Here is a 996468-nt window from a genome sequence, read left to right on the forward strand (position 1 = left end):
GTGTTAATTTTGGTCTCCCCTCAGTACTTCTCATCGTCACATTGTTGTGCCATTTCAGCTGCGGGCCATAAATACGGCTCTCACGTTCCAGGATCTTTCTGGGCCTGTGTGCTGAGGTAGTGCTGAGATAGTACTTTGTCATGCTGTCTGTGGGACAATCTGATAAAGGCAGCTGATCCAATGCCCACGGGAGTCAATGGCAGTCTTTCTACTGACTTTGTCTGGCTTTGGGTCAGGCCCAAAACATGTTGTCCCAGAGATGACCCACTACTGTATTACCCATCATTCCCTGCCCTCCCACAAAAAAGGAAGAACGTGGACACACTGATCCCCTTGCGTCCTGTACTTTGCAGTCTCTTCCACTGAAGGAGATAATCCTCTCTCGGCCAAGTTTGTTAGCACTGCCTTCCAAGAACTTCCCTGTGCTATCCCTCTGGATCAGCGACCTCCAAGAAGCGGAGTCCCTGGGGAAGGCAGGCTACAGCACTAGAGCACTCAATTGGAGCCTGTGTCTGGATTACTTTACAGCAAATGTGCTATTATAAAGAGCACCACCACCCCTCAGAGGCACAACCGCTGCCTTGTCCATCCAGCTAATTATAGGAAATCGGGAAGAATTGCTGTGTAATTACTCACGGGACATGGTCTCCCTACTGGCAGCACAATGCTGATCCTGCATTCGTTAGTCCACCAACTCCCTCTGTTGGTTTCAAAGTGTGTGTGGGGTGACCAGAATAAGGGTCATAGGACTGGGTCTTATGTGTGTGCTTCTGTCAGTTCCATATATTCTGGCGTTTCCAGCACAGTTTCTGGTTTTTCTGACCGGCGATAGAAGTAGCAGGGAAATGGAAAATCTTTTCGGCAAACGTGAATTTTCCTTGCTCCCCTATTTTTCCTCAAAATCTTCCCACTAGTGCTTTGCTTTGGGCCCTGATCCTGGGAATTTCGGACTCCCACAGCACACATTGACTTCAGTGATGGTTGTGGGCACTTGGCATCAGGCTCATAGTTTCTGTTATAATGGGGCACTAGCTCCACCATAGCTGAGAATAGCTTACGGTTTAACAGCTGACTCTACTACTTTCTCTAAACACCACAGGTTGACTCAGATTGCCTTGACATGTGTTGTGCCTCAATAGAGTTTATTCTAGGGTCCATACTTGGGTCATTGGAACAAGGGGGTCCTGAGACACCCCCCAAAAAATCACATCCACATTTTACAGTTATGTCTTATTCTGCACAATAAGCTCAAACTATTACACTCATCCACCCCAATTTTAGTCCGCTGGTGTCCAGCATCCACTGCCCCTCTGGGAAAGCAATACAGGCATTAGCACCTCTGCTTACAGAGCACTTCTGAGCAGAGATGCAAACTACATGGAAGCTATGGGGAACACTCTCAGCTCTTTGTACCGAAGAACCATGAGTCTGAATTTGTTCCTTTGCGTGCTGTGCACAACTTGCCTTTGCTTGGAGACTGGGGCCACAATGGGGCTCTCCTTGGAAGTGCGACTGGTGTTCATTATTTTGAGGGAGATCAGCCCCCCACAACTGTACCTTCAATTCCATCTACCTGTCTATGAAAGTCCTGCCGTGGGCAGCAGTATGTGGAGTATGAAGCATGGTATGATGTGTGGGGCTGGGCTGATCCGGGAGAGACTAGGTGCCACATAAAAATGACATCAGCAGGCTGGTGCAAGAATCCCAGCCAGGATGAATCAGTTCTCTGCTGGTAGAGCTCTTACTAGATAGCTTTCAGCATGATGGACTAGAATTTTGCAGGCCCCTGGAACGGCTCTGCTGGATGCACACACCACGCACACAGCATTGCAGGAGGGTGGGGGGAAGGAATATGGAGAACAGGCATGCTCAGTGTGTGGGACAGGCACTTAGGATTTGTCTACACTGGGGAAACTAATTCGAATTAAAGTAAGGTATGAACTTAAAGGATACGTCCACACTACCCGCCGGATAGCAATCGATCTATCGGGGATCAATTTATCACGTCTCATCTAGACGCGATAAATTGATCCCTGAACGCGCTCCCCGTCGACTCCGGAACTCCACCAGGGCGAGAGGCGGAAGCAGAGTCGACGGGGGAGCCGCAGCTGTTGATCCCGCGCCGTGAGGACGGGAGGTAAGTCGATCTAAGATACGTCAACTTCAGCTACACTATTCTTGTAGCTGAAGTTGCGTATCGTAAATCGATTCCCCCCTCCTCCCCCCCCGCTAATGTAGATCAGGCCAAAGTGCAAGATCTATTCACAGCTTAGAACTATTTTCAGGCTTCATTCAGTGCATGAAGAGTACTCTTTTAACTGAGAACATCCTTTGAGATGAATGGGGCCATTTCACACCTCTGCTTCCAAACCTGCAGGTAGATGTGCAGATCCCCTTCCCCATACAAGGCCCAGATCTGGGGTAGGAACTCTGGATCACCTCTCTCCTCCATCTTGATGCCACCAGCTCTTATGTGCAATGCCATGGCCCCTCCAATCTTACCAGGGTCAGGGAGGGCCCAGGGAGAGATGGGATTTGGTAGCTGAGTGATGGAGGAGGGTGCCCAGAGGCACAAAAGGAGCTTAGCAGTGTTTGTGAAGCAAATTCAGCATAATTTGATCAAATGTTTCCTGAGATGCACACCCAATATGAGATGCTCCTAATTATCAGAATGCTCTAGAGCCCATGTGTGCAGCTATACTGGCATAATAATAATATATGGAGATATACCTATCTCATAGAACTGGAAGGGACCTTGAAAGGTCATTGAGTCCAGTCCCCTTCCTTCACTAGGCAGGACCAAATACTGTCCCTGACAGTTGTTTCTTTTGCCCCAGATGGCCCCCTCAAGGATTGAACTCATAACCCTGGGTTTAGCAGGCCAATGCTCAAACCACTGAGTACTGATTGCAACAGAATCTGGGATTTGTGGTAAAAATTTGGGGCCAGTGGAAGGGGGATCCCAATCTATGGCCCCCACAAAATGAGGTTTTAATTTTCAAAATGCTCCAACATCCATGTGCATAGGACAGTTATCTTAAATATTGGTACGGGACAATAGGAGCCAGGGTGTACGTTATGGTGCAAATTTGGTCAAAAGGTTCCTCAGATACAGCCCCCACCCCACTAAGGACCTCATTTTAATATATTAAAATTACTCTAAAATCCACAGGCAGGGGAGTGAGGTGGCAGCCTTGAAAACTGGCATTCTGCAACAGGGCATAGGATCATAGGAGATGGGGGAGAGTACCCATTGAGATGAATGGGGTGGTTCATGCCTCCCACAGCTGATGTGTCATTTCCATGGATGAATGGAGAGGTTCAAGCCTCCGCAATCCTCCTGTGCTGCGGAGTGCTGTGCAGAGCCTTTTCCCCCTCTGTTAGTCCCTGAAGTGGAATATGGAGTCTTGGGCTTCCCTCCCCTTTTCTGCCTCCAGCTGGTACCTGTGCTCCTGCAGCTACTACTTTCCCTTCTCCCCATAGCCCCTCCAGCTGATGTAGACATTAGCCACACCAAGGGTATAGATGCTCCTTTTAGAGGGTGATGTGTAAGTTTCCATGCATGGTCATCTCACTGATGATGTGCAGGAAAACGGGGGCTGGGGTAAACAAGGGGAGGCCAGCTACCGAGAGCAAAAGCAACACGACACACACAAAAAATATTTGTTTCTTTGTTCATCAGCAACACACACAACAACCCACTCCACAATATACACACCTCACTGCATTATCCTGTACTTCCACAATACACACACAACTCACCCCACAATACACACCCACTCCAAAACCCTGTATGCCCGCAACACCCCCCCCACTCCAAAACTACTACTCCCACATACACAAACCACCCTAGAATACACACACAACATACCACAGCCCTAACCCATCGCCCACCCTCCAGAACTCTACACACCACAAAAACACATACGCACCAGGCCAAAGCCCTTCATCCCCTTCACACACACCCCATCACACAGGCGTCATCACAATACACACACACACACACTAGGGTGCCTAGCTAGACTTCCTCTGGCCAGTGAGTGGCTCTCTTGTCATCAGTCTGGGCCGAACGCCACCGCAGCCAGCAGCCATAACTACGGAGCGCACCCCAGCGAGCCACATGTGCATTCCAGATGTGCGTTCCACAGCTGCGCGCCCAGCTCCCCTTGTGGGCAGCCCCTTTAGAACGGAGCCGGCAGCTGCTGCTGGCACCGGTGCCGAGCGGGAAGTCCTCTCCCAATGATTTTTTTTCCACTCAGAAGCCTCTTTGCAAGGTCTCACCCGCCGGAAGGGCGGTATAGGCTCACCCCCGCTGCCATTAGCCGGTGCAGGAGTCTCCTCCCTCCGGCCCCTTGCATTTGGCGTGGGATTGGCTGCTCCGGTCCCACAGCTGACAAGCCGGAGCTCCTCCCCTGCCAGGCCCGCACCCGATATAATACTGTCCCCCTCCCCTCTCTGCTGCTCATCAGGTGCAGGCAGCGGTGGGGGGAGCAGGCGAAGGAAGAGGGCAGAGCAGGAAGGGACCGGCACAGGAAGGAAGGCGCAGCGCATCCATTCCCCTTTATCCCGGGCCAGGGCCGGCAAAGCCCAGTAGAATGTGAGCGGGAAGAGCGACGCACGCGGATCGGGGGTGCCACAACTTCATCTGCCCCTAGCTCGCTCTTGCCGGGTTTGGCTTGCCCCTGCTCCGGTCCTCCGCTCGCATTGCCCAGGCGGGGCGTTTGGCCGCTGAGGGCTTGGCGAGCCTCGGCTGCCCTCTGCCCTCCCCCCTCCCCGCCTAATCTCTCTCTTCCCAGAGACGCTGCTAGGCGGGGAGGCGATGTTCCCTCTGGACTCCACCTGGAGTATCTCCTTCGCCGGCTGTGGGTTCTTGGGGGTGTACCACATCGGGGTAGCCAGCTGCCTCCAGGAGCATGCCCCCTTCCTGGTAGCCAACGCTAAGACGATCTACGGAGCCTCCGCCGGAGCCTTGACTGCCACGGCCCTGGTCACTGGAGCCTGCTTGGGTGAGGAGTTCATAGCTTTGGGGTGCGCGGTGGTGGGAAGTCAAATAGCCTGTCCCCGCTGCTAGTGCAGGGCAGATCCGGCCTTATGCCTTCCCAGCCCATGTAAAGCAGGGCCGGTGTGTGTGTGTCAACTTGGGGTTGTGACTCGCGCGTGTGTGTCATAAACGGGTGTGTGTGGTGGCGGAGGACGGGGCATTCATGAGCCTGCCCTAGATCCTAGCTAGGGTGGGCAATGGGATGGAAAAGTTTGAGATCCACTGGACAAGAGAAGGCCGATAAGGGATCCTCTCTGTTCATCACAGGAACAAAAAATACACTCGAATATGCGAACTATTTTGCCCCCAGGCGATTCCTTTTGCTGGCAAATTCTGTGCTGCATATAAGCAGTTTTGTTTTGTTTTTTAATGTAGAAGCTCTTTGAACCGGGGACTGACTGTCTCTTATGGCTCCTCTTCTTGGGGAAATTGAACGGAATAACTGTTGAAGAATAAGCTATTTGGGAACAGCTCACCCTGTGGACACTCTATTCTGGAATAAAAGTGACTCAATTTTAGAAGAGTGCCCACATGGGATCTCTTTTTCTTAAATTATATGTATCCACCTCTAAGGAATTACTTCTCCTCGATTCTCCCTCCAAAATATCCTTTCAAGTTAGTTTGTTTCTTGTTACATAAGACCATTCAGGAGCACAGACTAAAACCGAAGAGGGACATTTGATCTGAAATGGAAAGTGAAAGCACATCCATAAACAACAAGACTAATATGGGTTATGTGGATAGACTTCAGTGAAGCTGGTTTTAGTGATCACTATGGGCCTGATATAGCCTATGAATCCTTATAAAAGGATACCTAATGAGTATGGTGGCTCTGTACTGGATGTCAATTTATAGTATAGTTGATGGAAGGCTTTAATGCAGGGGTGGGCAAACTTTTTGGCCTGAGGGCCACATCTGGGAATAGAAATTGTATGGCTCACAAAATTGAATGCTCACAAAATTGGGGTTGGGGTGAGGGAGGGGGTGAGGGCTCTGGTTGGGGGTGCTTGGGGTGGAGGCAGCATGCAGAGTAGAGCCCCCTGGCTGCCCCTACATGTTGGAGCCAGAGGGGGTCCATGCTGCTGCTTCCAGGAGCTGCGTGGAGCAGCCCCCAACCCTGCTCCCGGGCTGGAGCGCTGTAGTGGGGAAAGCCCCAGACCCTGCTCCCCAGCGGGCGCTCGGGGGCCGGATTAAAACGGCTGGTGGGCTGGATCCAGCCCACGGGCCGTAGTTTGCCCGCCCCTGCTTTAGAGCATGTCTTGCAATGAAACTGTTTTGTACATTCTAATGCAATGATAAAATTTGTTCTAAAAAGGTACTTTTGTTATAACATTATCACGTTAGGTGGGAACTGCTGTGCATTCATTGTACTGGACTAGAATTATGGCTGTGTGATGCAGATTGATCAAAGCAATTAATACAGGAAATTAAGCATGACTTTTTTTTATATATAATATATATAAAAAAATCTGCATCATTGTTGGACCACAGTGGCACAGGCTAAGCGAAGATTCAGCTTTTGATTAAGTTCTGTAACTTCAGTGTAGTTAAAAGAAACATACTCATTGCTCGTTGTCACTCTTTTACCACCGTTTGGGGATGGAAAGTTACAGCAGATGAGTTCTTAATGGCTTTGTACTGGAAGCAGAAAAGTGACTGGAGAAAAAGTGGGGGCAGCATATAATGTGCTTATGAGTTTGATTATCTGTGTCTCCAAGAAACGGGGAAATCTCTTTAAATAGAGAGGCTGAAAATAAGGGGGACAAGGGGGTAATCACCTTTCTAAACCTGCTCTTTTGCAGTATTCAGCCTTCTGCTTAGATGTTTCCTCTGGAACGTAAAAGGAAATGTAGCTTTACAGAATATCTCCTGCACAGGTCACCAAGTTTTGTTTTGTTTGTGTATGCCATGGACAGCAACTAAGTGAGATCATAGGGGGCCTTGTGGTTGTTCATTCCTGAACTGCTTACGAGACCCTATAATACAAAGTGTTCAGTGAGGCTGTCAAGGCTGATTCCCCACTCTGGCTCTTCGAGTGCAGGAGGTGGGGGCCCACAAGGATTTTAAAAATGAATACTTGCCACTCCCGGATTGTATTAAACTCCCAAGGTTACAGCTTCTCTCTGACCTTGGCTTGGTAAATGCTGCCACCACCCAAATGCAAAACCCGTTTTGGAACCCAGGAAGACGCACTTGGGAATTCCTTCCTGTGGGGTACCCTCAAGCCCTTTCACCCACCCCCTTTCAGGGAAGAGCTGAGAAAGAAAACAAAGGAAATTAACTGTTGCTCCCAGCTAATTAAACAACCTGTGCACAAACCTCTTAGGACACCAAAAATCCAATCCTGTTCTTAGAAAATACATCTGGAACTTAGGCTTTTGCTAAATTTTAAGAGCAATTCCAAAAATTAAGCACCCAAAATAGCTTTCTTGGGGGTTCAGCTTAAAGGTTACAAGCAAACCAAAGCATCTGGGGTTAGCACAGAAGAGTCCATTAGCCATAAGAAATAAACAGAAATAACCCTAATTGCGTCTTTTTAAACATTCCTGATCTAATTACACTTTTGGGAGTTCGAAATAAGTAGTTCTAGGTATGATCTGATTTATAATCATACCTGGCTTAAAGCCTCTCATAGGGGAACAGGGAGCAGTTATGCTCTTTCCTGGAGAAAAACAGACACAAAGGGGAAGTTGTGGGGTTTTTTATTTATTTTATTGTTTTTTTCCCCCATTTTTAAAAGTTCTAGCCTTCCCATTGGCTCTTTTGGCCAGGTGCCCACTCAGTTTCCTTTAACTGGGGGACTTTTTTAACTCTTTACAGGTAAAGCAAGCAGAGAACAGCTAACTGGATGGCTGGGTGTCTCCTCCCTCCCCCCTCCCCCCCCCTTCATTTATCATAGATGAAATGTCCAGGAAACTTTAGTCCCTTGGTGGACTGGACTGCCAGACCTGTATAGCTAAGAAATGCCCCCATGTGCAATATGCAGCAATATAATGGATTAAAAAATGTTCAGTGTAACTAAACTGAGGAGTGTGTATATATGTGTGTATGTGTATATAATATATGGCATGTTTTGTGTTTGGCTGCGAAGAAGGGGTTAACAATGGCTCACAAGCATCTGCCTCTTTATACTGTACTATCTCACTCTAAACCTGGGCACAATAATAAGTGGTTATACTCGCCGTTTGTCGTCCTCTCCTCTCCCTTGAGCCCTGGATATGAGGCCTTTTAAAAGGTTCTGTCTATTCTGCGGGACTTGCTGTGGTTTTGGAGTGGGGGTCCTACATGCAATGGATCAGGTCAACTTATGTGGCAAGACCAAACCATGTTTTACCTACTTTGGGGACCTAAAGGCCAGTGGCTCTCAGCCTTTCCAGACTACTGAACCCTTTCAGGAGTCTGATTTGTTTGCATACCCCCAAGTTACACCTCACTTAAACTACTTGCTTACAAAATCAGACCTCAAAATACAAAAGTGTGACAGCATGGTATTGCTGAAAGACTGATTTTTCTCATTTTTACCATAGAATTATAAAATAAATAAATTGGAATATAAATATTGTACTTACATGTCCATGTTTAGAGCATATAAACAAGTCATTGGCTGTGTGAAATTTTAGTTTGTACTGACTTTGTACCCCTGGTTGAGAACCACTGCTATAGACTGTAACTGGTTTTCTCTCAAATGACTACTTCCACAGTGATGACCAGCCTAGATATAATTGCACCCTATGGGATCTTAAACACTTATTTGTTGGGAGTTTGCCAGAATGTACCTTGGGTGGGGAGTATATGGGCCATCCAAACTGCAGTCTGGGACTGTAGCCTTGCTCCTTGTGCCAGTTGCTCTGGTGAAGGGGGTAGGACTTCTTTAATATATCACTTCCCATGGAGGAATCGGTCTAGAGAGAACTGCCACTGACAGGGACTCCCTTGATGCAGCTGCTTCTCTGTCAGCCACAACTTTGTTCCATGGCAGAACAATTAGGCCATGTCTATATGTACAGCGCTGCAGCGGCACAATTGTGCCAATATAGCTCTGACGCTGCAGTGCGTGAGGTGAAGATGCTCTATGCTGATGGGAGAGAGCTCTCCCATGGGCATAACACCTCCTCCCACTTCCACAAGCAGCAGAAGCTATAGCAGCTGGAGAAGCTCTCCTGCCGACATAGCGCTGTGCACACAAGCTCTTAATGTCGGTGTAACTTGTGTCACTCAGGGGAGTGGTTTATAAGTTATGCCGACATAGGCTGTAGGGTAGACATAACCTTAGTTTCTAATCGGAGAATCCCATTGCCACCCTGTTCTGTGGGAGAACTGGTGTAAACAAGAGACCGGGTGCCAGGAACTCCTGAGTACTGCTTCTGGCTCGGACACAGATTCCCTTTGTAGCCTCAAGCAAGTCACTTATCCTGTCTATCTCTATTACTACTGTTTGTATTCCGGTAGCACCTACAGTTATACCAGGTGCTGTCTGCACACAGTCCCTGCCCCCAAAGAATTCACAGTCAGGGACTTCTATAAACTAGGATTAATAATATTTATTTGCCTATATCCTGGGAGGTATTGGGGAATAAGTGCTGAGGAGAGACAAGCCTAAAACCGGATCCTCAGCTGGTGTGAATCAACACAACTCCATTGAAGTCAATGAAGCCAATTTGATTTATGCCTGCAGAGGATTCAGTACCTAGATCCAAACCCTTCTGTGTTCTGTAGGGTGGTTTGAAATCTGATCTGAACTTGGCATCTCCAGTCTATTTCTGTAGCTGTGTGTGGAGCTCTGTAGGTAGCTGGCACCTGTCATTTTCTGTTAATGGAAGGACAGAAGAGTCAACAGAATGCAAGGTGGCTGATTCTGGTTTGCCACTGAAAGTAAAAGTGGCCTTGGTGCCCGGATGAGGCATGTCCAACAGTCCCTGCACCTCATCCCTGTTGTAAACACTTGACTCTGAACTCTAGACTGTAGTTCGGGGGTTAGGCTTGGGGAGTGCGTGGACTGAATCACTAATGGGAGAGGACACAAAGGTTGCAGATTCCTGCACTTGTCAGCAAAACAGCTTGTTCCAGGAAAAGCTATCAGTGGCTGCATGACAAAGGCAGGAAGCCGGGTGGTAGCAGGTGCTGCAGGGGATCGGTTGCTCAGGGTTCTAATGCTAATTGTGGCAACTGTCCTGTGGTGTCCTCTGGTCTTCAAATTAGAACACTAAAGTATCTTTGTTTCTTTTGATAGGCAGGGGGGGCACTTCAGAGAAGCCCTGTTTGTTTGCCTGCAGATATGATTGAGGCTATGATGCATCTGTGCCTTGCCTCTGAATTCAACCGGACCCCATCATGCCATGTTAAATGCTGTCTGGGCAGGGGTGAGGTTCTTTTGTATGTTAGAGCATTTTACCTGATTTCATTTCTGTCTCAAAAGTCCTGATCAAAGTCAGTGGAAAGACTCCTCCTGTCAGCTTCACTGGGCTTTGAGTCAAAGCCCCAAATCCCCTACAGTCAGGCTTCTGTTAGTAGCAACATCTTCCCAGTCCGCACTTGGTCCCTGCAGCATGTAACTATCATGGTCTGCGATTGCCTCCAGCTTGTCATTGGGTTGATTTCCCCATCGTTCCTGACTTTGGAGCAATTTATTTGTATTCTGGTTGAGCACCAGTCAAGATCAGGGCCTCATTGTGGTGGGTGCTGTACAAACATGGAACAGAGTCCCTGACCAAAGAACTGTTACTTTAAACAGGGGCAAGATGCTACAGTGAGTGAGGAACATGAGGCAAAGACAAGGGTAATAGTGGAAGGAACATAGTTGTGTATATTAGCTCTGTTTGGGCTCTTACTTAGAAATAATGTAGGTGAACAAGAGATATTAATAAATCATGAATGGACCCTCACCTAGCTATTGTTAGGCAGTTTACCCTCTGTGGGTATCACAGTGGATTGAGGATTTTGGATTCTTCCCAGAGAGTAGCTGCAATAGTAGCATATGGTCTACATTTGAAGTACATAAGGCAGTGTCCTACACTGGTACAATGTCTGTGCACTTGGTGTGGAGCACATTCTACATTAGAATCCTCTTAAAGTGAACTTGAATATAGATAAATACTTGTAGAGTCCCAAACAATTTCAAAGCATTGCAATAAGCAAATAGCTGTAGGTAGAATGAACCACTTTTAAAATGTAGCCATGTCTGGGTCAGAGAGGAGAAAGCTGTTTTTAAACAGTGGGGAAGTGAGATGGGGCAAACTTGGATATGAACTCTAGGGCAGAACTCTGTTCTTAGTGCTGTGGACTCATTGAACTGGGGACCTTTTCTACTCTGCAGTAAAATCTCTCCTGACTCCCTTTGAGTGATCTATTACCATCTCCAATATTCCCATAGCATAGTTGATAGATCTGCTTTAGAGGGATGACTGCCGATATCCACTCTTCTGGAATTTGAACCTGTGGTTCTAGAGAACCATGGCATTTTAAACCTGATGCTTAGACCAGCAGATCATCCCTTCTGGCTTATGTAACCTATAATGTCCATGGACCTGTAACCATCTCTGGTATTCCTGTAACATGCAACTGCTCTCTCCTGTAGAGTAGCATAAATAAATGCAGATTGGCTCTGCTAAATCAGCCACTTTTTCAAGGAGGAGGTGGATTTATTGTATACACCTGGCTACCATGAAAACACGTTATCAGTGGGAGCCTCAATGATTCACCTGAAGCATAAATCAGCTGTGACACTATCAGCAAATGCCATAAAGCATGTAAGGACATCACCAGTAATGAGAATCCTGCACACACGGCTGTGAGCCAACATAGAGGAGGCCACAGATTTATGAGCAGGATAATATTGTTTGCTCATGACATTCTTTAAGAGGTTGTCCTTAAGTTAGAGGCTATACGAAGGTTTTATTGGTGTCATAGTTAAGACCTTTTGTCCCAGCCTTGATCTGGGACTAGGCAATGGCTATTTGATGTTCAGGTATATGCTCTCAGGTGATAACATAACAAGCTGTCATGTGACCACAAGAAAGAACACTGCTCAACACCAGAGACCTTTGTGGGGGCAGCACATTTTTCTTCTTTCTGCTGAGGTTCACTGAGGTCAATGAACAATAATAACCCCTTCCTAAAAAGGACACCTAGGGAGTTTGTTCATAGAGTGTACACACAATGGCTTATCAACAGACAGCAGAGGTTACTGTGTATGGAAAATGTTGGACCAAATCCTCCATTAATATAAATAGGCAGAGCTGCTCTGAAATCAGAGTGACCCCATCTTATATTAGCTGTCTGGCTGGTGAAGTGTAGATTGGGAGGCAATAGTCTGACTTTCTGTGCAATCATGGAAAGAGGGAGGGACATGGGACAGCCTGAAGCTGTTTCCGCATGAAAAGGAGATTTCCCCCCCCCCCCCCCATCCCAGATATAAATTGCGTAGTTGTGGCGTGTGGATGGCTTCTTGAGATACTGGGAAGAACTTGTGTGGAAATCTGCAATTGTGCCTGGTGCCTCACAAACACACTTAAGAAAGGGGCCCCTCAAACTTTAATTAGCTGCTATGGCCTTGTTTGGAAGAACTGCCTCCTTGCATTTACATGAAAATACTCCATTGGTTGTGTGTGGTGTAGTGGTTTCTTCCCCCCGCGCAATCAGTAGAAGATACTCCAGAATCAGTAGAGGTGAAGCCCTGAGTCTTAAATTAAGATGGTATGATGCATCCACACAAGCACCATCTGCATGCCGTCAAATCTGTCAGTTGACAAATGTCCTTGGCTTGCAAACTGACAGTTCCCCTCCCACCCTGGTTCCATAGGTCCCTGCAGTTGTTGCACCCTCACTAGTCTCCCCAGCTGGAAAAAGATGACAGCAATAATGATTGATCATGATTACTTGCTCACCTCTAGAGAAATCCTTTTAAGATCCTGTGAGGCCTGCTTATAATATGGAAAGTCTTTTCTTGTGTGTGTTTGCCATCAGCCACTGCTAATGCATCTCAGGTTAGCATTTTAGCTGAAGAGAAATGGTAATTCTATTTCATTAACCTTTCAAAGGATTATGTCAAGACTGGGCTCGTCAAGACTGAATCAGTCCTTTTTTCCCCCAAAAATCTCTTCTGAGTCTGAAAACTTAAGGCTTGTGAGCTGTATGTGTCTGTCTGTTTGTCCAGTAGCCAGTTGGACCACTTCCTCTAAATTGGGTGACTCAACCACATTAACTTCCAAAGCACTGGGTTTGCAGATGATTGTGGTTGGGCTCTTGCCTCACACTCCTTCTCCACTCAGCCCAGACTATCTGGGCCCAACTCTCTTGATGCCTTGCGTCTTCTGTCGTTTCCACACGTGCAAAGTGGGTGTAATATACCTGACCAGCATGAGTAAGTGAAGCCTTCTGATGTAGTTGCATATTGTACAAGCCCCATACCGCAGTAAGGGACCATGCAGGTGGCAAAGCAGTGGAGAATCGGGCCCTCTCTTCACATGAGCTGGCAGGGTTTGGAAACCGACAAGAATCCTGCTGTCAAAGAGCACTATCTTCGGGAGTTTCAGCACCCTCTCAGCTCACAAGAATGGAGCAAAGACAGTGGGTGGCATTTACAGCAATGCCCCAGGCAAAATACAGCTGATGCCTTAATGCTGAGCCTGCTGGCATCCTCTCACACTGGTGGCTTTTCTTCATAGCCTCTAAACTTGCCCACTTCTGTTACCCAATTCAACCCTTTGGCTCCCTCACTCCTTCAGTTTCTAAGTGTGCCTGGTGGCACAGAAGGGAGGGGAGCTGGACTGTAGCCTAGCCTAGGATCTCCCAGAATCCTGGAGATTTAGGAGTAGTCACTCTGTAGCACTCTTGTCAGGCTGTCTGGCTTGTCAAGCAGTAACAAGTACATTAAAGGGGTTGGCTGATAGTTTCCCCTTCCTCATCTTTTTTGCTAACCACTGTGGCTTTCGAGGGTAAGCTTGAGCCTGTTGGAAGAGGCCACAAAGTGATTAGAATGTCCTGTGACCTTTCTAAGATGACTCCTGGGAGGGAGGCATTAATCCACTCAATTAGAGCTTACCTGTGATGCTGAGGCCTGGCCTGCCAAGACACCTCTTAATAAAATGCACCTGAAGATTCTGACTCAGATTTCCTGGGCAGAAGAACAAAGAGGTCTGTCTGATCATGTTCAGGACTGGTTGTGGGCACAGCCAACAACTTGTGACATCTGTTCACAGTACTGCGCAGGCCACATGGAACCTGTTTCTGTGGAAAGTGTTTAGGCATTTTAGTTGGAGATCAAAGAGACATTGATGTGATCCCAGCAGGGATTAATTAGGGCAGGTAACTTGCCTGGTCTAATCAGTGCCTGGGAGGGCTGAGGTGTGGAAGTCTGCCATTACATTTCAGGTGCAGCCTTCGGGGGCTTTGTAACTACCTGTGATCAGACTGCGGGGGGGGAGAGTCCTTTAGCACTTCCTGGATCCCAATAGGATCAGACTGCAGGAGCTTCAGGCTCTTAAAGGAATGATCCCCAAACTATGAATGGAAGTGTAGGGATTTCACTGCAGACTGGTGTATTGGGGGCTAATCTGAGGAGCTCTATAATTAGCGCATTGCATCCTGCTGGCCACTTCCCATAGCCTACAGCTACATTACTCATCCTCATGACGCAGAGGATCATTACAGGAGGATGATTCCTCTCTGCCTCCCCACAACATGGCTAAGGGATTCGGATACAGATCTCTCTCCAAGTCATGGTTTTCTCCTCTTAAGTCTTGGACCTTATCCATGCTGGGAGGTTTGCCTTGATTCCAGCCATGGCCAACCAATTCAGTGGAGCAAACACCCACTGTTACTGTGGAGCATATCTGCTGTGATGGAACCAGGATGAGCTGCACCAGTACAAATAGTGGCTCTTCACTGCCTATGCTGGTGCAGGTGTAGCTGTCGTGATGGCTGCAGTCTAGCAAGTGCCCAGTGTATGAAGCCCTGGTGAATGTGTTTTGAGCAGCCATTTTCCAGAGCCTGGGTTGAGTGAGAAACCTTGATTATCCTTCCTTGCTGTGAAGGGGAAATGGGTTCACACCACAAAGTCCCTTGGAGTTTTTGAAGACCCCTCTTTGGAGGTAGGATTTGAAGGCTGCAGCACCATTTGGAGCTTTAGCCTGGTGCAATGTCTTGAGGACTTTTTCCATTGCCAAATATGGTTGAGGAGTGGGCAGAAATTGATGAAAAATTGTAATGATTGGGTGAGCCCTTCAACAATCCCCAAAGCAAGGCCAACATGACATGCCCCAATTCATCTCTTAGTGGGGTCCCTGGATACAGCTTATCTAGGGCTTGGCTACACAGGAAGATTATGCTGGCATATGGTAGGGTGTGAATTTTAAACCACAATAGTTAAACTAGTTTAACTCCCTGTGCTGACACCCTTATTCTGAAATAAAAGTGCGTGGAAGAGCTACCAGTATAGTTCTACTCTCCCATGTTGACCAGCCCTAAGTCTCCTAAAATACATGCATGTACAGAGAAGCCAATTTCAGGCACATTCTTAGCTCTGTGAGGGTTCTGCTCTGCCTGGCAGATCTCACTAGACTCTCTGCTGTCTCATGACTCCTCCGGTTTCTATCCTGTTTAACAGCCTTGTAGGAGGAGCAGAGGGTTTGCTCTTAAACGGGGCTGCATGCTATGCTTTGTGACCAGTACGCTCAGATCTCAGTTGGTTAGAAACATCAGTCATAATTTTTTTTGTGCCCAAGAATCAGCGACTTGTGGGCCATGGTTATAATCTTACCTTCATCTTTGGGTATTGCAGTATCAGGATCCCAAGAGAATCTGCTAACCTTTCAGCCCTTCCTCCCCCCACCTCCATAAGTAAATTCCATATGGAAAGGGATTCCTCACAAAGCTAAATGTGTCCCTGGTCTCCTCCAAGGGTGACTCAGAGCAAAATTTCTCATTATGACTTAATTGCTGTCAGTTTGCCCCAAATGACCTAATGCTGCTGGAGAAAAGTTGGCTGGTGTAAGGTTATTCTTAATGTATATCCACATGATGGAAGGGCAAAGAGGACATAGCAATTGGGGCCATAACGGGCACAGAGGCAGGTGCTTTGCATAACATAAATTGGCTGGCCTATAGTGCCAACTGGAAAAGCTGATCTCTTGTGTTAGGCTCCAAGCACATTCTGTGCACACTGCTCCTTAAGGGCCGTGTGTGTGTGTGTGTGTGCGCACACACTAATTTTCTATGCTCTTTGCTGTCTTTTATCCCAAAGATAAATGATGCAGATCGTGTATTCTTAGTGTGTATGAAAACTGTAACCCCCCTAGTCTCCTTCAAACATGTCGTTATCTGAAGAATACTGTCTTCGGTGTGGTGGTCCTGGTGCACTGTTAATTAATGAGAATTGGTGCAAGCTCTTGAAGTCTATTCTTCTTCTTGTGGTAGGGGCTGATCTTGGTTGGGAGGCTCTAGCAAAAGGAGACCTCTGTACATGCACATATTAAGAGATGAGTCCCTGTGCTAAAGAAATTACAGCCTGAAGAAACAATTCAGACATAAGAAGTATTAGCCCCTTTTTATTGAGGCATAGCGAGATTAATGACTCTCCTGAGCTCACAAGAGGAGCCTGTAGCAGAGCTAGAAATCGAACACAAGTCTTCTCAGGCCTAGTTCAGTGCTTTAGGCACAAGTCCATCCTTCCTATCTGGGGAATGGGAATCTTCTCTCTACATTCAATAGGATTTGGATTAGGCCGCTAGTCCCTGGGGTAGATATATTTTAAACCATGACCACGTGGGCCTGCGTGGGATAGGAGGAAGAATACCAAGCAAGTTACTTTCCTTGCCAATCGGACACAGCCAGCATGACTCCTGTGTTCATGCTCATCCCCCATGGGCTAGTTGTTGTTAACTCCCCAGACCCAGTCAGTACAGGCCCAGATCTCAACAGAAGCAGTCTGGCTTTCTCCAGTCTGAGTGAGTGACAGGAAAAACCGAGGTGATAAGGGCTGATTCTCATCAGCTGACTAGTGCAGAAATGACCTTTGTCCTTGCTGCTTTCCAAGGCAGATTGCCTGCAGAACTTTGCAGGGGTAGAGGTGGGGATGTGCTGTGTATGGTAGTTCTGCTTCCCCTGGGGTTCTAAGGCTGCATCAAATCTGTCCAGTACTCAGTGAATTTTTCTGTGCTACCTTCTACCCCTGAAAATGGGCACAGACTGACTGCTGCTGCTTTGCCTCTCTCCTGCCTTGAAATGGAAGTACAGAGTTCTTGCAGAAAGGCTGTCTGCTTTCTCGAACAGCCGCACCAATGCTACAGGGCAGACACCCAGCTATGTAAATCCATGCAGCTCAGCTGACTTACACCAGTTGAGGAGCTGGGCTCCGCTTTTTTGTGTGTGTTAGGCTCTTTCTCCCAAAGCAAGGCTCCTCTGTGTCATAACCCTATTGCATCTATACCTTGGGGCGAGAGCATGCAACCTTTCAGAAGTGGTGTGCCAAGTCTTCCTTTATTCACTCTGATTTAAGGTTTTGTGTGCCAGTCATACATTTTTAGGTCTTTCTAGAAGTCTATAATATATAACTAAACTATTTTTGTATGTAAAGTAAATAAGGTTTTTAAAATGTTTAAGAAGCTTCATTTAAAATTTAAATTTAAAATGCAGAGCCCCCCGGACTGGTGGCCAGGACCCAGGCAATGTGAGTGCCACTGAAAATCAGCTTGCGTGCCACCTTTGGCACATGTGCTATAGGTTGCCTACCCCGATGTAGCAGATCTCTCCTGTAGTGGAGGTGCACCAGTGTGACACAATTGTACCAGGACACCAGTTTTCACTGTGCTGATATTGGCTTGTCCTGCAGACCTGTCAGCTGACCACCTGATTCTTCACTGCCTCCAACCTTGGGTAATCACTTAACCCCATGTGAAGTGGTGTCACCCACTAGTGAGTTTGAGTGGTAGCATTTTACTTGCATCTGACACTCATTGGACTAGTTTCTCTTTTCATTCAATGTTACACTGGTGGTGCAACACCATTGGTTTTAGTGGAGTCGCTCCAGATTTGTACTGCAAGAGGAGAATATAGCCCCGCTTTGCCCTGTGTGTGGTCATCTATGTCTGTGCAAGGCAGTAGAGAATCAGGCCATTTAACTCTCCTGGAGTTTGTGTGTGTGTGTGTGTGTGTTTGTCTCCTGTCTTCCCGCTTCTGGCATTTGCAGCATGTATGCTGTATGAGGGACAGCGAAAAAATGAGCATTGCAGTGCACTCAGCGTGCAGCTCCTGATGGATCACATATCCTATAGATGCCACATGGCAGAAAGTTCTGATCTCTCCTTAAGCCAGGAGCAGGGGTCAGAACAGAATCTTCCCTTGTGCTTAGTGGGTTTCATTCTGTTCCCGCATCAGAGCAGTTCCACTGAATTCTGAAGGGTTGCCTTGAGAGAGAGGGCTGAAGTTAGCTCTTCAGTATGCCTGGATAGAGAGGGTCAGTCTTATTTAAAACCTCCCCTTTTTGTGCTTTGTTTTACCCTGCCAGCATCTCTCTAATGCTGCATTGCTGATCACCATATTAACTTACATAAGGGAATTATCTTATGATGAAAGAAAAGATGATCCAGGCTGGTGTAACTGCTTTAATCCCAGTAGCAACAAAGCAGAATGATCCTGGCTACCAGTCTGAGCTAAGCTCTTCTTTGCCCCCCTGCTCCGTAGCAGCTCCCTTTTATACGTGGCTTGGCATAGGCAAGTATTTCAGTGCCTGATACAAAGGCAGTCTTGAGTCAGACTGCTGTCCACATGGCTTACTATTGCTGTGCAATGCCTTGGACTCTAACATAAAGGTTTAGATGTAAAGGTTTAAACGTAACCAAGAATAGCAGTTTGTACAGTTCACCCACCTGCTCCCACTAGCTCTCCCAGGTCTGTTTAGCTGAAAAAACACAAGTGAATTCCTGTTGGCCCTTAATGGCCAATCTCTACCGCCTTGCACTGTGGCAGAGTTGCCTGCTGAGTTCTGTCTATGCAAGGCAAACAGCTATGCTTACATATGGACTACTGTGTTGTGTATGCAGGGTGGGAGGTGGCAACATGTGGGATGATTGACTTGTGAGAGCTGAGGCAAAACCCAAGGTGGCTTAAATCTGTTTTTTATCCTCGCTCTTTGGTGGGGCAGGGAGAGGAGACAGACCTATTTCTAGTTGAGGTTTATCTCCTAATAGGAAACTGGACTGCAGCTGATGGCCATTCCTCCTGGTCTCCTAAAGGCTCCTTCTGGGTTTGGTCCTTTTTTATGAATAAATTGTGGCCAGTGGCTCTTTACTCAGACTGAAACAATTTAAAATAACCTGTACATAATACCTATTTATTAGGGAAGAAGGCTGGCCTTGTAGCTGAAGCACTGCCCTGGGACCCAGGGGATGGAAGTCCAGTTGTCAGCTCTGCCATACCCTGTGTCTTTAGGCAGGTCACATGAAGCCAGACCTCCTAGTACTTGGCACCTATAGTCTGGGCCAGACGTTCCAGAAGGGCTCGGCCTCCAACGTGCTGAGTCCTTTTGAATATCTGGCCTTGATTGCAGGGGCTGAGCTCCATGAAAATGTGTTCCTTCATCTCATGGCTTTAGCCACTCACCTGCAAAATGGGGGTGTCGAAGGGTAACCGGCCCCTTTGAGAGAATAGGTTCAAGTCACCTGTGACTAGATTGATGGGGTCTGATACAGGGCACCTGGCCTCTGTAATGACCCAGGCAACAGGAAAGAGCGGCAGAGAGCTAGTGAGAGTTGAGTGAGAGCCATAGTCAGGAGCTGCTGTGGGGAGGGAAAACTAGTGTAAAGAGAGAACTGGTGCACTATTGGGAGAGAATGCTATGGATAGGAGTCATTGGAGAGAGCTGGCCAGAGCAGGGAATCCCTGGTGAGGAGAAGGCTTGTGCCCCTCAGTAAGGGGGAAGAACCAGCTCAGCCAGTGCAGGCTGAGCCCAGGAACAAGAGGATTCAGGAAGGGGTTCCCATGAGTAGGGGTAGGACTCGTCAGCGACGGGGCCTCAGGAGCAGAACACTGTAGAGAGCCCTCTTGCAGAAGGTCTAAGGTTCAGGCTGTGGGAGAGGAGTTGGAGCAGCCTGGAGAACTTTCAAGGGTGTAGAGGCCCTGGAAAAGGGGCAGAGGAATTGAAGTGGGACTGTTTGACTCTCTGGTGGGTGGCCTGAAGACAGTATCTAGAGTGCAGCTGGATAACTGCTACATTTTAATCTTGTTAAGAATCATCATAATCTGAAGGAGCTGCTGATGATTTTTTTTAGTATAAATGCAACTATGCCCAGAAGCAGGGCTAGAATTGGGTTGGTAATGTTCCTGTCCTCGGCCAAGGAGGTGATAGTCAGTTTGACTGGTGGCAGAGAAGATGGGGAAACTCAGTCAGCCCCAGGGACTGTAGGAGAAATTGAGGCAGGATTTGTCTGTCTCCCCACAGGAGGGCACCCTGGTGGGGACAAGTCTGTCATAGAGGGGAACTGTAACAGATCCCTTGTCCTGCTCCCACTGGAAACTAGAGGGAAATGAGCCTAAAAATTCAAGGAAAAAAGCAGGCTATTATTTATGGCCTATGGCCAGGCTTTCTAGGAACCCTCCTTCGCAGAAGTGTTTGTACAGTGCTGTATCTGAGTTCTGCACAGGCCCTCTGACGAATACATCATTTACCATAGGAGTAGCTGCCTGTGCAACAAGGCTGACCTATAGGTTGACCTTGGGGCGTGTGTGTGTGTGTGTGTGTATTTCCTATGTCTACAGTTTAGAAAAATTTCCTTTCCCACATGCTCATCTGGAACAGTCAGCCAATCACCGTCTCATTAACAGGTGCCAAAGCAATGGGGTGGGGGGAGGGACTGAATCTATTTAAAAAAAAAAAAAAGTCCCAAAGGAACACTTTGTACTAGTATGACACTCCTTAACATGCTTGGGTTTCATATAAGTGATAATACCGAATGCCTGCCTTCATGCTATTTCTAACTCCTCTTACAGGACTCTGGAAATATTATTTTAAATAGTTTATGATCTAAGGATTTATACAATTTCCAGACAGCAAACAAAATTGAAAAGATGTAGAACACTAATGCCTGTGAGAAATCTGACACCCACCCCTCTGCCCAAACAAGATACAGTACATGGTTCTGGGATGCAGGAAGCAGTTGCTGCAGAAAAGCCATGTATATTACTTGGTATCATACAATCCCTGCTCTAGAGATGGGGAAACTGAGGGAGACACAGTAAGGGATACACTGTTTTCAGGTGATCTGCTGCCTGGTCTTCACCTGCAGGTGGGCCAAAAATACACACATGGGTGCTGTGAGCAATACCCCACCCCCATATGTACAATACACTGCAGATGCAAACCCCTGATAATTCCACTACTCTGTGTATGCAGTTGTTAGTATAGACACAGGTGTCTGTGCTTGTGAAATGCAGGTGTAAGTGTGTGCACATGCCTCGGGGAGGTTAAGGCCTGACAATCTGGCCCTAAGTGACATGTCCAAGGTCATGCAAGTATCTGTGGCAGAACCAGGATTGGAACCCAGTTTGCCTGCCTGCCACGATACCCACTGTTCTTTCCCCAGTGAATAGCCTGATGTAGGTTCTGTGATGTTCCTTCAGCATGGAAGTCACATGTGAAGCATGGCAAGAAAAAAATGAAATGTCCAAGTCTTGTCTGCACTATTTCTGCTCCAGAGTCTAAGAACCCATGACTTACAGTGATCACTTGTTGGCTTTTCACGGAGTTAATTTTCTGTTCATATTGGTGGTAGGTGAAGGAATCGCTTACCTCTTCTCTTCTTAACATGGTGCCACTTTTTCCAGCACTTTTTTTGCTCAAAAGCTTTGACATGCTCCCTTTCCCTTCTGGATTCCCTAGGTTTAACAGCCAATAAACATTGTAAAAAGTCCAAGCAAACCCACTACTTCTCACCCTAAGGCACCCAGGAGAAAGTGGCAGCAGAGAGAGCCTGCAAGAAACAGCTAATGAAGGGGACTGCACCCTCCCAGTTACACTGCAGTGTGATTCCCTGGGTTACCCGATGCGAGGCAGAAATGGCTTCCCCTTGGAATTCAGGGGATGATTCTGATACTGTCCCTTGATCCCTTGTCAGTTGCAGACTTGGCTGCATTTTATGTAGGCACAGTTTTTGTTTGTTTTTTCCCCTCCCTTCCCCCCTTAAGCTATCTGCTGGGAGCAGACTGGTTGGGCCATGTGAGCTGTTGGTGGTACATAGTGTGAACATTGTTTTCCTGTTGAGTACAGGAAAGGGGAAGTGGCTTTCAAAACAAGTTTTTAAAAACATCACCAGCTGTGACTTCTCTTCTCTTCCTCCCCCCTCTGCCCTTCCCCCAAATCCCATCCTGCCTCAGCACAGGGGGCTGGGCTAGATGACCAATTGAAGATCTTTCTGGCCCTAAATTTCTATGATTCTGTGTGAAAGTGAGTTTGGTTCTCATCTCTGTTTACTGCTAGCATGGGTGTATCCTTGAAGGACCCCTTAGCATAATTCCTATCCCATAGGGATGTACTGAGCACATCTTATGCCATTCCTCAGCTTGTGTAACCTGGCTTAGCTCCACTTGCATCAGCCCTTGGCTTCTATCCTATCTTGGGGCAGGTGACAGGAACCAAACTGCTCCATCAGTGGATGTTAACAGTGACAGAAAGCAAAGCAAACTATGATGATCTTCCACAAGCTGAATTTACTAACTGACCCACCCAAAGCAAATGGAACTGTCCTTAGTTTACAGCCATGCGAGGTTCCTTGTAAGTGATGAACAGAGACTATTCTGGCAATCAAGCTGCCCAAAGAAAAGTTCCATAAGCCAATCTTCTCTCCCTGTGAAATTCCCAAGTTTTGCAAATCCTGTTGCTGTGAATCTTGTTTACATCTCAAGCTGGCCAGGAAATGGCTTTCCAATCCCTGGAGAGACTGAGATTTCAAAGTCTTTCCCCATCCTGAATCAGGATGAAAAGTCAATCTGAAAAATTCTCATGAACCAATCCAAAGAATTTCTAGTCGGGTCAATCAAAATGTTTTGTTTAATTTTGACCTTTTTTGTTTTTCACTTTGTTTTGAAATTTTAGTTTTTTGTTTTTTGTTTGTCTGTTTTGTTTTGTTTTTTGTTTAATATTAAAGTCACTTGGAACTGAAATGTTTTATCCCATGTCAAGATAGGATGTTTGAAAACTTTGACTCAGGAGATTTGTTGCAATTGATCCTTTCCCACCAACAATTTTGGTTTGACAGATTAGTATTCTGATTTCTACCCGCCACTCAAAAACCCCTCAGTTGGAAAATTCCAGATCAGTTCTGTTTAAAACATCTAAAATGGAAACAATCGTCCTGGTAACAACTGGGGAAATAGCATGTAACGCTTACCATCAGTATTCAGAAAGCAGGTGAGTGTAAAAAGATGGACCCCCATGTGGAGTGAGCAGAGCACAATTCAGTTCTACATAGTTTGTTTCCAGGGGAAAAGCAGACAAATGCTCCGAAAAGTTGTTCTGAGCAGGAGAGAGAGAAGGGGAAAGTAGCAGATAGGACCTGTAATGCTTCACCAGAGCCAGGGAAGGCAATAAGGCAACTCCTGTAATTCTGGAGGACGAGTCTGCTTTGGAGGTGGGCAGGAGAAGAAGATGCATTCTGCTCCTTATTATGAGAGGCTATCAGGGAAGTTGGGAATGTGGACATCTGATCAGACCCTCTGTTACGGTGTCTGTACTACAGCAGCATGTAAATGGGGCCCTGATCTTGGTTGGGACTTTGAGTGCTGTGTACACACATTGGAAAAGAGCACCTGCCCTGAAGAGTTTACACTCTAAATAGCCAAGGCAGATCATAGTGCTTGACTAACGTCCCACTGCTCATGCCATTCCCTATGCAGAGGGAAACTCACTTGAATCCTCTTGGTGACCGCAGAGTGATTGAATGATAGCAGTTCTTCTGCAGGGGTAAAGCCAAGGGCAGCAAAATGGGTCTGAGTGCATTAGAAATGGGAAAGCTGCACCCAAACTAGCCATGCTGGTGCTAGCACTGGTGTTGGCAGAGGTGGAGGGACTAGCATAGGCCAGTCTCTGGCATGTCCAGCACTGCCCCTGACTTCATGAAATGCCTGAATTCTATCTGAAGCCCTTAAAAAAAATCTCCTGAGGGGCTACTATCCATTTCTTACCCCTCAGGGATGGGTGACAAGCAGAGAGGGTGTTACAGAGCCATCCATTCCTCCCTCTTTAGCCTCATCCTTTCTGGCTACATTGGAAACCAAGCACAGTGATGCCATAAACTTTTCCTTTACTTGTGGTTCCACCCAGCATCAAATTGCTTCCCCACCCAAGTCCTAAGTTCATGCTCCGCATGTGCCAGCTGCTATAGCTAATGGAACAGGAATGTCCCTGGCATAGACTGGTGCTCTTTATACTGAGATGGAGCCTTTCCAAAGGGAGCCACAACTCCCTGGGGGTGTGACAGCAGGAATGGCTTTAGGCTAATGTTAAATCTCCTCTTTCATTCTCCTGGACACACTGTTCTTCTTTATTTTCAGTCATTCTTCCATTTTTGTTTTTTATTCACTTAAATATTTTACAGGTCAAATCTACTTTGCTGATAAGAGGGCAGATGTTAATTGGGTCTGGTGACGCTTTGCTTTCTTTAGTACTGTACCATATGCCCTTGATTCAAGGTGCTGCTTTCAGATCCAGTTCTAATGCTGAAAATGGCCTCTCATCCCCTTTCCCCACCCCAACCTTATTGCAGAAGTGTGGTTAGATTGTCATTAAGCCCTGGTAGTGTGCTTGGTCTCACTGGAGAGCATAGGCTCCTTTAGATCTCTGTAGAATATCTCTATCTCCTACTCTTCCATTTCCTCTTCCCCACTTCTCTTGGCAGCTTGAGGCCCAGTTCTCTGTTGCCCTGTGCGTTCCTTTGCACAAATGTGTGAATGACCCCACAATGTGCAGGGCAATGGGGACTTGGACCTCTGGTATTTTGGTGCCAGTTTCCACCTCTTATGGAGATGGGAACCAGACTGCAGCAGCTTCACAGATGGTGGGGTCTTTACCATGTCTAGCTATATAGTAACTTATGTGGAATCAGATTTGGTGTAGCAAGGAACCAGACTAAGAACAAGCAGACCAGCCCCACAGCTAGTACTAATTCACCCCTTTGGTAGCCTCTACACAGAGGCTAAGGTCTGAGCTGGCCTGGAGACTGAACTATGGCCTTTCATCAGAGCTGATTCTGCCAGGGCCCAGGGATATTTGGGACTTCATTCTCCAGGGCTGTCAGTCTGGCACTTCTCAAGTGCTACCATGTCCAGGATTCCAGTAGGTGGGTGCTGTTCAGGAGCATTCAGATTTGCACAGAGGACCAAGTTGGGGGGCGGGGGGGTTGTTTATAACTACAGCTGGTCAACATTTTGGCTTTTTGATGAGACAGACTATCTACATATGTCCATAGGCACAGCCAGCAGCAGACAGAAGTGGCATCCAGGTCAGGTTCTTCTATTCCAAGACCCATTGAAATCCATGGGAGCCTGTAATGGAGCAACTGACCGCTGTAGCACCTCCTGCTGGTCATCCTGGGAATTAGCTCTGTCCACTCAGGAGCACCCTCTGCAGGCCAGTGTCTCGCTTGCCACTGGCCCCAGTGTCCCTCCCAAACCCCAGTGCCCCTTATCTTGTGGTTCTGCCCCCTGCAGTACCTCAGTCTTGCTGGGTCTCCCCTCCCAGGGGACCTCCCCCTCCCCCTATCCCCACCTCACTCTTTGGCTACTGCCAGTCACCATCTAGCCCCCGCTCACTGGGGCAGACTGCAGTATAATTGCCCCTCATCATTGGCAAGGAGGGTTTGCCTCTGCAACCCCAGTACCTTCTCAGCTTTAACAAGGTCTGCAGCCTGGGGGGCTTTCCAGGCCAGAGCTCCCCAGCTTCTCTGGCCTTTCCCCAGCCCTGCCCCACTTTAGGTACCCTGCTCAGCTCCCAGCAGCCAGGCCTATCCCTCTCAACAGCTAGAGAGAGACTGACTTAACTCCAGCCTAGCAGCCCTTTTATAGGGTCAGCTGCGGCCTGATTGGGGCATGGCCCCAACTGAGGCTGCTTCCCCAATCAGCCTTTCCCCAGCCACAGCCCTCTCCAGGGCTGTTTTTAACCCCTCTGGGCAGGAGCAGGGTGATCACCCTGCTATAGAGCCTTTCCACTGACTTCTGTTGGCATTAGATCAGGCCCAATAATGAGGCTAATGCTAAAGTGCAAACATCTATTGCAGGCTAGTTGGTACCAGGGGCGGGGGGGTGGGGGGTTGAGCTTCCTCCCCTCCCCTCCCCTCCACTCTGTCCTTGCTGTTTGGCCTTCACCAGCTCTCTCTGGTCATCCTCACTGACAGTCCCTAGCAAAACCCAAAGCAGAATTTGTTTTGCGCTTTCCTGGAACAGCGTCTCTGGTTGTCATGGGAGTATAACACCCACCCATTTATGTTCAGATGCCTTCACAGCTGTCACCTGTCCTGTGACAATGACCACCCAAATGAATGAACCTGATCCCCTTTGGCAGGACCTCTGCACTGGCCCTGATTCCGAGAAAGTCCCTGGCTCTGGAGTTCACTCTGCCCATCTCTCCCCAAGGGGGTCTTTATCCTTCAGTGCTGTCATGCCCAAGCTTTCAGGGCAACCACTGCTTTTAAATGAAGTAGCCTAATAGTCACTTTTCATATACTTGCTGTATGTAAGGACTCAAAGAATAACTAGCTCACAAGGATCAATTGCCCTTCATGGCTTGTCTAACGTAATGTGGTGAGCTTAGTGCTGGTGAAAAGTGCTGTATTGACAGCCTTGGAGACAAATGTTTCTGTCCAGGGAACAAATCCAGTATAGGCAGCAGCAGTGCAAACAGCTCCCAGTGCTGCTCCATCAAGCTTTTTCAGCCCAGCTGGGGTGCTGGGCTTGCTACTTTTGATCCACAGACCCTCTATCCATCTTCTTTGCTTACAGTGTATTGTCAACCCATGGCACTGGCTGCTGAGTAGGGTGACAGATGTCCCGATATTATAGGGACAGTCCCGATATTTGGGGCTTTGGCTTGTATAGGCCCCTATTACCCCCACCCCGTCCTGATTTTTCACACTTGCTGTCTGGTCACCCTACTGCTGTGGGAGGGCATTTATCAAATGGTGGGGTAATTAATGTGACTAGTAATAAGCCTCTGGCTATGCAAGCTGCAATAAGAGTAATCCAATCTCATGCTTCTGCTTTTTAGCTGTTTCTTGTGGCATTCTGGAAGCGTCTCCTCCCCCTCGACCTCTGTACAGCATTGCACAATTAGTCTTGCTTGGCGTGCTAAGATCCCTGCCTTTGCAGGCTGAGGTGCCAGCCTTTGCCAAAGACAGGATACCAGGCTGGATGAACCAACTGGCCTGATCATGGTACACTTTTTTTTTATATAGTTATATATAGTTATATATATATATACACACACACACACTGATGCTCTTCATCTAAATGACCGAAGGAAACAACAAAACAAGGGAGAACTAAAGTGGCTCTCTGAGGATAGGACAAGAAGCAATGGGCTTAAATTGCAGCAAGAGAGGTTTAGGTTGGACATTAGGAAAAACTTCCTAACTGTCAGGGTGGTTAAGCACTGGAACAAAATTGCCTACGGAGGTTGTGGAATCTCCATTGAGGATTTTAAGAGCAGGTTGGACAAACACCTGTCAGGGATGGTCTAGATAATACTAAGTCCTGCCATGAGTGCAGGGGACTGGACTAGATAACCTCTTGAGGTCCCTTCCAGTTCTATGATTCTATCAAAGTGAAGTCTCCAGTGAGAGCTCATTATGGCCCATCCTACCATCGTCTGTAATAGCTCAAAATAACCTAAGAAGCCCACAGCCTACTGCAGTCTTACCTCAGTACTTAGGCACTGAATAGCGTTAAAAGAGGCAGGAGAAGTCCCCAGAGATGATGGGGTGCTGCCAGCTTTTTTGCCGCACTAGACGGCAGAAGGTCCCGCCCCCGAAATGCCGCCCCCGACAGAGGTGATGGAAGGTCCCACCTCCGAAATACCACCGACGACTGGGCCGGCCGAAGATCCGGCTGCTGCGGTCGCCACCCCCCAAATGTTAGCACCCTAGGCGACTGCCTAGGTCGCCTAATGGGTTGCGCCAGCCCTGTGTCCACTCTCAGTCCCACAGGGCTCCAGTCCACTGTGTCTCTGCACCCTTGTACCTGAGGTTTTAAGGCTTCTACTTTTTAAAGATTTCTGCTGTGCCCTGTTTGGGGAGGGGGGAAGGGATTGGTGTGGGAGGGAAAGGATTTCTCACCTCTTCCCGTCAGTGTTGCCTCATTCCCCATCTTCCTCATTTTACCTCTTGCCTCCTTCCCTCCATGTCACACCAGGCCCTATTTTACAAATGTGGGGGGGGGGGGCATAGGTGGATGCTCAGATCTGGGGAGCACATATCTCCGCTTAACCTAGCATTTGCTGGTCAATCTCTGCTTTTAAAAAAAAAAAAAAAAAAAAATCCCACCCAGATGTTTTGCTAATCAATAACTGGCTAAAATATCAACAATATTTGCGCTAACTGTGCGTGTGTTCTCTCTCTTCAGTGACCAGCAAACTGAAGCGCTGGCTCTAAGAACTCTTCTGGTCAGTAAACATCTCTTGTTGCGTAATCCTCCCTATGTGGGTCTTTAACACTGTGCCTCTCTCGTTCCCTGCGCAGGCATTCAAATCCAGAGTTCAGGAAGCACAGCAAGGGAGCTTGGTGTTCTTGGCTCAACCCATAGTTTCCCAACATGCACATCCCAGAATTGACCCAGTTTTGCATGGGGGCTGGATGGCCTTGCGGTTAAGGCACCAGACTGACACTTGAGAGATTTGGGTTCAAGTCTCAGGTCTGCCATAGATTTCTTGTGTGATGTTGGGTATGTCACTTAACCACTGGTTTTCCAGTAAAATAGGCCTAATATACCTGTCCCTTACAGGGGTATTTGGGGCACTTGGATTCTATGGTGATGGTTATGTTATAATAACCTAAATAGAATACCGATAACCTTCTAGGTTAGGATTGTATGATGTGGTTCTCAACCAGGGGTCTGAGGCCCCCTGGGAGGCCATGAGCAGGTTTCAGGGGGTCCCCCAAAATAAACCAGAAAGCAGGGCTGGCATTTAATCACCAGGGCCCGGGGAAGAAAGCCGAAGCCTGAGCCCCACAGCCTAGGGCCAAAGCTGAAGCCTGAACTCTGCTGCATGGGGATGACGCCAACTTAGCTTTGCAGAGCCCCCTGTGGCATGGGGGTGTGGACAATTGTCCTGCTTGCTACCCCCTAATGCTGGCCCTGGCTTTTAATCTACTGCTTATGCAGAAAAACGCTTTTTGTGGCACAGGTGGGCCACCAAGTTTTTATAGCATGGGGGGGGGGGGTGGTGGGCGGGCTCAGAAGGAAAAAGGTTGAGCACCCCTGGTATATAGCACTACCCCCTAATGCTACCAACTTTAGATAGGCAGAGATAGAATGGGGGTGGGGATAAGAGGAGATTGGGTAGGTGTGGCTGATTCATACTAGACTGAGATCAGAAGTGAAGCTACTCCCTGAATACTGGTCTCAGGACAAAGGGTTGATAATGCTGAAACCTGCTTCACTGATGGGAGCTCAGACTGTCTGTTCTGCTCTGTTACAGCCTAACAGCTTCCAAATTCCACTTAAAAATGGGAACCTCTTTATTTATAAATGTTCAAGGGCCTAATCCTCCACCCACTGAAGTCACTGGCAAAGGTCCTATTGACTCAATGGTGTGGAATTGGCTTCCGAATGCTTTTAACTATAAAAGAGTGTGTGTGTGTACACTAAGTGGCTTTTCATTTCCTGGTTTCAATGGGGAACGTCACAATACCTCAGGGCTCTGACGATGTGATTGCTTGTTATTAGCAAATTGTAATCCTTTTTATTCCACGCCAAATGTTTTCCCTCCTGCAGCTGGAGAGGGGGATGGCACTGGATTTTAAGCTGATTTTTAACTTGGTCTCTGCCTTCCTCCTCTTCAAATCGAACAAACAGTTCCTGAATGAAGCTGAAGCTCTATTTTATGAGAGTCCTTCGCGCCCCCTGCCCCCAACGTACAGCTTCATTCCCGACTCTGTCCCCTCTGTCTCTGAGAGTACCTCTTATTCTGCATGTAAGGCAAAGGCTCTTGTTTCCCCAGCTCTGCTAAAAGAGGCTTGTTGGGGTGGCAATTTGTGCATGCAAACAGCAGTCTGGTTTTCGGTTTGGTTCAGGCTGGTATCTATACCCGCTTTGCCTCTGTTCCCATCACTCTCTCTTTTAGCAGAGCTTTGATGCTCCTTCCAAACAGGGCTGCTTGAGGCCGCTCAGCAGAATCAGCTGTTCCTTCCTTCTGCAGGGAGATGGCTGCGTCCCTCTCTAGTGCCAACTAGGTCACTGGGCTACAGTTGAAGCAGGCTGCCTAATCCCTGCTTCCCATTGGGTCCTTCTCCAGAGCAGTTCAAGTTAGTTGGGGTGGAACTGCTCTGCAGGGAAAGTTGTCACTAGGTCACACTGTCGGACTGTAACAGCACTCAGTAAATCAAATCCTAGACCATGGCTCCTTCCCCAGCTGAACCTTTTCTAAATGTTCCCTTCTAGGCTTGAAACCGTGGAAGGATTTTTAATCACAACTCCCCCTCCTCTACTAAAAGTAGAGGGAGACCTAGGGTGACCAGACAGCACATGTGAAAAATCAGGACAGAGGGTAGGGGGTAATAGGAGCCTATATAAGAAAAAGACCCAAAAATCGGGACTGTCCCTATAAAATCGGGACATCTGGTCACCCTAGGGAGACCACTCCCTGGCTTGACTGAGTAGTGCTCCCCACCTCACCCCACGACTTCTGTGGGGAGCACTCCTCCTTCTGTTTGTCTAATTTAGCCACTGGTTTAACGTCTCTGCTAGAGCTGTGCCCTGCAAACTGGGATATGGAGCCTTTCCTTTCTAGACCCCTCATTCAAGTCCAACCTAGGGTCAGTAGTGTCTGTTTCCTTGCCTTCCTGGTGATATGGGTTGATGGTCACATACAAGGTCTTGGTGGCCAGCTGACCTCTGGCCCTCTGGAGAGGCTGAATCTCCAATCTGTGGAAGGGGGAGCAAGGTGAGGTAGTAAATCTAGGGAGGTGGGGTCTGAGCAGAGCCCTAGGAGCGATGAATCCCAGCTTTGCCATGAGCACACACACTCACACTCTCTCTTCCCACCCCCACTCCCCATGTCTTAGGCAATCACTTGGCCCCGAACTTTTCTGCTAATTTTAGGTACCTCAGTCATTTAGGTGCCTGACCTGAAAGCCCTAGGACTTGATCTACAGAGGTGCAGAACACATGTATTCTGAAAATTGAGGCCCGAGTGTCTCTGGTTGGGCACCTAAATAACTGAGGTATACAAGTTTAAAAGACCTTTTGGAAAGTGTTGGCCTATACCTCCCTGCCTCAGTTTTCCCATCTGAGATGTGGGTGGTGCTCACAGAGTTGTGAGGATAATTAATGGTTAGAAAGCACTCGCTATTTCTATTAGTAGCAGGACAGTTCATTCCAAGCTAGGAAATTTCCCTCAAAAGGCATTTCCTTGTAGGTCTATCCATGGCCATAAGCAGGGGTGGCCCAGCTGCTGGCTTCAATAAAGATGCACCTGCCAGACCTACATTTGGCTAGTAAAGGGCCATACTGGAAAGCTGAGGGACTTGGTAAACTGTGGAGCTTATCCCCACATGTCAGGCTAACAGAAACCAGATGAATGAGACAATGGCCCTTTAAAAATAAGAGGAATTCACCCCCAGCCTGGGGGAGGGGAATGCAATTAACTGAGGTGACCTTTGTGTAACACTGATCCTATCCCCAAGACTTGGCTTGTCAGGTGCCAGTTAACAAACCACAGTAGCAAGCCGCAGGAAACCTGCAAGTAGAACTGGTCCAGAATTTTTTGCCCATGATTTCTTTTAAAGAGAAAATGCAAGTTCTGCAAAATGAAAGTTTCAAATTGAAACCACCCATAAGAATTTCCATTTTTGACTAAACTAACCCCGCTCCCACCCAGTCGGGGGGGGGGGGGGGTGTGAAGAAAATGTTTCAGGTTGATTTCACCTGAATAGGAACACTTCAGTTTGAACTGAACCAAGCTATTTCCCATGATGCACTGCAACTTCCCCTCTGACCAAGTCATATGGTACATCATGGGAGATATAGTGCAGCCAACGATCCTAGTCAGTAAGGGAGAAAGGGGACAAGGTACACCAGAATTACAAATTCTATAAGGCACCATTGCCTCTTACATGGATGCTGTGTCAAACTGACTTGGAATGTTTTGATACTTCCGAAATAAAACTTCGTAAAACTTTTCTTTCCATTAAAAATAACCTTGATTTCAAATTTTTGTCCCAATCGGGAATGAAAACTAGTGTTGAAATATCAACTTCCCACAGGACTGAAATGCCAAATTTCACTCTGTTCTACCTGCAGGAATGTATGGGATGGCAGTAAAGTTGGGCCAGTAGGGATGATGGAGGGGATGGATGAGCAGGGTCTGATCATATCTGTGTGTTGTCTTAAGGACTGGCCTCTTGGGTTGACTCCGTCTGTGCTAAGGGGATAATGCACCAGTGCAACCAGGCAGTGCAGTATATAGAGGTGGGGTGGGATGGAAATATTTCTAATCTCAAGGCAGATCACCTGATGCTCTGAAGAATGAGTTTCATTTACCTCTGTCTTAAGCTGCATAATTACAGATGCTGTTAATGGTCATAAAACTAACCGATCTGGCTCCAGTATCTGTCTCAGTGATCTCCCATCACACAAGGTGACTGTCCACTGTGTGAGGTTTTTCCTTTCCCTGGTTCTAAGACTACCCACCTTGAGTTTCATAGTGCATCTTTTAACTCTTTGCTGTCTATCTTGGTTGTAGGTGAGGCAGGTGCTAATATCATTCAGGTCTCAAAAGAAGCCCGGAAGAGGTTCCTGGGCCCTCTACACCCATCCTTCAACTTGGTGAAAATCATCCGCAGCTGCCTGGACAAGACCCTGCCGGACAATGGGCACGAAGTGGCTAGAGGACGCTTGGGCATCTCGCTGACGCGGGTCTCTGATGGAGAGAATGTGATACTGTCAGAGTTCAATTCCAAAGAGGAGCTGATTCAGGTGAGTGAGGAAATTATCACCTGAGTGGTAGAATGGGGATGTCTGCAGGCTCCCTCCTCTGTTGGAGAACTGCTGAGGGGTTGGTCTTTGTTCCAAAATTCTTCACGTTAGAGCATAACCACAGCCAAGACACTCTGAACAGGTTGCTGGTGGTCAACAGACCACCTCTCTTCAGGTAATCCAGCAGGTGACTGAGCCACTAGAAGAACTGAGCCAGTCTTCCCAGGGAATTGGTCTCTTCAGGTTCTGGCTTTTTTACAAAAATATTTCTTATCTCTTATGCTGGGTTTGTGCGCTCTCTTTCAGGCCTGTGTTTGCAGCACCTTCATCCCTGTGTACTGTGGGTTGATCCCGCCAAGCCTGCAGGGAGTGGTAAGTAGTCCTCATAACATTCCCCTCGTCTGGAGTAGTGCGCAAAACAGTGAAACACCTAGAATAGCCATGACGGATCATGCTGATAGTCCATCTAGTCCTGAATCCAGCAGTGTCTGGTAACATACTTAAAGAGAGGTGCAAGGAACCCAGAGATCAATAATTTATGGAATACATTGCCCACAATGAGTGACTGGTTTATGGCCTGAAGGCTTGTATTCCTTAGATATGTTTTTAGTGCTACCTATGGCTGGCTGATAATGTTCCATCAGTCCTTTTTTTTTTTTTTTGACAAAACAAAATTTTTCAGAAAATATTTTCTTACCTTGAAAACAAACTTCCACTGAAAACAAGAGGGGAAAATTTCAGCCAAGAAGTTTTTGCTTGCCTGGGGGCCATGTTTAAGTTTTTTCATAGAATCATAGAAACTTTCCATGGAACACGTGCTGACCAGCTCTAATCCTTTCAACTGTTACTGTGGTTATCTTCATTATCCATTCAAGTATCTAATCCCTTTTGAATCCTACTAAGCCCTTGACCATAGTGATGTCTTATGGTAGGGAGTTCCGCAAGCTAATTATATACTGGGAAATCATTTTTTTTTTTTTTTTTTTTTCTGTCAGGTGGAAATATTTTGCCTTTCTCTTTCATTGGGAGCCACTTGCTGTTGTATTATGAGAGAAGGAAACTAGGGGCACCTTATTTTACCTCCTCTCTGTCATTCTTTTATTTTTTTCTATATTGTACACCTCTTTCATGTCTCTTTTCTAAAATAGACACTGTCTGTCCTCTTGGAAATCTCTGCCTTTAACTATTTCTCACCCTTCTAAAAATGCCTTTCTGCTATAGCCTTCCTGAGATACAGTGACTGGAACCGAACAAGGTACTCTAGATGAGGGTATGGCATTAACTTGTATCAGGATTTCACATTTTCATTATCTTTTACTGAATTCTTTATGCACTTTGCTGCTTTGACAGCCACTACGCGTTTGGCAGAGATTTGCATGGAGCAGCCCACCAGGATAATCAGGCGTCTTCTCTGAGTGGCTACAGTTAATTTGGAACACATTTTAATGCGTACCAGCCGTTCAAATGGTTCCTTCCAATGTGCATTACCCCTGCATTTGTCAACACTGAATTTCCTCTGCCATAGGGCTGTCCCATCACCTTGCTTGCTTTGGCTCTTCCTCCTGAAGTTCCTCACAACTTCCTCTAGTCTTACTTTACCCATCTGTAAATTTTCCCATATCGTTTCTCTCCCCTTTTTCAGGCCATTAACTAATCTGTTAAACACAGATTCCAGTACAGGCCCTTCGGGGAGTCCCATATTGAACATGAGAGTTGAGTCTTGCTCTCTGTGTTCAGTGTCTTAGCCAGTTACTAATCCATGGCTGTACTTTGCCTCTCATCTCATGACTACTTATGTCGCCATAATAGCCCCTTGTGAGCGACTTTGTCAAGGGCTTTTTTGAAAGTCCAAATTGTCAACCAATTCTCTTTTTATCCATTATTTTGATGACCTGCTCAAATAGTCCATTGGATTGGAGAGGCGTGATCCTGTTCCTTTATGGAACAGGGTTGATATCTATCATACCATGTTTCTCCACCACTCTGATAATTCATTCCTTTAAATCCTTCCGGTTAAAATTTCCTGTTACTGGTCAAAGCCTGCCTTCAGGAATTCCTACAGTCACCCTGGCCATTTTTTTTTTTTTTTATTTTAAAAGATGGGTACAATATTTACTACAGACCTGTCCTTTAATTGCTAGCTGCTTAGTCGTGTGCTCTGAAATTGCATCAGAGCTCTTGCGGGTAAGCCATCTGGGGCTGGTGACTTGTTGCTTTATCATAAACTTTTTCTTCTCAACACCAGAATTTCAGATAATGCATCTTTATTGTCTGAGAAGAATAGGTAGGCATCTCCCCAACCTCCTCTGATGGAGATTGGTGCTAAGAAATCCAGTGAGCCTCTCCACAGCATCTGCATCCTCCATAATTATTTTGTTTACTTCTTATCCCCGTCCCACCTATCTTGTATCTGTCTATTTGCACTTCATTTTCTCTTGGCCCTCCTAATTTTCTCCTTGCACATCAATTTGTTGGCTTCACATGAGTTGGGTTTCCATTTTCTCAATGTCTTGGCTCAGACCAGTATGATTAAATGGAACGGTTATTTGTTGCCTTCTTGCTTCCATTCATCTATAGGGAGTATGCATTCCTCTCGGGACTCAGATATGGGATGCATAAGTAGCCTCTGAACTGAGGCTAAGAATTTTCATTGCTTCACATTTGACTTCAGTGTGGTGGTTTTTTTTGTGTTTAAACCCTACTTCCTTATTTTTATTTTTAGAATCCCCTCCTGTTGTCTTGGCACGCTACATAACATTAAGAATATTATGGGAAACTACACAGATGCAAGTGGGTTCCAAATGACTATATCTATATTTAAACATGCAAAGTCTTGCTACACATATTATTCCTGAGGGCATGCTGCACCTAAAAATTCTGCCCCCAATATTTTAAAATGCTGCAAAATTCACAATTTTTATTTGTCAAATACATGTGGAAACTCCAGCATGGCATTGGGGAACACAGGCTACTGGTTTCACAGAGGTGGGAGATTACTGTGCAGCTCCCCCGACTCTACAATGAGGCTGCCCCCACCCCTGACACAGCGCAAGGACCAGGCCTGCCCCAGAAACACCCCGGAGCCCTGCTCCTCCATGCTAGGTGTACCAGGTGTGGGCAGGCAGGCTCAGCAAGGCAGGATCCAAGTGTGGAGTGGCTTAGTGTGGGGGGTACAGGTGTGGGTTAAGAGCATTCTGGGTGGGGGATCCAGGTGTGGGGCAGGGGAGGGGGAATATGGATGCACAGGGGCATGTTGGGGATTCTGGGTACAATGGTAATGGGACTCTGCAGGGGGGTCCAGGTGCAGGTGGTTAGGGCTCAGTGCGGGGGGGGGGGGAATCTGGGGGTGTGTCCAGATGCTGGAGGGATGGGGATCTAGGTGCAGGGGGCTTGTCAATGGGGGGCTCTGCATGTAGTAGGGGGTGAGGCTCAGCAAGAGGGTCTGGGTATGAGGGGGTCTAGGTGCACAGGGGTTAAGTGGATGCAGGAGCAGCTCCCTGTACAGTGATCCCTCCCCCTGCAGCTGAGGAGCAATGGGTGCAGGAAGCAAATACATCATTCTGCTGCAGGGAAGCAAAGAAATCTGTGGGGGACATAAATTCTGCGCATTTGCAGTGGCACAGAATTCCCTCAAGAGTAACATGTACACTGCTGCACTATTGTGGTGGCCTCTGCAATAGAAAACAGGGAGGGCTGCTAAGGGGCTCCCAAACCTTTTTAAAGAGATACTACCCAGTTCCTATACACTTCACCTCCCCTCTAAATTGTAATGTCCAATACTAGTCTCTGGTACAATCCCACCAGGAATATCACATTTAATAGTTGTATGTGGTCACTAGTACTCAGTGGTTCAACTACAGTTACATTCTGAATTAACTTTGTATGGTACTTGGGGTGAAATCAAAACTAGCTTCTCCTTGTGTGGGCTGTAGAACAATTATTGCTTCTTGGAGCAGCTAAGAGGTGTTTATTCCCCTATACCTTGTCCCGCCATGACACTTGCCCAGTTCATATGCAGGGAGTTGGAGTCACCCTTGATTTGTGTCTCATTAGATTCAGTTGCCTTCCTGAACTCCTGCTTATGCTGTCAACCTTATTGCCCTAATACAATGAAAACCTCAGCAGTCATGTTCTGCCCAGTAAATACTATGGGGGGAAGAGACATCTGGCTGCCATGACCTGTGAAATCATTTTCTTGTGGCACAGAGGAATCACCTGGCATGGCTATGATCAATCAGTTGCTACTCTGTACTGCAGGTTTGGAAGTGTGAGGCCTACAAAGCCAAGTTAGCAGTTGTGGGCTGGGTTTATCCTTAATAGCTCTCCTTGAGCTGGGTGAATTGCCTTGGGACATTGTCATCTGATGCTCCTTGCTGTTGTTTTGACACAGAAGCCCTTAAAACAACAATCGTACTTCAGTCAGTGCTATACCATGGGGAGTCTGTTAAAATGCCGGAGTGGCTCTCTTCCCTCCTTGCTAACGGGGGAGTGTTAGTTGGAACTGGGAAGAGGGGGGATTCCCTAAGGGAAAATGGGGTGCAAGTGGGCCACTTGCTATGTAAATGCTGCCCAGGGCATGGGAGGTGAATCAGAATTATCTCGTACAGGCCAGGATTAGGCCTGGCTGTTCATCTGAAGTGGAATGTGCTGACCTGCTATGACAGGCTTGTGGGGAAACTGCATTGCAGAACTGTGAGTGCAGCATGTAATGCTCTTCCTTTGGCTTGTGTTAGCTGCAAAAACAGAACAGTGGTTAAAGCTTTTTGCTGCATCCAATGAGGTGTAGTAGTGGAATTTTTCTGTTCTAGGGGGCTGGCGCCATCCCTGCCAAGGGCAACCGCATGGTTGAATTTGCTGTGTCATACTGGAGACCTGGCAATAGCTGCTGCTGCTCTGACTTCTCCTGTCTGCTTGGGGTGGGCACCTAACCCTACCAACACCTGATGATGATTTATTAGATTATTGCTTTGGCTTCCTTGTAGAGCTGGCCTGGCTCCCCAGTGCTTGCCAAATTCCCAAGGCATGCTGCCCAGTTTATCAGTGATAGACATTGCAGATAATCCAGTAGGTTTTGTCATCTATTAAACCAACCTTTTTTCTGCTGGATTTTCCCCTGCAGGGTTTTCTCAAGTCCCTTGTTGGGTCTAGTTCTAGATCACTTACCTAGGAGGCTTTCTTTCCACCATTTCTGGTAGGGATTCTGTTCCACAGGCTGAGAGCTCTTCAGTGAACACATTTGTCCTGGGCCTCTGCTTAAACATTGCTGCTTTCTTCAGCTGCCTCTGGTGGGGATCACCCTGGACAGTTTCTCTCCCTCCTTGGGCTTTGCACCTTTCTAGGTCCAAGTATTTGCTGTTCCTACACACAAAGGACAGTCCCTGCCCTGAAGAACTTACAGCCTAAACAGACACAGAAGTGTTATCTTGCTTTACAGATGGGAAACTGAGGCTAGAGAGAGTTGAAGTGACTTGCCCAAGGTCATACAGGCAGTCTGTGTCAAAGCAGGGACTTGACCCCCCCCCAACTCTCCTGAGTACCCAGCCAGTGCCTCAATTACAAGCCCAGCCTCCCTCTCATACAGCATCGATGTCTCCCTCTTTGTTACGCAAGCAGTGCGGGCAGTGAGGAGAAAGGGGGCACTAGGCTAATACAAGCAATTGCTGCCCTTTCAGAAAAGTGATTGAAGTGGTAGCCTGTGTCTAAGCTGACCCCTTGGGAGTGTGAATGTCGGAGGGGGCTGACGCTGGGTCTGGTCAGTGCTGCATGAGAACTTGCTGATTGTGCCATTCTGTGGTGGCGTATCTCTGCCAAAACCCTTCATTCCAAAACCACATTAAATACTCAAGGCTTTTTTCCCCTCTAATGTTCTGGATGAGCTGTGTTCTTGGAAGTTAAAGATGTTTTGTCTTTTTGCCACTTGGTTTTGCTGATGTATCAAGAACATAACAGACCTTGACCCCATGAAATGTTATGTGGAGGGACAGATGGGATGAAGCAGTAAACTCCCACACCCCCTTCCTCCAATATAGTTGTGGCTCCCCTGGGTAGCCTTTGGAGTTGGAGAGTTAACTCACTAGTGTGCATGAGGGGAATATACTTAGCATCTGGATTTCATGGCACCCAGCATGCTGCTGGTGAAAGGTGGAGAATACAGCAAGGGCATGGTCACCATTTGCCACACACCACCTTGCCACCCTGGCAAAGAGTGCGTGAGAATATGAGAAAAGGGCTATAGATGCTCATACACGTTACACTGCTCCAAAGCCCACCCTGACAACTCAGTACAAAATCAGGTCATCAAACTGCACAGCCCTATCTGTTCTTCCTCCCCCCCCCCCCATCCAATCTCACAGAACTACCCCAGTAGTTACTCAGACAGATATAGCCCAGGGACTTCCCTTACAGCCTGCGAGGGATAACAACATATAGGCCATGTGCGCATCTCCCATAAGTCCCTCATAGTGTTCCTATCCTGTTAGGCCCCTCAGACTGTTTCTTGTGTGATTCAGCACTCTATGGACTCTTCCTCCTTCTATCATAAAGCAACACTGTCCCAAGCCTGCGCTTGTGGTGCTTTAACCACTTGTCAGTGCCAGTATCCTGCTGGCACCAGAGCAGTCCCATGATGGTGCAGCAGGTAAAATATTCAGGGGGAGGTACACGAGGAGGGTAAAGTTTGTGCTTCAATGAGCAGCTCTTCCGGCCCTAGTGCCTGTAGCAGAGGGGACTGAGACAGCAAAGGCATTTCTTGGCTATTCTTAAACCAACAAAAGCCACTTTCTGTAAAATTGCTAAATATCTGACAGTACTAAACCCACCCAACATGGCCCCTATTTGTAATGTCAAGCACAGTCTGGGCCTTGTAGCCACAGGCTCCACGGGAGCTGTAAAGGGGAGCAGAGCCCTGTGACAAGGAAGGGCCACGTCACCAAGTGGAATATTTCAGGGTGTTCTCTATGACCAGGCTTCAGAGTAGTTCCTTTCCTTACTCCCTTCGGCCCCAGTTCTCCCAGTAAAAGTTCCTGGTTTTGCTATGGAGGAGACCACCAGCCAGGGCCAGCTCTAGGCACCAGCAAAACAAGCAGGTGCTTGGGGCAGCACATTTGCAGGGGGCGGCATTCTGGCCATCCTTTTTTTTTTTTTTTTTTTTAAACTCACTTCTCCCCTCTCTCAACGCTGCAGAAGCGGAGAACCTATGGGACCCTGGGAGCTGTAGTTCCTTGCCTAGCTCCCTACCTATAGAGCCAGCCCTGGAGCAGGGAAAGAACTACATTTCCCAGCAATCCCTTGGCAGCTATCATCAGGAAAGGGAGGGGGAGGGAGTGAGGTAGCTGAGACATGCTGCAGCTTGCTGTGAATGGAGAGCTGGCTGCTAGAACGGGGTGGCACTGTGAGTGGGGGACAAGTGTGCCCAGCCCAAGGAGTAGAAGGGGATATCTGGGGCAAAGCCTTCAGAAGACTTCCCCAGACTGGATTAGGGATACTGGTGTGACCTCACCTTGCAGCCCCCAAAGAAGGAATTGGGTGGACTAAAGGGACAGTGCACCTCTCTATCTGAAGCCTAGCAAGGGAGGTATGTGGATCCCACTAGAATTTAAAATGAAAAGTAAGGGAGGGGAGGCTCTGCTAGAGGACCTGGGCAGCTTTAGATACAGTACCAGGCACGTAGGAGGATTTCCACTTCTGAGCCATGGAAGCAGAAATTGACTTTTCCTTTCCAGATTTAGCTAATATTCAGAAAGGGAATCTAGCACCTGCTGTCCGTTGAACATCTTCAAAATTCAGGAGTGCTCAAGCTCAATTTGGGCAGCTGTTACTTCATTTCTCCCAAATCAAATATACTGATCCACTGTAACTTGCTGTAGAAAAAGTAGAATAAAATTGAGCAAGAAATGCTTCCCAGTGGTTATTAGGACTGGAATTGCTATTTTCAACAGCCATTGCCTTTTTGTTTGGTTTGTTTGTTTAAAAGGAAGACAGTGATATTGCATTGGCAAATTCCCCATAGCAAGAAAGAGTGGAAGAAAAGAATAAAGGCACCTCAACTTTTCCTCATTTATGTAGGACAGTCTTATAATATGCATCCAGATATCCTCCAATCACACAAGCTGAAAATTGTTACACTTTACTGCAATTCTGTAACCATATGGGAACCAATCCTCTCTGTGTTCTGTGCACATCCAAAATTCCTGTTGAATGACCTGCTGTGGGAGCGAGTTACCAGTGACCCAGGGTTGGGACAGCAGGAGGGTGGAGGTTGGGGGGGGGGTGGAGCCCAGGGCTGGGGTGGAGGGCAGCCAAAATTTTTTTTGCTTGGGGCGGCAAAAAACCTAGAGCCGGCCTTGCCACCAGCCACTAAACATTCCTCACCCTGCTAGGTTGGGCCTGTTGCTTTCCTTGTGTGCATCCAAAGGAATTCCATGGGTCTCCCTTTATTGGGGGGGAGGGAGAGTGGGGGAGTTTGAGAACACAGCCCCTTCCTGTGCCCTTGGTTGATGGCTCCATTTCAGCAGGAGCCAAGTGAGGGGCATGACAGTTCCAATTCCTAGCAATGAACATGGAAAGAAGCAACCAGCCCAGTCTTCTCTGGGTGTGCGCTGTATCTGTGTGCTACACAAACAAGAGCAGGGCCAGTAGGCTCCCGCTATGAGATCAGCTGAGGCAGCAGGTGTTTGGGAGAGGAGACATAAAAGGAGGGAAAAGGGTCCCAGAACTAACTCCTGGACAGCTGAAATAAATGTAGCTTGTAACATGCCTTGGAGGGGAGCCAGAGATAGATCCCCCTCCACAAAAGAGGACCCTTGACTGAGACACCTGGCCCTGCCCCAATCGTGGCTGCTCCTAAGGACTGAGAGCTAACCTGCCTAGCAGGGCTGTCACTGCTGGGTGGAGAGGGGATCGCTCAAGGACTCAGAGCCTAGATCAGGGGTCGGCAACCTATGGCACGTGTGCCAAAGATGGCACACAAGCCGATTTTTAATGGTACGCTGCTGCCTGTCAGGGTCCCGGCCGCCGGCCCTGCTCAGCCTGCTGCCAAACCCAGGCCGGCAGTGGGCTGGGTGGGGCTGGTGGCTGGGACCCTGACAGGCAGCAGCCTGCCATTAAAAATCCTGCCCGGCCCAGCCTGCTCTTCTCTGCCCCCCGCTCTCTCCTGCGGGGGCAGGGGACAGCAGCTTGGTCCTGCCGGCTGCTGCTGCAGGGCAGCCTCCACCGGCAGCTAAGCTCCCTCCTCCCCCAGTGTGCTGGGTTCCTGCCCCTTCTCCTCTCCCTGCCTGTGGCCGAACAGCTGATTGCCCTGGAGAGGGAGGGGGAGAAGCAGAGTCGGAACTGCAGCCGCAGTGTGCTCGCTACTCCGGAGAAGGGATGGGGCCTTGGGGAAGGAGGGTGGAATCAGGGCATATCCTCTCCAGCCCCCTGCCATGAGCCGCTCAGGGCAGGGGGCTGAGGGTGTGAGCGGGAGTCATGGGGATGCTCCCAGCCCTCTGCCCTGACTCCTGAACCCCCCACAACCCCAGCTGTGACTCCGGCACTCCCCACTCATACCCAGCTCCCCCACATTTCATGCCCTGACTCCTGCACCCCCTCACATGCCCTCAGCCCTGACTCTTGCACCCCCACACCCCCACCCTGAGCACCAAACAGAAGCTCTTGCACATGCACCCCCCACACACACACACATTCCCACCTGCATCCCTCACACCAAATGGGAGCTGCCCAGGTAAGCACTCCACACCCAAACCTAGGGTTACCATATTTTGTGCCTCCAAATGGAGGACACTCCAGGGGACCCCGGCCCCGCCCCCAGCCCCGCCCATGCCCCCTCCCCAAAGTCTCCGCCCCCTCCCCTGCTTCCCGCGAACATTTAATTCGCGGGAAGCCTGAAGCAGGTAAAGGGGGGGGGGAGGAGGAGGTGCGGCCTAGGCTGGCCCCCCCGCGGCTCCAGCCTGGGTCGGCTCGGGCCCTGGGGTGCCAGCCGGCCCCGGCCGACCACCCCCGGCCCGCCCAGCACTGCCGGCCGGCCCCTGGCGGCCCGGCGCACCCCCCGGCCCCGCGACCCCGGACCGGCTCCCGAACCGGCCCCCCGGCTCGGCGCACCCCCGCAGCCCGGCGCACCCCCCGGCCCCGCGACCCCGGACCGGCTCCCGAACCGGCCCCCAGGCTCAGCGCACCCCCGCGGCTCGGCGCACCCCCGCAGCTCCGCGGCTCGGCGCACCCCCGCAGCCCGGCGACCCCGGACCGGCTCCCGGACCAGCCCCCCGGCTCAGCGCACCCCGCGGCTCGGCGCACCCCCGCAGCCCCGGACCGGCTCCCGGACCGGCCCCCCGGCTCAGCGCACCCCGCGGCTCCCGGCTCGGCGCACCCCCCCCGGCCCGGCGCACCCCCCAGCGGCCCGGCCCGGCGCACCCCCGCGGCCCGGCCCGGCGGCCCGGCGCGACCCTGGACCGGCTCCGCGGCCCGGCGCGACCCCGGACCGGCTCCGCGGCCCGGCGCACCCCCCGGCGGCCCGGCCCGGCTCCCGGCACCGCGCCCCCTGCTCCCCGCCCGGCCCCGCGACCCCGGCCCCGCGACCCCGGCCCGGCCCCGCACCGGCCCGGCCAAAGAGGCCCCGGCCGAGCCCTCCCTCCCTCCTGATTTTCCCGGACATGCCCGGCTTTTGGGGATTTCCCCTCGGACGGGGATTTGAGCCCCCAAAAGCCGGACATGTCCGGGAAAATCCGGACGTATGGTAACCCTACCCAAACCTCCTGCCCCAACCCTGAGCCCCCTCCCTCATTCTAGCTCCTGACCAGACCCTATACCCCAACCCTCAGCCTGCTCCTTCACCCTCAGCTCTGTGCTCAGTGCAGAGAGAGAGGAAGAGAATGGGCTAAAACCAGGGAGAAGGTAGGTACTTACTCTATGTGGGCAGGGCTGGGACCCCAGACCGGCAGCAGGCTGATCGGGGCCGGCAGCCGGGACCCTGGCTGGCAGGAGCCGGCGGACAGAACCCCAGGCCGGCAGTGGGCCGAGCGGGCCGGCGGCGTAAGATCAGCATTTTAATTTCATTTTAAATGACACTTCTTAAACATTTTGAAAACCTTGTTTACTTTACATACGACAATAGTTTAGTTATATAATATATAGACTTAGAGACTTTCTAAAAAACGTTAAAATGTATGACTGGCACGCAAAACCTTAAATTAAAGTGAATAAATGAAGGCTCGGCCCACCAGTTCTGAAAGGTTGCCGACCCCTGGCCTAGATTATAATAGGCTGTGTAGAGCAAGGCTGGGTTTGCACAGGAGTAGTTTTGGCTAGAGATGGGCACCGTGGCAAAGGTGCTTCTGCAGCTGAGCCTGAGCTAGGAACAGTCAGTAGCAGTCAACCAGAGGGCAGGGTGCATAGGCCCGCATATAGGTTCCTTTTGATGAGAGTCCCACTGCACCATCACCTTTGCAGCAGTCAAACATCCTTTTTTGGAGATGTTACTTTATACTGCCACCTGCAGGAAAGCATCTGCTGCTTCACCCTGGCTACAAAACCACTGGCTGTGCCATGGTCTACAACAGCAGCTCTCAACCTTTCCAGACTACTTTACCTCTTTCAGGAGTCTGGTTTGTCTTGCCTACCCCCACGTTTCATCTCATTTAAAACTACTTTATTTCAAAATCAGACACAAAATACAAAAGTGTCACAGCACACTATTACTGAACAATTGCTGACTCTCATTTTTACCACAGAATTATAAAATAAATCAATTGGAATATAAATATTGTACTTACATTTCAGTGATTGTATATAGAGCAGTATAAACAAGTCATATGACATTTTAGTTTGTACTGACTTAGCTAGTGCTTTTTATGCAGCCTGTTGTAAAACTTGGTAAATCTGTAGATGAGGTGATGTACTCCTTGAAGACCTCTGTGTTACCCCTAGGGGTATGTGTACCCCTGGTTGAGAACAACTGGTCTAAACTCTTAGTATACTACTGTCATGACCCAGAACCCTATGGTACTAGGCACTGTACAAACACTGAACAAAAAGATAGTCCCTGACCCAAGGTAGTCAAACATTCAACAACCTCTCATATTGTAAAGCAGACTTCTCTAGCTACTCTCCTTCTGCCTTCCCTTTTCCTCCCCCTGAAATTGTGGGGTTAGCATGTCTCTCCATCTCTGCCTGTACAGGGTGACCCTTCAAATGAGCTGCTGCCAGGATAGGGAATGGTACCCAACAACTGCAGCCGGCTTCAGGCTGGGGATAGAGGAGGACTGTTTGTGAAATACCAGGTGGAGTCGCAGGGCCCTCCCTAGTGACTTGTAGAGGCTGGGTTCACTAATCCCCAGGCAGCGCCCTGTGCAGGGGTCATTTATTGCTATTCCATGCTGTGTTTTCCCCCCTGAGTTTTGTCTGTTCCCTCTTTTATCTCTCTCCCACCTTGCTATTGCTGAGTCCTGCACGGTCACCGAGTTCCGCATATCTGGTGTGTCGAGATGCCAGCTTCCACTCAGTAAACACCACCCAGCCCATTCGCTAATTGCGTTGCCGTAGGAGCCATTGCATGCATTGCCTGTAAATACTGTTGGGGAATCTAGCGCCTCCTTGAACTCTTACTTTTAGGCCCTCTGACTCAGAATTGCCCTGCAAACCTAACAATAAAAAACCTGGGGGAAAGCAACACCCTGGGCTATCTCAGAGGAGTATGCTGTGCAGCCCAGAGTCCCGATCCATGAGATCACCTGGTGGGCAAAAGCACTCAGTCCAGGCAGGAGTAGGAACCATGCAGGTGAACTTGTTCGCCAGGGCCCTGGGAGCCTGCTGGAGAAGTTCAGCATGTGCTGTGTGTTCCCCAGTGGAAGTAGGTGAAAGGCCATCTGTGGAGAAGGAATTTTTTCTGGCCTGTTACATAAGGACGTTAATAACAGTGACAGCGGGGGACTGATGTGAGCTGTGCAGAGATAAGCCACTTGTCTCCCTTCCAGCTAGAGAGAACAAAATGTAAAACGTTTTCTCCTGCCTCCCCTCTCCTCTCCCCCACCCCCAACATCCAACCCTCCCCGGCATTGCACAGCGAAAGATCCACCCTTGTTATGGGCCTGGCTGAAAAGGGAGCCAGAACTTGTGTCCTGATATGGGGCTGGGCTGACTTCCAAAAGGTCTTGCCGGTTTCTTGTTATTATGCTAGTCTGCTTTCAGCCTTGCAGTCCTTTTAATGGACTGCTCAATGGAGCTATGTGCGTGGGCATTTCCCTCTTTCTACCAGTATCTCCTTAGTCTTGCTTGGGTTCTGCTCTAGCAAGCTATTTGTCATCCAGGCATTCCTTTTTGTTAGTCACCTGCCCAGACAGAAGGGTCTCTTACATTGGGGCTGACCCTGCAGTTCTCTGCAAGTCAATGGGAGCCTTATCTGAAAGATTACAGGTTCCTGCCTCTTGCTCTGCAGAAGTCTCTTCTGTCTTACTGCTCTGTCAGCCTAGCCAGTAACATATCCCTTTAGCATCTGGATACTGCTTTCTGGGCCATCACAAAGGTCCATTATGGGAGTCATCTTGTTCAGTCTATGGTTGTGCAAAAGCTAAAGGACGCTTTGAATTGACCCAGTTAGCTAGATCTGAACATGCCAAAGCTGTCTCTCCATCAAGGATAATTAGCAGTAACCGTTGCTATTAAAAGAACATGGTTATTGTGCGCAAAACCAGAGAACCCTCCTATTCCACTCCTATGCCAAAGCTAAACCTAGCCAGCCGATGGGTTCCTTTAAAATGGGCACATATGTGACTTTTACCGCTAAGCAGACAAATTGGCAGCAAAGAGTCTATGCTTTAATTTGTTTTATCTCCCAATTATCCACCAGCAGGCTTCTGTATTTACTAACTCATTTGTTTTAAAATCATTAGATGCGTGGTTTATAGGAATGCTCACAGTACAGACTTCCTTGCAAACTAGTCATGGTGAATGTAGCTTAGGTTAGTGCCACCTGCACTGTGATTGGTCACCTGAGTGTCACCGTATCATTTCTGCTCCTTGATTGGATGGCTCCCAAGCCCCCAAAGAGCACTGATTACGGTTTCTGGTGCAAATACTTTTGAATCCGTATTCACAAGGGGTGACCTTTTTCCTGTCTCCACAAACATTCTTGTGTGACTAAAAATTCTCTCCGGTGAATAGGCACAGAAAAAAACAGTTGGAAAGAATCACGAACTCCCTAGATGGGAAGTCATGGCTGTCAGTCCAGCCACCGTTAGTGAAAACTCTGTTTGTAGTACTCTCCTGGCTTGTGAGTGTGTGCAATAGGGATGCAGAGCGTTGATAGAAACTGGCTTACGGAGGGAGAGGTGCGGGGGGAAAAAAACCCTATCCATCATTTATGTCTCCTTCCCTCCAGAGGTACGTTGATGGAGGGATTTCGGACAACTTGCCGCAATACGAGCTGAAGAACACCATCACGGTGTCTCCGTTCTCAGGCGAGAGTGACATCTGCCCCCGGGACAGCTCCACAAACATTCACGAGCTGAGAGTCACCAACACCAGCATCCAGTTCAACCTTCGCAACCTCTACCGCCTCTCGAAAGCCTTGTTCCCCCCAGAGCCTCAGGTGAGCGCCCTGTTGGGGCAGCAGAATGCTGACTGTGCACCGCGGTTTGGTGGGTGGAGCTCTGGATCCTATGTTTGCATTGACATTTAAACCCCCAGAGTCCATCCCATAGCCATTTAAACAAGCTACACTAGTGTTCTTCCCCCTGGGAAATCCTGAATCCAGGCGCTGGTGGAAACCCTGAAAATATCCTCCTGCGGATGGCTTTTGATTTAATTGGCACCATGCAAGAAATGGGTACCACTTCTGAAGAAGGACGCACATGCACTCAGGACCAATCCGCCCCTGCATTTTAAAAGCCAGTCTGGAACCTTCAGGCATAAGCATCATCTTTAAGCATTGGTGACTCAGAGTGACTGCCCGTCAACCAGGTGCTAGGCACTGTCATTTTTGAATGTGCTTGTTTGGTACAAGCGCCATGGATAGCTTGGACAGTGTGAGCGCTCTCTCTCTCTCTCTCTCTCTGATTCACATGCGCTGCCCACCCCCCTCCCGTTCTCTGGAGGGCTTTATAAGGGCAGATATCCAGTGGACCATCCTGGCTTCTGTTGGTGAAGGATTCCACAACTTACCTACCAATCAGAGCAGCTTACCAGGGAGGCCAAGAGATACTTTTAGGGCTATGTATCGATGTGACATGCCCACTGTGACCTTGGGTTAGAGAGAGCTGGCTCTTGAGGTGCAAATGGCCATGCAGGTGGTGCCTCCTTTCACATGGTGTCCCCTTGCCCCCAAGACTGTTTCTGAACCTTCCCTCCCTCCTTTGCTGCTCAAGTGCCAGGGTGGGGAGCAGATGAAGAGGTTGGCAGGGATGAGTTTGTGGGAAGGGGAAGGATAAGCAATGAACCTCCTGATCAGGTGGGGCAGGAGGGGGATAGAATTCTTGCATTTCCTTTAGAAATCCCAGCCCAGGGCTGAGATCTGCACCACACTCCACCTAACCAAACAACCTTGCGCTCCAACTCCCCAGTGACCCACTCTGTGTCTCTGTGCAGGTGCTCCGGGACATGTGCAAGCAGGGCTACCGGGATGCGCTGCACTTCCTGAAGAAGAATGGTAAGGCACCAAGCTACCTCCTTGCAGTGACTGCATTTTGCTTATGTTAAAGGGACACTGTCTGACTTGGTTAACCCCTTATGTTCTGGGCCATGGGGTTTAACTGTAAGTTGTTGGTGCTGGGGAGGGATATACAGGAAAACTCAAGGCCAAATTGATTCCTAGTGTAACTGCAATGAAGTTCTGCTCCAACTTTACTGGCATCCTGTGTTAACACTGTTTTCATGGCACGCTGCATGTGCCTGTGGTGCCACCTTGCGGCCAGCCTATAGCAGATCAAGCTTACTCATTCATTTTGTCCTGTATGCTTAGCCCCCCACCCGTGGACGTTAAGGAAACAAAGGCAGTGTCTCTGTTATGTTACTGGATGACGCTGCTCTGGGTAGGGTGACCAGACAGAAAGTGTGAAAAATCGGGACAGGGGATGGCGGGTAATAGGTGCCTATATAAGAAAAAGCCCCAAAAATCGGGACTGTCTTTGTAAAATTGGGACATCTGGTCACCCTAGCTCTGGGGAGAAGCTGTGCTTTCTGCCAGCACAGTGCCTCAGTATGGGAGGCCTGCACCAGTGAAGTGTGGTTACACTGGTGCAAATGACCTTCATGTAGGCAAGGTCTGCCAATGGTGAAGTTACAAGTAGGTATAGTCTTGCAGGGTGGGCTGGATCTGTGCCATATAGTAAATCGGAGAGGTTTGGATTAAGCATGGGTCTGATGCACCTGTATGGGTTTGGATTCTGCCTATGGTTCGAGTATATAGCAATAAAAAAGGTGAGAGCAATAACCTACGGTATTTCCAGAGTGTACTGGGAGGCGTTGGTTTATCTGGCTGAGAAAAGCACTCCAGCTTCATGTCGCACCCTAGGTGAGCAGGTATCTAATATATCTTGCTATGCATCATAACACAGGTAGCCAAAATGGCTGCCCGCGGTTGGAGATAGAAGGCCTATTTCATGGCTGTAATGTTAATCCACCCCCTCTTGGTATCAGATGAGGTGAAATCTAGCACTTCAACCAATCGACAAGCAAAACAACTGGCTAAATTGCCACAGTCCCACCACTCACCTTCCCTCCCCAGGTCTCCTTCACCGCCCACGGCCCTCGCGCCCTCTCCTTGCCGTTGAGAACTCTTCAGGGGAGAGGGACCCAGAGGAGGAGGAGGAGGAGATGGGAGCTGAAGACCAGCTGAGGGAGAACGCTGCCCTGGCTGCTGTCGAAGATCACATCTTTGAACACCTGCCACCCAGACTGAACCAAGGTATGGTCCCTAGGGGGACAGTCCAGACTTCTAGCTGCTCCAGTGAAAAACTCTCTCCTCTCTAAGCTGACCAGCATAGCTCATTGGCCTGTTGGGATGTGAATGTTGCTTGTTGACCACCATGTTAGCTAATGTATCGCGTATTGAACCGGAGCCCTTCTCAGCTTAAACCTGGAACCTCTACACCTTGAGCTAAAAAGCCAGGGTCTGTAGTTGAGAGCCATAAAAGACTCGGATTCTGTATAGACTGGGCATCGGGGAGGCGGGGTGGGAGGTCATGTGCAACACATCCTGCCTAATGGGTTATGCTTGCACACCACCTTCTGGGGGACCATAGAGACTAAAATTTTAGGTTGACACAGCTATAGCACTTCAGGTTGTGAAAACTCCACACCCTCCGGCACCGTGGCTGCGTCAGCCTAACTCCCAGTGTAGACACAGCTAGGCTGATGGAATAATGCTCCCATTGACCTACCAACTGTCACTCAGGGATGTGGTGTTCCTACCCTGCGGGAAAAACCCCTTCTGTCACTGTAGGTTGCTTCTATGCTACTTAGCTCTGCCAGGAGAGTCCCTGTAGTATAGATGTGGCCTAAGTGAGCTGGAGCGGGAACTCGCCTCCCCTTTGTGGGAGGGAGGGAAGGAGGTTTCTGGATTTTGCGCCTCATGAGCCAGGTGAAGCCAAATGCTTGAACTCTTTGTCTCCTCGTTTGGAACGGCACATGCTCTGAGTGAGACTTTCCCTGAGGTGAGGTAATTTTTGAAGTTCATGTAGCACTGGGGAGGAGGTGGTGGACAATCACGCTGCATTTGCCAGGTGGCTGGTCTGACCCGTGTTGTTCTGTCCTCAGCCCTTTTGGAAGCTTGCACTGAGAGAAGGGGCCTATTAGTTGGCATCACCAACTTGTTGCCTGTGCGCTTGGCCTCTGCCATGATGATCCCGTACACGCTGCCTGTGGAATCAGCTGTCTCCTTCACGGTCAGGTAAACCTCCCACCTGTTTGCTTGGTAGCACTGTGTAACATGTGATGTGGCCAGTCGGGCATGGATATAGGGCAGGGCTAGGATCTAATCCAGCCCTCCTGTGTACAACAGCTGCCCAGGACAGAGACGACTTCAATTCCTATCAGTCACTGTGTTGGGACTTCAGCCACAGCCCGTCTGACTCACTAGGTTGAAGAGAGCTAGTTGCGTTTGGAAACTTGCTCTGAGAGTTGTAGTAAACTTCCCTAGAGCAGCTAATATGGGAGTGGAAGGATACAAGAGCGAAACTAGGGTAGAGAGGGGTGGCGTTAGCATAGTCCCATCCCTCCTGATTGTTCATGTGGGGGTGGGATGAGTCCTAGAAGGTTTAACATGCCATTGTGGTCTGATTGGGGAAGGGAGGGAGAGGAGGATAATTTTGGATTTGAATTTTGACCCCATTTTGCCACCCTAGGGGGAAGGGGAGAGCAACAAGTCTCAGTGGTTTGTTGGTATTGGTGTAAAGCACTGACCCACAGTATGAAAACAGTGTTTCTGGCTGGAAGAAGGCAATAGAGGCAGAGGAAAACCACTTTCCAAACCTTTAAGAAGGCTTAAAAGTGTAGGGAATTCAGGGATTGAATAGGGAATAGAATATTGAATGTGAAGTGGCCTTTCATCTCTTAGTTACCTCCTCCATGGAGTTCATGAACTAAAGTTGCATGAGATGGCAACATATAGGAGCTGCTGACTGTCATGCCTCAGGGGTGAAATCCATTTATATCTTGCTGCTCCAGGCAAAACTAGGGTGTGCTTCATCAATGAAGTGGTGGAAGCGCCATCATTCAAGTCATTTGATATGAAGCTTTGGAAAATGGTCGTGCATTGGCCCTGCTGGGCTAGGACTAGAGGGTCTGCAAGATGTTTTCCAGCTCTCATGTCTGAAGAAGTGGCCTCTCGGCTAATTGTTCTCTTTCTGTCCCTCCTCTCCTGTTCAGGTTGTTGGAATGGCTGCCGGATGTCCCTGAGGACATTAGGTGGATGAAGGAACAGACGAGTAATCTATGCACCTATCTCATGAGGGAAGCCAAGAAGAAACTGGGAAGCCATCTCTCAGCCAGGTTCTTCTGCTTTCCTCCCAGCCCTCCCTCTGCAGCCATCTAGGGGTGGGTACGGCCTGTGGGAGGGGGGGACACCCATTTCACCTTCTGCTGTGTCACTCTTACTGAATCGACTTGGAGCAAATCAAGAGACCTTGTCTGTTGGGTTGCTTAGTCCTGGGGTAAAGTTCCCTCCTCCCTCCCAGGATGATACTGTATTGAAACGTTCAGGTACCAAAGCAATGGGCGTGGTATAAAAGCCGTACTCACTTGTCCACCCAGCTCCATTTCATAGAAGACGCAGGTATGCCCGTCTGCGTGGCAGTCGCCAGCTTGAGGACTCTGGAGCCTCAAAGCTTCCTCTGAAGATCATTCAACTCAAGTGGCCGTTTCTGCTTAGAGGCCTATGCCTGGAGTAGCATGGGGCAGTGCCAGGGTATTCCAGGTCAGAATGGAGTACAGCTGGGTGGGAAACCGGTTTCTCGTCCCATGAAAACTGTGGAGATTTCAAAAAAAAATTCCCATTCTGCATTGGGACAAAACCGAGGTGCGTGTGACTGTGAGAGACACCCCCCGACCACCTCCCATAACAGCCTGCTGAGGAGGATGCTCATCTTGGATGTGGGAAACCGAGGTTCAAGTCTTGGCTCGGAATCAGGCAGAGCAGCGACTTGAACGTGGGTCTCCCAGTGGAGTGCCCAAAACACCAAGCTGTTGGTTCTTCTGGGATACAGCTCTTTCTCTGTCTCTGGTTTTATCCAGAAATTCTATCCTGGACTTAGGAAACCGTCCCAACAAAAGTTTAATCGAAACTGACTCCCATGGAAAGTTTCCGTTTTGACAAATCTGGACTTTCCAACGGAAAACAGTTTTGCCAAAAAATTCCCAGCCAGCTCTAGTGTTGAGATACTTGAGGAGAGCTCCAGCATTGCTTGTCTGAATTATGGCTGGCCAGTGCCCCGCATGGGCCAGTATGTGGGCTGAGGTTGAGGTGAGAATATAATACTTTATCTAAATAATATTCCTTGTGGTATGGAAAAGCCTAGAGGTCCCGAAGGAGATCAGGATTTCATTGTGCTCAATGCTGTATGTACACCTAGTAAGAGTCAGCCCCTACCCAGAAGAGTTTAAAGTCTAAATATGCAAGATAGACAAAGGGTGGGAGCAGAAATGGATGAGTACAGAGGTGGAGTGATTTGCTCAAAGTCACACAAGCAGGTTGGTGCCGTAATCGGGAATAGAATTTAGGTCTCCCAATTCTCTGTCCGGTGCCCTGGCCACTGTACTGTGCTGTCTGCGTGTCCCTACCCCCATGTATTTAAGTTGTAATCCATGTTCATTGCCTTTCAGGCTTTACTACCATTTTGAGCTCCGAAGGACCCAGAGCCTACCAATCCCCTTGGCCTCTACCTACAGCGAGGCGCTGCCCCAGTGGATGCGAAGCAACCTCTCCCTGATGGACGTTAAGACGAAGTGGGAGGAATATCAGCGCCAGCTCATGCTGGGATTGTTCTGCATCAACGTGGACATGCAGGCCTCCATCTTCCCGCCGGAGGGGCTGCAGATGAGACACTCACAGGCAGACTGTGTGCAAGAGAGCCTGCCACTCTTCTGAGCCCCCCGCCGCAGCCAGGAGGAGGAGGGCGGGTGGGGTCAGACCTGCATCTCAGCAACCTACCACCTTTGAATCTTGCAACCCTGTGATGGGAGCTTCCTCATGAACAAAGCAGTGGCATCCAGTGTAGCCAATTGCTATTTGCCTGACTAGGGGAGGGGCACAGTATTAAAATCAACACGTTTGCTGATGATGACCACTTAGAGCTGTGTATCAGCACCCAGCATGGGGGAGGTGGCAGTCCCTGGCTGTGCTGTAACGGTTCCAATGGGCTCCTCCAGGAGACATACCTGAAGGATGTAGCCTAGATCAGGATGTAGCCCATGCTCTGGCGCTTGTTTTAATTGTCTCCGGTTTTAGATCTACACATTTGTGGCTTTGTTTTTTTTTTTTGTTTGTTTTAAACAATCCAGCACCCTGTGGCTCTTCACTGTTTGTGCTACCAAAAGGTAAAGCAGCCCATAGTGCCAAAGCAGCTATCGTATGGGCCCAAACCCGCCCCTCAACTCTCCTTCACTGGAGCCAAATTTTGACCTCTGTCCTCACTCAAAGCCAGCTCTGACCCTGCTGCTGTTAATGTAGATTTCATTGGCATTGGGACTGTAGAGTCACAGGAGAGAACTGGAACTTGTTGCTCTAAGCTTCCTTCATCTCTTCTTGGTTTCTCTTGCCTCTCTCCTTTAGGGATCTTTGTCTCCATTGGGCTGCGGAGGCCTGAGATCTGTACTGATAAAACTGGCTTGGAATTTTATTTTATTTTTGGGAGGGGGAGACATGAGATGTTCAGCTGAGATTTTTCAGGATTTAGGTGCCTGATTCCCATTCATTTTAATTGAACTAGCCTTAGGTGGCTTTGCAAAATTCAGCCTTCCTTCCCTGGATTGGCCCGATGGCTGCCGTTGGGGAAGGAATGCGAAGGGCTTGTAGGAAGGCCGAAGGTGAAGACTGCACAGTGCATGTTGTGTCCAAGTGGCTTATGGTGGAATGTCACAGCAGGTGCCCAGGAGGTGGTTATCTGGAGGGGGAATGGGTTCCAGCTCCACGGGATCATGGAGCCGGAGAACCCTGAAACCAAATTCCCCGCTGGCGCAAACGGACGGAATTCCGTCGTAGCCAGTGACGTTGCACCTGTGTATGCTTGTGGTGAGTTTGGAACTTAGTGAAGGAGCTGACGTTGGATGATGCAGATTGCCGGTCCCAGAGATGCCTCTGTGTCAGCAAGCCAAGCGGGAGCTGTGTGCCCCCCATTCTGACCGAAGGTGGTGCTGCCCTGAAGGTGACAGTATAGTGTGAGCAAGAGGAACAAGGAAGTTGGGGAGGTGAAGCAAGACGTGCCAAATCCGTGTGCAGGCCGCTGTATCTTTATTTTGTCATTTAAAAGATGAGTCAGTGGGGTTATACCAGAGCTGAACTCTGCCCAGTGTTTGGAAGAGTGCTGCCTTGAAACATGCAGTGTCCCAAGGTAACCCAGTAGCATTCCATTGCACATATGCTTCTAGCAAAGCTGTTTCTTTGGCATGTTCTCTGTGAGAGGATGGGTGTCTAGTCCCACCTGTTGCTTGACTCACTTCTCAGTGGGAGGGGAGAGATGGCTTCCAGTGGGGATTGTATGTACTGAAAAAGCCAAAATCCTAACACTGTGACTGTGTCTGTGACACACAACCATCTTCAAGGTTCCTCTCCTTGCAATGCCTCTGGCTGTGTGGGGCTTCTTTCTACCTCTGCTAGCACAAACAATCTGCAATAGGCCAAAGCAATTGCATGTGGCCTCTTTTGGGAGTAGGGACGCGGGGTGCCTAAAGTTCAGCTATATACTGTATACATAGAATAGTGACTCATACAAGGTTCTCAAATGCCACTTCGTAAAGCAAAGGAGATGCACCCAGAAACTCTGATGATTGGCACGTGATAAATAACTAACAGCTAGAAAGTCCGGGAGAGCACCCGTGTCCTGGACCTGATGAGAAAAGGTGTGTCTCTTCCTGAAGGTGAGGTTGCATGCTGCTTGCTAGCAGCCATGGCCTGTGTGATACGCTTGGTGTGGGTGGGAGTGTCTGCCTCTACCAAAAGGAGCATTGCTATAATGTCTATAATGACGTGCACCATAGAGACCTTCTGGCAGAAAGCAGCCAGGAGCTCACCGGGTAACTACAGCATTCATTTTGTGATTGCCATCTGCAAGCAGGACTCTGAGGGTGGAGCGTCCCTGGTGGTGGTGGACCTGTCTGTTCCCACAAAACACTGGTCTGGAAACAAGCTTGTGTGATTTAGAGTGTCCCCTTGCCAACCTTCAAGTGACACTACCTGCATAGCGCAAGTGCCTGCTCAGTTGATGAAATGGGCCTGGTATTTGTCTCTGCAATAGTCCAATCTAGCCAGTTTTTCCCCATTCTGTATTTGTGAATTTGTTTTTTCTTCCCTAAGCATAGCACCTTACATTTGTCTTTGTTTAATTTCATTTTGTTGTCCATAGCCCAGTTCTCCAATTTATCAAAATCCCTCTGAATTTTAGCTCTATCCTCCAAAGTGTGGGCAATCCCCCCTCCCCCGTGTTGTGCCCTGTATCATTCCATTAATCATTACTCTTTGTTTGCAATTGTTTAACCAATTATGTATCCACTTATAGTAATTCCACTGAGCCCACATTTCTCCGGCTTACCTATCAGAATGTCACGTGGGACTGTCAAAAGCCTTGTTGAAGTCCAGGTATATTATGTCCATCGCATTCCCCCTAAAACCAGTTACCCTGTCAGAGAAGGAAATCAAGCTGGTTTGGCATGATTTGTTCTTGTTATATCCATGCTGGCTGCTAGTTATTACCCCTTCATCCTCCAGGTATTTGCAAATTGAATGTTTTATACATTGCTCTAGTAGCTTCCCAGGTATCGAAGTCAGGCTGACTGGTCTATAGTTCCCCGGCTCCTCCTTTCCCCCCCTTTTTAAAGATGGGCACTACATTAGCCCTTCTCCAGTCTTCCAGGACCTCTTCTGTCATCCATGAGTTTGTAAATATTATTGCCACTGGATCTGAGATTTCTTCAGCTAATTCCTTCAGTACCCTCAGGTGAACAGCATCAGGCCCCATTGATTTGAATTAATTCAAATTGATCAGAAGATCTCAGACGTGTTCTTTACTTATCCCGATCTGCATCCCTTCCCCTTTATTGTCTATGGTAACTTGGCTAGTCGTCCGGTCACATTATTTTTTGTGAGAAGACTGATGCAAAGTAGGAGCAGCTCTGCCTAACTATCCTCTTCTGATACCAGCTGACCTTGTCCAGTGAACAGCTGACCCACACCATCCCTGATCTTTCTTGTATGACTGACATATTTGAAGAGCCCCTTCTTGTTATCTCTAACATTCCTTGCCAGCTGTAACTCATTCTTTGGTTAGACAAACATTGATCAGCCCAAAATCTGAAGTGCCCAACACAAGAGGACACTTTGAAAACTTGGCTTGAGAGAAACCAACTTTGATGTGCATCACGCAATAGTTCAAAGCCCTTGAATGTGGTGCTGCTGGTTCTAGTCAGCGTGTGGCTTTAAGAAGTGAGAGAGAACCCTTATTACATTGAGCCAATCACCTGGGATCCCATGCAGGGTACTTCCCTACAGCAGATTGCTAGTGCTTTGTCTAATGTCTTGAGCCACGTAGCTTCCACCACTTTCACACCAAGGTTGTGTGTCTTTGAGGGTCCTTTTTGCTTTCTGTAATGTCAAGCTTATTAATATAGCACCTTAGCCCACGTGCACAAGAAAATAAATATACTTATGTAAATACCACTTGCTGCTTGTAATGAGGCACGTAATGAACTGGTGTATATAACCAATGACTAAATTATGTTGTGCTGTATAGTTATTTTATGTTATGCACAACACTGCATGTCTTCTGAACCTGCTCTGTAAGCCACAATGAATGTATGGTATGCTGCGTTTTTGTGGTGTCTGCCTCAATGCTAATATTATTGCAAGTGGCTGTTAAAGGGGAGAGGATTCCCAACTCTTCTCTGATACTCAGTGGTCCTAGGGATTGCTCCCTTCTGGAAGATCATAGGGGGCCAGAGAAACTTAGCGCTCTCCAGTCACCTAGGTCATCCCTCTGCCAATGCAGGGCTGTTACCAGACTACAATAAAGAGTCTTCCTGCTTCTGTCTGGTTTTCTAGGACTTCAGTGATGAGACTTCCAGCACTTCCCATGGGAGAAAGGGCTCTTGTGTTCACAGGGGTGTGTGGACAAGGTTCCTGCTGTCTGCCTTGCGCAGTCCTCTCTAGTCAATGCTATGTTGAGCTTGCACGCGTCCCATGAGCTCGCCATTCAGAGTGCATAAATACATTTTTCTCAGGCAAGAGCTGGCATTTGATTTAGGAGGAGATAAGGAAACAATGGACTAGCTTGGTCAGTCACATGTATCTGCCAGTTCAGCACTGTGCTGGACTCCACCGCATGCCTTCTTTACACCGTGTTGCCAGCCATTCCTTTCCTTGTCGCGCTCCCCTTCACACTCCCTACCTCCCCCTTTCCACTCTCCCTTTGGAATCTGCCTTTCTGAATGCGGCTGCAGAGAGTTGTTTCTCAACATGCTTCATATCAGGGAGGGAAACGAGAAATCTATCTCACACACACACACACCCTCTGTGCAGGGCTCCACTACAGTAAAACAGTCTCTAATTCATTAGCACCCTCACCCTGAACTGATACACTCAGGCCTTCCACAAAGTGCAGGGAACCGCAGATGCCAAGTACAGGTCTAGAAATAAAACTTTTTCTGTTTCAGTGTTTCACTTGCAGTGTATAGATGAGAGCTCTGTATGCCAGCTCCTCCTGAGAGCTCTCCTGCTGATGAGGTGTGCTAGTGCAGAGTATGTAGAGTACTGCAGGAAGTCAGAGCAGTGATTAGACCATAAGCAATTGATTTATTTACACAGCAGTGTCACTAAGTAGCACTCAGTCACTTGAATGTTCAGCATTAACATTTTGATGCCTTTTTTCCCCCCTCCTGTTCTTGTTTTCTAATGTTTTTTGCTGAGGAAAGTGTAACTATTTATTTTGGCAAAAATATACCTCCTAATAAAAACTTTCTAAAAATTCTCAGCTGGGGTGATGGCTTGCTTTCTTCCCATTTCTACTAAAAGTTTATGAAAGATTTTAAATGCACTCCAAGATATACATTGAAAACTTTGGGCTACACCCAGTTCATCAAGTTCTAGGCAGCCTAATGGGAGCCACTCCTCTTGAGTGCATTGGAGGCAGTGTGGCCCAGTGGCTAGTGCACATGTGACTGGGATTCAGGAGACCTGGTTTCTACTCCCAGCTTTTACTAATGCTGTGTGTGGTGGGGGGGGGGGCAAGTTGCTAAGAATAAGTGGGGGTGTGGGAACCTGGGGCAGCTTCCCCCCAGAATGGCTGCTGCTTCCTGTTGTTTTGGGGATTGGCTAAATGGCTCTTTGGGGTACAGCTCAAACTCATTTGACATAGAAAGTGTGTGAGAGATTGTGAGGTCCTTTGGCTCCTGCTGCAGAGAGAGAGCCCAGATGCAGGTCCTGTTCAGCCTCTGCAATCCGCTAACTGGTGCCAATTGCCAGGCTCTTCAAAGGGTTGAAAAAAATTGTAATGAAAGCTGAGAGTCTCCTTTACATTTCAACTTCCCCTGCTTACAAACAAGGGAGAAGAGGGAGGTTTCAGAGGGGAAAGACAACAGCGCTGCTCCTTCCACTGAATGGTAGATGCCAGGAGTGAAATCTTGGCTTCACTGAAGTCAATGAGTGTTTTGCCATTGACTTCAATGGGGCCAGGATTTCACCCCAGGGTTTAATAAGTGATATCATCAATTCTTGTGATATTTGGAGTTTTAGCTTTTTAAAGACCCAGCTCCTGGAGTCATTTGATTATATTAGATTCTGACCTTTCTTTTAAAGGCTCTAGCACTCTGGTGGTGGAGAAAAGTTTGAAAATGTGATCTGAGTATGTCCGAAAGGCTCCAAGTTTTTGTTTGTTTGTTTGTTGTTTTAAGGCAAAAAAAAAAAAACCCCAAAACTTGTCTGGGTTAAAATAATGAGGTTATTTTAAAATATCTCATCATTTGTGGTGGCCTGACTCCTAATTTTCAAACACTTGAGTTTGCCAATACTGACAACAGTAAAATAATTTTGCGCACTTCATGTGTTAGAGGGATGTGCAGGTTCAAGATACAGCCGGGGGGGGGGGGAGATTGGGGCCATATTTTATATTCTATAGTGCAGGACTGGCAGATCGAATAACCGTTTTGCCTTTAATGACAGTGCTGGATTCTTTAGAACAACCCAATATCCAAGTCCTGTGCATGGCATGCACAGAATTTATAGTCATTCAATAAGGTCTTTGTGACACCTGAGATGCCTTTTATTCGTGGATGCAGGTTGTGAGTGGGGTGGGGATGGGGGGGGGGGCCTGTGAGAACTGCCATGTAGCTGAGCACAGATGATGCTTTGCCTGTGTACTGTTTCATCTTCAGGTTGCTGTTGCTTTTATTCCTGATATTTTTCCTGCTGGCCATTCCTACATTCTTCAGACAGAGGAAAACAGTGGGATGTGTCTGAATATTTCAGGTAATTTTCAGGACAAGTGAGGTGGGAGGGATCCTTACAACATTTTGGGCCCAATTCTTACTCTAGGCTAGGTTAAGGTATGAGGAGATGCATCATCCCAAGCAATTTTTGGGGCAGATTGTAATGCCCTTAGTTATCTTGGACTGTATGTTACGCCACCAGTAGTAGTAATAGCACTTAGCTCTTTTCAGCTATAGATCTCAAATTCCTTTACAAAGGAGGTCTGTATCCATATCCCCATTTTACAGATGGGGAAATTGAGATATGGGGGGGGGTGTACTTGCCCAAGAGGCCAATAAGAGCCCAGAAGAGAAACCACCTCTCCTGCGTCCTAGTCTAGAGCTCTATCCCCTTGGTCTAGGTCACTGCCTCAAATCAGTGGGGAGGAATATACTATTTAGTGTAAGTAAAAGCATCACAATCTGACTCTTAGCAAAGAGATGTATAATTCTTACTAAATAGGATGTATAGTGTATGACAGATGTACAGGTATAATATGACAGAGCATGTGTAACCTTTCATCAACAACCCATATTCTCTAAGGGTCTAATTTGGCCATATAGAATCCACTTGGAGCTGAATCAGAGTAAGAAAAATCAATTCCGGAACAATTCTTTTCCTATATACAAATTAAGGCTCTGATCCGGTAAAATGCTCAACTCATACCTTCTTACAACCCACAATTATTTGTACTATGTATCCCTTTTCCATGCCAATAGATCAAGAGAGCTTTACAGGGAGAAAGAGTTTTAACTTCCCCTTGAAAATGCATATTTATTGAAGTGTGTTCCATCCCGCACATTGCCATCGCTTGGAAAATTTAGATAGCGCACAAAGTCTCCCTTCTCTTGAGATGCTTTCTACAGGCTCATCTCACTTTTAGGAAATCTCTCCTGATTTCCCCCCTAAAATGCCGCTCTCTCCTCTCTCTCAAAGGGCTGTTATTAATCTGAAGCCTTGTTAATTAAACGGGAATTAACGTTAGTTTTAGGCTTGCAACTAACACATGGCAGGACTGAGGTTGGATGACCTCACTACAGATTGCGGATGAATACAATCTGGCCAGGCTAATTTGTGTATATTCAAACTTTCCAAGTGTTCCATTGACCTGCTGCTCTTTCTAGTGTCACAGGTTTGCCCTGCCCGGCTCATTGGCCACCCTTCCTTTCTATAGTTTGCGGCGGGGGACAGATCGAAATGATGGGTTTGTTAATTTCATCCCGTTGTCATCTGGCCGTGGGCTTTCCTCCCCTCCCCCTCGCGTGTGACTGATTCCCTTTCGCTGCTTCCACGCACCCCGCTCCCTGAAGCGGCTGCTGGCTCCCTCTTTGTCTCGCCTTTCAGTGTTTCATACTGGCGACAATTAGATTAAACACACAGCCCCGCGGAGAGTTTGTGTGCCCCCTCCCCCGCCCCGTCTGTTCTCCATGGATTTCCACTCGGGGCGCTCTCCCTGCGCACGGGGTGGAAAAAGCAATAACTCCACGTGGGCATTGCAAGGTCAGCGGGGCCAAATGCCTTCAGCCACCCCCGGCTGCGGGCACCCCCAGAGCCAGCCCCCGCGGCAGAGGCTGCAGTGAGGGGCTCGGAGCGCCGCGCTGCAAACCAGCAGCCAGCGGGTTAAGGCGCCTGGCGTGTGTGGGGCTGCGAAAGTTCAGCAGGGGAGGTTTGCCTTGGCTCCTGGCCCTGCTGGGCTCCTGGCATTTCCGGGTTCAGACGCCTCCAGCTAGAAGCACCGAGCCGCTGCGCTCTGCAGCCGCAGGTAACCCGGCAGCTCCCGCTCCCCGGCCCGGAGCGCAGGCGGCAGGTAAGCGGAGAGCAGCCGGCAGCTTCTCCATTTCCCCTGCGCGCGGTGCCGGGCTCCAGCAGCCGTCCCGGGCGGGGGTGTCCTCTGGAGGGATCATTTGCCAAGTCGGATGCTTTTCTGAGCGAAGTCTACGGACTCCCAGGCGAGACTCCCCGGCTATTCTCCTCTCTGCCCTTCCTGTGGCTTCGCTTCCAAATCCCCCCGTCTGGCGGGTAAAGTAGGGCTCAGTCAATACTGGGGGGCTGGATCTTGTTAGCCCAAGAAGCAGGGGGGCGTTTTCCCTGAAAGCTCTGCCCTGGGGTGCTCGCCCTGGAGCCAGTGCTAGTTAGTCTGGCTCTGCCCCTTTGGCAGGGAACTTGGGGTGCCAGATTTCCCAACTCCTGCCATTTCCAGGGCCCTCACTTCAGAATGCTATTGATTCAGAATGCTATTGATCAGTGGCCCCCACACGTTGTCTCCCCCCGACCCCCAGTTTTCTCTTGCCCTATGTTATTTCCATCAGGCGGGCTGAGTAATGAGCCGGTGACACATGCTTGTAAAACTCTCATTCCATCAGGCTCCCCCTGCCCAATGTGTGTCCTTGACTTTTGGCTCCTTGTTCTCCATTTGCCCCTGGGAGCATAGGTGCTGGAACTAGGGGTGCAGAGGGTGCTGCAGCACCACGTGACTTGAAATGGTTTCCATTATATACAGGGTTTGCAGTTTAGTTCAATGGCTCTCAGCACCTCCACTATAAAAATTGTTTCAGCACCCCTGCCTGGCAGGTTGGTGGATGATAATTATTGCCAGGGAAACACTGGTCTGTGTTGTGAAAGGTTAAGGGGGTAGTTAATTACACTCTGGGAGTGACCAAGGAATGCCACCAGCTGGCTAGAGATACAATAGGCCTAATCTACTCTGTTTGGGGGCTGTATATACTGCTGCCCATCACTGGGGTTTCTAAGCATTAATGGGGAGCGTCCCCATGAATTACCAGCTCAGTGTGTCTTCTCAGACTGAGAACTCATTCAGAGCTTTTGCTGCTTTAGCCTCTGTATATACTCCCTTTCCCTCCCCACGCCTATCAGTGCTGCTGCTCGGCTGAGTGTTTAGATTGGATCACTAATGTTTGATTACCCTGAAATTGTTAGAGTGGCCTCTTGGTGTAGTAGGGTGTTTTATACAGAACATTGTCTCACACATTCATTGTGAGTGTATGTTTGCTTGGTGTTTTGACTTAAGCCTTTAGTTCAGGTCCTGCAGCAATAACCATGGAGAGCAACAAGAGAGGATATTTCGGAGCTTTTCATTCTCCCTGAGCTGGAGAATGATAAACGTTCAGCACTTCTGATTCTAAAAGCCTTTTATGAAAAGATTGTGGACTGGAGCTGCTCCTGGGTTTTTAGAAGGGTACGTTTATGTCCCTGTTCACAGCTTCCTGCTTCTCATCCTGTACATTTCCAGTAGGGCAGAGAGGTGATTATGACAGTTTAAAGCTGGAGGTACTGACTGGTCATAAGCCATTAAAAGTGAATATTCTGAAGGCAGCTACACAGAGTCCAGCAAGAGAAATACGTAGACAGGGGATTAGGACAAAATTGTTGGTTCAGATCAGTTACAGAGCTTCACTTTCATGCAGACTAGTCAACGGAGCACCCTGTTCACTTGAACACTCAGCTGGCTTTATTGGATCACCTTGCCCAGATTAAGTAGGTCTGACTGTCTCTTAAATGCAGAGTAAAGCACAGAGAAATTTTTTTATCTGAAAGCTTGTAATGTGGGGTATGTAGGTTAGTGGGGAAACTTGGCCTAATACTGCACTGGGATGATCCCCCTGAGTTGGGAATGTTCTTGCTCATTCAGAATTAAATATGCCCCTCTTCCTAGTCACTGCAGGGCTATTCTTACCCTGTCTGACTAACTATTATTAGTCTCTTTCTTGTAAAAGATGGCACCCTCCCTGGTTTAAGTTTGCTGTCTTAAACCCTCTTCCCTCCCAAATACTGCCTTATTCTGGTAGGGTGATTAAATATGGCTCTAGCCCTATAGGAGGGAGCAAACTGTAAGGCTAAGTGCATGGGACTGGGAGTTCTGCTATTGCTTTTGCACTTGTATATAGCACTATGGAGCGCATGGCACTTTACAGACAACAAAGATGTGGGCTCTGACCAGAGGAGTTCACACTATAGGACCTGGATGCTGCAAGTCATTGTATGCAGGCAAGCTCCCACTGACTTCGATGTGGGGGCTCCCTCCTCCTTTTTCCAATATCTATATGCAAACCGGGTGATGATCCACCTCCTCTCTTCATGAAACCTCCTCTCTTGCCAGTGTCTGGATGCAGATGACATTCAGTGCGCAGAAGGGGGTGATGCATGAGTGGGGTGTTGGTGACAGCTATAATGGTTCTCTGCTAGCTGAACTTTCTAAGTCGGAGCCAGGAAAGCGTGGTGCTTTGCAAAGGAAAGCCCTGTCTTTGAACCCTGGTGCCTTCCTCTCATCCACACGTGAGTATGGACGACTGCAGTGACTGTGTATGTAACCTCAGATCCTTCCTGTGGAGCTTCCTGAAAGCAGCAGGGGAAAGAGGCCAATGACTGCAAGCCTCAGATCCATATAAATGTCAGTGAATCTTGGCCAGGAATATCCTGCAGAGACGACATAAGCTGGGAGTGTCTCTCTCAGCTATCCAAGATTTTCTGGTGGAGATGTCCGGGAGGTTGCTGTTGTGAGCTGATGAATGTATTCTCTATAGACCGCACATGCATAAAGAGAATATCTAAACACCTAGAATCTCTTACTAAACTGGTTTACCCTGAATTCTGGGTGTAATTCAAACCTTCCTGTTCCTTTTTTAATATAGATTTTTGTTGGGATCATACTACTAAGAAAACATATACTTTAAAAAAATATGCATTCTGTGCTGCTAAAAAGGTGCTGGCTGGACAGCCCAAGAGACTGGAACATAGGAATTGCCATTCCCGATCAGACCAATGCTCCATGTAATCCCGTACACTGCTTCTGACACCAGCTGCTTCAGTGGAAGGTGAAAGGAACCCAGAGCAGGGGCGGCTCTAGGCACCAGCAAAGCAAGCACATGCTTGGGGCAGCCCATTTGCAGGGGCAGCAGGGATCCAGCATGGGAGCTGAGAACCAACAGGGGGCCCTGGGAGCTGTAGTTCCTTGGTTAGCTCCCTGCCTATGGAGCCAGCCCTGGAGCAGGGAAAGAACTACATTTCCCAGCATTCCCTTGGCCACTACCAACAGGAAAGAGGGAGAGGGAGTGAGGTAGCTGAGACCTCATGTTGCAGCCTGCTATGAATGGAGAGTTGCACTCTGAAGGTAGGGATACCATATTTTAACATTCAAAAAATAGGACAGTCCACAGAGAGGGTAGCCCCACCCTGCCACCATCCACTCCCTCCGACTGCCCCCCACAGAAACCCCAACCCATCCAACCCCCCTGCTCCCTGTCCCCTGATCACCCCCTCCCGGGACCCCTGCCCCTAACTGCCCCCCAGGACCCCACCCCCTATCTAAGCCTCCCTTCTCCTTGTCCCCAACTGCCCCCTCCTGAGACCGCCCCAACTTCCCCCCAGGACTCCACCCCCTACCTGTCCCCTGACAAATCCACTGACTCCCATGCCTATCCAACCACTGTCTGTCCCCTGACTGCCCCCCTGACCCATCTAACCCCCCCTTCTCCCTGCCCGACTGCCCCCCGAACCTCCGCCCCATCCAACCCCCTTACCGTGACACTCAGATCAGCATATCTGGCTCCGTGCAGTGCCAGACACACTGCTGCATACATGCTGCCTTGCTCCCGCGCGGAGCCACAGCCCGCTTTTCCCCCCTCCGCCCCAGCACCTGCCTTCCAGATTTGGACACCTCAAAATTCAGGAGTGCTCAAGCTCAGTTTGGGCAGCTGTTACTTAATTTCTCCCAAATCAAATATACTGATCCACTGTAACTTGCTGTAGAAAAAGTAGGATAAAATTGAGCAAGAAATGCTTCCCAGTGGTTATTAGGACTGGAATTGCTATTTTCAACAGCCATTGCCTTTTGTTTGGTTTGTTTGTTCAAAAAGGAAGTCAGTGATATTTCATTGGCAAATTCCCCATAGCAAGAAAGAGTGGAAGAAAAGAATAATAAAGGCACCTCAACTTTTCCTCATTTATGTAGGACAGTCTTAGAATATGCATCCAGATATCCTCCAATCACACAAGCTGAAAATTGCTACACTTTACTGCAGTTCTGTAACCATATGGGAACCAATCCTCTCTGTGTTCTGTGCACATCTAAAATTCATGCTGAATGACCTGCCGTGGGAGCGAGTTACCAGTGACCCGGGGCTGCGGCAGAAGGAGGGTGCAGGTGGGGGGGGGGGAAGAGAGCACAGGGCTGGGGCAGCAGGAGGTGTGTGTGGGGGGCAATGGTGGGGGGGAATGAGGGAGCCCAGAGCTGGGGCAGCAGGGTGAGTGGGGAGAGCCCAGGGCTGGGGTAGCAGGGGGGTGCGTCAAGGAGCCCAGTCCTGGGACGGGGGGCAGCCAAAATTTTTTTTGCTTGGGGTGGCAAAAAACCTAGAGCCGGCCCTGACCCAGAGGAGGCAAATGTGGAGTAATCTCTCCCCCCAAAGGTCTCAGCCTAATCTCAGGACAGATTTAAGACCTGAAGCATGAAGATTTAGATCCCTTCCAACATTTGAATTGATGAAGTTCTGTATTGATTCATAGGATAGATGGTTGCCTGTTCGTATTCTTCAAACATGATATGTGGAAACCACCTCAATGGGTGAGAGATCTGTTTGCTCCCAGAGCCTCTCAGTCTTTGTTGCCAGTATCAATGGAGAGACCAGCCAATCAAGCCCTTACAATTTATACTGTCTGCCATAAGCACCGACTTCCCCTCTTTCCTGTGGGTGCTCGGCCCCGATCTATTCCCCCAGCCTCACCCCCACTCCACCCCTTCCATGCGGCCCTGCCCCTGCCCTGCCCCCCATTCCAATCCCTGCAACATAAAAAAGAGCAGCACTGTGAATACTGGCCAGCTTCTCTTTCCTTTGATTGTCTGGCAAAGCCTGGATGAGTGAAATGGAGATGATGATGCTACCTGGAGATGTTCTGATCATTTCTATTGGTGCCGGTAAAGCAAAAGTCCCCTTTTCCTCATCCTGCATCCCAAAGCCTTAAGACCATGATTGTTGCCAAGAGCTATTTCCCTACCTGTGTATGTGGTTCCAAATCCTAAATTGTGCCTCACCTTGACTCTGCTTCTGTACAGGGAGTCCTGAGGTGGCTTCAGTGAGTTATTCCCTCTCTGCTTGTCCCATGTTCTAGGGCAGGGGCAGTCAATAGGTGAACCAAATCTGGAACACCAGATGCTTTGGAACGGACTGCAAAATCTTTTTATTTACTTATCATTATTGTTATTTTTTTAATTTTTTGACCCTCTCATTCTCTCACCATGTGATCTCTAATACGTTATACCATGAATTAAGGATTCACCGGTTCTCCTTAATTCCTTATTTGCTTAATTTTTGCTTTAATCAGTTTCTGCCAATAAAAAAACCAAGCATATGTACTCTTTTAGTCTCAGATGTAATTTATTACATCTTTCTTGGAGGTTATTTTTAGGTTATACGGTGGTTTGATTTTATTTTTCATTTAATGCACTAAAAATATAAGCAATGGGGTACATTTTTAATGCACAGCATTGTATGTATTTGTTGAACAGGGACACTTGTGGTGTGAAAAACGTTTCTTTGGAGTCTGGACCTTGACTATACCTTGACCAAGAAGTTCGGACCTTGACAAAAATAATTGACTACCCCTGTTCTAGGGAACATTGCACGTTGCCAGCTCAAAACATTCAAAAAATCATGAATCGGGCACCAAAAATCATGAGAATTTTCAAAATAAGTTGTGGGGTTCATTTGCTGTATTTTCTGGTCTCTGAGCCTTTCCCGGGCCCTCAGATCATGCGTTCAAGCTTTCCTCTGCAATCAGGAGGGGTAAAGACATTTTTTTTTTCATTTTTAAAATGAAAGCTGAGAGTCTCATTTAATCACGACTCCAGAGCTGTACTTCCAGAAAACCAGCACATATATTTTGCGAGACTTGTGACAAAATCATGAGAGCTGACAACACTGCACACCTCAGGCTGGCGTCTGTTGTGGGTCGTGTGGAGATTCTGGCCCTGTGAACTTCGAATCAGAGCCAGAGCTCTGTTGAATTCTCCCAGCCCTACCCCATGTTGGGAGAATGAGTTCTGCATCCACCAGATGCTGGTTGGTAGGTAGGTAGGCTTTCCCAGCAGGTATTCCCCCCCTTTGCCTCCTATGGCAGTGCTTCATGACTCATGTCTAGAATGTTGGCACAGACTCCGAGAATACTTTATTTGACTCATAGTTTGTTCGTGGAGGGGGATGTTTATTGCTGGCGTGCTAAATTTAGGCATTGATGTTCCGAGCTGATAGGCAAGGCTGGAAGAAACTTAAGTAATAGATTATGTCTGCGTGGGAGGATGTTACTAGCATCCGTACCATGTTCTCGAAGGGTATGTCTGTCTACAGAGTACCCAGGGTCCTGGATGGGATTGTACTTGGGTGGCTATCTGTCCGGTCACCCACACTGTCTGTATGTGTGCAGGTGTGATTTTTTTTTTTATATCTATAGCAATATCTAGTGATAGACACACCCTTAGAATATGTATATACTGCAGTCATGAGGAATGATTGCAGCTTGAGACAACGTACCCAAACTAGCCTTAATCTAGCTAGCTCAGCCCCTGGAACAGCAAAGCCCCAGCAGCGAGGGCTGTACAGGCCCAGCCAGATCTCTGAGGAATTACTCATGGGGCTAGCAGAGTTCACGGTGGTGGGGAGAAAGACACCCCTGTCTATGAGAAATAGCTGAGGAAGTATTGAATCCTCTGACATACGCTCAAAAGGTCCCAGAACGTGGCCAGATGGAGACCAATAAGCTTACTCTAGGCCTGGGGATGTCATGGCAACATAGCATGGGGTAACTGGCACCTGCCTGTGTTAAGGAGGCACTTACTTGAAAGGATCAGTGAATATAGGAATATGCTGAGAGTTTTTGTGTCTTTCTTAAATTATTATCCTTCTGGGTGTATATGATACCAGGTGAGTAAGTCCTGTGATTGGGAAGGTGTTGCTGTATACCGGAGGAGGAAGTTTCTCTCTTAGGTATTTATATGGCCCACATCACTATAGTATCTAAGCATTTCACAGTCTTTAATGTATTATTTTCACAACACCCCTGTAAGGTAGGGCAATGCTACCATCCCCATTTTATAGCTGGGGACCTGAGCCACAGAGAGGCTAAGTGAATTGCCCAAGGTCACATAAGGAGTCTGTGGCAGAGCAGGGAATTGAACCCGTTAGCACCCTAACCATTGGACCATCCTTCTACCTTGCTTAGAGAGTTGTTTTGATTAATAGATGTTGGTTACTATACGATGTGGTTCATCATAACCATCTATATTTCTGACAGTCTAAACGTACACCAAGTAGTCTGGATCAAAGTGAAAGAATCTTAATTATTTGTCTTCCTGATCTGTGTTTTTGTAGGGGGAACCTTCTGATGTAACTCTCAATGTCTCAGTACTAGTATATTGGGACTTATTGATCTAATATGCTAACATCAAAGAAAGGGTCTTATAAATAAAACAAAAGAAAATTGGCATCTTGCTAAGGAACAGCGGAAAAGAAAAAACAGATCAACTCTGGTCTTTTCCGCAGAGGTTAGGATGAAGCTGGGCAAAATCTTATTAGGTAAGAGATTCTATTTAGCTCGCTGGTTTCTTGTTTTGTTTTGTTTTTTTGCTGGCTCCCGGAAGGTTGGAGAGTTGCATACATTTTCTGCATGGTTCTGCATCCTGTATTGTATCATGTGAGTAAATGCTGTGTTCACTAAGCTGTAAATGACTGGGCGTAACTTGACGCCGCTATTGGGATGAAAATCTTTACTTGGAGTGAATGGGCTGCCTTCATAAAAAAATGTAAACCCAACTCAGTGGTTTTTTTTCTGTACATGTGCATCTACCCTTGCCTGGTCCTAATCTAAAGGCACTGAGTATGGTGACTGCTCAAAGTGTCTGGAGAAATCCAGCTGCACAACCATCCCAAATACAGCTGAGACACAGAGGCAAAAGTAAGAAGACCTCTGTGAATATTTCTCAGCTGCACAGCTCCACCTCTTTGGCCGATGTGGTGAGAGCGCCCTCTCCTGGCTGCTTGTGTGAGACTGGGGAGGTTGGTGATGGTTCATAGCAAAGCACTGGGGGCGTATTGGGGGAAAGGATGGAGGGTGTCTGCAGATTTTCCTTTTCCATCATAGCAGATTCTAGAGTTGCCAATTTTGGTTGGATGTATTCCCAGAGGTTTCATCAAATGACATAATCTTTAATTCCTGGAGACTCCAGGACAATCCTGGAGGATTGGCAACCCTAGCAGATTCCCATGCTAATACTCTTCATTGGAAATCTTTTACATTAAAATTCCCTAACAGCCAGACTGAATCTAGCTCCCATCCTAGGTGCAATCTTGCAAATAACCAGGCTGAGACTGGTCTACTGTAGATGAGGTAAAATGTGTTTAATCCTTCTCAGCTCTGGCAGTCATGGCTACATTCTGGCTTGGATATATTGGTCCATTCTGAACTAGCTGGGACCTGAGAGGTAGGTGTGAATGTGAAGGACCCCTCTTGGGAACTCCCAGGGGACCGTGACAGGTTGTAGCTCTGAATCAGCGAGGCAGATGGGAGGGGGGGAACCCTCCCACAGGTGATACCGCTAGTGACAGGGCTGCGGCTGCTTGCTCTTATCTTTGTTTCCTGGTGGGAAGAGGGGGAGCAAGTGTTGCCAGTGCCCTTGTCAGGGAAGGGGGATTAAAATTCAGTTTTAAAATGTTCCCAAGATCATCAGGCCTTGGGAGTATTTAGTTAATGATGGCTTCCTAGAGAATAACTGGGGGCGGGGGAGGGGGGATTGGCTATCGCCTCACAAGGGCCATGTAACCTTACCCAATGGCTTTTCGCCTGTGGTAATTGTAAGAAAAATCCTGCCACAAATGCCTGAGTCTGGCTTCCCATCTCCTAGACACAATGGCAGCTTTCAGGTCCAACAGCAACCTGTTTCTCTGTAGTTTTTCCCTTCTTACCTAAAGAGAATTCCCCAATGTCTCTAATTTACCTCTAAACTGGTACTTAAAAGTCTAGCAGGCTCAGAGTGAGCTGATCAAATGGTAAGATACAGCCCCATTCTGCCCCTTCCGCTTTTGGGTTAGTAGCCGTAAGCTCTGGTATGGATGGATAATAAGTTTCAGTTCTTTGCTCTGTCAGTGGAAATATTTGGCTCATCCTGTTGCTTTCCATGCAAATCTGGCTGCTGATTTAAGCTACCATGTCAAGTGATCCATTTGCATTTCTTCCCCCCCAGTGAGATGTGAACCAGAGTTGCACAGAATTTAAAGGTAAGACTTCAGCAGCTGTGTGAGCAGGACAAGGCCTGGACTGATGATAGAGAGAAGTGCTCATGGTCCCTCATACCTGATCCTGGTTTCTTTAGCTTGTTTGTGCTGGTGAAGTAAATTGTTCGTGTCAGCCCAGCTTTGCGATACTCTGTTAGCTTCTTGAACTGCTCCCTTGCAGTAATGGACCATTCAGTGGTGTAGGTCCTACATAATCAATTGATCAATCTAGGAATTTATGGTCCTCTTTCCCATAGTTCCTCAATGCCTCATGATTATTAATGGAAGTTATCTTCACAGTACCCCTGTGAGGTAGGGATGGATTGTTCTCGTTTTAAAGATGAGGAGCTGAGGCATAGGGAGAGGGAGATTAAATGGCTTGTCCGAGGTCACATGAGAAGTGAACTGAAATCTCCCAGGGTAGTGTCTGAGTCACAAGGCTATCCAGTGTAAAAAACACACCCACCCACACCCCTTTCTCTGTGTTTGGGTGGTGAGAAGAGGAAAGGGAGAAGAGAGAAATTGCATTGAACAAACTCTAACAGAATATCAAAGTGGCAGTATTAGAACTACAGAAAGTCCCCTGAGAGACCTTCATGAGATCAAGTTGCACACTGGATGTTTTAATCCACATTTTAAAAAAGATGTAGCTTACTGTAGAATTGCTGTCCAGACATTCCTTAACATTTTTAATCCCCTTTATTTTTCATTTTTCTCTGGTACTGGCTGCCACTGGTTCTGTTGAGCTGGAGTAGCGAGACAGGGTGATCTTGGTGTGTATGTCACTTCAATGATTCTCTCTTAGATTTGTGCCAAAACATTTTAGGTGCCCAACTGGAGATGCCTTAAAAACGCCTGATTTTTTAGAGGGTGGGCGCTCTGCCCTTTCTGAAAATCAGGTCCTTTTAAGTCGAGTTGAGCAACCAAAACTTGGAGGCACCCAATCATTAGTCCCTTCTGAAAAATCCTTGTGGTTGCCCTGATTTAGGACAGCTCTAATGACTCCCATACGGTTTAATCAGTATTATGAATTCTACCTGGAAATCCATTTGTCCTAAGAACAAAATTTAAAAATCCACAAACAAAACACTTTAACTAAATCAAAAACCTTTTTGGCCTCAGTGGATGAACTCTCTTCCCTTTAAGCAGGTACCATGAAAAGCACTGGAAGAGCAATGTGGTTGAATTAGCATTACTATGGAAACCTTAACTTTGCATTTCCTGACCTTTATCCATGTATGTAACCCTAATGCAGCATTAACGTGGCTTTGATTTTTATGTTTTTACTTAATAAGCTCAGTGTTTCAGTATGCAAAGCTCAAAACTAGCTTCAGTGAGTATTTTTAACATGTGGCTCAGATTTATAAAGGAATCTAGGAGGGGACTATACTGAGGGCATGAGAAATCTTCTGCAAAACTCGGATGTAAACAAACAGTTCCCTTCTTTATTTGTATTATGCTTGCGCCTAGAGGCTCCAGCTGAGATCAGGGGTCCACTGTGTTAGGCACTGAACATGAGCTTGTCCCAAGGAGCCTACAGTCCTGATTTTGAGATGACAGCGAGATCCACGCTGGTGAGGAGAAAAGTAAGAAGATGATGCTGTTAATCAGTAACGGCTGATTTTGTAATTTCATGGGCAGATGCTTGCAACTCTGTGGAGTCCCACTGAAGCCAATGGGGTTCTGCATGATTAAAGGGGTCTATTCTTGTAGAGCGGACTACAGGATCGGGATGTAAGGCCTGTCTACATATTGATGATTCTGTGAATTAAGAATTTTTTTCTTCATCCTTCCTCACTTCCCATAGGTGAGATAGCAAAAGTGGGGGGGCTGGTTTTGGGATGGTTTGTGGCTTGTGTTTGTGTGTGTTGAGGGGGTCAATTGGTTGGTTGAAGGAGGATTTGGGCTCAGTTAGTGACTTGGCAAATGGGTTTGGGGGGGCATGCCATTTATATGGGCAAAATGGAAAAAGGCACAGGCTGGAGTCAGAGATGGACTGAAAGGGGTATCCCAAATGGACTCATTGGCACTATATCCAAAACATACACTGGCTCATCCTAGAGCTAGAGAACTATACACCTAACCAGTGTATCTGTATCTGGAGGTTAATATGACTGGGTCTACCAACGTATGCAGATCACCCTGGCTGCACGTCTCCATTGGAGACCACCATTCACACTCCGTGTGTAACCTAAACCTCTCTCTCCTGACTGAAGAGCTAGTGTGTTAGTCCCCCCACACACACCTGTGCCGCAGTCATTTGAAGACCCGTATGCCCGTGGGTGACAGCCTTTGCGACTGGATCAGTACCTCCTCTCTTCCATTTTGGAGTCTGGGCAGGGCCGGTACTACCATTAAGGCAAACTAGGCGATTTCCTGGGGCGCCAAAAAGCAGTGCCCCCAATTTTTTTTTTTTTTTACAGACTTCCTGGGCTGGGCTGGGCTGCTGGCGGCGCGCTGACATGTGCGGCTCAGACTCCCTCTCCCAGCGCAGCGCCCGTTGCACTTCTCCCGCCTCCCAGGCTTGCGGCGCCAATCAGCTATTTGGCGCCGCAAGCCTGGGAGGGGAGGAGAATTAGAGCAGGGGCGGTGTGCTCGGACCGGGGGGGGTGGGGAGCTGCCGCGGGAGGGGAGTGCCTCAGAGTGGGTGGGGAGCTGCTGCAGGGCTCCCCACACCAGCTCACCTCTGCTACGCTCCCTCCCCTCTCTGCTCCACTTCTCCCGCCTCCCAGGCTTGTGGCGCCAATTACCTGTTTGGCCCCGCGAGCCGGGGAGGGTTGGGGTGGGGAGCTGCCGCACGGCTCCCCGGGGGGGGGGGTAGTTGCCGCGGGGGGCGTGCCTCAGGGCGGAGGGGGGACGAGGAGCTGCCACAGGGCTGGGGGGGGAGCACAAGGTGGAAGTTTCGCCTAGGGCGCGAAACTTTGTTGCACCGGCCCTGAGTCTGGGCCATTAGATCATGCTTCAGAAATTCCCTCAGAAGGACCTGCATTTACCTTTGCTCTCCACGCAGGGCCGGCTCCAGGCACCAGCTTAACAAGCAGGTGCTTGGGGCGGCACCTGTGGCAATTCGGGGGCGGCAGGTCCCTCACTCCCTCTGGGAGCGAAGGACCTGCTGCTGAACTGCTGCCGCCGATCGTGGCTTTTTTGTTTGTTTGTTTTGTTTTGCCGCCGCCGATTATGGGGATTATTTGCAGTCCACAAATTCTCCCTCCACAGGCTGTAAATCACATAACTGATAAAAAGCCTTTCCTTTCAATTAATCTACTGGCTGGAGTCTCTGAACTGGTAACGTTTCGAAGAATGTTTTCTCTCTAAGGAGCTGGCCACTTCCACCCATCCGGTTACTCTTTGTACATCAGGACTTGTTTTTGCTGGACAAATATTAAGCTTGAGGGCTGCTGTGGAGATATGTTGGGCCCGGTATGGGAAGTGAAGGGGATTAAACCTGGCCACACAATGGTGAGTTTCCCTGTTGGGGCCTCAGTGTGTTTTTTTTTTCCTCCTGGCCCTGTGATAAGGCCCCAGCCCAGCTGATAGGAGCAGAGAAGGCCAAGGACAACTTTGTATTGGCTTGAAGCCCCGAAGCTTTGTCTTTAATAACAAACCAGAGTCCCGGTTCATCATCACAAATTGGCCGGGGCTTGCTTTTTCTTTCCAGTGGAGAAAACTGGAGAGAGGAGAAGGCTCTGGATGGTGCCAGGAGAGAGGAGGCCAGCAAAGGCTGGTTTAAGAGAGAGTTCATGGGGACCATGTGTTCCACTTTACTCTGCTGTGGAGGACCAGTCCCTGTTTAGCCAAATGTTTAACGTTTCTCCCTCTGTCTCCCCAAAGCTCTATGTGCTTCTCTTTGTAAGCAAGTAACAAAGCACAAAACATGGGGTCAAACATGGGGCAGAATTTCCAAAGGGAATTAGGCACCTACCGAAATTCCAGAGGAGACGGGTTCTCCTAGACTGCTTTGGAAATCTAAGCCATAGCTGTCTGGCTCCATGCTCTTACCTCTTTGCATTTCCCATCTTGTCTGAGGAAGCCCTTCCAAAACAGAGAGGGACAGAAGCCCTCCTCCTTCAGAACATAAACCAGCCACTAATGAACGGGGGTTAGGAGGGAACTTTCTTTGGGGCTTGGGACAGGTTATCCCATTACTGCCATCTTCAGAATGTCTTGCTGGCATTGCCCATTGTTTGAGACAGGATGGATGTACTAGGGGCTGGTAACATCTGTGTTCCTAAAGGAAACAGCTTACCCCAGAGCAAAATACCCTATAACTTGATCCATTAGTGAAGTCTGCCTCCTAGGATGCACCTGATCTGACAAAGACTGATTCATTTTGATGGCACTGATGTGTGTATCCCTCTCTCATTTCCTTCCCTGCTTTTAGAATTGGAATGTTGGCAGGTCCAGGGGTGAGAAGTGAAGGACAATTCCTGTCTTTCTCTGAAGGGTTACAGGAACATCTGAAACCCTGGGGGTGGGAGGGACAGTGAATGGTGACAATATGAAAGAGCTGCACAAAGAGTTGTTATCCCAAAAGCTGCTCTGTGTCTCTGCTTCACTGCACAGTTCCTGCCTAGAACCTTTCCTAGCTCCCTTGGCTTCTTGCTTTAAACTTAAAGAAACAGTACACAAATGGGATGGGGATTTGGATAAGTGGAAGAAAATTGCATGGTGCTGCTGCCAATAAATAAATAAATAAATAGTGGTGGCCATTGCTATCAGTGGAGGCAGACTGATTGATTAAGTTTTTGATTAACCATTAGGGTGGCTGCATTTCAAAACAACTGTGGCACTTTTGTGGCAACACCCAATATGTTTCCAAAATACTCTTATAGACACTAGACCTGGTTAGGAAAAAACATTTGTTGAATATTTTGACTTTTCTGTCAAAAATTCAAAAGCTGAAATTTCAGTCAAACCCTGAAAATTTTGACTTGGATATGCTGCTGCAGTTCCTCATCTCCCTGTTGTCCTTAATAAGCTGGGGTCCACAGCTGGATTACATCTCCCGTGATGCACCACAGCTAGAGACTCCTATGATATATTGCCAACCTTCTCCAAGAGGGTGAGACCTTGGTGCATTGTGTGAAATGTAGCCTGACCTTTGAGACCAACCCATAGAGGAGAATGGATGCGTGAAACAACTGACGTATAACTCCCATGAGACATTGTGGTAGCATAGTCAAATAAAAATATGTAAGTCTTCAGACTAGGGCTGTCGATTATTCACAGTTAACTCACGCGATAAACTCAAAAAAATTAATTGCGATTAATTGTACTGTTAATAGAATACCAATTGAAATGTATTAAATATTTTGGATGTTTTTCTACATTTGTAAATATATTGATTTCTATTACAACACAGAATACAAAGTGTACAGTGTTCACTTTATATTATTATTTTTGATTACAAATATTTGTACTGTAAAAATGATAAACAAGAAATAGTATTTTTCAATTCACCTCATACAAGTACTGTAGTGCAATCTCTTTATTGTGAAAGTAACTTACAAATGTAGATTTTTTTGTTTGTTTGTTACATAACTGCACTAAAAAACAAAACAATGTAAAACTTTAGCGCCTACAAGTCCACTCAGTCCTACTTCTTGTTCACTCAGTTGCTAAGACAAAAAGTCTGTTTACATTTATGGGGGATACTGTTCCCTGCTTCTTCTTTACAGTGTCACCTGAAAGTGAGAACAGGCATTCGCATGGCACTTTTGTAGCTATTGTTGCAAGGTATTTACTTGCCAGATATGCTAAACATTCATATGCCCCTTCATGCTTCGGCCACCATTTCAGAAGACATGCTTCCATGCTGATGATGCTTGTTAAAAAAATAACGCGTTAATTAAATTTGTGACTGAACTCATTGGGGGAGAATTATGTCTCCTGTTCTGTTTTACCCGCATTTCATGTTATAGCAGTCTCGGATGATGACCCAGCACATGGTCATTTTAAGAACACTTTCACAGCAGATTTGACAAAATGCAAAGAAGGTACCAATGTGAGATTTCTAAAAATAACTACTGCACTTGACCCAAGGTTTAAGAATCTGAAGGGCCATCCAAAATCTGAGAGGGACGAGGTGTGGCGCATGCTTTCAGAAGTCTTAAAAGAGCAACACTCTGATGCGGAAATTACAGAACCTGAAGCACCAAAAAAAGAAAATCAACCTTCTGCTGGTGGCATCTGACTTGGATGATGAAAATTAACATGTGTTGGTCCGCTCCGCTTAGGATCATTATTGAGACGAACCTGTCATCAGCATGGACACACGTCCTCTGGAATGGTGGTTGAAGCATGAAGGGACATATGAATCTTTAGCGCATCTGGCATGTAAATATTTAGTGACACCGGCTACAACAGTATCATGTGAATGCCTGTTCTCACTTTCAGGTGACATTGTAAAGAAGAAGCGGACAGCATTATCTCCTGCAAATTGTAGCCAAACTTGTTTGTCTGAGTGATTGGCTGAACAAGAAGGATGACTGAGTGGACTTGTAGGCTCTAAAGTTTGACATTGTTTTATTTTTGAATGCAGTTATATTTTTTGTACATATTGCTACATTTGTAAGTTCAACTTTCATGATAAAGAGATTGCACCACAGTACTTGTATTAGGTGAATTGAAAAATACTATTTTTGTTTTTTACAGTGCAAATATTTGTAATAAAAATAAATATAAAGTGAGCACTGTACATTTTGTGTTCTCTGTTGTATTTGAAATAAATATATTTTAAAATGTAGAACACATCCACAAATATTAAATAAATGGTATTCTATTATTGTTTAACAGTGCAATTAATCGTGCAATTCATCGCTTGACAACCCTACTTCAGACGTTTGTTTTTCAATGAAAAATTGAAAATTTCCACAGAAAGTAGACAGTCTTTGTGAACTTTGTTTAGCTCAAAATCCAATTTTTCCCTGAAAAACCATTTTGACAGAATTTTTGACCAGCCCCACAAATACACTTTTTTTTTTTTAAACACTGTGCTTGTGTTACTGCTGCTAGCTTCTGACTCCTCAGTCAGTGAGGAGAGCATTTTTCCAGCACTGTAAACTCCTTCAGAATGCAGTCGGAACAGCTGAACAAAGATAGTTAAGCAAGTGATCCACTCTGATAGTGTCTGCTCTGCTCTCGTTCTATTTCTTGCTTGGTTACAAACACGGTTTTGCACACTGAATGCTTGCTCCACAGGGTAGCTCCTGATAAATACGCTGTTCAATCTGTCCAAGGCATGTTGCTAGTTAAAACAAATCCAAATGTATGTGTGTTTTAACTGGAAAACCCAGGACATTTCAGCTATCCTGCAAGAAGTTTCCCAGAAGCCTGGGCACTCCAAATTTGATCTATGGAGTGAAATCCCAGCTTTTCTGCATCCCATTGAATTCAGTGGAGCTAAGATTTCATCCACAGTTACTTTATTACATAGGGGTCAGGTAAACAGGGTGTATTGTACTCAGAAAATGTATTTAGTCTATGCACCTAAAGCACCAGATTAATCCTGTTTAGGAAAACCAATCATTTAGAAACTGGTGAAGACCTCTCAGGCCTGCTTTGAATGGCAAAATTAAGGCTTTGAGCAGCTGGATCTTGATTTGTGCAGGAAAAGGGGCAAATCTCTGCTTTGCACCCACTGCTCCCTGGGCAAATTTTAAACTGGGATGTGTCTGATTGTCCTAGAGTTCAGCCACTGGGCTATATATAATATATATCCATATGTTTCATTGAATGTGATCCTCAAAGGAAAAAGCAAGAACATAAGAACAGCCATACCAGTTCAGACCAATGACCATTCTAGCCCAGTATCCGGTCTGCTGACAGTGGCCCGTCCCAGATGGTTCAGAGGAAATGAACTGAAAAGGGCAGTTTCAAGTGGTCCAGTCAGAGGTTTAGGGACACTTGGAGCATGAGCTTGCATCCCTGACTATCTTGTCTAATAGCCAGCAGAGCTGTACAGACTAACAGAGAATGTAGTTTGTTGTTGTTAGTTCCTAGAGCGCCTAACCAAGATCAGGGCCTCATTGTGCTAGGCACTATACGTATGCCCAGTGAGAGAGAGTCCCTGTCCCAAAAAATTTGCAACCTAAATAGACGAGCCAGAGAAAGGGTGGGAGAAAGGAATAATATCACTTCCTGGTTTACAGATGGGGAACTGAGGCACAGCGAGACTGAGAGGGATTTTCAAAAGCGCTCTACTTTAGCCTAACTCTGCTCCCGTGCAAGCCAGCTTCCACTGACATCAATAGCAGCAGCATGAGGCCAAAGCACAGTGTTTTGAACATCTCACAAGTTATTTTCATAAGGTTGAACAGAAAGTCAGAGTGGGGACTTGAACCCGCTGCTCCCAAGTTGCAGTTCAGTGCCTTAGCCACAAGGTCATAATTCCTCAAGATGGGAGGGCTCAACGGTCTGGTCTGATATAGTAAATGCCATGATCCTGTAGCCCAAATGTGCCATGTACCACGCAAGCTGTGCATACTGACAGGGAATGTGACCTCTGTTCACACTTGGAGGTTAGCTGGAGGGGGGCACCCCACCCCTTTCTTTTAAATGGCTCCTTCCAGTGCTGAATAGTTAAAAGACCAATAGTTGATGGGTGGTCACAGCTTTAGGTAAATGCAGAACCTAGAGTGAAGGCAGGTGTGTGTGTGAACCCTTTACCCCCTCTTCTTATGAAAAAGCAACCTCCCGTGTAAGATACTTTTAGTGACCTTGAAGTATGTTCAGGATATAGTACAGGATGTCCACATTTTTTTTTCTTTAGTTATTATTGTGGTAACAAGGGGAGCCTCTCTCTCCAATGTCACATTTCTCCATGCTGGACGGCGTCCAAGTGTATGTGGCAAGGTAGAAACTGTGCTTTCCCAAGGGCAATGAAATAACCTGCTGCACATGAGAGAGACAGACACGCTGGCAGGACGCAAGAGGAGTCTGGTGGATGCTGACGTGCCCTGCTGAGCTCTGGTAGCTGAGCTGGTGGCAGTCATGTGTTAAGTTTTCCTGGATGGCACATCGCCTGTTGATTAACAAGTAGCCCGGGTCCAACAGAGTGGCGCTGGCTTTCGCTCTTTGGAGCTTTCATGAAGTGCTCCGGGTACAGACTGACTTTCTTTGCTCAGAGAGCCAGATCCTCAGCTGGGGTAAGTCCGCAAAGCTCCACTGAAGTCAACAGAGCAATGTCAATTTACCCCCAGTGAGGAGGAGCTGGCCCTGTGTTATTGTCTCACCTGCCTGGGAATGGAACTGAGAGAGCTTTGAGTTAATGGCTTGGAGGCTTGTCCAGTGTTACTAAAGCTTCGCATCTTCAAGCTTGCTGCACTGTACCCCGTCGAGAGAGAGAGCGAGAGAGTGCTGTGTGATAGGGTTCTCTTTAACCCTAGCTCTACAGGCCCCCATAAGCTGGGACTGTCTGGGTAATGGCAACCGTGCTTGGTCATAAAACCCCAGTGTTGTTGGTGCTAAACCTTCATCATCTTAAAGTTCCAGGTCTCCCCCTACACCTATAGGGTGACCAGACAGAAAATGTGAAAAATCAGGACAGGGGTGGTGGGTAATAATAGGAGCTTATATAAGAAAAAGACCCAAAAATCGGGACTGTCCCTATAAAATTGGGACGTCTGGTCACCCTACCCCCACCCCCACCCCCATAGAACCTTCTTCCTGTCTCTGTGACACTCCTCTAGCAAGTCCTGCTCAGCTTCCTCTCCTATTTAGCTGGCAAGTGTCACTAATCGTGCAAAACAAGATTAGCCATTTGGCAGCTGATGGGGCATCTGCCATAGAGTGAGCAAGTTCTTTACACTGGCGCATTGCTGTATTCAAAACAAAGCCTACCCCTAATTTCATAATTTTTGTTATTGAATTAACAAGCCTGTGCAAACTCCTCCTAGACTGGTATGCGCTGAAGGTCATTAGGAAATAAATAATGATTTCCCATACGTTTCAAATAATGTAGTGGATCTGATTGATGACCTCAATGCCTCAGGCGCTTCCATTAGTGATCGTTAAATTGTCAAAGAACTTTGCAGCATCATTGCTGGTAAAGCAACTTCGGATGTTTCTCAGCCCCTCCACTATTAAATTGAATGAATGGGCTTTATTTGCTCATTCTTGGCTATCGTGTCCTTTGTAGATCTAGGGTCTGCTCCCAAACCCATTGAAATCCGTGGAAGTCTTTCTATTGAATTCAAAGGACATTGCTTTAGGCCAGTGGTTCCCAAACTGGGGTTCACGAAATGTTACAGGGGGTTCTCAGGAAAAAATTTCCTAATGGCGGACAGAGCTGTCCCTAGGGACTCCAGGCAGCCCGGGGCCAGCAGCCTGAAGCCCCTGGACTTTCAAGAGCTAAGCAGATCAAAGCAAGCATATCGATCATACTGAGGAGATTTAAACTCCAAGACTCCTTATAAGAAATGGAAAAGGGAGGTGGATATTTTTTGCTGTTTTTAAAATTAAATAGGCAGGTAGTATTGTTTTTAAAATTATTATGAAGAACAAGTTTAAGCTTTGTTGTAACGTGCGTTGTTTGCCTGGACTACTCAAGACCTGAATGCTTATGTAGGAGGAACTCTTTGAGTTGGCTTCTTAAATATCTTCATGCTGTTTCAAATCTGATACTCCTTGATGAAACATAGGAGCTTTGTCTTATAGCAGGCTTATTCAAAGTGATACAAGCTACGGAAGTGAGATCTTGGAAGAGTGTTGCCATTTTCATAATGTAATAAAAATCGTGTAATTATAAATAATAATTAATAGTGTGTAATAAGCATCTCATAAAAACAAATTTTATATTTCCAAGATCACTGCTTTTATAATTTATACTCAGGTAAAGGAGAAAATCCCTGGAAATATTCATTTTTAGGAGCGGGTTCGTGAGACTTGACATTTTAGTGAAAGGGGTTCACAGGTTGTTAAAGTTTGGGAACCACTGCATTAGGCCCTTAAAGTAGCTGTTATCTTTCCCCTTGTTGCTATGGAATAGGTGTTCAAACATCACACAGCGTGCATGTGGTGATGTGGCATTATTTCCTTAAATATCTTTATTTTAAAGAACTGAGTCATCTGAACTATAAATCCGCATTAAAGCGAAACACAGTTTGAATTGTTTTCAGTGAGTTGTTTCAATGTATTTGATACTACTATTACTGCCATATTACTTATAGTCTGAAAAATGCATCTGCATACCACTTTAATTCTATCAGTAGCCTGTAAACTATTAGTTGTTTCTGGTGAAATGTTATAAACTGTGCTAGTGTCATGTTAGGGAAGTAGAGACAAATTTTTGGCCCCAAATTTAGGTTTTATATATTTTTTTTAAACAAATTATAAAATATATAGTATCAGAAGCGGCCACTGAGCATTCCCTCTCACTGTTTGCAATCCAAACATTGTGTGTGATGCACAAGGTGTAACTGATTAGAAACAGAAGTGAAACTGGCTTGTCTGTTCATGATCCTAATAGTCTCTCGTCATTTATCACTCTCTATTTCTTCTGTTCTAATATCCTGAGATTTTGCTTGTAACAGAACGTATTCTTAATATTGATTTTTAACTTCATATCCCTTTGGGGTCAGAACATTAATCAGTGGACACAATTTTAAGTATATAATATGAACTGATTTTCTGAAATAAGGAGCCATTGTATTTATTTGTTACCAAGCTTCTACTATTTATAGACAGGAATATAGAATCAGTGTATCAAACTGTGTGATGAGTTTTCAGGGAGAGAACTTTATTGGCAAAGATCATATCAAAATATAGATTGTTGTTGCAGGCAAAGGAAATTCCATGCTTGTTTTCAGATTAAGGTAGAGCGTCACTAGTCAAACAAACCTGAGGGTGGTTAGAACAGCATTTTTACTGTAACTACGCAGCAAACAGGGTTTTTTTCTCTCGTTCTTTAAACGTCCATGGGATAAAGTAAGGGGGGGGGGGGGGATGGAGAGACTGGGATGGGCGTCAGCTTTATTTATTTGTTATTGGTTGCACTATTTCTTCAAGGGCAAGGCCTTTTCCAGCTGTCTGTGTATTCCGTGAATAAGCCAGTTTATCTTTCTGGCTCGTTCTGTGATGTAGTCATCAGTAAAGGTTGCAGCAGTATTAGCACAGCCTGCTACCCAGTTGGGGCTAATCTTCTTCTGCTGAGCAAACAACACGAAGGTTCCTGGATTCTTTCCTGTTTCCTTAAAGAGATACAATCAACCTGAAATCTAGTCAATTAGAAAAAGAAGAGAAAGCTGTAGAGATGTAGTTCCAGATATTATACCTGCTCCTGAGTCCCTAGGCCAACTTTTGTGGAGATGTTTATTTGCCCCTCTTTTTTTTTTTTTTTTTTACAATTTGTTTCCCTGTTTTTAATGGATTTCCCCCCTCTCCCCTTCTGTTGCTGTATCGGGGCGGGGGGACCAACCCTCCCCTCCCCCCGAAGTACAAGGGACACTAACTGCTCATATAGGGGAAAGAATGATTTTTGTAACTTTAAGTCTTTCGAGACAGTGGGGCTGAGATTTTCAAGGCAGCCTCAAATTAATGGGATCTAAATTCCTTAAGCAGTTTTGAAAACCTCAGCCTACATACATACAGGGAGAAATCAGTTATGGCGTTGATCTTTGTGGTTCTTTGCCTGGACTTCTCTGAATCTTTTAAACTGACCTGTTCCAATAGACTTATGGGGCTTTACTTTCATCGGGGTATTCAAGGTACATGGTTTTGTATGTGAGCAGGGTAATAATCTCCAGTGCCTATAGCTGTCTGACTAGGGCACAAATCCCCAACCATTGTATAGCTGACTGCATATTGCATCTGTGGATGTCACTATGCTCTGCCTATACCAATGACACTGTTTCCATAGTAACCAATGTAACTTCAAAGGGGGCAGAGGAGAAAGCAGAGAAGAGTGAGGAATAAATAAAGCAAGCGGCATAAACTCTGTATGACATGGTATAAGGACCTATAAAGTTTTTTTGCCTCTTGCCTTAAAACCAACATGTGACTGCACTACTCACCAGTAATACAATGATCCCAAATGCATGCAATAAAAACTTTATACGATGCCACACTATCATAAAACACATTCTAACAGAACAGCTGCTTTAAGAGAATATTTCAGCATGTACATTTTAGCACTTAGAAGAGAGAAAGTGCTACTGTTCAGGTAGCATATGCAAACTTAACGTTGCCCCTTTCGTGCCTGGGCATTACATACATGATGCTATTATTTCTACACAACCCCTGGCTCATTCAATGCTCACATTAAAGGATCATATGGAACGGTCAATGCACAACTGAGCACATTGCATAGAATGAGATGGTACTCCCTAAAGGTTTTAATGTGAACCTAAATTACTTGCTGTGCAATCTTCTTTTCTTACTAGTCTGATCCAGCAAAGCACTTATACAGGTGCTTTACTTTAAGCATGACTGCACACTTAATAACAAACAAGTGTTGCTGAATTTGGGCTTTGGTGCATTGGGAGATATCTTCTTAAAAACATTATCATTATTAAGAAAGCTAATGGACATGTATGAGCCCTTGTAATTCTCAGCCAAACCGTAACTATATTCCTGCTGCACAGAAAGTCGCATGTTCTTCTCAAACACCTCCCCCCTACTGAGTGTCAGCTTTCTAGCCTAAACCCCTTTGGCACTACAGCTGGGGTTTTGTTGTTGTTGGGTATTTTTAAAGTCGCAAGAATTGCTTTATAATAGGAAAAGGGTTTTTCTCCTCCTCATTCTCAACAAATGGCTGGATTGTTTTTAACTCAAAACTTAAATCACCTTTGGGGAGAGACGAGGCAAGGTCAGAGTTATGATTTCCCACTCATAACATTTCCCCACAAGCAGCTCTGCACTTTCTCTCATGGCACCCCTTTGGACTGGGAGGAGCTCTCTGCAAATACCTAGGAATCAAAACAACCCACATTCTGAACATACACACGCGCACATACTAATCCTGGCTCTGAACACAGACAATGGGCAAGTCATTCAGTGAGCCGGTGTCTCAGTTTTCCTCACGTGCGAAACAGTGATTGACCAGTGACCAACCTCATTGGGCTGTTGGGAGTTCTGAAGATAAATAACGCCTGCAAGGACTTATTGTGAATAAAGACACCCTGCTTTCCTTTCCCACCTTCTCCGGCCTTGATTGGACATGAAGAATTCCACAGTCTAATTCCCTACAGGCTGTGAAAGAGACAGCACCTGTATACAGAGCAGAGCTCACAGGTCACATCCACCCTGGGGTAGCATTAATGTAGATGAGGTGCTAGTAGCCACCAGCATTTTAATCACGTCCCTTACATCTATTTTCAAGCCTCCTACTGACACAAGACCCCACCCCCTAGCATTATTAAAATCAAAAGAGAATAGAGACAAAGACTGACGCTTTTGGATGCCAACTCCTAATAATTAGGAAGGGTTTTATTTGTACTCCCAAAGTAGCCATGTATATACACACCGATAGGCAGGCCTTGCCCCAAAGTACTTCCAGCCTAAATAGATAAGACAGACACAAGCAGTGAGGGGATACAGGCACAGTCCTGCCAAGCAGTCAGAAACCACGAGTCGGGCACTAAAAAAGGAAACTGGTTTAAAAATCTTGAGATTTCCCCTCTCTCTTCCCCCCCCCCCAAATAAGAGCTTTGGGATTTGTTTTTTCTTTGCCTTCCGGTCTGTGAGCCTTCGGGAGTGCTCAGTTCACACTTTCAACCTTTTCTCTTCAAACATAGGGGCTAGAAACTTACCACTACTTTTTTTCTCCCCACCCCTGGCCCCTGACTGCCCCCTCCTGGGACCCCTGCTCCTAACTGCCCTCCAGAACCCCACCCCCTACCTAAGCCTCCCTGTTCCTTGTCTCCTAAGACCCCACCCCACCCTAACTGCCCCCCCAGGACCCTACCCCCTACCTGTACCCTGACTGCCCAAAACCTTATCCACACCCCCCTAAAAAGCCCCCCCAAAACTCCCAACCCCCCCGTCTCTTGACTGCCCCCTCCAGAACCTCACTGCCCCTTCTCCGACCCCCTGGCGTCCTTACCCTGCCGCTCGTCCCGGCACGCTGGGCAGCAGGGGAGGAGGAGCAGGGGAGGAGCTCCAGACTGCCGGAGGCAATCTGCGAATGCATGGAGGGAGTGATCTCTGCTGCAGGGGAAGCGGAGGAGGGGCTTTCTCTGGCTGTCGGAGCCCCATGCAAGTGGCACCATCCGGCCGGCTGCCCTGTTAGCCGCACGCGCTCTGCATGGGGGGGGGAGGGGGGAAGTCCGGACATTTACAAATTCCCCCCGGACGCTATTTTTAGCTCAAAAACCTGGACATGTCCGGGGGAAGCTGGACGAATGGTAACCCTAGAGTTGGCCACATGGCAGGCACAGGGAGGTGAAGTGATTTGTCCCAGGTCATGCAGCAGGGCAGAGGCAGGCCCAGAATGGTCCCCCACCCTCTAGCCCACGCTGCCTCTCTGGCATTGCTCAGCCCGTCTGGAAGCTAGTTTCATGTTGTTTAGTGCTGACTCTTTATAATGATTAACTGAAAGGCATGGGCGTGTAGGATTAAAGCCCCACTTACACTCTGTGTGGACTCCCTGCCTCAGTAAAGCAAGACCTGCAGGCAGCACCTTGACTGGCAATGGATTCCGCTGTGTCTAGGCAGGGACACTCTGTTCTGAGCTAAGGCCTGGCGTCCATTTCCTTGAGGCCTTCTTGCTAAGGAAGCTGCTCCCACAGGATCCAATGACTGTCTTTGCTGCCTGCTGGGCCAGAACAAAGCCTGTGGTAGGAAACAGCTGCTGTAACCCACAAGGCTTGGGTCCCGCTCAGCCCAGGTTTACGAGGTGTGCTGTGCTCACAGGCCTCTCCTTTAGAGCTGTGCGGCTATTTGACTCAGAGCTTGTCCTGCACCACATTGCCAACAACCATCCAGCAGGGAAAGCGTCTGTCTGGTTTACACCAGCAGAACCAGAGTCCCATCCAGGCATCAGTAAGGACTCTCCTCCTTCAGTCCAGATGCCCCAGTACCACCTTAGACTTAGATGACAGTCCTCACCCAGGATCATCTAAATGAATTTCCTACCCAGCTGGCATGGGAGCAATGTAATCCTGAGGGTGCTCCTGTCCTTCCCTAGTGTGTGCATCTCGTTCTAAATTATAGTAAAATGTCATGTTGTTTGTTGGTTCCCATCCTGAAGGCAGGGGCCTTACTGGGGCAAGCCACTTGGCTTGAGGTGAAGCACTGGGTCCTGGGACCTGTAATCTCTGTTAGCTGCTCCTTGGCACTAAAGATGAAGGCACCTGCTCTGTTGATGCAAGCTGTAGCTCTTGGGCTCCTAGCAAGCTGACAGTTCTGGCCAACTGAGGGGCAGAACTTGGATACCACTGGGCTAAAACCCAATCATCTCTGAGTTCTTTTGCCCCAAAGAGCCCCAGTCTCTGTACACAAGTGAAGAAGAACTTCTTAATAAATGGTCATGTAGAGAAAAGTCACTGAAAGTTTTGAGTGGTTTGCTTACCATGTTCCCTTTTATTTAATATGTTTTATTTCTGTTCAAGTCAGCCAGGGTCACATGAAGACCAGAGCCAATGGAGCATTCTATACAAGAGAGAACTCTCTCGAAATGCAGAATTAATTAGCTAACGCTTTAGCTGGGTAATTCAAACCCTTTCAGATTCACTTTGCCCGCAGCAAGTCCCAGGTCTTCTAATTAGAAGGCTTTTAGCTCTGCTAATTACTTGGGAACTATATCATTTTATCAAAAGACCCCATTTTATTAAAGTGCTGGGGGTGGAGGGTAGCAATTTGTCTTCGAGATGGTTGATTCCAGCTTATGAATACGTCTCATAATTGGGCAAGAATATCCTGCCTCTTCAACCTTTTATGTACCAAAGAAAAGTGCCTTGGGCTCATTATCCATGTGGGCTGCTCCCACTTTTGAAATGGAAATGATTAATCTCCTAACAAGGAAGATGAGGCCTTGTGTGTGCTGGCAGTGACGGAAGATATCCCACCGCCACCTACATGCAGCACAGAGCAGGCTTTTTTTGTCATAAGAGCATAAGAACATGCCCTGTCACCCAATCCCAGCTTCTGGCAAACAGAGGCCAGGGACACCATTCCTGCCCATCCTGGCTAATAGCTATTGATGGACCTATCTTCCATGAATCTGTCTAGCTCCCCTTTGAACCTCGTTATAGTATTGGCCTTCACAACACCCTCTGGCAAGGAGTTCCAGAGGTTGACGGTGCATTGCATGAAAAAATACTTTCTTGTGTTTGTTTTAAACCTGCTATCTATTAATTTCATTTGGTGGCCCCTTGTTCTTGTATTATGAGGAGTAAATAATACTTCCTTATTTACTTTCTCTATACCACTCATGATTTTATAGACCTCTATCATATCCCCCCTTAGTCGCCTCTTTTCCAAGCTGAAAAGTCCCAGTTTTATTAATCTCTCCTCATACGGAAGCCATTCTATATCCCTAGTCATTTTTGTTGCCTTTTCTGAACCTTTTCCGATTCCAATATATCTTTTTTGAGATGGGGCGACCACATCTGCACGCAGTATTCAAGGTGTGGGCATACCAGGATTTATATAGAGGCAATATGATATTTTCTGTCATATTGTCTATCCCTTTCTTGATGATTCCCAACATTCTGTTTGCTTTTTTGACTGTCGCTGCACATTCATAGAATATCAGGGTTGGAAGTCCAACCCCCTGCTCAAAGCAGGACCAATCCCCAGACATATTTTTGCCCCCGATCCCTAAATGGCTGCCTTAAGGATTGAACTCTCAACCCTGGGTTTAACAGGCCAGTGTTCAAACCACTGAATTGAGTGGATGATTTCAGAGAACTATCGACAATGACTCCAAGATCTCTTTCTTGAGTGGTAACAGATAATTTAGACCCTATCATTGTATATGTATAGGTAGGATTATGTTTTCCAATGTGCATTACTTTGCATTTATCAATATTAAATTTCATCTGCCATTTTGTTGCCCAGTCACCCAGTTTTGTGAGATCCTTTTGTAGCTCTTCTCAGTCTGTCTGAAACTTAACTATCTTGAGTAGTTTTGTATCATCTGCAAATTTTGCCACCTCACTGTTTACCCCTTTTTCCAGATTGTTTATGAATATGTTAAATAGGACTGGGCCCAGTACAGATCTCTGCAGGACATCGCTATTTACCTCTGACCATTTATTCCTACCTTTTGTTTCCTATCTTTTAACCAGTTACCAATCCATGAGAGAACCTTCCCTCTAATTCCATGACTGCTTATTTTGCTTAAGAGCCTTTGGTGAGGGACCTTGTCAGAGGCTTTCTGAAAATCTAAATCCACTATATCCACTGGATCTCCTTTGTCCGCATGCTTGTTGACCCCCTCAAAGAATTCTAGTAAATCGGTGAGGCATGATTTCACTTTACAAAAACCATGTTGACTATTTCCGAACAAATTATGTTCATCTATGTGTCTGACAATTTTGTTTTTTACGATAGTTTCAACCAATTTGCCTGGTACTGAAGAGAGGCTTACTGGCCTGTAGTTGCCAGGGTCACCTCTGGAGCCCTTTTAAAAAATTGGCCTGTCATTAGCTATCCTCCAGTCATTTGGTACAGAAGCTGATTTAAATGATAGGTTACAGGTGACAGTTAGTAGTCCTGCTATTTCATATTTGAGTTCCTTAGCATCTTGATCATCCAGTGGTCCTACTGGTAGTTTAGCAGGCTTCCTGCTTCTGATGTATTTAAAAAAAAAAAATTGCTATTACTTTTGGAGTCTTTGGCTAGCTGTTCTTCAAATGCTTTTTTGGTCTTTCTAATTATATTTTTACACTTCATTTGCCAGAGTTTATGCTCTTTTCTATTTTCCTTATTAGGATTTATCTTCCACTTCTTAAAGGATGCCTTTTTGCCTCTCACTGCTTCTTTTACTTTGTTGTTTAATGACGGTGGCTCTTTTTTGGTTCTTTTACTATGTTTTTTAATGTGGGGTATACATTTAAGTTGGGCCTCTGTTATGGTTTCTTTAAAAAGTTTCCACGCAGCTTGCAGGGATTTTACTTTTGGCACTGTACCTTTTAATTTCTATTTCACTAACCTCCTCATTTTTGTGTAGTTCCCCTTTCTGAAATTAAATACAACAGTGTTGGGCCACTGTGGAGTTTTCCCTGCCACAAGGATGTTAAATTTAATTATATTATGGTCACTATTGTTGCCGGCACAGAGTGCCAGAGGACAGCAACAGCGGGGTTCGTTGCCCGGTGTGCTTTGCACCAATAAACACATCAGGGTGGAGAAGCAATCAAAGTTTATTTGAGATCTCAAAGTGGTGCAAGGAGACTGGCACGTCTCAAATCAAGCACACCATCATAAGCAGTTTCTCTCTTCTTATACATTTTTGCAGCTAAACCTCACCCCCCCCCCCCCTTCCCTGGTAACAGTTACTAAGCAAATAGCAATTACATTTAAGCAGTTAAGTCATTCTTGGCAGCTATAAGTCTAGCTTGTTAGTAACTTCTTTAAACCGTTATCTTGTCCTTTTTCCCTTTGAACTGTTATTTTCCCTTCAGCCAGAAACATGCAGGCCTCATTATTACCACTTGGTGCCGGTATGAGCAGGGGGTTGCACACAGATAACTGGTTGCTTACACATTCCAATTGCACCTGGCTTGTGAGGTCGATTAGAGTTTAAACATGGGAGAAGTTTGGTTCTTTTGGGCCTAGTGCAGGAAGGCTTCATTGACACTAGTGGCCTTCCACCCCCCCCACCCCCCCCGAGTTACCTAGGGTGATGCCTAGTGACACCAACAACTCCCTCCTTTGTGAATACTCAACAAGCTTTTGTCTGAGTTTTCTCATATTCTGTGGACAAGATATGATTGAGTGCCATGGAGCTGGGGTTATCAATGAGAGGGTATGCTGGGATTTTTGGGGAACGGGGGGCACAAAGCTTACGGAGGAGCATTTTAAAACAAGCAATCAGGAGGAGGGTGACCAGGCACAGCACCACTCCTGTGAGGAGGAGACGCACAAGGCCACCCCCCAGTCCTCCTAGGTCGGGCAACCAACTCCAAAGGGAATCAAAAACCGTGGGTTCCCTTTCCTGGGCCTTCCACTGCTCGAAAGCCTGTTCGGCCGACAGGACATGCTTGTTAACGTCATGTGAGTTTTCCAGGACATAAGTACAACATTCATTCCAAATAAGGGCACACACCCCGCCCTGGGAGGCTAAAACATAATCTACGGCTTGTCTGTTTTGCAGGGACAGCAACTGGAGCTGGTAAAGCTCTGAGTTAAGGCTTTTCTCTATGGCCAGGGTCTCATTGGCATACTTGGTGAGAAACACAAAGAGCCTACGATAAAATTGGGTTAACCATCCCACCCCATAGGATGGGAGGAGGATCATACCCAACCTGTCTCCTTCCTTAATGGCTCTGGGGTGGCATAGAAAGATCTACGCTGCCTGGGGCGGCCAGGGGGCAGTTTAGGGAGGACACGAAGGGGAGGGGCAAGATATCCTAGATAGCAGCTTCCATAGCACCGATGCGGTAGCCACTTATAGGCAGAGGTACCGCAAATGTAAAAGGAGTGGCCATTCCCTATCAAGCCATTATAGCCGCTACTCCACCTATCTGTTTGTCTGTCATTAAACGTTCCGAATCGGGCAGTAGAGTCGGATCTGCCATTAACATAGACAGGGATGGAGGCGTTACTGTTAGGGGATAAATAATACTGACAGGTGCTATTACCAGCGGACCAGGTGTGATTGCTGGACTTAAACTGTCGATAGCACACCAACCCGGGGGCCACTGACCGCAGCCTAATAGGGAAAGGGAGATGCGTTGAGTTAGCCTACGGCTTCCAGGGGTCGTCCCTTAATGCATACTGGGATTCAATGGTACAGTTTTGCCACAAGGGGGTACCCGAGGTATTTTTCCCCCTACTGAACCATCACAGAATCACAGAATATCAGGGTTGGAAGGGACTCCAGGAGGTCATCTAGTCCAACCCCCTGCTCAAAGCAGGACCAATCCCCAACAGATATCTGACCAATTTTGGGGAACTACCCTCCAGGGTAACCCTGCTGCGTGGTGCGGGATTTGGGAGCACACCCAGAAGTTAGAGAGGTTAAACTCTTGGGCAAAGCAAACCTTCAGGGACTCATGTGTGTTTGTTTCCAAGCTAGTAGGGATTTTTCTCCATCCCGCATGTGCCTGGGGGGAAACGGGAGTTAATGAGAGGAGTGCCCCTGTGGCAAAGAGTAACACAGTGGCAGACCCTGGACCTGTTTCCATGCTGGGCAGGTAACCCTAGGGCCTAACAATTACAATTCCCCAAATACCCACAAAATAACAATTACCAATAGCAGGCAGATTAAAAACAAAAGGGACCAGGCCACCAGGTTAGGCCAGCCCTGTGAAAATAAACACAACCAACGCTCAGAGTTCTCGCGGGGAGTGCGCTGCAACTGTCCAAAGAGATCACAGGGCATTCCCAGCAGACACTATTGTCACCTGAATAACAGTTTAAGTCCCAGATCGTTGCTGGCAGTCTTCTCTGCAGGCTGGACGGTCCACCGTTCAGGAGCGGGCACTGCTTTCAGACGAGAGTGATGAATCCAGTTCTTGTGTCCTTCGACCTTTGCTGCTGTGTGGGAGATCAGCAGGACGGTGTGGGGTCCCTTCCACTTCTCTTGGAGAGGCTCGTCCTTCCAGGTCCGAACGAGAATGGAGTCACCTGGCTGCAAGGAGTGGACAGGGGCATCCAGCGGGAGAGGCTGCAAATCTTTGGTATACCTGTGGAGAGAACAAAGAACAACAGACAGAGAGCACATGTACTGAGATAAGAAACCACAGCCTACCCCCCCACTCTCCTGCCAGAACCGGTGTACCATTCATAGGCCATGCCCTTCCAAACATAATCTCGAAGGGACTGAGCCCTAACCTGCCCTTTGGGAGAGCGCGGATGCGGAGCAAAACAAGGGGCAAAGCATCAGGCCACTTAAGGGAAGCCTCTTGGCAGACCTTTAAGAGGTGCCGCTTAAGTGTCTGATTTGTGCGTTCCACTACTCCACCGGCCTGCGGTTGCCATGGAGTGTGGAGCTTCCAGGGGATTTGCAGGGCATCCGATATCTTTTGAACGACTTGGGATGTGAAGTGTGTTCCATTGTCAGATTCCATCCACTGGGGGAGTCCAAAGTGGGGAATGATCTCCTTGACAAATTTAAGAGCCACCGTTTTGGCAGTGTTGTTATGACATGGGAAGGCGTCAGGCCATCCGCTGAATTGATCCACCAAGACGAGGAGGTATCTGAACCCTTGGGTCCGGGGGAACTCAGTAAAATCTATTTGCCAAACCAGTCCCGGGCCTGGGGTAGGTTCCAGAGTGGCTGGTGGCACTGACACTCCTGGTCGACGGTTGTTCTTTTGGCAGACTAGACATTCAGCCTGTACCTGGGAGGCCAGGGGTCTAAGTCCAGAGGTTAGAAAATATTTACTCATTAGCTGGGTAAGAGCCTCCCTGCCAGCGTATAATTCTTTGTTTCTTCACCAGGGTCAGTTCTTAATGTCTTTTGTAGTCAGGAATTCCTGGACTTTGTGGTTTCAATGAAGCAAGTGTTCCTTCTTCTCTTTTCCTGAAACAGTGTGGTTCAGCATCATACAGGGGAGAGGTTACTAGCACATCACCCTGTAATGGTTTTGCTTCTTCTAGAAAAAGCCAAAGGCACAGTAGGTCTGTCAGTGGACAAGGGAGAGGTTACTAGCACTTCACCTTGTCTTTTTACAGTGAGAAGCATGGGTCCAGGTAGGCAGTTCTTGGCACTTCACAGCTGTGTTAGTGGTTAACAGGACTTGGAAAGGGCCTTTCCAGTGTGGAGCCAAAGCAGTTTTTTTGTTGGTGGACTTTTACATAGACTCCGTTTTCTTGTTTTAATGAATGGCAGGGCTGCTAGGGTCTTTGGTTAGCACTTCTTTTATCCGTGAGAAAAGAAACCTAACACATTTCATTAATGCCTGGCAGTGTTTTGCAGATCTCATAGTTGCTTAGGCATATTCAGGCCCCCCCTTTTCTTGGTTGTCAGCCAAGTCTTAGCTGTGAACAATGTCCTTGGATGGGGCCAGTCTTATCTTTGGACTGAGCTTGCTAGCTATATATTTTTTTTCCCCAGTTAACTCGTTCTGTTCTTTTTCCTTTTTCCCTTCTTGGCTTCTTTTAACCTACAAAGGAAACTTCCACTCTTTGCTTATACACCTTTTCCCAACAATGAACACATACACATTGCCATTATCCAGCAAAATAACTTCTATACAGAGCTTTGGAGCAACAAACCAGGACGAGCACACCCACTTTTGAGGAATCCACTCGGTACAACCTCTGGTGTCCAATAGCTTTCTTTTTTAAAACCTTAAATGCCTTGTCGGCTTCTGAGGACCAGTGAAAGGGGTCATGATCCGCTCCCTTAACGCATTCGTACGAGTGTTTAGCCCACAGTCCAAACTCTGGGATCTGTATTCTGCAGAAGCCTGCCATGCCAAAAAGGGTGGGGGAATTTTTAAATCCCTGGGCCAACACTGTCCAGCAAAGCTGCTTTTTAACCCTCCTTTTGTCCTCCCACTGGCTCCACTCTGGGGCTTGCATGGCTAAGGGCTCAATTGCAAGGGTCATTATCCTGGCATTCTCGGGGGGGTAAGGTAAGGGTTACTTCATCTTGGGTGAACTCATACGGCCTGGCCCAATTGTTGTGTCGGACAGCCGAATGGCAGAGTAAAAGCAGTTCTTTGTAGGAGGTGAGACAGGTGAGATGCGTCGGCTGGTTGGGATTCCACCGGGGGTCTGCTATAGGGACCTGGTTTGCAGCAGCAGGGACGTGTGCTGCGTCTGCCTCATGTCTATGCTGTGCCTCCTCCCTTGCCTTAGACACAACCTGATTACGCTCCACCTCAGACAGCAGGGTCCGCATAAGGACATTACAATCATCCCAGTCAGGTTTATAGTTAGCCAGGCACCCCTCAAAGATCGAGATAAACTTGCTTGGGTTCGTAGAAAATTCCCCTGCTTGTGCCTTAAAGGCTGCTAGGTCCACTGGGTTAAAAGGCACATGCATATAGACTTGCATAGTAGTGGCCGGGCAATCTTGTGATCCTGGGCGGCCTATCCGAGTCTCAGTAATCAACGGATAGAATCCCACCGAGGGGGCAATCTCTGGGACCCGAGACACCTTGTCTTTATAGGGTGGGGGTGTTGGAGCCGAAGGGGACACCGACTCTGCCATCACAACCGGGGGAGGGTTCTGGGGACTAACAGTAGTAGTTACTATCGAACCTGTCGGAGTCAAATTACACCTTTTGCAAAATATCTGTTCTATTTCATAAAGCCATAAACAATTGTGCATGCATATGTTCGTTCCATTTACCCGTTCGCTGACAAAACAGAAGTAATTGAAGGATCATATTATAATTAAGTGATCCTTCTGGTGGCCACCTTTCCTGGTCCTCTAGCTGATATTGAGGCCAGTCTACTGTACAGAACCTTTTCAGTTTACTTTTAATCAACGGATCCGATCCAAACACTTTCCAGTTCACCAGAATGCATTCTAAGGGTGTACACCTTGCCCTGCCTGCAGTACTCTGTCCCTGCCCCATACTCTAGGGAGACACTGGGCGTCCCCAGGTCAAAACAGGTAAAGTCCCCACTGGACTGTTCCTACCTTATCCAAGGGACTGATTCCTCACCGTTGCCCTCTCCACGGGACCGGTTCCTCACCGTCGCCCGCAGCTGCTTCTCCACTGTACGAGCACGTTGTGCCCTCCGGGGTCGACCAAACCACGTCTCCGCCGAGGCCCCCAGTAAAGTCACCGGTGCGCACTGGGTGTCGGGCGTCGCCGCAATCTGTCGACCTCTGAGAGGGGTCCAGGCAAGGCTAAATTTCAGCCTCGAGCCCCACGTTGGGCGCCAAGAACTGTTGCCAGCACAGAGTGCCCGAGGACAGCAACAGTGGGGTTCGTTGCCCGGTGTGCTTTGCGCCAATAAACACACCAGGGTGGAGAAGCAATCAAAGTTTATTTGAGATCTCAAAGTGGTGCAAGGAGACTGGCACATCTCAAATCAAGCACACCATCATAAGCAGTTTCTCTCTTCTTATACATTTTTGCAGCTAAGCCTCACCCCCCCCCCCGCCAGCCCTCCCTTCCCTGGTAACAGTTACTAAGCAAATAGCAATTACATTTAAGCAGTTAAGTCATTCTTGGCAGCTATAAGTCTAGCTTGTTAGTAACTTCTTTAAACCGTTATCTTGTCCTTTTTCCCTTTGAACTGTTATTTTCCCTTCAGCCAGAAACATGCAGGCCTCATTATTACCGCTTGGTGCCGGTATGAGCAGGGGGTTGCACACAGATAACTGGTTGCTTACACATTCCAATTGCACCTGGCTTGTGAGGTCGATTAGAGTTTAAACATGGGAGAAGTTTGGTTCTTTTGGGCCTAGTGCAGGAAGGCTTCATTGACACTAGTGGCCTTCCACCTCCCCCCCCCCCCCCCCCGGAGTTACCTAGGGTGATGCCTAGTGACACCAACACTATTACCGAGTGGTCCAGCTATATTCACCTCTTGGACCTGATCCTGTGCTCTACTTAGGACTAAATCAAGAATTGCCTCTCCTCTTGTGGGTTCCAGGACCAGCTGCTCCAGGAAGCAGTCATTTAAGGTGTCAAGAAACTTTATCTCAGCATCCCTTCCTGAGGTGATGGTGTACCCAGTCAATGTGGGGATAGCTGAAATCCCCCATTATTATTATTGAGTTTTTTATTTTAATAGCCTCTCTAATCTCCTTGAGCATTTCAGAGTCACTAACACCATCCTGGTCAGGTGGTCTGTAACATAGCCCTCCTGCTATATTCTTATTTTTCAGACATGGAATTACTATCCATAGAGATTCTATAGTACAATTTAGTTCATTTAAGATTTTTACTTCATTTGATTCTACGCTTTCTTTCACATATAGTGCCACTCCCCCACCAGCACGACCTGTTCTGACCTTCCAATATATTTTGTACCCTGGTATTACTGTGTCCCATTGATTATCCTCATTCCACCAGGTTTCTGTCAATATCCTTATTTAATACTAGGCACTCTAGTTCACCCATCTTATTATTTAGACTTCTAGCATTGGTATACAAGCATTTTAAAAATTTGTCATTTTTTGGCTGTCCCCTATTGCATGACATAATTGAATGGGACTTTTTTTCACATATTTGTTTTGTTCCTTGTTACCTCCCATCTGTACAATGCTGATGCTGCTCTTCCTCTTGTCTTGCAATCCCTCCTCTCCAACACACCAGCCATGGTACCCTCCCACTCTGGCCAGCGTTGCCACTCATCAGTAAGAAGACAGAATTACCTTTGTGTCAGCTCCAGAATCACCCAGTGTTCTCTCAAACAGCAAAGCCACCTTCTTCTCACACCCCACACAGAGCAAGCTCTCTGTTTCCTACAGGGTGACATTCTGAAGATGACATTGGACTCCAGCAAGACTCCAATCAGCTAAGCTAACAGATACATAAGGTTGGCATTGTCAGACTCTCCCACCTGTCATTGGTAAAGGCCCAGATTATGTGGTGCTTGAAACCCTGGGCATGAAGTTTTTTACTTTACAGTGCTCTGAGTGTGAATTTACTCCACCACGCTATTGACCAAATTGTGTCCCTCAGGCTCAGAGGAAGATAAGCCTATTCCAGTCTGTTTTAGAAGAACAGTGGTAGTAGTGATGACTCTTTATTAAATCGTTTAACTTTCCTATGCGATAGGAGACGCCGAGGAAATCACCCACTTATGAAACAGTGATCTGGATGAGATCTTCTCTCCTGGGAGCTTCTGCAGTATAGCCTGTTACTGCCCATAATTATCACCCATCAAGGTATAGCCACATAACCTGTCTCCTTAGACATTCATAAAGCTACACAGTCCAAGGATGGTTTTTGTGAGTGCCAACCCTGCAGTCTCAACCCAGAATGTAAAAATCAAGCTGAGTTCTTTCTGTAAAGATTCTGCAGTCAGGAATGAGTTGACAGTTAAGATAATGATACATAAGCTGGAACAGAGTCCAACTTAGTCTCCAAATGTTCTATTGGCTCTACAGGACTACAAGAACAATAAGTATAAAGGCTTATTATAGTAAATGGGGGTGGTGTTGGGGGGTTAATGAATGCAACTGTAATGACCGATACAAACAAATAGGCTTCCACACAGCTCAACTTCCAGTTTAGTTTCCGTTGTTTACCAGGGACCACCGCTTGTCTGGAGATCTATACAGCACACAGAGATAGCTGAATAATATACTGTAAATAAATATATCGTCATGGTTGCTGCTAAAGATCAGGAGACCTGATTCTGAATGCTCTCAGGGAAGAGATCTCTTGGGTAAAAATGGCACCTTTTTACTCACTTTTCAGAGCAGAGCCACATTTTAACTCTCCAAATAGCAATAATGAACAAAAAGTCAATAGCGTGGTACATAACTGCCTAGTCCTTTTGTGTTAGTGTCAGTTACTTCTTGCTTACGTACATGACATTCTTTGTCCTTCCAGCATATCAAGAGTGCAAACAAAAATTCACTTAGCTATTGTTCTTGCACCTGTACAATGGTTTTAATTTCTTGAAAATTAAATAAATTGCTTGGCTAGTGCTGTTAAATCTGTCTCCATCCTCTTGTCCCACTCACTCCTCCCCTGCAATGCAGAGTTGAAATCTAAAGCAATTTGGTTCAGGAAGCTTAAAATGTGTTACTGGTAATAAGGAAAAACAGTCTATAGGGAACTGTACTGGACCTCTCACTTGGAAGGTGGTGTGTGTGTGTGTGTGTATACATGCACAGTATCACAGTAGCAGTGCTATAGTCAAGTTGATGCCTTTTATTTTTAGATCCTCATAACTTATTGGAAATTGTTTTCAATGGCAGCTGAAGTGTGTGTGTGTGTGTGTGTTTCTTTCAACAAAATTAACATTTTAGATTAAAATTCTATTTGGCAGCTTTTGAGTTCTCAGAACATGCAGGCTTGGAGATAAGAAGGAAAAGTGGCCCCTGTAAGGAAGGATTATTATCCCATTGTGTATGTGGGAAATTAAGGCACAGAGACTAAAGTGACTTGCCCATGGCAGAACCAGGAATTGCACCCAGCTCTCCTGGGTCGTAGCCCAGTGCCTTAAACAATATGCAGCCCTTCTTGAAAATTGCTCGGTTTGTTTAAATAAGAGCTTTGCTCCTTTCTGTACCATCTTCTCTTAGTTCGTGATCCCATCCTGTTGAATCTTTCCTAGCAACCAACTGTTGCCAATGGAGAATTGTGACTTCACTGCAAGACTGAGCAGAAGATGTGCACGTCTTTGTGTGAGGACATGGCAAGAGCCAGCCCCATTGCAGTCAGCAGCATTAGCTCTCTGATATCGGTTCAGCAGTGCCTGCGCCTTGTTTGTAGCTGGCAGCTCTTTGTGAGGCAATCAGAGGTATTGCCCTCTCTCCATCTGAGGCCTCTTCTCCTGCCTCCCCAGTGACCCCAGTCAGAGACATGAGAGGCTCTCAATACTGTGCTTCCCACCAAGGAGGAGTTATGTTACTAGGTAACCTGCAGTGAGTTGGCCTCTCTCTGAAGCCTGTGTGTGGTGGGTTGGAGCACGTGTGAACTGCAGTTCATTTTAATTTAACTGTTTCAGCTTCCTCCACCGCAGCTGTTGGACCCTGGCCGGGAGAGCTTTGGGAAGATGGAGAACCGGAGGGGAGAGCTCCTGGATGCCCTCTGGGAGGAAGAGGAAGAGGATGGGGTGGCTGCCAGTGCCTCCTCCAGCCTCCGCCTGAGCGAAGCAGGGGACGTGCAGGTGGAGATGCTGGAAAAGGCCAGGGAGCTCTTTCAGTTGTGTGACAAGGAGGAGAAGGGCTTCATCACCAAGCTGGACATGCAGGTAAGGAGAAGAATCCCTCCTGCTCTGCTTCTGGGCAGGAAGCTATGGAACCAGGTGAGCCAGAAGGCTGCACTCAAGGGGGACTGCTTTACCACACACTTGCTGGGTGCTCTTGGTCAGGCCATGTATAACCTCTGTTGTTTCATGGCCCCTCTCAGGTGGACTGCACCAGTAGCCCACTGGAAAACAGAGAGAACTGAAGCAGAGTGATTTTTTTTTTTTAAACAACATTTTGATGGAAATTTCTAATTTTGGGGTGGAGAAGGAGGAAAGTTGTCAGAATTTTCCCAAAAACTCACCCCCTTTACCATCACCACTACCCCGACCTACTCTAGTGTGCGGGGTGGGAGAAGGGGATTTATTTTACAAAAATATTGTCCTATCTCCCCACCATGGCCCCCATAACAGGCCACATTGCATGATTTTTCTCACCTTGGTTGTACCTATAATGTCTGTGGATGGTCTCTCTCCTTTAAAAACTAACTCCAGGACTGAATTATGATTGTGATCTGGAGAGAGGCATCTCTCTGCTGTCTATTTTGAGTTAAAATCTTGGGGTTTTACTGCTGTATCAAAAGCAGGATAATTCCCTTTAGTATACATATCGGGAAGGTCACACTGGGATTCTGTTCTGTCCCAGCTCTTTCTGAACAATTAAGATTACCGGCATATACTATGTTTAATAAACAAGAGTTGTTGAGTCATTTTGTATTGGGTTGTGCAATGCTTAGTTTCATGTGCTTTTAAGAAGAGGTTTTATTAAACTTAAGCCAGAGCTGTATGTTTAACAAGCACTATTAGGATCTCTGCTGTGGTTTTTGCTATGTGTATTATGGTAACTCTAAGGAGGCCCAGCTGAGATCATGGCCCATTGTGCTGGGAGCTGAACATACACATATTAAGAGATTAGTCCCTGCCCTGAAGAGTTAATCTTCTTTCTCCCACCCTTTGTCTATTTAGATTTGTATCATTCTCCTTTTACAAATGGGGAACTGAGGCACAAAGATGAAATGAAATGACTTGCCCAAGGCCACACAAGAAGTTTGTGGCAGAGCAGGGAGTTCAACCCAGATCATCTTCTGAATCCCAGTTCCCATGACCATGTGTCCTCTTTGATAGGAGTAGCATGGGTGAGGGCGCTGGTACCCATAATACCGCATTGTTATGCCATAAGCAGTACTTCTAACTGGCCACAAAGAGCTGTTGATGCTCTGAGAGAGCCACAGCCAGCCCTCTTCAGTCAGAATGACAGGAAAAACCCAGTAGATGATAGGACAACTAAAAACATAACAGGTGGTACTGGAAGAGGTTGGGGATAAGGGCCAATCCTGGAAGAAACCTGTAGAAAGCAAAATGTCCTCTGCACAGTCCTGCCCATTAATCCAGTTCCCTGTGCTGATGGGATTCCAAATTACTTCATACTGGCTCAGTGGCATTGCCTTAACAGTTGTAGCATCTCACTCCCAGTAGGGTGGGTGTGAGGGCACTGATCCAAGCCCACTGGGAGTCATTGGAAAGACTTGAGTTGGGCTGTAGGTGGGTCCAGAGTTTGGTATTTATTTTGTTCCTCCTCCTGTTTGTCCAGCGGCTGCAGAGCGAACTGCCCCTGACCCCAGAACAGCTGGAGGCTGTCTTTGAAAGCCTGGAGCAGGACAATAATGGGTATCTGACACCTGTCGAGTTCAGCATGGGACTAGGTAAGAGCAGCAGATACACGTGGGTAATGCAGTGTGTATGTGTTGAAACATATATAGGAGAGAGGGAACAGAGCTCATTGGCTCTAAATATTCACCTGCCAACTGCCTGCAACCAGTTAGCCCAACCCTCCTTGTTTCTTCTCCACCCTATACTAATATTAACCTTACTCGTGTGTGTATATATCATAACCCTGAGATGTCTCCCAACCCTCCTAAGCATTCCTGTCGTTCCAGTCCTGTAGAACATTCCTTTTATCAGCTTCTGCAGTACTTCCGCATAACTGCTAGCCACATCTCTAAACCTCTCTGATGTGAGACAGTTGATGGGGATAACTGGCCACATGCCATGCCTGGGCTTCTCTCTGGTGTTCACAGCAGGCAGGAAATCCCAGGTCAACCGGCTGCATAAGGAACATTATTTTATGAGGGGACAAAATCTGCACCTTGGAAATCAGCTCCATGCATAGATTTCAAGGCCAGAGGGGACCATTGTGATCATCTGATCTGACCATCTGTGTAACATAGGACTTCCCCACAATAATTCCTAGAGAGCATCTTTTAGACAAGCATCCAACCTTGATTTAAAAAATGGCCAGTGTTGGCGAATCCGTCACCATTCTTGGTAAGTTGTTCCCATGGTTAATTACCCTCACTAGTAGAGATTTATGCCTTTATGGATTTATATGATGCAGCACTTCAGCTGTCCTGTGTGCTGATGGAAGTGCTGTTGGTTTGATAATACAGTGAAGAGAGATGAAGTCCTGCTTTCCTGTTGGTTACAGTACTCTATTAGCCACTAGAAAGTGCTGGTACTGTAAACAGGTCCACAGTAGCAGCTGCTGATGCAGCTCAAGACACAATTGATGAGGGAGAGGAATGTTTATAACAAAATGACCTCCATGACCTCCACTCCATTCCTCCTGCTGGTCATGAAGTCTTAGAAAATACACTCTGTTGGCTTTGATTGTTTAAATAAGAGGCATCTCTGTGTGTGTTGGGTTGTGTGGCTAGGCTACATAGACAGTTTAATGTCCCTCTGGCTCAGAGCAGAGAGATAATGTATGAATCAGGGCCGAGATTTTCCAAAAGTGACTTGGAATTTGGGATACTTCAACTTGAGACAAAAACAACAAATAAAAATAGTATGAAATAAAAGTACTAATAAATGAAAACAAAAAACAGCAAGAGGATCAAAACATGCTACTATAGCTAAACAATGGTGTAAAAGAGGCAGATAGGCTCAAAAAGACATCCTTTAAAAACAAAGTCAAATCCTGGTGAGAAAAATAGAAAGGAGCATAAACTCTATCAAGTCAAGTATAATTAGGCAGGCCAGAAAAGAATTTGAAGAGCAACTAGCAAAAGAGACACAGACTAACAGCAAAAGCATTTTTTTTTTAAAAACATCAAAAGGAGGAAGCCTTCCAAATAATTAATGGGCCACTAGACAATAGCAGTGCTAAAAGAGCACTTGGGGAAGACAAGGCTGTTGTGGAGAAGCAAAATGAATTTTTTTGCATTGGTCTTCACTGTAGAGGATGTGAGGGAAATTCCCACATCTGAGCCATTCTTTTTAGGTCACGAATCTGAGGAACTGTCCCAGATTGAGAAGTCAGTAGATGAGGTTTGGAACAAATTGATAAATTAAACAGTAATAAGTCAGCAGGACCAAATGGTATTCACCCGAGAGTTCTGAAGAAACTCAAATATGAAACTGCAGAACTATTAACTGTGGTATGTAACCTATTACTTAAATCAGCTTCTGTATCAGATGACTGGAGAATAGCTAATGTGACATGGATTTTTTTAAAAAAGGCTCCAAAAGTGATCCTGGCAATTGCAGGCTGGTAAGCCTAATTTCAGTACCAGGCAAATTGATTTATCTGTTCTTTCAGCCAGACATGTAGATGAACATGTTGGGGGAGAGTCAACACAGCTCTTGTAAAGGGAAATCATACCTCACCAATCTATTAGAATTCTTTGAGGGTACCATCAAGCATGTGGACAATGGTGATCCGGTTAATACAGTTTACTTGAACTTTCTGAAAGTCTTTGACAAGGTCCCACACCAAAGGCTCTTAAGTAAAGAAAGCAGTATTGGGATAAGAGGGAATGTCCTGTCATGGATCAGTAACTGCTGAAAAAACAAGCAACAAAGGGTAGGAATAAATGATCAGTTTTCATATTGGAGAGAAGTAAATAGGAGGGTCCCCAAGGATCTGTACTGGGACCTGTGCTGTTTAACATATTCATAAATGATCTGGAAAAGGGGGTAAACAGTGGGGTGACAATGTTTCCAGATGATACAAAATTACTCAAGGTAGTTAAGACCAAAGCTGACTGTGAAGAGCTACAAAGGTATCTCACAAAACTGGCTGACTGAGCAACAAAATGGCAGATGAAATTGATAAATGCAAAGTAATGCACATTGGAAAACATAATCCCAATTATACATACGAAATGATGGGATCTAAATTAGTTGTTACCAGTGAAGAAAGAGATCTTGGTGTCATTGTGGTTAGTTTTCTGAAAAAATTTGTTCAATATGCAGCAGCACCCAAAAAAGCTAGCAATATTCAGAACCGTTAGGACAGGGATAAATAAGACCAAAAAAAAAAAAAAAACAACAACATAATGCCAGTATCTAAATCCATGGGACAACCACGCTTTTAATACTGCATGTAGTTCTGGTCACCCCATCTCAGAAAAGATATATTAGAATTGGAGAAAGTACAGAGAAAGGCACCAAAAACGATTAGGGGTCTGGAACAGCTACTGTATGAAGAGAGATTAAAACGACTGGGACTGTTTAGTTTAGAAAAGAGATGACTAAAGGGGGATATGATAGATGTCTAAAAAAAATCATGAATGGTATGGAGAAAGTGAATACGGAAGTGTTATTTACTCCTTCACATAATACAAGAACCAATCACCCAATGAAATTAATAGACAGCAGGTTTAAAACAAACAAAAGGAAGTACTTCTTCACACAACGCACAGTCAACTTGTGGAAATCGTTGCCAGTGGATGTTGTGAAGGCCAAAACTATAATGGGGTTCAAAAAAGAACTAGATAAGTTCATGGAGGATAGGTCCATCAATTGCTATTTGCCAAAATGGTCAGGGATGCAGCCCCATGCTCTGAGTGTCCCTAAGCCTTTGATTGCCAGAAGCTGGGATTGGACAACAGGGGACAGATCACTCACTAATTGCCCTGTTCTGTTCATTCCCTCTGAAGCATTTGACACTGGCCACTGTCAGAAGACAGGATACTGGGCTAGGTGAACCATTGTCTGACCCAATGTGACCATTCTTATGTTCTTATAAGATACTCTAAAAGTCCTGGTTTTAAGAGGGCGGATACTCAGTGCTTTCCCTTGTCTCAAGTTGGGCATCCAAAAATGGAGCACTCAGAATTGGTAACCACTTGTGAAAATCTTGGCCCAAGTGTATGTGTTACCATCTCCTTAATCTAAAGGAGACCTTTCTCTCAAGACAAGGTCATGTTGATTCTACAAGCCCACTTACGCCATCAAAATTAACACAACAGACAGTGAGCCTGATTTATTGCTCTGTTACTCCAGTTTTACTTGAGTCTGACCTATGGGGGGAGGAATAGCTCAGTGGTTTGAGCTTTGGCCTGCTAAATCCAGGGTTGTGAGTTCAATCCCTGAGGGGGCCATTTAGGGAACTGGGGTAAAAATCTGTCTGGGGATTGGTCCTGCTTTGAGCAGAGGGTTGGACTACATGACCTCCTGATGTCCCTTCCAACCCTGATATTCTATGATTGAAACTGGAGTGGCTTGGTGGTTAATCAGGGGATTTTAAGAGACACCTCAAGGAATAGACCTGGACAGCAGGAAGAGCCTCTGATATAGAGCGTTTGGCACTAACCGAGCTGGGTTTTGTTTATAAAAAACTGCAGAAACACACAAGTATATTTACAAATGTCTAACCTGACCCAGCTTCTGTGTGACCTGGTACTTCCTATATTCTGCGTCTTTCGATTTTAAGCTCTCTGGATCAGGGACTCTTTATATGAGTAACTGGCATGTGGCAAATGGTTGGCCAGATAACAATAATGGGAGATAAGCAGTGCTAGGTACTCTGCTCTCCAGCATTGCTCGTAGGTTTATGGGTTAATTTGATCAAGCAGGAATAGCAGCAGGCCTGCCTTCCATACCGGACTTGGCACTGTATGCTGGCATCAAGCCTGTAGGTTACAGCAGTCACTTCAAGCGCAGAGAGTTAAACTGCTGCTACTACAGAAGGATACACTTTTATTACAGTGCAACTCACCTATTTCCTGGGCATGTTCCACATGTCAGAGAATGGCAACTGCCCAAACATGTTTATGGTCTTCCACTGATAAGAGAATTGAGACTGAAGTTTTCATAGTATGAATTGGCAGAGAGCGCTGACCAAGGCTATTAGGGGCAGGCTGAGAGGAATGACAGGATCTCATTCAAAATAAGACAAAACACCGTGCTTTACTGTAGTGTGTCTCATACAAATGACATACCAAAACACGGTCTGTAGGTAATGGAAAGGATGCAGTAGACATGTGGTCTGAGCATGCAGCTTGGAGCCAGGAAGGATCGAGTTAAGAGTCTACTCTGCTATTGACTTGAGGCACAGAGGGGTTAGGTCAGAGGTGGGCAAACTACGGCCCGCAGGGACCATCCTGCCCAGCCCCCGAGCTAGTCCCAGTCCCTCCCCCGCAACCTCAGCTCGCTCCGTCGCCAGAGCAATGCTCTGGGTGGCGGGGCTGTGAGCTCCTGGGGCTCACAGCTACAGAGCCCATCCTGACCTGGTCTCTGTGCTGTGCGGTGGTGGTGGCGGCGGCGGCAGCGGCATGGCCCAACTCCAGCCGGGCAGCGTGGCTGTAGCGCCGCCAGCCACCAGTGCTCCAGGCAGCACAGTAAGGGGGCACGGAGCAGGGGGGTTTGGATAGAGGGCAGGGGATTTCGGGGGGGTGGTCAGGGGGCAGGGGTGTGGATAGGGGGCGGGGCAGTCAGAAGGCAGGGGAACAGCGGAGTTGAATGGGGGCAGAGGTCCCGGGGGGCAGTCGGGGGGGGGGGTTGGATGGGGCAGCAGGGGGCAGTCAGGAAGGAGGGGGGGTTGGATGGGGTGGTAGGGATCCCGGGGGGGGCATCAGGAATGAGAGGAGGGGTTGGATGAGGCAGCAGGGGTCCAGGGGCAGTTAGAGGACAGGGAACGGGGGGGGTGGATGGGGTAGGGGTTCCAGGGGGGCCCCCGTCAGGGACCAGAGGGGGTTGCATGGGGCAGGAGTCCTGGGGGGGGGCGCAGATAGGAGGTGGGGGCCAGGCCACAACCCCCTCCCCAACTGGTCCTCCATACAATTTACGAAACCCGATGCGTCCCTCAGGCCAAAAAGTTTGCCCACTCCTGGGTTAGGTGGTTTCCCCAGAGTCATAACTATATTTCAGGGATTAGAACCCAGAAGTTCCTAGCTCAGGAAACTAGACACTGCCTCCCTGTGCCTCTGCTTGCTTATCTTTAAGTCCAGACTGGATGTCTTTTTAAAAGCTAGAATCATGGAAATGCAGGGCTGAAAGGAACTGAGAGAAGTCATCTAGTCCATCCCCCTGTGCTGAGGCAGGACCAAGTAAACCTACACCAGCCCTGAGCAGTGTTTGTCTAACCTGTTCTTAAAAACTTCCAGTGATGGGGAATTCACAATCTCCTTGGAAGCCAATTCCCTGAGCTTTAACTTCCCTTATATCAAGAAGTGTTTCCTAATATCTAACCGAAATCTCCCTTGCTACAGAGAAAAATTGATCACCGTCCTCTTTATAATAGCACTTAACATATTTGAAGACTTATTAGGTTCCCCTCACCCCAGCCATCTTTTCGCAAGACTAAACATGTCCAGTTTTGACTTTTTTCATAAGTCAGGTTTTCTAAACTTTTTATCATTTTTGTTGTCCTGTGGACTTCCTCCAATTTGTCCACATCTTTCCTGAAGTGCAACGCCCGGAACTGGACACAGTGTTCCAGCTGAGGCTTCACCAGTGCTGAATAGAGTGGAATAATCATCTTCCGTGTTTTACATACAACACTCCCATTAATACACCCCAGAATGATATTAGCCAACTGCATTACCTTGTTAACCCATAGTCAATCTTGATCCATTATAACCCCAAGATCCTTTTCAGCACCACGTGGCCAATTATTCCCCATTATGTTGCTGTGCATTTGATTTTTTCCTTCCTAAGTGAAGTACTTTGCATTTATCTTTACTGAATTTCATCTTGGTGAATTCAAACCAATTGTCAAGGTCTTGCCAAGGTATCAAGGTTGTTTTGAATTCTAATTCTGTTCTCCAAAATGCTTGCAACCCCTCCCAGCTTGGTGTCATCTGCAAATTTTATAAGCATACTTTCCACTCTGGTATCCAAGTCATTATTGACTAGTACTGGACTCAGGACTGACTCCTGCGGGTCCCTTCTAGATATGCCATCCCAATTTGACAGGGACCCATTGATGACTACTCTGAGTATGGTTTTTCAACCATTTGTGTATCCACCTTATATTAATTTAATCTAGACTGCGTTTCCCTAGTTTGCTTATGAGAATGTCATGTGGGACTGAGGGCTTGTCTTCATTATGGGGGTAAATTGACCTACGTTATTCACATAGCTGTAGTAGTGTAACATAACTGGAGTCGACGTAGCTTAGGTCGATTTACTGCAGTGTCTTCACTGCACTGCATCGACAGGAGATGCTCTCCTGTCAACTTCCCTTACTCCTCTTGGGGAGGTGGAGTACCAGGTCAACCGGAGAGCGCTCTGCCGTTGATTTAGCGGGCCTTCACTAGACCCGCTAAATTGACACTTGCTGCATTGATTGCAGCAGCCTTGATCTGTGAAGACAAGCCTTGAGTCAAAAGGCTTACTAAAATCAAGGTATATCCTGTCTTCTGCTTCTCCCCCATCCACCAGGCCAGTAAAAGGAAATCAGGTTGGTTTGGCATGATTTGTTCTTGACAAAACCATGCTGACTATTCCTTACAACTTTATTATCCTCTAGGTGCTTATAAATTGAGTGTTTAATCATTTGTTCCAGTATCTTTGCAGGTACTGAAGTAACACTATAACTCCAACATAAGTGATGGGCATGATGCAGGAATCACTGCGTGAGGTCTTCCAGCCTATGCTATACAAGAGGCCAGATTAGATTATCATAATGGTCCCTTTTGGCATTAAAATCTTGAGTTTTTTTTCTAGAGAGAGCTACTTGATGTATTCCTTTAGGAAGAATTTCCTCCCCCCTCTTTTCCATCTCAACTCCCAATATTTGCCACCCTACTAGTGTAGCGCTCTGGATGAACTGAGACCTGAGGAGGAGGGGGCCTTGTTCAGAGAGCTGTCCCAGTTTTGTTCAGCATAGTACTTGGGGAGATGAGCTGGGTGAGAGGAGAATTACTAATATTATGGTAGAACCCCTAGAGGTCCCAAGTGAGATCAGAGAGACTCTGTGCTAGGCACTGTATAAACACATAGCGAGAGACAGGCCCTGCCTCAAAGAGCTTTCAATCTAAACAGTCAAGGTAGACACAGGGCAGGAGAGAGGAAGGATTTTTATCTCCATTTTACAGACTGGGAAATGGAGGCACAGAACAATTCAGTGACTTGCCTGAGATCACATAAGGAGCTTGTGCCAAAGCTGGGACTTGAACCCCCAGCACCAGTCTACTGCCTTAAGTGCAGACCCATCCTTCCATTCTTATCATGCCTGAACTGTGGTGTAATGAACTGAACTCTAAACGCACATCAGCTGAAAGTCCTGAGTTCCTGAACCTCCAGTAGGGGGGTGCTTCAGCTCTGACTGGATACTGACCGATTTCGTCCCGTTGATAATGATACGGGAAGAGGCTCTCTGTTTGCTGTCTGAGGTCAGTGTTTAATAGGCACCATTGGATTTGGCCATATCTAATGAAGCTGGTTCAGGCTGCCCCTCAAAGAGCTTTTCTAGTGCTAAATATAATGTGACTTTCTGCTCCCTCTTCCCTCCTCCCCCTTCCTGCAGGGAAGTTCATAGGGATTGAGCTGTACCAAGGGTCTGGGAGCACAGATCACTTCAGACATGAGGAGACCTTTGAGTCAGGCTGGTCAGATGATTTGGACCAGACAGACGACGAAGAGGAGAAGCGATTTTATTCAATGATGGAGCAGCTCGGAGTAGCCCAGGTCTTTGAAGAGTAAGTCTCAAATCCTGTCCTGGTCTGATCTTACAGTGAAGCACAGATTGAGAGAAGTTGACCTGGCACTGCTGGTTATCTTCAAGAACATGCTTTCAAAAGTGTTGCCTTGGCATTTTGTATTCCAACCTTGTGTCAAGTTCATGTGCTGCATTAGAAATGCCAGGGAGTCTGGGATATCTAGCCTGAATACTCACCAGTGGCCTTTAATGCAGCACTTTCCCCAAAGAACTTTGCAGGTTATAGACTCACGTTTCAGCTATGAAATATCGCTGTCGTCAGGATGGCAACTAATTGGTGCACAGTACACAGCACAACCATGGGCATGGGGAGGATTTAGGCAAAGAGATGAGTTTTGTCTTTCCAAAAGAACCATGAAGTCTTCAACAGCCATGCAGAGGACCTTAGTCTTTAAGGTCTTATTTGTAGATCACTGCACAATGCACTGCCTGGAGCTTAACTGATCCATCTAAAAAGATGAGGGAGTAAATTGACCCTGTTGGGACTTGAATCTGAACACCCAGAGAACCTGGGTAATTCAGATCTGATGCATACGTCATTAGCCATCCCCTCAGATGGAGCATTCACCCCAGGGCAGATCATTCTTTTAAATAAATGGCTACACATTCCTCAGCCGGTAGGATTTTTTTCCCTCCTCGTTTTCAGGATTCTCTTTTAAATATGAATAGGAGTGGGTTGGGCTGGGTCCTAGGCCAGGCTGCTGCTCCAAAGAGCAGGACACAGTGGACATATATGCACAGCTCAAATGTGACTCGTATGATTGGATACATCATGAACCATGATAGGTAGAAAAAGCTGCCATACATCAGTCAAAACCTGGAGTGTCCAACTTTCTAATGATGTAGATCATCAGTCTCTACCCTCGTTGGTTCATCTGAGACGTTCCTTGAAATGGTCACTGATCTACCAGCCCAGGCAAAAGTTTTTGGCCCAGAGAAATAGTTTTTAAAATTAAACATTTGCCCTAAACCCCACCAGAACTGACCACCTTGCCTAAAAAATATAACTTCTTCACTAGACTAAGGTAGAATGGTCTTTGGTTACCATCCAAAGGAATTTAGATGTACCATGCAGCAAGCATCCCCATGGACAACCTTGCCTGATTTAAGAGAAGAGGTTATAAACAGGCAACGTTCCAAAAAGATAGTAAATGCCATAAAATGCTGGAGTGAATAAAATGATACCGGCTTCATTCCTATCTTATTTCTTTTGAAATCTGACAGCTTCTTTAAGACTAGACTTGTATATCTGTCTAAGCACCACTTAGTCACTTGCAACAGGGTAAATGTGTCCCCAGTATGTGAAATTGATAATATCATTGCTCCTTCTTCTGAGATCAGTGTTGCCCCTCTGCCTGGCAGTAGCAGAATTCCAAGGCCTTGCTGGGTGTTTTCCAGTGAAGGGGAAATCAGTGAGGTAGAGTCTGGGTATACCCAAAGTGTCACTTGTTTTATTTATGCACATATATCAATTCAGAAAGAGAGATCAAACAGCATGCAGGGAAATCCCTTCTTTTAAGACTCTCTGCCAACACCAATGACCAGTTCCCAGGGAGCAACTCTAACTCAAGAACTGACTCCAGTGAGAGACCAAGGCAGAGAGCAAACTCTCTTGCTGCTCACAAAATTTCCTCTTTGGAGCCTTGCATAACAAAACTAACCATGTCACAAGCATTTCTTTTAAGACTAAAAACTTGCTCACACGCTAAGAAAAAGAACTGGGAAACTGATCTGAAACAGCACTACCTGCTCACTTTTACCATAATGATATTACCATCCCAGTTAAACAGAGCCATTCACCTCTGTCCCCTGTGACAAAGTTCCTCCTCTATCTTGGTGGGTCCTGCGCTTATTGGCGGATTTTCTTGCCTCAGAGATTCACCATGTGGGTTGGGGAACAGCCCAGAGACCTTCCCCTCTGGGAGAACCAACAGTCCAGGTCAATTGGGAGGTTTGGGGGGAACCCGGGCCCACCCTCTACTCCGGGTTCCAGCCCAGGGCCCTGTGGACTGCAGTTGTCTATAGTGCCTCCTGTAACAGCTGCATGACAGCTACAACTCCCTGGGCTACTTCCCCATGGCCTCCTCCCAACACCTTCCTTAGTCTCACCACAGGACCTTCCTCCTGGTGTCTGATAACACTTGGGCTCCTCAGTCCTCCAGCAGCACACCCTCTCACTCTCAGCTCCTTGCACCTCTTGCTCCCAGCTCCTCACACTCACCCCACAAACTGGGGTGAGCTCTTTTTTAAAACCCAGGTGCCCTGATTAGCCTGCCTTAATTGATTCTAGAAGCTGCTTCTTAATTGGCTACAGGTGTCCTAATTAGCCGGCCTGCCTTAACTGGTTCTAGCAGGTTCCTGATTACTCTAGTGCAGCCCCTGCTCTGGTCACTCAGGGAACAGAAAACTACTCATCCAGTGACCAGTATATTTGCCCTCTACCAGACTCCTGTACCCCACTGGTCTGGGTCTGTCACACCTCCAAGAAATATCCCAGTAAAAGAGTTGTCCCAGTTAAATGGAATATTTTGCATGGTATTGTCCACTAGATGGAGTCTGTTCAGCAGAAACATATAGTGAAATTAATGTTAAGATTGAATTTGTGTCAGTCAAACTAGCATTTTAAAAAGATGAATTCAAAGCTGAGCTAGTTGAGAACTGTAGGGAAAAGGGGAAATCACAAAGTGTTGATATTTTTGTTTCAGAGAGTTCAAAATGGACATGTTTTGTTTACTAAAATCTGGGGGTTTGGTCAATTAAAAATATTGATAATCCTATTTCAGGTCATGAAAAATGAAAAAAGTCAATGACAACATTTATGCAAAAAAACTGTTGGAAAAAAAGACCATTTTTTTAGGAGAAAAATCTCTGAAAAATGTTGACCAGCTCAAATATAAAAGCTTTCGGGGTCAGGGGAGGTAACTTTTGGGGGAGGGCTAGCTCAGTGGTTTGAGCATTGGCCTGCTAAATCCAGGGTTGTGAGTTCAATCCCCGAGGGGGCCATTTAGGGATCTGGGGCAAAAAATCTGTCTGGGGATTGGTCCTGCTTTGAACAGGGGGTTGGACTAGATGATCTCCTGAGGTTCTTTCCAACCCTGATATTCTATGATTCAATTAAATGTGTTCTGCAGGCACTTAGTGGGTTTGGTACACACATCCTGTTTGACTGTTAATGGGGTCTGTTCTTAAATCCCTTGGGTATTTTTAAACACTGCTCCCTTAATTTCCTGTTTTTTGTCATGAGACCTGGGTTCAATTCCCAGCTCTACTTTGCTGGGTGACTTTTGGCAAGTTTCTTCCCTCCCCATGCCTCAGTTTCTCCATCTGTAAAATGGGGAGAATGATACTGATCTGCTTTATGAAGAGCTTTTGGGGCCACTGATGAAAAGTGCTGTAGAAGAGCTAGGTCTTATTATTTTAAAGTGAGAGTGCTAAGACTTAGTCTACGTTTTTTGGTCTGTTTTTGGGTACGTTTTCACTACCCGCCGTATTGGCGGGTAGCAATCGATTTATCCGGGATCGATATATCGCGTCTCGTTAAGACACGATATATCGATTCCCCGAATGCGCTCACTGTCGACTCCGGAACTCCACCAGAGCGAGCGGCGATAGCGCAGTCGATGGGGGAGCCGCAGCCATCGATCCTGCACCGTGTGGACCCCAGGTAATTCAATCCAAGATACTTCGACTTCAGCTATGCTATTCGTGTAGCTGAAGTTGCGTATCTTGGATCGATTTCCCCCCCCCCCCCCCAGTGTAGACCAGCCCTTATTATTTGTACTGCATTAGGGCATCAGGCTTGGACCAGGACCCCATTGTGCCTAGGTACTGTACAAGCGCAGACCAAAAGGACAGTCCCTGCCCCAAAGACGTTTTCTCCAGAAATAGGGCACAGAAGTAATTTCTGCCCCTCCCTACCTCTCACCCTATTGGTGAGCAGCATTTCATAGAATCATAGAATATCAGAGTTGGAAGGGACCTCAGGAGGTCATCTAGTCCAACCCCCTGCTCAAAGCAGGACCAATCCCCAACTAAATCATCCCAGCCAGGGCTTTGTCAAGCCGGACCTTAAAAACCCCTAAGGAAGGAGATTCCACCACCTCCCTAGGTAACCCATTCCAGTGCTTCACCACCTGCCTAGTGAAAAAGTTTTTCCTAATTTCCAAAATAAACCTCCCCCACTTCAACTTGAGACCGTTACTTGAGACCATTTTAAGATGCCTGTTTCATTTTGAGAAGGGCTGTGGGTTTAGGAGGGATTATCCCATTCCCACAGGACTCTGGAGCCCTCTTGCATCTTTTCCCCATCACGCACAAAGAAACAGTAAGTTAAGATGTCTGGTTCTAGCGGTGAAAAATAATAATAAATCCTAGCTGTTATATTGTGCTTTTCATCAGTAGATCTCAAAGCGCTTTACAAAGGAAGTCAGCATCATTATTCCCCTTTTACAGATGAAGGATACTGAAGTACAGAGGGTTGAAGAGACTTCCCCAAGGTCACCTAAGAGAGTGGCAGAGGCAGGAATAGAACCAGGTCTTCTGAGTCCCAATCCAGTGCTCTCTCTGCGAGTCCACACTGCTCTAAAGAGACACCACAGATTGAATTCTTGGGTCATTTTGAGAGGGGGTGTTTCATCTCAGGTTTTTGTTAAAAGTAGCGTAAAGGGACTGGAAGGCATGACTCCTACATCTGACACTAGCATGGCATGGGACTTTGTTCAAGGTACTTCACCTCCCCGTGCCTCAGTTTCCCCACCTGTAAAACAATGGGGTAATGCTGATCTACTTCACAGTAGCTGTGTGATAATTAATATTTGTAAAGTAGCTCTAAAATTATTGCCTTATAATAATTGCTGCTTTTTATTAGGTTGAACCCAATTTTATTATTTATTTATTGTATATTTTAAGCCTCATGATTTTCGGGGGGCCTTACTCGTGATTTTCTTTCCCAATGCTTGGCATTGGCAATGCTGAGTTAGCTTTATAGGGTGGTTTTGGGATGACTTATCTCGTTCTGGCCACCCACTACTTCATAGTCTTTATTCACAGTTATGGTCCACCCCCCGCCCTTCAGTATTACTGGCCCATCCAATGCAACCTCTGAGGTCAATGGAGGGCAGCCCTTCTCTTCTTGAACATGTGTAAGTTAGAAGGAATACCAATCCTGTGATAACATGGAAACTCCCTGGCTCTCCCTCTCTTATCTTTGCTCCAGTCAGAGTGAGGTTCGGGAGCTCTGGACTCGTCTTCGGAAAGAACGTCCAGATCTCTTGGCCAACTTTGAGGAGTTCCTGTTCCATGTTTCAGCGTATATCAGGGAGGTGCATTATGAGAAGGAATCCATGGAGCAGGCACTAAAGAGGTAAGAAGGCCTCCATGGCAGCTGGGAATCCGCTGGTACTCATTTAGATGCAACCTGACCCGTTGCCTTATCCCAAAACACAAGGAGAAATGGGAGGAGGCTGGGATTAAGGAGGAAAAGACTTCTGTGCTACATATAATGCTGCATTGACTCTCTTAGCCCATTCCCTCCAGATTTGGCATTAACATCTAGCCAGAGTCCTAGCTCCAACTTACGTGGTTTTCTCCTGGCAGAGAGGAAGGATGGTCTAGTGATTAGGGCACCAGCGTAGGACTTGGGAGACCTCTGTCACTGAATTCCTGTGTGACCTTGGGCAAGTCATGTGCCTCAGTTCCCCATCTGTAATATGGGGATAATCATACTGACCTACCTCACAGGAATGGTGTGGGGATAAATACTTTATAGATGGTGAGATACTCAGATACTATGCTGATGGAAGCCATATTAAGTACCTAAGATGGATGACTCTAATAAATAAAACTGTGTGCAAATAAATATGCTCCCATGGATCTCCAGTGGCCATGGAATCCCTTATCAGTGCATGTGAGCCCAGGTGCTTGGGAATGGGGCAATACCCATAAGCTATTAGTGTGGATTCTAAATTAAATCTGTATCCTCCTATTTGAGAGAGAAGATTTCCCACTCCCTCTCCTTCTTTATTTATCCTTGTTTTCCTTTCACATTCATTCTCAGTCTCCCTCCATCACACACTCTTTCTCCTTGGTAGGAAGGAGACAGACCATGACAGAGAAGTCAGGTGTCTTTATGAAGAAATGGAGCAACAGATCAAAGCGGAAAAGGAACGACTGCTCTGCCAGGTAAATCCTCCCTACATGTGCTCAGTTGGGCATGCATTTTGATTCTTAAATGAGGCAAATATTTGGTTTCCTCTACATTTGCAAGGGAGATGACCCTATTGCCTCTGCTCCCCATGTGACTTCTCTTGAAATCTTCAGTAGCTTTGTTCTTCTACTGGTGCAAAGGTCTATGTTAGCTGGAGGAGATTTGGCCAGGACACTCCCTGTTGCAGTGCTCATGGTGTATCTCCACACAGAACCTCAGTTAATATGCTCTGGCACTTACAACAGCTACAGCCTAATCTGGGCTTTATTTTTTATCTCCGCCTTGTTGGGAGGTTGTGGTCTCTGCTCTCAAGGGGCCTGAAGAACATCCTCTTGTTTTCAGTGCAGAAGATGTTAATTGTGAAGTATCTTTTTCCCATCTGTGATATTAGTCAGCTTGAGAGTGGCTATTGAGATTTCATTTGATCAGGGAGAATTTAGCATCCAGGAAGACTATAAAGACAACCAGAAGCATCTTCTAGAAGAACTGCTGTGTGTCTTCTGCCCTGCCCTGCTATTCTATGAGCAACTCCCCTGCAATGAGACTGTTAGAAGAAAGGGATGGGTGTTCCTTGTAAATCTTCTTCAGTGTGAGGCAAAAAATAGTTCAATCCTTGAAGGGGCCATTTAGGGATCTGGGGCAAAAATCTGTCTGGGAATTGGTCCTGCTTTGAGCAGGGGGTTGGACTAGATGCCTCCTGAGGTCCCTTTCAACCCTGATATTCTATGATTCTATTCTATGATTCTAAATAAATAGAGTTGGGAAATGGGTGGGCCAAGGGACCGGCAACGAGCTTGGATGTTCCCCATGGAGACTCAACCACCGTGTGGGAAACTGGCTTCAATACAAGGCTTACTGGAGAGCCCTAGAACTTTCCTGTCTCTGAAGCAGGAGGGGGTTGTGCTGGGTCATTTAGCAGCAGGCTCCTGGGCAGCAATGATATTCTGTTCCCTGGTATTGGGAAATGTCATTCTAGGGATCTGTGGACAGTATCAAAATTTGTGGGTCTTTCCTCTGTGCAGGAATCACTGAGGCACGACAGGAGCAACCTGCTGCAGAAGGAGCTGCGCAGCAAGGAGCAGGAGCTTGAGAAAATCCTCTACCGGCAGAAAAAGGTAACCTGGCCCAGAGCCTTCCTGAAGAAACAGGCACCCTACAGTGTCTTCCTTTAATTCCTTTTTAACTGCCCTTGGCAACCCTGAAAGCTACCCCCCTGCTCCTGAAGTCGTGCTCAGAGTGGGCAATAATTGGCTGCATTGCACCAGTCAGTCCAGTTCCTTCCTACTGCTCCAGCAGGGCTCTGCCCTGAGCATTCTTGCTGGTTACCACAGTTCATTTAAAAATGCTACTATATTCATTTCCCATCCGTTCTGGAATCTTTTCTTCTTTCTGCAGGATAATTTACAATAAAGTGTGTGTGTGTGTGTGTGTCCTTCCACAATTCTGACCAGCAAAGCCGGGCTGTAGAAGCAATTCATGCATGGGCACACCAGCAGCAATTCCCCTTAACCTCTGTGGTTTACGTTTTCTATCTCCTTCAGAATAACTCATGGAGTAAAATGCTGCAGCTGGATTTTAAAAGCGTTTGGATAATTTTATGCTACTTCAGTTGTATGTGCTGAAATTGGGGTGTTCCTGTCTCGTTCTTCACAGCGGGGTAATCAATAGGAGGACCATGGGCCGAATCCAGACTGCAAGATACTTTGAATGGACCCCGAAGTCTTTTTATTTGCTCATTATTATCATTGTTGTTTTTTTTTTTATTAGTACACCTCTACCTCTACCTCAATATAACGCTGTCCTCAGGAGCCAAAAAATCTTACCGCGTTATAGGTGAAACCACGTTATATTGAACTTGCTTTGATCCACCGGAGTCCGCAGCCCCGCCCCTTCCCCCCATGTGACCATGGGTAATTGACTTAATCTCTCTATAACTCACATACTTGCCTTCCTTTGCAAAGTGGTTTGAGAGCTATGGATTTAAAGCTCTCTGTGAAAGTTTATACCAGACTAGATGGACCATCAAAGCAATCTAATATGGTAAATCCCATACTGAGATGCATGCAAATCTCCTGTGTTGCTTCAGACTATATGTATTCCATTCTGTCATGATGTAGCTTTCCTAACCAGGAGCATGGGCTTAACCCCAAGCATATCTACTAGCCTATCAGAGGACCCAATGGTACTGGGCCAGCATTCCTACATTCTTCTCTCATAGGCTTCTGATGTTTGACTTCAGCCACCAAAAATAGGGGATCCCACTTTAATTTAGCCCAACCTCCCACTCACAAGAGGTACTAGTGCTCTGTGACCTACAGGCACCAAATGCTGGCCTGACTCCAACACTGCTATAATCCTAGTTTTAGCCAGCTGGTCCCCTTTCTATCAAGATAAGGAAGGGCAACTGTGTTTACTCGTCCTCGTTATTGTATGGCTACGTCATCTTAAAAGAGCGTAGTGAAGAAATAAGTGCTCTGGGTCATGTAACGCTATGCTGCTTAGGTAATCGTCGTGTCAATATTTGCATAGGGTGTGCTCAGCTCCTTATACGATGAATGATATAGTTCTGTATGTAAACTGGATGAGAGGGTCTTGCTTTGATCTAATGTCCTGTGATGAGGACTTTCTAAAGTAGTGTCATGAGTAGTAGCCATGTTCTTCAGTGCCTATTAGACCTGTGCCCTTCCCCTCTCTGCCCACCCCTCCCACCCCCTGTGCACACACAGTAGGTATGTGTATCGGGGTGGGGATGGAGAATAGAGTTCCAGGGCCAGATCCTCAGCTGGTGTAAATTGACATAACTCTACTGACTTCAGTGGAGTTGGGCCCACTTATGTTCTCTGTGGATCTGGCCTCAAATCTCGCACTGCTTTAAGGGCCATGCTCTTACTGAATGACCTTGGCTGGCAACAGCATTATGACAAAGCACTGTGCATCTTACGTTAGGCATCTATTACAGTTCCTAATGCTGAGGTAAAAATACAGGGGAGCCTCACTCGCTTCCACGTGATAAATGAGATGGTAAGCAAAACGTGCAAAGCGCTTTGAAAAAGGGGCAAACAGTGAGATGGCAAAATTTGAAAACGATACAAAACTACTGAATGTAGTTAAGTCCAAAGGAGACCGCGAAGAGTTACAAAGGAATCTCACAAAACTGGGTGACTGGGGAACAAAATGGCAGAATAAATTCAGTATTGATAAATGTAAAGTAATGCACATTGGAAAATGTCCCAACTATACATATAAAATGATGGGGTCTAACTTAGCTGTTACCACTCAAGAAAGATCTTGGAGTCATTGTGGATAGTTCTCTGAAAACATCCACTCAATGTGCAGCAGCAGTCAAAAAAGCGAACAGAATGTTCAGAACCATTAAGAAAGAGCTAGATAATAAAACAGAAAATATCATAATGCCACTATCTGTAGTACACCCCGCACCTTGAATACTGCGTGCAGTTCTGATCACCCCACCTGAAAAAGTATATATTAGAATTGGAAAAGGTACAGAGAAGGGTAACAAAAATGATTAGGGATATGGAACAGCTTCCATATGAGGAGAAATTAAAAAGACTGGGACTTTTCAGCCAAGATGATTAGCCAAGATGGTCAGGGATGCGACCCATGCTCTAGGTGTCCCTAGCCTCTGATTGCTAGAAGCTGGGAAAGACCGACAGGAAATGACTCACCCAATGATTGCCTGTTCTGTTCATTCCCTCTGAAGCACCTGATATTGGCCACTGTTGGAAGACGGGATACTGGGCTAGCTGGACCATTGGTCTGACCCAGTATAGCCGTTATTAGGTTATTTCCAGAACCGGGATAGATATTATCTATGAATAAAAGTGAGAGATACTTCTCTGGTTGCTCTTTCAAGCTCACCCATCTAGGGGTTTCATAGATTCATAGATTCTAGGACTGGAAGGGACCTCGAGAGGTCATAGAGTCCAGTCCCCTCCCCTCATGGCAGGACCCAATACTGTCTAGACCATCCCTGATAGACATTTATCTAACCTACTCTTAAATATCTCCAGAGATGGAGATTCCACAACCTCCCTAGGCAATTTATTCCAGTGTTTAACCACCCTGACAGTTAGGAACTTTTTCCTAATGTCCAACCTAAACCTCCCTTGCTGCAGTTTAAGCCCATTGCTTCTTGTTCTATCCTTAGAGGCTAAGGTGAACAAGTTTTCTCCCTCCTCCTTATGACACCCTTTTAGATACCTGAAAACTGCTATCATGTCCCCTCTGTCTTCTCTTTTCCAAACTAAACAAACCCAATTCTTTCAGCCTTCCTTTATAGGTCATGTTCTCAAGACCTTTAATCATTCTTGTTGCTCTTCTCTGGACCCTCTCCAATTTCTCCACATCTTTCTTGAAATGCGGCGCCCAGAACTGGACACAATACTCCAGCTGAGGCCTAACCAGAGCAGAGTAGAGCGGAAGAATGACTTCTCGTGTCTTGCTCACAACACACCTGTTAATACATCCCAGAATCATGTTTGTTTTTTTTGCAACAGCATCACACTGTTGACTCATATTTAGCTTGTGGTCCACTATAACCCCTAGATCCCTTTCTGCCATACTCCTTCCTAGACAGTCTCTTCCCATTCTGTATGTGTGAAACTGATTTTTCCTCCCTAAGTGGAGCACTTTGCATTTGTCTTTGTTAAACTTCATCCTGTTTATCTCAGACCATTTCTCCAATTTGTCCAGATCATTTTGAGGGTGTGTGTGTGTTTAAAGCTCTGTAGATATTTTTCTGACTAGGAACTGCCCATGGATGCTAGCCCATATCAGCAGATAACCATGATGCAGGTCAAACACTGTAGCACACTGTAAACAGTGCAGTCAGTGTCCAGAGGATGGTTCTAAAGTCCAAGTGTACTATCTGATGGCACCAAAGTCCAAGTTAGGGAGGGAAGAGGCATCTTCAGGTGAGTGGAGGGAGGGTATCAAATCAAACAGATAACAAGACCTTGCCTGATATCCCCTCACTATTGGGCATGAGGGGTCTTCTACCTCTTTCCTTGGTGGGGATAAAGGCCCCTTAACCCAGGGGATAGGGCTAACAAAAAGAATAAACATATTGTGCCGGAGACACTTCTGCAATCTTGGTAGTCACCAGATCATGAGTGGATAGGCCATCCCCAAATCCTCTTGGGGAGAATGCATTTGGATATTAGGAAACACTATTTCACTAGGAGGGTGGTGAAGCACTGGAATGCGTTACCTAGGGAGGTGGTGGAGTCTCCTTCCTTGGAGGTTTTAAAGGCCCAGCTTGACAAAGCCCTGGCTGGGATGATTTAGTTGGGAATTGGTCCTGCTTTGAGCAGGGACTCCTGAGGTCCCTTCCAACCCTGATATTCTGTGATTCTATGATTTGCAGTTCTGGTCCATGGACTGTGAAGCTAAAACTAACAGAGAAGTGGACGTAGAACATCTGTCTGATCTGCTTCATCTCCCACCATTGAAATAACCAGGAGAGCAAAATCCTTCCCATGCTAGGGAAAATAGTGGCCCTTACTGGCACAATGAGACCGAATGATAACACTCCCACTCTCAAAGAGTGAAATCACCAGTCTGTAATTGACAGACTTCATTTCCTTTCCACACGGTTCATCTCCTCTTCCTTAGTGAACTGTAGGTTAACTCCTCTGCTAAATGTCTGGGTCTCGCATGAGGGAACGTGTTCAGGATGCCCTGTGTATCCTGCATGGAAAACTCAGGCTTTTTTAAGGTGGGTGGTTTCATACCTTGGCACAGATAAATGCAATTACCTTGAATGGAGGTTGCTAATGTATGGATCACCATGACTAAACCCACAGCCAGGGGGGGAAGGTGGGGACCGCACAGTCTAGTGACAAAACAAGGTGAGGCTCTATGTTTGAGTCTCGAGCTCTATGGGTTGACAAGGACGTAGTGATGTGATCCAAAACCCACTGAAGTCAATGGGAAGACTCCTACTGTCTGCAATAGACTTTAGGTCAGGCCCTATGAGCATGGCGGCAGCACTCTTGCAATGCAGGGAAAAGGCGAGGAAGCACCTTGTGACATGCTATGAGGATGGCCTGTCTTGAGGTGACAGAGACGCAGGCTGAGTAGCGCAGCTGCATATAAGCTGATTGCCCTGTTCCCCTCGCCCCGATTTTCATTTATGCAGCAGTGATGGCCCTAATCTTGCCTTACACAGCAAGACCCTTATGTTCAGTGGCTGCCTCTCCTAAAGCAACTTCCAGTTTTGCTCTCCTCCCTTTGCTTCAGAGCTCCCTCATTGCAAATTACCTGCCTGGCACCTGCTGACTGGATCCAGGGAGAACTCATGACAGTCAGAGGACTCAGGTCAGTGCCAGCCATGCCGGATGGCAGAGCTGCTGCTCTGGGACAGGACTCCCTTGTGGTCATATTGAAGTGGCAATATTTTTATAATATATATATATATATATAAATATAATATTGCCATAAGTATTCCTGGCTCAGTGTAGCAGACAAACTGCCTCAAACCAATAGCACATCCCTGCCCTGAAAGAATTGCTGTCTTAAAGTACAAGCTGGTTGGATTCAGTTTAGACACAAAGTGCCATGCAGTCATCGCAACTGGTATTAGGGCACAAACTTTTTTGGATGAAAAATAGGGTTTTCAGCTAAGTAAAAATTTGTACTGAAAGCGTCTCTGTGCTTCCATCAACACATTTCAATGCTTTTGTGGTAAATGGAAATCTTTTCTGTTTTCAACCCAACATATTTTTGTTTTTGGTTTTGTTTGTTTTAAAAAAAATCAAAATTTTACACAGGGGGAAGAAGGACTCAGCTTCCGACCTGCTCTATCTGGAATTCTTTGTGGAAGAGCTAGGTTTTCAGAAATGGCTTGTAGGAGATGGGAGAGGCTTAGCTGGAAATCCATGGACTAGGCAAATCTGCAGCAAGCAAAATATCAGAGACATTTCGCTCATTGTGTGTCTTCTGGGTTTTCCTTTGTGTAGATTCCACAACCAGACCAGCTAATGATTCTGCTTTAGATACATACAAACTAGTTCTTGTTCAGGGCTATGGTAGGGTCCCAGCTAGCCACATGGCTTGAACAGCACCAAGCAGCTCTATCTAATCGAGAATCAACAGGCATGGAGGAATGTTGGCCATCTGTTAGATAGGGCGGTTTGGAGAGATGGGGTTCAAGTAACTGGGATTCACTGGGTCTGCTCCGGATCCTTAGCAAGCTAAAACATTTAATCTTTGAGGCTGTCTGTAAGGCTTTCTCAGATAAGGGGCTCCGTATGTGGCCTTCCAAAAATCCAGGATGAGTAGCCCCGGCTCAAACATACCCCTAGCAATCCAGTGTTTGCACGCACCACCTGTCTCCATCTGGCCTGGTAGAGCAGGTGCAGCATACCATGCTGTAGAGGAGAGCCAGGCTACACCAGCATAGTTGGATGTTTACATTCCATGGGAGTCTTCTGTCAAGAGATGGCCATGCATGAGATCCTGCCTTATCTCTCTCTATCTTGCTTTCAGATAAGGGTCTGACTTAAGCTTGCAGCAAGTAGGCAGTTCAGAGTACACATCCCCTCCTAGAGGGGCCCTAGCAAGGTTGGCATGTGCATGAGATCAGATCTCACTTTGTCCTTAACTCGACCTCGTGCCTAGGTAATGTAGCGCCCATCTACTTGTCTCCACGGGGTTAAACTTGGCTCAGCGGGGTGCTTGCCTCTGACATTCTGGTGCATGAAGGCCTGTCAGGGAAAGCCGCTGCCAAAGTGCTGTAAACCTTCTCATTCCAGTTTGTAAGCGGGCAGCTGCAAGCTGAGATTTAAGGGGTATTTTGAGTGAGGTCCAGGCATCCCGACTTCCAGTTCCCTGCTCTAGTCATTTCACTTATTGCCTCTGCCAAGCAAACACCTAACCAGAAACTCACAAACCTCAATGAACGTCTGAGACCACTGCCTATCATGCTGACCAATGTTGTTTCTTCGTTTCCTTGTGCTCCCCGTGTGTCCGCCTGTATCCATCTGTTGTTTCTTGTCGTCTACTTACATAGTAAGCTCTTGGGGGCGGTGGCTCTTTTTGTTCTGTTTGTATAGCACCTGTCAGCCTGGGTTCCTGGGCCACGAGGTGAGCAGACTTACTGCTGCTTCTCCAGCCTTACTCTTCCCCTTTTTCCTTTGTGTAGGAAACAATTGTGCACACAGTTCTGTGCTCTGACTTATCGGTTCAGGGGGGTCAGCACAGGATAACAGGCTTTGAAATACGCAGCTTGTGGCTTTATGTCACACCGAGAATAATGCTGACAGCCTATCCACGGCCTTCTGGGCAGCTTACCTGGAGCAGCTCCTCGATAGCACATTGCGTATCTGCTTTTCTGGCCCATTGTATGGCTGTGGCTTCCTGAGTCTGGCAGGTGGCTCTTCCTATTCTTTGCCTTTTTTCCTCTTTCCCAGCTGGAACATCAAATACAGTCTCTGAACTCTGAGCAGCTGGAGACCCGGGTGCAGAACGAGCGGCTCCAGCTTCTGAATGAAAACCTCCTGGAGCAGCTGGAGAGAAGCAAGTGGGAGCTGGAGGTGGCTAAGGGGCATCTGGAGCGTCTCCAGAAGGAGGCTCAGTGTGAACAGGAACAGAAAGACAGGTATGGCTGGATAGCGGTTACAGAATGTGCAGTGGAAGCTGGTAGCTGCTTGTGCAGCATGACTTCCCTGGTACCCAGTATGAGGAGCTGTCTACTGGTTAAGGAACAGCTCTTGGAAGCTGGAGACCTGGGTTCTATTACTGGCTCTGTCATGAGCTCAATATCTGATCCTGGGGAAGACAAGTAATCAACTCCCTGTGGTGGTTTTCTCATTGATAAAACATGACTAATACTAATAGTCCCCTGCTAGGGGAGTTGTGAGGCTAAATTAATGTGTTAATAGATGCTTGGCTGGAAAGCACCATACAAGGGCAAAGAATTGTTATTTTTGTTTAAAGCAGTAGGGGGGTTTCTTTCATGTGCTCTCCAGTTTATTGTAGCCTCAGCTAGAGAGGTTACAATAATTGTATCACAGCCACTGTGGGGTGCATCTTTTCAGCCTTTGCCTAATAATAAGACTGAGTTCTTACATAGCAGCTTTTCATCTCATGATGCATTAACAAACAGAGGCATGTATCCAGGAGTGGCGCCAGGGTTTTTGCCGCCCTAGGCGGCAGTGCTCCTCATCTGAGCATTCGGCAGCGGGGGTCCTTCCACTCCGCATCTTCGGGGCACTTCAGCGGCGGGTCCCGGAGCAAGTGAAGGATCCGCCTCCGAATTTCCACCAAGGACGGCAAAATGCCAACCCCCCCAAATCCTGCCACCCTAGGCGACCACCTAGGGTCGCCTAGTGGAAGCGGCAGCCCTGCACTATATCATTATCAGTCATGACCCAGGGGTCTCAAACCTGGGCCCACAAGGTTCTCTGGGAGCAGCCACACTCCAACCGGCAGCAGCTTATGTTGGACCTACAAAGCCTGGCCCCAGTGTGGCCCACTGGTCCTACGTAAGCCAGCAGCGGGAACCTCTCTGAACAACTGGGCTCTATCCTGCTCTGGACTGCATGCCTTGTGCTTCCTGCTCCATTTCCTGGCATCTCCATCCAGTTTGACTCTTAGCATCTGACTTGTGGTTCCTGAGCCTCTAGCTTGTCTCCTGCTTCTGACCTCCCAGTATCCTGACCTAGCCAACTCTTAATTCCTATATTGTGACTGCAAACTCTGGGTCTAATTACTAAGTTGGGCTGCCCACAACCTAACCATGACATTATACCTGTTTTACAAGTGGGGTAACTGAGGTGCTGAGAAGGAAAATGACTTGCCCAAGGACACACAGTAGGCTTGTGGCAGAGCTCGGAGTAGAACTCAGGTCTGCTGGCTCCAAAGCCAATGCACTATCCACTGAACTATCTTTGAAGCTGGCAGGCTTGTACCTTTAGCAACATCACTTGTGTGCATGAGAGACAGTGCAATTGTGGGGGCAGGCAGATTTTCCATCCTTTCTAGTCTTTCGCTTAACCTTGTTTCTTTTTCTTTTTCTTGATTTCTTTTCCCCTCCCTTTACACAGGGATGTGTTCAGAGTCTCTAAGAACATGCAGAAAGAAAAACAAAGCCTTCTTCGACAGCTGGAGCTCCTCAGGTAAGGGGGGTGTTGAGAGACTGCTATTTCCCTAGACAGGAGGCTAGAGAAGAGGTGGAAAGGTCAGCGGTGTTATCCACCCCACAGACAGAAATAGGTTCAAAACTCCAGCAGTGCTCAAGCTTGCTTGTTTGCTCTGGGAGAGCTCCTTAGCATCCAAAATTAGTGACTCTTTTTGGGGTGGGAGTTGGGAATCCTCCAACCAATAGCCAGAGGGATTTGAGCTGGTTCATTAGCTCTGGTCCTCTTCTGGCTAGCTTGTTTCCAGATGTGCCAAAGCTGCTGAAGCACCGTACGGATTCTTTGTCTCTCCAGGAAGCTGTAATAATATTTAATGTATTTCGGTGGCATCCACAGATTCGCTGAGGGGCCAGTATGATCATCTAGCTTGACCTCCTGCATAACCCAGGCCATAGGTTCTCACCCAGCGATTCATCCAGGGGAGGAGATTATCCTATGGAGTCCCATCGTTATCTGGACTGAGACCCCCACCCAACCCATCTGGCAGGAAGGGCGTCCTTATTTCCCTAATTAGATCTCCAGTGTTGGTGTCTGCCCTGCTCCCAAGGAGCGCTTGGTAACCACTCTGCTTGTGTCTCTCTCTCTCACCTTCCTTTGGAGCAGAGAGTTGAACAAGAAGCTTCGGGATGACAGAGATGCCTTTGAAGCCAAGAAGCTGGTTAGTCTAAGAAAGAAAATCCTAGTCCCCAGCCACCGCCCTTTCGTCTGCTGCTGTTATTGTCATCACTCGGGGGCCCTGCACTTCCACGGGGGACACTGACCCAAGCACCCGAGGCCTGGTGTGGCACCTTAGATTTCCACGCACTTCTCCCATTCTGGAGAGCACTGTGCGGATTACATTCAGGCCGGTGGGAAGGGGCTGCTGGAGTCCACTGCCCTCTGGCCGTGGTGAAGGGGGAGCCCAAGTGTGGGGACCAGGGGCGTTTGTGTTTGAGCCAGGGAATTCAAGGCCTGGAGGGCACTGGTGTTGAATCCCACGCCGGAGTCAGGCTGTGTTAACCTGAATGGTGATGAGGGGCAGAGTCCAGAGAGATTGTCTGCCTGCTGGCACCCATCTCTGCAGCCTCCAGGCCCCATTTGAGGTTATAGCAAGTAGTAGTGCCTATCCCCTCTGTCCTTTGTGCCAGCCACTGCCAGCCTGGTCCCAGCCCCATCCCTGTCAAATGTGCTGCACAGACATGCAACAGCAAGCCCACAAAGATGGGGATGGGGCTCAGACCCCGTAAAGGATGGGGAACAGCACCATTGGGTTCACTGTCAGCCTCATCTGCATCACCTTCGCCCACAGTCTGATCGTCTTGAAGATGCAGCCTTGGGTGGGGGGTGAGCAGAGCTATTGGCACCATATGATGTGTGGGGCAGGCGAGCTCACCGGCATCCCAGCATTTATTTAAAGGCTGGATGTCCTCCCAGACTAGCAAGAGCGTGTGGTGTAGGTGGATGTCCTTGTGAGCACTTCATTCATCCTGCAGCAAAGCTCCTTTCCCCTCCCCTTCACTCACACTTAGATCCATCCTTGCAACCAGGGGTCATCTTCCCCCAGCCCTGCCACCGTGTTCCATTGGTGAAGACGTGGAGGGGACAGCCTTCCAGAAATGTCAATGAGCGTGCAAGGAGGCAAAGCAGAGGGCTGGGGTAAGGAGGATCCAACATGTCCAAGCCAGGCTGGCATTTGGGTAGGAGCCAGGAAAACCAGCAAGACCAGCATGATGATGTGTGAATGAAAGTGTGGTGGGATCAGTTTTCAGGGGTCCCGTCTACTCTTTGGCTACGAGCTGCTTCTCCTGGAAGAAAGGCTGGAGTAAAATCCAAAGAAGGAAGGGCTTGTTTCAGAACAACGTAATTGCATTGACTATTTCCTTTAGGGCTCAGAGGGTGGGATTTGTTTCTGAATCCTGCATGGAGATTTGCTGAAGCTGCTAATCGCGTGCATGAGTGTCGTGGTGCCAATTGGTGGTGGGTAGCTAGCCACCATCTAGGCCATAGCTGGAATCCACCATATCAGAGCACACAGTTCCAGGCAGCGTTCCAGCTCTGCCTGTGTCCTGGGTGAAAAGTGTTAGCTAAGCCATCTGGAGGAGGTACCAGCTCACCTCTTCCGGAGTAACCAGAATCCCTGCTGCACCAAGAGATGGTATGCAGTCATTCAGGATCTCCAATCCACCTGCTGGCTTTATTGTAGGGATCATGTGCCATTGGCATGTTAGCCTACTGCCCTCTCCTGGAAAAATAACCCAATAAAACCAGATCACTTTATTGCAGAGTCCAATGCAAAGAGGGGGAAAAATGGTGCTTTTACCTTTTTCACTATATTCTGCTTCAATGCCAGGCCTTTCCATCACAACTACCCAGGCTTCTAAGCTGGGATGATAACCACCCTCTTGGCATCCTAGCGTTTCTTCTTAATGATCTGTTGTGTCAAGGAAATTTTCCCTGCCCCCCGGCTCCTTTTCCCTTGATTTCAAACTGGGGTAGTTGTACTGGTGCAAGGCACTTGTGACACCAGCGCAGCTTGTTTGCACTGGTTCAGTGGCATTGGTGCAAATATATGAATAATCTCCCAGTGTGGACAAAGCTTTAGAATCCCTTCCCCGTGCCTAGAGAGGTTCAGCTCAGTTTTCAGCCTGTTGTGATATTACCATTCTGGTCCTCCACCAATATGAAGGAAGTCAAGGCCTGGTATTTCTGATGTTAAATAAAATTGGGGAAAGGCCCCCCTTTGAGGCAGTCTGTATAGCCTAAAGGGCAGAAACCGAATCAGTTTGTTTTGTTTTGTTTTAGAGCCATTCAGAGGAATACTACAGACACACCTCCACTCTTAAGATATTTCTGCCCCAGAACTGTGGGGCTCCTCTCTCTTAGGCTAGGTCTACACTACCCACCTGAATCGGCGGGTAGATATCGACCTCTTGGGGATCGATTTATCGCGTCCCGTTGGGACGCGACAATCGATCCCCAAATCGGCGCTCTTACTCCACCAGCGGAGGTGGGAGTAAGCGCCGCCGACAGAAAGCCGCAGAAGTCGATTTTGCCGCCATCCTCACAGCGCGGTAAGTTGGCTGCGATACGTCGAATTCAGCTACGCTATTCACGTAGCTAAATTTGCATATCTTAAATCGACTCCCCCCTGTAGCGTAGATGTACCCTGAGTTGGGTTTTTTAAATGTATTTTAATTGACGGGGGTGATGGCAATAGGAAAAAAGTTAGCAACTGATTCAAGAAACAGCCACGGATGCCTTTAAAGAGGTCAGAAAATGCTTCTGTACCAAACATAGCGCGCCTGAGGCATTGACTGTATTGGAGAATGGAATCTGCCCCAGAGCCCCTGCCTGGGCGTTGCATTGAAGCCTCAGCCACACCCAAAATGACAGGTCAGGAGAAAACACTGATCAGTTTCTTGCCATATTTCTTTATTTTAGGCATTTTGGGGCCAGATCCTCATCGGGTGTAAATCATCAGAGTTCAAATGAAGTCAGTGAGGCTTATATCAGACCCATTTTTCTAGCCCTGTATGTGAAATGTTACTATATAGAGTTAGCAACCAAAACCTCAGTTACCCATAGGCTTAGATTCACCATAGATTGCTGTTAAAATCTGCTCCAGAAGAAAAGCCAGTTCAGCATTCAGGCAAGACCAGGCCACTTCAGCTGTTACAGCAATAGTTGGGTCTCTTATTTTGAACCATTCAAACATGTAGCTATTGTTTGTGTGGGTATGAGTGTGCATGCATCTATATGTAATATAGATGACACAATGTGTATTTAAAATCATGAGCCAGGTGCTGTGGTATGGCTGATGCACAGGGTCCAGTTCAGGGGTATGCGCATAAAGGTGGCATAAAGCTCACCTGGCATGCCCTGCTCCTGCTGTAGCTCTGTCCAGGGCTGATCCCCTTGTGCTGCATTAGAGCAACCTGAGGGCTGCTCTGACTTGTGCCAGCTGTAACAGACCCATGAGGCTGAAATGCAGCCTAAGAACAGCGTGGCACACAGGTGCTGCCTTTACCCTTCCCCCTCCTATGCTGGTAGCAGGGAGGGGGAATGGTGTAAGAACCCTGACATCAGCTGTGTACCACCAGCCAATCAACTTCATGCTACTTTAAGAGCAGATCATACTGGTGGTATAGTGCAAAGAAAATCTGTCCCTCAAGAGAGAATTGGTAACCTGGGCAGGTTATAATAGGAACTGCATTCAAAGTCAGAGCCTGTATTCCAGACACAGGGCTTTCTTTCCACAGTGACCCCCTAGCTGAGGGTGGGTGGGGGGACTTCAGACTTCCCAGCCTAGTGTTTCTATTAATATTTGACCAGTGGAAACAGCTTGCTGCTTTTAAACCCAGGGATTCTGGTGGTCAGCCAATCCACATCTCATTTCAATATGAAGTAATTCAAGGCCTGTGAGGCTGTCAGGGACATTGATTGGCCACAGCTCCCGCACAGGGACTCTGCCTGCTGGATGGTGATGCAAGTTCTAGCCATCAGCAGCAGAAATAGGGCCTTTTCTGTGGTTTTGGCACGTGTGTTTAAACACCGCCCCTCGTGGAGAGGGAATGTATCTGTTTTTTAAATAAGCAAAAATAATTTAAAAATTTAGCTCTTTGTAAATCTTAGGAAGGATAATGTTATTTCTGTGAAATGAAGGTGCAAGGAACAAGCACATGGGCTAAAGTGAGGGATTTGGGACTGTATGTGCCTAATTACAACAAGAAGCCTGATTCTCTGCTCTCTTTTAGGAAGGATTTTATCCCTCATTCTTCCTAAACAGGGCCGGCTCCAGGGATTTGGCCGCCCCAAGCAGCCAAAAAAAAAAAAAAAAAAAAGCCACGATCGCGATTGTGATCTGTGGCGGCAATTCGGCGGGAGGTCCTTCACTCCGAGCGGGAGTGAGGGACCGTCCGCCAAATTGCCTTTGAATACCTGGACGTGCCGCCCCTCCCCGAAGTGGCCGCCCCAAGCACCTGCTTGCCAAGCTGGTGCCTGGAGCCGGCCCTGTTCCTAAAAGCTTTTAACGTTGCCATGGACATGTTTATGCAATACAGGCTAACATGGTGTGGCTTTGCATCGCCCTCTAGTGGCTCGACCACACACACAGGTTTATGAGCAAACAGCTGATCCTTCAGCAGAAACAGTACAGACTTGTGCTTTTAGATCTGGAAGTCCCAGGTTTGATCCCCAGCCATGTTGTTATATTTGTGTGGTGTGTGTTAGCAAAGGTGCTGTCCTGATCAGGCAAGATTCCTCTATTCACCACTAGTAAGGCACTGGGACCTAGACTGCCAGGACATGCCAACGGTGGAATGTGAATGAGAAGTAGAGGACATGCCTTCCCTCCCCCCCATAGTAAGTCTGTTTTCTGTTGTCTTCATGGAATCCTGGCCATTGTGTATTGTACAGTTGTGATGTCATGTTTGTGTCTGTATCATCTATGTGAAGAGCCAAAGTTACACGAAGCCAACAAGCCAATAAAAGCCTGACGAACCAATGAAAACAAAATCCCAGCAACTGTCTCTCTTTTTTTAGAAATAGGTATTTATTTAGTAGGTAATGTTTACTCTGTGGGTAGGGCTGACTGGTAACAGATTACCCAGGAGTCACCTGAACTCCAAAGGTGACTGAGTGGGCTCTGTGGGATTGCCCGAGGCTCATGTGACACATGGGATGGCTACAGGGTTCCAGGCGTTGAGAGACTGCACTCAAATTTCAACTGCTATTCCCAGTCAGACCCCTGCATGTTTTCTCCTCCTGCTGTGGCTGAGTGTCTCCTGTGCTTTGCTTCACCCTGGGAGGAACACTTGCACCACATTCTAATATGAGCTTCATGAAATGGGTTACCAAGGGTGCTTTGAGACCTTACAGTGCGGGATACGTGCTCTGTGGCTGTCTGAGAATCAGGGACCTCCTGATATAAACTAGCCCCTGACAGAGCTCCTTTTTTATAACCAGATACCATCAGCCCTAGGGCATGACATGGTGTATATTTAAATCCCTTTCCTTTGCCATGCTCTGGAAATAGAAACAGCAGCTCTTTTTGTTGGTTTCCATTGAGGTGGGATCTGGCCCCAAATGTTTATTTTCTGTGGTAATATTTTTTTAACTCGCAGTTCAGCTTAGCCCTGTAGGCAAGGGAGGCCATCGACTCCAGAAGACTATTTTAAAATACCACCGGTTTAGAGTTCTTTTCCCCTGGGAAGCTACTGTCCCATTTGATTATATTTTTTAAAAATTGCCTTGGGATGAGATTTGGGGGGAAGGGTTGTTTCAGCGTGGGGTGGGGTGAGGGTTTCTTAATTGGGGGGGAGGGCCAGTAAACATTCCAGCTTAGGCTGTGTGCATGTGAAGCACAACCCCTGGGAGCACTTAGCATGAGACATTTGCAGGGGTTCTCTAGGCCAAGAATTGCTGTTCCTGTGGATGTAGGGTAGGTTATAAACCCACTTCCACATCCTCGCCCCTCCCACCCCCTGAAAATCTTGTGTTTGTGCCTGTAGGCCTCCAAAATGATGTATAATCTGGAAAAGAGACCTCACCCCTCCCCTAAGCCAGCATATGGAGTACACTTTCTCATCTGTGCCTTGTCTCTTTTGTTGTGGCTGGGGGTGGATGAGGGCCAGCTGGGTGAAGAGAGGCAGACTGCTCCAGTGGTGAGCATGCTAGCCTGGGTTCAATTTCTCTGCTCTGCCATAAACCCCCAGCCTGACCTCAGGCAAGTCACTGAGGCTCACCTCCCTACCTCACAGGCGTGTTTGTTTTACTTTAATAATTTTTTTCTGTGCTCTCTGGGAAGCTGGCTGTAGGGAAGGGGCCAGTCAGACAAGGATAAATATGAGAAATGCCATTAAAAAGCAGCATTGGTGTGGTATTAATTTAGATGGAATAGAGAGGCCCAAAGGTATTAATGTAACCCAGTCATAGCCATCATTAAACAGTGTTTGGGATTGTTATACTGAGACCTCAGCGTGCTTAGCACTATGGCAAACATACCATTAAAAATCCTTTTAACTTTTAATTAAAGATAAAGAAAAGAAAAAAATAATTAAAGACTTTGAAATGTAAAGCATTAAATAAGGGTTTGATTTTCTCCTTAGACACACATACATGTTGCTATCAAAGCCCCTACTGGAGAAGTGATTTTTCTCACCTGCTGTTCCTATGGAGTATGTGTGGCTTTCTGCATAGTACAAGTAGGAGGAGGTCCTGGCATAGATCCCCTTTGAGCACCAATCTCTCTCCATCTGCTGCAATACCTACATGGGATGGGACTAGGTGAACAGGTGTGCCGCATTTGTGATTAAGAACAATGTGTGCAATAACCACAACCTCTAGCTTTATGAGACACTGATCCGTACAGAAGGACAGTGTGATTCCCTACTTAACGGGAAATGCCCGTTTGCCATAATCCTTCCAATCATGACATTTAGCACCTCAAAGTACGAAAAATCATAAGAAGGGCCCAAATTCAGCTCGCTACTTCGGCTCATGCTGAGAATAAGGCTGGTGATTTTCACTGGGACCATTCATGTGCTTAAAGCTAGCTGTATACTTAAGTACCTTCTTGACTCAGGGCCCAGAAATGTAATGTATCGGTTACCATGAAAATCTCCTGACGCTCCCCATTATGACTTCTAATTGCATATAATTCTTTAACCCCTCTTGCACATCCACTCAAAGCTGTTGGCTATTGGTTGGATTCAATTGCTGTACATCCCAAAGCCTTGAAAGAGTTGAAAAACCATCTCCCTTGTGAGGCTGGAGCTGCCATTCACTCCATGGGGTTTGAGCTGGTGCCATCTGGTGCTTGGTCATTTGGCTGATGAATCCTAATTGCTCTTTTCATCCCCTCTCTTTAATTTCCAGGCACCTCAGAGTAAAAGGCCCTTGTTGAAGAACGGGTCAGTGATAGGCAAATATGTGTTGGAGGACAAGCCAGTCAAACGGTTAGACAGGAATCTGTGTCGTGTTAGTCGCATGCCATAAGTCTGTAGCTGAGCCAGCCTGCTGGCCCAGCCGGGGTCCCTAACTGCCCCCTCCCCCCATGTGGGCCAATGATGGGTTAACTGTTGGAGCTTGGTGGGTTGCAGCTTGATGGGGATAGGAGCTGCTAGCCGGTGTTCTTTGTCTACACATGGGGCTTGCACTGGTGCAGCAACACGGGTGGCTGACTACCAGTTGTTGGAAACAAGGCAAATTCCCCATGTAGACAAAGCTACAGAGCTGACCTCCCCTGGATGGTTGTCCCTTTAGTGATGCTACTAAAGGGGTTGAATTACTTAAATCACATGGACTAATTTTAAGAACTAATCTGCAGTTGTGAGGGCCCAATTTTGTCCCTGCAGCTAAACGAGTCTGCAGTTAACTCCTGGTGTGCACGCTCCTTTAGCCACTAGCCTGTTTACCAGACTTTGCATGCAAACCCCTTTTTTACCCCTGCAGCCTAGTGGCCACATATTTAAGCCCCATTTGAGGTTATAACAAGTAGTACTGCCCCCTGGCAAAAGTCTGGCTTACAACATCTGAGCAAATCACCTGCTGGGAATTTGAACAAGCAGGGGCGGGGCTAGGGCTTTCGGTTTTGTGCCAATAGAAAGTTGGCAACCCTACTCTGAAGAGGCCTTTGCCTCTCAACCCCATATTCCAGCCACTCATGCTTGTGTATCTTTAGGGTGTAGAGGGAGGGTCATGCACATTTCTATTCTTCAAGAGCTGGAGCCCACGTGTGAGCTTTCTCCTGATGGGAATTTCATTCGTTCAACTATTCTCCATCACTTCCAGTCTGACCACCCTATAATACAGGGAGGAAAATCAATGCACTTAGCAGGTAATGAATGTTCACAGCCCTAGTGGTATTGGCCACATTTAAGCTTAGGGGAGAGGGAAAAGAGCTGACCCCTGGCCCATCCACTAGTGCCTTGTATTAAATACGAGCTCAATACAATTGTGAGCATGCTACCCTCGGATTAGGCTGTAAAGTAGCCTGCACCTCTCCCCTGCCCCCATCTCATTTGGATCTGGTCCAGTGTCCATGGAAACTAAAGGAAATCTTTCCATTGCGTTCAGGGGGCACTGGATCAAGCGCTTAGTTCAGTTTTTCATCTTCCCTTTCCCTTCTTCTAGGTCCTTACAATGGCGAGCCAACCTGGCCATAGAACACTTAATAGCTCTCAGCTCCTCACGCGTGTGCTCCAAGTGCTAACGAGTCCTCTGTACCTAATGAATTATTCCAAAGGTGACTGCTCTCCCTGCTGTCCTATTAACAGCATATATGACAGGTTGCACAGGGCAGCCTGCCCTAAGGCCCTATAATCCTCCCTCTTAGTGGAGCCATGGCTTCAAACACACGCAGTGGATGGCAGTCATGCAGCCATTTCACAGCTACAACAACCCACTAGACCTTCCCTAGGAAAAAGCTTTGCTGCAGTTGAGAGCTTACAGTTGGGAACAGCCGGTTCAGAAGAATAACTGTCTGTCCGAGCCCAGATCTTTGATTTCTTTCTTCCCCTGAGCCAGTTGTATGTGGTGTTGAAATCCATTTTTTAGAACTGGTTGCAGAGCTAACATGGTGGTAAATCATAGCAGTATTGGGTTGGAAAAGACCGTGAGAAGTCACCAAGTCCAGCCCCCTGCACTTGGGGGCGGGGGAGAGGGGGTATGCGAGCACTCAGCTGAACTGTGGATGCTAATAATGGACATGTTCTAAGGCACACACGTTTGATGAAATTAGAAATTGAAAAACAGTCATCTTGCAGTGTTTTGTTTTCCCTCACTCCCTCCCACTGTTCCTTTCACCTGTTTTCCCTTCCCTTTGCCTGCAGCAATAGGAAAAAAGGAATGGACAGGGTGGAGGGTGAGAACCAAGAACTGAAAGAAAAAAAACAAAACAACCCACCCTCCACCCCTCCCCAAAAAAAAACCCAACCCAGCAAAAAGAAATTTTCTATTTAAAAAAAAATCATAAACATTTTCAAATAAACCAAACATCACTATTTTTTGGAAACCTGCCACACAGGATTGGCTACAATTTGTTTTCTTTAAATTCTGCCCCCCCCCCCCCTTTTTTTTTTTTTGAGCCACTCTAATTACAACACAGACAGTCGCCATAAGGAGCTGTTTGAAATGGACGCTTGGGCAGCTTGTCTGTACACCTGCTGGTGCCACCATCTCTGAGTTTCCTTCTCGTTTTGTTCCATTAAGAGGCGTTGAACCTGTATAATGTGGGTAAGATCCACAGTCTCAGATCCCAATCTTGCAAACACTTAAACATGTGCATAAGTGTTTGCAGAACTGGGTCGTGTGTGCTATGGCCTCCCACCTCCCTCCCCCTCTAGTTTCTTAGTGTGTGTGTCCCAGTCAGTATTCTGTGTGCTCTAACTTGGTCACATTGATCATTTCTGGCCCCCCTCATCCCATCCCATCTCTGGGCACACATGGGTCTTGGCACAGACAGCTGGTTCCTGGGGATCTTCCTCTCACTTTCCTGGAGGACATGACTGTGGAAGAGCCTAACCAGAAGAGCTGTAAATACTTCCTGGCCACCACAACGGCACTGAAGAAGGGGAAAGCAAGCAGAGTGAGCTTTGGAGAGGGCCGCACCTCAAGCTGCAAGCAAGAGCAGCAGCAAATGGCAGGGGCTGGCGGGCACCCAAAGATGGCTTCGAAAGGTGATGTCAACTGGAGGCAAACAGCAGATGAATTGGACGATGATGCCCCATTGTCCCCCAGAGAGCAGCCCATTGGCACGGAAACCATGGTAAGCCTAATCATTTAGGGCTCTTCCTTTTCCCTCACGTGCTACCGGGGGGTGAAGGGAGGTGGGGGAGGGGGGAAGATTGAGCTTTTGTGAACCTTACCACCCACCTCCAATCTCCATTGGTCTACACCAGCTGTAGTTCTGGCCCATAAAGCACAACTCAGACCTTGGTTTCTATAAACTCTCTTCTCTTCCCACCCTCTTTTCCCCAAATTCAGGCACCTGAACCAGCCAGCTCTTCCCCAGAACATCTCTTCAAAGTGGTGTTTGTGGGCAACTCTGGCGTTGGCAAGAGCTCCTTCATCCATCGCTTTTGTTATGACAGGTTATTGGCTGAGATCAATGCAACCATTGGTAAGTGAAAGGGCTCCCCCGTGCTGCCAGGTCACAGCGGTGTGAGCCTCTGGCCTGGGAAATGAGGGACAGAATGACACGTCAAAAAAGGAAGCTTGAAATGATCCCACTGTTGTGTCTCTGATCCATGGCAGTGCAGAGTTACCCATAAGAACCATCTCCTTCAGCATTAGCGGAGTGGATAATTTCTCTCTCCTGTATGTTCCACACAGCACTGAATACATTGTCGACACTGAGAAATAATGGCCAAGATTTTCCAAAAAGGATTAGTGATTCTGGGATGCCCAACCTGAGACACCTTAAAGATCTTCAGAAGATGGGTTGTTGATCTCTGAATTATCCAGGGAGCTGTCTGACCTATTTCTGGGGCAAAGAGAGAGTTGGGAAGGATTGGTGTCTTCGCTGTAATGTTATTTCTTTAGACTGCAGGAGCACCCAAAATGAGCTGGGCCCCCTCCCCAACACAAAGGAAGACAGAGTCTCTGCCCCTACAATTTTGTTTCACTGAAGTAATTCAGCTGATCCTTTCTGTAGACCTCATTTCCCTGTTTTCCCCTGCCCCATCCTGCAATCACTATGTGCTGTTGCCTCCCCTACAGGTATTGATTACCAGGTGAAGAGTTTAATGGTGGATAACACACAGGTGGCCTTGCAGCTGTGGGACACAGCGGGCCAGGAGAGGTAAATGAAGCATTTGGGTTCCATGCTAGGATTTCATGCTGCCAAACTCACAGCACGTAACAGTAAGCGCTGAGAGTGGCTACTGAGCTTGTGGGCAGGGTGTGGGAGGAGAGAGCAGATCTGTATCAGGTCCCAAGGAATGTGATGTTCATTTTAACCTTACAGGGATTGTTAGCTGGCATCAGAAGGTTCTGCCATCAGTGTCTGTATCACAATTCCATGCAGGAGATCTATAGGATCTGTGGTTCCCAAGCAGGTCGTGGAGGGGATGATTCCGAATGTCATAGGAAGGGTGTGAATTTCAACACACCTGGAGTACTTGTCCACATATTTAAGGTTGGGGCCAGCCTCATCATTAGCACCAGGGTACAAACTTGCTCTGGGCCTTAAAGTTCTCCTACCTAAGTTGATGTGCTCCTGAAAAACAACAGGGCAGGTGGCACTCGAAACAGCTCCTGATGCCTCCAGGAATATTGGGAAATAATTTTATGTAACAATGGCCCTGGCTGGGATTGAATTTAGGACTTCTGGATTTAAAAGCACCAACCTCTACTTCTTAAGATAAAGCATTAGCTCTTTTAGCTTAGAGCCAGTAACACAATGATAAACCTCTTCTGTGGTCTAGCCACTAGAGGGGACAAAGAACCACACTGTGTTAGAGTAAGCTACATTTATTTACCATGTGCTACTCATGTTTAATTATGCAGTGTTTTCAAATCTGAGTTTACCATTTTAAGGGGGCCATTTAATTTCATGGAGTGTGGCGTAAATGCACTGAAATTGTCTCAAACACTGCATTTTTTTCTCTAAATATGCTGCGATGTCAGACCTATCTCCTGATGAGGTTGAGTCACAGGGGTGGTGTGACCCGATGCTGGCCACTAACAATGATACAAGTCCCATCTCAGCCAATCAGATTTTGCAATCGAGAAGTGTCATATACTTGCTTATTATAAATAGAGACTGCCCCAAATCAGACACATGTAAAGAAGCAAAATTTCCATTTAAACAAGTTCTTGTAGCCATATTTATGCCAAGGCAGAGGTGTCAGGTGATAGTTGTTTCTAACCTAGTTGTAACATGCTTTCCCTGAATCACTCGGGGACCCCACTTCAGGAAATCATACCTCCTCAGGAAAGCACTCGAGCATGTGTGTAAATTCCTTTGAAATCAATGGGACTTTAGCATGTGCTTATAAGTAAGCACGTGGCTTTCCTGCTTTCCTGAATCAGGACCTTGGAATGGTGCAAAAATCTTTCTTAGCTCTGAAAATATCGATGTAACAGCTCCTAACTGGCAGCACCCAGACAATGCTTGGTATCAGCAAGGGGGGGGACACTCCTCCACACACGGGAGAGCTTCTTGATGATCTCTTTTGGCCCATAGAAGCAAATAACCACTACATGTGGTCATCGCTCCACTGTCTAGTGAGCTCTGTAGTGTCAAAGGTGTTGCTGGAACTCCAGAGACACACTACTGGCTCTCTCAAATGGAGAGTTTTCCTGATGCCAGCTCTTAGGGTAAACAGCGCCCCCTACAGGCCATAGAAGAGAACATGCTCCAAGGGAAGCAGAGTTCTTTAGTTTAGAACAGGGGTCGGCAACCTTCTTCTTCGAGTGCTTGCTCATATCGATTCCAATCAGGTGTGCGCGCACCGCGTGCACGATCGTCGGAGAATTTTCTACCCTAGCAACACCCGGCGGGTCGGCTGTGGAGCCCCTTAGAGTGGCGCCTTCATGGCGCTGGATATATACCCCAGCCGACCCGGCGCCCCCTCAGTTCCTTCTTACCGCCCCTGACGGTCGTTGGAACTGTGGAGCGCGGCATAGCTGTTCTCCACTCTCCCTAGCTTATCACTGTTTTCTGTAGATAGTTGTAGTTGTAGTTGTTATATAGTATTAGATAGTTGTTCAGTTTACCTTTTAGTAGTTGTAGATAGTTAAAGGGGATTAAGGGGGTTGTTCTTCCCCCTTTTTTCCCCCGGCGCATAGCCGGGCTCATGCCCAAGGCTCCCGGCTTTAAGCAGTGCGCGTCCTGCGCTAAGCCTATGCCCACAAGTGATCCGCACGACTCGTGTCTGAAGTGCCTGGGAGAGTCCCATCAAACAGATAAGTGTAAGATCTGTAAGGCCTTCAGACCGAGAACCAAAAAGGAACGGGACTTTCAGCTTCGGCAACTCCTTATGGAGGCGGCACTTAGTCCGGACACTCCATCGGCGCGTCAGGCCCCGGCACCAAGCGCCTCGGTGCGCAGTGCCCCTGCGGCACCCTCTGCTTCTGCACCGCGGGTGGAGTCGGACAAGCCTCCACGGCACCGGACCCATTCGGCGCCGCAAGTGCCGATCCTTGTCCCCGGGACATAAGAAATCCCGTAAGGCGCAGGAGGGTAGAGCCGCGTCCACCTGTGGAACACCAAAAGCAGGTGCCTCCTACACCGTCGACTCCGGCTCCGAGGCCGTTGAGTCCGGTGCGGACTGGATCACCACCTCGGCCAGTGGTAGAGCCTTGTCTCCCGTCGACCCCAGAGACCTTCGCGACGGCGAGAGACCTTATTGCTCTCACGGAGCCGGCACCGCCCCAACCACCAGCACCGTTGGCTCCTCGTCCGGTGCAATCCAGGGGAAAACCTGCCATGGTGCGCCCACCATCGCAAGGACTGGACCCACGGCACCGCTCCAGGTCACGAAGCAGGTCCCGACGCCGCTCGCAGTCCCGGCGCCGACTATCACCTCAGCACCGGTCGTACTCGCGGCCAAGATCCTCGTCGTGGCACCGTTCTACGTCCCGGCACCGTTATGATCATCGGTACCGATCGAACTCCAGACGTAGTTCCCGGCACCGATACGAACGATGCTCGACGTCGAGGGACTGCTCCCGGCACCGTGCCTACTCGCGGTCGCCTTCATCCAGGTCCAGATCGGAATCTCGGCACCGACGTGGTCATCGGCACCGATCCCGATCTCAGCACCGCTCACCGGCACCGCATAGGGACCGATCATCTCCAGACCGGCACCAAGCGGCACCGTACTATCCGGAGCTAATTTCGGCGCGATCGGCACCGCCCTGGCCCTCGAGATCAGTGTCCCGTTCCTCCGATGGGGCCTCGAGATCGGCATACCCCCCTCAGGGGCAGGCCACTGAGGCGGACATGGGCCACTGGCAGGAGGTAGCGGAGGATCCCGCTCAGGGACCTTCACACTGGTCGTTCTGGACCCCGTGGGCGTACCACCAAGCACAAGGGGCTCCACCATCAGCCTCTCGCTCAGTGCGCTCTGAACATAGGGCTCCAGAATCCACCATCTCCCGCCCTCCCCCAGGGGGCATGGAGGCTCCCGTGCCCGCACCACCTGACGACCTGGACCCAGGGGCAGGCGATGCTCCGCTCCAGGGCTCATTGGAACATGACCCACCCTTAGATCCCTTGCCACCTGAGGCATCCTCCTCATCTTCCCCAGATGAGGCGGTGGCGGGCACAACGACCACAGGTCCGCCCCCAATAGATCTTCGGGCACACCAGGACCTATTACGTAGGGTGGCGGGTAATATGGACCTACAGGCAGAGGAGATAGTGGAGGTACAGGACCCCATTGTGAACATCCTCTCTGCGGATGCCCCATCCAGAGTAGCGTTGCCCCTAATCCGCACGATCCAGGCTAACGCCACTGCGATATGGCAAACTCCTGCCTCTATTCCACCCACAGCCAGAGGGGTGGAAAGAAAGTACTTCGTCCCCTCAAAGGACTATGAGTACTTATACACGCATCCCCAGCCGTGTTCACTGGTGGTGTCATCGGTGAATGCAAGGGAGCGCCACGGTCAACAGGCTGCAGCGCCCAAATCGAAGGACGCTAAGCACTTCGATTTGTTTGGGCGTAAAGTTTATTCAGCCGGTGGGCTACAACTTAGAGCGGCTAACCAGCAAGCGCTCCTGAGCCGCTATAACTTTAATTCCTGGAACTCTATGGGGAAGTTCAAGGAATTGGTCCCCCAAGACTCCAGGGAAGAGTTCGGGGCCTTAGTGGAGGAGGGTAAGAAGGTAGCGTGGACCTCCTTACAGGCCTCCTTGGATATAGCAGACTCGGCTGCGAGGACCCTGGCTTCAGGTATCGCCATGCGGAGAATCTCCTGGCTCCAGGTCTCGGGCTTGCCTCCAGAACTGCAGCAAACCCTGCAGGATTTACCCTTTGAGGGACACGGGTTGTTCTCGGACAAGACGGACTCTCGTCTGCAGAGCCTCAAGGACTCGAGAACAATCATGCGCTCCCTGGGGATGCATGTTCCGGGTCCCCAGCGCAGGCCATTTCGGCCCCAGCCTCAGAGGTTCTACCCTCCCCCCCCCCCGCCTCGTCCGAGACAGGACTCTGCCAGAAGGCGGGGGCGAGGTGGTAGGAGAAGGTTGACCGGCCCTCAACCCGGTCAGAACCAAGGGCCACCTCGACCACCTTCAGGCCCTAGGCAGAACTTTTGAAGGTGCGGTCGAGGACGGCGCCCCAGTCCTCTCCCAGGATCTAGCCCCCTCCTTTCGGGATCGCCTCTCCCATTTCCACCGTGCTTGGTCCCTTATAACCTCGGACCGTTGGGTCCTTCGCACGGTGGAGAGGGGATACGCTCTCCAGTTTTCTTCATCCCCTCCCTCCCACCCCCCCTCCCCGTCCCTCTTCAGGGACCCTTCTCACGAGCAACTTCTTATACAGGAGGTTTTTACGCTCCTGTCTATGGGGGCCATAGAGGAGGTTCCATTAGAGTTAAGGGGCAGGGGGTTTTATTCCCGCTACTTCCTGATCCCCAAGTCCAAAGGGGGTCTGCGACCCATCTTAGACTTACGCGGACTCAACAAATTCGTAGTAAAGTTGAAGTTCCGCATGGTCTCATTGGGGACCATTATCCCTTCCCTGGATCCTGGAGACTGGTTCGCCGCCCTCGACATGAAGGACACGTACTTCCATATAGCAATCTACCCGCCTCACAGGCGCTTCCTGCGGTTTGTGGTAAACAAGGTGCACTACCAATTTGCAGTCCTTCCCTTTGGCCTATCCTCGGCTCACAAAATGTATGACCGTCGTGGCAGCATACCTTCATCGGCAAGGGATACAGGTGTTCCCGTATTTAGACGACTGGCTGGTACGCGGTCGCACCAGGGAGCAAGTTCGAGCTCACGTCCACATAATAGTACACACATTCCACGAGTTGGGCATTCTACTCAACAAAGAGAAATCCACTCTAGAGCCTACCCAGAGGATAGAATTTATTGGGGCAGTCCTAGACTCTGGACGTGCACAAGCTATTCTACCAGACAATCGTTTTCATACCATCACAAGCCTCATTCGAGGACTCAGGGCCTTCCCAATTACCACAGTGAGGTCGTGCCTCACCCTGTTGGGTCACATGGCCTCTTGCACGTACGTAACCAGGCATGCCAGACTTCGGCTTCGCCCACTCCAGGCCTGGGTATCATCGGTATACCGCCCATATCGGGACAGCCTGAACATGGTGATCACGGTTCCGAACTCGGTCTTGACCTCCCTCACCTGGTGGCTAGATCACAGTGTGGTTTGCGAGGGAATGCCGTTTCACGCCCCACAACCCTCTGTGCACCTGCTCACAGATGCTTCATCTCTGGGTTGGGGTGCCCATCTCGACGAACACCATACCCAGGGCCTGTGGACCGCACCCCAACTAGCCCTGCACATCAATGTTCGGGAACTGATGGCGGTGCGCCTGGCATGCCAGGCATTTCTCAATCTCCTACGTGGCCGCTGTGTGTTAGTTCTCACCGACAACACCACGGCCATGTTTTACATCAACAAGCAAGGAGGAGCCCGGTCGTCTCTCCTATGCCAAGAGGCCATTCGCCTGTGGGACTTCTGCATCGCCCACTCGACTCATCTCACGGCATCGTTTCTTCCTGGAGTCCAGAACACTTTAGCGGACCGACTCAGCAGGTCCTTTCAGACGCACGAGTGGTCAATTCGTCCGGACATCATCTATTCCATTTTCCAGAGGTGGGGATTTCCCCAGGTAGATCTGTTTGCATCTCGAGCCAACAGGAAGTGCCACGCGTTCTGCTCCCTACAAGGGCGAGCTCCGGGCTCTCTATCGGACGCGTTTCTCCTGCCTTGGAAAGACCACCTGTTTTACGCTTTCCCTCCATTTCCTCTGGTCCACAAGGTGCTGCTCAAACTACGCAGAGACCAGGCACAAGTAATTCTAGTCGCTCCAGCGTGGCCGAGGCAACACTGGTACACCACACTGTTGGAGCTCTCGGTTCAGACACCGATCCCGCTTCCGTTGTGTCCAGATCTCATCTCTCAGGACCACGGCCGACTATGTCACCCCGACCTACAATCACTTCACCTCACGGCTGCAGTTTGGTCATCAGTCCACACATTTGCAGCTCACTACGCACTGGTACAGCAGTCCAGGGACGATGCTGCATTCAGATCAGCGGTTTTGCACACAGCAATGTCTCACTCCGACCCCACCACCTAGGTAAGGCTTGGGAGTCACCTGATTGGAATCGATATGAGCAAGCACTCGAAGAAGAAAAGACGGTTACTCACCGTTGTAACTGTTGTTCTTCGAGATGTGTTGCTCATATCCATTCCAAACCCGCCCCCCTTCCCCACTGTTGGAGTAGCCGGCAAGAAGGAACTGAGGGGGCGCCGGGTCGGCTGGGGTATATATCCAGCGCCATGAAGGCGCCACTCTAGGGGGCTCCACAGCCGACCCGCCGGGTGTTGCTAGGGTAGAAAATTCTCCGACGATCGTGCACGCGGCGCGCGCACACCTGATTGGAATGGATATGAGCAACACATCTCGAAGAACAACAGTTACAACGGTGAGTAACCGTCTTTTTCAGAAGTAGTGTGCCGAGTCTTCATTTATTCACTCTAATTTAAGGTTTTGTGTGCCAGTCATACATTTTAACATTTTTAGAAGGTCTCTTTCTAGAAGTCTATAATATATAACTAAACTATTGTTGTATGTAAAGTTAATAAGGTTTCAAAATGTTTAAGAAGCTTAATTTAAAATTAAATTAAAATGCAGAGCTCCCTGGACCAGTGGCCAGGACCCGGGCAGTGTAAGTGCCACTGAAAATCAGCTCACGTGCCGCCTTCGGCACCTGTGCCATAGGTTGCCTACCCCTGGTTTAGAAACATCACTTCCTGCTGCATGTTCTTCTAGCCTTTATCCAAGAGAATGGACTTACTTGTCAGGCTGCGTCCTAAAGAGTCCTTCTAATAAAGCACTGATATGTGGAGATCTTGCTATCTGCGTTTAACTCAGTGAACAATGTGCCTGAACTAGAATGTATGTTCCCCAAAATACATACTTGCCCAAGCCGCTGGAATTTCTCCTGGAACTCAAATCTATCTGCCGAGTCATCCATGAGGTGGCTGCCTTGTATGAGACATTTGCAAACTGGGGTGAAATAAGATGAAGGCTTTCTTCCTGGTGTGGCCGCACTGGTGAGAGTCATCATAAAGACATGGTTTATTCTGGGTCAATGCTGTTTGCTCTGGTGTAGCTAAACCAGTGGCTGAAATCCCAATGTAGAAAAGGTCCAAGTTACAGATCCACCAAAACGTCACTCTGCAGAGATTTCCCTGCCTCCAGCCCCAGATTTCCCCATGACAAATCCTTCATCTTCCTCCTGATTGCATCCAAATGGACCCTCCTCCCAGTCCTCTTCCTCCTAACAAAGGCCTGGTTTTCCTTCCTGCTTTCTAAACACCATGCTTCTGGACAGATGGTAGTTTACTCATTGATTCACTGCTGCCTTGGGCCCCTCCATGGAGATGAAATCTCAAGAGTCCGAGACACTTGCCTTCATCGCCCCTGTTAATGGGAATCACAGCTGGCTCTAGAAAGACTGAGCTTCCTGCAGCTGCCACCAGGCCATGCAAAGATGATCCATGTTAAGAAAGGGATAGTTTGCTTGCTTGTTAATGGCTGAATGGATGCTGGAAGTATCTTCAGTTTCATTTGACTTCAGGTTTCGGAGCATCACCAAGCAGTATTTCCGGAAGGTGGATGGTATCTTTGTGATGTATGACATCACTGATGAGTGCTCCTTCATGGCTGTGCGGAACTGGATGAGTAGCATCCAGGTAAGAGTGAGACACGTTTGGGCTTGTTTTTGACATGCTGGCATTGCTCAAGATTCTCCTTTTACTGCAATGACCCTGCATGGACCTGCTCTAGAAAGGAGGCCATTTGAAGCAGCCATATTGTATGCTAGTAAAGGCCTGGAAGGTCCCAAGGTCTGCAGGGTACTCAAACAGTACTAACCATAATAGCAGACATAGGTAGCTAAGCTACTATAGCTAAGATTTAGTTTGGGTGATTGTAGTAGATAGGAATTGGGTAGTATTCTGTTGAATTATTTGGGCCTCCTTGTCTTCTGTTGTAGAAGTCACCAAAACCTAGCAGAGCAACAGTGTAGTTATGTAGCTAAGTGTAGCATGTTTGTATATATGTAGTAAACCTGATTATTTGGAACTCAGCTGTTTCCTAATATTCTTACTGTTGTGCATAGAGCAAAGACATGATGATGGTCTGTTTTGATCAAAAGCCCTTTGAGGCAGAGACTGTCTCTTACTTTGTGTATGTACAGCACCTAACACAATGAGGACCTGACCTCGATTTAGAGCCTCTATGCATTATTGTAACACTAATAATAAATAAATTATCTTCCAACCCCTTTTCCAGTTTGTTGTAACTTTCACAAACACATTATTTTGGGGTGATGTTATTCTGCAAAAATCTCAGTTGATTTGCAAGAGGTTTTTGTGTGTGTGTGTGTGTGTGAAAGTTTGAAAGCAAAATCATTTCAGATATATTTGAGTTGTGGTGAGAGGAAAGGGGTGAATACTTTCCCTATATGTTCTGAGTAGATATTTTGTGTATGGGTGATACAAAGCTGAAGCTGAGAGTGTCAAACTTTGCTTGTTTTGTAGATCATGCTGAGACGTAAAAATCAAGCCAAGGTTGAAATAAATCTGTTCAGTTAGTTTTATTAATAATGTCAGCAAGTTTGCACATACCCATTAGAAATAGCTTGGTCATTTTTCCCCAAGGAATTTTAAGGATTCAAGGCCAAGATTTTCAAAAATATCTAGTGATTTCAGGTGCCTTTTTTTTTTTTTTTTCCCAATCCAACTTGAAACCTGAAAGGGGTTTTCAGAATGTGCTTAGTACCTGCCCTCCAAAAATCAGGCCACTGTGGGAACCCAAAAATTGAGGCATCTAAAATCTCTAGTCACGTCTGAGAATTTGGCCTATATTTTTCACCTGACTCTAAGCCTGAGCAGTTCAAATGAGGAGTAGAATACTTACGTTTAGAGATGATCCAGGGTCAAATGCTGAAGTTCTTATTCAAGTTGACTTCCAGTGAAGTTATAGGGGGGTTTTACCTAAATAAGGGACTTCAGATGTGACCCCTGAATGACAGCTGCTGCTAAAATGCTATGTGAGGGCTTAAATTTGCTTACCCTGTTTAGCTTGTGGATTTTCAGTTAAGGATGGCTGGTTTCAGCAGGCATCAAGCTGAATGGCTCCAGACCAAGGAAATTCAGGCTCTACAGGAAAAACTGGCAGGACTTTTAAATTCTCATAGGGCAGATTTCTTTCTTTCTTTTAAAAAGTCAGTGAAACTAAATACAACTCCTCCCCTCCCCCCCATTAAAATCCCATCTCCTCCCTGGCCCACTCACGGAAACCCTGGCATTAAGGCTTGATAAATCAGCCACTTGTAATCAGAACATTCCCATAGTTTCACTTCCTTTCCCAGTGTCACTTGAAAAGCTTGCAGAACAGTTCCTAAATAAATGAAATCTCCTGGTGAGCTGGCAGGTCCCATGGGGTTTGCTCCCGCTTTCACGGAAGTCAACGGCAAGGCTCCTATTCGTGTTGGCAGGAGCAGGATCCAGCCCCGAGATACTCCTGTCTTCCAGACGGTTCTCACGGGAGCCTTGCTCTGTCTGCCCTGCAGGAAGGGATTGAGGATGGGGCCATGATCTTTCTGCTTGGAAACAAAATGGATGCAGCAGAGAGAGAGACTCTGCACGTGCCCAAGACGGAGGGGGAAAGGCTGGCAAAGGTGCGGCTCTGTATGCTACTCCCCGCTCCAAAGGTTTTGTAGATTTCACTCTGATCTAGTTTGCTTGCTCACTGCCATATTTAGGAAATGGGAGGGAACTCTCCTATGCTCACAGCTATTGCAGAGTATGGTCCTGCCCCCACTGGAATTAACAGCCAAGCTCCCCTTGACTTCAGTAGTGCAGGGTGAAGTCCTTAAATGATAATTAAGACGATGATTTTTTTCACTGAGGTCGTGGAAGTCATGGAATCTGTGACTTCCAGTGACCTCCATGAATTCAGCCCCATTGGCCAGAAGCTGCGGGGGTTCTCAGCTGCCACGGGAGGTGGGGCCGCAGCTCCTGGTCGCCGTGGGCAGCGGGGGTCCTTCAAAGCTCCTGGCTGCCACTGGTGGTGGAGGTACCCCGGAACTCTGAGCCAGGGGACCCTGGAGCTCCGAGCCCGCATAGGCGGTGGGGTCCCCCAGAGCTCGGAGCGGCCCCCACGGCTGTCCAACCTCTGCAGGCGGTGTGGGGACCCCTCAGCTGGGCTCCTCATTTTGTCACAGATATTTTTAATAAAAGTCAGGGACAGGTCATGGGCTTCCATTAATTTTTCTTTATTGCCCGTGATCTGTCCATGACTTTTACTAAAAATATCCGTGACAAAATCTTAGCCTTAATGATATCAAGTGGCCAGCTTGTGATGAACCCAGACTCTGGAAGGACTTAGGGTCTCTTTGTGCTTGGGCTTGGTGCATCCTTAAAGTGAATTTGACCACTCAGGGTGAGGGTGCAGCCCACTGCATTCCTTTGAAATAGTGGCCATTTAACCAGGGATCTAGCAAGTCTGCCAGTCCAGGCTCCACGCTCTTGGCATACCCTAGTTTTGCCAGGAATGCATTGGTTGATTATGAAATGAGAATTTATTTTCCTGGTTTCAATGCCTAGTGGTCCCTGCCTCCCCTTAGCTGAAAAGACTCCTGCACTGGGCCTTGCTGCATTGAATTGTGTTGTGGAGCATGAGGTGGCTAAAAGACCCAACCCAGTGCTCCCCTGGGCTGCTAGAGCTGTGACACACTCTTGACGCCAGGGCCCCAACCAGACCTCCAGCTGCTGAAAAAGAATGTGCCTATATCACTCGTGGGATGGCACTCTGTGATGCCAGTATGACTGGTGGCATGTGTGCAGCATTCTGTGAAACCCCAGAGGGTTCCAGAGCGGGATGATCTTACATTGTGTATGTGGAGATGAAGGATAATCCTTTGCAAGTGCTGGAGATGAGGAAGGATCGTGTGTGTGACTAGGTGCGGGGAAGTGGGGGTTGACAGTGGCAGAAGTTATCTTCTCACTCTCCTTTCCTGCAGGAATACAAGGCTGTCTTCTATGAGTGCAGCGCTATGACTGGCTATAACATCCAGGAGCCCATGCTGCATATGGCAAGGTGAGTGGAGCGGAACAACATCACCCTGATACCTTTTTCAGCCATGGGGGAGCTGCTACAATCTCTCTCAGGTACAGGCAAGGAGAAGGGGGGTCATCTGAGATAGAACTTGGTCCCAAATGAGAAGCTGGAGTAGCACATTGTTTTTGGTGACTCAACAGGCTGAGGGGGTCAACATGCCAGGGGAGTGGTTGTTGTCTTCCCCTGTGTGTGGAAAGCACCTTGTTTGGACACTGTCACAACCTAAGGAAAGATCAGAGCTTGTCAAAATGTTTGGACCATTTGTGTTTTGTTTGGTTTTGTGGCCAAAAAAGACCTTTTAAAAAAAATCCCCAAATTAAATTTCTGGGTTTTTCTATGAAAACGACAATTTTCATTTTCAGTTTTCAGTTTTTTTCAGTTTTTCCTTTCTCCTCCCTTTCTTCTACTTTTTTCATATTTCTTTTTTAGTGGCCAAATGGGAAAAGGGCAGGGAAACAAAAAATGTCAAATCTGAAAATTTTTCATTTTTAAATTGTTTCAAAAAATCCACAAACATTTTTTGGGGAAACAAAGAAAAAGTATTTCTCTTTGAAACACAAAAGTTTGTAACATCTTTTTTACAAATTTTGACCCACTCTAGTAGTTAGTTTATTAAGCTGTGTTTCTAATGTAGTGTAATATTACCACCTAGCTCTTATACAGTGCTTTTCATCAGATCTCAAAGTGCTTTACAAAGAATGCAGCATTCCCATTTTACAGATGGGAAAACTGAGGCACATGACTTGCCCAAGGTCACCCAGCAGGCCAGTGGCAGAGCCAGGAATAGATCCCACATCTTTTGAGTCCTAGACCAGTGCCCTACCCCTATGACACACTGCCTCAGATAAATTTGTTAGTCTCTAAGATGCCACAAGTACTCCTGTTCTTTTTGCAGATACAGACTAACACGGCTGCTACTCTGAAACCTGCCTCCTCTAGTAGATGCTACGTCCTCCTCTGCATTCATTTGGAATTTCTCATCAATAATGTCTGTCTTTTATGTAGCCCAACTCCAAAAGAAGCCCAGCTCTCACTATTTCCCTTCACTCTTCAACTTCTAGTTTATTCTTGCCTGATGGGGACCACAGGGCATGAACAACTTGTCAGGAAGCAGGCAATATCAGGCTGCTGTGTTCTTGAACTTGCTAATGTGTTGATCATTCCAGGCTGCTGACAACTCAAGAGGATAAGCAGAGGGAAAGTGCCCTCCACCTGGAAGAGTACCACAAGAGGAAGGGATGCTGCATGTGACGGAGCAAAGAGCATCCCTCAGGAGCATGTGGGGGCTGCACATGGCTGGCTGGCTATCAGCTCCACAGGGACTCAAGGGAGGTGAACGCTTTTCTCAAGAGGGAATATCCAGACGTTAAAACGAAACAAACTTGTTGCAACAGAATAATTCTAATCTACCCCCACCACCTCATACAGCTGCAGCATTCCCCCTCTCCCCTCCCCCCCCCCCCCGGGACATACTGCTTGAGATGTTGCATTGGCTGCACAGAAATTGGTTCTCCCCTTTGCTTGTTTCTTTTGTGTCTCGCCCTCCAAAGGGAAACACACACAGGTGAACGGAGGGTGCCTCTAACACTCCGTTTTAAATAAACTAAAGCAGTGTCCAACTGTGTAATAAAGAGATGATTATTTTAAACTTGGAAATCACACTGGGAGTGTTGGTGTTTCTTAAAGGCGATGTTTGCTTGGCCTTTGGGAGCAGACTGACTAATCAGAGTTACTCAACTATGTAACCTGTACTAGGAGAGCATGGCTCTTTGTCTCCTTCTAGTGGCTGCTCCACTTAAAAGGTGTCTGAGTCTTCTAGCAATGAGCCTTAAGGGAGGTAGTCCTCTAGTTCAGTGGTTTTCAAACTTTTTTTTTGGTGACCCAGTTGAAGAAAATTGTTGATGCCCACAACCCAACAGAGCTGGGGATGAGGGGTTCAGGGTGTGGTAGGGGGATCTGGGCTGAGGCAGGGGGCTGGGTGTGGGGGGCTCAGGGCTGGGACAATGGATTGGGGCATGGGGTTGGGGCGCGGGCTTCTCTCGGGCAGCTCTCAGTCAGTGGCGCAGTGGGGGTACTAAGGCAGGCTTCCTGCCTGGCCTGGCACTGCGGACTGCACTGCACCCCACAGGCCAATGGGAGTGCAGAACCGGTGCTCAGGGTGGGGGCAGTGCACGGAGCCCCGTGGGGCCCCCCTCCCCACCTGGGAACCAGACCTGTTGCTGGCCGCTTCCAGGGCGCAGCGCAGTGTCAGAACAGGTAGGGACTAGCCTGCCTTAGCCAGGCAGCACCGCCAATGGGACTTTTAACGGCCTGATCGGCAGTGCTGACCAGAACCGCCGCAACCCAGTGCCTGACATTCTGCAACCCAGTACTGGTTCGCGACCCACAGTTTGAAAACCACTGCTTTAGTTCAAGTAATGAATGCTTATAGCTCTGAAGGTCCCTGGTTCAAACCCCAGCATCAACCCAAACAGCATTGGTTCTACCTGGCTTTCGCACTTGGGTTTTTTGAAGGGAGGTGTAGGCCTCGTAGCATTTTGATCTAAGGTTATAATGAAACCTGTTTCCTGCCTTCTAGGTTGGAACATGGACATGTTACGGCCGTAACATCTGTGACACTGGAGTAATTGACACTAGCTTTCTTCTTTGCTCAATGCACATGGTTTCTGCCTGCTGCTGCAGTTTGGAGGATAGCACAGACCTGCTCAAACTCAAGCCCCTGATTGAACAAACCTCCGAACTCTGGGGAAATTCAACCTGGGATTTGTAGCTAGCCAGGGACTTTGAGGGTTGGATCTAGCTCCCGCTGATGCCAAGCTGCCAAAATCCAAAGGGTTAGGACCTGCAGCAAATTCAGAGAGCTCTGCAACCCTTTCATGCCTGAGGATATGTTGCAGCTGTCCTGGGAAGAAGCCTGTCTGGCCCTTGCTGGGTGCAGCTCCTGAATAGCTCAGGAGGGGATCACCTCCTGATTCCTGAATAGCTCTAGTTGTTATCCCTGTAGAGCACACCTGGCACTAAGGCCCTTGTCCCCTGCTTCAGGTATCAGTGAAGCAGGAGCAGTAAGCAAACAAGTGGCATTTCACTCCAGCCCTGGTGGAAAGGGCCCCAGGCTGGTTGCTGCTAGTTCAGCAGCATTGTCTGACCCTGGTGTAGAGAAGTTGCTTGCTGTGTTGCAGTTGTGTCACTACAACTGCTACCGACACATTTTGCTACCATGAACAGTCTGGCCTGTAAGGATGCTCTTTTTTGCAGCCATGTCATAATGTGCTATCTTCAATGGTAATCCATGGGTAGTGTCACAATTTGCTACTTGTTTCTGACACTGCCCCGGCAGGCTTATCAAAGGATCAGGTGCTTGTGTTCCTGTATTTCCAAGTCAGGAATGGTTTCCTGGGAAGGGTTGGATCTCACAGGTGTAGCTCAGTGTCACAGCGGAAGGGATGAAACAACAGGGAACATTTTCAAGAGCGCTTAGGCGGTGGCCCCATTTTAAAAAAGAGACTTAGGAGCATAAGCCCCCTTTCCATTCAGTGAGACTTAGGCTCCTAAGTGCCTCAGGTCTGCGCTGCACACTGGTTTTGTATCACAATAACTGCATCAGTTGGGGGGGCAGGAGAGGAGCTCATTACTAGTATACACAAATCAGTATAACCCCTGGTGTGGTTGCAGTTACGCTGGGATAAAGGTCCTTATACTACTACAGCTGTTCCCCTTCCTTTACAGGACTAAATTCTGCTGGTTTGAAACCTTTATCCTGGTATAACTGCGTCCACACTGTGGAGGTTGGTTGTAACACCTTAAGCACTAAAACGGCACAACTTTTGTGTGTGGACAAGGATGAAGTCACTTTTGAAAATGGCTCTTAGGCTCCTAAATCGCTTTTGGAAAATTGACCAAACTCAGCCTGCCCTAGGGTGACCAGTTGTCCCGATTTTATAGGGACAGTCCTGATATTTGGGGCTTTGTCTTATATAGGTGCCAATTACTCCCCACCTCCTGTCCCGATTTTTCACCCTTGCTATCTGGTCACCCTAACCTGCCCCCAGTGGTACATAAACATAATACATTATGTGCCCTCAAAGATACAGCCTGCACTTGTAATATCTGTCACAATTACATCTTTTAAATGTGATGTATAATAATAAGCCAAATCAGGGCAAGCTGATTTGTAGGGTGGCACACAAGTTTCAAACTCACCCTTTGTCTTTTATGTTTCCATCTGAATTTTACTAGTGCATCTTGCCATGTTTTTAATATCACGTCAAGGATACCAACAGAAATGCACTGAAATAAAAATAACAACTTTGGGAGGCCGTTCATCTTCCCCTAGGATACCCTGCTTAGCCAAGAAATTTCATATTTGTTCTGTTCCTTCAAAATCTTTTATTATTTATTCCATATTGGACAGTAATTTGCCTTTAAAAACTTTTCATGTGTCACCACAGTAGTTTTTCCTAAATATTGTAAAGATTCCCTTTACCCATTTAAATGTATGTAGCTGACATACATTTGATCCTTTGGGGGATATTAAGTCCTAAAATTTCAGATGTATCATAGTTTATTTTGAAGCCTGCTACCTGATCTTCATTTTGTTTCCCCTTAACAACCTACTTAGATTTAGCTCTATGCAGTCAGGCGGGATAATATTAAACACATACATGGGGGGGGAATGATATTCATAAACAATAATTCAGACGTCTCCCTCAATCTCTACAAGGCACATCCTGCCAGGCCCACAGGACACAATAAAGGGTGGATTGGCTGCCATCAAAAGAGTGTCACCGAGAAACCACATGGCAGAACAGGACTAAGGAAAATACTCCGGAAGAGGGGCAAAGGAGGGTCCTCTGTTATTATGGTGCCATTGGAAAGACTCCCATTGGCTTTGAAGGGCTTTGGATCAGGCTCTAATTTCTCAAAGGAAACCCAGCCTTGATTTGCCAAGATGGTAGCTCACTAATTCCGTATGAGAAAATGACTTTTTTAGCCATCAGCCCCAGTGGCAATGTTAGATGTCCGCTTTTTTAATTAGCACAATGAAGCTTTAATATTTGTCGTGTGCTCTGAGGGCTGTTTACAGCCTGTAGAGCTGTTGCTCAGGGAATTGCAGCTTGCCCTTGTGCTGATAACACTCATTGTTTTGTGACCGTTCATTGCTGCTGTTATATAACTCAAACTGATCGCGCTTCAGGCCTGTCCTTCTGTTTCCTCTCTTCCTGTCTTACTCTTCCCTTTCCTAGAGATGTGGGAACTGCCCATCCTGAATTATTAGCAGCTCTGAAAAAATCTGACCAAGCAGTAGAAGATCCTGGCCTTATGTCTTGGTGGTTGTGACATTTTAAACCTTAGTTGATGTATGTAATGCATCTTTTCAGTTGTGAAACTTACTTATATAGTGAAATGTGCTATTAGCACACGTTGGGCCTGGACACAGCCTGGACCCTGCTCTAGGGGATTTTGTGGGGGATGGAGAGAAAGGGGGTTCTATTCAGATATCATTCATGTTTGATCTAATGTATCAAATGTTTGTGTGGTGGACTCTTCCCTTCCTCTTCTGGACTGCTCAGACCCATCTCCCCATTCATAAGCCTGTAGCATCTCTGGGGTGACCATACCAGTGGCTGATGTAGAAAAAGCAAGGTAAGGAAAGTATTTTTAGCTGCTTTTTGTGCAAGATAGCAGCCGGAAACAAGGCTGAGACCCAGCAGCATGTGACCAGCCTGTTCTCTGCAGATCACCAAGAAGTGTGCCTGTTTAGGGACCACACATCTAAGAGTGAAGCTCAAGCTGCAAGGGACCCTTCTGCACGAACGTAAAGGCTCCCAACCATTGCAGCCCCCATCACTGCATGTTACCAGGAGGCCAACCAAATTTCCCCTTCTATAAACTTTAAAAATAAATAAATGCCTCAGCCCTAATATTTGGTTGGCCTGATAGCTTCCTTGCTAATGGCCTGATCCCTCCCATGCCACAGCAATGACTCAGGTTTCTGTGGCAACTGCTGGTGGTCAGAACTCCCCAGGAATGTCCTGGGTAAGAAACGCCTTCTGAGTCACCTGCAACACAGCTGCAGCACAGGCTTTCCCTAGAAACATCCCTCTGCATTTGGATTCTGGAAGGGATGAGAACATTTATCTCTAAGGAAATGGGAGCTGTGACTAGAGGGAATAGCCAGACATCTAAGTCTGCTGGAATAACAATGAGGAGTCCGGTGGCACCTTAAAGACTAACAGATTTATTTGGGCATAAGCTTTCATGGGTAAAAAACCCCACTTCTTCAGATGCATGGAGTGAAAGTTACAGATACAGGCATAAATATACTGGCACATGAAGAGAAGGGAGTTACCTTACAAGTGGAGAACCAGTGTTGACAAGGCCAATTCAGTCAGGGTGGATGTGGTCCATCCTGGGTAACTCCCTTCTCTTCATGTGCCAGTATATTTATGCCTGTATCTGTAATTTTCACTCCATGCATCTGAAGAAGTGGGTTTTTTTACCCATGAAAGCTTATGCCCAAATAAATCTGTTAAGCTTTAAGGTGCCACCGGACTCCTCATTGTTTTTGTGGATACAGACTAACACTGCTACCCCCTAAGTCTGCTAGGTATTTTCCCCGTCTCACTGCCAATGGGATTCAGGCTGTTTACTGAATACACTAGAACTTGGGGTCAGTGGCACTTTGATAGGCCAGGTGTCCCAGCTGATGCAGTGAGCCAGAGACTAGTGGTGCAGTGACCACATGCGCTAGGGTAGCAGCTACTGTATGCTCAGTAATAGCGGTCCTGGGACTCTCTCATCATCTTCAAAAAGCACCTAATAGCCTTAACTGCCTCCCCGATGACCTCCAACAAGGAAGGTCTCCTCCAACAGGCACCTGTAACCATGTAGCATTCCCTTGTGTGGCACCGTATAATGATCCATGGCCTCATACACAAAAACAGCTGTCAGGCTCATTAGCTGACCCACAAAGCTAAGTGGCAGTGAGGGGGTTAGAAACCATGAGCACGTGGTCAAATTCCCTTACTTGAGCTACAGGAGAAGCTCCCTTAGCTGCTGTCGGTAATGGGACTCGGAGATGCCTTTTTGATCAGCAGCTGGTATGTGATACAGTTTCAGGCCGATCAAGGCTTGAGGAACTTGTTTCTGTCTCATCCAGGACAGAGCATATATTGCAGTGTATTGCAACTGCAGTGTGAGCCTGTGCCATGGGGCAGGATCTGAACCCAGGCCATTCGCATTCACTAGTGGTGGAAAACAGCACGTCGCAGCTTTGCTAGCAGAGAATGAATTTACACCTCTTGTGTTCTTTGTACAGAATCAACAACATAGAACAGAGCTGATTACAGACTGCAGGTACAAAAACATGGGCTAACGCATTTACTACCTACAATATAACACTGTTACGGGAGGGATCACCAGCTGATGCTGTTACACAAGATCTTACAAGTTATTTTTCCTTTTGCAGAAGCAGTGTACAGGCTTGGTGGAAATGCTGCATTGTTGGTAGCTTGGTGAAGTTAGTTCTTTGGGGGAGCTTTTGCAAACAGCAGGGGCGATTTCTCACAGCCTTAATCTCTCGTAAGAGTTAATGTTGGGGTAAGTTGCTTGTGAGGAACTGGGCCTTGGTGTTTGGGTTAGGAGTTCTGAATGAGGGGTGTGCCGGGGGTTGTTTATGACCACCTCTGTTCCAGGACTGGTGTATGGCTAAATAAAACAAGTTACAATAAGAAAATATGCAGATTCTGTGTCGCCAATTTCTCCCGCAGTGGGAAGCCAACCTGCAGGATCCTAACACCTGCCACCAACTAGAAGAAAGGTGACAATACATGATGTATTGAAACTATTTATACAATTGTATATTGGTTATTCCTCTATCTACGAGGGCCATGATAGTTCTATACTCCTAACTATAATAACAAGGGGATGGATTTTCACTGGTATTGTAAATAAGCTATAACCAGCCAGAAATGTAACAATTGCCACTATCCTGCACCCCAGCTGCTTGAGGGTTATAGCAGAGATTGAGCCCAAGTTCACCTGATCGCCCCCCATAGAACAAGACCCTACCACTAGAGTTAAGAGAATCTCCATTAGCTGTAACCAATATCAAGCTTCTAATGCACAGACAAGTGGTTCCATTTCCATCCAGTAGATAGCAGTGGCACACTAGCGTAGAGTGACCAGATGTCCCGATTTTATAGGGACAGTCCCGATTTTGGGGTCTTTTTCTTATATAGGCTCCTATTACCCCTCACCCCCGTCCCGATTTTTCACACTTGCTGTCTGGTTACCCTACGCTAGCGTGTACGTTACCAGGTGGAAGTGGTCAATGCCTAAGAGGCCATAAACTTATCTGTCCCATACGATGTGTAGGTACGTAGAGCCCCCAAGCTCTGTTGAGACCTCTAGGCACTAGTGTAATACTAAATAATAAAAGGTGGGTTAGTGACAAATTCAGTTTGGGGAACATTTTCAAAGAGCGTCCTTTTTCTTATGCCTAGAAGAGAATGTTAGGTACAAGGGTGGTGGGCTTGGTGCCAGAGACCGTCTCATAAGCTCCCAACAATGCCAGCCCTTTGAATCTGGGCTCATCTTGTTTCCAGGTGAAGTGAGAAAACACCATAGCGTGAGGCTGGATATTTTGCCTCTGACTCTCATGTGGCTCTTGCTGTATTTCAGCCAGAATCCCAAGCAGCTAAAGCATGGGGGGAGAAGGAAAACACACACATACCTCACCCCAGTGCTATTTCCCAGTGATTTAGCCGCTGTATTTTGCCCTCATGTTGTGGTTCTCTAGAGGGGAGATGTGTTGTAAAGGCTAACGCCATGTGGCTGGGCTATGACAGCCTGATGTATAAGGGGGTGAATGCATGACCCTGCAGTTACAAGCAAACTGCACTTTTCCAGCTGCCAGTGAGGGACCGAGCAACTCAACAGCCTCTCCCTGAAGCACAAAAGCCCCCAGTGACAGAGTGACTTAGGGACCCCTGTCTCAGCCACCATTTTACTGTTAGTTTCCTGGCTGCATCCCCAGCTGCTGAAAACCTACACAGCTCCATTGACTTCAATGGAGTTATACCACTGTATACCTGCTGAGGGTCTGGTCCTCTGTTAGCTGAGCACCCATGCCCTTGAAAGCTCCCATGGTTTGACTGCCTTTCAGGATCTGAGATCATTGTTCTAGGCTAATAGTCACAAATACCACTCTATATATTTTCTGGCCCTAGGTTATGAAGAGCCCTGTACAAAGTCCTCAGGCAGACCTCTGTAACCTGCATAGCATACAGGCAAACCTCTGCCCATATCAGTCCAAAGGCACCCAGACCCTTACAATTTGGCTGCCCTAGGTAATTGCCTGTGTGATAGAGGGCAGCCAGATTTTATGGTTTGCCTGTATGCTATGCCTACAGCCTCTGGAACGGAAGCTGAGACGTTTGCAGCTGGTGGAGTGATACAATGAGGTGGCTTTGACAACGGGTAAAGGGGTTGGCTCAGGACACTTGTCTCTGAGTCAGTGCAGGAATGTGGGGTCCCGCACATTCATCTTTAAAGGGGATAAGTCATGGTTTGGAACATTAGGCAGGGCAGACCCTATTGGGCTGTTAACCGATCCAGAGCCCCAGAAGTGTGGGGCAATTTATTGCTTCATGCATGGCACATGGTTGGGTGCCACCCTTGGGTCTAGTTTTAAATAATATTTTAAAAATCCCATGCAATTGACAAGAGTTAGACTTGTTTTTCATATTGCCCTGGCCAAATTCCAGCTTGGCTATTTACATTGTGTACCACACAGAAATTTCATCTGTCATTCAAATGGAGAAGTTATTAGTCACTTCCATTTCTAGCACAGGAAATGGGTTAAAGGGACTTTATCACATCCTAGCATTCAACACAGCTAGGCAACATTGTCATGCCAGACATTGTGAGGTGGCACTGGGGCTCTATGAGGCTGCACAGGCGGTGTAAGTGCTAGGGAGTGTTTCACACTGTGTATGCAAATACAGCTGGTTGGAAAATGGATTCTTTCTCTGCAAAATTTCAACTTTTGTAGGGGAAAAAACAAAACAAAAACAAAAAATACCTACCCCATACCTGCTGAAAACTGTAAGCTTTTTGGTTTTCTGCTGAAATATCTAAAATTTGGAGAGAAATAGACACTTTACACAACATCTCTAGTTTCACCAAAAACCCAGATTGTCATCAAAGAATGGAAGATTTTCTACCAGCCCAATTTGCAAGCTGTTACTAGAAGTTGCAGCACAAACGAATGAAAAAGGGGATGACCCTGATTTTGAGTGACACAAATGGTGATCTCCACCCAGAGCTGGTCCACCATCAAACTGGCTGCATTTTCCTGGTAGGGGAGTGACCCATGCGCACAACCTATAAGACATTTTGGGATCATAACACTAAAAATACTTTCTCCTTCAGGCTGGGAAATATATGTTGTCTCTTCTAAGAGTAAAAAGAACAGGAGTACTTGTGGCACCTTAGAGACTAACAAATTTATTTGAGCATAAGCTTTTGTGGGCTTCAGCCCACTTCTTCGGGTGCATAGAATGGAACACACAGAAAGAAGATATTTATACGTACAGAGAACATGAAAAGGTGGGAGTAGCCATACCAACTGTAAGAGGCCAATCAATTGAGATGAGCTATCATCAGCAGGAGAAAAAAAACCTTTGAAGTGATAATCGAGATGACCCATAGAGAGAAGCATGAGGAGAAAATACAGTAGCTCCAGTGAATAGACAAGGTTACACAAAGTTTTGTACATTGGCAAGAGGAATTTAAGAGTGTTCGGCTTCTTCCAGTTTAATAATCTGATGATTAAAAAGTGGATTATCCTGACAGTGTCCCTCTGAGAAACCAAACCAGAGATTAAGAAAATGCCCCAGGTTTTAAATTTAAAACTAGAACTTTCCCATGGGACAAAGATCATCATCCCGAAGGTTTTGGACATTTTGTTCTCTTCCGCTGATAAAAATGATGCGTGAGGGATGCAGTCTAAGCAACCCCATCTTGGGAGTTTGGGAAATGGTGGGGAGTAGAGAACTGTATTTACTACACTAATGTGAAACAGTGCAAACACTGTCCCATGGTCCCTGATTGCCCAATGCCTGCACCTGACACAGTCACTTCCACCTGTGCAAAGCGGGTGTCACAGAGTATCATTCTGACATAGCAACATTCTACCTCCCTATCACACTCACTCTGTCCCGGGGGTGAGTGGAGTGGAGACTCAGGCCCCGGATATACTGATAGGCACTATGGTAGTAGATTCAGTCCTCTCACTCAGAAGTCAATATATAATTATTTAGAGAGTGCTGTTAGGTAGACATAGCTCTTAAAAAATAATCCTGCCGAAAGCATCTTAAATCTAAGCTCCCATTCCTGCAAATACCTTCATTCATGTGATTAGTCCCTCTGCAGTCAGTGGGACTAGTCATGTGAGTAAAGTTATACATATAGAATCATAGAAATGTAGGGGGACCTCAAGAGGTCACCTAGTCCAGCTCCCTTTCTGAGTCAGAACCAAGTAAACCTAGAGCATCCCTGATCATTGTTTGTCTAATCTGTTCTTAGAAACCTCCAGGGACAGGAAGATCACAGCCTCCCTTGATAACCTGTTCCAGTGTTATACCAATAGAATAAAAACCAGCAGGATCTTATTAAGAGGGATAAGGCAAGGATGCCACATTTATTGTAAATATAATGATAAAGCAAAAGATAAAAGTAAACAATGTTGTTTGACCACTTATTCCTATCACTACTTATTCCTTATACACACACACACACATATAGATAGATAGATTTATTCACACAATCATTCATTTAAGTTCTGTAAAGGTGTTATAGTTACCAGCCTAGAAGTTGCTCATGCCAAATTACTGGCCAGGTATCTTGGTCATGAGGATGGAGCCGAGTCTGTGTCAGGTGCACCTGATGCTCCTGGAGGTTGGCAGCAGAACCAGAGACTCAAAGTCATCAGTCTTGAGAGTCCATTCTTATAGGATTTAATTCCTATGTTAGTCTATGGGAGCTGTTTCATTCTGCTGTTGCTGACTCAATCAGCAGATGGCACATTCCTGGGAACATTCTTGGGCACATTCCTGGTGACTCCAAACTGTTCAAAGTTTGTGTTTCTCATCCTTCCAGGTGATGAGGTGGATCCCAGTTTACCCTCCGGGGGTTCTAGTGTTCCACTTGACACATTCTTCGGCCGATGGATACTCCCTTTCTAGGCTGGCACCTCCCTAACCATTCATGTACATTAAGCATTCATCAGCATACATTACATATCTTAACCATATTTTAATTTACTGTCTCCACCACTTTTGGGGTGTGTGCTAATTCATTTGAGACTCCCGGCCCTTTAATCACAGAGGGTGGGGGTCTGTCCTAGGAGCCATTGAATGAAGTGAAAGTCACTTAACGGCTTATAGTGTTTGTTTACATTGTATCAATTACTTCAAGAACAAAGTCAATTAACTTATTTGTAAGTTTTACATTAGTAATAAAGTCTGTTTCACAGGATAGATATAGTCAATGGTTTCTACAGACAATAGCTTACATGTTTTAACAGAATACCCAAGAGATTTTTGTACTTGATGAAACTGTTGGATTTTAAAGTGTGGGGGACAAATTATGAGGGGGTCACTGTCACTTGGGGGAATCACTGTTAGTACCTTCTTTAATATCCCTACACCAGTACTTAACTGTACATATAGTTAGAAAGCCTTGCCTACTCTCTAACCTAATAGGTCAGGTTTTCTAAACCTTTTATTATTTTTGTTGCTGTCTTCTGGACCCTCTTCAAACATCCACATCTTTCTCAAAGTCTGGCCCCCAAAACTTGATGCAATGCTGCAGCTGAGGCCTCAACAGTGCTGAGCAGTGCAGGACAATTACCTGCTGTGTCTTAGATACAACACTCCCATTCGCCTTTTTTTGGCCATGATATCACATTGTTGGCTCATATTCAATCTGTGATCCACTATAACCCCCAGATCCTTTTTGGCAGTACTACCTCCCAGACAGTTATTCCCCATTTTTTATTTGTGCATTTGATTTATCCTTCCTAGGTATAGTACTTTGCATTTGTCTTTATTTAATTTCATCTTGTTGATTTCAGACCAATTCTCCAATTTGCCACAGTTATTTTGAATTCTAATCCCGTCCTCCAAAGTTCTTGCAATGCCTCCTAGCTTGGTGTTATCTGTATGTTTTATAAACGTACTCTCCAACCCATTGTCCAAGTCATTAGGAAAAATATTGAATAGTACCACACCCAGGACAGACCCTTGCAAGACCCCACTAGATACATTCTCACAGTTTGACAGCAAACCATTGACAACTTCTTCTTTCCCAATCAGCAAATTGACCAGCTCAGTCTGGGTTTTTTTAATATTTTCCTCTACTTACCATCTCCCTTTACCTCTCCTAGAGTTGAGGGGGGGTAGGGGGGAAAAGATGAATGGGTAGTCAGTAATCCAGGTGCTGGTGACTAAGTATTATGGAAGTGGAGCTAATGAGGCACTTAGTGCTGAGAAAGTTAAAAAGGACCAGCTGAAAGCTACCTCCTGAAACATTTGTTGGCTCAGACAACAGGCTACTGGAAGGAAATGGTGTGAAAACCTTAGAGGTGACATATTGACTTACTCTTGTCTTTTCTTTAGTTCTTTTGCATGAAGAAATTGTGTTCTCTAGGGAGAAGATTTCTGTCCTGGGGTAGTATGATGTTGGGAGGGATTTAATAAGCAACAGGAAAGCCATCAAGAAAAGGATTTGTAAGGTGAAAAGCTACTGCTGTGGATTGCTGTAATATTCTTTGTTGCCAAAGGGAGCAGGCATAGCATTCTTCCCTAAACTCTGACTTGGGATATGGCTGTCAAACTCCTGCTAGAGAGAATGCTGTTAGCATAGTTCTGCTGGCTCAGACAGAACTTCACCTCGACACTAGTGAACCAGTAAAAGTGTGGTCTGTGTAAAGGTGAGTATGTATGGTGGCTGGTGAGATGGTACTATGTGCTTGCTAACTGAACAGCTATCTTGAACTGAGTCTGCACTTCAGGCTTATGCTCTTATGTTGAGTGCCTAACTAAGTGGTGTGGCTTCTTTCTTTCTTTCTTTCTTTCACCTTCAACTAACTCTTTAAACCCAGTGAGCTCTGTATAGGCAATTCCTCTAATAACCTGTAATTCTGGGTGCTGCTTATGAGTGCTCCGAGTGAGCTGCTCAAATCCATCCAAATCTGAAATTTTCACCTTGGTTCATAGCGGGCATGCTCCATGGCTTAACATAGGCGTTCAGAGTTCCCGCCCCCCCCCCCCCCCCCACACACACACAAATTGTTACCCATCTTTATCCTATAACTAGTTACTACAGAAGATATCATATCAACAAGGCTCTGGGGGCTTTCAAATTCCAAGGTGTAGGGTGAGACCATGGTTTTGCATATTCAGTCTTACAGTGCCCCCTCAACCAGGTGTTATGCTGATTAGTGGCTCCTAATGTCTGTCTCTGGCAATGTAAGAGCCCCAAACATAGGTCTCGAGCTCTGCTCCAAGGCAGTGTAATGAGTGGCACCCCCAGGTGTCACAAATAAGCCTTGGTGTGGTTCCACCTTGGTCATTGCTGGGTGCAGCAGCTGAAACCCCTGAAGCATCTGCCCCTTTCCCATAGCAAAAATAGCTACTGATCAAGAAAGATCAAAGGGGCAAGGGAACCTCTTCTCAGGCCATCTGCTGTAATCGAAAAGCCCTCCTTTCACAGATGGGTCAGCAAAAAGCACTAGAAGTCCCAGTCTACAACTCTCCAAGAGCACTGTGTGTGTCTGAACTAGACTTAAATATGGCTTGTCTGGCTAGTATGGCTATGGGATGGGGAGGGATGTAGGTTCTTGGTTTGTGGGGGAGGGAGGAAAAACAGATTAAAATCTACAGGAAGAGCCTAACCCCTCAGCTTTCCAAGCAGACTCTTCCACCCCTGTGGCTTTGTTGTCCCTACTGATAGCCTGTTTGCTCAGCCACATGGGAAACTGTCCCCAGCAAAGGGGAAGGCCTTCAAAGTATGAACTTCACAACCTATCTGGGCTCCTCTACAGGACGGTGGTGCAGTAGGTGTTCAGAGAAGCTGTGAAAAAGAAGGGTTGGGGCAGATAAACTATTCTCCCCTGCGAAGGGCACAGACCAGAAGAGCAATACCTGTTCCTTCACATACTGGACAATAGCTGGTACCCAGCCTTGGACACCAGAACTTCTCTAATGAAAGCTACTGCCCAGGACACTTACCCTTTAACTTCCTGTGCTACTGACCAAGGCTCTCACTTATTGCACAGGTTATGAGTTGTGACCAACCGATCCCATGGTGTACAACATCCTTCCTGCTTCCAAGGTGAAGAGTAATAGTAATTGTGCTGCTACATTGTTCTCCACCAACCATTTCACCATGTTTAGAGTGTTGGAATGTTGGTTTGTTCCTACTGGGGCTTCTATCTAGTTTAACACGCATGCTCCCAAGTTTCCTGTCTCTTGTGCCAATGCAGCACTGGGTGACGGTTCACTCTTTCTTCCAGCCTATTGACAGAATGTCTGGACACGGCAAGAGGAAGGCAAAGCCCTGGTCTTCAAGATCCCAGTCAAAGAGGGCTGGTTTGCAATTCCCCGTGAGCCGTGTCCACCGGTACCTGAAGAAGGGGCGCTATGCAGTGAGAATAAGCCCCAGTGCTGCAGTCTACCTGGCCTCTGTGCTACAGTACCTGAGTGCTGAAGTGCTGGAGGCAGCAGGGTATGTGACCCAGGCAAAGGGGTACCAACGCATCATGCCAAGGCATATCCTGCTGGGCATTAAGTGTGACGACGAACTGCATAAACTGTTCAACCATGTGACTATTCCCCAAGGAGGTGTCCCGCCCAGAATTGAGAAGCTGCTTCTGACCAAGAAAACCAATAAAAAGTCTGTGAGTAGAAAGAGAGCTGTCCCCTGCTAGTTCCCCTCCAGCTGCAGCTGAACCTGGAAATGAGGAGTGGGGTCTGGCTCACTGAGACTGGATTTCTGTGCTACAGGCTTCACTTGGTGCACTTGGTTTGTGTGTTGCTGCTAAAGAATATTTATTCAGATTGGTGATTTGTATAATCTTTGATATATGAAATACAAGTTTATTAGACTATCTGGCTCTTGTGAGTCCTATTTATGCAGTAGATTGTAATAAGGAATCCAGCTCTGGTCTGTATGATTTAGAGAAAAATGGTCTTGTGTCCTGGTCTAGTGCCTTAGCCACAGGAGATGTGGTTTCAGTCCTGATTCTGATACAGGCAGAGCCGTCCCTTAGGTATGGCAAATCGGGGCAACCGCTCTGGGCCCTGTAGGCCACCAATGTGATTGGCTGGTGCTGGGTGCAGGCGGTCCCAGACATGATGGATTGTCACTTCCGTACTGGGCCCCGCACCACCTACAGGGGCAGCCCTGGATACAGGCTTCATTGTGCTCTCTTGAACAAGTCATTTAGGCCCAGATCCTCAAAGGTATTTAGGCACCTCCCTCCCTAGAGCCTTAATCTCTGCCTTAGTTCCTCCCCTATAAAATAGGGATAATTATTCCTCTTTCTTGTCTACTTATCTAAGTGCCTTGTATAATGGGGCCCTAATATCAATTGTGGGCCTTCAGATGTTCCCATAATACAACCAGTAATAGGATCTGGAGGAAGGGAGGCCCTTGCAGAAAACTGGTATTTCCACAATCCTACAGCAGGGGAGTGGGGAGAAGGACCGTCTTGATACAAGGCAGGCAGAGAACAGAAATGTCTTTATGTGAGAGGTGTCATGGTGGTCTTGCCCCCTCAGCTAATGACATTAATGTGCTGTGAGCAAGGCTACCCCAAACCTAGGTGAGAATGTTCAATTGGCCCAGAATGAGGCACAACTCCTATGTCACCAGTGTAGAGTCTGAACTATGTGGTTACTGTCAGCGGGGAGTCTGGTGTGAGACTAGGTTGACTCCTCCCTGGGCCTTGTCCTAAGCATGTACTGAGGGTGTATTATCACTACCTGTTCAGTCTGCTGTATCCAAAGTGTCCTGGCTACCTCCAAACAGGAGAGGATCTGACCTTACCCAGGCACTGAAATATCTGTGTGCTCCTCTTTCCACTTGGACCTAGTGTAGCCCTTTTTTTTTTTTTTTTTTTATTCCCTTACTCTTCCCTTCTCCTTCAATTTCTTCATTTCATGCTCACTTCTGCTCTGGCCCCAGACTCTGACCTCCTCCCACAGTGCTCTCTGCTTTATCTCCACACTCTGTCCCTGCCCTCCTGTTCCTCATCCTTCTCCCCACCTTCCACCTAGCACTGTTCTGAAAGAAGTTGGGGACTATGGGTTCCCCCCACCCCCCTGCTACATGCACAGTGATTCCAATAGGTTGGACAGGAAGGGGACTCTCCCTGAATCAGGAAAGGAGGTGGGGGAACCTGGCTCTCCCAAGCTCTGTGCCCCCACCCAATCTAATTACAGTCCCACCCCCTTACTTTGACACGTGCATGCACTTAAAATCTTCCTCTTCCTTCCTAGTCACTTCTTCCTTACATTTTACTACCCCTTTGATCTGTGGATGGAGACGGCTCCCACCCTCAGTCTAGTGTCTGGCTGGAAGCTAGTCCTCCAAATATCATCTCATGGAGATACTATGTTGAAGAATGAATAGTGATGAAGTAAACCAACTGGATTTATTCTTTTACAAATCTAGGTAGGCCTTGATAAGCTAGTTGACTTGGGCCATTGCCTCAGATCAAGTGTAGTATGATGTCAAGGCTGATTCCACACTCTGCAGAAGGTAAGGGCCCACAAGGATTTTAAAAATTAATACTGGCCACTCCAGGCTGGTATTAAACTCCCAAGGTTACTGCTTTTTTCTGACCTTGGTTTGGTAAATACTGCCACTACCCAAATGCAAAACCCCTTTCAGATCCCAGGAAGGTGCACTTAGGAATTCCTTCCTGTGGGGTATCCTCAACGCGCACACACACACAGCTGAGAAAGAAAACAAAGGAAATTAGCTGTTGCCACCAGCTAATTTAACAACATGCACAAACGAATTAGGACAGCTAAAACCCAATCCTATTCTTAAAGGTAAATTTTATTAAAAAGAAAAAGAAAATACATTTGGAACTTAGGCTTTTGCTAGATTTTAAAAACAAAATAGCTAGCTTGAAGGTTCAGCTTAAAGGTTACTAGCACACAAACGCATCTGGTATTAGCATAGAGGAGTCCACAAGCCTTACAGAAAATAAGAGAGCAATCTAATTGTGTCTGTCTAAACATTCCCGGTCTCAGTGAATCCTTCTAGGTAGGGATGATGAATTTTCATACCTGGTCCAAACTTTACACAGCATTCCAGTTGCCCCCGTCTCTTCAGCCCAGAGAGAACAATAGAGAGACAAAGGGAAAACTTCCTTCCCATTTTAAAAAGTTCTAGCCTTCCCCTTGGCTCTCTTGCTCAGGTACCTACTCCCTTTTTCTTCATGAGCGGGACTTTTTAACCCTTTACAGGTAAAGCAAGCAGCCACCATGAGGGACTTTATGGCTGGCTGGGTGTTCATAAAAGGGAGCTCCTCTCCCCTCCCCCCCTTCATTTATCACCATTAATTTATTATTCCGCTCCTTGCTGGGAGGAGGGATACCTCTAGTCTGACTCAGAGGTGAAGATCCAGTTATGAGGTGACCATCCAATAGATATAGGCAAACTAATTTCCCTCTTCTTCTCTTCCCCCCCCCCCTCCACTGGCAAACAAAAGAATATCAGACTTCACATGGTGGTGTACCTAGGCCCCTCACTTACCAGTGTATCCTAAGGAAGGAAAGAGGATTGGACAAGAGTCTTTCTTTGTTTCAGTTCCTTGTATGGAGGGCATGTCCCAGTGCTGAGGCATTTAGGCTAAAGCTTATGGGAAATAAGGGAGGGATGAGGCAATATGCCAGTATGGCATGATTTCTAGGCTTCACTATAGAAACCTCCTTAGCAAGTGTCTTTTAAACAAGTACACTTGCGGCTGGAGCCTCTAGAAGGGCACAGCCTTTGGCTAGACACTATTAATTTTGCTGATATGATGCAAAGGGGGATGGTGCTGTAACAGTATTGGCAACCCCAAGCATTCCAAAATCATGCCTTAGGCCCCCCAAAAATCATGCATGCCTTTTAAAAAAATAATGAAACTGTGTGTTTTGCTTGATCTAGTTTTTAGCCTGTAGGGGGCACTTGAGTAACCTCTTCAATCTTGTGTGTAACTGAGAGGGCTAGAAACTTACCTTTATTTTAAATGAAAGATGAGATTCTCATGGAATCTCATGACTCCAGGACTTTAAGAAAAGCACCAAATAGAATGAGACTCACAATAAAATACAGAAAGTTGGCCGCCACTAGCCTGGGAAGGGAGAGAATGGGGACAATTGGAGGGGGGGTGGTTGGTGAAGATCCCTTGGAGAAGCAGAGCTACACTGAAGGATGGGGATAGTTGTTGGGGTGAATAAGTCTTGGGGTGAGGGGACAGGCAGAGGTGGGGTGCAGAATTAACTGGAATCTTGGGACTTGGGGAGAAGTGAGGAGTCCTACAGGCACACAGGAGAGCTCTGTGGGGTGAGTGTGTGGGTGTGTAAAAATTGTTGCTCTATAAACTTTGAATTTAAATTCTGTTCTTGCCACGCCCCGGGGGGGGGGGGGGAAATCATTGAACAGACCCAAAACCACAATCTCTCTCTTCAACAACAAAAAACGCCCCTCAATTTTGGGGGACTGACTCATGACATTTGAGCTCCTGCAGTTGGCTATCAGGTTCTTACAGGATTCAGAAACTTTTCTGAAGTGCTGAATACTGGTGGCTCCCATTGGGCACCCACAACTGCAGTTAATGTGTGTCAAAAATCACAGGCTAAGCATTTTCCTCCCTCTCTTCTTTATCTTCTCCTGCCCACTCCCTGCTCCAGCTGTTTGGAGGGTTAAGTCTGATCCTCAAAGTGCACTGGCCACTTAGGAATGTGGCAGAAAAGTGTGTGCAGGTACACATGTGTACACACACAAAACCCAGAACAAATGTTTTGTTGTACAGCTGACTTTTCTTGAGGTTAAAGTATCTGGTAACTTTCAATGACCAGTTTGCCTAGGCCTTTTGACTAATAATAAAGTTTAAATTTAAACATTAAAATTAGTCTTATTCTCTGGCTAGGGATTCACTGTGTCGTGCTGAGTGCAGTGTTGTTGTAGCCATGTGAGTCCCAGGCTATTAGAGACAAGGTGGGTGAGGTTATAGCTTCTATTGGCCCAAATTCTGTGGGTGAGAGAGACAAATTCTCAAGCTGATACAGACCTGCTCTGCCTCCAGAGCACACTAGGCAATTATAGTCCCTCTGCCCACTAGGGGTCTCTGGGTTATGGGAGAGAAGGATCAGAGTTTATTCAAACAGTTAAGCATTGGAGCAGCTGCTGGCTGGAGCCGTGGGGACTGGGAGGGGTTTGGAGCAGCGGCTGCAAAGCAGGGCTCGCGCTGCCTGTTTTCACTGCCGCCGCAGCTCCGCCGGAGAGAAGGTGGGACTCGCTCTCCTGCCCCAGGGGGTCGGGACTCCGCTCGCCAGGAAAAGGTAAAGGGAGGCGCGCGGGGCTCTCGGGCTCTGTCTGCAGGGGAGAAGCGCGCAATGGCCAAAGCAAGGAGCTGCTGGCGCGGGGGGGTGGCAGGGGGAGGCGCACCTGAAACAGCAGCAGCAACAAAGGAAGCCCTGTCCCCCCCCCCCCCTTCGCTTTCCAGGGCTAGCAGAGGAGGATCGGAGCCCGTGTTTGTTGGGCTTAGTCAGAGATGGGCACGTGAAACGCTCTCCGGGGATTTCCCCGCGAGGGAGGGGGCCGTGGTACAGCACCTTCCCGTGTGTGTTTCCTTGCCACCCGAGGCGCGTTTTGTTTACGTGGGGGCGGCTAAACTCTTCCCCGGCCCCTCGCCTCGCCTCGCACAGGGGCTCTCGCTTCCAGCTTTGGAAAAGGCGGTTTGGGAAGGGCCGAGCTCTCCCTGCTGCAAGGCACTTTTCACTGGCGCTTTCAACTGGAACAAACTCGGCGAGGTGCAAAAATGACAAGTTGGTGGTTTTTGTTTTTCTTTTAACCACGTCGTGAAGTTTAAGTTTAATGGAGATATCCCATCTCCTAGAACTGGAAGGGACCTTGAAAGGTCATCGAGTCCAGCCCCCTGCCTTCACTAGCAGGACCAAGTACTGATTTTGCCCCAGATCCCTAAGTGGCCCCCTCAAGGATTGAACTCACAACCCTGGGTTTAGTAGGCCAATGCTCAAACCACTGAGCTATCCCTCCCAAGGGGATCAAGGGGCTGGCTCAGACTGTGACTAGAGAGCGTTCCCAACGCCCCGGGGCAATGCCCCGCTGTTCCCTTGGAGGCCACGAATTCCCATGCAGCCTAGGAGATGCCTCATGAGAGACCCTTTTAATTTCTCCAGAGCCATCGGGGGCATAAAGCAGTTAAGGGACTTGCCCCAGGGCGCACATGTTGTCGGTGATCTACTGTGGCCAGCTCTAGAGCTTTAATCACCAGACCATTTTCCTCCCTCTTGAGAGGCGAGTTTCTATGTTGTGATTGCCTTTTTTTATATGACTTCCTCTCACGAGCAAATCCTTAGGGGTTGTCTTGCTACAGGGGTTCAGCATAGTCTCTTGACTTTGTTGTACGGAGCTTATCTCTCTTCACTTCTGGTTTGTTTAAGGCTCCACTTCTGTATAAATAAGATTTGGCCTTCCGGTTGAAATACTGGTGAAATCCTTGGGGGGGAGAAAATATTTACCAGGAAATCCAATCAATTGTTATGCTCCACGTGCTGCTTATGTGTTCTCCCTGTCTCCCATTTTGAAACTAGCAGGAGCTGTGCTGGCTGTGTGTCACTTTAGCACCGTCCTGTTGCTTGACATGCAGAACATTCCCCAGCAGGCTTTGCTTCATGGCATCTAGTGAAAAGGGTAGACAGCAGTCAGGATGTCTTGATCATAGAAGCCCTTGATAATGACTCCATCCCATTGCAGCAGCTTGTTGGTTTTGAGGAGTATATTTAACCGAGAAACCTCTGGATGCCCTATTAAAAATCCTATAACTCATTTCTCCCCCCCCCCATCCCCTTTCTTGCTCTGGGGTTTCAGAAGGTGCTAAAGATCAGCCCTTCCCACTGATCAAGGGTTTAATTAAAGGTTACAGAGGTGATGCACGGTGGCAGCCATTTTGCTAAAGTTATGCCATACAAGACAACCATTGGGGACCCCAGTGTCAGAAAACTGGCTTCTACAGTCCATGATGTTTTAATAATGGCTTAGGTTCTAAGGGAGGCTTCTAGTGTGACAGATATCATCTAGTTAACATGCAGACCAAAGGTGCTCTCAATTGTTTAAATCAACATGAAGAGGGAGCAGAAAGGTCTGCCCCATCCCTGCCCCTGGACTTTGGCAGTCTCTAAAAATGGTTGCTGCCAAGGATGGAGGAGACTCAGAAAAGCCCCTTCTGAGTTAAAACTTCAGCCTCAGGGTATTAGTTTGCAGTGAAGGTAGGAAGACAACCCCTTATAGCACCTAGAACATAGTTTGCCTTTATGCCTGTGGGTTACCATAATGCTGCTGTTAACCTGCCTCTCGCCATAGGCTAGGGAAAGTGGAGTTCAGGGCAAAATGGGTGCAGCTTTTGTGTGCTGTGACTGATCTGCAACTCTACTTGAGCTGACAAACTGGATAAGAGTTCATAGACTTTGATCACAGTGGTGCCTTTTTTTACTTTAATCTATGCTGACCTCTTTGTATAACATAGGCTGTCAAATGTGTCGTCATCTACTACTGTGTTTATATGTTGCTAGCCCAATGGGGCTGCGTTCTTGGGTGACACTTTTAGGCACTACTGTAAATCAACATGATTAACAAATCCAGTGCCTCCAGCAGTAAAGGGAATTGTTCTTTTCTGTTAGGGAAGTGAATGTTACTGAGCTCAGTAACTGAGTAACAGACTACCCCACTGTGACCAGGAGAGCTAAGCTGCCTTTTGAGATCTGTAGCTTCTGACCCACAAAGCCCCTCTCATACCACGGCCTTTTCCCGCCATCGTTTCAATATTTTTCACTGCCTGGCCTGAAATTGTTGTGTATCATTTGCAGAAGCTTGCGAAATAGCTTCTGAGTGTTCTCTAGCTGGCCGCTTTACAGTGCCAGATCAATTAGTCCATGTCTCCCTGTGTTTGGTGTCGTGAAAGGCAATAGAGAAGTCCAAAGGAGCCTATTTAGTTCAGTCTCCCAGAGTCACCATGAGACTTTCCACTCCCACAGCTTGGTACAAAGGCCTTGCAGCCCTGCTGTAGTTCTGAGATAAGTTACCACATGTACCTAGGCTCCTCCTTTGAGCTCTTCTTACCGTTCTCAAGCAGGTTCTGTTCACTCATTCCTGCTCTGCTCAGTTCAGCTGTATCCCTCGTGCTCTCAATTCCTACCCCATGCCCTCTTTGCCAGAGTGGGTGGGCAGCAAAGTCTCCCTTCCCCTTGGTGTTGAGTGTCCTCAGAGATCAGATGTGTTTCAGAAGTGCTTGTTCTAATGGTTTCATCTCTGTGCAGCCAGTATAGAGGGAGCAGAGCACTGATGAGCATGAACTCCCCAATAGCAAAATTGGCCAGATGGCACCCTGCCCTGGGGTCTGTTGGGGATAAAGGAACCACCTTGTGGGCATCCCGTACTGAGCATTTGTATGGCACTTGCCTTCTTCAAAATATTTAAGCCTGCTGACATGCCTGCAAGGTAGGGAAGTATTGTTGCAATTTTATGGATAAGGAAACTGAGGCAGACAAATTAAGTAACTTGCCTAAAGCTGCTGCAAAGTCAGTGTTACAGCTAAGATGAGAACAGACTTCCTGGCTTCTAGAGCTGTGCTCAGAGCACATCTCTGAGAGGACACTATCGTGTAAAATGTGTGGCAACAGCGCTCATGGTCACATGCATCCTTGCAGTGCGGTGGCCAGGGGGGAGATATTGTATTGCTCTCATGAAACCAGTGTTTTTTGTAATCAAAGTGCAGCATGAGACTGTGGGTGTCTCACCTCCATCAGGCTCTCTGGCAGGCCCAGATCTCCCTGCACAGCACTGTCTGCTCTTGCTGATCAAATACAGTAACTGTGGTGATGACCTTTGCTAGCACAGACTCACTCTCTCTCTCCCTTGCCTAGATGCAGCCTGGGCTGTTTCTCTGGGTGTATTTCTTCTCCCTGCCCCGCCTCATCTCCCTAGGCTGGAAATGATTTACAGAACCTGCCTGAGTGCAGGCATGCTCCCACTCAACCTCATGCTATGCTTACACACTTAACATCGCCTCTTCTGAAGCATAATAAAGTGCTTACTGTCTGAATCCTGGCTCCACAAGGAACATTTCCAGTGTGGCCTCCCTAGGCTTAAATGAGAGATTCTTTGGGAGGGGATGGACAGAAGCTGCCACTCTTCTTTGGAGAGGAAAACTGTGTTTCTGACTTCGGTGGCTGATGCAGGGCTAATACGGTCCTCTTGTGGGGCTCTCAAGAGGCAGATTGGCTTATACGAAGCTAATAATAAATAATTGTAGCTCGGTTGCTGTAGCTGCTCACTCTGTGAGAACGTTGCACAGTTTGCAGCTACATATTTGCTCACCTTCAGAAAACTCAGCCCCTTTATGTTGTCCCAAGCTAGGTGGCCAAAAATCAGGGTACCTAAAAATCTCTTAATTAGTTCTGAAAATTTTGGCCCTTGCTTTCCTGAATTCTCCTCCAGTTGCTGCAGTGGGCTACTTCCTTCTGCCTCTGGCTAAATATGCATGTGTTATATTAAATGTTAGTGTTACTTTAAAACTCCCCTCAGCGAGAGTTTTTTGGGAAGGAAAACAGCTGGCTGGATATCTCCACCCTCCGTGCGTCTTTTACCAATATTAGCAGGAAGCAAATTGTCCTGTCCGATCTCTCTCCATGCATCTCATTGTAGCTTCCTCACCTGGCTTCAAGCTGTGGTGCTGCCCCACTGCCCTCTCACCCCTATGGCATGTTAGTTTATAGCAGGTAGAGTCCAGTGCGTGTAATACAGTGCAGCACTTCCCATAGGTCACACACACAAGCTGAAGAAAGGGGGGGATCAGAAAGGAAAAGAGCTGCATTTACACATCTCCCCGTTCTTGCTCTATGCCCTGCAAGCTCCTGTCAGCATTCCTGCCATTCTCCCTCTGCTTTTGCTCCCCCCATCTCCTATATCACCCACCTGCCCAATTATATGGGAGTCAGGAGCCTTCTGCTGTCTACCTACTTCTAGTCTTGATGCCCAGTTACCTCCAGGGGCTGCTGCTGCATCTGGGCTGTGTTCCCCAGACAAGTGAGGTCAGAGGACTGGTGTCAGCCAGAATGAAGCAGGATGGCTCCACCAATATGTCAGGCCCCCCTACCATAGCAGTCCCAATGGGCTCCCACCAAGACCAGGAAATTAATTTAGTCTTGACAGTTTCCAAACTTCAGGAGCCTGAGGGTTGAGGTTAGATCTCCCTGCATCTCTCGCATTTCCCCCTTTCCCACCTGTGTCCTCTCAGCTGTTGGGACCCACCTATACCTCTTAATTTCTTACACAGCATGTGTTCCTTTCCCTGCTGCACCTTCGGACTGCAGCCAAACCTAATAAATGAAGCAAATCCTACTTGGCCATGCTGTCCCTTCCTCCCCCATATGTGCCCTTTTGGGAGCCCGGTGACTGTGTACATACAAATCCCCATCCAGGATGGCTAAACTTCTCTATTTTGGGAAATGCTCCCACCCATCATGGTGCCCTGAGTGGGGTTCACTCGCATAGAGGGTGGGATGAGGCCTGGAGGGGACGGGGAACTGCAGATTGAGAATGAGGTTCCTTGGCAGAAGTGCAGATAGTCTTAGGTCTTCATTCCATATGATGCTAAGGGAGTTCGCACATAGCCCCTGTTTAGAAGTGTCACACTCATAATAGAGCTCTAAAAAGTGACCGTATGTTCTCATTTCCTGCTCCATCCTGGTGCCTAAGCCTTTGCCAGTAACCTGCTCATACCAGCATGTTGGATTGTCCTGTTCAGGATCTCAGCAGCTTGACATGCAGAGAAAGCTACTTCAGTCAGTCATGTTAATCCTGTGCCCTGGTTACTGTGTAATAAACTACTGCACAGCAAAGGAAAGGCAGCAGGACTATATTTATTAAAGACCCCGTGGCACTTTATGCAAGAGTCAGGGCCTTCACTTTGGTGTCAAAGCCACATTGCGACTTGATTAGCTCCATCCTTATTTCCACCTTAAATTCCCCTTGCAGGTCTAGGTGATGGGATTCTTCACTTTCTGCTGTAAACTGTTGTGTGATGTTGCTGCTATGTTCTACTCTAGCAATGGCTCCATTTCAGCAATTGGTGAAATAATCCCTGTGGGTGACTGAAAGTGCTTTTGGGTCTCGGAGGCATATAATAAAATGTAGCTGTCATCTTCTGCTTCAGGGCATATGCCAACCACTACCCACACGAGTTAAGGTTATTCCATTCTTGCATCTTCCTCGGATACAGCTGGTACTGTCCAGCATAGGCTCCAACTCCGGGGGTGCTCTGGGGCTGGAGCACCCATGGGGGGAAAAAAATAGTGTGTGAGCAGGGATGGGAAGGGGTGGGGCCGGGACCTTGGGGTAAAACTGGGGTGGAGCATCCCCGGAAAAGTAAAAAGTCAGCAACTACGCTGTCCAGCATTGGAGACAGGATACTGGACAGGATGGGCCATCAATCTTTTTGGTGCTGGAGCCTAATATTAAAGGCACAAAGTCTGCTCCCCGCCCCACCCCCGATGCATATGATAGTCAGTGCACTTTTCTCATGCCCCCTCATGGGGGCAGATAAACTGTATAAGCCTGAGTGTACAGAGCGTGTACTCAAGGGAGGAAGAGCATTGGAAGAGATGTTGGCCTGTGTGTGTCCATTCGTGCACGGATGCTGCTCCTAGAGTTGCAGCATGAAAGACTCATGTTCTCAAAAAAGATGTAGGTGCCAGTGTATGCACTCGAAATTACAACTGCAGCACATACCCCCTCCCAGGTGAGTGCAGGAGCAGAGTGGGCAGGGAAGAAGAGAAGAACTTTGAGAGACTTTGTCGCTAATGTATTTGGAATCTGACAAATGAGCAAGGTGAATGTGGCTTATGTCAGACAACTGTGTTACAGGGCTCCGCTCCATCACAGTGCCACTTCCCTTGTCTGCATCTGAAGCCGGGTTTGGGCTGCATCGAATGATACTGAGCCATAGAAAGCTGGGGAGGGGTCCTGATGTGTGAGATGAGGAGCGTTCTCCCTGGCAGAAGTTCAGAGCCATTAACTGTAAATGTAAGGACTTAAGCTGCTGTGAGATGCAGTCAGAACCGTTTCCTGGGCCTCTTTGCTCCTCAGTTACCAAAGCACTATCACTGTACTAAATCCCCTTCAATGTACAACGTATAAAAACCTGCTGAAGAGGATGTGGTTAGATGTTTGGCTGCGTGTGTGTGTCTGTTCTCTGTGCGCTGTCCCAGCTCTGCGCAGACAACTGTCGTAGCAGACCTTGAGCGAACCGACCAATGACTACAAGATCCATTAAGGTACAAAGGCATCCAACCAGGTTTATTGCCAACAAAGCACGGTCCTAGCTCTGGGTTCAATTTCTGTCTCTGCCACAGACTTCTTGTGTCACCTTGGGTGACTCACTTAACCGCTCTGTGCCTCAGTTCCCTGTCTGGAAAATGAGGATAATACTTCCTTTGTCTGTCTTGTCTATTCGTATTGAAAGCTCTCCAGGGCAGGGACCGTCTCTTACTCTGTGTACACACAGTGCCAAGCACAATGGCACTGTGAGCTCAGATACCATATACAAATGATCATAGACTACTTATGTCAATCTAGCACATTTCATCCACACAGAATGCAGTGAAAATAGTGGGACAGGATGAACTGGAGGCAGGAATTTCTGGTGACCTTTTAAAATGGTGTGTGTGCAGTGGATCTTTCTTTCTTTTTTAAAGTGGCTCATTAGTGACCCCTAAACTCTAAAAGCAGATGTAGCCTTTGGTGTGTGCAGCGTTGTGTTTCAAAGGTGCTTTTGTCTCCAATGAAGGTAACACAAGAACGGAAGAAATACAGTGGAAGAAAGACTTCAGCAGAATCTCCATGCTGCATAGAACCAAGCTATGCAAACAAAATCATGCCAGCATTTTGGACATGCTGTCCAGCCAACAGCATAGTTTAGGTGCCAGGAGCAGTGGGAGTGAGTCATGGGTTGTGAATCACTCTTGGTATCTTGCATTGGCCTCCGTGGAATCTGTAAGGGAAGAATTAACATCCATCTCCCCTGACAACTGCGCCTTGCTGTTTAATTGTTTACTTTCTTGCTTGAGGGCTGCACCCTGAACTCCCCGGATGTCATGGGGAGCTGTGCATGCAGTCGCAGAGCAGCGTCTGGGGCTCTTAGAACGCAAGCACAAACTAAGTGCCACCTCTGAGCAGGAGGTGCTTTAGATCAGGAGTTTCAAACATGCAGCCTGTGGGCCACAAGCAGCCCGCCTAGCTCTCCTGCGTGCCTCCCCTCTTCTCCCCCCCCCCCGGAGTTATTTTCTGTGGCCCGCCAAGCTCTCCTCCCGCCCCGCCCCCCGCATGCTGGGTCCCTGCTCCTCCGCCTGCCTCCCAGTGCTTTCCTGCCACCAAACAGCTGTTTGATGGCACTTAGGACTTTCCAGGAGGGAGCGGGGAGGAGCAGGGACACAGCGTGTTGTGGGGAGGAGGTGGAGAAGAGGCGGGGCTGGGATTTGGGGAAAGGGTTGGGGCAGGGACTTTGGGGAAGGGGTGGGAAGAGGTGGGGCGGGGACAGGGCCTCATGGAAGGTTTCTGTGATGCGGCCCTTGGGCCAATGTACTAGTCCACATGTGGCCCTCAGAGTGATTTGAGTTTGAGATCACTGCTTTAGATAGAACTGATCACATAGTGGGTTGAGGTGCCATAAACACTCTGAGCAGTGTTGTCTTTTTAAAAAAAAAAAAAAAAAAAAAAAAAACTCTGGTTGGATTCCCACCCTCTTCTCCCTGTTTGGTTCTCTGTCTTTTAATTAAAGAACTGCATAACTACAGGAAAACACTTGGCTTTGTGTTTGCAGATTCCTCTGCAGTGGCAGTAAATGGAGCACTAGAGTGGGAAGGGAGGAACTTAAAAGTGTATTGAAATACAGCCTAGAGGAGGCAGAGCTGCTCTCTAGACTTAAGCTGTATTTTGGGTTCTGTAGCCCCACTGACACCAGTCACTTTGTAATCCCAGGAAGCCCACACAATGGTCTGCAAGGGAGTTTAGAAACCTCTCCTCCTCCAGGGAGGCACATCACTGAGTCCTCTCCCACCCTTGGCCTTGTCTATGCTGGGGATTTGCCAACCACTGAGGCAGCTGCCTCAGTGCAAACCCCCAGCTTCCCATGTCTACTGTAGCTTTTCTGATGGCTGAAATAAAGACAAATCCACACCGTAGACAAGGTCTTTCTCTGTGTTTGGGGAGGAGAAACCATTAGGCTGCTTTCCCTTGAGCCTGTGGCTGCTGTGTGAGCCAGGAGGTTGGGTTATCAGTACTGTAGGAAACCGGCTGCTGTAGTGGCTGGAGAAGGGTGCGATGCTCCCTGTGCCCGGTCCTCAGATGCAAGCTGTGGGATGTGTAGCAAACGCTGCCCCTCTTCACCATCCACTCCTGAGGGATTGTCTGCACCGGGAGATACACTAGTGTAACTCTATCAGTGTAACTATACTGGTATAATTATTCCTGTATAACGGGTGAAACTGTCCCATATTGACAAGCCCTGACAGTATTAAATATCTGTGGTCAAGGGGAGGGGAGCCAGCACACAGCCCATGGCCATTAATCTCGTAGCAAGGCTGTATTTCACCCCCCATCCTGCTTGGGCCAGTCTGTACCTGTGTTCCTTGTATCTCCCTGTTCAGATTCTTTCCTTCTCTGTGTCTGTGCTGAGATCATTAGAGTCCAGGTTGATTGTAAGGGGCCTTCTAGACAGATGCTGTTTTGTAACTTGTGTGAGGCTGACGTGAGGAGTTGGTTCAGTTGCACTAGTATGGCCCTGATCCTGCTGCCATTGCAATCAGTAGCAATACACTTGTCAACTCATTTCAGCAGGAATGGGATTAGATCCTATGTGAGGTTGTCATGGCTACTTCCAGCATGAAGTTTAGATTTAAACCTACCTTTGCAGAAGTGAGTCGTCGCTTGGGGTTGTTTTTTTTGTTTTGTTTATGAGCCTCATTTTTCAGTTGCTGAACTTGAGAGGTCTTAAAAGGGCCTGACTTTCAGAAAGTGCTGAGCTCCTGCCCTGTTTTTAAAAAAAAAAAAAAAAAAAAAAAAAAAAGCCCCCTTCAAATTATCACCATGTTGGGCACCCAAAAATGGAGGTGCCTAAAAATCACTGGTTACGTCTGGACACTTTGGCCATAGCTTTCCTGAAAAGTCTCACTATTTCTGTTAAAAACTGAGGACTGGAAAGATTCCATTCTTAGTGCTGAGATCTTAAAGGCCGAATTTAAACACCACAGCTCTGGTTGTTCCCCCAACCCCACTGATGCCATGGGAACATGCTGGGAAGCGTACAGTGAGCCTGCATTACCTTGGGCAGTTGTCACACTGACATCTTCCCTTTGAACTCTGCTAGTATTTAATGAGCTTAAAGAAGCAGGCAGAGCCGCTGCAAGAGTGGAACCATTGGAACAAACTAAAGGCATGTGGTGGATTCTCCATCTCTTCATGCCTTCAGAAAGGCATCCAGTCTTGACTTGGAAGATTCTGCTTTAGTCAAATCAGTTATTGGGCTCAATAGAGGGTTACTAGGTGAGATCATCTGGCCTGTGTTATGCAAGTGGTCAGACTAGATCAGTGGTTTTCAACCCGTGGTCTGCGGACCCATGGGGGTCCACAGACTAAGATTTCCAAAGGGACCTGCACCTCCATTTGAAATTTTTTTAGGGGTCTGCAAATGGAAAAAGGGTGAAAACCACTGGACTAGATGATCTAATGGTCCCTTCTGGCCTTAAACTGTATAGGGAGAAAATAGAGGGAGTGAACCCAAAACTGCTTTTAAACTTCATCTGTGATGAGGCTACCTCCTTCCTTCTGGGGTAACCAGCAGGGCTGCCCAGAGGGGGGGAAGTGGGGCAATTTACCCCGGACCCCGCAGGAGCCCCCATGAGAATATAGTATTCTATAGCATTGCAACTTTTTTGTATGGAAGGGGCCCCCGAAATTGCTTTGCCCCAGGCCCCCTGAATCCTCTGGGCGGCCCTGGTAACCAGAGAGATGGAAGGACGGAGCATGTTGGCTTGCTGCAGAAATCCAGTCCAGGATTTCCCAGCCATAATCAGAGTGCTGACTAACAGACTGTGCTGGAATGCAGTGAATCTCTTCTCTCAACTACAGATCAGTGGTGTGTTAATTCTCAATAAGGACAGTGATTCGCTGAGATGGATTCAGAGTCTACTTTGCATCAAAGTATACTGCTAAAACTGCATCCGCTCTGTGAGGCGTGGCACCCCCTTAACTGTACCGGTATAGTTAAAGGAGCACAAAGTTGTGTGTCGACAGTTCCTTGGTGACGGAGTGTTCACTGGCTCCTGTATGGACAGTGGAGCATGAATGGGGGCAGAGAGGGAGTATGGCATCTTTCAGAGGAACTTGAGTTACAGCTTGTTTGAGTGTGCTGTTTCCCCCACCCCTCCTAACATTGGCACTCAGCCAGCCTGTAATTGCCTTTAAACAGCCCATGCCTTCCCCTTGTTTATTCACCTGCTGATGCTTCTCTGTGATGTTTGCAGGCTGCTTTACAAACAGCTGAGTAAATGGTTTTGTGGATCCATTAAAGTTTGCTGCAAAAGAGAGGGGGAGGGAGGGAGGGAGGGATGGAAGGGACTTTTATTTCTAGCAACAGGGTGTTCATTTTGGTTCTAAGGACGATTATTTTAGAGGCAGTTCAGTACTGAGTTTCCTGCACATAACATGTTGCTACAGCCGCAAAGAGAGAGGCTCCTACTGCTTCAGGAAATGAACTATCATTTAATTTGCCCTTGAACAGGCTCAATATTTGATCTCAACTGTGAAAAAGCCTTAATAGCCAGAGATACTCCGGCTTCAAAAAACTGAGCCCTCAGAGAAATGGAAACCAGAGAAATGTAGAAATGATAGATGGAAAAGACTTCCTAGCCCATGAAGGTTCTAGCTATGCTATCGTTTTTAGAAGAGCTTGTCACCAGTTTTTTTTCCCTCTTACTTAATTGGCCTCTCGGAGTTGGTAAGACAACACCCACCTTTTCATGCTCTCTGTATGCGTGTGTGTATATATATCTCAATATATGTTCCATTCTATGCATCCGAAGAAGTGGGCTGTAGCCCACGAAAGCTTATGCTCAAATAAATTTGTTAGTCTCTAAGATGCCACAGGTACTCCTGTTTTTTTTGCGGATACAGATTAACATGGCTGCTACTCTGAAAGGTGATGTCGACACTCAGAAATTGGCATAATGAAAATCAGAATCACATGTTCACACTCGCTCCCTCTGTCAGCAGAGCGCATCCACAGTTGGGGCACTGTCATTGACAGTGTGAGCAATGCACCTTCTGTCGCTAGGTGTTGTGGGAAGGCGAAGCGGGTCGTGGTACATCTTGGGACTGGGCTCTATGTCCTGTGATGCATTGCTTTCTGTCCCAGCACTCCATGGACTTCCAGCTTTCTTTCATGGCATTTTTCAATGGCCCTTCTTTGCTATGCACCCCAGCATCTTTGTGAGAAGGAATGGATCCTGCAATGCTCTCCTATGCTCTGTTAACTGTCATGAAGACATGGCAGTGCAGTTAATCGTGAAGTTCCTAACTAAAGAAGACTCCCAGGTGCTTGACATGCTGTGTGATATGGATAGGAGCAACTTTAGATTGCTTTTGGCATTCACAGAACAGCTGCACAGGGTAGGCTGTCGCTCTTGGGTTTGGGGAAACAAGCAATGAACAGGTGAGATAGTATCGTCATGCAGGTGTGGGATGATGAGCAGTGGCTACAGAACTTTCGGATGCGTAAAGCCACCTTCCTGGAACTGTGTGCAGAGCTCGCCCCTGCACTGTGGCGCAAGGACAACAAAATGAGAGCCGGCCTATCAGTAGAGAAGCGTGTGGCATTCGCTGTGTGAAAGCTGGCGACTCAAGACTGCTACTGGTCGGTCACAAACCAATTTGGAGTGGGGAAGTCCACCGTTGGGGCTGAGTTAATGCAAGTGTGCAGGGCAATAAATCACATCCTGCTACGAAGGACCGTGACTCTGGGAAATGTGTGAGAAATAGTGAACGGGTTTGCATAAGTGGGTTTCCCAAACTGTGGAGGTGCAATAGATAGCACACACACTCCAATTTTGCGACCAGACCACCTTGCAACTGAGTACATCTATAGGAAGGGGTACTTCTCCATGGTGTTACAGGCATTTGTGGATCACCGTAGGCATTTCGCTGACATCAACGTGGTGTGATCTGGGAAGGTACATGACACGCATCTTGAGGAACACCAACCTGTACAGAAAGCTGCAAGTGGGGACTTTCTTTCCAAACCAGAAGATTACAGTGGGGAATGTTGAAATGCCCATAGTGATCCTGGGAGACTTGGCATACCCCTTACAGCCGTGGCTCATGAAACCTTACACGGGACACCTGGACAGTAGTAAGGAGCGGTTCAGCAACAGGCTAAGTAGGTACCGGATGACCGTTGAATGTGCCTTCGGCAGATTAAAGGCGTGCTGGAGATGCCTTTATGGCAGTTTAGACCTTAATGAGGACAGTATTCCCATGGTCATAGCTGCCTGCTGTATGTTGCATAATTTTTGTGAAGCTAAGGGTGAAAGATTTGCTCAGGGGTGGAGTGCTGAGGCAGACTGCTTGGCTGTTGACTTTAAGCAGCCAGATACCAGGGCTATCAGAGGAGCCCAGAGGGAGCAATTTGAATCAGGGAAGCTTTGAGGCAACACTTTGAAAATGAGAACCCTTAATGCGTATATCTGTGAGTGGTGCTTCAATGTTACATTACATGTAGTTTTCTTAGGAAGCAAAGGTGATATTTGGGGCCTTACATTACAGTAAGCAAATGATTAACCTGCCTGTGTGTGTATTAGTAGGGCTTGCTATCTCAATTTGTAGGAAACAAATAAAGACAAGTTACCATTTGAAAACTTTGTTTTTATTGCACAAGAAACAGCACGCACAAACACACAAGTGCCCGCTGGGAAAGGAGGAACCAGGGAAGGGCAGACTTTCACAGCTGTGTGTGGGTCCAGCCATCATTGTGAAAGTTGTCTGAGGGGGTGGAGTGAAGGGGAAACTGAGAAGTCCAGGGCAGTGGAAAGAAAAATGTGGGCGGAGTTTGGGGGGGCATGGAAAAGAGTTCTGAATGTGCTGCGGCGAGGGGGAGCACCAATCTGCTGACTCTGCAACATTATTAAGGACTTCTGCATCTGTGTTTGCTCCTCCGTTACTTTAATCATCTTCTCAGTTGCGTCCTTAACAAACTCCTGATTCTCTTTTCTGTCCTCCCACTCCGCTTCCCAGCACTCCTTGCTTTCCCTTTTCTCTGCATTGGAGCAGAGCAGTTCCTCCCGGAACACGTCTGTCTTCTTTGCTCTGTCTTGGGCGCTTTTTTATCTGCCCGAGACGCTCGTCCGGGGTCCAAGGGTTGTTCCTGAAGGCCGCATCTGCCGAAGCACAAGGGACAATGCAGCAGGGCCGGCTCTAGGTTTTTTGCTGTCCCAAGCAAAAAAAATTTTGGCTCCCCCCCCCCCCCCCCCAGCCCTGGGCTCCTCGCCGCACCCCCCTGCCGCCCCAGCCCTGGGCTCCCCCCTACCTCCCCACCACTGCCCCACACACACCTCCTGCCGCCCCAGCCCTGGGCTCTCTTCCCCCCCCCCACCCCCCTCCACCCTGCAGCCTCCTTCCGCCGCAGCCCTGGGTCACTGGTAACTCGCTCCCAGGGCAGGTCATTCAGCAGGAATTTTGGATGTGCACAGAACAGACAGGATTGGTTCCCATATGGTTACAGAATGGCAGTAAAGTGGAACAATTTTCAGCTTGTGTGATTGGAGGATATCTGGATGCATATTATAAGACTGTCCTACATAAATGAGGAAAAGTTGAGGTGCCTTTATTATTCTTTTCTTCCACTCTTTCTTTCTATGGGGAATTTGCCAATGCAATATCACTGTCTTCCTTTTAAACAAACAAACAAAAGGCAATGGCTGTTGAAAATAGCAATTCCAGTCTTAATAACCACTGGGAAGCATTTCTTGCTCAATTTTATCCTACTTTTTCTACAGCAAGTTACAGTGGATCAGTATATTTGATTTGGGAGAAATGAAGTAACAGCTGCCCAAACTGAGCTTGAGCACTCCTGAATTTTGAGGTGTCCAAATCTGAAAGGCAGGTGCTGGGGGGGCTGTGGCTCCGCAGGGGAGCATGGCAGCATGTATGCAGCAGCGTGTCTGGCGCTGTGCGAAGCCAGACACGCTGGTCTGAGTGGCACAGTAAGGAGACTGGGGGGTTGGAGAAGGGGTAGGGAGTTCTGGGGCGGGCAGTCAAGGGACAAGGAGAAGGGGGGGTTAGATGGGTCAGGGGACAGGCAGCAGTTGGATAGGCATGGGAGTCCCAGGGGTTTGTCAGGGGACAGGTAGGGGGTGAGGTCCTAGGGGGTAAGTTGGGGGGGGTCTCAGGAGGGGGCAGTTGGGGACAAGGAGAAGGGAGGCTTAGATGGGGGTGGGGTCCCAGGAGGGGGCAATCAGGGGACAAGGGCCGGTGGGGCCTAGACAGGGGGTGGAGTCCTGGGGGGCAGTTGGGGCAGGGGTCCCAGCAGGGGATGAGCAGGGGGGGGTGGATGGGTTGGGGTTTCTGTGGGGGGCAGTCGGAGGGAGTGGATGGTGGCAGGGTGGGGCTACCCTCCCTCCCCCTGGAGTGTCCTATTTTTTGAATGTTAAAATATGGTATCCCTACCTTCAGAGTGCAGCTCTCCATTCAAAGCAGGCTGCAGCATGAGGTCTTGGCTTCCTCACTCCCTCCCCCTCTTTCCTGTTACTAGCGGCCGAGGGAATGCTGGGAAATGTAGTTCTTTCCCTGGTCCAGGGCTGGCTCTATAGGCAGGGAGCTAACCAAGGAACTACAGCTCCCATGTTGGATCCCTGCCGCCCCTGCAAATGGGCTGCCCCAAGCACGTGCTTGCTTTGCTAGTGCCTAGAGCTGCCCCTGCAATGCAGAGAAGTGGGATTGTTAAATTCACACACAGCATTGAAGTATTTCAGTTAAATACACCTTTTGCAACATAACAATCACTTTCTCACTGACCCTTGGCAAGAACACATCTCTGTGAACACCCAAAGCATGGTGAGTGTTGGCGGGGGTGGGGGGGAAATGATGCTGCACATGGGGGGGGGGGGGAAGAGCACACACACACTGCAAGGGTCGGGGTACAGCCAACTAGGGAAAAAATTCTAAAATTCCCCCCACTTTTCCACAGGCGGGGTCCTTCTAGCAGACATCTCACTGCTAAAGGTAAACAGGGAAATGAGGGCACATCTACTCCATGCTTGTGGCTTCTGCCCTGCTCTCTATGCTGTTCACCTGTGTGCCACTTCGGTCCCTGCACAAGTGATTGCCGAATGTCACGGGAAAGTGTCCTACAATGGGGGAAGGAACAAAGCTGCTCTCCCATGGAACCTTCGGCAGAGGATTGTCAATTACCTCCAGGAAACTTTCCTGGAGATCTCTCTGCAGGATTCCTGTGAGATCTTGGCATGCATTAACACCCTGTTCCGCTGTACTGATTAGCTACACAGGGAAATGTCTGGCTCACAGAAACGCAGCCAGCCTTCCACATTTCTATACCCTGAACTCACCTCCACACTATGCAAACTACAGCCACTTACCGGGCATCTCCTCTCCTGCTTCTTGCTCGCCAGAGAGCAACTGCTGAGACGAGCTAGACACCTCTGGAGTGCCTGCCCCACCGGGTGACCTTGCTGGGAGCTCCATATCGTTGTCTAACGCCACCTCTTCATCAATAACGTCATCCTCTGGGTTAGGTCCTCTTTCCACCGCTGCCAGGCCTGCCAAAGTATCCCCAGGGCTCTTGGCGGTGAGGGTGGGGTCACCACTGAGGATAGCGTCCAGCTCCTTATAGAACTGGCAGGTCTTAGGTGAAGCACTGGAGCAACGGTTTGCCTCCTTTGCCTTAGGGTACGCCTGCCTCAGGTCCTTTATCTTCACTCTGCACTGCAGCTTCCCCCGATCATAGCCCTTTTCACACAAGCCTCAAGAAATGTGCCCCTAGGTATCCCAATTCCTACTGCTCAAGCACAGCTGTGACTGCACAGCCTCCTCTGTCCATATACTGATCAGATCCAATAGCTGCGCCGTGGTCCAAGCGGGAGAGTGTTTGCTGCGATAACCTGCCATGGACACCTGGGAAGATGCGATGAGACCTCAAAAATTCCTGATGGTTTTAATGGGGAGAGGCAGATGGATGTTTACATGGCTGCAGGGTCATAGAGTTCAAACTGCTGACCAGAGTGGTCATGATGGACATTGTGGGACACCTCAGGGCGGCCAATTAAAGCAATGAAATCAAGCATGGTGTCTACACTGGCACTTTGAGAAAAATGTAGATGAAAAAGATTGATGTCTCTCATCGGGGTGGATGTATTTTGTCGCCAAACCTAGGCATTTTACCCAACAAAAGTTGCATCACAGTGTGTACACATTCCCTGTTTTGTCAACAAAACTTGGTAGTGTAGACAAGGCCTTAGTCTGCCCATGCCTTAGGTCCCTATCTGTTAAATGGGGACAGTGCTGCTCTACACTAATACACTAATGGTGCTGAGGTGCCCTGCCCAGTTGCTAGGATGACTCTGGGGGCTATAGAAGCACCTTAGCGGCTATCTCCTCTTCCAGTGATTCCTGAAAATATTTTTTATTGCTGTGGTTCAAAGTCTTAACAACTGATTGTGTGACTATCACTGTGTGATAACTAACTGCTGGCGGTGGGGCACACCTAACACTGCATGTAGATCCAAAATCTGCTGATAACTCGCTTGAGGACTGAGATGATGTTGAAAGATCTGTGAATAATAAATAGAAAGCACCTTCTATAAGAGCTCTGTGGACTCAGTTCAGCCAATGGTGTTTACCTGCTGAGCATAAAAGTTACAACATAGTTTGGCTAGCTAGTGTGGATGAGGTGAAACTGTCTTGTAAAAAGAGCTTGATGTACACTAGAAAAATTCAACTGGTTAAGGCCCTTAGAATAGTTGTTAAGCACTGCACCCACACACGGAAATTCCCCTCACTGTCTACAGGTGGGTTACAAACGGCCTAACCAGTTCATCTGAACTAATTTATTGCCAGCGTGGACTCGGAGAAGCTGAAAGATTCAACTAGTCCTACCACAGCGCACTGTGACCTTGGGGAATCGCCCAGATGCACCAACTGTGGGAACTGAGGCCTTGGCTACACTGGTGCTGTACAGCGCTGCAACTTGCTGCGCTCAGGGGTGTGAAAACGCCCCCCCCTCCGAGTGCAGTGAGTGCAGCGCAGTAAAGCGCCAGTGTAATTAGCGCCTGCAGCGCTGCACGATCCCTCGCAGCGCTGCAAGCTATTCCCCTCGGAGAGGTGGAGTACTTGCAGCGCTGTGAGAGAGCTCTCACAGTGCTGGCGGCGCAACTACACTCGCGCTTCACAGTGCTGTGAATTCTCAAGTGTAGTCAAAGCCTGAGTGGGAATGATCAGGGAATTGATCAGGACATTAGTCTGTATGGAGGGGGGCATAACTTACATGGATTCAGCATGGTGAATGCAGATGCACGAAATAGCTTGTGATTAAACTGGCATAATGCACTGGATCCAGTTCTCTAGTGTAGGCGAGAGCCCTGCTTTTTACATAAGGGCTTTGAGTAGAGTTGGATAGCATGCAGTGATGAGCTGGAGCCGGTTCGCAAGAACCGGTTGCTAAAATTAGACGCCGGTGGAGAACGGGCTGTTAAAGGGCCGGGTGGGTGGGCAAACAACTCCGCCCGCGGGGACCGTCCTGTCCCCAACCTGAGCTCCCAGGAGTCCCAGCTGGGACCTCTCCCGGCCCCTCCCCTCCCCCCTTCTCCCCACTCCCCTCGCCCCCCTCCCCCAGAGCCGCAGCGTGCCGAGCTGCCAGCAGCACAGCTCCCTGACCTGTCGCTTTGAGCAGCCGCCAGAAGGTAAGGGGGGGGGGGGGGGGGCTGCAAGCTCCAGGGCCACCTGGGGGGGGGGCAAGTGGGGCAATTTGCCCTGGGCCCCGCAGGGGCACCCATGAGAATCTGAGGATCCCCCCCCAGCCCCGCCTTCCCCCCCGTTTCCCGTCCCCTGACCGCCCCCCCCAGAATCTCTGACCCATCCAACCCTCCCACCCCCCGCTCCCTGTCCCTTATCCAATCCCCCCGGCCTCTTACCATGCTGCTTACCCCGCTCAGAGCCAGGTAAGGCCAGGGTGGGGCTGCAAGCTCCGGGTCGAGCGGCGGGAGCTCGGGCCCCGGTGGAGCCACCACGCCACTGCAGCGCTGTCCAGGGCTGCTCCTGGACGCTGAGGCTCTGGGGGGGGGGGGGGGGAGGCGGGGGTAAGCGGCATGGTAAGGGGCCGGGGCCTGGGGGGTTGGATAAGGGGCAGGGAGTCCCGGGGACAGGGGGGGAGAGGTTGGAGGGGGCAGAGGCTCTGGGTGGGGTGGTCGGGACGGGGAATGGGGGGGATTGGGTAGGCGTGGGAGGTTGGGGTGGTGGTGGATGGGGTCGGGGCAGTCAGGGGACAGGGAGCAGGGTGAGTTGGGTAGGGGATGGGGTCCTGGGGGGCCATTAGGGTTGGGGATCTCGGGAAGGCGTGGTCAGGGGACAAGCAGTGGGGGGGTTGATGGGTTTCGGGTTCTGAGGGGGGCAGTTGGGGGCAGGACATGGGTGGGGGTCGGATGGGGGGGGGCTTGTAGTCACTGGGCGGTTCCCTACCGGGTCTTCAGCAGCGGGTCCTTCATTCGCTCCAGCACTGAAGGACCCGCCATCGCCGCCGTGCCGTGGAAGAACTGGTTCCTAAGATTTTGGCAGCTCATCACTGATAGCATGGCGTTAAAAACACCAGAGGCTGGACTACCCTGAGTGCTCTCTGTCTAGGCTACCACTGCCACCATGGCCGAGCTACACCAGTAGTAACAATAGGGAACTTTAGAGGGGAAAAGGTAGTGTAGTCACAGCAGGTTTGTTTTGTCTGTTAGGTGAGACTGACCTAACTCATCCTCTGTTCCTCTGGTCCAGATCGCAAGGAGCTCTTTGAAAACACACAGCAGGCCCTGAGCTCTGGCACTTCTAGTGAAGAGTGAAAAGCCTTTTATTATCCCTCTTTTCAGCTCAGTGGCTGGTGAAGTGGTTCCTGTGTATAAATAGTATAAAGTGCTCTGGGATCCTTCGGGATGAAAGGAGCCTTATTTCAGACACAATAATGAGGTTTGCACAGAAGAGCTTTCATTAATCCATGCATGGAGTGTCCATCTCCAAACCTGCTCTGTCTGCAGCCCTGTATTGTGCACCGTGTACCACCTTCAGCTGTTTTGGAATCTGTTTTGAGGGACCTGTTGCTTTCCAGAGGATCTGGTTCTGGGAGCTGTGGCCTGTAGCCTCCTGGCCTACGGTTGACAATCCTCTAGGATTGCCCTGGAGTCTTCACAAATTAAAGATGAATCTTTATCTAAATCTTCAACTAAAGGTTATGTCATATGATGAAACCTCCAGGAATACGTCCTGCCACGGCAGCCCCCGACCTGGGGCTGGGAAGGAGGGGGTCTCTCCCCGGCAGCCACAGCCCTGGAGCTGGGGAAAGTTGCCTCTTTCTCTGGCGCCACAGCCCTGCATGTCTCAAATTCCCCCCATCCCCTCTTCTCACTCCACTTCCCCCACCCACCTACCCCCTATTCCCTCCAAGGCCACCACCTCACCTTATATGTCCATCTTCTCTAGTGGAGTCATGTCTGCGCGGCTCCACTAATTAGGTGGGTGGCCCTTCATTCTCTCATGTGAGGCCGCCCAGGCGCACACCTTAGAGGGAACTATCCGCGGACCACCTGAATGGAGCTCGTGGACCAGTGGTGGTCCATGAACCACAGTTTGAGAACCTCTGCACTAGATCATGCTTCTTCTAGATTATTTAAAAAACAAAGGGGAATCAAAAAGGGGAGCGAGGGAATTCAGCTCCATGTCCATTCCATATATCTGCCCCTTGAGTAGCTTCCTTGTCTCATACAGTTTAAGGGTTTGATCACACTCATGCTTTTCACCAGCCCTAGAGGCACTGGTGGCTTGACTTTCAAGTGTGTTCTAACTGGTTTAAATGAAAAACGCATTTTGCATCCTGGGGACGATTATCCTCTTGCAAGGGAAGGGGCACGGGCGGCAGCACCATGCTGAGCTTCAACAAAGGGTAGAACACAGCTGAAGTTCCTGAAGGTTTCAGGCCCAGTATGTCATGAGGGGGCAGGACTGGACATTTGGCTCATGAGTTGCTGCACTGTCTGAGCCTCAGTTAAGAGTCCGTGAGCTATTCGAGCTAGTGAGTGCTGCCAGGAGTGCAGACAGGCAGGGGAAAGATCTGGTGGAGACCTGTGTATACATGCAAGGACTCTGGATCTAGCTGAGCTAGACCAAAAGGCTGGTCCTAGGAAATCAGAGCCCTTGTCTGGAGTGCTGGGCATTGAGGTCGGCAGCTTTACATCAGGGAGGAGGAGAAAGCAGACAGTGGTGCTCTGTCACTCAGCGTCAGTCAGCTGGTGTAAAGAGAGCGTCTGGAGAAGAGTTTGGCAACCTTTCATTATTTTTTTTTATTTTATTTTTTTAACATTGGTAATGTTGCCCATTTGTTTTTAAATGGCTCTCCTAGGAACACGGACAGTAGAGGTAGGAAGGTCCCTTCTAGCTCACCCACCCCAGCTCCCTGACAATGCAGGATTATTTTCTAGCTTTGTTTATATTCCAGTGCTTTTTCCAGGCGACTTGCGAGTGTCTCAAATGTTGGGGCTGCTCTCACTTCTCTTGGGAGACTGCTCCATGATCTAAGACTTTGTCTATATTACCGATTTACTTCAGTCCAACTCATGTTGCTCAGGGAGTGTGAATAATTCACACCCCCTGAGCAATGCAAGTTATACCGACCTAAGCACTGATGTGGATAGTGCCAGGTCGGTTCTCCCACCAACATAGCTACCGCCTCTTGCAGAGGCAGCAGTTACTAAGCCGACGGGTCTCCCGTCAGCTTAGATTGTCTCCACCACAAGCGCGGCAGCAGGGCAGCTGGGCCACTGTACATGCTGTATGGTCTAATAGACTCTTCGCTGCCAGGAAGTTAATTCTGCTCCTTCCAGGGTTTTTTTTTTTTTTTTTAGGCAGGGAGGGGGAGGAGGAAGAAGAATAAGGGTACATCTACACTACACGGGGGAGTCGATTTAAGATACGCAAATTCAGCTACGTGAATAGCGTAGCTGAATTCGGCGTATCGCAGCCGACTTACCCCGTTGTGAGGACGGCGGCAAAATCGACTTCTGCGGCTTCCCGTCGGCGGCTCTTACTCCCACCTCCGCTGGTGGAGTAAGAGCGCCGATTCGGGGATCGATTGTCGCGTCCCGATGGGACATCCGAAGAAGTGGGCTGTAGTCCACGAAAGCTTATGCTCTAATAAATCTGTTAGTCTCTAAGGTGCCACAAGTACTCCTGTTCTTCTTTTTGTGTTTATCTGTTAGTCTTCCTGTATATGTGTGTGCTGGCAAGTGGGCAATAAAGTCTTGCAGTGACATGTTATCATGTCATCTGAACTGGAATCCATCTTTAACCTGGTGTCTTTCCATTGAGAAGGACGAGATGGGAACCCAGAGAGGGACAAAGGATTCCCACCTTATGCAAAAGATATATTAAGGGGTGGAACAGAACAAAAGGGAAGGAGCCATCATGAAGAATCCCCTAGCTACCACCTGAGCTGGAACAAGAGGTGTACCAGGGGAAAGAAGGAAAGAATTGTGCCCAGGCCTGGAAGGTGTCCAGTCTGAGGAAAAAACTTACTGAAGTATCTCTGAGGGTGAGATTATCTGTATTCAGTTTGATTAGACATAGATCTGCGCATTTTATTTTATTTTGCTTGGTGACTTACTTTGTTCTGTCTGTTACTACTTGGAACCACTTAAATCCTACTTTCTATATTTAATAAAATCACTTTTTCCTTATTAATTAACTCAGAATATGTATTAATACCTGGGGGAGCAAACAACTGTGCATATCTCTCTATCGGTGTTATAGAGGGCGAACAATTTAGGAGTTTACCCTGTATAAGCTTTATACAGGGTAAAACGGATTTATTTGGGTTTAGACCCCATTGGGAGTTGGGCATCTAAGTGTTAAAGACAAGCAAACTTCTGTGAACTGTTTTCAGGTAAACTTGCAGCTTTGGGGCAAGTGATTCAGACCCTGGGTCTGTGTCTGGAGCCAGACGGGAGTGTCTGGCTCAGCAAGACAGGGTGCTGGAGTCCTGAGCTGGCAGGGAAAGCAGGGATAGAAGTAGTCTGGGCACATCAGGTGGCAGCTCCCAGGGGTTTCTGTGATCCAACCCGTCACACACACCACCTTTGCAGGGGATAAATCAGTGCCAAAGCCCCATCCTCACCCCCAGCAGCATTGCCAGCAGGGGCAGAGATTTCAGGAGAGAGGAAAAACTCTTGCATGTGGAATCTTCAGTGTTTCTGCATTGCCTGGCATTTTGAGAAAAATCTCAGACTCACTTGTTTCCTGTTGTTCTGCAGCTAGGAGTGTGACTTTAAAGACAACAGAAGTAAACGGTGTTCTATTCTGGGGTGGGGAAGGAAAGCAGTGGGAGTAGAGACAAGTCAGCTCAGCCGTTAACACTGTACTTCTGCTCTCCTTTAACTCCCAGAACCCCAGGCAGGATTTTTGTTTGAGGGGGATGTGTGCCAACTGCTTACAAGTAGGAGTTCCAGTTCCCCAGCTGTATCTCCACAAGCAGCTAAAGGGCAAGGCAGGGGATGGGGTGGGGTGGGGTGGGGTGGGGGGAAGAAACTGTAGCATTCTCACTAGGAGGATACGTTAATATTAGCTTTTGAGAGAGGGAGACTGATCATGGGAGGATGGGGATTTTTTTTTATTCTCTTTTGTACGGCGTCTAGCACAGTGGGGTCCTGGTCTGCAATATAAATGAGTGGCTTTAGGTGAATTCCTGCCTCCTGTTCGCCTTTCATGTCCTGCAGTTTGTGACAAAGGATTCCCAAGCCTTGCCAAACGCAACTTATCGAGAGCCTGATTTGGGCTGTAATTCACAGTAGCCATTCTTAGTCTTTCTGTAAAGATGCAGTCCATGGAGACTTCAAGTCTCCCCATGCAGTGCTCTTTCTGGAGAACAGGCAAGTTGTCTAAACTCCTCCTCATTTCCTCCCCTTCCAAAAAAAGAAAAGAAAAAGAAAGAAAAGTTGGAGCTGGCTACCCATTTGACTTCACAGCGAAAGTCCCATAGGGTTTCATAGTGAAGACTCCAGAGCTGGAGTTGAGAAAAGGTTACTTTAAACCACTGTTGTGCTCCGCATGTTTTGGAGCAGCCAGGGGCCCTTCCTGGCTCCAGGTGTCCGCCTCTGAACTGTTCTATCTGTGTTGCTTTCTGGAGCTCCTTATGAGTTCTGGCAATTGGTGAATAACTGTAGAGCTGTGTGCTGTGATAGGGTTACCATATTTCAGCAAGCAAAAAAGAGGACGGGAGGAGCCCCGCCCTAGCCCCGCCCCTGCCCCTCCCACTTCCCGCCCCCCCAGAACCCCCAACCCTCCCCCCGTTCCTTGTCCCCTGACTGCCCCCTCCTGGGACCCCTGCCCCTAACTGCCCTCCAGAACCCCACCCCTAAGCCTCCCTGTTCCTTGTCCCCTAACTGCCCCCTCCTAAGACCCCCCCCAACTGCCCCCCAGGACCCTACCCCCTACCTGTACCCTGACTGCCCAAAACTTTCTCCACCCCCCCCCAAAAGCCCCCCCCCGTTTCTTGACTGCCCCCTCCAGAACCTTCCTGCCCCCGGTCCCCCTTACCCTGCTGCTCAGAACAGGGTGTTGGGCTCTGTGCGAGCCGAGCCGGACACGTGGCTGCGCTTCCCAGCACAACAAAACCCGGTCCCTGGCCCTGCACAACAAAACCCGGTCCCTGGCCCTGCACAGTGCTGCCGGACCGGGTTATAGGAGAGGCCAACTCAGAATGCAGGGCGGCTCCGGCTCCTCTACAGCTGCTCAGGAGTCCAGCCCGGGATTTTTCTGCAGCCCTCCCAGCCGCTCGCTCTGCCGGGGGAGGGGGAAATCCCGGACATTGTGAGTGCTTTACAAATTCCCCCCGGATGCTATTTTTAGCGCGAAAAGGAGGACATGTCCGGGTAAATCCGGACGAATGGTAACCCTAGCTGTGGCCATGTGCCCCCTTCCCACCCCTGCTTGCCCACTTCCGCCCACTCCATACCCCTGGCCCAATCCTGACATGCCCCCTATGCCAGGGGCTGGCAGCAGAGCTGGCTTGGAGTCCTTATGCCAGCTCTACACTGGGTGGGGTGTCTTCCTGTGCAGGGCATATTCTCCATGGGCTTTCTCAGGGAGCCATTTCCACCCCTTTTTAGGCTCCTTTGTGTTGCCAGAGTGCACCTGTGCTGTGGTTTAGGCAGCCTTGACAGAAACAATAGCTGGGTTTACATGATATTACAGACATGTGACTATAAACCCAATGACTGGCTGCCCCTTTCTGGCAGCTTCCAGCACTAGAGGCCTACCATCATATCTCCCAGAGCTGCAACAGGGGCCTCCCTCTTTCCTCCTCCCAACACACACGCGTGCAGAATACTTTGTGAGCAGACACTCTGATGTTACAGAATGAAGGTTTGATGGAAAGACAAGCTATTAGCTTTTTAATATAGGGAAAGGGAATAATTTTTTGCTGAGGGCTGTCTTCCTTCTTTTTCAGTTGTTCTCTTTCCTGTATCCCGTTGAAGACGAGAGCAGGTGAAAGAGGAAGACGTCACTGTGGAGAACTGAGAGGTCTCATTTGTGCTCCAACTTTTACTCGCCCTGAGAGGTCAGTGGTAGCCATGTTTTTGTTCCCCCTTGAAAGTCTGCTTTAGGCAGATAATAGCATTTAGCATGTATGCATTGCAGAGCACTTCACAAGCAGCTGGCGGGAAGGCTGTATTTAATGGTTCATAGCTGTTTTCTGTGCCATAAGGCACCCAAGGGCAGAGGTGATAAGCAGCAGGATCCATTTTTTAAAATAAATCCTAGCTGGTAGATCAAGGGGAAGTGCTAGTGGGATTTTCATGTGGCACAGAGAGGTTAAGGGCTGGATTTTCAGAAGTGCTGAGCACCTGTAATTGCCCTTCAACTTCTCTGAAAATTAGGTCTTCAGTGATTTATCCAAGCACAGCAAGTGGTTGGCAAAACCAGAACTAGAACTTCGTCTCACCTGAGGACTAGACACTCCTCTCTTGTGCATTACGTATGTGGGCGAAGATGGGCTATGAAGTCCACTATGGACCTTACAGTACAGCTACACTGCATCTGTCCAGCACTTAGCTACTATGGCCATGGGTGCCACCAAAAGGTTGAACAGCTAAATACTCTTATTTTTTGTCTGACTTGTATAAACTGGGGAGACAATAAAGACACATCATTGGGCTCACCCTGGACACTAATCTCCTCCTAGTTGCTATTAAGTGTTGCCTTTTATGGCCTGGGAGTTATTTAATTTACTTAGGTTAAGAAACAGTGCCTTACCTCCCCATCCATTAGACATAGCTTCAGGGCAGGTTATGCAGAAAAGTCTTCAGGACCGGCTTTCTTTCTTTGCTGTCTAATTGACTCCTGTTACTGGGCAAGTAGAGGCAGATGCATTGAGCCACTTTGTGTGTGTGTGTGACTAAACAAGTGCCTATAACCTATTTGAATGTGGGTGCATGTGTTTTCATAGCTTTGGCATGTGCACATACATAGATCAGCTAACAAAATCCAGTGGGCTGAGGTGGGACCCCATAACTAGACCTAGAGACGCAGATGCCTCAGCACAGGGTAACGAATGCTACAGTACCATGTTTAGGACTGGATTTTCAAGTGACACAGTTGGGGTTATTTTCAAAAGTGCTCTGCTCCCACTGTGTTACTTACAGCCATATTGTCGGAGGAGCTCAGCACCCAGCATGCCAAACTCTATTGAAAACCAGGCCCCAAAGGATCATTTTAATGCTCCACATCGCTCCAGGGCTTTCCCAACAATGATGCAATTATGGATGCCCACCACCACTCAGGATCAGCTTCTTAGCTGCTTGGGCCAGAGGTTCAATTCAGATATATCTTTCCGTTGTCTATTTCCCTGAAGAAAGGTGTTGCTTCCTACACAGCAGTCTGGAATAGCCTCTCGCAGAGAGCTAGTCTACTCTGTGTGATACAAGGAAAATAAAATGCATTACACACAAAAGGGAAGGTCCAGAAACAACCACATGTTTCATGAATAGTTTCCTTGGCTAGTCACCAAGCATGCAGGAGCAGCCTGTACTGGCTAGGAGGGATAGATCAAACGAAACACAGCAGTGATTGCTCTGTGATTCATTGGCTACCACCCTTCCATGAATCATTGTGCTGCATAAACCTGCAGCTGTTCTCTGCCTGTTCTTTGAAAATAAACAGAGAGGAGGACCTCTTGTGTGCTTTTACTGCTTCTTTTATCAAAACAGTTGAGTTTAGTTCTGCAAGATCCTCTGAAAAGTCCTTACCTGAGGCTTGATAGAAACATCTGTGTGTGTGAGAGGGAAATTCCCAGGAGGCCTTGAGCAGTGGCAGAGGTTTTGGTGTAGAGAGTATGTGGTGACTCTGTCTCACCCAGGGTTGATTAGAGCCTAAGTTGAATGTCCACTTCCTCCCCTCCCCCCCCCACCCCTCCCTCAATGCATAACAAGATTCTGGCAAGTCTGACATCTCCCACTTTAAATACATGGGACCCTTGGGAGGTGTCAATCAGCAGGGGATCTGGCCCAGGGCAGGGAGAGTGAAATACTAAAAAGGCAACCCAGCAACAGTAACAGGCTGTACCTTTTGCTGTTTGGCAGTGAAGATGCCATCAAAGAGGCCCCCCCCCTCCCTTTTTTTTTTTTTTTTTGGGATGGAAAAGTGCGGTCATCTAGTTAGATTGGGTGAAGTGAAAATCTGATCCCGTGGGGCTCAGGGGACGTGGGCGCATTGTTCAAGATACACAGCAGATCCTCAGCAGGTGCCAATCAGCCAAGGGAGCTATACTGGTTTACACCCACTGAGAATCTGGCTCACATTGATAACTTGCCAATATTCAATAATGACAAACATCAAAGTCTCCTATCCAGATCTCATTATTAATTATTGGTGTTACAGTAACACCTAAAGGCCCCAGTGAAACTCAGGGCCCCATTGTACTAGGCTTAGTATACACACACAGAGTAAGAGTTTACAATCTAAATAGACAAGACAGGCAAATGCTGAGAGGGAAACAGAGACATTGAGCATGGCTTGCCCAAGGTGTCACAGCAGGACCGTGGCAAAACCAGGAATAGAACCCTGGTCTCCTGATTCCCAGTCCAGTGCAATAGCTACTAAACCACAACACCCCTCTTCAAATGATGCTCTCCTCAGGGCAGCCCAGAACCATAAGCCACTGTGTTACTCCTCTACCTTAGCCAGTATGTGCTTTGTGGGGGATTAGACTGTGTCAGCTCCCTGCCACACCAGTCTGTCCTCTTCACCCACTAGCTCCTTGAGACTCTGCCAGTCTTAACCTTGCTTTGCAGATAGTGCACCCCAGTAACTGAATTCCTCAGAGACTTCTGTCTGTAGTTTCCAGTCACTCTCACTAGATACTCAGAAATTATTACGTTTGCTGCCCTGAAAGAGACGGTGTACACACCAGTCTGCTAGGTTAGCTAAGGAGTCTCTCTATATTTAATATAACAGCACTAAGATAGCTTAGAGTAAAACTAAGAATAAGTTTATTAATAAAGAACAGAGATTTAATTGATAGCAGGCAAGAATAAAAGAGAGAAAAAAGGGTTACAAAAATAACATCTTTTCTAGAGCCTAAAATGTAATTCCTTAAAAGTTATACCTTTGCTTAAAACTGTTTGTCACTTACAGCAAGTTATCAGCAGCTCCTGCTCTTCAGGCCAAGAAGAGGGGGGGAGGGATAGATCAGTGGTTTGAGCATTGGCCTGCTAAACCCAGGGTTGTGAGTTCAATCCTTGAGGGGGCCACTTAGGGATCTGGGGCAAAAATCAGTATTTGGTCCTGCTAGTGAAGGCAGGGGGCTGGACTCAATGACCTTTCAAGGTCCCTTCCAGTTCTAGGAGATAGAAAAAGATCCACCATTCAGAGGCTCAGAGGTTGCTGTTAGATAACTAGAATGTCTTTTTGTTCCCTTTATATTTTCTATTGTTCATTGTCTTTGTCTCGAGCGCCAGGAAGACTTCCTGGGCATGCAGACTCTGCTCACTAAACTGTTTCCTCCTCCACTTGATTGCTTTGTTTACCTTCTAAGTAAATGTACTTTCATTGGTCTCTGCCTTTAAGCCAGTCTCAAGCCAGTCAATGGGGATTTCACTGTCTCCTTTGGCTAGGGCAGATTTGCTGTATACACTGCCTCCAAAACACATTTGAAGAATGTGTTTCTAGCACACACACACACCATTCTTTATATACAACCTCTACATACATATCACAGTGATTTTTGGGACCAGTGTGTTACCAGTTTACATGTGATACCTTACGCAGACACCTTTTAATATTTTATCATCACACGGTGTTGGGAGTTGTCATAACTATAAAGGGAAGGGCAACAGCCCTCCTGTGTACAATACTATAAAATCCCTCCTGGCCAGAGACGCCAAAATCCTTTTCCCTGTAATGGGTTAAGAAGCTCAGGTAACCTGGCTGACACCTGACCCCAAGGACCAATAAGGGGACAAGATACTTTCAAATCTTGGTGGGGGGAAGGCTTTTGTTTGTGCTCTTTGTTTTGGTGGGAGTTCGCTCTTGGGACTGAGAGGGACCAGACATCAATCCGTGCTCTCCAAATCTTTCTGAACAAGTCTCTCATATTTCAGACTTGTAAGTAAACAGCCAGGCAAGGCGTGTTAGTTTTATCTTTGTTTTCTCAACTTGTAAATGTACCTTTTGCTAGGGTGTTTACCTCTGTTTGCTGTAACTTTGAACCTAAGGCTAGAGGGAGGTCCTCTGGGCTCTTTAAGTTTGATTACCCTGTGAAGTTATTTTCCATCCTGACTTTACAGAGATGATTTTTACCTTTTTCTTTAATTAAAAGCCTTCTTTTTAAGAACCTGATTGATTTTTCCTTGTTTTTAGATCCAAGGGGGTTGGATCTTGATCCACCAGGAGTTGGTGGGAGAAGGGAGGGGGGATGGTTAATTTCTCCTTGTCTTAAGATCCGAGGGGTTTGGATCTGTATTCACCAGGGCATTGGTGAAGAGTCTCTCAAGGCTACCCAGGGAAGGGAATTAGCACATTGGTAGTGGTGGCAGGGGACCAGATGTAAGCTGGTAGTTAAGCTTAGAAGTTTTCATGCAGGCCCCCACATCTGTACCCTAAAGTTCAGAGTGGGGAAGGAGCCTTGACAGGAGTAATGAGTGCGTCAGGCCTGAGACAATTTACCGTATAGTGGGGCCTTTGCCAGTGAGCATTGAGGGGCTGTTAGGGTCACACCCAGTCTCCTACTCAAGCTTATCTCTTCCAGTGATACCCCATCCTGGGGCATCCAACTGGTTCTTGGGAAGGGAGGGGAAAGGCTTGCCTCCCCCCCCTTCTCTTTATTAGTTGCTGTACATACGTTATAAGGATACACTGTAAAATGCTGTGTGGGGTGAGGACACCCTGCTGCGCCTCTCAGGAATCTCTTGCTCCCGATATGTGGCAAGCAGAGAGCAATTCCCTGGTACCGTTTCCATTGAGTGCTCAGCATAGGCCTTGGCTTCAGAGGGAATTGAGAGAGACAGACAGACACACACACACACCCCTACCTTCCTGGAGGCACCTCACTGGGGTAGGATGGTGATGAGGACAAAGAAACAAAAGGGTCCTCCTCGCTATACGTCGTTGTAATAGCGGCTTGGATTTTGGGAGGAGTGTAGGGGAAATGTAGGGCTGGTGGAAGTAAATCACTGGTAGCTTGATCCAAGAATAGCGGTGATAATTGCTCAGCAAGCTTCCCTCTCACATAGGTCTGCCTGCACCAAACCATAGGCGCCCTCCCCCCCCCCTGCTATTTCATTCCTGCATCCCCTTACGCAGCTCGTCCAGTTCACCTCAGCTTTGACTCCTCATCATCTCTTATTCAACTAGTTCTAGTTTCTCGCCCTCTCTCCCCTCCGTCCTCCCCCCCCGTGCTATTACACCTCAATCCTAGCCTGCTGCTCCTCCTCTCTGTTTTTGGTTTGGATCTTCTCCAGGGGAAAAATAGCCACTTGTGTTGCCTCATATCCAACTGTTGGGTGGAGTCATGATGTGACTAAATATCTACTAGGGACTAAGATGTATTTCCATCACTGATTTAATGTACAGTTACATCCAGGTTGCTGTATGTGAAAGACCAATGCACCAACCTACCGTGGTTGCTCTTTCTAACTAAAGCTGATGCAGTGTCAGGTGACTGCATAGCATGGTTCTTTGTGGGGGAAAGAAGATGTTGCGGGGGTGCATCTGTATCCTGGGATCCTCTGAGGGAAGGAGTGGGCTCCAGGGTTGGGTGCTGGATGGCTCAGGGGATTAGCGAGGGTCTATTGTAGACCTTTCACATCTAGGTTGCTAGTTCAAATCTTACACAGCTTGGCAGCAACTGTTACAATTTCCTGGCTAGTCAGTGAAATGAGTTTGTTGATCTCCGGAGGGTTCACATCACAATTTGCACTCCATGGCCCCCTTCCTGGCAGTCTTGGGGAATAGGCCAAGGACAGCATGGGCCCTAAAGACTGAATTATCTAGAGATTGTCTAGGCAGGTGTAGGCTGAGGCACACGGCTAGCACAGTGTGTAGAAACTAGCCTTGCTGCTGCTGCTGTAAGTGTTCTGTAGCTAAACAGAGATTTTGGGACTTTAAATCTGTCACCTTCCAGGAACCTGAAATTCATAGGAACATTGTTTAAAAGGAGGGAAAAAACCCTCCGATATTACAAGGCTATTCAGAGCGGATGATGGCACTACCATCCACTCCCCCATGCTTTCGTTCAGCCATGTGGTAATTAATCTTCTCTAAGGGCATGTCTACACTGGCAGAGTTATAGTGCTGGGAGTTGCAGCGCTGCTCAGAGAGCGCTGAAGGGAAACTGCTGTTGTGTGTTCACACTGTCAGCTGCCTGTGAAATAGCGTGTTCACACTTGCGGCACTTGCAGTGGTATTCGGAGCGGTGCATTCTGGGCAGCTATCCCACAGAGCATCTCTTTCTCTTCTGCCGCTAAGAGTTGTGGGAAGGTGGAGGGAGTCACAGGGCATCCTGGGTCCTGTCCCAGTGCCCCCTGATGCATTGCTTCTCATCCCAGCAATCCCTGTGCTTCCGTCCGCATTTGGAGCCATCTTTCAACAATTTCTATATGGCATGTCCTGCCTCTTCGGGCTGCAGGAATGGATCCCGAACTGTTGACCAGTATGCTGCTTGCTCTAACCAACACATCATGAGTGGCAGTGGAGTTATTCTTTAAACTACAAAGGCAAGAGGAGTGCAACATTGATCTTGCCATGCATAGTAGCTACAACACAAGATTACTTGTGGCATTCACGGAGGTGCTGACCACAGTGGAACGCTGTTTTTGGGCTCGGGAAACAAGTACTGAGTGGTGGGATCACATCGTCATGCACATCTGGGATGATGAACAGTGGCTACAGAACTTTCAGATGAGGAAAGCCACATTCATGGGACTGTGATGAGCTTGTCCCAGCCCTGCAGCGCAAGCACACGAGAATGAGATCTGCCCTGCCACTGGAGAAGTGCGTGGTGATTACACTGTGGAAGCTGGCTACTTCAGACTATTATTAATCGGTTGCAATTCCCAAAATCAGATCCACTTACCAGGGGCCGCCTCCCCTGTTTGTGCTTTGCCAGCATCTGACAGGTGTGACTGGCTAACCTCCAGGGTAGAAAAGAGCTCCTAGAATCATAGAATATCAGGGTTGGAAGGGACCTCAGGAGGTCATCTAGTCCAACCCCCTGCTCAAAGCAGGACCAATCCCCAGACAGATTTTTGCCCCAGATTCCTAACTGGTCCCCTCAAGGATTGAACTCACAACTCTAGGTTTAGCAGCCCAATGCTCAAACCACTGAGCTAGCCCTCCCCCTTCCTTCTCATAATACATGAGCTAGGGGTCACCCCAATGAAATTAATAGGCGGTAGTTTAAAACAAATGGAAATATTTTTTTCATACAATGCACAGTCAACCTGTGGAACTTCTTGTCAGAGGATGTTGTGAAGGCCAAGACTATAAGAAGGTTCAAAAGCTCCTGGCTGCATGCATCTCTGACCTCTGAGTCATCCTCTGCCTCTGGGTCCCCCCCCCCTCGTCTAAGATTTCTTCCTCCCGGCTTGGTCCACTTTCAACTGGCATGCGAGCCACTGAAGTATCCACAGTGGCCTTCGCAGTGGAGGTGGGGTCGCCACCGAGTATCGCGTTCAGCTCTTTGTAGAACTGGCAGCTCGTGAGCGCAGCACCGGAGTGCGGTTTGCCTCCCACACCTTGTGGTAGGTGTTCCGCAGCTCCTTCACTTTGACCCTGCACTGTAGTGTCCCGGTCATGGCCGCTTTCTGTCGTGCATCGTGAAATCTGTCCGTAGGTATCAATTCCTACAGCTGGAGCACATCTGGGACTTGACAGCCTCCTCTCCCCAAATGCTCATGAGGTCTAGCAGCTTAGCATTGCTCCAAGCGGGGAATCACCTAGTGCATGGAGCAGACATGGCCACCTGGAAAGATGCGCTGAGACCAGGAAGGGGACTTCCAAAATTCCAAAGGAATTTACAGGGTGGGGATGACGGTTAGTCACCTTAGGGCAGGGCAGTAGAGTTCAAACCGATGACCAGAGAGGTGAGATCAGGCATTGTGGGACACCTCCCGGAGGCCAATCACAGCGCTGTAATTGACCAGGGTGTTTACACTGGTACCGCAGCGCTGTAGCCCCGGCGCAGAAAGCTCTATGCCTCTTGTTGGGGTGGTTTTTTTACAGCGCTACAACTGCGCTGTTTCTGCGCACTAAGTGGTTTGGCAGTGTGTACGCCTCGGGAATTACAGCGCAGAAAGCTGCTTTACTGCACAGAAACTTGCCAGTGTAGACAATGGAGTTAGCCAGAGACCAGGAGAAAAGAACCTGGTGGTTATTCTCCCTGATAAATACCTTAATCTCAGAGCCACTCCCCTCCCATATGAAGTGACTTTCTCTTGCCAACTATGGTGTCAGATCCTCTTTTAGGGGAAAATGTTTTCTTGTGAAATCAGGACAGGCAGGGGCAGATCAGCTTTGAGGATGGGCACATGCCCATTGCTGCATTCCTGTGGGTCTAATTTGCTGGCTCCTAACGCATTGGCCTATCCTGGATGTTTGCTGACCAGAGAAAAGCAAAGAGAAATTTCTCCCTGCAGTGTGCCGGCCTGTCTTTCCTAAGAGCTTGTCTACATGTACAGCGCGATAGCTGCACCACTGTAGTGCTTTAGTGAACACACAACTACACTGATAGAGCTCCTTCCATCAGCATAGTCAATCCACCACCATGAGAGGCAGGAGAAACCCTCCTGTCGACACAGCACTGTCTACCCCAGGGGTTAGGTCAATATAACTGCATTGCTCGGGGGGGTGCAATGACCAGCAGATCATATGAAACCAATTTGCATGTGCTTCTCCCTCCTAGTACTTGTTAAAATTGACCTTGGGAGCCAGAGCTGGCTCTTGAAAAGGGCGTAGGGCCTTCATCATCTATAGGAGAAGTAAGCTGGCCCAGAGTTGGAAAGGGTTAACATACAATTAGTAAGGCTATGTTTTAGTCACGGGTGTTTTTAGTAAAACTCATGGACAGGTCACGGTCAGTAAAAAAAAAAAAAAAAAAAAAAAAAAAAATCATGGCCCGTGACCTGTCCATGACTTGTACTATACCCCTTGCCCCCTCTGGGGGGGAAGGCAGCCCAGGGGCACCATGGGCACTCTTGCGGGCGGGGCGACCTGTGACCTTTGCTGGTGCTGGGGGGTGGGGGTTGGCAGGGCTGGCAAGCTCCCTACCTGGCTCTGTGCAGCTCCCCAGAAGCAGGGACATGTCCCTCAGCTCCTAGGCACAGGGGCAGTCGGGGATTCCGTGCCCTGCCCCTGCCCTGAGTGCCGGCTCTGCAGCTCCTATTGGCCGTGGTTGCGGGTGGAGGCAGTGCGCAGAGCCCCCAGTCCCTCCACCTAGGAGCCAAGGGACATGTTGCCGCTTCCGGCAGCCCCCCGAGGTAAGCACCGCCCGGAGCCGTCACCCCTTCCCGCGCCCCTGCCCCAGCCCTGAGTCCCCTCAAGCACCCAAACTCTTGCTGCTGTTGGGGGGAGAGTCACGGTGGGCCAACACTGCCCCGAGCTGCTCAGGCGGCCCCCTGGCCAGCTGCACCGGCTGCTGCAGAAGTCACAGAGGGCTTGGAAAGTCACCAGAATCCGTGACCTCCGTGACAGGCTCGCAGCCTTAACAATTAGCCATTGGAACCCATTGCAACAGGATATCTCTTGGGCCAAATGCTTCGCAGGATTCCAAAGAAGGATTAGATATTTGTTTGGCTATCAAGTCCAGAGTTATAATAGGCAGGAGTTTGGAAGGGATATAAACTTTCCTGCTTAAGGGTTTAAGGCAACCTCTATTAAATTACACAGGTTAGGAGGGAACTTTTCTAGGGGGCAGATATCCCATAATTGCGAACTGCAGGATTTCTTGCTCCTTCCTCTGAAGCAGCTGGTGCCGCCTACTGTTGGAGACAGGATATTGGACTGAATATCCCTGGGGTCTGATCCAGTCTGGTGATCCCTAAGAGAAGTGTTTACATAAAGGATTTAGTCTCAGGCAGAAGGGGAAGTGGCTGGTACAATAGTTCCTGCTGGAGATGGTTGTTGAATGTAAGGAAGAATTCCCAGGAAGGGACTGAGTCATCTGGACACTGTCTAGGATGGGAGGATTCTTATCCTGAGGGTGAATCACACTTGTATAGAGCTTTCTCCTTCATGTCCACAAAATTCCTCTCCGTTTCCTGACATTCTTATGGAGTGATTCCTGTTTGATCTGGATAGAGGGTGTAGTTTTGAACAGGCATGGGACTTCTATTTCCTTTGTTCAAATAGGACAAAAAATGAAAAGGGGGGAGGAGCGATGTGTCCATTTTCTTCCTGAGATGTTTCTTTACTGTGATGTTTGGGATTGCTATTACAGTAGGCAATACAGTGCCCCAGTCAGGATCAGGGTCCCATTGTGTTAGGTGCTGTCAAACGTGGGTAGCCTGGTCCCTATCCCAAAGACAGTCCAGTCCAATTGCAGATGAGCCATAAGAAGTGTGCCTAACAAACGTAAGGAGGAGTGGATGGGGGATAACATAATAAGATGAGATGATTACACAGCCTCTCTCTGATTCTGTCAGGAGCGATAGAATGCAATCAGGACGCAGGAGTTTTCATTTTACAGCTCTTTCTGGAGTCTCATCAGTCACCATGCTGGGGTTCCTCAGTTGGGCACCTCCGCACCGGCTTTGAGGAGTGGTTGCTGTTTGCAAGAGGAGAGCAGTGATGCCTCCCTGGGGGGAGACAGGAAATCTAACAGGCTTTTCTTCTTGTATCACATTTCAGAGACCAGCTGAGCCGGGAAGATGCGTGAGTACACGGAGAAGAAGGAGACATGCGGCACTATCTGCCTCAAATACCTGCTCTTCATCTTTAACTTCTTCTTCTGGGTAATGTGCCAGCTCCCTCACCGCATTTGTGTGCCTCACCACATCCCTCGTTGAGGGCTACATCTGTTGTTTCAATGGTCGGGGGGTGGGATGAATAGCATGGGTGAAATCCTGGCCCCACCGAAGACAATGGCAAAAATGTTCCTTGACTTCAGTGAGTCCTGGATTTCACCCCAGGTATCTAACTAGACCCAAGCTGCCAACATTGGGCGGAAGGACTATAATCTGACTGACCAGGAGTAGGCCCTGAAATGATCACATATCGACAGCAGTGGGCGGCCTGAAAAAGTGCTGTTTTGCCCACTTCAGGGGAGGGTGACCCAGGGCACAATTCTTAAGGCATCAGATACTCCAGGGCAGCCCATAGACAAAGGACATCCTTCAGTTCGTCTCTCGTTCTGCCCCGTGGCATAGCACAGGCTGGCAGTGGAATGAAGATGGCTAGGCTGGGATTATGGGGGTAGTTGCTGCGGTTATGTCTACACTAGAGTTTTTACCTCAAGTTAAATGATGGCCAAGGGATCAGCCTATTGTCAGCCACAGACATCCGTGGGCTAGAAGAAATGATTGTGGAGGGTCCTGACTAGCCTTTACAGAGGAATGAATTATGAACTGCCTCAGTGAATTGGCAACCAGGGAAAAACCTCTAGGGAACACAAGTCCCATAAAGAGGAAGGGTAGCCTGAAGGAGAGAAGTTGGCACATCCAATGTGCCCCGACTGCGGGGGCATTCCTGTGCTAATGGTCATTCTCACTGGAGTTTAGCTAACCAGGGTCCCCACCTTTTATAGACTTGCCCCCCAGTGGTTCTGTCCTGGAGGGGGGTAGACACAGCTGTTGTTTTGAAGCAGTCAGTATCACTCCTGGATCAGCCAGCAAGGCTGCAAAGCAAAGCATCCCCCCCCCTCTCTTCTTCTCCATTCCCTGGCATCTAGGCAGCACTTAAGCAATTGTAAGAGCTAAGAGACTGGTTAAGGTTGGAAACTTAGAACTCCAGTTACAAAGTTCCCCGCCCAGCATGGGCAAACCCCCAGCCAGCTGTCATCCCCTTCCAGCTGGAATACTGTGCCTTGACTCCCTGGAACCTCCCAGGGCCCTTGAGAGACTGGGGAGAGAGGAAGAATCGGCTTCATTTAAAGCCTGATCAAAGCCCATTGAAATCAGTGGGAGTCTTTCCCTGGACTTGAGTAGGTTTTGGATCAGCCCCTCTGTCAGCAAGCTGAAATCTGATCCCTGTGGCCCAGCAGGGGATGCCACTCCTGAAAAGGAGGAAGTGCCCACCTCAGATTCATCTCACCTGCTTGCCTCTCTCTTTATTAAGCTGGCAGGTGGGGCGGTGATGGCGGTGGGTATCTGGACTCTGGCCGAGAAGAGTGACTACATCAGTCTCCTGTCCTCCAACACGTACATGGCGACCGCCTACATCCTGGTGGTGGCGGGAATCGTCGTCATGATTACCGGGATCCTCGGGTGCTGCGCCACCTTCAAAGAGCGGCGGAACCTGCTGAGAGTGGTAGGTTTCCTATTTGCCCCAGGACAGTGCTGGGCACCAAACGTCTTGTGTGTGTGAGGAGAGAGCTGCATCTCTGTTTCTCTGGACCTAGAGAGACGTACCAGTGACTCCCTGACTGGCCCGCTCTCCTGTTTGGGATGGATTGTCTCTATTACAGAGGAGACTTTCCTTTCTTTCTGTCCCACTCAGAGAATGTATTGGTTTCTGTGTGTTTCCAAAGGTGCTAAATAATAAATATATGATACTTTTCATCTGAGCATGTCAAAACATTTCCAAGCAAAGGAAATGTTCAGGCTGGTAGGGAAAAAATGGGAATAAATTTGGGAGTGAAGGCAGGGTGGGGCATTTAAAACCAAAAAATAAGTAATTGTGATTCCACTTGATTCAAAGCAAAACATTTCTTTTGATTGGTTTCTTGAGCATTGCAAAATTTCGAACAGTACAAAAATTTTCACACACATACAGCCCTAATTTTTTTTTTTTTTTTTTTGGTCAAAAAAACAAACAAAAAATCACTTGACATTTTTGACTAGCCCTAATAGATCTCAGGTCTGGGCTATACTGCAGACCTATAGCGGTGTGAAAAATTCACACCCCGGAGTGACGTAGTTATACCGATCAAACCCTCCATGTAGACAGTGCTACGTCGGCAGGAGAACTTCTCCTGTCAATATAGCTACTGCCTCTCGGGAAGGTGGATTAGATGGGAGAGCTTTCTCCCATTGACATAGAGCGTCTTCATTAAAGCACCATAGCGGCCCAGCTGTGCCGACGCAGTGTTTTAAGTGTAGACTTGCCCTAATTCTCACTCACTCGCTCTCAAATCTCCTTTGCGGTCCAGAAGATATACTTATCTCATAGAGCTGGAAGGGACCTTGAAAGATCATCGAGTCCAGCCCCCTGCCTTCACTAGCAGGACCAAATACTGATTTTGCCCCAGATCCCTAAGTGGCCCCCTCAAGGATTGAACTCACAACCCTGGGTTTAGCAGGCCAATGCTCAAACCACTGTGGCAGTGGTTCATCAAGCAGCCCATCTGCAGTGGTGAGTGTAGTGACTGCAAAAAAAGGGCCATTAATTGTCATTTCATATTAACAAAAGGGGACACTTCCACTCGGGCCTTAACCGTTCCTTCAGTTTTGCAGACTGCTGTTGACCTGAATGTCCCATCCCCTTTGTCCGAGTGGAGTGGAGACTGGGGCGGGGACAGGGAAAGAGGAGCCATGATGAACAGTACCGACCAGACGTACCCTCTGTCTGTGATCCCACTTTGTGGGGTGTGGGTGTGAACTGAAAATACAAGATGGTGGAAAATGCCCCTAAAAGGCCTATGACAAGCTCTCAGGAGCTCTTGTTAGTGGCTCGTTCATTGGTTCTTGAGGGGTGGTATTTGGCCCCTGGCCCTTAGCAGTTCGTTTTGGCACTAGCATAATTATTCACTGTGCTAAAGAGCTCTATTCATCTCCCTTTGTCTCTCTTTCACCCCTCCCCCCTCCCAAGTTACAGATGAAAATCTGGTGGGTTTTCTTTGTTATTCTGACACAGAAAACTAATAATTGTCTCATGGAAACAAAAGGTTGTTCTCTGTCTTTTCTTTCCCGCTCTGCCTGTGACAGATCTATTGTCTCTCCTCTCCGCTGGCTTAGTTGATACTAAGTAATCCACAAAAGAAATATTTTGTGCTGGGCAGGGCTGAGTTGGTCTGGCTGGAGGCTCCTGCCAGCTCTGAGCTCAGCCAGTAATCCCAACATCTTCACAACAAAGAGAAAGGCATCTGTGCCAGTCTGTCCCAATTTCTCTCTGTACCAAAGGGCCATGTATATAGCGAGGTATTCTGCGATGGGGAGTGTCCTGTAATTTTCCAAACCCAGAGGCTCTTTAAAGCAAGTTACAAGAATAATTTCAGACGGGGGGGTGGGGAGGAAGGGAGAGTTTGATCCAGGAAGGTATATTCTAGCTGCTTTTATAGCTACTGGTGAGTTTTCACTTCCAGTTCAAGGCTTTCCTCTGTGTTTTGTTTCTCATTGCTTATTACCAGGATATTTGTGTGTCTAGAGCATTTTTCTTTTTCGCAGCCAGCCAGATTCACTCAGGGATGCCACAGTGATCCAAGCACTTGTGACGCCACAGTTGCTTCCGTGGGTTCCAGGCCTGCAGCCTGTTGACATCAGTGAGAGACACTCCTGTGAGCAAGAGCTGCAGGATCAGGCCCGCAGTGATGAGCTGTGATGTCACAAAATCTGGCTTGTTATAGTTCACCCTGACTCTGAGTTTCAGGTCCTCCCCCCACCCACCCCCACCCCGATGGTGCAGCAGGCCAAGGAACCGTCTGGTCCCTAGCATAGGCTAGAGCAATCCCAAGGCCTACTCTAACTGGAGCTCAGATTCTGTAGCCGTTCTAACATTCAATCAGGGCACAGGGATGTTCAGGTTGCACACCCAACATACCCTGAGATGTCCCTATCCTATGGACTGCAAAGATGTAGGGTTGCCACCTAGGATTCCCCCTTTACCAAGGAAATGGCTGTTAAGCCAACTTTCATTATGCTTTACACTGCTGGGATAGCATAAAGCAGGGAGAAACGTAACTGAGAATCAGGAACATAATGTATGTTACTGTTGTGTACACAGCTCATTACAAGCGATCATGGGTCTTAACAATCACGTGGAGGCAAACATAGTGCACATGATAAAAGCAGGAGCCTGTCAGGGGTCACCAAATGAAATTAAGAGCTAGCAGGTTTAAAACAAAAAGAAGTATTTCTTCACACGACGCACAGTCAACCCGTGGAACTCTTTGCCAGAGGATGTTGTGAAGGCCAAGACTATAACAGGGTTCAAAAAAGAACTAAGTAAGTTAATGGAGGATAGGTCCATGAATGGGTATTAGCCATGATGGGCAGGGATGGTGACCCTAGCTTCTGTTTGCCAGAAGCTGGGAATGGGTGACAGGAGATGGATCACTTGATGATTACCTGTTCTGTTCCATTCCCTCTGGGGCACCTGGCACTGGCCACTGTCAGAAGACAGGATACTGGGCTAAATGGACCTCTGGTCTGATCCAGTATGGCCATTCTTATGTAGGATAGAAGAGCTGAATATAAAAGATAGCCCTTGTTTTTCCCACATACATATGCCTCTCTCGAATATTTACATACACTGGAAAAGAGAATTGGTGGAAAGCATTTTGCTATTATTATTTAGATTACATCTGTGTCCAGAGCCTACAGCTAGGCTGGTGCCCCATTGTACAAGGTGCTGTACGTACAGAGTAAGAGACAGGTCCTGCTCCAGAGAACATAGTCTAAATAGGTAAGCTGTAACTGGTAAACGAAACAACCAGTCAGGGCTAACAATAACAAAAGATGTTTTAGCACAGGCTAGCTGAGTGCACAAGTGGTAGCTGTAGTAACCTTCACTCTATATAGGCTTTGATAAAACCTGTTTGCTAAAAAGTGGGAGGGCTCTTTAAGATAATATGGTGACCTGAGGCCTTGTGATATGTGCCAGCTGCACTGGAATGCCTTTGACATCAGTGCAGAAAATACCCCATATGTAGAAAATAGATGAAGGAAAGAGAAACTTTCCAGTTAATTAGTTGTTTTCTTTCCCCTAATGCAGCAGCCTGACAGCACCATGATGTCAGAGGTATTACATAACCGGGCTCCAACAAAAAAAGAAACCTTTTGTTTAGGAGTGTTCCTCTCCTTTTCTGTCCCTTTCAGCCTCCCATTAGTGTGGCGCCCAGCCTTTGGTTATCCAGCACTCCATCGGGTGACTCATTCCCATGGTATGAATGGGTACCTTGTACAAGCATGTGGAGACACTTGCAATGTTCAGCTGAGAGCCAGTGGGGGGAGTTTAGGGCTGGGAGTGAATGCCTGAGATTGTACACTCCTATTAAAGCCCAGCCTGCGGATAAAACCCAGTTGTCCCTCCCATGCAGCTGCTGAATCCCGGCAGAAGGTGAAAGAAGAAATCTGACTCAATGGACAAGGATTCTGAGTTGGCAGAATCTCACTGGGGCAAGGCGTTTTGATTACCTGTGTCTTCTGACAAAAGGGGGAGCGCGGTGAGAAACAGAGGTGTCACTCAGCAAAAGACAAGCTGTGATGCAAAGGCAAATTTGTTGCCTCCAGTTCTTGCTTTTCCTAGCAAGGTTTTGTGGTGTTCTGTTTTTTGTAACCTATAGATGCATTTATTTGATGCTAACCAGGGATTTTTGGAGGGGTGTGTAGCTCCTTTTGTGGGGTCAGGGGTGTAATAATACATGGTGTGCTGTAATTCAGGACTGAGGGACAGTTGGAGCCCGAAGACTGGAATTCCAGGGAATCCCACAAAACGGAGATAAGGTGCATTGGCAGAGGTGCCTGGCTGTTTGGGGGGTTGCAGGCACTTGATGGGACTTTGCTGGTACAGCTAGATATCAAATCCGATACTGTGTTTCCCATGCAGAACCACATGAGGCTGCAAGGAGAACAGCATCGGGGTGGGGCAAACATGGGACTTTCCAGCATGACTTCTTTCTGTGAAATAAGCTTGTGCGCATGGGGCAGTGTCTCTGACTGGTTTCTAGTGGAGTAAATCACCATCAGAACTGACACTACCTGACAATTGTAGCAGAAGGGCCACAGTTAGAATGAGTATGTGACAGTCCCTAGAAGAGGTCTCTCCAGCTCTGGGCAAAGTTCTCTGGTGGGGCAGTGTGTGGGGAAGATGACACTGCTGAGTGCTGTGCGGTGCCTGTGCTGTGATGACATAGAGTATTACAGGATGAGCCCAAATTTAGGCCCTTGGAGCTGTAGAATGACCTGGCCGTAGCTGCTTAGGTGACCATCGCCATGGTGACATGACATTCAGGATAGTAGCTTAAATGAGAGCAGGGCATAGCCCTGTTTTCTGAGAGAATTTGGACTCGTGGTGTACATGATACTTAGATCCCACGGCACCGGATGCTTTAGAAAGAGAGCACTGGTTGGTCTCCAGGGATGTCAGTTTGATATCTTCACCAAGATTAAACTTACATTAAGAGCATTTTTTGAAATTTTAAACAGACACAAGGGGTGTAAAAGATTAAACAATACGCCCAGGTTCAATTAATCCCTTCTGTATCTCACTGGACTCAATAGAGTTACACCAAGGATGGAGGTCAACTGTTTGTTGTGGGTGAAATTCACTTCTAGGGCTTACGTACCACTGTGACTAGTTCGGTGTTTGCACTACTTAAGGTTAAGCTCCGTTATGAGGGTTTACTTGGTACCAGTGTGGCGCATAGGGATGAATTTCACTCTGTGTGAGTAACAGGCACATTTCAACACAGAGCTCCAGTGCTGATGTTTCACTCTGCATTCTCCTCTTAGGTCCCCGGAGCAAGGAATTTCCCACTCCAAATCAGGAAGCATTGCAATTTCCAGATAGTGCCACCTTGTTGCATTGTTTCCTCCTTTGAACAATTGGCTGACTATTGAGTACAAAGTCCCTGCAGTTGCTCTCTGCACTGCAGCCTCATCCTTGGCTTCTGCTCAATTTCAAGAGCCTTCCCCATAGGATGCATAGTTATTCTGGGGCTCCCACCGCCTGGCGCAGTCAGATGTTCCTCTCCTATTTAACAAGCTAATGTTGAGTTTCTCAGAGCAACTGGTGCAGCTGCATTTTGGGGGTGGGGTGGGTGGCATCTGCAACTGAGCTGCTGCATCCGTGGAATCCAGTTAGTTGCATTTAATTAGTTATACATGACTGCTCATAGGAACGACCATGCCATATCACACCCATGGTCCATCCAGCCCAAAATCCTATGTCCATCGCTGGGCAGTACAGGCTGCTTCAGAGAATGATGCAGGAGCCCCTAGAGAATAGGCAATTATCGATTAACTTGCCCAGAGTGATAGTTTCCTCCTAACACCTTTGAGTTATGCCCTGAAACATGAAAATTTAGTTCTCTTATACATTTTCTTTATCCCACCTAATGTGACTGGGGATGTTCTTATCCAATCAGTGTCCTGTCTCTTTTGGAATCATGCTAAACTCTTGCCTTCATGATACATTGTAGCAGAGAGTTCCTCACGCTAAGGGTGCATCATGTAAAAAGAGAAGTCCTTATATCAATAAATGTGTTACTTTTCAATTTCATTGGATACCCCGTAGGAAAAAGGGTAAATAGGAACTGTCTCCTCCAGTTCAGCTGTAATTTCTGTCTTGCCCTTTATTAGATACACTTATATCACTACTACCCTCATCTTTACTTCCTCCTTTACTTCCTACTCTTTGATAAGCCCTCTTGTTGCTGCCTGTCTTAAATTATATTATAACCTTTTCCATGCCCAGCACCCAATACAATGAGCCCCTAATACAGATCAGGTCCTTTGAGAGCTGCTGTAAGACAAAGAATAATACTGATAGATTTAAGCCTTTTTCCTGATCATCTAAATTTAACTTCCAGGACTTCTCTCCCACCCTTCCTGATGCTCTCTTTTAACAAAAACGATTTTACCATTGTCTTGCAGTACTTCATATTGCTGCTGTGCATTTTCCTGCTTGAGATCATTGCTGGAATCCTGGCCTATATCTACTACCAACAGGTAAGTGGATGTCGAACTAAGAGGATCAATCCAGAGAGAGCGGGAGCAGCTACTTATCACCCAATTTCTATTTAGAGATTGGGCCTAAGCCAACATTTCAAGGGCTTTGAATCCGTGGTTTGGTTTGGACCCATCTATTCCTCACCCCAGCTTGATTCCCTCCTTATTCACATCCCCCAATATACAAAATGCATCAGGTTATAAACCATATTTGACAAGGCCTTAGTCTGTTACGTGAGTATTTGGGAGTCAGATGAAGTTCAGCTCCTTCCTGCACATCATCTTTTCTCCCCCCTCCCTCTGTGAAGAGAGCTGTTGGAGTGAATCCTCTTGTTTCTAGTACAGAGGATCAGCCTGAGGATTTTTCTGATGTCCGGAAAGGAAACAAGGGGCAATTGTAATTATAGTTGTGCCGTCTAGAATGAAGCAGAACATAAGAATGGCCCATCTAGCCCAGTATCCTGACTTCTGACAATGGTCGTCAATGGCAGATGCCTCAAAGGGAATGAACAGAACAGAGCAATCATCAAGTGATCCACCCCTATGGATCACCCCAAGTGATCTGGCAGTCAGAGGCTTAGGGATGCCCAGAGCATGGGGTTGTGTCCCTGACCATCTTTGCTAATAGCCAAGCAGAAACGCTCCCGGCTAAACCCAGGAAGCTCATGGACGGGAAATGGTCCAACTGGGGATAGAGCAACACCGCCACAACTCAAAATATCCCCGAGGGTCAGCTGCAGTCGTAGACAACTGAGTTTGAAATCCCCATGAGGGAGCGATGGCTTCATGTTATCACGCTGGATATGGCCGACGAGAGGCATACCACTTGGGAGGCTCCCTCAGACGAGGCTTCTCTCCCCCACCCTTTGAGGGAGGCTGGGTGTCTGAAGAGGGCAGACTGTTGGAGATTGTCTGAGGAGGTGTGTCTGACAGGGAAGTGTACATTGCAGAGGGGTACAGGCGTTTTCAGTGGCTCTGTGCTCACATACTGTAGGCTTCCCTGGATTACACCCTTAAGCTGGGAACTTTCATCCTGCCTCAGGGCTCCCAGACTTTGCCCCCCACCTCCCACAAAGGTGACATTAGCAGTTTGCTTGTAGCTAAAGAGCTACGCCTCATTTGTATCAAGTGAAATACATTCCAGCTGCCTCTGTCTTTAATATGGAGGATCGGCCCCATGGAGGCTATTGGATCCAGAAAGCCATGCTCCATCTGGACCTGAGCAAAGACTAAAGTAACACATGGCAATGGATGAAATGGTGGAAACTTCTTGGATCAAGGTGGAGCGTGGCATGCTGGGATTGTAGTCTCTGGCAGATCCGCAGGCTGCTTTGTAGATCACCCACTGGCATTTGGCTTACTAGCTACACTGATTCCCCAACCCCGCTCTTTTATGTAAAAGTCCTTCCTTCCCTGGGCTCCGTCTGCTTTCTCTCTTTGCAGCTGGTTTTCTTTCTCCCCTTCCCTTGCTGTCGCGTCCAGTGCGTGTGTATAAACTGTGTGTTTCTTTTGCTGTCTTTGTTCCATGCTGCAGTTCTTCCCCGTGAGCCCGCAGGTAACTGCTTTTCTCCTGAGTAATATTTCCGCTAGTGGACTCTGTCTCTTTGTTTGCCTTTGGTGCCCATGAGCTGCCAAACTTTTCTTCTTCTGTTTGCTCCTCTAAATATTTTGCACTTCTAAAGAGCCCAAGATCTCAAAGCACTTTGCAAACGTTAATGAATGAAGTCTCGCATCATCTCTGGGAGGTAGGTGTTACTCCCATTTGACAGAAGAGGGATGAAGAACCACTACTACATTCAGCAGATTTGAAGTAGGGGAGAAAAACTCAGGCCATATTCCCCCAACCCAGTGTAACCGAAACGTTCTTTTCCTGCATTCCACCCCACAATTATTGTTTATTACTAAGAAATACATGTACATAGAAAAGCTTTTTCCCTATCTGGCCATCTGGCCTTTCCTCCTGTTTGGTTTATTCAGCGACGCCATCTACACGCATGATGATGTTGTTCAGGAACATGGGAGAATTGTGATTTCACAGGCACTGGATTATGGCATCGTTACTGAATGGACCAGGCAGGAGGAGGCTGATTAGAAAGGAGGCAAATTTTAGCCATATTTTGTCTATCCGCAGGGATGGGCAGGAAAATACCAGAAAAGGACATAGCAGTCTGGTGGTGCATCAGCCAGCTAGACAGAGAGAAGTTTGTGGATACATTAGTGTGTGTGTGTCACTGTAAAGGACACTTTCATGCTTGACATGCTCCACATATCAAACCTTCTTTCTGAGCAATGTCATTCTGGCTTTCTGAACCTATCTCTAGTATCACAAGGGCTGCTGCAGTCTGGGAGGCAAGAGTCTTAAGATCCCTCCTCGTGCTCTCAATCTCCTTGTGCGACATCCCTTTCAATCTCTGATATAAAAGGTATGTAGACTGCACAACTTCAGTCCAGCAGGTCCAGGGCTCTGAATTCCTAACACTCCTAGCCAGATCCTTTTGGATTTAGTTCTCCGGCAGCCCTGTTTCCGGAGGCGTGAGAGCCCCTTTGATCCTAGAGGAATATTCATAAGGCAGGAATGAGATTTTTAGAGAAGGGCAATCCTGTTCTGCGGCAGGCCTGTCCCTCTGGATGGCATCCCTTTCAATGTGGAGGCAGGCTCATGCTGGCCTTGCAGGGCAGGGGAGAATGATGCTTAAAGAGTCAGGAGAGGCAGAAATAAGTGCCTGTGCTTTCTTTGAACCAATAGGGACTACACTAGAGGCAGGGTTATAGCTTCCACAAAGTTCTCTGCTGTTCTCCAGGAGTGAAGATGATAGAAAATATAAAGGGGTGATGATAAGGAAGGTGTCTGCCTCATGATTTCACCTCTGCTACCCCTTTTGTTTAGCTGAGTATGGAGCTGAAGCAAAACCTGAAGGACACCATGACCCAGAAGTATAGGAAGGAGGGAGAGGAGGGCGTGACCAGCGCGGTGGACAAACTGCAGCAGGAGGTAGGCCTCAAAGACACAGGGAGAATTAAACCTATGATAGAGCTAAAAATTATACCATCCTTAGATCACTGTCTCCTTATCATTAAAGAGATAATGGTGTTCCCCATGTCATGCTGTCTGGAGTGGTCAATGACCGTGAGTGCCAGCCTCAGGGCAGACTGTTAAAAAGCAGGGCAGAGACCCCAAACTTGTGGTATGTTCTATAATTGGATTTCACCAAAGCAGTAACAGATGTGAACGCCCAGATCACTGTACTAGTCTTACCATGAAGTGACAGATAGTCGCCTTGGGCACTCCGGTCTATCTTGCTACCCAAGCAAGACAGACTTAGTGACAAAAGGTCACTTACAACAAAAATCACTAAATATTCAGGTTGCTTCCAAGATAATGCTTTTGTTTCCTAGGTCCAGCCCTTGCGAGAATCCAAACAGCAAAGATATAACCATTTTTTCTTGTGAGCATCTTTATATGCCCTTCCCCCAGAGTTCAAACTGATGGGATGAGTGCTCCTCACATAACTTCTTCATGGGTGGATGGGGCAATCAACAAAGTTTTTGTCCTACGTTGGCCCATTTAGTCTTGATAGTCCTCCTTGATGGGCGGGGGAACCACGTTTCCTGCCTAGGTTCACCAGTTCTGAACAGGCATTTTTACAATTATAAAGCAAAACTTTCATATTACCTTACAGCATGGGATACAGGCATTACAAATAAGATTAATGCATGTAGCAACTTACAAGCACTCTATTGAGTCTAAACATTAAACACATCCTTACAAATCTAACGCCTACCTTGAACAATATTAACATAGAAGGTGAGTGGGTCTGGTTTCCAGCTATGAATTTGTCAGTGCTCAGCTAACGCCACCAGCCTTGGCAAGATGGCACCTGGCTTACCAGCATCATACCCCACTATCCCCAACTCAGACAGGATGGATATGATGCTGCATCTGCTGTCACAGAGACTGGGACTCCTGGGCTCTGAGCTGTGTGATTGCTTGAAAGGGGAAGGGTGACATTCACATCACTTGCTGAATGAACTAGTTCTGGCCAGTTCAGTATTGATATTTGCTTGCTTCCAACAGGATGGAAGTGGAGGAGTTTGGGGGGAATTGCTAATGTTAATCAAGCTTCCCAATACCCCGCAGAGTGAAGTATAATGACTGAAGTGCCCTGTTGCTCCAGGCACTGCCAGAGAGTTGGGGGACTGAGCGATCCGAATGACTGAATAGTCTTGATAACTTCATAATCCAGTACCTCTCAACCCCTCCCCAGGAGATATGCCCCTTGCTATAGACCTGAATTTACCTCCAACCCACACCAGCCTGATGACCCACTGCCTGACTCTCACTTCTGTTATGATACATGTCCATGAGACATGCAGGGTCACTGACGTGAGGTTCTCAGGAGGGTTGTACAGGCTTTAGAACGGACTCCCACGTCACCGGGGTGGCCTGCCGGGGCGCTTTCTCACGTTCCCCGTTCTGGTCTGTTTTCTCATGCCTCGTGTTAAGGTGTTGAGCGGCTTGGTGTGTATTCTAGTACTTGGTGTCTCCTGATTCCGTTCTCGAGGTACGGAATCCATGGAGCTGAGGACTTGGGGCTCGTTCAGGTCACAAGTAGAGAGAGGTCCAGTCTTCAGCAGTCAAAGCACTGCTTTTGTCAATGAATAATACTAACCGGCAGTTCTGTAGTGCCTCCTGTCTGAGGACCCTAGAGCAATGCACAATCGTTAATCCGGGCCTTGCCGCTCTCGGGTGAGTATTTTACAGGTGAGGAAGCAGAGGCAATGTGAGACTAAGTAACTCACTCAGTGCCCTCTGTGATGGAGATAGGAATTGAGCTCTCCTTTCCTGATTCTCAGTCCTTGGCCACAAGCCCACCTTTCCCCTCATCATTGCCATCAGGATGTGAGTGCGCTGAGGGGCACACGGATGCAGCCCTTTATGGTCGGAGGGCATGAGTTGTTCCCATAAATGGGATGAGAGACAGACAGCTGTGCGGGGACCCACCCAGGGAACAAGCTCATTCTGCTGACTACAGCTACCCCCTAGGTTGTGGGTGTGCTGAACAGCAGAGTTGTCCGCAGTCATCCGTCATTTGATTCAACGCGAGCATGATTGATGCTGTTCAGTTTTGTTGTCAAGACCAGAAGGAGCTGCAGACGAGGCCCATCTCTGTACAGAGAAGTAAGTGGCTAAAAGAAAGGCATTGTGGATATTTAAGGGACATTTTTAGGAACCTTAGACACGAAGGTCACTCATAATTATAGCAGCTCATAAAAACCCAGGCAGACATAAGCAGCCGGACTGGCCAATTGACGATGCTCTGCGGGGGATGTAACTAGGAGCTGGGTGAGGATGGATGTAAGGGATGGTGCTGTGCTTTCAGGTGACAAACTGCTGACTCATCCTGTGCTCTTGTGCGCATACAGTTCAAGTGCTGCGGCAGTAATAATGCTACAGACTGGAGTGAGAGCATCTGGATCAAATCCGCGGAGGCCGCAGGGCGGAAATTCCCAGACAGCTGTTGTAAGACGATAACAGAAGGGTGTGGCCGGAGAGACCATCCTTCCAACATCTACAAGGAGGTAAAGAACAAGCTGATGTCAACATTCCCAGGATCACACTGCGGGGGGGCCTGCTGGGCAGACTGGTTTGGTGCTTGCTTAGGGCTGAATGCGAAGCCTACTGAAGTCAGGGGGTGGGCAGGGACTTTCCACTGAAGACTTTAGTTCTCTAACTTTGTTCCCCACCCGCAATCCCAAATGCACCCATCCGGGGAGGAGAGGGAAAGGATACTATTAACCTTTAAGCACCAGGAATCAGGGTGTCTTCACTCCAGCCACAAGAGCATTACGACAAGTGCTATAGTAATCACAGTTGTCATGGGTGCATGGGTGTGGGATCAGAGCTGATGTCCTGAATAAGCGTGGTACAAGTTACCTAGGTAGCACCTTGCAGATGGGAGTGTGGATTGGGCGTGTAGTTCATTTAAAATCAGTGCAGAAATTGCCTTCCGGCATTAAAAAGCTCGAGGAGCATGTTAAAGAATCCTGTGCAGCAGGCAGCGCTAGCAACTCGCAGCACAAGTAGCAGGGAACTTGGTTGTGGGTGGGGAACATGATGCTGACAAGAAGTGCACCCCAGGAAATGGGGAAGGGAAGAGTAGGAAGCATGTTGCTGATGGGAAAAGTGAGGCTGGCCTAGTGCTTCTCCTCTTCAGTTCCGGGCAGGAAACCTGGGTTTGAGTCCCACAATGCATGTGGCATCTCAGCAGCTTTGGCTTTGGTAGGCTTTGAACGGAGTCCCATCCAGCCCTCATCTAGAAGGGTGCTGGGTGCTAGGATGGTAGGGTAGATGGATTTGGCCTCCAGCATGAAGGAAAGAGAGGTCAGAAGAGGAGGGAAAAGGGGTGTTGTAGAGTCAAATTAGTACGGTCCCTGTTGGCTAGAGCTGGGCTAGGCAGTGTTTGGGTAGAGGGGAAACCCCTCTTTACTCTGACAAACAAAATAATCAACAAATGGGTAGCTAAGCACTCATCAACCTGACTCGTGGAGGGGTGAGGTCTTGCAGGGGGAATTGATTCAGGCACCCACAGTATTGTTGCCCCCTTTTGACCCGAGCGGCTAGTCAAATTTGGGGCCCTGAGGATGTTCCAGTTAGAAGTGGGAAGTGATGGAGTCCGGTATTCTCTTTAATGCAATCGTGTTTATTTACAAGGAGCACACCAAGTCCTGCTTCTCTTAACACAGGAGGAACTGGGAACAAAAGGAGCCGTTTTTTAGTTAACCACCCCAAGAGAGACCCCAAAGGTCTCTCTAGTTTTCCCCAAGGTCACACAGGCTACTCCTTGCTTGGCTTTCTTGCTTTTGGCCTCTGCCTCCCTCTCCGAGTACCGAGTAGAACCCTGCTCCCACATGGGGCAAGTTTCTGGACAGGCTCTAGTAGGCCTTGTTTTAGGTGTGTCCCCGTAACTGTCTCTTACAGCTATTGTTCACACATAGGGTGAACAAGGTTTTAACTAAGCCTATAGCAAAGTTTCACCTGGCTCATAACAGTATAAATACATTTGCCTCAACCTAGGGACTGTTCACTGGCTTTCTAGCCTGATTTTCTCAGCAGCATAGCCAGCGCCCTAACCTGTGGAGTCAGCACCGTGGCTGGCTGCCTGGAGACAGGTAATTAGAGGGGTGGGGAATGCCTGCTGGAATCTTTTCCTTGTTTATAATTTCCCATGATGGAAACACCGCAAATGAAGAGGTGGCCCCTTAAAGTCGGATATTCCTTCTCACAGGGCATGTGCATTCAGCACGACTCACACGAGGATTAGACCGAGTAACATTTGCCGCTAAGTTGAGCAGATCAGACAGATATAAGGGAAATCAGCCCTCGTGCCTCAGGGCATGAATAGTGATGATGGAACCTGAGACTCTGGTTCAGCACAGTTGCCTGAAGTTCAGCTGCTTAGCCAGACTGCTCTGAGCTAGGAATGTCAGGAGGAAGGGGCGAGCTCAGGAGATTTGTTGCTGTGGGCTGGTTGGCTAGAACTGGGTAGAGCCTCTTGCCTGGCACTTCCCCCACATCTGCTTCTGGCCCCAGCAAGGAAGCGCAGAAGTGAAACTAATGACAGAGGGCCCACGAGGCAACCCTGAGACAGCATAACGGGGGAACCCAGGTCAGAGATGGGGTTGGGGGCTGCCTTTTTGACCTCTCACTGCCCACACAGCTGCCCCGTTGACCTACAAGGTGGGTGGGGTAATACCTTTCATTGGACCAACTTCTTCTGAGCCACATGGAGCTCATCTTGTCTCTCTCACCAACAGAAGTTGGTCCAATAAAAGATATAACCTCATCCACCTTGTCTCTCTAATACCCTGGGACCAACAGGGCCACAACTACACAGAGAGAGCGCCCAGGGCTTTGGAGGCTGGGTTAGCTGGGGAGAGAGCCCGTGGGTGGTGGGAGCCAGGTTAGCTGTGGAGAACAAGAGACTGTGAGATAGCCGGGGGCTGGGCTAGTTCTGAAGAGCGAGAGCCCATGAGGTGGCAGGGGCTGGGTGAGTTCTCAGGGGAGAGAGCCTGCATGGTGGCCCCCAGGGTTTGGCTAAGAGGGGGTAGTTCAGGCAAGATTTTAGCGGGTTTGAAAAAATTAGACAAGGGTTGGGTCATGAAGGTGGTAATGGCTCCAGAATGGGGCAGCTGGGGATAGCGTAGATTTTGAAGTCCAACCATGGACCAAGCAGGAACCGTGCCTCTCAACCCCTACCTCCTCTGCCTGTATGTTACACTCCTGTCCTCTCCCTCCGTCTCTCTCTGTCGGTTGTAAGCTCTCTGGGTCAGGAGCCTTGTTACCCTCTGTTTGGAAGCTGCCCTGCCCCGTCCCACAGAAGATCTGCCTCACTAGATTAACTCACTTAATCATTTAAAGACCCTTGGATCAATATTCAGCCAACCCTGTTGCTGCTTCTGTTTCAGCAACGACTTGGCAAGGCTGGGAGGGGAGCAGGCTGCCAGCCAAGGACACAATTACAAAGATGGAGGTGGGCAGTGCCTGACCTTTTTGGGCCCGCCTCCCCATCTCATTGCTCTTAGAAACAATCCTACATGGAATTCTCCTTTAAAGCGCTGCTGCTGTTTTAGGAGACCTTGTGGCTGGTCCCAACTGCAGTTCCTGGAGACCTGGGAAGGGCTTCCTTGCCCTTTTTCAGGTCAAAGCCATTACAGTCGTAGGGTGGAGCCTTTGGGGTCACTGGGTATCAATGCAGTATCCCTTGCAGGCAGGTTCTGGCAAGGATGAGACCTTCCAAATAGCTTGGGGAAAGATTTCCTCTCTGCCACCAGAACGCAACTCAGCCCCAGGCGTATGGTAGGGTTACCATACGTCCGGATTTTCCCGGACATGTCCGGCTTTTTGGGCTCCAAATCCCCGTCCGGGGGGAAATCCCAAAAAGACGGACATGTCCGGGAAAATCGGACATCCGGTGCCGGGCCGGGCCGGGGGCTCGGGGGGCCTGGCCGGCGGCTCGGGTGCCGGGCCGGGGGCTCGGCCGGCGGCTCGGGTGCCGGGTGCCGGGCCGGGGGCTCGGGGGCTCGGCCGGCGGCTCGGGTGCCGGGCCGGGGGCTCGGGGGCTCGGCCGGCGGTGCTCGGGTGCCGGGTGCCGGGCCAGGTGCAGGGCCGGGGGCTTGGGGGCTCGGCCGGCGGTGCTCGGGGGGGGCCGGTGCCGGGCCGGGGGCTCGGGGGACGGGCCGGGGGCTCGGGGGACGGGCTGGGGACCTGCGGTGCCGGGGGTGGGCCGCGCCTCCTCCCCCCACACCCCCCTTACCTGCTTCAGGCTTCCCGCGACTCAAATGTTCGCGGGAAGCAGGGGAGGGGGCGGAGACTTTGGGGAGGGGGCGGGAGCGGGGGCGGGGCTGGGGCCCCTTTAAAGTGTCCTCCTTTCGGAGGCACTAAATATGGTAACCCTAGCGTATGGGAGGTCACCCCCTCACCCACCTCTGGCTGCAGGGCTGATGTTGGTCTCTGTGAGGGGACTTGCCTCCCCATCGCCTGTGCCCAGCTGGACTGCTGTCTTAGCCTAAGCTCTGCAGTCACTGCCTTGCTCACTTGCCATTTGTAAGGCTGTTGCCCTGGACCTATTGAAGCCTGCTAGCCATTTCTGGGAAGCTGCCAGGCTCCCTGCTATAACAGTGGTTACTGTCCATGCTGCACTGTTACATTCTGTATCTGTAACAAGGGTGGAAGTGTAGATTATGAGCTCTCTGTGTGCTGTCTGTACAGCACCTAACACGATGGGACATTGATGCCTGACTGGGGTTCCTGGATGCCACCATAACACAGATAAGAATAAGTTGTATCAAGGAATCCGTCCTGTTAGTTTTCACTCCCATTCATTCACCCACCTTTCAGGGTTGCAAATGTTGTAATGCATGAGGGGGCAAGGGATTAAACCAAAACTAACTCCTGTCTATTCTTCCCGTCCCCCCCACAGGGCGGCTGCATCACTAAGCTGGAAAACTTCATCCAGGAACACCTGAAAATTATTGGAGCGGTGGGGATTGGCATTGCTTGTGTTCAGGTAAAGGGACTGACTGCTCGGGAGTGGGGAAGCTTGGCCCACGTTAGAAGGACCCTAGGACAGTGAAGCACCATCTGCCGAGCCCAGAGCATGGCTAGGAAGTTATGGCACTGATTCGTTGGAAGTTTGGTGTGTGGGTCTCCACAAACTGCTAATCTAAACTTGTGGGATCCAAGGTGCAGATGCCCTGAGCTATTTTCCTTCCTTTGTATCTATAAAAACGGAGGCTTTAACTATGCTCCCAAGAGAGAAATTCCAATGCTAAAATCCAGTGCAGTGGGCTGAGGACAGCTGAGCTCTGGAGGTTTGCTCTGAAATGCGGACGCGGCCTGGGTCCTGCTGTTATCTATTGCAGAGTGAGGGAGACCTCTAGTGGGGACCCTCCACAATTACCAGCATAGATGTTGCTGAACCAGAGTAGTTTTGTGCCTGATTTTTTTCCTTTGCTTTGTCACCAGAGGTGAACAGTGCTGTGGTCTTGATACCACTGTGAGAATAATGTGAAAAAGTGACACACATTCCAGGGGCGGTACATGTCCTTTTAACCTGCCTGTGTCTTAGAGGAAAGGTGCAGGGTATTCTCTCTGGTTCAAGATTCAGGCTTTCCCAGGGGAGCGACAGTGGGATATGATCTCAGTTCCCCCTTTTCTGGCTAGTAACCGAATTGCACCAATTGGATGTCTGTGGCTGGTTGTAGGGGGAGACACCCTGCTTTGCTCATCATCTCCTGCTGTTTTATTGAAACACAGAGCTTGGGTTTCCCAAATGCTCAGCTCATCCATTGAGCACCCATTGCAATCAAGGTCCAGTAGGAACGTTACGAGCTGCTTTCTCCTCATCCTCTCTACATCCAGAATGACCCCTCCCCTTCCAGAGTTCCTAGAAGTACAGTCAGTTCTCAGATGCTTTAAATCCAATGGAGCCTGATTTTCCAGAGGTGCTGAATACATGCAGCTCCCAGCAACTTCAGCTGGAGTTGTGGGTGCTCAGCACTTCTGAAGATCAAGTCCTGTGTCAGACAGAGGAGTCAAACTGGCCTCTGTGAGAAGACCCAACTGGCTGATAGCTGTTAATCCGTTAGGGTACATAGACCCATCTTTACACAGCTGCCCCTAAGCACACATCATGTTTCTCCATCTCGTATCTCCTCACCCTTTAGATCTTTGGAATGATCTTCACCTGCTGCTTGTACAAGAGTTTAAAGTCAGAACCATACTAGGAGCACCAGAAATCCATCAGCTCCCCCTCTACCACCACCCTCAATGTCTGTCAACCCCACCAGCTTCTACCCAGCAGCAAAGAAACATCAGTAACTCGAGGACTTCCCTTCCTTATGAAGTGACTCTTGGATCATCCAGCACCTACCCTGCCTCTGCCAGAGAAGGCCACCCTCCTTGAGGTGGCACAGGACGGCCAGGAGTTCAGGGGGTTCCCTGTGTGTTCTAGAGCAATTGAACTGCAGATTCCACTCTGCTAGAAGCTTTAACAAACCAGGCCCATGTTGCAACCTCAAGGAGAAATCATCCAAGCCCATTGGGGCCCAGCTGTTGAGGTATCGGGATTCCACACAAGAACAATGGTTCGCTCTGGCTGATAGACCACTCAGCAGCCTGTGCGCCGACCATGAGGACGGATGATGTCTCTGTGCTGGGTGGGAGCCCACATCAATTCTCACATCCAGAAAGTTCCCCTTGGGCCGTGCCCATGCCCTAACAGAGCTATATTCCATCTATACCTGCTCTTGTCAGTTGCTGCCGTCACCTCTCTCCATCTCCCCAGCAGGAGGGTGACCTGCCAGAACTCTGATCTTGCCCGAGGTGTGGTCGACTGGGGTTACCTTGTCCCTTCTTCCTCGAAGCCTCCATCCCACTCAGAGCCCATTGAGGGAACAGGGGCTCTTTGCCTTCAGTGACTGGAGAGGGAGTGTTCAATCATTTTCTGACTCTCTGCGATTTATATTTTATTTAGTGGTTTCCAGTGTAAATGGGAAAAATTAACTTGTCCCCCTTCCTGCTCCCTGTCTGACAGGCCCTACAGTGGGCCATGAGGGGAATGTGTTGTACCTTGCCACGTATGGGTGTTTAAATCCTTTGCCCTTTCAGTTGCCGGAATGGCCTACTGAAACACCACTCCCCAGAGAAACCCTCTCATGTGACGAGATACTCCCCAGCCGTATGGATTAATTCCTGCCGGAGAGAGACCGGTGTGGAGGCTGCAAAGGAAATGCACTAAGGGTTTTGTACAGGCCTCCCTGGATCTCATTAATCAGTTAGGCACTCTCTGGCTCTAATTAAACCTGTAACCCTGCTTTCTCATTCCTCTCACCCAGTAACCTGCAGGGTCAGCTTCATCTGACTGCAAAATAGACTTGGTAAAGTGGTAGTACCAGGGGATGCTAGTTAACTGTCTGGTTAGTGTAAATGCATCGTGACTTCACTAGAATCCGTGACACTTTTCAGGGGAAAAGATGTCTGTTGCCAACATAGTCTCTCCCTGTGGCTGTGAACCATGGTGCCAGCTGGGTGCTAGCTTGAATTCCTGGCATCTGCCCTGCTGCGCAGAGATGTTGTTCTGAATTGCCGAGGTTCCATCGGTGCTTCCAAAGGATAGACCCAGCCCACGGGCACCTGGCAGGCTTTGCTTGGTGCAGCTGTGAAATTTACATAGCACCTTTAGAGACGCATGGGTGAAAATTGGGTCCTCGAATGCCCAAACTGGTAATTAGCTCTGAAGTTAAACTAAATCAGGAATGGATGCCTTTCTAAAAAAAAACGTGCTGAAGCTCAACCTTCAGAGATGGGTTTGATGCAGGAGTGCTTCCCATCATAAGCACTGTCAGTAACCCCCTTCCATCCCAGGCATTCACGCTATGCACCCAGCACAGCATCCTATGCGCGGTGACCCCTGCTCCAAACGATCTACTACGCCACCCAGCACAGCAACAGAGTCATGGCATTCCCTGGAGCTGGATCCTATACCCTTCCATGCTCTGATTAAGTTTTGCTTCACAGAGATCTCTGTGGTCCTGGTGCTGGAGGGGAGAAATCACAAGCTACTAAGACATGTAATTTACCCCTGATGATCAGCAACTGCAAATCCCATCCCCCCAAACTGATTACTCCCCTCTCAGTCCCTTCAGAAGTTGGCCAGGGACAGCAGATCCAGGGTGAAGTGATGACTTAAAAGCACATGTTGGGTTGTGCAGTAAAGTGAATAACGCAGGGCTGTGTGGGTTGGCCGCCTTGAGAGTCCCAGCCTAAGAGTGTCTGTAGGTCCTTGGAGACACTTCCTCTATCAGTAAGAGTGAACAGAGGTGGAGTGTGGGTTGGGAAAGTGCGTTCACTGCAGGAAGACAGTATAAGCTGAGTGACTTATTCCCTTCCTTGGCCTTTTGTTATGGAGTTTGTCGTGGCTCTGGGCACATACTGAGACCAGCAGCCGGACAGTTAACAGTTGTGGAATCCCCCAGTGTCCCACAGGGCCTGTTACACTATCAGGAGGCTTTGCTCCATATACCAGAAGCCTCCCGGTAAGAGGTTAAAAGGTGATGAGGTGGGGGGGAAAAATCAGGGCAGGTGAAACTGGGAATCCCCAATGCAGCAGCAACATGAAATCATTCTAGATGCTAAGGCAGGCAAAGAGCATGGGGGAGGGGCATTTTTACCCCTGGGGTGGTGGAAGGGGGAAAGAGAACCTAAATTATTACAGAACGCTCTAAAGGATAAAACTCTAAATTATTGCTCGTTTTACGCTTCAGTTCCTGAGAAGTTGACTATTAACAAAAAGGAAAATACTGAGCACATTGCTTGAAGCAATATTTCTAGTTGCTTAAGTGTGTATTGCTAGTTGTCTATATACCCACTCCCTGGAAGGCATACTGTCCAGAGGGAGGGAGTGACCAGCCCTTTGTCCGCTGAGCTGTTTCCCCCATGTCATAGTCATGGTTTGTTTGTTTTTATAACTCACTTTAAGTTGCTGGTCAATTGACAATAAAGCTAAAGACTCTACTTATCCTTTGTCCCAATACCAAAGAGATAACATGCAGTCGTGGTTTCGCAGGATTGCAGGGTCCACAGTGACAGGGAGGGTCTCGGAGAAAACAGGCCAAAGCTGGGGGTTCACGATCCTCAAAGGGGTTGCAAACAACTGTGAGGAAATCCCACCAACCCTGCCCTTCCCCTATTGCCCAGTGGGAGCGGGGGTCTCCATTTGAAAAGCGCTGATCTACAGGAGCTGGTTTGCAGAGTGCTGAGCACTTGCGGGTCCTGGGAGCTGTTGTTGCTCAGTGCTCCTGGATATCCGACCCTGCAAGGTGCTGAGAGCCATTAACCCCATTGAAGCCAATACAAGTTTAGAGCATTCGGCGCTTCCTGTTCCCCAACAAGAGGCCTGATCAGAGCTCATGGACGTCTATGGGAAAACTCTCATTGGCTTCACTGGGCTTCGGATCAGGCCCAGGCTGAAGCATGTGTCTCGGGGCACGAGTGTGCGTAGTATACAGTACACACTGTAAATAACAAGGGATGAATAAATAGTGAGCATGGGACAGGATAAAAAAACCTGCTGGACCCAGCTGGTCCTTCAAACCTGAACAAGTTGATCTGGGAGAATAGAGTGGGAAGCAGGAGACAAATTAATTCCGTGGCACTGTTTAGCCAGCTTGATAGGGGTCCAGTCCCGCAAGGTGCTAAGCCACCACAGCTCCTAAGGTAGCTGCGGACCCAGCAGCTCATGGAGTCAGGCCCTGAGGGAGCGCACACAGAGCTGTTTGCACACACTGTGCCACATGCTCAGCTTCACATTCATTGCCCTAGTGAGAAAGGCCCTGCTGTCCATGACACATGCAAAGAGTGACAGCAGAGGCAAGCTCAGTACAGCTCCTGTCCAGCCCAGTGGCTAGTGCTGCTGCCTCTGGCCTGCTAGGGGCTGTGTTCAAGTCCTGGCAGCAGTAACAGGCAGGATGTGCGTGAGCAGTGAGTCCAACCCCTGGCCAGAGAGCCCTGTTCCGTGGTTAATTCTGCTCTACCGGCTGACCACCAGTCGCACCCACCCACGCACACTACTCTTAACTGAAATCCTCCACGTCTGGTACAGGGGCTTGCACTGACTACTGCAGGTCAGTGGAATGCAGCACCAGTGTGTTGCTATACGATGAGCTCTGCTTCTGTCTTGGGGCCTGTGCTGCAGGGATGCATTCCTGTGTCTGTGGCCTGGGCACATGTGTGCCCTTGGCATAACTCACAGCAGTCTAGCCTCAGCCCTGGATGTGTGCACGGAGAGTGCAGGAGCAGATGAGTCTGGCAGCCTCTTTGCAGTCCAGCTTTGAGCTCACCCTGTGTTTGCCGTAGGAATTAAAAATGACAACCGTAAACCAGAAGTGCCCTCCTTATTAGCCCTGTGCCAATGTCATAGGAGTGAAAGCCTGGAGAAATGTCCTGCCATTAACGTGTCTGACCACAGAGTGGCACTGTGCATCCCACATAGAGTCATTGCATGAAGCATTGCTGCATCCCGGCTAACCGAGCTGGGCCTAATGCAAATGGTGCAGCTTTAGGGGGTGCGCCTGCCAGGCCCGAGGAGAGCATATTGCACGTAACTCCAGAAGTGGAGAGGCCTCTGCTCCCCTCCTCTGATGGAAGGAAGTTAGTCGCAGCTCTAGAAAAATGTGCATTTTCACATCACATGGGAGATTCTGTTATTGCAGACTGTGCCAAGGTTGGCCTGGGGCATGGGGAAATGTTGCAATGTACTCAGGCCTAAAAGGGGGGATATGAGAGCAAAAGCCTGTTCAAACCACCTTATGTAATAAATACAGTTCTTGGTTCACCCTTTGCCTGTCCTTCCCTCATGTTCCTAGCTTTGTTTCCTCCCGGGGCAGTTCACATGCATTGGAACTGGCCCAGCCAGAAGTATCACACAGCACTTCCTCCACTGAGCACCATCGGCTCGGGATGAGCTCATTCACTTGTATGTCCTGCGCTCAGGGCAGGCCAGTTACACTTTATTGTTACGCCCATCACGGTTCTAATTGGCTTAGCTCTTGGAGCCCAATGGGCACACGACAAAATCTCTGGTCCCTTTGGGAGTGTTGAAAAACACACCACTCTGACTGGGATAGTCCTCCTCACCTTCACACCTCAGGATAACCCCACTGCCCCTCCTCATTGTCGTATGCTTCACACTAACCCAACTGCCCCTTCCCTGGGCCCACTGTCCTCTCCCCAGTGCCCTCTGCCCCATACTAACCCAACTACCCCCTCCCCATTGCTGTATGCCCCACACTAACCCAATTGCCTTCTCACCATCTTCCTTGAGATGCCAAGCCAAGAAAATGTATTGGGATCTCTACAGAGAGCCCCACTCCTCCCATGTCTCCTATTTAATCTGGAGGGTTCCCAAGAGACCTTGTAAAGCTTGTTTCTTTTGCAGCCTATGAATCCCCCCCCCCCATCTCCATCCCCACTTACTCCCTCTCTTTGACCATGGGGCTGCCCATAATATCGTTCATCCCCTTGATCAAATGAATTATTTTGTGGCAGTCCAAGGGCCCGTGTTATACAGGTCGGATGAGATGATCACAGTGCTCCCTTCTGGCCTTCGGATCTATGAATCTGCCTCATGCTGCTCTGCCCTCCTCCTAGTGCTCTGAGTGGGGTTCAGCAAAGCACACTGCTTCATGGAGAACTTAATATTGCAAGTTTCAGAGTAACAGCCGTGTTAGTCTGTATCCGCAAAAAGAAGAACAGGAGTACTTGTGGCACCTTAGAGACTAACAAATTTATTAGAGCATAAGCTTTCGTGGACTACAGCCCACTCAAATTTATTAGAGCATAAGCTTTCGTGAACTACAGCCCACTTCTTCGAAGTGGGCTGTAGTCCACGAAAGCTTATGCTCTAATAAATTTGTTAGTCTCTAAGGTGCCACAAGTACTCCTGTTCTTCCTTTTTAATATTGCAAGCATCTTAGTTGCAGAACGGTGCTTTTAGCCATGACTGATGTTTTGTATAACTGTTTTTGTACTAATGTGGATGGCGGTTGACACTGAAATCGGGATTTGCGAGATGTTAGCCCCTTGCCAGGGCACCTGTTAGCGTTTCACTGCCAGCCGCCTGTCTTTGGTTCACGATGCACTGGTTAGCATGGCTCGCACAGGGACCGAGGCACTGCACACGCGTCACACATTGGTTAGCATTGGTCAGGTGTGTGCCTGTGAGGTGCACATGTGTTGCTCACTGCACCGCTGGCTAACATTGCTCACACGCGGCCCTGGGAGCTGCTATAAGATGCTAAATAGCAATTGGGGTTTTACTATTCTGCTATTTGTAACCTGGCCTATTTCCATGCTATTAAAGTGCAGCTATTATAACCTCCAACTGTGTCACTTTCCTCTTTGGAGAGAGGTTACTGCAGGAAAAACACTAGCTAATAAAGCTGTTCTGTTTAAAAGCCACATCATGACTAGGGGCTGTGGCTGTGTTGGTGATATCTCCTGGCTTGCTGGGAGGGGAGGAGGAATAGACAACAGAAAGATCTATGCAGAGTCCCTAGAAAAGGTAAATGTTGGGGGGGGTTTATTCACTCAACCTATAATCATATGAACAGCAGGGATGGCTGGTGCCCAACAAATGTATTCAATGAATCATTGTTCAACCATTAAGCATACAGGGGTTTAAAATCTTCTTACTCACTGTAAAAGAAGCGTGTTCCCTGGCATCGTAACCACTGCCTACATTAAGGGAAAGAAATTCACACACTGAGCACATTAAGATCAGTTGCTTTCTCTCTTTCTAATCGCTGCTCCATGGTACAGACAATAGCTTTTCAGTGCTGGGCATTTCCAGCACCACTTGCTAGCCGCAGGTGCTATTATTCACACTGAAGGAAAGATTCCTGCATGACTGGGAGAGTGAGCTATGTTCCCGCGTGAAATGCTGGTTCCTCTCAAGTGCTAACAGTCTTGCAAACATACCCTGGGGCAGGATTTCCCAAACTTTGGACAGCTGAGCCACCATCAGGAAACAAATCCACAAGCATCTCCTTTCAGTTCGGCCAGGTGCTGTAAAAGGCCTACCCAAAATAAGGGCTCACCTAAGCAGATTGTGCAGGTCTTCACAATATACGTCCTCTCTATTGTTACATGTTTTGGAGAGCAGCGATATAGTTAACAATGGTGGTATGTAAAGTACCATCATTGGTTTCTGAATTAGCACTCAGTGAGGTGAACAGAACAGCTTGGTCTTCAGCACTATTGTTTCAGGCTCTCTGCAGACTCAGGCAGACATTACAGCATTGGTTACACTTAGGTTACGTGTTGAAGGTTTTCTTTGCAATTGTAACAGCTCGAGATTAACTTTTTTTTTTAAATGTAAGCTGAGACTTTGGAGAACAATTGAGAAGCATGGCTCACCCTATGTGCCCTCCAGGGTGGGAGTGCCCTTAATGCCATGCTGGGGCATTTACTCAGTACTGACTAAGAGGGAAGAGTGCCCTGGACTGATTCGCAAGCATTATTTCTTACAGCACGTGGGTGTTCTTGAAGGTCTCCATCCAAGCACTGACCTCCCTTGACCCTGCTTAGACAAGGAGGTACACAAATAAGATATGCAATGTGCAGCCTATTTCCTTCAAACTGTTCCCCCAAAAGCTTTACAGGGTTAACTACTGTAATGAATTGACTGGCCTATGCTGTCCTGATTCAGAACTGCTCAGCTGTGTGTCCTAGGCTATATATTGGTAGCAGCTAATGGAGATTCTTTTTCAAAACAGGGAACACAGTCCTGTGGTTTGAAAACAGGAGGAGGATCTGGGTGAAATCCCTGCTGCCATTGTGAAATGCTTGGGGCCGTGGTGTGCAGTGTAGTGACAACCACCATGTCCCAGGCAGACGCAGATTTGTTACAATATAGTAGCAAAGGCAAGAGGGGAAAGCGAGGTTTTCAGATCAGCTCTTCTCCTTCTCACACATGAGACGCCTCCGGCTCTCCCGCCATCCAGCCCAATTTTCCTTTATTCTGGCTGCCCAATCAGCAGGGGCAACACACACCTGCCGTGTTGCTGCATTGTGGGGGGGGGGGGGGGGGGGAAGGGGAGAGAGGGAAAGGAGTTTGCAGTGGAAGCAGCAGAGCAACTTGTTTCCTAATTTGCTCAGAATGAAGGTTCCCACTAAAATGGCTCCCCACTAAGTGGTCACCTGCTCAGGTTCTCAAAGAAGCACTGCTCCCTGCAGGGGCAGGGACTCTCTTCTACTTGAGTTCTCCTGGAGTTTTAGCTGACCTGTTCTCACACACGGGCAGCAACAAAGCACCAGCTGCTCCCCTACCTGAGGGATGTCTAGGCCGGCTGCCTCTCCCAGGAATATCCAAGCTCATCGGCAGGTCATTCCACAGCACACACATTGCTTTCTCTCCAACCTAGACATGCCCAATTTAATTTTCAAGCCAGGGCTCTGGCCACTCTGAAGCACTATAAATAATCCTGCCTTATATCTTTATATTAAAACCTTTCACACTGGTAATGGTAACATTACCCTAGCTGCTTCCCAAAGCCCTTTCATTGAAAGGAATCTCATAATCATTTATTAAGGCTCACAGCACCCATGTGAGGTATTATCTCCATTTTACTGATGGGGAAACTGAGGCACAGAGCGGTCAAATCTTGTCCAAGACCACACAGCAAGTCAGAAGCAAAGCAGGCAATGGAATCCAGAGGTCCTGAATCACAGTCGTGTGTGTGGATTTTCCGTAGGATCCAGTATTATAAAATGCTGTACTGTAATCATTGGCTCACGTGCCCTCAGAGATACTGAGCTATTGCTTAACTTTGGTATGTCGCTCTCTGCTCCTTTTCCTCCAAGATCTGCCTATTTAATCCACATTTAGGCCTCTCCTCACTGTTCAGATCTTCTAAACCTTTAACTCCCTTGCTTTGGATTCTCTAAGCTGTTGATGCCTGTTCTGTAATGTGGGGCACCAAAATGTAGAATGAGTGGAGTGACAGTCTTATGGATAAGACTGTGCTGAGACTCAGGAGATTGGGATCAGTTCCTGGCTCTGCCACAGACTCCCCTTTCTTCCTTTTGCCTGTCTTGTCTATTTAGAGTTCTAGTGTCTATCTGTATGTGTACGTGCAGCACCTGGCACACCGAGGCCACTAGGCTCTATTGCAGTAAAAATAATAAATCCTATCTAACCAAGGTTGTAGAAAGAGCCATCCTTACCCCTCTATTCCTACAGGTACCAATCCTGGTTATATACCGCTGAAGGGCATTTTTAGCTTTTTTTCCATCTTTGTCACATTGCAGACTAGCCCCGCCCCCCACATTCGTTTTCCATATTGCTCCTCCTGTTATATGTGCCTACACTTGTGCATCACGCAGTATTTTACATTTAGCTGAATCAGACCTCATCACATTTTGACTTGCCCATCTCTCCTTGTCACACTATAATTTCCATTCATCCTCCTGTGTTTTTTCAGTCCCTTCCAGTTTTGTCTGATCCGCAAATGTGATCAATAGTGTAATTTATTCCCTCCCCATCCCCCAGGCCATTCGTGAAGGTTTTAAATAACATCCAGCCTAAGACTGATCTGGTGCTTCTTTGCTTCATAGCTCATGCTATGTTGATGGGGTTCGGCTCAGGGTTAATTTATTTATGGACTGTCAGGTCCATATCCATGTGACAATCGTCTCAAAAGGAATATTTCAACGATTTATCCAGATTTCAGAATCATACACCCCTGAATCAAATAGAACGGAGCTGGATTTTTAAAATACAACCCTCCCCCAGTAAAACTTTTTCTTTAACTGTGGCTAAAGCACTGGAGTGGGAGTCAGGAGATTTGAGTTCATTTGCCAGCTCTGCCACAGATTTGGCCAAGTCAAAAGAGTTCTGTGCCCATTTATGCACCTAGAAGAAGGGGCCAGATTGTCAGACGTGCTCAGCACTTGCCAGCTTCCTCTGCTCTCTATGGAGCTGAGGAGGGGTCAGCACCTTAGGCAATTAAACCCAGATTTTCCCAAATGGGAGCTGAGCTCATTCGAAAATCTGGCCCCACTCGTAGATGCAGCTGGGCCCTTTTGAAAAATCTGGTCGTTAGTCTTTCTGTGCCTCTGTTTCCCATTTGTACAGACAGGGCTATGAATATTTCCTTTGTCTTGTCCCTTTAGCTTGTCAGGTTTCTCTTACCGTGTGGATGCACAATGCCTAGCCCAACTCTTATCTGTCTGGGAACCTGAAAGTGCTCCTGTAATAGAAATAATAATACAAATTATTGCACCGAAGCAGTTATGTAGCCATGAAAATGCTGAACATCAACCGCATTTCTATTACATTGATTTCAATCAGGAAAACAAATCTAGTTTCAGCAAGTATTTCAATTTTTGTTTGGTGGCAAATAGCGTTTTGCTTTGAGTTAATTCAATTCTGTTTGTTTTATAGGCAGAAGATTTCTGGAATTTGTATATGAACACAGATAAACTGTATTCTCCACACACCCTTGGAAAGTGCTTCGCTTTCTATTGCACTAGCACTAGTCCTCAGCTGAGATGGGGTCCCACTGCGCTAGGGGCTGTGCGCACACATTGTAGCACAGTGTCATCTTGTGGGCCCTGCAGGTATCTAACAGGAAGTAGGCTAGAGATTGAGTGGCAACAGTTTAGAGTTTTTCTGAGGAAGATACTGAATCTGTTATCATCCATGATGTTGCAGATGCAATTGTTAAAGAAAAGAAATTGCACTGACATCAGCGACTCATTGCTTCTCAGGAACTCTGCCGGTAGCGCAAACGACAGTCCATACCCCAACAGCTTACAGTCCAAGTTAACACCTCTGAACTGCTTTCCCGTTATCTACAGATGTGAGGGGAAAGGAGAGATCCCCCTGTTCATCTGCTTGAAAACAGGCTAAAGAGTATAAGACTCCAGGTGTGGCACATTCCGGTGATTAGCTTGGCTTCGGTACCCTCCCTAACCGGAAGTTTCTCCTAGCAAGGTGTCCATATGCTCTAATGAGCTCAATGCTGGGGCAGGGAGGATGTTGAGCTCATTGCCAAGATAAGGGCCTTGGGCTGGGGAAAGAATAGAGCAAAGAATCAGGGTGGAGTGTATGTGCTTGCTAATCAACTGACACCTTATTTCTGTGTGTGTGTGTGTGTGAAAGGAGCACTGAGGAGGTAGGAGAGAGAAGAAGAGGGGATGTAGGAAAGGGAGAGTAGGAACGGGAAGTGGATCTTTCCGGCGTCACCTTAAACATCTCTTGTATAAGGTAAGTGCCATTAAGTCCCCTCTTTGGGGGTGGGGAGATATAGAAACTTTCCTCCCAGGTTCAGCTATTTCCCAGGATTGTGGCTGGACTCTGTGTGATGACTTTGCAGCCAGTCTCTCCTATGGAAGTGTTGAAACTTGTACTTGGATTTTCTTAGCAACTTGTTTATTTATATGACTATTTCTCTCTACAGCACTGGATAACGGGAAACTCTCCGATGTCTTCTAATCAGAAGACAACTCATCCCTATTTTTCCACAAGGGACTCTGCCTAAAGCCTGTCTTCATCTAGCTATATTAAATTCTCTTCATTCCCTTTGTCAGCTAAATCTGCAATTTTGTCAAAGGAGGCAATCAGGTTTGTCTGGTACGATCTGTTCTTTATGAACCTGTGTTGCTTATCGCTTATCGTGTTGTTCTCTCATAAGGGACTGACATATTGATTCCCCTACTATATTAGCATGACTTGAAAATGCACTTGCTTGCAACAAGCGAGTGAAACTGACAAGTGGGTGTGCAGACCTTGCTAGAGATCAGTGACCCCTGCTGGAAGCACTGCTGGCAGAGTGAGGAGAGGGCTGTTCGCGTATCAGGGGGAACTCTGACTTCCTCTTTATTAGTGATCACTTCTAAGGGCCTGATCCAAAGGCCAAGGAAAGATTCCCACTGACCTCAGTGAGCTTTAGATCAGGCCCTAAATCCCCTAGTGCCTCACTTCTTAACTATTTAAAACAGGGAATTTGTTCTCTCATCAGTTGCAAGTCTTGCCCTATTGTTTCTGGTGTATGTTAGTTGGTAGATATCCTGGTAATTAACACACCGCCTGTGGTTTATAGGATGCCAACAATTAATTCTCTTCCCTTTTTCTCCATTCCTGCTCCACAGAGCTTCATGGCTGACTCCACTGCTGTTCTCAATCTGTATTCCACTGCCAGCGTCAATATTTCTCTTATATAAGGCCCATGTGCAGGCTATTGCTGTATAAAATGAGAAAGTGAGGCAACTGCATTATTTAAGCAGTTCTTAGATCTTCAGCTGTGTGTAATTCAGTAACTTTTAATAGTAATATCTTAGCATGTGTAGTGCTTCAGAACACGATAGGCCCACTTTTTGCAAGGGCAAAGCACATTGGGGGGGCTGTGCTTTCTTGACAGTCTGGCCATGAGCATCACAATGGAAGCTCCTGGACACTGAGTGCTGTTGAACACCTGGCCCTGATTGATGTGCCTAAACAGGAGTTGCGATCTCTTGAATGTCGGGCCCTAATTGTGGGTGGTGAGCCCTGGGAAATCTGTCCCCCCACAAACACTGAATAACAAATCTCCCAAAATCTCCGCGGAGGGAGATAAATGGATTTATTCCCTCTATAGATTGGGAGAGCTAGATAAAGTGACATGCCCGAGGCAACATTATGAATCAGTGACAGAGACAGATTTAGAATGCAGGCGTTCCTTAAATTCTGGGTCTTTTTTTATGGTTTCTTTCCCATTATTACAGTCCTCCTCTGCACTCCACCCTTCCCTAGTCAGCAGCTGGGGAACCCAGCTGCTTTCTTGTCATCTGGTCCTGGCCGTGCCATGGGATTAAATTCACTCTGTACAGCATCTGTCTACAAGTGTCTCGGGGACCCAGGGCTCAGTCACTGCCTGAAGTAGCATCTCCTGGTGCTGGTGTAATTTGGTTACTGACATGACTTTAATACAACCCTTAAGTATGCATTTGTTTCCAGTAAGCCCTTGAGTACAGCCAAGTCCTTTTTATATTGAAATCCAGGATCCTCCATAACGTTTTATTATGAGGTTTGCTATTTTTGGAGCTGCAGTTACCCTGTTATGAGCAAGGCACATAACATCTTTTGATATGAAATCATTAAGGGCACAGCAGAGTTCATTATAGGGGCATTTCACTGTATTAAGAACAAATCAATACCACATACTAATATAGCAACATGATACCTGGCTTCAGTTATGAATAGTATAGCTAGAAATGGAGACAATATTCTCTTGGCCTCAGTGTGCTCCTCTTCCAATATATTACCTGTTGTGTTTTCCCTAGCTGTTGTAATGGATTTATATTTGGACATGATCCAATGGCTGTTTTTTGAGATATCTGAACACTATATTTTTAAGGCATAGGAGAAAGATGTAGAAAGATGTAACTTTCTGATCAAGCAAGGATGCAGGTAGACCCCCATTGATTTAAATTGAGCTCCATGGGGGTCCTTCCAGAGAGAGATCATTGGAGGATTGGGGCCCAAAGCACCATCTTTTCATGCTTGGCTCATGCACATTTCCCTAAGTAATAAATAATTATGGAACAAGCATTAGAAACTTCAGCCTAGGAGAGGATTTTGAAGGGAGGGAAGAGGGGAAGTTATAAAACATTTTAAGCAGAAGGGAGGGCACTGCTGGCAGCGAATTCTCTGGAAGGGTCACTTGCCTTTGAAATGATCTGCCCTGGATCAAGATCTGAATTAGCTGTCCTTCTGGGCATGCTGTATAGCCTATCTAGTTGAGTCGGCATTGGCGGAGGGCTGAGGTAGTACAGGGTGGGCTTTCTGTCTACTGGTAAGGTGTTGTGGGGGGAGAGGGGCGGGCACAAGGGCATTCTAAACTGTAGTATTAATTGACTAAATGATGGGCAGAATTCTTTCCAAGGAAATCAATGGTAAGTCTATCCCATAAAAAGAATTGGAACTCCGGCCTTCCCCAGCCACCTCCCTTCCAGAGTTTCTCTGTAACCATCAAGCCCTGCTATTGTGCATCTTGAAACGTTCCCTTTTGTAGCTGACCCGGTGACTTTTTTTTTTGTTTCCTCCACCGCCATCACGTTTCTCTTGCCCATCACAGTGTCTGATGTTGATGTGAATCTCCTTCAGCAGTAACTTGGTTGGGGTAACTCAATAATCCCTAGATAATGATAGGGGTGGCTTTGTTCGACAAACAAACTATTATTCAACAGTGGATTTTAATTATTTTTTGCCTCTTGAAATTATGCTTAATGGAGAAGAACAGCCATTTGTCAAGGCCACAGTTAACAATGACTGGAACCAAAGGGGGTTTTCTTAAAGCCAGGCTGACAATAAAAAAATCAAGTTAGCAATGCTTGGTGCTGTAGGCTTTCTCCATAATGATCTGACATGCTCAAGCCATTATTAACTTAATGCTTTCATTTACTAGATCATTCCTGGAGGAAGCCCTCCTGGTCTAACTGCTATTGCTAGTTAGAAAAAAGTACAGTTAATAGCTTGAGCTGCACTAGAAAAGGCCTACAGCTCAAGACAAAGTTAATTCAGTTTCGCTTTGTTAAATTTCTAGCATGAACTTAAGCAAAGCCTCTTGTTCTACACTTCCAGCCCAGATGTTAAGTATTTCATTATTGTGAATTTATTTGTAAGCTTAATTATAAAAGTACTGAACTTCCAACTTTTCAGGGCACAGTTAGCTTTAGGGCTTCTGTATATTAGAAAATGTTACCAATTGTCTTTAAATGCAGTAAAAGTCATGTTAGCTGGCATGGTACTGACTGGTAAGTGTAGACAAAGACAAGTTCTGTTTCAGCAACCCAGAGTTTAATCGTGAATAGCTGACACAGTGCTGAACATAGTTTGCCCTGTCTGTGATGACTAGTCAGTTACATTTAGTGCTACTCATCTCGTCTCATTCGTATCTGAACAAGGCTAACACTAGTAATATAGACAGGCCTTAGTGACAGAGTCGGCTCCAGGCACCAGTGTAGGAAGCAGGTGCTTGGGGCAGCCAATTCAAAGGGGTGGCACTCCGTCCGGTATCGGGGCGGCATGTCCATGTCTTCAGCGGCAGTTCGGCGGCGGGTCCCTCATCTGTCTCTTCCTCTTTGAGCTGCCGCTGAATTGCTGCTGAAGAGGAAGAGAGGAAGGACCCACCGCCAAACTGCAGCAGAAGAAGCACCGTGATTGGGCTGCCGCCGAAGTGCCGCCGCTCGTCCTTTTTTTTTTTTTTTTTTTTTTTTTTTTTCCTGCATGGGGCGGCAGAAAAGCTGGAGCCGGTCCTGCTTAGTGAAAACCCCCATAGCTTGTAGTAGTCACAGCAGTCTGTGAATAAACAAGTTGAGATCACTAGGCTATAACCTGATAGATTTTAGACTAGCAACGACTACTGTGATGATAATATAATCTGAAATTTTGCATAGACTTTCAAGCCCAACAACTATTCATTGAACTTGAGTATCTCTTCTAGAAAGAGATCCCACCTTGATTTAAAGACTCCACCTGTTGGAGAACTTATGAGGTTTTCTCCTTTCCCACTAGCAGTTTTTAAACAAGTTATTAAATAAAGGGAAAGCAGGAAATATATCTAGAAAGGGATGGCTAAAGTGGTTAACCTACCTGTTGTGTTCTGCACTGTGTGTGTCTGCCAGCCCTGGGGTAGGGTTTCTGTACATAATTAAATTCCCAGTAAAAGGTCCATCCAATATTGCAGGAGTGCACAGTACGGTGCCCAAGGGCTGAACACAACCCATAGAGGAATAATAGAACCTAGTTCCTGGCTGTGCTGTAATTGCAGAATGAGTATGAAGCTGATCAACTTACTGCAAGTGAACTGCAGTCTTCAAAAAGTCACTTCTATTTATCAGTCTGGAAAGATACAAGTAGAAGCAAATGTTAGGACTATTACATCAGCTGAAGACTTTTCTATGGTGCTTGTCATAATGGTATCTGAAAGCCTCATAAACTAGCTAGCTGTCTCACAAGTGGGAGAAATTGAGGCACAGAGAAATTAGGTGACTTGTCTAAGCTCACTTGGGAAATTTGTCCTTGGCTCTGCTACTGCGCTCAGATCTCCTGAGACCCAGCCCAGTACCTTACCTACAAGCTGGTCCTTTCTTCCCCATAGCTGTGCATATTTACTGCTTGTTTTTAAGTTATGCAAATGAGTGTGCTAATTAGGTGGGGTCTTTCTGCTCCTGGCAAGTAGTTAACATGGCCTTCATTGGGGCAGAGAGATGGGGAAACATCCCAGCCTGTCAAGGGAGGATCAGATCGGGCTGTTAGGCCACATTTGAAGCTCATTGAGGTCAGCATCCCAGATCAGGTCTCTAAAGAGAGGTATTGATGATGATTTTGTTTAATACACATGGCATATTTAAAGCATTGAGATATCATTGGTATTAAGAAGAGGTAGAACACATTCAAATTCAAGGGTTTAGTGCAGGCCCTTGTCTAGTTAATTTCAAGTAGACAGGGTGCTGATACTGAGCAAAGTGTGGATCCTAACGTTTTGGCTCAAAGTGTGGATCCTAACGTATATCCTTCTTATTTAAAACCACAGGCCTAAATTTTTCAAAAGCAACTGGTGACTTTTTGGGGTGCCCAACTTAAGACACCTTGTAGAGGGGGTCTGATATTCAGAAAGTCCTGAGCATCTGCCCTCTGAAACCCAGGCTCCTTCAAGTTGCCTCATATTGGGCATGCAAAGTCACTAGTCACTTCTGGAAAACTTGGGCCAGAGCCCCTAATATTTGGCTTTGTAGGAGTGTTAACTATGTTTATTCCTTGCACACCCAACAGCTGATGAAATGCTTCCTTTGATCACCATTAGGTCTGCCCCCAAAAGAAGAAAATAACCAACTGGTTTTATTAAAGCTTTTGCTCTTACATTTGGGAAGGATAAATAAAGGATTTTCCTGCATCTATTTCTGATTCAGCTCTTACAAGGCATTATGATTACATTCAGCACAGCACATGTAGAGTAGGTACCACGAAAAATTGGGTCAGGCTATGGAAATCCTGTGCACTGCTCTGGGGTGCTGCATCTTGGTTATAGGTCTATAGAGGGGCATTATGAAAGGAGGTGTCTGACTGGCTCACTGAGGCTTTGACTGTGTGTATCGCTCTGTAAATAGGGTGCCAGATCCACAGCAGGTGCAAACTCCTCTTACAAAGTGCTGGTATGTAGAGATCCTCCTAGGAATGCTCCCGTGTTAATCTCGAGTGGAGGTGCAGATCTCTAGCATAAAGGACTATGTTATATCTTCATTCATCAACAGTATCAAAGTCCAGATTGAATTTGCAGGACTGGCAGCTGGAAAATCACGTAAACTCTGGATACTTGATCTGGAGTCACTGATGAGACAGTAAACTTGGAACCCTCCAATGAGATGTTTACAAGGTCACTTTTCAGAGTAGAACTGCCCTTGAAGGTCTGAGGCCCAAGATTTTGTGCACAGCTGCACTAAATGTATTTCAGTTCATGTGCTGCACAGGTGGGATCAAGAATATCTTCGTTAAAATTGCCGTTTCAAAGAACTATAAACAATGTTGTAATAATACTGATGCCCCATTGTGTCTTGTAGAGGATCTAGCACAATCTCTACCCTGAAGAACTTCTAATATGGAGATATACCTATCTCATAGAGCTGGAAGGGACCTTGAAAGATCATCAAGTCCAGTCCCCTGCCTTCACAGCAGGACCAAGTACCATCCCTGACAGATTTTTTTTGCCCCAGATCCCTAAATGGCCCCCTTCAGGATTGAGCTCACAACCCTGGGTTTAGCAGGCCAATGCTCAAACCACTGAGATATCCCTTCCCCCCTTAAATAGCTGTCTCATATTGCTCACTCACCATTTTTGTTAGAGTCCTAAAAACCCAGTCAAAGATCAGGCCCCATTGTGCTAGGCACTGAACAGCCAATGACTCAGCCTATAATTCAGGTTGCTTTTAGTTGTTTAATTCTTTCTATTAACGTTGTTTTTATTTTATGTGTGTTCTAGTTTCAGGTTAATATAATCTCAGATGAATCCTTCCAACATAGAATTCCAAACTCCACTTGAAAAATAGGAATGATTATGAAGCAGATAAGCGACGATACTGTGGTGAAATCTCTGTGATATCGACAGGTCCTTTAGCTGACAGATTTCTACATTTAATTTAGCGTTGCCCCAGTAGCATGATCTCTTTCTGTAGTGTTTGTGAGTAAAGTAAGCTGAAGTGAAAAGTTCTCCCTTCTGGGTGGATCAAGTTTGCCAAACAAAACAAAACCCATCTTAGCTTTCAAGGTTCAATATTGATTATTTCTGCTGTGCATCAGTTTGATGACTCTTTTCAAATAGACTTGGTGGCCTAGAAAGACAATCTGATGTGCTCATGTTAGACTCTAGCATTTCTCCTTCATCTTTCTTACACAACATCTAAGTGACAGCTGTAGGAAGAGAACCACTCTTGGAGCATTCATAGAAAAAGGACCAGGGGTGAAATCCTGGCCCCAATGAGGTCCGTGGCAGAACTCTCATTGACTTCATTGGAGCTAGGATTTCACCTCTGGGCTCAATGTTAAGGGCAAACCACCTACCAGACAGTCTTTTATGGGAGCAAGATGGAACACTAAGTATTCAGAAAAACTATTAGTGTAAGCATTTTCCAGAAATAGCCTTCCTGATACTATGCTCATATTTACAGACTCATGGGAGAAATGCAAATGCATCCTGTGATAGTTACACAGTTGTAATTAAAGTATTATAATAGCCTTGGAACTCCCTGTAATAAAGTGACTTAATTTTTTGGAGATTCAGAACTGTATTCAAGAACTCAAGTGTCCTGTTTACACTTAAATTCACTTCCTGTGTAATGACAGCAGTCTAACACAAATGCTGACTATGAGCAACAATAATACAAAATGTGCAGGAGATTAAAGTTCTTGTAAACACATGACTGCCTGCTAAGGCCCTGATTCTGCAAGGAGCACTATGTGGACACAGGGATCTGCCTGAATGGAGTTCCTTACAGGTTTGGGATCTTTATTCTTTAGTGCAGATATTAAATTATCTACTCAGCAGCACACAGAGCCAGTGCCAAATTCTTCTCTTCCACGTGGGTGCAACCCCAATGAAATCAATGGGGATGCACCCATTGGCCCAGAATAAGTACTTCCATTTAGTAGCCTGTAATGGGGGTTCTGCACTGAACATTTAAAAAAACCCACCTCTAAAATAGGAAAGACAACTGGACTTTCCCAATGTAAACATTACTTTTTCCAAACAGCTTAAATAGATAAGAATGGGTGTAGGAGTGGGGAGAGGGGGTGTTCTTGAAAAACCTACACGTTCTATTTTAGAAATAGAAACACGCCCTCAAATGCTTAGAACTCTAATTACTGTGTTGTTTTGATGACTGGAATGAACTGAAAGCACGCTATACACCTATTCCACACTCAAAAAATACAGACCGTGTTGGTTTTTCATCTCACCAGTGCGATGGAGGGTTTGATGACATTCTGTTTCTGAACTCCAAACACACATTACCCGACATCTTTCAGAACATGTCAGTCCCTACATAGGTACACAAGTGTTCATCTTAGTCTTGGTCCAGCTCAGCTGATGTAAATTGGCATAGCTCCATAACCTGTCATGCCAGTTTCTACCAATTGAACAGCCAGCCTTTGGCCTCAATCCATATTTGCCAAAATCTAGGGTTTGGGGGGAGAGAGAGAGTGTATGAGTAGCCTAGTGGTTAGGGCATCCGCTTAGGAGGTGGGAGACTCAGGGTCCAGTCCCCCTGCTTCAATCACTTTCCAATTGTTTATCCCCAGCGGAACAACTTCAACACGAGACTGCGGGAGCCCCACATCAGAAATCCCATATTTGGTGGTTAAAGCACTAAAGAGGCTTTCTGGATCAGTGTTGTTCCTATGACTTCCCCGCTCCCCCAACCCGTCCCTAGAAGTTAGACACAGGGATGATCCGTGTTGCACCACCTAAGTTCCTTTGGATCTGGGCCTTAGTGTCTATGGCACAACTTCACAAGCTGCTGTAGCATTATATGCTCAGTCTTTTTGCTGCCTCACAGTCCTCTTAAGTCTTGTCTCTTACATTTTTGCATTTGGCTAGGTACAATACAACCTAAATTTTCTTCCTAAAAAGCTTTGCTTCAGAGGGATAAAAGCATGTTGTCTTGTCTGAGTAGCTGGGAAAGCACTACAGATGGCTCTCAGGCCACAGACTGTATTAAGAGCACTATCAGAAGAAAGTTGGAGAACTCCGTTTCCTTACTGCTTATGAAATATGACTAAAGCCATAAGGACTCTGTATGCTAGTTTCTTCATACCGATGAGATCAGCCTCTAGGTTTTCTAATTAGCTAACTAACTAGATTCTTCCTTATCTGTAGTTCCAAAATTAGCAAAGTATAGGTTGACAGATTGAGCTAACACTTCAATTTTGTAGTTAAGTACTTCATGTACCTCTGTTGCATCTTCCAGTGTTTTGTGCTCATTCCTGCTCAGCACCTTCCACCTTCTTTATCCCTAAAGCTCTAGGGTTTGTGGTGTTGAGGCAAGCACTAGCTTGGTCCAGTACATTGTCCATTTGTGTCATCTTATGACAGGTCATTTTCTGTGCTGATATCAAATCTCAGGATGTTTAACATATCCAGGACCTTAGCTAGGACTATGGTGCAGACAGGTTGTCTACTGTGCTGTATTTTTTTCCCCAGTGCTTGTTTACTGTGACTTACCATTTCTCCCCTTCCCCCCCTCCCCACTTTTTTTAAGAGAGACTCAATTTGGAGTCATAAGGTAGGAAAGTCCAAGATTTAAGCACAAACACAATGGGAGCCCGAGAGAAGCATGTCTGTTGAGCCCCCCTCCATGTCTTTTGAACTAGATCTGTGGTTTTAGTAAATGAATCACTATTTCCATTGTAGGACCTACACAAACAGAGCTCTAGAGCTACTGCCTCTATTATCACACTACATTGTGTTGCATCTGTTCTGAAAGAAAATAGACTTGTGTCCCCAAGATGACTTTTTTAAAGTGTGTAAAAACAGGGTACTTGCTTAATATCAAAGGAATTATGACTAGAAATAAATCCATGTTAGCTCATCTAATCCAGCCCCCATACACTAGTGTGCAGGATTGTTCTCCAATGGAAGAGTCTACTTTTGAAAAGGTACCTAGTGTACACGACAGTGTCCCTTTAACCATGAAGCCTTAAACAGAATGTTTTTAATGTGTTTTCCTAGATAATATGGCAGACGTGCGGAACATAAGCTATCCAACTGTGAAACACAAATGCCAAAACTAATCACTTAATGCCCTTTGCATTAGGATAAAGCATGTGTTTTAAAATACAACATTCCACATTCAGCAGTTCTTCAGTTGGAAAACTGTCAGTAATAAACTGAAAAGAAAGTTTAAACTACCAAGATTCCTCGGACTGATCAATATAGCTAGAAACTTGGTAACTTCTCTTTTAGAGAGAATTGTTTAAAGCCCAATGAAAGGTATTATGGCAAAACTGGACCGCTGTATTGAGGCAGTTGTGCCCAGTAATAGTCCTAGTTATTAAACAGCACTCCTCTAGAAACCAGATTTGGTTTAACCCAACTTTGTAGTTTTCTTTATGGGAAAAAATCCAGTTACTTCTTACTCAGCCGCTGAGCTGTATGTGCCAAGAAAGTGAATGTTGCCAAGGAATATGGTCTCCAAGTTAGAGAATTATTGTATTATCTGCTGCAGTTTTTCTTCTAGCAACCTAGTGTGGCTATAAATTGTGTCTGACATTTACATGTAGGCTGAAGCTGAATTCTCAAGTGGAGAGTTCTGGGCATACACACAATGCAGGACCTGTGCGTCTTACTCTTTGTGGGTGGTGAGGGGGGGAATTGTATGTGGAAACTAAGTCTTTCAGTCAGTAGAGATACAGGTACCACATGTTGGGAAGGGTGCATGAGAAGTATAGTCCTTTCTTTAGCTATGAGACTAAATTGATGTCTTTTCTGACAGCATCCAGAGGTTAAGGGGTGACTATCCTCCAGACTTGTGGTGGAAAGACTTATCTAACACTCACTCTTTCTTAAAGAGGTAACAGCCAAGATTTATGTGAGTTACTGCTGAGGACCTAGTGTTCAGTCCTACAAGCTGTTGAACATTCTGGCCCTGATTCAGGAAAGAAGTTAAGTACATATGTTACATTAAGACGTGAATAGTCCCCTTGACTTCAATAGGACTGCTCAAGTATTCTTAAGTTGAGCCCCCGACTACGTGCTTTGCTGAATCAGGTGGAGGTGCTCGGCCCCTTGCAGGATCAAGGCCATAGACCTCTGTCCTGCCGCTACTAATATGCATGCTTAACTTCACTTAAGTTTTAATTGGCTTTAGAGGGACGACTCACAAGTTAAGCATGTAAGTGCGTGCAGGATCAGGGCTATAATCGCTGCTCCCTTAGCTTTTCCACAGTCAATGTTCTAAATTAACTGAAGCATAGGTGCTCCCAAACTAAGTTCTAGTGAAGGTCATCTGCCTCCTTCACAGGGGTAGGAAATATCCCCTACTATCACTGACCGTGAAGAGAAATATCTGTTCTTACAAAATGACCTCTCTTCTTACACAGTACCTACTTTCCTTACTATGTTGGCACTCAGAACTTCAGACCAAGCCTCTTCCCTGTACACTAGTGTAGACAACTGCTCAAGAGAAGGAACAATTTCTTCTCAGCATTGAGTAGTGTTTTAACTTTAACACCAGGAGTAAGGAATTTCAAGTTTAGTGGACACTAAAACCCTATCCAGCAACTGAAATTGGACTGGGGAGAGAAAGAGGATAACTAAATACAGTTCTGTAATAATCACCAAACAGCTTGGCTACATTTCATAAAAAAAACTTTATTAAATACTGTTACTGGGTGAAAATTTCTTAAAAGTACTGAAGGACAGGGAAGCTGCCTACTTGACTGTCAGGCTGTTGCAAAAAACCTTCCATCCATACTTTAATTAAACTCCAATGCTGGACTGTAAGTGGATTTCATCTTTCAAATGCTTCCTTGGAAGAGATTAGTGGCTGGGGCAGTATTGTGGCTGGAAAGTGAAATCCTTCATTGGCTGGTGTATGAATGGCTTGCATTTCTCTGTAACTCCTAAATAGTCCAGCTGGAGGCTTGCTAGTGGTGCTTTTTGGCCCATATGGCTGCAGTATGAAACCTTCCACCCACTGCTTATTTCTCCAGAGGGGCATAATTCAAGAGCTTCTCAATCAGATCCACATGGGCTAGCAGCATGCGACGGCAACAGTATCTCTTCAATCCTAGAGCATCCAGGGCATCCCTGTCAATGAACAAATGACACAGTGCAAAAGCATTCCTTAGAACAGTAGTATTGAAAATGGCCCTAAGCAACATACTTAAGAGTGACAACATACTTTAAACTAGAGTGACAAGAGAAACACAGGGGTAGTTGGCAGCTTTTAAGAGCTCCTGGACAGGTATCTTTTATTTCTGTTAATGTTCTTTTCCAGTGTTGCTGCTGAGCAGGCTACATAGCTGAAGCCTGCTCTTCCTGTCAGATTAATTAAACAAGGGGGTCCAACCCTTTCTGTGGAACTAAAGTTAAATACAGAGTCCAACTGACACATTTCTACCTTGTTCTTACAGGTGGTAAATCTGACTCTGCCTAATTCTCATGGGGACACAATTAACTGCTTTTGGAAATCCAAAAGCTTGATTTATAGTTCAGAAGGATTGTCTTTCATAGTGGAGAGAATGTCAAACTCAACCCATGTCCAGTCAGCTGAATGCAAGTTTTCCAGCTAGGAAACATGTTTTTAGACTTCATGGTTGTGAACATGACTTTTAAATAAGCCCATGCTTCCATTATTATAACTGAGAAAGGGGACTTGGTTTCACTATTGTTGCAATTGATAGCATAGAAGGGGACCTACTCTGGTTTAAAAATCTGGATGACCAGAAACATTAGCCTGGTAACAAGGCTGCTGTTTTGAAACTTATACTATAACAGCATCCCCACTACTGTGATAAAAGCCTTAAACTGTCTGGGATTTTAAGCCAGTTACTTGGATATAGTTTGGTCACATCTATACTAACTAGGAACCCTGCTACTGTTACAGTGGAAGGAAGGACAATTGTGTGGTTAAGGCACTTGAAAAGATGTAATTGTTTGAGCTGGGAAACTAATCTGTCAGTTTCCCAGCTGTAAAACTGGGGATAATGCTTGCCTACCTCTGAGATGTAGGAGGGTCAATACATTAAAATGAGGCACTCGTATTGCAAAAATGAAGGCCAAAAGTTACTTAAAGATAAATGTAGACTGGTCTGAAGCTCTTTAATGGGTCACAAATGTGAACTACTCCTGTTCATAAATGGGATGCTATAGTTGAAACAGATTTTCTAATAATTTAAGCATATACAACTACATGTGTGAACTGGGTAATAAAGCAAATGGCTCAAACAATACACACACTTAAAAGTGCCCTGTATTATTTTCCACCTTTTACCTACTCTTAAGTGATGCTAAATGTAATCAGAAGTTTGGTCACTACATGAACCATATTCTACCCTAACTCACTGTACACATCTCCCAGTAGATGAATGGTAGCATCTGAACTTTGTAGCCCCAAACCATGGATCATAAATAAACGTAGTTCAGTCTTCTTCAAGATTGGCTTGATATCCCAAAAAATATATGGACCGAATCCTATTCATCTTTAGCCTTGCATTATTCAATGCTGTCATAATCCACTATTTGATTCCCAAAATGAATTTAAAACAAAATTGTGACACTGTACAGGAGATTGAATGGGAAGAGCTGCAGTTCATGTAAAGTAATGCACATTGGAAAAAATAACCCCAACTATATATACACAATATGATGGGGGCTAATTTAGCTACAACAAGTCAGGAAAAAGATCTTGGAGTCATCGTGGATAGTTCTCTGAAAATGTCCACGCAGTGTGCAGAGGCGGTCAAAAAAGCAAACAGGATGTTAGGAATCATTTAAAAAGGGGATAGAGAATAAGACTGAGAATATATTATTGCCCTTATATAAATCGATGGTACGCACTCATCTCGAATACTGCGTACAGATGTGGTCTCCTCATCTCAAAAAAGATATACTGGCACTAGAAAAGGTTCAGAAAAGGGCAACTAAAATGATTAAGGGTTTGGAACGGGTCCCATATGAGGAGAGATTAAAGAGGCTAGGACTCTTCAGCTTGGAAAAGAGGAGACTAAGGGGGGATATGATAGAGGTATATAAAATCATGAGTGATGTGGAGAAAGTGGATAAGGAAAAGTTATTTACTTATTCCCATAATATAAGAACTAGGGGTCATCAAATGAAATTAATAGGCAGCAGGTTTAAAACAAATAAAAGGAAGTTCTTCACGCAGCGCACAGTCAACTTGTGGAACTCCTTACCTGAGGAGGCTGTGAAGGCTAAGACTATAACAGAGTTTAAAAGAGAACTGGATAAATTCATGGTGGTTAAGTCCATTAATGGCTATTAGCCAGGACGGGTAAGGAATGGTGTCCCTAGCCTCTGTCTGTCAGAGGATGGAGATGGATGGCAGGAGAGAGATCACTTGATCATTGCCTGTTAGGTTCACTCCCTCTGGGGCACCTGGCATTGGCCACTGTCGGTAGACAGGATACTGGGCTAGATGGTGGACCTTTGGTCTGACCCGGTACGGCCTTTCTTAAGTTCTTATGAACTCCTTGTAATGACTGAAAGAAGTCCAAGAAGCTTTTACATTAACTGGATCTTGGTCAAATGTTTGGGTGGATGTAATAAGGACTAAACAATATTCTCAGAATCACAAGTTCCACAAATTCTAAATCAGCTAGTCCTTTCACCTGTTGGCATAGGATTGCTCCTACAGTTTTTGCTAGTGCTTTATTCAATTCATTTTAGGGTTTTGAAGAGTGGGGCTTCAACAGCAAGTAGAATGTTTTCCACTGGAAAACAAACATGTGCAGAAGTTACTCTTAAAGTAGTACATGAGAAAGTTGTTATAATAAATGCATGTTTTTGTGATAAGGGCACAGAAAGTCATGGTTTTCATGACTAATGCATCACACTGCATCTTCATACTTTCATAAAGCAGAACACTTTTCAAATGGGAAGAGTTAAGTCTGAGAAGTAACAGTTACTTTGGAAAATTCTGACCTCTCAAGTCATACTGTTCTGACAGTCAGAGCTGCAGAATACAAGAATGAGCTACAAGTTTAGAAATCCTATACATTGTATAGTTTCAGCTAAATCAGTACTCGGAAGCACCAGTTCCTTAGATGTTTCCGTTTCTTCTTCAACATTCCACAAACTAGTGCTTATAAGGAAGGAATTTTTTTTTTTTTTAAAGAGAGACAGCAGTTTCTGCCACTACACACTGCTTTGAAACCTCAGATAGGAAAATGGAACAAACTCATTTCTTAAGTTACAATTAGTGATTTCAGTTGCATCTGACATTTATCTGCCCAGACGATTGTCAGAAGGCTGCATACCATTACCTAAAATCGTATGCAGTTTCATTGCTGGTAGCACAGTAGAGAGGGGCTTGCAGAAACTCTCCTCACCTTAGGGGATATAGAAATCCATACAATGAAATGGCATGAAAAAAATCAGTGTGTGCCCCTAGGGCACGCTCTGTTTCAGGCTGCATTTATCATGTAAACACAATATTTGAGCTTCATTGTAACTCTAAAGCTATGTCTACACTCTACCACTCCCCTGGGTGACATAAGCGCTGGTGTGGAAAGCACTAGGTCAGCAGGAGAGCTGCTACCACCACTCATGGGGGCTGGAGTAGTTAAGTTGCATTGGTGCAGGTGCGCCACTGTAAGCTCTCTAGTGTAGCCGTAGCCTAAGTTCTAGAGGCAGAAGCCCTTCTTCTGATATTACAATGGTGTAACTCCACAAAGTTGAATTGTTCCTGATTTACACTACTGCGATCAGAACCAGGTCCACAATATGTCAAAACAATCCTATCAAGTCTCAAACATACATTTCTGCCACATACAAATAGTTCATCATGGCTTTGGCATTCCTCCAAGTAGAGTTACTTAAATTAAAGGCTGAAAAAACAAATACACAATCTAGGAACTGAATGGTAGTTAGCAACCTGCCACTGAAAACAGCCATGATAAATAGCTATTAAAATGAGCATTACAAAAACAAAATCTTAGAAACCTGCTCTGCATTGTTACTTTAAGCTATAATTAACAGTATATGATGAAGCTACAGCACAAATTGCCATGATTTCCTTCCTGGACCTGCAGTATCTGAGCTCAACAACATTCATTGGTGTGATCTTTCTGGAAGGGCACTTACAAGTATGCACTCCAGGATAGCAATGGGATTTAGGAAAAGTAGTCCCTGGCACATTCATCTAACACAAATGAGAAATAAAATCTCAGTTGTGAGATAAGTCTTTTCTACAACCTTGGCAAGAAGCTCTGAAGAGGCTAAAGGGGTGGATTATGAATTCCCATGTGTTTAAAGGCTAGGCAAGGGAAGATTTTTAGTGTTGTGTTTTTTTTTTTTTTTTTTTTAAACTAATCTCATCTTCATAGTCTGTCTGGTAAAGCTTAAGCCCCAAACCTCATAGAAAGCTGGATTTGTTAGAAATTGCCTTAAAGGGAAACAGACTATGCAGAATAAACACTGGAAGTAGCAATATATAATGAATTGTCAAATGCACGATGAATTATTTTTTCTGATCTGCCAATTGTACATAAATTGGTAAAAAATTACAAATGATTTATATGATTTACTTATGAAAGGAAAGCTTATTTTCAGTGCACAGGGTTATGCTTCCTAATGTTCAAGCAGACACTTAGGATCTGTCTGGTGCATAATTGAGATTTATAGTGTAACTTGAGAGAAGTCTCCAAGTTACAGGCTAATTCTAGCTCTTGGGCAGCTCCAAGTAGACTGTATTAAATGTGGAGTAGCATTATGGTTTCCAACCAAATATGGAGAGACAATTATGTGATTAATCATTTCATCTGAAGGATACAACATACTCCCAAAAAACCCTCAGTCAGCTCTCAAAGATGACTAGCAAATTTGGGTGTCCAACCTAAGACACCTTAAAAAGGGCTTGACTTTCAGAAACTACATGCTCCGGCAACAGCTCAAGTGGGTAGGTACCCAAAATTACTAGTTGCTTTTGACAATCTTGGCCTCCACTCATCATCCCTTCCTCTTTCACGTATTTTCCAGTTGCAGTCTTGATGTAACAAACTGCTGGCAAAGTTGAATTCAGTTTATTTTTCCCCATACAGTGTTCATCTAAGGGCATGGCTATACTAGAGAGTATATAGGGGTGCTAGTGGCTGTAAATGTAGCTGCTCTACGCCAATGAGAGAGAAGCTCTCCCGCTGACCTAGCGCTGTCCACACCAATGCTTATGTCGGTATAAATTATGTTGCTTAGGGGGTGGTTTATTCACACTATGAGAGAGCTGTGAACCTGGTGGCTGACTGTCAGCGATGGAGCTGGGTCTCCAGTGTTTACACAGACACTGCACCACCCTAGCTACATCAACCTAAGCACTACATCTCTCGTGAAGGTGGCGTTATTAAGTCAATGTAGTGGGCAATTTACATCAGTGGGAGCACCATTGTAATGTAGGTCAACATAAACGCCTTACGTCAATCTACCTCTGTAGCATAGACCAGCTCTGGCTAAGTCTTTGCAAGATCAGGGCCAAGGAGCATAAAGAAATACTTACCCTTCTGTGTACTCTGCTTGTAGAAGGCCAAGATATGCCTCCCACTTATTTCCAACTATTTTGCCGCAGGTGAAGCATCTGACCGGGATAATCATTTTCTTGCAATAACTGTCAAAACATTAACCAAATAACGTGCTTACTACTTGTGTTTACATCTCAGAATGCATTTGATGTATCTATAAAATATTATCATGGAAGTTTTTCACATAGGGCAAAAGGGAGGCGGGAACTCCAGGACTGCACCACAGCTGGAAGGGTCAGCTCCACCACCCAAGTATAAACATTCTCCTTTTGTTTATTTTAATACTACTACTGGATTGATTAACCTATTATTAGTATAGAACAGCTGTACATTAGCCTTTCAAGTCAGACACTTATGTTTTGTTGCTTAGATACTAAGTTTCAGTCCACAAGCAGTTTTAACACAATCCTCTGAGGCTATGTCTGCACTTACCAGTGTGCGCAGAGTACAGGCATTACACACCTAGCTCTGCACTGCCCTGAAAGGCAGGCTGCATCCCCATTCCTCACTGCGCTATGTATGTATGTGACACAGCGCAGTGAATGGCCCTGGCAGCTTCCCCCTGCTGAAGCCTTTCCCTATTGCAGGAGTAGAAAGGCTGGGATGGTAAATTTGCTAAAAAGAGCCATGCAGGAGGCACTCTGGGGTGCCTAAAGAGCCCGTGTAGGGCCCTTTAGGGTACATCTACACTGCCCACGTTGCAGCGCAGCCGTAACAGTGCTGTGACATGGGCAGTACTGTAGACAATGCTTTATTGCCGGCGGAGAGCTCTCCCAGGGATAATAAAAGCTATCCCTAACGAGCGCTGGTAGCTTTATCGCCAGCAGTGCTGTCTATACCGGCGCTTTTCAGCGCTGAAACTTCTGTCGCTCAGGGGGGTGTTTTTTCACACCCCTGAACGACCAGTTTTAGCGCGGAAAGTGGCAGTGTAGACACAGCCTCACTCGTTTATGGTGCCCGCAGCCTACACGCTGCCCCGCGAGACGTTCCTTGGATTAGAATTAAATAAAGGGGGGGGGAGGGGCAGCGTCTGAGTGGCTCAAGGGCCGTGGAACAGGCGCTCCGCGCTCCAGCGGTGCTAGAACCGAGGCCGCAGGCAGCGGCTCCGGGCGGCTTTGTGTAGAGTAGGAACAAGAAGGTTCACGGTGGGGGCCTGGGCCGCGGCGACTGGTTCCAGCCCCTTCCGCGGGACCCCGGGCCCTTTAACTCCGCGCCGCTTCCTAACAACCCCCGGCCGCGCACGGGGCAGGGGCAGGGCCCCGCCTTACACCCACGTGCATGCGCTGCCCCAGGACCATCTCCCGGGCCCGCCTGCCGGGAGCGCTCGCTGCGGGCGGAACAGGGGGAGGGACCCTCGGGGCTCCCTGGCCAAGCACTGTACGAAGCGCGCGCGAAGCCAGGGGGAGACCCCGGTGGGTGTCTGCGGGGAAGAGGCGCGGGCCGGTCCCAGGTGGATGGCTCCGGGCAGGGGAACCGCTCCTGAGAAGGGGGTGGGGGCCGCTCCGCCTCCCAGACCCCGGGGAAGGGGCCCGGAGACCAGGCAGGGGCGGTTGGGGCTCTCCCGCCCTCCCCAAGTTAGTGGGGCCAGTTACCTCAGCAGGGCCTGCACCGCGTCCGGTAGCTTCACCCCCACGCGCCGCTGCTGCTCCTCCAACGGCAATTGCCCCTCTGTCGGCGATACCACTATACCTGATTTGGCGGGGGGAGGTTTCGGTGACTTGAGCCACAAGGCGCAATGCAACCGGGGATAATAATGATCTATGTCATAGCGCGTGTCTGGGGGGGTGGGGATCAATAATCCCCCCTCCCGACTTCAGGATGGTACAACCCAAATCGACGGCACCTCGGTTGGCTCAAGCTAGCTTCGTTCAGGGAGGGTTCGCGATTCGCGTGCGCTGAGTGGCAGCTGGCTCTCTAGAAGCGTAGAGCGCCCAGCAGCAGCCGCAGCAGCTGGAGCAGCGGAGCACAGAGGCTGGAGGCAGCGGCGGCGGCGGCGCAGTGTCAGGTATCTCTCTTCACTCCTAACGATCCCCAGGCGCTCTCTGCAGACACTTGTTGCTTGGACTTTAATAACAGGATGTAAAAGAAGTCAGATTTCTCCCCCTCCCATCTCCCATCCCAGCTAGTGCTTGGGTTTGTGCAGGAGTGGAAAGTGCAACTGGTGGCTGCAGCTCAGCACCAACAAGTTGTGCCTGCTGGGGGGGAGCAGGGAGGAGAGGTACAGCTGAAGAGGGGCTTTTCTCGGTCGCTTCAGGACATTCACCACCTGCTGTTGTTTCGGGGTGAGGTACGACAGGGCACGGGGTGTTTCTGTTCTGGGCACCGCTAGTTGTGGATTCCTTTTTTGCAATGCAAGAAATGCCCCTAGGGTTCTGTAGTGGTTTGCAAGGATATGCCCCCAAGGCTGCTTGGAAGCCCTGATGATCAGCTGAGATTTAAAAACAAGCAAACGAACAAAAAAACCCACAGAGTGCAAAATCCCTTATCCTAACGTGGAGAGACTTAAAAACACCCATACAAAAACTGCCCTTGGAAATTAATCCGACCTGATTTCACAATGCTGTCTAGTATTTTATGAATATAGTGCTTTTAATACGAAAGGGAGCCTCTGTCCGAGTGACACTTGATAGAGCTGATACTGGATGTCATACAAAAACCTTATTCTGTACAAATACAAGTCTCTCAAACTGAAGTAACCATCCCAAAGGTCAGTGGAGGTGTGCCCCCAAGGTACCCTATGTTTGCAGGAAGGGAAGTCTGATGTTCTGCTTTGTATTTTAATAATTTTTCTATTAAAAGTGAAGTTCCTGAATCTGGTTGCCTACAAGCAATTGTGGAGATATTTGCACACAAAAAGTTACATACTCTGCCAATTTAAAAACAGACATCAATTATTGGTAGCAAGCAAATGCTATCTGTTTATCTGTTACTAATAGCACACACAAGTTTTAATAAATAAATAAATCCAAGTTACTTGTCACTCTGTTTAGTTTTTACACTTCTCTCAGCTTGTGTGAAGAAAATCACTGTGGTTTGTTTTACTCTTGTTTATGGTCAGTTTCACTTCCATGTTCTTAGTGGTGAATTTCTCATACAGCAGGGGGATGTTTACTGGTTTAAAACAACTGTTTGCATTTAAATTAAAACAAAATGGGGAAAGTTCTAATTATTTTATGTTGGTAAGAGAGTTTATTTTTACATAATCTAAACGAGAGCCAAATTAAACTTGAAAATGGCCCTGTAAGGGACAGATGTTAATGTGACTCATGTTGTTAATGTAAATTTAAAAGACAATGTGTGGCCAAAGTAAGAATTTTCCAATTTAACACTGGCACACACCAGTCTGGGCTCATTTACTTTGTGCCAAGGCAGTAGAGCTCCATCATGCACTGTTAGAAAGCTGCTGCAATATCTAGGGAGAAGGGCAGGGAAAGAAAGGGTCATGCCCCACTGAGGAGGAGTTGAGGGGTTGGTGTAGACAAGGTGACAAATGATCTCATTGTGTACCCCAAAAACTAAAAGACTTTTGGTAATGTGTAAAGATGCATCTTAAATTGTTTTTGTTGTTTTGGTTTTGTTGGAGGTATTTCATTAGACTAAGTTAAAGATGTGAGTAATGTGAGGAAGTGTATTAGTAGCAGAGTATATGTGCTTAAAAATGTAAACAGGTGTGGCTGCCGCCAGCATTAGGGTCACATCTTGTTGTTTTTTGGTGGGGTGAGGATTGTGAGATAGAGAATCAGTCTGACTCTTGACAATTCTTATTGTCTGCTTGTTACAACATTAACATTATGCTAATTTTCTTTATTTAAAATGGTAATTTTCTGAAGTATCTGAGATTTGATACAATGCACAGTGTGGAGCCATTACTGCCCAGCATATAAATAATTATCTTAATGCACAGTTTATGTTAATGCGTCTTACATGACTCTTATTTTGAAAACCTAGATTATTGACCCAATACGCAGAAACTCCAGACCCAGTTTGACTGTAGAAGAACAAATACTTCCATTATAACAAATGAGGTTTGGGATTATAAAACCACTTATAAACAATTCTAAGCACCAACGAAGCGACTATGATTTTTGCAGGAACAATAATTATCTTTAGCTGTGAACAGAATGAATTGACTTGGCATCAATGGCAGATGAACTGCTGTGAGCCGTAGATTCTGAGGCCAATGAGAACTGTGTGCGTGTTCATTATTTATTTATTTTTCTCCTTTGATTTTTTTTTTTTTTTTTTTTTTTTTTAAATTTAGAGATTGTGATTTGATACCTTTTCAGAACTGGGGCGCTACAGAAATTCTTTCGCTGAACCGCGAAGAGAAGTGTTTGTATTTGCAGGCAGAAAGTAGGAAGTGAGAGTGAGAAAGGGAGGTGCTGTTGCTGGGGGTTTGTGACAGAGTGGTAACCCTTCAGGTAGGTCAAGGCTTTACTGTTAAGTTGTGGAAATGTGTTTATTAATTTTAAGGAAGACAAAACTGAATTTTAACCTGACAGCAACTTTCAGACCTAAATTCTCAGACATTACTTCATTTGCATCTCCAGCAAGAAAATATTACTATGCTCTAGACGTAGTATTAATTTTAACATCTGATCTGTCCTGTGTGTACAGCCTACCCTGGCTGGGTGAGGGGCTTAATGATCTAATAGATTTTATGTCCTTCTTTGATCCTGTGAAACTTAAGGATTGTTATGTTCTGTGAACTCTAGAGATTTCTACATTTGAGAACATTTTATGCTGCACGTTGTATATCCTGTTATTCTGAGCGTATTTGCCTGCCAAGCCACAACAGGCTGTTTAAAAGATTTGTGTGTTTTAAGAAGCAGAGTCAGTAATTTATGAACCTTGGTACATTCATATTAGGGTGATTCCTTGCTACTTCATTGGGTGGATAGCTGCATCCCGTGGGATTTCCAGCTCCTCTACCCTTAAATGTTTTATACGTTCTAATACCAACCCATGCTCTTTGGCACTAAATCAAATTCGGTCTTACTTGTAAAATATCTCCTTTTGCAAGTATTGGAGTTCTCTGTGCCCCTAGAAGTGTGTAGTTATATTTCACACGCCAAGAAGTTTTCACACTATACCATTCCCCAGGCCTTCCACCACTTTCAGTAAGTGGCAGCCCCCTGATCTTTGTGTCTTTGAACTGATATCAAAGGTTGCAGGATGCTTCATATGACTGACAACTAATGACCCTATCAGGGTGCTCCTCAACAATGAGCAGAAGAGGGTCGTCGAGAACTGATCGAATTGGAACAGGTGGCGGATTGTGGACTAGTTTCTTATTTTTGTTTGGATAAGTTGCTTCTCTCTGATGGGTAAAGAAGTGAGACATGAGACCCTCCTCCTTTCCCCCCCCCATTTTTGAAGGGGCATCTCTTAAAGCAAACGTTGCCATTTGTGCTGCTTTGTTGTGAAATTGCAGACCTCTGTATAACCCACTCTCCCATTAATGCACTAGACATTATGTATGTATAGATTCTCTTTGATGCTGGCATAGCTTTTGAAGGCTACTTGTACTCACCTTGGCACGAACACTGTAGGGGTTGAACACATCTTGAGGACTTTGGATGGATGTAGACCTGCAAAGCACAGCTTGGCTTAGGGTATAAAACACTCATAGCGATGAATAATTATATCATACATGTATGCTACAAGGCAGATGCTCCTTCCTACTCTTTTGCATTAAGCACTTTCTGTGGAATACTGTAGTCTGTTGTTCCAGCAGCTGCTCCGTTGCCCTGGGGCACCTTTGCTTTTCAAATGAGAGGGTTAAGAATATTCAGCCAATTAAGTGACCTGCCTGGCTGAACCATTCCTAAAGTGTTTTTATAATGTGTGAGGGCAAGTGGGTTTCTGTATCTAACCATGTTGAAAGGCTGCGTCTCCTGTGACCTTCTCCTTTTGTAGTTTGTACTGCAGAATGGTGGCTTGATATATGCTTGCTCCTCCTGCTGGTAAAGCTGAGAAACTGAAGGCATGTGCCTGGATGCTTCCTTTTCATAATCCCCTGAGGAGGGAGGGAGGGAGTGGGTGGGTGAGGGTGTGTGTGTGTGAGAGAGAGAGATTGTACTCTCTTGCAGGTATAGGGTGACCAGATGTCCTGATTTTATAGGGACAGTCCTGATTTGGGGGGCTTTTTCTTATGTAGGCACCTCCCCACCCCGTCCAGATTTTTTATTGTGGGTAGCTATACCACAGTGCACATAGCCAAGTGGAATTTTGGGTTGGGCTTGCAATGCCTTATGGGACCAAAACATTGGTGCGGGTGGTTATGGGAACATGGTGTTAACCTCCCATGATGCACTTAATTACCTACCTTCTTCCCTCCCTCCCTCCTTCCCGGAAATCAACAGCAAACAAACCAAGCGTTTTTCGTGCCTTTTTTTTTGTAAGCCTGGGTTACCCGTGTGGACGCCATAGCATGATAAACATGGACCCTGCTCAGCTGTACACTGTTGTTGTGAGCATTACAAACACCTCGCGCCTTATCCTGCAGTATTAACACAGCTGATACATGAGCTGCCGCACAGAACAATGTGATGCCACACAAGCAGCCCTGCTGGAAGACACAGAGCAGAGCAATTTGCAGTTGTTGGCGGCAGTCATGCATCACCTTGACATGGTTCAACACAGTTTCTGGGCCCGGGAAACAAGCATTGACTGGTGGGAGTGCATCTTTGTGCAGCTATGGGGTGACGAGCAGTGGCTGCAGAACTTTTGAATGCGTAAGGCCACTTTCCAGGAACTGTATGAAGAGCTTTCCCCAGCCCTGAAGCGCAGAAATATTAAAATGAGAGCTGCTCTGACAATGGAGAAGCAAGTAGCAATAGCTATGTGGAAGCTTGCAATGCCAGACTGCTACCGGTCAGTGGCGCATCAGTTTGGAGTGGGTAAATCTACTGTGAGATCTGTTGTGATCCAAGTTTTCAGGGCCATTAACAGACTTCTGCTAAGAAGGGTAGTGACTCTGGGTAACGTGCAAGACTTAGTGGATGGTTTTGGCGTGATGGGATTCCCTAACTGTGGTGTGACTATAGACGGAAGGCATATCCCCATCTTGGCAGACCACCTTCCCAAAGACTAAATAAACCGAAAGGAGTACTTCTCAATGGTGTTGCAAGCACTGGTGGATCACAGGGTTTCACAACATCAATGGATCACATTTCACAACATCAATGCGGGATGGTCCGGAAAGGTGCATGATATGCGCATCTTTAGGAACACAGGTCTGTTCAGAAAGCTGCAAGCAGGGATTTTCTTTCCAGACTGCAAAATAACCATTGGTGATGTTGAAATGCCAATTGTGATCCTGAGAGACGCCACCTACACCTTGCTTCCATGGCTCATGAAACCGTACCATGACAGCCTGGACAGCAGTAAGGACTGGTTCAGCCATAGGCTGAGCAAGTACAGAATGGTGGTGGAATGTGCCTTTGGATGTTTAAAAGGTTGCTGATGCTGTTTGCTTACTAGGTTAGACCTCAGTGAAAGCAATATCCCCATTGTTATTGCTACCTGCTGTGTGCTCCATAATATCAGTGAAACAAAGGGAAAAAAGTTTCTGCGAGGGGTGGGGGGTTGAGGCAGCCAGACAAGGCAATAAGAAGAGCATATTGAGGGGTTCTGCATCTCTGTGAGGCTTTGAAAGCCAGTTTCAGCAATGAGCCAGAGTAATGTGACACTTATCTGTGTTGTTCCTTACCAAACTGTCCCCTCCGTTACATTTTCTCCCCTGTAAACTCCACCCCCATCAACCAAGCCTTTTCTCCTCAATCTGTTAAGATTTACTATGCACACAAACACACCAAGACAGCAAAGAAAAGTAAGGTAACCTGGGGTAAAAGGGCTGAAAACCCTGGGGGGCGGGGGAGGGAGAAACAAGGAAAGCTTGCTTACAGGTGCACTGCAATAATAATCAAAGGTGTGGGAATGGGCACCTTCTGGTGCTTGTACCCTTGCCTGGTGTTGAGTGCAAGGGATACCAAACTTTCTGCCCTGCCTCATAGGACGTTTGGGGGAGGAAGATGTAGAACTGGGCAAAGATGGCAGCAGGTTCAGCATAGGCTGCAGAGGGACTCTAGTGGATGAAATAAGGCAGCACTTCCCAGAAACCTTCTGCAAAGGATTGCAGACTACCTCCATGAAAGTTTCCTGGAGGATCCCCATGCACATAAATAGTCTTTTTCAGAGAGCACCCTCTGCGTAGATGGAATGGCCACCGATACCCACTACACCACCTACTTTTTTGGGTCAGATACAACATAAAAAATAATAGCATGTAACCCCTACAGTTTGATTGGAAATGTGTACTCACCAGAGGTGCCTTCCCCGGCATCATGCTCCATCCCCAATGGGCCCTGTGAAGGGATGGGCTCCAGGATTAAAAACAATTCTTGGCTGTAGGGGAGAATGGATCCTCTGCTTGCCTGTCTCACTTTCTCCTCCTTATCGACAATGTCCTCCTCGCTGTTGATTGAGGTTGCCCGGGGCTCCACGGAGTGTTTTGGGGTAGTGCTGGGGCCAAGAATCGCATGCAGCTCCTCATGAAAACGGCATGTCTGTGGGGGCAGAACCAGAACAACTGTTCACCTCCCTTGTCTTCTGGTATGCTTGCCGAAGATTCTTTATTTTCATGTGGCACTGCTGTGTGTCCCTGGGATAGCCCTTCTCCCCATCCCCCGCGCAATCGTGGCATAGATGTCAGTGTTTCTTCTGCTGGATCGGCGCTCTGCCTGCACAGACTCTTCTCCCCATACAGCAATAAGATCCACCACCACCTGTGTACTCCATGCTGGAGCGCATTTGAGGCCTTGTCTCCATGATCAGCTGTGCTTGCGAGCTCTCCATGCTGATCAAACAGGAAATGAAAATTCAAAAGTTCCCCAGGGCTTTAACAGGGGACTGGCTGTTTCCTGTGTACCTGGCTGACATGCAGTGGAGTTGAAAGTGCTCTCCAGAGTGGTCACAGTGGAGCACTGTGGGACACCTCCTGGAGGCCAATTCGTTCGAATTACACAATGCTTTGTCTACACTATCCCCATGTCGACCCATGGATGTCGAATCAAGGGCTAGGCGTCTCGCGGAGGTGGAGTACAGAAGTTGACTTTACAGGCCATTTAGGTCCGCGGAAGGGACTCGGTAGTGTAGACACATGTTATTAGATCGACTTAACGTGGCTTATGTCAACCTAAGTTTGAAGTGTAGACCAGTCTCTGCCTTCGGTTTCCACTAGGCCTCATGTACCACACAGTAGTGCCTCTAACTCACTGACATTCCGTCCAACCAGGGATGAATATGACTTTTTCTGCAACTAGTCAGCACTGCTTTGGAAGGGGCCAGAAGAGTTGCTGCACAGTAACTCCCCTCCTTTCACTTAATTCCTCCCCCTCGCTCCTCATAAGGCATGAGAGTATTGTTTTTTTTTTCCTCCTAAGCACTCCACCTCTGCTGGTTAAGGGGAAAAGGGCAGAGCTGAAATCTTGACTGACTGTCCTTTCCACCAACGGGAAACTTGCCCTTTTTGCCCTCACTTGATGTACCTTCTGCATCTGACAATGGAGAGGTGGCAGAAGGTCAGAACAAAAGGAAGGAACGATGATAGGGGGAATGAATGGTCTACTCTGCTGGGCTTCTCAATGCATTGCATTATTTAACAGCTCCATCAGCCCCCCCCATGTGCTGTTTAATAGCTGTCCGGGCCCCTGGATTTAGTGAAACGAATTCAGAAGCTGCTGAACCTGTAGAAATGAAGGGAAATATGACTATAAGCTAGGGACTGTAACTGCAGATTTCACAGTGATACAGAAAAGCCTGATACTGCTGATTTCATTAAAAGCAACATTTGCAGCTTCAAAGCAGGGTTTAATACTTAGTGTATTTTTAAAAAATATGTTGACCTTATCTGGTAAGCCTGTAATATTTGTTGCAATGAAGAGCAGCTGCTGAATAAATATGTATAATATCCATTGCCAATTCTGAAAGCTGTGCCGAGACCTTGACTTGTTTGAAGTAGGGCTGCTATTAAAGGCAGGTGGCAGGCTGTTTATTCTACACCTTGTTAATTGCATATTTTTCCCAGTGTAATTGGTTTCCTAATGGGGGCGGAATGAACTCAGTTTTGCACACATAGACTTCATTAGTGACGACCGATGGAAAGGATTCAAAGAATTGCTTTCTATTACTGGCATAACGTCCTTTTATATAAAAATATATGTTGAGAAGCAGATGTTTCTTAAAATCCCCAGTTTTTAGGAAAATAAAACCTGTGACAGTCCCACCAACACATCCCAAATGTATATATTTCATGTAATGCTGTGTAAAACATTGTGCTGGATGTAAAGTTTGTTCTATTGTCCATATAAAGATTTATTTTTAGATTGTAATCTCTTTGGGAGAGGGACTGTCTTTTTGTTTGTTTTTGTTTTTTTGTCTTGTTAATACAGCACCTAGCACAATGGGGTCCTGGTCTGTGACTGCGGCTTCTATGTGCTACTGCAATACAAATAATTAATACTAATTGTTTTAAAAGATCCCTTTGGAAAGTGGCAAGAATTGCTGCATTTCTTGTCAATCTGTGGAGACAAGGGTTCTGATTTTGGGCGGGAACAGAGGTAGGGAACAAAACTGGCATTAAGCTGTGTTCTGTGGCAAGTTGTTGCCTCTGGTGTAAGTCCGAGCTGCCTGAGGGCTGCTGTAATTTGGCTTGCTTCCCCAGGCCTACAGTGGGTCTTGGATCTGGGAGTAGAGAGTAGCTATAGAGCAGTGTACTCTGCCCATGCTCCTCCCCATTATGTCCCCTATGCTGGGAGCAGAGCCCTTATGCCAGCTTTATTCTGCCTGGGAACACCTTGTGCACAGAGAGCATTCTCAGAGGGTACTTTCCACTCATTTTAATAAGACATATTTTAATTTTGACAGTGTCGTAAAGGGGCGTTAGCATAACTGAGAATCAAGAGTTGTCCATTGGATGTCTGACATCATAAAGAAGTTTTTGTCACAAACTATTGTTGTATTGTGAAAGGGCACCTGCAAAAAGTGCCATAGGTAGAGTGTGTGTGTGTGTGTGTGTGTGTAATATATATATATAGTTCTAGATCTGCCTTTCCCTGCAATGGTCTGTGTCACTTCTCACCGAAGAAGTGAGATGGGAGAGGACACAAACAGAACCACATAAGGATCCCACCCGCACTCCTCAATTTCCCCAGGTGCAGATGTTTAACCTGTTCAATGCTGGATTGATCTGATATGTTTGGTTTCAGCAAGGTTGTTTCAAGGCAAAACTAATTTTTGCCTGCCTTAGTCTTGTTTATGCAGTTAGCTGATTGACACGCCTTACGAGAGAAAAGTCTTGATGACATGAATATATTGCTAGCTAATTGACCATTTACTGTTTAAAAAAAAAACCCCCCAAAAAACAACAACAACAACAACAACAAAAACCACAAACAAAAACCTCCAAAAACTCAGTAATATCCCATGGCAACATTTTAATTAATAAGACTGCTCCAGCTGTCCATCAGTTCTGCCATTTCCTGCAAGTGTCCTCAGATGTCATAATAATTATTCTCCTTCTTGGGGTTACTTTGTTACATTTTGATAGCACTTTTGCTTCCAAAGAACCCCAAAGTGATTAGTATCAGAGGGGTAGCCGTGTTAGTCTGGATCTGTAAAAAGCAACAGAGTCCTGTGGCACCTTTAAGACTAACAGATGTATTGGAGCATAAGCTTTTGTGGGTGAATACTCACTTCATCGTGGGTGATTAGCAACTCATGGTCTTGATTCTGCCAGGCATGAGTAAGCGTTTGTAGGATTGGTCTCTAAGAGCTTGATCGTGTTCCCGGAAGTCAGAAGCACGTCCAATAGAAGCAGAAACATTCATACAGCACCATGGAACCATGGCCATCTTCTGAGTGGAAAGGTCCTAGCCACATTAATAACCAGTACATACAGTACTAAGGGGAGAGAAACATTTTGGTTAAGGATACTACAGCAAAACACGGCTCTTTTAAACAGGTGCTCTGGTTTTCTGAGCTCATTAATGACTGCACAAAATATCAGAGCTTTGCTGGTTTCTTTCAAGATCTTATATGAGAGACCCCCTATATGTGATAGTGAATGTGTGTCTTGGAATGATGAATTACTGAGTCCCTAATGGGATTGAACCTTGTGGTTCCAGAGGATTTTTGTGGTTGCATTTTAAGCCTGATGTTAGGCCATCCTCTCTGCATATCTTCTATGAAGAATCCTTCTTGCCCCTTGCAAGACTGCAGAGCAACATTAGGAGTGGGAACTCCAACTGTAAGAAGGAGTCAGTTGTGGCTGAATCCATGGATCTGGGATTGGGGGAGGCCCATGGACCCTAATATTTGGATTCAAGCTCCTGGGACTAGTGAAGAAGTAGCATTGGAAGGGCAAGGAGCTAGGCAGGCAAATTCACCTTGTTAAATGTTCACATGCCGTGCTCAGATTGTGATGCTGTATGGAAGTTAAACCTTCTAAAACAGCCCAGAAGCTTCCCCTGCCAGTGTGCGAGAGACCTGTCACATCTTGATGAGAGACGATCCTCTTTCTAAGCAGCCATCCCTGTCGGGAAGCAGAGCCTGAAGTCTTGTGGTGAAGTGGGATTTCAGCAATCGGCGTGAAAAAAGGTGTAAACACAAAGGCGATAATATATCACTCGGATGAAATGGGCCGTTGCCCGTCCAGGATTGTTCCATCCATAAGGAACGTTCCGTTTATTGAGTTGCTGCTTTGTTTTGTTTTTTAAATTAAAAAACAACCAAATGGTTCATAAAATATTAACAGGCGCTGCTTTGGCATCACTCATCAGATTAAGCATGTTACTTTGTGTGCCCTTAGGGTGATAAATGTGCTCAGCTTGGTGGTTCTGTCACCTTAAGGATGCATTAAGGCGACATGCTTGGTCTCACAAGAGGCGCTGAAGCTATTGCATTGCAGAAACAGTAACTGTAGGGGTCCAGCACTTAAAGTGCAGATATTAAATTGAAATTTAGCCGAGGGATAGTCCATTGAATCACTCTTGTTGTATTAATTTTTTGTAATGAACTTTATGGTATTCAAGTGGTGGCTGCACATGCACAGTAACTACGCTGCAAAAGGGTTTTTATTGCACTTATTCATATGATGGGCCAGGAACTGTTATGTTCTAATGGGTAAAGAGGAAAAAAAGCCATTTAATCCTTCCCACACCTTTATAAATATGGATTCCGAAGCTGGTTTGGTTGCTAGTGAATGTTTCTCTCCCTCCTCCCCTTTCAAAGTGCCACTACCAGGATTTTGTTCACATTGTAATAGCAGCACTGGTGTAACAGGGGGCTGCAGGTCATGATATGAGATGCTCTGGAGGGGGTCGGGGGGGGGGGGGGGCGGAACTGTAATAGTACAGGGAAGGAATTTGACAGCTTACTGGTGAGATGCATTTGGGGCCTCAGGGGATGTTGCATTAGGGATTGAGATGCATTGGCAGAGCTGTTCAGGGGAAGCTTTCACAGAGCTTTCCAACAGCGTGATCAGCTCCACCCAGTGGTGCAAGCCCCCTTTTTTGTGTTTGTTGAAGTATGTGGTGATATGGTAGGGGGAGGGAACTTGCTGAGTTATATACAGTACCTTGGGTAACTGTGTTGTATCGTATCATTAATTCTAAAGGAACTCTTGCCGGGTAGAGCGAATTAAGGACTGAGAGTCAACTTTGAATTTCCTGCCTGTCAGTGTGTGTCACCTCTTCAAACATTCTAAGTAGTAGTGTGGTATTTGTGGCATGTTCTAACTCTTGCATTCCCAGGGTGTGTGATTAAATCATACAGCCGAGCACATCAGGGAACAGTTATTCAAGAGTTTGTACTGAAGGGCAGCCTCTACGCCGTCTGATCTGATATGGTGCTGCAGCTACACTTGCCTGTGGTAAGTGGGAATAATAAAGGAGAGCCTTTAATCATATGCCCCGATCAGCGCATTGTCTGTAAAGATTGATAACCCCTTTCAGAACAGTAGACTGATAGTTGGTAGCCAGCTATGCTCAGGGGCTGAGTATTTTGCATTCATGTTTGGTCTGAATAAACATAAAATTTGATCAAGGTTGCCGTTTTGTCTGTTAGCTGCCTTCCACTCCTGCCTGGACAAAACTGAGGCAAGATCCCCTCCTTCTTCTCACCTGCCCCTTCCAAAATTAAATATGAAAAGCCACTGAAATTTCTTTGGAGAGTATTTTCTTCATCTCCACCCAGGATATACCTGGCATTGTGAGTAACCCTGAACTTCTTTCATGTCTTAGCCCTGGTCTACAGTACGAGTTTAGGTCGAATTTAGCAGCATTAGATCGATTTAACCCTGCACCCGTCCACATGACGAAGCCATTTTTGTCGACTTAAAGGGCTCTTAAAATCGATTTCTGTACTCCTCCCCAACGAGGTGATTAGCGCTGAAATCGATATTGCCGTGTTGAATTTGGGGTAGTGTGGACGCAATTCAACGGTATTGGCCTCCAGGAGCTATAAAGTAAAAGATACCGTAGCCCAGGAAAGCAACAGGCACTGCAAGTTAGTGCATCATACGTAGCAAACACAGATTCCTACTAACATTGGAACCACTGCACTTCATTCCCGTGCAGGGCACCAAACATTACTGGTGGCTTTCAGCCTCAAATTGCTCCCTCAAGGCATCCCTAATCTTTGCAGCCCTGCACTGGGCCCCTCTAATAACCCTGCTCTTTGACTGTTCAGATTCAGCCTCCAGGTGTTGAACTTCCGAGGTCCATGCCTGAGTGAATCTTTCACCCTTCCCTTCACAAATGTTATGGAGGGTACAGCACGCGGATATAACCACGGGGCTGTTGTCATCAACCAGGTCCAGCTTCCCACACAGACAGCGCCAGCGGCCCTTTAAATAGTCAAAAGCACACTCCATAGTCATTCTGCACCAACTCAGCCTGTTGTTGAATTGCTCCTTGCTGCTGTCAAGGCTCCCTGTGTAGGGTTTCATGAGCGCCGACATTAAAGGGTGAGTGGGGTCTCCAAGGATCACAATGGGTATTTCGATTTTCCCCTACAGTGATTTTCTGGTCTGGGAAGAAAGTCCTGGCTTGCAGCTTCCTGAACAGGCCTGTGTTCCGAAAGATGCGTGTGTCATGCACCTTTCCGGACCAGCCTGCGTTAATGTCAGTGAAGCGCCCATGGTGATCCACGAGTGCCTGGAGAACCATAGAGAAATACCCCTTCCGATTTAGGTACTCAGAGGCTAGGCGGGCTGGTGCCAGAATTGGAATATGCTTCCCATCTATCGCCCCTCCACAGTTAGGAAAACCCATTTGTGCAAAGCCAGCCACAATGTCATGCACATTACCCAGAGTCACGGTTCTTTTGAGCAGGATGAGATTAATGGCCCTGCAAACTTGCATCAACATGATTCCAGTGGTCGACTTTCCCACTCCAAACTGGTAAGCGATCAATCGGTAGCTATCTGGAGTGGCCAGCTTCCAGATTGCAATAGCTACCCACTTCTCCACCGGCAGGACAGCTCTCAATCTCGTGTCCTTGCACTGGAGGGTGGGGGCGAGCTCAGCACACAGTCCCATGAAAGTGACTTTTCTCATCCGAAAATTCTGCAGCCACTGCTCATCATCCCAGACTTGCATGATGATGTGATCCCACCATTCAGTGCTTACTTCCCGAGCCCAAAAGCGGCATTCCATGGTGGTGAGCATGTCTGTGAATGCCACAAGCAATCTCGTGTCATATGCGTTATGCAATTCGACATCATCGTCGGACTCCTCACTGTCCGTTTGTAGCTTAAGGAGTAACTCAACTGCAATTCGTGACGTGCGGGTGATACCTATCAGCATAGTCCTCAGCAGTTCGGGCTCCATTCCCGCAGACCGCGCAATACAAAAAACATTGAAAGATGGTGCCAATGTGGATGGAAGCACAGGGATTGCTGGGATACGAAGCGATGCATCACGGGGCATTGCTTGCCCCACACTCCCCGCCCCTTCCCACAAGCCACAGCACCAGAATGGAAAGAGGTGCTCTGTGGGGTAGCTGCCCATAATGCACCACTCCCAATGCTGCTATAAGTGCTGCAAATGTGGCCACGCCACTGCGCTTGCAGCTGACAGTGTGAACACACGGCAGTGTTTTCCCTGCTGCGGTCTCCAAGGGCTGGTTTAACTCACAGCGCTCTATATCTGCAAGTGTAGCCATGCCAAAGTGTTGTTTGTTTTCCAGCTCCCTTCCCTGTCCCCTCTAATCCAGCTAATCCAGGCACAATCCGGGGATGTTATCTATTTAACATTTATATTGCTGTAGCACTTGCAGACCTCAAGCAGGCTGAGGCTCCATTTGTTATGTGAGGTGTTGGTTCTGAAGTTACACACCAGAGCTGACTGCGTTTTACGGATTCAGTGGTTGGTTGTTAGGGTGAGGAATATTGATTTGCTGGCCTCTTGTGTTTGTTTTTTAGCTGCCTCTCTCATAGGTGATTGGTGTTACGAGTCAATTTTCACATCTCCCAGAGAGCTCAGAGCTGACCTGTTGTTTGTACAGTATCTTCAAAGTAGAGGCTGTTTTTTTTATTCACTTGTCTGCATGTCTAGTCAGTGGTGCAGAGTCAGAAGGGGGTTATTTGAATCACAACAATCTGAGAAAGAGAGCATTCACTAGTTTTTTTCTGCTGTCAAATTAGGGCTGTTCCCTTCAGCATACTGTGTAGGGTTTTGTCTAGTCTTATTCTGAACATCCAGTGATGAGGCTTTCACTTCCCTTGGCAAGACTATTCCACCACTGAATGATGTACGCTCTTTGGATGTTGGTAACTAGTCCAAATTTTCCTTTTATTCATTTCTTCCATTACCCCTAGTTATAACCCAGTGATACTTCAGACTGCGGTTCTTTGCAGCACATGATAGTAAAACACTGTGTGATTTAGTTATTAACCAATCAGGATGCTTTCACTTTCTTATTAACCAGTAAAGTTATCCGCTTGTGCTAAATTATTAACTTCTTTGCTGTGGGAATGTATAATAAAATAAAACTAAATATTTCCCCTGTCATATTGTTTAAACATGGATAATACTATAGTAAATTAAACAATGAATTCACACTGCTGTTGCTTTTTGTTGTTGCTGTGGTTGATCGCTCATTTGGCTCCTGAACCACTGAGCTCTCACTGTTATAATCCATTGTAAATCTAGAGGGGTTAAAGAAATTCCTGATTCTGAATAGTTGACGTTAAAAAATTATTTGTGTGCATTTAAAAAAAAAAAAAAAAAGTTGGTGCACGATACCTCTTTCTGTCCCTGCTTGGGGATTCAGCTGGGATCAAATCCAAGCAAAGCCATGTGAAATCCCTGTAGGGAAAAGTGCAATGTAAATACGAGGTAGAAAAGTTGGTCTAAGATTGAGCTTGGCTTTGACTTTACCTTCTTTGAATACATGCCAGCAATGGAGGAGCAGAACTATGGCAAACATTTAGCTTACTGCTAATATGGCAATTTCCTGCAATATCTTTGGGAGATCTTACTATATTATGTTTATGAATTAGTGGAGATATCCTATCTCCTAGAACTGGAAGGGACCTTGAAAGGTCATCAAGTCCAGCTCCCTGCCTTCACTAGCAGGATGAAGTACTGATTTTGCCCCAGATCCCTAAGTAGCCCCCTCAAGGGTTGAACTCACAACCCTGGGTTTAGGGGGCCAATGCTCAAACCACTGAGCTATCCCTCCCCCACTGAGCTATGTATCATTATGGGCCAGGGATTATATATAATTCTGTAGGGGAGGGTGACCACAGACCCTCCATAAACTAAGCACAGTGGGGGGGCTGTCATAACTATAAAGGGAAGGGTAACAGCTCTCCGGTGTACAGTACTATAAAATCCCTCCTGGCCAGAGACTCCAAAATCCTTTTACCTGTAAAGGGTTAAGAAGCTCAGGTAACCTGGCTGACACCTGACCCAAAGGACCAATAAGGGGACAAGATACTTTCAAATCTTGGGGGCGGGAAGGCTTTTGTTTGTGCTCTTTGTTTGGGAAGTTGTTTGCTCTTGGGACTGAGAGGGACCAGACATCAATCCAGGTTCTCCAAATCTTTCTGAACAAGTCTCTCCTATTTCAAACTTGTAAGTAAACAGCCAGGCAAGAGGTGTTAGTTTATCTTTGTTTTCTCAACTTGTAAATGTACCTTTTACTAGGGTGTTTACCTCTGTTTGCTGTAACTTTGAACCTAAGGCTAGAGGGAGGTCCTCTGAGCTCTTTAAGTTTGATTACCCTGTAAAGTTATTTTCCATCCTGATTTTTACAGAGATGATTTTTACCTTTTTCTTTAATTAAAAGCCTTCTTTTTAAGAACCTGATTTTTCCTTGTTTTTAGATCCAAGGGGGTTGGATCTTGATCCACCAGAGTTGGTGGGAGGAAGGAGGGGGGATGGTTAATTTCTCCTTGTTTTAAGATCCAAGGGGTTTGGATCTGTATTCACCAGGGCATTGGTGAAGAGTCTCTCAAGGCTACCCAGGGAAGGGAATTAGCACATTGGGAGTGGTGGCAGCGACCAGATCTAAGCTGGTAGTTAAGCTTAGAAGTTTCATGCAGGCCCTCACATTTGTACCCTAAAGTTCAAAGTGTGGAAGCAGCCTTGACAGGGGCGTTTAGGCAAACTCACTTGGGTTGCAACACCTCCAGAGAGGTACCACCTCCTGGGGAGGCTTATGTATAGAGATTCAAACTGGATTCTCCAGAGACCAACAGACAAAGAAGGGACATTGGGATAAATAGCATGAAATTAAACTGACTCTGGGCCTTCTTTCTGATCTAGAAAATGGGCAGAATCTTCTGCCAAAGGGTGAGAGGTTGGGGGCAATCCTTGTGGAAGGACTGACACTGCACAGAGTTGGGGTGGGGGTGGTCTCTAGTAAACTTCTTAGCGTCTGTAGTTTCTTTTACTATTTTAATGTTTTTCTTTGTAATGCTTTCACCTTATGAATAAATGTGCTTACTTAGAAAGGGCTGTGTAGTAGCTTACAACTGCTGGCAACTACAGCTGCTTGTAGCCTCTGAAGAGAAAGCACAGTACAGACACAGGCCTGTTTAGACAGCCTGACTCGGGTATATCACAGTGTAGACAGGGAACTGTGCAGCCTGGAAAAACATCAGGAGGGAGGGAGAGAGATGTGGGTCTTCCCACCTCCCACGCCCTCCGAGAGGTGATGGCTGAGGATCCAGGAGCCTAGAGTGGGTGCCCTTGAGGGATCATGGAAGGAGAATACAGGTGCAGTTGCCCTGAACTGTGCTACCTGTGACGTATTGCAGCTGTCGATGTTGAAAAATTGGGTGCCAGTTGCAATCACGCTGTGCGGTTCAGCACAGTCATTCTGCCAGCACTGTAATGTCTCTGCTCTTGCTTGCAGGGAACTTGTTTGGCCCCAAGGCTGGGTTCTGCCTGTGCCCTGCATTTCTCTGATATAGTAGCAACTGTACTTGAAATATTTAAAATCCAAACAAAGTTTCTAACTTTTTGGAGACTTACTTTGGGTTTGGGCTACCATAGTGATAAATAAGGGTTTGCGCCGTTAAGTGAACATGAACAGCAGAGCTGTATGTCGTTCTGAATTTCTGTTCAGGACAAGGAGTAAGGAATTGATTTAAGAGCAAGAAACGGAAGTGGAAACTTTAGAGAATCTATGATACCAAAAACCCTAGGTTGAAATCTGAAGTATCATTGTGTCTGTCATGGAAATATCAGGGAGGGGAAGGGGTGGAAAGGGAAGAGGGAATCAAAAGTCAGGGAGAATGCAAAAAACCAAACCAGGGTTGAACTCTTCTTTGGAAGGGCAAATAACAAGAGTTAGATCATGTGTTGTGATTAGCCCTTCGATTCAGTGGGTACAGTTCTACAGGGCACTGAGCCCACAATGGGCAATGCAGGCAGAAAGGGGCTCCACATCTGTCCTGCACTGACTTGTAATGGCCACTTCTGAGCCATTGTGCCAACCGGAGTCACTGGAGCACAGTGCACTGTGATCCCAGTCTCTGCCATGCCCCTGACGCTGGTGGGCGAGGGGAACAGGATGGGCTGCACAGAGACAGCTAGGCCAGCTTGACAGCAGCCGAGAATTCCTCCATGACTGGGGGTTTCCTTTACTGCCCATCTAGGGCAGCTTAAAGTCCCTTTGTGCTGCTCTGTGCTATGAAGTGCCTCCGGGGTTGAGGGTCTGGTCCTGTGTTTGGAAACCCAACCAAGATCACCCAGTTCAAGCTTTTCCTGGGGAGTCAAATATGCTTGTTGGCCTTGAGATTGTGAGGTGCCAGGGAGCTCCAGCATAGTCCCCCAAAGTGGGAGGCCTCTTGTCTGTGACTCTGCTGCCAAAGGGGTGGAATTACCCTCCATCTCCCATCCCACAGGTTGAGAGTGGGCCAGAGTGGCTTTCGCTCTCTGTGCCGATGGAGAGAATTTGGGCTGGCCCCGTACGGGCTGGAGGAGGAGGGAGGCAGTGTTTTGTAACCTTTTACATAAGGCTAGTGGTGTTGAAAACAAAGTGAGGCACTTTCACAGTGCAGGATGCTGCTCCTGGGCAGATCCGAGAGTGAGTTGATCTGCGAGGCAGTGAAGTTGAGACTGATGCTTGTAACTCCCTTACAAACTTTGTTGAAAGGGAAGGATCTAAGCCATCCCTCCCCTCCCCGCCAGAGGGGACAGGAATCCCTTCCCTCTGCCTCGCCTCCAGTGTGTTCATAACGCCATGGGCAGCGTGCAGTGAGCCAACTTATTTTCAATGAGGGAAGGTGCTGTTTTCCTTGCATTGCTCATGGAAAAGGAGGAGAAATTATGCACATCTGGTACTTTGCCCCAGAGACCCTTTGGGCCGCCCAGTCCCATTTCTCAAATCTGTCTTCTCTTTTTAAAGCCTTCCCAGCGTTCAGACCGATAAACAAACCAAAAGACAGAGCCCTGGCGCTGTGTAGAAAGGAGCCTTCCCTTTTCCCGTTCTTCGCTGCTCGCATTCCACTGGCGAAGCAGAACGGGGGCTGCCAGGGGAAGGGTGTGCACAGTGGCAGAGAGCAAGTGCCTCAACTTTGTGAGTCACGGTGTGTGGTTGATAGACGGCTCAATGAGGGCTGACCCAGGGAAGTAAACACGAGCGCAGAGAAACATACTCTATAAACAGCTGGAAAGGGAAGACATCAGGCAACCTAGCCCCTCCTCCTGCCTGCTTTTGCTTTGCCATTAGCAACTGCAGAAGCAGCTTGGGCATGTGATTGAAGAGGGTTAGCAGGAGAGATTGCTCAATTGCCTTTTTTTTTTTTTTTCCATGCTTAAGAGAAGACTCCCTTTAGTGACCCCGAGAGGTCTGGGCTGGCTGTTTACTTTCTCTCCCATCTCACTTCAGAGTTATGTGGTAAGTTGTCATGAGGCAGCCTGTTTCACTTCTCACACACATTTTTTTTTTTGCCTTTACTTTAGTGGTCCCTCCTCTGTGTTTTATTGGATTTATACAGCTGCTGCTATCTCTTGCTGTGAGTTTTCTGCAGTACACTTTCATCTTTCTTCCCTTGTTGCCCAGTAGAGAAAATGAGTTCATATGGGGGAAGAAGAGAAGAAATGTGAAATCCTCAGTGGCTTATTCCCATGTTGTCAGCCAGACTTAGCCAGTTCATATAAAAGAATAATTATACCTAGCTCTTCTATTGCACTTTTCATCTGTAGGTCTCAGAGCACTTTACAGAGGACGTCAGTACCATTCCCATTTTACAGATAGGGAAACTGAGGTAAAGTGATTTCACCAAGGTAACCTAGCAGGCCAGTGGCACAGCCAGGAATAGAAACCCAGGTCTCCTGAGTCCCAGTCCAGTGCTTTTATCCACTAAGTCCTGGTCTACACAAAGAGTTTAGGTCAAATTTAGCAGTGTTAGATTGATTTAACCCTGCACCCGTCCACATGACGAAGCCGTTTTTGTCGACTTAAAGGGCTCTTAAAATCGATTTCTGTACTCCTCCCCGATGAGGGGATTAGCACTGAAATCGACCCTGCTGGGTTGAATTTGGGGTAGTGTGAACGCAATTCGACGGTATTGGCCTCCGGGAGCTATGCCAGAGTGCTCCATTGTGACAGCTCTGGACAGCACTCTCAACTCAGATCCTCTGGCCAGGTAGACAGGAAAAGCCCCGTGTATTGCATTTTGAATTTCATTTCCTGTTCGTCCAGCGAGGCGAGCTGATCAGCACAGGTGACCATGCAGAGCTCATCAGCACAGATGACCATGGAGTCCCAGAATCGCAAAAGAACTCCAGCATGGACTGAAGGGGAGGTACTGCATCTGATCACTGTATGGGGAGATGAATCCGTGCTATCCGAACTCTGTTCCAAAAGATGAAATGCTGGAATATTTGAAAAAATCTCCAAGGGCATGAAGGACAGAGGTTATAACAGGGACCTACAGCAGTGCCACGTGAAACTTAGAGCTCAGGCAAGCCTACCAAAGAACCAGAGAGGCAAACGGCCACTCTGGGTCAGAGCCCCAGACATGCCGCTTCTATGATGAGCTGCATGCCATTCTAGGGGGTGCCCCTACAACTACCCGACCCCTGTGCTTCCCTCCTCCCTCACCCCTCCCGGGCTACCTTGGCAGTTATCCCCCCATTTGTGTGATGAATTAATAAAGAATGCATGAATTTGAAACAACAATCTCCGTTATCTCCATACTGATTTATACCTGCCTCTGGAGATTTCCATTACTTGCATCTGAAGAAGTGAGGTTCTTACCCACGAAAGCTTATGCTCCCAATACTTCTGTTAGTCTTAAAGGTGCCACAGGACCCTCTGTTGCTTGAAACAACGACGTTATTGCCTATGCAAGTGGAGATAAAGGGAGGAGCGGAGGGCGGTTGGTTTACAGGAAAGTAGAGTGAACCAAGGGGGCGGGTTTTCATCAAGGTGAAACAAACAGAACTTTCACACCATAGCCTGGCCAGTCATGAAACTGGTTTTCAAAGCTTCTCTGATGCACAGCGCGCCCTGCTGTGCTCTTTTAACCACCCTGGTGTCTGGTTGCGCGTAATCAGCGGCCAGGTGATTTGCCTTAACCTCCCACCCCGCCATAAACGTCTCCCCCTTACTCTCATAGATATTGTGGAGCACACAGCAAACAATAATAACGATGTGAATATTGGTTTCACTGAGGTCTAACCGAGTCAGTAAACTGCGCTAGCGAGCTTTTAAACGTCCAAAGGCACATTCTACCACCATTCTGCACTTGCTCAGCCTATAGTTGAACTGCTCCTTACTACTGTCCAGGCTTCATGAGCCATGGGAGCAAGGGGTAGGCCGGGGTAGGTGCGACCGCACGGTGCTGCCGACTGGGAGAGCAGCCTGAGGCAGAAGCCTCCAGCTGGCATGATATTCCAGGCAGGACTGAATCTCCATTGGACGAAACTTAAAGAAGAGAATGACTTGGAATAATCCCCATTTTTGCCCAGGCGTCGCCGACCGAACTCACTGACGCCGGTCAGGAGCACCCATGTCTGCCCAGGCGCCCCTGACCAACCTAACTGAGGTCGGCCAGGAGCACTCACGGAACGACGACGATGGTTAGCAGTTGTATTACACAGTCTGCCGTCCGCAAGGCAAGGGGATGCTGCTGTGTAGTACTGCAGTACCACGTCTGCCAGCAGCACCCAGGAGACATACGGTGACAATGAGCTGAGCGGGCTCCATGCTTGCCGTGGTATGTCGTCTGCACAGGTAACCCAGGAAAAAAGGCAAGAAACGATTTTTTGCCGTTGCTTTCACAGAGGGACAGAGGGAGGGGGGCCTGCTGACATGTACCCAGAACCACCCACAACAATGTTTTTGCCCCATCAGGCATTGGGAGCTCAACCCAGAATTCCAATGGGCAGCGGAGACTGCGGGAACTGTGGGATAGCTACCACAGTGCAACGCTCCGAAAGTCGACGCTAGCCTCGGTACTGTGGACGCACACTGCCGACTTAATGCGCTTAGTGGGGACGCACACAATCGACTGTATCAAATCGATTTCTAAAAAATTGACTTATATTAAATCGACCTAATTTTGTAGTGTAGACATACCCTAAGTCATCCTGCCTCCCTTATGTGGGTGTTCACTTATTTCCTTCCAATCTATGTATCTGAGTTAACTGTGTGATAAACACCAGCAAAATACTATGCTGGTGCTTGGGTTACTCACAATATTGCACTGCTGAGCTTTCTAGCGTAAGGAAGCAGGAAAGGAACCCTCGTAAGTCTCCTATGATAGAAAGATCATGGCAAGGTCACTGATTCATGTTAGACCGATTGTTTGCCCTGATGTTTGTCCCTTGCTGTGATGCAATTGCGGTTTATCAAAACCCTTGAGTAAATTACATCAGCAGCAAAAAAACTAGACTTACCGCTGCTGAAACTTGGCTCCAGGGCTAGCTTGGCTTCTGCGTAGATGGCATGTATGGGTTTAAAACAAAAAGTTTTTTTCCACTTGCTGGTGTAGAGGGGCCAGAAAGGTGCTCAGAATGTCAGGCATTTCTGTATCCATCTGGAGGTGAATGTGAATGGTGAAGGCAGGATAATTAGAACGAATAGCAACATTCAGAACGTAACAAATCTCCAGCTAAGCAGGACCGTGTTACATCGGTATTCAACATCTGGCTGTATCTAATAGAGCTGTTTCTAATACACCTAGTGCTGTAGAATCTAGGTGACATGCACAGTATGTATTGTCTGACTGCGGTTTCTCAATCTCTGTGGAGTGCAAAGCTGAAGGAAAGCTCTCTTCTGCTTAAAGGGACATGTTCAAAGTTGGTGAGTTCCAAATTAAGCTTGGTTTCCTTTCTCTAGTTATACAGTAGAGCACCATCTAGCTACACTGCTGGTAAAGTGAAACTTGGCTCTATCCCCTGTGTTTTGCAGGCATATCTCTACTAAATGCTGGGCTTGGGCACTTGGAGTCTTTTAAGCCTTCTCTACATTAGGAGACTTACCTGTTGCTGACTGTCAGCAATGAATGCTGATGAACCAGTGCTGAAAACTGTTAACTGCAGGTGTAGACAGGACCAAATTGCATTCCGCACTGTTTCAGAAACTGCACTTGAGTGTTGCCCTGAGCTCAGTAGCAGACCTCGAATAAGGCAGAGTCTTATCCAGAGGGGCTTACGTTCTACATGGGGGCAGGGGGTGGGAAACTGAGCCTAAGGGAGAGAGGATCGCATACAAAGGGAGCGAGATGAAGTGTGGCATGTGGCTTATCAGATTTTTTTATTTTCCTTTCCCTACATCATCTTGCCATCTGTCCCTGATCCACCCTACTTCTCAAATCCAGCGTCAATCCTCCTCACCACCCTGACCCTCTCCCACATCAGAGATCACAGATTGGGCCCAAGAAGGGATTTAAAGTAAATAGATAATCATGAACAGCTTTCGGTAGTTCCAAATGCCTGGAGTGTCTAAAGGTGATGGGGCTTCTGGGGGTAGGGCTAAGGTTCTTATGCTCTCCCTTTCCCTACACTTTAATTATATATGCTAGTGATTATATTATTCAGCTATTAGACGTCTCTGTTCTGTATAGAACTCCAGCCAGGATGTGGTCCCTGGTAAACAAGGGACCAAAACTGGGGCTCAAGCTATATGGAAGCCTGCATGTTTGTCTGTAGTTTGTAGCTGTTTTGTTTAATAAATGCCTCCTGTTTTAAAAAGGTCTATGGTTTTCTATATCATGACAGCTCCCCAAGAATCCCAATGGGGCTCCAGCTATTTCCTCCACTCTTGGATGTGGGAGTGGTTAGCTGTGTGGCTAGATAAGGTTATCTAGGGGTAAAGCAAATAGAATACTCACCAGCACAGACTGAATCCTACCACTCTACTAGTCTTGTTCAGAGAAACCTGTATTACCCTGCTTTGGTTTGGCCTTAGCATTGTTTCTGAATACTGTACATCCATCGTCTAGCATTGAGCTGTGCAGAAGGTCCAAGAAAGTGGAGTGTTAGCCTAGCAGCTTTGCCACCTTTCTCTAATTGATTTAACGTTTTTCTTTCTCTTTAAACTGTGACAAGCTGGCTCTTACATGCAGCCTCAAGTAGATAATTAATCTTTCTCTCAACTGGGCTTAGTTGGCCACATTATTTTCCTTGATTGTTTGAAAAGAGAGGTGCTTTTCCATTACACTTGGAGAGGTAGAAGGCTACCTGTTACAGGCATCCTGTTCTCTGCCTAAGAAGTGCCATAGCAGATGGTAAAGCGTTCCTTACAGTTGCCTGACTGTATCTGTACACTTATGATAAATTTCTCATGTACTAAACTGCAGCTAATATCTAATTAAAGAGTGGGGAAAATCTAGCTTTCAAGGGCAGCATTTTGTGTGTGTGTTGTGCAGTCTGTACAGGGAAGAGTTTGACTTACTTCTTCACATTCATGCTGAGGAAAGATTAGCATAAAGGCCCCAGCCCGTGCTACAGTTTTCACGGATTTTGTATCCATTTAGGGGCTTGGTCACTATAGCTGTTTACAAGTAATATGATTTAGTTTGACTCCACCTAGTGGTGTTTCCTGCCATTACAGTCATATTTGCGGTCAACACCGAACAGGCTGCCTGACCGTATTTGTATTGGTGCAGGCTGGGGAAATCAGGGCCACTGTCCCACAGTGTCTCATCTGAGAGTAAAGGACATGCAGACAATGGAACCAGCAGTGCATTCTGGGATGTCCTATCGCACAGTTGGGAGGAAAGAGGATTGGCCAGACTTCTTACACATGTGATTAGCAGGTCTATCTGCAATGCCAAGCAAAAAAACCCAAACCAAAACAAAAAAAGGCAAAACAAAAAACCACCAGTATGCAGGATTGATTGCAGGCCTAGGTTTCTAGCAAGAGTGACACACTGTCAGGTGCCATGGTTACTAACAATCATGTGTAGTGTGAACTCACACCATGTTTAGAGACAACCATGCCAGCAGCTGCTTACAGGCTCAGTTGAAAGTTGAGGACAGAGCCATAACGTTTGGCATGGATAAGTGTCTATATGTCTGGTGGTGGTAACTTTTCATTCTTTATCTGGATAGATTGGTTCTAGGACAGAGGTTCTTAACCTGGGGCAAATGACCAGATGTCCGGGGCAATGATCTCCTGGCCATTTCCATATTACAGCATGAGGAGGAGGAAGGGGGTTCCTGACTAAATAAGGTGGTATTCCTGGGGCTCCCACTATGGAAAAGATTTAAAACTACTGGTTTGGAACCATGGTCGTCAGACTTTGTTCCTGTTGTGGACCATAGAGACACAGATACCTTGTAATGGGCTCCTCTGAATCTCTGTCCCATCCCTTCCCTGTGGAAACTCTTAATACTTGATTGCATGAAACTGTAATAGCAGGACTAGAAGAAATTACCTCAGTCCTTGCGTGGTTTCCCTCTCTCTCCCATTTTGAATCTACACTGTTTATTCCCTTTCCTTGGATCCAGGAGTTTATAGTTTAATAGTACCAAATCTTGCCTAGCTGTCTGCAGCTTATGAACTGGTTGTAATGTTGCTAAATTATTTTGTGTCACCACCCTGTCTCAACTAAAGAAGTGGTTTGGCCATTGGAAGGCGTAATGTAAACTCATTAAAATTCTTTGTTTTTATGGTTTGGGGGAAAATAATGTTATGAAAAGAGACGTTTACAACAAAAAATAAGTGATTCCTATAGCATCCGCCAAATACATGGTGACAGCCAGGCCGCTGAAATGGATGTAGATAGCAATGGGTAAAGCGGTTTTATAATTGCAAAGAAGGGGAGAAGAAAGGAAAGCTGGAAGGAAGAAGCTGGGTGGAGAATAAGGGAAGGCTTATGTTCTCCACTCTTTGTTATAGAAAACAAGTACCCAGCTTTCTGATCATCATGCAGCCGATGAATTGTTCTATCATATGGGCTTCTATTCAGCAAAGTGCTTCAGCACATGTTTATGGACGTCTCTGCTTAGCAAAGCGCTTGGGGTCAGATTTTCAAAGGCATTTAGGTGCCTGTAATGGTGCGAGACTCACCCTGCGGCGCCTCCTGCTGGTACCGTTGGGGTATTAGCTCTCCAGTCTCCAGAGCGCCCTCTGTCAGCTGGTGACTCGCTACCGCTGGGCCCCTGGGTCCCTCCTGGCCCCCGGTGCCCCTTTCCACTGGAGTGCTGCCCCCTGGCAGTAACCCCACAGTCTCTGGGTCTCCCCCTTCCAGGGGAACCCCCACCCCCATCCCCATCTCACCTCAGTATATGGCTACTGCCCAGTCCCCATCTAGCCCCCATTCACTGGGGCAGACTGCAGTATATAAGCCACTCATCACAGGCAAGGGGCGTTTGGACCTGCTGCCTCTGCTTACCCTTGGGCTGCCCCTGCAAACCCAGTACCTATTCGGCCTTATACTAGGCCTACAGCCTGGGGGGTTACCAGGCTAGAGCTCCCCAGCTCCTCTGGCCTTCCCCCAGCCCTGCTTCCCCTCAGGTACGCACCCCAGCAGCCAGGCCCCTCCCTCTCAAAGGCTAGAGAGAGAGTGTCTGTCTGCTCCTGGCCCACTGCCCTCATATAAGGGCCAGCTGGGCCCCCATTAAGCCAGCTTCGGCCTGATTGGGGCGTGGCCCCCAGGTGAGGCTGCTTTCCCCAATCAGCCCTGCTTTTCCTTCCCTACCACAGCCCTCTCCCCAGGCTGTTTTAAGCCTTTTAAGGCAGGAGCGGGTGACCACCCTGCTACAGTGCCTAACAATGAAGATAGGCACTGAGTAGGATTTTCAAAAGACCCTAACTGGGTTAGGCGCCAGACTCTCATTAAAGTCAATGGAAATTAGGTGCCTAACCTGCTTAGGGGTTTTTGAAAATCCTACTAGTCGCATAAATACCTTTGAAAATCTGGCCATTAAGCACTTGCTTATTTCTGTCCCTATTTAGCAGAGCACTTCAGCACATACTTCAATGCTTTTCTGAACCGTGGCCCTTTTGGGAAAACAATTGACAGATTTTAGGATAAGAAATATGAAAATATGGGCTCTATATGTGCTACTTGGAAAATGAAGGAACCGTTGGGCTTAGCAAGTGCTTTGCTGAATAGGGATGGGGGCTGCTCATTGAGGGCCATGAGGCCTGGTCCAAAATCCACTGGCACCCATGGCAAGACTCATGTTGACTTCATTGGGCTTTGGATCAGACCTATGCAGACGCTATTCTTCAAAGCACTTTGTGGCTCACTCATTCTGGTGAAATGTGCTCTAGAACTTGAAGGTGTGGTGGGTGGTGATCAGATAGATGAGCTCTTGAATTACAAAATGATATCATTGCATTGCTGACGTAGATGAATAGGGGAGGGACTTGGTGGATGCCACAGTGCCGTTCAGAGCTGTGCATGTTTTACAGTGGTGCAGAGCTGCTGTGAGCACCATAGATCATGGGTAAGTGGAGCCTCAGCTAATGAAGAGCTCTGTTTTATTCCTTTCCCTCTAGTGTTTCCTTCCAAACTTAATTTGCTTCGATTCTGCATGTTATCTGTCATTTATATTTACTGAAGGCTTGGAGTTTTGTGCTGGCAGGTGACTGTTTTCGTGGATGGTGCTGGTTGCTACTACTTTGTGTTGACATAATGCCTGGAGGCCCCAACTGAAATCAAGTCCCATTGTGCTTGGTACTGTATAGAGAGATTGTGTGTCCCTGGCTTCAAGAACGTAAAGTCTAAACAGATGAAGTTTGATTGAGGAAACAGAGGCAGAGAGAGAGAGGAGGTGACTTGCACACAGCTGGTGAGTGGTGGAGCTGGGATTAGAATCCAAGTCTCCTGAGTCTTAGCCCAGTGCCCTGTCCACTGGGCAGTGCTGTCTCCCAGCTGTGGATAGTAAATCACAGCTCCTAGGAGAGGGAGAACTTGAGAAGCAAACATGGCACCAGGCTTTTTTCCTTCGGTGGTGATGGCTAGCCAGTTGATCTTGGATTTCTGGCCCTTTTTATATTTCAGTTGCTGCTCTCAATGTGTAGCTGGTGCAACCAGAGCATTCCATGGGAATGAGTCCGAGGATCTGTGAACCTGGGCCTACAAATAAGTTTAAAATAAATACGACTATAAATTACTTCATGCCCCTCTTAGAATCTGGGAACTTATCCAGATGCTTGTGGACATTCCAGGAACTCTCATGAACAAAGTTTGGAGGAGGAATGCTTACAACTGTCCTGTTGAGATTTCCAAAATTGTGCCAGGCTCTGGATCTGTTTGAAATTAAAGAACGTCTCTCTGTGTTTACTTCTTGTATGGAAGGGTTGTTAGTGCAACAGAAACCCATTTCACCCAAACCATTGAATTAGTTGAGGAAAACCAGAGAAATGCTACATACAAGTAAAAAGATTACTTCACCATTGGCTTCTTCTTGCTCTTTTAACCTATAATCACTTCCCTTTGGAAAAAAAAATAGCTCCACATTCCTCAGAGTGCTGCCGTTAATCACTTTTCGTGGGGGGTTGGGGGGGGAGGATTTGCTGCTGTTTGGGCTTATAATTGGATGAGGCCACTTGAAAAATAGCTTTCCTAACCATGTCTCTCTTAGTCAGGAGCTTCTTTTTGCCGACAGGTTCCCTGCTGCTTCTCAAGGGCCACTTCCAGATATCCTTCGACAAGGTTCATGACTAAGCTTGGGATAAAAGAGGGATTGTGTTGGTCACCAAATGGGACTTTAAATACATTCTGGGGATCAATCATCACTTAAAAATCACCTCCCTCTTACAAGGCACGTGGGCCAGATTTTCAAAAGGGCTCTGCTCCCATTTTGTAATAATTTAGCTACCTACCTAAATGGCCAGGTTTCCAGAAGAGCTCAGTACTTTGGGTGTTGTTTATTTTTTAAATCTCTCCATAAGTGTCTCAATGGAAGCTGCTGGGTGTTAAGCATCTCTGCAAATCTTGCTCTTGTTGGGGAGTTGTATAGTTACTGGTTCTCTAGCTATGTAATTCCCCTGGGCAGACTCTTTCCATGGAAATTTTAGATAGACTTAACACTGGCTGAGATTTCAGACTAGTGTGGAAAGCTTTAAAAACACTTTTTCCCCTACACAGTGTGTTCATTTTCATTTACTTGAAACAATAAGATAAAACTGAGCCTTCGGCTTAAAATAACAAACTCTTTCTGGCAAACTTTCCTGCAAAGAGCCCAGGCAATGTTGCTAGTCAGACAGCAGCCAGAGGACAAGATCAGACTCCATGCATGCTAGAATCCAAGACATTGTGCTCATTATGCCGTTACTAGCTTTGCAAATAAAACTAATAAAACTTCACAGACTGGGCCACAAGACTTTTCTTTATTCAGCCTGGTTTGTTTTGTTTCTTGCCCACCAATACCTGGGTCCAATGCCCTAATTTAAAGGGAGACTCTCAGTTTAAAAATAATGCATGTTAAAAAACAAAAATTCTTACGTGTGTTACCAATAGTTAGATTAGTCAGAATTATTCATCTTGAACAATGGAAAATATGCTAGTCAGTATCCCTTTTTAGGGTCACTTACATAAGTTTTGGAAGCGATATAAAACCTCATGCTTCACGGTTTAAACCGGTCTCTAATTATTTGGAATGGGATGGGATTTCCATGGGGGAAGATTATCCGATATAATTGCTGTAAGGCAATGTTTAAATACAAAGTTTTTTAAAAACAAACAAACACATCTGTTTCCATTTAAACAAAAACAATCAATTCTAGTAACAGGTTTTGTTTAAAAACATTTTGCAAATAAAAGGATTTAGAAGCTGTATATACAGACCAGACCAAACCAGCGCTACATCAAGGCCAGTGTGAAGAGTGTGATGTCATACTTAGCGCATGACTTTCTTTTAACATGTACTTTTTGCCTATAACAAACCTGTTGACGGTGTCTCTATAAAGGAAGATTGAGCAGTTTGTACCATAGGCTCCTATCCCACAGTGAGCTCCCTGGGAGTGGATCCAGTGCCCAAACGGAGCGCTAGTGAAGTCATTTGCTATGGCAGGGTCTTAGATGTTATACACCTCTACCCCGATATAATGCTACCCGATATAACATGAATTCGGATATGACGCGGTAAAGCAGCGCTCTGGGGGTCGGGGCTGCGCACTCCGGCGGATCAAAGCAAGTTCGATATAACGCAGTTTCACCTATAACGCGGTAAGATTTTTTTTGGCTCCCAAGGACAGTGTTATATCGGGGTAGAGGTGTGTAAGCAGAGTCAGGATGAGCTCTACCCTGACATCTGGTGGTGAATTATGGCGAGTGTGGAAAAGAACTCCAAGGGCTTGTCTTGTTTGCATAGGCACACCCACTCGCCTGGCATGAAACAACAGCAACTCAAAGTGGTTACTTTGGCTGGTGTGGGATCCCCAGTTTCTCTGTTATTGGGGCAGGAAGAATAAAGTTTTGTTACCCTGATTCTGTGAATCAAGGCCAATGGAACTGTTGTATGACAGAAGGACTGAGTGAGTCCTTCACCATTACCTAAGTAGCACTTGCTTGACAAGGGACATGGGTTACAAAACCCAGTGAATTGAGAGAGGATGGGGACAGGTATTTATATTTGATGGTATGGGCCCCCTCTGAGGGCTTGAAACACCAATTGCACTACTTCCTCTCTCCACTGTTGAATGTCAGAGCTAACTTTGATTCCATTAGGAGTCTAGTTACAGGCTGCTGAGCTGAATTCACTTTGGGCCAATGGTGCACCAGCACTGGGGCTCCCCTACTGTGAGCTGAAATTGCTAAGAGCTGAAATCACAAAAGAGCTAAAGTTATTAAGAGCTGAGATCACTGAGTGCTGTGTTAACTAGTGGGGGAGCCTGAAGCTATATTGCTAAGCAGCTGGCGGAGCAATTTGTGGGGATGACTGGAGGAGCAGCGAGCAGCGCGGAGCCTTGCAGGGATGGTTGGAGTGGCCCAAGGAATGGCGAGCGGAGCTGTTTGTGGGGACAGCTGGAATGGCTCACAGGTCGGTGAGCGGAGCAGCTTGTAGAGTGGAGCAGTTCGTGGAATGGCAGGAAGTGGACTGGCTCGTGGTGGAGGCTGCGGTGGAACCCCAGGGAGAGATGGCCGGCCGGCCTTGGATCATGTAAGGTGCCCCTTAACACCCTGTGTGCCCCCCTTTTACTCTGGGGCTGCACTGACCAGGGACAGAGACTTTGGGGTTTGTTGGACTTTGGCGACTCTGGGTGATTTTTGGGTTGCTGGATTCAAGAGCCAAAGGGAAAGGACACAGCCCAATTTGCTGGGGTGGGTTTTTTTGCTCATGGTTTGTGTTATGAATCCTGTTTATGGTGTTTTTCCAATTTAATGCTGATGTTGTTTACCACATGTTATTAAACATTTTCTGCTACACTCAAACTCCGTGCTTGCGAGAGGGGAAGTATTGCCTCTTAGAGGCACCCAGGGGGTGGTATGTAATTGTCCCAGGTCACTGGGTGGGGGCTCGAGCCAGTTTTGCATTGCGTTATTGAAACGGAACCTCTAGATACAGAACCCGGCCCTTGTTGCTGCCAACTTAGATGGGCAGAAGGGTTACAGGTGTATTTACTGATGAGAGCATATGTACAGAAGAAACTGAACTTTCAAAACTTTTCACCAGCAATAAGAATATGTACCTCTGTTTAATATTGTCGTAATGCCAAATCATCCTTGTGCCTCTCCTTGGGAATTATCTTGTTACTGCTGTTTTCCAGCAGGAAGACCAGTTTGAGACAAAGGAAGTGCATTTCCGGGGTCAAATGTAGCAATGAGGCTGAAGACTTTCACATTTGCTAGGATAAATTTATATTGTTACACAGGCAGAGGAAATCTTGTCTCATGAGTGTTGGAAGGTCATGTGACAAATCAAAATGTTTCTCTTGTTGAGGTTTGATGTCCGCAATAATAAGGTCTTAACGTTGTTGATGGATCAGATTGTATATGTAAATTTTTGCATTGTGATTGGCTTCGGCTGAGTTCAGTGAAAAATATTATTTGCCTGTCAGCCAATCAGATAGCATATGAATATCTCTCCTTTGTGGCTCACTCATCAGAGAGGAATACTTTTTCTGTGAGGAAAATATAGTCCTCATGAAAAATGATAGCTTTCTTCATGAACACCACTACTTGCAAATAAGTTTTATTAAAGGACACCAATTGTGTGCTTCAGGAAGGAGACAACTAGCTCAAGATTTTTAAAAAATATACCAAATACCATATAAAATATTGTGTGCGTGTACATAGAATCTTTGTGATGTTCTGCCACTCTCTGATCCAAGTGGATTTATCTTCCATATGGATCAGCACAGAAGTCTCTTCCTTGAGCTTCTACCTCTATTGCTGCCTTTTATCTTTCTGTTCAAGAATTTGGACAGAGATGTGAGGCAAAGCAGCTTCCCTTATCTCTTAGGGGATGTTGCTGGAGCGCAGAAAGGGCAAGGAGTTGTAAAGCTTGTCTTCTCTCTTGGGATTCTACCACCTGCATGCCAGATTGCTAGGAAATCCATTCTGTTTACTAGTCCGTAGAATCACTAGGGGCTAATTGTCTGTCTGCATTTTGTGTCTGGAGTAGTGTACAGGACGTCCATTTTCCCCCAGTCCTAAAAAGCCACCCCTTCTTCAAGAATTTCTTTTGCTTGCAATTTGAGAGAATTTGAGACCCTATCCAAACTTAATTCCTCCTGCCGTGTCCTCCCCCCCCCCCCCCCCCCCGGCACATCTCTTTCCTCTCTAGTACTCTGGAAGATGTCCTGTCGTCATGGCATTTTGCCGGCTACTATACATTTAAGAAGTTGCAATGGGGCAGTAACTATAACTTAACCCACTGAAATGACAGCAAATTTGCCTTCATGCTAGCGTCTTTTATGGAGTCAAAGTCTCTTTGTGATCACCTATGGTTCTGGAAAAAGTAATCCGGCAAGATGAAGTGACGTGTCATCTGATTTGCACGTGGGCAGTTAAAATGCATAACAAGCTATACTCCTTTCTCCTTCCTGTAGCTCTTCATCCATGTGAAACTTTCTTGCCCTCAGTGTCATTTGGCTTTGAAATACAGCTCCAGCCTTGCAGTGCACAGACCTACTGGATGCCTCACATTTTTTATTTCCCATGTAACTCCATGTATGCTTTATCTAAAGAGCGCTCTGTGTCCTGAGGATTTTGAGCCTGTATCCGTGTGTCTCTCTCAGACAGTTTGCCTTGAGACTCTAGCTCGTTGGACTCAGATGACTTTAAACAAAAAAGTCATTTTCAAGGCTATTCAGATGAGAAATACAGCAACCCAGAGATGGAAAATAAAAGCTCTTGGGTAGAGAGATTATGAGAGTGCATTTGATGTGTTTAAAGGAGTTCTGCAAAGGAAAAAACAAATTGCTTTTTGTACCTTTTTATGATGTAAATATAAGGTCTGAAATGATTTAAAAAAATAGTTTTCTGGTTGATTTTTACATTCATAGATTCATAGATTATAGGACTGGAAGGGACCTCGAGAGGTCATCGAGTCCAGTCCCCTGCCCGCATGGCAGGACCAAATACTGCCTAGACCATCCCTAATAGACATTTATCTAACCTACTCTTAAATATCTCCAGAGACGGAGATTCCACAACCTCCCTAGGCAATTTGTTCCAGTGTTTAACCACCCTGACAGTTAGGAACTTTTTCCTAATGTCCAACCTAGACCTCCCTTGCTGCAGTTTAAACCCATTGTTTCTGGTTCTATCCTTAGAGGCTAAGGTGAACAAGTTCTCTCCCTCCTCCTTATGACACCCTTTTAGATACCTGAAAACTGCTATCATGTCCCCTCTCAGTCTTCTCTTTTCCAAACTAAACAAACCCAGTTCTTTCAGCCTTCCTTCATAGGTCATGTTCTCAAGACCTTTAATCATTCTTGTTGCTCTTCTCTGGACCCTTTCCAATTTCTCCACATCTTTTTTAAAAATGCGGCGCCCAGAACTGGACACAATACTCCAGCTGAGGCCTAACCAGAGCAGAGTAGAGCGGAAGAATGACTTCTCGTGTCTTGCTCACAACACACCTGCATCCCAGAATCATGTTTGCTTTTTTTGCAACAGCATCACACTGTTGACTCATATTTAGCTTGTGGTCCACTATAACCCCTAGATCCCTTTCTGCCGTACTCCTTCCTAGACAGTCTTTTCCCATTCTGTATGTGTGAAATTGATTTTTCCTTCCTAAGTGGAGCACTTTGCATTTGTCTTTGTTAAACTTCATCCTGTTTAACTCAGACCATTTCTCCAATTTGTCCAGATCATTTTGAATTATGACCCTGTCCTCCAAAGTAGTTGCAATCCCTCCCAGTTTGGTATCATCCGCAAACTTAATAAGCGTACTTTCTATGCCAATATCTAAGTCGTTGATGAAGATATTGAACAGAGCCGGTCCCAAAACAGACCCCTGCGGTACCCCACTCGTTACGCCTTTCCAGCAGGATTGGGAACCATTAATAACTACTCTCTGAGTACGGTTATCCAGCCAGTTATGCACCCACCTTATAGTAGCCCCATCTAATTTGTATTTGCCTAGTTTATCGATAAGAATATCATGCGAGACCGTATCAAATGCCTTACTAAAGTCTAGGTATACCACATCCACCGCTTCACCCTTATCCACAAGGCTCGTTATCCTATCAAAGAAAGCTATCAGATTGGTTTGACATGATTTGTTCTTCACAAATCCATGCTGGGCTATTCCCTATCACCTTACCACCTTCCAAGTGTTGGCAGATGATTTCCTTAATTACTTGCTCCATTATCTTCCCTGGCACAGAAGTTAAACTAACTGGTCTGTAGTTACCTGGGTTGTTTTTATTTCCCTTTTTATAGATGGGCACTATATTTGCCCTTTTCCAGTCTTCTGGAATCTCTCCCGTCTCCCATGACTTTCCAAAGATAATAGCTAGAGGCTCAGATACCTCCTCTATTAGCTCCTTGAGTATTCTAGGATGCATTTCATCAGGCCCGGGTGACTTGCAGGCATCTAACTTTTCTAAGTGATTTTTAACTTGTTCTTTTTTTATTTTATCCGCTACATTGGAATGTAGGTCTTGCCTATGCTGTTTTTCCTAGAAGACTTTGTGAATGACAAAAACTATTAGGATTATAGAAGTACAGAGATCATGCAAGTGATCTTTATTTTAGGCTATTGGGAACTAATTGCTTTGTTAACATGTGTCTAACTCTAATGCCTAATGAACCGTTAGGAGAAGAAATATCATTGTTAAAGTTTGAACATCCCCACTTCTTGGATTAAGGGCTGAGAAAGCTCCTAATATGCATCTCCAAATCCTCTAATGAATACCATAGTAAAAGGGACTTGGTATTTTGAAGGTGAAAACAAGGAGAAACTTTTATTTATTAAAAATAAATAAATAAAGAAGCAACAACCGAAAAAAATGGTGGGGGAACACACAAACCAGTTTCTTCCCATCTCTTTGAGGACACGAGGGGGGTTTATTTTCCAAAGAGCATTCTAGGATGCAGATCTTTGATCTACAAAAATTATATCCTGGTAGACAATGTTTTCATAATTGGTTTAGTTTGACTTGCTCATTTGCATGTGTTTTGGGGGTGGAAAGAGAGGGAGGGGCTTTTTGCAGCTAAGGAAATGGAAAAGGTAAATTTGCTGCATATAAAGGCAGCCAGCTGCTTTATCCCCCTACTTTGTCATGAGATAATGGAGCTATAGAAGTGTTAATACCTACTGCCATTTACAGACTTGTGTTCAGTTACTGTAACGTGTATGGTCACTGGAGCTCATAATTGAAAAACAGCTTCCTTTTATGAACATAAAAGCAGAGTCCACAAGTGGTATTGCTCGAAGGCTACTGCTATATATACCAATGGTAGGACTTTAGTCACTTTTCTTTGGAATCACTATAGTTTGTCAATGGTAAAACGTTGGCCCATTGTTGACCCTTGTAATTAGCTGATCAGTACAACACATTGGGAATGGCAAGGCAACGCCCAGGTTCAGTAATATTACAGTTTTATTCTATTAAAAATATTCAGCTTCTTAGGCTGATCTGTCTATAGAAGAGCCGGTTGTCATTATAATGACCTAAAGCAGTTGGGATTATTCCACATACCGAATGAAAACGAGTGATTTAATGTTTTCATTCCAGTTAACTTTCTGTGCAGCGAGAGATTCCGGAATCCAGCTTTTGCTTGCTCTTTCCACCACCCCTTTCCATTTTAATAATGTGCTTTGTGCTTCAGTTACTTACCAATTCTCTAGGCACTTCAGTAGGACAGACCAACTCAGTGGCACAAGCAGTGTGCGTGGCTATTATTTAATGGTTTTTGTTTACAGGAATTTTGAGCTGGTTGCCATTTAGCTTGGTACCTACGTTCAAATATGCGGGTTTTTAAAAATAATTCCATTAGCTCCTCTGATCAGAGCCAAAGATGCCACCTGGGGAGTTGTTGGCATAGAAGGAATTTTTGGCTCCTATTGTTTGGACTGTTCATAGTCTGTTCCCCTCATTTCCAAGTGATGGCAAAGTACCAGGTTTGTTCAAAGGCTTCACTGGTCAATGAATTTGTTCCTTTATTTTCTTTAATTGTAAGCTAATTGAGTGCTGGCGAAGAGCACCAAATTGACAGCCCCGGAGACTCAAGTCTTTAAGTCCTTAATGCAGGTGTAATATAGGTGGCTGCAACAGTGTAAGCTCCCCAACACTGCCCTGCAAAAGTGCTTCAACCCTGACACAGGGGGACCCCCTCTAGGAATTAGGGGGCAGTACGGTGTGCATGCTTTTCTGCTCAGAGGTTCCACAGAGGATGCCTCCTCCTCTCCCCAGTTTTAATGTGGACACCTGATTGGTAGGAACAGAATTCTGACTAGAGCTGGTCAGAATCCTCCCAATATCAATTTTTTGACAATTTTTTTTGTCACATCTTTGACTTTTTGAGGGTTCTCCCCTCATCAATTTAGACCCCAAGTTTTTTAAAAAAAGTGTGTGTGGGGGGGGGGGGGGGAGGAATTTGACCTACTATTGGGCTGTTGGAATTTTTGGATTTGGTTTTTAAATTTGAATTTTATAAAACCAGTTCAAACAGCAATTTGCACAGTTTCTTATCTCCCGCCTTCCCCCGCCCCCCCGGCTGTAATGAAGATCACCAAACTTGTTTCATGTTGGCCACTGAACAATAGTGACTTTTTGTTATTGTTCTGAACGGGCCATACTGTACACTGTCCCATTATCAGTCCTCTGAGCTATCCAGTTGGAGCTAGAGGGAAGCGTTAGCTTAATGACCAAACTGTTTAGTTTAAATGTATGTAGTGTTTGCCATTGTAAAGATGAGTGCAGTGTTGTTGTAGCCATGTTAGTCCCAGGATATTAGAGAGACAAGGTGGGTGAGGTAATATCTTTTATTGGGCCAACTTCTGTATTACAGACAATACTAGTGTAGAATGGTAAGCTTGTAAAAGCAAACACTGTTTATTCTAAATTAACTCCAGATTGAATCTATCTGCATTAATGTATAACGTTTGAATGGCATTTCAGTAAGTGGCGATAACTTGTGTGGTTAGCTTTGGTGAATGGACATACGCTCCTTGTGCTTCCTAATATGAGACTTTCTCTGCATGGAGTGAAGGAGGGACTTCCTTTTCCCCAGGGGTTTTCTAAGCCGCATGGATTTCAGCCTTGGAAAGAAAATGTAGCAGCTGAAGTCCCCTCTGGCCCCATCCAGCACATAGTCAACCAAGGAGTTGATGGTGGGGTATATGATGCAGCACACTTGTAGCCCTGTTCGAAAGTGGGTGCTAAATCACACCACAATGGAGTCAAAACATCTCGGATGGTGAGACTGTTTCTATGGCCAATTGGACTTGCTCTATCACAAGCTCTGTGAGACACAGAGGTGGAGGGAATCTTTAAGTTTGCTTTTTTCTTGTTATTCCTGGCATCAACTTCCGGTTCAGTCTTTGGTGGATTCTCTGCAAAAGATCCTTCTGAGCTCAGGACATGTTACTATAGGACCAGGATTCTGTCACCTCTGAAACTGAAAGGTGACCTGTTTTGGTCCTCTTTTCTTTTTACTTCATCTGCTGCTGCTCTTTCTGTTCCTGAATGTGCATTCGTCCAGTAGAGGGAAGAAGGCATGGCTAGATTTTCACAATCAAGAAAAGAAAGGAGTTTTTAAATAAGCTTCTTTCCTCTAGAGCTATTGGCATATATTCAGTTTCCCACAAACAGTATGGATCTCATGAGACACAGAAATTAGTTCCTTTTATGCTGTATTTCCTCCCCCCCCCCCCCAGTAGCTGCATAATTGAATCTTGTTTTGCCTCTCTGCTCTGTAGAAAGTCTGGACTGCTATTTTTTCTGCATCTGATGTAAAGCAGTTCTTTTACTGGACAGTTTACTATTATTATTACTTCATGCAGGCTTGAAAAATTTGTATAGTTCCTACTTGCCTAAAGACTAAATCTACAAAATCCTGGATGAAAAGTACCTGCATCACCACATCCTCCCCAAACCACACGGATCTAATTTATGGTGCCGTATCTTCTGCCCCACCAATAAATCAATTCTAGATGCCATCTCCACACCCCCAAAAAAATCTGCTGAAGCCCCTTCTCCTAGGTAATAATTTCTGGGCTCCACCTCTTAAATATGGCCTCCCTGCTATTAAATTGTAGGCTCTTCCCCATTCCATATCATGTAGTGAATTTTTGGCTCTGCCCACTGATGTGTTCTGGCACTCCCAATCTCTATTGAATTCTGAACTCTTCCATGCCCTCCTCTGCTATTAACGAATGCTAGGTTTCCATCCCTCTTTGCAGGCCACTTCTGGGGTTGCCACTCTCCTGAGCACACAGGAGGCTGTCTGCCTACCAGCTCTTCCACACAGACCACTTTTCTCCTTGTTCCCCTCTCCTCCAGGAAAAGCAGTGGTAGCTCCTGTTCCCTCCTTTCTGCTTCATTTCCTTGCTGCCCCCTCCCTTCATGAAAAGGTGCATATATCTCTTTGCACTGCTTCCTAGTGGGGGAAAAAGGAGGGGACCTTTGAAAAATAAGAAAACCGGTCTCTTGAGGCTGGAGTGTCTGGTGGAGTCACTTTGCTGTGATGCAGGAATTCTGTTCTGCCGGGCTGGTCCTACAGCGGAGTGACCCCACTGGTCAGACATCCAGATGTTCAAGAGATTGACTTGCTTGCTTTGTCCAAGTTTCCTTTGTTGTCTTTGACTTTCCTCTAGAACAGATCCACCACTGCCCCTGTAACAGGAAGGGATGCAGGGAGCAGAGCAGCCCCCGAGCTGCTCTTTCTCTTTCAGAAGCTAGTGCATCATAGATATCACTTTTCCTGTGAGAGAAGTGGAGGAAGGAGCAGAGCAGTCCGACACGCAGGCAGTGCTGTGGAGGTGCTGCAGTATGGCTTTGGGAATGGGTAGATTGGTGCCTGCTAGAGGATCATGTCTTCCCAGCTTATTGTCAGGAAACTGCTTCAGAGGAAATTGCTTTCCTGACTTGCCCCCCAGTTAAGTTTTGGGGGATGACTTGGGCCTTCAGGAACAGGATGGAGAAGGTTATCGGGAGGTGTTGCTGGCATGAGGCAAACTGAGAAATAAGTCTCCTGGATCATTGTTTCTTTCTCTTCAGTCTGTATTACTAGCAGCACTCAAGAGTTTGTCAGCTCCTGCTCTTCATCTGACATCTGCACACCTCCTCCTGTATCTGTAACATTGCTACCTACACCCGTGTTCACTTTCACCAATTGCACTGTGCAACTTGTCTGTATGCTGGCTGATCTCTGTTCCCCTCCAGAGGCCCATGAGCGCGGGTAGACTTATGCCATCTGAATGCCAACATAACATTTTTAATTTCCTTGGGGCAATATTTATTATACTTATTGGCTGGTTCTTCATAAAACCTTTTATGAACACATTCCCAGATCTCTCTAGCTAGCTGTCCCAGGTATGTTAGTGGTTCTGTTAGGTCAAACACTGATCTTGGTTACACCAGAGCAAACCCCACTCATGTCAGTGGGATTGGATCAGTGTAATAGAGAGCAGAATTTGGCCCATTGTGTATAATACCATGTCTACTGTGTGGGATTATGGTTCTGCTGAGAGCAGAGGGCAACTACAGATTGGCCATTCTAGGTAGAAATATTACATTGCTTGTTTCACGGTTATTCTGCAAGGCAAACAAGCTGTTGCATGCCATCTGACCGCTAACCCAGCAGGGGAAACTGTTGATGACAAGTGTTGATAGCTATGTTGTTACAAAGCTGGGAGAAGAACCTGCCCATGCCTTTAAAAAAATGTTGCCGCAAGAAGCTAAAAGTAATATATCATGATGGCATATATGGGGTAATATTTGGCTATCGCCACCAATGTAATAAAGATAGTAAATGACACCACGGAAATTATGGCTGTTGAGGGGATGGGATATGAAACAGGACCTGATGAACTCCTAAGAAATGAAGATCCTAGGCCCTGATCCAGCAAAGTACTTGAGTATGTGGCTTCAATGGGACTATTAATGTACTTTACTGGATCAGGGGCTATATCCTGCAAATCTCCTTAGTGCAAAGAACAAGGGAAGAAAATGCCAGGAAAATGAGCTATCAGCAGAAATCACAATATTTGTTTTAGTTTTCAGCTTTTCTGATGGGATTAAAATAATAAAGGATACATCAATAAAATAGTCAAGATATTCATTCAGGCCCTTTATCTATTTTGGATCATATATAGGTGTGAATAGAGCCCCATATTCTGTCAGCTGGACGGAGTTTGAAGACCTTCTCATATACAGAAATCTGAATATAAAAATACTTGCCACTCACATAAGTATCTTTTATGTAGGCCCCTCAAGGCAAAATCAAAAGTGGGTTGGCATTAGCAGTAAAGTTTGTTAGATATTAAGCAGTATTTCTGTCTGAGAGAAATGTGTCATTAAACCTGAAGTAGAATTATGTCTCGTCATTTCTAAAGGACATAGGGAGAAACTAGTTGCAATACAGACCTGAAATAAAACAGTTTTTATAACTCCGAGGCTGCTGTCATATTTACGATACTATAATTTACCTCTCTTGTCCTCTGCCTCCTCTCTAGAGGTCTGTTGATCTACAGGAATGTATTTGTCTGGAAGAGGAAAGGGGTTTGATTTACTGAGGTACCTTCTGTCTTGGAGCAAGGAGCAGTTCTCCATTTTCTTGCCTTACACATGAAAAGCATTTACTTCTCCTAGTTATGGGTTTCTCTGTCTCAAGCTACCCTTCTGTTTTGGTACCCGTTTAGAGACAAGCATCCAAATTATGAATTCCAAGCAAGCTACATTGGGGAATCATAATCTAGTTTTTCCTTCAAATGGTCAATTGTGAAAATTACAATTCTAAGGCTGGTTACTTGAGACCTTAGGATGATCTGTTTTGATGGTCTACCCTGCAAAGGTGATGGAACTGTGACGTCTGCAGAGAGAGAATATTGAGTTATCCAACAAACTGCTCAGGAGGGCTTAGAGAATTTGTCCGAGTGTAATTTCCCCATGATCCAGGGCTAATGTGAAAGTGGTATGGAATCTTTACTAACCAAGTGGCAAGGACTTTGGTCTTATGTCTTCCTTTAAAAAAACAAAACAAAAAAACACCCAACAACAAAACCTGCATGCCCCAGTAACATAGTACCCTCAACACCAGCCTTGGATATTGGTTCGGCATTGGTGGTTGTTTCCTGAATAAACACCACTCCTTGAGAGTATTGACTAAGCCAAGTCCTTGCTAAGATGCAAGATGTGACCGTTCACCAGTGGAGATGATCAAGGCAATGCCTTGATAGACAATATGGGGATGGTGAGGATTGTCCTGATCCTGATGGTATAGTGATATTAATGCTCTATATTGTCAAGTTGGAGAGTCAGTGAGATTGTCTCTCAGACTCTCGTTCATGGGTTTGAGATTGCTACAGCAGCATGGTGTTACCAGGATGGAATGTCCTATGTCAACCCACAGTGACCTTCTCTGTCTGATTGAGGAAATTTCTTAGCATTGGCCTCTCCTGGGAGTCCCCCTCAGTCATCAACCAGAAGGATAATAGCCAAAGATTGCAATATATGATCTTAAAGACTGGGGAAGGAGGCACTAAGGGGGTGTCAGTGAGCAAAAGAGCCTTTCTGGGTTCTGGCAGGAGTGTTGAACGAACCCCTGAAGTGGTGTGTGGATATGAGAATTGCACACTGAGCCAGATACTCCTCTGGTGTAGCTTCATTGAAGTCACTGTCTTGTGTAGAATGGTATTCACCTTTCACTAGTTTTAGCTGACTGAAAAATATGCCGTCATGGACTAGTAGAAGTTGGACGTGTCATTTTGCCTCCTTGTACCTTTATTTAATCTAGCTAGATAGAGTAAAAAGGAGGGCCTTGATAAGGAACCGACACCTCCACATTAAATATCCTGAGTACACATATTACAATTAGGCTGACTTTGGTGTTATGGGGGAAGGGGAGAACAATGTTTACTCCCCACAGGAAAGCCCCTTGCTCAGATCTTGGGGGAGGAAGTGACTTGTGTTGGTGTGTGTTGACTTCTGAGGCCAAGCAAGGGAAATGCCGATCTACTCAACCCAGTTAGGCCAACAGAAGACGCTGTGATGGGTAGGCTAGGCTTCATGCCTTGAGGGAACCTAGATGTCCTGTTTTATCTTTAACTTCCAGGCTAGAGACACACACTCACCCCAGTTGTGAGTGTGAGTGTGTGTGTGTGTGTGTGTGAGAGAGAGAGATACACATCTCGGGAGTTCTGATGTCATGGTTGCCACGAAAGCCAAATCTTCAGTGGTTTGTCATGTCCTAGGAATCCTGAAGATGCGGGCAGAATCAGTTGCAATATTTTTATATCGTTTGGGGTCACTGAAAATTTTACAAGGAAAACACTTGTATTATTTACATGATAATCATAGAATCATAGGACAGGAAGGGACCTTGAAAGGTCATCTAGTCCAGTCCCCTGAACATTTTATACATACAGCATATCTCATACCAAAGGATCCCAAAGCACCTCATACAGAAAGCACTACTGAAACCCAGCTGCCTCTGAGGTGGAAGGCAGCAACCAACCAACCAACTGTAACACAACACAGCAGTGCATGGAGAAAAAGGAATTCTGATCAGGAACACCAGAGCACAATTTCCTACTCTTGTGGAAGTGTTATGGGATATTTCCTGTCTGCTCCCTGCATAGGCAGTACTTTTTTGTTTTTGTTTAAAGGTAACTTGATTTCACTTATGTGCTACAGACAGATCAAAATTCCAGATGAATTCTTCTCATATTTCTATCCCCTTCTCTCAATCTTCCTGAATGTGTTGCCTGACCCCATCATGTACTACAGTTTGTGTTCCTCCAGAACAGACTCAACCAAGACTTATCTTGGAGAGGGAGAGAAGTTGGGTGAGGTGGTATCTTTCATAGGAGAGGGATTAATTTAATGAATACCACAGTGGTAGGGGCAATGTAAAGTGAAGTACATCATGGACTTGTCACTTGTGCAGATTAGATGGTTACAGACACTGGACCCTGGTGGGTAGCGGATGTTTTAAATTGTAGAACTTCTTCAATGCCTTTTGTGCTTAATGGCTCGGGGGCAGAGTTCTAGACCTCCCATGATCTCTCACTTCCTGCACTGACAATGCCAGTGCTGTTCATAGGATCTCTGCCCTCTGGCACAAACAGAAACCGTAGATGTGCTTCTGTGCATGTCTTTTCTGTGAAGTTAAGTCAAGTCCCTAAGTTTTCATTGTTAATGTGTTTTAAAAAAATAATTATCTATCTCTGACCTCCTTATGGAGCTCAACTGTAACTAAAAAAAATCTTATTGTTCATGTTAAATCTGGAGCCAGCATTAAAACTGCTGGAGCCCCAAGGTCTTTCCTGGCTACTACTTTCCATCAGTAGGATGGGTCAATATCTTCCATATTGTAACTACATCATCTGGCAGATGTATTCTACAGTCACTTATGCGTACTATTTCTCAGGCTATCAATTGCAGGCCTGGGGTTCTAAAGAAGCAGTATGTTCAATAGTGCTGGTTGTAATTTTTTACCTCTGTGGAAAATTTCAACTTTTCAGTGGAAAAACTGAAAATTTCTGGCCAAACACCGGAAATTTTTGCGGTTTGGTCAAAAAAACAAAGTTTTTGGTATTCAAGTTCTTGGTTTTTTGATGAAAATTCAAATTTTTCTGCGAAGGGCAGATTTTCTTTCCACAAAAAAATTTGATTAGTTGAAAATCTGTCCATCACAGAACAGTTACAATGGAAATTTTTTGATCAGCCCCTGTGTTCTGTTCTTGGAAAGAAGTGAATTGTGTCCGTCAACAGTGCTAGATATTGGGACATCATTTGCTATTGACTCTTTGTAGGGCAGGAAATATTCTTATAGAAGCTCTTTAGAATTGACTGGCCTGTTTATGCTGCAAAAATGGATTTATATTTCATACAAGCATCCTTATATTGTTTCATTTCCCATTTTTAGAACTTAATTCTTTATTTTACAGTCTAGATTGAGGATTTTCAATTTAAAGACCTATTGAAAATCCTGGCTTACATGCACAATCTAATATTACACTAAGATACAATCAAACATTTCATCTAACTTTTAAGAAGCACTATATGCTTGTCTGCCTCAAGGCATGAGTGTGGGGATAAGGATGTGAGTAGATGGGGAGCTGAGACAAAGATGGATAAAGACAACATTATGGAGGTGGAGAAGGGATAGTTCTAGGTCAAGGAGAACTTCAGAGTTTGGTACATGTGGCAATAAAATCTAAGAGACGGGGAGAAGAAATTAAGTGGAGGGAAATATTGATGTTAAATTAATAGTCTTGCTATATAATATTCCTGTAGCCTGTCCATGGATCCGAAAGCATGTTGCAAACATTAATTACTACATTCTTTGTATTACAATAGTGCCTAGAGGCCTTAAAAACTAAAAGAAACAGACTTGACAAAAGCTTGGGGGTGAGGACCATGGTCAACAACTCTGCTCCTCTGGCCCAATGGAACTCCTTGCCACCAGGGAGGGTAGAGCTTATCTGTGCATGTCCCACGGGAACTAAGAGTCATCACAGTAGTAGTAATAATACCACCTAGCTCTTACATAGGGCGTTTCATCACCATGTCTCAAAGCACTTTACAAAGGAAGTGCCAGTATCACCCCCATTTTACAGATGGGAAAACAGAGGCATGGAAAGGGGGAGTGATTTGCCCAAGGTCACACCACAGGTCAGTGGCAGAGCTGGGAATAGAATCCAGATCTTCTGAGTCCTGCAAATCTCACCACCATCACAGCAAGTGCCAGGTGAAGTTCTTTGGTCTGCCTTCTCCTCTAGAGAAACAGAGCAGCATTACATTTAAAAACCAAAACTAAAACCCAAAACTGTACCAAAAGAAAATGCTCCACTGTGCATACAATTCTTTCCCTGGGGAGAGGAATAAAATGAACCACACATGTCAGATGTTAGTCACGGCACTTAATGCGCTACAAGAGATCCTTGGATACTACAGTGATGTGAGCACAGTGTAAGAATCTGTATAGAGTAGAAGAGAGAGGATTGATGTGCCAGCAGATTACATGTTTGATATTCAGCGCAGGATGTCTCGAAAGCCTAGAAATGTATAACCCCTGGACCAAAGGGATCAGTGTGTAACAGCCTGCACCATATCTCTATATACATAGAGCATCTTCCAGCTCTGTACAACACAGCTGCAGGATTGCCTGACATAAGTGGCCTGTCACACAGCCCACTGCAAAAAGGATAAGCCGTTGGTACACATCTTCTCTCCCCACTTAATTCACTGAGCCTCGTTTTTCTTCTTCTGTGAATAAAACTTGTTTTAATATAGGATAGGATTTTCAAAGAGGCCTATGGGGTTTAGGTGCCACATTCTGTTGACTTTCCTTAGGATTTGGGCACCTAACCTTCAGGCTCCTTGGAAATCCCCAGCCATAACATTTTGTTCTTCTCTCGCACCTTTCATCTCAGGTGCGCAGAATGCTATATGAGTAATTTCTGAAGCCTTGCAGGTAAGGGAGATGCATGGCTCCTTTCATCTATTGCTGAAGAGTCACTGTTGGCTATTGCAGCTGTTCAACAGCAACAGAGAAATACTGTGCAACAATGTAGGACAGGAAGTGAAGAATACCGTATCTAAACTGGGGCTAAGGAAGTTAGGTATGCAGAACATAATTACTAGGGTTGGAATTTTCCCAGGACCATAAGGTTAACATCTTTTGCAAAAAGTGCCGTGGGATCCTTAATAACCATGGGTGGCCAGGATCTCTGTTTCACATACCATTCACTAGAAAGCTATTTTATATGCTTGTGACTTACTTGTGTCTGATGAAGTGGGCATTCACCCACAAAAGCTTATGCTGCAATACTTCTGTTAGTCTTAAAGGTGCCACAGGACCCTCTGTTGCATTTTATATGCTGTTTGTGTGTTTAAATTGAAATAAATGTTAATTATTCATGTGCTGAGGGCTTCAGTGCCAGGTAGGTCAAGTTTGCTCTAGTCTAGAAAAAGGTTTTCTCTCCCAGTTTTTCCTAACTAGGGCAACCATGTTTAACTTGTGGTTGTGTGTTTACAAAATGGTTTCCTGATGTATGGTAGACATGAATAGACCGGTATAGAAGTTTTATATTGAAATATTTAATGGCTTGATATTGGGAAAACACTGAGCCACCACAGTTCTCATTTAAATTAATGGACTTGGGTTACATAAAGGTGAAGGCATGCCATTTATGCCCACAAGTGGCACTCTCAGCATACCTGCACCAATGGTCAGAATGTGGTGTTTCATATCCGTTCATCATATCTGTTCCATCTAAGTTTATTATGAGGTGTAGAGGCCCACACTTGGTGTGGCAGATCATGTCCTGTGTAGAGAGAGAAGAATTCTGCAGTGATATTTCATCTGTCATGGCTCTCCTAATATTCACCAGCAGTTCAGTTGTTTTCCTGCGGGGCTCCGAAGAGCAGATATATATGCAGTGTGATCTTGTGGCGAGGGCATGGGATAGATAGGCAGGGACTCAGAAGATATCCATTCTAATCCTGCCTCCACCACAGACCTGCTATGTGATTTTTGGGCAAGTCACTTCACGTCCCTGTGTCTTTCCTTCCCCTCCTATCCTTTGCCCGCCTTGTCTCTTTATACTGTAAGCTCTTCACGCCAAGGCCCGTCTCTTACTCTGTGTATGTGCAGTACCTAGTACAATGAAGCCTCAATCTCACTTGATTCAGAGTAGCAGCCGTGTTAGTCTGTATCCGCAAAAAGAACAAGAGTACTTGTGGCATCTTAGAGACTAACAAATTTATTTGAGCATAAGCTTTCGTGGGCTACAGCCCACTTCTTTGGATGCATCCGAAGAAGTGGGCTGTAGCCCACGAAAGCTTATGCTCAAATAAATTTGTTAGTCTCTAAGGTGCCACAATCTCACTTGAGACCTCTAGTCACTGTACTAAGGCTCTTTGAAGAGAGCTGGCTAGTTGTTTTTTTAATCTCCTGCACACACGGAGGGAAGGCAGCAATATTGTACGTAACAACATTGCGCTCTGTTTGATCACTATTTTATGGAAGTCCTCCTTTAAAGGTCGCGGTCACACATTAGGGCTTGGGCACATTGAGACCTGTTCTACTGAAGGTCAGTGAAAAGATGACAAAGGCAGTAAGATGAGACAGAAGAAATAACTGGTAAATCTTTATTTAAAGCATCAAATAAAATGACAGAAGGTAGAGTTTTCTGTTTAGAAAATGAACAGAGAATTATGTAGGTAATCTTTATAACCCAGTAAAACATCACAATATGCTGAAATTGGAGTGTCAGACACAGCTTCCTACTCCTATCTAAATTGGCATCTAATCTTAGTCACTAGGACAAACAACATTCAAGGATGTTGTTTATAGTGATTGCTTTTTTATCATTCGAAAACAAAATGGTGTTTTGAAAACCTTTGTGATCTGTAACCAGACAAACAAGGTAATTCCAGTAGCAACCCCCTTCTTCAAAGATCAAGGAAACTCTCCATACAATTATTTCTTTATTTGTTGAACTAGGCCATAGAAATCAGCCACATCCTTCTAGAACATAAGTGACCTAAACAATGTATCTAATGCTTCTGATTCCAGAGTCTGGGAGTCAACTCTAGTTCTTCACAGCAAGAATCAAACCTTTTACCTTGTAAGAGCAGTTCTTCATGTGTTCTCCAATGGGCTCTCCGAAAGTCACAGGTTAGTTTTCTTCCACGAGAGAGACTCTGCAGTAGCTGGGATGGTTCCTGTAGCAGTAGGGCAACACCCCAAAGCAAAATTCCCACTCCTTGTAGCTGTGGAGGCATTTTTCCTGCACCATAATAGAGGTTCTTCAGCTGTAATGCAGATTGTGTCTGTGGCTTAGACCTCTACATGAACTACCCTGCTCCTCATTACAGTGGTATAGAGGGTGTCGTCTTAATTTGCTGCTAGGGACCCCTCTAAATGTACCATTCAATCAGCCAAGATAACCTGGGGTACATGTCCTAATACAGGTGTTCTCTGTAGGGGACCTGTGACTCTGGCCTATTGGTCTGACTGAGCCTTGTGGTGTGCTTGGAAGCTCAGGCTGTTGACCCAGACATTCCCTGAATAAACGGTATAAGTTGCTGTGGGTCTTGTTGGCTTGGGCGTGTCATTTTTTGAGCTTTTAAAAAAACTATTTAGGAACTATTAACAGGTTTGCAAATCCTTGCCATGTAAATATCAGAAACAAAACTAAACAATAACCATAACAACAAATGAGCTTTTGTTTATGGAGATTTGTACATGAATATAGTAATCAGACCTCTCTATTGACAGGGTATTATTGTATTACAGAGTGAGTATCATTACAACACCTATGACATGTCTTTAATAGTGATTTTATTAAATGGAGTGAAATCTCTGATTATACATATTTAACAGACCAGACATGTCTATCACATGTTAATATGCAAAATAATTGGATTGGTGTGTTGGTTATTTTGCAGGTGAATGTACTTTGCTTGAATATTGAGTCTTTTTGAGGTTTCTATTGTATATGTTTATAACATTTTAAATGTGGCCCAAGACAACAAACAGGAATGTATCTTACAAATAAAACTGACTTCCAAACAGTAGGGACTCTACTCCATGGATCTTAGAGGTTGGGGGTTAAAACTAAACACTTCCTTTTATTTTTGAAATGCCACTTCTTGTGTGGTCCAGTGTTTTTTGAAATTTGTTGCCCTTAATCCTCTGACTGGCACTTTGACAAGATGTCTTATCGTTCAGTTGGAAGAGTGGTTCATATAGGAACTGATGATCACCTAGTCATCCTCCTGTATTTGCTCAGTGGAATCTGTCCCCAACATTGATCCTGTCTAACACAGCCAGTTGAAAAATAGGTGGGAGGTCATTCATCAGATATCTCTTGCAAGTTCAAAAGCATTTTCTATCCTGTTTGTGTTTTGAAATAGCTCGTTCATTTTCCAGTGTTTTTTTCCATAGAATTGTTTTCATAACTAGGATTTTTCAATTTTGAAATTGTGAAAACAGATGAGAAAAATCTCATCTTCAGTTCCCTGCTCTGCTGCAGACTTTGTGTATGACTTTGAACAAGTCACATAGTATCTCTGTGTCTCAGTTTCCCATTTGTAAAGTGGGGAGTAAATAGCACATCACTACCTCACAAGGGTGTTGTGAGGATAAATACGTTAAAATTGTGAGGCGTTCAGATACTACAGTGGTGGGAGCCATATAAGTACCTAACACAGAGGAAAGATAGTGGAATATTTCTCTGTAGGTAAAATAACCGCTCAGAAGTTATGTAGTGGTAGTACAGAAACTAAACAGACATTGAGTGGAACAACCAGCCAGTTCTATTTTTTTTTCATTTAAATTTTCAACTGGAAATTTTTGAAGATATTAAATATTTCAAAGGCGTTAAGTAAAGGCCAGATTTTGACAAAAAAAAAAATTGTATTTAGAAAAACTTGGACCAACATCACAGCCACATAGGCTGCTAAATTGACAAAAGAAAGATCTGTGGGAGCAAGAGTTTCCCCAGGCAAGTTTGCAGCCTTCATCTTGAGTCAGGAAAGGATTGTGTCAGGATTGTGGGCTTTGTTTTTATTTTGACAGGAGCAGAACAGGAAAATTGAACTTTTGCTCAATTGGTCTCAGCAAATAGGTCCAGTGCTTGGCTTGGGATAATTTAGTGAGTCTTGCTCTCAAGTTGTATCAAATATATATGACAGGAAAGGGTTAAGTACTTCAGAGTGCCTCAGTCAAGTACTGAAAAACTGAAGTTTAATACAGAAAAGGCCAAAACCATAATTTATTTGCTGAGTGCCTGAGATAAAGCTCTCATCTCCCTTCACTTATTTTTTTGATGGGTGATTGAATGTCCGAAGATCTTCTCAGCCCGGACCTATATCTGTCTAGCCCTCCTCTATCCCTCTGCTCATAGACTGCGCCTTTCGGTCATTGTAAAGCTAATTCTGCTTTTCTTGTGAATAACGAGTTGTGCTGAAGTTGCACTCAGTCATTGGCTCCATTTACCTCTGGGGAGAGGGTATTAATGTGTTCCCATCTTCAAGCCTATTATAATTCCTTCTGTTTGATTAATTTCATTGTGAAGCTCTTTACTCTGCTTAAGATACAAGTATGATCAGTAACGAACACTTCTAATATCTCCCTCCCTCCCGTACTCTGGAGGGGATGAGGTAAAGAGACTATCGATTTATATTAAAAAAAAAAAAAAAAAAAGAACTTGGAAGGCTTAAAGATAGGGCCTGCTCCAAAGCTCGTTGAAGTCAATTGCAATTGGTCATTAGACTCCAACAGGCTTTGAATCTGCGGCACGTCTGGTATAGGTGTGTATCCAGTAACTTGCTGCCTTCCTGCACAGCTGTCTGTGTGGTAGTGGTGTTTGGTTTTGTTTTTCCCCCCTCATTTTTGAAAAACAGCAGTTGCCATATGGAGACAGCAGCCTCCCAAATCTTACCCGGTTCCTGCCTCATGTGATCATTGCCCACCATTGCTCTGAGCCTGCTGAAGCTCAAATGTATGATAAAGATTCATAGTGACCATATTTCTCAAAGTGAAAACGGGACACCGTGTGGAACTCGCCTGAGCCTCCCCACTCCCCACACGGGGTGGGCGTCCCTTCTCGCCCCAAACCCCTCCCCCTTGCATGGGGCTGGTGTTGCTGGGTTCCCCATTGACCCAACCCCCACCCCCCGCACAGGGATGACCCGAGCTGCTCGCCTGAGCCCCTCTATCCTGTATGGGGCTGGCCTGAGCTGCCTGGTGTTGCTGCTTGCCTGACCCACGCCATGTGGGGCTGGCATCGCCGCTTGCCCCCTTGAACGTTCCTCTGCACACTGTGGGGGAGTGCGCCCCACTTTTTTGGCAAAACTGGGCAGTTATCCCGTTTGGTTTTGCCACCTGATCATCAGTTGGGAAGAGCAAACAGGACAAATGCCCAATTTTGCCAAACAAATCAGGACAGCCAGGACAGGGCTTAAAAAGGAGACTGTCCCAGCTAAAACGGGACATATGGTCACCCTATAAAGACTCTCATAATGAGAAACATAACCCTACATAGCAGAGAGGACAGCTTTATGAACACTAAGGTCTGGTCTATACTACCCGCCTGAATCGGCGGGTAGAAATCGACCTCTCGGGGATCGATTTATCGCGTCCCGTTGGGACGCGACAATCGATCCCCGAATCGGCGCTCTAACTCCACCAGCGGAGGTGGTAGTAAGCGCCGCCGACAGAAAGCCGCAGAAGTCGATTTTGCCGCCGTCCTCACAACGGGGTAAGTCGGCTGTGATACGTCGAATTCAGCTACGCTATTCACGTAGCTGAATTTGCGTATCTTAAATCGACTCCCCCCTGTAGTGTAGATGTACCCTAAAGAAATGATCACTGCAAGCTTTATATAACCTCATTAATGAGTCAGCATTTCAGATAATAAAATCTAGTAATACCTGATTACTGTGACAGGGAGACCCAGGTACCATATGAAGACCTCGGAAACAGCTGGTGAGTGGGGCATAGAGGTAAATTTTGCCTCTAAAATTAGTGACCTAACTTACAGTAAGGAGATGTCTCCCATAATATTCTTCAAAGCCAGACCAGTTCAGTCCAATCTTGATTTTTTTCCTCCTCTTTCCTTCCCATGACTTCTAATTAACTGGGACTCCAGGTCAACCCAGATTGGCTACGTCTCTCCCCCTGCCCCATTGCATTGTTCGAACAGCACTTCAGATCGGTGGCACTCCTAAGCGCCACAAGGCCAAAGCTAAGTTGTACAGGAGCTGAGCTTTTGTACACACTTCTCCTGCAGAGCTTCCCTTTTTAGGCTGCTTCCCTGCAGAGCATAGGGCTCAGCTGGAGTAAGTTGGCATGACTCCATTGAAGTCAGTGTAGGTAGGTCCATTTACACCAGCTGAGGATCTTGCCCACAGAGCTCTACAAAAGTGGGAGAAGGGGGAGAGAGATGTTATGTAAACATTTGATTAATTTTTTCGTGTTTTAATTAACATTTCTGATGTCTGCAAGACATTTGTAAAGTTGGGGTTTATTTGTGCAGAGAGCGAATAAAGCAGATTTTCAGAATTAAGGATCTGGTGCTTTTTGGCAGTCACTTTCGTTTTCAACAACGCAGTGTACAGAATACAGAACGTGGGCTCCGTTTTTAGAGAATGGGCATAAAGAAGTGATCTGCTGTGTTTAAAAAATGGTACCATATAAAGTAATGGAACAAATATCGCATCAATGGTAAATGGGAATGGGATCTACCTAACTGCTCCTTGTGAAATTATTCATCCATTACCTAGGGTTACCATATTTCCACAACCAAAAAAGAGGACACTGGCGTGGGGGGGGAGAAGCCCTGCCCCACCCCGCCCCATCCACTCCCTCCCACTTCCGACCCCCTGACTGCCCCCCTCAAAACTCCCAACCCTCCTGGTTCTTATCCCCTGACTGTTCCCTCCTGAGAACCCCCCACCCTAACTGCCCCCCTGGGATCTTACCTGTCCCCTGACTGTCCTGACCCTTATGGGTGGCAGGTTTGTAGAAATTTTGGTGGTGCCCAGAACCCGTCTCCCCCCCCACCTGCCTAAGGCTCTGGGAAGGAGGTTGGGTGGGGGGAGGAGGTCTGGGGTGCAGGTCCTGGGCTGGGGATTAGGGTCCAGGAGGGGTGCTGGGTGCAGGCTCCGGGCTGGGGCAGGGGGTTGGTGTGCAGGAGGGGGTGAGGGGTGCAGGCTCTGGGATGGAGTTTGGGGGTGGGAGGCAGTGTAAAGGGAGGGGGTGCAGGCTTTGGGAGGGAGTTTGAGGGCAGGGGGGTGGGGAGGGGGTTGGGGAGGGAGTTTGGGGATAGGAGGGGATGCAGGGGTGAGGGCTGTGGGTCTGAGGATGAGGGGTTCATGATGCAGGAGGGGGCTCAAGGCTGGGGCAGAGGATTAGGGTGCGGGGGGATGAGGGCTGGGGCTGGGGAGTTTGGGGCATTGGAGAGGCTCAGGGTTAGGGTGGAAGGGCAGGGTAAGGGCAGCCTGCCTTGCCATTAGTGGATGGGGGGCAGCAGGAATGTGCTACTTGGGCAGCACAAGCAGGCAGGGGAGAGGGGTGCGCTGCTTTCTTTCAGGCAGGGATGCGCGGAGGGGGGGTGGCAGGTGGAGGCCGGGGCCCGCTCCAGGCAGGGCCAGGGGAGAGACCCAGCTCCAAATATTGCTGGAGCAGGGCCCCCGGCCCTGGATATTGCTGGAGCTCGGGCACCACAAAAGAATATAACATGCCGCCCCCCCCCCCATATTCACCCCCCCATCCCCAGTCAGGCCCATCCAACCCTCCCCCTGCTCCCTGACTGCCCCCCGGGACTCCCCTTACCATGCCCATGCCGGTCAGATGCTGGCTGCATGTGTAGGCAAAACGCGCTGCTGGTGGGGCACTTTGTGTGGTTACACCGGGCTGCAGGCAGCACGGGGGAGGGGGGGGAGCAGGGGAGGGGCTCTGGCTGCTGGAGGCCAATGGGAGCGGCGCAATCAGGCCCAGCTGCCCAATCAGCCGCGTGCACTCTGCATGGAAGGGAGGGAGGGGGAAAAATCCCAGACCTTTTAACCTTGTTACCAATTCCTCCCAGACGGCTATTTAAAGACGCAAAAGTCGGACATGTCCATGGAAATACGGACGGATGGTAACCCTACATTACCTTTTGTTTAATATTCATTCTCTTCTTTTTGTGTATAAGTGCTAGCTATCCCCACAAGTCTAGTAGCAGAGCCATATTCATCCAGATGAACTTATTTTCTTCCAAGGGCAAACAGACATAATCCTGCAGGCCAGGTGGACTCCCAGCACAGTGGCTGCTGAACCACCTCATTACAACTCAAGAAGCAGCCGCTGTGTTGGGGAGGGGCTGAGGCACAAGCAGCAATGCTGAGCTCTGAGCAGGAGAGCACATCACAGGTCTATGTGATGGCACAATTCCCAGGTCTGCTTAGGGATTGCATTCACATTCCCCCAAAGGGTGACCGGTATGAGTAATGTGGGCCTCCAAGAAGATCTACTTAATCCTGAATGTGCTGGCAGTATTCAATACCGGAACAACTTTCATCGCTAGGAGAGCGTTGCAACTCCTTCATCCTGCGGCTCTCAGAACTGCTGAGGATCTGAGACTGTGTGTGCTCCAAGCAGACTGACTGCTACCAAGATACTTTACGCTTAAACACACATGGATTTATAAAATGGCCCTGTCACCTACTGAGGCAAACAGAGGCTTGTCCCTGCTCCCCTGGCTCATAACTACTGTAGCCCAAATCCCACCCACCTAAAGAATAGAATGTAAACAATTGTATGGACTACCAGATCACTCGGGACATTTGGACATTCAGAGTTGTATAGCCCAGATAAGATATTCTAGGTATTGCCAATGTCTGATGATCCTCTTACGCTGCTGCAGCCAGTCTGTCTTGATTTGTAATATTTGTGTGGTCAGGCCAGTATGCATACATTAATGGATCATTATAATATGCAAATATGACAAGGCAGGATGTGGTCAAGAAGTCTGTCTCAATGTTTGAAAGCTTGTTTGTAAAGAGACTGCGCTCTTGGATGCTCTCTCCTGAGTGGCACCTGTGCTCTCCAGGGCCCGTACATGACAAATGGAGCCTCCATGCAAAGTGAGGATTGCCAGGCGTCCGGTTTTTGACCGGAACACCCAGTTGAAAAGGGACCCTGGTGGTTCCGGTCAGCACAACTAACTGGGCCACTAAAAGTCCAGTTGGCCGCAGCGGGGCAGGCAGGCTCCATGCCCTGCTCTGCAGGCTGCCCCCGCCTGCAGGCGCCACCCCAAGTGCCAGCTCTGCAGCTCCCATTGGCCAAGAACTGCAGCCAATGGGAACTGCGGGAGTGGTGACTGTGGGTGGGGGCAGCGTGGGGAGCCACCCCTCCGCCTAGTAGCCAGAGGGACATGTCACTTCTTCCCAGGAGCTGCCTGAAGTCAGCAATGCCTGGAGCCTGTGCCCCAACCCTCTGCCCCAGCTCGGAACTCCCTCCCACACCCAAACTCTCTCTCAGAGCCCACACCCCCTCCCACACTCTGAACCCCTCAGACCTAGCATGGAGCCCCCTCCTGCACCCAAACCCCTCATCCCCGGCCTGGCCCCACCTCAGAGCCCACCCCCCAGACTGGAGCCTCCTACCCTCCAAACCCCTCAGCCCCACCCCCCAGCCTGGAGCCCCCAGGGTCCTGCACCCCAAACCCCTCATCCTCAGCCCCACCCCAGAGCCTGCACACCCAGCCAGAGCCCTCACCCTCACCCACACCCCAATCTCCTTTCCCAGCACAATGAAAATGAGCGAGTAAGTGAGGGTGGGGGTGAGCAAGCAATGGAGAGAGGGGGGATGGAGTGAGCAGGAGCAGGGCCTCTGAGAAGGGGCAGGGGCGGGGCATTAGAAAGGGTGAGGCAGAGGTGGGGCAGGAGTGTTTGGCTTTCTGCCATTAGAAAGTTGGTAACCCTAGGCCAGCTATGTTTACATGAACTGTGCCCATAAGTGCTAAAACCATCTGGCTTGTCAGTAGATGCAAAGTGTCTGCTTTAAAGTAGCATGTTGCAGTTCTAAGGAACCTCATAGCATTAATTGCTTTTGCGTGAACAGTAATGCCAGTTTCCATGATAGCTGTGCATGTCCTAACCCCTTCCTCCTCCTGACAGCCTTACCTTTAGCAGGCACCCCCTGTGGAAATAGTCATACGTGGGCCAGAGAGTCACCTCATGAGAGAGAAAATGTGTGGGGTGGTGGAGCTTCTAGATCACCAGCAAGTCCTTGTTTCACCCATTAGGTGACCTGATAAAGGAAGCTCTTTGCAGGAGTGTGGTGGGGGATGACTCACCGGCACAGCACCTCCTGCTGGTCGTCCAGGGAATTAACTCTTTTCCAGCTCCAGAGCGCTCTCTACCAGCTGATGCCTCGCCTGCCGCTGGCCCCCTGTGTTCCTCCCGAACCTTGGTGCCCTTTGCCCAGGGGTTCTGCCCCCCACAGTACCCCCTCACTCTGGGTGTCCCCTCCCAGGGGAACCCCAACCTCCTATCCCCACTGTCAGGGTTCCTTCCCCTCTCTGAACTCCAGGGTACAGATGTGGGGACCCACATGAAAGACCCCCCTAAAGCTTATTTTTACCAGTTTAGGTTAAAAACTTTTCCAAAGCACAAATTTTTTCTTGTTCTTGGACGGTATTGCTGCCACCACCAAGTGATTTAGACAAAGAATCAGGGAAAGGCCCACTTGGAGTCCTATTCCCCCAAGCTCTACACCCCCTTTCCTGGGGAAGGCTTGAAAATAATATCCTCACCAATTGGTACAGGAGAACACAGACCCAAACCCTTGGATCTTAAGAACAATGAAAAAATCAATCAGGTTCTTAAAAGAAGAATTTATTTAAAGATAAAAGAATTACCTCTGTAAAATCAGGATGGAAGATAACTTTACAGGGTAACAAAAGATTCAAAACACAGAGGATTTCCCGTCTAGGCAAAACTTTAAAGTTACAAAAAAAAAAAAAAAAAAAAAAAAAAAAAAAAAAACCAAAACAAAATAAACCCCCAGGAATAAACCTTCCTCTTAGCACAGGGAAAATTCACAAGCTAAAACAAAAGATACTCTAACGCATTTCCTTGCTATTACTTACTATTTCTGTAATATCAGATGTATCATTTCAGTGGGAGCTGGATAACTTGCTTGATCTCTCCCTTTGTCCCTGGAGAGAAACCCACACAACACAAAACAAAGCCTCCCCCCCGCCCAGATTTGAAAAATATCTTCTTTCCCCATTGGTCCTTCTGATCAGGTGCCAACCAGGTTATCTGAGCTTCTTAACCTTTTATAGGTAAGGAGGGATCTTATGCTACCCTTAGCTGTATGTTGACACCCACCTTGCCTCAGTGGCTACCGCCAGTCTCCATTTAGCCCCCGCTCACGGTGGCAGACTGCAGTCTGTTAACCACTCATCATCGGCAAGGGGGGTTGGACCAGCTGCCTCTGCCTATTCCTGGGCTGCCCCTCTGCAGCTCCAGTACCCTTTTTGTGGGCCCCTAACTCAGCCTGCAGCCTGGGGCTTAGCTAGGCTGGAGCTTCCCAGCTTTCTCTGCCCTTCCCCAGCACTGCTCCACCCTAGGTACCCTCCTCAGCTTCCCAGGCAGCCAGGTCCTTCTCTCTCCCAAAGGGGGGGGGGGAGAGAGAGAGTGTGTCTCCTTCTCCTTCTGGCCCACTGCCTTCTTATAAGGGCCAGCTGAGCCCTGATTGCACTGGCTGCAGCTGTGGCTGCTTTCCCAATCAGCCCAGCCTTTCCCCTGCCACAGCCCTCTCCCAGGGCTGTTTTAAGCCCTTCAGGGCAGGAGCGAGGTAACCACCATGCTACAAGGAGGTATAGTTATCAAACATAGCGCAGACCTGTGCACTGCAGCAGTGAGGAGTCTGGCCTGTTTAACTTGTGGGTCATACTGTGGGGCTGACTGGTTCAACTCAGGGAGTCCACTCCGCTACACACTGCCATGTCCGTGGAGCTGAGGAAAGGAGAACCCTCGGGGCAGGGATGAGCCTGCTCTTCCCCATTCTTATTGGGGCTGTGGTAGAATGGTGCTTATATACAGGGAACAACATTGGGGCTGGAGGCCGAGGGTGGAAACCTTAAAATAAGAGACTGAAACAGCATCTAGGCCTCCAAAAAAGCCAAAGCAATTCATTGCCTAACCATTGTGCTTCTTGTTTCTTGCTCCTGGAGGGAACCAACTGGTTGCTGTGGCAACAGGAGGCAGAGAGCATCTTGCACATATAGGAATTAATTTGGATTTTGCTCCAATCTGATATTGTCAGGACAGTGAAGTACTGTCTAATCCAGTCCTGCAGTGTAGCCCATGAGGTTCCTAGACCTCCTGACCTTGCCACAGCAATCACTGTAGTGCCTTCAAACGCTCCACAGCTCCAGGCTGTCAATGGGTAGCATCCATTTGAAATGGTCCAGGGCAAATGGATCTGTCTGTGGATGTGGGCTGAGGACAGCATAATTCAAAAGACTGGTATCTGGCAGTATGTTCCTCTCCAGGATATGTTTCACATGTCTGAATGAGGGATCATTTGACCTCCATTTCTAGCCACACCAAATCCTATTGAAAAGCTTATCCCTCTTGCCCCCAGACTCCCTGCATCTGTTGTACATTGCTTAGCACCTTCTCCTGAGGTGCTGTGTGGTTGGTGTGAAGTTCAGAAGTAAGTGCCTCTTCCATGGGAAGCGGACAGCATTTGAGGTGTAAAGGTACATTGGAACAATATAGGCATATCCATTCTAGCTGTCTCCTCTGTGTTCCAGGACTTGCAACTTTCAGTCAGCGTGGGGTTGACTGTCCTTCATAGTCATCTGTTTTTCATCCACTTGTGCCCAGTGGTGAGGTGCTTCTTCACACATGTCCTTTTCTAGGGTTACCATATTTCAGCAAGCAAAAAAGAGGACGGGAGGAGCCCCGCCCCTGCCCCTCCCACTTCCCGCCCCCCCAGAACCCCCAACCCTCCCCCCCGTTCCTTGTCCCCTGACTGCCCCCTCCTGGGACCCCTGCCCCTAACTGCCCCCCAGGACTCCACTCCCTAGCTAAGCCTCCCTGCCTCTTGTCCCCTGACTGCCCCAACCCTTATCCACACCCCCACCCCCAGACAGACCCCTGGGACTCCCACGCCCCATCCAACCACTCCCCACCCCCTGACAGCCCCCCCCCCAGAACTCCCAACCCATCTAAACCCCTCTGCTCCCTGTTCCCTGACTGCTCCGATCCCTCTCCCCACTCCTGCCCCCTGACAGCTCCCCCCCAGAACTCTCAGCCCCCCACCCCGCTCCTTGTCCCCTGACTGCCCCCTCCTGGGACCCCTGCTCCTAACTGCCCTCCAGAACCCCACCCCCTACCTAAGACTCCCTGTTCCTTGTCCCCTAACTGCCCCCTCCTAAGACCCCCCCCCAACTGCCCCCAGGACCCTACCCCCTACCTGTACCCTGACTGCCCAAAACTTTCTCCACTCCCCCCCAAAAGCCCCCCCCCCCTGTTTCTTGACTGCCACCTCCAGAACCTTCCTGCCCCCTGGCCCCCTTACCCTGCTGCTCAGAACAGGGTGTTGGGCTCTGTGCGAGCCGGACACGTGGCTGAGCTCCCCAGCACAACAAAACCCGGTCCCTGGCCCTGCACAACAAAACCCGGTCCCTGGCCCGGACCGGGCTGCAGGGGAGAGCTGCCCTTGTATCAGCACAAAGTGCTCTCGCTCCCGTTTTGCTACGCTGCATGGCAGAAACCGCTCCCAGTTGCAAAAGGGGAGGGCTGCACTTTGTGCTGAGACACTTGCTCAGAATGCAGGGCGGATCCGGCTCCTCTACAGCTGCTCCGGAGTCCAGCCCGGGACTTTCCTGCAGCCCTCCCAGCCGCTCGGTCTGCTCTGCCGGGGGAGGGGGGAAATCCCGGACATTGTGAGTGCTTTACAAATTCCCCCTGGACGCTATTTTTAGTACAAAAAGGAGGACATGTCCGGGTAAATCCGGACGAATGGTAACCCTTCCTTTTCCACGTAGATGTGAAAAGGGTGATATGACACCTGGAGGTGCAGGCAAAGAGGAGTCTGCAGTATAGCTGACAGTTATGCACAAACTCCTGCTGGGTGTGCAGCCAAAACTTGTGTGAACGACCATGCTGTTGCTATTTTGGCCTAATTTTCCTGGTGTCTAGGTGCACACACAGCTTTTTGAAAATGGACCCCATTGTAGGCCCCTGGAAAGCTCCACGGTGAGCCATGGCAAGGGTCTTTGATAACTGTGCCCAAAGCTGACTTGCCCAGTATCAAAGTGAGTCAGTGGCAGAACCAGGAATAGAATCCTGATTCTTAGTCCACTCTCTCCACTAGGCCATAGATTTATGAAGGCTTCTTTGCTAATCTGGTTCTGGATCTATAAGGTTGCTAGATATTTGGATACATCTAAAAAATCATTCACTTGTGACTTGCAGTACTCGTATGCACACTTTTTAATACCTGAAGGAAACAGGCAGGGAAGCACTTATAAATGTGTGGTTTATTTTCCCCCCCACACTTAATATGCATCATCTAAACAACACATCTTCTTAAAAACAATATCATTCTTTTGAGCATTTACAGGTCTGAAGTGAATTAAATTATGTAGGAACCAGAGAGCGCTTCACTTCTTTTCTCTCCTACAGCTTATAATATACATCTGTTTCCTTGCCATCAAAGTCTCTGCATTAAGAACTGTGTTGCAAATCAGAATTTATGGTAATGATTTGCTTGTTTAAAATGAAGGAGATGGAGAAAATCAACCAACAAAATCCTGTTTTTTTCACTCTGTGGTTTTTCCGTAATTTGTTGGATAAATTAAATGTTTGACACAGTTCTTTCATTTTGGTGTTTTAGCATTAATCTGATAAGTGTTAATGAAATGGTTCTTGGAATTATGATGTAAAAATCATTTCACAGGTAACAGTTGCTGAATATTAAATGTAATTGTATAGATATTTTTGAAGTGTAAGTGTAAGAAACTTTAAAATATACTAGAGAGCGCCAGTGTTGGGACATAACCTTAGAAAGGACACTATCAAAATTAAAATCTTTAACCCTGTCTTGTAATAACGTCCATTGAACTCAATAAAAAAATTGAATTGGGCCCTAAAACAGGAAATGTGCATATCACTCACTTTGGACAGTGAAACCACTCTGGCCCATTTAACTTTATAAAAAAAAAAAGCTTCACTTTGTGTTTTTTGACACTTTCATTACATTGTTTGAGTTTGCAACACTACAGGTGTGTCTGTGTTGGGTAATCCTTTAATAAACCTCTTTTCATTGTTTGTAGTTCATTTTGTAAGCCGGTGACATTTCTTTATTATAACAGGATTTACAAAACAGGATTTGCAGTTGATGTTTTGTGTATAAACAATTGGAATGTCCCTTTAACATTAGCAGTACATGCTGCAAACAGAAAACGTTCCATAGTGTGCTCAGACACGAGGGCAAGCTTTGGTCATGGCCAACTCTTATGGTGGTTGGGATGACTTGGGGGGTGCAGATGGAGAAGGATAGGTTGGGCTTCCCTTGTGACTCATGTCAGGCTCGACTATGCAAGGTGCTAAGCGCCTTCAACTTCATGGAACTCATTGGCAGTTCAGGATTCTCTGCACCTCCAGAGAGGATCCAGCACAATGTAAGATGAAGTCTTTAGTCACCCAGTATTTCAGATGCCTCAGTGAGCTTTATCACAGCAAGGATGGGCTTGTGGCTAAGGGTTTGGCTGTAGGGTGATTCAGTGAATAGCAAGCTGGGGTAAAAATATACAGCGCACCAGCTTGCTGTGCAGTTTGTGGCCACATGGATCCTGATGCTGCTCACAAAACGTTCCCTGATGCATGTTGATCTCTTGCTGTTTCAAACTGTATACAGTAACTCCTCACTTAGTCATCCCGGTTAACGTTGTTTCGTTGCTGATCAATTAGGGAACGTGCTCGTTTAAAGTTGTGCAATGCTCCCTTATAACGTTGTTTGGCAGCTGCCTGCTTTGTCTACTGCTTGCAGAAAGAGCAGCCTGTTGCAGCTAGCTGGTGAGGGCTTGGAACCAGGGTGGACTGGCAGCTCCCCTATCAGCTCTCCGCTCCCCTAAGTTCCCTGTGCTGCAGCTGCCCAGCAGGCTATGAATCCGCAGTTCAGCTGTCCCTCCCCAACGGCCGTGTGCTGCTCCTGCCCTCTGCCTTGGAGCTGCTCCCGGGAGCCTCCTGCTTGCTGTGTGTGGGGGGAGGGGAAGAGGAGGGCTAATGTGAGGGTGTCCCCCTGCTCCTGCCCCCGTTTACCCCATCTCCATAGAGCCGGGGGCTGGGGTGGGGCTCAGCTGTCTCAACTTGATGATCTACTTAAAAAGGCAATGTACTTAAAGTGCATTTAAAGGGGCAATTCACATCTGTCTCTCTCTCACACACACACACACACACACACACACACACACAAAATGTGTGTCTCTGTCTGCCATGGTGTCTCTCCTCCCTCCATTCATGCTGCCTTGTAGAGTGTGAGGCTACATTAACAATGTGTTAACCCTTGAGGGCTCAGACGAGTACTAGTTCATCATTTAGCAATAAAGCATTTCCTGGGAAATATGCTACCCTCTGACTTCACCACCTCAACCAAGCTGCACAATCATCACTGCTGTGTACAGTATTAAATTGTTTGTTTAAAACTTTGTGTGTGTGTGTGTGTGTGTGTGTGTGTGTGTATATATAGTCTTTTGTCTGGTGAAAAAAATTTCCCTGGAACCTAACCCCCCCATTTACATTAATTTTTATGGGGAAATTGGATTAGCTTAACATCATTTTGATTAAAGTTGCATTTTTCAGGAACATAACTACACCATTAAGCAAGGAGTTACTGTAATTGCTGTGTATACAAGCCCTTAGGCCCTGGACTGTGACTTCAGAGGTGCCTCGTTGCCAAATCTGTCCACATATCTATTCAAGAGACACCATCATAGGACCTAATCACATCAGTCACACCATCAGGGTCTCGTTCACCTGCACATCTACCAATACGAAATATGCCATCATGTGCTAGCAATGCCCCTCTGCCATGTACATTGGCCAAACCGGACAGTCTCTACGCAAAAGAATAAATGGACACAAATTAGACATCAAGAATTATAACATTCAAAAACCAGTTGGAGAACACTTCAGCCTTCCTGGTCACTCAATTATAGACCTAAAAGTCACAATTCTCCAACAAAAAACCTTCAAAAACAGAATCCAACAAGAAACTGCAGAATTGGAATTAATTTGCAAATTGGACACCATTAAATTAGGCTTGAATAAAGACTGGGAGTGAATGGGTCATTACACAAAGTAAAAACTATTTCCCCATGCTAATTTCCCCCCTACTATTACTCACACCTTCTTGTCAACTATTGGAAATGGGCCATCCTGATTATCACTACAAAAGTTTTTTTTCTCCTGCTGATAATACCCCACGTTAATTGATTAGTCTCGTTATAGTTGGTATGGCAACACACATTTTTTCATGTTCTCTGTGTGTATGTATATCTTCCTACTGTATTTTCCACTGCAAGCATCCGATAAAGTGGGTTTTAGCCCACGAAAGCTTATGCCCAAATAAATTTGTTAGTCTCTAAGGTGCCACAAGTACTCCTGTTCTTTTTGCTGATACAGACTAACACGGCTATCACTCTGAAACCTGTCAACCTAAATGAACTGTTCCATTACCTGATGGACACAGCTTGAGAACCTCTTAAATGGAAAATCAGAGATCTACAACCTATCCTGAAAGATGATCCTTTACTCTCACAGATCTTGGGAGACAGACCTGTCCTCGCTTACAGACAACCCCCCAATCTAAAGCAAATACTCACCGGCAACCACACATCACTGAACAATACCACTGACCCAGGAACCTATCCTTGTAACAAAGCCCAATGCCAACTCTGTCCACATATCTATTCAAGTGACATCATCATAGGACCTAATCACATCAGCCATACCATCAGGGGCTCGTTCACCTGCACATCTACCAATGTGATATATGCCATCATGTGCCAGCAATGCCCCTCTGCCATGTACATTGGCCAAACCGGACAGTCTCTACGCAAAAGAATTAATGGACACAAATCTGACATCAGGAATCATAATACTCAAAAACCAGTGGGAGAACACTTTAACCTGTCTGGTCATTCAATGACAGACCTGCGGGTGGCTATATTACAACAGAAAAACTTCAAAAACAGACTCCAAGGAGAAACTGCTGAGCTGAAATTGATATGCAAACTAGACACAATCAACAAAGGATTGAATAAGGACTGGGAATGGCTGAGCCATTACAAACATTGAATCTATCTCCCCTTGTAAGTATTCTCACACTTCTTATCAAACTGTCTGTACTGGGCTATCTTGATTATCACTTCAAAAGTTTTTTTCTCTTACTTAATTGGCCTCTCAGAGTTGGTAAGACAACTCCCACCTGTTTATGCTCTCTGTATGTGTGTATATATATCTCCTCAATATTTATTCCACTCTGTATGCATCCGAAGACGTGGGCTGTAGTCCACGAAAGCTTATGCTCTAATAAATTTGTTAGTCTCTAAGGTGCCACAAGTACTCCTGTTCTTTTTGCGGATACAGACTAACACGGCTGCTACTCTGAAACCTGTTAAATGGAAAATGGTTACCTTTGATTTTAAGGACAGGTTTATTTGAAAGAAATACAGATATAGCATGAAATCCTGGCTCTATAGAAGTTAGTGGGGGCCAAGATTTCACCCATATTCTTTTTCTACCTTCTGTTCTGTTCTCGCTATACTGCCCCTAATCACCATAGACTCTGGGGAGTGCATTAAACTAACATCTGTTGTGTGTGATTTGTTCTCTCTCATCCTCTTCCCCGTATCCCTTTTCAGTTAGCAATGGAGGAGGCAAAACAGATCCTTGCACCAAAATGCTGGTTGTTGGAGTCAGTCCCCTGTAAAATTTGCTTGGCTCTCCCCTCACCATGTATCATCAGAGAGGCTAGAGTGTCAGCAATGTAACATTAGTATTCCCAGTGTGGAACAACATAACAAAAAATGAAAGTGAACCTTGTAAACCTCTCCAAGCATGTAAACCTGTCTTTGAACATCAGAGATGATATTTTTCTCTCGTGTCTGAGATGAACATAAAATTCTTATGACTACTTGAGCTTGAATAAAGGAATTCTTGTCCCAAGAAGAAATGAAAGGGCCAGAGCTTCAACTGGTGTAACTTGATGAAGGTCCATAGAAATCAGTACCATGGCCTTGTTCCAGCGAAGCACTTAAGTGCATGCTTAATTTTAAGCATCTATGTAGTCCCATTGACTTCAAAGACATAAGGGACTTTAGAGGAAGTAACAGGGGGCCCTTGTCTTCTGCTTTTGAAATGAATCCTTCGAGCTGTGCTTTTCCTTTGAGAGGAAAAGGTGGATGTTGATGTTTTAGACAAACAAAGGGACTAAAGTGTATTCAGAGATGGGAAAGATGATGAGATGAGAGCATGTATATACATGTATCCTATATTTTATTATTTATTAACAAACATTTATTGGAATAAGCTGGGTGTGGCAAAACTTTCTTTTTTTTATTCTTTCTGAATAAACACAACTACCCTTTCTTAAAATCAAAGATAGTTGGCCAAATTAATCTCTATTGCGATGCCATTCAATTCTGTGGAATGAATCTGAACAAATCTGTGGTTTGTAGTTTGTTTTTGTTATTTGGGAAATCAGGGAATGAATGTATAACTTAGTTCTGCCTTGAGGAGAGGAGTATCTGATACTAAAAGCCTGCAGCTTGCCAAACTGCATTGACCCATATTTGAGGTAGATACATGGGGCTTGATAAAAGGATTAAGAATGCATCTTTCCTCCCACTGCTTTCATGTTTGGGAATCTCAAAGAAGAATGTTGGAGTTTTGTGATTGAGCTGGCAAACATTCCCCTCTGAAGATTCTTTACTGGTATTTTAGAGATAAGTCTATACCTGGCTACAGATGACAATATCTCTGTTCACGGAAGCTTCTTTTCACAGAAGTTTGTCCCTGAACAAGACTTTTTTTTCTCACATTCTGTCCAGCTTATGAATGAGCTAAGTGGTGAGGCTATACTTCCCATAGATATATCTATAGCCAGAGTGGCCATCCATTGCAACCTAGGGACTCCCAGTTGGGTCAGGTAAGACAATATTTTGTAATCTGACAAACCGGCATCTGGTGCCTAGGTGGTTGTGCATATTGCTTAGGGCTTTGCGGACTACTAGGAGCTCTAGCTTTTCTTATACTGAAAATAACCTTGGATTAGTCCACTAATTGGAGAGAGTGTCTCTGTTGCATTTCTGGAGAGGCAGGTCGGGGGGACATATGTTGGAGGTGATTTTGGCTTCCCATCATTACAGAGGGAATTGGCTGTGGTGTTGACTGAACTGACCCCAAAACCAGAGTGGACTCCACTCTCCTGTGAGGAAGATGGTTAGATGGGTGGAATTGGCAGGGGGATGCAGTGACAGAGTGAAAAGATTTTGCATCCCATGAGGTCAAAGGCATGCAATGGAGAAACCAGTCATGAGGCGAAGGTAAGCCCTATATAGGGCAGATCCCAGCAAGCCTTCTGGCACAAGGATTTTGTCTACCTTACTTGACAACATAAGAGCAAAGTGAACAATCGAAAAATAGCAAAATTGACCCAAATCCTTGGCTGGCGTAAATTGGCATATCCCCATTGAAATCAGTGGAGCAACAATAATTTACATGAGCTGGGTATCTGGCCCAAAATGTGGCCTTATTGCCTACTTTATTAAAACAAAGGGCACTGATTCAGGCAAGATCTCTCTTTAAGATATTTATTTTTCTGAACAAAAACAGGCTCTGCTTTAACAGCATTGATTAGGCAGGCTAGTTAGGCTTTTGAGTCTTATCGATGTGTTTGCCACTAATAAAATCTGGAGCAGGAAACCTATTTTTAATTTTTTCTTTGTGTCTTTTAAGCAGCAGCCTGTTTTCAACAACGGCTACTGCTGTTATAACGCTAATTTAAGCTCTCTGAACCTATGTGCAGATCATAGACCCAGTTGCTTTTTGTCAATGCTTATTAGATGAGAACAGCTGGGCGTCCGAGGAGACAATTTGTACTGGGGTTTCTGTAACTGGTGAAAGGGGCTGACTGTGCCCCTGGGCGCCACTTGAAGTTCATTACAAACCCAGACCTTTTTATATAATATGCACAAGAACAATCTGAAGAAGAGGGGACATTGTACTTCCAGTTCATTAACTATCTTCCCCATTGCTACTCCTTAGGATGACAAAGAGTGTATAATTCAGTGCTCAGAGTAGGAGACGGGGTTGGGGATTCAGACTGATTGAGCTGCTGACTCACTGTGTAACACTGGTGCCTCATTTAACCCAGCTGGAAAGGAGGGTAAGAAACAGCAAGGACCACACTCTAAACCTGTTGCTGCAGTGGAGCTGAGCCCTGTCAATACTTTTATTTATCAGAAGAACCTGTAACCTCCTTGAAATGTGCGGCTCCTTGGATGGCCTGTCTGATACAGATCTTTTGATGGAATTTCCTCTAAGGCTCTTGACAAACCATCTAACAATCAGGATTTCCTGCACCTTATCTGGAGCACTTGGTACCGGCCACTGTCACGGGATCCTGGACTAGATGGAGCACTGGGCTGATCCCATATGGCAACTCCTATGTTCCTAATCACACAGATGATAGTGACAGGTAGGTAGATAGGACAATCTAGAATGGATGGAGGGTTTTCACTGTTCTGTTTGTAGATTGTCATTTCTCATTCTTGTCCAGGGCAAGGAATCTATTTAAACTCTTGTCCCTTCCCCCATAGAATTTAGCATTCATGACAACAGCACTTGCCTGCTGGTGCCCCTACCATAGGGTGGCATCTTTCTTGCTTTTTTGTTTCTTTCCTAGGAGCATCATGCCACAATACTGCATCAGATTCATGTCCTGATGTCAGTGTGGGACATTGCCTCCATATATCATGACACACACACATTGCTTGCTGATACAGCATCAGTATTCAGAGGCACAATAGTTGTGATGCTGCATAAGGAAGCCTGGCATGTACTGTGGTATTAATTAACTTGCAGACTGGCTTGCAGGACATGGGGAAGCCCTGTGAAAATTGGGACTATCTATGAATTTTAGTATATGTGGCAACGCCTCCCATCCTCTTCAACTCAGGCAGCCACTTCCATGCAGCCATCAATCCCTGCTTTCTTTGGGAGCTCCTCCCATAAGGTGGGAACATGCTGCACCATTGAGTGGATCTCTTGGCTGTCACTTTTTTAATGCTCGTCATTGTTTGCTAATGCCCCAAACCTGCAAGTTACTATGCATGGTTGCCAGGGGCTGCCTGCCCAGAGTAGCTTGTAGGCATGAGGCCTACTTAAGGCATGTAATGGATGCACTGTCCAGTATGAGACAGAATCAAATGCAGGTCTATCATGGCCACATAACCAGTTACACAGAAATTGTGCGTTTTATGCCAGATGAATTTAAGAAAATCATAAGCTTCCCACATGCTTCCCAGTGATCGTATTTTGTTGCATGCTCGCAGCACGCACCCACTAACATAATGGCTGAAATTACTTTGGCCTTTGACAGGATTCAAGTTACTTTATTACTGTCGGAATCCTTCTGCTGTGCATGTGTTAATACCCATCAGCACAAAAGGTCCCATCTGAAAGGCTATTATTGCCATCATAAGGCCTGTATAGTCTGAGGCATGAACAGTTGTTATTATACACTAGGTTTAGAATGCTTCTAACAGGAGGTGTTCAGCATCTAAGTAGTAAACTACTCCCAATATGGTAAAAAAACCTTTGAGGGAACTTACAAACAAAATATGCACAATGCAGCCAAATTTCTTACAAGCCCCACGGTCAGATTTATCTGATGACCACATCCTCAAAATGCCTCTAAAAGCACTGGCTGTTGTTTACAGATGTTAAAGCACTTGCTTTGGAGAATCTGGATACGTGTTCAATATAATTTAATTAACTTTCAACTCTCTTTTCCTCTACATGAAAGGGTGACCTTTATAAAATGCCAAAGGCACAACCCTCAAGCCTGCTGGTTGCATATTTTTGTTTAAAAAAATGATTAAATACGTACAATGCATGATTTAAAGACTCTACAACTCAAGGGCTGATGCTGTGTATGGCCATGCATGAGAAAACTCTCAGCAAATATTCCAAAAATCACTCAATTAACCAAACTTACAACAGAAGTTGGGGAGGATTTGGGAGGCATGGCCTGGGGGAGGGGGGAGAAGGGAGCTGGTCTGCATTTTTTGTTTGTATTATATTAGTTCCAAGAGCCTTAATGGAGATCAGGGCCCCATTGTGCTAAGCACTGTACAAACACATAGTGAGAGACAGCCCCTGCTCCAAAGAGTTTATAATCCAACTAGACAGGCAAAGAACTGGAGAGGGGAAATGGAGGCCCAGAGGGTGTGTCTACACTGCAGCTGGGGGCAAGTCTCCCAGTGTGGGTAGACAGATCCCTCGGTAGTGGGGCTCAAGCTAGTGCACTAAAAATAGCTGCATGGATGTTGCAGCCCATCCCAGCCCCTGGGCCCAAGCTCAGGTGGCTAGCCCAAATTACCACCCCAGCCACGCTGCTATTTTTAGCATGATAGCTCAACCCCTGCTAGTGAGAGTCTGTCTGCCTGGGTTGGGCGCTCACTCCCAGCTGCAGTGTAGACATATGCAGAGGGAGGAAGTGACTTCATTCCCAGATCACACAGCATGCCAGTGGCAGAGCTGGAAATAGGACCCATGGCTCCTGAGTTCCAGTCCTATGTGCTCTCCACTAGCCCTTGCTTCTGCTCATGGCGTCTTGATTACCAATTGCACAGGAGTCGACAAACAGGGCTGCTAACAGGGGAGTTTGAGTGGGAGTCTCATTGGAGGAGAAGGTATCTGTACTTGCGTCTGTCTTTGTAGTGCTTGTGTGTGTAGAGGCCTGTAGGGGCAGTGTGTTGGGAGGGACGCCGAGCCCTGATTAGGGGGCGGAGCTTGGCTGATTAGGGGGCCTATAAAAGCGGCCACCCAGCCAGGCAGCGGCACAGGAGCCGGCAAACAGGGCTGCTAACAGGAGTTTGAGTGGGAGTCTACAGGGGGAGGTGGAAGGGGAGGCAGGAGGGCGCGGTGTCCCGTGTCCTGTGTTTCCCCAGGTGCAGTGGGCAGAGACTATAGCAGCCATGAGCCAGGCAGCGGGGGACACAATGCAGATGATTGCATGTGGCAGCTGCGGTATGTACATGGTACTAGCGGGGGTGCCTGAACAGAGGTATGTCTGTATGAAGTGCCGCCTAATAGAGCTGCTAGAAGAAAAGATCCGAGGGTTGGAGATGCAGGTAGATACCCTGGTAGAGTTTAGAAGGGGGTTCAAGCAGCTAATGGAGCAAAAGCAAGGAGTGGCTGAAGGGGAATGCTCAGGGGTACAGGTGGAAGCAGGAGCTAAGGTCTGTGAGGGGGGAATGTCAGGGGGAGAACAAGGGCAGTGGAAGCATGTGACCGTGAGAAGCAGGCCAAGGAAAAGGAGGGCCAGTGAAGGGGAAATAGAACTCAGGAACAGGTTTGGGTGTTCGGATAATGAGGAGGGGGGGGCAGCAGGTGGTAACTGAATGTGGGAGGGTGAGGAAGAAGAGAAGAGCAGCTAGTCCAATAGAGAGAGGGGAGGGGTTGATGGAGACAGCACCAAATCTGGGCCCCGGGAGGATACAGGATGGCACAAGGGGGATTATAAGGGAAAATAGGAATGGACAGGGGTTGCAACTAGAGGGAACAGGGGATAGATTAGTAGATCGCACTGTCACCAGGCAAAGGCAGGTTTACGTGATTGGGGACTCCTTACTGAGGAGGTTAGACAGGCCTGTGACCAGGGTAGACCCAGAGAACAGAAGGGTGTGCTGTTTACCGGGCGCTAAGATATGGGATGTGGACCTGCGGTTGAAAAGGATCCTAAAAGGAGCAGGTAACAACCCCTTGATCATCCTTCACATAGGAACAAATGACACGGCTAGGTTCTCGCTAGAGAGAATCAAGGGAGATTATGCCAGGCTGGGGAAGACGCTTAAGGAAATCGAGGCTCAGATCATCTTCAGTGGGATTCTGCCTGTTCGTAGAGAAGGGCAGCAAAGGGCTGACAGGATTGTGATGATAAATAGTTGGCTAAGGGAGTGGTGCTATAAGGAGGGCTTTGGGATGTATGGCCACTGGGAGGCTTTCGGGGACAGATAACTGTTCTCACGGGATGGACTTCACCTGAGTAGGGAAGGAAATAGACTTCTGGGAGGGAGGCTGGCTCATCTCATCAAAAGAGCTTTAAACTAGGAATTTGGGGGAGATGGTTGGGAGATGTCCAGTTAATCTCCATGCCAGATTCCAACATTGAGAAGGAGGGTGATGAGATAAGAACAGATATAGCTAGGTGGAAAGGATTGGACATAAGAAGGGGGGGGGGACGGATACTAGACTAATAGGTCATATTGACAGTACGGTGTCCGTACCAAATTACATAACTAATGTGAGAGAGGCTAAACGGCATACATTAAGATGTTTATACACCAATGCGAGAAGCCTAGGTAACAAAATGGAGGAATTGGAGCTCCTGGTCCGAGAAATGAAACCTGATATCGTAGGAATAACCGAAACATGGTGGAACGGTAGTCATGACTGAAGTACAGGTATGGAAGGGTATGTGCTGTTTAGGAACGACCGGAACAAAGGTAAAGGTGAGGGAGTAGCATTGTATGTCAATTATGAGGTAAACTGTAAAGAAATAATAAGTGATGGAATGGATAAGACGGAGTCTGTCTGGGTAATACTCACACTGGGTAAAAGAACTACTAGAGCCTCCCCTGGGATAGTGCTTGGGGTGTGCTATAGACCGCCGGGATCTACCCTGGATATGGACAGAGAACTATTTAATGTTTTTAGGGAAGTAAATACTAATAGGAACTGTGTAATCATGGGAGACTTTAACTTCCTGGATATAGATTGGGGAACTAATGCTAGTAACAATAATAGGGCTCAGATTTTCCTAGACGTGTTAGCTGATGAATTCCTTCATCAAGTAGTTGCTGAACCGACAAGGGGGGATGCCATTTTAGATTTGGTTTTGGTGAGTAGTGAGGACCTCGTTGAGGAAATGGTTGTAGGGGACAACCTTGGCTCGAGTGATCATGAGCTAATTCGGTTTAAACTAAATGGAAGGATTAACAGAATTAAATCGGAGACTAGGGTTTACGATTTCAAAAAGGCTAACTTTAATAAATTAAGGCGACTAGTTAGGGAAGTGGATTGGGCTAACATATTTATGGATCTAAAGGCGGATGGCACCTGGGATTATTTCAAGTTGAAGTTGCAGGAGCTCTCGGAGCCTGTATCCCGAGAAAGGGAAAACGGTTTGTAGGCAGGAGATTTAGACCGAGCTGGATGAGCGAGCGTCTCAAAGGGGTGATTAAGAAAAAACAGAAAGCGTACAAAGAGTGGAAGAGGGGAGGGATCAGCAAGGAAACCTACCTTATTGAGGTCAGAGCATGTAGAGATGGAGTGAGAAAGGCCAAAAGCCATGTAGAGTTGGACCTTGTGAGGGGAATTAAAACCAATAGTAAGAGGTTTTATAGCCATATAAATAGGAAGAAAACAAAGAAAGAAGTGGCACCGCTGAAGACTGTAGATGGAGTGGAGATTAAGGATAATCTAGGCATGGCACAATATCTAAACGAATATTTTGCATCGGTCTTTAATGAGGCTAATGAAGGGCTTAGGAATAGAGGCAGCGTGACAGAGGGGAATAAAGGAGTGGGGGTTGACATTACCGTATCCAAGGTAGAAACCAAACTTGAACAGCTTAACGGGACTAAATTGGGCGGACCGGATGATCTTCATCCAAGAATATTGAAGGAACTGGCGCGAGAAATTGCAAGCCCGTTAGCGATAATTTTTAATGAATCTGTAAACTCGGGGGTGGTACCATTGAACTGGAGAATAGCTAATGTGGTTCCTATTTTCAAGAAAGGGAAAAAAGGTGACCCGGGAAAACTACAGGCCTGTTAGTTTAACATCTGTAGTATGCAAGGTCTTGGAAAAATTTTTGAAGGGGAAAGTAGTTAAGGACCTTGAGGTCAATGGCAATTGGGACAAATTACAACATGGTTTTACGAAAGGCAGATTGTGCCAAACCAACCTGATCTCCTTCTTTGAGAAAGTAACAGATTTTTTAGATAAAGGAAATGCGGTGGATCTAATATACCTCGATTTTCAATAAAGCGTTTGATATGGTACCGCATGAGGAATTATTGGTTAAATTGGAAAAGATGGGGATCAATATGAAAATCCAGAGGTGGATAAAGAATTGGTTAAAGGGGAGACTGCAGCGGGTCGTACTGAAAGGTGAACTGTCAGGTTGGAGGGAGGTTACCAGTGGAGTTCCTCAAGGTTCGGTTTTGGGTCCGATTTTATTTAATCTATTTATTACTGACCTCGGAACCGAATGCAGAAGTGGGCTGATAAAGTTTGCGGATGACACAAAGTTGGGAGGTATTGCCAATTCGGAGAAGGATCGGGATATCCTGCAGGGAGACTTGGATGACCTTGTAAACTGGAGTAATAGTAATAGGATGAAATTTAATAGTGAAAAGTGTAAGGTGATGCATTTAGGGATGACTAACAAGAATTTTAGTTATAAGCTGGGGACGCATCGGTTGGAAGTAACGGAGGAGGAGAAGGACCTCGGAGTCCTGGTTGATCGCAGGGTGACTATGAGTCGGCAATGTGACGTGGCCGTGAAAAAAGCTAATGCGGTCTTGGGATGCATTAGGCGAGGTATATCTAGTAGGGATAAGGAGGTGCTGCTTCCGTTATACAAGGCACTGGTGAGACCTCATTGGGAGTACTGTGTGCAGTTCTGGTCTCCCATGTTTAAAAAGGACGAACTCAAACTGGAACGGGTACAGAGAAGGGCCACTAGGATGATCCGAGGAATGGAAAACCTGTTGTATGAAAGGAGACTCGAGGAGCTCGGTTTGTTTACCCTAACCAAAAGAAGGCTGGGGGGGGGATATGATTGCTCTCTTTAAATATATCAGAGGGATAAATACCAGGGAGGGAGAGGAATTATTTCAGCTCAGTACTAATGTGGACACGAGAAGAAATGGATATAAACTGGCCGTCGGGAAGTTTAGGCTTGAAATTAGACGACGGTTTCTAACCGTCAGAGGGGTGAAGTTCTGGAACAGCCTTCCGAGGGAAACAGTGGGGGCAAAAGACCTCTCTGGCTTTAAGATTAAGCTTGATAAGTTTATGGAGGGAATGGTTTGATGGGATAACGTGATTTTAGTCAATAGGTCAATAACGTGCCATCGCTGGTAATTAGTATCAATGGTCAATGCGGGTCTGGCTGGAGAATCTTGCCTGCATGCTCGGGGTTCTACTGATCGCCATATTTGGGGTCGGGAAGGAATTTTCCTCCAGGGTAGATTGGCAGAGGCCCTGGAGGTTTTTCACCTTCCTCCGCAGCATGGGGCAGTGGTCGCTTGCTGGAGGATTCTCTGCGACTTGAAGTCTTTAAATCACGATCTGAGGACTTCAACAGCTGAGTAAAGGGAAAGTGGGTGGGTCAGCTTTTGTGGCCTGCATCATGCGGGAGGTCAGACTAGATGATCATAATGGTCTCTTCTGACCTTAAAGTCTATGAGTCTATGAGTCTGAGACTCCTATGAACAGCCTTCCCTATGCAGATTGTGTTTACCCCTGGTAGACTGTATGAAGAGAGCTGTCCGTGGGGCTTTTCTCAGTTAGAATGTGGGTGCAGGTTAATACACTGCAAAAGCTGCATGCCTGTCTATCACGCCTGTTACGGGCCACAGCTGGAATTTGGCTCTCAGTATGCATTTAGGGCCGGATTTCAGATGCTAATAGGTGCCTTGTGGGTGCTTATCTATATTTTTAGGTGCCTAAATGCCCTTGATAATCTGACCCTTAGAGCTTATTGTATGACATTCAGGGTCTGATTTTCATAAAGTAAGGCCTGAGGTCTCTGCTGCAATCTGCACTTATCATTGCATGCAAGCCTATTGCAATTTTGGGATTTACATGGTAATTGCATGCATGCAAATAGGCATCTTTAACTTTCTTTTTTTTTTTTAATCAGGCCCTTTCTAACATAGTAATATGGTGTTCTCAGACATCACCTATGACATGGCATGTTGTCTTTGTAGTTTCTCTCTTCCCAAGAGGCTATTTCTTGTCATTCCATGTGGAGAGAATCACAACTATCCAAACTATTTCATATATTTAGATTTACTTACACTGGTTTTGGACTCATCATTTTTACCCACTTGTGGGTAACATGGTTAGTGGAAATGTTTCTGTAAATAAATCTGATATTTCCAGTGAGACATCTTTTTTGCTGTCTGTATCCCCAGTAGCTGTAAATAACTTCCATTGGAGAATACTGATTGCAGTGCCAGTATGAAAACTGTGCACTGATTTAGCCTCAAAATCAAGCTCTTCCAGTCGCACATGATTTGCACAGAACAGTTTGTGACGGGTTTCCCCTCTTTAAGGTGCCACCTGATGTACTGGGATAGCACTGAGCCCACCTGTTCTGCCAGGCTGGGCCCCCTTTACCCTGTTTTGCTGAGCCAGGCTCTTAAGTCTCCTCTAGCACACACACAGGCAGGGCCACAGCCAGCTGCAGAAAGACACAGACACTGAGATCAGCTCTGGGCAGACTCAGTTTAAGGGACTTGCCCCAGCACTCAGGTGCCCACCTCCCTTGGAGTGCAGACCCAAGGGTATATTGTCTTGCACTGCATAGAGAGCTCCGTACGGCGCAAACTCATAAAAATTCGCCCTCTCCCTCAATGTGAAGAGAGAGATGCACAGTTTCTTGCCTCCCCCAGATATGAATTTCACAAACGGGCTTATGTTATGAACAAGAAATAAGTTTATTAACTACAAAAGACAGATTTTAACTGATTATAAGGGACAGCAAACAGAACAAAGCAGATTACTAAGCATATAAAACAAAACACACAAACTAAGCTTGAGTCACTTAAGAAACAGGTTACAAAATGTAAGTTCTCACCCTAAATGTTGAATTAGGCAGGATGCAGAGTTTCTGTAGCTTAGAGTTCCAGTTATCTCTGCTTACAGACTGGACCCCTGTCTCAATCTGGACTCACCTCTGCCTTTCCCCTCAGGTACTCTCAGCAGTCTTTCTTCTTGGGTAGGCAATGGAGGAGAGTCCAACCCCCCTCCCCCAGCCCTTAAAAAGGATTTACCTAAGGTGGGAATCCTTTGTTTGATCTCCATCCCCCTACAGTGGAAAAGTACCAGCAGTGTCCAAGGGGTTATTTTCCATCAGGTGAGATTATCACCTAACCTTGTAGTGTCAATGCAGCATCCCAGGAAGATGGGAGATTAGTTTCTTTAGAGTTCTATTGTCCTTCTTAAATGGGTCATTCAGGAGGATTGCCTACTGTCTGGAGGGTGTTCCCCCCTACCCCCCAACTGCGCACACAGTTGTAATTGTTACATAGTCAATATTCCTAACTTTAGATACAGAAATGATACATGCATGAAAATTGGATAATCACATTTAGTAAATCCTAACCTTTCCAGTGATATCTTACATGAGCCATCTTGCAGGCATATATATATATATATAAACTAGCTACAGGAATAAAAGGAAACAAGAAGACTTTTTATCAATACATTAGAAGCAAGAGGAAGACCAAAGACAGGGTAGGCCCACTGCTTAGTGAAGAGGGAGAAACAGTAACAGGAAACTTGGAAATGGCAGAGATGCTTAATGACTTCTTTGTTTCGGTCTTCACCGAGAAGTCTGAAGGAATGCCTAACATAGTGAATGCTAATGGGAAGGGGGTAGGTTTAGTGGATAAAATAAAAAAAGAACAAGTTAAAAATCACTTAGAAAAGTTAGATGCCTGCAAGTCACCCGGGCCTGATGAAATGCATCCTAGAATACTCAAGGAGCTAATAGAGGAGGTATCTGAGCCTCTAGCTATTATCTTTGGAAAGTCATGGGAGACGGGAGAGATTCCAGAAGACTGGAAAAGGGCAAATATAGTGCCCATCTATAAAAAGGGAAATAAAAACAACCCAGGTAACTACAGACCAGTTAGTTTAACTTCTGTGCCAGGGAAGATAATGGAGCAAGTAATTAAGGAAATCATCTGCAAACACTTGGAAGGTGGTAAGGTGATAGGGAACAGCCAGCATGGATTTGTGAAGAACAAATCATGTCAAACCAATCTGATAGCTTTCTTTGATAGGATAACGAGCCTTGTGGATAAGGGTGAAGCGGTGGATGTGGTATACCTAGACTTTAGTAAGGCATTTGATACGGTCTCGCATGATATTCTTATCGATAAACTAGGCAAATACAAATTAGATGGGGCTACTATAAGGTGGGTGCATAACTGGCTGGATAACCGTACTCAGAGAGTTGTTATTAATGGTTCCCAATCCTGCTGGAAAGGCGTAACGAGTGGGGTTCCGCAGGGGTCTGTTTTGGGACCGGTTCTGTTCAATATCTTCATCAACGACTTAGATATTGTCATAGAAAGTACGCTTATTAAGTTTGCGGATGATACCAAACTGGGAGGGATTGCAACTACTTTGGAGGACAGGGTCATAATTCAAAATGATCTGGACAAATTGGAGAAATGGTCTGAGTTAAACAGGATGAAGTTTAACAAAGACAAATGCAAAGTGCTCCACTTAGGAAGGAAAAATCAATTTCACACATACAGAATGGGAAAAGACTGTCTAGGAAGGAGTACGGCAGAAAGGGATCTAGGGGTTATAGTGGACCACAAGCTAAATATGAGTCAACAGTGTGATGCTGTTGCAAAAAAAGCAAACATGATTCTGGGATGCATTAACAGGTGTGTTGTGAGCAAGACACGAGAAGTCATTCTTCCGCTCTACTCTGCTCTGGTTAGGCCTCAGCTGGAGTATTGTGTCCAGTTCTGGGCGCCGCATTTTAAAAAAGATGTGGAGAAATTGGAAAGGGTCCAAAGAAGAGCAACAAGAATGATTAAAGGTCTTGAGAACATGACCTATGAAGGAAGGCTGAAAGAACTGGGTTTGTTTAGTTTGGAAAAGAGAAGACTGAGAGGGGACATGATAGCAGTTTTCAGGTATCTAAAAGGGTGTCATAAGGAGGAGGGAGAGAACTTGTTCACCTTAGCCTCTAAGGATAGAACCAGAAGCAATGGGTTTAAACTGCAGCAAGGGAGGTCTAGGTTGGACATTAGGAAAAAGTTCCTAACTGTCAGGGTGGTTAAACACTGGAACAAATTGCCTAGGGAGGTTGTGGAATCTCCGTCTCTGGAGATATTTAAGAGTAGGTTAGATAAATGTCTATCAGGGATGGTCTAGACAGTATTTGGTCCTGCCATGCGAGCAGGGGACTGGACTCGATGACCTCTCGAGGTCCCTTCCAGTCCTATAATCTATGAATCTATATCTTAGTTATGCCATATGGGTATCATAACCATATTTCTGTGAAGAATATGGGGTGTAACATCACACTGTTCTTTTAGGATGGGGAGGTAGAATCTGTCTGGTTGCTATTGGGATAATAGCAATGAGCAGGATACAGGTAAAGCACTGTTAATAGTTTCAAGTAGTAGAAATAAGTAATTTCCTCCCCTACAAAAAAGGTGCAGATTCAGAATATTTTATGTATGGTTGGGATTGCTCTATTTAGGACCTGATTCAAAGCCCATTGACCTCAAAGGACTTTGAATCAGGGCCTTAGAATATGGTAGTAAACATGGAAGGAAAACCACAGGGTAAACAATATACATATTGGAAGTTGGTTTGATCACTGGGAACTTGTCTGTTGCATTAGGGAAGCCACATCTCGTCTCCAAAGCAGCCCCACGGCTAAGCTGCTTTCCTCATCACTGAATATCAAATGATTTTTTTTTTTTGTCCTTCAGTAAGGGAACAGGTATAATGTCACTCCACTAAGACTGTTGAGGGAATTTTAACAAATTTATTTGTTGTGTGTGTGTGTGTGTGTGTGTTTGTGTGTGTATAAAATGACCAACTGTATAGAGTGATTTTTGTATTTTAAATGGAGTTAAGGATTGAGATGTCAAACGGAGGTTGAGTAGATAAATCTACTTTAGAAAGATAATCCACCAATTCAATTTTGTTTCAAGAACCAGCGATGTTACTTTATTTTCCTAGGCGTGGTTTTTTTCTCTTTTTTTACACTTCATGTGGCTTGAGGGGTATAAGAAGAAAATAGCTGTTTGACCTGTGCTGCGAAACCCTGCAAATGCTAAAATGATTGCTTGGAAATAATTGCCATTGAAATTTGTACCATTAGTTATAGTGCCCCTGACATTTTCTCCATCATATCTTACAAACCTTTCTTGTAGGAATGAAATTAAACTGCGTCTGCTAACAGTAAAAAGTAATGCATTCCTTGTCCAGAACATACACTAGATAATTAAAGGAGGAAGGGCCTTTTCATGGGGACTGAATTCAGAGACACTTGATTTTTATTTTCAAAAAAGGCTTTTCTCTTTCCCAGCGAGACAATACTGTAAGTGTTTCCCTCACAGTTTTGCCAATACTACACCCCAGTTCTGATCCACACGATCCTTTGCTCTTTCAGGACTTGGCCTCCTTGAGCAAAAAGAATGCTACTTGTGCCAGAGTTCAGTGAAGTTAAAGGGCCTGAGCCAAAGCTCATTGGAATGGAGTCTTTCCGTTGACTTCAGTGGCTTTGGCTCTGTGATGACCTGGAGGTCACCCAGGTATGCTCCCTTTTGGTCAGGTGTGGCACCATAGGTGAGCTTTACTTTCCATCACCTGGGTTATAAACAAGTCTAGACAGATTTTTTTTTTAAATCTAAAGCCCCCACTCTTCCCCCCCCCGTCTCATTTATTAATGACAGCCATAAGCATAAGAAGGACCTTACTCAGATATACCTAGAACATTTATCTTCTCTGGTTCCTTCCTTCTTCCCTGTGTCTGTTTCTGGAACCCTCCTGGTTCCTTTTCTGGTTTATTCCTTTGCAGTCCTTCCTTAAGCAGGAGTCCCAGCTCTCCTTCTTGGAAGTGGGCTGTATTAATTAGTCCTTTGCTCCCTTCTTATGCAGGACCCCTCAGCTCTCCTCTCTGGAGCTGAGTAATGGATTAGCCCCCTGTAGGATCTTTGTCAGCCTCTCCTTTGGCTGACCCCTTTTCCTTAATCAGGCTGCTCAGCAGGCTAGCCTTGCCCTGCTGATGTCTTCTGATGTCTGCCTTGCTTTGAGGGAAGAGGCAGTATTTATGCTGGTCCCCTTCTCTAAGCTCATCCCCAGTTATTTGGGGGAGGGGCCCTGCCCCACCCTCTCTGCAGTGATCTTGGCTCTTTACCCTTAAAGAAACAGGATTTCCCCCTCCCCCCCGCCCGAACACATCTTTCTACCGAGACCACTCCTCTCTCCTCAGTATCTCCCAGGTCTGTAAATGACTGGGCAGGCTGACCAGGAGGCCCCACTAACTTTCAGGAGCAGACTACCCCGGCGCAGAATGAGGCCCTAAATGGAGACTAGGAGGGAGCTACCAAACTCACTTTTTTGTGTGTTGCAGAAGGTTGGATTTGAACCCTTAACTCCTGCTGTAAAAGGGTTTTGGACTATGCCATTGCGTCATCTGGCCTTACTACCTCCTAACTACATATGTCTTATTGTTAACTAAATCAATAAACTGTCTTATACTTATTAGGAAATGTGGCAGTTCCTCAGCGTGACAAGAATTACATGTAGATATTATGGAGGCAGAGGGTGTAAATCTGATGGGAAGGTGAAGGAAATAAATGTAGGACAATGGCGTGAGGGCTATGGGTATGGGAGCCTGAGAGACAAGGAAAGGTATATATGGAGGTTAATTGTATCCTTTAAGTGACATGGGGAGCCCTGGATGTACCATAAGGCAGTATTATCAGATCAGAGCCATGGGAATCAGTCAGAGCTGATAAGGAGACATGCCCCTGTACCTTAAGTTGCAGCTATGTCCTCCACCTCTCACCAGATTGTGCTGATCCTGTCCTCTTTCAGTACCGTCATTTTGCATCTCTTTATTCTCTTGCCTTCTCCTGCATGTGGTTGTATTGCTTTGTTGTAAGATACAATTGCAAACCAAATACCTAAATCATGATCCATTCAGGCATCTGCACAGTTGTCATGTTGTTGTTTTTTATGATGCATTGTGTCTTAAAGCAATTGGGAATCATGTGGTACTTATTAAATATTTCTCCATTGGTCAACTACAGTCATGACTCTTTCATGGGCCTGCAGTGATGAAACTTATCACAATATCAGTGGTTGCCAAAGCTGAACTCTTTGAGTGGGAATTGGCCAACTTTTCCTTCTTTGCAATTGTAAACATCAGTCCCAGTGACTTAAGGGAACAGTGCTGCACACTGTAATTTGGGACGCTTAGAGTTAATTCTTGTTCCCACTCTCTTGCTGGGAATGTTGCAGAATACTGGAGGCAGTGTGCATTTAACCCCTGGGGAAGTGGAGGTTGTCTATACCTTGTTACAGGAGATGAATGCCTGATTTGAAAAAGTAGCAATGATTGAGTATTAAAGGAGTGTTGTTCATCCTTCCCTGCAGTAAAAGGCTGATGCCTGCAAGGTGGAGCAGGGGGGATTGATTTAAATCCAACTCTAATCATTATTTAAATCAGCAGGCAGGAAACCTTGATTTAAACATCTACTTTAATCTTGTTTTGCATTTGTACTTTAGTTGTATTCCTAAAGAGAGGATCATTCTCATTGGTTGATATAACCATTCAAACACATCAATTTTCAGCTATATATAGCCTTTATAGTAAATTTGTTACTTTTTTGCTATCCGGGCGGATACACCATATCTACACACAGAGACTTATTTAAACAATTATATAATGTAACAAATTTATTTTTAATTTGTTAGAAAATGGTGAATGATTAATTTCTTATTTACCGAATGGGATAACTTTTTTAACTCTCGATCTGTGATAAACTATATTTGGATGGAAATAGGAATTCAATTAAAAAGCACAAAAACCGTGTTTAAAAATTGTTTGTTTATTAAATGAAACTACTGTGACAGGTTGGATCACAGAAACCCCCTTGGGAACTGCCACCTGACGTACCAAGACTACCCCTGCTTCTGTTTTCCCTGCCAGCTCAGGACTCCAGCACCCTGTCTTGCTGAGCCAGACACACCTGTCGGCTCCAACGCAGACCCAGGGTCTGAATAACTTGCCTCAAAGCTGCAAGTTTACCTGAAAACAGCTCACAGAAGTGTGCTTGTCTTTAGCACTCAGATGCCCAACTCCCAATGGGGTCTAAACCCAAATAAATCCGTTTTACCCTATATAAAGCTTATGCAGGGTAAACTCATAAATTGTTCACCCTCTATAACACTGATACAGAGATATGCACAGTTGTTTGCTCCCCCAGGTATTAATACATACTCTGAGTTAATTACTAAGTAGAAAGTGATTTTATTAAATACAGAAAGTAGGATTTAAGTGGTTACAAGTAGTAACAGATGGAACAAAGTAAGTCACCAAACAAAATAAAATAAAATGTGCAAATCTATGTCTAATCAAACTGAATACAGATAATCTCACCCTTAGAGATGCTTCAGTAAGTTTTTTCTCAGACTGGACACCTTCCAGGCCTGGGCACAATTCTTTCCCCTGGTACAGCTCTTGTTCCAGCTCAGGTGATAGCTAGGGGATTCTTCATGATGGCTCCTCTCTCCCTCTGTTCTCTTCCACCCCTTTATATATCTTTTGCATAAGGCGGGAAACCTTTGTCCCTCTGGGTTTCCACCCCCACCCTCCTCCCCACGGGAAAAGCACCAGGTTAAAGATGGATTCCAGTTCAGGTGACATGATCACATGTCACTGCAAGACTTCATTGCCCACTTGCCAGCACACACACATACAGGAAGACTCACAGATAAACACAGCCATCTGCAGACAATGGTCCTTGTTAATGGGAGTCATCAAGATTCCAAACCATCTTTAATGGCCCACACTTTACATAATTACAATAGGCCCTCAGAGTTATATTTCATATTTCTAGTTTTAGATACAAGAGTGGTACATTTATACAAATAGGATGATCACACTCAGTAGATTATAAGATTTGTAATGATACCTTACAAGAGACCTTTTGCATGAAGCATATTCCAGTTACATTATATTCACTTCTTATTATGTTTTTATAAAACCATATAGACGGCTCAACGTCACAACTACCTTAAATGGTGGAAACATTTACTTTTTTCCCTTATCAAAACAAGTTTCACATTTAAAATTAACTGATTAACTGAATGTTTTTGGTCACTATTGGCCAGATTTTTAAACTTATTTAGGTATCTAAATATACAGATAGGCACTATGAGGAAAATGGGCCTATTTCAGTGAGGCCTAGTCTATAAAGTTTTCTTGTTCTGCAAATTCTTACTATTTCTTTAGCTTAAATAAGGTTTATGTTAACAAAATTTGACAGCTGTTTTGCTTAGAGATGACCCTTTCCAAGGCCAGAATAGACTGTTCTGACGTCCCATAAAACATAGGCCATAAAACTTCCCCACAATAATTCCTAAAGCATGTCTTTTAGAAAAAAAAATCCAATCTTGATTTTAAAAATTGTCAATGGTGAAGAATCCACCACAACACTTTATAAATTGTTCCAATGATTAATTACTCTCTCAGTTATAAATTTACGCCTTATTTCCAGTCTCAATTTGTTTATCTTCAACTTCCAGCCTTTGGATTGTGTTATACCTTTCTCTGCTAGACTGAAGAGACCGTTATTAACTGCCTGTTCCCAGGAGCGCCGCCAGCTTTTCTGCCGCCCTAGGCGACGGAAGGTCCTGCCCCGAAATGCTGCCCCCCACAGAGGCGGCGGAAGGTTCCGCCCCCGAAATACCGCCGCAGTCGCTGCCCCCCAAATTGTAGGCGACCTAGGCAGTCGCCTAGGGCACTAATGGGTTGCGCCGGCCCTGCCTGTTCCCTATGTAGATAATTATAGACTTAACCTTTTCTTTGAACTTTTTGAGTCTAACAATCTATGTAGTTTATCATTATAAGGCATGTTTACTAATCCTTCTTGTGGCTTTTCTTTGAATCGTCTCCAATTGATCAATATCCTTGAATTGTGGGCACCAGAACTGGACACCGTATTCCATCGGCAGTTGCATTAATGCCAAATACCAGGGCCAGCTCCAGGCACCAGCTCAGCAAGCAGGTGTTTGGGGTGGCCAAGGGGAAGGGGCGGCACGTCGGGCTCTTCGGCAGCAATTTGGCTGCGGGTCCTTCGGTCCCTCTTGGAGGGAAGGACCTGCTGCCGAAGAAGAAAGTGGCGTGGTGGAGCTACCGGTGATCGCGCCTTTTTTGTTTTCTTTTTTTTTTTTTCCGCCGCTTGGGGTGGCAAAAACCCTGGAGCCGGCCCTGCCAAATACAGAGGTAAAATAACCTCTCTACTCCTACTCGAGATTCCCCTGTTTATACATCCCAAGATCACATTAGCTCTTTTGGCCATAGAGTCACATTGAGAGCTCATGTTCAGCTGATTATCCGCCAGGATCCCCAAATGTTTTTCGGTGTCACTGCTTCCTGGGATAAAGTCCCCCATTATGTCAGTATGGCCTACCGTCTTTGTTCACAGATGTATACATTTATATTTAGCCATATTAAAATACATATTGTTTTCTTGCACCTAGGTTGCCAAGCAATTCACATCACTCTGAGTTACTGACCTGTCCTCATTATTTACCACTCCCAAAGTTTTTGTGTCATCCTCATATTTTATCAGTGATAATTTTTGATGATGTTTTCTTCTCGGTCATTGATAAAAATGTTAAATGGTATAGGGCCAAGAACAATCCATGTGGGACCCCACTGGAAATACATCAGATAGATGATGATTCACCATTTATAATTACATTTTGAGATCTATCAATTAGCTAGTTTCTAATCTGCGCAATGTTAATTTTATATCGTTCTAGCTTTTTAATCAAAATGTTGTGTGGTATCAAGTCAAAGTATATTACATCAGCACTATTGCCTTCATCAACCAAACTTGTAATCTTATCAAAGATATCGAGTTAGTTTGACTGGATCTATTTTCCATAAACCCATGTTGATTTGTTTTAATTACATAACCTTCCTTTAATTCTTTATTAATTGAGTCCCGTATCAGCCGCTCTGTTACCTTGCCAGGGATAAATGTCAGGCTGAGAGGCCTATAATTACTGGGTCATCCCCTTTACCCATCTTAAAAATTGACACATCGTTATGTCTTCCAGTCTTGTGGAATTTCCCCAGTGCTCCAAGACTTAATGAAAATCAACATTAATGGTCCAGCAAGATCCTCAGTCGGGTCTTTTAAAATTCTTGGATGCAAGTTATCTGGACCTGCTGATTTAAAACTGTCCAACTTTAGTAGCTGTTTAACCTCATCCGGGATACTAGTGGAATGGAAATAATGTTATCATCACCTTATGATGAGACTATATAATATGTTTTTTCCTGAGAAATGGAACAGAAATATTTTATTGAACACTCTGACCTTTGCTGCATTATTATTGATAATTCTGCCATTTCCATGGAGTAATGGAACTATACCATTGTCTGGACTCTTTTTGTTCCTAATACATTTTAAAAAATACTACTTATTGTCCTTAACTCTGCTGGGCCTAAATTTCTCATTCTGTACCTTTCCTTCTGTAACAGGGTGCTGGCTAGGAGAAACAAGCCAGGCCCCTGTTAGCCCTTTTCCAGAGGAAGAAGGGTATTAGTTGGGCTGGTTGAGGGGCCACGCCCTAATTACCAGAGTGGATCCACCTGCAGGCCTGGGTAGCCACCTGCCCTATAAAGCTGGCTAAGAAACAGGAAGCAGGGGGAGACAGGAAAGGGAGGAGCGTGGGCTCTAGAGCCCTGCTGGCTGGGAAGCTAGTCATCTCCAGGAGTGTTGGTCTCTGTAAATACTTGTAAATAGTAGGTGGTGGGAAGGACACAAACAATAAAAGGATACGGGTGCTGCACTTCAGTTGGTCTCTGACTACGTTTGTGGAGGGGCCGGGGAGCGGGCACTGCTACACTTCTCTTATCAATTTTCTACAATTTCTAACTTCTAATTTATATTCATTACTATCAACGTCCCTTTCTTCCATTTGTTATAGCTGTCTTCACTTCCCTTCTAAACCAGATTGTTTTAACTAGTATGGCCTTCTTTCTCAATTGTGGCTTTTTGGGCATCTAGTAAGGTGTTCTTAAAAGATTCCCAATTATCATTCATGTTTTTCTGATTAAATTCTTCCTCCCAGCTGATTTAACTCATAATTGTTTTCAGCTTTGTCAAATTGGCCCTATTAAAGCACCAAATATATATATTATTGATCCGCTTGCACATAACAAATGGGATCAAGTCATGATCACTTGTTATCTAAACCAGGGGTTCTCAGTCTTTTTCTTTCTGATCCCCCCTCAATATGCTATAAAAACTCTAGGGCCCAGTGGGATGGTGAAGCGGGGCTAGCTCAGGGCTCTGGGCTTCAGCTGCTCGGTGGGGGCGCTTTGGACTTTAGCCCTGCAGGGCGCTGGGGCTTCAGGCTTTGGCTGCTGTGTGGTGATGGTGGGGGCTTGGGCATAGGTAAAGTTTGACTTCTATTTTGGCGGGGCGTGACCCAGGGAGGGAGCACCACATCCATTTCCTGACTCACTTCAGCAGGCCACCCAGTTTGTCTGGGTTGGGGAGGGGGATACAAACAAAAATTATAAATCAAAGCGGGGGCTCAGCTCATGAAATTTGAAAACTGCTTAGGGTGCAAGCAGGGTGGTAGCTAGGGGCTGTGTGTAGTGAGGGGTATAGCTCAGGATGCAGGTGGGGTGGGGAGCTCAGGGTGCAGGGAGAGGAACGCGGCTAGCTGCTCCAGGTCACCAGTAAGAGCAGCTGCCGCCCTGCAGTGCCTGGCTCTGGCTTCCCGCCTTCAACCTGGCCAAGGGATGGGGTCTGGGGGGGGAAGAGGAGGAGGTTTGGGGGGGTGGAGCTGCCCCTGGGATTCCCCTGCTCTGGCACTGTAGTTTGGGGGGCAAAGCTCCCCAGTGTCCCCCCCAACTCCACCCATGGACTCGGGGCTTCTGCCACACGGGGTGCCGAGGCTTAGGGCTCCCAGCTCCGCTGAACCTGGCTGTGGGGTCTGCAGACCCCTGGTTGAGAATCACTGACCTAAACTACCATTAATTTTTAGTTCTGTGATACATTCCTATTTATCTGTTCAGACAAGGTCTAGTAAAAGATGCCCCCAAGTTGCCTGCAACGCTTTTTGAGTGAGTTAAATTGTCATCTATAAAGTTTAGAAATTCCAAGGTTGTTTTATTTCTAGCAGCATGAGACCTCCATCATATGTCACTCAAATTGAAGTCCCACACTATCACACAACGTTTTTCCCTATAGATTATAAGTAGGTGTTTAGGGTGGTGGTCATCCTGTTCCCTGGTGCAATTTGGTGGTCTGTAGCAAACACCAACCAATACCCATCTTGTGCTTTATCTATTAGGACATTGATCCATAAGCATTCAAAATTATTTTCTTTCAAGTTATCAGAAAGGAAAGAGGTAATGCTATTTTTGACATAGAGAGCCACTCCCCCTCCCCTTTTGCCCTCTCTATCCTTCCTAAATAGGTTTGATCCATTGATTTTAACATTCCAATTGTGTGAATCTTCTCACCAAATTTCAGTAATACTAACTAGATTGAATTTATGCTCATAAATGAGCAATTCTAATCCCTTTTGTTTTCTACCCAGAGTCCTAGCATTGGTGTATAGGCAATTCAAGAATATCTTTTCCTCTTGTCCTTTGATTCCTTGGCAAATTTTGTTCTCAACATCTCAATTTTGTGCTGAATTCTCATATCTTCCCTTTTATTACTCTCCCTTTTTGATATTAGTTTATTGTTCTCCTGATTACTCTAGACAGCCTGTCCCAAGGAGATTGGTCCTCCTTCTACTGAGGTAGAGGCCATCCAAACGATACAGCCTCTTCTTCTTCTCATAGAAGGTGGTCCAATGTTACACAAAACCCAAACCCTACATCACTTATCTAGCCAGCAATTCACTTCTAGACTCTTCTGCCTTCTGTCTTCCTTCATCCAGGGGAGAGGAAATTTCTCTGAGAAAATCGCTTGGACGTTATTTTTCTTTAGCATGCTTTTGAGATCCCTTAAGTCGTCTTCTATGTGTGAGAGATCCTTGACGCACTGTCATTAGTGCTGATATGAGCCATCACCAATGGATCCTTACCAGTTGACTTCAGAAGCCTATCCAACCTTAGAGTGAAGTCTCATGTCTTGGTTCCGGGAAGGCAACACACCATCCTGCTGTCCGCCTGTCCCTTGCAGAACGTTCTTTCGAGTCTTTTGACTATTGAATCTCCAACAAGGATCAGCCATCTTCCTTGGATGGTTGGATAACTCTTTGCAGGCAAATTTGATTTTACAGATTGCGCCAAGCTGCCATCCACATGTGTGGCCCTTTACATTTCTCTGTCCCTTTGGACCTGCTGGATCTTGAAAGGTATCTTCCATAGTTTCCATTTTGAGGACCCGGTATTGGTTTGAAACTTCTAGCTGTGTGCAATTCCTCCTTCTTCTCTTCTCTCTGGTGGACACACTCTGCCTTTCCTCATCTTTCTTCCCCTTCACCTGGCCAGACTATGAATGGTTAGTTCTTTGATTCTTTACCAGTAAAAAGCCCAGAATATTTAAAGAAATGCTGAGACAGTGAAGTATGGATGAGTGGAAATATATGTGAAGTAACAAATAATAATTGGGTCATCCATCATGTCTAGAGCATGTAGGGACCTACAGGAACTTGGATCATTTGTACACAGTACCCCAGAACTTCATCCATGGAGTCCTTTTCTCTGAATCCCATATTTTCAGAGCACATCTGTGTTTGTGGTCTAGTGACACGTATTGCTACAGAACTACCAGAAGGAGATGGGACTTTCCAGATTGACCAAAGGTCAAGTTTGCCCACCTTCAACCTGGATTGGACCATGTTATTTGGATATGAGACCTGTAATGTTCTGATTTGCTCAGATCATCTCTCCGGAGGTGCCAGGAGGTGAAACAGACCATGTTATTTGTATACTAGACCTCTGATCCCCTGATTTGCTCAGATCATCTTTGGGAAGGTGCAGCAAATCAAAATCATAATCTTGAAGATCCAGGTAAATGCAAAAGAAGGTGCGATCCTCCCTGGCCACCACAATGCCAAGAAGGGATGATACCCCTCCCTCCCTCAGGAAGGGGGAGACAAAAATTCCATAGGCTATGCCAGCCTGACCAGCCAAATGCCCAGAGGAAGCCCACTGGCCAGCCTACAGTACCCACCAGAGATGACATCATCTGGTTTCATGAATGGCAATCCTGACACTGATGTTTTGAAGATCATATTAAAGAGCCAGTCTCTTCTCTAAGTAACCCTCTTCACCTGTTCTCTCTTTTTTTCCTGTGAGGGTATCCACTGTATTCTCCCCCCCACCCTTAAGTCGTGTGTGTGTGTGTGTGTGTGTGTGTGTGTGCAGGAATAGAATTTCGATATTCATGTGCTAAGTAAATCCTATTTTAAATCATCACGTGTTACCTGGGGTTGTAAAACAGTGTTTACAGAAACCACTCTCCCCTAATAAGGGATGTTAGAGGTTGTTGATCACTTGTTATGGTAGCAGAGAGAAATTACTCAGTGATCCAAGAAAGATCTGGAGAAATTGGAAAGGGTCCAGAGAAGAGCAACAAGAATGATTAAAGGTCTTGAGAACATGACCTATGAAGGAAGGCTGAAAGAATTGGGGTTTGTTTAGTTTGGAAAAGAGAAGACTGAGTGGGGACATGATAGCAGTTTTCAGGTATCTAAAAGGGTGTCATAAGGAGGAGGGAGAAAACTTGTTCACCTTAGCCTCTAAGGATAGAACAAGAAGCAATGGGCTTAAACTGCAGCAAGGGAGGTCTAGATTGGACATTAGGAAAAAGTTCCTAACTGTCAGGGTGGTTAAACACTGGAACAAATTGCCTAGGGAAGTTGTGGAATCTCCATCTCTGGAGATATTTAAGAGTAGGTTAGATAAATGTCTATCAGGGATGGTCTAGACAGTATTGGGTCCTGCCATGCAGGCAGGGGACTGGACTCGATGACCTCTCGAGGTCCCTTCCAGTCCTAGAATCTATGAATCTATAAATCTATGAAAGAGTCAGCTGTAGAAATTATGTAGTAAATGTCAACCAGGACAGAGTGTAAGTACTGCTTCATAGGACTGAGAAGTACTTTCATTTATGCTTTCTTAGGTTTCCAGGGCTAATATGTATAAGAATTGATCATGTATTATGTTAACTTCATGATTTAAGTCTTGATTGTGTTCATCTGATGATTTGGTCTCTTGTTGATTTTATTCCATATTATTGTTAACTCATTGATTTATTATCTCAATTGCAGTTGTAATCTTGTTTTGATAATTGTGCTGTTTAATTCTTAATTAGTGTAAAAGTTATAGTAGTTTTAGTGGGAATTTAAATTGATTTTAGTCATGTATTTTTTATGTTTGTTTTTTAATTACAAAAGCTTTTTTTTTCTTTCAAATTTGCAACAAGGGTCACAACATTCTCCCTAAGGGCCAAAGTGAAGTATTTCAGAACGACTTAGTTCTGAACCTAAATTAATACCTATGTTCCTCATGGCACTCTCCCACTAGACACCTATCTGCATCTGTAGACACCTAACTACTTTTAAAAATCTGGTTCCTGTCCTTCATGTTTTTAGAACTTACAGATCTTAGCCTCTCCCACCTTGCTTTTATTTAAGGTTGGAAGAGGAAAACAAGCTTCCCTACTTTGTCAGCTTCTAGCTGATTTATCAACTAAAGTACTGCCATTTGGAAAAATATAAATACCAGCATTTACTCCACTGTAAAAATGGACAATCATATAGATACATATTTAATGAAGTATATGACATTGTGATTTATTTATAGCGCTTGAGTTGACCTCAAAAGTTAGACATTTTCACCCCCTAGATTTTGTATATAGTTAAAAAAGGAGCCACCTTTAACTCGTGAACATTTTGAGGGATCATTGATGCAGCATCATTTTTGTATTTAAAAAAAAATATTTTAATAGATTATAGTTTGTCATAATTTCATTTGATTTTAATATGGCTGATTTTTAAAAAGAAAATGTATTTAATTTCAATTTAAAAAATCTGATTAAATAAAAACATCTATTTTTTGAGAAAATCATTGACTTTTGTTCACCTTATTGTAGAGCCTTGACTTCTTCCTAGATGCTAGTATATATAGAAGTGCTGAAGGAGCATCATATACCCCTCACTCTGCTGTGCTCCGGCAAGATGTACAGTGCCAGGATTATAGCTGTGAATCTGGATGACGATCCCCGTCAGATTAGTGTTCTTTAACTACAAATATCCAACTCTGCAACCCAAAAATTAATAAGGGGAATCCAGTACAGCAATAGCCACTATTTATGTAGGACCCACACAATTTGTTGTGCTCTATACTGCAGAGCCAGGAGGGGGAGAACAAGTTAACTAATAAATAATAACACAGAGAGATTGCTGATGACTTTCTGCAATCAAGGAAGTACTAAAGTGGGATGACAGCATTCAACTCCTTGCTTTGTTAAAGACTTTGAGGTACCTGGAGTTTGAAAGGCCCTGCATGCAAACAAATTCAGGAGTACTGTGTGTTCAAGCTCCATTTCGGAGCATAGGGAAAACCAAAAACACAATGTGTGCCTCAAAGGTAAATGACACTCTCAGTAGAGAAGGAACTTTTCCTGCAAGCATCTGAGAGCATGTCACGAACAATTGCGTTGGTAGGAAGTAGCGTGGAAAAAACTTTCTATTAAAACAAGTGGATTGTGCTGCTCCTTTAATGGGGCACTGTGAAAGGAATATGTTGTCTCTGCCACAAGGTTTTTCATTTAACAGGCATATGCCATAGTTAAAGCATCTGTTCCCTGAGTTATTTCAGCTACTGCTTAGCTCCCGGGAGGCAGAAATTCAGTTTCCCTTAAACAGTTTATGTGATGACCATGTAACCCTGAGCATGGAACAGCTGGAATGGAGAAATCTCAGTTAAAGGGTTGTCCTTCATGCCCTTGTGTAACTTGCCTCCAGTTAATGGGAGTTACGCAAGTGCATGGAGAGGAGGAATAATTTCTTGAGTGTCTGAATGTGAGGATTCGGTTTAGTGAAGCTTTCTGTGCAAGGTGATGGAAAGGAGGCTGTAGGTAATGGAGAGAGCTGGCCCATCCTGTCATCCCAGCTTCCAAGCAGCACAGGGTTGTTTTTTTGTTGTTGTTTTAATTGTGCTGAGGCCTCCACCACCAAATGGGATCTGGAAATTATCAGGCTCACCAGATGTGGAACACTGCAGCAAAGTGGTGTGAAAAAGGTGCTGGCTTCAATCATCAGGACGTACTTTGGTCCAGTGTCATAGCCCCAACTTCCTCCTGCTCTTTCCAGCAATAACTCTGGTATATGGAAGTGAAATTAGGCAGAGCTGGATATAAAGACATTTCCAGGATGAGACAAAGGGCATGTATACATTGCGGTCAGAGGGGTGTTTTCAGCATGTGTAGGCATATCCACGCTGGCTTTAATCTAGCTAGTAAAAATACCAGTAGCAGTGAAACTGTGGTAGCACAGGCGGTATAAGCCACCTGGGACCCTGGCTACTTACAGCTAGCCTGTGCTGCTGCAGCTTCACTGTTATTGGTACTTGTGCTGGCTAGATTAAAGCTAGCCCAGGTATGTCTGTGTGATACAATCACATTTGATTTCAGCATGCGGCACCTACTGTAAAACACAGCTAGAAGGGCAGTACGGGCAGAAGGGCAACTGGTTCAGGGCCAGACTGATATTGCGAGTTATTCAGTAGCGCCTGTAAAGGGCTGAGCACCCTCAACCTCCTTTGAGCTCATAGTTCCCTCTGTGTTGAACATGCTGGATACCGTCATTCTTTCACATGCCTTAAGTTTTTATTACTGTTGTTTGAATTTCCGTGGTACCTAGAGGCCCCAAACAAGATCCCGGCCCCATTGTGCTAGGTTCTGCACATATCCATAATAAGAAATTGTCCCTGCCCCAAAGAGGTTACTGTGACAGATGTAGCAATTTCTGCCTATCCTTAGGAGACCTTATTGAATTAAGTTTAAGTATCTTTGGGGTCCTGCAAAGTTTATGTATTATTGTGGGCCAGGATTGCAAGTAACCTCTCCACAGGGGAGAAGTGATGTGAGGCCTAGGAGTTCAAAGGATTAAAGTGAAATTGTGCCAGATTAAAATGGGCTTTTGGGACAATGTGTGTGACATGGATTTCCTAGGGAGAGGTCAATGCAAATTTCCCCACCTCCAGTTACGCAAAAACCCAGCCTTTTGAAGCTCCACCCTGAGGAGGTTAATTGTCTGCTGATTCCCTGATCCTGGAGATAAGATCAAAGTCCTGAGATGTATAAAGAAACAGTTGAAGTGTCCAGCCTGTGATCTGGTTTTGAATTAGACAGTTATGAACTTATAACCATGGGGGTAAAGCCAGTTGTGGGTTATGAAGGACTGACACCTACCAGAGCCTGAGGTTGGAGTTGGGGTGACCTCTGGTTAGCCTTTTAGCAGGCATGTACATTCTTTTATTGAGTTAATGTTTTCTCTGTCATGCTTTCATCTTAAAAATAAATTGCTTGCTTAGAAAGAGCTGTGTGGAAACTTGTAATTATGGGTGATTACACTGTTCACAGCCTCTTCAGTGAAAGCAAAGTGCAGATGCTGGCCTGTTTAGGCAGACTGGCTTGCTGGGGATATCACACTTTAAACCAGGGAACTGTGCAACCTTAACACCAACCCCGCCCAGTCAGGAGCAAGCGAGAGAGAGAGAGAGAGGGAGAGATGTCTCTGCTCAAGAGAAGGGATTGTTGGGAGCCTTAGGCCTTTAAGTATGTGCTCTCAGTGGACCATGAAGGGGGAATACAGGTGAAGTTGCCCTGAAACTGTGGCAGTTACAATCTAAACAGATGAGAGAGACAAAGGGAATAGTATCATCCCCATTGTCTGGATGGGGGACTGCAGCACAGAGAGAATAAATGACGACGTTCCAGGGTCTCCCATGGAGTACAGAGCTAGGAATTGAACCCAGATCTACTGAATTCCTGCCCAGAGCTTTAATCACAAGACCATCCTTCCTCCCTTTTTGTATGAGTTGCAAAAGGACAGCCTTTTCCTTCCTTAAATATGACTCTTTTTTGGGGAGGTCCCTGCTCTTAGTTAAATATGGCATTTTGGGCATAGGTAAAGAAACCCATCCTGCCCCTCCCTTCTCACCCCATGCCAGGCAGTTTAATTCTCCTGATGTTCCAATGCAAGGTTAGTACTGTATTGGAAAAAAGTCGGTAATATTTCAAAAACTAATATAGTTATTAACTGGTACATTAATGCTGAGTTGCAGAAGGAAATTCTGTAGAATTAATGCTAAATGAGTCTAAGATTCATGTTCTTACCATAAATTCCAGAGGAATTAATCATGATTAGACTTATTTTAGAGTTGCTACTGAGCCTAACAGGTTATTGATGTTGATAAAAGGGACACTGCTAAGGCTGGTTGGCAAAAAGGTTTGACTCATTTCTGAGAGTTTCATAAATCTGTTCAATTGTCTGTCTGATTCCTGAAGAGAGAGAGAGTGTGTGTGTGTGTGAGATAGAGAGAGATTTTTTTTCAAGTGTCAATCTGCAGCAGTGGCTTGCTTAAAAACACAACGAACTCTTGCACCAATTTTGACCCTGCAATGACAAACCAGTGCATAGTTGATATCTGTATTTGTCTTCTCCACCTGATGTTTCTCATTGTCTGCAAGTAATGTGAGTTCTGTGGGGAAGGGACTGTCATTGTTTCATATGCAGATGAAGCGGAAGGCTGGTCTGGTGGTTAGGATGCTAACTTATGTCTTGGGAGATCTGAGTTGAATTCTTTGCTTTTCCGTAAACTTCCTGTGTCTCCTTGGGCAAGTTTCTTAAAACCCCTGAGGATGCTTGAGGAGTATCCCTTAGACACCTAATTATCTTGTCATTCTCAAGGTATCTAAATACCTTTGAGGATCTGGGCCTTAGTCTCTGCCTCATTTCCCCATCTGTAAAATGGGAATAATAATTCTTTATCTTGCAGGGGTGTTGCGAGGAGAAGTACAATAAAGATTATGAGGCACACAGATACTATAGTAATGAGGGCCATTTAAGTACCCTTGATAGATACAGTGCCTAACACAAGGAGGCCCCAAGCTGATTGGGACCTCTGAGCGCTGCTGCAATATAAAGAATAGTAATTAATAAGCTTAATCATGTAACTGTGACATGAGTTTGTGTGTAACAACACTTTGTTTCTGTACTGCCATCCCATTGTACCTATTTTCTTCACTCTTATAAAGAAGACAAAGTGACGTAGACTAAGAATTGTTTGTGCGATTAAAAGTTGGGCTCCCAGTGGTACATCACACCTTGCATCAACTAATCTTTATTATTATTGTTTCTATTGTGGTAGTGGCTAGCAGCCCCAGACATGGACTGGGACCCCATTGTGCTGCACACTGTCCAAACACAGAACAAAGAGACTCTCCTTTCCCCAAAGAGCACTCTTCCGGGGATCTCTTTGACCCTTCAAAATCTTGCCTCTTTCCAGCTTAACAAGTCATACATGCAAGATCCATACAAGTACCTTTTTAACCATATGATATAGGCGAGGCCAAAATAATCCCGTGTTTGGCTAGACATTAGGGGAGTAAATCACGCAGGTGATTCCCTTGAGCCTCATTTCTGCAACCTACATATATTCAACAAAACAGGTGTCATTTGGTGACTGTGCTATGAAGTGTGTGTGTTGCTGTCTGGATGGCCAACAGATGTATAGTAATAAAATGGAAATGAGAAAATCCACCTCCACTACTAAAATGGTTTCCATGAGATGAAGGCTATTATACTTCCTGAAAAGGCCATTTAGGTCTCCAGAGGGAAAAAGCCAATTTTGACTTTACTGGGACTTACTTATCAATTTTACACACGAAGTATTAACAGAAGGGAGAGATTAATCTGAAATGGACTTAAACTTTCTGCCTTGCAGGACATACTCGGACGACCACAGTTTCACTATACGGATGTGCTCTTTAAAGTAAGGAAATGAAGATAAAGATACAAACACATTCTCGCTTCCTCTCCACCCCCCTCTTTGGAGGGGGGGGGGAATAGCTGTTCATACGCATGCTGTTCAGGCTTCATATGGCTGGCAAGTTTCGAAGGGTTAATACCCCACCGTGCAGTGCTGATGGTTACATCTTTGATCTAAGGATCTAAGGTAGTCCAAGAATGGGTGCTGCTGAGCGTTATTTGGGCCTATATAAAAAAGCTGTATAGCTTTACTTAAACCGGTATAGTTAAAGTGGTTCGCTTCCCACTGTGGATGCAGCTATACTGCTGTAAAGGTATTCATACCCATATCACTTATTCCTTTAGGCCTGGTCTACACTGCGGGGGGGAGGGGGGAATCGATCTAAGTTGCGCAACTTCAGCTATGTTTGACGTACTTAGATTGACCTATCGTGGTGTCTTCACTGTGGTGAGTCGACTGTTGCCGCTCCCCCATCGACTCCACCTGCGCCTCTCGCTGAGCTGGAGTATAGGAGTCGACGGGAGAGCACTCGGGGATTGATTAATGGTGTCTAGACTAGACACGATAAATCGATCCCCGTTGGATCCATCGCTGCCCCCCGATCCGGCTGGTAGCGAAGACATACCCGTAGAGGAAGGAGAATAAGGTATGCTGGTATAACTGCATCCACACTATGATTGTACTGGTATAAATACTAAGGTAAAAAAATCACCCCCCTAAATGGCATAGTTGTACCAGTGCAGAATCTGTGTGTAGACCTGGCCTTGCTGATTTCTTAACTGCGGTTAGACCTTTATTTAAATATTTGAATACTTGGCTAGAAGGGCTGGTGATGAAGGAGAAGTTTTCCCATTTGAACGCTGTCATTTTATCCTCCTAATTCCTAGCTGTGAGGAGATTTCATACCATCTTCCAAGCACCCCCTACATGTAGTTAATTTCTATAACTAGCCTGGCTACGAAAATGTTCTGTCTGCAAATATTCTTGTTCCTCAGTAAATCTGGCTGAGAGCTGCTCCCTTTTGTGTTAATTCCCTGCCAGGTGCCACTGACCAAGCTAAATACAATTCTTATGTTATAAATGAAAGGTGGGAGAGAGGCAGTGATTTGTTGTTAACATTATTCATTCTCTGTCCCCACACTGGTTTTTAAATAGGTGGCAGTGACCTAGATTGGGGACCGGGGGAGAAATGTCAGTCCCTCCCCCAACTAGATATTTTGCTTAAAAACAAACTGCCCCCCCCCCCACACACACTACCTAAAATTCCTGCATTCTCCTCTTAACAAGTTTCTCTGGCATCTTTGCCATTTTAATACAGGTACTGAGATAGTAGCGCTTGCGCACTAAGGTGATGAGTACAGTGCAGTGTCTGGGCAGTTGAAGGGTGGAGGGCTAGCTATTTCCAGGAAAAGGGCCTGCCTATTGAAGCAGACTGCTGTGCCCATGCGGTGCCCCCATTTAAATCACTGGGGTTCTGTGCAGGCAAAGCAGTGAGGGACCACAGCTTTAGGTAGTTTTCCCTTCCCTCCCACAATATGTACTCTTGCCCAGATTGCGACACTGCAAGGACTTCATGCCTGTAGTGGTGTTGGTCTCCTCTCATGCACCCGTCATGGCCTAGGCAGGGTCATGCTACAGGCAACCTGCCTCTGTTTCTTTCTCCTCAGGCCCCCTTAAGACCTCACTCAGTTCAAACAATCCTCTCCTGGGGGTCCAATGTACTGAGTCCTCAGGTACACACTGGTTCTCTAGGTCCCAACCCTAGTTCAGTCTCTCTCTCCTGGTAGTCCAAGATAACGTCTTTCGAATAAAACAGACTCCCACAGCCTTCATCCCAGTTTCAGCTGGGCACAGCCCCTCTTCTTTGAGGGACTGACTTTCTGTTTCCCAGCACCTTCTGCCTGGAGTTTGCCCTTCTCAGGCTTTCTCAGCTGGTGCTTTTCCCCTGCTGACTCAGGGTCCTGCTGGAGACCTCCTGGGCTTTCCCCCTTCTCTGCCTCTTCCTGGTCCTTTTATACTGAAATCGCCTGATTCCTCTCGGGTGGGCTCATTCTGTAATCAGGGTTGGTTTAGTCTCGGGCTCTTCAGGCCCTGCAGCATGCCACCCCATTACAATGCCGTTTGTCTTAAGCATCTGGCATTGGCCACAGTCACAGAGACTATGCAGAGCTAGATGAACCATTGCTCTAGTCCAATAAAGCAATTTCCATGCCCCTATAAGCATTTTAATAAAGTGGAGAGGCTGGGGGTTATTTTTTGTTTGCTTTTTCCCTTCATTTGTCTTCTGCTTACCAGCCTGGCTGCATCCTCCATCCGAGACGTTATCTCCCCTAAGCTGCCTGCAGGTAGTTTCTTCCAGTGGATAAATCCAAGACTTGTTGGGTGTTTGCTTTGCTTTATTATCCCCGCCTTCTTTTTCCTGGGCTTGTTGACCATGAGATTATTATATTTTGCAAAGATACAATTGAAACCGTTTTCTGGAGGGGATTGGCTGTCAGGCACTATTCCTCCTGCCAACCTCCCCATTCCTTTTCTTGTATGTTTTGTACTGAGGTTGGCAAATGTGCCTAGAGGGAAGTACATTAACGAGCAACGCTAATCCATTAATTCATAGTGCAGAGCAGCAGAGGCAACTGCAAGATCTGGGGCTCTATGAATACATATTTTTTTTAGGAGGAGGGAGTTTTTCATAATAATTTATCCCCCAAAGGCTCCTTACTACAAGTCCATCTCTGGCACAAATGTGTCAACTCTGTTTGATTTATTGCAAAAAGAGCTTTATATGTTTGATAGTGATGGGAAGAGTGGTGTTTTCCTGAGCTTTTGGATAAGTCTTAGGACAGAATTTTTTTGGGAAAAGCACCACTTTTCCCCCCAAGTCCATGATTCTTTGCTGGAGAGGGGGAAGGGAAAGGTGGAGTAGGTTGAGGGTGGCTTTGCCTGCAATGGGAATTTTTCATGACTCTTTTGCACATCTAAACCAGTTAAAAGAACTCCAAGTCTCTGTCATCCCCCAGGTAATGAATGACTGGAACACGGAACTAATTCCAGGCCTCCTGTGTATTAGAGCACTAATTCTTGAAAGGAAGGATGGTCTTGTGGTTAAAGGAGTGGACTGGGACGGAGGAGATCTGATCTGGCTTCAATTTCTGCCTCTGTCACAGAGCCCCTATGTGGCCTTCTACAAGCCGCTGCGTTATCTTGAGTGAGGATTCTCCATCTGTAAAATGGAGTTAATTATCCTTTCTTTCTCCCACCCTTTGTTTTATCTGTTTGGCTGTAAGCTGTTCAGGGTAGGCTCAGTCTATTTCTGTTTGTCTTAACAGTGCCTGTGTCAGTGGGCCCAAGTGATGGTTTAATTGTTGTGACATGATGAGGAAGGGAAAAGTTGCCCCGAATATTTGGCTTTTGAGGCACCTTAATGATGCTGAATTTTCCTATAACCTTTAATGTCTCCATAAATTCATCCCTCTGTTGCTTTGTCTGCCTCCTTATTCTTGTCCCTTGTGAAAAGGCCAAGAGTTAAAGGCAGCATCATAAGGGCGGAAGTGGGAATCAAACAGGGAGGGGATGAGTGAGAGTGCCTGGCTTTGTCCATGGGGGGAGGGATGAGTGTGGAGGCAGAACGCAAGACGGGGGAAGGGAGATGCTGGCATTAGGGGGGTATAAGTGAGGAAGGATTATTGTTAGGTGAATCTTTAGCTCTAGAGGAACTAGGGTGATGCTGGCGAAGATAGGAAGTATTTATGGATTTGCTTGGATTTAATGCAGCAAATAGGAACCTGTATTAGCAAAGGCCTCTCAGCGCAAGCATGTCAGCTTCTTAAATGCTGGGAAAGAACATCATTATGGGCATTTGGGGACTGCTTGAGAATATATCTTTGAGTACAGTGCAGTGATCTATAAGGCTTCTTTGCTTTGTGAAGAGCATGGCTACTAAAGAACAGGGGAGAGACATTTTCAAAGCGTACAATTTGAAGCTGTTTTACTGTAATAAAGTGGTTGGGATAATCAAAGAACATTTTACTGCTTTGGCTACAGTCCCGTCTTCCACTGGAGAACGAGGTGGATGTGTTGGCCATATAATCCGCTTATGTAGAAAATCAGCCTAGCTCCTTTAAAGTGAATGAAGCTACACCCATTTCACACCAGCTGAGAATCTGATTGACAAGGTTTTAGAACAGTGGAGAAAGGTTCCTGCTAATTCTGTCACCAGGTTGGAGTTACGCAGCTGAATCCACAAGGTGATTCTCACTTTCCCTAGTGAGAGTGTCTCTTATCTTGCTCTTAGATTGTAAGATTTTTGGGGCAGGGATTATGTTTGTTTTGTGTTTGTACAGCGTCTCGCACAGTGTGGTCCTGATCCATGACTAGCATTCGTAGGTGTTACATAATACACATAATAAATAATGACGGCTCGAGTCCCAGAAGCCATAGTTTGTTCCCAAAAGGGCATGTGTGAGAGGAACATGATGTGTTGCTTGTGCAGGTAGCGGTCACTACATGAGATGCTGGTCAGCAGCATACTAAGGAAACCTGGGGGCTTGAGAAGAGGAAGGTGAGCATGATACCTGCCTACTTGGCCATATGCAATGTTGGTCTTGCTGAGAAGCGTGCCCTGTTGAGGGAGAACCCAGTGCCGTATCAGGAACTTGGATGTAATTTTGGGCACCCACAGCATCTTAACCATTTAATCACGTGAAATGAATCTGGGTGGGGACAGGTGACAGTTGCTGGAGGTCACCTTTTTTGTATTAAAGAAATGAGGTGCAGGCAGGGCCACATGGACCAGTGATGAGCTGTTAGGCAGGAACTGAGTTGACTGGATATGGACAACACTGGTGAGCCCGACCGCTGATCTGGTGAGTAAGCAAAACTGCCGTTTGTATTATTGCTGTACTGCTGTACTGTTGTCTTATTGCTGTACTGTATTATTGCTGTACAACATTTACAATGTGCATAACCTTGCTAAACTGTTTAACCAACACACATGTAAAAATCAACAAACAAATGGCAGCAAACAACATGAAGGCAAGAAAAAAACAAAGTGGTAAACAAACAAAAAGTTACATAGTAATGACAAATTAAGTAAACACATTGCCTGTTAGTACCAGTCATAATTTGGGTCAGTGACACTGCATCCTAACTGAGGCACATGTTGTTCAAAACAATCTTGTTCAGTGTCTGGGTACCAATACTATATCCTGACACAGCAATATTTAATAAATTAGTTACTGTCCATTCAGTAAGTTATCTGGAAGACCGCATCCATAAGAAACAACTGGATCTATGTCAACTACTGGTGTATCACAGAGCCGTGCAACCAATGAAACAGAGAAGTTAACCACTTCTATTTCCTGCCCAGTGAAGCTAACCAGAGGGTGACAACTAGCAGTAAGGGTAACCTATAACATGAATGGACAGTACTGAGTAGTAACTAATTACAATATATTTCTATATAAATGCCTCAGAAGTAGTGTCACTACTCCAAATTTCTGTTTTACTTCTCATATACATAGCACTGTGGGACACACTATCACAATTTCTATCCCAATATTTCAAAACACTCAGCCTACTACTAATGATGAAACAGGTGATAACTGGAATTGCCCTAATAGGAGTGTAGTTCTATCTGTGTCACCAAAGTAAAAGGGCCAGAGTACAACACCGGACTGGAAAAACATGCTTATGCTTGCATATAAGGTAGTGTCATATGTACACATACATACTATACATATATGCCCATACACACTACAAATATATATGCAATATCCATATCATTGACATATATTAATTATTTGGGAGTGCCTCTAAGGCTCAATCATAATACTACATTCCTCAGTCATGGTCCCGGGCCTAACATTCCCAGGCCCACCATAAGGGACTAAAAAATAATTAGATAATAAAATCTGTCTGCCAGTCGTACGAGGGAATGTGCAGACTAAACAGACGGATGGAGCATAAGTGTATGGATAGTAAAATAAAGTAACCACCTAACAGTGTTTAGCCCACTGGGTTATCTTTAGTCCATGCATTATGCTTTTCCGGGACAATGAGTAAACATCCTCCCCATAAAAAGACAAAAAGTGGGGGAATGTAGTAAGTGAAGGCAATGTAGTAAGTAAAGGCCTAATGAAGGCCCAGTATGAGGCCTGAACCAAACTAAAGTAATGGTCAAGACTTTGCTAATATGAAGCAAAGTTAAGCTGTGAGCAAGAGGCAGGCCCTGCTCACAGAAGTTGGCAAGGAAAGGGCTGATGTTGCATAGTTACAGCATAAACATGGTACCAATACACACTATACCGGAACATTCCACAGATAACATGGAACAGGCCGACCCATCCCAATGACAGGGGCAAAAGGGTAAAATGATGGATAGAGTTGTTTTGATCGAACCAACAGGTACAAGGTGAGAGGCGGCACCTTATTACGTAGAGGGGTTGTACCTTGCTACGTAGAGGGGTTGCACCTCAATACGTCAAGAGTGATGTGTAACTTGTTTGTACCTGTGTATAAGAATGTGTCCCTGGGGTGGTGTCTTTGTCCGGCTGAGGGGGCAGTGGAAAGTCCCGCCACTGAGCTGAGTCCATTGCCGAGCGGCACTTTCTAGCAGTATGCCCGGTAGACTAAGTAATCTACGGGGAACTAAAATTGTGTCAGGGTCGCAATAAACCTGGCCGAGGGGCCTTTGTATCTTAGTAGACTCTGTGGTTATTGGGGATTCTCGTCGGGTCTGCTGTGTCAGCTATCTGCGCAGAGCTGGGGCAGCACACAGAGGGAACACACGCACGCAGCCGAGTGATATCAACAGGAGAAAGCAGAAGCAGCACACCGGTAGCATCTCACAACACAGCCTTTCCTGAGGGAGTAATTTCCTTCAGCCAGATCCCGTCCGTGTCGGACTTCCTGTGGTAGATATTCTGCTCCTACTTCCAACCAACTGTGAGGCTTGATCTGTACCGTCCAGCTCTAGCATTCACACTCTATTCTGTTCTGTCTTATATCTGATTATTTTCAATTTGCTTATGCCTTAAAGCCGTGATCCAGCAAAGCACTTACGCACAGGCTTAGCTTTTAAGCATGTTGGTAGTCCCACTGGAGTCAATATCACTTCTCCGATACTTGAAAGTTTTAAGCATATGCTTAAACACATTGCTGGCTTAACACCTTAGACTGTAAACTCTTTGCAGCATAGCCCTGTTCAGAGTTTAGCCACAGCACAGTACTATGTGCACTTATGGCACTGTATAGATTGATATTTTCACACAGCAGCTACTTGGATTTTAGGTAAACGCAAAGGAGAAGTTGTGCTGATACCACAATTCAGCGCTATGGGATACAGAAGCATGTTCCTTTCACTGCTCCTTTATAATAATAAAAATGCTCTATTCTTGTTATGCATGAAGACGCTAACTCAGGACAATATTTATGCAAGTACTTAAGTGCTGTCTTGAGCAGAAGTGCATTCTTGAATTGAGTACTTGATCTCTGTACTGATTCCCATACTTTTTCCTCTGGTCTCCTGTGCTGCAGAAACTGAGGTATGCTGGGTGATCTGAATTCATGCTTATAGATTTTAGCAGCTTCCCCCATCCCTGTAAAACACAAAGGCATTTTGTTTTCATTACAGCTGTGTGTGCAGGTTTTCGAAAGCTGGCATTAAACCAAGCTTTCTGGGAAGTGTTTGCAGGACAGCACGACACTAGCTGTACAAAGTTAGTTATTAACAATCATATCAAGAAGGCTCAAACTGGGGAACTATTTCAGAACAGGGAAAGAGTGTGGCAGGCTGAAGGTAAAATAGAGATGGAAAGGAAAGTGGCAGAAGTTGCTGGGGTGGGATAGCTGTGTTGTTGGGACCACACCAGTGTCCCAGGAGATAGCAAGAAACATGCTGTCAAGCAATGGAACTATTAAAATACCAACAGACCTGTGAGTGACCCTTATTCTTCCTGTTTAATCTCCACTCGCAGCGCCTCGTTTCCTTAGTCAACATCTGTGTGATTGTAAAGTGCCCTGATCAACCCCTCCCACATCTTCCTTCACTCCCCCCCCCCAGATGAAAGGCAACAGGGAAATGCAATACTTTATTTAATGTAGATTGTTTTGAGAGGTCAACCCCTCTACCTTGGTATGTGGCTCTGTGTCGTCATCAGTGACAAGTAGTATTGTCATCTCCTTCTTTCAGTTATGACCCCCCAGAAGGTATCCTTTTTGCCATAGCTAGGGCCCTACCAAATTCAGGGTCCATTTTGATCAATTTCATGGTCATAGGATTTTAAAAATTGTAAATTTCATGATTTCAGCTGTTTAAATCTGAAATTTCACGGTGTTGTAATTGTAGGGGTCCTGACGGAAAAAGGAGTTGGGGGGGGGGTCACAAGGTTATTGTAGGGGGGGTTACGGTACTGCCACCTTTACTTCTGACTGCTGCTGGCAATGGCGCTGCCTTCCGAGCTGGGTGGCTGGAGAGTGATGGCTGCTGGCTGGAAGCCCAGCTCTGAAGGCAGAGCCGCCACCAGCAGCAGTGCAGAAGTAAGGATGGTATGGTGTGGCATTGCCACCATTACTTCTGCACTGTTGCCTGCAGAGCTGGGCCCTCAGTCAGCAGCTGCCACTTTCCGGCTGCCCAGTTCTGAAGGCAGCAGCACAGAAGTAAGAGTGGCATGGTATGGTATTGCCACCTTACTTCAGCGCTGTTCCTGGCAGAGCGCTGCCTTCAGAGCTGGGCATCTGTCCAACAGCCGCCCAGGCACTGCAGAGGTAAGGGTGGCAATACCGTGACCCCCCTAAAATAATCTTGTGACCCCCTGCAACTCCCTTCGGGTCAGGATTCCCAATTTGGGCAACGTTGGTCTCCCCTGTGAAATCTGTATAATATAGAGCAAAAGCACAGACAAGACCGGATTTCACGGTGGGGAGACCAGATTTCACGGTCCATGATGTATTTTTCATGGACATGAATTTGGTAGGACCCTAGTCATAGCCTCTTAGAGTGGAGTCCTGCTTCTCTTTCCCCTCCCTCCATTCATTTACAACTGATTAACTAGCTTACTATCTCGCTCTCAAGACAAGACAGACAAAGGAAGTAGTATTACCTCCACCTTAGATGTGGGGAACTGAGGTTCAGAGAGATTAAGGACTTCCAAAAGCACCTCTGGGATTTAAGGACTTAGGCGTTACTCAGATGCTTTTGGAAATTTTACTCTGTTCCTAAGTGACTTGCCCAAGTTTGCACAGAGACTCTGGGGTAGAGCCAGGAACTGAACCTTGCTCTCCTGAGTCCGAGTCTGGTGCCTTAACCCTAAGCCCCATCTTCCTCTCTGCAGTGACGCTTTGAGACCAGCTCCATAGCACTAGCCCAGTTTCCATGTGTGATTTAAGAGAGTATGTTTGGTTTTCCTCGGGTTCAGTGGGGGTGATTGCCCCATTAAAGCAGATCCGCGATGTTTTCCACTGGAGTGGAATGACATGGCTGCCCACAATGGTAGGTGATGTTCCATACGGTCACGTAGCATTCTGTGGTCGCTGATAGTGACCAAAATGCTTCCTTGGGCTTTCTAAGTACATGTGGCTGGGAAATGTTTGTTGTTGATTCTGTCTGGAAGATCATAGTCTAATTTGTACAGAGCCCTGAATAAATTCTTTGTTATCCTTCTCAGCCATCTGTAAAGTGAGAGTCATATCTCTTGTCACAGCCAACCACGTGTTTGGGAAGAGAGCGTTTCCTAAGGCATACCACATATTTACAGGACTTGAGGAGGGGGTTGTAACAAGATGACTAATTCTGGGGACGTACTGTAGTCTGGGGAATAACTGAATGACTTAAGGAGGTAGCCGGGAGTAATCTAAAACTGGAGTGTGCTCTTTAAAAAGAAGACATAAGGCCTGAGGGTTTGCAGCAATGCCTGGTGGCAGTGATTAGCGGAAAGCAGTCTAAAATGGCATCTGTCAGACTGTTACTAGTCTGGTGATGGCTAATGCTGCTTTTGCCCAGTGAAGAGGTTACAGGGAGGTGAGTGTTCGTTTCTCACAGGGCTACACTGGGAGCTTGTGAATAAATCAGATTGTTTAGTTAGAGCCTCAGTAGCCTGCGTAAAAAAAAAAAACAGCTGTGCAAAATCACCATGAAAATGTATCAGCTCAGGCAGGAATCTACTTTTTGACCCTTAAGGCCTGACCTGATGCTCATTTAAGTCAATGGGAAGATGCCGATTGACTTCAGTGGGCTTTGGGTCAGGCCCTTAGGAGGAGTATCATTATTATCCTGTCTGTCAAAATTTCATTGGCCCTAGGAAAAAAGAACCGAATCAGGCTGCTGTAGGAGACCTTTAGAGCTTGGTTTTTAGAGGTGCTGAGTGCCTGTATCTACCATTGATTTTAGTGGGAGTTGTGAGTGTTCAGCTCTTCTGATAATCTGTCCCTAATTCTTATTCATGAGTAGTTCTGTGTTATAGCCCCAGTACAGGTCTCATAGGAGGTTTTACATTGTACCGTTGCTACGGTTACCAGGTTAACTGCATCTCTGACCCCTCCGGGTCTCTGAGTGCACCCCCCTTCAGTTCTTGGGCCTTGCGCTGTCACCTGTCTTGGGATGAAACACATGATTCTCCCACTCAGACTGTACCCTGGGTTGCAGTTCCCTGTGTATCAACTGTAATTACCTCAACAGGTTTGACTTGTGTTCAGTGCCTGCAGGTCTGTTCTCTTTGGGAGCAATGACTGTGTTAAGTAGCAATTAAACAGCAAAGTCTTGTTTATTTAGAACAAAAGCGTGTAGGAGAAAACCGACTTTAAAACAGTGAAACTGCCTATATGCATGCCTGCATCTCCATAAGGCTTGCCATTCCCTTCAGACTCCTTGTGTAGTCCCTCTTGGTGTCAGTCTGTCCCCTAGACAGCGCCTGGCAATTAACCCTCCTACCTCTCTACTTGTCCTAAGAGGGGTTGTAACTGTTGCCTGGCAAAACAAGGTTTGTATCTTTCTTGGAGACAGGATAAAAGATGTTGGGAACTAATAGCTCTTTCCCCACTGTTCTTCAAATGTGTGCCAGAGGTTGCTTATCTAGGGAGCTTGTGATGCTTTCCTGCTTGTTCTTCCAGTGGGTTCCTACTAAGTTAGATCAAGACACTCATCCAGGAAATTGTAATACCCACTGTAGTTATGCAGTAACTTTACCTCACTGACCAGGTTGCATGCAGAATCCGTACCATTGTTTCACAGCAGTATTTTCAGTATATTACATAGCAGCCAGTCCCAACGGTGTTCATGCCATTATTACATAGCAGTATTCTTAGATTATGACATAGCAGCTCCATGTCAGTCGCACTGTTCATCTTACAATGCGTGCCAGAACTGCAGCATCGTATGGTGATTCTGGTCAGGAAAGAGAATTTCATAAGGCTCCGTGTTATTACAATTAGGTGTCTGATGTGTGATAAGTCATCGTGCTGTCATGCAGGGGTCCATGTTCAGGTCCATTTACTCTCCGAGCAGGCAGGAGCAGGGGAGCATCATGGAAGTGTCTCAGTTTTGGAGTGAAAGGACCTCCTTTTGGCTTTGCACTGTTACTATGGCAGCTTCCGCTGGCTGGTTTTGGTGAGAAGCAGGACTCCCAAAGCTGCCTTAAATTGAGAGGTGCTGCTTCAGCGCCGGCCTTCTTACAGGAAGGGGCAGGGATAGAACGATCATTGCCTTGCCACCTCTCGAGGGGCATGTACTCTGGCAAAAATGTCGCAGGGCAGTTTGCCACCGTTGCATCTGGCTTTTGCTGGTGTGGATGCACTAAGGGTGGTAGCTCTTCTCAGTGTAAGGTGAAAAGGGGTCTATAAGGGTAAAAATGTGGCCTGTCCTAATACTAGGAAGTTAAACACTTAGGGTATTTCTACACTGGCAAGTTTCTGCGCCACAAGTTATACCACATTTATTAAAACTTTGGAATTAAACCTCTATTGTGTGTCCTTGTGATGCTGGAGCACTTCCACATTAGCAGTTCTTGCAATAGCAAAGACAGCAGTGCATTGTGGTAGTATCCCACTGTGCAACTGGCCGCAGGGTGCTTTGGGAAGGGTTTTCAATGCCTCCTGGGGCATGCACAGTGTCACATGATGCAAGTTTCCCAATCCCTTGTTCCATGGGCATCCTACTACATTGCCAGTTGCTTTTCAACTGAAGTGTGTGTGTGGGGGGGGGAGTGTGTGTGTCTGGAGGCAGGGAGAGAGACAGTGTGCTTTGGGGGACAGAGTGTGTCAGCATGCTGTCTTGTAAGTTCAGACAGCATCAGGAAGCAACCAGCCCTGAGCCAGGGGGAGAGGAAAACCCCGACATTAGCCCCCGCTTCCCTCCCTGGGCTCCCTACACAGCTCTCTCTCTCTCTCACACTCGCCTCTGTGTTCAACAGCACAAGCATTCCACATGAATGGTTTGCTTTGTGTCCTGGAGCAGATCAGCACAGCACCCAATGGCTGTCAGAAACTGTGCTTTGAAAGGGGAGGGGCACATGTCTCCAGGGCAGCTGAGTTGAAAACAATGAGCAGAGCGGTCACTTGAGGCATTATGGGGCAGCTCTGGAGGCCAATTACAGCGCAGAAAGCAGTCAAGTGTCTACACTGGCAATAGAGCGCTGGAGCTGCTGCGCAAATAGCCTTACAACTCTTGTCCAGGTTGGTTTTTTGCAGCGCTGCAGCTGAGGAGTTTCTGTGCAAAAAGTGGCGTGGCAATGTGTGCACGTCTGTAGTTTGAGCGCAAAAAGCTGCTTTGCTGCACAGAAACTTGCCAGTGTAGACAAGCCCTAAGTCATTAACCAGCTGCCTAAGTGCCTAAGTGTGTGATTGCCTAGTTAGCATGTCGAATGACACAAGGAAACTAGGTGGCTGTGATTGTGGGACTGGAAGTCACTGTGGTGAAGGTGGGCTGCTTTCCCTCTCTTCCCTCCATCAGCGCCCCAAATTGTATATGTTCCTGGCTGCATGTGAAATGCACCTAACCTACTTTTCTCCTGTGTAGTGTTGTGCAACAGAGCCGGTTGCTCTCTGGTACCTAATAAGAGCCTGGTACTTTATTGTAATGGAATGATAGAGCAGCTGCCTACACACTTCTCTTGTGGGCTCTAGCTGTCAATCTCCTTGTTTCATGAGCACCAGTGCTCACAAGGCATAGACAGGGAAATGTCAATTAAAGACACAAGTGGGAGACAGTTCTCTTCTTGAAAGCGCAAATTTATTTTCCTTGGGGTGATGAACGATTCTTGGGACACCCATGTGTACCCTGTGTGTGATGTGCAGAACTTTCCAGCTGCCGTTCAGCTGGGTATATGAGGCCTGAGTTACATTTTGAGTTTCTCTGTGTTTCTATCTGAAGCCAAAAATCAGCCTAGCTTAACATGGAAAGTCTGGAAAACTTGGCAAAGCGTCTGGCAAACCAGAAAAGTAAACATAAATATTTTTTTTAACGCCAGAAAGGGCCACTCTGATTTGCTGCCATAGAATATCACACAGCAGTTCCTGCACTGAGCCCAACCATTTGTGGTTGAACTAGCTGAGAATAAGGACGGTCGGTGGTTAGAGTGCTAGCCTGAGATTTGGGAAACCTGGGATCAGTCCGCTGCTCTGTCCCCAGACTTCCTGTGTGACCTTGGGTAAATCAGTCTCTCTCTGCCTCAGTTCCCCATTTATAATATAGGGATAATAATACTTTCCTATCTCATTCATTGGTATCTGTCAGTGGTTAATTACCTTCGTTGTTAAAATTTATGACTTATTTCCACTTATTGACCTGAGTTTGGAATGGCCGTATGAATCATGAGTGTGAAAGTTATGAGTGAGTTGTGCTGGTCATCATCTCAAACAAATGCCAACATAACTATTATCCCACACCACACTGTCAAGTTTTGTTTATGCCAGGTGTTCGGGACACACCATTTGTATTGGTGCTGTTTTTCATATTCCTCAGCCAGTAAGGCCAGGCTCTCTTAATGCTGTGAAGCTAACCGTACAGGGCAGGAGGAGAGAGAAATAACTAAAAAGGTTTAGAAACTTCTAAAAATGATCTAGAGCAGCTTGTCGTGATTGTTAAGGTCACTTAACAATCCCTGGCCCCCAAATGGCTCCTTCCTCCCTGTTGCCCACACCAATCTCCATGGTTTTCTGGTATTCTTCACTGGATGAGGAGAGGGGGGTGGAAACTTGAGCACCCCTGGTGAAAAACAAAGGCTCATACAGACAGGATGAAACATAACAAATGCCTCAAAGCCTATACTGAGGCTGTATTCCAGGCCAAGAGAACCTTCCTATCAGCCTCCATTGAAATTGCCAAATTCTATCCCAAGGAGCTATCCGGGGAGATTAAAATACTTTCAACTCCCAAGTGTCTACAATCTGCATCAGAACCAAGCACCAACCACTACAAAGAACTGTTGTCTTAATTTGTTGAGAAGATCACATATGTTCGGGAGGCCTTGTCAAATGACATAGATCTGCTCTGCCTATGCCTACCCACCAACCAACAGCCAACCTGCAATCACAGAGTTCTGTAAGTTCACTCATCAAGGAGTTCTGAACACCCAAAAAGAGTCTTGATGCAAGGTTTGTGAATCTGACACAGGCCCTTCCTTTGAAAGAGAATCATGAACAACTGGTGCCACTCCTGACTGAAACAGTCAATGCATCATTCAGAGAAGGAATCTTCACTTCCTCCTTCACACTGAAGAAAACTATGCTGGGTACATCAGAACTAGCCAAGTACTATCTAGTATCAAACCTCCCTTTCCTGAGCAAATTCAGAGAGAAGCCAAAGGCCAAATACATGCTCATCTAATTGAAGCTAATATTCTAGAACCGGCACAATCTGGATTCGGTTTAGTACATGGAACTGAAGCCACTTTGGTGGCACTGATGGATGATCTCCTCCTGTCAATGGATAGAGTATAGACCTCTGTGCGGACATTTAAGACTGTTGACTTTGAGGTACTGCTGTCTCACTTGAGTGACATGGCAGGGGTTCATGGTACTGTGCTAAAATGATTCAGGTCTTTCCTGGAGGGAACTCTTCCAATGAATAGTGGTGGGAAACTTCACCTCAACCATTAGACTACTCACTTGTGGATTCCCCTGATGATCAATTATTTCTCCAGCTGTTTGCAATGTCTACATGTAGCCATGAGATTAACTTGTCAGACAACATGGACTTGAAGTGCCATCAATATGCAGATGACAGAGCTCTACTTATCCTTGTTCACATATGACCATTCCATTACCACCAAGATGGCCCTGTGCTTGAATAAGATCGGCTGATGGATGAACAGCAGCTGGCTGAAGCTGAACCAGAACAAGATGGAAGTGACGTTAGTGAGTCAAGGGAAGTGTTTTGAAGAGTTTGAAGCCATGGTGCAGTCTCCTTTGGTTGAAGATACACACCCACAATTCATTTCTGTCCATGGTTTAGTGGTACTCTTGAATTCCTTGTTGATGCTAAACTTTCACAAAGCAGCATCCCTGAGTAATGTGTTCCATCATCTCCCGTTCACTAGGAGACTCCATCCCATCCTGGTGGATGATGACATGGCCTTGGTTAATCATGCCTTCGTCACCTCTTGGCTGGACTACAGCATTGCACTATCCTTAGGTATGAAGCCTTCAGCTCTTAGAAAACTCCTACTAGTACAGAACGCTGCAGTGCATCTCCTCACAAAACACAGGCTACTGCAAGCTCATTAAATCTGTCTTCTAAACTGGCTTCCCATAGAATTTCAAATTAAGTTCAAGGTCTCAGTCCTTATCTTTAAGACCTACCATGGCCTGGGGCTCTAAAAGATTGACGAAAGCTCCAGGCTGAAGATTGTGGTCAACATCTCATGCTCTTCTAGTGCACTGGACACTGGAGTGCACTTTATTTCTACAATAAAGGGAAAACTCTTTTCTGTGGGAGAGAGAACTTTCTCAGGGGCTGGGCCAAGACTGTGGAATGAACACTGCCAGGAACTCAGGGCTATCACAGACTTTACCACCTTCCACTTCAAGTGCAAGGTGCTTTGCTTTGACCTGCCTTCTTTAACATAAACACAGAGTGGTGTGTATATTTTCAAAAAACAAAAAACACACCTTACTAAAACAAGACCCTGCATTGTACACGCTTCTCCCTCTGAGGAAATGATGGGAGAACAAACAACACATGATAGATGTTAGTCATGTTGCTTAGTGGACTACTGGAAGGCACTCTGATACTACGGTGGTAAGGGTGCTATAACACATGTATAGAACAAATTAGATATCTCATAATTTGCCAAGTCTATCACTCTCTGTTCTGGGTCAACTGATTTTGAATAAACGGCAGCACTAGTCCATTCAGTTGGTTCTGTCACTATAGTGTGATGAAGCAAGACTAGGAGAAGAATTTTGTCCAGTGACCATGTCACTTTCATTTGCAGTTGTGTGTATTTTGCACAAGAATATAGCGTCCCAGTGAGCTAATAGCTAAGTGAGCCAGTGTTTGTCATGGTGACAGGTTTCAGAGTTGTAGCCGTGTTAGTCTGTATCAGCAAAAACAATGAGGCGCCACAAAGGACTCCTTAGTGTTTGTCATGTTATTGAGGATGTAGTTATGAACGGTCGGAGCCTTACTAGATCTACTGTTCACCAAGGGGTTGATCCACCACCCACCGAAATCAATGGAAGTCCTTCTATTGACTTCAAGGGACATTGGACTGGGCCCCACTTTTCCCACTGTGACTTGCAGCATGGACATACAGTGCGGCTGGTTACTCAGTGCAAATTAATAACTGAGCCTTCAGTTGCCCTTGCACTAGCTCCATGAAAGCTCAGACCCAGTACTCCAGTTGCTAACAACGGTACCCATGTGTATAGCAGAAGATCCTGGGGTTCTTAGTCATGAAGTCTGAAGTTCAAGAACAGTTCGGTGTCCTTTGGAGACAGTGTTGAGGCAGATGTTGATGGAATCAGGCAGTTTCCGCAGGTGAGGATGGGATGTGGAAGGCAGAGAGTTCAGGAAGTGTTGGAATAGGTGAAAGATGAGGGAGCATCAGTGCTGAAGATGGGAGAACCCAAGAGGATACTTCAAGTGCTGAAGCAGATGTCAATGGGAGATAGCTTGTCTATTATGATGCCAGTTCTGTAGCACCTGTTGATGGGACAGTTTCATCAGGCAGTGAAGTGTTGCATGTCTTAACCTTCTGTTAGGGCAAGGTAATGTTTTGTAGCATTCAACGTGAATTGAAAGAAAATAATTTGAAATAAACAGGCTGGAACCAATTGAATTCTCGCTTGAAAAAATATACAGGCAACAAGCAAAATGTCCCTTTAAAAAAATCAATGTAGTTTGTTGGTATTATTCCCCTTTTAAAAAAAAAAATCTTGTTAACAAATCTGGTTTTATTTTCCTCTGAGCTCCACGTTCAGCAGGATGTCCCAGAATGGACTTTCCCGTGTGCCTTTCTTTGTGCATATCTCTGGCTACTGAATCCCCTGTAGAGAGACAAGGGGTGAGATGACCGGATTTGCCCAGATGTGCTAATAAAAACTTGTTCAGGCAGCATGTCAGGCGCAGAGTTACAAACATGATTGTAATGGTAGGAAAGCGGGAGGCAAACTGAACCATGTCACTTGGAACTGGTTAAGGCAGTTGTGTCTGATCTGTGAGTGAGAGGTAGCCACCTGCCTACCTTCCAGGATCATCACTCTGAGTGCGTGCGCACATATAGGACTTAATAATGCCACTCACAAGCTTGTCTAGGAGGAATGGGGCCTTTTTTAATGGCCTCTGATAGTAGACCTTGTCTTCTGGCTAATAGAAGTCTGATAAATGTCAAACCCTGTGTGTATGTCAGATCTTGGGAAGGAACATTGCTTTACGATGGCTTCTGCCAAGAGATGCTCAGTGAAGCAGTAGGTTAGCACTCCAGCCTTTCCCCTCCTGCCAGGGTCACAGCTAAATGTATTAAGTGATCTCATCCCACCCAGGAATGTATTTCTGCATCAGAAAGTCTCCACCCAGTTGGGTGCAACTTACTGCATATTTTCCTGAGAGGCCGAGAACTGTAATTGTAGGGTGGGTGCGGTTATTTTCTGGTCAAGATTAGGATGCATTGCCAGAGTTGTGTTTATGGGAATCTAGCACAACTTCTGCACACATTATTCTATACAGACAAGTGCAAAGTTCTTCACTCAGGAAGGAAAAGTCAAATGCACAGCTGCTAAATGAGGAATAATTGGCTAGGTGGTAGTACTGCTGGAAAGGATCTGGGGGTTATAGTGGAGCACAAACTGAATATGAGTCAACAATGCGATACAGCTGCAAAAAAGGCTAATATCATTCTGGGGTTTAATAAGAGGAGTGTCATATGTAAGACACGAGAGAGAATTGTCCTGCTCTACTTGACACTGGAGTACTGTGTCCAATTCTGGGTGCCACATCTTAGGAAAGATGTGGACAAATTGGAGAAAGATTGAAAAAATTTGGGCCTGTATAGTCTTGAGAAAAGAGGACTGAGGGGGGAACTGATAAGTCTTCAAATATGTTAAACAGTTTAACAGAGAAGATGGTTATCGTTTTTTTTCCCATACACACTGAAGGTAAGACTAGAAGTAGTTGGCTGAATCTGCAGAAGGGGAGATTGAGAGGTTGGTTATTAGGAAAAGCTTTTTAACTATAAGGTAGTTGAGCTCTGGAATTAGGCTTCCAAGGGAGGTTATGAAATCCCCGTCATTGGAGGTGTTTAAGAACAGGCTGGACAAACACCTGTCAGGGGTGGTGTAAGTGTGGCTCTGCTACAGTGCAGGGGGCTGGACGCGATGTCTTCTCGTGGTCTCTTCCAGTCCTACATTTCTATGATTCTATGCCTCTGTTTTTGTAACCCCTGCTTTTAAACATTCCAGCAAGCAGCAACAAACAATGATGCTGGGAAATGTAAGCTGTGTTGCAGGTGGAAACCAGATTCCTTACCCCAGACAGAGAGAAACAAAATGCAGGTTCTGACAACCAAGGTTTTGGAAGAAGCGGGGGAAAAGGGATTCCCACTACCTGTCTTTCTAGTTCAAGGTGTCCTGGTTCTAGAGAACTGGTCTTTCAATGACATGTCTGTAACCAGCCATTTTGAATAAAGGTGCTGGTGCCCAATTTGCTATCGCACTCCAGGATGCAATTCCTCCACTCAAGATCATGTCAGTGAATAGGCTAAATAACTGTGAAGTGAGCCAGAAGAAATCTGCTAAAGAGTTAGAAATTGTCAGAGATTTTCCATTAGAGTGACTGGAGTGCACTGGAGTGCGACTGTATCTGTAGTGCACGCCGGAGGAAGAACAGGAAACATTTAAAACAGTCCAGAATCACTGGAAAATAATAAAATAAAACACACCTCTAGTCTGTAAAGTAAGATATATGGTATTAATGAGTTATGAGAGAAACTCTGTATTATTAATCTGAGGCATTGTGTAATTCGTCCTTATTACTATTAGTAGAAGCATTAAAGTAGCACATAGAGTCCCTATTATGTTAGCCAACTGTACAAACACATAGTAAGAGACAGTCCCTGCCTCAAAGAGCTTACAGTCTTAAGAGGCAAGACAGACAAAACGTGGGAGGGGAAACAGAGGCATAGGGAGGTGAAGGGTCTTATCGAAGATCTCACAGCAGATCATTTCCATAGCCAGGAAAAAACCTCAGGTCTCCTGAGCAATTTACTATATGGACTTCAGTGGTGTTACACCTGTATGATGGGAGATTTAGGCCTAATGTGTGTGAGAGCTGATTCCTTGAGAGATCAGTCATAGGTTTGCCACCATTCCGGGCGTAGGGGCAGATGATGGGAGCCCTGTATCTTCTGTTTTTTTTTTTTTTTTTTTTTTTTTTTTTAATAAATAAAAGCAAGGGAGAGGAAATCAGAAATCACTTCATCCATGATTCCTGTGACACTGCCCTTGCCTTGGGAGATGTCTTTCCAATGTGTTTCTGGTCAAGAGGAAGAATAGACAGTTCTCTGAAGCCATTATTTAGCTCCACTTGTTTCACTGACTGCTCATCTCTCTTACTTTCCCAGTCAAACACTTCCACTCCCTGTCACCCACTCCCCCAAAATCAGAGATACAGACTTCAGTGCTGAGCCTTGAAGCCGCATATCAAGTGATATCCATGTTAATCCAAAGGGACAAAACTCACATCAGCTGACTTACTCCAGCTGTCTAAAATGTTGAGAAAAGAGGGATCCTTTCTAGTCCTTATCACACAGGCACCTAACTCATTCTTTCCCAGACAGTGAATTAGATTTTAGTGGAGGACTCTCTGTTATGACTCAGGCATGCTTAAAAACTAGGGCTTGGTTTTCAGCTTCCTTCTGCCTTAAAAGGTGTTGCTGCTCCTGGTATTTGTCAATGTAGGATTTTTTTTTCTTTTAAAGACTTTTAAAAACTGTCAGACAGCTATATCTGCTCAAGAAACACTTGGTGTCAACTTCATTAATTCACGGTTTAAAAATAAAGCAACCTTTATGGAAAGTATTACTGATTCTCCTCAGGGCCAGGTAGCTTTTTGTGCCAGTGAAATGTCAGACAGAAACATTCCTTCACCTAGCAAGGATCTCCGTTGTCTTGCCTGATTTCCTTTTTGCTGGATTTGGGGCCCATCTGGAAATTATTGGGATTCGGCACCTGGAGCCACTAGCTATAAATGTGAGTTAAAGTATGGTAAACCAATCTGAGTGGTGGTGACAGACTGACTATGTCCTGAACAAACCTTATGGAATTAAGGTAAAGTTTACTGAATTCAGTTAAACCTTATCAAGTTAAGGTTAATACCTTTTGGGTACATTGTATTAAAACGCAATTGGGTATGTGTTATTGTGGCATTGTGTGTACCTTTTCTGCTAGGGAAGGAGGATACTAATGTACTTCCTCTGTTATCAGTCCTTTGAAGCCATCCTCCTGGAGAGGTATGCATATATTAGTTCAAACTGGAGTCTCCAGGAACCATCGGACAACGAAAGGGTTTTTGGATACATAGCCTGGTTTTAAATTGTCTCAGAGTCTTCCTCCTGATCCAGCAAATGGACAGGACTACTGGGTAGGGTTGGAAGGTCTGGGTGTTTGTTCTGAGCTGAAACTATGATGAACTGGTAACCCCCTGGGGTGGGGGTTTGAAGGACTGTTCCTGATGGAATCCATCTTAGCATTGGGGGTTAACACTGCTAATCTTATTAGCATGCAGGTAGGTTCTTTTATTGTTTTTAATGTTTTCTCTGTCATGCTTTTTACCCTAAGAATAAAGTAGGCTTGCATAGGAAGTGCTGTGGTACCGTTATAACTGTAGCAGTTACAGCTGTTAGCCATCTCTAAGGCCAAAACAAGCAGGTTCTGTTTGGGCAGCCTGTCTCTACTGGGGATAACGCAGCGTAGTCCAGGAACTGTACAGCTTGGAAATACTCCAGTCAGAAGGGGGAGGGATCAGGTCTCCATCGAAGAGAGGCAACAGCTGGGATCTAGAAGCCTGAGTGTAGCTGCCCTTGCTGATCCCTGAGGGGAAATAAAGGTGCAGTTACCCTGAACTGTGACAGTGGTTTGCAAACCAACCATCTTTTAAATGAGATGTTAAACCAAGATTGTGATTGCTGGTGGTGAGTGAAGATGCTGTGGTACTTTCCTAGGAGTTGTCATGTTAACTCTGATGGTCTGGCCAAATTACTGCTAGGATGATTGGATTGTGCTTAACTAAAAACTCTTTGCATTTCTATATGGATACAGCACCCTTCTTTGCTAGGGCCACATCTGTGCTGGCAACAAAGTATTCACCACCTGTGGTAGCAATGATGGAAGCTGTAGTCTAGGAAGCAGAGCTTGGGTACTGTTAGTGAGTCCTGTCTACACTACAGCTTCTGTTGTTGCTACCATAGGCAGAACTGCATTGTTGGTGAGTTATGTATGTGATTTTTGCCAGAGTAGAGACATCCTTCCTTCTTTAAACTGTGGTGCAGGGTTGCTGTACAGTAGCTGTCATATTCCCATACAGAGGATGTCTGTATTTTGCTTTGGGATGAACTTATTACAGTAGAACCTTTTCTCCACTTCACCGGCTTAATCCATTAAGAACATAACATAAGAACATAAGAAAAGCCATACCGGGTCAGAACAAAGGTCCATCTAGCCCAGTATCCTGTCTACCGACAGTGGCCAATGCCAGGTGCCCCAGAGGAAGTGAACCTAACAGGCAATGATCAAGTGATCTCTCTCCTGCCATCCATCTCCACCCTCTGACAGACAGAGGCTAGGGACACCATTCCTTACCCGTCCTGGCTAATAGCCATTAATGGATTTAACCACCATGAATTTATCCGGTTCTCTTTTAAACTCTGTTATAGTCCTAGCCTTCACAACCTCCTCAGGTAAGGAATTCCACAAGTTGACTGTGCGCTGCGTGAAGAAGAACTTCCTTTTATTTGTTTTAAACCTGCTGCCTATTAATTTCATTTGATGACCCCTAGTTCTTGTATTATGGGAATAAGTAAATAACTTTTCCTTATCCACTTTCTCCACATCACTCATGATTTTATATACCTCTATTATATCCCCCCTTAGTCTCCTCTTTTCCAAGCTGAAGAGTCCTAGCCTCTTTAATCTCTCCTCATATGGGACCCGTTCCAAACCCCTAATCATTTTAGTTGCCCTTTTCTGAACCTTTTCTAGTGCCAGTATATCTTTTTTGAGATGAGGAGACCACATCTGTACGCAGTATTTGAGATGAGGGCGTACCATCGATTTATATAAGGGCAATAATATATTCTCAGTCTTATTCTCTATCCCCTTTTTAATGATTCCTAACATCCTGTTTGCTTTTTTGACCGCCTTTGCACACTGCATGGACATTTTCAGAGAACTATCCACGATGACTCCAAGATCTTTTTCCTGACTTGTTGTAGCTAAATTAGCCACCATCATATTGTATGTATAGTTGGGGTTATTTTTTCCAATGTGCAATACTTTACATTTATCCATGTTAAATTTCATTTGCCATTTTGTTGCCCAATCACTTAGTTTTGTGAGATCTTTTTGAAGTTCGTCACAGTCTGCTTTGGACTTAACTATCTTGAGCAGTTTAGTATCATCTGCAAACTTTGCCACTTCACTGTTTACTCCTTTCTCCAGATCATTTATGAATAAGTTGAATAGGATCGGTCCGAGGACTGACCCTTGGAGAACACCACTAATTATCCCTCTCCATTCTGAGAATTTACCATTAATTCCTACCCTTTGTTCCCTGTCTTTTAACCAGTTCTCAATCCATGAAAGGACCTTCCCTTTTATCCCATGGCAGCTTAATTTACATAAGAGCCTTTGGTGAGGGACCTTGTCAAAGGCTTTCTGGAAATCTAAGTACACTATGTCCACTGGATCCCCCTTGTCCACATGTTTGTTGACCCCTTCAAAGAATTCTAATAGATTAGTAAGACACGATTTCCGTTTACAGAAACCATGTTTACTATTGCTCAACAGTTTGTTTTTCTATGTGTCGGACAATTTTATTCTTAACCATTGTTTCGACTAATTTGCCCGGTACAGATGTTAGACTTACTGGTCTGTAATTGCCGGGATCACCTCTAGAGCCCTTTTTAAATATTGGCGTTACATAGCTAACTTCCAGTCATTTGGTACAGAAGCCGATTTAAAGGACAGGTTACAAACCTTAGTTAACAGTTCCGCAACTTCACATTTGAGTTCTTTCAGAACTCTTGGGTGAATGCCATCTGGTCCCGGTGACTTGTTAATGTTGAGTTTATCAATTAATTCCAAAACCTCCTCTCGTGACACTTCAATCCGTGACAGTTCCTCAGATTTGTCACCTACAAAAGCCAGCTCAGGTTTGGGAATCTCCCTAACATCCTCAGCCGTGAAGACTGAAGCAAAGAATCCATTTAGTTTCTCCGCAATGACTTTATCGTCTTTAAGCGCTCCTTTTGTATCTCAATCATCAAGGGGGCCCACTGGTTGTTTAGCAGGTTTCCTGCTTCTGATATACTTAAAAAACATTGTTATTACCTTTGGAGTTTTTGGCTAGCCGTTCTTCAGACTCCTCTTTGGCTTTTCTTATTACATTCATGCACTTAATTTGGCAGCGTTTATGCTCCTTTCTATTTGCCTCACTAGGATTTGACTTCCACTTTTTAAAGGAAGTCTTTTTATCTCTCACTGCTTCTTTTACATGGTTGTTAAGCCACGGTGGCTCTTTTTTAGTTCTTTTACTGTGTTTCTTAATTTGGGATATACATTGAAGTTGGGCCTCTATTATGGTGTCTTTAAAAAGCGCCCATGCAGCTTGCAGGGATTTCACTTTAGTCACTGTACCTTTTAACTTCTGTTTAACTAACCCCCTCATTTTTGCATAGTTCCCCCTTTTGAAATTAAATGCCACAGTGTTGAGCTGTTGAGATGTTCAACCCACCACAGGGATGTTGAATGCTATTGTATTATGGTCACTATTTCCAAGCGGTCCTGCTATAGTTACCTCTTGGACCAGCTCCAGCGCTCCACTCAGGATTAAATCTAGAGTTGCCTCTCCCCTTGTGGGTTCCCATACCAGCTGCTCCATGAAGCAGTCATTTAAAGTATCGAGAAATTTTATCTCTGCATTTCGTCCTGAAGTGAAATGGTCCCAGTCAATATAGGGATAATTGAAATCCCCCACTATTATTGAGTTCTTAATTTTGATAGCCTCTCTAATTTCCCTTAGCATTTCATCATCACTATCACCGTCCTGGTCAGGTGGTCGATAATAGATCCCTAATGTTATATTCTTATTAGAGCATGAAATTTCTATCCATAGAGATTCTATGGAACATGCGGATTTGCTTAAGATTTTTACTTCATTTGATTGTACATTTTCTTTCACATATAGTGCCACTCCCTCCCCTGCACGACCTGTTCTGTCCTTCCGATATATTTTGTACCCCGGAATGATTATGTCCCATTGATTGCTCTCAGTCCACCAGGTTTCTGTGATGCCTATTATATCAATATCCTCCTTTATCACAAGGCACTCTAGTTCACCCATCTTATTATTTAGACTTCTAGCATTTGTGTACAAGCACTTAAAAAACTTGTCACTGTTTGTCTGCCCTTTTCTGATGTGTCAGATTCTTTTTTATGTGAATGTTTATCATCTGATCTGGCCCCTACTTTATCCTCTTCCATCCTCTGCTCCTGACTATAACCTGGAGATTCTCTATCATTAGACTCTCCCCTAAGAGAAATCTCTGTCTGATCCACATGCTCCTCTGCAGTAGTCGGCTTTCCCCCATCTCCTAGTTTAAAAACTGCTCTACAACCTTTTTAATGTTTAGTGCCAGCAGTCTGGTTCCACTTTGGTTTAGGTGGAGCCCATCCTTCCTGTATAGGCTCCCCCCATTCCAGAAGTTTCCCCAGTTCCTAATGAATGTAAACCCCTCCTCTCTACACCATCGTCTCATCCACGCATTGAGACTCTGAAGCTCTGCCTGCCTACCTGGCCCTGCGCGTGGAACTGGGAGCATTTCTGAGAATGCCACCATAGAGGTCCTGGATTTCAGTCTCTTCCCTAGCAGCCTAAATTTGGCCTCCAGGACATCTCTCCTATCCTTCCCTATGTCATTGGTACCTACATGTACCACGACCACCGGCTCCTCCCCAGCACTACACATAAGTCTGTCTAGATGCCTCAAGAGATCCGCAACCTTCACACCAGGCAGGCAAGTCACCATATGGTTCTCCCGGTCATCACAAACCCAGCTATCTACGTTTCTAATGATTGAATCTCCCAATACTAATACCTGCCTTTTCCTAGCAACTGGAGTTCCCTCCCCTGGAGAGGTAACCTCAGTGCGAGAGGCAACCCCAGCACCGTCTGGAAGGAGGGTCCCAACTATGGGAAGATTTCCCTCTGCTCCCGTAGACTGCTCTGCTTCCCTGGGCCTTTCATCCTCCTTAACAGCGCAGGGGCTGTCTGACCGGAGGTGAGACAATTCTACAGTGTCCCAGAAAGCCTCATCAACATACCTCTCTGCCTCCCTTATCTCCTCCAGTTCCGCCACCCTTGCCTCCAGAGTCCGTACGTGGTCTCTGAGGGCCAGGAGCTCCTTGCACCGAATGCACACATACGCCACCCGCCCACGGGGCAGGTAATCATACATGCTACACTCAGTGCAATAAACTGGATAGCCCCCACTCTGCAGCTGGGCTTCTGCCTGCCTTGTCTCCTAGTTAATGAAGGGGTTGTTTAAAGCAAGAAGTTTTGAATGTAGTTTGGGCTATAGGTTTTAAGGGGAATAAAGGGTATAAGATAGAACCGGCAAGGGACCCGCGCTCCCTTCTTGCTCCCCTTCCAAACTCCCTTGCAAAACTCCCTGTTAGCAGCCCCTGTTCGCAAAATCCATTGAGGTTTATAAAATCCTTTGAGCAACTCAGACAGTCCTTAAAAAAACTTCAGATTATTACTGTTTCTGGTCATGATCATCCTCTTCATGGGGCATATTTGCACAATTGGGTTTCTCTTGTTGGGTTTCCTACGTATCATTCACTGGGACCGATAGCAGCTTGCATCTTGGAAGGATGGCAAACCTCAGTTACTACTTCTATAATTCTGGAGTGTGAGATCTGTCTGGAGTTGCTGCCGCCCCCCCACTCCTCCCAACATCACATTTCCACCGCAGTTTTCTTATTTTATGTACAAATTTGCTTAGACAAGAAGGTCTTTCCTTGTCTGATAATGAGCGGGAAAGCAACCAGGGAGGTCCTCCCCTCCATCTGGACACTCTAGGGTGACTTTTACAGTATGAATTTTGCTCTCAGTAATTTATTTTGGTACCAAGCTTTTATTGAGTTTTTAAATATGTGGATAGGAGCAAAGATGAGGGGTCGGGGGCTATGGGGTAGAGTGCTAGGCAGTACTTAATTTGTGCTAGGGCTTGCCAGGGCTGAGCCCTGGCACCACTAGGTTTGGCAGTAGATAGCCTCAACACCTCAGGGCTTGTGGCATCAGTCATAAAAGTAAAGAAACTGTTCGAATCCCAGCACGTCTTTCATTAGAGATTAAGCACTGGTGATAGGGTTCTAAAAGTGACTGGATTGAAAAGAAATCACCTCTCTCTTGCACTTCCTGCATTCCTGAAGTGTCTTCTAAGTCACCATCTGTTTCTTTTTACAGTGGCAGCACTGAAAGGCCGTTACTGCTGTGGGAGATCAAGGCTGCATCCTGGTCCATCTTGTGTGTCATCAGCAAAACTGCCAGCCACGGTAAGTTTCTGCACTTAGAATCCTTTTTGGTGAGGCTGCATGACCCAGAAAGCATCTTTGTGAAAACCACCTCTTGGTTATCCCACATTTATGCTCCATTAATTGATTTTTCTACATGAGAAATTGTTCAGTTTGCGAGTCCCAAACCCAATGGCTATGTTTGTTTTTTCCTGAATGTGGGCACAGGAAGCTCAGCATGATACCTGGAATGTTCAAGCGACATTGTCTTCTGACCATAACCACATTTTAAATTGAGGCCAATGTGTGCATATTTGATCCTTCTCTTGCTAGCAAAATCCAGCATCAGATATATCTTTCACCTTGAGTCATGCCATTTATCCCTTGCATCGAGATGCATTTCATTTGAATCATGAAGGAGAAGAAAACATTGGTGGGGAGAGTGGGGATCAGAACCCTGTAGTGAGAGATGATTCCTTGAGATGGTTTGAAAGTGGACTGGACCAAGCACCCTGGAATATAGTATAGGGTAACAGTCCAGCACTAGCTGTTGAGCAGGTTAAATGCTTTGATAGGCCCTTTGCATCTGTAACACTGCTCTACAGCCAAAATGCTTCTGAAATAAATGTAGTCAAACTTTACTAATTCTGGATCACTGAGAACGAAAATGATGCTTAAAATTGTTGATTGGCTCTAGTTTTCAAGATATGCTATTGGGTCAGTATCTACGACCCTTGACTTGGGAATGGCAGACGATAAGTGAGTTATAAAGGGAAGGGATCTCGATTTAAACCAGAAATGACTAAAATACATCTTTGACTGGATCTATGACTAAATTTATGACTGGGTTTGGACAGTACTTGCTTTTTAGGCAAAACAATGAATGATGCAATCTGAAGCTGGTATTGCATCATACATGATATGAATTGCATCATGTTATTCCTAGAAGTCATGGATGATGCAATCATAACGAAGCTTACATCACTCTGCTGAACAAATTGCCCTATATCAGCTCTAGAAATCATACAGTGTCGTGCTCTCTTATTTGTCAGTGTTCGATTTTGCAAAGGGACACATTTCTGTTTAGCCAAAGTGAGCAGAGATGCCTCGTACTTGTGTGAACAGTGCAGATAACTTCTGATATGTTTGTGGTGAAGTGACTTTTGCATCACAAAAGCGCAGTATAACCACTACGGTTAAGAAAGCCTATCACCTTTATTTTGGCTGCAAAATTGGAGATCAGGACAAGAGGTGGGCCCCACACATATGCTGCAACACTTGTGCAACAAATCTTCGTCAGTGCTTGAACAGGAAAAGGAAATCTATGCCTTTTGCAGTGCCAATGATTTGGAGAGAGCCAACAGATCATACCAGCAATTGTTACTTCTGCATGGTACCTCCAGTTGGGAAAGGTATGTCAAAGAAGAAAAAGTGGACTGTGCATTATCCAAACATTCCATCAGCTATACGCCCAGTACCCCACGGAGAAGGACTGCTGGTTCCTGATGCACCAGAATCATTCTCATTTGAGTCAGACGAGGAAGAGGAGGAGGATGAATCTTCTGGTCCTGAACCATCAATGTCACAGGACCCACATTTTCTCCCATCCTCCTCCTCTGAACCACACCTCATAACATAAGGTGAACTGAATGACCTTGTCAGGGATTTGGAACTACCCAAGAGTAAGGCAGAGCTGTTGGGCTCCAGACTACAGCAGTGGAATCTCCTGGCAGGTGATGGTAGGGTTTCCATGTTCCGTGACCGTCAAAAGGATCTTGTCCCATTCTTCTTCATGGAAGGTGATCTTGTAGCCTGCAACAACATCTATGGTGTGATGGCAGCCCTCAACATCGTTCACGATCCAGATGAGTGGAGACTGTTCATTGATTCATCGAAGACGAGTCTTAAAGCTGTTTTACTGCATAATGGCAATGTTTTGCCATCAATTCCAGTTGGTCATGCAGTCCATATGAAGGAAACCTATGACAACATGAAACAACTTTTGAGGTGCATAAACTATGACCAACATCAGTGGCAGCTTTGTGGAGATTTGAAGGTTGTTGCTCTCTTGCTTGGTCTGCACAATGGATACACAAAGTACTGCTGTTTTCTCTGCGAATGGGATAGTCGTGCAAGAGATTCCCACTACATCAAGAAAGATTGGCCACTCTGACAGTCATTGGAGCCTGGGAGGAAAAGTGTTCAGCATCCATCACTTGTTGAATCAAGGAAGATTTTGTTACCACCCTTACACATCAAGCTGGGTCTGATGAAGAACTTTGTCAATGCCATTGACAAAACACAAGCAGCTTTCAAGTACCTCCGTGGAAAATTTCCGAGGTTAAATGAAGCTAAGATAAAGGAAGGTGTCTTTGTTGGTCCTCAGATTCGTGAACTTCTTCGAGATGATGCATTTGACCATGCACTACATGGCAAGGAAAAGACGGCATGGAAAGCCTTCCAGTTAGTGGCAATAAATTTTCTCAGAAACAACAAGGCAGACAACTACAGGTTGTTGGTGGAAAACCTCCTCAAGGCACACAAAAGCCTTGGTTGCAACATGTCACTAAAGATACATTTTTTTGCACTCTCATCTAGATTTTTTTCCACCGAACTGCGGAGCAGTGAGCGACGAGCACGGCGAGCGATTTCACCAGGACATTGCAACAATGGAATGGAGACTAGCAGTACTTTGTGTATCCAGTATGGAGAAACGCTATCAGGGCAAATGGAGCACATCAATGCTTGCAGACTATTGCTGGACAGTGACAAGAGATGCTCCATTTAATGAATACAAGAGACAAGCCAAGAAGGGCCGAGTAGACACTGAATAGGACTAAACTATGTACATAATAGTTTTTTGCCTTTTGTTTCATTATAAATTTTATTTATATAACCCTTTTGCTGATTTTGAAAGTGTTACATAAACAGGACTGGTGAAATATTATCATGTAAAGCAACCATAAACATGAAAAGACCTAGGTTTACAATTTATGATTAAAACTCTACTATCTACACAATATACATAGACATAAAATGTAAAAACTTAAATATCTTAGAAACAGTAGCCAATCAGTTGTTTAATTCATATTTGAATTCAGCACATCAAAATACATAATAAATAGCACATTTTATCTCTGAAGCAGACGACTTCTCAAAAATTGTAGACCAGTGTAAGTTGTGTGGTTCTATTAATGCTTTTGAAATTGATGGCTGGGATAGTCAAAGGCGTCGAAGGGTGCTAGGTGGTTCAATGCGGGTTGGGTGCCTAATTCACTCCTTTAGGCCCTTTTGAAAATCCGAGCTAAAAATACTCTGAAGAAAACATTTTCCCCTTCCAGTCTCAGTACAAACTTTCCATTGACTTTGCTGTGAATTTTCTGTTTTTCTTCATCAATAATTCAACAGAACTTGTTCATCTGTTCGTGGAGTTTGAATAGCTTTTTAAAGTAGGGTGAAATAAGTATTTGCAACAGTGCTCCTCTTTTCTGTGAAATGAGATGCTTGCGTCTGATCTGTCATTCCAATCTGGAGAGCTCAATGCATCTACGGTGTGTTGTCTATATGTTGGGCACATATGGGGAGAGTGGTGGTGGTGGAGCCCTGGAATGAGTCTTGTGTATAAGCGTTTGTTTTAAGGAGAACCTGAGAGCCCCACAGACACGAGATGGAATTTTTAATGGTGCTGAGGGAATTTGAATCTAATTTGAATTTCAGTGGGATTTGGGTGCTGAGCCTGGATTGTCCTTGTTGGGTCAGGGCCAAGAGAAGTGAACAATCTGTGTTCAGACTGCTATTCAGCTTCCCTTATGTAAATATAATACAACGGACGAGAACGGGAGAATGAACAAGTAGCACTGATAAAAAGCCAAACAACTTCAGTTAAAAGGATTTGATGTAAGAGCACGGATGCAGTATGTCTTCCTAGCCTTCGTTGGTATTGCGAATACATAAATAATATATGAATTGGGAAATAACAGAAGATAGCCCTTGCAAGCTGCTATTGTATCCTGCAAAGAGCGAGCGAGCTTGCAGATTACGTGGCAGATGATGGTGCTGTACCTGCCACAAAGGCAGCATTGAGCAAAAGTGATTACTTTAATTAAAAATAATTAAAACAGCGGCTCAAAGTCAAAGAAAACACAGCTACCCAGCTTGAAGGCTGTTCCAAATGCCACATGCAGGACGCTAAGCCGTATATTTGAAGTTTTAGGAATACTGATCAAGGCTGTGGCTGCACGTTGTATCAGTGCTGTTCTTCCCAGTCAGCGTAACTGGGATTTCTGAGTTCTTTGCATACTGCTGGTTCCTTTTCTTTTGCAAGCCGGATTGTAGATATCACTTGAAAAATAGGATTGGTGGAATGTAGGGGTCTGTACAGTGTGCAGCACTTGGAGCCAGCTAGTTGGGCACTTGCATTTCCTTTGATTTTGTATTGAACGTAAGTAATTGCTTTATTCACAGGAAGTTAACAAGGAGGCTCAGTCTATGTGACTGATAAAACACTCTTCTGAGATCCTCTGCTATGTACAGAATCTGTGAGTTCACTCTGCCTTTTCTGGAGGCATCTTGTTATGGATGTTTCCTTTTGTTTCTCCCCATTAATTTCACAGACTGTAGCCTTTGCCTGTAGAGAATTTACTTTATAAGCAGACTTCAGTGTAGATTATGAGCTTAGGCCAGGTCTGCCCCAAGAGGAGAGGCCAAGGGTATGAGCGAGAAGGATCCTCTGTTAACTGATAGACCATATCACCTGGGGCAGAGGCTTCCTGAATTTTATTGTAGCCAGTTTCTCAGCTGATTTTAATCAGTGTCACTCCACAGGCTTCAGTGGAGCAACACCAGTTTACACAATCTGAGGATCTGACCCATAACATTTAGCTGCACAGCACTATTTTAAAGAGCATTCAGATTAGATGCTGAGTGTTTTTATTTACAAGTAGCCTGAAATGTCAGGGATTAGCACTGTAAACCAGCCGATGATTTTCACTCCCTGCAAACTAAAATCCTATGGCTGTTTTTTTTACATTGACCTGTATGATTTCTCATGTGGACTGCAACATCAATCCCACATATTCATCTTTGATCTTAAATCTCTCTTCTGAGACTGTATTCAGAATCCCTTCCCCCTTTGGCCCTTAGATGCACCAGGATTGTTGGGGGATTGGGAGACCCTGCTGTTGTCACCAAAGGCATCTCCATGTGCATCTGTCAAAACTAAGTTGGGACAAAGTGTGGCTTTTTGGGAGGCGAACATCAAAGCCTTGTCTACATTACAGCATTTCACCTTTGCACCCCCTTAGGAGGCCTGTAACACATCCCCAAACTCACTTCCCACCCAGGGAGAGTTCCTCTGGGCAGTTTTCACATACTCCTTAGATGCCTTTGAGAGCAGTGGGTGCTGTGTGGGGTTCTCTGCTTTATGTCCCCCTCAGGTTCCCTGATTGTTAACCTTTGTGCTCATTCCATTTCTGTTTTTCTCATTTATTGCCCCACAAATTTTTTTGTGGCCTTGGTTTAACGGTTCCTTCCCCTTTGTTGTGGGTGTGGGCCTATAGTTCTCGGCGGGCCCAAGCCTGACTGCCCCAGTACACACAATAGATAGCCACCAGGCAGAGGCATTCACAACTTCATTGGGATTGCACTTGCTCTGAGCAAGGCTCACTCATGCTGTGATCTGCGCTTGTGCAGTGCTAAAGTAGATGGCAGGCATTGCTGTCTCAGCTGTCCCACTTAATTTGGTCTTTCCGCTAATGTAGTGCACTGGTCTTTCTTCCATGGTTGACTTCCTCTACTCTGCAGTCCTGGTAGAAAGTCTTCTAAATGCTCCACACAAGTACAAACTGGGCTGCATGCATCCAGTGGTTAGAGTCCTAGCCAGCACTCAGAAGACCCGTTTTCAATTCCCTGCTCTGTCCACATACTTCCTATGTGGCCTTGATAAAATCACTTAGCCTTAGTGTGCCTCAGTACCCCGTATGCCCAAAGCATCACCTTTGCCGTGGCTTTCTACATTAGCAAACATTGAACCTCCATATATCCACTGGCATATAGCCACAACATCAGCAACGCCTGGAATTGCGAAAACCACTATGGACCACACGTGGCCAACTCGTGTCTCTGGATCTGGCCAGGGAATGGCCAAGTGTCCAGACCTCGTCTGCTGCTCCAAACAAGCACATTATTACTGACCTAACAAGCCATCCTCCTGGTTCCGACCTGCCAGGCAGACTTTGGACCATGTTGAACTGCATCTGAACAAACCATGGGAGATGCATCTACTTGATGCACAAGTGGAAAATCGAAGACTCCCCTTCGTGCAACTGAGGTGAGAACATCCAAACCATTGAACACATAACCCAGTACCCCAAATATGGTGTCAAGGCTGATTCCCCACTCTGGCACTTTGAGTGCAGAAGGTGGGGGCCTGCAAGGATTTAAAAAAATAATACTGGCCACTCCAGGCTTGTATTAAACTCCCAAGGTTACAGCTTTTCTCTGACTTTGACTTGGTAAATGCTGCCACTACCCAAATGCAAACCCCCTTTTGGAACCCAGGAAGGCGCACTTGGGAATTCCTTCCTGTGGAGTACCCTCAAGCCCTGTCACTCCTCCCCCGGGAAGAGCAGAGAAAGAAAACAAAGGTAATTAGCTGTTGCCGACAGCTAATTAAACAACATATGCACAAACCTTTTAGGACACCAAAAATCCAATCCTGTTCTTAAAAAAGGATACATTTTATTAAAAACAAAAAAGAAAGAAAATACATCTGGAAATTAGGCTTTTGCTAGATTTTAAAAGAGCAATTCCAAAAATTAAGCACCCAAACTAGCTTTCTTGGGGGTTCAGCTTAAAGGTTACAAGCAAACAAAAGCATCGGGGGTTAGCACAGAGGAGTCCACTAGCATCCACTCGTGTCCACTTCCCTCTTTCCTGGAGAAACAACAACAGAGAGAAAGGGGAAGTTTTTTTCTCCATTTAAAAAAGTTCTAGCCTTCTCATTGTCTCATTTGGTCAGGTGCCCCCTCCTTTCCTTTTATCTGTGGGCTTGTTAACCCTTTACAGGTAGAATAGAGTACAGCAAGTAGAGAACAGCTCCTAACAGGGGTTTTATAGATAGCTAACTGGCTGGCTGGGTGTCCATAAAAAGGAGTTTCCCCCCGTCTCATTTATCCCATATGGATTCAAAGGTGATTGGATGATCTCCTTGAAATGGCTTATGGACCTGCAGCTACATTGATACTGTGCAGATGCCATACGTGTGTGAGAGAGAGTACTCCATTTGTAAAAGTATAATAGCACCTCATTACTCTCACAGGAGTGTATTAAAGATTTTAAGGCACTTGAATGCTATGATAATGGGTGCCATATAAATACCATAGGTAGGTTGAGTGCATTTCTTCATAAGCATCTGTTTCTGTACAATTGCTGTGCTTCAGTGCTGGTTTCCAAAGCTGCTTTTGGATCATAATTAGAAGCCTTCATATGGGCATGCCTCAGGCTGGCCTCAGTGAGGGTGCCTGCCCAGATCTGGGGCAATGAGAAAACTCAGATACCCTAGATCTGTATTACTTGGCCAGTGCCTAGTAATGGGCAATGATGGCCTAGTGTGATTTTCTTGGTTTCTTTGTTTTGTGCCATCATGCTTATGTATTGCAGCAGGTGTGCATATTTTGTGTTGGCTTTCAGCATGCGTCTCTTCTGTCAAGACATTATTAGGAAGAAATTCACTAACTTACTGACCCCACTAAAATCTATTCAGTGCCCAACTACTTCACTGCCTAATAACCTTCTTCAAAACAGTCACTTGCCCAAGAGGGTGGATGAGTAGAGTTGTGCCAGGCGATCGATATAAAATTCTCTCTCAGCCTTGAGAAAAATGATGCATTTTCTCTTTCCTTCTTGATTGCTCAGTCGCTCCAACGGCCACTGAAGTGATGTATAGCACTGGAGTGGTAACGTTAGCACAGCAGAACAGCACTCTCTATCCCCACTAAATAGAGGACCTACGCTTTCCTTTGTCTTTCTCTTGCTCCAAATGTATTTAACAAACCGTCTCTTATTGCCTTTTAAGTCCCTTGGTAGGTGCAACTCAGTTTGTTCCTTAGTCTTTCTGATTTTATCCCTATATTCTTGTGCTGCTCTTTTGTACTCCCTCCTTATCAATCTGTCCATGTTTCCACTTCTTGTATGATTCCTTTTTGATTTTCAGGTAATTTAAAGAGATCCCAATAGAGCCATACTGGTCTCTTACTATTCTTCCTACCTTTTCGTTGCATCGGGATAGTTGGCAGTTGAGGTTTTAGTATTGTCATCTTGAAAAAACTGCCAGCACTCACTGACTCCTTTTCCCCTTAGATTTCCCCCCCCCCCATGGGACTTTACCTACCTGTTCTGAATTTGTTAAAGTCTGCTTTTTTTTTTTTTTTTAAGTCCGTTGTCCTTATTGCGGTGGTCTCACCCCTTCCTTTTCTTAGAATCATGAAATGTATCATTTCATGGTCCAAATTGCCTTCCCCTTCAGATTTGCAACCAATTCCTCCCTGTTGATTAGAAGCAAGTCTAAAATGGTTCGCCCCCCCCCCCCCCCGCCCCCGGTTACTTCCTCCAGTTTCTGAAACAAGAAGTTGTCCCCAATACATTCCAAGAACGTACTGGAAATTTTGTGTTTCTGTATTAGTTTATTTATGTTGTAGCATAGTGGGGGAAACCTGCGAGCAAACAAATGGAGGGAAAGGCACCCAAGGCAAATGTAATTAATTTGATTTTATACTGGACAGAATAGTACAAGCAACTCTTCTACCATTACTCAACTCTTCGCTGCGGTTGGGTGATTGGGACGGGAGTTTCAGATTTCAAGTATATTCTCTGGGATTTGGCAAGTGAACAGGTCAGCTGCATTATGCAGGGAACCAGGCCGATTGAAGAAATGTATTTGGCTCCACGTTGCAAAGAAAAAACGTCTCACTTTGGATTCCAGCCCAGGGAGATCTGTATGACTGATCACCCCTCCCTCGGTGTCAGCAGCTGTTGTTGTCAGAGGAGAAACGTGACTTGCGTCTGTGCTATGGGTGAGATTGTGTGAATTTTGGGGCAATTCCAGGAGAGAACATGGTCCACAAACAAAGAAGTGGAGGCAGAGGGAGAGGGAATGAACCACAAAGGGTGATGTGTTCCCCTTTGCATGTTAGTCTTAGCAGCTTTGGTGTTGGTTTGGGGAACATAATAAGGGGAATGACTGAAAGGTTCATATGTGTATATATAGGCGTGCATAGCACATTTCATTACGGTGTGCACCCAGGGAGCCCCGCCCCAGCCCCATCCACTCCCTCCCACTTCCCACCCCCTGACTGCCCCCCTCAGAACCCCAACCCCCCTGCTCCTTGTCCCCTGACTGCCCCCTCCTGGGACCCTGCCCCTAACTGCCCCCCAAGATCCTACCCCCATCTAAGCCTCCCTGCTCCTTGTCCCCTGACTGCCCCCTCCTGAGACCTCCCCCCCACTGTAACTGCCTCCCTAGGACCCTACTCCCTACCTGTCCCCTGACTGCCCTGACCCTTATCCACACCCCTGCCCCCAGACAGACCCCTGGGACTCCCACACCTATCAAACCACTCCCCGCCCCCTGACAGGACCCCCAGAACTCCCGACCCATCCAATCCCCCCTGCTCCCTGTCCCCTGACCACCCCCTTCAGAGACTCTCCCCCACCCCCTAATCGCCCCTAAGATCCCACCAACTATCCAAGCCCCCTGTCCCCTGACTGCCCCGACCCCTAGCCACACCCCCACCCCTGGCAGGCCCTCTGGGACTCCCACGCCCTATCCAACACCCCCGTTCCCCTATCCCCTTCTTTTCCCCATCCCATGCCCCTTCCCCACCGCTCCATCTCCTCCCCATCCCACCCCCTTCTTTCCCCACTGCCTCTTTTCCCCTGCCCTGCCACAACTCACTGTTGTACAAAATGAAGGATGGCTCCCAGCACACAGAAGGGAGCTCAATCAGCACTAGGACCCAGAAGGTGGTGTCCAGCTGCAAAGTCTAGGGAACTGAGCAACACCTTCTTTTTTCAGCGGGACTGTGCAGCAACTCTCCGTTCACAGAAATGGTGTGGGAGGGGCTGAGGTGGGGGAGCAGTGGCATGACCTTGCACCCTATGTGGCCCCCCCACCCCTCGCCTCTATTTGCGGGGGCAATGCCCCCAAACTATGCCATGAACATTCCCAATCACACACCCCTGTTTCTCCTTCACTTTCTGCAGGGAAGCAAAGAACACTGCAGGAAGAGGACCTGAGCTGTTGTCATTCCCTCTGGGACCCAGGAGTACCCCACACAGACTCCCGCTGCCCAGCGCCATCCCCAGAGACCCACTGCCCCCGTCTGCCTGCCCCCCAGCCACGCTCAGCGGCCTGCTGGGCAGGGGCTATTTGCCTTGCCTGGGCTGAGCCAGTGTTCCAGCTGGGGTTGGTGGGGGATCAGAGTGGGGGCGGAGGGGCCTTCCTGGGCTGGGCTCCCTCATAACCCCCTTGCCTGGGCCCAGACGTGCACTCCCCCCATGCTGGCTGAGAATGACCCGGCCCCTGCACTGGTCCCAGGCGGCTCAGCCTCGGGAGGTGGCAGCCTGAGCAAGACGAGCCGGAACTGCGCTGGGGAGCGGGGCAGGCAGACCCCTGTGGAATGTGACTCCCGAGAGCCTCCCAGCCGGCAGAGGAGCAAGTGGGCGGAGGGGACGGGCCGGAGATACCTGGGCTGGCCGACAGCTGAGTGGAGCACAGGGGAGGGGTTGTAGAGGAGAGGCGTCAGCCTGTGGTGGCCCCTCGGCTGGAAGAAGCAAGTGATGTGCAGCGCCTGGCCGGCTTACTGGTCCCTGTTGAGCATGGGCCCAGCACCTGTGGCGCCATTGTAAACCCGTCGGTACTGCTCAGGGCATTAGTGTGTGCCTGGGCATTAGTGTGTGCCTGGGCACACCCGGCACACCCCCTGCGCACGCCTATGTAAAACGTATAGGAATGTAGAAACTGGCAGATTGGATCAGACTCATGGTCCATCCAGTCCAATGTCTTGTCTTTGACAGTAGCCATTATCAGCTGCTTCAGAGCAGGATGGTGCAAGAAACCCTGAGGCTATAGAATAACTTGCCCACAGGGAATCTTTCTTCCTATTGAATGTTTCTGAAATGTTTTTAAAAACTGAACAGGGAAGCACTGTAGAGATTCAGTGGTCAGATTAATCACATTACTCTTTCAAACAGTTTATTCAAAGCTTTGACTTGTTAGAGGCAAAAATCTGGATTATTCTTAGCTTTTTATTAACCCAAACACACTTCCCTTCTGGGAGGTGAGTGGGGCCGTGAGGCAGGAAGGGCGGAATAGAAATGGGTTCAGTAAACCAGTTTGGAGATTATCGGCACATAAATCTTAGACGACAGCCCCACGTGCAGCAGAACTTGTGTCTCCTCATTGGCTTTCCAAAGAGGGGAAGCTCTGAGTGCAGAGAAGCTTTCTGAGGTGCTAAAATGCTTAGAGTAAACCTCTGCTTGCTGCTGAGATCAGAGCAGGGGCTGAACTCCCTCCTCGCTTTGGTTTGCTTGCTGCCTCCATTAGCACCTGTTCAGTTATTTCCGTGAATGTCCGGGTGTATCCCGGTGAGTGTTTGCTCTGTCTTTGTGTGATGCGGGAGCTAACCATGCCTTGCTGAGGGGACCCCAGCTCCACAAGGGCACATCATATTGTAGGATGTTGGAGGTTAAAGGACGGATGCAGGAAAGATGTTTATTATTTGTGGTGTAATAATGAACAGGGGTCATAGCTGAGGTCCCCATTGTGCTAAGCGCTCTATACACACCTAGTAAGGGACAGTCCCTGTCCTACATGGACACAGTGTGGGAGGGGAAATTGAGGCACAGAGCGGTCAGGTGACTTGCCCAAGGTCGCACATCAGGATAGTGGCAGAGTGGGGAATGGACCCTGATTCTTTTGAGTCCCAGCATGGTGCACTATCTGCCAGGCCACATTTCCTACCTTTTAAAATATACTTTAGGTTTTCATGGAACTAGCAGGTGAAGAAATTGCCCTCTGACCCAGAGAGAACAAGAAGGACTCCCATAGCCTTCCCACTCAGTCTGTGCACACAGCTTTAGTTACCATTACTAGAAATTGCATGTGCATATTGGGCTTAATCTAAAGTCCTCTGAAGTCAATAGAGAGACTCCCATTGATTCCAATGGGCATTGGAACGGGCTTGTAGAAGGGAGAATGAACCCTTTAGAATTAATCCAGAATTAAACACCCAGTGCTGATGGCCCTGTGCAGAATTCTCCTGACATTTTATTTGCCAAAATCTTGCCACTCGCTTCAGATCGGATTCTTTGCTCGATACCTATTAAAATTTCTCCTGCCTGGAAATGGGAACCACAGAAGCTTTGATAAATGGATTTGATAGGTTTTTATTGTTTCACTGGAGCCTCTGAAACTACTGCTGCATCCTTTGAAATGCTGTGTGTAGCTTCTTAGAGCAACACCCCCTGCAAATCTCATCTCTAAGCAAACTTAATAAATACATAACATCCCTGCACTCAGTAAAATCCCTGCACTCACAAGCATTTTTTCTGTTCTGTTGTCAGCTAACAAGTTATTAGATTGTAATGCCAGGTGGTACCATTTAGACTGACCTCCTGCATAACATGGGCCACAGAACTTCACCCAGCTATTCCTGAGTCAAGCCCACTACTTCTGACTGAGCTAGAGCGCATTATTTAGACAGACATCCTGTCTTGCTTTAAAGATTCCAAGTGATGGAGAATCTCCCTCAACCCCAGGAAAGTTGTTCCAATGGTTGATTGCCCCTTGCTGTTAAAAATGTGTGCCTTTGTTTCTTGTCTGAATTTATCTATTTTAGCTTTGAGCCATTGGACTGTGTTACATGCTTGTTTTCTGATAGCAGAAAGCTTTTTAACCTAGCAGTCTTCTCCCCATTAGTACTCATGAGTTAGCATAGCACACAAAACAATTACTACGCCTGTGGCCAAGATTTTTGAACATGACTAGTGATTTTAGGGGCCCAGCTTGAGATACTTCGAAGGGGTCTGGCTTTCACAAAGTTCTGCCCTCTGAAAATCAGGCCCCTTTCTGGTGTATTAAGATGGCCATCCAAAATTAATAATCCCAATTGAAAATCTTGTCCTCCACCCCAAGAAGATGCTGACGCACTGTACCAACAATAATTGTACAAAGATTAGTATATATAGTTCATAATTAATGACCTCCTCTCACAGAGTTCCTCTGGTTTGTGTGAAGAAGTGAAACTGCTTGTAAGCTTCTAGCCTCCACAGGGTCTCTGGATTCTTTGAAGGTTTCCTCATCCTTTGGAAAACCCCTTGCGTGATACGTTTGACTTCTTGCCAGTGATGTTAGTCTGTCAGTCATCCACATTCCCTAAGCCCTTGTGCGTAATGAAGTTTTTAAGGAATTCTCCCACTGGTCTAATAGCAGTGCAGGTTCACCAGTGCTAGGCAGTGAGGAGAGGCACTTGTGATTTGGGCTGTGGCCTGGGATGCCAGAGATCTGGGTTCAATTCCTAGCTTTGTCACAGTCTTCCTCTGTGACCCTGAGCAAGTCATTTAATCTCTCTGTGCTTGTCTGTAAAGTGTGGATAGTGATGCCTCTCTTCTTGTCTATTTAGATTATAAGATCTCAGAGACTGTCCCTTACTATGTGTATGTACAGGGCCTAGCACAATGGGATCCTGGTCCTGGTTGGAACCTCTAGGCCTGCGTTTCTCAAATGCGCCCACAGTGGCCACGTGCGGCCACCAGGGGCTTTTCTTGTGGCCACAGCCTCCTGGACTGTTACAGGGGGGAGGAAAGCAAAGTAGTGGCCCCTTCCCCTCCCTAGTGCTCCTGATGCACCACCTTGGTGTTGGTTGCTGGGGCTGGCAGCAGGGGTCCCCCTTCCCCTCCCCCATCCCTCCCGAGACACCTGGGACAAAAGGCTGGAGAAGCAGGCAGCCGGTGAGTTCCCCACCTTCCCAGGAGTGGTTTGGACTTCAGCCCTGAGGTTGCAGAGGGGCAGGCTCCAGCCCCGGGCTCTTGGCTGTGCAGCTTTGGGCTATGTCCTCCGGCCACAGGGCTTCAGGCTGCAGACCCCTGCTGCCTCCCTTGGCCCTCCTCCCATCCAGGGCTTAATTTGTCCCCAGGCTTGCCGGGGCTGAGTAAGTCTGCTGTGAAAAGTGATACAGTACTTGCATGTTGGTTAATAGCACTTTTCACAACAGGCTTATTAGCTAGCAGTAAATAAAAATTACAATGATTTGGACGTGTCTATGTGCATATTTATTTTTTCCCTAAAGCTAATTAAGTATTTTAGGGGAAAGTGTGAGAGCAGCCACCAAAAAATTTGTCCTGAGAACCCCTGCTCTAGGCTCTGTTGTAAGACAAATAACACTGGGTATGCTAGTACTGATTGGCTGCTGACATATACCAGTAATAAAAATAAAAACACTGGTGGCCTGTCAACCAGCACTCGTGCTAGATGGCTGCCTATCCAACCAGTATTGTCTGATTGTTTCCTTGTGCTCCCCCTGCCCTGCCTATTGTATCCATCTGTCGTCTCTTGTCTTAGCCTTAGATTGCAAGCTCTTTGAGGCAGAAACTGTCTTGTTGTCCTGTGTTTATACAGAGCCTAGCACAATGGGGTCCTGATCCGTGATTGGGGCTGCTAGGCACTGCCACAATACAAATAATAGACCAACAACAAGAGACATTTTTAAACTTATTAGCGTAATGCCCCTTAACTGTTGAAAAAACAATGTAGATGAGCTGCCTCAAGATTTCAACTCAAAACACATAGCTAGACAACAAATTGCTCTTTTCTTCTCCCTCTATTAAAGCTCTAATCCAGGGCTAAATGCTTTTGCCAAATTGCTTTTACAGGAATTTAACTTCCATGCTCATAATTTCATTCAGATTAATTTAAAAAAAAACCCCTCCAGTTACAGTTTGACTGAGGAAGATTCCTCAGAGCCAGCTCCGCTGTGTTGCACATCCTGTATGTGATTTTTATCAGATCTGTTTAAATAAATATGATTCAATATAAAGATCTGTGCCTTTGTTAAGTTTTAATAAAAATGGCATCCACCTGTATGCGCTATGTACCCTGGGTATCATTTAAAATATGTCCTAACTGCAGCAGTTAAACTAACCTACCACAAACCTGCCTGGTCTTGAATAATTCTCCACCTCTGTAATTACAGTTCCCTTCACCTTGCTCATTATCAAAGGTCGGGGGGGGGGGGGGGGGGAGAGTGTGTGCGTGTGTGTGTGTGTGTGTGTAAAGGATGAACATCTGCTTTAAATGTCTAGTTTTTCTGATGTATGAAACACCTCATGTGTAGCGTAGCCAAGCTGACATTCCTGTTGCTTTCGTTGCACTGACCCCTGTGACAGACCCAGACCAGTGGGGTACAGGAGTCTGGTAGAGGGCAAATATACTAGTCACTGGATGAGTAGTTTTCTGTTCCCTGAGTGACCAGAGCAGGGGCTGCACTAGAGTAATCAGGAACCTGCTAGAACCAGTTAAGGCAGGCAGGCTAATTAGGACACCTGGAGTCAATTAAGAAGAAGCTGCTAGAATTAATTAAGGCAGGCTAATCAGGGCACCTGGGCTTTAAAAAGGCGCTCACTTCAGTTTGTGGTGTGAGTGTGAGGAGCTGGGAGCAAGAGGCATAAGGAGCTGAGAGGGTGTGGGTGTGCTGCTGGAGGACTGAGGAGCACAAGCGTTATCAGACACCAGGAGGAAGGTCCTGTGGTGAAACTAAGGAAGGTGTTTGGAGGAGGCCATGGGGAAGTAACCCAGGGAGTTGTAGCTGTCATGGAGCTGTTACAGGAAGCACTATAGACAGCTGCAGTCCACAGGGCCCTGGGCTGGAACCCGGAGTAGAGGGCAGGCCTGGGTTCCCCCCAAACCTCCCAATTGACCTGGACTGTGGGTTCTGCCAGAGGGGAAGGTTTCTGGGCTGTTCCCCAACCCACATGGTGAATCTCTGAGGCAAGAAAATCTGCCAATAAGCGCAGGACCCACCAAGATAGAGGAGGAACTTTGTCACACCCCTTTCAAACTTTACTGTAGCCCCTCAGAAAAGCGTGACTAGATGTTTTTTTTTTTTTAAGTATTTATTTTACAATTACTGATTTATTTTTTTTTACAATGAGGAAAGTTGGGAGTTTCTGTTGCCCTCTCCCATCATTTATTTTGAGCCAGACACTAAGCATGGAAAGTTATGGCTGAAAAGGCGAATGTTTGAAACAGGGTTTCTACAGTAGAAACTGTTTTCTAATCTTACTATGGGGTTATGAGGGTCCTGTGAGGGTGGTCTCAGAGCATTAAGGAACTACCTTTCAAATCCTGCTCTTAAGTGATTTCCACTGTGGGGTGAAAGAATGCCTGATGGCCGGTTCCTAAGGAGTTCAAAGGTTAGCACTAATAGCAGCATATTGAACCTGTGTGAGAGCCAATAAATGTCCTCTTATTCAGAGGTGCCCTGATCATACTCCATTATTTTTTATATTTTGGCAACACTTGGGAGGGGGGGGCATGTCATGGATCAGGGCCCCATTGTGCTAGGTGCTTGTACCAATACAGAACAAAAAGACAGTCTCTGCCCCAAAGAACTTACAGTCTAATCAGGCCAAATTCACTGCTGGCATAAGTAGGTACGGTTATTACTGCAAACAGTTGCACATGCTTACTTCAGACAAGGATCTGGCCCATCAAGTGGTATATTATTCAGGTTTATTCTGTGCTGTTTTTTTTTTTTTTTAACTTAACACACTATGTTGAATTAGTAAATTTACACTTATGTCCTTTTTCTTCCTCCTTGGGTGAGGCTGTGTTCTAGTAGTTCTGTCCACACACTGGGAGCCAGGAGATGGTTCTGCCAATGTGAATTGACGAGCTCTGATTTTTGGAGCAGCAAAATTGATGAGAATCTTGTTAATAGCACTTCGTTGCAGTTTTTCAAAGCTATGACCATCAGCAGAAGCACTGAAGCTGCCAATCTGCAGACTCAAAAAGACAGCCTGACATCTGTCTACATTTGGCCCTTATTTGGAAGGTTTTCTTTATGGCTGTAAGGGCTAACTCTTAATTTAACTGGACGTGTACATTTAGCAGAAATTGGGCTCCACCCTCGCCAGTGAAAGCTTTCATTCATGCTGGATGAATAGGCAAGTGAATTTTTCAAGACCTAGTTCTGCCTTTTGAGCTCCAAACTGCATGCTATTATCACTAGAGACTAGGTGCTCTTATAGTTCTATCTGTTTATTAATCTCAGCTAATTATGAGCCCAGATTAGTCTCTGGGTGTTCTTCTACTTCCACGAATTGAGTTTTCCTCCCTTCATTTTTTCCTGCTCTTATTCTCCATTCTGTATTTGGGGAGTGGACGTTTCTCCACCAAGACAACAATGTTGGCCTTCAGAAACCTTCTGTTACCTACACAAACTTTTTTTCTTCTTCTGTATCTTTCCACCAGTGTGGGCCTATCACTTATCCATCTGAGTCCTAGATTAACTTCAGAAATCCAAAGAATGTCTTGTATGGAAATGCAAGGCACATTTCTCTGTCCAATAAATCAGTATTATAGTCCTCTGGGGACAGAAGAAGAGGTATTCTAATAGAGTCCACACACTCAGGTCCAATTTCATGAGAACTATATTTCCAAGGAAAAAGTATAAATCTTCTGCTTTGCAAGGGGGCGAACTAACAGCAGAGATTTCAGAGCCCTTGTTGTTTTTTCCACTAATTCTCCCGTATATTACTTAATTTCTTTTGTAGCCAGGATAGCTCCTTTTATTTTTCTGCATGGAACAAATTTGTATTCAGGAGGATCTTTTGCCTGTGTCAAGTCAATATTTTGTTCCTTTTATAACACTAACCTTCTTGGAACTCGCTAGGTAATATTTCTCTATTTTTTTTATTGAAATGATATTGGTACATTGTTCGGTATTTCTTTTACCCCCTGTAATTTTGGCTAATTTTGCATTTTATGCTTTGTATCCATAACTGATGTATACATTTTGCTGAATGACAAAACACACACAAATAGGAAAGTGACGGTCAACCCAGAGGGCACAAAGGAAGCAATAGTAAGGAAACCACTGATTCTCATTTTTTTCTGGTTTATTTTAGGCCTTGTCTACAAAATACAATGTACTGTGTTTGTGCCTCAGGCTTCCTGTGATCTGGGGATGACCAAGTTTGAACACAGCTTCATTTATTCAGGTTTTCTTGAATGGAACTAAAGCATGTTAGAGGCAGTGTGGTCCAGCGGATAGGGCAGCAGGCTGGGACTTGGGAGACCTGGATTCTGTTCCTAGTTCTGTCATTGGCTTGGTGTATGACCTTAAGCAAGTCATTCTGCCTCTGTGCCTGCTTCCCTGCCCATCTCTCTTGTATTTGGACTGTAAACTCTTTGGGGCAGAGACTTTCACAATGTGTATGTACAGAACATACATTAGAACATAAGAATGGCCATACTGGGTTAGACCAGTGGTCTGTCTAGCCCAATAATCCCATCTTCCTACAGTGGTCAATGCCAGGTGCTTCAGTGGGAATTAACAGAACAAGGATATTAATGACTGATCTATCCCTTGTTGTCCAGTCCCAGCTTCTGGCAGTCAGAGGTTTAGGGACACCCAGACCATGGGGTTTCATCCATCACCATCTTGGGTAATGGTCATTGATGGACCCTATCCTCCATGAACTTATCTGGTTCTTTTTTGTACAAATGGGTACAATAATGCAATGGGTCCTGATCTTGATTGGGACCTTAAGGTGTGACTGTTGTTGTTTATGTACTTGTTATATGTGTTATAACCATATTAAAGCACCAGTGCTGGAGTCCTGTTTGCTTAACATAGTTATATTATTTGTTTCATTCATGCAGGCAGGACTAAACCTTGTTGTGACACACATGCACTCCATATGTTTTATGGAAATATGCTTTTGAGTGTGAATATTATGTAATTGGAATATGTTTTATGCAAAAGGTCTCTTGTAAGGTATAACAAAGGTTATAACCTACTGAATATATTCCTCCTATTTGTATGCATTTATCATTCTTGTATCTGAAACTAGAAATATGAAGTATAACTCTGAGGTCCTATTGTAATTATGCAAAGTGTGGGCCATTAATGGTGGTTTAGAATCTTGATGGTTCCCATTGACTAGGACAATTGGTTGTAAATGTTTTTTTACCTGCAAGCCTTCCTGTGTACATGTGGGCCAGCCCATGGGGAATGGAGATTAAGAGTCTTACAGTGACATGCGACCATGTCACCTGATAATGAAATCCATCTTAAATATGGTACTTTTCTATTGGGGGGGGGGAAGGGGGGTGGACTCAGAGAGACAAAAGATTCCCACCTTGTGCCAAAGGTGGAGAAGGACAAAGGTGGCCAGTCATGAGAAAACCCCTGCTTACCACCTGAGATGTCTGCTGGAACTAACAAGGACTACACCAGGGGAAAGGATTGAGCCCAGACTAGGAAGGAGTGTAATCTATGAAAGAAGCTTATTGGAACATCTCTGAGGGTAAGATATTACCTGTAATCAGTTTCTTAATATATTAGGCTCAGCCTTGCGTGTTTTTGCTTTATTTTGCTTGGTGACTGACTTTGTTCTGTGTGTTATTACTTGAAACCATTTAAATCCTACTTTTTATACTTAATAAAATCACACTTTTGTTTATTAATAAACCCAGTGTAAGTGATTAATACCTGGGGGAGCAAACAGCTGTGCATCTCTCTCTCTGTGTTATAGAGGGCGGACAATTTGAGTTTACTCTGTATAAGCTTTATACAGAATAAAACAGATTTATTTTGGGTTTGGATCCCATTGGGAACTGGGTGTCTGGGTGCTGGAGATAACCTGCTGAGCTGTTTTCAGTTACCTATGTCTGCAGCTGTGGGGGCGTGGACCAGACTCTGGGTCTGTGTTGCAGCAGGCTAGTGTGTCTGGCTCAACAAGGCATGGTTCTGGAAGTCTCAAGCTGGCAGGGAAAACAGGCTCAGAGGTAATTTCAGCACATCAGATGACAGTCCCAAGGGGGTCTCTGTGATTGATCCCGTCACACTTGGGTTATAAACATTTAAAAAAAAAAAAACTGGAAAAAGGCACTATGGAGCATAGGTGGGAGGAGCCTGACAAAGGACTCGCTCACACTGGGAGCAGAACCATGCTAGTTACCTAAGTATTTTGACATTTCTAGTATAGCCACCACATCAGTGAGGGCAGGGATTTTTTTTTTCTTGAGGACCATCTTGAGTACCTCCCTGGGGAACAAAAATTTGATAATGGGCTCTTCAGTCTAGAGCCAATAGTTGGAAACTGAAGCTAGGCAAATTCAGATAGGAAATAATATGCAAATTTTTAATAATGAGGGCAGTTAACCATTGGAACAACTTATGAAAGATGTGATCAATTCTCCATCACTGGCAATTTGTAAATGTTGGATGTTTTTCTCAGAGAGATTAATTCAGGGAAGTCCGAAAGCCTGTGTTATAAAAGAGGTCAGACAAGATGATCAAAATGATCTCTTCTGGCTTTATAATCTATGAATCATACTTTAGACTCCATAGAAATATGGTTTAGTTATTAGGAGGAGGGATGGTCCAGTGGGTAGGGAACTAGGAGATGGGGGTTCAGTTCCCTTCTCTGCCACTGGCCTGCTGGGTGACTGGGCAAGTGATTGTCACCCTGTGCCTCTGTTTCTTGTGTGTAAAATGGTATAATAGTACTTCCCTACCTCCCAAGAGTGTTGTGAGGGTAAATGCACTGAAGATTGTGAAGTGCTCAGATACTATAGTAGTGGGCGACAATGTAAGTGGCTAGATTAGTGTAACTATCAGAAAAATATCCTGTTCTCCTCATCTGGAAAAGCATGCTTGAACCTTGCCAGTAATGTGTGTAGTGATTTCCACTCTCCTCTGTCTCAGACTTATGTTTTGGGCCTTCTCACCCACCAAACACAGCTCTAGAATGCTCATATTTCTGCTGCTTGTAGATTTCTCAAGCATCAGAGAAATTTATTTGGATACTTTCACTTTCCTTGCTGCTGGTTGTAGCTTTTGGAAGCAGCAGGGAAAGGGATGAGATTGTCTGTGTGCGCTAATTTCACTGGGCAGAGTATAAGCAGCAACAGCAGATACATTAAGTCTCTTCTTTCAGAAGTAGAGGATCAGGTCTTTATTCTATCGCTGCTCCTAGCATTAAGAGCAATAAACACAGTGAAACCTACATGGAAATTAGAGCTAGTCAAAAATTGGCTCCCTTCCCCAACCCCTCATGGAAAATTTGAATTAAAATCAGAAAATTTGAATACTGAGAAATTTCAGCCAAAACCCAAGGTAGTTTGATTTGGAAATTATGTCACTGTGCCTCATGGGAGTTGTGGTTTGGGTGCATCATGCTGTCATTTTCCGCTATAACTTGGATTTTCTGGTTGGGCTATGTCTCCCGTGATGCACTGTGGTCTCTGTTGGAGAGTGGTGGCACGCATTATGGGAGTCCCTGGACATTATGTATCATAGAAGATGTAGTCCAGCTGGAAGCCCAGCCTGTAGAGAACTGAGGGCATGAGGCATCTGAACAACAACTCTCGTGGGGCACTATGGTGGCATTTCTAAATTGAAATATTTGGGGTTTTGAATGTTCAGTTTTTCAACAAAATTGATTGCTTTTTTTCAAAAAGCAGCCCTCTTTTTTTAAAATCATTTTTTGTCAAAAACCTACTTTTCTATAGGAGTGCAGTTTTGTTGGAAAATGTTCAGCCTGCCCTAATGAAACATCCTCTTCCCTGAAACAGTGCTGCCTTCATTCTGTCTCCTGTTTGTTTTCCAGACAGGAGTGGGAGAAGGCAGCTGACCTGGCGCACATGAAACTTCCTTGCTTGGTGGTGGTGTATGCTGTAGAGCCAATGAGATTTTTAATTAGTGGGAATCAGGGCCCAGTTGAGAGGCTGCCAGGATGACTGCATTTCACAACTAGATCCACAAAGTTAGGGGGTTCAGTAAGGGCTTACGAGGGGATTTTGGGGGAGGAGAGTGGCAGTGACCTATGAGTTGGAACTCCTTTCCTTTGGGAGTTAGGGAATGGGGAAGGTTTTGTTCCCTAAACTTTTTGAATCTCTATCAGTGCACCTCCGTTATGAGCCACTTCCAACACCACTTGCTTCCTGGCTCTGAGGCTGTGCAAAAGGAGGTGCTGAATTTTAGTTGTTTAAGTTTTGTGATGGTTTTTACTCATATGCATCCTAATCAGATTGAATTTGCTCTTAAATAAGAGGCACATGGGGCTGTGGGATGCTGGAGGCGCAGGTGCTCTAGGTCTAGAATACTATGATGAAGTCATCAAACTTGTGACTCAAGTCAGAATTTTTACCAAGTTCTCTGAAAGCTAGCTGCCAGTTCAGTAACATACTGGGCCTATGAAGACAAGATGCTTAAAAATAAAGGTAATATAAATCTGTTGCTCTTCTGATTACAACAACTGAGGATCTGGCTCCAAATCTTAGAATAGGACATTGAGTTCAGTGATAGAGAGAAAATGACTATTCTAATCTGCATTTCTCACCAGGAAGAACAGCATCATAGTACTGGCTCACATTTCATTCACCCCAACAGGCTTAAACAAGGTTCTCTGCAACTGATCAGGATTCAGGCAACCTCGCACGCTGTCAGGCATATCGATCCTCTGAGACAGAGCAGTGCAGTGGTCCAAGGAGATGGGAACCTGGAAAAGTTAATTTTGGAAGAGGTTTTAATTATATAGGGTGGGGGAAAAGGAAATGGAAGAGGAGTCTGCCAGCAACATGTCACCAAGTCCTGGGAAGTGGGAGGAAGAATAAATCTAAACATGACCAGGAAAAGAATCTGCTTCATGAGCAAATTCCATTTAAATGTAAATTACCCAAAGTGATTTTTTAAAGTAGAACTTTTAGCAGCATGGTGCAGGAAGGCAGAAGTATTTTTCCTCTGGTTTAAATATGTGACATAGATAGCTGTAAGTCTCCTTGCCCCTCCGCTTCCTTACACCTACTTCTTTCCTGTGGGCTCCTCAGAGCTATTCCCTGCAGCAGTGCCTCCAGATGGTGACAGCTAGGATGTTTGCGTCAGTCACCAGAGCCCTGCCGATGTCAATTAGCATCCAAATGACTGGCATGTACCATCTTGGTGATATTCAGTCTGTGCTTCCCGCCAGCCTCTAAGAACGCATCTCATCCCTCTGACCTGCATCAACCCTCTAAGCCTAGTAAAAATCTGACAGGGAACAAACAAACAAACAAAAATTACATTTCATTCCCTATCCTGAGGCTCAGTAGTTTCTGCAAAGAGCAAATACAGAATCATTTCCCTTAAGCTGGAAAATGAAAAGCACTGAACTGTGGGGGGTGAGAGCTCCGCTGAATAGTTTTGGTGATGAAGACTCGGGGCCAGATCCTCAGCTGGCATTAATCAGTGTAGCTCCATTGACTTCCATGGAGCTATGCTGAATTAGACCAGCTGAGAGTCTCGCCCCACTGCATTTAACCTCTTAGGATGCTGGTCAAAATCCAGACCAAGTTGGTGGCATTTTAGTTTCTGCCATCTGTTTTTGGGTGCGAAATGAGTTTGGTCTCAATCCATTTCCTAATGGGAAGCATCACTTGTTGGCATTCTTGGCTCAGCCAGGAATTGAACTGGCATGGAGACTGAACTATTCCTCTACCTGTCAGAGATCCCCTTCACAGCAGTAGGTTGGGTACATTGGTGAGGAGGCATGGGGAGGCTTTCACAGCCGCTTGTGTGCTCAGTGAATACAGAGGACCTCCGCTTCCAGGGTTGTAAATCCATTAGTCAGGCAGTGGTATTAAAATTCTCATCCCTACTGAACTGGAGAAGGAAAGCTGGACTCCAGCTATTCCCGAGTTGAAACCATGCCAATGTTTTTTCTAATGACAGGAGAGGGGCAGTTTCACAAAGCAGCTGACAGTCAAATCCCATCTTTTACTCCTAAAAGGCAGTGTCTTCCCTTGTGAATGAGTCATTGATGTGTAACCCTGCCTTGTGCCTGACTCCATAAGCCACTTATAAAAGTTCTCATGGTGGCTGTGGTCTCAGTCTGGTCGTCAGGTGTCACGTGATAACTGACCAAACCCATTAGACACCCTCACTGGCCAGTTCAGCAAAGAGGCCAAGGAATTAATGGTTCGGGGGGACGGAACCCATCTGTTCTCCCAGATCAGTTCAAGATACAGCAGATGGCATTGTGCAGGGAGCCTGGGGATTAACAGAGGACTTCGGTCAAGGTGGCACCTTTCACTGGCACTACATTAACATTAAAGTATGTATTATTTAAAAGGACACTGTCAGGTTATTTAGGCTGAAAATGTTCCCTTTCTTGGAAGGGAAGGGAAATCCCAAGAATTAAACCTGGAGACTTAGTGAGCAAGAGATTTTTAAAGGTGTTAAAGTCTTTTTTAAAAAAAAATAAATAAAAATGATCTGAATTTCAAGTAAAAGCCTGGGAGCCTTTGGCTATTAAATGTATATACCGTGTTTCTCACAGACAGTATGCACCAAAGGGATGTGTTGATAGTACTGTGAGAACTTTTGTTCCCTGACTTGTGATGTCTTTAAATTTGCCATTTTAACGTTGCAATAACACTGTGATTGCCTTTTTAATTATATTATTTGTTTTGATGTGATCTTTTATGATGACATAAAACAATGGTGGTAATGAAAATTGTGGGTAAGGTTCTGGCTGGAGTATTCTGGTTCACAAGTTGGCTAGAGAAGTATGTGTTTCTCTCATGGCTTTTGAAGCAAACCTTTTCTCCCTTATAGTTTTTTGGTTTTATGTGTATGACATTTCACTGCTTGTTGAGTTGCCAACCCCGAACATTAAAAAATCACGAGTCAGCCCTCTCCCCCCAAACCATGATATATTTTACAAATAATAATTTACAGTTCTTGTTTGCCTGCTGGTTTTTTGAGCTTTTAGGATGCGTTTTTCTCCACAACGATGAGGCTAGAAACTTACCTTAAAAAAAGATTCTTCTGTAACAGATTTATCTTCAGGAGCTGGAACTTGAGGTAAAACATTAAATACTGTGAGAGTTGCGATAAAAGTGAGAGTTGGCAATGCTGATTTACAGCAACAAGCAACTTTCTTCACACTGCTCTGACAGTGAGTCCTGCCTTGAGCTGGAGAAAAAAGGTAGTTCAGTCTCCACCGTCTGTTAAAATCTTGGACTCTCTCTCCTCAGACTGCCCAAAAAGTGTTCTAGTAGTTTTAGTGATGTGGAAATGTATTCACTAGGAACACCTTGAGACAAAGATCTTCGCTGTCAAACAGTCATACTTTGGTGAAAGCTTTCAGAGGAGGGATGGTCTTGTGTTTAAAACAGTGGTCTAGTACTCAGGAGATCTGGGTTTTATTACTGGCTCTGCCACTGACTCCCTGTGTGACCTTGGGCAAGTCACTCAGTCTCTCTGTCCCCCACTTCTAAAATGGGGATAAGAATGCTTCATTTTCCCCACCCTTTGTCTATCTTGGCTATTTGGAATGCAAGTTCTTTGGGGAGGGGCCTTTTCTCACTATGTATATGTACAGCATCTAATATAATGGGGCCCTGGTCTCAGCTGAGCCCTAAGATAAAACAAATAACTATAATAATATAGTTGAGATTCAGAGTAACAGCCGTGTTAGTCTGTATCCGCAAAAAGAAGAACAGGAGTACTTGTGGCACCTTAGAGACTAACAAATTTATTAGAGCATAAGCTTTCGTAGACTACAGCCCACTTCTTCGGATGCATATAGAATGGAACATATAATGAGGAGATATATATACACACATACAGAGAGCATAAACAGGTGGGAGTTGTCTTACCAACTCTGAGAGGCCAATTAATTAAGAGGAAAAAAAAAAAAAAACTTTTGAAGTGATAATCAAGCTAGCCGAGTACAGACAGTGTGATAAGAAGTGTGAGAGTACTTACAAGGGGAGATAGTCAACGTTTGTAATGGCTCAGCCATTCCCAGTCCTTATTCAAACCGGAGTTGATTGTGTCTAGTTTGCATATCAATTCTAGCTCTGTAGTCTCTCTTTGGAGTCTGTTTTTGAAGTTTTTCTGTTGTAATATAGCCACCCGCAGGTCTGTCACTGAATGACCAGACAGGTTAAAGTGTTCTCCCACTGGTTTTTGAGTATTTTGATTCCTGATGTCAGATTTGTGTCCATTAATTCTTTTGCGTAGAGACTGTCCGGTTTGGCCAATGTACATGGCAGAGGGGCATTGCTGGCACATGATGGCATAGATCACATTGGTAGATGTGCAGGTGAACGAGCCCCTGATGGTATGGCTGATGTGATTAGGTCCTATGATGATGTCACTTGAATAGATATGTGGACAGAGTTGGCATCGGGGTTTGTTACAAGGATAGGTTCCTGGGTTAGTGGTTTTGTTCAGTGATGTGTGGTTGCTGGTGAGTATTTGCTTTAGGTTGGGGGGTTGTCTGTAAGCGAGGACAGGTCTGTCTCCCAAGATCTGTGAGAGTAAAGGATCATCTTTCAGGATAGGTTGTAGATCTCTGATGATGCGCTGGAGAGGTTTTAGTTGGGGGCTGAAGGTGACAGCTAGTGGTGTTCTGTTATTTTCTTTGTTGGGCCTGTCTTGTAGGAGGTGACTTCTGGGTACTCGTCTGGCTCTGTCAATCTGTTTTTTCACTTCAGCAGGTGGGTATTGTAGTTTTAAGAATGCTTGATAGAGATCTTGTAGGTGCTTGTCTCTATCCGAGGGATTGGAGCAAATGCGGTTATATCTTAGAGCTTGGCTGTAGACAATGGATCGTGTGGTGTGTCCTGGATGGAAGCTGGAGGCATGTAGGTAAGTGTAGCGGTCAGTAGGTTTCCGGTATAGGGTGGTATTGATGTGACCATCGCTTATTAGCACAGTAGTGTCCAGGAAATGGACCGCTTGTGTGGATTGATCTAGGCTGAGGTTGATGGTGGGATGGAAATTATTGAAATCATGGTGAAATTCCTCAAGGGCTTCTTTTCCATGGGTCCAGATGATGAAGATGTCATCAATGTAGCGCAAGTAGAGTAGGGGCATTAGGGGACGAGAGCTAAGGAAGCGTTGTTCTAAGTCAGCCATAAAAATGTTGGCATATTGTGGGGCCATGCGGGTACCCATAGCAGTGCCGCTGACTTGAAGGTATATATTGTCCCCAAATGTGAAATAGTTGTGGGTGAGGACAAAATCACAAAGTTCAGCCACCAGGTTAGCTGTGACATTATCAGGGATACTGTTCCAATGTGATCTATGCCATCATGTGCCAGCAATGCCCCTCTGCCATGTACATTGGCCAAACCGGACAGTCTCTACGCAAAAGAATTAATGGACACAAATCTGACATCAGGAATCAAAATACTCAAAAACCAGTGGGAGAACACTTTAACCTGTCTGGTCATTCAGTGACAGACCTGCGGGTGGCTATATTACAACAGAAAAACTTCAAAAACAGACTCCAAAGAGAGACTACAGAGCTAGAATTGATATGCAAACTAGACACAATCAACTCCGGTTTGAATAAGGACTGGGAATGGCTGAGCCATTACAAACGTTGACTATCTCCCCTTGTAAGTACTCTCACACTTCTTATCACACTGTCTGTACTCGGCTAGCTTGATTATCACTTCAAAAGTTTTTTTTTTTTTTTTTTCCTCTTAATTAATTGGCCTCTCAGAGTTGGTAAGACAACTCCCACCTGTTTATGCTCTCTGTATGTGTGTATATATATCTCCTCATTATATGTTCCATTCTATATGCATCCGAAGAAGTGGGCTGTAGTCCACGAAAGCTTATGCTCTAATAAATTTGTTAGTCTCTAAGGTGCCACAAGTACTCCTGTTCTTCTTTTTATAGTTGAGATTAAAATTATGTATTCTGTCACCAGTGCTCAAGTTCTCTGTACAAACAAGTGTTAAAAAGTTCTGTCTGTTTGGAGAGATTATAACTCAAAATAACATGTGGTCAAGTGAATATTTTGAACAGTCTGTCATTTTCTGTAGTGTACGACAATTTCCGGAGAAGGATGAAAAATTGAAATTCTTCCCAGTATCAGACGTTTGAAATGATTATGCAAAGATGTGCAAACAAATATTTCCAAAGGATATATTCTCTATGCACTTCAGATTGTAACTGTGATGAATTACCTTAAACTAGAAAGTGAACTACTGTCCCTGTGTCAAGATGGATTGTAATCTTAAAGGTGACCTGCAATGAAAACAAATATTGGGTTGTGCCTTTTTCTTAATGATGTATGTGTGACGGGTTCCATTATGTTCACACCCAAAATTTTTACCCTAGTGTCATCTGAATTTAACATTAACCAGGTTATCCACCTTCCAGTTCTCCTCCCCCCCGCCCATCCTCCAAGCCTCCCCTGTCCAGAGAGGGGGCTGTTTAACACACTTCGGATTTTAGGAGGGTGTTAACCTTTTATTTTGAAAGAATTAAGTAATTTAGCAGGTTACCCAGACAGTTCGTGACTATTCGTGACTCTCCAAGGTAGATTTCTGATTGTATTATATTAACTCTAAATCTTTAAATATACAGCCTCCCTCCTAGGGTGTTGGCCCATTCCATGAGATCACTGTCTACTTCTGTGGCATTATTCAAGAATGTTCCTATTCTGGACATTAGTAGGGCTGCCACTTGGTCTTCCATACATACATTTTCCAAGATTGTGCAGTGGTCCAGTCTCAGATGCTGCTGTTGGAAGTGCTGTGTTGTCTTCAATCTTGGATTTGGCTCCAAACTCCTGCACTCCCTTCCCCCAGCTGGGGGTGCTGCTAGGAAGTCACCTGAAGTGGAGCATCTATAGGGACACTACTTGAAGGAGAGGTTTCTCACTCCATGGAGTAATTGGAGTTCTTTAAGATGTATCCCCCTATGGGTGTTCCTACAGGTGGCTATGCCACTGCAGCCATGCTATTTTCAGTGCACTTGCTTGATCAGAGGTAGCGCGTGTGCAACTACGTGAGCTGTGAATTACACCTCCCCGCTGTGGTGTAGATATATCCTGTAAGGCTTAGCCTTAGCATAGTCAGTGGCTATATGAGCCTATATTCTGTGATAAGACTCCTGATTACTATGGCAGACTGGAAGTTCTGCTGTAGCTGCAGGGGAACTAAAAAAAATGGAGGCTTTTATTGAGTTAAATATGAAATAGGCAATGCAATACAGTAACCTGGTGTGTTATTTCTGCTGATATTAAATTCAATTTACTTTACCTACAGTCCCAACTATTTTCAGTTATCAACTGTCAGCATATCTGTGTACTGACAACTGCAGTGTGGAAAATTTTGGAGGCTGGGTAGGGGACCCGGGGAGGGAGTTTGGATGGTGGGATTAGCATGTTAGCTGTCTGTCTCTGCTAAAATGATCAGCAGTGTTAAGAATGTTGCCATTTAAATTCTGCTCTTCTGGTTTGTGGGTTAACAGCTGTTGAGATAGGGCCATTCACACCCCTCTCAGATGTTGGGGCAGATTCTTTGCCCTTTTTCGCTGTCTTTGTGCCACCTGAGCCAAATCCCCTGCTGGGTATTCCTGTGGAATGGGAGAGAGCCCAGCGGGTAGAGTCAGGGTAGCCAGCTCCTATGTGCCTCCCTCCTTGCAGCCTCTGTCACAGGAGCAGACCAGGAGCAGGGAGGAGGAGTGGCCAGAGCATGATTCTTGAGGACTGTAGTCAGCTGGTGCAAATTAGGTGAGAGCAGTTTGGGTGCAGTTCAGAGCCGTGAGGCTGGGGCAGGGAATCAGGATGCCTTAAGGTTTTGAAGTTCTTCTTTGTAACCTTGGGGGCTAGAAAAATAATTTTTAAAAAAGGCTCAGATGCTTCAGTACAGCTCTACAGCAAGAGGCAATTCTCGAACAGGCCCTGAAGAAGCTCTGTTTCCTGCACAAATGATCTTTACCGTGTACAAAATATAAAAATAAGAACAGCCATATTGGGTCAGACCAATGGTCCATCTAGCCCAGTATCCTGTCTTCCGACATGGCCAGTGCCAGATGCTTCAGAGGGAATGAACAGAACAGGCAATCATTGAGTGAGCCATCACCTATGTCCACTCCCAGCTTCTGGCAGTTCGAGGCTTAGGACACCCAGAACATAAGGCTGCATCACTGACCGTCCTGGCTAATAGCCATTGATGGACCTATCCTCCAGGAACAGATCTAATTCTTTATTGAATCCACTTATGCTTTTGGCCTTCCTAACATCCCCTGGCAATGAGTTCCACAGATTGATTGAGCGTTGTGTGAAGAAATACTTCCTTTTGTTTGTTTTTAAACCTGCTGTCTATTAATTTCATTGGGTGACCCCTAGTTCTTATGTTATGTGAAGGAGTAAATAACACTTCCTCTTCACTTTCTCCACATCAGTCATGATTTTATAGACCTCTATCATATCCCCCCTTAATCGTCTCTTTTCCAAGATGAAAAGTTCCAGTCATTTTAATCTCTCCTCATATGGAAGCTGTTCCATCCCCCTAATCATTTTTGTTACCCTTCTCTGTGCCTTTTCCAATTCTAATAGATCTTTTTTGAGGTGGGGCGACCAGAACTGCATGCAATATTCAAGGTGTGGGTGTACTCTGGATTAATATAGTGGCATTATATTTTCTGTCTTATCTATCCCTTTCCTAATGGTTCCTCACATTCTGTTAGCTTTTTTGACTGCCGCTGCACGTTAAGTGGATGTTTTCAGAGAGCTATTCACAAAGACTCTAAGACCGCTATCTTGGGTGGTAACAGCTAATTTAGACATACATAATTTTGTGTTGATAGTTGGGATTATGTTTTCCAATGTGTATTACTTTGCATTTATCAACACTGAATTTCATCTGTCATTCTGTTGCCCAGCACCCAGTTTTGTGAGATCCCTTTGTAACTCTTTGCAGTCTGCTTTGGATTTAACTATCTTGAGTAATGTTGTAAGTTTTACCCCTTTTTCCTGATCATTTATGAATATGACGACCAGCACTGGGGATATGGTTGCAAAGATTGTTTCTGGTGTGTTGTTTTGACCGCATCATTGTCTCCCCTCCACTGGATCCCCTTTGTCTACCACATAAAACACAAAATACTTGTCTTCACTTTTAAGGCGTTTCATAGTTTATTCTCACCCTTCCAATCCTGTCTTACATGGCACTGAGATATCAACCCTTAGCTCTGCTCTGCTGATGCTGCTAGTCTTGATTACTCACTTGTCAGATTTTCCAACAAGCTCCTTTGCGTTTTCTCCCACAATGTCGCGTGAGCATGGGAGGCGCTCCTGTAGAAAATCCCAAAAGCCACCATGTTGTCATCCTTCAGATCGCCTCTTAAAACTATCCTCTGCGTTGGTGCCTATGGAAAAATTCAGCTGAGGTTGGGGCTAGCCACACTGATCATGACCGTCTCTCTGTTACCTTGTGCTCCCCGCATCTGTTTCGTGCATCCAGTTGTCTTACGCTGAAACTATGTCTAAACTCAGAGCTAGCTTTTCGCTATTTGTAAGTAGATTGCTTAGCACAATGGGGTTGGAGCCTCTAGGTTCTCCTACAGCACAAATTGCAGATAATGACTACAGACTTCCTCCACTGGCCACTCTATGCCAGCTCACATGACTTCTATTGTGTTACCCCCAAATAAACACAGTTAATTTATCATTGCTATAGTCTTTAAAATGTAAAATTACACAAAAGCTAAAGCACATATCTCATGGAGGACATTTCTTCCTCAGCAAAAGAAAATATAGCCCGCTGCATTTTCAGTGCTTCTAGCAAACAAAGCCTCCTTAAAAGTGATTTTGTATTTTCTCCCTGGCTGATAATTTTGTGGACTTATTTTGTCTCCTCTTGCTTTTGTGTGGCTCAGTTGTTTATGTATTTTATAAAGCTTGCAAAGCTGGAGATATTGTATAAACACACTGTAATATTGGTCCATGTGTTTCTAAGTGCTGGCTTCACACTGGCTCTATTTTTTAAATCTTTCTTTAGAAAGCACAGTATGTAATGCCCTGTGGGACACTCGTGGCAGGGTCTAAACTGTAGGGCTCTTGTTTTGGGCTTTACACTGGTTTCCTTTGGCTGACCACAGCCTTTGCATTGCCCCGGAATTGACTTTCTGCTACTGCCCAGCAGTTTATCCAGGTGTGCTAACCATACATACACTAATGGCCTTTCCCAAAGTCTGATAATTCAATGCGAGTCTTCCCATTCAGTGGGCTTTGATTCAGGCCCTACCAGCTTAACGTTCTCAGTGATCCTACACTCGATCAATTTCACTGTAGGAGGTTAGAGCGGTTTCTTGGGGGTGGTGGTGGAAAACATGTTATGTGTCTATGTGTGTGCATGCCACATGTACAGTTTAAACTCCCAACAACTTTTCCCTTCCTAGGGAAACAACACTCTTATGAAAAGGGTTGGCACGTTAGCAGTGAGAGGGATAATAGAGTAGCCTCTCAGTTAAACCTGATCAATAAATCAAAACTTGTTTACAAACCTACTTTTCAATCTGGGTTACTATTTAACTACTTGCTTTCTGTTTTAGACACATGCTGCTTGAATAAATACTGTAGTCTAGCTGTGCTTTAGAGCTATGAATGGGTGAGCTGGGAAGAGTAAAATATACTGTAGTGCAGGGGGGTGAATTCAATTTTTAGTGAACAGGGTATAACTGTAGGACTGTGTACTGTTCTCCATCCACATTGGAGCTCCCACTGAGGACAGTCTCAAGGATAAACTGCATGTCAATATGGCCTTTATGTAGGAACTAAAATGTTTATTTTTACATTAATCATCACTCAGGGCTCACAGTTAGGATGCCTGTTTTTTGAGCCCGGTCCTCCCCCCCACACACACTCCTTTTCTTCCTCCCCCTCTTTTGCAACACCTAAGTACTCCTATGAGCTTCAGTCTCTGCTTTTCCCCATTCCATCTGTTAAATTGGTCAGCAGTGAAATAGTTAATGTTGACGCTTAAAGTGGCATCTGGCCTTGGGAGTAAACACCCCACTGATATGAATGAATGGGAGTGGTGGTAGGGTTCATCCCTCTCAGAGCCACTGCTCCAGGCTCTCTGTTTGCAGACGGTGGCAGACAATACTGCATCATTCTGTGCTTAGGGTCACATTTGGATGGCTTCCTATGTAACCATGAGGGCTACAAAAACTTTTTCAAAGGGAAGCTTAGCTTCTTCTGAATCTGAATATGCTATGTGGGCCACATTAATAGCAGGCTGGATTTAGGCTGATGCCCCCAATCTGGAGAGATGGTTTTAAAATAGTAAATATTCTGAATGGAGATTAACTCCTTTTTTTGGCCAGTATTTAATATTGCTTTGCCTGCCTTGAAAACTGAAACTGCAAGTATTGAATAAATTAATCGAAAATTTTCTAGTATCATTGTAAGAGTGTTGCCTACCCGTGACACATTCAAAAATCACAAGTCAGGGCCCTCAGATCATGAGGTTTTATTTTATTAAAGTAATGAAATTTAAAAATATATTTTGGATTCTTTTTGCCTTCTGGTTTTTGAACCTTTCTGGTAATTCCCAATTTTTCTCTACAACAAGGAGTGGGAGGAACGTAATTGTGCTTTGTTTTAAAAGAAAGCTGAGATTCTCTTGTATTCACATGACTCCAAGAAAACAACATATCACAAGACTCCTGATAAAATCATGAGAGCTGGCTGACCTTCTGTAAATGCCTGAGTATCCTTTTGCTTCCGTTCTAATTTGAAATGCCTTAAAGCAACATCTCCCTGTGAATAGCGACAGATACCTATCGCTTAAGTTTCTTGGAGCAATTATATGCTTGGGGCACACTTTTTCTTCTCCTCTTCCTCCCATGGGGGAAGCATAACAAATCCAGAAGTTGTGTTACACAAGGATTTGAGCTCTCTGTATACTAATCCCAGTAGATTCTGATCTTAAAAGGGGGTGAGATCTGGTGCTCAGGAAATGGGAATATAGCACAGTCCAAAACCCCAGAAACTTTCCCTATGGGCCGGTTACTCCATAATCGCCATTTCAGTTTCTTGCACTTTCCCCTGAATCATTTGATACTCGTCACTATTGGATCATTATTACTAAGGTAGCATCTCCATGCCCTAACTGTGAGCTGAGCCTCATTGTAGACACTGTAGAAACACACAATGAGAGATCAGGCTTGCCTTGCATTTAGTTTTTGGTTGCTTATTTTATGTACATTTATATATCTGGGCTATCGGGGTGCTATTACCAGTAAGGTAATAAACAGCTCAGTAGAGTGTTAATATTAATAGGTATATATGAGATGCATATGATGCTTGTCTGGCTTTCTTCCCCAATCCCACTATATAATTATATGGTGTATAGTTTATTGATTTGAATTAACATTTTGATACAAATCGTGTTGTGAGGGAAAATCCATGGAGATGCAGTAATAAGAATCTCCCACTAGTTGTCACTCAATCCCCATTTTAAAGCTGACTTTGTTTAAAAAAGATTAAAGCTCTTTTTAGCTTCTGCGGTATATTCAGACCCAGGATAACAAATTTCATTTACAAATATTGCTTTCAACTCTTTCTAGAGGAGGGAATAGGAGCTACAACAGCCTTGAGTCCAAGATGTGGCAGCTTCTGCATGCTCTGATCTTTGAGTTCCTGGGTTGCTGGATATTAAAATTTATTATGTTTATTACAGTCATGCCTAGGAACCAAACAGAATTGTGGTAGGTGCTTTTACACACACCGAGTAAGAGACTGTTTCTGCCCCGAAGAGATTAGTCTAAATAGACAAGACAGACAAAGGGAAGGCGGAAGGGGCTGAGTGCACAAGCAGAGTGATGGTTTTCAAATGTCATGTTAGGGCCATGGATTTTTTGTTTTTTAATTTTTGGGTGAGGTTTTGTTGAGAGGGGATGAAGGAAAGATAAGGGAGGGAGGGCGTGATCAGGACAGGGCCACGGGGAGGAGGTGGGAAGCTTCTTCCCAGCACTGTTTTCTGTCTCTTATTTCTTTCAATTGAGCACACATGTATTTATTTGCTATACAAGTAAATGTTTCTTACAGATAAGCTTTGCCCGGAGCCTCCAGGTGTCTGACAAAAATGTAAATACCCCCCCCCACACACACACACAAATTAAATCTATAAAGCAGCCTAATGAATTTTTATTTGTATTGAATTAATGCCTAGAAGCTCTAGGCAGGAGCCGCCCTGCCCTTTTGTACGAGGTGGTGTAGAGACCTATAATCAGAGAGTCTCCCTGCTTGTAGACTAAAACTGTCCAGAGACCAGAAAGAGAGACAAACAAAAAGGCACAAGCACAAGTCTTGTTAGTCTCCTGCTTTTTAAGCTAAGCTACACTCCCCTCTTGCCAGTGGTCAGGCACCACAGCCAGCCTGTTACGCCATCGCTGAGCCAACCATTGCTTCCTTCCATCCTGCCTCACCTCACGAGAGAGGTGCAGTGAGATGGTACCCTACCCATCCATCTAACACAGTGGCGTAGCCAGGTCCTAAGTGCAGGGGGAGCAAACCTAAAAAAGCGGCCCCCTTGGCTCCTCCTCCAGCCACTTAGTGCCCTCCCCCCCTTGGATCCTCCAGCCGCGCTGTGGTCATGCTGTGCCCCCCCCCCCCTTGGAGGCCAGGGGGCTCCTCATGGCAGAGGTGGGGGGAAAGCCGCACGGCTCTGGCCACGTTCTGGGAACCGGCGCCGCCGCCCTGGGGCCCAAGCCGCTGGGGACAGGGGTGCTCGGTGAGGGCTGGGACCAGGGCCGACGTGCTTGGCCAGAACCGGGGCTGGTGCCCTGGGTCCCGGAGCCGCTGGGGCCAGGAGCGGGCCAGTGCGCTCGGCTGGCACCGGCGCCGAGACGGGCCGGCACGGCCGGGACCAGGCCGGCCCGCTCGGCCGGCGCCGCCGGGGCTGGGACCGGGACAGCGCTGCTGGGGATGCTCGGCCGGCGCCGCTGGGGCCGGAGCCGAGCCGAGCCGGGGTACTGGGGCTGACAGGAGCTGCTCGGCCAGGGCCGGACTGGGCCGCGCCTCGCCGCACCTCCCCAGAGCCCTCCTTCTCGCGTCCCCCACACCCCGCCCCTGCTTACCTGCTGCTGCCGCCGGCCTGCCCCTGCTTGTTTTCAGACTTCCCGCGAACAGGTGATTCGCGGGAAGCAGGGGAGGGGGAGGAGCAGGGGGGCGGAGCGTTCAGGGGAGGGGAGGAGGGGGAATTGAGCTAAGGGAGGGGTGGACAGCTGTGAGGCCCTTTTAGGCGCCGCTTTTGAAAAATGTGATGAGGGGAAGCGGCTGCTTCCTCTGCACCCCACTAGCTACGCTAGTGATCTAACAATGACCGCAGGCCTCTGCCTTCGGTCCAGGCAGCTCTAGTTCCTCCTTCCCGTAGAGAGAGGAAGTAATGTGAGGTTCCCGTCCCCTTCTGCTTTTCCCTGGGGGTCCAGCAGGGCATTTCCTGCCCCGTTCACACTGTGTTCCCCCCCAGCCACTTTCTCCCCTGGGAGAAGGGGAAAGGCAGGTGTGCAAAGGACAACTAAGATGTGTGCTCTAACCACGTCACGTACGCACAACTTGCCCCTAAATCATATACTACGCTCCAGCCCACCCAACCCAGCTCTAAACATACACAAGGTTACACTACAGCCTTGCTCCCACCAACGTAAGCGTCCTACTACACTGACATCATAACTCCACCTCCACAAGAAGCTGAAAGTATGTCTACACTACAAAATTAGGTCAAATTTATAGAAGTCGATTTTTTAGAAATCGATTTTATACAGTCAATTGTGTGTGTCCCCCACTTAAGACCATTAAGTCCGTGGAGTGCGTCCACAGTACCGAGGCTAGCATCGACTTTTGGAGTATTGCACTGTGGGTAGCTATCCCACAGTTCCCGCAGTCTCTGCCACCCATTGGTTGAGCTCCCAATGCCTAATGGGGCAAAAACATTGTTGCGGGTGGTTCTGGGTAAATGTCATCAGCCCCCCCCCCATGAAAGCAACGGCAAAAAATCGTTTGTCACCTTTTTTCCTGGGTTACCTATGCAGATGACATACCACGGCAAGCATGGAGCCTGCTCAGCTCACCATCACCATATGTCTCTTGGGTGCTGCCAGACGTGGTACTGCATTGCTACACAGCAGCAGCTCATTGCCTTTTGGCAGCAGATAGTGGATTACAACTGGTAGCTGCCGTCGTCGTTGTCGTCTCCTGGGGGCTCTTCTAGCCGACCTCGGTGAGGTTGGTCGGGGGCGCCTGGGCTGACGAGTGCTGCTGGCCGGCCTCAGTGAGGTCGGTCAGGGGCACCTGGACATAAATGGGAGACGATGATAGACAGCAGTCGTATTGCATCGTCTTCTGGCGAGCAGCCAGGAGACGATGATGGCTAGCAGTCGTACTGCACCGTCTGCTGCCAGCCTAAGATGTATAAGAGAGATGGAGTGGATCAAAACAGTAAAGAGACCAGATTTGTTTTGTATTAATTTGTATTCATTTGTTCCCCTACCCCCCCCGAATAGTGGGGGGAGGGATAGCTCAGTGGTTTGAGCATTGGCCTGCTAAACCAAGGGTTTTGAGTTTAATCCTTGAGGGGGCCATTCTGTGTGCCAACCCTGTAAGCCATGTCGTCAGTCGCCCCTCCCTCCGTCAGAGCAACAGCAGACAATTGTTTCGCACCTTTTTTAGCAAAGACGCCATAGCACGGCAAGCATGGAGCCCGGTCAGATCACCGTCGCAATTATGAGCACTGTAAACACCATGTGCATTATCCTGCAGTATATGCAGAACCAGAACCTGCAAAAGCAAAACCAGGCGAGGAGGTGATGGCAGCGCGGTGACGAGAGTGATGAGGACATGGACACAGACTTCTCTCAAAGTACAGACCCCCGGCAATGTGGACATCATGGTGTTAATGGGGCAGGTTCATGCCGTGGAATGCCAATTCTGGGCACAGGAAACAAGCACAGACTGGTGGGACCACATAGTGTTGCATATCTGGGATGATTCCCAGTGGCTGTGAAAATTTTGTATGAGTAAGGGCACTTTCATGGAACTTTGTGACTTGCTTTCCCCTTCCCTGAAGCACAAGAATACCAAGATGAGTGCAGCCCTCACAGTTCACAAGCGAGTGGCGATAGCCCTGTGGAAGCTTGCAATGCCAGACAGCTACCGGTCAGTCGGGCATCAATTTGGAGTGGGCAAATCTACTGAGGGGGCTGCTGTGATCCAAGTAGCCAATGCAATCACTGAGCTGCTGCTATCAAGGGTAGTGACTCTGGGAAATGTGCAGGTCATAATGAATGGCTTTGCTGCAGCGGGATTCCCTAACTGGGAAGTGGGGCGATAGACGGAATCCATATCCCTATCTTGGCACCGGAGCACCAAGCCAGCGAGTACATAAACCACAAGGGGTACTTTTCAATGGTGCTGCAAGCACTGGTGGATCACAAGGGATGTTTCACCAACATCAACGTGGGATGCCTGGGAAAGGTACATGACACTCGCATCTTCAGGAACGCTGGTTTATTTCAAAAGCTGCAGCAAGGGACTTTCTCCCCAGATCAGAAAATAACTGTTGGGGATATTGAAATGCCTATAGTTATCCTTGGGGACCCAGTCTACCCCTTAATATCATGGCTCATGAAGCCGTACACAGGCAGCCTGGACAGGAGTCAGGAGCTGTTCAACTATAGGCTGAGCAAGTGCAGAATGGTGGTAGAATGTGCATTTGGACGTTTAAAAGCTCGCTGGCGCAGTTTACTGACTCGTATAGACCTCAGCGAAACCAATATCCGCATTGTTATTACCACTTGCTGTGCGCTCCACAATATCTGTGAGAGTAAGGGGGAGACGTTTATGGCAGGATGGGAGGTTGAGGCAAATCGCCTGGCTGCTGATTAAGTGCAGCCAGACACCAGGGCGGTTAGTAGAGTACAGGAGGGTGCAGTGCACATCAGAGAAGCTTTGAAAACCAGTTTCATGACTGGCCAGGCTACGGTGTGAAAGTTCTGTTTGTTTCTCCTTGATGAACCGCGCCCCCCACCTTGGTTCACTCTACTTCCCTGTAAGCTAACCACTCTCCCCTCCCCCCTTCGATCATCGCTTGCAGAGGCAATAAAGTCATTGTTGCTTCACATTCTTGCATTCTTTATTAATTCATCACACAAATAGGGGGATAACTCCCAAGGTAGCCCAGGAGGGGTGGGGGAGGAGGGAAGGACAAGGCCACACTGCACTTTAAAACTTATTGAATGCCAGCTTTCTCTTGCTTGGGCAGTTCTGTGGGGTGGAGTGGTTGGGTGCCCGGAGGCCCCCCCAGTGCGTTCTTGGGCGACTGGGTGAGGTGGCTATGGAACGAAGAGGGCGGTTGGTTACACAGGGGCTCTAGTGGCAGTCTATGCTCATGCTGCCTTTCCTGAACCTCAACCATACACCGGAGCATATCAGTTTGTTCCTCCAGAAGCCTCAGCATTGTCTCTTGCCTTCTGTCACCAAGCTGATGCCACCTATTATCTTCAGCCCACTACCTGTCCTCGCGTTCATATTGTGCTTTCCTGGACTCTGACGTTGTCTGCCTCCATGCATTCTGCTGGGCTCTTTCAGTGTGGGAGGACTGCATGATCTCAGAGAACATTTCATCGCAAGTGCGTTTTTTTCGCCTTCTAATCTTCGCTAGCTTCTAGGAAAGAGAAGATAGTGTGAGTGTTGAAACATTTGCAGCTGGTGGAGGGAAAAAAAGGGGGAGGGGTAGTTAAAAAGACACATTTTAGAGAACAATGGGTAGACTCTTTCACAGTAAACCTTGCTGTTAACATTACATAGCACATGTGCTTTCAGTACAAGGTCGCATTTTGCCTCTTATTGAGGGTATGCCGGTTTGGTGTGAGAGATCTTTCACATAGGGCCGGGCAACAGAATTTGGCTTGCAGGCAGCCATGGTAAGACAGTCTTTTGGCTTCTTTAACCTTCATAACATGTGGGAATGGTTTCAAACAGCAGCACCCTCATTTCCCATACCAAGCAGCCGTTGGGTTGGCCATTTAAAAGGAGGAGGGGTTGTGGTTTTCGGGTTAACATGCAGCACAAACCCAACTACCCCCCCCACCCCCCACAATTCTCTGGGATGATCGCTTCACCCCTCCCCGCACCATGTGGCTAACAGCGGGGAACATTTCTGTTCAGCCACAGGCAAACAGCTCAGCAGGAACAGGCACCTCTGAATGTCCCCTTAATAAAATCACCCTATTTCAACCAGGTGATCAGAAATGATATCACTCTCCTGAGGATAACACAGAGAGATAAAGAACGGGTGTTGTTCAAATGCCCGCAAACATGCTTTGTTATGCAATGATTCCAGACTACGTGCTACTGACCTGGCATGGTAAAGTGTCCTACCATGAAGGACGGAATAAGGCTGCCCGCCCCAGAAACCTTTTGCAAAGGCTTTGGGAATACACCCAGGAGAGCTTTATGGAGATGTCCCTGGAGGATTTCCACTCCATCCCCAGACACATTAGCAGACTTTTCCAGTAGCTGTACTGGCCGTGAATGCCAGGGCAAATTAATCATTAAACACGCTTGCTTTTAGACCATGTATAATATTTACAAAGGTACACTCACCAGAGGTCTCTTCTCTGCCTGGCGGGTCCGGGAGGCAGCCTTGGGTGGGTTCAGGGGGTACTGACTCCAGGTCCAGAGTGAGAAACAGTTCCTGGCTGTCAGAAAACGGTTTCTCCTCCTCCTTGCTATGAGCTATCTTCAATCTCTTCCTCCTCATCTTTCTCGTCCCCAAAACCTGCATCCCTGTTGCGTGCTACTCCATTGATGGAGTCAAAGCACAGGGATGGGGTAGTGGTGGCTGCACCACCTAGAATGGCATGCAGCTCATCATAGAAGCAGTATGTCTAGGGCTCTGACCTGGAGCGGCCATTTGCCTCTCTGGTTTTTTGGTAGGATTGCCTCAGCTTCTTAAGTTTCACGCGGCACTGCTGCGGGTCCCTGTTATAGCCTCTGTCCTTCATGCCCTTGGAGATTTTTTTCAAATGTTTGGGCATTTCGTCTTTTTGAATGGAGTTCTGATAACACAGATTCGTCTCCCCATACAGCGATCAGATCCCGTACTTCCAGTTCGGTCCATGCTGGGGCTCTTTTGCAATTCTGGGACTCCATCATGGTCACCTCTGCTGATGAGATCTGCACTCACCTGCAGATGGCCACGCTGGCCAAACAGGAAATGAGATTCAGAAGTTCGCGGGCCTTTTCCTGTCTACCTGGCCAGTGCATCTGAGTTGAGAGCACTGTCCAGAGCCGTCACAATGCAGCACTCTGGGATAGCTCCCGGAGGCCAATACCATCGAATTGCATCCACACTACCCCAAATTTGACCAGGCAAGGTCGATTTCAGCGCTAATCCCCTCATCGGGGGAGGAGTACAGAAATCGATTTTAAGTTGAAAATAATGGCTTCATCATGATGACGGGTGCAGGGTTAAATCGATCTAATGCTGCTAAATTCGACCTAAACTCGTAGCGTAGACCAGGGCATAGTGCTTATGTCTGTGTAGTTAGGGCAACGGAGTGTCCGTGTAGACACCGCGTTACTTACATCAATTGTTGGCTGTCATTCTTGTCAATTTCAAAGCTCTTTCTGCAAAAGGGGGTCAAAGCTGGAACGGTGACATTGACAAGAAAGGCTGGTAGGCTCCATGCTGTGAACCTCTCGCTGGGCTCACAGCTTGGGCTGCCACCCTGGGGTGGGTGAGGGGCTCCAGCTGTGATCCAGGCTGCTGCTTGGGCTCTTAGCTCCCCACTCTCCATGGAGCTAACCAGCTGGAACCTGGCTGCTGCGTAGCCTTGAGCTGAGATCCGGGGTGGCAGCTGGGCTCCCAGTGGGGAGGTCCATGCTGGCAGTAGCCAGGCTCCCAATGGGGGGCGGGGGCTCTGAGCTGACAGCCCAGTCTCTTAGCCTCCCACACTGCCCCTCTTAAGTCAGTGCAAGCGCTCCTGGTGAGGACATGCACCACTGACAGAAGGAGGCTAGTGTGGACATGAAAAACTTGTAATTATAGTGGTTGGCTGTATGTCAACTTGAGTTGACTTAAGTTTGTAGTGTAGACATACCCTCAGAGATTGAATGGACATGGGAAAAGAAGAACTGATGAAAAATGCTGATTTTTATTTTAATGGAAATTTTCCTTTTCTAAAGCAAAACCCCAAAAAGAGAAATATTTTGGATTTTGAGAAAACCATTTTCTGTTAAAGTTTTTGGTTTTCAAAACCCCGAACGTTATGACCGAAAGACATTTTGTTTTTCACTGAAACATCAGAAAATATGTCAAATTATATTTTATCATATATATGACATATATATATCGGTGAAATTTTCATTTTCCATGATGATCCATTTTTCATCTAAATTACTTCGGACTAAAAAATTTGAATCCGCTGTAAAAATGACTCTTTCGGTTCTATGGGTGATCCCTCCAGAACAGGCCTGGGGCACATGGGTAGGGAAAGGTTGCACTTTACTTCCCCGCTCGGTCCCTATTGACGTATTGCATTCAACCCTAAAAGTACGGCTAGAGCAAGCCTTCAAGATAGGGACCGGGGGAAAAAAGGAATAGAAGGCCCATTAAGGTCACACCAGCGGGAAGGGCATATGTACTCAAATCCCAGTACTTACCAGGATTCATTTGTACTGATCTCAGATCAATTGAGATGGGTATTTTACTTTGCTGTTTTTATGGATTGCTTCGCATTAAAAATGTAGGCCTCTTCACTCATGTATCTGTCATGTCATTCTGTTATTCATGGTCTACAGTGAGTCTTTACCACATAGCGCTTACTGCTTCGCCAAGGTTTTGTTGGTGCTTCCACTAATAAACAAACAAACAAAAAACAACAGCCCCTTAAAAGGGAGGGGGGGAGAATGTAATATCCGACAATAAGATATGTTTTATGTAAAAGACAAAACGGGGGGTTGGGGGGGAGACATGAAAAATGATATTGCTATTAATTGGCTTTTAAAGACTCTGCATTTAACTAAATCTTAATATGCTATATAAAGAACATCTTTAAGGAAGGATCTTAATAAACCCTCCCATGCAGTGTCTGTGCATTAGGAAGCTCTAGGTAGCTGCTATTTGGACAAAGAGCATTTTCTTACGTAAGTAAAGGGTACATGACAAGGGTTGCTGCTCTGCTGTCATAGATGCAAGCCTTGAGGGAGCTATGAGGCAGAAGATGGAAAGCCAAGTGTTTCCACCACCTAGGAAATGAATACATGATGCTGGAGCAGCGCAACCTGGAGGATATTATTGTGCTCTTAAAATGGCTCTTTTAATATTTCATGCTTACACAGCTCAGAATCTGTATTAACCAACTGAATAGTTTCCTTCAACCAAGTCATCTTATAATTAAGCCATAAAGATGTACCACTCAGTGCTACTTTCTAAGAGCTTAAATAATGATGACTCTCATGGTGTCATAAGGCTTGAGGCCAAGGACCAGTACTGTATACTGCATGATGCATTTAGATTGTGTAGACACACAGATGTAAGGAGGCTGTTCTTATAGTCAAGACACTGGACTGGAACTCAAGAGGTGTGGGTTAAGTTTTTGCCCCTGCCACAGACTTCATGTGTGGTCTTGGGCAAGGCCCTTAATCCTGCTGTGCCTCAGTTCCCCCTCTGTAAATGATAATTCCTTTCTCCCATGCTTCATCTTTTCTATTTAGATTGTAAGCTCTCCAGGGCAGGGACTGTCTGTCACTAGGGGTGTGTGTGTGTGTGCGTACGTACAGCGCCCAGCACAATGGGGCCCTGATCTTAGCTGAGGCCTTCCCATGTTATTGTAATACAAGTAATAATTAATACTAAGGGTGTGGCTCACAGCACTTTACAATAAAATAAGCAAATCAGGAAACTTCAGCTGAGCACAAGGTTGAAAGAGAGCTACTTAATTGAGCCTTAAAAACTGAGAGAATTTCCAGACTGGGAAGATTCAAGAGCAGAAGATTTCACTCATGAGGTACACAAATGGCAAAGTGACTTAGGAGCCTGTTATATTTTCAAAAGTGACTTAAGTGCTTAGGGGCCCAAGTCCCATTGATTTAAGAACTTGTCACTGATGTGCTTTTGAAAATTTTATCGGTAATGCTTTAAATTACATAAAGATCCAAATAATAGTCCTAGCTTAGGGGACTATAGTGAGCATGAAGGAGAGAACACAGTGTGATTCATTACAATATACCTTGGTCACCCAGATCACAAAGGTTTGTTAGAAGTAAAAACAAAAACCATTTTAAAGTCTAAGTGAATTGATATTGGAAGCTGGTGCAAAATATCCTAAGATTGGAGTTGTAAATAGTGCTGACTCAGTCCTAGTTGATATTCTGGGTATTCAGTTATGAATAAACTAGAGACCACCAATGAGTTAATCAGGGAATGCAGCAAATGAAGAACTACAGTAATTAAAATCTTGATATTGTAAAATACTGTTGAAAATTCTTAGGACTTATAGTGTCTTTCATCCAAGGATCTCAAAGCACTTCACAAACCTTAAACCTCCTAATACCCTGTGTGTGGTAGGTAAGTGGCAGTATCTGTCATTTTGCAGATGCAGAAATTGAAATGAGAGAGGTCTAATGACCTTGCCTCAAGGTCACATAATATGAATTAGAGTCAAAAATTAGAGCTCTCCGATCAACACTTCAGCTCAGGTGCTGAGACCCTTGTCCAATACAGTGCACTTTACTCCAAGGATAGCTCTATTTACTTGTAAAGCATTACTCATTGTGAGTAAGGCGAGCAGAACCTGGCCTTTTGTGAATTGATTTGCCTAAGTGGAGGCCACTGCAATCTTGTTGGCTCTTTCTTGTGGGAGGGCAGAGGTGGTAAGTGTGCCTTAGAAGAGAATGTTTGCAGCAAGCCCGAAGAGTTAAACAGCTCTCTCCTGCCACGAGAAGAGAGAAACTGCTGGGGTCTAAATTCACTTGTTCCTGACACAGTATTTTTGCAGAGAGGGAAAGCAGAACTGGTGCAGTTAGACTTCTGAGGGAAGAAGGATGTTTGTTTCTGAATCAAAGCTATAAGGGAAAAGTCTTTTTGGAAAGAGGGTAAATCCTTGCTTAGGAAACACTCAAACCCTGCTGGAACACTGAGTTAATTAGTTTATTGCAGCAGGAAGATGCTTATAAGCTATCAAATAGGTAATATTCTGTAATTGGACCAAAAGCTGGCAGAAGAGGATGAAGTATTTGTAACACACCATAAAGAAAGACAAAGAGCCAGCATGCACTTACACCTTCATAAAAGTTTAACTGTATTTCATACAAACCTCTACAGAGTTGTTCCTAGTGCCACTGCGTACTATAGAAGCATCAGAGTTTAGGGATGGCACCAGAGAAAGGGACTGGAGGGGGATAGCACAGAACCACAGTCAAAATATGTGAGGAACTGGTCACTGATGTGGAATATTTTGAGAGACCAGATGAACTAGGGCCAAACTACACAAAAATAAGGGCGCTAGTTAAACAGAAATTAAAAGGAACAGTCATGAATGAAATGCCTGCAAGCCGCATGTAAACCATATAAACACACTATAATAGAGACTCAAACTAAACATATATTGTAAATTGAAAAGAAAGTGGACCAAAAATATGTACTATGGCTAAACAACAGAGTAAAAGCGACAGTCAGAGGCAAAAAGGCATCCTTTAAAAATTGGAAGTCAAATCCTACTGAGGACAAGACAAAAGAGCATAAACTCTGGCAAGTCAAGTATAAAAGTATAATTAGGCAGGTGAAAAAAGAATCTGAAGAGCAATTAGTAAAAGGTACAAAAACTAACAGCAAAAATTTTTGATAAGTGCAAAGTAATGCATGTTGGGAAACATAATCCCAACTATACATATGAAATGAAGGGGTCTGAATTAGCTGTTAACTCTCAAGGAAGAGATCTTTTAGTCATAGTGGACAGTTCTCTGAAATCATCGCTCAATGTGCAGCAGCAGTCAAAAAAGCTAACTCTGTTCAGAACCATTAGGAAAGGAATAGATAATAAGACAGAGAATATCATAATGCCACTATATAAATCCATGGCATGCTCACACCTTGAATACTGTGTGCAGTTCCATTCACCCACCCCATCTCAAAAAGATATATTAGAATTGGAAAAACTCATTGCCATGTGATGCTGTGAAGGTTGAAAATATAACTGGGTTCAAAAAATCAGGTAAGTTCCTGGTGGTGGATAGGTCTATCAATGGCTATTAACCAAGATAGTCAGGGACGCAACCCCATGTTCTGGGTGTCCCTAAGCCTCTGACTGCCAGAAGCTGGGACTGGACAATGGGATGGATCTCTTGATAATTGCCCTGTTCGATTCATTCCCTCTGGAGCATTTGACACTGTCCACTGTAGGAAGACAGGATACTGGGCTAGATGGACCATTGGTCTGACCCAATATGGCCATTCTTATGTTCTAATTTGGCCAGGATACCAGTGCTACACCTGTATTATACATTTTTATTATTTTTTGTATCTTTCTGTAATATTCCTAGGTAGTTGAATTTTAGGAGATTTGATGCCCCTGAAGAGTTCAGTCTGGAAATCAGGAAATGTGTGGCCATGATCCATCAGATGTAGTAATTGCCAGTAAATTTTTAACAGTTGCAATCAGGCTATGCACCTTAGCAACATTTTTCTTAACCACAGGTCAACATCCTTTCTGTTTATTGAGAGCTGTTTCCTCTCTTGAAGTGACAAATGGTGCAAGGCAAATATTTCAGAAGTAATGCCAATTTTGGTATCCGTGTCAGGAAATATTTATTTTGTTGTGCATGACGGGACTCAGTGATGTTTTCTGTAGACCTAAAACATTAAGACCGTGGCCCTCCTCCGAATTTGGCGCTGACTGCATCTTACAATGACCTGACACTATTTTTTCAAAATGTGGGATAATGTATTGTGTTGCTCATTACAGTGAGGGACTAATGACACTTCCTACCTGGGGCTAGTGCAGACAGCCACTCCCACCCTGCATGTGTCTTGGGGATAGACCCCTTACCCAGAGCCCCTTTGTAATCAGTGTGGTTCTATGTGGGTGCAGGGGTGTCCTCCCAGAGTCACCTGCAGAATCAGGGTCAATATTCTGTGCAACTCCCCACCCCACACTTCTGGCAGAAGATTTCCAATCTGCTCTGGAACACCACCTGCTATGGCAGAACTGGCTTCCCTCCCTACAATGCATTTCTGTTAACACCTCTGCTTTCTGGCTGCTGACTAATCTATATCGCTCTGCCAATGCATCTCAAGTCTGAGGTCCCCAGGTAGCTCTAACAATCCAGCTCCAATTCTGAACTTCAATGCTCCCTGCTATTGCAGTCCTGGGCTGGGACACCACTCCACCAGTGCTTCTCAACCCCCTCCCTTCGTGAAAAAATAATCTTCCTTAAAATAATGGATTAACAGGTCTGAGGACTGATGTCTTCTGTTTAATCCCAGAGCAGGTAAAGTATGAACAGTAGCAGTACCAAATTCCCACAGTATCCTTCCAGCATGCCTCAGTCCTGCTTTAGAGGAGACCATCTCTAGGGTGAAATTCTGAATTGTAATGGGGTTTCCTATGATGTGTGAAGCTTAGCCATTAGGAGATCATTTTACATGGGCCACCCAACAGGAATCGGGATGGAACAACTCTTTGTATTTGGTACCGGTGTGAGCCAAATTCAGTGACATGAGGTGAATGACTGCATCTGTCATGACTGATCTCCTGAACCATCCTTCCTGCACTCTTTAATTTTTCTTGTCTTGTAAAATAACATACATTTGCAAAAGAGTCTAGCCAAGGAATGTGTTTTCTCATCAAGCCCATGGCAAACGTGAGACATCTCAGCAGGCACCCTCAGGAATTAGCAATTGATTGATTGTCTCTAGTAATTATCTTTTCAGCCATCCAAAAGCACAAAAAATGATTTAGTGTTGATGACTGGAGTTATTTAAAGTAACTGTGTTTAAAACACTGAGCCTTTGGGGATTGTGTTGATTAAGAGAGAGATCTGCCAGATGTTTCAGGTACAGGGGATGTCGAGAAGGGATTAATTAATATTTTGACAAAAATTGTATTTTTCAGTATCTATGGGTTTGGGGCATGGAAAAGTCAATAATTCCTAATGTGAAGGGTTCGAAGAAACAAGCATTGCTGAAAAAGTTGTATTAATGACTTCGAAAATTAACTCCTGTCATCATTTTGATTAGAGTCTGAAATCTTGTGCTGTTCAAAGTACCTTGTGAGATATCCTGACATCACACAGCATCTTTCCCTACTGTGTATCTGAGATGCAGATAGGGCCCCCATTACTGCAATATATGAGCATGTCACAATCTTTAATGTATTTTAGTCTCACTACATCCCTGGGAGGTAGGGAAGTTCTGTCGTTTCTATCTTGCAGCTGGGCACAGAGAGACTGTGACTTCCCCAAGGTGACACAGGAAGTTTCTGTCAGTTCCCAAGTTCCAAGCTAATACCCCTAACCACACATTACTTGATGAACTTACTATGTGGTGTGACGTGATATCCTGTGATAACCTGCACTACCTCCTGCCATCACTCCCCATCTCTTCAGTTGGATTCTGGCTCTCAGTGGGAGAACTGTCTACTTAGGTGCTGCATTTTCAGGTGTCCCTATATGTGTTTGAACAATGCATGTCCATGCAGTGTGGCTGTTATTAAAATGTGCACTATTATCTACAACCATAGTTACTCAAGATCTACTTGAGTACTAAGGTACTAAGATTGATCTTTGAGATGGACCGGCTGCCACAGGACACTGGGAAAGGTATAGGAACTTTAAATCCACCAGATTAATTTGCCGGGTATTCTTTTTTAAAACTTCCTTCTGTTCTCCTTTAACAGTTGCCAGTCTTGTTTATTTTGTTAAATATGACATTCCACCTCTGAGCTTTCATTGTCTGGGAAACTGTTCATAGTCTTTTGAATCTAGACATATGTCTTTGGTATGCAATGTCTTCGAGTCCAGTGGTATCATTAGGGAAAGTCACCCTTTGTGGTAGATTTCTTAAATGCCTCCTCAGTGACACTTTGAAACCTGGTGTTACCTTACCTCTCTGTCATTTGTCTTCACTTTATCTGATGCAAAGGACTATTCTGCAGAGGGCAGAAAATGTGTTTCATAAAGGATTTTGAAAGTTGGCTTCATGCCGAGTTGGAATGAAACCCAAAAGTTTTTAAATCTTCTGGGAAGGAAAATTCTAGAAGGAAAAAATGGGGATTGATCAAATGTTTTGTTTTGATGGAATTGAAACGTTTCATTTAGATATTGACTTTTTACAAATGTATTTTATAATTTCAAATGTTTTAAAATGAAACAAAGTCATTTCAATCCAAAAAATAGACATAATTCTTTCTGAAAATGTCAAAACAGGAGGTTTTAATGTAGTCAGAACCTTTTCCCCAAAACAAAATTATGGTGAATGTTTTATATCAGCGGAACGGTATATGCCAATGGAATGTGGTTCAGCCAATTTTTCTCCAACCAGTGCTAGCTGCTATTTATTTATTTGTATTACGGTAGCGTCTAGAACTCCAACTGAGATTAGAGTCCCATTGTGCTAAAATAGGCCTTGCCCCAAAGAGCTTATCATCTAACAAGACAAGGTAGCTATACCTCAGTTTCGAATATCAAATCATAGTGCAGGAATTGGCAATCTTTGGCACACAGCCAGGCCGGTTTGTTTATGTGCCACATCCACAGGTTCGGCTAATCGCAGCTGCCACTGGTCGCTGTTCACTGTCCCAGGCCAATGGGGACTGCGGGAAGCAGCGCGGGCCAAGGGATGTGCAGGCCACTGCTTCCCGCCGCCCCCATTGGCCTGGAGTAGTGAACCGCCAGGGTGCTTGCCCCAGCGGGCCGCGGGCCAAAGGTTGCCAATCCCTGACATAGAGGGTGAAGTCCCAGCCCCATTCAAGTCAATGACTGAATTCCTGTTGATTTCTGTGGAGACAGGAATTCACCAGAAAGTAATTAACCTAATCATATTTCTTGCTCTCTTCTTAATCAGAGTTCTGTGTGTAGCCCCACAAAATAATTAGATGCTTTTTTGTTTAGTTTCAGAGGGGTAGCCGTGTTAGTCTGTATCAGCAAAACAATGAGTAGTCCTTGTGGCACCTTAGAGACTAACACATTTATTTGGGCATAAGCTTTCGTGGGCTAAAACCCACTTCATCAGATGCATAGAGTGGGAATACCTGCCTACTGTATTTTCCACTCCATGTATCTGATGAAGTGGGTTTTAGCCCACGAAAGTGTATGCCCAAATAAATGTGTTAGTCTCTAAGGTGCCACAAGGACTCCTAGTTGTTTTGTTTAGTTGTGGTCTTTGTTTTAACTGTGAATTTCATGCCTCTCTTACATTCTTTTTTTCCTTTTCTTGTATGACATCTATCAGTGTAGTTTCTGGGCACAACATATGTGACTCATGAACAGACTAAAATAGAGTTACCCCCAAACATCCACTTCCACTACGCTGATGGATGCAGTGCTCCCTTTGGAAATCATTCTGTTTCTTTGAATGAGAGAGGATTCTTTTGCACCAGAACAGCCTGCAACCGTCAGCTCCACAAGCACTACCCACAGGACAGTGTCTTAAAAATAAATCTCTTATGAGGCAACAATTTGCACTCTCACTGGACCACCTCTTTTTAATATTTAGAAGCTGTGGATATTATTTCTCTAGCACCAAAAGCATGTTGGTGCTTTTCAGGCAAAGTCCCTGCTCCAAGGAGCTAACAATTTTAATAGCTACCGTACCTGAATAATAAAATTATTTTAGAGCCACTTGCAGTTCATTGGGTTTCTGGGCTCATGACTCACTTCATACTTTACTTACAGCTCTCACTGAGATCCTCTTGCACAGGGGACACTATTAAACCAGAGTGCCTTCTCATTGGACTTTGGAAATCCAGCATGACGTTTGGCATTAACTGGCCCCCTTGTTGGCTGTCTCAGAAGAGAGGCCCCAAGAGAGGGACTGGGCTATGGATTCTGAACTAGCCTCTTGCTTCTGGAGTTTCACATTAGAGATGAGGGCATGTTGATTAGGCCAGTGTAGTGACAACTTTACTCCTGAGGGTATTCTGTGCCAAAAATTAAAAATTCTGCACACAATATTTTAAAAATTCTGCAAGTTTTATTTGTCAAATAAATGCAGAGGCTCCAGCATGGTGGTGGGGAGTACAGATCACTGGCTGCACAAAGGTGGGAGATCACCCTGCAGCCCCCTTCCCCCTGGGACACTGACTCAGTGGTGAGGCTACACCTGAACCTGACATAACACAAAGTCTGGGCCTGCCCCAGAAACACCATGGGGCCCTGCCTCTCTGCACCAGGCACACCATGTGTGGGGCATGCAGCTCAACCGACAGGATCCAAGTGTGGAGAGGCTCAGTGTGGGGGGGATCCAGATGTGGAGTTGAGAGGATTGTGTGTGGGACAAGCTGGGTACAGGAATGATGTGCAGAAATGATGTACCTGTGCTGCTAGGGAGTGGTGCATGACTGCTCTTGCAGCTTCCCTTTCAGAAAGTCATTTTTCTGTGGAGAAGCAAAGAAATCTGTGGGGTACATGAATTCTGCATATGCACAGTGGTGGAGAATTTCCCCAGGAGTACAACTTGCACTTGCACCTGCACTGCCTGTGCTGTACCTGCTCCATGTACAGCAGACATCAATCTGCAGGAGTCTGGCACCTTTCACCTCTACTAAATTCACATTAAAAAAATCATTTTCAACTGTTCTCTCATTTGCTAAGGCCCTGCCTGCCCAGGGCTTTCAAAGATGTTTAACAGCTGTATTTAAGTAGTCAGCATAAGTAGTTTAGAACCTGTTGGTAGACATACCTGGTGGTGACAAGGGCCAAACACTGTTGCATTTAAGTTAAAAAAAGCATGCTTGAACACTAGACTCAATTTTGATTTTGGAAAAGAGGATAAGTTGGCTGAGTGCTAGGGTGAGGAGGAGGTATTCATAGGGAGGAGTGACTTGCATCTGAGCATATGAGTGATCAAAGCTGGTCTTTGAGTTATGCAATATATGACAGTGGTGAAGCAGAACATTTTTATAAAGACAAAATTCAGACTCCTGTAGCGTGCTGACTTCTGCTTACTTGTGAAAGTAAACACAATGAAAAGGTGAGCTCTCTGCTCTAATCTGTGCAGGGCTGTGTGATGGGGTGTTGGCCCCACACAAGGTAGAGCAGATTAAATTAGGCTAATTAACCTGACAGTCTGCACCTGGGGCAGGGCCAGGGATTGAAAGGCTGATGGATGATGGAGAGCAGCTGAGAAGGAGCAGGCAAAGCTGGCCAAAAGCCAGGAATTTAGTATCAGACAGGTACTGTAGTAGAGGTAGTCTGCAGTCATTTTCTGGGAGAAGGGAGTTAGAGCTGAGAAATTCATGGGGGAGGGCAGAAGATAAGAGCAGAGAAGTAGGAAGGAGTCTAGGGAAACTGCAACATGGTCTGGGTATAAGCAGACCATAGTTGCTGGACATATGGTCCTTGGACTGTAACCCAGAGTAAAGGGTAGACCCATGTTCCCATACCAGCCCCTGGGAAAGTGGCATAGACTTGACAGTGGAGCCAAAGACGGCCTGGGATAGTCATCTAATGGAACTTTGAAACCCCGGAAGGGGAGAATTGAGAGAGACCATGGGGCAAGGAAAGGGACATTGGACTGGAGTGAATACCCAGATGCAGCAACAAGGAGGTGCCTTACTGGTAAGTGTCCCCTGTGACAGGCTGAAAAAAATGGACAGGGAAATAATTTTGCATGGAGATCAGATTTGCCAAAGGAAAACGTAAGTTCTGTTGGATCTGACCAATGGTCCCCCCGCCTCAGGGATCCGGGCTCTGACAGTGATGCGTAACAGATGCTTCAGAGGAATGTAGGTGTAAAAGCCCATTAATGCACCACACTGTATAACAACATCTTATGGAGAGTACACCTTTCTGACTGCAGGTGGTAAAAAGCTTATGCCCTGAAAGAGGAATCCTAACCATTACCCTGTTTATCCTAGCTAGCTTAACTACGCTGCTTTTCTTCTTCATATAAATGTTGTATATGATTGACAGTGTTTTGCAATGTCATAAATACATACTTATTGGGCAGCTGTTACTTGTGTGTTCATGTAGAACTGTAACATTTTGTATAAATCCTCATGATTACTAATTTCTAACTCTGGTGCTGTGAAGGACCCACCTATTGTAAATTGTGGTGTTTGTGTTCTTTGAAGCTTGTTTAGAAAGGTTCTATTAGTGCAGTGGTTCTTAACCTTTACTGCAGCCTGCACCTCCTTTGGTTCTCGCACCCCTTATCAAAAATCAAAATATGTTCTCGCACCCCTTATCAAAAATCATTGAAGTAGGTCAGTTCTTTAAACCTAGATATATTTTTTGTTTGTATATTACAGTAATCGTTAAAATGTATAATGTTAATAAATACATAGGTTTGATGAAACAAAGTAGTGGTACTTACGTGCCTGTGCTTAATTTGTGTTTTCGATGATTTACCTTCTAAAAAAATCTGGCATGTCTCACACCCCCAGAAAGGGCATCTCGCACTCCAGGTTAAGAACCACTGTATTAGAGGCATATGAAGTTGCTAAATAGCATTTAGTGAGCTAAATGCAATTGTTATACTTGCTGATGCTTCTTACTGTAGACATACTTAAATAGAAACAGTTACGAGATGGTTGGCTTTAATAATCTCGTGCATATTTTCTATACCTACTCTCATTAAGTGTCACTTTTTTTTCCTCAGAGTTTTATAGCACTGCCATTGAATAACACCCAGTACATTACTGGGGGTGGTGATGAGGTTATCATACTGGAACTATAAGTAACTGTAAGTTGTTCAGATGATCAGATTCCTGGACTGTCCAAACACTCCTACAGGTATAATTCAGCATGTGAGGGCATGGGTGGGGGGGATCTCATTCCATTGTAACTATTAGCAACTGTTCTATCATAACTTTACAGTTATTATTTTTCAGTTGAACTGTTCAACTGAGAAGGGCCCGTTTGGCTAGGCTCTATACAGACATAATGTAAAAGACCCTGTACCCCTTAGCAATCCACATAGACAAGACAGAAAGGAAGTATTGCGATCTTCATTTTACAAATGAAGAACTGAGGCACAGAGCCTAAGTAATTTGCCCGAAGTCACACATGGAGTCTGTGGCAGAGCAGAGAATTAAACTTGGATCTCAAGATTCCTAGTCCAGTGCCTTAACCATAAGACCATCCTTCCTTTAGAGCAGCGGTTCTCAAACTCTGGGTCGGGCCCCCATTTAAATGGGGTTGCCAGGGCTGGCTTAGACTTGCTGGAGCCTGAGCCTCACCACCCGGTGCCGAAGACAAAGCCAGAGAGCTTCAGCCCTGGGTGATAGGAGGCCTGTAACCTGAGCCCTGCCTGCAGCTGAAGCCCTTGGGCTTTGGCTTTGGTCCCCCCCACCTGGGACGATGGGGCTCTGACTTTGGCCTCCCGACCTGGGGTGATGGGGCTCAGGCGGGCTCAGTCTTCGGTCCTCCCTCGTGGGGTTGTGTAGTAATTTTCCTTGTCAGCAAGGGTTGTGGTGCAATGAAGTTTGAGAACCCCTGCTTTAGGGAGATGAAGAGGAACATTCATGATTTAGTGGAAATAAAGATGTTTTCATTACATTGTTCTTTCATGTTCTAAAACGTCAAAGCGTTTTCAGCCAGTCACATTGCTTAATGTGCTGGGCATTCAATGAGTCTTCTGTTTAGTGATGCCACTGTCTATAGTGGCAATAAAGGATCGTTCCACTGTCACTTTTGTTGGGAGTAGAGGGGTTGGAGGTATTGAAATATGGCTTAGAGATTGAAAAAATGGTTTCTGATCCAAACTTTCTCTGACAGTACCTTTTTTACCACCTGCCCTTGGGAAGGGCTGGTTCAGAAACCCCTGTAATACAGTTTATGTATCATTTCCCAGTTGTTTGTATTGCTACTGGATTGCAAAGGATACCCTAAGCCCACCCACATTTCTCCTGCTTCCTCCCCACCTAAACCTTCCTTTTGACCATACGTTGCAGACATAAGCAGGAGGGAGAAGTTCCTTAAAGACAGCCTGTTCATGCTGCTCTTTAATTGGCACCAGGGAGCTGAGCATGTTGTCAGGCAATGAAAAGACTGGGATCAGAAGTCCAGCCATAGTTCCCATAGGGAGGAAGGATGGTCTTGTAGTTAAGGCCTGGATTCAATTCCTGTCTTTTGCCACAGTCTTCCCAGGTGGTCTTGGGCAAGTTGTTTAATCCCATAAGCCCTCAGCTCTCCATATGTAAAATGGTGCTTAATCTTTCTTACCTCACATGAGTGTAATGGGGGATACATTCATTAGTATATGTGAGGCGCTCAAACTCTATGGGGATGGAGGTCATATAAGAACCTACATTTATCACTAGGCACATTTTCTAAGGGACCTCAACTTGGCCTTTAAACTTATGCCTCTAGTCTTTTTATTATTATTATTATTTACTGTTTGTATTGCAATAGCACCTAACGGCCTCAGGCCTTTAGTGCTAGATAGAATGCAAATGCATAGCAAGAAGACTGTCGATTCCCTGAAGGATTTACAGTCCAAGTGTAAGATGCGACAACAGCTGGATTCAGCAAACAACTCTGGGGAGTACAAGGTAACAGTGAGATGGTTACAGTCAGTGTGGTTAGCGGGGGTCCCAGCACACGAGCTCACCAGGCACTGTCAATTATTTTTTTTTGGTAGGCATCTCAGCTGCAGAGAGTTTTAAGGAGAGATTTGAGTGAGGTCAATGAAGTGGCCCTGGAAATTTTACATGGGGCGGCAATGTGAAGGTGGAAAACGTTGAGCAATCAGGACTGGTATCGTTATTAGGGTAATATTGGGGTTTGTTATCCTAATAACGTAGACATGAGGATTGATAGGGTGGGACTAAACCATCAAGGGCCATAGAATGAAGATGAATAACTCGTGTTTTATGCTATGGGGAAGTGGAAGGCAGTAGAGGAATGCAAAGAAGGTAATGTGGTGGAAGCAACAATCTAAGTAATGATATTTGCTGCAGCATTTGGAATAGATGTAAGTGTGACAAGATGGCATGTGTCAAGGCCAGAGAGGAGGAGGTTGCAGTAATCAAGATGCACAAAGTGGATAGTTTGAGCTTTGCCAGATTTGTGTGTAGAAATCTGGCTTTTTGTGCACTGCAAAGTGTTTTTCCTCCCTTTAAATTGAATTATTTTAACTGTCAGTGAGCACTTGATAATACAGTGATATGTGCTCCAGAGATTCGCTCTTCATATTAGCGTGCTATTGCATTCGATGTTGAGGCTAGACAGAACCACTCATCTTTGCCTCACAGCCCCTATGGACTCACTTAACTTGCTCATGAGTGGGTCATTAAATAATAAGAGAGACCTTGTCCGCTTCAAATATTAATATAAATCTCAATGCTTAGTAATGCATTTACAAGGGTCGCTGAGGGTCCCTCTAAATGTATAATAGACTGTCATTCACAGCTTCTCTGGGATAGAACTACTTGGTTTTGCTTCACTGTCCCCCTAGCCTGAATCCAAACCGTCCAGGAGGTACCCTGATACAGTTTTTTTGGCAGGTACCCTATCAACTTAGAAACCTCTATTACCTTTGTCTGTATAAAATATTGCCTCACACTCTGCTGAGGAAATAATGAATCATGATTGTGATGTCATTGATTCTGGAGTCATATACCTTGAATTTGCATGTTCAGATGCATCTCAGGTTGGTAGTGACTGAAAGCAGTTACCATCTAATGACCGACTCTTGGCCTGTGTGAATTAAGTTGGTGGTCTCCTATCAGTTCCTAGTGAACATGTGTCCACATCACAGAATCCACCACTACAGACGCTACTTGGTGTCACATGCAGGAGTGCAGGTAAGAGGCTGCTCTTTATTTCTTGGCACAGTCACATGCTGTGGGTTAGGATTACAAAAGATTATACCACTGTCACATGGCATGGGATAATCCCCACAAACTGTAGCGGCATCCCTTACACTTGACACTTCTGAATGGACCATGGAAACTGAATTATCCTCTCAATGGAGAGTAGGTTCCTCAGTGACACATTGGAGGGAAAAAACGAAAGGAAGCTTGTAGTTGCTGCTGCTGCTTGCACTCTTTGCCCTGTACATAAACAGAAGACTTCAGTCTTCTGAGCTGGCGAGCCAGTGCCTTTTTAACCAACACTAAATTCCTTTTATTTAAAAATAAACAGAGACTGATAAGCATGAATGGGACTAACTTTTTTTAAACATTAGAAATTATACAGTGTATCAGTCTTTTGATTGTTAAAGACTGAGATCTCTTCATATGTCATTATGGAGGCAGAACCATTGTTTTTTCTCTCTCTCTTTCTTTCATGTTGTTAAGAAACTACCATGAAATAATTTTGTAAACTGTTAGCTTGGGGAATTGGGGGCCAAAGACTTAACCCCAGTGTTTCATATTTTATATTCTGGGGCACATGACTTATGAGGAGAAGCTGTGGGAACTGGGCTTCAGTTCAGCAGAAGAGTAGAGTGAGGGGGGATTTGATAGCAGCCTTCAACTACCTGAAGGGGGGTTCCAAAGAGGATGGAGCTTGGCAAATGACAGAATGAGGAGTAATGGTCTCAAGTTGCAGTGAGGGAGGTCTAGGTTGGATATTAGGAAAAACGATTTCACTAGGAGGATGGTGAAGCACTGGAACGGGTTAACTAGGGAGGTGGTGGAATCTCCATCCTTAGAGGTTTTTAAGGCGTGGCTTGACAAAGCCCTGGCTGGGATGATTTAGTTGAGGTTGGTCCTGCTTTGAGCAGGGGGTTGGACTAGATGACCTTCTATGATTCTATATTGGAGCACACTGTGCTGCCACTACACTGCTAGGTCAGCTGTCCACTGTTCATTTTTAAAGCTAACTTTGCCTCTAAGACTTTTTACACTTAAAATTGGGTATCTTGGTATGATCCATGCAGGGAGGCATGTATGTAACCAGGTCTGTGTGTTTTTTAGTGCAGATGAAATCCAAAGTTGTGTTTAGTGTTGTGAAATCCAAAATATGTTTGAGATAATGTCAGTGAAATTGAATTCTGTTAGAGAATAATGTCTCCGCTGCTAGATAAGACATTGCAAAGCCTTGATGTTTATTTTTAAAGCAGGAGACATTGATCCTGCGACAGTATTCTAGTAAGGTGATTTTATTTCTACTCTATGAAATGACTTGTGTACATTTCTTCACTTCAACTGATGAATGTTGGTGCAGAATAAGAGGTGTTGCCCACTCTGTTTTCATTGATGCTATGTTCTGACAGATTTTGAGAACAAACTTATGGCAGGTGGCATGCTGCTAATTACTGATTAATTACTGCTGATTGTGACAGTCAGGGCCGGCTCCAGGCACCAGCGTAGCAAGCAGGTGCCTGGGGCGGCCAATGAAGAGGGGGGCGGCACGTCCGGCCATTCGGCGGCAATTCGGTGGCAGGGCCTTCACTCCCTCTCGGAGCGAAGGACTTGCCGCCGTAGAATGAAGCGGCGGTAGAGCTGCTGCCGCTTGCAATCGCGGCTTTTCTTTTTTAATGCTGCTTGGGGCGGCAAAAACACTAGAGCCGGCCCTGGTGACAGTACGGGGTTCCTAGATGTATGGGAACTAGCCAGTTTCTGATAGTGTGTGTGTGGGGTGTTTTTTTTTTTTTTTTTTTAACTTTTATCAGTGAGGCATCCATTGTTCTGAGTGGCTGGCACAGATTGTATGGGGGCTTTGGGCCAATTTCTGGCCTCACGTGTGTGTGTGCACAATTCATTGTGATGAAGCTCATGGAAGTTATGCTCATGACTGTAAAATCAGAATTGCTTCTCATATCTGAGATAAAGCAAGTCCGTGGTGAAAGGTGACAACTGGTGATCCAGCGTCTATGGCCTCAGCATTCTGGTCGCTGGTACCAAAACTATTATGAGTCTCTTTCCTCCCACCACCTTTGTATTGATTCTAAGTGGAATGCTGCGATAAGTGCCACACACAATCTGCTGAAGCCTTCAGGGAAAGTGAGAGAGCACATGCAGACACTGCACTATAATTTCAAGGCATGACGTCAAAGTTGGAGACCACCCAAATTGATGTATGTACCTGTTTCCTATGTGATATGGTGGACATGCACAGAATATCTGCAGTTTCTGTTATTACAGAGGCAATATTTACCTCTGGAACTTTTAATGTAACACACCCATGATCCCACAAGACTTCATGGTTGTCACTATGCTGGGTACTATGACCTTTTGAATCTTCATGGTAGCAGCATGCATAGGGCTCTTGCATAGATCCCTAATGCTTTTGGTCACATAGAATCTGTGTGTATTCTACTGGGCCTTTGACATGCTGTTGAACCGTTCCGCTTCTCTCTGGTAGAGGGTAATTGTGCATGTACACACTGACTGGTTAGTTGCAAAATAGGTTCTTAACCTAGGGTTCATGAGCAGGTCTCAGGGGATCATGACTGCTCTGCTCTTCCCATATTGTTAAATGTGAGGGAGTGCTGGGGATCCTGGTTTGTAAAAGGGGATCCTACTATGGCAAAAGTGGAGAACCCCTTGCATAATATGTTAAAAGAACATTATTAAGGTTGCAAGGTCAAACACAGAAGTTAGGAAATGCCGGATTAAGGATGCCTGTGCAACCTTAATTTGGCCCACTTGAATTCTGATACAGGCTTTAATTACGTGATCACGTAGTATTTTTTTCCACAGGACCCCTGTCTCATATAGTGGTCAGGGCGGACCTGCTACCAGTGCCAAATGTAATAGAGAGATGGCTACTCTTGTAATTAAGGCATTGGATTATGACTTAGGAGACTTTTAAATTCAATTCCTGGCTATCCCACAAATGCCTTGGGTGGCTCTGGGCAAGTCCATGATTTCTGTGCCTCAGTTCCCTTTATGTAAAATGGTGATCGTACCTCACAGGAGTTTAGGGAGGCACTCAGCTGTTATGGAGATGGAGTTCACAGAAGACTCTAGATAGAATGATTAAAAACTAATCCCCTTCTCCAGTCTGTATCTCCTCTTCCACCCCTCACCATTCTGCACCTCATTGTATTTCTCTACTCTGGGTTCTTTACCTTGCTCCCTCACTGCATATTTCTTGTCCATTTCCAGCTTCCACTTCCATTTAAAAACCTAAATTCACAAGCATCCATAAGATGTGATGCACTGCTCTGACATCCCTAACTTAGGCTTGGTCTACACTAAACCCCCAAATCGAACTAAGGTACGCAACTTCAGCTACGTGAATAACGTAGCTGAAGTCGACATACCTTAGTTCGAACTTACCGCCGTCCAGACGCGGCAGGCAGGCTCCCCCGTCGACTCCGCGTACTCCTCGCGGCGAGCAGGATTACCGGAGTCGACGGGGAGCACTTCTGAGTTCGATTTATCGCGTCCAGACTAGACGCGATAAATCGAACCCAGAAGTTCGATTGCCTGCCGCCGAACCAGCGCGGTAAGTATAGACAAGCCCTTAGTTATTAGCACTAAAGCCATAAGCACCAGTTACACTCTTCTTTACAGGTTGGGAAACTGGGGCTTTGTCTACACTAGCACTTTTGTTGGCAAAACTTCTCAGTTAAGGGTTAAAAAAAACTGCACCCCTGCCCGATGTAAGTTTCATCGACAAAAGCGCCTATGTGGACAGCGCTATGTTAGCGGGAGACGCTACTGCCGCTTGTTGGGGGTGGTTTAATTATGCTGGCGGGAAAGCGCTCTCCTGCCAGCAGAGAGTGGCTACACAGGAGACTTTACAGTGACGCAGCTGCAGCCATACAGCTCTGCTGCTGTAAAGTCTGTAGAGTAGACATAGCCTCTGGCACAGAGGCCTGGAGTGACTTTTGCTTAAGGACACTACATTTATTTTTTTCCCTTAAGTTATATAAGGTGATGACGCGGGTGTAATTCTTTTTGAAGCAATAAACAATGGAGTGCTTGACTGAGTAATTAGACCAGTCAACAATAGCCCAACAGGAGGAGCTTTGAGAGCTATATAAAGAAAATAGTCTGAAAGCAGCAAACAGGCTGTTCTCAAGAGCTTTCCTGACCAGATGGCCAGAAAGATAAGAATCCCATGCCACTGCTGCAGCTCCCTCTGCGGCCTTGAGAGAGAGAGAGAGAGGGAGGGAGGCAAAGTTAGAAGCATATTTTGTGAGCCCAGACTCTGATTGCTAATGGCCAGTTCAGGACATGGGGATGAGAGATCAGATCCTCAGCTGATGTCCTGCCAGTTTACTGCTGGGGCTGATTCGCACCAGCTGAGACTCAGTTTTGGGGTGGGAGTACAAGAACTGGGAAAAGGTTTTAACCTCCATTCAGCCTCCATATGACTGCAAACAGCCTGCTTAGTGCCTGCTCTCTGGGACCAGCCGTATTTCACATATAGGTCTCCCCAGTCGTGGCAGGCATGTATCAGAGACCAGCAGCCAGTTCTATACTGAAAACTACTTCTTGTGGTAATCAGAAGCCCTTCTCCCACAGACAGTTAAGTGAATCAACAGTGACCCTTAGTGGCAAAACAGAGCAGTGCCTGCTGGTCCTCACTGCACAGCCCTCACTTTACTAGGATTTTAATTTCACAACCGCTCAGATTAAGATTAAGGATGAAAAGATCCCTCTCCCACTGCCATTTATTATCACTGGGAGCCCAGTTTTTCAATGTGGTCATCTTAATAGGATGCTCGACATTTGCCTGTGGACGTTTAAATTCGCACTCTGGCGTGTAAACAGCGATGGTGCTAATCTAAGCATAGATATGATGTATGGATACCCTCATAAGGGCCCCACACTTGAAAACCACCCCCTCCGCCAACACAAAAGCAAATATTCTCCCTTTAAAAGGATAAATAATATGGAGGGCTTAAACTCGCACCTTTGTCTTTGTTTTCATGTAAATTAACATTCTTGGGATCCTTCAAGTTTAGCATCTACGTGCAGCCTATCAGTGTATACAGTGCACCTTATATGCATCACAGCACTGCAGCATACTTTTGCCCATCCCCACGTCTATCTGGAACTGACAGCCAGAGCTCATAACTAGAAATTATTGTGATTGGTATAAGTGATGATGATGTTCTGTGTTTTTTATAATTCAGCATTCATCTTGAACCAAGGCCATGCTTCAAAATAGGTTTTAAGTAGAGTCCCCACCTGTTCATTTTTCAGCCAGACAATCTGCTTTTTTGTGTTTTTATGTTTAATAAAAACAACCCTATTTGCAGAAGTCAATTTATTTTCTTGGCTGGTTTTCTAGCCAAATGGCATCGCCTCCTCCCCCTCCTAAGGTTTGCACTCCCGGCTGCTCCTCATAACCCTTTGGGCATGAAGTGGCACCCCTGGAAGCTGTGTGTAAGTCATTTGGGCCAGCGCAGGGCAGTGTAAGAAGAAGCCTGCAGACTTCTTCTAAGAAGACAGGGTGGGCAGGGAAGAGGTGTGTTAATTAAATAAATCATCAACTCTCATGTCTGTCCCTAGCTCTCTTCTGCTAAAATTAAGTTGATGTATCTTCTGTGATGTTCAGTGTGTGTGTGTGTGTGTGTACATGACCTAAATTTTCAAAAATGGGTAGTGATCTTGACTGCCTCAATTTTTGGGTGCTCCATTTGACACACCTTCAGGGGTTCTCAAACTGGGGGTTAGGACTCCTCAAGGGTCACAAGGTGGTTATGTGGAGGTCACAAGCTGTCATCCCCCGGGTGGCAGAACCATGCCTGGCAGGGGAGGAAGGATCACACTCAGAGGCTTGCCGTGTGAAAGGGATCACCAATATAAAAAGTTAGAGAACCACTGCCTTAAAGGGACCTGATTTTCAGAAAGTGTTGAGTACCTGCACTCTGAAAATCAAGCCTCCTTAAGAGTTTCACATTGGGCATCCAAATCACTCGTCACTTTTGGAAATGTAGGCTATAATGTGTCTGTACCTGGTAGGGAGCGGGACAGAATAATATAATAGGTGTAATCCATCCATAACTTCTGTGGTGCAGTAGCTGATACCTGTATATTGACCATATATGGTGATTAAAAAAATGGGGAGGTGAGAGTGAGAATCCACTTCTTTCCCCCATTTACCCCAAACTCAATTATTGGCTGATTTTTTTGGTAGTAATTAAAGCTAGGAAGTCCTGGTGCTGAGCTCTGTGCATCTACCCTGTGAATAGGTTGCATTAAAAGAAAGGGGGGAGAGAGAGAGAAGGAAGGTGTTTAAAAAACACTTTGAGTCAGGTGGCTTTTGGAGAGCTCCACGGGGAGCCCATTAGGCCCTGGTGCCTTGCCACTTTATAAATTTGCACAGACCTCCATTAGTTCTGTTTCTGAAATTTCTCGATCTAACCTGTCTTGGCTGGAATTGGCTGCAGCAGATTGATCGTTGGGAGAAAATTATGAGTTTGGGGACTTGCCTTCTAGAGATTTGTATAGTGAGCTGAAATTTACAGTGCTCCATAAAACGCAGGCTTATTTCATGTGGATCCGAAACAGTGGTTTGCAGGGGCCTGTGTTATGACTTGAATTGTGCTTTCCAGTCTTGTCACTTGGCGCATGTAAATTTTTTATATATGCTGTGCTGTCCATATAATAGGAAAACACTTGCTCCCTGCTGAATGCTCTCAAATACATCACCTCATTGAGGTGGCACTTAGAGCACAGGACTACATTAAGGTGGAAAGGAAATAATGTGCTTTCACTTGAAGTTAACCAAAATAAAGTTTAGAAACCCCACAGTGGTGACAGATAAATCCTCCAGGTGCACCATTGAGAGAACTTTTTTTATTTTATTTTGGTGATATGAAAAACTTTTATGGAAAGGTGTCACATGTTGATGATAATAAAAAAATACTTTGGACTTGTGTAGTGCCTGTTGTCTGAGGATCTAAAAGCACTTTACAGAGGTGGTTAGGTATTATTACTCCCATTTTACACATGGAAAACTGAAGCACAACAGAGGTTGTAACTGCCCAAGGTGACGCAGTGAGTCAGTAACAGAGTTGGGAACAGTCAGGTCTCCTGAGTCTGTCCCCTACTCCAACCACTAGACTAGACTGCCTTCATATTAGTGACGTGCAAATCCCCCCCAACTGTATACCCTGTTAGTTCAAGAGCTCCGGGCAAGTGTGGGTGAATGACCAATGTAACATCTATCAAATGGGATGGTTCTGTTGTATTAACGTAGATAGAATAAATGGTCTAAAGGTGTTAACGTAACCTAATCATTAAACAGTGTTAAATAATGTCTGTGGCTTGGTATACAGAGACCTCGGCCTGCTTAGCACCATGGCAAACACATCATTAAAAAGCTTTGTAATCCTTTATTAAAGGTACAGTAAAGAAGGAAACACGGTTAAAGCATTTTTTCCCCTTAGCTGTAGACAGGTTTTAGTAGGAACGCTTCCCCCCGCCCCCCAATTGTTTGTCTCTTAGATGGTATCAAAGATGGTAATAACTGTAATCCCAAATGGTGTTTGGGATTCTGCTGGAGCCGGTAGGGGTGGTGATGTCATCTGGGTCACTCTCGATCTCTCTGGCCCCTCCTGGTCAAGATACCTCTCAGGATCAGTATGATGAAGGCCCAGAGTCGCAGGAAGCCGTGAGAGTGGCAGCCATGATGGTGAAGCTAGCACCAATAGCCTTTGTTGGTTCTTTCTTTCTGTCTTTTTTTTCTTTTTGTTCTTTCATACTCTTCACCCTTCTTCCCCAGCCTATTCTTTTAAGGACCTAAAAAGGGAGTGATGGGTGGAATAGCCTATCCCCAGGGGCGGCTCTAGGCACCAGCAAAGCAAGCATGTGCTTGGGGCAGCCCATTTGCAGGGGCGGCAGGGATCCAGCATGGGAGCTGAGAACCAACAGGGGGCCCTGGGAGCTGTAGTTCCTTGGGTAGCTCCCTGCCTATAGAGCCAGCCCTGGAGCAGGGAAAGAACTACATTTCCCAGCATTCCCTTGGCTACTACCAACAGGAAAGAGGGAGAGGGAGTGAGGTAGCTGAGACCTCATGCTGCAGCCTGCTATGAATGGAGAGCTGCACTGTGAAGGTAGGGATACCATATTTTAACATTCCAAAAATAGGACACTCCACAGGGCGGGAGGGTAGCCCCACCCTGCCACCATCCACTCCCTCCGACTGCCCCCCACAGAAACCCCAACCCATCCAACCCCCCCTGCTCCCTGTCCCCTGATCACCCCCTCCCGGGACCCCTGCCCCAACTGCCCCCCAGGACCCCACCCCCTATCTAAGCCTCCCTTCTCCTTGTCCCCAACTGCCCCCTCCTGAGACCGCCCCAACTTCCCCCCAGGACCCCACCCCCTACCTGTCCCCTGGCAAATCCCCGGGACTCCCATGCCTATCCAACTGCTGCCTGTCCCCTGACTGCCCCCCCCAAACCCCTGACCCATCTAACCCCCCCTTCTCCTTGTCCCTTGACTGCCCCACCTGAACCCCCTAAACCCCCTACCCCTTCTCCAACCCCCCAGTCCCCTTACTGTGCCACTCAGACCAGCGTGTCTGGCTCCGCGCAGCGCCAGACACACTGCTGCATACATGCTATCGTGCTTCCCCGCGGAGCCACAGCCCCCTTTCTCCCCCCCATGCACCTGCCTTCCAGATTTGAACATCTCAAAATTCAGGAGTGCTCAAGCTAAGTTTGGGCAGCTGTTACTTCATTTCTCCCAAATCAAATATACTGATCCACTGTAACTTGCTTAGAAAAAGTAGGATAAAATTAAGCAAGAAATGCTTCCCAGTGGTTATTAGGACTGGAATGGCGATTTTCAACAGCCATTGCCTTTTTGTTTGGTTTGTTTGTTTGTTTAAAAGGAAGACAGTGATATTGCATTGGCAAATTCCCCATAGAAAGAAAGAGTGGAACAAAAGAATAATGAAGGCACCTCAACTTTTCCTCATTTATGTAGGACAATCTTATAATATGCATCCAGATATCCCCCAATCACACAAGCTGAAAATTGTTCCACTTTACTGCAGTTCTGTAACCATATGGGAACCAATCCTGTCTGTGTTCTGTGCACATGTAAAATTCACGCTGAATGACCTGCCGTGGGAGCGAGTTACCAGTGACCCAGGGCTGCAGTGGAAGGAGGGTGCAGGTGGGGGAGGGGGGGAGAGAGCCCAGGGCTGGGGCGGCAGGAGGTGTGGGTGGGTGGGGAGAGCCCAAGACTGGGGCAGCAGGGGGGTGCGGCAAGGAGCCCAGGGCTGGGACGGGGGGCAGCCAAAATTTTTTTTCCTTGGGGCGGCAAAAAACCTAGAGCCGGCCCTGCCTATCCCCTTATTATTTTGTCTACTGATTAGGCCTAATATCTACCAATTTTGGCTCATTAACTTCTGGCTCAACATCTCCTGTTTTAAACAAGCATAATTTCAGCACAGTCCTTGAATCATATTAAGTTGGCCTTTTTTGTTTAGACTAACTCGGTTATTCAGTCTCCCTTTTGCATCTTTTCCCATCAATATTTGTTGTCATGGGTTATTGTAACGTCTTATGAACCCGTACATACTTTTTACAGGCTCGGTCACAATTTGGATAAATTTGTAGGCCCAGTTGTCACAACAGTTCACCTTTAGGCATCTATGCTCTGTAAATCATCCTGTGAATTTTGGAGCTTTCTGGATAAATGATTAGAGCATGCTGCAGCCTTATGAAACAGGTGACTTTGAGGAAAAATCACCAACTTGACCTCTTGCCTCAGGAATTATATGGACAAACTGAACTGAGGGCAATTGTAATATCGATATTTTACCCTTGAAGGGTCACTGTATTTTGGGGTGGGATGTCATGAACTGTTCCAGTTGAGTCTCAAGGTCTTCAGTTGAATGTGACTGGATGAAATGTGATTAAAGAGAAGCTTCTTCAAGGCACCATTTCTATTTATTTCAAGGCACTGAAGTAAAACCTAATAATACTACAATTGGCCATAAGTGACCCATATCCTAGGTGAACATCCATAAGCATTTTAGAACAAGGGTCATGAGCTATAAGGAAAGAACAAGATCTTATTGTTGCTGACCAGAATAAATTAATAGTCTATGGGGCATATTATTTTCTTGCTACTGACTAGCAATTTTGGGTGTCTCAGTTTTTGAGGGCCCAACTGTGACACCATAGAGCATCTGCCCTTTGAAAATCAGGCTCTCTTCAGGTGTCTCAAGTTGGGCACTCGTAATCGCTAGCACTTTTGAAAAATCAGGCTTTTCATCCTTGTGTGTTGTGACTTATTAAAAGTGGGAACATCAACTGGGTTTTCCTTGAACATAAAACATTACATAAACACACAAGCAGAATATGAAATTGTGATATACAAGAGCACAATTCAGACTAATGTCTAGCTGTATCACCCCTGCCCTGTAGCCTGGGGTGCCCTTTAGAATGCTTTGCTGCTGTAGCCACCAGCCTGGATTACTCACACACACAGCCTCCAGCATGCAAGTCACTCCCAGCTATGTCTGCGTGCATGCTGGAGCTAGCTAGCCAGCCACACCTTGGCTCTTACCAGCCTTGATTATACTGCAGGGTGACCCCAACACACTCGGTCTTAAATGCTCCCCCCCCCGCCAAATGTATGTCCTATACTGCCTACCCTCTCCTGGATAATACAAGTTTATTTATAAAGTCAAGTCAATGATTTCTTTAATAGAAATAATATGCACACAACTTGCCACCCTAAATGGAGTTTCTCAGACCCTTCAATTTAAACACATTTGGATTAGATAAAACAAGTTTATTTACTACAAAGAGAGATTTTAAGTGAGTACAAGTAATGAGGCATAAAGGTCATAAATGGTTACAAGAAAAATAAAGATAAAATGCAACTGGTGCCTAACTTCACTTTGAATTTAACATAGTTTGTTTTCTCACCACGTGCTTTCAGCAGTCTTACTGACCAAATTTCTTAGGTCAGGGCCCCTTCTCCCAGAATCCAATGAATGCTTCCTTTGTCATTTCAGGTGCCGTGAATGTGAGGGGCAGGGAAATGGGGTAGGGTGGTGCCTTGGGCTGTTTGTCCCTCCTTTTTCAAGAGAAGGATGCACAGTATAAAAACATTTCCAGCTGAGATTCAGGAGACAAAAGTTCTATGTGGAAGGATGTTCCCTGCTGCTTTTTCCTCAGCTATTTGAGCTTCCTTTGTTTCCCTTCCGGCTTCAGGACTCTGTTTACTGCTTAAATGCAAAGTAAGCAGAGCACACATTACTTTAAGACAGACGTGTTTCCCAATCTCAGTTTGGATGTGTTAATAACACCATACAGTGGAATCTTATTGCTTCATGTACAATGTTGTGCCACACATTTTACCAGGACAATAATGCCCAGCAAATTATGAGTTTTTAAATGATACCCCACAAGGCATACTTTATACAAAGGTTATTACAATAGGGTGTGGACACCAGGTTACATTCTGTCACAGAGGTACAGAAAAAGCACATCCATCTATTCAAAATAGAGCCATGCTGGATCAGAAACAGCTGTCCGTTACAACTCCCAGTGGAAAGAGTGGGATGGGGAGAATAAGGAGATGGGAGGAGAAGGTAGTGGGAGGGAAGGAAATAATCACTGCTATTTGTCTCAAGGAGCATCATTCAATGGACCAACATTAATGATTCTACAGTTAGGTGCCATTCCTGGCTTATCATGATTGGTCCATTCATATTTGCACCGAGACACTAAAAGGAAAATGAAAGGAGCAGGGGATCACTAAGCAGAAAATGTTCTAATTAATATGTTAATGTCTCATCACAAAGTTGATCAATATCTGCACGAATAGTTTCACTGGTGGTTTTATAGCACACTCTTCATAAGGGTGGCAAGATTGTTTAAAAAAAAAAAAAAAAGCATAGAATCATGTATCCCCTTATAAATTAGTCCTCCCATGGTGGAAGAAAATGGCATTTATCCTTCTGTGATCCCTTTGCTATTTCTCTCTGTGGTTCTTTTCCTCTTCCTGGTGAGCATTTGTGTAGGGATTTTTTTATTTCTCTTTTTTTAAATGAACATGTTATGTGTATATGATGACGCGTGTTTATATTAAGAAAGGTAAAGGTGACGCGTGGTACATCTTGCCCTTGCAGTGGAAGGTTGAGAGGTTTGCAGTGGTTCTTAGGGCCAGTCTACATAGCAAGTTACTATCCGGCAAGCCAGTGTATGAATCTACAGATTCTAGCTTACCATGCAGTAACTCACTCCACTGTCACAAGCATCTACACGGGAGTCCTGGAGTATGGCTTGGCATATGATACTGTCAAGCCACATGCTGGGACTTTTTCGATTCTATAGCAATGTCCATGCAATATATTACAGTACAGTGTTGGTGCGCTACAGATTCTCACCTTGGCTTGCTGCACAATAATCTGTCCTGTAGACAAGTCCTCAGTTGTGTCTAATGACCAGTTGCTTCTGTGGAAGTGTGGGAGAATCTTGCTTTTCACTTCTTTGCTGAGTGCCTGGCTCTAACCAATGCTCGTTCTCTTTGTTCGCAAAATTCTTTCAAGAATTTTATGTGTGAAATGGTGGCGTGGTAGTGGTGGTGGAAGGTTGCATTGCATTGAAACAAGTGAATTCCCTACAGTACCACTAGATTTATTACTGCTGGATCCTCACAGAGAGAACGTAAGTCAGAGCAAGGTTGCCAAACACAAATAAATCAACCAGACACACTGAAATTTATGGTCCCCTCCAGAGAACAGAATGGGAGCTGTGATTTATATATTTATTTACTTTAATAAATATAAAAAAATAAAGTGTGACATTATTTATAGCGGATTTTGGCAGTGAGCGATGACAATTCAATTTCTTCCTATCTACCAGTCAACAAGTCTTTCCCTGGAAGAAGCTCTTGTAAAATGGGCAGGATTTTAAAAATACAAAATGTCGTGTGTGTGTGTGTGTGTGTGTGTGTGTGAGTCAGAGAGAGAGAGAGAGAGAGAAAATGCTGTTTTGGAAGTTGGAAGAAGTGACTGATCAAGGGATTAATGAGAGGCCATAAGACAAACAAAAACAGACTTTTGCCATTTACTATCAGAAGACTAATTTTCCCCCAGGAACTATAATATACACATGTGATGTGCACCAGCCCACAAACTATACCATCCTACGTGTAAGCATGAGTATGTTCAGAGAGAGTAGTTGACTAAACAGGATGCTGGAAGGCTGGCATAAAGGGGGTCGGTGGGGAAGGTTGTGGGGTGTAGTATCTGTGGCATGTAGTGGTAAGGTGTGTTCCTCTTGATGGTAACCAGCCCTCTGTGACGAACGAAGTGTTTCAGGACTATTTAGAAAAGCTGGACGAGCACAAGTCCATGGGGCCGAATGCGCTGCATCCGAGGGTGCTAAAGGAGTTGGCGGATGTGATTGCAGAGCCATTGGCCATTATCTTTGAAAACTCATGGCAATCGGGAGAGGTCCTGGATGACTGGAAAAAGGCTACTGTAGTGCCCATCTTTAAAAAAGGGAATAAGGAGGATCCGGGAAACTACAGGCCAGTCAGCATCACCTCAGTCCCTGGAAAAATCATGGAGCAGGTCCTCAAGGAATCAATTCTGAAGCACTTATTGGAGAGGAAAGTGATCAGGAACAGTCAGCATGGATTCAGCAAGGGCAAGTCATGCCTGACTAACCTAATTGCCTTCTATGATAAGATAACTGGCTCTGTGGATGAGGGGAAAGCAGTGGACATGTTATTCCTTGACTTTAGCAAAGCTTTTGATATGGTCTCCCACAGTATTCTTGCCAGCAAGTTAAAGTAGTATGGGCTGGATGAATGGACTATAAGGTGGATAGAAAGCTGGCTAGATTGTCAGGCTCAACAGGTAGTGATCAAGGGCTCCATGTCTAGTTGGCAGCCGGTATCAAGCGGAGTGCCCCAAGGGTCAGTCCTGGGGCTGGTTTTGTTCAATATCTTCATTAATGATCTGGAGGATGTCATGGATTGCACCCTCCGCAAGTTGCAGATGACACTAAAGTGGGAGGAGTGGTAGATATGCTGGAGGGTAGGGATAGGATACAGAGGGACCTAGACAAATTAGAGGATTGGGACAAAAGAAATCTGATGAGGTTCAACAAGGACAAGTGCAGAGTCCTGCACTTAGGACGGAAGAATCCCGTGCACTGCTACAGACTAGGGACCAAATGGCTAGGCAGCAGTTCTGCAGAAAAGGAGTTAGGGGTTACAGTGGACGAGAAGCTGAATCTGAGTCAACGGTGTGCCCTTGTTGCCAAGAAGGCTAACGGCATTTTGGGCTGTATAAGTAGGAGCATTGCCAGCAGATTGAGGGACGTGATCATTCCCCTCTATTCGGCATTGGTGAGGCCTAATCTGGAGTACTGTGCCCAGTTTTGGGCCCCACACTACAAGAAAGATGTGGAAAAATTGGAACGAGTCCAGCGGAGGGCAACAAAAATGATTAGGGGGCTGGAGCACATGACTTATGAGGAGAGGCTGAGGGAACTGGGATTGTTTAGTCTGCAGAAGAGACGAATGAGGGGGGATTTGATTGCTGCTTTCAACTACCTGAAAGGGTGTTCCAAAGAGAATGGATCTAGACTATTCTCAGTGGTACCAGATGACAGAACAAGGAGTAATGGTCTCAAGTTGCAGTGGGGGAGGTTAGGTTGGATATTAGGAAAAACTTTTTCATTAGGAGGGTGGTGAAGCACTGGAATGGGTTACCTAGGGAGGTGGTGGAATCTCCTTCCTTAGAGGTTTTTAAGGTCAAGCTTGACAAAGCCCTGGCTGGGATGATTTAGTTGGGGATTGGTCCTGCTTTGAGCAGGGGGTTGGATTAGATGACCTCCTGAGGTCCCTTCCAACCCTAATATTCTATGAAGAGCAGAGAGAGATGCACTGTGAAATAGCTCTCCTTATCCTTTCCTTGTTCTTCTGTCAGGTGTGTTGTGTGCAGCAAAATGAACTGTTGCACAATAAAGTTCCTTGTGTATGACTCCTTAATAGGAGACTGTCAGTGGAAAGCCAACAGTATGTTGACCGTGTTGCCTTATTGCAGTGTTGTCTGATTGTGAGTGCAGGGATATATGTGATATAATACCATGAGAAGAAGATACTGTAGTCTTCCTCTGTGACCAGCATTTTGGATGGATATTCTTTCCTCATCCTTTTCCTTTTTTGTAGGACAATCAGTGGATTCAGCATTACTGGAGAGTATCTTTCGCATCCTTACCTTTCTCATGCCTTTGGTTTAACTACTGATGGCCAGTGAAAATACCTAGCATAGGTTTGTCAACCCTATTTTGAATTACTTTGCTAATAGGTAAGAGCCTATAGCATTTCTTTCCGCTCTTCTGCCTTCATATCCATTGTGTCTGAGAGGGAAAAGAAGGTCGAGGAAGCCCAAAACTGCATAAGGAGCTGGCCGATGAAAACTCAGATGCCAGGTGCCATTTTACAGGGAAGCATTAGGTTTTGTATGAAATCTTGGGCCCAGATGCTCAGCAGATATAAATCAGTATAGTGCCACTGAAGTTAATGGAGTGATGTTGATTTACACCAGCTGATGATCTGGTCCCTAATTTTTTTTTTTTTTTTTTTTTTTTAAACAAGACTGCCCATTTCTTTAACGGGAAGGCTGTTTTGGTTAAAGTGGGTCAGATGGCTAGGGGCCAGCATCTCTCATCCATCTCTGGGCTACCTTTGATTTCTGTTTTCAGGCAACGAACACAGACAATCCCCTCTGAGTTTTCCCAGCAGCTCTTTCAGAGAGCTGCCCTTTATAGATATTTCTCCTTGGAGTGCCTTTAGCTGAGAAATTAAGCAGCATAACGTGTGTAGAGACGTTGCAATGCTCCAAATGCTAATACTCTGCTGATATGGTTCAGTGGCAGGGTTGAGATAATACTTAGCCCTGTCTCTCTCTCAGAACATGTAACGGGGGAAATATAACTATTCATTAGCAAACAAAAGGGAGGGATTGATACTTGGAGAACAAATCAGGTCATGGGGATGGTTTCTTTCAGTTGTGACTCAGCCTTCAAGTACTTATAAACCTGCTACTGGTATGCCACATGGCTCTCTTTAATGTGTCTGAGAGAACTCTGTACTAAGCTCTTTTTTCCTCCCTAATGTTTTTTCTTTTGCTCGTCTGTGTTCTTGGCCTCAATCACCATGCACTGCTTACTCTTCTGAGCTGAGAAAGAGAACTCCACTTCCTTTCCCTCTGGGGTAAAAGGCACTTGTTGCACTGGTGGTTTCCATGGCATCATCAGGTTCCCAGTTTAAGGAGGAGAAGGTATGTGTTTGCTCACAGAATTCTAATGGTTTTTAAGCCTGGTGGTGTGTAACACCTGCAATATACAAAAAATAATAATGAGGGCATGTCTGCTTTAACCTGTGTGTGGCTGGAGAATACTGTGTGGCGTATTTTCTTCTTACAGCATTTACTTCTTGGTTACGTATTTCCATTGCCTTTATGGTTCTTATGGTAATTGGTAATTAGGGAACAACCCCATCTTATGTAACTGTAAGAGTATTTATTACATGCAATGTATCTGACAAACTGGGGGAAGGGAACATGGACCCTTAGCTAGAATTTTCAAGTGACTAGTATGTTTGAGTGACCAACTTGAGGGCCTGAGTTTCAGAGGGTGGGTGCTCAGCAATTTCTGAAAATCCTTTAAGGCATCTCAAGTTAGGCACTCAAAAATCAATCCTCGCTTTTGAAAATTTGGGCTTATAAACCGAGGCCTATTTTTATAGCTACTCAAGCATGTGCCACTTTCCTCACTTGAGTAGACCCATAGAAGTGTACTGGACTGCTCCCCAGAATAAAGCAATGCAAATGTTTAAGTGCTGGCAAGACTGAGCTGTAATCTGTGAGACATGGTACCTAATGCTTCTGTCCTGCCTGCTATACCAAAGGTTTTAAAACCTTGAGTAGACCTGCCGAGCTTCTTTCTCTGTATCTTAATCTGATAGCAGCTTGTAACATACGTTCCCTTTTGCCATGGAGCTTGCAAAGTGATTTAATGAGACATTTACAATCTCATTTCTTTTTGTCTCTTAATTTAAATGTTCCTTATTCAAATATTCACAGCTTGATGGTCCCGCTCAAGGCAAAAATCCACCATAAAAACCTAGGCAAAGATAATGCTAGACAATTGAGCCTTTTGGAATGGTCTCTCTCGTCCTTTTTCCTGACTTGTCACCAATAAGGCTGTTATATATTTCAATAACTCTCAGTCGAAGTTCCTCATCTCTTTTAATCATCTCTTATATATCTTCCATTCTGCTCTCATCTGTCCTTTATTTTGCCCATCCCTGCTGTTGTCAGAGCTTGAAGAATTAACCAGCATCTCTAAGGGGTGGGAACAAGGGCAGTTAAGGATTGGTCTGTTTTCACTGCTAACCCTGGGCCAGTATCTTTACTCACACTGCATCGTACCTCATTCCTCAATTGGCCCTGTTGACTCCAATGGGACTATTTCTGGTGTAAGCTACTGTGCAATGCAAGTAAGAGCATTGCACTCGGGGACTGTGGTTCCCAGCCAATGGGAGCTGCAGAGGCAGCGCGCGGAGCTGCCCGACCATGTCTCCGCCTAGCAGCTGAGTGAGGGGGTTGTCGCCGCTTCCAAGGAGCCCCCCATGTAAGCGCTGCCCGGAGCCCGCCTCACCCTGTCCCGTGCCCTAAACCCTCTTCCCCCTCCCACACCCAAACTCTGCTGCTGCTGGGGATAGAGTAGGGGTGCGGTGACTGCCTGAGCTGCCCCTGAGCCAGGTGCACCGGCTGCTGCAGAAGTCACGTAAAGTCACGGAATCCGTGACCTCCATGACAAACTTGCAGCCTTAATGATTATCCATTGCTCTTCCCCTTGTGTGGTCATCTGTGTGTGCTAAGTGGGTATAAAATGCTACCATACTGATTTTGCAGCTCGTAAAGATGTAACTGACTCTCGAGATGACAAGAAAGTGGAAAATTGGGGCCCGCTGTCAACAGCTCTATTTTTCATGACTCCCTCACCCTCCCAAGGCTATTCCTGTTGAAAATGAAATTGTGGCCACGAGGCTACCAGCAGATTCTGTTACACGGTGGTATGTACATAGGCCAAGATTGTCAAAAGAGAGGTTACATGATTTCCCCAAGGTCCTACTGCAAGATTTTGGCACAGCTGGGAATAGTACCCAGATCTCGTGACTTCTCATCTAGTGTCTCACTCACCAGGCTTGTTTTAAAAGCACTGCCCTGCAGCCACTTAATGACGGATTCCTCAAATAGGTTCCCTCCCTTTGGCTTTCGCAAAGACAGTGCAGATGTATCATTTTGAGGTGATGTTTTCTTAAGGGAGAGATGTGCTCATGCAAAGGACTTCATTAGGCACTTGCTTCTCTGCCTTAGTATTTTTCTTCTGAACTACCGTCTCACCTTCCTGTCAGTGCAGCTTTGTCTTCACTAAACCGTGGCAATGATGACTGAATGCTCGTTGCCGTGGCATTTGCTAATCCTCCTCTTGGAGCCAGTGTTGCTGCTTGTGCCTTGGGGTGAACATGGTGTGGTGATAGCATTTAGTCTGGTAGAAAAACAAATGATCACGCTTCCCCCGATTTCCTCCTGGGCAGCATTATTTGCGATTGTCTAGACTCTCAAAAGGCACAAGTAATTGATAGCCCAAGTAGTGGAAGGACAGTTTTTAAAAACCCTGCTCCTCAAGAACATGTTAGGGCTTTGGGTCAGAGTTTAATGACTAATTGCAACATGCTCCTGCTCTTTTTGAGGAGTCGCTGTTTATCTAGCCATGCAAATCATTTTTCATTGACCGCAAAGCTCTATCCTGTGATAGGAAAACAAACGTGAAAAGGAATCCTTCCGGGGTAGCTCTGGAAATTTTCTAGAGTGCACTGCTGCGCGGAGATGTATAGGACGGGACAAGACCAAAAGAGAGAGAATCGTGACTAGTATGAAGAAGGGAGACTGTGAACTTTGGTTCACCCTACCTTATAACCCAAGCAGGAAACAGGCACTAAATTGAGAAGTGGCCAATTTGAAGATTATGAAAATAATTATTTCCTTTTATCAAATGACCATTAGTCTGTGAAGCTCATTGCCACAAGATATCATGGAGGCCAAATGCTTAGCAGGATTCAGACACGTATGTAGGTAACATGGACATCCAGAGTTGTAGCAGTAAATACTATGACAACCTCAAGAGTACTAGAAGGGATATAAACCTTCATGCCCTGCAGCTTAATTCAACCTTCGGTAGTTTGGGTAACAAGGGGAACTTTCCCTGGGAGCAGGTTGTCACATAACTGCAAAGTGCAGGCTTCCTTGCACCTTCCTGTGTAGCCTCTAAGTGCTGCCCACTGTTAGATTAGATAGGAGCACTGGTCTGGTGCACTGTGGCAATTCGTATGCTCCTCTGTTAGCACAGGTGAGGAGTGGGTTGAATAAACCGGAGAGCAACTCTCATCTCTGACACCAATACTCTTAACAATGTAGGATCCAGGCCTGTAGTTTTGCCTGAGATAGTACTTTGAGTTCTGCTTGCCTGTTTGAGTTTTGATGTACTTAAATTCTTACTAATATGTGTGAACAAAGGGATTCTTACGAAGGACAAAGACGGACACATGCATCCGAAGAAGTGGGCTGTAGTCCACGAAAGCTTATGCTCTAATAAATTTGTTAGTCTCTAAGGTGCCACAAGTACTCCTGTTCTTCTTTTTGGGGACACTGTAAACGTTACTTTTGCCTAAGCCAGATGGGTTTGTTGTATAATGGGAACAGATAAGAGCAGCTGAAGTGTTACTGGGCATGGTGGGAGTGTAATGGTGTCAGACTCCATCAGGTGGTTGAGGGACATCTACATAGAACACATCACTGGACATCAGCAATACCAGCAGGGATGAGCTGGAATGCTGAGGAGAAGCACAGTGGGGAAAGTAACTGAAATACTTTCCTTCTGGATTGTACTTGCTAAATGGATAACCTACCCTAAACTCTCAATGACTGAGGGACAATCTTCACTCATTGCTATATTTGCTTTCCACAACCAACTCTCTGTATTACTTTTCATGAGTGATGTACCCGAATACTTGGATGCTAATACCTAAATTGTATTCTTACATTTTATTCACCGACATTTGGGTTATTGCTGATTATGCACTATATGTATCTTATCACTTTATCAAGAAATACAAAGTTTGCTTTTAATCTAAGCACTGTACCCAGATGTACAGACACTCTTTTCTCAACTTGTGTACTATATAAATTTTTAACATTAGCTTTAATAACATTTTTAAATATATGAGCACATACTTAAAGACTGGTTCAACTTCTTATCTTAAGGCAAGGTCAAGCAACCAGTTGGGAGGGGTAAGGGAGGATTTGTGGGGGGAGGTAAAACACTAAAAGACCAGAGAAATGCCTGCCCCTGACTGGAGCACAACCTCACTCCTTACCCCTCCCCTGGGGTACAAAAGGGGTGGGAATGAAGACCCATGACCCCCCCGCCCCCAAACCCCGCCAAAAAAACAGAACATGACCATAAGTTGTAAGGGATGGGACTGTGAGCATGCATTTCAGGCATAATTATGCCTGCTGAGGAGAGGGGAGTCGGAACACTGGAAACAAGGCTTTGCAGTGTAAGAGTTATGGGATACGTTTGCTGGAAACTAACCCCAATAAACATTGCATTGTCTGCACTTCGGACTTCTGGTCTTCTGCTGTCTGCCTGTGTGACAAAAACCAGGGGAAAGGGTGAAGGGAAAGCCCTCTAACAATCTCCACCACCTTCTCGAAGTACATCAGGGAAAGAGGGCCTCCTTCGAGTAGTCTCCATGCTGAGCACCAGAATTTAGTGCTTTGCATTCTGTGCTGCCTGCACTGGGTGTCAGATTCTTTTAGTCCTGCGCTTAGCAGTTATGGGATAACCTGCCCCAAGGGACTGTTCCTTCCTAAGCCCTAAGAGTTTGAGATTGGCTCCTGCCATAAAGCAGGAGAGTTTCTATCCCTGCCCAAACTCTTGTTTTTAAAAATATTTACTGCTATAGCTCAGAATAGTCTCACTATCCATATAAATAGCAAATACTGTTTTGCATCCTACTAAGCTTTTTGGCCTCAATAGTATCTTGCGGCAATGAGTTCCACAGACTATTTTTTCATTTTGAGGGGAAATTTCCTTTTATCAATTTTAAATTTGCCTCCTTTCAATTTCATCCAATGTCTCATTATTCTTGTGTTCTCACAGTGGTTAATCTGAACTGTTCTTCCTACCTGTTGGTTTGATTTACAGTTTACAAGGAGGTAGTGGCTAGAGACCCTTGTGTTCTAGGTGCTGTACAAACATATAGAAGATGAAAGTCCCTGTCTCAAACTGCTTATACTTGAAAAAACAATACATGCCCTGGATGAGACCAGCAAAAGTGTGTCAGTGTGCGAGGTGGAGGAGCCAGGGTAACAAAAGTAATAGTATAGGCACGATTCTTAGCCAATCAGAAGCTGTAATTCCCTATTGATGCTCTTTTTTGCCATTTTTCCTCTGCCTTTGCATTTTATCTACTTTTTTCTCTGACTGATTTTTCCATATTTACCATCTTCTATGACTTCACGTCGTGTCCTTCATACTCATCATCATCATCATCATCATCATCATCATCATCATCATCATCATCATCATCATCTTTGCTACATTCTCCTTTATCTTCCTCCTCCTCCTGCAGTCCCTCCCCTCTGTATCGCCAGGAATTCTTCTGCAGCTCCTTCATCTTCTTTGCAGTGTGTCAGCCACCTCCCCCCGCCCGAACAGTTCCCTGCTCACCTCTTCCGCTAACTCAAGCTTCTTTTTATTATAGCCAATAAAACGTATGGGAGGAATCCTATTCACCTTTGGAAATTACTGTTGTCTATAAAAGGTGTGAATGCATAATTTTGGCTGGAAATAGAGACCTGAGAGATGTGTCGTTCCCAGAAAGGAGTCTAACTAGGGAAGCAGCTAGTGTGTATGTTTAAGTAGATACTTTTTCATTGGATGGTGAAAAACTTTAGGAGATTTTCTCTTGCTGCAGCATATCAAGATAATATGCAAGAGCAATGAGCTAGATTCTCAGCTTAGTAACACTGGGGTGAAGATTATACTCTGGTATAAATGATCTCTGAATACAGCCAGGTATATTATGACCAACATTTCCAATCTTGGATGCCTGACGTGACTCTAATGTTAGCACCCAGGGCCGGCACCAGCGCAGGAAGCAGGTGCTTGGGGCAGCCAATGGAAAGGGCCGGCAAATCTGGCTCTTGGGTGGCAATTCGGCGGCGGGTCCCTCAGTCTCTCTCGGAGGGAAGGACCTGCCACCGAATAATGAAGCGGCGGCGGTAGAACTGCCGCCGAAGTGCCACCGATCGCAGCTTTTTTTTTTCCCCCCGCCGCTTGGGGCGGTAAAAATGCTGGAGTCGGCCCTGTTAGCACCTCTCAAAATTAAGCCTCTTATTAGGTGCCTAAATATAAATTTGGGTGTCTAATTTTAAGCACTTGAGTTTCAAAAGTTTGGCCCTTCTTTCTGCTTCATACCACAGAAAATAAACGTCCCTCAGTCCATTCCTCCCATGACAGTGCATGTCAGCCTGTGCCATAGTGTTGCAGCAAATCATACCACACAAAATAGGTTATGTACTCTTGGTATGTTGCACGATGGCACATTTTCCTGTTGCAAATCAGTATAATCAGCCTTGCAGTACCCAGATCACCTGTATAATGCAGTTGAATACACAGCAGAGACTAGCTAGCTTTTCAACAAAGGTTTGAAAGTAAAAAAAAAAAAAAAATTGGCCTTGCCGGAGGTACATGTGCAATGATCACAATCATGACTGAGAGTGGATCTCTATTCAGTTCTTTCTGTGTGTGCACCAGGGGAGAGCTTGACAATGGTTTTCCTGCATTGAGATTCTGAACCAGGCTCACAGCAGTTGCAAATGGACGATCCTAGTCTCTGACTGTGCTGGCAATGATGAATTGAAGCCCTTGAGATACAAGACTGAGCAGACGCAAGTGACCTTAACTGACACAAAAATGAAGCCTTATCTGCATCAGAGGGGATGCTCAGCTTGCCAACCTCTGCTGTCTAGAACAAGAGAAAAGCCAGAGACACTGGCACAGGTTGTCATAAGAAAAGCTATGAAAATGCCTGAGCACTACCAAATAATAAAAATGTCACATAAATAAATATTATTTAGCTATCCTTCCCTCAGATAGCCCTTCCCCCATGGATATTCCTTGCTCTTGGAGCCAAAATATACTTGTCTGGGCTCTGTGCTTTTCCTTTCTTCTTCCCATCCTCTTTGAATTTTACACTGTATTCCCCTTTCACCCTAATATTCACCAGGGACATGCTCTGAAATCCATTTCTGAATTGAAAGGGCATTCTTCAGGATTTTCTGGATAGCAGTAAACAACAATCAGTTAATGGATGCTGGAAGCTGAAGACCACCTTTTATTCACAGAGAGAGCCAACTACCCCACCATTCTAGACCAGGGGTCAGCAGCCTTTCAGAAATGGTGTGCCGAGTCTTCATTTATTCACTCTGATTTAAGGTTTTGTGTGCCAGTAATACATTTTGAAGTTTTTAGAAGGTCTCTTTCTATAAGTCTATAATATATAACTAAACTATTGTTATATGTAAAGTAAATAAGGTTTTAAAATGTTTAAGAAGCTTAATTTAAAATTAAATTAAAATGCAGAGCCCCCCCGGACCAGTGGCCAGGACATGGGCAGTGTGAGTGCCACTGAAAATCAGCTTGTGTGCTGCCTTCACCACGTGTGCCATAGGTTACCTACTCCTGTTCTGGACCTTTAGCTGCAGGACCAACTTTTACAGATTTTTAGCAGGAATTCAACCACGTCTTTTCAGAAACCAGCACTCGGGGTCCTACTCATGTTTGAGACCTCTAGGTGCTAATGTAATACATCAAGTACTTATTTATTTTTATTTGTATCCCCTTCCCATTTCCACATGCTTGGATATTTTTATCTGAACTCCAGCTCTGTGTGTAGCACAGATTGACATGAATAGTATTGTTTAAGGCAGCATTTTAGAAGAGGGGATGGGTGGGCTTGTGGTTAAGGCACTGGACTAGTACCTGGGCGATCTAGGGTCAAATCCTTGCTCTCTACTGGACACCATGGGCATGTCTACAATGTGATTAAAAAACCCGTAACACCTAGTCTCAGAGCCCGAGTCAGCTGACTTAGGCTCATAGGGCTTGGGCTGCAGGGCTAAAAATAGCAGTGTAGATGCTCAGGCTGGAACTTGGTCTCTGAGACCCTCCCCACTCATGGGGTTTCAGACCCCAGGCTCCAGCCCTAGCCTGGTCATCTATGCCGCTATTTTTAGCCCAGCAGCCCGAGCCACCTGACCTGAGCCAGCTGTGACCATGCTGCAGGTCTTTTACTGCAGTGTAGACCTACCCTATGGGGCCTTGACCACATTGCTTTCTTTCTCTCAATGCCTCCATCTGTGAAATGGGGGTGATACTTCTGTTCTCCCACCCTTTCGTCTCGCTTGTCTGTTTAGATTGTGAACCCTTCAGGGCAGGCATGGGTGAGTACAGCACCTAGCACAATAGGAGCCCGATTTCAGTGGGAGATGCTAGGAGCTACTGTAATACAAATAGTTATTAACAATATGTATCACCATTTAGGCCAGCGATTGAGTCTGTTACTACCATGGCACATGTATTTTTAGGAGGAGGCTGGATGCTGTTGTTTCTTCTACTGGGTACTGCTCCTACTCCTACAGGGGAGGGCGGATAGGGTTTCCACCAAAATGATCCAGTATGAGACATGTTTAGTACTTGAAGGCCTCTGTATGTGTGAAAGGAGGAGCCTTAGCAAAACAGAAGTCATTGCACCAATCTTGAAAACAATTATGCACATGCATAACTTCAACTCCATGAGCAGTCCCATTGACTTTCCTGAGTCTTCTCACGTGCTGCTAGGTAGAGTCAGGCATGAGTGTTTACAGGTGTGGGCCTTTATTTAATCTGCCTGGTGCAAAGTGGAGTTTAATTTGCATGGAGCTCTCTAACTCCTGAGGCTATGGCACAGCAAGACTTCTTTCCTTGGTAGCAGTGACACGCGCAATGGTTTCCTGTGTTTCCTTGATTGATGGGCATCCCCACCAAGGTGTTCTGTGATACAAATCCCCTGTGAAGGAAGGGTTCTTTTGCTCTCATTGGAACTGGCTGCACCCAGCTGCTGAGTGTGATTCCCAATATAAAGTCAGGGGGGAGGGGAAGGGGAGAAGAAAAGTGAACAGGAGTGTACTTGAAATTGAAAATGTTAAAGGACACGCGTTTCATGCAACCGCTGTTTCCCTCAGAGATTGATTGCTCTCCAACAACGAAGGAGCATGTCTCCTGCAATAGTGACCCTGTGCACTTCAACAGCAGTCTCCATCTGAGGCTCTCAGCGTGCTTTACAAACACTGACAAATTAAACCTCACTGCGTCCCCATGGGGAAGTATTATCATTTATGGATGGGGAGACAGAGGTAGAGAAGTTAAGTGACCTGTCCAACCTCATCTAGTAAGTCAGTTGACTGAGGCAGAAATAGAGCAGGAATCCTACTTCTCAGTCCTATGTGCTACCTACTAGAACACGCTGGCCAAGATTTCCCACAATGGGTGTTTAAAGGTAGGCTCCTAAATCCTTGCTGAAGCACCAGATAAGTGGCCTTATTTTCAAAAGGGCTGAGTCACCCATCAGCTCCCACTGAAAGCAGCAGGAGCTCAGTCCTTCTGAAAATTGGGCCCTGGAAGCGCAAATGATGATTTACCATCAGTTATGATGCACCAAATGGATTACCCTACAAACAGGAGAAACCCAGTGTGGTCATCATGGCAGGTGAGGTTTGGGGGGTGTTTTGAAAGAGGTGAGAGAAGGGGTTTGGCAAACATAACAGGGACCAGGAGGCTGTTCTCAGTGTATGGGTGGTGTGCAAATGGGACTGGACAAAGAAGATGAGAAAGGATTGGGGGAGAAGCTTGAGTGGGGGATAAGGAGAGAAATGGGAAAGGAGATGGAGGTAAAAGATTGTAGGCAGGGCAAAGGTCAGGAAAGGGGAAGCTTGACCTTAATGCAGAAGGGAAGAAGTCAGTGGGAGACCTGGGTTCTATTCTCAGCTCTTCCATTGACAAGCTGTGACCCTGAGCAAGTCACTGCTCCCTTCAACATCAGAGCCCCACTGTGCTGTGTGCAGGTTAGACCCTCTAGATGCTACTTTCAGTAATTTCCCATAATTGATAAGCAGCCAATTAGAGTCAAGGTCAGATTTACCCAACATCTATTTCTACTGGACACACAAATCCATGCCAACATCATGAGATGATATTCCAAATAGACACTTCAGATAAAAAGGCATGCCATTTAACTGAGCACCAAGGCTCTGTGTAGAAGCCACTTTGCTATTGTTGATGGTGAATGCCATTTACTAGTGCTCCATTTGTAGCTCTAGGTGTCTCTGGCTGGGCTGTATCGCTCTAGTATTTCTAGCTGTAGCTACCAGTATCCAGAGCTAGAAACTGGCTTAGCAAATTGTAAGAATAACAATCATAGAAATTTTAGGGCTGAAAGGGACCATGAGCGGTCTTCCAATACCTCCCCTGCCTATGCTGATGTAGGACCAAGCATATGTACACCATCCCTAACAACTGTACGTCCAACATGTTCTTAAAAACCTCCAATGACCGGGATTCAACAACTTCCCTTGGAAGCCTATTTCAGAGCATAACTACCCTTGTCGTTAGAAAGTTTTTCCTACTACTTAACCTAAATCTCCCTTGCTGCAGACTAAGCAGATTCTGTCTCATTCTAACTTGTTCTAACTGACCAGTCCTCTTTATAACAGCCTTTAACATATTTGAAGACTGTTACCGGGATCCCGTCAATCTTCTTTTCTCAAGACTAAACATGCCCAGTTTTTTTTTTTTTTTTTTTTTTTTTATTCTTTCCTCATAGGTCAGGTTTTCTAAAACTTTTATCATTTTCTGTTGCTGTCTTCTGGACACGCTTTCCAATTTATCCACATCTTTCTTAAAGTGTGGTGCCCAGAACTGGACACACTACACCAGCTGAGGCCTGAGAATGTCAGCTTAAGACTTCATAGGTTTTGAATTTATATAGACATAAGGCTAGTCTATGCTAGAATCGGTACAGTGGCGCAGCTCCAGCAATGTAGCTGTTGTGCTGCCAGTGCAGATGCTCTGTGGCGATGGAGAACTCTCCCATCGGCGTAACTGTTCCATCTCCCCATGCGCGGTAGCTTTGTCGGCGGGAGAAGCTCTCCTGCCAACAGCGCTGTCCATGCCAGCGCTTCTGTCGGTGTAACTTATGTCGCTCAGGGGGTGGCTTTTTCACACCCCTGAGCAATTTAAGTTCTACCGAAGCAAGCGCTAGGGATTCTGCCTTCCAGCTTTATGGATAGGCTGGGATGTATGGAGAAGAGATAAGAGGGGAGGTATATGACGGGAGAATCAAGTGGAACAAAATATAATGTAGCCTGTGTTTCTTTTATTTGTAAAGGTTTTTCTGACTGACGTTTTTATCCCAAGAGCATTACAGAAACTAATCCTTGTCAACTAACATAAATCAAAAGCACATCTCTCCCACTCCCTCCCCTTCTGCCGCACACAATCCTAGACACACAATTAAGGGAATATTACTGTGAGTTTCATATAAACAGGAGGAACCAGACATAAGCTGGTTTCAGACAGTGTCCTGGGAGGGATGTTATTTAACTGTCAGCCTGGGAGTTCACACCAGATAACATGTTTTTACTTCATTGTTGAAAGAAGAAAAGTGTGTGTGTGTGAGAGAGAGAGAGACACCAGACCATTCCCTCCTTCTAATTTCCATAGATGGGGTCTAGGGTGAGGGAGAAGGGGAGGAGAAATCTCCCTGGGGGTTCCCTTGCAGAGATCATCCCATCAGTGGGGAACTGAGGTTTGCTTCCTGTGGAAGTGACCCAAGGACCCATGCATGAAAGCCTATGTCTGCACCAGTGTAGACAGGTTCCCCCTTCTCTCCCCTCCCCCATAGCTCTAATAGAAACGTGATACCAGGGATTCCCATGGGAAACCCCATAGGAAAGAAAACCCAGCTTCAGGCTGGTGAATGATGGATGGTCCAGCGCTATGTAGGAGACCCAGGTTCAGTTCCTTGCCCTACCAAAGACTCCCTGTATGACCTTGGTCAAGTCACTTAGCCCCTCTGTCTCTCAGTTCCCTATGTGTAAGATGGGGATAATAGCACTGCCCTACTTCACAAAGGAATTATGAGGACAAATGCATTAGCGATGGTTATACCCCAGTAAGGGGGCATGTACATACCATAGATAGACGGATGTGCATCTCAGCCAGTCTCCACTCTCTCAGGAACTCCGGACTCTGCAGAAAGTGCCAGAAAGGTGGCAGAGTGCTTTTTGTCATATTCAGATTTGGGCACATGATCTGGCTCTGAAAAATTTAGGTGAAGCTAATGCACTAGGGTTTCAGGACATGTTGGATTCAAATGTGGATTGTCACTAGCAACTCAGTCCAGTCTGGATATTCATCCACCTCCCAAAGCCCATCACACTGCTGATAATATAATATTAGGGGAGCAAGTCGAGTTTTGTTGCATCATCAGGACTGAAGTTCAGTGGCATGGCAGCAGGGAGTGTAACAGGTCAATACCGAGATGCATTGGTGGAGTGGTCTGGGGGCCTAGGACTGAAATATTGTTTAATGAGGATGCGGGTTATTGCAAGTCTGCAGTGAAATGTATTGGCAGAGCTGCATGGTAGGCCCAGGATTTGAACAGCCTCTACTGTTTATATAAAAGATCTAGTGCATTAGTTAGAGGGCTGTAACACTCATACACCTCTCTTTGTGGTTTAGCTACTAGAGCAGGGGCGGGCAAACTTTTTGGCCTGAGGGCCGCATCGGGTTTCTGAAATGTATGGAGGGCCGGTTAGGGGAGGCTGTGCCTCCCCAAACAGCCAGGCATGGGCTGGCCCCTGCCCCCTATCTCACCCCCCCGCTTCTCGCCCCCTGACAGCCCCGCCCCTGGACCCCCACCCCTAACTGCCCCCTGCCGCCCTATCCAACCCCACCTCCTTTCTGACTGCCCCCCCCCCAGGACCCCTGCCCCATCCAACCACCCCTTCTCCCTGACCACCCCCGGATCTCCCGCCCCAACTGCTCCCCTGGGACTCCTGCCCCCAATCAACCCCCCTGTTCCCCGCCCTCTGATTGCCTCAACCCCAGGCAGCCACGCTGTGCAGCACAGAGCACCGGGTCAGGCCGGGCTCTGCAGCTGCGCTGCCCTAGGAGCTTGCAGCCCCAGCACCCAGAGCATTGCGTCGGTGGTGCAGTAAGCTGAGGCTGTGGGGGAGAGGGAACAGCGAGGGAGGGGCTGGGGTCTAGCCTCCTGGGCCAGGAGCTCAGGGGCCGGGCAGGCCGGTCCCGCAGGCTGGATGTGACCCGTGGGCCGTAGTTTGCCCACCTCCGTACTAGAGAGAGACAAGCCACACTGGGTTAGTTATACATTCCCCATCCTTTGCTTCAGATGCCTACAGTTGCTCAAATCCCCATCCCCACTTCGTACTGATTCCACTGGTTCAGATGTCTGCAGGCCCGCTGAATCTTAAGGCGGCACGAGCCTCTCCTTTCTGAGCTAACAGACTAGTTAGCTGTTAATTGAAAGGTAGTAACTGAGTCTTAACCATCTACAAGTGGTCCAACCACTAGTGGTTGGACCAAGAATTGCACTGTGGTTAGCATGGGTTACAATGGCACCACTTTTTGAGATACAGTTCTAATAAGTATGATCCCTGAAATAGAAGGTGGGTAGGAAAGGAGGCATAGAGACCCTGTAATCCCTAAAGAGGGATTAGGAACAGCCACTCTGGCAGTATATCAGGAGCAATTGTGACGATATCCCACACAAAGGAATTGACCTCTTTTTCTCTCCCCTGCTGCAGTAAGGTTTGGTGGCTGATATTGCATGCATACACAACTCGTTGAGCCTATAAATCATTTGATAGAAAAAACAAATCCTCATAACCCACCTGAACCTTTTACTCATGTGGAACATTTCCATTCAGTGCTGGTGCGAGGGCTGCCAGCGTTCAGTCTCTGAATGGCTGCAGTATTATCAGAAGACTTGGGGATCTCACTAGTACATTTCTACACAGAGGAGCTCAGGCCCTCGATGGGGATGCACTGGCGAGGCAGTGTGGCCTATTGGCTGGGGCACTACAGTGGGAGGCAGGAGATCTGAACTCTACTCCTGTCTAGGACATTAATCTGCCATGTTAACTTTGGCAAGTGCCTTCATTTTTCTGTGCAGCTTTTTCTCCTCACCCTCTTTGTTTTGTCCAATTAGACTGTGAAGTCTTCAGAGAATGGAGTGTATCAACTTTGGTTCTGCAGCGCCTGGCACAAGTGGAGTCTCGATCTCTGCTGGGGTCTAAGAAAGGAGCCTGTCAGAAACCTCCCTACTTTTTAGTTAATATACTTTCTTTTCTCTTTTTTGGTCTTTGAAGGGGAAAAATAGAAACTTATTTTTTTTTCCTTTTAAAAGAAATGAGGCTTGACAGGTCCTGGAAATCAGTTTTCTGGAGCTATTTGGTGCACTGAGGGGCCTGCAGGCTCATTTATACACCCACATACTCTACAGTCCAGATATTTCATTAGCTCCGCGGATGTCTTTTGTATGCTGTGACAGACTCATGAAGTATAATGGCAATAGGGCTGGGGGAGAGATGAGGGCAGGAAACGCTGCCTCCTGAAAATCTGTCTAAATGTTTTATTCCTTGTAAAGTCAGAACAGACAGATGAGACTATTCTTATTTTCACTCTTTGTTTGTTTACGGTTCCTTTTGTGGAAGGGAGGCTAATGCGCGTTCAGATGGCTTTCCCCAGAGAACGCTCTGCAGCCTGGGCTGCTGCGTATGCTGCGTGAACAGGTTTCATCTGTTGTCTTGGGAGAGAATGGGAAAGGTTCAGGCAAAGAAGTCACTGGCAGGGAGTGGTGTGGAGGTCCCGCAGGTCAGAAAAGGGATGTGCGCTCGAGGTGGGACAAAATGGTGGGAAACATTTGTTTGAACCCCCACAACTTTTACCTAGTTGCTGGCTTTGGGGCAGGAACCAGGAGGGAGGAGAGACGTGTGGCTTTAAGCCACTTTTGTGCTCTGCATCTGGGCTCCTGGTGGACACACAGCAGCCTCCAGGCTGTTCTAACTTATGCTGTGTTTCCTATGGCCTTCTTTGTGCCCTGGGAAGCAGAAAGTAGCCACTGTACAAAGCGTTCTGGGCACACCCTGCTCCTGGCAAGCCCCCAGCATGCCCCATCTACCAGGATCCGGGAGCTGGGAGTTCAGAGCCCTTACGCTAGGCCTGTACTTGCAGGGGAGGGCTCCTGCCCTGGGAGTATTCTTGGGAGTTAGGCCTGGTCTACACTAGGAGGTTATGTCGAATTTAGCAGCGTTAACTCAAATTAACCCTGCACCCATCCACACAACAAAGCTATTTATTTCGACATAGAGGTCTCTTTAAATCGATTTCTATACTCCTCCCCGACGAGGGCAATAGCGCTAAATTCGACATGGCCATGTCGAATTAGGGTAGGTGTGGATGGAATTTGACGCTAATAGCTCCAGGAGCTATCCCACAGTGCACCACTCTGTTGACGCTCTGGACAGCAGTCCGAGCTCGGATGCTCTGACCAGCCACACAGGAAAAGCCCCGGAAAAATTTGAATTCCTTTTTCTGTCTGGCCAGTTTGAATCTCATTTCCTGTTTGGACATCGTGGTGAGCTCAGCAGCACTGGCAACGATGCAGAGCTCTCCAGCAGAGGTGACCAGGCAATCGCAGAATAGAAAGAGGGCCCCAGCATGGACTGATCGGGAAGTATTGGATCTGATCGCTGTGTGGGGCGATGAGTCCGTGCTTTCGGAGCTGCGATCGAAAAAACGGAATGCGAAGATCTACGAGAAGATCTCAAAAGCCATGACGGAGAGAGGATACAGCTGGGATGCAACGCAGTGCTGCGTGAAAATCAAGGAGCTGAGACAAGGATATCAGAAGACCAAAGAGTCAAACGGACACTCCGGATCCCAGCCCCAGACATGCCGTTTCTACGAGGCACTGCATTGCATTCTAGGTGCGGCCGCCACCACTACCCCACCACTGTCTGTGGACTCTGACGATGGAGTATTGTCGACGGCCGCTTCCTCAGAGATGTTCGCAGACTGGGAAGATGAGGAAGGAGATGAGGAGGACGAGGTAGTCGACCGTGCTTTCGACGCTGATTTCCCCGACAGCCAGGATCTCTTCATCACCCTCACGGAGATCCCCTACCAACCCTCCCAAGGCGGTACCCCGGACCGTGAATCAGGGGAAGGATCAGTCGGTAAGTGTTTTAAACATTTATTTTGAACAGAATAGGAATGGTATCTTAACAATGGGTTTTTCATGATTAGTTTGCCCTAGGCGCTTTAGTTTCTAGTCCTTACCAGTGCAGCTACTGGAAAATTCTGTCAATATGTCCGGGGATAGAGCAGAAATCCTCCTGGAACATCTCCACGAAGGTCTCCTGGAGGTATTGTGAAAGCCTTTGCATCAGGTTCCTGGGGAGAGCGGCCTTATTGCGTCCTCCATGGTAGGAAACTTTTCCGCACCAGGCTAGCAGCAAGTACTCCGGGATCATTGCCTCGCAAAGCATGGCGGCATACGGCCCTGGTGCTTGCTGGCATTCACGCAGCATGCGGTCTTCCTCTATCTCCGAAATCCTCATCAGAGTGATATCACTCTTGGTGACCTGCTTTGGATTAGGGGAATGTTAGTATTGGGACTGATTGCCTGTTCCTTTACATAACTGTAACCGGCTGTTTACAGCCACGCAGTGGAGGCGTGACAGGGGCAGCATGCAGGGATCTTTCCCGGGGACAGCCGCGAGGCGGGTGGGACAGGGGCAGAGTTCATGCTGGCTGCATTACCGGCAGCAGGAACTGGCCAACGCTAGGAGCATTGCTTGGAACGTGAAAGGAGGGCACTGCTATAAATTAAGCTTTAAGCAGCCAAAAGTCTATGGCTTACCATGTCTGCCTGCTAGCCGAATTCCGTTGTCCGGCCCCGCTTGTGTGATCTGTACAGCAAGACCCCAGGCACTCAATGGGAAGGCCGAAAATTCAACCTTGTACTGATAGGTGCGCATGTGATAGGTGCTGTGCATGGTCTTGTTCACAGAGAGAGACTATATTCATTGTTTGCAAAACTGTATCTTTGTGAGGAATTCACTCCCTTTTTCCCATCCCACAGCTGCGAGCGTCTCCCGAGCTAGCCCGGCATCCCCCTCCCAGAGGCTGGCGCAGATCAGGCGCCGAAAGAGAAGGACATGGGACGAGATGTTCTCAGAACTTATGGGCTGCTCCCGAGCCGAGGCGGCACAGCAGACACAGTGGAGGGAGAATATGTCGCAATACCAGCGATCACACAGCGAACTGGAGGACAGTTGACGGCAGGAAGACCAGCAGGCGACTCGAACGCCACTTGGACTAATGAGGGAGCAAACGGACACACTCCGGCACCTTGTAGATGTTCTGCAGGACCGGAGGCAGGAGAACAGAGCCCCGCTGCATTCTATCTCTAACCGCCCTCCCCCGCCACAAAGTCCCATCCCCCCCTCACCCAAAGTCCCAAGAAGGAGGGACGGCAGGGGCCGTGAAAACAGTCACTCCACCCCTGCAGACTGCTCAAGTAACAGAAGGTTCTCATTCCCAAAGATCTGATAAGTCCTTTCCTTCACTCCAAAAGCACCTCACCCAAGCCCCTGTCCCAGTTTCATCCCCTAACTGTGTAGTTGTTAATAAAAAATAAGTTTCTGTTAATTACTGTTTCCGTCATGTTCTTTTAGGGGAGAGTGTGTTTGAAGGGGGGAAAGGGGGTTGGTAATTGGAGAGGACAGTCACCTTTACCAGGGTACAGACACTGGGCAGGTTCAGCAGAAGGTGTCACACACATTGCAGTCACTAGGCACCCTGGTCAGTCTGGGAGGTGGTTTTCATGTTCTGTGTGGGGGGGCTATGTGAGTTTGTGGCGGGGGAGGGCGGTTACAGATCTTATGCAGCGGTCCTTAGCCTGGATCACAGAGCCACGCAGCAGGGGATCTGTAACCGCCCTCCCCCGCCACAAAGTCACATAGCCCCCACACACAGAGTCCCGAAAAGGAGGGGTGGCAGGCTCCGTTGAAACAACCAGTCCACCACTGCAGACCACTCTAGGAGCAGGAGCCTTTCATTCCTTGAGTTTAGAAGCGTCCTTTCCATCACTACACCCGCTCCCCACCACAATCTGCGTCCCAGTTTCAACACTTTACCACGAAATCCTTAATAAAGAAAACGGTGTTAATGAACAAAGTTTCATTTATTTTATTTTTAAAGGTGTGTTGGAAGGGAGGAAGGGGGTTGGTAACTGGAGAGGATAGTCAACATTAACTGGGTAAAGAAACGGGGGCAGGTTCAGTTTACGTTTAAACAAATGTAATAGTCACAGGTTACCCTGCTCACTCTAGAACCTAGCTTTCAAAGCTTCCCAGATGCACAGTGCGTCCCGCTGGGCTCTTCTAATCGCCCGGCTGACTGGCTGGGCGTAATCAGCAGCCAGGCGATTTGCTTCAACCTCCCACCCCGCCATAAACATCTCCCCCTTGCTCTCTCAGAGATTGTGGAGCACACAGCAAGCTGCAATAACAATGGGGATATTGGTTTTCGCTGAGACCAGAGCGAGTCAGTAAGCTTCTCCATCTCCCCTTGAGACGGCCAAAAGCACACTCCACCACCATTCTGCACTTGCTCAGCCGGTAGTTGAAGAGTTCTTTTTCACTGTCCAGGGCGCCTGTATAGGGCTTCATGAGCCAGGGCATTAGCGGGTGGGCTGGTCCCTGAGGATGACTATAGGCATCTCCACATCCCCAACAGTTATTTTGTGGTCCGGGAAGTAAATACCTTCCTGCAGCCGTCTAAACAGACCAGAGTTCCTGAAAACGCGAGCATCATGAACCTTGCCCGGCCATCCGACGTTGATGTTGGTAAAACGTCCCCTATGGTCCACCAGTGCTTGCACCACCATTGAAAAGTAGCCTTTTCAGTTAATGTACTGGCTGGCCTGGTGGGCCGGTCCCAGGATAGGGATGTGAGTTCCATCTATAGCCCCACCGCAGTTTGGGAATCCCATCGCAGCGAAGCCATCTATGATCACCTGCACGTTTCCCAGGGTCACTACCTTTGAGAGCAGTAGCTCAACGATTGCGTTGGCTACTTGCATCACGGCAACCCCCACAGTAGATTTGCCCACTCCAAATTGGTTCGCGACTGACCGGTAGCTGTCTGGCTTTGCAAGCTTCCAGAGGGCTATGGCCACTCGCTTCTGGACAGTCAGTGCTGTTCGCATCCGGGTGTCCTTGCGCTTCAGGGCAGGGGCAGCAACTCACAAAGTTCCAGGAAAGTTCCCTTATGCATCCGAAAGTTTCGCAGCCACTGTGATTCATCCCAGACCTGCACCACTATGCGGTCCCACCAGTCCATGCTTGTTTCCCGGGCCCAGAATCGCCGTTCCACAGCATCAACATGACCCATTGCCACCATGATGTTCACGGTGCGGGGTCCTGTGCTTTGTGAGAGGTCTGTGCCCCTCTCAGACTTAATGTCCTCACTGAGCTGCCGTAGCCTCCTTGCCCGATTTCTCAGCATCTGCCTCTGAAAAAGGTGGATGATAAGGTGCGAGGTGCTGACAACGGCCATAACCGCAGCGATGATCGCAGCGGGCTCCATGCTCGCAGTGCTGTGGCGACCGTGCTGTCAATCACCAGAAAAGTGTGTAAACTGATTGCCCGCTGGCGCTTTCACGGAAGGAGGGCGGGAGTGAGGGTTGAATGATGACAGTTACCCAAAACCACCCTCGACACATTTTTTTTGCCCCCGCAGTCATTGGGCGCTCGACCCAGAATTCCAATGGGCAGCGGGGACTGCGGGAACTGTGGGATAGCTGCCCACAGTGCATCGCTTCCAATGTCGACCCTTGCCCCGTTAGTGTGGACTCACAAAGTCGATTTACTGTCCTTAGTGTGGATACACACGTTCGACTTTGTAATATCGGTTCCACAAATTCACTTTAAATAAAATTGAACTACTCTCGTAGTGTAGACATACCCTTGGTTTCCACTCACTTTAAGATGCCTTTACGTTGCCAGAGTGTCATGAAGGGGTATTAGCCTAACTGAGAACCTGAGGGGTCAGAAGGAAATCGCTCCCGGTTTAGCCCATCTGTAGGATGCGTACGTTTTCAGCTTAGCTGCCTACACCCTTATCTGGGAGTGAGTTCTTGCTTCCTGCTAGATCCCCCAATGGATTTACCCCTCCACAGTGGTGGCCAGTCCCAGGAGAGTGCACTCAGAGCTGGGTGTGTACGTAGAAGCTGAATTGCCGCTAGGGATTTTAGAACAGCACAAGAGTATTTTAAATGCAGAGTAATAGATATGCCGCCTCTCCCGTGCCTCAGACCCTCCCCTGTTACGGCTCCCATTGGTGCTGCATGCCAAGCGTTCCAGGAGGTCACAGCCTTGCTAATGCAGACCTGTGTAGTCGCTGACCCTGCACAGCTTCAGATTTTCCTTTCTTCATTTCCCAGGCTGTGAGGTTTGTCTCCCAGGTGATTGGCTCTGTTCCCGAAGCTCATTCATATGCCTGCAGCTGGTGTCCCTGAACTACTCTCCGTTTTCAGAGGTGCTGAGCTAGGCCTTCTGCCAATGCCTCTTAGTTCTGTAGAAGGCAGAGGCTTACAGATGTTTTTGCTTCTGCCTGTGTCCCTGCACCATCCTTAGAGACAGACAAGGATCAGAGAATTCAGCACAGACTGATGCAGTTTGTCTGATGGGATGGACCCAGGGTCAAATGAGGGGTGTGAAAGAAATATTAGTACTCTCTCAATCTCACCCCCTCCCCGCCAACCTTGAGATGCTAAAATGAGGTGCACTCGCAGTATATCATGCAAATCCTCCTTGCATGCTCTGCATGTAGTGAAACTAGCTCCTCGTCTCATCGTCGCTCATCTCATGTGCTTTGGTCAGCAGTGAAATAGTTAACAATGTCAACATTTAAACCACTTAGGCTTTAGGATTAACCTATCACTGAGAGGAAGATATCTTGTTATCAATCTACTGATATTCAACTTCCTTCTAGGATATTAGCCAATTAACGAAGTTTCTCTCTACCTCGGTGGCATTTCTCAAGAATGTTTCCATTGCTGAGATCTGTGGGGCTGCAACTTGAACTTCTATACACACTTTTTCAAAACACTTTGCAGTAACCCATGATTCAGCTTTGGATGCTGCTTTTGGGACTGCAGTATTATCTACAGTATTCAACTCAATTCTGAAGCTCCCTCCTCTTGCTGCGGGTAATGCTTGGCAGTGCCTTGAAGTAGAGCACCCAAAAAGACACTACTTGGAGAAGTGTAGTAACTGGAGTTCTTTGAGATGTGTGTCCCTATGGGTGCTCCACTATCTGTCCTCCTTCCCCTCTACTTCAGTTTCCTTTATGGGACTTTGTGGTGGAGAAGAAACTGAGGGTGATTTACTTGCGCAGCACTACCTGAACTTGATGAAGGGCAAAAGGATGTGTAAGGTGCATGCACGGACCAAACAGGCATTACTATCAAAGTCTCCAATCAAAGGCACATGGGTGCATGCGCACCTGAAGTGGAGCAGCCATAGGGCAGATCTCCAGGTACTGCACAGGGTCAGTAACCTCTCTTTTTTGTTTGTTTGTTTGTTTTGCAGCTTGTGCCAATAAGAGAATTAATGAATGTTATATGTGCAGCGCCACAGATTATTTAAAGCGGTAATGCCTCTTTAAAGCCATTGGTTAATTGAATGCCAGAAAGAGTAATAGGCTTGCTCCGCCACACTCAAATGGTTTAATAGTTTTTATTTATTTTACTGGTTTAGATCTCTGCCTCTGGTCATGTTTATTGGGTTAGTAGCTAGTTGGTTGTTTTACATTTGGCAGTTAATTCCCTGTACTACACTGACTGCAATGGGGATAGATGGAATTTTGAAAATCCTCCCCCCTCCTCTCCCAGCCTTCTGTCCCCCTCCTGCACTGTTGTGGCTGCTCGTTCGCTTCAGTGGAATCATTGCTGCAGAAGTGTGTTCTGAAGATTTAAGGCAGTGCTGAACTGTAGCATTGCTGCTGCCTTTTGGTACTCTTTCTTCGTGGAACTAGGCAATGGTACTTAAACATGGCATAGAGAGTACACTTGTAAAGTTTGAGGATGATACCAAGCTTGGGGAGGGGGAAGGGGGAAATTACAAGTGTTTCGCAGGAGAGAATTAGAATTCAGAATGATCTGGACTAGGGTGACCAGATGTCCCGATTTTATAGGGACAGTCCCGATTTTTATGGTCTTTTTCTTTTATAGGCTCCTATTACCCCCCACTCCCTATCCCGATTTTTCACACTTGCTTTCTGGTCACCCTAATGGACAAACTGAAGAAATGGTCTGAAATAAATAGGATGAAATTCAGTGAGGACAAATGCTAAGTACTGTACTTAGGAAGGAGTAATCAATTTCACAAATACAAAATGGGAAATTACTATCTAGGAAGGAGTACTGCAGAAAGGGCTCTGGGGGCTACAGTGAATCACAGCTAAATATGAGTCAAAAGTGTAATACTGTTGCGAAAAAAGCCAACATAATTCGGGGATGTATTAGCCCAAGTGTTGTAAGTAAGACAGGAGAAGTAATTCTTCCATTCTACCAATCAGCACTGATAAGGCCTCAGCAGGAGTTTTGTGTTGAGTTCTGGGCACTGCACTTCGGGAAAGATCGTGGAGAAATTGGATAAAGTCAAGAGGAGAGCAACAAAAATGACTGAAGATCTCAAAAACATGACCTATGAGGAAAGATTTGAAAAAAAGCATGTTTGTTTAGTCTGGAGACAAAAAGACTGAGGGGGGACAGAACAGCCTTCAACTATGTAGAAGGTTGTTACAAAGGGGAGAGTGATAAATTGTTCTCCTTATCTACTGAGGACAGGAAAAGAAGTAATGGGTTTACATTGCAACAAAAGAGATTTAGGATAGACATTAGGAAACACTTCCTAACTGTCAGGATGGTTAAGCACTGGAACAAATTACCTAGGGAAGTTGTGGAATATCCCTCATTGGAGGTTTTTAAGAACACGTGAGACAAACACCTGTCAGGGATGGTGTAGATTAGTGGTTCCCAAAGTGGGGTTTGTAAAATATTACAGGGGTTTCTCAGGAAAAAATTCCCTAATGGCGGATAGAGCTGTCCATAGAAACCCCAGACAGCACGGGGCCAGCAGCCCGGAGCCCCTGGACTTCCAAGAGCTAAGCAGATCAAAGCAAACATATCTATCAAACTGAGGAGATTTAAACTTCAAGACTCCTTATAAAAAATGGAAAGGGAGGGGGATATTTTTGCCGTTTTTAAAATTAAATAGGCAGCTAGTATTGTTTTTAAAATTATTATGAAGAACAAGTTTAAGCTTTGTTGTAACATCCGTTGTTAGTCTGGACTGCTCAGGACCTGAATGCTTGTGTAGGAGGAACTCTTTGAGTTGGCTTCTTTAATACCTTCATGCTGTTTCATATCTGATACTCCTCGATGAAACGTAGGAGCCTTGTCTTATAACAGGCTTATTCAAAGTGATACAAGCTATGAAAGTGAGATCTTGAAAGAGTGTTGCTGTTTTCATAATGTAATAAAAATACATAATGTAATAAAAATACTGTGTGTAATAAGCATGTCATAAAAACAAATTTTATATTTCCACTGTTTTTATAATTTATACTCAGGTAAAGGAGAAAATCCCTGGAAATATTCATTTTTAGGAGAGGGTTTGTGAGACTTTTCATTTTTATGAAAGGGGTTCACAGGTTGTTAAAGTTTGGGAACCACTGGTCTAGATATTACTTATTCTTGCCTCATTGGAGGGCACTGGACTAGATGACCTATCCAGGTCCCTTCCATTTCTACATTTCTATGATTCTGTGTTCAGGGAGAGATTTTCAGAAGTGCCTGAGTGATTTAAGAGCACAAATTGCATTGACTTTCAAAAGCACTTCAGTGTTTTAGGAGTACAAGTCCTATTGGAACCACCCCATTAAATGTTTTGCTGAGTCTATCTCTCTTAGACCTCTCCCTCCTCCCTCCCCCCCCCCCCCGTGGGCCCTATGACAATAGTATCTGAGTGTCTGTCTTCAATGTATATATCCCCACAACACCATTTTGCAGCAGGTCAAAACTGTTGTCCCCATTTTACAGATGGAGAACTGAGGCACAGAGAGACTAAATGACTTGCCCAAGGTCACCTAGGTAGTCTGTGGCACAGCAGATGCTTTAACCCAGGGCTCCCCAGTCCTAGGCTAGTGCCCTAACCAATAGATCACCCTTCCCCTATATAGGGATAAATAATGGTGGACTTAAATACCTGCTGAAATGTTTTGCTGAATCAGGGCCCTGGTCGCTTCCTGACTTGACATATTGGCATGCATGCAAGTGTCTTCCAATGAGCAGGTTACATTTTTAAATCAAAGCATTGTCATGGGGATGTGTGCTGCTGTCAAGAAGGTGCTGCCCCCAAGTCATAAGGATGGGCAATGCACAGGAGGTTATTAATAGGTTTGCATTGTTGAGGTTCCTGAATTGTCTTGGAGCCATTGATGGGAACCCAGGTGACTACTCTTTGCCTGCAACACTAGGCCTTGGCATTCATCAGCAGAAAGAGATATTTCTCTATGGTGCTGCAAGGCCTGGTTGAGCACGGTGGAAGGTTCACCAGTATTTATGATCTGTATTATCGTAGCGCCAGTGAGTCCCAGTCATAGACCATGTGCTTGGTGTTGTACAAACTTTGAACAAAAAGACTCCCTGCCCTAAAGAGCTTACAATCTAAGTATAAGACGAGACCGCAGAAGGATACAGAGAGATCAGTAGGGGAGTACAAGGAAATAATGAGTGTATTGGTCAGTAGGATAGGTAGTGCTCTCCCCACACCAGGCAGCAGGATCTTTAGAGACTCTGGACTGTTTTCTGCAATGAGAAAAGGAACTCTTGCTCCCATGGTCTCTATAGAATTTGATGGTGTTGCCATTCCTCCAGGCATTCTGGGAGCCCCAACTTACTGCAGCTTCCCTGGCTTATGAAGCCTTTTCCTGAACAGTTGGATAGGAGAAAGGAAGTGTATAACTTTACCCTGAGTAGTTACAGAAAGACCTTGAAATGTGATTTGGAAGGTTAAGAGCTAGATGGAGGAGGCTGATCTCAATGCTGTATACAGGTGAAAAATATCTGCCTCTTATGATAGCTACTTGCTGTGTTTTGCATAATTTTTATGAGAGTAAGGGAGAGAGCCTTGGGATGGGAAGAGGAAGTTGGCAGAGTTGCTGACCATCTTAAACAGCCAGACAAGGGACCTCTATATATTGCTGCAACTATTCGGGAACAGAGTCAGGGATGCATTGTGCTCCTACTTTGAAGATAAGAGCCACTTGTGAGCAATGTATATTTGCTTTGGTATAAGGCTTTAATCGCTGTAAATATTAATGTCCATGTGCAGTGGTGCAAAGGTTTTATCATGCTTCATGTGAGGATTTTAGTATACTTTATGTGGAGATTTTAACAAAGTACATGTTTGGATTTTATTGTAGTGTATTTGAAGATGCAGTGAAGGTGGGCATTTAATTGAATTAGTATGGGATACTGCAGTAAACAGAAGTGTTGACAAAGCAGTAAGAGTAGAGGAAAGAGAGTGGGAAATGGGAAAAGGGAAGCTGCACAGAAATCAGACACGAAAGACAAGCAGGGCGGTGGCTGAATTGTTGATGCCGGCATAAATAGATATGACGTTCTCTTCTCTGAGAAATGGTTTGCATTGTGCCTATCTGGATAAAATCCTAGTGCTTTCAGTTGCATTCCTAGTGGAGGCATCTTTTGAAGCTTATAGTTCCTAAGTCGCTGCTTTCCCTGTAATTTCACTGCCTGTATGCATGATGTGAAAATGCAGCATGGCCAGTCCCTCTGCGGGTTTGTTTAAAAAGCTTTTTAAAAAGGTATTTGAGCTGGAAAGCAAAAGTAACCCCCAAGTTGTTGTATTTGTTAAAGCTGAAACAGCTTTTATTCCTAAACATAGAAAATTCAAAGGAAATTACAGAAAGAGGAAAGGATTTTCAGGTATTTAGTTTAATTTCTATCATTGCAGTTGAGAGCCAGAGTTCCATAATGTATCCTGGTTACTTTGAAAACCCAACATATTTCGGGCTCTCCACAAACGTAAATTGGAACGATCTGAGGCAAAGGAAATCACCAGTTACTAGTCCCTCCTTCTGTCTCTCGTGCACAATATGTCTGTGAATTCAGGACAAATGTATGAATTAGTAATAGAGTAGTGCCTACCTAGAGGCCTCCGCATGATCACAGCCCCATTGGGCTATCTGTACAAACACAGAGTAAGAGAGTCCCTGCTCTGAAAAGCTTGGTCTAAATAGGTCAGATAAAGGAAGGCAGGAGGCTTTGAGGGATAGTGACTTTCCCACAATTACACAGGAGTTCAGTGGTTGAGCCAGGGATAGAACCCAGATCTCCTTAATGCAAGTCCATGCCACATTGGGTATATCTGCACTGTGATAAAAGACCCATGGCATGGTGGCAGCTGGCTCAAGTCAGCTGACTTCAGCTTGCAGGACTCAGGCTGTGGGTGCTGTAAAATTGCTGTGTAGACATTTGGGTTAGGGCTGGAGCCTGAGCTCCAAAACCCTGTAAAGGGGAAGGTACAAATGAGCTCGGGCTGGAGCCCAGGCTAACAACTACACTGCAGTCTTTAGCCCCATAGCCTGTGCCCCATGAATGTAAGTCATTTGACTGGACCTCTGAGACTCAGTGCTGTGGGGATTTTTATTGCAGTGTAAACGTACCCATTGTGTCTCAGCCATTGTAGTCTCTGAACTCCTCCTAAAATCACCAGTTCACAAACTTGTTGGGAGCCACCTGGTCACATGGTGCTTCCCTGTTTCCAGCTGAGAGAACCAGAACAGACCAGAGGGGTATATGAAATTATGAGCAAAAGAAGAATAATTTTTTTTCAAACAAGACAAAATACCGGTTGCATTGGAGACAGCTCAGTATCCATTAAATATTTTCCAGTATTGCTTTTCCATGGGTAATCAGTCATCATAGTTGCCATAGGAATATTTTTCAATCAGCAAATGAGAAGGGAGGTAGCCCTGGCAATTGTGAATGGGATGGGATGTGGTCTGTGCAAATCACAGTTTGGAAGGGATGTGTCCATCAGTCAGTCTCTTTATTGAGATGTGGGCCACACTATGAAAAAGTTTGGGGACCCCTGTCCTAGGCTACTTAAAGATGAGGGTTGTGCTGTACATCATAGTAAATATCATGGTCCCTGTATTGACAACAAGGTCTTGAATTTGATTTTTTCCCACAGCGCCTTGAGAGGTTAAGGATACCCAGGCTGATGTATAGCTAAAGAACAAGCAGGTTTTTGTGGAAGAGTTGATTGAATTTTATTGATTTACACGCATACGCTCAATTTCTGCTAATTTCTAAAAATTAGTTTAACTCTCAATATTATTGGTGCCTTCATTAGTAATTCATGTAGTATAACATCACATCACATCAGCAGTAATGTACCCTTGGCTTTGGATTATAGAATAAAAATCCATTATGGGCCAGTTTGAGTAAGTTGGCATAGCTCTGTTGACTTTAATAGCACTACGCGGATTTACACCAGCTGAGGTTTTGCCCCTATCAAAAGAAGTATACTTACCATATAATATGAAAACAAACGTGATAGATTTCAACGTGTTGTATAATTCAGGCCATAGAAATTCACTCAATGATTCCTGCATCAAGCCCGTTACTGCTGGTTGAGTTAGAGCGTATCTTTTAGAAAGACATCCAGCCTTGAATTAAAGTGATGGCAAATCCACTATATCCCTTGGTAATTTGTTGCAATGGTTAATTACCCTCCTGTTAAAAACATGTGTCTTTTTTCACTCTGAATTTGTCTAGCTTCAGCTTCCAGCCACTGGATCTTGTTCCGCCTCTGCTAGTTTAAAGAGCCCACTTATCACAAATATTTGTGCTATGTATGTACTTATTTGCTATAATATAGTGTTCTGGCAATTTTAAAAATCTCCAACAAACTACTTTCAGTAGGACTGCTTCTCTTTATATCCTCTAGCACACCTTTGAAAATATTCCCCTTTGCTTTCAGTACAGTGAATATACCCCTTGAGCCCCCTTCTTGTGGCTTTTAATGTCACCTCTTCATGGAGCAGTACCCAATATTATGTGGTTGATTATCCACTTATTTTATAGTTGTATATTGTGAGGTCATTGTCCAGACTTCCCTGATCTTGCTTGGGACAGTCACGGTTGTGAAACTGTTTAGGAGGAAATGCACCATTGACATGTAAAGGCCTGGATGTTTTAAAACCTCTTCTGCAGCCAACACACCAGGTCTGCTCTTTCCAAATCAAAGATAGATAAACTCCAAAGAGAGAAAATAAATCTCTGACTCCACATTCCCCATTTTCTGTGCTGGGAGCTGCTTTCGTTATTTAAGGTCGTAAAGTCTGTCACCTTTATAATACAGTGCAGAATCTTCTCTCTCCATTTTTTTTCCCCTTGAACATTTGTTTGTTTTCCAAGAAAGGTAATAATTATAAAAAGTCATCTGGTTTCCTTTGCGCTCTCTATTACCTGCCAAGTCAGTGTAACTTCACCTGAAGCGAGTAGCCTATTCCGAAGGAAGTATAAGCTCCCTTTGATTTGGCTACTTTGCACTGCCTGAGCAGCAAGGCTGAGCTTCAAATTTTCAAGAGACTAATAAATGTGGATGACTTATTTTTGGGGTACTCAGGTTCTGAAGCCTGTGAAATCTGATGATTGTTTATTAAGGTGCTGAGGACCCACTACTCCATTTGAAATCCATGGGAACTGCCCCTGCCCTGAGTACCTGAAAAGCGGGGCACCAATAGCCTTTCCATAAATAATGAGAAATAGGATTTTGATGTCCTAAGGTTTGAGGCTGGTAAGAAGACAGACAAATGAATTGGTGTTATATCTGTGGTAGTCAGCAGTGTCTCTATTGGGCTTAATTTTGCCCTCAGCAAGATATATTGCTGTCACATTGAAAGTTTGATAGGAATCCTACCATAAGAACTAGAATGTCCTCTTATTTCACCCCTTGGATCTAGAGTCTTTGTTTTATAGGCTGGACTATGAGGTAGCAGGAAATATGGAACATTCTGTTTTGAAAACCAGTGTTTAAAATGGTTGCATCTCTCCCAGACGGTAACGCTGATTATGAAGAGGTCTGTGACACTTGGATTCTGTGTGTGTTTTGTTTTGTTGTTGGGTGTTGTTAAAAATAAAATAGAAACAGATGCACGGGTGGGAAAATCCTTATGAAATTAAAATGCTTTTAAATGTAGTAAAACCGTATTGGGAGAGGAAGGAAAAGTCAACCCATTGCTATTTGTATTAGGGTTGCACCTCCAGGCTCCAGCTGAGATTGGAGCCCCATTGAGCACGGTGCTGTACAAACACTATCTCCACCCTGAAGAGTTTATGGTCTAAAGTCCTAATTTTGGAAAGCACTTAAGAATTGATTTAGGAATGTGCTTATTCAAGACAGCACTCGAAGCTTAATGCTCAGTGTTAAGGGTGTGTTTAAGTGATGTCCCAGACAGGGATGGTTTCCTGAACTGGGGTCTAGACTAACAAGACGGAGGAAAAGGAAACGGGGGCCCAAAGTCACATGGTGGTTTAGTGGCTGAGCTGGGAATAGAACTGAGGTCTCTTGCATCCGAGTATGCTGTCGTATCCACCGCTTCCCTGTGCCCCACCGCAAACATTGGCTGTTGTATCGTTCCCTCCAGGTGGATGCCAATGTTGACATCAATTTTGGTTTGCAGGGCTGAACGAGACTAGCAGTCAAGGGGTATTGGGTATTTTTGAGACTGACATACCTGGTGACAAGGAGGCCTTTTGATAGGGCAGGACATAGAGGAGGGGGGTTATCATCTGGAAAGCTTCTGCACAGTCATCATGCTTAGGGAACACGAAACAGGTAGGCTAGATGGGTGGAGCAGGTAAGAGCAGAGTGAGTGTGTGTGTGAGCAAAAGTAAAGATTTTAGTTTCTGGACAAATCTCATACAGTCTTTTTTGCCTCAAGCCAAAGAGTGGTAGAGCCATCAGCACCTTAATCTTTTTCCCCTTTTAAAGAAATTAGGAATGCTCACAGCCCTATTAAATCCCACATTTAACCTTATTTCTCAGAGTTTTAGTCACAGCGATGGCGAGAGGGACAGTAATGGTCTATTTAGTTCCGCCAAATGGATTTTGTATTAGATTGACAGTCGCTGTCAGCATGTAATTGCAGATTAATGGGATGTAGTATGTCATTATGGCAGCTCAACAGTACAAGTATTGGAGCAGCGCAAGAGTCTGAGGTTTCATTTCTTACTGGTGCAGGTTACTTTGACCTGGCTGAGACCTGCATTTTCACAATTCTTCTCCAGAGCTCGGGTGATGAAGAATAATATGTTTACAGCTCAGATAGTTAGTGATGCTGAGAATACATTGCGTGAACTAACAGTGTAAAAACACCAAACACCAAACCCCAAACCAAATTGGAATGACAGAATCTAATAATCAGCGATGAGGCGTCAAATGCATTCAAACAGCGTCACATCCTGAGTGGCTTATATTTTGATATGCAACATCCACTAGCAGATGCAAGGCTTCAGGTTGTTATTACCCAATGAATAAAATAGTTATCTGGAGACTTTGCTGAGCAATATCAGCTGGATCATGAAGCCAGTTAAGGGATCAAATCCAATGCACTGGAAAACAGACACATTTCACAACTGGATCATGAGTGGTGGCTTATATTTTGACTTGGAACACAAGCTCCATTTGCTTACTGCAGAAGTGGAACTAGCATTGTATGGCACAGTAATACATTGCCCTCTGATTTCTGATACTGGGCAGTCTGTCTAATCCAGAACTGGCAGAGCTACGCTTTTACATTTTGCCTTCCACCGTGGATACATGCGCGGTATTCTAGTAGTGTTTCACTATTTTTAAGTAGTTCTAGCTGCCATCTTGATTTTAAAATCTTGTCATAAGTGGCTACATGTTTTGGACTCCTGAAGTCACTTTTTCAATTATTGTTGAATTGGCCCCAATAAATCTGTGCTTTATATTCTAGTGTAGTTTGCGTGTACTGTGTGGCTTATTCCTGAGCTGGGTGATTTGAGGGTGCTCTTGTTAGTGGCCAGATTGTGATACCTTTACTCACGTTGAATAGAACATTACTCCAGGAGCAATCCCACTGAAGTCATTGAGACCTTTTGTGGAGCAGGTACTGTTCAGTGTAAGGGGATCACAATCTGGCCAGAGGTGAGGAATCGGGTGGTTTTTTCCCCACGTACGCTAGTATTTCTATCACATATTCGATAGACTGTTCTAAAATTGGCTTAATTGCTCTGGGGTATAATAGACCCTCCAGCCTTCAGTTGGCCTTGAACTTCAGTGTCCCTTTGCTACTTGGAGAGCATCTCAGTGCCGTTTCCCTGAATGCTGTACTTGGTATGTCCTTGGGACTCGTGATAAGTGGACCTACAAATTTACCCTAATTGTGAACTCAACTGTGAAAAGTGAGTGAACGTTCATGAAGTTTCACCATAACCGATATTAATAAGTGTTGATGGAAAAAGGTGCAAAAGGGTGACTGACTGAATTAGTACGAACGAAAAGGCCTCCAGAGATAACTCCAGGACTGTGTTAAGATTGTGCCTGGTAAACAAGAGATGGGTGGGACTGGAAATCAGTCAACAATTGTTGTCTTGGAAATTAGGCCTAATTCATAGACAGAATAATGAAGGGATAGGCTCCCCCCCCCAATCACTCCCTCCTGGGGTCCTTCAAAGAAGAGACTGGCTATCGCAACACTGGGTGACTGAAAGAAGCGGAAGGAGTGAGCTTCATCGTCATGACTGCTACCCCTGGTGTCTTCTGGGACTCCTGGACCTTTTTCATCCTAATCCGGAGAGAACTCCTGACCAGACCAGGCCAGCGAGAGGGAGCCAGATGATGCTGCCAGCTCCAGCTAACTCCTGACAACCACCTGGGATGCGAGACTTTGTCTCCCTGACACCCCCATGGGGTCTTTTCTTTCCCTATCTTATTTCTTCTTTCATCTCTCCCTCCTTTTTCCTTCTCTCTAATGAGAGTCTGGCTTAGCTGACTGAAACTCTTTTTTGCAATATTGCTATAAGCCTGTGACCAGAAAGGCAGCTAAAAACAGTGTTCTAGACAGCCGGCTGCTGGTACCCATTTGCCAGTGTCTCAGAGTGGCTGATAATACTGTGTGCTGTGCCTATGTTTTTCCAGCAGTGAGATTGAAGGCTGCATTTTCTATCTTTGCTGTTCTTGTTTTTCCCTCCTTATGTGTGTTTGCCTAAAAGGCAAAACAAGACAACGAGATTGGACTCTAACAACAACAGCATCGATAGCTCCAGGACATCTCAATGAACTACTTTTTCTTTTCACCAAAAGGACAGTTACTACCATCTGTAAAACCACCCAAGAGACTGTGAAACAATGGGACTTTTCCTTCTAGAGACCCTCTCCAGCTAAAGGGAAAGGGATGTTGTTAAAATGAAAGTACTTAATACTTTACATTTCAAATGTTTTAACGGTTTTCCCTTCTTTACTATAACTTTAATAAAAGGGTTTTTTTGTTTTAACGGTGTGTTTGCCATGGTAGTAAACAGGCTGAGGTCTCTGTATCCCAAGCCCTCTTGTTTAAGACAGGATCCAGTGTTGGACAGTGACAGGGTCCTGTTAATACCTTTGACTCTTTGGGCCCATTTATTCTGTCTAAATTAGTGCAACAAACTCTGTTGCTGACAAGTTCACTACACTCACTGGTGTGTGCGGTTGTTCTGGCAGGAATATGCCTGTTTTTGCAGAAGCAGAAATGGTTAATTAGATCTGCGGAGTTAGCGTCTAGAATCTCAGTAGCTACCATCTCCCCAGGTGGCACTGCAAAATAGTAACTGTAGATGTAGGAGCTGTGATAATTAGGGCTAGTGCCAAAATGCACCTCCCAGCTCTCCATATGTGTTCCTGATCCAATGTGTTTCAATCACAGCAACCTCCTTCTCTGTTCTCTCTTGCATCTGCCTTACATCTCCTAGAAAGACATGGCGAAGAATCAGAGTGGCAACACAAAGGACTAACATGGTGCGATTTAGATGGGTCAAAAATTGTTTTTGAAATAATTTTAAAGTTTTTATAGAAGCTTCTCGCCTCCGTAGGGTTTTTTGAATAAATTTCAGTTTAACACTAAATTCAGTTTTGTGCAGGATTATCTTGTGTGCAACATGGAAACAATTTATGAAGAAAAACTTGCAATAGGAACTGCTCAAAGTCTAAAAGAACTTAAAAGAAAAATGTCATAGGCTGGCGTCCAACTGCCTGAACTAATTACTATAGCCCTCCCTTGATTACCTATATGTCCATTCCTCCCACAAGCACCTCCTTGCTTTTTCCCATGCTGTCCCCCTTCCCCTCGAGTGATGGGGGGAAAACTCCTGGTCAAAATTGACAAAGCTGCCAGCTTACCCTTTCTTAAATCTACCCCCACCCCCTTAAAACCTATCCTGGGTGAGGCCTACAGATCACTTTCATCTGGCTTTGATTAGGCAAGTGGTGAACTGAACTTTTCAGCTTTTCTATAAGATGTTTGTTTTATTGTTACCACATCCTCCCAACCTGTCTGCACTCTATTTGTCCGATTCATCCGCATGTTGTGCCCTGTCTGTTGTGCAGATCGGTGGGGCGTGGGGGACAGTCTTTTTCAGTCCAGGCCAATCAGTATTGGTGCAACGGAGTCCCAATCCTTGATTGGAGAGCCTACATGCTACTGTAATACAATTAAATAATAATTAATCTTTGGTGGCCTAATAGCACTGCCTACTCCTGCTCCTTTGGCTGACCAGATGTCAAAGGGGGCAGGAAGTTAATGTGGTACCAGTACTGCTGCTGCATCGGAATAGTTAGCATGCAGAGGGACACTTTTTAAACAAATAATTCATGGAGAACCAAATATTCCGTATTTTAAATGAGAATCCAGATGTCCCTGTGCTTTTGGGTGAGGAAGTGTGCCTTGCACTAGAAGGTAGGTGAGGTCTGTGGTGGAGCTTAGATCCTGTGGGAATTCATTCTTCTGCCTTGGGCCAACCTTCAAGAAAACTCCAAGGGCCAATGTCCAAGAAAATAGTGCCATTGGGCCAGAGGAGAAGTCGAGCTGTTGACAGTTGTCCTCATCCCAGGAGCTTTGGGTACCCTGGGCCCAGATTGTTAAGGACTGAAATCTTGACCTTCATGTGATTAGTCTATGGGCAACCAGTGTAGCGAGCTGGGGTTAGGCTGGCAGGACTTGCTGTAACCCATCTCGCTGAGGAGCCACACCACTGTCCTTTGTCAACTCCTGAGGGCTGCTGGTCTCATGTCCAGACAGCATTGTATTCAGCATATTCAGCCCCTGCCGTGAGAAGGGGAGTGTCCATATCACTCAGCATCCCTGTCATCTGTCAATCTAGGCATTTGTATGCCCCTCATCACCCTGGGATACGAGTGCCCCAGTCTTTAACGGATTTTATCCTTACAACATCTCTGAGGTGTTGTCTGCATCCCCCCACCTTTTATTATTATTATTATTATTATTATTAATGGGAAAATAAAGCCTAAGGTAAATTAAGTGATTTGACTAAGGTCACATGGAAAGAGGGTGATTGAGCTGGATATTGAACCCAGATATTCTGAGTTCTAGGCCAGTCCTCTATCGATTTGTCCATCCTTCCTTCTTAGTGGGTATTAAAAGGAGTTCCATCCAGTTTTCCTTGGCTGGCAGAAAGGTGGTTGGTACAGGCAAGCCACCAGTATGGTGCAGTCACAGTGAGGCGCATAGGGGATAGAGGTGTGTGTGATCCTTACCGATCTGTGAGAGCGATGTAGAGGAAACAAGGTGGGGAGGAAAGAGAAATAAACCCACCTTAGGATTTTGGTGATTATACTACAATGGTATCTTTAATGCTGCTTCTCTGTGGATCCACTCACATTGATCAAACCATGGGGGGGGGGGGGGGGGGGAAGGGGGAGAGAGACAGACAGCGACCCATGAAATACAATACAATAAAATGGAATCTCTTCTCCACGAGGTAGAAAAAGTTTTTAAAGTGGAATTGCACAGAAAGGATCGCGCTCTCTCTCACACGCACACGCACACGCACACGCACACGCACACACACACACACACACAATCTGATCAGGGTTGAGTAGAGGAAATATTGAATTTCATAGGGTGAAAAAAACAGATTGGATTTCATACGATGACAGGCTCAGAATTGTGTCTTTCTTGACAAGTTTCAAAGTAGCAGCTGTAGCACTGATTGAAAGCAATTGAGAAAAAGCAAGAGAGCTTGTAGTTGGGGCTCTCAAATTTACCCAACATATCCTTGGAGGACTTTTCCTCTCATTGTAAAAAGCATGGCTCCTGCCATGTTTGCTTGTGAAGCACCATATATTTACGCTCCCTTCCTGATAGCGGCGCAGGGACTGGAATAAATATTTATTATCTCAGAATCTTCCCCTTCGTTGTAAAACTGAATGCTGGCAGAGTTTAACAAGCATTTAGTTAGAGCCGGGGTAGGCATATTCAGCACGCGAGCTGATTTTCAGTGGCACTCATGCTGCCCGGGTCCTGGCCACTGATCCGGGGGGCTCTGCATTTTAATTTAATTTTAAATGAAGTTTCTAAAACATTTTAAAAACCTTATTTACTTTACATACAACAATAGTTTAGTTATATATTATAGACTTATAGAAAGAGACCTTCTAAAAATGTTAGAATGTATTACTGGCACGTGAAACGTTAAATCAGAGTGAATAAATGAAGACTCGGCACACCACGTCTGAAAGGTTGCCGAACCCTGACTTAGAGGATACCAGATCTGTTGTTGATGGTGCTGAGTTAGAGAATCAGGGAAAACTTTTGAGGCAGAAAAACTAACTTCTGTTGGAATAACAACAATGGACCAGCCAGCCAACTGTATCATAGGTAGCACCACAGTGGGAGAACAGCCTTTCTGGAGCTGCTACTCCCTCTGCCACAAAGTGGCAGGGTGGGGAGTGGGCAGGCTAGCAGTAGGAAGTGACCTAGCCAAGGCTCCTCCACCTGGCGTACTGGCCAGCACAGCTAAGCCAGCACACTGGGAGAAGTCATCTGAGCTAGGTGTTGGGCTGAAGCAGATTATGATGTCCCTCTTCTGCAGCAAGGAGAGAACCAGGTTGGGACTGAGTCACAATTCCTGGTCTGTTCCTGGCTACAATTGAGCTATATATTTGCACATATATAACACTGCTTTTCTGAGAAGATGTTTATAAATGCTTTCAAATAGACCAATATGATGATCAACACCAAAGAAGAACCAACCTACTTAAAAAGAGTTGCAAGATCCTAAAAATCTTTTAATTTAAATGGGACAAGGTACAAGTTCACCCCTAGAATTGAAAAGTATTTATCATTTGCATCAGGCTGCCAGGTTTAACATTATGAGAATAATGCAAATGCTGTCATCTCTAATGCAAATGTTGATGTCCGATTAATAGAGAAAATAAGATGAGCGATTAATCCACAGGGGAATAGATCATCATAAATGTAAATTAGATCATCAAAGGATAATCCACACAGAAAGAAAACTACTGGAAAACATGATTAATTATTGAAATTCTAGTAAAAAGGGATCTTTAACAATAGGTTCCTTGGAGGATATGTCGTGCGCTTCATCAAGATTCGGAGCGGGGTTATTTTACAATAAAAAAATTGATTAGCTTCATTATAAACATAATAAAGACGTTTATCCCACCCAAGAGATAATATGCTGTTCTGAGGGATAGAATACAGAAGCCCTTGCACTGAGCTGACAGATCTGATTTATGCACACCCGGTTTTGCCAACATATCAAGTTTTGCTTGGATAAGTCAGAAAACATCTGCATGCAATTCTCTGAGGAAAAAACAGCTTCCATATTAATCCTTAATTTTGCCTAAACATGATCTTGATCGCTTAGGAATATGAAGGTAGAGGAAGGATTGTCTTGTGGTCAGGGTGTAAAATTGTGTGTGGTTTATTGGGTTTCTCTTCCTGCTTCTAATATAAACTTCCTGTGTGAGCTAGGGCAAGTCACTTCACCTCTCTGTGCATCCATTTCTCCATCATGTAAAAAGGGGTCCAAGATTTGTCAAAAGTGATCTAGAGTTCCTCAATTTTTGGGTGCCCAACTTGAGGTGTCTTAAAAGGGCCTGCTTTTCAGATAGTGCTGAGCACTTGCTCTCATTGTAATTCTCACCCAAAATCATTAATCACGTTAGAAAATCTTGACCATGGATATTTCTCTTTCCCAACTTCAAGGGGGCTTGTGAGGCAGTACATTCTATGTGCCAATACAGTATTGTTATGCTCGGGGCAGGGTGAAACCTCATTGAAGCTGATAGGCAGTAGCCATCTTTCATTCGGGATAAATGTATGAAGCCATTATATTCTTTTATGGAATAAGGTGGCTGAAAAAATTGGAGTTACTGCACCAAGCCAGTCCACATCCAGGGCTGGTCAGGCATTTGAGCTATGTTGGGCAGAGGGGTTTAACTGGGGGCTGAAAGCAAATGGAGGGAGCTGGTTATTGTTTGAGGGAGGGGTGTGTGTGTGTGTGTGTGTGTGTGTGTGTGTAAAAAGCAGGAGAAAAACCACAAGAAGCAGACAGAGAAGGCAACAAGGAAGCCCCAGAGAAATCTAGGGAAACACTTGTTCGGGTGATCCTGAGAAAAAGTTGGGAGAGCTTTTGGGCAGAGTGCTGACTGGAAAGAGGCTTGGAACTTTGAGCAAAGAAACTGTCACCTGCTATGTTCAGGGAAATGGGACTTTGTAAATAAACACGATTGCATCAAAGAAATGTCTTACTGCATCATCAGTTTCTCCTCCTAATAGAAACAACACGCAAGCCCCCAAATTTTGGCTACTTAGTATGCACTTTGCATATTATTTTATTTAGATTTGATGTGTTTTGGGGCCAGGGGCAATATCTTTATTATACATGTTTGTGCATACAGCACCTAACAACCTGGCCCTGATCTCTGAAGGGGGCCTCTAGGTGTTACCACAATATAAATGAATGATGCTGACAATTCTATCCACTCTTTTTATAGCCTTCTCTTCTTTTAACTAGATTTTCTATAGCCTCTACTTCCCTGGGGTTTGATCATTCAAATCAGTGAGAGGGGCTGTCCTTTTATGAAGAATAGCTCTTGAATCACACAGATTGATGGCAGACTTTTAACACTGTTGGAGCTTCATGTGAAAAACCAGCTTTTCAGTACTGTTTTGAAGGAATTTCTCCAAAAGTTTTGCTTTCAGTCTGATCCAGTTTCATTCATTTTTCTGGCTTCAGAATATTGATTCCAGGGGCAGCAGGCACCAGTTGATGATAATGGTTCCTGCCTCTTGAATGACTTTTCTGATAGACTTTTCTTGCCGGAATTTAGTGGAATATTGTATTATGCATCTTTGGGCATTAGTGGCTCATCACCTAGATTTAGCTGCTGTCGAACATGCTCAGAGAACCCAGTGAATGAGAAATAAATATGTTTTGAGAAAACAATTTTGTACAAGGAGTAAATGCATGACTCGGATCCTGTAGCATATATTTACTCTTCCAAAGCCAGCCCACTGGCATGGTGCGTGGGCACTGCACTGATGCCGGGGAGACTTGGGTTTGATGTCTGATCCTGACCTCTCATTTTCTGCATCTGGGACTGTGGTGATGATACTAAACTACTCATTTTAGCTGCTGGAGGCATCTAACATTAAAGAATAACCCCTCTGCCCTGCTAGGGAGTGAGTCACAGCTAGTTCTCCTCAGCCTGAAGATAGCTGCATGCATTGCTAAAAGATTCCTAGAGAGATGGGGGTTAAAATGAAGGGGGGAAAGGTGGGCATTTCCTGGGCTCCATCAGGGGTGTGCAGAATGCCCCGGGGAGAAAGGCAGCAAGAAGGAATGAATCTTGGTAAATAGTACTAAAAACTAGCAGAGGAAGATATATTAGTGCTGGAGAGAGATGCCTGTTAAATGAAGGAACAAGTGATGAACCCAATTTATGCCCGTGGCATGAGGAATGAAACAAGAAAGGTGGCACTCCATATATTCCCCCAGCTCCTCATAAATTTCAAGGTGTCTGCCTTTCCTTTTTAACTAGCCTATAAAATGCAATCCTGGGACCATTAGGAGACGTGCTGCTGAAGGTGATATGAAATGAGAAGACATTTCCTTGCCCCAGCCTTCTTTCCCCAGATTTGTAATGATTTTTCATTCAATTAATTGGAGGTCACATGTATCTGAAGGCAGTTAAAATGTCACACTCCAGTAAACGATGTTATCAAACTCCTCTGATCAGTATCTCCAGAGATGGGAATGGGGTGGCAGTGGTTTTTGAGGGCAGGTGTCATGTGTTAGGGTTACAAACCCTCAAGACACCTCTTCTTTTTAACGGAAAAGAAAAGAAACTTTATTTGAAGTAGTTGCTGGGTTTTTTATTTGGTTTGGTTTTTTTTAAGGGTCAACTAATTCTGGAAAATCATTTCAGGTGAGAAAGAAATGGAGCTGGTTTTTAGTATTTCCACTGTGATCAGTTGAATTAACAGCTAGGCAGCTGCTGTGTTGTGACTGCTGCTTGATACACTGATCATAATCATCTCCCCATCACTTTGTGCTTTGTTGAAGCCACCTGTTTCTTGTTACATATGGAGACTGTAGGTAGTTTGGGAGTTGGGCTATCTTATTGTGTGTGTACAGCTCCTTGCACAGTGGAGCCCTGGTTCTTGATTGGGGCCTCTAGGTGTCCTGCAAAGCAAATGATGATGATAACCTACCATCGGGTGCAGAGAGTTGCTTCCCAAAGCAGGGGATATGCATTACTTTTGAGCTTTGCCAATCCTGGAAAGATCTTCATTGACTATAACTGCTCTTCCAGGTACTCCCTGCTGTGTTTTCCCCTCCTTACTTAAGGCCCTCTAAAAAAATTTTCAGCTGGCTTCCTCCAGATGGAATTCTTTTGATTTTAATAGAATTACACAAGGGATGTATGTTTTGCAGAATTTTGACAGTCATCTTGCCCCTTTCCCAATGAGACTCGGCATGACTTTTGTCTAGAACAAGTTTCCATTGCTGTCAGATTCCAAGAAACCACCTGACCACGGTTATACGAGTTGTAACCTTTCTGCTTCCTGCCCACCTGCAATTTACGCCCCCTCTTCCACTCTTCACAATGTACCTAGATGAGGCCTCAACACTTTGTGAGCCTCTGTACACTGTACTGTCCATAACACAAGGGAAACCAAAGCAGAGCTTTTGGCTGAATGTTTTTGGCAACTAGTTTGAACCAATGGGTTTTAGTCATATTCTTTGCCCCACTATATTTAGGGAGCTGTGTTTAATGTTGTTGGTTCCACTTCAGATTATGGAAGGGCATAGTCAACTGCACTAATAGGAACTGAGGCATTGGACCAACTCTTAGTTCCACTGAAATCCATGGCAAAACTCTCATAGACTTCAGTGAGACCAGTTTTAGCTTTGATTTCACTGTCACAACACCGTCTGTTTCACTAAGGGTCGCCTTTGGGGTCTGTTCCAGCGCTTAGTAGCATGCTTTGTTTCACTTGGGAAGTCTGAATTCAGTGATAGAATTAGAATCACAGCTTTCGCATTGATGATGTCAGGGTAGATCCTCCAGTGGAGGAACAATGGAAAGGAGAAGAGAATGTTCATGGCAGCTGGTTAGGAATGATGTGTACACATTAGTCATACAGGCGGTGGTATATGTTGCATTTGTAACAGCAGGACTAATTGGAATAAACCATCAACCAGATCTTCAGAACAGGAAGCTTTTAGAGGCTCGTGACAAGCCGAAGATGAATGGGGAAAACTCACTGAAAAATCATATCTAAACAGAAGTATTTGCCATGCCCCCCACCAGAAGTGTGCTGGGGCAGAAGAGTTGGATGACATCCATTAGTCCAGAATACGTGGAGCAAAACAAACAGTGTGTGAGCTTAGTGTTCATGGTAGGTGAAGCTTGGCAGGCCTGGAAATGAAGATAGTTTAATTAGATTATCCACAGAGCAGGTATAGTACAGGTGGAAGCAGCACAAACTTCTCTCCTTCCAGTGTTCCTTACCCCTGCCCTAGAGGGGGTGACCTTTACTGACATGGGAATGGCATTAAAATTTCTGGGTAATTCACTCCTTGACCTCTTCTGAAATTGCCAACAGGATGATTTTGTGGTGAAAGCACTGGGCTGGGATTCAGGTCATCTGAATTCAGTTCCTGACTCTGCCACAGAATTTTTCAGTGACCTTGGGCAAGTCACTTAATTTCTCTGTGGCCCAGTTCCCCATCCTTAAAATGGGAATAATATTTCCATTCTCCTGCCCTTTGTCTTGTTTAGTTAGTTTGTAAGCTCTTCAGGGCAGGGACTGCCTCTTACTCTGTTCAGTGCCTAGCACAATGGGATCGTGATCTTGATTGAGGTTTCTTGGCCTTACCCTAGTAATAATAATTATAATAATACCAGTCAGTCATTTGTGGAAATGTGTGTGTGTGTGTGTGTGTGTGTGTGTAAAGTGCTGAGACCTCCAAACTAATTTTCTATAAATGCAGGTGTGTTAAAGTTATGAACATCAACCCATCTAACTTTACTACAGTAGCACCTTAACTTTCTGAAGGTGAAAGTTTGCACTGCCTAGAGATTTTTATGTTGGATTTTTAATGTTTTTGTAACAAGTTGTTGTAAAATTAATCAAGTAGTTGATCTATGTACAACCCAAAATATCCTGACCAGGGTATGCAGGTGAAAAACAATCAGTAATAATAATTCAATGATTGTTTCCATTAAACTGAGCATAATTAATGAGATTTAGATAATGTCACAGAGCGGTAGGTTTCCAGTTTAACCATTTGTGGAACTGTCAAAAACAGGACAGACACCCCAAACTAGTGGTATGCTCTATAATTAGATTTCACCAACCCAGTAACAAATGTGAACTCCTAGATCACTATAAGAGTCATACCATGGAGTCACAGACAGTCCTATTAGGCTCTCCTGTCTATCTTGCCACCCCAGCAAGTTGAACTTCATGAGAAATAGTCACTTACATTAAAAAAAAATCACAAAACATTCAGATTGATTCCAACCCCGAGACACCAGTCACTTACTCCAGATCAATTTGTATCTTAGATCTCACACCAAAGACAGCACCTGTAGCCAATCCTGTAATAAACTAACTTAAAGGTTTATTTACTAGGAAAAAGAGAGTTATTTACAGGTTAAAGCAAGTAAACATATACACAAATAAGTTACCATCTAAATCCCAAGAGTGACAGTGTGTCTTTCTGGGCAGACCCAGGGGTAACCCCTCAGGATCTCTGGCTTCAGTTTGGGGTCCCTGGCCCTGTGGAAGTTCAGATAGCAAAGAGATGGAAACTTTTCCTTTTGTCTTTGTTTTATTTCCTCCATTCAGTCTCCAAGTCCATAGGACGAGCTTCCTTGCATGTAGCGTTTACAATGTGCGACATGGCCATTTGTCAATCCTTTGTATTGCCATGTTCCTTGGTGGCCCATCTGATTTTGATAGTTCTTCTGGATGGGTGGGGAGAAAGACTCTTCCCATCTGAGTTCACAAGTTTAGAGCAAACATTTTCAAAGCAAAATGTACATATTTTCTTCTAGCATGGAATACAGACATTACAAGTGGGATTAATGGATGCACCAATTTACAAACATTTTATAGAGTTTAAACACTAAATACATTCTTATAAAGATAATAGCTGTTTTGAGCACTACTAACACATAAGTGAACTGGTCTGGTCTCCAGCTATGAGTTTGTCATTTTTTTAGCTAATGCCTGCAGCCTTGGCAAAAGCTGGCACCTGGCCTGCCAGGTCCACACCCACTCCGAGTGCGTACACAAAACAGCTAAACCAGGTATTAGTTGCAATGCATGAAGTGGCATGAGCTCCTTGTCTCAGGTCCAGTTGAACTGGTGCCATCTGTAAAGGTGTCTTCCCAGTTTGGACAGGAAGTGTAGCAACTGTACTGGTTCATCAGTGTGCCTAACTCCATTTTGCAATGCATTGCCCTGTGTTTGGGGAATTACCCAAAAGCCCCTGCTCCTAGCAGTGGTGCTGGGCATTCTGGAATGCCTCAGGAGTCTCAGAATGCAGTGGGTCTGTTGCTCATCTGTGTGAATGGATCAGAATAATTCTGTCATAAAGAGAGTTGCAGTGTGGAGATTCTACACCATGTCAAGGAAAAGTGGGCAATCTGTTTCCTTTCACTGGTTTTCTTGCTTAGTGTCACCTGCATATTTCTCCCTGATATTGGCAGTCTGAAGTTTTGAAGTCTGCATTACCTGCTCATGTCATACGCCTTCCCAGCACCAAGTAAGGAAAAAAAAAATCGAATTGCTTTGACATTTTATAATCTTCTTGTTTTCAAATGTCTGAGACTTGTGATATATTGCAAAAATCTCCTGTTATTTTTCAGAAGAGTGTTTTGCTGCTGCAGTGATGCAGGGAGTAATGTCTTAGGTCACTCACAGTCGCCTTTCTGTATCTGTTCCTGAGACTTCAGTATGGCTGAAGTAAGCTTTTGTTTTTCTCAGGATTGCGCTGGCTCCTAACCAGTTTTGACATGCCCTTTACTAAATTATATATGACCAGAGAATACGAAATAGACTCATAGACTCTAAGGTCAGAAGGGACCATTATGATTATCTAGTCTGACATCCCGCATGATGCAGGCCACAAAGCTGACCCACCCACTCCTGGAAGAATTCTCTCCCTTGACTCAGCTGTTGAAGTCCCCAAATCATGATTTAAGACTTCAAATCGCTGAGAATCCTCCAGCAAGCGACCCCTGCCCCATGCTGCGGAAGAAGGCGAAAACCTCCAGGGCCTCTGCCAATCTACCCTGGAGGAAAATTCCTTCCCGACCCCAAATATGGCGATCAGCTGAACCCCGAGCATGTGGGCAAGATTCTCTAGCCAGACCCTCTGGAAAAAGTTCTCTGTAGTAACTTTTTATATCCCATCATTGACCATTGTTACTAATTACCAGCGATGGCACGTTATTGACCTATTGACTAAAATCACTTTATCCCATCAAACCATCCCCTCCATAAACTTATCAAGCTTAATCTTAAAGCCAGAGAGGTCTTTCGCCCCCACTGTTTCCCTTGGAAGGCTGTTCCAAAACTTCACCCCTCTGATGGTTAGAAACCTTCGTCTAATTTCAAGCCTAAACTTCCCGACGGCCAGTTTATATCCATTAGTCCACATTAGTACTGAGCTGAAATAATTCCTTTCCCTCCCTGGTATTTATCCCTCTGATATATTTAAAGAGAGCAATCATATCCCCCCTCAGCCTTCTTTTGGTTAAGGTAAACAAACCGAACTCCTCGAGTCTCCTTTCATACAACAGATTTTCCATTCCTCGGATCACCCTAGTGGCCCTTCTTTGTACCCGTTCCAGTTTGATTTCATCCTTTTTAAACATGGGAGACCAGAACTGCACACAGTACTCCAAATGAGGTCTCACCAGTGCCTTGTATAATGGAACCAGCACCTCCTTATCCCTACTAGAAATACCTCGCCTAATGCATCCCAAGACCGTATTAGCTTTTTTCACGGCCACGTCACATTGCCGACTCATAGTCATCCTGTGATCAACCAGGACTCCGAGGTCCTTCTCCTCTTCCGTTACTTCCAACTGATGCGTCCCCAGCTTATAACTAAAATTCTTGTTAGTCATCCCTAAATGCATAACCTTACACTTCTCACTATTAAATTTCATCCTATTACTATTACTCCAGTTTACAAGGTCATCCAAATCTCCCTGCAGGATATCCCGATCCTTTCTCCGAATTGGCAATACCTCCCAACTTTGTGTCATCCGCAAACTTTATCAGCCCACTCCTACATTTGGTTCCAAGGTCAGTAATGAATAGATTAAATAAAATCGGACCCAAAACCGAACCTTGAGGAACTCCACTGGTAACCTCCCTCCAACCTGACAGTTCACCTTTCAGTACGACCCGCTGCAGTCTCCCCTTTAACCAGTTCTTTATCCACCTCTGGATTTTCATATTGATCCCCATCTTTTCCAATTTAACCAATAATTCCTCATGCGGTACCGTATCAAACGCTTTACTGAAAATCGAGGTATATTAGATCCACCGCATTTCCTTTATCTAAAAAATCTGTACTTTCTCAAAGAAGGAGATCAGGTTGGTTTGGCACGATCTACCTTTCGTAAAACCGTGTTGTAATTTGTCCCAATTGGCATTGACCTCAAGGTACTCAACTACTTTCTCCTTCAAAATTTTTTCCAAGACCTTGCATATTACAGATGTTAAATTAACAGGCCTGTAGTTACCTGGGTCACTTTTTTTCCCCTTCTTGAAAATAGGAACCACATTAGCTATTCTCCAGTCAAACGGTACCACCCCCGAGTTTACAGATTCATTAAAAATTATCGCTAACGGGCTTGCAATTTCTCACGCCAGTGCCTTTAATATTCTTGGATGAAGATCATCCGGCTGCCCGATTTAGTCCCATTAAGCTGTTCGAGTTTGGCTTCTACCTCGGATACGGTAATGTCAACCCCCACTCCTTTATTCCCATCCGTCTCGCTTCCACTATTCCTCAGCCCTTCATTAGCCTCATTAAATACCGATGCAAAATATTCATTTAGATATTGTGCCATGCCTAGATTATCCTTAATCTCCACTCCATCTACAGTCTTAAGCGGTCCCACTTCTTCTTTCTTTGTTTTCTTCCTATTTATATGGCTATAAAAGCTCTTATTATTTGGTTTTAATTCCCCTTGCAAGGTCCAACTCTACACAGCTTTTGGCTTTTCTCACTCCATCTCTACATGCTCTGACCTCAATAAGGTAGGTTTCTTTGCTGATCCCTGCCATCTTCCACTCCCTGTACGCTTTCTGTTTTTTCTTAATGACCCCTCTGAGACGCTTGCTCATCCAGCTCGGTCTAAATCTCCTGCCTACGAACCGTTTTCCCTTTCTCGGGATACAGGCCTCTGACAGCTCCTGCAACTTCAACTTGAAATAATCCCAGGTGCCTTCCGCCTTTAGATCCCTAAATATGTTAGTCCAATCCACTTCCCTAACTAGTCCCCTTAATTTATTAAAGTTAGCCCTTTTGAAATCGTAAACCTTAGTCTCCTATTTAATTCTGTTAATCTTTCCGTTTAGTTTAAACCGAATTAGCTCATGATCACTCAAGCCAAGGTTGTCCCCTACAACCATTTCCTCAACGAGGTCCTCACTACTCACCAAAACCAAATCTAAAATGGCATCCCCCCTCCTCGGTTCAGCAACTACTTGATGAAGGAATTCATCAGCTATCACGTCTAGGAAAATCTGAGCCCTATTATTGTTACTAGCATTTGTTCCCCAATCTATGTCCGGGAAGTTAAAGTCTCCCATGATTACACAGTTCCTATTAGTATTTACTTCCCTAAAAACATTAAAGTTCTCTGTCCATATCCAGGCTAGATCCCGGCGGTCTATAGCACACCCCAAGCACTATCCCAGGGGAGGCTCTAGTAGTTCTTTTACCCAATGTGAGTATTGCCCAGACAGACTCCGTCTTATCCATTCCATCACTTATTATTTCTTTACAGTTTACCTCATTATTGACATACAATGCTACTGCCCCACCTTTACCTTTGATCCAGTCTTTCCTAAACAGCACATACCCTTCCATATGTGTACTCCAGTCATGACTACTGTTCCACCACGTTTCAGTTATTCCTACGATATCCGGTTTCATTTCTTGGACCAGGAGCTCCAATTCCTCCATTTTGTTACCTAGGCTTCTCGCATTGGTGTATAAACATCTTAATTTATGCCGTTTGGCCTCTCTCACATTCATTATCCCATTTCGTATGGACACCATACTGCTAGTATGACCTATTAGTCTAGTATCCATCCCCCCTCTTCCTTATGTCCAATCTCTTCCCCCCAGCTATATCTGTTTCTATCTCATCGTCCTCCCTCTCAATGTTATAATCTGGTGTGGAGATTAACTGGACATCTCCCAACCGTCTCCCCCAAATTCCTAGTTTAAAGTTCTTTTGATGAGATGAGCCAGCCTCCCTCCCAGAAGTCTATTTCCTTCCCTACTCAGGTGAAGTCCCTCCCGTGAGAACAATTTTCTGTCCCCGAAAGCCTCCCAGTGGCCATACATCCCAAAGCCCTCTTTATAGCACCACTCCCTTAGCCAACTATTTATCATCACAATCCTGTCAGCCCTTTGCTGCCCTTCTCTAGGAACAGGCAGAATCCCACTGAAGATGATCTGAGCCTCGATTTCCTTAAGCGTCTTCCCCAGCCTGGCATAATCTCCCTTGATTCTCTCCAGCGAGAACCTAACCGTGTCATTTGTTCCTATGTGAAGGATGATCAAGGGGTTCTTACCTGCTCCTTTAGGATCCTTTTCAGCCGCAGGTCCACATCCCGTATCTTAGCGGCCGGTAGACAGCACACCCTTCTGTTCTCTGGGTCTACCCTGGTCACAGGCCTGTCTAACCTCCTCAGTAAGGAGTCCCCAATCACGTAAACCTGCCTTTGCCTGGTGACAGTGCGATCTACTAATCTATCCCCTGTTCCCTCTAGTCGCAACCCCTGTCTGTTCCTATTTTCCCTTATAATCCCCCTTGTGCCATCCTGTATCCTCCCGGGGCCCAGATTTGGTGCTGTCTCCATCAACTCCTCCCCTCTCTCTATTGGACTAGCTGCTCTTCTCTTCTTCCTCACCCTCCCACCTTCAGTTACCACCTGCTGCCCCCCCTCCTTGTTATCCGAACACCCAAACCTGTTCCTGAGTTCTATTTCCCCTTCACTGGCCCTCCTTTTCCTTGGCCTGCTTCTCACGGTCACATGCTTCCACTGCCCTTGTTCTCCCCCCGACATTCCCCCCATAACAGACCTTAGCCCCTGCTTCCACCTGTACCCCTGAGCATTCCCCTTCAGCCACTCCTTGTTTTTGCTACATTAGCTGCTTGAACCCCCTTCTAAACTCTACCAGGGTATCTACCTGCATCTCCAACCCTCGGATCTTTTCTTCCAGCAGCTCTATTAGGCGGCATTTCATACAGACATACCTCTGTTCAGGCACCGCTGCTAGGACCATGTACATACCGCAGCTGCCACATGCAATTATCTGCATTGTGTCCCCTGCTGCTTGGCTCATGGCTGCTGTTCTCTGAGCCTGCCTGCTCAGCTGTGCCCTCTGCACCTGGGGTAACACAGCACACGGGACACCGCGCCCTCCTGCCTCCCCTTCCACCTCCCCCTGTAAACTCCCACTCAAACTCCCCTGTTAGCAGCCCTGTTCGCTGGCTCCAGTTTTGACATGCCCTTTACTAAATTATCTATGACCAGAGAATACAAAATAATCGAATAAGGTTTTAATTCTCTGGAATTATCTGCAACATGAGTTGTGTAAGGAGGGAGCTGGGTGACTTCTGGATAGACAATACTGGCCTATTCTCCGTCGGGCTATAGCTTATCTCCATCTGAGGGATTTTATTGTTCTTGCAGTGAATTTGGCAGCCATAACTTATGCCATGACTAGATAGTAATCAGCAGCTCATATACAGTGTTGACACAAATCATTTCAGGACCAAACTAATGTCTGGTGTAAGGGGGAAAATGACCGAGATTAGCTTGGCAATGTCAGTAAGACTCTGCCAGATTTCTGTCTGTTTGTGAAGCCTGCACTTCTGGCCTCTTGGTGTCAAGTTGACAAGGGCAGCATTCTTGTGCTATGTGGTCTCTGAGAGGCAGGTGAGCTTCCAGTGCAAACAGAGATAAACCACTGCCTCTTACCTCGTGCACGCTATGCAAGAGGCCTAGAGATGAGAGTTGAAGATACTCTCTGTAGTAAGTCAGCAGAGGGTACAATAATGATGGTGAAAATCAACAATAAGGACGGAGTGAGGCTTTATCATCAGGGCACCCGCTGTTGTGATAGCACTGGAGTAGGACAGGACACATGCCATAGCTTCTCGTGGTCTCTCTAGCTGACATTCAGGAGGCATGTAGATAGCTCTGTCCCTCTTGGCTGGTGAAGGGCATTAGGGAGGCTTTGTCTCTGCTCCTGAACAAAGCCTCTGACTCTCCACTACTTCCTAGATGAGGGGTGGGCAAACGTTTTGGCCCGAGGGCCACATCAGGGTTGCAAAACTTTATGGAGGGCCGGGTAGGGAAGGCTGTGCCTCCCCAAACAGTCTGGCCCCCTGCCCCCTATCCACCCCCTCACACTTCCTGCCCCCTGACTGCCTCCCTCAGAACCTCTGACACATCCAACCCCCCCACTCCTTGTCCCCTAACCGCCCCCCCAGGGACCTCACCCCCTATCCAACCCCCCCGCTCTCTGTCCCCTGACTGCCCCTCCCCCTATCCACACCCCTGCCCCCTGACAGCCCCCGCCCAGGACTCCCACACCTATCCAACCCCCCCTGTTCCCCGTCCCCTGACCCCCCCCACCCCCAGAATCTCCTCCCCATCCAACCGTCCCCTGTACCTTGACTGCCCCCCGGGACCCTCTGCTTCTTATCCAACACCCCCCCACACACACACTCCCTGTCCCCTTACCATGCTGCTCAAAGCAGCAGGAGCTCGCAGCACAGCCAGAGCCAGCCATGCCACCGTGCTGCCCGGCAGGAGCAGGGGGTCTGGCGGCGCGGTAAGGTGAGGCTGCGGGGGAGGGGCCTGGGGCTAGCCTCCCCAGCCGGGAGCTCAAGGGCCAGGCAGGACAGTCCCGTGAGCTGGATGTGGTTGGCGGGCCGTAGTTTGCCCACCTCTGTCCTATGCAGGGAGCTGGTTGCAGCTTCTGCTCCTCAGTCGCCGAGCCCTTAGAGTAAATACCCTGCCACTCTAACTTCCTCAATGTTTCCCCACTGGCATGTGGTCCGTAACAGCTCTTACACCAGTAAGGTTCAAGCATAGTGGGAGCACAGTGGAATGGAGCTCCTCCTGCCCCCTGAATGCCCCAGACATAAACCACCACTCCCCTTATGCTGGAGGTGAGGGAGGTGGCTGGTATGGGAGGCAGTGAAGACCTCTGCCAGTCAAGGGTTCCTTTGCCGCCCAGTGTTCAATGCCTGATTCAGAGAAGAGTGAGTGTGTGTGTGTGTGTGTGTGTGTGTGTGTGTGTGTGTTCTTTAACCTCCATAGGTTTTGTTGTTGTTGTTGCTTTTTTTGGGGAGTGGAGGGGGGGAGGTTTGATGACTTGACACTCCAGCAATTCTAGATTCGATCAGCTGATTTTTGATACCTAATGCGCTAAACTGTCTCATGGCACTGAAATTGCACTGGCTAATATAGACGATACTGTGTTCTAGCAATGGACAACACTGACCTGCCCTTGTTGAAAGTAAAGAGCACCTGGCCTCCTTCCATACCAATGACAATCCCGTTTTAGTGATGTGTCATCCCTTGGTGGGGGGAGAGGAGGGGAAGGTGCTCTGGTTGTACTCACTCTAGGAATGGAGGGAAAAGAAGGTGGTTCAGAATACATGCTCATCTACACTTAAAGGGTCCTCACTGTGTGATGCTGCAGTATTCCATTCTGTTCCAGCCTCTGTCTGCTCAGTGTGTTTGAGATTAGTGTGGGAGATCACGCAGAGAACTGGGTTACAATGCCAGTATGTTCTAAAGATGGAAAATTAAATTGCTCTATTTCAGAGGACTCATTGGGGATTGACTCTTAGCTATTAAGGGGTCTAACCAACATTTTTACTCGGATGAGACACATCTGGTTAAAACTCAGACCACATAAAGAGGTAATGTTTGTGGGTCAGGTCCATGGTGGTTTGTGCGTGCCTATTTTCCAAAGATGGCCTTTCTCATACTGAATTTTCCCAGAGTCAAAATTATTGACATTTTTTATTTCTTGCTAAATGTTTTAATTGAAATTTTAATCAGTTATAGAAAAGGTTATAGAAACTTTTCATTGAACAAAATTTGGATAACCATTTTGATTAAAAACAAACCTGGAAATATTTTTCAAGCAAACAAAAAAATGGATCAGTTCTGCATCCTGAGAAAAGAAAAATAACTGGGCAATTTCATATTTTTTCACAAAGTTTGTGTTCTCATTTTTCACCACCTCTATTCCTGAGATGAAGTCCCAAATTGCAAGATAGTTGAGGATCTATTACCATCCCTGTGCTTTTGCAAAATACACCTTGACAGACCTTGTCCTTCTCTACACCATTGTCATCCCCAGGCTATGCAACTGTGTGATGCTGCTTGTTGAGCTAACCATAAACACCAGCCCAGAAGCTGCTACAGCTTCTTACTTACTATTTACGACAGGAATGAAGATGTCTCTACATGATCTACACCAGCTGTCAGGACACCAAGAATGCAGCTCAAGTTGTTAGTATATAAATTCCTTCATAATTTAGGCTCAAAGTACTTGATCCCTCTCCTCTCACCATATATAGTTGCCTGGCGGTCAGGCCTGCTTTTAATTCCAAGTTTCAGTCAAGCACAGGACTTGGGAGAGGGGTCATCTCCGCCAGAGGAAGTTGCCTGAATCCCTTGGTGGCTGGTTTTAGGGCATGATGGAAATTTTATTTATTTAATCTGGTTTATGTCTGGTTGTATTGTGGGTCCCCCCGTCTTACTTTTCTATTTTGTATTTATTACCCGTGTCATCCCAGTTCTTTGCATTACTTGGGAGGTGACCCCTGTCCTCTGCTGGAGTGGTTGCCTGAGGGCTATGAATTTTGCCCTTATGGCAGCCACGCTCACAGAGATTGGATGTATATCTGATCTGGTTGGTTCTTTAGTTTGGTTTCACTGTTGAGTATAGATCTTAGCCTTGATTCAGCAAAGTACTTCCGCACATACTTATGACGCCGATTGGTAGGCACCATTGTATAATGTATTAAACAAAACCTGTCAATCCACTTATCAAAACATCCACAGCTCTCATTTCAAGACGAGCAAACCTATAATAAATACTGAGCAAAGTAAGGTCCTGAGCCTGCGAACACTTACATACATGCGTAACTTTATATGCTTTCATAGTCCCATTGACCTCAATTGGGACGACTCAGAAATGTTAAATTCCGCATATACATAACTGTAGAGTTGGGGCCTTAGTTTACATTGAGAACATCTAAAATAAAAAATGGAAAAGTAATCATCTGACTGTCAAAGGTGCTGAGCACCCGCAGCTCTTGCTGACTTCAGTGAGAGTTGTGGGTGACCAACACATCTGAAAAACAGCCACAGAATCAGCAGACCTGGCACCTTCACCTCTTTTTATTGCGATGCTCTTTTTCTCTCCCGCCCCCACCTTTTATCATTCATCTGGTTTGGGAAGTCTCAGCCTTTTTTTTTTGTATCACGCAGAGTGAAACAGCCAGCACAAGAACTATACACCATTTAAGCCCTATTTTGAGAACTTCAGTAGGACTTAAGTATTGCATAGCCCTTGTGCTGGCTTTCTGCAAAGGGGCAACTTTAATTTTTGGTGAACAATCAACAGCCATATGTTCTGAACAATGGAACTTGAGATAAAGTAATAACTGATGGATGTCGTGGCTAAAAAAAAATTCAGGATTAACAGGTTTGTTTGTTTTTTCTTTGCATGTTTTGAAAGTTTGGGGTGAAATGTTAACACAGCAAATATTCTTTTAAAACCATGGCAGTTTTGCAGCAAAACTGTCACTGGACATAGCCCATCATTCTAGGGTCCAGGGATGCATGCAGATAGCACATCCATTAGGTATGAAAGAGCAAGGCCGTGAAAGGGCAAGAAACCATCCCAGCAATTTTGCTATTCGTACGTTGCATTAGCTGCAATGAAGCAATTAAAAAATGAACAATACAGCTGTTAGCTCTCCTGATTCAGGCAAGAAAGTCCAGGTTTTTTTCCCCCGTTACTTCCTGATCAACTCCTATCTCAGTTTGGAGATCTCAGTGCTAAATACACAAGGTGTTTATTTCATTGTACTCAGCCTTCCCCTCTTTTGGTCCCACCCTCCCCCTTGTCAATTGAAATTGGAGGTCGGTTGTAGTTTCACAGCCGTGGTAGGATGGAAAATAGACTAAAAACATTTCCCCTGTTCCTGTGAAGTCCTCCATGTGCCTCTAAAATCCCACTAGATGTTCTTCCTTTTATGCTACTCGTCCACAAAATCTGGTAACTGTGGTGTTCCTACATCTGGGAATTAAGAATCAGGCCTGACTTCCTTGGATGGTAGCACAGCCTCTGAGCCCAATGCAATGTGCTTGTTTAACTGCAGAAGTGTCCAACAGTAGCTAAAGATTGACTAGTGCAATCAATTGTTCGTCTCCTTTCTCTTAAAAATTTAAGGTGTATCACTTATTTGAAGGACTTTTTACTGTTGTGCTTAAATTGTTTCATTTATGTAATAGATTTTCTCTGCCCCATTCATCCTAAACTGAGAATGTGCTTGAATGGGAAAAATGTCCTTATTTCTTCTCCCTCTTTTTGTCTATAGATTATTATTATTAAGATTTTTTTTCACAAGATAGAAGGAGGCTGTAATTCTGAGTGGCTTCCTTTGTTCTGTAGAGACATCTGAATAAAACGTCCTTTGGGGCAGAGGACCAGAGAACCCTCCTCACTTGAAACAGGGATTTGAAATTCACCTCCTTGGGTATCTTTGAACTGAAGACTAGAATGCCTGATGGGAAGATAATGCTAAAGGCCTGAAAGAGTTAAATCACTTGAATTCTTGAAAGAATTAAATCCCTCTGTGGGCTCCCTTGTTTCAGACAAGCCATTAGGTATATAAGTATCTTGCTTTTGAGGATTAGCCTGAACTGTAACAGTCCATTACTAATGGCTTCAATTGGCCAAAGTGCACTAATCCTGCTCTGAACAGCTGCTGCAGCAGGCTGTGCATTTGCATCAAAACTTTCAGCCTTTCCTGCTTCCTTGCTTTTAAAATCTTCCCTCAGAAGCTTTAACTGCTAAAGGGGGGGAAGGGATAGCTCAGCAGTTTGAGCATTGGGCTGCTAAACCCAGCGTTGTGAGTTCAATCCTTGAGGGGGCCATTTCGGGATTTGGGGCAAAAATGTGTCTGGGGATTGGTCCTGCTTTGAGCAGGGGGTTGGACTAGATGATCTCCTGAGGTTCCTTCCAACCCAGATATTCTATGATTCTATGAAATGTTTCATGCCCTCCATAGCAGGGCAGATGGGGGTAAGGAAGGCAGGGATTGTTATCACTAGGTTCATGAATCAGTAAAGTCCTGCTTTGCACTCACGTGCTTTCCATGACCATGCCCTCTAGTCTGGTGGGAGGAAGGGAAGTGTCACCAAGCACTATTTGTACTACATGCTGCTAACAGGTCTGTGGAGTATTTAAGATTCACTGATTCCTAGGCTGTCTGGCATCTTATCAGGATGTAATATCAGCACATACCAAATGTTCCACACCTTTGAAAAGACAGTTATTTCTTTGTTGTATTAGCAGGTTTGCAAAGAAAATAGATTAGGAGATGAAAGGTGGAGCATAGTTATGACTGGGGTTTTTAAGGTGGTCTTTAGACTTGACATCTTCTTTATCTAGAAATGTGTAGCGGGGCGCTGGAACAATTTATATAGCAGGGATGCTGTGAGCCATTGAACCAAACTGTAAACCCTGTATACGATGGTAACCACTTCAAGCCAGGGCATGCGGTAATACCCCCAGCATCCCTCGTTCCAGCACCTGTGATGTGAAGTGTTACCGTATGTGGTTCTTTAAAGTTTGCATTCACACATCTGTGTGTGTGTGTGTGAGCATCTGTTTGCAGAAATGAAAAAGCTGCTTTTATTACAAAGAATATGACATGCAATAAACTAACCTTATGGCATGTCATTTTTATTCTCCTTCATCATAGGGATTTGAAACACAATATTGCCTGAAATTTCTCTATCCTTTTGGAAAGAGTGATTCGTTATTAGTGTAGAAAACACCTTTCTTCATTGAACTGTGCCCGCACATAGTTTTTATATTGTTTGGTTCAAGGGAATGTTTTTCACCTCCAGTCCTCCTACAATTATTTTGACTTTGTGAGGTCAGCCTTCTTCTACCTTCCTAACCCCATGGACTACTCTGTATGATCATCCTTCCCTTTGTACAGTGTAGTCTCAGCATTGCCAACTTTTCCAACCCTGTTGAAAATCTCATGGTATTTGTCTTAAAAAGCCCCAGCTCCTGGAGTCATATGATAATGGGATAATCTGAGCTTTCCTTACACAAAAAATATAAAAAGTCTAGTTCTTGTGGTTGTAGAGAAGCTGGGGAAATAACCCCCTAAAGGCTGAAAAATCAGAAGGCAAAGAAGACATCTCATGATTTTTGAATGCTTTGGGTTGGCAATACTGTAATCTGCTGCCCCTTTCCTCCTTGGCTGCCCATGTCTTTTATCCAGAATAATGGATTAGTAAAATAAACCTGTCAGCTGTGTAATTTTTAACTTTTCTGTTTAAAATAAGGAAAGGACTTGTATCCAGATTAAAGTTTTAACATGACTCAGGGTATACAGAGAAGCTGTAATATTTCTCCGATTCAATGAAGCATTTAAAGCATATGGGGTGGGATTTTCAAATGTACCTACGGGATTTAGTAGTTTCAGGTCCCATTGAAAGTCATGTGCTTTTTAAAAATCACACCCATCCCTAACTTTCATTGAATACAGTGGGACTTAACGTGGTTAAGTGTTTTGATGACTCAAGGCCCAGTCTAGGAAATTGAACACTTCCCCCCTTGGGTAACACTTCTGATAACTTTTATCCCCTCCCCAGAATAAGCAATACTCTTTCTCTACAGGGGCCTGATCCAGTACCCTTTGAAGTCAATGGGAGACCTTCCACTGGGCATTGGATCAGGCCCCTGACCCCTCCTTCCCAGCATGGAATTGTTACAAAGTAGCTTTCCTATTTAACAATGGCACCTGGCATCTGACACCCAGACTTTTTAAATTTATTTTCATTATTATTTTTCTTTTCTTCCAGTGTCTGTTCCTGAGACCTTACAGGCCACCTCCTCCTTCGGAATCTTGTTGGCTGGTGTGAGCTCACGTCCCCGTGAAAGGTACTGCATGTGATTGATTTATAGATTCAAATCAGAGTTCAAAATGGATAACTGGACTTGTACTTAAAGAACCCTTAGAGAATTTCTTAGAGAGGGAAAATTCAAAGCTATTACAATTAAAATTATGAATCAGTTTGGTAAGCTAGTTGTGCTGCCCACTGCCACGCTGGAGGATCTAGCTTTGATTTTCTGTCCTGATCTCTCTCTGCTTGGGCTGGTTAATGCCAGTTAACACTGTGAAGGCAACATGGTCAGCCCTTTGGACAAGGAGGTGATGGGTGGAAGCACCTCACATCATTCGAGTATCCTGTATGGCTGATATAAAGATGGGTCCTAAAAGGAATTCCCCACCAATGCTCCCCTAGGAGAATGATGGCTGCAACACAGGCCCCGAACGCTGGAGCTGTTAAAATGGAGGAATCACCAGAACACAGGAAACCTTCCACTGCCTCCAGTATTATTCTTAGGCAGAACTGCAGAATAATAGGAGTCATGGCTCTGCTTGGGGTGGAAAGTCAGAGTTCCCACTAGTGGGTAGTAATCAAAGGTTAGTCTGAGGTAAGATCACATCTCATAGCTTCCCAGTGCCACTGGCACAGGCTTAACATTAATGCTGAAAAAATATATTATGGGTAATTGTGTGGAAGGGGGAAAAGGGATTCTGAAATCAATGTTACTTTTATACATGCAAAGATCAGGAGCCGTCAGTTATTAGGAAACCTGTTAGGCTGCCATATCTTTGGAGGATAAAAGGAGATGCTAGCTGAGGCTGTTCCTTCAAAGGTTGCATAGGAAAAGGCTCCCATAGACTGGCAGAGCCAGGGAATGTTGCAGAGTCTCGGTTCCTGGGTGGAGGTGAGAGCATGGCCCCCTCATTCAGGGGTGGTGGTGGCTGGTTTTAGATGGTGCAGCATCTAGTCCTTCTCAGCCAGAAGTTTCCCACACCTGGAGGAGAGCCAGGAGGGGATAAAATTAATCGAAAAGGTGTTGAGGAGAGGGGCAAGTGGGGACTTGGAGGATCCTGCCTGACAGCAAGTGGGGGAAATTTCTCCCCTGTTCTCCAAATATTACAGATAATTTGCTGTATTACCCAGTCAGGGAACATACTGGCACACTATGCATGTGTTGACTGCAGCTGAAAGACTGCCTAACTTTTCTCATCCAAAATACAGTCTTCTTAGGCCTTGGCTACACTTGCAGCTGTACAGCGCAGTGAGGTAAACCTGTCTTTGTACAGCTGAGTAGGGAAAGCGCTGCAGTCTGTCCACACTGCCAGCTGCCAGCACAGTGGCATGGCCACACGTGCAACATTTGCAGCTGTGTTGGGAGCGATGCATTATGGGCAGCTATCCCAGCATTCACGTGGCTGCAACATGCTTTTCAAAACTGGGGGGGGGGGATGGAGTGTGACAGGGAGTGTGGGGGGAGAAAGAGTGCTTTTTGGAGCGTGTCAGCACTCTATTTTGCAAGTTCCGAACTCCCGGCCTCCTGCTCATTCATTCACTCACTCACTCAAAGCAAACAGCAAACTGTTTGCTTTTTCTCTGTGGTACGAGCTTTGAAACCAGCACTTCCGCATTCCTGCAGCTGGTCACAACAATGGAGAGGATTGGCCACTTGACAAGGTGATCAGTACAGCGCTGCAGGTTGATTCCTGGCACACACTCACAGGGGAGAGTCATAGCCACTCAGCTGTATCTTTTATGCTTCTCGGGGAGGTGGAGTACCTGCAGCGGTGCACCCAGGGAGATACAGCGCTGCAAGTGCCCTGCCAGTGTGGACGGGGAGTGAGTTACAGCGCTGGAGGAGGCTTTACAGCACTGTAACTCGCAAGTGTAGCCAAGGCCTGACACTGGGAAAATTCACCCACCAAAGGAAACAAAGACCGGGGGCTAAGTGATGTGGCCACCATTTATTGAATACATAGAGCAACTCTGCTGTCCAGCAGCCAAAGCTTTTCTTTTTTCCCCTCTTTGCAAATTGATACACCCTGATATTTCAGGTAATGAAAAACCTGTAATTAATGCTGTCAAAAAATGAATGCATGAAAGTAATCCATCCTGAGAGGCTTTGAGTTGTACATGATTCCCTTCCCCTGCCCCATTGCATCCTCTTCCATGTTCTTTCTTCCCACCCTGCTTTTTCTTGTGGGTATTTTGAATAGAGAGAAATGTAATGGACTCTAATTAGGCGAGTGGTCAGAGAAGTGGTGGGAGTCAGTGAATGGTACTGAAGCTAGGGAAGGGTAAAGTCAAAAAATGGAAAACATGCTATATAGTGATAGTTTTAGGGAGCTCAACCTATGTAGCTTAACAAAGAGAAGACGACGAGGTGATTTGATCACATCTTATACATTTACTACATGAGGAACAAATATTTGATGAAGGGTTCTTCAGTCTAGCAGACAAAGATATAAAAAGCTCCAGTGGCTGGAAGTTGAAGCTACACAAATTCAGACAGGAAATAATGCACAATTTTTGTAACAACAAGGGTACTTAACCATTGGAACCACTTATCAAGGGTTGTGGTGGGTGGATTCTCCATCACTGGCAATTTTAAAATCAAGCTTGGGTGTTTTTCTAAAGATACTCCTTAGTCCAAACAGGAATTATTTTGGGGAAGAGCTGTGGCCTGTGTTATGCAAGAGGTCAGACTCGATGATCACGGCAGTCCCTTCTGGCCTCATAATCAATGAATCTATAAACAAATTAAAAGTAAGAGGCAGTCGGTATCAACAGAGTTGCAGTAAGCATCCTGTTAATCTCCTAGTGATAGACGACTGAGACGTCTGGCTATATACAGAGTAATTTCACAGAGCAAAGCCCCTCAAATATGAGGAAAAGGAAAAAAGATCAGATGGTAGAGTTTCTGTTCTAACATTCTCTAGAGGGGAAAACATTTATGAATATTCAGAATGAATAAAAACAGAAAGAAGTTGGCAGAGCAGAGAGAAAGGTCTGAGCAGTGAATTCTTTAGAGGGATAAGAAGAAAATGAATCTTCTATTTCTTATTCATTTAAATATTTCATATTCTGTTCTTCCTTAAACAATTACAATGGATATGCTGCGCAAACACAAGCTCCAGTTTAAAGACGGATTTGATCAATTATCTAGAAGAAAATATAAAGCAATTGCTGATGAAGTTTGTAGATGTCACAGGATTGATGGGGTGGCAAATGACAACAAGGACAGGTCACAGATACAGAGCGACCTGGGGTCACTTGGTAAGCTAGGCTCAAACATTAATATTAGGACAAAGAGCTTTAGCAGACACAGAAAGTGGCCTTTATGTGTTTGAAGCAACCCACTTTTTTTGCATTTCAAGTGTTGCTTGGTTTTTGTTAATATGATTATGTATTTAACTCAGGCAGAGCCTCTTGCAACCAAGAAAGGGAAAAGAATAAGAGACTCCATGAAGTCCACTAGTGTCCTTGCTATGTAGATGTAATCTACCTGGGAAGTATTTAGACACTATTGTGATGGACCCTCTACAAAACACTAAGGTAGATAGTTTAATATGCACTAGAGTCTTGCAGTAATGATGTAATACCAAGCAGCTGGCTTGAAATTATCCATTATTAATAGAAGGGCCATTCTAATGGTAGTTATTATCTCCAGAATGCTTTGCTTCATGGGGCAGGCAGAAGCAATGGAATGAAAAACAGAAAACAAGAGAAACCTACTATCAGATGGAAGACCCCTCTGGAAATCTTTGGGAGGGCAATGTGAGTCACAGCAAAGTAGTGAAGAAAAGGTCTCCGTACCCCAGGGGAAAGAGAGAGAGGAGAATTTTTCCTTTCAAGACTGTGTTCTAGGACTAGAGAGGAGAGTTGATTTATAATCTGAAACTCTAATTTGAATAAAGGTAGCTCCAGAGCAGAGCTGGAAATGGAGGGTAACGAGGGTTCGAACCAGCTCTACTTTTGGTAGAAATGAGAAGCGGGTCAGGAGACTGGGCCTAAAATTCAAACTGGACATCAGGGTGATTGTCTTCTCTCCACTGCTGATTTAGAAACCCTGCTGTCTGCACCCCTCTAATGAGTCGTAAGCCGACAGGCGCAATGTTTAGTTCAGCTTGGATGCACCTAATGGCTTCACGCAAGAACAGTATTCAGAATGCTTATTTACTGATGCCAGCTTCTGATGTAAAACTCAGAAGAAATGGCTTTCTTCTTTTCCTACCACCAGCATCACATGACTACGAGACTGATAGGGGTCTGTTTGGGATCATGCTCTGGGGGCCCAGTGTTCAAATGTAGGCACCTAAATTAGGCGTGTAGTTTCTGCATTTGGATGCTCAAATGGGCATTTATGTGTTCAAATGCCTGTCTCAAGGCCTTGATCCAGTGCCCTTTGAAGTTGATGGAAAGATGCTTCTTAACTTCAGTGTGGCCTGAATCATACTTTCATGCTAAGTGCCCCCTTGAGTACCCTCATGATGTTTGAGTACCTTATTTAGGCATTCAGGTTTGAAAATTGGGCTCTGAGTGTTTTTCTTTCTCTGTCTTCCTTTAGTTCTTCAGGACCCTTTAGAAAAAGGACACTTAAAGAGAGCTTCTGCTTTTGATAACTTTTACCTGGGAACAACTTTTCTGTTTGGATTGGTTATTATTTCCTCCCAGCCTGAGGCTTGTTACACTTTCTTGCTGCTTCTTGCCTTTTAAATTAAAGCATGTTATGTTGATTAAGAACTGGCTAACTGACCTCAAAAAGTAGTTGTCAATGGGGAACCATTATCGAAGGGGGGTTCTTTTAGGGAGGGTGCTGCATAGAATGGTACTAGGCCCGATGCTATTCAACATTTTTGTCAGTGGTCTGCAAATCTATATAAAGTCACTGCTGATAAAAATTTTCAGATGACACAAAGGTTGGTGGAGTGGTAAATAATGATGATGGCAGGGGTATGACAGGTCATATCGTGTGATCTGGATTCATTGGGAAGCAGATCTCATGCATACAAAATACATTTTAATACAGCAGAATGCAATTATACATCTAGGAAAAGGAATGCAGACATACGTACACAATGGTAGTCTGTATCCTGGACAGCAGTGATTCCGAAATGGATTTAGGGTCAGAGTGAACAAACAATTCAACATGAGTTCCCAGTGCAAAGCTGTGGTAAAAAAGGCAAATGCAGTCATCGGATGTATAAAAAGGAAGTAGTGAGTAGGAGCAGAGAGGTGATTTTACTTCTGTATAGGGAATTGGTGAGACTGACACTGGAATATTACATACAGTTACAGTGTCTGCATTTTAAAAAGGATATTGAAAAACTGGAGAGGATACAGAAGAGAACCACAAAAATGAATGAGGGCTGGAGAAAATGCCTGACAGTGAGAAACCTAAAGAGCTCAATCTGTTAACTTGTCATAAAGGAGATAGAGAGGTGACTTCATTACAGTATATAAGTACCTTCATGGGGTGAAAATATTGGGTACTAAATAAAGGCATAGCAAGAAGCAATAGCTGGAATTCGGAAGCCAGACAAATTCAAATGAGAAATAAGGCACATTTTTTTTTAACAGTGAGGGTGAATAGCCATTGGAACAAACTACCAAGGACAGTGGCAGATTCTCTATCTCTCTCTCGTTGTCTTCAGATCAAGATTAGATATCTTTCTGGAAGACGTACTTCATTTAAACATGGGTTATTGGTTTCAACACAGAGGAAACTGGGTGAAATTGAATGGCCCGTGACATTGAGGAGATCAAATTAGATTAGGGTTACCATACGTCCAGATTTTCCCGGACATGTCCGGCTTTTTGGGCCTCAAATCCCCGTCCGGGAGGAAATCCCAAAAAGCCGGACATGTCCGGGAAAATAGGGAGGGAGGGGCCGGTGGTGCTCGGCCGGGGCCGCTAGGGCCGGCGATGCTCGGCCGGGGCCGGTGGTGCGGGACCGGGGCTGATGGTGCTCGGCCGGGGGCCAGTGCCCCAGGGCCCGAGTCAAGCCGGGCGGGAGACGCCGGGGCCAGAGCCTCTTGGCCTGGGCCGGCTGGCCACCGGAGGGAGCCGCTTGGCCGTACTGGGCCGTGCCCAGCCCCAGCTTACCTGCTGCCTCCCTTTTTTCAGGCTTCCCGCGAACATTTGATTTGCGGGAAGCAGGGGAGGGGTAGGAGCAGGGGGTGGAGCATTCAGGGGAGGGGGCAGAGTTGGGGCAGGGCCGGGGCCCCGTAGAGTGTCCTCCTTTTTTTAAATTAAATTATGGTAACTCTAAACTAGATGATCTGATGATCTCTTCTGGCCTTTAACTCTATGAATCTATGGAGTTAAGCTCCAGTTTTGCAAATACTTAAGCACATGTGTAACTTTACTCACAAGAGTAGATCCTATTGACTTCTCTGGGACTACTCACATGGGTAAGTTTATGTATCTGATTAAGTGCTTGCAAAATCTAGGCCAGGGATCGACAGTCTTTGGCCTGCTGCCCGCCAGGGTAAGCCCCCTGGTGGGCCAGGCCAGTTTGTTTACCTGCCGCGTCCGCAGGTTCGGCCGATCGCGGCTCCCACTGGCCGCGGTTCACTGCTCCAGGCCAATGGGGGCTGCGGGAAGCGATGGCCAGCACATTCTCGGCCTGCGCCACTTCCCGCAGCCCCCATTGACCTGGAGCGGCGAACCATGGCCAGTGGGAGCTGCGATCGGCTGAACCTATGGATGCGACAGGTAAACAAACCGTCCCGGCCCCCCAGGGGGCTTACCCTGGCGGGCCGCAGGCCAAAGGTTGCCAATTCCTGATCTAGGCATTAGGACCTGATCTGCCCACTGAAGTCAATGGAAAAACTCATATTGACTTCAGTGGGCATTGGAACAGGGGCTTCGATTGTAAACTCTTTGTGGCCGGAGTCATGGTCATTTTGTGTGTGTGTGTGTGTGTGTGTGTGTGTGCGTGCGCGCTCGCGCACATTCAGTGTCTGCCAGAAGCAGGGTCCTGATCATGCTACCACAATACCAATAATTGATTGATTAATTAAGGCTGCACTGTTAGTACCAGGTCTACCAATATCTGATTCCATCTGAGGAGAGATTTTAGTAAAACAAATGATTTAACACCCTCTGGCTTGGTTTGTTTGTTTTATAACTGTAAATATTCATTTAAGTTCATTGTTTAATTTAGAATTGAAGCTCTAAGGGACCAGGACCTCATCTGCTTACCGGTCTTTACAGCATCATGCAGATCAGTATCACTATATAAAATAGTGATGAAAGTAACGTCCGAAAAATGTTTCTCAGCAAAAGACTTTTATTGCCTGACTTCATGAAACTTGTATCTCAGCAATAGCACCGATGCTTTTGATCAGTGGTGCCAGAGGATAGTTGACAAAGTTACTGTTACAGTTGTTGGAAGATAGTGAGAGAAAGGTCAGGACACCTGTTTGGGTTCATGGTAGATGTAATGGAGTTTGAAGGTATGTAAATGGTATATGGAGTGAGAGAGGGGTTCCCAGACAGCACTGTACTATTAGAGACATGCAGTATAAAATTTCCTTTCACATTTTAAATTCAGTAAGGGATGTGATTTAACCAAAATGTTCAGACTCTGCTATGGTGACTGTGAAATACGAGCTAGAGAGAAAAGGAAGAAATGGAGAATATTTGGATGAAGTGATAACATCTATTTTTTCTTGATGGGAAGTCTGTATGAGAGATGCTTAAGCACAAGCAAGGAATCTAGCAGCTGCCAAGGTATAGGACAGCTATAGGATTTAAAATGCTCCCTGGGCTGTCTCGAGACCTTTTGCCTTTATGTAGGAGGGGTAAAAATTGACCCACCATGAAGGTGAATAATCCTCTCTGTTCCCCACCCCAACATATCCCTGTTCTTCAACTCTTGCTGCTTGTGACAGGAAGCTGGCATTCCACGTTGAATACCCCCTCGCTGACAAGAGGGAGGGATCTGCAGGCTCGTTTGACAGCAGTCATCAATAAGAAACAGAAATGTCACTTGAAAATCTCTTTTCTTTTGTCTACAAAGGGAAACAAAACTTGTGAAGGTGAAACACTGATGAGAGAGAACTCTGAAAATATACGAGCAGCAATCTGAACCCATGTAAAAGCGTTGAGAACCAAGCATTTCCCTCTGCTGCCTGTGGCATGCTCGCCTCCTGAAATTGGTGTCAGTACTAAGTGCTGATAATATACTTGGCACTGATGGTGCCTGTAAGTCTCTAGGGAGACTCCTTTTCTCATTCCATCCTCTTGTAGTCTGTAGTGTCAAGTCACAATGTTGCTAGTGTCCATAAACAGAGAGGCAGAGAGCAATATGGTCAGACATTTATTTTGGGTATGTAGCACCTAGATAGCTCAGTCACGGATCAGAGCCCCATTGTCAAGACATTGTATAAACAAGTAATAAAGAAGTTGGTTCCTGCCTCAGAGAGCTCACAGTCTAGGCCCCGATCTTGCACTGATCACGCCTGTGCTCTCCCAGTGCAAGATTAGGGCCTAGGCAAGTGCTGTCACTGAATGTCATAGGACTCGCTGTGGGAGGGTGCTGATTGCCTCCTGAAGGAGCTGAGCACCCTTAACTCCCATGGAAGGCAGGCGGAGATGCAGAGAATCAGTTCCTCACAGGATCGAGCCTTTAATCCTCTATCTTAATAGGTATGCAAAGGAATGAGCAGAGTTAACTTTTTAACCTAATCAGACTACGTATGTTGGCATTATTTATTTTTAGGAACAAATAAATTCATCATTTCCCTAAAAGAAATAAGTCATTATTTTCCGAATAGACTTCACTGCCCGCATGTCTTCATAGAAAATGGGAATAACAATGTTTAATTATGATTAGGGATGGACTGAAATTCCCATAGCACCTGTTTAATCAAAACTAGATGCTCTCTGTGAAGTGCAGTATTTTCATGCTGTGTTATAGTGACAATAGCATGTTATTAACAAAACATAATAAGAAAAGTTTTATGTATAACTAATGCACCCTTGTTTTGTGAGGTTACAAGGCTGAATAACTATTGGAATTGGCTCTTACTAATATCATTCTGCAATAAGCAATCGTATAAATGTGACTATATCGTGTATTGCTTTACCCACTCTTCAGCTGCTACTGGGGCTGAACACCTTTTCCATTTACTCACTATGTGGCTTAATGCTATAATAGGGCATTTCATAATAATAATAAACAGCACTATAAAAGAACTAGGTATTATCAGGAGAGCTCAGAATGCCTTACAAAGTATCATTAACCCCATTTTACAAAAGGGAAAACTGAGGCACAGAGAGGCAAACTGTGTCCAAGATCATCCGGCAGGCTAGTGGTAGAGCTGAGAATAGAAATCGTATCTCCAGAGTCCTAGGCCAGTGCTCTGTCCACTAAGCCACACTGCTTCCCATTTGGCTCACCTCTACTTGGGGTCCATCAGTAGAGCTAGCTTTGTCTGTGCATGTGTCAGAGGATTTTCATATCAGTGATGCTGATCCGGCACCTTTTGCCAGCACTAAATTAATTTTAAATAAGAGATGCACAAATATAGTGTCTCTTATGTTATCAGATTTCTTCTGGTAGCATCTTTGCCAAATGCATAAAAGTATGCAATTAACGGCAGCCCCCGAGATAAGTCTGTTATTCTGAATAGCTTATTTCTAAAGTAGCTTGACATTGTATTCATTTGATTTATCTGTGGTTCTACAGAGATTTTGTTTCATTACCGTAGAGAAGAGTGAAATGTTAAGCAAGAAATATTTCATTACTTTTTTCCATAAAATGGGAACTCCATGAGTGAAGTGTCATGGCAGAGAAAAAACATATTCTTGTGGCGAAGGCACAGGGATGGTGCTTAGGCGATCTAGGTTTGATTCCCAGCTCTGTCTCAGGCCTTGGCTACACTCGCGGATTCACAGCACTGCCGCGGCAGCGCTGTGAAGCGCGAGTGTAGTCGTGCCGCCAGCGCTGCGAGAACTCCACCTCTCCGAGGGGAATAGTTTGCAGCGCTGATTACACTGGCACTTTACAGCGCTGCACTCGCTGCGCTCGGGGGGGGGGGGGGGGTGTTTTTTCACACCCCTGAGCACAGCAAGTGCAGCGCTGTGAATTGCCAGTGTAGCCAAGGCCTCAGACTTTCATTGGTAAGATACTTATGTCTCTATTCTGCAAAGCACTTAAGCCCCGCAAATTTAGCCTAGAATCTGAAGGTCAAGCTGCACTCGATCTTGCCCCACCAGAGGCAATCAGAGTTTAAAGATTCTGTTGATGATGAGTGAAGCAGAATACAAACCAGCTGTTCCCAAAGCTGTTAAGTACTAACAGGAGTGAAAAGTAGGAAAAACATATTTCTGTTACATGGATACTGTCACGAAAGTAAGCAGGTTTGACGCTGAGTAAGCAAACAGGAAGCCTATCAATGAACTGGTTAGCAGCATTTTTACATAGTCTCCTTTCAAAGTAGGACAGCAGTTTAAGTGCTAGGTGTCTCTGAAAATCAATTCTTAGCCTTCTAGTTGTCAATCAAAAAATGTGTTCCTCAGTGACCCAGTCTAGATGTGCCATACACCAATTAAAAGGTGTACCAAAATGGCTTTGGTTTTTCAAATTGGTCACTTGGTGTCCAGTCCTTAGGAAATGCTTTACAACTCCCAATAGGAGTCACCCAGCCTCCACGTGTACAAATCCAGGGAATATTAGCAAGATCATCCATCTGATGGCGGTTGTTGGGATGAAGCACAAGGAGTGGTGCTCTTTGAGGTAGCCATGAGCAAGCCAGATGAGGGCTTACAGATCAAAGCCAACACTTTGACTTGCCGTGAGGAACAAACTGGAGGTGGGGGGCCGAGTTCACTGCACAGATGTAGTATTCTCCATGCAAGGGATACCTCTGTCACTCCGCACTATCTGAAGTTTGAGTGATCTCCAAGGAAACCGCACTTTACTAATCCAGTCTGGAGGGGAGGTCATGAGCTGCCATGCTCTGCAAAGGTCAGTAAATGCACTCTGTGTTACCGCTGCTACTGGGGAATTACCTCTGAGTAGAGAACTTGGTCAAAGTTTTCAAAAATGGGTGTTCAATGTTTGTCTTCTAAATTTAGGCATCTTGTTATGTGGTCTGACAGTTCCTGTTGTAAGGGGAGGTTGCATGTAGAGGGGTGAACACCCGCTCCAGCCCTCAAGGGGTTGGAAAAGCCCTGCAGAGGGCTGGGGCTGGGGAAAGGAGCAAAACCCCGGCTGATTGGCGAAGTGGCTGCAGCTGGGGCCACGGCCCAAACAGAGCAACTTGGCCTTATAAGAAGGCCAGGGCAGCCAGAAGCTGAGGAGTCTTACTCTGACAGAAGAGAGAGACAGGCCTGGCTGCTGGGGAACTCACCGGGGACCTAGAGTGAGGCAGGGCTGGGGAAAGGCCTTGGGGGCAGGGAAGCCCTAGGCCAGCAACTCCCCAGGCTGCAGGGCCTGGTCCTAGGCCAACATAGGTATGGGGGTTGCAGAGGGGCAGCCTGAGGGTGGGTAAAGGCAGCCAGTCCAAACCCCTTGTTTCCTGTGATGACTGGCTGATAGACTACAGTCCGCCCCAGTGCGCGCGGGCTAGATGGTGACTGGCAGTAGCCATGAGTGAGGCGATGTGGGGATAGGGCGTGGGGTTCCCTTGGGTGGGGAGACCCAGAGAGAGTGGGGTACTGCCAGGGGAGCAGCACCCAAGCACAAGGGTCCGGGAGGGACACGGGGCCAACGACAGGCGGGGCACCTGGCCTGCAAAGGGCGCTCCAGTGACTGGTGAGCTAATTCCTGAGACGACCAGCAGGAGGCGCCGCAGGGGTGAGTCTGCGCCTGATTACATTGCAACAACAGCAAATTGTAAACATTTTGAAATGCAACACATTTAATGAGCTCCAGCTGGCTCCTTTCCCTTGTGACGTGTGGAATTGATACCGTTCCTTGTTAAAATGACCAAGGCTTGATTTCACCAGGCATCACTGAGGTCCTTGGCAGGCTACAACCCATACTCTGAGTCTCTCCGCGGGCAAAACCGGTTATAACATCTGAAACTCACCTAGAAAGCGCCAATCTGATTGAGAAAAATATCTAATAGGGGCCCCATCAAAGTGAATCATTTCCCAAATTCCACCCTCTTCCCTTTTCTTTTTTTAATGGCTGTGAGAATTCAGTCCTATTGTAGTTCTTACCCTGTGCCTCTGTCATAGTAGCTAAGCATTTTCCAATAGTGAATTCAGTTCTTTCCATCTTTCTACCTTCTCACTGGAGGAATGTTGCATGTGGATTTTTTTTATTAGTAGCATTATTTTTAGTATTTTATTTCATTTACATGCACTGTGCTGTTTGTTTTTATTTGTGGAGGCCAGGTTGAAGTGCACTGGATGTTGCGGGGATTCTTAGGTCTGGAAGGATTTTGCTTGAGAGTCTTGACCCAGGGCCTTAAAAAACTCTCATCTCCGGCTTTCCCTCTTTGACTGGCAACTGCCAGATGTGTAAGGCATGCATCTCCCAAATGCTGAGGGCACAAATTTACTAACTACTGATTCTATAAATAAACTAACTTACACTTCTCGTGTTGAACTTTTTGTAAAATGGAGAGCTCTGTAAAGACACACCCAGTCGAAGCTGAGGCAGTCTACAAAGTCAGCGCGTTGGTGACTCAACAGCACCTAGAGAATCTTTCTTTCCTCGGGGAGGCGGGGGGGAAGGCAAGGGAAACTTTAGGCCTTGAACCAGCAAAGTGCTTAAGCACATGCCTAATTTTAAGCACATGATTTCACTAGGGCTATTCACATGCTTAAAATTAGGCACATCCTTAAATACCTTGCTGAATTGGGAACTTACTTCCATCTCTTTTTTGGATTGATCCCCTCACTTGTATTGCTGCTGTGAAGATATCCAAACACACCTTTACCTACTGCTGCACGCTGCTATAGTTTTGGGTTTTATTTTGGGGGTGGGGGAATAGGAGGGGGAATTGTTCTTTGTTTTTAATCATGACCAGTTTCAACAATTCTTTTGAGTCTGCTGATTTCTGATTTCATTATCAACTTGTTCATTGAAGTCAGGCTATTTTGCAGTGATGGTGATAAAATGATGATGGAATCAGGCTGTAGAAAGCAATGGTGACAGACAGTTTCAGTGCTGGGTGGATAAAGGGAGATTGGAGACAAAGACAACTGGGTATTGGTAGAGATGATGGTCAATGCTTGCTTTTTGGATTCTTTTTTCCATTTAGCAAATCTGTGTGTGTCTCGGCAGGGCCTCTAGAAGAATGAGACAGAAACTAGCAACCTAGTTCACTTTGCAGATCTGAAAGTTGTACAGTACCCACAAAGTATCCAAAAGTGAAAACCGTATCACAACTTTTCTTCATACAGATGGGAAAAAAAATTTAGTCAACAGGTGAGGGCCTGATCCTATTCTTGCACACACTGGTGTAAATCAGGAAGCACTCCAGTGAAGTCATCAGAGTTACACTGATGTAAAACTGATGTAAGGGAGAAGAAAATCAGTCCAGTATCGTGGGTGCTTAGTTTCAGGGCCGGTGCTTCCATTTAGGCAACCTAGGCGGTCGCGTAGGGCATCAAGATTTGGGGGGGGGGGGTGGCATTTTGCTGCCATTGGCGGCAATTCGGCGGCAGGGGGTCCTTCCGCGCACCGGGACCTGCTGCCAAAGTGCCCGGAAGACTGGGAGCGCGGAAGGACCCTCCCGCCACAGAATTGCTGACAACGACTGGGAGCTCAGAAGAACCCCCGCCTAGGGCGCCAAAAACCCTGGCGCCGCTCCAGCTTAGCTTCCATGTATACATTTAAATAAAGTGCTCAACATGTTGGGTACACATTGGGTGCTGTGTGAAAATCTGGCTCTTGGAGTTACCACAAGAGCGGCTGCATATTGACCATGTTTAGAAAAATGTCCCTTATTTAGTTGCCCAAATGGCAGCGGGGCTTTTCTAAAAATCCATCCCCCAATTGTGAGTGATGAGCCATTTTGAAAATCTGTGCCCTAGTGCTGAGAGGTGAGATGGAGAACACCAAGAGGCAGAATTCTAAAACCTCCCCTCCCAAATCACACATTGGTCAATTTGTCTGGGCTGACTTTGCCCCATCCATGCAGAAATACATCGATTTAGTAGCAGGAGAGGCTGCCTGCTCTTTAAACAGTTTGCTAACCTCCAGAGAAGTGTGGTTCTGCTGAACACACATGAAAAATCAAAGAAATCTCTAGCCCCTTCGGCCGTGTCTTCACTAGAGATTGAGCTCGAGGGCTGCATCAGTTGTTCCCACCCGTGGCCCCATCCAGATTCAACCCCCTCAATGTTGTGTTGCTCATGGCATTAATTAAGGTAGCTACCGTGGTTGGTGTGGCCTAGGGCAGACTTTGAGTCAAGCTGCCTTGATTGTAGCTGCATTGTGGTCTCAACTTAGCCCCGTGACAAAACAATCTGTGGCCACTAATCCTTCAATGCTGCCTCCACTATCTGACTGAAAGTGGGATGGAACTGTAGACTTGGAATGGCAAGGAGATGGGAGCCTTCTTTTCCCTTTGGTATTGGCCTCATGGCTCTGAATAGGAACCTCTTTAAGGACCTGATCCAAAAACTATTGGAGTCAAATGGACTCTGTTGTCTTAAGTGGTCTTTGAATCAGGCCCTAAGCCCAGTTCCTGTTTAAACCAGTTTATCATATAGTTGGCTGGCCAGTCAAGAAGAAAAGGATTTCTAAAACGACTTTTGTATGATGTGTCCCTATCACATTTTAAGTCTAGCCTCATTAGAAAAGTGCTTAGTGGATACTACTCTTACACATGGCTTATACATGCTTAGTGGATACTACTGTTATGCATGGCTGGGTGGATACTACTGTTATGCATGGCTTATATGTGCTTAATGAGTACTATTTTTATGCTCCGCCTAATCTAAAAATGGACATCAGTTTTTTAAACTTTGCTGTAAGGTGATGGGTTAAAGCAAAGGGGGAGCAAGAGGCGGTGCTCCCTATCCTCTCTTTGGCTTGGGGAAGCTGCATATCTTACAACTTCCCCTCCTCCTTAGCTGGTGTGGTAAATGGAGCTCTTCCTCTTTCAACCTATGATAGCCAGTGTGTAAGGCTTTGGTAGATGGGGCGTTTAGGGAAAGGAAACTACATAACCCTATAGCCCTGCCCATTGCCAACCCCCCACAACACAACAAACATCGTGTTTGTTGTTATGGCAGCAAGAGCATATGTTGTAACACAGATGACGTGATAGGCAGCAAACAAGGTGAAGTAGCAGGCAGCTTTGAACAACAATACAGAGAAGGAGAATTGACTGTGGGGTGTTTCTCTACATGATGGGATTTCTCTATACGATGGGCCAGATCCTAAAGGTTTCTCCACACTTGGAAATTTACATAAATAGTTGTTCTGGAGCTGGTGGAAATTAGTACAGCTTCAGTAGAGCTCTGCCTACTTATATCAGCGGAGGACCTGTCCTGAAATATCTACAGCCAGGTTCTTCATAATGTCCTATCACTTTTTTTGAAGTTGGCAATAGCAAACGACACTTTTTCCATATAATGTAAAAAATGCACATACCAGTTCTAAACACACTCTGCCTTTCCATCCATTCTTGCCCCCCGCAGCATCTCTCCCTTTCACAACAATATAGTTTAAACATGAGTCTGTCTCCTGAATCAGACAAAGATCTTCTGGTTCGGAAGATAAGAGGAGAAGAGAGCAATGTGTTACACGAAGCAGGATGCAAGAGGGCGAGACGTGTCTAATGGAAAAGAATGGAATGGGAAGGAGATAAAAGAATCAGACAAGGGGAGAATACTGAAATACCAGAAGGAGAAGGAGTGAAAACAAAGAGGATGAAAAGTGGAGCAAAGACAGAAAAGACCTGAAATAGAAATAGGGTCATTTTTAATAGGAATGCCCAGCAAGATCTGATGGGCCAGATTCTCTGCTTGTGGAAACTGATGGGGGTCCATCTATTTACATCCATAGGCAATATGGCCCATCTTATTCAGACACAGCAGCCTGTCTTAGACAATTGCTGGCGTGTGTGTGTGTGTGTGTGTGTGTGTGTGTGTGTGTGTGTACATGCTGTCAGCTTTTCATGTTTTTGTAGCGCCAAAGGCCATCACAGGTGTGTTTCTATATAAAGAAATCTGGAGCTGTTTGTTTAAAGCTTCATTCATCTATTGTTTTGTTAAATTGCTCTGACTTTATGCAAATGCGTCCCCCGTCACCCACTGAACACTGAGTTGATAGCAGTAGTTTCCTAAGCTGAAGGGCTCTGCTGCTTATTCAGGGTAGCTGCAACCACAGCGCACCTTGTTCTTGCATGAGGCGGAGCTCAGTAATGCTGCCAGCTTGCAGGCCTCCTGACTCTTTTCTCCAGGGGCCCCACGGGTACGTCAGTGTAACTGGCACTCGTCATGTGGCTTGTAGCATAGATCAGAGTAGCAGTACTTTCATCTGAAAAACCCTGCCAATCCTTTTCACTTCATGAGTGCCTTTCATCCAAGGATCTCAAAGATTAATTAAGCTTCAAAGCTCCACTGTCAGGTAGGTTAGTATTATTATACCCGTTTTATACATGGAGGGGCTGGAATGCTGGAATTAGCGGTGCTGGGGGTGCAGCAGCACCTCCTGGCTTGAAGTGGTTTCCATCACTTACTGGGTTTGCAGTTTGGTTCAATGGCTTTCAGCACCTCCACTATAAAAATTGTTCCAGCGCCACTGAAGGGAGAGGGGAAAGGAGGCAGAGTGAGTCACACAATAAATGTCAGAGCCAGGAATAGGGCAGGCTTCTGGGACCTGTCTACTGGACCACACTCGTGGAGGCAGTACACGTAGTGGCGTCTAAATGTTACTACATCAAAGGATCCGCCCAGAGCTGATGAACAGCCTTACTTTTACAGTGTTGTACTCTCCCTTCCCCTATGTTCTTCAGGCATGACTGAACATTTGACCTCTGTTGTCTTCTGGTTCACTGCTTGCAGTTCTAGTGAACCAGTGCTGTTCACTTGGCCTAGAGCTGCACTGGCTTGTGTGTGTGTTTACAAGTGCCCTTGGCTGAAACCTAACAGACCTGCTCTGATTCCACATGGCAGTGCCTTCTACTAAGGGAGCTGGTGAAGTTCAAAGGGAACTGACTGCCCTGGATTTGAATGACACTTGCTTGTCTCCGTGCCATAAGCTGCTTGAAACCAGTGGAGATGATCATTGATGGTATCTGGAACAGTGCACCGATTAAGCTTCAGTGGGAACAGGGCATGGCCCAATATCTCTTCTCTCTCTGTGCCTCTCCTGTCCCTTCCTCTCCATGCCTTCTTCCCAGCATCTGGGAGGGGAATGTAGGATGTTATCCTTCTCTCTACCTCCTGGTGTGGAAGGAGGGACTTTGGTAGCTATAGTTAATTGGCTCATCACCTTGTGTGCTCCTGCAGTTGGCCTCCTACTTTGTGTGAGGTCAGGCTCATTTCAGACATGAACTCCAAAAAGCTTTGAGAACCTTTAGAGCCCCATACTGAGGTTCACTATTCAGTGCAGTAGTCAGGGCCCAGCTACCACCCCGTTGACTGGGGGAGAGAAAATTAATATATCTTTGTGTGCTCCTGATAATGCCAAGAGGCCTTTCGGATACCAGGGTGATGGGCACTGTATAAGAACCTGGATAGGATGGGGCATGTTGAGAAGCCTTAAGAGTTGGCATCAGCTGCCAAATTTTTGGTAGTCAAGGATTCACCCACCGCGTTACGGGAACGCGGTAGGGTGTGGCAGCACAGATGCTGACATGTTGGACCAGCTGTGAAATGGTTAAATAGATAATTACAAACTAAGGTGACTTCATCTTCCTCTTTTCTTTATGCTAATGATAAGCTATGATACATGTGTCACAAAGTGCAATGCTGATCCAAATAACTAGCGTGCGTCACACCTGATGAGCAGTTGATGAAAGGGCCGTCTGTTTGGGTGTTTCACCATCTGAAAATGAAACAGTGCAGCCACTGATAAAATACAGAAAGCAAGATATCATTACAGATCATTAACAAATAGGGGGCCAGACCCTAAGTAAGATAATCCAGCATCGCTCCATTGAAATCAATAGAGCAATGCCATGTTACACCAGCTCAGGATCTGACCCATAATTTGTAGCTACATCTTAAACAAACAAAAACCCCCTCATGTAATATCAAAAGGCTATAACCTCTCTCATCTTAAGCCAGAGAGCCATGAATGTAAAGACATGGATAGAGGCCAGGAGCAAACCACACTCACTGTGCCATCAGTGCTCTAGCTACCCAGCTCATGCTCAGTCTGTCATTACAGGAAGTTAACATGCTGGACATTGACTTATTAAAAATTGACACAGGGTGAAAGGGCTAGTTTCATTTCTATTGGTTTTATTTATTTTTAACCAAAACCAAGAAAGCGTGAAGAACCAAGCCATTTATAATCCCATGAACTAACCTGGATGGAGAAATCTTTTACGAAAACTGTTCGACCTATAAGCCTGTCCAAATTTTGTGCGGGCGTGATCCTGATTCTTATCAAAATCTACTGAAGATCCCAAGGCTTAAAGTGCAGAAGCAGTTTGTCTGATGCATGTCAGAGACAGTGACTTTTTGGATGTCCAATTTGAGGCACTTTAAAGGGGCCTGACTTTCAGAAAGTGCCAAACACTTGCCCTCTTAAAATCAAATCCCTTTAAGGTGTCCTAAGTTGAGCACCCAAAATTAATTACTTTTGAAAATAGAGACCCCATTTACTTTAGTTGGGAGTTGGATCAAGCAATAAGTCACCTTTCATTGCTAAGAAACTGACAACAATTAGTCTTGGGCTAAGTGAACGTAACTCCTTGTGAAATCGGTGGAAGTTAAACCTGCTGAATTTGGTCCAAGGTGACTGTCATCTATAGTTTTGTGTTGCCATGTAATAAAAATAACCACTAGCAGCTAAAAACAGCTTCCATACAAGGAGAGATTAAAAAAACTGGGACTCTTCAGTTTAGAAAAGAGATGACTAAGAGGCAATATAATAGAGGTTTATAAAATCTTGACTGGTGCGGAGGAAGTGAATAGGGAAGCGTCATTTACCCCTTCACATAACCCAAGAACTAGGGGTCACCCGATGAAATTTACAGGCGGCAGGCTTAAAATAAACCAAGGGAAGTACTCCTTCACACAGTGCACAGTCAAACTGTGGAACTCCTCACCAGGGGATATTGTGAAGGCCAAAAGTATAACTGGCTTTAAAAAAATTAGGTAAGTTCCTGGAGAACAGGTCCAACAATGGCTATTAGCCAAGATGATCAAGGAAGCAACCTCATGCTCCAGGTGTCCCTAAGCCTCGGATTGCTAGAAGATGGGACAGGACTACCAGGGGTAGCTCACTTGAAATTGCCTTATTCTGTCCATTCCTTGTGAAGCATCTAGCATTGGCCACTTTCAGAAGACCGGATACTGGAATAGATGGACCCAGTATGGCTGTTCTTATGCTCTAAAAAGCAGAGTAGGGGATTCTGAGATCTATCCCTGTTGTTACCATGAATATCTGAATGTTTGACCTATAAACCTATCCAAACTCTCCCCGTCCTGAAAAAGTTCTGCATTTTAAAATTTTTTTACTGGTAGTTGTACTATATGTTGCCTTTAATTTTGCTCTCAGGAGGAAAGGTAACTTTTATATTTTCCAATGCAGGCTTTAGAATATAATGACAGAATCCTTTAATCATGGTGAAGTATTGGCAATTTAGTAATTTAGTTCCTAGCTCTTGTATTCTTCTCATGTCCTGTTGTGCTCAATATTCTGAATAGCACAGAAGCTGCAGTATAAATCCTTGACTTGGCAACAGAAGTTCCATCCAATTATCTCACTGACTGGTCTTTATTACACTTCATCTACTTTTCTGATTTCATTTCAGATTTGCTAACATCTGTTCTGTGAGTGGTAATGACAGGCATAGGTGTTTGTAGATACAGATATATGTGTTCGTATGTATACATATTAAATACCTACACAGCTATGCTTTACTGTGAAGTACACAGCCCACTTGTCATCTTCTGTGGGAATGGGCTGCCACTGCTTTTTCCATCGCACTCACTCTCAAGGTGCCTCAAAGAAACAAACAAACAGAAATAAATAGATTCAGAAAGCATGCATTCCTGCAATCGTTCAGAAGAGAACCGGTTGACTTGACAAGTTCAATTTTGAAAGCAATCTTTTTCAGTGAACGGAAAGATAACGAGCGAGAAATCCAGCACGGGAAACAAAGGAGACTCAATTTACCAACTGTCAGACATGTGGCATTAACTTTGAGCAAAAGGAACACCAAATTCTGTGATGCTTGAGACTTCAGTGGAACCCAGAAGTGAGATACACATGTTGGGAGGAGGAAGAGGAGGGGCTCTTGGGCTGCTAGATTGTGTTTAGCTCCTTTAAAAAAAAATTCTCCATTAAGGGGACTTTTCTTGCATGGAGGGAAAGCTCACAGCATAGATATAGGAACTAACAAATTAAAAGGGATGGGAGCTTAATGGAAGAAATTCTTTCTCTCCTGCTAAAACCTCCTACTGGACTGAAGGTCCATTTCGCTCCAAGTGCTGTGACTTTCAGAGAAAGTTACGTTTGCTGATTCCTTCAAGTCGTGTTTGGCGGAAGAAGAGGGAAATGCTGGGGAATGCACATGGTTCCCATTTACAATTCTGCTCCTCTTACCTGTTCTTGATTATTACAATTCAAAAAGGCATTTCCCTTAAGAAAAGTTGGCAAAGTTTACAAAAAATGAAAAAAAATTCTGATGGACTACACACTGGCTTGTGTACAGATTTGCCTGCATGGAACAACTGTTCAGCAGCACCATGCCATATACCATTGTAAATCCATGCCTGCCTCAGTTGTTTGCTGGTGGCATCTCAAATTTATACCAAGTCACTTCCAAAACTACCCACTGGCTCACGAATCTGGGACCAACACGGCTACAACAACACTACATCCGTGATCTGGGTTTGGTCATTTGAATGTTGCTAATCTCCTCTCTTGTCATACGAAAGAAGCAGCAGCAGCATCACAGACACACTAGCAGCTGAAACTTACAAAGCAGTCTTTGGGATTCCAGGTGCATGTTTTCCATTAACTCTAATGGGAGATTAGGCCACAAATATCTCAACCAAAAATGGTAATTCTGCTGGTCACTTCCTTTGAGGCACAACTTCTGTGGACAACTATATGGAGAAGTAAGAGATTTACATGCAGAGGACTAGATCCTTAGCTGCTGTAAATAAGCATAGCTCCATTGAAGTCAGTGATTGTATGTAAATTTATACCAGCTGAGGATCCGCCCAAGAGCTCTAAGAGGTGGAATATTACTGTTCGGGTTATAAAGAAAGGGTTCCTTCTATACATGGCACAGAGACTTTTGTTTGCACTCCAATATTACTTTGAAAATGACATTTCCAAAAATTAGGTTTTATTATTTTTTTTAAATGGGGGAAGAGAAGTGGCATTAAATGAAAGCTTAGATTTTACCAAAATTGAAAGCTTAGGTCTCTGTTCTCTACAGGAGATGCTTCCTACTCACTGTGAGTATATGAATTTTTCAGGCCTTGTCCTGCATGTTTGAAACCTTGACACAACAGCATTTGGATGTGGGTGACACTAAAAGTGAAATGGGACCTTAAACAACAAATGAAATTGACCAGACTTCTGCCTGAATTGAGCGGTGTGTAAGGAGGAAATGGCATGTAGCTTGGTGAAAAGTAAGACTCTGATCCTCTGAATTGCCCATGGATTTCCTCACCTGTAGAGATCAGTCCTTAGTTGTTATAACTTTTGTATCAAATTAAATCCTATGGATTTTTATTCATGTTTATTAATTAACAACAACAACAACAACATAAGATTGTGCCTCCTCTCAGCATGGCAGCTATTTCCAGTTTTGGTGTGGCAATAGGAAATACACAACCATTTTGTCAGGTGCACATTAGAGACCTGGGATGTAGAGAAGAAGAGGAGAATTATTAATTTGTAATATACGGAAGTGTCTTGGGGCAGGTCTACACTAACCCCCCAATTCGAACTAAGGTACGCAACTTCAGCTACGTGAATAACGTAGCTGAAGTTTGAAGTACCTTAGTTCGAACTTACCTCGGTCCAGACGCGGCAGGCAGGCTCCCCCGTCGACTTTGCGTACTCCTCTCGCCGAGCTGGAGTACCGCAGTCGACGGCGAGCACTTCCGGGTTCGATTTGCTTGCCGCCGAACTACCGGGTAAGTGTAGACCTACCCTTGGAGAGCAATATCTGATGTGGTTTACAAACAGTTAGTGGTGTGCTGGCCTTCCAATGGAGGCAGAAATACATTTATAGGGCAGGAGCAGCCAGAGTAAATCAATAGCAAATTCACTGCAAGATGAAAAAACGAAGGGTTAAAACGGTTAGGTTTCTGTCTCTCTCAGCGTAGGTCTGAGTTGAAGACTGTGATAAGCATAACTACTGGGGAGGTGTTTGGACTAATGCTAGTAGTTCATAGAGTGAGCCACTCTGAAGAGCAGCTCTTCGAACGTAGTATTGAAATTTGCATATGTCATAACTATAAAGGGAAGGGTAACAGCTGTCCTGTGTACAGTACTATAAAATCCCTCCTGGCCAGAGACTCCAAAATCCTTTTCCCTGTAAAGGGTTAAGAAGCTCAGGTAACCTGGCTGGCATCTGACCCAAAGGACCAATAAGGGGACAAGATACTTTCAAATCTTGGGGGGGGGGAAGGCTTTTGTTTGTGCTCTTTGTTTGGGAGGTTGTTCACTCTTAGGACTGAGAGGGACCAGACATCAATCCAGGTTCTCCAAATCTTTCTAAACAAGTCTCTCCTATTTCAAACTTGTAAGTAAATAGCCAGGCAAGGCGTGTTAGTTTTCCTTTGTTTTCTCAACTTGTAAATGTACCTTTTACTAGAGTGTTTATCTTTGTTTGCTATACTTTGAACCTGAGGCTAGGGGTAGGTCCTCTGAGCTCTTTAAGTTTGATTACCCTGTAAAGTTATTTTCCATACTGATTTTACAGAGATGATTTTTACCTTTTTTTTTTTTTTTTAATTAAAAGCCTTCTTTTTAAAAACCGGATTGATTTTTCCTTGTTTTTAGATCCAAGGGGGTTGGATCTGTATTCGCCAGGAGTTGGTGAAAGGAAGGAGGGGAAATGGTTAATTTCTCCTTGTTTTAAGATCCCAGGGGGTTGGAACTGTATTCACCAGGAGTTGGTGGGAGAAAGGAGGGGAATGGTTAATTTCTCCTTGTTTTAAGATCCAAGAGGTTTGGATCTGTATTCACCAGGGAATTGGTGAAAGGTTTCTCAAGGCTTCCCAGGGAAGGGAATCCATTTGGGAATGGTGGCAGCGGACCAGATCTAAGCTGGTAGTTAAGCTTAGAAGTCTTCATGCAGGCCCCCACATTTGTACCCTAAAGTTCAAAGTGGGGAAGCAGCCTTGACAGCATATGATGCTGCTGAGAACAATCCTGTGTTGGCAAGGAAATGGACTGTAGGGGAGGTGAGGAGTGTAGCTAAATAAGTAAGAGGCTCTTCCAGCACACACTGTCTTTTCTCTCTCAGATCCCAAAGACAGACTGGGTACTTGAAATGTAATTGAGGTAATAATAGGCCAAATTCTTAGCCTTATAATAAGAGTTTTTTCTTGTAGCAGGCCTATACCATCCAGGATGGGGGCAAAACTCATCATTATTCTGAGTTTGTACAGTGCCTAGCACAATGGGGCCCTGGTCCATGATTGAGGCTCCTAGTTGCCACCACAATACAAATTAATAATGTTAATAATGATAATGTTTTGTGATTCCACATAAAAATCTCTCTACTTCTGCTCTGCTACCCAGACCAACATTTCCTGAAGTCTTGATTTGAAATGGTTCTTTTCACAAAAGCACCTAGAGGTCCCAGCCAAGATCAGTGCCCCATTGTGCTAGGTGATGTAAGGGATAGTCCCTTCTACAAAGAGCTTACAGACTAAATCAGGGGTAAGCCACCTATGGCACGTGTGCCGAAGGCGGCACGCGAGCTGATTTTCAGTGGCACTCACGCTGCCTGTGTCCTGACCATTAGTCCGGGGGGCTCTGCATTTTAATTTAATTTTAAATGAAGCTTCTTAAACATTTTAAAACTGTTATTTACTTTTCATACAACAATAGTTTAGTTATATATTATAGACTTCTAGACTGAGACCTAAAAACATCAAAATGTATTACTGGCACACGAAACCTTAAATTAGAGTGAATAAATGAAGACTCAGCACACCACTTCTGAAAGGTTACCGACCCCTGGACTAAATAAATGAAAGCAAAGTTTTCCAAAGCACTCGAGTTACTTAGGAGCCCAGGTCCCACTAACTTTCAGGTACCTAAGTCACTTTTGAAAATGAGACTTAGGCTCTTAAGTCACTAGGTGCTTTTGAAAATTTTACCTTAAATTTAGGAGAGTCAAAAGTTGGAAACAGAAGCAGGGAGAAGAGAAGTGATTTGCTCAGGTCACACAGCAGGAGAGCAGATGAGCCAGGAAAAGAAGAACCCAGATCTCATGGGGGCCCAGTCTAAAGCCCTAACCACTGGGTTATGTCGTCTCTCTGTAGTGTTACTCACAATTCCTTTGCGCAGTCAGGTACCCTGTTCAGTGCCTGACACACATGTGAGAGGAGTCTCATAGAAGGAAGAGCAAAAGCGATGTCTCTGTGCTTGTATCCTGCTAGAGTGCAATGCCGGTTATATGAAAGATTGCGGTTCCTGGGAGGAGGGGCATGTGTGATCCATTTTCAATGTTGTGTTGTGCAGTAAAAGTTCCAGATCAGCCATCGCGCTCTGTCCTTTCCCCCTCTTTCCATGTTGTTTGTTTATTTATTCATTTATTTTAATATCTTTTTTGAGAGCCCACTTCTCACACAGCCCCATGTCGCAGCCATCTATTTAAAAAAAGAGTGCTTTTCTTGCAGTGGCAGAAGAAGAGATGTGGAAGCTGATGGAGTGGGACTGAAGTGTGAAAACACCTCTATGCCTCATAAACCCAGGTTTATTATTAGCTGGCTGAGTTAGATCACAAGGTGTCAGCTGGGGAACTGGAGAGTCATTACACCTTAATTCCTCTTTGCATTCTCCCCCAGAGAAAAGAGAAAAACCTGGGTCAGCAGTTTTGTTGAATTGTTTTTGAAATAAAAGAAACACACCGACAGATTGAGTGTGTGCATTTTCAGGATTATTCTCAGAAATAAATTGTAACGTACACAGCTTAGTTAATCAGGTTTTTTTACGTGTAACTGCATTATAAAAGTAAAAAGCCAAGCACAGAAATCAAGATAGATTAGTACCAAGTCATTAGTGAGGTGAGGAGGACACCTGTTTAATATAAATTGGCTCAATATCAGCATTTTTTATGGCTTCCAGAACAAAGAATCTTCTTCTTATTAATTTATTTATTATTAAATGAACGTGGAGGGTGTATGGCAATTTTGACATTGTATCATGAAATAGAACTCCTAGACTTCTAACCTTGTCTGGGAAGGGGGAAAAAAAAATCCTGCCTGATTTATGGGAAAAATGCCTTAAGCTGTGGGTGACATTAGCAATGAAAATGTCAAGCTCAGAAGTGTCATACATAAGTGTGCTGTAATTTCACTGTATTTAATGTTATGGGACAATAACCAGGAGATGTGCACTTCTGCTCAGCCATTTGCAACACGGCATTTGTGATAGCATTGAAGTTTGATGTTTATAGAGAACAAAGCCCGCAGCAGTGTCAGCTCTGTGATCCTTGGCCCTCTTTCCTCGCTCTGCAGGAGTGAATGGGACTTACTCCTATTCTGCAAAGGAGAGTAGGCCCCCCAGGATCATCTAAAGTGCGAATTCTCAGTGAAAAAATGAATTGGATGGTTTCAGCTTGGTTCCCCTTATGAGAGATGTTCCTTGCACTACTGTTTAGTTTCCTGCTGGAAATCTCTCTCATGTTTCTTTTTTCAAGGGATAGTGCTGATCTTTTCCCCAAAGTAATCTGTGTTCCATGCAGAAGTACAGCGTCACTCCACTTTTATTATTGACTGTTATTTACATCAGAAATGACATCTGATGACACTGCAGCTACAGGAAGTGTTTTTATACTAATTGAAAGACTCCCACAGTGTTCCTGCCTGAATTATTCTTTTGTGTTGCCCATCTTGGCGCTTCATTTCTCATTGAGTCCCAGTCTTAGGCCTTGGCAAGCTGAAAGGTATGCGACTAAATACCCCTGTTAATATGCAGCTGATCAACAATAATTGATGAGCCAAATAAACTTCCATTTCCCCTTGCAAGAACCCTTCCTGTTCCTGAGCAAAGCTTGGAATATCTGTCATGAAGAAAGCCATCATAGAATCCATCCTAAATTTTATATAAGACCATGGTTGGGACTGGCCACTTCAGCAGTTTTACTTCTAGCATTATCTCCAGCAAAGCTGGTTATACTCAGTAAAACTTCTAGTCCTTTGTTTTTAACATGGAAGGCCAGACCTTCAGGTGGTATAAATTGGTGTAGCTCCATTGAAGTCAGTGAAGTCAGACTGTATAACTACTGTGGGAAGGTTTATGTCTTGTTTGGTTTAATATTTTTGGTTAAGGTGGCTTGCTGAGTCACCGCTAGATTTGTTTTAATTTCTGCTTTAATGTTTACACACTGTTTCAGTTCTGTTTATTCATTAAACACAAATAAAAGCCAGGAGCTCAGTTCTAACGAGCAATTTCTCTGATGCAGAAGTGAGCACATTTTACGGAGGGGCAACAAACCTTGGAAACAGCTTTCAGTTTCAAGCTGCCCAGGAATTATCCTTTAAAGATGTTAAAAAAAGGAAAGAGAAATGTTGTGACATTTCCCAATGGATATCTGTGGAGACTCACAGAAATACGTGAATTATGTTTTATGAAAAGCATTTGTGCCTCAGTTTACCTGTGTGATATTATCCTGCCTGACTGCCAGGAGTTAAATCAAAGGAGGCTGTCAGAAGGGAAAGAAACAGGAAATGAAAGAATGGCAAAGATAAGACACCTGGAGTAAATCCTTTGGAAGTGGTTAAGATAACAGTGGCTGGGCCATCAGTTGGGAAGATGCTGGTTTCCAGGTGCCAGGCAGAGTTACACAGCTGGGGTGCCAAGGCTGCAAACCTGGAGATAGAAAAGCTAGATACTATTAAAGAGCCCCATAGAACCTGGAAGGGGGAGTGAGTTGTCAGCAGCTGGCCAGGAGGTGAAATCTCTAACAGAGACCAGGCAGCAGCAACTCATTCTGTCTTTTGCAACCAGAAATGGGAGATAACTGAGGTGAATGCAACTTACCAAAGCTTGCAAGGAAGGAGTAGCGTTTGTGTAAGGAGAACTACGCATATTGGGCTTTGTTTTTAGCCTTTGCTCTGCATGCTACATACCCTTTGGGTGAATAAATAATGCTTTCTTTTGAAGAAGCTGTTTGTAAGTCACTGGAACAGCTCCCTGGTCACAAGACTCCAGAGGAAAAGGGCTTATAGGTGCCAAACCTAGTTGTGCTGTCATAGTAACATGGTTGGTAAACAGGGGGGCCGCCACCCAGAGATCCAGTGCAAGGGTGGTGGGACTGGGAGATTTGAGAGAGGTGCAGAAAGTCAGGCCTTTGGGGTGCACTCAGGAAGGATTGAAAGAGTCTAGTGGCACAGAGGCTCTGTCACAGCTACCAGCGAGCTAAGTCCTGTTTTCAAAGGGACTCGGCCAGGTTTACAAAGGTATTTATCTGCCAAAAGATGCAGATAGAGGCCTAATGCAATTTGCAAAAGCAATTAACTAAGTTAAGTGCCAAATTCCCATTGGCAGTTAGGCGCCTAACATGGTGCTTTTGAAAATCCTCTAGGCATCTACCTGTGTGTGGATGCCTAAATACCTTTGTCTATCTGGCTCTTTGGCATTTAAGAGCCCAAGTCTCATTGAAAGTCAGTGGGGTTTATGCTCCTAAGTGCCTAAGGCCAAGATTTCCAAAAGAGACTAATGATCTGAGTGCCTAGCTTGGGGCACCTGAAAGGGACCTGATTTTCAAAGAGGTGGGTAAAGAGCACTTCCTGAAAATCTGTCCTCTTCAAGGTATCTCAAGTTGGGAATCAACATTTGAGACCTCAAAATCACCAGTCACTTCTGAAAATCTTGATTTAAGTCAGTTTTGAAAATGGGGACTTTTGCACCTAAATCACTCAGGTGTTGAAAATTTCACCCAGTTGGAAGCAGAATTAGGCTCGATTAGAAAATTCCCATTGACTTCCAGGGCAGCAGGTTTGGTTTCATTGAATATGAGATGTGGATGAGATTTCCTTATGCCTCTCCCTCTAAATCACAGGGATTTTCATTACAAGAATCCAAATGTGTGTGTGGTGTTTTTTTTTTTTTTTTTTTTTTTTTTTAAATTGACTTAGAGGGTGTTTTTCTTTTTTCTTTGAGCTCAAAATATGCAGCATAACCACTAAAAAGGAAAAAAAAATAGTAGGATATGTAAATGAGGGAGCCCTCCCCCAAAGAGCCTTTTCTAGCCAGCTCATATCCATATTCAAAGAAGAAATAAAGCAGATTTCAGAGGTTCACTAGAGCATCCAGCAATGAAAACCAATCAGACTGAACCAGGCTCAGAATATAAAAACAAACCATCAAATTTTACTGGGAATTAAAACAGAAGGTGCAACATTGACAGAAAGTGAGAGAGAGAGCAGATTAATGGGAACATTTTTAATGTGATTTTTTGTGTTCATGTGCTTTCATTACAAGGGTAAATCTACTCTATGAAAATTAAATTTATATTGAGCGGTAGTAGTCCAGTCACTTACTACATAGTGGCAGTGTTGTTTAAGTGGTTAAAAGCAGAGGACAGGAAGCCAGTATTGTTGTTCTTATTCCCAACCCGACCTGCAAGTTATTTAATCTTTTTGTTAGTTCTAAATGTTACTTATCTGTAAAATGGTGCTAATTCTTAGTTAGGGCCTCATCTAAAGCCCATTGGCATCAATGAAAAGACTCCATTGGCTTCAATAGGCTTTGAATCTGGCCCTGACCTCACAAGATGGTTATGAGGATTAATTAATTAACATCTGTAAGATGTGCTGTGAGATCTCTCATCTCTTTGCCTGCTTTCCAAGCTGTTGAAAAATGTCAGCAATTTTCCTGGCACATGCTGGAATTCCAACATCACTTCAATGGGACTGAAAATCACCAGTCAATTCATCTCTTGCCACTGAGATTTTTTTGTTTTTGTTTATTACTTTGCAATGAGAGAGCTGAATGGAAGTGTGATGGGGGTAGGCTTGGCCCAGAGGCCCCTTGTTAGAGGCTTCAGGGTCTTGCCACACCCTGTCCCAGAGAGGAGCAGAAGAGAAGTCCTCCAAGTGGTCTAAAGTGACTGTAAGGGAGGCAATCAGAGGGGCTGCATGAGTGGCCAATAAAAGGAGCAGCAGAGACAGAGTTAGTTGCTGCCTGGAGCTGGAAGAGAAAGGACAGTGTTTCTAACTGGCTGAAAGAGCAGCAGGATCATGGACAGATCAATGCAGGCAGGGACTGGGGGAGCTAAGAAGGAGCTTCTGGCTGGCTGCTGGGACTGAGCAAGGTCTGAGTTCAGAGAAGGCTGCAGGAAGACAGGGAGGAAGCCCTAGGGGTACAGCCCCATACCAGGGCCGGAAAAAGGGGGTTGTTCTGTTCCACCTACGGACAGTGTGTGTGACTTGGGCAGGGGGCTGAGTCACTGAAAACCTGTCCAAGAAACCATTGACCGGGGGGGGGGGAGGTGTACTCACGAGAGGTGCGTGCCACCCTGTTCCACGAACGGAATGATTGCAGGAACGCACTCAACCAAGAGGGTGCTTACGAGAGGCAGGTGCCACCCCATTATAGGAAGCTTCCCATTGTTTCTTGGTTTTAATTAAGTAAATTTGATTACTCCTTTGAATTTACACCTGATCTTTTTCAGCCTACATAAAAGTGTTATCCTGGGCCCAAATGTATAAAAGTGATTTAGTGATCTTTGGTGCCTCCATTTTTGGATGCCCATCTTGAGATATCTTAAAGGGGTGTGACTTTCAGAGGACGAATATGCAATAACTTTCTGAAAAACCGGCTATATTTTAAGGTCTCTCCAGCCGATCACCCCAAATCACTAGTCCCTCTTGAAATTGTAGGGTCTGGTTCTTTGTATCATAACTGTTTCTACAGTATGGTAGCTGAGGTTTTTGGTCCACACAGGAAATGTGCGTGAGGCAGTATGATGGCTGGATGTAAGGTGAGGATAGATGGACAGGCAGGGAATAAACATTGACAAATATTCAGAGTTAAGATTGTTTCTGGAACCTAAACTATGAATTTCCTGATTTCGCCCCCCCCAACACTTCTGTTGTTAAACTTTAACCGTAACTTGGTTTTTAAATGTTTGAATTTTTTCCTATAATTACAATGTTCTAATAAAGTTGTTTTATTTGAAATGATGTCTGCTTCCAACATTAACTATATCTTCATTAAGATTCTTGTATTGGAACATGATAAAAGTCTGTAATAAACAGGGGGTGGTGTTAGCCTTTATTGAGTATCTCTCACAATGCTGACAAATATGGAGCCTATGAGAGCTAAGAATTGGCTTTGTATCATATCATCTTTCATGTCTTATTCTTGCATGCAGGGAAGAATTTGTTTTTTAAAGTCGATATTTCAATTTCTGTTTTCACATTTTCCATTGCCTGAAAGAGTTAAGTAGCACAGTGAACCTTGGGCAGGATATTCATTGGCAATATTGGAGAAGCCCTGTAGCTCTGTGTAGGTAAACACCATTCCAGTTGCCTTTGAATGCCCTCTGTGTGTCAGAAATAAGTAAATAATTTATTATATATAACTATATTAATTGCTTCTAAGTCCCTTGGGTGCCTCCACTCACGGGGTTGTACAGTAAAGTTAATGTAGTGTAATATTAATGTAGTGTAATAGTGTAATATCTGCAAAATTAAAACTTTCTCCTAGTGCATGGGACTGCCACTATTAATGCTGAACCTCTAATAATGCATTTAAAGAGGGAGGTAATAAACAAAACGAGGGTCCCTCTGGAACAGTATAATTTCAATTTTCCTCGTGCCTTTTTCTGCTGGGGTGGGAGAAAAGGAAATTGTATTTGTACGTAAGGAATCACACTGCTAAAGGGAGCGTACAAGATAAGGCAGCGAAACTTCTCTGTTGTGGTAGTTGTTGCTGCTAGATTTAGGGGAACAGCAAGGATGAGGATAGATTCTGTCATTGCAGTGACGAACTGAGGTCAGAGGTTGAAATTCCTCCTAACTAGTTGCCATCGGGTGGGTACTTCTTGAGCAAGTCTCATGTCTGTGTTTGACAAGTACCTGCCCAGTGGGGGACCATGGATGAATCTTTCTCTTAGAAAGAGGGATACACAAGGAGAGCGAATGCTGAAGCAGAGGAGGGAGCGGGAAAGGAGCATGGAGAAAAAACTGGCAGTGGCTCCTGGCCTGTCCACTTTTCGCTGGGGCGGACCCCTTCCTCTTCCTGCCAAGGCCCCAACCCCCTGGCCAGGCCAGCATGGAGCCTGGCTGGGGAGCCCAGGCAGTTGTGGAAGCCCCATGGATCCTTCACCTGCCCGTAGTGTGGGGGGAGGGAGGGAACTGAGAGCAGCCCCCGGCCCATGTCCCCACCCCCTGGACTCCCGGCCCTGGGCAGGTGGAGGGTGTGCAACTCCACGCTGGCTCACCAAGCTGTCCACGCAGCTCTCCCCGACCCAGCTCCACCTGGGGGCGGGGGCCTTGGAGCCACAGGCCAGCCATGGTAAGAGCCATGTGGGCAGCTGTGGGGAGCCGCGGCGCAGACTCCCCACCTGCCCTGGGTGCGGGGGTGGGGACATGGGCTGGGGGCTGCTCTCGGTGGGCCCCCTGCGCCGTGGACAGGTGGAGGGTCCACTGCCGCTCCCCACAGCACAAAGGAAGACTGCTTGTCTTTAAAACCATGCAAGGAGGAACTCAGCAAGAGAATTTGAGAGGGGCCCAAAACAGAACAGACCTGAAAGAGAAGCAGGGGAGATGGAATGAGAGAAGAAAACGAAGAAGGTGAAGGAAAGTCTGGAGGGGAGCTGTGTGTCACTGAGAGCGGGGAATGTGCTTTATTTACCTCAGGTTACATTGGGCTGTGGCTCCTTGGGGAACTCTCTGCCAATGTAGCTCAAGGGGAGGTGATGGGTTTGTCAGCACCTTTATGGCAGAGGAGACATCAGCCTAATTGACAGTCTGTCCCAGGAAAAAAAACAGGTCTCATTTCCCTGACTGGGAAATCTTGGTGCCTTAAAGCAGGATGCACAGGTGTCCCATTCTCTACTCAGCAACTCCCCTCACTAATCAACCCAGCTGGGGGATGCTGTTGCAGGCTCTGGGGTGCCATTCTCCACAGCCCCAGGGAAAGCAGCTGCAGCAGCCGTTTACGAACAGAGGCTGGCCGTACCAGGGCAGCACTGCCACTGGGCCTGGCAGATAGTGCTTGCAAGAGCCTGGGATTCAGCCAGCAGCTGCAACACTGGCCTGTGAGGGGAGGGAAGAGAGTGAGTGTGTGGAATGGACTCTCCACTGACTAGGGAGTGTCAGATGTCCTGTTGTTTCAATCTGATAATCTACTCACTTTACCCTAATTGCCTTTCTTGCTCTGGCTGTGTAACCAGGTTAAAAAGGCAAGATTTAAACAAAAAATTGCATGCCACAGTGGCTGGTGAGGTTCCCTGTGCCATTTCAAATGTTGAGCCCTATTAAATGCGTTGGTGGGATCCTAGTTTCAGGGGGCGGAGAAAATTAACTCTGTTCTTATCCCTGTCTATGGGAACTAGCTGTGTAGGAACAAATGTAAAGGAGGAGGAGTGGAAGTTGCAGTATATAATTTCCCTGCTGTCACAATCACTAAACAGAGAAAGGGAGGGAGGATGTGTGTTTGTAAGAGAGATAATATTGTGTTCGAATATACATATTTATGAATGCAAATTAGCTTTGATTTGACTTGCTGGTTTCTGAATGGTCAGGGACTCTAGCCCTGGCATGCTTTCTAGAAGGAGAGTATTCCAGTCCACAGCTGCTAGGGTGGGTTTCAAGGCCTATGATAGAAACGTAAAATTCAGTGGTGCTACTTTGCTGCAAACTTGAAACGTTTTCAATGAAATAAGAGCAGTTTCTTTAGTTGCACCTAGAGATGCACATTCCCAGAGGGACAGAAATCCCTGCTGGATTTTGTAACTTTCAACACCATCAGGCTCAGCTGTTCCATCAAAATCCTTTATGGAAGGGACTGGGTTAATTATTTATGAGAGTTTATGTAAATCTAGTGGTTAGAACAGAAACTAGAATTCTTTGTCTTGGGCAAATCCCAATCCATTTATGTCTCTAAAATGGACACAGGGTTTTGGGGGCATAATGAATGTCTGAGAGTTGCGAGGATGAAATGGTGCGGTATAAATGCAAAGTACTAATGTTCATTCATTTCCTGCTTTTTATATCATCGTGTGCCCTCCTACGTATGTCAGAGGTCAGGCTGCGTGGTAGTTTACTGGGCCGTGGGTATTAACAATGAGTCGTGGAAAGAGGACAGTAATAGACAAGAGTTGATAAGTTTTTACATGACTGCTATGTGGGTAGAGAAACAAAAGTGTGTTTGTTGACCTTAACTGGGTATTTGCTAGCTCTTCAACGGGCTAAGGAAAATGCTATTTAAGCAGAACAGAGCAAACTTAATGAACATTAAACAAAGTTTTCCTGTGGGAATAATATCAATATCTGAAAACAGAGAGTAACGACGCCCTAGAAAGCAATGCTACAAAAAGACACACATACTTTGCTACTCATGCTCTGCATTCATAAAATCATCAAATGCTGTTGGTGCACCATCATCATCTGTTTCCTGAGATCTTATTAGTAGAAGCATTTAGTTACATTATGTGTCTCCCTTCCAGAAACCTTAGATTTCTGCTGCTTTGAAGAATGCATCAGCAATGCTTTTGATTTCAGCACTATGCTTTGCAATTCTACACAGTATCCCTCTCCCACTCCCATACATATGCTGGAACTTGTTTCTCCCAAGTGCGACAGCTATGCTTGGTTTACATGCTTCAACGAGGAGTAGCATTATGAAGATTAGTTTAGATACAGCTTAAAATAATGGGGCTCTAATTTGCAAACTGACTCTATAACAGTGACATCCTGGGGTACCATATTTATTCTTTTGACGACTGCTTGGTTTTTCCCCAGTGAAAAAAGATATTGGGCCTGATACTATGTTATACCAGTTTTATGCCAGCGTAACTCCATTGTGAGGTGTTGATGTAAAAGAAGTGTAATGTACTGCAGAATGAGGCCTATTATTCCTATGTTACCTGGTACCCTTACCCTGCAATTAGTGTGTCGGGTTGGGCTCTTTCTGTCCGAAGCATCACCAACGATAAAGATTCTGCAATTAGAGCTTAATTAATGGTTCTGTTGATTATATGCAAGATGGAAGTAATAGAATCCAAGTTACTTTTCTGTAGCTGTACTGATGCTAATAAGGTTACTACGAGTAAGTAATGAAAACTTATTTTAAGTAAGTAAAGGCAGCAGATATGATCATGAATTCATCAAAGAATTAATCTTTTCAGTAGGTAGCATTTTTGGATAGTGACTTTTTGAAGTAGAAATTTAAAAAAAATATATTTTTTAGAATATACAGTTGGTTTCCGACTGAAATCCAACTCTGGAGGCTGTCAGGCATAGTAGGCCAATACACTAACTTTTCACCTCTGAAGACATGGGTTTGTTAAAGTAAGGCCATGCAAAATTGTAGAAAAGATTTCACAAAATCTTCAGTGAGACTTCATTTTGCCAATTTCAGCATCACTGAAATTTCAAATGAATGGTTATTTGACTGAGCAAACCTAGAAAGATATTTGTATGGTTTTGAATCAAAAATAATTTCACTCAGTGGTGTTTCTATTTTACATTAACATTTTGTGAAAACTAGACCAACTTTGAATTTCCCACAATATGCAAAGATTTTGAGTATTTTGTTTGAAATCCTGGCCCTAAAAGTGTTTTTGCCCATATAGTGTATTTTGCTCACTGAACCAGTATAAGCTGTATCGGCAAAAGCACATTTTTTTGTCAGTATAAGGTGCATCTATGCTAAGATAATTTGCCTGTATTGCTATACTAGGAAAAACATTCTTCTTTTAAACTATTTATTTAGGAAGTTTTAACAAGTTTACAAATCCTTGCCATGTAAAATATCAGAGATAAGCTTGCTGTTGTAATGATTCTGTGTAGAAAAACATTAAACAGTAATATAGTTATCAGATCTCTCCATTTAATAGGGTGTTCCATATTACAGAATGAGCATCTTTTCTCTACCCATGACATGTCGTTTCTAGTGAGTGAAATCTCTGATAATATGTGTGGTCTGCTAACTATGTATAAATTTTTAAAAAAATAATAGGATGGATGTGCTGGGGTTTTTGAAGGTGAATGTATTTTGTCTGCATATTGAATAAATAGTTACCAAATATCTGAGTATCTATTTGTCCTCTGTTTTGCAGAGTACATAACAGGTGCATTAATTTTTCCATAACAACCTCATATTTTTCATAAAATATTTTCTTATGTAGACCTGGCCTTAGTTATGTGCTTAACTTTTTTCATGGTGTGAATAGTTCCATTGACTTTCAGAATCCTGGCCCTACTGAAGTCAATGGCAAAAATCCCATCAATGTGGGGGGAGAGGGGTCAGGATCAGGGCCACAACTTGTAAATTCTTTGGAGCAATCACAGGTTTTTCTCTACAAAATAATTATTGCTGAGTTGCAAATAATGTGAAAAATCTATAGACAATGTTTATAAAACCTGCATCTCTACTTTTGTTTCTTATCACTTCCATATTACTCCCTTTGCTGTTCTGATGATGCTAGCCTTGCCGCTTATCTTTTTCTTCTCCCATTTTCCTCATACTGCCCCCTAGTCATAAAACAACCTCCCTATTGCAGGGTGAAAAGCAGGACTCTCCTAAATTCAAAGCCTTCTTGCAAACCCATGTAATCTGAGAAGCCTATATATGCTAATTTAACACCATCACCATTCCTTTTTAAACCTAATAAAAAAGTTCTGAGTTTAATACCATTCTGTATCACTCCTACTGTGTTCTGGTGTGATCTCCATCTGGCTTTTAGGGCAAGTTTACACTACAAAATTAAGTCGACTTAAGATACCTCAACGTACAGCCATCACAGTAATTAAATCACTTTAACATGTCCACGCTACGTTCCTTGTGTCAGCGTAAGCAGTATCTTAGAAATGTGTATTATTGGGCTGATTTGCATAAGATGTATGGATGTGACTTCAGTAAAAAGCTGCAGTACTAAAAATAATCTGAAGTGGCTGAATGCAATAGTAACAATAATCAGTCTTATAGTATATAGCACTTTCATATTTTCAAAGTATTATGATGCAGTCATTAACTAATGAGCCCTCCATGTACCTCTGACAGGTAAGTAGGTAATACAATCCCTGTTTTATAGATAAGGCTGCTGAGGCAGACAGGTTAAGTGATTTGGCAGGTGCCATGAGTCAGATTCTCAGCTAGTGTGAATCAGTGTAGCTCTGACTTCAGTGGAGCTGCACCGCTTTATACCAATTGAGAATTTATCTTGTGGTTGATCCATTTTGAGAAAATCTATGTGTAGTTCCTGGTACATTTAGAAGACACTTTTATAATGGTCGAAGGAATGAATGGTGGAAATGTACCCATGCATCTTGGGGTTGAAGAGGAGTTAGAGGACTGTATTGCTGATGTCATCCATCAAATATCACACAGCATTCTGAACTGCTGTGAATGCCACATAGAACTAACCCAGCTGGGAGCTATTCCTTCCCTTTCTGGTAGCTGAGGCATGCATTCCTGTCTTAGGAGGCATTCATTCCTGTCTTGCTCTGTATCCCAGAGGACATATGCTCTTGATCCTTCACAGTCAGAGCCTCCTTGTACTGTCTTTGTTGCAAGTTTTATTACTTGTTTTTCGTTTTTGTCATTTTGTTTATGATTTTACAGTTATTTAGCCATAGATCTTGCTGCCTGCTAATGTAATCAGCTTGCCTTATTCATGTGGACCAGCTGAGGCATGAATTAATGCAGATACAGATAGGGACTTGTTGAATGATGTTGTAATGTGAATGGTTTCAGCTAATTGGCACCTGTTTCTGTTCCATTTCATTTTCTCCTAGTGAACACGGTAATGGACTTTCCCTGAAGGTGTTGGAGGAAAATTAAACAGCATGTGCTTCCCTCCCCTACAAGCTAGTGTAAAAACAGTGGCTCTGTTGTCTTCCTCTTTGTGCATGCTCAACTCCCATGTGCATTAATGAGAGTTAGGCACTGCCTGTGCTTGTGTGGACACGTGTTCAGCGTACAATGTACCCCTTAGCCCCTGGGTGTTGGAAGTCCTTATCTTTCATTTCCATATTGCTGGGGTTGAGTGAAAAGCCATTTCAGAAACACATCCACTCCTTCTCTCATGGATGTTTTCTGTCTCTCACGTCCCTCTGGATGAAAACTGATTTACAATGAGACAGCCCTGAACTAACAAAGGAGATGCTTGGGGAATTTCTGCCTGCTGAGAAGGAGGAATAGACTTCTCATCCCCCCACATCACTCAGCCTGCCCTTTCCAGGTTTTAGCTCTGATGTCTGCAAAGTTAGTGTGGTAAAAATCAACTACCCTGAAAACTCCGTAGTGTCTCCATGTAACAAAACCATCAGCTAGGTTTGGATCTTAGCTCCCTAATTTATGAAAACTTGCAGGATGTGGTTCAGAGCATTCCTTATTTAGTGAGGCTTTCATAAGTTAGACAAAAGTAAGAATAGATAATCAACTATTTAATTTAATGCTACATAATTCCATCGAGGGATGCTGGTGACCTCCTAAACCATGAGAGCCTCCTGATTCAGGGACCATATCATTGACAGTCCCTAGACACAGATTTAAAACCCTAACTCTGAACTTCCTTTTGGTTGTGGATTGAAGCCCAAACTCTTCTGTTGTAACAACATGACTTTCTGTGTGAGAATGTCTCTATTTTTTAGTTGCAGTTGCAGCTGGTTTCTGTATCCCCAGTGGCTGAGGTCAGTGTCCCCCTCTATGTCTGTAAGAGTCCCTTACAGTTCATTGTGGTTTCTCCCATGCCCTCTTTCTGTGACCTTGGCTTGCCTAGATTGGTGGAGTTTTTTTCTCTTCAGAAGACAGAGCCTGTATAATCCTCTCCGACTCACAGGCAGCACATGCTCCTTCTACTATTAAGGCACAAATCCAAATTACAGCTACAGGTTACACAATGTGCTGTTTATTTAAGGAAGAGAAGAAAGGAACAAAGAAAATTATTTACTCTATGTTCTTGTGGGTGCCTGTGTGGGGAATAGTACTACTATGGGTCAAGTGACAAAGGTTAAATGGTGGTAGCTGTAATTTCACATGCAAATCCACTTCTGCCTTTTCCTTGGTCCTTTTCCTACATCCTGGTTCATAGCAGGCTGTCCTAGGAAGAGCAGTGTCCTCTGGTCTCCCAAAACATCTGGGTCACTTCTCTCAACAGGGTTGGTCTCTTTTGTTCTTTTGTCCCTTTTAGTGTTGGTTTCACAGAGTATTGTCTCCAATACGTGTTATGAAAGCATATCTGAACTTGTTTCTCCTACGCTCCTGGAGAGTCTGCCTTAGAGAAAGCTTATAGTTTCTCCCTATAGTGGCCTCATAGCAGATTTCATGAGATTATGAATATTCAGACAATGATAATGTATATATTAAGGTGTATCCAGCTGGGACAGTTACCTTAACGTGTGAAGAGGATATATCTCTCTGCCAAAATCCATGAGAGTGCAGACTGTTCATAAAATACATGTCAGTTGCCCTTCATGGATCCATTATGGAGTATTGCCAACTTCACTGATATACACCTATCTCATAGAGCTGGAAGGGACCCTGAAAGGTCTTAGAGTCCAGCCCCCTGCCTTCACCAGCAGGACCAAGTACTGATTTTTGCCCCAGGTCCCTAAGTGGTCCCCTCAAGAATTGAACTCACAACCCTGGATTTAGTAGGTCAATGCTCAAACCACTGGGCTATCCCTTCCCTCACATGAGAACTTTCATGATTTCATTGCAAGTCTTGCAATATTAGATAAGTTACTTAAAGCCCCAGCTCATGGAGTTAAATGATTACATGAGGATTTCAGCTTTTATTAAAATGTACATTTCTGACCTTTATGGTTGCAGAGAAAAGTTTGAAAAGGTGATCCAAGTGATCCCTAAAGGCTCAGAAACCCAGAAGGCAAATAAAAATAAACCCAAATGTATTCTTTTAAAAAATAATCCCATGGTTTTTAAAACAGATTCCATGGTTGGGGGGAGGGGAGGTGGCTGACTTACGGCTTTTAATGTTTGTCGTTGGCAAAACTACTTATGATCAACTGTTTAGTAAGTACAAACATTGTATTGTTACCTATCACCTCTGTGTTCTTGGGGAACCAGGGTGCAGTACCCAGCCTGTCTGACTCACAGAAGACCTCCTCCCTCCACCCCGCCTCTGCTTGAACCGAAGCCAGTCAGAAGAAAGACTTTCAAAAAGCAATGAAAAGGCAGTGGAAGACCTACCAATCCCCTCTGGACAAGGGTAACAAGATTAAGGAAACTCCCCTAGCCTCATTTGCATCAAAGATGGGACAGGGAGGCATCTCCATTAGCATACAGAATGTAGAACAGAGTTTCGAAGGCAAAAACCGTACTGAACTCTCGGACCAGAAAAGCAGGAAAGCACTGCCTGATGGGGGATCTTTGCTCCAGATGTTAATGAACTCACGCCTGCACACACCCAGCTCAGTAGTTATCAGACTAATTCTAGAAATAAATCCTTTATTGGTATCCAAAATACTGAAGCTGCCTAATTGCATTGTGAGCTCCCTCGAAGGAACACAGCCCATAGCCAGGAATAAGCAGTTCCTATTGTCTAGCCTGAACAAAACAACTTTCCTATACTCCCTTGAGCCATCAGTTTATCCATAAACAAAGCTAGTGTTCTCCCTTGAACCATTGTTCTTTCCCTACAAAAACCCCTACCTACGCTCAAGCAAATGCTCTGATGCCTGGATCCAAAATCTACGTCAGTTCCATTGGGACTTCATCTTCTCCTGCTGGGGGCTCTGCCTGTCTCCAGCACTCCAGACTCTCAGCTACCACCACCACCTGGGACCCCCGATCGATTCAAGCTTCATGGAGTGGTGAGAACCCAGCTCGCTCTCTCTGTAGCCATAGCCTTCTGACCCTTACTTGTGTGATCAGTTATAGTTTTCTAAACCTGACTTTTACAATCAAATTTCAGTTAGATTTAATATTATAACTGTTTTGTTTGTTTGGCTCCCCTTGTAGAGTTATTACCTGGCAATAAATAGCTTTCATGGTTAAGCTGGTTATTTCTCTCTCTATCTCTTCCCATCCCCCCGTGGGTGTTTTTTGACTTCCCTATTCACTCTGCAGCAACGCTCCTCATACCTAAGCTAAAGATCCCTGCAGCGCCCAAAAATCCTGTGGGGTCTGCTCATCAATTGGGTTACTACCAGAACAATTGTAACGTGAATATGTGGATAAGGACATGCTGAACCTGGGGCATATGAAGGTGCAGCTTGGAAGTGCTGCTCGACCCAGCCTGCTGAGTCCAGGGACATGTAAGAGGCCAGCTTGGGAGTGCTGATTAACCTGGTCCTCTCAGACGCGCTCTGTTAATGTGTTCGTCTGATTCTGGGGCTGGAAAAACCCAGCCCTGGGGAATCTAGGTCCTGCAGAGTAGCTCCATTGGGAGGGAACTTGCAGAAGGGAGAAGTAGAGTTCCATATGAGAACACAAGTGACACAAGCAGTACATTGATAGAATTATAGAACACCCCCCAAAGAGTAACCCTAATAAATGAGTCTATCCCAAAGTAAGGGGCAAATGTGATAAATTGGTGGAGGATCACGGGCAGCACGTGACCCTAATCACGTGGTACTTGTTGAGTATTTGCTGCAGAGTGGGGAAACTGAGTCACAGACCTGACAAAGGGTCTCTTCCTTTTTCAGACTAAGCTTCTTTACCGAGGTGTGTCTCTCATAGAATATTTGGTAATGTCCTGTAACTTGTAAGTTAAGAATCGTGCTTAGAATAACTGTAGGAACGTGCAATAAGGAGTTAGGAGTTGTGCCTTAAAAGTAAAGATTTTAGTGCAATAATGTGACTGCGTGAAAGGGCTTTTGGTAGGGATCGTTAGTGAGGTAAGGGAAGTAGAGATGGCTGAAAAAAAATACAACCCTTCCCTCCCCCCTTGGCTGGTCGCTTGAGACAGGAGAAAATCAACAGGTTAGAGAGATGGATAATGAAGAAGGAGAAATGCCCCTGGAAAGGGAGTGCTCTAAGGGAACCAACTCCAAGAAACAGCCCCTGGATGGGAGTTGCCAGACCTCGGTACTCTGCCGGTGGCACTGTGTGGAAGCTGGAGTCCCCCAGATGGACCTGATTCTAGCTGGCCATCAGGAAGGGTTCATCTGTCTTGTTGGGAGTGGTGAGCATTGTGTGTATGGCGTGTGCTTTCTGTTCTGGTGATTGTTGATAGGTGGCGATTGAATGGAGTATTACTGTATGGGGCTCTTTTGCTGGTGGGAGACCCTGTAAACCTGCAAAAGATTAAGCTCCGAGTCCACAGGGAAAGGGTGTTTGCCTGAACCCCATAGAGGAGTAGATCCCGGAGCCCACGGAGTAGATGATCCCGGAGCCCATGGAGGGGTAAAATTAGGTGCCTTTCCCCTGGAGCCCTACGAACTGGGAAAGGGTCAGGGTGCCTAAATTAAGAGGGTTACACCTTGAGCCCGAGGAACTGGATAAAGGCAGATGCCCCTAGAGTGTGTGAGTAACAGAGAATTTTGTGTGGGTAACAAAGGCACTGGATAGTCCCCAGTCAGGTACGGGGGGACCCGATTCAGTTTGTGCATGAGCAAGGGCATAGAGGAAAACAGGATACTTCAAATGGGGTTAAAGATTCAGGGTGTTGGCCAGGCACGAAAGTGGATATAGATCAGTGATGTGGTGATTGTCTGCAGTGCACCATGGTTAATGCTGATCGCCAAGTTAAAAAAAAAACCAACAACATTCGGGCACCAAAGAATAGAGGGTCCCTGGTCCCGGATTCAGATAGATTACATAGGCCCTTTACCCACAACCGGTAAAGGGAATAAATACTGTCTGGTAATAATAGATCCTTTCTCCAAATGTATGGAAGCCATCCCTACTAAAAACCAACACTGCCTCAGTCACTACTAAGCAGCTCTTTAACATAGTTTTCTCAAGAATGGGAATTCCCAGAGTAATTGATTCAAATTTGAGATCCCATTTTGTGGGAGATGTCATGCAAGAGCTATGTAAGGCTTTAGGCATTAAGCAATGTTTCCACGTAGCTGGGCACCTTGAGTCATAGAATCATAGAATATCAGGATTGGAAGGGACCTCAGGAGGTCATCTAGTCCAACCCCCAGCTCAAAGCAGGACCAATCCCCAGACAGATTTTTACCCCGGTTCCCTAAATGGCTCCCTCAAGGATTGAACTCCTCTGGACAAGTTGAACAAACCAATCACACACTAAAGGAAGCTTTGAAAAAACAAGTAAAGATCTTAGGGAGGGATTAGGATGAAAAATTACCAATCATCTTAATGGGTCCAAGAGGCTCTAAGGCGATACATGGGTACACTCCCTTTGAAGTTATGACTAGAAGGCAAATGCGCATGCCTGAAAGTTGGTGGTTGGGAGTGGAACTGCCTAGTGCCTGGGAAGGGAAGGTGGTAACAGATGAATAGGTACAAACCTTAGCAGAGACGATAGCTGCTTTACAAAAGCAAGTGGCAACACAGCTGGGCATAGTACAGCAAAACATGGACAAAAAACTAGGCTGGGGAAAACCTCTTTTGATATGGGAATTAGGCCAACCAGTAATGTACAGAAAGTTTTCAGCATAGGAGCACTTTTTGACACACATTATTGTGAATCAGGCCAGCCCCACTGTTTATCAGGTAGAAATCCTGAATGGAAAAAATGGGAAACCCTGGCAGAAATGATGTCATTCCTCACAGCTCAAAGAGTGGAAGGGTAAATCACCTGACTCTCAAGGAATATTATAACTGTCTTCTCCACCCTGCCAGCCACCCTTCTTGGCTAGCAAGAAAGAACGGCTTGCGACCATTGGAAAATACACTTACAAGCCCACCTGCCGTGTCTACCCTGATGTGTAGGCAGGAAAAGGCCATAATAGTCTCAACTTCTCACGTAAGTCACTTCTTCATGTTCACCCTGCAATAGTGGTCCCAGATTCTCCCAGTATATATGGCGGGGCGGGGGGTGGGGGGAGTGTGGGAGTTTGTTCTCTCTTCTCTGCTCCAATGGGTCCAGAACACGAGCCATGACATCCCACCGTTGCACCAGCACCCTGCTTTTCATAAGTGCCTGGAGTCTGATGCTGTCCAGGCTCTATGCTGAACCTGTGATCCCTCTGAACCTCTGGAGGTGCTTTCCAGCTGGAGCCCAGGAAGTAAAATTGCTGTGCCACATGCATGGATTCTATGGGAATGGGAGCAACCACCTGGCCCTGCAGTGTCACTACCAGTTTTACACTGTCAGGAACTCCTCGGGTTGCCCTGAGAAAGTGTTGCCAATTGCAGGCAGAGTGCCACCGGGCAGTCACTCAAGTTTTGTTATGAAACTAAGAGCACCCCAGACTCTGTCCCATTCTTCTGTAAGCTGTTGTGGTCTCGAAAGGGATGCGCACCATCAAACACAACCAGTGACAGCCTCCCGGGTGGCGGAAGGTGCAGGATAGTCTTGGTTTCCTCTGCTGTATGGGGAGCAACCATGCCCCTGTGTCATCATCGTCGTCAGAACCCAGACGCCTCTGTTACCTGGACTTGAACTGCAGCTGTCTCTGATCACTCCAGCAGGCAAGAATATCACATGGCTCCTTGTAAACTGGGAACCGCTGAACTGGACTTTAGCTGGACACGACCTGATTCAGCAAGGCCCCCGCAGACTGGGTAGATGCATTAAAGGGCACACATTGTGACAAGCTCATGCCAACAATTTGGTTTAAATTCTATAGGCATGTTGCCATTTCGGAGGGATTCCATGAGCCTGGATTGTACAGAATGGAATTGGGCCAACAACAAAAAAAACAGTTTTCAGTTTTGACCCTCTGACACAAACCTTTTTCCCCAGTTTCAGGACCCCATGTGTTGAAATTGGATCAACAAGATCATTTGGTTCTTCAACCTCAGGCTTTTCTGAAGGAGGTTCAGATCTACTTAGAAGGCATGAATATCTCTCACACTGCACCTGTATGCACTCCCTTGATTGGAACTAGCCGTAAGGGTTGGGATGAATGGGTAAGAATGTGGCAAAGGACTGACCATGTAAATAGAGTAAAAAAGGAATTAAGTGATTGGATTGCACCTATAGGAACAGGAATCTCTTTAGTTGATGCCGCAAACATAGAAGTTCTGGCTAATAAACTATCATGCCACTGAAAATATAGAAAAGATGGGAACCCCATTAACAGCATCTTTGAAACAGTTAAGTGAGGAACAGCAGTTAATCAGTAAGGTATTTCCTGGGTGGGAAAGACTCATAGAAAAAGATGAAGAGTTAATGATGTGTGGTGTACAGTCCCTCCAGAATAAGGTCTCATTGACCTCAGCTTGTGAGCAAACTCAGGCTCTCACCCAGAATGTAATGATGGGAATGATTCGGCAAGCCATAGCAGGACAAATTCCCATGGAGGCAATTAACTTGATTCGGCCCCATGTAACGGAGGGCGAATTAGTCCTCCGGCCCTGGTGGAGACTAGTTAACGCTTCGTACAGTCAACACCAGCAAAACTTGCAGTTATTCCTAATAACTGTGGCAGGCAAAGAAATTGGAGTAATCCACCCAGTAGTCCCACTGGGATTACAGATTAATGATAACTACATGTAAAAGGGTGTAAGAGAAAAGAAGGTTTGGCCTATATCTGTGAAGATCAAGCATTGGAGGAACATGATGAATGCTTCTTCCCACAACCTGGGAATAAATCTCACTGTTCCTTCAATGTTATCCAGGAAGAGGGGTCTGTTATTGTCTATGTTGGTAAAGCAGGTGTGTGTGTGTGTGTGTGTGTGTAAGAATGAGATGTAATAGTGTATTGATTAATGGACATTGGATTCAACCCATGGTGCCTACGTTAATCACTGTTTCTGTAATGTAACCACTATTGTTAGTTGTAATATTAAGGATACTGTGCCTATATGGACTGTACAACATTTGAAAGCCTACCTTGAGCTCTACAAGGAGGTTTCCCTCATTTCACTGGGAATGGGTCTCACTGCCATTAAGGGACTATTAACTCATCCCTCCTTACCAACTGAGCTGTAGAAGCTCCGAACTTTGGGGGAGAATGCAAACTCAAGATTCAACACCACAACTAGGAGATCTCTAGGCTAGCAGCTACAGTTAAAAACACAGGTTATCACTGCTGGTGAGAGACTTTGCTTGGGTGGAGCTCCAGTGTAACAGGTCTTTTGAATATCATGCTTCACCCCATTGTGGTGATCATTGGTTTCCAAATTATACTAGCAATTGGTCTGGTTCTACTGGTTTGCTGGATCCAACGACTGATGCGGTGGCTGCAATGGATTGAAGATCAGACCCAGTACCACGGAATAAGGATATGATGGGGATAATTGCTAAGCACAAGCACCCCATCAATGGGGGGACTTGTTACCTATCAGCTCTGTGTTCTTGGGGAACCACGAAAGACCTCCCCGGTCCCAGCCTCTGCTTGAACCAAAGCCGATCAGAAGAAAGACTTACTTTTTGTAAGTCAGTGGAAGACGCACCTAAACCCCTCCGGACAAGGGTGACAGGATAAACTCCCCTAGCCTCATTTGCATCAAAGATGGGACAGAGAGGCACCTTCATTAGCATACAGAATGGAGAACAGAGATTCCAAGGCAAGGACCGCACTGAGCTCTGGGACCAGCAAAGCAGGAAAGCACTGCATTATGGGGGAATCTCTGCTCCAGATGTTAATGAACCCACGCCTGCACACACCCAGCTCAGTAGTTTTCAGACCAGTTCTAGTAATGAATCCTTTATTGGTATCCAAAATACTGAAGCTGCCTAATTGCATTGTGAGTTTGGGAGTGCTGATTAATCTGGTCCTCTCAGACGTGCTCTGTTAATGTGTGCATGTGGTCATCTGATTCTGGGGCTGGAAGAACCCAGGTTAGCTCCATTGTGAGGGAACTTGCAGAAGGGAGAAGTAGAGCTCCGTATGAGAACACAAGTAGTACATTGATAGAAGTACAGAACCCCCGTTCCCAAAGAGTAACCCTAATGAGTGTACCCCAAAGTAATGGGCAAACAGTATCCGCCTCTTGACCGTAAACTCTGTGGGTCAGGAACTATCTCTTATTATACTGGTTTGCGTGTACAGCACCTAACACAATACGGTCCCAGTACTTGATAAGAAAATGTAGGGGACAAGCGATGCAAGTAAGCAGTGGCTATAATAATCCCATCCACTCTTCTTTATTACTTGTAGATGCAGCACTAAGCAAGAGTGGGGCCCAGATTGGGGCCTCTAGACACCATCACAATACATCTACTAAATAACAATAGTTAATAAATAACTATGCAGGTACTTTTTAAATGCAGATTTGTAATGTAAAGTAACCTGTAACCGCATCTTTTGGGCACATCAATGTAACTGCAGCTTCCACATCTTGGAAGGTGCTTTCTTCACTGATTAGCTGGAAAACTAGAGGAATTTTTCAGACGTATCAGACTTAATCTGTTTACCTTTCACTTTGTCCTCAGAATGTTGTTGCTGTATTTATACTGACTGAAGAATGGGTCCTACCCATTACAAATTCATAGGCTGGTGGAATTGTGACATCAGAGGTAGCTTCCTTCTTACTCCCTTTTTTTTTTTCCTCTACCACCAACCTGTAAAGAGCTCATAGATGATTGGCATCATAATTATAGTACCTAACATTTTGTCCTTGCTCAGGATTGTTTGCAAATATTTGGGGGTATATTGGGCTTTGAATTCTAAATCCAAAGATGAGATCTTACTGCACCTCTATAGGCCATTGGCAATCTTTGTTTTTAGTAAGTCAAAATTGTTGCAGCAATGGAAGAACATTTCAGTGGAAATGTAATTTATTCCTGGCAGGTTTGGGGATATTATATTATAGATACGTGTTTTTAAACAAGGACTTGCCCTTTCCTTACCATCTTCTCCTATTCGATTATTAAATAAAATGTCTAATGTTGAATTTGCAATTAGGTCGAAATGATGAATTTGAATAACAATAGCTCCATGCTATCACAGATGCAGTTCTGAGAGTCTTACTAAAAGATACACAGGGAAGAGACTCTGGGTGTTTGTTATTATATTTCAATTACAGTTGCTTCTACCATGCCCCAAGTCTTTTCCAGAGTCATTGATTCCCAGGATAGTTTATGTTGGTGATGGTGTGTCTCCCTTGCTGGAGAGCGGGTCTTTTTAAAAGCAGTCTGTTATGCCTTTTCCTGCGTCTCTTCTTCTGCTGGGATTTTCCATGATCCAGCCCATGAGAAAAGGATTGTTGGCAGAGCATCATTGAAAATCAGTCTCTCTACCTGTAGCCCAACCCCTGTTGCCCCAACAGGGAAAGCTGTTCAATGGGCTGATGGCCTTTTGATGGCTCTCTCTCTCCTTCAGGGTCAGATACCTAGGCCCCAGGCTGCCTAACACAAGAGTGCTGATGCAATTCAACATGGCAGTTATGGTATACAGTGAAGGACATAATCATGGTTGCTCTCAAAATGGAGGCTGAAATATAGCACATTCAGATATAGCCCCCAAACTGTCACAATGTGCTCCAGTCCCATTGACCTTGTAAATAAAGTTAAATGCATGTATTCATTTGTAGTATCTGGGCCTATTTGGGTTAAATAACCTTGAAGTGATATTTCTTTTACATCTGTGGAGTTTGCAGTTATTTCCTGGGCACGCTTTTCTTATCTGGCATATGTATGATTTCTGCCCTCCCACAGCTTTCTGGTGTTTTAACTTCAGATTTTGGATAATGTTTTTTTTTTTCTCTCTTTCCCTTCCCCACCAGGTTTTCCTGGGAAACATCATAAGACCTAAACAAGCAACAGAAGTGAAAGTGAGTATCTCTCTTCTTTGGTGGCGTATTCTCTCTAGTTTCTGTCTTGTTTTTAGGACTGCTTTTCTCATCAATACTGGTCTGAGGTAATGCACTGTGTATATTGTGGTAAACCAGTGTGATGTAAAGGCTGCCTTGTAAGGCATTTAAAGGGGTAACGTAGCATCTGAAAGTATGCATCTCCCACATACTAGGAACTGCAAGTACCATGGAATCTAGTCCCTTACCAGAGCATAAGTGGATTGTTTAACTTCATCAGGAATTCATAACTGTTAAAAAGAAATCTGTGCACTAGGCATGATTGTCCAATGAATTGCTGTCTGCAAAAGATGCAGTGGTTGAGCTATTCTGGTTACAGGAGCACAATGCTGTCACATTGCCAACATACATGACAGGAGAAACAGACTGTACTGTTTGTACATTTGTATATTATATTGGGAGAGACCCATGAAAATCAATAACCCCAACAAATGCACATACTGTTGAGGTTTCACAATACTGCAGGTACCAGAACACTATTGACTAGAACTAAAGCAGTAAGAGTCATGTTGCTATTCAGCTGCTATATGGAACTATAGGAGGAGCATAAGAAAGGGAGCTATGGAACAAATTGAGGCAAGTTAGAACAAAAATGTGATTATCTTACTTCAAATATAAAACTGAATGATTTCTGGCTAAGACAGAGAGAGAATGTCTCCAACTGTACTGGATAACTTTCCTACATCTTTCCTTGGGTACTTTTCCTTTTTGGTTACTTAATACCTTCTCACATACCTCACATAGGAGATGTTGGTCACTTACCATGATTTAAGACACTTGCATTAGGAGACTGGAAGCATCAGCTCTGGCATTAACTTCTTCCACCAACATGATGTGCAAAAGCTCAAAGCCACTCCTCAAGCCTAGGCTCCCAGTACAACAGTTTGTGTTTCCAGTTCAGGTAGGAATTCACTGGAGTGTTTGCTATAGGTTATCAGAAGCTGAGTGGCAGCTGTCAAGAAGTTCTATAGCACAAGACTGCAATATCATTTCAAGGTTCTGTTTAGTAGGGACCCTGTCAAGGTTAGTCACTAATGCAAAAGGATCTGTTGCCTAAATCGAAGGTTGGTCTATTTTCTGCCTTTCAGTTTATCCACTGTGAATGAATGCACCCCTGTATTCACATCCTACACACAATTGTTATAATCTTTGTACAAAATATGCCTTGTGAGGTATCATTTGAAAACTAATAACTCATTGGTCAACAGTGAAATGTGTGTGGCAACATTATATGTCAAGTTATAAACATAAGCTAAATTTAGGTCTGAAATGTGTTTACAAGACAAGTCTGGGTAAACCAGTTTCTCATAGACAAAGGACAAGCTGATGCCTCTAGCCAGGTGTCATCGAAGTTGATGGGCAATCACCTATCAAATGGCCATTCTTCAGCAAGAAACAGGCAGAAACAAACAGATCTGCATCTTAGCAAACAACAGCATGGAACCTCTTTGACCACTGGACTCCTTGTCTCCATCCTCACAGTGGAAATGAATTTTACTTAGGGGTAATCCTCAGGAAAACTCATTTGAAAGGGTGAATGAATGATAAAAGTGGAGTGTTTTGCTCTTCAAGTTACCTCTTGCTATCCATCTCTCTCTCTTTCACCAAAGAAGACAAAAAGAAACAGCGGTTGGATTTGGGAGCACATCTTGGCCTGAGAGTTTGGTCAGCAGTGTTACTGGGAACATGTGGTAAGGGACTTCACCTTGAACCAAGTTTAGTTTGTTTAAATTTTAGTACTAGGAAGCGTTTTATCTTTATTTCTTTTGTAATCATTTCTGACTTTAAAGAATAAAATAAGTGAGCATTAATCAAAACTAATCCAGAGTTGTGAACTGTGTGGGCAACTCCATTTAAGGTACTGAACTGTTATATATTGATCCCCTTAGAGGGGCAACCAACCTAATATATCTGGACTGTCCAGAAGAGGGCTGGATAGTGCAGAACATACTTTTTGATGGAAAATCTGGGTCTGGGAGTGTGTTCAGGTCACCCTGCAAGAGGTAACCAAGGCTGGTGGAAGCCAGAGTGTGTCTGTGTGGCTGCATGCAGCAGCTAAACACAGACACTCAGGGTGCAACCAGTATGCTATTAGACTGTCTGTGAGTGGCTAGGTGGGAGCTACAGCAGCAAAGCATTGTGAGGCACCCGAGTTTGCAGGGCAGGAGTGATACAGCCTCTCACTGGTCTGAATTGCACCCTGGAATGTCATACCCACTTCTCTAGAGATGGAAGCTATGAAATAAATGACAACCACAGAAAGTATGCAGTGGTGTTGTAGCTGTGTCAGTCCCAGAATATTAGGCTTGGTCTACACTAAACCCCCAAATCGAACTAAGGTACGCAACTTCAGCTACGTGAATAACGTAGCTGAAGTCGACATACCTTAGTTCGAACTTACCCCCGTCCAGACCCGGCAGGCAGGCTCCCCCGTCGACTCCGCATACTCCTCGCGGCGAGCAGGATTACCGGAGTCGACGGGGAGCACTTCTGAGTTCGATTTATCGCGTCCAGACTAGACGCGATAAATCGAACCCAGAAGTTCGATTGCCTGCCGCCGAACCAGCGCGGTAAGTATAGACAAGCCCTTAGAAAGACAAGGTGGTTGAGGTATATGCTATCTATTTGAATTTGTATTTAGCTGAGACGCTCTGAGTACCTTTCCCAGACCTGAAGAAGAGTTCTGTGTAGCTCAAAATCTTGTCTCTCTTACCAACAGAAGTTGGTCCAATAAAAGAGATTGCCTCACCCACCATGTGTCTCTAACAGTAGGAAGTCGTAGGCTTGTGCTGCATTTATGGGTGCATGTGGTTGTCCCATTTATCTCCTTATTCCTCCCATATATAAAATGGTGTGCTAACAAACTGGTGGTACACAGGTGATTCTCCTACTTCTTTGGATGAGTGTCAAGAGACCAGCTCTGATTAAAATGCAGCCAGAACCACTAATGCTGTAATATTAATAGTAATGGTGGCCTCTACAAAAATAGCTGTTAAATGGGGAGTAAAAAGCTTTCTGTGTTGCCAAAAATGTAATGAAAATGGAGCTGTCAAGTATATAATGTTAACCAGAATAATTGTGACTTTACAGTTTTCCAATGCATTGGGTTTATGTGATGTACGGGATCGGAGTGTTGTAAAAGGTTAATGTAAAACCTTGACTGGAAGGCTTTAAAAGTGACAGCAATAGGGAAGAAAGTTTTCACACATCCATGCACTGGCAGGAATTACAAGGTAAGGTTCTTTGGACATTGCTATACAAGATGTCAGACTAGATTATCATAATGGTCCCTTCAGCCTTAAAAATATATGAACCAGTTCCTTAGCAGGTGTAAATTGGTGTAATTTTATTGAAGTGAATGGAGCTATGCTAATTTACATTTGCTGGTCATCTGGTTCTCTGAATGTATGGTAGCATTCATGCAAATTATTGGTATTAAAAATAATACAGCAGTTACAAGGAATGAGTCACACATAGGCTAATCCCAAATGATGAAGAAAGGCCAAATGCTACCTCTTTAAGAGATTACAGTCAACCGAAGTTTGGGGGAAAAAAAAGTCCCGTACATTTCCTCAAATGATATTCTTCCATTGTTTTCACAAGGGTTGATATACATTCATAAATGGTGGAACTAAGGTGCTGGGGGTGTGGCAGCACCCCCGGGCTTGAAGTGGTTTCCATCATGCACGAGGTTTACAGTTTTGTTCAATGGCTTTCAGCACCCTCACAATGAAATTGTGAAACCTTGTGCATGAAAACCATTGAACAAAACTGTAAACCTTGTGCATGATAGAAACCACTTCAAGCCCGGGGGTGCTGCCACACCCCCAGCACCTTAGTTCCACCATTTATGAATGTATATCAACCCTTGTGAAAACAATGGAAGAATATCATTTGAGGAAATGTACGGGACTTTTTTTTATTCTGGATGACAAGTGGCTAAGATGATTCATCTAGGGTACACCCTGCTGAAAGGTATCTTCACTACAGCACAGTCATTATCACAGGTTGTGCTTTTGTTTACTAGCAGAAATGTTATTATTGAATGCCACAAACTTTTATTAATTGTGGACTTTACTCCTTCCGTCTCGCCTAATTAACAAAGCAGATGTAAGTTCCTTGCCACACTTTCACTAGTTCCTTACATGCTTCAGAACTGGAGGGACAGATAAGAGTTGTGCAAATTCTCATTGCTTCTTACTGGCCTAGGAGACTATTGTTTCCCTTTTCAGCTTCTATGTTCCAGACAGAGTAGTGTTTACAAAGCTAACTGGGGTGGGGGGAGCTGTTCAGCACTGGACTAAGAGCTGTACTGACGCCATTGTGGCTTTATGATCTGTGTGACCTGAATATAGAACTCAGTGTGTTGCCGAGGGTACATTGTGCCCCAGATATACAGGGCCTCAAATAATCCCTGATATTGTTTGTGTTTAACTCCTTCCTACTGTCAGAGGAGATGCTCTACCAGTGGTTCTAGAGAAGAATCTCCTTAGCAGTCAGTCACGGTAGCATGAAATATCCTCCATCATCTCTTTGGGAACTCCTTGTGTTATTTGTAGGGAAAAATGCAGAATAGCATTCACTAGCTATGTAAGACATGAATAGAAAGGCCTCCATCTCCGGCCCTTATTCAGTAAGGTACTAAACACATGCTTAAAGTGGACCTACTCGCATGTTTAGAGTTAGGCACATACTTCGGCACCTTGCTGAATCCCAGTCCTCTGTGCAGATTACAGCTCACACTGTTTAGTGAAGCCTTGTAAATGCCTTTTCCAAAGGAGATCAGAGTGCATCCAGACAGGACAATTAGGTGGGTATTTATTTCACCAACCATTCACAGTGGGATTTTCTAAAGCACCCAAATCAATAGGATTTAGATACCTAAGTTGCTTAGGTGCTTTTGAAACCCCCCTCCTAAATCCATTGTGTTGAAGACAGCTGGAGTTTGACAGATGAGGGGACAGTGGCAAATATACACAAATATGGAGAACTATCAGCCATAAGCTGCCATATTTTATTGGTATATGTCTAACTGGTGACTGATTCTCAAACACAAAACCATTTTTCTGTCTCTTCTCTGTAGGGACTTGGGGGCGGAGGGGTGTTGAAAAATATCTTATCCAGGGGAATGGTCTTAAAAGTAAACCTTGTAATAAGGCAGACGTGCCAGTGCTCTTTCACACAAGCCGTGTGGCTTTGTTTTTATACACTGCTCAAAATGTAATTAAAAAGGCTGAAGAAGTCAGGGTGTTTTATCTTGTTGAGTGGTGCTGTGTGCATTGCAGTTGCATTTAGTAAAGTTAAAACACTGAATATCTATATCAGTCTGGTAGATGATGAGTACAATCCTCCTGTTCCTACCCATTTATCTACTAAGGGATCTGACTGGGAATTTTTACATTCACATAGGAATACAGGAGATTTATTTCTCTCAAAAACTATGGTTTCTTTATACATATGTTTTTGGTGGAGGTTGCTACCATTTTAACCCCATGAATACAGATGGATATGAATTTCCATTTCAGACTAGCAACCAAGGTGCTGCCTGGGATGAAGTACTCCAGGGTTCGGCAACCTACGGCACGCGTGCCGATTTTGAGTGGCACGCAGCTCCCTGCCGTGGTCCCGGCCCCCAGAACCCCCCGCCCACCACTCTCCTCTGCGGGGGCAAGAGGCAGAAGCTTGGTTCTGCGGCAGCCAAGCTTCTCCCCCCCCCCGCCCTCCTTCTTCCCCCAGCGTGGTGCTTTCCGGCCCCTCCACCTCTCAGTCACCGCGCCAATCAGCTGATGGCCCTAGTGTGGGGGAGGGGGATGAGTGGCAGCGTGCACACAGCTCCGTGTAGGAGGCAGAGAGGTAGGGACGAAGCCTGGGAGAAGGGGGTGGAACAGGGCATATCCCTTCCAGCCCCCAGCCATGAGCTGCTCAGGGCAGGGGGCTGGGAGCACCCCAGCCCTCTGCCCTGACCCCTCCACCCACATTCAGCCTTCTGCCCTGCACCCCCCGCACCCGTCTGCCCTGAACCCCCTACCCAACACACACCCAGCCTTCTGCCCTACACCCCCCACAGCCCTCTGCCCTGACCCTTGAACCCCCCCCACACCCAGTCTTTTGCCCTGTACCTCCCCACACACACACTGAGCCCTTTGCCCTGACCCTTGAACCCACACCCAGCCTTCTGTCCTACACCCCCCCACACACCCCAGCCCTCTGCCCTGATCCCTGAACCCCCCCCACATACACCCCAGCCTTCTGCCCTGAACCCCCTCCCCCAGCCCTGACCCCTGAAACACCCCCCCCCCCAGGTCTGGGGTCCTGGCCTCAGGCCCTGCTCAGCCTGCTTCTGGCCTAGGTGAACAGAACCCCAGGCTGGCAGCAAGCTGAGCAGGCTGGTGGCATAAGATCAGCATTTTAATTTAATTTTAAATAACGCTTCTTAAACATTTTGAAAACCTTGTTTACTTTACATACAATAGTTTAGTTATATAATATAGACTTATAGAAAGAAACCTTCTAAAAACGTTAAAATGTATTACTGGCACGCGAAACCTTAAATTAGAGTGAATAAATGAAGACTCGGCACACCACTTCTGAAAGGTTGCCGACCCCTGAAGTACTCTGTGACTTTGACTTGGGGATTCTCCATGGGAGGATTAAGGAAGGATCCTTGAGATTTGGGCCTCTCAGAGGACCCTGACAAGAACAAGAAGTCATTAAGAAGCAGACAGCATGACATACTGCTGCGTTCCACTGGCTGGCCGCAGGCTGCTGGTGGAGGAACCAGAAGAAACAAACATTTTTTAGGTCCAGGTGCCATCCCTCAGTTCCGCAGGTGACATTAGAATGGATATGGCATGGGCATAATGAGTGAGTAAATTAGGAGGCCTAGCCACACCCAGAAATTTTGAACAGGGCTGGCATTTGGTATCGTGGGCAGCTACCCACAGTGCCAAATTATTTGCGGGCACTATTCTCCCCTTCTGTCCTCCTTCCTGTTCTGGTGAGCTGCCCTCATGCAGCCCTGGAGCTGACCTGGAGGCACCAGCATTAGCTTCTTGGGAGCTGGAGCCGCTGTATGGAACCCAGATATCCTACTTCCTCTTCCCACACAGGTAACACTGTGTCCAACATATAGTCCAATAGATCTTCCTTACTGAATATGACATTAGCAAATCAGAGCAGAGAGAAGAATGAATCCTGTATGCAGGAGACTTGCAATAAGAATGGGGGTAGAGGGAAGGGAGTAGTTGGAGAAGGAGGGGATAAAGAGGAGAGAGACAGGAACAGTTTGGGAAAGAACATGGAGCTTAGAGAGAAATTAGAGTTTGTACAAGAAATTCCAGTTATTGTTGCATGTTGCATTTTTCGACAAATAATATGTAATGATACTGTGACAAAGGGACTCACCAATTGGTGCCCCTCCTCATGGTTCGATGTGGTGTTGCAGGGCTTTGTCCTCTACAGCAGTGGCTCTCAACCTTTCCAGACTACTGAACCCCCTTTCAAGAATCTGATTTGTCTTGTGAACCCCCAAGTTTCACCTCACTTAAAGACTTAGAAAATCAGACATAAAAATACAAAAGTGTCACAGCACACCACTACTGAAAAATTGCTGACTTTTTCATTTTTACCATATAATTATAAAATAAATCAATTGGAATATAAATATTGTACTTACATTTCAGTGTACAGTATATAGAACAGTATAAACAAATCATTGTCTATGAAATTTTAGTTTGTACTGACTTTGCTAGTGCTTTTTATTAGCCTGTTATAAAACTAGGCAAATATCTAGAGTTGATGTACCCTTGGTTAAGAACCACTGCTCTACAGTCCAGGTGACCAGTCTGCTGGTCATTCCCCTTTGGCGTGGCCTACCAGCCAGGTCCACCTTTGGTTTGCAGGCATCATACTGTCTGGAGTGACTCACGACCATGAGTGCTTTCCTCATGGCAGACTGTCAAAAACATGGCAGACACCCCAAACTAGTGGTATGTTCTATAATTAGATTTCACCAAGCCAGTAACAAATGTGATCTCCTGGATCACTATAAGAGTCTTACTATGGAGTCACAGACAGTCCCCTGAGGCTCTCCGGTCTATCTTGCCACTTAGGCAAGCTGAAATTAGTGATAAATGGTATTTACGCCAAAAACCACAAAATATTCAGGTTGCTTCCAGTCCCAAGAGACCAGTCGCTTACCACAGATAAATTTATATCTTAGATCTCACACCAAAGACAACATCTGTGGCCAATCTTGTAATAAACTAACTTAAAGGTTTATTAACTAGGAAAAAATAAGAGTTATTTATAGGTTGAATCAAGCAAACATGCAAATGAGTGACCATCTAAATCCCAAGAACGACAGTTGTAGAGATCTGTCAATTCAAAGTGTCTTTCAGTACAGACCCAGGAGTCAGCCGCTGGCGATCTCTGGCTTCAGTTTAGAGTCTGGGGCCCTTCAGAATTCAAACAGCCAAAAAGATTGAAAATTTTCCTGTGGCTTTGTTTTATTTCCTTCATTCAACCCACAGTATGATCGTCCTTACACGTAGCATTTCCCAGGTGCGATAGGGCCGTTAACCAATCCTTTGTATTTTGATTATCTTTGATGGCCCATCTGATTTTGATAGTCCTACTGGATTTAGGGGTGCAGGGGTGGGATGATTCCCATGCCTGAGTTCACAACTTCAGAGCAAACATTTTCAAAGTTATAAAGCTGAACTGTCCTATTTCCTTCTAGCACAGAATACAGACATTACAAGTGAGATTAATACATGCAGCAACTTACAAGCATTTCAGAGAGTCTAAAGATGAAATACATCCTTATAAGACTAATACCTGTTTTGAGCAAAACTAACATAGAGGTGACCTGATCTGGTCTCCAGCGACAAGGTTGTCAGTTCTTAGCTAATGACTGCAGCGTGGGCAAGAGCTAGCGTCTGTCTTGCCAGTGTCATACCAGGGTTTTCACCCAATAGTCCCAGGTCCAATAGTCTTTCTGGCCCCTTGTATCTGGAGTCTTCTGGCTAGTCCTGCCGGTGTGGTTATAAGGGAATCAGTCCCTCCCTCTACCCTGGGTTTCAGCCCTGGGACCCTTGTGGTGGGTCTGGCTAGAGATCTTGCTCCTTCCCTGGGTGACTTAACTACAATGTGTCCACTTTCTCCTCAGGAGGCTCATGTTTTCAGCAGGACTCTGTCCTGGGGCCAAGCCCCTAGTCACAGTCTACAAGGTAATAAAGAAAAAGAAGCAAAATTAATAGAAATAAGGAGCAGCTCCAGTTTCTCTGTCCTACCCAGATCCTCCAGTCATCGGTCCTACCATTCTATATTCATAGTTAGCTTAAGGTAGCTTGGCTTGTTACAGTTCTCATCTCTGGGAGCTGAGTGTGAGAGGTCTGTCTTGGGCCTTTTGAACTGAGCAGCTTCTTTAAGGCTCCTCCACCAAGATTGACATGCCTCACAGTTGTGGTGGAGCGGGGCTGCCTGAGTCCAAAGCTGCCCTTTAACCCCTTCTTGCCTACAGGGGGTGGGGTGTTATACTCTGTCACAGATACAAACAGACCAGAACTGAAGGCAAACCCATCAGGAGCAGTGTTAGAGTTGAGTGTTGAACCTAAGCTTCTGGGATTTCCAGAGGTTGATTTCTCAGATTTGACATTAATGCTAGGATTTTCAGGTTTTTGTTTTTCATGGAATTTTATAGACGTTTTCAGCCAAACAAATATATTCATATGTGACAACTCCACACACACACTGCCCCAGATTTTCATTAATGGACAACATTTGGTGCACACAACAATTTGTGCCCATAATGTTACGAGATTAGTTATCAATGGTTAAACCTCTAGTGGTTTGTGGTTACAAATTAGAGAATACTACTAATTACTAATGAGCCAATCTTACAAAGAACTTAAGCATCTCCTGAGAAGTGTTGTGTGTTTTGTCTGTGCTTGGGATTCAACAATTGGTGGCCAGCACCCAGTGTACCTGCTTCAGTGCAAGCCATAAGCATAGGCTAGAAAAGGCACAATTTGCACTGGTTGCCCTCACTCTTTTTTGAAACTGAAGTTCAGTTAGTGCAAATTGCGGCTTTCCTTGTCTTGTCTACACTGTAGGTCTGCATAGGTGCAAGCTACACCAGTTCCTGGCCACTGACTGCTGAACCATGGCTAATTCCAAATAATCAAGGCCTCTAAGAAGTGAATGAGAGTAGAGGGTACTCAGCACCTTGCAGAATTAGGCTCAATAGTGGCACCTTTGTGGGCACAGATCATGCCCATAATACAGAAACTGGCTCCCAGAGTCTGTTTGAAAATTTGCCCCATTATAGCATGCACGCACGCTCTCTCTCTCTCTCATGTTTCTCACTTCAATATGTGTCTCTTTGATGGGCACTGTTGACAACTAGTTGCGGGCACTGGATCTTGAGTCTACCTTTCCCATGGGGAAATGAATGCCTGTGTATGGGTACCTGTGTGTGTTTGCATTTGTGTGCAGACAAAGATCAGAGAGATTATAAAACAGTTAACTTGGGGACTAAGCATGGAATAAAGCTCCTGTTTTGGAATCTGTGCTGTTTGGTTTTTTTCCCTCTCCACATTTTTTTTTCAATTCCTGTGAGAGATGGCTGTGCTGTGTCCTCTGAGCACTGTTAGGAAGTTGTGGGAACTATGGCAGCTGTCAAATCTTTTCCTTCAACCTCTCCTTTGTAGCTGGAGCTCCTTTGCCATGCATCTTAAACAATAAAGGAAAACAGGAGAAAAACTTTCTGGGTTTTGGCATTTGCATTATGTTGTTGTGGGTTGAAATTTTTATTGAACATTAAAAACTAAAATTTAGTAAACCAGTCTCAAATTCTCTACCTGTTTCTTTATGTTGGTTTCAAAAGAGTAAAAAGCAACAGAGGGTCCTGTGGCACCCAATACTTCTGTTAGTCTTAAAGGTGCCACAGGACCCTCTGTTGCTTTTTACAGATTCAGACTAACACGGCTACCCCTCTGATTCACAAAAGAGTGTGATCTTATACAGTTACATGTAAAGAAGATACATTGTTTCATGATATCTGTTCCTTTCTACATACAAATGTAGGCCAAGATTTTTCAAAAGCAACTAATGATTTTTGGGTGCCCAACTCAAGATACCTTAAAAAGACTGTCATTATTTTCTGAAATCCAGATCCCTCTTTAAGTTGTCTCAAATTAGACACCCGATATTACTAATTGCTTTTGTCAGTTCTTCCATTTACCCTCCCATCTTTGTTTGATGTATTAAAATCTCCTCTAGTCACTGTAATTATTCTTACTGCATGACATCTGTGGATTTGTGTGGATTTGGGTGTTTAATTTTTTCTTTTTTGTAAATATTATTTTTAAACCATTGCTGTCTAGTGATTGCATCACAGGCAATTTCTTGATCAACTGGGCTGTAAATAACAGAATAATAACTGTTTAATAATACTCCTAAGCTGCTACTTTACTTTCAGTAAGGCATAACATTTATAGGGGGGAAAAGATTTGCTTTTAACTTCTGTGTAATTATTTTTTTAATCTTTAGTTTACAAAGAGGTCAACAGACTTTGTACAGCTGTAACAGACAAGCTATTCCCAAGAAAGCCAAAGCCAGTCTAGTATACCCTTGATCTCTCACCATGAAGAGCATGATGGACAAATGTTCTCCAGCGCAAACTGCTTTTCACGTACCTTGTTTGTTTCTTGCTTAACATAGAACGTTCTTTAGTGCTTTCCCTTAACACCTTCCCTGCCCAGCTGATGTTGACTGTCTGGATGCATAGCTTTGTACATGCCCAGTCTTGGGTGAGAAGTTAGGCCTGAATCCTGTATTGGGAACAGCTAGCATAGACCACTGTGTCCACGTGGATGACCAATGAAGTCAGTGAGACTCTGAAGATCTGGTTATAAACCCCATTTTAGGATATCTTTCTGTGCTCCTACACTACTACAGAAACTGAGCATCTTTGTTTCAGAATTTAGGTGCTGCAGGTAAAATGGACTTCTCATTATAAAGATTAGGCATATTATCCTTTCATTAAACTATTACCCATTCCGAGGGGGAAGGAAGTTTCTACTCCAATTCCTCTGCATCTCTTGGAGGACAGGTCTCCTCTGGTGATCACAGCATGTATGCACACTGTAGCCACTAATCTAGCCATATTGCCTAATGTCGCAAAGACTTGTCAAATTAAAACAAAAATGCTTGCTGTTCTTGGGCATCCTAGGTATCCCTAAATATCTAGGGACTAATTCACCACTGCCTTACTCCACTTATACTCCATCGATTTAAAGTGAGTTACGCTGAGGGAAGAAGAATTGGAGTAAGGTAGTGGTGAAACAGACAGCAGGGGTCTGATTCAAAATCCATTAACTTTCAGTGGACTTTGGATCGGGCCCATAGTGATCAAATTAGACAAGCCTATTACTTGAACTTTGCTACAGTCTATTTAGTAGACTACGACTGAGACCCAAAAGTTGCCGCAGAGCACAAGTAAGATTTTTTTCAGTGCCTCTCTTAACCTTTCTCTTCATTGTGGAAAGTCAGTAATTTGAGACATTGTTGGTGCTATCAACAGAACCAGCAGGTGATTATTGCTTGAATGCTCGGGAGCCTTTTCTTCCTAATTCACAGGATAGAGAGGTGGCAGTTGCTGTAATGCTAGTTGCATACTGTATTTTTTTTAGCCAGTCTTATTCTCCTCTGGATTTCTGCAGCTCACTGAGTTTCTGGTGGCTCATAGCAATTTAGAGAGAGCTGCTGGAGAGTCAGCTCATTGTACAAATAGCAGGAGTGTGCTTACTAGGAATACTCCCTCATGGAGAGCGACATTTACAGTAACGGCATTGCTTCCACTTTATTTCCCACAACACTAGGTTAAAGTGGCTCGAGCTTCAAGACATTACAACCTCACATCATTCCTTTATGTATTTAGTGCCCTTTCCAAGCGCTAGGTCATTGGTGTCAAATAATAGGCCCGCTGAAGGTATGTTTCATGTTCTCATGCACAGAACCTAACTGCAGCATGCCCCTTTTCCCCAGGCACAGCATGCCCCTTCTCCCCCACACCAACCCGTCGCTCCTTAACCGACATTCGGAATGCACTCAGCCAGCAGGGGGTAGAATTCTGGCACCAGATTTACTTAAAGGGGCCACATCCTTCTGTGCTGCAGAAACATTGCATCCAGTGCCCGAGGGACTCTGCTGAAAAGCCAAAAGAGGTGTCCCTGTGTGCCTTTTTGTTTTTCTTACAAAGGTTGCACTGTTGCACCTTGAGTACGTTGGATCAGGCCTACATCATTGTATCACAGGATTGCATTTTATGTCATTACAACAGGGCATTATAGGTCACATTGCAGCTGCTTGTTGAAGGGACACTGTCAGGGTTCTGGTACCTAAAATTGTCCCGGAAGCTGGTAGTTTGTGATGGCTGCTTAATAATGCTAATCATAATTGCCTCCCCAGTAACTTGTGCTTCCCCCTTTCTGTTTGTTGTGTCTGCCTGCTGTCTTTCCTCATAAGATTAGAAACTCTATGGGGGAAGGACCAGCTTCTTATCTGTGTGAATGGTGTCTGTCACAGTTGAGTCTGGACCTCTTACTAGGGTCTCCAAGAGCTTTCATAATACAAATAATAATTATTTTAATAATATTTGATCTTAACTGACAATTGTCCTAAAATTTTGGATCTCACTTTACACATTGTGTGTGTTCTTCATAAATGCTTACAGATCTTTGCCACTGCCTAAAAGGATCTGAGCCAACCAAGGGTTTGAGTTATTGAGCTCCCAGTAGTGAATATGGCCCATTGTATGTGTCCAGTTATGCAATTGTTAACATAAGAACATAAGAATGGCAATACTGGGTCAGACCAAAGGTCAATCCAGCCCAGTATCCTGTCTACCGACAGTGGCTTATGCAGGTGCCCCAGAGGGAGTGAACCTAACAGGTAATGATCAAGTGACCTCTCTCCTGCCGTCCATCTCCACCCTCTGACAAACAGAGGCTAGGGACACCATTCCTTACCCACCCTGGCTAATAGCCATTAATGGACTTAACCTCCATGAATTTATCTAGTTCTCTTTTAAACTCTATTATAGTTCTGTTTATTTATATGCTGTCCTCTACTAAAGTACATGTGCACAGGTTTGATTATAGTAAATTATGCAGTAAGCGAGGTATTTGTTTTCTTTTTGTTTTGTTCTGTATTTCCCTCTGCCTCAGAGAGATTTTATTTTCTCTTAAATACATGGCAGGAATCCTTAAGAGGAAGAACCACCCAATGTGTGCCAGCTGCTAATGTTTATTCCTTTGAACTTTGACATAATGGCCAGTATAATCTTATGATTTAGCTCTTGTAACATAGTCTGACTGTGATTGGATACTGATCATGAATTTGAGACAGTTCAATACGCTTAGCAATGTCCTTGATAAAAAGTCAAAGAAAGCTGAGATTCCCTGTCAGTTTTGTAGGATTTGTGTGGGACTCGTGGTTGGGTTTTCTTGTAAGAACAGAGCTGAGAGATGTAGTGATTTTTATCTGCGACTAGAGTCCGAAGGTCAGCCTAAGTTGTTGTTACATATCTGTTAAATACAGATAGCGTGTTTGGTGCTGTACAAGACAGACAATATGGCCAGTCCCTGCCCAAGTTAATCTTACCTCCTGAAGTGAAGCATTGCTGAGGAATTTCTCATTTTGACAACTGAGCTCAAATGCTTGACTTCTGAGGGCTGTCAATAATGTCAGGTTGTGAACTGCTTTTTCTTGTTAATAGCAGCTGTGCAGCTTAAAGCCACATTAAATGCCAAGCAGCCAGTCCTTAATTTGTAATGAAAGAGGTGCCGGGGCTCAAGCAATATTTTTACATTCATAACTGATGCAGCAAGCCCAGAGGTGCTGGGACTATGAACTGCCAAGCCTAGAGGTGCCGGGGCTCATATCTGGCAAGCCCTGGCACAAATTAAACACTGCAGGCAGCCCTAGATCCTAGTTAGTTAGGAGGGTGTGTATCTGTGTGTGTGTGTGTGTGTGTGTGTGTGTGTGCTTAGAGTAAGGCTTTATCTTTAGAAATCTTTATAGGACAGAAATGCTGCGGCTGGTTAAGGGTAAAAATAGTTCTGAGTTTTCAATGGCTGCATTCCATGGCTGGAGCCTGAAATCATGAATCAGGGCTCAACGCTCAGTCTGTGTGAGACCAAGTGTGAGAGCTCTGCAACTGGAGGCAGGAGGGGAGCAGCTAGCTGGGATGAGTCCGACCCCGGCATCACTAATATTTTGGGAGGGACCTGTGCTGCTTGTACAGTCCCAACAAGGTACCGTATGTTAATATCTTGGGTTCTGGCAGTTTATCTAATTGTCTTACCCTGTATAATTAAAAATGTGCCAAGCCATGCAAAATTTCTTGCTGAAGAGAGGGCGAGATATTTTTTAAAAGTGGTTCTACTGTGTGAATTCATTCTGTCAATGGTCTGTAGCTGTATACATTAAAGCTGCCTGAGATCTAGGATGTCATGTATTGATTTGAGGTTTGGTTGCAACTTTTGGCTACTCATTCCCCATCAGAATACAGTGTTTGTCCCAGGATTGTTCCTGGTTCTTTGGATAAATTCTCGTTTTGTGTTTCAGAAATTTTCCAACATGCATATCCTTGCCTGGAATGTACAGATATTTAAATAATGATTGCTCTCTTTAAGTCATTCTGCTGTGAGACATTTTAAAAATGTTATCTAGCACATGGATGCTTCATTCATGCACTTTGTCTTAAGATTAGAACTCTGTGACGGTGAAGCATAGAGTACATGTGGGTCAATACCAAATCTGACTAGTCTGAAAGAGAGAGTAATTATCTACTAAATACACTGTTTCACAGAAAGGATCATTTTGTTCTCCAAGCAAGTTCATTGAGAAGGCCATTAGGATGCTGTCAAGTTTTTAGGGCCAGCATTTCCCCTTTAAAAGCTGTTTTCTCTGAGAAGCTTTAACCCTTACATATCGCCTAGGCCCTTGTTAGTAGGACCTTGAGAAAGAAAGTTACCATTTTTTTTTGTACTTCTTGGCATGATGTGTACATCAAGTTGTGCGTATGTGTTCTCTGCTGTCATTGCACCTTGGGCAAAGCTGTGCATTACCCACTAGCCTTGCAGCCATGTGCAACCGTGCCAGTGCAGTATCCTCCTGTTTGCTAGAGTCCTGGATACACCTGGTTCACCCCTCCACTACTCATTGGTGCCCTAAGCTATGCTTGCAATCCAAGAACAGCTGTGTGTCCCTATGCTGTGCCATCCTGGTGCCCGAGGAACTAGGGTTGCCACCTCTGAGGTAGAAAAAACTGGGACATCAATGATGATCCTGAGCCCATAAAACTGGACCACTGGCAGTGTGTGCGGAGCGCCCTTACAGATTTCACAGGACAGTTGCCTCCAAAAAGGGACGATCCTGGGAAAATTTGGACAGGTGGCATCCCTAAAAGGTACTGGTGTGTGGCCCTATCATATACTGTCCTAGCACCTGTCCTTGACAGAGCTGTGTACATCTGCGCTGTGCTATTTTAGGCCATGTCTACACCCACTGGGGATTGACACTGCTGCGATCGATGCAGCAGGGGTCGATTTAGCGGGTCTAGTGAAGACCTGCTAAATCGATGGCAGGGTGCTCTCCGGTACTCCACCGGAACGAGAGAGGTAAGGTAAGTCGACAAGAGAGCATCTCTCGTTGATGCAGCACAGTGAGGGCACCGCAGTAAGTCGACCTAAGCTATGTCGACTCCAGTCACGTTATTCATATAGCTGAAGTAGCATAACTTAGGTCGACTTACCCCGGTAGCGTAGATGAGGCCTTAGCAACCATCGCACAGCTCTTTGTGTCTCACTTATTCCTTCCTAGTGCATTGCCTCTCCTGAGCTCTTCTGACACTCCAGGTGCATCATGTTGTTTTCATCTTTAGCTCCCAACTTGTAAGGATGATTTGCAAAAGTAATGGAGGGTGGAGGGAGAGGGCATGTCTGGAAGATAATTCTCACAAGCAAAAACTTTAATGTGAAAAGCATTTTACTCTCGAACCTGGGTTCCGGGGACCTTTTGGAGTAAAGTTTTAAAAATCAAAGTAGTTCGACTGCAGTACGTAGTCTTTTGTTTGGACCTGGTCAGCAAGCGGTTCAGGTACCTTGGTATGTAAAATAGTAAGCATCTTGGACTGTGAGGAGCTAATTGTTTTTATTTGAATCAAGAGGAAAATACAGTAGTGGTAAATACAGGAGATCCCAACTCTAATTGCTCAGGGGTTGTCAGACTTATTGTTACGGACCCATTTACTGTCAGGCCACGTCCAACTTCGGAATCAGCAGATCTGCTCAGAGAGACATAAAATATTATTATTATTATTCCCCTTTTACAGATGGGGAGAATGAGGTACAGGGAATTTAAATGAGGTAGCTAAATGTCACAAGAAGTCAGTAACAGGGACAGGAATAGAATGCAATAATCCTGCCTCCCAGTGTCCTGCCTAGCCATATGCTTCCCTTTTGAAAAGTTCATTAGGAGTTGAATTTTGCATAGTGGGTTAGGTTAGTCGTCGTCATGCTCTAAAACAGTTTGAGGGATATTTTAAAGAAGTGACATGGCAAAACTGTTGGTGTAAATATATGAATACCACTGTTGAAAATATCAGTGTACTGCAGTTTAAATGTGATATATTTGGCCTACTGCAGATAAAATAAATATCTGAAGCACCAGAGTGATGGGCCCAGCTACTGTGCATTTTTTGTGTTAGCTATTAGAGAACTGCAAACGATCTACAGGTTTTGTTGAGCTCAGAGATACATCCAACGGGTCAGATGCTGATCTGAACTATCCAAACCTCATCATCCTGAAAAACTGTATTGTAGATCAGCCTTAGCTGTGCCATGGGTTCTGAATGCCCTCTCAGCAACCCCCAGGCCCTCAAAAAAGCACTTTGGAGATGGTTGAGATCCAGATTCATGGCCCTGTCCATTTCTATAGTGTATATTGTGTGATTGGATCTTTTCCAAGAAACTCCACGTTAGCTTGAGATGACCTAAAATGTTCTATTAGGGTTTTGAGAGACTCTGAGAACTCCAAGATTTAGAAATAAGTAGTGTGCAACCTTGGTCTGATTTTTTTTTTTTTAATTTGGGGGAGTGAATTGGGGAGAGGAGGAGGAAGGGACCCTCCTGCGTGTTGCCATGTAAAATGAGGCATTTTTGAACAGAGGCCAGCTTCCTTAGTCCTATGGCGATTGAGCGGTGTTGAAGCCCCACAGTAGAACTTGTGTTCACGCTCTCAGTGCTGATGCTGCAGTGGGGTATGTGGGTCAGTAGAAGGGAAGAGGTTGGAGGTAGGCACTATCTTTCAGATATATTCAGTCAAGGACACTTCTGCCTTGTATCTCTTGTTAAGGATCCTACAGTATGCTTGAAAAGAATAGGGAATAATTATCTGCTGGTTTTATGGCAACCCTTTTGGGTCAATCTATTGGTTGTTAGGAATGGAAGTGGATAGTTGAAGGTGAGAGGTGAAGCTGGAGCTTATTTGAGGAGGATATTCTCCTTCTCCGTATTCCAAAGTGTATGTGCCGTCTGCGGGAGCCTTCCTGGCCCTAGTGTGTTAGGTAGTTTTTTGCCTGCTGCAGTCATGGGGAATCCACACTGGGGGTTTTTCTGTGCCCATCTGAAGTGGATTCTTGGTGCTTCTCTTTTCCTCAGCTTAGAAGTATAGTGGAAACAGCTGCTAGCAGGAGTAGAATAATTAAAATGAGAAGATAAATGGTATCAAACTGAGACATCAATTGCTCTCCCATCCTCGCTGGGAATTCCAGAGCATGTGCTTCCCAGGCTATTTCCAGCTAGCATAGCCCGGCAGAATAGCAAGTCTCAGTTATGGATCATGAGCTAAGAAGCTCATCGTGTGAGAGATGCATACTCAGGACATTTCTAAATGCAAGGCTTGGCACAGCCAATAAGTGGAGGTCCTTATTCCAAGGTGAGATGCCCAGCAGCTAATATTAAAAAGCAGCAGACTGTTCCTTTTCTCATCCTGGCTAGTTCTCCCTGCTGCCTGTTGAGTTAATGAAATTTTAAGTTGCAGGAGATGAGCTTTTCTTGAGAGGGTGAATAATTAATAATGGTGGTGATTTTGCCAGAGTGAATCAATCACATTTCAAGTTTAAGTTGCAAGCAGAATTGAAAGTTGATGCCCCTTTGTGAAAAGTTCATGCAGAACCCTCTCAGATGGGATACTCAATAATCACTTAAGCTCCAATCTTAAAAGGCCCTATAAAATCAGAAACATGAGCATCATAAATCTAGAAAGCTGGTAATAAGATAAATAAAATCTTTACAGAGAAGTTATAGGATAAGACAATGAAATGCAACTAGCCAAATATATGTGCTCAAGGTGAGACAGAGACAGAGTTGCCACATGTCCACATTTTTTGGCTTTCCCCAAGATCATTTTATTAGACGGAGAATTGGGGGCAATTGTCATGTAGTTGGTCCATTTTGTTTCCCATATACAATGAACCATACATAAGAAGGTATTAGACCAAACAAATGTAAACAATTAAATATATAACACCAACTGGCTAGGTTTGTCAGCAGAGATTGAATTTATGACCTCAAATTGCCAAGGCACTACCACTTGAGCTAAAGGATGAAGTCCATCAGCAGGGTGCAGTAGGAGACAACTGTCCTGGGTCAGCCACAGTGTGAACATAGTTTTCTCAAATTGAAGATTGCATACTGGCAATGGGGCAGCATTACTTTAATAACAACATGCATTTCTGTAGTGCATTTCATTGCAAATGATCCCAAAGCACTTTACAGAAAAGATTCTCTTCAACCAGCTGTGAAAAGCATGTTTGAGGTGAACTGTAACAGCTGTTTAAAAAGGTAGACAATAGGCAGGATACAGGAATTGCCATACCAGAGCAGACCAATGGTCCATCTAATCCAGTACCTTCTCCCTGACATTGACCAATACCAGTTGCTTAAGAGGAAATCTCAAATTAGACAATTATGGAATAGCCTGCTCATGGGGAAAGTTTCTTCCTGACTCATTAGTGGTTGGCTTATGCCTCAAAGGATGGGAGTTTATATCCCTCCTTAAAAAACATTTTTAAAATCCTTCCTAATGTAACTGTGGATATTCTCATTATCCATATACATTTCTAATCCTGTTATGAATCCTGCTGAGGTCTAGAGCAGGGGTGGGCAAACTTTTTGGCCCGAGGGCCACATCTGGGTATGGAAATTGTATGGCGGGCCATGAATGCTCACAAAATTGGCGGATGGGGTGTGTGGGGGGGTGAGGGCTCCAGCTGGGGGTGCGGGCTCTGGGGTGGGGCTGGGGTTTGGGATGCAGGATAGTGCTCCTGGCTCAGACCGAGGGGTTCGGAGGATGGGAGGGGGATCAGGGATGAGTCAGGGGATTGGGGCACAGGAGGGGGTCAGGGGTGCAGGGTCTGGGCAGCGCTTACCTCAAGCAGCTCCCGGAAGCAGTGGCATGTCCCCCTTCCGGCTCCTACACGGAGGCATGGCCAGGTGGCTTTGCGTGCTGCCCTGTCCACAAGTGCCGCCCCTGCAGCTCCTATTGGCTGTGGTTCCCGACCAATGGGAACCTATGCATAGGAGCTGGAGGGGGGACATGCCGCTGCTTCTGGAAGCCACGGGACATGCGGAGTGGGGCAAGCCCGTGACCCCATTCCCTAGCGGGAGCTCGAGGGCCAGATGCAGCCCCCGGGACGTAGTTTGCCCACCCCTGGTCTAGAGGAAGAAGTGAAGAATACCCTATTCAGGTGAATATGCAGATGGAATGCAAGGAAGCAAAATATAATTTTCTGAGTTTGAATTTGGCCAAGGCAATGGGGTTGTAATGCTCTGCTGATGCAGTGCTTCAGTACTGACTCAGAGGGAAGAGTGACATCTGTTGAATCACCAGTACTCCTTTCTACCACCCACCACCCCATCCTCAGACTTAGCTTATTTATCTGGAGAACTGACAGAATTGCAGCACAAGATGGAAGAGCTGCAGTTAATAGGTCCCAAACTTTTTAGGCCAAATCTTGAGCTGTAACCATGGTGTGCTCTAAGCCACCCTCCTACTCCATTGATCCTAGGGTTGAGAGAAAGTCATTTCAGCCCCCTCCATAACTTTGAGCAATCTATGGGCTACTTTAAATTATGCCAGCTGTAATGGCATGGCCTGCTTGGTTCTGCCCCACTGGTTATGGATTGCTGTAGCATAAGGCATTTTGGCTACCTCCTCTCCTGTTCCAGGCATGCTCCCTCCTTCCCTTTCCCTACCCCCAACACCGCCCACACCAGATTTGTGCCACCTGTAAATTACCTTATGCAAGAGATTCCCTAGCTGTATTTTTAGGGCAATTTTCCAACTACTTTGTATAGCATGAGCAGCACAAAAGAACTAGATGAGGAACCAAGAATCTGACCATTTGTGTTGGATAATGTATGTCTCAGTTCCTGGAAAACTCACTATGAAGGTAAAGAACTAGCATCTTCAATGAATACATCCAGGTGGCCCGTGTGGAAGTGACTAAAGCAATCTTATTAGTGCCTTGACTTAGCATGTACAGGGTATTGAATATAATGTAGGGTGGGTTCTCAAGTGGCCATTTTTACTGTAGTTATTCCAAAATCCTGGACAGAATCACAGAAGTCTTTCCTGGACATTACATTTGGGTCTCGCTATAATTCCCTCTGAACTTTGTATCTGCCTCGCTGAAATGAAGCTTTCCCCAGAAGAGTCTGCCATGCTGAAATCTATCTAACCTAATGCATGCCACCTTTTATTTTAAGGTACATGTAGATATTGAGTGCAGCCCAGCTGGGATGTTGCTCAAAAGAGAGATTTTGCCATTGTAAAATGTTTGTTGAGAGAAATGAGATTACTTTGTTTTCATGCTGTTTTATTTATCATTGTTTTAAATGTAATGTTTCCATTCAAAATTAATGACAGAAACTCTTTTCTATATTTAAAATGCAAACAAATCCATCCAATTTCCCCATTTCATTAATGAGATTTCTATGAAGACATTTTAAGGTTTTTTTTAAGCCTCTCTGAAAATGTACAACCTTGAGTAAAAATGGTCTACCAGATGGGAAGAGAAATATGTAATATCATGTATCTGTGGCTATGCCGTCTGCTGTATAGACAGATGCCTTTTCGTTCACCTTGTACATCTGTATCCTTAGCAGCAGGTGCCACTGCCAGACAGCTGATCAATGCTGGTGTGATTTCTGAGAAACACCAAGGACTTTCCCTTTTTATTGCTATGAGAGGGGGTTGAAGAGATGAGCCGAACACTGGGGAGGAGATCACGCTGACAAGCAAGAAGGAAAGGTGGACCTTTCAACTCTACTTGTTGAGGAATAAAGACAAAAATAAAGGAAGATGTCCTCCCTGCAGCTTGCTGTAGGAATGGAATGTGGGACACCTTGTCTCATAAAGAGACAGGAGCACAAGTTCACAGTGAAAGGGGCCATCTGGTAGCTGTTATGGAATATATTTAAGGAAGGAATAGGGGTGAGGAGTGAATAGGGATTTCTCCAGATGAAATTCTGCCAACTTAATCACTCTGTCAGCAGAGGCCGTACGTTTGAATTCTTTCCTTAGCATGTGTCATCAGCTTTAAAAACACAATGTGCACTGATTCCCAGACTATATCAGGCAACCGTACCAGTTTATCATACTAAGACTTCAGCTATACCACCTGGTGCCTGCTGCCTCCTTTTAGTTGGCAGGCACTCTAGACTGCCCTAGAACCGGTGACTCTCCAAACTACAGTCTTACTTTGACAAGGCTAGAGTTTGTAGACCAGGGTCCATGCTGGATTAGATTATACACCATTGAATGGGAAACAGTAGTGTCCCATGAGAAACAGAAGCTAATCTTTAAGGCAGGAAGGGAGCGGGCCTAGAGTGCTAGTCATCAGAGCGCTGAAGCACATGTACTGGTAGATAGGTGTACAAGAAGCACAAACAGCCACTGCTTTATTCCTATCAGTGCAGCAACCAGGGTGTGTCTTTCTTTCTCTTTGGATGGGTTGTTGCATTAGGGAGGGAAGTCAGAAAGGGAATGGTGAGTTTCTCAGCCAGAAATACAGCTGCTATATCTGGCCCATGAATAAAATGCAGTCCTGCTATATAAATAATCTTTACTTTTGTTCTAACGGCTCTTGGCAAAAGGTTGGCCCTGAGAGTGATGTCCACAAGAGAGGCTGAGATCTCCAGATATGCAAGGTATTTGGGCTGATCTGTCAAGTCCCTCTTCCTCGTTCATTGAAACTCATGACCAGAAATACAGGAAGTGCAGTTAAGGTACTTAGCCTACAAGTGGAATGAAGTTTGGAGGCTTAATTTCAGTTCCCCAAAGAAAAATAAAATAAAATAAACAGCAAAACCCTATAATCTAGTTCCCATGAGCCTAGCAGATGTTTGGCACTATTTAGCATGGCGGGCATTCAGTCTGTGCTTATCATAGACCCAGGAATATATGCATCAGTGCCACATTCTTCAATTTGACTTCATCTCAGAGAAACTAATCTTGTCAAGAAAAGGAAAGTGGGAGGGGGGAAATGTATCATTCCAACACATGCCGGATAGTGCTTAATGTTTGTTAGCATGGGTAGGGCTGGAAGAGTGCCTTATATCTTACAGACTGCCTATTACAGATAGGAATTTCAATCTGTCTCAACTTATTTTTTTACATATGTATGAATTATAGGGCTGTTTTTTCCTATGCACACCAGAATCAGGAATGTTTTGCTTCAGAGCCTCTCTCCTTTGTGGGGGGTAACATCAATCGTTTAAACACCCAACCATGACTTCTATTTTATCCCGAACAAAGGAGAGAAGGGGAACATTTGGACACAGAATCTGCCTCTAAGACAACCCATCCTGTCACTTTAAAATGGTAATGAGAATGTGTGCATTGGCTCTGGAAATTGTTTTTATTTATGTCTTCCTCACAAATGAAAGACTTTGAGTACTGACCCTGGAGTAACATTGTGCCGATGTTCGCTGACAGCTTTGTTACTCTGCACAATATTTAACTGACCTGCTGAGGTAGGTGGGGTAAATGATAAATCCCTTTATCCCATCACTAAGAATGGACATGAGAAGAGCATGGGTGCAACAGATTTGAATGGTTTGCTGTGGCTGGGAGGGGAAATCCATCTATCTTTGGGCTGATTCTAGCTTGAAAGTGAGGAAAAATGTGGAATGTCAACAATGGTCTGAGCAAACCTTGGGATAGCAGAGAGCCCCAAAAGGATAGGGTGACCAGAAAGAAAAACATACGGTCATGTTGAGTGCTAAGGCACCAAGATGATATTTGAGAGAGAAGGTTTAGTTATAAAAACAAACTTTCAGTGGAGAATTAATATTCTGCTACTTTCAATGGAGATTGGAATGGCTGAGTACTGCAGAACTCATGGGTGGAATTTTCATATGCTTCCATCATTGACCTAACTGTGCTCCCATTGAAGTTAAAAGTAAAACTTCATTGACTTGAGGGAGCAGAGTTGCACCAATGCCAAGTGCTTTTGAAAATTCTACTCCATACAAATATTGGTTTATGCCATCTCATAAAAAGGTGGGTGGGCTATACCAGGAATCAGAGTTGGACTAGACAGCCCAATTGTACATTCCTCCTATCATGGCTGTGGATATGGGGGAGACTCTGAGTGAATAGGAGGAACAAGTGTAGGACTCTTACCTAAAACCAGATATATATTTGTTCCTATTCTATCCTACACTTGTTCCTATTCCTATTCACTCAGTCTCCCCCATATCCAAAGCCATGATAGGAGGAATGTACAATTGGTCTGTCTAGTCCAACTCTGATTCCTGGTATAGCCCATCCACCTTTTTATAATATTTTTGCCCTGAGTGCAGGGGACTGGGCTAGATGACCCATTGAGGTCCCCCTTCCAGTCTGATACTTCTATGAATCTATGAAATATTTCCTCATCATATCCATTTTTAATGTTTTCCAGGTGGAAAAAGCTCCATTCCCTCACGTTGAACAAAAGGGTTTAACTCTCCAGAAAATTAAACTCTTCACTTCAGTATTGCTGGGGTTGCTGTCAGAGCTAAGTGCAGGAGCAAGCTTATTAATACAGTATGTACTGTGTGGGAACTATCCCCCTGCCCCCTTTTGGCTTTTCTGCTAATTGCCTAACCCAGGGAGAGCAGCTAACCAATCAGAACGTTTGAGGGGCAGTGAGGCTACAGAGGTGGACAGTTTGAGGGCAAGACTCCATCGCCTATAAGAAAGAATCACTCCCATAGCAGAAAAAGAAGTGAATCTGGTATCAGACAAGCAGGTGAGGTCCACTAATGTATATGTAAATTAGGTGCAGGCCTTGGGCTCCTGGGATGTTACCTATGAAGTCTTCTGTGCCCCAAAGTTTGGAATCTCTTGTGTTGTGTTAGAAGTACTAAGGCCAAGTTGATCTGAACTATTTAGTTAGTAGTCTCCTGTGTCAGGGCCCTTCATGTTTGTGTTGCATCAGTGCTCCAGCACCACATCTGTAAACCTCACACTTCAGTGGGTGCTCAGTTCTTGAGGCTGCCAAATGAGCCTGCCTCCAGTGATTTGAATGCTTGATTAAAACTTGATTTGATTCCGATATTTGATCTGAATATTCAGCTAAGACTCTGAAGGGTCCTGATGGGCTGACACAAGGGATGATGTTGCAAAAGGGAGGGGAAAGTGGGGGGGAAAGGCAGCCATTAAATTGCCAGTCTCTCTGTAGCCGCTTGGAATTACAGCTTAAATTTAGTATCATTTCAAAGCTCAGAATAATCTTGTGCATGACTCGGAGCTTGAGCTACATTTCCCGTGCAGTTGTGAATAATGTTACTTTTTAAAGAGATGTCAGCATATCTGAGGGAATGGAAAGTGAGTTGCGCAGAAAGTGCAAAGCTGGAGATGGCAAGGGCTGCGGTAATGTACAAATCTACAGAACAGGAAAAATGTTCTTTTAAACAATATGATTATCTTTCAGATTTTGACTTTGAGAAATGTTTTAAAGTTCCTGCCTTCATGGCACAATTTCTTGGCTGTGTCTTTCCTATCAGCCTGACTTGTTCTACCAATGGTTTTTCCACTCTCTTTTTCTTGCTTTCTAGTTTTTGGAGTGTAGAAAATAAATAAATGTTTTCATTTAAAATTAAAGGCACACTGTTGGAATCAAAGCATGCATTTATTAAAACACCCAAAAAGCTCATCCAATCTTGTTACTAATTACACATCACACTGATAAATTTCAAGGGATTTTTTTTTTAATCTAATATTTCTCGTGCCCTTTGGGTGACGATCTTGGGTCTAATTCTCACTCACATGAATGCCTCCTTTATGATGCTCTTCTGGCATAAAGGGCCTTTAAGAGGGCAGAAACAGCCTTTTGACAATACCCCCCGCAAATGCTGGTTTTAATTTTGTTTCTAGCCATTTTCACTTTCTGGCTCCCTTGCACTAGTGCAGTGTTGGGGCTGCCGCCATCAGAGCAGGAATGTTTAGATCCCAATGAAAAACCATTTCCAGTGGAAATAAAAGAAATAATCATGCAAATATTTATCTTGGTCATAACCTTCACAAAGATTTGCACTTGCAAAAGCATGTGTGTTCCTCTTGAATGGATCTGACAGAGCCCCTTTAAAATGGGTATTTCCAGATGGATAGCAAAAAATAGAATCCTCAAACCCCCCGATGAAACAGACTGGAGTAAGGGAAGCTGTAAAGTGCATTGGTGAGGAGGAGTTTACCAGGGGAAATGAGGAAAAGAAGAGAGGAGTCGGGGGCTGAGAATAGGGCAGGAGGCAGTGGGGCTGATCAGTGGTGGTGGGGTAAGCGGACAGTATTGGCAAAGAGATGGTCTCAATGAGCTGAAAGGTCTCTTCCACCTCTAGCATCTGTGATTCTGTGAATGCACAGTTGGGGAGAAAGAGATTGCACAGAGCAGCTGGGGGAGAGAGGAAGAGGCTGAGTGGACTGCAGTGTGGAGTGCTGTGGTTAGCCCGGAGGACATGGTCTGAGTATGCTCATCCTCAGTGTGGCTTACTGAGAGGCTGAAGAACACATTTCTTCTCTTACATCTCCCTCCGCATTTCCCCTCTGTTTTTGCAACCAGGTACCCAGCTCCTGTTTCCTCTCTCTCCCTTATCTGGCCAAAAGAAGACCCGTTCCCATTTCCCTAGCCCTTCGTGAGCAGGGAGCATTATACTCCTTGCAGCTGCTAGCTTCACTTTGTGTGTGAAACTGACTTGGCTTTTTCAGCCTTAGCCTCAGTTGCTGATGCCTGCCACCTCCCCCTCCAGTATTAGGGGTAGGCTACATGGGCAACTATCTATGGTGCCTAAATTTTAGGGGCAGCTCCCTTCTAGCTTGCCCTTCCTCACTAAATTGGGACAACCTAAGGGGAGGGGTCTGCCCTTGTATAGGTCCCACCCCCTCTACAATACTAGGTAACAGCAGCCTGATTGTCTTGAACCAGCCTTTCCTGGTGCTGAAGAGTGGTTGGGAACTGGCAGCAGGAGGAAGCAGATGTTGCTAGAAGATCCGTGGTGGGAAGGGAGACAGTGATATAAGCTCCTTGGGGTGGAGGCCATCTTTTTGTTTTGTATTTTTGCAGCGCCTAGAGCACCAGGGCCCTGGTCCATGACTAGGGCTCCTAGGCGCAACTGAAATTCAAATAAAAAAAATAATAAATAAGGCCTGGTTGGGACCTACTACTCCAAAGAGCCCATGCTGTTGTGAGAAACCTTTCCTGCTCCTTAGCCCGGCACAGTGCTACAAAAACAAATAGCCAACTGGATGGAAATGTAGCCAGCTCTGAAGTGGACACAGTCTGGCATGGCGCTAGTTTCTAAAGGGTTAAGGGGGGAGTGGGCCATGGCATATGGTTGTGAGGCACGCAGAACGCTCTGATGATTCGTTATAATGTTCTGGAAAAATCCCAGGCTGTTGGAGCTGGTATTAATGAGCAAACAAGTTAGAGACATTACACCTATAAAAGATTTAAACAGTGTGGCTCCTTGCGGTCTTGATGCACCTCCCGATCTTTGACTTTTTGAGTTTATGCACCAGTGCACCCTTTGTGAACTAGCTCCTAGGCCTCTGATAGTCACTCTGCTGTGGTTGAAGTGCAGTAAGCTGAGTCCGAATAAGCTGCCTGCAAATGGCTAGTGGAAAGGGCTAAAGCTCCAGTGTGAAATCCTGTAACACCCTTAGTAGTGAGCCTGGAGCACCGTGTCTAAACCATTGTGCTGTTAGCATCCCAGAGCTGTGAGCCATCCCAGTAACACGCTTAGTCAGGCTTTGCTGTGCGAACTCTAAGGGTCAAATCTAACTCAATCAGCCCTGATCGTATGTACTGAAATTTCAGCCAGCAGCACCAGGAGTTGCAGTTTCCCTAGGAACTTGGAGATGTGGACATGGTGGCATTGAGGCTTGGGGCAGCATGGGAGGGTAGGGGGGTACCAGCACATCTCCCAGCTCCTTGTCTCATAACAATAAAGCACAAGAGCCATTGGTGAGCACCCATTGCAGACACAAGCCAAGCGTCTATTTTCTTAACTGCCATCTCTCTCCCTCCACATCTCTCCCTCTGTCCCTATCATGTAGTGAAGGTGGCAGATGGGCTGCTCTGTAGATGACACACACTCAACTGTGGGAAAGAGGAGCTCCTGCTCCGAGTCCCTGGTGGAAGCACTGCTGCTGCTGGCGGGCTGGCAGCTCTGTCTCTTGGCAATGGGCCTCCAAGAGAGGATTACTTTGTCCTTGTTCTTAGTTCCACTTGCCAGGTTCCCTGCTGATTACCAGACTGGTAATGCATGGGGGAGATAACCCTGGTTCACATGACAGCAGTTCAGTCTGTCATCAAACAGAAAATACTGGGATGAAATTAACGGAGCCATGCAATCAAAGAATTTGATACCAGGTTGAAGGGGACTTTTCCCTCTGCAAAAATAAAAATAAAATGAATGAGTCATTTCAGCAGGAACTCTCTCTGTCCCCTTCATGCCTGTGCACAAGCTAAAAACAGGCAGGGCTCCCCAGTCCTCCTGCTTTCTCATCAGCTCTGACACAGGGTTCCCATTTCTATTCCCATCTCTAATCAGGGTTCTTGTGTGTGCTCTGCTCCCCTCCCCACCAGCCCTCTCTGCTTGCACTCCCTTTGCTGAGCTTCATGGGGACTCTAGGATTGTACCTCTCCCACTCACCCCAACCCTTGAGCTTGTGAGCAAAACAAATCATGGCATTGTTGCTGGTTGACTGAGATCTCTTTATGGAAACCTTATGGGGTTAGTGAGGCCGCACATGGAAAAGAGGAACATAGCTGAACCTTTCCACTCCCTCCTCCCACCTGGTTTCCCCTTTCGCTTTAGCCTGACGGTGACTGTGATCATGCCTGTGTATTACTGCTGATACCAAGAAGGTAATTTACCAGGAATCTGTCATAACTAACCTGTTCTGGATTTGTGTTTTATCCCACCTGAGCTCTATGGGCCTTGGTGTAAAGTTTTCTTGGGCATCCAAGAAAGATTTACTGCGCCCTGCGTATGCTGTTGGACTTCAGTGTATGTAGGAGCCAAGAAGTTTAAGTGCTGTAATCAGCTGTGATCACATCTCTCTTGCAAGGACAACATGCATCATTTATCCCGACCTTCCTATGGCAAATAGTGCATGCGGCAGGTTTGTGGTGCATTCCCTTTACAAAACACTGTCTAATAAATGCTTCCCCCCTCTCCCCACCCTGTGAACACAGCATGTGAGAGAAATGCTGGCATTTTTCAAAGGGTTTGTACAATTTGTGTACAGAGTAATGAACTGTTCTGATCTTGCTGGGTAAATTACCTGGTACAGTGACTGTGTAAAGACATGGAACATAACTAGGATAGCAACACACCAGGGGTTTACTTCATAGTAAGTATAGAAAGAGCCACATTTGTCTTTTTTCTCTGATTTGGATGAGATTCCAAGATAAACTTTTTTCTCTGGACTTTCGATTTAAGATACCATTTAGCCAACATTACATTCCTGAAGGAGTTAACCTTCTCCCCCACCCTCTCCACCCCACTCAAAGGAGCCCCCCTCCAACCCACACCCAACATACTATATGAGATTCTTCATCTAGTATATCAATGCTGGCTACTTGAACATGACACATACTTGTTCAGTGGCAGCGACTGGCCTGAGTAGCGTTTAATGAGTTCTTGTCATAGACCTTTTCTCAGCCAACACTGACAGTGCCCGTGTGTGTAGCTATCCAGCTCAGGACTTGATTCGCTAGACATTTGTTCAGAGTAGAAAGGAACAAATGAAGGACATGGCATAAGGAGAGGAATGCAAAACGGTTGTGATGGCATGTGAGAGGCAGCAGCAGAATTCCAGAAAGAGAGATGTTTATAACACAGAATCATAGAAGTGTACGACTGGAAGGCACCGCAGTAGGTCATCTAGTCCAGTCCCCTACATTGATGCAGGACTAAGTATTATCTGGACCATCCCGGACAGGTGTTTGTCTAACCTGCACTTAAAAACCTCCAATGACAGAGATTCCATAATCTCCCTAGCCTAGGTAATTTGTTCCAGTGCTTAACTACCCTGACAGGAAGTTTTTCCTAATGTCAAATCTAAATCTCCCTTGCTGCAATTTAAGCCCATTGCTTCTGGTCTTGTCCTCAGTGGATAAGGAGAACAATTTATCACCCTTTTCTTTATAACAACTTTTTACATACTTGAAGACTGTTATCATGCCTTCCCCCCCCTTCAGTCTTCTCTTCTGCAGACTAAACAGACTCTTTTTTTCCAATCTTTCCTTGTAGACCATGTTTTCTAGATCTTTAATAATTTTTGTTGCTCTCCTCTGAACTTTATCCAATTTGTCCACCTCTTTCCTGAAATATGGTGCCCAGAATTGGACACAGTATACCAGTTGAGGTCTTATAGGTGCTTGAGTGGAAGAATTACTTCTCGTGTCTTGCTTACAACACTTGCACTAATACATCCCATAATGATATTGGCTTTTTTTGCAGCAGTATTACATTGTTGACTCATATTTAGTTTGTGATTCACTGTAATTCCCAGATCCTTTTCTGAAGTATTCCTTCCTAGGCAGACATTTCACATTCTGCTTTTGTGCAACTGATTGTTCCTTCCTAAGTATGTAGTACTTTTCATTTGTGCTTATTGAATTTTATCCTATTTCAGACCAGTTTTCCAGTTTGTCAAGATTATTTTGAGTTCTAATTCTGTCCTCCAAAGCACTTGCAATCCTTTCCAACTTGGTATCATATAAATGTACTCTCTGTGGCCTATGCCATTATCCAAATCATTTGTGAAGATATTGAATAGAACCGGACCCAGGACAGATCCCTGCAGGACCCCACTTGATGTGCCTTTCCAGTTTGACTGGGAACCATTGATAACGATTCTCTAAGTATGTTTTTTCAACCAGTTGTACACCCCTTATTGTAGGTTCCTCTAGGCTATATTTCCCTAATTTGCTTGTAAGATCATATGAGACCATTTCAAAAGCCTTACTAAAATTGAGATACATCACATCTTCTGCTTCTCCCCATCCACAAAGCTTGTGACCTTGTCAAAGAAGGATATCAGAGTGGGCTGACATGATTTGACATCCCAGCTGCTGGCTGCATTATTCCAAAAGTCCAAGGCTGGGTGGAAATTTCTCAGTGCTCTCGCCACCCTCATTGCTGCTGAACTTTAGAAAGACAGCATGATCACAGTCACTTTATTTATACACTCATACCATGCATTGAGAGTTGATGAAGTTGCTAATACAGCGTGGGTGTATTAAAACAGATTTTGCCCTTATAGTTCTCCATGCTTTAACAGATTGATAGCGGGGTTTATTTTGTGGTTGGGTTATTTTTTAATCATTTGTTGCTGGGTAATTGAGCTTCCCCGGTGCTATTAGCAGCAGGATCTTTAGGCACAGTGGAGCTGGGAGTGTCACTCCAAACTCCATCTAGGGGCTAGTCTACACTGATAACTTACATCGGCATATTTGCACCTCTATGGGGTGCAAATTCTTCCGTTGACCTAGCTACCTCTTCTCGGAGACTTGGATTAGCTACACTGAAGCACTGCCGCTGCGCCCCTGTAGCATTTTAAGTGTAGACGTACCCTAGGATACATTAGCCCACATTTGCCTACCACATAGCTAGGATTACATGCAATAGAAATTCCTCTGGGCAACAGGATTCCTTTTGGCCAGTAACTTGCTGTTTTGGCTCAAAACAAATGTAACAAACCAGCATGATTCCTCTCTTGGGACATTGGCTATAATTGGCTCTCTTTAATATATGGTAATAACTGTTAGCTCACAGTGGGCTTGGCCAGCATCTACAGAATGCTATTTTATTCCGTTACAGTGCGTATTTATATATTGCTGTCAAGGCTGGATCCCCACTTTGAACTTTAGGGTACAAATGTAGGGGCCTGCATGAAAACTACTAAGCTTAACTACCAGCTTAGCTCTGGTTCCGCTGCCACCATTTCCTAATTAGATTCCCTCCCTGGGAAGCCCTTAGAAACCTTTCACCAATTCCCTGGTGAGTACAGATCCAAACCCCTTGGATCTTAAAACAAGGAGAAATTAACCATCCCCCCTCCTTCCTCCCACCAACTCCTGGTGAACACAGATCTAATCCCCTTGGGATCTAAAACAAGGAGAAATTAACCATCCCCCCTCCTTCCTCCCACCAACTCCTGGTGAATCAAGATCCAAACCCCTTGGATCTTAAAAACAAGGAAAAATCAATCAGGTTCTTAAAAAGAAGGTTTTTAATTAAAGAAAAAAAGTAAAAATCATCTCTGTAAAATCAGTATGGAAATTAACCTTACAGGGTAATCAAACTTAAAGAGCTCAGAGGACTCCCCTCTAGTCTCAGGTTCAAAGTACAGCAAACAAAGATAAACACTCTAGTAAAAGGTACATTTACAAGTTGAGAAAACAAAGGAAAACTAAGACGCCGTGCCTGGCTATTTACTTACAAGTTTGAAATAGGAGAGACTTGTTTAGAAAGATGTGGAGAACCTGGATTGATGTCTGGTCCCTCTCAGTCCCGAGAACGAACACACTCCCAAACAAAGAACACAAACAAAAGCCTTCTCCCCCCAAGATTTGAAAGTATCTTGTCCCCTTATTGGTCCTTTAGGTCAGATGCCAGCCAGGTTACCTGAGCTTCTTAACCCTTTACAGGGAAAAGGATTTTGGAGTCTCTGGCCAGGAGGGATTTTATAGTACTGTACACAGGACAGCTGTTACCCTTCCCTTTATAGTTATGACACGCCCCCCAAATCACAGATAGTGTTGGACGTTCAGTTCCACACTGGCTGTGATTTCTTCCTGGAGTTCTAGGAGAAAACAGAGTTAATAAGACACATGTACTTTTTAGACATACTACTGATTATATAAAAATTAACAATATGTTTTATTCCAAGAACAGTTGTTAACCAGTTAACTCTGGGAAACTTTCCCGGGAGAGTGCATCAGCCACTTTGTTAGAAGCTCCCGAGATGTGTTGTATTTCAAAATCAAAATCTTGGAGAGCTAAACTCCACCGAAGAAGTTTTTTGTTATTTCCCTTGGCGGTATGAAGCCACTGTAGCGCAGCATGGTCTGTTTGTAGTTGGAAACACCGTCCCCAAACATATGGGCGTAGCTTTTCCAGCGCGTACACAATGGCATAGCATTCCTTTTCGCTGATTGACCAATGGCTTTCCCTCTCAGACAGTTTCTTACTGAGAAACACAACAGGGTGGAATTCTTGATCCGGTCCTTCCTGCATTAAAACTGCTCCCACGCCTTGCTCGGACGCATCGGTGGTTACTAGGAACGGTTTGTCAAAGTCTGGGGCCCTTAGCACAGGGTCAGACATGAGTGTTGCCTTAAGCTGTTTAAAGGCCTTTTGACACTCATCAGTCCACTGAACTGCATTTGGCTGTTTCTTTCTGGTTAGGTCTGTCAGCGGGGCGGCGATTTGGCTGTAGTGGGGTACAAATCACCTAGAATATCCAGCCAAGCCTAAGAAGGATTGGACCTGTTTCTTAGACTTTGAAACCGGCCACTTTTGGATAGCATCCACTTTGGCCTGTAGGGGATTTATAGTTCCTTGACCCACCTGGTGCCCCAGGTAAGTCACTCTGTTTTGGCCTATTTGACACTTTTTAGCCTTAACAGTAAGTCCTGCCTGCTGGATGCGCTCGAAAACTTTTTCCAGGTGCTCCAGGTGCTCTGCCCATGAATCAGAAAAAATGGCCACATCATCGAGGTAGGCAACTGCAGATTCTCCCAATCCTGCTAGGAGACCATCTACAAGTCTTTGGAAGGTGGCGGGTGCATTTCGCAACCCAAAAGGGAGTACATTGAATTCATACACCCCTGCCTGGGTGACGAAGGCTGACCTTTCCTTAGCGGGTTCATCCAGTGGTACTTGCCAGTACCCCTTGGTTAAGTCCAAAGTAGAGATGAATTGGGCATGTCCCAATTTCTCCAATAGCTCATCTGTGCGTGGCATTAGATAGTTGTCAGGACGAGTTACAGCATTTAGCTTACGGTAGTCCACGCAAAAGCGTATTTCCCCATCTGGTTTGGGAACTAGAACCACTGGAGATGCCCATGCACTCTTAGAGGGGCGGATTATACCCATCTGTAGCATGTCCTGGATCTCCCTTTGTATAGCAGTTTTGGCATGAGGTGACTCCCGGTAGGGCGGGGTTCTAATAGGGTGAGCATTACCTGTGTCAATGGAGTGGTATGCCCGTTCCGTCCATCCTGGAGTGGCTGAGAAAATTGGTGCAAAGCTTGTGCACAGCTCCTTGATCTGCTGTCGCTGCAGACATCCAAGGGTCGTGGAGAGGTTCACCTCTTCCACGCCACCATCCTTTTTTCCTTCGTAGTAGACACCTTCAGGCCACTCCGCGTCATCTGTTTCCTGGGCTGTAAACTGTCAAATGTTTAATTCTCTGGAATAAAAGGGCTTAAGAGAATTAACATGGTATACCTTAGGCTTTATCTTGGAGGTGGGGGAGGCTATGAGATAGTTAACAGCTCTTAGGCGCTCCTGGACCGTGAATGGTCCTTCCCACGATGCTTCCATTTTATGGGCCTGGAGCGCCTTTAAGACCATGACTTGGTCTCCTACTTTGAAGGACCGTTCTCTGGAATGTTTATCATACCAGGCCTTTTGCTCTTCCTGAGCATTCTTTAGGTTTTCTTTAGCAAGGGCTAAAGAGTGTCGGAGGGTGCTTTGTAGGTTGCTTACAAAGTCTAGAATGTTAGTTCCTGGAGAAGGCGTAAACCTCTCCCATTGCTGCTTCACCAACTGTAATGGCCCCTTAACCTCGCGGCCATACACAAGTTCAAATGGTGAAAACCCTAAACTGGGATGTGGTACAGCCCTGTAGGCAAAAAGCAACTGCTGCAACACTAGGTCCCAATCATTGGAGTGTTCATTTACAAATTTACGTATCATGGCCCCCAAAGTTCCATTAAACCTCTCCACCAGGCCATTGGTTTCATGGCGGTAAGGGGTGGCAACCAAGTGATTCACCCCATGAGCTTCCCACAGGTTTTCCATGGTCCCTGCCAGGAAGTTAGTTCCCGAATCTGTAAGGATGTCGGAGGGCCAACCTACCCTGGCAAAAATGTCTGTTAATGCCTGGCACACACTTTTAGCCCTGGTGTTGCTTAAGGGTACTGCTTCCGGCCATCGGGTAGCAAAATCCATGAAAGTCAGTACGTACTGCTTTCCTCTGGGTGTCTTCTTTGGGAAAGGACCCAGAATATCCACAGCTACGCGCTGAAATGGGACCTCAATTATGGGTAGTGGCTGAAGAGGGGCTTTAACCTGGTCTTGGGGCTTTCCCACTCGTTGGCACACCTCACAAGACCGGATATAATTAGCAACGTCCTTGCCCATTCCCTCCCAGTGGAAGGACTTCCCCAACCGGTCTTTGGTTCTGTTCACCCCAGAATGGCCACTGGGATGATCATGGGCTAAGCCCAAGAGCTTTACCCGATACTTAGTGGGAACTACCAACTGTCTTTGAGGATGCCAGTCTTCCTGGTGCCCACCAGAAAGAGTCTCCTTGTATAAAAGTCCTTGTTCGACAACAAACCGGGATCGGTTAGAAGAGCTGAGAGGCGGTGGGGTGCTCCGCGCCGCCGCCCAAGCTTTCTGAAGGCTGTCATCTGCTTCCTGCTCGGCCTGGAACTGTTCACTTGATGCTGGAGACATCAGTTCCTCCTTGGACTGTGGACTGGGGCTTGGTCCCTCTGGAAGCGATGCAGGTGCTGGGGCTGTTTCCATTGACTGTGAACCGCTATCAGCTGGTGCACTATGTGGTATCTCAGGCTCTGGCTGAGCCTCTTGGGTAGGGTTATCTGCTGCTTCCGCCAGGTCAGGCTCGCTGGTGCCCTCTGGCATTGGAGTTGTAGATGGGTTTGCAAGCGCTGGACTCAGGGCTCGCAATGGTTCTGGTGCTGGTTGCGTTGCCAGTTCCGGTTCTGGGACTGGCTTTGGCTGGGTCTCTGGGATTGGATCCACTACGGCTGTTGCAGTCGTTGGCAGGGGATCCTGTTTCACCACCTTTGTCTGGGTCTCCGGTAACACAGACGGGGCCCTGGTGGACGGCTCAGGAACAGGGATGGGGGTGAAAGCTTGCTTAGCCTGGCTGCGGGTGACTATTCCCACCCTCTTGGCTAGCTTCACATGGTTGGCCAAATCTTCCCCCAGCAGCATGGGAATGGGATAATTGTCATAGACTGCAAAAGTCCACATTCCTGACCAGCCCTTGTACTGGACATGCAACGTGGCTGTAGGCAAGGTTACAGACTGTGACACGAAGGGTTGAATTGTCACTGTAGCCTCCGGGTTGATGAGTTTGGGGTCCACTAGGGATTGGTGGATAGTTGACACTTGAGCCCCAGTGTCCCTCCAAGCGGTAACCTTCTTTCCGCCCACTCTCAAGGTTTCCCTTCGCTCCGAGGGTATGAGAGAGGCATCTGGGTTTGGGGATCTTTGGTGTGATTGGGGTGTAATGAACTGTAATCGGTTGGGGTTCTTGGGATAGTGAGCCTTATATGTCCCAGTTCATTACATTTAAAACATCACCCTGCTAAGGTATCACCGGGACGATGTTGGTTGGTGGAGACTGGTGTGGTGGGGTGAGAAGGCGTCTGGGGTTTCCCTTGGGATGTGGGTGGGGCCTTGGGTTGTCCCTGGTGGTAAGGTTTTGTTTCGGCTTGCCCCTTCTGATATTCGCTCCAACTGCTACTAGTTTTTTTCTTTTCTGCCACCTCCACCCATTTGGCTCCAATCTCCCCCGCTTCAGTTACAGTTTTGGGCTTCCTATCTAGGATGTACCTTTCTATTTCCTCAGGAACACCCTCTAAAAACTGCTCCATTTTTATAGGGAAACCAGATCTTCCAGAGATTTAACATTTGCTCCTGATACCCAGGCATCACAATTTTTGTCAATGTGGTAGGCATGACGGGTAAATGACACATCGGGTTTCCACTTTAGGGCTCTGAACCGCCGACGGGCATGCTCGGGTGTTAGCCCCATTCTGAGTCTGGCCTTGTTTTTAAAAAGTGCATAACTGTTCATGTGTTCCTTAGGCATTTCAGCCGCCACCTCTGCTAAGGGTCCACTGAGCTGCGGCCTCAGCTCTACCATGTACTGGTCTGCAGCGATGCTGTATCCAAGGCAGGCCCTTTCAAAATTTTCTAAGAAGGCCTCAGTATCATCGCCTGCCTTGTAGGTGGGGAATTTTCTGGGATGGGAAGTGGTACCTGGAGAGGGGTTGTTGGGATGGGCTGTTGTATCCGGCTTAGCCTTTGCTACTTCCAGTTCATGCTTCCTTTCTTTTTCTCTCTCCTCCATCTCTTTTTCTTTCAGCTCCATCTCTCTCTTGTGGGCCTTCTCTTTGGCTTTTTCTTCTCTTTCTGCTGTGTCTCGAGTTTTGTTAACTGAAGCAGTCTCTGATGTTTTCTTTCATTTTCTTCTGCTTCTAGTTTGGCCAGCTCTATTTTTTTAGCTATTTCTTTGGTAGTCATTTTCCTGTTTTCTTGTGCTGGGTCACCCCCTCTGCAGTTGACTGAAACTGGAAAGCTCTCAGCTCTGGCTGCTGCTGAGTTAACAGGGACTTTCTAACTAGCTACTCCCGAGGATGTAAAAAGAAAAAAAACAATTCAGCTTGTAAATTCCTTCCACCCTGTCTTTTGTTTGCTCATTTGAACACTTCTCTTAACAAAGGACCTTGTTAAAAAAAACTTAACACCTCTGCCTTCAGGCAAAGAGAGATAAGATATGCATCTATCTACCTCCAGCTCGGCTTTCCAAGCAGCTAGAAGGAAAAAAAAATCTCACTGGCTTTTGGGTTTAAAATGATCCCACCGCTCTACCACCATGTCACGGCTGTATCCCCACTTTGAACTTTAGGGTATAAATGTAGGGGCCTGCATGAAAACTTCTAAGCTTAACTACCAGCTTAGCTCTGGTTCCGCTGCCACCATTTCCCAATTAGATTCCCTCCCTGGGAAGCCCTGAGAAACCTTTCACCAATTCCCTAGTGAGTACAGATCCAAACCCCTTGGATCTTAAAACAAGGAGAAATTAACCATCCCTCCTCCTTCCTCCCACCAACTCCTGGTGAATACAGTTCCAACCCCCTGGGATCTTAAAACAAGGAGAAATTAACCATCCCCCCTCCTTCCTTTCACCAACTCCTGGCGAATACAGATCCAACCCCCTTGGATCTTAAAACAAGGAATAATCAATCAGGTTCTTAAAAAGAAGGCTTTTAATTAAAGAAAAAAAGTAAAAATCATCTCTGTAAAATCAGTATGGAAATTAACCTTACAGGGTAATCAAACTTAAAGAGCTCAGAGGACTCCCCTCTAGTCTCAGGTTCAAAGTACAGCAAACAAAGATAAACACTCTAGTAAAAGGTACATTTACAAGTTGAGAAAACAAAGGAAAACTAACACGCCTTGCCTGGCTATTTACTTACAAGTTTGAAATAGGAGAGACTTGTTTAGAAAGATGTGGAGAACCTGGATTGATGTCTGGTCCCTCTCAGTCCCGAGAACGAACACACTCCCAAACAAAGAACACAAACAACAGCCTTCCCCCCCCCCACAAGATTTGAAAGTATCTTGTCCCCTTATTGGTCCTTTAGGTCAGATGCCAGCCAGGTTACCTGAGCTTCTTAACCCTTTACAGGGAAAAGGATTTTGGAGTCTCTGGCCAGGAGGGATTTTATAGTACTGTACACAGGACAGCTGTTACCCTTCCCTTTATAGTTATGACAATTGTATATACTGACCATATGATTAATTCCTGTAAGAGAAATCCCAGGGCATGGGAGTGCTTAGGCATGGGAAATTGGGTGTTCTCACCTTTGTCAGAAATGGTTTGTTTTCCCTCAAGTGTTTTACTAATTCCTTGCAGCTACTCTTGATTTGCTATCTCCACCAAGCTATTGACGGGTGACATAGACCTGTCGCTTTGACCATGACCTTAATTTATTTGTGCATCTGAAAAGAAATACTATGTCGGAGGTAATGGATAGGCTCAGGGTGCTGCTAATGAGATATGGAGCCTGTCACTTCAGCTGGTTTGACTCTAGCAAAGATCAATAGGGGCTGAAACTTGTTACATTGGATGATTTTTCAGGAGTGTGTGTGAAATAAGTTTCATGGTTTCAGTCCTGTTTCCAGTGAACAGATGTCCACATCACAAGACCCACCACCATAACTGGCTCCATTATTGGGCTTCCTTGCACTCTCAGCAGACTGAATCGGCCTGGAATTTAACTTCTGTCTCATTGCTAAAGGTAGTCCCATTGAAGCAGGGTTGGGGCACATTAGCAGATGTGTTAGTGGGTAGGAAACTTTCACCACAATTGCCTGTACAGTAACTCCTCACTTAATGTTGTCCTGATTAACGTTGTCTCATTGTTACGTTGCTGATCAATTAGGGAACATGCTCGTTTGAAGTTGCACAATGCTCCCTTATAATGTTGTTTGGCAGCTGCCTGCTTTGTCCACTGCTTGCAGGATTCTCTCGAAGAGCAGCCCCTCCTTGTGGGGATTAGAACAAGGCGGGGCTGGCAGCTCCCCCGCCATCAGCTCCCCTAAATTCCCTGTAAGGTATGTGGCTTGGCAGCTGCCCAGCAGCAGTTCAGCTGTCCCTTCCCCCATGCCGTGCTGCTCTTGCCCTGCCCTCTGCCTTGGAGCCACTTCTGGGAGCTTCCTGCTTGCTGGGGGTGGGGGGAAGAGGGGTGCTGATAACAGGATGTCCCCCTGCCCCCCCCACATACCCCCTCTCCACAAAGCAGAGGAGGGGGACAGGGCTCAGGGACAGAAAGGGGGAAGCTTGCTGGAAGCTGTTGCTTCCTGTCTGAACTGACTGATCTGCATAAAAGGGCAACATACTTGAAGTGGGGTCAGTGTACTTAAAGGGGCAATGCATGTCTCTCTCTCTCACTCATGCACGTACCCCCCAGCACTTTGGAAAGTCAGCACCTGGGCAGCCGTGCATGTGCTGTCAGGAGAGGGGAGGGCTGCACTCCAGCTGGATAGCATGGGCTCATCATCCTGTTCAGTTTTTGCAGGGAAGTGTTTGCAGCTACTGCCCTGCATCTATTGTGTTTCCTCCCTCCTGCCTCAGTCCATGCTACCTTGTAGAGTGTGAGGCTGCATTAACAACAGCGTATTAACCCTTGAGGGCTCAGCCGAGTGCTAGTTCATCATTTAGCAGCAAGGCATTCCCCGGGAAATATCCCACCCTCTGACTCCACCACCTCAACCAATCTTCACAACCATTCATTGCTGTGTACAATATTAAACTGTTTGTTTCAAATTGTTTAAAAGTTATACTGTATATGTATATGTCTTTTGTCTGGTGAAAAAACATTCCCTGGAACCTAACCCCCCTATTTACATTAATTCTTGTTAAATGAAATGAAATTAAATTGGATTCACTTAACATTGTTTTACATAAAGTCGCATTTTTCAGGAACATAACTACAACGTTAAGTGAGGCGTTAATGTACTGTATCTAATCTGTGTATAAACATAGAAACCAGTAGGTCCTTATCTGTCTCATGCATTTGCACTACTGCTCTGAGCCAGGTTAGATGACATGGTGGTTAATTACCAGTGGCTGGTTTATGTTAATTTTCCCACTGTTGCTACTGCTGCTGGAGCTGCATCAGTGGCACTGCAATGTTGAAATTGTGATAAATATGCTAGTCAAGGACTTGGGCTGTCAGTCTGGCACTTTTCAACAGTAATATATTCAAATTAAATGTTTACAAATGTTGACTTTTTAAAAGTATCTGAGACACAGAAAACAGTGCTGAAATGGATTGAAATTCCAGAGGCTGCAATATCATTGAACTGAGTAAGGGAACACAACAGTGTGACTTTGACTGACTGCTCCTTGTCTACATCACCTAAACGCCATATGCTGCTCACACACCTGTTATGTCAAAGAAGGGTTTCCCCTGGGCACCAGTTTCCTTGGAACCTAGAAAAGAATGGTCACAGTCTTTGCATGATGACATAGATCCAGTTCAGAATTCATCATAGGTAGTTATGAATGGTTAAAAAAAAAAAGACGTGGCAATCAGCTGAAGCTCTGAAGCATAGGATTTGCTCACCTGCTGGGATCAGAATACCTACAGCAGACACTTGGACATGTGCATTACGGTTTTCTTTCCACTTTCCTTGAAGCAGCAGGTAGTTGCCAGGCTCCTATGTAGACACAAAACTTGATGGATCAGTGGTCTGATCTAGTATGGCAAACCCTATCCACCCAGAGTTAGATAGAGACACCACCACCCTTGCTAACTATGACATCTTGCCCTGCTTGGGCTCCTCTTCATTCAGGATTGCGAGGTCAAGCTCCAGTTACTAATACACCTAATTAAGTATTGCCCTTTGTGTCCCAAATTGGGGTTTCATTTAAAGCACGTCCTTTCATAGTCTAAATGTCTGGTGTTTATCCACCATAATCCCTTTGCCCTTTTCCCTGTTTTCATTCTACTCATGTTACTTTGGCCGTCAGACTTCTACAGCATCTGCCACTACGTTTCTTCTCATTGATGCTGTTGCCAAGCAGATGCTATCCTTTCCAGGAATGTGAAAGCATCACCTCTCAGAAGTGCCTATCGAGGGTTGTGTCTTTCTGTAGTAGCATTGGAAGGCCCCTCCCAGGTGCCACATACCATCCAAGACGTCTCTTCATGGCGATGACTCTGGGGGGCAGGACATGCTGCATATGCTCTCAAACTTTTTTACTGGTGACCCCTTTCACATAGCAAGTCTCTGAGTCCGACCCCCCCTTATAAATTAAAAACACTTTTTTTTATGTTTAACACCATTATAAATGCTGGAGACAAAGCGGGGTTTGGGATGGAGGTTGACAGCTCGTGACCCCCCATGGAATAACCTCCCGACCCCCCAGTTTGAGAACCCCTGTCCTAGACCTCCATTTTGCTTCCTTGTAATGGAAAAAGCTTGTGTACTAATACACCTCTACCCCGTTATAACACTGTCCTCGGGAGCCAAAAAAGCTTACCGCGTTATAGGTTATATGGTGTTATATTGAACTTGCTTTGATCCACCGGAGTGTGCAGCTCCCCCCCCCCCCCCCCCCGAGCACTGCTTTATCGCGTTATATCCGAATTCGTGTTATATCGGGTCGCGTTATATCGAGGTAGAGGTGTAGTAAAATAAGAAAATTCCTACCATGAGCAGGGTGATGATTGGTGCATTTCCCCACCCTGGCAAATTCTCTTCCTTTCCAAATGCTAAAACTCAGAAACATCACTGTGCTCCCTCCCTATTGGCTCACACTCTGCCCTGTATTTGAACATAGGGATGCAGAACTGGCCTCCTGACTACTTCAGTTGCTGTTATAAGCATTTGTTTTAAAAGTCATACATTTCCTCCAACTCAGATTGTTATTTCTTTAATCGGGGATAATGCTGCAGAAGCAAATGCTGTGAATGACGCAAGCTTTTTTAAAGTCACTTTTCTGACTACAGGATCAACTCCCACATCAATCAAAAGATAAGCTGGTGGGGTCAGTAAAACTGCTTGCTTTTAACAGTGACCCCATCTGTGTGTGGTGGATATCTATTATTCTCTTCTCCATCAAAGCATAGGGGATTTTTGTAAGTAGTTCCTGCTGGCATTGCTTATATAAATCCCCCCTGCATTAATGACACAATAGACTTAAATGACAGAAAAAGCGTCTTCCTTGCCTTATGGACTGGTGGAGGCTCGGAGCTGATACTTAGTAGAGGTGGGAATTGGGGCAGTGGTTTACTCCTGGAGAAAGATGCTGTTATAGGATGAGGCATTAGAATAATATATCCAGATGGAGAAACCAAGAGGACAGAATAATGTTCTCCACGCCCTCACCGCCTGCCCAGCTATTGTACTAAGTCACTGCCACATGTAGGTGAGAGGCTGCTTGGCATGTGTCCTTGATTGCTTTGGAGGGAGGGAAGACACCAGCTGTAGCATCTGATGTATGCCCAGGGGATTGCCCTGTCATTTTACACGGCCCCAAGCTGCTGGAGGGCTGGGGTGAGCAATGAGTTGCCTTCCCCTCTGATCCTGATGTTGGAGGGGCAGATTAGACCCTGTGCAGTCATTTATGCTTAAGACCAGATCAGTGCGCACACAAATCATGTTTATCTTTCATGTGAGGGGAGAGGGGGGGAACAGAGGGCAGGTGTGGAGAAGGAGCTCTGTTAATTTGAAATGGTGTGAAAGAAGATGTTATAGGAGAAGTGTTAAACGGAACTGTAAGATGGGGCATGTTATAGGACAGGGGTGGGCAAACGTTTTGGCCTGAGGGCTGCATCTGGGTATGGAAATTGTATGGCAGGCCACGAACACTCACGGAATTAACAATTCAGAGATATTCAAATAAACTCTATTTAATAAAGATACATTTTAGTGGAAATAAACATAAAACCTTCCTTACTATTGTAAATATACCATCGTAACAATGTATTACAATAATTAAACCAAACTTAACCTCTTTCCACACCCTCTTTGATTAATGTGAACAATGCAGCTGGTCACTCTTCTTTACAATGGCAGCAAAGTCCGTTGTCATTCTCACTGTGGAAATCCGCAATACTGAGCTGAGATGCTGGTCAGTTAACTGGGATCTGTAGCGAGATTTGTTGTAATTCAGTAGGGAAAATGTTTGTTCACACACATAGGTGGAGCCGCACAAAACAAGGATTCTTCTTTGAGTGATTGCTCAGGTGTATTCCACTGTAGGTGTGCGTGCTTGCCACGTGCACCAGTGCCGGAAGTTTTTCCCTTAGCAGTACCCGTAGTGGGGGACCCCTGGAGTGGTGCTTGTATATCGTGCCATAAAGGGGGCTGCATGCTCCCCCCACCCTCAGTTCCTTCATGCCGCCAGTGAAGGTAGTCGGAACTTCTGCTCCAGCAATTGCTGAAGCTTCTATCCTTGGTAGTACCTCGATCGTTACTAGTTCTGCAGTTAGTAGCCTGGCCCAGGGCATGCCCCGAGCCCCAGGCTTCAAGTCGTGTGACTCCTGTCGCAATTCCATGCCCAGAAGCGATCCACACTCCGAGTGTCTTCGCTGTCTGGGCGAGGCTCACATAAGTGAGCCGTGTAAAATTTGCAAGTCCTGTAAGCCCCGGACTAAACGCGAATGCGAGATCTGACTCCGAGCCCTACTTATGGAATTGGCATTGGCCCCGGCACCGGCGCATCGACCCGACCCAGCGCCGGGCACCGCATCCTCGGTGCGGAGCGACACCCCATCCACCAGTCGGCACCGCTCCCCAGCCAAAAAGCAGGGCAAGTCCCAGCGACACTGAGATAAGGAAAGGGGTGAGGCCGGACCTGAGTTGGCCAGCCCACGATCCCCCCTCGGGACCCAGACCTCCGACTTGTGTGGAGCGGAGTAGTCTGGCCCCCTTCGCGTGTGCCTCCCTGCCGATAAGGGTTCCTTCCACGTCAGAGGCCACCCAGGCAGTGCGCGACATCCTCATCATGCCGGTACCGAGTGGGCCACCAGAGCTGGGGCCTCGGTCTCAAGGGAAGCCGCTGTTGGGCGCCCAGCCCTCACCAGCCAGGTCCGTTATTGGCGCCTCCACTCGATCCGCCGGGCCCTCCCATAGCTCCCGACAGACCTCCACTCCGTTGTCGGGGTCACTGGGGAGCGAGTCGCCTGAGTCGTTCTTGACCCAAAGGGGTCGCAGGCGCCGGGACGGAAAGCGTCGACACTCTTCGTCCAGTGATGATAGGTATCGACGATGCCGGCACCGTCGGTCATATCACAACGACCGCCAGGCTCGGAGTGCATCCCAGCATTCACCGGTACCACATTGTCGTGCCCGGAGTCACCGATGGGACTCCAGGGATACTACCTCCGACATCTACTTCTCGTCGTCGTCGAGATCGAAATCCCGGGCCAGGACCTGACGTGGACGGCATCGGTCGAGCCGCTCCTACGGCACCATGCGATCCTCGGTCACCTCTGCCTTGGCTCCCAGCCGTCCTTCCCCGGGCCGCACCGTTCCCCAGGAGCAGATAACCCTGGTGGGACCCCAAACGGCTCAGTGGCAAGGGGCGCCATGGCAAGGACAGTGGTGCCAGTGGGCACCGTGGCCCCAGGCGCCCGCACCACCGAGGCCCATCTCCGTGGCTGGGGCATCCCAAGCCCACTCTGCGTCCCCGCCTCAGCACCGAGAGCACTCCTCGGGTGCCGCACCACTGGCACCGCACCCGGACCCGGAGTGTAGCCTGCCGGCACCGCCCGATGCACTAAGGGCCGTCCCAATCGCCCCGTTGGCACCTGATGAGTCCATAGCAGCACCGCCCCCTCCTTCTCAGGAGGATTTCAAGGTGCACGAGGAGCTCCTCCGGCATGTAGCCGCCAATCTACAGCTGCAGGCGGAGGAGATGGAGGAGCCATCGGACAATTTGTTCAACGTCCTCTCCTCCTCGGCACCAGGCCGTGTGGCACTGCCGCTTCACCGGGGGTGGGCAACATCTCAACTGGCCTATGGCAAACCCCATCCTCTCTTCCGCCTATCTCCAAGAAGGCGGAACCGAAGTACTTTGTGCCAACAAAGGGGCATGAGTACCTCTATACTTGCCCTACCCCGAACTCATTGGTGGCGGAGTCAGTCAACCACCGTGAGCGGCATGGTCAGCCCGCACCAACCCCTAAGGATAAGGAAGCCAGGAGACTGGACACTTTTAGAAAAAAGGTTTATTCCTCTGCCAGTTTCCAGCTCAGGGTGGCAAACCACCAAGCACTCCTGAGCAGGTTTGACTTTAACTTGTGGAGCTCTTTGCCAAAATTCGAGCCCTCTCTCTTCAAGAGCAGGACAGGAAGGAGTTCAGGGCGCTATTTGATGAGGATGCGGCAGTAGTGAAACCAGCTCTCCAGGCTGCCTCGGAAGCAGCTGACACAGCGGTTCGTTCAATGGCCTCGGCTATCTCCATGAGATGGGCATCGTGGCTTTCCCTCTCGGGGCTGTCAGTGGAGTCCCAGGCTCTAATGCAGGACCTCCCATTTGATGGCAAAGCGTTATTTGCAGACCAGACAGACACCCGTCTACACGGGATGAAGGACTCCCGGACCACTCTGCAGACACTCAGTCTGTATGTCCTGCTGGCCAAGGACAAGCCCAGACCGCAGCCCTTGGCTGCCCCTGCACGGGGCAGATACGAGCCCCCACCCAAGCGACCTCGGGACCAGAGGCACAGATCTCAGCGTCAATCCCGCTCAGCCCCATGCCCCGGACCCTCGAAGGGCAAGAGGCAGGGCAAGAGGCATTTTTGACTGTTTGCGGGGGGGGGCACCTGGCCTGTTGCCAGGGAAACCCCCCTCCCAGTTAATAAAGTTGGTTTTTGGCAACTGTTTATCTGCCTTCAGGGTACATTGGTCCCGTATAACGTCGGACCGGTGGGTCCTCAGTACCATCTCTGAGGGGTATAGGGTGCAGTTCGTTTCAACCCCATTGCATCACCCTCTGCCCCGGGATGCCCCGGGGGACCCGGAGCACGCCCTTCTGTTAAGTCAGGAGGTGACTCGCCTCCTCACCCTAGGCCTGGTGGAGAGGGTACCTCAGGAATTCCGGGGCAAGGGGTTTTACTCCCGTATTTCCTGATCCCGAAGGCGAAAGGCGGGCTCAGGCCCATCCTCGACCTGCAGAACCTTAACCAGTTTCTGGTTCGCTGCAAATTCCATAGGGTGTCCCTGGACCCGGGAGATTGGGTCTTCTTTGAGTGATTGCTCATGTGTATTCCACTATAGGTGTGCGTGCTCTGGTGCCAGAAGTTTTTCCCCTAGCAGTATCTGTAGCGGTGGAGCACCGCTGCGACCCCGGGAGTGGCGCCGGTATATCGCACCATAAAGGGGGCTCTGTGCTCCACCAACCCTGAGTTCCTTCTTGCCGCCACTGAAGGTAGTCGGAACTTGCTGCAGCTCAGTGTAGCTGCAGCGTATCTAGCCTAGTGGTATCCAGTTCACTGATCTCTTTCATTACTGAACTTCTTTTGTGAGTGCCTGGCTCGGGGCATGCCCCATGGCCCAGGCTTCAAGTCGTGTGACTCCTGTTGCAACTTCATGCCCAGAAGCGATCCTCAAAATCAGTGTCTTCGCTGTCTGGGCGAGTCTCACGTTAGTGAGAAGTGCAAGATCTGCCGCTCCTTCAAGCCGCAGACAAAAAAGGAGCATGAGATCTGACTCCGGGCTCTTTTTAATGGAGTTGGAGTTGGCATTGGCCCTGACACCAACGCGTCAGGCTGACACCGCACCAGGTTCTGCGTCGTCGGCACGTGGTGAAGCACCTCCAGAGCGCCGTTCTGAATCGGCACCCGACACCACGTCCTTGGTGCGCAGCGAAGCACCCTCGACGTCCCGGCACCGCTCCCCAGCTAAGAAGCCAGGGAGTCTCAACGGCGAACAGGGGGGAGACCAGTCCCGAGTTGGACAGCCCGCAATCCCCACCGGGACAGAGACCTCTGACTTGCGCTGAGCGGAGTAGTCCAGTCCTGTCTGCGTGAGCCTCACCTGAGGTACGCATGCCTTCGACACCGGAGGCAGCTCTGGCCGTGCGTGATATACTGACACTTCCAGTGCCGGGAGCGCCGCCGCAGTCGGGCCCCCGGTCCCGTGGGAAGCCGCCTTTGGGCGCCCACCAGCACTCCCCGGAGGCGTTGGAGGCCGAGGCACCTTCCCGGGTCGAGGTGCCGATCAGAGCCCCGCATTGCGCGTCGACTCCGTGTCTGGATTCTTCCAAGAGCAGATCCCACTCCTCCGGCCTTGAGCGCCGTCGAGTAGCCAGCAAGAGACAGCGCCGTTCCTCTTTCAGCGAGTCCAAGAGGAACAGGTCGTGACGCTGTCTGCACCGACACTCCTACTGGGGTGCCCGCCGTCACAGACGCCATGCTCGTGGCACGTCCATAATGCGGGACCTGCTGTTTGATGGCAAGGCCCTTTTCGCGGACCAGACAGACACCCGTCTGCACGGGATGAAGGACTCCCGTACCACTCTGCAGACGCTAGGCCTCTACGTCCTGCCTGCTAAGGACAAACCCAGGCCTCAACCCTCTGCTCCGCAAGCTAGGGGCAGATATGAACCCCTGCCTAAGCTGCAGAGGGATCAAAGACATTGGTCCCAACACCAATCCCGCTCGGCCCCATGGTTTGGGACCTCGAAGGTCAAACGGCAGGGAAAACGGCATTTTTGATTTGTTGAGGGGGGTCACCGGACCTGTTGCCAGTGTACCCCCAACCCAGTTAATAAAGTTACCTTTTCTAAACCGTTTATCAGACTTCTGACTGCAGTGGTCCCATATCATGTTGGATCAATTGGGTCCTCAGTACCATCTCCCAAGGGTACAAGCTGCAGTTTGTTTCAGCCCCTCCCACCTGTCCCCCATCCGGGCGGCCGGACGGGGCCCCGGAGCATGCCCTACTCCTCTACCAGGAAGTAGAGCGTCTCCTCTCTCTGGGAGTGGTGGAAAGGGTACCTCAGGAATACCAGGGCAAGGGTTTTTACTCCAGGTATTTCCTCATCCCCAAGGCGAAGGGCGGGCTTCGACCCATCCTCGACCTGCGGAACCTCAACCAGTTTCTGGTGCGTTGCAAATTCCGCATGGTGTCCTTGGCCTCTTATTATTCTATCCCTAGACCAGGGGGATTGGTTAACGGCGCTGAACCTCCAGGATGCGTACTTTCACATCCACATTTTCGAGGGTCACAGGCGCTACCTCCATTTCCTGGTGGGTTAGAACCACTTCCAATTTACGGTCCTCCCCTTTGGCCTTTCTACTGCCCCCAGGGTATTTACAAAGTGTATGGTGGTGGTGGCAGCCCACCTCAGGAGGAACGGGCTGCAGATCTTCCCCTACCTTCGCTCAAGGGCCAGTCTCGCGCTCTGGTGCAACAGCAGATGAGCTTCCTGCTAGACATCTGCGCGGCTCTAGGCCTACTGGTAAACGAGGAGAAATCCACGTTACTTCCAGTTCAGCGCATAGAATTCATAGGGGCGCTGCTAGATTCCCGAATAGCCACGGCCTCCCTCCCACAAGACAGGTTCGAGACGCTCAAGGCTCTCATCGCCTCCGTCATGGCCTTTCCGATAACCACAGCACGTGTGTGCCTTCAAATACTAGGCCACGTGGCAGCATGCACCTATGTGGTGCGACATGCCAGGCTTCGGATGAGGCCCCTCCAGCTTTGGCTGGCCTCCCAGTACTCCCAGGCCAAGGACAGCCTGGACAAGGTTGTCACAGTGCCGCCCAGGGTGCTGGCAGACCTCCAATGGTGGTCCCTCCCGAGCAACATGCTCCGGGGTATCCCCTTCCGAGAGCCCCATCCCTCACTAGATCTAGTGTCGGATGCCTCGGACCTCGGCTGAGGAGCCCACGTGGAGGATTTCAGGACCCAGGGTATGTGGTCACCAGAGGAACTAACCCTGCACATAAATGTCAGGGAGCTCAGAACCGTACTCCTGGCGTGCATGGCATTTCGCCAGCACTTACAAGGGAAGGTGGTCAGAGTCCTCACGGACAACACGACCGCCATGTACTACATCAACAAACGGGGGCACACGTTCCCGGGCCTTATGCCAGGAAGCCCAGCTCCTGTGAGAGTTTTGTATAGTCCACAGTATACTCCTGCGGGCCTTTTACCTGCCCGGCAAGAGCAACACGCTCGCAGTCTGCCTGAACAGGGTATTCTCCCAGCAACACGAGTGGTCCCTGCACAAGGAGGTGACCAGGTGGATCTTCCTACAGTGGGGTGCTCCCCAGGTAGATCTGTTTGCCACCGCCCAGAATCGACAGTGTCCTCGATTCTGCTCCAGAGCAGGAGAGGGCGAAGGGCCATATCGGATGCGTTCCTGCTCCCAAGGTCGGGGCCCCTCTTGTACGCCTTTCCGCCCTTCCCCTTAATAGACAGGGTCCTACAGAAGGTGAAGTCAGACGGTGCGAGGATGATCCTCATAGCGCCAGTTTGGGCCCGTCAGCATTGGTACGGGTCCCTGCTGCAACTGTTAGTGGCCCCTCCTTGCAGGCTGCCGCTACGTCCGGACCTCCTCTCCCAGGAGAAAGGTCACCTCCTCCATCCCAACCTAGCCGCGCTCCGTCTGACAGAGTGGCTGCTTCGTGGTTGAATGAGGAGGAGGGGAGGTGTTCTGAGGATGTGAAAAGGGTCCTGCTGGAAAGTAGGAAATCCTTCACGCGACGAACCTAGCTGGCTAAGTGGTATATGTTCTCTATGTGGGCGAGGGATAGAGGTTTCTCTCCCTCTTCCGCCCCTATCCAGCTTGTCCTCTATTACCTCCTGTCCCTTCGGACCCAAGGCCTGGCGCCCTCCTCGGTCAGGGTGCACCTGGCGGCCATCTCGGCCTTCCACCCCCCTCACTGCGGTGCAGGGCCTGTCTGTCTTCTCACATCACATGACAGCCCAGTTTCTGAAAGGGCTGGATCGGGCCTTCCCGTACGCTAGACCCCCGGTCCCGCTCTGGGACCTGAACCTGGTACTCTCCCGCCTCACAGGGCCCCTCTTCGAGCCCTTGGCCACATGTTCTTGGTCCCACTTATCGTGGAAAGTGGTGTTCCTGGTGGCCATCACCTCAGCCCGCCGGGTCTCGGAGCTCAGGGCCCTGACCTCTGAACCACCATATGGATAAGGTCCAGCTCCGCCTGCACCCAGCTTTTCTGCTGAAGGTAGTCTCGGCTTTTCACATAGATCAGGACATTTTCCTCCCGGTCCTCTGTCCTAAGCCCCATTCCTCCAATGAGGAATGGCGCCTGCACATGTTAGATATGCGTAGAGCGCTGGCTTTTTATCTAGACAGAACCAGGCCATTTAGGAAATCCCCTCAGCTGTTTATTGCATCGGCTGAGCGCATGAGGGGGCGACCGGTTTCCACCCAGCGGATCTCCCGCTGGATCACCTCGTGCATACGCACGTGTTACGACCTGGCAGGGGTTCCCCCGCCTCCTATAGTAAAGGCTCATTCGACCAGAGTTCAGGCCTCATCGGCTGCCTATGTGGCTCATGTCCCTATTCAGGACATTTTGCAGGGCTGCTACATGGTCCTCGGTCCACACCTTCCCATTGCACTATGCGATCGTCTCCCAAACGCGGGATGACGCCGGGTTTGGTAGGGCGGTACTCTGCCCAGGTAACCCTTAAAACTCCTACCCACCTCCATCAGGTATAGCTTGGAGTCCCCTACAGTGAAATACACATGAGCAATCACTTGAAGAAGAAAGGACAGTTACCTGTTCCGTAACTGGCGTTCTTCGAGATGTTTTGCTCAGGTGTATTCCACATCCCGCCCTCCTTCCCCTCTTTCGGAGTTGTCTGGCAAGAAGGAACTGAGGGTGGGGGGAGCACGCAGCCCCCTTTATGGCGCGATATACAGGCACCACTTCAGGGGTCGCAGCGGGGCTCCCCCACTACGGGTATTGCTAAGGGAAAAACTTCCAGCACAGGTGCACGTGGCGAGCATGCACACCTAGTGTGGAATACACCTGAGCAACACATCTCGAAGACCGCCAGTTACGGAACAGGTAACTGTCCTTTTTCTGTACCACCTTGCAGATATTTGGGAAGTTTGTTTCACTGTAGGAGGCATAAGACTTGTCCAGTTTTTCTGAATTGTACTTTTCCTTCAAAGTGGAATCACACTGGAGATTAATGAGCTCCCATTGTAATTCTTGCAGGGCTTTCTTGTAGTCAAATGACAGAGGGCATAATACCAGCTCCAGCGTTTTCTCTGTCTTCTCAAAGTCAGAGAATCGACGAGGAAATTCTCTGTGCAAGTCACTCAAAATTTTGCTGTACTTTTTCTGTCTGTGCTGGTGATGCTTCCAAGTATTTCAGTGTTGGAAAGTGAGCAAACACTTTGTCCTTAGTTTGTTTTGAAAACAAGACTAACTTGGCTTTGAAAGCTGTCACACTAGAATACGGTTTGTGTACAAACACATTCTTTCCTTGCAGCTTTACATTAAGTTCATTTAAATGTGCCAAGATATTCACACCAAAAGCGAGGTCGCACACCCAGTTTGAATTCTTTAATTAAGTGAAATCATTTTCTTTCCCTGCATCTCCAGAAAAGTATGAATTTCATCTCTGATCTCCCACACTCGCTGCAGTACCTTTCCTAGGCTGAGCCAGCAGACATTTGTATGATAAAGTAAGTCCTGGTATTCGGCGTCAGTGTGTTCAAGAAGGGAAATGAATTGCCGATGATTAAGTCCCCTCACTCTTATGTAGTTCACTATTTTCACTACTGTGAGAACAACGTGATCAATGTCCAAGATTTTTGCAGAGGGCCTCCTGATGTATAATACAGTGCAGAAAAATCACCTCTGTATCAGGGTCATCTTTTACTTTGTCTTGAATTCTTTTTAAAAGTCCTACTTTTTTCCGAGTTAAATTTGATGATCCATCTGTGGTTACATTTGCCAGTTTACTTCAGGGGAGCTTCAGATGTTCAAGGCAGTCAGACACCCTCTCATATAAATCCAATACCTTAGTTGTGACTTTCATTGATTCCATTGATAAAAATTCCTCTGTGATTTCAAATTTGTCGTCAATTCCTCTGACAAAAATCAGTAACTGTGCTCTGTTCTTAATGTCAGTGCTGTCATCGAGAGCTAATGAAAACAACGTAAAACCCTGTGCTTTCTTGTTCAACTCAGAAGCCAAATGTTCACCAGTCACTTCTACATGGCGAGTAACAGTTCTTCATGACAAACTAATATTCTCAAATTTGTTTTGGTATTCTGGGCACAGCATGCCAGCAACATCAACCATGCAGTCTTTCAAAAACTCCCCTTCAGCAAAAGGCTTATTTTGTTTAACGATTTTAAACGCCAGAACATAACTTGCCTTTGTAGTGGCTTCCTGAACTGCAGCTTGTCGTACATAAATATTTTGCTGAGTTTTTAAGTTCGTGGTGAGTTTCTCAGCTTTTCTTGCCCTTTCCTCAGTTGTTAAATTGCTGCCATAATTAGGATGTTTCGTTGAAAAATGGCGATTCAAATTGTACTCCTTGAACCCCACGATGCTCTCCTGACAAATCAGGCATACAGCCATCAAGTTCACGTTTGTAAAAAATATTTTGCATTCCATTCTTCGTTGAAAACCGGACACTCACTGTCCACTTTTTTTTTTTTTTTTTTTTTTGCAGCACTCATTTTTGAAAGGGAAAAGAAAATCCTAACTGCTGCCCTTATTTCAAACTGCTGTTTTACAAGATGGCACACAATGAAAAAACTGGGCTCTCTCTCTAGCCTAGATTTGTCGGGCGTCAGTGCCCCTGACAATTTTGAGCCATGGCGCTCTATCCCAGAACCCATGTGGACAAGAAGAGGCAGAGGCAGGTGTAAACTCACCTGTAACTTCATGCCCAGCCTCCCCCCAAAAATGTTCTTACTGTTGTACTTTGAGTTCTGTTTGCACTGTTGCGTTCAGTAAAAGTCTGTATATCGTAAGGGATGTTACAAGAGGACTCATGAGGTGTGGCACACGAGGGGCTTTACAGGTGGGATACCAGGGTCTCCTAGGGGCCCTACTGGCAGTGTGACAGCAAGGCAGCCGTGCCACATGCGGAGGCACCTGAGCTAGGATGGGTGCAGCTGCAGCCCCTGGGTGGTTTCCATCCACTCGAGGCTCTCGAGGGTGGGGCCATAAAAGACTGGGAGGGGATTTGATGCGCTGCCACGAAGGGGTGGTGAAGTTGCACCTACACAATGTGGCTCTTCTGCATGGCAGAAGAATCTTCCAGGAAGATGGTGCTCAAAGTCAAACTGCTCATCACTGAGTTGGGGGCTGGGTGAAGCATGGCAAGCCTCCGACCCCACTCCCTGGCAGGAGTGCCGGGCGGAGCGCAGCAAGCCCCTGACCCCGCTCCCCGGCAGAAGCGCTGGGTGCAGCCCAGCAGGCCCCTGACCCCGCTCCCCGGCGGGCGCGCCGGTCAGAGCACGGCAAGCCCACGACCCCCCTCCCTGGTGGGAGCGCAAGGGCTGGATAAAAACATCTCCCAGGCTGGAAGTGGCCCGCAGGCCATAGTTTGCCCACCCCTGTTGTAGGATGAATACGAAAATAACACGTGTTGCCAGGTGCACAGAGAGACAGAGACTGGGACTCCTGCATGGGTGCTCCACCCAGACTGCCTATGTAGAACCTTGTGGGTTTGGCTTTGAAGGGTCATCAGTTAGCTCCTGAGGGAAGAGGGGGCAGGATCCCAGGGGGTCAGAGAGCTAGACTGTGATGAGGAAGGGAAGCACTGCAGGGCCCTTATCAGATTAGGCTTTCTCTCTGGGAATAAGTAGAAGGGTTACTGGATGCTATTGTTATGCTGATGTTACGTTTACTCTGGTTAAATAAAAGTTTAGTGGTTTTTCAAACCCAGAAGTTGATGGGGGGCCCTTGAAATAGAGTTAGGGAAAGCAGCCAGGGTCACCTGCTCTGCACAGGTAAGTCTCCTGAGAGGAGTAAAGGGCTGTACTAGCGACCCAGACACCGGTGCTGGACAAAGTATGTGCCCAGGAAGGGGCGGGCTGTGACAGGGTTAAAAAGCAATAGCCATCACAGAGATCACGTCAAGCTCACCCCCTGTGAAAAACACATAAAAAGAAGATGGACTGGACTGCTTTGCTGTATCACTTCTTGTCATTGTATGGAGCACTCCGCTGATACAGCAGCCACGCAGGCAGTCCCAGGAATTAGCATGTTAATGTGATTTGGCTTATGAAGAAAAATAAAAATAAGCAATTTATTGCTCTAGCCACCAGGGAGCCTTTCTCCATCAACCACTTAACAGCTGATCAATCAAATGGGAGATAACATCAGATTGGATGAAATGGCAATTCTGAAGAGCCCAAGTGGTGTGCTCTTATCACAGTTGGCTTCCATCTGTGTTTCCTGGAGCTTTTCATCTTGCCCTTATGTGGTGCTGAAATCAGCTCTGAGCGCTCTGCAGATCTATGGCAGTGAAGAAGTGTGGAACAATGTGGCGCAAATTATAGTGCGAAATGTGGCATACTCATGGCCTAGGGAATAGGGCACTGGACTGGGACTCAACAGACCTGGTTTCATTTCCCAGCTCTGCCATTGGTTTACTGAGGGACTTTGGGCAAGTCACTTCCCTCTCTGTGCCTCAGTTTCCCTATCTGTAAAATGGATGTAATGATACTGACTTCCTTTGTAAAGGGCTTTGAGATTTATGGATGAAAAGAAATATAATAAGTTTATAATAAAAAGAACCTAGGTATTATTTTTATGCACACCGCCACAGAACAAAGTTACTGTGCTAGTCTGATAATCTTCTGCTTATAGTAACTAAGTGATGTACTACTGCTGATTACTGATGGGAAATCTTCAAGAGGTCTGGGAGGTTCAGAGAAGCATTCAACGTTTGTTGCCTAAATTGTTTAAGGTGGTTAGCGATTTTGGGGTACCTCAACATTTGAGTACCCAACTCGAGACAATTTTAAATGACCTAGTTTTCAGTACTTGTAAAAAAAACATCCTGGTGCTAGAGCATAGAATCTCAGCCTAAGTTTTTATTCCTGTTATTACTGCAGAACCAACACAACTAAAAGTGAGTGAGCTAGATTTTGTTCCATCTCATGATTTATTCATAGAATTTTTTACTAAATTCTCGTCCCTTATTTCTGCGCAAATCCATTGAAATTTGCACAGGCATAACAGAAGGCATAAATTGGCCTTTTATTACCAGCAATGAGGTGTCAGAAGGAAAGCTCTCAGCTTGACTTTCAGAGTCCTAGGGTGAATTTGCAGGAGTTTGAAAAATTATTCTTGTAAACTGAGCACATCTGATTTAAAATTCCTTAAACAACAAGGAATCCCATGATGGTGTTTTCAGTCATTTTTCAGAAGAGAACCATGCTTTAAGCAAACTCTTTCTAAAGGGTTTGGCTTTGGTTCCTATTTTCTTTTAAACAGTTCATCACAGATCCATACCATTACAGTAACTACTCGCTTAACGTTGTAGTTATGTTCCTGAAAAATGCGATTTTAAGCAAAACAATGTTAAGCGAATCCAATTTCCCCATAAGAATTAATGTAAATGGGGGGGTTAGGTTTCAGGGAAATTTTTTTCACCAGACAAAAAACTATATTTTTATATATATAAAAATATATATATACACACACACAGAATATAAGTTTTAAACAAACAATTATATACTGTACACAGCAATGATGATTGTTAAGCTTGGTTGAAGTGATGAAGTCAGAGGGTGTAAGAGGGTGGGATATTTCCCAAGGAATGCCTTACTGCTAAATGATGAACTAGCACTCGGCTGAGCCCTCAAGGGTTAACACGTTGTTAATGTAGCCTCACACTCTACAAGGCAGCACGAATGGAGGGAGGGGAGACAGCATGGCAGACAGAGACATACACCCTGTGTGGGGGGGAGAGAGATGTGCATTGCCCTTTTAAGTACGCTGACACCACTGTAAGTACATTGCCTTTTTAAGTAGATCAGAAAGTTGAGACAGCAGCTGCGGCCAGCAAGCTCTCTCTGTCCTGAGCCCTGTTGTGTCTCCACCCTGCTCTATATGGAGAAGGGTTCAGTGGGGGGCAGGAGTAGGGGGGGAGGGGAAAAACCCTGACATTAGCCCCACTCTTCCCCCCCTCCCCTGCACAGCAAGCAGGAGCTCCCAGGAGCAGCTCCAAGGCAGAGGGCAGGAGCAGCACATGGCAGTGGGGGGAGGGACAGCTGAACTGTCGGCAATTGGTAGACTGCTGGGCAGCTGCTGCACAGGGAGCTGATGGGGGCCTACCAGTCCACCCTGGTTCCAAGCCCCCACCAGCTAGCTGCAATGGGCTGCTCTTCCTGCAAGCAGTGGACAAACCAAGTGGCTGCCAAACAACATTATAAGGAGCATTGTGCAACTTTAAATGAGCATGTTCCCTAATTGATCAGCAACGAAACAACGTTAACTGGGACAACTTTAAGTGAGAAGTTACTGTACTATAATTCTCTGTCTTGTCCCATGGATGCAATGCTAGGAAACCCCTGAGATACCACAATGGTTTGAAAAAAGTTTGACAACAGCACAGCTTTGCAACTGAGGAAGAGCATATTGTTTTGTATTAAATAGTTTCTTAGAAGGTAGTATTATCTTGCTCCATCAGTGCCTCACTAAAAGGGAAATCCTACGTATGTGCTAGACAGAAGGAGCATTGCTCTTCTTATCTGAAGGCATCAATTTCTCCCCACCTATTTTCATGTCAGAAAGTAAATGCCTTCCTAGTGTGATGCTAATGGCTGCTGATTATAGGTTCAACCTGACAAGAATGTGAAGGTCAAGTTAATTTCCCTCTGCAAGTAAGGTAAGATGTGAGTTTCTGTGGCAACCAGAATTCTCCCACCACCCCACCCCAAAAGCACTTGACATGTAAATATATTAAAAGATCACAAAGTTAAAAACTCTCATTCATAAAATGTTAAACTAATATAAAATGAAGGAATAAACGCCATCGCAATTGTATCTATTCCACATAAATAGCAATAAGCTCCAGGCTGACTTGATTTTCAGGGTTGCCCTGAGTTTTTTAAACTGTTCTTCTGTTGGTCTTGTAGCACATTAGGTATCTCCGACCCAAATGCTCAGTAGCAGTACTAGAGTGGCCTAAAGTGATAGTCTGTTCTAAATTTTGGAGCAATTGTAGTCCAAGGATATCCATCATAGACACAGCCATTGGTGGAATGGTAATATTGAGGTGGAGATCTTCCTATAGCTGTGTCTACACTAGTAAGATAAAGACCTGTAATTCTCCACTGACACTGGTAAAAACGCATAATGTTAGCACTGACTTAGTTCAAATGGTGAATGATGAATCCTCAGTTTGCCAGGGTAGCCGCAGCCATAAGAACAATAGCAATTTAGCATCACGATTCCACCAATGGACTATGACCATAATGGATAGTTATAAACTACTGTTACCCTCATGGTGTGCCAAGTTAATATTATAGCTAAATCTTGTTAAATTAGGAACCTTTTAGTACCTCAACTACATTGTTCTACAGAATATACTTTGGGTTTATCAGATAGAGCCTTAGCGCTTCTGATCTCCTGATAGGGCCTTATATGGGTCCAGTGGGGGATTTTTAAACAAAACAAAACAAAACTGCCTTATTAAGCTTGACTTCAAAGAAAGGATGCCAAGAGAGGCACATTCTCTCCATTGATAGTCAGCAGAGATCTGATTAATGCAATCTGCCTGCATGTGTAGCAAGCTGGAGGGGTCTGGAACTTGGCCTCTATTCAGTTAAAAAACAACAACATAGACAATAAGTCTAAGCCAGTGGGCTGAGACTGATTTTAAAATTAACTGGTTTAATCCTGCCTGGTATAGCTGATATATCACCAATCATATGCTAGTATTCCATTCTTCTTCTGCAGAGATGCTGCACTGGGCAGGAATAATGTCCCTAGCCTCTGTTTGCCATAAACTAGGACTGGGCAACAGGGGATGGATCACTTGATGATTATCTGTTCTGTTCACTCCCTCTGCGGCACCTGGCGTTGGCCACTGTTGGAAGACATGATACTGGGCTAGATGGACCTTTGGTCTAGGGTGACCAGATGTCCCGATTTTATAGGGACAGTCCCGATTTTGGGGTCTTTTTCTTATATAGGCTCCTATTACCCCCCACACCCGTCCTGATTTTTCACACTTGCTGTCTAGTCACCCTACTTTGGTCTGACCCAGTATGGCCGTTCTTAAGTTGTTAACATGACAGAAAGGGAGTAGTTGCTTCGTTTGTGGGAAACAAGTATACTCACGACAGGGCCGGCTTTAAGCCGATTTGGCCGATTCCCCGGAATGGGGCCTCGCGCCTAAGAGGGCCCCACAACGTCCGGGGCTGCCGGCGGAGCGAAAAAAAAAAAAGCCGCGTCCTGCTTCTCCCCCTCCCCCCCCCAGCGCTTGCGCCGCCATACAGCTGATCAGCGCAAGCCTGGGAGGGAGGGGGGAGGGGGAGGAGGAATGCGGCATGCTTGGGGAAGACGCGGGGCTGGGGCGGGGATTTGGGGAGGGATCCAATGGGGCAGGGAGGGGGCGTGGCAGGGGGGGCACGAGACAATTCGCGTCCAGGCGTGGGGCCCCGCACCTGCTAAAGCCGGCCCTGACTCACAACATACTAGCTACATGAATGTCCTTAACACCCAGGTACCTCATGCAGTTGCTTATCCTGTGTCTCCCCAGACTAGTCTGGTATCAGCATTGTCTCCATCAACCATTAATTGGTACAATTATTATTTTAAACAGATCAGATTTTTATTGTATTGTCCCTTTCGAAACACTGGGAGGTTTTTCTTTTCACAGATTCATCCCTTTATGAGTTATTTATTTAAAAGGCTTTCCTTTGGTATCTTGCCACATGGAAAATGCATGGTTTTTCAGGCCTGTACCTCTTCAGCTATTAATAAAAGTGAGCTCCAACGTGTCACTATACATTTGTCTCTTTCTAGTACCCCAATGTTCCAATCTGCAACCTGTGTCCTAGATTTACAACATTAATTGTTTTTTTTCCTTTCTGGTGCAAAAGCTTTGTTTGTTTGTTTGGACTTAGATAAATGCTACAGTCAGTGCCTGCCCTCTAGGTGTATCTTGATGTAACTTAAAAATATCATCAAAAATAATTTCCCAGCATAACTAAAACGCTCTAGGAGAACTCAGCATAACTGAACACCAGCTACTTAAACTTAAAAATTCAAATCTCCCTTTTACTCTAACAGTACCCACCAGCGCCCCTCCCAATTTCAAATGCCATAAAGGCAATAGGATCTGGGCTGGTTTGGACCAATGAGGTACACAAATTCCATAGCTGCAGGGCACCACAGAAAATGCCCAGCAAGCAGCTTTTCCTCATTTATACCAATGGGACTCTAGTTCAGGTGCCCCTGCTGATCTCAGTGTATGACACAGGTGAGGTAGGAGAAGAAATCTTCCTCCTAGGTAGTTCCTGGATTTGATTCTAAGCTATATTTTGGGTTACAACAGTGGTGTCCTAATGACAGAGCTACTGAGCAATAGGCAGTGACACTGAAAGATAACCCAATACTGTTACTAGTAGTGAGTTGTGACCACAAATCACTGTTTTCAATGTAAACTGAGAAGTACCGCTGCAAGGTAGTGCTGGATCTCACAGGCTGGTGACCAGCATGTTGCTCCCATTGTATCTGGTAGGAAAGCAGGCAGAGCTTCACAGGGGCTGCACAGTGTGAGGGAAACCAAGTGGCCAAAAAATATAGACATTGTGGTGTTGATCCTTCGGTGAAAACTTAATCTGGCCCATTCTCCAAGGGGACACAGATGCACACACTGTTGTTCTTGCTTCTCTCCCAGTGAGAGGGATAAAGCAAGTGTCAAAACAGATCACCCTCAAAACAAAAAAAGAATGGTGTGTCGTTCTGTGAAACAAGCTGTGTGAGGGAATATCTTTTATTGGACCAACTTTTGTTGATGACAGAGAAGTTTTCAAGCTTCCCAAATGAAGAGCGCCTCTATGTAGCTCATAATCTTGTCTCTCTCACCAACAGAGATAATAATAAAATAATTATAAAAATAAAATAATAAAAGGTATTACCTCATCCACCATGTCTCTCTAATATCCTGGGACCAACCCGGCTACAACAGCACTGCCTGAAACAATGGAAGATGTTGTTCTGTGCCAAAAGGGTAGTTAGCAACAGAGTGAAATTCTTAACAATACCAAAAGGTGCCACCAAAAGGCTTTTGGAATGTTGGCTTTGCTGCTTTTGTCTTCAGAACAATCAGATTTTATATACAACTACTGCGCGAAACTGATGTTGGCCAATCAGATTGCTGGCTGTTTGTATTCTGATATACATCTGGGGGGTAAAAGGTATTTGAGCAGTAAAAACCTCTTTTTCCCCCCAATTAAGGTACAGAGTACTCTTAATAAATTATTTTTATGAATGCTTTCTGGCTGGCAGAAGTACTGAGCAATTGAATTCCAAAGTCAATCAGAATGGAATTGAAGGTGAATTTGTTTCTTACAAAGAGAGATTAATAATAGCCCTGACTAGAGTCTGACCAAAGAGGAAGCTGGTAATGAACGGTTTGCTGCCCACTCCCTTTGTACTACCTCCTGACTGGCAGCAACCCTGCTGTTCTAATGCTGTTCCCCAGTTTCCCCCCACCATACTCATCTCCCTGTTTTTCCAGTGGACCTGCAACATCCCCTGCTATTCCAGTTCTGGCCTCCAGTGCTCCTTCTGCACGGCAACACCCTTCTGCTAGGCCAGTCATGGCTCCAAACGTAGCTATACCAGTGCACCATGGTGTGCACCTGCAGCCCCTCTGATGTCTGTTCCTGTCCTAGACTCCCCTACTCCATCAATGTACCTTTTAATCCTGAGCATATTCCATACTTGGGCTTCTGTTGTGCAGAGCCTGCCAGTTGTGTAGGGCATGTGGTAAAATGGTATAAATGTCCAACATGGCCATCCTGTCCAATAATACTATGTAACTAGTATGATGCTAAACTCAGTTGCACATAGGTTAACTAGATTTATTTTTAAACTAGGATTCCTGATCCACTGTGTTGCCTATCACCTCAAGAATTCAGGTTTTCTGTACTGTTAGAAGAAATATCTTTTGAACAAACCACAGTCTATCAGACAAAATGTTGCTACTACAACACTGATAAATAACAGAAATAGCCAGACATGAGCTATGTAGCAAGGGTCTCAGTACAGATTAAAATGGATTCCCCATAATTTCTGTGAGAATTCTTGCAAATGACTGATTTTCATAACTTATCAGGTAAGTGAGCAAACAATAAAACATAAGGGCATTAATAATACTTTGCACTGTGTGGGGTCAGATCCAAAGCCCACTGATGTCAATGGGTATCTTTCCATCAACTTCATTGGGCTCGGATCTGGCTTTCCCCAGTAAGGATCTAAAAACACTTTATCCCGTAAAGTATGAAGGCATTAGACTTGAGCATATTTGATTTGGCCACTTCTGCTTCAGTTTTACAGACTGAGGCCCAGAGATATTGTGACTTACCCATATTGGATCTAAAGCCCATAGAAGTTAATGGGAGTCTAATACTAGATGGAAATGGTAGAATTGTCAATAAAAATGCAGAAAAGGCAGAAATGTTCAATACATACTGCTTTTCTGTATTGGAAACAAAAACCCAGTTGACATAGTTACATCCTGCTGATGATGATGGTGATGAAACACTTTGCATTCCACTAATAACTCAGGGTGATGTTAAACAGCTACCAAAGTTAGACATTTAAAAATCATGAGGTCTGGATAACTTGCATCCAAGAGTTTTAAAACAGCTGGCCGAGGAGCTTGCAGGGCTCTTATGTTGATTTTCAGTAACTCCTGCAACACTGGGGAAGTACCAGAAGTCTTGGAAGAAACTAATGTTGGGCCAATATTTTAAAAGGGTAAACAGGGCGACCCAGGTAATTATAGGGCTGTCAGCCTGACATTGATCCAAGGCAAATTAATGGAATGGCTGATATGGGTTTAATAAAGAATTAAAGGAGGTTAATGTAATTAATACCAATCAGCATGGATTTATGGAAAAATAGATCCTGTCAAACTAACTTTTTTGCTGTGATTACATAGTTTGTTTGATAAAGGTAAGAGTGTTGCAATATTCTTAGACTTCTGTAAGGCATTTCATATCACATGACACTGATTAAAAATGAGAATAATATGAAATTAACATAGTAGAGCACACATTAAATGGATTAAAACCAAGCTGACTGATAGGTCTCAAAATGTAATTGTAAACAGGGAATCATCGGTGGGTGGGTTTGTTTCCAGTGTAGTCCCTCAGGGATCTTTCTTGGCCGTATGCTGTTTAATATTTTTATCAATGACCTGTAAGAAAACATACAATCATCACTGATATAGTAGGTATCTGTAGAAATTCACTTCAGTGAAACAGGGCTGAGGTTTCATACAATTCTATCTTCTGCTCCAGCTGATGTACTATATGGACCAAGTAGAAACTAATCAATGTTAGGGTGACTGGTAACATGAAATTGCTCTTCTAGTAAAATCACGAAGCACTGTAATGAAGGCTGTGAGTTGTTATAATGGCAATTAGCAATGTATCTGACCTTTTGCTCAGAAAAGCCCTTTGCTGGCACCTATTGGTACTGTTATAAAAGCAGCTTCAGAACAATTCTGTCTTGGCAGTTCACCTGCACGATGTTAGTGGCTCTAAGTCGTTTTGCTCTGTGTCTCCACTGAACTTTCAGATTTGTAATGGAACTACTTATCACTAACTGTACTGCAGGAGTGCCTAGAAACATCTGCTGAGATGGGTGGTGCCCTCTATACGCATACATAGCGAGGGAGTCCCTATCCCAAAGGGCTAGTAGTCTAAGAAGATTAGTCAGAGAAAGGTGGGGAGGGAAGCAGAGGCACAGAGAGGTGAAGTGATTTGTCCAAGGTCTCACAGCAGGTCAGTGGCAGAGACAGGAGTAGAACCCAGGTCTTCTGACTCCAGTGTACTAGGCTACACACTTCTCAAGGGAGACAGCTCTCATCTGTCCCAGTTGTTGCTCCTAACCAGGCACATACCACTTGTTAGCTGCCTTTGGTGAGAATCTAGTGAAGACGCGATAAAATCGATCCCCGATGGCTCTTCCGTTGACTCCGGAAATCCACTGCGGCAAGAGGCAGAAGCGGAGTCGACGGCGGCGCAGCCACGGTCGACTCGCCGCCGTCCTCACAGCCAGGTAAGTCGACCTAAAATACGCCACTTCAGCTACGCTATTCACGTAGCTGAAGTTGCGTATCTTAGGTCGACCCCCCCCCCCGTAGTGTAGACCTAGCCTTAGCTCATTTTCTTTCTCTCCTCTCCTTGGCTAGTGCTCATCTGAGTGTTTAGGGACATGACAATACACGGTAGGATGGTTTGGCCATTTCTGGCCCACCAGGCCTTGACAATTTGAATAGCTGAGTTAATCTTGCAACTTTCTCTGTTACGTGACCCAAGCATGAAGGTGCTCAGCAAATTTACTGTTGCCAGCTTTTGTGGGTTGATCGTGAATCTTGTGGTATTCAGTATTTCTTTTAGAATCCCAGTGGCTGTGATCACGTGGGAATCTCAGCTTTCTTTGTTTTTTTTTTTTTTTTAAGTAAGTTTCTGAACTTCCTGGTTGGGGAGAGAGGCTGCAAAACCAGAAGGCAAATAAAAGGAACCCAAACATTTATTTTTTTTAAAGATTATTTTTAAACCAACCTCATGATTTTTGGGGCTGACTCATGATTTTTAAATGCTTGAGGTTGGAATGCCACAGATTGATACAACGTGAAGAAACAGAAGCCGAAATTAATTAGAATTGCTTCATCACAGTATACATCACCCAGGATACTTTTAAATTTTACTTTTAAAGGAAAACTTCAGCTCCCATTGCATTTAGTGGATGCAGGATCAGACCCATAGACTAATAAAAATATAATTTAAATTCCGAAATACACCTCTACCCCGATATAACGCGACCCAATATAACACGAATTCTAATATAACGCAGTAAAGCAGTGCTCCGGGGGGGCGGGGCTGCGCACTCCGGCAGATCAAAGCGAGTTCGATGTAACGCGGTTTCACCAGTAACGCGGTAAGATTTTTTGGCTCCCGAGGACAGCGTTATATCGAGGTAGAGGTGTAATAAATCCCAATAGAAGCTGCAGCTGCTTCATGGCCATGGGTTGCTCTGACCATACTTAATGGAGCCATGTTGTTCCCTCATTTCTTTCCTTCTCATCCTGACTCTTTCGGCCAGAACTCCATGCAACATTCTGCTGCTCCCTTCACCCGCCTGGGCCTTGCTCAATGAGGATCTCAGCTAGAGTGACAGACAGCAAATGTGAAAAATTGGGACAGGGGTGGGGGGTAATAGGAGCCTATATAAAAAAAAGACCCAAAAATCGGGACTGTCCCTATAAAATTGGGACATCTGGTCACCCTAATCTCAGCTCAAAAGGTGCATTTACCCCCCCCCCCCCCAAGCCAGCTGAAAGTGGAGTTATAATGAAAATCCTGACACAGAGTGAACTACAGTGCTCAGTACCAAGCAAAGGCTATAATAAAAACGTAATTGGCAGCAGTATCCTGCTACCCATTACTGCCTAGAAGGAAATAGTAAACCTAAAACCTGCCTTCTGTAATGCAACTGGATTGGCAGGCAGTAGATGACTGTAGGGTGACCTCTGGCCTGTATCGGCTGCTTGCCTTTGGGAAGAGAGAGGTCAAACTTGATCAGAGATGCAGCTTAAGAGGGCTCATTCAGAGTCCAAACCTCCTGAGGTTTCCCCACATTCATTAGACCAAAGTGAAATGAACTGCTGCTGCGAGGCTGGCTAAAGGCTGAATCCTCTGCATGGCTGGTGCCAGAGCGCCGGAATGATGCCTCACCTGCTTCTCTTCAGTACCAGTGCAAGCTGCATGAATGAAGCCTCTGCACATGCAGCTAAATTGAAGAAGGGAAACAAAACCCATGCACAGGAAGAGAGAGGGCAAAATCTACCTAAATCTAATCTGAACTCTAACTAAAGCAAATGCTGCCGCAGTTGTTTTTCAAGGTATCAGCAGGAATGAAAAAGCCAGTGTACCAGGGTTTATGCAGGGGAAAATATATCATCAGTGTCATTGTTTGCCTGGCTGACTGAAGCCTGAGCAATTTAAAGGTCACTGGCTGGATCCTCAGTTTGTGTAAATCTGCATAAATCCATTGACTTCAGTGGTGCTGTATTTATTTACATTGGCTGAGGATCGGGTCTATAAACCTGAATCATGACTGACAATGTGTGCATCAGAACAGTTCATTTCAGAGCCTGATGGTTAATCAGCATGTGGCATTAAAGGTAGATTTGGTTTAACCAAGTACCACTCTGGTAAAGCCTGCCAATTCACCCATCAAGATGGATAACTGGTCTCTGTCACTGAAGTATCAGAGAGGTGCCAATTTATGGCAGGTGGGAACTTGGCCATGATGTTCTTCTCACTGAAATTCAAACCCGACAAAAACAGTTTTTAAAAATAAACATGTTATTCATCTTTCACCAATGTTTGTCAGTGAAATTCTGTTCACCAGAATACTTGTGTAAAGAGACAATACAATGAATATGTGTTCAGACACAAATACTCATGCAGAGATGTATTCACATGAGTATTTGTGCTGGTAACATTCACACAGCCATCTTGAAACCACTTGATGGTCTTGGGAGTCTGGTCCAATCAGGGAATAAAAAAACACTCTGTGACTTAGATGAGCAAACAAGGTGAGAATAGTAAATTGGAAAGTGAATACTGAAAGCAACAGTTGCAGTGAACAGTTTACAAGCTACTATGTCTTAAATATAATCCCATTAACCAATAATGAGGTAGAGGAAGATTTTCAAAGGTATGAAGAACAAGTAGGTACACAACTTCCATTGAGTTGGGTGCCTAACTTCCATTTGAGCCTTTAAAACACTTCTCAGTATATTTTTAATAATAGCTATGTTTGTAAAACTCAAGGTCAGCTCGTAGATGATTTGCAAAGCAATTTCCCGAGCACTGAAATGCTTTAGTGTAATTGAACTCTTTGGGTTTAATATAGTGGTAGCTGCGGGAAAATTTATGTTCTGAGATATACGGGAAGTCAGACAACATGATCTAATTCTTCCTTCTGGCCTTAAACTCTAAACTGTGAAAGGGGGATAACTTAATTGACTACATGAACATTTGCACAGCTGTAGAATAAATACAGCTGTATTTTTCCTTTGTTTCATTAAGAGGTAGTAAATTGTTCCCAGTGTCTCTTCTGCCCTGCCCCCACAAAAGAATGGCAGTTTAACTCACTGAATTCTGATGAAGTGGGTTTTAGCCCACGGAAGCTTATGCCCAAATAAATTTGTTAGTCTCTAAGGCTAGGTCTACACTACCCGCCTGAATCGGCGGGTAGAAATCGACCTCTCGGGGATCGATTTATCGCGTCCCGATGGGACGCGACAATCGATCCCTGAATCGACGCTCTTACTCCACCAGCGGAGGTGGGAGTAAGCGCCGTCGACGGGAAGCCGCAGAGGTCGATTTTGCCGCCGTCCTCACAGCGGGATAAGTCGGCTGCGATACGTCGAATTCAGCTACGCTTTTCGCGTAGCTGAATTTGCGTATCTTAAATCGACCCCCCCCCTGTAGTGTAGATGTAGCCTCAGGTGCCACAAGGACTTCTCATTGTTTTTTCATTGACTTCTGTATCTTCAAGTCCTTTTTGGTATTTACCATCCTTCCTCGTGGCCCCCTCATCTCTGCCTCTTTTTGCATAGGCAAAACTTTTTTGAAGGAGTGGAGTTCTTTTCTTAATGAAAAGATGCCAGGTTTATGAGAATAAAGTATTGATTTCTACTCTCCCTCTGCTCTGCTCAGCCAAAGAGGGAACTCTGTGTGTGCTGTGGTTATTACTAAAGTTATTTGCCAAAAATCCATTAGTTGTAGTGTGGGAATAGCATCACCTCTGGCTATTGCCGCTAATGGACATTGAGCAAAGAGTGTGCCTGTTTTGCAAGAGGAGGCTACTAGGTCCCTGGGAAGAAACCCCACTACCCCGGCCTCTACCTCAGAGGTTTATCTAGGAGCAGGAGGAGATAAACTACTGCATTCATTTGGCAGATGGGCCTGGTTAATTTGCCGTTTAGAAACTATTAACATTCTGCCTTCAGCCTAAGAACACAGAGACAAGTCATGAAGCCCACAAATAATGACTCTTGGAGATGCAGAAAGTGTTCAGGAAAGCCCCAGCTGCTCTCCCCTCACATTGCCCTGCTCATCCGAGTCCTTGCAAGGAGGAGAGGGAATTCCAAAAGAGCAGCTGTTAACTATGCTATTATCAGGGAAGGCAGAATTGCACCCTGCTGCCCTACCCCTTACTTTAATCCCTATGTTTGAAGGTTTTGTGGGTCTGAGTTTGGCATGGCTGCATTACTAATCCTTATTGACATGTGACCATCTCTGGGTAACACCTCCACCCAGAAGGGAACATATCTCTGTGGGTAACTCCTGCCTGTACTGAAGTGTGGATATATCCCAATGAATACCTCCACCACCCCACCCTCTCCTTTACTGATGTATGTCTAGATCCCTGTAAGTAGCTCTCTCCACACTGCTGAGGTTGGAATAACCCCCAAAGAGCCTCATCCATCTTGCAAAGAATGAAAGTGTACCTTTATCCACCCTGGGAAAAATGCCAACGTGCTGCCGCTGGTTTTGGGGGGGCCATTGCCATCCAGGGTATGGTCTACTGAATTGTTTTGTTTTTAAAGCTGTTTTATTTTCCACATGGAAAGTGTTTTTTATTTGAAGTGTAATAATAAAAAATCTTATAAGCCTCCTTAGTGTTTGAATGTTATTACTGCAAAGTGATTTGCTTTGAAATGCTGTGTGCTACACCTCTGTTGCCCTGAGTCTATGTAACATCTGAAGGCAGAGTAGAGCATGTCTTCTTGCTGGAGCCTCTGTCTCCTGACAGAGCTTAACATGGTCAATAAACTAAATTAAATCATGGCAGTGATATTGATTTCAGTTCCTTTGGTATGTGTCTCCAAAGTGGGATGAAGCGGTGCTGTGACTCCAGAAAGCCCATTGTTTTACCATCTAAGGCATCATGGTATGTCAGAGAAGATAATCGGGATGGAGCAGAGACTGGAATGGATGCTGGTGTATATTTCTGCTGTCGTTAATACAGACACATGCACCATGCACATTGGATGCAGGAATGGAAAGGGGTGTTAAAACAAATTAAATTGGTAAAATGTGATAGCACCATCTGAACCCAGCAATTTTAGTTTCTATTACACATTCATCCCTTGCTAAGTCACTGCTGTCTCTTCCTCCTCTGTCTTCAGTCTGTATGTTTCCCCCCACAACTCCTTCTAGGATGCAGGATCCTCTGCTGGAAGAATACTGCATCGCACCCCCTTCTCCAGTTATTCTGCTTCAAATGGCTAAGAACTGCTCTCTGTGTCTTTCTCCTTCAGAGCCTACCTTCCTTTTCCTCCTCCTCCTCCTCCTTCCTATTCTTGACTGCTGCTTAAGGATTTCCAATTGGGTACCTTTCAGAACAGCCTGGCGATACTTTGCAATTTGTTGTTCATATTATTTGTGTAAAGGCTTGTATGCTCAGTGGAGTAATGTGCACTATGCATGTGGGATTTCTAAAGTGCACTAATGTGATGCACATTAATTGCTCCATGTGGACTAAGATTCCTTAGTGCACCATAACCTAGGTAACATACGTTACAGCACACTAGGAAATCGTTAGTGTGCATCAGCAGGATCTACTGGACCAATTCATGTGCATCGCAGGAGTGTGCTTTAAAAATCACACCCCTGTAGTGCACATTACCCCATTGTGTAGACAAGCCTTTAAACTAGCATCTAGAGGGCCCAAACAAGATGTGGACCTCATTGTGCTGGACATGAACATATGGAGCGCTAACAATCTAGATAAACTAGGTGGAGAAAGAAACAAATTTGTCCCCATTTTACCCCTGGGAGGAGCTGAAGCACAAAGAAACTTAGTGATTTGTGTCTGAGAAGAGAATTGAACCCAGATTTCCTGAGTCCTAGCCAAGTGTTTTAACCACAAGGTCATCCTTCCTCAGTCCCCAGGGCAGCCTGTCTAGTAACAGAGGAGCAGCTGCCTTGATGCCCTACTATTTTCCCCAATCCTGAGTGTGTTTTCCCCTTCCCATCAATGCTCAGCACGGGCCAGTGGCTTAAATCCCTCTTAGGGCACTTACCAGCCAGCTCCTGCCCAGCCTGCTCTCTCATTTGCATGGTAGGGTTACTTTTTGGGATGATGATATTACATTCTATTCATTTTATTTTTTAATGAAAAAGAACCTTTTAAATGTTGTCAGCTCTGATCTAGAAGCACTTGGACTCTGCAAACAGATGTAAAGGTAGGCCCCACAGTGGCCTGGCCAGCCTTGCGGTTATCTCTTTGACAAGGTGGATAAACCCCCACCTGCTTTTATGGCTGGGGAAGTGGAGAGCTGCAAGTGGGTGCCAGACAGGCTTGCTGGGGAATGCAGCCATGAGGGAATGTTGCCAAGTTGAGCTAAAGCCAGTTATCTTATTTTGGGAACCACTGGGACTATAAGAAGAGAAGAGGTTGTTTTGAAGTCTGTCTGTTGCTGAGCTTGAATAAGCAGCTGAGACCAGACTATCCCTAGGGCCAGAGAAAGGGGAACCTCCTGTGTAATCCTCTGATTTGTGGTTTTTGTTACGTGGATTTTGTGATTTGTAGTTTGGGATTAAAAAGACCAGGAGACATGTAAAGTATGCATTTCTTTGTGCCGATTGTGTCACTTTCTATAGATTTGGAGCCAACCAACAGGTGATGGACCCTTTATCATTTAATTGACTCCAGAGTTGTCAAGTTGCAATCAATGAGTGTCTAATATTTAAAAAAAGAAAAAAAAAACCTCCCTCTGATATGAAGCTATGGTACATTGGCTTCCAATGAAACGACACACTAGTTTATAAGATATGCAAATAGCTACGCTGAGGGAAATCAGATTTGTAAATTAGCCTGTGCCAAGGCTGACTGTGGCATGGTTCCCTTTTTATCAGAGTTCGACACCCAGGAACTGGTGAGGCCGAAGAGAGATCATGCCAGGACCCGTAGTGCTTATGGCTGCATTCGGAGTTGCCAAATAGAGCATGTGCAGCAGTGAAAAGATCCCGGGGTGAGACTGTTTGGAGCAATTTACCCATGTAGTGCAGGGATTGTGGAATTTGTGCCCTAGGTTTGTCAAGGAGAATGAGGTTAATGCCATTAGAGCAAGTTTTAACCATAAGGAATCTTGTATGATGAGGTGAATTTTAATGGGGGTATGTTTCTACTGAAGCTTTTCAGATGGTTATTATCCAGGGGATGAGGGGCGAGGCAGCTGTCATCCTAGTACAGTATCTTGCATCTGGCTGAAGTGGGAGGAGTGGACACATGGCTCCTCTGGGAGTGTTGTCAGTTCCACGCTGTTGGCAGGCCATCAAAGGGCACTCACAAATAGAATAACAGTTCCAGCCCCTCCTCTCCTCTCAACCCCCACGGTTTAAGAACTTGTCACATCCCTTACATGTCTGTCTGATCTTCACCAGTTCTGTGAGTATCCTGATTCTGTGGCAACCAGGTGAGCCTCCAAACTCATTCCTTCTGCTTCCCTTGCCCCGTCACATGCAGAGGTTATACCCCCAAATGGAAATCTTAGGAGCAGATGACTGCCCTTCCTGTTGAATTACAAGACTTGTTAAAATGCGGCTTTTGTCCACAGTAATTTAACTGCACAGGCATGACTGGGGCTGCATGATTGTTATAAACCTAGTCTGATAGTTGTGTAACTAATCCCAGTCTGATAAACTTATACCACACCCTGGCAGTGAGATCTGTGCGTCTAACTGAGGGGAGAATTCTGCTAAGGGGGCTGCACAGGTGTAACTGAGGGTAGCCTGTCCCAGAGCCTGTTGAGGTAAATGGATAGACTCTCATTGACTTCAATGAACTTTGGAGTGGCTTCCTAGTACAGTAGGCTTTTTGTCCTCTGTGCTAGTCACAAAAAATAGCCACCGTCCCTCAAGTCTAGATTGCTAAGAAACCAGGGAAGGTTTGTTTCTAGCATCTCTATAGCTGGGTCCTCCGAGACCTGGAAGAATGGAGATGGTCTAGGCCAGTGCTTCTCAAAGTCGGGCCGCCGCTTGTTCAGGGAAAGCCCCTGGCGGTCCGGGCCAGTTTGTCTACCTGCCGCATCTGCAGGTTCGGCCGATCGCGGCTCCCACTGGCCGCAGTTTGCCGTCCCAGGCCAATGGGGGCTGCTGGAAGCGGTGCAGGCCGAGGGATGTGCTGGCCGCCCTTCCCGCAGCCCCCATTGGCCTGGAGCAGCGAACTGTGGCCAGTGGGAGCCGCGATTGGCCGAACCTGCGGATGCGGCAGGTAAACAAACCTGCCCGGACCACCAGAGGCTTTCCCTGAACAAGCAGCAGCCTGACTTTGAGAAGCACTGGTCTAGTGGGCTATTTGCTGTTTTTATTATTATTATTATTATTTTATTATTCCAGGACAGATGAAGGCAAGTGAAGACCAGTTTTAGCAGATTGCTAATTGACTTTGGCCAAGGAGTTATCATCATATCAGCACTTTCACCAGTCTTGTGTTGCCTAAGAAATACTTTCCAGCCTTTGACATAACAAATCTCCTTACACAGAGTAGGGACAGCAGTAGCTTTATGATAGTTTATCGTGGGCCCAGATAAAATGGATGGACATTAACAAAGAGTAATTTAAAGTAAGCATGTCTTCTCCCAAACACAAGGCTTGGGTGGCCCTCAGAAAAGGCCAGCAGGCATTCTAATTAAAGATTAATAGGCTCACAGTTATACACCATTTTATAGCAATATTATTGGTACTGCTAGATCTATATGGCAATCTTCAAATGTCTGTAGATGGTTATGCATATTAAGTGCCCCCAATCAAATCAGAGATTCTCTCTTGCCCTAGTGAAAACACCTGGGCACTGTAATAAGGAAAGAGATACAGTCTGAATCTCCTATGGAAAGATCACTGTGTCTGTTTCTATATTTCATAAACCAGCTTGATATTCTTACATCCACAGTTTTATGTCCCTGCATTCAGATATAAGGATCAATCCTCAGGTGCACCTGAGCTGAGCTTGCTGAAGTTTTCCATCCCCAGCAATCTAGGGGCTAGTCAGGAGCAGATGTAGCCCCTGGCATATTTTAGAGCAGCCTCAAGTCTGCTTTATTTTGTGGTAACAGGAACAGCTCCCTATGAGCCATTTTGCTGGCTGAGGATCAGCTGGCCCTCACTCCTTCCCACTCCTGACATGCCTCTTATGCTAGAAGGTGAAGAAGTAAGTGGCGTAAAGCTGTACCCGGCTAGGATTCTCCCACATCGGGGAGTTCTCATCTGCTTCATGGTCAGCTTGTGCTGCTCTGTCAGTGCAATGTGAATTTACGGGGTGCTAAAGCAAGCCCAAAGTGTTGTATGGGTGTTTAATTGGGAAGGATGGCATCTCTGTTCCACAAGGAAAGGTGAGAACATTCAAGCAGTCCAGTTGGCTGAGTGCTCCTGGTTGCTTTATTTATTTATTTATTTTGATTCTTAAAAAGCTACAGGAAAGCTTGCCTACAAGTTTGAACAGTTAGAGAAAAACTCAGAATTACACTCCTTGGGCCAAATTCACTAGAATCCACAGAGCTGACTTTGCATTTGTTGGAATTATGCCATTTTATGCCAGAGATGGATCTGACCCATAACGTTTAACGTTCAGAACCGTTACTGTGATGCGCTGGCTGCATATTTTGCTGTGGGAATTTTGGGACACTTGATGATAATATACAGAGAAAGGAAAAAGTTGTAAATCAAGGAAGTGAATGAGTGATCACTGTGCGTTCTTCAGTCTCCATTCCCTGCCATCCCTGACAATGTCATTTGCAGGGAAACAACCTCAGACAACTTCCTTGTTTAATTCATAATGGTCTGATGAAGACAAGAAACAAACCAACCTACCTATGGCCACCCGGAGGAATGGCCATACATATAACAAAGTAACAACTGCGTTGTGGTTGCGGGGTTGACCCTGAGAGTGCAGTGGGTTGGTTTTTTATACACTATGTTTGTTTTGTTTTTCTATCCAAATTCAGAATTTCAGCAAATATTCAAAATGGGGGAATATTTTGAAAATTCCTCTTAGGCACCTGTTCAATAAATGTATATGCTTTAGCTCTTCTCTAATCAGCAAAGCATTTAAATATGTGCTTAAGTTGCACTGACTTCAATTGATACTTCAGTCTGTGGTTAAAGTTAAACATAGGCTTAACTGCTTAGTTGAATAGGCATGGACTTAGCATGCTTTTTATTTAACTTAAGTTTGCAGAATTGAGGCCTCATTGAGTAACAACATAAAAGTCTTTAGTGCCGGGGTCGGCAACGTTGGTACGTGGCTCGCCAGGGTAAGCACCCTGGCGGGCCGGGCCAGTTTTATTTACCTGCTGACGCGGCAGGTTCGGCCGATCGTGGCCCCCACTGGCCGCAGTTCGCCGTCCCGGGCCAATGGGGGCGGCGAGAAGCGGCACGGGTGAGCGATGTGGTGGCCGCGGTTCACCGTCCCGGGCCAATGGGGGCGGCAAGAAGTGGTGCTGGCGAGCGATGTGCTGGACGCAGCTTCTCGCCGCCCCCATTGGCCCGGGACGGCAAACTGCGGCCAGTGGGGGCCACGATCGGCCGAACCTGCCACGTCAGCAGGTAAATAAAACTGGCCCGGCCCGCCAGGGTGCTTACCCTGGCGAGCCGCGTGCCAACGTTGCCGACCCCTGCTTTAGTGTCTAACTGTCAAGTAAGAAATTTAAACAGGGGAATATAAGGTTAAAGGTCATCTGTGTGCTGATGTAAATAGGTGGGTGCTGATCCAGTGATTTAAATGTAGCTGGGTCCGTTTGTTTTGTTTATATTTTATTGTTTTTTTTTCTCCCAAAAGGAGAGGGAAAGACTAAAAGAACAAAATAAATAAATAAAGGAATGGAAAGAAAAGGAAGGAAGGGGCAAGGAGAGTGACATCTCAGCCTCCAGCTGATAGGAATTAATTAAAGATTTGTAAATAGTCAGACCAGATCTTTTCAGATTTGCCTGAGGTTCCTCATATTGCTTAGGTGATAGAACAGGTTGCCTCCAGGGACAGAAGCTGGGCACAGCAGCTTAGCTGACCTGGCAGCTAGAGAGTGGATAACATTTAGGAGAAGAGGGACCTCAGTGGGGTCAATTTACACCAGCAGAGAATTGGGCCCTAAATATCTTTGTTATAATTAAAACTAAATATTTTGTGAATTTAAATGTTTTCATTTTCAAGCACTTACATTGTGCGGTGTGTTGCAATATTTTATTCTGAAGCTTCTCTGCTGATTCTGCGTCTAAAGCCGGATCTGATTTCTCATTGTTCTGTATGCTAAGTATGGGTAGTCAGAAGACAAAAGCTCGTTCCCCTGCCTGCACATAACATTTCTCAGGTAGCAGGAGTTCCCCCTTTTTTGCTTGAGTGTCTACAGAGATGTCAGGGAAAAAGAACCCCTGCTGTTTACTGTCAGTGTTTAGGATGAGATAAGTCTCCATGGTTCCTTATACATCAAGAAGAAAAGATCATAGCTGATGGCATTGTATATATCTGGCTAGTCACATTTTCCTTAAACAGGTGCATTGCCATTTCATATTAAAATTTAATAGTCACCTAGTGTTTTGTTTATTATTCCTTTCCAAATACTCTGTTTAAGCCATTTAATTTGCTGCAGACTGTTTCATATTTCAGTTTAATTTTAAACGCTCTCCGGTGAAGCTTGCTTTATAAGGATTACATTCTGGATAGGTGCTGTAGAACCTCCGTAATATTTTGGCTTAGCTGCCTATAAAAAGTAATGTTCTTTTACTTATCCTCAGAAGTTACTATCTTTCAAATGGAAAAGACCGAGTAAAAAAGAAATTGTAGCTCCCCACAGGAGTTCAAGTCCTTTTTAAAAACAGAAGTTTGTTTATATTTCATCTGGGATTTTCAAAGGAGCCTAAGGGAGTTAGGCACCAGCTGGACTTTTTTGAAAATCACAGGATCACACCCCTAACTATGGCCCTGATTCAGTAAAGCATTTAAGTATATACTTAACTTTATGTACACGAGTAGTTCCACTCACGGGCGGCGGGTACCGTAGACTGGGGAGGCTGTGCCTCCCCAGACAGCCAGGCATGGCCCCGCTCACGCGGAGCCCCCAGGTTCCTCCCTCCTGCTTTCTGTGTGTGGCAGTGTGGCTCCAGTCCCCCTGTGCGGTGGCCCTGGTGTGTGAACTGCAGACAGGGGGATGCTAGCCCCCAGCCCCACTCCTTCTGCCCAAGGCCCCGCCCCTTCTATGCACCTCCCCCTGCCGGAGCTGGGAGCCCCTCACCACCGGCCCCTGCCCCAGGCTAGCCCCCCCCAGCTCTGGAGTGCCGGGAGGGCAGGTGGGCATGGCCCCAGTTCCCCAGTGCCAGGAGGGCAGGCGGCACACGGCTGCAACCCCCCCACATCCTCCCAGCACTCTGGGGCTGAGGGGGCTAGCCTGGGGCAGGGACCGGTGGCCGCAGTAGGGAGGGGCTCTGGACTCCGACAGGGGGAGGTGCATGCAAGGGACAGGGCCTCGAGCGGAAGGGTTGGTGGGTAGCCTCCCCCAGCCTGCAGTTCACACGCCGCCCACAGTTCCACTGAATTGCAAATTATGCTCATGCTCAAGTGTTTCGCTGACTTTGGGTCTAAGTGACCTGATCTTCAAAAGTGCCAAGCACCCAGCAACTCCCATTAAAATAGGGTTACCATACGTCCGGTTTTTCCCGGACATGTCCAGCTTTTTGGTAATCAAACCCCCATCTGGGGGGAATTGCCAAAAAGCCAAACATGTCCGGGAAAAATACCGCCGGCCGGGCACTTCCCCTCCCGCGGCTACTGTGCTCCCTACCTCGACTCTTCTGCTCTGTTTAAAGCCAAGCTGCCCAAGCGCTACTAGCTTCGGGCAACCCCCATGCTTCCGGACCCTGAGCCACCGTCCGGGCACTTCCCCTCCCGGGCTCCGGGGGCGCAGGGCCCAGAGGCATGGGGGCTGCCCGAAGCCCGAGCGCTACCGGCTTTACAGTTTGCTGGGCAGCCTCCAGACCCTGCGCCCCCGGCTGGGCACTTCCCCTCCCGGACTCCAGCTGCGCTGGGGAAGCACCGGCCAGGGGCGCAAGGTCTGGGGACTGTCCGGCAAACCGTGAAGCCGGTAGCGCTCGGGCAGCCTTTTTTGCGTGGCTGGGCGGGAGGAGGGGGAATGCGGGGCGCTCAGGGGAGGAGGCGGAGTTAGGGCATGGACTTTGGGGAAGGGGTGGAGTTGGGGTGGGACCAGGGGGTGGGAAAGGGGCAGGGACAGGGCCCCATGGAGTGTCCTCTTTTTTTATTTTTTAAATATGGTAACCCTATATTAAAATCAGTGAGAACGTCCGGGTACTCATTGCTTTTGAAACTTATTTTAGGAGCCTGCGTGTGGATGTAGGAGCTTAACTTTTGGCTTTTCGAAAATGTTGGCTTTAAATGTATGGTTTTGAAGATGCATGGAAGCAAACAGTTAATTTTGAACTTACTGTTCTGCAGCTGCAGTATTGAGAGTAATGCATATTATATGCTGGCTAGGGTACAACAAATGATTATCTTTGTTAAAAACCAATGGTGTTTCTTTTTCCCTTTTCACAGCTGCTTTAAAATACCTGCCATCTCAAGTTACCATGCCGGTGGGCAGTTACAGTGGTTTTTAGGTCTGATTCATCACTTTGTACTAGACAGCAGGAGTATGTGTACTGGCTCTGTGTTTGAAGTGCTATTTCTTTGAACCTCAGCTGATCTTTCAGGTTAGAAGATGCAACCTAATTTTAAGAAAGCTACCACATATATTGCACTGGTGCTGTGCAGTGCTGCTGACTCTGCATGGAAATGTCTGGCAAAGATTCTCTTTGGGCAACAACTCAACTTATACAGAATGTCGCATGATCTGCATTTCTATTCCTTTGCTCTTTATTACTGAGGGCATTGGCAGAGAACTGGTCTTTTGCTTCTTAAGAGTTCATCTGCTAGAGCTGCTTATCCCCCATCTGAAGCAATAATCCTCTCTGCTCATGACATAAAAATAAATAGTTATTCCTAGGGAAACTGTGGAAGCTCCTCACTTGGACCACTAAATATTAGACAGCACAAAGCACTAAAACCCCCAGGGAAAAATCCTGTGTTAACAGAGAAGTGTACAAGAAACTTAAAGGGCCCAATATGGAAAAGGAGGCCTCCAAGTCATGCACATAGAACTTTGAGCCTGATCCAAAATCCTCTGTCAAAGATAGTCTTTGCACTGATTCCACTGGGCTTAGGGGCAAGCACTGTGCTCGTGCACACACACATCAGCTCCTCTATTTTCTTTGCACTGCTGTTTGGGCTTGCAGGTGCTAGAATTGTCATGAGCAAATTCCATGTGCCCAGCTGAGGTTGTGGGTGTAAATTCCATCACATTTGCACTTCACCTTTGCACGTAGGTGAATGCGCGTAAAAAGTGGGCCAATTCCTGCGTATGCAACTTTGCACATGCATAAATAAACGCCATTGCAAATCATGCCCAAAATACCTTCTCTCTATCTATGATTTTATTATTTCCATAGCAACTAATTATGCCATGAACCAAAGATCATGACTTCAGGTGTATATCAGCAGGAGGAGAGGAAGAGCTGTTAAATTAATATCCTTTTTCATGCAAATTTCCTTAATTTATAAGGAAAGATAATTATAGAAAACATATCTGCTATATAAGTGGAATTGCTTCTGAGTTGAATGTTTTTCAAAGTTTTGTTGGCGGCCTCAGTAGCTCTTAAAAAAAAAAGGGCGCTTGGGTACCAAAAGACTGGTAAATTCAAATAGTTGAGCAAACCTCTAGAATGTCTGTTCTCCCCTCCCCTCCCCTATCAGAGCATCACTTACATTCTAATATCCAGGGCTTAGCCTCTTTAAACTGAAAGTCTAGCTGCTAAACTTTAAAAAAATCAAATGCATCTTTTACTGCTGTTGTTCTTTGTTTACTTTTTGCATTTCTCTAGACTTAGACAATGAAAATAGATTAGTCAGCTTCATGATTTTTTCTTTTTCTTTTCAGTTTCACTCTCACAGTTCTGGAGTTGCAAACAGGCCAGAGAAATGCTTATTTAGATTTTTTTTAAAAGATTCTACTGTAATGTTTAAAAATATAATGGAGACATTTCTATTAGTCTTAGCCTTTGGAAGAGCTTGTTTTTACAAAGCCTAAATTTTTGGGCCAAATTTGACCTCACAGCAGCTCTTAAGGCATTACATGCGCATTGGAAAAACAGCAGAAAGGAGGTTTATTTACTAGTTATCTTGTTGCAGAGAGAGAAGCAGTGCAGTCAGTTTTAATTAATGCTTTAATGTAAAGCACTGAAGGTATCTGTGTATGTATATTTAATTAACATGTTTAAGTATTTACTGTGTATTAATAAACCCATAATTGATTTATTATCATACTAACTCATGGAACCATCACAGTAACCTATGAAAGAGACATTCCTGTGATAGTATTAGGTCTTAGAACCACATACGCTTGAGCATGTGTCATTTTCGATCTAGTAGAGTGCAGTGTTGCATGTACACATGGTGGAAGAATAGAGGAAGACACCTAAATATACTATAGTTTTTGCAGTGGTTGCCGTTTTTATTCGGTGGGCTACTTTGTAATAGATTTGACTGCTCTGGAATCATCACCACAATTTAAAGTGAAAATTCTTGGAAAGAAAGGCAAGGTTGGATTCTTGCAGATGAGCAAAGGACTATTGTGCCATATGTAGGAGGCAGCATAGGAGAATACTTGGTAGGGTTTATGTGAGAAGATCACAAATGGGCTGTTAAAGGTAGGGACATTGCTGGAGCATAGGAGAGGGGGTAATGCAAATTGAGACCAGCTTGATTAAGGGCAGGGACAGAGTTGTCTAGAGCTTTGAAGACAGTGAAAAGAAGTTTCAGAGTAACAGCCGTGTTAGTCTGTATCCGCAAAAAGAAGAACAGGAGTACTTGTGGCACCTTAGAGACTAACAAATTTATTAGAGCATAAGCTTTCGTGGACTACAGCCCACTTCTTCGGATGCATATAGAATGGAACATATAATGAGGAGATATATATACACACATACAGAGAGCATAAACAGGTGGGAGTTGTCTTACCAACTCTGAGAGGCCAATTAATTAAGAGAAAAAAAATGAGCCATTACAAACGTTGACTCTATCTCCCCTTGTAAGTACTCTCACACTTCTTATCACACTGTCTGTACTCGGCTAGCTTGATTATCACTTCAAAAGTTTTTTTTTTTTTTTTCTCTTAATTAATTGGCCTCTCAGAGTTGGTAAGACAACTCCCACCTGTTTATGCTCTCTGTATGTGTGTATATATATCTCCTCATTATATGTTCCATTCTATATGCATCCGAAGAAGTGGGCTGTAGTCCACGAAAGCTTATGCTCTAATAAATTTGTTAGTGAAAAGAAGCTTAAAGTTCCAGCAATAGCAAATGGGGAGCGGTTGGAATGATTCAAAGAAAGGAGTGACATGAACAAACTGACGAAGAAAGACAATGAGTTAAGTCATTGTATCTTGTATGAATCAAAGAGGGAAATGTGTGCGTGCGTGAGAGAGAGGTCATAGAGGAGGGAGGATGTAGTAGTGAAGGTGGACACAATGAAGGAGTGATCCAAAATCCGTTGGTTTCAATTGACTTCAAATCTGACTCTGCAAGATTTAGCCATAGTGATGGAAAGGAAAGCATAGACCTGGGAACTCTTGTGGAGGAGGAAGAAGAAAGAAAATTTGGAGGTGGCCTGGATATGGGAGTAGCCAAATATAACCCCCAGATTACAGGCCCATTTGGCAGGAAAGATGGTAGTTTGGTTAATCATGATAGAAAAAGGGTGAAGTTGAGTAAGTTTAGGGAAGGAAGATAAGGAGTTTGGTTTTCACCTTGTTAAGTGTAAGAAGAGGATGAGGCAGCTAAGAGGAGTTGTCAAAGAGACAGGCCAAGATGGTTGGATGGAAGGAGACAGATTAGGAGTGAAGAGGTAGATTTGTGAGTTGTTTGTATAGAGATGATATCTGAAGCCATGTAAATGGATGAGATTGCTCAGAGAGAGGATGTAAAAGGGTAATGGAGTTGTTACAATTCTGCCTTTAACATCTAAGCCTGTTACAGTATCGATCTTTTGCCAGGATTTTGTTTTACGTTATTACTGTGCAATCTTCTTTACTCCATGGGCCAGGATTTTGTGATGTAAATCTACTCCACCATGACATGACCCTTCCATTCACACCAATGTGGACAGAGCTGTCACAACATAAATGTTAGTGTACCACTGAAATCCGCACCAACTGAGTCTCTGTTAGTGAGACTGCACAGTGATTTCTTTCTTGTATCTGAGAATCAATATGAATTGGCCAAAGGATAACAATGTACAGATGCAATTGAGAATGTGGAAAGTGGATGGGTAATAAAGATTAATGTGGGCTGGTTTGGGATTCCTTCCCTGTTTTTTCCTTGCTTGACGGGGGAGTTAATTTATTGCTGGCCTATATGAGCAGAAATTACTACATTCCCTCCTGGACTGGTTCAGCTACTCTGGCTGGAGACCAAGGGGGCTTTGCCCATTCCTTGCTTTTTCCTGCGCACTTGCTCCAGGGAGGGAACAAGTGAGTAGCCCTATTTACTCATAATCACCCATATCTAAAGTCCAGGTAGCCCTTGGATAGCGGTTAGGAGGGTTTTGACTGCCTTGCGGGCACATAGTCCAATTCAGAATCTAGCCCTTTGATGGCAATGCTGTTTCTATAGGGCTCTGCATTTGAGGTGCAAAACTTCTTCCCGTCTCCTGCAGGAATTTCTAATTTAGAACAGAATTGATCAAAAAGAGGTGGATTCTATATATGCATGTCATAGGCCACTGAATTACTGTATATTGATAGTGAGCAACAGATAGATATTAGACGGAAGAGAGAATAGCAAGCTCCCTGCCAAAAAGATGCCTTAAAACAGGGGTTCTTGGGACACATTTTTTGGTGGCCACAGAGTGCGGCTACCAACTCTTGCTGGTGGCTACTCTCACACTTTTTCCTAAAATACTTAATTAGCTTTAGGAAAAACAAATAAATATGCACATATATGTGTCCAAGTCATTGTAAATTTTTTTATTACTAGCTAGTAAGTCTGTTGTGAAAAGTGATATTAACAGACATACAAGTATTGCTTTTTACAACAGATTTACTCAGCCCTGTTAAGCCTTGGGACAAATTAAGCCCTGGATGGGGGAGGGGGTCAGGGGAGGCAGCAGGGGCCAGGAGAAATGGAGTGGATGGGGGGAGGCAGTGGGAGACTGGAGCCCGAAGACCTGTGGCCAGAGCGTGCTGCCCCACCACTCCAGGGCTGAAGACTGAGCCCAACCGCCCCTAGGAAGGTGGGGAACTCACTGGCTGCCTGCTTCTCCAACACTATGCCCCAGGTGTCTCCAAAGGGGAGGCAGGGCCCCACCTCTGCTGGCGCCTCAGCAATCAACACCAAGACAGTGCATCCAGGAGCAACAGCTGGGGGGAGGGGCCACTCGCTACTCCCCCCCCTCCCCAATAATAGCCCAGGAGGCTGTGGCCGCAAGAAAAGCCCCTGGTGGCCGCAGTTGAGAAATGCTGCCTTAAAAGAGCTGCCAATACTATGAGCTATATTGTCACTGGGGTGGTGAAGGTTGAGGTGGAACCATCCTTCCTATTGGGGTGCACTGGCACTAGCCCATGTCTGGCCACTTCAGTGTGGAAAGACTCTTGTCTGAAAGGTAGCCCTGTGTGTTGTTTATTATTTATTACCCAGGAGCCACTTTTAGAAACTCTTTCTTCTGCTTCACGTCTTGGCTTTATAAATAAATCCACACATGTGCATTAAGGACTGATTGTGTGGCAGGTTTTAATATTTGTGCTGTGCCATCCTCTCAAGAGTGTCAGGTTCCTTCCTGTTCCCCAGGACCTTATGTTGGGAAGCAGGGGGGAAAAGGAGGAGGAGGGAAAAGAAGCTTGAGAATTTGCTGTTTATTTTTATTGGGCGATTGATTTCTTGCCATGAGGGAGGGTCAAATCTGTTTTAATGAATGGCATAATGTGACATCTGGAGGCCAGTGAAAAGGAACTAGTTTTGAGCCCCTCAGAAATAGGGTTTATAATGGAGATGTTAAGCTGGTCCCTATTACACTCTGGAAACACTGTGGGGCACTGTCATAACTATAAAGGGAAGGGTAACAGCTCTCCTGTGTACAGTACTATAAAATCCCTCCTGGCCAGAGACTCCAAAATCCTTTTACCTGTAATGGGTTAAGAAGCTCAGGTAACCTGGATGACACCTGACCCAAAGGACCAATAAGGGGACAAGATACTTTCAAATCTTGGGCGGGGGGGGGGGGGGGGGAAGGCTTTTGTTTGTGCTCTTTGTTTTGGGAAGTTGTTCGCTCTTGGGACTAAAGAGGGACCAGACATCAATCCAGGCTCTCCACATCTTTCTGAACAAGTCTTTCATATTTCAAACTTGTAAGTAAACAGCCAGGCAAGGCATGTTAGTTTACCTTTGTTTTCTCAACTTGTAAATGTACCTTTTACTAGGGTGTTTACCTCTGTTCGCTGTAACTTTGAAGCTAAGGCTAGAGGGAGGTCCTCTGGGCTCTTTAAGTTTGATTACCCTGTAAAGTTATTTTCCATCCTGACTTTACAGAGATGATTTTTACCTTTTCTTTAATTAAAAGCCTTCTTTTTAAGAACCTGATTGATTTTCCTTGTTTTTAGCTCCAAGGGGGTTGAATCTTGATCCACCAGGAGTTGGTGGAAGGGAGGAGGGGGAATGGTAAATTTCTCCTTGTTTTAAGATCCAAGGGGTTTGGATCTGTATTCTCCAGGGAATTGGTGAAGAGTTTCTCAAGGCTACCCAGGGAAGGGAATTAGCATCGAGAGTGGTGGCAGCGGACCAAATCTAAGCTGGTAGTTAAGCTTAGAAGTTTCATGCAGGCCCCCACATTTGTACCCTAAAGTTCAAAGTGGGGAAGCAGCCTTGACAGGCACCATTGTTGTTAATAAATGATGACATGACACTATTTCAGCAGAGTATGAGAGGCATTATATCTAGTTTTTCTTTATATTGATTCATTTATAATCGTGTGCATTTCTGTAGGCTCACAAGGGGTGTGTGCTAAATGGTATGACTCACTTCTCACTCACATTGTACATCCCGGAGGCACATGGGTGTTTGCTGACCCCTAAGAAAGGGGCAGTGCTCAGCAACCTACATACACCTCTCCATTCTTTCAGTTTGGTAGTTCTTTTTATTTACATACTACGGCATTATGGGCTGCAATCCAGACCAGTGAGGGGCAGTGTCATCCCTGCCCTGCAACCTGAGATGCCTCACAATGCTTTGCTGCTGTAGCTCCCAACCTGGGCTCCTCCCAAACAGCATGCAGGTCACACCCTGAGTGTCTGTGTATAGCCACAGCCCTGGTCCAGCAACTCTGACACCAGCAGCCTGTCAGCAACACCAGTCACACTCTGGCTCCCAGCAGCCTTGGTTACTAGTTGCAAGATGACCCAAACACACTCCCAGTCCGGGATTTCCCCCAAAAAACGTGTGTGCAGCACTGTCCAGCCCTCTCCTGGACAGTCCAGATCTATTAGGTCCATTGCCCCCCCAAAGTGCTGAAAGAGATTCCATGCTGTTGTTCGCTAAGATGCAGATCTGTTTCCATCTGTTAGGTGATTGCCCATCAGCTTTGGTAAGGTGTCAGCTTGTCCTTTGTCTTTGAGAAGCAGGTTTACTCATTCTTCAAGTGGTGAATGCACTTTGGTCATGATTTCAACTTATGTTCATAACTTCACATATAATGTTGCTATACACATTTCACCATGATTATGTTGACCAGCCAGTTATTAGTTTTCAAATGATACCTCACAAGGCATATTTTGTACAACGGTTATAACAGTAGTGGGTGAATACAGGGGTGCATGTGGCCACACATATATGGCCCCATCATAGCAGTAGCTGAGTCCTTCTCAGACATTATTTTAATCTCACAGCACCCCTGTGAGCTTGGGAAGTATTGTTACCCCTATTTTGCAGAAGATGAACTAAGCTACCAAATGACTTGTGCAAGGTCACACAGGTAGTCTGTGGAAGAGCTGAGAATTGAATCCAGATTTTCTCCTTCTCAGTCCACTCCTTTAACCAGAAAGCTAATCTTTCCTCCGTCCTACACCACTCTCCCATCCCCCATGTCGGTAGAGGTGGGGATTGCTGCAGAGGTGCTTCACTCTTTCCCATGGATGTCTTTTCGGGCTGTTTTAGGTGAAGTGGTTGTGGGTTTCCCTGCTTGGAGCATGGAATTTGCTCTATACAGCACCGAGGCGGGAAGTAAGGGAGCTTTAATGATTAAAATCCCTGAGTTTCCTCAGGACCCCTGTGAGGATAAACTTGGATGGCATGGGCAGAGGCACAGAAAGCCCGCTTCTAAAATGCATGGGGAAATTCCCTTTGGTTTATCATTCCATTCATTACCCTCATTTAGGGTGACCAGATGAGAGGAAGAAAATATCAGGACACATGGGGGGGAGGGTCACCGGCGGAGCAAAAAAAAAAAAAAGGAATACCGCGAAATATCAAGACAAACACCTAGATATCTGGTCACCCTACCCTCATTCTGGGATATTGAGAGACGCCAGGTACATTGGGCTGCACCAAGTGGATGTGTGCATCAGCAGCACCTAGATATGTTTGGTATGAGCAAAGTGGTTTAAAAAGAAACAACTAGAATTAAATGATGATAGCAAACAATTTGTGTTGAGATGATCATGCAGAGGCTGTTATCATACTTAAGTACTCTTTATCTAAAAAAAAAAATTATCAAACATTAATTAATCCCCATCATCCCTTTGTGAGGTGGGTCGGTATTGTTGTGGACAGGTTACACTACCGATCTGTGTCTTACGAAGACGCTGGGGCCACCTCATAGAAGTCAGATGATTCAAATTTTCATCCTCTCCTGGGCTTATCTGCAGCAATCAGGGACCAGGTAGGGAACGGTTAAGGTTCTGTAAGGTTGAGGCAGCTGAGTTCATCAGCCAAATGGGTCTGCCTGCCTTACATACCTAGACGGAAGCAGAGAGGGAAGCTACGGAGAAGTAAGTGGTGAATCAGAACTCAGAGCTGGAAGGACTGTTTGCGTATCCTAGATGAGAAGGAGTTTATATTGGGGATGGAGTTTGTGTCTGTAAGGAAAGGGAAGGACAGTTGCTGTAGGCCTGAAAGAGCCCCACTTGTGAAATATCTTTGTTGTTTGTTATCAGAGGGGTAGCCGTGTTAGTCTGAATCTGTAAAAAGCAACAGAGGGTCCTGTGGCACCTTTAAGACTAACAGAAGTACTGGGAGCATAAGCTTTCGTGGGTAAGAACCTCACTTCTTCAGATGCAGATACCTTACTTGCATCTGAAGAAGTGAGGTTCTTACCCACGAAAGCTTATGCTCCCAGTACTTCTGTTAGTCTCAAAGGTGCCACAGGACCCTCTGTTGCTGTTGTTTGTTGTTATAGATAAGGAAACTGGGGTACAAAAAAGTTATGACAAGGTTGTAGAGGCGTGTGGGCTAAGAGCCAGAGTTGGAATGTTCTTAGCACCTAGTGCAGTGCTTTCTCTCTAATACTAGCAGCAGGTGTGCTGTATATTTATATATTGGGGAAGAAGATGAATGGAAGTCTTCACGATTTATAAATGAACTGAATCTGGGGCTTGTTTGCAGGAATAAACTAAGAAAGGTAACTTTGCTGCTAAATAAATTGATTGGTGTGTGCGTGTGTGTGTGTTTGCACGCACGCGCGCATGACCTGGTTTTATCTGGCCTATTTCTTCACATGAACAAACCTTTAAAAATATCAGCCAGCCACCTCTTCACCCTACCCCAATATGCATAGTAAGAGACAGTCCCTGCCCCAAGGGCTTGCAATATAAATTGCTAAGACAAAGGATGGCAGAAATGAGGTGTTAATATTACAGATGGGGAGCTGAGGCAGAAGGAAATCAAAAACGTCTTGCCAGGGTCTCGCAGGGAGTATGTGACAGAGCAGGGAATTGAATCTAGCTCTCCTGCGTTCTAGTCCAATGCTTTAACTACAAGCACATCCTTCCTCTCTGAGAAAGTTGCATTGTGTGAAAGATTTTCTACTAGTTGCTGAAGTGTTAGAGCAGCTTGGGCCAGTTGTGGGGAGGTGAGCCCCACATGCAGAGCGTGACACCAACCCAATAGATTGGGTATGGAAAAACAGATAGGTAGGTAGAGAAGCAAATGTAATGAAATAGCCTTAAACTGAGTGACAAGTCAGATGATACTGATTTGAAAAAAAGTAAAAAGAGAAGTCCCCACACTGAGTAAACATAATAGATAAGCCAGACCAGTCTTCAGGCAAGTGAGTTTTAATAGCATCTCCTGCAAAAACAAATATATATGCATGGGACTGTTAGGATTTTTTGGGTCTAAAATCTGATAAATTGTCATAAGTGGATTAATAAATACATTTGCTGTCATCTATAGCACTCTCTATGTGTATGCCATATGCAGCACATTCTATATGTGTGCCTGTGAATCTGGATGTGTAATGTATGCATACCAATCCTTGCAGGACCAATTGCATTTCAGACCAAATCTAAATTCAGTTGCTCTTTGCTGAGAACTACAAATTTGAGGAGCCACTAGCAGCTAGGATGATTAAAACCTGCTCCAAGCTTTGATGTACACAGGACTGATAGAGAATAGAATTACCCAGGGGAATGGACCTGGTTAAATCTAAGATACATACTGTAGTCCCTCCACCTGTGCAGTGATTGGTTAAAAGCAGCTTATGTTGGATTTGCTGAGAAGAAACCAAGGGGAGGTTTTTATTTTAAACAAGGTAGTGGTGGTGCGGAGTAATGTTGTCTGAGGGTAATTTTGATTGGCTGGGGGAGGGCAGGAGCCGGAGAGAATGCTGAGCAGGCATTCATGAGATACAGTAAGAACGCTCATTCTCTCTGCCTCTTGCTTCAGATGCAGGGATGGACCACAGAGCTGTGACTGTATACTAGCAGAGAGCATGATTGGACTGGAGTCTCAGAGGAGTGTCAGCAGCACTGTGAATGAAGCTCCGTGGCTCACTTACCATAAGCTCTGTCTGTGTGAGGAGAAACAGGGATCTTTAAAGTGAGCTGAGCATCTCAGGGCAGAGCAATGTGGCAAACAGGAATGGGGCACGGGAGCTGCTTGCCTTTTGGATAATTTCTGTTCTTGCCCACAAGTCTGTGCACCTTCCCTCTTGTGTGTTTTTAGCATGTGGAGCCAGGGTTTTATATGGCATTTGCGACAAAAGCGAGATCATACTTCCTTTTTTTAAAATTAATTGCTTTGGGTACAGTATATCTCTGTTTCTTCATTTGCTTTTTGGTAGTAGGGCGGGCTAGGGGGGGAAAGCGTGAAACCAAAGGGAATGTTTACTTGTTCAGAAGTCTCTCTCACACGGAAGCACGCTGTTCCCTAACTCCTAGCTGAGCAGACTCCAGTTTGCCAACCTCTGCTTTACAGCACATTTAACTCCTTGACAGAATGGCAGACCAAAGAACAGCTGGTGCAAAGCAATAGGGGGATAAGGAGAGAGGAAAACATAAATAAACGTATTGCCCCCCACCGCCAACATCCAACAACTATCACATCAGTAGTAACCGTGGAACAATCGGAAGTCACCATGCGCAGGTCTAGCACCGATGAATCGACCTATCACAGGAGTCCTTCTTTGGACAGCAAGGATTACAGTTTTCCAAATGGCGCCTTCCGTCGCTACAGCAGCATGTATGGTGGCCAGTTTGGGGCCGCCAGCAACTCGTTTTTTGGATTCCACACCAACCCGGGCCCTAAAGCCACCAAGGCTAAGTACACGTCCCCCAAGGGGAACAAGTACGTTGTCTTTTACCTGGATCTCTCGTTTATTTTTCTCCTAGAGCTGAAGAGGTGCAGCATGGCTCACAACTGCCTGCAGTGCATCAAGTACCTAATGTTTGTCTTCAACCTTCTCTTCTGGGTGAGTACGCATCTGAGACTGAGAGCTGTTTGCCTTTGTTTCCCCTTTTTTTAGTAAGAGGTGGGGGGAAAACACTGGGTATTGAAAGTTTTTTTTTTTTTTTTCATATTGTTTCCTCCAATTTGTGAGCACTGAAAGTTGGATGTAAGCAATGTCTAAATGTCTAGGCCAATCTTTCTTTGGTTGTGGTAAGTCAGGATCAAGGTCATCTAGGTACCCTCCTTACCCTCCCATTTCCCTGTGTTCTACACAGGTAGGTCACAACACTGATATAGGGCAAAACATACCGAACAAAAGGTCACTTGCATATGTATGCCTTTGACTACCTGAATACAATGGTTAACTTTAAGTACATGAATAGACTCATTGAAGTCAGAGGGATTATTCACATGGCTAAAGTTAAGCGTATGGTTAAATGTTCTTTTAGATCAGCACCTTGCAGCATTAAGCCCTGTGTCAGGAGTCTGCAGGTGATTTTTCTTCCCCAGCAGTTGTGGGTCCTTGTGTGAATGTCTCTGAGCTATGGGTAGAATGCAATGCCTGCCTCGTCTAGTTTGGGTTATCTGAGGTTGTTATTCTGTGGCCTGGATTTACCCAATACTCACGCGTCATTGGAGCACACATGATGGCATGTACGTGCGTGCATCTCTACGTCATCATTTTAATAGATAAAGCAGCTGGTAAAAGCCAGCTAGTGGGTGTTTCTCTGCCTGGCGCAGGAAAGTGAGGGGTTTGGAGGCTGATTGAGGGAGCACGGTCAGGGATGTGGATCATGAATGCTCTTACCCATGTAAAAATGAAGTGACTTGATTGGCAAGGCAGAAGAGAAAGGGAGTTCCTCTTGTTTCAAAATAGCCCCATCCAGATCCCTGCATGGGAAGGTGTTTTGTTGGAGTGCCTATCTTCAGTAACTCCATCTGAACTTTCCCATGGTGGATTATGAGCAGGGAATGGAAAGATGGGGTGACATAAAATGATGGCAGCACCATACTGGCATTTGGGGGTGGTCGTGGGGGGCCATGGTTGGAAATGATGCTTTGCTTACTACAGACTCTCCATCCTCTCATGTGTTGCCGGAGGTATAAGGAAGGGTGTGTGCATGTGTGACAGTGATATTCTCTCTATCAAGCACTACTGTGCAATTGTCTGTTCCACGCATGCTGCAGTGCCTTGTGCATCAGAAATCACTGAGTGTCGGTAACTTCCTCCGGCACTAGTGTGACGCTCTGATACCAAGAATTCAGGACATGATAAACTAATGCAAGTCCACCGAGTTGGCCTCGTACTAAGAGGCACTATGAAATACAGAGAGGGTGCCCTTTAAGCCTCAGATAAGCTGATAGAAAGCGTCTGAGTAGGACTGCGGTCTGTTTTCCAACTCACATTCTCACACACACTGCTGGGGGCAGAAATAGCTCCTGATGTCTATCCCGGCTTACCCCCAAAGCTTCCTGAAAAGATGGGAACGCTGGCTCTCTTGCCCTTTTAAGCCTTATGCTTCTTCTAAGGCTATCGTCCGTCTCCAACTGAGATTATAGCGCAGTCAGCCAGCTGAAGCCTGTGCTGGAGAAATCCCACAGAATGTTGGCAGGAACAGTCCTTTTTGAAACTAGCCATGGCAGCCCCTCAAGGGATATTCTCTGTGAGCTGCTTCCTTTTATTCCATTCATCCTGCACTGATGCATAGCCGTATATTTTACAAGGTATTTCTGCATGTAACGTGCATGCATTTACAATGGGCTGATGGCAGACTGTTTCTTTGGAGTGTTTCACAAAGGCAATGCCTTAGCAATCGTTCAGAGTGACAGATAAAGAGGGTTTGCTTTTCTCCCCTGAAGACATCAAAGCTTTCCCCAAGCATTGGGTGGTGGTGATGGGGGGCTGTTCGAAAAGAGAATACCATTCAGCCAGGAAGGCTCTGAACTAACTCAGCCCCGCAAGCAGGGGGAGGAGGTGGTGTCAAGTGCTGCAGCACACTCTCTATTTTGTTTCCCTTTGACATGCTTCCCGCACAGGAGGCATGATTGGCAATGACAGTGTCCGAATGAGGTTTGCATGGCATGTAGCTGTAACTGTTGCAGATCTCCGGCTTCTCATACTGCAGAGAGTAAATAAATATAACCTATTAACAAGCATAAAGGTTTAAGTGGATTCTCTCTAAAGAAAAGCAGAAAGGATGTATTTCCAACACTTGACAATTTTGCAGTGATTGTGGATTGATGGTTTGGAGTTTGTTTTTAAAGCTGTTGCCAGTCATATGGCTACTGCATTTGCTGAGAAACCAAAGAAAAAGAGTTTTCAAAGTGTCTGTGCAAGCAGGATTCATCTTTGTATGAGTACCTGCCAATGCTTTTGCTATCCCCTTATCCTGTTTCTCTTCCCCCAACTTTTCTAGATGGTTATCTAGTGGCAGGCAATAGAAAGCCAGAAAAGAAATAGTATTTTGATATCCTTTGCCTTTTAAATAGAAATAGCAGGGTTTTTTCCAAGAATAAAGAGAAGGCATTGCATTAAATGACGGAAACCTCATGTCTCCAATAGACTGTTCCCAATTTATGTTCTGGATGAACAAATGCTTACATTCTCTTTTCGTAAGGTATAATTCTACTCTCTTGTACCTTCCATCTGTTCCCATTGCTAGGCTCCATGCATGCCATACCTCTCCATTCACCTGTGGTGATCTCCCACCTAAAATGGGGGATAGGGGAGAATGGTTCACCAGTATGTAGCTCCAGTGGGTTCAGTATTTCATATCTCAGAGCTATTCTTGGTTCTAACTGCGGTGCATTTATAGAAGAAGAAATCCCAAAGGCCTGGATTTTAAACATTCCTGGCATGCTTTATTGGATTAAGTGTTGTACTCGCATTATGATAGTACAAGTTGTTGCACAACTTGTGAAATTAGAGCAAAAATCTCCCCTCTCCCGTTGCTGGGTAAAATACTGGGAATTTTTGCAGGTATCATTGACTGAAGGGCCTGACCAATGCTGGGAATGTGAACCACTCCGCTGGTAGTTTAAATGCTATTACACTGTGCCAGAAGTTATTTACGTAGGGCTAGATCAGGGGTAGGCAACCTATGGCACGCGTGCCGAAGGCGACACACGAGCTGATTTTCAGTGGCACTCACACTGCCCGGGTCCTGGCCACTGGTCCGGGGGGGCTCTGCATTTTAATTTAATTTTAAATGAAGCTTCTTAAACATTTTGAAATCTTATTTACTTTACATATGACAATAGTTTAGTTATATATTATAGACTTATAGAAAGAGACCTTCTAAAAATATTAAAATGTATTACTGGCACGCGAAACCTTAAATTAGAATGAATAAATGAAGACTTGGCACACCACTTCTGAAAGGTTGCCGACCCCTGGGCTAGATTCTAATAGTCTGAGTCAATAGTTCCTTCCTCTGTGAAGCATCCCATTTGAAATCAGCCCTTACTCATAAAGTAGGGTACTACTAAGCTGGACTACACGTATCAGAATCTGGCCTATAATTATAAGAGGGCATCACTTGTAAAGGAATTCCCATAGTATTATCAATTCCCTGAGAGTTGCTATATACAGTCATTATTGTATCACTGCATTGGCTTGCACGCGCTCCCAACTTTAGACACATGCTATGTAACACTTGCCCATATATATTTTTGCTATAGAGACTTGCTTTTTCCTCTGTTGAATCTCCATAATTCTGAGGTCTACAGATCTCCCTCTTCTACTGATCACTAGGCAGAATATTCTCCTTGTGAAATACCCAGGGAAGACCAAATTCTTTCCCTTCTGCCCTCCTCACTCACAAAGTTTCCTCATGACAGTCAGTGAAATGAACAACTTGCTTTTGTGCTTATAACCCCAGACACTGCTGTGCCTGTTCCTTTCGCTAGAGTAGTGGCTCCCAAACTTTAACAACCTGTGAACCCCTTTCACCAAAATGTCAAGTTTCTCGAACACCCTCCTAAAAAAGAATATTTCCAGGGATTTTCTCCTTTACTTGAGTATAAATTATAAAAGCAGTGATCTTGGAAATACACAATTTGTTTTTGTGACATGCTTATTACACAAAATTTATTATTAATTATTATTTATCATTACAGTATTTTTATTACATTATGAAAACGGCAACACTCTTCCAAGATCTCACTTTCGTAGCTTGTATCACTTTGAATAAGCCTGTTTTAAGACAAGGCTCCTATGTTTCATCAAGAAGTATCAGATGTGAAACAGCAAGAAGGTATCTAAGAAGCCAACTCAAAGAGTTCCTCTTATACAAGCATTCAGGTCTTGAGCAGTTCAAGCAAACAACACACGTTAAAACAAAGCTTAAACTTGTTCTTCATAATAATTTGAAAACAATACTAGCTGCCTATTTAATTTTAAAAACAGCAAAAAATATCCACCTCCCTTTCCATTTCTTATAAGGAGTCTTGAAGTTTCAATCTCCCCAGTGTGATAGATGCGCTTGCTTTGATCTGCTTCGCTCTTGGAAGTCCAGGGGCTCCGGGCTGCTGGTCCCGTGCTGCCCTGGGTCCCTAGGGACAGCTCTGTCCGCCACTAGGGAATTTTTCCCCGAGAACCCCCTGTAACATTTCGTGAACCCCCGAGGGTTCATGAACCCCAGTTTGGGAACCACTGTATTAGAGGCTTTCTTTTGTTTCCAAGGTTGGATATGTTCTTAGGGCAGTATGAGCGCTGCTAAAAGATGAATATTGATGTTGTTTTACCCTCTGTGGCTCCCCAAACTGCTCCACATGTTCCCACCTTCTTTCCCCAAAACTCGTTTCTAACTCACAGAATGCGTTTCCCTTTTCTGCTTGTGTTTCCAGTGTCTCTTGCTTTTCATACAGAGTCCTTTACTGGAGCAGGGACAGGATTGGTAGCACCTCTGCCACCAGTAAAATTAAGAGTTTTCTTTGAAGCAACAGATAATGCACGAGCCAATATAAAACATCAGAAGAAAAGAAGCTGCACAACAATGATTTGGAAGAAGACTCGCATAGAGAACAAACAGTAACAAAAAACAAAGGAAGAAGGTCAGAGGCAGAGAAGCTTAGTAGTTATCGCTGATGATTTCTATGGAAATGTCCCCATGTTTTTAGGTCATTTCTAATATTGGTTCCAAGGCTTGAAATCCCTATCTTGTGAACATTTTCTCTCGTACCAGTGAGAACACTGCTGGGGGGAGGGGAACTACTGTAATTTGTGTTACTAGTAGACTGGCACAGTGCTACCTACTGGACACATCTGAGTGTGATGAGTAACTGAGAAGCCTCAGAGCAAGACACTTGGTCTGCTTTGCTAGTGCTGAACAAATCTGCCTTTTGTTTCAGTTTCTAATCCATATAAAGTTTTTGACTGATACAGTTCTGAAAAGTCTGGCACTGCTTCACCATGGCTTCTGAATCAGAAAAATGCAGTTCTTTTAAACACTGAACTGCAGCAATCCGAAATATGGTTTCTCTGATTGAAATGCAGCACTGTTAGACACTGTGTGACAGCTTTGGGAGTCACTGCTTTTAAAAAAGAGGTAATTATTTAAAACTTCCAGCATTGCACCCCCCAGCTCTCTTTGCCAGGTTGTCACATTAGCCTTTCACCTCTGAATAGATTAATTCCAATTGTAACGTAAGTCACAAGTGAAAAAATGATACTTGGCATCACCTTCTAGTACTTAGAGGACACTGGCCCATGTCGAAGTAAGCATAGTTTAGGGCTAGATTGCAAGGCTGGCTGCACCCCTACATGGGGTTGTAAGACCCTCCCCTTACACCTCTGTACAGGATATCTAGGTTTGCCTAGATAAAAGCACAGCACAAGCTTGTCTCCTGACATGTGCATGCGCGCATACACACACAAGAGCAGATGAAGAGATGGGGATTGGGTGGAGCCTTTGTTCTGTCCTCATCATGCACTAGCCAGCATAGCTGAGCTGGTGTGTCAGCGCCCCCTAGGAGCAACTGGGGAGGAGGAGGAGATGGGAATTCAGCTACAGTTCCCTCCTTGTATAACTCCTTAGGTGGCACAGTGATGCACCACCCTTTATTAAAGGCTGTGTCCTAGAGCAGTGCTTCTCAACCTATTTACCCTTGTGGGCCACAGTTTGAGAACCACTGCGCCAGGCACACATTGGCTCACCCACCCTGCACTGCCAGTCTGCCCCTTTCCCTCGGGGGCAGACCCACACCACATGCCACCCCCCCAGCGCTCCCCCAACTCCCTATACCCAGTGCCCCCCACACAGAGACCCCTCCACAGAGCAGGGCCAGGAGCTGGGACCTTGTGGCGCAGGGCCAAGAGCTGAACCCCAAGTAAAACCTGGGGGTGTTGCAGCACCCCCCACACACCCGTAGTTCCCAGGCCTATGCTGCCCTGCACCACCCACAAACCCTCCACTGCCCAGCGCCTCTACCTCCTCACTGCCCAGAGCCCCCCCGTTGCCTGCCCCTCATTCAGCCCCACCCTCTGCCAGACTGGAGCAGCAAATTTTGAATTTTTTTTTAGCACAGTTGGGCCGCAGCTGCGTGCTAATTTGGGCTGCGGGTTGAGAACCACTGTTCTAGAGACACAACTCTAGTCCTTGGCATGTTATGTCTGGAAGAGGAAAATACTCCAAATGTACAGGCAATCCTGCACGTCCCCAACAGTTGGCAACGAGAAGGAAACAAATGTATTATTGGATGGCTGCTCTGTAAACATTTCAATCTATGCACGTTGACCTCCCCTGAGCATGACCACTGGGAGGAGGTGGGACATTTCTTCGGTTCTGAGCGAGCAACTCTACCAGAAACCTGCCGACAAAATTAAATTGGAAGGAGCGCTTTTGGCTGAACCCATGTTTGCTGCCCTAGGCGTGAATGCTGAAAAAAGGTGATATTGCTGAACTGGGCTCCCCACCCCTCTGTATATGTCATTCCCCGGAATAGGACTGGGAATAACTAAAATGGCCAGGAATCTCATTGAGTGTTAAAGGCTGAGGATCGCCAACACTTCCCAGTCGTCCTAGGCAGCCAACTTTAAATTATTAGAAACAATACAACAGTAGATTGATTAACTGGCAAAAATTTCCCCCTTCTTCCACTAGTATCAGCTCGGGCCTTGTGTCTTTATCCCCTCACGGAATTTCTTGTAGTACTGAAATAGAAGGAGGAATGCTGCAGTTGCAGCTCTTATGTCGTAAGGGAGTGTTATGTGATTAATCCCTACTTCTAAGGGGAGGGAGTAGGTAGAGAAATTGGTAGAAAGCTAAGGGTTGGATTGTGAAGCCGTTACGCAGGCTGGTGTGAGCCCTTAGGTGAATAGGTTAATTGGTTTCAACAGGATAATGCGTGTGAGTAAATGCTCATCCAGATGAATTAAGGGGTGCAGCTACTGTCATGAACCTGAGATCCTGCAATCAGGGGGAGTTGTTCCCTTTTCTGCTAAAGGAATATGGACACTTATTTACCGCTTGTGGTCTTACCCTAAAATTGAACCTTTGGGGCAGAATTTAACTGGAAAGAAAAATAGGCTTGTTAACAGAAGAGAAGGATTTGTCTTTATATCCAGTTGCCTATTTGTTAGGTACCTTCTCCCCTTACTCACGATGAGTAGTGCCTTAATCCATGAGTAGTCCCATTGCTTTACATGGAACTGCTTGCATAATGAAGTACTCTTTAACATGAGTATGGGCAAGGGCCACATCTGGCTGTACGAGTACAGTTTCATCACATGACATAATCTTTAATTAAAGATTAATTCCTGGAGACTCCAGGACAATCCTGGAGGGCTGGCAACCTTATCTACTAGAATTGCTATCAGGTAGATCCACCACATCTCATTTTGTCTGCTTTAAAAAAAAATAGTGAAAAGAATTGGGAAACCCCAGTGACTGACGGAATGGACTGTAGAATGTGGCATGTTTGGTTATGGAGAAGCTGGCATGCCTAAAATGATCAGTATAATGGCTACTGCATATTTTCTGCGCAGGCCAATGGAAGATAGTAAATTCAACACAGTTGGGAGTCAAAAATCAGGATGAGATCGTTCCCAGCCCCTTCTCTCCACTGTACTGAATTGGAAGATTTTGATGGCAGGCCTGTGCTTGCGACTTGCGCGTGATTTCCGATCCATGGAATTATGATGTTTTCTGCCATCACATAGTTCACTCTGTTTGTGTTATACCCCTTTCCTCCACCCTAGGCCTGTGTTTTTGCTTAGTCCCTGCCTAGAAGAGTTTACAGTCTTTCTGCCACTCTGTGTTTGTGCTGTGCCTGGCATAAGGGGGCCGCATTTTGGGGGTGATCCTTAGAAATTACTGTGATAAACATGATTTATTATAAGAATTTTTTTTGCTTAATTTTTATTAAATACATAATTTTTGGCTCACATGGCATATTTGTATAAGAAACAAAGTCTGGATAGTGCTGAAATTATAAATGAGCACTGTTTGGTCTATAAAAAAAATGAAAATATGGCGCTATATGATATGGCTTTCAACCGAAGAATACCCATGAGGGTTGCAATCAATAGATTATATTTCTTATCATTGTCCAACAATTGTCTCTGCTGAAAATGTCAAACTGTTACAAGATGCCATATAAGTAAATGTAATTAAATTGTAAGCTGTAATTGGACAGTCAGACTGTAATGCATCTCAAAATCTCTTCTAATTAAAAAAAAGAAAAACTTATTTGAAACACACCTGGAAAAAAAACATACTGCTTGACATAATTTAGACCAATTGTCTGAGATTGGCCTTAGAGACTCTGTGCAATTGAAATAGCAATTGTAAGGGAACAAGGGGTTTATATGTTAGGACTGTAGAGCTGTGATCTAAATTTTGCCACTTCTTCCACTCAGCATTTCAGAAATATGATCTTTTCTTTCTACCCACAGTCACAAAACTCTCATCCAAGCCCTGAACATCTCTCACCTTGTCCTTTCTCAAATCTATGCAAAATATTGCTGCTAAGATCATCATCCTAGCCCATTGCTGTATGTCATTCCTCTCTTCAACCATAAACTTCTTGTTCTTACCTTCAAGTCCCTTCCCAATTCAGGCCCACCCTATCTTCCTATCTGATTTGAGAAAAAAATCATTTAGATGAATGTTCTCACTTGGTATTTTTGTTGTCCTCCCTCCCCCCCCCCCCCCCGATAAAAATTCACCCTGTTCGTCTTTACAAGATTTTTCTGTGTCATACAGTTTTAGGGATATTAGTTATCAAACACTGGACAAATGACACAAATTTCAAAAGCACCTAGATGGCTAAGCCTCTTTTGAAAATGGGACTTAAAGTGTTTTGGAAATGTTTATAAACCAAAATGTTTATAATGCTTAGTACTTACCTGCAAAGTGCTTTTCAAACACTAGCATTCATGTGAGGTAGGCAGTTAAGTATTTATTGATAATATAGGCAATTTTTTTCAATTTCTGCAAACATTTTCATTAAAAAAATGACACCTCTCTGAATCAGTGTCAGAGGTGACATTAGAACCTGGTGGATCGTGGCTCCCAGTCCTTGTGCTATATCTGTATACCCATACTGCTATATCTGTTAACATGAATTTCTTTAAAGGAAGAATAAACTCTTGAGAACATGACCTATTTAGGTTTTCTTTTTAAGCAATTGTAAACTAAAATTCCTATGGAGTTTGAGTGTTCTTTATGAGGATATGGCGAGATCTTTTGTTGATATAATAATGTTGGTTAGGGGTCTGATTTTTTACAACATTTTTAAACCAACGAAAATCCCTAGTGGAGATTCAGTTATACCAGCAAAGAAATCCTTTTGTTGGTTTAGCTTATTTAGTTTGGGAAACTGGTATGAGCATTATTGGGGGAGGGAGGGAACCTCTTGCCTGTATAAGCTGTGTCTCCACACCATGGGGGGAGTTGTCAGTACAGTTATACTGGCAAAACCTTTCTTTTTGTAGGCAAGGCCTAAGAAAAACAATGCTGTCTTTGTTTATTTCAGACGGTTCTGAAACTGAAGAGAGAGAATTTGATTGATACTGGGGGAGGATTAATTTATGGGAATTTAAAAGTCTGGTCTAGTCTTCTCCGAAGATGCCTTTGAACCCTTTGAGGGCTTTGTATATCTGAAATTTGGGACTCTGACTCCAAGAGTTGTCTGGACTAAGAGGTTTCACTGCTTTGGATATTAACTACATGAAAATGAAATGCAGAAGGCTTTTTGTTGTGGTGTGTGTGTGTGTGTGTGTGTGTGTGTGTGTGTGTTTAAATTATGAGACAGCAGTAGATGGCACTACAAACTTAGCCTTCTGCACAGACAGGTTTCCAAGTCGCTGGCTGGGAAGCTGGGAGTTAAATCTCTAGGGAAAGATACCAGCTGATGGCTGAGGCAGAATGAGGTAATGGTTCCAGAAAGAGCTGCAAAGATTGTTGTCCACTGGGAGTTCAGGGAGAGGCAAACACCAATTCTTTTTCAGGCTCCTCTGTTTCAGGGGAATTTTTGGGATGGACATTTGATCATTTTGCACGAAAAAGACAATGTTTGAAAAAGGGCTTTGCGCAGATCTGCAACACAGAAACAACTTGCATTCTTGACAAAACCACCCAAAGCCCCAAACCATCCTAACTTTGTGTTTTGCAAAGAGTAGAACAATTGAAAAATTGACATGCAGTCTTTCATTGTTTCCTCACACTGGCCTTTCCTCCTTAGCAAACTCTCCAGTAACTCTTTTTTTGCTGGGAAAAAACTTCTCACTCCCCCAAAGTAGCTCAGCTCCCATTTAATAAACTCTTAAGGCTAGACAGGACCCCACTATATGTTTATCTAGTCTGGATTCCTGCATAACACAGACCATCAAATTTCACTCAGTTATTCCTGCAGTGGAGGGAATTATTCTGCCCTGCTATGCAAATAGGGTTGCCAACTTTCTAATGGCACAAAACCAAACACCCTAGCACCGCCCCTTCCCCGAGTCCCCGTCTCCTGCTTACTACATTCCCCCTCTCTCTGTGGCTTGCTCTCCTCCACCCTCACTCGCTTTCACTTGGCTGGGACAGAGGTTTGGGGTGTGTGGGGGGGTGAGGCCTCCGGCTGAGTGTGCAGGAGGGGGCTCTGGGTTGGGGGATGTGCAGAGGGGGTGAAGGCTCTGGGGTGGGGCCAGGGATGAGGGGTTCAGGGTGTGGGAGGGGGCTCAGGGCTGGGGCAGAGGTTGAGGTGCAGGGGGGGTGAGGCTTCTGGCTGGGGGTGTGGGCTTTGGGGTGGAGCCAGGGATGAGGGGTTTGGGGTGCAGGAGGGGGGCTCCAGGTTTGGGGGGGTTCAGGGCTGGGCCAGGGGGTTGGGGTACAGGAGGGGGTGTGGGCTCTGGGCTGGGGGTAAGGGCTCTGGGCTGGGGCCAGGGATGAAGGCTTTGGGGTTCAGGCGGGGGCTCTGGATTGAGGGGGGTCTCAGGGCTGGGGCAGAGGGTTAGGTTGCAGAGGGTGTGTGAGGGCTTTGAGGTGCAGGAGGGGACTCCAGGTTTGGGGGGGGCTCAGATCTGGGGCAGGGGATTAGGGTGGAGAGGGTGTGTGAGGGCTCTGGGCTGGGGCCAAGGATGAAGGCTTTGGGGTGCAGGAGGGGGCTCTGGGTTGGGGGCGTTCAGGGCTGGGGCAGGGGGGGCAGGCTTACCTGGGGCGGCTCCCAGCCAGCGGCGCAAGGTGCCTGGAAGCGGCGAGCAGGTCTGTAGGTGGGGGGGGAGGAAGGGCAGGAAGTCCAGGGCGCAGCGCAGTGCCAGAAAGGATAGGTAGGGACTAGCCTGCCTTAGCATCACAGCACCGCCGACTGGAGCTTACCAGGGCCCCTTTTTGACCGGGTGTTCCAGTCAAAAACCGGACACTTGGTCACCCTATCCAAGCGATCCCAATCAAGTCTAGTAACTTATGGTTGAACTCACCTGTTTAATTACCAATCAGCAGCTCTTCAGAAGGCGATTGTGCATGTCATATAAAAGATATTCTTACAGCAGTGGGGTTAGGAGGCGAGATATTGTACCTCTGCGTTGGATGGGGAATCAAGGAAGCTGACTAACGGCAATGCAGAGAGAACAGGGACACATGAAACTGCCAAGCTGTAAATGTGCAGAGCTAGTGAGATTAAACCAGCTGTAAAATATACTTCCCTTTCTGTGCCTCTTGAACATTGTTGTAGTACCCTCCTTTCTTCATTCTCTCAGGGCAAAGCTTCCACCAGGAAGAACAGAAAGAGGACTGTTTAATCTTAGCTGGGACTCTGGGGTCCTTTGCCTGACATTGCTGAGATCAGAGCACTTTGTTCTGAGCCTAGAGCTGAGTTTGCTTTTATCTCTCAAGAGGGTTAAATCGTTTCACTTGAGGGGAAAGAGGGTTTTGGAAGAAAGTACAGTTCCTTTCTTACCCCAGAAAGCAGAGCAAACCTGAAAGCTAAGCTTGGTGACAAGGTTACTGGGAGTTGAAATGATCTGCCCTTGTCAGTAGGCGTCAGTGCAATCACTAAGAAGAGCTATTGTGATTTGCAGGGAATAACTGAAGCAGTTGAGGCAACAGAGGAGGGACAGGCAATAAAACCAACATAAAACAAAAAGAATCAATCTAAACTCCATCAGAGGCCAGCTGCGTTTCAGTAAACACCTATGGTACCTATGTTTCTGTAGTTTAATCCCACCTCTTATTGCCAGCCTCCACACACTCTTGTCGACTTCTCCCACAAACATGCTAGTCCTTTCTAACATGTCAACCCTTAACACATGAACACCATCCCTTAACTGATCCCTAAGGCCACTGAAAGCCAGTGTGTATTTGTACCTAACAATTTATGTGTGTATTTTTACACACACACACGCACACACACAATGTTATCCCCATTCCACTTACTGTTTGCCTGCTTAGACGATGAGTTCTACACTGTTTCTGCCTGTGTAACTGTACAGTGCCTAGCACAATGGAGCCCTGTTCCAGAATGGGAGTTGGGGATGCTAATAAAAATACAAATGATATATTGTTATTTTGTTTGTCCTTGTCCATACAAATATAAAGAAGGTGTCTCAGAGGGATGGTATGGATGCATGGCCTATTTTCCTATATTTCAACGACATTCGTCATCGATGGAAGAACCCAACAGTGAATGCAAATCCAGTCAGCATGCTGCTCTTTCTGACACACATTTGGCCGCATTCATGAAAGTATGGAACATTTTCAAGAACTGCTGCAATGTAAAGGTTTTCAAAAGCTTGGTGCTTGTTCCACCAGTTGGAACCTTATCAGCCCTGAGATCAACCTAGTTCCATAGCTCAGGGCTGTGACAAATTGCATACCCTGAGCGCTGTGCGTGCCCAGTGTAGATATAGCTAGGTGGACAGAAGAATTCTTCCATCAACTGAGCTACTCCCTCTTGGAGAGATGGATTACCTACATCAATGGAAAAAACCCTTCAGTCAATGTAGGAAGTGCCTATACTATAGTGACATAGCTGCAGTTCTACTGCTGTAGCATTTGTAATGTAGACAGAGCCTCAGTCTACCAAGTATCAGAGGGGTAGCCGTGTTAGTCTGAATCTGTAAAAAGCAACAGAGGGTCCTGTGGCACCTTTGAGACTAACAGAAGTACTGGGAGCATAAGCTTTCGTGGGTCAGAACCTCACTTCTTCAGATGCATCTGAGGTTCTGACCCACGAAAGCTTATGCTCCCAGTACTTCTGTTAGTCTCAAAGGTGCCACAGGACCCTCAGTCTACCAAGTTTCTCTGGAAACCTTGCAAGGACAGACTTCCTTGTGATATTTTATTGCTTCTAGTTCTGTCTAGTACCAGGAAAAGCAAGAGCCTGAAAAAATGAAATAGATATGAAAAAACTTTCAGCCTTCAACAAAGAAATGGGGTTCAGCTCAGATGTAGTTTGTGTTTTGTGCATACTGTAGAATTGGTCTGGTTGTTTGTTTTATCCAAATGGTTTAATCACTTGTGTGTGTGAGCTGGCTTTTTGTGGAGTGGGCGTTCAATTTTGGCTAACAAGATTCTGCCTCAATTAGAATTCTAAATAACAAGTGACAGCTGTGGGACTTAGAAATGTGCCAGCTTTGGAAGTCATGTTATAATGATTACATAAGAACAGTAGGTGTACATATTGAACAGACTGATTTTGTCCCATGGCAAAAACATATACATCAGGTTGTACGAGGGACTTGAAAAGCATGTTCAATCAATTCTGTTGAAATAAAAACAGATAGATAAGAGCCAGAACTCAAAAGCCACTGTGCAAAGAGCAACTTAATGAAAATAATTAAATCTCCAAGACCCATCCATGATAAAATACAAACCTCTTTTGACTTTTTTTTTTTTTGGCCAGGATATCTGCTGAAGAGAGAATTCACAAATCAGATTGTTTATCTTTTGCAGAACTTTATTTGAAACCGCTTTTGAAAAATAGAAAATCAGATCTAACGTTGTTGGGGAGGTCTCCCAGGGTTTGAAAAACCAATTCCCTTTTATTATCCAATTAAAAAAAAAGCAGCTCAGAAGTAAACACAGAAAACCACTTGAACATTAAAACAATAGCAGCCGAGCAAGTCCCCTTCTCCACTCAATTGCTTTATCACAAATTCTTAGGGCAAGTTCCTGGGCTGGAGATTGGATTGACAGAGATGTAATGAGAGAACTCTCTGATGACGATATACATAGTGCATCAGAATGCATTGTAGAGGCACATCTGCCTGGCACTAGTTTAGGCTGCGCCAGAGTATCGATTAAAACTTCCTTTGTTTAAAACTTCATACTTCCAAAGTAAAAAATCATTGTCTTTGGTATAAGAGGCCTAAATATCTGTTTGAGGGCAAATATTTTTACACTTTTAAACTATGCAAGTGTGAAAAAGAATAGCTTAGGGCTGGTTGCTGTGAACCCTTTATATCTAACAATGGTTAGCAGTTACTCGCAAGAGTAGTCTAACTTCAGTCAGTGGGACTACTTGTGTAAGTGACTGCTCACCAATGGAAGTCATGCGTTTTTTGTGCAATTCTAAACAAACTCCATGTACGTGGAAAGGGGAACGAGGTTAGTTCATAACATGGTCTAAGTGCAGTTAGTTTTTTAAAGGAAATTAATTCAAAGCAGTGGGGAGACCAGATAGGCTGTTTTGACTCGATCCTGCTCCCTTTGAAGTTCCTGGGAATTCTGGCACCATCTTTAAGGGGAGCAGGATTGGGTCTTGAATTTGAATTGTGTCTTTATTGGGAAGTTTCCCAGGTAACACTGGTCTACAATTTTTGAGAAGTCGTCTGCTTCAGAGATAAAATGTGCTATTTATTATGTATTTTGATGTGCTGAATTCAAATATGACAATTAAAACAACTGGTTGGCTACTGTTTCTAAGATATTTAAGTTTTTACATTTTATGTCTATGTATATTGTGTAGATAGTAGAGTTTTAATCATAAATTGTAAACCTAGGTCTTTTCATGTGTTTATGGTTGCTTTACATGATAATATTTCACCTGTCCTGTTTATGTAACACTTTAAAAATCAGCAAAAGGGTTATATAAATAAAATTTATTATGAAACAAAAGGCAAAAAACTATTATGTACATAGTTTAGTCCTATTCAGTGTCTACTCGGCGCTTCTTGGCTTGTCTCTTGTATTCATTAAATGGAGCATCTCTTGTCACTGTCCAGCAATAGTCTGCAAGCATTGATGGGCTCCATTTGCCCTGATAGCGTTTCTCCATACTGGATACACAAAGTACTGCTAGTCTCCACTCCATTGTTGCAATGTCCTGGTGAAATCACTCGTCGTGCTCATCGCTCACTGTTCCGCAGTTCGGAGGAAAAAAATCTAGATGAGAGTGCAAAAAATGTATCTTTAGTGACATGTTGCAACCAAGGCTTTTGTATGCCTTGAGGAGGTTTTCCACCAACAACCTGTAGTTGTCTGCCTTGTTGTTTCTGAGAAAATTTATTGCCACTAACTGGAAGGCTTTCCATGCCGTCTTTTCCTTCCACGCAGTGCATGGTCAAATGCATCATCTCGAAGAAGTTCACAAATCTGAGGACCAACAAAGACACCTTCCTTTATCTTAGCTTCACTTAACCTTGGAAATTTTCCACGGAGGTACTTGAAAGCTGCTTGTGTTTTGTCAATGGCCTTGACAAAGTTCTTCATCAGACCCAGCTTGATGTGTAAGGGTGGTAACAAAATCTTCCTTGATTCAACAAGTGGTGGATGCTGAACACTTTTCCTCCCAGGCTGCAATGACTGTCAGAGTGGCCAATCTTTCTTGATGTAGTGGGAATCTCTTGCACGACTATCCCATTCGCAGAGAAAACAGCAGTACTTTGTGTATCCAGTCTGCAGACCAAGCAAGAGAGCAACAACCTTCAAATCGCCACAAAGCTGCCACTGATGTTGGTCATAGTTTATGCACCTCAAAAGTTGTTTCATGTTGTCATAAGTTTCCTTCATATGGACTGCATGACCAACTGGAATTGATGGCAAAACATTGCCATTATGCAGTAAAACAGCTTTAAGACTCGTCTTCGATTAATCAATGAACAGTCTCCACTCATCCGGATCGTGAACGATGTTGAGGGCTGCCATCACACCATAGATGTTGTTGCAGGCTACAAGATCACCTTCCATGAAGACGAATGGGACAAGATCCTTTTGACGGTCACGGAACATGGAAACCCTAACATCACCTGCCAGGAGATTCCACTGCTGTAGTCTGGAACCCAACAGCTCTGCCTTACTCTTGGGTAGTTCCAAATCCCTGACAAGGTCATTCAGTTCACCTTGTGTTATGAGGTGTGGTTCAGAGGAGGAGGATGGGAGAAAATGTGGGTCCTGTGACATTGATGGTTCAGGACCAGAAGTTTCATCCTCTTCCTCTTCCTTGTCTGACTCAAGTGAGAATGATTCTGGTGCATCAGGAACTGGCAGTCCTTCTCCGTGGGGTACTGGGCGTATAGCTGATGGAATGTTTGGATAATGCACAGTCCACTTTTTCTTCTTTGACATACCTTTCCCAACTGGAGGCACCATGCAGAAGTAACAATTGCTGGTATGATCTGTTGGCTCTCTCCAAATCATTGGCACTGCAAAAGGCATAGATTTCCTTTTCCTGTTCAACCACTGACGAAGATTTATTGCACAAGTGTTGCAGCCTATGTGTGGGGCCCACCTCTTGTCCTGATCTCCAATTTTGCAGCCAAAATAAAGGTGATAGGCTTTCTTAACTGTAGTGGTTATACTGCGCTTTTGTGATGCAAAAGTCACTTCACCACAAACATAGCAGAAGTTATCTGCACTGTTCAAACAAGTACGAGGCATCTCTGCTCACTTTGGCTAAACAGAAATGTGTCCCTTTGCAAAATCAAACACTGACAAATAAGAGAGCACGACACTGTATGATTTCTAGAGCTGATATAGGGCAATTTGTTCAGCAGAGTGATGTAAGCTTCATTATGATTGCATCATCCATGACTTCTAGGAATAACATGATGCAATTCATATCACGTATGACGCAATACCAGCTTCAGATTGCATCATTCATTGTTTTGCCTAAAAAGCAAGTACTGTCCAAACCCAGTCATGGATTTATTCATAGATCCAGTCAAAGATGTATTTTAGTCATTTCTGGTTTAAATTGAGATCCCTTCCCTTTATAACTCAATTATTCTCCGCCATTCCCAAGTCAAGGGTCGTATATACTGACCCAATAGCATATCTTGAAAACTAGAGCCAATCAACAATTTTAAGCATCATTTTCGTTCTCAGTGACCCAGAATTAGTAAAGTTTGACTACATTTATTTCAGAAGCATTTTGGCTGTAGAGCAGTGTAACCAATTTAGCTTAAAGTGACAGTCAATTTAAAAGTTGCACTTTTCGCTGACACTTTCTTTGCTATTATAATCAACATCCAATATTACAATAACTGAAATATTAGAGAAAAACATTATTTTTCTCTCTTTTTTGGTGTTCATTTCTCAGCTCTTTGTGTGCAATCATTTTCACCATTTTCTCCTTTTGTACTGTGTGACAGTTTCCCCTGTTGTTCTACACAGCAACAGGGGAGAAAAAAACTTAAATATGAAGAAGTGATTGCAAAAAAACCGCAGTAATTGGCAGGGGGCCCGGGGACAGATGCAGTAGCTGAAATTGCTTTCGGGTAACCTTTTCAAAATGGGACTTAGGCTTCTAAGTGACTTAGGTGTTTTTGAAAATTTTACCCTTCTATATAATTTAAGTCAACTCAATTTTAAGCTGGTGTCCCATTAATGATAGTGAATGGCAATGACTATTGTTTAATTGGGACAGTGTTAATAAAAATATTATGAAATGAGGGTATATTTAGACAATGTCATATAGCGATGTGGTTTTTAACTCCATGTGAAATAGATGTCCAATTCTAAGCCCCAGTCTTCTGATACAGAAGTTGCCAAACAGAGGTTAAGGGGAGAAGAAATAAAGATGAAATGCAATGATTATCTTATATTTATTCCACAAACAGCTTTAAGTCTTAGAGAATAGGTGTTTAGTTGTGATGGCCGCTGTATCAGGACAATAATCAGGATTTTAGGGTGTCCTTAATTAACAATATTCTGTACTCAAAAGTAGCTACTACAGAAGAGCACTAGTGACTTTTATAAAAGAATTTCAGCATGCATTTTCAAAATGCATCCTAAATATAATATGTGCTATACAATAGAGTTGCTATTATAGCCTTTGTTGTAAACAATTATTTGCATACTTATCTAATTGATGCTATTCCAGACTATTAGGTACTTAATTCATTAAAATACTCCCCCACTCCCATATATTTTAGCTGGATGAATTCCAAAGGAGCTCTGTTTTGGATCTCTTGGGCAAACAGTACGCACATATGTATTTTGGGGCATAAAGGCTAAGGTTGGATAGGCCAGATGATTGTTAATGGAGTATGAATCCTTTCTCCTCTAGGTTGTCAATTAAAACATATCCAAGGCTGACTGTGACAAAGCCACCTCTACTGATGAGGGTTCTGCTCTAGAGAAAGTACTTAAAGCTAGGGTTTTCAAAGGAGTGGGGTATGTCTACACTACCCACCGAATCGGTGGGCAGCGATTGATCCATCAGGGATAAATCGACTCCCGAGCGCTCTCCTGTCGACTCCTGTACTCCAGCGCCGCGAGAGGTGCAGGCAGAGTCAACAGGGGAGCGGCAGCAGTTAACTCTCTACAGTGAAGACACCACGGTGAGTCGATCTAAGTACGTCGACCTCAGCTACATTATTCATGTAGCTGAAGTTGTGTAACTTAGATCGATTCTCTCTCTCCCCCCCCCCCCCCCCGGTGTAGACCAGGGCTAAAAGACTTAGGTATCCAGCTTCCTTTGAATTTCAGTGGGAGCTTCACAAGAGCTCTGAAGTATTGTTTTTATCTCCCTCCTAGCTCCGAGCCAAATTATTATCTTGGCAAATGTAGAGACTTAACAGAAAAATGAATCGTATCACATGCAATGTCCTCTACTGTATAAATTACATGAAGTCTGGAGGTCAGGGTGATTTTCAATAAACGGAGCTCTAGCTCTGTCTCTAATCATCCGATATAGTCTCTTGACCCAGGTAAGTGAAGCCTGATTAATGACAATACAGGACATAAATTTGTGTAGGGCTGCAGTAATCCTCCAACTGAACTGTACTAATGCAACATGGACACCTTAGAATCTTTACGGAATTATTTTTTCTGCTTTTTGAGCATGTTTTTAACCTTTCTTGGGCACTTTGTTTAAAATTTGCTGAGGCTGACCAGGTGGTTAGCTATGGACTTTAGTTCCAGGATTTTGGTCTAGGAGTCTGTCACCTCCGACGCAGAAGGAAATTGACAGAAAGTTCTTCTGTGCAAAAATCATGGTAAAGAGAATGGGGGGCCTGTGTCGTAGGCAGCGGTAGAGCTGTTGGCAAGCAGTTCCCTTGGGTAGCTGCTGAAAATCCTGGTATAGGTTTTAACTAGTGTTCAGAAAAGATTCACTGGTCTCGGAGCTGATCAGCAGTGGAGATGCTTAAATCCATTTCAAGATTTTGTAAGGCTGCCGTCTAGGCATCAGTTTACTTCTTTTTTTCTTTGGATGTCAAGTTCTTCAATCTGTTGCCTCTCTTTGTGCCCTAATTGTGTCCAGCCCCCTGTTTTGGCACAAGGACACTCCCCACCCACGTTATGCCTCTGGGCACTTCTGAGGCAAAGACTGCTCCAGTCTAGTACCCCCATAGGTGCAAGTCTCCTAGGAGGAGGCAAATAGGACATATTGGTCCCATTCATCCCTTCCATGCAGACCAGTAATGTTGGACCCATGCAGACAAACACTGCACCTAGCTGTACTGTCCTTTCATCTCCTGATGGGGCAGTGTGTATCCTCATCACCCCTTCCAGAGAGCTGTGGCTTAGCACCCTAGGGGAACCCTTACTCCCTTGCCTCACTTTTCACCCTTCCATTGCTGACTCACTGCTTATGTCCCTGGAGGTCCTGTTTTCAGATTGATGAGTGCACTCTACAGGTGAATGTAGCAATTTGGTGCATGGATGAACAGTTAGGACAAATTGAGGGGGAGGGGGGGAGGCGGAATTATTTCTGTTTTTGTTTTCCCTTTCTCTGTTTGTACAGACTTTACCATCCCTGAATTTGCCAAGTCCCTGAAAGTATCTCCTAGGACCACAAGACAAATGGACCTGCTTATTCCCTGGTAGATTCAGCACCAAGGGACTTTTTAATGAGCTGCCTGCATGTACCTATGTACGACTGATTCTACCCAACAGTTCCTTTCTCCTGACTCCTGGCTGCCCTGTTTTAGGAAGCCCAATTTACAAAACTGTCTGCTTGTTTTGGAAACCTCATTAATTAGGTGTGCAGTCTTCTTTGTTGCTACCTCGGTACTTGAAGGGGTTTGTGCGATGACCTGAACGTTGTTTATATGTAGCAATCTTTTGTGTTTAATAACCCCTGTTGCTGGGTTTCTGACTCTTCCCTCTAATAAGATGCATCATGAGTTTAACAGAATGATCACATGACCAGAAGAGTTTAATCCAGCACTGAGTAAGCTATTAAAGCTGTTTGATCATCTATTATTTGACCAAGTTCATCAAATTTGAAGGTAGCTTTGCATTTGCACAATTAAGATCAGGATGTAGCATTTATTTAGCAAACCAGTTCTCTGCTGCCCACTTCAAATGCAGCATCTCAAAGGGCAGATGTCTGTAAAGTCATCTGTCATTGCGTCAATGATCCTGTTCCATTGTGGGAAGAGTCAGTGTCTAGTGCTAGAATCTCTAATGGATGTTTGATTTGTCCCTCTTTGCAGTTCTTGATTTGACCGACCATGGGCTGTTTGTTGCTTCTGCAACTAAAGGAAGTTGGCGGTATGTTTGGAATTCCCCTTCCCCCCGCCCGCCCCAGTGGCTTCAGTAAATTGAGAAGACAAGAATCAACTGGCTTTGATGGACAAGTGTATGTCATTAGCAAGGGGTTAGAAATGCAGATTCCCTTAAATATCTCTCATGTTGCCTAGTGTCTCTGAAGTATTTTTTGTGAGATGAGTCTAGATAGGAGTATCATCCTCTGGTACTTAAGGAACTAGCTGAAGCAGCCTCGGAGCCATTAGCAATTATCTTTGAGAACTCCTGAAGGACAGGAGAGATCCCAGAAGACTGGAGAAGGGCAAACGTAGTACCTATCTTTAAAAAGGGGAACAAGGAGGACCCAGGGAATTATAGACCAGTCAGCCTAACTTTTGTACCTGGAAAGATACTGGAGCAAATTATTTAACAATCAGTTTGCATGCTCTTGAAGGGTAATAGGATTACAAGAACAGATCATGCCAAACCGACTTAATTTACATCTTTGATAGTATTATTGACCTAGTAGATGGGGGGGAAGCAGTAGACATGATATACCTTGATTTTGATAAGGCTTTTGAGACAGTTCCGCATGACGTTCCAGGGAAATGTGATCTAGAGGAATTTACTATAAGGAGGGCAGACAACTGGTTGAAAAACTGTACTCAAAAAGTAGTTATCAATGGTTTGCTGTCAAATTGGGAGGGCATATCTAGTGGGTTCCCGCATGTTCAGTCCCAAGTCTGGTAATAATCAATATTTTTTACTAATGACTTGGATATCGGGGGGAAAGTATGCTTATAACATTTGCAGATGACACCAAGCTGGGAGGGGTTGCAAGCACTTTGGAGGACAGGTTTAAAATTCAAAATGACCTTGACAAATTGGAGGATTGGTCTCAATTCAACAAGATGTCTTGCACTTGCACTGAATTTCAGGTGCAAAGTACTTCACTTAGGAAGGAAAAATCAAATGCACAACTACAAAATGGAGAATAACTGTCTAGGTGGTAGAACTGCTGAAAGAATCTGGGGGTTATAGTGGAACACAAACTAAATGAGTCATCAATGTGCTGCAGCTGCAAAAAATGGCTAATACGATTCTGGGGTGTATTAACCGGAGTGCTGTATATAAGACACAGGAGGTAATTATCCTGCTCTACTTGGCACTGGTGAGGCCCAGCTGGAGTACTGTGTCCAATTCTGGGCACCACAATTTAGGAAGGATGAGGACAAATTGGAGAGAGTCCAAAAGAGGGCAACAAAAATAATAAAAGGTTTAGAAAACTTGACCTATGAGGAAAGGTTAAAAAAACTGAGCATACTTAGTCTTGAGAAAAGAAAACTGAGGGGTGAGCTCATAACAATCTTTCAATATATTAAAGGCTGTTATAAAGAAGATGGTGATCAATTGTTTTCTATGTCCACTGAAGGTAGGACAAGAAGTAATGGGCTTAATCTGCAGCAAGGGAGATTTAACTTGGATATTAGCAAAAACTTTCTAACTGTAAGACTAGTTAAGTGCTGGAATAGACTTACACCGGAGCTCGTGGAGTCCCCATCATTGGAAGCTTTTAAATACAAGTTGGACAAACACCTGTCAGGGATAGTCTAGGTTACTTGGTTCTGCCACGCAGGGGTGGGGGGACTGGACTTGATGACCTCTCAAGGTCCCTTCCAGTCCTACATTTCTATGGTTCTGTCATCAATACAGCTGTGATACATAACTGTACATCTCTAGCTCCATGTAACCTGCCAATTTGACCTCTGATTAGGAGAGCATGGCTGATGTCATTGGCTGGAGCTTCCTCGTCCTCATCACAGAATAAAGAGAAGTGTTTGCTCCTGCCTTGTCTGATGGGACACATTTTGAGCTAGTGAGGCAGGATAAGAAAGCTGACATCACTGTTTGAAAGCCACGTGCATCAGACATGATAGGAAAGTGTTATTTTCAGTTGCGTATTTTGTGTCAGCTTCACCCTTATGTACCCTTCACTAACCCATAACACGATAACATATGCACTTGTTATCATGAAACTGGATCATGTAGCAGAGCACCTACACCCCTGGCAGTTTGTTCAGAATGTTTGCTCGCTGATCTGAGAAACTCTAGCCCTATTGCTCTCGCCTAGCATTCTTCGCACTGGCTTAAAGTTGTCAATCTAATCATTTTTCCAATTGTGGGCTCTGGCTCGATCCGAGACAGCTTCTTTCAACTTAGTGCTGATGGGTAACTGCTCTGGCAGGACCCACCTTTTAGGTAGGCATCTCGCCATCCCATCTCAGGTTTGCCAGTGATCATGCCTGTGCAGTGGTGAGTTGTAGACCTGAATATTTTTCTGGGTGACATCCCTCTTAGTCCACATCTTCCAAGTTTTAAAAATCTTCTTCAGATATTCTTATTGCAGGTGGGTTTATTATGATCACTCTTGAGTCCGTATTTACTACCTGCATCCCTGCCCATTCTATCCTTTTTGCATTGTATCACTTGATTTGGAACACAATTTGCCATATTGGATTAGACCAGTGATTTGTCTAATGCAGTATCACACCTGCAAACAGGCAGTACCAGAGACTTCAGAGAAAGGAGCAGGAAACTTATAAACCTCTCCCAATGGGAGAATTTCTTTCTAATCCCCATTAGCTTGTGGTTGCCTTATACTTTGAAACACGAAGGTTTATTTCTGTATATATTTTTTTAGTTTTATCTGATGCAATGTGTATGTTCTTGTTATCCAGATAAATGTCGAGGGTGACATCCTGATTCCAGTCAAGTCAATAGCAAAACTCCCATTGACTTCAGTGGGGCCAGGATTTTACTGCAAGTCTTTTTTAGTGCTTTGGACTTGTGTGCATAACCCTACTAATAGATTTATATTCTTAAGACTTGGGCTTTGTATCCATGCAGTTTCTACTGTGTAGTCTCCTCCACTCAGTAATGTTATCTCAGTAGATGCTATGGAATTTTTCAGATATAACAATGTTCTCTTATGCTTGTGATCTATTCTGTCCTTTCTGTATACTGTCCCGTTGCTTTTTGTCACTCCACTATGTTTAGGAAATGACTGTTATGTCAAAGTCCTCTTCCATTGCCACACATTCCAGTTCTACCTATTATAGCTTTTAAACGTCTCACATTAGTATATACACATTTAAAACATTTATTTTTGGCTGCGTGCCTTTTTTTTTCTTTTAACTCCCTTGTCTGATACGCGGATATTATTCCAGAATGTATCTCTTTGATTTCTGCCTGTCTTTCGTCCAGTTCATATGTTGTTGATCTATCCTTGGCTGCTGGGTACAGAGTTATCTTTTTATTAATGTTTTTGAATGTTAGAAGATGGTTTTTAGTGTAACACAGAGCCCAGAGTGTCTTGGCAAGGAGGATGCTTTATCAATAATATTATCGGTACCCACCTCTGTTGATTTGCTTTACAACTTCTTGCCAACTTTGCCAATAGAAATGAGGTCCTATTTTAGCAGGAATTTTATTGACCCCTAAATGACCATCTGTTTTGTCTTCAAACACAGAAGTCAGTATCTGAAGTACTAAGCTATCAGGCACAAGTGCTATTCAGACAGCGCCGTTAATCACATGGTGCCTTGCCTCAAGTCTAAGGATCTCAGACCTGATTTGCAATGAACTTTACAAAGCTGGACCTGAATTTGGGATGGATTTTTAACTCCACTAAGGATGGAAAATTCTGCCTATCCAGGCTTTAGCTCTAATATGGACTTCATCTTTTTCAGCACTGTTCACTTCTTAGCAGCGGACCATGATCAGTATCAATCCAGGGTAGAGGCCATGCCAGTTATCACATCTCCGTTTATCAGAGAGCTGGTCTATCACAGCCATTTACTACTTGGTCTTTTTTATAGTCCCCTCCGTATTATCAGAGGCAGGTTTTTTTTAACTGATGTCACGGCCTGTCACAGGGTAGTTTGGCTTAGTGGTTAGATCCGGGGGTGAACTCAAGGTCTCAGTCAGTAGTCATGCCAAGGGTCAATCCAGAGTCAGTCACTGGAATTAGGGTGAGGAAGAAGGAACAAGGAGCAGTAATGGCAGCAAGGAGTGGGAACCCAGGCAAGGAGGGAGTGACTTAGTCTCAGAGATCTGGTCAGTAGCAGGCCTAGCAACTAGTTCAGGGGTGGGCAAACTTTTTGGCCCGAGGGCCACATCGGGGTTCTGAAAGTGTATGGAGGGTGGGTGTAGTGTATGAAATTGCTCCCCATAGAAATGTGCTTATAGTATACTACTTACGGCTGCCAGTCCTGGTGCTCTGAGTGGCGTGGTAAGGGGGTGGGGAGCGGAGGGATTGGATAAGGGGCAGGAGGTTCCAGGGGGGCAGTTAGGGGACAGGGAACAGTGGGGGTTGGATAGGCATGGGAGTCCCAGGGGATCTGTCAGGGGGTGGGGGTGTGGATAGGGGTTGGGGCAGTCAGGACAGGGAGCACGGGGGGTTGGATAGGGAGTGGGGTCCCGGGAGGCGGTTAGGGGCGGGGTGTCCTGGGAGGGAGTGGTCAGGGAAGAAGGAGCAGGGGAGGGGGTTGGATGGGTCAGGAGTTCTGAGGGGGGCAGTCAGGGGGCGGGAAGTGGGAGGGGGCAGATAGGAGGTGGGAACCAGGCTGTTTGGGGAGGCACAGTCTTCCCTACCTGGGTGTAGTGTATTAAATTGCTCCCTGTAGGAATGTGCTACTTACGGTGTACTACACTAACTACAGTACTTACAGCTGCCAGTCCTGGTGCTTTGTAAGTAGCACATTCCTATGGGGAGCAATTTAATACACTACACCCGGCAGCTCTCACAGCTGCGCTTCTCGGCAGGAGCTCGAAGCCCTGCCGCCAGGAGCCCTGGTGGCACGGTGAGCTGAGGCTGTGGGGGGAGAACTCGAGGGCTGGGCAGGACGGTCCCGTAGGCCGGATGTGGCTCACAGGCCTAGTTTGCCCACCTCTGAACTAGTTGCTCAGACATGGGATGGGACAGGAGCAGGAAGCTGAGTCAGTGGGTGTAGCTTCTGGCAGCGGGGTTTTAGCTGCAGATTCTTTGTCTGACATTGCAGTGCGATGGCACAGAGGGTGAAGTTCTAGCTCAGTAACCCTACCGACCTGGGTTCAAGACTCACAACACCTGATCAGTACAACAAAAGTATCTCTGAATGATTTATTCAGTCTCCAGTGCTATGTTTGACATTGTGCAAGACTCAAAGTAGCTTAAAATCTAGTCAGGCTAGTCATCCATTGTGGTATCAAACAGCATACATCTCCAAATCCCTCAAAAAAGTATCCCTGATATATACGCACTACAGCATGTATTTTACTAGACATGTTGGGTAGAGCTTCATATTTGGTAAGAAAATTAGTTGCTAATAAAGCACAGTGGTGTGCATATCTGCAACGTTCCAGGCCACATAACAGCACCCAGGTTATGGTCAGGTGCTGTCTGCCACTTTGACAGTCACAGAATACAACTCCAGAGCTCACTCTTATTTCCATTGGGACTCCTCATTCCACCTCAGTCTATCGTGCATATGAGAAACTCGGACTCCAGTGTGCACAAGAATGTCATGAACAACACTTACAATTTTACAGGATAGCTAAATCCCATTCACAGGGATGCCGTCTGTAGCCTTGACATGCTGAATAGTTAAGGCTTCCCTTGCGGTGATGCATTATTGTTGCTTTGCCACAGCAGCAATTCCATCCACTTTCTAAGTAAGCACAATCCTTCCCCCACCCTAGATATTCCCAGTAGGATAAAGCTGTGTGCCACCCCTCTATTAAAAATGCTACAAACACACAAATCCATGGTGAAGTGTCATAGGGCACATCTACACTGGCAAAGTTACAGTGCTGGCAGTTACAGCGCCGCTCAGAGAGCGCCGAAGGAAAACTGCTGTTGTGTGTTCACACTGACAGCTGCCTGTTCACACTTGCGGCATTTGCAGCGCTATTTGGAGCGGTGCATTCTGGGCAGCTATCCCATGGAGCACCTCTTTCTCTTTTGCTGCTAAGACTTGCGGGAAGGCGGAGGGGGTTGCATGGACTGGGTCCAGTCCCAATGCACCGTGATGCATTGCTTCACATCCCAGCAAACCCTGTGCTTCCATCCACATTTGGCACCATCTTTCAACAGTTTGTGTACTGCGTGCTCTGCTTTTTTCAGGCTGCAGGAATAGATCCTGAACTGCTGATCAGTATGCTGCTCGCTCTGACCAACATGTCATGAGTGGCAGTGGAGTTATTCCTTAAACTACAAAGTCAAGAGGAGTGTGACGTTGATCTCACCACGCATAGTAGCTATGACACAAGATTGCTTGTGGCTTTCACGGAGGTGCTGACCACAGTGGAACGCCGCTTTTGGGCTCGGTAAACAAGCACTGAGTGGTGGGATCACATCGTGATGCACGTCTGGAATGATGAGCAGTGGCCGCAGAACTTTCAGATGAGGAAAGCCACATTCATGGGACTGTGTGATGAGCTCGCCCCAGCCCTACAGCACAAGGACACGAGAATGAGAGATGCCCTGTCGTTGGAGAAGCGCGTGGCGATTGCACTGTGGAAGCTGGCTACTCCAGACTGTTACCGATTGGTTGCTAACCAGTTCATAGTGGGAAAGTTGACCGTTGAACTCCTGTTGATGGAAGTCTGCAGAGCCATTAATCTCATCCTGCTCTGAAAGACCGTGACTTTGGGCAACATGCGTGACATTGTGGATGGTTTTGCACAAATGGGCTTCCCTAACTGCGGAGGGGCAATAGATGGTATGCACATTCCAGTTCTGGCATCAGACCACCTAGCCACTGAGTATTCGCAAGGGGTATTTCTCAATGGTGCTCCAGGAGTTGTTTATCACCGTGGATGTTTCACAGACATTAATGCAGGCTGGTCCGGAAAGGTGCATGACACATGCATCTTTCGGAACACTGGCCTGTTCAAGAAGCTGCAAGCAGGGACTTTCTTCCCAGACCAGACGATTACTGTAGGGGGAAGTCAAAATGCCCATTGTGATCATTGGAGACCCCGCCTACCAATTGATGCCGTTTCTGGGCAACTGTGTAGTTTCTGTGCACTAAGTGGCTTGGCAGTGTGTACACCTCAGGAGTTACCATGCAGAAAGCTGCTTTACTGTGCAGAAACTTGCCAGTGTAGATGGGGCCATAGTTGGACTTTGACCTCATTGTCAGAGTTTGGTGTTGTATGTTTGTTCTTAAAATATGCGTGTGTGTATTTGTATAAAACTGACCATAATGCGCGCACACTACTGTAAAACTAAAGTTGCATGGAAAACACTTGGAACTAATCATTGCTCGTCAGGAACACATTTTACGATATCCAGGAAAAGCAGTTACCTTCTCCTTTCTTCCAGTTTAATGCCTGAAAGATGACCCAGGAAAAACCTAGCAAATGCCTGCTGCATTAAATAAAGAGCTTACCCCATGCCTTTAAATCACTTATAGCTCACTTTTTATGATGCAGTTATGAATGATGTTCATTTTACATTCTGTAATTAGAGGGCAGAACAAATGGTGAAGCTTGCGCGTAAAGTGATGTGTCCATTAGAGTAAGCCACAGTGTGTGCTACTTAGTGTCTGCTCACTAGAATGTGGAGGTTTGTTCCCATTAAATGCTTTGTAAGGAAACAGGGCAGGCAGCCACAAATGTTCACCAAACCCATTTATCAGGGTATGTCCCACTGTGTCCTTCTGCAGCTTGGATTGTGGTCAGATTTCACAAACTAAACAGGGTTTGGGCTAGGTGGGGAGAACGTCATGGAACATCTAGATTCTGCAGAAGGTGATGGTGCTGATGCAGGAGTGCCATTATTCCTTCTGAGGTGATGCTGAACCAGTGGCTCAGCCTAGCATTAGGGAGCACTGTGCTGCGGGAGGTGAAGTCTTTCACATGAGACATCCCACAGAAGTTCAGAGCGTCTGGTCACCAAAGATCCCATGGCACTTTTAGTTAGAGAATGGTGTTAACTCTGATATCCTAATCAAATTTAAACATGCAGTAATTACAGTCCGACAACCTATATTTCCCCTACAGTTTCAATTGGATATGGAATTCTTCATTCCTGTCTTACTGTTGTGCTGTTTGCTTTGTACTATTAAACAAGAGCTGCATTCCAATGCAGAGGTGACTTCATTTCATTTGTAAGTGAGGTACCTTTTTCTACTTCACAGGATGTTATGAGACTTCTTTCATGTTTGTAAAATGATTGATGTTACTGTAATGAAAGATTCTATAGAAATGCAAAGTACTATTATATTTTTTACTTATAAAAACTGAAAGGTAAAGTAGGGGAAACAAAAGGAGGAATATTAATTGATCTTAAGAATATGCAGTAGATTTCTAAGGTTTCCTTGATGTGAAAATCCCCCTTCAGAAGGAACATTTTCCTGCAAGCAAAGTAAGTGAGCCTGCCGTGCTATTATGGGAACAGAGCTGGATGGGACTGAGATGCCGCAGAACATTGGCTTTGCTAGATAGAGAAGCAGCCAGGTGGACACGCTTTCCCTTTTAAAGTAGATAGGAAAAATGGGTGGAAAATACATCTATTGTAGAGTTCTTTGTTGACTATCTGAGGGTCTTTTCACACATCATCCATTTGAAGAGAGTTTATCTGACTTTTGCCCTACGTCTGGACAGGTGAAAGCACCAGCTGACAGGCAGAAGTTATTACTGAGGACACTTATGATTCAGAGTTTATCTGCAAGACACAATAAAAGGATTGCGCAGAACTTTGTGCATGCTCTCTTTCTCTCTCTCTTTGAATTCTTTAGTTTTTCCTGCCTGTCCTAATATTAATCTGCCCATTTTACCAATCATCTTATCTATTCCCTGTCTATGCTATATGTCCTTTTACCTGCAGCTTCAGTTCCATAAAGCCTATATAGTGTCATACGGCAAATACAGAATGAGCCAATGCTATTTTCTTCTCTCCTCCATGCTGCTTCTCCTTCATTAACTTCTCTATTCTTTTTCTCCTCTTCCTCCCCTCTCTCCATTGCCTTCAGATTTCTACTTTTTAATAAATATTTGTATCCACTGAAGATTTATTTTTTATGGTTGAGAGTCCACTGCTAGAAATGCAACACTCCTATTCGTCCAACACTGATCATGACTATCCCTCCATAACTGTCAGGGTTCGTATCTTTAAGTCACTATATGTTGGTGGTAACGAATTCTTAGAGCTACTAGGAGTGTTAAGTTTCAGAGTAGCAGCCGTGTTAGTCTGTCCGCAAAAAGAATAGGAGTACTTGTGGCACCTTAGAGACTAACAAATTTATTAGAGCATAAGCTTTCGTGGACTACAGCCCACTTCTTCGGATGCATAGCTCCGGTGCCACTACTGTATTTACAAACAGACCCACAAACAACTTGCAGCACATGTGCAGATCCCTGATGGAATCTCACCTTGTCCTTTGCCATCATGGTGTTAGTTTGGTGCTATACATCTGTCCTTCCATTATGGTGTCCTTTGTCCATCTCTGGTTAAATTTAGCTCAAATTTAAATTTAGCCTGGTTGTATGAATCAGGATCAGAAGTCACGGTGAGTCTGATTTGTCTATGGGCCAGATTCCTACACCCTTACTCATATTGAATAGCACTCTGCACCCAATCAGTGGTCCTGTTGATTTCAGTGGACTACTTGCGGAGTAATCTATTCAAGAATGAGAATAAAAGTATCAGAATCTGAACTCTTATCTTCTTACGTGCACAATTTGGAGTTGTCAGCACCCATTTTCCTTGGAATTTAGCTAGAATAAAAAATCGGTCTAATCCACGGCTCTTTCCCTCCATGAAATCGAAATACTCGCCGTGCTTATGATTAAGACTCTCCCAAAGAATTCTCAGCCAAACATTTCGTTACATCACAGCCCCATCCTATTAACTTAGTACCATCATTGATGCTAGAAAATAAGTCCCCATGTACTGCTTTGGTATTAGACAGACCTTTGAGAAGAAACACATGAGGGTGAAAAATGTTGAATGGGAGTCAGTTGACTATCCTCCTGCTCCCGTCCCCAGCAGTGCTGCAGTACAAACGCCACAGTCCTAGAATTGTATGTTCACATGTTGCACTGCTGCACTCACTGTCCCCTTCAGCATTTCAGGCTTGCATTTGTGCTGCTTTCAGAGCTGTGTTTTGTCAACTACTTTCTGAGCTGCAGTCTTTTTGCATAACAAATCCACAAGTTCAGGGGGGATGAGGGAGAGAGGAGTGTTTCAATGATTAATACCACTGCAGGGCACCAGGATGTCAGATCCCAGCTGCGGAAAAGGAAGAAATAATCCTTTGCTTTTAGGAGAATAAAGAGGAAAGATTCGGACCAGCTTTCTGCTGCATTACCCTAGAGGCTGAGGGCTGGATTTTTAAAGACATTTAGGCACCTAAGGATGCAGATGGTTGTTGCGTGAGATTTACAAAATGCTGAATTCACATTTATTAAATAGGAGTTAGGTGCCTAGGTGCTTCTGAAATCCCAATAGGCGCCTAGCTGCATCTTTAGGCACATAAATACCTTTCAAAATCTGCCCCTCAGCCCTTTTTTATTCCTTTGGAAATCGTTGAAGCCATATAGCAGCTACAGAATTTGGGAATGCCTTTGACTTAAGAGAAAGATGGCCGCATTTGATGGTGAGGATTCAGCAGCCACCACTGGTTATTTCATTGCCATAAAAGTAGCATCACAAAAATCCAGCGTAGTTACCTGGAAAAAAGAATAAAATGGGGGCAGATCTTTGGCTGTGTAAATTGGAGCGGCGCTAGTGAAATCAATGGAGCTATGCCTTGTTACACCTGCTGAGACTCTTGCTCACAGTAGGAATGAAAGGAACAGACCTGTCTAAAATTATAGACATGTGACAGCATTGATTTAAACAAATACCTCTTTGTAAGTGTAGTCAGCAGATCAGAGACAGGAAAGGGCTTGTAAGTTCCTATTTCCTTTGTACCACAGCAATTTTCTCATGAAATAGTTGGGTCAAAGGTTAAATTCATGAGCTGCTAGGACCTCAGAGCTACCTCTACGGATTCTGCTGCCCTCATCAAAGCAGTAAATCTCTTCCCCCATTCCCCTCCGCAGACGCAGCCCTCCACATAGCCCCAGTTATGAAACATTTTGCTGCTCCCTTATACATTGCAGGCTGTTTCATAGAGCCAGCCTTTCTCCTTCCCAAAGGGCTTTAACTTACGTTGTTAAAAGAATCAGCCAACCCGATTTTGCATATATAGAACTGAATTAATTAGTGGCGCGTAAAGGGGTGTAAGTTAGACTTCCTGAGACAATTTTGCTTTCAGTTACATTAATATAATAGAGAGTAACGCCACTGAAGTCGATAGAACTATTCCAGATTTCCATCAGTGTAAATGAGAGGAAAATATGGTTACGTTATACTAGTTTTAGATCTGCTTATGCACACTAGGTATGGGAGTCTAGTTAAACTTACGTGCCAGTCAGAAGGTGTAAGCTAAAATAGGTAGGAGACTGTTTTAACTTACACTTCCTTCCATTGTCTCAGCAGGTAAGCTTCAGCAGTTTGGACTCTTTTACAGTCAGGAGGTAGGTGTAAGTAGGCCTAAGGGAGGCTGAGCGTAAGGGGAGGTAACTTATGCAATATTGCCAACCCCAGATATTCAAAAATCATGAGTCAGGCTCACCAAAAAAGAGATTGACGTTACAATCATGAGACTGTGTAAAAATAATAGATGTGGTGGTCTTTTTATTTGCCTTCTGCTTTAGGGTGCACTGCGGTAACTCTTGGAAGCTTTCCCCATGGCAATGAGGGCTAGAAACATACTTTTTCTTTAAGGATGAAGGCTGAAATCATCCCGTATTCACTTGACTCCAGGAGCTGGGGCTTTAAGGAACACAATAATTGTCATGAGATTCATGACAAAATCATGAGAGTTGGCAACACTGCCATGCACATCATCCCTGAGCTGCATTTATGTAACCAGTTTGTACAGTTTCCATTTCTGCTCCCGCACTTTGTTTGGATATGGACAGGTGCCATGGGCTAATAGGCGATGTTGCTATAACTAGGGTTACCATATTTCAACACTGAAAAAAGAGGACACTCCATGGGGGCCCTACCTCCATTCCAACCCCTTCCCCAAAGTCTCTGCCCCCTCTTCTGAGCACCCCGCATTCCCCCTCCTCCCTCCCGCTCTGATCTTGGTTGGGGGTTGCTAAGTGCTTCCCTGCTCCCCACTCGCCCTGCAGCCTCTGCATCCCCCCTTGCCCTGCAGCCTCTGTGACCCCTGGTCCCCACTCGCCCTGCAGCCCCTGCATCCCCCCTGCAACCTCTGTGACCCCCGCTCCCCACTCACTCTGCAGCCTCTGCGCCCCCCCGCCCCTGCAGCCTCTATGCCCCTGCCTGCCCTGCTCCTCCTCGCCCTGCAGCCTCTGCGTCCCCCGCCTGCCCTGCTCCCCCGGCAGCCTCTGCCTGGCAGGTGCTTTGGATGCTCAGCGGTGACCGGGGCGGCGTGGGTCCCTGCAGCCCTGGCACACGCCGCACTCCCCGCCCCGCGCCGCAGCCTCCTTCCTGCCGCCGCTGAGCACGTTCCCCAGCCTGTCTGTCCCTGCTGGAAACAGCTCCCGCAGCGCCGAGGCCGTAGGAAGGGTCCCTGCCTGCGAGGGAAGCTTGAGCTGCTGGCTGGGCCCGGCCTCCCCGTGGTCCTGCAGGCTCGGCTGGGGCGCGCGGTCCACCTGGCCTGCAGGGAGAGCAGCGGCTCCTCCGCCGCCTTCTGCGGCTGCACCCCCTCCCCCACCCTGAGTTCACTACAATGTAGCCGGGTGGCTGGGCTGCGCTGCGCTGCGGACCCGGCGGGTCGTGCAGACCCTGGCTTATGCCTCCCTATTTCCCTGGACATGTCTGGCTTTTTGAAAATTCCCCCCGGACGGGGATTTGAGGACCAAAAAGCCGGACATGTCCCGGGAAATCCGGACGTATGGTAACCCTACTATAACAGGGGCAAAAATTGGTGTGTGACATAAACCCTGTTATTGTCCGAGCCACAAGAGTCTTTCCTTCTGGCACCTTTCCCCAAGACACGGCTCTTCAAATCAGGCTGATCTCCAGCCTGAGTTAGGAAAGCCTTGGGGTTTTTTGGTTGATGTTTAATCTTTTTCTTTTAATGGCTTGGTTAATCATTTGATGTCTGCAGGCTCTAATGCACCTGGGTGTTTCTGTTCCCGATTCCATGGCCAGCTGAAGCTGTTCATGGGTGGGATAAAAACAAAACCAAACAGCTGGCTCTGCAGTTTTGCATGTATGTAGATGCAGTTTGCCCAGTTCGCTGGAAAGGCATAAATTCTGTTCCTCGTTAATTCATTAAAACTCCACTGCAGACCCTGAGTGTCTGCAGTTACATTAGAGAATCAATACCACTCTGCACTTTCTCCGCCCAGGTTCATTTTCTGAGCTGTAGTTTGTTTATGCACAGGGTAACGCTGACTAGTCCAAAGGGGAAAAATAATTAATCTGCCCCTCATTTTCCTCCCCACATCTCCACCCCTCTTTTCTATTCCTAAAGACAAACTTTATTTGCAGATTAAAGGTGAATGAAAACAATATTTCTCTTGGAATTCAGCTGCTGGAAGATGGAGATGGGGATAGATTTTATTTAATCTGGCCTCCCATGCTGCAGGATACTGGACTCCTTGAATTGCCAGGATTCAATCCTGGCATAATTTTAGCCCTCTTCTTCCTTCCAAGCCCCCAACTACATACCGAATTGGAAAGCTCTTCACTGCCATGATAAATATTACTGCCCACAGGCTACAGCTTTCCCCTATCCATCTAATAAGTAGTCACTTAGTGCTAAAGACAGGAAAGCTGCCTAAAGAAATTGATTGCTGGCGTGTGCAGCCTTCTTCAGGGGAAGGCAGCAATGAATACAGATGATGAGGAGGATGGGATTTCCTTGTGGGGAGAGAATCCTTCGATGTACAGGGGATTTACCATAGGCAAGTGACTCACAAGTGCACCTTGAAAATAGTAGGCTTGAAAGAGGTGCTACGCAGAAAGAGGAGATGGGAATATGGATTGGTAGCAGGTGGAAGGGGTGTTGAAACACAAAGGCAAGGTAGACATTAATATGTTACTAATCAGCACGTATGTGATGTCATGTTTTATCTGAGCCTGCAGCCTCAGGTTTTCAACATGGGAGACAATAACACTGTGTACATGTGCATTAGTGTTAGGACCCTGGGCTGGCTGGCTGGACTCATTTTATGGGGTATGTTCTTAGCAGAGCTGCTAGCATTTCTGTCATAATCTGAAGGTCTTGAGTTTTGCCTTTGAGAGCACAGCACTTCCCCCACCCCCCATGTTATGCAAGAGATCAGACACTGGATGCTAATGAACCCTTCTAGCCCCAAAACAAAACTATTAATTTCATTGACATAACAATTTTTAATACTAGTTAACTAGCCGGAGGGTCTGGATGGAAAGCACCAGTCAGCTCTGACTGAATTATTTCCATTGATATTCAGGTATCATCTAATTAATAACTGTTCAACCAGACAGAAATATCCTAATGAAAAAAACTTCTAGCTTTTCAAACTCTCCACAGACAGATGTGCTTAAAACTGCTTCTCTTTGAGCTCGTACCCAGCTACTACTCCAATCTTGACCTCCTTTTGTTCCACTTCCCTTGACTTTCCCTGGTGACAGAGCTCCTCTTTTCCCTTGTGTTTCCCTGTTATACATGCTTTCTCCCTCCTTCTCACTAAGCAAATTCCTCTCTACTTATCTTGCCTTAAAACTTCACTGTTCCCTTTTTATGATTGCCTCATGGCATAGTGTTTTATAATTCTCTGCAGTGAGGATTTTATATAAAAATTAATTGTATTTTTTGCTCCCATCTGACTTTTGACCCCTCACAATTTTCCCTTTTGTTCCTTGACCTTTTAACATATTCAGTTGTACAGAAATAAACTCCAACCTGAGTGTGCATCATACACTCCAGATAAGATGATATGGACTTTTTTTTTTATCTCTAGCAAACCATTCTTACATTCTATGCAGCATGGATTGATTTTGTTATCTTTCAATTCTCTTCTAGACTTCTCCTTGACTTTGGGATCAATCGTATCTCCTATAACTTTTCTGGTACTCTATATTTTTTTCTAGCCTCTTGATTGGATCTGACATGGGCATTGCTGTGCAGTGATAGTGTAATTTCATACTCTCCTTTCAGGTGCAGCATAATTTTCGGTGAGATTTTAGAAGTGTTTGCCATGCTGTGAGCGAATAATTCAGCTGGAAATAGGAATGCCCCAATTTAATTCATAGTAATGAATGTTATAACTACCAGAAGGTCCCGTGATGTGCAGTGAATTTCACTAACATTTCAACAGATCTGGCTTACATTTTTATTCTACCTTGCTGGGTATAGAACTAGGCATGTAAATGTTTCCAGGTACCTTGCAGTAAGCAGTGCATGTATGCTCTCTCTCTCTCTCTCGTATGCAGACATCAGAGTTTGATGTCCAGGTTCCTTAACCAGAGGACAGCCCCTGTATCAAGAGAGGGTAGGCATGGTAAACTACCTTTGAAATGTTAGGATGAGCACTCTCCCATCACATGAGTTATTGTCTGCAACGCTGTCCCACAGTCACTTAGTAGGGAGAAAGCCAGGGCAAGTCAGTGCCTGGTTGTGACAATTCTGGAAGAGCCAGAGAGGAGCCTGGTCCAGGCTCTATGATGACAAGGAGACAAGGGCAAGTGATGGATTCATAAATGTATTTAGTTTGTTAGACTCTTTCTCACTGATGCTTCCACTCTGTAAGGAGGTAGTTTTCACTCCCTGGCAGCGCTGATCATCTGTGTAAGCTGTTGCAAGTTATTCCTTGTAGGCCAATAGTTTGGTTCATTCAAGAAATGATTAACAATCGAAGCTTTATCCTGCAAGTTGGGGAGAAAATCAGTTGCCTTAAATGCCTCTGAAGTGGTCTTCCACAAGGGTCACTCTTGGTTACTCTTTTGTTCAATGTATTATACACAGACAACCTTCCTGAAAAGCAGGCCAAGAAGTATGTGTATGCTGATGACATCTGTATTGTTGACACTGGAAAGACTTCCACAAGATTGAAGGGAATCTCAACCAATACATGGATACTTTGACCACTTACTTCCAGCAAAGGAGACTAATTCTCATTGAAATCAAGGCAGAGGCACTACTTTCCCTCTAAACAGTCGTCTTGCCAATCAGCCCATCTTGGTCCATGCCCATGTAGGACTACTGCCATTCTATCTGGTTGTCACATACTTGGGAGTAAAACTCAACCATAGCCGGACACACTGGCGTCACCTGGAACACTTGAAAGTGAAGATCTATAAATTTAGCTTGTCAACACGGAGCTGAATGCAGCCACTTGTGTTATTAGTGGATGCTTGAATTATACACCAACATCCAATCTGTATGTGCTTCTGCACATGGCTCTATCAGACCTATTGTTAAGTCTGCTTGGAGAGCTGTAACAGATGAAACCAGCCCATTACACCTCTGATTGACTGATGTCCCATTCTCAGACAGGAAACAACACTCAATGCCAACTTGAAGGTCTGCTCGTAAATCAGGGGGGAATTCTATTCCTGCAGATGGGAGTGTCACACCATGGCTGATCTCTCAACACCCCTTTGCTATGGCACCTCACACGCTCTTAAGCAAGAGGACTACTGGCACTTTCCCATGCATGGACGATCAGTGATATATGGTATGACCATAGGATATGTTCTGCAGTATGCTTTAGTGACTGGAAATGGTGTGGATTTGGGTGTAAGGTTATATGGGATCTTTTAAAACAACCACAATACAAAGTTTTGGTACAAGGAGCCCAGTTTTCATGTCTGGCTGCGCTGTGTTTAGTACTGGAGTGGGGAGGGCAAAGGTGGCTGTATTTTGCTTTATGCCCCCTACCCCTCATCCTCAGGGCATCTCTAAATTACATGCAGCTGCAACAGCCCCTTAGTGGCTGTTCTGGCAACTAGGGATGGCCAGAGCTCAGCATGGCTGCAGCCACATCCCCTTTCCTCTGGCCATGCTCCTCTTTAAGCAGGAGAAACGAGACTCAGAGTGAACATAAACAATCTTTCCATCCTTTTCTAAGCGTTTCTAGTTCCTGTTTCAAGGAAGGTAAAATCAATAGTATGTTAAGAACTGAAGCCAGGGCCTGAGCCAAAGGATATTGAAGTAATTGGAAAGAATCTAATTGACTTCAGTGAGCCTTGGATCAGGCTCTTCTTCTGCATCCAGAACTACTAAGTAAAAAGTGGGGAAAGGGACCGAAAAAACAGAGTGCAGATTGTTTGGCTCTTGTCAATTGGGTTTTTCTTTTTCTTTTGATACATCTTTGCTCTAGATGCACTGTTTAGTTCCCCCACCTCCACCTTGCCATCGGCATTATCTACAAGCCATCACGTGCTATACCAGGCGTTGTTGACTACCTAAGTGAGGCTGGAATAGCTTGATTCTTGTGCTGTGCAGTTGGACTGCAATGCAACTCTAACACCCATAATATGTGCCTTCTGGAGGAAATGCTTTCTGACGGTAGGAGGATTGCAGCATTTTATGCCTGCTTAGTGTTTACTGTGTAGTGGTGCAGGGCAGTCAGGCCTCTAATGAACATGTGTGGTGGGGCAGATTTTCAAAAGCTCCCAGCATTGGCCCAACCCTGCTCCCAGTGAATTCAGCAGTAAGAATTAGGTCAGTGCTGAGCACTTTTGAAAATCATACCCATGGTACCCATAAGGTTTGTGCCAGGTCCTCAGCTGCTGCACTGGAGTGGTGCTGATTATGGGGCTTTTGGAGCTCTTCAGCCCTTCTACATGGTGTAAAGGGAGTGGAGTGGGCGTGAAGATCTCACCTGTGCTCTGAAGAGATTATGATCTAATTTTAGACGAAACAAGTGATGGTAACAAACAGCAAAGAGGAGCAATATGATCATTTGTTGTATATACACTTTGCTTCTGCTACTGTTGTATTATGTTTGTGCTTAAACAATAATAGTAATAAAGATTCTGCAGTCAGAATTCTGCTGATAATTTGGCTGGTGACATGCAAGGCAGAAAAAAATCCACTGTGCACTTTGATAACTGTACTTGGTTGTGCAGTGTAGATGAATAAAGACTTGTTTGTGTTAGTGAAGTAAACAGATGTGCTTCAAAGACATGCAAGGAGCAGATAGTGGAACCTTTTTACATAGAAACTATGAAGAAGCTAAGGGGATCAGAATCTAGCCATTATTTAGTATTTGTGAGCCTCCCAAAATGTGCTAGACATCAGATATACAAAACCTGATTGACACATTGCTATCTCTGGTGACAACCTTACTACTGTTATCCCCATATTCCCTTGTCAAGGGAAAGATGTGTTTTTAAAATTCCATACAGTAGGCATGGCCATTTAACAGTGCAGCATCACTGTATATATCAATCTACCGCTTGGATCAGTGTCGCTGGCCGAATGTTTAAGAAAAATGAATGGGAGTGGCATTGGCAATTGGCTTCAGTATGGAATGAACATACTATTCAGTCTTGCACTGAATGCTGCAAAGGTGTCTGTTGGTCACAGTGGGTTGACTGTCATGCCAGATCATGAAAGAAAAATTACCTGCGCAATGCACACTCCACTACCAGTGATTGTAGTTTTTCAGGATGGGTAGAAAGACTGTCACAGATAGATTGGGGACTAGCTGAATGATACAGATGTCTCCAGTGGGATTGGATCAGTTGTCCATGCTGCCTGAGAACTGGTTCACTGACCCAAATATCAGCGGGTATTTCCCCTAACAAAAATGGAAAAACAAAGACGAATTAAGTACTATCTGGAGTATAGAAGGAACAAGTATTATGTAAAGCAAATAGAAAATCCTACAGTGATCTGCAGAAAATATTAGTACATGTGGGGCCTAATCCAAAACCCATTGAAATCAGTTGGGAGTGTTTCTGTTGACTTTGGTGGCCTTTGCATTAGGCACTTATTCTTCAGAGGAGAAGAATAACAAAATTACTGGAGAACCACCAGAGAAATCATGTGCAGGCTAGAGAAGGTGGCCATTTTCCTGCTGGCAGGACTGGCTGTAGGGACAGCTAGGCTCAAATTTTCCAAGCACTGGTGAAGCACTGGAATGCGTTACCTAGGGAGGTGGTGGAGTCTCCTTCCTTGGAGGTTTTTAAGGCCCGGCTTGACAAAGCCCTGGCTGGGATGATTTAGTTGGGAATTGGTCCTGATTTGAGCAGGGGGTTGGACTAGATGACCTCCTGAGGTCCCTTCCAACCCTGATATTTTATGATTCTATGATTCAAGGTGCACCGTAAACTTCACATGAGCTGTTGTGCTTGTCTGACGTAGGAGTGTACACAAAAAATGATGCACTTGCACAACCATGATTTGTGTGCCCACATCAAGGGTTTTATGCATCTAAGTCAGACATGTGCACTTAGTTGCTCACCCTTTGCAAAATCTGGGCCCTAATGGGGAAGGATGATCTGCGTTGGATTTTTACTGGAACCATGGTGTCCAGCAGATCCAAAAGGACTGGGCTGAAGGAGATGAAGGTGATCAATAATACAGACTGGAGTGATGATAAGAAAGAAGAGGGTTAGACCTAGGCAGAACAGGCTAGTTATCAAAAACTCCATTAAAAGAAGGATGCGAAGCAGATGCTGATGGTAGACAAGATGTTTTTCACATGCCCTCACTCAGCTGCTTAGAGACAAGAACCTGTGACTTTCAATGACTCTCTGATGGAATCTTATTAAACCAGTGCTCTTAAATGGAATCATTTAGCAATTTGATTTGAAAGCAAGGGACTGGCAACAGCTGTTTTTTGTTGTTGTTTTTGTTTTAAAAGATTGGGAACAACAAAATGCATAATAGGTATTCCTGGCATCATTAGCAATTCCCTCAGCTTTGTTTTCCCTGCCACACTGTAATGAGCAATGAACTGGGCTGGTATTAAACCAGGCTTAAGGAGCTATTGCTTTTAAAATTACAATGGTTTCAATATGTCCCTCTTTTTTTTAAATTAATTTTAAAATTTTGGTAGCTGCCTTCCTGCTTCCTAGTGCATTTGCATTGTGTTTCTGCTGACACAAGTGGAATCCTCTCTGGTGCACTGATCGGACCCTCTGTGTTATCAAGTCCCATCATACAATAACAAAGTGCACACTAGGAAATCAAAGCACAGGAAATGTGGAACCCATGAAAGGAAATACTGCTTTATGCAATGAATTGTCAGTCTCTGAAATTCATTGCTGCATGAGGTTATTGAATCAAATATAGTGACTGGATTTTTAAAAGGACACGATGACTCCAAGGCCACAGATAACATTTGTAACTGTGCAGGCTAAGATAAAGAGAAGGGTAAGTTAACTTTATGTCTCCAGGTATCATGAAGAAGGGTTGTTTCTCTCCTGATCTTCCTTGAAATCATTGGGTTCTGGCCATTTGTGGAAGCAGGTTACTGGAGACAGCTGGATCACTGGTCTCAGCCAGTTTGGCAATTATGTACTGGTCACCCTATCTCTGAAAAGAAGGGGTCCATAGATGGGCAATATAAATTACTAAGCAGCATGGAAAGAGTTTGATATGAAGAGTGATTGCACAGATTCAGATGCGTAGTTTGTAGGGGAGACAAATAAGAGGGAATGTGATAAGAGATCTACTTAGATTAAGTAACTTTTTAAAATGGGCCATAGGTTTCTAGATCACTTAGGCACTTTTGAAAGTTTTACCCCAAGAGCTGTGTAGGATTCATGAGTACTCCCATGGTTGCATCCGAAAGAATTTTTAAAATATTCTAGTAAAGATACAAATCCTCAGGCTTCCAGGCTTAAGCCAACCAGTAAATGATGAGGACTAGGCTAAATTTCCTGTGTGAAGCATGTTATTCCATAATTGTTATGTATGGGGTTTTTTTGCACCTTCCTCTGAAGCATCTGATACTGGCCACTATCAGATTGGATATTAGTTTAGATGGATCAATTGTCCTATCTGAGGTGGCAGTTCTCACGTTCCTATCTAAATAAGTGGTGGTGGTGACAGTCTGAAAAAATTATGGCATCGTCTCTCTCACTCATTAATCTAAATGCATTAATTCATAGCCAAGACATTTAAAAGTGACTTGTCCTTTTGGGTGCCTTGGTTTTTATTATCCAATCTGAGACATTTTAAAGGGCCCAAATTTTCAGAAAATGCTGGGCTCCTAACCTCTGAAAATCAGACCCATTTGAGATGTCTCAAATCAGGCACCCAAAACTGAGCCCCGAAATCGCTGGTCGCTTTTAAACATCTTGTCCTTAAGATTATAAAAGGCCTGGATTTGTTACCTTTACTCACATAGAGAAGCACCTTAGCCTCATTGACTTTAGGTGGAAAGCTTGTGGATTGAGCTACTTCTTGACATGAGAGTACAAGTATCAGAATGTGGCCCTTACATTGGGTGAAAAGTGGAAGAGTGTATGCTAATTGCCCATGTGGCTGAAAGAAGAACAGGAGTACTTTTGGCACCTTAGAGACTAACAAATTTATTAGAGCATAAGCTTTCGTGGACTACAGCCCACTTCTTCGGATGCATATAGAATGGAACATATAATGAGGAGATATATATACACACATACAGAGAGCATAAACAGGTGGGAGTTGTCTTACCAACTCTGAGAGGCCAATTAATTAAGAGAAAAAAAAACTTTTGAAGTGATAATCAAGCTAGCCGAGTACAGACAGTGTGATAAGAAGTGTGAGAGTACTTACAAGGGGAGATAGAGTCAACGTTTGTAATGGCTCAGCCATTCCCAGTCCTTATTCAAACCGGAGTTGATTGTGTCTAGTTTGCATATCAATTCTAGCTCTGCAGTCTCTCTTTGGAGTCTGTTTTTGAAGTTTTTCTGTTGTAATATAGCCACCCGCAGGTCTGTCACTGAATGACCAGACAGGTTAAAGTGTTCTCCCACTGGTTTTTGAGTATTTTGATTCCTGATGTCAGATTTGTGTCCATTAATTCTTTTGCGTAGAGACTGTCCGGTTTGGCCAATGTACATGGCAGAGGGGCATTGCGGGCACATGATGGCATATATCACATTGGTAGATGTGCAGGTGAACGAGCCCCTGATGGTATGGCTGATGTGATTAGGTCCTATGATGATGTCACTTGAATAGATATGTGGACAGAGTTGGCATCGGGGTTTGTTACAAGGATAGGTTCCTGGGTTAGTGGTTTTGTTCAGTGATGTGTGGTTGCTGGTGAGTATTTGCTTTAGGTTGGGGGGTTGTCTGTAAGCGAGGACAGGTCTGTCTCCCAAGATCTGTGAGAGTAAAGGATCATCTTTCAGGATAGGTTGTAGATCTCTGATGATGCGCTGGAGAGGTTTTAGTTGGGGGCTGAAGGTGACAGCTAGTGGTGTTCTGTTATTTTCTTTGTTGGGCCTGTCTTGTAGGAGGTGACTTCTGGGTACTCGTCTGGCTCTGTCAATCTGTTTTTTCACTTCAGCAGGTGGGTATTGTAGTTTTAAGAATGCTTGATAGAGATCTTGTAGGTGCTTGTCTCTATCCGAGGGATTGGAGCAAATGCGGTTATATCTTAGAGCTTGGCTGTAGACAATGGATCGTGTGGTGTGTCCTGGATGGAAGCTGGAGCATGTAGGTAAGTGTAGTGGTCAGTAGGTTTCCGGTATAGGGTGGTATTGATGTGACCATCGCTTATTAGCACAGTAGTGTCCAGGAAATGGACCGCTTGTGTGGATTGATCTAGGCTGAGGTTGATGGTGGGATGGAAATTATTGAAATCATGGTGAAATTCCTCAAGGGCTTCTTTTCCATGGGTCCAGATGATGAAGATGTCATCAATGTAGCGCAAGTAGAGTAGGGGCGTTAGGGGACGAGAGCTAAGGAAGCGTTGTTCTAAGTCAGCCATAAAAATGTTGGCATATTGTGGGGCCATGCGGGTACCCATAGCAGTGCCGCTGACTTGAAGGTATATATTGTCCCCAAATGTGAAATAGTTGTGGGTGAGGACAAAATCACAAAGTTCAGCCACCAGGTTAGCTGTGACATTATCAGGGATACTGTTCCTGATAGCTTGTAGTCCATCTTTGTGTGGAATATTGGTGTAGAGGGCTTCTACGTCCATAGTGGCCAGGATGGTGTTTTCTGGAAGATCACCGATGGATTGAACCCCGACTAGGGGTATTCTATTTGCTACCCAAGATTCATAAACCTGGATATCCTGGACGCCCCATCATCTCAGGCATTGGCACCCTAACATCAGGCTTGTCTGGTTATGTAGACTCTGTCCTAAGACCCTACGCTACCAGCACTCCCAGCTATCTTCGAGACACCACTGACTTCCTGAGGAAACTACAATCCATCGGTGATCTTCCAGAAAACACCTGCACATCTACCAATGTGATATATGCCATCATGTGCCAGCAATGCCCCTCTGCCATGTACATTGGCCAAACCGGACAGTCTCTACTCAAAAGAATTAATGGACACAAATCTGACATCAGGAATCAAAATACTCAAAAACCAGTGGGAGAACACTTTAACCTGTCTGGTCATTCAGTGACAGACCTGCGGGTGGCTATATTACAACAGAAAAACTTCAAAAACAGACTCCAAAGAGAGACTGCAGAGCTAGAATTGATATGCAAACTAGACACAATCAACTCCGGTTTGAATAAGGACTGGGAATGGCTGAGCCATTACAAACATTGACTCTATCTCCCCTTGTAAGTACTCTCACACTTCTTATCACACTGTCTGTACTTGGCTAGCTTGATTATCACTTCAAAAGTTTTTTTTCTCTTAATTAATTGGCCTCTCAGAGTTGGTAAGACAACTCCCACCTGTTTATGCTCTCTGTATGTGTGTATATATATCTCCTCATTATATGTTCCATTCTATATGCATCCGAAGAAGTGGGCTGTAGTCCACGAAAGCTTATGCTCTAATAAATTTGTTAGTCTCTAAGGTGCCACAAGTACTCTTGTTCTTCTTTTTGCGGATACAGACTAACACGGCTGTTACTCTGAAACATGTGGCTGAGTGGTTCCATTTTGTTCTCAGTGTGAGTGTAAGAACAATTCCACCTAAATGCAGTTTTACGGGACACAGCTCCAAAGAGGAGTCATTAGTCTATCAGGTAAATAATAGCTATTTAGAGGCAAAACTCCAAAGCTTGTGTACATATTTACCTGATGCTTTAGTACCTGTAGGCAGAGGAGCGGTTATCCTGTCAGGCTTCTCAGGCTTCTGTTGTCAGTGTGTTTCCCATTCCCTTGTATACATATTTATAGGATCAGATTTAAGACTTCACACAAAAGAGCTAATGCAGGCAGAGGTGCGTTTTCACTCCTAGGTACCACGCAGCACTTCCAGCAGAAATGTCTGTCTGGAAATAAAAGCACTTCCCTTTAAAATATTCACAGCACAAACGTGTTTTGTTTTCACACATTTAGGTGAATGTGAAAGAGGAAGGTGGTTGTTTTTTATTTATTTTTTTTTTTTTTTAGTTCTTCATGCGGCCCCTCCTGGCTTCCCACACTCTGTTCAGCCTAATTTAATGGAGCTTTCCCTGCTTATTACTGAGCAGTCTAAATACTTACTCCGGCTCTGTAGCAAGGACTGCTAAGCAGCAGCCGTTGTGGAGAAAAACCCTTTGACCAAAGGCTTCCTCAAGGTGGTAGGTCTCTGTTGTTGATAAGATTTTGAAGGCTGGTAATGAGCCAGAATTTCTCTGTTCAGAAGCAACTGACTAGTCAGGCTGTATCTAACTACAGCATAGAGCAGGGGTGGGCAACCTTTCAGAAGTGGTGTGCCGAGTCTTCATTTATTCACTCTAATTTAAGGTTTTGCGTGCCGGTAATACATTTTAATGTTTTTAGAAGGTTTCTTTCTCTAAGTCTATAATATATAACTAAACTATTGTTGTATGTAAAGTAAATAAGGGTTTTTAAATGTTTAAGAAGCTTCATTTAAAATTAAATTAAAATGCAGAGCCCCCCGGACCGGTGGCCAGGACCCGGGCAGTGTGAGTGACACTCAGCTTGCGTGCTGCCTTCAGCACACGTGCCATAGGTTAGAGTGTTCAGTGTGTGAGAAGGTTGGAGGGGTAGAAATGATGGAGAAACTGGATTATAATTATTTGTTTCCATTAGGGCAGTAGAGGGATGCCCCATCTGAGTTTGGGGCTCCATTGAGCTAGGTGCTTTACAAACACATAGTAAGAGAGTATCCTTGCACCTAAAGAAATTACAATCTAAACAGACAACAAAGACAAAAGGTGTGAGAAAGGAAGTATTACCCCATTTTAGAGCAGGAAAATTGAGGCAATTGAGAGGCTAAGTGACTTGCCCAGGGTCACACGGGAAATCTGTGCCAGAGACAGGTTTAATACAATGTATATGTCAGATAAAGCAAAGGCATGCTCTGATTTTTTACATGCTCTGATTTGTCATTTGGGTGCGGGCAGGCTAAGCTTGCTACCAGTATGATAGCTGGCCTTTTCACCACCAGCAATCCAAGCATCAACATTTGTCACAAATGAACTGAGTTCTACGGACTCAACACAAGTCCTGGTGTCCTCTCATGCATGCTACACATGGTTATTATGTAGGTTGACATGAATGGCAGTTTCTGTTGAGAAGGGCCCCATTCCTGGAATAGCAGGAGGTTAGAGTGACCAGATGTCCCGATTTTATACAGACAGTCCCGATTTTGGGGTCTTTTTCTTATATAGGCTCCTATTACCTCCCACCCCCATCCTGATTTTTCATACTTGCTGTCTGGTCACCCTACAGGAGGCGTTGCAAGCCAGGACTGAGGAATATCAACCAAACTGCCTGGAGAAGGCAATGCCTGCCAGTACAGAAAAAATATACACATAAAACAATGAAGAGTGTAAATAGGTAGAAATATTTTAGCTTTGAAGCTCCTGCATTGCTGCCAGAGGTCACCTCTCAATCCAAAGGCCATATCGGATTGAATTTGTAAGCACAGTGCTGCCGCTGTGGGACTGGCAATGAAAGCAATCTGTTGTGTTGCCTCACAGGAAATGCTGCTGTTGTAAGGGGCTCTGAAATGGACACTCCAGCTTCAAACCAAATTGTCCAGTCCTAGTTCGGCTGCATCTGCTATACTTGAATAATAGGGGAGATTTCAAAGTTTTTCTTTTTTTTTTTTTCCTGTTATCATAGGACTTCACTGATCTCCATTTATTGACTTTCTGTACTGCACAGACATTTGGATGTTGTTCCACTAACTTTGCACCACTGCTGTCCCTGATGAGCTATTTGCTGTCTTTCCAGGAGTTTTAAAGCCGGGAAATATATATATATGGAAGTATGGTTTTGGTCAGAGAAGTGACTAAGTAAAAATGATTCCTTCCTTATGCCTGAATCTGTCCCCAGTGTGTTTTCAAGTCATCTGCGTATTTTGACAAATCCAAGTCTTTATTCTTCTTCTCCCTGCAGAGCCCATAAAACTATGGAAGAGTGAGGTGGAATCTTTTCTGCCTAGTGCATCTTTAACATAATTCATTAACTGAGTCCGGGTTATGAACTCTCAGAGTCTTTATTACCTGTGGCCCTGTAATAGGCAGAAGGAACACAACATGATTTTTCCACTCCTTAGGTGAGCTGGGTGATGGGCTGACAGAAAAAAAAATTGCTATCTTGAGTTACAAACTGAGCACAAACTCAATAAATGCAGAGCCCACAATGTCATTTATACAGTCACTATGCTGACTGGGCTCAGTGATGTTTCTAGAGCCTAGCCCCACAATGGAAGATGGGGATTGGAAACATGGGGGTGCAGCTGCCCCTACAGGAACTCAAAGTCTCTAGAACAGGGTGGGCAAACTTTTTGGCCTGAGGGCCACATTGGGGTGCAAAACTGTATGGAGGGCTGGGTAGGGAAGGCTGTGTCTCCCCAAACAGCCTGGCCCCTGCCCCCATCCGACCCCTCCCACTTTCCGCCCTCTGACTGCCCCCCTCAGAATCCCCCTGCTCCTTGTCCCCTGACCGCCCTCTCCCGAGACCCCACCCCCTATACATCCCGCCCTGCTCCCTGTCCCCTGACTACCCTGACCCCTATCCACACCCCTGCCCCCTGACAGACCCCCCGGGACTGCCATGCCTATCCAATCCCCCCAGTTCCCCATCCCCTGCCCCGATACCTCTGCCCCATCCAACCACCCCCTGTCCCCTGACTGCCCCCCAGCACCTCCTGCCCCATATCCACCCTCTGGCCCTGGCCCCCTTACCATGCCGCTCAGAGCAGCATGTCTGGAGCCGCGCTTCCTGGCCGGAGCCAGACACTCTGCCGTGCTGCCCTGCATGAGCGCGCAGCCCCGCTGCCCAGAGCGCTTCCCGCGTGGCGGCGTGGCTGTGGAGGAGGGGGAACAGTGGGGGAGGGGCTGGGGGCTAGCTGCCCAGCCGGGAGCTCAGGGGCCAGGCAGGACAGTCCTGCGGGCCGTAGTTTGCTTACCTCTGCTCTAGAGCATAGCTACTGTGTAACTCTGTTGTAGTATTTACTTCTTCCTGTAGCTGGTCCTGGCCCTGCTATCTCTCTGCTCCTGGTGTAGAAGGTAATATTTCTGTGGGTGCTAGTCTTAGTTGGTCTTTGTGCTCCTGGAGCAAGCTCTGCCATTGTGCCCAGCTGCTGGGCAGGGGGAGCATGGGGACCACTGTGCCTGTGCAATGGCTGGGCACAATTCACCTCTGTAGTTGCATTTTCAGTTGAAGATAGATCTGAAGTGCAAAACTTGGATTGAGATCTATTGCATTTCAATTTGAGACTGTTTTGATTAAGAGTTTTGACCATTATATAAAGAAGGCACAGCTGTAAGATTCTGATCTGGATGCTGCATTTTAGCACCTTTGCAAATCTCAGGGCTTTTTAGATTAATGCTTTTGGCTTGATCCTATTTCTACCTTTACATAAGGAGTGGGACACTTCTTTTTGAGTCATTGACAAATGTAGGTCCATAGCATCCTGTGATTTTAATGACAAATACTCGTTCTAATTCCACACATTTAATGGAAGTTTTGGGCCTTTCACCTCTGATTTAGCAGGCTGGTCCTACTGCTCCTGAAGACTTAATGGAAATTAGGAAAGAAAGGATTATGAAGTCCTAAATCCTGCTTAGAAATAGAGCAGACTCGAAACTGTAACTGAGAGTATCTGGAATTGAGAGCTGGGGGAAAACAGTGCTAAGTGAACATAGAAGAGGGGCTGCTTATTTTACTCTTACCTATCTGGTTACTTCTACTTTGCTGGTCTACCTGATCCACCAGCTTTTGAGCTCAGCAACTGATTAGCAAAGAATGCTTTTGTTGTTTGGAGACTCAAATAACATCTTCCCAGGCTGTAAGTTCGGGAGTAGTCTCACTGCCATCTCCAGGGGTGGTATAGTTTTCATGCCATGCTCGTGTATTATAATTTCCCACCATTTTAGGATATGGTTTGTGGTTATGCCCAGTAGATCCATCAGGTTTCAGAACAGGAGTGAAATTGACTCCGCATTGCCAGTGTCATCTTCTGATTTGAAGAAATAGTACAAGGAAGGGAATTGATTTTCATCTTCATTAGCTGTCACCCTTAGTGCTGCTGAACAACCTAAAACAGCAAAACAAAACTAGGTGCAATCATGCCAAAGGACACAGATTCCCCACCTGACCATTCTGCTCTGATGGACCAATTATTCAACGGTGTTTTTAGGAGTGGCTCCCCCCCTCTCCGCCTTCCCCACCCCCCAGTGAAAAATTTCAGCCCAAACAAAAACATTTTTATCACAGTTTTCCTTCAGAAAATTTTTTTTTTAAACAGAAAATGTAAAGTTTTCGGGGTTTAGCTGAATTTCAGAGTGGCCAAAAAATGAAAAATAGTGTTCTTCATCAGGCAAAAAAAGTTTTGGCTTCAAAAAAACATGAGATTAGACTCTAAAATGATGGAATTAAAAAATTAATGTTGGGATCTTTAGTTACCTTTTGGGTGCACTCGGGTCATGCTTTTCTCTACAAACATGAGGACTAGAAACTTCCTACAAAAACAAAAAACGAAAGCTGAAATTGTCCCATAATCAAAAGATTCCAGGAGCTGGGGCTTTAAGAAAAAGCCCCAATATCAATTTTGAGTTTGCAACACTGCAGAACAAAATGAAGAAACCCAAACCCTAATGATGTGTAATGCAGATACAGGCATTTGTCATCTGCCATGTAGCAATTTGTCCTTTTGTTCACAGACTGTTAATTGGTGTTGTTTTGTTTTTGTTAGAAGATGCTGCTTTAAGTGCAAGAGATTTGACATGCAGATAAATGCAGCTAGTCATTTCTTGAAGGCTGGAGTTCCATTTTATTATAACACAAGAAAAAGTGTCAAATTTACACACTCATGCACACTTGTAAACACGTGTTTGTGCTCTGTCACATACACCCACACGCATGTGCTTGCACACATATATTTATACCTGCATATTAATCCAAATGCATATCTATGTTAAGAAGTTATGGAAGTCAAAAGCAGGCAGAGATATCAGGTTTCATAAGAGTAAAATCAAAAGTTTCCCCCTTTCTTTGCCCTTACTCATATGGGGCACCGATTCAGCAAAGCACTTCAGCACATGCTTAACTTTAGACACTTACCCACATGCTCAACTTTAACATTGGTTTAAGTACTTTGCTTGATCACGGCACTAGTTAGATGCTCTCTCCTATGCGCTTTCCCTGTCTTACTCATACAAACATATGCTATTGTCTTAATACTCTTATGTCTATACTTTTATGCATAGATACGTTTCCATCTCACATAGTTATACGTATCATGCACCAACTTGAAAGCACACTCACCATTTGATAGCCATTCCCTTACAAGTTCTTGGCTTCTACTCTACTACAGGAAATTACTAGAAAATCATTCTTTGGTAGATGGTTTGCAGGTTCCAGCACTCAAACAGCATCATCTACACTCCAGTCCCTTGGAACCATTGGTTCAGCAAAGGGACCCTGCCCTCATGGACAACAATAAGTGCTGCACCCAAACTGCAAACTTCCACAAAGAGAAAAATGGAAGCCAACATTTTCCAAAGGAGCCTCTGAATTTGGGTGCCCAATTCAAGCCATTTGAGGCTTGATTGTCCAATGTCTTGAGCATCAGCTGCTCTCGTTGACTTCAGTTGGAATTGTGGAGGCTTAACCCTTTTGACAATGAGGTTCTACATGTGTCATTGCTGGGCCATCAAAATAAGCAGCTAGTCCTGAACATTTTGGCCTCATGTAACATCTTTTGATTAAGATAAGTGGTTTTTTTAAATACTTCCATAGGACATGAATGGAATGCCAGATCCTTAGTGCAGGCCTTTTCTGCTCAGTTCTTTGTCCACTTATGACATCTTTTTATGCTGAATGATACCTGGCTAAAGGGTGTAATTAGAAGGCTGGACTTCTGGGAGCACTCTCTGAGATTGGTGAAGACCACTTGCCAAACAGATAGAAACGCTGTAGAATTCTTTCATTTTCCAGAGGCTGTTGAGCCATCTCTTGAAGGTATTTATGTAGTTCCCAATACCATAGTATCTGTAATCCTCACAACACCCCTCTGAGATAGGGAAATACTGTTATCCCCATTTTACAGACAAGGAACAGACTCAGGCAGAGGCTAAGCGACTTGGCTAACATCACACAAGAAGTGTTTGGCAGAGCAGAGAATTGACCCTGGGTCTCCTAAGTCCCTGGCCAAGACCTTACCCCTGGACCATATGTCCTCTCTGTATATTTTGCTTTCCTTGTTTACTGTTTTGTATTGTGGATAGCGAAAATACACAGGACTGTCCCTGTAAGGAAAAAATAAATTTGAAAGAGACTGTGGCTAGGTCTGTAGGTGCAGTCTGCCTCAGCTATTTTAGAGTGTGTGTGTTTTTAGAGTTGTACTTATCTCACTTTGTTAAACCCAGAGAGTGATTCTGACAGTAAGCAATGACCCTCCTGCAGTTTGCCTTGGGGAATAGACTAGACCTTAGAAAGACCCTTCTGGCTAGAGTTAGCCTCAACTATGGGAAGAAAAAGAATTATTGGAGGAGGGTTACTCATGTCATGCGATAAATATTTAAGAGAACCTTGGCAGATGGTTTCTGGAAATAAGTCACTCACACCTCTTGCTTTCTGAAGACAGCTGAGCACAATGTTCTGTCCCACTGGCCTCTCACAGGGATATGAGGTGGGTTGAAGGGGCATAAATAGCCCAGGCGTGCAAAAGTGTGCAGCTGGGAATTTCAGTGGTGTTAGCATCGGTCTAACTTCCTGCATGCCAAAATGCTGTGCACTCTTAGACCTTGCCTATGCTTACAGCAGCCTGGGGTACGGGTAGCTACACACCACAGTGAAAGGCAGGCTCCATACACCCTTACTGCTATATGCAGCAGTGACAGGCTGTGGCAGGCAAGAGGCAGCTCTGCTGGCAGAGCCTTTCCTCACTGCCTCCTCCCTTCCAGAGTCTCTCCCCACTGCTGGAGCCTTTCACTGCAGTGGGAGGAGCTGCTGGAGCCTTTCCCCACCACAATGAAAAATAGCAGTGGGGAAGAAGCAGAAAAATATGAATCACTGGAGTGGGAGCTGCCACTCATGACGTAGCCCATCCAACATGTGAATTTTATTACAAGTACCAGCCAGTATATTTTTTATCAATATATAGTTTCCGCCTTATGTTCACTGTAGAGTAGGGTGGTACCATGAAACAGAGGCAGCCAAATACATTGGGTATTCTGTGGGTTTCTTTTTTTTTCCAGAAGAAAAATGAATGAATTTAGAAACCAAACAAAACTCACCTCAAACCTGTTTGTTCTCATTATTATTATTAATTCATTATTTGTACTTTGGTAGCATCTTCAGGCTCCAATGAGGGATAGAGACACCATTGTGCTTGGTTCTGCATACACACATAGCAAAAACACAGTCCTTGACTCAAAGAGTTTACAATCTACGGCAGGGGTCGGCACCCTTTCAGAAGTGGCGTGCCGAGTCTTCATTTATTCACTTTAATTTAAGGTTTCACATGCCGGTAATACATTTTAACGTTTTTAGAAGGTCTCTTTCTATAAGTCTATAATATATAACTAAACTATTGTTGTATGTAAAGTAAATAAGGTTTTAAAAATGTTTAAGAAGCTTTATTTAAAATTAAATTAAAAGGCAGAGCCCCCCGGACCAGTGGCCAGGACCTGGGCAGTGTGAGTGCCATTGAAAATCAGCTCGCGTGCCGCCTTCGGCATACGTGCCATAGGTTACCTACCCCTGATCTATGGGCTTGCCTACGCTTAAAACGCAACAGCGGCACAGCTATGTCGCTGCACTTGTGCCGCGGTAGCATTTTGGTGTAGACACTACCTGTGCTGATGGGAGATATTGACTACTCACAGCTCCCACTGACTGTACGTCAATGAGAGCAGCTGGTGCTCAAATCATTGCACAATCAAGCCCAAAGTGATTCTCATTGCCTTCAGTTGGAATTGTGGAGACTTAGTGCTTTTGACAAAGAAGCCCTGCATGTGTCACTGCTGGGCCATCAAAATAAGCAGATAGTCCTGAATATTTTGGCCTCAAGTAACATCTTTTGAGTAAGAGTGTAGGTGTAATTGTGGGAACTTATCACCTCTAAAAACCAGATCCTAGATTGCTAAAATTGGACACCCAAAATACGAGGCTACTTTTGAAAACCGGAGTCTTTATTCTTTGCATTTTCCACATTCTAATGTAGTGTTCGTGAACCCAAGGGGCCACCTACCACTGACTTAGTGAGGAGAGCAGAGAAGCAGGAGTGACCAGCACATAATTGCTACATGCTCTTGATTTGGCTTTTCTTTGTCACTGGCCTTTTGGCATTGCAGTTCAGGAAATAATTGGAATTAAAAGGAAAGAAAAAGGCCAGTGAAATGGAGTAAAAATCAAGTAAGGACCAATAGCTATAAAGTGCCGATTAACGCCAGAAGCAGGTGGGAAAGAGGACCCCGCAACCTGAGCACTTTAGTTTACTCAACCAATTAATTGACAGCATTAATGGAGAGAAGCATCCATTGTATAGTTTCCAATAAACCAGACCACTGAAAGCTCTTAGTTCAGCTATTTGGATGATCAAGGCAGCTTAAGCCCATTGCTCATAGGTTGAAGGTTATGAGTGTAAAATAGATATTAGCAATAAGCCCTAACACGTCATGCAATTAGGGCCAGCTCCAAAGCACATTAAAGTCAATGGATAAGAATTCCCTTGATTTAAGAAGGTGCTGGATTGGACCCCGTATAGTTCATGTCTGTGCTGCTCTGGTGCATGCATGGAGGCATGAACTTGAAGACCAAGGGCTGGATCCTCAGCTGGAGTAAGTCAGCCTAGCTCCATTGAAGTCAATGGATTTGTAGGTTTACAACAGCAGAGGACCTGGCCTCAAGTGCCTTTGACTAAGTGTGCAGCTTGTAGCTATTTGATATAACTGAACTGCTTAAAGGGTTGTAGCTTTTATCATTTTTATTTTTGGTTGCACTTCGGTACAGTTGGCTGATGAGTCCCAACTTGTACAACTATTGTGCTTGAGACCTGCACAGTTGGAACCTCTGCTCTTCAGCAGGAGTAATTCTTCCTAAAGTTCAGCAAAGCCTCAGAGACCACAGGGGATCTGTAATGAAGCCACATTGTCTCCAAGGCAAGAGCAGCCTTTTTTGTTACCAACAGTGGAATCTGTCCTGGCCTGAAGTAGCTGAGGGCGGCCTCCTCAGCTGTCTCCGGCCCAGAGAGCAGGAGATGTATTTGCACAGTGGCTCAGCAGGGGATGCATCCCAGAGCAGAGTAGTTTTGCATTTTTTCTCCTAGGGTAAAATTCTCTTCTCTGTTTCAAACCTTAGTGCTCCCCTCACCCCTGTGGATCTCTATTGTGTCTCCTGTAATTATTCAGCGTGTGGAAATCTCATTGTAATAGAGAAATGCAAGGCCTGATTCACCATTGCACTGCACTTTATGTTGATCACTTACACCGGGCTACTATATCTGAAAAATAGCGTTTCATGATGACTTTGTTCTAGAGCAGTTAGGGTTACCATACTTAACAAATCAAAAAAGAGGACCCTCTACGGGGTCCTGGCCCCGGCCATTTCCCACCCGCAGCCCCACCTCAACTCCGCCCCTTCCCCGCCCTAACTCCGCCCCCTCCTCCCTTCCACTCCCAGCCACACGGAAAGGGCTGCCCGAGTGCTACCGGCTTCACGGTTTGCCGGGCAGCCCCCAGACCCTGCGCCCCTGGCCGGCGCTTCCCCAGCGCAGCTGGAGCCCGAGAGGGGAAGCGCCCAGCCGGGGGCGCAGGGTCTGGAGGCTGCCCGGCAAACCGTGAAGCCGGTAGCGCTTGGGCTTTGGGCAGCCCCCTTGCCTCTGGACCCTGTGCCCCCAGCCGGGCACTTCCCCTCCCAGGCTCCGGCGGCGCAGGGTCCAGAGGCATGGGGGCTGCCTGAAGCCCATAGCGCTCGGGCAGCTCGGCTCTTAAACAGAGCCGAAGAGTCAGGGGAGGAGCAGAGCAGCCACGGGAGGGGAAGTGCCCTGCCGGCATTTTCCCGGACATGTTCGGCTTTTTGGCAATTCCCCCCGGACGGAGGTTTGATTGCCGAAAAGCCGGACATTTCCGGGAAAAACCGGACGTATGGTAACCCTAAGAGCAGTGGTTCTCATCCTTTACAAACTAGCATACCCCTTTCAGGAATCTGATTTGTCTTGCGTACCTCAACTTTCACCTCACTTAAAAACTACTTGCTGACAAAATCAGACATAAAAATACAAAAGTGTCACAGCACGCTATTACTGAAAAATGGCTGACTTTCTCATGTTTACCACAGAATTATAAAATAAATCGATTGGACTATAAATAGTGTACTTACATTTCAGTGTGATACTTGAGCCTTGTCTGAAGCTGGAGCCGCAGGTGGCAGGTGGCAGGGCTGAAGCCAAAGCCCCGCCGCCCAGGGCTGAAGCGTGTAACTTAGCTTTGCTGAGCTCCCTGTGGCATGGGAGGTTTTTAAGGCCCGGCTTGACAAAGCCCTGGCTGGGATGATTTAGCTGGGAATTGGTCCTGCTTTGAGCAGGGGGTTGGACTAGATGACCTCTTGAGGTCCCTTCCAACTCTGATATTCTATGATTCTATGGGGCCCTGGGAAATTGCCCTGCTTGCCACCCCCTAACACCAGACCTGTACTTGCAACACCCCTAAACCTTTCACGCAACTCCCAGGTTGAGAAACTGATCTAGATGTGTTGAGTACCCCCTGCAAGACCTCTGCGTACCCCCAGGGGTATGCACACCCCTGGTTGAGAACCACTGCACTAGAGTAAATGGCTACAGAAGGTGCAGGGCAAAAGAGAAGCAGGACTTTGCAATGGTTAAGAGATCTGCAGTACAGATCAGAGAGGAAATATTTACTTCCAGAACTGAAGCGCATCCTCACATATGGCTTGCCTGCTCACTACAATCTCAGGCAAAGGGAAGGACCCTGTTGTTTGACTTGAACCTTATTCTCCACTTGAATTTTCGCATCAAAATTCCTCCTGAAATCCTTGCTGTAGGGACCAGAGTGTGGGTGGTCAGGTCTAGTGGTTGGAACTGGGGTTGGAAGCCAGGAACCAAAGCCAGGATGAGAGCCGGAGCCGGAGTAAGGATCGTGCCAAGGTCTGGAGGTGGGCTCAGGGTCACACAAAAGGTGGATCTGGAATCCGTATCAGGAGTCACGGTGAATGTCAGGACTGGAGTCAAACTCAGACAGCTGTGCCAAGAGTCATGCCAGCATCCTGGACTGTGATGGTCATGCCAGGCGGCTTTGACGGGCTGACAGGCTTTAAGGAGGCCACACTAATTTGAGTTAGTTCAGAACCATCTGGCATTCTCATCCAGCTCATCCTCAGGGGCCATAATTCAACTTCAGTTAACTGGAGTTGTGTTGTATAGATCCTTAAAGAGAGATCAGCCATAAATGGTTTGATTTCCCCTTAGAGAGAAACTGCTTTGTGTTAAGCTTTCTAACCATCTTGGAATGGCAGCTTTAGGCAGAAAGAGTGAGGAGGAGGGGAGCTTTCCTGCACAGTTATTGCAGCAGAGAGACATCTTGCCCTTTTCAAGACTAAAATGCCAACTTGCATTTCACTTTGCATCATTCAGGGACTATCTGCATGACTTGCAAGGGCACAGTGAGAGAAGGAATGTACACCGGCAGCTGACCTTGACAGAGTCAGGCTGACATCTCCTTTGTCTGTGCCAGCTACATGCTTGTTGCTGGGCTACATTCCCTGCTTATCCTTAAGCGTATGTCCTTTTCCAAGGGCCCCTGATGGATCCCATTTGCCTTCAGTGCTTTGCTAGGTGGCAGCCTGGAGTTGGAATGAGTACTGGGGAGAGTGGGAGCTTGGTGGAAGAGAAACCAGATGTCATATTGCCGTCTGTGCATGGAGGGTGAGTGTTCAGGTGGCAACACTAGAACTAATGAACCAACTTTGCCTTGGACAAGGAGCTCAGTGTCACTCCTGAAATGTTACCCTTGAATCAGGACTTGCTGGTGGAGCCCTACAAATCCGCAGATATCCGCAGACTGTTTTTATGGATTGGATGCAGATACAAATTTTGTATCCATGCAGGGCTCTATGTATTGGGCCAGACCCCCAGTGGGTGTAAATTGTACAGCTCCATTGAGTGAAATGAGCTCTCAGTGCTGATTTACCCAGCTGAGGATCTGGTTTATTTCTATGTGTTTCTCCGATATGAAGTTATTGCATGGTGTATATGTGTAAATTCACAGTATAAATAACCTTTAATAATAATAGCTGTATTTAAGTTCATTTACTTAATAGTCTTTCTCCTCACTAAGGTATTCTGTGACCCAGCAGAGGCTGTGAAAATCTCCTATCTTCCTCTATTATTCTGTATCACACACCTCAGAGTTCCTCATTCCAGCCAGAGCGGGCTAGTTAAGAATGAAGGGGGTAGCAGTTGCATTCCCACAGCTGGGTGTGCAGCCTGTATAATAGGCACAGTCAATATTAGCCCCAAGAAACTGGAGACTCTGTGGCAGAGGATTGAATTCCGTGTTTTGCACAGCACTTCCAACCACCAGTCCCCAAATTAAACCCCATCTCCCCCCTTTAAAGTAGACACTGCCAAGGAATATTTTTAAATGATCGTCTTTTCTTTCCCCCGTTGATACTTATCAATTTGTTCTCCTCCATCATATGCGCGCATGTCCCCCTACGCACGCCCTGAGTTGTTACTGCAGGGTTGCTTGGGAGCATTCTCCCCACCAATAAGAAAAAGGAGACACTAAATCTTGTTTCTCAAAACCAGTTGGATCTTAACGAATTACCACACAGGCTCTGGCAGGATGAAAATTAAAGCATCTCCCTACAAAGCCCCTGCAGTTGGAGTGGCTCTGCAGGTGTTCTTTACAGGATTGCTGCTGCTGTTAGTTGGCAGTGGGCAGTAGTTAACCGAGGGACTCATTTAGTGCTGTAGCTTTCTCTGTCCATCAATATCTTAAAACTTTTCACAAAGGAAAGGCAGTATCATTAGTCCCATTTTACAGATGGGGAGACCTGGAACAAAATGAGGTAAAAAAAACTTGCCCAAGGTCACACCCGGAGTCAGGACCAGGCCGTAGGCATCCAGGGCGCCCTGGTCAGCTGCTAAGTTGTGATTGGGACATGAGTTGCGGAGTCAGGAGTGAGCCTGGTCAGAATGCCAGGAAGTCAGGGTTAGGCATGGAGCTGCAGGTGGCAGGCAGATAGGGGTGGAGTGGAGCCAGGTCAGGATACCAGGAAGTCACGGTTGGGCACCAGGTTGTAGACAACCATTGAATAGCCAAGTCAAGGACAAAGAAGGGTCAGAAGCTGGAGTCTAGCACCTAGTAGAAACAGGCAGGTAGTCTGTGGTGTTGCTCAGACAGCTCCTCATGAGAGCTTCCTGGTTTAAATACTGGCATCAGCCAATCAGTGGGCTGTGAGGGGCTGCCACTGAGACACTGCTGGGTGGAATTTCCTGCTGCACCTACCTTCACAGGGTCCTCCTGTGGAACCCAGCGTAAGCCTCCAGTGATGAGGTAGGGTTGCCAGGCGTCCGGTTTTCAACCGGAAGGCCTGGTCAAAAAGGGACCCTGGTGGCTCCAGTCAGCACCGCTGACCAGGCCATTAAAAGTCTGGTCAGCGGCGCAGCAGGGCTATGGCAAGCTCCCTGCCTGCTTTGGCTCGATGAGGCTCCTGGAAGCGGAGGCATGGCCAGGTGGCTCTGCATGCTGCCCCCACGCCAAGCGCCAGCTCCACAGCTCCCATTGGCCCAGAACCGCAGCCAATGAGAGCTATGGGGGTGGTGCCTGCAGGCGGGAGCAGCACGCAGAGCCGCTTGGCCACGCCTCCGCCTAGGAGTAGGAGGGACGTCACCGCTTGGGGAGAGCTGCCCGAGATGAGCACCACCCAGAGCCCTCGTCCTGCACCCCCTCCTGCACCCCACCTCCCTGCCCCATTCTTGAGCCCCCTCCCACACCCAAACTCCCTTCCAGAGAATGCCCCCCACTGCCCCAGCCCGGAGCCCCCTTCCACACCCCAAACCCCTCATCCCTGGCCTCACCCCAGAGCCCACACCCCCAGCTGGAGCCCTCACCCCCTCCAATACCCCAACCCTCTGTCCCAGCCCATAGCCCCATCCCGCACCTTGAACCCCTCATTTCTGGCCCCATCCCAGAGCCCGCAGCCCCAGTTAGAAGCCATACCCATTCCTGCACCCCTGCCCCAGCCCAGAGCCCCCTCACACACTCAAAACCCTTCGCTCGCCCCCTAGCCTGGAGCCCCCTCCTGCACCCCAAACCCCTAATCCATGGGCAAACCCCAGAGCCCACACCCCAAACTGGAGCCCTCACCCCCTCCCGCACCCCAACCCCTGCCCAAGCCCAAAGAAAATGAGCGAGGGAGGGAGCGGGGCTGGAGGGTGGGGGGGCTCAGAAAAGGTTCAGGGGTGGGACGTCAGGGCAGGGAAAGGGTGTTCAGTTTTTTGCAGTCAGAAAGTTGGCAACCATATGGTGATGTGGAGGCAGCAGCAGCCCAGAACCCCCATGGTCACAGGTTCTATCCTTGCAGGTTCTTACACCCAGCATATCCATTGTAAAGACAGGAATAGAAGCTGACACCCAGTCCAGAGCCATAGCCCCTGGAACATGCTACCTGGAGAGACCCACCTCTGCCCCCCATAGATGGTCCATTATTTGATGTTTCAGTCATTGGTGCCTCTGCTGAAATTGTCCTCAGGGTTGCCATGATAAATCATGTGGACACCTGTCAATTAGAAACTCAACCCAAACCAACAGCTCATTTAACGTAGGTACCTTACGGCAGTCAGGTGATAGTAACTGGAAAGTTACCATCAACCCCGCCTGGATCTTAATAATCAAAGCTAGAGGGAAAAGGCTAAGGTTCTCAGATTTTGGCCATTGATTTCACCCTAAAAACAACGAGGAATCCTTGTGGCACCTTAGAGACTAAAAAATTTATTTGGGCATAAGCTTTCGTGGGCTAGAACCCACTTCATCAGATGTTCATCATTACCATCCATTCCCTGTAAATGTTAATTTCCTGTTATAATGGGCCTACTCCATTATTACAGCGAAGAGCTGTTGTCAGCGATAGTTACTTTCATAGATAGGTTATACAAAGCGTAAGTACTTCCAACTATAATCTGGTCTTGATTAGGAGTAAAGATCAAACAATATTATTCATGTAAAAGCTAAAAACAAAATGCATTTTTATATAGAAAGGGTTTGTGTATGGGATGTTTTTATATTGTCCACATTTTATCAGGCCTTTTAAATTATTCTGGGACATCTGAGTAATTCCTTTGGGGTCCACTGCTTTTATCATGGGCTAATGTTTTTAAATGAGTAACCATTGCATGCCTATTGGGATTCAAGATGGCAGGCAGGCTCTTTGCTGTCCTAACTCACCATCAGAGGAACACCAACTATTCTGTTACGTTAGCTATTAAGGAGAAAATCATGATGGTCTTTCTGGATCCCTTTTTGCAAATGACCAGTAAGATGAGAGGAGATATATAAGAATATGCTTCCGACATTCTAAAATGCAAAGATTTAGATGACATTTTTCTCATTGATTTCGGAAACATCCCGAGTGAAGATTAAATTAAAATTACCTGCCTTGTACATGATTTCACTCGTTGCATGTTTGTAGAGTGCTAGACATTCTGCACTTATGGGAGGCTCCATTGATACAAAATTTAATAGGCTAGGCCTGTATTTCTGGAAGTGGATGTAATAGTGAGGCTTATCAGTAGAAATGTAACATCTTTTGGGAAAGCCTCTTTAATGCTTCAGTGATATTGCAAAACACATTTTAAATACTGGCTGCTGTGTGTTGTTTTTCTTGCTTTGTAGCGTGTGTCATTTTAAATTGGATGCTGAGTCTTTGACTATGTATGGGGACTTTCCTCTGACTTTAACACATCGGCAATAACTATTAGTATCCATATGGAAAATAACTCTTATTTTACTTAGGGTGATCAGAGCCAATGCAAGGAAAAGCATAGTGGCACATGGAGGGGAAGGAAAAGGACAAAAGGAGATATTTTGCTTGAAAATGGTTGGATTAATGTTGGGCACCGGCTGCTATGAAGTTTGCCTGAGGTTGCCCACACCTCCAGTTAGTGAGCAGTAATATCTTCCTTTCAGGGGAAAGGGCACCATACCAGTGTGGTGCTGCCGTTTCCTGTGGAGCACAGAACCAATTTCTGGAAAGAAAATAGAGACGGTATCATGCTGTGTTTGGAGACTTTTGGATACAAAGCCTAAAGGACAAGCCGTACACCTCTGGTGGGTGGAGGCTCTAAAACCAAGGCCTGGCGTATAACCCTTCAAGGGACGTGCACTATCCATCCAGCACAGCTCTTAAACAAGTGTAACTTGAAGCACGTGAAGAGTCTTATTAAAGTCAATGAGACTGCTGTCATGTATAAAGTTCAGCAAATGATGAAGTGCTTTGCTGGATCAAGGCCACAGTGCGGAGCACCTTGCAGGACTGAGCCCTTACAGAATGCCTTTCAGACAAGCACCTCAAAACTCTCTGCAAATATTAACTAAGGCTCACTAGACCCTTGTGAGATAAACGTTACATATGGGTAAACTAAAGCACAGAGAGGTGCCATGATTTGCCTTAGTGAGTCAGTGACAGAGCCAGGAATGAGACCCAGGAGTCCTGACTCCAAGTTTTCCTCCTCTAACCTTATGCAAATTACAGTTGGGGAACAGGAGGCTTCAGGCAAAGGAAGCTGGCTACGTATAGGAAGGGGACATCTAACTGTTCTAGGTGGTTCTAGGTGGTTCTTTGAATCTATTGGTGGACAATACAAAGGTGCGTTTCTTCTTTGGCATCCTTCCTCTGTTTAGTTGATACACTCCAAGGTCATTGCTGCCTGCCAGATAAGACATCATTAAAAACCACTCAGCTATAAATAGACCACAGTAAGCCAAGACTCCCCCGGTTCATCTCTCATGCCCTACTTCCACCTCTCACCAGCAGCTGTCCTTTTCCTTTTAATTAAAACTTTTTTTCGTGGATTTCATTTCCATACCACAGGGCTGGGCTTGTAAAAAGAAGGAGTTATTAGCTGATGCATAGTGATTCCCAGTGGCCTTGATGAACCGCAGTCAAGGTCTGATGTACTGTTTAAATTTTTCTGAGCCTTTTTGCTTCTTGAAACTTCCAAGAAACTACATGGTTCAGGAATAGAATGAATGACATCCTTCTCTTCATTTTAGCTGTAGTGCTCAACTGTTTAATGATCAGCTATGACTAGCTCTTTCAGCATGAAGCAAAATGTGTAGTCGTCTGTCAGTTAGACTGTTAATGTACTTTAACAAATAATTTTCCTGGGTTTAATAAAAATACATAGGGCCACTTTCTGAGCTGGCGTAAACTAGCGTAGCTTCATTGACTTCAATGGAAAAATGTGGGTTTAAAAAAAAGTAGCTTTCTTTAGGTCTGCACAGCATTGTGCAGGTACATTGTGAATGGTTCTAAAACCAATTAATAATGGTTGCAATGTATCTTTATTGTAGTGAAACATTTGGTACAGTGCCTCGGGGAAGCTTACTTGCAAAATTAATTCCAATTGGTTTGGATGTGAATGTAGTCATTCAGACTGAAAACCGGACAAAGAACCATGGAAAAAGGGAAGTAATAAATGACAATAGAGGGTCTGATCCTGCACCCCAGTGCCTTAAGTGAGATTTTTACCATTGGCTTATTGAATTAGGTAGGAGGTATGTAGTGGAGTAGCACAGGGATCAGTATTAGGGTGTAGTCTTAGTTAATATATTTAATTATCTGAAGGGAGGAAGTGGTAAAGAGAATATTAATTTAAAATTGCATTTGCAATTAAATTGGGAGGTCTTGTGAATACCAGTAAGGACAGAGAAATATGACAAAGGCACCTGGAAAGTTTAGAAATAGAAGGAAATTAAATTAAATTCAACCTTGAAGTATGTAAGCTAATACTTCCAGTATTATAAGTCACATCAGAAGTATTTGATGGAAGGATGGCACTTGGAAAGCTGTCACAGTGATGGGAGACAGGACACATTAGATTACAGCTGAGTTTGCAGTGTGGTAGGGCAGTAAAAACACCAATGTGGATTGAGGCTATTTTTGCAGAGGTATCACAGGAAGGTGACAATCTGTCTCATACATGAGCTTCAAATAAGATTTCACCAAAGTACCAGTTTTAGTTATGGGCACTTTGATACCAGAATGTTGTCAGCACACTTGAGTGGATTCAGAGATGACAGACAAAAATTATAAAGCGGCTGGAGAAAGTGACTTAGGAGGAAACTATTAGATGGGTTAATTGTGCATCTTGATTAAAGAAACCAACAAATTGTGGGAGATAGGGGTCATGATAAAAGCCTACAAGTATTTTAATAGTATGCATGCAAAAAAGAGGGAGAGGAATTAGTTTGATATCAGGAGTGTGTAACTAGAAGTGAATGGATGAAATTCAGGAAAGACTTAATGTCAAGAAAGGTCTCCTTTGTTAAGTGGTGGAAGTCCTGTTGCTTGAGACATAGCATATAACACTAGACTGGACTGCTGGAAAATGCCATGTAATGAACAGTCCTGCAAGGCCTGGGAAGTAGTTTAGCTGAACAAAGTAGGTCTTTCCAGTGTAATTTCAATGATAAGATTGGAAGCTGTGTGTGTGTGTGCAGGGGGTGTAAATGGAAAAGAAGGAAGTCTGGATGTAGGAATTGTTAATTATTGATAAGAATAGGCTCTGAGGTGAGTCAGCTGACTTAGGGTTTGCCTACATGGTGTGGCAATGTTCACTAGAGGGGTGTGAATTCTAAGATGCATGAACGTGTTGCACAATAACTGGCCAACATCAAACTTGCTGGCGCACACACTGAAAGTTCCCTAGTGCGTGTTAACGTACTCCTCTTGAAACAGTAACATGTGCTAGGGAACTTTTAGTTTGGGCCAGCAGGGTAGACATGGGCCAGTTAACAGGGAACGCGTTGCTGTGCTTTAGAATTCATGTCCTTCTAGTGCGCATTGCTGCACTCTCTAGACAAGCTTTTAGTTAGTTAGAATTTGACTTTGGGCTGCAGGGTTTGCTTTTTTCCAGTAGAAGGCAATAAGAGTTGAATGAGAGTCACTAACATGCCTTTCAGATAAAGTCCTTATTCCATTCTGAAATGTTCTGAACCACTTCAGGATTTGACAGGTTTAAAATGACTTCCCGTTCATTGTGGGCTTTTTGGTGGTCACTGGTCTTTGGCAAGGAGTGTACACCCTTATCTGAAACCCCTGCAAAGAGAAACTTGACAGGCTAAATGCATGCATTGACCTGAAGTTCTCTGACAAATTTTCATGCATTGGAGAGTATCTGGGGAAGTGTCATTGGACTAGAACAGTGTTTCCCAAACTTGGGACGCCGCTTGTGTAGGGAAAGCCCCTGGCGGGCCGGGCCAGTTTGTTTACCTGCCCCGTCCGCAGGTCCGACCGATCGCCGCTCCCACTGGCCGCAGTTCGCTGCTCCAGGCCAACGGGAGCTGCTGGAAGCAGCGCGGGCCAAGGGGCATAATGGCCAGGGGCTTTCCCTGCACAAGCGGCGTCCCAAGTTTGGGAAACACTGGACTAGAAGATGATAATTCTTAAAAAAACAAACAAACAAACAAACAAAAAAAGCTCCAGCTTTGCTTCTGTGATAAATTTTCCCTCATTGTTTCCTGGTTTGTGTTGTTTACAATGAATCTGAAGAGAAATAATAAGGATTCACCACTTAGTCTTTATACTTTTTGCAGGCACTTTCTTTAGATTATTCAGTCTAGTTTTCCTTCAGTCACATAGAAGGATCAGAATACTACATTCTTGCCTGGAAACTGTTTCCTCTGATGGATATAAGGGAGGTGTCACAGATTTAAAATGTGGGTCCTGATGTGTGCAGTGCATAAAAATCATTTCACATTAGGGTTTGATTCTGATCCTACACCTTGGATTTCAATGGAGTTGCTTCTGATTGACTCTAATGTAAGAAAAAGAATCAGGCTGCATGGTACACAACATCATGCCTTATTCAACATTTATGGTCAGATCTTCATCTAGTGTAATTCAGTATAACTCTGTTGAAATAATGGAGGTATGCTAATTTACCACATCTGAGGATCTGGCCCATGCTATTAACAAGTAAACACAGAATAAAAATGAAACCAGATTGATTTTGAAATATATCATATCTTAGTCATGCTTTCCAGTGCTTTGGTTCTTTGAATTAATAGTAGGAAGATCATAGATTGAACCCCTATACTAAATAATGTGATTTCCTAGCAATGGCTCTTATAGTAGTCTGGCACAAGGGGGCACTCGTTTTAATGACTTGCAAAACCTAATTCCTCCTTGCCCATCTTCGGGGCCTCTTAATGAGTTCACTCTTGTCTATCGAAGTCATTGAACATTTTGCCATTGACGTCAATGGCAGCAAATTCCATGGTTTGTTTTATTTAGGGGCAAAATCCTGGTCTGCCTGAAGTCAGTGATAAAGTGTTTATCGACTGAAGTGGGACTGGACTTAGGCCCTTAAAGCATAAGGGATAACCTCAGGGCCCTCACTAACACAAAGCGCTGTTCTGTTTGCCTGCAGCAGTAATTGCAGTGCCAGCGTCAAGGTGATTGCTTTGGGAAATGCTTCAGGATACCTTGGGTCTGGAAGGCACAATATAATATAATCACGTTCTGTTCTGTGTCTATTCTATAAATGTACAAGGGGAAAAAAAAGTGATGCAGACAGAGAAACTTGCTCTGAGATGTCTGAAAGCCTAATGAGAATGGAATGACTTTTCTCTCTCTCATCATTCCCCTGTTCTAAACAAGTAGTAACAAGCTGGCTATGAGGCATTGTGAAATGTCAGAATATTATTATCTTAAGTAATTCTTTGCTGTAAAATGATTTTTCTCTTCCACATCATTTGACGAGGGGGGGGGGGAAATGTGCTTGGATGATGTTATCAGTCAGTGTTTTACTCTCCCCTCCCACCCCGCCCCAAGGATTCATTTATGCTGGGAAAGGGAAGGGGGTGAACAGGGGAAGGAAAGAAGATGGTTTATAGCCAACACACAAAGTTGGAGTCAGAGGCCTGGGTGCTGCATTCCTGACCTTGCCAGGAAGTTCTGTGGAACCTTGGGCAAGTCACTCAACTTCTCTGTGCCTCAGTATCCTCGTATACAGATAAATAGCACTTCCCAGTGCTCTTGTGAAAATTAGCTCATTCATTATTCACAGAGTCATAGGTTTTTAAGGCTAAAAGGGACTCCTGTATAATACAGGCGAGAGAATTTCACCCAGTTGCTCTTGCATTGAGCCACAATATAATATAATCAAATTTCTTGTGTTTGACTTTGAATTCTTTGTGAAGCTCCTTGAACTGCTTTCTGGGAAGCACTGTAGAAATTCAGAATATTTCCCTCTCTGGAACATAGTGACAGCACTGCTGTGTGTGCTGTTCTAAGTCCTGGTCTACACTACGACTTTAATTCGGATTTATCAGCTTTAATTCGAATTAACCCTGTAACCGTCCACACAACGACGCCATTTAATTCGATGTAAAGGGCCCTTTAAATCGATTTCTGTACTCCACCCCAACGAGCGGAGTAGCGCCAAAATCGATTTTAGCAATTCGAATTAGGGTTAGTGTGGCCGCAATTCGATGGTATTGACCTCCGGGAGCTATCCCACAGTGCATCATTGTGACCGCTCTGGACAGCAATCCGAACTCGGATGCACTGGCCAGGTAGACAGGAAAAGCCCCGCGAACATTTGAACTTCATTTCCTGTTTGCCCAGCGTGGAGAGCACAAGTGACCACAGATACCTCATCAGCACAGGTAACCATGCAGGCTGATAATCGAAAAAGAGCACCAGCATGGACCGTGAGGGAGGTACTGGATCTGATCGCTGTATGGGGAGAGGATTCAGTGCTTGCAGAACTTCGTTCTAAAAGACGAAATGCAAAAACTTTTGAAAAAATTTCCAAGGGCATGATGGAGAGAGGCCACAATAGGGACTCTGAGCAGTGCCGCGTGAAGGTCAAGGAGCTCAGACAAGCCTATCAAAAAACAAAGGAGGCAAACGGTCGCTCCGGGTCAGAGCCGCGGACATGCCGCTACTACGCCGAGCTGCATGCAATTCTAGGGGGGGCTGCCACCACTACCCCACCTTTGTTCGTGGATTCTGGGTCGGGGATAGTCTCGACGCCTGAGGATTCTGCCGATGGGGTAGAGGAGGAGGAGGAGGAGGAGGATGAGCTTGCAGAGAGCACACAGCACTCCATTCTCCCCAACAGCCAGGATCTTTTTATCACCCTGACTGAAGTACCCTCCCAAGCCAGTACCCAAGACTCTGACCCCATGGAAGGGACCTCAGGTGAGTTTACCTTTTAAAATATAAAACTTGTTTTAAAAGCAAACGGTTTTTAATGATTACTTTGCCTGACTTTGCATTCGCGGTCAGTTCAGCTACTGGAAAAGTCTGTAGCTACTGGAAAAGTCTGTTAACGTGTATGGGGATGGAGCGGAAATCCTCCAGGGACATCTCCATGAAGCTCTCCTGGAGGTACTCCGAAAGCCTTGCCAGAAGGTTTCTGGGCAGTGCATCCTTATTCCCTCCTCCATGGTAGGACACTTGACCACGCCATGCTTGCAGCAAGTAATCTGGTATCATTGCCTGACAAAGCCTGGCAGCGTATGGTCCCGGTGTTTGCTGGCATTCAAGCAACATCCGTTCTTTATCTTGTTGTGTAATCCTCAGGAGAGTGATATCACTCCTGGTAACCTGGTTGAAATACGGGAACTTAATTAAGGGGACAGAGGTGGCCGTTCCTACTGGGCTGTTTGCCTGTGGCGGAAAATAAATCCTTCCCTGCAGTTAGCCAAGCGCAGATGGGAAATTGGCCCTGAGTTTTTCGCGTTTGGCTAGCAGGGATCTTCCCTGTTACCAGCCACGCGGTGGGGGGAGGGTACCGTGATCATCCCAGAGAATTCATGGCGAGGGGGGGGGGGTCGGCGGCGGGGGCGGGGGTAGTTTGGTGCCTGCAGGGATCTTCCCTGATACCAGCCACGCGGTGGGGGGAGGGGTACCGTGATCATCCCAGAGAATTCATGGCGGGGGGGGGGGGGGGTTAGTTTGTTTTCTGGTGCTGCTGAATGTTAACAGAAAAACCGCAGCACTCTACTTGCCTGAAGGGGCCCAGACAAGCCCCCCCCACACTGCCCCCCCCCAACTGGCTGAGATTGGCCAGGCTTCTGCAGCACTCTACAGGCTATGCTTGGTATGTGGGAAAGGAGGGTGCAGAAGCTGTAAAACAATGGCTTACCATGGCCGCATGCAAGCCGAATTCTGTTGCCCAGACCTGTGATCTCTAGCAGCAAAGCCACAGGCACTCAGCATTAAGAGGCAAAATGCGACCTTGCACAGAAATCACATGTGCTATGTAATGTGAACAGTGTTGGTCACCGTGAAAGAGTATAAGCATTGTTCTGCAAAATGTAGCTTTTAAAACAATTCTCTCTTTTTTCCCCTCCCTACAGCAGCTGCAAATTCCTCAAGCCTCCCTCCTCCATCCCGAAGGTTATCACAGATAAGGCGTCGTAAGAAGAAGACGCGGGAGGACATGTTTTCTGAAATTATGCAATCCAGCAGGAGTGACAGAGCTCATCTGAATGAGTGGAAGGAAACAGTTTCAAAGTATAGGAAAGAAGTCAGTGAACGTGAGGAGAGGAGGGACCAACGTGAGGAGAGGAGAGACGATCGAGATGAGAGATGGCGGCAGGAAGACCAGAGGATGAAGGATGCAACGCTGGGGCTGCTCCGGCGTCTGGTGGAGGTTCAGGAACGGCTGCTGGAAAACAGACTGCCGCTTCAGCCCCTGTTCCACCCTCCCCCCTCCCCATGTTCCGTATCCTCCTCACCCAGACGTGTAAGAACGCGGGGGGGGAGGCTCCGTACACCTTCCCATTCCACCCCAGTAGACAGCCCAAGCAAAAGGCTGTCATTTTTTTAACCTTTTCTTTGTGGCTTTTTCCTTCCCAGCAATCCTCCTCCCAAATACCACCCGGGTTCCCTCCCTCTTTTTCTAATCTATTAATAAAGAATAAATGATTTTTAAATGATAGTGACTTTATTTGGTTTGAAAGAAAGATGGGGGAAGGGGCAGGGTGGGTTCCTTACAGAAAATCAGTCAGTAAAGGGGGAGGGTTTTCATGAAGGAGAAACAAACAGATATTTCACACGGTAGCCTGGCCAGCCATGAAACTGGTTTTCAAAGCTTCTCTGATGCACAGCGCTTCATGGTGTGATCTTCTAATCGCCCTGGTGTCTGGCTGCACGTAATCAGCAGCCAGGCGATTTGCCTCAGCCTCCCACCCCGCCATAAAGGTCTCCCCCTTACTTTCACAGAGATTGTGGAGCACACAGCAAGCAGAAATAACAATGGGGAGATTTCTTTGGCTGAGGTCAGAGCGAGTCAATAATGAACGCCAGCGACCTTTTAAACGGCCAAATGCACATTCTACCACCATTCTGCACTTGCTTAGCCTGTAGTTAAACAGCTCCTGACTCCTGTCCAGGCTGCCTGTGTATGGCTTCATAAGCCATGGCATTAAGGGGTAGGCTGGGTCCCCAAGAATAACTATGGGCATTTCAACATCCCCAACGGTTATTTTCTGGTCCGGAAAGTAAGTCCCTTGCTGCAGCCCTTTAAACAGAGTAGTGTTCCTGAAGACGCGAGCGTCATGAACACTTCCCGCCCAGCCCGCGTTGATGTTGGTGAAACGTCCCTTGTGATCCACAAGTGCTTGCAGCACCATTGAAAAGTACCCCTTGCGGTTTATGTACTCGGTGGCTTGGTGCTCCGGTGCCAAGATAGGGATATGGGTTCCGTCTATTGCCCCACCACAGTTAGGGAATCCCATTGCAGCAAAACCATCCACTATAGCCTGCACATTTCCCAGAGTCACTAACTTTCGTAGCAGCACCTGAGTGATTGCTTTGGCTACTTGCATCACAGCAGCCCCCACAGTAGATTTGCCCACTCCAAATTGATTCCCGACTGACCGGTAGCTGTCTGGCGTTGCAAGCTTCCACAGGGCTATCGCCACGCGCTTCTCAACTGTGAGGGCTGCTCTCATCTTGGTATTCTGGCGTTTCAGGGCAGGAGACAGCAAGTCACAAAGTTCCATGAAAGTGCCCTTACGCATGCGAAAGTTCCGCAGCCACTGGGAATCGTCCCAGACCTGCAACACTATGCGGTCCCACCAGTCTGTGCTTATTTCCCTTGCCCAGAATCGGCGTTCCATGGATAGAATCTGCCCCATTAACAACATGATCTCCAAAGCACCGGGGCCTGTGGTTTCACTGAATTCTGTGTCCGTGTCCGTGTCCTCATCATGCTTGTCGCTGCGCTGCCGCCGCCGCTGCCTCCTCGCCTCGTTTTTCTGGTCCTGGCTGAGCATAAACTCCACGAGAACGCGCGAGGTGTTTGCAATATTCATGAGTGCTGTCTTGACCTCAGCGGGCTCCATGCTTGCCGTGGTATGGAGTCTGCAGTGTTCACCCACCCAGGAAAAAAGGCACGAAAATGGTTGTCTGCCGTCCGTTGCTTTCATGCAGGGAGGGAGGGAGGGAGGAAGTGAGGCTGTACCCAGAACCACCTGCGACGATGTTTTTTGTCCCATCAGGCACTGGGATCTTAACCCACAATCCCAATGGGCGCGGGAGACTGCGGGAACTATGGGATAGCTATGGAATTGCTACCCACAGTGCAACGGTGCAGAAATCGACGCTAGCCCCGGAACTTGGACGCACACCACCGAATTACTGTGCTAGTGTGGCCGCACTCATTTCGACTTTATACAACCTGTTTCTCAAATCCGAATTATCTAAATTCGGATTAATCCCGTAGTGTAGACATACCCTAAGATCCTAAATGCAATAATCTTTTTATTATTCTTGCTTCTCCATTTCCCACCACTCTCTCTCTTTTCCCCTCCTTTGAAAAGCTTTGGACACATTCCCTCATCCCTGGCCCTTCCCCATATGCAGATCTAGACTTCCACAGGCTGTTCATCCTGGGTCGGTGATGTAAAATTGACTGATTTCCCCACCTCCTTCCACACAGCTTAGAAGAGAGCTGCATGCATATTTGGGGAACAGTTGGTGGATAGTGTTGCGAGTCTATTGTTAGCCTGCAGAAGTTACTAGTAGGTTGGGTTAAGCATGCAGTCTCCAAGTCCGTATGCTACTATGCCTGACTGGAACATGCTGGACTTTCTTTAACACTTAGAGAGACAAAGTTGGGGAGCTAATATCTTTTACCTCCCCCACCTTCTCTCTCTAATATTCTGGGACTGGTATGGCTATAACACCACTTCCTTCAGCTATATTATTTATCTTTGTTGTCTCAGTCAAGGAAGAACTTGTGCTTTTATGGACAAAGATCCAGTAATGATTCCATGTGTGATTCTTCACGCTTATTGGCAAATTCCTAATTAGACAGTGGCTGGAAGCCTAGATGCCATTACAAATAGGAGAGGTGAATCTTGACAGATAAGTACCTCACTATGACATAGATAGCATGTGACATAAATGTGCCATATGTGAACCAGATGGCCTTGGTTGCTGCTTAGGAAGTTGGGGGAGGAAAAGCTAGTGGGGAGCCCCGCTAAGATTCTTAGATACCAGGTGTCTCACTGTTTGGTGTGAGGAGAGGATTCAGTGAATGATATAAATAGGATAATGAAGAACCATTAATTAAAACCAACAAGAAAACAAACAAAAAGCCCTTGAGCCAGTCTCTCTGTTTGAAATTAAATAGGCTTTAAAAAAATTTTTTTTTCTAGGATTTCCCTCTTATCCTTACCTTTTACATGATGTGTTTTTCTGAGATTCGCATTTGGAATTATCTTGTTCATGCTTCTGCCATGTGCATGTAGAGAAGAAAAGGTATTTAATGCTGTCAAGGCTGCTTCCCCACTCTGAACTTTAGGGTACAAATGTGGGGGCCTGCATGAAACTTCTAAGCTTAACTACCAGCTTAGATCTGGTCCGCTGCCACCACTCCCAATGTGCTAATTCCCTTCCCTGGGTAGCCTTGAGAGACTCTTCTCCAATTCTTTGGTGAATACAGATCCAAACCCCTTGGATCTAAAAACAAGGAAAAATCAATCAGGTTCTTAAAAAGAAGGCTTTTAATTAAAGAAAAAGGTAAAAATCATCTCTGTAAAATCAGGATGGGAAATAACTTTACAGGGTAATCAAACTTAAAGAGCCCAGAGGACCTCCCTCTAGCCTTAGGTTCAAAGTTACAGTAAACAGAGGTAAACACCCTAGCAAAAAGTACATTTACAAGTTGAGAAAACAAAGATAAAACTAACACGACTTGCCTGGCTATTTACTTATAAGTTTGAAATATGAGAGACTTGTTCAGAAAGATTTGGAGAGCCTGGATTGATGTCTGGTCCCTCTTAGTCCCAAGAGCGAACTCCCCAAAACAAAGAGCACAAACAAAAGCCTTCTCCCCACCAAGATTTGAAAGTATCATGTCCCCTTATTGGTCCTTTGGGTCAGGTGTCCGCCAGGTTACCTGAGTTTCTTAACCCTTTACAGGTAAAAGGATTTGGGAGTCTCTGGGCAGGAGGGATTTTATAGTATTGTACAGAGGAGGGCTGTTACCCTTCCCTTTATAGTTATGACAAATGCCATGGCTGGTGATAATCTGATAATGGTAAGGAAACAAAAGGCCTTGACTATTTGGTTTGATGTTGTTTTTTTCTTGGTGCCTGTTCTCTGCTAAAGTTAAAGATTCTCACATGCAGACACAGGGTGTGTTGGTGAAAGAGAGGCTTTCATAGGTGTGACATAGAGTGCTCTCTAAAGTTCCAGGGTACTGCCATTTGGTGAGCTGAAACTCCAGGTTAATTCACATTTCACGTATGCCCGTTCCCTGCCCAGCCTCACAGAGCAATGAGATTGTCAGCTAGGTGTAATAACAGTGCTGTGCTCCGACTCTTGTGGCTTCTTGAAAAGTGGTTCTATTCTGAAAAGTGGCTATGTACAAATGGCACCACCTTATCCTTCAGATCTGGATCCTGTATGTATTCAGACTCTGAGGTACTGAATTCAGGGACAAATAGAAGATTTTACTTCTTTTTGCCCTATTAGCCCTGCAAAGCCACCATAGTTAAGGGGCAGTGAGACAGTTACCAATTCTTGTAGTTTTAGTCAGAGTCTTGCTCTTATTCTTAAAGCCCTAGCTGGAGTCGTGTCATTACTTGAAATCTTAGCTTTCATTTTTTTAAACCGTACATTTTTAGCCTTCATGGTTGCAGAGAACTGTGAGCCAACTGTACCTTAAAGGTTCAGAACCAGAAGATAAATGAAAAGAACCATATATTAATCATGATTTTAAGGTCAATCTCATGATTTTGTGGGGCCTGACTCGCGGTTTCTGTGTGCATGAGGTTGGCAATACTACATCTAGCTGGATTCTGTTCCTTATTGTGTCTCATCATCAGACTTTAATGTTACGGAATTCCAACCTGTTATATACCTTGGCAAACCCAGTAAAGCCAGTGTGGTAGCACAAGGTTCATTCAGGGCATAATTTGGAGACAGTGGTCCATATAGGTGTCACTGAAGGCCTAATTTGGCCATCAGGAATTTTTTATCGGTGATGTTATGAGAGCTGGAAGGAGACCAGCTTGGTTCTCAGCTCCTTGCTCGAGTTGGTAGGACTGGCAGTTTGGAGGGGGAAAAGCATCTCTTGGAATCTGAGCTCATTTGTAAATTGGTCTCTGAACTGGAAATCATTCACACAAGCATGCCCACGTTGCCATTTTTCCAGTGTCATCTTTCATATCAGAACCAGATTTTAAAGCCAGCTGGTCTGCACAGCCAGTGCACATTCTCTTCTAGAGCACAGACTGAAGCTATTTCAAAGCCTGCTGGCCATTTCCTCCTTCATCTGAAACCCTTCTTACCCAAAACGGATTGTTTTAAGCATCCCTCAAGCTTTGTGGCAGCAAGTGATGGCTCAGGGGACTATTGCCATGAGGAGCTGAATACAAGAGCCAGGAGCCCTTTGAAGATGCTGTTGGACCATGTAGTGGGGCGATCACTCTGGTGTGGAAGGGGTTAAAAACAGCCCTGGGAAAGGGCTGCCCTGGGGAGCCAATCAGGAGCCAGTTTGAGGCAGCCAATCAGGGCTGGGCTGGGAGTATAAGAAGGCCTAAAGGAGGAGCTGGGTCAGAGTCTCTCTCTAGCTTTGGAGAGATGGACCTAGTTGCCTGAAGGCGTAAAGGGTACCTTGGACAGAGCAGTGCTGGGGAAAGGGCAAGAGGAGCTGGGGAGCTCCAGCCTGGCAACTCCCCAGGCTGAGGCCTTGATCAAGGCCGACGCAGGTATTGGGGCTGGGAGGTGCAGCCCGGGAATAGGTAGAGGCAGCTGGTCCAACCCCCTTGCCAAAGATGAGTGGCCATTACGGACTGCAGTTGGCCCCAGTGAGAGAGGGCTAGGTGATGACTGGCAATAGCCACTGAGGCAAGGTGGGTTTAGAGGGTTGGGGGTTCCCTGGGAGGGAAGACCCAGAGTGTGGGAACTGCTGGGGGCAGAACCCTGAGGTAAAGGGGCACTGGAGTCCGGGAGGGACACGAGGGGCCTGAGGCAGGTGAGCCACTGGCCAGCAGAGGGCACTCCATGGCTGGAAAAGAGCTAATTCCCAGGATGACCAGCAGGAGGTGCTGCACCGGTGGGTCTCGACCTTGCTACAGGCCAGCTCAGCTGCTGCTTGTGCTGAAAAATAGGGCTGGGGAATCTGTATCAAGGGCAGAGGAGCAAATGGCTAAGCAAGCTCCACTTTTACATGTGCAATTTCTGTTTGCATACAGGCTAAGGGTTTGCTCAAGCAAAACTGAGTCTTGCATATACACAGATACCAGCTTTGCCCTTGGCTGCACATTTATGTATTCATAGTTCAAAAACTGGGCCTGTAAGCACCACGCAGCGATATGCAGGCTGCGGCAACCCATGGTCGTCATACAGATAGCATGAGGCAGCTATCTGTATGATAGGAATGGACTTGATCAAGATAATTGCACAGCCATGTAACAGTAACATAAGTTACCATGTATTTACAATGAATTGTTTGATACTAATTTGCCAGCATCACTTTTTACAAAACCATCCATGAACAGTTAAACAATAATAGAATACCAGTTTAAATGTATTATAAATATTTTTGGATGTTTTTCTACATTTTCAGATATACTGATTTCAATTACAACACAAACTGCAAAGTTTACAGTGCTCACTTTATATTATTTTTATTACAAATATCTGCACTGTAAAAAATATAAACAAAAGAAATAGCATTTTTCAATTGAGCTCATACAAGTGCTGTAGTGCAATCTCTTTATTGTGAAAGTGCAATTTAGAAATGTAGTATTATTGTTTTCACAACTGCACTCAAAAAACAAAACAATGTAAAACTTTAGTATCTACAAGTCCACTCAGTCCTACTTCTTGTTCAGCCAGTCACTAAGACAAACAAGTTTGTTTACATTTCTGGTAGGGTTACCATATTCTGTACCTCCAAATGGAGGACACTCCACGGCCCCCGCCCCCGCCCCCAGCCCCGCCCATACCCCCTCCCCAACCCCGCCCCCTCCCCAAAGTCTCCGCCCCCTCCCCTGCTTCCCGCGAACATTTGATTCGCGGGAAGCCTGAAGCAGGTAAGGAGGGTGTGGGGGGGAGGAGGCGCAGCCCAGGCTAGCCCCCCCGGCGGCTCCAGCCTGGGTTGGCTCGGGCCCTGGGGTGCCGGCCCCGGCCCACCACCCCCGGCCCGCCCAGCACTGCCGGACCCCGGCTCCCCGGCGGCCCGGCTCCCCGCGGGCCCGGCCGGCCCGGCTCCCCGTGGGCCCGGCCGGCCCGGCTCCCCGCCGGCCCGGCCGGCCCGGCTCCCCGCCGGCCCGGCCCCCCGCGGGCCCGGCCGACCCGGCTCCCCGCCGGCCCGGCTCCCCGCGGGCCCGGCCGGCCCGGCCCCCCGCGGGCCCGGCCGGCCCGGCCCCCCGCGGGCCCGGCCGGCCCGGCCCCCCGCGGGCCCGGCCGGCCCGGCCGGCCCGGCTCCCCGCCGGCCCGGCCGGCCCGGCTCCCCGCCGGCCCGGCCCCCCGCGGGCCCGGCCGGCCCGGCTCCCCGCCGGCCCGGCTCCCCGCGGGCCCGGCCCCCCGCGGGCCCGGCCGGCCCGGCTCCCCGCCGGCCCGGCCGGCCCGGCTCCCCGCCGGCCCGGCCCCCCGCGGGCCCGGCCGACCCGGCTCCCCGCCGGCCCGGCCCCCCGCGGGCCCGGCCGGCCCGGCTCCCCGCCGGCCCGGCTCCCCGCCGGCCCGGCCCCCCGCGGGCCCGGCCGACCCGGCTCCCCGCCGGCCCGGCTCCCAGCCCGGACCCCGGCCCGGCACCATGCCCCCGGCCCCGCACCGCCGGCCCCGGCCGAGCACCACCCAGCCCTCCCGATTTTCCCGGACATGCCCGGCTTTTGGGGATTTCCCCCCGGACGGGGATTTGAGCCCCCAAAAGCCGGACATGTCCGGGAAAATCCGGACGTATGGTAACCCTAATTTCTGGGAGATAATGCTGTCAGTTTCTTATTTACGATGACACCTGAAAGTGAGAACAAGCGTTCATATGGCGTTGTTGTAGTGGGCATTACAAGGTATTTACATGCCAGATATGCTAAACATTCGTATGCCCATTCATGGTTCAACTTGTAGATTGCTCTATCTTTTGTTTATCTTTTTACAGTGAAAAAATAATAAAAAATATAAAGTGAGCACTGTAAACTTTGTATTCTGTGTTGTAATTGAAATCAGTACATTTGAAAATGTAGAAAAATTAAATATTTATAATAAATTTAAACTTATATTCCATTATTGTTTAACAGTGTGAGTAAAACTGCAATTAATCACAACTGTTTTTTAAATCGTTTGACAGCCTTAAAAAAGGTGAAAGTTATTTTTGCTTGATTGCATTGCAAATCTACCTTTGTTTAAAAATTGACCTAACTTCACAAAAAAGTCAGTTTTCAATTACAATTTTATGTTCTATGTCTAGAAAATGGGTCTAAAAAAGGCTTATTTTCAAATGGAAAAATATTTTTTCATTTATTTTATAAAAATGGAGTGCTTTTCACTTTTGTAGCAAAATGTCAACAGCACTAAAATTTTTAGGATTTTTTGAATTTCTTTGCAAAAATTTCCCAGTTACATTTCATTAATAGATCTTTCCACTATGGCCCCAATCCAGCAAAGGAATGAAGTATGTGTAATTTTAACCAGGTGACTCATCCCAGGAGTACTCACATGGTTGAAGTCACACATGGTCAGTTGTTTTGCTGGATCAAGATATATATTATTTCTTATTTTTCACTCTTCTCTTCTCTTTTTCTTGTAAATTTTTGCTGCATTCATTAAACCAGAAAACTCCTTTGTGCATGTGATATGTCTCTAATGCCCAGATATCTTTGGCGTTAGCCATTTTCTAATCAAACAAAATAATAATCCTCACACTGCATCTCCTTTCTTACCATGTGCTCTCCTGCTCAGAATAAACTGGCCCAGAGCTGGTTTTGATCGCCTGCAGAATAGTTAGCATCCCTGAAAGTCATTAAAACAAATTAATCTCTTGGATTAACAACATGCCTCGTTGCTTTTGTCCTGCCTCGACTAACAAGTTTTGACAAGCAAATTATTGGGTCAATAGCCCTTGTAAAATGGGTTGGGTTTGAGAAGCTGGCACAACATAGCAGACCTGCAGGGACGCTGAACCCAATTATCCATACCCTCCTTGGGTAATGCCAAGCTGTTGCAGGCTAATTACCTGGAGTTTTGCCTGGTTCTAATCAACTTTTTTCATTGGCTCTGCTCATGTCAAATGCAGCGAATTTCACTTCTGCATTAGTGGTTTTCTTTAAATTGCACCGCACCAGCCTAGTTGGCTAGCTTGAGACTTGATAATTAATATTGTATACTGTATATTATTAGTGCTGTTGTTTAGTTTTAGGTGATAAGAGAATGTTGTTACCAAGCAGTTGGCTTTCGGCATCTGTTTTTCCAGGAGATTGTCTCTTGTGTCTCTCCATCTTCTGATTCAGATTCAGTCTCATGTTACTGATTGCCTGATCCAGCTGCTATTAAGGTCTGTAGAAAGACATCTACTAACTTGAATGGAGAGCTTGATCAGACTTCTACAGGGATACTGATTTAGGTACCAGTCTAGCAAAGTATTTACGCGTGTGTTTATATTCCACTGATTTCAATAGGACTTAAGCACATGCTTAAGTTCTTTGCTGAATCAGGGCCTTAGAGTGGATCATTTGTTCAATAATCTTTTCATACCGAGAATACAAACAAACATAACTCCTCCATTCTTGCTTTAGAAAAATGTTGAACAATTTTCAGAAAGAGCTGAGATCTCAATATCTACTTTTTTGTTGCCATTTTGGTCTTCAAACCATGTCTGGTTCATCATCTGCCAGAATTGGTCACGGGTGAACCTCCAAGTTCAGTTTCAGTTTGGACACTTGTCTATTTTACAATAGCTTGAATTTTTAGGACCGGATTCTCACTTACACTGATTTTTCAGCCATTGGATTAAATTTTGGCTTCATTGAAGTAAATGGGAGTTTTGCTCGGTGGAGCTGAGATTTAGCCCACTGAATCCAGTGGGTTACTCTTGGTGTGCATTGTAGTGAGATCAGAATCAGGCTTCTCTGAGGGATCAATCCAAAAGATGCTGAGCACCCTGGCTCCATCCATCAAAGCACATAGGCCTGGATTCAGCAAAGCACTTAAGCACCCGCTTAATGTTAAATACATCAGCAGCGCCATTGAAGCCAGTAGGACTAGTCACATGTTTAAAGTTAAACACATGATGAAGTGTTTTGCTGGATGGGGCCAGAGCAGGACTGAGTTCTAAATATGCAAAGTAGGCTGGAGATAGGGGGACCAGATGTCCTGATTTTATAGGGACAGTCCCGATATTTGGGTCTTTTTCTTATGTAGGCTCCTATTAACCCCCACCCCCTGTCCTGATTTTTCACACTTGCTGTCTGGTCATTCTAGCTGGAGACCAGACCTTCTCTTGACACTTCTGCTGCTCCCTACTTCTGGTTAGGCACATAATCACATACCCAACTTTCTACTTGGTATTTCAGTATCTCTGCTGCAGGACTTGTCTGTCACATGACAATGAACAATGAGAAACATTAGTCAAACACTTTTAAACCTCAAGCTTTGGTGTGTTCTCATGTTGAGTTTTAGGGTGGTGGTGGTTTCTGCCTGTTCTTGGATTACCCTAAATCAGGGGTCTCAAACTCAAATGACCATGAGGGCCAGATGAGGACTAGTGCATTGGCCTGAGGGCCGCATCACTGACACCCCCCACTCGCCGCCCTTGGCCCCACCCCCACTCCTCCCCTTCCATGAGGCCCCGCCCCTGCCCCGTCTCTTCTCCACCTCCTCCTCCAAGCGGTTTTAATAAAATATATACACTCAGTAAAGCCCCACCCCCCCCCACTGCACTGGGCTGCACCACCACTCCACCCCTGCTCTGCCTCTTCCAGGGGTGGCAGGTTTGTAGAAATTTTGGTGGTGCCCAGAACCTGCCCCCCCAAACTCCGCCCCCACCTGCTTAAGGCTCTGGGAGGGAGTTTGGATGGGGGAGGGGGTCTGGGGTGCAGGCTCTGGGATGGAGTTTGGGTGCTGGGTGCAGGCTCTGGGCTGGGGTGGGGGGTGCAGGCTCTGGGTTGGAGTTTGGGGATAGGAGGGGATGCAGGGGTGAGGGCTGTGGGGCTGGGAATGAGGGGGTTGGGGTATTGGAGAGGCTCGGAGCATTGTAGAGGCTCAGGACTAGGGCAGAAGGGCAGGGGAAGGGCAGCCTGCCCTAGCGAAGGGGGGCACTAGGACCCTGTGGCAGCAGGTGATGCCGGAAGCTGGCAGAGTGGAGTGGAGCCAGCATGAGCTGCAGGCTCCAGGCAGTGAGGGGGCAGCAAGTGAGCCCGGGGGACACCCGGGGGAGGTGTGTGAGGGCGGCAGGCGGGGCCGGGGGAGAGACCCAGCCCCAAACATTGGGGAGCAGGGATCTTAGCTGCCACATAAAATAACTCGGGGGGAGGGGGGAGGGGGCAGAGGTGAGGGGAGTTTGGCAGCGACAGGAAGTAATTGTGGGGGGGGGGCGGGCGCAGGGAAGAGCTCCGCGGGCCGCGTGTTTGAGACCCCTGCCCTAAATGGTTTCTGCTGTCTTTTGCCTGAATCAGTCAAAATCAGTCCTCATTTGACCGTAGGAAACCCCAACAAATGTGTTTTCTGTGGCTTTGTGTGTGCTTATGGAACTTTTATGGAATTCAGCTTGTACAGAGCCTGTCTTGACTCAGAAAAGTTTCATGGATCGATTTCTAATCCGTTAACCTTCCTATCTCTTACTGTCCTTCAAATCAAGTCTTTTTCTTTCATCCTCCTAATTGTATTCAAGTTCCATCCACTAAGATCTTGATTTATAGGGAGAACTTTTCTTACTATGATTCAGTGAACTATGTAATGGTACTTTATATTAAACCATCTGAGATAAATTCTGCATTTACTTCTTTCAGGGCATTTGTTTTTAACTAAAGGAGAAATGTAACTACAAAGTTGCATCAAGCCAAACCATATACCATAATAATTTGGGTTTACACAGCAGTCAGGACAGTAACATAATTAATATTTAGCATTCAATAGCTGTGTTTTGAATTCATTCATAATTATATTTGTTTTGGGGAACTATATTTTAAAGTTTCATCCCGGATTTCTATGGTTTAAATCAGGGGTCGGCAACCCTTCAGAAGTGGTGTGCCAAGTCTTCATTTATTGACTCTGATTTAAGGTTCCGCGTGCCAGTAATACGTTTTAACGTTTTTAGAAGGTCTCTTTCTATAAGTCTATAATATATAACTAAACTATTGTTGTAGGTAAAGTAAATAAGGTTTTTAAAATGTTTAAGAAGCTTCATTTAAAATTAAATTAAAATGCAGAGCCCTCCGGACTGGTGGCCAGGACCCGGGCAGTGTGAGTGCCACTGAAAATCAGCTCGCGTGCCGCTTTTGGCACAAGTGCCATAGGTTGCCTACCCCTGGTTTAATGGATATTGCGAAGATAAAAATAATTTACTTAAATTCCAGAATCATCCCCTGTATTACTAGCAATATCTTAGGTTATTACAACAGCAAGTTTAAAAAGTTCTTTTATTTTCACCATTTGTGCTCACTTTATTTATTTTCTGCATTTTGCTTAGCTTGGGATGATGAAACCAAATGGATCACTTTTGGTCTGTAGTTATTTTCACTTTATGGTTCTCATTGACTAACACAATGCTATTGAATTTGGATTTTCAGTGCTGGAAGAGACTGGTTACTTTTTTAATAATCCTATCTTCTTGGGGAAAGTTAATATTTCTATTCATACTAAGTTGAATAAAATTTTGCATAGAACCCCATCTTCAGCTTAGAGCACACGAGAAGTTAAAATTCAGGGGTATGATAAGGGGCTTTTAGCCACCTTTGTGCTCCCCCACTCCTTGGTGTAAGTTAAAGTTAGATGTGGCTGATCCCCAGAGTAAGTTAAAGCTGCTCTAAATTACACTCATTACCAGTCCTATGGGAGGTTATATGGGTGCTAAGACTGCTTTGTGCCAGTGATGTGGCATGAATACAGGGGAGAATGTGAGCCTTATATTCCAAACCTACATTTTGGGTCTAAACTACTTGATACTATCCATTTAATGGAGAGTGTATGAAGCCAGGCTTGCAAATACTTTCAGGTGTTTTCTTTCTGATTTCTTGCTATCTAGGATCAGATGTGGTTAAAATAAAAAAGCAGTTGAACTGAGCTGCCCCCCAAAGCAGTGATTGAGTATTAGAGATGACTATTTAGCATTTTTTCATTTCTCTCAGCAGTACAAAACCGACTGGTACACATCAGATATAATGCTGTGCTGCAGAGTTATTTCAAATAGGAGGAAATATGAAAGACTAAATTAAAAGTTATTTATAGCCAAAATGGCTTCTCTTGTCAGGTAATTTTCTGTAGAAAATGCAAATAAATCCAGGTTAAATGATGATCAGTAGTTTATTGAATGGGGCATAGGGCAAATTCTTTGCATAGGGCACAACTGATGAGCCTACAGATAAAGCATCTATTCAATCTCAGGAAATCTGCAGCATGAGCTAATGGGCAGTTAAGCACATATCTATAAGAAATCCATGTACAAATATGGATTTCTGTTAGAAAAAAACAGGTGCACCCAATATATCCAGGGCTGAAAATGTGGATATATTAAAGAAATGTTATTCTATTTATAGTATAGATATTAAGGTTGGTTGAAAATTTCCCTTAAAAAGTTTTTTTGATAGAAAATTGGGGTTTTGACAAAATGAAGCTCTTCACAGGAAGTATCTCTTTTCCAGGGGAAAAATTAGATGTTTTGCTAAAAAAAAACAAACACCCGAAAACAAAATCAATCCAAAAACTCAAAAATCTGAATTTGGGAATGTTGCTGTGGTACCTCATTGATGTTGTAGTTCAGATGTGTCATTACCCTGTTCTCCTCTATGGGCCAGGTTCCCCAGCTAGACTACATCTCCCATAATGCCCTGTGTCTAGGCACGCCTGTGATATATGGAGTGGCTTAGCAAGAGGGCAGACATGGTGCATCACTGGTTTTCAGCCTAAAATTTTCCACTTTCAATATTTTGTGGAAAATGCTGATTTTCAATAAAAATCTTTGAAAGTAAAAAGTCCTTTGCAAGCCACCTGTTAATGACTGAAAGCCAATACTGTATATATAGTAGAAATGCATCTAAATCAGTCATGTTAACCGTTAAAATGTTTTCTAGAGGATGGGTTAGGAGGAAACCATACAAAATTCCATAACCAGTGAATCACAGATGTAAATATACACCTGGGAACTGACATTGGGGTCCCACTGGGTTTGTACAGACATAGCAAGAAACAGTCCTTGCCTTGAAGAGTTTACAGATACTGAGCTAAACACGGTGATTAAGTGACTTGTCCAAGGTAACATGCCTGTGGCAGGGCTAGGAATTGAACAGCAATCTCCTGAGTCCTAGTTTAGCCCCTTAACCACACAACTATCCTTCCTGTTATTACATTTTGTTTTCCATTGGGTACTTCAGGAACAATCCCTGGGTTAGCTGCATGCAGCATCAAGGGGAGTGAAGTCCCCTCATTTTGTATTGAAAGTCTCTTTCAAAGTATAGTGTTGGGAGGAAACCAACATAATTTTCACCACAATTGCAAATTCACTGATGTTGCTTTACATTTCATTCAGCCCTAATTTCTATTGAATTAGAAGAAAAGTTGAACCATTCCCCTACCTTTATTTTCTTCTAGTATAAAGCAGTAGCAGCAGGTATAATACATGTGCATTGACATAAAAAAAAAGAGGAAAATAAACCATTGGTGAAAGAAACAAGCCACTAGGGAATTTCATACTGGACTGAAAATACTGTAATTCTGCAGTTATTCTAAATTAAGTCAGGTTTATTTACAAGGATTATTAAAATAGAAGTTGGAATAGCCTTTTCTGTGGCCTTCACAGCTTGCCACTGTTTGAGTCAGAGTAATTATGGACATAAATATTAAGCATGATCCTGTGGGGGTGAAAGGAGGGAGGAAAGGTAGGAAGCAAAGAGCTTTTAGAGTGTTCAGGAACGCACTCTATTATGTTATGGGGCTTGAGGGTCTGACCCAAATCTCGTTCGAGTCAATGGAAGAACTCACTGGGCTTTGGATCAGACTTTGAATGGAAAAGCCAGAGTTGTATGGAATATGATGGAATGTGATTGCTATGTTTTTCTTTTTTAAAGTGGTTTTTGAGTTGTTTTGGGCAGGGGTGCTGGGGGTGCGGCAGCACTCCCGGCTTAAAGTAGTAATAATAACCAAAGACATGGTTTCCATCATATACAGGGTTTACAGTTTTGTTCAGTGGCTTTCAGCACTCTCACTATAAAAATTGTTCCAAATCCCCTGGGTTTGGGTAGCAATAATTCCTCTGTTTGGCAATAACAAATGGTGTATTGAATCATCTTATGATTTAGGTAGTTTAGCATCAGCACTTGGGATTGTTCTTCTAAGCCAGATGCTTAGAACTGAAAAGGGTGGACCAGTCCCTTGGATGTAGTGGCAACATGCTGCCATTTACAAGATCCAAGTTGTGGTCACAAGTTGGGCTCCTGTCCTCCATGCCAGTTGACACTTGGAGTTGTGTGATTAGCCCATGGAAATTTTTTTTTTTTTTGAGGAATAAGAACTGGCAACTGTTCCCCAAACAAGTGCCTGAAAAAGTAGTGCTTAGCCAATTCTGAAGTAAGCCATGTTCCATGCTTTTTTTAACAGAGAATTTTGCTACAACACATGCAGTTTAAGCATAGGAAGAGATGATAAAATTAGGGGGGAGATGAAAATCTCTAGGACTTCCTGGATTTAATAGAAGAAATAAGTCTTATATAAAAAGTAACGGTTTGAGACATGTGGCAATGATCTAAGAGTATTGGTTGTCCAACGCACCCAAAAGGTGGAGTGTGCAAATCAGAGTGGTATTCAAGAGTGTCTTGCATCTCCTCCTTGCACCACTCAGATCCTGAAGGTGCTCTGTGTGTGGCCATTCCCCCTGCCTGAGGGATACTCTAATGCCTGACAGCAACAGCTGCAAGGGTCTGAAAATGTAACCCTAGATTGGTATGACGGATGAATAAGAAGACCATGCTGCCTTTCCCTGTTACATTGACAACAGAGAGTCTGTGTGATGTATGAGCTTCTACATTGGCTCAATGCCATTGGAGAATCCCCCACATACTGGAGTGAGCCTTCTCTGGACCAAGTTAAAGAGTATCTAGCTCTCTAAATCTAAAATGACAGGATATTGAGTGGTTCAGGTGATTAGAGGTCTGGAGCCCTTCATCAGTTCATTAGAGATCAAAAGTTGTTACCATAAGATGGCTGTTCAGTGGCCTTTACAAAATGAGATAGTGGCCTCAGTCCAGTTCATATTGGACAACTGTGAATACTACAAAAATCACCATTGTTCTATTTGGACCTAGCAGAGCCGAAGATAGAAACAGGTGGAGCTGACAGAAACACAGCCGTCTGCTGTGGTAGCTTTATTGTTCCAACAGCAAAACAGAAACCAAAATCAAAGTGAGGCTCTGTGACTGAGCACAGAATGACCAAACCATTTAAAGCTCAGGACATTGCAGTCCTCCACGCTACTTTAAAATACTTTCCAAATATATATACATTATTATTTACATGGCTATCATAAAACACTGTCTAACCTAATTAAAAGTCACAGGTGAACTACTGCAGACTCTTAAACTCCCAGGGATTATTCTGGTTTGAAATAGCAACTCACTTAGCTAAACAATGTATAAGTTCAGGTGTACCACTGGTTTTTGCACTGTCTTAGGATAATGTGGTGATGGTGATACGGTCGTGGGGCTGAGTGATAAGAGCAGTCATTGGTAAGGCATCAACTGGATCTAGTATGGAATCAATTGGATGTGGTACCAAAGTTTCTTCCAAGTGGTCAAAATTAGGAGTTGTAATGGAAAGAGGTTCTAGCAGAGGAACAAAGTCCTACTGGAACATCTGTGGACTCTTGTACTTGTCAAGGCTGCAACTGATCCATGTGGTGTTTCTATAAAGTACTGCCAGATACTTTAACCATGAATGAAACAGGTCCCTTGCATTTTACAAGTTCTCCAGGTACCCATTTCACTCCACAACCAGAGTTGCAAGTCCATGCTAAGTCTCCTACTTGAAAAGAATGATGACAGATCTCACGTTGTCGATCAATTTGCTTAGCTTAGGATTTGGCTACATGTGAGGCAACATCGGGACATAGCAGGTCCCAACAGGTATGCAAAGATCTCTTCAAAAAAAGAGTTGCAGATGACTCATGGGTAATAGCATGTGGTGTGTTCCAAACAAGAAAGTATGGTATAGAGCAGAACATATGTGCTGAATTCCATTTGAAGCTAGGAACTTCTGACGTTCTTCAGAACAGAACTGAGGTCCATTGTCTGTTACCAACTGTAATGGTAGACCAGATTGGTTAAAGAAGGTGTGAAGATGTCCAGTGGTCCTGGTAGCTGTAGTAAAAGTTATTCTGAAAACTGCTGGCCGTTTTGAATGGGCATTGATTATGGCCAGAAATGTACAAACTTCTAATCACTTGGCAAAGTCCACGTGTATATGTGTCCAAGGAGTCTGAGTCCATGACCAAGGGTGTAGATGAGCAGGGCCAAAATCATGCTGAATTTATTGACGTATAATACAGTACTTCGCCTTTCTCTCAACATCTTTTGTCTATCCCCAGTCACCAGACATGACTCTGGACTATATCCTTCATCTATACAATGCCAGAATGACCTTTATGAAGAGCTTTTATAAGCTGACTTTGAACTGATTTCAGAATGATCGCATTCCCCATGAAACGTAACCTTGATTCACAGATAATTCATGTTGACATGACACAAATTGTGTAAACCGGGGAATCTTATGATCCAGCATGATAACTTGTTATACTGTTTCCTTCAGTGGTTTGAGCATTGGCCTGCTAAACACAGGATTGTGAGTTCAATTCTTGAGGGGGCCACTTAGGGATCTGGGACAAAATCAGTACTTGGTCCTGCTAGTGAAGGCAGGGGGCTGGACTCAATGACCTTTCGGGGTCCCATCCAGTTCTATGAGATAGGTATATCTTCATATTAAAAAAAAAAAAAAAAAAAATTGCCTACTCCTTTGCTCATGCTGTCTGGCTCATGCAGTCCCAGCAGCAAAAAGCAGCAGTCTGCCACTTTGTGTCTCTAGATTAACTTTTCTTGTGTATATATAACACTTACTTTCTCATTTTCTGCATTCAGCAGTGGGAGCACTGGACACTCATGGGATGGAAGGTCCTCATTGCCAGTGTTATATTTGGACTCAACTATAGAGAAAGAGGTAGATACAGGGGGAGCTGATAGAAACACAGCCCTCTGCTGTGGTAGATTTATTGTTCTGGCAGCAAAATAAAAACCAAAGTGAGGTTCTGCAATTGAATGCAGACTGACCAAACCATTTAAAGGTGCAGGGCATTACATCCACCAAGATCATACTGACGGGTAGGTGGCTGTCAATCTCAGCAAACACACCATGAATCGAATGGATGTGAAGAATGATCTACCCTTATATCCAGGTCAGGGTTGAAGCACATTGGCAGGGCAGAATGGGAAAACTTTCACTGCTGATACTTAGCTGCCTGTGTTGTACCTGTCCTGTGAAAAGAGACTTCAGGCTCCAGGACCGTCATTCTATCACATTCCTAAAACAAATGCCAGTGCTACAGTCTGGGGGTGAAATCCTGTCCCCTACTGAGTTAGTAGGAATCTGGCCATTGACTACAGTGGGCCCAGGATTTCACCTCAGAAGTGTTATTTTGACTAATCCATGAGTAGCACTGGTTGAAGGATTTCAGACAAAGATTTTTGTCAAAATTGGCCTTTTTCCTAAAACAATTTTTTTACCAACTTTTTTCATTTTCTATAAAAAAAAATTAAGTACCTTTTTATCAATTTTGTTTTTATCAAAAACATTGCTGAAAGTCTTGTCAAGAGTTCTCAATTTTTTTACTTAAACTAGTTTTGGCAAATGGAAATTTCTCATAACATTTTTGATGTTTTCAATATTAAAGAAAATAATTTGAAAGGGGGGCATTGTAGCCTAGAGGATAGAGCACTGGACTGGGACTCTGGAGACTAGATTATTTTCCTGGCTTTGCCACTGGCCTGCTAGGTGACCTTGAGGAAGTCATTGCATCTCTCTGCCTCAGTTTCCCCTTCTCTAAAATGGTGATAATGATACCTCCTTTGTAAAGCATTTACATCGGTTTGATGAAAAGTACTCTAAGAGTTGGGTATTGTTATTATTATTTATTTTATTAAATACATTGTAAAAATGAGACATTTTGGGGGAAAAGGATCCATTTTGAACACTTTGAAGTGAAAGCAAGTTTCAACTTAGTGTTTTTCACCAAATAGTTTTTTATACTTTTGGCCACTTCTTTCTATGATCTGTTTCCAGAGAATCTTCCTGTGACCATCTCGTGCATTTTGGGAGGTGAAGCAAATTTTTGTCGATAACTTGTTTCAGAAGTACAGTACTGCATAACAGCGAGGACAAAGTAGCAGGTAGCTGACATTTGGTGCTATGTAATGTAATTTTCAAGACAAGCACTTCATTCTGTAATGGTTGAAGGTAACTTAAATTACTGAGCAGCTAATCCAATGGCTACATTTTTGCTGTTCCTGTTACTCTTCTTGTTTCAATTCTTAACAGGATCCTCCAACAAATGGTAGCTCATTTTAATATAACAACAATGAACTTTGATCAGACTATATTAGTATAAAATGGAAAGAAATTTGAATGTCCCCCCTGTCCATCCTGTGCTAAACCTGAAGCCCATGACACAAAGCTTCTAGAGGTACCATAAAATCATAAGGGTGGATGAGGCCTCAAGAAGTCATCAGGCCAAGCCCGTTGTGCTGAAGTAGGACCAAGTAAATCTAGATCATCCCTGACAGGTGCGCATCCAACCTGTTCTTTAAAACCGCCAATGTTGCGGATTCCTCAGCCTCTCTTGGAGACCTATTACAGAGTTTAACTACTCTTATAGTTTTTTCTAGTATGTAACCTAAATCCCCCTTGCTGCAGATTAAACACGTTACTTCTTGTCTGACCCTTCAATGGATGTTCAGAACAATTGATCACAGTCCTCCTTATAACAGACCTTAACACATTTGATGACTGTTATCAGGTGACCCCTCAGTCTTCTTTTCTCAAGACTATACATGCCCAGATTTTTTTAACCTTTCCTCATAGGTCAGATTTTTTTTAAATCTTTTTGTCATTTTTGTTTCTCTCCTCTGGACTCTCTCTAATTTGTCCACATCTTTCTTAAAATGTGGCATCCAGAACTGCATGAAATACTCCATTTGAGGCCACACCAGTGCCAAGTAGAGTGCAACAATTTCCTCCTGTGACTTACACACAACACTCCTGTTAGTAGATACCAGAATTATACTAGTCTTTTACTCAACTGCATCACAGTGCATTTGTAGTTGTGCATTTGTTTTTTCCTTCCTATGTGAAGTAGTTTGCACTTGTCTTTAATGAATTTCATCTTGTTGATTTCAGACCAAGTCATTAATGAAAAAAAATGAATAGCACCGGACCCAGGACCGATCCTTGCAAGACCCTGCTATATATACCCTCTCAGTTTGACAGAGAACTATTGATAACTACTCTTAGAGTATGATCTTTCAATCAATTGTGCATCCACTTTATAGTAAATTAATCTAGACCTCATTTCCCTAGTTTGCTGAAGAGAAAATCATGTGGGACTGTGTCAAAAGCCTTACTAAAATCAAGATATATCGCATCTACTGCTTCCATCCTATCCACTAGGCTGGTAATCCTGGCAAAGAAGGACAGTAGCTTTGTTTGGCATGATTTGTTCTTGACAAATCCTTGCTGGCTATTCCTTAATCCTGTGCTTTACATGGTTTGTATGTTGTTGCTAATAATGCAGAAAACACTGCTGGAATTAGCAAACCAAGGGTCATCTTTGTCAAGCTCAATAAACATGAAGTTTAGAATACATCAGGTGGTGATAGTAAACATCCTGTAAATGTATGATAGTAAATGTATGAGACCCAGATTTTTAATAGGCTTCAAATCAGGAAAATTAATGCCTTTGTATGTAGCCTCAGATTCTTGGCACCAACTGGTGTGACTATTTATAGCATCAAAGAACATTATCAAAGACGCCAAGTGCTGTGACTGTTCTTCATGATAATCAACTGCATTTTGAAGCGTTGTTCGAATGCTATTGATTGTTTTCAGAAGAAAGTATTCTACAGCCAGTTGCCAGGAGTGCACAACTAGTCAGAATAATATGCCTCTGTGTCTTTGAGGGAACAGTGGTTTCAGGGAATCCAGGGAAACACCCTGAAAGAAAGAACATTCAGTACAAAGGAAAAACAAAGGCCCACACTGCAAGAAGCCACGAAATAAGAATTTCTAAAAGAGGTCAGCCTTTGTGGGTTTTCTTTCTTGTTTTGTTGTCCCTATAGTTTTGCTGTAGCTGGACTGTGCAGCAGCTCTGTTGTCCTAATATGAATATTTGTTTTGTCAGGAAACAAGTTTTCCACAATGTACTGCATATTAATAACATCATTAGGGAATCATAGGAAATTGTAAGGAGGAGAAATATCCATCCAGTTCAACATGTTTGTTGGTTTATAGCCTTCTACTTTTTCATAAGGATCTCCTGATCCACAGCGCATTGAAGTTAATGGGAGCGTTTCCATTAACTTTTATCCCCTCATTCAGCTAAACCACATCTACATCACATAAGCTTTATTATAAAGTACTCATTCAAATCACATTCCTCATTAGCTTTATTGTGTACTTATAGTCTGAATGAGGCATAGAAGTTTTGGCTGTTTTACCCCCTTTACTTGTAATACATTTGGATGAACCAAAGCTTAAAAAAAAGTTCCCAGTTCAGTCTTACTACAATCATATTTAACTTGTGTTTCCTATATCCTGCCTTACTTTCCTTTTGAATGCCTTCCTTGGTGCTTTTTAAGCTGTTGTTGGAATTTATTGGCTGGAGTTGAGAAACATAAAACATCTGAGTGCTGTGATATGTGTAATTAAACTCTTCTTATTTCCTTGGTCTTTGAAAGATGTGAAATGTAACATTAATTTCATTTGCTTCGATTCTGAAAGTTATCCTTCTTTTGCCTGTTAACTGCATTCCTCTTGAGACTCGCGCTGGAGTACATGAAACTATTCTTCCCTCTCCTTTCCTTAACCCAGCACACAGATTGCTGGACTTCTCTGTGGATCCTATGCATGATGCAAGGTGCACTCTACTGAGCAGTTGGCAGGATTTGGCACTTAATGAATTTAATTTTTTGAATGAAATAGATACGTATAGACAGATGCAGTTCTGGCTTCCACTGTGATCCTCTGCCAAGGTGTAGCAGCCTTGTTCTGGAGGCACCATTATTCTAGGGGTGTGAGGATGGTTTAATTTCTGTGCTCGTTTAGGATCAGATGTAAAGCCCATTAAAATCGAAAGGAAGACTCCCGTTGAACAGCTATGTTTCTAGTGGGGCTCTGCAAGGATTGGTTCTTGGACCTATGCTATTTAACATTGTTTTCAATGTCCTGGAAGAAAACATAAAATCATCACTGATAAAGTTTGCAGATGACAAAAACTGGGGGAGAGGTAAATAATGAGGAGGAGCCAGGTTGCTGATTCTGTTAAACTGGACACAAGCAAACAATGTATTTTAATATGTCTAAATGTTAATATAGACGTCTAAGAGCAAAGAATGTAGGCAAGACTTACAGGATGGGACGACTCTCTCCTGGGAAGCAGTGATTGTGAAAAAGATGTGGGTGTCATGGTGGATAATCAGCTGAACACGAGCCCCCAGTCTGACTCTGTGGCCAAAGAGCTAATGTCATTGTGGGATGCATAAAAAGGGGAATCTTGAGTAGGAGTAGAGAGGTTATTTTATCTCTGTATTTGGCACTGGTGTGACTGGTGCTAGAATACTGTGTCACGTTCTGGTGCCCACAATTCAGAAAGGATGTTGACAAATTGGAGAGGGTTCTGAGAAGAGCCACAAGAATTAGAAGGATTAGAAAACATATATTATAGTTAGAGCTTAAGCTTTAGAAGGATTAGAAAACATATATTATAGTTAGAGCTTAAGCTTTTGTGGGCTACTGCCCACTTCTTCGGATGCATATAGAATGGAACATATATTGAGGAGATATATATACACACATACAGAGAGCATGAACAGGTGGGAGTTGTCTTACCAACTCTGAGAGGCCAGCTGGTAAGACAACTCCCACCTGTTCATGCTCTCTGTATGTGTGTGTATATATATATCTCCTCAATATATGTTCCATTCTATATGCATCCGAAGAAGTGGGCTGTAGTCCACGAAAGCTTATGCTCTAATAAATTTGTTAGTCTCTAAGGTGCCACAAGTACTCCTGTTCTTTTTGCGGATACAGACTAACACGGCTGCTACTCTGAAACATTATAGTTATAAACTTAAAGCTCTATCTACTTCTCTTCACAAAGGAAAGCGTAAGGGGTGACTTAATTACAGCTTATAGGTAACGGGCCCTTCAATCTAGCAAAGAAAAATATAACATAATTCAGTGGCTAGAAGTTGAAGCTAGACAAATTCAGTCCGGAAATAAAGTATGTACATTTTTTATAGTGAGGGTAATTTAACTATTGGAACAATTTACCCAGGGTTGTGGTGGATTCTCCATCACTGACCATTTAGAAAAACATCCAATCTTGATTTTAAAAAGATCTGCTTTAGGAATTATATTGAGGAAGTTCTATGGCCTGCAGTATACAGGAGGTCAAACTAGATGATCAAAACGATCCCCTCTGGCCTGGGGAATCTATGAATCTGTGACCTGATTAGACATTTAATTTTGTTTCTCTCGCCACACTGTAAACAGAGGTGCTAATTTTCTGTAACACTTAATTCTAGCATTTGGTGCCTGATGATGCATGCATTAGAGATTAGTCTAGAATACTTCATTATAATTAAATAATATGGAGACTAATCCTTTAAGAACTGAAACCACTAACCCATTTCACATAGACCACTAAATAACCTTCAGGGGATAATGACTGTCAACTACAATTGACTGGTTTGGGTTTGAGCTGGTGATCATAAGTTGAAGGGGTCTTACTTTCCGTAGTCTGATTCATCCATTTCCTGTCGGCATTCTATAAAGATGGTGAAGAACCTCCTGATGTTTTTGCTCTTACTAATTGAAGACCTCTAGCTTCAATTTGTTGATACCCTAATCCTGTTATGGCTGATATCACTTTGTGGTGGATGTTTTTGCCTTAAGATTTATGTGGTCAACATGAAAAAATTGGGTTACAAAAAGGAATAAATGGAAAATTTCTGAAAGAATGTTCTTTCTTGTGGTGTTTTCTGAGAACAGCCTATCAACAGAAATTGGCAAAGGGGAACCTTCCATATAGCTATTAAAATCCTGAAAGGAATTTCCCTAAAACCAGAAGAAGAGTCTTCTCTAGGCTGCTGTGTGTGTGACAAGCTATTAATGGCTTTATCCCCTCTCTGATGATGCAGATTTATCAAAAACTGCAAATCTTAGCAGTGTAAATTCTTCAGGGCATAAGCTGATTAAAAGCTAGGATCTGGTGGAACTTTCCTCTGTAGGCTAGTATTGTACAATTCAGTGCCAAACGAGGGTTTTACATCCTTCTCTGAAGAATCCCACATTGGTGACAGCCAGAGACAGGATACCAGGCTGTATGGACAATGGAGCTTTTCTGGTATGTTACCATGGAAATGTTCAATCATGGGAATTCCCATGAGGATAGTCCTAAGGATACAGCATTTGACTCACTAGTGTAACCTGGCCACTTTCCCCTGCGCCGGTGGCACAAAGCCACTGCAAACTCTGCCGCTCCCCAGGATTCCTCCTACACTATATAGGGAGCATAGGCAGGCAAAGGTGGATGGGGCTGGAGTGCCCTTGTGATCCCCAGAGTAACTGCCTGTGGCATGGGCAGCCTAGGGCAATGTTTCTCTCTCATCTTTTTCATTTTTCTTGTACATAGCTGCAAACCAGTAATGCTGAGAGAGATTACGAATGTCACAACACCTCCTAAGCCCCTGTGGGTAGCAGTTCTTTTGGGGGAGGGAAGTGGGCCATTGTGCACCTACCTCACATAGGTGATCTATGCATGGAAACTAGTTAAACAGAGTCCCTGTGGTGGTGCTTGGTATTGGACTAAGGCTGGCTGTGTCAAATTGTGGGGCTGAATTCCCCTGGTGGCACCTAGACAGAGGCTGGCTAGAGCCTAAATGTTTTTATTCACAATTTGGAAAATAAGAAAATGCAAATGGCTGCCTAGGATATTCTGACTCTGCCAACTCTGACTGTGGTCTCTCATTAAACCATCCCAGCAGGGTTTCCCCTGAAGTGACTCCTTCTGGCATGTAGGGGCTGCTTGGTGTCAGCACTGAGGCAGGGAGACTGTCTCTCCTCTTCCTCTCTCCAGGCTGCCCCAGCTGGTACCCAGTACAAGTGTACTGTACAAGTGCCAGGGGGATGGTGGTCACTGGCTGCCTCAGGGTGTTGCTGGCAAGGAGACGAGAGGAAGAGTGAGGGGATAGGCTGGGGAGATACAGGTTCTGCTTGAGCCCTTGTCCACCCCTTCCATGTGTGTTCTCCCTTGAGCCAAAGGGAGATTGGCAGGTCACTCTCCAGTTTCAGTCTGGGTCGTATCTCCAGCCTGGATAATCTCTCTGTGCACCCAGTAACAAGATCCTCCATATTAATGGAGCAAGCCAGGGTAACTCTGGGCTGGTATAGCTACTTGCACTTTAGAATTCTCCTTCCTCATCAACAGCTGTTCTGTAGGAACATTGTCTCCAGTGCACAGGAAAGTGGGATCTAAGCCCACTTGCTATGATAACAGTGTGGGCAAATGATGATAAAAAGTTTTGAGAAGCACTGGACTACCATATAGCCCAAGGTTTTAGCACTTCAGCCCAGGAAGAAGAGGATGATAACATTTGCCTTTTTAGTTAATCTGACATTGAACGTGTCACATCTAGAATGCCTGCAGATCTAATAGAGGCCAAGAGAGAACAGTTAACCTGGTGTTTGGGAGGAGCAACATGAAAACTATGTCCAGTAGAGCTCTCCGGTCTTTGCTTAAAAGAAAAAAACATAGGTTGTCTCTGGAAATAATAGAATCTGACTGTTTCAGCCTTTCTGCTGGGAACTTTTATTTCACACTAAAGAGGCTTGTGCTATTAGTAGTGTGAAGTGTGGAAAAGATTAGTTACTGGCTTGAGGAGCTGGCATCTCTCCTTACTCACCTGTAAGAAACATGTAATGTCACTTCTCCTCCCTGAAATCAGCATATAAATGTTTCATTAGGAACAGTCAGAGCTTTTCATACATTCCACAGCTCCTCTGCAGCCACTACCCTCTCTATAGCCATCCATTCCTGCTTGATTGCCTGTCACTGAGATTTACTCAGCCCATGTCATTGGGCATGTGATTGAATTAACATACATACATAGGGCAAAAGGATAAGGACTATTTTCCTGTGTGTCACAGAATGGAAAATGATTTCATGTCTTATTGCATGGTGGTGCATACACAGTTCATAATACAATCGGAGCGAAAAAGATTAGACTACATAGCACTTTCATTTAGAAACTGAAGACCTTTCTTTCTTCTGCAGCACATGAGGTAAACATTTTCAAATTTAGGTGATTAGAGTTGAGCACCTAGATCAGTTTTTAGGCATCTGACTAAAAGTAGCCTGATTTTTTTTTGCACAGTTTCTGATCTTCCACTGGGCTCAACATCTCTAAAAAGCTAGCCACTTTTATTTAGGTGGCTAAATAATGGATTTAGAAGCTTAGCTTGAGGCACCCAAGTTTGAAAAATTTCACTTTATTTTCTAAATAAAATTGAAATAAACAGATAATCATGTCCATGCCCCTCTGCCTCCAGGTTCACTATGCCCATGGGCTAAAATGGGCAAAAGAAAAAAGTAGTGGTTATAACTGAGTGAAATTTGAAATTTCCATCTTGCCAGAAGTTCCAGCTGTTCAGCATTTGATCTGGGGGTCCCTTCTGCCCTTCAACTCCATGACTATTTGGTTTTGTCCCAAATTGTGATTGAAAAATTAACATTGTGAAATTTTTCACAGAAGAGAAATTCTGAAAAACTACAATTTGGAAATGTCGAAATGTGACGTTTTTGACTGAAACAAAAGATTTTGACATTCCCAAAACTGAAGTTTCATTTTTGTTTATTGAGGGCTGTAGTCCACGAAAGCTTATGCTCTAATAAATTTGTTAGTCTCTAAGGTGCCACAAGTACTCCTGTTCTTCTTTTTTCAAAACACTTAGGTTCAAGTCAGTTTAGTATTAAACTGAATTTTCCCATGGTGGACACTTGAGAACTATAGTTCGGGAGCCTGATGCCTCCAGTCTCCCCTATGGGCCAGGCTCCCCAGCCATCTCCCATAATGCGCACAAAGACGCGACTCCCTTGATGTGCCATGCAAATTGGTCAGAGGAAAATCTGCATTGCATTATGGGAAACATAGCTCTCCAGGTATCCAGCCAATAGGAGAGAATAGGGGCTTGTTGACATGCATTACTCCGCACTAGAAGGATGTAAATTCCAGTGCACACTAGGGCATTGCATACTAGCAGGCCCATTTGGACCTTGCTGGTACACATTAAACATTCCCTGGTGCACATTAATGAAGTGCTGTTTGAAACGGGATTTTATTAATATGCACTTGGGAACTTTAATGCATGCGAGCAGGTCCAAACAGGCCAGTTAGTGTGCAAATGCTATTGTGAACTAGGATTTAAACCCCTCTAGTGCATACTAACACACTGTGTAGTCAAACCCCTGGGCTGTGAACTACAGCTCCCACAAGGCAACACACTGATAGGAAAATGAAATATTTCGAGTTATTTCCAAAACCCAAAGTATAAGGATCCAACTGATCCAAAATGGAATAGTTCATTTTGGTTTCTCTGACAGAAAATTGAAAGAAAATCATTCTGACAGGAGTCCCAACTAGCTCCAGTAATGGTAGTCCTGTAAACTCCATCCACTAGTCAAGCCCCACCCACTTGAAATGCCAACATGACAGCCACCTTGTTAGAGACCAGTTCTTATCAAAGTTGTTCTCTAAATCCCATCCCTACTCTTTTTGTGATCTTTATACTTTTGGGGGTAACATGGGGATACATTTCTTTTCTGGTAAGCCAACAGTTTAGTGTTTTTGAAACCAGCACACCAGACAGAGGCTCTCAACAGGGTGCTGAGACACTGGGGACATTCTTGTCTACTTTCTCTACAGGTGGAATGCAGGTTCAGTGTATAATGTTAAATGAGCACCCGGAGTCAGGTTGATGGGAGGGAAGGCACAAGAGCAGCAAGTTCCAACAGAGCTTGCTTAAGTTTCTGGTAACCTCTAGTTCATCTTAGGCTTGCTGAGAAGCTTAGCCAGAGGCATTAGAATAGTCACTCCTATTCTAATAATGTGGGGTGGGATTTGGGGACATCTGTGAAATTACTTAGGCACTTCTGAAAATGCCACCCTCGATATCCATTCTTAAACTAGGTGGTGGCTATATCATGGGCGACGGATGGTGAATAAAAATTTAGTAAAAGTCTGTCAGACTGTGTAAATATCTGAGATGAAGCCTCCTTTATCTGACTGCTCTGCAGTACTGCCAGACTGAAACTGATTTCCACTGTTGTCCGGACACTGGTCTTCAAGTGAGAACAAAAAAGAGCCTTAATCTGGAATGAAATATCTGCAAAGAACTCCCCCCTTGACTAGTCTGGTCTCTCTCCTCAAAATGTGAGCGTCAGTAGTTACAGATGCGTCTCAAGGACTCTGTTAGGCCAGAAATACATGCTCTTTGTAGATCGTTATTTTACTTCAAAGTTGTCGAAGGTCACCAATACCATACAGCAGACCAAATTTTGCACTCTCCTTCTCTCTTGTAATGTCTTGAAGAAGATGATGAATGTGTTCCACTCTTCATAGTCTGTGTGTCAGGAATATAACAGGAAATGTGATGTTAGGGGAACATAGAATTTGTCCTCACTGAATTAACCATTGGTTCATGCAGTATATGAGCATATACAGCCTTTAACAGTGATTAGTACCTGACCTTTCAAAGCAAGGTGACCCCAAGTCCCTTTCAGTAATGTACCTAACCATTTGTACAGTATTGTCTGTGCTGGTGTGGGTGGGAAGATTCTTTTCTGGCTTCTGAAGCTGGCAGTTTTATGAAAATATGACTTTTATTTACCTGTGTTATCTTCAGTTACATAGTGACATACACTATTAGGGGCCATGAAAATTATCCAGGCCCATTTAAAATCCCTGCATCTGTCAGGAGGCATTCCAGCAGCAGTATATTCCACATACTGACTATATGCTGTCTTAAGAAGTCTTTCTGTCTATTGATTTTTAATTTGCTGCCCCATAACTTCATTGAATGCGCTAAATATTTTAAGTGATGGAAATGCAGAATAAAGGCACCAAACAAACGTAACAGTGTCCCCATAGCAATGTCTTGAGAGAACTCAGAAACACTGTGTCAACCTTATGCATCCATGATAAACAGCATAATATCATCAGTGACCACAAAGACTGGAATACTTTGCCCTTCATTTGATAACGGTTGCGGAACTCTGGACTTCTCTATGGTTATGCGGAGTCCACAGAAAAATATGCTTAACAAATTCTTGATTACACAAGTATCAAGGAAACATTCCTTAGACTTCATTAAGATTCCACATGCCACCAATTATACAAGTGTTATTAAACCCAGCCAGTGTATCTACTTGGACAAACCTCCTACACTAAGATCATTAAGTTAAGGGCACTTACACAAAGGGAACAAAGGTTAGTGTGGTAGTGAAACATCACACTCAGTACCAGGGACAAGCAGGTCTGAAAACAGTGCTTTGGATTGCATCTTTCCAATATTCTGTGCTCAAGTTGTACAAGTACATGAGTGCTTTTTTTAATACAAAAAAGTTTTCAGTTGTACTCTGTAGACTTTCTTAGAGATTTAATGAAAAGAGAGAATGTGAGGAGGCTGATGTTCTGGTTATCCAACCAGTACAGTGCCTATTTCAAGTTTAAGAAGTCAAACTAGTTGTTAAAGACTTCTTAAAGCCCTTAGAAGTCCTTGATCCAAAAATAACCCATTTTACAAAGTAGGTCTGATGGGAACAAACTAGGAAATATTGGGCTCTAGTGTTGTTAAAAGGCATGGTGTTAAGTGTGTTTTAATTTGGGTGTGTTAACAGTGCACTTCCATATTTATAAATGTTTGGGTTTTCCTTACATTTAACCTTAATTCTGAATTTCCTGGCTGTTTCAAGGTTGCTTTTGGGTAATTGCAATGTTTTTGTAACCTCCCCCTCCCCCCGTCAATTAGCATAGTCTGTCTTTAAAAAGATGCATTAAACTGGAATTGTTTTGCTTTTGTTTTTCATGTGTGAATAACAACACCTTGTACTTCTATAGTGCTTTTAATCTGGGGATGTCAAAGTGTTTTGCAAACATTGATCAGGCCGCATGGATAGTTGTTATACTAATTTTATAGATGGGGAAATAGAGGCACAAAGATGTTAAGAGACTTGTCCAAAGGGCCACAATGACTGAGTCAGTAGCATAGCCAGAATAGAATCCAGGAATCCTGAACCCTAGTCCTATGCTCTAATTACACTTTATTCTGTTTTTATATGTTGTGCAGCACTTCTGGCCAATAATCTTAGAGGGTGTGGGTGTTGTTTGTGCAAATACACCATAAAGCTTAGGAGGAAATGATTAAACAGTCATGGCAACATGCAAAAACATAAATTACTAAGATTGTTGGTAGTATAAAAGCTTTATTAATGATTATTAGTGGGTGACTTGTATATAATGCCTTGGGCTACTTTATCATTTCTACCAAGCAAAATTGGTCATTTAATTGAAATCTTATTCCTTCCCTATCCCATTTCTGCAACAGGGGATCTAAGATGAGGAGTCTGGGCAAGATTAAAATCTTTTGTTCTTTTAGAGAATTCTGAACTGATATCTTGTAACATATGTGGCTTCCAAAGGGAGCAGATGCTCAGCACAATCTTACAAGGTCTCTGATGCTGTCCTCTCCACTGCATACAAATAACTTATCACAAGACAATGTACTGTTGTCACGAGCATAGTCCCTCTGCGGCTTAATTGGTACACGGTGGATTACAAAGATATATACACACACACGAGTACTTATCAAGTGCAGGACTGTGCCAGTGACAACAGTAGGTTGTCTTGTGGTGAGTTGGTGGAGCACCGTGGAGAGTATATATATATATATATAATTAATGCTTTAAGTTACAATGCACAGATTTAATATAAGAGCTTCTACTAACCCAGCATTTCCCATCATGTGAAGTGCTTCTTCTTTAGGGAGGATGAAGGGGTGTGAGCACAGATTTGTAAATAAAGATAGGTAGGCATTTAATAATACCTGGTTTGGGGGCACAAGTTGCTTCATTTTCCTGAAATGGGGGCTCAGCTGTATGAAGTTTACGAAAAACTATCCTAACCCTTTCCCCTGGGAACTTTGCTCCCTCCAATTATTATATGTAATGGTAAAATAAAAAACAAAACCAGGAACTAATAAGATCTGTATGTAACAAAATATGTTTTTTTTTACTCCTTTCAACAGCCTACCCTTTCTTATGCAATTATGTCTGATTTAAATTGGAGCTTTTTGCCTTTTTAAGTTTTGAAACTATGCAGATGTGTGCAATCTGCAATAAACAGAAAATCAAATGCATGATTGTGCCACATTTCCATTTCTGGGATGGTCAGAGGTGCTGGGCTGCCTCTGAGACTGATGCAGCATTGGGAATCCGTTAGTGCCTTGCTGTGCACTTCTAACGTGCTCCCATTCTCCCATTACAGCCGACAGTGAAGGTTATTGTTCATGATAAATATTAGCCTCTCACTTCCTTCCTCTTCCTTCTAAAAGCTCCATAAAATGCATCTCATCTGACCAGAATCTCTGACACCTGAGGCATTCATTGTCCTCCAAGAGTGAAGGAGGCTCGGATGCAGCTGTCTCTAGCAGCCCATCTAACTAATAGCAACATTGACTCCATGCAAAACTCTGCACAGAAGGCATCTCTCTCCCCTATCTCCCCCTTCTGTCTTCCATCACCCACAGCTTTGAGTGTTTAATGAGCATGGGATCTAACAAGAGATAGCCTCTGTGCATTCACTGAAGCTAAACAGCTCCTCTCTAATCTAATCCAGCTTTGATTTAATTTGGCTCTGACAGAAATTGGGAACAATGGCTTTCACCATAGGAAGCAATTGGCTGTTAGTGGGTTCTGCCCATCAATGTTGTCCGAAGGAAGATCTGCTTTGAACAGGGTCACGTCAGTTTTACATACTATGCTGAAAGGATTCCTGCACCTGCAGATAGACAGTGGTTAAAGATGTCAGTGGAAGGACTGCATATCTTGCTATATTAGAAGCCTGATCATTGAGCTGTATCCAGGTGTGTATCTGCACTCTGACAGCACCTACTTATTAGAGGTTTCTCTGTCACTGCTGTGGCAATTTCTAGAGTGTAACTTTTGACTCCCCAGATTCCATCTGTCTCAGTTTGCTTCTCCCAACTTTTAAAATACCTTTTTGTTGTTAAGGCAATTAATTAGTGTTTTATGGTAATGACTTCAGACCACAATGGAGAATGGAAATTCATTGTGGTAGGCACTATGGACAAACATGGTCTCCCAGGATAAGAGAGAGTCGCTACCCCAATGAGCTAACAATCTAGTATATGTAATAATAGTATTATATTAATGTGGAGTTGACACAATACCCCATATTTGTCATGGTGATATTATGATTATGGCATAATTATGATGCATTTTGTACAAGATGGGTCATTTAAGGTGTCATTGGAAAAGTTATAATGTGCTGAATATGATTATCCTATTTATATGCATGTATAATTTTTGTATGTGAAGGTATAAATATTGACTATGTAGCTGTATTTCAAATGTGCTTACTCTGGGAACACCCACAGCTAGCCTTTCAGGTACAACAATGAAGAAGTTAGATAGTGCTGGTTTCAGAGTAGCAGCCGTGTTAGTCTGTATCCGCAAAAAGAAGAACAGGAGTACTTGTGGCACCTTAGAGACTAACAAATTTATTAGAGCATAAGCTTTCGTGGACTACAGCCCACTTCTTCGGATGCATATAGAATGGAACATATATTGAAATATATATATATATACATATATCTATATATATATACATATATCTCCTCAATATATGTTCCATTCTATATGCATCCGAAGAAGTGGGCTGTAGTCCACGAAATCTTATGCTCTAATAAATTTGTTAGTCTCTAAGGTGCCACAAGTACTCCTGTTCTTCTTTTTGTAGATAATGCTGGTGGCCCATCAGCAAAGACAATGGGCTATGGAAGAGTTTAGCCTTCCTGTAAATGTTCCAGCCAGTCTGTAAGTAATGACTGCTATGACTCAGCAAGGGCATGTGACATGATCCTGAACTCCATTTTGTGTACCTGTATTTTTCCACAAACTGGGCTGGGAATTGTTTTTAGAACCAAGGGTTCCCACCATATGTTAAAGCTATATAAGGTGGAGTCTGACATCGTCTAGGGGCCTCACTCCCCACAAAAGGACACTCTTGAAAATATCTTAGGAACAAAGTCTGAACTGGGGGAAGCGCTGGTCCCAGGCTAAAGAAATTTCTAACCTGTGTATGGAAACCTGGTGGACTGCTTGTATCATCAGCCGGAGTGAGAAGTTGCTAATTCATATCCACTCTGTCTAGTATGTTAGGCTTAGTTTGTGGTTTTGTTTATTGGCTAAGTAATCTGTTTGCTATTACTCATCACTTAAAATCTATATATTGTAGTTAATAAACTTGTTTTTTGCTTTATCTAGACCAGTGTGCCTTTGAGTGAAGTGCCTGGGGAAAAATCTCAGCTTAGTTAACGCAGGCTTGTTGCATATTCCTCTCCACATCGAGGGAGGGCGAACGGAGTAATACATTCATACTGGTCGGGGTTTTGACCAAGGCAGGATGGTACAGCGCTAGGGTCTTGGGCTGGGGAGCTGGGGGTTATCTTGGCTCTAGCCTCTGTATTGTTGGTTCATATAGTGGCTGGTTGGAGCCTGCATATAACTGCAGCTGGGTGTGCCCCAGCCTGTGTGAATGCTGGTGGGAGCTATGACATTACACCCCATATTCTTCATAGAAATATTGTTATGATATGAATATGGCATGATTAAAATGTTTTATGCAAGAGGGGTCATGTGAGGTATCATTGAAAAGGTTATGATCTATTGAATGTGATTAGCCAATATGTATGCATGCATCATTTTTGTATCTGAAGCTAGGAATATTGAGCATATATCTGTATTTCAGATGTGCTACTTTGGGCAACACCCACAGCTAGCCCTTCAGGTACAACAATGGACTGTGAAAGAGCTTCATTTTCCTCTGGACGCTCCAAATAGCTTGGCTGCTATGACCCTGGAGACATGTGACTGAGTCATCTGGTACTGGACCCCACCTTGGAATGCCCATGTTTTTCCACTGGAAGACAAAGGGTTCCCGCCCTACACAAAAGTTCTATAAGGCAGGGGAGTGATGACATTGTGGTTCTCCTCTGCCTCCCTACCCAAGGGGACACTAGGAAACAAGAACTGAATTGGGGGTAGAAGAGCTGAGCCCAGGCTGGAAGGGTGTCTAGCCTGTGAGTAAGAATACCTGAAATTTCAAGCTGCAGGCCAATGTAGTTGGCTTTCAAGAATCTTTGCAATCTGCCTGAAACAATATTTAGGGTGAGAAATTACTATTTGTAGCCAATGTCTTTAGTGTATTAAGTTTAGTCTGCATGTTTTGTTTTATTTGCTTAGTAATTTGCTTTGTTCAGTTTGCTATCTCTTATCACTTAAAATCTCCCTTTTTTAGTTAATACATTTGTTTTGTTTATTGTTAAACGCAGTTTGTGCAATTTCTAACTGGGGGGGCGCAAGAAGCTCTGCATATCTCTCTTCACATTGAGCTTGCGCTGTGCAGAATTTTCTATACAGCACAAGACAATATACCCTTGGGTCTGCACTGCAAGGGAGTTGGGCACCTGAGTGCTGGGGCAAGTCCCTTAAACTGAGTCTTCCTAGGGCTGATCTCAGTGTCTGGGTCTTTCTGCAGCTGGCTGTGGCCCTGCCTGTGTGTGCACGTGCTAGAGGAGGCTTAAGAGCTTGGCTCAGCAAGACCGGTTAAAGGGGCTCAGGCTGGCAGAACAGGCTCAGTGGTATCTCAGTACATCAGGTGGCACCTTGATGGGAGGGGGGGCAACCCATCACAGGAGTGAAGAATCGGCAGTGGTCTACAATTTGTCACAGCAGCACAGTGTGAGAGGGAGCCCAGGCTGGTGAGGCAGAGGGCTTGGTGGTACCCCAGTTCCAGGTAGCACCCCGGGGTGACAACCCATCACATGGGGTTTTATAAATTGCATCTTAGTATGTGTACTCTTTAAGACACATTAAAAGTGATATGGCCCAGATTTTCAGAAAGACATTAAATTTAATGTCTACATCATTTTTGCTCCTGTTTGTTAATATTGTGATAGCCCCCAAAGGCCCTAGTTTGTTCCAGGGATCCAGTGTGCGATGTGCTGGATAAAGACATGGTCCTTGCTCATAAACACAAACAATCTGATAAGAAAAAAAGCAGACAAACGGTGGGAGGCGGTACAACATATGAGCAAAGTGATCAGGGTGGTCATGAGCCTATGATGTTTACTATGTATTTGAATTTCACATAACACCCTTTAGCTCCTTTGGATATCTCAGCAAGGGCATAGGTCTGGCAATCCTCATGGGGTTGTTGGTCCTGCTACATGTTTGCTTGGGGTTTTTTATGATGATTTTACTCCTAATGGATCAAGTGATCATGCATTATGGGAGCTACGTGTTGGTTCAAACTAAACCTTGGAATTGAAATAATTGCCTGTAGGATGGAAGGTGAAAAGCAAACACCCACATGTGCTTTTTTTTTTTTTTTTGAACAGCGAGCAATTAATTATGGGATTATACTAAATAGACATTTTGTTTCATTTTTATGCTGAAAGACTCACAACTCAGCCTTCAGTGCCCTTAGCTAGGCTGCAGAAAGAGGAAATACAACTTAAGCAATTTACTTTTCAAAATGAGACATTAGCAATTTACTTGATTAACTACATGTACTGCTTTTTGCTCTGCACTTGAAATACTCACAGTAAAAGGATTTTTTTTTAGAATTTTCTCTGCAGTGGTAAAAGAAGCCAAGAATTTATCCTGTGTTTTATGGGAGTCGAAGGCTAGTTGTGTGCTTCCTGCTTCTGTTCAGTTTAGTTGATGGGTTCCTCTGGGCAAAGTATATTCCTGGTCTGTGATAGAAAGTTGCTGCCATCTACATCTCTCTTTTTATGATGGAAAAGATCATTGTCATTTTGTTGGTTTCTTGGATGCCATTTAGATTTTTCCCTTTAAATTAGTTCCATATTAAAGTGTTACAAAAAATCATGTCTTCCATGTTCTTAAGTTCAGAATTGTGTGGGTTACTGAGGACTTAATTTTTCTTCCCCTTCTTTACTCCTCCCCATTTTTGCCAAGGATGTTTCAAAGGCAAATAGCATTAAATAGAAAAAAATAATTGAAAATATTTTAAATATCAACAGCAAACTGAAAATAAATTCAAGTTAAAAACCACTCCCATATATTCTGCTAGAGCTCAGTTTTGCTCCGTGGGGTCTCTGATCTTGGGAAACTATTCTTGAGAAGCAGTCAGAAGCGGACACATGGCTAATGCTCAGATATATAGTGGGGGAAAAATGGTATTGAACTATATTGACCCTTGGATGCTTATCGCTGTAGTTTTATTTTCCTTGGTGAGGTTACTTGCAGATTTTTGAATTATAAGAGATTGCTCTGGAAGCAAAGCTTAGAGTTTTTAAAGGGAGCTGTTTTTCCCCCTTGATAAACCAAATCTAACCATGATCTAGATTCTGCTATATCTATCTCAGGCAGTGTGCTCTAGTGGATAGGGCACTGGAGTGGATCTTGGGTGACCTGAGTTCTACTTCTGGCTGTGCCACTGACTTACTCTGTGGCCATAGAAAAGTCACTTCACCTCTCTGTGCCTATAGTTTCCCCCTCCCATGCTTTGTCTTATCTGTTAAGATTGTAATCTCTTTGGGGAAGGAACTGTCTTACTGTGCCTTTCTGCAATACCTAGCACACTGGGGACTACTGTAACACAAATATTAAATATTGGTAAGAATATTTTCCAAGATTTAATAAGTGGTGATACCATGAAAATCTTTGCTGAACATTTTTTAGACACCATGTTTATCCAATATCCTGCATTAGTATCACAGTTCCAGGGTAATTGCACCTGCACTTCCCCTCCCTGGTCCCTCAAGGGCACCCAGTTAAGGTCTCCGTACATCTGTCATCACCGGTTTTTGGGTATGGACCCTTGTCCCACTCTCCTCTGATCAGGGTTTTTATACGGCAAAAGCAAGACATGGCAAGCCAGTATGCCTAAAGGCCAGTACCTGTGCTTTACTTTCTCTCTCCGAAGGCTATGAACAGTGTATTGACAGAAGTTACAAGTTACCACGCAGCTCTTTCTAAGCCAAGCGCCTTTATTTTTAAGGTGAAAGCAATATAGAGAAAACCTCATAAAAACAATACATAGAGTTAAGCACACACTAAACATGCCAGGAGTCACTAGCAGACCAAAGTCTTTCCAAACTATCTTCAAGAGTTGGGACAGAAGCACCTGTCCATTTGCTGAATCAGAAAGAAGCCCTGTGTCAGTTCAAGCTCATCCCTTTTATACCAGAAGCCATTTCTGTGTCTCCTAGTCTCTGGAAAACCCATCATAAGCCAGTATATGCAAACCACTCTTGAGGATGGTACCTTTCTAGAGTTGTTTAGAGTGAGTCACTGAGACTAAACACCCACCACTGTTTTTATTTCCTGAAGGTACTGGGGTAACCCTCCATCATGGAGTAGAATGTGATCATACATAAACCATTCATAAATTTAATACAGTGGCCCCCAAAGATACTGCATGGAATTGTAATGTTTGTCACACTTAGTTTCTCTTCCTTTACTCTTTCCTGCTAAGGATATTTCAGGAAAAATAGCATATATCTCTAAAATGACTGTGACATTATTGACATGAACTGGGACTGTATAAATCATTGTTGCAACAAAGGTCCTGTAGTGGCACCAAATCTTGTATGGGGGGGGGGGGTCAAATAAGGTGTCTAAGACAAGATTATGGTTTGCTGGTTATGATTATGCTATCTGTATGCATATATCATGTTTGTATTTAAAATGATAAGTATTGACTCTATACTGTCTGTAGTTCAAGCTTGTTATGCTTCTGGGTGACACCTGTGACAAAGTTCCTCCTCTATCTTGGTGGGTCCTGTGCTTATTGGCAGATTTTCTTACCTCAGAGATTAATCATGTGGGTTGGGGAACAGCCCAGAGACCTTCCCCTCTGGAAGAACCCACAGTCCAGGTCAATTGGGAGGTTTGGGGGGAACCCACGCCCGCCCTCTACTCCAGGTTCCAGCCCAGGGCCCTGTGGACTGCAGCTGTCTATAGTGCCTCCTGTAACAGCTGTGTGACAGCTACAACTCCCTGGGCTACTTCCCCACGGTCTCCTCCAAACACCTTCCTTAGTCTCACCACAGGACCTTCTTCCTAGTGTCTGATAACACTTGTGCTCCTCAGTCCTCCAGCAGTAGCAGCACACCCTCTCACTCTCAGCTCCTCACACTCACACCACAAACTGAAGTGAGCTCCTTTTAAAACCCAGGTGCCCTGATTCGCCTGCCTTAATTGATTCTAGCAGCTTCTTCTTAATTGGCTCCAGGTGTCCTAATTAGCCTGCCTGCCTTAACTGGTTCTAGCAGGTTCCTGATTACTCTAGTGCAGCCCCTGCTCTGGTCACTCAGGGAACAGAAAACTACTCATCCAGTGACTAGTATATTTGCCCTCTACCAGACTCCTGTACCCCCCGGTCTCAGTCTGTCACACACCCCAGATAAGTTGGTGTCAGCTCTGCCTAGCCTGCTTGATAGCCCGTTAAGGACATTAGCTATACAATTGACTCATTGAAGGAAGGCAGATACACCTTGTGACTTAGCAAGGTATATAGGGACATGCCTATCGACAGAACTCTAAGGTTTTTCCATGTCATGTGATGGACAGCTTGTCTTTGGGTCAAAGAAAGCAGAGACCACATGGCAAGAGACTATAAAAAGCTGCTGTAGCTCCTCCAACTTGTCTTCAATCCTGTTTCTTACCTCTGGAGGGACTTTGCTACAAACAGATGCTCTACACAAAGGACTGATGACCCATCCCAGCTGTGGATGTACTCCAGAGACTTGATTTGAACCTGCAGTTTATTTGATCACTGCTATGAGCCTGAACCAAGAACTTTGCCATTACTGTATGTAATTGATTCCGTTTAACCAATTCTTGCTCTCATCTATCTTTTTCCTTTTATGAATATACCTTTAGATTCTAAAGGATTGGCAACAGTGTGATTTGTGGGTAAGATCTGATTTGTATATTGACCTGGGTCTGGGGCTTGGTCCTTTGGGATTGAGAGAACCTCTTTTCTTTTACTGGGGTATTGGTTTTCATAACCATTCATCCCCATAATGAATGGCACTGGTGGTGATACTGGAGTGTCTAAGGGAGTTGCTTGTATGACTTGTGGTTAGCCAGTGGGGTAAAACCAAAGTCCTCTCTGTTTGGCTGGTTTGGTTTGCCTTAGAGGTGGAAAAACCCCAGCCTTGGGCTGTAACTGCCCTGCTTTAAGCAATTTGTCCTGGATTGGCACTCACAATTGGGTCCCACCAAGAACCAGCATTGTTACAATGCTGCACTCCATATGTTTAATGAAAACATGCTTATGAACATGAATATGATGTAACTGGAACATGCTTTATGCAAAAGTTCTCTTGTAAGGTATCGTTACAAAGTTTATAATCTATTGAGTGTGTTCATCCTATTTGTATGCATGTATCATTCTTGTATCTGAAGCTAGAAATATGAAGTTAGAAATCTGACGTCCTATTGTAATTTTGCAAAGTGTGGGCCATTAATGGTGGTTTAGAATCTTGATGGCTCCCATTGACTAGGACAACTAGTTGTGGATGGTTTATTTACCTGCAAGCCTTCCTTTGTATGTATGGGCCAGCCCATGGGTAATGAAGAATGAGGTCTTTCAGTGACATGTGATCATGTCACCTGGTAATGAAATCCATCTTAAATCTGGTACTTTTCCATTTAGAAGGAGGGGTGGGGACCCAGAGAGACAAAAGATTCCCGCCTTATGCCAAAGGTATAAAAGGAGGTGGAAGAGAACAAAGGAGGGCAGTCATGAGAGAGCCCCTGTTTTCCACCTAAGATGTCAGTTGGAACTAACATGTACTGTACCAGGGGAAAGGATTGGTCCCAGACTAGGAAGGCGTTTAGTCTGTGAAAGAAGCTTATTGGAATATCTCTGAGGGTGAGATATTATCTGTAGTCAGTTTCTTAATGTATTAGGCTTGGACTTGCATGTTTTTGCTTTATTTTGCTTGATGACTTACTTTGTTCTGTCTGTTATTACTTTAAACCACTTGAATCCTACTTTTTATACTTAATAAAATTGCTTTTGTTTATTAATTAACCCAGAGTAAGTGATTAATACCTGGAGGAGCAAACAGCTGTGCATATCTATCTATCTGTGTTATAGAGGGCGGACAATTTATGAGTTTACCCTATATAAGCTTTATGCAGAGTAAAACAGATTTACTTTGGGTTTGGACCCCATTGGGAACTGTGTGTCTGGGTGCTGGAGGTAAGTAACCTGCAGCGCTATTTTTAGTTAAACTCTGCAGTTTTGGGGGCATGGACCAGATCACGGTCTGGGTTGCAGCAGGCTAGCGTGTCTGGCTCAACAAGTCAGGGTTCTGGAGTCCCAAGCTGGCAGGAAAAACTGGCTCAGAGGTAATTCCAGCACGTCAGATGACAGTCCCAAGGGGGTCTGTGTGACCGAACCCATCACAGTGTTCATTTGTTCCTTCTGCTTATATGCCTAGTTGAAGGTTCTACTTGTGATGTCATAATCGTATATAGGGACAAACTCTGCCACCATTTACAGACGTTAAATAGTAGCTTATTCTGTGGGTAGTCTCACTGAGATCAATGACTAAGGGTGGCAAAATTGGACTCATAGTAACTGGAAGAACCCTTCCTGCCATGGGGCCTGTCCAGTTTTACCCCTACATATTTATGTTTTCAACCTACAGGCTCTAATGTAAGTAATTTATTCAGGGTAGTATTCCAGTTTTAGTACCCTCACAAGTGGTGGAGGGGAGAGAAGGAATTTTAGGAAGTTTTTGTAGAGCTTTTTTATTCTGTGTGATATTAGACCTATGAACAGTTCTGGAGTACTTCAGAACTTAGAATTAGCAAAGGTTTTTTCATCTCCTCCTCACTATCTCAGACACATAACCCCATTGTTTGAGTGGGGGTGGGGGGCGCAGCGGCATGTCTAGTAATAATACTACACCCTGGAGGAGGATTATTTAATATCACCTAACTGAGTCTCTAACTTTAGCTGTAGTTGAGAGTTAGTTTTTGTTGTCATTCATTTCAATGACAAAATGTCCTTTCAGCAGAATAAGAAGAACTAAGTGCCTCCACTTTGAAAATCAATAGTAAATTTCGAATCCCATCAGCAAGAATGCAAGAAGCTGCTGTTGCCCAAATCTTTTATTTTCACCTTTAATGAGGTAGAAAGTCATCCAATTGATATAGTGTGCCCTGACCCTTTTCTGGCAATTGACCTGGACTTCTGGGCCATGCCTTAATAAACCTGTTGTTCAAAGGGAGGGGAAGAAGAGAATGTTTGGCCTAGATCCTCTCCTATGAACCTTGGTTCCCTTGTTAGTAATTTCAAAGGTCCCTGTGCCAATTCTTTGCTGGCTGAACTAGGTTGCTGTTATGACATCAAGATAGTGACCAAGAGATCATTTCATTTGACATCTGGGATGTATTTCTGCTTTTCCTAGCAACTGTTGCCAGAGACCTCAGCCTTAAAGGACTTCTTCGTGGCTTTGTGAAGACCACTGTCCTATTCAGTTCTGGTAAATACAGTAGTTGTTGAGCATTTCCCATGCATCTGATTGTAGAACTCCTTATAAGAAGAGGATACTGTGGTCCCTGATTTTTTGACTAAGGATCTTGAATAGGTAACTTCCTACCCTGTCTCCCTTTCTTAGACCCATTCAGAGGTCTTTTAATCGCTCTGAGATGGTCTATATGTAGTCATAGACTCAAGCCACCTTATTTGTAGTGAACCATTATTTCTTAAGAAGAAAGAAACAAAATCAGAGACGGCATTCATCCCGTGGACTGATCCTTGTTCTGTTTCAGGGTGCTGGTCAAGGGATCACCAAATAGATGCAGCAAATCCTTCCCTGTTTCCTCAGTAGTGTGTAGTATTTGCTCTGAGAAACCCCATAATTGGACAAATATAGCTATTCTTGTCAGGAAAGAAATTGCTAAGATATAAGCAATTAATGGGAGCTCCTGGGTGCTCAGCACTTTTGAAAATCAAGTCACTTACATTCAGATATCTGCCGATGGGCTAAGCAGCTTAACTATAAGCACCCTGGGTATAAATGTCAAAAGTGCCTGAGGATACGTCTACAGAGCAATTAAACACCCACAGGACTGTAAAATTGCTGTGTAGATGTTCAGGCTTGGGCTGGAGCCAGAGTTCTGGGATTCTGTGAGGGAGAGGGGTCCCAGAGCCCAGGCTCCAGCCTGACCCAGAATGTCTACACAGCAAGTTTTAGCTCTGAAGTCTTAGCCCCGCAAGTCCGAGTCTGCTGACCCGAGCCAGCCGCGAGTGTTTAATTGCTGTGTAGACATACTCTAAGTGACTTAGGAGCAAGTCACTTAGGCGATTTTGAAAATTTTACTCTGTTTTGAAGATCTTTGAGAGAAAGAGAGAGTATAATATACAGTTGATATAAGCAACCTGTGGTTTGACTACTATGTTAAAAATAAGCAGTCTCTGTGGCTGCATGAAAATTGTCACTGGCTATTTTGTGCACAGCTGAGTGCTGAAAAATATTAACTTAATGCACTCACGAGCACCCATATACTATGGAGGCCCTATAAGTACTTAGATGACAGAACACAGATTTGATAGCTGCAGCAAAATGAGAAGCTTGACTTCTTCAAGTCTCTTCTGAAAGTTAGTGTCAGTGAGTCTACTGTATCACTTTTTAAAAACCAAATGTATAAAAGGCAATTACAGGATGTGACATTTTTATTGTTTCACACCTCCTGCTCTTATAAGAGCTTTCAGTGACTGCACCTTTCACGTCAGCGCCAGGTGTTAGAACCATGGAGTGGATGAGTGCACATGGCCAGCACACTGGGGGAATTGGGTGCTAGACATCACCAGATGAGCTTGAGATAAGTTTGAGACAACTAGGTTTCCCGTTCGGTAAACGTGAGGAAAATGTTTGAGAGGATGTCCATATTCCTTGGCTTGAAATTTAACTGGGAAACAAGTTCTAATTCTCTGGAATATTTCTCCTTATGTAAGGTGCTTATATCCCCATTTACTGTAGTATCTGAGCACCTTGCAATATTCAATGTATTTATCCTCACAACACCTCCGTGAGATAGGGAAATGCTATTATCCCCATTTTAAATATGGGGAACGGAGGTGCAGAGAGACTAAATTACTTGTCCAAAGTCAAACAGAGTTGGTCTCAGAGCAGGGAAATAGAACCAGGGTCATTTGAGTCCCAGGCGAACATTGTATCTACTGGGCCATCCTTCCTCTCTTTGGTTTGTTTGTTAGATGTCATTAGAACCAGAACCCCAATTACATGCATTGTTTTTGTGAGTTTGCCCCTTGGATATTTAAGTGTTCTCATTAGCAGCATAAAACCTGCTGCTTAAAAAAAATTATATTACATAAATAATATAAATCATACTCTGTGTGTGTTTGTGTTTATATACATATTACATACACAAATTGTTAAAAACGTGTTAAGTGAAGCACTTAAAACTTAGGAAATGTCAGAATTAAGGTTGCCTGTGCAACCATAATTCAGCCCCCATGTGTTTTTATATGTCAGTCTTTAATTACATGATCACACATTTTTTCCACAGGATCCCTGCCTCATTCAATGCATAGAATGGACTATGCTCACTTAATGAGCATCTTTTCAATATTTTGTTTTGTCCTTATTGTTCAATGTGTGGCCCTAGACTTTGTTTACTACACCTTATTCAAGCCCTGCTCTGAAGACAGGCAGCTGTAATTCTGGCATTTTCTAACTTTTGAGTGCTTGACTTTGCAACTGTCTTAGTGTTCTTTTTAATCTAGTGTGTGTGTCATTTCCTAGGTGTGTGTTTGTTTGTTTGTTTTTTAAAGCAAACTGAAAAAATAGAAATGCCATCACATGGCATATTGACACTCACATGAGTCATCAGCATAGTTGGAACCTTTAGATCCACTGTCCAGACCTTTCCTATTTGAGCTAATGGAGTAAATGATAGCAATAGCAGGTTGTTATTCTCTATGTGTGAGATGAAAAACAACACTTTGCCAGTGGGTTTGACAGATATTTGCTGACTGCGGAGGAATGGTGAGGATTATAGTTTCCATTTCAGGCTCTGGAGGAGAGTTTGCTTCAGTGGATACTTTAGCACTGACTCTCCTGCCTGACTCCCCCAAAACTTGAACCTCTGTGTCCATCCTCTCCAACCTGTCCAAGTCCTGTCAGTTCCCCAGTCCTGTCTCCTCATTCCAGTCCCATTCTTCTCACCTGTCCATTCCCTGAGGCAGACACCTGGCCTGAAAAATGTCAGCCTGAATGGTTAAAGTGTGACAAAGTTATAAGCAACTGAAAACAAGGTCTTATAATGGGGAAGTGTCAGGTAACTTTAAAAATAGATAGTGCTACCATCCCTGCCTGTTTGTGTGTGTGTATTTATGTAATATTAGACATACATTTATATTTGAAAGTCTAAGAATTTAATGTTCATGAGAGTGAAGGATTAATGGTACTAATGCCATGCAGGCAGGTAAGGAAGGTCTTAGACCCCCAGAATTGAACAGTTCCCTGATGCTTCCTGCTCTTTCTTGGACACTCCTACAATACTTGATGTGCTGTCTGATTCTCCTGAGACCTTAGCCGTCTGCTGCTATTCTCCTGAACCCCCAAACATAGTCAAGTGAAGTCCCTGACTCTCTGTACCTGCACTGCCAGTTGATTGATTCTTTTTCACTTGTTGAAATGATGGCCTCAATCTGGCCCTCTTCTTGGGACTCAAGAATGGCTCTTGCAACAACGCTGAAAATAGTGTTGTCCTATGCATACTAGCCTTTAAACCGCTTTCAGCATTGGTTCCTCTGGACCTGTTGCTGATGCCGCTTGTCAGCAATGAGTCAATTTGTTATTGCAGATATGGCTTAATAGAACAGGATGGGTTTTATGTAAAGTTGTTACTCATGCTACTATAGGCTTTTCTATTTGGGAGGTTAAATATCACATTACCCTTTCACAGAAAGCTATTATTTTGGCCTCTATGAGTTCTCTATTCCCAGACTGTTAGCTTGATATACTGAAGGTTTTGCAGAGGATACAATCCGTCAGTCTGGGATTAAAAGGCAACATTCTGACTGAAGCACATTGTTCACAATGGAGTCAAGCAGGTGTTGTTAGATACCAAAGCAGCAAAAGACAATCACAACTATCCATTTTTTTCACATCCATTTTTTCAGCATTGCATTTCAGTAACTTTGTGTATGTCTTCATTTGTTTCTATTCTATTTAAATTATTATGCCTCACTCATCTACATCGTATGTGAATGTCTTTTATTGGCTTATATTGTGATATTGTTCATAGGGGATTTGGAGTTTTCTTATACCAAAGCCCATTCTTAAATGTCAGCTATAGAATTTTTTTTCCTGTAGACATTCTTGTGAAAGGGACTAAAGCACATAAATATGATTGAAGGAAGGACAACGTTAGTGGAGGAGCAACAGGGGCAGAAACTTATCACTTCAAAATATACACCAGCCCTTGGGCTCATATTCATTTCTCTCTCTCCAGCACAGACCTAAGTGTTTGAACATGTGTGCTGCACTGTTACTTTGAAGTAACGTTAAACTGAAGTCCAGTCCGTCCATTGCTGGATGTCTAAGCTCCTATGGCACATTTAAAATCGGAAGGTTTCATCCTGACCTCAACACTTCCCCTCTCAGTAAAAGAGATTCCATGTTGATGAGTCGGCTCCTCTGTTACCATAAATTGATGTAATTCCATTGACTTCAGTGAAGCAAGATATGCCTATTTACACCAGTTGAGGATGTGACCCTATGTTTTTATATAGGCTATTGCTGAGTAGATAATGATTTCAAAATTTGCCTGAACAGTTACTGCACAAATTCTTAACTCATTTTGAAATACATTACTTTGAGTTTCAAAGGAACGAGACTAAGTAAAAGCAGATTTTATATATATAAAGTGTGTGTGTGTGAAAATACACACACACACACACACACACACACACACACATACATACATATATATATATATAGAAAAGGACAAGTTTTAGTCTTTATGGTCACATAAATTTTGCCCAGATACTATGATGAAGGCCATATACATGTGTGTAGCAATGATAATAATAATAAACTATATTCATTAAAATGTGTAAGTAGATGAATAATAAATGCTATTGGGGATAATTTACTGAATTTTGTAACTTCAAGAAAATCTGCCCATAGATAGATATTAGAGCATTTTAATATTCGATGATTGAGTGTTCTGTAAATAAGCAAGTATGAGAATTATTGGTAGAACTACTACAGAGCTGAGCTATTTTCAAATTTTAAGAACAGGAATGCTAATATTCTTAAAAATGGGAAATAATTGTGTGATCCCCTTTGAATCTAGCTCATAGAGGGTGAAGGGCAATACAAGGCCCATGTGTCAAGCTGTCTGGAGTGGCTCACGTGTATGAGTACCAACCTCAGGGCAGACATTCAACAGCACTTTTATATTGCTTTGGTAGAAACAGCAGCAGGTTCAAGTGGCTGTGATGGCACGTAGAATAGACTTCCATCTTGAACAATCCTTTGCAAGTCTTCTCCTTTCAGCAAGAGTTAGTATGAGAGGATTTAGACTTCTTAAATCCCTCAGAATTGCTCCCTCCAACCTCATTTGTGTTGGCCTCATGCTCCACTTTTTCAGCCTCAGCTCTATAAACCTGTAAAAATGTTGGCTATAACCCCACCATTGTAGCCATTGTGTTTTCAACTGGTGCCAGACTGCAGCTTCCCAGGATCATCTAAGTATCTTCTCGTTTGTGACAAAAATCAAGCCAATGGATGTTAAGAATACATCGTAACTTTTGACACCGAAAACTGTTTCGCTTCCTCTCCTCGTGTGTTTTTAACAGCCATGTTTCTGATCCATATAACAGTGTTGTCATCACTACTGAGTTGAACACTCATATCTTAGTCATCACAAAGACACCCCGCCTCCCAAACAGGAGTCTTTGAAGATGCTGAAATGCCATTGATGGAAGATTGAGTCAATGTGTGACTTCTTCGGTTATAGAACTCTCCGTTGTCAACCAACTACCGAGATAGATAAACCTATTTACCCATTCAATGTCATTGCCATCTATGTGCAGCATCAGCAGATCATTCATTTCCATTTTATAGGAGACTATGAATAGCTTTGGTTTTATCACCATTGATCTTATGTCTCGTAGATTCTGCAGTTTATCACAGCTCTTCCAGCATTTGCTGTAGTTGGCGAGTAGCCTCTACAAGTAAGACAATATCCATCAACATATTCAATATCCTCTAAAGAAGATTTAAATTTTATACCTCATACTTTGGCCTCAGTCAGCTTTATTATCAGATAGCCTATTAAAACATAGGTGAGAGAACACATCCATGGCATACTCCTGATTCTACTGAAAACCTGCCTAATACAACTGTTGACCCCCCCATAGCTAAATGTTCCATTGTTCAGTTCCTCCACTAGCCACAGTAAGTCCTTAGGCACCCCATATTGGTGTTGCAGTATCCACAGTGCTGATCGATGCACTGAGTCAAAAGTGGTTGCAAAGTCTATAAATGGGATACTTAACTTCCTTTTGTCACTCTAGTTATTTTTCAATAACTTTCTGCAGAGCATATATAATGTAGACTGTAGATTGACCTGTATGGAAACTACACTGTGTCTCATTTTTGGGTTGAGACAGTATTTCGGTCAGTTCAGTAGTATGATCATAAGCGTCTTCCTTGGGACTGACAGAAGTATTATTCCCTTATAATTTGAGCAAGCTGATCACTCTCCTTTTCTGAAAAAGGGACGATGCTCCCCCTTTCCCAATCTACTGGAATGTGGCCATTTCCCCAAACTTTTAGGACAACTCTGTGAAGCCAGTGAACTAAATCTGCGCCTCCACTCTTTAGCAATCCTGATGAAATATTGTCAAAACCCAGGTGCTTTATCATTTTGTAGCTCTTCGTAAGTCTTTCTCTATCACAGGCTTCTTTTCAGTTGTCTTTTACACCTTGGTGAGAATCTGATCATTAATTCACAAAAATGCTCAAATTGTGCATATATCCTGGCAGTGTTTTCTATTTTTATCCAATACTGGCAGAAGCTGTGAGAATGGACATCCAACTGGGACCTTCAAAGTCTCAAATATATATTTCTGGTTATGTCTTTTAGAGGCTTCCTCAATACTCTGTGCCATACTTTTCCACCACTGATTATGATCATTCCAACAAGCCCTTTTGACTGCTCATCCAAGACATTTCTTTTCCTCTATTGCCTATGTCCTCCTCTCTTAACTGACTCGACTTTGACCTTCCAATGCTTTGATAAAAAACATGTTTTTATATTCCTTCTTTGTTAAAACATCCACAGATCCTTCAATACTCAAAGAAAACAAAAGTATGTAAGAAAGAGAGAAAGAAATAAAAGTTTGGTATATTTCTGATATGTATTGTTTGTACTGGGAATCTCGCAAGAAAATTGTATCCTGAGGACTTTCAGATTTTCTGAGCTGTGAGTTTGTTCTGCCTGCCAGCTAACACTAACTGCTGTTTGTAGGAGCAGACAGTGTGAGCCTCCACTTTGTGTTTTTACAAAAGTTTCTTAAAAATTAATCTGAGACAAAAGGTTTCTTAAAATAAGAGAAAAAGGCTTTTCAGAGATAATTAAAGGTAATCAGTCCCCCGAGCCCAAAGAATGTAAAACCGGAGATTATTAGTATATGCCACACAGTGCAGTTTAGACATATTCTGCATAACAAGAGCCTTCTAAATCTATTTAATCAGTTTAACCCAGATTCTAAGTATTTTTAGCAGTATTTTTTAACATGAAGATTACTTTGTATTTTGTTATTTCATTGTCCAGTTTGTTTTCTTCTCTCTGCTTCCTGCAAATTTCAGATAATATTGGATGGGGAAAGGGTATTGGATTCTCAGTATATCGTGGGCTTCTGTCCAGTTGGAAGTGTCTTGTGATGATTATTACTTTGCTGAATAATGGCACATAGCCTATTTTTGTGGGGAATGAAGGCAGTTTTATGGCATCAGATGCCATAAAGATACGGTGCTTGCTTGCACATTATATAAGTCATCAGCATGTCTGAGCTGGGTTTTGTCCATTTTATAGTAAACGTGCTGTATGTGAACATTGTAATAAAAAAGGAATGAGCTTGGTATGGGGAATAAATATGAAATTTGCAATGTTGTTTGGATCTAGATTTTTAAATAGTCAGTACCCTAGTGATTTATAATCAGAACATACAATTACTGTTGTGTGCACCTAGATTACAACTTCTGTGCATTGGTTGTTTACTGGTTTTAATTCTGAATTAAATAAATAAGTGCTATGTAAATGCTAAATTATGGATTTCCCCATGTGCTAGTGCTGTGCCAGTCAGGATTGAGGATTCTGCATGTGCTAGCACTGGTCTGTAGGGTAGCAAAGAATTTAGCCCTTGGCATCTTATTTATGCATTTGTATGTTGGAGATGATAATACCTCCTCACCTCACAGGGGTATCATGAGTATAAGTTCCGCAAGATATGTGAGGCGCCCAGTGATAACAGTTAGAGCCATATAGAAGCCTAATGCTTTCTCCAGTGTAGGGGCTGGATAGTGGGCAGTAAATGAGATATAGGGCCACACCTTGAACAATAACGTTTAAAAGAATATTGATAAGATGCCTGTCTTACTCAGCAGAGTTGATCCTCTGCACTGAATGAGAGAGGGATCTTGCAGAAAAAATAGTTTGTGATTGTAACAGGGTTTACTCAATGTGGAATTGCCTCCTTGTGGACGCATATCCTTGTGGCTCTTTTCAGGTCAGATGCTCCCTTCCGCTCATTGCTCACACTGCATCCTTCTTGCTCTATAAGACTTGCAGACAGTGCTCCCTCTTTATGACTCAGCCCTCCAGCCAGGACTGTGGTCCTCGCCTTCCGGGGTTTCAAAGTCCCACTGAATCTGCTGTTCACATGCTGTTCCAGATAGTCTTCTGGTCGCAGGCCAGGTCCCTGTGCCACATTCCCAGAAGCTGGTAGGAGAACCCAGGGCCGCCCACTGCTCCAGGTTCAGCCCAGGGACCCTGAGTTCAGCAATTATGATCTACTTGCTACAGACCCTGTCACTATTTTTCTGGACACCTTCTTACTTCCCTTTTCTATCTTCTCCTCACCACTGGGTTTACCAACCCAAACTCCCAGGGAGTAAGTGTAGACTGGCTCCCCTCTTTGACAATTTGCCAAACTCTGTAGCCCCAAACAAACTTCCCTTCTCCCAGGGAGTGACTGCAGATTACTTTCCCTGCAGCCCCTTTCTGTTCTCAGTTTTATCCCTTTACACAGGCCCAACCTGCTCCTTCCCAGACAAACTCCATCTTTGGTTAGGCTTTATTGAGCCCTGGTTCTCCTCCAGGTGCTGCCTATAAGGTTAATTGACCTAATAAGACCTAGTCTGCCTCGTGTGCGGTGGACATCCTATCACATTGGTTATTTAATTAAAGACTGTATCATAATGCATATTCACAAGGGGGCAGAGTCAGGTTGGCACAGGCAACCTTCATTGTTTCCTCTCCAGACCTTGGAGGGCTTCACTTTGGAACCTTACCATTCCTTAAATGTATTAGTTGTGTGTACTTTGTATTCTAACTCAATCACGGATTATATTATGCTATTATATTATTTAAGCCTCCGTTTCACGCTACAACAGCTTGTTGAACAGAATATTCCATAACCATTTCTGCTTTCTAAGTACAGTCTTATAGAGCATCTTACAACCCAGTTCTACAGATATATTTTGAATTGAACCCAGGTTTTTAACTGATATTTTGATTCATGAAATCTAAGCTTAACTGTGGGGTCCTTTCTGGAGCCCACATTGGAGTGTTTAAAATCTACATACTTCATATGCCCAACTTTTTATTAGTGCTAATTCTGATTAGAAGAGATACAGGTCCTCAGAGTACACAATCTCTTTGTGAGACTTGTTAATTGTGCCCTGTTTACACAGCTTGATCTGTTGTTTTGCTGGAAGTAATTTTGGCTGTTTCGGTTAACTCTGACATTTAATTAATAAGACCCTTTTCCTAAGACTGTGTACATCGACAAATGACAGACTAAATAGAACAGACTGTATTTGGATTCAACACAATGATTCAAGGTGATAAATGATTAATGTCTTTGGAAATTGGTAACACTGGAATTGCCTGTTTCGAATCATACGTTATCTAGATGGATGGTCTTGAGTTTTGGAGAAGCTTATCAGGTTCATAATGAGTCATTCTCCCCTGTCTCGTGCCATCTTAACAATAGAAGTAACATTCTTGTGAGCTATGTTCCCTAAAGTCCTATTATTTAACATCTGCGAGGGCACATAATGGCAATCCTATAAAACTGGCAGTCATGTTATAGAATTCCTTTGGCTGCCACAGAATCGTTAGTGGTTGTCAAAACAGCACCTCCTGCTCCCTAGATTGTATGACAGGATGTCCCAGGATGTCCTTGCCCCTAAAGACCATGTTCTTTGCAAATCTACCCACCAGTTCTGTGTGAGAAATTGAAGTTGATGGAAACATGTCTCTTGCATTTTCCCCATCCTGGAGCTTATCTACCTCAGCCACCCCACACCTGCTCTCCTTTGTCTGAAATAGGCTGCAGGATGTGTCATTTGTCAAACACGTCACCTTTTCTGAGCCATTATGACCTTGTCATGACTCAGGGCAGGGTTCCTCAGTGTTTTGTCCTTCTCAAGGCACTACAGCCTCACTTGTGCTGAAAGAGCTGCTCTTGGGAAAAAAAACTAGGACACCTCCATGGTAAAGAAACCTTGATTTAATGGGACTGCATCAGCAGTTTTAATGCATTAGTATTTTTATTGGACTGTATCATGAAGTAAGTGCATTAGTGTGGATCAGCGGTTCTCCGTTATATTTGTATTTTATAGGGGTTATCAACAAGTCAATGTGTTGAAAGCTCCGTTGGTCTGGATCAGCAAGTCAATGCATTAGTATCAGAGGGGTAGCCGTGTTAGTCTGAATCTGTAAAAAGCAACAGAGGGTCCTGTGGCACCTTTAAGACTAACAGAAGTATTGGGAGCATAAGCTTTCGTGGGTAAGAAGAAGTGAGGTTCTTACCCACGAAAGCTTATGCTCCCAATACTTCTGTTAGTCTTAAAGGTGCCACAATGCATTAGTAGTTCATCCAAATGCCTAGACCCTAGAATCCAGGAATGTTAATGAAGTGGTGTTGTGTATCATTAGTCCGAGTATTATCCTTAGACTTTGGTTAGAAGCTAAGGTTCTGAACTTTGATGAGTATTGATTATCAGACAAGAAGATTAGCTTCTGTGTAATGTATTCAGTAGTGCAAGGAGGAGAAGAGAGATGGCAAGGAGGCATGTTTTTGTTTTGTTTTTTAACCTGTTCCAAACTTAATGTATTGAGGAGATCTTTTCTGAGGAGAGTAAATTTGACTTCAAATAGCAGCTATAAAATTCCATTCAGATTTTAATGAGAGATATATGGCATGGTATCAGCTGGAATATAGAACAAGTAATACAGGGAAGAAGGGCTTACAGATGCTGAGGAGTCAGTGTAGAGTCCTGGGTTTTGGCTCTTTCCTCTGGGCCCCCTTTCTGGACTTTCTGGATGCCCCTATGTGAGGGGCTGCTGTAAGCTGGACAGGATGCCTGTCAAGCTGTTCAGCCCTCTCTCCCTAGCTGCTCAGAGTTCTATTGCCAGGCTTCTCTTGGCTCTGCCATGCTTTTCGTGGCCTTCCCAAATCCATTTCCAAGAGTCTCTCCGAGGTTACTGTGACTAGGGCTAGTTGAAACTTTTCAAATTTCAAAACAAAATTTCATCAACATTTCAACAGGCCAAAAATGATTCCACTAATTTTTTTGCTATTTTTTTCCTGTTTTCCAGCCAACTTCATTTTTAACGTTCTTTTGTCCAGTAGCATCTAAACATTTTGTAGTTTTAAAGTTTTATTTTGTTGTCTCAACACAGCAGCACGATTTCACCTAGGTCCCAGTTCAGGAAATCACATAACCATGTGCTTAAGTCCCATTAAAATCATGGGACTTAAGTATGTGTTTAAATTTAAGCATGTACTTAAGTGCTTTGCTCTATAGGAGCGCTAATCAACTCTCTTCCTACATTGCTTACCCCTAGTTTATTGTTACTTCCATACTTCCTTTCCAAATACCCAGAGATAATGGGATATGTTGTTTAACTTGTAATTTATCCATATTCCAGTACAGTAAGCAGGTGAGAAGTCCCTGAGTTGCCCACTGATAGAGGTGAAATGCAAATGTGTAGGGTTTATAGATATCACTGATCTCTCCACACTGGAACCCATAGGGGATATCATCAAATGACTAAAACCCATATTTGATGGGCTCCCCATCTTGAAAGAAATATTTCCTGAATCCCCTTTTCTGGCCTTCAAACCAATGGCTCTCAACCTTTCCAGACTACTGTACCTCTTTCAGGAGTCTGATTTATCTTGCGTACCCCCAAGTTTCACCTCACTTAAAAATTACTAGTTTACAAAATCAGACATAAAAATAGATAAGTATCACATCACACTATTACTGAAACACTGCTGACTTTCTCATTTTTATCATATCATTATAAAATAAATCAATTGGAATATAAATATTGTACTTACATTTCAGTGCATGCTATGTAGAGTAGTATGAACAAGTCATTGTATGAAATTTTAGTTTGTACTGACTTCACTACTGCTTTTTGTGTAGACTGTTGTAAAACTAGGCAAATATCTAGATGAGTTGATGTTCCCCCTGGAAGACCTCTGCCTACCCCCAGGGGTACACCTATCCCTGATTGAGAACCACTGCTTCAAACAACCACCTACCTCTCCAAGCTCATCATCGGAAGCAAGCTCCCCACAGACCAGGACACTCCAACTCAAAGCCCCACCAGACCCTGCCAGAACAACAGATGCAAAACCTGTAGACCTATCTCCACTGTGATCAACATCACCCCCCAACACACCTTTCAAGATCCATGTGTCCTACGCATGCCTATTACATGCAGTGTACCTCATCAAGGGCATTAAATGTCCCAAAAACAACTATGTGGGTGAAACCAGACACTCACTATGCTCCCGAATGAACTCTCAGGAAAATGATAAAACACAAAAACCACCATGTCACCTGTGGGTGAACTTTTCACAAAGCGATCCCTCTATATCTGACCTATCAGTCCTCATCCTCAAAGGAAACCTGTGTAGCATTTTCAAAGACGAACCTAGGAGCTTAAATTCATACCTTTTTCTAGACACTAAAAATCATGGTCTTAATAAAGGCACTGGTTGTATGGCTTATTACAACAATCTGTAAACTACTAACTCCCCTTTTTGTCTTTGACTACAGGAGTGTTAACAGGCCACTTCATCCTAAATGGTCCCTTAGAACAATGACAGGTTTCAGAGTAGCAGCTGTGTTAGTCTGTATCCGTAAAAAGAACAGGAGTACTTGTGGCACCTTAGAGACTAACACATTTATTAGAGCATAAGCTTTCATGGACCACAGCCTACTTCTTCGGATGCATATAGAGTGGAACATATATTGAGGAGATATATATACACTCATACAGAGAGCATGAACAGATGGGAGTTGTCTTACCAACTCTAAGAGGCCAATTAAGTAAGAGAAAAAAACTTTTGGAGTGATAATCAAGATAGCCCAGTACAGACAGTTTGATAAGTGTGAGAATACTTACAAGGGGAGATAAATTCAATGTTTGTAATGGCTCAGCCATTCCCAGTCCTTATTCAGTCCTGAGTTGATTGTATCTAGTTTGCATATCAATTCCAGCTCAGCAGTCTCTCCTTGGAGTCTGTTTTTGAAGTTTTTCTGTTGTAAGATAGCCGCCCGCAGGTCTGTCATTGAATGGCCAGACAGGTTAAAGTGTTCTCCCACTGGTTTTTGAGTATTATGATTCCTGATGTCAGATTTGTGTCCATTAATTCTTTTGCGTAGAGACTGTCTGGTTTGGCCAATGTACATGGCAGAGGGGCACTGCTGGCACATGATGGCATATATCACATTGGTAGATGTGCAGGTGAACGAGCCCCTGATGGTATAGCTGATGTGATTAGGTCCTATGATGATGTCACTTGAATAGATATGTGGACAGAGTTGGCATCGGGCTTTGTTACAAGGATAGGTTCCTGGGTCAGTGTTTTTGTTCAGTGATGTGTGGTTGCCGGTGAGTATTTGCTTTAGGTTGGGGGGTTATCTGTAAGCGAGGACAGGTCTGTGTCCCAAGATCTGTGAGAGTAAAAGATCATCTTTCAGGATAGGTTGTAGATCTCTGGTGATGCGCTGGAGAGGTTTTAGTTGGGGGCTGAAGGTGACAGCTAGTGGTGTTCTGTTGTTTTCTTTGTTGGGCCTGTCTTGTAGGCGGCGACTTCTGGGTACTCGTCTGGCTCTGTCAATCTGTTTTTTCACTTCAGCAGGTGGGTATTGTAGTTTTAAGAATGCTTGATAGAGATCTTGTAGGTGCTTGTCTCTATCTGAGGAATTGGAGCAAATGCAGTTATATCTTAGAGCTTGGCTGTAGACAATGGATCGTGTGGTGTGTCCTGGATGGAAGCTGGAGGCATGTAGGTAAGTGTAGCAGTTAGTAGGTTTCCGGTATAGGGTGGTATTTATGTGACCGACCATCGCTTATTAGCACAGTAGTGTCCAGGAAATGGACCGCTTGTGTGGATTGATCTAGGCTGAGGTTGATGGTGGGATGGAAATTATTGAAATCATGGTGGAATTCCTCAAGGGCTTCTTTTCCATGGGTCCAGATGATGATGTCATCAGTGTAGCGCAAGTAGAGTAGGGGCATTAGGGGATGAGAGCTAAGGAAGCGTTGTTCTAAGCCAGCCATAAAAATGTTGGCATACTGTGGAGCCATGCGGGTACCCATAGCAGTGCCGCTGACTTGAAGGTATATGTTGTCCTCAAATGTGAAATAGTTGTGGGTGAGGACAAAGTCACAAAGTTCAGCCACCAGGTTAGCTGTGACATTATCGGGGATACTGTTCCTGATAGCTTGTAGTCCATCTTTGTGTGGAATATTGGTGTAGAGGGCTTTTATGTCCATAGTGGCCAGGATGGTGTTTTCTGGAAGATCACCGATGGATTGTAGTTTCCTCAGGAAGTCAGTGGTGTCTCGAAGATAGTTGGGAGTGCTGGTAGCATAGGGTCTGAGGAGAGAGTCCACATAACCAGACAAGCCTGATGTTAGGGTGCCAATGCCTGAGATGATGGGGCATCCAGGATTTCCAGGTTTATGGATATTGGGTAGCAAATAGAATACCCCTGGTTGGGGTTCTAGGCATGTGTCTGTACAGATTTGTTCCTGTGCTTTGTCAGGGAGTTTTTTTAGCAGATGGTGTAGTTTCTTTAGGTAATCCTCAGTGGGATCAGAGGATAATGGCCTGTAGAATGTGGTGTTAGAGAGCTGTCTAGCAGCCTCTTGGTCATATTCCAATTTATTCATGACGACGACAGCACCTCCTTTGTCAGCCTTTTTGATTATAATGTCAGGGTTGTTTCTTAGGCTATAGATGGCGTTGTGTTCATCAGGGCCGAGGTTATTGGGCAAGTGATGTTGCTTTTCCACAATTTCAGGTTTTGCACGTTGACGGAAGCAATCTATGTAGAAACCCAGTCTGTTGTTTCGACCGTCCGGAGGAGTCCACACAGAATCCTTTTTTTTGTAGTGGTGGTAGGGGGGATTCTGTGGGTTAGTATGCTGTTCAGAGGTATGTTGGAAATATTATTTGAGTCGGAGACGTCAAAAGTAGGATAGTCCGGACAGTCTCTATGCAAAAGAATTAATGGACACAAATCTGACATCAGGAATCATAATACTCAAAAACCAGTGGGAGAACACTTTCTTTTCTCAGAAGCCCCTTTTACTGTGCCTTTATCATTCGGAGTGGTTTACAGGACAATGGGAAAAAAATAATGCTGCTATTGGCTTAGCGCTAGCCAAAGGGAAAATGATCCTAGATGTTTGTATCCATGTGTCTGTTTCAGCATGTCATCTGCCTGTGTGTTCCCAAGTGCTGAGTGAAACAAAGAAAACAAACACTCAAATCACTTTCTCCCATTCTCCTTTGCAGCTGTAAAGCTGTGTAAAGTCAGGTGGAAGTGACTGGTTGTGATGCTTATTGTTTTAACTTGCTGGTAAATTCCTTCCAGCAGACTGAGAGACTTGCCACAGGCTGTTGGTTTGATGACATTATGTTCAGTTAGGATTTCTGCCTTGTGGAAGGGTAAGGACTAGGCCAGAGGAAGTGCCTTACTTCCCTCTGAGTTATTTTTAACATTCTAGCACAAAAGGAATAAAGCTCACTGTGAAAATTATTTCCAGCAGTTTCCTTTGCTCACCTGGAGTTAACTGCTTGCTTGGGAAATGTGCTGTGGCCAGGACATACCCCCATCCATTCTGAAACTCACCAAAAACCAAGGGCAGCTATTGTGCAAAGGTTGCATCCTATATGTGATTTGCAACATAAGCAGGGATGTTTTAAAAGATCAATTTCCCTCCTCCTTAACAGCCATCATGTCTCATTTTGCAGAGCGCTATCTAGGACCTTCATGGGTCACTAACCAGCTGGATTATTGGAAGGAGGATGTATTTGTGGTTTGTTCTCCCTGTGTATGCCAGTGGCATAGCATGGTTACCATCATGGAACTTTGTAGTCTTCATTGCTTCCATTTACTTTTCTTGTACAATGTTTTGCAGTAATTCAAGGCTCAATTCTTCCACTTTGACCTCCTGAAGCACCTATCTGCCAAGTAGTCCTATTATTGAAAGCAAGCCTGCATTTAAGTGACCCAGATCCTCCTCATTACAGCACGGAATGAATCTGTGATAGAGAAGGCAAGAGAAAGAAATGAGTGTTTTAGTCTGTGCTGAATGGTAGGGGACACAGTAATGTGAATGAGGGACTGTTGTCTATTGGAAATCATAGGCTAACATGAAAAGGGCTGTTTTATGGTGCATCTAGAGTTGCAGGATGGAGAGAGGCTGTGTGCAGCTCAAATTGTGAAAATCAACACTTCAGCCAGAATCCTTCATCTGATTAAGTTTCCAAAATGACTGGGGGGAGGGAGACACCTGGGGATTTCTGGCTACAAGAGGGAGGAAAACCCATGTTAAAAGTCTGAGGAACTGCTCCATGACAAACCTGACTTGTACAATCCTGGTGTTGCCTCCCACATAGAATGCTGTGATTTAGAAACAGAAAGTGGAGTGTCTCCTGTGGATGAGGGAGGCTCTGCAAGCACACATTAGTGAGGCCCCTGGATACTTAACCTCTTTAATATCAGAGGGGTAGCCGTGTTAGTTTGGATCTGTAAAAAGCAACAAAGAGTCCTGTGGCACCTTACAGACTAACAGAAGTATTGGAGCATAAGCTTTCATGGGTGAATACCCACTTCGTCAGACGTCTGACAAAGTGGGTATTCACCCACGAAAGCTTATGCTTCAATACTTCTGTTAGTCTGTAAGGTGCCACAGGACTCTTTGTTGCTCTTAACCTCTTTAGTTCTCTAGTTTATCTTTGAGATTCTATGGATCTTGGGTTTTTCATCCCTGGCTACTTTTTGCGGAGGAGGGATTTGTGTCCTTCAGCAGATAAGCCAGCATTTCCAGCAAAGCTGTTTGTCTGTTCTCTGATTCCCATACTGTGCTGAGGGGATTGACAGTCAGTCAGTCACAAGGGAAATCGTGACAGAAAAATTCCTTGATATGAACTCCACTCAAAAGAACTTGGCAGCTCCACAAAGAATGCCTGAAAACAGATACATTAGCCCTTTGTTTTAAAAATCACATTAATTTGCACAGGTTCTTTCTTGGCTGGCCTCTCACTCCACAGCTGGCCTCTTTTGAGAGCTTTGTTCTTTGTTTTGGTGTTGTGTCAAGTAAAAGAAATGCACCAGCCAATGAGCTCATCAGCCTGATGAAGAAAAACTCATGTGCATGTGTTCATACATGTACACTCACACATGGACATGCCCATACAAGCTTACACAAACTAGATAAAAGCCAAAGGATTTTGTGAGGGCAGACTAGAGTTAGTCCTTGCTAATGGACCAAAGAAGACCATACTACTCCAGTCTGTAGGTAATGATTCTGACCCACAGGCAGCTATAGAACAGCAGGCTATAGAAGAGTGTAATCCTGTGGGACCTGTGTGGTCATCCATGGTTGGCATGCATGATCTGAACCATAGAAAATTGTGTTGATCTTTAACTTACCTCTTTGCTCTTCCCATACTCCTTTTTAATGGAGAGACAGGATAAAATTCCCCTTGCACATTCTTGCAAGCCAAAGGTGCCGTGTGCTTAAGTCCTGAAGCAGTGGATCTTCAGAACATATATGAAAACCTTTTCTAATCCCACACAGAGTAAGCTGCCTCTGCCCCCCAAAATAGTAAAATCTTGTGTATTGTTGCAATATCTATCTCAACACAGTCTGTTCTCCATATTGTCAGTCTGCAGTAGGTAGACCTTTAGAACTGGAGTAGGCGGAGCCATTATTACAAAGAGCATAACAAATTTGAAGCACCGCTTCAGATTTGTTCTGAATGCTTCTTTTTTTTTTTTTTTTTTTTTTTTTTTTTTGCACTAAAGGAAAAGGATATTTTCACAAAAGTGTTGTATAAGTCATGTTATCCTCTGGGTATTATGGAGGAATCATTTTATCAAGCACCCCAAGATGAAAACATTCTCTTATGAATTGCCTTGTGTTCAATGAGATGATTTTTTTTTAAATTGATTCTTCCAGGTTGAATGCAGAAAATAAACAAAACATGGTGTTAAAGGTCCTACCCATAAACAAACCTTCATGTACATTATGATTAGAGAGAGTATTTTTTTCAGGTTTTGTCTGTCTGTGTCTATGAAAAATGGTTGAAATAAAGTGGAAGGAGGTCTGCATGAAATGTCAAAAGGGATGTTTTTAAAATGAAACATTTTCAGGTGTAATTGGTGGGGAAATAATCAATTCTTGTTCTTACAGTGAAATTTAACATTGACCACTCAAGGGACTGTTGACTTTTCTGGTTCTCATAACAAGTAGCTGTATAACTCAGTGCAATTATATGGAGGAAATCTTGTTGGAACTGAGCTTTTAGTGGCCATTAGGGCAGATGATAATAGTAGATTAATGTTTGCACAGGTTTTACTGTACTTTTGCTGGAATGAGTTAATGTGCATCCTTCATCACCCATGTGCTGCTTTGCTCAGGGATCTGCCCATGAATGAGATTATAGGATTGTCAAGAGGATGCAGAGCTCCCTGGTTGAAACGGGGGAACCATCTTTTCAAATATTTCAAATATGAAATAACAGTGTGGGATTTGCATAGCGATTGAGTTTAACGCTAAAGGATTTATATAGCCGTTAAACTTAAATCTATTGTAAGTGGGTACAATATGTTGACAATGTTGCTCCCATTAAGGTGAATGGGAACTTTGTTCACATAGTTTTAAGGATAGTGGGTAAAGACCATGTTCTAAATTTTCAAAAGTGATTGGTAATTTTGGAACTTGTAACTTTTAGTTGCACAGCTTGAGACACCTGAAAGGAACCTGTTTTTAGAAAGTGCTGAGCATCTGCCTTCTGTAAAGCAGGCCCCATTAAGACATCCCAAATTGGGCACCCCAAATCACTAATCACTTCTGATAATCTTGGCCCCATATTTTACTTTATAACAAGTTAATAATTTAAAACAGACCTCCAAGCTAATGAGGGTGACTACCTTCAATACAAAGCTTTGCAACTTTAAAGGAACGAGATATTACACTTATTGCATTAGGGGCTTTCAAGTGTCTTTATACCACTTTCTTTTCCTCTACTGTGCTACTCCAACTCAACGATAAGTATGAGTTAGCTAAGATTCTACCCTTGAATCCAAACCAGAGACCATTCTGCCCCAATATAATATAGAGTAATAGGATTATAGAAACGTAGGTCTGGAAGGGAGCTTGAAAAGTTATTACTATGCTGAGGCAGGACCAAGTAAATCTAGACCATCCCTGACGTGTGTGGCCATCCTGCTCTTTAAAACCACAAGGATGTGGATTCCACAAACTCTCGGAAGCCTGTTCCTGAGTTTAACTACTCTTATAGCTAGAAAGATTTTTCTAATGCCTTTACCTAGATCTCTGTTGCTGCAGATAAGTATGTTACTTCTTGTCCTACCTTCAGTGAACATGGAGAACAATTGATGACCATCCTTTTTTATAACAGCCTGTAACATATTTGATAACTGTTATCAGGTGCCTCCTCAGTTTTCTTTTCTCAGGACTAAACATGCCCAGTTTTTGTAAACCTTTGCTCATAGGACAAGTATTCTAAACCTTTTGTCATTTTTGTTGCTCTCCCCCTCTGGACTCTCTCCAATTTGTCCACATCTTTCCTGTAACGTGGCACCCAGAACTGGACACAGTACTCTAGCTGAGGCCTTACCAGTGCTAAGTAGAGTAGAACAATTACCTCCTGTCTTACATACATGCCTATTAATACACCCCAGACTGATGTTAGCCTTTTTCGCAACTGCATCACATTGTTGACTCGTACTCACTATAGCGCCCAGATCCCTTTCAGCAGTTCTACCACTTAGCCAGTTATTCCCCATTTTGTAGTTGTGTGTTTGGTTTTTACTAGGGCTGTCAAGTGATTAAAAAAATTAATAGCGATTAATCGCACTGTTAATAATAGAATGCCATTTATTTAAATATTTTTGGATGTTTTCTACATTTTCCAATATATTGATTTTAATTATAACACAGAAAACAAAGTGTACAGTGCTCACTTTATATTTATTTTTATTACAAATATTTGCACTGTAAAAAAAAAACCCAGCATTTTTCATTTCACCTAATACAGGTACTGTAGTGCAATCTCTTTATCATGAAAGTTGAACTTACAAAAGTAGAATTATGAACAAAAAATGCATTAAAAATAAAACAATGTAAAACTTTAGAGCTTACAAGTCCGCTCAGTCCTATTCCTTGTTCAGGCAATCGCTCAGACAAACAAGTATGTTTACTTTTGTAGGAGAAAATTATATGGAGGAAATCTTGTTGGAACTGAGCTTTTAGTGGCCATTAGGGCAGATGATAATAGTAGATTAACGTTTGCACAGGTTTTACTGTACTTTTGCTGGAATGAGTTAATGTGCATCCTTCATCACCCATGTGCTGCTTTGCTCAGGGATCTGCCCATGAATGAGATGAGAACGCTTCTTGTTCACAATGTCACCGGACTGTGAAAACAGGTGTTCACATGACACTATTGTATTGTGTCATGTCACAAGATATTTACATGCCAGATGTGATAAAGATTCATATGTCTCTTCATGCTTCAACCACCATTCCAGAGGACATGCTTCCATGCTGATGACAGATTCTGCTAGATAACAGTCCAAAGCAGGGCGGACCGATGCATGTTCATTTTCATTAACTGAGTCAGATGTCACCAGCAGAAGGTTGATTTTCTCTTTTGGTGGTTTGGGTTCTGTAGTTTCTGCATCAGATTGTTGCTCTTTTAAGACTTCTGAAAGCAAGCTCCACCCCTCATCCCTCTCAGATTTTGGAAGGCACTTCAGATTCTTAAACCGTGGGTCGAGTGCTGTAGTTAATTTTTAGAAATCTCACATTGGTACCTTCTTTGGGTTTTGTCAAATCTGCAACAAAAGTGTTCTTAAAATGAACAACATGTGCTGAGTCATCATCCGAGACTGCTATAACATGAAATATATGGCAGAATGCAGGTAAAAGAGAGCAGGAGACGTACAATTCTCCCCCCAAAACAACAAGGAGTCTGGTGGCACCTTAAAGACTAACAGAATTATTTGGGCATAAGCTTTCGTGGGTAAAAACCTCACTTCTTCAGATGCATAGAGTGAAAGTTACAGATGCAGGCATTATATACTGACACATGGAGAGCAGGAAGTTACTTCGCCAGTGGAGAACCAGTGTTGACAGGGCCAATTCAATCAGGGTGGATGTAGTCCACTCCCAATAATAGATGAGGAGGTGTCAATTCCAGGAGAGGAAAAACTGCTTCTGTAATGAGCCAGCCACTCCCAGTCCCTATTCAAGCCCAGATTAATGGTGTTAAATTTGCAAATGAATTTTAGTTCTGCTGTTTCTCTTTGAAGTCTGTTTCTGAAGTTTTTTTTGTTCAATGATAGTGACTTCTAAGTCTGTAATAGAATGACCATGGAGATTGAAGTGTTCACTTACTGGCTTATGTATGTTACCATTCCTGATGTCCGATTTGTGTCCATTTATTCTTTTGCGGAGGGACTGTCCGGTTTGGCCAATGTACATGGCAGAGGGGCATTGCTGGCACATGATGGCATATATAACATTAGTGGATGTGCAAGTGAATGAGCCCTTGATGGTGTGGCTGATGTGGTTGGGTCCTCTGATGGTGTCGCCAGAGTAGATATGGGGACAGAGTAGGCAACGAGGTTTGCTACAGGGATTGGTTCCTGGGTTGGTGTTTCTGTGGTGTGGTGTGTGTAGTTGCTGGTGAGTATTTGCTTCAGGTTGGGGGGTTGTCTGTAAGCAAGGACTGGCCTGCCTCCCAAGGTCTGTGAGAGTGAGGGATCATTTTCCAGGATAGGTTGTAGATCGTGGATAATGCGCTGGAGAGGTTTTAGCTGGGGGCTGTATGTGATGGCCAGTGGTGTTCTGTTATTGTCTTTGTTGGGCCTGTCCTGTAGTAGGTGATTGCAGGGTACCCGTCTTGCTCTGTCAATCTGTTTCCTCACTTCCCCAGGTGGGTATTGTAGTTTTATGAATGCTTGATAAAGATCTTGTAGGTGTTTGTCTCTGTCTGAGGGGTTGGAGCAAATTCGGTTGTATCTTAGGGCTTGGCTGTAGACAATGGATCGTGTGATGTGTCTTGGATGGAAGCTGGAGGCATGTAGGTACGTATAGCGGTCAGTAGGTTTCTGGTATAGGGTGGTGTTTATGTGACCATCACTTATTTGCACTGTAGTGTCCAGGAAGTGGATCTCTTGTGTGGACTGGTCCAGGCTGAGGTTGATGGTGGGGTGGAAATTGTTGAAGTCCAGGTGGAATTCTTCAAGGGCCTCCTTTCCATGGGTCCATATGATGAAGATGTCATCAATGTAGCGCAAGTAGAGAAGGGGCACTAGGGGATGAGAGCTGAGGAAGCGTTGTTCTAAGTCAGCCATAAAAATGTTGGCATACTGTGGAGCCATGCGGGTACCCATAGCAGTGCCACTGACTTGAAGGTATAAGTTGTCCCCAAATCTGAAGTGGTTGTGGGTGAGGACAAGGAGTTCAGTCACAAATTTACTTAAAGCATAATTTTTTTAATGAGCGTCATTAGTATGGAAACATGTCCTCTGGGATGGTGGCTGAAGCATGAAGGGGTATACAAATGCTTAGCATATCTGGCACGTAAATACCTTGCAATGCCGGCTACAAAAGTGCCATGCAAATGCCTGTTCTCAATTTCAGGAGATGTAAATAAGAAGTGGGCAGCATTATCTCCCGTAAATGTAAACAAACTTGGTTGTCTTAGCGATTGACTGAAGGAGAAATAGGACCGAGTGGACTTGTAGGCTCTAAAATTTTGCATTTTATTGTTTTGAGTGCAGTTATGTAACATAAAAAAATCTACATTTGTAAGTTGCAATTTCATGATAAAGTGATTGCATTACGGTACTTGTATGTGGTGAATTGAAAAATACTGTTTCTTTTGTTTATCAGGTTTACAATGCAAATATTTGTAATAAAAATAATAATATAAAGTAAACACTGTACACTTTGTATTCTGTGTTGTAATTGAAATCAATATATTTGAAAATGTAGAAAAACATCCAAAATATTTAATACATTTCAATTGGCATTCTATTGTTTAACAGTGTGATTAAAAATATGATTAATTTTTTTAATCACAATTAATTTTTGAGTTAATTGCGTGAGTTAACTGCAATTAATCAACAGCCCATGTTTTTAGCTTTCTAAATGAAGCACTTTGAACTTATCCTTATTGTATTTTATCTTGTTGAACCAGACCATTCTCCACTTTGTAAAGGTCCTTTTGAAATTCTACTCCACCCATCCAAAAGGCTTGCAACCTCTCCCAGCTTGGTGTCATCTGCAAATTTTATAAGCCTGTTCTCCATTCCATTATTTAATATTGAAAATATTGAATAGCATCGGACCTGGGACCAGGCCGGTGCAAGGATATTTCGCGCCCTAGGCCCTGGGAGCGAGGGCCGTCCCTAGCTATTTTGGTGCCTTATGCAGCCCCCCAGGCCTCCACGGGGGGGGGGCTGTGTGGGACCCCGCCCCAGGCCTCCATGGGAGCGGGGGGGCTGGTCCCAGGCCTCCATGGGGGACGGAGGGGAGGGTGGCTGGCCACTTCCTGCGGGAAGTGGAGTGACCCAGTCCTAACCTGCTGTTTGGCGCCGCAAGCCTGGGAGGGGAGGAGAACTAGAGCGGGGGCAGCGTGCTCAAGGGAGAAGGCGGAGAGGAGGTGAGCTGGGGTGGGGAGCAGTTCCCCTGCACTCCTCCCCGTCCCCCTGCCCCATCTCACCTCCACTCCACCGCCTCCCCTGAGCACGCTTTTTGGCGCCCCCAACCACCTGGTGCCCTAGGCAGCTGCCTAGTTTGCCTAGTGGTTGCACTGGCCCTGCCTGGGACTGATCCTTGCAGGACTCTGCTAGATACACCCTCTTAGTTTGACAGGGAACCACGGATAACTACTCTTTGAGTATGGTCTTTCAACCACTTGTGCACCCATCTTCTAGTAAATAAATAAATCTAGACCACATTTCTCTAGTTTGCTTATGAGAATGTCATGTAGGACTGTGTCAAAATCCTTACTAAAATCAGGATATATCACGTGTGTTGCTTCCCCCTCATCCACTAGGCCAGTAACCCTGTCAAAGAAGGAAATTTAGATTGGTTTGGCATGATTTGTTCTTGACAAATCCATTTTGGCTATTACCTACTACCCCATTTTCCTCTAAGTGCTCAGAAATTGATAATTTGTTCTGATATCTTTCCAGATATTAAAGTTTGGCTGATTTGTCTATAATTCGCGGGGTTGTCTTTGTTCTTCTTTTTGAATATAGGTACTTTGCCTTTCTCCAGTCCTCTGGAACCTCATCCTCATCCCCTCATCCTCGATGAGTTCTCAAAGATTATTGCTAAGGATATGATTTTGTCACGGAGGTCACTGATTCTGTGATGTTAATGGATGTCCATGACTTCTTCGGCCTCGCCCTGGCCTGAGGAACAGGAGTGACAGTTGGAGCTGGATCAGTCCCCAGGGCTGGGTCAGTCCCTGGAGGTCAGAGCAGCCCCAGAGGTTGGAGCAGTAGCCAAGGCTGGGTCAGTCCCCAGGATTGGCGCAGTGGCCGAGGCTGGGTCAGTCTGTGGAGCCAGAGCAGCCCCCATGGCCACAGCAGCCTTGGTGGCTGGAACAGTGGCCCTGAAGCAGCGGCTGGTGGTCAGCCCTCAGCAGCGGGGCTCAAACTGTTATTCCCACTGGATATTTTTAGTAATAGTCAGGGACAAGTTGCAGACTTCTGTGAATTGTTGTTTATTGCCCATGACCTATCCGTGACTTTTATAAAAAATATCCATGACAAAATCTTAACCTTCATAATTGCTAATGGTTCCGACATTACTTCAGCTAGTTCCTTAAGTACCCTAGGATGAATGTCATCAGACCTTGCCGACTTGAATACATCTAACTTACTTAAATTTTCTTTAACCTTTTCTTTCCCTATTTTGGCTTGCATTCTTTCCCCCTCATTAATATTAAGTGTGTTGAGTATCTGGTAACCATTAACCTTTTTAGTGAAGACTGGAGGAAAAATAGGCATTAAACACCTCAGCCTTCTTGATGTCATCAATTAGCAGCTCTCCTTCCCTGCTAAGTAAAGGACCTGTTCAGCCCCTGCAGAGATACTGTGAAGAGATAAGAAAAATCCCTGGACAGGGAATGTTTGACCCAGCAAAGTAGTACTTTGATCTATGACGGGGGGCCTCTGCATGTTTCTGCAATACCTTTTCAGAACATATTTCCAGCATGCGTATATAATTCTTTGCACACAACCCCTACATACATCATACATTAATTTTTCGGGACCAGCATGTCACTGGTTTACCAAAGATATCTTATATGACACCTTTTAGATACATATTATGACAACAGGGTCTTGTGTGGGGAATAATGAGTGTGTCAGGTCTGATAAGAGTTACAGTATGGTACACTCTCCACCATTTGGGGCACCCAGCATCACAACTTCCCTCTATGAAACCCTGTCTTTTCAGCTGCTTACAACGCCAAACTTTGATGGTTTGGGCTGAAATTTTTCATGTTGGTTGTCTGCCTCAAGCAGATTTTTTTAAGTTTCAGCTGAACTGGGTCAGAGGGTGAGGTTAGGGGAAAATGCTTTGTTTTGGCCCATTTAAAAAAATGGATGAGGATAAACGTACATTGAGAAGCCCTAGTGCTGCCTCCATACTTTGAAGCAGGGACTTGAAATTTGTCAAGGGATGTGCCCTTTGTTGTTCCTGTGAAAATTTGCACAGATTTGACATATTGTGAGTCTCTGAAAAATCTCGGTTGACCCATATTCAGTCAGTGGGACGGAAAGAGAGGAACAAGGGAAGAGGGGATTGCAGGAGCCAGAAGGTGGGGGGAGAAGAGGGAGGGGGATAAGGCGGGTTTGATTAGAGCAGGGGGCATGATCAGGTCAGAGTGAATAGGTTCAGAGGAGAATTGGCAGGGGGAGGATCCAGAGTGGGGGTAGGGAGTTGGATAGGAGAAGACTGGAGGGGGGCAGAAACCAGAGTGGGGTAATAGATAGGAGCAGTGAGGACAGTGACAGCCTAGGGAGACAGGGGCAAAAGGATCTATAACCACTAGGACACAGAATCTTGAATTGAACCTTGAAGTCCTGAGTCTCTACAGTCCTCTGCTCTCAGCAAATAACTGAAGCCCACCGGCTGCGTATATCTCATTCCCCTGCTAGTGACTGTTCCATATAGCGGACAACAGCCTACTACTGCTACCATTTACTCTATTAGCTCAAATGTGCTGTGGATCTAAAAGTTGGAACCTAGCTGATGACCCAAGCTGGGGGTCAATGTGGTTCCACATGATGGAATTTCAGTTTTTTAATAACTGAGGGGCTGGAACTAAGGGTGTGTGTGAGCTATTAATAAGTTTCTCAGACAGTAAAGAGAGGCATGGGTCCATGGGAGGACAGACATTCAAAATTCAGTCCACATTAATTTAAAAAAAATGACAGTAAATAATGTTAAGGTTGCAAAGTCAAGCACTCAGTTGTTATGAAATTTCAGAATAAAGGTGCCTGTGTAACTTTTGTTTGGCCCATTTGTACAAATGTGTTATGATGCAGTCTTTTGTGATTATTTGTTAATTTTCCTAAAGAAACAAATGAATTCAAAAAGGGAGACAACTTACAGCTTGTATATGTTACTAAATGCCACACATTTCACAGGATATCCAATGAAATTATGCAATTACACAACTTTACAAGTTGGCAGTGCCATGCAAGACCAGACAATACAAAATCAGATATTACACAGAAAACATGTTAAAGTATGATGCAGTCTCTCATTTCATAGTCTCATACTATTTTTTTCCACAAAACCCCTATCTCATTCACCACATAGTATAGATGGTGCTCTAGGAATCAGTCAGGGTTGTGTCATTAATGAGGCTGTTGTCTGCACAAATTGGAAGGCGTGTAATGAATGAGGAAAGGGATTGCCAGAAGAAAAAGGATGGTCTCTAGGTTAAGGAAGTTGATTCTATTCCTGCCTCTGCCATAATGTTCCTATATGATGGTAGACAAGTCACTTCAAGAAAAATGACAAAGTGTGTCCGTGTCTGTGCCTGACAAAGTGGGTATTCACCCACGAAAGCTTATGCTCCAATACATCTGTTAGTCTATAAGGTGCCACAGGACTCTTTGTTGCTTTTTACAGATCCAAACTAACATGGCTACCTCTCTGATACTTCAAGAAAAATGTTCATTTGGCCACTAATTGTGTGTGCTTCATTTTCTGGGTGCCCAACTGGAGAGACCTGGGGCCAGATGTGCCTATGTGCTGAGTGCTCACTACTGCAACTGAAGACCCTGCTTCTTCATAATATCCATGTGATAAATTCATTGATGTTTGTGAAGCACTCAGCTACTGTGGTGAGAGCATCACAGAAATGCCCTGGAGGAAAGTAATAATGCTGCAATCAGTGTAGGGTGCAGGTGGTGTGCATTAAAAAAGGCCACACATTGAATGTGGAGGATGAGAAGAAATATTGAACACGTTCATTAAACGAGTCAGGAGTCCTGTGGAAAATATAGTATACGGACATATAGTATAATGCATGTGCACTAGGGGGCAAATTAAGATTGCACGGGCAGCCTTGATTCTGGCATATCCTGACTTTGCAACCTTAATATTCACTAAACATAGGGGTTTTTTTTAATGTAATCAGAATATGTCTCTCTTTACTGCACTGGTTAAATGTTTGAGAGGAAGCAAAGACAATTGAGTAATTAATGCCTGAGGCAGGCCAGGTTCAGCTGGGAGGAGGTGATATTTCTCCATAAGCGTAACAAGTCATTAAGGGAGACTACTATACACACTGCCATTCAACATCAATGCTGATGCCTCATGGAATTAATAACACTATTTATATCAATAAGATTAGCAGCAGATAGTCTCAGTGTTATTAATAGTATAATTAGCAACACTAATTTTTTTCCCCACTGTTGTGGTATCTTCCATTTTAGCAGGTCTTGAAAGCTATCAGTGTTATCAAGTGAATGGCAGGTGTTGATTCAGAGAAACATCTGTCTCCAAATATATTCATTTAACCAGGCACATTTAATTTTGCAGGTAGGATGTTTTCTCTGTCTTGTTCTTATTTTATTATCATTAGGGAAATGTTTTGGGACAATGCTGCACAGCCCAAATTTTTCAGTATTATCCTGATTTCAGTGGCGTGATTTTTACATTCTGCACGTTTGGCTTGTAGGGCTAATGGAGCGTCCTGAAAATTGTTTGGGGCCATTGCATCATTAGGCAGTATGAACACACAGTTCCAGAGTGCTGAGATGCAAAACACCCTGATGATTGTAGAGGAGTACAAATGGCAAAAAGTAGCAGCAAAATACTTGTTGAAGACTTGAGAGAAGGATGGAAAGAGAAGACATAGTAATTGTGCGATTCCTTTAGGCCCCAAATTAGTAGACCATTCCTATTCTGCAAAACACTTAAGCATATATTTAACTTTTAAGCACTTGCTTGAGTACCATTGAGCATATGCTTTAAGTTGAACATCCACTTGAAGGCTTTTCTAAAGAGAGATGGACTGCAGACTATGCTTAAACGTTTTGCTGAATTGGTGCCTTAGTGGCCTCTGCTGTCTGACATGTGAAGCTAAAAAGGCACTGGTTTCAGAGGAGGTTGCTGTTCATAGTAGTTTACAAGTAACGTAATAGATGTCTGCACATTTTCAGACATGTAGGCTCTCAAAATGGTTGATGCAGCACACCTGACTTTGTTCAAGAGAACTCTCCATGTAAAATTTATAGCAGAGTGTAAAGTAACTTCTTGACCCATGGCTGTTGTACAATATTTCTTGCATGGTAGACGAGTTAACTCAGTTGTGTAATAATCAGCTTTGTGGAATAACTACTGTTATAATCTCGGTAGTTTTATTGTCCCTCAGGCTATTGCTGTCAAAACCATTCACAATCTACAATGTGCACACAGAATAATGGTTGGTAACTGCCCCAATAATTTGTATGGTGTTAGTTTTATTATTGTAATTTTAAAATAAAAGGCCAAGGCTCAAAATGTTGAAATAAAGACCTTTGGTCTTGTCAACTACTTCTTTCAATATGGTATAGGTCCTCAGTATTTTGACAGGCAACGCTTTCCCTGAACTCGCTATCAGGGCTTGTGCTTTAAGGGTTGGAGTGAGTGGTAGGCCAGAAAGGGCCAGATTTCTGATTCTATACAGCTTTTATGACTGGTGTTTTATCAACACGAGAGAGAGAGAGAGAGAAAAGAGTCCTCTTGGGGTACCATCAATATAGGGATATCAGTTGTGATTCACTGAGAGGATATTTGGATTTTCAGCAGGGGATAGAGAGGTACTTACAGAAACTACAGTGAAACTAGAGAACCTCTCTCTTCATTAGTCAAAGAGCTTGCAACTCCCATTTAAAGGCAGGTGAGACACAGCATATTGAGCCAAAAAGTCAGTCCACGTCCCCAGAACATTTTAATATATAAAGTGTTGCAATGAACAACTATTATAGCCCCTTTTGATAAATCTTGTAATAGCTCAGTTTTAGCTGGAACATTAATCTTCATTTCTTTAGGGATGAGTTGTCACAGCATACAACTGAGTGTACGCATGAATGCTGTTGTCATCAGCACATAGTTAAGTGTAATGAAGAGGATAGGCAAAGCATACATCAAAAACAAACGTTACTCACCCTGTGGACTTATTCATTTCCTTTCTCTGTGGCACTGCTCGTGTGCTGATTCTGAGTGGTGCTGCATAGAAATGCCTCCATAGGAAAGAAATCAGTGAGTGATCAGATTCCACGGGAAAAACACTTGACAGCAACTAATCTCCCTGGTGTCTTGAGCACATATAACATGACACAAAAGTCTTGTTCTATGTAGAATGTCTTTCAAACAGAAGTGTCACAACACTTCCCCGATAAGAATGTTTTGTACAGACAAATGTTTTATTTTCAATGTTGATTTTTAAAAAAAATGCACTGTGACCTACCATGGTACAATCCAGACTAATGAGCAGCTGTGTCACCATGCCCTGCATCCTTGGGTGCCTTACAATGCCTTGCTGAAGAAACTCCCATCTGGGCCGCTCACAGTCTTCCAGCATGCATGTCACACTCTGCCTGTCTGTGTGTAATTGCAGCCTGCTAGCCACACTTGGGTTACTGTCTGGCTCTCACCAGCTTTGGTTATACTGCATGGTGACCCCCAACATACCCCTAGTCTCAGATTTCCCCTCAGAAATATATGTCCTGTAGTGCCCAGCCCTCTCCTGGACCATACAAAATATTTGTTATTCCTTTAAGAGAATAAAATTCACACAACTTGTTACTCCAAATAGAGTTACCCAGACACTTCAATTTAAATACACTGGCTCGGATAAAACAATAAAACAAGTTTATTATCTACATAGAGAGAGATTTTAAGTGAGTAAAAGTAATAAGGCATACAAATCAGAAATGGTTACAAGAAAAATAAAGCTAAGACACTTACTAATACCTAACTTAACTCTATCAGAGTCAAGCAAAGTTTCTACCACATGCTTTTAGCAGTTTTACTGACCAAACCCTGTAGGTCAGGACCCCTCCCAGAGTCTCTAACAAATGCTTCCTTTGCGGCTTCAGGTGCAGCGAATGCAATGGGCAGGGAGAGAAAGAGATGTTCTTTGGGGTATTTGTCCCTCCTTTTTATAGTTTCAGTCCCCATCTTGAAAAACATTTCGAGCTGGGTACTAGGAGACAAAGAATCCATATGGAAGGATATTCTCAGCTTCTTTTTTCTCACCTGTTCGAACTTTCTTTGTTTCACTCCCTGCTTGATGACTCTGTTTGCTGCTTAAATGCAAATTAAGCAGAGAACATATTCCTTTCTTAGGACAGACCTGTTTGCCAACCTCAGCTTGTGCCGGGCTGTGGGGTTTGGAACATGTGTTAATAACACCATGGAGTGGAATCTTATAACTTCACATACAATGTTGCCACACATTTTATCAGGATGATACTCACCAACAAATTATGAATTTTCAAATGATTCTTTACAACATATGCGTTGTGCAAAAATTATTACAAGAGTGAGTAGGGTGTGAACAGAGAGGTGTGTACTGTCACATGCACCTTAGCATTTTTTTAAGAGTGCCTATCCTTACATCTAGCCATTAAAATACATTGGCAAATTTTACCAATATTGGAAACAAACATTTTGATCTCTCCATCAGTCTTCACCTCATAAAGATTAATACAGACCCACCATCTCTTTAACAAAATGTCCCTCTTCAGACAAGCCTGGGAAAATAAATGGATTTTGTCGCATTCCCTGAAACTCAGCTGGGAGTTAGTAAGGGGGCATTTGAATTCTAGAGTTAAGGGCCCCTAGCTGAAAAACAGTGAAACAATGTACTTGTGCTGTCTGGTTTGGGAGACAGTGATAGCACAGATATTAATTTATAATTTTTGAAAATCTAAGACAGGAAAAAAGAGGTTGCTTCTGTTTTTTATAACTGCACTTTGATAGTACATTCCAACATTTTGATTGCATTTCCAGTGGAGGACCTTAAGGGCAAGTAGGAAATAAAATGCAACAACGTGTTGTAAAATAAAGCACAAAATGTTGAAGATTAAGTCATCTGTGTTAGAATACACTCGCTTCTGCTCTGTTATCCGAGGATGCAGTGCTCTTAGCCATGGGAAGGGTTTTCTGAAGGAGGCTGCCGCACTATGGAATGCCCACCAAAGTGGGTTGTAGCAGACCAGCGCAGTCTAAAAGAGCGGAGTGTTGGCTAAGGAGGAAGGTACATGGTGATCAACCAAAGGAGGTGGCAGTTCAATGGAGTCCAGTGGCAGCATTCAAAAGCAGGGCTCCTGTGAATCCTGAGATGCAGTGTAAAGCTGCCTCCCCTTGACAGCAGCCCTGGGCCTGGTGGTAATGTGCCAAGGGTGCTCTGTCAGCCACCCAGCCACACACACCAGAAGAGGTGAAGCAGGCCCCTAATATGTATTTGTTTTCTGAGCAGATGGAAATGTTTGGCACGTTGTAGCTTTCTTCTTGCCTTGTGATCAGAATTGCCTTTGTTCTCATACTATCCAGCGTTAATATTTCCCACAGTCACACCTCACACACAGAAACACTCTATGGGATATTAGCAACATGACTGTATAACAGTAAATGACCATATACATAATAGAACATGGTCATTAGCCAGCTGTGCACATACAGCATCAAATGGAGGCAGCAGTATGCAAACCCAGGATCTTCAACTCCTAAGGCACAAGTCTTTGCACAGTGGTCTAAGGGAGCAGCTCTTCTTGACTATCTGTTTTAATAGAGAGTGCTGTCACATGAGCCCATCCATCCCAAGAGTATTTTATAGCAGCTCAAATGTCTGTAAGCCTTAATGTAGCTCTGTGAGAACAACTAATTGCCATAGTCGGCAACAGCTCTTGTATGATAATCACTGATCTATTGGCCATAATCATTTTTAAACCTCCCTGACTTTACTGCTATTTGGATTTTGACCAGTTTGTCTTCTGATGCATCTAACTTAGAAATGAGAATATCGCATTGATGTCCTATATCTGTTCATCACATTATTTTATTTCTATCTATATAATTAGACACAGAGAGAGAATATTTGAGGGCATGGTATAAAAGATTTTTATTGCCATGAGTTTTATTGGCAAAAGTTTTATGGTATTATCAAGTTATGTATATCATCCCAAACAAGTATAAAATCTTTATAAGGTACTACACTATACTATCATGTATTCAGCATATGCCTCCGATTTTACAGAACAGCTATTTTAGAAATATCAGAGGTTGTTTTTTTTTCAAAACAGATACTTTTTTCATGCCACTGTGCCCATACATCCAAACTGCTATAGGTACCATGAATCTAACTATATAGTTCTGGGCACTACATTTCCCAGCATGCTCTGCTGTCTTGCTCTGGTGAGATGGAGACTGACTGGAAACACACCAGACCAGTTTAATTGGTTACCACTGAATGGGAGAGGGGAGTTTCCCACCCATCATCTAACTTTAGAACTGCAGCTCAGACCTTACACACACAGCTGTCTAGGTTTCTTTCCAAACTCTCCACCTCCTCTCCTTCAGCAACCATGTCCCTTCTCCCACAGATATGCCTTTAAGAGGAAAAACCTGTACTGAGAATAATAGTGTCCTTAAAGATTCTCATAAAAGCTGGCATGCCACCTTTTTCCATTCTTTTAAATGCCCCTCCCCCATCAACAAGCATAACTGCTGCTACTGGTGGAGGTGACAGTGGTTTTGGGGAGTGGAGTTGCAGGCTGTCAGTTTAGGAATGTGCAGTTTACCATTCCCTGCTAGTAGGTTGCGACAGACAGACAAATAAGGAATGTATGTCAGGCAGGTTGGTCACCAAAGTAATCCCCTAGTGGCATCTAGGTGGCAGAATTCCCACTGATACGTTCAAAGCGAAGACTGGATTAGCATGGATGAGGATGAAAGGGAAATAATTTTATAGTGAAGATGCTTGACAGTGAGATGAACAGAATGCACAAGTAAGGCAAATTGTAGGGGGGCTTTTTTGTTAATTTTTTAAAAAGGAATTTGGGGCTTGTGAACGATGTCGGATTGACAGTCTTAGAGAGTGAAGTCCTCTATTGACCTAGGGGACACATACAACATAGGCAGCAAGCGTATCAAACTTCCTCACTTTGCCCCACCAGTATGCCTCACCCCTGTTGTGAGGGGCCACCTTGGAGTGAGAGAGTAATAGCTCAGATCTTGTGCCCATTCCGTCCTGAACATCTCTGCTGTGACTTCAAACAAGGATGTGAAGTAGTGCCCATCATGCTGGTGGCTCTTGTGTTATGACCTGGACCAAGACCACTAAAACCCATCCCACGTGGGTCACCAAGCAGCCATCAGATGGTAACTTTTGACTGGGTTGGATTCAAATCAGTGAGAGAACTATCTATTGTAGGTACCTGTATTCTCATCATTATTGTAGTGTCTGAGTGCATCACAATTTTTAATGTATTTATCCTCACCAAACTCCTTTGAGGTGGGGAAGTGCTACTATCTCCATTTTACTGATGAGCAGTGCAGAGAGTCTAGCCCAATGTCACACAGGGAGTCTGGCAGAGCAAATAATTCACCCCAGGCCTCTCAGGAGCCAAAAATAAACCAGTCAAATGTGTAGTTGTTTCTCCTGATTGTTTGCCGTTAATTATAAACATTGGCAATACTTACAGACCTTTTCACCTTACTCCCATGCATTAAGTCCACATATAGCACATAAGTTCTCCTCAGCACTTTCCTCCTGTATCTGTGATGATGATGATAATCTGCAATAGTCTGATGATGAAACAGGTTTCCTAGGACAAGGAAATAAGAGCCTTCTTTAACTAAAGTAGCTTGGAAGTTACATGTGCACTCCAGCCTGTTTAAATGCTCTCCCTCTTTCTCCCTATATTCACCTGTATTTTACAAACAGAGTAATAATGATGATCATGCAGAGCAAGGGACCGTAAAGCAGTTATCATCATCTTATGTGCTGTGGGTCAACAGGGCTGACAGTCCATTATGTGTGACTGCAGCACTGATAACCCTTTTCTGTCTCGCTGAGCAGAAGCACTCTCCATTGGAGCATCATTAAAACCACTTGAACATCCCACCACTGTCTTTGGACAACAATGACAGCTATCTAGGACACTTCCATACCAAGTACCTTTCTAGGTGCACAGTAGTTGCGTGTGCTAAACAGAAGCCTAGCTAGCTTTATATAGCAAAATAATAGAATTTATTTCAAGACCCACATATACTTTATAAGAAGCTTTGAAAAAAAATTCTGTTTGGATATAATGTAAACTAAGTCATATCTTCTAAGGGTTTTTTTTTTTAATGTTCTCATTTGTTGTTTTTTAAAAATGGAGGATGTCTTCCTATTCTTTGCCCGAGGAGACGGCCCAAAGGTTTGGGTTTATTTTCTCATTATGTCAGGTGGTTGGCATTCATTTATTTCTGTCTCATGGCAAAATGAATAATCATTGAGGCCCCAATTCCGCAAATACTTATGCACTTGCATAACTTTATGCACATGAGAAGTTTCATTGAATTTGTGAGACTAGTCATGTGTAAAGGTCTGCATGTTTGCAGGCTCAGGGGCTTAGATAGTTTTATTTGTGGTGTGTATTTTAATTTATGCAGAATCTGGTTACTCTATTCCTGCTGCTTACAATTGAAGTTGTAATGTGCTTTTGTTGACAAAATTGTTTCTGCAGCTACCAGTGCATGTCAGAAAGGAACATTATGGGGTTGCGTGGAAACGGGACTTGTCTGCAAATAATGATGGTGGACATGTTTTCTTTAGGAACCAAGCCCACCTTCTATAGTGGAACATTCATGGCTGCAGTGCAGTGGGCTGAAGCAAAAACCATTGCAGGCATATGGCTTAAAGGGAGCCAGGTGACTTAAAGGAGAACAGAATCTGACTCTTTATGGGTAGATACCAGAACTAGATGAGCGCAAATTAGAAAGTGGTCTAAGTTGCAAATTTCAGATCCAGATTTCCAGTGCCCAAAGTTTGAGAGTGTTTGAATCTCAGGTGTTGGATCAGTCCATTAGAAAGATAGGAGGCAGTTTTGAAACTCTGACTTGGGTACAGATTTGGTTGCAGATACAGGACTCCCTCTCCAAATTCCAGGGATTTAGGTTTGAGGTCTTGTTTAAAATTCATCTCTAATACAGACCTCTCTACACAATAGAAACAGCTTGGAACTACTGTTCCGCGCTACCGTTCTTTGGCGCACCCATGCTATGTGAGGTCACGTCACTGCCTCCGTTATAAGAGAGAAGAAGCCATGGTAGGAATTGGAATGGAGAGAGATGCAGCAGCAGGCTGCCACATAGCTATTTCAGTGCTGCAGCTACTTGTCTCTGAAAAATTTCAAGGGCCAGCTATCAGAAAAGCATGCTGGGAAAGGTTCCTATGAAGAGGGTGAATCTGTAATGGGAATTTCAGTTTGCACTAGCTGTGTCTTTTTGTCGATACTATGTTTCGTTAATACAAACTGAGATGCAATTTTGATATCAAGCGCTTTTTGTATTTTGCATGCCGTCATTATATCACACTTCATATATTGCTCCTATTTAGCTTTATCTTATGAAAATGTGTGCATAACATCCCTAGCAGCTCTATAGAAGCCAGAAATGAAGTGCATTGGGCACACTATATTTTCAAGGCAACAGTCTTTTCCCTAAAAAATTTAAGTAATGCAATGAGCAGTGAACAGCTTCACAATAGAGAAGCTGCTGTGCATGCATAATGAAAGTGGAAAAAGACAACCGGTAAAGGAGGAAATTGGCTTAAGCTTCAAGCTTGCAATGGGGTTAATATAAAACAGCAGTAAGTAGAGAAAATGAGTTAAAATAATTAATACAGTATCCTTATCTGATGAACAGTGTCCAAGTTGAATGTGAATTTTTGTTGTTGTTGAGATGAATGTTGGCTAAGTTATGAGCAAGGGCTCTGTGAAAGTTGGTGCTTTCAGTTCTCAGCAGTTTGCAAAATTGTTGTTGTTTCATGTTAAGCCCCCCCTCCCCCCCAGTTTGTCTTTGAGTTTTATGCTCATGTGAACAAACAAAAAACTAAACAAACCAAAAAACCCACCATACATAGGCATAGGCAGAGCCACTATGTTTCACACAGTGTGCATCCAAAGTTATAAATCAGCCTCAGTTCACTCATATCTTGATTTAGGCAAGGATTTATCTCAAAATTCAAAGCCTTGAAATTAACCCAGAAATTGGGCTCTCCTAACTTCTGTTCTGTTCAGGTTCTGACACTTGTTCTTATCACCAAAGTATTAGGCAGTGTATCCTTAACTAGAGCAGAACTAATGCCAGTGCTTTGCTACTGGTCATTTTACATTTCAAATAACTCATAGCTGGAGAGGTTATCATCATACAACTTGACTGTACAATGTCAGGTAAATGTATATTCCTGGAGACTTTATCTTACCTGTCTTAACTGGGATGAGTCTTTTATTTTATTTTACTTTACTTTATTTTTTAATATACAGGAACCCATTGCACTCTGAGGTCAATACACCCATTGTGAAAGGACTGAAAACTACTTTGTAATTCAGGTCTAGTCAGTGAGTTTTGCCCAACCCAGCTCATTTCTCAGGGCTCATCTTCACTGCAGAGCTAACTTGAGTTATAACTGGAGTGTTGCCACTGATTTAAGTCCTGTCCCCGCTAGGGTGACCAGTCAGCAAATGTGAAAAATCGGGACAGAGAGTGGGGGGAGCCTATATAAGAAAAAGACCCAAAAATCGGTACTGTCCCTATAAAATCGGGACATCTGGTCACTCTAGTCCCTGCACACAAACTCTTAGATTTGGTAGTACTTTTAAGTCAAGTTGACTGGTGCATCAGGGGATATAGGCTAACCCCAGGGTCTCAAACACACGGAGCTATTTCCTGTGGCCTGCCATAGGTGCTGACTCCGCCCCTCTACCCCTTCCCCCCCCCCAGCTCGCCGTGTCCCCGCTCCTCTGCCTACCTCCCAGCGCTTCCCGCTTAGGACTTTCCAGGAGGGAGGGAGGAGGAGCGGGGACATGGCGCGCTCTGGGGAGGAGGCGGAGAAGAGGTGGGGCCGGGGCCGGGATTTGGGGAAGGGGTTGGAATAGGGGCAGGGAGGGGGAGCATGAGCTGTATGCTATTCTGGTTTATGCATCATCAACAGATCTTTTGATTATGAGTCTACTCCAGGGGTCAGCAACCTTTCAGAAGTGGTGTGCCGAGTCTTCATTTATTCACTCTAATTTAAGGTTTTGTGTGCCAGTAATACATTTTAACCTTTTTAGAAGGTCTCTTTCTATAAGTCTATAATATATAACTAAACTGTTATTGTATGTAAAATGTTTAAGAAGCTTCATTTAAAATTAAATTAAAATGCAGAGCCCCCCGGACTGGTGGCCAGGACCCAGGCAGCGTGAGTGCCACTGAAAATTAGCTCACATGCCATAGGTTGCCTACCCCTGGTCTAATCCAACCCCCATTGAAGTCAATGACATTCTTTCCATTGATTTCAATGGGAGTTAGACAAGACCCTAAATTCCAGTTGCAGAATATAGTACTGGTGAAGAAGCATAAGTGAGAAAGAACACTGCTGGACTGAAATTACAAGGTACATTTACAGACCTGTGTAAAGGGGTCCACTCACCCACAAGGAGGTATACCTGCGGTATCCCACCCTTTCAGGCCTCTTGTAAGAATCCCTAATCCAGGACAGAACCACAGGGTTTACTCTCCTCCTGACCTCCTCTTTGTCTCTAGCCAACTCCCTTTCCCTCTAGGGAGTGGTTGCAGACTTCCACTCTGCAGCCTCCTTTCTGCTGTCAGTTCCTGGCTTTATCATCCCAGCCCAGGTCTTCCCCCTGCTGGGCTTCATCTTCCATTAGTTCTTATCAATCCCTTGCTTCCCTTGCAACATATAAGGTTAATTGGCCCTTTCTAGGCCACATTTACCCACTCAGGGCTTGTGTGGGATGGACACCCCTTCACAGACTGACAGAATTTTTTTTTTTAACTCATACAAAGTTAACAAATTAACGCTGCCAGCTAAGTGGCCAAAAATGAAATGACTGTCAAAATTAGCACTGACTTTTCGTATTACAGTTTTTAAAAAGTTAATTCATTGACTTTTAAGAGCATACTATATTACTCTTCATTTTTAACTATACTTTTGTATCGTTGGATGAAAAGGATTCAGTGATGTGGCCCTCGGGCCAATGTACTAGTCCTCCTGTGGCCGTTGTGGTGATTTGAGTTTGAGATCCCTGGGCTAACCTATAGCTCGAGTTAGCACAACTCAGCAACTGCTAATGTAGTCGCTCTGTACTGCTAATACAGTCCCTCTGTGCAGTAACACAATCACTCTGTGAGCTCCAAGGTCATTTCTCAGTATGGCTGATTTCACTCAAGATAGGCTAAGGCAAAGTCTACACTACAATTACAAAGCCAGGGAGGTGAAGAAATGTGATGTGTGACCAACAGCCCCTCATGTAGGTCAGCAAAAGCCCCTAATGTAGACACAGTTCTATGGGCAAAACCACACTTTTTCTGCTTTAACTTATTTTGCTCACTTATGTTAGGTAAGCTGAATCCATGATAGGAATGCTTTCCTGGTATAGCATACTGGTATAACCATATAGGCAAAATATTCCTAGTGTAGACCTGGCCTAAATTGAGAGGAGTAAACTTGAATGTAGATAACTCAAGTTAGCTGAAGTAAAAACATAGCCTCAGCATGTGTCTACACTAAAGAGCCTATGCCTGCAAAGTCTCCTAGTATGTATGCAGCCTGCACCGGCAGAAGGAGTTTTTCTGTCAATGTAGGACCACAACCTTCCTGAGCGACATTAGCTGTATCAACAGAAGCCGTCATCTGTTGACATAGTTGCGTCTACACTGGGGGTTTTGTTGGCATATCCACACCACACCCGTGGCCAGCGTAACTTTTTAAGTTTAGACCCGCCTCAGTAGGGATGACAGTCTTCGTTTATAGCATTATTACTAAAATGCAATGTTGTGAAAGCTTTCACGTACAAAGCAACAAAAAAGTACCCTGGAGCTAAGTATATATATGAGTGACTTAGGGCAAAAAACATTACAGGGGAGCTTCAACTGTCCCCAAAACAATCACTATAAACTCAGGAAATTCAGAGTTAAGGTTAAACGTAAAAAAAAAAAATCCAAACACATTAAGTGATGGAAATGCACAATTTGGATTAGGGACCCTGAAGAACTTTAACTTGGAGTGACACCCTAATACAACTGTATAATTATGATTAATGCATAATAGTGTTTGTAGTTTCAGACTAGATCAAACTGTACTTCTACAGACATTTGATTTATTTCCTGATGGTGTCACTGTAGGGCAATCCCTTTTATCCTATGGTAAGGATGTAAATTTTCTACTAGATCTTATAGCAGGGGTGGGCAAACTTTTTGGCCTGAGGGCCACATCTGGGTGGGGAAATTGCATGCAGGGCATGGGGCAGGAGGTTGGGTTGCAGGAGGGGTTTGGGGTGTGGGCTCTGGCCTGGTGCCGCTTACCTAGGGTTACCATATCTAATAAATTAAAAAAAGAGGACCCTCCAAGGGCCCTGGCCCCGCCCATTTCCCCACCCCCAGCCCCGCCCCAACTCCGCCCCTTCCCCGCCCTAACTCTGCCCCCTCCTCTCTCCCACTCCCAGCCACACTGAAAGGGCTGTCCCAGCGCTACCGGCTTCACGGTTTGCCGGGCAGCCCCCAGACCCTGCACCCCCGGCCAGCGCTTCCCCAGCGCAGCTGGAGCCCGGGAGGGGAAGCGCCCAGCCGGGGGCGCAGGGTCTGGAGGCTGCCCGGCAAACCGTGAAGCCGGTAGCGCTTGGGCTTCGGGCAGCTCCCTTGCCTCCGGACCCTGCGCCCCCAGCCGGGCACTTCCCCTCCCGGGCTCCAGCGGCGCAGGGTCTGGAGGCATGGGGGCTGCCCGAAGCCGGTAGCGCTCGGGCAGCCCGGCTCTTAAACAGAGCCGAAGAGTCAGGGGAGGAGCAGAGCCGCCATTTTCCCGGACATGTTCGGCTTTTTGGCAATTCCCCTCCGGACGGGACATGTCCGGGAAAAAGAGGACATATGGTAACCCTAGCTTACCTGGAGTGGCTCTGGGGTGACAGCGGCGTGCAGCGGGGCTAAGATAGGCTCCCTGCCTGCCCTGGCCCCACTCCGTGCCACTTCTGGAAGCGGCCAGCACCCATCCCTGCGGCCCCTGGGGGAGTGGGGGCAGAGGGCTCCGCGTGCTGCCCTCCCCTGTGAGTACCTTCCCCAAAGCTCCCATTGGCCGCGGTTCCCCATTCCTGGCCAATGGGAATTGTGGGGGGCGGTGTCTGGAGGCGAGGGCAGCGCACGGAGCCCTCTGCTCCCCTACCCCAGGGGCCTCAGGGACGTGGTGCCACCGTTTCCAGCAGTGGTGCGGGGCCGGCAGCGCCATGGGGGTGGCAATCCCGCGGGCTGGATCCAAAGCCCTGACGGGCTGGATCCGGCCTGTGGGCTGTAGCTTGCCCACCCCATCTTATAGGATGGATCAAAAAAACCTATAGTGGGGAGGTTTCCAAAAGCACAAATGGAGGTTAATATGGGAATCAGGTGACTGCCTTTTAAAATCTTTCTCTAGAAACTGTCTATTGTACAATGGTGTAGTGTACTCTATAGGATTCTTCCCTGCAGGCAGGGCTCTGGAGTTTTGAAAACATTCCAGAACCACTTAGTTTTGCGCTGCCCCTGATGGTTCTACTTTAGCCGTAATTGTAAATTCACTAATGTTATTCCCAGAACTACACAGACCTGCTGTAATCAGTTATTATGCACAATGTAAACCGAAGCTGCTCAGTGAATTTCAAATTGCATTTTTTGGAGAGGCAGAGGAGTACAATCAATGAGCCTGATTTTTCCACTCCATTGTTAGGGTTTTATGCAGGTGTTTGTTTACTTACTACAGTGACTTTAGTGGAATTCCAGTGGCATAAAAGCCGTGAGATAGAGTGGAGTATCGGGCGCAATATAGCAAAAGGAAGCAGATAAAGTTGTGAGCAAAGGCAAATTTTGTTTGCAAGTTTCTGAGAGTCAGGGAGTCGTATGTATTATATAATACCGTTAAAGGCATTGAACACTGTCCCTTCAGATTACAGTTGGAAAGTATTTTGAAGGCTTTGCTTGAGAATGTCCAGTTTCTGAGACTTTATTCCTCAGCTATTCCAACTTAACTGCATTTACTGTCTCTTGGGGGACTAAATCCAGCTGCTTAGCGCTGGTGCTTTATTTCTTCTGTTTTTTTTTTTTAATTAACTGGAATCTCTGTTATCCAGGTCATCCATAGTTTACTGAGGAGTGTGAGTTCATCCCTTGTAAGTCTGTTTTCAAAAAAACCTTCTCAAATCAGGTGTGTTTTTAATGAGAGCGAGACTATTTAGACTGGCCCTTGACATTAATTTTCCTTTCCATACAGCTCCTACACATCAATTTTGATTGAATGAATAAACTCTCCCATCTAAAAATTATTCTGATAAATATTCCATGTCACATTCTTTTCCTGGCACAGGACCAATAAGCAGTTTTTCTTCTTTGTGCTTGTACAAGGAAAAGTGTTTATATAGCTGCAGAGAAAAACCCTTCTGTGCTCTGTTATGGCTTTTAATTTGACCCTGTCAGAATGACACAGACATTGTCCACATACCTTCACAAAGTGTGGGGTTTCTGTGCCCCAGTGATGAAAAGCAGTGCATGAACCACTGCTAATAACTGTCTCTAGGACAGATTTCATCTGCAAATATAACCCCAGTGAGCAATTCATGTTAAATGAACTTTTAAAGCTGATTATGCACGATGGGGAGGGAGGAGGAATAGAGGCTGAAGTTAAAAGGAAATAGCATTCTAGATGTTGCAGCATCCTACTAGCAATGATCTCACACGTTTCATTCTCAATTGAGAGAGTTTCTTGTTCAGAATATTTTTCCAGTAAATTTAATCCATGACTGAATTGTCATATTAAAATATACAAATAATCAAGAATTCATGTGATTGTGTACAATCACAGGACAAGGCATACGGTATATACGTATGTATATCTAATATAATAAAAATGGAGTTCAGTGTACCAAATCGTTTGTGTCTCCCGCTCTCTCCCTGCATAGTGGTCAAGGGGCTGGTCCAAAGTGAAATGGCTTCCACGGACTTCAGTGGGTTTTCGATCAGGCCCCAGGAAGTAAATACGTTTAGTAAATGACCAACGATGGTAAACAAACCCCAAAATAGAAGGCTTAATGTGTGAAAACAGAGAAAAAGAGGAGGATGGGAAACAAGGTTGGGAAAGGATGTGTCCCCTTCTTCAGATATATCCTTAAATCTCTCCTTTGCTATGAGTAGGAGTCCATTTTGGTCAATTTCATGGTCATAAGATTTGTAAAATTGTAAATTTCATGATTTCAGATATTTAAATCTGAAATTTCACAGTGTTGTAACTGTAGGGGTTCTGACCCAACTCTGAAGGCAATTGCGCAGAAGTAAGGGTGGCATGGTATGGTATTGCCACCTTTACTTCTGTGCTGCTGCATGGTGCCAAAGCATAAGAGATATAAAGATACAGGGGAATGTTGACATCTCCAACACTCAGCAGAAAACGGAAGTTTGATTGAAACAAATCTTGTAAGAGTCCAGTAATACCTCTTCATGATGTTATTTTGTAGTAGATGGAGTGAGGAGGAAGGTGATGTTAAAATGTTGAACCAAGTGCTTGACTAGTCATTTCAGAAATGGCAAGAATTGAATTCTATATCCCATTTGGCTTCAGAAGAAAGGGCATAAGGCTTTTCATAGTGTGTATACTGTTGTGTTAATACTGTGAATGTTATTCCTCTGAATAATGTTTAATGTTGCAAGCAGCAGAGTATGCTCTTATTACAGTACACAGCAAAACGTTGGTATGTGAGCATGTGTTGTTTTTGCAGAGGGGTTGCCTAGGATGCCCAAGGTGTCTTTGTAAGTTTACTGGGACTCATGGCTGATGTACACTGTATGAATATTTAAAATGACTTCTGTGCAACTCTTCATAGGCATCACTGAGGCTGCAGATGGGGACAGAACAGACTTTGGATTAAATAACCTAACCTTATGTAGCTCAGGGCATTACAGAATACTGACAAGTGTTTCAAACCCAATGTCAGAAAATCTTTGCACTCATCACCTACCATTTGTATGATATATTGAGTCCAACTCCCCACCCTCACCACCACCCAGTAAGATTCTGAACTCAAACAATGACACAGGTGATTGTGTGTGTGGAGTAAGGAGCCCCCAAGTATTTGACTATGGTCTCCTTTTCACACACTGTTTTGACCATTGACATATGCCAAAGAAACCATCACACCTCTGAAATTCAGGCGAAAGAAGTCCATCCTACCATGGCCATGGGAGTTCTCTTGGGTCTGGATCAGGAAACAGATGTGGAGTTCACAGGACCCTAGGCAGTCCTCATACTGCAGCCACCATTCGGCACCTTGCTCGTACCAGCGGAGAGTGTAGGCTGGTGGACTCTTGCTCACCATTGGCATCTCCCACAAAGCTCCCGATCAGAGGAGACTTCTGGCTTCTCCAGTTGCCTCAGACTCCGTATTTAAGCCAGAAGGAGGCACAGGAAGTTGTCCAAGCAACTATGTGAATCTTTAGCTGGCTGTTATATCGGACTCTGCCTTCTTGCCTGACTCCTCAATCCTGTCTTCCTGCCTTGTACCTGATTCCTGCCTTCCTATCCTGTTCCTGCCTTTCTGCCTTGTTCCAGATCCCTGCTTCTACAACCAGCTCCTGGCTACTGACTCCTGGCTCTGACCCTTGGCTTGACTCCTGGCTCTGGCTCCCAACTCCTGCTCTGACCACTAGGCCTAACCACCACTGCTGTGACCACTAGGTCTGACCACCTACCTCCTGGTCCATGACATTGGAGTGCTCAGCACCTTGCAGGACTGAACCATTAGACCCCAGCTTCATGCACAAATTTTGTAAAACTAGTCTAAGTGCAACGCTACCATCCCCTGCCTATGCAGTAGAAATGTATGTCCCTCAACACAGCGGTCTGAAGTGTAGTTTGTAGCTTGTAGATGCCTTTCTTTGTACCGAACATGCACCGTGGCATCTTGATTAATGGGTTTCCACCTTGGCTGCTGGTGTCACAGTACCAATATGATGAATTACACTGATTGTAAACACTAGCAGAGAAGGCCACACTAATTAGGCTGAAGCAGTGCACATGTATTATCATAGGCTACACTTCAGGATTAAAGATGAAGACATCAGTGAGCTGCATTTTTGGATTCCATGAGCCATATTTATTTATTTCTATTTTTACTACTATGCAGTAAAAGTTCCTATGCAATGCTCAGGGAGCCCAAGACTGTCTTTTAGAAACACACTAATAAAAAATGCAGACCCATCAATTACCTCAAGATCAAATCAGATAACCAAGTGACAACATAACTATAACAAAAATGAACGGACAGACGCATGCACACAATTCCCATACCACTGCTCCCAGTGCTACACAAGTGAATTTACGAAAGGACGGAGTAGGAGGTGTTTGGGGGCCTGATCCTGCAAAGACTTATAAACACCTGATCTTACACTGAGTAACTTCATTGACGTCTGTGTACTGCACCTCAACACTCTGAAGTCCATGGGACTACTTACAGTGTGCAAGGTTAAACGTGTGCAAGTGTTGCAGAATCAGACCCTTTCAGTGCAGAAAGATTATCCTAGGGGGCTAGTTTAAAGAGCTGTGTGGAAACACCAGTGATTTCCATGTTACTTAAGCATGTGCTGCTGAGACACAAGCTTGGCCCTAAGGCTCTTTAGGAGTTGCCAATATGGTCATCAGCTGTACAAAGTTCCCTGCACTGTGCAGCGATGTAGGTGTTCCTAATGGTATCCCACTTGTTTACGGGAACACGGAACCCTGCGCTTAGCACTCGGCAGGTACAAGAAAAAGAAACTGGTACTGTTTTAAATGCAAATGTACTAATACTTGTGGAGTCTGGGAACCTTAAAAACAGAGAGTTAAAAAAAAAAAAGAAACAAAACAAAACAAAAGCAACCCCTTCCCCCCCCCCACAAAAATCAAAGCTTTGCAGCTTCCTTTTCTGTTATTTTTTTCATCTCTAAGGGATATTGCCATCCTACTCAAAGCCCCTCGACTGTGATGATCTATTGCAACTTAAAAGAAGTGTAAATATTTGCAATACATCTCTAAAGAGAGAACAAAGCACTTACGGTGTATAGTTATGCTGTTCTAATTTAAGAAGGAAAAAAGGTAAGTTAGACTGACAGTTTAAGTACCAACATCATCATAAACTTAAATGCAAATTTTGTGTCCAAACCTCATCTGCTTTCAGTCCCCAATGGGGGACAGTGTTCCAGTGCCCTTACTACATTTGTCTTTCTTGCTGGGAAATTGGAGCGCTTCCAGCCTTTTAAATGATCTCATCTTTAATTTTATCCTGCTTTTGGTGTTCTTACTCTCATATATCTAATGCTCCCCAATATTTTTCCTTGGTCTTCGAGACTATAACTTACCTGCCAAAATGTTTCAAACACAACCACAGCTTACCTTTATGATTACATATAATTGTATTAACTATATGAATATATAATATGGATGGGGGAGGGGAGTAAAGGAGGGGAGGATGACTTATGTTTCATGAGCATTTCCAGTAATTTTAAAGACAAATGAATTTCACTGTTACCAAGATATTTTTTAGCAGAATGCTGCAAAGGTCCAGCATGCTTAACATAACCTATACTTGGCAGAAAAATGAACAATCTACTGTACCTTAGGGCTCATGAGCATCATGGAGCTGGACACAATTCAGCTAAATAGCTTTGATCCCCGGGAGATGATTTTTTTTTTTCACAGCCAGAATAGTTTAAAGTGGCCTTAATGTAAATGAGAGTCAGACTCCTAGTCTTATTTTCATCCCTGGGGGAATCAAACATGCATTGCTGGACTATATGAACAAAAACCACATGTGTCAGTAGCGGAGCATCCCATACCGTGCCCGCACACAGGTACGAAATGACTCGGGGAACCACATCTTAACAATGTGCCCTGTCAACTGCCGCAACAGAACTCCTCTCCGGGGTAAGTCACTGTTCTTCTTCGAGTGATTGTTCACGTCCATTACACATTAGGTGTACGCGTGCCGTGTGCACGGATGTCGGAAACTTTTTCCCTTAGCGGCTCCCGTCGGGCCGGCAGGGCCCCCTCCCTCCTGCCAGAGCGGCGCCCCGCTCTAGGGTATATATATCCCTGCCGACCCGACCCCTTCAGTTCCTTCTTACCATCCGTGGCGGCGTTGGAACAACTGTGTCTCTCATCTGAGAGTGTCCCTTAGCATAGTCATTAGTGTTATCTGCAACAGTTATCAGTTATTTAGTAGTTAGTGTTAAGCTTAGTAGTTAACAAGCTCATTAGGTACTTAAAGTTCCTGCTGTGGTTGCTTGGTCAACCCCGGCACCGGCCCTGGGCGGCAGGGCATGCCGCATGCCCAAGGCTTCAAGGCTTGTGCCACGTGCCGTAAGCCTATGCCATTGAGCGACCCCCACGACTCGTGTCTCCGCTGCCTGGGGAAAGCTCACCAGAAAGAGCGCTGCAAGATCTGCAAGGCCTTTAAGCCCAGAACTAAGAAAGAAAGAGACTTTTGCCTCAAGCAGCTGCTCATGGAGACAGCGTTACAGCCCTCCACTTCGGCGGCACCGTCTGCCTCAGTGCGGAGCGCCCCGGCATCAGTGCGGGAACCGGCGCCGGCAGGTCATTCGAAGCCCATGGCACCGACCCAACGGGGGCATGTACGGCACTGGTCATCTTCGCCGACAAGATCGAAGGGCCAACCCAAGGCCTGAGGACGCTCCCCGCATAAGAGGGCAGCGCCAGCGAAGACCTCGAGTGCGCCTAAGGCCGGCACGGCCCCGGCACAGGCCCCGGTAGTGGCTCTGGCACCGAAAGGCCCGTCGAGCCCCGGGATAGGCGCATCGAGTGAGGAAGAAGGGCTGGAGGAGCTCTTGGAACAGCCCTCCACTCCGGACACATTTGAGGCAGCAAAGGACCTCATTGCATTGTCCGTTGAGGGCCCTCCACAAACTGAGGACGCTCCGCCGAGACTGCCACACAGAGGCAAGCCGGCGATGGTGCGCCCATCACAGTCGCCATCTCAGCACCGTTCAAGGCACCGGTCCCGGTCGAGCTCCGCCTCGGTGGACTCCCGGTTGACCTCCGCGCAGAAAGCGCCACAGCAGTCGGGCCTCAGTAAGCGGTCGGTACCGACTCAGCAGCCATACACGAGTCGGCACCGGGATGCGTCGGTGGTACGTTCCCCGAGACCGACCACCCGTAGTTGTTCCCGGTCCCATGGTCACCGGTACCGATCCAGGTCCAGGTCGGCGAGACGCTGCTCCAGGTCCTGGTCGCGGAGGCACTACTCCCCAAACCCAGACCGGCACCGTTCCACGGCTCCGCCTTGGCCTTCCAGATCACCGTCCGTGGTGTCGGAAACTGACTCGGGCTGGTACGGCGGGTATGCTCATAGGGCACAGGCTAGTAGAGACTACGAAGCCTCTGGCCATCCCCAATGGGGCCAACCAAGCCAATGGCCGTTCTGGACACCCTGGGCCTATCACCAGCAAGGGCCCCCATCTAGGACCTCGAGATCCGGGCCATCAGGGGACCGATCCCGCTCTCCGCGGTACCGCCCGTCCTCTCACAAGGAGGCAACGATCTCTAGACCGCAGGAGCGTGAGGGAGTGGACTCGGCACCGAGCACGGTACCGTCCCAGTCCCACACCGTGGGACAGGCCCCAGAGGAACAACCAGTTGATGACGGGTTGCAGGAAGGTGAGGATGGGCAAAAGGCCCCGACCTCTTCCTCCTCGCCGGACGAGGCAGTAGCGGGCATGACAGTGTCCGGCCCTCCCCCAATTGATCATCGGGCGCACCAAGACCTGCTTCGCCGGGTAGCCCTCAATCTGGGCTTGCAAGCGGAGGAGACGGTAGAACAGGAGGACCCCATGGTCGACATCCTGAGTCCGGAGGGACCCTCCAGAGTCGCTCTCCCGATTATATGGACAGTCCAGTCCAACTATAAGACGGTGTGGCAAACGCCGGCCTCCAGTGCACCAACTGCAAGAGGCGTAGAGAGAAAATACTTCGCCTAATCTAGAGGGTTTGACTTCCTCTTTTTGCACCCGTCTCCTTGTTCGCTGGTGGTCTCGGTGGTCAACGAGCGAGAGCATCATGGCCAGCAAGCCCCTGTGCCCAAGGGCAAGGAGGCAAAACGATTGGACTTGTTTGGAAGGAAAGTCTATTCGTCTGGGGGCCTCCAGCTGAGGATCGCTAATCAACAGGCGATTCTAAATAGACACAATTTTAATTCTTGGGCATCAGTCTCCAAGTTCAAAGACTCCCTACCTCCGGACACACATCCTGAGTTCACGGCCCTGGTGGACGAGGGGATGGCGGTGGCCAAGACCTCACTGCAGGCCTCCCTCGATTCAGCCGATGCAGCGGCTAGAACAATCGCGTCAGGGGTAGTGATGAGGCGTTCGGCATGGTTACAGGCTTCAGGCCTTCCGCCAGAGGTGCAGACCACCCTGCAGGACCTCCCGTTTGAAGGTTCGGGCTTGTTCTCAGACCAAACGGACACCAGACTACATAGCCTCAAGGACTCGCGAGCAACCCTAAAGTCATTAGGAATGCATACCCCGGTGACACAGCGCAAGCCCTTTAAGCCTCAACCACCGCAGAGGCAGTACCGCCCTCGCCCTCGGCACGAACCGTACTGCCGTCGTGGCAGGGATAACAGGCGGAGACGTAACAATACGCCTAACCAGGGCCAAGGTCACGGCCAGGGCAAGCCGCAGCCAGGGAACAAACCAGGCTTTTGAAGTTACGCTCGAGGACAGCGTACCACATTCCATGCCGGATCCTCCTCCTAAGTTTCAAGGACCGCCTGTCCCATTTCTACCGGGCATGGTCGTGCATAACATCGGACCGCTGGGTCCTGCGCACAGTGAAGGCGGGCTATACCCTCCAGTTTTCCTCGCCCCATCCCTGCCATCCCCCTTCCCCGTCCCTCTTCAGGGACCCCTCTCACGAGCAACTTCTCATGCAGGAGGTACAGACCCTTCTCACAGTAGGAGCAGTGGAAGAGGTCCCACCAGACCTAAGGGGAAAAGGATTCTACTCCAGGTACTTCCTGATTCCCAAGGCAAAAGGGGGCCTCCGTCCTATCTTGGACCTGCGCGACCTAAACAAGTTTCTGGTCAGAACGCGCTTCCGTATGGTCTCCCTTGGAACTATTATCCCATCCCTGGATCCGGGGGATTGGTACGATGCCCTCGATATGAAGGATGCCTATTTTCACATCGCCATCAATCCGGCCCACAGGCGGTTCCTGCGCTTCACTGTCAACCAGCGCCATTTCCAATTTACGGTCCTGCCTTTTGGCCTGGCATCAGCACCACGAATATTCACGAAATGCATGTCCGTGGTAGCAGCCTTCCTTCGGAAAAGAAGGATGCGTGTGTTCCCGTACTTGGATGACTGGCTCCTCGCGGGCAGGTCGGAGGCCGAGGTCCGCTCTCACGTGACGCTGGCCTTACAGATGTTCAGCAGGCTCGGCCTCCTGGTCAACGTGCCCAAGTCCACATTAGCTCCCACACAGAGACTGGACTTCATAGGTGCGACCCTGGACTCGGTGACTGCGCGGGCAAGCCTCCCAGAGTCGCGGTTCCTGACAATTCAAAGGGTCGTAAGCTCCGTCCAGAAATTCCCCACGACAACGGCAAGGTGCTGCATGCAGCTCCTGGGACACATGGCAGCCTGCACACATGTAGTCAGACATGCCCGCCTAAGGCTCCGGCCCTTGCAGTTGTGGTTTACCCAAACGTACCGCCCCAACAGAGACCCCTTGGATCTGGTGGTGATGATCCCGGCTCAGGTGTTGGGCTCGCTCCGCTGGTGGTTCGATCGACAACAGGTCTGCGAAGGGATCCCCTTCGCTGCCCCACAACCCACTCTGACGTTAGTAACAGATGCATCGGACCTGGGTTGGGGGGTGCACCTGGGGGAACTGCAGACCCAAGGCTTGTGGTCCAGGGAAGACAGGTTGCTTCACATCAATCTGAAGGAGCTGAGGGCGGTTCGCCTCGCCTGTCAGACCTTCCACGCCACCATAGAAGGTCACAGCGTGGCAGTCCTGACGGACAACACTACCGCCATGTTCTATATAAACAAGCAGGGCGGGTCCCGGTCCTCTCCCCTCTGTCGCGAGGCACTCCAATTATGGGACTTCTGTATAGCCCATGGAGTCCATCTTATTGCAACGTATCTCCCAGGGATCCAAAACGGGTTAGCAGACCGCCTCAGACGATCCTACCAAATGCACGAATGGGCGTTGAGGCGGGACGTCCTGCATTCAATCTTCCGGAGGTGGGGCTTTCCCTGGGTGGATCTTTTCGCCACCAAGGACAACAGTCAATGCCCTCAGTTTTGCTCGTTTCAGAACCTCAGCCTGGGATCATTGGCAGATGCCTTCACGATCCCGTGGGGAGGGAGCCTGAGGTATGCCTTCCCTCCATTCCCGCTCATCCACAAGGTCCTCCTCAAGACCCGCAGGGACAGGGCGACAATTATACTCATCGCCCCGGCCTGGCCACGCCAGCATTGGTTCACGACCCTGCTGGAACTGTCCATAGCCGACCCGATCACCCTCCCCCTCCATCGCGACCTAGTCACACAAGACAAGGGTCGCCTGCTCCACCCGAACCTGTCGTCGCTACATCTCACGGCGTGGTATCTCTCTGGCTGAACGATGCGGAACACAGGTGCTCTCACCAGGTTCAGCAAATTCTTCTTAGTAGTAGGAAGCCCTCCACAAGAGCGACCTACCTGGCCAAATGGAAGAGGTTCTCCCACTGGTGCGAGCCTCAGCACATACAGCCTCTGCAGGCCTCAGTTCCATCGATCCTGGACTACTTACTGCACCTCAAGCATCAGGGGCTCGCCCCCGCCTTGATTAAAGTGCATTTGGCTGCCATATCGGCATTCCATCCGGGAGAGTTGGGAGTGTCAGTGTTCTCCAACCCCACAGTAGCCCGATTCCTCAAGGGGCTGGAGAGGGTGTTTCCCTACTCGCGCCCACCGGTCCCTGCGTGGAGTCTGAACCTAGTCCTAACTAAGCTCCTGGGGCCCCCCTTTGAACCCCTAGCCACTTGCTCCCTCATGCACCTCTCGTGGAAGGTGGCGTTTCTCGTGGCCATCACATCGGCCAGGAGGGTATCGGAATTGAGGGCCCTCACTTCAGAACCCCCTTATACAGTTTTTCATAAGGATAAGGTGCAACTGAGGCCGCACCCCAAATTCCTCCCAAAAGTGGTCTCGCAGTTTCACATGGGGCAGGACATTTGTCTACCGGTGTTCTTCCCTAAACCCCATATGGACCCTTATCACCGCAGCCTCCATACCCTCGATGTTCGAAGGGCATTGGCGTTCTACCTCGAGCGGACCAGGGCGTTCCACAGAACACCTCAGCTGTTTATTGCCATTGTGGAACGTATGAGAGGCCTGCCTATCTCGACACAGCGCTTATCGGCGTGGATTGTGCATTGTATACGCACGTGTTATGAGCTCGCCAACGTTCCGGCCCCAGAGATCCGGGCCCACTCGACTAGGGCCCAAGCGTCCTCGACGGCCTTCTTGGCGCAGGTTCCTATCCAGGAAATCTGTAAAGCGGCCACTTGGTCGTCCGTACATACGTTCACAGCCCACTACACGATCCACCATCAGACCAGAGAGGACGCGGTGGTCGGACGGGCTGTGCTACAGTCAGTTGTACCTTGACTCCTACCCACCTCCAATGGTAAGCTTGGGAGTCACCTAATGTGTAATGGACGTGAACAATCACTCGAAGAAAGAACGGTTACTTACCTTCTGTAACTGTTGTTCTTCGAGATGTGTTGTTCATGTCCATTACACATTAGGTGTATGCGCGCCGCGTGCACGGACGTCGGAAACTTTTTCCTTTCGCGGCTCTCGTCGGACCGGCAGGGCCTCCTCCCTCCCGCCAGAGCGGCGCCCCGCTCTAGGGTATATATATATCCCTGCCGACCTGACCCCTTCGGTTCCTTCTTGCCGGAGACTCCGACAGAGGGGAAGGAGGGTGGGAAGTGTAATGGACGTGAACAACACATCTCGAAGAACAACAGTTACAGAAGGTAAGTAACCGTTCTATTCTGGAGGCCTGCAGGCACAGCTCGGCTGACTGCTTCATCTCCTTTTGTGACTTCCCGTGATTGTCCCAGAGCACATGATTGAAACCGATCTCTTCCCGCATCTAAGCCTGGTATCTTTTCCAGGTGCTTTTGCTGTTATCTTGGCATTACAAAGAGCAGGCTTGGTAGAAAAGATTAGCCAGCCTGCTGCAAAGCATGCTAAAAATACTCTGTTCATCACACACCTATTTCCAGTAATAACAGAAGCATAACTCATATAAGAATCAGAATTGAATCTTATTCAAAAACCTGTCTGTGACTGACACAAGAGTTCACAAAACCTGAGAGAGAATTAACTTTTCTTATTGTCCATGAGCTACTGACTTCTTTTATGGGAATGGGGGTGGGGTGAGGGGACAAAATCTGTGCCTCTCCTCCTATAAGTTTGATTCTCAATATAGTCTGATAGAGCATCACAAATATAACACCCATGTGATGCATATGTTTTTCCTGCAAGTCATTTGAGCCTCCCATCCTCCTCTTGTTCTCCAGAGAAAATAGGGGGTGATCTGGATAAACTCCAGTTCTCCCCTCCTGGATTGCCATATGTGCTCTCATGTGCAGTGTGATGCTGGCTCTAGGTTATTCCAAACTCTTAAATCATTTGTGAAGGCAAGAATTGCCAGCAATGCACAGATCTCTCCCATTGTCTCTATTAGCATGGACAGATGCCCATTGTCATTGAAAAGAACAGACAGTGGGAGTACAACAGTCAGTGTGTAGGTACTCGCTTGTGCTGCCAGCACAGAAGCCTGTGCTGCAGCATCCTCACACCTGGTTTTAGTGAGCTTAATCCCACGGCTCTTTCTTCCCATAGGGCAGCAGCTGATTCTTGTGTGTGCCGCCGACTTGGAGGGACCATGTGCACAGACTCTCAGCCTACAGTGGCAGCATGTCCTCCCTCTTGCCGCTCACCCATCCCTTCTCGAACGGTATCTCTGCATCCTCAGATTGGAGGAGAGGTTGGTAGCAAGAATTAGGGATGGGATTTCCTGCCAGCTTCTCTAGCCAACCAACCAAGGCTGTGTGAAGGTGAAGAGGCCAGCTCCCCCTCTGCCAATCCCCAGACAATCAGGGCTCCACGGGTAGGGCCAACCCCCACAGTAGTGCTGCAGATCTCTGGAGTAGGAGCTCCACAGCAGTTTATGAGAGACACGTCTTCTCAGCAAGCATGTCAAGGGCTGCTGTGATTCAAGTGGAAAACATTCGCTTCGCCACAAACATGCCAACATCTGGCTCAGTATTTGAACAGTTTTCCAGATGTCTCCCATGCACTAGATTTTTTTTTTAAAAGGAGCCTCATATTCCTTTTCTAATCTCACCCCAAAGATCCCAGTGATCCAATAATTTATAGCGTTTCATTTAATTGTTCAGATCATTGGCTGTTGCAAAGTAGCATTGTGTCTCAACATGGGACTCCTTGGGGAGCACAACTTTAAATAGGAGAGAGGAAATAAAAATAACTTATATAGCACTTTCCATTCAAAGATCACCAAGTGCTTTAACAAAGAGGGATGGTGCATTATTGTGATCATGTTACAGATGGGGGAGCAGAGGCACAGAAATGTTGAGGGCCTGATGAATTTAGGTGCTGAGCTGTCATGTCCCACTGAATTTAATTGGAGTTTTAGGAGCTCAGGGCTTCTGAAAACCAGTCCCTGAGTGACTTGCTCTGTTTGAAGCATAGAGCCAGTGACAGAGACAGGAGAAGAGCCCATCTGTCTTAATGCCCTTTGGTGTGCTCTAGCCACTAAATGACTCTCTCTAGGCAGGCTACTGCTCCTGAAGTATCATATATTCTCCCCTTCAGACTGTTTCAGCTATAGATGGTGCTTCCCTCTTTGTGTTGCATCTAATTGAGTGTTAAATGGAAAAGTGTCAGACTGAGGCCTCTCCTCTATGTATGGCGGGGGGAGGGAGGAGGAGAAACAAAAACAAATTAACTAGATTTTTATGGCCAGCCTCAAAGCCAAGCTGCTCCTATTGTTCTCTGAAAGGCCAGAGTGAAGGTCATGTGATCCTTTGCTTTTTCAGTAAACAGTGAATTTTTTGAAAAATGTGTTTCCTTCTTGTGCTTGTGTGCAATCATGTTGGTGACGCTTGGTTTAGTCAGTTCATGTTAGCCAGTAATTGTTTCATTACTGTAAAAATGGATGTTGCGTTATTTTTGTGGCCGACAGTGTTCTTGTTTTCTGTGCTGTGTTAGAGGGATGTAATCCCAAATAGGCAATGACTGAGGCATTGTCTATACATGGGCTCAGCTCTGCTTTTAACTATCAGTGGCCAACAACAAGTAGAGCTGCACCAGTACAAACCCCAAGAGTAGACAAGGACAGACACAATTTATACTGGTGAGTTTGTCTTGTTTTCTGTAATAGGTAAGCTCCACCGGAGCAAATTTACAGCTTTCCTTGTCTATACTTGGGGTCTGTACTGATGTAGCTACACCAATTGCTGGCTACCAGTGTTTTAATTCCAAGTATAGAAGAAGCTGGTGTGTTGGTGACGACAATTACATGAGTTCTCTGTATTCTTCCATCTTGGAAGTGATTTATGATGGATGGAGATCTACTAGGGGCTTTTTACTTCAGTATGACAGTTTTGAGTCAACTGGAAAATCACATATGTTTTAGACTTATGTGATTAGAAACATTAGGTGACAAGGTTTCTTTAAAGCTTTTACAACACTTTAGTATAGGCACACTGACATTTTTTTTTTGCTTTTGTTTTCAAGGCCAAAACTACATTTATGATACAGTCTTTAATTACATGATCACATACTATATTTTCCATAGGCCTCCAGCCCATTCAGTGCGCAGGATGGACCTGCTTTGGGAGCGAATCAGGGTTATCTGTAGAACCCCAGCCTCATTTGTTGAGGATGTTGGAAGCTGGGGAGTGAATGATGCAGGGGATTGTGGCAAGAGAAGGGATACTTGTCTTATAGTTGCATCAGCTGAATGCTGCCTTGGAGAATTGGATTCAATCCCTTCTTCTGATACAGAATTCCTAAGTGCTGCTGGGCAAGTCATTTAAACCATACTTTTCATAGGTGCTCAATAATTTAATTAGGTGTTCTTCATTTTCTGGGTGCTTGACTTGATATGCTTGGGTTTGATTTGCAGAAGTGCTGAGCACTCTCAACTGCAACTAATGTCAATGGTAATTATGCTTTGGACGTATAAAGTGCAGTATAATGTCACATTCTCTGAAAAATCTAGTCCTAGGTATCTCAAATTGGGCATCCAAAATTCAGTGAATACTTTGGACCTTAATCTCTCTGCCTTGGTTCCCAATCTGGAAAATGGGGTTAATGAGACCCCCTTACCTCACCGGGGTGTTGTGACATTAATGTTAATAAAGCGCTCAGATACTGTAGTAATGAATGTCATAGAAAAGGCCATGATAAAATGAATAATTTAGTCCGTAGAGCATGGTTTGAATAGCATTACAGTAAATAAGGCCTAGGGCCATACATTGAATAATGAAGGAAAAACAAAATACTGAACAGCTGCTCATTAACTGAGCATTATTTGTTCTGTGTACTGAAGGAGACAAGGTTCCTGTGGAAAAAATAGTACGTGATCACATAGGTATTGAGTGTATCAAAATGCATACACACAAGGGGGCTGAGATAAGGTTGCTCAGGCAACCTTAATTCTGGCAATTTCTTAACTTTTGAGTGCTTGATTTTGCAACCTTACATGTTCTTTTAACATAGCATTGTTTGTTGGTTTGTTTATATATATATATATATATATAAACACACACACATTTATAAATATTGGCTAGCCTCAACTGCTCTCAATCCAATATTTAGTTGACTAATTTCTTGTCAGCATCTTGGTAGAGAGGTGGGTCTCAAAAGATTTGAAGGAGAAGGGTATAGTGACCTTATGGATCAGTTCATAGAAGCATCCACTTGTAAATGCAGTGTGGAAAGGCCATTGTGGTCAAAGCAGACAAACAGAGGGAGAGAATCAAGTTTGGCATTGTCTGCACTAGGCATTGGCTTTCATAGATCTTCAGATTTTAAGGTCAGAAGGGATCGTTATGACCCTCTTGTCTAACTTCCTGCATAATGCAGGCCACAGAACCCACCCAGTGATGGCTTTCTGCCAGCTACCCAAAATGGCATGCTGGTAAGGCATTTGTTAGTTATCCCTCCTAAAATATACAAGGCGGTTCAGTCAATATATGCAGAGAAGAGACAACGAATAGATGACAAATAGTGTGTTGGGAAGTAGGAGGCAATTTGGTAATTCCACCTCTTTCGCTTAGAACTGTTCAAAATCTCCAATTGCTAGTCAGAGGAGACGGTTAGGATATTTAATCCTTTTGGATGAACTCTGTTTGAAGGAGGAAGAATATGGTGTCACATGGTAAACTCGGACAGAAGTGAGGATCCAGACATTGGGGCTGTATAGAAGGTGAGGGAAGGGGTGTGGGAGAAGAGAATGATTTGATACGTGGCTTGGATGAATCAGGTGGGTGGATCAGAATCAGTGTTGACAGAGCATCCGTAGTTAGCAATTGCGGATACTTAGATGGTGCACTAGTGTCTAGCTGAAATCTGGGAGTCTTCAAAAGCCTAAAGTTAAGCCTGGAGATGGTTAAAAACCTGTGGCAACATTGCAAAGGGCTTCCGCAAAATGTGCAGTGCCAGTTCCCTGAGGAATTGATAGTGCTCCCATGAAGCAAGTTTCTCCATTACATTCTGAGGGAAAAGTGGTGCCTGTTTGGTGGGAGTGCATGGCTCTATTCTGTACCTGGCCCTGCATGAGCTTCAGTCTAGTGCTTTCATGGAGCATTGTTTGCAACTGAATGAGTGCCCTGTATTACAACCCCACCTGCAACATAGGGTATGTGCCATTTGTTCTTGCTTCTCCTCCACCTTCCATAGCTCTGCCATCACCCTCAGCCTGCTGCCCTGCAATCACTTGGATATCTCCATTCCCTGACGCTATTTTGTTGTTGTTGAGGCAGGCAATGGGCCCCTTAAAATTCACTTTTCACGCGGGACCTGATTTTTATGGCTAATTCTTATGTAAAGAAATGAGCTGCAGAGAAGAGCTTTGCACATTAAGGAACCTGATGAATTATGCATGAGGCACAGCAGTCTGGTACAGGCAGTGTCTTTTTTAGGAGAGAAAGAGAGCAATATTAACAATTTACGCCATGCACTACCTCTAATTTTTTTTAGGGAAGCAATAATGTTGGCTGATAGGTTGGGAATGAGTCATGTGACTCCTCCTTTGGCCCCTTAGGGTCTATAAAAAGATATTTGGTAACAGGGAACGGAAGAGCAGTTTGAGCAAAATGCAGGAGAAGGGAGGAAAAGGGAAGGACACAGCAACTCTGCAAGTCATTTGGCAGAGCTGTGCGAAAGAACAGTAGAGTCGGGCCCAGGTTGACGGATCTGTGCATGTGCATTAATCTCATCCATGTAATGGGCTGTACGTCCGACAGAGAAATTGGCGCGTAGACGTGCTTGATTCTACCACATCTATCAAAACTGTAGGCAAAGACGAAGGGATAAGGGGGACAATGAGAGGAAACAATTGATAATATGACTCTGTAGGGCCAGGTTGATTAAAGAAAATTAAAATGACAAAATCCCGGCACAGTGCTTCCCTGATGAGCATGTTTTGTGTGTGGCAGCTGACTGCTGACAGCTCCTGGCTGCCGCTGAGTTCATTTTTTGTGGGAGGCAGTTAGCTGTTTACTGCAGGTGATGCTGTATGGGTGACTAGATGAAATGACCTAGAGGTAAATTCTCCAGTCCTGTGTCACCCCACAGTACAAAGAGATTAGTTTCCTGCTTGGTAACAAGTCACTACTGCATACAGACCTGCCAGACTTTCCACACATTGGCAATACTAGTGTGTGGGAGCTCAGTTGCTCACATAACATTTCACGGTTCTGTGTCTCCACGGCAGCACCTCTCCTTATTTTACTTGTGGCTACTTGTCAGAGGTAAATTAAACACCTTGCTAGGAAAAGGCCACCTCTGACAGCGTTCAAAGAGGTCTGTGTCATTGAATCACCCCTTCATAGTAATAATAATATTTTGCACTTCTATAGGAGCTGTCATTCCCCAGCTTAAAGTGGTCTGCAAAATTACGCCTCCCAATACTCCTGAATGGTGTGAGAATATTGTTGGACTGTGTTTATGGATGGGGAAACTGACATGCACAGAGGTCAAGAACAGTGTTTTCTAAAGCTTTAATTACACTTCTACCCCGATATAACGCTGTCCTCGGGAGCCAAAAAATCTTACTGCGTTATAGGTGAAACCGCGTTATATCGAATTTGCTTTGATTCACCGGAGTGCGCAGCCCCGCCCCCCCGGAACACTGCTTTACCGCGTTATATCCGAATTCCTGTTCTATCGGGTCACGTTATATCGGGGTAGAGGTGTAATTTTGGGAACCTCTGTTTCTAGGTACCCAACCTGAGATGCCTTAAGACTTGCTTGAGAGAGGTGCTGAGCACCTGCAGCTCCCAGCTGATGTGACTTCAGCTGTTGTGCTTGGCCCATAGAAAGCCAGAATGTCTCTCACATTGGGTGCCCGGCAAAATCAGAGTCTGCTCTTAAAAATGTTGGTGGAAGTGACTTCTCCAAGCCAAGTGAATCTGAGGCAATATTGTAAATTGCCTGGACCCCTCCTTCCCTGCTTTAGTCATTATACCACAAACCCTTCTTTATACATGTTGTTGTATATGGCATGAGCTTGTTTCACGTATCCCACTCCCCCTATCTCCACCTGCATTCCCTCCCCTCTTATTAGGGGTCTAGTATTGGAACCTGTGTTCGTGTTATATACAAGTTGTTTTTCAAACTTTTCAATTCCTGTCTGGTACAAATAGATCTTGCTTTATTTTGGCCTCATAAATGGCACCCTGATGCGGAGAAAAACCCCGTGGAAAAACAAATACAAAACCAGAGAGCTGTTCAGGTTTAGTTGGGTTCTTGCAGATCCATAGTGCACAGCCCTCCTTGATATTAAAATTCTGATTTGAATGATTATAAACCAGTTAAGAACATTCATCCAGTTAGAGCACTTTATTGGCTATAAGTTGCCAAAGTTTAGATTCAGGATATAAAATGCCTTGTGCACACGCAACATAAAAAAAATCTCACTACTATCTTTTCCGCCAGAGCTCACTGAATTGTTCCACTTTACATTTACTGCTGTGTATGTGCAAAGAATTAAACCATCCTTCTTAACTGTAAACAGTAAACTACATAGTGTTCTCTAATTGTTTTTCTTTTTGGCAAAACTGCTTTATAACGTAATTATGCATGTGCCCAGGGGTATATAGAATTGAATTATAGAGTCTGCTTCCCAGCACTCCCACCTCCGCTCAAACACCCCATAATTCAACTATAGGCCCCCCTTGGGAATCATATAATTATATAAGAGTAAGATAGGAAGAGTTAGCTCAAGATGCTCACTTATCTCCAGAGCCCCGTCTTGTTCGTAAGGTTGGGTTTTTAAAAATAATTATTTGTTCCTTTCCAAAATGGAAGGAATTCAAGTGAATTCCTATGAATATGGATGCCGTCTCCTCTCCAGAGATGAAAAATCATGACATCCCTCTGCACACCAAGAAATGAGACATAGTGTTTGTGGGAAATGTTCTTAAAGGTAGTGAATCACCTTCTTGCTACAGGTAGCCCCTCCCCCAGTAAAAGAAGGGGAAATAAGCGTGAATGACATTAGATATAATGAAAGCGCCTCACTGAAAAGGCAGCTTTTAATTCTCAAATTGCCTTCTTTCTTTGATGACGGTTTTTTGTGCTTTCCCCTTAATTTCTGCAACACTGTGTGAAAGACGCAAGATGTCTTTAGTATTTTTGTACAAGACATCCTGGCAGTAGTGACTTACTGCTGGCGGGAGAAACTAAGGCCTGGTTCACACACAAAGTTGCATCAGTTTAATGAAAGATATGCTTTTACAAAAGGTTTAAGTTAAGCAGAGGCAAAACTGTGTGTGCACAGTCTTAATTTAATTAATACTTGGCTGATTTCATTTTCCCATGCAATCTGATCTATTTAAAAACCTGGTTTATAACCAATTTTAATTAAACCAGTGCAATGTCTGGGTATAGACAAGGTCAAAAGCTTTCATCCTTTCTTCCTCACCTCACTCATACCCACGGGTTCTATAGCCCACTGAGGGCTAAGGGCCCCATTCATCATCACCCTGTAGTCATTCGCACTAGTGCATAATGAGTGCAGTGCACTTCCTGATCTTTGCCTGGTGTAAATGACTGTACAGAGCAACAGTGAATTTGCCCTAAGGGTATGTCTACATTGCAGTTAGACACCAGCTGACTCGGGCTTGTGGGGCTCACACTAAGGGGCTGTGTGACGGGGTGTACCTACCCTGCACCAGCCCCGAAAGGGTTAATTGTGCTTCGCAGGCTGAGGAAGCCCCTCCCCTCAGCCTCCAGGCTGAACATGCCCAGCAGAGTTGGAGTATAAAAGGAAGCAGCCCAGCTCAGTCTAGGCAGGCTGCTGAAGGGAGAGAACACAGACTGCAGGCCCTCTCCAGGGAGCGGCTGCAGGCCCTGACCTCAGGAGCAGAGGCCTAGATGGACTCCAGACTACCTGACGAGAAGAGACCACGCCGGTGGGAGCTGGGCCATTGGAGACCTCAGACACCTGGGGAAAACACAGAGCTTTACCGAGGGAGAAAGGGGAGGAGCAGTCCAGAGGGCTTAGAATCTTCTCTGGTAAGTGGAAGTGAGAACTGGTCAGCGTGTTTCAGGAGGATCTTCGCTGACTCGGTGGTGAGCACCATTGCCAGGGCCCTGGGCTGGGCCCCGCTGCCCTGAGTGAAAGGGCCACTTACTGAGTCCAGCTATTACACCATGCTGCCCTGAGAAAAAAGGGCCACTTACAGACCCTAGCCATTAGTCCATGTTGCCCTGAGTGAAAGGTCTGTTTATTGACTCTAGCCACTAGGCCGTACTACCATGTTTGTAGTCAGGGTCACAAACATAGGACCTGACAAACTGCTGTTCAGCTCTTTTTCCCTTCTTCACCCCATACGTGACCCATTCCCCGTGACGGGGTGTACCTACCCTGCAACAGGCTGTTTAATGGTGGTGTAGACACTCGGGGTGGATCCCAAGCTCTGGGACCACACAAGAGGAGTGGGTCCCAAAACCCAGGCATCTGCCTGAGCCCAAACATCTACACTGCCATTAAACAGCCCCTTAGCCCAAGCCAGTTGGCATGGGCCAGCTGAGGGTTCCAATACCCTACGTTTCTATTGGAACTGAGAAATGGAGAATGTATCTAAGTCAATTCTTCTTGAGCCAGAGTGATACCCAGATTAGTTCTGCATGTCCCTTTAGGGTCATTCCAACCTGCTGCTCCTGTCTCTGTTAAGTGGGATTTAGGGCTTTTTTTATCAGCTTCTGAAGACTTTATTCCAATCCCCCCTACGCTTTTTAATAAATATGTTTATTTATTTACTTGTGAAGTTGTGCCCAGAGGAAGCAGATGAGATCCTGGTATTTTACCCAACTAGGTTGGCTTAGATTTACAGTAATCTGGCCAGGCCCTAGACAAAATCCTTCCTTCCCAAGCACGACATCAATCCAAAATAAGGTCCCCATCATGCCAGCTACTCCAAATGGGCAGACTCCTATGTACGTGCAGAGCCACATTGAAATCAGTGAGGGGCCCCCTGGGGGCACAGAGATCCACTTACATTGAACAGTTTACCAGATCAGGTCGTAAATGTCTTCCCCCTCTGGCATAAAGGCAAATCAAAACACAGCTCCAGAATACATGGAACTAGTTTGCCTCCCTCATCTACAACAGCCAGGCTTCCTTTATCTTTTTCCGACTTACAAGTCAGTGGATCCTCATTGCCTGATACTTTTTGGCTGTCTGGACCTCCCTGCCTGGTCCAGGACTTCTGTAGATCAGAAAAGATTTTTTTTCATAGGTTACCTCTGCTTGGATGTGTCCCCCAGTAGCCAGACAGTCATGCCACCAAACTAAATGCCAATGCCTCATGCAAAATGGGAATGTGTACTTCTCTTGGAATCCGTTGGACCCTCATGCAGTGTCTTAGGAGCCTTCTTTATTCCCTCCATTAGTGGGGAGCAACTCCCAAAGACGACACAAGTCTCATTACCTGCTGAGAAGCAACCTATTCCCCTTTCTTTTATTTGACTGTAAAGGGGATGAAAATGATTTGCCTAAACAGGCTTCCTTTGTTCATCCTTCCTGCCCTCCTCTCCAAAAAATAATTACTGAGTTCTTTACCTAAAACCCATTCAAACAAAAGAAGTCCTGAATCCATATCAATCACCACCCCATTTAATTTTTCAGATGCTGCTTGATTAAATTGCTGCCTAGACTCATCCATTCTTTGATAGCAACCGGTGAATGCCTTGCATTGAACTCAAACAGAGAAATAATAAAGTGCTTTCTGTCGCAGGTGCTCCCCAAAGCACCAGACACAACACAAGTTATTAAAAAAAAAAAAAAATCAAAGAAAGTGAACTGCTATAAACTGTGTATTGGAAAAAAAATGTCCGGGGAAAGGAGAAGATTTACATTTCTTCTCCTCAATTATAAAAGCAAATATATCTTCATGGAGGGTATTTCAAAGTCAAAAAGAAACGTACAACATCGCATGGCTCCTGGCAAGTCAATAATTGGCTCTCTAGGGATACTGCCACTACATGGCAAAGAATCTCCTATCCCCCAGAATACTTCCATCAGCATACAGTCGACTGTATTGTCTGGAATGAGTGGGCTAGCGAAACCACGTAATATACCAGAGTTAATCCATTGCCATCGGATTTTGAATCTTCCCTGTTGCATTGACATCCGTGTTTAAGGCCTTGTCCACATGCAGACTTTGCATCAGATTTAACTAAATGTGTACATCTGACCTAATTTAGTTAAATCAGTGAGAACTGCTCTGTGGATGCTCTCTCTAAAATCAGTTTTAAAACACTTTATATTGATTTAGCTTCAGGCCTTTTCTTCACTAAGAAAAAAGGCATGTTTTTTGCTCATGTTAGCTAACACATAGTAAGTAACATGAGGTAAAATCCTAGCGAAGACAGAGTAGTTTATTTTCACATGTGTTAGCAGGTCGGGGTCAAGATTATGCGGGAGCCTAGGGTTAACCTCAATCTGCTAAAACACGTGAAAACTACAAACTGCCTTGTCTTCTCTAGGATTTTACCTGATGTTAGTTACCACTTTAGCTACCACAAAGTACAGACACCCTCCCTACCCCCCAGTATGGACGCAACCTCCATCAGCAAGGAATCAGCTCAAGCTAAATCAATATAAACCAGTTTTAAACCAAGTGTCCACTCAGGGGTTTGTATCAGTTTAACTAAATCAAAATAAAAATCAATTTTAGTTAAACTGGTGTAAGTTTCTGTGTAGACAGGACCTAACTTCAACACTGGTGCATGCCACAATGTTAACGTACATCAACATGACCACCTATTACCATGGAGATCACACAATCTGAATTGCTTACTTGAAGCTGGTGTTTTTGTGGATATTAGGGCAGTTGAATGTGATGAGGCAGTACTTCTTCATTCGGAGCAGTCCCGTGTTAATGCTGCATTGAGGAAGGAGATAGTTTAGTAATTAAAGCACAAGACCAGGAGCCTGGAGACATGGTTTCCATTCCTGGCTCTGCCAACAGACATCCTTCCATCTCACCTCTTCTATACCTCACTTTCGCATCTGTAAAATGGGGATAATGTTACCTGCCTCACACATGTTTTGTGAGGCTAAGTTAATTAATGTTGGTAAAGCACTCAAACTACAACTGCAATAAAAAAGCAAAATATGCTATGACTGCAGGCTTTTCTTTACTACTGGGGTAAGTCGACCTAAGTTATGCTACTCCAGCTATGTGAATAAAGTAGCTGGAGTCAACATAGCTTAGGTCAACTTACCCCGGTGTCTTTGCTGTGCTGCATCAACAGGAGACCCTCTCCGGTCGACTTACCTTACTCCTCTCATTCCGGTGCAGTACTGGAGTTGACTGGAGAACGCTCTGCCATCGATTTAGCGGGTCTTCACTAGACCCGCTAAATCGACACCCGTTGCATCGATTGCAGCAGCGTCGATCTCCCCAGTAGTGAAGACAAGCCCTTAGTCCAGGGGTAGGCAAACCTATGGCACGCATGCCGAAGGCGGCACGCGAGCTGATTTTCAGTGGCACTCACACTGCCCGGGTCCTGGCCACCGGTCCGGGGGGCTCTGCATTTTAATTTAATTTTAAATGAAGCTTCTTAAACATTTTAAAACCCTTATTTACTTTACATACAACAATAGTTTAGTTATATATTATAGACTTATAGAGAGAGACCTTCTAAAAACGTTAAAATGTATTACTGGCACGCGAAACCTTAAATTAGAGTGAATAAATGAAGACTCGGCACAGCACTTCTGAAAGGCCGACCCCTGCAGGCTTAGTCACAGCAGTTGCACCCCTGCAGCCTTGGGAGCAGTAATGCAGCACTTCAGCAATGCTTTGCCAGGCTTACCTTTATTCAGCTCAGAGCAGGCATGTGAAAATGTTAGGGCTACTTTTGTAGCACTTGTGCCTTAACAGGGAAATCCCTTATTACAAAGCCGATTCCTTAGCAAGTGCCATTGAAGCCTGGGATTCCACTGCAGCAAAGATTCCTTTTGGGTAATGGGGACATTTTCGCCATATACGATCTTATCTCCTGTATGCTGGTCAGCAGGAGCGCCGCCAGCTTTTCTGCCGCCCTAGACGGCGGAAGGTCCCGCTGCCGAAATACCACTGCGGTCGCCGCCCCCCAAATTGTAGCGCCCTAGGCGACCGCCTAATGGGTTGCGCTGGCCCTGCTGATCAGTGATTTAAAAGACTTCTGACTGTTGTGCTTTCCACTGCTATGCTGACTTCCCAGTTCTGGAGACAGGGCTGCTTCCATGAGGAGCGGAGGTTTGCAGAACTTGGAATCAGGTCACATCACTAAAGCTTCTGCTTCTGGCACCTATTTGGTGAAAAATTCAGAGGCAAGAGATATTTTCATACCATATTGTCCTATAAATATTCAGGCAAGTTTACTCACCACCTTACATTATATTTGCTCCATGCTCTTGAATATGCACAAACTCACTCGTTCACTTCCCCCCCTTTTCCTGGCAATCAGCCCAAGCTACTCTCCAGCCCGCAGTTGTCTAAAAGCAGCATGCAGCTGGGGGTGTGGAAACCGGGAGCTGGCATGAATAATTGTTGTGCTGTCTTGTATTGTAGTTCATGCACACATCCTCTCTCCTGAACAAACTCATGTCCTAGTGCTCTGCAAGAAAATCAAATCAGCCCACAAAGGGCAATAAAAATTTAAACACACTTCATAAAAAATGGGTGCATTACAGTAAAGAGGACACTAGTATCCCCTTTTCCTAGGATGAGCTAATGATCAAGCATTGGGCTGCAGTAGAAAGCATGGTGGGACTCTGGTTCGGAGAGTTTCCCCTTCTCTCCCTGCCCCCCCCCCCCCCCCCTTACCTACATACTAAATCTGGGCTTCCTTATTTGCTAGTATCTAGTTTTTTACTATGTTTTTAGTTTACACACACAAGGTCAGCTTCTGCAGACCTCATTAGTGTGTGTTGTCCCATTGACTGCTTGGGTAAATAAGGGCTGCAGGACGGAGCCCTTACAAAGGAGCCAGACTGAATTTTTAAAATGTTCAGCCAGGATACCAACATTCTCACCTAGCGTTTTCAGAAAGTGCAGTTTGTAATTTTTAATTTCCGCAGGTCCCTGTTGGAGTCCTGGAGGAAATAACCTATTAGGGAAGGCACTTCTAACTGTGCAGTGCACCCCCCCAGCACTGCACCACTATGCCAGCAATACTGATGCTGGTGACTTGTGTTCTTTGCACCATCGCAGCATCATGCGCTGCAATTATTTGAGCTTTTACATTAGTATAACACAGCCATAACCTTTATTTCCAGTGGGCATAATGAGTTGGTCTACTGAGATCTTGAAACAGGTGTGAGATTAACCTTTGCCTCCTCTGTTATTATGTTAGCAAATGGAAGCTATTAAAAGACAAGCAGCTTTACATGGGGCAACAAATAGAATGTAGCAAACAGGCTTTGAACCTGTTGGTCTTCCACGATGCAGTCAGGTGCCTTGCTATCAAATAGCAGGTGCATACTTCATCAGCAACTGGAGAAGTTGTCTGGGAAACAGCACTGTGCCCTATATGCATTCTTAATCAGTATGCTCTGGTGAAGATTTCTATAATATATTTATTTAGGTGCAGTATTACTAGGGATGTGACTTTAGTGGAATGACATTCATCTGCTTAAAATAATTCTCAGGGCCTAAAATGTGGCTGTAACATGGAACAAGAAGAGAGTTTGTTGCAAAAACAAAAGCTCAGGAGTAAGAATTGCTCAAAGCATCTGCATGCTTGGCACAACCTTGGGTTGCCATAAGGCTGATAATTCATCAGGTCTGTCATAGACCATGCAATGGACTCATGCAGCTGCCTGGTTCCTGTTGAAACTTGAGCTGCAGGATTTTAAACCCCATGGAGAAGACTACCAAAGTAAAGGGAACCAAGACTGGTAGTTTCATCCCCTTAAATGACTGACTCTCCAAGCATAGCTATGAGGTGCTGGCCTCTGAGGTCCAGGCAAACACCTCTCTGTTTCTCTTCTGGCGTGGCTGCTAGGGAACTTGCAAATGAGGTGAGAAGGAATGAAATTGGTAGGACCAGAGAGGCTTACACAGGCAAAAGAATGGGGATATTAAGATTCTTCATCATGTGTCCTCTTACCCTTTCCCCCATGAAATATCAAACTCACAAGTACAGGACGTATTGGGACAGTCTGTTCTCCTCTCCATGCAGACACGTGGATCCCACGGACATTAACAGGAGAGGAGAACAGGCCATTGGTGGAACAGTATCTCCCCCATGATCTGGCACAGTGTGTAGCCCATCTAGGAGTGGCATTTCAGAACGGGTGTGAGGTTTGTGAGATGTGGGTTGCTGATGTAAACAAGAGTTTAGATTACCACAGCATAGCATTACCAAAACCTAATGGAAGATGAGGCCTCTTACCTTGGGCCTCTCTGTCTGAAATGCCCTTGAATGCCTGTATCAAAGTAGCATTCCCTTATATCTCACACAGTGATCTACAAAGAGCATGATTATCATCTTTCAGATTTGATTGAATGCCTTCTGCTGCCTCTTTTATTACTGTTAGAGTGAATCAGACACTCTGCGTTGCTTCTTCCATGTTCCTCTCTCACACATTAAGTAAAAAGCTTCAAATACAGAGCTGTCTAGGGTGGGGGGTATGTGGGGGATTTTAAAAAGAAGCAAAAATACTCCATTATTTATTTATGGTATGCCATCAGAACATACGATTCCTGCCCTAAGGGGCTTCCTTAGTAATCTAGACAGGCAGTACTTTTTAAACACACTGTACAGTAGATATCTAGATGAAGACTCTGTCATGAACCAGTGCAGAGGGATTTTTAAAAACAAACAAGCCAACAATATTTATCTTCTTTTGGTGGATTGTGGCTGAAAGGCTTTGAGAGTTTGAGGAAGGATTCAAACCAGGAGAAGGGCAGGAGTTGCAAATGTAAAGGGTGAGGAAAGGAGCAAGGGATGGCAGAGGAATATGAAAAAGGGTGTTTATGAAGGAGGAGGAGGAGATGAGCAGAGCTATAAAGTACACACGTAGTTATACTCTGTCCTGAAGCTGAGAATGAGACACTCAGACTTGATATGAAATAGAAAAGAGGCCAGTGGACAGATTCAAAGAGGGCAAGGACATGATTGGGAATGTGTCAGGGGAAGCTTATTTTAGCCAGGACATTTTTTAGATTAGATGAGAAAGGTGAGTGTAGGGAGTCCAGAGTAGAGGAGGTGTTGGGAGTTGAGGTGTTATATGACAACACCAGACACGGGTCTGTTGAAGTCAATGTAGCTATGATGATTTACACCTGCTGAGAATCTGTCCCATTAGTCTCCCTTTTCCCCTTATTGCACATGTGGTAATATCAGTTTGCATTTATAGTATCATCCAGCTCTTTTTTTTTTTGGCCTGCTTGATTTTTCTTGGACATTTCCTTTAAGTAATTTTTAAAGGGCATGTCAATTAGGCTAATATTAGTAATGTTCCACCATGCACCATCAGACGTTTTGAATACATGGCATTTAATAGCTAGAAGAGTAGCAGAGAACTTTTAATGAGACTCTCAAAAGAGCCCTTGGGTTCAGCGGGCTGTTGAATCTTTCTTCACTTAAGCCCCCCATACTGAGGTGCTTGCTGCTTAAAGACATTCAAATCTGACTTCAGAAAGAACTGTAATGGAAAAACTTGCTCACACATGAAAAGAACTGCATCTCAATTCTACTTTTGCTGTATTCCGATGCTTTATTTTCTTATAAGATTTTTTTGAGCTTGTGATAGAGCCTTCGGTGGCCAGGCGGCCTAGTGGCTAGATCATTGGTCAGAAGGGGGACTCCCACCCTCCCCATGGCCCTGTGTAATTCAACCCCTAAACAGGAGTTGATGGGTCTGCCTCTCTGCCGGGGGGGGAGGGGTTCAAAACCCACTTCCCTGAGCTACTTCTTATTAGAGTCTCTTTAGTTTGGGGCGTGGCCCTGTTAGTTCACAGTTGGGGCTTAGCTGCAGGTTCCCCTTAGCAGGGGAAGGTTTATTTGCCTTCAGTGGCTGTGTTGGCTGGCCGGTCGCTGAGCCGTCTCTTCAGGCAGGCAAACAGAGAACTCCTGCTTCCCTGCCAGACAGCCTGCAACTGAGCCAGACTCCCTCCTTTTATCCCCCCTCCAGGCCTGTCATTGGCTGCAGATATAGAGGGGTTAGGCTAGCTGAGCCTTTTAACCCCTGCTGTGCCAGGTGGCAGTTTCTCTGCTCCTTCACAGAGCTGTGATGTGAAATTAAAAAAAAAAGTTGTTGTGGCAACAAAATGAAAAGCTATCCTTACTGGATTTTACATTTTACAAAAGAGAAATAAAATAAATATTAAACAAATCAACACCAAAAAATGCAATGGCTGTAATAAAACCAGCCTTTTTCTGGCTTCTTTTGCTTGCACGCAACAAAAGGAGAAAAGTAGTAGTCAAATAAAAGGGAAACTCCTTACCTGAGGAGGCTGTGAAGGCTAGGACTATAACAGCGTTTAAAAGAGAACTGGATAAATTCATGGTGGTTAAGTCCATTAATGGCTATTAGCCAGGATGGGTAAGGAATGGTGTTCCTAGCCTCTGTTTGTCAGAGGGTGGAGATGGATGGCAGGAGAGAGATCACTTGATCATTGCCTGTTGGGCCACTCCCTCTGGGGAACCTGGCATTGGCCACTGTCGGTAGACAGGATACTGGGCTAGATGGACCTTTGATCTGACCCGGTACGGCCGTTCTTATGTTCTTAAACAGACCCTTCCTATGGTGAGGCTGCACAGCAGTATTCTGTGTGAATCCACCTGTAGAATGCACATTACAGAAGGCTTCTGCAAACAATGAAGAATAAGCAGTATCCATCAGACAGTGTCCTTTAAAGAAGGCAGTTGAGTCATTTGAGAAATATAAAGCACTTGAGAACCATGCATATAAACGTAAATAAATGAGATGATTATCCATCAAAGACGTATATTGGTCACAGTTATCAAAAATGACTGGTGATTTGGGGTGCCCATCTGGAGACATCTTAAAGGAGCGTGGCTTTCAGAAAGTGTGATGGACCCATCCATGGGCAGTCAGCCCCCTGTAAGGTGTCTGAACTGGGTGTCCAGAATGGGTGCTCGCTTTTGAAAATATCAGCCATTTATTTTACAAGTTAGGGATAACTGGATATCTCAGAATGGGGGAAGTAAACTGTGTATGTGTAATCCCCACCCAAAATTAATTATAACATGGGAGGGTCCTTCAAAAAGTTTTATTTTTGATGCTAGTCAGAGTCCTCTTATGAGTGCAGAGTTTTTGGGGGACTTTTTGTACCAAACAGTGGCATTGGGACCATAAGGCATTACCACTGAACATGCTAAGGTTTATTGACTGACAGACAGCCTGATCCAAAACCTATTGAAATCAATGGGAGTCTGGGTTTTGGATCAGGTCTAGAGAGTGGCATGGTCTGACTGCAAGGCTGGCAGCTAGGAACTGCAGCAGGTTTCAAAAGATATCTGAACGCAGCTATCTGTGTAATGTTTCCCTTCCAGAACCTAATGTGACTCAGATAATGATTCAATGGGAGGCACAAGGGAGAGGACAACTAACAAGTTTCTTTCTACTAACTCTCCCTGACCTGGTATATCATTGATTCGTACATCCTTTGTTCCAAAGCTAGGCTGTGTCATCCTCATGGCCCATGCAGTGTGGGAGGATGTTGGAGAAAAGAAAAGCCCGCAGGTCCTATCCTTCCCTTTTGTACCAAATCCTCAGTCTAATCCCAGCAGGATTCCCTCAGAAAATACAACTTTAAAAAGATCTGGACTCACTGTGCCCCAGCACTTCCATAAGTAGCATGAGCTGCTCTGCCTCTCTGTTTAAAAGGATGTTATTCTCAGCTGTTCAAACTTGGAAATGAAAAAGTTTGGTTAAAGAAAAAAGGAAAGAGAGCAATTCACTTAGGCTCTTTACTCTTGATGTTGCTCCTAGCACTGAACGCTCTATAGAGGTTCTATTACTATTCCAGCTCATCTTTTCTTTTACATGAAATGTCTTTTCCTACCCCCACTGAAATAAATGAGATCATTCCCATTGACTTCAATGAGTGCAGGATAAAATCAGTGGCTCAAACACTGTGGTCTACCACTGACATTTTGTCGAATATTTCTTGCTTCTCTGCAGCGAGCTGCCGGGTTACATGGTATTTCCAACAGCTACATTCAAATAGACAGTGAAGGATACATAAATATTTTTCTTTTCTGTCAAGTACTTGCAGTGTTTGCCACAAGGATATTATGCCATCTCATATGGAAGAGGGAGGTGGGCCACAAGACAATCCAGGATCAAGTCTCAGGTGGTGTACATTGGCATAGATAGCTCCACTCAAGTCAATGCAGCTACATTGACTTTCCCCAGCTTGGAATCTGGCCCTTTTAATGTTAAGTTGTGGTCAATGCTATAAAACCTTGGGAACACCTGCATTACATCAGAGTTTTGACCTGAGAATTCTGATCCTCTCAAAGAATTTGCATAATATATTCTCTCCCGGTGTGCATACCTGTGCATGTATGAGCATATACAGTTTTTCAATAGATTTTTCTGTTTAGCAGTTCCTTTCCCTTCACCTTAACACTACTGCATTGAATGTGGAATTATTTGATATGATCTGAAGCACAGAGAGAGACTGCAACTGGTTTGTTTCTCTCTCATCTGCTTTGACTGACTGCAGGCTCAGCTCATTATAGCGTGGAGAGCAGAGATTGTTTGTAGCAGATCAGGTTTGGATAAACTTTCCCGGGCATGTTCAGATTCCACCACATATCCAACATAAAACAGCTGTAAGCCCTGGGAAAAGGCAGTTTATTGATTAAAATCCAACTACTGGGCTTGCAGGCTCATGGCGTGTATCTATATTAATGCCCCAATGTTGCCAGCTTATTGCTAAATCTAAGCAGAAAACATGGTGTGTGAATGCAAAGAATTTTTCATAAAGTCATCTATAGTCAGTCCAGGGAAAGGGATACTTGAGCGGAGGAGAAAAGTGATGAGTAAGTGCAACCTGCCTGCAATTTGTCTGTGAATTACATGTTTGTAAAATACTCTGAATTCAGCGGGGTAGGCTTCATATGATATTCAGAAAATTGGGTGCGTAGGTGAGTCTTCCCCCACAAGTATTTCTATGCACAGTCACTGCTTTCCTCAGTAATTGCCAACTCCAGACCTAAATCTCTCAAAACATCTCAGATAGGATATATGGAATTGGAATTGCCTCAGTCTCCCCCGTATCGGTTGCCTGGCTGATATTTTCTCCCAGTCAATGCCAGGATGACTATGGCTGCTCTCACATCAATCTGTTCTCTGTAGGACAGGTGGTCGCAGGACACTCTGGTTCTCACGAGTGAGCTTTGCAATGGCCAGGGCCATCCAGAACACACTGCCGTGGGCACTACCATGAGGTACAATGTAATGCTCAGGCCTTGCCGTTGCATATGATGCTGTGAAAAGGTCCTGTAAATTCCCCTAAAAAATCAGAACTCGTCCTGAGGACTGGCCACAAACACACTGAATGCTACTTTAACATCTGGGTTGGAATAGCCTCCGCTTATCTTAAGCTTTCACTGCACTGAGGGCAATGGCTGGTGGTTCCACAGAGCAGCAGATTCACTGGTTTTACCCCACCTCCAAACCCTTCTGTCTGCCCCCATAGAGTTATGCTTCACATAGAGCACATACGCTGCACACCTACTGTACAGCATCTTGAAATCCAGACCCTGCTCCTTCTCTATGTACCCGCAACAGAGCCGCACAATGCCCGCTCTGTGTGGGGCCCTCTGCACCCGTAGGGTAGGAGGTAGCTCTGCTCCTCATAACAGATTTTGAGCATCTTTGCTTTCCTTATAAATATTTCCATTGTTTTATTCTGCAGTGAGTACTGGCAACAGCACTAAAGTAATTCAGCAGAGGTTCTCAGGGCAAAATGCTTGTATACTGTTGGTTTTCTCATCCTATAGCAAAGTTTCATTGTAAGTCAATTGTATCTTTAATAAGACTAGCTTGTCTAGAGCTGCACTTGTTTAGGAGATGGAAAGTTTTACTGTGAGCCCATTGTCCCCTTGTCAAAGTTAATTTCCCCTCTTTCCCCCCTCTAGCCAGCTCTAAGGTAATAGTGTGCTTGTTTTGTCAGTTTAATAGAGAAAGAGAGAGAAGCCAAATGCTTTATTTGTTGAAAACCCTTTTCGGGGAAAGTCCCAAAGTCTGTTGAATGAGGTAATTGCCAAGAGCTTATTGTACCATTGAGCTGCTGGAATTTTTGGTTTGTTTTTACTGCCTACACTTGCTGCTGTGTTGATACACAGATTGCCCTGAATTTTATTGATATAAGGGGAATGATCCAATTTTGAATGAATTCAAAAGAACTGGGCGGTGATGTCTAAATAAGAGTTCTCCAAATCAGTACAAAAGAAAGCAGTGCTGTTTTACAAGCAGGCAGGAGGCCACTGGGAATCGGGACAGAGAGAAGAGTATGTGGGCAAATTCTCTCTGCCCCTGAAGAAGAAATTATTTTAAAGGGGCATGGTGGTTGAGAAGTTTTCTCTAAAAAGGTAAAAGATTTGCTTTGGATGTATATACTTAATAGGTTCCACTGGGCAGCAGGATGGACAGCCTGGTGCCTTTCCCCTTCAGTGTTTCTTACGTGTGTGTGTGTGTGTGTGTGTGTGTGTGTGTGTGTGTGTGTGTGTGTGTGTGTGTGTGGTCAAGGTCTGCTAGACATGTTAATTTCACTGCTGATTCTTGTCTTTTCTGCTTTCAAATACTTTCTTGGGCTTGAGAGAGCTGGACAAGATTGTACATGTAATGCCTGAATAGAGCTGACTTTGATGCAGGCATCAAGAGCACTGAGAATATGCAATGTTGCCCTTTGATCACAGTTCCTTGAAGGTCCTCTCAGGAGTATCATCTATCTAATCTATCTCTTATTCTTTTCGAAACCACCTCATTTAATCCTGGGTGCTTGCACTGGGTATGGATATTATGAGCTACAATTAAAGATACTCTGTAAGAAATAGGCTTTACTGGCCAAAGCTGCTTCAGAACATGTCAGTAACACAGAGACCCTAGTAAGGCTTGAGGATTTCAACATGATCATTCATATTAATGCTTCACAGTTGAGCAAGTCCTGTAACTAAGACCTCTAGAAAACCCAGAGAAAATAGATGAGCTTTGTACAAAGTCAAGAAACTCAGGATTTATTGGACCCAAGGAGGGAAGTGACTTCCAGAGTCGTCAACTCCCAGACCCCTCAAGGCAACACATTGCCAGCAGCCTGTCTTTTAAACTAGTGGAGCACTAACAAAAGTGCTTCTGATCATCAAGATCTCCCATTGTTCCTCCTTTCCTGCCTCATTCCCTTGTCACTGTAAATGCTTGTCACGAAAGACATGCTTTGTATATTGTTGCTGTAGGCTCAAAGGTAGAGAGCACGTGGCGGGGAAAGGCTGGACCTGGTTGAAAATTTGTCAAATTTTGGAATTGCATCCAAAAATTGTAAAATTTGAAGAACAGTTGGGAACATTTTTGACCAAAATGATTGTGAATTTGTCATTCAGCCCTGGCAACAGCCTGACCTGAAGGGGAATTGGTACCAAGAGACAGCTGGGATATCTGGAGGGTGAGCAGCTGATTAATACAAGTAAGGTATGCCACTAGGAATGCCTTTGGGGCCAAAGGCAGGAGCCATTTTAAAGAAGCGAGTAAAGCATTAATTGGAGATAGCATATTAATCGACATTGCAATGTTTCTCTGCCCATTTCCCTCCCAAATACAACCTTCTCTTCCCCCCAGCAAAGGAGTGTGTGCTGTGATGAGATGTGGAAGGGTAAATACCTGGTAGACCCATCTCCTAGTTCCAAATATGCTGATGTTTAGACTTCACCAGAGTTAGACAGTTCTTCAGCGTAGGGAAAAAATTAAAATAGGGAAACCCAGGATTTCTTCCCTGGGAAATGCTGAAATGCCAAATGCAATTTCCTGCATTTCAGCAGATTGATAAGACATCTCAGAACAAAAACACTATGCAAAATATGTAAGCGCTTACCTGGCATGTATCTATCTGGACTTCTGCAGTAGAGTAACTGGCTAATGACAAGTTATATTTTATTGACGTACCAGCAAGTGCAAACTAAAACCACTGGATTCCAAGCACGTGTGTATATATCTCTTCTCAAATGCCAGGCACTACAGTGCAGAGGCGGTGTGGGGTTAGAGGGGCATGAACAAAGGTGTTTTTGTCCCTGTTTATGTAGAAACTCCTGGTTCCCATGTCTGTATCCCAGGTCCCTATGCTACATGATGGTGTTGTGTCAAACCTTCTGGTGTGTGCGTTGTATGGTAATTTGGGTGACGTTAAAATTTCTACAAAACATGCACATACAAAGAGAAAGAAGGAACAATAACTCAGATCTTCCTTGTGTCTTCTTGTTCTCTTTGTTCTCTCTCTCTCCATTTGTGCCTGCGTGTTTCATGTGCTTAGCCCCACAGGTTCAGAATTAAATGCCTAACGTCAGGCACCAAAGCCAAGAATAAATAGTGAGTTTGGGAGCCCAATTTGAGATGCCTTAAAGGGGCCTGATTTTCAGAAACTGCTGAATACCTTCTGAAAATCAGGCCTCTTTAAGGAAGGGACCCAAAACCACTAGTCTCTTTTGAAAATCTTGGCCCTAAAGCCATATATAGGCACCTCAATTAAAGAGGTCTTCAGAGGTGCTGAGTGCCTGCAGCTCTCATTGACTTCAGTGAGAAGACTTCAATGAGAACGGTGGCTGCTCAGCACCTTGAAAATCAGGCCAGGATTATTCACTTGTTTTATTGTAGCAAAATTTGAATGATTACTCATCCCTGGCTCTGGTGTGCCATAGCCCCACCAAGCCTTTGCTCTAATCTTAGCAGTACTATTTATACGCTGTCTACAGTGATAGCTAGATATGGATTTAGGTGCCTAACTTTAGGTACCTACATTTGAAAAATTTGGCTTTCCCACTGTTGGTTCCTTCTAATTAATTTTTCTTTCTTTGCTAAATGTTTCCCCATGCATTCACATTTGTCTCTTTCGTCCCCATTTCCCCCCAAGTCTTTTTCATCTATGTTCCCTGACATCTTGGGCCAAGATTATATAATGAGATGTTCCACTCTGCTTAATGCCCCTTGGGGCAACAGTGATCAAGGAGTAGAACTTGCTGCTTCTTCCCACTCAACAACTGATTGGCATCCAGCTGGTGCTCTGTGCTTCTGCTGAGAATTATTTCAGGAAGGTTGCTTACAAAAAATAGGGGCAATCAGTGCCTCTGAATGATCACTTGCAATAACATTCCTAAACCTGTGAGCTGCTAGAGAAAGTGGCAGCACTTTAACAATTGAGCAGCAAGTGATCCTGCCCTGTCCCCGGGTGTGTATGTTATCATTTGAGCAGGGTGGATAAGAGAACTACGAAGCAGTTTGAATAGTTAGCAGAAGCCTGTCATCTCTCAGCATTCCAGTCAGCCTGGGACCTTAGAAACATAGTGGAAAGGTGAATTGCAGATCTCTTCATCAGAGGTTAACTTTACCAGTGGTTTCCCAATTTGCAAAGACCTGCAAGCAAAATAGAGAAATTTATGATGACGGTCTCAGACTTAGAGAACTGGTCATATGGGAGCAATTTAAGCTTTCTATTGGGTGGTCGTGCTTCATGCTTTCCTTACCCAAGTTGATGGAGATGAGCGTCTTTGTGGCACAAACCTCTGAGGTGGATCAGAGGCTATGGCCATTGAGTGGAAAGTCTTCCCATTTTAGTATCATTGAGGAATAAAGGGCTCCTCTAAAGTAGCAAAACCACTGAGATTCCATATTTCAGAATTAACGTAGAGGAGGGTGTGGAAAGAGTCAGCTAGGTCAGTGAAGCAAGGAAAATCGCTGAGGAGGGTAGGCCATTTATGCAGGGGCATTTCACCTGATGTTACCTTACTTTAGATTTACTCTTTTTTTTTTTTTTGAAGCTTCTCTGACTCCCGATCATCCTCACTCCCTCACAACAGCTGCAAAACTATTTCTTACAGCCATCCACCATCTCCAAAGAAAGAGGACCTACTATGCAGCCCTCCCAATCAGTCTACAGGCTGTAGAGGAGAGGGAAACTGAAGTGAATGTGAGCTCCTGAAAAGCCATGTTTCTTCCACATCGTCTTCCTCTGTGGTCAGAAAGCCTTGTATCAGAATTATTAGTATGCAGGCAGCATGCAGTTCATTGTGGAACTCTTGCATTGCTACTTCTAGATTAGCCAGCAGGCCTTGCTGTTATCTGATATGTGGCTCACTTGCCTTTGAGACAGTAAACTTGGAATTGAAACCTTGGTGTCTCACTGCATGGTATGTAGTTACTACCACTAGGCAAGCCCTTACCCACGGATTTTTAAAGGTTTTTGTGGTAGGCCCAGACAGAGTATTGAAGTCGGTGCCCCACAGAGGACTCTTAAGTCATCTGAAGGTGGGTGGTTAGAAGGAACACTATGCAGTAAGAGCTTTCTTCCCTTTTACTGCATTTCATCTGTTAAATAGTTAATGTGATTGGAGTGGAGACCTTTTAAAATCATCAGGAGATGTTTTCTCATTACTGGTCTGTTCCATACATTTACAATTTGAAATCAATCATTTAGCATTAGGTGGCCAAGGGTCATTAATTAGCAGCAGCTTCTCTACAGTACAGCTGCAGACTCTAAGTGTCTAGATGGTGACATATTGGTAAATCAAAGAGAACATCTTGCCGCTGTTTCCATGTGTGTTGTTTTTATAGTGATGTCAAATAAGAGGTTTCTTCCAGACAGTTCTCCTTCTGTTTGTGTTTTCTCTTGTGGGCAGTTCCACATGCTAGGTAAAAATTGCCTTAATTCTGTGAGGTCTGTTGATATAAATCAGAGCTTATTCATCTGCTCCTCAAATGTAATTTCTAAATCCATTTGGGATGAGCCCTTTGTTTTTTCTAGAGAACCTGGCTTTTTTTGGGACTGGGACCTATTGTGGTAAGCACTGAACCAACTGTGTCAGCCTGTACCCTAAGGAGACTGCACTCTAGAAAAAAGACAAAGTGTGGGGAAAAGGAAGCACTACTGTATTTTTACAGATGGGGAAATGAAAAGCAGAGAAGGTGAAGTGACTTACCCAAGGTCACAATATATATCTTTAGGAGAGCCTGGAATTTTGATCCCAGATCTCTTGAGTCCCAGTCCAGTCCCACAAGATCATCTTTCCTCTCTTTCTGCTTTTTTTTTTTTTTTTTTTTTTTTTTGCTGCCTTTAAAAAGTGATCTGTGGATGCTCTGTATGACTTTATGCCATGAGTGTTGCTGTGCTTTTCTGAACTGTAGTTTTTATCAAAAGCATGAGAATAATGCTAATTAATTTGTATATTTGTACCAAGAATTCTCAGTTGCTATATGTGAGGAAGGGATACAATGTCCCACAAAACCCACCATGCTGTGGTTTATTTTAAACCCATGCAGGGGTTACAGTACTCCACTGCTGTATTTTGTGGCACTGGATTTGTGTTCAGTGCTCAGCATGGTACACAGGACTTAGCCCTAAAACTGTGGTAAACATGGCTAAATCCTACAAACCTTGCTGAATGTGGTACCTTTGCTTTTTCCTGGCCTTATAAGTAAGCCATAGATATAGCCCAGTTGTACTGTAATCCCATTCAAAATATATGTGGACATGATTTTAGTACAGGAGTGTGGGGTAGGGTGGGCAATACCACTGTGAAATGGCGTCCAGGGAAGCTGGAAGAGGAGCCCAGCCTGCTGTTCCCCTTAAGGAAATCAGGACCTCCCAATAAAAAATAAACAGAAATGCCCACAATAACCAATCAAACAGAAACAACACACACTTCATTGCTTCAGGCTTCTCCTATTTTCTTTCTGTTACAGCACTTAAGTGCTGCCTTTACATGTGTCTGTATGTCTCGTGTTGTATTAAAGGAATGCAGTCTTTTGATGGGAATCAGTTTAGTTTGGGGTGATAAACCCCATTTAATTTACACCAAAATCTCCACCTTTCTGTTCTGTTTTGGTGGGCATCCTGGGATTACTAGACAGTCCAGTGTCACAAGAGCTTTCTGTAGGTTGCCTCTCTTTGCTGAAGGCTGTTGCGTTCTGAATCACAGTATACCCTGGGACATTTCAGCTTTGTCAGCTCAACTATTGTTAAGCTACAATCATCACTGGCAATGATTTTGTAGCTTTATTTTTTTTTAAAAACAGCTATAGTGGAACATTTATTTGTAAAGTTCTGGGCATTGCAAAGGCTTTAGAGATATCATTTATAAAGTAATATTTATGTAATGATGCTTCCTGATGGAAAGTGTTATGCTGAGAAAGCATTTGAGGTGTTGCTTAATTTTTATTTGGGCTAGAACGCTTTTTTTCCGTCTTTGGCAAGAGCACAGAGAGATTGAGACTCTCCAGAAATCCAAATCCCTTTTCTCTCTGATAACAAGGGAGAGTATGTAAATAAAATCGACAAACATAAAAAATGCAATAAATGACAACTGCATCAGGAATTTATAACACGAGGGAGAAAAGCAATAAAAAAGCTATGAATTGGTGTCAGTCATACTCCTTCATCAAGGTGTGCTAAGCAATACATACACCAGGCAATGCGAGAACATAAGCAGAGCTTCCTAAAATACATTACGTAGATATCAATTGGAAAGTCCTTATTAAACATATACATAATCTGAATTCCACATATAATGTACATATACAGAATGCTAACAAACCTCATATTCCTATTGGAAGGAAGAACGCATGATACATTGTTCTAATTAAAAAGACCAGATGAGTTGATTGTTGAATTAATGTGAGGAGTATCGTGGGATCTCATGATACGACTCCAGAAACGGCATTTTCTGTGTTACATTATGACATATACCATATGATGACATATTACAATAGGTCACAAGATAACTAGGAAGATAAACCCAGTCATCTCCTTCTGGGGCTCAAATGATGCGGCAGCAGTTATTTGGCCAAAGGAATACTTGTAGCTGGCAGCGAGTCAAAACTCCCTGTTTAGACAATCCCAATGCAGATGATTTGATTCTGATTTTACTTCAGGAGCTTTGTGATACTCCCACTCATTTGCTGACTTCCAAAAGAAATGCAATCCAAAAGCAAACAATACCATGGGCGTTCCTTTTGTACATGGCTATGGAGTTGCTGATCGGCTACACATCTATACTCCATATAGTAGAAATGCCCCCATCCCAGTTGTTAGCATGACGAGAAGACTGGGGTAAACGCTTTCCTTTGGACATTGCAAGTGCAAAGCGAGGTTTATTTGAGGTGGTGCTTGTGGCACACTGCCCATGTCTGTAGATAGCTCGGGAGATGGTCCATAGTGTATAAAGAGCACAGCTTAGAGGGTAGGAAACCCTCAGATGAGCTAGTGCACAGCAGAGCCTACGATAAATAAGTGATTATTTAAAAATGTCTAAAATGAAACGAGGGGATGGTCTGTGCTCTCTCTCTTACCCCTGCTTATGTAGGAGAGTTTTTTACAGGAAAAAAATCTAAGCTATAAAAGCAAGAGATGATAAAAACAGTTTTATTATAAAGGACTTCTCACATGGTGGTGTTATGTAATTAGAATAATAATATTTATATAAGCAAACGAACAATACATTTAAAAGAAACTCTGAAAGGATTCTGAATCACTTTCTCTCAGCTTCTATTTAATTTCAAAGCAACCAGATGACGCTTTTACTCTGTGTATTTTCCGCTTGTCATTAGAATGTGATTATTTTTCACCAGTCTGGTATAGATCAGTGGTTCAGTGCCCCATACTGGGAGATCCTGTTGCTACAGGTTTGGAATGCTACACATTGGTTGAAGAGTACATGTAAAAGGAGTCTCCCCATAGAAAGCCCAGTTTAGAGAGAGACATTTGCTTCCCCCTTCCCAGTGAAGGGGCTAAGCTTCAGAAGGTGAAGTCCTTGTCTGCATCTTTATTTATTGTACATATTTTGTTATTATTGTTGGGCTTCCTCAGTTCCAGTGACTGAGACTCAGTGAGCGAGCTTCAAACCATCCTTCTCCAAATTTCTATGCCATGTCAGCTGGGGAAGGATTCAGTTCCTTGAGGGGAGCAGTGGGGAGAATAGGAATGTACCCAGAACTGGTGTGTGTGTTTGTGGAGGGCTTCAGGGAATTGTGGGTGGCAGTTTCCTGTCAAACAGGAGGAGGGAAGAGCCTACCGTGTACCCGAGCCAGGGCTATGATATATCACATATATGTTACTATCAGCACAGAGCACGCAGTCAGAACAAAGCAGCGTGTACTCCACACCATGTGTTGCTGGATCACATGCAGTAAGCATCACACTAGCATTTCAACCTGTCCCTGACCCTGTGTCCCTTTAGGGCTGCAGAGTTTACAGCATTGTCTGAATTTGCCCTGTGCATTACCTTTATTGCCACTATGTCCTTTCAAGCAGTACATTGGACTGTCAAGCAAGCTATTAAGCTTCAGGAGCTTGAATCTGAGGGGACATGCGGGACAGCAATATATGTATTCAGTGAGTCAGAGAAGACCTATTAGATCATGCATTCTATATCCTTGCAAATACAGGTAATGTCCCTGTGATAAGGGCTCAAGCAGTAAATCCACAGTAAATTTATGGAACCTTACATTAGAAGATGGCAGCACTGTGCAGGTTAGGAACAATGGAGGTTGTTCTTAAAATCACCCGCAGATTATTAAGGACCAAGTGTATGTGCAGCAGTGGATCATGCTGTCAAAACCCCCTCCTATATTTTAGCACTAAGGAGAGCAGCATGCTAGTCTGCTTTCTACTTCAGGACTAAGGACAGCAGCATGCCCTTCTGCCTTTGATTCAGACGTATTTGCAAATCAAACCTGGGTTTATGTATATGACTCTCTTTTTGAAGAGGATTTCAGAATTTTTCAGCATGCTTTTTACAATGGCAGTATTTTTTTTCTTTTTTATAGTGAAAATCAATTTTGCATTTTAATTTTTATTATACCTGCATCCAATATGAAGTTTTCTGAAGCCCTCAGCCCTATAGTATCTCAGGCTAGGTCTACACTGGGGGTTGACCTAAGATACGCAACTTCAGCTACGCAAATATCGTAACTGAAGTCGGCATATCTTAGGTCAATTTACCTGGCTGTGAGGACGGCGGCAAGTCGACCGCTGCCGCTCTCCCGTCGACTCCACTTCCGCCTCTCGCTGCGGTGGAATTCCGGAGTCGACGGCAGAGCGATCGGGGATCGATTTTTATCACATCTACACTAGACGCAATAAATCGATCCCCGATAGATCAATCACTACCCTCCAATCTGGTGGGTAGTGTAGACATACCATAAGTAATTCTATATTGTATTCTATGATTGTACATACATCATCAATTAATGTTTGATTTTATTTGTTCAGTATATGCTGCCTTTTAAAAGATATTCAAGTCACTACTTACTCTTATATTTTGAGTGAAGGTAAAAAGGAGGTACTGTGTCAGTTGTTCCTGTACCCTTCATGATTCTCCATCTACTAATCTTAGGAACGTATGTGTCCCCCACTATCTGAGCATCTTATAATTTTAGTGTATTAATCCTCACTTTAGCCCTGTGAGAGAGGAAAGTGCTATTTTACAAATGGTAATGAACGACTTGCCCTAGGTCACATTAAGTCTAGGTCTATATTATGAGCGAGGGGTGTGATTCCCAGCTCACCTACCCATACTCATGCTAGCACAAGGATAAATAGCATAGCCACAGTAGCACAGGCCTAGCTTAGCGAAGCCAAGTAGGTACCTAAAGTGTTCAGGTGGGTATGTACTGCTAAACCGTGCCACTGCTGCCGTGGCTACACTACTCTTTACACTCAGACTAGTATGCGTATGCAAGCTGGGAATCAAACCCCTAGCTCGTAGTGTAAACGTAGCCTAAGAAGTCTGTAGCAGAATAGGGATTTGAACCTGGGTCTTTTGACTCTCAGACTGGTGCCCCAATCACTGGACCATTCTTCCTTTCGGCATACTGCAGGATCCTGTAAGTAAGTCCCCTCTAGTTCATCTCCTTTGCAAGCATCATGCTTTTTGCATTATGTGTAAATCCATCTCAGACCTTAAATCCCATAGTTTTCATTTCTCTTTTCAATCTCCCTTGCTATGGCTTTTTTAAAGTTACTGACCAGAACTGGACACAGATGACCAGATGTGGCCTTGCCAACATTTGCAGTGGTGTCATCACACTGTTTTGTATTATTTTCAAGACTGTGTTTGAGACCCTCTTGAGATCACTTTTCAGAATATAGGAACTCCAGACCACAACCTATATCCTTCCTTTTCTGTTTGCCTTTTCAAAACAGGATTCACTTTGTCTGTTGGATTCAGATTTCAGAGCTTGTACACATCTCTCTCTTTCCAACTATACTGACTTCATTATGATCATCCCAGGTGGATTTGGAAATGACATTTGAAGAGCAGATGAATAAGCTTTAACATTTTCAATTTTGCGTCAGTTAAAACTAGAACCTGAAGCAGATGTATAATCTTTTTCTCAACTCTTACTCATTCTGCAATCTCACTCACTCAAATACATGCATTTGCTTTGCATTTTCAGTTAAGTTGTTATTAACTCAGTGCTTTACTTATCATACCTCCATGTGAATTAAAGTTTAGGCAAATTTCCAAATTAGATACTTGTGGCATTGATAAGTATCAATTTCAAACCACTCTGAGATAATTTTTTAATCTTTCATGTGTAACACTGCCATTGTAGGCCATCTTCATCTGTTACCTTTCTGCATTTTTGCATCCTCAGTCATTGATATGCTTTGCAGTATGGTGCAATTAAGCATACTACAGAAATTACTAATTAAAGTCAATGGTACTTAACATGATGAAATGCTTTGCTGAATAAGGATGGACTTAAGCATGTGATTAATTGCTCTGCTGAATTGGGGTCTCTGAGCCCCAACCAAGACAGCTTCAATACGTTTTTGTACAAGGAACACCACATACATTTTTGGATTGGATATGATTAAGTTACAGATATTGTAGTTTTGTTCTGCTTGCAACTGCAATTGACATGGTAAATATATCTTAGAGGAATGAACCTACCTTAGAAGAATGCTACTAATACAACATCAGAGATCATCCTAATAACCTCTGGTACACTTTCCCAATGGGAATATAAACACAGCATTCTAATTTCCTTTCCTTTATTTTGATGTCACTATTTGTACTCAAATATATTTTTTTGATTACATAGGAGTGCAACTTGAAAGGTTAATTTGGTATAAGAAGAATAATGAATTTCTGGAGAGGACGTTACTTTACCAGTGGAAACTAGAAAAATGTAATTTTAAATATGGCTGTTATTGATACCATCAAAACAAAGGCCCTTTTAGTGGCCTGCTGAATTATTCATAGAATTTTTAGGACTGACAAGAAAATGCTTAGCACAGTGTATTAGCCTGGCAAATTCCAAAGCTCCTAAAAGAAAGCCTATCTTATAGGCTACGTTTGATTCAAAGGAGATAAAATAATATAAATTGCAGAGATGCATTGCTTGGACCAGGTGACAACAGATTACGCTGCCAGAAAGGGCACTGAGGATCAAGGAGGCAGAGAGCAGGATATTGTTGTGACAGACTGGATACAGTTCAGGATCACAGGCATCAGTAGTTGGCACACTCTGCAGTAAACTCCAGTTAAACAACGAACAAACAAGCCCCTCCACTCCAGAACCCTGGAATAAGACACATTGCACTACTATGCAGGATAGATTTCAAGACCATGGATAATGACACACTGAACTTCCCTTTCAATTAATGCTTAGCACAATGGATAGCACCAGATTGCACTGCTGGGCAGGAGATTCATTTCAGAAACAGGGAAAGCAGCACATTACCCTGCCATTCAAGGTATTGACATTTAAGACAACCCCATGGGCCAGATCCTCAGTTGATGTAAACTAGTGCAGTGATTTCATTGGAGCCACACTGATTTCTCCCAGCTGAGGATCTAAACCAGTAACTTTTGAAGGAATGTATCTGGTGCTTATGTAAATAATGTCCTATGTTTCAAGCTCGGAGTTTTATCAGCATTGCAAATTGTAGCTTTTTGTTGTTATAAATTCATTTTTCAACCAGATGGAAAGGAAGCGGGATGGCAGGCCAAAGATTTAGTTTCATAGAGCTTTTAATTTTTAATCCCTGTGCTCTGTTTATCATCTGCAGAACTGCAAGGAGTGGCAGTTGTAATGCTCTGTGCCTAACTCAGTCCTATCCATCTGAAAGTCCTTACCTAGGGGTTGCAGGAATCTCAGTGCAAGAAGACAACAGCAAAATAAAATGACAACCAAGCAAAATAAAATACCAACATAAAAAAAAAATCCAGCAAGAAATATATTTTGTTTTTAAAATGAAGCCCTGAACCTAATAGTAGAGGCGTATCCTCATTGTGATCCATTATTGACACGGAGTTATCCTCTCCATGCTGGGTGGAGTTGGCACTTTTGTTCTGAGCTGAGTCAGTGTGTGTTTTAGAAGCAATGGAAGTACAAACTAAAGTGAATTTAGTGAGGAATGGATTGCCCAGGTTACAGTCCTCTTTAGAGCAGCCTTGCACACTGCAAAATTTCCCCCCACAGCTCAAGTGGTGCATCCTATTGTTGCAATCCTGGGCTGAAATACACTAGAGACACTGATGCTGTGTTGTGCCTCTAGACCAATGGTTTTCAAAATTTTTTTCATTTGCAGACCCCTAACATTTTTTGAATGGGGGTGCAGACCCCTTTGAAAATCTAAAACATAGTATATGGACCACTGGTTGAAAACCACTGCTCTAGATAGATGTTCACCAGGAATTATATTGAGACTACCAGACTCATTTTCATTTACAAACGTGGTAGATTTTATTGTGGAAAGGGTAGGACTTTCATTCCCTGTGCTCCACCAGCCCTCCTGAAGCATTCCTGTTCACATGAGCATTAATGTCACTCTAGAAAGGCTGCCCAGTACTTTAAAATAAGAGCAGATATCTTCATAACTGCCTAGAGGATTTGGATAGCCACTTCCCATTGATTTTCATAGGAATTGTGGGGCAGATTTTCAGGCGCAATGGAGCTATGACAATTCACATCCACTGAGGATCTGCCCCATGCATCCAGCTCCCTTAAGCAGTTCTGAAACGCTCACCCAAGGGGTTGAAGCAGAGGAGACAGCAGTAGAAAGGAGGAAGAATTGTGTGTTTAGAAGGCTCACAGTTAAAATTCCTTTGATCTGTTCAGTGTATCATGACTCGAGTGCAGAACGCATTTGGTGCACGTATTGTTTCTAGTTCAGAGAGTGACTCTCAGAATAAGTGATGAAACTGGAATCCATTTCTTGTAGGCACCTCATCTAGCATGTGCTTACAATTGTCACAGATCAAAAGTGCAGAAATTGTAACAAATCGTCTGCGTGTCAGGCCAGTAGAGGACTCCCTCACCACTAGTAATTCTGGAGTAAGACAAACCTCCATTGAATTCCTGTGCCCATCTGTAAGGAAATATGGTTTATATGCCTAATGGGTCTGAGCAAGAAAGAGAGAGATTTTGATTAGTAGCTAATTACATTGGGGATTTCTGTTGTTTGATTTAAGAAGAGTAGCATTCTCCCAGGTGCAAGTCAGAGCTGAATTACAGCTAGGCGAGAAGCAGGATTAGGAGCGGTTTAACTAATTGCATGTCTGCAGCCCCCCACCCCTGAGAATAGGCTGGTGCTAGACAAATGAAGCAAGAAATTAAAATTGCACTAGAAAGTTCACATTCAAACTGGTGGTGGGGAAGGAAGGAGGGTGGGGCTTGTATTATCATTTGTCTGTGAAATGGGAGAAGATGGCAAGTTTAGTATTTCAGGCTAGTGAATGCTCAACTCAATGGAGTGACACCAGTTTACACCAGCTAAAAATCTGGCCCATTGTGTTTATCTCCGTGGCTTACCTTCGTCATTTAGATATGCTAAGTCACATAATGTTGGAGATCTTGAAGAGTTGTCTTCTAGTGGCTACAAATCCTTCAGAGGCTCCCTCCAAACATGCTGGCATTACTAAGTAGTTACCCGATGCAGGTAAGAGAAAAACTCAGTCTCTTTAGTCCCAGGTATTATAAAACAAATAATGTGTGCTTCATTCAGTTTACAGCAAATATGTCTCCTCCTAGAGTGCCCCGTTTCCCATTAGTTTGTCACCGCATAATAAGTTATGTCTGAAATACTCAGGCTTTTATTTTCCCGTAGGATATCTATTTAAGCCTTCTCCTCAAAATGGCTCCTCTGCTCTGTGTGAGCAGGGCAATTGATACCTTTAACTTTTCTGTTGTAGTGATCTTTCCAAACCAAGTCAGTCTCATTACAGCCAACTCTTTAGACCAAGATTGTCCCTAGCCCTCGTAGAGATCTCCAGAATGAGAGGAAAAGGAAGAAAGGAACCTTACACAAGGGCCAGAGGAACTGGAGTATCTAAACCTGGGAAGCGCAAGGGACTGCTAGCTCCATTCACCCTCAAGAGCATGAAAGAGACTTCATTGGGAGGAGGAGGGAGCAAGGCTTCTGGTCTGTAGAGCACAAGAATGGGTAGAGCCTGCACTAAAGGACAGTATCACTGGAAGGCGTTCAGATGACCTAGTGATGGGCATGGTCTAAGAACCTGAATAGCATAGGATGGAATTGTCTGAATATCAGGGAGTGAAGACAGGTATTGTGCCGGTTTGAGAGACAATCCCTCCCTGAGCTCCTTCCCAGGCAATGAAGTTCCCCATAACTCCCTATTCAAGGCAGTAGCTGAATAGAACAATCCATGGAGAATTTTGCTCTAGTATGGATGTTTTAAATGAATTTTGATGTAGCCAGGAAATAGTTGCTAGATCTGTTGAACTCTGCAAAAGAGATAAGGGCTCAAACTCAGGGGATGAAGGAAAGGATCGTGTCCCCACTAAGCAAAATATTTTCAGAATCTTTTTCTAATTTGATGTATTTCATTGTTATTTATTTATTTATTTACTTATTATTATTGCTAAAAGCCCCAGAGACAATCAGGGTCCCATTGTGTTAGGTACCGTAAATACACACAGTAAAAACCAGTCCCTGCCTTGCCCTTCCAATCTAATTAAACAAGAGGTGGGAGAAAGGATTATTATGCTTATTTTATAGATGGTGAGTCAAGGCACTGAGAGATTAAGTAATTTTTCCACAGTCATTCTGTGGAAGAGCAGGGAATTGAACCCAGATCTCCTAAGTCTCAATTCAGACCCTTAACCAGATGACTGTCCTCCCCCTCTTTTCCGTAACATTTGGTGAATTTCAGAGCCTGGAAAGTAAAAGAGACATAGCATTAGCTGCATGTAGGTATGGAGGCCTGTATGTGTTGTCACCTTCCCCAGCAGTTCTGCGAAAGCATCCCATTCATGCCATATTGACACTGAGGCTATTTCAGTTCTAGATCCACACTGAACAAACAAGTGCCACACTCCAGTGATTTTTGTGGGACGGACAAATGTCCACAAGGCTATCTGACTGAGTCCACCCGACATATTCCACTTGTGAATAATTGCTGATTTGAACCCCATTTCCCAAAGGAAGAGCTAGTCAGTTGTGTGTGCCCCCCTCCCAAACCCTTACTCCTCCATAATAGATAACCTCTAAAGTGTCATCTCATCTGGATGAACCACTAGCAGGTCCCCCACATGTACTTCTATAACAAGTTGTGATCAGCATAGTGGAGGAAGCTGTTTTATAACGAAGGGTTTTCATTTCTTTTGAATATGTCTGTGACAAACCAGAGCTGTTGGAGGAATAAAGGGAACAATAGCTTAGGTATGCCTTACATTATTAAGGCCAATAACTATTACTAACAATGTTAATACTATGATAGTACTGTTCCATTGTATACTTTTATTCTTCTTTGTAGTTAAAGAGGTGATAGCATATGCATATAGGAAATTACTTTATAGCCAGTGTGATTCTAAGAGCCTAACATGATTTGCCTGTTAGTTTATAAACAGAAATAATAATAATATCTGAATATGTAAATTAGTTTTACTGCAAAACCAAATAATCTGAGTGTACTGTATGACCAATATCAGTTGATTTTTTTTAAATGCAAAAGAATGTCTGTCTAAACGATGAGATAGGGTGTGTTGAGCCTAATCAGATACAACATGAAAATCCTTGATTAGATGCATTTTCTATGCAATAAAACCAATAAAAAATCACTTAGGGACACCAGGGCCATTATGATGAACAATGAGGCAATTTCTCCCACTATATTGTAAGCGAGTAGCTGTAGCGGCAGAATTAATTCCTCCAGTTGCATGCATGTATCTGGGGTTGCTTGAGATTACTTTGTTTACAGTGCTGTAGGATCAATTTTAAATGTATGCTCTGAAGTCTGAATAATTTATTTTCTAACCCATTAGAATTATTCTAAAGATCTAATTCTACAGGCCATTTTTCCACCCAAAGTGTGTGTCTGTATGTGTGTGTGTGTTTGTGTGTCAGAGAGAGAGAGATACTTCATCTTTGCTTGGTTAGTGGGATGTTACCTTCAGTTTTGAACCTTGCTATAACTGTCCATGCCTTTGTCACCACCAGAATAAACCATGCACAGTACTTGGAACTAAACTTGAAGACCATTTGGAAACTTCAAGTGGTACTGAATGCACCTGCCTACTTAGGGCTCATTACAGCCCTGCTGCATGCCTATGCAGGGGAGGAAGGGACATAAAGATCCCCCTTATTCTGTTGCATGTCTACCCATATCACTGAAACCTATGCAGAAGGGAGAGCAGTTGCCACCAAGCTGTTGCTTTCTCTCTTGTGCAGGTTGGCATGGAGTGGGTGGCTATGGCCAGGATGCGGGTAGAGATTTGGTTCCACCCCCATGCAATGCAACATTCCATGCATCAGAGCTGGCGCAGAGGGGGAGCAACCTGTGCCTGCAAAAGGGCTGACAGAAATGACTTCCCTCCCCCAGGAGCATGGAGGAAGCAGGAAAGGGACTGCGACTCTGAGTCACAATATGCTGGGCTCTGCTCCTGGGGAAGTGTGGTTCCTTCCTCAGGCTGGATTCCAAGATTTCAATCCAGCCCTTACTTAGCAGTGCATCTTGCAGGGAACACAGGACTCCTGCTCACTAGCGGGTGCTCTAGCTGCCAGTTTGTTTCTAGGTGCAGTTCAGAGTATTCATTGTGATTAGTTTTGGTGCTGATTATTTCAGGGAGCACTTTTCTCCCAGCATTTGAGCCAGGTAGTTGAACCTGCTGGACAGCTTGACCTGAGAGTCCCTAGGCTTACATAATTGAGGGCTGAGTGCTGGGCATGTTCAGTGGAGGGCGCTTCACTCTGGAATTTGCTCCTGACAGAAGCTGAGTCTATTTGCCTTCTGGATGTCCTGCTGTGGATGTTCCTGAGCTGAGAGTGGGGAGTCTCTCAGTTGGGATGAGGTGGTCCTTTTAATGTCATGTAAACTTAACGTAGATGCTTCTAGTTTCTGATTGTGCAAGAGAGGGGTGTTGGCTGGGCATATTCTAAAGCTCCAGGCAAGAAACTGCTCACTGCTATTTTAAGAGGAAAAGGAAAGCGGGGGAGGAGGGTGTCAAGAAAAGGGGCTTCTTACTGATTTTTTTCAGTCTTTGCTCCTTCTGCAACTGATGAATATCATATACCTCTGGTCCCCTTCAAAGAGGCCAAGGAATGAGTGCAGTTGGAGCCAACTCAGAGGAAGGAGCCTGGTACAGACACAGCTATTGAGCTCTTTCTTCTATTTTTGCTTATGCACAAAAGGAGAACACTTGAATCATTTTCTCTTTGTTCTTGCAGTTTGCACAGCATGCAAGACTTGCTGCACAAACACGCGGGGCCTAATTCTCCTTTTTCGCAGGCTCAATTCGCTTCCTTAGAACTCCACTGATTTCAGCATAATTGGTACCTAATGTACGTGGGTTGGATTGGTGAACTGGGCCCACAGTTCGATATGTGCACATGACATGGGGAGTCTCCCAGCAGCATTAGCCATTTTTTTTTAACAATGGGCCTATTTTGTATTAAAACATAGGTGTCTCTCTACAGGCATTGCAAGCCCTATAGCTCCTGAACTAGGCTAGATTCTTACTGTTCATCTAGTCCTAATATGTATGCTGCTTCCAAGGACCTATTGTGTGCTGTGGGCAGTAGGCACACAAGGAGTTAAATTCCATTATTAGCTTAGCAACACACAGTGAAGAGACCACAGTGTGTTCTCTCATGCAAGGCATTGTTAAATACAGTGGGGCATAATATGGTACCCTGTCTCTCAGCTGAGATCTGGTGAGTAAGGCACACTGAAGAGTGGTGCCTGCCACCTGGATGAAGTTAGTAATTATGCATTCCTGGTCCAAGCATGGCTGAGATATCATGGCTGGGACTATTGGAAGAAGGTGTTGTCAAGCCATTTGAGCACAGGACGTGAGAATCAGGACTCCTAGGACTGTAGACTGATCACATACACAGCCAGATTTACACTGGTGAAATTGTGTTCAGTGGAGTTTCTCTGGATTTTCTCTTGGGGTAAGTGAGAGTAGATTCAAGCCCCTACATTTCCTTCCTAGGTCTGCTACTGACCCTTGGACCATGGTTATATCACTTAACCTCTCTCTGTCAAAGTTTACCCATGGGGATAATAACTAGGTAGTAATAATCTCTATCCCACTTGGGGTGTGTGGGGGTTAGCTAAACTTTGTGAAATGCTTTATTATGTGTATTATAGTAGTGCCGAGAAAGTCCAGCCAAGATCAAAGCCTAGTTGCACTCATCACTGTGTATATCCGTAGTAAGAAACAGTCTGCTCTGAACAGCTGTCAATCTTCTACAAAAATAGACAACATGGATAACGGAAGGATTGTCATCCCCAATTTAGTTGGCAAACTACAGCACAGAGAGATCAAATAACTTGTCTAAGATTCACAACAGGAAGTGTGTGGTAGAGCCAAGAATTGAATCCAAATCTCCTGGGTCCCAGTGCAGTGCTTTAACCACAAAATTATCTTTCTCCTCTGAGTACTGTCAGGTTTTTGAAGGAAATGTGATACAGAAGGATAAAGTATATAATTATGGAAACGAAACCTTGCTAAGATGAGCTGTGATCAGTTTCAGATCTAGTTTTGAGATTAATTTTTGGGGTGCCATTGGCAAAGGAGTGGTACATCAGAAATAATTGGACAAAATGTTATCAGATTTTTAATTCAGAGGAGAATGAGTGAAGCCATAATCAGAAATCTGGCATATGGCATCATCTTTGATAAGCAGGTCCTGTCTCTCACCTGCCACATGAACTCAGTAAGGGCTTGTATTTATTTGCCAATATATCACACCACTGCCACAGTCTTTCTGCCGCTCTTTTGTTTCAGTGATTAGTGGCTCCTTTAACCACGACAATTTTGGACCTTTCTTGAACACAGGAAAGCTATCAAAAGCAGCCCCGTTAGTGGTTTTGTTTTTGTTTTATTTCACATCACAGCAAGTCCTGAAAGCTGTCAAGAGCTATCATCTCATCACTCTTCCTCCAAGTGTTTGGCACAAACAAGGAGGAAAAGAACAGCATAAATAACGGAGTAAAATTATCCATAAATTGCAGCTCCTCAGATGTCAAGTAGAAATCAAAACAGACAGGCAGGCAGCAGGGAATCAACTGCAACAAAACTTTTACGTTAGTCTCTCTTTGCTCCAAAGTCTATAATGTAAATAAACAAGGTCTCTCAAATCCACAGACTCAGGATGGCAGAGGTAGCAGCTTGTACTCAGAGAATGGTAAGGGCCAGTGTATCTCAAGTTGCTCAGCAACGGTCCATTTGGTCAGTTGTGGCCAGACTCAAAGCCCACTGGAAGACTCCCATTGACATCAGTGGGCTTTGGATCAGACCATTAGGCTACTATTCAGGAAAGTGCGTAAGCAAATGCTTAAGTGCTGCTGAAGTCAAGGGGACATAAACATATGCTTAAAATTAAGCATATGCCTACGTGCTTTGATGAATAGGGAGTGTGCTTAAGTGCTTTGTGGAATCAGGGCCTTAAAAAGCTGCATTGCTTAGCTCTAAAACAGGGGTCTCAAAGACACGGCCCGTGGGGTTATCCGTGGCCCGCAAACCCCTCGCAGCCACCCCGCCCTCCCCCAGTGTTTACCTACAGCGACTCTGGCCGGACGTGCACCGGGGGCAGGGCAGGCTCCCTGCCTGCCCTGCCCCACGTCGCTCCGGGAAGAGGCTAGAACGTAGAGAGGGGGGTGGGCAGAGGGGCTGTGTGTTGCTGTTGCTTGAGGCAGCGCCCCCAGCAGCTCCCATTGGCCGGGAATGGGGAACCGCGGCCAATGGGAGCTGCTGGAGGCGCTGCCTGAAGCAGCATCAACACACAGCTCCTCCGCCCCCCTTCCCCACATTCCAGCCTCTTCCCAGAGCCGCGCGGGGCAGGGCAGACAGACAGACAGACAGACAGGCAGGCAGGCAGTCAGGGAGCCTGCCCTGCCCCCCGGTAGGCGCTGGGCCAGATCCTGCCCCCGAACCCCTCCTGCAGCCGAACCCCCTGCCCTGAGCCCCCTGCTGCACCCTGACCTCCTGCCCTGAACCCCCTGCCTCACCCCACACCCCTCCTGCACCCCAACCCCCTGCCCTGAACACCCTGCCTCACTCCAACCCCTCCTGCATCCCAACCCACTGTCCTGAGCCCCATGCTGCACCCCTACCCCCTGCCCTGAACTCCCGCCTCACCCCGCACCCCTCCTGCATCCTAACCCACTGCCCTGAGCCCCATGCCGCACCCCTCCTGCACCCTGACCCCCTCCTGCACCCTGAAGCCCCCCCTGAGCCCCATGTGGCACCCATACCCCCTGCCCTGAGTCCCCGCCTCACCCCGCACCCTGACCCCCTGCAGTACCCCTCACCCCTCCTGCACCCCACACTACAACTCCCTGCCCTGAGCCCCTGCCACACCGCACACCTCTCCTACACCCCCTGGGGGCAGGGAGGGGGCAGAGTTGGGGTGGGGATTTCGGGGAAGGGGTTGGAATGGGGGCAGGGAAGGGGTGGGAAGAGGCGGGTCAGGGGTGGGGCCTCATGGAAGGGGTGGAGTGGGGGCGGGGGTGGGGGTGGGAGGTGTCAGTAATGCGGCCCTTGGGCTAATGTACTAGTCCTCATGCGGCCCTCATGGTCATTTGAGTTGGAGACCCCTGCTCTAAAAGGAGTCCCTGCCTCTCAGGACAGAGCTTGTCATGTACTGGTTTTGATGTGGGGCACTCGAAGCAGAGAACGGTTTGGAATGTGGGAGGAATGAACGTAACTACAGTAAGAAGGATTGGGCATGGTTGTCATTTCCCATGAGAAGGGCTTTGTGAAATCCCCTGGTGTGAGTCAGAGTGAGTTAATTGGGCCTATTGCTGAAAGAGTCATTCCCAAGACACTGGAATGCTGGTGCGATTGTCTCCAGACTTCCAGCTTTGGTCAATCAACTTTTCCTTTTAGAAGTCTAAAGACTCTGGTACTGATCGTCAGCTGGTATAAATTGGTGTAGCTCTATTGAAGTTAATGGAGCTATGGTGATCTACACCGGCTGACAAATTGGCCTTAAGTTTTCAGCTCTGGACTAAATGGATACACCCGCAAACCCCAGCATTTGCATGTACAAGTGCTTCTGTTTGAAGATGCATTGGTGTGGGGTGATTTTTGAGAGCAGGATCAATGTACTCATAACTAAAAGTCTGATGCTAGAGGTGTCTTTGGGGAAATCTAGGATCCTAGGGGCAATGGTGTTTGAAGGACTTTATATCCTTTATGCTCCTCATATGGCAAAGAATTTAACAGGTGATGCTGGAACGGTTGTTGCAATCAAATCTTTCGGCTGCCGCATGAATAATAATGCTTGCTAGTGAGACGCACTTCATGCAGATTACAAAGTACAGTCATATACATTCACTATCAGTCAAGGCAACAAAATAACAATGATAAGTGCTATGATACGGGGATGACATATGCTGCATTTTATTGGTGCCTTGGAATTTCATAAGCACTGTATTAAAGATAATAGCTAAATGGATTGCAAATGGATGCCTCTGGTGCTCCTGGGGATCTGCACTCGTTACTACCTAATTGAGACAGTTGTGTAGCCTTGTTGTGTCCCGTGCTCAGAGGCTGATTCTGAGGCATAGAATCATAGAAATTGGAGAGAGGTGAACATATTCCTTAGTTTTTTCTCTATCTTCCCTGCTAGAGCAGGAAGGTCCTGAGAGTGTATTTCAGTTGTTTTGACCAGTCTAATTTTAACTGATTCCAGCCTTGGAATTCTCTGTAGATGCTATTCCAGTCTAATAGACCTTTATGCTTAAGAGATTTTTTTTAAGCTGTTGTTTCCTTTGCTTATTTTCATTGCTGTTATTTGCATCCTCCTTGAAGCACACTAAACAATGACTAAGGGGTGGGATGGTACCTGAAGCATGAACACCTAAACAAATTGTTTGGTCAAACTACACCTCCTTGGAAATCTTGGCAATGACTGCATGATGCATGGATTGGTTATTGTGTACATATATTGTATATAAGTGTGGGAATCATATGGCCTGAACTGTCCCTGGCTCTTGTGGAGGATGTGTGGCAGGAGATAGAATCATACAAATGTAGGGCTGGAAGGGACCTTGAGAAGTCATTAAGTCCAGCCCCTTGCGCTGTGGCAGGACCAAGTTAACCTAGACCATCCCTCACAGATGTTTGTCCAACTTGTTTTTAAAAGCTTCCTATGATGGGGACTCCCCGACCTTCCTTGGAAGCCTATCTGCTGATCTCGTGGGGCTGGTGTGAGGTATTGTCCCAGCCCTTTACCACTCTGCCAAAGATGTTGAGAGCAACTGTGGGAACCAGCTAAAACATACTAAAAGATGGTGCAGTCTGTGCATCTTCCCTCAGCCTTGCCTTGAGCTGTGTGGCTCTGCACTGGCCCTCGGGGGGGATGGGGCCAGCGCAGATGCACAATCCAGCCCTAAATAACTGATTAGAGTTATTCAAACTGAGAGATTACTTTGCAGTTTCCTTGGATTTCTTCTATTTCATTTCTGAGATCTACTGCCTGAGTTTGTAGCTAGCTCTTTCTCCTCCCTTTTCTGGTTCATGATTTGCCTTACGTTCACCCACTTTATGCAGACATTTAATTGATATGCATCTGAAAGAGAATGACACATGTGACTTATTACTATGTGAATATGGTTTCTTTCCCAGCCTTTGATTTTAGATAATAAAGTGCAATTATAACAGATTTTTTTATTGAGTTTTATTTTAAAGAGAGAGAATGAAAGAAACCTAAGTGATGCTCTGCTGTGGGACTGTTATCAAATGAAATCCCCTTTGTTTAAGTCTATTTAATTTCACAGCTTTACTTGAATTGTTACAATTCTGTGGGCTTTCTCACAATTATAAACAGCAGGCTGATAAATGAACTCATTTTTTAAAAAGTACCAGTGAATATAGCCACCATAGATGTTGTTTTTGTGATTGAGCCTGGCCACACCTTAGTGCAGCCTTTCCACTTTTTACGTATCTGGGAACCGTGTACTATTGCTTTCCACTTGGGCCTGTTCTAGACCAGCCCAAGGAGTCTTCAAGTTCTCTGCTGAGGATTGAATTATCAAAGTAACTAGGCCACAATACGGGTGATCAGTGTCACTATTTGCAATACTAGGGAAGGGATCCTCTCTCCCACTATAGCCCCTGTATGCGGTAACCCTCCCCCCTTAATTGGCTATGGAGAATTTTCCTAGCACAGGCACTGCCTAGGACAGCCGCAAGGAGCACTTTGCAGTCCCTCTTGCAAGCCTTGATGTAGGGGGCATGCCAGGAGTGGGAGATTGTGTGTCATGGGTGAGAGGCAGAGGGGGTGTAGCACACACTGCTTTATGTGCAGTTCTCTGAGCTACCTAAATAGTACCTGGCCCACAACCAGACCAGAAATTATGAGAGTTTCACCCTTGCCTCCCAGAGTGCCTGCTTTTCCCTCAGAGAAGGAGAGAGGAGGAGGTTGCCCTTGTGGTTAAGACACTGGTCTGGGACTCAGGAGATCTGGGTTCTGACTCTGCCACAGACACATCATGGTCTTGGTCAGGTCACATCATGTCTCGGTGCCTGAGTTTCCCCATCAGTAAAATGGGGATAATAATGATTCTTTCCTCCACCCTTTGTCTGTCTTGTGTATTTAGTCTGAAAGCAGTTTAGGGTAGGAATGATCTCTTACTCTGTGTGTGCGTGTGAGCGCATGTGTGTGTGTACGTGTGTACACAGGGCCTAGTACAATGGGGCCTCTAGATACTACTGTGATATAGATGAAAAAATAATACGAATAATGGATGCTCTGACAGAGTTTCTTTGTTTCTCTTTGTTTTCCCAGCTGGGAGGCTGCGGGATCCTTGGAGTTGGCATCTGGCTGGCTGTTACCCAAGGGAACTTTGCTACCCTCTCCTCTTCTTTCCCATCCCTGTCGGCTGCCAACCTGCTGATTGTCACAGGGACTTTCGTCATGATCATCGGCTTTGTCGGCTGTATAGGTGCCATCAAAGAAAACAAGGGCCTCCTGCTGAGTGTGAGTATGAAGACACGCGCGGTCAGCAATGGTGTCCATTGTTTCCTGATGCTGGTGTCACTGCAATGCATGTTAGAGTGATGTACGGTATTTAAGAAGCAGGCTGGTCAGTTCTGAGCCGGGACGAGGCATGAGTCATGGTTCAGTCATTCTCTGATCTCCCAGGTCATTCCTGAGCAAGCCTGCTTCTATTAACACTTCTGTCAAAGATGAGACGCTCACAAGAAGGGAGGGGTTAGCGATGGTGGTGGTGCATTTGTGTGCTTCTTGGGGGTTGAGGGATTTACCTAGATAGCTTTTGCAGCATGCCCTTGAATTCCTTGTCCTTATTCATCCAGCTTTAGCAGCTACATCCCTTCAATAGCTACTGTAGTGGGGCTGGTGATATGAGGGCCTGAGGTGGGGATCACTGACGAGGGGAGTGCTGGGAGAAATTATGAGTTTGACCTAAACTGGAATTGAGATGTGTAATCTTGATGCCACCGTTGGTTTTGCCAGTAGTTAACTCTTAAAAGGTTGGGATGTTGGCAAGCAAAGATCCCAGCCTAAGAGTTAGGCTGTTAAATGAGAGTTTAAGGGTTAATAAGATGTGGACAGTCCAGATTTAACTGAGGCCATAGATCTTGCTTGTGTTTTACTGAAACCTGATTTGATGCCACTGCTTTGGTTTACAATTGGTGCCAGTTACAGTTAATATTGGGTGAATATTTTGTGTAGCATGAGGCTAAGGGAGGATGAGTGAGGTCATGGCATTATGGCCATGCTGTTTATCCAGCCTTAAATATAGATGGTTTCCCACCCCACAACTGGATTGAATCCAGTGTCCCAGGGTGGGGTGAAGCTGGGACTAGGCCTAGTAAACTGATTCCCCTGCTGCATTACAAAGTCTGTGTGTGAGCTGAAGTTGTTCCCCACCACACACCTCAGCCTGCCAGGGCCCAAATGTGGGGTGAGTTGTGTGAAAGTGACCAGAAATGAGGGGGACACAAATTATTCTGTAAGAATATTTTTAGTTCTGTAAGATCCCCTTCTTTAGTGTATACAGGGCCGGCTCTAACTTTTTTGCTGTCCCAAGCAGCAAAAAAAAGTGCCGCCCCCCCAAGCCCCCGCCGAGCGCTGTGCCGCGCCACACCCCCCCCACAGCGCCTCCCCCGAGCGCCGCGCCGCCGGAGCCCACCCCCCCACCGAGCGCCGCCGGAACCCCCCCTCTCCCCGAGTGCCGAGCCCCGCGCTGCCCCCCCGCCGAGCCCCCAGAGCCCGCCCCCGCCTAGCGCCACCGGAACCCGCCCCAGCGCCGTGCCCGCGCCGCCCTCCCGCCGAGCGCCACGCTGCCGGAGCCCGCCCCCCCGCCGAGCGCTGTGCCGCCGGAGCGCCCCCCCCCCCCAGCGGAATGCCGCGCTGCGCTCCCCCCACCGCCCCTTACCAGGTGCCGCCCCAAGCATGTGCTTGGGTGCCTGGTGCCTGGAGCCGGCCCTGAGTGTATAGAAGGCTTTCTATAGCCTCTGTTTCATGATTCTTTGATTCTGACACATTTTTTAACAATGGAAGTGAGAGGCATCACATTTCTGTGGAATGTAGGTGACTTTGGCACTAAAATGAGCGATGTCCCTTGAAACCAAGAAGCCTCTGGGGCCTTTTTACCAGGGTGGGATGGAGGGTCTGAGGCTGACTGCTTGACGACTTTAGTGCCTCATTGGTGACAAACTTTCTGAATAAGTTACGTGGCTATCGTGACAGCCATGTGGCTAACCCACATGCTTATTGGCTCCATGCTCATGCAACTCTATCCATCAAGGTGCTGAGTCCCATGGGATTACTCACATGCTTAAGATGTTTGCTGGATCACGGCCAGGGTACTCAGCTCGCTGTAAGACAGAGCCCATTGCTCTTTTGGGGGGCATATTGGGGCAAGGCAGCTAGAAATTTTGCCAGTGTCAGGGACTGATCATTACCACCGATGGGTTGATAGTGGGTGTCTGCCTATCCTGTTGAAATTGGGGAAAAAATCTTGATCAGCTTCCAGTTAGTGGAAGCATCAATGTAGAGTCTAGGTGGAAGTCCTCGGGATGGATTCTCAGATTTGGACTTTACTTCCCCCAACTTTTAGTGTGAAAAATAGCTTGAACCTGTTAGCCTTCAGGGTCTGATATATGGATGGTCCCTTTACCAAGTCTAAGATTTTCAGGGGAGCCTAAGTTCGTTACCAGCTCCTGCTGAATGTTAGTGAGATTCAAAACTCTCATGGGTGCTTTTGACAATCCCACTGCCAGCCTTTTGGGAAGGGAAAGGGATAACAGGGGCTGCTGTTTGTGAGTGAGACGGGATATTGTATGGGTCTGCTTCCACTTTATTAATTATTATTATTATCATCATATTCTGGTTCACGCTGCTGGTTTGGTTTGATTAAATTGTAATTTTAATTAATCACAGAAGTGTCTATAGCTTGGGACAGGTGTGGTTTTTTCCTAGATAAATTATAAATCAAAGTAAATTCATGAACACAGTAACTGACTGAAGTAACTAGTTTAATATAGCTTTGATCACTCCATATATGCTCAAGTACTACCCCAGGCCACCCTTCCCTTACGCAACACAATTTTCAGTTACCCCCAAGATGATCTTCTACCAAAAAAGGGCATGTGTTGGAATCTCTCTGGGTGCCCTTTAAAAATCCCGACCTCTTGCCCCAAAACCTACAAAGTGAGTTTTTGTTCAACTTTTCTGCTGTTAGTTCTGTACCTTCCCTTCTGTGCCACTTTTTAAAGGGAATGTTCCTGTGAAATCAATGGAGTGTCAGGACAAGCTTGCTAATTTTGGCAATGGGAAAGCAGTTAAGAGTTGGAAATCTTGTCTTCACGTGACTCACGCTGTGTTTAGCAATCATCAGAGGGGTGAGTCCTTAAACTCCCTTTGATGTCTACCAGGGCAGACATCTTTACATCTAGCCTTGTTTCTAGCCTCAAGTCTATTCTTATTTAAACTTAATTTCAGTGATGACTGTCTGCTTGGTCCTTTCAGAATGGTGTGACATCACTGCAGATAGAGGTTTGTCATGGCTGTGATGTCAGTGACACATTTCTTAGACCGTGCACAATATGGTAGAATTTTGTTTTGTTAGTAGTATCTCTCATGCTAACTATTTTTTAAAAAGTCAGGCTGGGATTTCCAAAGGAGCCTAAGGGTTTTAGGCATCCAACACCGGTTAGGTACTCTGATCTCATTGAAATCTAACTCCTTTAAATACCAGCCTAAAATAATGAATAGTTGCAGTGAGGCTGAAAAAGTATGTTTAGGGTGGGCTGATAGAGCTGGTTTAATACTATTAATTGAACACATTGCTTGATTAAATTTGCTGTTTTTCATTGAATAACATATTTGACTAATTCATTTTTCTGAGAATCGGCAAGCTCTAGTGGTCCATGAGGGAGGAGGCAAATATGGGGAGCTAGATGGGTAGCAGAGATTGGTGAAGTCTTTGAAGAAGGTTGAAGCAAGTTTATGATGGCTTAAAAACAAAGAAGAAATTATTAACTGGATTCTGAAATGAAAGGGGAAACAATAGCGTTGTTTGAAGATGAAGGTGTATTCCTTCTTCATGGCTCATGTCAGAAACAAGGCTGTGGCATTCTGCCTGTGTTGGAGTCTGGTAAGGTGGAATTTGGGGAGGCCATAAAGAAAAGGAGTTTCAGTCATCAAAGCTAGAGGAGTATTTCCAGGAATGCTGTAAGGGTGCGGCAAGTTGGCAGCTATCTGGGTTTCACCAAGGTACCCATGGAGAGATGCTGATTCCACTCAGTAGAATATCTGCACATCTCCAGTTAGCATGTTTCATTTACCTCCCTCCAGTCTCTTCTCAGTACAGCATGGGAGTAAGACGTGATCATGAAATACTAACCATAACTGGCAGTAAAACTCCCCAAATGTTGCAGTAATTTTACTCTCCTGCGGCTCTTCCCATATATCTCTCTCCTCTAAATCCTTCACTGTCTTCCTCTCATATTCCACATCAAGCTAATTCTCTTGAAATCTCCTTCAAGAGCCTCATACCTGCACCTAGAGACAAGCTTGGGACTATGCAAACCATGCAGACACATGCGGTATTCCCGAGACCAAATCAGAGTTTCTGCTGCTGTCACCTGCACTGCATCCCCTCATATTGATCGAATGACAGTATCTGTTTCCTCCTGCTTTCCCCTGCTGGCTACCTCTAGGTCTGCATGGATTGAAGAAGGCTCCTATTGTCCTGCTTCCTCCTGCTATCCCACATGGGCTCCCAAGAGCAGCTGAAAAGGGAGGAGGCAGCACCTAGAGGTTGGATGGAGGTAGGGGGACAGGAGCTGCACAGGGGGTTATAGTATCTGTAGCGGGGGGGAGGATTCTGAGGTGCTGTGGGAGTTAGAAGCTAAGATGGATGATGCCAGAGAGCAAGAAGTGAAAAGGCTAGGAGCTGGGATGGAACAGGGAGAAGAGCTGGGGAGCAGAAGATGGAGAATACTGGGATAAGAGGTGGAAGTAGGACCTAGTTGTGTGGAGGAGCAGAAGTCACATGGTGGTGGGCAGTAGGGGGCTGAGTAAGGGGATGGGGGCTCAGAGCTTATCCTACTCATGCACTAAGGGAAGTGGTACTGGTTAGTGGTATGGTAGGAGATTTTTTTTTTGAGGAGTGAGGTGGTTGGAGTGCAGCGAGAAGTGAGTGGTAGGGAAAGGGTATGCTAACCCATTTATATGGTGTACTCTGGGTTGGAGGGAGGCCCAGAATCTGACCCTATATCTCCATGCATTCTGGCACATGACCTGGGCATTCCATTTGTCTGAATGTGATTGTTAGCTCTTCAATGCGAAGATCCTGTGGTGTTCTATATGAATGACAGTAATTGGCTGGGTCTGGCATGTGTAACAGTGCCAGGGAGGAGGAGAGGGGGGAATCTGTAAGTGGCAGAGAGGAGAGGGAGCAGAGAGATCTAAACAGGAATAAAACATTAAAACCAATGGGTTTTGTGTGGTGGGGTCTAATACTCATAAATAATCCATACAGACATACTGAGCCAGATCCTCCGCTGGTCTGAATCAGCACAGCTTCAATGGAACCACATTGATTTCCACCAGCCCAAGGATCTGACCCATTTCTTTATTCATCATCCTAACCAGTCCTTGTATCAGGCCTCACTAAACAAACCCATTCACATTATTGAGCACTCTGAGGAACCTTATGGAAACCTGAACTAAAGTGAGAACAAAATTCTTTTTGTAAGGAAACCTTGAGCATGGCCTACGTTCTGCATTCATATGAAGACAGGGTGAATGTGCACATGCCATCATGTCAAAATGTTATTGAACAAATAGCGGATACCGACAACGATCCTTTACGCTCCAGCTCTGATGTGAAGGAAGATAAACTCTCCCAGCATTAGGTTTCCCTAGAGAAATCAGAGGCATGAGTGTCTCTTGAAATAGACAGCCTTGTGGTGTGTAATCTCACAACTAAATGCAGAGGCAAGTTGACGGCTGAAGCTAGGGAACCGCTCTCACTTGGTTTCAGAGAAACATTCTGTGGCATTACCTTTCTTTGGTTTCTGAAAATGTTACAACAGAAGCTCATCTCTTTGCAAACACTGTTGGGTCTTGGAAGCCGAGGTGCCCCAATGATCATTGCGCTGCAGTATAAGGTGTAAGGGCAGCAGTTGTTGACAAGTGAACTTTGGTGAGCCAGAGCCACTGTCCTGAGTAGGTGACTGAACCACCAACCGTCTATTCCTCTCCATGCCTGAAATATAGTTTATGCTGTAAGGGTCTGATCCAGTGCTCATTGAAGGCAATAGAACGAGTCCCATTGATTTTAATGGGCATTTGATCGGGCTCTAAGGGTTTCTCTCAACATATGGCAAATCTTTATAAAGTATTTTCCGGTAAGATGGGAGTGCAGTTCTGCTTCCTCCTGGGAATGTGTCTGTTCTCATTGTGAAGACTTTGAGCACCAATGCTCATCACCGTCCATGTGTTCCATCTCTCCCTATAATCTCTATGTGGCATCCACTGTAACATACTGGCGTGTGTGTTTGTGTGTGCGCACATGCACACATGCCTGTGCGCTCGCATACACAGTTTTTCTCTGTTAAATAGAGTCACACTTGCTCAAGTTCTTGTGACTGTTTCCCTATAGTGGCTGACCTATAAAAATCTCTAAATGAGTAGCAGCCAATGAAGCTCAAGTGGTAAAGGCCTGTGTTTATGGAACTGAACTGCCTGAATTTTGTCAGTATCCTTCATATAAGTAGTTAGTGGGAATCTCTAGTAGTTTTATGTTTGCAACCATGAAGCATAATGCATGCTAAAAAAAAAAAAAAATCCCAGCTGTGGCTTTTAAATAATCATTGATTTATATTATTATTAATTTGTATTAAATTAGTCCCTAGGGGCCACAGTTGAGATCAGGGGCCAGTTGTGTTAGGTTCTGTACAAACTCTTAGTGAGAGCAGGGGCGGCTCTAGGCACCAGCAAAGCAAGCCTGTGCTTGGGGCAGCCCATTTGCAGGGGCGGCAGGGATCAAGCATGGGAGCTGAGAACCAACAGGGGGCCCTGGGAACTGCAGTTCCTTGGTTAGCTCCCTGCCTATAGAGCCAGCCCTGGAGCAGGGAAAGAACTACATTTCCCAGCATTCCCTTGGCCACTACCAACAGGAAAGAGGGAGAGGGAGTGAGGTAGCTGAGACCTCATGCTGCAGCCTGCTATGAATGGAGAGTTGCACTCTGAAGGGTAGGGATACCATATTTTAACATTCAAAAAATAGGACAGTCCACAGAGAGGGTAGCCCCACCCTGCCACCATCCACCCCCTCCGACTGCCCCCCACAGAAACCCCAACCCATCCAATCCCCCCTGCACCCTGTTCCCTGATCACCCCCTCCCGGGACCCCTGCCCCTAACTGCCCCCCAGGACCCCACCCCCTATCTAAGCCTCCCTTCTCCTTGTCCCCAACTGCCCCCTCCTGAGACCGCCCCAACTTCCCCCCAGGACTCCACCCCCTACCTGTCCCCTGACAAATCCCCTGACTCCCATGCCTATCCAACCACTGCCTGTCCCCTGACTGCCCCCCCCAACCCCTGACCCATCTAACCCCCCCTTCTCCCTGCCCGACTGCCCCCCCCGAACGTCCGCCCCATCCAACCCCCTTACCATGCCACTCAGACCAGCATATCTGGCTCCGTGCAGCGCCAGACACACTGCTGCATACATGCTGCCATGCTCCCCCGCGGAGCCACAGACCCCCCCCCCCAGCACCTGCCTTCCAGATTTGAACACCTCAAAATTCAGGAGTGCTCAAGCTCAGTTTGGGCAGCTGTTACTTCATTTCTCCCAAATCAAATATACTGATCCACTGTAACTTGCTGTAGAAAAAGTAGGATAAAATTGAGCAAGAAATGCTTCCCAGTGGTTATTAGGACTGGAATTGCTATTTTCAACAGCCATTGCCTTTTTGTTTGGTTTGTTTGTTTAAAAGGAAGACAGTGATATTGCATTGGCAAATTCCCCATAGCAAGAAAGAGTGGAAGAAAAGAATAATAAAGGCACCTCAACTTTTCCTCATTTATGTAGGACAGTCTTATAATATGCATCCAGATATCCCCCAATCACACAAGCTGAAAATTGTTACACTTTACTGCAGTTCTGTAACCATATGGGAACCAATCCTCTCTGTGTTCTCTGCACATCTAAAATTCCTGCTGAATGACCTGCCGTGGGAGCGAGTTACCAGTGACCCAGGGCTGCGGCAGAAGGAGGGTGCAGGTGGGGGGTGGGAGAGAGCCCAGGGCTGGGGCAGCAGGAGGTGTGGGGGGGGACAATTGGTGGGGGGGGGGGAATGAGGGAGCCCAGAGCTGGGGCAGCAGGGTGGGTGGGGAGAGCCCAGGGCTGGGGCAGCAGGGGGGGGTGTCAAGGAGCCCAGTCCTGGGATGGGGGGCAGCCAAAAATTTTTTTGCTTGGGGCGGCAAAAAACCTAGAGCCGGCCCTGAGTGAGAGACAGTCTTGCCCTTACTATCTAAATTCAGGGCAAATAGGAAGCAGCATTATCCTCATTAAACAGATGTGAAGCTGTAGCATGCTGAGATTAAGTGACTTGCCCAAGGTCACACACGGAGTCTTCAGAAGAGCTATCAACTGAACACAAATCTTCCAAGTCCCAGTTCAGTGCCTTAAACACACAACCATCCTTTCTCTGTTTAGGGCTGTGTGCTTCTCGAGGCTCAATCTACTGCACTAGACCTTAAACAAGCTTTTAGCTTTCTAAAAAAAGTAACTTATATTTCTCTTTTTGCTGTCAGGCTAAAAGATGAGTAAACACCCCAAGACAGAGCTAGGGCTCAGCTTTTATCTTGCTGAAAGTGGCTAATTGGCTCAATTACCCTGAGCCCTGCTGCAAACTGGTAAGCCAGTCAGCCTAATAACAAAATTACTTTCAATTAACTGTGAAGCAGGAGATTCACAGAAGCCCTGTGAAAGGAGTTCCTGACCATTGTGTAATGCAAAACCTTTGAAAACAGGAATCCAGTGCTCAATCCCCATAATTAGAGTCACTAGTAAAGTTGGTATTGTGTCCTTGGAGAGGTTTGGTGGTTATTTAACACACACTCCAATATCTATGATGCTTGAAATCATTTGTGTTTTAGGACAAATAATAGCCCTCCTCCTGGAAGGAGGCAAGGTTCATAAGGAATTAGAACCCTTTTTCAGCATCCTCTTTCATGCTGCCTGTTTTTTCAGGGTTTGGTGCAATGAACCAGATCCTTGGCCCCAGAACTGACAATGGAAAGTGGCCAGTCAGCTGATCTAAAGGGACAGCCAAGGCTTCTGTTTGTGTAGGGAAATCCTTGGGGGCGATAAAGGCAGCACAGTTGGCTCTGCACCACCAACATCCCCCATCGCTGCATGTGTGTCAGGAGTGGGCAAGGCTATGCCACACAACCGTGCGGGACACCAATCCTTATCTGGACCAGCCATCTCTAGTGAGCCATTGCGGCCAACATCTACATTACACTGTAACGTAGGCAATGACTATGCTGTAATTGGGAGGTGTGATTGCAGAAGGTGTAGACCTACCTGAGCTAGCTTTGATCAAGCTAGGTCAAAGCTAGCTTGAGTAATAATAACAGTGAAGCTGTGGCAGCACAGATGGTTGCTTGAACTAGCCCCACCTGCCTGGGACCCTGGGTAAATACTTGAGCGCCGGACACCTGTGCTAATGCTCCTTCCCTGCTGTGGTTCCTTGAGCTAGCTAGATCAAAGCTAGCTCAGGTAGGTCTGCACATTTTGTAGTCTCACCTCCCACTTGTGTTAAGAAGCTATTTAATCCCCCAGTCAGACTGAGGATCGGAGGAGTGGAAAGGTGGGTTAGATCCATCTTATTTCTCCTGCCCTTGAACTGTGCTGAAGTGAGGCTAGGGGACAGGAAGCAATGGGCTTAAATTTCAGCAAGGATGGTTTAGGTTGGATATTAGGAAGAACATCCTAACAGTCAGGGTGGTTAAGCACTAGAATAAATTGCCTAGGGAGGTTGTGAAATCGCCATCTTTGCAGATTTTTAAGAGTAGGTTAGACAAACACCTGTCAGAGATGGTCTAGTCCTGCCATGAGTGTAGGGGACTGGACTAGAAGACCTCTCAAAGTTCCTTCCTACAATTCTATGATTCTAAGATGGAGCCCAGAATATATAGAAAAAAATCTACCCATCCATTGTATCCTGTTCAGGGTGTATGCATTTGAATAGTGCTCTATTTGAAAGTGCTAATAGGGCAGCAATGAAGGGGGTTCATGGAGTGAGAGGAGCTGAAGAGTGGTTAATTAGAAGGTTAAAAAAAGAGAAAGATCATTAAAAGATGGAGCTATGCAGTTCCATTTAATAAATGTGAACCTCATGTAAATAAGGAATAATTCCAATAAAGTCACTAGCGTAAACAAGATCAGAATCAGGCCGTGAGACTGTTTGCTCAGCACTATCTGCGAAAAGAGCCTTGACCAAGCCTATGTCTACACTACGAGCTAGGACTGTGATTCCCCAGCTCACATCCACATACTCCGGGTAGCTCGATGAGAGCTTCAGGTGGGTTTGTATTTGGCACTGCAGCTACTGTCCGTGCTACCACAGCTACACTACTATTTATACTCACGGTGACTCTCGTCTACTATCATGAGTATGTGTACATGAGCTGGGGAATCACCCCGCTAGCTTGTAGCGTAGAGGTAGCCCAACAGGCAACTACTTACAAATGGTCTCATACTGCAGAAGATCTTATCTATGGAATAACCTCTGTGGGGAAACTGACTGTCCCTGAGGTTTTATACTGTGAATTCAAGGTTTCTTTGTACCCAACCCCAGCTCATCTGTGGGCAGAGACAGAAATGAAGAAAACAAGGAAGAAATGTAATGACTGGGAAGAAGAGAACCAAAAAAGTGCTTTCCAGCAGCGTCATTGCACCCTACCAAAAAGCTGACAGCCAAAACTCTATCGGTGACAGAATTTATCTTGGCTCAGATAAAGAGGAGCGAAAAGCATCATGAATGACTTCCTTTCAACAATGTTCTGCCACAGACCAAGTAGCAGATTTAAAAATTTTATTAAGCTGATGTTTTTTTTTTAAAAAGTGAACAGTATAGAGTTTATGCATAGAAGTTTCTGGTTATCAGGGAATAACATACAGATTATCGAGGGGTGCAAAGTTCGGTTTAAGATCGGGTGGCATAAGGAATACATAATCTGCAGTATCCCCGATTGGGGGTAAAAGGTTGATGGGTCAAAATACAGACATTGAGATATGAGGGTATGAAGTTCATAGAGTGGCTATGTTCGGGTGTGGAGTATAATGAGTGGATATGATGATGAGGATGGATTGACCCTCATTTGGTGAGATTTAATGTTCAGAGAGTTTATGGTTCCAGTTCATATGATCCAACGGAGAAAGTCTCTTGATCCCTTTCTTGTAGTCAAAGAACGATGTCACTCCGGCTCACGCCTCCTGGTACTGTCGGTGGCCGGTGTTGTGTTCGATGTAGATGTCCCTGGACCATTGGATGGTGTCTGAGACCATGAGGTGCCGCCGTAAGTCCCATCTAGTGTTTCAGCCTCTCTTCTTTTAATGGTCTGAGACAGGGCTAGTAACAGAGAAAAATCCTGGCTGCAAATAGAGCTGTTGGTGGGTAAGAGATGCAAAGACCCTCAGAGGATCAAGAAGACAAAGGGAACATAGATTTGCAGCTCCAAATGTAACCTTACAATGTAATTCACCATTAGGGTGACCAGATGTCCCGATTTTATAGGGACAGTCCCAATTTTGGGGTCTTTTTCTTATATAGGCTCCTATTACACCTCCCCCCCCCCACCGTCCCGATTTTTCACATTTGCTGTTTGGTCACCCTGTTCATCATAGACCACTCCTTCTCCTTCTACACTAAATTGTAGCATTTTCTTTCTTAGTATAGATCAATATGATATCAATACTAGCTGATATGCTATCTGACCATAATACACATAGAGAGGTTTCTTTTGTTCCATTACCAAGAAAGTGCTTTGATAGCAATCAAATGCTATAACACTGTAATGTACAGATGTCAATGAAGCTACACTGATTTATGCCAGCAAGGGTCTGGTCCCTTTGTTTAAGTGACTGGCTGGTGATGATGTTCCTCAGTGATGAATTTGTGATAACCTGTTTGCTGCCAGTTGCTGGCAGGCTGTAATTAATATAGGCTTCTAAAACATTATAAATACATCCAGAGATCTCAGTATTGACTTCAGTAAAGCTAGGCTGATTTACACTCACTGGGGGGCTGGTCCACAGAGTAACTTCCTTCTCCTTCCGGTCCAGCCATTGAGCTCACTGTCACTTTTCTTGTATTAAAATGGAACCTGGGCCCCACCCATTTTAGGAGGAGGCACAGCAACTCAGTCTGGGCTTGCCTCGGGACTATGGCACAAGTTAAAACAGGTCTCGCTAATGAAGCCTAAACTGGCCTCAGACAGGCAGAAGGATTCACTTGGCCTGTTAAGGAGAGGGAAGAGCAGAGCAGGAAGCGCCTGCTCTGAAGGAACTCTTGATTTTTTCCTCTGGATTGTAACAACGTTTCTGTTCGCATCCGAATCCTCTGTTCACCATTCCTGCTATGTTAACAGCACATTGTAAAATACAACGATCATTGAATTCCTTTCATCCCAGCCTGAGAATGCCCCTGGCCGTTAGTTATCTCTATTCTGTAACAGAGGAAACTGAGATACAGAGAAGTTAAAAATCACCCCTTGGGAGGGCAGATTGGTGGCATTGCCATGGGAAGGTGCAGGAAGAGCTTCTCTGATGCTGCAAGGCTTTTGTATTTCCTTGTATGAAAGCAGATTCGGCTAAAAGAAATAAGCTGGTGCTGACTTTTCTATCATTAATTTTTGTAATGCCACTGCGAGATTGCCCCTGAGCATGCCTGACTCAGCACTCCCTGGGAAGCTTGTTTGGAACAGGATCTGGCATGGACAGGGAACAGGGCATTGGAGAGAAATCAGACAGTTTAGCTAAGGAGAAATTAGCATTGCTATAGTGGGGCCTTGGTTTGAGTACTTATAGGAGAATACTCCTTGCCCCCTCTCCCTTCTCAGCCACCTCCCCCTTAGCCTTTCCTTCACTTGCAAATGCAAGCATTGCCAACACTCCTTCAAGACCCTGTTTTCCTCTCATTTATTTTAATTAGCACGCCGAGTCATTTTGGAGGGTACAGATGGGGGTGTAAATTAAGATGAAAAGCCTGACAGTTCGGGAGTTGTTTTTCTTCATCTCCTCTTAGTCAGTTCTCTGACACTGTCAGCTGATCAGCACTCTCAGACTTTTCATCCAAAATGGTTAGAGGAAGAGTTGGACTAGCGCTGCTTTTCCTGACCGAATTGACAGCCAGGTGTTAGAACTCTGTATAAAGTGGCTAAAGTTGACTGTGGCTCTTGGTAGAGAGGACAACAGAACACAGCTCGACTGTCACTTTCCTGATCCCAGAGGACCATGCAGAGCCCTCCAAACTCATTTAACTTAGGAACAGCTAGGGCTGCCAGGCATCCGGTTTTCGACCGGAATGCCCAGTTGAAAAGGGACCCTAGCGGCTCTGGTCAGCACTGCCGATCGGGCCATTAAAAGTCCGGTCAGCGGTGCTGCAGGGCTAAGGCAGGCTCGTCCCTACCTGTCCTGGCACCGTGCTGCTCCCCGGAAAGGGCCAACAGGTCCACCTCCTAGATGAGAGGGGGGGACGGAGCTCCACGCGCTGCCCCCACCCTGAGCACTGGCTCCGCATGCCCATTGGCTGGAAACCGCGGCCAATGGGAGCTGGGGGGGGGGGGTCGCCTGCGGGCAAGAGCAGCGCGTGAAACCTTCTGGCCCCCCTGCCTAGGAGCCGGAGCTGCTGGCTGCTTCTGGGGCACAGCATGGTGCCAGGACAGGCAGGGAGCCTGCTTTAGCGCCCCTGCTGGGCCGTTGGCCAGGAGCCACCGGAGGTAAGCCCATGCCCCAACCATGAGTTCTGAGTCCCCCACAAACCCGGAGTCCCCTCCTGCACCCAAACCCCTCATTCCCAGCCCCACCCCAGAGCCCTCATCCCCCCTACACTCCTGCCCCCGCCTGGAGCCCACACCCCCAGCCCAGAGCCCATACCCCCTTCCGCACCCCTACCCTGTGCCTCAACCTGCAGCCTCCTCCAGAACTCCAAAACCCTCCGCTCCACCCCCCATCCTGGAGCCCCCTCCTGCACCCCAAACCCCTCATCTCTGGCCCCACCCCAGAGTCTGCACCCACAGCCCATACTCCCTCTCACTCCCCAACCTCCTGCCGCAGCCCCCTCCTGTACTCCAAGTCCTTTGACCCCACCCCTAGCCTGAAGGCCCCTTCTTCACTGCAGACCCCGTACCCTCTCCCTCACCCCAACCCCCTACCTCAACCCGCAGCTCCCTCCCACATTCCAAGTACCTCAGCCCCACCCCCCCAGCCTGGAGCTCCCTCCTGCACCCCAAACCCCTCATCCCCAGCCCCATCTCTAAGTCTCCACCCCTAGACGGTGCCCTCACCCCCTCCCACACTCCAACTCCCTTCCCCAGCCTGGAGCCCCCTCCTGCACCCTGAAATCCTCATTTCTGGCCCCACTCTGGAGCCCACACCCCCTGCCCCAGCCCAGTGAAAGTGAGCGAAGGTGGGGGACAGCAAGCCACTGAGGGAGGGGGAATGTAGTGAGTGGGGGCAGGGCCTCAGGAAGGGGCGGGGCAGTGGGTAGGGCCTCTGGGAAGGAGCGGGGCTGGGACGTTCAGTTTTGTGCAATTATAAAGTTGGCAACTCTAGGAACTCCACATAGGAGGAAAACTTTAGAGATGCTAAGTCCAGGCAGGAAGTTCAGGCTGAAGTTCTGTGATGTTACTGCTCGGAGTATCTATTAAAACGAAACCTGAAGAAGGGTGCGAGTTTGGATGTTCATTCAGGGTCTGTGTGCTCTGTTGAAAATGTGGTACTGGATCCAACCCAATCCCATGGCCTTTTAGCTGCATGGCACATTCCAGTTAGCCATGTCAGATGGACCAGAGCAGCTACTGTTTCATACTTGGGAATGTGTTGCGATTCTAATGCCCTTGCCCATATTAAGTAGCACCTCACTCCACAGAGAGCTGCATTGATTTCAGCAGGATATCCATGGAGTGTGATGCTATTTAATATGAGTGAAGGGTATCAGAATGAGGCCCTAAATGGAAATCTTGGCATGTTCATTGACTCTTAGCTAGGAAAGATACTTTGAAACTTAGTCCCTTTATCTGCCTCTGATGTGGAAGGGGAGTAGGAGTGAGTGGGACCATATTTCACCCCATCATTCTTAGAAGGAACTTTTTGAAACAAAGGGGCCTTTAGGAAGGATGATAATGTGTCAGAACACAGCAGAAATGCCGAGAGGTGTTATGATGCTATCAGAAATACCCTGTCTTAGGGACACTGATTTTATAATGGCATTGTAGTGCAGAGGGCTCAGCTGGCATCACTTTGAGACCCCCTCCCTCCAAAAATATTATGTTCTGTATATGTCCTTTCTCTTGCTACTTGGGGCATTCATTCCACAGTCCAGAGTGCTCTCTGACTCTGCTTCTTCCTTCATAATTGCTCTTCTGTCCTCCTGCAGCCAACACTCCACCCGACCTTCCCTCCTGACTGCACCCTTTCTCTCCTCTCACACACAACGTGGCCCGTTTTATGTTGCTCCATCCACCTGGAAAAAGCTCCTAATTAATGTTAGCCTGCAGCCCCCTCCCCTGCTCTTCACTGAAACCCTGCACCAATAATGCCTTTCCCTTTGTCTCTATCACTATTAGTGCTGTACCTGAATGTCCCTTTAGCTTGCAAGTTCTTGAGGCAGGAATCTTTTTCTTTTTTACTTTCCCTGCTGAAAAGTACCATGCACAGTTACAGTATTATCAGCCCAATCCTGCAATCCAGCATGCATGGAGCTCTCATTGACTTCAGTGAAAATTCTGTTAGAACTCTGATTGGCTAATTCTGAAAAGAACATTGTAAACTCACTTCTAGAGCCAGCTCTTCAGCTGGTGTAAATTAGCACAGCTCCATGGAAGGGAAACAAACTACGCCAGTTTGCCCCAGCTGAGGTTGTGGCCCTTAAATGTTGTTATGGGGTAATGCCACAGCTTCATCATAGTTAACTTTGAGTGAAACTTTGGGCAGTGAGGCTCCTAAGTCCCCTTGAAATTCCTTGGGAACTGGGCATTTAATTCCCCGAGACACATTTGAAAATCCCAGTCCAAAGGTTTTGAATGGCTTGCACATTATGCAGATCATTGTGATTCCAGTCATACTTCTTTAGCCTGTGTCCACCCCACACAAGGCCTGCAGGAGCTAAGTGGGCCAATTAACTGCCTAGGCTGCACTTGGAGAAGGAGGCAGGGAGCAGGGATTTAATTAGAAGAAGCTCAGCTGGGCAGGAACTGGTGGGGCCTATATAAACCAGTAAGCTGGCAAAAGAGGAGGCTGCAGGGAAGTTGGCTGCAGTCACTCCCTGGGAGAAGTGACTTGTGTCTGGGGCTAGAGGCAAGTAGCCTACGGTTACTCCCTGGGTAAGGGAGTTTGGGCTGGCAAGCCCCAAGCCCAGAGAACAGGGAGAGCCAGAGAGGAAGGCAAGGCTCAGGGGGAAAGCAGCAAGCTGTGGCGCAGGTCAGACTTTAGCTGCTGATGAGAGTGCCCCTGAGTGAGTACCCAGAGTAGAGGGTGGGCCCGGATCCACCTACCAGCCCCTAGAGGAGTGGCACAGTGGATCAATAAAGGGAAGACTGCCATTTTGTATGGAGGGACTTTGATACTGCCCGCCCCTTCTCTTCCACCCCCCCCCCCGCCCACCACCTGAAAAGGGAAACATGTTTGGTGACCTGCCCAGAGGGCCAAGTCATGAAGAGGGAGCCCCTTGAGTGGCAGACAGTGAGTAAACAATGGGAGACACCGTTGGAGGAGCATTCAACACCTGGCCAGAACTAATCCCCAGGACGGCCAGGAGGAGGCACCATTAGCAGTGAGTGCACCCCATGACATAGCCCAAGTGGGATCATGACATTAGAAGTACAGTAGATTGCTGCATAACAGATGGTAGAACTTTATTATGAAGGACGAGGGTGTAACTCCGGTCATATCTTACCTGTGTATTCCCTTAGGGCAGTGGAAGTGATAACACCAGAAGAGAGTGAAAAAGCCAGTGAGATCTTCCTTTAAGCCATAGTATAATATTCTATGATCATGTTTAGCTGCGGTTGTGCTGAGCATGTGCTTGTGATGTGACTGATGCATGGTTTTGGTATTTTATGATATTTCATTGATTTGGAATACGTTTTTTACAAAAGTCATAAAATGACTAGAAAGGCCACAAAATACCAATTGAAACTGCTGTGATATACGGTTCAAGGAATACCTTCTAAATTGCTAAACTAATCAGATTGGATAATTTAAGTAGAAAGCACAAGTGAGACTAGAATAAAAGCTCTCAGAAAAATTCTATATCTAAATTGAGTCTTTTTCCTCTTAACTCCTTGCATGCTGGTATATCTTGTACACTATTGCAACTGCTGTATTTACCATGACTGACCTTTAGTAAGGCATAGTGCAGTCCTTGTGCTGCATCACATGACTTTCTTCATTAATTTCATTGCTGAGTTGCAACACCTCCCCTTCCTATTCCAACCCTACAGAAAGCTTTCCTAGTGCCTCTCAGGTCTAACTTGTATCACCTCTGTCAATCCATTTCTGTCCTTCTACTTTGGTTTTGTAAGGTGGACAAATATTTGCAACTGGCTAGGAGGACACCAAAAAAATCTATTCTCACTTAGGACCTAAGTTAGGATTTGAAATTGGTGATGCTGTGCTAAGGGCTAAACACGTGGTGGTCCTCTCCAATAGAATGCAAGAATGGACAGTTGGGATCATATGGCTACCACTCTCTGAGGCACGCAAGTCCAGATATTCAAACTGGCCTGTAAATATTCACATGCAGGTTTTATGCACAGCCATTTCCCTGCACACATTAGATGGTTGCGATCAGGGGTTCTCAAACTGGGGGTTGGGACCCCCTCAGGGGGTCATGAGGCTCTTACATGGGGGGATCACAAGTTGTTGCCTCCAGTCCAAACTGTGCTTTGCCTCCAACATTTATATATATATTTATCTATATATAAATGGTGTTAAATATATATATAAAAGTGTTTTTAATTTTTAAAGGGGGTCGCATTCAGAGGCTCGCTCTGTGAAACGGGTCACCAGTACAAAAGATTGAGAACCACTGGTTTAGATGCAGAATGGTGGTATTTGATTTGCTGAATAAATGAGTTACGTTATCTTCCCTGTCTAACAAAGGAAGGCCACCTTTGTGACTGTACTCTCGGACTTCTGGACTATGCAGCAAAACATGGTGCTTCATTTTATATCTTCACGCAGATAATGACTGCAGATTCCTTTCAACCGTATTGATCAGGGTGGATGACTGTGTGTGAACATAAATAGAGTATAAATATACACAGATCTGTAAGATGTATCTGGCAGGCATCAGGCATTGCAAGTCTTTGTCAGGATCCCAGTGGATTAACTATTAAGGCTTTTACAGAATAATAGCTGGTGAACCAAATTTAGATACATGCTGTTTTAATAATGGAGTTTCTATTCATAGGGTTGCTCATAAACTGTAAAAATGCAGTAATGTATATGAGCAAACTTATCATTTTTATGTAGCAAAAAATGATCAGGGGGCTGGCCAGATTTACTTCTGAGGGAAGATTAAAAGAGCTAAATATGCAGAGCATAGCTAAGAGAGGACTCAGGTGGAACATAAATCTACAAATATTCCGGGAGTATAAATACTATCGTCAGAGAGGAATTATATAGCGTGTTACAAAGGGTTATAAGTTGGAGCAATGGGAGAATTTAGTCTGAATGTCAGCAAAATCTTTCTGACAGTGAGATGTGGAATAGTCTCCAAAGGGAAGTGGTGGAAACTTCATGGCATAGGACTTTTAAAACTAGACTAAAATAAAATAGAAATTGTACTGTAGGGGACAATCCTGCATTGCTCTGGATGGCTTTATAGCTATTTGCTCTCTCTCTAATCGATATGTTTCTCCATTGGGGGGTGGTGTGAAACTACAGTCCATGCCTTTTCTGCAGGCTGCAAGTGCCTCTTACAAAATCACCGGTTTAGCCTGGTCTAACTGATGCTTTTGTCACGGCTTGGTGTTGGACATAAGACTATTGCTGTGCTGGTTGGTGATCACTCGAACTCTATTCTGTCAAACCATCTATTAGTTAAAGATTGCATCAGGAAGCTCAGAAAGCAGGAGCGGCGCCAGGGTTTTTGGCACCCTAGGCGGGGGTCCTTCCGTGCTCCCGGTCGTTGTCATCAATTCTGCCGCGGGGGGGTCCTTCCGCGCTCCTGGTCTTCCGGGCACTTCGGCGGCGGGTCCCGGAGTGAGTGAAGGACCCGTCGCAGAATTGCCGCTGAAGACCCGGAGCGTGGATGGAAGGACCTCCCGCCACCGAATTGCCGCCAAGGGCAGCAAAATGTCGCCCCCCCAAATCCTGGCGCCCTAGGCGACTGCCTAGGTCGCCTAAATGGAAGCGCCGGCCTTGTCAGAAAGTATGTAGGACAATTAACCTGGAGGTATGCATGGAGAAGGGAAACTGTTAATGTGATGAAGACCCCTCCTACCCTGGCTTCCAGCTTGGTTAATTATTGATCTGGTTAACCCAGACCACAAATACTTCGTTTGGCTATCCACTGTGAATTTGGCTAGCCCATGTTAGATCTATATTGTTGTAAAATATGCAGGCCTAGCTTCTAGAACATGTCTTTTAAATAGCACTCCGTGGTGACTCCGTAATGGAAAGAGGTTTATCAGGTGACAGTGCTTAAATTATGATTAATCACTGGTCTTTAACTTGTTGTGTAAACCTAGTATAGATTACACATGCACAAATGGCATTAAAAGAACATTATTTAAGATGCAAAGTCAAGCGCTAGGAAATGCCAGAATTAGGGTTGCTTATGTATTGACAGCAAAGGAGAGACCGACTTCCTGCTATCCATCCCCAGCCTGACTTGCAGCAGACCAGAGCAGCAATTGCCCAGCTGGAGCATGCCCAGTGCAGACAGAGTCTTTTGGGAATTTAGCTGTGAAACTCTAGAAAGTCTCTGCTGAATATGTGTGAACTGTTGCTTTTCAAAGGCTTATAATTTGGCAAAATATGGGTTGATTTTCACGGGGATGCAACAACCAAGTCCTCTTGCCAAATTTCAAATCCTTGCTCCAAAGAATGGGGGTGGTAGAGCTTTTCAAAGAAAAGGTTTCCAGAATTTGTTTAACATGGTCTAAACAATGTATTTTCCCCTAGCCTCTTTCTCAGAATTTCAGCTGAAATTTCAAAAATCAAACAAAATCCCCCCAAAAAACAACAACTCAACCTGATACTAACACTTGGCATGGAAAATTTCAGCCCAAAGAGTTAAAGTTTGTGTTCAGTTGCTTATAGAGTCTTATAATGGGAAGTGTCAGGCAATCTCAATAATAGGCGATACTACCAGCCTCATCTACAATAATGGCAAAGAGATCCTCTCTGCTGTTGAAGGCTAGAAACGTTTGGTGTGGTTAGAGGGATATAATGTTATAACGGTATTTATACCTGGCTCTTTTCATCAGTAGATCTCAAAGCACTTTATAAAGGAAGGTAAGTATCCCCATTTTACAGAAGGGGAAACTGAAGCAGAGAAAGGCAAAGTAATCTGCTTAAGATCACACATTAGGTCAGTTGCAGAACAGGAAATAAAACCTAGAGCTCCTGACTTAAACAGTTTACATTTTTTAAAAAAATGCAAAAAATAATATTTCTCAAAACATACAACTTGAAAAGTTTGTGGTGCAGCATGCCATTGCTTGTAGTGCTGCAATCCCAAAATTACTGTAATGATGCTATTTAAACAGTTACATTTTGAATCTTTCCATTAAAAAAAAATCACGTTAGGCTATTGCAAGGAGCTCCAATCAAGATCAGGACCTTGTTGTACTAGGTGCTGTAAAAACATATAGGAAGATCTAGTACCTGCCGTGACATGCTTCTAATATAGGGCCATGTCTACAGTGAAAGCCTATGGGGGTGTGAATAGCAGTGGGCAGCACCAAAGTGCTGCACTGTAACTCCCCTGTTTGGCTGCTGCAGGCGCAAACTAAAAGGTTCCTAGTCAGCATTAACGTAGCCCTCCTTTTCATACAGGACTGTGCATTAATGTGAAATAGGAACCTTTTAGTTCGCACCTGCACCATCCACACAGAGAAGTTACAGCACAGCACTTTGGCGCATGCTGTTATACACTCACCCGTAGTCCAAACTGCAGAGCAGTGTAGACAAGTCCTAAGAAACTCCTTTACTCCTAGGTCATTATTTTATTGGCTGTTGACTTCAGTCATGGTTATTGTTCATGTCTTGGGCATCTTTTGTTATCGTCTCCTGTCCTGACTTTGGGGGGAAGTTTTCCAAACAGCAGGAAGAGTCATTTCTAAGGTGCAAGTGCCGTTCCCATCCCATCCTCCTCCTCCCCTTACTTTGGTATTCATAAAAATATTATCCAAGACAATGTAAAGAAATAAGTAAGCCTTTCATAATGTTCCTATTCCCTATTAACATATCAAATCAAGATGCCTTCTGGGAATTATGCAAAATAAGAATTTTTACGAGACCAATTAAATATTAAAAGCTTTTGCTTTTAAAAGTGGGGAAAAACACAATTGATTTTTTTAAAATGAGCATTGATAAAATCTTTATACTGCACCACACCACTCTATGTTCTGCGTATGTCATGTACCATTATGTTACAGAAATATTATTTTTAGAGATTTTGAAAACAAATGTATTGGCATGATTTTTGTATTCCTCTACCTGTAAGGCCAGAGTTAACATTTTCAAACACTATTACCACCGATAAGCACCTGAATCCATGTTCAGGGCCCAATCTAGTGCTCAGCGAAGTCAATGAGTGCTTTTATTGATTTCCATGGGTGCTGGTTTGCCTCGCATATCTAAATAAAAGTGGCCTCATTTTCAGAGGCCTGGATCCCATACAACTTCTAATGAAATCAATGACAGTTGTGAGTGCTCAACACCTCTTAAAATTTGGCCACTTTAGGTGCCTAACTTTAGGTACCAAAGTTTGAAAATATTGGCCCAGCCTTACTTTCCACAAGTCAAACTGTACATGGCTGAGAAGGGAGCCTTAAAATAAAAATCCAAAAGCCTCTAAACTTGACCTCCAATACCTTTCCTACACATACAAATAGCACAACTTAAAAGTCTGTTATCTTAGTGTCTATGTTGACTAGAAGTAAGTGTTGTGCATGCCAGTGAAAGGGCAGAAATCTCCACTTCTTCCAGTGATTGTTCACGTCCATTACACATTAGGTGTACGCGCGTCGCGTGCACGGACGTCGGAAACTTTTTCCCTTAGCGGCTCCCGTTGGGCCGGCAGGGCCCCCTCCCTCCCGCCAGAGCGGCGCCCCGTTCTAGGATATATATATCCCTGCCGACCCGACCCCTCCAGTTCCTTCTTACCATCTGTGGCGGCGTTGGAACAACTCTGTCTCTCGTCTGAGAGTGTCCCTTAGTATAGTCATTAGTGTTATCTACAACAGTTATCAGTTATTTAGTAGTTAGTGTTGAGCTTAGTAGTTAACAGCTCATTAGGTACTTAAAGTTCCTGCCCTGGTTGCTTGGTCAACCCCGGCACCGGCCCTGGGTGGCGGGGCATGCCGCATGCCCAAAGCTTCAAGGCTTGTGCCACGTGCCGTAAGCCTATGCCATTGAGCGACCCCCACGACTCGTGTCTCCGCTGCCTGGGGGAAGCTCACCAGAAAGAGTGCTGCAAGATCTGCAAGGCCTTTAAGCCCAGAACTAAGAAAGAAAGAGACTTTCGCCTCAAGCAGCTGCTCATGGAGACGGCATTACAGCCCTCCACTTCGGCGGCACTGTCTGCCTCAGTGCGGAGCGCCCCGGCATCGGTGCGGGAACCGGCGCTGGCGGGTCACTCGAAGCCCACGGCACCGACCCAACGGGGGCATGTACGGCACCGGTCGTCTTCGCCGACAAAATCGAAGGGCCAACCCAAGGCCCGAGGACGCTCCCCGCATAAGAGGGTAGTGCCGGCGAAGACCTCGAGTGCGCCCAAGGCCGGCACGGCCCCGGCACAGGCCCCGGTAGTGGCTCCGGCGCCGAAAGGCCCGTTGAGCCCCGGGATAGGCGCGTCGAGTGAGGAAGAAGGGCTGGAGGAGCTCTTGGAACAGCCCTCCACTCCGGATACATTTGAGGCAGCAAAGGACCTCATTGCATTGTCCGTTGAGGGCCCTCCACAAACTGAGGATGCTCCGCCGAGATTGCCACACAGAGGCAAGCCGGCAATGGTGCGCCCATCACGGTCGCCATCTCGGCACCGGTCAAGGCACCGGTCCCGGTTGAGCTCCGCCTCGGTGGACTCCCGGTTGCCCTCCGCGCAGAAAGCGCCGCAGCAGTTGGGCCTCAGTAAGCGGTCGGCACCGACTCAGCAGCCATACTCGAGTCGGCACCGGGATGCGTCAACGGTACGTTCCCCGAGACCGACCACCCGTAGTCGTTCCCGGTCCCGTGGTCACCGGTACCGATCCAGGTCAAGGTCGGCGAGACGCTGCTCCAGGTCCTGGTTGCGGAGGCGCTACTCCCCAAACCCGGACCGGCACCATTCTACGGCTCCGCCGTGGCCTTCCAGATCACCGTCCGTGGTGTCGGAGACTGACTCGGGCCGGTACGGCGGGTATGCCCATAGGGCACAGGCTAGTAGGGACTACGAAGCCTCTGGCCATCCCCAATGGGGCCAACCAAGCCAATGGCCGTTCTGGACACCCTGGGCCTACCACCAGCAAGGGCCCCCATCCAGGACCTCGAGATCCAGGCCATCGGGGTACCGATCCCGCTCTCCGCGGTACCGCCCGCCCTCTCACAAGGAGGCAACGGTCTCTAGACCGGAGGAGCGGGAGGGAGTGGACTCGGCACCGAGCACGGTACCGTCTCAGTCCCACACCGTGGGACAGGCCCCAGAGGAACAACCAGGCGATGAAGGGTTGCAGGAAGGTGAGGATGGACAAAAGGCCCCGACCTCTTCCTCCTCGCCGGACGAGGCAGTAGCGGGCACGACAGTGTCCGGCCCTCCCCCGATTGATCATCGGGCACACCAAGACCTGCTTCGCTGGGTAGCCCTCAATCTGGGCTTGCAAGCGGAGGAGACTGTAGAACAGGAGGACCCCATGGTCGACATCCTGAGCCCAGAGGGGCCCTCCAGAGTCGCTCTCCCGATTATACGGACAGTCCAGTCCAACTATAAGACGGTGTGGCAAACGCCGGCCTCCAGTGCACCAACTGCAAAGAGGGTTTGACTTCCTCTTTTTACACCCGTCCCCTTGTTCGCTGGTGGTCTCGGCGGTCAACGAGCGAGAGCGTCATGGCCAGCAAGCCCCTGCGCCCAAGGGCAAGGAGGCAAAACGATTGGACTTATTCGGAAGGAAAGTCTATTCGTCTGGGGGCCTCCAGCTGAGGATCGCTAATCAGCAGGCGATTCTAAATAGGCACAATTTTAATTCTTGGGCATCAGTCTCCAAGTTCAAAGACTCCCTACCTCAGGACGCACATCCTGAGTTCACGGTCCTGGTGGACGAGGGGATGGCAGTGGCCAAGACCTCATTGCAGGCCTCCCTCGATTCAGCCGACGCAGCGGCTAGAACAATCGCGTCAGGGGTAGTGATGAGGCGTTCGGCATGGTTACAGGCTTCAGGCCTTCCGCCAGAGGTGCAGACCACCCTGCAGGACCTCCCGTTTGAAGGTTCGGGCTTGTTCTCCAACCAAACGGACGCCAGGCTACATAGCCTTAAGGACTCGCGAGCAACCCTAAAGTCATTAGGAATGCATACCCCGGTGACACAGCGCAAGCCCTTTAAGCCTCAACCACCACAGAGGCAGTATCACCCTCGCCCTTGGCACGAACCGTACCGCCGTCGTGGCAGGGATAACAGGCGGAGACGTAACAATACGCCTAACCAGAGCCAAGGTCACGGCCAGGGCAAGCCGCAGCCAGGGAACAAACCAGGCTTTTGAAGTTACGCTCAAGGACAGCGTACCACATTCCATACCGGATCCTCCTCTGAGTTTCAAGGACCGCCTGTCCCATTTCTACCGGGCATGGTCGCGCATAACATCGGACCGCTGGGTCCTGCGCACAGTGAAGGCGGGCTATACCCTCCAGTTTTCCTTGCCCCCCCCTGCCATCCCCCTTCCCCGTCCCTCTTCAGGGACCCCTCTCACGAGCAACTTCTCATGCAGGAGGTACAGACCCTTCTCACAGTAGGAGCAGTGGAAGAGGTCCCACCAGACCTAAGGGGAAAAGGATTCTACTCCAGGTACTTCCTGATTCCCAAGGCAAAAGGGGGCCTCCGTCCTATCTTGGACCTGCGCGACCTAAACAAGTTTCTGGTCAGAACGCGCTTCCGTATGGTCTCCCTTGGAACTATTATCCCATCCCTGGATCCGGGGGATTGGTACGCTGCCCTCGATATGAAAGATGCCTATTTTCACATCGCCATCAATCCGGCCCACAGGCGGTTCCTGCACTTCACCGTCAACCAGCGCCATTTCCAATTTACAGTCCTGCCTTTTGGCCTGGCATCAGCACCATGAGTATTCACGAAATGCATGTCCGTGGTAGCAGCCTTCCTTCGGAAAAGAAGGATGCGCGTGTTCCCGTACTTGGATGACTGGCTCCTCGCGGGCAGGTCGGAGACCGAGGTCCGCTCTCACGTGATGCTGGCTCTACAGCTGTTCGGCAGGCTTGGCCTCCTGATCAACGTACCCAAGTCCACGTTAGCTCCCACACAGAGACTGGACTTCATAGGTGCAGTCCTGGACTCGGTGACCGCGCGGGCAAGCCTCCCAGAGTCGCGGTTCCTGACAATTCAGAGGGCCGTAAGCTCAGTCCAGAAGTTCCCCACGACAACGGCAAGGTGTTGCATGCAGCTCCTGGGACACATGGCAGCCTGCACACATGTAGTCAGACATGCCCGCCTAAGGCTCCAGCCCTTGCAGTTGTGGTTACCCAAACGTACCGCCCCAACAGAGACCCCTTGGATCTGGTGGTGACGATCCCGGATCGGGTGTTGGGCTCGCTCCGCTGGTGGCTCGATCAACAGCAGGTCTGCGAAGGGGTCCCCTTCGCTGCCCCACAGCCCACTCTGACGTTAGTAACGGATGCATCGGACCTGGGTTGGGGGGCACACCTGGGGGAACTGCGGACCCAAGGCTTGTGGTCCAGGGAAGACAGGTTGCTTCACATCAATCTAAAGGAGCTGAGAGCGGTTCGCCTCACCTGTCAGACCTTCCACGCCACCATAGAAGGTCACAGCGTGGCAGTCCTGACGGACAACACTACCGCCATGTTCTATATAAACAAGCAGGGCAGGTCCCGGTCCTCTCCCCTCTGTCGCGAGGCACTCCAATTATGGGACTTTTGTATAGCCCATGCGATCCACCTCATCGCAACGTAGCTCCCAGGGATCCAAAATGGCTTAGCGGACCGCCTCAGCCGATCCTACCGAATGCACGAATGGGCGTTGAGGCGAGACGTCCTGCATTCAATCTTCCGGAGGTGGGGCTTTCCCCGGGTGGATCTGTTCGCCACCAAGGACAACAGTCAATGCCCTCAGTTCTGCTCATTTCAGAACCTCAGCCCGGGGTCATTAGCAGATGCCTTCACGATCCCATGGGGAGGGAGCCTGAGGTATGCCTTCCCTCCATTCCCGCTCATCCACAAGGTCCTCCTCAAGACCCGCAGGGACAGGGCGACAATTATACTCATCGCCCCGGCCTGGCCACGCCAGCATTGGTTCACGACCCTGCTGGAATTGTCCATAGTCGACCCGATCACCCTCCCCCTCCATCGCGACCTAGTCACACAAGACAGGGGTCGCCTGCTCCACCCGAACCTGTCATCGCTACATCTCACGGCGTGGTATCTCTCTGGCTGAACGATGCGGAACACAGGTGTTCTCACCAGGTTCAACAAATTCTCCTTAGTAGTAGGAAGCCCTCCACAAGAGCGACCTACCTGGCCAAATGGAAAAGGTTCTCCCACTGGTGCGAGCCTCAGCACATACAGCCTCTACAGGCCTCAGTTCCGTCGATCCTGGACTACTTACTACACCTCAAGCATCAGGGGCTTGCGCCCGCCTCGATTAAAGTGCATTTAGCTGCCATTTCGGCATTCCATCAGGGAGAGTTGGGAGTGTCAGTGTTCTCCAACCCCACAGTAGCCCGATTCCTCAAGGGGCTGGAGAGGGTGTTTCCCTACTCGCGCCCACCAGTCCCTGCGTGGAGTCTGAACCTAGTCCTAACTAAGCTCATGGGGCCCCCCTTTGAACCCCTAGCCACTTGCTCCTTCATGCACCTCTCGTGGAAGGTGGCATTTCTCGTGGCCATCACATCGGCCAGGAGGGTATCGGAATTGAGGGCCCTCACTTCAGAACCCCCTTATACAGTTTTTCATAAGGATAAGGTGCAACTGAGGCCGCACCCCAAATTCCTCCCGAAAGTGGTATTGCTGTTTCACATGGGACAGGACATTTGTCTACCGGTGTTCTTCCCTAAACCCCATACAGACCCTCATCACCGCAGCCTACGTACCCTCGATGTTCGAAGGGCATTGGCATTTTACCTGGAGCGGACCAGGTCGTTCCGCAGAACACCTCAGCTGTTTATTGCCATTGCGGAACGTATGAGAGGCCTGCCTATCTCGACACAGCGCTTATCGGCGTGGATTGTACATTGTATACGCACATGTTATGAGCTCGCCAATGTTCCGGCCCCAGAGATCTGGGCCCACTCGACTAGGGCCCAAGCGTCCTCGACGGCTTCTTGGCGCAGGTCCCTATCCAGGAAATCTGTAAAGCGGCCACCTGGTCGTCCGTCCGTACGTTCACAGCCCACTACGCGATCCACCATCAGACCAGAGAGGACGCGGTGGTCGGACAGGCTGTGCTACAGTCAGTTGTACCTTGACTCCTACCCACCTCCAGTGGTAAGCTTGGGAATCACCTAATGTGTAATGGACGTGAATAATCACTCGAAGAAGAAAGAACGGTTACTTACCTTCTGTAACTGTTGTTCTTCGAGATGTGTTGTTCACGTCCATAACACTTCCCACCCTCCTTCCCCTCTGTCAGAGTCTCCGGCAAGAAGGAACTGGAGGGGTCGGGTCGGCAGGGATATATATACCCTAGAGCGGGGCGCCGCTCTGGCGGGAGGGAGGGGGCCCTGCCGGCCCGACTGGAGCCGCTAAGGGAAAAAGTTTCCGACGTCCGTGCACGCGGCGTGCGTACACCTAATGTGTAATGGACGTGAACAACACATCTCGAAGAACAACAGTTACAGAAGGTAAGTAACCGTTCTTTTCCAGTGCAGTAAAGCTCCTGTCCAACATTTTCAGAGTGAGTAGTGAATTTGACTTCCTCATTTTTTTGGTACGCAACCTGAGATACCTCAGCATTTCTAAAAATGAAGTCCTTTTAAAGTGTTTCTCCTGGGGTGCACCCAAAAATCACTTATTTACTTTTGAGAATCTTGGCAACTAAATTTTTTACCCTGTAGAGTTGCCAGTTGACAGGCCTTAAATCCACTTTTTAATTTTTTTTGGTGGGGGGAGGGGAAATTTCACACTGGGGAGAGGGAAATGTAGCAGGTTGATTTAAAAAAGCAGAAATTTGAAACTGAAGTTTGGAACATTAGTATTCTTAGCAGATGTGTATTAGATAGCAAAAGGCTCATGAGGTGAGTGTTGAAAATTGCTATTTATTATTTGTATTTTCCTAGCACCAAGGAGCCCCGGTTTTGTGCGAGGCACTAACAAACACAAGACAAAAGAAGCCCCTTCCCCAAAGAGCTTACAATCTAAGTTAGATCGGTGACCTTTTGGTAACACACAGTTTGATAGAAATGTCAAATTTCTTTTCTTTTTTTCCTCCCCTAATGAGGTGTGTAATGAATGAGTAAACCAGACTTTAAGATCTTGGCTCAAAAAACCCCTGTGAATGGTTTAAATGCAAGAAGACTTGAGGCTTTTTGGTGACCTCTAAGGAAAAGGTCATAGTTTAAATTTGGGATCAGAGATGTTGTAAAGGGAGTGATGATGGCAAACCATAATGAACAATTGCTTCACATTTCTCATTTGTGTCTCACAGGGGCATTTGAAAGGTTGAACTCCAATTAAACAAAAAAAAAGATGGCTGACCTTCTGGTGACCTCTGATGGAAAGGGCAAATATTGTGTTTGAAGGAGATTCTATACTCAGTAAACCTTATACAGGGTAAACTCATAAATTGTTCGCTCTCTATAACACTGATAGAGAGAGATGTACAGCTGTTTGGCCCCCCAGGTATTAATACATACTCTGGGCTAATTAATAAGTAAAAAAGTGATTTTATTAAATACAAAAAGTAGGGTTTAAGTGGTTCCAAGTAATAACAGAAAGAACAAAATGAATTACCAAGCAAAATAAAATAAAACACGCAAGTCTAAACCTAATACAGTAAGAAAGTGATTACAGATGAAATCTCACCATCAGAGATGTTCCAGTAAGCTTCTTTTACAGACTAGCCTCCTTCTAGTCTGGATCCAGCAATCACTCACACCCCCATGGTTACTGTCCTTTGTTCCAGTTTCTTTCAGGTAGCCTCTTTACCCCCAAAGGATATCTCTTGAGCCAGCTGAAGACAAAATGGAGGAGCATAAATGGAGAGGCTCCCAGGGGCTTAAATAGACTTTCTCTTGTGGGTGGCGACCCCCTCCTCTCTCCTATGTAAAATCTAGCTCCAAGATGGAGTTTTGGAGTCACATGGGCAAGTCACATGTCCATGCATGACTCAGTTTTTACAGGCAGCAGCCATTGCCCACATGCTATCTTGAATGTCTCCAGGAAGACTTCTTATGTGGATTTGGGTCTTCCAAGATCCATTATCAGTTATGTGTCTCTTGATTGGGCACTTAATTTGCACATTCCTTTCTTAAGAATCTGACCAAATGCTTTACTAAGGCTACTTTTAAACTCAAGTACACAGCCAATATTCATAAATTTGAATACAAAAATGACACAAGCATACAAATAGGATGAATATATTCAGTAGCTCATAATCTTTGCAGATATGTTACATAGCATATGTAGCATAAAACATATTCCAGTTATGTCAGATATACATTCAGAAGCATATTCCCATAAAGCATTATGGGGTGCAACATCACAGTATGCTTTAGCACCAGGTACATTAATAAACCTAGAGATACACACCATGCTCCAGATAGTGTGTACTGAAAATATACTGGTGTATAATTTTTATGAGCATGTACCATGAGTGGAGGGGAACCTTGCATGTTATGAGAGAGTCATCTTGTGTTTTGGTATGGCTGAGAGAACTGTGAAGTGCAACAAAAGTGTTCTGGCATGAATCTTCAGATGAAAGGCCACTAATACCATAAGGGTGACTGTGACAGCATATGTAGAAATACTACTACTACTTAGCACTTCACATGTTCCAAGTTCTATACAAACGACACTGTACTAAATCCTTAGAGCATCCTGGTGAGTTAGATAAGTATATTAATTTTTTTTATTGATGTGGAAACAGAGATTGTGACTTGTTCAAGGCCACACAGCAGCAAATTAGTGTCAGAGCCAAGATTAGGCTGTAGGTCTCTAAAGCCCCAGTTCTGTGCGTAACAAACCAGACCATGCTGCCTCTCTTATAAATCCTTTGTTTTCTGTCATAAAGTGCTTGTGACTGTTTTTGATTGTCTGATCTAACATATACATTTTAAAAACATCCTATTTCAGTGTAGTTTTCTACCAAAGGGCAAATTAAAACCTCTGCCAGTCAATCAAGACAACTGCATTCTGAGATCTAATGTGAAAGGGCCAAAAGGTGTAGTCAAATAGGAGGGCTTCTGAATTTCAGAAGTGTGCGTGTGGGGAAATTAATATCTTGAAGGAAGCAGTGATACATATAGCTGAACAGTCAGGATTTGTTTATCCAGAGTCATTTGCAAGCTGCCTTTCACCTGGACTTAAAAGTTTAGACCCCTGACTACCCGAAGGTCATGCTCAATGCAGCTGAAGAAAGGTGACTGTAAATCCTGTTTCTGTTTTCTTGATCCTGGGGCTGCCAGAGGCCAAACCTGTCCCCAGCAGAATTTAACTTCCTGCTGGCTGGAGCAGTCTTGTAGGAGTGCCTCAAAAACATTCCTTAATGTATCCTCACAACACTCCTGTGAGGAAGGGAAGTATTATCCCCATTTTACAGATGGGTCCATGAGACATAGAGAGATTGTGACATGCCCTAGGTTGGACAGAGAGTCTGTGGCAGAACAAGGAAATAAACCCAGATCTTTTGAGTCATAGCCCGGTGCTGGATGAGGGGAGCTGGCACTAGTTGGGGGTGGGGTTGCAAGTGGGGATCTTCCTTTTATTTTCTCCTTCCTCCCCACACACACTGGCTGTGTTTAATTTTGGGGGCTGCATCAACTCCAAAGTATCCTCTTCAGCCCATTGAGTGTCCTCTTCTCTTCTCCCTCAGCTGAGTTCTATGTGGAGAAGTGGTGAGGGAGGGGTGTGAAGGAAGTGGAGGGGAAGGGCTGAGAAGTCGCACTGGAATTGGATTGGGGTGGAGCAGCAGCAGCAAGATAGGGAGGGATCTTCTTTCCTCCCCTTTCTTCACTCCCACTGAGTCCTAGAGCCTGTGGGATTATTTTTGGTTTAACCCCCCTTGTGAACCTCTGCCATGTTGACAAGCGCTGTGGTGAAGTATCTCTAGCTACAAGGTTAGATCAATCTTCTTTATGGAGTTCTACATGAACACTTTGCTTTGGGATTGTTGTTTCTCAGCACATAAATCTTTATTATATCAACAGCCTGTAGTCTCACAGGACAGCAGCAAAGCTTATTTTTTATTCTTCTTATTTATCACCCGAGTTCAGGAGCTCACTTGAAAGGGGGCTGCAAAAGAAATGGTGAGGGTTTTCAGGGGGCATGCGGGGTTGCGTAGGCTCACACTTGTCTGCTGTATGCCAATCCTGCCTTGGCTCTCATGTTTGACTTAATTCCACCTTGGAAGTTAATGAAAAAATCAGGTCAGTTTGTGGCGATAGGTTCTGGAGGAGTATGGTGGAGGAGTGTGTGTGTCTGAGATTATGACCATCAGATCAGTGTGTGCAGGGTTAAGCTGTAATACCGCTACATCTGGGGGACACTGAGGAATTGTCTTCACTCCTTACAAAGGTGTCTTTTTCCAGTGAGAAGTACACAATAGTTATCTTTTTGTAAAATTCTAGGTGGAGACAGGGTACCTGCAGTGTTTACCACAGGGTAGATAGGCGAGATGAGCACTGCACCTCCTTCCTGAGGTTGACGTCACCTACATGGCAGCCAAACTATAGTGCCTCGTCTCCACCATATTTTTACAGCAGGATAGCTCATGCATGTTAGTTAACCCATGGTAAAAACGTACCTTGTTTTGTCAGTGGAGACACGACATGAGAGATATAAGGCCGAAGGCCTTGTCTAAAACAATACTATTATTTTGTGGAGAAAAGAAATCATCGTTTTGTTTTGTTTGTGGCTTTAGAGATGGAGAGAAATCCTAACATACTGTGGTTTGGAAAGTTCACAGAGCTATTCCATTCTAAATAGATTTTTATGTTGCCCTTATTATCGTGGTATCTGGGCGAACAACCTGACACTCGGGACTAATTTACAGAAGTGCTGAGCACACTCAACTGCAGAAAATGAGGAATACACAGTAGTAGTCACTGAAAAGTTTGGCTTAAGTGACTTGCCTGGCATCACATGATGCCTACATTTTAGTCATGGGTATTTTTAGTAAAAGTCATGGACAGGTCACGGGCAATAAACAAAAAGTCATGGCCCCATGACCTGTCCATGACTTTTATTAAAAATACCCGTGACTAAATCTTACCTGCTGGGAGGGGGACGTTCCTGAAGACTGCTGCTGGGGTGCGGCCTGGAGCACTGCTACTTCAGGGCAATGCTGGGGACCAGTTGCCTGGGCCTGCCAGAGCAGCGGCCGGTGTGGCTGGCCCAGGGACTTCCCAAGCTGCTGGGGTGGTCCTGGGGTCAGCCGCACAAGCACTGCAAAATTCATGGAGGTCATGGAAAGTCACAGAAGCTGTGACCTCCGTGAATGATTCAGTCTTACACATGAGACCTCTGTGGCAGAGGCAGAAATGTAAACCACTCCTCCCAGGGCAACATTCAGCTTCCTACCATCCTTTCTCTTCTTGCAATCCCGTCATTTCACTACACGCATTCCAACTTCAACAAATGAACCTGTAGATAACACCCTCCTTTACTACGCAAACCCCAGTTCATCACAAGAGCAGATCCATCCTGTGCACAGAAAGTAGCATGGTTCCTGTATCAAAAACAGCATGTGATCCTGTAATTAAAGATTGTATCATAATGCAGATGTATAAGGAAACCGAATTAGATTTCCACAGACAACCTTAATTTGGACATTTCCTATCTTTTGACTGCTTGACTTTGCAACATTGTTAATATTTTTTTATTTATTTTATTTTAAAGCAAACTTAAAGAACAGGAATTCCATCAGGTTAGCATCGTATTGACACCCACCCTGTGGATCCACCACCCACACCTCTGCCACTTGAGCTAAAAGCATAAATGATAAGAATAGTAGGTTGTCATCCCCTGTGTAAACCAACCCTAGAAAGGGATGAGACGCACTCTTTGCGAGTGGGTTTTGTAGATTTTTATTGAAAGCAGAGGAATGAGAGACTCGGGAATTTTGGGTTCCATTCCAGGCTCTGGAGAAGAGTGTGGTTTAGTGTACACAGACTCTTCTGCCCATTTCCCCCAAGCTTGGCCCCTTCTGTCCCATTTCTACTGACTTGTCTCCTCCCCCACCCCCTTCTGGGTCCTTGTCTTAGTCCCATTCTCTTAACCTACCCAGGCCAGTCTCTACTCCTCATGCTTCTCATCCCAGTGTCCTTACTCAGCCCATCCTAGACTTCCCCTCCAGACTCCCTGTCTGAATCCTAATCTCACCCCTCAATTTCCAGTCTCCTCCTCCCCTCATGTAGTCCCAGTTCCTCTCTCCCCACCACACTCTAATTCCAGATTTATAGACACCTTGTCCCAGTCTGTTCCTTCCACGTTCCCACCCCCCTGCGGTCTGGCTTTTATCCTCTCTGTATTCGAATCAGACAACTTCCTCTGCCACACTACCTGCATCCCAGCAGAGGGGTCATTGAAAGCACAGGAGGAACAAATTGCTTGCTCTCAGTGATGGTGCCTGGCTCCACTCCAGCCCGGAGCAGCTGGGAGGAGCCATTATAAGGAAAGTTCTTCTGAATCCCTGTACACCTGGACTGGAGCACACACAGTCCTGTTACGCGTAGGATCTGTGAGGGGATGGAGCATGAGTATTTGGTCTGTGGGGGATAGCACATGTGCAGTCTGGTCAGCACTGCAGGCTGGAGTATGCTCATTGGTCTGTGGGGATGGCAGCCTGAGCCAGACACCTGGCATGGAAAATTTCAGCCAAAATGGTCAAAGTTAGGAAAAGTTATGAGCAACTGAAAACAAATTCTTATAATCAGAAGTGTAGGGCAATCTTAATAATATACCTACTCACCAGTGATATACCTACTCACCAGCTTTGGCCCAGTGCCCCCTTACACTCTCAAAGGGAAAGTGCAGTTTATGGACATACACAATATAATTCACATACATTTTATGGCTACGCCAGAATCTCTAATGAGGGGTGACATGTCCCAGTGGAGGTAGGTATCAAGGAACAGAGTGTTTTTGCAGTACCACGGCATTCAAGTACATGGTGATATACTTTGTCCCTGCTCACTGAATACTATGCTGCAATATGAAATCGCAGTATTAAAGACCAATGACACATGGGCTGGTATTCACCAATTCATCCAATTTCTGGATGATAATGACAAGGAGGTCTGCCTGGGAGGTTGCTGCCATGAATGGGTGCCCTGACCCAGAATTGGGTGAAAGTAGATTCCGGTACTAGGGTCACTCTAGTCTTTAGATTCCAGCGAAGAAGTAGTGAAAATAAACCATAATTTAAGACTTTTGGGGCCAAATGCAACAAAATGTGTGCCATTGTACTGGTGGAAAATTGTTTTCTGTCTCCAGATCTTTTGCCCTTTATGTTATCACAGAAATTCATAGGTTCAAAGGTTTGGCTTCCACTCTTCAGGCAAAGAAAAGCTCTGATAATGCTTTTTTAGCCATTGAAGTTTTATAGGTTTGCAGCTGAGTGGCTGAAGCAAAAGGAGCAGTAGATTTTTTTTTTCCACCTCTGAAACTGAGGTTTCAATCAAAACATTCAATCAAAGTTATCAAATTCTAGTCTTGCAGGTAGGTAGCTGTGTGAACTTGTAGAGGGCAGTGGAGCCTGTGAGCAACTTATGTCCTTCTCCTGATTTTATGTGATTTCTAAATAATCCTCTTTTTATAACACCATGAACTGTTAATTAGGGCCTGTTCCAAAGCCCATCGAAATCAATAAGAGTCTTTTTGTCTACTTCAATGGACTTTGCATCAGACCTGTTTATTGCAGGGAAACCTTGGAGATAGACAAAGATAGGTTAGTAGCTCTCTTCAGTCTCTTAACTCTACAGGGCCATTCTGCCATGACTGCACCACAGCCTGTCTAGAGTTGGAATGGCAACATTTTTTTCTCATCACAAAATGTGAAAGGTGGGATTTTCAGAAATGCTCAGTGTTGGCCTACCTCTGTTCCCACTGAAGTCAATGAGAGCTGAGCCCTTTGGAGACTCCTGCTTGAAATCCGTAATCCAAGAATTTATGTACTTTTATAAATCCCATTTTTGGCATTAGATGGGATGTTTCCTCAGAGCCAAGAAGCTAAACTGAGCAATTTTTTAAAAATGCTATAAGTATAAATGAGACACCTTCCAGTTCAAACTTTTGAGACGTTTTTTATACCTAGCCTGAAGAAGGCTTCATACTAACTTTGTACGCAAACATTTAAATGTTCCTTTCACTTTCCCAGTAGCCATAATGGAGTGACCTGTGGCTTCCTTGTTCCAGAGAGGGAAGCACCTTGTAGGGAATGAGAAGAATAGAGACATCCAAGCCATTTCATTAACTGCAAAGATTTGGTTAAACAAAACAAACAAACAAACAAACAAAAGCCCCTGCTCTCACTGAAGTTAGTAGGAGCAGAAACAGGCTGTGTGTGTGTCTGGACATACTGTGTGCTTTCCAATGCTGCATGGTGCAAACACCTCGCTTGCAGTAACTCTGTACCCTGCCGTCCATAAAACAAAAGCTCCCTTTTCATGCATGACCTGCCGAATGTAATTATTGGAGGAAGATGAAACAGATTTTGATGTTTCTGGGTTTTTGTTTCTTCCCCTGTCCTCTCTTCTCTTGACAGTTTTTTATCATGCTGTTAATTATATTCCTGCTGGAGCTCACCATCGTGATTCTGTTCTTCGTCTACACCGACAAGGTAAGTCAGATTTTTCTCTCTTCTTTCTCCTTTAGCAGTTTTTTTAATGCCCCTTCCTTTATAAATAAGTCACGAAGTGCTCGCCTTGGCATGCACATCATGCGTCCCTCTTTCTCAAGTCACCCCTCTCTGAAGATGTGCTCTCAGAATACATAAACAGATTTCCAGGGCTTGAGTTTTGTCTCTCTCTTGCACGCGTTCTCTCTCCCCCTCTCTCATGCACAAGTCAAGGTCAGAGGTATTACCAAAGCAATCACCATTTAGGAAAAAAGGGAACGCTCAGCTGGGAAGGGATGGGAAAGAGAAAGGTACCTCAGAGGTGGATGCTAATAGCAATTGAATGTTTTTTTTTATTATGTTTACAATTCAGAAGTGACTTTGAGATTGTTAGAAAGTCTGGATGCCCGAGATGTAAAAGGCAGAGACAAATAGGTTGCCATCTGTCAAACTTGTTCCCGAGAGCACCTCTGGACAGTCTAATGAAATTCCAGCTAACTGCCACAGTGATAGTGTTACGGGTTAATACAAGAGCCCTTCGTTTCCTGTGTTCAGATTTTAGCTTGATGGACCACTGGTCTGATCCAGTATGGCAATTCCTGTGTTTCCACCACAAAAGAGCACAGCTGTTGTAAGGATAAACTGGATGTCTCTAACTCACTAGGGTTTTTGAAAAGAGATAACAAAATAAGGAGTCCAGAAGAAGCATTGGATTCAATATTTGTAGGCGTTCAGTAGGCTTCTATTGACATCTCTTACAATAGACTATTATGGAACTGCAGGTTGAATGATAAAATTCTGCCATGAATTAAAAACTGTTTAGGAGCTGAGAAGTGAAGAGCAGGAATAAATGTCTTTCCATTCTTAGAAACAGTCATTAATATCAAGGTGCTTCTAGGATTAGGAGTAGAATAGTGAATAATAAGATAGCCGCCATTTATTGGAAGGCCCAAACTTATTTAGAAGACTAAAAATTGTGGATGATTGTGAGAGATTCTCCAAAAAGACCTAAAAGAATTAGTTTATTAGGCAACAGCATGGCAAGTAAAACTCAGAATTGACTTGCAAGATAATTTACATTGGAAGGGACAACTTAAAACTACTCATGCACGCGGATGGGTTCTGAGTTAATTGAGACCTCTCAGGAGAAAGGTGTACACGTCACAGAGGACAGTTTAATGAAGGCATCTGCTGAATGTCCAGCAGCACTCCAAAAAGCAAATACAACATTTGGCTGTAGAAGAAGGGGAGTCGTATGGGAATTTTATAATGCCATTATGTAAATTGATGGAATGACTTCACCATGAATTCAGCATTGAGTTTTGGTCACCTCATTTCAGAGAAAGGTAATGAAAATGATTAGAAGCACTGGGGGAGGGAACTTTCATATGAAGAGGGATTAAAAAGTCTAGCATGATTTAGTTTGGGAAAGGGACGATATTAAGAAGAGAGATGATAGAGGTATATAAAATAATGAATGGTAAAGTGAAGGCCAACCACATTTTCCTCTTAACACAAGCACAGGAGGTGTACTTGAAATGTAAAGAAAGCATGTTCAGAAGAGAAGAAACACTTTTTATGTTGTATATAATCAACCCACAGAATTCCCTGAGGCGAATAGTTTAGTAAAATATGGGTGGGTGGAAGGAAAAGGATTGTATGTTTACATTAATAAATCATTCAATGCTGTTACACTGGCTGAGTTAATAGTTACAAAGGATAATAATCCTTATTCTTCAGGTCATAAATTGGTTGCTAGCATGAGTCAGGAAGGAATGCCATTCGCCATTTCCCCATGCCCTGTACATTTGTAACATTGTTTGGTTATGCTATTGATGAGGAGGGGAAGGAACTCATTTTCCTTTGAATCATTTTGTATAGAGCAGTGCTGGAGCCATGACAAGGTTGACCTCAAGAACGAATCTCATTCTAAAATGTATGATCTAGTTCAACCACAAGTTATTGGGCTTGCTTCAGGAATCACTGGGTGAGATTTTTATGGCCTGTGCAATGCAGGTAGTCAGACTAAATGATCATAATCCCTTAATCTTTTAAAACTAGAATACTAGACTAGGTGGATCAGTGGTCATTGTCTGGGTTGTGTTTCCTGTGTTTCTGCCCTATACCAGGCTTACTAAAAATAAATAAAACATTAGCAGTCTAAAACTAATATTTCCCTACAGCATGGTGAGAGTAATGTCAGCCCTCCTGGTCTGAACAATATAAAAATATTGTTATACATAGTGGTGTGAGAAATGTGGCTAAATCAGTGAAGTTTGAGCCTAATCACTGGGGTTATCCAGTTAATGCAGCTTGTTGGAATATCTTTTAATGAACACTGTATGCTAACATCTGCACATCAGAGGAAAACAGTATTAGCTTTTCAAGCCTTTATCACAAATAAGTCAGACTCAACAGGCTTCTGTGTAATAAACATATTCAGAAAGCAACAGGTTTCTGTAGTACCCAGAGGCCTGCTGTTGATTGGCTGTGTGTATGTAAGTGGTACACGTGTGTGTATAAAATTCTTCCCAATATAAAATGGGGAATGATCATTATATCCTGTAGTTGGCTTAAGAGGAGGCTAAACAGAGAAGGAACAGGATCCCCAACAGCCCTCCTTCACCCCTTGCTTCTTTGGCAGTGTAAAGTTCATGAGGCCAATACTCTACTCCCTTATTACAGACATTAATTAATCCTCATAGCACTCTGTGAAGTAGGGCAGTACTACTATCCCCACTCAGATTGGGAGACTGAAGCAGCGAGGTTAAGGGACTTGCCCAGGGCTGCAAAGGAAGACGGTATCAGCACTAGGACTAGAAACCAATGCTTTGCCTTAACCACAAGACTAAAAGAAAATAAAAAGCTACAGAAAAGTTAAAAGGCTGAGCTGATTTCAGGTCTGTTTTCAGTGGTTGATTTAATAGTGTACTTCTACAGACCGATGCCTCTTTTTCATTCCTTCTGCTGCAGAATGTGCACAATGATAAACTAGAGAGTGCAGCGCAGGATTAGCGAGGGAGTGACTATGCATCTGGATACACGTTTACACTAACTTACAGTTGTCTCTTGGGCTGCAAAGTAGACTATTTCTATGTAAATCACCATGACACTCACTTTAACAGCATGTTAACTACTCTATAGCACCAGCATTTTTTAAAATATTTTTTATTTGTTTGTTTATTTTACAGTCAATCACTTATCAGGTTTTTTTGTTTTGTTTTTTCTGTTTTGGGAAAAGAACTGCCGCTCCTTTTGCTCTGGAAGAGAATGCTGCTATGCAGATGAGCAAAACAACTCCCTGGAAACTCCCCATCCACTCAGACTGGGCTATTCTTATTAGTCAGGACAGAGGGGGTGGTACTCAGAAATTTATGTTTGTTTCCATTCTTACTAAAAGATGCTTCTCTGAGTAATGAATTATTGAGCGTTGCTCATGCATTAGAATGGATTGCTTCCCCCCACCCCATGTGTGAAAGCTTGTCTCAATCTCAGGTTGGGTGAGAGAAGCATTCTGCTTTGCTTTATGGTCCTCTCCACGAACTGCTCTTGAGGTGACACTCTAAAGTGAGAAGTTTTAGAGTGGTAGCCGTGTTAGTCTGTATCAGCAAAAAGAACGAGAAGTCCTTGTGGCACCTTAGAGACTCACAAATTTATCTGGGCGTAAGCTTTCGTGGGCTAAAACCCAAATTTGTGAGTCTCTAAGGTGCCACAAGTACTCCTCGTTCTAAAGTGAGAGACGCTCGGAGAACAACCCATCAATACTTAGCATTGGAATGAAAGGGGAATGAGAGTAGCGTCTCACAGCTGCACTGCGGATCTCTCTTTTGTAGTCTGAGCTCACTTTCTGCACGCCATTCCTCTTGATGTCCTTGCCACTCACCCTCCATAACTTACCCTTTGAGTGCTGCAGACCTAGTGGAATGTTGCGTATAGGTGCCAGCTGGGGGGACGGGACTGGCTGTAGTGTGGGGAAAGAGAGGTGAAACTCTTCCCTCTGATTCTGGGTCCTTCAAAAGCAGTAAAGAGGTTGATCCAGGGGCCCTGCACAGTAGTAACAGAGGTGTGTTTTGGGGTGGCATGACAGAGAGTGCGCCTTATGTTTGGGTATATAAATCCCTGAGCTGGCAATGACATCTGTGCATGCACAAACACATGCACATACACATCGTGCAGTTTAGTTTTGCCCTGGGGCAAGAATAATCTGTCCAAATGGAGCAGGTTGTGTGTGCAGCTGCTGCTATCAAGAGAATTCCTATTCCCATTATTGCCACTTCTGTAGCACGAATGCTCAATTCAGCCCTGGGGAAGCAGCCCAAACACCACTAACATCAGAGGAGGTATGTCCACTGACATATGGGTTGAATTTGGCCCTTACTATTTGTTCATTGTGCTTCCGTCGGCACAGACTAGCACTTGACCCAGGATACATATTCAGGCCATTTTTTTATGAGTTAGCTTTTATGATGTGTGGCTGCTTAGGTATTCTAAGAGGCAATAATGAAGAGGTTAAGCTCAATTTTACACTGACAAAAGCAAAGCATTGGGGCTCAATCCTACGAAGTATTGAGCTGCTTCTGGTTGCTGAACCCCATGAACTTCCAGTTGAGCTCAGCACTTCACAGGTTTGGGCCCTTTAAGAATATAAGCGATGCAAATAAGGTGCATGGTGATGTACCAGTAATAACTTTTCAGTCCCTCTGTTTTTAACATCTGTCTTTATTTTTATTATGACTGTTTTCCCAGAGGCACAGAAAAAAGTCTAGATTTACTGTCTTCTGTAACTATGAAGATCATTTTTCAGTATGTTTGTTAATTCACATGTCCCCCTTTTCTGATTTATAGGTAGTAGTATGTACTCCTGCTATTTAGCACCCATAAATGGAAAAGCATAAATAAACATTAACTTAGTTATTTTTAAATGACAGACTAAAATAATACCAGGCAGTTTAAGGAATAGAAACAGTGAAGGCTCTTTGAAGAGGGGTGGGGTTGATTATGGGAGCAGTTAGTGCCATTGGAAATTGAGGGTTAGGACTGGGATTTTCAGTGGGAATTGGACACTTGGCTCCCTTAAAACCCATTGAAAATTGCCACCTAGAATCCTGACACCATTAGCTGTGTTGAACATTACCAGCACAGGTAAGCATGTGCATATGTGTTACCTAATCTCTGCTACACACCTGTGGAGTAGATTAATGTGAGCAGATGCCTTTACCAACCTGCTCTCAAATATACTATGTAGAGGCCACAGTCACCTCCTCCTTGGAGTTTGGCTTTATTAGCAAAGGGCCAGATTGTGAATCTCTTATTTACACTGATGAATTCCTGGGAGTTACTCCCGGGAATAGTCTCTGTGTACCCAGCTGCTCACCAGTATGAGGAAGGGGTTCACAGTCTGATGAAAGAAATTAACATATAGCACCAAACTTTCTTCCACTTGGCCCACTGTTGAGCTGTTGGATCTGATCAGTTTATGGGGAGAGGAAGCTGTGCAGTCCCAGCTGCGCTTGAGCTGTAGGAATTGGGATACCTGTGGGCACATTTTTTGAGGCTTGTGCGAAAAGGGCTATGATTGGGACATGCTGCAGTGCAGAGTGAAGATAAAGGAGCTGAGGCAGGCGTACCATAAGGCGAGGGAGGCAAACCGTCGCTCTGGTGCTTCACCTAAGGCCTGCCAATTCTATAAGGAGCTGGGCGCTATCCTTGGTGGCGACTCCACCACCAAGAGCCCCATGGATACTTTGGCAGGCCTGGAGGCGGTGGAAAAAGGACCTAACCCAGAGGATGAAGTTATTGATGAAAAGGTGGAGTTAGATGACGATGTGGAGCTTCCAGCAGGGTCACCCAGTGGGGCAGGCAGCCAGGAACTGTTCTCCATTCCAGAGGTATCTAGCCAGTCTCAGCAGTTGCTTTCTGGTGAGCAAGAAGCAGAAGAGGAGAAGCCTATTAAATGGCTGTGGTTTGTGTAGTGTGGAGGTGAGTTCAAGGTCTAGAAATGTGGGAGGCTGGCTGTGATTCTGTGAGCTGGACATTTCCCCGTGTAGCTAATCAGTATGGCAGAACAGGATGTTGATGCATGCCAAGATCTCACGGGAATCCTCCAGAGAGATCTCCAGGAAACTTTCCTGGAGGTACTCAGCAATCCTCTGCCCCAGGTTCCTTGGCAGAGCTGCTTTGTTCCTTTCCCCTTGTAGGAAACTTTCCCATGCCATTCGGCAATCACCTGTGCAGGGACCAAAGCAGCACATAGGCAAGCAGCATAGGGAGCAGGGCAGAAGCCACAAGCATGGGGTAAATGTGCCCTCGCTTCCTTGCTTACCCTTAGCAGTGAGATGTCTGCTAGAATGACCCCTGCCTGTGAAAAGTGTGGAAGAATTTTAGAATTTTTTTCCTAGTATGCTGTGCCACGACCCTTGCAAAGAGTGTGTGCTCTCTTCCTCATGAGGCGCGCCCCACAGTTAGGAAAACCCATTTCTGTAAAACCGTCCACTATTTCACGCACATTTCCCACAGTCACGGTCCTTTGTAGCAGGATGCGATTTACTGCCCTGCATACTTGCATTAATGCAGCCCCAACAGTCAACTTCCCTACTCCAAATTGATTCGCAACCAACTGGTAGCAGGCTGGATTCGCCAGCTTCCACACAGCGATTGCCACATGCTTCTCCACCGATAGGGCAGCTCTCATTCTGGTGTCCTTGCACTGCAGTGTTGGGGTGAGCTCCACACACGGTTCCAGGAAGATGGCTTTCCGCATCCAAAAGTTCTGTAGTCACTGCTCTTCATCCCAGACCTGCATGACGATATGATCCCACCATTCAGTGCTTGTTTCCCAAGCCCAAAAGTGATGTCCTACCCTATGCAGCTGTTCTGTGAATGCCAAAAGCAATCTAAAGTTGCTCCTATCCATATAACGCATCATGTCGGGCGCCTGGGAGTCTTCTTCGGGTAGGAACTTCAAGATTAACTGCACTGCTATCCACAATGTCTTCATGACAGTTAACAGAGCATAGGAGAGCACTGCAGGATCCATCCCTTCTCACAAAGATACTAGGGTGCACCACAAAGAAGGGCCGTTGCAAAAATTCTGGGAAAGAAAACCCATTGAGACTCAAAGAGCTCCGATTGTTTAGCCTAACCAAAAGAAGGCTGAGGGGAGATATGATTGCTCTCTATAAATATATCAGAGGGATAAATACCAGGGAGGGAGAGGAGTTATTTAAGCTCAGTACCAATGTGGACACAATAACAAATGGATATAAACTTGCCATCAGGAAGTTTAGACTTGAAATTAGATAGAGGTTTCTAACCATCAGAGGAGTGAAGTTCTGGAATAGCCTTCCAAGGGGAGCAGTGGAGGCAAAAGACATATCTGGCTTCAAGACTAAGCTTGATAAGTTTATGGAAGGGATGGTATAATGGGATAGCCTAATTTTGGCAATTAATTGATCTTTGACTATTAGCAGTAAATATGCCCAATGGCCTGTGATGGGACACTAGATAGGGTGGGATCTGAGTTATTACAGAGAATTCTTTCCTGGGAGTCTGGCTGGTGAGTCTTGCCCACATGCTCAGGGTTTAGCTGATTGCCATATTTGGGGTCAGGAAGGAGTTTTCCTCCAGGGATGATTGGCAGAGGCCCTGGGGGGTTTTCGCCTTCTTGTGCATGGTGGGGCACGGGTCACTTGCTGGAGGATTCTCTGCACCTTGAAGTCTTTAAACCACAAGTTGAGGACTTCAATAGCTCAGACATAGGTCAGGGTTTGTTACAGGAGTGTGTGGGTGAGATTACGTGGCCTGTGTTGTGCAGGAGATCAGACTAGAAGATCATAGACTCATAGACTTTAAAGTCAGAAGAGACCATTATGATCAAATAGTCTGACCTCCTGCACAACACAGTTCCCTTCTGACCTATGAGTCTGAGTGCTGGGACAGAAAACAATACATCACGGGACATTGAGCTCGGTCCCAGAATGTGCCGCGATCCTCTCTGCCTTTCCACAAGGCTTAGCGACAAAGTGTCGAGCTGGATAGGTACCCACAGTGCATTGCTCACACTGTCAATGATGGTGCTTCCACTGTGGACGTGCTCTGCCGACAGAGGGAGTGAGTGTGAACATGTGATTCTGATTTTTATGATGTCAAATTTTGGCTATCAACATCACTTTTGTCGACAGAACTTGGTAATGTAGACATGGCCTTGGAAAACACTTGGGAACTCTGAGAATAGAAACTCAAAACTCCATCCCGTTGGGGTGGACAGGATTTGTCTCACTGTGGAGCAGACACAGCACATGGACCTCAACCCTCCCCCACCAGAGTCATTGGAAAATCCTGAAAAACTGAGTGGCTAGGTGTTCACTCTGCAGTATTCCTTTGGCTTCGCACCTTTACCCTGCCTTTACCCACCTGCACCTGGCCTTCTACGCCCTTCTCAGGTTTTCTTCACATTGGCATTTTTCTTAAAAGCTCTTACTATTGCAACTCCACCATTGATACTGCTAGTGCAGACTGGTTGCTAGTGCCTGCTGGCATTTTTACCACCATACCATTTGAACATATTTAGATGATATGGTGGTAAAGACACTGAAGTGCTGTCTGCAATAATCCTCCCACTGTTGCTACAGCTGGGGTGACTACACTCATTATAATGCAATGCTGGGAGAATTTCAGAAAAATGCTAGTGTGGTTAATGCCCGAGGTAGTTTGACAGTGTGCAGCAGGAGCCCTTGGGATGAAAGCTAACAGGGTCATCATAAATTCCTTCAGGTATTTCTGCCTGGTTTTGCTGTGGTAACATGCCATGTTTAAAACTATTTCAGGTAATACTGGTTTTAACACCTGTGTGAATGGTTCTTGAGCAGACAGCATATTTCTTAACATGGCACTTCCCAGTTAAAACTGCTTTGTTTTACATTTAAAGGAGTGGATTGAACATGTAGCCCTCATCTTGCTGTTAGCACTTACTCCCTCATTTCAGAGCACTACTGATAGCCATAAAGGTCTGGAAAGTGTCCGTTATAACCAGTTAGTAACTTACATTAGTAAGTAGGTTCGTTTGCAAGAATTCTGTATTCTGTCCTCTGTAGAAATTTCTCTGTGCTAATTGCCTGTTATAAGGGTGATGTATTAGACCTTGGTCAAGCACTTTACATACTTCAATGACACGGAATAGTGTTAAAAGGATGAGATAGTTAAAATGGAAATGACAGGTAGGGGTGTGTGTGTGGTTTATTTTTCATGGTAACACCATTTATCTTAATCAAGCTATTTGTATTGCAAAGGTGATACCATATTTTAGGAGTTGAAGCAGCATTGTCACAAGCAGCTAATTGTACCCAATTCATTTTGGCTCCAGTGCAGCAAAATATTTAAGCACATGCTTAAAACCATGTTCCTAACTTTAAGCATGTGCCTAAGTCTCATTAAAGTTAATTCATGGATTTAATTGCCTTGCTGGGTTGGGACCTCATTGAGGAAATTCTACTCATGGTGAATTCTTTTGGACACTCTAATGGATGTATCGTATAATATTTAATTCCATAGGGAATCTGGTGGCATTCAATTAATTTTGATTAATTATAAAGCTCTATTGGTTGTATTTTCCCTTTCATCCTCTATAACAGCTCCCTGCCTGGAGTCTTGAAGCCCTGTATTAACCTTTTATTTGAGGCAGAGGAAATCCTTGCCTGTGTGTTTGAAATAACAAACACAAAAAAAAAATCCTTTACTTCTTCTAATTCATTTGTTAAAGCAGGAACTGAAAGAAAGTGCAGCTGCAAAATGCTGTTAGCATTGGTCATTGGGGGATACCGAAGTACTGATGACAAGAGTTAAGTGCACACTCTGAATTAGGTATTCCTCAAAAGCAAAGTAAAATAATAACTGAATATAAAATGCATTAGGGTTCCCCTATGGGAATGCCTGAACTGTGGTGCTCAGAGCTTAATGGAATCTTAGAATAAAGCGTTAGCAAAAATAATAAAATAAAATCCAGCTCTCCTCAATAAAAGGGAAGCATGACTCCGCACCAAATGCTAGTACCCACCTGCGTGAGGGTTAGCTACTTCAGTGGTCTGTTACCTTAACAGACCCATTGTACATTCACAAGTGAAGGTGAGCGTGGTGTGTCTTGTCACTGTCACCACTGGATATTTATCCATATTGCAAAACCATCACACAATTTGGCATAGAGCCAGGAGAAGCTCTATGGTTTTTGCCTCCCCAAGCACGGCTGTCAGGCGGCTTTCGGCGTCGCGCCTCCGGGCAGTCCGCTGGCCACGCGGATTCGGTGGCATGCCTGCGGTAGGTCCGCCGGTGCCACGCCTTCAGCATCCCCGCTGCCGAATTACCGCCAAAGCTGTGGGACTGGCAGACCTCCCGCAGGCATGCCACTGAAGGCAGCCTGACGGCTGCCCTCACAGCATCCGGCAGGCTGCCCCCTGCGGCTTGCCTCCCCAGGCACGTGCTTGCTGCGCTGGTGCCTGGAGCCCCCCCTGCATAGAGCTTCCACTCAGGAGTGGCCCAGGGCTGGACTACTAAGCTGGGAGGCTGGAAATTCATTTACAGAACTGTATGGGGAAATCCTTCATGGTTGCTATCTGCACTATGCCTGGCTCAAATCGGTATGACCCAGTCCCTTACTTTCGGGAATATGAAATTTTACTTCTGACTTTTCTTTTAAATGATTTGGTACCATTCAGGTATCATACAGCAGAGGGTAAATCACCTCTGCAGCCTTCTTGCTAGCTGAGTGCCCATGTAACGCACAATCGAGGGAGTGGAGCACATCTTCCTATTTTTTGTCATGGGAAGCTTTTTCATAATTAGATCAGCTGTTTCCCAGGCTTGTAGCCTGAACTGGAGCTTTTGCAATAGATGCTTTTTCAAAGACAGGTGACCTCTGCTGTTTCATGCCCTATCTCTTCAGTTGGCTTCTCTCAAGGATGCTGCTGCAATATGAAAATATTAATAATTAATATTTTGTACAGCTTTCATCCAAGGATCTCAAATTACATTTCAAAGGGTGGAAAAGTAGATCTGCTCCTATTTTACAGATGGAGAAAATGAGGCAGAGAGATATAAAGGGCTTGATCCTGTGAGGTGCACAGTGGCGCCTGAGAAGTACTGACTCCCAGTAAAGTCAATGGGAATTGAGAGCTCCCAGCACCTCTCAGGAGGCACTCAGCATCTTCTAGGGTCAAGCTCTAAGTGACTCATCCATGGTCATTCAGGAAGCCAGTTCAAGTCTCTGGGTAGAGGGCAATGGGCTGGCTCGTCACCTGGTTGAAGTCAGTAGCACACCACCAGCTTATGCAGTTGAGCTATGCTGATTTTAGGTGCTGATTTAGCCCCATAGCTCCTTCTGCCCAGACTCTGCTCTGACGATTAGTATATGCTGCTGCCGCCCCTGCCCCCAGGATTCTGTCTCAAAAAGAGAAGAGCAGCTGAAAGGAAAAGAGATTTCAAGGGCTGATATAATCAATAAATAACGAAGGCAGAACAAGCCATGTAAAATCAAACTGCGGCAAATGTAAAGGAATGACTGGGGCGGTATATTGAAACAGACAGCACCTTTTTTTTATTCTTTCTAAGAACATTTTTGTAGTGTCAATATGTATTTTAGACAACTTAAGTTGACAGTAAACTAAATGTTTAGCATTTTTTACATATACAAAAGAGGAAAGAAAATGACTTGTCACGTTATCTGACTATAGGCTGGCCAATGGGCTACACCCTTCATCTTAGATTTGCCAGCTGCCATTGAAAATAATGTTGGGAATAGACCACTTTATGAGATAAAATTTGCAGATGAAGTTCTTCATCTTCTCCCTTTTATTTAACTCAGCAGTGATGTAGCTGAAATTGTTGGTCATGCATCTCTCTTTATTAACTGGTTTGGAAACTGACAGGCAGAAGTGTCAGATCATCCTCCTAATAGGTAATAGCTGATTTGTTTGAGCTCTAGGATTAGAATCCAGACAACCTAGAGCATGGTGAGGGACTTCTGTCATTGAAACCCCATTTTGCACGTAAAAGGACATACTGTGTTATAATAATAATTAATGGAGATATCCCATCTCCTAGAACTGGAAGGGACCTTGAAAGGTCATTGAGTCCAGCCCCCTGCCTTCACTAGCAGGACCAAGTACTGATTTTGCCCCAGATCCCCAAGTGGTCCCCTCAAGGGCTGAACTCACAATCCTGGGTTTAGCAGGCCAATGCTCAAACCACTGAGCTATCCCTCCCTCCCTGGTGTTTCTCTTACAAACACCAGATCATGCATATAACCACACTGTGAGATCTGCTTTTCCTTCCTATGTATGTGCCTTGAGTCCTTGCCATTGGTGTCAAAGGTATCATGGAGGACATCCTACAGTGCTATAGATACCAGCCCTGTAAAATGCTTGGAAGCAGTGATGGAGCTAATAGGTGGGTAGGGGTGGTGACCCCGGTCCCCTACCAGCATCCTTTAGATGTATGTGTAGTGCCTTTTCAAGCCAGGTTTAATTAAAGCTATAATTGAAGGTAGTACCACCGATGATCCATCGCTCTCCCTGGCTCCACCAATTTCAAAACCTGGCTTCACTATTGCTGGGAAGCAAAGTAGCTGGAGAGCAGAGGTAGCTGGACCAAGTATATGTGTAGGGATTGGAGCCACTAAGATACATTAGGCAAATTTTGAGGGTATATAATATGGGCAAGTTACTTTAATTCAGTTGAGATCCTGGACCCAGTGAGTCGTATTGAAAATAAGCATCATAGCCCAGCAATACTTGCTGATCAGTGATCTCCAATGGTGAAGACCGAGCATGTGATTACATACTGTTCACCTAAAGCAAAGAACAATTGAAAAGTTTTCCTCCAGAGATCAATGAAAGTTCAAGTCCTGAAACACAGAAAAGAAAAGATCTTATGACTGGGAAACATGTTATTTAGATCCTTCACTTAACCCATTAGTCTTTCCTTCAAAGATTTGGCACCAAAAGAGTTACAACAACACTTGAATTAACCAAAAGTGCTTACAGAATATTGAAAAGCTAGGAGAAAAAGCAACATTATTCTTTATGCAACACCAAAAAAAAAAAATTCCTGCTGTTTCCTTTCACCTTCTTCTTGATAAATTAGAATTGGCAGAAGATCAGCTCAGTCTATTCCAACAAAGTAAAGCAATGAGCTTTTCAAGGTCAGACAGCTTGAGGAAAGAAGGAAATTGATTTTCTCTTTGGAAGGGGGCACTCAGGAAAGCAGGAGGAAAATGTGTCACAAACCTCCAAATCTGTTGAAAAGATCACCTGGTATTTAAGTAAATGTCAGTGGGCTGCTCCTGCTGCTAACACCAACAATACTGGCCATTCAGCAGTCATGTGCTAATTCACATGGCAGGCTGCGCTCAATGGAAAGCTGGCTCATTGTCTCTGGAGGTTAGAGCTGTGTTTGACACTGATTTATATACAAGCAGCAGAGGCAACCTTTTCATAATGACTGTTGTTATCACAGATGAGCACTGAGCAGCGAGCGAGGATTGCTTTTCTGATAGCCGATCATAAGTCTCCCCTCTCCCCCGCCTCCAAGTGTCAGTTTATATGTAAGAGACAATCCCGTAAATAGGGCCAGGACAGCAGAGTGGCTCTGTGCCTCAGGATATTACACCAGTTCTATGGTGTCCATTTTAGAACATCCTCCGGCAACAGTTACCAGGGAACATGAATGTGGGTGCGCGGGGCTGCACTACATCTGAATTAAATCCTGGCCCATTGAAGTCAATGAGTGTTTTTCCATTGACTTCCAAGGAGCAAAGATTTTTCCACTTGTGATTGACTTCTTAGTGTCTCTCTCCCACTCACAAACCCTCTTCCACCTTCTCTGTGAACTAGCACGAAGGACTGTGTATTACGACGTTAGAGGATCCAAGTTTATGGTACTGCTGCAAGCATTGTGTGCAGCAAAGACCGAGTCACCTGTTCCTCTGTTTCCTTTGTCACCAGGAGGTAGAAATGCTGTATTTCGATCTGTTTCAGTGGCTCTGCAGTGTGGAAAGATGATTTGAGTAGGAAAGTACCATTCTAGCTTTCCTGTGAGTTAGTTACTCGGGCCTCTCTTTTTCCTTCTTTAGGTAAATGCTGTTGTCTTTAAATAGGCTGTTTAAAGTTAGAAGTCAAATCCAGTATTTCACAGCCAGCTAAGTGAAATGCTCTTGTTATGAGACTCTAGTTTTGTTGTGTATGGTTCCTTTGGTGAGGAGAGAAGGGTTTTATCACCATTGCAAGTATTCAGTGCTTGTGGGAGCAGCACTGTGACCAATTCAGGTCAGCAATGACTTTGCAAAGGAGCCCAAATTACTATATTTTGTCTGGTTGTGTCTGATCTTAATCTAGCACCATGCTCTTCTTGTTGGAAGCTGCAATCTGCTGAAAAGTTGTTTGAACTCTGGCTGCTACAGGAAAAAAAACCACAGTGTAAGTTTCGATTCATACCTTTTATTTAGGGACTATAGAGGCAAAAAAAAAAAAAATTCCAATGGCAGAATGTTCCTATTGTATGTCATGGGTTTGCAGTGATTATAGGCTTTTCTCTGGACTCTGTGTGGGTTGTTTTTCCCAGCTGTACTCTCGCTGCTCCTTTTACTACCCTACTTTATGCATTACAAGGGAAGGTTCATGCCTTCAGCTCTCCAAAGGGCCAAAGATCTGCTCCTGGTATTGGAGGGTTTTATCTATTCCCTCTGCGCACACACATTGTTTTTTGAATTTTCATTTACAATGTGGATACATTGGTTTGGCCTTATACTGCCAGAAACTAGCTGTATTTAGCGACTGCTAGGTATGGGGAACATGGCTCACTTGCTCCCACTCTTTGGGTCTGTGGCCATATAGATCCATGCTCTGGATCCAGATTCTGTGTTCTGCTCTGGCCCCTGTGCAATGCTGCAGCACTGTAAGGTGAACACATAGCCTGGGGAACCAGCTCCTGAGGTGTACCCCCACGGTAAGGGGTTTCCCTGTGTCGTATAGAGCTGCCAGAATGACTGTGTGGCTCCTGAGGCTGATCTAACCTGCACCAGAGGCCACACCCACTCTCCATTTGCTTCAGAGCTGTAAAGGCGGTTTAAAGAACCTTTCATTCCTCTGAACGAGACTCAGGCTTTGCTAAAACACCTAAAGTCCCTGAAGCAGTGATCAGCTAGCAAAGAGGAAAGCAGAAATCTTAAACTGTTTGAATCTAGCTATACAGTGGGCAGGCGAGAATTAGAAATTTATAAAGGCTAGTCTGTACTGAGGCCAATTAAGTGGTGCCATTTTAAATGAGTAAGTGCTAGCTACAAAAAAGATGTAAAAAGTGAAGAGTGGAATCAAGTCTCGATGGGAGTAGGGAGATTTTGGAGGGCTGAACAATTATCTATCTATACCCAAGATTTTTTTTCAAGTGCTTAGTAATTTTGGTTGCTACACTTTTTAGGTGTCCAACTTGACACACGTTAGAGAGGCCTGATTTTTTCAGAGGATAGGTGCTTACTACTTTCTGAAAATTAGGCCTCCTGTAGTTGGGCATCCCAAATCACCCATTGCTTTTGAAAATCTTGGTTGAGGTTCTTACATGATACCCATCACTCTTGCATCTGAGCACCATCTTTCTTCCATTCCATCTGGCAGGACTAAACTGCTTGAGGAAAGATTTCTTGGAGTCAGGATGAATCTCAAGGAGGCTCCCTTTCTAAACAAAAACATCTTAATGGATCCCCTTTTGTGGGTCAGTGATCAATAGCCACAGTAGTAAGCCTTTCAGCACTCCCCATAGAGAGAGAGAGTGTGTGTGTGTGTGTGTAGGGGAAGTTCCGAAGAAAAATGCAGTCATGGTGGTTAATATATTGGTTTTGGATCACTTTACTTGTGAGTTTCTTGAATTCTCATAAACTAATGGTGCACTCAGTGCTTGAGGAGTTACTTGTCCTCCATTCCAAGCAGAATAAAAGAGTAAAGTAAAGGACTCCATTTTACAAGACAGATTTATAAAAGTAGGTAGCAAGCGGGGAACCAGAGGTGAATTATACTCAGAATGTTGAAAACTGATTGTCTTCCCGCCCACCAGAAAATCCAAGTACTAGAGCAGAAGATTCCTGTCCAGTTTATGCCCTTTCTCAAAATAATGGATGTGCATAGGTTGTATATTGGCAAATTGGAAAGGTGGAGAGATTAACTGCACTGATTCCACTGACTGTCCTGGCTCATGGGCCAAGGAGCATGGAAGGGTAGATGTAGAGTTGTCCCTACTTCCAGTGGACCTACTTTCTACCACCCAAAGGGCTCACAAATTTAAATGTATAGCTCCAGAAACAGATAGGCGGGGAGTGGGGTTCCCTTTTCTACACACACACACACATACACACAGTCTAGGATAGAGATTCATATGGTGTGAGGCTGTCATCTCACAAGTGGTATGGGTGAGATGACTATCAAGTGAAGTAGAGTGGTTACAGCACCACTACTGCACATGAGAATTACTTTCCTTAGCCTATAAAAGAGGCCAGAAAGTTGTGGAGGGAGAGAGGAAACAAAACAAATCGCTCTGAAGCCTATCTGGATTCCCTCGAAGTTCTGAACAGGGGAGGAGATGCATTAAAAGGAGGGGTTTGGAGTTTTAATGCATGATGGATGGATGATGAGGAACCCAGGATTGATCTTTTAAAATTTTGTATGTGTAAAAGCTATTTAATGTAAGAAATATTTAGAGTATTTAAATGTGGAACTTCAGTGGGTTTACAGTAATAGACCAATGGCTAGACTGAGTCTAGCACTGGGCAGGTATGGCCAATCAGTCATAATGCCTTCTCTGTTCCCCTCTTATTCTGCAGAGGCAAGTTACTGCCACCCATTAAAGAATGCAGCTCACTTCCCCCTCGTATGTGGCCAGCTGCTTTAGCCAGTGGATAATGGAGTGGGGCTCAAGGATAGGTTCCACCCGCTTCCACCCCACATCATCCCAGAGAGCAGGGGTTGCCTCCCCACATCATACCTGAACCCTGCATCTGGGTAGGCTGAGGAAACGGGGTGGAGCTTAGTGGAGTCAGACTAGGGTAAGAGCTATCCTATGCTGGGAATGAAGATTCCAGTTTTCTTATTTTTTCATGATTAAAAAAAAATAGTGAAAGTTAGAAATGATTGTTCAGAATGCTAAATGCAGCAGTTGTTACATTAATGTCCCTACATCGGTAGGAACGTGGACCGACAGCACAAGTAATTTTGTGCGATTAAAAACCAGCTCCCAGTGAGAGGAGTGATTCTTTACTTATTCCCCATTAGGCCTGAGTGGATATGCTCATGAATCCCGTAACCTTGGCAGCAAGAGATCCTCTACGCCGCAGGAAAATGAATTACATGAGCATTGAAATTCATGCATGGTGAATATTGCAATTAATTTTGTTAAAGTCTCTCTTTATATATTTAGTTTGGGACAAGGAGAGAGGGGGAAGCTTATCACCAGTTATGAGTCTGAAGCCACAAATCTTGCACAGCCTTTGCTTTGAGATAAAAATGAACCTATAACGGAATCCCAAAAGCCTTTGTTTATTTTGTATATTACAATAAGGAGAATTGTTGAAGGCAGCAATATAAAGTAGTGTTAATATCACAATCCCCATGCTAAAATGATTTAACATGGAGAAAAGCATTAATAGCATTGTAGAATGCTGAAAACTCTATAACAGTATTTATTAGAAGAATTAATGATTGTGAGTGGAAGCCCCCACTACTGTTATAAAGTTGGGCACAGGGCCAGCTCCAGGCACCAACATTCCAAGCAGGTGCTTGGGGCGGCAGTCCGCGTGTTTTTGCGCTCCAAGCAGCACGCCGAATTGCTGCCATGGACAGCGGGGGCAGTCTGTGTGCCGTTAGGGTGGCACGCGCGTTTCCGCAATGGCGGCAATTTGGCGGCAGCTTCTAGGTTCAGCTGCCTGCGGCGGCAATTCGGCGGCTTCTGTCTTCCGGCTGAACGTAGAAGCTGCTGCCAAATTGCTGCCACCGCGGAAACGCACGTGCTGCCCTAACGGCACACCGACTTCCCTCGCCGTCCGCGGCGGCAATTCGGCGCACTGCTTGGGGTGGCAAAAACAGTAGAGCCGGCCCTGCTTGGGCAAGTACTTTAGTTGTCCTAACACTACTTTAAAATAAAGGCAGACCCTGAACCCTTTCCATACATCAGTTTTGCCCTTTTTTATTTGCATGTACTAACTAGGTAACCATATTTGCAGATGAAAAATTAGATGCACCGCCATGTGTATTTGTGTGTGCAAATGCTCTCATTTATGGGCACAACAGGTGTGTGCGAATTTTTAATCAGCAGAACCATTAAGCTCCCAGATGTAAATTTAGCCCCAAGCATTCTAAACGTATTTTCTTTGCCTTTAATTTAGATCTAATAAAGAAGATGTATGTTTATTTAAGATGCTTTGCATGGCAGCTTATTTAATATTCTTATTACAAAAACTATAAACCTACTCAAAGTGAACAGAGCAATTATTTTAAAACAGACCCAACCTTTTCCATAAGTAGTTTAGGACCTGATCCTTCAGTGAATTCTGCTCAGGTGGACTCAAACACAGCCCCACTGAAGTCAGTGGGGTTCTCTGTGGCTGCAGGGATTCACCCATGCAGACCACGTTCATTTTGTTTTCTAGTCCTTCTCTTCCTTTCTTTTTCAATTTGCTCCGAGTGTTCAGAGTTTTCACTCTTCTGGTTCCTCGTGTGATACCAGCATGGGGGGAAGCTGTAGTGTCTTTTCAACTTTCCAGTTCCCTAACCCTTCTTGTGGTCAATTGAAATGAATTTCGCTGCTTTCAGATGTGCAGAGATTTGTTTTGTCAACACACTCAGTGGTATTAACCTAGTCTCCATTACCATCCCCTGCTACACAGAAAAGAGGAGAAGCAGACCTCTGTCTGACTAACATAGAAATTTCCTGGTCAACCATTCCTTTCTTTGACAACATGGTTCTTACAACTACCTTACCTAGTGTTGCCTTCAGAGTTACTGGTTATCTGTAAAGTATGTTAGTTATCATACCTCATCAAAATATATGACTAGCACAGACAACAATTGCTGGAGAAAGTGAATAGCTATATTTTAAATAAAGAGTAGAGTGGCTGGCTGGCTAGCTGAATTTTTTTTTTTTAAATCCTGTTTACCTAGCTACCTATGGATAAGAGTAGCACAAGGAAGGTTATAGAAATATTTGAAAGGCATTGGTAGATGCATACAGGCTGTGAATGCATGCAATGGAGTCTCTCAGAAGGCACCTACATTACATCATTTGAAGGTTGTATGCCTGGGAGAGTTTCAGCTAGCAATACAATAGTTTAAAATGTATTCAACCCCCTCTTTTGCCCCAGGTTCCCTGCCACATCCGCAGATCCCCAGTTGAGTAGAGTTCGTTCTTCAGCATTCTGAGGAGATGGGTTGACGTGATCTGTTAACGTCACTATCCTATTTCACTTGCTTCTGGAATTTTATTTACTCCCTTCTCTAGGAGAGGAAGGAATTTCACCTTACTCCCTCAAAAAATGGGTCTGATTCAGCATCTCAATCAGAAAACATTATTTTTTGAGTTCTGCTTGTTCCTCTGTGCCTGGGTTTTAGAAGGCAGTTCAGTAGCAGCTTACAAGCTCGCCTTAGTATGCCAGTCAAAAGAGCTAGGACTTCCTCTGCCTGATTCTCCCTGCAAAGATCTTGTGTGGAAGGTGGGAAAGTTTTCCCCACCCTCGTCCCTTCTTATCTTGTTTTCATCATGAGTCACACTCCATTAGCGCCCTAATGTTTCTATCAATACATGATGGATTTGCCAATGGTGATTTAAGTTTAAAATTACTTGCGAAAACTTAATGAAGCCTGCAAATCGTGAATTAGATTTCAAAGAAATTGCCTCTGACAGTTAAAAACTACAGGGCCAAAGTAATTTCAAAGGTGGCATTTTCCTCATCCATAAATTATGTATTGGGTCAAAATTGATTCTTTAGGAATTACTATTATTTTTGAAAAGGAATTACAGTTTGCCTCTTCCTGCAATAACTCTCTCCCCTTTGCTGTGTGTGCTGGGATGGGTAACCTATTCTTCCAGGAAGGTCCAGCTTGGATGCAGTAACTGATTTTGAGTGGCAGCCTCAAATTTTAACCGAGGTTTCCAGTTGGTTTGACTTAGGCAAAAGAAGTTTAACAGCTTGCCTAGGCCAGTGACTTAGCCAGGACACTGTAGGATTCTAATCCTGGTTCCCAGTCTTGTGCTTCAGGCTCTAGAATGCTTAATATTGCCAACATTGCTCACCAACAGAAGTTGCTCCAATAAAAGATATGACCTCACCCAGCTTGTCTCTCTAATATCCTGGGACCAACATGGCTACAACAACAATACGTACAACATTGTCTCACATTCAAGAATTATGGAATAAGTCAATTGTATCTCCTCGAAAGAGGTTTAAGGGTTCTTACTAGGTTTAAATGGTCACTTTCATCAGTGTGCATGGATGGGGGAGAGAGGGAGTCTCTAGATCAGGGGTCGGCAACCTTTCAGAAGTGGTGTGCCGAGTCTTCATTTATTCACTCTAATTTAAGGTTTCGCGTGCCAGTAATACATTTTAACGTTTTTAGAAGGTCTCTTTCTATAAGTCTATAATATATAACTAAACTATTGTTGTATGTAAAGTAAATAAGGTTTTAAAAATATTTAAGAAGCTTCATTTAAAATTAAATTAAAATGCAGAGTCCCCCGGCCCGGTGGCCAGGACCCAGGCAGTGTGAGTGACACTGAAAATCAGCTCGCGTGCCGCCTTTGGCACGCGTGCCATAGATTGCCTACCCCTGCTCTAGACTGTTTAGCACCTCGGTGAAGAAGAAAACTCCGTTCCTCAAAAGTGCCTTTGGTTTGACATGGTTGGTGCTGCTTGGGGAGTATTTATTTATCTAGCTTTGTACAAAATAATGAAAAATGCCTATCCCAAAATCTGAGCTTCCCTGACAGCTATTTAAGATTCAAATCTCATTAATTTATAGATCCAGCAATTTCACCTCAGCCCCCATTGCAGGAATAAACTAAGCAAGGAAATAACCATCAGCCCCACATCTATTCTCTCTGGTCTTCTGTCGCCCCAAAGGCCTGGACTTTCAGGAGATATGCCAGAGATAGACCTTCAAGGCATAGTGCAAAGCCAACAGATGAAGCAAGGAAGGGAGGAAGGTCTCATAGCAAAGGGTTCCCACTGATTATAACTGCAGCAGTATTGCACAGGAAAGAAGTGATCTTCCAAGTGCATGAGTCATAAGCCATTTACGGCACTGTAGGAAACACCCAAACACCTTAAGCTATGCCATGAACCCAACAGACGGTCACCCCAGTTCCTAGAGAACTGGGGCCGAGTGTTCACGGTGAGATGCACAAAGCTGCATTATGCCCAGCTTTGGTTTCTAGATGGATTTAAGGTAAAGCCCCATGTGCGATGCATTGCATTAATATAATCTCAAGGGGGACAAAGAATCGATGCCAATAGCAAGGTACCATTCCTAAAGAAAAAGTTGCAACTTGCTGGCCAAATTAATAGATGTTAAGGCCAGAAAGGACTGTTATGATCATCTAGTGTGGCCTACATAGCATAGGCCATAGAATGTCAACCTGTAATTTTTTCAAGTCCATAACTTCTGGTTGAGCTGTAGCATATCTTTAAAAAAACAAACAACCCCCCCCCCCAAATCTCCAGTCTTGATTTAAAGACAAGTGACAGACTCCACCCCATTCCTGGGTAAATTGTTCCAATGATTATTTACATTCACTGTTAAAAATTTGCACATTATTTCTGCTTTCAACCATTGAATTTCCTTATGCCTTTTTTCTGTTAAAAAGCCTTCTATGATCATAAATCTCTTCCCCACGAAGGTACGTGCAGACTGTGATCAAGTCACCACAGCATTCTCTCAGATAAACTAAATTGATTGAGCCTCTCTATCTCTCACTATAAAGCATACTTGCCAGACCTTAAATCATTCTTGTAGCTCTTTTTTGTATCCTTTGCAATCTTTCCTCATCCTTTTTGGAGTGTGGGCACCAGAACTGGACATGGTAATCCAGTAATGGTCTCACTAATGCTGTATACCAGAGGTAATACCACCTTCCTACTCGTATTTGATATTCCCCTGCTTATACACCCAAGGATAGCATTCACCCTCCTAGTTACACATTGCTCTGGGGGGCTCATGTTCAGTTGGTTATCTACCAGGATCCCCAAGTCCTTTTCACAGCTTTCCAGGATTTAGTCCCACATTTTATAAGTGTGACCTCCACTCTTTGTTCCTAGATGTATGCTTTCGCATTTGGCTTTGCTAAAACACATGTTTATCAAGTGAGGCCATCTTACCAAGTGATCCAGGTGGCCTGTATAACTGGCATGTTCCCATAATTATTTACAACTCAACCAGTTTTTGTGTCATCTGCAAATTTTGCCAGCAATGATTTTATATTTTCTTCATGAGTAGGGATGAAGTTACTGGATAGCATTGGGTAGAGCCCTCTAGAAACCCTTCCATTCCTCGCATACAATTACATTTTGTGGTCTATGAGTTAACCAGTTTTTAATCCATTTAATATGGGCTGCATTGATTTTATTTAGTGCTATTTTTTATCAGACTGTGATATTGGGAGTAAGTCAAATGCATTGCAGAAGTCTATTATGTCAACATAGCCTTTATCTACTAAACTTGTGATCCCATCAAAATCAATATCATTTGTTTGACAAGTTCTAATTTCTAGCAAACTATGTGGATTGCCATTAATTTTGCCACTGTACCATAATTCTTTACTGCTTCTGTCCCATATCAATCTTTCCATGATGTTGCACGAGATCAAGGTCAGGCTAACCTTCCTATAGTTTCTCGGGTGACCCTGTTTTAAATATTCAAAGAATTTGGACCCTAGTCATCGTCCATCACCAAGAAAAGATAATCTACCAATGCAGCCAGCACAATAGCCCAATTGGTACCTGGAATGTCAGGAGTCAAAGAAAACTGAGGCTACTAAATAGTCAGCCACAAACTTTTCAGTAGTTTTTAACTAAAAATGATGTATTAGATACAGAATGAAAATTAGTCAAATTATCAGCATGAAGGACTGAATTTCTTGAGTAGCAGTCTTTTCTGAACCATGAGTATTCACACCAGGAACCTGATTTTAAAAGTTACACTGATCCACATAGGGAACAGAAAGTGACTGAGCATAGCCAATCAAAACCGCTCTAAATTGTGAGTACTGCATTCACTATTTCAAGGAAATGAGTGTGAACAAACTAGAGATCAAAATTATTTACAGAAATTATTTGGCAAATCATTTCAAACAAGTGCATTGGAGACAGTTGTGAACTGATTTCTATTCTATTCACAAATTATCTGCAAAGTGAAAATTACTGAATTAAGTGATTTTTACCCCCCCTTTTTTTTGTCAGCTCCAATATTGGAAATTGAGAATGAGATTTAGATTCTTAAAAGGAGCCCTGAATTTCAGTGGGAGTTGGGCACCTAACACTGTTAGACTCCTTTGAAAATCCCAGTGTGAATTTCTCTTAAACAGGCGTGAAAAATGTCCTTATTGCTAGTTTTGTTTTCAATTTTGCATATAGTCATGTCCCCTTTATTTTTGTTTTGTCTTGAATGACAGAGACATTCCCACAATTTTGAGAATTCCACATTATAATCCTGTCTTATTCTGGCTTCATTACTCAACAGTTCTTTTGTTGAGGAATTCTGTCTATCAGCTGCATTAATAGAGAGGCTGTTTTCTCAGTGCATCAGTGGAGGGTAACACTCTTTTATAACCTGTTAAGGGGGAAAATAAAAGCAAGTAAATGCAAAACAAGTCTGGGGCAATCATGTGTAGTACAATCCATGGAGGCGTTCCCGACACCTTTGTCATACATGATGGACCTGACCTTTTGCTTCAGTCTCTGCTCAGCCATGAGAGATGAGATAGCTCACCACTTGTGACTGAGGCCATGTCTGAATAAACTTGATTATAATTGACAGTGTCTAAGTCTGCCTGGATTACCATCAGGAGCCATTCAATGCAGTTTCTTGAGTGCAGCACCTGGGTTGTCCCAGCAAGATGACACTGAGTCCAAGTCTTCTGCCAATGGTATTATATCATTCTTTTGAAGTGATAGGGGCTCACTTTGCCATTGCTCTGTGCTGGTTGTAGTCATTTAGAACAGTGCTATGTGGGGGTAATATACTACCAAATTGAAAGCTATCATTCCACTCCTCCCACTTTGCACTGGTGTAAATGGTCAGACTCAGTGGATATCAGTGGAAAATCAGGCCCATAATATATGTTTGTGTATGCGCGGATCATCTGATTCCTTCACAGCTTTACACTGAAGAGCCATTATGTCAGCCAAGGATTGCCATAGTGCAGCAGTGCCCCAGTCATGCACTCTCCCTGCATGCCAGTGTTGCAAGAGAGAGCAATGTAGGACTAGCGTAGCCAAGCTCTATGCCACCCAGAGTTTCCCCTACACTGGGAGAATCTTTGACTGTCTGGCCAGCAGGAGCAACACAAAAGTTGAGATGGGTGGATAGTCCTGCGATCAGAATCGGGCTCAGTAATGCTCTCTACCTCAGTATCATTAGAATTACATGCCGCGCTTTTCTATTTCAGCAGAGAAATCCAAGAGAAATTCATTCCTATTTCTGTGTGATAGCAGATGTACCTCCTGTTTTGTTTTTGTTTTTTTCTATGCCAGATTCTCATGGGATTTTCCAGATGGTGCCCATGAATTCCATGCTGTTGGTACAGCAGGTGATCACACAAACATCGATTTGCTTGTTGGACCTTAGGTGATTTGAGTCTCTATGGCAAGCATCAGCACCACGAAACAGGCTAGAAGATGCACTGGTGACATTCACAAGCTGACCCCCATATCAGCTATGACCTTCCAGCTCTGATCATTTGAGCTCCATTGCTAATTAATCCTATTTGCAAGAGTCTTCTCAGATGGGAGCAGTCCTAACTGAGCAAAACCAGAAACAGGCATGTTATGGGTTTGCTGTGCAATTTCTAATAAATTTGCTTTTTGGTGGTTAGTTTCCCACTACTATTTCAGATTTGCAAGAATTAATTGTTTGGGAGCCTAGCAGACATCAAACGTTTGAGAGAGAGACAGTGGCCTGATTTCTGCCAGATAGGTTTTCTGCATTTCATATATTGGTCCCTCCTCCTGGATGTGTCACTAGCATTAGTGAGTTACTCGGCGGCATAGAGTACCAGAGGCATCAGAGAACAGCATTAGCAGTTAACATAGAATCACAGAAATGTAGGACTGGACAGGGTCGCAGTAGGTCATCTAGCCCCGTTCCTGGAACTGAGATAGGACTAAGCATTATCTAGACCATCCCTGACAGGTGTTTGTCTAATGTGTTCTTAAAAACCTCCAATGAGAGAGATTCCATAACCTCCCTAGGTTATTTCTTCCAGTGCTTAACTACCCTGACAGTTAGGAAGTTTTTCCTAATGTCTAACTTTATCTGCAATTTAAGCCCATTTATCACCCTCCTCTTTATAACAACCTTTTACATATTTGAATACTGTTATCATGTTCCCTCCTCAATCTTCTCTTCTCTGGACTAAACAATCCCAATTTTTTTTCAGTCTTTCCTCATAGGTCATGTTTTCTAGACCTTTAATCATTTTTGTTGCTCTTCTCTGCACCTTCTCCAATTTGTCCATATCTTTTCCGAAGTATGCTGCCAAGGACTGGACACAGTACACCAGTTGAGGCTTTATCGGAGCGGACTAGCATGGAAGAATTACATCTCATGTCTTGCTTACAACATTTCTGCTAATACATCTTTTTTTGCAACATTATTACATTGTAGACTCATATTCAGTTTGTGATCCACTGTAACCCCCAGATCCTTTTCTGCAGTATTCTTTCATGGGCAGTCATTTCCCATTTTGTATGTGTGCAATTGGCTGTTCCTTCCTAAGTGTAGTACTTGGCATTTGTCCTTATTGAATTTCACCCTATCTGTTTCAGGTCATTTCTCCAGTTTGTCAAGATCATTTTGAATTTTAATCCTGCCCACCAAAGCGCTTGCAGCCTCTCTCAGTTTGATATCATCCGCAGACTTTATAAGTGTACTCTGTATGCCATTATTCAAAACATTTATGAAGATAGTGAATAGAACCAGACCCAGGACAGATCCCCATGGAACCCCACTTGACATGCCCTTCCAGCTTGACTGGGAACCATTAAGAACTACTCTCTGAATATGATTTTCCAATCAGTTGTGCATTCACCTTATAGTAGGTTCATCTAGGCTATATTTCCCTAATTTGTTTATAAGAAGGTAATGTGAGACCATATTAAAAGCCATACTAAACTATAGATATATCATATATCACATCTTCTTCTTCCTCTCCTCCTATCCACGAGGCTTGTTACCCTGTCAGAAAAGGATATTAGGTTGATTTGACATGATTTGTTCTTGACAATTCAGGTCAGTTCTAAAGGAGCATGTAGTAGTCATCCACCATCGCACTGCAGGTTCCTATTCTCTCACCCTCCTTGCATTGATCTGGGTCTGGTCTCTGTTTATACTGTTGCCTTGTGACTAAGAGGAGCCTGAGGTTAACATCACAACAGGCATGTATGAAAGCAGCAGGAAATGTTTCCCTTCCTGAGAGTGTGTCACCAAGCCAGCACACTGTTTCTGTCATCTGAAACGCCTGACAGAGATTGGTAAGAGGCAGCTTAAGGGCTAGTGCTTTAAGAAACGGGATACACATGGCTGGCCAGCCCAAGGAATTCACAGCAGTTGATGGCTATGGTATAAGACAGGGTGTATAATTATTGACATCAGTAGGGTTAACCTGGCATAGTTCTGGCGATGCTCTGACTGTGCGAGGTCTCTAAAGTTCTCCTGTAAGTTTTAAGAATTTTTTAAATAGTGGGAGAGAAACTGGTAGACCAGAGGTCCCCAAACTGTGGTCTGTACCCCCATAGGGAGGTATGGAGGAATGTCTGGAGGGTGGGGGGTGGGAGCACCCCCCAGTCCCTCCCTGCCTCCATCTCTGCTTTGGTCCCATCCCTGGCTCCCGGGCCTGCGCCTAGCCCCGTCCCTAGCCTCGGTGCTGCTCCGCTCCCAGCCCTGCCCTCAGCCTTGGCCACAGCTCCATTCTCAGCGCAGGGTTGAGGCTGGGGGCGGGAATGGGGCTGCACCTGGCTGCGGGCCCAGCTGCTGGCTCCCACCGCAGCCCAGTTACAGCTCCGTTCCCACCCCCATCCTAAGCTTCAGTCCCTGGCCGTGGCCCTGCTCCCATTCCCAGACCCTCTCCCAGCTGCAGCCCCAGCCTCGGCCCCTCTTCCAGCTCTGATGGAGGCTGGGGGGCATGGACGGGATAAGGGTAGTGTTGCCAGCACAGAGTGCCCGAGGCAAAGCAACAGCGGGTCCGTTGCCCGGTGTGCTTCGCGTCAATAAACACACCAGGGGGAGAAGCAAACAAAGTTTATTTGGGATCCCAAAGCGGTGCAAGGAGACTGGCAAGTCTCAAATCAAGCACATTAACAGGAACAGTTTTTCTTCTTTTATACATTTTGCAGTTAAGCCTCACCCCCCCCTTTCCGCTCTAGCCCTCCCTTTCTCCCCCCCCCATTCCTCCCTCTGCCCCTCCCATCCCTGGTAATAGTTAAGTCATTCTTGGCAGCTATAAGCCTAGCTTGTTAGTAACTTCTTTAAACCGTTATCTTGTCCTTTTTCCCTTCAGCCAGAAACATGCAGGCCTCATTATTACTGCTTGAGCAGGGGGTTGCACACAGATAACTGGTTGCTTACATATTCCAATTGCACCTGGCTTTTGAGGTTGATTAGAGTTTAAACATGGAAGGATAGAGTTTGGTTCACTTAGGCCTAGTGCAGGAAGGCTTCATTGACACTTAGTGGCCTTCCACCCTCCCAAGTTACCTAGGGTGATGCCTAGTGACGTCAACAGTAGGATTGCCAGGTGTCTGGTTTCTGACCGGGCCGTTAAAAGTCCTGTTGGTGGTGCAGCGGGGCTAAGGCAGGCTCCCTGCCCTGGCTCCGTGTGGCTCCCAGAAGCAACGGCATGTCCCACCTATGGCTCCGACGCGTCGGAGCAGCCCGGGGGCTCCACACGCTGCCCCTGCCCTCTGTGCCAGCTCTACAGCTCCCATTGGCTGGGAATTGCAGCCAATGGGAGCTGCAGGGGCAGTACCTACAGATGGGGCCATGCACAGAGCCGCCTGGCCGTGCCTCCATGTACAAGTCGGAGGGGGAACATGCCACTGCTTCCGGGAGCTGCTTGAGGTAAGTGCCACCCGGAGCCTGCACCTCTGACCCGCCTCCACACACCCCAACCTTCTGCCCTAATCTCCCTCCCGCCCTCCAAACCCCTTGGTCCCAGTCCAGAGCCCCGTCCTGCACCCCAAATCCTTCATCCCCAGAGTCTGCACCCCCAGCCAGAGCCCTCACACACCCCAAACCCCCTGCCCCGGCCTGAGTCCCCTTCCACACCCTGAACCCCTCATTTCTGGCCCCATCCCAGAGCCTGTACCCTCCTCCCACACTCCAACCCCCTGCTTCAGCCCAGAGCCCCCTCCCATTCGCCGAACCCCTCAGCGCCACCCCCCAGCCCGGAGCCCCCTCCGGCACCCCAAACCCCTCATCCCTGGCCCCACTCCAGAGCCTGCACCCCCAGCCAGAGCCCTCACCTCCTCTCACATCCCAACCCACTGCCTCAGCCTGGAGCTCCCTCCCACACTCTGAACTCCTAATTTCTAGCCCCAGAGCCCAAACCCCCAGCCGGAGCCCTCACCCCCTCCCGCACCCAAACTCCCTCAGCCAGCCCAGTGAAAGTGAGTGAGTAAGGGTGGAGAGAGTGAGCAACAGAAGGAGGAGGGGATGGAGTGAGCAAGGGCGGGGCCTCAGAGGAGGGGCAGGGCAAGGGTGTTTGGTTTTGTGTGAGTAGAAAGTTGGCCACCCTAGGTAAGGGGGGTACTCAATCTTCAAAAGTTTGGGGACTGCTGTGGTAGACTGTAGTGGTGACTCTTAGGAAATGGAACTAGTAAACTTCATCTCCCATCAGGAACACTTCCTCAATACGTGAAAGTGACATTTCTAGCCCTGTACAATCCCTCAAAATTAGGTCCGTTTCAAGACACACATCCTCATCAGGGAACATGGCTGGACGTGCTCCCTCCTGTCAGAAGACATTCTTAGGGCTGAATTAAAATAGGCTTGTATTCACGAGAGTATTATTTTACCAATAGCTTGAGGCGTTTAGCACATTTGTATAGCCTAGTCTGGACACTCCCCCAAACATTTGTGCCAAACTAACATTACTTTAGTTTGATACCTGGAGTAAATCAAATCTCCTCCGAATAACCGTTACAAACGTGGCAGGTAATTGGCAGTCAGTCAACTCAAAGTAAAATCTCTGGTGTAGACATACCCTTTGAGGGCACTGATTCAAATGCAGCCAGGGTTCAGAACTGATTGAAAGTGACCCCCATCTGAAGGGGGTGTGGTGGCCTCTCTGATTTGATTTGCCGGTCTCAGTCCATTTCATAGTGAACAGGTGTCCAAATTCTATTCGACACCACCTTGCACCCTTGTTGAGTCTCAATAAAGAGGCCATTGACTAAACTGGGTCCCGAAGAACTTTCCCATTCATTCCTCGCTGTGGCTCCTCCAGGTCAGGGTGACCGCAATGTAAATAAGCTGGTATTGCTACTGGTGAGAGCTGTTTTTCTTTTGGCCACGCAGAGGCTTTCAGACTCTGGAGCTGTCAAGCTGGTGTCCTTTATAAACACAAAAACTCAATAAAAGAAAAAAAGTTTTAAATTGCAAAGTACAGTGTCATTTTTAAATCAATATATTCCTTCTTCCTGTGTAACAAAGTGGTTTGTTGATGGATGAGATTTATGACACCAGATTGTATCTTTGCCTCCCTTCTCTTTGGATGAGATCCAGAAACTCCATGAAATCTTTACACATTATGAAAACGAGCTCCAGCTTGTCTTTCTGCCGGAGCCCCTGAGAGGAGAGAGCTGAACGCCCTCCATGGCAAATGCTGACTTTGATATCTAAACACATGGGTTGCACGTTTCCATTGACACTGTGATGCTATTACAAATGGACCTGGCACCTACCCTGTGTAATTCTAAAAGCAGCATCTGCCATTGTCAGGAGGCACCGCTACTGTCTTCTGCTGCTCTCCTTGATGTTGTCTGGGATAGGAGCCAAACCTCTAGCCAACTCACAGTTGTGTATGGCAGCCATAAAATGCACATGTCACATTCTGGATTACAGATTTTCCAGCAGAATCAGCTTGATATTTGGCTTTTTCCTCGAGATTTTCAAAGTTTCTCTCTTTTTCTAAGTTTACTGCTGCTTAGCATGGTTTCTGTTGTTTGCACAGCAAATGCTGCTCTAGTGATAGGGAAATACAGCCTACATCATTTTGCTCTGCTGGAGGGGAAATTGCAGTCTCTTTACACGTACTGTTCACATGGGGAAATTGCCACCTGTCCCAGTTTATTATCCATGAGCTATTGGGAAATGACTCCCTTCTCTTCTCCAGTCACCACCTACCATCTTCACCAGGACAGTCTTCAGGTGGGAAATGCAACCTTCCAGTGGGGAAAAAACAATTAAACAGTGGAAATGGTGGAACATTTGTTCCAGATACCATTCATTATTTTATATACTCTTGTTGTGTCCCCTATTATTCATCTGCTTGCTAAAGTCAACAATCCCAATCTTTTCAATCTTTTTTCATATGAATTTTTCTAGGCCCTTGATTATTCCACTACTCTCCTCTGAACTCTCTCAAGCTCTGCTATATCCTTTTTGAAATCCAGTGAGCAGTATTATAGATAGTATTCCAAATGAGGCAACACCATTGATTTATATAGCGGTATTATAATATTTTTGGTATTATTTGCCATCCCATTACTTATGCATCCTAATGTCATTAGTTTTGACCACCACTGAACACTGAGCAAATTTCTTCATCGAGCTGTCTACAAAAGCTGCCTACATCCCTTTCTGGAGTTGACATTAGTTTATTTAGAATACTGCAAGATGTGTGAGCTGTTCATCTTTTTCCTTTCTATGTGCATTACTTTGCATTTATCAACATTAAACTTAATTGGTCATCATGTTTCCCATTCACTTAATTTGATTATGTTCCTTTGAAGTGTCTCACAGTCTTTTCTGGATTTGACTAACCTAAAAAAAACCACTATATCATTTGAAAATTTTACTTCTCTATTGTTCATCCACCCCCACTTTCTAGCTCATTAATGATTATATTAAACATCACTGGATCAAATAGAGAACCTGGAGGCAGTCCACCATTAACTTTTTGTCATGATGAAAATCAATCATTGATTCCTACTCTCTGTTTCCTACCTCTTAGTCTGTTTTTGATCCATGACAATACTTTGCCTCTCAACCCAGGACTAGTTAGCTTCTTTAGTAGCTTCTTGTGAGCGACCTTGTCAAAACAAAGAATTCGGAGAGAGTAGTCAGATACTCTTTTCCTTTGCAGAAACTGTGCTGGTTAGACTCTATTGTAGCATGATCTTCCAGGTGTTTTATTATTCTATTTTTAATTACCATTTCAACCTATTTGTCACGTACAGCTTGCTGGTCTGTAATTCTCCAGATCACCTCTAATGTCTTTTTATTTAAATACAGATACAATATTTATTACCCTCCAGTCCTCTGGTATAGCAGCTGTTTTTAATGAGAGAGTTCATATTTTTGCTAGCAGCTCAGCCACTTAATGTCGGTGAGGCCCTTCAGAGCTCTTGATGTATACCACTGGGGCCTAGTGACTTACTGGTTTTTTTTAATTACCAATTTGTTCCAGCACTCTTTCTTCTGATACTTCAGTCTCTGATTGCACATGAATTACCCCAGACCTGATATGTACCAGTAATCTCCCTTCAAGATTCAATTCCCGGTTCTTCCACAGACTTCCTGTGAGGAAAGTCACTTAATCTCTCTATTCCTCTGTTTCCCATCTGTGAAATGGGGTAATACTTGTCTCTTGAGATTGTGAGCTTTTCAGGACAGGGACTATCTTATTCTGTTTGTATATTACCTAGCAAAATGGGGGCCTGATCTCGGTTGGGGTCTTTAGACATTACCATAAAGCAATATTGCCATTGGGGGGGGGGGGAGTAAATACTTGTCAGCAGATGTCCTTCTAAATATGGGGGTAAACTGCAGTATCTCAGATTCCACTGTAGTAAGTGGTGGGCAAATTACCTTTTAGTGGTACTCGTAGGTTGGGATCACACTCATTGCTACGCACAGGACAATACCACGTTTATATTGTGCCTTTTGTACCATGCAAGTGATTTACAATATACCTCATTCTTTGCTACTAAGGCTATGCTGAGAACCAAACAGGACAGATACTTAGTCAGTAGAGCTGACGTGTGACCATCTGGAGTGATTTCAGGGAGAGATTTCCACCTTTGAAGTTCCTAGCATAGAAAAGCTCTGTACCCAGAGGCCTTACACTGATAAAAGCCATTTTCACCTGAATCAGAAAAAAAAGCGAACGAGAAGGTGGTTGAACTGAAAAGAACCAAGTAGCTGCAGTGTCTTTTATATTAAAAAGGCTAACGTGAAATCGAAAGGCAGGGTTGTCAGCCCAGCTGTTACTGGGCCAATATTTTTGTGCTCCAAAATAATTGCTGGTTCCGTCATTGTCACTTGGACAGAAGCACCTTCCTGTGCTTACATATCAGGTACCTAGATCCCTACCCGTCAAACAGTTGAGGCCACAGAAAAGGAAGCCAGTTTTTGAAAATCCATTACCCCAAAAGGTACAAACTGATACTAGTAAATACATTGGTTAATCCCAATAATGGCTTTAATGGCCTTTTAAAGGATTGCATGGTCCGTACACTCAGGACTTTGTCTACATGGCAAGTTACTGCACAGCAAGCCATGGTGTGAATATACTTACAGTGCACCAGCCTGCTACCAGTACCATCCCATGTGGACATTGCTACCGAGCAGTGAAAGTCACAGAGTTCAGCTGGATGTTCTAACTGGCTTCACACAGTAATTTGCCATGTAGACAAGGTGTTAGATGCAGCCAACCTCTGAAAGTGGTGAGACAAGCAGGTCTGCCAGAGTCTGTTATCCTATGGCTACAGAAAGAAGATTGAGCTATATCCCCCACTGCACACTTATGTCTCTTTCACAAAATGATACCACAGAAGGAGCAGTCTGAAGTGCTTCTATGCTGTCAAAACAACAGCTTACGCTGACTATGTGCTTCAGGATTCCCAATTGTGCAATACGTATTAGGATTCAGTTTGCAGTGGAAATGGGTCTGGAGATGCCAGGCAATGCATTAGACTCTGAAAAAGCCTCAGAATTGATTTACAATAAGACGTTGGAACAGAGGATCCCAAAAAGGACCTCAGTTCCATCATTGTGCCTTAAATCAAACTGGATTCTATCTGCCACCAACAGTAACCAGAACAGGCTGGGACTGAAACGGCAGCATCACAGATTCTGAGTCCTTTCAAAAGGAATTGTATATTGGAGACGGTGGAAGCTTGACAAGTTAACTGGATATATGAACATTAGACAGCTGGATATAAGGGATAATGAGGCTAGGTGATGTAAGGACAAACTCAAAGGGTTATAGCAAACTACCCCTGTTTTGCTCAAGTTTGCGTCCTGAAAGTCCAAGAGATGAGAAACATTTTAATTGCTGTAGATACATACTTAAATTAAAATTGATCTGAAGTCTCCTACTGGTGGTAACTGGTTAAAAGAATCACATTTTTGTGACAAAGAGTACAGGACAACATTAGACAGTATCTTCATTAAGGCCAAAGATGATCATTGTGATCATCTAGTCTAATCTTCTGCATAGAAGGCCATAGAATTTCACCCATTAATTCATGCATCGAGCCCAATACGATGTGGTTGAACAGCACATATTTTACATCAAAATTAGTTCAGAAATCTAGACATCTGATTTTCAGTCTGTTTAGGGATGCAACCATGTATGCAAGTGTGTCCCTCGTTTCTCTACAAAATTACTAGAATTGTGCATACCTATCAGGTAACCGTGTGCAACTGCCTCATTAAATGAATTTTCAAACACAGTTAACTGATTTTGTGTAATTGTGTATGTATATGTGTTCTTAAATTGGCCTAGACCACTCTTAAAAAATCTTATTTATATATTTGTAGTAAACATTCAAAAATCTTCCATGAACAGTTATCCTTGGCTCACAGCTTATGAATTATAAACAACTCCACAGTTGCAGAGACTAAGAGAAAGGGATGAGGAAAAAGAGACAGATTAAAAAAAATCAATTACACATGCAAGAGGCCAAAGCAGCAAATTAATTACAATTATATCAAGTCAAATATTTTTCCGGCATCCATTATCATGTTGATTGGAAAAAAAATCTAATCTGCACGCTGGGTGAATTCTACACCTGTAAATATTTAAGGCAGAGGTGGGCAAACTGCAGCCCGCAGGCCACATCTGGCCCACAGGACCAACCTGCCCAACCCCCGAGCTCCTGGCCCCAGAGGCTAGCTCCGGCCCCTCCCCTACTGTTCCCCCTCCGCCGCCAGCACAATGCTCTGGGCGGCGGAGCTGTGAGCTCTTGGGGCAGCGCAGCTGCAGAGCCGGGCCTGACCTGGTGCTTTGAGCTGCATGGTGGTGGTGGTGGCGTGGCCCGGAGGGGCAGTCAGGAAGGAGGGAGGGTTGGATGGGGTGGTGGTGGGGCAGTCAGGGTCAGGGGTTCGGGGGGCAGTCAGGGAACAGGGAGAAGGGGTGGTTGAATGGGGGCATGGGTCCCGGGGGGGCAGTCAGGAAGGAGGGAGGGTTGGATGGGGTGGCAGGGGGCAGTCAGGGGCAGGGGTTCCAGGGGCAGTCAGGGGACAGGGAGCAGTGGTGTGTGGATGGGACAGGGGTCCCAGAGGGGTCGTCAGGGAATGGGGGGGTTGGATGGGGCAGGAGTCCCGGGGAGGGGGGGTAGATAGGAGGTGGGGGCCGTACCATGACCCCCTCCCCTAACCGGCCCTCCATACAATTTACAAAACCCGATGCGGCCCTCAGGCCAAAAAGTTTGCCCGCCCCTAATTTAAGGTGTATGAGTTTATTAGAAAACTATGTATGGCCAGCTCCTCAGCTGATGTAAACTAGTATAGCTCTACAGCTGTAGCTCATACGGTTCATTAGGAAGCCCTTTGTTTACATATGTAAAATATAAGGAATTCCTGTGATTATTAAATCATGTGGGGAAAACAGTACTTGACAATTGCCAGTGCTACACTGGGAGACTACAACCCAGGGCCCAGTCAGTGTGGGAAACTCATGTGATTCAACCCCAAGAGAAAGGTGACAGCTCAAGGCCTGAGGCGGTTGTGCTCAAAGAGACCAGGAGGGGATCAGAGGTGCATTCATCTAGTGACTGACAGTATACTGTCTTCCAGAGATGATGGAAAACCAATTTAACAACCATTTGCAGTCATTAAATATCATGTGGTATTGTCTTCAAAGAGAAATGAGTGACCCCAATGTCCTGGCTAATCTCCAGTGGGATTAATTACATTCTTACCTAAATTCACCCTCCAGTCTCTGGTGGAAATGTTCTTTTCTTCTTCCTATCCAAAACTGAGGTGCAGTTACAAAAAAAAAAAAATAAATAAATCACAGCTTTTGCCAGCAGAATTTATAGGACCAGGTTCCCAGCTGGTACAAATCTGACTTCAGTGGAGCTACTTGAATTTATTCCAATTAAGGATCTGCCTGATAATATCTGTGATAGCTCAAAGATGCTTCCACTCACATTATATATGCAAACCCTTTCCCCTTGAGAGCAACATCTCAAGCATCATGGAAATTCTAAACTCCACCAACAGTTACTATATGTTATTCTTGATGTAACTGCATTTCAGAGGCTGGTGAAGAGTTCGTAAATTAGTTTGTAAGACACATTGGGATCCTTGTGGATGAAAGAAGGTTCAAAAATGAAAGTCATTGCTGCTAAATGCCCCTCCTCCTGCCCTTGTTTTAATGAAGGAAACCATTACATAGCTCTTCACTGCACCTGATAGAAAACAGATATGCTCTTGGAGGTAGTGATGCAATTTTCAGTAATTGAAAATGAATAAACTAAGGGAGGATTGTCCAGATGTTTCCTATTATTGCAGTAAAACATGGCATTATAATGTGCTGTTGATGACACTGATTTGAAACAAGATGCTGCAAGAATAACTTCTGTTCTCCTCATCTCACAACACAAGAATGAGTGGACAGTCAGTGAAATTGAAAGGTGCCATATTCAAAATTGATAAAAGGGAAATACTTTCCCCACATAATACATAAGTAGACAGTGGAACCCATTGCCACAGGATGTCACTGAGCACAAGAATATTGCAATATTAATGAGGGATTGAATGTTTTAATGGATACCAGTATCCAGCATTGTCATAATTAATGCAAAAATAAAAGGGGGTGGGGATGGAAGAAATATAGAATTTTGCCTTAAACCCTGAAACAGTCTTTATTGGGGTGAAATATTCATGGGGTGGGCAGAATACCTACATCTGCCTTCTGCTGGGTTTCTTGCACCTTCCTCGGAAACATCTGGTGGTCCATTAGGACCAAAGTTCTGATCTAATCTGGCAGTTCCTGTGCTTGCTGCCCAGGGTCAAAGAAGGCTAACAAAGAACTATTTGCAGTACTAGCTTTACTCTGTAGGGAGAGGCACAGAAATAAAACCCCGTATGCATGAGATATTCTGGGGCCCAGTTGACGAAGTAAAGACTGTATCTAGAGTGTCGCGGCTCGGACTGCACTTGTCAGTGTGAACAGGACAAAGCACAGTGAAATTTCCAGCACAAATAGGGCAGGTGTATGAGGTAGATAGACCTCTCTGGCACATAGGTGGATGATGGATGAGAGAATGTGTGTAATCACTGGACCACATATGAAGGATAAGATGAGAAATGCTGTAACCTCTGATTCATAGTAGGAGGATGCAATAGATGAATTTTGAGAACATGGCCCATATATCCAAGGTGGATGAACAGTTTGCTTGTTAGTGTTTAGAGTGTATCAATGGTAATGGTATCAAATGGCCCATATTGCATATGAATTTGTTGATATATATGTGTGTGCGCCCAGGAAAATTATATAAAATAATTTATGAAAACCATGTTACTTGAAGGGCTAAGTTATTAGACCGTTGTTGCCCAAGTCTAAATAATTTCTAATATAAATATGTATTAACACACACACACACACACACACAAAAGTAGCACTCTTGGATAAAGTCAGCCTGTAGTATTTGTGAAAATGGTTATAAAATATCTCTAAAATATTGATTTTAGTCTATACAACTCCCAGAACAGCTTAAAAACTCCAGCCACAATACACAAAGCTCTTCAACCAAAATATATCAATCCTTACTTGTAATAAATTGAATCAAAATAGTCACTTGTGAAAACATGTTTGTCATAAACTCCTTTCTGCAGGTTTATGGTTTCTTATCTGCAACACTCCTCTGCAGCAGGGAAGTATGATAATCCCCATTTTACAGATAGAGAATGGAGGTACAGAGAAATAGTGACTTTCCAAGAACAGACACGAAGTCTCAGGGGGTAGCTGTGTTAGTCTGTATCCACAAAAACAACGAGGAGTCCGGTGGCACCTTAAAGACTAACAAATTTATTTGGGCATAAGCTTTCATGGATAAAAAAACCACTTCTTCAAATGCATCAGGAAGTCTGTAGCATAACTGAGAGATTGTGGCTCAACAGATCCAAGTTAAACTAGCATCTCAACCACCAGGCCATTCTTTTCCCTGCAAGTTTTTCTAGGATCATCTGTTCTTGCTGCCTCCTTTGCCCTGAAATTCATAAAGCAATGCCAAGGTGTCATCATAAATCTTCCTTGGTGTCTAAGGAATGTTGGGTGCTAATAGCATATCAGTGAACCGGTTAGAATTTAGGGAAGCATTAAGAAATCTGACAGTGCACGTTTTTCCAGCCAACATGATTCTAAACGTGAAGGTATGACCAGCTGGGAAGTGTTATGGAATGAGCTAAAGTAAAGCAATTCACACAGTGAATACTCCAAAACAATAAACAAAATTCTACTCAATACTAGAGACATCTCAAATTTGAACAGAAACAACCACTCCTCCTTCCCCCTCCCCTCCCCCCGAATCCTACAAGCCATACCATGGAAATGCAGTGTTAAAACCAATAGTACTAACATATATACCAAGTAAGCAATGACTAGTGGTCCATAGCACATTCTAATAGCTCCTAAGAGCCTGATCCAATTAAATTAATGCAAAGCCTCCCACTGACCTCACTGGGCTTTTTATCAGGCCCTACATGATGTTCATTCTTTTGGCAGATGGGATAAGGAGGGTTTCAAGAGCCAGAATGTGGTGCAGTCCCCAACACAAAATAAACCCCTCAGATTTTCATCTTTACAGTCAACCCAGGTGCTGGGTTAAGTCCTGCCCAATTTAAGGGGAGACTTACCTATCAGTACAATCAATCACATCTCTCCCTAGCAGGCAAAAGAGCTCCCATGAATGACCTTCTAGATTAGGGACTTTCTGTTTACATTCAGTGTCCCTCTCTGTGCTAGCTGTAAAGAATGATTATCAAGGCATGAAATTAAAAGTTTCACCCAGTGGGAAACAATTGGATATATTGTCATTTCCTTACAGCTTCTCCTCCTTTGATGGGGAGGGAAGGTGGCAGGGAAGCAATCACCAGAAAGGTCAGGAACATTTACTTACCAACATTTACTTAGCAGCTTTGTCCAGTTTGATAATTGCTGTTTGGGATCTCAGTAATTTGTGGGGGCTGGTGCAATATTTTGTTCATGACGCTGTAGGGAGCAGTGAGGCTTGAAATTAAAATTCTCTATTCAGCCGCAGGTTAGAAACCTGGGGAATGCTGACGGCAAGCTCCTTGGGGACTCTCTGTAAAAGCTTTTCCAGGGACTTCAGCACTGACTCACATAACGACAAGCAAGACAACATGGTGACTTAGGAACACCACATGCAGCCCCTGGTGGTCCTGCTCACACATGAAGTGGCAATAGACACTCTCCTCCCCTCCCAGAGAGGCAGGGACAGCAGTATGGGGGGGTGACAGGAGGCGTCCTCCCCTCCAAAAGTAGCAGCAGAGACCGCTCCCTCTCAGAGAGCCACCTGCTACTCACCCCAGCGTTAGCGTATAGCAACTTGGGTGGGAGTGCTGGTAGGCAGGCTTGGTCCTCTGCTTTCTTCTCCTGCCACAGAGTCCTCTGTGGGCATGGTATTGATGTAGCCTCCCAGAGCAATGGGTCTTGGAGTGAACACCCCATGGAGATGCATGAGGCAGTTCACCAAGCCATCATACAGCTCAACATATGGGATGACAGAATGAGGTACGAGGGCCTGATGCAGTCATACTCCACATACCTAACCAATGCCAGAATTGTGATTGCAAAGCACTAAGGCCAAAATTTAAGGCCCCTAAATCACTTAGGCTTGCAGTGCTGAGAAGAGCAGTGCTTAAATACCTTTAATCTGTGTCTAAGGGCTTAATCTAAACCCCTCTGATGGGGTTTGAATCAGACTTTAAGGCTCTTTAGCACCATTATAACTACATTTTATCAACTTCCGATTACTGTAAAGCCTGGGACTAGCTGATTGCTGTGCAAACAAATGCAGCATATTGGTTCACCCTCTTTAGTCTGTGGAGAGCTACCAGTACCTTGTGTTATCTCATCTGGAGCAAGAAGTGGAGATGCAAGGCTCTTCCATGGGGCATTGCCAGTCTCACACCTCATGCCATAGCAGGAGGTGGACACGCTCCAGGTCTTCCTGGGGGAAAAGTCACATTAATTTCAGTGAGACAGGATCTGACCTTAGAGAAGACCCTAATATGCCGCTCTAGCAAGTGGTTCTCTAACACTGTTTTAAAATAGATTTACCTGGTCCATACCAAACAGACAAGCCATGTTAGCAGAAACTGCACTGAAATCTGATATTCTTCTTCGAGTGATTGTTCACGTCCATTACACATTAGGTGTGCGCGCGCCGCGTGCATGGACGTCGGAAACTTTTTCCCTTAGCGGCTCCCGTCGGGTCAGCAGGGCTCCCCCCCCCCCCGCCAGAGCAGCGCCCCGCTCTAGGGCATATATATCCCCGCAGACCCGACCCCTTCAGTTCCTTCTTACCGTCCGTGTCCGCGTTGGAACAACTCTGTCTCTCGTCTGAGAGTGTCCTTTAGCATAGTCATTAGTGTTATCTGCAACAGTTATCAGTTCTTTAGTTGTTAGTGTTAAGCTTAGTAGTTAACAGTTCATTAGGTACTTGAAGTTCTTGCTGTGGTTGTTTGGTCAACCCCGGCACCGGCCCTGGGCGGCGGGGCATGCCGCACGCCCAAGGCTTCAAGGCTTGTGCCACGTGCCGTAAACCGATGCTATTGAGCGACCTCCACGACTCGTGTCTCCGCTGCCTGGGGGAAACTCACCAGAAAGAGCGCTGCAAGATCTGTAAGGCCTTTAAGCCCAGAACTAAGAAAGAAAGAGACTTTCGCCTCAAGCAGCTGCTCATGGAGACGGCGTTACAGCCCTCCACTTCGACGGCACCGTCTGCCTCAGTGCGGAGCGCCCCGGCATCAGTTCGGGAACCGGCGCCGGCGGGTCACCCGAAGCCCACGGCACCGACCCAACGGGGGCATTTATGGCACCGGTCGTCTTCGCCGACAAAATCGAAGGGCCAACCCAAAGCCCGAGGACGCTCCCCACATAAGAGGGCAGCGCCAGCGAAGACCTCGAGTGCGCCTAAGGCCGGCACGGCCCCGGCACAGGCCCCGGTAGTGGCTCCGGCACCGAAAGGCCCGTCGAGCCCCGGGATAGGCGCATCGAGTGAGGAAGAAGGGCTGGAGGAGCTCTTGGAACAGCCCTCCACTCCGGACACATTTGAGGCAGCAAAAGACCTGATTGCATTGTCCGTTGAGGGCCCTCCACAAACTAAGGACGCTCCGCCGAGACTGCCACCAAGAGGCAAGCCAGCAATGGTGCGCCCATCACGGTCCCCATCTCGGCACCGTTCACGGCACCGGTCCCGGTCGAGTTCCGCCTCGGTGGACTCCCGGTTGCCCTCTGCACAGAAAGCGCCACAGCCGTCGGGCCTCAGTAAGCGGTCGGCACCGACTCAGCAGCCATACGCGAGTCGGCACCGGGATGCGTCGGCTACACGTTCCCCGAGACCGACCACCCGTAGTCATTCCTGGTCCCGTGGTCACCGGTACCGATCCAGGTCCAGGTCGGCGAGACGCTACTAAAGGTCCTGGTCACGGAGACACTACTCCCCAAACCCGGACCGGCACCTATCACCGTCCGTGGTGTCGGAGACTGACTTGGGCCGGTACGACGGGTATGCCCATAGGGCACAGGCTAGTAGAGACTACGAAGCCTCTGGTCATCCCCAATGGGGCCAACCAGGCCAATGGCCATTCTGGACACCCTGGGCCTACCACCAGCAAGGGCCCCCATCTAGGGCCTCGAGATCTGGGCCATCAGGGTACCGATCCCACTCTCCGCGGTACCGTCCCCCTCTCACAAGGAGGCAACGATCTCTAGACCGCAGGAGCGGGAGGGAGTGGACTCGGCACCGAGCACGGTACTGTCCCAGTCCCACGCCGTGGGACAGGCCCCAGAGGAACAACCAGTTGATGACGGGTTGCAGGAAGGTGAGGATGGGCAAAAGGCCCCGACCTCTTCCTCCTCGCCAGACGAGGCAGTGGCGGGCACGACAGTGTCTGGCCCTCCCCCGATTGATCATCGGGCGCACCAGGACCTGCTTCGCCGAGTAGCCCTCAATCTGGGCTTGCAAGCAGAGGAGACTGTAGAGCAGGAGGACCCCATGGTCGACATCCTGAGCCCGGAGGGCCCCTCCAGAGTCGCTCTCCCGATTATACGGACAGTCCATCTAACTATAAGACGGTATGGCAAACGCCTGCCTCCAGTGCACCAACTGCAAGAGGCGTGGAGAGAAAATACTTCGCCCCATCTAGAGGGTTTGACTTCCTCTTTTTGTACCCGTCTCCTTGTTCGCTGGTAGTCTCTGCGGTCAACGAACGAGAGCGTCATGGCCAGCAAGCCCCTGCGCCCAAGGGCAAGGAGGTGAAACGCTTGGACTTATTCGGGAGGAAGGTCTATTCGTCTGGGGGCCTCCAACTGAGGATCGCTAATCAGCAGGCGATTCTAAATAGGCACAATTTTAATTCTTGGGCATCAGTCTCCAAGTTCAAAGAATCCCTACCTCTGGACGCACATCCAGAGTTCACGGCCCTAGTGGACGAGGGGATGGCGGTGGCCAAAACTTCATTGCAGGCCTCCCTCGACTCAGCTGATGTAGCGGCTAGGACAATCGCGTCAGGGGTAGTGATGAGGCGTTCGGCATGGTTACAGGCTTCAGGCCTTCCACCAGAGGTGCAGACCACCCTGCAGGACCTCCCGTTTGAAGGTTCGGGCTTGTTCTCAGACCAAACGGACGCCAGGCTACATAGCCTCAAGGACTCGCGAGCGACCCTAAAGTCGTTAGGAATGCATACCCCGGTGACACAGCGCAAGCCCTTTAAGCCTCAACCACCACAGAGGCAGTACCACCCTCGCCCTCGGCACGAACCGTACTGCCGTTGTGGCAGGGATAACAGGCGAAGACATAACAATACGCCTAACCAAGGCCAAGGTCACGGCCAGGGCAAGCCTCAGCCAGGGAATAAACCAGGCTTTTGAAGTTACGCTCGAGGACAGCGTAGACTCAGAGGATACAGGAAGGCATAAGGGGGAGGAACATCCCATGCCGGATCCACCTCTACGTTTCAAGGACCGCCTGTCCCATTTCTCTGTCGCGAGGCACTCCATTTATGGGACTTCTGTATAGCCCATGCGGTCCATCTTATTGCAGCGTATCTCCCAGGTTTCCAAAACAGGTTAGCGGACCGCCTCAGCCGATCCTACCACATGCACGAATGGGCTTTGAGGCAGGACGTCCTGCATTCAATCTTCCGGAGGTGGGGCTTTCCCCGGGTGGATCTTTTCACCACCAAGGACAACAGACAATGCCCTCAGTTTTGCTCTTTTCAGAACCTCAGCCCGGGATCGTTGGCAGATGCCTTCGCGATTCCGTGGGGAGGGAGCCTGAGGTATGCCTTCCCTCCATTCCCTCTCATCCACAAGGTCCTCCTCAAGACCCGCAGGGACAAGGCGACAATTATCTTCATCGCCCCGGCGTGGCCACGACAGCATTGGTTCACGACCCTGCTGGAATTGTCCATAGCCGACCCGATTACCCTCCCGCTCCATCGCGACCTAGTCACACAGGACAGGGGTTGCCTGCTCCACCCGAGCCTATCGTCGCTACATCTCACGGCGTGGTATCTCTCTGGCTGAACGATGCGGAACACAGGTGCTCTCACCAGGTTCAGCAAATTCTCCTTGGTAGTAGGAAGCCCTCCACAAGAGCAACCTACCTGGCCAAATGGAAGAGGTTCTCCAACTGGTGCGAGCCTCAGCACATACAGCCTCTGCAGGCCTCAGTTCCATTGATCCTGGACTACTTACTGCACCTCAAGCATCAGGGGCTCGCCCCCGCCTTGATTAAAGTGCATTTGGCTGCCATATCGGCGTTCCATCCGGGAGAGTTGGGAATGTCAGTGTTCTCCAACCCCACAGTAGCCCGATTCCTCAAGGGGCTGGAGAGGGTGTTTCCCTACTCGCGCCCACCGGTCCCTGCGTGGAGTCTAAACCTAGTCCTAACTAAGCTCATGGGGCCTCCCTTTGAACCCCTAGCCACTTGCTCCCTCATGCACCTCTCGTGGAAGGTGGCCTTTCTCGTGGCCATCACATCGGCCAGGAGGGTATCGGAATTGAGGGCCCTCACTTCAGAACCCCCTTACACGGTTTTTCATAAGGATAAGGTGCAACTGAGGCCGCACCCCAAATTCCTCCCAAAAGTGGTCTCGCAGTTTCACATGGGGCAGGACATTTGTCTACCGGTGTTCTTCCCAAAACCCCATACGGACCCTTGCCACCGCAGCCTCCATACCCTCGATGTTCGGAGGGCATTGGCGTTCTATCTGGAGAGGACCAGGTCGTTCCGCAGAACACCTCAGCTGTTTATTGCCGTTGCGGAACGTATGAGAGGCCTGCCTATCTCGACACAACACTTGTCAGCATGGATTGTGCATTGTATACGCACGTGTTATGAGCTCGCCAACGTTCCGGCCCCAGAGTTCCGGGCTCACTCGACTAGGGCCCAAGCGTCCTCGACGGCCTTCTTGACACAGGTTCCTATCCAGGACATCTGTAAAGCGGCCACCTGGTCATCCGTGCATACGGACCTTGACTCCTTGTACCACCTCCAATGGTAAGCTTGGGAGTCACCTAATGTGTAATGGACGTGAACAATCACTCGAAGAAGAAAGAACGGTTACTTACCTTCTGTAACTGTTGTTCTTTGAGATGTGTTGTTCACGTCCATTACACTTCCCACCCTCCTTCCCCTCTGACGGAGTCTCCGGCAAGAAGGAACCGAAGGGGTCGGGTCTGCAGGGATATATATACCCTAGAGCGGGGCGCCGCTCTGGTGGGGGGGGCCTGCCGACCTGACGGGAGCCGCTAAGGGGAAAAGTTTCCGACGTCCGTGCACGCGGCGCGCGCACACCTAATGTGTAATGGACATGAACAACACATCTCGAAGAACAACAGTTACAGAAGGTAAGTAACCGTTCTTTATGGATGGACATGGATGGGTAAGATTCCCCTGGATATGGAGCCAAAGTAGTTATTGTAATTCACACTCCAACTTGCCATCTGTGATAAACTGATGTTTCCTATCCTTTGTCTGATGAATCCCAAAGAGAGGGAGTTTGTTTCTATTCTAGTTCCAGGGTAATGGGAGAGTCACCCATCTTGTCCATTTCAGGTAAGGAAACCTCTGGTATTCTACACTCCTAACAATAGGTGTCTTAGTTAAAATTTCTCAACAAGCAAGACAATATTTTATTATGCTTCTTTGCATCTACTCATTAAATGAAGTCATGCATTATGGAAGACATGACCTGCCTAAAGATGAACACAGCAGATTCACGGTGCAGAGTATTTGATTTGTGTTAGGCATCTATCCTGATTGTTAAAAACCCAGTAAGCTGGTAGCACAGAGACAAACAAGTACAGCTGGCAGACTAGGTAGGTAGGAACATTTTCAGCAGGGTGGGATGAGCTCTCTGCTATTTGTTTTTGGTAAGTTCATTCCTGAACAGCCCAAACTGAAGGCATAACAAGAGGAATGTACGAGAAGTTCAGGGTTGTTTTGAGTACACTGTGAATTTTTTATTTAAGTAAGAGGCAATTCATTTAGATATCAGACATTTTAAACGGGTTCTAGTGTTCTAAAAATATTTTGATGAAGGAAACGAACTTGGTATTAGCACAAAATGAGTGCCTTCTAGGGAATATCTACCGCCTACACTTTCAGAGTGGCATTGTGATTTAGTTACACAAAGCCCTGTGTCAAACTCAATAAGAATCACATGACTAGAACCCAAGCAGACCTTAAACATTTAGGGGGAAACATGACTTCAAACCCCAAGAGGCAGGTAATTCACAGAGAAGGCTACAGTGCTCAAGCAAGGTAGCATGTGGTCACAGGATTATTCTTAGCATGCTTAGCAGTATTATCTTTGTTAAAAGAAACAGCTATCCAACAGATGCTCTGAGGTCAGCAGCTCCTTCTGCCCCAAGCTCATGGCAATAAAATCCATTAATTAATGCAAGATGTTATTTATTAACAATTAACAGACTTGACTTGAATCAGTGCAGCCATGCATGCCACATAGCCCTTGTTCCCCTACATGGCTTCTGCACATCTCTGCTGCAGGCACAAGTGGCAGGGAGAACAAGGACTATGTGCCTAGTACTCCTCTCTCCTGACAGAGGTGGACCACAATTTACATTCTGTTCTACAAATGTGGTTCTAGTCTAAAAAATAACTTTACAGGAAGAAGCAGCCTTCTTCCTACTTTGTCTCCATAACAAATTTGCTTGGACTCTGGGAGTCAAGTGGGTCCTTTACCTCATGCATCACCGCTACCAAGAGATTCTGCAGGTCAAAACTATGCCCGCAAGGAGCAAAGATTAGGCTCTCCTAGGCACGGCTCTGGCGAGGGAAGTCCCTGTGGCTAGCAGTGCATCCACTGGCTGCAGGAAATTGCAGCATTAGAGGTACATCATTGGTATTGTTCGGAGATGGTAGGGGAAAGGGCAGTTGTATATCAGTGTATGGGCAACTGGCCAGAGCCACTATAAATGAACCCTATTACATATTAAGCTGTCTGTCACTAACACTTACTATTAGTTGCACCAACCTAATCAGCTGTGCATACAGAAGAAGAGAATGCTGATATAGGTGTACTCAGCTAACAGCATTTGACCTACCACTTATCTAGAGTTGTCACCAATCTACAGAACTGTAAGACAGTATCTCTGTTTTTTTTTTTGGACAGTGTCAGGCGAAAGGAGAGAGACACACACAGACATGAGATTACAGAAAGTGCTTACTTCGCCAATGAAAAGCAAACAGGCACTGTCCCCTTAATCCAACAGATAGTGAAAATAATCAATAGCATACAATAGGGGTAAATTGGTTGACTGGGGCTAATTTTTGGTGCAGTGCACAGGGATTTAGCCACATGATGCCCATTAACCTTAGTGGGCAATGTGCTGTTAAATCCACCTATGGATGTGGCCCTGTGACGTCAGGCAGATTCATACAGCTCTTTTTGTCTCCCATCCAGGGAAAAGTGGTAATCTTTCAGAGGGATCTGTTCTTTTTTGCCACTACAAGTTGCACATTAGTGAATCTGTTACATGTAAAATGTTGAGCAGGAATGCATGGTTAAGCAATCTATTATGATAAAATGAGAGCATGTTAAAGCACACCTGGACTAACAAAATATTGCTTCTGATCTTTCAGGCACTTTATAAATGCTGACTGGGTTATTAAAATTTATTGATCTGAAACAGAGCATGAAGGTTACATTTACTAGGGTGGTGTCTGAGTCCTGGTAAAACGGATTATCACGCTGTGCGGGTGTGTCAAATGGTTTGCGAACGCAGAATTGATTGAAGAAAAGGAATCTTGGCATTTTGTATCTTTCTAACAGCACATCATTTGCCTTTCAGGCAAACACTTCGCTCTCTCGTTTGACCTGGGCGCCCTTGTCCCAGATTAGTGGAGATTTGAACTTTAGGATGATATATTGGTCTCTTAATTTTAAAGATTAATTTGTAAAGCCTAAGAATCAATTTCCTAAGTATCCCTTCATTTTTCACCTCCAGGATAACAAAGTTGTTTGCCTAGATATCTTTCCCCACCCACTCTTTACCCCTCAATTATAGCCCTTCTCCTTTTCATTCCTCCCACTACTGTGAACTATACAGATGGGAAGTAGTTTGTCAACAATTCATTGACCCCATCATCCCCGAAAGATACTAAATAAAGCACCAATCCAACTGATCAGCCACATGTTACCATTCTATCTGGTGGCTTCTCCTTCACAGAACAGTGGTTCTAGATAAATTAGAGGGAGGGAGGGTAGGGTAGGCAGAGAACATGAAACCCAAGTTTAATCTAATTCTGAAGTGAGGGGTGAGGATCCCCTGCTCCTGCAGATTTATCATTCATGTTCTTTAATTTACCAAATGAATCCCAAATTTACTGACAGTGCTCACCTTCAGAACTCTCCTGTAACTAGGGTACCAGCTATATGATCCTGAATAAAATCACAAGCTGCTTACATGCAAGTGAAGTGCATAGTCACATAATATAAAATGTTAACATGGCAATTACAGTGTTGGTAATCAAATACGACTCTCTCCTACACAGCATCATTGTGGCCTTTTATCAGTGGCTCATATTAATATATGCCTCTTGTGCAGCTAAGTTTGTTTTCATAGAATTGGAGGAGGAAGAGAGGGAAAAGAGATCCAAGTGTAGCCTCTGCGCACAGTGGAGATTTCCTGATGGAGGATGTCCTAGACTTTTGAGGCCCAATTCCACACTGCCTTCCATGTTATGCATTTGTTTTACTGTTGCTTTATAGAATATCAGGGTTGGAAGGGACCTCAGGAGATCATCTAATCCAACCCCCTGCTCAAAGCAGGACCAATCCCCAGACAGATTTTTGCCCCAGATCCCTAAATGGTCCCCTCAAGGATTGAACTCACAACCCTGGGTTTAGTAGGCTAATGCTCATACCACTGAGCTAGCCCTCCCTCTGGAGGGATATAATATAGTTATACAGATGTCAATGCTACCAAATCAAAATTCTCCCCTCACACCTCTGGGAACATTTTAGACCCACTTTGCCCAGGTGCAAGTGACTACCCACCTTTCAAGGCTGTGGAGAATCAGGCCCTCAGTGTGTGCTGGAGCTAGAAAACCCTTGCAGCCTATGGTAACTAAGAACTAGCTTCAGTCAGTCCAGTCCCCCTCAACTGGAAGAATGACTGGGGCCAGAGGGGGAACCTCTAAGGGTCATGGATTGTACTTCCTTTGTCCTGTATTGACTATGACACTCTACATTAGTTGACACTGTGCACATGCAGTGTTTGATTTTTGCATTCATGTTCTTGTTGAGAGTCTCAGCAAGGCAGTTAGGGAGTGACTAACTAGAGGCTCTGACCAGCTGTTCCCCCTTCTCAGGTAGGATTAAAGCAGACTGGTGGGGCAGAGTATAACTGTGCACTCATTGTGCTATATCTATCCTATGGATAAACAGCCAACTTCAGCTGGAAGGACCATTAATCAGAACCTTTCACTTGTACTACGTCAATATGAATGCATCTATTCAAGAGCACCTCCACTTCGCAAACTGTATCTCAGTCCCCTGAGTGTCGATAATCTTTCTACATTATAGAGCTATTCCCTACTCCTCCCCAGGCTCCTGCATCCCTCTCTGTCAGCCCCACAGCTGCTATAAAGAAAAAGCTGGAGCATGGGAATATGAGACAGGTGCTTGTGCTGACACCATAGGGAGGACACAAGAGAGGCTCAGAAATATTTTTTCTATAGAGAACAAATAGCCAGCTAGAGAGAGAAATGTGTGTGTGTTAGAGGGTTGATGTTATCACTTCTAGGCCTCCTCTGAAGAGTAACTAGAACTAGTCCAGACCTGTTTACCTTAGGGTTAGCTGAGAGAGAGGGAAGGAAGATGGACCCTGTGGTAGGAGGGTCTGTCACAGAAGAAAGGATAGGCCATCAAACCGACTGCCCTGTTAGGTATCCACTTAACAACTGTTACAGAGAGAGGCAGGAACCAGTTAGTTCTCTAAGCCACTCAAATACTGAGTAGCATTAGGTGATTAATTCCCAGTGTGAAGCTTCCCCACCCACTTGCTATATCACTGTCACCCTGGCTTCCCAGGGGAGCTCATCTGAGAGGTGGCACTCTGAACATTTTAATTTTCAGTGCACTTATATGCAGTGTTATTTGTTCTGTTTTCAGATTGATAAGTATGCTCAGCAGGATCTGAAAAAAGGGCTTCATTTGTATGGGACAGATGGAAATATTGGCCTAACTAATGCATGGAGCATCATTCAAACAGATGTAAGTCTAAAGATTTTTTGTTTTGTTTTTCCTCTTAATTTATTTCTGGTCTCTTCAGAGGTCTCTTCTGGGATTACATATTCATGTGCTACCAACGATACCATGTCTCTCTTTATTTCTTGTCTGACCCTCCCCAGGGCCGGTGGAAGGATGTTTCGCGCCCTAGGCGAAACTTTCACCTTGCGCCCCGTCCCCGAGCCCCCGCCCTGAAGAGCCCCCCCGGCGGCAGCTCCCCTCCTCCGCCCTGAGGCGCTCCCCCTGCGGCAGCTCCCCCCCCACCTAAGGCACACACACACACCCCCGCCCCAGCTCACCCCTGCCCCGCCTCCTCCCCGAGCACGCCATCGCTGCTTCACTTCTCCCGCCTCCCAGGCTTGTGGCGCCTAAGCTGATTGGCGCCACAAGCCTGGGAGGCGGGAGAAGTGAAACAGCCACAGCGTGCTCGGGGAGGAGGCGGGGCGGGGAGTTCCCCTGCGTCCCGCCCCCCCCCCTTGCTGCAGGCAACCCTCCCTGCGCTCCACTGCCCTAGCTCCCTCCGCCTAAATGCCAGCGGCGACCGGGGCAGCCGAAGATCCGGCCACTGCGGTTGCTGCCAAAGAAAATGGTGCCCCCAAATCCTAGCGCCCTAGGCGACGGCCTAGGTTGCCTAAATGGTTGCATCGTCCCTGACCCTCCCCCCCCAGCTAGACTTTTCTACACCCACAGACAAACCCACCCACCTGGTCACAATATCCAGTGGATCCCCTCACCCACACAGTGCTAGTTTCTGTACAGACTCCATTATGCCTTGTTTTGAGTGTGGCCTCTTAACAGACTCTTCCAATTATCTTACATGAAGAGCATGTTTGCATCAGTTCCAATGAGGTTTGAACTCAACCCATAACAAGGTTTAACCCAATGTATAATAGTACAGAGGAGCGGCACATGAAAGGTAATTCGCTTCTGCTTCTCCAAGAGGAACTAGGAAGGATTTGCAGTCATTTTCCAGAGGGTGGGACCCCCTTTTTATTCTTAAGTTCATTTCCCCTTTAGCAGCAACACTATGGCCATTTCTTCATCATGGAAGGGCCCTGACCCCATTTCTTCCAAAGTCACTCATGCCAGAGCTGGATCGTTGTGCAAAAAAGGTAGATTGGTGGATGAGCACAGCCATTGTTCTGCCCTGCTTTTCTTCCCCACTCTCTCATGTAGCTCTCCCCTAAATTGTCCTCCAGAGAAGCTGGCCAGGAGATAGGTGTGACTAGCCTCCCCTCCCCCATGTGGCTGCTGTACTTTACTGCAGCACTCTCTGAGTGGCCAAAGGGGAGCACCAACTCCAAGGATATCCCCCACAATTATGTAAGCTATCCAAACTGACAGATGGGCTATCACATTTTTTTTCCTTTTGCTATCCAACCAGACTACCCTGTGATAAATCATCCTCTTCATCCTTGACTTCCCTTGGTAGAATCTGGGTTGAAATCTTGAATTATGCCTTTTGGTTTGGTCCCAGTCTAGACTCACAGATGGGTCACCCTATACAACACAAGTCATAACATATGGTACACTGTTCAGGAAGGACCTCTAGGACTAGAACAATTAAGGATCATTGGCAGGGCCCAGAACTGGGATACCAGAGGATGCACAGGTTAGAGTTAAAGTGTGTTGTCAATGTTGCATAGGGACCGAGTTCTAGACACCAGAGGATGATACAAATTAGGATCCAGGTGCATTGACAGAGCATCTCAGGAGTGGGATAGTCGTGAGTGCTATGGATTGGCCTTGGCTGAACTGTGTGTGAAAAAGGGTAGAACAACTCCAGCAAACAGTCTCTCATTTAGCCAGTGCTTTATATCTCTGGCTTTCATGAGCACTACAATTCTCATCCACATTCTGAGGAGGAAAGGTAGAAGAGATAAAAATCAAAGTTGAGTATGTGCAATTTCTAAAAGTTTGCTGCCTGCAATCACAGTACCTAGATCATGAATATCTATATTACTAAATGTCATATACAATTTCAAGTTGGAATGTTGTGGAACTTTGAAGCCACTCATCTTTAAAAAAAAATACAATAGAGCAGGTTTCATTGCGGTAACCATTTCATTTGCTGTTCATTTTTCCTGGTGGTAACAGCACATACAGAAAATAAATATCATTTCACTCTATTGCTGAGAATAAAATGTTTGGTTGCAAACAGTTCACTGACTTGTGATTGGAAAAAAAAATACTACCAAGAAACAACAGATATGGAAAAAATAGAAATTTATTTTCTTGCCAGTGTGATTTTTCCCTGAATATGTCTTTAGTTTTCTCTTCCCTGATGCCAAGAATTGAATGTGGGAAGGTCGTCCTGTTACAGCTACAAAGGTTTCCGTGCTACATGTCTGCTATCATTTCACTTTGAGACTCTGTAATGACCAAATAAAGACTGGGTATTAAATGCTCATAAGGTAAATTTATCTTCAGTTGCCAGCAACATTCAGTAGGCAGACTAGACTGTATGAAATACAGTAGAACCTGAGAGTTCTGAACACCAAAGTTACGACTGACCAGGCAACCACACACCTCATTTGGAACTGGCAATACACAATCAGGCATCAGGAGCAACCAAAAAAAAAGAAAGAAACAAACAAAGAAAAAAACAAATACAGTACAGTATTATGTTAAACATAAACTACTAAAAAAATAAAAGGAAAGCAGCATTTTTCTTCTGCCTAGTTAAGTTTCAAAGCTGTATTAAGTCAGTGTTCCATTGTAAACTTTTGAAAGAACCACCACAATGTCTTGTTCAGAGTTATGAAAGTTTCAGAGTTACGAACAACCTCCATTTCCGAGGTGTTTGTAACTCTGAGGTTCTACTGTATAAATTAAAGGTTTTAATATTTTTTATTTTGAGAGGTATTAGAATATCGACTCTGCTTAATTAATCTAAAAATAATGAGTAAAATGTAAGCAAACCTTGCTATGTATTTTTCTGGTAAAAGTTAAACTGGCTGCAGTGATGTTTCAGGAAGTGCTGGGTGTCAAGGCTAGGAGAATGAGTCCTGTTTCTTAGTATTATGCAGGGCACCAAGCAGTCAAGATTTCTGGGTTGTTATGTGATCTTTGGGAGCCCATAATCTGTCCTCTACTTCTCCATCTAAAATAGGTGTTTTGAGGCTTAATACTATGTCCAGTTCTGTTGTTCACTCTTTAAAAAAATATGCTGACAAATTGGAGAGAGTTCAGAAAAGAGCTACAAGGATGTTAGAAGCCTGGAAAACCTGTTTTACAGTGAGACTAAAGAAGCTCAATCAATTTAGCTTAACAAAGAGATGGTTAAGAGGTAACTTGTCTTTAAGAGGCTACATGGGGAGAAGGTTTCTGAAAGTAGAGGACTCTTAAATCTACCAGACAACGGTAAATACTGAGATGCAATGACTGGAAACTGTAGCTAGGCAAATCAGACTAGTAGTAATTTTTAACAGTGAAGGTAATTAACAATGGGAACAACTTACCTAGGGAAATGGTTTATTCTCCATCACTTGAAATCTTTAAAACAAGGCCAGATGTTTTTCTAAAAGGGCTGTTCTAGCTTAACTAGTAGGGATGGGCTTGATGCAGGAATCACTGGGTGAAATTCTGTGGCCTGTGTTATGCAGGAGGTCAGATTAGATGATCAGAATGGTTCCTTCTGGCCTTAAGATCTACTAATGTTTGGAGAGTCTGGAGATCTTCACATAAAAGGTTTATTAGTTATTATATTTCAGGGAAGAGCACACAAGATAATAGGAAAATTGCACAGCAAGACACAACAGTGTTAAATCTCTCACTTGCTAGCATGGTAACTGTGAGATTGTGTCTGTGCTATAGTTTTTAAACGTGCACAAGTCTCAGTGCTGGGCAGTAGGGCGGACAATAAAGAGCTCTCCCAGAGCAGTTTTTAGCACTCTGTCTAATTGCTTCTCATGCGTATCCTTCACAAATACTTAGTAACAGGCTGTTGCAGTGATGCAGCAACAGCAAATCCCAATATAGTTAATTATGTAAAGCACTTTGAAGATGAATAGCATTGTATAAGTGCCAGGCTTTTGTTTGTTTGGTTTGTTTTTTCGTTCAAGAATAATTATTGCCTTCCTTTCCTAATCAGTAGAGTGTAATCACCTATGGGGGAATTAGGAGTATATAGGGGACTATTGTATGAGAGATCCTGGCTCCGGCATTATGTTTGTATTCCTGTTCCTTAGTGGTTATTGACAGAAAAGCCAGCAGAACTAATCAAAGTGCCATATGGGAGACCGGTTCTCAGCACGCCTTTCTCTAGTGGACCCAATAGAGATCAGTCATTGGTTGGGCAATGGGCCATGCACATACATAGATGGAGAACAGCATCCTCAGGGGGAAAAACCATATGAGCAATAGCAAGAGCCTTAATGGAGTTTATCTTCTATCTCTACTCTCTCCACCCCCACAGTCCCCATCTTTGTGAAAACACCACGCTTAGCTTGCATAGAAGGATGGCCTTGTGGTTAAGGCTCTGGACTGGGGACCCTAGCAATTGTGGCCCTGCCACAGTTCATTTCTCCCTCCCTTTGTCTGTTTAGGGACGGGATGGTCACTTAGTAGGAGTTTGTACAGCACCTAGCACAATGAGACCCCCAAACTCAGTTTGGGCCTCTCTATCATCCTGTATAGCTCTATACTCTCTATCCTACTTCACAGGAGGAAAAACAATTTAGCCAGAAACAGAATCACATCCAGCAGCTGGTGATCTGGAGTCCCTGACTGATCCCCTATTGGAGAGGAATTTCATCAGGCAATGAAGATAGTATAGATGAAGTCACCCCTGAAGGGTGATTTTGTTTCTTTCTCAAGTGTGAAAATCCTTAGCACTCTTCACATAAATCATCGAGTTCTTTCTTCAGTGTAGGGAGGAAAAACCCTAGAAAATGTGATGACATTTCTAAGCAGGATAGATAGTGATACTGTTTGTGCCATGGTCATTTTGAGTACTTACCCTGTAATAAAGAAACATGGTGTTTCGGGTGGGAACCTCGGCAACTCAGATGGATGTGTTAAATATGCACATAAATGGCCAGATTTTAGATATTAACAAACACAGGATAGAGACCCCCAAAATGTGGAATTTATCGGGTTATATTTTTAACTATGAATGACATCACTTGGTGCCAAGCAATGGCCAATCCCACCTCTAGGGTGAGATGTTAGGTCATTTACTCTTATTCAGTCCTTGACTGCTCTGTTCAGATTGCCAATGAAGAGATCAGCTTTGGCAATTCCTCTTGTGATGTAGAGACACATCCACTGGCACCAGGACAGAGAACATATACCTGGAATCTACCTGGATTGCAGTAAGGCATTTGATACAGTTCAACATGGGAAATTATTAGTTCAATTGGAGAAGATGGGGATTAGTATGAGAACTGAAAGGTGAGTAAGGAACTGGTTAGAGAGGAAACTATAATGGGTTATACTGAAAGGTGAACTGTCAGGCTGGAGGAAGGTTTCTAGTGGAGTTCCACAGGGATCAGTCTTGGGACCGATCTTATTTAACATTTTTATTAATGACCTTGGCACAAAAAGTAAAATTTGTGGCTGGAACAAAGTTGGTGGCATTGCCAATATGGAGGAGGACTGGAATATCATACAAGAAGATCTGGACGATATTGAAAACCAGAGTAATAGAAATGGGATGAAATTTAATAGCACAAAGTGCAAGGTCATGCACTTAGGGATTAATAACAAGAATTTTTGCTATAAGCTGGGGACTTATCAGTTGGAAGTGACAGAGGAGGAGAAAGACCTAGGTGTACTGGTTGACCACAGGATGACTATGAGATGCCAATGTGATGCGGCTGTGAAAAAGGCTAATGCAATCCTAGGATGCATCAGGCAAGGTATTTCCAGTAGAGACAGGAAAGTGTTAGTACCACGGAAGAAGAGGAGTTAAGTTAAGCACCAATGTGGACATGAGAACAAATGGATATAAATTTACCATCAACAAGTTTAGGCTTGAAATTAGACAAAGGTTTCTAAGCATCAGAGGAGTGCAGCTCTGGAACAGCCTTCCCAGGGGAGCAGTGGGGGCAAAAAGCCTAATTGGCTTCAAGACTGAGCTTGATAAGTTTATGGAGGGGATGGTATGAAGAGACTGGCTATAATGACATGTAGCTGATCTGTGACTGCTAGCAGCAAATGTCTCCTGATGAGACACTAGATGGGGAGGGCTCTGAGTTACTATAGATACTTCTTTCTCAGGTGTCTGGCTGGTGGGCCTTGCCCACGTGTTCAGGATCTAACCGATCACCATATTTGGGGTTAAGAAGGAATTTTCCCCCAGGTCAGACTGGCAGAGACCCTGGGGTTTTTTCATTTTCCTCTGAAGGATGGGTCACTTGTAGGTTTAAATTAGTATAAATGGTGGATTAACTGTAACTTGAAGTCTTTAAACCATGGTTTGAGGACTGCAGTAACTCAGCCAGAGGTTATGGATCTATTACAGGAGTGATGGGTGAGGTTATATGGCCTGCAAAGAGCAGGGAAGGACTTACATATTAGGACTTGGTGCACTACATAGATTTATATAGTTATTTGAATAAACATGACTTAAATCCCAGTAATTTAGGACTCAAGTCTGAGCTGAGGTCAGTGGAGTTACAGGTGCAAAACCATCAGGCAATGAGAATTGGGAATTAATTTTTAAAATATAGTTTTATACCCAACATCTTTGTGATCAAGATCTGAGCACGTTTGTTTGACCACCTTGTAAATAATTAGGTAAAGTATTTGAGAAATATGTGGAAAAAAGCAGGACGACCCAAGTTCTGCTCAGTTTTACTTGTGTACATCCAAAGTAATACCATTCATTTCAATTTACACCAGTGTACTCAGACAGCATTTGAGTCTTATGTATTTTTTTCCCATGTGATTGAGCCCAGTTTAGATTCAAAACTAACTTCTGGATACTGCCACGGTAATCTGGACCATCCATCAAACATCATGATTTAATAAGTAATGCTAATTTCTCAAAGATCAAAACCATACTGCTGCCATTGTGTAGTTATCCAGGCTATGAAGCGTCACTGTTGCCAAACACTGTCTCTGCCACAAGAACAGAATATGCTGTTGCTTAAGATCTGCTGAGACCGGGTCCCAGGGCCTGGGCTTCTTCACTTGTATTCATAAGGCCGTATACCAACCTGGATGACTTCAATGAGTATTCAGCACAGAGACCACAAGCAGACTATAGCTTGCATAAAGGATCTTTCAAAATTTGCCCTAACTACTAGTGGAGCGAGTAAAACAGATACAGGGCAAGTGACAGCCCCAGGCAATAAATACACAAGCTGGAGTGTAACCCTTTCTTTTTCATTGCAGTAAGATAGAAGCCTTGTGCACAGCGTTAAGTATGAACACTAGATATCCCATGCTAGGGTTAATTGCTTGTTAACAAAGAAACAAAGCTATCTGGGAGCAGTGTTGCATCCCATAAACACAGCACAGAAACTTCAGTGCTTTTTAATGCTTGTTGGTTGGCAAAGCTCTCTCCAACAACACACCCTCCAGATATACTGTTGGTCAGCCTCATACTGTCTGGAGTTGCAGGCTGCTGATTAAACATTTGGGAACCTTCCTCCAGCGCACCAGATGGGTAATCAATACGGGAGTATGATTGGTGACTCTTTTACAAAGGAGAAAAATAAAGTGTTGTGACGTTTTGGGAGATAGAGCCTCCCACATGAAGAAAATCTGTTTGGGGTTTGTTTTTTTAAGTGAAACAAAGTAACAGCAGAAAACATCAATATTCCTAGAGATGCTCATCACCAGGGACTTAGTGAATAGCTGCCTAGAAGCTAGTTTTGTTTGATTTCTTTTCTAACCCTATATTCTGTCAAACTATTGGACTATATTTTCTAAAAGGGAAAAGTGACATTGGTGCCCAACTTGAGACCCTGTAAAGGGGCCTTATATCCAGAGGGAGGGTGATTAGTGCTTTCTGAAAATTATCTTCCTTATCTCAAGCTGGGCACCTAAAAGGCATTAGTCACTTCTGAAAATGTAGGTGTATTGTTTACTTCTCTTTGACAAAGTCATGGCAACTAGAGGCACAACAAACCAATCAGCCCATCTTGCCTAACCCTGTTACTGGGGAAATGAAGGGGACAATACAGGACTTTAAATGCGAACTGCAAAGAATGAAGTGGGTTTGTGCCTGTAGCTTACTTTTCCACTATCAAGTGTCATGGCCTCGATTGCTCCTTGCTGGTTTTGCACCTGCCAAGGCAAATGCTTTACCCCTTCTAGGGTAAAAGAAAATCCAAATAAACAATGGCTCCAAGCTGTTCTCTGCAGACTTTTTTTCTCAAGGGTCTAAGCTACCTCTTCAGCACCCCAATACAGGGGAGTTTCCACTCACCCCTCTCTCAGAACCTCTGGCTGTGGGCTACAAAACAGTGGTTGCACTCAAAGGTCATATAACACACTTTCTGTTTTCCCTTGGCCCATAACCTCTTCCTTCATTCTGCTGGTCCCTTAGCTTCCTTCCTAGAACTTGGCTATTTTTGGTTCTCTAGCTAATTAGCTGATGTGTTTAAAGAGTTCTGAAAATGTAACATTCCTGCTCACGATTGGTGGGAACTAATGTTTGTATATCCATGCAAGGTATTTTGATTCATCGGCACTCAAGTGCCAAAACAAGTACTGAGTCTACGCCTATAAGAGTAGCACGGGAGGTGATGGATGGGAGATAAATGCCAGTGAGCCTTAGCCCATTTCATGTGATGTGGGTGGTATTGGACCCAGCTTCCAGAAGAGAAAGGTGGCTATAGAGCGAATCTCATGGATGAGCTATGTACATTTTCTGTATTTTCCTTCCCATTGCTGAAATGTAATGAAGCTTTCTCTTCAGTATCAGTTTATTCACTCTGAGTGATTGCTTCAGTGATGTCTCAAGTTTGTGCTCATGACGTCATTTAGTGTCTCAAACTACAATGTTACTGAATTGTTCCAGAAGAGCGGGGGGGAGGGAAAAAAGCTTTAATTGAGGAACAAAGACTTCGACAGTCAATCATTAGTAATGAACAACAGAGGAGGACAGTGTGGTGGTAACTCAAATCATGAGACTGTCTGCTACAGTGTTCAATACAAAACACAGTCCCTTCGCCACTTGGAGGGTGGCAGACAAGCATCTCAAGGTCATGACTCCTGGCAGTAAGGAGTAAAACAGCACGTTAGTCGCTCTCAGGCAGATTAATTCTTTTAGGCAAAGTGGGAATAATCCTGTTCCATGGCTGTGGTTACTGTGTCTCACCCCTTTCACTGTTCTGGCACTACAAATGTTTGGTTTTGCTTAGTGGTTCTTCCATCCAAGCTGCTCATGAGACAACACTCTTAAACTGCCAGGGAGACATGCAAGGGAAGGCAGGAAAGAAAACTATAGATGCTTTATCTGAGCAAAGCAGGGAGACAGGAGTTTATTTCTTTACTGTCTAACAGGCCCTCCCCTCCCCGTTAGCCTAATCCCAATACACAGAGTGAGGCAGTTGGAATAAGAGAATGCTTGGGCCCTGCAAGAGGTGTGGAAAATTCTTCCATTTCCTCAAAATAAGTAAAAATGCAGCATTATGTAATGAATGACGTCTTTTGCTCATAAACCCCAGAGCACACTCACAATGTCATCCTTGCTTTTTCCTCCTCCAGTTCAGATGCTGTGGGGTCTCAAACTACACCGACTGGTTTGAAGTGTACAATACTACACGGGTGCCAGACTCGTGCTGCTTGGAATTCAGCGAGAATTGTGGACTCCACTCGCCGGGGACCTGGTGGAAAGCTGTGAGTATTTCTCTCAGTCAGCTGCCAGGGTAGTTACCTAAGGCTTGTTTTAATTCAACCGACATAAGGGAGGTATGGGGGATGGCCACCAATAGGTCTACAGGAGGCAAAGGTGGACTGGAGACATTAAAACTTGATCATCATAAAATGGCCTCACAGAGCTGCCAAGGGCCATTATTTCATCTTGTACCATGCAGTGAAGCCAGCACCTTGAATAGTTTTCCAGAGGGCTGAGGCTTCTTCCCTCCCAAGAGACAGCACTGGGCTCTGGCAGTCACATGCATCTCTCTGGACACATGGCTACTGCTGACAATGAGCTCATTGTTATGCTTATAAGAAGCACACGGAATCTTTTTAAAAAAGGGGATAAGGCAATATGCCGCGTTTATTGAGAGTACAATTTAAGCATTAAAATCAGCATCTGCAGCTCCGATGTTGATGCAGAATGAACCCAAAGTCCCATGGCAATACACCCTTCTTTTATAGCAATAAGTTCCCATACAAGTCTCTGGACCTTGCTGTGTCACACTGGAGCTGTCAATCACGAGGTATTCAAGGTTGCTCTTAATTAGCATTATTTTGAGTTGTTACTGGGAGGATCCACAGCTGTTTCTTATCTGTCCCTTTGGCTCAACTCCTTATCTCGTCCTTGGGGTGTATGCCTCTGCTTTAATCTGCCATCCTGATGATTGATAATAAATGACCATCTGGCCCAGTTGTCCTTTCTCAGTTAATTACCATACATTCCTCACTCACACCAAACAGTAAATAAGGCAATTACAGCCATAAAACTTCTATCCTTCTAAGAACAAATGTTAACACAATCTGCAAAAAATAAACGCAGAACAATTTCTTCTTACTAATTCAAAGCTATAATTTCTTCTTACTAATTCAAAGCTAGCAAAATGGAGTATACGGCAAAATGCAGTACAATTTTACTTGAGACAATTTCTTCCCATTAGGCTTTTGGCCTACATCATGAGCAGAGGAGTTCCGACTGACTAGGAAAGAGACAGTGCCTTTCAGTTTACTGTTGCATCTGTAGGGTGCAGCCAAACACATACCCTCATGATTATCAGAGGTCCTGATGTGGAACCAAGTAGCAACAGGTTGGAGTGGCACAGACATTCACCAGGCACTAGCTCTGTGTAACCCTGCAGAGTTCAATTCCTGACAGGGAGCTTGATCCAAGTCCCACTGAAGCCTTTCTACTGACTTCAGTGGTCTTTGAATCAGGCCTAGCATTTGTGAGCTCAACGCTGGAATTTATTCTCAGAGCTCAGAAACGAATAAACCCTGCAGTTTGCTTTTATCAGACTCAAGCCTCCAGAGGTAGGCCCCTCCCCCAAATCCTCACCCAACTCTTCCCTGAGCCAGTAGCCAGACACCCTACCCATCTCCTAAATGAATCCTAGGACCCTCCTTTTATACCATAGATAGCTGTAGGGGAGGTCTTGGGGCCAGGGCAGCTACTGAGGTGGAATAAGGGAGTTTTGCTGCTTTCCAATTGAAGCAAAAAATAAATTCAATTCTCAGCCTGATTTCAGTGACACTTCACAAGCATGGACTGAAATTTCTAAACAGAGGCTGGACTCCAACCAAAGCTGGTTTGGTTCTAATCAACACGTCTCCCAGCTCTACTGTACAGTCTCCAATTACCTTTACATAACACTTTGGATAAAGAAACAAACAGCTTTTCTTGTTCTTGAATATGGGGATGAGAGCCGGCGAGCAGGGCCAAACCCCTAGTCACTGCTGTAGATTAATACCTTTTTCCTTATACATATTGTGAAAGCAACACAGACTAGATGTTTAACAACTACACAGTCCATCAGCTGGGGCTGGGCGTGGCACGAAGGAAGCAAACCAGCCACTTCAGTGAATGTGCGTAAGGCCTTAGCACTCTCCTATTTGTAAGTCAGCTGCACACGCTAAATCCCTTTCTGTGCCACGTGAATGGCCACAAGAACATAAGAACAGCCATACCAGGTCAGACCAAAGGTCCATCTAGCCCAGTATCCTATCTACCGACAGTGGCCAATGCCAGGTGCCCCAGAGGGAGTGGACCTAACAGGCAATGATCAAGTGATCTCTCTCCTGCCATCCATCTCCATCCTCTGACAAACAGAGACTAGGGACACCATTCCTTACCCAGCCTGGCTAATAGCCATTAATGGACTTAACCACCATGAATTTATCCAGTTGTCTTTTAAACGCTGTTATAGTCCTAGCCTTCACAGCCTCCTCAGGTAAGGAGTTCCACAAGTTGACTGTGTGCTGCGTGACGAAGAACTTCCTTGTATTTGTTTTAAACCTGCTGCCTATTAATTTCATTTGGTGACCCCTAGTTCTTGTATTATGGGAATAAGTAAATAACTTTTCCTTATCCACTTTCTCTACATCACTCATGATTTTATATACCTCTATCATATCCCCCCTTAGTCTCCTCTTTTCCAAGCTGAAGAGTCCTAGCCTCTTTAATCTCTCCTCATATGGGACCCGTTCCAAACCCCAATCATTTTAGTTGCCCTTTTCTAGTGCCAGTATATCTTTTTTGAGATGAGGAGACCACATCTGTATGCAGTATTCGAGATTTGGGCGGACCATTGATTTATATAAGGGCAATAATATATTCTCAGTCTTATTCTCTATCCCCTTTTTAATGATTCCTAACATCCTGTTTGCTTTTTTGATCGTCTCTGTACACTGCGTGGACATCTTCAGAGAACTATCCACGATGACTCCAAGATTTTTTTCCTGACATGTTGTAGCTAAATTAGCCCCCATCATGTTGTATGTATAGTTGGCGTTATTTTTTCCAATGTGCATTACTTTACATTTATCCACATTAAATTTCATTTGCCATTTTGTTGCCCAATCACTGAGATCTTTTTGAAGTTCGTCACAGTCTGCTTTGGTCTTAACTATCTTGAGCAGTTTAGTATCATCTGCAAACTTTGCCACCTCACTCTTTACTCCTTTCTCCAGATCATTTATGAATAAGTTGAGTAGGATTGGTCCAAGGACTGACCCTTGGGGAACACCACTAGTTACCCCTCTCCATTCTGAGAATTTACCATTAATTCCTACCCTTTGTTCCCTGTCTTTTAATCAGTTCTCAATCCATGAAAGGACCTTCCCTTTTATCCCATGGCAGCTTAATTTACGTAAGAGCCTTTGGTGCGGGACCTTGTCAAAGGCTTTCTGGAAATCTAAGTACACTATGTCCACTGTATCCCCCTTGTCCACATGTTTGTTGACTCCTTCAAAGAACTCTAATAGATTAGTAAGACACAATTTCCCTTTACAGAAACCATGTTGACTATTGCTCAACAGTTTGTTTTTCTATGTGTCTGACAATTTTATTCTTAACTATTGTTTCGACTAATTTGCCCGGTATTTTGACTAATTTGCCATCTGGGGGCTTGGTGGAGAGCGCACCACGCAGTGGTTGAGGAGGCTAAAGGGAATGCAGGCATCAGGGGAATGTTTTCATAGGAAGCACTTGTTGTGGAGAATTCAGGCAGAGTTCATGAACTCCACTGGTCAAGCACCTCCTCTTGAAAAGCCAGCCCTGATAATAAACAATTTCATCAGCTGCAGCCCTCTTCTTAGGGTGGAGTTTTCAAAAACACTTAATGCAATGGGGGTTGTGCTCCTAAGTAACTTTCAGTGTGACTTATGTTCACCAGTTACTTTGGCAATGTTGAAAATCCCACCCAGGCCAGACTCTCAGGAGCCTGCAATCCTGCTCCTGGCTGTCCACAAATTCCTGGGGGGTTGCTTAGTGACAACTGATGGCAGCAGGCTGGGGGGTGAGGGCGGGAGTTCTATATCAGGCTAAGGAGGAAAGGGAGATTCATGACCACTTATGTGAGCTTGGTGGGTGGTTGCCACTATTCTAAAGCTCCCCATGTAATTTATGCCATGCTGCATAGCAAGAGGGGCTGTGACCATGCGTGAGGAGTAGGAAGAATAGATAGGAAAGGTCCTTCCAAACCCTTCCCCAAACCAAAATGTTCAGCCTGGGCAAATATTCTAATGGCAGGGAAAAGGTCTATGAAGAATTAAATATTTGTGGCCTCAGACTTTCACAAATTTTTTAAACTATAATGAGCCAGAAAAAAAACTCATTTTTAATACAGGCTATTCCCAGCATTTGCTCAATAGTCACATGGAACTGTACTGCATGTTTGACCTCTAAAGGGATGGATACATCTTACTATGGTGCAACTAGAGCTCTTAAAGGGCTGGGCCAGTAACATCAGAACATGGTCTACATTGCAGAGGATGTGAGGGAGATTCCCAACCTGAGTCATTCATTTTAGGTGACCGATCTGAGGAACTGTCCCAGATTGAGGTGTCAGTAAAGGAAGTATGGGAACAAATTGATAAATTGAACGGCAATAAGTCACCACCACCAGATGGTATTCACCCAAGAGTTCTGAAGGAGCTCAAATATGAAATTGCAGAACTAAATGTGGTATGTAACCTGTTGCTTAAATCAGCATCTATATCAGATTACTGGAGGATAGCTAAAGTAAAGCTGATTTTTAAAAAGGACTCCAGAAGGGATCCTGGCAATTACAGGCTGGTAAGCCTAACTTCAGTACCAGGCAAGCTGGTTGAAACTATAGAAAAGAACAGAATTATCAGACATATAGATGAACACAATATGTTGGGGAAGAGTCAACGCAGCTTTCGTAAAGGGAAATCATTCCTCACAATCTATTATAATTCTTTGAGGGGGTCGACATGCTTGTGGACAAGGGTGATCTGGTTGATATAGTGCACGTGAACTTTCAGAAAGCCTTTGACAAAGTCCCACACCAAAGGCTCATAAGCAAAATAAGCAGCCATGGGATAAGAGGGAAGGTCCTCTCATGGATCAGTAACTGGTTAAAAGATGGGAAACAAAGGCTCGGAATAAGATAATAAGATGGAAAATATAATGCCTATGCCCCTATATAAATCCATGGTATGCCCACACCTTGAATATTGCATGCTGTTCTGGTCGCCCATCTCAAAAAAGGTATATTAGAATTGGAAAAGAATGGTAATGAAAATGATTAATAGTATGGAACAACTTCCATTTGAGGAGAGATTAAAAAAATTGGGACTGTTCAGCTTAGAAAAGAGACAACTAAGGGGGGATAGGATAGAGGTCTATAACATCATGAATCAGGTGGAGAAAGTGAACAGAAGTATTATTTATGCCTTCACGCAACACAAGAACCAATTAAATTAATAGGGAGCAGGTTTTAAATTAACATAAGGAAGTATTTCCCACAATGCACAGTCAACCTGTGGAACTCCTTGCCAGGGGGTGTTGTGCAAGCCAAAAGCATAACTTGGTTAAAAAAAAAAAAGAGTTACATAGGTTTATGGAGGATAGGTCCATCAATGGCTATAAGCCGAGATGGTCAGCAATTCAACGCCATGTTCCTAACTCTCTGTCCGGTCCCAGCTTCTGGCAAACAATGAGATGGATCACTTGATAATTGCCCTTTCTTTTTATTCCCTCTGAAGCGTCTGGCATCGGTCACTGTCAGAATGGGCTAGATGGACCATTGGTCTGACCCAGTCTGATCATTTGTATGTTATGTTCTTAAGTGTGCTCCATGCCTAGTAATTAAACTGGGAAGAAAATAATCGAGGAACTTCTGTAATGCAAACCTAAGTTATGCAGAATGGTAAAGGGTGGATACATATTGTAAAGCAGGTGGCACAACACAACAGCTCTTACTAGAGACTCTGATTAACTGTTTTCTTTATAGTATGTTATTTCAACCTTTTCACGTATTTCCATGGTCTAGGAAAACAGTAAAATTGATTTCAGAATTACAAAATGTTGATACTTAGCTCTTACAGGGCAAAAGAGCATGCCAGAAACCAGCACCTGCTCACTTTTAGTATGGGACTTGTATCTTTTGGAGCAGCAGCACCTTATGCCCACTGCCCATCCCATATGGCCTTTTGGATGCACATCCTTCTATGTCATTAAAAATCAATGTTACATTGGAAAGTCTCAAGCCAGGAAGTCATTGTGTTAGTTACAATGCTGAAAAGACAATTCTAGCTACCCAGCAGCTCAGTTTGACCTGTCTCATTCCTATATGTGCCTTCACGTTCCCAGTGGACTAGAGGCTTATGCTTGTGTCTAATACAATACTCTCTGTTTCCTAGCCTTGTTATGAGACAGTGAAAATATGGCTCCAGGAAAACCTGCTAGCAGTGGGGATCTTTGCCCTGTGCACAGCTTTGGTTCAGGTAGGCTCTTATTCCAATTTCTTATTGCCTGAGTGATTGCAGTTGGATTACAAATTATTGAAACAAACTGGTTTCTACATTATTTCTTCCCAGCCTGTTTTTAACAATTTCCAAAATATTCTATTAAATCTTCCTTGGATTTTTAATGTAACCAAAATATCAGAGGGAAACTGCAATAATAAAAACTACATACAGTATATATTACCATGAATAACTACACACACGCCGTTTCCTTTTTTTAATGCCCTAAATGATTAGGATATGATTTATTTATTTACTTTTTGTCACTCAACATGGCCAGCAAAACGAGACAGGTCAGTTTCATCTTCCGGTTCTCCTGCCTTAGCGTAAGACTGGGTTTAGCTTGCAAAACCAGCAGGGGAATATTTATATTAAATTTTAACAAAGCACTTAAATGAAAGCCTCAATCTTGCATACACAATCATAGACTTGATTTTCTTTATGTGAGTATTCCCATTAACTTCAATAGCATTATGCACCTGAATAAAGTCAGGCATGTATTTCTTTCTTTACAGGTGCAGGGCCTATATTTGTACTTCAAGCATGGCTATGACCAGAAACACGGCTAAATATTAACCGCATGCTGATGCCTATGTCTACATATGCCTATGCTGCACTCAGAGGTATGACTGCAGCACATGTAGACATACCCAGTCTAGCTTTAATCCAGTTAACAGGAGTACCAATAGCAGCACAGGCTTCAGTGTGACCTGTCCAAGCCTGACCAGGACCATGGATACTTACTTTGGCTGGCTAGCCCACCCTAAAATCAGTGCTGCTGTGGCTTCACTGCTTTTGGTAATCGCGCTAGCTAGATTAAAGCTAGACTCTGACATACCTGTGACTGCAGCATAAACATACCCTTATTTTCTAGCAGTGACTTTCATATCTCATTCATACCCAGCTTACAAGTGGGAAGTATGATTACTCTACACCAACTGTGCAGTAACTCAATTAAGATGTGGTTTTATGCTTTGCATGCCTCCAGCAATAGAGAGTCTGGAATCAGAACTGGCTCATGGTGTTGCTGATGATGCATTAGGCAGAATTGCATACATCCAACACTTCCATAGTTTTCTACTAGTGCTGCAGTTTATGGCCCCGCTTTGGTAAAGCACATATTTGAGTTGGGAACTATAATAATGAGAAACTTACTTTCTTCTCCGATAGAGGTCAGTGAAGATGCTTAGGGAATGGGTATGTGCAGGGAAATAGTGTAGCAAACAGAGCTTGAGCCTCCCTATTTGGTCTATAGCCACACTTCAGAGGGTGGCTGTTGGGTACACATGCCACATTTAGGGAGTCTTTAAAAGATGTATTAGTTACACTGTTCATAAGCTCCTATCATCCCTCCCTAATAAACAGTGTTTACATGTAGAGCATTTAAAATCATATTGTATACATCTGACCAATTGTAATGACTTGTTTTCATTAGGAAAACAATTTTAGACAATTTTTGAAATGTTTACTGGAGGTTGTAGTGAAAATTATGAAATGCACAGAAAATACTTCAAGCCTGAAAAGCTTTTGCCAGGGTCTTCTCCCTTATCCCCACCCCCCCACACACCTGTTTGAACCTAATTATTGACTAAAGATCCAAAACCCACTGTGAGTTAATGAGACTCTCTCCATTGACTTCTGTGGGATTTGGATCAGGCTCTAATTGCTTGGCAACTTTTTTGGCTGGCACTTTTGAAGTGCAAGGAAGTGCACTTGTGCAAGGAAGTCATACACAAGTAACCCCTTAAAAAACAACATGTACCTAGTGCAGTAGGAGAATCTTCTGAATTGGTGCATGCCAGGGGTCTCAATAAACAAATGTGCACATTAACCCGCTCTATTGGAGACTGCCACATGCAGACATTCTCTGACACGCTGATCTGCTTTGAGTCAGGAAAAGGTCAGTGTGCTAATGAATAAAGCAGCTGCTTTAATAGCCAACAGAATTCCATTCCGTGGTATAAAAAGCCAGAGCAAAATCTGGAAGTTAGAGATCAAGAGCCATTTAACCTAAAAATGTCTGTGCCTGTGCTCAGATAAAACTACCAATATCATTGCTCAAAGGCTGTTTAAAAAAATAATCCTTGTAGGGAATTGCCATTTAACCAGACTATCGATTGATTTTAAAGTGGCCAAACTAATAATTTCAAAGAATATATATATATAAAGAACTGCTACATGATAAACATTTAACCCTGAGGAAGTGATTACAACTGAGCTTTGGCAGAAATAGCAGCAGCTACCCTTAGTTCTTTTATCTAAGTATTTTACAAATGAGGGTAAGGATCACGATTGCCATTTTACATATAGAAAAACTTAGGAAAAGAGATCCTGTGAGGTATTTAGGCACCTAATTCCCCTTGAAGTCAGTGGAAGTTAGGCACCTAAATACTTTTGAGGATACACACAGTAGGTCAATGGCAGAGCTGGGAATAGAAACCATTTCTCCTAACTCCCGAGGAAGGGCCACAGCCTCTTGATTAATCTCAGGCCTTTGGGAGCAGGTGCACTGTTGATGGAGCCTGCTTATTTTTTTGCAGAGATGGACCCTAATGATTGTCAGCACTCTTCCCTCCATGGCAGTGTTCATGAAATCACATAGCTTTGGAAAATAGGAAGAACGGCACTATCCTTAAGTTTGAGACAAAAACATTGTCTCCCATAATCATGGATACTGTGACAAATACAGCCCCACGGCTGTCTGGGTGGGTCGCTACTGTAAAGTAAAATACCTTTCAGCAACTGATGCCTCATTATTTCCTGGCAAATAAGGGCTGCGTTTATACCTGGCACCAGAACTGAGAGCAGGGCCCTTGTCTGTCCATGTCCTCCTGCTGGCACCCCTGAATGAGTGATGTAGATGGGAGCAGAGGAGTGAAGCAGAGCAGAACAGGAGCCTGTGATCACATAATTAAAGACTGTATCATAAGTCGTATGCATATAGGGGCAAAGTTATGTTGCACAAGTAACCTTAATTCTGGCATTTCCTAACTTTTCAGTGTTTGACTTTGCACCCTCAATAAGGTGGATCTAACCCTTTTTTGTAATACTATGTCTGTCAATTTAATTTTTGTTTGGTTTCTTTAGATTCTTGGACTGACCTTTGCAATGACCATGTATTGCCAGGTAGTCAAGGCAGACACCTACTGTGCATAGAAACCATCTCAAGCCTCTATGCTTCTCCTCAAAAGGACATAGGAGAAAGCTCCTTCATGTTCATTCATCTGATCTTTTTTCTATGTAAGATAAACTGTGTATAATCCTATATCTCTGAAGATTTTGTAAATCACCCTAGTTTATTGAGGGAGGAAAAAAGGGATGGGGGGAAAAAAAAGGCCAAGGGAAGATCAGTACTTGGATTGGCATAGGCAGGAGGAGGAAGTATTGTCGTTAAAAAAAAAAAGAATGCTCCAACATGACAGAAGAAAACAGTTCCCTTTGCATGGACTGTGGCAAGACTGAAGATTCTGCTTAAGAAGAGCTGGTCTGCAAACCAGTGCTAGCATGGTCGGCAGACACTGAAAAGAGCTCCAGGAATCCAGAAAGGTTTCCTTCCAGAATATATTATGGGCTGATGTGTGTGGAGGGGGGGAGAGGAGTGGAAAGTTAACTCTCCTTCAGTATTGAAAAAAGAAGGTGTGGAATAGCTAATATTGATGGAACTGTCATTTTACTACAGTTTGCTTTGTATGCAGCTAGTGTCACAGCAAGCCTCCAAACTGTCTCAAGATTTTTGCAGCCAGGCATGGGTCATCTTTAGAAGTGTTTTTAGTTTCATGTGCTCTGAAGTCCAGAGCTAATCAGGCTCTGAGTAATGAGATCTACCTGGTAAGGGAAAAAATTCTTAGTGGACATTGTGTCACTTATTGGTTCTATACCATTGCAAATTAATAAGAGTGTACATCTATAATATATTCATAGACACTTACCATTCTGAAGGGAGGTAAAATAACCCTGCATCTCGCCTCAGAAGATGGAAGCTTTCTACCCCATTTCACATTCCAAGTGAACAAATACTCAAAGGGAAATAATGGCGTATTATTTCTTGTAGGAGACACTATCACTATTACCTCTGGGGAAACAAGTAATTACTTTCAGCTGTATCTTCATTTCTGTAAACAACTTGTGAGTGGGCTTTCTCTGTCACTCTCCTATGGTTTTATTTTTTCCATTCCTGTTTCAAGTCAGTCTACCAGCAACTATCACTCATTTCTGCACTTAAAGAGCTGTCAGCTGTTTCTTCACTGAATGTCATTAATTTTCCCTGGGATAGTATCATCTGCAGATAGTATAGGGTTTGTCTTGTCAAAGAAACATGTGTTACACAGTGCTTAAGACTTGAGATGTTTTCCTGCTTAGAAATGCTAAACTACTTATTTACAACATCTAAGGAAAATGGTTCCCAGTGGGAACTGGAGTCAACTTTCAAGCTTTTTTCTCCCCCCCCCTTGTGCAGGCTCGCTCAGTAGCAACACCTGGCCCTGCTGGAATTTGCAAAAAAAGCATCAGTCACAACTCCTCATTGCAGGAAAACAGTTCTGTGTGTGTATGTTCCCACATTGTCATAATTGAAGAGAATGTGTGAATTGTGCTTTGAGGGAATTTTCATTGAATCGTAAGAAAACTTTTCATCCAGCAAACTTCTAAACTGAGGGTAGGCCCAATATAGCCTACAGTATTGTGCAATGTAGACATGCAGCCTTGAGTGACGGTGTCTGCTGGGCCATGCTCCATCTCAATCCTGGCAGCCAAGCCACGGGCAGTATCTATTCGAGAAAGGCTGCTATAACTATAGTGTTTTATGTGTGTTCTGTACCACCTTTACCCTTCTGCCATTAAGTGAGAAAACTGATTTAAATGAACCCTCTATTTAACTCTGTCAAATCCTGAGGTGGTGGTATAAGTCATTAGGCTTGGCAAAATTTTCAGAGAGCTGTAGCATCATAAACAGGGTTGCTGTGGTTGGAAGGAGGGAGCCTAACTGGGCCTTGTGGGAAGAACCATCCCTCCAGCCAAGAGAGGTGTGGGACCTACCCAAAGCAACCCCATGCTGCTCTGAGGGAAGGCTCTGCAGCAACCCTGAGCAGTGGCAATTGCAGTTGCTCGCCTTCTCCTCCTCTGACTTCCAAAGCCAAGTGTATGTAGCTTGGTTTAGGCATGTTGATTCTAAGCTACTAAATAGCCAAGGTGAGTGAAGTAATATCTTTGGTTGGCCCAACAAAAGATTTACCTCCCTCACCTTCTCTCTCTAAAGAACACATGTATTCATCCTTGAGTTACTACAGCTGGAGCAGAGTATCCAGACGCTTAATGGCTTAGTGCAGGTTCTTGCTGTAGTGTGGTTCACCCACGGGAGGAAGAGGCTTCCTTACCACTTTTCTAGTGGGCACTGACATCTATCAACATTAATGGGAGTTTCGCAAATGCAGAAGTCAAGAACCACTAAAGAGCTCCTGGGTATGTCACAAATCAGGCCTTTGTGGGCTGTTACCTGGCACAATGCAGAAAATCTTCCACATTTGAACAGGACTGAGACTAATTCTGTTCTTAAAGCACAGTTTTTGTTTGGAGTAGGTAGGGGAGAGGGAGGCAGGAATAGAGGAACACACCAAAGTCGAATTGTACAATTAGCATAAGTTCTTGCCCTGGCTCATTAGAACAGTTGTACTCACAGGCATTCCTGCTGACAGCTCTGGGTTCCATCTCTGAGGAGCGGAATAATGGAGTGAGGAATGCATTAACAAGACATTGATTTAAAAACGATAAGTGGACTGCTACAAATAGACTCATCTGTCATTAAAAATTATCATGCAGGCAGCAGTCCCAAGGGCTCAGCTGAAAACAATGCACCATCCTGTGGCAGAGCTGGATTGAAGGCTCTACAAAATGGTCTCAAGGGTAGGGAGTACAACCCATTCGTCATGTGAATCCCCTAGTTCACATGCAGAGCTCAGTGGAGACTGCAAGATTTTGGCCAAGTCCATTGAAGGAACGCACAGAGAAAAGGTAAAATGACTGAAGGCTAGAACACTCCTCCTGATTGTGCTTAAACCATTTGCCACAGTTTGTGCTGCTTTACAATTATGTAAACTGCCTCTGTTTTTTAGCCTCCTAGGAGATAAGGTGTCAAGGTGTCACACCAACTCTGAACTTTAGGGTACAGATGTGGGGACCTGCATGAGATAACCCCTAAGCTTATTTACCGGCTTAGATCTTGTAGCTGCCACCACCAAATAGTTTAAACAAACATTTATGGGAGAGTCATTTGGAAACTCTGTCTTCCCCCCAATATTTCCCCCGTCTTTATCTCTCTTTTCCTGGCAGGATTGGGACTGATTCACCTCCTACCAATTCCTGGTGAGCCCAGATCCAAAAAAACCTTTGGATCTTAAAACAAGGAAAAATTAATCAGGTTCTTAAAAGAAGACTTTTAATTAAAGAAAAAGGGTGAAAGGAATACCTCTGTGAGATTAGCATGCAAGCTACTCTCACAGACAACAGATTCAAAACACAGAGGATGTCCCTCTGGACAAAAATGTAGTTACGCAAAGAAACCCAATTTGATTCTCCCTCTATGCAAAAGAAAGTCACAAAAGACAATAAACATAATCTAATATATTCCTTCTCTAAACACTACTTTTAAGAAATGTTAGATGGTTGATTCCTGGATCCTTCACTCTGGCACAAAAGACTGATTTCCCTCCTCCCTCTTTGAAAACATCTTGTCCCCCCCCCCATTGGTTCCTCTGGTCAGGTGTCAGCTAGGCTATGTGAACTTCTTAACCCTTTACAGGTAAAAGAGGAATTAACCCTTAACTATCTGTTTATGACATAAGGTATAAGCATCTCTTTGAAAACCAAAGTAACTGGGGGTCTGTAAAGCCAGAAAGGCATTAACAGCAATGCAACAGGATGTTGTAATTTGTCTAATCTGTGTCTCCAGCACGGTGCCAGTGCAGCTATTGGTGAACTGGAGTCTGTATTCTATGTTATTGACTCTTTTCACATAGGCCACCAGACAGATGGTACAGAGCTTACAGACACTACCAACACAATCTGACTTCAAACCATTGCCCCATATTACAATCCACTTAAGCACCTCAGATTTTTTTAAAATGAGATATTCTGAGTAAGAGAACTGATTGGATGGTGTAGCTGTAACAAACAACACACCTTGTAAAAGACATTTCTTTAGTTCACATTTAACTTTAGACTGGTTCATTACAATCATCACATAGTACACCTGGCACATGTTAAAAGGCTCTGTCACCAGAGCAGCACAGAAGTCATTCCAATTGCTCTCCTAAATCAATGTTTTTATGAGTTAAGGGTTGGGTTGTTGTTTTTTTTAATAAAAAGGAGAATTTTTAAAATGTAAAACAGGACCAAAGCCAGGGAATCCAGAGTTAAGGTTTAGACTATGTCCCTAATTAAAAGAGTCAGGCCCTTTTTGATTGATTTCAATGTATGAGACCCAAATTTGGTCCTATTGAAGTTAGTGGGACCAGGATTTGGCTTTAAGTTTCTGTCTGCCATACTTTTAACTTTGCTGTCCTGTATCATAACTATTAAATATATTTATAATAAGGGTTTATTTTCCTGTAGCTGTCCATAGCAGCCATCTTTTATTAACTCTACACCCTGTAGCACAGACTCCATAAAATTCACTCCAGTTTCTGCTCTATATCTATCTGCCAAAAAACCCTGGACATGGTATTTCTTGATTCCCTTTGGACTTAGTAGTAATGGATAATAGTGAACTGCAATGATGTTGTATAAAAACATCAATTTGGCATCAGTAAATGTGGTTTCTACACAAAAGTCTCTAAAAAACAAATTAAAGATTGTGCAATTGAATATCTCCGGGGTTGTGACCCTTCCAACATTGCTAAATGTGACAGTGGTCCCAGCTCGATGGGAGTGGGCTACCAGCATGAGGCATACCTGATACCCTCACAGCTGTTCTATAAACATAGCGTGAGAGGAAGCGGGAACATGGCTGATCTTTAAACTAGTACTTTCGTTCACAAGGGTGGGTATTCATGAATTTTATACACTGTATATTAGATTGTTCACAGTAATGATATCGCCATGGAAAATTCTGTTTGGAGTTACATTGTGAGTTCAGTTTGAATATCATCTGTACAATATCCCATTGGACAGTTATTGGTTACTTGGATTTTGTCATTGCAACAGAAGGAATGATACAGTTTTGTGCACCATATAGAGGACAACATAATTTAAAATATACATTTTATTTTTTAAAAGTTATTAAATATTCTTTAAAGTTTACAGCTGAATGTCTTGTGTTCTTTATAATGTATATACAGATGTGTATATATGCACTAGAAACTGCATAGCATGCTTCCATTTTCTCATCTCCCATCGCCTGCCTTTAATTTTAATCTATTTTATCGTATCTATTTTTTGCATAAGCAGATTGCCAATTCCGCCAGGAAAGTGAACACCAATTTTCTTTGGTTAGGAGCAGATTATTTTATAGATTTCACAAACCAGTATCCCTTTAAAAAGATGACAGTAGGAATTCATGTCAGTGTACCTGTTTAATCATGGATACACAAATTGTTTTATTCTGCTTGATTTTTAAATTTAGCCAAACATGATTATGATGATCAATTTTGAAACAAAAGGGATTCTCATTTTTTTTTTTTTTTTGAGACAGCAGGAGGCTGTCAATAATGTTTGGTTATATGTTAAAATGAAACATGAATAAAAGGAATTGCCATGGCAAATCAAAAGAGAGGTCCATCTAATTGGGTATCCTGCCTGAGCCCATGACTACACTATGAATACTTTATCAGTATAGTATACCAGTATTCCTATATTGGTAAAGCACTCCCAGCAAGGACAACAATGCTTTTAATTTTTATTCCAACCCCGCCTCCTGCAAAACAAGCAATACCAGGAAAAGCAGAGTTTTGGCATGTCAATCAAATAGCACATCTCTTCACCCTCAATCCCCGACCGACACAGCTGTGCTGGCAGAAATCTGCAGTGTAGACATTGCCAGGGAGTGGATACAGCAAACTGTTTCAGAGGAAGATGCAAGAAACATAATGGAGAAGCCTGTCCTCATGGGACATTTCTAAGTGAAGCACAGGACCTGGTCCAAGAGGTGAATATAGCTGGACCGCTTGGTAATAGTGGCCACAATATAATTAAATTTAACATCCCTGTGACGGGGAAACAGCAGCCCAACACTGTAGCATTTAATTTCAGAAAGGCGACTACACAAAAATGAGGAAATTAGTTGAACAGAAATTAAAAGGTACAGTGCCAAAAGTGAAATCCCTGCAAGCTGCATGGAAACTTTTTAAAGACTCCATAATAGAGGCTCAACTTAAATGTATACCCCACATTAAAAAACATCGTAGAAGAACCAAAAATGTGTCACGGTGGCAAAACAACAATGTAAAAGCAGCAGTGAGAGACAAAAAGGCATTCTTTAAAAAGTGGAAGTTAAATCCTAGTGAGGAAAATAGAAAGGAGCATGAACTCTGGCAAATGATGTGTAAAACTATAATTTGGAAGGCCAAAAAAGAACTTGAAGAACAGCTAGCCAAAGACTCAAAAAGTAATAGCAACTTTTTTTTTTTTTTTTTTTTTTAAGTACATCAGAAGCAGGAAGTCTGCTAATCAACCAGTGGAGCCACTGGATGATTGAGATACTAAAGGAGCACTCAAGGACGATATGGCTATTGTGGAGAAACTAAATGAATTATTTGCATCCGTCTTCACAGCTGAGGATGTGAGAGAGATTCCCAAATCTGAGCCATTCTTTTTAGGTGACAAACCTGAGGAACTGTCCCAGATTGAGGTGTCATTAGAGGAGGTTTTGGAACAAATTGATAAACTAGACAATAAGAAGTTACTAGGACCAGATGGTATTCACCCAAGAGTTCTAAAGGAACTCAAATGTGAAATTTCAGAACTATGAACTGTAGTTTGTAACCTATCATTTAAAACAGCTTCTGTACCAAATGAGAGGAGGATAGCTAATGACATGCCAATTTTTAAAAGGGTTCCCGAGGTGATCTCAGCAATTACAGGACAGTAAGCCTGACTTCAGTACCAGGCAAACTGGTTGAAACTATAGTAAAGAACAAAATAGTCAGACACATAGATGAACATAATTTTGGGGGGAAGAGTCAACATGGTTTTGGAAAGGGAAATCATGCCTCACCAATCTACTAGAATTCTTTGAGGGGCTCAACAAGCACGTGGACAAGGGGGATCCCAGGGAGATAGTGTACTTGGATTTTCAGAAAGCCTTTGACAAGGTCCCTCACCAAAGGCTCTTAAGCCAAGTAAGTTGTCATGGGATAAAAGGGAAGGTCCTCTCATGGATTGGTAACTGCTTAAAAGATACACTCAGCTCAAGTTTATGAGTAGCTTAAAAACTTGAGCTCAGCAGTTAGATTCCAAAAGAGGAAAGAGAAAAAAAAAAGAAAAGAAAAAAACAACAACAAAAAAAACAACAACTTAACTACCCAGTTTGGGAATCCATATTTTACAAGTGTAGTAAAGGACAGAAGAGTGCATGGTTACAAATCAAACCCTTCCATATTCTTTTGTTACTGATTTTCCAATTACTTTCTCTCAATTTACCAAGTTAGAACAAGCTAATACCTAGCATGCCATCTGAAAAATCAAAATGTGAGAAACTCTGCTTCATATCTCACACCATTAGTAAAATCCATGGAACCCAAACCTACTTGACAATATTTTTGAGGTAGAATAGTTATTACTTCTGTGGCCTGCCAGTGCTGAGAGATGATATTAGGGTAAATTTTCCAACAGGCCTCAACTCAGCCTTTAAAACTGCACCCAAAATTTGGGGACTGACAAACTGCAAGTAGATTTGGGTTCCATAGATTTTACTAGTGGTGCCAACATGGAAAAATCAGGTAATTACACATTACATTGCAAATGCAATTTGAGAGGTTGTTTTTAAAAAACAAAACAAACAAACAAGCAAAAAAAACCTGGTCCATGGCTGCATGTATTTGCCATTCTTACATCATCACTTTTCTGCCTATGGCCATGCTCCTTACTATATAAATACTTCCCCATATAACTAACACCGGTTATTCTATTCAGTAGAAAATTTTACTTTCACCTTCATGGAAGAAGAGCTTGGTTTACACTTCCTCTAGTAGTTAGCAGGCTGTTAATAGGATTACATCCACCAACACCTAAATCAATATAAGCCAGCTAACTATATAGGTTACCTCACAGCCATCAATCCCCTACAGTGTATGCTCCTTTAATGTCGAAATGCTTTATCAGTTAATACGGTTTCTTCATCAACCCATGGATAAAACTTGTGTCTTCAGAAATAATAAGTGGTTATGCACAAGAGGTGTTTAAATAGAGGCTTTCCTGTATTTGTGACTAAAGGAATGAGATCCTTACTCAGTATGAACCTTCCAATACGTTCTCATGGAACTGTTAGTATGTGACTTTATTCAATGACAGCCAACAAAAAATATAACTATGTATATAATTATATATAATACAAAATTAGTTTTTGTACAAGGTACAACATAAAAAAGAGAATGTTAAAATGTATTATTGTTTCTGTATTTATTTTACCATACTGGCAGTGATACAAGTTTTAGGTGTAAAAGCACTCATTCTGGAGATACTAATGACTACCACTGAAATAAATGGATTTCAGGAACTGGCTTGTTGAGAGTCTATTCAGATGCACCCCATCTTGCTTTTCTAAAAATATGCTTGACTATGGTGCTTATGCACATAGCTGTTTCAACACTGCCTCCTGCCCCAATGCTGTTTACACTTGCCTTCACAACAGACAAGTATCTAGATTACAAAGGGCTCATACATGCCAGGTACTGAGTGCCCTGAGTAGCCACTGATATGAACATGTAAATTGCTGTATATGCACCAAGTATTATTAACTAGAAGAATTATCAAGACTTGGTTTACCATTCTCCAAAGGCTAACAGTGTAGGGGTCATCTCTTCACCTGATTAGCCAGGAACCTCACCCACGGCAAGTGCATCATATACATATGCAGTTAACTTGCTATGAAGTTAAATCATAGTTCAGACAATTAACACCTGTGATATAGAATATCTGAAAAACACCACATATCAGAATTGTTCCCATAGGTCTTATTTCAAATGCACATATGCACTTTTGATGTTAGTGGAATAGGGTGCTCCTAGTTTTTACCTGATGTGATGGATCTAGGGTTTGAATATAGCAGCACAACTTACTGAGGTAGGTGGAGTCTGCAAAGAAAGCTGTTTTTAGATGGCTTTCAGTTGTCAAGCCATTGATTCTCCCCAGGGGATTTAACCCCATTTCCAGACCCAGTTAAGGTAGAGTAGCCACAAGTACTCCAGGAAAAGAGACAAGGGGGGAAAACAGCTCATAAGTGCTGTCAAGATTTCCAGTGCTTTCTTGAAAACTCTCCTCTAATACTATGAGCATGCAGCACAGGTGGGTTTACGATAACACAGGCTACAAAGAGCTTCTCTATATCCCTTGAGAAACCACCCATTTCCCATGCATGGCCACCACTCTTGCAACCAATTCAATTTTAAAGTCAGGTTGGCACTAGCCAAGTAAGGGGAGCACTCACTATGGGTGAACTTTTGGGGAGGAGCTGTGTCCTCAACTATGAGGACAATTGCAACATCTAGACACACCGAAAGCAAACAGCTAGTCTAGAAAGAGAAATACTGAAATTTTCCACAGCAGCCATAGGTAGGAAAGGCTCTTAGCCTCCATGTGAACAGCTGAATTATGCTGCTTTGGGGGTGTCAAAAGACAGAGAGAGAATCAAACCAAAACCTTCAGACTGGGAAACTCAGGCCCACATTTAAGTAAAGCCCAGTCTATGTGGGAATTGTACATTTGTAAATACAAATAGATGAGAATGTATATGTTGCATTGCTATCCTGTACATTATCCCTAAATTAAATATCAGAATAGTAGCACAGCCTGAAGTCATGGAAACTTGCTAATTGGTACTACCTCAAACCCTGAGGCTTTAAATCCCACTTCGGGATAGGTCTTATGAGTTCAGGCTCTTCCCTGTTACATATTTGGCAACTAACTCCCTGTCTGCGCTCCAAAGCTCATTACCTCAATACAACACTCCCTTCATCTCTGAAATGTCATTCTAGAGAAGTGCTCACTTGGATCCAGAACCATTCTCACCTGGAAAACTGGCATTTATTTAAAGCTATGTACAAATCAGTCTCTCTTCTCACAGGCAGATTGAATCTATATACATACATTTACTTTTTTCAGAAATATAATGGTCAAATGCACTTGCCTGGTATGGATGACAAAATTCCAGTTTGTCCACAAATCCTGTTGCTCTGAATCTATCTATCACAGAAAGGGAGGAAAGGAAGAAAAAGGAAAGAATCACAGGAATGGAAGATATAGATGAGGATGCAAAGACAGGGTGATAAACCCTGATTGATAAACTTAACAGTAACAAGTCACCGGGACCAGATGGCATTCACCCAAGAGTTCTGAAAGAACTCAAATGTGAAATTGCAGAACTATTAACTATGGTTTGTAACCTGTCCTTTAAATCAGCTTCTGTACCCAATGACTGGAAGATAGCTAATGTAACGCCAATATTTAAAAATGTCTCTAGAGGTGATCCCGGCAATTACAGACTGGTAAGTCTAACATCAGTACCGGTCAAATTAGTTGAAACGATAGGAAAGAATAAAATTGTCAGACACATAGGAGAACATAAATTGTTGGGCAAAAGTCAACATGGTGACTGTAAAGGGAAATCATGTCTTACTAATCTATTAAGAGTTCTTCGAAGGGGTCAACGAACATGTGGACAAGGGGGATCCAGTGGACACAGTGTATTTATATTTCCAGAAAGCCTTTGACAAGGTCCCTCACCAAAGGCTCTTATGTAAATTAAATTGTCATGGGATAAGTGGGAAGATCCTTTCATGGATCAAGAACTGGTTAAAAGACAGGGAACAAAGGGTAAGAATAAATGGTAAATTTTCAGAATGGAGAGTGGTAACTAGTGGTGTTCCCCAAGGGTCAGTCCTAGAACCAATCCTATTCAACATTTTCATAAATGATCTGGAGAAAGGGGTAAACAGGGAGGTGGCAAAGTTTGCAGACGATATTAAACTGCTCAAGATAGTTAAGACCAAAGCGAACTTCAAAAAGATCTCACAAAACTAAGTGATTGGGCAACAAAATGGCAAATGAAATTTAATGTGGATAAATGTAAAGTAATGCACATTGGAAAAAATAACCCCAACTATACATACAATATGATGAGGGCTAATTTAGCTATAACTAATCAGGAAAGAGATCTTGAAGTCATCCTGGATATTTCTCTGAAGACATCCATGCAGTGTGCAGCGGCAGTCAAGAAAGCAAACAGGATGCTAGGAATCATTTAAAAAGGGATAGAGAATAAGATGGAGAATATCTTATTGCCCTTATATAAATCCATGGTATGCCCACATCTTGAATACAGCGTACAGATGTGGTCTCCTCATCTCAAAAAAGATATACTGGATTAGAAAAGGTTCAGAGAAGGGCAACTAAGATGATTAGAGGTTTGGAACGGGTCCCATATGAGGAAAGATGAAAGAGGCTAGGACTTTTCAGCTTGGAAAAGAGGAGACTAAGGGGGGATATGATAGAGGTATATAAAATCATGAGTGGTGTGGAGAAAGTGAACAAGGAAAAGTTATTTACTTATTCCCATAATATAAGAACTAAGGGCCACCAAATGAAATTAATGGGCAGCAGGTTTAAAACAAATAAAAGGAAGTTCTTCACACAGCGCACAGTCAACCTGTGGAACTCCTTGCCTGAGGAGGTTGTGAAGGCTAGGACTATAACAGGGTTTAAAAGAGAACTAGATAAATTAATGGAGGTTAAGTCCATTAATGGCAATTAGCCAGGAATGGTGTCCCTGGGACTCAGTGCTCAGTCTAGAAGATACCATTAGAAATGTTTAGTTTTGCAGTTCTCAAACTGTGGATTTGTCTCTCCAGAGGTAACATGCTTGTTAACAGCAAATTTTTTTTTAAATAAATAAATAAATATAGAGGTGAGAAATAACAGACCTCAACTCTATTGTCCCTCTGCAAATTTGGGTACAGAAAGTCAACCCCTTACCTCTCTCTAAAAGTGCAAAATTTCAGAAAGTTCAATGAATAGAAGATTGTTGGGGGCTGAATAGATCTGGACAAGGAGAAGAAGTCTGGAGATAAATGTGAGATGCGAGGGACATATGTTTGTTTTGTTATAATATTATATGTTTGCTGTTGAAGAAAAAAATCCAGAATGCTTAACGTTGTTGTTTTAGTTAAATAAAGAATTTAAATGTCTGTCTGGTGATGTTCTCCTCCTAATACAGCATGGCAAGAAAATCCTCCAAATATTAATGATTAACCTGTTGAATTGGAGATAGTTCACCTCCCAGTGACTTCATAAATATCTGCTTCAATTACCTTTGGCAAATGAAATAACCAATCATTCATTTTCTGATATAGCTGTAAAACTAATCTGAAAAGCTTCCAAAATAAATCACTGTTTAAAAATATATAGTGTGTACCTTCTAAAAATGAAACCTACGTCTATCTCTGAGTTGTGAAGAGTATGTATTAAGGTTATATCAACCAACAAGTCTTCCTGACTAGTGATTTAAATAATAATTTAATAATAATTAATAATTTAATAATTTAAATAATAATTTAATAATAATTTAATAATTTGATTTAAATCAATTTGATTTAAATCAAATCCACCCTGTTACAAACAATTCATCTTCAGAACACACCTGTGAAGTAGGCAGGTCAGTAAATAAGTATATTCCCATTTTACAGATGGGGAAAACTGAGGCAGTGATCAACTATTGAACTAAGGCCTGAGAAGGACTCTGTGTCAGAGCTATGATGACAACTCAGAAATCCCTAGGTTCCAGGTCCTGTGCTAGTCCCACGCTCTCTTTCTCTCTCCCCCTCTCAAGAAGGGAAAGGGAAGTAAGGAATTGGATAAAGGAGGAAAGACAAAGTGGATAAAAAGGAAGGCATAGTGGGCAGGGAAGTAGACTGACAAGGGGAAGTGTGGATGAGAGAGGACAGAGTAAGTTGCGATATGAGGAGAAGAAAGGGGGCAGCTGAGAAGGAAAGTGGCATAATGACTGGATGAGTAAAGGAAGGGGTAGATAAGGGAGTGAGGAGAGCAGAGTGAGTGCAGGTGACTGAGTGGAGAGGGAAAGCAGCAAGATTTGATACTTGGGGCAGATCAGTGATGAAAAGTGAAAATGGAGAGTGAGAGATGGGGTGGGTGCATGAGGGAAGGTTGCAGTCAGGAGAGAGAGATCAGAAAATGGATGATGGAAGCCAAATGTATAATTAGGGGGATGGAAATGTGAGCGGTTTAACTTGGAAAGGAGGGAAGGAGAAACTCAATTCTCAACACTGCTCCCCCCCCCACCATACACCCACCATTTTTTTCAAGCTTTCAGTTAATTCAGAGATGGTGGTTCTCTCAGGTTTAACACAGATGTGTTCCCCCCAATCTGTACAATGCTCAGCACTGTGGTATCCGAACATCTATTATTTAGATCCACACAACATGAAGGGTCGTGATGTGCTCTGGAAGATGCCCTGGTTTTCTAGAACTGCAGCCCATGGCAACTAATCCCTTAGACACAGCCAGCATCTAACAATGGACAGACACAGAACTTGCCTGCAGCAGCTGCTGCAGAATGTGACAGGCAATGTCTGGAGAAAGGGAACCAGTCACAAACAATGTCTAGGATTTAAAGATTCTGCACTACAATATTGCTCATTTGTTCTTCCCTGCACTCTGGTTTCATCCCGTTCCAACAGCTCACCTGCCCCCTCACTAACCTGAGTGAAATCCCCGGTTACTCCTCGTCCTAGAGAGCTCAAGCTCATGGCTGTTTAAGAACACAAGACATCAGAGATGATGGAAATGGTTACCAAAAGTGAGGGGAACAAGACGTTTCCTCCTCTCAGTGTCTACAAACCTTTAGTACTTCCCCAGCCAGACACAGCATTCACAGCCAATGGAATGTGATCCAGGGAACAATGGATGGACTCGTGTGTAAGTTAAGTGTGAGGGGAAAACTACTGGGCTCCAAGACATTTAAAAAAAATTCAGTGCACCACAGACACAGGCGTTAAGGTCAGTAGGGACCATGTGATCATCTATTCTGACCTCCTACATCGCAGGCCATAGAACCTCACCCACCCAGTCCTGTAATAGACTCATAACCTCTGGCTGAGTTACTGAAGTCCTCATGGTTTAAATACTTCAAGTTCCAGAGAATTAATCATTTTCACTAGTTTAAACTTGCAAGTGACCCGTACCCCATGCTTCAGAAGAAGGTGAAAAAACCCCAGGGTCTCGGCCAACCTGACCCAGGGGAAAATTACTTGCCCAACCCTACATTTGGTGATCACTTAGACCCTGAGAATGTTGGCAAGACCCACCAGGCAAATACCTGGGCAAGAATTCTCAGAGCCCTCCCCATCTAGTGTCCATCAGGCAATGTGTCACCAGTTCACAGACATACATGGAGCACAGGTGTCCTGTAGGCTAAAAAGGTTGATCACCAGGAACATAAATGCTATCACAGAGCACTTAAGAATGTTTGGTCAACGTCATCTATTCTTGATTAGCTGAACACCCCAGTGCCATGTTTACAAGAAGAGCTATTGCGGTATGCAAACTAGAATTCTCATTGTTATTGCTGATGGTGCAAGGTTATTTCATTTAGTGAGCTCTCCCTTAAAATTAGTTTCCCTATGTACTTAAGAGCACATTAATGGTGAACTGAAAATTAAATTGAAAATAGATGTGCACAATTCCCCAGTAAATATGTGCACAATTCCCCAGTAACTCAGCTATCAGAGGCACTCTGCATAGTGGTAAATTGTCTTTTAAAAATATTAATTGATCTCCTCCTGTGAAATATTGTGGTTTTCTGGTTCACTTGATAGCGTCTCAGAATGCAGTATGTTGTGACCATATCAATACCATGGGTAGGTAAGGCTGGTATTATTGATCTCAGAGGATATTGCAATGCTGGAATGTTTAAGTGAATCAGAACGTGCCAGAGGAGCTTGCAGAGCAGGGTGAGGTGAATAGTTTTTAAAATGCAAGTTAAAATTCATCTTCATGCTAAACGGCCCCCACAGATGGGTTACTGGGGCGCACATCTCTAGGCTTGACTCTATTATTTTAATCTTTGCATTCACCTTTAATATCTCCATGCAGCAATGTTTGTTGATTTTAAAGTGTCAGCAAGTTCTCTGTTCAGGTAGGAGAATTGCTCATCTCCACCCTACAACTCCCCTGGGTCTCCATAAAATTGATCTGGGGTCAACACTAATATGAAGAGAGACCTCATGGGCTGAAGGTCTGAATAAACAGACATGCCCAGGAGGAATCCAAGCACCAATATAAAACCTGTCCCCAAAAAACCACACCAACAGGCAAGGTTGTACAGAAGTTTCAGTTATGTTTTAAATGCAGTTTTTGAAGCAGAGAAGAAGCTGATTCCCCAGGAGAATTGCAGAGCTACAATGCCTAAGCATATTTAAAGATTATCATTTGGGGATTTAAATCCAATTTTATGTTTGTATTAATCCACTGAGCTGCCAGTCCAATCGCAAATTGCCACTGCTCGCTCTCTTTCTCTCTCTAACAATAGAGAGCTTATTAAATATTAAGGTTTTAATCATAAGTACTTGGGTATGACTGAAAAAAAATCCTAAAAAGTGCACAGAAGAAACATTTTCTAACTACCAAAAAAATATCTTCCAGGGAGAGATTAGATAAAGGCAAACGTCCCTGGACTAGTAGGAAGGCTATATAATAAATCCATTTACTTTAAAAGAAGTCACTATGTTTCTTTAGGTCACATCCTCCCCTGTCTACACACAGACAGCCCAGTGTCCTGCTTCTGAAGGACAAAAACTCATATTCCTCCCTACCTTGAAATATGCCAACTTTGCAACTAGAAAGAGGTTCACCATAGGATTCACACTGCACTGACAATTCTGATGGGAGCTGTTGAACAGGGAAACTGAGAGAGAGATCAATGCCTGGCATGAAGTACAAGGCACATCAGCAGGTCTGATGCTTGATCAACCCTTCCCCTTATTGTACAGTGCTAGAGATCACCTGAGATATTCTACAATTCAAAAGCAAAGAGAGACAAAAATACCTATATTAGATTTTTTCTTAACACAAACCTGGCCCATTGGTGAGATTGCCTGAACAGTCTTTTTTCCACCTAACAAACAAAGCACCCCACCCCAAGTAGCTATATCCGTTATTTTTCTATTTTGTTTTTCTAGCTATTTCATTTCAGATGTACCATAACTCTGAACTAACTGGGGAAACACCGGGATGAAATGTTTTAGCTGCTCTTATTGTTACCTGTTGTTGACATTTGATCCAACATTAAACAACAATGGGCCAGATGGCCACATAGCTTCAAGGACAAGACCCCTTTTCTTAGGATATGACTGCACTAGAAATGCCGCAGCAGCACAGCCATAATGCACTACTGCAGATATTTACTACAGCAACAGAAGGGGTTCTTCCATTACTCTAGTTACTAGTTGTGTGGATTTCAGGAGATCTGTTGATCTCAGGGGCCAGCCAGACTTGCAGGATCTGTGTGGCATAAACTCCACCCCCTTTTCACAAAACTATTTCAAGGAAATTCAGGCACGGTCTATACTACAAAGTTAGGTCGGCTTAACTCCATCGCTCAGGGCTGTGAAAAATTTTCATGTGCTGTGCCATGTACTTAAGCTGACCTAACCCCTGGTTTAGACACTGCTAGGATGATGAAAGAATTATTCCGCTGACTTAGCTACTGCCTCCGAGAGGTGGATTTACTAGAGTCTAGTATCCTAGACTAGCATCCTAGTACTAGATACTAGGGAATTTAGGGAACCCCTAGTTGTCTCCCTAATGGAGAACTCAGAGGGAGGCCCTGTCCACATCTTTACCAAGTCCCAGACTAACAGCTGGCCACAATTCACCTCTGCTCAATGCATGCAGTCCCCACGGCAGTTGGCAGGTTTAAATCCCCACTCCCCCCCTGACAGGGAGAAGGAGCAATATGTTCGTCCACATGTACACTCCTAAATTGGAATTTTCCCTAGCAGCACCTAGACTTATATAGGCCATCAGAGTAATGGCCAACTGCCCACCCTTCAACCAGCAGGCAATATTTGGGGGTCACACAGCTTTAAATGAAACAAATAGATGGTTTGGGGTTTTGTCCATACACCCTCAAACTAGGGGTTAACTAGACCTAATGTATCACAGTCTTAGTACAAAGGGAAAACAGGGTGAGAGCAATACTTTAAAAGGAACAAGAAGCTCTGCAGAGCTACTGGCATTAGCACTATTGGGAGCCCCAGTGTAGACTAGCCACCAGCCACGCTTTTAGGCACCTGCTTCGAGAAGGGTTAGAGGACACTGTGTTGGCAGCCAGTCTGCTCTGTAGCTAACACAGGTGAAGCTGAACTGCTTTTGCAACAGAGATACATTTTTCCAAAAATTCCCTAGCATATAATGCAAAGGTACAGTGGAGACACGGTTGTTTGGTGGTTTGATTTTGGGATGAACCTCAAATTTACCAGATCTGAGTCACGTATGTGCCTGGTGAATACCCATTGGTACAGAGTAAACAGTGGTAATTCATCATTCATATAAGACTAACATAATTAACATTTCATAAAAATCAAGTTAAACTACATATACTGAAGTTGCTAGGAAATAAGGATGTGCTGAGGGTTAGAAAATATCCAGGGCTTCCACAAACTAAAAGATGCATTGGAAGGGGTAGACTAGCACTCAGGATTTTTTTCACTGTAAAATATACCCCTTATTAACAAGGGTTAGAGCAACATCGTCACTATATATCAGGGGTCGGCAACCTTTCAGAAGTGCTGTGCCGAGTCTTCATTTATTCACTCTAATTTAAGGTTTCGCGTGCCAGTAATACATTTTAATGTTTTTAGAAGGTCTCTTTAGTTATATATTATAGACTAATAGAAAATATTGTTGTATATAAAGTAAATAAGGTTTTTTTAAATGTTTAAGAAGCTTCATTTAAAATTAAATTAAAATGCAGAGCCCCCCGGACCGGTGGCCAGGACCCGGGCAGTGTGAGTGCCACTGAAAATCAGCTCGAGTGCCGCCTTCGGCACGCGTGCCATAGGTTGCCTACCATTGCTATATATCATTATATACAAACTGCTTACATGCAAAACTCAATGTTAAGTATAGAAACACTACCAGTTCCTCCATAACACACACATATATGGTGTATGCGCATTTTAAGGTTTTCATTTACAAGAGTAATAGCACCTCTAAGATAAACTACCAAAAATATTCTGAGATTGTATCCAAGCACAGTTCCCCAAGGAGAAGAAGAAAGTACACCTACTCTAAACTTACCTGGAAATCATGGATCTCCACCTTCTTTCTAGTTTCACCATACCACCGTGCAGTATACAAACAATGTTCTTAGGAGTGAAAAGTCACCAGGTTAAAACTAGTGAATGATGAAAGGTCAACTGCAAGGCTTGCAGGTCAGTTTCTGAAAAAACTAGAGGTTTGATTCTAAAATGCTTCTTCTAAGCTTGCTTCCTCATCTTAAGGGTTCTCTCTGTGAATATTATACTTCATATTGATAGCAACAGTGTTACAGTCACACACGCATGCACCTGAACATTTATTCCACATAATCATTCCTTAGAAATAGTTAATTTAGTTAAAATTGAGATGTTAACAAATATTGCTTTATGTAGAGAAGGTTACAAAATATCACTGAATTACTTTTATGAGCAAACCAAGAAGTGAAATATGTTGTTAAAAATCACATTTTACTTCTGTAAGCACAGGAGAGTAACTGTGTAACACTACTCAACAACCCAAGGTACATTAAATAAAATGAGCAGTGTTTCAGCTTCTTTATGGCATCTCAATTATTGAACTGCTTTATCGACTACTTCATTGATAAGGAAGGAAAGTTTGCCTTTCCATGGCTTCTATTTTCCTCCGTGTAAGGTTTTGGAGACTTTTCTTATCATAATTTAATTCCTTTCCTTATCACTCTTGATTCTCGATGTCTAATTTAGTCCTCGCAGAAATGCACTGGAGGAGCACCACTCCAAGCTAAGCAGGGAACACTTCTCACAAACCCCATCCCAAACTTCAGTGCCTACTCCAAATGCACCTAGGAATAAAAGGAATTTACTCTCCAGTCAAGAAAGTGCAGTCAATTCTCAGAATATGGCGACGCATACAGACAGCTCAGTGCATACCTTTCAATCTGACAAGCCCCAGATGTGGGACACTATGCATGACTAAGAAACAATTATTTATGCAAGAATCTTAAAATGCTGTGGGATACATCCCTAAGTGTAAATAACTAACCTCAGCTTCACCATTATTTTTATTTCTGATGAAAGTTTTCAACTATAAAAGTGAGGGGATGCTAATTTGTGTGGAAAGCAGATAACTTTGGGATTAAATTGAATGTCATCCCTCAGAATGCAGTAAATTTGTGCAATATGGACAAGAAATAGGTTACTTATGGTGTACTGCATCTCCACTGAACAATATCAGATGCTTATACTGTAGAACTGACATTTTGCAAAGGAAATACAAGACCGGGGGAGGGAAGCAGGGAACAGAGAATTTAGATCACTTACTAGTTGCTGTGAATGTCTAATGCTGCTATTTCCATCCATTCTACTCAGAGTTTTAAAACATTTTAGTATGCAATTGGTCATCCCATTATCCCACTCTGTTGGCAGTTCCAATCATTCTGGGTGACAACCCTTCATTGCCACCAGAGAGGCAATACAAATTTAAGTGCCTGCCGTCTGCATTGCAGAATACTGATTGCTAAGTTTAAGGTTTTTTTTTTTGGTTTTTTTTTTGTTTTTGTTGGTTCTGAGATTTAGAAGGGAATTCTTTCAAACTCAAACACTGACTGCCAAAATTCCCCCAAAGGAGTGATGCAATGATGATAGCCAACAGACCCTAAAAAGCAAAGGAAAACAATAAAAAAGCAGTACTCAGAAAGCAGCAGAATCAACAAAAACTTGTTATTGCAATGTCATGTTATAATGGGGACCTATTCTGAAAAGTGTACGTAAAAATGGCACTTCCTTACACAGCAGATCTGCTGTCCATCTATTCCAAAACATGTCTTTATTTTGTGAAAAAAATATATACATTTTTACTACTTTTTATTCCTGCTGGCACTGCAAAGCTAGTACAACTATTAGAGTGAGCTGGATTCTATTTTGGCTTGAGATTCATCAGCAGAACTACTACTAAACTCCAGTTGCATGGGCAAATTTTCCTTTAGTTATGTCTGTTCAAACCCGTTGAAGACAATGGGGCTCCAGAGATGTCACAGAGGGCAAAATAGGACCCGCAGGATCCTGAAAGAAAGACCACCAAAGCACATGTTTTGGATCTCAATTCCAAATATCTCTTATTTATAAACGGAGTAAATCTGATCTAGAAGTGACACACATACAACCATGGAACCCCACCATAATGCCGTTCATAGTCATTCTTCCCCTCCCCGTCCACTATCGTATTTAACTTTATGTGAAGAAGATGAGACATGTAGGATTTATCATGCAGGACCAAACCAATGGGTTGATCAGCTTCAGCATTTTTCACCCTGCTGTGGCCAGTAATGCAGGCTTTCCAAGGGTGATGGAGAACACATCAACAGCATTTAGACATTGGAAACATTTTCTCAGTGTAATGTGGGTGGCAGGGTATTTCTTCCCTCCTCCTGGCAACCATCAGTGAATGGTCTACAGCGTGAGACTCAATTATTCTTACTTTATGGTTTACAATCATACCGTCACCTGACCAATATTCATGATAGGTCAGTCACTCAGCCCTTTTTAAAATCTAGCAACCGTCTTTGACTCTATGACCTCTTGTGGCAGTTAATTCCTTACCCTGATTGCATGCTGTGCAAACAACTATTTCCATTCATACTTTCTAAATTTGCTTGCCATCACTTCCATCGAGCGAGCTTCTTTTATTATATAATGTAGAAGGGAGGGACTGATCAGTTGTTACTATATAATTCAGAATTTAAGTATGTTGATTTCGCTCTGTGTTCTCACACCAAAATATATATGGATACACATTTCATCACAAGGAGATTAGTTTTCAAGTGAATGATTTTAAGAAGATCATCACAATGTCAACACAGCTCAAAAAGGACCAGACGCTCTCTTTTGCAGTAGGGGGTCTAGTGGATAGGACATGGGACTGGACATCAGGAGACCTGGCTTCTATTCCTGATTCTGATACTGACCTGCTGCATGACCTTGGAAAAGTCACTTCATATTGGTCTGCACCATCCCCTTCATCCTGTCTGATGTCTACTTAGACTGTAAGCTCTTTGGGGCAGGGCCTCTCTCTTATTATATGTTTGCACAATGCTTAACACAATGGGTCCACACCCTCAGTTGGGAAGTTTAGGTGTTATTGCAATTCTGCTATTACTCCTAATGGTGAGCACCTATAGCCCTTTACTGCAAATAAAAAACAACAACACATTTCACTTATATATGATGAATTAGTTTAATATTGTAAGCATTTGAAACTCAAATTACATATTGGTATGCATAGCTGGGCAGGCACTGAATATGTACAACATTCACCTTGTGACCAGCAAGATTCACTCAATGGTAACTTTATTCTCTGCTAAAAAGTTTCACGTGAAATAATCAGAATAATCTTTTTATTTCTCACAAATCTATTGGCCAGAAACACCACCTCGTCCTATTCCTTGGTGCCTGGAAAGGAGAGGTTCAACAATGCAGGAGAAAACTGTTGGGAATTTAAAGGATTTATCTTTTTTACCACAGAAGTCATACCTCAAACCAAACACCAAAGAGGAAGTTGAGAGGACAGCATGAAGGGTGATAAGAATAAGATGTGACACTGCCTCACTCAGTGAAAGTGACACTTGGTGTTTTGAAGAGTTCATTCCAGTAGTAAAAAAAAAAAAAAAAAAGAGACACCATAAAGGAAGAGAGAAAGTACTTCATATTAAGGATTCTATCACTCTTGAAGTCAGCTTCTACAATGGGTGAGCCACCAGCAACAGAACAATCAATACACATGTAAATGCATAGTGTATCCTCTGGCTGCCATCCATTCTGAAGAGCTAGCAAAGGACTGAAATGGACAGAGTACCTGCCCTAACTTCTTATAGGTTTCTCTCGTAGGCCAGCATACAACAACTAAGCTGTAAGAGGCTGTATTTGCATTAGACAAGTTAATACCTTCAACATAGCATGAGCCAGCAACAGTGCAGCTGCAGTAATACTAATCTATTAGTGTAGACAGGACTTGGGCATTATTACTGCAGTATCATGAAAATCTGGGAGTTCTACCTACACCAGCATTTGCACAATTGCTACTTCAATATAGCAATCCTTGGTGGTAGCTGTTGTAATCGAGGTACTAATTTTTCTAGTGTAAACAAGGTGAGGGAGTGCATTTACTGATGCATTCCTCTTCAAGTAGTTGCAGACATGGATTCCATTCAGGTGTGCGCACATCCAGTGCACTGAAACTAGAGAACTTTGCTTAGCAGTAACCATCAGGGAGGTGCTCAGTTCCAAACCCCCCATTCAGTTCCTTCTTACCACTTGTGGCCTGAGTCGGAGCATACAGTGTGGTGTCCACCTCATGTTCATTATCACAGTGTTTCCGTGGTGTTTTTCCTTTTAAAAGTTTGCTTAGTAGTACTTTAAGTGTTAGTTTAGTGTAGTGTAGTTATTAGAGCGTAGGCCAGGGTAATGCCTTCTCCAGGTTTCAAACACTGTCCATTGTGTAGGGTTGCTATACCAACTAGTGACCCCCCACACTCAATGTTTATTGTGTCTTAGTGAAAGAACACACTAAGGAAAGATGCTCTATTTGCAAGTTATTTATGAAGAGAACACAGGTGGCAAGGGACTTGCGTTTAAGTAGCACCTTATGGAGCAGGCCATGAGGCCTGCGTTGGCGCTGAGGACCTCTGCAGATCGTCAGACCCTCCAGAGAGTACCTGAGCCAGTATGGACTGGGCTGTACCTCTACATTAAGATTCTTCACCTAAAAGGAAGAGAGATCATTCCCCTTCCTCTGGTCCCCTGCGGAAGAGATAACCCATAAAACAGACTGGGCTGCCCCAGAGCATGGAGAGAGTCCTCCTCCATGTCAGAGTGGTACAGACTGGCATTGAGAGTCTTCTTGTATGCAGGACAGAGCCAGGCCATTAACCCACTCGCTGGTACCGAGGCCTGATCAATAAGACTCCGTGCTGTTGAGTCCAGTACCAATGACAGTGATGTTGGCAACAACAGTCTCCACACTATCGATATACCAGGCAACAGTGGACTAAGTCAAGCCGTTCTGTTCTGCTCATTCAAGAGCATTTGACTGTGGTGGCCTTGTCTTCGATGCCACTGACACCCCCCTACCACTGACGACTGACTTACCAGTGTCAATATCATCATCTACACCACCTCATACTCGGGGTCCTGGGTTTCTGTTGGCTTCCTGTACTGAGGGGACTGCCGGAGCAGATACAATTTTCAGTACTGATGACAATTCCGGTGCAGACCATATCTGAGGGTCTGGTATCAACTTCATCTTCAACACTGATCCCATTTCAGTATGGTGAGTAAGTCTGATGCCTTCAACTGTTCCATCAGTGCTGTTGAGGCCAACGTGTTGGACTGTGGATGATTCAGGCCATTTGTTAATTCTACCTGGTGTGGCTCCTCTTCTACCACCAAACTACTTAGAAGAATCTTCAGGATAGAGTGCAAAGATGTCTCCCTCTCCCTTCACCTTCCTGGTACTGTTTTTGGAGCTAGTTGAGGCCACCTGGAGATCAGTCATCACTACCAGGATTGGTACTGCTTACAGTAGGGACAAAGATTCCTGACCCAGCTCCTACTGGTCACCAGTGCTGCACCTCTACCCACAACAACTTCCTTGAAATCCCTGGGAGGCTCCTTGGTCGCTGAGGTCCCCATTGTCTGCTCATTACAGAGTTAGATCATCTATTCTTCTAGTAGTCTCTGCCAGGGCCAAATTAACCTTTTGTGGGCCTGGTGCCAAACTTATTTGTGGGCCTGGGTGGGAGCAATGGAGCATGGTGTGGGGAGGTCAGTTCCCAGAACGAGGGGCCAGCCGGGGCAATGGGGCATGGCATGGCAGGGGTGGCCCAGCTACACCCAGGCCAGTGTGCGGGCACTATTTACAAACAGGCAGTTGCCAGACACACAGTGGCCTGCCCAGCCCTGTGCTGCCAGCGTACCCCTTCCCCTTGGGGGGCAGGCCCATGCTGCACCACACTGCCCCCCAACCAACATCCTCCCAACTCCCTAGGGCCAGAGCCCCCCCAGACCACTAAGCCCAGTGCCCCCTGCAACCTCCACCATACAAATGCACAGCACCCTGCCCAGTGCCACCCTGCCCAGCTCCCCCACTCCATAGTGCCCCAATATACACATCTTCCCTGCCCCCTCACAGCCCAGCACCGCCCCGCAAGAAACCCACTCCCCCACGCCCTGCCTCCCGGCCGCACTCACTGGCCCTGCTGGGGGGCAACTGTGTCTGCCAGGCTGAGCCAGCAGTGCAGCCAGAGCTGGTTCTGGTCGGGGAATCGCTCCAGTCCCTCGGGAGTGGTGTGATCAGCCAGGCCAGGGCCTGCTCCAGCCTGGCTCCCTCAAGATGCACTTCCCCTGGAGGGGCCCAGCCAAGCTCCCCGCACTGTCTCCTTCCCCCACGTCCCCCACCCTGGCTGAGTTTGGCCAGGCTTCTGCACCAGTTCCAGGCAGCTCAGCTCCGGGGAGACAGGCGGGGCCCCACAGGTAGTGGGAAGCAAAGACTGCTCAGAGCTGGAGGTGCACTGGGGTCTGGCCAGGAGGCAGAGAGGAGCAGGGGGGTGGGACTGAGGACGCAGCCGGCAGGCAGCTCGAGAGGAGCAAGCGGTGGGCAGGGGAAGCCAGAGGGGTCTCAGGGCACAGTGCCCCTTCTGAGTATGGGCCTGGCTCCGTGGAGCCATTGTAAACCCAGGGCTGGGCTCTACACCTGAGTTGCCTGAGCCACCTCGGGGGGGGGGAGGGGGCTTCCTGTGACCTGGTGCAACCTGTACCCTTGATGAGGTCAGATGTATTACCACAAGAGATTTCATTTATCTCTTCTTCCTCTTACCAGATGCTGCTGCGGTGCCCAAGTCTTCATTTCCAGTACTGGAGGATTTTAAATCATATCATGACCTCCTGAGATGAATGGCATTGTCAATGGGTATTCAAGCTGAATTTGTTCTGGAGAACACCCATAAGTTAGTGGACATTCTTCAGTCCTCAGCTTCCAAGAGTTTCTTCCCCCCCACATAAATGAAGCAATACTGGAGCCTGCAAAATCTCTGTGGAATATCCCAGAGTCTAGAACACACACAGCTAAGTGTACTCACAAGAGATATTATGTCCCCATGCAGAATTTCTGTTTTTTTCCTCTCACATGCACTGCTCAATTCCCTGGTTGTGACAGCAGCAAATGAGAGTGTACAGCAGGGGAAGTATAAATCTATGCCTAGGGACAAGGAGGCTAAAAGGTTATATTTGATGGGGAGAAAAGTTTATTCAACCTCCTCACTACAAATGAGCTGAAAGTCATTGAACAAAACTCTAAACCCTGCATATGATGGAAACAACTTCAAGCCACATGGAGCTGCCGCATCCCCAGTACCCCCTAGTTCCGGCACGCCTGGTATCACTAGGTGGGTAAGACTGCAAATGTTGAATAGCTCCAGATGGCCAGCAGAGCCTATAATAAGGGGTCAGATGCATTCCTTAGCAGGGAATCTATATTTAAGGGATTTGGAATAGAGGCAAGAGAAATTTACACATGGATCTTTCCATAGTTATTAGAAACCCTAGAAAGTACACAAATGTCTCTCAAACATAATAGCCATTTGACATTTTGTGATCACAAAAACACTGCTCTGTTCCGGAAATACACAATTGTTAGCAGTAAAATGTTGTTTCTGTGCATTAATACACTCTAGCACACTCCATCTAATAACTCATACACATGTAATAATTTCCTCTGACATCAAGTATACACATCAGATCTTTCCTCTTTCATACTTGCAACAAGCACAAGGATGCTATTTTAGCCATGTAACATACCGCTCATAGCTTAACATTGTCTCCCTCCGCCTCCTCCTCAGTTGCAATATACTTTTTCCTCACATTTCATGGGTATAACGAATCTCCACTTTCATTAAAACACTTGATGCATGTGCATAAGTGGAATCAGACTGTCTGTTAAAACTTACTGCACATTCTCTCTTCGTATCACAAGGTGCAATCCCTGGATCTCAAACGAATAATACTAAGGGTATAATTCAGTCCTTGGGGTTTTAAAATTGTTAATAAACTTCTTAAATTGTGCTCTCAAGGTATGAGATTAGTCAATCTCCTCTGTGGAGGTGCAGCCTTGTATTCAGCTACAATCTCTGAATGGTTTTAAATGCAGTAAGAAGGAATTAAATGGAATTTGAAACCCTGGCACATTGCTTGAAAATGCAAGTCCATAAAAAACAATTCCAAACCAATAGCAAAAGTCATTTAATTCCAATAAAAAGTTTTGAATTAAAGAGTGAAAGCAGCATGAAAAGGACTGATATAATAGATGACCATTTAGTGTTATTTTAAAGAGGTAATTGAATAAAATGCTTTGTGATATTAACTTAAGCTAATGATACCAGCAGCTTACCTAGTTCTTTGTGGGGAAAAAAGTCTTTGCTCTTGGGCTGTATCTATACTAGAACTGCAACTGGACGAGAAGACGTCTCAAGCTCCCTTCCAGTCTATGATTCTATAATCCACTGTTACATCCACCACTATATCACTGCAGTGACAGGTGGGACAGGAAAAGCAACCATTGCAGAGGCAGTGGTACAATCACTCCTCCCAATATAATCCCACAATGCTCCAAAATACTTGAACAGCACAGCATACTGGCACTCTGACTACCAAATTACTCAGCTACTGACTGCATGCAGACCTGAGAACCCCCAAGGTATTGCATGGATTGTCCTGACTTTGTCCATATCCCATACCCAACCAGAGGACACAAAGGTATAATAAAAATGAAATTTTACTAAGATTTCCTTAAAACTTCTGAACCCTTCTGTCCCTCGAGGATTCACCCCCACCCCTCCCCAAAAAATCAAAGGATCAAATCAATGGTTAGATGGTGTACATTGCAGAGACTGCCAATTTATTACCTCAGCAGTATCTCCCACACAATTAATTCAGAATGTAGCCCCAGACTTTTACAACACGTACACAGATCTTTGCGCAAGACAGAATATTTGAAGCAGCCAACACAAACAAAAAATCACAAATGGGTGCAAAGAGACACAACACACCATGGATATTATGCACCTGTGCCAAACAACTGTACTGATGTAACTCATGTCTGCGTGGTGTGGCGCTCTGTCCCCCTCTAGTGGCGGTTAGATCAGCTAGAGATTGATGAGCCTTGGCTAACAGAGGTGTGATTTTTAGCTCAGGCAGCAGAAGCTTCTGAATTAAGCTCAAAAGGTCCTAGGTTTGATCCCAGCTGCCAACAATTGAGGTCTGATGCCATTACACTTAGAATGACAGAATAGGTGCAACAACCCACATATGTTGCAGCAAGTTCCATGTGTACACATCATGCATTGTGTGCACCAGACATAGGGTGGCTAGCATGTGGACACACTATTCTGCAATGATTTCCATTTCTTTAATACCAAACAGCTTTGTGTAAACAAAATCAGAAGAGTTAAACTTCTAGGGCATCAATACTCTGAAAACAGTATTAACATTTTCACATGAGCTGAAGTGCCTCTCTCTTCAAGTGAGATATGGGTAGGTAAAACCATGGAAATGTGGCCTACAAGGCTTAGAGAGCTGAGCATTCTCATACAGAGATGCAGTTTAAAAATTAATTCTGTATCCTGTGTTCCTACACGAAATAATTGCTAAGCCTTACCATGATTGTGTCCTTCCTTTAACTGAGCACATTGACTGGATCAAAATTTGGACATCCTAGTACCATGTGAAGGTAACTGTCCAGTTGATTCCTGGTTCTCTTGCAGATACTGAGATTCTATCCAGTTACAACACTAATGCCTAAATTTGAATTTGAATATTCTCACCAGTGTGTTAAGACACTATTGTTAGTTTCACACAAGTTTTGATGACAAGGGTCAATCATCTTTCAGGGATTAGCCTGCAGGTCATCAAGTTTCAAAGAATTCGTTAGCAGGGATTTTGCTATTGATGGAGAGAAGACAGTTGGTCAAAAGATATTCTTTTGTGAATTCTGCACTGGCCGCAAGTGTTCCTTGGGACAGAAATTAAATTTTTTTTAAAGAAAATGCTAAGACAAAGATAAATTGTACAAGTGCCCTGGGGAAAATTGCCTTGGAAATATTTAGGTTCCAATGTAAATGTAAAGTTTCAGAGTAAATGTAGTGGTTCTTAAGTTTGCTTCCAGCTAATTCCTTAAAAATGTAATCACCAAACTAGTAACAAAAATAAACCAAAAAAAACAAAACAAAACAAAACAAAAAACAAAGAAAAAAACAAAAACCCCACCTGGTGCTTATACTTGAGAAAGTGCCGAACACAGTGACTCTAGATGCTGGAAAGTCAGTACAGGTTTATTCCACCTATCACTTTTAAGAAGATCTGTGTGATTCACTATGAAAATATTGCACATATTTTCCTATTAAAGACAGTTTATTTTTGGTTTTACTTATACCCAAGTACATATTAAAATATATCCTGAAAAAGCAAGGGATATGATTGGCAAAGACTGACACAGCACAATTCATTGGTTTGAACGTAACACTTACCTTCCATACATATTTTTGTAAAGTAACTTTTTGTAATAAAGTTTAGTCATAATAAGACATTCAAGTGCCTACTTATAGCACTTAGGTTTAGGTTAAATAGGTGTGATTGAATATTCTATTTACTCCATGGTTATCTTCTGCATAAATGTGTTAACTAAAGCTGCTTCTTTTTTTCTATTGAAGAAACAATTGACATACAAGTGATAGCTGTTCCAACACAGAATATCTTGAAATGCTGGTAGATTGCAACCCACTGAGACTCAGAGACGCACACTTACATAAATGTTTCTGCTGATAGGTTACACAAGGCCCAATTTTGGCTTTGGTGGCAATAATCTTTGCTTCACAAAGATATCAGAAATTGTTGAAGAACTTTTATGTTGATGACTCAATGAAATAATTAAACTTGGGGTAGTCCAAAACTTGACTCTATAAAAAGAGAGGCTAGAAAATATTTAGGTTGCAATCAGTCTCTTAAGCTGCAGGAGAAGTGGAACCCAGCCATATTGCGCTGCTCTTTGTTTGACCGAAGGCAAAAACAATTGTACTGTATACTAATCAGAATTGTAATCTCTATAATGACAAGACACTCCCCAAAGCCCTAAGGAAATAACCAGAAGAGATTGTAGTTAAGCTTCCAATGAACAGTCATTATAGATAGGTTCAAAAAAAAAAAAAAAGGGCTGACAGCCCATAATACAAACTGCAAAAGCTATTCTGTATCATCATCTGAACCCTAAAGAAAACTGATGACATTTCATTAAGTCTTGTTTAAATTTGAAGAGTGGTTTGAAGGTTTTTCTCCTCCCATCACCCTTCACTTCACATTGTCTCCTTCCCCCCCTCCCAACTTTCTTACCTAGAAGAATCTAAAATCATTTTTTTCTATCATGGAAGAAATATCAATAGGGCTTTTGGTTAGTTGTGTTGGCCATTAGCACTATTAATTTGAGACCTATGCATAACATTACAAAAAAGGAGCAATAAAATAGGCTTTAAAGCTGTAGCCCCGATGAAGCAATGTCTCACCGTGTCACAGGCTTCAATATTGATTTTTCACAAAACACCGTCAAAGCTGGTTTGCCAACACAGAGGTTCTATACAGGTTCCAGTTTTCAACACGGGTACACTTAACACAAGGGACATGTTTCCTTCAGTAATATGAGATACTATTGTTCCAGGAATAAGGCCAAACCGATCCTCCTGATACAGGACTTTGTTTTGGTTTTTGCCTTGTTAAAGCACCTAGTTATACACAGGGCTGAGAAAAATAGCTTTGCTTATTATTCAAAGTATGTTTGAAATGTTAATTGAGTATAAAATGTTCACTCCATATCCAGAACTGACTGCAGCAGAACCAACTGCTACCTCTCTTCTCCTAATCCAAATCCAAGCAAGAGCATTGGAGTGGGGGAGGAAAAGTCAGTTAAAAAACAAACTCTGCTTTGCTACCAGTTTTCCCCAGGCTCTTGACAAATTCTGATTCAAAGTTCCCCTTTGTAAGAGAGATTTAGTGTGACTAATACAGTCGTGCATTCTACTTCAAATTAAAGCTTTACTGCTGCACATGATCTGAAGTCAATAATAATAATAATAATATATTCATGATGCCAGAAACCTGTTCATGGTTTTGACTAAAAGTTTAGTCTTCCAACATATTCAGCTAAAAGACCCCTACTGTTTAATTAATTATATTTGAGAAAAGTGAGCCAATGGAAGGATCTGTTGAAAGAAACACTTTTCCCCTTCACCTTGTGGTGCAACAGATGTTACTTATTTTAATGGGAACAAAGGATTTCTAAATTGGGTCAACCACTGATTCTATAGGTCCAATATCCCTGCCCCCACAAAGCATACGTAGCCAATACATGCTTCCAAGAAAGAAGAACCTTCTATGCCCCCACAAAGCATATAGCTAAAGTGTTTGATTCTATACAGGTGGAGGAGGAAATCCCTCAGCCGCATTAGGAGTCAGTTTAGTTGTTTCCTTTAAAATAAAAAACAAACATTCATTCATTTAGCTATACTGCATGGGGGTATATTTTAGTACTGAAGAGAAGTTCATATTAATGAAAGATCGTACCTTTGCCGCCTTCTTCTGGTGTATTATTTATAAAGTATGATAAATGTGCAAGGCACCTTAGAGATAAAAGGCAACATCTGCGGCCTGAAGCACTTACACTATGAATGTTTTTAACTACAAAGTGCACTTCTCTCCTGGTGTTTATTTTTCAAGATATAAGCAGGGTTAGTTTGATCTTTCTGTCATGGAGAGGCGTTCATTCCATCTGCAAGGAAGGGGAGGACAGTTCATCGAAACGTGCAGCTCAGCCGGAAGACAGATGTGACACTTGAGCTTCACAGCAAACAATCAAGGAATACAAAAGAAGGCAATAAAAAGAATGTAGGAAGAAAAAAATATGTACATTGACCACTGCCATGAGGGGAGCTGAAATATTGTTTACTTCCCCATCCTCCAGTTTTGAAAGTTCTAGCTAACTAGCCTAAAAATATCCGTGCATCTCACAATACAACCTGTTACAATTTTTATTTATCATTTGAGTGCTGAAATAAAACAGCTTTGTAATCCCATTGAAAGGAGAAAAAGAATGGAATTAAATTCATTTGCTATTCTAGATCCCATTGCCAATGTTACTTTAAATTGCTTTTGACTGAACCAGAAAGTTCAGGTTAACTGAACAAGAGGATTCACAAAGCAAATTACCTCAATACTAATGGCAAGGAAGAAAGATCCCTGATTAGTAAACCCTGTTGGATACTTTACAGTCTGAAGAGTTGAGAGATGCCAGAACTAAATCAAAGAGGTGAAAATCAATAGGGTTTTAATCAGTGGTGGATTACAGTAGGATTTATTTGCTTAAAACCAGCAGGAGTAGATAAATCCCCCACTGAGATTAATTACTAGCAAGGGAGGTGAGGGGGAAGTAGAGCAGTTATCTTAGTGGGAGCTATGAGTGGCAAGAAGAACATCAGTGGATCTATAGGGCTACTGCTTAGATCTCTCCAATCAATATCCCCCCTTCAAATTCCTAGCACTCCCTTTTTAGCTTCCTACAAGGCATCTCATTTTAGTGCATGTGTTATTAAATACACAGAACTTGTGAAACTTGTAAGTGTGAATCACTATCTTGGAAGGTTTTAAAAAAAAATACAAAAAGATCAATTTTTATGCCTTTTAAGCTGAAGGTTAGGTCGTCAAGTATTACACCAAAAGCAGTTGCGATGAATTGACAGATCACATTTTGAGATGTCCCCTCTGCAGGCTTTCCAAAGCACAAACAAGTTGGATTAACAATTCGCAGCCTTATTTTGAAAGGGGTTGAGCATCCACTGCACCCACTGAGATCAATGGGAAACAGAGGAGCATCTTTGAAAATCAGGCCATCAGTGCTTAGCCATTTAATTTTATTCACTTCCCAAGTGCATTTTTAAGGCCTCTGATGAGAGAAGTTAGGATTTCCTCAAATTAAGCATTAATGCAAAATACACGACTACAAAGTGACCCATCCAGCAGATTAAGGATAAGACAGCAGTCAGACAACCCCTCTGGTGAACAACACGTAACTTTAGAACCAATTCCGGAATAAAAAATTACCATGGTTTTGAGCTATTTAAGGGATTTGCTAAATACAAAAAACAAACAGAACAAAGTGCTGTTAGTCAGTGTTTTGATTCTCTACTAGCCTGGCAGAAAAAATATTTTTTTCCCCTTCC

General features: G+C 45.2%; 8 protein-coding genes across 18 annotated transcripts; 6 read left to right on the plus strand and 2 right to left on the minus strand.

The window, feature by feature from the left end:
• The first annotated feature begins 4457 nt into the window (after positions 1-4457).
• On the plus strand, positions 4458-58869 carry PNPLA2 (patatin like phospholipase domain containing 2). The gene is made up of 9 exons (XM_054025333.1): positions 4458-5006; positions 32979-33211; positions 33518-33583; positions 47577-47786; positions 48782-48842; positions 49920-50099; positions 50951-51083; positions 52061-52183; positions 53513-58869. The coding sequence occupies exons 1-9, from the start codon at positions 4820-4822 to the stop codon at positions 53775-53777; spliced, it is 1458 nt and encodes a 485-aa protein (XP_053881308.1). The 5' UTR covers positions 4458-4819; the 3' UTR covers positions 53778-58869.
• A 21712-nt stretch (positions 58870-80581) lies between these two features.
• CRACR2B (calcium release activated channel regulator 2B) lies at positions 80582-151871 on the plus strand. Of its 2 annotated transcripts, XM_054025295.1 has the most exons (16): positions 80582-80784; positions 100340-100585; positions 102171-102282; positions 110334-110505; positions 115741-115887; positions 116615-116705; positions 117753-117845; positions 125163-125350; positions 126798-126869; positions 137328-137634; positions 137853-137988; positions 138588-138669; positions 146665-146779; positions 148663-148770; positions 150115-150191; positions 151379-151871. In XM_054025295.1, exons 1-16 carry the CDS (start codon positions 80725-80727, stop codon positions 151461-151463), a joined length of 2091 nt encoding a protein of 696 aa, XP_053881270.1. In that variant the 5' UTR covers positions 80582-80724; the 3' UTR covers positions 151464-151871. The 2 variants fall into 2 exon arrangements, with proteins under 2 accessions (XP_053881270.1, XP_053881271.1); XM_054025296.1 differs by lacking the exons at positions 137328-137634; positions 137853-137988; positions 138588-138669; positions 146665-146779 and adding an exon at positions 127494-127548.
• On the minus strand, positions 91006-96738 carry LOC128835709 (uncharacterized). Its single transcript, XM_054025297.1, has 2 exons — positions 96342-96738; positions 91006-93429 (listed from the first exon to the last, which is right to left on the minus strand). The coding sequence occupies exons 1-2, from the start codon at positions 96731-96733 to the stop codon at positions 93144-93146; spliced, it is 678 nt and encodes a 225-aa protein (XP_053881272.1). The 5' UTR covers positions 96734-96738; the 3' UTR covers positions 91006-93143.
• An 11940-nt stretch (positions 151872-163811) lies between the features above and the next one.
• Positions 163812-166316, plus strand: LOC128837008 (late histone H2A.1-like). The gene is made up of 2 exons (XM_054027804.1): positions 163812-163860; positions 165793-166316. Exon 2 carries the CDS (start codon positions 165805-165807, stop codon positions 166204-166206), a length of 402 nt encoding a protein of 133 aa, XP_053883779.1. The 5' UTR covers positions 163812-163860; positions 165793-165804; the 3' UTR covers positions 166207-166316.
• Positions 166317-170686: 4370 nt separating this feature from the next.
• Positions 170687-231315, plus strand: CD151 (CD151 molecule (Raph blood group)). Of its 3 annotated transcripts, none has more exons than XM_054026324.1 (9): positions 170687-170839; positions 196336-196446; positions 207228-207331; positions 208653-208844; positions 215348-215422; positions 218310-218414; positions 220847-221002; positions 225403-225489; positions 226649-231315. In XM_054026324.1, the coding sequence occupies exons 3-9, from the start codon at positions 207248-207250 to the stop codon at positions 226706-226708; spliced, it is 759 nt and encodes a 252-aa protein (XP_053882299.1). In that variant the 5' UTR covers positions 170687-170839; positions 196336-196446; positions 207228-207247; the 3' UTR covers positions 226709-231315. The 3 variants fall into 3 exon arrangements, with proteins under 3 accessions (XP_053882299.1, XP_053882301.1, XP_053882300.1); XM_054026325.1 differs by lacking the exon at positions 170687-170839 and adding an exon at positions 171188-171325; XM_054026326.1 differs by lacking the exon at positions 196336-196446.
• An 18050-nt stretch (positions 231316-249365) lies between these two features.
• On the minus strand, positions 249366-257033 carry POLR2L (RNA polymerase II, I and III subunit L). The gene is made up of 3 exons (XM_054025362.1): positions 256860-257033; positions 255246-255353; positions 249366-249823 (listed from the first exon to the last, which is right to left on the minus strand). The coding sequence occupies exons 2-3, from the start codon at positions 255338-255340 to the stop codon at positions 249715-249717; spliced, it is 204 nt and encodes a 67-aa protein (XP_053881337.1). The 5' UTR covers positions 255341-255353; positions 256860-257033; the 3' UTR covers positions 249366-249714.
• TSPAN4 (tetraspanin 4) lies at positions 256990-968996 on the plus strand. 8 transcript variants are annotated; one of them, XM_054025356.1, is made up of 11 exons: positions 256990-257272; positions 380853-380941; positions 510372-510450; positions 558640-558687; positions 648066-648145; positions 858500-858691; positions 894793-894867; positions 944502-944603; positions 954282-954413; positions 960600-960683; positions 963792-968996. In XM_054025356.1, the coding sequence occupies exons 5-11, from the start codon at positions 648083-648085 to the stop codon at positions 963858-963860; spliced, it is 717 nt and encodes a 238-aa protein (XP_053881331.1). In that variant the 5' UTR covers positions 256990-257272; positions 380853-380941; positions 510372-510450; positions 558640-558687; positions 648066-648082; the 3' UTR covers positions 963861-968996. The 8 variants fall into 8 exon arrangements, with proteins under 8 accessions (XP_053881331.1, XP_053881332.1, XP_053881334.1 ...); XM_054025357.1 differs by lacking the exon at positions 256990-257272 and adding an exon at positions 259642-259688; XM_054025359.1 differs by lacking the exon at positions 256990-257272 and adding an exon at positions 280077-280098.
• Positions 469392-471886, plus strand: LOC128835739 (myb/SANT-like DNA-binding domain-containing protein 1). Its single transcript, XM_054025361.1, has 2 exons — positions 469392-470476; positions 471385-471886. Exons 1-2 carry the CDS (start codon positions 469900-469902, stop codon positions 471579-471581), a joined length of 774 nt encoding a protein of 257 aa, XP_053881336.1. The 5' UTR covers positions 469392-469899; the 3' UTR covers positions 471582-471886.
• Positions 968997-996468: the final 27472 nt, after the last annotated feature.

This window comes from Malaclemys terrapin, chromosome 4 (genome assembly GCF_027887155.1).
Source record: "Malaclemys terrapin pileata isolate rMalTer1 chromosome 4, rMalTer1.hap1, whole genome shotgun sequence".
Classification (NCBI taxonomy): Eukaryota; Metazoa; Chordata; order Testudines; family Emydidae; genus Malaclemys; species Malaclemys terrapin.

What these genes read in the sequence shown, in the direction of transcription:
- PNPLA2 (XM_054025333.1), top strand. Translation starts at nt 4,820, where the DNA reads ATGTTCCCTCTGGACTCCACCTGGAGTATCTCCTTCGCCGGCTGTGGG. An exon ending in CGCCAAGCCTGCAGGGAGTG is followed by an intron (nt 33,584 to 47,576) that starts GTAAGTAGTCCT and finishes CCTTCCCTCCAG; the next exon opens with AGGTACGTTGATGGAGGGAT. An exon ending in GCCACCCAGACTGAACCAAG is followed by an intron (nt 50,100 to 50,950) that starts GTATGGTCCCTA and finishes TTCTGTCCTCAG; the next exon opens with CCCTTTTGGAAGCTTGCACT.
- CRACR2B (XM_054025295.1), top strand. Translation starts at nt 80,725, where the DNA reads ATGAAGTGCTCCGGGTACAGACTGACTTTCTTTGCTCAGAGAGCCAGA. An exon ending in TCACCAAGCTGGACATGCAG is followed by an intron (nt 100,586 to 102,170) that starts GTAAGGAGAAGA and finishes CTGTTTGTCCAG; the next exon opens with CGGCTGCAGAGCGAACTGCC. An exon ending in CGACAGCTGGAGCTCCTCAG is followed by an intron (nt 126,870 to 137,327) that starts GTAAGGGGGGTG and finishes GTCTTGGCACAG; the next exon opens with ACAGCTGGTTCCTGGGGATC.
- LOC128835709 (XM_054025297.1), bottom strand. Translation starts at nt 96,733, where the DNA reads ATGTGCCAGTCTCCTTGCACCACTTTGAGATCTCAAATAAACTTTGAT. An exon ending in GAATCAGTCCCTTGGATAAG is followed by an intron (nt 93,430 to 96,341) that starts GTAGGAACAGTC and finishes TTCTCTCCACAG; the next exon opens with GTATACCAAAGATTTGCAGC.
- LOC128837008 (XM_054027804.1), top strand. Translation starts at nt 165,805, where the DNA reads ATGTCTGGACACGGCAAGAGGAAGGCAAAGCCCTGGTCTTCAAGATCC.
- CD151 (XM_054026324.1), top strand. Translation starts at nt 207,248, where the DNA reads ATGCGTGAGTACACGGAGAAGAAGGAGACATGCGGCACTATCTGCCTC. An exon ending in TCTTTAACTTCTTCTTCTGG is followed by an intron (nt 207,332 to 208,652) that starts GTAATGTGCCAG and finishes CTCTTTATTAAG; the next exon opens with CTGGCAGGTGGGGCGGTGAT. An exon ending in GGCGGAACCTGCTGAGAGTG is followed by an intron (nt 208,845 to 215,347) that starts GTAGGTTTCCTA and finishes ATTGTCTTGCAG; the next exon opens with TACTTCATATTGCTGCTGTG.
- POLR2L (XM_054025362.1), bottom strand. Translation starts at nt 255,340, where the DNA reads ATGATTATCCCGGTCAGATGCTTCACCTGCGGCAAAATAGTTGGAAAT. An exon ending in CAAGCAGAGTACACAGAAGG is followed by an intron (nt 249,824 to 255,245) that starts GTAAGTATTTCT and finishes GTTCATTGACAG; the next exon opens with GGATGCCCTGGATGCTCTAG.
- LOC128835739 (XM_054025361.1), top strand. Translation starts at nt 469,900, where the DNA reads ATGCAGAGCTCTCCAGCAGAGGTGACCAGGCAATCGCAGAATAGAAAG. An exon ending in ATCAGGGGAAGGATCAGTCG is followed by an intron (nt 470,477 to 471,384) that starts GTAAGTGTTTTA and finishes CCCATCCCACAG; the next exon opens with CTGCGAGCGTCTCCCGAGCT.
- TSPAN4 (XM_054025353.1), top strand. Translation starts at nt 647,813, where the DNA reads ATGCGCAGGTCTAGCACCGATGAATCGACCTATCACAGGAGTCCTTCT. An exon ending in ACAAGGGCCTCCTGCTGAGT is followed by an intron (nt 858,692 to 894,792) that starts GTGAGTATGAAG and finishes TTCTCTTGACAG; the next exon opens with TTTTTTATCATGCTGTTAAT. An exon ending in TCTTCGTCTACACCGACAAG is followed by an intron (nt 894,868 to 944,501) that starts GTAAGTCAGATT and finishes TTCTGTTTTCAG; the next exon opens with ATTGATAAGTATGCTCAGCA.